This window comes from Thamnophis sirtalis, unplaced genomic scaffold (assembly GCF_051295495.1).
Source record: "Thamnophis sirtalis isolate CommonGarterSnake01/CBP01778 unplaced genomic scaffold, rThaSir2_p1.2 scaffold_5, whole genome shotgun sequence".
Taxonomy (NCBI): domain Eukaryota; kingdom Metazoa; phylum Chordata; class Lepidosauria; order Squamata; family Natricidae; genus Thamnophis; species Thamnophis sirtalis.
This window is the reverse complement of record NW_028261385.1, coordinates 71054145-72207577: the sequence shown is the minus strand read 5'-3', so window position 1 is coordinate 72207577 and position 1153433 is coordinate 71054145. Positions and strand designations below refer to the sequence as shown.

The 1153433-nt window shown below is 39.0% G+C and overlaps 17 protein-coding genes and 1 pseudogene across 39 annotated transcripts; 9 read left to right on the top strand and 9 right to left on the bottom strand.

Moving 5' to 3' along the window:
* Window positions 1-168488: 168488 nt before the first annotated feature.
* Window positions 168489-178289, bottom strand: DMRT2 (doublesex and mab-3 related transcription factor 2). Of its 3 annotated transcripts, XM_087716019.1 has the most exons (5): window positions 178013-178289; window positions 174446-174962; window positions 172635-172737; window positions 170470-170544; window positions 168489-169918 (listed from the first exon to the last, which is right to left on the bottom strand). In XM_087716019.1, exons 1-5 carry the CDS (start codon window positions 178057-178059, stop codon window positions 168867-168869), a joined length of 1794 nt encoding a protein of 597 aa, XP_087572145.1. In that variant the 5' UTR covers window positions 178060-178289; the 3' UTR covers window positions 168489-168866. The 3 variants fall into 3 exon arrangements, with proteins under 3 accessions (XP_087572145.1, XP_013912701.2, XP_087572144.1); XM_014057226.2 differs by lacking the exon at window positions 170470-170544; XM_087716018.1 differs by lacking the exons at window positions 170470-170544; window positions 174446-174962; window positions 178013-178289 and adding an exon at window positions 173294-173749.
* A 35806-nt stretch (window positions 178290-214095) lies between these two features.
* Window positions 214096-227685, bottom strand: DMRT3 (doublesex and mab-3 related transcription factor 3). The gene is made up of 2 exons (XM_087715118.1): window positions 226938-227685; window positions 214096-215300 (listed from the first exon to the last, which is right to left on the bottom strand). The coding sequence occupies exons 1-2, from the start codon at window positions 227440-227442 to the stop codon at window positions 214336-214338; spliced, it is 1470 nt and encodes a 489-aa protein (XP_087571244.1). The 5' UTR covers window positions 227443-227685; the 3' UTR covers window positions 214096-214335.
* A 9563-nt stretch (window positions 227686-237248) lies between these two features.
* On the bottom strand, window positions 237249-310448 carry DMRT1 (doublesex and mab-3 related transcription factor 1). Its single transcript, XM_087715117.1, has 5 exons — window positions 310128-310448; window positions 303793-303976; window positions 272312-272595; window positions 264408-264570; window positions 237249-238335 (listed from the first exon to the last, which is right to left on the bottom strand). Exons 1-5 carry the CDS (start codon window positions 310446-310448, stop codon window positions 238181-238183), a joined length of 1107 nt encoding a protein of 368 aa, XP_087571243.1. The 3' UTR covers window positions 237249-238180.
* Window positions 310449-327297: 16849 nt separating this feature from the next.
* KANK1 (KN motif and ankyrin repeat domains 1) lies at window positions 327298-477657 on the bottom strand. Of its 2 annotated transcripts, XM_087716016.1 has the most exons (13): window positions 477338-477657; window positions 424693-424757; window positions 393518-393631; window positions 345321-347978; window positions 340551-340709; window positions 338874-338976; window positions 337569-337784; window positions 335336-335423; window positions 333367-333586; window positions 332135-332277; window positions 330908-331108; window positions 328970-329068; window positions 327298-328400 (listed from the first exon to the last, which is right to left on the bottom strand). In XM_087716016.1, exons 3-13 carry the CDS (start codon window positions 393552-393554, stop codon window positions 328335-328337), a joined length of 3990 nt encoding a protein of 1329 aa, XP_087572142.1. In that variant the 5' UTR covers window positions 393555-393631; window positions 424693-424757; window positions 477338-477657; the 3' UTR covers window positions 327298-328334. The 2 variants fall into 2 exon arrangements, with proteins under 2 accessions (XP_087572142.1, XP_087572143.1); XM_087716017.1 differs by lacking the exon at window positions 424693-424757.
* Window positions 477658-502190: 24533 nt separating this feature from the next.
* DOCK8 (dedicator of cytokinesis 8) lies at window positions 502191-602141 on the bottom strand. 3 transcript variants are annotated; one of them, XM_087716013.1, is made up of 48 exons: window positions 601172-602141; window positions 588206-588308; window positions 584233-584408; window positions 581208-581279; window positions 579229-579352; window positions 577163-577375; window positions 575751-575836; window positions 572363-572429; window positions 571122-571271; window positions 570818-570898; window positions 570001-570160; window positions 568465-568604; window positions 566855-566945; window positions 564659-564821; window positions 559197-559314; window positions 557849-557919; window positions 555912-556050; window positions 552123-552224; window positions 551200-551295; window positions 549962-550196; window positions 549186-549350; window positions 546884-547059; window positions 545371-545466; window positions 543579-543674; window positions 542539-542688; window positions 539656-539769; window positions 537624-537779; window positions 536014-536153; window positions 534388-534557; window positions 530615-530760; window positions 528771-528953; window positions 527843-527978; window positions 524986-525073; window positions 522955-523051; window positions 521933-522067; window positions 518764-518916; window positions 517466-517624; window positions 516222-516322; window positions 515129-515321; window positions 512727-512870; window positions 511899-512030; window positions 510732-510866; window positions 508965-509054; window positions 506373-506609; window positions 505294-505437; window positions 504768-504874; window positions 504120-504290; window positions 502191-503337 (listed from the first exon to the last, which is right to left on the bottom strand). In XM_087716013.1, exons 1-48 carry the CDS (start codon window positions 601222-601224, stop codon window positions 503280-503282), a joined length of 6312 nt encoding a protein of 2103 aa, XP_087572139.1. In that variant the 5' UTR covers window positions 601225-602141; the 3' UTR covers window positions 502191-503279. The 3 variants fall into 3 exon arrangements, with proteins under 3 accessions (XP_087572139.1, XP_087572141.1, XP_087572140.1); XM_087716015.1 differs by lacking the exon at window positions 601172-602141 and adding an exon at window positions 590178-590405; XM_087716014.1 differs by lacking the exon at window positions 545371-545466 and having other exon boundaries at window positions 601172-602140.
* A 3419-nt stretch (window positions 602142-605560) lies between these two features.
* Window positions 605561-637624, top strand: ZNG1A (Zn regulated GTPase metalloprotein activator 1A). Of its 5 annotated transcripts, none has more exons than XR_015696725.1 (16): window positions 605561-605657; window positions 606586-606734; window positions 608660-608746; window positions 609176-609272; window positions 610058-610149; window positions 617340-617399; window positions 618369-618406; window positions 621742-621788; window positions 622224-622310; window positions 624419-624463; window positions 629550-629606; window positions 629735-629786; window positions 631844-631912; window positions 632094-632130; window positions 633178-633304; window positions 637363-637624. XR_015696725.1 is itself a non-coding variant. In XM_014059212.2 (16 exons), exons 2-16 carry the CDS (start codon window positions 606593-606595, stop codon window positions 637434-637436), a joined length of 1140 nt encoding a protein of 379 aa, XP_013914687.2. In that variant the 5' UTR covers window positions 605561-605657; window positions 606586-606592; the 3' UTR covers window positions 637437-637624. The 5 variants fall into 5 exon arrangements, 4 of the variants coding, with proteins under 4 accessions (XP_013914687.2, XP_087572138.1, XP_087572137.1 ...); XM_014059212.2 differs by having other exon boundaries at window positions 632094-632159; XM_087716011.1 differs by lacking the exon at window positions 605561-605657 and adding an exon at window positions 605680-605760 and having other exon boundaries at window positions 632094-632159.
* Window positions 637625-640329: 2705 nt separating this feature from the next.
* LOC148045422 (uncharacterized) lies at window positions 640330-641592 on the top strand. Its single transcript, XM_087715116.1, has one exon. The coding sequence runs from the start codon at window positions 640383-640385 to the stop codon at window positions 641328-641330; it is 948 nt and encodes a 315-aa protein (XP_087571242.1). The 5' UTR covers window positions 640330-640382; the 3' UTR covers window positions 641331-641592.
* A 6066-nt stretch (window positions 641593-647658) lies between these two features.
* PGM5 (phosphoglucomutase 5) lies at window positions 647659-708012 on the top strand. The gene is made up of 11 exons (XM_014057785.2): window positions 647659-648356; window positions 664423-664585; window positions 665708-665854; window positions 667242-667367; window positions 673622-673812; window positions 675141-675295; window positions 688799-688914; window positions 690432-690567; window positions 691947-692130; window positions 692619-692753; window positions 706605-708012. Exons 1-11 carry the CDS (start codon window positions 648096-648098, stop codon window positions 706692-706694), a joined length of 1704 nt encoding a protein of 567 aa, XP_013913260.2. The 5' UTR covers window positions 647659-648095; the 3' UTR covers window positions 706695-708012.
* Window positions 668461-670767, bottom strand: LOC148045421 (uncharacterized). The gene is made up of 2 exons (XM_087716010.1): window positions 668966-670767; window positions 668461-668916 (listed from the first exon to the last, which is right to left on the bottom strand). Exon 1 carries the CDS (start codon window positions 670223-670225, stop codon window positions 669254-669256), a length of 972 nt encoding a protein of 323 aa, XP_087572136.1. The 5' UTR covers window positions 670226-670767; the 3' UTR covers window positions 668461-668916; window positions 668966-669253.
* An 813-nt stretch (window positions 708013-708825) lies between the features above and the next one.
* On the top strand, window positions 708826-713292 carry LOC148045420 (SCAN domain-containing protein 3-like; annotated as a pseudogene).
* A 1861-nt stretch (window positions 713293-715153) lies between these two features.
* Window positions 715154-721162, bottom strand: TMEM252 (transmembrane protein 252). The gene is made up of 3 exons (XM_014057786.2): window positions 720812-721162; window positions 719707-719836; window positions 715154-716633 (listed from the first exon to the last, which is right to left on the bottom strand). The coding sequence occupies exons 1-3, from the start codon at window positions 721011-721013 to the stop codon at window positions 716375-716377; spliced, it is 591 nt and encodes a 196-aa protein (XP_013913261.2). The 5' UTR covers window positions 721014-721162; the 3' UTR covers window positions 715154-716374.
* A 47685-nt stretch (window positions 721163-768847) lies between these two features.
* Window positions 768848-851226, top strand: PIP5K1B (phosphatidylinositol-4-phosphate 5-kinase type 1 beta). Of its 6 annotated transcripts, none has more exons than XM_014052346.2 (15): window positions 768848-768995; window positions 798907-798988; window positions 802408-802476; window positions 809856-809986; window positions 813501-813618; window positions 814986-815138; window positions 817034-817333; window positions 823191-823402; window positions 824017-824100; window positions 824213-824261; window positions 824839-824923; window positions 827019-827174; window positions 827876-828017; window positions 846229-846346; window positions 850528-851226. In XM_014052346.2, the coding sequence occupies exons 3-15, from the start codon at window positions 802408-802410 to the stop codon at window positions 850528-850530; spliced, it is 1620 nt and encodes a 539-aa protein (XP_013907821.1). In that variant the 5' UTR covers window positions 768848-768995; window positions 798907-798988; the 3' UTR covers window positions 850531-851226. The 6 variants fall into 6 exon arrangements, with proteins under 6 accessions (XP_013907821.1, XP_087572135.1, XP_087572134.1 ...); XM_014052354.2 differs by lacking the exon at window positions 768848-768995 and adding an exon at window positions 769465-769669; XM_014052336.2 differs by lacking the exon at window positions 768848-768995 and adding an exon at window positions 769465-769764.
* A 5950-nt stretch (window positions 851227-857176) lies between these two features.
* Window positions 857177-868087, top strand: FXN (frataxin). The gene is made up of 5 exons (XM_014052324.2): window positions 857177-857370; window positions 859717-859814; window positions 864349-864469; window positions 865714-865811; window positions 867771-868087. Exons 1-5 carry the CDS (start codon window positions 857239-857241, stop codon window positions 867925-867927), a joined length of 606 nt encoding a protein of 201 aa, XP_013907799.2. The 5' UTR covers window positions 857177-857238; the 3' UTR covers window positions 867928-868087.
* A 5010-nt stretch (window positions 868088-873097) lies between these two features.
* TJP2 (tight junction protein 2) lies at window positions 873098-959335 on the top strand. Of its 4 annotated transcripts, XM_087716006.1 has the most exons (24): window positions 873098-873262; window positions 893685-893796; window positions 929206-929259; window positions 936648-936772; window positions 938340-938442; window positions 939124-939676; window positions 941407-941510; window positions 941672-941825; window positions 944634-944745; window positions 944834-944967; window positions 946689-946755; window positions 947699-947849; window positions 948428-948536; window positions 949146-949356; window positions 950334-950521; window positions 951351-951446; window positions 952495-952574; window positions 952700-952910; window positions 953747-953847; window positions 954801-955010; window positions 955244-955354; window positions 956488-956817; window positions 957236-957321; window positions 958510-959335. In XM_087716006.1, the coding sequence occupies exons 3-24, from the start codon at window positions 929215-929217 to the stop codon at window positions 958673-958675; spliced, it is 3447 nt and encodes a 1148-aa protein (XP_087572132.1). In that variant the 5' UTR covers window positions 873098-873262; window positions 893685-893796; window positions 929206-929214; the 3' UTR covers window positions 958676-959335. The 4 variants fall into 4 exon arrangements, with proteins under 4 accessions (XP_087572132.1, XP_087572133.1, XP_087572131.1 ...); XM_087716007.1 differs by lacking the exon at window positions 893685-893796; XM_087716004.1 differs by lacking the exons at window positions 873098-873262; window positions 893685-893796 and adding an exon at window positions 900371-900656.
* A 1989-nt stretch (window positions 959336-961324) lies between these two features.
* On the top strand, window positions 961325-986869 carry ENTREP1 (endosomal transmembrane epsin interactor 1). 2 transcript variants are annotated; one of them, XM_014052269.2, is made up of 11 exons: window positions 961327-962191; window positions 965017-965073; window positions 969013-969123; window positions 969592-969714; window positions 971609-971716; window positions 971824-971957; window positions 974697-974826; window positions 977938-978013; window positions 981160-981297; window positions 983599-983891; window positions 985266-986869. In XM_014052269.2, the coding sequence occupies exons 1-11, from the start codon at window positions 961796-961798 to the stop codon at window positions 985467-985469; spliced, it is 1770 nt and encodes a 589-aa protein (XP_013907744.2). In that variant the 5' UTR covers window positions 961327-961795; the 3' UTR covers window positions 985470-986869. The 2 variants fall into 2 exon arrangements, with proteins under 2 accessions (XP_087572129.1, XP_013907744.2); XM_087716003.1 differs by lacking the exon at window positions 981160-981297 and having other exon boundaries at window positions 961325-962191.
* Window positions 986870-992152: 5283 nt separating this feature from the next.
* On the bottom strand, window positions 992153-1081014 carry APBA1 (amyloid beta precursor protein binding family A member 1). Of its 4 annotated transcripts, XM_014052250.2 has the most exons (14): window positions 1080801-1081014; window positions 1061422-1061461; window positions 1036108-1037312; window positions 1027992-1028093; window positions 1023761-1023800; window positions 1015871-1016016; window positions 1008758-1008790; window positions 1007171-1007257; window positions 1005665-1005850; window positions 1004197-1004376; window positions 1003297-1003509; window positions 1001097-1001216; window positions 997627-997767; window positions 992153-995655 (listed from the first exon to the last, which is right to left on the bottom strand). In XM_014052250.2, exons 3-14 carry the CDS (start codon window positions 1037257-1037259, stop codon window positions 995584-995586), a joined length of 2472 nt encoding a protein of 823 aa, XP_013907725.1. In that variant the 5' UTR covers window positions 1037260-1037312; window positions 1061422-1061461; window positions 1080801-1081014; the 3' UTR covers window positions 992153-995583. The 4 variants fall into 4 exon arrangements, with proteins under 4 accessions (XP_013907725.1, XP_013907717.1, XP_087572127.1 ...); XM_014052242.2 differs by lacking the exon at window positions 1061422-1061461; XM_087716001.1 differs by lacking the exons at window positions 1061422-1061461; window positions 1080801-1081014 and adding an exon at window positions 1080368-1080387.
* Window positions 1081015-1100029: 19015 nt separating this feature from the next.
* Window positions 1100030-1131532, bottom strand: PTAR1 (protein prenyltransferase alpha subunit repeat containing 1). Of its 2 annotated transcripts, XM_087716000.1 has the most exons (9): window positions 1131335-1131532; window positions 1120966-1121135; window positions 1116383-1116449; window positions 1112870-1112974; window positions 1111690-1111903; window positions 1109412-1109728; window positions 1108723-1109016; window positions 1103347-1103410; window positions 1100030-1100638 (listed from the first exon to the last, which is right to left on the bottom strand). In XM_087716000.1, exons 1-9 carry the CDS (start codon window positions 1131418-1131420, stop codon window positions 1100534-1100536), a joined length of 1422 nt encoding a protein of 473 aa, XP_087572126.1. In that variant the 5' UTR covers window positions 1131421-1131532; the 3' UTR covers window positions 1100030-1100533. The 2 variants fall into 2 exon arrangements, with proteins under 2 accessions (XP_087572126.1, XP_013907706.2); XM_014052231.2 differs by lacking the exon at window positions 1100030-1100638 and having other exon boundaries at window positions 1103347-1109016; window positions 1131335-1131528.
* Window positions 1131533-1135360: 3828 nt separating this feature from the next.
* On the top strand, window positions 1135361-1144837 carry CFAP95 (cilia and flagella associated protein 95). Its single transcript, XM_087715115.1, has 6 exons — window positions 1135361-1135713; window positions 1136113-1136221; window positions 1136802-1136923; window positions 1137509-1137577; window positions 1141586-1141643; window positions 1144619-1144837. The coding sequence occupies exons 1-6, from the start codon at window positions 1135616-1135618 to the stop codon at window positions 1144814-1144816; spliced, it is 654 nt and encodes a 217-aa protein (XP_087571241.1). The 5' UTR covers window positions 1135361-1135615; the 3' UTR covers window positions 1144817-1144837.
* Window positions 1144838-1153433: the final 8596 nt, after the last annotated feature.

The window sequence follows — 1153433 nt, the reverse complement described above, 5'->3', positions numbered from 1 at the left end:
GCGGTTTCATGTAAATGTTAAATAGTAGGGGGGATAGGACCGACCCCTGCGGCACCCCATAAGTTAGGGGCCTCAGGGACGATCTCTGCCCCCCCACCAGCACCGACTGCGACCTGTCCGAGAGATAGGAGGAGAACCACTGCAAAACAGTGCCGCCCACCCCTATCTCCCGCAGTCGTCGCAGAAGGATACCATGGTCGATGGTATCGAAAGCCGCTGAGAGGTCCAGGAGAACTAGGATGGAAGCATGGCCTCCATCCCTAGCTCTCCAGAGATCATCGGTCAATGCGACCAAAGCGGTTTCTGTGCTGTAAGCCAGACTGGAAGGGGTCAAGATAGTTAGCTTCCTCCAAGGTACGCTGAAGCTGGAGAGCCACCACCTTCTCAACAACCTTCCCTACAAAGGGAAGGTTGGAGACTGGACAATAGTTATTAAGAACAGCTGGATCCAAGGACGGTTTCTTCAGGAGGGGTCTTACCACCGCTGTCTTAAGCGCGGTGGGAAAGTACCCCTCCCGAAGAGAGGCGGTAACAACCGCCTGGATCCAGCCTCGTGTCACCTCACTGCTGTTGGCAACCAGCCAGGAGGGACACGGGTCCAGTACGCAGGTGGAGGTGCTCACAGCTCGCATAGCCTTGTCCACATCCCCAGAGGCAACTTCCTGAAACTCAACCCAGAGATGGTTTGCCAAGTCTTCTCCTTGTGTCTCGGCTGGATCTACTGGGGTGGAGTCCAGGTCCGCTCGAAACTGGGCAACTTTGTCCGCCAAGAACTGGACATACTCCTCAGCCTTACCCTGTAGGGAGTCCCCTGTCTCCCTCCTATTTAGGAGGGAGCGGGTTATCCTAAACAGGGCGGCTGGGCGGGACTCGGCGGACGCTACCAAGGAGGCAATGTATGTTCTTTTTGCTGTTCTTAAAGTCCGAATATACTCCTTGGTGCATGCTGTTAAAAGTGCCCGTTTCGACTCAGACCTATCGGACCTCCACGAGTGCTCTAGGCGTCTCCTCCGGCGCTTTACCTCCCGGAGCTCCTCGGTGAACCAAGGAGGCCTCTGGGGGCCGCTGACCCGGAGGGGCCGTAGCGGCGCAATCCGGTCCAGAGACTCCGAAGCTGCCGAGTGCCAGGCAGCGACGAGGGTCTCCGCCGAACTGCGGGCGAGGGTATCAGGAATAACCCCAAGCTCCGTCTGGAACCTAACAGGATCCATCAGTCGCTTGGGGCGGAACCAGCTAGTCGGTCCCTCCTCCCTACAGTGGGGGTTTGGCCTCCGGAAGTCTAGCCTCAGTAGGTAGTGGTCTGACCACGACAGGGGTATGATATCATTACCCCTCAGACCAAGATCGTAACTCCACTGCTCCGAGAGGAATACGAGGTCGAGCGTGTGACCCGCTGAGTGAGTTGGGCCTCGGATTACTTGAGTCAAGCCCATGGCTGTCATGGAAGCCATGAACTCCTGCGCTCCATCAGAGTGTTCACCGAGCGAAGGCAAGTTGAAGTCCCCCAGAACTATAAGTCTAGGGAACTCAACTGCTAGCTCGGCTACTGACTCGAGGAGCGAGGGGAGAGCTGCTGCAACGCAGTTGGGAGGCAGGTACGTAAGCAGCAGACCCACTTGACCCTTGAGGTCCAGCTTCACCAGCAGGGACTCACACCCGACAAGCTCCGGAGCAGGGACCCTACGAGGTACTAAAGACTCCCGGACTACAATAGCCACACCGCCACCCCTTCTCTGGGCTCTCGGCTGGTGTAGCACCTGAAATCCGGCTGGGCACATCTCAACGAGGGGGACTCCTCCCTCCGTGCCCAGCCATGTTTCAGTGATACATGCCAGGTCTGCGCCCTCATCAGTTATCAAGTCCCGGATGAGGGGGGCCTTATGAACGACAGACCTGGCATTTAGCGACAGCAGCCTGAGACCAGGGTCCTGAGCACCCGCGCCATCTGACCTTGGAGTGGGACTCCTAGGGCCGGAAGGAGGGATCTCTATGACACAGCGAGCCCTCCTTCCCCGGTAATGGCCAGCCCTAAAGTCCCCGCCGTATCTGCCTCTCCCTGTTATGACCGCAATGCTCCGACCCTCTCCCGTGGACGTAGTCCCCCCAACCACCCCAATGGCCCCCACTTTCCCCGGCAGGTCCTCCGAATCAGACATACTCATTCACTCACCCAAGCAGTCCCCACATAAAAGTTAAAACATATAAATACAATGGTAACAAATAGTAAAAGTGGGACATTCACTCAATCACATACAATCTCATGCACTCATCATACCAATTTAAAATTGCGCAAGAGAGGGGAAACTTAATATTTTTTTGAAACTTCTCCTCTGTAGAGTCCAGCAACAGGGGGCAAGCCCCAGAGTTTAAAAGTTTGAAATAGTTAGAGGATTAATGTCAGTTGGGAGAAGGTGCCAAGCAGGCCCCCTGCCCATGTCTTATTCATCCCCTGCCTTCTTCTTTCTGCAAAGTTCAAGTGCAGGATGGTATACAGGGAAATGGCTGGGAGTCTCAGCAAGGCCAGAGGTGGATTCAAATATCCCAGCTTATTCCAAAATGTTGGTCTTAAGAGTAAAGGTGGGGGTAAAGCCGGTTGGAAGGCAAGGACAGTCAGGCGTCTAAAATGGGGGCTCCTAAAGCAGGCACGGATAGCAGCGGCAACAGCAACATGAGCCAAAAAACAGGCCATGATAGTCAGAAGCTCAAAGGGTGAGATGGAAGGGGGGGTGCGTTTGGGTCGGCAGCAATAACAGCAACGAGCCTAACCTTTCGACCCACGGCGTCTCAGGAACAAGCTCACCAACCACCCTGAGGACAGCTCACCCAGCGTCTCAGCAACATGAATAAAATAGGACCGTAACAATCTGGGTCCAAAGCTGAGCGCTGTATCCACGATGGAGGGTGGAAAAAGGGGGGGTGTCCAGTTCAAAGGCCCAGCGGCACCACGCAAAAACAAAGGCAGGACCGCGGCAGGCTAACACAAACTAATACAGCGCTGGGACTGCCATCCGCTAGAAACCGCCGTCCCCAGAAGGAGGGAGGGGAGGCTTCACGTTCCAGCGGCTCCGTTGTTTCTCACAAGAAGGCAAGCTGCGGCGGTCCGTCAGCTGGAAGCCGCCGCCCACGCCGTCTGTAGGGGGGGGAGTTCGCCTGCAGGCTTCTCAGCACCGCCCGATACCGCGTCGCCCAAAGCCGTCCGGACAGCGTTTTTCCAGGTGCTCGTTTTTCCAGCACCCTCTCAGGATCCTCCTACCCAGGCTTCGCCCTTCAGTAGTCTGGCTACAGAAGAGGGTCGATTTTTTTTCCCCCGAGGTTTCCTTTCTCCTCAAACCCCGAGCGAAATATTTCCTAATAGCCCTAATATAATCTTATCTCCTTCAGATTGCCAATTATTTTGCATGACACAGACATTCTGCCTTTAAATGCTTACGTGGTTTCAATGGCTAAACTTCTGCTCGCCGAACCAACTATTCAAAACCAGTAATTCCGCAAGGAGAGAGGATGGGAATGGGGATATTTCAAAAACGAAACACATATCCTAAAAGAAAATCCACCCGCAACCAGCATTGAGTGGAGCTTTTATAAGCTTTAGAATAAATGAGCTGAAAGGGATCTTGGAGGTCTTCAGGTCCAGCCCGCTGCTCAAACAGGAGAACCTATATCAGAGGTCTTCAAACTTGGCAACTTTAAGACTTGTGGATTTCAACTCCCAGAATTCTCCAGACAGCTATGGACTTCAACTCCCAGCTACGCTGGCTGGAGAATTGTGGGAGTTGAAGTCCACAAGTCTTAAAGTTGCCAAGTTTGGGGACTCCTGACCTATACTATAATAGTATATACATATAGTATACTATACCTATATCAAAGAAAGCTCCCGTGAGTTTAACAACACACGTATTTCCAAGGCTAGAAACGGAAGATTGCAATGCGAGCTCTCTCCTGCTGGTAATCCAAACCGCTCTAACCAAAATCCACACCACCAAAAGAGAGCGACCGCACTTCTGCTCATCACCCTCTCCCCCCCCAGTTACTTTTACCCAGCAGTGTCTCCCTGCAAAGGAAAGGGATGGCATGAAATATGTGACCATTTTTTTAAACCAGTGGCAAAGAGCTCTCTCACAAGCTCAACTAGAATTCGATTGGTGTGGTTTTTTCCCCCAACAACACCGTGTACAATCTCCCTGGCCACTGACCATTTAAAAAAAAAAACCTTTTCACAAGCCAAGCCGGTTGGTTAAGACGCCGGCAGTGTTGGGGGGCAACTATTCCCAGGTTTGTTTGGGTAATTTCGTCCTTCTGCCCGCTCTGATGGGCTTTAAACGGTCCATCTTCTGCTCAGCAAGTTTCTCCTTTCCATCTGAGGATTAGCTAAGGGGAAGCTACCAACCTAGGGACGATGCCCTCTGCAGCCAACACAATACACAATATTTATTCCTTGCCCTTTTTAGCGCCCCCCCTGCCACCCCCCCCTGATGCCCCCCTTGCCTCTAAGCGCCCCCTGCCACCCCCCCTTGCCTCTTAGCGCCCCCTGCCCTGAAATGAGTGGATTTCAACTCCCAGCATGGCTGGCTGGGGAATTCTGAGAGTTGAAATCCATACATCTAAGAGCCCCCAAAGTTGAGAAAGAATGTTTTAGACATTATAAAGTATAGTACAGGTAGTCCTCAACTTACGGCCGCAACTGAGCCCATTTATGTTCCTAAGTGAGAAATTTATTTTGTGAGTTTTGCGACTTTTCTCACCACATTTGTTAAGTGAATCACTGCAGTTCTTAAATTAGTCACACAGTTGTTAAGTGAATCTGGTTTCCCTCATTGACTTTTCTTATCAGAAGTCTCCAAAAGGGAAACACACAGGATTCTGGGACATTGCAACAATCATCAAGGTTGTCATGCATCCCAATGTACATCACGTGACCATGGGGAGGGCTGCAACAGACATAACTGTGAAAAATGGTCACAAGTCCCCTTTTTCAGTGCCCTTGTAATTTCAGACAGTCACTAAATGAATTGTTGTAAATCGAGGACTTCCTTGTTTTGTGGTATAACTTAAGGAAATATAGAAAGGGCCAGTAGGTGGAATGAGCTATATGAGAACTAATGTGGTGGAGGAGTTAAGGTAGCGAAGCAGGAGTGATGAGGCCTCAGTTCTAGTCTATCCTCAGTCAGGGAAGCTCATTTGGTGACTTCAAATTGTTGTTGTTGTTAATTGTGAAGTCGTGCCCGACCCATCGCAACCCCATGGACAACACTCCTCCAGGGCCTTCCTGTCCTCTACCATCCTCTGGAGTCCATTTAAGCTCAGGCTGACTGCTTCTGTGACTCCATCTAGCCACCTCCTTCTCTGCCGTCCCCTTCTTCTTCTTTTGCCCTCCATCGTTCCCAGCATGAGGCTCTTCTCCAGGGAGTCCTTCTTCCTTCCCATCAGGTGGCCAAAGTCTTTGAGTTTCCTCTTCAGGATCTGGCCTTCTAAAGAGCAGCCAGGGTTGATCTCCTCTAGGACTGGCCGGTTTGATTGCCTTGCAGTCCAAGGGACTTGCAGGAGTCTTCTCCAAATTAGTTACTTTCTCTTAATTCAATCTACCAGAAATTGTTGTAATTGCACAGCAAAAATGGGAAGAGAAAGTGCTATATATATGCCTTGAGTTAATTTGAATGAAAAGCGGGATATTAATCTAGTAAAAATCTAACATTTAACAATAAAAACCAAGAATGCCCACCAAATAAATGTAGCCTCATGGGCGTGCCCTGCGTGCATGCTTGATATGCACTATATGCGCATGCACAGTACTGGAAAAAAGGCTTCTGTGCATGTGCAGTAGCAAAAAACAAGATGGCGCCGTCATAGGTGATGTGGCAGGCCGAGTTACTAACTACTCGGCCAAACCGGTCTGAACCGGTCTGAACCCACCTCTGCTCTTTTGTCCATGATAGCTAGATCATCTCGAGGCTGAGAGTATTATTATTATTAATAAGAAAGTTAGTTTTCTTTTTATTTTATTTCCTCATTAATGCAGATCTTTCTCATCCAAAGGCTTTGTTGTTCCAAAGTAATAGGAGAAGGCTTGTTAAAGCTTTTTCAATCCAGTGAGCAATGTCTTGCTGAGTGTTAAAACACTTTCCATGAACCATTAAGCTACAATTCAGAGTTATTTTATCTCTAAAGTCAATGCTAAAAGGGGGGGTGATATCCTCGTGGAAAGGGGGGGGGTGAATGACAGCTTTTTGACAGAGGATTACTGGAGCTGGAAAGAGAAAACAGAGTTCATGGTTCCAATTTCCCTTTCAGTCTCCTGAAAGAAAGCAATCAGTGGTTAAAAAACTAGAGATGGTTTTCCCTCACCTCCTCATTCCTTTTTCCTTGGGGCTGCATTACCCCAAGAATATATCTCTCTTATATATATATATATATTTAATTAAAAGACTTACAGCAGGGGTGGGGAAGCATGACCATTTTAGACTTATGGACTTCAACTCCCAGAATTCCTGAGCCAGTCATGGCTCAGGAATTCTGGGAGTTGAAGTCCACAAATCATAAAAGCACCATGGATTACCACTTCTGCCTATGGAGATTCTCAATCACCCAGGTCAGGGTTGTCCCAAATGGACTTTCTGATTTTTCTTTGAGGATATTTCACTTCTCAAACTATGCAAAAGAGATAAATAACCAGTTCAAAAGAGAAAAAGACTCCAACACCTCTCCATCTCTAAGAATCTTTCCCTAATATTAGTTTCCAGGTCAGACTCCAAGGAGGCCTAACCCTAATCCTAAACCAGTGACATGCAGTCAGGGGAGGCAGGGGAGGCACAGCCTCACCACTGTCAATCATGAAAAGGAAAAAAAATGTAAACGGGAAAAGGTGAGTGCTGAGGTTAGGCTAGCTAGCTGCTGCCACACCGTAAATGACTGCCTGTTTAAAAAAGCTTCTAAAAAGTGCCCTCTACTATGAGGCAGGAGAACTGCATGCCTCATCTGCTCTGACTTTTTAGGTGCTCGAGCAGAGTTAAGTGAGGGTTAAAAACCCAAAAAATCCCAAGGTAATTGAGGCACGCAGTTCTCCTACCTCATAGTAGAGGGCGCATTTTTAGAGGCTTCAACTGTCATTCTGTTTAAAGCTGCAGCATCGCCCTCACTCTTCCTCCTTTCTTTCTCTGTTTCTGATGCCCCCCACCCCCACCCCACGCTCCCTCTTTTTCTTCAAATTTCCTTTTTTGTTTAATAAATGCAATGCTCAGGCATTCTCTCCTCTCCCACAACACCCCACTGACTAAAGCACTTTCTTTCGCCTGCCTGTGCTCCCAGCAGCCTGCCTGAGCTCACGGCAGCCCGCCTGAGCTCTGCCGCGAGCACAGGCGGGCAAAAGAAAGTGCTTTAGTCAGTGGGGTGTTGGGGGAGAGGATTGCCTCACCAGCCATAAACCTCACTGCATGTCACTGTCTTAACCACAAGCCTAACCTCAGTTTAAATTTGTGAATGGGGTTTCCCCATGTAATTCACTGAGCTCCCTAAAGAAGTAGGAACAAAAAGCTGTCACTTTCTCTTTCCTATGATACCTCTAACAATCTGTCCATAAGGTTAGTTTTCTGGCCAGACCACAAGGAGACCTAACCCTACCCCTAATCCTACCCCTAACCCTAGTATTAAATTGTGAATGAGATGTTCCTATGTAATTTACTGCGCTCCGAAAAGAAATCTGAATGAAAAGCTATCAAATACCCTTTCCTTATAATACCTCTAATAACCTTTCCCTAACATTAGTTTTCTGGCCAGACACAAACTCTAACCCTAACCCTAACCCTAATCCCAAAATTTACCCTAGTTTAAAATGGTGAATGGGTTAGGGTTAGGTCTCCTTGGGGATCAGACCTGAAAACTGATGTTAGGAACAGATTCTTAGAGGTATTAAAAGGATAGCGAAAGGGACTGCTTTTCGTTTTGGGAGCACAGTAAATTACATGGGAAAATCCCATTCACAAAATTAAACTAGGTTTAGGGTTGGGGGTTAGATATCCTTGGATTCTGGCCAGAAAAGTAACCTGATGGACAGATTCTTACAGGTACTATAAGTAAAGAGAAAGTGATGGATTTTTATTCAGTCTTCTTTTGGCAGCACAGTTCATTACATGGGAAAATCCCATTCACAAAATTAAATTAGGGTTCAGATTAGGTTTAGGGTTAGGGTTAGGTCTCCTTGGGATCTGGCCAGAAAACAAACCTTATGGGCAGATTCTTAGAGGTATTATAAGGAAAGAGAAGGTGACGGATTTTTGTTCGGAGGTCTTTTGGGAGCACTGTAAATTGCATGGGAAAATCCCATTCACAAAATTAAACTAAGGTAAGGATTAGGTCTCCTTGGGATCTGACCAGGAAACTAACCTGATAGACAGTTTCATATGGGTATTATAGGGAAAGAGAAAGAGAAAACTTTTCATTCAGAGTTCTTTTGGGAACACAGTAAATCACGTGGGAAAATCCCATTCACTAAATAAAATTAGGGTTTGGGTTGTGGCTATTGTGGGGCTAGACTTATGGTTAGCTCTCCTTTGAGTCTCTCCTGGAAGCTAATGTTAGGGACAAGTTCTGCGTGTTATTATATGGTTTCGATTTCTGTTTGGAGCACAGTAAATTACATTGGGAAATCCCATTCAGAAAATAAAACTAGTGTTATGATTGAGGCTAATGTGAGATAAGGCTTAGGGTTAGGTCTCCTTGTGGTCTGGCCAGAAAACTAACGTTAGGGACAGATTCTTAGTGGTAGTATATGGAATGAGAATGTGACAGATATTTGTTTGGACTTTTCTTTGGATAAAAGTAAATTATCAGGGAAGATCCCGTTCAGTATGAAAATAAAATTTGGGTTAAGATTAGGTCTCCTTGCATTCTGGGCCAAATTGTGATGTTAGGCATAGCTTCTTTATGGTATTATAATAAATGATAATGTGACATTCAATTTTATTTTTGGAGCACAATAAATTACACAGAAAAATCCCTGTCATAATGAAAATATAACTATGGTTAGGGTTAGGGCTATGGTTAATTTCCTCTGGATCTGGGCCAAAACATGATGTTTGGTAGATATTCTTAGAGGTATTATAATCAATGATAATGTGACAGCTTTTCATTTGGTTTTCTTTTTGGAGCACAATAAATTACATGTGAAAATCCCATTCACAATGAAAATAAAACTAGGGTTAGGGTTGGGGTTAGGGTTGGGGTTAGGGTTGGGGTTGGGGTTAGGTCTCCTTGGGTTCTTGGCCAAGCACTTATGTTAGGAATAGATTATTAATGGTATTACAAGATAAGAGAATGTGACAGTTTGTTGTTCTGATTCTTTTTGAAACACTAAAATACATGAGAAAATCCCATTGACAATGAACATTTAACTTTCATTAGGTTTGGGGTTAGGGTTAAGATTAAGTCTCTTTGCTATCTAGGCCACAAGTTAAGTATGGATATACTTTGGTATTATAAAGACAGAGAATGTGACATGTTTTTGTTAGAATTTTTTTTGTGAGCACAGTAAATTATTTGGTAAAATCCTAATCACAATAAAAATTAAGCTAGGGTTAGTTTTTGGGATTAGGTTGTGGGTTAGCTCTCCTTCCAGTAAGGGATGAAAACTGATGTTAGGAATATATTTTAAAATACACAGAATAAAATTCATTGGAAAATTGCTTTGGCAATGAAAACAGATGTAGGGTTAGAGTTATGGTCAATGTTATGCTTGCGTTGTGCTTAAGGAACATAGACTAACCTCCTCTATTTCAATGCTTTTCCATCCCATTGAGCATTTCTGTTGCCGAATTCTTCAAGATATTGTGTTAGAAGAGCTCAGTTAGTGACAACTAGAATAGAATAGAATTCTTTATTGGCCAAGTGTGATTGGACACACAAGGAATTTATCTTTGGTGCATATGCTGTCAGTGTACAAAAATAAAATAAAATACATTCATCAAGAATCATAAGATACAACACTTAGTCATAGGTTACTAATAAGCAATCAAATTATACTAGAAAACAAATAAAACAATATAAATTTTAAAGATACAAGCAACATGGTTATAGTCATAAGTGGGAAGAGATAGGTACTAGGAAAGAAGAGAATAAAAATAATAATACAGTCTTAGTAGGATATATGACAGTGTTGTGGGAATTGGTTGTTTAGCAGAGTGGTGGCATTTGGGGAAAAACAGTCCTTGTGTATAGTTGTTCTGGTGTGCAGTGCCCTATAGTGTCGTTTTGAGGGTAGAAGTTGAAACAATTTATGTCCATGATGCGAGGCGTCTGTAGATATTTTGACAGCCCTCTTTTTGACTTGTGCATTATACAGGTCCCAGGGGTGGGTTGCTGCCAGCATTACTGCCAGTTCCGTGTGCATGCAATTTTGCATGCACATACTTGCTTCGTGCATGTGTGTGCGTGCTGTTGCCCATAAATAGGTCTGTGCATGCGCAGAACATTAAAAATGGGGAAAAAAACATGTTGCACTGACCAGGGAACCGGTTCAGAGGCGTGGCAAGCATGGGTTGCTGCCAGTTCTGGTGACTCAGGCCAGCAAACCGCTACCGGTTCAGCTGAACCGGTACGAACTGGTAGGAACCCGCCTCTAACAGGTCCTCAATGGAAGGCAGGTTGGTAGTAATTGTTTTTTTCTGCAGTTCTAATTATCCTCTGAATTTTGGGTTTGTCTTGTTTGGTTGCAGAGCCAAACCAGACAGTTAGTTTGGCATGGGAGCCTTGGCTCTTCGTGTGGCAGACGTTTCCTTGGATGAGCAGTGCCATGGAATAGATTTCTGACAGGTTCTCAGATGCTGCTATGCAACAGCTGCTTCTCTTTCTGACCCACAGATGGCAGTGAACATTCACAGTTTAGAAAAAGAAATACCCGACATGGAGAAACTTTGGCTGCAGAGAAGAAGTTACAGATCGGCTGAAGTTCTTTTTTTTTCTCTTGAGGGCAGCATATTGTTGGGGGCAATAGGCTGAGGGCTGTAAAAGCACTATGAAGCTGTATATAAGTCTAAGTGCTATTGCTATTTGCTATTTTGCTATTTGCTATTTTAGAGATAGTGTGAGTCCGTTGCCCTTAGCAGGACTCTGGTGGCTTTCCCTCAAAGAAGGCATGTGTAAAAATGCCGAGCAAAACATTCTCTCTGGAACAAATTCAAACAGGGGAATTCAAACAGGGGAAGTTGAATATCATAACGTTACTGAAAGGAAGCCATGCATCCAGGAGAAATGAATGGCATAATTCGGAAAGACGAGGGAAAACCAAAGTCGTAAGAAAAACCGCTCCGAGAAAACAGTATAAGACTCAGAGGGAAGAAATGGTTTCAGGATGAGATTGTAAGTGTAACTTCCCTGTTCTGTTTACTTTAGACTTCAGAGCCGCCTTATTGAAAATTGCATCAGTCTTTTCTAAACCTTCCGGACTACAATACCCAGCATTCTCTTTTAGCATGGCTTTCTACTGGGAAGGAATATTGTAGTTGGACGTGTCTTTAGAGGGCCAGGTTGGAAAATCTGGCTGATCAGTAGGAATGTCTATTTATCCAGATCTCCAACTTCACATCACCTTCTTGTATGTGAGTAGGGACCAAGAGGTCAGACTCACTCGCCTTACCCTTTCTTGTCAGTGGGTTAGTTAGTCTAATCATTCAACTACAGCTGTGAACAGAGGCCACGAAATAATTTGATAAATGCTTCTCCACTCTGACATTGTGTACCCAGAAGAGTGTGTAAGTTAGTGAAAGAGAAAAACAGTGTAATATTCAATAAAAGAAAGGTCAACAAAACAATATTAAAGTTCTCAGGTAATAAGACAGTCATACTACTGGAAAGAAAAAAGAAATTTTCCACAAAAATAGAAAATGGATAGATATAGCAAGAAAATATTTCCTTTTTAGGAAGTACTTCATCTATCTATCATCCCAAATTCATATTCTCTCTCTCTCCCTCCCTCCTTCTCTCTCTCTCTCTCTCTCTCTCTCTTTCCTCTAATTTATTACATACATTATCATAAAGGAAATCGAGACCAAGGGTTTATATTATATATGTGATGTATGTGTGTGTGTATCTCTATGTATCTATGTATATATATATAGATATAGAAGTGATAGATAGATAAATAGATAAATAGATAGATAGATAGATAGATAGATAGATAGATAGATAGATGATAGATAGATAGATACAATATACATACATACATGTATATATGCATATGTATATGTATATATGCACACACACACACATACATATGCACACATGCACGTACATCACATATATAATATATACCCCTTGGTCTCAATTTCCTTTATGATACTATTTGCCTGCAGAAGCCAAGTGTATATTTTCTATATATGGTCATAACTCAAAGAGTTATGTCTGTACTGGCAACTTGCTGTCATTTGAATATGATTACTGATACATGGTTACAACAGAATAAATTTGGAGGCAGGCGATCATTCAGCTGATCAATTAGACTAAAGCTGGGACAAGAATTCCCCTTACTGAGAAAGGCAGTTGTTAAGTGAATTGCCCTTGATTTTATACCATGGAAGTTGAAGGAATCTCTGCAGTTGTTAAGTGAATCACATGGCTGTTAAATGAATCAGCTTTCCTCATACTTGTTGCAAGCTGGTTAGAAAATTCACAAATGAATCTGTCATAAATATATGCCAGTATATGGTTGTGATTGTGGATATGCTGTGACGGTTGTAAGTGTGAGGGCCAGTTGTAAGTCATGAGTCACTTTTTCAGTGCCATTATCACTTTGAATGTTCACTAAATGAATGATTATAAGTCGAGGACCACCTGTATGGAACAGTCTCCTTAAACACTTGTTTTAGTTTAGTTTGCTATTTTTTTAAAAAAACTTTTTTTTTGTTATATGAATGAATATAGTCATGTAAAGGTTCTGCTGTCTCTCATACGTCAACATTAATTTTAAGCTTTGTATCACAGTAACCTCTTCAATTCACTGTATTTCTTTCGGAGACTGTTATATTTTAACATTTATATATTGATCTTCACTGCCTGTACTGGGACATTTTTCAGATTTTCAGATTGGATGTACAGTAACAATAAAACATGCTTTTAATCTGGATTAGATGTGTCTAACCTTGGGCACAGTGAGACAAGGTGGCTAGTGGCTAAGATGCTGAGCTTGTGGATCAGAAAGGTCAGCAATTCGGTGGTTCGAATCCCTAGCCCTGCGTAATGGAGTGAGCTTCCATTACTTGTGCCAGCCTCTGCCAACCTAGCAGTTCAAAAGCACGTAAAAAAAATAAGTAGAAAAATAGGGAACCACCTTTGTTGGGAAGGTAACAGCTTTCCGTGTGCCTTCGGCATTTTGTCATGCCAGCCAAATGACCACGGAGATGTCTTTGGCTCTTTGGCTTTGAAACAGAGATGAGCACTGCCTCCTAGAGTCGGGAATGTTTAGCATATATGTGCGAGGGGAACCTTTACCTTTAACATTGGGCAACTTTAAGTCCTGTGGATTTCAATCCTAGAATTTCCCAACCCTTTATGCTGTGACCACATCTGGAATACTGCATCCAGTTTTGGTCACCACATTACAAAGAAAGATGTTGAGACTTTGGAAAAAGGGCAAAAATAAGCAACTAAGATGATTATAGGCCTGGACACGAAAACATATGAAGAACAATTGGAGGATTTGGGTTTGGCTAGTCTAGAGAAAAGAAGGATTCCAGTATTTGAGAAGCTGCCACAAAGAAGAGGGCATCAATTTATTTCCCAAAGCACCAGAGGACAGGACAAGAAACAATGGAGGGAAACTAATCAAGGAGCGAAGCAACCTGGAATTGAGGAGAAACTTCCTCACAGTGAGGACAATTAACCAATGGAACAACTTGTCTTCAAACATTGTGGGTGCTTCAACACTGGAGGTTTTCTGAACAGTCACGTGTCTGAAATGGCATAGGGTCACCTGCTTCAGCAGGGGGTTGGACTAGAAGACCTCCACGGTCTCTTCCAGCTCTATTCTGATTCTGATTCTGAAAATTCAGTTAAAGTCTCCAAGTTTTAAAGTTAATGCCAAGATCTGGCCTAGGTATGAAGGCTGAAAAAGCACGTCAAGTTAGGAAGATAGGTTAGGCTTATTCCAGGGCAGTTAATTTCCTTTTATCAGGCAAGCCTGTAAAACCACAAAAACAGCTTTTCTTGTGGCTTTTGGTGTTTTATTTCTCAGCCAAAATAAGGAAATGCATACGTTCATACTGCAGCGGAGGAAAAAGTCAGACAAAATTATATGAAACTGAATATGTTTCTTATTTAGTCTTAGCTTTTTTGGCTAAGTTCCTGACTGTATTTATGCATCCAAAACTAGTATGTTCCCATGTGAAGCCTTGAAAGGTGATTGATTTCAAAACACTCTTCAAATAGTTGTGAAGTGTGGAATCGAGCAAGGGATTTCGAAGTACCCTGAGAGTTTCATGGTCCATTTGGAGAGCTGATGAACCTTTTGGCGCTTTCTGGTTTTGCAGTCTCAAAAACGGTTACATCTTGATTTCTAGTTATGGCAAGGGTTGAGCAACTAGTCGGCCAATGAACCATGCCAACTGGGGCATCTACTTGGGTGGGGTGAGGTGGGGAACAATGGGGAACAATGGGCCAACACACAATTGTGTGATTGAAGCCCTACCGCTTTGTACATGCGTCCCTTCAGTTGCAGTTGCTCTCTGGGCCTGTTGCCGCCACCCAACAAGCATTCCAGCTTCACTGAGCTTAATTTTAACACAGTTTTGATGTCTTTTTTTAAAAAAAATGCTAAGCTAGCAAAGGGGGCTTTCTGAACTAGTTCAGCAAAAGTGATCTGAAGATCTTTGCTGGACAATTTACGGTAGCTTCTGCATGATACTTGCCTCAGCCTCCTGTTTTAAATAGGATGCTGAGCAGTGGTGGGTTTCAAATTTTTTTAGAACTTCTTCTGTAGGTGTGGCCTGCTTTGTGGGAGTGGCTTGCCGGCCATGAGACCAGGTGGGAGTGGCTTGCTGGCCATGTGACCAGATGGGAGTGACTTGTCAGCCATGTGACTGGGTGGGTGTGACCAACTTGTAAAATGTGATGAAACTCACTTAACAACGCTCTTGCTTATCAACCAAAATAATGGCTCAGAAACTCTGGCATTTGAAGCACGCAAGTCTTAAAGCTGTCAAGTTACAAGACCCTTGCACCCCTAACCCTTTAGGAAAAAAACCCCAAGGGTGTTCAAACTTGATAGCTTTAAGACTTGTGGACTTCAACTCCCAGAATTCCTCCTCTCGCTCTTCATCTTGATGATGTGCGGACGGACAGGGGGAGGGAGCTGGAACCGGTTCTAAACAGTACTGTAGATTTGTGGAATCTCTTCTATAGAAGAGGTTAGAACTGACAGAAACCCACCTCTGGTGCTGAGGGAATGATGCAAAATGTGTTGCCAAGGAATCCGGAATCATCCTGCTGAAATTTAGAAGAGGAATATGTCAAAAACAGCCTTCCATCCCGCCTATTTTCATCTAGTTCTGTCTTTTAAAAATGGAAACAGCTTTAGATATCTTGATAGTTTCTCATGATGTTCTTTGGTGGGACTTCCACCTTGGAGACATAGATTGCCCTTATTGTTTACTTCTGATCACCTTTTGGCCTTTGACTCACCAATTTCCCACCTTATCACATCTGCATGTTTTACTCTGATGCTTATCAAGGTTAACAATCATTTCAGCCAAACTATCTTCAAACAACACATTCTAGATGGAGCTAGGTATATCTTGAGCCTAGTGAAAGCTTATTGTTACAGAATAACAGAATTGGAAAGGACCTTGGCAGTCTTCTAGTCCAACTCCCTGATCAAGCAGGAAACTCTATACTGTTTCAGACAAATAATTGTCCAATCTCTTCTTAAAAACCTCCAGTGTTGGAGAATTCACAACTTCTGAAGGCAAGTTGTTCCACTGATAAATTGTTCTAACTGTGAGGAAATTTCTCCTTAGTTCTAGGTTGGTTCCCTCCTTGATTAGTTTCCATCCATTATTTTTCTCCTGCCTTCAGGTGCTTTGGAGAATAGGTTGACCCCTTCTTCTTTGTGGCAGTCCCTTAAATATTGGAAGACTTTATGGTTGGGGGTCACCACAACATGAGGAACTATATTAAAGGCATTGGGAAGGTTGAGAACCACTGCTATATAGCATCAAAGTCCCCCCCCCAAATTTCCAAATCTTTTTCCATTAAACCCAAAAGAAAAGTTTCTGGTTTTATTTTTAAATTCACTTTGCAAATTATCTGTATTAAGATACCAACCCAACTCCAATATTTCTTTGCTTTGTCATATGTGCACCATAAATGATAACAGATCCCATCTTTACTTTTACATTTCCAACATTCATATGAAATACCTTTGTATGTTCTTGACAACTTATCTGATGTCAAGTTGTCAAGAACATATACCAATGAGACACCATCTTATAACATTTTTTCTTTTAAGTTATAAGTTAATGTAAATTGTAAATCTTTCGTCCACACATTTTCCTATTGTTCAAGTATGACATCATATCCAAAATTCCATGCCCACTGAATCATGCAGTGTTTTACATGTGCATTCTCCAAATCCAAATTCAATAACGATTTATGAACCTTAGCAATAATATATTCATGACTACCATACAGTACAGTTTCCAATTCTCCAGTCTTGACTCCTGGGCAAGTCTGAGTGTCAGGACAAGTCCCTGTAATTTTCTTGACAAGATTTTGGAACTAATTTGCTATGGTCTCCTTTCCAGGGGAACTGGCCCAAAGTCATCCAGCTGGATTCCTGCCTGAGATGTAACTAGACCTCCTGATCTCTTGGTTTCAAGCATGAAGCTTTAACCACTACACCAGACTGGGTCTCTAAATTTGTTGTGGTTTCCCAACTTTGTGAACTGCAACCCTCACAATTCTCAGCACCTGTCCACAAATGTTGTGAATTCTGGGCATTATAGTCCAACACATTTGAATGATGCTAAGTCAGTGGGAGCTGTTTTGCACAATATAAGAAAGTAATTGTCTTCAAATCAGGTAGAGAAATTCCTCGACTTACAACAGCTCATTTAGTGGCCATTTGAAGTTACGACAACACTCAAAAAAGTGACTTATGACAGCTTTTCCACACTTACGACTGTTGCAGGATCCCCAAGGTCATGCGATCAAACTTCAAATGATTGGCAACTGACTCCTATTTATGACGGTTGCAGTGTCCCTGAGTTCATTTGATCGCCTTCTGCAACCTTCTGACCAACAAAGTCAATGGGGAATCCAGATGACTTAACAAGTGTTCTAGCATAACAACTGCAATGATTCCGTTAACAACATTGGCAAGAAAGGTCGTAAAATGGGGCAAAACTCATTTAACAAATGTTTCACTTAGCAACAGAAATTATGGGCTCAGTTGTGGTCCTAAGTCAACGACTACCTGTATTTTAAAACATTTACATAAAGTCCATAACGAGGCCACTTTTTAAAAAATGAAAATGAAGCCCAGCCCAGGCTGGCTAGGTTCCTGTTATAAATGTAGATTCCTAGCAGGCCTTCCAGGCACATAAAATATTGAACAGTATCATGTACCTGGGCACTTTTGTGTTACTTGCCCAACTGTGACATTCTCTGCAATGGCAACTAAAGGAAGCACTTAACTCCAACTTGGTGTGAAGATACAGATCACGTAATAAAGAAGGGTTTAACTCTGTTTGCTAAATATGATAAATCAGGTAGAGTAGCTTGACTAGAACTGCAAAACAAGTATTTTAAACTGGTTTGCATACACAGTAATTTTTTTTCTCCTCTCATAGTCCTTTGAATATTTAGTCAATATTATAACATACCTGAAATTTATGTCTTCAGTTGCCTCTTTTAACTTGTGCATAAATAGTCAACAAAAAAACCAGTTTTCAAGATGGAGGAGATAAGGGTGCCATTAGGAACAAAGTTATGTGGACCACACACACACGCGCGCGCGCACACACACACATTGCTGCACTTCGAGTCAAGGTGAAGCTAAGGTTAAAAACACCTGAGTTCAAAATATTGTATCACATTGCATGCGTACATACATACATATATAGATACACACAGTGACTCTCAGACACACACACACACATACACACACACACAGAGACACACAGACACAAGTTGTGGCTTAAAACAAAACTAGGTTAATAAGAAAAAACAAAACTAGCTTAATGTTTTTGTATTTCCAGAATCCAATTCCTGTTCTGAATTGTGCATATATACTGCAGAACAGCACTTGTTCTCTTAGCCTCAAATTCAATAATAGGGAAGTAAATTAATGCCTTTATTTTTATAGATTTACTTTATTTATATATAACATTTAGATAGCCTCCCATCTTTCGAACAATTCTGGGTGGCTACCTTTGAACCATGGATACCTGTTCTTCTGAAGGATAGCAGTTGGGGAAGATTATGCAGCAGGGGTGTCTAACCTTGGCAACTTTAAGACCTGTGGACTTCAGCTCCCAGAATTCCTCTAGCCGGCATCTCTTGTTGTTCTCTAAAACTCTGCTGCGTCTCCAGCTATGGGAGCTGAGCCTTGCTTGGCTTTCAACCAGGTGGGGGATTGACCAAGTCCTGTGAAATACAAAAAAGGAACAAAGCAGGGATGCCCACTTTCTCTGTTATTCATTCTGGCTCCTGAAGTTTTGAACAGAAACGTAAGACTAGAGAATTGCTGGAGTGCAAGTTGTGGTTTGGATTGCAAGACCTGATTATCGAGGTATATATTTTGTATATATAAACATGTATTGCTTAGGCATTAAAAGGTTTCCATTGTAAGCAGACAGATTCACTGTATATACATTGTCCTTGACTTACAACCACAATTGGAGATCAGAATTTCCATTGTTAAGTAAGGCAGTTGTTGAGTTTTGCCCAATTTCCTGACCCTTTTTGGCCACGGGTGTTAAACAAATCACTGCAGTTCTTAAGGGAATCTCATGGTCATTAACCAAATCTGACTTCCCTCTTTGACTTTGCTTTTTTGGAAGCTGGCTGGGGAGGTTGCAACAATAATTATGTGATCCCTGGAACTCTAACAACCGTTATAAGTAGGGGTGGGCTTCAAAAGTTTCAGTAACATGTTATCTGCCCAGTTGCTGGGTGGGTGTGGCCATGTTGGGTGTGGCCTAGTTGGCTTCCTGCAGCATGGGAGGTAGGGTGGGTGTTTTTTGCCTTCCTCAGGCTCCAGAGGCTTTCCTCAAGCCTCCGGGAGGGCAAAAACTGCCTCCCCTGGGCAGGGGTGAAATGCAGCAGGTTCTGACATGAAATTTTGAGTAATTTGGAGAACCGGCAAATACCACCTCTGGCTGGCCTCAGAGAGGGGAGAGAATGGGGATTTTGCAGTATCCTTCCCCTGCCATGCCTACCAAGTCACGCCCACAGAACTGGTAGTAAAAAAATTGAATTTCACCACTGTCCCCGGGCTCCTTCTGGGAGGCCTGTTTCGCCCCCCCTCCCCTGCACTTACTTCGCATCCAAAACAGGACACGTGGAGGGGAGGGGTGGGTGGGGCCAGCCAGGGGTGGGATTTGTAGGTTCTCCAAACTGGCCATAACATTAACTACAGGTTCTGCCATAGCCATAGCCTGGTTATAAATACATGCCAGCTGCCAAGCACCCAAATGTTGTCCTCCTGATCATGGGGATGCTGTGATAATTGTGAGGGCTGGACATAAATCACTTTTTTTCAGTGCTGTCATAACTTGGAAGGGTTATGAAAAGAATGGTTGTAAGTCAAGGATTTCCTGCATGAGAATCTTGGACTTTTAAACAAAGCATTTCCTGATAACTCCTCCCCTTTACAATTAACTGCAGGAGAATCTCAGTTGGGCTAGGAATGGCTTTCCAAGCTCTTAAATATACATTCGAAGCAGCCACCCTATCCGTCCATTTTTTTTCACATTTTCCAGCAATGTGGCCAAATACCATCAATCCCCACGCTCATTTCGATAATGTACTTTAGAACGCCTTCATATGTTTCAAGGGTTTTTAGCATAAAGGATTGTTGAGCTATTGCTAAGCATGTTTAAATAAAAGATTTGATTTCCTAGCAGGACTCTAACCCATCACAAAATATGCATCCCATACTTTTCTAAAAGAAACAAAACAAAACAAAAACCCCTGAGTTTTAAATTTCCAGCTTGCACCGATAGCTCTGAATTGCACGGCAGAGGTTCAAGAGGTCCGGATTGAATGTAATATAAATATAATCATATTTCCAAATAAAAGACTTTCATCTGCAGCCAAGAGATTTGATGAATGCAGCTTGGCTACATCACTAAATCCAATAGGCCAGCAAGGAATAAAAAGTTTACGCCAACCATATTTCCACTGAATAACAATAGAGATCTTCTTTTCCTTCTTCCATCCACCACCCACACATGTGGCTTAAGTTTATTATTCTGAATAGGCACTTGAGATACATTTGATTGAAGAAATAATCTCTTCAACAGTAAAAACCTTTTTCTAAATGCAACTTAATGTACATTGGTATACTGCTGGTGATGTACATATATATCCATCCCTGGTATTGCTTGAAAATGCAAAAACTCTTTGAAAAGAAACCTTTACAAAGCACTTTTATTGTTACCTAAAATATGCTTGAGTTTATCAGGGACAATGCAACTAATATATCTCTTTTGTTTGCAGTTTATTTATTTGCCTTTGTCTTTAGGCTTTCCTGATTTGGTGGTGGGGGGACTTTTACAGTTAGCAATGAACAAAAGAAAAATATCAGATGGCTTAAGATTTCCCTAGCTTTGTGAAACTACAAAATAATTAATTTTGAAATAATAAGAATGAGCCAAATATTGTAAGGTGGATCAGACAAAGGAGATGCTAGTGCTTTCGTACAAGATTTCATCAGATGAGATCTTGGAAATTACCCTGCCAGAATGATATGAGACTGGGTAATTTTATAAGAGTTATGTCACTTCTTTAAAAAAAAATCTTTGCACCAATTAGCAATTAAGCAAAAGAGTGCAGAAGGCAGCTGGTCCCTGACTGGTATGCATGCAAATGGAGAATGTAAAAGGAAGAAGAGGAGGAAGGGGTGGCCAAAATTGGCTACTTTGATTAAAGAAAAGAACATAAGTACTTTTGTTTCCACATGGAGACCACTTCTGAACTTGCGTGCTTGATGTGGAAAAGAACGAAACTTTGATTTGGGGGTTTTATCAAGTAGATTGATAGATCTTTACAGAAATGGCTTGTTCATATTATTATGAAAAAAGAAAAAGTTGTGATTTGATATTAATGCTTTATTTAACAGAGAGAGGGGGAGGTCAATGTTTCCTTTTCTTTCTTTTTTCTTTCTTATCTTTCCTCTCTTCTCTTCCCCATTTTCACCCCTACTGCTTTTTTATTTACTTTTGTATTTTGCATTTTACAATATGGTATAACTCAATAAAAATGTTAGGCTACTGATTTTTGCTTATTTCTATGTGCAGTATCCCTATTACCCATCGAACAACATCGCATTTTGCATCTTTTCTATGCGATTCAATTCTCTTGATTCTTTGCTGAAGGCATTTTGTATTATTTGCTGCCAGGCATCTAAAAGTCTCTCTTGCTCCCATTTGGGATCGAGTGAATCCAGTTCTCAAGGCTTGTGATGAAATAAATTCTTGCCACCGCCAACGTTACAAACCAACAGAGAGAGCTCTCAATCGCTTTCCATCCAGCAGTGGGTTTCACATTTTGTTACCACCAGTTCACTGCACGCTTCGTGGGCATACACGCCCCTTCCACACATGCGCCAGCCTCAAGAATGGCATAGAGCCAGGACAGGTGGGCAGGCCCACCCACAATTTCCGCTACCAGTTTGGGCACACCGGTCTGAACCGGCTGAATACTACCTCTGTTTCCATCCCAACTAATGCAAACAACGCTTGTCAACAAAGAATCTGCTGCAAAATTAGATGCACTTCTTCTAGTAAAGGCAGTAAAAAGTGTTATGCACTTTTTAATAAGTAGCTTGCAGTGCTGATGCAAAAAAACATGCAAGAAAACAGCTGTGTCTCTTGGATAATCAAGTCTCAGGAAGCTTGTCTCTCTTTTTTGGTATAAATTACTACTGCAGGAGGCAGCAACTAAGCTTAATGTTTTTCTTACGCTCAAGAAATTTTTACTGGTAGAGTATATAAAAAACAGAACATTTTTAGCTGCTATGTCACTAATAGCACTGATCTCCAAAATGTTTTCATTTAAGTTAGTTTTTTGTAAAATGCAACGTATTCTAAATTTAGGCTGAACTCCCATTCCCATTTACGTGTGAAGAAGTCCGTTAAAGTTATAAGTATGCCGAGGCATGCATTGTTGAGGAATGTTTGCCTGGAGAAGTAGACTATTTATATTTATTTCTATAATGTATATCCCATATGGTTTTCCCAATCGTCTTCTACTCTGAGAATACTACGCCAAAGAGCACTTGGAACTCTTACACCTCTGAGCTGTTGCTTCCATCCCCAAGATTAGCTGCCAATGTCTCATCTTCCTTCCACCACAATCACTTCCTTTCCCGTCTTCCTACCCCCTATATATTTGTACACACAAATACACACCAGCGGTGGGATTCAATTTTTTTTACTACTGGTTCTGTGGGTGTGGCTTTGATGGGCATGGCATGGGTTGGTGGGCATGGCAGGGGAAGGTTACTGAAAAATCTCCATTTCAGTGGTGAAATCTATTTTTTTTGCCACCAGTTCTGTGGGCGTGGCTTGGTGGGGGTCATGTAACTGGGTGGACATGGCCAACTTTTTTTTTACTTTTTAAAGCATTTTATAAAGCATTTGCCGATTAGGGCAAATAGGCAGGAAATAAATGCTTTTTTTAAAAAAAGGGCTTCCGACGATCACTCACAGGTGATCTGCACGATCGCCGGAAGCTTCCTCCCCCCCACTTTTTAAAGCATTTCTTTTCCTGCCTATTCACCTGAACCGGCAGGAAAAAAATGCTTTAAAAAGCATTTTTCCAATGATTGCGCGGATCAGCTGTGAACCACGCGATTGTTGGAAGAGTTTTTTCCCCACTTTTAAAAGCATTTTTCCCCCCGCCTGTTCAGGCAAATAGGCAGGAAAAAAATGCTTTAAAAAGCAAAAAAAAAAAGCTTCTGACAATCACGTGGCTCACAGCTGAGCTGCTTTTTTTTACTACCGGTTCACAGAACCTGGGACAATCGTCCCTACCAGTTTGACTGAACTGGGAGGATTTCACCCCTGCTCCATTTCCTCCCGATCAACTGGGACTTGGGAGGCAGAGAATAGATGGGACAAGGGACAGTCAGAGGTGGTATTTACTGGTTCTCCGAACTACTCAAAATTTCTGCTACCAGTTCTCCAGAACTGGTCAGAACCTGCTGAACACCACCTCTGATTCACACACAAACACATATATACACTTCTTTTCTTCAAACCACTGGAAGCTTAGCAGAACCTACTTTGCACTGTTTGGATAGAACAGTGGTTCCCAAACTTGGCAACTTTAAGACTTGTGGACTTCAACTCCCAGAATTCTCCAGCCAGCAGAGCCACAAGTCCACAAGTCTTAAAGTTGCCAAGTTTGGAAACCACTGGGATATAAAGAGGAACTAATTTGAAGGGTGCCGTATCTCCTCCTCTCCACTGGGTTCTGCAGATCAAATCAACTCTATTATGGTCATTGACCAGCCTTTAAATAAAAGAGTATGGTAAAAAGGGGAATAGTTTAACAGCAATTTGTTATTGCGGAAGGGAAAAACAATAGGACAATTAAGAATATCTCTAATTAAAAGTTTTGCACAGTTGTAAAATGCAAAGATATGCCCTGCAGTTACCAGGATTTGGGGAATCTGCAAGAATCATGGCTTGAAGACATCTGGTGATATTGGAAATGGAGAAAGACTCAAGGTTCAATAAATATAAAATAAAACAAATCTCAGTAACCAATGTAATCGAGGTAGTCCTTGACTTACAACTACAATTGGGCCAAAAATTTCTGTTGCTAAGCACAACCGTTGTTCAGTGAGTTCTACCCCATTTTATGACCTTTCCTGCCACATTTCTTAAGGGAATCACTGCTGTTGTTAAGTTAGTAGCAAAGTTGTTAAGTGAATCAGGCTTCCCCATTGATTTTGCTTGTCAGAAGGTCCCAAAAGGTGATCACATGAACAAGAGACACTTGCAACTGTCACAAATATCAGTCAATTGCCAAGCATCTGAATTTTGATTTATAATGCCTTGGTAAGGCCATACTTGGAATACTGCATTCAGTTTTAGTCGCCACGATGTAGAAAAGATGTGGAGACTCTAGAAAGAGTGCAGAGAAGAGCAACAAAGATGATTAGAGGACTGGAGACTAAAACATATGAAGAACGATTGCAGGAACTGGATATGTCTAGTTTAATAGAAAGAAGGACTAGGGGAGACATGATAGCAGTGTTCGAATATCTCAGGGGGTGCCACAAAGGAGTCAAACTATTCTCCAAGGCACCTGAATGTAGAACAAGAAGCAATGGGTGGAAACTAATCAAGGAGAGAAACAACTTAGAACTGAGGAGAAATTTCCTGACAGATAGAACAATTAATCAGTGGAACAGCTTGCCTCCAGAAGTTGTGAATGCCCCAACACTGGAAGTCTTTAAGAAGATGTTGGATAGCCATTTGTCTGGAATGGTATAGGGTTTCCTGCCTAGGCAGGGGGTTGGACTAGAAGGCCTCCAAGGTCCCTTCCAACTCTGCTATTGTATATTGATAATGTGACCATGGAGATGCTGTGATGGTCATGAATGTCAAAAATGGTCATATGAGTCACTTTTTTCAGGGTCGTTGTAACTGTGAACAGTCACTAAACACATTATGGCTGATACAGCTTGAAAAGCTTAGAAAGTCACAATAAATGTTTTCAAATTGCAATAGGTGGGCGTAGCAGGGGAGTAACCATTCAATACACAAGTACTTTGCTTTCCAGTTCCTGTCCATTAGATACTCAGATGGTAGGAATGCACAAAACGTGATCTCAACGTGGGAAGAGTTTTCCTACAATTCCCATCCTCACCCTTTTTCTTTATTATAGTTAAGGCATCCCACTTTTCCTTTTAATTCAATGTCTTGGCCAGCTCTTTACTCACCACAATCCATGCTCAATGCATTTTTATGAGTTATTATACTGATTGGGCACCAGATTGGTTTCTGTAAACAGTTTTGTTGCATGCAAGACTTAAATTTGGACTGCAAATGCACAAATAATTCTGGATCGCAGCATTTGATAATCTCAAACTATTTGTGGAGCAAAAGGAATTTAAACTAAGACCCTGCTGCTTTCTCTCCCAGTAAGTAAATACAGCCAAATAGATGCCCAACTGTTGCATGCAGAGGTTTTCATGAATACATAAGAATGAGGAGATGAGGTCTTGAGTTGTTTTTTTTCTGTTTTTTTTAGAAAGAAGACAGAACCATGGTAAATTGAGAGCTCTTCCCCTGATAAGTAACTATGGTATCAACATATCCACATAGCAACTTTTTTTTACCGCACACCACAACATTGGCTTCATTTCATCTCCAACCCGCGAATAAAGCAAGATTAAATTATCCTTAGCTGTGTAATTAGCAATGCTGGTGCGGAAATAGTGTTTGCCATTTAAGCCGACGGCATCCAGTGTAACCATTAAACAATATACCAAGCTAAACTAGAATAGCATGAAAATAGTAGAATTGGATCAGCCTCTCTCTTCTGCTTCCAGAACCCAGCACGGAGGAATCAGGAAGTTGTTTTTTGTATCATGCATCTTTTAAAAATTTTTATATCTTACTAGCTGATAACCCGGCATTGCCCGGGTATTTATTGTCTGATAAGGAGCCATTGAGAAGGGCCTGTCTTCCTCCTACTCCCATGCCCATCATTCCTGCCCCCTCCCTTCCCCCTCCCATGCGCTTCTCTTTCCCACCCGGTCTACGATGCTGGCACTTTGCCCCAAATCCATCAGGTGCTTCCCCATTGGTCCACTGGAGGGTTCACAGTTGGCTTTCCAGAGGAAGCTGCGAAGGAACTGATATCATAAACAATTGCCACTCTAGGACGCCTCACTCGCTCTTCTTAATGAGCCAAGCATTACAGAGTTATGCTGAGACAGACATGTAAAAAAAAATAGAATAAAGAAGAAGAAGAAGAAGAAGAAGAAGAAGAAGAAGAAGAAGAAGAAGAAGAAGAAGAAGAAGAAGAAGAAGAAGAAGAAGAAGAAGAAGAAGCACTAACTCCAGGAGTGGGCTGCTTCGGGAGAACCTGTAGCTAACATTATGGCTGGTTTGGAGAACCTCCAAATCCCATTGCAGGCTGGCCCCGCCTATCCCACTCCGCCTCTCCCACCCCTCCCAGGAGTCTTCATGTGGCCCGTTTTGGATGCGAGATAAGTGCAGAGGCTTGGGGAGGGGGAAAATCAGGTTCCTGGAAGTTCCAAAAGACTTAAAACAGGCCTGTTTCTGGTCTCCAGAGGGCCTCCGGAGCCCGGGAGAGGCAGTTTTTGCTCTCCCATAGGCTTGAGGAATGCCTCTGGAGCCTGGGGGGGGGTGAAAATACCACCCTACCCCCCCACCGTGGTGCAGAAGGCTGACTAGGTCACGCCCACCATGGCCATACCCACCCAGCAACTGGGCAGAGAACCGTTGCTGAAATTTTTGAAGCCCATCCCTGACTAACTCTTCAATGGGGAAAGGCCTTGAGATCAACTTATACTGGAATTTTCCAGTTAGACCTGATGCAAAGAACAGAACCCCCGGAGACACCATCACATCAAAATATCCTTGTGAATGCGCCAATAGTCCCATTAAAAGCTCATTTTTCCTTCCTCCGTTCAATGGCTCCCATTAGACCTAGCAATTGCTATCTCATTTAAATTCAGGCCTTCCATCATTACTGCTCACATATGTCTTACCCACTGCATTTTGTTAGATCATGACACATGTAAATATTTTGTTGTCTAATGCAACAAAAACAGAAAATCCCTCAGTCACGCCGATGCTTCTTTTTAAAAAAAAAAAAAAAAACCAGCCACACCCAATAGTCCACACAAGAGAAGATCTTTTTATGGTCTGCCCTGGCAATAAAATACAGTTTCCTCCTTGCAGTGAATGTCTGCAATTCTGCGCTCTTAAACAATCTCAAAATTCAAGTGTTTGGAAACCCTCCAATGTGAAATGCAAATACCTGTTATTTAGAACCCAGAAATGCTTTTTGCAAAAGTTTGAAGGCATTTTGATTCCAGCGCTTGGGTTATAATGACTGTTGTCCATCATGGCAAAGCTGCTTTCTCGCCAGGGATCTTTATTGTTTCTTTCTTATTACACAGTATGTCCATTCTTTGGTATTCATTTCCTGAAGAAGATTACTTTTCAGTATCAAACTTCGCTAAAGGGCCTTTTTCATGCCAAAGTCTGTGCGAGTTCACATTTGCAGCAAAGAAGGGCGATTTTCCAGTCATTGCAGACTGTGAAGAAAAAATATGATATCTGCTAAAGCTCTTCTTTCTTTTCATATCGACTGCTGTTTATGATTGCAGACTGTGCTTACCTTCGAACCATGAGGACCCTTTGCAATGAAACACAACACTAAGAAAAACTTGGCTGGTTGGGGGTTTTATTTAAGAAAAGCCAAGTTCCAGCCAGTTTTTTTTTCTTGCCAAAGGCCTGTAACCTCTTTGGAGTGAACATCAGCCCAATTTCGAGTCAACTTGTGCAGATTTATGGACTTTATATTGAAAATCGAGATGGCTTAAATAAACAGGATTTAAGAGGAATAAGCTGAGCCGTCATTTCTGCTAGATGAGAAAGGAACTTAAAGAGATAGGAGAGTTATCCCCCCCACCCCAAAAAAAAGGCAGAAAAGAGAGGGAATCATGGAAGAATGTAGTGATGATGATTAAGCAGGTCCTCCTGGTGTCAAAAATCAGAGGAAGTTGTAAATATCACATCTGCAATATGTTACTTTAGAACATGTCCAAGGACCAAAAAATTTAGAGTCATGAAAAATGATGGGATGAAGGTTATGATAGACAGGCTGAACATCTCACTTTATATGGTCTGTTTGAAGGACTACCAAGTCCAAGACTGATTAAAGATAAACAGAAGGAATCACAGTAGGCTTGAACTACTTTTCAACCTGGGTACCAGGTTCAAGTGATATAATATACTAGCTGATAACCCAGTATTGTCTGGGTATTTATTTATTGGGGGGAAATGTCCGGACCAAATGTAATTTCTAATGTTGGATTTTCCCCCTTACCAGAGGGAGCCCCCTTGTGGAGTACTGTGAAGCCATTACCTTGGCAACTCCACTGTGCTGTACAATAGAAGCTATTTTATGGCAGTACAGTAGAAGTCATATGAAGGCACAACAGGCTGTATCGTAACAGAACACACAACCTGAGAGGTGTTAGGGGTATCTTACCCCACAAAACACACACACACACACACACACACACACACACACACACACACACATTAGGCTACCTGCTCTTTCTTTTCTATGTTGGCTAGTTATAAGTACAATTATACTTCTTAATCTCTGGTTATAACATAGCAATAGCACTTAGAGTTACTGTATATACCGCTTCACAGAGCTTTACAGCCCTCGCTAAGCAGTTTACAGAGTCAGTATATTGTCCCCAACAATCTGGCTCCTCATTTTACCCACCTCGGAAGGATGGAAGGATGAGTCAATCTTGAGCCTGGGGAGATTCGAACTGCCAAATTGCAGGCAGCCAAGTATCAGCAGAGGTAGCCTGCAGTATTGCATTCTAACCAGTGCACCAATATAACTCTCTTCTTTCTGTAATCTATCCTGCCTAATCATCAAACCATAAATCATAAATTCAGTTTTTTTTCTGTTTTACACAGAAAAGTCCATAAGATGTTTCCAATCAGCAGTGAATGTAGATCTTTTCTCTAATCAAAGAAGTCAATTTTGCCACCTCAGCAAATTCTATCATCCTCATCAACCATTCCTTTATTGTCAACTCTTTCCATCTCTTTGCCGATAATAATCTCGCTGCAATTATCATATACACAAATCAGATCCCATGGCTGCTTTTCAACTGTTTGTCCATCAATCCCAAAAGAAAACCCTCTGGTCTCAATTGTCTATTAATTTTTGATATCCTCTGAATCAATGTGTATATTTGAAACCAAAAGTTTCTAGCATTTTTACATATCCACCAAATATGCTAAAATATCTTATTGTCCACATTTGCAACATAAATTTGAAGTGTCTCTATACGGTCCATTCTAGAAAATTTCTCTAGTGACATAGTACACAGCTGATCCTCAATTGCATATCTCTTTGAAATTCCTCCTAGACCATAGGTGGGAAATGATAGACCCTTTATGACTTGTGGACTTCAACTCTCAGAATTCCTGAGCCAGCTGGCTCATGAATTCTGGGAACTGAAGTCCACAAGTCATAAAAGGGTCATCATTCCACACCCCTGTCCTAGACGTACAGCTCCAGCTCAAGGAGTAAGTCATGGCAGCCATGGCTTAGAAAGCTTTACATAAATTCATATTGTGTGGTAGTTGCGCCAACTCCTGGACCAGTCATTGTTGTAGTTATTTTTGTCTCACATTGGAGGTTTGATTATTTAATTACTGTTAGACCTCCAGAGTGACAGAAGTGAGACAGACTGCCACATAAATCAAATAAAAAAATAAATCCTATGATTGCATTAATAAGCATCACATATCATCAGAACATAAATCATCACACATCCCATAAACCAGTGGTGAAAATCAATTTTTTTTTACTAGTGGTTCTGTGGGCATTGCTTGGTGGGCATGGTGTGGCTTGGTGGGCATGGCTTGGTGGGCATGGCTTGGTGGGCGTGGCACGGGAAGGATACTGCACAATCTCCATTCCCACCCCACTCTGGAGCCCGCCATTTGCCGGTTCTCCGAACTACTCAAAATTTTCACTTCCAGCTCTCCAGAACTTGTCAGAACCTGCTGGATTTCACCCCTGCCATAAACCTCTAATAAACCAACACCTTAGTGTCCAAATGAGGGTTGGAAAAACCAAACTCAAAAGCTTTCCTAAATACTGTATCAGGAATAAGGATGTAGATCCTATATTTGATAGGAAGATATTGCACAGGCATTGCTTTGACAGGAATTATTTAAATAAAAATACAAAACTAAAGATTTTATACCATTCTATACCCTACAATGAATGTTTCTGCATTGGCGGAGTAGCAGAGGTAGAAGCCCTGGCTCACATCATATTTTATTATTGTCTGTATACAGGGACGTGCAGTGAGGTTTATGGCTGGTGAGGTACTGACACAGTGGTGGGTTTCAAATTTTTTTAGACTTGTGGACTTCAACTCCCAGAATTCCACAGCCAGGCATGCTCAGTTCCGATTTAAAGTGACAGCATTTGTTTTTCTCCTTTGCAAAAAAGTTTCCTTCATTCTTTTTCTTCTCCCTCCCCCCTCCTTCCTCCCTCTCTCCCTCCCTCCCCCCCTCTCTCAAACAGACATATGCACACAGAGAAGTTGGATTGGACTATCTCTCCTACCCCCTTCCCTCTCTCACTCACTCTCTCTCAAACAAACACAAACACAGAAGTTGGATTGAATATATTTTCCAATGGCTTGAAAGCAGCTTCCTCCCCTGACTGCATGTCCCTGCCTGTCTCTCTCTCTCTCTCTCTCTCTCACACACACACACACACATACATACATATACACAAACACAAACACACATACACACATGCATACTGTATTTTTCAGAGTATAAGACACACTGCCCCCCCCCCGAAAGAGGCTACCCACCAGGCCCCACCCTTTGGCCTCTGTGCATCCTCTCAAACGGAGCTTTTGGAGGCTGCAAATGACCCCGATGGATGCTGGTAGGCAGAGGCAGAATTATTTTTCTTATTTTCCTCCCCAAAAACTAAGGTGCGTCTTATACTCTGTAGCATCTTATTCTCCAAAAAACACTGTATATATCTGCTTTGAAAGTTTCTTTCTTCTTTTTTGTACTTCAGAAGACTTCATTAATTGTATTCCTTTGTTCTTCCCGATATATTGGTTGGCTGTGGCTGTTCACTCAATTACAGATGCCCCACTGATTCTGATTATCTTTAAAGTGGAAGCATACAACCAATGACCCCTCCCCCCAGTTCAGTTGCAACCCCTGTTGTACGGCTTCAGGCCTCCAGAGTTTATTAATGTTTAGTAATTCTTAGTGTGACAGAAAGGTTTCCACTATAATATACATGGGGCGGGGGTGGGGGAATCATATTGAATGTATTTAATTTAGTTTAAATTTTAACTTCAGTGCTGTACTTTATCCAAGTGGTCATACAAAAGGGAAGAGATGTAGGCAAACAAACCTTTAAAAAAAAAAGCGTAGAAGATGTATAGCATACAAAATTACAGTCAAGATTCATTTTAGAGTTCAAATCCGGAATCAGCAGCAAAGGGTGGTTAGAACTGGTCAAATCTCACCGTTTCCAGAAAGTTTGCATAAAGCTTAAAACCAAGTTAGGCTATCACAGAAATTATTTTGACATTTGATACATCTGGGCCAATGTATTTGGCTTTGCTTTGTTTCTCCCAGAAGTTCCTGGTCTCCATCCAAATGTAGTTAGTTCTGCTTAAATTGATTTGCAGGTGCTTAGCTATCTTGAAGCAGAGTCCTCTCAAGACCAGCAGTTACCAAGTAGACCTTTACACCCAAGAAGTTGTCCTGGACACTCTTGCTGTCTGACTACAGTTTGCAAACTGGATCCGTGTCTCAGAAGCTCCATTTCAACCGGCAACGTGCAGGACAAATGTTGCAGAGCCTTTGTGGTTGTTCGTAAGGGTGAATTCCTAGTTTCGAGATTTGTTCGTAAATGCTAGGAGGTGGTTATTGCATATACAATACAATACAATACAATACAATACAATACAATACAATACAATACAATACAATACAATAGCAGAGTTGGAAGGGACCTTGGAGGTCTTCTAGTCCAACCCCCTGCCTAGGCAGGACACCCTATATACCATTTCAGATTTCGAACATTCGCTAAAGGAGCACTCGTAGCATGGGGATTACCCGTATTTGGACAAGTTTAAATCTCCCCTATATGGGCATAAGTTTCCACTTTTATTTCAAGATCAGTTCTTCTTTTTGGCAGTTTTAAAGGAGAGCATACATCTACAATATCCAAAGTCCACTGTTGTGATGTAAAAGTATAAAATGTCTATGTAGATTCCCATCATCCAGGTCATGGTTGGCCCGTTTTTCAAAAGGCAACTGGACTTTGTTTTTTCCTTTGAAGACGTTTCACTTCTCATCCGAGAACTGAAGGAGTTTCTTGAATGAGAAGTGAAACGTCATCAACGAAAAACAAAGACAGTCCAGTTGAAAAAGAACCTTTGGGAAAAGTATGAAAGGAATAGATATGGGGAACCTTTTTTTTCTATGAAATGATATTAACTCATAACTACATAAAAGTCTCAAAAAATAGTTTTGCAGTCAATGACAAAATTAAATGGAGGCAAGACCTATGTATGTGAGTTTTGCATTGCTGTAAAGCTGTATGTGGTGTGCACAAGCCACTTTTCTTCTTCTCTCTCTACGATCCCACAGGAACTTATTTTTATCCTGTTTGGGGACCCTAAGAAGGCTTACGCAAAGGTCTCCTCAACCGCTCATACGGATACATATAGAGAAAAATGCAGCCATAATCCTCTTGCATAAAATAAAAATGAAACCAAATTAGCCCAGAGAAAATCAAGATGGAGAAAACAATTCCAATGAAAAAGAGGATAAAGCATTAGTAGCTCAGCAAAAGTTTACAAGAGAGAAACTCATCGGTGTCCTTCCCTAATACAGTACATGGGAATATGGAGAATTTCTCAATTTTTAGGATTTCACCAACAAGGCATTATCGACAAGAGAGAAAGCCATAGTCTTATTTTCCATTGCAGCTCAGACAGTGAGATGGATCCTGACCTAAGACTCCAATGTTGAAGGCAGTGCCGAGGTGGCGCAGTGGTTAGGGTGCAGTACTGCAGGCCACTTCAGCTGACTGTTATCTGCAGTTCAGCGGTTCAAATCTCACCGGCTCAAGGTTGACTCAGCCTTCCATCCTTCCGAGGTGGGTGAAATGAGGACCCGGATTGTTGTTGGGGGCAATACGCTGACTCTGTAAACCGCTTAGAGAGGGCTGAAAGCCCTATGAAGCGGTATATAAGTCTAACTGCTATTGCTATTGCTATTCAAGCACTTCTTTAAATACATTGGTCCCCAACTATGTAGGTCACAGTTAGCAAAACGTTATTCTTTCAAACTAGAAGTCCAACATTGTGGCCAACATATTGCCCATCCTTGATTTGAGGGTTTGTAGGTAAAAACTGGTATATCAGTAAATACACAATGAGTTCATATGATTTCCTGTCTTGTAAAATGATGTCACAAATCTCTATATGAAGCAGTGACGTGCGGTCAGCTTTAGCCCAGGTGAGGCACTTTTTAGACTTGTGGACTTCAACTCCCAGAATTCCACAGCCAGGCATGCTCAGTTCCGATTTAAAGCGACAGCATTTTTCCCCCTTGCAAAATAAGTTTTCCCATTCTTTTTCTTCTCCCTCCCCCTCCTTCCTCCCTCTCTCCCTCCCTCCCCCCTCTGTCAAACAGACACATGCACACAGAGAACGTGGATCCCTCTCTCATTCACTCACTCTCAAACACAAACACAGAAGTTGGATTGGATATATTTTCCAAAGGCTTGAAAGCAGCTCCTCTGCCATACCCCCCTTCCCCTGCTGCCTTCCGATCAAACTTTTTGAATTCCTCCCCCCTCCCCACATGCACCTTTTCCATCTGTTTCAGAGACTATTTCAACTCTGCTTCTCCCTGCCCTGCCCTGCCCTCCCCTCTTGAAAAGCCAGAGCTCTGTCAGACTGAGCTAGTTGCTCCCAGAGAACTCTAAAAAGCCTCTAAAAATGCCCTCTACAGGAGGCAAGAGAATATGTGCCTCATTTGCATAAGGAATTCTTTGCTTGTTAACCCTTGCTTAACTCTTAAAAGGCGAAAAATTCCTTATGCAAAAGAGGCCCCTAGTTCTCTGGCCTCCTCCTAGTTAATACTGAGAGCAGACACCAAGCCACTGTGACTTGAAATCTGGTAGGAACTACCCTGGCTTTAATTATTTTAAGAAAATTATTTAAAATCCTTTCCTTTCCCTGAGGACACTGGTGAGGCCCCGCCTCCCTTGCCTCTAGTGACTGCACGTCCCTGATATGAAGATAGTAGCATCAGAGTAGGAGAAGTTAAACGACGAAGGATTTTTTAAAAATAACTCCCTAATGACACTTTTCCATTGATTTTTTAAATTTAAAAAAGCACTCTTTTTCAAACCATATGGCGAGCATGATCTATAAAACCTCTCACGTCACCTAACAATCTCTTGTTAACATATGGTCTCTTAAATGTAGATGTTCATCAGCCTGACTTTTTTTAAAGCTAATAGTAAAATATGTCTAAATCTGAAACAGATGCCCATGTCCACCTAGGGATAAATGTATTACACAGACAAAATCAGGTTCAAGTGGAGCTAGTTTTAAAAAAAAAGACCGCAAGCATGTGGCATACACCTGCTTCCTAACTCTGGAGCAATACAAAAGTATATATTTTTGCCATTTACAACCTGCAGAAATTCTGCAAATGTTTATGAAAATAACAATAAACTGTGTCAAATTGCTTTTAAATGAAAGGCAAAAATATGGTAGGTAAGTCACGAAGCAATGCTTGCTTGAAGTTTCTTTTTTCTCCTTTCTATCTAAAATAGTATCCTCCATAGTATATTATGGTTCAGTGGAATGGATGTGCCATTGGGAGACCTAAAGCAGTGTTTCACAATCTCAGCAACTTTAAGATGTGTAGACTTCAACTCCCAGAATTCCCAGGTCAGCAATTTCTGAGATTGAGAAACATTGACCTAAAGGACCAAGATGGAGACAGCTCTTTCCAAATCTATTTCAGTGGATATTAAGAAGTGACATTGCCTTGATGAGGGGACAATCAATTAATCAACCTACCAACCAACCAAGCAACCTACCAACCAAACCTATAGTTATTCAAGAAATTATTCTATCAATAGATCATTTATTGCCAAAACAAATAAACCAGGCAACTTTTTATACCTGCTTTTTCAAAGATTTTCAAAATTATATTAACTGGCTGCCAAATAAAAATATTTCCTCCACCTCCTTAGTAAATAAGTGCTACCAAAACTGGAGCAAAATGTGTTCTTCAGTTCCAGCCACTTATAGTCCACCCTTCAACATGTGAGCTAGGATTATTTATCTGATCAGATGAATATCCAATGATCAAGCCAAATAATGAGGATTTCGGTGTGGGAATAATGTCATGTGGATTGCCTCTGGTCTGTATGCTGCTATTACAGCCTGTTAACATGCAACTGAGAATTGAAGTTTTCGTTCCTTTTCAATTTTGAGTTCTCCTGGCTGAGCCATGGAAAATTCATAAAACTCTTTTACTTTATAATTTTGCTATAAGAATTACAGCTAGCTAACCCTATAGGTATGCATCCCACCTTGGCTGCCAGGGCAACACCTTAAGCAACCAATACAGTCCAGATAAAAAAAGGGGAGGACATGACTAAATTTGATTGAATTTAATTAGAATTAAATGCAATGAAAATACCAACCATATCCCACAGAGTTCCACTTCTGTGATATTAGTTGGACGCTGTTTCTAGAGAGGTTCGGGGGCCCTATCCAGAGTTATCTGAATGGAGAGGGCAAAAGGTCACAATGACTACTACAATAATGTGATCAAAGACCCACACAAGAAAAGGAAAGGCTAGGATTTCATAATGCAATCACCACACAATTTTTGGTACCTGTGCCCACTCTTCATAAATGCCTCCAGTCCTACTTGAAGTAGAGAGATTGTGCCCCTTTCTCTAATTACACCATTAAAGCAGTGGTGGGATTCAAATTTTTTTACTACTGGTTCTGTGTGCGTGGCTTGGTGAGCGTGGCATGACGTGGTGGGTGTAACAGGGAAAGGATTCTGCAAAATCCCCATTCCCTCCCAATCAGCTGGGGCTCAGGAGGTAGAGAATAGATGGGGGCGGGGCCAGTCAGAGGTGGTATTTACTGGTTCTCCGAACTACTCAAAATTTCCACTAACGGTTCTCCAGAACTGGTTAGAACCTGCTGAATACCACCTCTGCACTAAAGGTAAATGTAAAGGGTTCCCATGTGCAGCTGTGTCTGACTCATCTCCATTTCTTAGCTGAGGGAGCCAGCATTGTCCAAAGATATTTCTGTGGTCATGTGGCTAGCAGGACTATATGTAGAGGTCAGGGGTGGGTTTCAACCGGTTCGCGGCGGTCCCTGCGAACCGGTTGGTCACCAAACCCGGAAGTAAGTAACTTCTGGGAACGGCGAAGGGCCCACCTGTGCCCGCGCGCACCCGCGCGCCCACGCCCACTCCTTACCCGGTTTTGTCGAATTCTGTGCTTCCACGCATGCGCAGGACGCATACAGCGCCTGCGCGATCCTCCAGGAGCAGCTGGAGCATTGCACAGATGCTAGTACGCATGTGTGCGATGCATGCATGCGCGAGGACGCCGCGCGCGTGCGCGAGGACGCCGCCGGCCTCGTTCCAACCGAACCGGTTGGAACGGGGCGAGAAACCCACCCCTGGTGGAGGTGCATGGAATGCTGTTACCTTCCCACTGAAGCGGTACAATAGATAAAGGATGCCTATTTATTTACTCACATTGGCATGCTTTTGAACTGGTAGGATGGCAGGAGGTGGGGCAAGTAACAGGGTTGCCCCATAACACAGTACCCTGGATTTTGAACCTGAGCAGTCAGCTTTTCAGCTGACAAGCTCAGTGTCTCTAACCAGTGAGCCAGTTCAATTGCACCATTATGCTGGCAATTACTTGGATCAGCAACAGATTAGGATTGAAATAATATTGCAGCTACCTAGTTGCAGATCTAATCCATCCCATTCTAGCACTCCTTTGTCTCTGTCCATTCTTTTTTTCTGTGTTTCTTACCTAATTGGAGTCAGAAATAGTTAAACCATGTGGGTTCCCACTCATGATTGCATCTGAGCAGCAATGTAATCTGGCTGGCTAGATTATTCTGACATCGATACCCTATTTATAATCATTCTTCGCACAGGGCAAGCCTCCAAGCAAACTCTAAATAAATTCTTGGAATACATGGCACTTCAGCAAACACAATAGTCTGCATATTTGATTTCCTTATTCAAGCTATGCATATGTTCTTTAATTTCATGCTTCACAATCGAACACAAATACATACTGAATTTCCAACAGGGTCCCCGTATGTTACAGTATATCCATAACAGAATTATACTTCAAGTATTCAGTGGGAAATGTGACCAATATGTACAGAAGGGAAATTGACGTGGAAATCCAGCACAGGAAGCGATATTATGAGTTTGAACAAACCCTTTATGAAATTATTGGGGCCCCCAAAAGGTGTTCTTGCTGCTGTGCTTCTAATTTCAAGTTATGTACACATTCCAGGATAGAAATGATTGCAGAGTTTTTAAGAGTTATCGTTAGCATTAACTTTCCCTTTTTTCTCTTTATTAGGTTACAGATTCATCTTTGCAAGAAATCCTAGACTATGTTTGGGCTGAAAAAGAAAAAAAAATTAATGTGCTCACAGTGATTGATTGATTTGCCTGAGAGGTGTAGTCAGAGGATAGTAACTATTATAGTTTGAATTATTATTTCATAATCTTTTATGTCAATGTCTTTAACCTCGGTTGATGAACTTACATTGTCTGCTTCACAATAATTATGCACCAGTTTGAGCAACCATTATTGGAATATGAGATTGTGAGGTTGTTTTTTTTAAGCTGCCAAGTATTGCTCATGAGTTTTTGATGAACACAGCAACTTGCAGTTTATGAAAATCATGTCCGATTTTGCATTGCTTTATAAATCACCAGATCTCGCTGCTTTAGCAGAATAGGGAAGATAGTTAGAGATGATTCACACCCTGGTCAGTGTCTCTTTGCACTTCTACTATCAGGCAGAAGGCATCAAAGTATAGCCAGCTGAACAAACAGGTTTAAAGATAGTTTCTGTCCTTGGGCTGTGAGACTTTTAAATACAACGACAATCACTCCATGCACCCGCTAGTTTTTTCTTTTTCTTTCTTTTTTTGTTTCTGTTATAATTTTGCACCAGTGAGGTTAAAACCAATTTTGTTGTATTTAAGTACAATGACAATAAAGATTATACTTATACTTAATATGCGGATTTTTCCTGCCTTCCCAACATGCACACAAGACAACTTTTAATTTTAAAAAAACCCTCCAAAATGGGGTAGGGGGAATGAGAGGGAGATCAAGAGAGCATGTGGTGTGGTAAAGACCTTCAAACATCTTTCCCCATCCATAGACCTCAAAAATGAAAAATGGTCTCACATAAGCAGGCCAGAGAGTGCAGTAGATATGTCAGCAGATTAAAATCCCTTGCTTTCTGGAGGTGTAGTGTTTCTCTATCTTATGAACTGTTAGCATTTATTGTACGGAATATGACTGATTTAACGTTTTATTTTAGACTGGCATATGTATATAGTTTTTATAACTTTTTCTTTTAAAAAGCCATATAGTCAGGGATGGGCTGCTACAGGTTTGCCCATAGCTAACGTTATGGCTGATTCGGAAAATCTCCAAATCCCACCCCTGGCTGACTCCACCCACCGCACCCAGGAATCGCCACATGCCCTGTTTTGGATGCGAACAGAGGTGAGTTCCTACCAGTTCAGACTGGTTCAACCATAGGTGCCGCCATCTTGTTTTTTGCTTCTGCACATGCACAGAAGCATTTTTTTTACTGTGCATACAGGCATAACGCGCATCAAGTGCACATGCAGCGCATCCCTGAGTGAACTGACAGTAGGAGCAGCCGGAACCCACCACTGGATGCAAGGTAAATGCAGGGCCCATGCAGAAGTTCGGAGAGGGGGAAAAACAGCCCTCCAAAGTTGCAGAAGGCTGGAAACGGGCCCATTTCCGGCTTCCAGGGAGGCTCCGAAGCCTGGGGGAAGCAATTTTCGCCCTCCCGGAGACTCAAAAAAACCCTCCAGAGCCTGGGGAAGGTGAAAACACCCCCCCATGGTTCTAGAGGCCAATTAGGCCACACCCATCCAGCATCCGAGCAGAGAATCCATTGCTGAAATTTTTGAAGCCTGCACCTGCATATAGTAAATCTAGGATGTTATTTTATATATTGATTTGTACCTTCAAGTCAGTTTTTAACACTTGATGACTGCCTGTCTGGACAAGTTCCTGCAGTTTTCTTCTTAAGATTTTTGAAATGGTTTACCATTACCTTTTTTCTAGGGTTGAGTGAGGAGGACTGGCCGAAGGTTACACAGTTGGGTTTGTCTCTGACAGTGAGGTACTAGAACTCACTGTCTCCTGATTTATAAACTGACGCCATGATGATGACTGGTTGCATTACCATACACCAGACTGTCTCTTAATTAGTTAATAAGGATTGCTGGTTTATAAAGATTTGTACTTACTGAATGTACAGAATATTCTTCAATAGAAGTATATAGTTTAGAGAAGAGACATATGACGGTGATGGTTGGTCGCAGAATCAGCCAGATTTTTAATTGGGATTTGCCATTTTTATTGACCTATCAAGTTCTTCCCAAGGACTTGGCATAGGCAGATGTTGTCTGATAGCATTAAAAGTATTGTTGCTGGATGTAAGCTTTTTCCAAAGAATGTTACTTTGGGCAATTGACTGATGGGGTTATTTTTATTTTTTAATCTATTTGTATCCCACTTTTATTATTTTTATAAATATGTTAAGGCAGTGAACATACCTAATGTTCCTTCCTTTTCCTATTTTCCTCATAACAACCACAACGCTGTGAAGTGAATTGCGAGAGAGAGGGGGGAGGGAGGGAGGGAGGGAGGGAGGGAGGGAGAGACTGGCCCAAAATCACCCCGCCAGCTTTCAATTTTTTTTATTATGGTTCACCACACAGTCAGACAGATGTTAAGATTGAATTCAGCATCTTTATCCATCTATCTGGACCTGGGATAGGCAGATGTTGATGTTTTGTGCTGTTAGAGGTATCGTCACAGGATGCAAGCTGTTCCAAGTAAAGCTGCCTTTTGCAATTGACTGATTGTGAATTTGCCAATGCCGATAACGTTCAAGTGGTGCTCCAGTAGTTTTGGGATTACACTCAAGGCACTTATTACTATTGGAACTACCTTTGCTTTCTTTTGCCACAGGCGTTCTATTTCTATTTGCAGGTCTTTGTATTTTCACAGTCCTTTCTCTTCTTTTCTGCTGCTGCTGCTATTATTATTATTATTGTTGTTGTTGTTGTTGTTGTTGTACAATTGTATCACAGCGGCCAGTTGTTTCGCTGGATTTGGCATTGGTTACTAGTCGGGCCCCACCCAGGGGCCTAGGACGTCGTAACGTATTTTCGTAATATGCGTGCAGATCCAAGCAGGGCGGATTTTTGCATTTGACTGATGGTGATTTTGTCAATTTTTAACTGTTTTAAATGTAATTCCAGTGCTTTTGGTATAGCACCCAGTGTGCCAATTACCACTGGAGTTATCACTGCTGGTTTGTGCCATAGTCGTTGAATTTCAATTTTTAAGTCCTGGTATCTTGCGATTTTTTCATGTTCCTTCTCGGCGACCCTGCTATCACCTGGTATTGCAATGTCTATGATTGTGACCTTATTTTTCTCAACCAGTGTGATGTCTGGTGTATTATGCACCAGTATTTTGTCGGTTTGTATACGGAAATCCCACAAGATCTTGACCATCTGATTTTCGGTGACTTTTTCAGGCTGATGTTCCCACCAGTTTGTTGCTGTTTTAATATTATAATTTTTGCACAAATTCCAATGGATCATTTGTGCTACTGAATTGTGCCGCAATTTATAATCAGTCTGTGCGATTTTTTTACAGCAGCTGAGTATGTGATCAACAGTTTCATCAGCTTCTTTGCAAAGTCTGCATTTGGCATCATCAGAGGATTTTTCGATTTTGGCCTTATTGGCATTTGTGCGGATAGCTTGTTCTTGCGCAGCCAGGATTAGTGACTCTGTTTCTTTCTTTAATGTACCTGTTGTTAACCATAACCAAGTTTGTTCACTGTCCACTTTATCTTTTATTTTTTCCAGAAATTGGCCATGCAGTGCTTTGTTCTGCCAACTCTCCATTCTTGATTTTATCACATCTTTTCTGTATTCTTGTTTCGTCTGTTGGGCCTTCAGTAGATTTTTGTTCTTTACTTCGATTAATAGATGTTCTTGACTTTCTTTTAAATAATCTGCCAGTGCATGTTTTTCTTCTTCAACTGTTTGCTTCACTTGTAATAATCCTCTGCCACCTGATTTTCGGGGCAGGTACAGTCTATCAGTATCACCACGTGGATGTAAACTGTAGTGCATTGTCATTAGTTTCCTGGTTTTTCGGTCCAAAAGGTCCAAATCAGCTTGTGTCCAGTTAACTATACCAGCTGTGTATCTTATAACTGGTATTGCCCAGGTATTTATGGCCTTGATTGTATTTCCACCATTCAATTTAGATTTCAAAATTTTCCTAACTCTGTTGGTGTACTCTCGCCTGACAATAGTTTTTACTTCTCCATGCTTGATGTTATCCAACTGTAGAATGCCTAAGTATTTGTAGGCTTCATTTTCTTTGCATTTAATTAATTGGCCATTGGGCATTTCAATTCCCTCACATGCAGTGATTTTGCCCCTTTTTATGGATACAGTGGCGCATTTTTCCATGCCAAACTGCATTGCAATATCGGTGCTGAATACTCGGACTGTGTTTGTCAATGATTGGATTTCTATTTCTGACTTTCCATAGAGTTTCAAATCATCCATATATAGTAAATGCGAAATTTTTTCAGCTTCTTTGGCTGTTTGGTAGCCTAATTTCATTTTTTTAAAGATTACTGATAGTGGGATCATTGCGATGATGAAGAGAAGAGGTGAAAGTGAATCACCCTGGAAAATTCCTCGCTTGATATTAACCATTCCGTAGATCTCATTCCCTACTGCCAACTCAGTTCTCCATTGTTTCATCGCCTTTTCAGTAAAGGATGTAATATTTTTGCTAATGCCAGTTGTTTCTAAGCATTTTATGATCCAACTATGTGGCAGTGAGTCAAATGCCTTTTTGTAATCAATCCAGACCATATTCAAGTTTGTTTTTCTGTTCTTACAATTTTCTAATATCATTTTATCAATTAGAAGCTGATCTTTTGTGCCCCTGCTCCTTCTTTTGTTTCCTTTTTGCTCTACTGGCAAGATGTTGTTTGTTTCCAAATAATCCATCATGTTATCTGCAATAATGCCTGTGAGTAATTTGAAGGTTGTTGGCAAGCATGTTATTGGTCTGTAGTTTTCAGGTGTTGTTCCTTTAGTTGCATCTTTCTGAATCAAGTATGTTTTTCCAGTTGTCAACCATTCATCAATTTGGTCCTTTTGTAAAATTTCATTCAGTTGCCTGGCCAATATTGCATGTAAACTGGTCAGATATTTGAGCCAGAAACCATGTAATTGGTCCTTTCCAGGTGATGTCCAATTCTTTACCCTTTTTACTCGATTTTTGACCATCTCAGTTGTTATTTCTAATACTTGCATTTGTTTGTTGCCAATGCTTTTCTCAAAGTCATGTATCCACTTTGCTTCCTTATTGTAGTCCTTTGCATTTTCCCACAATTCTTTCCAGAATTCAACTGTGGCCTGCTTTTCTGGTTTTTCACTTTTGGTGTCACCATTCACATTCACCATTTGATAAAAATGCCGTTGGTCTAATCGAAATTGCTTATTTTGTTTATATTGGATGATTCGTGCCTCATATCTTTCAATTTTTCTAGCTGTTGCTGTTATCTGCTGTTTTACAATCTCTATAACTTCATTGATGTTTCTTGTATCCAATCTATGTCTTCTGATTAGCCGATCTATGATTTTGTTGTTTTTAAGCCGTTGCTCATGCATGCATTCTCAAGTTCTATTCCATAATCTTCTATAACCTTGCCTGCTTTGGTTGCCATTGTTGCACATTTGTCAATTCCAAACTGCATACCAATGTCTTGGTTAAATTCTTTTGTGCTTTCAATTAATAAATTCAGTTCAGCTTTTGTTTTACCAAACAGCTTCAAATCATCCATGTACACCAAGTGCAAAATTTTCAGTCCTTCGTACCCATAGTTCATCTTCTTTAAAATGATTGTCAGTGGTAGCATTGAAAGTATAAAAAGTAGGGGTGAAAGGGAATCGCCCTGGAAAATGCCTTATTTAATTTCAACTTCACCCAGTACTTCTTCATTAGCTATAAGCTTCATTTTCCAGAGGTTCATTGAAGTTTCCATGAATTTTTGTATGTTGCTGCTGATGCCAAAGATTTTCAGGCATTTCTTGATCCAGCTATGGGGAACTGAATCAAATGCTTTCTTATAGTCTATCCAAGCCATGAACAGATTGGTTTGTCTTTTCTTTGAATTTTTAGGATTAGTTTGTCAATCAGCAGTTGGTCCATTGTTCCTCGTGAATTTTTGCAGCATCCTTTCTGTTCTACAGGAAGCAAGTTATTTCTTTCCAAGTATCCATAAATTTGGTTTGCAATGATACCAGTAAGGAGCTTGTATGTTGCTGGCAAACAGGTGATAGGCCTATAGTTTCCATGATCCTTTCCTTTTTCTTTATCTTTTTGGATCAAAAATGTCCTTCCATCCATTCATCATTTTCAGGTGTTTTTAAGATCTGGTTCATTTGGGCTGCCAATCTTTTGTGCACACTTGTAAGTGCCTTTAACCAGAAGCCATGTAATTCATCTGGTCCAGGTGCATTCCAGTTCTTCACTTTTCTTGACTGTCTTTGCACCATTTCTTTTGTTATTTTCACATCTTCCATTTTATGCACTTTAATAGAATCCTCAATCTGTTTGATCCATTTTGCATTTCTGTTGTGCTTCTTGTTGTTTTCCCACAAATTCTTCCAGAATTTCAGAGCTTTCTCTTTATCAGGCTTTTCATTTGTTGTTATTCCATCTCTACTTTCTAAGCTCTTATAAAACTCGTCCTGATTTGCTCTGAACTGTGAGTTTTCCTTGAACTGATTTACTCGGTTTTCATATCTTTTAATCTTTTCAGCAACGGCAACAACCCTCTGCTTCAGCTGTTATTGTTGTTGTTGTTGTTGTTGTTGCAATTTTATTTAGTTATTGATCAAATCCAATGATAATAAAATGACTCGACTATCAAATGTTAATATTAAGCAGCATCTACAATTGTCTAAAAACCATATCAATATAATAAGAGAGGAACAAAGGCAGGCAACAGGAAGAAGCTTGGAAAGGAGAAAAAATCACTGGAAAAGCAATCATTTTTGGTGAATAGCTGGATATTTTTTGGTTTGGAACCCCTAAAATTTACTATAGAGTAGAACATAAATCGATTAAAAGCCATACATTGTTCAAGAGGTACAAACCAACTTAAACAAAGTTGAGAAGTTGAAAAAAGGATAGAGGATCCTATTTAGTTCAGCCCATTTTCTTCTAAATCTGATCATCCCAATCTGCATTAATCCAATCCCTGCAATTATCAAAACCAGACTGAAAGCTGGTGAGGCTTGCTGGATTTGAAAGAGTTAAAAGAGTCCTGCATACAAGACAGTATTAAATGATACTTTACCTGCAATAGCAAACTTAATACTTCCAATTTTTCTCTTCAAAAGTCTTTTTCATTAAGTGCAAATGCTTTATATGCCAAGCTTCTCGTGGGCTCCCATTTCAAATGTTGCTGTTTGGGGCTTGTGAATGGAGAAGTGCTGGATGGCTGACAGACAAAATACCTTAATACCCTTCAACTGGAGCCAGGGAGCAGCATCCTGAATTAGCCCAACAACTCACACCTTTCGTCTCCAATGGCTGGAGAAAAAGTGGAAGAAACAATTCCATCAAACTAAACTAGCAGCACATTTGAATTAAAAAGCAACTTGTCTGCCTAAACTGTGTCTCTGTTGTGTGAGCAACTGCCTGAAAGCTGAAATCTACAGATTAACAGAGTTGGAAGGGACCTTGGAAGGGATCTTGGAGGTCTTCTAGTCCAACCCCCGGCCCAAGGAGGAGACCCTACATCTGCCTCTACCTAGGATCGAACTCACAACCTTCTGATTGTGAAGCAAGAACTCCACCTCTAGGCCACAAATTATGGAAAAGAAAGGAAAGGAAGGGAGGGGAGGGGAAAGAAGGGGAGGAGAGAGAAGGGAACAGAATGGAATGGAATGAAGGGAAGGAAAGGGAAGGGAGGGAAGGAAGGGAAGGGAAGGAAGGGAAAGAAGGGAAAGAAGGGAAAGAAGGGAAAGAAGGGAAGGGAAAGGAAGGGAAGAGAACAGAAGGGAAGGAAGGGAAGGAAGGGAAGGGAAGATTGAAAATCGTTTGTTCAGAATGGTATAAGGTTGCCTATCTTTGGCAGAGGGTTAGACTAGAAGACCTCCAAGATCCCCTCCAGCCCTATGATTCAATGATTCTAGATTTGCCTGCATGGTCCCTTCATCCCGGGTCTGCTCTCTGCCCATCCTTCTCCCTATCAGGCCTCAGCCAGTGGTAATGGCAAAAGCATGTGAGGGAGCCCGCTGACTTCTTGACCCTCTGTTCATTTTGTAAGATGTCACGAGGATGCCAAATGCGAAGCAGAAGCTGTCAAGGATACACGGAGCTCTTGAACGAGGCCATAATCTGTAATCCAAAGCAGAAGGAGACTCTGGGGAGCCATTTGTCTTCCCGAAGAAGCTTTGTGAACTGCTTTTTAGTATCAGGTGCATCGTCTTGAGAAACCATCCTCACATTCCAAAAAAATTAGTTTAATGTTCCCACATAAAAAGAAACTGGCCAGGTGGAAAGATATTAGAGGAGATACATGGGTCTGTGGAACTAAAAAGATCTGTATGCTGCTGGAAAAGATTTAGGCAGAAAGGTATCAACAGGCCAGTTAATATGTAAATCGCAGCTATTTGCAAATGTCTAGTAAAAAAATGCATAGAAAAAATTAGAAAACATAGATTGTGTGCAAAACTACATTCATTTGCATTGCCTAAAAATAACAGTGGTCACTGCAGTGGGTAGATTTGATGTGATCTTTGACAGCAGTACAAAGCTGCTGTCAGGGTTCCAAATAGCATCCAAAAGTAAATCAGAGTCCAAGGCAAAATATTGCTCAAAGTTCCAATTTATTAAGTGAGCCATGTTGGCACATCTGGGAAAACCCGCATCTGAAAGCTTTCCGGTTTCCCCCACCCAGTTGAAAGTTCAAGATCTTGCCCCCAGACCCACAAGCCCATCACATGGTCCAATCTTCCACTGCCATGCTGGCAGTTTCACCCATCCAATTCCTGTCAGGTGCTGAGGTGTGAAGACAAAGGATGGCCTTGGCTTTCTAGAAAGAATTTTGTTATGGCTACGCAGCATCTAACTCCTACAAGCCCCCCTCTCATTTTCCCACAATAAAAAATGCATAGTAGAATGATAGAAAGTGTGGCAGGCCAAAGATCCAAAAGAAAAGATGGCTGCAGGCCTGACAGCGTTTTTCCTCTTGTGTTCTTAAGCAAAAAGAGTCTGGTATTCTGGACAATTCCACTTTCAAGTTGTCCTTGGAAAAATAGAAGGGACAGATCAGGGGTGGGTTGCTGCTGGTTTTACTACCGGTCCACAACCCGCACATGTGTGCTGTTCAATGTAAATTGTTCTTTGTGCATGCGCAGAACAATTTATAATGAACTGCACATGTGCAGTCACTAAAAACCAAAATGGCGGTGGCCCAGCAGCGGCGTGGGAACCTGTTCAGGGTGTGGCGGGCCAGGGTCGCTGTCAGTTCTGCAACCCAAGCCTGAATTCCACTACCGGTTTGGCCAAACTGGGCCGAATCAGGGGCAACCCACCTCTGGGACAGATGGATCAATTGTTCCCCATATTGGTGCATGTAACCTTCTTCAGTGATTTTGACTGTTTTTTAAGAAGGCATTCGAAACACCTTAGGCTATATCTAAATCAAAACAAGACATGTGTTTAAGTTGAGTGGGACTTCACTTCTGTAAACATATGAAAAAGTAACAGCCACAAAAGAGAACAGAAATCGCTTTTCCCTTTTAACAGAATTTAAGATAGATTTCAATTTACCTGACAGGGCATTTGCTAGATAAAGTAACCCATGTCAAGATGGCATTTCCTTGCCTGTTTCATCATGACAAGTGGCTAACACATGTTTCAGGCCTCCGATATCTTCAAGCTCGATTAGGAGTGTCAAAAGTTCTGCCATGACTCAAAAGCCATGTGTATCAGGTTGGCTACAGCAGCAAGACAGTAGGTCCAATCAAACCTGGGACAGGGGAAGAGAGAAACTAGGAGGCATGTCAACCTGGAGGAATTAATGCGAAAAGTGCAACGTTGATAAAATTTAACTTTTTCCTCTGTCAATTTAGTAAACACCCCTGGGCCTTCCAGATAACATGTGTGACTGAAGGCTATTTTCCAAGTCAAGCCATTTAGCAGACAAGCTTTTTTTTTTTTTTTTGTATTCTTGTCTCATCTTAATGCATTAAGCTGTATAAATGATCCATCATTCCTACAGGAGGGATGGGGGAATTTACGCCCCTTGTCATTTATCAGGAGGGGAAATAGCAGAACTCATCAGCAACAGCAGCCAAGGGCCCAACCAGACTTATTTGATTAACCCTGTAGAACATCTCTGGCAAATACAGCAAACACGAACGTCCTGAATAAAGCAGGACTCCTCACTCCTCGTAATACTCCTGGGCCTCCGTAGAAAAGGATGTTGAACAATCTTCCACAGATTCTCGTCTGTCCAAGAGAATCTCTACTGCTTTCCCTCTTCAAATCTATCATGTGAAAAAAAAAGAAAGCCTGTTTTCATCCCTTAGCCGTCTTGCACTGAGTTTGGAGAAAGTGTGGTAACAGCTGGAGAAAGATTTCTCGCAGTCTCCTAGTTTCTTTCCCGCGCTCTCTTAAGAAGGGCCTTTGCCCAAAGGGTTTAAGGCTCTGAGTACAAATAGTCCTGCTGTGTGGTATGGAAGAGCAAATCCCACTGATGCCTCCAAAGCCATAGCTTCAACGTCAGACTGAATTGGTACCAAGGAGAAACAGAGGCACGTTGGTTAAATCGGCAGAATAAATTATGAAATCTGGAGTATTTGCAAGTTTTTTTTAAAAAAGTCAAGGTGTCAGCCACAAAAGTACAATGGAAACTTTGCCCCTTTTTAATGTGCATCATGTGATCTAGTGCTTAAGGGAAAAGGTTAGAATTCAGGAGATCCAATTCTACTCCCACTTTAGCCCTGAAGCTAGCTGGATGATCTTGGGTCAGTAACTCTCAGCCCTAGGAAAAAGGAAAACCACTTCTGAAAACTTGCCAAAAAACCTGCAAGAACTTATCCAGACATTTGCCAGGACTCAACATTGGCTTGAAGGGATTCCCTCCCCCAACCCCTTGCCCCGGGGAACGGACATAAAAAAAGCAGGCAAACCTTCAATTGAACAGTCACATTGTAAGAAGACAATAATCTGGGGTTGTCTAGTGATTTTAGTGAAATCAAAGGGGAAAAAGCAGTCACTGTGGCCCCAAGCTCAGGATCAGTGGTGGGATTCAGCCAGTTTGCACCACTTTGGGAGAACCGGTTGTTAACTTTCTGAGCAGTTTGGTGAACTGGTTGTTGGAAGAAATCATTAGGGCAGAGAACCGGTTGTTAAATTATTTGAATCCCACCACTGCTCAGGATCCAAAATCCAGAAAGGTCACCAAATGACCCTGTCAACCACCCACTCTAAGAAAGTGCCACGTTGATTAGTCAGGGACCACAATCACATGTTCATCATTGTCCTAGTGGACAATCACTTAAATAGGAGCCAGCAATGTGATGCAGTTGCCAAAAAAACCAACACAGTCCTAGGCTGATTTAACAGAGGGATAGAATCAAGATCACAAGTGCTAACACCATTCTGTAATGCCTTGATAAGGCCATACTTGGAATACTGCACATCATGATGTAAAAAAGATGTTGGTCGTGATGTTTAAAAAGATGTGTAGACTTTAGAAAGAGGCAGAAAAGAGCAACAAAATGATCATGGGACTGGAAACTAAAACGTTTAAAGAATGGTTTCTGAAATTGGGTATGTCTACTTTAATTAAAAGAAAGACTAAGAGAGACATGATAGTAGTGTTCCAATATGTCAGGAGTTGCCACAAAGAAGGAGTCAAACTATTCTCCAAAGCACCTGAGAGTAGAACAAGAAGCAATGGGTGAAAACTAATCAAGGAGAGAAGCAACTTAGAACTAATTTCCTGACAGTTAGAACAATTAATCAGTGGAACAACTTGCCTCCAGAAGTTGCGAATGCTCTAATACTGGACGTTTTTAAGAAGAGATTGAACAACCATTTGTCTGAAAAGATATAGGATCTCCTGCTTGAGCAGGAGGCTGGACTAGAAGACCTCCAATTTTCCTTCTGCCATTCTGTTATTCAAGTGCAAAGATCACACACAGGACCAGTTAAAGGCATAGGATCATTGGGAGGAATTTGGGTCCCCAAGGAACCTTTCTGAAGACTCCTTAAAATGTGGTAGCTACTCTGGAAATGACTTTCCAATTCTCACAAGTCAAACTCCCTTCTTTCTCACCTTATCCTAACTCTTCCCAGTCTTCTCTTGCATTAGGCAGCTTGAAAGGAGACTGGAGGGCCTGCATATAAGACTGTGAGTATTTCTGCATTATTAATATATTTGGGCTTCATCAGCACTACACTTTCGTGTAGAAAGTGAACCCATAAGAAAATTCAATCTGTAGTACTTCTGCTTGAGAGAGATGTAACCTCTACTTGGAAACCACTTTTGGGGGTTTTGCAAGAAACTGAAAGAAATGAAATGTTGATTTGGGGATTTGATTATTATAATTAGATGTGAGTACAGAAATACTGTAGACAAATGTTAACCTTAGAGTAAGAACTAGATATATTTTAAAAAAATATCTGTATCAAAGAAAGTCAGAAATCATTATTTTTTTGTTTTTCTTACTTTTTCTTTCTTTTTTATTTTTGTACCTGTATCTTTTTTTCTGATCTTTTTTATTTTTGGGTTCTTTTTTTCCCTTGTTCGGTTATCTTTTTAAAAAAAATTATGTATAACAAAAAGAAACAGATTTGACATGTTTCACTCTAATGCATTCCAATCAGTGCCTATGAGGTGGAAATTTCTCTCTTCTTGCTCTGATGATGTTATCTAGTTGGGTAATGAAATGTCTGCAAGCAAACAACAAACTCAGAGAGCACCAAGTTTAGAGCGCAAGGAAGAAAGCTGTTTTCTTGATTTTGATTCCCACCAACACATTGCCTTTAAAAAAAAAAAGAAAGTGCCCCACATCAAATGCTCAGGAATCTAGAACGATGATATAAACCCTGGAGATTTCATGGTCATATCTGTGCAATTTTCTCGGTAACAGTACCAAAACTATTATCCACCAACTTCTTCTAAGTTTGTAGAAAACTTTATAGACTTCTTAATTTAGCTTACAGGCCAGGTACTTCCCAATTGTCCCCCCCACTAACCAAATTTTACCCTGTTTTTTCTTCAAACCCAGATAAGGTCAGCCTCATATTTTTCCTGAAGTTATAAACATGCCATATAATTTTCTTCAAGTGGATTTCATTCTGCAAAGTTTGCCATGCAAATCTTCCCCAGTTTGGGAGTCATCTGCAAACACTAACCATTTTCCTGAGTCTTGTCCTGAAAAAAAAGGAGGACTATACTTGGAGTACATTGAATGAAAGCAAATGTAAGTGCCTTTACTTTGAAAGATACAACATTTGTAAACAGACCTCATTTTTTGCCCTTTGCTTTCAGGACATGCCCTTCATAAAAATTGGTGCAACAATCTAGTGAAATTGAGCCAAATATAGTCAAACACCTATTGAAATTTGCTAAATTAAATGCTAGTTTCTGTGTACCAAATAAGGTGAGTGTTTTTCTTTGAAGGTTACATAAACAGTATTTAATCTGAACTCTGCTCATTCTTTAACATAATTAGAAGCCACATAACCCACAAGCTTTTTTTGTATATATCAGAAACACAGTTGCATAGGCTTGATATAAATGGTGTCATAGTGTTAACTTCAAAGATAAGTCTAGCCAAATTTCAAAGTGCATTTATTTTACTTTGAGTGAAGTATACACCTTTCTCTCCAAATACATCAGATAATTTTTCTTCACACTGGGTCCTAAGGCAAACTGGTCCTCGGTGAACTTCTAATATAGGTGAGATGAGAGATATATATAGATAGATGATAGATAGATGATAGATAGATAGATAGATAGATAGATAGATAGATAGATAGATAGATAGATAGATAGATAGATAGATGGGGCTGGATAGTGTGTGATCTGGCTTTACCTGATTTTCTGCAAGTCTATTTATCCCAATGTGATCTTACATCCAGAGATCCTTCTGAGAGACCTTTCAGTTTTAGCTGTTTAACAGTTTAACTGTTTATTAAATTTATAGGCTGCCCAATCCTGGAGGACTCCGGGCGGCTTACAGAAACAGAAATTAAGAGAAATTAAAAACAGATAAAACACCACAAATTTAAAAAGACACAACATGCACCCAATCTAAGCGGGGCTGGACCTCAATCCAGAGGTCAACAGCCCCAGGCCTGCCGGAATAGCCAGGTCTTAATAGCTTTTTGGAAGGCCATGAGAGTGGGTAGGGTCCGGATCTCTGGGGGTAGCTCATTCCATAGGGCCAGAGCGGCAACAGAGAAGGCCCTACTCCGAGGCGTCGCCAGCTGGCATTGTCGCCCATCCTGTGCGATCTTATCAGTCTTAGGGAGGTGTGTGGCAGAAGACGGTCTCGAAGATATCCGGGTCCTAGGCCATGTAGGGCTTTAAAGGTGATAACCAGCACCTTGAATCATGCTCGGAGACCAATAGGAAGCCAGTGCAGCTCGCAGAGGATAGGTGTAATGTGGGTGTACCTAGGTACACCCAGTATCGCTCGCGCGGCTGCATTCTGGACTAATTGTAGTCTCCGAACACTTTTCAGGGGCAGCCCCATGTAGAGCGCATTACAGTAATCCAGTCTTGAGGTGACAAGGGCATGAGTGACTGTTTGCAGTGCCTCCCGGTCCAAATAGGGCCGCAACTGGTGCACTAGGTGAACCTGGGCAAAGGCCCCCCTGGTCACAGCCGACAGATGATGTTCCAATGTCAGCTGCAGATCCAGGAGGACCCCCAAGTTGTGGACCCTCTCTGAGGGGAGCAAATTTTCTCCCCCCAAGTTTAGGGATGGACTAGCTGGGCTGTCCTTAGGAGGCAACATCCACAGCCACTCAGTCTTGTCAGGATTGAGTGCAAGCTTGTTCATTCCCATCCAGACCCTAACAGCTTCCAGGCACTGGCACATCACTTCCACCACTACGCTGAGTTGGCATGGGGCGGACAAATACAACTGTGTATCGTCTGCATACTGGTGGTATTTAATCCCGTGCCGGCGAATGATCTCACCCAGTGGCTTCATGTAGATATTAAATAGGAGGGGGGACAGGACCGACCCCTGTGGCACCCCATAATTAAGGGGCCTAGGAGTCGACCTCTGCCCTCCAACCAACACTGACTGCGACCTGTCGGAGAGGTAGGAGGAGAACCACCGTAGAACGGTGCCTCCTACTCCCACCTCTTCCAGCCGTCGCAGAAGGATACCATGGTCGATGGTATCGAATGCCGCTGAGAGGTCAAGGAGCACTAGGATAGAGGAATGTCCTCTATCCCTGGCCCGCCAGAGATCATCGGTCAGTGCGACCAAAGCAGTTTCGGTGCTGTAACCAGGCCTGAAATCAGACTGAAAAGGGTCTAGATAATCTGTTTAGGAGATTTTGAGTTACAAAGCAAACACAGTAGTTGAAGCACCAGAGGCAAAACTTTTTATTCTCTAGGTGGATCTTATTGCCAATATTTTGAAATTCAAGCTTCTCCTTCTAGAACGTTGAATAGGTGGTGACGCCTTTTAACAAAAAAGGAACCCCGGTTCAAATATTCAGTGAATATTTCTCCAATATTTTTGTTCAGAGAATAAATTATTGTGTAAACAAACTTTTTTTTACAATCCTGTAATCCCTTTTCTGGAGGTAGAGTTGTGGGGACTGAATGGAGCTGAGCGTTTCCTGGCTGAATGCCCTTCCTGACACCTACACAGCAGATATTTTCTCTTTGTGCCCTGAAAGAGAAACACCTAGTCCTATTCTCCTCATATTAACCTTGCTGCCTTCTATATGTGAAAGTAAATTCTCAGACTAAGAAACAACCTGAAAATTATTCAAGAACTGGGGCACCATTTAAAAACCAGTGTTCTTCAATCCCCTCAACTTTAAGACTTCAACTTCCAGAATTCTCTAGCTATCATGTCAGATTTTACCATTGATTAGAAGAGCTTTTCCCTCAAATACTTTCTTTCTTTCTGTTTTTTTTCATTTATCCTTCTTGGTTAATTTAAATGAAGGCTAAATTGGAGAGCACACTTTTTTTTGCCAAACTTAGCAGAGTTAATTATATTGCACACTGCCCAGAATCACTTTGTGTGAGGTAGGCAGCCACATAAATCTGATAAATAAGTAAGCACATGGCAGCCCAACAGAATTCAGGATTCAGCCAAACCATAATCTAGTGAGAGGGAAACCTAGTCCTTTTCAAGTTTCCCTGCTTTAAAAAATGGTCCTTGGATAGTTGTGATATTTAAGATAAAACTTTTTGGCATCAAATGTTGCTGCATCCTTGGCTTCATAATATACAGGTCTCCTGCTACATACATGCCTGTACACATATGTGCACACACACACACACATACACACACACACGTTGAGTTGAAAATGTGCAAAAATACAGTTTATACTAGACCACAACCATAATATTTGGGGTGTGTAAGAATGCCAAACACTAACTACTTTTGTAATAAGAGACATGCCTTTGTCCAAGGTTAATGATATTATCTTTGTTTACCATAAAGAAAATTGGGGAAGTCTTCTATTTCTAGGGCCATTTGTGTTGAAATATAGTTAACAAGAAAAACTATCAAACTTCTGAGTATAAACAATGCAGTTTTGATGCTGGGAAAGAACAGTATCTGGTCAGTTAATGGAATTTATGACCCCTCTCAAAAATGTCCTAATGCCAAATACAAAGGTTGCTTGTGAGAGCAAATGCAATAAAGCAACCATAGATAACAGTCTGTTGCATCGGAAACAAATAGAGCTGATATTGCTTACTTTCCTTGACTTCCTTATGCAGCTTCTTTCTTCCTTTCCTTCCTTCCTTCCTTTCTTCCTTTCTGTCTTTCTTTTCCTTCTTTCCTTCCTTTCCTTCCTTCTCTCTTCAAGTTAGTCTTAACAGAATACAAAATAACAAAGTTGAAAACGATCTTGGAGGTCTTCTAGTCCAACCAGGACTAGAAGACTCAGACAGGAAACACTATACCATTTCAGACAAATGGTTGTCCAATCTCTTCTTTAAAACTTTCAACGTTGGAGCACGTACAACTTCTGGAGGCAAGTTGTTCTGCGATTAATTGTTATATCTGTCAGGAAATTTCTCCTTAGTTCTAGGTTGCTTCCCTCCTTGATTAGCTTCCATCCATTGCTCCTTGTCCTGCCTTCAGGTGCTTTGAAGTCTTGACCCTGGCAACTGCGTAGACCAGGCCCTGCCGTTTTCTTGGCAAGATTTTGGAAGTGGATTGCCATGGTCTCCTTCCTAGGGCTGAGAGAGAGGAACTGGTCCAAGATCACCCAGCTAGTTTTGTGCCTAAGGCGGGATTGGAATGCAGAGTCTCCTGGTTTCTCGCCTGAGGCCTTACCTACTTACACCACAGTAGTTTTCAGGTGCTTCCCACTGCCTGTAAATAAAATGCCCCATTTATAAAATTTATTTATTTAGGAAATTTATATCACCCCCTACTCGCACTTGGTGACACAAGGCAGCTTACAAACTATAAAAACCTCATATAAAAAACAATAAAACTAATAAAAGAGAGAATCATATAATAAAGTAATAAAATAATATAATTTTAAACAACCACCCACCCACCCAGTGACAGCACATCACACGAGCCATTTAATGGGCTCCATCCAGATCTGCATTCCCCAGGCCCACTGGCAGAACCTGGTCTTCAGCCCCTTGCAGAAGATTTATAGAATTATAAGTGAATCTCTATCTGCAAATGCCCATCAATCTCTCTTGTTCGGGGAAGCGCAGAAATATATACACATGTATTTTCCCTTCTGTCTTTCCAACAGAAGCAACAAAAAGAAGCAGAAAAAGGAAACTAATAACAGTGAAAATGTTCTTGGGAATTGAAAGAAAGGCTATCTGGAGCAGCAAAAGGGATGGGATGGGGAATAAAGCCAGGAATAAAATTAGGAATAAAAAATGGCGAGGAGGCAAAAGGGAAGAGGGAGCTAAATGTGGAAAGAAAGAACTTAGAGGGAGAAGCCCTATGTCTATTAGTATTAATAGACAAAATATACAAGAGAATCTTATACATAAATAAAATGTCCAAAATTAGCCAAGTAACTTGTCCAAAGCACCTGGTAATTTTCAAGCTAATTTTTATGATTCAGCGACACTGTATGCAGTCACTTGTACCTTGAGTCTATTTGCTCATTTTTTGTTGTTTCTTCCATTGCTCTTAGTGAGAACTATCCTATAGTTCTTTGAACAAGTTATAAAAAATCTAGGATGAGGACAACGGGGATAAGAGAGAAGCTGTGTACGTAATCTATGTTCTAATCTGTGGCATTAATGTATTAGGATGGTCCAATTATTGTGCTTGGTGGCAGGAGTGAAATGCTTTGAAGCCTGCTACCAGTTCAGGTGAATAGGTAGTGAATAAATGCTTAAAAAGGTTTTTTAAAAAGGTTCCAACAATCAACTGTGACAATCAGCTGTGCTGTGCGATTTTTGGAACCTTTTTTTAAACTTTTTAAAAGCACTTTTTACTACCTATTCATCTGAACCAGTAGTAAAAAAATGCTTTAAAAAAGTTTTTTAAAAGGTTCCTAAAATCAGCTGTGCCACACAATTGTCAGAACTTTCTCCCCCCTTTTTAAAGCATTTTTTTACTACTGGTTTGGGTGAACCGGTAGCATTTTTACTACCAGTTCTGGTGAAGCAGCCCAAACCGGTAGCATTTCACCCCTGCTTAGTGAGAAAAATGTAGAATTACGTATTTACACTTTGCTCAGGATTGCTTGGTGCTCCTTGTTATTTCTGAATGAACTAAATGAAACATTTTGAAGTGTGTGGGGGGGGGGGGGAATGGGAGAACATTCTAATTACAGACCATAAAAGACAGTCTTCGGTATTTCTGAAAATTCAGGTTCAGACTTGGATCAAACCAGATCCAACCATCTGCAAAAGAAAGTATTATTGACTCTTGTTCACTAGTACTTCCGCTGTTTTCTAAGAAAAATTAAATAACTTTAAAGTAATTTTGTGCCAATTTTTGGGTAGACTGGTAATGCTTGGTATAAACTATCATCCCTTCTTTTGTAGATCAGGGTGAAAAACAAGTGAACAGGTAGAGACCACGTTGATCTCTAAAGCAGAAGGTTCAAAATAAAATGATTTTGTTGAGTCTCAAAATATCTCTTCATGGCAGAGGAACAACAGAAGAAGACAATTTCCTTGTGCGAGGCTGGATATGATCCGTTTAATATGCTTTCGGATATGAGCAGCTCACAAAATGGGTCTGGGGGTGGGGAAAGGTGAGCTATATAATATCCTTTCAAGTTTTTTTTAAAAAACCCTTGTGCTGAAACAGCAACAGATGGAGGTGAAAGAATGCCTGTGAACCAATTTGGGGTGGATGGGTGGGGGTGGGATGCAGAACAGTTGAGGAAAGTTTTTTTCCCCTTATGACCTTTTCACACTCTATGAAACAACAGATGTTTGAACATAGAACATCACAAAACCAAGATACAATTTATATAAAGCCTTGATTTTACTTATAGCAAAATAATTGGAACATGGGATTAAGAGTAGCAATTACACCCAGGGTTGTTTTTAATCTATGACTATTGGGGGGAAAAGTTGTTGGGGGAAAAAAGCTACTGTTGGCTTTTATTTTTCAAAGAGGCACTCTATACACAAACGTTTAAAAACTTCCTAACTTCCTAGGGATAAACTTTCTTGATTAAATAGACAAGTATACAATCACACCATACAGCTGTAACATTCCTGAAAGCTGTTAGGAAATCCCTTTGAGATAAATGTGTTCTGTATCACCATGTATTAATAACACCAATATAGAATGTAAATTATTGGGAAATACAACTTAAAGACCTGTTTAAGTCTCTAAACTATGGATTTGATTACATTTTCTTTTTGTATAAGAGCAGATTTATTTACGGAAGGGCAGTAAAACAAATAATGAAGTAAAATAAACAATATATATTACTTTATTACTTGTTTTGCTGCCCTTCCATAAATATGTCTATAGAGATTCTCAGTCATCCAGGTGGTGGTTGTGTCAAAGGTGCTGCTTCAGTCCAGTTGCTTCTTGAAAAAGCACCTTTGGGCGTTCCATAAATAAATCCGCTCTTATACAAAGAGAAAATCTAATCTACATAGAAGAGAAAAGCTGCACCTGCTGAAATTCTCTTCCTCAGTGGAAGGAACATAATTCAGTGACCAGAATCCATGCAAAGGACTCCGCCTTCCAATCCTGGTACATGCAGTGAAAAGGTTCAGAAAGGACTTTTGCATCCATTGTCTGGCCTGAACAGGATTACGCATGACCACAAGACAGGAAAGGTTTGCCTCCCATTAGCATCTCAAATCAACCAATTTTTCCATCTCCCAATATTTTTCAAGCCAGTTTAAAGAGTAGGATCTTCCTGTTTGCTCCAGCCTCAGCACAAAAATAAATTTATATCTTGACAGGTGAACAGGGTCCTGTTTGCAACCACTTAAGCAACACACTGGAAAGTTGTATTATAATATTGTACATAGCCCTTAGAAAGAAAGACATTTAAAAAAACAAAAGTCAGTTATGAACTAATGCATGGATATATTTAAAATAAGAATAGTTTACAAGGATACGAAGATAGCAAGAGATTACGATGATTTCATTAGATTTTGTTTCCTTTTATCTGATCTGTAATTATTTTTTCTTATTATTTCTTATTATTTTGCTTTACGTTGCATGCTTTGTTTAACCCAAAAGGGAATATAACTGATGAATATGTCTTGTGTGATTAGATTAAATTAAAAATTATTCTTACTTAATAATAATTTTATTATATTATTCTATCATAATTAAGGAAGTGTAATCAGAAGTCCTCTTGTCTATTCCTCTTGCTGTTTCCATATTGAATCATCTCATGATGAGATGTAGCTGTTACCTCCATTTTTCATACAATCTTTCTGTGTCATTGTTAATGTAACTACAAATCTGAAATTGCATTAAAGAGTTGGATGTGTCACCTGCAATATTATTGAATTTCAATTCCCAGAAGCGGAAACATGTTGACTGAGGAATTCTGGGAGTTGAAGTCCACATGTCTTAAAGTTGTCAAGGTTGGGAGACCCTGTTGTATATAAATAGCAACTGAGATTGTCTTTTTTTTTTTTTTTAGATTGTAGCTCATGGTTACCTGAATAAGGATTTCAAGGATGGCCCCCTTTTCTCCATCTTGAATCACTCAAAGACTATAAAAAAATGGGGGGAAATGAAGTCCATTATTTCTTTGTTTGCACCATTAATTATTATCATAGGATGAATTAAATCAAATGTTCCAGATTCCATAGAGACTCCTTTTAGCAATTGTAATTCAATCCTAATAATGTTGAAGAAAATTGAATTTTCTTCCATAATACTGGCTTCTCGCTAAGAGTGGATAGATCTGCATTAAGTAGAGTCAGAATGGATGAGTATTTTTTTAAATTAATCTGTATGAAAATCCTTTTGGGGTATTTGATTCTGTTGCCTCAGCAACGTCCATAAAAGTGATTTGCAAGGTATATTCCTTTACTACTTTTTCTTTCATTCTGCAATTGTGGTTAAAAGCCCATGGCTTTCAAACCACTTAAATGTAACACAATTTTCATAGCTCACATTACAGGCTAAGTAAGACTTTTAGTTACTGTGTTTGTGACAAGCCCAGACAAATTCTTTGCAAAGTCCAGACAGATAAATAACACTCCAATTACCACTCCAAGGCAAAGTTCTCTGACTCAGTTCAATAAATTATCCAAGTTTATTTATTTATTTATCCATTCCACTTCTCTATAGTTAACAAAAACGAATTCCCATTATTATCATGGTCTTTCTGGAGGATCGGAAACATTCTTCTGTTGTTGAAGGCAAGTTCAGTTGTTCTTTATAGATAAAACATCACATATTTTGTCTTTTTCAGGACCTTACTTCCCATATATCCCCAAAATTCCAAAAGTGAATTATCTTCCCCTTTCACGTAATATAGGACTGTAAAAAACTGGATAAGCACCAGATAAAAGCAAAGAGATATAAGAAACTCTTATTTAATAATGATCCAGATTTCCATAGGGTAGATCTAATAGAACTAAATTATGGGGTCCTTAGTGCTGTCTGATCTTGATTGATTTCTTGCAGACATTTCATTTCCCAACTAGGAAACTAGGTAACTAGCACTGATGATGTTACCTAGCTAAGTAATGAAAACAACCAAGCTCAGAGCAGGGGTGGTTTTCACTTACCTTCCCTACCCGTTCGCAAATGTCCATGTGCTGGCTAAGGAATTCTGGGAATTGAAGTCCACAAGTCGTAAAGTTACCAAGGATAGAGACCTCTGGCCTATCAAACTATCAACAATTCTATGGCACTATGCAATATAGCAATAGCAATAGCAATAGCAGTTAGACTTATATACCGCTTCATAGGGCTTTCAGCCCTCTCTAAACGGTTTACAGAGTCAGCATATCGCCCCCACAGTCTGGGTCCTCATTTCACCCACCTTGGAAGGATGGAAGGCTGAGTCAACCTTGAGGCGGTGAGATTAGAACCGCTGAACTGCAGATAACAGTCAGCTGAAGTGGCCTGCAGTACTGCACCCTAACCACTGCGCCACCTCGGCTCTACAATGGGGTAATAATGGAAATTTCCAGGGAGCTGCAGCTTTCACTTGATAAAAGCAATGGTTTTTTAAGACTTCTTGGAAGACAGGAATTTGCATTAACAAGCCTCTGATGCTACTCTACATGACATCTGAACTGCCCTGTTGCTTTCTGGTTATCCTAGTTTCACACTTCAAAACAGTCCTTTTAATCACATCCTTGCACATGTTAATAAACAGGAACAAACACAATAACTTCATGACAACCGTCCTACTCCTCTGTTCCATATGTCCTTTACAGTAATGTAATTTTAGCTCATTAGCTCATTAAGGATATATACATTCCACACACACCCACACACCCACACACACACTATGTGTATGAATATGTTCAAAACGTATTTAAATGTTCAAAACGTATTCAAAGAAATTGCTACAAATATATGAAATTTCTGTTGAAATAAATCCCAGTACTGAAAAATAGTTCAGCAGAAAGCCAACTCAAATGAACAAGTTAAAAAATGCAATATTAAAATGGGCAAAAGGTCATTATTTGACAGCAGAAACAACAAGTACAATGCAAAGATATTACTATGATTAAAGAGTACAACAACACTGCATTAATTAGACAAAATCGTTCTCAGAAATGACTGAGGAAAGAGTTTCAGGCTGTGGGCCTTAGCTTCAATTGTAAAGTTGTAAAATTGAAGATAAAAATTGCATAATGTGAGAGGATCTGCAGTCCAAGGGGATGTGGATATTGCCAGCAACTGCTGGTTTGTTTCATGGTATTAAATGTTTGTGGTGTTGTCTCTCTCGAGACTTAGTGTGCCTGAACCAGCAGCTGTTTTCCTTGGCTCAAAGTATTTATGTCTTTATTTTGGCAAATCTTTAACATTTTCATTTTGATTTTTCCCAACTCCGTTTTGCCCTTTGAAATTTGTTTTAGATTTTACGGTGGGTTTTCCTTGTCTTTCGCTTGTCTTCCTTACAGCTGTATTCCTTGGAGTTTAGGTTTAGGTTTTATTTAATTTGTATGCCACCCTATTCCCGAGAGACTCAGGGTGGCTAACAATCTGAAGGGGAAGGGGGGTACAAAATAAAATAAAAAGACAAACAATTTAAAAATACAGCAACAGAGGAAGATTCAACAGCCCCAGGCCTGCCGGAACAGCCAGGTCTTAGTTGCTTTGCAGAAAGCCGAAAGGGAGGTGAGGGTCCGGATCTCAACGGGGAGATCATTCCAGAGGGCTGGAGCAGCCACAGAGAAGGCCCTCCCCTGGGGAGTTGCCAGCCGACATTGGCTGGCAGATGGGATTCGGAGGAGGCCTAGTCTGTGGGATCTAATAGGTCTTTGGGAGGTAATTTGAAGTCTAACAACTATGGTGTTACTCTTTTCTCAATGAACATGTTCTGTGAAGTAGAAGGCAAAATATAATGGAAGGAAGGAATGAGAAAAGGTGAACAGGTGAGCAGGGGGGAGAGAAAGAAGAAGAGGAAGAGAGAGAGAAAGAGAGAGAGAGAGAGAAAGAAAGAAAGTTAGTTAGTTAGTTAGTGTTAGTTAGTTACTTAGTTAGTTAGTTAATTAGTTAGTTCAGGCTCTTTATAATACTACCCTGCGTATCTTCTCTGAACAAGCTCAATCTAACACTTTATACATACCCAGTAGATTAAAGCTATTCAACAAACATTTTCTGTGAATGGAGGTATTAGCAAAGGCTTAGGCCCTGCCTGAATTCCCATGAAATTTATAAATATTTCTTTCATTTGTTCTCCATTTACAATTAGCTGCGGTCAAGCTGATCAAAGACAGACTGGGCGGGTTGCATGTGAACCAGCCTCCTTCACAATGACATTCACAAAGTAGAATGAAATATGAAATATCAGGTTTCCGTGGAAGTATACACTTGTAAAAATCTGAAAGAATAGGAGGCTTTTCACACTGAATAATGTGAAACATTTGGTACAAATGGTTGCAGGCTTCTATAGAGGAAAACCAAGAGCTCAAATCTATTAGGCAATAAAACAGAAGCAGGCAACATTTTAAACAACAACCTCTTCCAGTTGTTTTAAATTAAAATTTGTTGAACTCTTCCCAATGTAAGCAATAGCTCAGTTTCAAGTATTACAACATGGTCAGAAAAAACAGAGGAGCAGCAATGGATGTTGATTTCTTTCTTTCTTTCTTTCTTTGAAGACATTATCAAGATTTGTCAGAAATATTACAATATGTGTATCAAACTTGAAAAGCAATTATCTGAGAAATGAAACATAGACAACCATGTAATCTCCATTGGTGTACATTCCACATTTAGGCTTAGCCCACGCAGCATGCCTGGTAGATCTCCTGTCCAGGGGTGGGTTCTGGCAGGCATGCACTTGATGCTTGTTACACGCACATGCACAGTGCAATTAAAATTGTTCTGCGCATGTGCAGAAATGAAAAACAAGATAGGCGCTGCCCAGAGAACTGGTTCGGGGGCGTGGCAGGCCTGAGTCACTGCCGGTTCTAGCAACCCAGGCTACCAAACCACTACCGTTTCGGCCGAACTGGTAGGAACCCACGACTGCTCCTGTCTGACATCTTATTGGATCTTTCTGTCCTCCTCCTTCCCTTTGATGACTATCTTCTCCTGGGACCTTACATTCTAGCCACAGTAGCATCAATGGTCAGTAATAGCCAGCTACCCACGCCAAAAAAGTCCCAGCATTCCCTGAAGTCATGTTTTTAATTGACCAACCACATATTACTAAGTAAAACCAAACCAAATAGCTACGAAACCACTTGTTCTTAGAAGACGCTAGTTGCTTATTGCTAGAGACAAGTTACACTACATTAATAGGCACCCATTACTGTAATGAATCTCATTTTATGCACAGAGACTCCATCTATATGCAGGTTAGCTAGACATGTAAAGGCATGCATGTAGCGGAATGCGAATTAGTATCTCAAGCAGAAATCAGTGTTTATTTTTTTTTCTTTGGTTTCTAGAAGATGTCAAAATTCATACAGTTAGCCATTGTTTTAATTCCCACACTTTTATACTGCACTGTGTTGTCCCAGAGTTTCCGTAATCTTAATATTTAGTGGGGTTTTGATTTTTATTATTTGTATTCATAATTCCAAATTTTAGTTAGCTTCCCATAGTCTTTAGGTCAGGCTGACACCATGGGATGCTTATCAATGTCATTAGCTAATGCTATATAATTCTAGTCAATGAACAAAATAAAGGTATCTCACTAACAATAGCAATAACATAACTAAGAACACAGTTGGGCAATGCCTGCTATCCCTGGGTACATCCCACTAATCAGAGAGAGGAAAAGTCAGGGAATTCCTGGAGAAGTCCTATTTTGGAGAGGCTGCTCTAGATAATCATCTCTCTCCTGGCAGCTGGAAGGTAACTCTCTGTTCACTTCTGTTTGTCTAACACTATTGATCAAAGGAAACTGTACTCATTCATCTAAAAACTAATTATCGTGTTCACAAAACATGCTTCTCCCTTCTACTTGATCCTGTTAAATGAGTTTTGTGAAAACAGCCAATATTTCTACTGGGGGGGGGGCAAACAGTAGCATGTACAAACAAGGGGGGGAAATGTACCAATGAGACTGTACATTGATGGGAAAATTGATGTTCTTGTTTTATAAGGCAGAATTTGATAAGTTACTAGAAAATTTCGAGACTTTTTCCTTTTGCTTTTCCTTTCCCTTCTTTGCCATCATGACACTTGAAGTTTTCGTCACTGAGCTTCTGCATGATAAAGGCAAGAACCTATGATCCTTCAAATTTTGATAAACCTAGGCAACTCCTCAAGCAACTTAGTAATGAGAAAGTATACTGGACGACAGAAGTCAACAATCTCTGAAGACAGCAGACTCCCCATCTCTACCATCCAGTTCAATTGAGCCATTGTGGTGAATATCACAGATGTATTCTCCAGGAATTTGCCATCCCTTTTAATGGCTGCTTAGACTGGTAGCCCTCACATCTCTGAACATTAAATTTCCTACATTTAGTCAGTGGTGAAATTCTTTTTTTTTTTACTACTGGTTCTTTGGGCTTGTCTTGGTGAGTGTGGCAAGGGAAGGACACTGCAAAATTTCCATTCCCACCCAACTCTGGGGCCAGCCAGAGGTGGTATTTGCCGGTTCTCCAAACTACTCAAAATTTCTACTACCAGTTCTCCAGAACCCGTCAGAACCTCCCGAATTTCACCTCTACATTTAGTATACATTATAAACATTGCTTTTTGTCATTCTTGAATAGTTGACTTTGAGTACCAATATTATGGAATGTTTTTCTCACTCCACTTTCTTCGTGAGTTTAGGGGCATCCAAAGGTTATTTTATAAATTTCCTAGGAATCTGCCCTTCCTTTGTTTAATGCATGGTTGTCCAGCCTTTTGACTTGCAAGGGCCACATTGAGTGAAGAGGAATTGTCCTGAACTACATATAAAATATATAATGCAATTAATGAGTATAAATCACATAATAATATTAAAAGTTTGTGATCTTGTGGGGCTGCATTATTAGCTGTCCAAGGCCACTTGCGGCCCATGGATTGCAGTTTGGACATGCCTGGTTTAAAGCATTTTCACTTCATCACATTAGGGTTTAATCATTGGAACTGAGGCTAAATAAATCTGCTGATAGAAATTCTGTCAGTGGAATTTTTTCATCCAATTGTAATTTTCTGAAGAGGGGGAAATAGAATATTTGCCACTTTCTCTTTTTCCTTCTGCTCCCTTGAGATCTCTGCAAATCTTCTCCAAAAGGTTATGGGCCCTCTGGACCATTAGGTGAAGTTTGATTAGAGAAGAATAAGAGACGGCTTTGATGCCACAGGGAACAGTTTCCTTGACACATGTTTAGAGATGATCCTGGCAATGGAATAAAACTATGAATCCAATAATTGATTTGGAAGGGGTCAGCTTGAAATCATTTTGCTTCAAGGATGTTGGGTTTAAGCCATTTTTAGTAACCATTTTGTTTCTCCTAAACATTGCTTCTGCATCTAACATGTTTTCTCGGTAGTGTTTAGAATTCACATTATCCCATATATTTTGGTTAGTTTTTTTTTAATTTGTTTTTTAAGGCTAGTAAATCTTTATTTAATGAAATTTCTTTTCAGGTTTATAGGCATCCATCCAGCAGTTTGGAAGATGTAACAATGAAGCTCATGATTCAAACCTGCTTGAAATATATGAACAAATGATAACCAGTTGTGATAGTCATTCATATTTTTACAATGTTTAAATATATGTCTGAATATCCAGAAATATTTTTTTGATTTGATTTATTCCCACTCCACTTGAAGTGTTTAATAGATGCAATATGGGACAACCAAAAAAATCTTGCTTATTACAGTTATTAGCTTGGTAATTCTCCAAGATGAAATCATACTTTTCAGGTTATAAATATACATTTTTATTGTTGATTTTATGCTGAATTTGAAATATTGCTTCTCTGCTTTCATATTTTCAGTGCTGTATTACAGTACTATAAATCAGCTTAGCAGTAAAGGAATTCTAATTGGTATCAGGTGATTTTCTTTCTGTTTTTTAAGAAGAGGGGAAAAGTTAAACTTGCATCCTTTGTGAACAAAGATAGGTTCTGGTGAAGTCCTTTTAATAAAATCAGATGTGTGTAAAATGTATCTGATTTATCTTCTTGAGAAGATCAGTGAGTTAAAAGAATGCTCCGTATACACATCAAAGTGTACATAAAAATTGAAAACCATCATAAAGGTGCCTCTTAAATGGCTAACAAAATACATAGAATATTTTTCCTTTGTCTATTTTATTTCCATTTCCTATTTCATTAATGGATAGCATGCTTGTTACTTCTTTCTATGCTTATAAGGTTTATAAAGCCTTAAAATATTGGGTAAAGTCATTAGTTATGAACTTGGAAAGTTACTGAATCTGCATTATTCAACCCTAGAATTCTTTTATGCCTATAGCTATAGAAAACTCATGGAAATTGGAAAATCTCTCATCTACAATCAAATGAAGCCTACCAGGTCTTTCTATCCAGTTTTCTTCTTTTTCCCAAATTTTATATTTATTTTAATTATAATATTTGAATATATAACACACACAAATTTGGTATTTGAGGAGCTGCCACAGAGAAGAAGGGATTGACATATTCTCCAAAGCTCTAGAGGACAGGACAAGAAGTAAGGGGTGAAACCTTGTTAAAGAGAGATCCAATCTAGAAGTAAGCAGAAATATTCTGGCAGTGAGAACAATTGATTAATGGAACTGCTTGCTTCCTGGAGTTGTGAGTGCTCCGTTACTGGAGGTGTTCAAAAATAGAGTGGACAACCATATCACCAGGATCTCTTATCCTAAGCAGGGGGTTGGACTAGAAGATACGGAAGTAGGATAGGTCAATAAAAATGGCATGCCATAGAAAAGGGGAACTTAAGCAATGTGTCTAGTAAAATGAGGTTCAAGAATGAATGGTGGTATATAAGCATGGATAAGGTATACCAATTCTATTACTGTTACCAAAGAATAATGTTGGTTGGATCATATTGAAATAGGGTGACCATATAATGTATCATCCAAACCAGGTAACGTGCACTGAAAGATGGAAAACTAGTTGGACTGATGGGTCAGGGAGAAGCAGCCACCTTGAACTTCACAAAGAAGATATAGCAGAGAAATATGCTCCAGATGCTTTTTGCACACATACATGGAGGTTAAAAAAGGAAGAAGAAATGTAGAACTAGTAGTACTGGCCTTGCTTCACTAAGCCATATAGTTAGTCTGTCTGTCTGCCTGTCTGCCTTCTCTCTCTCTCTCTCTCTCTCTCTCTCTCTCTCTCTCTCTCTCTCTCTCTCTCTCACACACACACACACACACACACACACACACACACACACACACACACAATAAATAAGTACTGAATTACAAAATAGATCATTTATTTATTCATCACATTTTTGAACCGTGCATCTCCCTCAGAAAGGGATTCTGGGCAGTATATAATAAAGTGTTAAAATATAAAAACAGTATATAAAAATTAAATAAATTTCAAAAGCGTCAAAAATGATTAAACATGGTTAAAATTAATCAAAAGGCAAGGCGAGAACTTCAGGGCACCAGCCAGCCCTACGGCTGTGTGCTCATCTGGGCTCCCCATGCAAGGCCTGAGAGCCATGTTTTGATTCCTTTTCGGAAGGCCAAGAGGTGGAGTCTGCCTTGGCTCCGGGGGGCAGGGGACGCAGAATATTCCACAAAGTGGGGGCAGGGAAGGCTCTTTTCTTGAATCCTGGCAGTCGGAGTACTTTAGCAGGTTCTGCAACACACCTTCCCTGCTTGACTAAGTAGGGTGGATCAATGTAATGGAACAAAGATGGTTTTGTAGGTAATCTGGCCCCATATGTGAAAAAAGAATGCACAGGTCAAAAAGAAGAGGGACAAATCAGTGATGGGATTCAAAATTCTGTGGGTGTGGCTTGGTGGGCATGGCTTGGTGGGCGCAGCAGGGGAAGGATACTGTAAAATCTCCATTCCCTCCCCACTCCAGGGGAAGGTTACTGCAAAATCCCCATTACCTCCTGATTACCTCCTGGGAGACAGAGAATAGATGGGGGCGGGGCCAGTCAGAGGTTGTATTTACCGGTTCTCCAAACTACTCAAAGTTTCCACTACCAGTACTCCAGAACTGGTCAGAACCTGCTGAAAACCACCTCTGAGAAAAGTCATGGTTTGTAATGGTATGGGGAATGACCTTAGGAGACAAGAGGGACAGCCGCAGACAAGACAACCAGTGTGTAAAAGAAGTTTCAACCCACAAAAGGGACCCTCCCTAGTTTTTCAGGGAACAAAAGGAAAAGGAGGACAGAAATACTTTCACGTGTGCAAGATTGTGTAAATGTCACCTTACAATAAAGATAGAGCTAGTAAAACAGGTTGTGCTTCTTGTCCGGACTGAGATCCACCAAATGAGAGATATGAGAAGCTTGAAGAAGAAAAGGCAGTGTTAGTAACGGAATGTTAGAGCCAGGGTTGCTTTGCAAGGAGAGAGAGATATGGAGAGGCCTAACGAACAGTATTGGTATAAACTAGAATCAACTATTATATCCTTTTCTTTGGCTTACTTATCCCTTAATGTCCTTGTCTTACTATTTCATATTTATTTTCTGTACTTCGCAGAGCACAGTTTAACCCATTGGGGAATAGCGTGATGGCTAAGTAAGTGTGTGATTATTTTCCAGTCATCTATTTAATCATTTTCCATTTCTGTCACATTAAAAACTACAAGTTGCTAACAACTTTGGGAAGACTTGGGGGCTGCACCCTGATTCTTGGAAGGCTTTCAAGGGTTGCCTGTTGCACATTGTTTACTCTGCTTATGAGAACCAAGCCTCTTTCTTGGGAAAAACCTGGGAATCCATTCCTAATTGCAGAAAATATGTTTTATTTAATTGCCTTGTATTCACTGTGAAATCTGCTCTTCGCGAACAATTCTGCCAGAATTCCTCCTGAGCATTGTCTGGTTAAGATAGTCTGCCAATACTGCAATATTTAAGATAAATCGTCTTATATTACTATTGTTTATCCAACCACAACATGAAATTAATCATAGGGATTGTTTTTTTAAATGATTCATATGCTGCATTTCTGTTTGAAAAGAGGAGTCCAGGTTTACAATTTAAGCCATAGACAAAAAAAGTACAAGAAATAAAAACAATCAAGCTAAACATGAATAAAATCATGGATGGCTACAGTCCTAGCTGGCATAATATAATTTTCCTGCTGAACCAGTCCATTCCTTAGCTTGTGAATGATATTGTACAATTTCAAAAAAGAGATATTTCCTCTAGATCTAAAATCCATCTACATTTATGACTAATTTCACTGTAGCTATACAGAAGAAAAATCTCCGATGCCTCGTTATGAGAAAGGCAACTGAACAAAGTAATTGGGCAACACCTCAAAATGCAGTCCTGATTGGTCCATTCCTTAGTCACATGATTGAGAATAGAGTAGAGTAGAGTAGAGTAGAGTAGAGTAGAGTAGAATAGAATAGAATAGAATAGAATAGAATAGAATAGAATAGAATAGAATAGAATAACAGCATTGGAAGGGGCCTCAGAGGTCTTCTAGTCCAATCCGCTACTTAGGCAGGAAACCCTATACCATTTCAGACCAAGGTTGAGAGACAAAATTCAGAGAAGCTCAAGGATTACTATTAAGAGGTCGAAAAGAATTCCAGAATCCAATCTGTGTACACTTTCCATGTTCAGCCTGCGTAGTGTTTCTCAGAATATATGTACAAAGGGACACATTAATAAGATGAGGTGTATATACACCGACCTACAAGCAAAACATAAGCACAATCCCTGGGGAAAAGCAGGCACATACAAACTTAGGTTAATGCAGCATGTAATAAAAATACGACAATGCAGACATACATACAAACAGACAATATTTATCTATTTAGATGTATATACATATGCCTGAGTAGACTACCTTGGAAGAAAGTGCACACACATACATGGACCTGCAAGATATGGAAAGAGAATAAAGATATGCAGGTCACAGGAGAAAATAGATGATACTTATGGCCGTAGTTGATCAAGAGATTGCATGCTATCCTTACCTTATTGAACACCGGATGGATGGAGATGAACCTTGTAGTGTAAATTAGTGCAGTCTGTTTCAGAGGTGGGTTGCTCCCTGTTCGGCCCGAATTGGGCAAACCAGTAGTAACAGTGGTGGGAGGCTCCACCCACCTACCTGCATGCGCAGAAGCATTGTGAGCTCACACGCGAGCGTGCTCAAATCAATGGTAAAAAATTGGCAACCCACCACTGGTCTGTTTCTAGCTGCTTAGTAGTAGACAGTGTTTCAAAATAGTATAATTATTACATAATATTTAATAATTATTAATAATAACTAATATTATTAAATACCAGTTCCTGGACAAAAAGTAGAGCTTGGGGTCTCAATGGGTTGTCCAATTAGAACTTAATGGGTTTTGAAACCATCCAACAGGGTTGGTTTTTTTTTTAACAGCCCAACATTTCAATCTAATTTAATGTTCCTTATCTAAGATCATTCTCAAGGTGGAGATCATTTTTAGAGAAGTAAAAGGTTGGAAATTTGACTGACCCCTATCCTCTAACCAGAGCTTCTTTTTCCTTGCAATTCTATCTCCATTTTTCTCTGATGATAAGTCTTATTCCTTGGATACCATCAAGCTGAGCTCAGCTCCTGGTAGAACAGAGACAAAAACCTTACTCCATTGAGACTATCATTTTATCTAAATAATAGGAGTCTTAACGTCAGTAGTAAACCTTGCAGTAGATTTTAGAGCACAGCTGGTTGAACAACAAAAGAAATTGAATGTAATGGACTCGATTACTTTCATAAAGTAAATGAGGAATGAGTAACTGAGTAAATCATGTTTCTGAAGATGCAGTGGGAACAATTAAAGCATGTTTTTTGTTATGTTCTACAGTTGTTACGTTTTGGGAAGAAGTAATTGTGTCTATTAATTTGACTTTGAAAGAAGGTATATTTGTTTTTGGGTGGAAATCAACTGCCGGACAAAAGAAATGGATTCTCTGTGTCCTTATGCAAACATATTAGTCTTTCAATATTGGAAAGACAAATACATGACCCCAATTACACAGAGAACTGATGTTAATTAGGATTTATGAGTGAGGACCTTACAGCCATAGATTATGTGTACACAATGGCAATGAAGTAAAGTCAACCTTTATTGTTACCATTATGCAAAACAATTTTTGAATATATTTATCTAAGGAATCCTGTACAGGTAAGAGATGAATGAAAGGTAATGGCTCCAATAGTTTAAGTAACCAACAGCTCTAAATGTTCTCTGGGTGTTCTTTAACTTATGTTTTTCACTTCAACTGGCAGGAATTTGACTTGAGGAAAGGTTGCCTTGTTATTATTTATGAAATGGAAGCTTGCTGTATTTGTCTGCACACTTTAAGCACTGCGCCAGGGCTGAATTTGTCAATGCTGAAGGAATCTCCCCAGTTGAAATTCATTACAAAAGTGAGTGAGAGGAGGAGTGGGAAACAGAAGGGAGAAGAAAGATGGGAAGAGAGGGATACGAGAGAGGGTAAGGGGGGAAGATGAGGAGGATGAGGATAAGGAGGAGTGGAATGTAGAGAGAGGAGAAGGAGAAAGGAAGGGGAAGTAGGGTAGGAAAGGATGATGGAGGGAAGATAGGAAGTTGGAGAGAGGTAGTAGAAAGAGGTGTATGGAGAGCAGAAGAACTATAATGGGTTTTTATTTTTCTGGGCATTGTTGACAAGAGGAACTGATGTAATTATCTTTTAACACTATATGATACTGGCTATGTATAGTATGCATGAGATTGTATGTTATGAAAATGGAAATAAAAATTTTATAAAAAAAATATATTAGCTCATTCTTATGACCCATATACAAAATAGTCTACTTGAAAAGAAATGGACGTATCTATAGTTTTATATAAGCAGATAAGTGTTATTTCCTTAAATCTGGTATCAGCTCAGAACTTCCAGGCAAACTGTAGCGTTTTTTATGATGGTTTAAAAACCTTTTCCATTATTGGCAAATGTATAGTAAATTGTGATTATTACAGTATGTGAAGAAGTGAATAAAGATAACCAAAGAGGTCATTTCAAAGATTGTTTTCCTGATTTATGTACTAAACTACCTCTATTTAAACTAAAGTTGTAAAGGTGGAGGCATCACTTTTCATTCAATCCCTATATTTATATTTATTATTCTTGTACTTTCTTTTTTCCCTTCTCATTATGTTTTGCTGTTGTGCCATTTTATTAAAGCTTTGAGAAACTCTGTGGAGAAACTCTATGGAGAAATGCATAACCTATCATTAGTAACAACGTATAGCTGTTCCAGACACATTCTAGTAAACTCTTCCATCCAACGTATCCATTATCATGTTCTATGACTTTGCTCAGGCTCGCCAAGCATAATATTTTTGCATCCAATGCCCAAAGTATGTGAGTTTTTGCTTGCTGATCATCACCTCAAGGGAGCAGTCAATCTTTATTTACTTCAGGATTGATTGGTTTTCCTTGATTTAGGTCAAGTTCAAAATGAATAGAACACTCCTTTTGGCAAAGGCTTAGTACTGTAAAGCTGCATATGCTTCTAAATACTTCCAATAGAGAGTTGTAGAGGTTCATTCCAGCCTGTGATGGGATCTGAGCACAGAGGTGATCCATCTTTAGTCTCATGAGTAGTCTATCTCATATACAATATCATATTAATATACATAAATTATAAAATATATACCAGTCCTCAACTTACAACATTTAGTGACTGTTCAAAGTCACAAGGCTCTGGAAAAAGTTATTTATGATCATTTTTCACATTTATGACCATTGGAGCATCCCTGTGGTTGCATTATACAAATTAAGATATTTGGCAACTGGTTCATATTTATGAGGGTTGTGGGGTCCTGGGGTCATGTGATTCCCCATTTGTGACCTTCTGACAAGCAAAGTCAATGGGGAATCCAGATTCACTTAACAAGTGCAATGATTCACTTAACAACTATGGCCAGAAAAGTCATAAAACGGGGCGAACTCACTTAACAAATATTTCACTTAGCAACATAAATTTTGGGCTCAATTGTGGTCGTAACTCAAGGACTACCTGTATACAAAATTAAATACGAATTAAGTATAATTAAAATATAAGTTATAATAGTCTCAACCATAACAAAGGGACATTTTGTTAAGTACGGAGACCATGTATCTTCATACTTTGATCTAGTAGTTAAGGCACTTGGCAAGAAACTGGGAGACAGGAAAATCTAGTCCCATCTTAGTCATGAAAGCTGGCTTGGTGACTTTGGGCCAAACAGTGTGTTCTGGTCCTCCATTTGAATAGCCACTTGAGTTTGATTCCTAGAAGAAGCTATTGGCTACTTGTTTAATGGAATTCCTAGGGATTTAGTAGCCATCATTCTGATTCCTGAATTGGGTGTGATGGGTTTCCTTTTGTACTTGTGCCAATTCAGAAACAGCACTCAAGATGTCACACTCCTTGGCTAGACCTTAGCAGAAATTGCCAGACATCTAACTTGGGCAGACTTAACTAGATTCTAGAACTAAACTTGACTTAAGCATCTTAGATACATGACAGCTGGATAAGAGTCTTTACTCCATAGTAAAAAAAAATCTCCATTTTTTAAAAAAAAACGAGTGACCTTTTTCTACTAACTGGAAAAGCTAGAATACTGTTTCCCAGAGTGGACCCTCTGGATGTGTTCTGATTACAGATTCATTGGCCATATTGAAAAGCCACCTCTGAAAAGCAGCAAAGTGAGAAGGCTAAGCAAGCCTCTTAGAAGGTTCTCTGATTCTACAGTACATACTGTATGTTCTCCTGGTTTCATTAGTAGCCTTCCCAGTTTAAAGAAGGCTCAGGCTGTGTCCCTTGTGCATGCATCTGAATACCACAGGAGAAAATATTACTTACCTTTTCTGCTTCTGGCTATGCAAAAAAATAGCGGGACTCATTTTATGGTCTCGGGAACCTTGCCAGCTTTCAAACTCTAGCACGTTCAAACCAGATTAACCAACCTAGAAGTCATGGACTAGTCCAGAATGTGGCTGTGCTGGTTATCATGGGGATACCTAGGTGCTCCCATGTTACGCCCATTTTAGGCGGCCTGCACTGGTTGTCAGTGGTTTTCCGGGTGTGATTCAAGGTACTAATTATGACCTTTAAAGCACTCCATGGCTTAGCCCAGGGTACCTGCGAGACCACCTACTGCCACCGGCAGCCTCCCACCGTCCAGTGCGATCCCACAGATTTGGCCTCCTCAGGGTGCCATCGGCCAGACAGTGTTGGCTAGCGATCCCCAGGGGGAGAGCCTTCTCTGTGGGAGCGACTTCCCTCTGGAATGAGCTGCCCCCAGAGCTTCGTATAATCACCGACCTCCGGTCCTTCCGACGCGCCCTAAAAAGTTGGCTTTTCCAGCAAGCCGGCCTGGCCTGAACAAAATAAAATGAATGATTGATTATTGTTAATTTTAATGTAATTTTTAAAATGTTATTGTGAATCTTAATTGGGTTTGTTTTTGGATACTCTTATCTAATTTTCTTTTTAACTTTTGTAATATGTGTTTTTTTAATGTTGTACGCCGCCCTGAGTCCTTTGGGAGAAGGGCGGCATATAAATCCAATAAACAAAGAAACAAACAAACATGGACATCTTAAAAACAAAAAAGGAAACAGAATGCACATAAGACTCAGGCCTGAATCCATTTCTTTATGTGTACAGTATATCACGTGTATACACACCTTAAATGTGAAGGTTGGAGAATTGGGGTCGTTTGTTTTAGGTGTAAATATAATTTGAGAGTAGAAATCTACCTGCTTCCAGACAGAGTCAAGCCAAGGAAAATGTTGGCCTAAGCATGGATTTGGCTGTAGTAGCACCTTAACTGCCTGCATATAATAACACCCTATGGAGTAGAAATGCTACTATGCAAGTCATAACAACTGTCTGTGGGAATGGTAAAGGTAAAACAAAGTGTGCAATGATTGCCTACAGCACAAAGACATGCATAGCTGCCTTAATTTGCTTAAGAGTGGATAGCCTAAATATGAGAAAATAAAGAACTACCCAGGTAATTGAAACCAATGGAAAAGCTTCCATTGTTGCACTTTTTACTGCCAGAGAAGGATGGAGTGACAAATCATTCTCCCTCTACCTGATTAATACGTAGGTAATTATTTGGAAATACTAACTTATTTTGAATTTTTTTAAACCCTTACTGAGACTCAAGAACTCTTGGATCCAATGAAATCCTAGAGGATCTTTTTATCTTTAGTAGTTGGGGAAAAATCTACTTCATCGCTTGCTTGAGAACATCAGATACCATTTAAAACTTAGAAACCTATGGCTCTGATTTAATGGTAATCATGAAACATCTGTTTAATTTTAAATTTTATATGGAGGCTTTTGGGGAAATCCCTTGGAGTTTTTCCACTTTCTCTTTGCTCAGGGTACACTGAGGATGTAGGAAATTAATTTCCTGTGCAAAAATACAAAATGACAGCAGGCTCAAGGTTAAATCTATTTACAAAGAAAATCACTGCCAATGTTTATAATATAATGTGCAGATTTGAAATATTTAAGGTGTTATTTGGCAACTGATGTTCTCATGGTATTTAAACATATTACAAATCTTGTACAATAAACTTCAATGTTCTTATTTTTTTTTAAAAGCCCTACTTTGTATTGATTTTCCCTATTGAATTGTGAAACTGTCTTTTTCATAGGCCTGTTTATTTTAATAAAGAACAACTTTTTTGAGGTGGCTCATTTTCCCACTTTCAGATCTTTGCTTTAAAGGGCCTAGCATGCACCCAAATCTCTGTACTGTAACCATAAAGAAAGCACTACTGAAATACAATATTTAGTTGAAAAATTCTGTAGTTTGGGCGAAATGGGAAGAGAATACAATGAACACAAGGAAAGTCCCCAAATAAAGGCTGCCAATTTATCCAGATTGAGGATGGTAAGAGGTGGCTTAATAAGTGAAAGGTTACCATCAAATACTTGTTATGGAATCCAGTCATTACTTTTTATTATTCTGGTTTGGTAGATCACTGTGTCAGCATCACTTCATTCAGTAATCAGGAAAGAAAACCACTGGACTCCATTTGTATTGAAATCAAGTGTACTTTTACTAATTATAAATGAACAGTTGCAAAGCTAAGCTGAGTCTGGTTAAATAGACGCAAAAGCGAATAATATAATGTATAATTCATTCCCCTCCCCTTGGCAGTCCAATCATATTTCCCCCAAATGTCAGGTGTGAGATAACTTCGAAAGGCATCACCAGGATGGAATGCTGGACCGTTGGCCTTGGCGGGAAACACCCCTCCTCTACATGCGCAGTAAGGTGGTCAGTTCAGCGTCTAGAAACTTCCTCCAGCACATCAATGATTCCCCTCCCAAATACCATGCCCCCCCTCCCCGTTTCAAATGGCAGCCAAAGCAGCAGCAAAGCAGAGGCTGACACACTGTGTGAGCCAGTTTGGTCTAAGAGATAAGGCATCAGACTAGAAACCATGAGTTCTAGTTCTACCTTAGGTTTGAAGCCATCTGGGAAAGCATGGGCCAGTCACTGTCTCTCAGCCCTAAGAAGACAATGGCAAACCACTTTTCAAATCCTTACCGAGAAAACAGTAGGGATTTGTTCAGGCAGTCACCAGGAATCTACATTGACTTGAAAATACACACACACACAAACACACACACAATCCCTCACTATTAAAAAAATCCCAAGTGAACTGAGAAATTGCACTGTTCAATGGCATCCAATATACAAACCGTCACCCTTACTATCAAGAACAGTATCTTTCTGCAGCTAAGAGGTTTACATGAATACCATCCTTGAAATTTCTTCTTTTGAGTCTATTTGTTGCTACATAGCAACAGCTACTGCCAACTGCTTTAGAAATCTTAGCACGGTTTCCGGGGATCATCAAACCGAATTTATTCAATGTGAATAAAAGTTGCTTGATATCACAGGACAACATGAGTACATTAGTCCAAAACAGAAGAAAGGATTTCCAAGTCATCCCAGCAGATTAAGGGTGTATCTGTCCTGCCAAGATGCCCTGATCGTGATTGTACATGAACATTGTCTTCTTACCTCCAGTCAACCCTAAATTTACAACTAAGCAAAATAAGCTTAGGGTACCATGCGAAGAGAGGCACCATAAAGATTTTTCCCTTAGCTCTCATGCCCTTAGTGCCACACAGAACTGAAGGATTGAATTTTCCTGATTATCCTTAACCAGCATGTTTGACTTTCATCTGCATTGTTAAAAATATTTTAGTTAGCATGTGAGTCACTTAACTTTAAAAGTTTGTTTTGAAAGTGTCTCTAAGTAACCTTTTGATTCCATCTCACACCATTCTTCGGCTGTGCGTAGTCGGCCTTAATCCTGCCCTTATGACTGTCACCTCCACCCATATTTTCCTGTTCTGGGATAAAAGTTTGGTTTCCTGCTTCTGCCAAATTGAAGCCCTGCGATCCAGTTTGCTTCCTACACTTCATTTTATTCTAAGCAAACTCCTGCCATTTGAGAGACTGTGAACCCCTAGATTTTCCTCAAAACAGGAAAGGTCAGCAGCTGCTTTTTCATAGAGATCTTTCCCAGCGGCTCTAGATGTACCTCTAACGCTTGCTTGACATATGGAACACCTGGATTTCAAACCCAGCAGATTTAAAAATTATTGTTTCCGTCCCTCAACTGTGCACTGTTTTGGGGGGGACTTTTAAAAAACATTAAAAATTCCACCAGGGAACCATTTCTTCCATCACTTGAGGTGTAAGACTTACAGCCCTAGCTCCCATCCGCAGGATACCAGCAAAAGATAGCTCAAGGACAGATAAAATGTATGGGTTTTTTTAATCAACATTTCTGTCAGGTTTCAAACGCAAGAGGTTCTACTTGGTAAGCCAGGATCACCATTAAGTCACTGAAAAAGATCTATCACAGGAGAAGCAAACATGCCTGAAGAAAAGCTGAGAGAATGAAGAAAGGTTTTATTTTTTTTATTTAATTTTATTTTTAAAGATGGCTGTTGTGCCTACCTGCATTTATGTTCTGATATGTGAAACGCCTTTAGGTGTCATTATGTTGCAAAATATGGTCCTGGTGACCGACCCAGATTGGATCCTGCAACATTAACCTGTGACAGGTACATTTGCATTCATTTGAAAAATAATTGTCACATTAAGTTTGCTGTAATACTTTTACTGTAATAGCATTCTCTGATCCCCAGAAAAGACACAACAAAATACCCTGGGCAGATTTCTTAGTCACATCACAGATTTGGCCATGAAATAGGCATGGCTTAGCCAAGCCTACTGCAAGATTGGTATTCACTAAGTTACAAATAGCCAGTATGTGGGAATTTCAGCCTACAAATTATAACAATGCACATCGGTATATTAATTAGTGTTTGCAATACTTCTCACAAAGATAAATATCTTCAGACTACATATCTCTTTTGCTTTAAAGGATGATCTCTTGGAAAATATCAGGGAGAATTTGTAATGAACATGTAACAAGGAAGTTGCATCAAATAACATTACAATGGTGATTGCAGATGATCAATAAACAGTTTATTGATAGATTCGGGGAATCTATCTGCTTTCTTGTATTATGTGGAACTGCATGTCCATATCAGATGAAAAATTCTAAACGATTACTTATGAAGTGTTGCTTACTCATGCAACAGGCTAACTGGTTCTGGAAGGATCCTGCTCCCTGTGAAAAAATTAGATACATAATTTTGCAGATGCTCCTGGAATCAGCTTTGATTTCTCGATGACCAAATAGTAAGGATGCCATTTCCTCTAACAAAAGCTGGTGTGCCAACTATCTTCCTGGGTTTAGGACTAAATCATCTCATTCCCCAGTTATACATCCTGTATTGGAAATTTATGAATATTGATGACAAATGAAGCCAGTCAGATTGATATGTTCCACTTTACCAGAGTAGCTTTGGTGGCAGCTTCTCTAGGTAAAATCTTAGACTAGCAGAGATGTACCAGAAGAAAGAACAACACACATCTCCACATTGCCAATTTAAATGGCACCAAAACAGTGGCTTTCTTGACTGTTATTTATTAGAATTACTAGCCAATAACCCAGCGTTGCTCGGGTATTTATTTATAGGGGGAAAATGTCCGGACCAAATATAATTTCTAAGGTTGGATTTTCCCCCTTACCAGAGGGAGCCCCCTTGTGGAGTACTGGGAAGCTGTTATCACTGGGCTCTACAGGAGAAACCATTTTACAGCAATATGATAGAAGCCATTTTAAGGCACAACAGGCTGTATCTTAACAGAACACCCCCCCTGAGGGGTTTTAGGGTGTCTTACCCACATAGTATTTTCACGGATGTAGATATGCTGGTCTTGTTGTATTCAAGTCTTTTCCAGTGTAAGATTGAGATTGTCTTGGCAACATTTTGGCGAGGTCTCACTCGCCATCTTCAGGCTGGGTTTTGGGCTTAAAGCGTGGTTGGAGCTGCTGTCTTTCTATAAATCAGGGGGGGGAGTGCTGGCTTTGTTTCAGTAAGTGGAATGATTGGTTGTGTGGTTGTATCATGATTGGTGGATTGGTGCTGATTGGTGCTGGCTGTGTGTCCATTGTTGTTTCGTGTTGTAACAGCCTGGGTGGTAGCTGGGCTCTTTGTTGACTAGGGCTGATTTCCAGATGTATGGTAGGTGGGAGGTATCATCATGTTTATTCATGTTGTGGTGGTGTTTCTCTATTTCAATAGTTTCCATAATTATTCTTTTAATAGTTTCCATAATTATTCTTTTATTGAAGTGTTCAGTTTTGGAGATTAACCTGGTACCTTCAAAAATAATTTCATGTCCCATAGCTTTAAGGTGCTGGAAAAGGAAGTTCTTTCTTACTGCGTTCTTGTGTTCTGCACTGCGTGCATTTATTCTCCTGTTCGTTTGTCCTATGTATGTTGCAGGGCAGACTTTGCATGGTATTTCGTAGACTCCTTGGTTTTCTAGCTGGATTTTGTCTTTGGGGTTTCTTAACCCCAAATCATAAGATGTTGGCTATTTTTTGGTCAGTGTTGAAGGCTGTCTTGATATTGTGTTTGTGGAGAATTTTGCTCATTTTATCTGTGGTGTCTTTGATGTAAGGGAGGAGGGTGATGCCGTTATCCTGTTCTGTGTCTCGGTTTTGGGGGGGAGTCTCCTTTTGGATTAGGTTGGTAATTGTTTTTCTTTGCAATCCATTGGATATACACACACACACGCACACACACAAATACATACATACATATTGTGTGTGTGTATGTATGTATGTGTATGTATGTTTCTGTGTATGTGTGTGTGTGTATATATGTGTGTGTATGTGTATGTGTATGTGTGTGTATGTATGTATGTATGTATGTATGTATGTATGCATGTATGTGTCACAACCCCTGGTATGCCCCAATTATGGGAGGAAGCTTCGAATCCCAGTAAAGGTATGGCTAGCTGATGAGAGCTAAATAGCTTGAAATAGATCTATACTAGTCTCCCTTTATTTATTTATCAGCAAAAATACAACACATATATACATATGTACATATGTACATATGTACATATGTACGTACGTACGTACATACATATGTACATATGTACGTACGTACATACATACATACGTGTGTGTGTGTGTGTGTGTGTGTGTGTGTGTGTGTGTGTGTCTTTGGTTATTCGGGTTTTCTCCCGCGTAAAATTGGAAGCATCTTGGCGACGTTTTGACGAAATCTCATTTGTCATCTTCAGGCTAGTTTACTCGGCCTTACTTTACCCAGCCTGAAGATGATGAATGAGATTTCGTTGAAACGTTGCCAAGATGCTTCCAATTTTACGCAGGAGAAAACCCGAATAACCAAAGACCTACATACTAAAACCTGTGAAAAGCTCAGAAAACATATATATGTATATGTATGTGTGTGTATGTACACACACACACACACACACACACACACACACACACACACACACACACACACACACACACACACATATATATATATATATATATATATATATATATATATATCCCACAATTTTCCTCCAGAAACTCAAGAGGGTGTTGATAACATTTCCCCCTCCATTTCCTCCCCACAACAGTAGCCCTTATAGATAGGCAGACTAAAAGAAAGCAATTGACTTAAAGTCACACAGTAGCTGACTTGAACTTGGTCTTTTCTGGTGCCGGATTAATATGCTCACTACTACACTCTAGGTAGTAATCCTACCTGCCTTCTCTTTCATGTCCAAATACATCTCCAAGGTACATTATAAAGGAAATTCCCTCCAGGCCCCCTCAGTCAAAAAGAAAACAAATTCCACTCAGCAAAAAATGTACAGTAATGAAGAATGAATGTTCAAGATTAGCTCATGCATTTGCACACCACCAAGGGCAAGAGAGCACAATTAAACACACACAGAGGGAGACAAAGCAAGCAAAGGGCTTCTCAAAAGTAGCACCTGCTTAAGAACCCAGTTGAGTAACATACGGAAATTTGAGACACTTAAGATTGCTCCATACAATAACTCAAAGTTATGGGAGATGAAGAAAATATTTGCTTTCAGCTCTGTTTTCTTGCTCATTCCATTAGCACCCTGTTATCAGGGGAGAGAATCTGACTATCTGTCTCGAAATTGCTTACTGGTGCAGTAACTAATCTGACTGAAAAAATAGATGAAGAACTATTTAGCAAACCGACAGAGAGAGAAAGAGCTCCTAATACATAAAGGATGATTAATCATTGGTTTAACCTCTTTTTGTACACCGTCTAAAAATTCATAAGATCTGTCAGCAAAAGAAAGAGAACGAGGAACAGATTTCCAAGAATGTATAGAGAAACACAAATACCCACTCCATGCCCTTTCACACCTCGGGCATTTCCAGTTGACATTTTTCTTATGCAATTGTATAATCAACACACACAGAACATACAATTAGTCCTCAACTTACAGCCCAAAATTTCCATTGCTAAGTGAAACAGCATTTAAATGAGTTTCATCCCGATTTTTCTTGCTGCAGTTGTTAAATGAATTGCTCCAGTTGTTAAGTAAATCTGGCTTTCCCGCTAACTTTCCTTGTCAGAAGGATTCAAAAAGCAAGGGTGGTATTCACTTACCTTCCCTATCAGTCTGCAAATGTGAGCGTGCACATCTGTGCATACGCTCAGGCTTCCATGCATGAGCTTTGGATTTAAAAAGTGCCTAAATGGGATGCCATAGAGCTGAGATGGGTGGGCAAGGCCACCCACGATTTCCACTACTGGTTTGGGAGAACCAGTCCGAACTGATAGAATACCACTTCTGCGCAAGAGATGATCACATGACCCCAGAACACTGCAAATATCATAAATGTGAGTCAGTTGCCAAGCATCTGAATTTTGATCATGCGGCATTGGGATGCTTGGTTGTAATAGTTGTAAGTGTGAAAACAGTCATAAGTCACCTTTTCAGTACCGTTGTAACGTTGAATGGTCACTAAATGTATGGTTGTAAGTTGAGGACTTCCTGTAATCTTAGTTCTAGGTTTTTTTCCCACTGTGTTTCTTGACTTTCATTGTTACACCTTCCAGTTCACTTGTATTTTCAGCTATCAGAGTGGTCTTATTAGCACAATACAGGTTTTATTGTATTTCTTCCTCCAACTTTAGAACCTTGCTCATTTTAAAAACTTTTGATGTCCTGTGGGTTTTTACAGATTTTTTTTTGACATCACAATTCTCAAGTGTCATTGAGAGAGGAAAGTTTCATCCCAATAATGACTGCTTTTTAGGCTTAGGATGATTTTTTTAAAAAATTAAATGATATTTTTTAAATATTAAAAATAATTTGTTTGTTCTGCAGTAATTATTTTAGCAATCTTTGAATCTAAAATTGCAGATTCTTTTCAAAGTACAGACTCTAATCAGTACAAATCCCTTATGTGTCCCCACATAATTGTTGTAAGTCTCAGCCCGTGATGAGTTAAGTGATGCTGTGTCCTCTCTGTCGCAGTGCCTGGAGGCTGTTAGGGGTTGGATGGGGAGCAATGAGTTGAAACTAAAACCTGGCAAGACTGAGTGGCTTTGAGTTTGGGGTTCGTTGGCTCAGGAAGAATTGCCATCTTTGGTCTTGGATGGAGTGGCACTACCCCAAACAGACCCTGTGCGTAATCTGAGGGTTCTCCTGAACTCGCAACTCCTGCTCAAAGAGTAGGTTACGGTCACGGCCAGGAGGGCCTTTGTGCAACTGTGGGTTGTGCGCCAATTATGCCCTTTCCTGGACTGACAATCCCTATTCACAGTCACTCATGCTTAGTCACTTTCCATCTTGACTATTGCAACACGCTCTACATGGAGCTGCCCCTGAAGACCATCCGGAAGCTCCAGATGGTGAAAAATGCAGTGGCCCACATGGTTGTGAACATGTATCACCTCTCCTGCAGGAGCTACATTGGCTGCCAATTTGCTTCCGGGCGCAATTCAAGGTGCTGGTTGTCACCTTTAAAGTCCTTCATGGCTTGGAACCAGGTTATCTGAGGGACCGTCTCTTGCTGGTCACATTTACCAGACCCATTAGAGCAGGGAGGCAGGGAAGGTTGTGGATCCCATCCCCGAGAGAGATACATCTGGTGGGACCTAGAAGAAGCCCCTTCTCTGTAGTGGCTCCCTCTCTCTGGAGCATCATTCCTCTTGAGATTAGAATGGCCACCACTCTAATTCTCTTCCGGAAGGCGCTGAAGACCTGGTTCTGCCAGAGGGCCTGGGGAACCCAGAGCAGGAGGGAGCCCATTAAATGATCTGCTGTAGCTGGGGCAGGAATATATTTATAATTTAGAAGTCTATTTATATATTCTAGTCTATTTTTTCAAGGAGATGATTATCTGCTTCTCCTACTTTCCCTGACCTTCTTTTCCCATTCTCCTATTACCTCTTTGTTAATCATTAGAAGAAATAGAAAGTGGCTTTTATATTTTTACACTGTTCAATCTCTTCATAATCTTCAAAATGCTTTGGGCAGGAATACCAACTAACTTACATAAAGCCATAAACACCATTCCATGCCATAAAATTTGCAGGCAGTTACATTTTTTGTGTTTTGGAATAGCTGCTAAATTCCTTTCTGCTGAAAAGAACCAGAAGAGAGGAATTGGGCAGAAAGAAAGGAAGGCTAACCAAAACAGAGAGCAAAGGAGAGAGAAAAAGTTCCAGGTTAGTTTTAGAACTGCGTGCTATTTTTGTCCTAGTGGTTTAGTCTTAATTAAGAAGATTATTTTAAATCAACAACACTACTGTCAATGAATAACCAGCCTCCATGAAAACAGGAATTCTCTGAAGAGTGGGAACATCAATGGTTAGCACCTGAAAGATTTCATATGCCTTACCTTAATCAGAGCATTGCATAAAACCCAAGCAACGTTATTCATACACAAAATACAGTAGGAAAAATATTGTCAGTTAAATAGTGGATATTTAACACCAATCCAGGTCCTATCAGTCAAGGTCTCCTTTCTATTAGAAGATTGTTGGCACAAAGCTACGAATAAAATGCTTGCTTTTAAAATGTGTTTCCCCCATCCCCTCCCCCCGATTCACAACTGACATTTCATTTTTATTTTTATTTTATTTTTTGGTCCTGGCTTCTGTACATCTGCAAGAAACCCAACGGAAATACCAGGATCTTGCATGCTTCTTTGATTGTTACATTTAAGATATCATGTGTGCTACCAGCTCAGCTGCTGCAAGGCATTAAAGTCAGTTACTCCAGTCTTGTAAAGTACTTTGGAAATACTGTAGACAAGGTTTTAGGGAAGATGAGTATTCCACATGTTTTCAGGACGGATGATTAAAGCAGAGGTTATACCGACACAGTTAAAGTGATGTATGGACTGCATGTAGCTTGGGATCCCACATGATTATTTCTTTTTAGAGTTCTTGAAATGATGCATGTTTATTTCAAGCCATTAACATATCTAACAAGAGCAAAAGGAACATTTTTGCTGAGGAATATTTATGAGGATCGGGAGAAAGTATATATTATGAGCTCTCCTTTTTGTTAGAGATTGTGTATGTCTCCTAGATGTTCAGTTAAAAGATTATCTATGTGGATAGACAGTACATGGCATTTAAGTCATAATTTTCTGAGTAATACGTCCCAGATTCTACTATGCTCTGAGCAATTAAACAGTCATTTCACACATTCTGGAGAGGCACCAAAGAAGTTCTCCCAGCAAGTATATATAGCAATAGCAATAGCAATAGCAGTAGACTTATATACCGCTTCATAGGCCTTTCAGGCCTCTCTAAGCGGTTTACAGAGAGTCAGCATATTGCCCCCAACAATCTGGGTCCTCATTTTACCCACCTCGGAAGGATGGAAGGCTGAGTCAACCCTGAGCCGGTGAGATTTGAACCGCTGACCTGCTGATCTAGCAGTAGCCTGCAGTGCTGCATTTAACCACTGCGCCACCTTGGCTCTTCAACAGGTAAACCCCATCTACACATTTAGTTCACATAGTCAAAGTAGATAGTTATAAGGAAGCTACGAGTTTCATCTCTTCCTTATACAGTATTCATTTATGAAACCAGAGATAAGAAAAAAGTCAATAGACATATAATGACTCTAAGTGGTTCCCTTTTTATCAAACCCGTAGAATCAACTTGCAACAATTCAGCTATGAACACACTGGCTCCATTCAAGTATTCAAATATTTGTATCCTTAGGTATACATGTCAAATCATAATATACCCTTCAACCCATCTTCAGTATTTCTCTTCTGTAGAGGTAGTCCTTGACTTACAACCATAATTGAGCCCAGAATTTCCATTGCTAAGTGAGACAGTTAAATGAGTTTTGCCCCATTTTACAACATTTCTTGCCACAGTGGTTAATTGAATCACTGCAGTCGTTTTGTTAGTAACAAGGTTGTTTAAATGTATCTGGCTTCCCCACTGACTTTGCTTCTCAGGCAGTCACAAAATATGAACATATAATCCTGGGACACTGCAGCCATCATAAATACATGCCAGTTGCCAAGTGTCTGAATCTTATCAAATGACCATGGGAAATGCTGCAATGATTGTAAATGTGAAAAATGGTCAGTCGTTTTTTCCGTTCCGTTGTAATTTTGAATGGTCACTAAACAAATGGTTATAAAGTCAATTAAGTATTAAGTAACTGGGTAACTAACAATCTGAACTGATCTCTCCACACGTCATCCTTAGCGAAGCATGCAAAGCAGCGTTCGCATTTCCCATGTCGGATGAGGAGAGCACATCTTTCTCCTATCGTGGCCACTTTTTACAAGAGGCACAATTGAGAGCGTTTTAACAAATGGCATCATTGTTTGGTTTGGTGGCTACAGTGCCTCAGAAAGAAAGTCCATTCAAAAAGTGGTAAGGACAATCAAGAAGATTATAGGAAGCTTGCTTCCTGTCATTCAGAATACTGCTTATATGTGCTTAGAGCTCAAAATATTGTTAGAGACCCCACAAACCCACTTCACAGCCTGTTTCTATTGCTCCCTCTGGGAGGAGGTTTTGAAGTATTTCTAGCAGAACTACCAGAGTCTGTAACAGCTTTATTCTCTATGCCATCCATGTGGTAAACTCGCAAGATTTGTTTCTCTCACCATGTACATGTATACTTCCGAACTAAACTGTGTTGTTTCTTTGTGTCATATAATATATCTTGGCATATGCATAATTTTGTATTTATTTATGTATTTATTTTGTCATGTTTATGTAGTGTACATTAGAAGTGGAGATTCTTTGAGAGCTGTATGCAACAAAATGTCATTTTAATCTATGCCGATTAATGTATACATTCAAAGTGATAATAAAGTTAGTCTAAAAAAATACTACTTGTAATGTAAAAAGCAAAAGAACTGGATAAGAATGGAAGTTATACTTGAATATTGTCACTGGGGATGACATGGAAGTGTGGAGTTTGTTAAATAGCTGATATTAGTGTAGACTACAATCTTTCTGTATTTTTGTTATCATAGTTTTTAATTTTAATTTAATGCCAGCTGGCATTAAATTAAATGCTTAGGGCCAGTCACTCTCTCTCAGCCCAAATCACTTCAGGGGGTTGTTGTTGTGGTTGTTGTTGTTGTTAAAATAGAGGGAGGGAAATAGGATGGATATGTTCACCACCTGGAATTATTTTTAAAAATAATAAAGGCGGGATACAAATAAATAAATAAGAAGCTTTAATGGTTGAATTATGTGGAACATTAGCTCGATGGAACCAAAACAAGTCACACTTTAGTAGCAAAAGGAGAGTGAGAAGCCTAGGGTGTCACCAAACAAAAGGAAATTATTGCATTCAAAATGAGATCGATTGTAGTGGTGTTTTAAAAACCAGCTTAAGGCAGGAGGCTTGGAAAAGGTGCTCCACCTGCTGCCCTTGATCTCTTTGTGTTGACAGGAAAAATCTGCAGAAAAATAGTAACCATATTTGAACGAGTGTGGCTAAAGTGCTTTGTCAAGGGCACTGACGGCACAGGATATCCGGTCTTGTGAAGTCCTGTAACTAAGTTCAGCTGCACTGTTTCCCTACATACTCTGCCCTTCAACATAGGGAGACTGGGACTGGGAGAAAACATCTCTCTTCTATGATTTCACATGAAGACTATTTATTTTGTTTATAATAAAATTTTGTTTATGACATAGTGCAACATTTTGCTGGACTCCCACCCTTCCATGATTTTTTTTTGGGGGGGGGTATTATTTTCTTCTTCTCTCTTTTAAAATATGGTCTTTGTGTAAGTGGCATATTGGAAGATCTGGTCCTTCTTGTGTAAAGCAGTTTATCTGCCATCTTAATTTTTTAAAATAGATCTTTATCTAAAACTTATGGGCTGCCTGAGTCATTAAGGATGTCTTTTTAGTTATTGTAACTTAACCAGATAATCTAACCCATCAGCTAAAAGGCATACCATATTATTTTGTTAACCTTAGAATGACAGCAATTTATAAACATCATGGCATCTTCATCAATTTTATATAATTGTAGAGAGTAATATGATAGTACACTTCCATAATATTTGTGTTCTAGTAAATAAAGCATTTTGTCCTGCAGATATCACTGAGTACAAAAATCCAAAGTGAATGAAATTATTCTCGCTCACGTATTTGCAAAAAAAAAACACTTTCAGAGTGATGAGCTTTTTAACAGTGCTAAAAATGCTCCCTAAAACTGAGCATCATTACTTCAAAGCAAAACAATTTGCTATTAGTTTTAGCTGAACTATGCCACAATTTGAAAATGTTGAAATAATGCAATTGTTATTTCCGTATTATTAGGTTTTCTGTGAATAATAAGATCTCCACAGCATTCAGCTGCAAATTTTATTGCACATTTATAATACATGACCATATTATTTGGGTCTTTCTGTTTTGACACAAAATTGTTTATATGAGGAATGGATTTTATTATAGGGCAGAGTGAAATTTGAGATCTGATTTCCAATTTTCCTATTCCACCGCACTCTCAAACTTTTCACTTTAAACCAATGTTTCTCAACCTTGGCAACTTTAAGCTGTGTGGATTTAGGACATTGCTGTCTGGGGAATTCTGGGAGATGAAGTCTTCTTAAGCATTCTCTGCTTAATGCTTAGTGCTCCTTTTAAAAGATGGCCTATCATTGCAGTGACAAGAACAACCTGGACATGAGTTTGGAATATACCTGTGAGCAGTCCAAGTATATGAGTCCAGCAATCACAAAATACTCAGGGAACATGGAGAAAAACACCTTCATGTGAGTTTATTGTAAGAAATTTCTTAAACAGGACAAGCAATGAAAACTGTCCCAAAGTTTACGTTGTAAGCAGTGGTAGGGATTCAACCGGTGTAACAACCAGTTCACTGAGCGCATGCTTCACACAGTGCGTTTGAAAACAGCTCAAAAGAGCCAAGGTGGCGCAGTGGTTAAATGCAGCACTGCAGGCTACTGCTAGATCAGCAGGTCAGCGGTTCAAATCTCACCGGCTCAGGGTTGACTCAGCCTTCCATCCTTCCGAGGTGGGTAAAATGAGGACCCGGATTGTTGTTGGGGGCAATATGCTGACTCTCTGTAAACCGCTTAGAGAGGCCTGAAAGGCCTATGAAGCGGTATATAAGTCTACTGCTATTGCTATTGCTATAAAAAAAACTTACCTTCTACTGCAGCCCAGTGAGTAAAACAGCTCTGCCACGCCTACCAGCTGGGCTTCAAACAAAGGAAATATAGTCAGTATAGCGCAGGGGCTGGCGGGCAGGCCCACCTGATCATCGGAGCAAACCGGTTCACTCTCAGCTGATCATCGGAGCGACCCGTTCACCTGAACCGGTCCAAACCAGCTGAATCCCACACGGGGTTGTATTGTATAAATCAAGGATGTCAAACTAGCAACAACACGTTGTTGTCACATATGACGTATCACAACTTTTCCCCCTTCACTAAACTAAGGGTGGGTGTGGCCAGAGCTTAATGCATCCGGTCTGCGGGCTGTGAGTTTGATGCCCCTGATATAAATTAAAGTGTCTTTAAGTAAAAACAGCTAATAAAGGAGAACATTTGTAGCTCAGAGTTGAAAGGGCAGAGGGAACTTTTCTTTGTTAATTCCTCTTTCTTTATCCAGGTGTCAGAATTCTCAAGCTCTCCTTTGCTTCTAAAGTATTCTAAAGTAACTGTGAGAGTGCTCTATAGGAGTCCTAGTGAACAATCACTGAAATATGAGCCAGCAATGTGCTGCAGCTGCCAAAAAAGCCAAGCAGTCCATCAACAAAGGAATAGAATGCCTAATCTAATAAAAAGAAGAAAAAGGAGTGATATGATAGCGGTCTTCCAATATTTGCAGGCTATCAGAGAGAAGAGGGAATCGACCTATTCTTCAAAGCACCAGAAGGCAGGACAAGAAGTAATGGATGGAAACTAATCAAAGACAGATCTAACCTAGAATTAAGGAGAAATTTCCTCACTGTAAGAACAATTAATCGGTGGAACGACTTGCCCCCAGAAGTTGTGGGTGCTCCAACACTGGAGGTTTTTAAGCAGCGATTCGACAACCAGTCTGTAATGGTATAGTATCTTCTGCTTGAGCAATAATTTTATGCAGGTGGTATTTGGGGCCTTATGAGTGATGATAAAAGATATCTTTCAAATTTGGTGGTGATTGTATGATATAGTAAATGTGGTAAATTTCATGATGGTTATTTAACAATATGTGTAACCATCGTAAACATACATTTTCTGGATATACAATAAATTACAACAAACCTAACCTATTGACAATTGATAATTAAGTATTTCTGGGAATCTGTAAAAAAAAATCTGTAAAAAACAACATTTCTTCAGATTCTCTTTAATATTCAGAGAATGTTATTCCCAGCATGTTATTTGTTGTTGAAATATTTCTATTGCATAATGCCGGTTGATAAACATATTGATAGATAATTGAAAATCTCCAAGACTTCAGAGGAAAATAAATATATAAATAAACACATCTTCATGACTGCACTTACAGTATTATAAGGGGAATGTTTATATTAATTTCACTGAAAAAATAGACAAATAGAAATAGTGATGAACTTTTAATGAAACACTCAGCTTCCAAGTTTTTTGTTTCTAAATTGCAACTGACATAAAAACATAGCAGCTCTAGTTTTCCAGCCTTTCAATTGTTTGAAACATACATACTATAATAACTTTGGGGTCTTTATTGCAATGAGCCAGCAGGAATTCTGGGAGTTGAAGTCCAAAAGTTGTAAAGGGACCATTGTTGCCAACCTCCTGTTCTAAGACAAGGTTACCCTCCTGTTGATCCCACAATTTTCAACTGAGGCACACAGTTGAAATTTCCTGCTCTCTGTTGCTCCTTGAAAGCAGAGGATGTGATTGTCAAGGCAGGTGATTATGGTGAGTGGAAACAGGGATACCGGAATCTTTCGTCATTAAGGAGCAAGGAATCCTAGAATAGGGGACTGATTTTCTTTATTATCTGGTATTTGAGTGCTAGCTATTCTGCCCAGCCTTTTTCTTTTGTGTGTAGTCAAATTTGGATTTTGTTTGGTACATTTGAAGTCTAGTTAATGGGATTCTGTTGGGGGTGGCGGGTGGGGAAGTAATTAATTGATGGGGGCCATTCTTTCATCCTTCCCTCCTCTTTTCATCCCCTATCCCTTCTTCTTCCTTCCCTCCATTCAAATAAATAACCTTGAGAGGCATTGTGCAAAATTAGAAACAGATGGAGATGGGGATGTAGATTTGAGGGGATGTGGCTTTATAACACTTCTTAAAACAGAAGCCATGATGTAGTTCACAAGGCAGACTAGAAAATTTGTTTCAGGCATACAAATCTCAACTCAGATTTCAACACAAGGAAATGTCTATGCCTTAGGCGGGATTTTCTCCCTAGGAACATTTGAAGTAGGGATAAACTGCTTTTTGAAGCATAAGATTGTGCTTCTTTATATATTTATTGGTGGTCAAGGGCTAAATCACTCCGAGTCTCTGGATATACAGCAGCATTTAAATTGATATGAACTAACAAATAAATGTGGCTTTCTGGATTTAAATATAATGAAACATTCTTTTAATGGACTAATTGAGGGAGAAATGCCCTTTATTCAGGAACATCAAGTGAGTCAGAAACTATAGTATTTACATCATTTGTATGATGACAGCAATGTGAAAGTTAAATCATTTGCATCAATTTGTCTCACAGCAGGAATTTGGTCTGCTATATAGAAATTTCACTGCATCATTGTGTACTGCATGAGTCAAAAAGAGGGCTGTGAAAATATCTACAGACCAGGGGTGGGTTACAATTTATTTTACTATTGGTTCACTCATGTGCAGAAGCGTCTGGGTAGGTGGGCGGAGCCTCCCACTGCCGCCACTACCTGTTCGCTCGATTTGAGGGCAAACTGGCAGAAAACAACCTCTGCTACAGACCCCTCACATGCTGGACATAAATTGTTTCAACTTCTACCGTCAAAATGACACTACAGGACAGTAATGGCTAACCCTTTTTGGATTGTGTGCCAAAAGCCGGGGGAGCGCAGGAGGGTTGTGCATGGGTGTGCCCACACCCATAATGCTATATGCATGACCCCCATCCTCCCCTCCCCACTTTTGGCCCGCGATGGACCCATTTTTCACCATCTCCGGGCTCCAGAGGCTTTCTAGGAGCCTGGTGAGAGCAAAAACAGCCTCCCCACACACACACCCCGGTGGCCCTCCGGAGGCTTCAGAAGCTTCCCTGAAGATTCCAGAAGATGAAAAATGGCTGTACTGGCAACCCGGAGGTTTGGGGGTGGTGACTTCCAGTTTGCCCATAGGACCATTTTTTGCCCTCTGGAGCCTGCAGGAGGCTTCCCTGAAGGCTCCAGAGTGCAAAAAATGGCCCAATGTTCAAACCAAAAGTCTGTTCCTGAACTTCCAGTTTGCATGTTGGGTGGTTTTTCCCAAACTTCCGGTTTGCATGTGGAGGATGAAAAACAGCTGAAAAAGAAGGCTGAAGTCAGTTGGCCAGCACATGTATGCGCACTGGAGTGACAGGGCAATGCCTCCCGTGCCTTAACAAATGGCTCCACATGCCACCTGTGGCACACGTGCCTTAGGTTCGCCATCACTCTGCTTAACAACTAATTCCCACAACACTGTCACTAAGAATATATTACTATTATTCTTCTCTTCCTTCCTAGTATCTATCTCTCCACACTTATGACTATAACCATGTTGCTAGTATCTTTCAAATTGTATTGTTTTTATTGTTTCCTTGTACTATTGTTTCATTGTACTATTCAATAGCTTATTAGTAACCTTGACTATCACTAAGTGTTGTATCTTTTTTATTCTTGATGAATGTATTTTATTCTCCTTATGTACACTGAGAACATATGCACCAAAGACAAATTCCTTGTGTGTCCAGTCACATTTCGTCAGTAAAGAATTCTATTCTATTCTACTCTATTCTATTCTATTCCAGGAGAGCATGACAAACTGAAATATCTGCAAAACAAAATTGTATTTTTAATCCTTTAAAGAAGTCTGTGCAATAGGATAAAGAAAAACTGAAGAGAAAAACAAATCCTATGACAATATGTGAATGACCTAAAGAGTAAGACTGTTTGGAGTAAAAGGATGTAATATAAAGTTGGTTTATTTGATCCATGTTTTAAAAAGACTTTTGTTTCAAATTTCTGACCAATACTTTATGGGTTTTATGATGACACTAGGATTGAAAAGTTAGTGTTTTACAAATATGCTTATAGACAGGATATGGGGATGAAGAGATATTTGTAGCCTTTAGGGGTGAAAAGTGATTAGATTTGTCTATACTTGCAATAAAGGTTAATAGTAATTATTTTTATTTTTTTAGTTATATTTTTCTTTTCTTTCTTGTTTTTTATTTTCCTTCCACTTTTCATTCTTTCTTATTCCTCTTTTAAATTTAGCTTGCATTAGTTTTTACTAGTACAATAAAAAATTAGGAGCAAAATGAAAATCTATTCCATCAAAATCTGGCTTCATTGTGTTTTCTTTATCAATGCGCTATAGTTGTTCCTACAAACCCTTCATGAGTGTTTCTTCAAGGGATGAACAGATGTACAATTGATGCATGATTAAGACACCTTAATAAAAACAAAGTATAAATGACTAGTTTCTTATTTTGCAAAATCATAAACTAAAAGTTTGCTATTGTTTTGCAAAATCATAAAGTAAGAACAAGTTTACTATCATTTTGCACAATCATAAACTAAATAAAACAGATTGGATTAAGCTTGTTAAATCAAGGAATGAATAATATTATTAATAATGCTGAATGGGTAACATAGCATGTAGCTTAAAGAGAGTAGTACTCACTGAAACAGAAAGAAAATGTGGAAAAGAAGCATCAGAGCTTAAAGAAAGAAAACTGGCAGGAGTTGAGATATTGGCCAACTCTATCACTTTTTCCAGTTTAATATTTTGAAAACTATTAAGAGAACCAAATCAATACACTGTGTGTGATATTTCTGGAACACAAAAGTAGAAAAGATAATTGACCCATGCTAACACATGTTTAACTTATTTTATTTTTAAAAAGTGAATTACATACATTTTTATGAGGAATTATTTCGAAGAACATCATCAGTCTTTCGAGCATTCCTTTGTAAAGCAATTAGACATTGTTATTCATTTATTTGGACATCCAGATGTGGAGAAATGTGTCTTAAACTTTGTGGGTAACCGTATCAAATCTCCCAGCAGGACCAAAATATAATAGACAAAACAATGGTGCTGTTCATGGCATTCATCCTCCAGTTCTTGCTTAGAGGAACACATTCATAAGGAGAACCCATGAAGAGGAGTCAAATTCCTGGGAGATCTGTTTTATTTTAAACTACAAGTTGTAGGCCTTAGTGCTGATACAGCTAAGTGAATGTGGTCACGGGAGCTGATGGCTGAGATTTCATTTAACTATAGAATCCTTGAACTTTAAGTAAAAATAAACAGAAAATTATTGTGCCTACAATTCTTTTTTTCTTTATGTGAAAAAAGTCATGAATGGGAAATTATTTCCAGCATTCCCTCTCTAAGGAAGCAAATCTAATGTTATGTAATAATAATAATATGTAATAATAGAGCCAGTTTAGTCTAATTTTAGGGCATCAGGCTAGAAGCCAGGAGACTATGAGTTCAAGTCTTTCCTTGGACATGAAAGCCAGCTGGGTAACTTTGGGCCAATCGCTCTCTCTCAGCCCAACCCATCACTCAGGGCTTTTGTTCTGGACAAAATAGGAGGAGGAAGGTGTGTTGGATATGTTTTCCACTTTTGAGTTATTTATTTTAAAAAATAAAGAATAATGAAGACAGGCGGGAAGAAGAGAAATGGAGAGAGAGGATAGATGATAGAAAGACAGGCAAACAGACAGAATGAGATAGATGATAGATAATAAGAGGGGGGCAGGCAGCCAGGCATACACACACACACACACACACACACATATACATACATACATACATATATGATAGGTAGGTAGGCAGGCAGGCAGGCAGGCAGGCAGGCAGAATGAGATAGATGATAGATAATAGAGAGAGAGAGAGAGAGAGAGAGAGAGAGAGAGAGAGAGAGAGAGAGAGAGAGAGATGATAGATAGATAGATGATAGATAGATAGATAGATAGATAGATAGATAGATAGATAGATAGATGATAGATAGATAGATAGATAGATAGATAGATAGATAGATAGATAGATAGATAGATAGATAGATAGATAGATAATGTACCATAGTAATTTATCCCATTTTAGGTTGGCATACAATTTCCCCAATATTATCTACAGCACAAATTTATATATCTGCACCAAAAAATAGGCTGAGGAAGATTTATTTTCAACTGAATGGGGACAGGATTGTCACTTCAATAGACACCATCCTTCGACTGAAACCCCCTGGCCTTCGATTCTTACTGGATGTGATGAAGGCGAAGAGGACAAAGAGATTTCGTGCTTGTTCTCCTGAAACCAAATCCTCAAAACCCAAAAGCCACATCCTCTTTCTAATGAAAGAAAAAACGAAAATGGGAGTCCCAAGCTGGAATGAGTTGTCTTTTAAGTTCTTTTGGAGTTTTCTTTTGCTTTTTCCATTATCGTTTTTATTGCAGACAATTCTGCAAAGGTTCCTCGTGACTTATTTTACGAGGTTGCTCCGTACCATCTGTCTTAAAGACTTTCCCATCACTGTAGACGTTACGTATCTCTTTGTGGCAGCCTGGACGGAGGAGAGAAATTGCCAAGCCAGGTCACATGCCAGTCGGCCATCACTCATCCTCCCAAAGGCAGGCAAGATCTGGTTGCAATTAGATTCAGTCCCTGATTCTGGATCACATGTCTTTGTGGCTACAGATTCTTTACCGCCAACTCCCCACTGGGCTCAGGGGGGGACCTAGGATAGGATGTACCTGGCCAGAGGAGAATGGGGATCTGGGCCTGGCCTTAATTGTCTTCCTTTTTCTATGGATCAGCTTGCCTTTTATGCTGACAACCAATATTGCACTGAGAAAGAGAGGTGTGTGGGGTAATGTGGAGGCCTTGTAACTGGAAGGGACATTTGCTTTACCAGCATAGCTGACCCCATTCTTATTACCTTGAACCACAGCCATTCCTCATCTGAATACTTGGTCTACTTCAGAGCCTTGTCTTTCAAAATAACTGCCCGGATTGGGTCGTGCATACAAGGAGCCAGGAATGGTTGTATCTCCATAAGTGCCCTCTCTGATGCTTTCTGCCTCTGCAATGCTGGAGACTTCCCAAACTTGGAAACTTTAAGCCTGGCGGACTTCAAGTCCCAGAATTCCCCAGCCAGCTTCTGGCAGTTGAAATCTGCCAGGCTTAAAGTTGCCAAAATTGGAGATCCCTGCGCTAAGTTCTGGGTACGATCCACTGCATTCTTCCAAGTTCTGCTGCTGTTTTGTCATTTTAAATGTGACAGAAAGGGGAAACAATTTGGTGCGTGAGGAAGTCATACTGTATTTCATTCCTTTCATAGTTGTACTTAATATATGGTGAGCGGCCCATGCTGACAATGGTCAAGCAGAAAATGCAGCTCTCTCCTTTCACGCTCTGATTTAGATTTTATATATGGAAGTATCACATCTGGGTAGTTTTCTCAGAAATCATGCGAAAGAACTAATCAGGCTGAATAAAATTGTGGTTAAGCTGTCCCTAATCTCTAAGTATTGGTACAGGTCGGGGGTGAAATCCAGCAGGTTCTGACAGGTTCTGGAGAACTGGTAGCAGAAATTTTGAGTAATTCGGAGAACCGGCAAATGCCACCTCTGGCTGGCCCCACAGTGATGTGGAAATGGAGATTTTGCAGTATCCTTCCCTTGCCATGCCCACCAAGCCACACCCACCAAGCCACCCCAAGCCCACCAAGCCACGCCCACAGAACCGGTAAAAAAACAATTGAATTTCACCACTGGTACAGATAGTCTTCAAGTTGCAATAGTTCGTTTTAGTGACCCTTCAAAGTTACAATGGCACTGGAAAATGTGACTTATGACCGTTTTTCACAGTTACGACCTTTGCAACGTCATGGTCCCATGATCAAAGTTCGGATTCTTGGCAATTGGTTCATATTTATGACCGTTGCTGTGTCCTAAGATGACTTTTTGCGATCTGTCAAGCAAAGTCAATGGGGAAGCTCAATTTACTTAACCACTGGGTTCCTAACTCAGTGTTTCTCAACCTTGGCAACTTGAAGATGTCCGGACTTCAACTCCCAGAATTCCCCAGCCAGCATTCACTGCCTGGGGAATTCTGAGAGTTGAAGTCCGGACATCTTCAAGTTGCCAAGGTTGAGAAACACTGTCCTAACTTATCAACTGCAGTGGTTCACTTAACAACTGTGGCAGGAAAGGTTGTATAATGGGGCAAGACTCACTTGAGAAATGTCTCACTTAACAATAGAAATTTTGGACTCAGTTGTGGTCATAAGACAAGGACTATCTGTATTTCATTATTATACAGGTTGCCCTCAATGTATAATCATTCGTGTAGTAACCGTTCAAAGTTGTTACAGCACTGAAAAATGTGTCTTACAATCAGTCCTTGCACCGACAACCAATGCAGCATCCCCACAGTCATGTGATCAAAATTTAGTTGCTTGGATCTGGCATGCAGAGCCCTGGAATCGTGTGATCATCATTTATATGACCTTCCCAGCTGGCTTCCAGCAAGCAAGATCAATGGAGAAAGCTGGATTCACTTAAGGACCACATGATCCGCTTAATAACTACAGTGATTCACTTAACAACCATGGCAAAACGCTTGCAAAATTGGGTATGAGTCACTTAACAACCACCTTGCTTAACAACATGAATTCTACTCTCAGTTGTGGTTGTAAACCAGGACTATCTATATTGAATTTCATCTTAAATGGGATGTTTATCTAGTATTGAGTTGCTTCCAATTATTTTCAGCTAAAGTGAGGAAGAACAGAGTCTGGGACATGGCTGCGGATATCTTCATATCTTAAAGACGAAGTGATTTGAGGGGACCTTTTTTTAGGAGGAGGAGGAGGAGGAGGAGGAGGAGGAGGAGGAGGAGGAGGAGGAGGAGGAGGAGGAGGAGGAGAAGGAGAAGAAGAAGAAGAAGAAGAAGAAGAAGAAGAAGAAGAAGAAGAAGAAGAAGACTTCAACTTTATTCCTCCCTCAGAAATCATGCTCCACATATCTAAGTCTCACCCATGAGGAAATTAATTCTATTTCTCCTGTTGCTGTTATTCAAACAGCTGTTTCGAAAAACAGAGGAGGAAAGAAGAACTCAGCCCTTCCTTGTTATTGAGGTCTCTTATTAACTGGACACAGTGGCTCAGTGGCTAAGACACTGAGCTTGTCGATCAGAAAGGTTGGCAGTTCGGCGGTTTGAATCCCTAGCGCCGCATAACGGAGTGAGCGCTTGTTACTTGTCCCAGCTTCTGCCAACCTAGCAGTTTGAAAGCACATAAACAATGCAAGTAGAAAAATAGGGAACACCTTTGGTGGGAAGGTAACAGTGTTCCATGCACCTTCAGTCACGCTGGCCACACGACCACGGAGACATCTTCGGACAGCCCTGGCTCTTCGGCTTTGAAACGAAGATGAGCACCTCCCCCTAGAGTTGGGAACGACTAGTACATATGTGTGAGGGGAACCTTTACTTTTACCTTTTATTAACTGGCTTGCCTCTCTTGATCTCAGTTCACAGGATTTGCCAGAGAAGTAAGTAAGAGATACTGAGGTTCGAGCTTTTGCCCTTTGCTGAATTTCTTGAGAGGGATGGATGAACTGAGAGCAACAACAGAGAAGAGAAATTTCATACTTAAGAGTTAGCAGTATACTATGGTTGCCATCAACAATCAGGATGTAATGGGGGTGAAGAGAACAATTTTCATATTTTTAATAATATTTTAGATTTTTACTCCATTATGTTTGTCTCATTTTTTTTCTTTTTTCTTTTGTATATTGTTACTTTTCCCCTTTCTTTTTAAAACAAGAATTAATTGTAATTTATCTATTCATAATTTTATTACATGATCTATATGGCATCACTTGTTATTCCTGACATTTGTACTTTCTTGTAGAATTTAAAGCGATTTGGAGGAGTGAAACATCCAGGATAGTCCTCAACTTACAATCATTCATTGAACAGCCATTTGAATTTAATAATGATGCTGAAAATAGTGACTTACGACCACTCCTCACACTTACGACTGTCTCAGCAGTCACGTGATTAAAATCTGGATTTATGATGGTGGCACCATATTGAGTCATGTGATTACCATTTACAACCTTCTCAAAGAGCTTCCGACAAGCCAAATCAAAGGGGGAAGCCAGGTTCACATGAAAACCATGTGATTCACTAAATGACTATGGCAATTCACTTAATGACTGCAAGAAAAAAGGTTGTAAAATCTGGCACAACCCTTTTGTTCCAAAACTGGAACAAAAATAGATGTTCCAGTCCCAATTGTGGTTGTAAAATGAGGACTACCTGTTTTCAAGTTTAATAATTTTTGAATAAAGAAGACCATAGCATCTTAATAGAAATATCATTCTATTTCTGTATTTTCTTCTTCTTCTTTTTTCTTTCTTTCCTGTACAAGTGGTCAAAAATCAAGATGTAATGGGAGGGAAGAGTACAATTTTTGTGTTTTTAATCAAGTTTTAGTGACTTTTCTTAGTGACCAGTTGTTTAATGACAATTTGCAGTCATTACGGCCTCAGAATGGGGGCTTTATGGCCTGTAAAGCACATCTGGCCATCGTAAAACATTATGCCAGGGCATCTCAGTCACATGACCCCATTTTGAGTGTTTGGTAATTTTGCATTTACAGCCCATTCCCAAGCACCCAAGTCCAGAAAGCCCGGGATCTTTCTCTGGTATTCCACTTGACCTGTCCGGTTGCTTAACAACTGCAATGGGAAGAGCCTGTACTGCACTCATTGATGAAACAGCCTCATGGCATATCACTTAACAACTGTTTCAGTCAACAACAAAGATTCTCAGCCCAATTGTGGTTTTAAGTGGAGGACTACCTGTATATATGTGCATGGGTGTGTATATGTGCATGAGTGCATATGCTTGCATGAAGTCAGTTCTTTTTTACAAAGCACTTTTTAAAAATAAAAATTAATTAACATTTCTTAGTTGAGCATTTATTATTGTGTGGGAGAAAGAGATATTTCTTTGTTGGTTTAATTGCAGGAAGGAGCCTACCAATTTCCTCCTGTTAAGTCCTGCCTGCAGATCTTGGATCTTTACCTCCAATCTGAGGAAATACATAGTCCTTGATTTACAGCCACAATTGAGCCCAAAAAATTGTTGCTAAACAAGACATTTGTTAAGTGAATTTTGCCCCATTTTACAATCTTTATGGCCACAATTGTTGAGGGAATCATTGCAGTTGTTAAGTTAGTTTGAATTAAGTTAGTTAAGAGTATTGAGCTGTAATGGCACAGTGGTTAGAATGCAGTACTGCAGGCTACTTCTGCTGACTGCTGTCTGACTGCAATTTGGCAGTTCGAGTCTCACCAGCTCAAGGTTGACTTAGCCTTCCATCCTTCCGAGGTTGATAAAATGAGGGCCCAGTTTGTTGGAGACAATATGTTGACTCTGTATACCGCTTAGAGAGGATTGTAAAGTACTGTGAAGTGATATATAAGTCTAAGTGCTATTGCTATTGCTAGTAACATGGTTGTTAAGTGAATCTGCCTTCCACATTGACTTTGCTTGTCAGAAGGTTACAAAAGGTGATCACATGACACTGGGACACTGCATCATATATATGAGCCAATCGCTAAGCATCGGAGTTTTGATCACATGACCATGACCATTGCTGCAATGGTTGTAGGTGTGAAAAACAGTCATAAGTGCTTTTTTCAGTGCTGTTGTTGAACAGTCACTAAATGAACTTTTGTAAGTCAAAATGGCATGTAGAATCGAGTTTACCCTTTTACATTATTTTATAGAAATTGTAACTCTCTGAAGAAAAGTTCAAGTTGAATATTTTTTATTTAAAAAAACCAGACATCTGGGAAGCCTGAAAGCAATAAGCATAGGGTTTTTTAAAGGGGAAAGAAACCAAACATGTGGCTGAATATCTGTTTCTTTAAATAAACATTCCACAGCCCACATGCTACAATAACTTAAAATAACACACATTTCAGTTCTCCTAATCCTGACCTTGTTTTGCTGTAGACCAGCATTCTGAGAAAGTCCAAGTGATGAAAGATTCTGATGAACTCAAATTGCCACATAAACATCAGTGCAAGAAACAGATGTACAGAAGAACCCTTGCAACTTGGCCACGTGAAGCATAACTTTGTCTTGACTTCCACCGTAATTTAAAAAGTATAGCGAGGAATTCTTTTTCACAAACATTTACTTATTTAAAATATAATATATTATGTACATTGGGCCTATTCCAGCCATGGCTACACATCTTCAGAACTCATTGATTTGGCTTGGAGAGAAAATAGTATAAGTCGCCTTAAAATTAATGGTACATGGTCCATTTTAGTTTCATAGTGTCCAATGTAACTGGAGAAATTGAGGAAAAAAGACTTTGAGAAAGAAAGAGAAAGAAAAAAACAATATTGCAAAAACAACACAAAAATGAAACCATGGTTTGTAATGGGTCAGTTCATTCTGAATTACTGAAGTTAATGCAACTTAACTTTTTCATGGTCCAACATTAAAACTCTAGAAACAAGAGTTGAAATACTTCATATGAACAAATCAATGGTTAAGGTCTTTAGGAATATACTGTAGGTAAAATATAGTTTTATTATCTCAAGATGAGATTAAGTCAAGAAAAGATTGTGTTCACTATAAAAATGTTTTCAAAAGATTGAATGTTTATAACATATGAATAAATAAATAACGTTTAGGAAAGGTAATACTATTTAAAATGCGAATGTATTCTCAAATTATATTCTCAACATTTATAATTTATTAAAATATACAACATAAAGAATGGGAGATACTGAAAATTGTTTCATGCTGAAAAGGCAGTGTTAGTCTAGATTAATAGTTTTGGATTGACAATATATGTTTACTCTCTGTTTAGGAACTGGCTAACATAGATTGGCAAAAAAAATTTAAAATGGCGGGTATTATTATAATTATTTCTTTAAAAACTAAGTTGATATTTTTGTACAACAGAATATGTGTGCGTGTGTTCTATTATACAAAATACTAGCTTAGTTTTTAAAACCTCTCTTAAATTATTGTATACTTTATTCTCTGTCATTACAATAATAAAAGGAAAATTTCCATTACTGAATCCTTTTACATGCCATGTTTGTTTTGGAACACAGAAAAAAGAGAGACATACTAATGCAATCAAGTAAATATTAGCAATTAGCAAACAAATGTTTCCTTTATAATATGCATACAGTACAAGGGTACAACATGTTATAACAACATTCATTGTTTTATTTCATGACTGGGCATACAGTACGTAAAAGGATGGCCACTTTTTAGGTGATTATTACTATGGACACAAAAAACTTTCAACATTTAATCTAAAATACTATCTGGTGTCAAACCAATAATCTTCTTTACAAAATAATGCCAGAGAGAGCCATCTTTACGACTGAATATAAATCTTTGGATTCCCCCTTGTAAACTGCAAAATTTCAGGTCTCCTGAGTAGGCAGCAGTAGCAGCTGTTGCAGCTACTACAAGTACTTTTGTCAGCTAAAAAAGCATGTGGTGGCCTCCCCTTTCTTCTCCCACATAATTTTTTTTAAAGTCTCTCTTGATTAATGTCTTCAGAAAAGATATTTTATGAGTGAAACTTGTGTCTATGTGTGTGGATATAGCAGTTGTAAAGTGAATTCATTGTTTGCGATGGGGTAGTTTTTGCCAGAAACTGGAAGTAAACCTTGGTTTTCGGCAAAAATGTCATAAATCAGGATCACATGACCAATTATAGGAACTTCAAAACTCAGTTATAAGTACCTTTAGGGGGGAGGGGGTATGTCATAACATTGAACAGTTGCTAAGTGATTAGTTGTAAGTTGAGAGCTACCTGTACATTCGGTCTGTCCACTATAGGCTAAAAGAAAAATGTAAAGATCCATTCAAGCAATTACTGGGTATCAAAATGTCATTTGAGATTCTTATTATATGATACTTTCATTGAATGTACTAGCTATACCTTCCTATGTATCTACTCAAACGAAAATAATATTGAATTCAGTGGGGTTTCTTCCTGTATACAGATAGTCTTCGACTTACAACAATTCATTGAGTGATCGGTCTAAGTTATAACGGCATTGAAAAAACTGGTTTATGATGGTTTTTCACACTTATGACTATTGCAGCATCCCCATGGTCACATGATCAAAATTCAGATGCTTGGCAACTGACTCATATTTATGACGGTTGCAGTGATTTAGGGTCCTGGGATCACCTTTTTCCACCTTCTGACAAGCAAAGTAAATGGGGAAGCCAAATTCACTGAACCAGCTTAACAACTGCAGTGATTCACTTAACAATGGTAGCAAGAAAAGTCATAAAATGGGACAAAACCCACTTAACAAATGTCTCACTTAGTCACAGAAATTTTGGCTGAATTGTGATTGTAATTTAAGGACTACCTTTAAAGGCGTATAGGATTGCAGCCTTACACTTTTTACTGATACTTCATAGCTTGCCTGGTTATTTACACATATTGGGAACTAATGTGAAAATAGTAATTATATCAGACAACATATCCATAATAAGAGCCAAGGTGGCGCAGTGGTTAAATGCAGCACTGCAGGCTACTGCTAGATCAGCAGGTCAGCGGTTCAAATCTCACCGGCTCAGGGTTGACTCAGCCTTCCATCCTTCCGAGGTGGGTAAAATGAGGACCCAGATTGTTGGGGGCAATATGCTGACTCTCTGTAAACCGCTTAGAGAGGCCTGAAAGGCCTATGAAGCGGTATATAAGTCTACTGCTATTGCTATATAATGCCTAGCAATATTTCAAATGATGATGGCTTTATAGCAGTACAGGTACTGCTTTTGATAGGCTGCCTTAGGATAAGAGATGTGGTTTCCATTTCAAAGAAGCGCAAATAAATACATAGCTTATACAGTTTTGAGTATATGTCTTAAAACTAAAAAAAAAACACTACAAAAAGTTTCTAATTCACTTTGTGGGTATTAGCAAACTATCAGATGTGAGTCTGGCAAATAATATAGCAGGTAAAAATGATGTATACCTTATTTTTTAATATATTGTATTTCCCTCTATATCCTTTCCTCTGCCACTTTGGCGTGTATCATTTCTATGAAAAGATGTGGAGATGTGGAACAATCCATTTCAAATCTAATCTCCACCTGGAGGAACCATCTAGGAAGACCCGCCAAAGTGCCCCAACTTAAATTCCCCTGATATAGCCATATAAAGATGGGGCCATAATTTATTATGGATGATCTTAACCCAACTACAACTTTATTTTTCATTCCTTCAAGAGTTTCCTGAGCACTAATGCATCGCACAAATGTTCCCGACGCAGCATGACAATGCTTTTTGGGTAAATCCCTGGGGTGGATCTCACCTGTAGACAATGACTATCTATTTCACGCTTTCCCTGCGCACCCTCACGTGCATTCAAGGGGAAGCGTTCATATGGATTAAGTTAGCAACACTTACTTATTTTTTGCACTTGCAGACATTATGGCCCCTGCTAAATCATAGTTAGGAGCTGCCAAGCTTCCCCACAGAGTCTTTGTCCATGCTGAAAACATCCAGAGACCAATTAGTTTTGCTTCACAAATCATGGATGTTTGCGGCCCTGAATTAAACACCTTGCAACACAGAACAACGAAGAGGCGGAGGATTTCATAGGTCAGCTGGGAGGACAGCCATTTTATTTTCTTGTTAGAAGAAGCATCTTAATAACAGAAACCACAGAAGATTTACAATCGTTCAGGTGTCCAGTGATATCTTAATCCCCGCCCCCCTTCTGTGCCTGAATTCTAGCTACTTTATCTCAGATTGTCTCTTTCAGAGATTAGTTTTAGGTAGATAGATTCCAAACGACATCAAGGTTTCCATGAGAAAAGAAGCTCACCAAATCTACAGTAGATAACAAAAATGTTCATTACAAAATATTTCAGGAAGATTTCTAGTTATTTGTAACTTGGAACAACCACTCATTCAACTCTTCACCCAACTTTCCATTCACTAGGCTGTATCTTCCAAATCATCCAAATTGCTGCAAATGTTTCAAGCCCACGTGCCTTCAATCTGATGCCCTCTAGATATGTTGGGATTACAGCTTCCAGAATCTTCTCTTAGCCATGATGTCAAGAACAGCAGAACCTGTGATCCCAAAGTCTCTGCAAGGCGCCAGTTTAGAACAAGTGGGGGTAGCCCACAAGAATTAACAGGTCCCCTGATCTTTTTACATTATATAGTCAAGCATGAAGGACAAAAAGAGAATTATCCACGTTTGTCAATATGGTCTTCCAATCCATATGGAGTCGTTATTTTATTATTCATCTGTTCATGTACAGATCGTCCTCAACGTATGACCACAATTAGGTCTAGAGTTTATGTTGTTAAGTGAGAAATGTGTTAAGTGAATCACTGCAGTTGTTAAATTAGTTAACCTAGTTGTTAAGTGAATCAGGTTTCCCCACTGACTTTGCTTGTCAGAAGGTTCGCAAAAGGGAATTGCATGACCCTGGGACACTGCAACCGTCATAAATATGAGTCAATTGCCAAGCATCTGAATTTTATTCATGTGATCATGAGGAAGCTACAACAGTCATAAGTGTGAAAAGTGAATCATAAGTCACTTTTTTCAGTGTTGTTGTAACTTCAAATAATCACTAAATGAACTGTTGTAAATTGAGGACTACCTGTATTTCACCCTTCAACAAATTCTGAGTGACTCATATCAAACAGATAACTTATTCCGAACAATACACCACCTGGTGCATTGCTAGGCCCAACCAATCCTAATAGTGATACCAAATTCTTTTTCCTCTACTACAAGGCTGCTACATCTCCCTCCATCCCTCAGCAATGGGATTGACTGTTCAATCTTTCGTGACAATTTCTTGTACTGTAGAAATTCCAAGATACCAAATCCGAACTGACAGCGCACTCCAAATTCTTCGTGAGGCTCCTCTTGGTCTTCTTCAACTTCTCTATGTGTCTCTACTAAAGATAAATTCACTTGATGCTAGGAAAAGTCCACTGGATTTGAGTTTTGAAGCCCCACAACGTCAGGGTGTGAGAAAATTTCAAATCTAAGTGGATTGTCCATCTTTTTCAGGTCTTAGGTTGAAGTTTCAAATTACACATGGAGTTTAAACCAGCTGGTGCCCATGAAAAAATGGATACAGAATTTAAATAAAAGATTTGTCATGCAACAATGCGAACATCAGTGGAAGAATAATATCAAATTTACAGTCAATAATACACTTAGAAAAAACTGGTAGGAAATGGTATATTTTCCAGGACTGATTGCCAAAATAAACAATTCATTCTCTAAAAACTGTTGGAAATGCAGTATTTATTTTCATATTTGGCGACGAAGTTGTAAATCCCAAGAGTTCTGGAAAATGATTTATAATAGAAGGAGACATATTATAAAGGTGGGTTTTTCTTTTCAGCCTGCTATTTTTGTACTAAAATTACTAAAACCTATACTTCCACCAAGTATACAGAACTGGTTTGGAACATGAATAACATGGATTTTCACCCTTATATACAGTAGAAGAATAGCATCAAATTAAATTAAGGGACTACATGCTAATGAAAATACTAACTTCATATTTGAAAAACAAACTTTATATAAAATGTAATTAAAAGTGGACTATAGTTTTAATTGTTGCATAATAACAAATTTCACATTAACTAATTTTAATGTTGACTAAAAAAATTAAATATATAGAAGATATTCTAATATGTAGATTTTTATCAACATTTTGCAACGTTCTGGTTAATTTTACAATGCTTACAAATCTTTCCATCTCTGTTTTCTTTTTCTTTTTCCCTTAACAGTGTTGCATCGTTGTTTATAATCAGTTTGTGCGATCTTCTTGCACGAGCTGAGTATATATGACCTATGGGTTCTTCTGCCTCTGCACGATCTGCATTTTTGAGTCATTTGATGATTTTTCAATTCTGACTTTGATTGTGTTAGTGTGAGAAACTTGCTCTTGAGAAGCCAAAATCAAGCCTTCGGTTTCTTTTTGTTTTGTTTTTTAGCGTTCTAGTTGTAAACTATTGCTAGGTTTTATCTTTATCCGCTTTCTCTTCAGTCTTTGGTAGAAATTTACTATATGATGCTTTTCCTAGCCAGAATTCTGTTCATGTTTTTATTACATCATTTCAATATTCATGTTTTGTTTCCTGCACATTCAGTAATGTTAGGTAAGCTCCCCGTTGGGAGAGCGAGTATGTTCAGCGAAGCATTGTGAGAGTTGTGTTGGAGAACACACAAACCAGCATACAGAGACACTGCAGTTTAAATAGGCTTTTACTTTCGTGGAAATAGAGGTATCAGAGTCCATCAAACAGTTCAAGTCATACACGGATAAGACAGTCAGTCATCAATGTCTTTCAGTTAAGGGATAATCCAAATAACATAGTCCAGTAATCATATAATCAGGTCAGTACTCAAAGTTTGCTAGCAGTTGCAAAACTTACAATAGCTTACGGCACTTTCTAACAGCCAGCTTCCAAAACACTCAGATCAGATCAGCCCAGCATCTAAAGAAACAGAAAACTAACAGTCATTCTGGCTCCCTCTTATGGCCGATTGAGGAAAACAGCAACCAATCACATTTTACAGTATGACTTAAAGAAACAGGTACAATATTGTTACATGATTTATATATTGCCAACCCAACCGTTAGATTATATTCCTAACAAGTAAGTTTCCATTTTTAACTTACATCAATGCTTGTTCTTGGCTGTCTTTTATGTAGTAAGCCAAGTCAGCATTTTATCATCCTTTTCTTCTTCAACTGTTTGTTTGACCCGAAGTAAAGCATCGCCTCCGTTTCTGCAATGCAGGTACAATCTATCAATATCACTATGTGAATAGTCATTAGCTTTCTTATTTTTCAATACAAACTGTCCAGTTCAGCTTGTCTCCAGTTAATAATTTCAGAAGTGTATCATATCACAAGTATGACCCAGGTATGGATGCAGTGGTGGGTTGCAGGTGATACATCCCGGTAGGGGCGTACTGGTGCCTACCGGGAGCACTAAGTACCGTTCCAGTACGGTGCTCCAGAGGGCCCACCAGCCTGTCCGAGCTCCTTACCTGCATTTGAGCTCTTCGGCGCTTCCACATGCGCACGGAGCGTACGGCACCTGCGCAACGCTCTGCCAAGCAGCTGGAGCATCTCGGAGGCGTCATGGAAGTGCTGCATGTGTGCATATGGGGGATGCCGGGCCCCATTGCACCGTACCAGTTGCACCAGGATCCGGAACCCACCACTGTATGGATGGCTTTAATGTGTTACTATTGTTCAGTTTGTTTTTAGCTCTTTTTTCACTTTTTGGATGTATTTTTTATTAATCACATTTTTAATTCATCCATGCTTGATGATATCCATCCAACTGTAAAATGCCCAGGTACCTGTAGGCTTCATCCTCGGGGCTCCTAATAGTTTGGTTTTTCAGCATTTCAATTCCATTTCTGTATGATTCTGCCCCGATTTATTGCCACTGTAGGACATATCTCGAGACCAAATTCCATGTTTATATGTGTGCTATGAATTCATACGATATTTGTTAATCACTGGTTTACTGTTTATGATTTTCCACAAAGTCTTAGATCATCCAAAAAAACAACTGTAAGATTGTATTCGCATTTTGTGCTATTTATATGCTACTTTTATACCACCTATCAATCTCAAAACAGTTGTAATAGAAAATTTAATAGCCAAAAATGAACTGAGAGATTTCTTTAAAAGGTGAGTTCTGGAAAAGAAAAACAAATGAAAGAATCTGCATTTGGGGGGGTGTTTGTGTGTGTGTGTGTACATCAGGAATGGTCAATTAATTTTCCCAAGGACTCACAAGATAAATTGGGACTATTATGAAGGGCTGCTGTTCCTGCTCCTGCTTCCAACCCGTGCTACTGCCTCACCCCTTGCCGATGCCACCCCCAACATTCTGACATGAGCCAGACAGGGACAGCTGAAAGGTCAGATGTGGCCCACGGGCCATAAAATACCTAGGTCTGCCTTGAGTGAAAGGCAAATTTTTTAACTGTTGCTATAGAAAAGGTGTTCCATGAATCTCAGAGGAAAAGTCCCATTCTGAAACTCTCAGCATATACCGGAGGATTTCTCCTGAAATTCTTAGCTATCAAGCAGGTCTCTAACAGGAAAGACAGTCTGTTAAGTATCTTGGTCCCAAGTTATTCAGAGCTGTATTATGTCAAAGCCAAAACACTAAACTTGACTTGGTACTTAATTGGCAGCCGGTACCAATTTCTTTTTTGCATGTGCCTCTCTATCTCATCCCAGTTTCCAGACTCAACACCTTAAATGCCCACTGATACAAATCAATAGATTCCCTCCCACTTAAACAAAAATTGAAACAGTGGTTAAGCTCCTTGAGTGAGAAGGTTGCAAGTGGTTTTTAATTAATGTTTGTTGTTGGTCCAAGGTCACCCAAGGAATCTGCCCAGTGGTGGGTTGCCAATTTTCTTACTACCGGTTCAGGTGCATTCACGTGCACGCACAACACTTCTGTGTATGCGCAGAAGCATCTGGGCGGGTGGGCGGAGCCTCCCACCGCCACTACCTCTGAATCTGCCTATTGAGAACAGATTTGGTCTGTGGCAAAGTCTCCACAAATCTCTCTCGTAAAAGTTCAGTGCTCTACAGTAACCATTGCTCCACATCAAGCCTTCACATTAGACCTCCTTGGTGTTGCAAAAGGGGAAGCACACATGTTTAGCTGTTTGCTCTATAAACAGCACACTTTGTGAATCAATTTACGAAACAGCTTTATGTCTATCCATAAACAGCTGCTCGAGAGCAGTTACAGTTGTAAAGGGTTTATGGCCTGATTGCCTGATCAACAGACACCCAAATGAAATGAAAATACGAAAGGGAGATCCTGTTGCTGACCACACTCATCTAAACACTGGAAGAGAATGTGCTTCCTTGGCTTCAGCGAAAGGCGAGTGATTGAGCCAAACATCTTGATCGGAAATGTAAATGATAAGTCCAGACCTGTCAGCATGATCTTCAACAGAACCCAACATCAATTCATGCTGAAATAAAAGAAAAGGAGAAATTCGGACTGTAAAAGGCTTGTCTAACCTGATGCCCTCCAGATGTGTTACAGTTTAAACTCTCATAATGGAGGATTATGGGAGCTAATCTGATTTATTGATTATTTCTTTATTTTAGCAATCTAGAGAGCTGTCCATCTTGCAACGCTAGGCAGTTTTTAAAAAAAAAACCAAAGAGCAAGCCACAATTTCAAGGATATACAGGGGGGGGGGGGGACATAATTTATCACATGCTCAGAGTCAAAAGAAAAAAAAATCTTTCCATTTAGGTCACTAACAACCAATCAATGGATTAGCTCAACCACACAACACCTTTATCTAGAGCAGGGGTGTCAAACTGAACGCCCGTGGGCTGGATCTGGCCCACAGGGTGATTAAATCTGGCCCATGGGGCTGCCCTGGAAACAGCAAAGGACTGGTCCACGGTGCCTCTGCCAGCAAAAATGGAGGTCAGGAGAGTCACACGCAGTGGTCCTTTTCTTTAGCATAAGGAGGACATGCTTCTCTTTAGGGGAGGCAAAGTATTGGCTGTTGCAGTGAGGGGGATGCTGCACAAGCTGGGCAGAAAAGTATTTTTAGAATAATTTCTTCATTTATTTTATTAAAAAAAAAACCTCAAGGCTGGGTTGAGGCAATAACTGCCATGCTCCCATCTAAAACATGGCACCAATTTTCAGCTCAGGCCAAAAAGAATCCCAGGAACTAGGTGAATCTAGGGCCCCATCCTGCTTCTCATAAAACACAGAATACAGTTGGAAGGGATCTTGGAGGCCTTCTAGTCCAATCCCCCTCCTCAAGCATGAACTCTATATCAGGGCTGTCAAATTGACATCCCGTGGGCCCTATGCATGATGCGCTGGCCACGCCCATGCCTGGTTTAGCGAAGTGGGAAATAATTGTGATACAACACTTGACGCTGCCATGACAATGCGCATTTGACACCCCTACATTATATCATTTCAGACAAATGCTTATGTCCAGTCTCTTTTTGAAAGGTTTCAGTGATGGAGCACCCACAACTTCTGAAGGCAGGTTATTCCATTGGTTGATTGTTCTCATCATTAGGAAATTTCTCCTTAGTTCTAGGTTGCTTCTCTCCTTGGTTAGTTTCCAACCATTGTTTCTTATTTTGCCTCTTGATGCTTAGAGAAATAGTTTGTCCCCCTCTTCTTTGTGGCAGCTCCTTAGATATTGTAATATTGCTATCATATCTCCCCTAGTCCTTCTTTTCATTACACTAGACATACCCCTTTCTGTAACCATTCATCATACTTTTTAGCTTTCAGCCCCTAATGATTGTTATTGCTCTTCTTTGCACTCTTTCTAGAGCAGTGATAGCTAACCTTTTTGTTGTTGTGTGCCAAAAGTGAGGCAATGCATGCGTGACACTCCTCCCATGCACCCCACCCCCTGCGCATATGTACGTGCCCCCCATACTCCCCCTGCCCTTCCACGCAGGCACTTATGACCCACTGCACTCCCCCCTCGCATGCGTGCATGACACACCCCCTGTGCCCTGTTTTGGGCCTAGTAGGTCTTCCTGCAGCTCCTGGGAACAAAAATGGGCCACAGGGGGGTGCTGCACCCCCCATGCATGCAATCTCTGCCCCCCCCCCCGCACATGCATGTACGTCTCCCACATGCGCCCCAACCCCACACAGCAGAGACCTGAAAATCAGCTGTCCAGTGGGAGGTGCGCCCAGATGCGTGGTGGAGCTGAGCTGGGGTGAAGGCTCGCATGCCCACAGAGAGGGTTCTGCATGCCACCTGTGGCACGCATGCCATAGATTTGCCATCACGGTTCTAGAGTCCCCACATCTTTTTTCTCCTTCCAGCGACCTCTAGAACGAAAGTATCCTGTAATCCTGGGTCATTTTATTCCATTGCTTTCAAAGCATTTCCAGTCAATATTACATATTGCAACTGGGAAGAATTTGTATGCCTAGGTAGAGTTCTTTTCCTCTTCCTGGTGAAGAAGAAAGGGCTGGGGTGCATTTATCTGCAAAAGATCTGTGTGATGGAAACATTCTCTGCTGCACACAAACACACTGTAACATCTACACCCAGGAGTTAATACATCCAGCCTGGATACTATTACACCTCTTGCTTAGGTTCCCTCCAAATGAAATACAGCTGCAGTGCCTGTCACACCACCTGAAAGCAGCCACTTAACAAATCTTTGAGTCAGAAACAATTGTGAAGTCCTTGGTGACAACAAATAATAAAGAAACCAAACCCTACCTCATGTTGCCCAGCTGTCATCTTTTTTTGATCAAATGCCTAATCAGGTATTTATTCCAAACAGGAATAGTACATTTAGTTTATTTGCAAAATAGGAAATAGGTAATGGAAGTCACAGCTACTGCCACGCTCGTATTGATGAAGGTCACTCCATGATTTGTAATGCAGAACTATGTGAAAAGTGTTTTTCAACCCAAGCATTCAAAGAGTGCTGATGTATCCTGCCTTTTTCATGTTTTCTGAGAAGAGGTGAAGGCAGTAAGGCTGTAATCGCTTCTATCTTTTTTTTTTCCAAGGGAGGAGAAAGAGAAGGAACAATAAAGTGGAGAAGTTGTCTCCCAATCCGGCCCATTGAAAAGATCTCTTGAGAGAAGAATATATATCTATTTCCATGTGGTGTGGTACTAGACACCTGTTTCCAATTGTAACTTTGGATCAGAAGATACCCCCACTTGAGGTCTGCAAGGCCAGCCATCCCATATAAAATAAAGAGTCCAATGCATATGGCTGTCATCTATGCTTTTTATTGTAAATGATTTCTGATCAGCATGTCGGTGAAATTCTTCCTCAAGTCCTGCTTACATCATACGTATGGAACTCCGTTTCCACTGTAGGAATTGCATGCAGAAGGTGCTTATTTAAACGGCCGGCCACAGGGGAGTCGCTCTCTTTCTAAATGGATTTTGGCTCATAAAATATGGGAGATATTTTTAAGGTGTCACTAGAGAAGCCCAGTTTTGCAAAAAAGTAAAAATTACAAAAAATCATGGCACACAAAAGCAGAATGATTTCCAGTTGTAATGCCTTTGTGTAATTTCTTCGCGCTTATTTGGGGAAATGTCTGGCTTGTAACCGCTTGAAGAAGTGATCACAAGGCCTTTTAAGTGAAGAGAGAGAGGTCTCTGGAGAGAAGTCCATTAGAGCTATTTCCCAAATTGTAATTTAAATTGTATCCACATGCATCCACAGTTGTTGAAAAAGGCCTATTTTGGAACATATGAACGGCTGCGCTAATTATTATTATTATTTTGTTCCATTTTTATTAGAAGCTAAGGCCCACTTCAGCTAACCTTCACCATTCAGGCATTAGACATTCCTACCATAATTCAAAGTATCTCTCTTTCAGTGTTGCAAATAACCTTACAAAGGTCCCGTCATCATGGTTTGATCTCGCTTTAGAAGATCAGGATGTCAGATCCTGCAAAACCAGTTTGTAAATCACAAGGGCATGATTCGTTTCCAAGAAATAATAAGGCTGGATTGGCCATATGAGAAATAAAATGACCCAACAGCCAATGTGTTTGCCTGGAAGCAGATGGGCCATGGGGTTTCAATTAAAACTGGCCTTAGAATGCTATATCACTTTAGTTGATATGGAAGTGATATGCCTGTAGGCAACAGCTAGCTCTGTTTAGCACTTTAGTATCATCTATTTATTTTATTTATATCCCACCTTTATTATTTTTTCCAAATAACTCAATGCGGTGAACATATCCAACACACCAGGGGTGGGTTGCTACCAGCATTACTGCCGATTTGGCAGGCAGAAAACATTAGAATGTTAGAAAAGGAAAAAAAATATTAAATTTTTCCAATGAAGATTGTTCTGCGTATGCGCAGAACCAAAAATCAAGATGGCGGCCCCGATGATAGAACCAGTTCGGAGGCGTGACAGGCCTAGTTACTTTCTACTTGGCCGAACCAGTCCAAACTGATAGGAACCCACCTCTGCAACAAACCTTCCTTCCTCCTCCTATTTTCCTATAATAACAGCCATGTAAAGTTGGGCTGAGAGAGAAGGACTGGCCCAAGGTCAACTAGCCATCTTTCATGGCTAAGGCAGGACTAGAACCCCCAATTTCCAGGTTTCTAGCCTGATGCCTTCATCACTAGCCCAAACTGGCTCTCTTATAATCTATCAATGACATCAGGAGGAATATTAAACATTGGGAAAACCTTGTCTCTTGCCTATGAAACATCATTTCCCACTATGCCACCAAGTTGGGAAAAGCTGGATCTCAACATAGAAATTGTGTTCTCACTGAGATGTTTGTGCAATCTTGTCTTATATTAACTTTCCCCATCCTGGCTAGGAGGTTCAGTCTCAATATCTAGGGCAGAGGTCTTCAAACTTGATAACTTTAAGACTTGTGGACTTCAACTCCCAGCACAGCTGGCTGGAGAATTCTGGCAGTTGAAGTTCACAAGTCTTAAAGTTGCCAAGTTTGGGGACCCCTGATCTAGGGTGTGCCAAGTTGGGAAAGGCTGGTGCAGTGCATCAAGACCCCTTGGGCCTGGCTTCCTTTTTCACACATGAGCCACACCATGTTTTTCTTTCCATTTCCATTATCATTCTTGCAGGGCATGTCATTCCCTTCTCCCTGTTTTTTAACCTTACCATTTGATCTATCATCAAAGATATGTTTACCCCCTTCCCCCTCTTTCTCTTCCAGCCAGGATTATCTCAGGGTAATACCCACATGGCCTGTTCTGTAGTCGGCTGGCTTCTTCGGGTAGGTAAAACAAACAAGATCAAAAAGTTACCCAGATAAGCAAAAGTCAAGTGGCCCCTTGAGGTCCCCACTTAACTCATTGCTGTCACTTGATTGGACTGCAAAAAGAAAAAAAATTCCATGGGTGAAATGGAGTGATTTTTAAAGCATTCGTGGGGTTTAATTAAAAACAACAACGTTCAACTCATCCAGTTGCAGTAGTTGGCTGCTGTGAACAATACTGCAAAGTGTCGGTATATTTGGATGTTTGTGTAAGAAAGGCAGATGGCAGCACATGCCTGAATTTTTTTAATAAAATAAGAAATAAGAAAATACTTGAGATTTAGGAAAATACCAGAATCTCTGAAAGTACCCCCTTGTCCAAAGAGTTGTACAAACAGAAGAATGAGATTGGAAACAGCTTTTTCATAAAACAGGGATGAACCATTTTTATAAGTTTTTTTTATTTTTTTATCTTCATACAAATATCCACATGTATACCATTGCATCATAACCCACACTATTTTGTATTATTCAATATTAAATCAATTCCTCTTACCATCAACCCCCAATCACTATTATTTGCTCTTCTGCTTTCCATGCACCATATTTACACCCTATCCATTGCTTTCTTGCCTCCTCTTCTTCTCTCCTCCTCCCTATCTCTTTTCTTCCCTCTATCATCCTTCTCTTCTCTATTTCCCCTTCCTCTCTCCTTCTCCTCTCTCCTCTTTCCACTCCTTCTTTCTCTCCTCCTCTTCCCCCCATCTCTGCCCTCCCTCCTAACCCCTCTCTTCTTAACTCCCTTCTCTCTTCCACTCTCTTCAAGGGATGAACCATTATAGGGGCATAAAATCACATCTACTTATCTTCACATGATATAATAAAACACATCAATATGCAGAAACATGTACTTATCAGTGTTTTACGCCCATGCAGCTATAAATGGCATGGAATTCAGTAGAGCTTACTTTCCAAAATGTCGAGAGAGAAATTCTTTTTTTCAAATAATTCTAAGTGATTAGAGGGATGCTATCTGTACCTCAGAATCACTCACAGCTGCTGTATATATTCATCCCAGGAAGAGTAGGCAAAAATGTGTCATTCCAAAACAGCAAACACATAAAGGTGGTACTTACCTATAGCCCATCGATCTACCCTGTTTCCCCCAAAATAAGATTTCCCCGGATAATAAGCCCAAACAGGGTTTTAAGCACATGCACTAAAATAAGCCCTCCCCGAAAATATTTAAACACATGCACAGCCGGTCCCCGCCATTTATTCTGGTTGCTTGCCACGCAAACAACATGAGGTAAGGAGGTGAGGCCAGAGGGGGGAAAGGGAGGGGGGAACCTGCCCCTGGACCCCACATGCTCTTACCTAACGGCCGCTCCCACAATCCTAGCCACCATGCCTCTTCTGTCACTTTAATTGCCGCAGCAAAAAGAGTGGTAGCCCAGTGACAGGCCTCAAGCCACACTCCTTACCTACTGCAGTTTACTCCTGCAGCTGAGTGGCACAGCGCAACACAGCAGCAGCCATGAGGTGACCACGCTTGCCACCTCCTGCACCTCAAAAATAATAAGACCTCCCTGAAAATAAGGCCAACCGCTTGTTTCAGCGGGTCAAAGGAAATTAAAACCCTTGTTTTAATTGTCTTGTTTTGGGGGAGACACGGTAGGATTGCACTGACAATGATGCATTAGAACAAGCCATAGAATAAGCAAGTTACATCTCTCAAGTAACAAGATCTGCAGTAGGAGCAACATCACATATGAATCAGAAAAGGCTCCAAGTCAATACTACTTAGAATAAATCATCCCTTCCTTTATCATAATACCAGTGTTTCTCAACCTCAACAACTTTAAGATATGTGGACTTCAACTCTAAGAATTCCCCAGCCAGAGTTCATGAAAATTGAATGAGGTTGAGAAATTGCATCATACTGTTCCTTTTCCCAGGGAAAATCTATGCACCGTTTATTCCAATAGTAGAAACTGACATATAGCCAAACACTTTTTCTAGTAGGCCAAACAGGAAACTATGACGTCTACCTCACCCTGAATTAGACAACTGTTTCCATACAGGTAGTCCTTAACAATTCGTTTGGTGACTGTTCAAAGTTACAACGGCCCTGTGAAAAAAGTGAGTTATCACTTAAAAGTGAGTTTTTTACACTTATGACCATTGCAGTATCCTCATGGCCATGTGATCAAAATTCAGATACTCGGCAACTAATACATATTTATGACCGTTGCAGTGTTCCGGGTCATGTGATCACCTTTTGAGACCTTCTAACAAGCAAAGTCAATGCGGAAGCCAGATTCACTTAATAACTGTGTCACTAACTTAACCATTTCAGTGATTTACTTAATAACTATGGTTGTTAAAATAAGGCAAAATTCACTTAACAAATAGCTCAGAAAATTTTGGACCCCATTGTGGTTGTAAGTTAAAGACTATCTGTGTTATGGGCACTGCCTGACAATTGCTCTCCAGAGTTTTGCCACTTGAAAATGTTTCTTTCTCAATGTCTATGGAGGTTTTCAATCATCCAGGTCATAGTTGTCTCAAAGTTGCCTTCTTTTTTTCAAAACTCCAGTTGTCTTTACGGGTAAAACAAAACACCTTTGAGTTACTTTCTGAACTTCACACTTTCTTCATGCAAACATGGAATAGTTAAACCTTTTATTTGTATGGTCATATGTTCTCCCTTTACCAAAAAATATATAAATTTGGATGATCTTATGATCCCCCTATGACCCATTAACTCCCTCAACACTGTCAAACTATTTACTTAGTCTGCATTACTGTTACTATTAATCTTCTCATCGTTCCTATCACCCATCTCCTCCCACTTTTGACTATATGACTGTAACTTTGTTGCTTGTATCCTTACGATGTATATTGATTGTTGCCTAATATGATTTGATTGCTTATTTGTAACCTATGACTTTCATTAAGTGCTGTATGTTATAATTTTTGATGAATGTATCTTGTGTTTTTATGTACACTGAGAGCATATGCACCAAAGACAAATTCCTTTTGTGTCCAATCACACTTGGCCAATAAAGAATTTATTCTATTCTATTCTATTCTAATTTGGAGGGCCTGAGGCTTCAAACTTCCTCTCCAGGAAACCCTCCTGTTTTAGGGAGGGAGTTGGGCTTTAATACCACCAGAACCTCTCTTCCAGGAAGCATCTCATCTAACATCATCATCCTTAACCCCAGCATGGGAAAGACGTAAGCCTCTTATCAGTCCTCTTGCCTTTTCTTGGGATTAGGCAGGCAGGATGGAGGAAACTATTTGATGCAGGCTCCTGGCTGTATAGCATAAAAAACAGGATTTCGAGCCCTTCTTTTCTCTTTTGAGGAAATAGTTTGATCTTCTTCTTCCTCCTCCAGTTCTGTTTCAAGATTTAAAGGAGGTGGGGATGCTGGGTCTGATTTGCTCTGTATGGGAGCAAAAGCTATGCCTCAGCTGCAGATATGGATAGAGGATGTTGGTACATTAGCCTGCCTGAAAAGATGCATATTTTGTGGTCTGAGCTGGCAATTTGTGAAAGCTGCTATCACAACAAGGCTGTCTCTTCCTTTACGTCTCTTCTAGTGACACTAATAAGCAAACTGAAGGCAAGGCACTAGCATTTAACACAAAAAGCTTGTGCTGAGATATTTGGCATCAACGCAATAACTTGTGGAATATTTCTCCCAGTGCATTTCATGTACAAAGATTTTATCAAAGTTTATTATGCTTTCTTTCAGTCTTTAAAAGTCTAGTTTGAAAGATTGTTTAACAAATTATACAGGCATACAGTAACATTTGCCAAATGCAGATGACCTTCCAGCCAGTATTTATTTATATCATAGCACAACCACAACTGCTAAATAACTGGGACTAGGTACATACAACTTGGTAGACTAAGCTAAAATGAGATTGGGCAGTTCTTATTGCTTACTGTGTTGTATGAATTTAGCTGTCATCTTATCATATCATATATGCTGGCTCAATACGTTAGGATACCACAGGATTGAAATTATTTGGGCATATTACATGAACAGAAACTGAGCATTTGTGTTCACATATATTATGTAAACACGGCAACTGATCCTTGTTCACTTGGGTTTAAATTTGGTGTCTTTTAGGATTCTTGTGCTTATAACTCTCACAAGAATAATGCTATAATAAATCCAGAAAATCAGTGTGGTCTAGTGGTTAGGGCATCAGGCTGGAAACCAGGGGACTGTGAGTTCTAGTCCTGCCTTAGGTATGAAACCCAGCTTGGTGACTTTGGGACAATCATCTTTCTCAGTCCTCACAGGGTTGTTGTTGTTGAGAAAATAAGAGGAGAAAGGAATAGTCATGTTGGTCAATCTGACTTACTTATAAAAATAGTAAAGTTGGATAAAAATAAGTAAATAAAATTTAGGAATGGCATAGCTCTCTTCTTCTTTGCTTAAGTGGTTCACATATTATAGAAAATTTGGAAAGGGAACTTCATAGAATCCTAGAACTGGAATGAGCCATTTAGATCACAAGGTCCCACTCCATGCTCACCCAAGAGATCCAAGTTTAAACATCCCAGGCAGATGTTAGACAGGCCTCTCCTTGAACCCATTCAGTGAAAGGGAGAGTCCATCATCTCTATGGATAATTGATCTCACTGTCCAACAGGTCTAGTGTTAGAAGCTTTCTCCCACTCTGACATTCAAACAGAAGCTGTCCAGCTGTAACTCAACTCTATTATTTCATATCCTGCATTCTGGAACACAAAATAATACAATCGACCTTGACTTTCTTCTATGTCTGTGAGATATATAGAAACATAGAAAACTGATGGCAGAAAAGCACCTAGTGATCCATCCAGTCTTTGAGTTTATTTGCTTTTAGTTTTATCTTTCATTTACTTATTATTTTAATTATTATTTTCATATTTTTATTATGATGTTTCATTTTTGTCAGATGATGGACATGTTTATCCCAATCACGTTAAAAGTTACTGATGATTGACCCAATACATCTGCTGGAAGTTGGTTCCAAGCTTCTACTACTCTTTTGGTGAAGTAATACGGTACTTTCTAACATTATTTTAAAATTCCCCTCCTGTCATATTGTAGGAAGAAATGTCCTTCTGGGTTCAGCTCCAAGTTGGGAAAAAGATGCTGGAGTCACGGAGGCTGCTTGGCAAGATGGTTTAATAGTGGACAAGACTACATGGCTTGAGGTCCTGGGGGAAAAGGTGATCACATGCTTCCAGATGTTGGGTGAAGAAGAAAAGAGGGAAAAGAAGGGGCTTGCTGGGTTTTTTATACTCTGTTCAGCCCCACCTCACTGTTTCCTGTTCCTGTGTAAGAAATGTATTCTGATTGGTTGTCAGGCTCCCATGGGGCCAAGCAGGGGCAACTCTCTAGGCCGTGTTTTGAGTCCAAGTTTGGTTGAGCATCGCTTCTTCCCAGGTGCCCTGTGGTGAGATGGGTAAAGGGCTAATACTATCATGCCTTAATCCCATCACCCTGGAGCTAATCTTTGTTATGTAGACTGGTTTGGGCATTTTAATGGCCCATTAAAGGGTGAGGACTATTAAGAGTGAGTCTGCTTCCTGGCTAAAACATGTTTCTCCATTTCCGATCCAGGGAAATATAATATTCTGCCTTTCCAATATTTCCTAGAATATTTCAATTTTCTAGGAGGCGGGTGGGTGCTAACTTCCTACAATATCTGAAAATATCCTTTCGGGTCACTTAACCTGGTTCTACAGTACGTCTTCATAAGACAGTTTTTAGCCCTGTGATCCCTTCTTTGAATGTACTCCCATTCCTCTTCTTCAAATATGGTGTTTAGAAATTGGCACAGTATTTAAGCCTGAACAAAGTAAAATAACATGGAATGATTACTTTGCGTGATTGGAAATTGTGCATCTATTGATGCAGCCTAAATCTGGATTTGCCTTTTTAGTCACCTCACACATGATGATACATATTCAATTTGCAATCAACTCTTATTCAAAGCTCCTTTTCAGAGGTTCTTCTGTTCCTGAGGTATCATACCTGTATTTTTTATTTTTGTTTCTGAACTTTTTTTTCATTTGTTTTCATTAACTTTCATTTCCATAGCCAATCCTATTTTAAATTTCACTTCTGAGATATTTGTAATTTGACAAGTGTGTGACATTTGCAAATGTAACAGGAATAAAATTAACCAACTCTATTCAAAGATGTGGTGCTTTTGCAATTATTCCAAAAGCAATAGACACAGATTGCATGTTTGATGTGATCTTTGGTGATCTATTGGTTATCTTTCATTTTCAGTTTTTGAAGATTATTTTCCTGGCGAGAACTTCTGATGGAAACATGGTGAGCTAAACACATTTCCAGCAGGGACAATGACCACAGCAAAAACAGAAGAGTCAGTGAACAGTCTGGCTCTTTGGAACTTCTCTAGACAAGGAGAAGACAGGAGACCATTCACATGTGCTTCAGAAGGGTGCTGCTCATCAGAAAACCATAGGACAGTGGTCCTATGGATTTGAGTGTAAGAAAACAAAGGGATAATCATCAGCCTTGCAATTGCAGTGCAGTTTTTCCAGGGACTAAATAAGTTTGCTAACCTAATCACTCTAGACAGTTATCTATTTAACTACCTGAAGGCTATTAGAGAGCTTCAGAACAACAACTTCGAAAAGCCACTTGGTGAATCTATCTTCATTTCTGAACAAACCAAAAAAATGACTCTAAGTTTTAAGAATATAAGAAATTTGAAATAAATGACAAAAAGCTAAATACAGTTTTGAACTGATGAAAGAAATGTCCTTCAGGATTCGGCTCCAAGTGGGGAAAAAGACACTGGAGACATGGAGGCTACTTGGAAAGATGGTTTATTGGTGGACAGGACTACATGGCTTGAGTCCTGAACAGAAAAGATGATCACATGCTTCAATGTTGGTGGAGAAGAAGAGAAGGGCTGAGGGAGGAGCTTGCTAGGCTTTTTATAACCTGTTCAGTCCCACCTCTCTGTTTCCTGTTCCTGTGTAAGAAATGTATTCTGATTGGTTGTCAGACTCCCATGGGCCCATGCAGGGGCAACTCTCTAGGCTGTGTTTTGAATCCAGGTTTGGTTGAGTTCTCAGATGCCATGTGGTGAGTTGGGGCCAATATTATCATGCTTTAATCCCATCCCCCTGTAGCTGAAGTGGAGAAATCTTTTTATGTAAAGTGGACTAGCTTAGCCTTCTTAATGGCCCATTGACAAAGTGGGAAAGGGCAGGAAGCTACAGGCAGCTATTCTGTCTTTTAAAACATGTTTCTTTCTTTTCACATCCAGAGAAATAGTCTGCCTTTTCAATATTTCCTAGGATATTTCATTTTTCTGGGAGAGGACTGGGTGATAACTTACTATAGAACTAAGAAATTTATAAAGTAATTAAAGCTCCAGACAAATTTTGAATATTGAATATTGACAGGTTTTTTATAAGATTTTTGAATTAACTATATAAAATAGTTTTTCATGAAAATCAGAATTATTTTATCTAATTTGATTCATAATAGAGGTTAGAGACATTATGATTTAAATTGGACACTAGAGGGGACTAAAAGGAAAAGACTAACTTTGGTTTGGATTCAGAATGGGATTTACAAAATGATACAAAACTTTGTAATATTTGAAACATTAAAGGAGGCTTTCAAAGACAGGGGCCAGAATTTAGTAGCACAATATCAACAATGTCAGTAATAATCTGCTTTCTATGAATAGAATGTGTTAATGAAAGAATGACAGATGGGAAACAAATTTTGTTAGATGCATAAATATGGAATCAGAAACATTGGATTTAAAAATGTGTGAATTGCAAGATAAAGAAGATATTTAACATGGAAATACAAGTGACAGGCTAAGAGAATGACATGGATGAGAGTTCTCTATTGGATATACAAAATACACTGGCTGAAGCTTTAATATATTACAGGGAAATGAAAGTGATAAACCAAGAGACTGACGAATCACATATGTTTATTGGATTTATAAAAGAGACTTTATAAAACCTTGATTAAGACTATGCGATGGGATAAAGAAGAATTGAAAGGAGATCAAATTTTGCAACCACATTTGAATGAATATATAAGATTTTGAGAGCTAAAAGGAAAGAAAATGAAGTTGGTTTATTTAATTAAGATAAAACTAAGGCATGTACTTCTTTTAAAAAATGGCAAGCTTTTGCTGACACCAGAATTGAACAGCTGATGTTTTTATGAATGTCCTTCTAGATTGGGGAGAGGAGGGTATGGGAAGAAGAGATATCTGTTTTAACCTTATAGGGCAGTGATGGTGAATCTTTTTGGCACCAAATGCCTAAATCAGAGCACGTGCCACCGCTCCAGAAACTCAAAGACCAGTTGGCTGGTGCGCATGCACGCCCCGCCCATCTAGTCTTTGAATGCACGCCAGCCACCTGGTCTTCATGCGAATGGGAAGATCATGCATGCCGGAAACCAGAAGAGCAGCTGGTGATGGCTCATGTGCCCACAGAGAGGGCTCTGAGTGCCACCTCTGGCACGCCTGCAATAGGTTCACCATCACAGTTATAGGGTATGAAGAAATATCAAACATCTTTATACTTGTGATAAATATTGGAAGTGCCTTCTTTATATATTTCTTTTCTTTTTCTTTATTTTGCTTTCCTTTTTTCCTTTTTTCCTTTGCACTTTTCATTCTCTTTTACTTTTCTTTCTGAGTAAGAGTTTTTATTATTGTAATTAAAATATTTTATAAGCATTATATATACCAAACATTTTCCTGGGAAGAGCCATCATATTACATTTGCCCATCTTTCTTTTATTATCCCTGTTGGTTCTAGGACATCCTGTTCTATAAATCTGAAAAACATAATCCTTTTCCTGAACTGAAAATGTAGCCACATGCTGCTTTCTCATTCCATGGCACAAGACAAGAGGAAGCAGACTTGGAAAGATAAAGAAGAGCTAAATCCTAGGGAATGTAACTGAATTCATCAAGATTTATACCAGAAAATCTTCTAAATGAGAGACTTACCGATGTCAGCAATTCCAAAATATAGGTACACTCTACCTGCTCAGTAAACAGTATAATGCTAAACATTATGATATAATAGAGCTCTGCAGGCCCTTCAGAAAAGGGGCTTTACATCACATAGAATTGGACTGGAAGCTCTTCTTTTATACCTTCAAAGGAGCCGTATCTTTTTCCATGCTTATATGGCTGCAGCTACCTCCACAAGTCTTCTCCCTCAAATTGAAGTGGCTGCAAATATAAGGAGCCGAGGTGGCACAGTGGTGAGGGTGCAGTATTGCAGGCCACTTCAGCTGACTGTTATCTGCAGTTCAGCAGTTCAAATCTCACCGGCTTAAGGTTGACTCAGCCTTCCATCCTTTCGAGGTGGGTGAAATGAGGACCCAGACTGTGGGGACAATTTGCTAAAAATCTGTAAACCGCTTAGAGAGGGCTGAAAGGCCTATGAAGCTGTATATAAGTCTAATAAATAAATAAATAAATAAATAAATAAATGAATGAATGAATGAATGAATGAATGAATGAATGAATGAATGAATGAATGGAGTCACTTCTGAAACAATTGTGCAATCCTGGAAAAAGGGCCACCACTTTAAAATCTGTAAAAAAAACCTCGCCCTTCTTGATACATTTCCAATCTGTCTTTTCTTTAAGGATTCCCACAGCCCCAAAGGCTTTGTGGTCTGTTTATTGCTAGGAGCATCCGCAGCAGAGGTGGGTTCCTACTGGTTCGGCCTGGTTCAACCAAGTAGGTAGTAACTCAGCCGCCCATGCCTCCGAACCATCGGTGGTGTCCTAGGCACGGCCATCTTGTTTTTTGCTTCTGTTCATGCGCAGAAGCAATTTTTCACTACTGTGCATACGCACATATAAGCGCGTCTCTGAGCTAACTGGCACGAAGGAATCCGGAACTCACCCCTGATCCACAGGGTAGTATAAGAACCCCATCTTGTTTTACATAGTCAGCAATGCATACACCTGTGGAAGAATGGTGCTTTGATTGTGTTGCTGTAATTGCCATCTTGCCTTTTTTAACTCTCCCCTGGGCTGTTTGTTGCCCAGGGCTGTTCTGCATTGTAATTCCAATCTCTTGGATGGAAATGAGCCCATCACAAAAATCTCTTTCTGGGAATCTTCTCTTCCTCTACTTTGGCTGGACAGATTTAATATGGTCCTCAACCAATGGACTCCTTGGCTTCTTTTCTCATCCATGCCAGGAAGACAAACTTCAATTGGATTTGCTTTTGGGGACGTCTGGAGGAATGGTGGGGGAAAAAACGAAGATAATTTTACAGTACAATTCTTCTTGCCATTTGGGATAAAAAGGAAAACTTGGCAGAAACACTGGCAACTTCACATTGTTTAAAAAAAGAGAAAGGGGGGGGGGGGAATGACCAGGATTTCACCATTGCATTAGTGCAGGGGTGTCAAATGCCATTGCATTGAGGCCGCATCAGGGATTGTGTTTGACCTCTGAGGGGCACCCGGGGCTAATGGTGGGGCATGGCCAGGGTGGGTATGGCCATGGTGGGCATTTGATATAAGTTGTTTGACAAATGCTCAGACATTTTTGGCTGACAGAGTGCTGTGGGAGGCCTTGGAGGCCAAAAATGGGCCATTTTGGCCAGCAGAGGCACCACAGGCCGATCCTTTGATATTTCCAGGCTAGCCCTGCAGACCAGATCTAAGCAGCCTGTGGGCTGGATCCGTCCCGTGGGCCTTGAGTTTGACACCCCGGCATTAGTGAGTGCCTTTACCCTCAAAGATCTACAGTAGACCAGGGTTTTTCAAGCTTGCCAACTTTAAAATGTGTGGACTTCAACTCCCAGTTTTCCCCAGCCATAATTCTGGAAGTCGAAGTCCACACATCTTAAAGTTGCCAAGTTGGGGAGGGGGGAGGGGGCTGGTTGAGGTTTTTGAGGCAGGCAACTCAGAACAAAAAGGCCATCAGAGACAGGATAAAGGGGACTCCCCATAGTACTCAGCAGCCAGTTGAAATGACAACATTTGAGTAAGATTGAATGAAGTGAAGCAGGAGAACCAGCATTCCCCACAGCAGCAGAGGAGGAAAAATACCATTTTAATGCAGTGTAAGAAAACATGGGTAGACGTCACTTTCCAGAAGCTATGGGATAACCTGACGATGACATCATATGCTCCTATTCGTGAATACAGCTCATCTGCCCGGAATACACATTATATGTCAGACATTAATACAATTGAGTGGCTCCAAATTTCACAAGTACTCCATACCTCTGCTCACAATAGAATCCCTTATGCCACCAGGCTCCAAATTTTGGACTTGGACAACCTGGAACTGGTCTGACCTAAGCATAGTGCATAAAATTGTCTGCTACAACTTCCTACCTGTCAACTACTACTTCGGCTTCAACCACAATAATACTCGGGCAAACAATAGAAACAAACTCAAGGTAAACCGCTCCAAACTAGATTGCAGAAAACACAACTTCAGCAACAGAGTGGCCAATGCCTGGAATGCTCTACCTGACTCCATTGTTACATCCTCAAACCCCCACAGCTTCAGCCTTAAACTGTCTACCGTGGACTTCACCCGATTCCTAAGAGGTCCGTAAAGGGGGCGTGCATAAGCGCACGAGCGTGCCTTCTGTCCCTATTCTACTGTTCCCATTTATTTGTATTCATTTCCCTTGTTCATTTCCATGTTTATACTTATACCTGTTATCTTGTACATGTTTGACAAACTAAATAAAATAAAATAAAAGTTAGCCTTCCCTGGGCTGGAACAAGCAGGAAGGTGAACAAGTTAGGGGATTGGAGACTAAAACATATGAAGAACAGTTGCAGGAACTGGGTATGTCTAGTTTAATGAAAAGAAGGACTAGGGGAGACATAATAGCAGTGTTCCAATATCTCAGGGGGTGCCACAAAGAATAGGGAGCCAAACTATTCTCCAAGGCACCTGAGGGTAGAACAAGAAGCAATAGGTGGAAACTAATCAAGAAGCAACTTAGAACTGAGGACAAATTTCCTAGCAGAACAATTAATCAGTGGAACAGCTTTCCTCCAGAAGTTGTGAATGCCCCAACACTGGAAGTCTTTAAGAAGATGTTGGATAGCCATTTGTCTGAAACAGTATAGGGTTTCCTGCCTAGGCTGGGGGTTGGACTAGAAGACCTCCAAGGTCCCTTCCAACTCTGCTATTGTATTGTATATTAAGGTCTCTGCTTTGCAATATCTCGTTGCCATTTTTCTCCACCCATAATGTGTTCCGTTTTGCCTAATATCATATTATCAACAGCAGCTCTTCTGAATATATCTCCAAGGAACCTGATATATTTGGTTTGGTTTCCCAGCAGAGGAATTTCTTCAAAGAATATAAAAGCAGAGTTTGAGCACCATAGACCTTCTACTGTTACTCCTTGGCCACTGGAGTTATAGTCCTAGGAGAAGCCAGATCAGGCTACTCTGATGAATGCCAGTGTTGTAAATATTCCGTTCAATCTTATTTCCCCTCTATCTCATTTCCGCAAAAAACTTTTTAAAAAAACAACAACAACCACAATTACATATATTTTTTGCAGAGTTTCCTTGCAATAAATACAGTCAGTATATTATTTCGTTAACATAAACCTTAACTCATATTTTCTAAAATAAATATTTTATATGGCATTCTTGACTTTTTTAAAAATTCAGAGGAATTCAGTGCCATTCAAGATTGAAATTAACCCTTCTAAAAAAAATTTGGGGAAATGTAAAATAGATGGCCTCATATAAAAATGTGGATTAAAACAAAACTTACCCTCATCTCTATCATTGGTATATCCTGATTCTGTTCCAGAGGCAGAGAAATTGTGAACTGAATTGTGTGCATGGTGCAGATTCATGGAATACCTTTTTGGTTGAACAAATTATCTTGGTTTGTAAAATACACAAATTTGTCTCTGTAAATTGGCCTGGAGGTTTTTTTAAAAGTAGTCACGATACCATTCAAATTAATCATATTGGTTTTAACTGGATTGAAACATTACCATGTCTATTTGCAATATTAAGCAGTATCTCATTTCGATAACTGGGGGTATATATATATATATACTTTATTTACGGTCACAGACCAAAACATGAGTACTACAAAAGAGACATAAGAGAATTGATCATAGCATCATAGCAATCAGTCACCAAAAGCTTAACTAAGGAAGTTACAGCGTTCTCCTCTAATGGTTACAGCCCTTAAGAAAAATTTGGAAACCTGAGAGGTGATGTATGAGGAGCCATCTCCAAGGCAATATACAAACAAATTACAGCCATTAGGTCTAGAAGGGATGACTTCTAGAAGAGGCAGATCTGCCTGCGTTATACATGGGCAAAATAGAAGGACATGCTCCACAGTTTCAACCTCGGCTCTGTCACAAGGGCATAACCACTCGTTAATCAGGAGCCTCTTAAAACAACCATCCAAAAGGGCTGAGGGCAAGACATTAAAGCGAGCTAGGGAAAAAAACTCTTCTATACTTGGGAATGGTTAAAGTATAAAAATAGGAAGCCATCCTCAATCCATAATTATTAAATTGGTTGAGAGTCAGCGGGGAGCAAGTTTTGTTGGCTCTGGCTCATAGATATTGTAAATCAATATCCACAAGCCGTTGGACTACCCTAAATTGGACAGGGGCAAAAATTAAGTCTCCACTTTTATCATGAAAGATTTATAGAAGTCCTCTGCAACCATGTAGCCAGATTATCTTATTTTTACGAGCATTAATGTGAATGCATGTTATTTATACAAATGTTCGGGACAACTCTATCCAGCTGATAGGAATTAGAGGGAGCCTTTTAGTGAAGTGTGAAGAGCTATAGCATTTTACGGTCAGAAGGCAAAGTTAATCAAGAATGATTTCTCTTATATTAATAATTCTTTCCCCACTCCTTTTAACTGGATGCCTAGAAAGGATAAAATATAGTACAGGTGCAATTAATCTTTTTTAAAACAGCATTCAATTTTCCTAAAGAACATCCAATGTAACAGCTGGGAAAACGGGAGGGAAATTGTCTTCTGCTGGGGAAGAGTTTCTCTCCTTAATCAAAAGCATTTGATGTCCAACCGTTAATAATGTGTTTGTCGGTAACCGTAATCTTTAGTTCAGTCAATCTTCTTTGAACTGGAGTATCACATCGGGCTACATTGGGAGTCCACCGTGGGTTTTTCAGAGCATTTGATTTCATTTCGTCCTTTTGTCAGGAGATTCAAGTTGCCTATGAAGCAACATGCCAGGGCAATGGATCATCCACAGAGGATGATGGATGGCAGGCATTGTTTTTTCAAGATACATGTTGCTATATTTCAAATGTAGATCTCAGTGATGAATGTGATATCGTATAGCAGTGGGTAGAGTTTGGTCTTCCTGCACAAGACAGCTTTTAGACAAGAAACAGGCAGCCTGGATGTGTTTGCTTCCTTCCACTATTATCATAATTAAAGTTAGGACTGGACCTCTCAGAGAGAAGATTGAGGGTGAAAGGCACTTATGATAAAAAAAAGTACACTGAGAATTCAAAGGTATGTGTTCTTTTTTAAAGCAGAATCTTAAGTCAGGATCCTCACAGACTCTTAAGTCTCATCATTGGGTTATGTTATTTGATTAGAGACTGACAGCTATTGTGATATGATGAGACCACATACTTGCATATATAAGGCTGAATCCAAAGAACACAAATTCTACAGACCGCAGCTTAAAATCATAAGCAGTGCAATGGACCAAACTATACAATAAGTTATATAGACCCACCATCTGCCTATTGGGTGATGAATATTGTTCTAGTACAATAGTGTTTTAATTGAAATATAGGTAGTCCTTGACTTATGGGCAAATGAGCCCAACATATCTTTTTCCTAACTGAGACAGTTGTTTGAGTTTTGCCCCGTTTTATGATCTCACTGGCCCCAGTTGTTAAGTGAATCGCTGCAGTTAAGTTAGTAACACATTTTTAAAATGAATCTGGCTTTCCCATTGACTTTGCTTGTTGGAGGGTCTCAAAAGTTGAACACATGACCCCAGGACACTGCAACTGTCATAAATATGAATCAGTTGCCAAGCATCTGAATTTTGATCACATGACTGCTGCAGCGGTTATAAGTGTGAAAAACAGTCTCACTTTTTTCAGTGCCATTGTAACTTTGTACGGTCACTAAACAATAAATAGTTGTAAGTCGAGGACTACCTGTATTGTGCTACATATTTTTGTCTTCTGAGTTGCATAGAATCATCAGTTTGAGATAGGCAGCTGTATAAATTGTTTGCTTGTATGTATGTATGAATGAATGAATGAATGAATGAATAATAAATAAGCCCATTCATCTTTATTCTGTGATGCTAAACTCATGCCAGACTGCATGTTAAACTGTTTTCAGTTCAGAACAAAGGTAGATTCTTGGTCAAGGCCATCATCAAGTAAAGTCACCTGCTGGGCCCACATCAGTTGCTTTAGGGTATCAGATTTTTCAGTGCTTTTTATTCTGCTCTGTTTAAAATGGTCATGGTAGGTTGCGAGTCCGCATGAAATTTAATCCCTCCATTTAACAAAGAATCTAATGAGATGTGTCAGATGGAAATAAGACACAATCAGATACATCTCTAACTGTTGCTAATGCCAGAATTCCTCTGCCACAAAGCCCTAAAGAACCCTCATTTAGTGTGTCGATATGTAATTTTTATTTATGAAAACAAAACGCATGGGAAAATTCAAAAACAAACATCCTGCATTCAATACTCTATTTCATTAATCAAAAGATAACTTCCCATCTATCCAAACATTTCCTTAATGGCCTGGATGACTGGTGAAGTCCATAACATATTTCTCAATGGATCCTTCTTCAGTTGTTTTCCTTTACTTGATCTTCCTATTCCCACAACTTCAATGCTGGTTGATTGAAGTGATTATGGCTTCTTCTAACTCTTTAGTAGTGAGACTGGCACAATTGTCTGCCTGGGGATGGCAATGGGGCAACACAGTATTAAGAATGGGGAGAATGAATTAGGAAATCCAAAACTATGCCACTTCACTCAATATTAGTGGGGCTGAAACAGATTTATACATGATAGCCTCTTCTGATGACAAGGAATTTGAAGGTAAGAAAATCAGTTTTACTAAGCAATTTCTTCTATGCTCAGGTAGAGATATGAGACTACAAATAACCAAAGAATTAATTGTCACACTTTGCCAAAGAAGACCTACCTAATCACAGTTAATGAATGCGGTTCTTGAACATTTTATTTATTTATTTATATCCTCGGTTTTTCAGAAGTGCCTCAAGGTGGCAAACGCACCTATAACACTCCTCCCTCCTCCCAAATTCCCCATAACAACAACCTGTGAGGTGGGTTGGGCTGAGTGTCTGCTCCAAAGTCTAAACAAACAAACAAACAAATAAACAAACCAAACAGTAGCAATTATAGCCAACAACTGCAATGCTGGTTGAATCGAGGTCTGCCTTGTGTCTGTGTTTTAAACATGGTTGGTAATGCACACTGTGAATTACATGCAAATCTGCCCCTTACTTGTACTTTTATACGAATAATTACTGCTACTGTTGCAGGATTTCATCCAAAACAAGACTTGTCTCAATCCCAGCCAAGTCATTAATATCTAAACCAGTGGTGGGATTCAATTTTTTTTATTACCGGTCTGGTTCTGTGGGTGTGGCTTGGTGGGTGTGGCAGGGGAAGGATAGTGTGGAAATCTCCATTTCCTCACGATCAGCTGGGACTTGGGAGGCAGAGAACAGATGGGGGCAGGACCAGTCAGAGGTGGTATTTACCTGTTCTCTGAACTACTCAAAATTTCCGCTACTGGTTCTCCAGAATTGGTCAGAACCTGCTGAATACCACTTCTGATAAACATAGGTAGAATTCTCCATTCAAATAGGAACTATAATGGTTCCTGTTTTGGCGGTGGGGGTTGACACCCTTTTTTTCAGTCTATCTGTAAAACACAGCAACTCCCTGAAAACTCTATGGAAGTAAATGCTGAATACCCTGCTTGTTCTGAGGAGCCCATCATCATTATTGACTAAGTTGTGAATCCTAGGAGGGGAAAACCCAATTTTTCCCCATTAGATGAGTCCATCCAGGGTTTGGTCTTCATGAGAGGACAACAGGACAAGATTGATCTGCTTATTCAGTTTCCTCTCGTTATCATCAGAAGTAAGTGAAATAAAACATTTTTGTTAACCTGTTGGAACTGTCTTGACTGTGATGAAACAGATTTCTTTAGCAGCAAGTGTATTCTCCTACTTACATTTCTTCAAGTTTATTTTTCCTTTCAGGTGTAACACGAGCCCACAGCTTATGTTTAAGATTTCCTTGGGAAGGTAGGCTTGTCAAGAAGCAAGAAAGCATTTGGGGGGAAGTAAATTTGTCTGTCTTCGCTTTAAAAAAATATCAGAAGATTTATCTTTTCAATAATGATTGTGGTGCTTCTACATACAGAATCAAGAGGATGTTTTGGTGCTGTCGCCCCCCAAAGGGATTGAAATGAAAGGGTTTTTTTTTTTAAAGAGAGCCACATACCCTCCCTACAGATGGCAACAGGGCCTTGTTAAATAATGGAAGCCAAGCCATTGTAGAAAAAAAAGACCATGCTCTCTGCGGACACAACCTCTATGCCAGTGTTTCTCAACCTTGGGGACTTTAAGTCCTGTGGACTTCAACTCCCAGAATTCCTCAGCCAGCTGGCTGGGGGATATTGGGAGTTAAGGTCCACAGGACTTAAAGTCCCCAAGGTTGAGAAACACTGCTCTATGCTTTTCTCTGGTGGAGAATCAGCTGACATTCAAGCTCTACAATCTTATAGCATTTGGGTTTGGATTTCTTTTGTGAAGAAAGTGAAGAAAAAACGATGGCAATCAAAAGATGCATGAAAATACAAAACAGAGTCTGGGCTCATAAAGGTGATCTCTGCCCTACCTCAGCACCTTCTCTTGTGGAGGGGAATGCACATTAATCCCAACAGGAAGCAACATTCTATCCTTGTATGAGTTTGCTCAATTGTCCATCCTACTTTTCCAGATACAGTGGTACCTCAGTATTCATCCTTAATTGGTTCGGGAGATGTGATGAGTACCAGAAATACCGAGTATCAAGCAGAGTTTTTCTATATGGAAAAAGGTAATGAGTCACAAGGCAGTCAATACCGACAAGTTCTAGTTTGTGTGTTGAGTACCAAACAAACTATGAGTACTGGGACAAAATTTTTGCATCAAAATGTGTTGAGTACCAAATTTGATGAGTTTCAAAGCAGTTGAGTACCAGGCTACCACTGTACATCATTTTTTTTAGTTATCAGTATTCCAATATACTCAATTTCTGTTATTGCTGGTAACTGTACCAATTATATGACACAACCAAGTCATAACTGCAGGGAGTGCATGCACTTAATCGTAATTTAGTTTATCTGCATGACTAGCTACCACATCTGGCCTGCTCAGGCAGATGTTTCCCAAGAACTAACAAAGACAAGAAAGTAAGGAAGACTATAAGTGAGTTGAGATACTGCTCCCATAAGCTTTCTCTTCCCCCATTCACTTTCCTTTCATACACACAAACACACACACACACACACCTCCATCTTCTCTGCCTCCTCCAAAGCGTGGACATATATGCCATTTAAAATCAACACTTATAAGTGAAGTGGGAGTGTTTACATATTTGCAAATGTGAATACAAAATGTAAGCATGGAAAGTCTTCAAGACTGAAGATGATATTCAATGGACCTTTAAGTAGCATAACAATAAAACAATTGACAGAAGAGATGGAGACTAGTATGAGGATGAATAGAATATTTATTTTATTGCAATTAAACCCTGCCCTTGAACTCAAATGAGTATTCAAAGAGCACAACATTTATAACTCTAATAGTTGGAAGGAACAGCAGGAACATGAAAATGAAGAGAAGACATAGACTAGGGGTGTTCAGCCTTGGTAAACTTTAAGATCTGTGGATTTCAACTCCCAGAATTCTCCAGTTAGCCCATTCTGGCTGAGGAATCCTGGGAACTGAAGTCCACAAGACTTAAAGTTGGCATGGTTGGATACCCCTGACATAGACAAAAACAATCATAGCTCTATTTTCTTTTCCCACTCCCAATAAGGACAACGTACCTTCAAGTGGTTTGGTCTTCAACCTAAGAGTTGTACTTCCTTTTAGAAAGACTTTTGAAATCAGGGAAGTTTAACGGCTCCAGAGTGTCCAACATTCACGTGAAACCTTGTGAAGTCTCATGTTAACCATGACTTTGGTTCTGTCACACAATTTCTTGACAACAGGAGTGGAATTGATGAAACCAAGAAACCAACCATCCAATTTTCTTTTCTATTCCACTCTACCTGATGTTTTACCTCCCTCTCCTGGACCAAAGTAGGAGATTTGAAGTCAAAGACCCTTTACACTTAAATGTGCATTTTTTTAAACAAACTAGGAAACTTATTGTTCCCAAGATTGAAGCAGAAGGCAGAGAAGTTTTCTGATGGAAATCTCAGTGAAGGAATTATTCCAATATAAATAGCAGCTCCAAAGATATTTCCATTGCAACTGAAAGATGGATGGAAAAAGTTACATATTCACCCCACCAGCCCCTTATGATCCTGATAATGATCAGCTTCTTTCCAGTGCTATTATTTGCATTTTAAAGGATATATATATTAACATAAGAATAGATTTAGTGGTAATATCATTTTTACCCTTTTCTTCTTTATCCTATAAGTTGCCACAATAGTAACAATATAGAACAAATACTTTGTTCATAGGCAATACAAAGAAGAAGTCAGGTACTTATTAAATTAATTAAATAATATTACTATTCTTCTTCTATTCCTTCCTAGTACCTATCTCTTCGCACTTAGGACTATAACCATGTTGCTTGTATCTTTAAAATTTATATTGCTTTATTTGTTTCCTAGTATAATCTGATTGCTTATTTGTAACCCATGACTATTCCTAAGTGTTGTATCTTATGATGCTTGATGCAGTTGTGGGTTTCAAAATTTTTACTACCGGTTCTGTGGGCATGGCTTGGTGGGCATGATTTGGCTTGGTGGGCGTGACTTGGTGGGCATGGCAGAGAAAGGATACTGTAAAATCTCCATTCCCACCCCATTCCAGGGGAAAGTTTTATTTTATTTTTCTTTATGTACACTGAGAGCATATGCACCAAAGACAAATTCCTTGTGTGTCCAATCACACTTGGCCAATAAAGAATTCTATTCTATTCTATTCTAAATGGCTTGCATGGATGCTGACATATACACAAAAGTATATAGAGAATTTGGCACACATAAGGCTTACTCAAATTGATATTCCAAGAGGTAGTAAATCATTACAGATCAGTGTTGGATCTTGCTGTCTCTGCTTCTCTTTCTACACAAATGCATATGCCACAGCAAGTTATTGTATCAATATGTATTGCATAACTATAACCTCCGAATAACGAATGGCTATGCCCTTTAAAACACCAAAATGTAACAGGCACCTTAGTCCTGCCACTAACACGTGAATAGTAAAGAAATAAACACAAAGTGCCTCTTAATCCCTTGTGCTTACATGACATCAAAGGTAGAAGTATTTATTTTTTAATCCAGCTGAGAACTATCACAATATTGTTTAAAACAGAGTAGAAAAATAATGTTACAGCACTACATTGGTGGCATTAGCATCAAGAGCATCTCACCAACTAGCCAGTGTCCTTTCATTGAAAAAGCTTCCAGTTCTATAAATATCAATACCAGGGATTTGGTAATCTGGAAGAGCCTTAAAACGTTATCTAGTATCATATACATATACATATACATATACATATACATATACATATACATATACATATACATATACATATACATATACATATACATATACACATACACATACACATACACATACACATACACATACACATACACATACACATACACATACACATACACATACACATACACATACACATACACATACACATACATATACATAATTAACAACTCTAGGAAATCTTACACCAATATTTCCATGACCCTAACATCTCTGAAAGAATCGAGAGCAATTTTAGTAGTTTATTGGAGATGCTTATGACCTCGGTTGCACCATTAGGAACTGCATCAACATGTTTAAGTGTGGAGGGCAGGGCACCCATGCAAGATTTCAGATAAAATGTCATTGCTTTATTCTGGAATATTGCCTTCCCTTATCCCTCTCTCTATTTCTATCTCAGCCAAACTCCCTGGGTTATTGTTATATATCCTTTCCTCCCATTTTTCTTCCTGAAAAAAAAAAGAAAGAGTGGCATCATCTTATTATATGCTCTCATTTAGTTTAAATAAAATTCATTTTGTCTCTCTAGGAATGAAAACTTCTTCCCTAATGCAAGTTTCGCTGTCGCTTTCCACTGGATTTCTGCTTGTTGCTTGTCCTTTGCTTATTTCTTTTCCCAACATGAAATCCATCGGCTTTCCGCCTTTAGAGTGCTGGACAGGGAAAAGACTTTGCATCTGTGGATATCACCAGGTGCTTAGCACTTCTAAAGGCAATCTTGATATCAACATTGTTAATGCAGGATGGATAGTTTTGGTTAGATATTTCATGAATCAATTCCGTAACGAATTGCAGAAGACATTGCTACCTATGGCAGCCAAGGTAACAATGTTATCATATTGATAAAATAGTCTCTCATTCTGCTGATGATCACCCCTGTGATGGATGGTGATTGCCATCAAAAGTGATCAAGAGTAAATAATGTATGATCAATTGTCTTAAAGCAGCTGCATTTGCACTCAGCTCTGGTGCTGTTTGCTCAAAGATAAGCCACAAGTGTAAACAGGCCCTAGAATTAGCATTTTATTCATATCAAAACTGAATTTGTTAGTTTGCTCAAGTCATTTCCTGCTTGGGGAAAAGACTAAAATGACCTCATCTTTCAGTTTCAAATACAGGTAGTCCTCAACTTAGAACCATTCATTTAGCCACCATTCAAAGTTATGACTGCACTGGAAAAAACAGCACTTATCACTGGTCCTCACACTTACAATTGTCGCAGAATCCCAGCAGGGTCATCTGTTCTCCACTTACGACCTTCCTACTTGTCTTTCGACAAGCAAAGTCAACAGGGTAAGTCAGATTTACTTAGCGACCACATGATTCACTTAGCAGCTGTAATTATTCACTTAACAACTGTAGCCAGGTCATCAAATTGTGCATAAATCCCTTAACAACTGTCTTGCTTAGCAATGGAAATTCTGGTCCCAACTGTGGTTGTAAGTCAAGGACTACCTGCACAAAAGTCAACTAGATTGGAGGTTGGCTATTGTGTCTGTGCTGCAAAACTCCAGACAATCACAAATTGACATCAGAAAGATACAGGAAAATCTAACTCTTAGCTATCACCTGGTGAGTTTTTGCAGCTCAAACATAGTTGGCTTAGTTGGATCTTCCTTCAAAAGTCATGATAGAAGAACATCCTATGATGCTCCTGAAGGCATCTGGCCAACTTAGAAATCAAGCCACCCAGAGTCCCAAGGGAGTGGGCGGCATACAAATCTTATTAAACTAAACTAAACTAAACTAAATTAAACTAAATTAAACTAAATTAAACTAAATCAGAGGTTTAAATCAGAGGTCATTCTTCAAAATACACAGACTTCTTCCCCAATATCTTACTACAGCCTCCCAGCATTTGCTATTGAAGCCAGTCATCTCATTCCTCCCAATTACTGTTCATGTACTATTCATTAAAATAGGAGGAATAACTAGAAATATGGGTAAGATAAAGTCAGATCATTGGTCAATTTAGCTTAAGACTGTTCCTTCACTGTTTACTTATAGCATCTTGAGGCTTTGCTGGGGTGCCATAAAACTTCTTCATTGATGTCCTATTGCCTAAATGATGGATGAATGGATGGCATTCCTTAATGATTATATCTGGTTTTTGTCACAATTATATTTTGACTGTAATGATGAGTAGGCTGATGGGAATTGCCACCCAACATATCTTAGATCAAGCCGAGAGCCACTTACTTCAGTATTCTGTAGGACATAACAGCCCATCAAAAACCTTTAACAAAGTCACAGATATGGACTGAAAGGTGATCACAGTCAAGATTAGGGCTACCATACCTGGGCTGAAAAAATCCAGGAGACCACTAGATGGCAGCAAAGAAATACAGAATCCCATCTTTGCTGCCCCTGAATGGTCATTTGAATTTCTACCATCCATATCTGAGAGCCCTAATTATGAGAGCCATTTGATCTGGTGGTTAAGGCACCAAGTTAGAAACCCAGAGACTGTGAGTTCTAGTCTCACCTTAGCCAGTCATTTTCTCTCAACCACAATTACATGCCTGAGCAGCATGGTAGCTGGTCAATTCCTGTTCCAACCATTGGATCAATATTTTTATTTGATTCAGGAAAAAAAAGTAGACCATGGACTGGCGGGAAACCATGAAAAGAGAAGAAGAAGAAAAAAGAATCTGGGAGTTTTGATTAGTACAGTCCACCTTTTGCATTTCAGAATGTTTTTCTGCCCCAGCTTAAGGTAAAAGAGGACACATCGAAACAAATGTTTAATAGTGAAACCTTTGCATATGTAAAGTATGTTCTATTTAATTCAACGGGGCTTACTAATGAGTGCAGTCAAGCGAACTGCAAACCCTTAAGCTGAAAACAAGACAGTTTAACCTTAGCTTGATTCTTACATTGCAAAGTAAGAACTTCTGCGAGAGGAAGTCCAAAGAATGTTTCAGTAGCAACATTGGAATATTATGTACATAAAGATGAATTGTTCTTAATCACTTTCATACACACATCAGACACAAACATGTTCTCTATGAAAAATATGTGCCACTAAATAAGTTTACTTCTGCTATGTATTTTAGAGAGAGAGGAATGGTTGATGATTAACAAACTGATGCTTGGGTTGAAATCAGTTTTCCTCATCTCCACACATCCATTTCTTCCCAGTCACGTGATCACAATTCAAGCACTCACATTTCAATAAGTTGCAGCATCCGGCAGTCATGTAATCCAGATTTGCAAGCTTTGCAAATTCCCATTGGGAAACCAGGTTTGCTTAAAGGACCATATGATTTGCTTAACAATTTCCCTAACAAATGTCATAAAAGTGGGTCTGACTCAATTTACAACCACAATGCCTTGTGATGGAAATTCTGCTCCTAATTGTGGTCATAAGTCAAGGACTGCTGTATGCATGCAGAATCTATGTATGATTTTTTGGGGCTCTTTCGAACCTCCTGACAGCCTCTGCAGGTGTTTGCCTGATTCAAGTCATATTCAGTTGAATGTTTGGCAAAAGTTTAAATGAACAGAATGGATCTTGATAGTAATTGTGATTAAATAACTGTTTCTCTCAGCAGTTGGGCTCCTACCTTTGAAGTAGTTCCAAAAAATAACACCATTATTTTCAATTAACTTAATATGCAGTTATTCCTGCTGAAAAAAATAACCCTCAAGAATGAAGATTATTTCTCCAACCTGGAAGACATAAGATGTATTCTCCTGAAAGTATCTTGGCTTCTGAGCTGTATTAAAGAACAGTGTAAGCACACGCTCATTTTCCTTTCTTTCCTTAGTCTTTGAGAATGCTGCCTAGATTAATTTACTTAGGAGTAACAAAAAGTCACTCAAAGACATCCTTAGAGAAAGAATTGGACTATGTGTGTATCAGGGTGGGTTCCAGCTTCTTCTCCTGCCGGTTCACTCAGGGACGTGCTTTGTATGCACAACAGGTAAAAAATGCTTCTGCGCATGCGCAGAAGCAAAAAACAAGATGGGGCCACCTATGGGGCCACCGATAGAACCGGTTTGGGGGGCATGGCCGGGTGAGTTAGTACCTACTCGGGTGAACTGGTCTGAACCCACGTCTGGTGTGTTGTATGCAATGCATTGTTATTTATATAAAGGCATATATAACTTTTACTCCTCTTATATTTTGGTGATAATCTTCACTTAATTTCAATGATATATATATATAAAGAAAGGTATCTGTATTTTGGGGCATGTTTCTTTTTATAACATATCAGGAATGAAATGTGCCCATTACAATAGTGACCAGGAAGCATTTCTATGAAAACAAGGTCTGTGTACTGTAAATTAGGGAAGTTCTTTTCAAAGTCCATCAATATTTACACTTCCTTATGTGGCATTTAAAATGAACTGCTATCGTAGTTCATGCAAAAGCAGCACGGATCATATAATGCTTCCAAACCCATTAAGTAACTTGTGTTGCTGGAGACTTGAGTAGTAGGTATAGCTTGAAATAAGGGTCACTTACTTTAATTCAGTCAAAGTAAACAACTAACATAAATGTTCTAATATTCATGGTATGTTGCTACGATTCATTATAAAAACTAAGCTGGGACTCTGGAAGCAAGTGGACACATTTGGGATTTAGAATATTCTATGTACTCTAAAAAATTATTACCTTGGAACATGAGGCTAATCAAACTGCCCATAGATGGAGGAAAAAACTCAGGTTGTCTCCTTTCAGCCTCCATTATATCCAGTCTCCAAGGTGCTCTTTAATACCTCCACTTGGCTACATCGCTGATTATTTTCCTTAAAAGATTTTCAAAAGGAACATTGGACTGTAATTTGAATCAATTACACTTTCTAAAATTGCCTCTAAGATGAAATTGCCTCTTGGGAGTATTTGGTTTGTGGTTTTGCTTGGTAGGATGCAATCTTCATGAGTAGGAATGCACACAGGCAATGTATATATGTATATATATTCTACATAGATAGAGATTAGATAGAAGATAGATAGATAGATGATAGATAGATAGATAGATAGATAGATAGATAGATAGATAGATAGATAGATAGATAGACAGACAGACAGACAGACAGACAGACAGACAGGTATGTGTATATAAATGAGAGAGAGAGAGACAGAGACTGAGAGACAGAGAGACAGAGATGATAATAGAGACTGTATCTTATTAAAACAAAAAAAAGTTATTGGAGACTGATAAGTGTCCAGAATCACCATATGGATCATGATATATAATGCAAATAAAGTAATTTCTGCCATCATCCATGATAATGTCATGACACATATATCATTTGTATGCACCAATACTCACAAGCATTCCCATGCCTGACACACATCAAGGATAATATCTGCTAGGTACACTGGTACCTGTGAACACCTTGTAGTGCCCAAACAGCTATTGCTTTCAAAAAGCCCAAGGACTCCTACTTTTCAAATAGGAATGTTACTGTAATACATAGTTTTATTGCTCATCCAGAGGTCAAATATTTGCATTTTTGCCCTTGTGTACTTTGTCTAACATACAATAATTGGACCTAGAAATACAGGAAGCAATGTATGGCTTAATAGGTAGACATTATGGCTGCCAAATTATATACATACATACTACCACCCCAGCTGACTTTAACTAACTTTTTAAAATATGTTGGTTTAGTTCTGGTTAATATTTAGATGGGAGAATACAAGGAACCCCAGGATTTTTTTTGGCTAAACTAATAAGTTAAAAAAAATCCAAGGAAACAGTGATTACAGTATAAATCACTTCTGTATTGTTGCCAAGAAAACTCCACAAAACCAACAGGAATTTAGCTGGACTGAGAAGATCTTTATTATGAATTTAGTAAACTAAATTGATGAGACTAGAGAACAGAAGATTCTTAAGTGTAAATTACACCATTTCTCTTCTTAGCATATCCCATTTCAATCACCAGCTTTTGATTCATTCTTCTTCGTGCTTCATTCATGCTTCATTCAAACCCGCCATCCTGGGTCCAACGTTTGGGAAGCCAGGCTCTGCCTGTCACAAGCCAGGACAAAGAGTGAGTGACGGAGGGAGGCGGGGATTGACGTCGCTATGACACGACATGCAATCTTGGGGTTCCAGGATTGCTGTCGATATCTCTGTTGCTGGACGATTCTTTTGGATCTAAACTGTTCTGAAGGAATGGTGATAGAGAAGGGCACGTTCTGCTGATCTCAGGGGCATTGCAAAGCCTCTGATCAATCCAGGAAAAAGCTCTTTTTGCCGGCTACAAGAGAAGCAGCCATGGCTGCAGAAGGTTGGGACAGACCACTAAAACAGAAGCAGAATAGGAGAGACAGTGTGTTGAAATGGTGAGAAAAATATTTATTATTAGCGAAGAGAAAACCCAAAAGAGTTAAAATAAAATTGAAAACAGAAGAAAGCAAGCAGCGAATTAACCCTGGTTTAAAACTATTGTGTTATCTCCTTCACTTTAATTTTGTTTGTTTTCTATGGATGGACTTTTTACAAATGTCTCTTACTTTTAAACTGCACTGGTCTTTTTTTCCCTTCTTCCTCTATACCTTTTCCATTTTTTGTATTCGTGGATTAAAAGTTTCTTTCCTCGCAAGGCTCGGCCTTGCTTGGCAACATCTGATATTACAAATCTATTGGCTTTATTTACTGAAAGGGTCAGTGGAAAATGTTTTGTTTATACAGGTGTTGCTTTGAAAGAAAGACAAAGCTTTGACCTGAAAAACTTCACTGAATTTGTTTGAAATCTAGCAAAAGCCTTGGATGCTTTAGTGGCAGTGTTTATAACCTGGAAAAATGGTGTTATATGAAGAAGAAAGGGAACTAAGATTGCAAAGAATTATACTAGAAATTCCAAAAGTCTTAATAATCACAGAGAGAATTGAAAAGAGACTTGAAATTATAGATCAAAATACAGAAAGTACAGAGGGAAGAGTTGAGAATACTTATAAAACAACGATGAAATTTGAGGACAGAGTTCAAAAAAACACAGAGACATATGAAAGTGATAAGAAAATTGTTGACACTGACAGCAAATCAAGAGTGGAGGGAAATGATAAGTGCGAAATACGGAAAGGAGAGATCGATGAACTGGAATGCTATTTCAGATGTCAAAACATAGATGAAGAAAGGGGAGAAAATTTGGCAGAAACAATGAGAGTAATTTCGGCAGAAGCACCAGTGATAACAAAAGTCAAGCTGATGAAAGGAACAGATAGAGGGTTTCAAATCCTTATAAGTTATGCAAAGAACAACAAGTTGTCAAGGGAAGTCCACATAAGACTTATCAAGAAAACATTTAGAATACAGATTCTACAAATGGCAAGAGATATTGGACTGTACTTTTTTTGGAAGGATACAGAATGATGAAATGAAATGTCACAATAAAATTTAGTTAAATGTAGTTAAACTTTGAGTACTATGTATAAGACAAAGTAATAATAGCTATAGTCAAATAAATGATCAATAATGATAATAAAGCATTTATATATAATAGATTAATAATATAAAATTGTATACAAACTGTAAGTGAGGATGATGGAGATGATGTTGAAAAGCCTTTTTATAAAAGATAAATAATTCTATATAGAATAAAATATAAAGATGTAATATCATTGGATGATTTCAGGATGATGTAATGAAATGCCATAATATAAATTTACTTCAAATTTAATATGTTTCAGATAAAAAGGATTTAATAATAGCTATGCTTAATGGATGTTTAACAATTATAACAATTTGTATACATGTATATTAGATTGATGATACTAATAATGGAAAAAACATGGAATTGAAAATTATTAAAGAATGTTATCAATGCTAAAATAATAGAATGACTTAAAATAGGATATAAAAATTCTTTATTATTGGATATATTGAAGATGATATAATGAATCATTATAATATAAATGGATACATATTTAGAATACCTTGTTTAAAATGGAGAAACAATAGTAATAATCAAACAAATGAAGTATAATAATAATGTACGCAAAGATATTTGATTGACAATATGTGATTTTTTATAAAGCTCAAGTGATGACTATGGAAAAGACACAGAAAGACCTTGGAACCAATCGACACACTGTATGCAGTTGAAGAGGTTTTTATGTTATATGTTTTGTGTGTTTGTGTTTGTTGAAAATAAAAATTTTATTTAAAAAAGAGTGAGTGATGAAGGAGTAATACCTCCTTAAACAACCTTGGTCCAGCTGGCCCAGCTGGTAGAACCTCGTAAGGGCCCCTTTCCAGGGTTACAGGAAAAGACGGTCAATGGTTTTGAAGGCGGAAGAGGGCTTTATGCCCCAACGGCAGATAAAGCAGCAGAGCCATCTTCTAGGAGAAGGGAAACTCTGATTATAAATCTCCACTGCCTTTTGGCTATATCCACTACTGGAAAAGGCTTCATGAGTCAACCTCAAGGCAAAATCCAAATTCCGGAGTCCTGGAAGCAGTTCGTGACTGTGTACAACCATGTTCTGGTAACTCCTGCAACGCAGCTGGAACCAATCATATCAGCTCTGCCGTTCCATTGGACTATTTCAGTGACGTGGAGAGGGAGGATATGTTGTGTGGGTAACCATCTATCTTCCATATTAATCTACCCAGGCCTCGGGCTCAGGAGAGGACACTCCAGCTTTACCTCTTTCCAGAGCATGATACCATATTCTTTTGAGACTGATGGATGCCAATGCTTCATTCTTCTCACAAAGTTCTGCTTCTTGATAATCAAAGGTGGCACTGTAGACAAGAGCGGAATTATTTTATCCTAAAATATTATTTGTTCCCAAAATTTATAAGCATAGCAATAGAATGCAAACATACATCCTGACAAATAAAAATGCTTCCCCACAATGCAAGGCTGTTCCTCTCACGTCCCTGCCAATTAAACCTTGAAATAGGGGGGCATCTTAAGGGAAGTTTAAATCCAAGCCCTTGATTTATTTTACACAATGAGATTTCCCCACATAGTTACCACAGTTTAACAAAACAGCACTGAAAATTACTGCCCTTCATTTCTACCACAGCAAAAGGAAGCAGCGTGTGCTTGAAGTCACTGGAATTATTTATCATAGCAAAGATAAACGGAGGCCCCATCCAACCCACTGGTGCATGAAAAACAGCCGATATTTTACAAAGTTCACAGAGAGTTTGTGAGAAACAATGACCCTGGAGAGTTTGGCTTAAAGAGAAATTGCAGACTGTCTCATAGTGTGCAGTTCAGGGTTTTGGGATGCACTTAATACATTCATGCAGATGATATATGACTCTATATTCTAGGGAATGGAAGCACGCCAATCTAAGGATCAACCACTACAGTGCGCAGAACAAAGGATGAATATAATGTTGGCGCTTTACACATACAAGATCTTCCGTTCAAACAATGCCTTTGCCAGAAGACTCCACCTCCTGCAACTGGATTCTATGAAGTACAGTTTCTTCAGGAACATTTTTTTTCTAAGAAGGACGATCACTGGCTTGGCTTTGCCTTTTAACCGTCACAAGAGGGAGGCAACTGACAAAGCATGTAACGTGACACAAATACCTTGGACTGATATAGTGCAGTCAGTGCTTAAGAAGAAGCATACAGGTTGATTTAGCTTTCTACTGGAGTATATTGTATATTTTATTCTCTTTGTTATAGTATATTACAGTGTATTGATACCGTATATTGATATTAATGATACCGTATAAGACCGTGATGGCGAACCTGTGGCACACGGGCCACAGGTGGCACACAGAGCCATATCTGCTGGCCAGCAAGCCGTCAGCTCCAGTGCGCATGCGCATGCCAGCCAGCTGATGTTTGGTGTTCCAGAGGGCTGGGGGAGGCCATTTTTACCCTCTCCAGGCTTCAGGAAACCTCCAGAGCCTGGGGAGGGTGAAAAATGGGCCCAACGGGCCTACCGGAAGTTCAGAAATGATCTGTTTCTGGCTTCCGGAGGGCCTCCAGAGGGCTGGGGGAGGCCATTTTCACCCTCCACAGGTTCCAGAGGCTTGCCTGGATTGTGTGTGCTCACATTTTTGGCACTCAATAACAAAAACATTAGCCATCACTGGTATAAGATATTAATACTGTATAATGTAGTTATAATACAATTTGTAGTATTAAGAACTTGTCTGTCAAAAAAGGCAGCATCTTACTAGTACATAACAAGTGAAAAGTGAATCAATACATTTTTTTAAATATTTTTAATTGTTTTATATCATACATTTCCTTTCCATGTTGAGCAGTGTGCTCTCTAGGCATGCAAGGTGTTAATATACAAACGTACAAACATCATCGTCATCATTATAATCATATAAATATATAATATAAATATATATATATATATATATATATATATATATATAAAAATATCATATCATCATATAAATGATAATATATATATAAACAAATATGTGATAATGGTAATATATAAACAAATATGTGATAACATCAATCATATTATAACATATATTATCTTCCATTATAGTATTGATTAATAACCGTCAACAAAAATACACTCATCTGTTTTTCTTTCTCATGCAAAACATACATTTCAACTAACCCTAACATTGCCAGAATAATTTGCCCTACAAATTAACTGACTTTGCCTAAGGATTAAGCTATCAGCAGTCCTGGCACGGTCCCTAAGCTTATATTGAAACCTTTATTTGTTTATTGGTTATTTGTTTAAAACCATTTATAATCTGCCTGTCCACAGAGAGGGCATTTACATAGCCCATATGCAAAGGACAATCAAACAAAACAATCAAAACAAACATTACACCACTCAGGTCCAGAGAAGAAAAACTGAAATCAGAGGAAAAAGTTGAGGTGGGGAGCAAGACTATAGGAGGTTTTTGAAAGATGCTCTTACAAAGTTGGAAACAAAATAGGAAAAATAAACCTCACAAACTACCCACCATGCTGTTGTTCCAATATTAAATCTCTCAAGCCCTCTTCTTTTCCTTAGAGGGTGTTGAGATTTGGGTGAGGGGAGACAAAAAGTTAAAAAGTGATATTTGCCCAGTCTACTCTTTTGCAGTAATGAGGCCTTTCCCCATTTCTACTTAGCCATCCTTCAAATGTGCCACAATAATCTCTTTTCTCTGAGCGCTTATGGCAGTTCACTGAGAGTGTCGCTTCTAGGGTTATTCCCACATTTTTATTGATTTATATCCCACTTTTATTTTTACAAACAACCCATCTATGGAGCAGTAGTGGGTTCCAGATCCCGTTCCAACCAGTACAGTTGGAACGGGCCCAGCGTCACCCACATCAACGCGCATGGTGCACACACGCATTGTAGCTGCAAACAACGCTTCTGCAAGCCTCTGTGATGCTCTAGCTGCTCGGTGGAGCATTGCGCAAGCACTGTATGCGCCATGCGCATGTACAGAAGCACCAAAAGCTTTAAAACACGGTAAGAAGCTCAGGCGGGTGGGCCCTCTGGAGCACTGTACCAAAACGATATCCGGTGCTCCAGGCAGGCTCCGGTACACCCATACTGGGGCGTACCGCCTGCAACCCACCACTGCTATGGAGATTCTCAGTCATCCAGGTCGTGGTTGCCCTAAGAGTGCTTTTTTTCCAAAAGACAACTGGATTTTCTGGAAGTCCAGTTGCCTCTTTCGGGGGGGATAACCCAAGTGAAGATATCATATGCAACTTCCTCATCCTGTTTTCTCCCCCACAAAAACCCTGTGAGATGGGTTGGACTGAGAGAGAGGGACTGATTCCAAAGTCACCCGGCTGGTTTTCATGACTGAGATGGGACTAAAACTGGCTGTCTCCAATTTTCTTGCTTGGTGCCTTAATCACTAGACCAAACTAATACTAGACCATACTAACACTGTAAAGTAAATTGGGCTGAGAAAGGACCTCTGAAGCAGAGGTGAGTTTCACATACGTTTACCACCGGTTTACCGCACACTGGAATTGTGAGCACCTTCCGTGTATGTGTGTGGCCTTCCATGCATGCACTTTGCTCGCGCGCATGGCTTGCATGCATGCACCTGGCTTAGAAAACATGGCTAAATAGGATAGCATAGTGCCAGGGTGGGTGAGCAGGTCACCACTACCAGTTCGCCTGAACTGATCCGAACCAGCTGAATGCCACCACTGGTCTGCAGTCAAATAGGGACCAGATTTCAAGCCTCTTTTGCCCAAACACAACCCTTTGAGTCACTCTCCTACAGTGGATCTCAATTATTATAGTTGTTGTTTCTATTACATGGTAGTCCTTGACTTACAACCATTCACTTAGCAACCATAAAAAATTACAACAGCATTGGGGGGAATGACCTACATCTGGTCTTTACATTTATCACCATTGAAATGTCTCTATGATCATGTGAGCAAAATTTGGCCACTTGGCAACCAGTGTGTATTTATGATGGTTGCAGCATCCCAGGGTCATGTGATCCTTGCAAATTTCCCAGCTGGCTTCTGAGGGAAAACTAATTTGCTTAACAACTATGTGATTCAGTTAACAACTGCAGTGATTCCTTTAACAACCATGGCAAAAAAAAGATCATAAAATGGCCATGATTCACTTAATTGTCATGATCGGTAACAGAAATTCTGCCCCCCCGCCCCCCCAATTGTGATCGTAAGTTGAGGATTACCTGTATGTCTTTATCCATCACTCCAAAACCTTTTTGGCTATCAGCGTTCCTGATTTGAAAACACCAGGAGTTTTTAGGACTTCCTCATAATGCCCTAAAAATTGGGATGGAAAAGAGAAAGATTGCAGGAAGAGGAGAAATAGCCACCACCGGTTGGGATTGCAGTAAAAATCAGAAAGTGGCACTTTTCTTTTATATTCTTCACCTGGAAAAAGAAAATTAAAGCCATTCCACTCCCCCCACCCCCCCAACTGCAGGTAAATGGTTAAAAAGAATAGAAGAAATTTTCAGGATGTGGCACCAGTTGAAACAGATTGAGCTAAACCTATTCTATCTCTTAATGATGGAACGTATAAGCAAAACAAGGATTTCTCCCAACAATAAAAATTCCTTCCTTGAAATAAGTACATGATTTATTATTTTCAGCTACAAACAGAGCAGGATTGTGCTGAGTGGAGTTTTTGTGGCTGCCTGCTTGGAGAAACTCAGATGCAGTTGTTCACATTTATCCTCATCTGGGCCTACATGTGGTTTTCACCCTCAGCTGTAAATCAGCGGCTGCAGCCAATCCCCCAAATTCTGCTCACGGTGTTTATAACTCTTACAGTTTCAACCAAACAGCTATTTGATAATAAACCAGAAATAGATAGTGACAGAGGAATATGACGTACTTTATGCATACACCAAGTACAATGCATCTCAAATAAAACTTTTTTTTTCTACCTTTCCAGTTTACAGTACTCTACAAAGAGATTAGCGGACATAACTTATTTTTTTTTCCTTTAAAGCTACATTACATGTCTATAACTATTTAAAGATTTAGGCACAATCTTGTGTCTCAGACACAGTGTGTCATAGGAGCGTTAATGTCAATACATTTGCTGACATGACTCTGCTCGGATGAAAATCTGTACAGCACAGAAGAGAGCATTAGGCCAAGCCAACTAATTGTTGCATTGTACACTCCAGCATGTGGGGCCACGCTCAGAGAATCCACAAGATTTTAATGGCAGGCATCCCAAAGGCATTGTTGCCATTGTGCAAGATCCAGTCTTTTCTCCCTCTATCCAGAGGGAGTATTTAGCCGGTTCAGACCGGTTCGCTCAAACTGGTAGCGGCGAACTGCCCCACCCCACCCCCCGTCCTATGTAGCCTCATTTTCAATGCCGCATGAAAGGCCGCATGCATGCACGGAAGGCTTGCATTACGCATGTGCACTTGCACACTCACAGTGGTGAACCAGCAGTAAACCTACGTGAATCCCACCTTTGCCTCTCTCCCTTTCCATCTCAGATAATTTTTGTGTGTCACACAGACCATCTGAAATATGAACAGGAAGCTTCAATATCACTATTCCTTCTGTGAGCTGTGTGATCTTTTGATCCCTGAGTGAATGAGCTCTCTCACACCACCAACAGTTTTCCAGTTGCCCAATTGTGCTGGCTCACAATCTTATTACTGTACCTAGTGTGAGTTGCTTCTTTGAGGTTAGTTTAAGAAAACTATGGCTTGGCTTATGCAGTGAATCAGATCCCAATGTGTCTTCCCAGGGCAGTCTGCTGAAATTGGAGGGACATCCTGGGAGAAACCTGTAATTCTGTCACTGTTACCTTCTGGGAAATCTTTACCGTATTCAGAGTCAGAGGTTGGCCCATTTCTGCTTTCCTAATGCACACATGCACACACCAGACAAAGAAAAAAGGTGCCTTGATGTTTACACAGGTGAGTTGAGGAGGGGATTTGAAAAGAATGTCAGCAGCTGTGCAGGGAAAAAAATAAAAGATGTGAATTGTGACAACAGGCCTGCTTTTGGCGTTATTCTATTTAATATACACATTAGGGGAGAGAAATGAATGCAGCTCTGGTGAAAGGTGAACAACGTACCTGGATGACAACCTCCAAGGTTGATGTTCTTCACACAGAGAGGGATTGGTGCTTATGTGCCTGCACTGCTCACCTTTCCCGCCCTCTCCAGCAATGCTCACCTGCAAGGGTCATCTTAAGGTCATAACTAGCACCATCAGCTTCGTAACTGACACAAAGATGGTACCTCATTAGGTAAGGAAATGTCGGAAAGCAAACAACCAAGCTCAGAGAAGAGCAAAGGACTCCAGAGGGTCACCTACCATAAGCTGGCAGGAACATGTCTCTCCATTAAGGCAGGCTATGTGAGATGGACCCTACATCCAAGCATTCCACTTCTCCTTCTCCTTCTTCCTTCCTCCCTCCCTCCCTCCCTCCCTCCCTCCCTCCCTCTCTCTCTCTCTCTCTCTCACACACACACACACACACACACACACACACACACACACACACACACAAGGGTTGATTAAGAATTTCTCAGAAGGAAGGGTCACAAGCCAGCTTGTTTCTACCTTGATAGTCAAGGCATGAGTACAATAGCATTCTTTCTGGGAGCTTCAAACTAAAGCAGCCAGTTGGGGAATTCTGGGAATTGAAGTCCACAAGTCTTAAAGTTGTCAAGGTTGGACATACCTGAACAAAGGTATTGTGAAAGGGAAAAGTTTTCTCTCTTTGCTTTCTCTTTCACTGTGTAAGTAGAACCACCTTCACTGATATGCTTTTTCTCCATACTCTTCTTATGCCTTCCCTTCTCCTACCTCCAAGTTTTAAAAAAAAAAATAGGCTCAAGGAGTCTGTAATGGGCTTTTCTCCACTGAAGGTGAACTACCCATTCTTAAGTCAGCAGAAAATAAAGCTTCCAATTCTTTCCATCACCTCCCATGCGGACTACTGTGATGCACTCTACATGGAGCTACCCTTGAAGAATATCCAGAAGCTGCAGCTAGTACAGAATATGGCAGCATGAACAGTGTTGGGTGCCCTCAGGGTTTAAGTGTAACATCCTTACTACATGAGATGTATTGCAAGCAGGTCTGCTTCTGGGTCCAATTAAAGGTGTTTATACCTTTAAAACCCTTCATGGCAAAGTCTTACCATCTTGTCCCTATCTTGGTCCAATCTGATCAAGCAGGGAGGGCATCTTGCAGATCCCATCGGTTGAAGAATTTTGGCTTACAAGGTCTAGGACCTTTCTCTGCTGTTGCCCCCACCCAATGGAACATCTTGCCCTGAGAGATGAAGTGTGCTCTGTTTCTTCTGGCCTCCTGGAAACACTGCCACATAGACATAGCTCTGCCAACTGACATGGGAATCTAAGAGTGGCATGAAATCCTAGGGTTGGTTGGTGGCTTTAGGTTGTGTCCTTTCCCTTTTTTATCTTTTATCATTCTTGACTTTTTAAATATGTTTTTAACATTGTTTTTTTAACTACATCTCTTTTTATGGATTTTATTTGTAAACTGACCAGGGGTCACTTAGATAAAAGGGGTGGGTTAGAAATTTGTTACATTTGATGACCCAATTGCTGATTCCTATCTTGCCTCTATTGTCTATTGTTCCAATTTTCTGATTTCTCTCTATCAAAATCCAAGCAGAAAGAATTAACTTTATAGGGAAGCTAGCAGGAAAGAGTGCAAATGTCAATCAGATGATCACGGGGGCACTTGGCCACTGGTTGCAAGTGCAAAAGAGTTGCCAAGTGCCCAGATCACAATCATATGACTGCAGAAAGGTGGGCTGCAATATTTTGCAACTGTCAGAAGTGCTTTACAAGCAGTAAAGGACCATTTCCCAGGCCATCATTAAGAAATAGTTGTTAAGTCAAGAACTACCTGTAGATCAGTAGTTTGGGAAAGGGTGTGATTGATTGGTTGGTTGGTTGATTGGATAACAGAGCAATTTGTGCTATGTTTCCACAATGACTGATTCTTGTGCAAAATGAAACTTGGGGACATGTCCGCTCATTTCCCAGCCAGCCTCATTTAAATGAAATCAGCTTCTGTCATGAAGTTCAGAAGCTGCCAAAGGCTGGTCCCTTTAGCGATCCGACCACTTAGCTGACAAAACATTTGTGAAGGGCTCGGCATGTAACCCATGAGCAAAAGTATCAAATATCTCTAAACATATATGGATTAAGATGGTGAAAAGGTGAATTTTTTTTTCCCTAGCCAATGAAGGTTGATATTTTTGGGGATAAGTATATTGCAAGCTTTTTTTTCCCCCAATTCCTTTTTTGAATGCTGGTTGACAAAAGACAAGTTGATTTAGCTGAATGCATTGACGTCTTAAAAGCCTGCTTTTGTTGCTGCTCGACTCGCAACTCAACAATTAAGCAGCTTCGATGTGGATTTTTCTCTCTGTTGGCTTGACTTTATGGCCCAGCGTGTTGATATGAAATTAGACAGCACACTTTTCTGCTGCTCAATGCTTTTTTTGGATGAGAATTTTCACAATGCTCAGCTAATCTTTCTTGACTGATGGTTTATTAGCATGGATGACAATTTAAATCCTACATGGACTATATTAATCCATCACCTGGCTTTATGATACATATTTTACTTTTAGGCTTATTGAGGCTCTCTTTCAATGCAATTTGTTGTTTTTTTTAAAAAAGTTTGAAAAGATAGCTGTCAGAGCTTGTCATCAAGGTTTGTAAGTATGTGCAGAAGTAGTTTTCTGTTGCATTTTATACAAATGCTAGACTAGAAACTGGGCTGTATTCTGCTACATTTTTCTGTTAAATGAGAGCTTTTGAAAGAAGGGGTGTACACTAAGCCTCCCCCCTCTTATGTTATTTTTGTGGAGTTTTGTGGAAGGGCAATGCTGACATGACAAAAAAAGTGTCCAATTTTTCTCATGCAACTTGAAAGAACAATAGTAGAAGACTGTAAGACTTGCCAATAAGAATGGCTAGAGAAAGACGTTGTCAAATTTAGTTACTGCTACGGTGTCGGTAAGGAGGGAAATAACACACCAGGTGCAAAAATAATAGAAAAATAATGCAAAACAGTTGTTCCAAGTGTTTTCTGTTCTGATTGCAACATGATCCGAAAGCAACTTTCTTTCAAAAGAAAGAAATCAATGCAAAAGGATGATTTTGAATATATAGTCTTAACCCTCAATCATTCACACTACCTATGGGTTCTGTGAAAAAGAATCATACAAGAACTGTACGTATTTACCACAATTTACAATATTTTGATGTAAGGTGGGAGGTTTTTTTGAGGTAAAAACCATCCTAATGGTAGACTATTTTAATGATGCAATCAATCCAAAATTATGAAATTTTGGTTAGGGCCACTATATTTCAGTTAGAAAAAAGAACTTCAGAGGCAGGAGCAACTGCCCAGAGGAGGTGAAGTCAAGATGTCACCCACGATAATCCAAGCCTAGCACCATTTTTATGGTTTTTTTTAAATGCAGGACTTATGGTCTTTCCATGCACAAGTCTCCTTTTTCCAAACAATTGTGCATTCTTCCCTATTGTGGGCTTAATTTAAAACTATTTACAAAGTTCTATTTTAAATCTGCAGGTATGAAGCTGCAGATCTGAAAGATCTTTCTTAAATGCACTGTGTCAATTGGCTTACTGGCCATAACTTCAACCATCAAGAAAAGAATCTGAACAATAGCAAGCAATCTGAACCTCTTTGTCTTTTTGTTTCATCTCATAATAAAATATGAAGGACGAATTCAGCTGGGAAAATTTATCACACTGAATCTTTCAATTGCTTAATTTTGCCTGTTTTACATTTTAATGATTACTTTAGACTGGATTCTGTTTCAAAATGGTTTGGATATAAGAAGTGGTACAAAAATAAAAAAAATAAAAAAGTAGAATCAGTGATCTAAAGATGTTACCAAAGTAAACTGGATTCATAAATCCTCAAAATCAAAAATGTCCAACCTTGGCAACTTTAAGATTTGTGGACTTCAACTCCCAGAATTCCCCAGCCAACCATGCAATTTTTTCCCCAAAATGTGTTCAGACTGCCACTGTAAGGCTTTATACAGTATGTCCAAATTAATCTATATTATAGTTATTGAAAAAGTGAACCTGGGTTTTTTTGGGGGAAAGATAGTTAAAAGGCATTTTCTGTTTTGTTTCCAGTATTCCATAGCTGAAATGTATCTTGAAATGCAAGAATAAGACACCGGTGAATAAAGCATATAAAATATAACATACAGACATTTTTGAATGTTGTAAATATGGGGGAGGGATCTGTGGCAAGACTTGAAACACAAAAATATTATTCTTAAGGTTTTGAACTATTTTATACTTTTCCCCTAGAAAATAATCAGGCAGATTACTATTCAAGATGATCCTGTACAGTATACAGAAGCATTCCTGGGCTGAGACTGATTTTCTACAGCTGATATTCAGTGATATCAAAAATAAAAAGTATAAAATGATATAATTCAAGCATGAAACAAATCTTGCGGGAGATATTCTACCCATTTTATGGTGACCTGATGACATGTCATAGAACATTATTATTCTTACTATTTCAAAATAAAATTGTGTAAGAAGAATTGTTACAAAATGGACATCCATGGATAGGGCGTTCCCCTAGAATGAAAGAGAGTATTTCCAACTGAACTTGGAGATATCATGGATTGGACCTGAGACCTTCTATATAACAAAACCATGTGCAATCCCTGATACCTCAGTGTAAGGCTGGAAAACATTCTCTTCTGAAATTTGAAAAACTTCTACTGATCCAAGTTGACGGTATTAACTTAGATCAGTAATTCTCAACCTTGGCAACTTTAAGATGTGTGGACTTCAATTCCCAGAATTCCTCAGCCAGTTTGAAGCTCACCCATCTTAAAGTTTCTAAGGTTAAGAAATATTAGTACAGATAGATAAATGGACCAATTTATTAAAAGGCAACAACCTGAGTTGGACACACTTGTACACAATCATACACACACACAGCTATTTCCAATAAACTCATGTTTATTATTCAAATCCCCAACTACAATTTCTTTTTAATATATCTAGGGGAGCGGGGGTGGTTGCTTTTTTGTTTCTGTTTTGCATTGTATTGTATTATATTACTTTGCTACATTAAATTTTCCACACAGTTCTGCTGTTCAACAATTGTTACGGTTCTTTATCCTCTGAATGACATGGAGATTTCTGCTCAACAATTGCTTAGTTGATAAACTCAAGATGAGTAGCATTCAACAATTACTTCCTCTGGGTCTGACAATCAACCTGGAGAATATCGAGACCTGTCAAGCATTTTACTTGTGTTTATTTAAACCTAGAGATAACTTCTTTGTGTGCATCAATTCAGTATTCCAAAAATGTAGGTAAGTGAAATTGTGGCTTTTTGCCAGAATAGAAAGCAGTAAGGTAGGATTGAGGTAACAATAAATAAGAAAACCCTTCCTATAGAGAGGTTATTAACATGATACAATCCATACTAAGCTTTCTTACTGGGATGCCCGCTTCAGTTCCTGGGTTACAGTTAAGAATTATCTCTGCCAACAGTTTAGGAGAAGATAAGTAGACTTCAAAGTTTTGGCTGCCATGAATTTTATTCAAAGTCATAAGTAATGTATATTTTTTGACAACAGCACACAATCAAGTGGGTTGTAGTTCACAGAGGCTTACAGCTTTTAATACCATCCTTTAGCCTGAAAAGACATTATAGGTAGTCCTTAATTATAACTCGTTGTTTAATAACCATTCAAAGTTACAATGGCTCTGATATAAAATGACCTGGTACCATTTCTCACACTTATGACCATTGCAGCATCTTCATGGTTACGTGATCAAAATTTGGATGCTTGGCAACTCATTTGTATTTATGATGGTTGCAGTGTCCCGGGGTCATGTGATCACGTTTTGTGACCTTCTAACAAGCAAAGTTCACTTACCACCATGTTACTAATTCAACCGCTGCAGTGATTCACTTAACAAATGTGAAGAGGAAGGTCATGAAATGGGGCAAAACTCATTTAACAACTGTCTCACATAGCAACTGAAATGTACCAGACTTCTTTCTTAATGCCTCCCTCCCTCTTTAACTTCTATATTAATCCCCTGATTGGTCTCTTACAGAACCCTGATTTCCATCTTCCTAACCTAGCACAACACAAAATTCCAATTCTCCTACATGCCAACGATGCCACTATTATTTCACAAACCCCTGTAGGACTGAAGAGAGCAATTAGGGCAACACTTAGCTATTGAAGGCAAAACAAGCTGGTCCTTAACTTTAATAAATCAAAAAATTTAGTTTTTGCTAAAAGACCTAGCCAATACCCTTGGAAAATAGAAGGACATAGTTTGGAACAGGTTAGAACATTTAGATACTTTGGGTGGTTTTCCACTCTCAAGGGACATGGAAGGCACACCTGGACCACATATTGCAAGGAGCCAATAGGTCCTCAAACACAATTAAATGTTTTTTTTTACACAGGCGGAGGTCAGTTAGTACCTGCTGCCTTAAAACTTTTGAGGCCAAAACATTGGCACAAATTCTAATGGGGCACAAACAGGAATCCTTGCAAAGAAAGTCTTGCCAGAAACCATACAAACCAAATTCCTACGAGCCATCTTAGCTGCACCCAACAGGACTCCAAATGCCCAATTAAGAATTGAGACAGGCATGCCTCAAATTCAGGTAAGAGCCTGGAAGATGATGATCATTCATTGGCTTAAAATGCATTTATTTCCAGAAGGACTGTCTCCACTAGTGTTGACTGACAACCCCTCCCTTTGGAAACAGGCAATTGATCACAAGCTGGGCTCTTATGGGCTTTCACAGGTATTCTTAATGCCCCTAGCCTTTGATCAAGCAAAGCAAGTAGTAATCAATAGAATGAAGGACATGGAGTTCCAAGAAGTACTAAATAGGTTGCCTCTCCACAGTAGGGACAGAATCAAACAGGGAATGTGGGAATCAGCAAGATATCTAAATGACCTGATCTTCCCAAAACAAAGAATAGCTTTCTTCAGAGCCAGATTTAACATTCTTCCTTCAGCACTCCTCCAAGGCAGGTATAAGAGAACACCTATAGCAGAACGGGTTTGTATATGTGGTAAAGGAGAAATTGAAGATATCTCACATGTTCTTTTACACTGTGAGCTATACAGAGCTTGTAGGTCTGTATATAGTCTCCCCTTATTAGAGAGATTGCCAGGGAAGGCAGCCATTTTTTATGTAGGCTTTATCCTCCAGGACACAAACCCGGTACCATGTATGCAGTGGCAAAGTTCTGTGCTGCTGCAATGTCCACAAGAAAAAAATCGGTTACAGAAGTATAGTTGTCATCTTGTACCAATTATTTGGACATATCTCTAACAATTTCTGGACCATTGTATTTACTCCCACTTAACGGCTTTGCACTCAGGTAAACGAGGGAGTGACCCAAACAATTTGAGAACATGTATGTTATTTTCCACTTTTAACGTCAATACTTTTTAATTATATCTTAATGTCAGTACTTTTTAACATATTGTAAAAAGTAATGTGTATTGCTGGTCTTTGACCATAATGAAGATTTATACTTATACTTTCTTAATGCCCTAATATCTTTCTACAAACAACTGCCTTTATGAATTAAGTCTTCAATATATGCTCCAAGAGCATCCATAGAGATCTTTTGAAAGCAGAGTAACTATATGGATGGTTGGTGTTACTGCCAAAAGCATTAATGTCATCAGTGCTTGTGATTCTATTCTTACTTTAAAAAAAAAATGTGTCACACAACTCATGTAAAAATGAGCAGAACATCAAGCACACAACTACCATCTTGACTTTTTTTTTACCTCTGCTGTGGACATCCCTGTTGGCATCTGTGAGATTTCATTCTTTAATTTTCTATGAATGGAATGGAATGGAATAGAATAGAATAGAATGATTTGGATTGTCTTCAAAAATGAAAATATAATTTATATTCTAATTAGGTTCTAATTTCTGCTACCAAATACAGTAGGCCTCTATTCAGCAATATTGTGTCTACCACCATACATTAAGCAAGCTCAGCTAAGAAAGGCTTACATAAAGCATTTCTGATGCACATCACAGTTCCCTGATCTGGAAAATAAAAAAGCTCAGGTTGCACATGATGAATTATTGGTGAATTAATAAAATCATCACAATATAAAGTATGATAAACTGTGCTTAAAATCCCAGGTGCCCCCTAGTGGTGACTGCCAGGAACCCAGAAGGTGTCTATGGAACCCACTGCCCATGGAGAGTTGTGTACCCCCAAAGTGTGTGTGACAATAGAAGCCAAGCCCACAGCTGCCTGGCAGTCCAGAGACATTCCATAAAGATCTCCTGGAGGCATCAGTCATGAGAGGCTACTCTACCAAACTGGGGTTCAAATACAGCTGCTTCGGTCTAATTCTTCTACAAGGTACAGACAACCAATAGTGGAAAAGCAATGCATCTTACTGGACTAACATCTTGCAAGCAGAAATATGAGCAGGACAGTTGAGAATATTAGCAAAGGACTTTGAAGAACCTGACAAGAATATATGTAAAGCAATCATTACCCAGGTCAAGGACTCTTGGATAAGAAACATCAATAGCTGATGCTAACTATCCATCTGAGGTTGTTCAGGGAATTATTGTAAACACTTTGAATTTGGTTGCTGTTGTTATTCTACCACCAATATTGTTTTTCTTTAATAAGAACTTGCATCATACTAGGAAGGTGAAAAGAAAGCACGGGGCTTCCTCGGCAGACATCTGAATGTACTTAGAAGAACAGCAACATTCCCCCAAGTCCAGCTTTCAATCTCTGCTCCTTTTATCCTTAAGCTTAGCAATAAAGTAACACTCCATGGTTAAAAAGTCAGGCGAACAGATGTACCATGCAACTAGTCCAGGATCTGCCTTTCAAGCCCAAACATGCACCCTGATTATAGGAACTGCCTGTCTTTAGAGGAGTCGGTGTAGGCAACATGTTGGACCCTCAGTGATTCAACTGCGAAGGTTTTTCTCCCCTTCAGTTTGGTATAGTGAAAGAAAGAAGTGTCAAGGGCTCAGTCCACAGTCCCCTTTTCTTGAAAATCTTGCAAACGGTTTTAAAAACTGGATGCCATCCAATCAGCCTTAAATTTTATTAGATCTGAGCTAGAGCCAAATGCACCACAGGCGGTAATGTAAAAATAAAGGAGAGAACTCAATTTCCAGAACTCAGTAGGTGAAGGTTATTTCCACACCGTGGTGTTATGATGTAGAGGGGGGGGGGAGCAGGCAGGCCTGCATTTTCTCCTCCCCAGTAAACTGCAAAGCTCTCTTATGATTGGCACTCATGAGTATGTGAGGGGACAGAAGTAATTAGAGTAGCTATGTTGCTACTACTTATTTCATATGAATTCCAATAAGTCTCAGAGAGAGAGAAAGAAAGGTCAGATCCCGAGAAGTAAATACCACAGATTCAACTTCCTGCCACTCAGAATGCAAGGGAATTGAAACTATAAAAAGACAAAAGTTCAGTAAACATTAAATTGCAACATTTTATTCACCACAAATTGTTTTTAAAACTCTGTGTGTGTGTGCATCATCAGTTGCCGATTCATCATTAATGAATATGACATGCCTTTATTGATAAATTGTTTAGAGAAAAGAGGAAGACAAAAAACACTCAGATTAATTACGTTGATATGAATTCAGCATTAATAGCTGTGATTTTTGCTTGTTTGTTTATTATTTTGCCTACAGACGGATCTCTTCCTCTATTCAGAATCTAGTGTTTAAGCCTTGAATAATCTGGAGAAGCATCACGTGACATCCATGGAAAACTATTTCCTGAATGAGCAGCATTTACAGTATTTAATTTACAAGCCGAATTTCAAATATGCTAATTTAAGGGCTCAGATTGGAAAAGACACGAATTGCTGATTACAAAGCAGCTTAAAATGATACATGCTTTTTTTTTAACTGAACGAAAGAAGAGATGAAAGTAGACATGAATGAAATTTTGGAACATATCCAATAAATTGAATGAGGGAATTTTTCCTCATTCCTTTTCCTGAGAGGGGAAGACATGAAAGAAGTGGAAAGTAAAATTGGAGGGGGAAAACACAAAGTGCAATGAGGTTATCTTCAACTATTTGGATTACAGTTGTACCTGTCAGATTTGGGTAACACTGCAGGCTAAAAGAAAAAAGCAAGCCTTTGACCCTGCACTGCCTCTGACTTTCTTGTGGTGTACCCTTGCTTCTGATTCTTTTATCTATGGCACCTTCTGGAAAAAAAATTGGCCGATGTTGACAGCCACACTTCAGAAAGAGTTGATAAGCCAGTTTGTTTCATTTTCTTTTGCAAAGAAAGAGCCATCCTGGTCATCCTGTAAGCTGCAACATTTGATCCACAATTATTGACATGGAGAGCCTAACAAAACTTATTTGCCTGAAAAATGTCTTTCCTCTTCATGATATTTTAAGATATAACAGAACAATAGAGTTGGAAGGGACATTGGAGGTCTTCTAGTCCAACCCTAGCTCAAGCAGGAATCACTATAACATTTCAGACAAATGGTAGTCCAATCTCTTCTTAAAAACTTTCAGTGTTGGAGCATCCACAACTTCTGGAAGCAAGTCATTCCACTGATTAATTGTTCTGTCAGGAAATTTCTCCTTAGTTCTAGGTTGGTTCTCTCCTTGATTAGTTTGCATCCATTGCTTTCTGTTCTGCTTTCAGATGCTTTGAGATTAGGTTAATGCCCACTTCTTTGTGGCAGCCCCATAAATATTGGAAGACTGCTAATAGGAGAATTTAAAAACCATGCCCAGTGGAAACACACATAAAATCATTCTGAAAGGGCAAAACAATTTGTGGGGTGGGTTTTAATTACTTACTTCTCAGATTTATACCTGCCATAGACTTTTGGCAGCTTACAGTGACCAAGAACATAAGCCAAGAGCCATCCTATACAATATCCATGGCAAAGATTTAAAGCATTCATAAAAAGAACAGATCCAATGTGGGTCCCGTCACACATCATACATTTTGGTGCAAATTTCTCTTTAGCCAACCTATCCTGAAGATTTTCCTCCTGGAGGAAGCTTGTCTTTTGGTAGCGTTGACACTAAGCCTGTTTATATCATAATTTCAAAACAAGCCATGAATGACTCAGTTAAGTTCTATTTACTAAAAAAGTAATTACAATGATTCAGCAATAGCCCGCTAGGAACAAAAGGAAATGTTTTCCCCTGACAATCAAATATCTTTCTATCCCTGGGCCATTCCCTGGTCTTGTCTTAAAAGAGTTATCCACCCATCTTTGAGTCAGCACAAAGCAATGTTGGCAGGCAGTTTGATTGCCTTGTCCTCAGGTTTTGCTTCACACCCGTTCAGGATGTCATCAGCCAGTGAAAAAAATATCACTGTTGCAGCAACAATGGCAATTTTAAAAAGCCTAGGGTTACTTTTTGTGAATTCTCTTCTGTTCCGCTACAGGTAGTCCTCAACTTCCAACAGTTCATTCAAAGTTACAACACCACTGAAAAAAGTGACTTATGACCATTTTTCACACTTACAACTGTTGTAGCAACCCTATGATCATGGGATTGACATTCAGATGCTTGACAACTGACTCACATTTATGACGCTTGCCGTGTCCAGAAGTCATATAATCAATCGCCTTTTGGGACCTTCTCACAAGCAAAGTCAATAGGGAAACCAGATGCATTTAACAAACACGTTATTCATTTAACAACTGCAGTGATTCATTTAACAAATGTGGCAAGAAACGTCGTAAAACTCACTTAACACATTTTTCACTTAATAACATAAATTTTGGGCTCCATTGTGGTTGTAAATTGAGGATTAACTGTACTCAGAACAAATTCTGGAAACCAGGATTTTTTTTTATTTTAGTGTACAGGTAGTCTTCAATTAACAATCACTCGTTTAGTTCGAAATTATACTACTGAAAGAAATTACGTAATGCCCCATCTTTAGCGTTAGACTTTCGCGCCACCCCCCTATGGTCACATGATCACATGGGTGCTTGGCAACCAGCTCACATTGATGAGAGCATCCTGCAATCCCAAATCAAGATCACATAATATCTTGTTTAATGACTAGTGATTTGTTTAACAGCTGTAGCAAAAAAAGGTTGCAAAATTGGGTATGTGCTACTTAACCAATTTCCTGGTCCCACTTGTCATCATAAGTGAAGGACTACTTGGATGTCTTTTGCATCAAGTTTGGTGGATTTTAGGGTTCTACTTAAACAGAGAAATATTGCAACTTGCTGGGTGGGATTCAAATATTTTTACTACCGGTTCTGTGGTCGTGGCTTGGTGGGTGTGGCAGGTGAAGGATACTGCAAAATCTCAATTTTTTCCTGATCTGCTGGGACTCAGGAGGCAGAGAATAGATGGGGGTGGGGCCAGTCAGAGGTGGTATTTACCGGTTCTCCGAACTACTCATAATTTCCACTACCAGTTCTTCAGAACTGGTCAGAATCTGCTGAATACCACCTCTGCTCCAGCAACAGGAATTCTTGAAGCGTCTGCAGCAGTGGTGGGTTTCAAAAAAATTTACTGCCGGTTTAGTGGGCGTGGCTAGATGGTGGGGCATGTGACTGAGTGCATGGCCAACTTGACATCACTCACACACACTCAGTCACATGACCCCCTCACCAAGCCATGCCCACTGAAACGGTGGCGAAAAGTTTTGATGGAGAGAGTTGCCTCTAGCCTTGCCGGAGCTAAGGGACTTCCTGCAAACTACCCAGTAAGAAAAAAAAGGTTTTGTCCTCCCTGGCCCCTGGAACACTGCAGACTTCAGCAGGGCTGGGGGAAGGCAAAAGCCCCCATTTTTGTGAAAAATGGGCAGAAAATGGGTTGTTTTTGCAAAAAATAGAGATATTTTTGCCTTCCCCCAGCCCTGCTGAAGCCTGCAGAATGCTTCTGAGGGCTGGGGAAACCAAAAATGCCTGTTTTTGTGAAAAACAGCCCATTTTTCACCCATGTTTCACAAAAATGGGGACATTTTTCTCTTCCCCCAACCCTGTTGAAGTCTGCAGAGTGCTTCTGACAGCTGAGGGAAGGCAAAAACGCCTGTTTTTGCAGAAAACAGTCCATTTTTCGCCTGTTTTTTTTGCAAAAATTGGGGCATTTTTCTCTTCCCCCAATCCTGCTTAAGCTTGCAGAGTGCTTCTGGAGGCTGGGGGAAGGCAAAAACGACTCTGTTTTGCGAAAAACGGCGCATCTCTGGAACCTCTCTGGGACTGGCATGCATATACCATTAAAAAAAGCAAAAAAAAAACATTTTTTCAATGAAGACTGTTCTGTACATGTGCAGAACAGAAAATAAAGATGGCAGTGCCCAGGATAGAACCGGTACGGTCACCTGTCCGGCCGAGTTACTACCTATTTGGCCGAACCAGGCCAAACCGGTAGGAACCCACCTCTGGTCTGCAGAAAGTCAGAGAACTACAAATCCGCTCTTTTTAGTTGCCGCTCTAAACACTAGGAATTGTATCTTTGCGTATGCATAATGGCAGGGATTTGGGAAATATAAATGAAATACATTTCTTCTACAAATAGAAGAACAGGAAGACAAACTTGAAAGCCAGAGTTGCCTCCATTTTGAGGTAACTCAGGGCAAAGTAAAAAAAAAAGGAATTTCTGAATGGATGGCTTTGGTTAAAATATGGTTGATTACAAACAGGGCCATTTCAAGATGGTGGATGGTTGGCTTTTCAATGCTGATAGTTAGCAGTGTCCTCCCTCTTTTTTTCTGGCAATCCCACATCCAACTTTTCATATACAGGTGGTCCTCGACTTATGATCACAATGGAGTCCAGAATTTATGTTGCTGATTGAGATATTTATGAATCATTGCTGTTGTTAAGTTAGTGGCAAAGTTGTAAAGTTAACTTGGCTTCTCCATTGACTTTGCTTGTCAGAAGGTCGCAAAATGGGATCACTGCACTAATAATCCCAGGACACTGCAACTGTCATAAAGATGAGTCGGGTGCCAAGCATCACAATTTTGACTGTCCTACCTCCATAGATGCCACTGATGGATGATCAGGTAAAGCTGACCAGAGAAATTTGTCAGATGTTCTCCTGAATTGTCCCTGACTCCAGTTATTCATCTTTTGATGAGTGGAAAAGCATTTGAATAAAATCCTTGAGACTAAAAAAGTGAATCAAGATGCGGAATTTTAAGCCACATGAACGAATGTTACACTTTCCTGGGAATCTAAGCGGACAATAAAGTAGCCCCAATAGATCAAATTTGGTAACTGTTGTCGTGTTTTCTGTAGCCAATAGAAGGGTTAAGGCTGCAGTGGCAGAACAGGAGTTCCCAAATTTGAGATGGTCATTATATAAACCAGTAGTGAAATTCAATTTTTTTAAACTATTGGTTCTGTGGGCATGTCTTGGTGGGCATGGCAAAATCCCCATTCCCTCCCCACTCCTGGGGGAAGAATATTGCAAAATCTCCATTCCCACCCCATTCTGGGGCCAGCCAGAGGTGGTATTTGCCAGTTCTCCGAACTACTCAAAATTTCCGCTACCGGTTCTCCAGAACCTGTCAGAACCTTCTGAATTTCACCCCTGATATAAACCTACCACAACCCAACTTCAAGATTGCTAATTGCCATACCAACTGTCTGTAAATTTGGCAGGGCAGAAAACATCTCAAATTAAATATTTGCAAAGATGTAAAAGTTCCCGACTACTTCTTGCTGACAGTGAGAAAGCAACCGTTGGCTATGATTTTATTATAATTCTCAAGAAAGATTATAATCTAGCAAAATCATAGCTGTGAATCTACTGCCAAGTTATGCTGAGCTTAACCATGATGTGTATCAGGAGATCCGTGATTTTATGCCAAGTGCTGGCTGGGGAAACATGATAGCCCAATAGATACTGACAAGGTAATTTCTCTGCTATATAGACACAATTTATGTTATTATAGAGCTATTTACGACATTACAGCTTCTGAAAGCAGATGGGCTCAGCCTCCACAGCCAATGTGCCCTTCTGACCAGTGATGGGATTCAAAAAATTTTTACTACCAGTTCTGTGGGCATGGCTTTGTGGGCATGGCAGGGGAAGGATACTGCAAAATCCCCATTCCCTCCCCACCCCCCACTAACCTGCTTTCCAGCTTCTTTTTCCTGTTCAGGGCAACAAAAGAAGATCAGAGGCAGAGGGAGCAAGGCAGGGGCAGGGCCCTTTGCCGGTTCTCCAAATTACTCAAAATTTCCACTACCGGTTCTCCAGAACCTGTCAGAACTGGCTGAATACCCCCCCACCTCTGCTTCTTACTCAGGTGCATGTAGCTTTCTTTGCATTTTCAGGGCAAAGAATGCAGGATAACAAAGTTAGAAAATAACTTTTTTTTCCTTTTTGGCAGAGCCTCTTGTAGAGCTTGCAGTATGGAGCAAAACCTCTTTTCCTTCCTCTCCTTGAGAAGACTGAAGTTTGCTCACATTTCATTTTGCCAAAGAAGAACGGGCAGTTACAACACTAGGTTAGTCAGGACCCTTTTTCCAATGAATGGAAGCCGTCTTGAGATAACAAAAGGTTCTGCTTCGAAAATGTGGCTCATTCTCAAAAGCAGATTCATAAAAGGTTAGAGTATTAGATATGCCACAAGGAGTCCATGGTTCAAATTTACATTCAGCTACATAAGCTGATTCACTGGATGGAAGACCAGGCATTGTATCTTTAGCATGAGCTTCTCTTGAGGCAAGGATGTCCAGAGGTGTCAAGATGGCAATAAAGCCATGCAGAAGCCATGCCTTTCTTTATTGCACTAAGTTCCTGTTTAAAGGTAAAATATACTTAATCTCCTATTAAATCTTTTATCTGCTTTGATGCCTCACAATAAATAGGGGAGGAGAATACAACCCAGGTCCATTTGGGCTTCTGAATAGTAGGCAAATTATAAATCCAATCAAATATTTGTTCCGCCATTATTTCATTCCCATTGACAGTGAAGTTAGGCAGCTGAGGATCTTGAGAAATATAGAAGAAAGGAAGCAGTATCAACCTCAATGGAAATGGAGCAGGGAAAATGGCAGAGAGACAGAGAAAAATACAAATAAACTAATAGAAGTGATGGCTTGGGGTGGAACTGCAGTTTCTGCCTGAAAAATGAATTTATTCCTTGGATCTACTCCTGAATAGCAATTGTAGTCAAGGTCATGTCTCCACCAGTGACTTATAATAATTTTTCAGTGCCTTCGTGCCATTATAATGCAACCATTGAATTGCTATAAAACATGTCCACATTGCTGTCTTTTTGGCACAATAATAATTGGATAACTTTAAATATGCTGTAAGTTCCTGGTGAAGAAATGAAATGCAGACAGGAAGCTAGATGTGCCTCTTTGGGATAGGAGGAATTTGTCATCCACGCTCTGCTAACTTCCAGATTAAAGTGCTGCATTGAACTCTACCCAGAAGGTAACCCAAGCTATTTCAAGTGAATGATGTGGCATCTCTTGCAGAGCCTGATGCTTCTGCTTCTCTTTTCCATGTCATATTTTAGCAGGGAATTAGCAAGACCAAAAAGAAAGAGTGCTTCTGACCATGTACAAAATGCCTTCAAAGGGAATTTTTGTGCATCACATACACCGAATCAAATATTACTGGCCCTTGCCAAGCAACTTTTATCATTACAGCTTATCATTCTAAGCTAATTTGTGTGGCTGTGGACAAACAAAATTAGAAGTAGGTCCAGCACTATGGACCATACTTTCCACGATTGTTCCCCCTTTCCTGAAGTTCTTTGCCACATTTAACTTTCAGCAAAGTCAAGAGATGGGCTCCTTCACATAACCAGGGCTCCAGGCCAGGCGCAAACCCAAATTTTGAAGGCCCTGTAAAAAGCCAGCAATCAGGGTTAGTCTGGTCTTGGAAGGAACATTTCAAAGGCTGGGAGACATGGCAGAAAAGGGTCTCTTTCTGGGACCACCAGCTGACAGTCTTTAGCCCATGGAGTTCAACCTTGGCATCTTCAAGACTTGTGGACTTCAACTCCCAGAATTCCCTAGCCAGCTACTCTGAGAGTTGAAGCCCACAAGGCTTAAAGTTGCCAGTGTTGGACACAATGGGACCCAGTTTTGCCCATCTTGCTGGGCCAGGTAGAATGAGTAGATACAGTTGGGGAGAGACATTTCTGTAATTTACTGTCTCACACCATAGAGGGATTTAACGATAAAAAGCAGCACCTTGAATTGCACCCAGAAGCACATAAGAAGCCGGGACAGCTAAGGAAGCAACGTCACCTGCCAAGTAACTAATGCCGTTAACTGCTTGCAGTGCTGTATTCTGTACCAGCTGAAGCTTCCAAACGCTCTTAAAGGGCAGCCCCATGAAGAACACACTGCAATACTTCAATCTGGAGTCATAAACCCACAATCCAGCAATAGGCAGAGCTAATACACAACAAAAAGGTAGTTGTGTAGACATGGCTGCCATCTTATTCCAGCAGGAGCCATGAGTCTGGGATGACCTCCAGATTTCACCTCAGATCTGTTTGGGGAAATATTTCCCCATCCAGAACAAAATATGGAAGGAAAGTCCAAAGAACTGGGAGATCCAAAATTCAAAGCCACTCAGGCTTGCTTGGATTGCACCCCATCCAGAATCCCACACCTCCAGGCATTAAAACAGAACCTACATGCCCTATGGCACTCCACAAAGTATCTTGGACCCACTCTAAAGTGTACCTGACACTTAATGGAGCCCTTGACCTAATGAATGTTGGCAACGCAGGCCAAAAGAACCAGCTCTGATCAGGATGTGGCTTATCCAGAATCACATTAGTGATGAAGAAAATGTCATTTTGTATATAACAAATTAAGAAGTTTCCTACATTCTTAGAGAGATTTTGAGATAGAGGGAACCTGCAGGAAGTTTTGTGATAGGTCTCCTCTGCACATGTGGTAAAAGGAGGGTTTGGGTGAAATACTATATACAGTATATCAGAATACTACAGGACAACTTCGAACATCTCTCCTCATCTTAGGCATTGGTGAGTATTCCAGGAAAGTATCATATGCATTACATTTTGCATATAAATTATTAAAAAGTCATGAGTAACCATATTGCAAGAAGAAATATGCATACAATCCGGAGCAATTAATCTAGCAAGTCAAATGGACAAGTCTTGAATCATCTGGGGCCTTACTTCTATTAATGTGAATGAGCCTGGTTCTTTTTCCCCCTGGACTCGATTTGATGATTATGAATCTAAAGTTTATTCTGCATTCATGTCATTGCAACAGAGATGAAATGAAGAGATTCAACCAACTGGGGCAGATTTTGCATACCTGTGTGCATGTATTAATAACTCTAAAATCCTCACAGAATGCATTATTTTAATTTGCAAAACATTTAAATATTTTATTTTCATATAAAAACATGCATACTATGTACATTTTAATAACCCCCTTTACATCTGTTTTTTCCAAAATTATGGTGGCAAAAGGCAGTGACAGTATATCAATAATTGTTAACATTTTAGAATAGTCAATTCCCCCAAAAGGGCATCTCAGCCAGTCGGAAAATGACTGATGTTAGTGCTGCGTTGTAGTTCAAAACCTGCTTATTGGAAATCAATTTCAACAAAATCTGAAGAACGCCTTTCAAGTGTATGGTGGACAAAGTGCCTAAGCAGAAGAACTCTGTAATGAATTCAAAAGGCACATATGGTTAAGTTCAATTCTAAGTGCCAATAGATTTGTGTGGAAGATCACATTCTCAGCCTACTGAGAAACATTGGTGACCATTGAAGAGGGTCGCTTAAGAATTGATTCAACAGAAAATGGTAATGGTTCATTTGTTGATAATTTTGTTACAACTTGTTTAGTGTCCAGAAAGTCTTTTGCATATCTGTCAATGCTGAATTTGTACTTTTGGTTTTCTCTGAAGGTACTCTCTCTATATTTCTTGGATGCCTCATCAAAACTGGTTTTTAACTCTGATCCTGATTTGCTATGAAGCGTCTGCTGGAATAATGAATGGAATGGGCTATATTTGGATGAGGGTGGCAGTAGCAGATGCTGCTTGTTGCTTTCTTTGTTGATCTTGTTGAGAGGTGGGTCCTGATGAACTGTAGGATCTTTGCCAGAAATCTGTGAAAAGGTCCTCTTAGGAGATGAAAATGCTGACCTCTCATGAGCCTCCCGAGAGATGTTTTGGAGTTCGTTTTGCGGTGTCTCAAGTTCCCGAACATGAGGATGGTGCAATGTGTTCTCATTTTTTGACAATGTGATGTCATGTTCAGAGGTGGGAAAATCCTGGCCATGGGAAGCTTTATTGTCCCAAGCTACTCCAGGTTTAAGAGACTGGACTGTAGTAGCGTTTAGAAGGCATTGCTGATAGAGAAGGGCATCATTGAGAGGGCCACATTTTGGCCACACCAAGAATCTGGAGGGTAAAGGATATTGCCTGTAGGTAGTGGCCACACTCAAATTTGATGAGATCAGTTCCATGTTTCCTGAGCCTGAATACTGCATAGTCAGATCTAAGCAGGTAGGCAGAAAACCACAAAACTCCTTACTGGAAGCTTCAAGTTGATGAGGGTTAAAACTTTTATAAGAATTGTACTCGGGCCCATGTACCATCCGGTTTGGCAGGAAGAAAGCGGCAGCCTGGGTGGCTTCCATCATTTCTCGTTCCTTATATTCCCGTTCAAGCATTATGTTCTCAAGTTCTTTGTCAGCAAAAGCCCGTCTTTTTCTCATTCTGTCGCTAACAGGAGGTGGCAAGGATGAATTCCCTCCAAGATAAGGTTCTGCTGGAATGGGGCGATAACCTTGGAGGGGAGAAAATAATTGTTTTAATAACTAGAAAAGTGTAAAAAAAGCAAAATGATAAGAGAGCTAATGTACTATAAAAGAACATGGTCTTTCCCTGCCCGAACACTGATGACCTTGAAGATAATGTTTTAGAGTATGGCACTTCAGTTACACAGTGCTTTCTTACCCTTAACAGGTAAGTTCAAATTTGAGGAATAAGAACCTGAATGATTTCCCCCCTTTATTCTGCCTCTCAGTTGACACCGAAAGCAAAACTTGCTAATCACCTACCAAGGTTTATGATCAACCTTTGCATCAGATGTTTAGACGTCTATTTATAGATGTACAAGTTGTCCTTTTGATAAGATGCAAAAAAAGTGCAAGGAGCATAGTGATTTTCGCCTCCAACTACTAATTACTTTCACCACATCCAATGAAGCATCACCATTCATCACAATGAAGCATCACAATAATAATTAGCCCTTAAATCAGTTTCATACCCCCATTTCACTACATTAACGTTTCTTTATCATGATACTTATCAAATGATTTTGAAAGATCTCTATACCTACAACTGATGCATTTCTATTCTCTAAAGGTGAACCACTACGTACACAGAGGTAAAGATAAAATCCAAGGAGTACTAGGAGAAAAGAGAAAGAAAGTTAAGACAAATCAGAAAAGGTAGCATGAAGCATAAGAATGTTTCTACTCCTACAAGGAAAGTATCCTTGCAAGAATGTAGAAACTGAACCAAAAGAAAAAGAAGAAATATAAAGAAATCACTTTGTATAGTTAGATGACAGACTTATTTCGTTTAGCTGGAAATAAAGCTTAAGTAAAGCCAATGGATTTTACTCTCCAAAATTATGGTATTTGCAGCTCTGACTTACGGTCCTCATTTCACATAAAATAAATGTTATCAGCCACAGCCACCATTCAAAAAAACATAGGATTCAAACTGTATATAAAAATAGAAGTTGGGATCTATTTATTGAATCATTTTGAGTAAATGGTGATGAGTTGAAAACAATATTCTGAATTTCTGAGATGTCTTGAAAACTGAAAAAAGCAACTAGTCTGAAAACTTTCAGAAGCTCATTCCTTACAGATTCTGAATTTTATTCCTTGTGGTCATTATGCTTGCTTTACACGCAGTAATAATACCATCTCTTCCTTAAGTTCACCAATGATCATTCTCTTTGAGATATCTTTAGTGTCAACCCATAAACCTAAAAATTGAACTGTCCTTCAAATCTGTCCACATCTTAGTATTTTCTGGTGATTAGAAAAAAGCAAAGAATTTTAAAAAAATCATTTTATACCCATGGTAGTGTGTTACCAATACTGGGGGAAAGGTGTAAAGAAAAACTGGGGAGATTCTTATAGCATGACCTACAACTCTTGATTAATATCCCACTAATGACATCATGAGAGGTGTAACGCAAGTATTTATTTGCTCAGAAATAAGTACTGCTTGTCAGCATGACAAAGAATAATAAACTTTCACAACAGCAAATTTATGAAATTTCAGAAATTTTGACTAGATCAGATATCTATTTTGGAAGAAGGCAAGGGCAAACAATTTCCATATTATTGTTTAGAAAAATAAGGACAGATAAATGAAGTCACCAGGAATCAAAGTCAACTCATAGGAAATTTTAATAACTGATTTTGTAAGGTTCAGTTTACTACAACAGAACAGTTCTATGGTGAACATTACTTCTCAGATATAGTATATGCCTTATTGAGTTCAGTGAGACATAATCCCAAATAAGTTTATAGCAGGGGAGAATTTCCTATTATACACACATTTCCACAGGCCCATTAAGCATAATTGCTCAAAACCATGAATAATGTAATGGGATTTTCACCCAAATAAAACATTTATATATGGTATAAAGCTGCAGTGCAAGATGTCACTAGCTTGAATAGAAATGGATTGCTTCTATTACTAAATTAATTTTCTCAACACTAGACTTTAGATTTACTAAATCTGTATTAAATACTAAATAAAATAATAGGATTACTGTATTTAGGAAGCAAAAGAACTCCACTATGAATACTTTCAAAAAGGTAATACTATTCAATTATAATTAACTATTTTAATATATAATTTTCCTAGGATACGTTATATATGCTTTTGACAGAGAAATACTAATTTAACTTCTCAAAATATCACTTTATCTTTTTAATCAGCAATTATTTGAATACAGATTGAAAAAAAATGAAGAGAAAGTTGGAATTAAAAAGAATTTGTTCACTGCAACTACTCTATACTTTATTTTTCCTAATTTAATCTGACTATTCCTTTTAAGAGATGGAAAGGGAATTTCCATATGATATTAGCTATTTTTAAAATCCTCAAATAACAAGGTATGTAGACTGTGTACTTCTTCGCATAATCTAATCTAGTCCTTAACACAGTTGCCAGAAATTATAATTCAGTTACTGGCTATAACACTGTTACCAATTCATTTCTAAGAAAGCATCTTCTATTTTTTATAACAGAATTAAAGTGCACAAATCACAATCTAATTAAGATGATTTTGTTCAAAGGCTACTGAGATTTGTAGTGAACCAGGGTCCATGAGCGTTTACAATTGTCTAATTTTCTTAGTCTTTTTATTATCAAACTGACAGACGTAAGATGTTTATATATTAACAAACTAGTCAAAAATAATTCTGAAATTATATAAAGACAGGCAACTTCAAAGTGCTAAGAATTATTACCTTCTAAAATGCTTTTAGCCAACAAACTAGGCGTCCGAACATGTCTCTGGTACACTGTTCTGCGCTCAAAATTAGCCTGTTTCCCTGTATGTCCCTTCTTATCCTAGTAGAAAAACATGGAGGGGAAAAAGAAGTCAGAGAAACTTTATAAATTATATATACTCATATTATTCCCAGCAGCATCAATTTCTGAGGTTGCAGTTTTAGAAAAAAAAGCCAGTACTCTTCATATTCCCTGAATTAAGAGACTAGAAAGAGACTGGGGTTTCACCACATTTTTAAACCAATTTAGCAGCTGCATTTATATCTCTTTATAAGTTTTGTTTAGCCATTTGACTATAGTTCAATGCACTATGCAAACTCAGAAAATGGGTTAATTAATCAAGTTAAACATATTCTCATTTTAATGGAATTCCTTGACTTTAAATATATTAGGAATTTAACTTCTAAACAATTGACTCAAAGTTTTAAACAAGTTATACTGTATAGTTTTATTCCAAGCTCCCAAATATAGACAGCAGCCAATAGCAAAGGAGAAATATAATTAATTCTTTCAATCAAATCAAATATATTAAATATCTTTAGCTTTGGTTAAAATATGCAAAATACATTTTGATTTTGATTAGGAATGATTAGGAAGAAATTGCCAAAATGCATACCATACCATACTATGCGGTTGAAAAAGTAAAATGCATTTTCTAACATATTTTATACTACTTGTTTAAAAGGAAAACCTTAAATGTGTGATACAGTCCCTTAAACACTATGTGACAGAAATGTTCCTTTAACAAAAACTCTTGGTCTAAATTAAAATTGACTTTATATGCGGTTGAAATCCATATGTGTTTTCTTTTTAAAACCTTAGCTTCTGATATCTTAAGTCTTAAAGCTGAGGAAATAATAGAAAGAAAAGACTGTCTGGGGAAATGTCTATTTGGGTATATTTGTTACAGCCTGGATTAAATGTGTCCCCCTAGCAAATTGTAAGACCTTATATTCAATGCTTTCAGGAAGCCAGGGAAAACAGGTAAATCGGAAGAGAGGTTGCAACTCAAGCTGAGAATAAATTCCATTGGAATTCAGAACCTACTCTTCCCCAAAAATCCAAATTAAAATACTTGGGTCGAAGCTAAATCAGTCTCACAAAACTGTTAGGTTAGGCCAACTAACAGCATCGGCACCTTATAGCCAGTTTAAATCCAAGCAGTCAGTTGAGGCCCATTAAAATAAATGTATTTTTATTATTTTATTTTTGCATTATTCTATTATTTTTCCTTTGGGAAGGAAAAAGGTGCTCCAGTCCAGTTCCAGAAAGCGATTATTATTACTGAAGCCGCTCTGGTCCTGGAGGATTCCCTGTCCCAACGCAGCTGCCCGCACCGTCCCGGGGCGGCGCCTCAGAGAGTCGTTGGGGGCTTCGCACTTGTCCCTTCATCAAAAAAGAGACCGGTTCGATTCCGCGGCCGCCGCCCTCAGGCCCCACCGACACCTTTTCCTCGAAAGATCAGCTCCCCCCGGCTCAAACCCGGCCAACGTCTGGGGGCACCTGAAAATCCACGGACCAGGAACGAGCAAAACCTCCGAGAAAAAGCCGCCTTCACGGACGAGGGTAGCATGCGCGGGCGGGCCCCTTAAGAAAACGCTCCGCCTCCCAGACCAGGTTTTTTTTTTCCCGCGGAGGGAAAACAAGACAGGAGAGGATGGGGGTGACGGGAGAGCCTCGCCCGGAGAGCGGAGGGCGGAATCCTCCCGGGGAAGCCAAGAAGAGCCTGTCTCCCAGGGACGGGAGGACGGGCGAGGCCGGCCCTTACCTCGGTGGCCTGCTGCCTGCGAAGCGCCACCTGGGCGGCCATGACGCGCTGCCGCTCCACCACCAGCAGGCAGTTGGCACACTGGCAGTCCCGCCAGCGGCAGAAGCGCTTGTGGCCTTTCAGGCAGGACACCACGCCGTGGTTGCGGCAGCGCGCGCACTTGGGTGTGCGGCTAAGCTTGCGGACCGGCTGCTCCCCGCCGCCTACGCCACCTTCCTCCGCCGACGGCGACGGCGAGACAAGCTGCGGCTGAGGCAGCCCAGGCAACCGGAGAAGGCAACCGCCTGCTGCCCCGGCTTCCTCTTCGTCTTCTTCGCCGTCATCGTCGTCGTCACCCTGGTTGTCGTCTTCCTCGTCGTCGTCTCCGGCGGCCTGTAAGGAAGGCGCACGCGGCGGCTGCTCGGGCTCTTCCAGGCTCTCCACGTCGATTTCCCAGGCGTCGACGGCGGGGCCCACCTGCTGCCCTTCAGCCATGGCTCGCGCCCCGCGGCTCCCGCCTTCTCCTCCAGCTCGCTTCCTGCACGAGAGAAAGAGGGAGGGAGGGGGGGAAGAGGCGCGGCGGCCTCGCATTAGAGCCGCAATCTGGCCTGCCTGCCCCTCCCGCCCATCTCCAGCCGCCTGCCTTTTCCTCGCCAGATTGACGAGGCTACTTGGCCTAGACCCCTCGGGGTGGGGGGAATGGAAATCGGCAAGGGCCACTGCTGATTTAAGTATCCGCGGAGAGTGGGGCGGAACGCACGCCACTTCTCGGGGACTTAACCCGGAGGAAGGGTCTCCTTGGGGGAGGGGGGTTGGAAGGCTGGTGAGGGGGAGACGGGAGGTTGTCCTTAGTTTTCCTGTCATGCTTGGACAAATTGTACCCACGCCGCGAAGATGGGATTTCGATTCCTTAGCTCGGACGCCGGCCGTCCTCCCCCCGCTCCCGCGCCCCAGCAGTGCTCAAGGCCCGAGTGTGGCGGAGGCTTTACAAATGAAAACGCGACGCTTCTTGACTCTCCCTCGCTCCAGATGGAAAAGCGGGAGAGGGGGGTGGGTGCCTTGGATTTGCAACTCCTACCATCCCAAATGAGGACCGCGATGGGAATTGTAGTGAGATACATTCAGAAAGAAGGTAGCGGGGTTGGGCAATAAAGCTGGCAATTCTCTCGAAAGGCTTCCCTGCAAACGCGATGCTTCTGCCCTGCTCACCTCCACCCTTATTGCCCAGGAAGGTTTAGTGCGCCTTCAAGGAACAAGGCCAGATGAAATGCAGGGGAAGAAAAAAAATCGCAATTGGGTTTAATCCGGCGTTTTTTTAAAAAAAAGAAGTGCTCCTTTTTATTTTTATAGTGATCTAGTTTTCATAGGGCACTCTGTTTATTAAATAGGGTTTAGTGAATAAATCATAACTGGCTGCGGTCACAAAACATGTTAAAAATCTCCTTATAGCTTGGCATGATATGGAAAGCTCACCCACCATCATTGCATTTCCCCTCTCTATCCCTGTGGTAATAAAGAAGCTTCATAGAATGTGGGTAAACAAGGTGTGTTCTACTCTGCTGTCAAATAGAGGGAAGGAAAGGATGAGGCACAATTTTAAGATCAGACCAGAGCTGTCTTGAGTGAAAAGTAGAAAGTCCCCCTTCCATTAATCAGAAAGATTGTGGCCAGATTCACGTCTCTCTATGAACTCAAGAGAGTTTAGAGCTTTGCTGTCTCCCCCTTGTGAAAAAAGGTAAGCATTGGTCTTAATTCACACATCTTTATGGTGTGCATTTGCTTTCCTTTTAGCCTGACATATGAATGTATTTACTGTAGTTTAATGTTAGGAATATTCTAGGCCTTATAAAGTGGCTTTATAAGTGAATTAAACACAACTGTCATTTTCATGCAAGGCATTCAACAGTAAATAAAACTAAACAAACGATTATATTTGGATGTGTGGCCCATACTATACCAAGATATTTCCTAAGCCTATCCAAAAACACCTTTTAAAAACTTTTGAGAGAGATCTATATCAACCTGAAAGCAATATAAAGTTGGGCTTCATTGCAGGTTTTTTAAAGCACATTAGTCGATACTATAAATTGCCATAGATTAAGAAATGTCAAAAGCCCAACATGCAAGGTGGGGTGGGGGTTGTCTCCAAACAAGCCATGATTGCAGGATATTCTCTTGTAATCTGCGTCTAGAAATTCAGAATTTGCATTACTGTGGGCCATAAGGCTGTCTTTGGGAGATTTAATTTTAAAAATTCCACTTAGACAATTCTGACTTGCTAGGATCTTCTGTACATATTCTCTTTGTTTCCATTGTATGTCTCATATTTTTAAATATATATTTGGATATAATGTTCATAGTTCCTGCACCTAGAGAAAGGTATCCCCTTCCTTTAAAATGCAGGTCAGAAAAAATAGCAAATATGAAGTTGTCTGTTTAAAGCTTCAATCCTAGTTGGTTATCTAGAAATGTAATTTCCTGGAAGTATAACCCTATGGCTGCTTATGATTGCATATTTCCCTTCAAGTACAAATAAAATAAATAAAACCAGATAAATTTGACTAGAAGCATGAGTAAAATACCACAATAACTTTGTTGACTCGTTCTCACCACACACTAAGTCCAGTGCATACAAGCTACATTATGGCTTTGGGAAATCTGAGTCTAACCAATGCATCCATGATTTGTTGGCTGGTGAATTACTTTGGCATCTAACCTTATTTCTATTCTAGTGTATATCAATATAGAATGATAAATAATAAAGGAGAATGGATTTAGCCGAAGACATAATTCATCTTTATTACTTAGGTTACATGTAAATGTAAACTATACCTTATACATTCCTCACAGCAAAAGTACTTTAGCCAGAGGTTTGTGTCAGGAGCATGACCTTCATTGTTTTCTTTTAACCACTGAAAGCTTTTTTTGTGCCATTTTCCAGTCTAAAGATCAGTTGACCCATAGGAACACCATGTTCCTCTCTTCAAAAGAGATTACTTGGGTCACTGAATACAGCACAGGGGGTCTCAGGATGCTCTATGGACGTTCAATTTGCTTGCATGCAAACTAGACACACGTAACTAGAAAACACTTGTGTCTTGCCCTTTGGATTAGGTTTGACAGGAGGTGGCTGAATGTATGGCTTATTACACAGCCTTATTTGCCTGTAGGGATCTTCCATGTTTGCAAAACCGCTACCTTTCAGAATAAGTGTCCTGTATTAAGTACGGCCTTAGTGCTAAAAGTAAAGTTACATTTCGATTCTGGGCAATAAAACGCTGTTCTTGTTTTTTTAATCCCTCGGCGTTTTAGTGCTGGTTTTAAATGCAAGGGCGTCCCAAAGCGACTAGAATTCACCGGCATTTCCTTTTAGTGGACTCTGGGTCTCTTCCACTGCCCTGACAATATTCTCAGACCCTGGAAAGAGGGTAGAAGAGGAGACCGTTAAGGCCCCCGCCTGCAAGGTGCCCATACAAGACAATCCAACTGAGGGGACTTCTCAGGGGAAAGTCTCCTCTCCCGTTCTTGCTTCGCGTAACCTCCCCGCTCCCGGGCTCTCCAGCCCCCGACCTCTCCAGAGCTACTCACCACAACCAAGCGTCCGAGAGGGCTGCAGAGGCGCGCAATAATGGCATTCAGTCCCGTCCGGTGCCCGGACCTGGCGAAGGCGGAGCGCGCCGAGAGTCGGCTAGAGGCGAAGTGACTTCAGCCTGCCCAAAGCCTCGCCCCGTCTCCTGCCGCCTCTGAGCCGTGGATCGGGGCGATTCCTCTAGAGGGGACCCACAGAAGCAGCCCAACCCCGCAAACGCAGGAGCTCAGGGCGTAGAGGAAGGCAAAGCTCGCCAGCGGCAGCAACCACAACGCCTGCCTGTTTCTAGACTCTGGACGTCCCTCCCTATATGATCGGTCCCAGGACGCGAACACCCGCCCGATCGACCCACCAATTGGTGAGTGGTTGGGCCCAAGGCTCGCAGATTGGCTGCGAGGAAATTCCAGATGTCCCCACCTCTTCGACGCTCCGCCTCTTCGAGGATTCTTGCCAGCGTCTCGGCAGCTGTTCCCCCCCCCCCATCCGCTTGGCGAGATCACCTTTTATTTACCAGCCTCCGCAGAAAAAATGAGTTATGTGTAAAAGACTATGTTGGTAACCCAAGACCGAAAAGAAAGTTAACAGCTACGAAAGCAGACCTGCGGGGATAAATATTGTTGCGGAGGCAACCGTGTTCCTTATGAGTTAAAAAAAAAAGAGCTAAATACATCTTCCCTAACCATAAATCCTCTAGAATGGGTCTACATTCCCCGAAAATCGGTTGTGATATCGCCGAGGGATCTAAAGAGGATTCTTTGACATTTGCTATTATTCTGCGGTTATAAACTTCAGAAATAATATTATGTTCTATATCTTACTGCAATAAATCCCTTTATTTTTCTTTTGTAAAAAAAAAACAAACATGCTCTCGGATATACTTAAATCTCACTAAACCTAATTCTTATTAAACTATCTTTACTTTCCATCATCCTTGGATTATTAGCGGCAACCGAAATACCCTTCCATTAGGTGAAATTTAGGTGGAAATAATAGAAATTGTATTTCCGCTAAAACTTATACAAGTGGTACGCAAAAACGATTGTGTTAAACGGATCTTAATCCCAGGCAAATCCACTCAGTCTGAATGCCACCCAAAATTTACTGTGAGGACAGTAATAATTTATGAAAGAAAATGACTTGCTGTGTCCCTTTTCACTTTTCTTGCTACTTTAAGGGTTATTTCATTAATATTTCGTTTAGCAAACACGAGACCGATTTCAAGTGTATTAAATTTCCGCCTATCAATTCGTCTTCATGGAAGAGAGGAGATATTGGAAGAAAACCGCCTCATTCTGGCTGTGAGTTATAGGAATTGCCTTAATCGAGCCATTAGGAAGAAATCAACCTTGCCAAGAGTTGTTATGAACAAATTATACATAAAATAGTCTTATGACAAAAATAAAACGATGTTTTCTATCAGCAAAATTATAGTCTTTTTTCCCATAGAGTTTTATTCCCACAACACATGAGTTGTTTATATTCCTTTATGCATTTATGTCTATTTTTCTAGGGTCATATATACATGCAAACAAACGCCAGGGAAACTTCGCCTAAACTCAGCTACTCGATATAATCTTTCTAGTTTATGGAACAAACATTTTCCGATCGGTATGTTAACTGCGCAATTGACCCTCTGGAGAGGCTTGTGCGTTGAGATTTTTTAATATACCTTTTTCTGTTAACAGTGTCAACAGGAGGCAAGGTCCGTTTTTCCCGGTATAAACCACGCGTGTATATATATATATTTTTGCTACAATCTGCCCTAGGCAACTATGCAAGGCTCGGACTAGTGAAAACCCGTTTTTTGAAAAACTGGACAAGGATTACACAAACCTTGTTTTCTGGTCGTTTAATTAAAAAATTGATGGCTCTGAAGTTCCTTGCCTCCTTTATCCATTTTCCTCAATTTGAGACCTTCCAGATGTTGGGCAGTGTCTGGGACTCATGGGCACTGTTGGTCAAAACATCCGGAGGGCCTAGGATCAGAGGAGGCTGACTTGGAATTACCTAGAAAAGATGGCAAGGAAAGTTCACAGGATGCTATAAGTAACTAGTAGGGAAGATCTTGGAGGAATTCCTGTATATATATATATAATATATATATAATGCAGAACTAGATCGCTGTGGATCGACGCAGGTGTGTCCACCAACCATAGACTCAAGAGCACCCGGGAGCCCTTCGCTGACATGACGTCACAATGCTAATCCCCCTTCGAAAAAAGACCGCAGCCTCCTGCCTTTTTTGCCCTTGTCTTCTCGCATCGCTTTCGCCGGACGGGGCGTGCCTAACCCTGGACACAAAGTAAACCCCACCACCACCTCCTTGTTGTAACCCACCATTCTCCCAAAGTGCAGAGCTAAATGTCTATGGAGATTATCAGTCATCCAGGTCATGGTTGTCCCAAAGGTGCTTTTTCAAGAGGCAACTGGACTTTCTGGTTTTTCTTTGAAGAGACATTTCGCTTCTCATCCAAGAAGCTTCTTGGATGGTATCAGAGCTGAAGACACTTCTGGGATCAGAAACGAAACGCCTTCAAAGAAAAACTAGAAAGACCAGTTGCCTCTTGAAAAAGCACCTTCGAGTCATAATTCTCCCGTTACATTCTTCCGGAGGGAGCGAGCTTTATCTCCGTTCATTGTACCAAGAGCTTCCCGGCGGTCAGCATCTTCGATTTGATAGAGAAAGCGTCCCGGCAGTGTCTTCCCCGGGTTCAAGTTGCACTAATCCTCCCAAAAATGTGCCATGAATGGGGTTCTCCTTCCTCTCTTCCCTCCTCCCCCCACGCCCGCCAATTGCTCGCCGTCTGCCCTTCTGTTGCTAAAGCACCTGTAGAGAAGGATGCAAAAGGTCGAGGCTGGGCCAGTGTGTCTCTTTCCCCCTCCCTTCTCTCCCCCCCCAACACCCCAGTCGCTCTTTTCTCCTTCCCAATCCTTTTCGTCTCTTTTTCCAGCCGCCTCCCGCCATCGCCCGTTTTGTAAACGATTGAACAAGCGACAAGACGGAGAGGGGGTGGAGGAAGGGAGAAATCTGTGTGTAACCCAAAACGAAGTGGCAAGGGAGACGTAGCGGATGGAAAGGAAAACGAGGTTGTTCCATAAATACAAAACAAACACAGTAAAAAGACAGCGATCCCCGGCCTAGATTGACTTTAAATAATGATTATCTCGAAGCGAAAACAGGCGTTTTGTGTACTATAAACGCCTCGCCCAGCGGCTTCCACCCGCGGAGGCCAGCCCAGCAAAGAGAAGCCGGTCTCCGGATGGATCCCTCTGCTTTTCGGACCAAAGCTGAACAAAAGGGCTGCTGAGCGGGATGTCCGTACAAGGTGCTCAAAAAAAGTCAAAATGGCGGCCGCGACGGCGCATCGGATCCCTTCCCGCTTTTTTAAAACGGGCGGAGCCCCAATGGTAGCCATCGGGTGGCCATCTTGACTTTTTTGACCGCGGACCTTCTTGCTCGTGGTTTTCTCGTCCAGCAACCTCTCCGCGCGACAAAGTGGGACAAGGGGCTCCTTGAAACCACGCCGGAGAGCCGAGGGCCAAAATGCGGCTCGCCGTTCGCCCAGGCCGCTGCTTAAACGAGCGACAGACCCGAGAGCTTGGAGCGATACTGGGCGCGCCGTGAAGGCTCCACGGATCTCCAGGAGGAGGCTTCGGGAACCGCCGATCCGCTCTCATCCAGGCGCAGGGAGAGGCCGCTGGGCTATTCGGGGGGCTTAGCTGCCTCTCGGTCAGACTGACGTTTGAGAGAGGGAACCCCGCCTTGGTCACAATCGACCCCTTTGGGATCCAGTTCGGTCCCTTGGGTAGAAACTGCTTTAAATCTGGATGAGTCCCGGCGACTGGAACGGGTCCCCGTTTTAATCTCTGCTTGATGATCTTCGAAACCCGCGAATTACGCCTTCGTGGCGAAGTGAAACGCGTCCTGCTGTGAAATAGCGTGTCAGAGCATCATTTGTGCTCAAGCTGACACGGAACTGGAGGACTTGCCACCATCCATACAGCCCACCTCACCCTGGCTTTTTATCAGATGCCCTCCCCCCCCCCCCGTCCCTCGGGCCGTTAAGCATCTCCCTCCCCGTCCCTTAACTTGCTTTCCAATGCTGTATTTCTATGTGTAATAGAAATTCTTCTCCTGGACCTGTACCACTTCAGATATTGGGAACAGGAGCAGACTTTCACGGGGAAAGCTATAGCAACATATCCCTACCGATGGAAAATCAGCCTTAGCCCCCTTTAAGGGTCTATATACAGCTGCGAAATGTGATAGAATCAGAACTTGAGTGGAATTTCCCTGGGACAGATTAAACACAATAAGATCACACCTTATACCAGAAGTATAGATAATGGGATGCAGGTTTGATCAGTGAATGAAGGGACCAAATGTCATTTAAATGTACAAAAACCCCAAAGCTATTGCCAAAAGTTGGCAAATTTTTGAAGCAGAAACTGAAAAAGGAAGGAGGGAGCTTGGTCAATGCTAATGTAATTATTTATATCTGTCCAGGAACCACGTGGCAATTCATTCTGAAAAAGTTTTAAAAGCTACTCTACATGCAAACAAGAAAGCAATTAAAAGCAAACTATATTGTATTGACATCAAAAAGAAACTTGACTGGAAATGATTGATTCTCTGGGAGGAAAAACAGCCCTTGTATTCATCATGTAAAAGAGGAGGATAGAGGGGCAATAGGTAACTGCAGGATACTACAAAAATTAAGATTCACATTTTCTCAATGTGCCCTGGGTGGTTTCCCCCCCCCCCCCAGACACTTCTCTCAAATGACATTGTACAACATGCAGAAAAGATGATAAACATTGACCCAGAGCTGCATAAAATTTAACATGGAGACTGAGCTTTAAAAAGTATGTCCCTATGTTCCGAGTCTGTACCCAATACAGTTCAAGGCCCTACTAGCAAGATTTCATATGGACTGCTCAATGCCCAAAAGGATATACCCTACTTTTCCAGAACTATGAACTTTCATACAATTAAAATGTATATTTGCATGTCTAATGTCCAAGTAAGAGTAGCATAAAGATATTTCTTGTCTTTTTCACACAGTTATGTTAATTGTTAATAGTTTTCTGTACAATATAATGTATAATTGTTCTTTGTCAGAGCACTTATGGAGACCAAGCAGCAGATTGTAGCTGGAAAGATGATCCTGCTTACTGTCACCAAATAAATTCTGACACCAGTGGAGATGGCCAATCACGGGACACGGAGCTGAGAGTTTCCTCAGAGCTGATGCTAGCCTTGGTTGCTTCTATTTCCTGATTTGCTCCATTTTGGTGCGTGTTGAATACACCTTTTTGGGGCCACTCAGTCAAAGGTTGCCCATCATTCAATGACATTCCTACCATGCATACTTACCTCTCTAGCATTTACCTACCTAATTCTCTTTATCTCTGTGTATTCTCTGTGTCTGTGCCTGTCTATCTTTCTTTCTATGTATACAAACACTGATCAGTAGGGGAAACTATTGATTTGAAGCTGGTAGATTTGGGTAGACTGAATCCAGATGGATCACTAGATGAGAGTAAAGAGAGACAAAATTTCTACACTAGCAGTTGTCCACATTTTTCCATGGATAGGGTACTCCTATCACTTCCTGCTTCTTTGCATGATCCAGGATTCTAGTTTTGCTTCCTTCCAATCATCTGTAAGCATTTGTCCGAATGACAATACCATCTCCCCGAGATGTGCATTGCAATATCACATGAGCTTTATACCCTTTTGCAGTAACACCAAGATATTGCATGCTTTTTTCCCTTTGTCCCCTCCCCCCCCCGGCCCGGCACCTATCTTATCACCCCTCTTTGGGAGAGAAATCCCAGTCAAGATAGAAAGTTTGTATAATATATCCCAAGTAAGCAACTGGCATCTCAAGGTTTACTTTCAGAGTAGGCTTCCTGTTGCAGCCCTGATTGTATCGCTGCTCTGAAATTGACTGTGTCCAAGGCAGGAGACCACCTGGAATACACAAATGTGGGTGGAATTGTCTTCCCTGCAGAAGGACTATTTGTGTTCTTTGGGATTAGGAAAGAAAAAAAGTATCTCCTAACTTTCAAGCTTCACTTTGGGAGATCAATTGACTCCCAATGGTAGTTTCTGGATAATTCTGATTAGATCAGCAAAGTTTCCTGAGCTCCAGTTATTTAACAAATAACATGACTTTCTCCTGCCCTATATTATTCAGTGAAGAAAGCCAGACACAGATTTGGGCATGGAAGACTCGTGAGCTGATTTATTTCTCATTTATTAAGTGTTTATTATGCCAAATATTTGCCTGAGTTCAGATGCTTTCATTCTTCTGTATGCATCTTTGCACCGGGTTCTTCTAGTTGATAAATCCAGGGAAATTCATAATCCCTCTTCCCACAACTTGAAGTCAGCCCACCCAACCTAGAAATTGCCTCCCCCCCCCTTTTCCACAACAAAGAATAACTCTCCAGATCAAAGGAGTGTGATGTGTCCTTTGTGACCCTACGGAGCTCCTGAATGTTTGGATGAGCAAAGGGGCTGCCTCTTTCCAAGCTGTCTAATATTAGTCACCCTCCCACAGACTACTACCGTCCAAAGCATGACTAAAAAGCTCTGATGAGCCCTCCAGTGTCCCTTTCCATACGCTGGGACCGCTCCCTCTGTGTTCCAGAGATCCCCCTCTTAAAAAGGTCAAGGGAACTGTTAGTTTAGGAAACACAGGAGCCCCTTTGCCTTGTAAAGTGACACCAAATTACAAAGAACTCACCCAGAACCTATTACAGGGCCCTTGCCTCACTTGAAGTTTCAAGGAGCCCCAGAATGCCCTGGCAACTTAGCTCTGTCCCCTTGATCTCATGGGATACCTTGATTTGTCCCCAGCCCAGAATTCCACTTTGCAGGATGTCATGGCAGAGGACTGGAATTCTTTAGATATCTTTTTTAAAATAACTTTTTTTTACAGTAGCTTTCTTTCCCCAACATCAATTCCTCTTACTGGTTCATTTTTAATGAATCTTGTAATCTGTTTCCTCCTCCTCCTCCTCCTCCTTCTTCATCATCATCTTTATCTTCTCTCCTCCTCCCACCTTCTATCTTCTTCTCCCTTCCTCCTTCCTCCTCCCCCTTCCTTCTTTTTCCCTCCTTCCTCTCCCCTCTTTCTTGCTTCCTTCTTCCTTCTCATTTTCTTCTTAGAAAAATTTTACACCAATCCTTAGACAGTGTTCCCATTTAAAATGTTCCATGATGCAATCAGATTTTGGCAAACTCAATCTCTGGTTTGTAAGATTCTGTCTTCATTTCATCCCTAGCCCATGACTGATGCAATCTAAAGATGCAGTCTAGAAATCAGGGCCTGGGAGTTCTAGTGCTGCTTTAGGCATGAAAGCCAGCTGGGCGACTTTGATCCAGTCACTCTCTCTCAGCCTAAGCCATCTCACAAGGTGGTGGTTGTGGGGGAAATTGGAGGAGGAAGAATTAGGTTTGTTCTTTGCCTTGACATATCTATAAAAGTAATAAAGAGGAGATACAAATAAATAAAAAGTTGCCGCTACACAAACTAGTATAAAAATAGTATTATCTCCCCTTAAACTGATATTATCTCATTGAAGATTATATACCTTTATAAACGGTAGCCTATCGCACTTCTGAATTAAAGCCCTCCTGTTCATCCTTGAGTTGATAGAAAACATGCAGCATAACATTCGCTACCCCCATTTCTACTTTGCTTCTATTGCTTCTGTTCTGATTCACTGCTGAATGATGGTGTCCTCATTATGCGCCTAGCAGGGTGGTTAAGCAAAGAGATTAATAGATTCTTGCAGCCCTGTTTCTTTTTCTCTCTCCACATGTCTGCAGTTGATGGGGAAATTGTAAGCAATTGCTTCAGTGATGCTGGGAAACTGGGGAGAGGCTTGGCCAGTTTGTGTCTTTCTCTTGATAAATACCTATGTGTTTCCTTCCACCCGAGAATAGAACAAAAACAAACAAAAAACAGTTGGCAGAAGCTTCACAGAAAGAGATCCAAATTTGAAATAAAGTGGAATTTCTTGACTATGAGAGCTGTTCAGCAGCAGAACAGCCAATATCTTGGAGTCTGGGATGTTCCATTACTGGAGGTTTTCTAACAAAGGATGGATAGCCATTTGTCTGGAGTTGTACAAGGATTCCTACTCTGGGCAGGAAGTTGGATTAGAATACCACCAAAGTCCCTTTCAACTCAATGATTCTGGGAAATAAGGGATAAAAGATGATTTAATTGATTTACCAGCACATTGTAGAGAGGTCTGGAACAAATTATCATTGTGGTCCTTTCCAGTCATGCAAATCTATGGATTTTATTTATTTAGTTATTTTATATGCTGCCCATTTCATCATCAAGCGATTGTAGGTGCCTTACCACAAGCTATTCTATGCATCTGTGACAAACATTTGGAAGTCAACTGCATTACCTATCCATGCACAAAGTTGCATAGGTGTTCAAAAGAATACAGATGTTGACTTATTTCAAAGGCTGGGAGCACAGTAAAGAAGAACGCGATTCTGTCATTGTGCAACTGTGCAGATCCACTCTTTCACAAGCAGTAGAAGCAGGGGTGAAATTCAGCAGCTTCTGATAGGTTCTGGAGAACCGGTAGCGGAACCTTTGAGTAGTTTGGAGAACCAGCAAATACCACCTCTGGCTGGCCCCAGGAGTCAGAAGGGAATGGGGATTTTGCAATATCCTCCCCCTGGAGTGGGAAGGGAATGGAGCAGTGGTGGGTTGCAGGCGGTACGCCCCAATACAGACATACCGGAGCTTGCCCGGAATACTGGGTACCATTCCGGTACGGTGCTCCGCAGGGCCCACACGCCCACCCGCGCTCATTACCTGTCCTTTAAGCCTTTTGCACTTCTGCACATGTGCATGGCATGTACAGTGCCTACGTGATGCTCCGCCGAGCAGCTGGAGCATCACGGCAGCTTGCAAAGGTGTCGCAGGTAGGTACAACGCATGCACGTGCCGTGCGCGTCCCAGTGGGTGACGCTGGGCCCGTTCCAACCATACTGGTTGGAACGGGATCTGGAACCCACCACTGGAATGGAGATTTTGCAGTATCTTTCCCTTGCCCCTCCCATCAAGCCATGTCATGCCACACCCATCAAGCCACAGCCACAGAACCGGTAGTAAAAAAAATAGAATTTCACCACTGAGTAGAAGTCCTGTGGTTGAGCTTCCTACGTTATTTCCCAAATTAAATTTAGGACTGGAGAATCAGGCAGGAGGTACCCAAGGTCAGCTACCATATTTTTCGGAGTATAAGATGCACCGGAGTATAAGACGCACCAAGGTTTTGAAGAAGCAAATTTTTAAAAAAAGTTTTTGCACTCTGCAAACCTCCCAAAAATGGCCTGTTTTTTGCAAAAACGGGCCTGTTTCTTTTTTTCAAAAAAAGGCCATGAATAGCCTTTAGGAGGCTTGTAGAGTGCTCCTGGGGACGGTGGGGAACTTATTTTGCTCATTTCTGTTTAGGGCTCATTTTGGGCCATTTTGTGCTCATTTCTGCCCTCCCCAGCACCCAGGAGCACTCTGAAAGCTTCCTAGAGGCTATGCACGGCCATTTTGGTGAAGAGGGCGGGGTTTCAAGAGGCCAAAAATGCTGTATTCAGTGTATAAGATGCACCCAGATTTTCTTTTTTGAGGGAAAAAGGTGCGTCTTATACTCCGAAAAATATGGTAAACGTATCCACTCTACACACATTCTGTTAATCTGTTTTGTTTTTTTAAAAAGGCATTATTCTGGAGTAAGCCATAATTATCCAGCTTCACGCATTATGCTAAACCACAACCACCACAGTCTCTATAAATCTACCCAGGATGTTGGCATTATGAAATGTTGAAGATAAAGTTAAGGGAGGACCATGGCCATCGGCCCCACCATTTCGACTTCTCCTGATGCTTTCTTTCCTAGCCTCACGAGGACAGATCAAGGTCTCATCTGGCTAGGAGCAGGATGGGAGGTTAGCAGTGAAACAAGAGCATCCAGCTATCTCTTTCTCCTCCGCTGTTGTGTTTGGGAAAGGGACCAGCCGAGAGAGAGTTTGTCAAAGATAAAAGAGCAGGCTGCCTTTTCAAGTGGGTCCAGTGGGAAAATTCCACTTTGAAAACTTTGACCCATATCAAGAGAGCCAGCCTGTAAAGAGTGGCACCGCACTGACCTATTCCACATTGATTTAACATGTGGCAATTTTGGCAGCAGTGCAGGTGCAAGGAGCTCTTGTCGCTGCCTCTGTCCCGCCTCCATTTGCCTTCCCACCAGACTCTCTTCCCCAGAAAATTTATTGGGAAGGTTAACTAAACGGCAACCCCGGGTGCGACTGCTGGAGGAAGAATGCTTTGATCTCATCCACTTTTCTCACTGTGGGAGGAAGATTGCCTTGCCCGATTCACCAGCATTTCCATCACCCCTTGTTAGGGCAGAAGTGTTACTGCTTAATCCAAAGCAAAGCTTTTCTGGCCCAGAGCTCTTTTGCCTTTCTTAATTTCCTAATTTTTCCTTAGGGAGTTCCTTGAGGGAATGCCATTCCCCATGGCCATCCTCTCAAATAGAGCCAAGCAGGCGAATATTAGGAATGGGCCCTCATCTGCATAATCATATAATAAATGTGGATATATGCATAATTATGTATGTATGTATGTATGTATGTATGTATGGTTGGTTGGTTGGTTGGTTGGTTGGTTGGTTGGTTGGTTGGTTGGTTAGTTAGTTAGTTAGTCATGTTTATGTAGCGGTGACCCTTTGAGAGCTGTATGCAATGAAATTTCATTTTAAAGTATGCCAATTAGTGTACATTCAAAGTGAGAATAAAGTTATTCTATTCTATTCTATTCTATTCTATTCTATTCTATTCTAATAAAAGCCTCACCCTATTTTTACACGCCTCATGCAGGTGTCATCTTTAATTTTTAATTCTCCTCAGTATATCCTGGCAGGACCTTTGCTGCTTAGGAGCCCTAAATATACAGTAAATTTATGTATAAAGTCCTCCATGAGGGAGATAGGCAAAGTCTAAATAAGATAAATAAAAATTAAATTAAATTAAAAATATTGAGAGAGTGAAAGGCACTCCAGATAGGTAACTTCATAAAAGCACAGGTGAATATCAAGCCTAGTACATGCAGGCTGGGCTCCCAAAATGGCTGCTTGTTTCCAAAGCCTGTTTCTCTAAAAAAAAAAAATCTGTTGAATTTGCTTTATCTATTGCCTTAAAAAGGTGAAATGGATGAGATCAACCTGGCAAAGTCTTTGGTTACGGTGTTTAAGGCTTCAATAAAATGAACAGGAAGTGTGCCATATTGTCTTTGTTCATGAAAATATCTGTATCTGGCTGGTGGATCTGCAGCAACCCAAATCATAATATTCAGGTTCTTGACTGTGATTTTTCTAAATATATGATGATGTAATGATTATTTTTCTGTGCTGGCTACATGCACTAGATGGAGCTGCTGTTAAAGTTGACAGTACAACAGGTGTGAAGGTGAAACACCTTATGCTGCTGCACTAAATGGTTTAGTGTGGTGTAAGTTGAGATGATCTCAAGGATTAATTCCTGTACATTAATATTATACAATCAGGTTAAATACAAATTAAATATTTTAAAAATGCTGTCTGGGGTATTCTGGGAGCTGAAGTCCACATATCATAATGTTGCTAAGACTGAGAAATTCTGCTGAAGGCTTTAGGAGTCTATCAAGGACATAATCAAAAGAACATCGCTGGCAGCCTTTGACTAGAGACTACCCAAAAGCAATACTCTGGATTTTCACCTCCTTTTTGTGTGTTCCTTCTCATATGTTCTTCCTTCCTGCAAGGGCTACTCAGTGGCCATCTCCTCTGGCCTTTATGGTGTCCCTGTTATGTTAATTAGTAGCGAGATTTTGATGGATGGCCCACACCATGGAGTTTCTGAGCCTTAAACCAGCCCTGAGAGTTTAGTGCTCAATTCGTTACACTGACCCAACAGCTGGGAGTGGTGTTTATTCGGAAAATGTATCACTTACTGAAAAAGGAAACATTCACATTCCCCAGCCCAACCCCTAACTCCCGCCCTCCGTGTCCTGCCGAGAAGGTGGCTGTTACCACGGAGGATTGAGTGGAAAAGACCAATAAAGGATATGCAGGAGACTTCCAAGCTAAAGGATAAAAACAGATGTGTTTGAAAGTTTTTTGTTTTTTTTAAATCTCATATTTTTAGGAAAGCCATTAGAATATGTTGTTTGAAGCACACCACTAACACATTTTTTTATCTTCCCATGCTCTCATATCTGCAGCCTTTCTAAGATTGCCTGATTATTTTACTAGCATTTCTTCAATGATTTGGAAGCCTGAAAAAAATAAAATAATGGTTTCCTCCATCAGGTGGCCTTTCTGCTAAGGAAAGTTTCCTTGGCAAAATGACTATTTATTTATTAAACAAATTTATGTATCTGCCCAACACTTTGATAGATGACTCCGATCAAATGTCAAAATAAAATTAAAACCCACAATATAATAGGGGAAGGCAAAGGACTACCCAGGTTTCTACATACAGTGGTACCTGGGTACTCAACTGCTTTGAAACTCATTAAATTTAGTACTCAATGCATTTTGACACGAACATTTTATCCCAGTACTCATCGTTTGTTTGGTACTCGATGCACAAGCTAGAGTTTATCAGTGTCATCTGCCTTGTGACTCACTACATTATTCCTTAAGGGAAAAATTTGTTTGGTAGTCATTGTTTTTGGTACTCATCAAGCCTCCTGGGACCAATTAACAGTGATTCCCAATGTGCCACTCTAGTTCATTGCCATATTTATTTTGTCATTTTATTGGATTTTGCCATTTGTTATTTGTTTACATCTCATCTAAACAGGTTTGCAATGTTCAAAACAAAATCATGGCATTACAGGCTTACAGCAGTTCAATAGTGACTGTTCGAAGTTACAATGGCACTGGAAAAGATGTCCTGTGATGCCGTGAAAGGTGCTGTGAAAAAATATGACAATTTTTCACACCTTACGATCTTTGCAGCATCCCCATGGTCATGTGATCAAAATTCAGATTCTTGGCAACTGGTTCATACTTATGATTATTGCTGTGTCCCAAGGTTATGTGGTCCCTTTTTGTGACCTTCTGACAAGCAAAATCAATGGGGAAGCCAGATTCACTTTATAACTGGGTTAGTAACTTATCCACTGCACTGGTTCACTTAACACCTGAGGCAAGAAAGTTCATAAAATGGAGCAAAACTCATGTAACAAATGTCTCACTTAAGAAGAGGAATATTGGGCTCCATTGTGGTCATAAACTGAGGACTACCTTTATATATTTTTGCATCTCTCTTCCTCCCCATCTTCCTTAGATTCATTCATACGCTTTTACCACCATTCCCTTTCCTTCTTACTGAGACCAAATAATCTCCTAGAAATAATGATGTGACAACGTGTGCACCTGATTTTCTGCCATTTTAGGAACTGGAAGGAAAGCATTTTAACAGGGCCATAAGTGGACCCTTGTATTCAACCGTCATTGGAAGGCTATCAGAGTTGGTTTATGAAATCCAGAGGCCCACAAGATGGTAGCAAAGGGTCTAGTAACCTAACCATTGTGCTTCTATAACAGTGATAAGAGCAGGTCTACTGTTACCTCGGAAACAATTAGATAACTCTACAAGATGCATTTTAAAGGCCTTTCCCTGTTTGTACCTGTAGCAACAATGTGGAAGACCATTGTTATTTTGAGGAGTTCAGTACTATATTTATATTAGAAGTTTAGAGTCCCTTCTGAATCGGCCTGCTTGTTTTTCATACTTGCTTGCTGAAAATCTATGAAAATCTCAGAATTCCCATGCCAGAGTCATGAAGGTCAGGTCTTACAGTCTTCTGACCTTAGCAAGGTCATGAAGTCATGATGCTAAACTTGGATTAAAAATCCTGGGATTGTTGTTTGTGAAGAGCTTGTGCATGTAACCGAGCATTAGGTGCTATGGAAGCTGGCTATCCTTGGTGTATCTCTGTTGTTATTAGAGAGCTCTTGTAACAGAATTGGATATTATCTTGTTTAGCATGTGTGCTATTTTTTCTTTATATTCTAACTTTATTATTTTTACGGATAACTCAAGGCAGTGAACATATCCAATACACTTTCCTCCTCCTCTTTCCCCTTCAACAACAACAACCACCACCCTGTGAGGTGGGTTGCGCTCAGAGAGAGTGACAGACTCAAAGTCACTCAATGGCTTTCATGGCTAAGGTGGGACTAGAACTCACAATCTCCTGCCTTCTATCTAGCCTGCTGCCTCAATCAGTAGACCAGGTTTCTTTTTTATTTTTATGTTATGCTTTTAATTGTGCTTGTTTGCGCTAATAACAAAGCTTAAAATCCTTTATTCATGGGTGTGCTTGTTGTTTCTAGATCCAAAAGAACCAATTGCCTGGACACCTGATCATTTCCCTGCCTTGACACTTGACAAAACAGGACCTAATTGTGCAGTAGTGGACCCAGGCAAGGGTGGGCTGCTACAGGTTCGCTCAGGTTCAGGAGAACCCATAGCTAACCTTATGATGGGTTCAGAGAACTTTCAAATCCCACCCCTGGCTGGCCTCGCCCACCACACCCCTCCCAGGAGTCTCCATGTGGCCTGTTTTGGATGTGAGGTAAGTGCAGGGCCTGTGCGGAGGCTCAGGGAGGGGGGAAAACAGGCCTCCTGGAAGTTCCAGAAGGCTGGAATTGGACCCGTTTCTGACCACCAGAGGGCCTCCGGAGCTCAGAGGTGCAGTTTTCGCCCTCCCAGAGGCCCAAGAAAAGCCTCTGGATCCTGGGGAAGGTGAAAATGCCCCCCTGCCATGGTGCAGAAGGCCGACTAGGCCACACCCACTATGACCATGCCCACCTAGCAACTGGGCAGAGAACTTGTTGCTGAAATTTATAAAGACCCAGGGTTCCATTATCTCTTCACCACCACCTGAGTGAAATAGGCGGAAATTCTCCTTAGTTGTATCAGTCTTCAAGTATTTTTTTTTCCTTATACCTTCCAAGGCCAAGGTAGTTTAAATCTGTGAGGCTTCCTTAATTGTTAACTTGGAGGAAAGTCAAATAAATGACTGGCAATGACTAGGAACAAAAGCAACAGTTTAAGAATCAACAATAGTAGTAGGAAATTTTGTGAGGGTGTAGAGTGTGTTTTGGTTCTGTTGCCGATTCAAGGATAGGTGGATAGCACTTATTTATTTATTAAATCGATTTTTACCACCCATCCCACCACTTCAACTCAGCTCCAACGCTTCCCCTTAACATACCTACAGTACAGAGGTGGGTTCCTACCAGTTCGCACCTATTCGGTAGAACCGGTTTGTCAAATCTACTGAACCAGTTAGAAGAGGTTCCACCAGTGGACCTGGAAAGCAGGCCACACCTACAGAAGAGGTTCCAAAAATTTTTGCAACCCACCACTGCTACAGTATATACTTAAAACAGCGGTGGGTTTCACTTATTTTTACCACCGGTTCGCCCCCCGCACACTTGCTTAGTTTGCATGTGTGCATCTTCCGCACATGTGTTTTGCTTGCACATGTGCCTTCCATGCATGCGCCTGGCCTTCTGCACATGCGCTTTGCTTGCACGTCTGCCTTTCACACATGTGCCCGGCCTCAAAAATGTGGCTAAATAGCACGGCATAGACCTGTGACAGGCCCACCCACAATCTCTGCTACATGTTCGCCCAAACTGATCCAAACCAGCTGAATACCACCTCTGACTTAAAAGGGATACAATTTACTACCATCATACCTGTGGCAGGATAGCTTTAGCTAATGGGGGCGGTGGATTTTAGGTCAGTATCGCTGTTTTCCAATACTACATAATTCAAAAATTCAAGGTATCCAACCTTGGCAACTTTATAACTTCTGGACTTCAACTCCCAGAATTCCCCAGCTGGCTGGGAAATTCTGGGAGTTGAAGTCCATTGGTTTTAAAATTGCCAAGGTTGGCCATTCCTGGACTAGAAACTATCAGTTCAATATGGCTATGTGTCACGCCCCACTCCATTCCATAATTAGGAAAGAAAACCAAGAGACTCCATGGGTTGGAAATCCAAAGTACTTTTACTAATTACAAATGGTAAGCGAGCAGCAGTGAAGCAAAATCTGAATAATATGGCGCGAAAGCAATTGATATATAGCAAAGCCCGTTCCCCCCCCTTAGGATCAAAGCTCCAGTCCAATCATAAGTCCTTCAAATGTCAGGTGTGAGATAACTTCAAAAAGACAGGCCAAGATGGAATGTGAAGGCCGTTGATGCAGGCGGGAAACACGTAGGCATGCGCAATCCCAACGACTGGTATATCCTAGAACATTCCTCCAGCACATCAATTAAAACCCTCCCACATACACGCCCCCCCCCCTTCCCGTTTCATGGCAGCTGAAGCAGCAGCAAAGCAGAAGCTGACATCCGGCCGTCCCCCGGAAAAAAGGCTGTCAGGCCTGGAAAAAAAAACAAACAAACAAGACAGACAAATAACAAACAAACAAGAGAGGGAAAGGAGAAAAGTCAAGGCTTGTCGGGATAAGAAGCATAAAACTTCCGCAGCAAGCGGGGGGCACGAACGTGGGACTTATCAACCCATTCCGTGTGGGAGGGGGGGAAATGTTTCCAAGCCACAAGGTATTGGATGCGATTACGGTAGCGACGGGAATCCAGAATGTCCCGGACTTCAAAATGACGGTCGCCATCAATAAGTAACGGAGCAGGTGGAGGGTCATCTGCGGGCCGTAGGTCGGAGACTCGAACTGGTTTGATGAGGTTGATATGGAACACCGGATGGACCCGGTTGAGATGTTTGGGCAATTGCAAACGAACAGAAACAGGATTGATAACTTTCACAATGGGGAAAGGGCCAACATACTTGGGACCCAATTTCCTTGACTTTTGTGTAGTATGCAAGAATTTTGTGGACAAATACACTAAATCTCCAACGTGGTACTCATAAGGCTGAGAGCGTTTCTTATCAGCCTGCTTCTTATGAGCCTTATGGGCAGCGTCCAAGGTGGAAAGAGTGAGGGGCCAAATGCGACTGAGACGTTCACTCCAGTCTGCAACGGAAGGAACCTGAGGCTGGGCCGTAGGCAGTTCGGGGATAGGAACAAAATCCTGGCCGTAAACGACCCAGAAAGGGGTGAAACCCGTGCTGGAGTGAACCGAATTGTTATAAGCCACTTCAGCATGCGGCAACAAGTCCACCCAATCGTCCTGTTGATAATTGATGAAACAACGTAAATATTGTTCAAGAACGGAATTAGTACGTTCACAGCCGCCATTAGTCTGAGGATGGTAGGCGGAGCTAAGGCCCTGGGCGGAGCCAATGCGCGTGAGGAACTCTTTCCAAAATTTAGATGTGAATTGGACTCCACGATCGGAGATAATACGGTCGGGGACTCCATGCAAGCGGTATATGTGAGAAAGGAATAATTTAGCCAACGCCTTGGCGGAAGGAATCTTGTGGCAAGGCACGAAGTGAACTTGCTTGGAGAACAAATCAGTAACCACCCAGATGACGGTGTGCCCTTGGCTCTCGGGAAGCTCCACAATAAAGTCCATAGAAATCTCCTTCCACGGGGCAACCGGGCGGGCGACAGACTGCAGAAGTCCGTGTGGTTTCCCCGGCGGTTTTTTGGCGGTAGCGCAGACCGGGCAACTGGAAACATAGAGTTCAATGTCCTTTTTTAAAGAGGGCCACCAGAATTGTCTCTTCACGAGGTGCAAAGTTTTGACGAACCCAAAATGACCCGCCATCCTGGAGTCATGCGCGCGACGAAGGACCATAAGACGTAGGGAAGCGGGGATGTACAATTTAGCACCAATCCACGGTAGATCGTCCCTCATGGTGCACTCGTCCCGATGGTTCAGGAACCAGTCGTCTTGAGGAAGAGCTGCCTTGAGGTCAGAAAGCAGATCGTGAGGCACGTCCTTTTGAGCCTTGGTCTGTTGACGTGTGAGCACCGGAGCTGCCAAGAGCGGTTGGACGATACTCAGTTTGGAACAATTATACTGAGGTAACCGGGACAAAGCATCGGCCATGAAGTTCTTTCCGCCCGGGATATACTTTAGAGTGAAATTGAAACGGTTAAAATATTGGGCCCAACGCATCTGCTTTGGGGAGAGACGGCGCGGTGTGCGCAACGCTTCTAAATTCTTGTGGTCAGTCCACACTTCAAATGGGTGCTTAGAGCCTTCAAGGAAGTGGCGCCAAGTAGCGAGGGCCCAACGGACTGCAAAAGCCTCTTTCTCCCAGACCGCCCAGCGCCGTTCCGTGTCAGTGAGTTTACGTGAGGTGTACGCGCAAGGTTGCAAGTTACCTTGGTCATTGGCTTATAGCAGAACAGCCCCAACGGCGACATCACTGGCATCCGCCTGGACAACGAACGGCTGGTCGAGATCAGGATGTTTAAGAACTGGTTCAGCTGCAAAAAGGCGTTTAAGCTTTTCGAAGGCTGCCTGGCATTCCATGGTCCAGTCCAAAGGCTTACTGGGTTTTGGTTTCGGGTCGCCTTTGGTTTTGAGCAAATTAGTAATGGGTAGAGCAATGTCGGCAAAAGAGGGAATAAATTGACGGTAGAAATTAGCGAAACCCAAAAATTTTTGCAACTGTTTACGAGTTTTGGGAGCGTCCCATTCAGTGACCGCCTTCACTTTTTCAGGGTCCATTTCAACGCCATCAGGGGAGATACGATAGCCCAGATAGTCAATAGTAGCTTGGTGAAACTCACACTTAGACAACTTGGCATACAGGTTGGCAGCCCGGAGTTTTTTCAAAACAGTGCGCACCAGATTGACGTGGTGGTCGTAAGTGCGGGTATAAATGAGGATATCGTCCAGATATACGATAACGCCCTTATAGAGGTGGTCGTGTAGGATCTCATTAATAAATTGCATGAAGACAGCAGGAGCCCCCTGTAGGCCAAAAGGCATAACCCGGAACTGGAAACAACCAAGAGGGCAGTTGAACGCGGTCTTCCATTCGTCCCCTTCCTTGATGCGTACTCTATAGTAAGCTTCTCGCAGGTCCAATTTTGTGAAGATGCGTCCCTTCCCCAATTGTGCCAATAAGTCCTTCATCAAGGGTAGTGGGTAGAGGTTTTGAGAACAGATGGCATTAAGATTTCTAAAGTCACAACATAAACGAAGAGACCCATCTTTCTTCTCACGAAATAGCACAGGGGCCGCCACCTTGGGTCGGGCCGGTTCAATGAAACCACGTTTCAAATTTTTGTCAATGAAAGAACGCATCTCCTCCATTTCCCTGGGTGACATGGAGTAAATGCGGGGTTTTGGGAGTTTGACCCCGGGCAAAATGTCAATGGAGCAATCAGTAGGCCTGTGGGGGGGTAGAATGTCCGAAGATTGCTCGCTGAAGACTTCCTTAAGATCCAAATATTCTTTCGGAATTTTCTCCTCTCCTGCAATCCTCTCCTGCCCCCTAGCGGCCACCTCAGGAACGTTAGTGACGTCAGGCTGGGTTGGAGAGCCCTCCCCCACTGGAGGCACTTTGGAGCGAATACGTAAGCGGCCTGTCCGCCAATTTATATGAGGGTTCCATTTCCGGAGCCATGGGATGCCTAAAATAAGTGGTCTGTCCATGCCAGGTGCGACCACAAAAGAGATTAATTCAGTGTGGGTACCCATTGTCATTTCCAAAGGCTCAGTAAAAAAATGGGCGCCCCCCCCCCCCTGCAATCGATCCGTCTATCTGGCAAAAAACAATAGGGGTTTTCAAAGTGCGCAATTTGAGGCCTAATTTCTCAACCATGGCTGGATTGATCATGGACCGGGAACAGCCGGAATCCAGTAATGCTAGGAGGGTGGCAGGTGTTCCCTCAGGAGGAACTTTTAATTCAATAGGGAGTAGAAGGGGCCCCTTGTTTGAACTCACCCAGCGAGGTGAAGCGTCGTCATCTGAGTCATCAGAAGAAGAGTAGTTAGCATCCGCGTCATCCTTCAATGGTTGGGCAAGAGGAGGGGGGTTGGTTTCTCCAGCGAAAGCTGTTTCCCTCTTTTTCTTTTCAGGGCCTCTTGCAGGCTTCTCCTCACGTCTGGGAGGGGGTTGGGCGGAGAGGGGTGATTTCGCCCGACAGAGGGGGGCGGTATGGCCAAGCTTGCCACAGCGAAAACATGTTAAAGGTCTGGAGGAGCCAGAAGGGGGCTCTCTCGCGTCGCCTCGGCGTTTGGAAAGCGCTTGAGTAGCAGGAGGGGGGAGGGCCTTGGCAGCCCTTTCTTTCCGCTTCCTTTTTTCTTCAGTGGCATAGCGCAGACGAATTAAGTCAAGCTCAGCGTCAGCAGCATGCTCAAACCAAGTGATTAAGCGTCTCGGCAGGTTACGATTAACACATTGTTGATAAATTTCAGGGTTTAAGCCTTCAGCAAATCTGTCCAGCATCGCATCCTCCCCCCAGCCTCTCATGTACTGAGACAGACATTGAAATTCCTGGATGTATTCGGCGACAGGCCTGTCGTCTTGGTCAAAAGTTAAAAACTTCAATTTGTTTCGTTTCTCAGTCAACGGGTCATCAAAACGTCGACGGAAAGCTGCCATAAAACGGTTAAAATTCCCCAAGAGGGGAGAACCAGACATATGCAAAGCAGTCGACCACGCAGCCGCCTCACCATCCAAAGACAAAAGGACCATTCTGACCCTTAAAATGTCAGATTCAAAGTCCCGGCCATAAATCTCCATGTAGTTAAAAACCTGCATAAGAAAGGAGGCGAGGCTAGCAGAAGCCCCATTAAAACGCACAGGCAAAGGGGGGATTTTAGCCATACGATGCCTTCGGGGGGGAGCCTGGGGTGGAGGTGCTCTTTGATCAGCGAAACCTCTAGCCGCAGGGGGTGATACAGGCCGAGGGGGGGGTGGGGGAGAATCCTGGCGTGGGTAACGTTGCCAATTTCTCCAGTCTCTTTCCTCCTCCCCCCTCCTGTCCTCCAAAAATGTTTGACTCCAATAATCAGGTAACTCACTCCGCTGAGGTCTTCTCACGGGGCCCTGGTGCTGATAATTTCCCCATTCTGCTTCATCGCCTCTTTGGCTCCAATATTCATGGAACTCACCCGCCTGAGGTTTTCTCACGGCCCCTGGCTCCAGCGAAGTTTGTTGAGGTGGTCTTTGGGTGAGTCCAGCATTCCAGCTTGTCTCTATTTCTCTTTGCCCCACTGAAGTTGACCAACGGGGTAGGGGGGAAGGTTCAGGCTGACTGGAAATTTGCAGTTGAAATAAATCTTCGTGCAAAGGTCGGTCAGAGGGGCTGGGCTGGTGTAAAGAAAGGTCGGGAGGTCCCAGTTCACTGGAATCCGTCCCTCCAACGGCGCCTTCCTCCTCTCTGGTCGGAGAAGACATTATTTCCCTTCTCGGTAGACGTAAAATCTCCTGGAAAGGGATATTTTCAGATTTTGCTTCTTGTCACGCCCCACTCCATTCCATAATTAGGAAAGAAAACCAAGAGACTCCATGGGTTGGAAATCCAAAGTACTTTTACTAATTACAAATGGTAAGCGAGCAGCAGTGAAGCAAAATCTGAATAATATGGCGCGAAAGCAATTGATATATAGCAAAGCCCGTTCCCCCCCCTTAGGATCAAAGCTCCAGTCCAATCATAAGTCCTTCAAATGTCAGGTGTGAGATAACTTCAAAAAGACAGGCCAAGATGGAATGTGAAGGCCGTTGATGCAGGCGGGAAACACGTAGGCATGCGCAATCCCAACGACTGGTATATCCTAGAACATTCCTCCAGCACATCAATTAAAACCCTCCCACATACACGCCCCCCCCCTTCCCGTTTCATGGCAGCTGAAGCAGCAGCAAAGCAGAAGCTGACACTATGTGAAGGAGTCCTAAGTCTGTTCACGGAGCTACAACTCGTTTCTAATTTAATCTCTGACAGATGCAGCCCTCTCACCAGCTACCCAAAGTAACTGGTCCAGCTGGGTCAAATAGGTTTTCTAAAACCTATGGAGGACTAGCACTGTTACCTCTGGACCCACAATGCATCACAACATTGATCAGCCGTCATTCAATGAGACAGGCTACCTGAGAGTCTTCAAAAGAAATGGCTTTGAAAGTGGACATCCACTGACAAAACCTGCTGTATATTACCTGCCATGTGGCACTTCTACCTCCCTCAGCTAGAGCACCATGTCAACATCTGAGCTGCCATAAATAACCCAGAGGCAAAGCCAGATGTGATCCGATGAGGATTTCAGGGAAGGACATATTTGTTATCGCTACAGAGATGATGGATTGGCATGCAAGGATGACAAATGGCAATCCAGTGTGATTCTTCACGCTACGACAGGGCATCTGCTGAAAAGGATTTGAGATGAAGCAAGGCAGAAGAAAGTTCACCTCTCTGTCCCTGGCAACATTTCCCCCCCAGTGTCTGATTAATGTTTCCTTCATATTGTAATAGAGCAACAGTGACATCAAGTGTTCGCTTTTCTGTTACCTTTAGGAGCAATTCTACATTTGCACCTCATTCAGAATTGCCAGGCTCAGCTGGCGAAGGACGCTCCACCCTTGGCTAAAAATCACCTTGCAAGGAAAAAAGCAGCGCTGCCACTAAATGCCTATCAAATAACTCTTATTGGGGTTGGGGGTGTAATTTTTTTATTTGATACGAACTTAGAGGAACATTTCTTTAAAAGGCGGTTCGGATAGTCCTCGACTTACGACCAAAATCGGGACCACATTATTCATTGCTAAGCAAGGCGGTTGTGAAGTGAGCCACACCCGATTTTGCGACCATTTTTGCCACCGATGTGGCAATAAAATTGAAAAGTTGGAATGAAATAAAAGCAATTGTACTGTTCCCTAGTTCAAACATTAGGTTAAATTACAATGTGATCAATTTGATCTGGCATACTGCATTGTGTAAAGTTCACCATTGTGTTTTCTAATCAATAGTTTACAAATCCAGGCAAATGTACTTTATTTAATCATCATTAAACAACTAGAGCATGGTGCAGTATGTGAATCCAACCTGCAACTTCCAGCATTATCTAAAATTTGAAAGATTTTCTCCAATTGCTTGTCACTCTACTATTTTTTTAACCTGGATTTTCTTCTTGAAAATATTGAAATGGAGTGAAGATATCTTACAAAGTGATTTCATTTTATTTTTTTCACTTTTTACAAATTTAATCATTTTGATAGCTGATAGCCACAGAGATCTATAACTCAGATTTATAGGGTTGGTTGGTTTTTTTATTAAAAAGTAATATATGTATTTAATTTTCTGTAAAATGAAAAGGATTATGGAATAGCATATGTTTTTTTTTTTTGCTATGGTTCAAAATACAACAATTTACTCTGCACCTACCCAAAAAGAAAACTTATAGATCTTTATAAGCTTAATTTATACCTTGTAATTTTTTTAAACCATCTGGAAATAAAGTCTTCTTTTTGAAATGGCTGGAAAGAATTGCCAAAGTACATTTATTCTCCATTTTATGTAATAGTAAATAAAAAATGCTCTGAATTGGTTATCCTAGTGGAGATTGGGAGGAATGGGTCAATAATCATTAAAAAGCTCAATAAAACCAGGCATTAATAGCTAAGGTATATGTAAATGAAAATAGTGTTTGAAGGGGAGAAAGACATATTCTGCTTTATTTAAAGTTAAACTAATCTTGAAATCCAACAAAGATTAAGCAAAATCCATGGGCAAGCCAAAAGCAAAGGATTTTCAGGGATATATTCCAAATAAATTATTTAAATTCCACAGATCTACTGAAGTGAGAACTCAAATATCTGCTCAAGGATATTGCACAGTTGGGAGCAGCCTTCTCTATCTTTCTTCCACTAGATGGAGTCTGAAATTTTGCCAACTGACATTTGTGATTCCTGTATTCCAAAGTGATACCAAACAATAAAAGCCAAAAAGGAGGAAAAGAACCTGATGTCTTAATTCACCCTTATCTAGGAATCATTTATTTTGAACTTAAAGGGAGTTGCTTCTGAGAATATCAGTATAACTTGTATGGGAAATGAACTTTATTCAATGCAAAATTAGATTTGGGGAAAGTGAATTATGGTATTATTGATATAAGAGTACCTAATAAATCCAAGTGCTATATTTTACTTTCTCTCTTATTGAAAATGATTTTATTACTTCAGACTTATATCCTCAAAGTGAGGTTATAAGATGTTGGACATAACCTCCATTTCCAGTAACCTGCAACTAACTCTGTATACCTTACAGAGATATTATTATCTGCATCAACCAGCAAGAAGTATAAACAAGCTATCGACACACAACTCAGGATACACACACACACACACACACATGGTATACACCAGGGAGTAATGATAAATGATTGGTGATGATGATGTGTCATGTCATCTCCATTATAATCTGTCTCTAAGACAGGAAGACCTGTCAAGTCTTCTTATGGTGCACAAATCTTCCCAATAATTGAATTGATCTGGCTGCTGGTTATCCTCTTCTTTCCTAATATTTCCTAATATTAGAGCCTCCCCTAAAGAACCAGGATATCATATCATGTGTTTCCAGTATGATGATGATATAATTTGTACCTTGAGTAAGGTGTCTGGGTTGATTTTTCTGATGATCCATTTGTTGTTCAACAGTTTTGTTTTTCTGTCGTGTTAAAAATTACAACTCATCAGCAACTTTTTGAGAGAGGGATTCTGGGACTCACATTCCAAATGTTTAGGATCCGCTTTCACATTTGAGTCATCTGCATGCACATCTGCTTTCCACTGAGTGTAACCCTTCCTGTAGTATTCAGTGGCATTCACTCTCTATATTAGTAACAGTTCTTAACATTGAGCTACCACAAGGTGTCAGAAGTGAAGAAACCCATTTAAATTGAAATAAGTTTATAAATTACAAGAACTATTGTGATTTTAAAATTGCTGGGTAAAGCTATACTCTTTTTCATAGAAAGCAGAGGGGATTCAGGTTTATCTTCTCTTTGAAAAAACAACATGGAATTGCTTATGCATCTTCCTAGTTTGTTACTAATGTCTTTTCAACTTATCACTCTTGCCCATACCTACTCCACAAGCTGGAATTAATTTTAGATGCATTTAATATGTGCCATATATATCTATGAACAGTGTATATATACATATGTTTGTGTGTGTGTGCGCGCGCGCGCATGTATACTGCTCCTGTTCCTGCACCACAATTAAAGTGGGTCATTGGGAGGAATTAGCATATTATGGGGGAAAACAAAATGATGTTTAGCAGCTCCATCAGCCAACTTGCAGGATATAAATGTAACTCAGTAACTGACTAGTGGCGAGTTTCAATTTATTTTACTACTGGTTAGTGTTGCATATTCAATATGCAAATACCAGCTGCGACCTGATTGGCTGGTCATTTTGACAGTTGGTCTGAGTGCTAGTATAAATACCCTGACCGTTCAGGGAAAGTTTGAATCGCTGTCATCTCTGTCTTAATAAAGGTCTGTCTTGCATCCATGGCTCCTGCGTGTCTTTCCCTCACAACCCACACGTTACAATACTGGCGACGAGGATGGGATTGAATGCGATTCCCGCAGAGCCTAAGACAGAAGCGAGGAACAACATCAGCCAATGTGAACGCAGAAAAAATTTCTGTTCTTTACTCCATTGAGGGCCTGTCAGAGCCGCCGCCTTGGCCAGCAAGCGTCAGCAGCAGTAACCACCACCGTGGGCCTCCGGTTTCAGCCAACCTGAGTAAACAATCAGGCGCGGCCTCCATCCGTCCGAGGGACGGGCTTCCTACGCTTAACCTTGACTGGAGCCGCCGCCGCTACTCAGGGACGAGCTATGGACCGCGACGGCTAAACCGCGCATGGGACCGCTGCCTGCCTGCCGCCAGCTGTTCCTACGGCACTCTCAACCTGTCTAACCGCCTCGTTCCAACTGCCGCGTTCAGAAAACACTGCCGCGTTCAGAAAACCGCCTCGTTCTCCAAGCAACCGCCTCGTTCTCCGAGCCTCGTTCTCCAAGCTGCCACCTAGCACGCACCGGCTACGCTCTCTCAGCCTGTCTAAATTTGAAGGGGCTCAGCCTGCATAAATTTGAAGAACCGAAGTTTCCACCAGTAACCGCTTTTTACACCATCTGAAGTCTGCCCTCTGGTAGCAGCCGCTCGACCGATCCCCGCTAACAACCGTACAGCCTCTCCAACACTAGCACACTCACTACATACACCAGACTGTCCTACTCCTCTGGCCACTCCTTGATACACTTTCAGACCTAACTATAAAGCCGCTCGCACGCCTCTACACCTGAGCACTCTACTCCTATGCAATCCGCTTGCCTCCGTTTTGCCTCCGTCTACAGCTCCGCCGCTAGTCTCTTCAAAAGCCTAGTTCCGCGCCGCTTATTCAAAAGAGCACTCGAGGAGCCCAGGACAACTGAAGCTCTCTCTTCGCGGCCACCGCTTGCCTCTCGACCCAGCGAGAGCCGTCCGAGACTCTAAAAAAACCAACGAGAGCCTTCTTAAAACTAAAAAACTTTTCGCTACGAAGGACTCACCAGCATCTTGCAACAGCGAGGCCGAGCATGCGCAGAACTGGGGGGAAGGAGAGAGTCTGAGTTTGAATATGCAAATAGTCTTTAGAACTGGGGGGAAGGAGTGTTGCATATTCAATATGCAAATACCAGCTGCGACCTGATTGGCTGGTCATTTTGACAGTTGGTCTGAGTGCTAGTATAAATACCCTGACCATTCAGGGAAAGTTTGAATCGCTGTCATCTCTGTCTTAATAAAGGTCTGTCTTGCATCCATGGCTCCTGCGTGTCTTTCCCTCACAACCCACACGTTACAATAGTTAGCACACCCGCGCACAAGCCTCCTACCACTGCCACTATCGGTTCGCCCGATCCGAGGCGAACCAGCAGAAACCCACCTCTGTAACTGACCCAGTCAAAGGAAGTAAGAGGATTTGGTTTACTGGGTTTGAAATGGTATTTCACTCCTTGTTTTTTGGTCTGGATGAAAGAATGGATGTTGCTGAGAAATGAGAAACTTTTACAGATAGAAGGCCATGACATGAGGTTTGGATGGCATGGATATTTATAGCATGATAAATATGAACAAAAACAAAGCAATATACATTTAGAAAAAGCAATAAATACCGATCTTTGAAGTGTGCCTCTGCTTAGAGGTCCAGGGATACTGATTGACAATTGGAGGAGAAAGGGATCAGGAAATGGAAAAAGAAATGGAATTTTGTAAATCAGAGGGGGATCAGCTAAGCAGCTCAGAGTTTGCTCTTCATCTCATTCATTAGATGTGCTTTTCTTCCCTGATGTCTTCAAGTTCAAGTTGAATTCTTATTGGCTGCAAGGCACTAAATTAATGATTGCTGTTTAAAAACTCTTTGAATTTTTCTAGCTTAAGGAATTTCTGAATTTTGCCAGGTATCTTGAATTTGAATGTATTGATTGATTGATTGATTTTCCAGAGGACTGATACATCATCCAAGTAGAGGAAAAAGAGAAAAGAAGTGGTATTCAGAGACCTGGAAAGGAACTCAAAAACCCGGAAGGAAAACTAATATAACAATATAGCAATTATTTGAGTATCCTCCCCACACACATACACCATGCATTATCATTTTTGTGCAATATAATTTGAGAGAGGAACTGCACTGTGTGATACAATTGGCCATTAATTCTGTTCCAAGTTACAGAGATTAGGAGTATCTAATCTTATCAGAGAGTTTTACCCCTAATTGAAACCTCATTTATATAAAGGCACACAAAGAACAGCAATATACATTTTTCTGAATTCTAGGCAGGACAGGATGTGGGGGAGGGAAGCCAGGGCAAGCAGGTTATGTGAGGATTTAACTGCAAAAGAGGCCAAGGTGATAAGATAGAGGATGTCATTCAGTTGCAACTTGTAAGACCAAGAAGACCAACAAGACTTCTGGTTTAGTGAGAATGCCTGTGATATTCAAGAATAATAGAGTACAATGGATTTTTTGTTAAAATCTTAAATAATCATGAGACAGAATGCGGGTTAAAAGATATTCCAGGTCTCCATAATTAGAACAATTTTCCTGTCCACTTAGTAGCAACAGCCTGGATGTTTAAGACTCCAACTCAGCCTGTTTCAACTTTGGGTCTATTGGAATTTGCTCTACTATGATTAATAGCAGAAAGTAGGGAGACTGGGAACCTTGAAAAGAAATATAAAATATTAAGCAGAGCTAATCCGGGATGAAACTAAAATGAATCTAGGGAGAATAACCTCTGAAGTAAACTATTGCCTAAGGAACTACTGATACAGTTCTAGAGAGGAATTATTGAGTCTGTCATTTGTACTTCTGTAACTGTCTGGTTTGGTACAGCAACCAAACAGAACAGGTGCAAACTTCAATGGATAGTTAGAAAAATTCATTCCATACTATAGGGGGAAAAAAAACCAATTGAAATCAACCTGCCTTCTGTTGAGGACTTGTAAACTTCACATGTCAAAAAAAAGGCTGAAAAAATATCTACAGACCTCTCATATCCTGAACGTAAATTGTTTCAAACCCTCCCATCAAGACGCTGCTATAGGACATTGCATGCCAAAACAACTAGACATCACTGTGCTAAACACCTAATTCCCACAGCACTGTCTTATGCCAAAGGATATTTACTTATATGGTAGGGCTGTATTACTATTATCTTTCTCATCTTTCCTATTACCTACTCCTATTGGTATCTTGATTACTGATATGATTACTTTGTTGGCTATATCTTATGATTTATAATTATATTTTATGCTTTACGATTTATCACTTTGTTGCTTGTATGTATACTGAGAGTTTATACACCATAGACAACTTCCTTGTATGTCTGATCACACTTGGCCAATGGATTCTATTCTATTCTATTCTATTCCAATTCCAATTCCAATTCTTACTTTACTCTACCCTACTCTAGTCTACTCTACTCTACTCTATTCTACTTTATTCTACTCTATTATTTCGTATTCCATTCCATTCTATTCCAGTTTGCAAATGCTTTATGTTAATGAAACAGTACTTGGAAATCTGGAACTTGCATCCTAGCTATCTAGAGGGGGTACAATTAGGGAAAGTTTGTCTGACTTATTCCACATCCTTCCATTTTTGATGACTCTTCTATCTTCTGCAACACTTTATTCATTCATTAAAAAGGGTTACATTTAAAGCACAGTTGAGATAAATTTGGAATGCATCAGTGGTGGGTTTCAAAAAATTTTGGAACCTCTTCTGTAAGTGTAGCCTGCTTTCCAGGTCCACTGATGAAACCTCTTCTAACTGGTTTGGTAGATTTGACGAACCGGTTCTACCGAACTGGTGCGAACTGGTAGGAACTCACCTCTGGAATGCATGCTCTCTTTTTGTAGTTGTTTCTCCATCTGCATCTTGAAGGACTTTGGGAAATTTTTTTTCAGTGTATAGTCTTTCAGCGGCACATTTTCATGCCTGAACACCTGAATTTTTTTCACAGATGTCACCTAAGACAACAACGAAATCAGTATTATTTGAAACTCAGTTATGTTTATTCAAGGTACCCATTTAATTAAAAGTGTTATATAATATCAGTATCACTTAACAACGCTCCTGCTTAGCAACCAAAATGTTGGCTCAGAAAGTCTGGCATTTGAAACAAAAAATAGCCTTTAAAGTTGTGGTGTGTTAGGAGCATTTTTATTCCTGCATTTTAAACACACACACACACACACACGGAGAGAGGGAAACATAGGAACTTCGAAGGGTGAATAATTTGAAATGGTAGTTGGAGAAAATAGTGTAAGTAAAATAGTGCTTTATATAATTAATGAACAGGGTTTTTTTAATAGTTTCTTTTTATATTCATTTCTGTGTTCATTTTCTTGCGAATGAAATTCCTTGAGGCTAACTTAATTTTTGGAAGAAAAAAAATAATGCCTGTAAACCAGCAAGAAATTTAAGACAATCTTTAAAATTTGTATTCGAAGAATTTAACAAGAAGGCATTTCTGTTTGCATTGCTTTCAGCAAACATTTCCTATTTTTACTGCCTTTCATTCACCCACTTTTCACTGATATGTTTATACATATTCATTAAGTGACAGCATTTTGGCAGACAGCATTGCTTTTTCTACATCGTGACCCGACAAAACCGCGCTCGACGAAAGCACGTACCTGACGTCATCAGCAGCGCGACGAAAAAAATTAAAAATAAATTAAATTGAAATTAAAATAAAATTAAAGCAAGCCGATTCACATAAAGGTAAGGGTTAGGTTTAGGGTTAGGGTTAGGGTTAGGTTAAGGGTTAGGGTTAGGTTTAGGGTTACATTAAGCGTTAGGGTTAGGTTTAGCGTTAGGTTAAGGGTTAGCGTTAGGTTTAGCATTAGGTTAAGGGTTAGGTTTAGGGTTAGGTTTAGGGTTAGGTTAAGGGTTAGGTTTAGGGTTAGGTTTCGGGGGGGGTTAGGGTAAGGTTTTCGCTTTAATTTTAAATTTACCGCTCACAGCGCGATGTTTTCATCGCGCTGTGATGACGTCACGTACGCGCTTTCGTCGAGCGCGCTTTTGTCTACCGCGGTTTTGTGATGGAACCTTTCTACATTACTGTATGAAAATGTCCTGCATCTAAAAATGACTGATCTATGGCCTTATCACTGCTGTGATGAGCCCCCCCCCCCACCAGAATAATTGCTGCCGCCGCCTCCTCCTCCTCCAACAGCACCACCACATTTGCTGCCCGGCGCTGCAGCTGAGGTGAAGCTGCCAAAGCTCCGCTGGCGCCCCCGCCCATGGCAGCAGTGGCGGTGCCTGCCACCCCCTCTGCTCAGAACACCTCACCTAAGCAGGGGTGCTGGCGGGAGCTTTGGCGGCTTCATCTCAGCCGCAGCATTGGGCGGCAAATCTGGCAGTGCTATTGGGGGAGGAGGAGGCAGCAGCAGATATTCCGTTCAAGCAGAAAGCAGGGCAAGGGATGGGAGAAAAGAAAAGAGCCTGAAGCGCCCGAAGCGATGTGCTTCCGGAAGGCGGAAAGCGGGGGGGGGGGAGATACCAGCAGGTCAGGCATCCAGGAGAGCCATCTCGGTGCCGCCGAGGGGGGGACGACACCAGGTGCTGGGCTGCCTCTGACTCGCCCTCTCCATGGCTCCCCAGGGCTGCAGCAAACCAAGCAACAAAGCGAGCTAGAAGGACCGCCGTTTTTTTTAATATCTCTCCCAGTCTGGGGAAGTCCTTTGCAGGCGGCCAGTTCTAGCCACCTGCAAAGGACTTCCCCACATTTGCTTTGATAGAAATCTCTGCGTGGCAGTTAGAAACTGCTGCGCAGGGGTTTCTTGCCACGTGCGCGGCCGCACAGCCACGTACCTTAGGGGGAACAGTGTTTGGGATGGGAAGTCACAGAAGAATTTTCTTAGACAACACAGACCAAGGTGGTTACGAAAAATAGAAATGGGAGGAGGGAGGAGCCAACGTCGTGACGACACATCGCACGGACCCGACAGTCCGGGTCCATTGATGAAACTTTTGTCTTTGGATGGTCTGTTAGGACCTAAACCGTCCCAAAGAGACGGTGACAGGGAAGCCAAAGCCTTGCTGGTCACAGGGACATCGCAAAGTCCCTGTTTGACCCAAGGGTAGCGCTTCCAACTGAGGACAAACAGGCAGCCCCCAGGCTGGCATAGTCGGAGACGGCTCCTGAAGGAAGAGACGAAGCGAAAGCGTTCCATCTGGTGAGGTTTTTTTTCCTTTTTTTTACTTTCAGAAGACCCGTGTTAAGAAACTTTTTTTTCTAAAAAATAATAATAACATCTAGTCCTCAAAGTAAGAATAAAGCGGCGATTTTGACACTTATTGGATTGCTACTAGAAGATTTCCTGCTCTAGTTAGTAACGATGTTTTGTGGATTGAAGTAATTGCAACATTTCCTGTCTCCCTGCTTGTAGTCTATGGACTGATCTTTTTTTTCTATTTTTTCCTTTTTACTACCCTAATTTTTTTTGTTGGCAAAATTAAACTACTTTTCTTACTTCAACAAATTTTTCCTTCTATTGGTTAAAACTATATGAAAGATATTTAAGGGAAAGCAAAAAAAATAACAATTGACTAATTATTGAATCTGCCACCTGGAAGCCAAAGTCTGAACTTTGTTTCTGTTTTGGATACAATGTATCCTTTGTTCTGCTTCACTTGGTTTCACTGACCTTGCAATGGAAGGGTTTGGAATTTACTTTTAAAACTTGATAAGACTTAAAGCACGAAACTTGTTTTGTTAGTGCTTCTGGTAAATATTTTGGCAAGAGAAGGAAAAGACAAGCAAGAATAAAAACCCTCCTATGTTAAAAACTTTGAAAGAACTGGTGTTTAAGATTCAAAATATAACCCTAACCCTAAATACGAGCGAAAGTGAAAAGAAGGGAAGCTGGAAAAGTGTTTTTGACAACTTGGAGCCTTTCTTTCAAGATGCAGGAGGGGAAAAAAGAGTGAAAAAGATGGAACTAAGAAGACAAATATATCCAGAAACAAGTTTGATAACCAAAGTTAAGCCTATGCTAATAACAATTAAAGAGCAACAAAACTACATGAGAGATCCTTTAAGCTACAGAGTGCGAAGAGAAGTGTTAAACTCTGAAAAGATTTTAATAAGAGAAATGAACAACTGCTGGCAAGAGAGAAAGGTTTATTTTGCTACTGGAAAGACACTGGCTGATAATGCCAATTGATGATAAAAATTAGTTAATTTTTGATGGTTAATAAGTAGGGATTTTAGTATTTTGTAGACTCTTATAGATTATCATTGAATGTTTAGTCGCTAAAATGTAATATACCATGATATTAACAATGAAAGGATAACATTAATTAGGCTAAATAACCAGGCCACAAATTGCAACTGAGATTTGATGGAATGATAAAACCTATAAATTTGTGTTTTAGACCTTGTTATGAAGCTATAAATAATTTGGATTAGAATAAGAGGTGATGTGACGTAAATAGCAAACAACTCTCCCAAATCTCAGTTTTCTTTTCTTCTCTGTCTTTCTCTAATTACAATAATAAAAGGGAATGTTAATGCATATCTTGGAGATTTTCAATTAGAAATTTAAATTTGGATTAGAAATGGTAAACAATTGTTTTTTCCCCCCTGTCTTTCAACTATAAAAACAAAAGGGAAGGTTAACATATACTTTGGTGATTATTAACTAGAAATATCAATATTTTTTCTTTTCTCTTTAGATTGTCTTAGATTTTAAAAGGTCATTTTGTTAACACATATTAATAGATTGTTGTTTAGAGATTGTTGTTTCTTGCGTCTGTGGAGAGAAGAGGAAAGAAAAATGTAAATAACCCTTAGTTAACTATAATAATAACAAAGATATGTTAGAGAGAGGAAATATTAGATGTCCTACTAATTGACTTTATTTTTTTTCTTAGAATATGCTATAAAGATATAAAGATATGGCATATTGACTGGAACTGGGGGTAGGGGGGAAAAATGCCAGCAGGTGGCTGTGTTTTTGAAATCTTAACTAAATGAAAATTGTGGTATGGTGATAGCAAAATATATAAATTTTTAACTTATACAATTTAAACTGAATGGAATATATGTGATTGTGGACAGAATGCACGAAATGTACTTGTGACCAATTGGGATGAATGGAGTTAAGAATGTAGTGCTTCTTATTGGAAAAAAAAATAACAAAAAATTTAAATTAAGGAAGCCATTCTAACTGATAAATTAAGAATGTATATCAATATCTGATCACTGATCAAAACAGTTTTAAAAAGTTTTTTTTTCATCCCCTTCTTAGGGTAAAAAGTCAGGATTATCTGTACAGTTGCTGTGAAGCAGGAACTGGGAGAGAAGAATCAGTGCTAAAGAATAGGATTTGGTCCACTTGCATTTCAGAGATGGGACAGACTCATTCAACTTGGAACATTCAATTTGGGACCTTGTATTGCTTTTCTATCAAGAATTACCTTCCTTCCATGGGTCACACAGGTGCAGTCTTTGTATCATTTCCACCAGAAGTAGAAAGTTGTGGGTTGTAATTTTAACTGACTTTTTAAAAGTTTCAAAAATACAAAACTGAAAATCCTCATAGTTCTTCTCTACTGTATTTTAAAAACACACTATGGTGTATTTAGGTTTAGCTTCCCCCCCCCCTTTTGATCTTCATTTTAGTTTCTGCTATTAAATTGCTTTGTCAATAATTTTTTTCTGGCTCCCACAAAGGTGAAATGCAAACATTTTTTTCAGAATGCACAGATGTTAATTGATGTCACAGGTGTTTCACTTTTGCAATTTCTTGCTGTCAGAGTCTGTGTGAAGCAAAATGTGATATATCTGCTTTTTATAGCTTATCTTTCTAGTCAATTTGAGCGCTTAAAGCAGTGGGTATTCACTCTTTCTCACTCTATGTTGAATTGTTATGAAATGGAATATGTTACTGAAGCAAGAAGCAGACCAATTTTCAGCAATTTCTGTGCAGACATTAACTATGGCTCATGGTACACCGTCATTTATTTATACTCCAATTCCATTTGTAAGGTTAAAACCATGGAAAATAAATTATACTGTTTCAACTCTAATGCTAGAAAAGATTATAGCCTTATAATCTGGATCCCAACAATAATATGGCACACAGCATTAACAGGAACTGCACTTATTTTTATCTGGAAAATGTAGTCCAGAGATTACAGTGCCCATCACAGAAATATTGATGGATTTCAGGACAACAGTTCCAAAGCATAATCACATAGAGATATTATAAATGTTTAATATAATGAGCTATCCTTCCCAAATCTGGTGATTTCTAGGTTCTTGAAACTACAACTCCCAGGATTCTCATATTTTTAGGGGGGGTTCAATCCTCCCTTTCTCAGCTCAATTCTCTTTCTCTTTTGACCCTGTGTAGTTTAGGTACTCATCATAATGGAAGAGACGACACTGCAGGCTTTTAGCTTTAGATGGACTTAAATAATTTCTGTCACAGACTTAAAATTACTAAAATTACTTTTCTTTTGCGCATCACTAGCCCTTATACTCCCTGAAAAAAGTTGTATTCATAATGTCAATGTTTCTTTTTTCCCCTGATCCCTTTCTTCTCAATAAAGCTATCCTCTCAACAGCTAGATGTGAGGTAGGGTGTCCCTTACTTGGAAAATAAAAGAAGATAAAAGGCATATTATAAATGTATGCATTGTTTCAACACACCGCAGCAACTTCCTGAGTTTATCTCTTCCCAAACTTACCATTCTTTTTACATCTTCATAGGAGACTCCAACTAGGAATCAGGATAGTTTCAGACAAATTTTTCCAAGAAAATAAGATAATTCAAGCAATTCCCCAAAGATCCAATGAATTTAGAGAAGTGAAAAAGGTAACAGTTCTTGGAAAGCCCAAAAACAACAACTATCACCAACATATATGACTGCATTTGTATAAATGTATTTCTTGTAAATATACTTCCTCTGCTTATAATATTAGATTATAGGTCTCAAAAGTTATTTACTCTCATCAGTTATATTTACATCTCATGTTCAGGGCAAGAGAACCTAAAATTTCATTCAGAACATATCTATAAAGCCAAGCTGACTTTCTCCAGATATAAATGACAGGTGAAAATCAAGATCAGCATAGAGTTTATTTCCACCCACCCACCCAAGTCCTTAGCATGCTACATTAACCTGACAATTTTAATTAATGTGTTCATTTTTTCCACAAGACAGTTTCATGCAACTTACAGCTGTTATTTACTTTACATTGATGCTATAACATTGTTTTATCAAGCCGTGTGAAAAACATAGGATTTATGGTGCCTCCAAAAAGTATTTCAGCTGGAACCACATGTGGGCAGTTCATTCTTAGTCTTTTTATGACTCATGGGTATAACACCAAGACAGTGATGGTCATAAAGTCAGCAAGGTCACTGCTTAGTCTTCTTGCTATTTAATTATTTGCTTTTTAGTTGCTTATTTATCCTGAGGAGTCCTTTTGTTGAACACTGCATTCAAGACAATATCAACATTCCCAGTAGTGTAAAAGATAATACATGTTTGCTCTTCTTTAATAGTTTTACAATCCCCCCCCCCCAGTTTCTTACTTGTGTGTTTAATTTTTTTTCAGTAGTAACATTCAGCACTAAAGCCATGAAATAGTAACTATTTGGCATTTTTCAGTGAAGTGCAAGAAATAAAATAAATTATGTCTTTATTGCTAACAGATAGTAACAAGCAGAGTCACTTTTTTCCTGTAGATATATGACCCACTGCTTCTTTTGTATGAAGTCCAGCATTTCTGTCACATTGAAAAATGTGGTGGCAAATAATCATATTACGAAGATGTGTTTAATATTCTAGAATCTGAGGAATCAGATCTTTCATCATAGTCATCCTCTGTATAAATGGGTTGTTTTGCCACAATTGGGCATCCGTCCTCTTGAAGTGAGATTCTAGGATCCTCTGACGGGCGAGTGGGAAGGACAGGAGAACTTCGGAAGACTGTGGCAGAATTAGCAGAGAAGGGGCTGACATACTGAGACCTCAGCTGATACTGCTGCTGAAGGGTCATGGTGTTCCACAAAGTAACATCATTGGGTAGAAATGGACTGGACTGGTTCCTTGCCAAAGTATTCCTCAACATCAATGGATACCGAGGAGGTTGTGGGAAGGGATGCTGTAATGGAACAGCCAATGGATTTGGTACAACATTACTAGTATCTGCAGAAAACCTCAGTGTGTCTGGGACTCGAAAAGCAGACCCCACTGACCATTTTGAAGAGGAGATAGGATAGGAGCTCAGAGTGTGTTCAAAGAGGTGCCCATTTGAAGGCAAAACAAGGCCTTCTGGTTCTGCAGAAGTTCTGTCTCCTCCCCCTAGGGAGGATCTGCTTGACAGGAGGACCTCAACCGCACTCACTAGGTCACCCCCACAGCCTTTCAAAATCAATTCAAGCACGGTTGGCTTTTGGTTAGGGAATATTTTCTTTAACACTTCAAGGGGTGGCCGGTTGGCTTTTAAGCCAAATGGCAGAGAAACTGTCCCTGATGGGCCTTCAATCAAGAAATGGTTCTGCTCTGGTTGATACTTAGGGCTCTCAGGTCTGCTGTCAGTGCTCCCGCTGCTTTTCTGGACTGCGTAACCACCCTCATCAACGGAAACTATTTCAGGGCTCTCGGGAGTGAAGCTGTTCTTGGTCTTGGTCACCTCTGGGGAACTCCTTTGGTCTGTATCTTTGTCACTGTAGGTCTCAGTACTGTCTCCTCCACTGACGTCACCCAGTCGCTCTTCTGTCATGTCTATAAAACAGAGGGCAGCTTTGTTATGCCACTGGGAACAAAGGCATTATCATTTCTGTGTACATTTTTTGACTATTACAAGCACTGAATCCTTATGAATATATTGTTCTAGATTACAAGTATTAAAAAGGTGTTGATTTATAACAAAGATAGGGTATTTGCCCATTTAGCAATAGCAGTTAGACTTATATAACGCTTCATAGGGCTTTCAGCCCTCTCTAAGCGGTTTAGAGTCAGCATATCACCCCCACAGTCTGGGTCCTCATTTCACCCACCTCGGAAGGATGGAAAGCTGAGTCAACCTTGAGCCGGTGAGATTAGATCCGCTGAACTGCAGATAACAGTCAGCTGAAGTGGCCTGCAGTACTGCACCCTAACCACTGTGCCACCTCACCTCTTTAATCCATTTATAATGACTTTGGCCCTTTTATTTATTTTCTAGATATTATGCTTTGCTTGTACCACAGACCACAGTCACAAATTGGAAATGAAAATAAGGAAATCATGTCCCCATTTGCTACTTCCCATAACTCTTGTTGTAGATCACTTATCTATTACACCACTACAATATTCTATGTTCATACAGTTATATAAGAATAAACCAAGTATATAATTGAAGCATTTTAGTTCATTTATTAGAAAATATTGAGACTAGAATCAATGATTCATTAACACCAAATGATTTTCAAAGGAATTAAAGTTTTTCTTTTAGTCAAAGTCAACTGAGAAAAAAAGAATTTATTTGTGGTCCATGGCATTACTATGATAAAGTACTCTTATCAATCAGCCGTCACTAAATCCTGAAGAGAATCTTAAAACTTTGGTCACTGTTGTCAAAGCATAGGTCAAATGCCACCTTGAAGCATCCTGTCTGGAAAACATGTATGCTCTCATCTTTATTAATTTCCAAAATAATTGTTCTCAATTTCTGAAACCTCATCATGGTTCACCAAAAGGGAAGTAAGGAGACAGCTAAAGTAAGATTTTTCCTTCCAGAATGCTTGTCTGATGAAGAACTCTTAAATATTCAAGTTTCTATATTGTTTAATAAACTCCAAATTGGTATTAGTAAGGGCTAGAGTTCTGTTGATTTGGGATTGCCTTTTCATATCTAATTAATCATATCTGATTAATTTTGCAATTTCCTTTATCCTCACTTACATGACTTGGTGGTACAAATAATAAAATAAATAATAAAATAAAATGAATAAAATAAAATTAAAAATAAAATAGAATAAGACCATAAAGCAAAACAAAAATCTGCCAGATAAATTAAGATTACATACTAATCCTAAACTTTGCCTTTATTTGAGTTCTCTGTGCAGTTCACCAAGCCACACCTCTTTGTGAGAAAACCACAGACAACATGAATGGGTTCTGTTGAATGAAATGTCCTGTAGCATGTTTTCCTAGACACTCCTTCATTTTAGCCTATATTCTTGAACTTCTTGCTAAAATAAAGTAAGCAAGAAATAGCACAAATAGCTACCTGAAATGCACCTGTTTTTACACATTAGATTGGGGTAGGCAACCCTTTTTGATCTGAATATTTAGTCTCATGTTTGCTCGGGGTTCCACTCACTTGTGGCAGGCATAAAAACTATCAGAACCCAGAAACTAATAAGTGTAAAAATACCATACTTATTAGGTATAATAAGAAAATACCCACCAGGATATCTATTACATGAATAACTATAAATTATGTACTTTATATCATAATCTTAGCTACATGTAAATCCTAAAAGCATTAATAAATCAATTCCCCTTTCCTCACCTATAATGCCTTCAGGCAACTTATTCTAAATATTCTAGAGACTGCTTCTAAATAGTCTACCATTTAGATTTAAATTTTATGTAAAATTGATCTGGAGATTCAATACATGTATCATTATTACAAATATATATCTGTTTCATTCATTTATTTTAAAAAAGTGAGAGGAAAAAGATAAGTAGAGAAGGTTGTAACCAAAATAGTTTTTGAAAAGTAAATAGGCATTCTTGTTCATTAGCATTTGTAACCAAGACAAAATAAATATTTCATCTGAGCCAATTTTTTACAGCAAAGTGCATAAATGTTCATGTTGCAATAGATAGAACCAAACCCAAATGGAATTCAAGAAAAAATATTTTATTACAGTTTTAAAATGCCAAATCTTTCAGGTGAAGATTTTGTGTGTCAGGATTCAATTAACATTGCTTTGAAAATATTCACATTTGTACATTATTTTGCTGTCAGACTAACAGAATTCAACAAGAATTCCAGATCTATTTATCAAATTGTATCCTATGTTGTTAAGCCTATCGCAAGTCATCCTAAGTGTTGGTCCAAATCTCAGATTGAACTCTTTTTCCCCCTTCAAGAATCCATCTCACCTGCTGAATCTACACACACCTTTAATTCACGTGTGTAACTGTTTTAATTTTACATTGCTGAAACTGAGTAAGTGGATTTATAGCAAGTTTATTGAAATCCCCAGAAGTAGCTTGAAGCTTAGTTCATGTCCCCAGCAGTCTCCCAGAGAACCATATCATCCCTTTTCATTCAAACAGACTACCTGAAAAGATGTATACAATAAGTCACTCAAACATGGGCATTTGAATGAAGCTAAATATTTATATCTATTTAAATTAAGGAGGACTTTATTTGCTGCTTTAGATAACGTAGCTCAACAATTATTTTCCTTCTGAGAATGATCACTTATGTCGAATATATACGCAGATGGTGTAAAGCAATAGCAATAGCAATAGCAGTAGACTTATATACCGCTTCATAGGGCTTTCAGCCCTCTCTAAGCGGTTTACAGAGAGTCAGCATATTGCCCCCAACAATCTGGGTCCTCATTTTACCCACCTCGGAAGGATGGAAGGCTGAGTCAACCCTGAGCCGGTGGGATTTGAACCGCTGAACTGCTGATCTAGCAGTAGCCTGCAGTGCTGCATTTAACCACTGCGCCACCTTGGCTCTTGGCAAGGCCTCCAACCTTGGCAAACTTAACACCCTTGGACTTTAATTTTTAGAATTCTATGGATTCTATGAATTCCCCAGCCAGCCAAATCCACAGGTCTTAAAAGATTCCAAGCTTGGACAACCCTATATAAACATATCTGTTGTTTATTTGATTTTGGCTTTATGTGTGTGTGAACCCAGCCATTGCTATTTATGATCCATGTTTCTAGCTTAATTTATTCTGTAAATTTAGCCTATTGTAGTTTATTCAACAATCCACACTTAGCCCTGCCATGGTTTAGCATGGTGTCTGAACCAGGTCAGAAATTCTTGCAAAACATCATCCAGCAGCAGCAGCATCTGCTTAGCCCCCTGGAGCATGCAGGGATCTTTGACGGATGGAGGTGTCCTCCTCCCTTCTCCTAAGCCGTTAAGCAGAAAAGTGCTGACTAGCTGGCAGGGAAGAATTTCTCATCAATGAGCTTTGATTGTATTTGGTAAAGAAAATGCCTGTTGCCTGGTAACATTTCACTTGAGCCTGACCTACTCCAAAGTTATTGCTAACCGATTCGATTTACACTGTCCTCTGGTGATTACTGTAATCTTTTAAACTGGGAGGTTCATACATCAGTGGGGCAAAAATTGTGTGCTTCTCCCCCTCAGATTTATACGCTTTGAAGAAGAGCCAGACAGGGTAGCCTGTTTCTTCAAGCAATGGAGAAATCAATGCAACCTTCAAACCCCTCATGACCAGGAATGTTGCCCCCACACAGTATGTTAAGACCAAAACCTCACACGATGTTTAGGTATCCACTAACAGAAACCATGGGAACCATCCAATGAATCAAGCAACACAGCACTAGAGACAATCTTGCAAAGACAACAACCTAAGTGGAGGATGAGTACAGACAGAGATAACTTGGCAAGCAACTGAAAGCTAACACGTCATATATATGTACCCATCAAAACTATGAGCATTTAAATTTCATTGATTTCAACGTGCTTACTTTTCTCCCAGGGCAACAGGCTGGCCTCCAGCTGGCTATTAGCCAGCATGATTACAGCAGTAATCCACTTCCTTGGAATTGAGAAAGGAGAACTCTTAACTATTCCTAGGATTAAAGAATGAATTTTCACCACTGCAATTGTAATAAATGTTCCATAGAACTATATCAAGGTACAGCTAAGTATACTTATTCTAATTCTCTAGGGATTCTGCTCTTAAAAGATTCTCTGTTCTTAAGGATTGTGTCAGGGAATTTGCAGTCATTCAATTAAATCAATGAAATCAGTGGAATTAAAAAAACCCACTCAAATGCTAAGGGAATTGTGTTACATACTTTTCTTTTTGAATAAGTTTTGCTTTGAATGGAAGTATTTTGTGTGCTCCATCTTGTGTATGGTACTCATCATGGATGATGATAAGTTTTGAACAGTTCTGATATAGTCACTGATATCTATCAAACAAGAGCAGGAATAAACTAGGTTTCTAAATTGCCAATTTGTTCCAAATTATCTTCTTCCCATTTAGGTCTACTGGGAAAGGCAGAGACTGATTTCAAGAGAAATTCAGCTAAGAATTACAATATTACATGGTTCTGAAGCAACAGTATAACAATATACCACCACCTGTAAAGTTTCCTAATATATTATTTTTCTTGATTTTAACTAGAGAAAACAAGAAGAGAAATGCTAGCTATATTTTCTTTCTTGAAAAGGATGACACTTCTAAGACTACAAAAATACTCCAATAGCTCCCTTCTTAACCTCCAGCAGTAGGACACTGCCCAAGTTACAACCTCTCCCTTAATGGTGAGGGAAACACACATAGCTGCCCAAACTCTGTTTGCCATTAATTAAAATGCCTCTTTCCATTAAATTCAGTTTTAAAAAAATCCCTCAGCAAATGCAAAAAGAAATATAAAGAAAGACCAGATCTCCTCACCCAGAAAGTAAAAATAACAAGAATGGCAAATATTAAAGATCTTTAGTGAAGGGTTCGTACTCGGAGATAAGAACGGAAAAACCATTTCTAGTAGGAAAAGATGGCATTTTAGAAGATGCTTCAATATGAAGCTGAAGATGCAATGCCCAGAATGCTATGCACACTATTGCCCCAAAGAGCAAGGAAACATTTGATGGGAAAAGGTTGACATTCAGAAGAGTCTGATGCTGTCAAGGAGCAAGTCTTGCTCGCTTGTGCAGTTGTCAAATCCAAGTTCTTCCATTTTAATGCGGAGGGGGGGGGGGACAACCACCAAAGTCTATTGAAGTAAATATGCACCTTCAAATTATGGACATTTGCAACAGAATTTAAACTCCTAAAAATGTGCAGCGGGGTTGTTTGCTTGCTCAGGATGAAGCCTAATCAGAATAAAGGAAACTGCAACAATTCTGTGCAGGTAGATTCATTGTGTTGAATCCCATAACACTGTTCCCAAGTAAGGCCCCCAGCACTGCAGTCTCTCCCACTCCCCCATTGATTCAGAATGGAGTCTTAGCTTACTCTACACTTTTTATAAGATTAAATGGAGACTCCAAACCAAGGGTGGCAACTATGACAACTTTACAACCTGTGGACTTCAACTCCCAGGAGTGGCTCAGGAATCTGGAGGCTGAAATCCTCAGGTCCTAAAGGGGTCATAGTTGCTCATCCCTGTTCAAAATTCCTCTTTGGAAATGATGTGGGGAGCGAGGGAGGGAGAGAGAGAATGGCCTGAATATGTCACCTCTGAACAGTGTGTGTGTGTGTGTGTGTGTGTGTGTGTGTGTGTGTGTAATTTTCTGCTAATGCAAAGGCCTCCCACAGCACCTAAATTCGTATTTACTGGGAAGGTGGAGGAGAGAGAAAATCGGAAGGCATAAACGAAAGAATCACATGTGAACACAGATTTTGGGTTAACAATTTGAGTTCTTGTATGTGCCAGTATTTACTTTAAATTTTGCATAATAGTTCAAGTTACACGAGTCTTCAAAAAACTACCGTTTTGCCTAGATTCCATAATTTATTAAAGTGGGAATTACAATTTCTGGGATCTGTTCAGAGTTGGGGAGAAAAGAAACCTGGCAGCACTCATTCCCCAGAGTCTCTACACGATGACTATTTGGGGATCAGGTGCAGTTTGTTCGGCTTCTCTAACTTAAACGGACAGAGGCGCGCGGCAGACCGATCCATAGCCCGGAACTGAAGATCAGGCTGGACAGGACCGGAAAGCGGGAAAAGGAGGCGTTGGTCCAAATCTTCCTAATCCGGACAAATAGTTAACGCAGAAACCCAACATCGAACCGGACTGACTCGGAACAAATATTCTGGGGCAAGATAGAATTTGCGCACACAAAAATTATGGCGAACGTCGCCTTTTGGGGTTTTGGTTTTCATAGATAAAAACGACCGATCTGCACCTCAATTTTTAGAAAAGGACAGCAACATTCCCGAGGTCTGGTTCGGGCGCGTAGGGAGCTCCTGCTTCGCGCTTCTCCTGGGGACAGGAAAAGGAGGCGCTGGAAACAAAATTCCTGCCGCAGCCTAAATGTCTTAAACAGCCCCATCTGAAGAAGTGCATTTCCGCATTTGGTCCCCTACGAGAGCGAGGGCGAAAAAGAGAGGGAGTCTAGAGAGAGAGAGAGAATGAAAGGCAGGGGAGAGGAGAGAGAGAGAGTTGCAAAGAGATTTGCGGCAGAGAAGATAATTCGGAATGGAGTGCGAGGAAGAGGCGGCGTGTAGGTCGTGGTGCCAAGTTTAAGCTCCAGAAACCCGTAGCCCTCCAAGCGCACGCATGAGTAAGGAAAGAGTAAACATCTTTACACACGATGTTTAACCAGGGTCAGTTAATTAATCTATTTTTTGAACTCATGAACTCACCAAAAGAGCTCGTCGGCGCGCTAAGACACCTTCCCTCCCCTCCCACCCAGCTCTGAACAAATGTAATACTTGCAAACAATTCGGTTTGTAAGTCGCCGAGGCTAGAGCGCGGCGTCGATCCCACCTGTCTAAAATCGGAACGGGTCGCCAGAGACTTAGAAGCGAGCCTCTAGCCCTGTGTGGGGGATGACCCATCAGCGGTTTTCCATCTAAGTAGGACTCCTAACCTGGTTCATTCACGAGCCCTACTTTCCTTAATCGTGGTTTAACACGAACCAAAATCGAGGATGTTGATTCATATATTGCCCAAGCCAACGGAAGGCAACCACACAACCCTGACTTGAAATACCACGCCAAGACTAAGTTAAGAGCTGCAAAGCTATCTGGGGAGTTCTGGGAGTTGAAGTCCTCCAGGCTTAACGTTGCCAAGGTTGGAGACCCCTGTGATATGGTAGGCACCAACGTCCTGCCTTCTCCTTGCGCAGAAAGGATCGCAATCAAAGGGCTTGGGGGGACGCTGCTGGCAAAGCTCGGTGCCCCAGCTCCAAGTCTTCATCAGAAGTCAACAAAACACCTTGATGAAGGTCGCTTACACTCGGTAACGTGTGACTTCCGCCCCGTCCCATTGCTTCTTTCAGCTGCGACTCCAAAAACCCATCATTCCCAGCTCCGCTTTGTCTGAAGAACCTGGAAACTGGAATCCTTGCCCCGACAAGTTCCACTCAGCGGCGGGAACGCTTCTCTTCAGTGATGGGCTCTCTAGCCAAACGAAGAATGTTGAGATCCGTGCAGGCTCCTCCTAAGGCTTGGAAGTCGGTCGGGATCGCTGGGGCTTCGCCAAACCAGACCGTGCAGGACTCGCTTGCCCCGGGGGCTCAGACGCAGGTTTGCGCGCTCCCCACACTTTGCAGACACTCACCTCTGGGTTAGCGCTGACTGAACCCATCGTCGTTTATGCATCAGACTTGGTTAATAGATTAGGGCCTTGTGTAAATCCAGCCGGCGTCTCCTTCATTGCTTGATTATCTCCCGAGAGCGGGACGAAAATATCTGGAAAGAACCTCACGTCTTTGACAGATATCCAGAATAATGGAAGTGGGATTTTTTTAAAAAGCACCCCACCTTCTGATAGCAGCCTCGATCTATTGCTTTCTTGAAAAATCTACCCTACTTTAACTGGTGTGATTTAAAATGTGGGGTTTGCAGTCCAACCCTAGCAGTGGCATTGCACAACGAATGGGCGCTTTTACAGCCCACTCTCTGCCCTGTTACTTTTCCTCCAAACAAACAAACCCCTATACAAAAGCGGGTACTGAGGGTGGGTTTCTCGAGTCAGCAAAAGAAGTTGCTGTGGAGTCCGAAAAAAAAAACTTCCAGGTGGACACTGAGAGTTTGGGATGGTGTCACTAAATGAAATGGGGGACCCTTCTTGTTGACCGGGTAGACATGGCCTTCTCTATGGCTGCCTAATGTTGGTGGAATTAGCTACTGCAGGAAAAGCTTTTGGAAAGCTAACACTTTCTCACTGCAATTATCTAGAGAAAAGGATGGTTTCAATCCTCACTATTGCTTTGCCTATATTTCTTTATTATCTCGTTTGTTTTATTTTGTTTTATTGTCTTTTTATCTTTTTTTCAAACTTTAGTCCTTGTTTATATTGATAAATAGAGCCTGAGCTCAATTTCATTTTTTATTTAAATGCATAAAACAAGGGATTAAACCATAAGTGCAATAATTAATTCAGATGTGTAACAATGAGAGGCTACCCTCAAAATTGCAATTAACTATTACAGCCTTATCCTGCTTCTTCCTTTCATCTATTTTCTCTTTCTTTTCTTGCCTACTTAATGTCAACCAGATCGACAGTGCCGACTCAAAGGATCCACTGACCTTAACAAACATCACTCCCAGGAAAAAGCATGAGAATAAACTTGCAGCTTAGATTCTTTTATATGCCTTCTATGTTTTCTTGAAAACGTGGATGAGCCAGGACCAACATTAGGAAGACAACAGAAAAAAGGACTAGAGTTGTTTTGCAATTAAAAGTTAGCGTCAGGATGACTTCATTGAAATATTCATTTTGGCTCAGATATTCTTCTAACTCTCTAGGCAGCAGAAAAAGATATTTATTTTCCTGATTTTTTTTTTAAAAAATAGAGGGGAATAAGAAGAGATTAGATGAAGCTAATACTCAAAATTGCCACTGAAGAAAGCTTCTGGTGTGTACTCAAGTAATGATGGTGTATTTAATAAATAAGCAAATCGTGTTTACATAAACCATGGCTTACTGTATATGATACCAGAAGGAACTGTTAAAGTAAGAAACAAGTTTACTAACTCATTGCAGGACCAAATGTAAAATCCTTGGAATTTTCCAGGCTCATGAGTATCTACTAACAGACTTTCTCACGGGATTTAGTAGGACTTGGCACATGTCCATTTCTTTTAGGCTTTAATTTTTATGGATCTTTTTTAAAATTGTCCACAGACTGATTTTCTGTTTTCACCAAGTTTCTGCAATGGGAGAAGAAGCCTTTAAAAAAAAAAGCTTTCTATAAACGCTAACTGTGAAGTGGATCCATTCTGATTTTTCCAGATATATGATTATATGATGAACCTAAATGGGACTGATTATTGTTGTCCAATAGTTTTAAGGGACTTTCAAGTTTCAGGTTGATGAAAGAGTAAATTCAGACATGAATATTGTTTCCAACAGATTTGCAAAGCACATCTTGCTTGGGAGTAAAGCTGTCTTTGGGAGTTACCTACAGAGTAACTCCCAAAAGGATCCATGGGCTTCCACTCTATACTTCCTTTGACCTCAAAGGTAACTCCAGGAAAAAAAAACAGACCTGTGGAAAACTTGTTGTCTTCTGAAGAACCTTTTTAAAGATGGTTTCCATAGCTATTCAGGAACCCTGTTTCCAGAAAGAGAAGTCAAGAACCACCCTTAATATTTTATACAAAACAGGGTGTTCAGTAAAGCCCTTTTAAGAAAGGCTTATGGCTTGCCATGGCAAAATAACACTCCAATTTTCAAATCCTTCAACATTTGACTGTGAAAAGTACTTCAAAGGCTGAATGTCATCCCAAAATCTGATGGAAGTGAAAATAAAATAGAATATATCTACATTGGTCATTGACCAGAATAATAAACAGCTTTATAGTAGGATTTACTAGACAGGGATCAAGTGGAAATACATACTTTTAGAATTATTATTATTAAACCCTGAATTACTCTCCTTAAACTTAAAAGAGGCTGCTGATTGGGAAAAGCATTGATCATCCAGAAGTAGTCAGGATGACAGAGAACCAACAAATTAAGGTGATCCTGAGATGGCAAGGCTGGTTTCTTTTCTCTATGCCTGAGGCTAGGTTCACACATTACACCAAACCCCAAATTGTTTTAGTATACCTTGTGGAACCACCACAGTAGATCCACTGCTTGAACAACTCACCAAGTCACAAGCTGCCTTAAATTGCTTGGTGTCACAAGCCAGTCTAAGTCAAAACTAAGCAATCGAAATCAGGGCTTTGCCTGTTGGGTGAACCAGGCCAAAAGTGTACAAAAGGGGAGCTTTAATTCTTCCTTTTCAGACTCCTCTCAAATTGCTTCTCACCTAGAAACCCTGCGGTCTGACAATCCACCGGTTTTACAAGAATAGCGCCAGCTAAAAGCTTTTTGGGAAGCCAACTCAGAAGTCAATTTTTCCGATTCCATCTTCCGAGGAGCTGTACTTAACCTGCGACCTTGCCTTTAAGCCTGCAGCAATCGACAGGCTTCATCATATCCTGCTACAACCACAGCACGTATCTGTTCCCTTTCTACCGTGGAAAGCGCCGCGCCTCTGAAGAAAAGCCGGAGGGGATTAAAATCTCCCGAGAGAAAGCCCAGAAGCTCCCCTGCAGAGGACGCCTTAAGTCTCGGAGACGATCCCGGTAGGCACAAAGCTAATCGCTGCTCTTCGGGGATGGATAGAGGTGCTGTCCACTTCCTTCCCCCAGACGGGGGAGAGGACGGGGCTTCGATTATTAAGCTTCTTCCAAGAGACCCTTTCTGGCCCAAAGGGGAGACGCTCGCTCCCCGCTCAACCTTCCACCAGCTCTGCGTTGGCGAGGCTGGAATCGTCGGCAGGACAAAAGCGCGCGTCGCCAGGCTGCCTGCCTGCCTCCGCGCCTGGAACCCGCTCTGGTCTCGGGCTGCTTTCACCCGCAGGGAAGCGAAGAACAGAAGAGAAGATCCCGGGAGACGGGCAAGACTGAGCTCCGTTCGGAGGCGAAGACTAGGGCCCAGCCGTCCAGCCCGCGAACGAGCGAGACAAGAAGATCGCCTCCCCGCCCTCGAAGCTCCTAGTCCTAAAAGACGCCGGGCTAATCCCCCCACTTCGCTGGTGGGGGGGGGCTCTTCGAGACCAAAGATTTGTTCCTGTCCCTCCCCCCGGGTCTTTATCCGGATCGGAGAAAGCAGGAGCATCGGGGTAGCTCTTTGGCGGAGCCTTAATTGCGGAGTCCTCCCGTCGCGCAGGGCCAGGGGCTCCACTGTTAAGCCTGATGAATTGGGGGCGCCGATCTTTTCATTTCCCTGCCTCATCGCGGGTTTCCTGGCTCCTTCACCCGGCCCGCAGCAGCCCCCCCTCCCAACTGGCCGGGCTCTGGGCTCGGAAAGCGCCCGGCCGCCATCCCGCACTGGGGTTCTGCCTTCAGTTCAAGAGACGGCCGAGTAATTTTAGGACACCCAACCGCCCCCTCGAGAAAACCGCTCGGCTCTTCCCCCGCTCGAGGGATGAAGTGCACCGACAGCTATCCCGCCCGCCCCCTGAGCACCTACCTGCTTTGGCCAAAGGCGGCGGCGGGAGGACGGCGGCGGGCTGCTCGGAAGCCCATCTCAGCGCGGCGGCAGCTGCGGCCAACTCCATGGGGGGACGATGCGAGGCGGCGGCCGGGCCCTCCGCGGGGCCAGGGACGGCGGCGACGGCGGGCGCTGCTCCGGGGTGCCCGGGCGGCGTAGCAGAGGCGGGCGTAGGAGCAGCGGAGGCGGCAGCAGCGGCGGGCAGGGCGCGCAGCGTGTCGGGCAGGAGGCTCTCCAGGCTCTCGTTGGCCTGCTGGCGGCGCAGCGCCACCTGGGCGGCCATGACGCGCTGCCGCTCGATGATGAGGATGCACTTCTCGCAGGTGCAGTCCTTGAAGCGGCAGTAACGCTTGTGGCCCTTCAGCCAGGAGAGAACGCCGTGGTTGCGGCAGCGCGCGCACTTGGGCGTCCGCTGCAGGGGCGCCCGGGCCGGCTGAGCCACAGGGCCGCCCATGTAAAGGTACGGGGAGCCGTAGCCGTTCATGGCGCCCGCGGGGGCCACCTCAGCCCTCCACCGCAGCCGCTAAGCCCGCCTCATTCGCGCCGGGGCCATGGTTGGCCAAAGGCGGCGGCGGCGACGCTTGCCTCGGGTCTGTTGGCCCCGAACCAGACGCTGAACTCGCCTCACAGCTCAAGTGCAAGTTGGGTTGGCGGCTCTCTCGCCCGCCAGCCTTCCCCGCCCCTCGGACCAGGCTCCTCCTCCCCGCCGAAGCCGCGGCGATTCTGTCTTTCCCCTGGCTGCGCCAAATTCCTCGCCCCGCCCTCCCCCCTCAGCCCCCCCCCCACTTTTCTGGAGACAGGTGGACTTGCCCACTGCGCCGCTTTCCTCGCTGAGGCCGTTTCTTCCGCGAAAGTAGGGGGGGGGGGAAGCGCCACTTCGAGCGGGGGGGGGGAGAGCGAGGCTCCCAACGCGTGCGCGCCTGTAGGTGAAAGCCACGGACGTTGCACGTTGCTGGCGTTGTCCCTTCTGGATGGGGACGTAAGGCACTCGATGCTCCTGCTAGGCTTTGGGGCCTGCAAAGCAACCGGGACCCCGCTTTCTGCAGAAAAGGGGCGGAGCTATTGCTGAAGGTCCTGTATCCCAGCCCTCGAAAACTTTCAAGCGCCGGGATTGGCTCAAAGGACCCTGTCAGGCGTTAACTCTTTCCCATCCGGCGCGATTTCTAACCAATAATCCGCTTTAAATCGCTCCCTTAGGGTGAATTTATAAGCACCGTGTTAGAGGATGCAGAACGGGAGATCAAGGTGTATTTCCCCCCCCCCCAAAAAAAAACCTTCCCTCCCCCACAATACATAAGCAGAAATCTGTTCCAGAAATACATGCATACATACATATTTACATCCCAATGAGTGTGTGTGTGTGTGTGTGTAGTCATTCATTGGGATGTAAATATCTGCTAATAGATTTCTCAAAGGAGGGGAGAGTTAGATCTTTGCAAAGTATCAGTACAAGGGGCACGATGCGGGCATCCAATAGAAAAAATAATTTTGGCTTTAGATTTTAAAAAACTTTTAGAAAGATTTTGCAGTATAATAAGTTGTTATTAATAAGCCAATTCGAACCGTGGTTCTAATTCTGATCAACCGCGCGCTAATGCAGAACATTTTGCTTCATTCAGGGTGAAACCATCAGACTTGGTAATAAAAGAAATGAAACCAAATATTTCTGCCTCTTTTGTATTGTTTATCCGTTGGATTTTACTTTGGGATTTGCTGCGAGCCTCTGGAATTCCTCCCAGCTCTCCCCAGGCTAAATATGGACGGTTAGGGAAGGGAACATACTGTTTAATGTTCCACAGCTCTTGTTAAACCAGAATCAGAGTGGGGAAACGGCTGCCCACTCCAAATCCATTTTCCCCGGGTCCTTCAAAATCCAGTGATCCAACTCACCTGAGGGGAAGGATTTAAATACAGGGGAAGGAGATAAAAAGAGGATTGGGAATCGGTCTTGGAAGAGAAATGGACAGAAATTTAAGAAGGCGAAGATTTTTTTTTCCGAACGAAAGACGCTCTCAATAATTCGTAAGGTGGAAAATATGAACATTTGGAAGCACAGTTTGTAGAAATGATTCTAATGAAACGAGTCACTTTTTAAAAAAAGAGAAGCGTGAGTTGCTTATTTTACAAATTAACGTTTAACCTTTAAGAAAATGCAACAAAGCGAGCCATTGAACCCCGATGGTACTAAATGATTATACACCGATCAACCAGAGGATCAACTCTGTGTTGAGCGAGAAAGCAACCCGGGGGGAGTGGGGGCCGGAGGTCAGGCAGGCGGGCAAGCCTCTTTTGGCCCTGGCAGGACCCAGGTTCAAGCGGTTCTTCCAGGCAAACGCAGCCCCGCTTCCCGAAAGGAGCCGGGCCAAGGGAAGCCGCGACGTCGGCTGGCCGGGCCTTCCCCTGCAGTCTCTCTTCTTAAGGAAGCGGGGATGGAGGCTGGCTTCTCCCAGCGCAAGCCGGGCCGCAGAGCCGCCTTCTCGCCTCTTTTACTGAGAATCGGAGCTCTGCCGCCTACGCCCCCCCACCCCCCACCCCGCATTTGACAACATCTCCCCGCAGGTCTAGGTCGGCCTTCCTGTGAGCGCCACGTCCCCTGCCTAAGAGCCTATTGTAACTCAACACCTGACGAGAACCGGTCCCATCGCTCGGGGCAGAAAAGGTTTAGTCAAGCACATAATGGGATCCCAGCAGAAGGCTTTTCAGAAGCGGGGCCCAGGGTAAACTTCGCCACATGAACTCCGTTTCCAGGGCTGTTAATCTTTTAATTGGGAAAGGAAAAGCGGCGTAATAAGAGAGGAGGCAATTTCAAGGTGACTCGAACGTGGTCGCCGTTTGAGCCCCGGAGAATAGCTTGGAAAATGGGATGAATGGGACAAACATATGGTCCCAATCAGGTCGAGCGGCGGGGCGGGGCCCTCTGCCTTTGGGGGCGAGGGGAAACGGGGGTGGAGGGAGACCCCAGCTCGTTTTCTACGAAAGCCAGCCTCCCAGGCAAGAACTGCAGGGGCAGCCGAAATCCGCCGAAGCTGCATTGACAGGAAGGGGTAATGGAGTCCTTGAAGCTGGGCCCTAGAATCATCAAACCAGCGTCCCTTCATCTGGGTTTGATTCACAGAAAGTGGGTAGGTGGGGTGGAGAACTTACATAAAATAGGAAGGCAAACCTGGCATTCTGAAAAAGAAAAGCGAAATAGGACCCAGCGTGATGGGTACTTGGGTAGGAGCTCACCAGAGTGGCTCAGGATTCTAAAGTAGGAAGTAAAAACCATCCCAGAAGAACCGGAGGGCAAACTATGTCGAGAATAGGCGGAGAAATATGTATTGTCATCTTATGAAAGGTGTGCAGGTGTTCAGGTCTGTCAATTCTATTCCAGTGAATATTCCATATGTTAATATATTGAAATGCTGAAAGAAGAGTGGGGAGAAGAAGGGCTTAGGCAAAACTTCATGTCTGGGGATCCCACTCAGCCAGAGGTTTCAAAAATTAGCAAGGCTGCTTCCTTGTCCGCCAAAGTTGCTGAATTAACCGGGCAGTCTGATCCAAAGACAGGTACATCAAGGACCATCCCATCCAGAATGCAAAAGCACCGTCCAGTCACCCCACCCATTGTAATTTGTTGTAGGCCGCCTGAGAATTCTGGCTGGACAGGCGGATTCATTTCGAATGAATGAATGAATCGAACGAACTATCGTCAGCTCTGGATTAACTATCGTCGCTCCTTAATTAAAGCTCCATCGGAAACGATCGAGGAAATGAAAAAGGTTTCCAGATCAGCAAAAGAGTAGAAATGTTTTTTTAAAGAACAGGCGCCCCAGCGCTACCCTCTGAGCCTCAAAAATACCTCGGAGCAAAGTGGCAGGTGGGGCCCTGAAATTAAGACCAGTGGGATCGATCCAACTGTTCCTGGCTCACTAAAAACAGTGGGGCTCAAAACGAACAAAGGTTGCCCTTAAGTAGAAGTGGCGTCTGTCTTTCGGCTAATACTTTACTGACCCGATGGGGGGGGGGACGGGACACCTGTGCCTTCGAAATGCCCGAGAACGAAGGAAAATAGCCATTCTGACTTGTTTAAAAGAAAATAAAACCCGCCTTTCTCCTTCCTCCATCACCGAACTTATTTGAAATCTGTTTTCACCCCAAAACTTGCACAGTACCGCAGGTCAAACACTTCTCCTATTTCCCTCCCCCTCTCAAAAAACAAGGCAAAAGTAGGGAAAATCCGAAGTAGTAAAAATGAAGTATAGCCCACAGTATTTAATGGTGCTTTAAACGGACCTCAATACCTCTGAGTTTGAGAGCAAAAAATTGGAATCTGAGGATGTCAGAATATTTTGAACGAAAGAGACCCACGGGAATTTAGGAAGAAAACCTAACGAGATCTCCTAAGAAACGGCTTCAGAAGAACGGCGCGCTAAATATTAGGTGGACTGGAAAAACCAATGCTAGAAGCTGCCGCCGAACACTTAAAGGGTCTGGTTTATTTTTCTATTGGTTTGAAATTGGTTTTATTCGTTTGGTAAGGACATAGAATTACGGGAAAAATATCTTTTTAAAAAATGGATCACTGGTTCTGAAAAAGGCTCAACCGGGAAGGTGACATCCTTCTGATAAAACCTGAAGACGAAGCCAAGGCAGGTAAAGCTTTCTTCCAGCGGCAACTTCCTATCTAGTTCGGGAAGAGAGAAAAAATTAGACTTCAAACATTCAGCAGGAGCTCCGACCATTCCCCGGGGAGAGGCGACGGGATCAGAAGCCCCCAGCCCCACCCGCGCCCTCTCAAGGAGCCCTTACATTTCAAGGTAAAGGATTTTGCTGGCCGCTGCCGCCTTGTTCGGCTCCCCTCCGCCCTCCCTCCCACCCACCCCAGCAGAGGTGGCACAATGGGGTGAAAGGACGAAGCCCAGCTGTACGAAAAACAGCCGTGGAAATCTCGAGAAAATGAATAGAATTAATAAAGGTCACTGATCACTGGCCATTCATAAATATTTGGTGACACTTTTCTTGTTCAGGGTCCACCTCTCCGCCCCTTTCGTGAGGGGGCGGGGCGGAGACTCGGCAGGCTCCCGAGCCGCAAGGCGGGTCGCCATTCGGGTCTGCAAAGCAAAGGCGGGTGGTCCTTTTCCAAAACCACCGCGCGCGATCGCAGATTCTTTCTTAAGCAGGGCGGCGTTGGCGATGGCCGAAAGAGGACAATGCAAAAATCTCTGGAGCGGCCGTCCTCCTATCTCGGGGCGGGGGGGGGGGAAATCTCTGAATAAACAGGGCAAAGACTGACAAGGCCTCGGTTCCAGAGAGGCTCCTTGGGGTAGATCGCGAGAACCGATCTTAAGGGCTTCCGTTCTCCAGAACGCTCCACGGCAGCCCGTAAGATTTGGGACCCAGGGAGCGCACTAAGGATTTTCAACCGGCCGGGGAGAATCGAGCTGATGGTTCGCCTTAACTTTGCCTCTTCAAGCCCAACTTTCCCAAAGCCGGAGAGCCGTAAGCTCCTCCTCTGCCGTATTTCGGAGAGGAATCCGGCCCAAAAGCTGACTTTTCCGCTTTTAAAAACAGCAGAAGCCGAGGATCCACCGGGGGTTTAGTTTTGGGAACCGAAAGAGACGCAGGGCCACATCCTGAGAGGCTCCTCCTTTCGTGTGGCCCGCCAAGCTTCATCCAAGTCCCAAGTTAGGCGCCCATTGGGGCCCGAGGGCGCAGTCGCACCGCCTACCAAAGTCGGACCACTTCGCGCCCTTTCGCTTTCCTCAGGCTCTCCCTCGGCCCCTCCAAGCCTGTAAAAGAACCTCCCACCCCAAATCCCCACCACCCCAGCGTGCTAAAGAGACAGGCTGGCGAAGTAGCTGACTGGCGTTGCTTTCCTACGGCGGCTGCCTGGCTAAGGAGACGCTGCTTGGGCCTGGTCGCTCACCCGGAGCCGTCTGGCCGGAAACGGGAGCGCGACACGAGAGGTCTCCAGAGGCCCCGCCGCGGTCATTTCCACGCTCTACAGCGAGATGTCAAGGCCGGGAAGCGCCGGCCCGCCTGGTAGTGTGAGGAGCCGTCCGGGTGGGCGCTTTGGTCGGCGTCCCCAATAGTTCCGGCGGTGGGAAAAGAAGGTCCCCATTTCCAGCCAGGCGCGATTAGTTGCCTTAGTTCAGCCGCTTGGAGGCCGCCGCCCTGCAGCCTCACCGGGGTGCAAAGGCCTTCCCGGCGTTGAAGCTTTGGGGCGAGCTGCGACGGACGGCACAGGCGCCCTCTCGGCCCGGCTTCTCTGGGAAAAGCGAGGAAGGGTCGTTCAGCGATGCTGGAGTTGGTGCAGCGAGGAAGAAGCGGGCCCGGCTCGCCTGGCCTTTCACGCCCCGTCAAACGCTCAGCAGCCCCGAGTATGAGTGCCCGAGTGTATAACGCAGCTCCGGTTCCTCCAGCCGTCTCGACCTCAAGTTCCATAATTTCCAGAGATCGCGGCCATACGGACTGAGAGTGAGGCCGATGGGTACAGGGGGATTTTAATCTGCGGTTAGGAAAGGACGCCGTCGGCGTGATTTTCCTCCAGCACATTGTACTTATGCATTCGGAATAAAAACTAGTAGCGCTTTGGCAGTGTGTTGTGTGTGTGTTTGTACTAGCTTCTTTGCAAGAATGTCACTTCCTTGAATTTGAAACCGGTCACACTTCAGTGAATCACTTGGAAGAATTTTCATTTTATCTATTGTTAAATAAACGCAGTTTGAATCAGATCTTAATTCTGGAATTGGGGATGTGAAGTTAAATTAAACCAGCAGGATTTAACTCATCTAAGGAATGGGGCAGGGGAAAGCCCTCTTAAATAGATTAATTTGCAAGGATATTTTTTTTGCCTGTTAGTTAACAAGAGGCAAGCCTGCTTGAATTGGTTCAGATTTCACATGTTTAAATTTCACTAAACATGTATTTATGTAAGTACATTTTTGGACCTAGTTCCAAGAGTAAATTGTTACCTGAGAGGTTGTTTTTTTTTGGGGGGGGTAGTTCATTCTCACTGGTAAAGGATTATGCTTTTTCACCATTCTGTATGCTCTTAAAATGCATTGGCTTAGATGCTCTTAAAAGCACCTTCTTATTAACTGGAACATCTTGCCAAAATTTGTGCCCATTGGAGTAAATAGGCAATGATTAATTTCTGTAATTAACATGATTGGGTTCATAGCTGTATGTGTGACTTAGTTTTAGCTGGATAAGATCATGGTGTCACAAGTACATGAATGAAGAAACAAAAATATAAGGCACTCCTTATAAAATAATGTAACACCTTAATATATCTCCTATAAGCACGGAACCTATACACTCTTACATTAAATTACTATTTATTAGATAGTCTTCATTTTGTCAAGCATTTGTAAAATAAGTTACACTTTGCATATGACCAAAAGCAATCTTAATATTGCTTAAATGTATGTAGTGATGTAAAAAAAGGATTTCAAGTTGTAAACTATTAATGAAATAGTTGGTCCACCAAAATAATTCTATTAAAAGGGTGTACATGGGAATAATGAATTGCAAATAGATTTAAAGTCTTGCTATTTTTGGTTTTTAAGGTTTTACTGTTCTTTTGAAACCATCAAAATGCAAAAAAAAACCAAAACACTCCAATACTTATTCTTAGGTGTTAGGGTTGCTTGTACTATTGTCAACATTTGTTGTATACAGTATGTGCGCGCGCGCACACACACACACACACACACACAGGAGATAGGAGACTCAAAAATTGTCAGCTTTATGACTTTGGCTTTGCTCTAACCTTCATTTATGGATATTAATCAGAAACAAAAGATAATGTTTGATTGAATTGCCTATATAGTACCAATTCTGCATGATGCTGACACTATGATCTAAACTAAGTTACTACAGATTTAATTATGGTAACATTGCAACTCTCGCCCCTAAGATATATATGCCTTCTCAATCAACCCTTGAATAAAGGTTGAAGGGGAAACAATTATTTAACCGCAAGAAACGCTTCAGCAATTTTCTCAAAGGTGCAAATGCAAATGTGTTAGGAACAACATACAAATATGTAAATTAACATTTCAATCCTATAAAAATGTATATGGGGATTTTTCTCATTGGCTTCAGCGAGGGTAAATTGTAGCTGGAATTACACTGGTAATGGCTGTAAACAGATTTTAAGTGTTGTGAATCTGAGTTGGAATCTCTTTATTTTTTGTTACTTGTTTCTTCTAATTAATACTCATTTCATTTTCCATTTTATTCTTCAGCTTTCCAGCTTTATATAGGTAACACTAGATTTTTAACCTTCCCTAAATAATACAAGACCCTGGAGTTTAGCAGATACTATCTTCTCTTCTGGAATAGGGCAATGGTTTTTCCATCGTTTCTTTAAGATTTTAAATACAATTTTGTTAAAAACATTCACACATGGGGATAACAGTAAAGTACAACCCTCAAATTCATATATAAAAATGATCTAAGAGACACTTGAGGGTAATGGAATTGAGGGACACTTGAGGGTAATGGAATTGCATCTGCTGTATGCAATTCTAACTTTTCCCTTTGAGTGTGTAAAAATATCTGGTGTTATTGTGGAAGTGCTTTTGATACATGTAGGAAAATTTGCTTTTTTGGCTCATTATGTTGGTAGTTATAGATTGGGAATTGAACTCAGGACAATTGCCAATTCTTGTTTGCAGCCGTTTTTCCCCAAATAGATTTCATTCCACCACCTCCCAAACGCAGGAAGATAGCAAAATCTGAATTTCTCATATTGAAAGGATGAAGGTACTATCAGTTCCTATTCCATACCTTCATTATTTTTGTCCTGGTTGTTACATGGTCACTTATATTTTGGAAAGAGCAGCTTGATCTCCAAAAGGAAGTTTAGACCAGGCTTCATTTAATTATTTCCATTATCTAGACTCTATTTGGGAAGCTATTATAATTTATAAAGATGGGCAACTTTACCCAAATGGATTAAGAGTGAAATACTTAATACTTCAATGTATTGTTTGAAATACCTTGAGACTGGACAGAATGTCATGATACACATTCAATTTAGAGTATATATAAATGATGGTGTTTTGTTTATGTAAGTTACTCTGAATCTTTCTTCATTTGTAAATAGGTATAGATTCACTTAAGTCACACTCAAGTAAAAAAAAATTACCGGTATATATATTTTGAAGAGCCCAATAGCAAATGAATATGCTTAAACAGATACATGGAGTAGTTAAGTGAGCTGTAGGCACTATCAGACTTATTTCTGATTTTTGAACTAACACAGCTCTCCTGTGAAATAAATATTTGGGGGAAAGAATAAAAGGATTGCCATCTTTATTTGTTGGTAAGGTTATCTTGTGTGTTTCTTCTCATAATTCCAATTGAATTTGTTTTTAATAGCAAAGTTGTCCAAATTACTTTTATATGGCTAGGCAACTTTTGCTAATGTATTAAAGTATAGACCTGAAAGAAAAACTCGATATAGAATGTAATCTGACCCTTGTGTAGTGCCAGGGAGGCGAGGATGCTTCTAAATTCATCTTATCCCTGCCAAGATTGGACTGGCACAGTGGCATTCTTTCTTACAATAAACACCCACCTCTCTTCCATTGTTGCATGATGTTCTCTTTGGATGATGGAGAGAGGAAAGAGACAACTGAACTCAGGAGAGAAACTGAGAGCTCCACTAGGAAACCCTAGCTCTATATTTCAACAGTTTAGAAGGAAAGTGAACAGGGGGAGGCATTGTCTTGGCTGCAGTTGGCTGTTAGCTGCCCAGCTCAGCTGCCTCGTCCTTAAGACTCTTTTCCTTGCCCTCTGCTCCAACTATGTGTCTGTCACAATGGCAACAGGAGCAGGCTGCAGCAGAAGGCACCCGACTGCAGTTGCAGGCTGACAAGTGTGATAAAATGATCTTCCTTAACTAAACTCGTAAAGCACCGGGCAATAAAACTCAATCTTCTGTAAAATCCAATTAAGTCATTATCTGACTGATTGTATCTTTAATTGAAAACAGAAGTGACAGTAAATTTCTGTGATATATCAGGATCAATCGATACCACTATACAATTCAGCCCCAAGAAGTGATTTATAATGTCAAACCCATATAGGTAACTCCACATTATTCTCTCTAAAACCACTGGTGGATGAAATTAAGAGTAAGTGCATTTAATAAAAAACAAGATGGTCAGGTTATTGATTACAACAGATGGGGGCGAAATCAAATAGATGTTTTCAAAGCACAGAGTGAAGAAAATACAAGTAATTTCTTTTTTCCCCTGTTTAATACAGCTTACCAACTATGCACACACAAGAAAATTTGGTCATCAATAACATTTTTATTTCAGTACTACTGCAACTATAGAGAACAATGAATTCTTTTAAAGAGCATTTTATTTCTGGTTGGCTTCTGTAACTAAGAGAAAGTACATGCTAAGGCATTTTTAACAGAATATTGAAAAAAATCTATAATAACTTTAAAAGGCCATTTTTACTTGGAGCATTGTAGCAAATAGCTTAACTTGTACAAACTTTTTTTTTTACATTTTATGCTAGCAATAGAGGCTATATCTGGTCAAAATACAGTGTCTTCCATTAAAACAGAACTAAGAAAAATCCATCGCAGACTTTTTATTAATTAAAAAATACCATTCTTGCTTTAACTTTTATCTACTTTTATATATCATGAAAAAAGATCCTTGGGTCTGTAAAACATAGAATCTTACATCTCAATCTTAACTCATGCAGTGCAGCTTTAAAAAGGAAGAGCAATTCTGTTTCACAACAGGAAGGTATCTATTTCTCAAATTTTCATATCTGAAATATCTTGCTTTTGAACACCATTAAAGAATTAATCAAGCCCTTTTTGTGCTAGATACATCAATTTTAAGCAAATCTAAGAATCTTTTGCATACACTGAACTTCGATTACATTTTATCTACAAAATAATCTTTAATTTTATTTATATACTGTTTATTAGTCAAAAAGGGACTTTTAAAAAAAGAATTAAAGAATACCAATAAATTTCTTTCAAAATATTTAAGGGTAATGCTCTTGTAGCCCTTTACACTATACTCATTCTTAACTAAGACTGAAAATCACAAAGTGCAGAACAAATATAAAGGGAATAAGTGAACATTTTATCAACAGTTATTTCAGCATCTGTCATCACAAAACAGGCAAACCCAAATTAACAGGAAGGCACTTCTTCAAGGGAATCCACACCAGGACTTTTATTTTTTCCATCCTGCTTATTCGCCATCTTCCATAACAGAATGAACTGGAAAGGTGCTGGAGTCAGAGGCGGATTCGCACTCCAGCACAGCCTTGGTACTTTCATTGCTGATGGGAGAGCTGCTGGAAAGGGAAACCAAGCCAGAATCTTGACTACTGGGTGGCGAAAATACTAAAGAAGCAATGGGATAAAGGGGAAGGAGAAAGAGAAAGAAAAAAAAGGAATGCCAAGATAAATGACACAGAATAATAACATTGTACAGTTGGGTTGCCTTACATACATCCATGGACATATCAATATGCAATGAAAGTCCAGAACTTGTACTTAAGCACAGTCTAGACATGTATAATATTTCAAATTCAGAATAGAGCTGGAAGGAATCTTAGAGGTCTTCCAGTCCAACCCTCTGCTCAAGCAGGAGACCCTATACCAAGTCAGATAGGTGTCTGTCCAGTCTCTTCTTAAAAACCTCCAGTGATGAAGCACCTACAACTTCTTAAGACAAGCTGTTCTACTAGTTAATTGTTCTCACTGTTAGGAAGTTTCTCCTTAATTCCAGGGTGTTTCCTTCCTTAATTAATTCCCATCCATTGTTTCTTGTCCTGTCCTTTGGTGCTTTAGAAAATAAGTTGAACCCCACTAATAAGATCCAAAATAAGTTTTTTTTTCTTTGGAAAATATTTTTATTTTCATTATGTTCTTTGGAAAATAAGTTGGCCTCACCTAATAAGATGGACGAGAAGAACCACAAAGTTGGTCCAAGATTGAAAGTTCCAAAAGACTCAGGATATCACACTTGCCTTTTTTTAAGGATACCCAGATTCATTTATCTCACCCATTTTCCCAGGGAAGAGTGGAGAGAGAGAAGATGCTGCCCATGGTGAGTCGTAAAACATTAACTTGAATCATGGGCTGGTCATTCATGGTATTAGATTGTTTGCATCTCAGATAAACTTGCAGGTATAAATATTCAAGATATATTTATCCTTTCTAAAACCTCTGCAGGTCCATGCAAAAACTGGACAGCATCTCCCCCTCTCTATAAGATTCTCACAATTTCAAAAGCTGGATGATAAGGGAAATTCAGAATTTTGAAAAAACTTGTGCCATCAAAGCATCTCCAGAATGAGAAAAGGCACACTTAGAAACTATGCTTGTCATATAGGCTGACAATCTATGGGAAATAAGGAGATGTTTGTGTATTAATTAACCTCTTCTAATTTCAATGAAACAACTGAATGATGAATCGACTGTATTTTATGCAGAATAAAACAAAGACTCCTCCTTGAAGTTCTGGTAATACCTGAATTAGATCTATAAAGACCATGGCATTGTTCTATTAAAATAAAAAGGACTTCGTATCTGCTTAAGGTTTGGAAGGAGTTTTCCTTAACATTTTTAAAAAGTGGACTGTAGAAAAAGCACATTAAAACCAAAATGCAGACATAAAACAATTAGCATTACAGAACAGCAGTAGCATCAGTAAACAGAAATACCTACAAGAAGACACACTGACTTAAAAATGGCACATGTATCATATCATAAAACAAATGATGCAATTATCTGATGTCATAAAGTCTTGCATAGGTAGCAAATTTATATTGTTTGTCATGACACATAACACAGGTCCTCCTTACCTCCAGGCAGATGTCAGTGACGGGTACAACTTAACCAATCAATACATTTCAGAAACATTAACATCAATGTTGAGACATATTGAGAAGCTTAAGCCAATTAGATGGCAGACCAATATTCCAGGATTATCTATTTTGCATTCAAATTTTGAGAAAAAGCTACAACCAACATACTAGCTTTTGATGGTGGAAGCACTCCAGAAAAGGAAATTCACATCAAATATGTTCAAACAAAAGGTATGAAAGTGTACAGACAGTTCTAGAGTTACAACCACAATTGAGGATTTCAGTTGTTAAGCAAAGCAGTTAAGTGAGTCACATCCAATTTTATGTCCTTTTTTTGCCATGGTTGTTAAGTGAATCTCTTGCAGTTAATAACACAATTGTTAAACGAATCTGGCTTCCCCCATTGACTTTGCTGATACAGGCTGACTGAGGTCACAAACGGCACTCACATGACCCTGGGGCAGTGCAACTGTTATAAATACATGCCCATTGCCAATTTGATCAGGTGACTGTGGGCAGGTTGCAACAGTTTTAAGAGCAAGTACTGGTTGTAAGCCCACTTTTTCCAGTGCATTTATAACTTTGAACGGTTGCTAATTGCTAACTGTATTGTTGCTAATTTGAGGACTACCTGTAACCTTTCCTCAATCAAGCTTAATTTTAGATGTTCAGATGACTATATGGACACATCCATATTTTCTTGGCAACAATAAGAAGTCAATGGGGAGGAATGCCTTTTCAATTTCCCAACAAAGCCTACAGTCCGGAGATTCCCTGATGTTCAACCCATGTATCACCCACATTTAACACCTTTGACAAGGGGTTGTCCCTTGGTTGAGCAGGAAAAAAAATACTAATCTGCTAGGGTCTTTTTAAAAGGTAAGGGGACCTCACCTTGAAAAAAGATAGCAATGCCTGTTCTTATGCAGCAGGAGTCAACTTGACTCCAACTCCATTTGAACTGACACTGCTACTTATTTTTGAAAGGGCTCCAATAACAGGCACATCACAAAGAATACTCAAGCAATAACTCAGCAGCTAAATTCCTAGTTGCTTTTAAAGGCCCAGAAAAAGGTGGTAACACAAATGGGAATCAGAGATGAATTCTTTTGTTCATATGTATTTTGGTAATATGGACTCTTTATGCAACTGAAGAAACAACTGTACACGTGTGCGCGCGCACACACACACACACACACACACAAACAGAAAATCCAGTTTGGATTACCAGATATAATTCAGGGAGAAGCCATGCTTATTCTACAGACAGATAGCCCCCAATTCTAGAAAAGGGTAAAAAACAGCATTAGCAATTATAACAAGATTGAAACTAGAAGTATATTTTGCACATTGGTGTGTGTGTGTGTGTGGGTGCTATTATACACGTATTCCAAGAAGTCCTAAATTCTAGTTGTCAGGGCAACCGTCTCTCCCCCAACTGAGTGATTGCCTCTTTCTTGGAAGCCCCACAGTAGTGCTGTGCTGAATTGGCTTTTTTAATTTCTCAGGAGTTTTTTTTTTTCCCATGCAAGGAACATTCTGTTTTTTTCTTATTATCTTATTCCCAAAGAGCTTGGAAAAGGCTACAACTGCTGATCTTACTTTCTCTTACTTTCCCACCACACTTCCTTGTCTGAAAAAACCCATAAGGAATTCTCTCTTGGTATCTTCCCTTGAAATATAACGAAGCGTGGATGCCAAGGAGGTTACCAATTCCTTGACAGATAGCTGCACTGTGAAAGATAAGGGACACACCTGCCTTGGCTACCTTATACTCCACTCAATTTAGAGATTCAGTAAAGTACTTTTCTTTGAAAAGCAACTCAAGTTTAAATTCTTTTTCATCAAATTGAGAATTGTCAGGAAAAAACCCTCTCTTTTCCTGCTCAGTATTTTCTTTGTGGGAGGGATATGCCCTTAAGACAGTGCTGATGCCTGGCTGCTGGAGAAATCCCTATAGTTTTCTTGGCAACACTGGCAGAAGTAAACATTTATATAGTCCACCTCATTATGAGTAAAACTTCTTGGGGGGGGGGGTATGGCATTATAACTGGATGTCCAATTCTGCTATCCAGGCCTCTGTGTTCCTTCATGCAGATCTTCTAGGGAATCAGAGAATGTACCTCATGGACAATCTTGTACAATATGCCTAATAGCTTGCATATCAGTACCACAATCACAACAAGAGGAATCTTTCCATCCCCACTGATACAGGACAGAGGCATTTCTTCCAGCATCACACCAAACTCTGTTCAATTTCAACCAGACAAAGTGAGGCAGGTCAAAACCAGATGGTTTGATAGAGGGACCACTAATGATCAGGCAATAAAAAGGAACCTCTTTCCAGGCCTTCTGGGGGGTTAAATTGGGTAGATTTTAATTGAATAGCTGTTTTTTCAAGCTGACCTGGATTTCAATCTTGTGATGGGCTGTGAGAAAGTGGGTGGGATACAAACACTTGGAAATGAATGAATGAGTAAAACAGACTCCTAATCCAAGAGGTTGCTCATCTCTGGCCAGAGGAAGATATCCTGATTTCAATGGCCCCATACAGAAGGGATGACATAGGAAGACATGATGAAAACTGAATGTAAATGTAGAAAGTGGCATATACAGAAAGATGCAGGACCCAAATCACCAAAGAACTGATGTTATACCAAAGGAAGTGCCCAGGTTCCAGAACAATAAACAGGAAAAGATCAAAGCAAACTTTTAAACAGTTCAAAAGCTAATATAGTGGAAGAAATATTTGCAACATTTCAATCTGTGCTCGATACAAAACACAAAATGGAAGGGTCTCTGACCTCATTCACCTTTGATGAGTTAAGATTCACCCACAGCACTCATTTCCCGCCTAGCCTGGATGTAATTAAGGGGAAGCTGCAGTGGCAATTTCTCTCCTCATTAACTTCCTGATTGGTTTGAGCCTCAGATTTCCACCAGGCCTCCCGTTTGTCATCATCAAATCCAAATGGCCAATCGTTAAGACTAATGTTTGTGTAACTAAGTGCCAACATCTGCCATGGCTGCTTGTACAACAATAATAGTGAAAGGGTAACATTGATGCTCCTGTGTTAATTCTGCATATATTCATCAATGGGGAAATCTATGCTATAATTAGCAAAATGCTTTGGTAGACAAGTATGCTAGAGTCATTTGCAGAAGAAAATGTGTTGCAGTCATTCTGTTTTGAATGGTTATAATTCAGTGGGGAACTATATCCAATGAATTTCTTTCAAGTAGACTATAGAGTCATTCTCCTTTCTTTGACTTCATTGATTTAAACTTACTACTTTTATTGCTTTCAAGAAACAGAAAAATGAACCAATGAAATCTTTTACAAGCAAGCAAAGTTATTAACTAATTGAAGGACATGATGTTTTTATGATTTGATTTTTTTTGAATCTGCTTGATGTAATAATTAAGGTACCAGGCTAAAAACTGGGAGACTGGGAGTTCTAGTCCTGCTGTAGGCAGAAAGCCAGCCAAGTGACCTTGGCCCAGTCTTTTTCTCTCAACCCCTAGGAAAGAGGCAATGGTAAACCACTTAAAATCTTGTTAAGAAAAATGGCAGGGAAATGTCAGGAATTGAAAACTGATTTGAACCGAACTAAACCAAACAATAGCAACAGCAGAACCTCATACTTTTCTTAATAATAAATGTCACAATAAATACAAACTATATTCACCATTGAGTTTATTATATTTTTATTGAAAGTAATAAGTCCTTGTGCCTAGGTTAAGAATACCAATCCACGTTCAATTATTCACAGATCTTTTAAGAATAATGGATTTTTCTATTGGAGATACATGGAGTCCACCATACTGAGCTTACACAAATAAGGAAGCAACTCATGCTATCTAATTTCAACCAAGGTGTAAATGAGGAAGAACAAGCTGAAATTAAATCCGGATGAAACAAAGATGATGTTGAGAAACAAAAAAGTAGAATCTGCCCAGAAAAAACAGATTCACAATTTGGCAGTGTTTCCTGATGCTCGGCTGTCAGTGGATTTGCAGGTGGTGATTGTGGCAAGGAGTGTGTTTGCACAACCCGTGACCTTTTTGAACTATCAAACTTGGCAGAAATTATCCACAATTGGTTACAATCCTTCTTGATTAATGCAATGTGCTATATGTGAGGTTAGAAGTCGCAACTGGGGCAAAATGTCACAACTATTATCTGGTTAAGAGATACGTTTCTTGGCTGTATTCCTATTCATGGCAATAGTTCTACTTGGCACCCATATAAATTATCTTGCATTGTTTTAAATTTATTTTTACATTTTTTGATGCATGCCTCCTGGAGTCACTTTTGAAGTGGGAAGCTATAGGCATACAATACAATATAGTACAATAAAATTAAAATGCAAGAACAATATCTACAGGAGTACCTCTTCAGTAGAAACTTATTTACTCATAACATCAGATGAAGCCTTTTTGAAGATGACCCTCAGGTCAGAAGTTTGTCTACATGGAAAATGGGAGTGTCTTCTCTTGTGGACCTTTTAGGCCTGTGATGGCGAACCTATGGCACATGTGTCCAAAGTGGCACGTGGAGCCATATTGCCTGGCACGTGTGGCATCGCTCGTTCCTCTTCCGGGTTTCTGGTGCACATACACATGCAATGATCAGCTGGCCTTTGTGCATGTGGTAGTGCTCGAAATTGGAAGAGCTGGTCTTCTATTTTCTGGCCGTGAGCATGCATGCCAGCCAGCTGATTGTCGCATGCATGCACGCCAATAACCAGAACACTAGCTGGCCAGCACATATGTGTGCACTGGAAACCGGAAGTTCATTTTCCGGTGCACACATGCCCCCTGGACAGATCCTCTTCCGGGTCACAGCCAGATGAGCGTGCAAAGCGCAAGCATGCACTCACTCTCTTTTTGGCACTAAGTATGAAAAGGTTTGCCATCACTGTTCTAGGCCAAGCAATTTATTTGTCAAAAAAGTATGTTTGCCCCCTCTTACCCAGGACTGAGAATAAAGGAAACATTTGTATTGCTAGGCTTTTGCCTCTGAATTTTTGTGATGGTTTTATGGATGTTAATTTAATTTGTGATTTTAAGTGTACTGATTTATAAACTTCTAGAAGATGTATAAAAGTTTTGCTACTTTTATAAATTGGCATGGACTGTTCTGGGATTTTTTTCCCCAAAATACATGATTAATTTAAGAATAAAATAAAGAAATGATCGAATAGAAACAGCAACCTTACTTCACATAGAAGGGCTCACTTAAAAGAGAAATAACTGCCTGGAGTGTGGGAAGAGCTTTAGTCAGACTTTGACCTAATTTCTCATCAGAGTCCACCAAAAAAAGTCTATAAATGTGGAATAGGGAGGTAATTTGAGCTGAGTGCAAAGAATTCATACAAAGGAAAATTGTCCTTCAATAAAGAGACCTCCTGTTGTCAAAATCCATCAGGGGGCTGGACTAAAGGACCTCCAAGGTCCCTTCCAGCTCTATTCTGATTCTGATTTAAGTCCTTTGCTGGCCATAATGTGATGGACAGAAGAAAACCATGCATCAACTCTGAGATTTTTTTTCTTCCAATTCTAGTTACACAACATGAATAAATGGGAAGATTAAGTTTAAGAAGGTTGCTTAAGTTAATCTCCTACGAAGCAGTGAAGAGTATGTTGAACAGCTACTAAGTGAAAGAACAAAATCTGGATTGAGTTCTTCCTGTCAGAAAAAGCCAGAATAGTCCTCCCTCTAGGTTGATCCAACCCAGAAAAAAGATGTTCTTTCTTACTGATTACAAATACTGTATGAGGAAAGTCCCTTAATCAAACCCTTTTCAAAAATCCACTACAGACAAGAAATGTGGAACTTCCTCAGATGCAATTGGATTTTACCTTCTGTCAACTTCAGCTAGCCTACTAGTTGTCAGGAATGCTGTGGACCAAATGTCAACACAGTAATGTTTCAAATCACTCTAATAGACCTGAGATTTGGCAAAACTAGAACGAAATCAAGCGGTCCTATGGGTTAATTAGGACAAGGCTGGTGAGGCTCCATTTCTCCTTCTATAGGCAGTCCTCGATTTAACCACCATTTATTTAGTGACTATTCAAAGTTATTGCAACACTGAAAAAAGTGTCTTATGACCATTTTTCACACCACGGCAGCATCCCCACAGTCATGTGATCAGAATTTGGACACTTGGCAACTGGCATGTATTTATGAAGGTTGAAATATCCCAGGTCATGTGACCACCTTTTGCAACTTTCAGAAAAGCGAAGTCAATGGGATGCCAGATTCATTTAACCTTGTGACTCACTTAACAACCGCAGTGATTCATTAAAACAACTGTGGCAAGAAAGGTTGTAAAATGGGGCAAAACTCACTTAACAATTTTTTGCAGCTTAGCAATGGAAATTGTGGGCTCAACTGGGGTCACAAGTTGAGGTCTACTGTATGTGACTTTCACAGCTTCTCAATATCTTCCTTTTCCTATTTTTGTTCGGCTTCTGCCATCACTGAAGGTTTCAAGCATGCCATTTTCAGCTGCCTGCTTGCGCAACTTTCCCAGTGCCTAAATTTAGAGCCAAGGTGGCGCAGTGGTTAAATGCAGCACTGCAGGCTACTGCTAGATCAGCAGTTCAGCGGTTCAAATCTCACCGGCTCAGGGTTGACTCAGCCTTCCATCCTTCCGAGGTGGGTAAAATGAGGACCCAGATTGTTGGGGGCAATATGCTGACTCTCTGTAAACCGCTTAGAGAGGGCTGAAAGCCCTATGAAGCGGTATATAAGTCTACTGCTATTGCTATTGCTATTTCCCTATCTTCCCTTAACCATCCCTCCCCCAATGATGTCCATGGTTTCATGTATGGCATTTCCACCAACTTGCCTGCCTGATCTTCCCAATGCCTTACTTTCCCTTCTTCTCCTTAGCTGTTCTTCAAGCCAGCATTATGAAGAAAAAAAAATGCAAGCAGAAAACTAACTTTTACAATGAAATCATCAGTGGACCAACACCATACAAAGAACAGACTAACTTGAGTGAACTGCTGTTAAGTCAATGGCCTGGAAAATATAATATGCTTCTAGAGATGTGAGAAACCACTAAGACAGTCATGCTTGAAAAGCAAAATGTTATTTGTATTTACATTTTAAGACCATTAGACTCTTAATGCGAAGCAATATTTTAAAGATTTAAGCTCTGAAAAGGTATAGTTGATTTGTTAAAGCTTTTTCACACTCTTATGTTCTTTCAGCTGAGAATCTACATTAAAGTTGCAAACTACAGGGCCTTCCGGAGCACCGGGGGAGAACGTTTTTGCCTCCCCTAGGCTTCAGGAAAATCTCTGAACTTCCGGTTAACCTGTTGGGCCTGCTTTTCGCCCTCTCTAGGCTTCGGAGGCTTTCCTGAAGCCTGGGGAGGGGGGAAAAACCAAACTTCCGGTTTGCCCATTGGGCCGTTTTTCGACCTCCCTAGGCTTCAGGAAAGTCTCTGGAGCCTGGGGAGAGTGAAAAACGGCCCAACTAGAAGTTCAGGGATGAACTTCCGGTTTGCCCATTGGGCCTGTTTTTCACCCTCTCTAGGCTCCGGAGGTTTTCCTAAAGACTGGGGAAGGTCAAAATGGCCTCCCCCGGCCCTCCGAAAGGCTAAAAATTAGCTGGCTGGTGCACATAGGCCCGCCAGAGCTGAGAGCTGCCGTGCTGGCAAATATGGCTCCGTGTGCCACCTGTGGCATGCATGCCATAGGTTGGCTATCATGGCAATACACTAATAAGAAGGAAAATTAGATAAATGAAGAAAAGGCATCATATCATATATGCTGTAAGTTAGTACAGATGAACAAAAATAAATGTATTTTTTTTGTTTTTATTTGGATCCAAAAGAAAAGGAAAGAAATGTATTTAATGGGACAGTAATCTATTTCAGAAAAGCATAATAGGTTTGGGAAAGTGCTTCACGTGCCTCCACATATTATCCTAGTTATTCCAAACCCAATTTTTTACTTTACTAAGATGATCATAAAGAAAAAAAATGATTTCATTCAGTGCCATGTCTGGTTATGCTATTCCAATGTTTCAATGGTCAAAATAGTCATAGTCTTTGTCTATTTACTAAGATATGTATTATCTGTCAAAAAGGGAGCTTCCCACTTTTACTTTGAGTCAAAGTTCTGGTTATCCTAGATCCAAAATCCAAGAATGCTTAAATTCATTTTTTTCTAACTGAAGCCAGTAGTTATATATGCATGCTATTTGCTTAATAAGAAGTAATGGCAGGGATTCCATGAGGACTGTACACACTTTCAAAAACAACTTCAGAGTTCACATGAGCATAGCATCTACTATGAATCAAGACAGTCTGTATTTTTTCAGATTTCTGTAAAACCCTAAAAAAGGCACTGTTGCTTTAAAACTTGTATTAACTTTAATGAGTGGATTCCTTGAAACATCATCCTCTTTTCAGGCTTGGAGAGAAAAGGGCCAGGCTGTTTTAATGAAGAGCAGAGAGATGCTTTTGTTCCAGGTGGCCCAAAGTACAACTTGCAAATCATTTTCAAAGCATGTAAATTTCTAAATCACATCTGCAAATAGCATCCAGGCTGCTGTGAAAATACATAAATATGGAAAGTCCTCGACTTAGAGCCCCAAATTTCTGTTGCTAAGAGAGACAGTCATTAAGTGGACCTTGCCCCATTATACATGTGGGCAAACTATTGTGGCTTCTTGCCACAGTTGTTAAACGAATCACTGCAGTTGTTAAGTTAGTAACACAGTTGTTAAGTGAATCTGGCTCTCCCACTGACTTTGCTTGTCAGAAGATCGCAAAAGGAGACCACATGATCCTGGGACACTGCAACCATTATGCGTCAATTGCCAAGGGTCTGAATTTTGGTCAAATGACCTTGGGGACATGTGATTATGAATGTGAAAAATAGTCGTGAGTCACTTTTTCCCCAAAACTTGTAACTTTGAATGGTTACTAAATGAACTATTGTAAGTCGAGGACTACCTGTACTGGCTGCTGCTAAAATAGTCGCCTATGATCAGTTGTGGGTTCTGGATCCCAGTGCAACTGGTACAGTGCAACGGGGCCCAGCGTCCACCATATGAACGCACGCAGTGCACGCATGCATCCTTACCTTCTGCGATGCTCTGCGACGCTCCAGCTGCTCGGCAGAGCGTCACGCAGGCGCTTTACGCTCCGTGCACATAAGCGCCGAAGAGCTCAAATACAGGTAAAGAGGGCCGGCAGGCTCTCTGGAGCACCCTACCGGAATGGTACCCGGTGCTCCCGGCAGGCACCGCTACGCCCGTACAACCCACCACTGCCTGCAACCCACCACTGCCTAAGATCCAGTTTACTTCTCCTTCCACAATAAGAAGTGTTCCTCTGTCTTGAAACCTCTATCCTTTTCATTCACATGTTGCCAATCTCACTGTAATTAGTAACTGAACATGGAATAGATATTTTCAGTCACTGCCCCTATTTGCCCTAACATGTCATTGTTTCCGTATCTAATACTTCATCACATAGGTTTTTTTTTTGATGCACAACATGACAGATTTCTGGCATAATTTCCAATGGTCCTTTATTCTTAGCATTCAAAGTAATGTAAGAGATATAAATGGAGGGATTATAACATACATTTGCAGTTCACCCGTTTATTTGTAGTTAGGGAGAAGATTAAGTTGTGTCAAAGCAACAAGTATAAATGAAGAAAAGTGTAAACACATTTCATTTTATCTTTTTCCCCAAACTTCATTTTAAAAAAATGATTTATCTTTACAAAAAAAAAGAAGCATGGAAGAAAAGAAGATTGGATTCTGTATCTCTTCCACTTCCTCTCTCCTCCTTTAATAAGGAAATTGACTTAATTCCTATTGGAGTTAAAAAAAAAACCCACCACACTAGAGATATGAGCACAGGATTCCAACAAATTTGTCTGGAAATAAGTTCCAGTGAACACAGAATCTGTTTTTGCAAGGAGGGTGTAAATATAGATGTACTTATTCTGTAAGAGCGACATCCAAGTATATATCCTTTCAGAATAAGTCCCTTTGAGCATAATAGATTTTATCTCTGCAAACATTAAATGTACATGTCAGGAACCCCCAGAGCTTTCTTTCCTGACCTCAGGGCTGATCTCAAAACATCAATGTAGTAGTTTAAGGGGCCTCTTAATTATGAGTGGCGTACTAGCTTGTTGGAGAACTTTGAAGCATTCTTAAAACCTAGTTAATGTCTCCCCTAATGAAAGGACTCACAAAGGACAAAATTTGGACTGTCTTTGTTCTCAAATAGGTACCTGAAGAAATGTCATGAAATTGGGCCCAATGAGGCCTACAAAACCATGGGAAGATGGGAATGTATAAACAGGGACATTAAGTCGTATGGAGGTTTATTTTTATTTTTGTTCCGTGCTGAGCCCTCAATTTTGGATGCTGTCTTTAGAATTCAAGCTCCAAGTTTGTTAACCCTATCGTAGTTCTTTTATTCAAATACAATGTTTTCTATTGATTATCGCACCACATACTGTAAAATTGCTTGGGCAGTACATCAGGCTAACTCACTGCTCACTCCAGGAGTTTGATCCTGACTTGCTCAAGGTTGATTCAGCCTTCCATCCTTCCGAGGTTGGTAAAACGATGACTCAGTCTGTGGGGGCAATATGCTGACTCTGTAAACCACTTAGAGAGGGCTGCAAAGCACTATGAAGCGGTATGTAAGTCTAAGTGTTATTGCTATTGCCTAGTCACCTCACTTAAGGGAAAACTTCATCAGATACAGATGAAACTGCATCTGTAATGGCATCTCTCCACTCAGATTGTATCTGTCAAGATGGACAAGGAGAGCAGATATAAGGCTGGAGATCCAAGGGAGTATGTGATTATATGGACAGATCCATGTACACTACATGGTCATCTTTGTCTTTTAATGGGATTTTTTTGTAGGTTCAAACCTTCTACGTGGAAATGAATTCACAGACTTCTTCACTTTAGGTGAGTATATTCAGCACATTGCCTTTAAAGACAAGATCCTCTTGTTCAGTGGTAGAAGGAAAGGATATCTAGAAGCTCTCATATACAATCTACCTTTCCTTAAACTCTCAGACCAGAAAGATGCAGATTTTATATTGTGTCCTATTCTCATGTGTAGTGTTTTCCATAACTTCTCTGAGTTTGTGAGTTCAATTCCCAGTAGGGGGTTTGAACCCCATAGAAGTATCTGGCTAGATGCATTTGAAGGGTTTCAATAAAGGATGAAGTCAGTCACATGGTATCCCTCGGTAGTCAGTGTAGCTACAAAACATCACACAGGATATAAACTGTGTGTAAGAATGGAGAAAGTTTCCCTTCCTCCCACCTTCAAAATCAATAGAAGTCATGGAAAATTCCATACATTGGAACAAGACATACTATAATATCTGTATGTTTCTGCTCTCAGAGTTTACGAGAAGGTATATATACCATTCTGAGAACTTCTTCTAAGAACTCAGAGAGAATGATTGGTCCAAAGTTACCCAGCTGGCTTTGTGCCTATGGCAGGACTACAATCTCCCAGTTTCAAGCCTGTTGCATTTAACCACTACACAAAACTGTCCTGTAATTTCTAGTTAGACAGTGGAACAAGTGGAAATTGGTTCAGAAGTGGTTTGAGAATGTTTCTTCTCCATAACACAATGCTAGGCTAACTCGAATGGTAGACTTACGTAAATTTGGAACAATGTATATATTGTGTGCCTCTGGCATTCTTAGTTTAAGTATTTCCAACCCGGACTGCTTTCAAAGTTTCGAGATTTTAGCATGGCTATTTAATGAATGTCCCAGAAAAGCAGAGAAGCCGTCTTAAAATCCTGCATTAAATAGAAGAGAAGCAAAGATTTTCTATCTTCGATAAATCCAGATCCCAGTGTCATTCTAGAACTTGTACTGCTCAAGTAGTTTGTGATTCACAGAACTTTACATAGCAATAAATGTGTTAATCTTTAAAGTGCCACAAGATTCTTCAAGATTTTTGACACAAAACACTAAGAGCCATCTCTGCAACTATACATATGTATATGGATAATCCTCGACTTACAACAATTCATTTAGTGATCGTTCAAAGTTACAATGGGACTGAAAAAAGTGACTTATGACCATTTTTCACACATGATCATTTACAAACTGGATGCTTGACAATTCTTGAGACCTTCTGGCAAGCAAAGTCAATGGGGAAGCCAGATTCACTTACCAACTGTGTGACTAAACAATTGCAGTGATTCACTTAACAAATATGGGAAGAAAAGTCATAAAATGGGGCAAAATTCGCTTAACAAATTTCTCACTTAGCAACATACATTCTGGACTCAATTGTGGTCATAATCCAAGGACGACCTGTACTTGAAAGTACCTCTCCCATCAAAAATAAACAACATACCAGAAATAGGAAGTACATATTTTGTTCATTTCTGGTAGAGGAATTTGATATACACAGATTTTTTAAATGACACCTCTGCCTCGCAAAAATCAGATAACCTTTAGTAGATAGGCAGGGTGAAAAAAGGGAAATACTGGCAAGATTTAGAAAATAGCAGCTTTGGCATTTGCATGCCTGATCTACTTCCACAGGTCTGGAGGGGAAAGAAATATAATTTATTAGAGCTCATTTGGCTCAGCAACAATTGCTTTCTCCGAAAGGAAGAGAGAACAATATAATTGAACATAAGTGCCCTCTTGAGTGGATAAGCCTACAACCGCCTGAGGCGAGAGCTAGTACTGATGTACTACATGGCATTACAAGAGTGCTGGGTGCTATAGCTAGCAATTATCCTGGTATTTAACCAAATCTATCGCTCATCAGCAAAGCGTTTAGTGCAGTAGTCAGAGCGAGACAAGCTGACATGGAGCACAGTTACTTAACTGTCCCCTGCAGCGATTATGCTGTTCCTTTCCGCAGCTCAAGAGTCATGTCAAATTAAACAACAACACATTGACTTTTCACTTGTAGAAACATTACCAGGTGATTGACAGCTCTGGGATGCTGTAAGGGGGGGGGATGTCTCTCATCAGATCAAACAGAGATTCCTTATTTGCCAGGCAGCTTTGCTCTCTTTTCACTCCCCCCCCCCGCCCCCAGCTAGCTTATTTTCTCATGCATGGTTTTCACTCCCCCTTCAGTTTGCTTATCTCTGATGGGCTCTTTGTAATCAAGGGCTATTTTCTTGCTGAAGGAGGAACAAAAGTGAAAGTTTGAGTCCCAGAGGTGTCACTTTTCCTCATCAATCCAAATGTACAATCCCCCCCCCCAAAAAAAATCAGTATTCAAAGCCACAACCATTAAACAGAAAACTAGCAAAGTTAAACTATTAAGAGAGATATAACCATTAGTTCATTGTTCTTCTGTGTACTTTCCTACATAGATGTAATACAATGCTATCTACCCTTTGTTGATGGGCATTTTTCTGGTGTTTATGCTAGACAACTTTCTACTTCCATGGTCACACAGACTTCAGCTATAGCAACGTTTCTCTACACCAAGTTTCCATAAACGCTAATGGATCACAAACTGTTTCCAACGAACCTCCAGCAAGTCTGAGGGTTGCTATTGGCAACAGTTGCTGAAGTGCCAAGCAAATAATAAATCTACTTTAATATAAATCTAATTTGTAGTAGCATACCTGTAATTGCTCTCTTACTTCCTATCTGTTTCGTGAAGGTTGACACATACGCAACAGGGCTACCTTAATCCCACTACAAGGTATCTGTCATTTTGCTTATAATTCTCCAGAACAATTCTCTTCTCCCAATTGGATTACTTTGGCAAATGATCTGACCGATCTAAAATGTACAGATAGTCCTCAACTTACAACCAGTTGCTTAGTGACTAGTCAGTTACACCCCCAGAAATGGGTGACCCAAACTTTAAAGTTCCAAGCAGTGTCACAATAACATTTTAGGCACTTGGAAACTGGTCTGTATTTGCTGTCTGCAACATCCTGCAGTCATGTGAAGTGATTTACAATGTTTTTTTTGTTGGAAACAGGTGCTTACTTCTGGTTTCTGATGAAAAAAAATCCCATGGCAGACTTTTGGTTTGCTTAACAATCGCTGCATTCACTTAATGACTACCACAAAAAGATCACATGAATGGATGAGGTCATGTAGTGACCTGCTTAAAGACCAGTACGACTTACAACCAAAATTCCAATCCATGACAGTGATAATTCTGGTTTAAGTTTAAGATTTATAGAGTATAAATACATGTACAAGTAATCCTCAACTTACAACCACAATCAGGACCACAATTTCTGTTGCTATGTAAAGTGAATCATGTCCTGTCTCATGATTTTTTGTGCCACAGTCGTTAAGTGAATCACACAGTTGTTAAGTGAAACCAGCTTCCCGCATTGACTTTGCTTGTTGGAATCACGATGGGAAAGATCGCAAACGGCGATCACATGAACTTGGGATACTGCAACCATCATAAATACATACCAGTTATCAAGTGCCTGATTTTGACCATGTGACCATGGAGATGGTCCAAAGTACAAGGCCCAGTACTGTTATTTTTTCAGCGCCATTGTAATTTTGGTTGTTAAATGAATATTTGTAAGTAAAGGATATAATCATCAATAATGACACTATAGTTATTATTGGCATCAGACTTATTTCTTAGAATACAAAAGCATGAACTTAGCCAAGTGTTCATCATTGGCATTCTCACTGGACCCAGAAGGATTATGTAGGCAAGTCAATAGCGCCAACATTTTTTTCTCGCTACTACCACACTTGGCTTAAAGAGAAAGGGGTCACAAATAGAGAGGTCTATTTATAGCAAGACTCATGAGAACAAGTAGAGCACTCAGAAAGGGAAGCCATTGCAACAATCAGGTGACATGAGTGAATTCGCTCAGCCACCGTGCTCTCATGCATAGGAGGTAATCCAGCCACAGATGGTATTTGCTGGTTCTCCGAACTACTCAAAATTTCTGCTACTGGTTCTACAGAACCTGTCAGAACCTGCTGAATTTCACCCCTAGTGGGGAGATGCTGCAATAAATGAATGAATGAATGAATGAATGAATGAATGAATGAATGAATGAATGAATAAATAAATAAATAAATAAATAGGGACGGAAAAAGGAGATGGAGGAAGGACCACAAACCTGGCACTAGACACAGCTTCAGAGGATGCCTTGAAAGAGCACAGCAATCCGGGGCTGGAAGGGACCTGGAGGTCATCTAGTCCAATCCCCTGCTCCAGCAGGACATTGTTAAAATCAGTTTCTGTCTTTTGACCCCCCCAGTCACATAACTCCCCACCAAGCCACACCCACAGAACCAGTAGGAAAAATGTTTAGATTTCACCATTGAGGTAATGGAACCAAGTATCTCTTTCCTGTGGCTTAAAATAAATCTGTGTTTGTTGATCTACCTTCTCCCATACCCGCGGGTGAAAGCTCCAAATATTAGGAAATCTATCTTCTATATTGCTACTCTCCCTTGTTCTCTTGCCATTTTTTCCCCTCATACTTGGGTTGAGAAGACAAAGACGAAAAGTAAATTTCCACACCAAGGGCTGAGTTTGGCTTATGTGTCACTAATCTCAGGTTTCCTACCCCATACTTAAAAAGTGTTCATTTAAAATATCATTGTTTAACAGCCTTAAGGACCGTGTCCAGGAAATAAAACAGGGAAATAAGAAATGTATAGTTCTCATAACACTGCCATTCGTCATCACTTGTCATACCCCATAGCACACTTGAAGGCAAAAGTTGCTTATTTTTCTATTAGAAATTTAAGACCAAAACGTAATTCCCAGTGTTAGCAATTATAGACAAAATTGCATCAAGCCTTCCAAGTTGCTATCAAGTATATTTTGTTAAAAAAACAAGCTAGCAGTCTTATCACTGTTTTTAAAAAGGTCTATGAAAGCTTCTAGGCAGATGGCTCCCAACATTCAGAGTTAAAAAAACATTGCGTAACTCTTCTGCCTTTCAATCCATGAAAAAGATAACTAATTGTATAAATAATAACTGATAAGTTATAAACTGAAAGCCTCCATAATCAAATTTTCCTGACTTTTTTCTTCTATAATGAAGAGGGTAATATGATTAAGCTCAATGCTTTGCTCACTTGTTGACAATTCAACAAGTGAATTCTTTTTTTATCTGAACTTTGGTGCATGGACTATAAAGCTGGCATCCTAGTGGAATGGCTACAATGATTGGAAAACAATATAAACCCCGGTGTAGTATGACTGAAAACTTAAGTTCTGGCAAATGTTGTCATCTAGTTTTGTAATAACAGAATTATAGCAGAAAAGATGTTTGGGGATTGTAGAACATTATATTTTTGTTGATGGATTTTATAAGTTTATTTATGATTGCAGATAACAAGGCTTGCCAGTATTTGTTAAAACATAATTAAACTAATGAATAATCAGCAGTAAATATATAAGCAACAACAGAAAGTAGTGAACAGAATGAAGAAAGTATAGAAATTAATATTACCAACTACATATAAGTAACCCAAGAACAAGTAAATATGTATTTCTACTACTTAATTCATTCAATCATTCCTCCGTCCACCCATTTATTTTTCCAGCTTTATGAATGAAAGCACATTATATAGTATCAAAATACACACACATATATACATGAATACATGTGTACGCTACACACTGTATGTATTGTATATATGTATGTATACATGTATGCAGACACATATATATACACATATGTATATATACATATATACATATACATACATAAATATAATGTATGTATAGATAGATAGTATATATGTATATAGTGTGTGTGTGTATAAAATAAAACTTTTCAGTCTTGAGAAAACAAAAGCTACCCTCATATAACAGCCAAATTCCTACATAACTCAATTTCGACATCTCATCTGGTGTGAACTGCACTCATTCCTAGTGTAAACCCCACCGCACTGTGCAATGATATACTGTAATGTCACCTCGCAATCTGGATTTACTATAAAGGGCTTCTGACGAGTTTCAGAGCAGTAAACACTGCAGCGAGGTGTATTTCACACTGAGCTGGTTTTTATGAAGAACACTTCACCGCCCAGCCACAGCACCCAGATGATGAATGGTGAAAGATGCGTGACAAGCTTCATCATTGTTTGTAAATCTTAACTGTTCCCGCTCACTAACTCTGCAGGCAATTTTCAAAGACAGCGGCCGACAGAAGGACAGCACAGCTCTCCTGAAGGTTATTCAACTTGTACTTGGCCTAAGCGCTGCCTCTGAGGAGGTCTGCACTGAAAAATAACTTTCTAGTGATCAAAACACCAATCCTGAAGATACATTAATGGGAGACAACTGAAGATATCCCACTCCCAAATAAGCTTGCCATGGAGCAGTATTTCCAAGGGTAAGATCCAGAAGAAATGTGATTAAAAATTGCTAGCCATACTAGATAAATCAGATCAAGAAACTGGCTCCACAGGAATATTAGAACTATACTTCATTGAGATAGATTATAGTAACAGAATCTTGCAGGTCTTCCTGTGTGTTTGCCTTTCTCTCTTTTTTACATCGCAGGAAATCAATGGGAACCAGTCTTTTTCTTTCCTTCCTCCTAGGTTTAACAAATGCTCCTGGGGGAATGGGACAACTTGCCGCAGCCAACTCGCTATGGCCAAATCACCAAGGTCAATGCCCCATGGCTAACTCACTGTAGGACAACATGGCCAACTCACCATGAGACAACTCACTGTAGGACAATTCAACAATTCAATTTAATTCTTTAAAATAATTAATTAAAAAATAATTAAAAATATTTTAATTTTTGTCATTCACATTTCATTTTTCCTTTGGCATTCTTTCTTTTATTATTCTATTCCACTATTTATTTGATATTAGTGTAACTCTTGTGTTGCAGTGAGTTGTTTTGTGGCAAGATGGGCATGGCGAATTGTCATAGACCCTGATCCTGCACTTATTATCTTAAGAGCTTCTGAATGGTTTTTCCCCTACGAAAGTTGAAGAGCATCTTAGCTTATTTGGGATCAAGGACAGGGGACAGGAGTAAATTCTGTGTATATTTGGAGTAACTCTTATTGGATTTAATGGCTCTTATTCCCCACTAAGTGTGTATAGAATTGCCTGCAATCCTAGAAGTATTCTTGCTCACAAGACTTTCCACAGTTATAGTAGGTAAACATAAGCAGATGATAGCTGATCCAAAATTCACAATCACTTTCCCCAATTACAGATTTCCAATTCATTCATCCACTTATGCATTTACAAGATAGATATTGTTCAGCCTTTAAATCATCTTTTGATCACCTAGCAAACACAAGGCAGAATATTTAAAATGTGTTGAGGACAACCAAACAGGTTTAAGTAATCTTGAATATCAAACATTAAACTCTCAAACAAATAAGCAAAGTTGTCTCAAACAATTTCAGTGATCACTGTGGGCATTCTGGGAGGATCACTTTTAATCTTCTCTTAATGTTTGATTATTTACATTATCAGGATTACAAGACTGATTTGACTCTATGACCTTAAATCAACAACCTATTCAAAACATAGTAGAAATCTAGGGAAATTTTTTTTTAGCCGTTCCTCTTTGCTTAGTGTCTTCCTTGGGTTAAAAGAAACACTGGACTTAACTAGTAACATATAGTAAGGGGAAAAATAGGTGATTAGAAGATTCTAACTTCCCACTATAGTACTCCATACTGGGAGAGTCAGCCAGCATGCTTGAATTCTCAGATCTGTATTACCGTAGCAAACAGAATTAAAAAATCATAGTAACCTTGAAATCCTGCCATTATTTTTACAAATAACTCAAAGTGGTGAACATATCAAACACACCTTCCTCCTCCTGTTTTCCCAGCCAACCTGTGAGGTGAGTTGGGCTGAGTACTGTGAGTAGCTGGGTGATTGGTCCAAAGTCACGCAGCTGGCTTTCATGGGTAAGGTGGAACTAGAATTCAGTCTCCCACTTTCTAATCTGGTGTCTTAATCACTAGATCAAACTGGCTGATGGCTCCCATGATTGGGATGGAGGTGTTTGATGTGTATCCCACTACTATTTGAGATTAGAGTACATAATAAGCTACTATTGTAGCTTAGCCGTGGATATAGCTTTTCTCAGAAAATCTGCCTGGTTCTGTTATGATTTCTCTTCGGATGTTTAATGAAATCTTTTTTGATAGACTTTATATTTTGCCCCTTTTAAACATGGCCTGAACTGTATTTTAAATACGGCTTCCTTTTTAGATGTTAGGATCAAGGCATTAACACTTTTTTTTTTTAATGATCTTATCCACCAGAAAAATGCAGAGATTTTAATCCAAAAAGTTACTTTGGGGTTATAGGGACACTCAATAAGCAGCTGCTTTTTCTGGGGCTGCCAACTTCCCTTCCTAGTACAATCCCCAATACAATCCCACAAAAATAAGCACCTATTTTAACTTGCAGGCAGATGCTTCCATATTTTAGGTACAAAATGCTACATATAGCTGTAATACCCATGTTTTCCCTTTCAATCCTATTCACAAATTAATTACCAAAAATAATAGCTAAGGACCCAGGAGTTAGCAGAATACAATGCATGGATTATAAGGAAGTGGTGTAATCAGGAAGTGTCAACTAAATGACTTGCCAGCAAGCAAGACAGAACATGAGAACTCTGTATCACTTCTACACATGGCCTTCTTTCAGGATTGTTTCCATGGTATCAACTAAACAAATCCGTAATTACATTTACCAATGCCCCATTCAGAAATTGGAAGGAGGCGGGAATAAAAGAAATAACTTATATCTACTCAAATTTGGAATTTTGCTTCAGTTGGGCCCAAACTGCCCAGAATTTGCCTTGAGATCCTTGGATTACACCTACCTACCTACCTACCTACCTACCTACCTACCTACCTACCTACCTACCTACCTACCCACCCCCCTACCGTAGAATAGACCTAGTCCTCTTAATTACCTAATAAAATCTCCTTCTCCCCTAACACGCACCAGCAATGGGAATACCTCTTTGACAATTTCTCTTTTTTGATGGCACTGCAATGCCTTAATTCAGGATCATAGCACTGAATTAAATTTCCTAAACCCTAGTAGGTAACCACAATCCCATGGTCCCCAAAGTTCTTGAAGCCTCACTGTAAAGCCTGCTCTTCCCTCGCCATCACACGGCTAGTTATCTGAGAGGAAGAAAGAGGAAGTGAGGAACAATTTCCAACTCTGTGGTTCTCAGTCCTCGTAAAGTCACAGAGCACAAGTTGAACATTTCCAAGGCCTTAGGAATTAAACAATTCAAGTTATGAAGCTGAGTAGGATAGCAAGGAATCCCTGAAAATAAATTGGGGATCATTATCTTATCTGCAAGTTGGGCCTGTTAGATGAGTGGGGTCTTGTTCAAGATCAACAAAAACCTGGGCACCTCTTGTTTGGATGATTACAGTCTGCTGACCACATGGTGGGTGCTCAGCAACATTTGCAGCATCCCAGTCAAGTGACTGCATTTTGGGATAGTTTTGCTTGAAAACCCAGCATTTAATTCCTGTTTTTAGCAAAATAGGCCCAGAGCAAAGGAAAGTTGTTCGTAACTTTCGGGTGTAAAGCAAAGGTTTGCTTTACAACTGACGTTAAAAAGGGTCATAAAATTGGGTTGGTGACCCTCTTTACAACCATCACAACTTATGACTGTGATGGGCAGTTCCATTAGGGCTGCAAATTGAAGATTACCTGTAGTCATATTTGACCAGCTGCTGCCATCACTGACGGATTGGTAAGATTTTCATCTTGCTTTTACTCCAAGAATTCAAGACGGCATACAAAGCACTCCCTTCAGTTTTTCTCAACAACCCTGTGAGGTAGCTTAGGCTGAGGATAAATAGCCAAAGTGAGCTTCTGTTATGGGAGTGGACTTGAACTTGTCTCTCTCCAGCTACTTGACTTTGATTGAGCTCAAGTTAAGAAGAGATGAACCTGATTAATACATAGCTGGGATACAATATCCTTTTGTTTTTAATGACATGCTGAACTAATCTGAAATTACACTTTAATCTGATTTGTTGCTCTAAGATAAGATATTTTAGAATGACTCTCTAAGAGGTAAGCCAGGTGATTGGCAGCGACAGAGAACAGAAGTAGGATAAGAATCAGCAATGAGGACAAATTTTCAAGCTATATAATTTTATGTTCCCTCAAGGATAGGGAGGAACAGAAAGGCCCTAAAAGAATGGCATAAAAAGGATCCATGCCCCAATGCTGTCATCCCTGGCTAGCAGTGAACACGCAAGAAAGCCACAAATTGTCTCAAGATTATTGTGCTTACAGACCCACTGGCTGATTTATCTAGGGCATTTCTCTATGGTGGTAGTTGTGGTGAGCAGAATCCTAGCAAAAGGCCGATACTGATGTTGGGCAGTTGAAGCGAGCATTGATGGGTTCTGGTGAGAGTTCAAAACAGCGGCCAGGGGGACAAATGGGGCTATTGCGGATCAGAAGGTTTGGGAGAGGGAGAAATGGAAGTGGTGTAGCCATCATGTTAATCTTTGGTGAGATTAACAGCCTTAGGGACTGGTTGGTAGCTCAACAGCTCGAGTCCTAACCAAGGACCTAGGAACTGTTAAGGTAACGTCGGACGATATAAGTTGTTCCAAGTAGGGTGGTTTTTGTAGCATCAGAATGTTCAAGTCTGATAAATTTAAAATTTCCAAATAGCCAGGTAGCTCTTTAGGTATTGCTCCAAGGGCTCCAATTACAATTGGGACAACAGACGATTTCTTTTTCCAGTCGCTCAATTTCAGTTTGCAAGTCCTGGTATTTTGTGATTTTTTTTTGCTGTTTATCTTCAATTTGTACATCTCCAGGTATTGCAATGTCAACGAACCATACTTTTTTCTTGTCAACTATTGTTATTGGTGTGTGGGCCAAGTGCCTGTTAGTCTGGATTCTGGAGTCCTCCGGAATTGGGCAGCCTATAAATTTAATAAATAAATAAAATAAAATAAAAAACTCCCACAAGATCTTGATTTTCTCATTCTCTAAAACCTTCTCAACCTGATGTTCCCAGTGGTTTTTGCTGTATTCAAATCCAAACTTTTGGCACAATTTCCAGTGAATGATCTTAGCAACACAGTCATGGCATTGTAGGTAGTCAGTTTATGAAATTTTGCTGCACCCATTGATCAAGTGGTCGACTGTCTCGTCTTTCTCATTACAGAGGCGACATTTGCTGTTGGTGGCAACATGTTGAATTTTTGCCTTCATGCCGTTTGTGGCTAAGGCTTGTTCTTGAGCTGCCAAAATAAAGCCTTCTGTTTCTTTTTTCAGTGCCCCTGATCTTAACCAGTTCCAAGTTAGCTTTTGGTCAGCTTTGCCTTCAATATTTTTCAAGTATTGGCTATGCATAGCTTTGTTTTTCCAATTTTCAGCTCACTTCTCAATTACTTCTTTCTTATATTCAGTTTTTGACTTAGTTGTCTTTAAAAGGCATCCTTTATTTACTTCCTTAATCATTGGTTCTTCACTTTTCTGGATGTAATCATTCAAGCTGTGTTTTTCTTCTTCCACAGTCTGTTTTACTTGTAGGAGTCCTCGACCACCCTCTGCTCTTCGTAAATATAATTGGTCAACATCACTTTTAGGGGGCAAAGCATGATTCATTGTCATAAGCTTCCTCATTTTTCTGTCCAAATTGTCCAACTCCATCTGGGTCCACTCAATTATTCCTGCAGAGTATCGAATCACAGGTATAGCCCAGGTGTTTATGGCTTTTATGTTTCCTCCACTCAATTTGGACTTTAATATCTTGCGAATTTGTCGAATGTAATTGACGGAAGTTAATTCCTTGACTTTATTATGCATTAAGTCAAAGGCCTCTAAAATCCCCAAGTACTTGTAGCCTTCTTCTGGTTTTACTGCCTTTATCATTTCTTCATTCTCAAGTCCTATTCCATCATCTTCTATGATCTTGCCTGCTTTGGTTGCCATTGTTGCACATTTGTCAATTCCAAACTGCATACCAATGTCTTGGCTAAATTCTTTTATGCTTTCAATTAATAAATTGAGTTCAGCTTTTGTTTTACCAAACAGCTTCAAATCATCCATGTACACCAAGTGCGAAATTTTCAGTCCTTTCTTTGCAAGTTTGTATCCACAGTTCATATTCTTCCAAATGATTGTCAGTGGTAGCATTGAGAGTATAAAAAGTAGGGGTGAAAGGGAATCGCCATGGAAAATGCCTCGTTTAATTTCAACTTCACCCAGTTCTTCTTCATTAGCTATAAGCTTCATTTTCCAGAGGTTCATTGAAATTTCCATGAATTTTTGTATGTTGCTGTTGATGCCAAAGATTTCCAGGCATTTCTTGATCCAGCTATGGGAAACTGAATCAAATGCTGCTGCTTCTTCTTCTTCTTCTTCTTCTTCTTCTTCTTCTTCTTCTTCTTCTTCTTCTTCTTCTTCTTCTTCTTCTTCTTCTTCTTCTTCTTCTTCTTCTTCTTCTTCTTATTATTATTATTATTATTATTATTATTATTATTGCATCCAATTTGGTCTACAGTTATAAGCATGTGGAGGTATCCTATCCGAATAATAAACAATCACAGCCGGTTTCACTTCTGTGCCAGAGAAGTTTGCCAGGTGCTGCCACCTATTGAGATCTTTAAGCTACAAAGTTGTTAAAGGAATTCTGACAGCAAATAAAGGGAGAATGAACAAGAGGTATCTTTCAAATCCTTATATTTTGATTTCAAAACATGTACGGTACATGGTTCCACTTTCTATCTTTTTTATTGCAATTACAGAGAAGATGGGAGACTTGTGTCTGCCTCTAAAATAAAAATGTACGCTGTGCCTGAAATGATCATTGTATTCGGAACACGGAGGAACTATGAGAAGGATCACCCAAAATGTATGCTGTGTGATTTCGAATTCGCACCCTTTCTAAGCGTACCTGTGTTTCTCAGGCTGGCAGGTCACCTGCTATGGAAAAATACTTTGTCACAGCTGGGAAAAGTCTGCTTGAGCTCAGTAAATTACATCTCCCTGCTTGTCTGTTGATGATTGATGGATTAACTTAGGGAACAATATCAGAATTTGGAATATTGTCTGGACAAGTAGTCAATAGTGATGGAAAACACTGAATCTTTTGCAATTTAGAAATGCACAAGGTATACAATTCTCCTCCTTCAAAATCCTACAAACAACTTTCTCCAACTAGATGCCTTCCAGATTGGTTGCACAACAGCTCCCAGATTTCCCAGTGTGCTACATACAGAGGGCAAGGTGTTGAGGAGAAGGAGTAAAATACTGCTCCCCAACAATTTATATATTGCAAACTATTCAAGTTGAAGAAGGATTTAGTGCTATGCCAACAGCTGCAGGCTGCGAAACCACACAGATTCTCAAGAAGTCCCCAAGCACAAACATAAACCAAAACTTTGAAATATTTATTCTCTTAAGGAATAATGCTGGAGGAAAAAAGGATTACCATAAAGTGGAAGTAAGCAGCCATTTTAAGAGTCATTCAGAAAAATCTAATAAGATGTTATCCATCTCCAATGTTACCTCTGCCTCTACCCAGTTCAGCCACTGGCTTTTCAGTAGACGCCCCAAAATCTCTTCTCATGAAGGTTGACAAGATGCTTACCATTTGCTTTTGTTTCAGAGTAAGAAGGATTCTCCTCGAAAGTAAAAATTTGGGGAACACAGGCAGGGGCCCCAACACTCTGTCCCAAGTAAGAGCTGGAAGGATAGTAAGAATGCATCCTGTACTGGGAACTCAAACTGTGGCGACCTTCAGGGCTTTTCACCTGTTAAGAGAACAGCAGAAAGAGCACATCATACAAGCTTGTAAAGAAAGAAAACCTGCATTGGATGGAGACAGTTTTCCTTACCCCATAAGTATGTTTTTGGCTTATTGCCATGCTCTCCTCCTGCTGAATTTATCTCCAGAACTTTGTCTGAGAATGTTAGGCCTGAAATGTTTGATTACTTCTATGTGAAATTTTTTTAGTGTTATCGTTTTTATCCCTTAAAGGCATTTTGAAAGTCTGAAGTAGCGCTCAGGTCTTCACAGAAGTGAAGGCGGCTTATAAAGGCTACCCTGTCAACACTATTCATATTTATCTTTCTATAGGGTTTTTTTAATGACTGTAAGCTGCCCAGGGTTACTCTGAGGTAAGATGGGCAGCCAATAAATGTTATAAACCAATAAAATAACTTGTGGTTGCTACTGCTCAAGATTTTTCAGGTTTTGGATACTGCTTCAAATGCCTCCAGCCCTTCTTTGATTAGTAATGATGAGGAGACCAAAGGGGTACGAGGAAAGAGATAAGGCTGCAGTGCTTTCAATTCTCTTCCAATCCAGTTTCCAACTTTCACATGCGGAGACCACTATAAAATAATTTTGTTGTCTCCAATAAAAAGGAAGTATGGATATCGTGACAGCGTAGTGCCCTGATTCCTACCATCGTACGGTATTCAGTTTCTCAAACTTTATTACAGGGCTGTCAAGCAGGCAAATTATTTATTCTTGGGCAAAGTCGTTTCAGTTCGTGAGAAAATATAAGCTATTTACAAATTTGACATAAGAAGCATAAAAATGCCAAGCAAAGCTTTAATTTTGGGATGAGACATCTCATTTCAAACCTCAATCTTCTTTTAGCCAAGAAGACATTCTGACTGCATGAAAGCAAAAGATTTGCTCATGAAGATTCGGATGAATGTGTTACAGATCTTGTCCAAACCAGGAAGATTAAAATTTTCATGTTTCCAAACTTTGCAGTACAATTACAGAATATGAACTGCAGCAAAGTAAAATAGCACTCATGTATAAGTACACAAAGAAAAGGTGTACATGGGAGAATTGTGCATTTCAATGGACATTCTTTATATGGCTAGTTTTCAGGCTTCGTGTGTATTCTTTCTGTTGAATTTTGTAAGACCGAGCAAAGGTCTCTTTTGTTCTTAGCCTAACCTATCTCTCACAGGGTCGTTGTTATGGGGAAGTAGGAGGCAAGAGTATTCAGTGTATTCACCATCTACTGCTTGATACATATTCCTGTTATTCATATATACATAATTAGTCATAAATTGAGGACTACCTGTATAGGTTACCAATTTACTAGAATTCTGAATCATGACATTGGAAGTTATTTTTCAACCAGGAAGAAAACTGGGGAGATGCTCCTTAGGGCGACCTTTTTGTACAGCCTTTATTTTTTTCCAAGCCCGCTGTTCATGATCTCCTTTTATTTTGCTGTGAAAAAAAATATCTTTTTTTTCTTTTGGTTGTTTGCGCACCCTCTAAAAAGAATAACTGCAAAAGGATAATATAATTTCAGAAGCGATAAATTGCACCACTACCCACTGGTGCTTAAAGGATTTCTGCTTTGTTTACCTTATGTAGGCAATGACCTGTTTCCTTTTGAGCCTTCTTGTGTTTCTCCCATTTCTTACTCTTTAAAAAAGCCAACTAATTTCCCAGGATCCAATGAATTATTACAACTATTACTAGTAGTATATGCTCCTTGCCTAGAAAGACATGGTTTATAATCTTATTATCTGCACCAAGCCTGTGAACCACAGTACGACCGACAGACAGAGGCGAGCCAAGGCTCTGCAAACAATGTGTTGAATTAACCACTAGACTAAAAAGCTTTCATTTTTATTTTATTAAAGTATTTAGAATATATATAACACAGTAAATCTGAACCACAAGGTTTCCTTTTTATAGAATTTAGTTACTCTATTTTATAGTAACAATAATGAACTAGCCAAACATTAAAATGTTTGACCTTAGTATGTTCTTCATGAAATGAACCCAGATAATGCTGACAGTGAACTCTTTTAGCCTGACAATGAACATGTAGGCTTCAATGTGCCATGTATGTTTCAAAAATACATAATTAACTCTGGGGGATAAGAGAAGGCGGCAAAAAGATTTAAGAAAGAGGTACCTCAATCATCCAATCTAGGAAATAAACACTTTCAAAGCAACTATACCAAATAAATTATGACTATTGTAAACTTCCTCTTATCAATTTTTGTTTTAGAATCAAGGCAGATATGAGATTCAGGAAATCTGGCTTGTAAATCCATGATTGGACACATTACGATCGGATGCTACTTCTGCCAACTATTGTTTGAACAAAGCCTCTCAAAGGAAATCAATCCATGAACAAGAACTTTGTTCCTCTTGCTGAACTAAACATATTGTTAATAGCTGGTCATATGCTCCTATATTATCCTCCCTTATGGACTGACAGTAGTAATCACCTATGGAAACATTCTCTAATATGGCACCATCCACCACCTATGGAAACATTCTCTAATATGGCACCATGTTGGAATGGTAAATACTAGCAAGCAAATTTGCTAGGATTTGGGGAGTTTCAATATGTTAAGAAAGGTTCATTCTAGGGTAGTCTATGCCAAATGGATGCTCTTGAATTCTGCAGATTTCAACTTCCAGAATCCCAGACAATATATCAGGAGATTGCCCAAACTGGAGAAACTGCTCTGGAATTCAGAATTATATGGAATCATCATATAATAAGGATCATCATAAATACTGAGTATCTTCATACTGTAATTACTTTAAAATTTTAATTCTACCTCCCCTCCCCATTGACTTTTTCCACCATTAAGATACACAGTGATGCTTTGCTTGCCTCCCATGGATTCTAAGTGGAAAAGGTAATTTTCATACAAAAGAACCATCTGTATCTGTCCCACCTTGACAGACAAACTCAATTAACCTTTGCTATTCTCTTCCAATCTACTCTTTTAGACAAAAGCAGTGATCCAAAAACAATACGTTACCATCAGAATCTCAACCACTGTGACACCAAGAGATATAGTCCTATCAGCAGTATCGGAAAATAAACAACTTAGATTAGTTTCTCTAAGAAATATGGATTATATTCATGTCACACTTGAGCTGTCAGAAACATTAGGTTACTTTTAGCATAAATCTGTGTTGTACAGTGTACAATATGCTGTCTGAATGACAAACCAGAATGGATTCAAGTTGCTGACATAATTCAACTACATGTTAATATTAAATCCAATGTTTAAATTATAATTGGCTATTTTATAGATTAGTCATGACTAATTTACAAACAATGCTGGCATTCAATTAGTAGAACATCCCTGACAACATTCTATAGTTCCATTTAATACACAAATAAACAATCTACACAAGGCGTTTCAAGGCAGTTTTGAACCAGTTCAAACAACATTCAGCAGAAATGATCCAGCTGTCATGCCCTGCTTGATCATTCCTACTTAGCTTCTTCTCTCACTTGGGAGAGTTAGAGAAATCAAGGAAGTCTTTCCGGTGGCTTTTTTACCATTATGCTGAATAAATCAATATGAATCTTGGCTTGTGTTTTTCTCAATAAACCAGAACCATTTTTTCTTTTTCTTCCCTTGACTTTAATCTTGGACCGTGGTCTAACACACTATTTTTATGAAATATTCTGTGTAAGATTTAGGTAAAGGACAAAGCTTGTGTGATAATTTTAATTGGAGGGATTTAGATGGAGATGTAGGGCAAACTGTGGCCTACAGATTTCATTTGCTGAAATCCTTGGAACTCACCCCCAAATCATGATTGCTGAAAATGCAGCCACACACTGGTGTTAGTGCTACTTTCAAATAACACATTCTTTGCTTCAGTGACTACAGTGAAGGTAGTCTTCAACTTACAACAGTTCGTTTAATGATCTGTTGTGGCCCAGCAGGAGCCGTTGGAGCTGCCACCAGACTCCGACAGCGAGGGGCCCTATGAGTCGGCCCTGGAGGATGTGGAGGATCCTGGACAGGGTTCCGACTCCGAGCAGGGCGCAGAGAGACTGGTTGGTCACCAGATGGCGCCTGAGCCTTGGACCAGTGGGGAGGAGACAAGGGAGAGTGATCCAGAAACCAGCAGTGAGTTGTTCCTGGATGCACGCCATCAAAGAGCTACTCAGTGTCAGGAGCAATTACACAATTACAGGAGGTAATTGCGCTCACCTGATGGTCATTAGGCTCCTCTCCAGACTATAAAAAAGACTGCTTGTGACACGCCCTTCTTGCAGAAGTCAACGCTTTGACTAAAGAGAACGTAACTACCTTGGCAGGCTGGATTGCTGCCAAGGTTTGTCTGAATTGCTGCCAAGGTTTGTCGGACTTGCTGTCAAGGTCCTTTTCTGTTTGTTTTGCTTGGCTTTCAGCCACCGAGATTCTGGTCTTGCTAATTAAAGTACATTCTAGTAAACCTTGTCTCGGCTTTCTTTACTGGACAGAGGAGGGGGTCAGAACAATGATCATTCAAAGTTACAATGGCACTGAAAAAAGTGACTTATGACAGTTTTTCACACTTCTGACCACTGCGGCATCCCTTGGTCACATGATCAAAATTCAGAAGTTTGGCACCTGACTCATATTTATGACAGTTGCACTGTCCCAGGGTCATACACCTACCCTTTGCAACCTTCTGACAAGCAAATTCAGAAAGCTAGACTCACTTAACAACCATGTTACTAACTTAACAACTTCAGTGATTCACTTAACAATGGTGGCAAGAAAGGTCGTAAAGTTGTTGTTAACAACTGCAGTTGTTAAGAGAGCAACATGGTTGTAAGTGAATCTGGCTTCCCCATTGACTTTGTCAGATGGTTGCAGAAGACGATTACGTGACCCAGGGATACTGCAACTGCCATAAATATGGGTCAGTTGCCAAGTATCTGAATTTTGGTCATGTGACCATGGGGGTGGGTGGGTGCTATAACGGTCGTTAAGTGTGAAAAACAGTCATAAGTCACTTTTCAGTGCTGCTGTAACTTTGAATGGTCACTAAATGAACTTTTGTCAATCGAGTTCTACCTGTATTAATAATAGCAATGATGTCTATTATAGTTTGTTCAACAAACCGTGGTTTAAAATCTTGACTTAACATTTCTATATTGTTAGGAATATAATCTAACGGTTGGGTTGGCAATATATAAATCATGTAACAATGCTGTACCTGTTTCTTTAAATCATACTGTAAAATATGATTGGTTGCTGTTTTCCTCAATCGGCCATAAGAGGGAGCCAGAATGACTGTTAGCTCTCTGTTTGTTAGATGCTAGGCTGATCTGATCTGAGTGTTTTGGAAGCTGGCTGTTAGAAAGTGCTGTGAGCTATTGTAAGTTTTGCAACTGCTAGCAAACTTTGAGTACCAGACTGATTATATGATACTGGACTATGTTATTTGGATTATTCCTTAACTGAAAGACATTGATGACTGAGTGTCTTATCTGTGTATGACTTGGACTGTTTGATGGACTCTGATACCTCTATTTCCACAAAAGTAAAAGCCTATTTAAACTGCAGTGTCTCTATATGCTGGTTTGTGCGTTCTCCAGCACAACTCTCACAACGCTTCTCTGAACGTACTTGCTCTCCCAACAGGGAGCTTACCTAATATATATATACCTCTTAAGACTAGCCTTTCCCTATGGTGGGTCTGCAACTTTCAGAATTCACAAAATGGTGGAAGGCCCTGTTGAAGGAACAAAAGCTTCTGATCATCGGCCCTTATAAGGATTGTACAGGTTTTATAAAAGAGCTTTGGAGCCAGCAGCATCAGCCACTAGGGATGTGGGGCCCTGAAATAGGGCCTCTCATACAGTCAACTCCTTCAATGCACTACTACCTTCATGTCTAGCACAGCCACCTCAATCATTTTAGGTGACTCCCACCTGAGGTGAGCTTTGAGGGTAGAGGTGATGGGAGTAACACCTTCTTAGCTGAGGTAGCAACTGCGTTCAGTCAGTCATCACATTCTAAAGAGCTCAAATGATGCCTGAGTTTTCTTAAATCCTTCACACACAAGTTGTTTAGGTCAACAAGCTCAACGCCTCTTGCAATTAATAATGTAATATACCAGTACCTGTTGGTACACCCAATTAATTTTTCCTTTTAGCTTTCCATGGCAATTACTTCATATTGCCTTCCCAATCACTGCCACGGGAAGGAAATATCAGAACAGAGGCCCTAGAAAGACGTGCGCAATTCATATACAGGCAGTATCGCTGTCTGAAGCCTCCGAACAGTCTTTTTTTTTAAAAAAAAAAATCACTGTCCTTGTCAAAGAAGGGGAAATGCTTATAGTATCTCCCTACCTTTAAAAGGTCACGAGACTTGACTCCTGTTCCTGAGAATCATCTTCTGGTAAAAAGTGTTCCAATTTCTGTTTGAGTAGTTTTGAAAAGCAACCCTTCCTAGTTGGATAGGTCCCTAACTGCATGAAGTGTAATCCCTCCAAGGTTGCAGGCAAGTGGTAGAACAGAGGATCTGTGGCCTGAAGGCCCAGGTTGTATCTCCAGGGGGAAGTAGGAAAAATTTCCGCCTGAAACGTCAAACAGCTATTGCCACTCATACTACTAGACCAGTGTTTCTCAACCTTGGCAACTTGAAGACGTCCGGACTTCAACTCCCAGAATTCCCCAGCCAGCATTTGCTGGCTGGGGAATTCTGGGAGTTGAAGTCTGGACGTCTTCAAGTTGCCAAGGTTGAGAAACACTGTACTAGACAGATGCATGGTCTGCATCAGTATATCATATATTTTTAAATGTTTTTCAGGCTATTAACTTTTATTCAATGGGGTTTATATCCAAGTATAGTTCCCACCGATGCAAATCCTGTTTTCATAATAAATGTAAGATAATGAAGTAATGTGGTAAGTCTTTATCCAGACAAGGGGTAGTCAACCTTTTTATACCTACCGCCCACTTTTGTATCTCTGTTAGAAGTAAAAATTTCTAACCGCCCACTGGTTCCACAGTAATGGTGATTTATAAAGTAAGGAAGTAACTTTACTTTATAAAATTTATAAAGCAGAGTTACAGCAAACCACTACTGCCCACCATGAAAGCTGGAACGCCCACTAGTGGGCGGTAGGGACCAGGTTGACTACCACTGATCCAGACCAATAGCAGGTTCTGTTATTTATTTATTCTGCACAAATGCTATGATTTTTTTACCATCCCGTATTCCTGCATACCAATTCCGTGGGGTCTGGTAGGATGAGCAATAGTCAAAATTTAACCAATGTGCTTCCTGTCTAAGTGGGAATTTATCCTCAGTTCTGGTCAAACGCTTCATTCTAGTTACATTTATGTAAAAATACAAAACCAGTAACCACGAAGAGAATGACTCCCGACATGCTGATAAACACAGATTCCCAATAAATCTCAAGACAGAATGTTAATTAACATATACCTATTTTGAGGAGGGAAGAATCTAAGAGTAAGCATGACAATTCTATGTTTGTCTTTTTTTTAACACATCTGCTTCTCCCTAGATATATTGGACCACAATTTCCATCATCACTGACAATTAGCAATAATAACTGGGAATAATGGCAGTTTTACCCCCACATCCCTGGGGAGTATCAAATTAGGAAAGAGGTCATGTGCTTTGAACCTGTAGAACCACAGCAATTCCGGTGATTCTCAAAATAAACTCAAAACAATCTTTAGTCATCAAACAAGGCCCTGCCTTTACTCATTTATACAGTACCTGCCATTGGTTTCCCGACTGGCTTGACATATAAGTTGTTGGGAGGCTTCGGAGGCTGTTCTTAACAGGTGACCCGGTCAATGGGCTTCCCATATCACCAGAGGTGGTTTCAGTGGCCACAGCCATTTGATACTGAGAATAGTTGTACAGGTTGTTGTAATAAGGATACAGGGATGGCTGGTATAAACTGCTGTAGTAGGTGGGGTCCATAACTAAGTCAGATGTGCTCTCCAGATGCCCTCTGCTGGCCAGGGAAGGAATGTCTTGAATCAGCATCCGTCCTTCTGCAGAAAGAGAAAAGGGGGGGGGGAGGAAAAGGGGAGAGAAAGAATAGACGAAAGAACCAATTATTCAACAGCAGAAGCAACCTGAAAAACCTGCATTTTGGATTACAGAATGCAATTCAAAGCAAAGAAACAAGGGAGCAGCAACTAAAAACATGATGGAAATGAGATCAAAATAGGTCTTTTTCTACATTATCTCAAGTGCCACAAGGGGGAAAAAAATCATAATTGTCAATTCATCAAAAACATTAAGTGTTTCCAGTCCTCCTGCATAGCTCAGTTCCATTGCTACCTCTTCTTTTTTCTTATTTGCCAATTTAATGTCCTGCTTTTCCAAATAGAGTCAATTCTAATAAAATTTAGACAGATTAAGCAGGTGGTTTGCCTTCATACCCCAGATCCAAACTAGCAACACCCTCTATGGCACCTGGTTCCACATCACCGACGGTGGCAGGAATGGGAGGACATGTACATGTAGTTCTTGACTTATGACCAGAATTATAATTGCAAATCATTAAGGTCTTAATTCAAGGCACCCTGGTGACCAGAAGAAAATCTCTGGCCATTTTTGTGGCAATTGGTAAGCAAACTTCACAGTCATTAAGCAAACTCCATAGTTGTTAACTGAACCCACCAAAGGGGCAATTTTCTGGGAAATTAGCAAAAAACACTGCAAATCACGGTGACGTGAGCATAGAATGTCATGATGGGATGTAAAGCTAACCCACACAACGTGCGGCCATGTGACTGTGGAGGGAGACAGTGAACCATTAACAATAGATCATAAAGTACCCATTCTCTGCACTGTCGTAAATTTAAACAGTCATAAAACAGTCATTAATTCTGCCTCTGCCTACCAGCATCCATCAGTATTCATCTGACTAGCATCCTTGCAGAAAACAGCAAACAGCCCAGTCAGCTTCAACACCATTACAGCATCCTGATTCAGCATGAGCAGCTGATTGGCGGTTGGATCAGCCTCCACACACTCTGGCGATCCCCGCCGCCTGGAACCAGCCAAAAACACGACGCGCAGAGGCCAAAAACGTGACGTGGGACACCGCGATCGTTGGCCATGTGCTGTGTCGACCCCGCAGCCTGGAACGGGTCTTAAACAGACCATGTGGAGGCTGAAAATGTGACGTGCAGAGGCTGAAAACAGGCAAAGGGTGGGTGGGGCTTTGGCATCATTCGCTGTATAAAATGCAGAGACATTTTCACCCACTTGGGGGGGGGGAGTGCATCTTATACTTTGAAAAATATGGTAATTCTGAATCTGCAGTGATACTATGTCTCTAATTAGATTTGGCTCAGTTACTCGCTGGAATATTTGAGATGCAATCATACTATAATTTGATTACTAGAGCAATAGAGCTACAGTATCTTCTAAGCCAGGAGGAAGATATATGGATTATATCAAATAAAAAACTATATTTACTATTTGGGCACAAAAAAGAAAAAAAAGATGACCAAGTATGGAAAGGATAAAGGTAATGCACCACTATTATCCAAGACATTCTTCCATCACTGAAATGAATTAAGCAACAATTCTCAAGAGTGACACCATCTGACCGTAACAGAGAAAAACTCACACAAGCCTTCAAGAGAGCGTCATGGAAATTAGACTGACCACTGCATTTAAATGGACAATTCTTTCTTGCCATTGTTTGCACTTTGAGGCAGCACACAACTAAGCTCTCACATGATTTATTATAATCTGAAAGCCAACTGAGAAAACAAGGTGAGGGCTACATCATCTTGCCACATGGCCTATCTTTGAATCAAGCTGTATTATCATATTAGCAATGTCATTCCTCATAAACTGTCAACAGTGAAAGCAATAATGATTTCGACAAAAAAATGCCACACTTGGAATTAAATGGCTTCTACAATCAATAAACAAATCATTCTAAGCAACTGGTGGCTAATTCACTGGCTATAAATCAGAAAAGCACCAGATGTAAACTGCAATATTGGAAAGGAAAGGAGAGGAAAGGAGAGAAGGGAGGGGAGGAAAGGAGAGGTAAAGGAAAGGAGAGAGAGGAGGAGAGAAAAGGAAAGGAAAGGAGAGAGGGGAGGGGAGGAGAGGGGAGGGGAGGAGAGGGGAGGGAGAAAGGAATTTATTTGCTACAGAGATCCACAATGGGGCAACTTCAAGACTGCAGTATAGACAGTTTTTCCTTGAATTTCAAAACCTAATGAAGTTGCATATATAGAAAAGAGAGAAATTAATTAATTAAATGTATATGTCACCCACCTTCCTGGTAAGGCAACTCTGGATGGATTACAGATCATAAAAAGAAAAGCAACTAAAAATTAAAACTATACAAATTAAAGCTTTAAAATGTGCAAAAAACAGGAACCAAGAGACAGTACAGGGAGGAGGTCTTGCCCTGTCAACCACCTACAGCAGGGAGCCCCTCCCCCCCAGGAGTCCAAGCCAACTAGAAAAACCCAAGTTTTAATACCTTTCCAGAAGCCCCAAAGCACATGGGAGCAGTTCTTACCTCCAGCGGTCGAGTTTTTCACAGGGTCAGGGCCACAGGGCTTCTCCTTGACTCTGCCTGCCGGACTTCCTTAGCAAAAGAGGGTTTATAGCAGGCCTCTTCCAGAATTAGACTTAGAATTAAGGAACTGGACACTCTCAGCTTCCACATTAGCACTAAGGCCCCAGCTTTCATATCAAAATTATTTTGTTTTCTTGGCTATATTTTAAGCTGCCTCTTTTTTGGAAGGAGGGATGTAGAGTATTGGTACTTCGAAACCCTTCCCAAGTTATCTGTTGGAGATAGACTTGCTGGGCCAGGGCGAGGAGTCAAGGAGGTAATTACTCTGGAATCCTTATGTAGGCACAAGAGAGCAGACCTTACTCCCCTTGAATGCCACTGAATCTTATCTAGTTTGGTCTAGGTACAAACTGCCAGTCTGGGAAGATTCCTGTGAAACAGGCATAAGCAATAAAGTAGTTAATTGGAGCTCTTCATATGTGGATCTAATTATTCACACCTGACATTATCCCAAATCAGTAAGAAATGTTTAGTAAATCACCTAAAGATTTACTAGTATATTTTGATCGTCTACATGTGCATATCTGGTCCAGACAATCTTATATTAAAAAAAGAACAGGGGCAAGCCAAGATGTTTTGTTATATGAGGCAAAAAGAAATAGTGCTGGGCCCATTTTTTCAGTTTAGGAAAACAACAGTTAATCAGCAGTGCTACAGAAACATACCATGATATTGTAAATAATTCCAAGAAGATACATAAGAGAGAAAAAAGGATTTTCCCACTAAATGTAGTTATACTTCAAATTGCTAGAAATACTTTAGCATAAGGTACTATTGTATTGTATAATGGGACACGGTAGCTCAGTGGCTAAGACACTGAGCTTGTCGATCAGAAAGGTCGGCAGTTCAAATCCCTAGTGCACATAACGGAGTGAGCTCCTGTTACTTGTCTCAGCCTCTGCCAATCTAGCAGTTCGAAAACAAGTAAAAATGCAAGTAGAAAAATAGGAACCACCTTTGGTGGGAAGATAACAGTGCTCCATGTGCCTTCGGCATTTAGTCATGCCAGTCACATGACTATGGAGACATCTTCGGACAGTGCTGGCTCTTCGGCTTTGAAACGAAAGGAACACCGCTCCCTAGAGTCAGGAACGACTAGCACATACTGTATGTGCGAGGCGAACCTTTACCTTTACTATTGTACAAAGGGTACAATTGTGGGAAAAGAGCGTTGAAACCTACCTGATACACTTCTTCTAATAGGGTGGAGATAGCATCAATGCATGGGTTGACACTGTCCGTGCTCTGATTGCACTGAGTCTGAATATTAATTAGCCAATGTACTATATAACCCAGTTTCCGGTGAAGTAAATGAAGACACAGACTCCACGTGTTATCCCCAAAAAAACAATCTTTAGTGATACAGGTAAACAGAACAAAACCTTATGCAATCATTAACCACAAAAATACTCTAACGGCAGGTAAAAGAGGTCGCCTCCAAAAAAGGTAAGGGATGGGGCTGGATGCTATCTCCACCCTATTAGAAGAAGCGTATTAGGAGGTACCAACACTCTTTCTCAATAAGGGTGGAGACAGCATCCATGCATGGGACATACCCAAGCTAGGTGTCCCTAAGGGAGGGAAGGCGACCGTTCTGGCAGTTGAGCCTCAGATCTTACCGCCTGCAACACCCTGTGGCCGAAAGCGGCCTCTGCCAATGCAAACTTGTCCAACTTATAGTTTCTGATAAAACGGTGACGGGGATGCCCAAGCCACCGCCCTACAGATCTCGATCAGAGAAGCCTGAGTGGCCCATGCCGCGGTGGTGGCAGTACTCCGCATAGAGTGAGCGGTAATACCCCCTGGAACATCCAGCTCCTGGGCTGTGTAGGTTGTCACAGTACAACGCCTCACCCATCTGCCAATCACTGTCGTGGAGACCTTTTTACCCAAGGACGAAGACTGAAAAGATACAAAAAGTGCCTCTGACCGTCTAATCTCAGACGTGCATGCAATGTAAATTTTCAGTGCCGACGGACATCAAGATTGTGCCATTGCTTCTCGAGCTGTTGAGTCGGGGTGGGGCAGAAATTAGGGAGCACCACCTCCTGGGGCCTATGGAACCATGACCCCACCTTCGGCACAAAAGAAGGGTCCAGCCGAAAGACCACTCTATCATCGTGAAACTTGCACAGGTCCTCCCTAACAGACAGAGCTTGTAGTTCCGAAATCCTCCTGGAGGAAGTTATCGCCACCAGGAAGGCAACTTTCCAGTAAGTAATTTCATGGAAATTTCTCTTAAAGGCTCAAATGGGGGCTTAGTAAGGGTCCCAAGGACCTTGGTAAGATCCCAGGTTGGGTAACTGTATAAAGCCGGTGGCCACAGATTGATAGCCCCTCTTAAGAACCTTTTTACTGTGAGGTGCTGTGAAATAGCCTGGCCGCCTCCCCAGGTGAGAACGGTGCCCAAGGCTGCCACCTGCCGTCTGATGGTGTTGGGAGATAACCCTTTATCAAGGCCGTCCTGTAAAAATTCCAGGATCTGAGGGATGGAGGAGCCCTCTGGATTAATCTGTTTAAGCAGGCACCATTTACAAAAAATTCTCCAGGTGGCATCATAAATGCGCACAGTCGAGGGCCTCCTGGAGGTCTGCATAGTATCAATAACTCTGGCTGAGAACTGATCCCCCCTTAACATGAGCCACTCAACCGCCAGGCAGCCAGCTGGAGCCATTGGGGCTCCAGGTGTTGTAGAATTCCCTGGCGGATGACAATTCTATCCGCTGGAATCCTCCAGGGCCTCTCCACCGACAGCGTCTGAAGGTCGGCAAACCAAGGACACCTCGGCCAGTGCGGGGCCAAGAGTATGACCTCTGTTCTGTTCTCGATGATCCTGCGGACAACCCTGGGGAGGAGAGGCACTCAGGGAAAAGCATAGACCCCTGGGCTACAGACAGCGAAGAGCGTCTGTTCCCTCCGCTCCCGGTGTTTGAAATCTTGTGAAAAACCTGGGGAGCTGAGCATTGGAGGAACTGGCGAACAGATCTGTTACATCGGCGGCAGTAAAGACGAAGAGGCATCTGAGGTAACCTTCAAGAACCATTTATTACAGGCAAGAACAGTAACTGTGAGTAGACCGGCACCTCTCCTCCGTCTGACAGCCTTTTATATGGAGCTGTCAGACGGACGAGCCAATAGTCTTTCGTATGACAGCCCGGCAACTCGCAGGTGCGTCTGATTGGCTAAGATGCGCCTGGCTGCTGCCGAGCTGTCATTCGTAAGTCCGAGGACTTAGGAGGCTATTACACTCCTTCCCCCCCAGCGATGCACATGCGTCAGAAATGGCGCAGGCGTAGTCGCGTAAGTAGGCGGGGGGACGGCGGACACGCCCTGAACGCCTCAGTTGGACTGCAGGCGTCGACTGGAGAGGATGTCCCTGTAAGAGCTCCTCCCTGCGGGGAGTGGAGCTCCAAGTGACGTCAGAAGAGCGGCCTGGTTGGGAAGGCGGAACCCAAGGACGAGGTAGGCTGGGCAAAGGGGGCGGGGTTGAGGATGGCGGTGGATTTGGAATAGGCCAGTAGGCGGCCTGGGGCTGGGGAGGACTGGGCCTACGAAGGCCTAAAATGTTGGGAGCGTTTATTGCGGGCTTTGATGGAGAGGCAGAGGAAAGGCCAACGAAGGGTTGATGCGACCCGGAGGCCCTGGCAGGCTGGCCTGAATGGGTGAAGGCCATTGGATCGTCTGTTTGCGTCCACTGCTGCGGAACTGGGGCCGGTTGCGAGGCGTCAATGGTCGGCCTCTGCGGGAAGGTTTGAGGTGGATCTTCGTGGTTGTGGCGGCTCCTCAATTGATCCAGGTGCTGCCGCCACACGGTGCCATCTGGCCCTGTAGGAGACGGGTCCTGTTACCTCGGTGATGGTGGCAGGCACTCACCGAGGATCCCCAGAATAGTTGCGAGCCCAAACAGTGTCCCCGGGAAGGAAGGAACGGGAGGGAGACCCCAGGTTGCCAGGCTGAATTCCTGAATAGAGGGGGTGTAGTCTATCCAGGGTGGTCCGCAGGCGACGACCCATCAGCAGCTCCACGGGGCTTTGCACCTTGGGCAAGGTGTGGAGTGCTGTGCCATTAAGTAAGCGTCCACCCTTGCCTGCCAGTCGCCTCGGTTCATGCGGCCCAAAGCCTCCTTGGCCGATCGGACCGCCCTTTCCGCCTGGCCATTGCTGCCGGATGGTAAGGAGCGACTGGCACATGGCGGATCCCTTGGGCGGCCAGGAATGTTTGGAAGGTAGCAGATGTAAATTGCGGGCCATTGTCGGACACAACTGTGTCCGGCAACCCATGGGTAGCAAACAACCGTCGCAGGGCCCGCACCGTGCTCTTGGCTGTGGTGGAGTGCGTGGGTTCAAATCCCATCCTCGTCGCCAGTGTTATATCGGCGGCAGTAAAGACGAAGAGGCGTCTGAGGTAACCTTCAAGAACCGTTTATTACAGGCAAGAACAGTAACTGTGAGTAGACCGGCACCTCTCCTCCATCTGACAGCCTTTTATATGGAGCTGTCAGACGGACGAGCCAATAGCATTTCGTATGACAGCCAGGCAACTTGCAGGCGTGTCTGATTGGCTAAGACGCGCCTGGCTGCTGCCGAGCTGTCATTCGTAAGTCCGAGGACTTACGAGGCTATTACAAGATCCACCATCGGGACTCCAAACCGGTGTGTTATCTCCTGAAAAGCGAAGGATGTAATTGCCATTTGGCCTGGTCTACTATAGCTCTACTGAACGAGTCAGCCCGCACATTAGCCTCCCCTGAAATGTGCTCGGCCACGAGGGAAAGGAGATTATTCTCTGCCCATGTCCCCAGGACATTAACCTCTATCATGAGATCCCGTGATCTTGTGCCCACTCTGGATGGCTTCAATATCAAGGTGTTGAATAGCCTCCGCCATCAATAACCATCTTTGTGGGTTAGCAGAAATAGGGCACTGGAGGAAGGACATGGGAGGGTAGGCAACAAACTCCAGGGTCAGACCGAACTTGACCATGGCTCTAACCCAGGCATCAGAGGTCGTGGCCTTCCACTGGTCGGCGAAGTGCCGTAGCCGCCCCCCCAATGGGAGCCCGATCCTGTGACTGGTTAGGATTTGCGGTAGTATCAGTTACTGCCTCCACGAAAGGGACATTTGGACTGTCCTCCCCGTTGCTGCCGATATGCTGTTGTCTAGGGTGCTGGGAGAAGCTGCCCTGCTGGAGGAACCTGAGGGGGAATAATCATTATTCCTAAAGGACCCCCCCAAACTCCTGTCTAAAGTGTTGTCTCCTGGGGAATGGGGCAGCTTGGGCGAACCTTTTCTTAGGGTTAGAGGGCAGGATCTTACTCTTGTCCTTTCCCTTGATCAATAGGAATGTCAAAGAATCCCTGAAGAGTGTTTCCCCTTGGTACGGCTCTGACGCCAGGCGCCACTTGTGTCTCAAGTCAGATTGCTATTGTCGGAGCCACAGGAGTTGCGTGAGGCCACCGACGAGGCCATGGCCCTGGAAGTAAACAGGGTTACGCTCAGCATGGCGTCAGCTGAAAACTGGACTGCGGCGATAATTTTATTAAGGTCCTAGTGGGCTCTAGAATCTCCTGCGGGGATACATTCCACAGACAGAGTTAACCCATGCATGGATGCTATCTCTACCCTTATTGAGAACCTAACAATCTGAAGGCAAAAGGGAATTTCAAATTGTATAAAAATGGATGTGGAGACTCTGCATTGGTTTCCATTTTTTAAAAGGTCAGTAAAGTAGAGGATTCGATTTCTAATGGTCAAGGGGATGAATTTTTTTTAAAAAAAATATCTCAATTGTTCTCCATGTTATAAAGTTCTTAGACAGCGTCTATCCTGTCCCATACTCTCAATGAGAAACACACATCTTTTATGCTCGGATCAATATCCTATTTGATAAATACCCTTATTGATCCTTTACTTGGATAAAAGGCATCAGGAAGACAGAATATTATGAGTTGTTAGCAATCATTCATTTTTGTAGAAGGTACAATGCACAAACTTTGAAAGGCAATACAGCTATGAAATCAGCTATGTTGCAAAACAAATGGCTCTTCCCAGAGGTACAAGATGTTCCCCAAAAGAAGTTCCTACACTTGGCTAGCAAGGTTTTTTCTCTAATTATTTTGCCAATATTTAAGAACTGGGGGTTGCAAGTGAATCCACGCCAGTCTTCCTCAATTTAACATCCTCCAGATATGCTGTATCACAACTTCAAGAATTTCCAATCAGAATTTCTACATCTGGAGGGCACCAGGAAGGAGAAAACAGCAGAAGTGTATCTGAACACATACATTGTGCTTTCTTTTCCATCCAGCAAACGTGAGTCAGTCTCTCACACATAAGTAAGAGCTAATACTCTTAAATACTCAAGTTATGAAGGCAATTACGACTAGGATTTCTATTGCTCACTGATGTGGTCATAAATTGTGATGTCACCTAACCACATTTCTTAGCGACGGCAATCATTGTTGTAACTCCAAGACAAGCAACTTATTAAAGAGGAAGTGGAGGGAGTCCCAATTAAACAGCATAGGCATGCCATATGTTTGTGTGTGTGTGTGTGTTTCAACAAGGATCTAGTATTGTGTTTTTTTTCTGTATGCATGTATATCTATGCAAAACATACAACTTGTTTTGTCACAACAACTTTGTGAAATGGGGGAGAAGAGGGAGGGAGGGAGAGATTGGCTCAATTTCCCAATGTCCTTCAATGGTTTAAGACAGACTTGAACCCAAGCCTCCCATTTCTAGTTTCACCCCATGACTGCTGCACTATTCTCACTCTTGGAACTAAGATAACTTAGTGGCAGACGGGGAAATGCTTCGGTTTCAGTTCTATAGCACCACACTGGTCTTAAGGCCGCTTCAAATTCCTCTCTCTCTCTATAGCTCAATGACAATCCAGAAAAAGATCCTGGGGAAAATTCAGCTGCTTAAAAAAATTGCAGATTGATGTAATTCTTGCAATTCTTATGGCTTGCTCTGAACATTATGTGCTTCCGGACATCTTTCTGGAAATGAATCTGAAACATTCAGTTTTAATAGCAGTAGCACTTACTTATATATTGCTTCATAGTGCTTTCCAGCCCTCTCCGAGCAGTTTACAGAGTTAGCATATTGCCCCCAACAATCTGGGTGTCTCCTTATTTTACCGACTTCAGAAGGATGGAAGGCTGAGTCAACCTTGAGCCGGTGAGGATCGAACTCCTGGCAATCAGCAGAATTAGCCTGCAATGCTGCGCCACCATGGCTCTTTATATCCCATTAAAATCTGTCCATACTAGGCTATGATGTAACTGCCATAGGTAACTGTTAGAAGTATGGCACCCGTTCATGGTAATAACATTTGCAGGGTTATTATTTTAATACCACGTTACAACAATCAGATTATAGTCAGAATTTTAACAATGATTTTAATATCACAAAGACAAAGCCATGAATTACTACAAAGCTTATATTTGAATATTGAATATTTATTTTTGACATATGCTGCACCAGAAATCTATTATGTGCAAAAAGAGAGAAAAAAGACATAAATGTACAAATCTAAATCACAAATTTAAATCTAAAATTGTATTTTTCCCTTGGAAATTAATCTCCACTTCAGTATTAGAACTTTTTTTGGTCTGACAAATGATGGACGAATGCATAGAAAATCCAGAGTGACAGCAATGCATCATATGGATGATAAATATGATCTGTTCCCATAAAAAGTAGAAGGTCCAAAACATTATTTCTACTCTAAGCCCTTTGTGAGGAAACATCCAGGGAACATAGACTAGATAAAACCCATCAATCTTAATAAACCAATGATTGGGTGATCTCTAATTTCTGGAAGAAATCAGGCCTATGCTTGGAAAGCTAATCCTCAAAAATCTATGATAGATTTTTCTGGCAGATTAATTTTCCTGCTAATGTGTTTTGATGTTCAAATTTTTTCTCATTTCATCATCTATGGAAGAGTCAATAAATGTTTTGGGGAGGATTTTCTCTCTGGAAGTACACTGCAATAGAGAAGAACCAATTCACCATTAATTTAGAAAGTTCCATTTTTTTAAAAAGCCACACAAAAGAAATGAGGACATTCTGACATGTACTCTTTAGTTGTTTGATTGATTAATAGTATCCAAGTGTAGCTCATTTAAACTGACCATCTACTGAGCATTGGTCTACTGTTTGAGCTAATAGGAGAACTGGTATGTCTTCTTCAGATATACCAAAGGGAATTTTTGTGTGTACTGAAACAATCCAGTTGATTCCATTATGCTTTTCCCCTGGAAGTGTTCTTAACCACAATTTTTAAAGCAATTAGCAACTAGACTAGAGTAATTCAAGTGAGTTAGCATGTGGTCACAATCTTCAAGCTGTAAATTTTAAAGAGCTTTAAATAACACATTGCTCACTTATAACTGTGGTTCTTCAAATGATAAACTGTACATTTACAAATACACACACACACACACACATTATTCAAGGTGCGAACATAACTAATATCTCTTCCTTCTATTTTTCCCCCACAACAAGAACCCTGTGAGGTGGGTAGGGCTGAGAGTGAGTGACTGGACCAAGATCACTCAGCTGGCTTTCATGACTAAGTCAGGACTAGAACTCTCAGTCTCCCGGTTTCTATCTTAGTGATTGAACTACAAAGTTAAGATAGGGCCGGGATGGCGAACCTATGGCACGGCTGCCACAGGTGGTACACCCTCTCTGGGGGCACGTGAGCCGTCGCCCACTCAGCTCCACTGCGCATGCGTGCATGTCTCTTACCGGCCACCTGATTTTGGGTCTCTGCCTTGCATGTGGGAGATGTGGGGGGGGGATCGTGTGCACATGAGCAGGGGGCAGAGAAAGCACGAGGGATGTGGTGTCCCCCCCATGCCCCATTTTTAGTTGCACGAAGGCCTGCTAGGCCCAAAACAGGCCACAGGGAAGTGTGGTGGGCCCCCTCTGCGTCCTGTTTTTGGTCCTAGGCAGCTTCACAAAAGTCTACTAATCCCAAAATGGGGCGCAGGGTGGTCACACACATGCACAGGAAGTGATGCGCACGCACAGGGAGCTTTGCATTATGGGTGCAGGCACACGCACTGTCATGCAGGCACACGCGATTTCGCCATGCGAGGACAAAATGGTTAGCCATCACTGAGATAGGGCATTCTAATGCTTACATGGGTATTTACTAATGTTCTATGTCTTAATTTTGATGGGCTGTGATAAACCTCTTCTTTCAATTTACATGTTTTGAAATATTTTATTTGTTTAATCTCAGTTCCTTGAGAGTGATGCAGGACAACTTCAGACTATAGCCACTGTCTCCATAGGGATGGAGAGAGAATTACATGAATGCACTAATGATCATTTGAAGACATAAGTAATGTGTTCTTCATCAATGTGATCCATTAGGTGTCTACCTAGCTAACATCTTCAGGCAATTGGCCAACCACAAGGACAACACAATCCATCCAGGTGCAACATTTGATCAAGAACCTGTGTCCAATTAATGCTTTTTACAAAGACAGATAATGGAATGTGCCAAGGAGATGCATTGGATGCAGACTGAGGCCACAGCAGCAGTGGGAGAGAAAGACTTCATAAAATTAAAATTTTATCTCAACCCCAACTCAAGTTTTATATGCTGCAAGGAGACCTTAAGATGTTAGTCGAAAAAGATAGAAGCATTTGCAGTAGGTAAACAGAGGAGAAAACTATCTCCCTGGTTCTCCCAAGAGTCACAAACTCAAAATGTTGAATGTTTATGGACCACACAGTAAGTGGCAACACCAGAAGTAGAGTTCAGCTTTTGGCTGAATGAACAAAGTCAACGGGTGAGTCATCACCATCATTACTAAATTCAATTTTGGTGGCTTGACTCCAGAAGTGCTCTGGGCAGCACCAAAATTGAAAAAATAAAATAAGCCTGAGGTACATGAGAGTAGTTACTGTGCTGACGTCTGTCTGATGCTCAGTACAGAAAAACAGCATTTTATAGTGTTGCTCAACACAGAAAACAGAGTTAGAACATACCGAAGGGATGATTCATTGTAGAGCTTTTACTGGAGGACCTCCAGTGAAGATCACACCCTCTCTCTAGATTACAACACTGTTAAAGCCCTGCCAAGACCTACCATCCAGTAACTTGAAGCCATTCAATTTAATCTTGCCCTCTGGGAGTGTTTCTCCCTTTCATACAAACTAGGTCTACAGGATCAAACATACTTACCATAGTTTCCTTGAGTGGGGAACTCAAGGAAAGATGCTGCTGCCTAAAGAAGTCTTTGATGCCAGGGTTTGTCTTCTTTGGTACATAGATAGTTCTTGACTTGCAACCATTCATTTAGCAACTGTTACAGCAGCACTGAGAAATGTGATTTACAACTGGGATTTACATTAAAGCAATCCCATGGTCAGCGTGAACAAAATTGGCAACCAGCATGCATTTATGATGACTGTAGTATCCCAGTGTCATATGATTCACATTTGTGACCTTCCCAGCTGGCTTCCGACAAGCAAATCCAAGAGGGAAATCCTGATTTTTTAAAATATTTGCCTGATTCACTTAACTACTGAGGTTAGTCGCTTAACAACCATGGCAAAAAGGTTGTAAAACCAGCTGTGTCTCACTTAAAGACCACCTTGCTTAGCAATGGAAATTCTGGTCTCAATTGTGCTTGTAAATGGAGGACTCCTTGTATCTAAAAGTACACTTAAGATAGAAATCCCAGAGTTTAGATCCCCACATTGAACTTATTAGGCATCTAAATGTGCTAAAAAGTTTAAAAGTCTATTTACTGCACATTGGGGTTTATGGCTAATCTTTTTACAAGTCTGCCTACACATTCTTAAAAGCACAATAAAAACTCTTTTCCAGGCAAAGCTGCTGGCCATCTTTGATTTATTTATTTTTTTATGTTGCGCTATCTCTTCACTGGAAGTAATTATTCACACATCCAAAACTTCTTTTCTGATCACAAAAGAAGTTTAGATCCCGACTCAGCAGTTTCCAGCCCACCCCTCCCCTCGGCTGAACGCATCCTCCCTTCCTCATTAACAGACCTGGCTTTAAGGCTGCGTTTGAGGTCGAACAAGAGCCTTGAATGAGAGTGGTGTGAAATCACTCCCTAAAGCCATAATCAGGAACCGGTGGAACAATATGTTTCTCCCACCAGACCTCTCATGACAGAGCAATTTTTGCTGTCCCTTGTTGCTGGCCAGCTTTTCTCAGCCATCAAGGTTGTTTTTTTGGAATAGAGTTAGAAAGAGCACAACAGAAGCCAGAAGTTTTACCTGTTTTTTTTTTTTAAAATGGCTTTAAAAAAAAGAGATTCTCCTTGCAACTTGCATTGTTTCAGGGCTGAACTTGTAGCTTGCCATAAAGTTAATGTGCAACGCCATATTCATTTCAGTTAGGGCTGTGAGGTTTTTTTTACCACCCCCAAAAAGAGCCATTATCTGTAATTACCCATCTCGAAGTATAATTATTTCTCCTCGGCTGCCTTACAGCCTCCAGGATTTGATGCAGTTACAGCTCACTGCGTTATGTGATCAAGGAGGGATTCCTGACCTTTAGAGCTCTACTCTCCACATGCAGAGACAGAGCAGTGCTGAGGTGTCCCCATGGAGTATCTGCATAGAAATGTTACTTGTACACATTGTCCAGAGGTGGATTTCTGCCAGTTTGCCGCGGATCAGGCAAACTGGTAGTGACAGTAGGCACCGTCCACCTGCCTGGATGCAGAAGCATCGTGCGAGTGTGCGCACGAGTGAACTGGTAATAAAATAAATTGAAACCCACCACTGCCACTGTCAAACATTTAGCAATGGCACAGCAGTTGCCAGATCAAAAGAGGTTCAATGTTTCCAGGCTTGCTTTGCCCGTAGGATCCTTAAGAGTATTTTTATTAGACAGACAGAGCATAAGAGATGGTTGAAATAAGATATAGAGTCCTCGACTTTCAACCGTTCATTTAGCAACTGTTCAAAGTTCTAAAAGCACACAAAAAAAGACTTGCAACTGGTTCTCACTCTTACAACCTTTACAGCAGTATCACCATGTCATATGATCAAAATTCAGGCCTTGGCAACTGGTATGTATTTACTACGATTTCTGCTTCCCGGGATGATGTGATCAACATCTGCAACCTTCCCGGCCAGCTTCCAATAAGCAATCAATAATAGAAGCCAGATCTGCTTAATAGCTGCATGATTCACTTAGCAACCACAGCGATTCACTTTAAAACTGTGGCAAAAAAGATCATAAAATTGGGCACAATTTACTTACCAAGCACTTTGGACTGTTTCTATTTACTATTTATAGAATATAGAAATATATGTTCTGCACAGGATTCTGCCCAGTGATAAATGTATCTTCATCATTTTTAAAATTATAACATTTCACTTATTTATTGGATTTCTATAGCTGCCCATCTCAGCAACCGACTGTCACAATGTCACAAACAGATAGTAGCCTACCTTGTATCAAGGAAGGCAGCACTGATGAGCCTATAGCAATAAAAATACTGCTCTTGGCTGGAAAGTTTAGAAAAATTACATAATATATCTCCATAGAAAACAAAATGGCTACAAGTAAAACCACTTCCACATCCATACACACACCATCTTGAGTAAATGTTTAAAAAATTTATTTGGAGGAAGAAGATCTGACTATATCGGGGGGGGGGGGGTAGCTTTTTCCTTCCTTCTTCCTAGTTTTGTAGGAATTCACACTGGCTGTGCTAGTTGGGGATTATAGGCATTGTAATCCCCCTCATGAAAAGCAGGTCAACATGCTGAAGTTGTTACTGAAGTCACTTCAGCTCTGGAAGCAATAAACTAGACATGGATTGTTTATGATTGTTACTCAGGATTCACTGGTTCTTTGTTCTCCCATGGTCCTGTCACAGAATTTACAAAACACAGTACGTGGAGACATCTCTCTGAAGAGATAATGGGATTCTAAACTTTTTTCCCATTTAACCATTCTCTTATGGGACAGTCTTACAATTCTGAACACTTCCTACCATGACCATCTGCTGGGGCAGGGATAGCTAACCATGGCCCCTTTATGACAGGTGGACATCAGCTCCCAGAATTCCTATGTTCTCCTTAACAACCAGGTAAACAGATGCCTAATGCTAATGCCCCTCTTTGACACTACAAGAAAAAAACTTTAATTACCCCACTTTCGCCTTCTTTGGTATACTTGGAAGGGATAGAAAAATGGTCTCAGGCTTGTTATTATAGCCCCATATTAATAAACAGAGTTCTAATTTTTCTTTTGAATGTTTCCTAACCTGGCCTATTTCAAAGAGCTGCCAATGGGAGATCTGAAAGGGTAAGAGTGATGCAAGTAGCACATGTAATATCACTGCCCAGTTTCCATAGTGGTATCCCGCTCATTCCTGCCACATCTTTCCCATTACCCTCAGGAAGGAATATCCTGGAATATCTCTTTTAAAATAAGTTACTGTGTCTTTAAAGTAGAATGACATTCCTGGTAAGATGGTTTGGGAAGAGCTTTATCCTGAAAGATGCGAAATGAATCAATCAATCTACAATGAAAGAAATGGAATTGTACGGAAAAAGCAGAGTTTGAAAAGTAAAAAACTAAAAGTCCTGAATACAATATCAAAATGAAAAGACGGGAAAAAATTCTTTACAAATAAAAAAAAAAAGCTAATTTCTTCTAAGGAAAAGGAGAATAGGGATTATTCTATAAAGATCTTGGAGGAAAATTGCTTCTTTCTTGGTTCTCTTACATAGGTTTTGCATTAAAATGTTTCTCTCAGCTTTAATATTAGGAACAATTAAAGGTATTTATATAAGCAGTAAGAGGATTAAAGAAATTGAATCTTCTAGTATGACAATACCTATTCAAGAAAGTTCTCATCTCTCAGTCTTACGTCCTCTTATTTAACAGGAAACATGTTAGTAGAATTTTACACAGCTGTTTAGCCAGTCAATTTTCATGTCTTTTATTAATTTAGCTAATAACAGAAAACACATTTTTGAGAAGGAGCTCAAACACTTGGCACTTTTTGAGACATAATGGTGATTTAAATAATTTAATAGTGTCTACCTGACCAAATTTATTTATAAAAAGGTAAATTAAAATACTGGTATATACTAATTAAAGAAGGTGTTGATACAATAGAATTCATTACAGGGATACTCACAAATAATCTCTATAATCTGAGTTTACTCTCTAGTAACAAAGAAATTAAATAAATTAAAGATCAAATTAATTAAAAATAATTATGCTTTGAATAATTGCATTGTTTTCATTAACTTACAATAAATGAAATGATAATTCCCTTCCATGTAAACTTGCCCTGTCTGCCAGAGTTGAGTTTATATAATTAGAATGATACATGTCAAATAATCTTAAACAAAGCTAAGGTAATATCTAAAATATTACTAGATTTTTTTTCAAATTGTTTTGATCCTTGCCACAATGCATATAATTATGTCGCATGGCATTGTATTATGTCAAGCATAATTGTTTATTTTGTGGAAAAAAAATACAGTAGTTATATTGTAGCTGTGAAGTAGAAACTGCCTGTAATAATAAAAAATAAATTATAAAAACTAAAAGTATACAGAAGGGGAAGTTATGTTAGCAGTCAGAGTCTAAACAGAAAGGGGCCCACTGAATCTACAACTAAACCAGCTCCCATAGCCTCTTTCTCTTTGTGAACCATTTCCATCTGACTTGTTTATTTTTTATAGGCTATGTTACCGTACAGGTGCTTACATTTCCATGTTTTATTCTCCCTTGCCTATTCTTATAGACCAGGGGTATCCAACCCTGGCAACTTGAAGACTTATGGACTCCCCCCCCCCAATAATTCCCCAGGCAGCATGGAAGGGAATTCTGGAAGCTGACATCCACAACTCTTAAAAGTTGCCAAGGTTGGACATCCCTGTTATAGACCACAAATCTAATGGCCCAAAATATGGAAATATGTTTTTAACTGAGCTCTAAACTCCTACCATATGGAAAAAAGGTAAGGATTAGCACAATTCAGGCTGGATTATATTTATATTCTCTATTTCTCTGTAGGAGAGCTACAGGGTATTTACAATTTTGCAATTTAAGCATTTTCTTAGTGGAGAATTTTTTTTACAAAAAAGTTGTTCAATATTCCAAAGAGCAAATAAGCAATTGCTAGCTGTATATAAATATTGCTTACTGTTGCTATATACAGTGCATGGGTCTCATCATACTGATGTCTATATTTAGCTGCGTGCTCCTTACTTGCCATTTCTAACTTCAGCACTCTCGATCCTTCAAGCAAAATGGTTACTGAGGCATTCTGATACTGCTAAAACTATCCACTGAATTCTAGGATATGTGCAAAAGGCTTCAAATCTGCACAGTACAATTATTGTAAATATTATCAAGCGTTCTTATAAGGCCTATCTGCACAAGAGAAGACAGCTCTGGGGGCAGGCAGGGGCTTTATCAGGAAAGACGTCAATGCCTAATGTCATGTGACTCTCAAGGATGATTTTCTTTTCTCTTTTTTTTTTTGGTCAGAAAAGCACTTGGCTCTGTTTTAAATACAGTGAAAGGACCATAATATTCTTCCACACCATTGAAAAGTTGGCACAGTTGCCAACAGTTGACATTAATACTAGAAATTGATCCACCCTATTACATTGTGCACAGTAGTATACTACAGGTGAAACTCGAAAAATTAGAATATCGTGCAAAAGTTCATTTATTTCAGTAATGCAACTTAAAAAGTGAAACTAATATGTAAGATAGACTCATTATATGCAAAGCAAGCTAGTTCAAGCCGTGGTTTGTCATAATTGTGATGGTTATGGCTTATAGCTCATGAAAATTCCAAATCCACAATCTCAGAAAATTAGAATATTGTGAAAAGGTGCAATATTCTAGGCTCAAAGTGTCCCACTCTAATCAGCTAATTAAGCCATAACACCTGCAAAGGGTTCCTGAGCCTTTAAATGGTCTCTCAGTCTGGTTCAGTAGGAATTACAATCATGAGAAAGACTGCTGACCTGATAGTTGTGCAGAAAACCATCATTGACATCCTCCATAAGGAGGGAAAGCCTCAAAAAGTAATTGCAAAAGAAGTTGGATGTTCCCAAAGTGCTATATCAAAGCACATTAATAGAAAGTTTTGTGGAAGGGAAAAGTGCGGAAGAAAAAGGTGCACAAGCAGCAGGGATGACCACAGCCTGGAGAGGATTGTCAGGAAAAGGCCATTCAAAAGTGTTGGGGACTTTCACAAGGAGTGGACTGAGGCAGGAGTCAGTGCATCAAGAGCCACCACACACAGACGGATCCTGGACATGGGCTTCAAATGTCGTATTCCTCGTCAAGCCACTCCTGAACAAAAAAAATGTCAGAAGCGTCTTACCTAGGCTAAAGAAAACCAGACCTGGTCTGTTGCTCAGTGGTCCAAAGTCCTCTTTTCTGATGAGAGCAACTTTTGCATCTCATTTGGAAACCAAGGACCCAGAGTATGGAGGAAGAATGGAGAGGCACACACTGCAAGATGCTTAAAGTCCAGTGTGAAGTTTCCACAGTCTGTGTTCATTTTCCAGCAGGACTTGGCACCTGCCCACACTGCCAAAAGCAGCAGAACCTGGTTCAATGACCGTGGGATTACTGTGTTTCATTGGCCAGCAAACTCGCCTGACCTGAACCCCATAGAGACCGTGGAAAGAGAAAGAGGAGAGATATGAGACTGAACAATGCAGAAGAGTTGAAGGTCGCTATTGAAGCATCCTGGTCTTCCATAACACCTCAGCAGTGCCACAGGCTGATAGCTTCCATGCCACGCCGCATTGAGGCAGTAATTGCTGCAAAAGGGGCCCAAACCAAGTACTGAGTACATATGCATGCTTATACTTTTCAGAGGTCCAATATTGTTCTATGTATAATCCTTGTTTTATTGATTGCATGTAATATTCTAATTTTCTGAGATTGTGGATTTGGGGTTTTCATGAGCTGTAAGCCATAATCATCACAATTATGACACATCACGGCTTGAACTATCTTGCTTTGCATGTAATGAGTCTATCTCATATATTAGTTTCACCTTTTAAGATGCATTACTGAAATAAATGAACTTTTGCACGAGATTCTAATCTTTCGAGTTTCACCTGTATATTGATCAACTGCATTGATTTATATTCTTGTGGACAGGTTCTTCAATTTATTATACAATCAGGCATTCCAGATTATTCATTGCATTAAAAATTACAGCAGGCAGTCACTGAAAGCCAATCAACATTAACATTTAATTGACAGGTTGTGCACTGTGGCTCACGGTCTGATACACTACTTCAAGAAATAAAAATGCTATGTTTTTTAAAATGTAAAGAAGATTACAACTAAGTGGCATTTCATAGGTGTATTTCACTTAGTATTAAATGATATTCAGTAAAATAACCAAATCCAATCCAAAATTAGATTTGTCCTAAGTAACAAGGCACTGGCCATAGCTAAATGGCCATCTCCAGAGATGGGTAGGGGCCTCTACCCTGAACATTTCATTAACCTCAGCTTCACTGGAAAATGGGTACCCAGAGAAATTGAGAGCTTGAGACCTATGTTAAGAACACATTCATGGTTTTAAACCCTTAAATTTAAAGCCTTAAATTAAGGTTGGACAATAATAATTCACATGGCTCCCAGCATCAAAACTCAACTTCCATGGAATGTGTGGGGCTGATATTTCTTTAATTTTTTGGTAATGTGGGAGCTAAGGACCATGGTGAGTTTTTATTCTTAGATGAAACTGGAATGTTTTTTCCTCTTTTCTGAGAGGCAGAATTTAGGACAAAAATAAGTGCCTTAAAATTGAGGTTAAAGCTTCCAATTCAAAATCCAAACTTAAAATTCCTGCAAAATGCAAAGAAATGTAAGCCAGATATTATGGATACCTAGTCTAATGAATCCATGAAAACATCAGCAACACCTCTTTCAATCCCTAGAGTCTATATATGTTGCATGACTTTCTGTATAACCATGTTACAATTCTCTACATTAACAATTACACAGCATTAGGGAATTACATCTCTGCATTAGGCTGTCACAGAGCTCATCTAGGCTCTTCTTCCTACAATTCTAGTCATAGTTATGAACATATAATTTCTAATTAATGGTATATAATCAATAATTAACAGGAATTTGGAGTACTGTTGTTGGAATAGTTTACATCCAAGTCATAAAACTTCTATGTAAAAAAAGGAGGAAATGTTCTCTGAGATTATGCTGGTACCGCTCTCACTTTATCTTGGGGACAAGTCAAGGGCAGCTTTTCATAGATCAACATTTATAATCTGCCTGAAAAATGTGGTTCTATTTAAGACAACAAACTTGACACAAGATGCAGAGCACACTCTGATCTGAATTTCTGCACTAATTTGGAAACAGAGGCTACAGTTTCTTGCAAGGGATGGCCAATAGAATTTGGGACTAGGTAATTCAGAAGGCAGTAATGCCCATGCATGGGTTGTGTTCCTGGGCACAGAGTAAGAAAGACTTCCAAGCACATGTAACTGAAAAGCTTTCTGCAGCACAATATCTTGCAGATATCAGTAATTAGACATTTGGAAAATTGAAGTCCAACGCATCTCTGCATGAACCAAATTGAGGAAGACTAACAGAGAAACAGAGTTGGAAGCGACCTTGGAAGTCTTCTAGTTCAACCCTTGCTCAAGCAGGAGATCCTATACCATTTCAGACAAATGGTTGTCCATTCTCTTCTTAAAAACCTCCAATGATGGAGCTCCCACAACTTCTGAAGACAAGCCATTCTAGTTATTACGTTAATTGTTTTGCCAGGAAATTTCTCCTTATTTCTCGGTTAGTTCTCACCTTGACGTCTATGCTTCTTGTCCTGCCTTAAGGTGCTTTGAAGAATAGGTTGACACTCTTTGTGGCAGTCCCTTATATTTGAACGCTATCATGTCACCCGTTTTAATTAAACTATACATATCAAATTCCTGCAACCGTTCTTCATATGTTTTAGCCCCCAGTCCCTAATAAATTTTGTTGCTCTTCTCTGGACACTTTCTAGAATCTCAACAACTTTTTTATATTGTGGCAGCCAAAACTGGATGTAATATTTTCATGCAGGCTTCCCATAGGAAGGCTTCCTTCTCAGTTTTTGATGACAATGAACAAGATATTATTTTCTTTCTCGAACAACTGTCCTCTCACAATTATAATCTGAACTACATGCATTTTTCCACAGAAGGAAAATGAATGTCCTATTCACCCCTCACATAATTTTTTTTCAAGGTTTTCATGTTTTTAAAAATTGCCTATTGAAGAATTGTATATTGTTCAGCCATATTGAAACACATTATAATCATGATTTTCTGAATTAGATCGGTGGGTTCACACGTAATGCCACACATCACAAGCCACACAGCCAACTTGAAAGGTCATGATAAATCCAAATTAAATCAGTAAGTTTATGGCTCAATGTAATGCTCACAGTAGTCAGAGCGGAGTGATAGAGCTCACTGGATACAAAGCAGATGATAACACAAAATCATTGAAAAATGCTGTATTAAGAGAAAAAGCTGAAAATCCAAGCAGAAATAACTTCATCTACAATTCTGTAAAGTCTAATACTAGTATTACACTGTAATCTTTTCAGTAACATATCAAAGACTAGGTTAAGTGTGGAGTAAGAACCTTTTATGAATATCTAAAAGGGCAGACCTTGGAAAAGTAAGACTGGGATAAAATTATTATAAACTCACTGTAAAAATAAAATTAGGGAGGTATCTGCTGATAGAAATTCTTCACAGGCTACTTTAATCAAAGCTACATTCTAGAATCCACAAAATGATAAACACAGGAGGATTTTGGCAAAGAGAAGCAGTCACTCAACTGGATGGTTCAGAAGTGCTGCAAATAAAACAAAGAAACTACACTGCATCTCCTCATTCGACGTTACCACACAGTAAATGCCTCTGAATTCAATGGCATGTCATTCTAAACAGACTAACAACAGTTGAACTATAAATTATCCAAGTGCATTTTTGAATAAGTAGACACACAAAGTCACAAATAAAAAGTTAAAATGTGTGTTTAGAAATTATAATAAAAATGGTCCAAATAAAATCAGCAATCAAGTCTTATTTGTTATCTTCTAATTGCGGATTCTAGGATACAGCTTCTATTGAAGTAGCATGTGGTGAATTTCTACCAGCAGATACCTCCCTTATTTCATACTGTTTCTTTACACCAGTTATTCAATACAGATCATAGTAAATTAACTTTCCATCTTACCGGATAGATTATCTGGATTTGTTTAATGTGCTGTGTAAATCCAGTCGATATTGTTTACAAACTTTTTTTTAAATAAATACCTAACTAGCAAACAAGGAAACAAACAACCAGTTCAGAGAGCACCAAGAATTCTACAGATCAATCCTGCAGATCAATATATATAAAACAGTCCAAGCTGCTGCCTGACTGCCTCACTTATAAGCAAATGTTTTCCACTTCACCTTGAAGCCTAATCTGGTCCACTTTTGAACTCAATCTTGCTCATACCAAATCAGGTCTGATCCTGTTCAGTTTTCAACGGCCAATCAACAAAAGAACCAATCAGCTGCTCAGAATTGAAATACAGCTCCAAATGAACAACCAATCACACAACCGACTGACCAAACTGCCACACAAGACATTTATAAACTAAGGAGAATAGGACAAGAAAATCTTGCTGATGCTGTTACCTAGTCTGGTAATGAAACGTTCAGAAACTAAATTGAAACAAGCATAGAGAGCAAACCACTGCCAAAATGTAAAACCCGAGCTACAAGTATTTTCTATATTTTCAAAACTATAATCTCTGCCGCCATCTGTAGTTTTTGCAGCCAAGTTATCTGCCTCTCTGTGTAATTAACTGGTCTAGTTTTGCTTTTTTTCAACCACTGTGGGCAGCAAGAAGTCCTTTGCAGCTTTTTCACATTCCAAGTCAGTCTTGTCTTCAGGGAAAGTTTCATGGGGCAACCCAGCTTGCATCCCTGTTCTATTATGAGCAACTGCTTGCAAATTGTGAGCCCGGCTGGAACAGATACCTAAGCACAAATATTTACTTCTTTGGAAAATATGCCCAATTTTTCTTTCAAATGTATTTCCAGTCATCCTTTGCAATTTAAATTAACTAAATTAACTAAAATAATCTGGAAATTCTAGAAATGTTGCTCCCCAACATATCTGAAGGGCATCTAAATTGGGGAAGACTTCCTTACATTTTTAAGCGTGCACTTTAAAAAAAAAAGATATATTTGCAAATGCAATTGCAAACTCTTGATAGGTTCACTGCTTTTGCTTTTATTTAATGTGAACTTGAGCCCATACACCATATCTCATGCTATTGATGTGATCAGCAATAAGCTTCTGTGCTTTAAAAAAAAACTAAAGAACAGATGCCGATGAGTCTCTCTGTGTCTGAGGCACTGTCCTTGGGAACATGCTATCAATAAATCCTTCCCCCTCCTGAGAATAAATCCTTCCCCTCTCATGGGAGTAAATAGTAAGAGAAAACTACATCATTTACTGCTTAGTGACAACTTTTCTCCCTAATGTTAATGGTTGTATGCAAGTGGGGGAGGAAAGAGGAGTGAGGGAAAGTTTCCATAGTATTGTGATTAGGGAGGGAAAATTGAATCCAATTTAACCCCCCCCCCCCCCGCTTCCACTGGTGTTTTCGAAATAACTCCATTGCATACTAAACATTTTATATATTTTTTTTAAATGCATACACAATATTATTGCCAGCCATGTCACAAATGCAACATGTTGCTAGGCTCTTCACTATCTCATATAAATAACATACCTCTGCAGAGGTTAAGAATTGTCTCAAGAATAATCCTAAGCAATTCTCTTAAATCCATCTGCCAATGATGCTTGAAGCATTGCCTTGTGTCCCAACGGTCTAATTGAACCTTTAGTTAAGAAAGGAAGCGTCTCCCAATTTAATTATTTCCCTTGTATTTTTTAGTTTCAAGCCATCACTCTTTGTTATGCTGCTGCAAGCATTGTAAATAATACCTCCCCTTCCTTCATATTATTACCTCTCAAATATTTATAGACTGTTATATTCATCCCCTCTCTTTCTACAAGGTATACATCATTTCTGTCATCCAAGTCTTGATATATTCAGATTTATCCACCTCCCTGTTCATAATGAGATGCCACGCTCTAAAGCAAGGTTCCAACAAGAGAAGAAATGCTGTTAGACTAACTTCCTGATTTCAGCACTTCCATATCATCATTTTCACCTTTCCCAATCTCACAAAAGTAATTCGACGTTCAACTTCCCAGCAGAATGCAAAGAACAAAGATCTTTCCATTTTAAAGTTCCATCTATTTCATGTTTTTAGTTCACATGTGCATCTGTACTGTGATTTGTAAAACCAACTTCTGCTATGAGAGAAACTGCCAAGTGGCCAAAGTACATGTCCTCTCTTGCATTTGAAGTCCCGGAGATAGTGGTATTTGGATACCATTGGGTCAGCAACTGAAGCTCTACAGCAGGGCTGTCAAATTGGTGACCAGTGGGCGAGATGCATCACATCTGGCCACGCCCATCCTGCCGCCACAAAGGCAAAAAACATTGTGATGGGTCACGTGATGCGATCAGGTTTGACACCTGTGCTCTACAAGAAGACAGGCTAAACAACATCCAGGAGGTGAGGTAACAACAGTTATCACCAAATGGGAATTGGCTCACCCTTTTCCAAATCTTTAACAAAACAGTTGCCTTCACTACTAGTCCAGATACAGTACAGTACCGTGAGGGGAAAAATTGTTCAACTGCTGAACAGAGATGATAGCATGAGATCACAGAGTCCTTAATCTAGCCTGGAGAAGGGCAAAGACCCCATATGGTACTGATATTCAAAGCTCATTACAGACTATACCCATAGGTCAGCCCTCTTCACCACCAGGTGTGCTGTTGACCAAATTTCCTGGACCTCCAGTTGCCAATATATGGGGTAAAACAGGCTGATAAATGCCTAACATTCACCTTGACCACCACTTCTAAGGATTTAGGAATGAGCGTTTCAGTTAACTGACGGTTAATCAAGAATGGAATGGCATGGCTAAATTCAGCATCGATGCTGCATTTCTGTAACCAATACGGCCAAGAGACAAACAAATAAATACTGTATGCTAGATTTTTAATTTGTCAGAGAAGTCAATATAGTAAATAATTAACAGTTATTAACTTTAGCCTCTTTCAAGCTATTTAAAGTTTTAACAAAATGAAAACCACCCAGCTGAATCTGAATTCAGAAATGATCAATTGGTAAGTGGCTAGCAATCATAAAATACTGAATACTCTATTCACCTTGCAAAACTGGGTACTGCACAGCATTCAGGGGGAACACTTCAAATCATACAGCCTCCATGTACAATGGATTGCAATATACCAGTTTGAATATTTAATGGGGTATTTAAAAATTTAGGACAGGTTTGCTTTTCCCCTTCTGTTCCAATTAACCATTCCATTGGTTAGATTGAAGAAGCAAAGTGAAGATTACAATATATCCTTTTAATACCCAATTCTGTTAGTATCTAGGAAACTCTTCGTGGATACACTATAGGAGAATATTTGGATTAACAGGAGATTAAAATAATTCCAGCAATTCCCAAATCTATACCAATGAGACAAGACAACATGGAAAATGTTCCAGTCCTAATTTCTAAACTATAGAATGCAATCATTTAAATAAATTTTCATTAATGATATTTCCAGTATCATTTATTTTGTAAATAAGTATCAAACATTTGCACACAGGTTTTGCACATATATGCTAATTTGCACCACCAATTTACCTACTGATCATCTTCATTCCAATAGCTTTTATCTCATGGATTTTTTTATGACAGAAACCATAGTAAGCAAATGAAGAAATGTGATATTTTGTTTTTTAACACCAGCATCTTTCAAAAAGATTAAAATGAAACTTCCAAAATTTTTAGTCAAACCATTCAAATATTTGGAGTCAGCCAAATCTAAAAAATGGCTCTGCATGTAAAAATGGCTTTTGCACATATTTGTAGAACTGTATTCATATAATAGCAGACTGTTCCCACTAAATGTGATTAATGTATGCAAAAGAAAAATTAGCAATACAACTACTTTTTTCTTCTCAAATCTAATAAAAGTTTAAGTATTAAATTCTGGTCTTGCAAGATAGTTCAATCTTTTAAAGAGAGATTATGAAAGCACATTTTAAAAATCCTATGAGCATTTTGTGCTAGAATTTTATAAGCATCTTAAAAATTATATTGTGATCACCTCTGAATAGTCTAAGTTTGATTAACAACAGGCACTTTTTTTATCTAATTCATTTTTGCAAGAACCTTGTGTGAAATATTATTATTTTCATTTTGTAAAAAAGAAAACTTGCTTTGATTGGGGCAAAGGTAAGGATTCACCAGGAGTGAGTGAAAACAGGTATTAAAGATAGCTTTGTTCCCATTTTGTACAATAGAAGGAGATAACCCTTTTCTGACCAGATTCCACCAATACCTGGATGAGAAGGAAAAGGCTAGATAGAGTAGGCCTTAAATATGAGGAAGGCTTGGATTTTACTTATTCCATGGAATTTTGGAGATTGCTTAAAAACTATTATCAAGCCTTTTTAAAGGAAGGCTTTTTGAAAACCCCAGTTGGAATGATGGTTTTTTAATATGATGGATGGGTTCCAAAAGAATTGGATTGGGAGGACAGATGGTCTGTTTTTGAGTTAAAATCAGGAATAAGCACCACTATATCTAAGAAACAATCATATGGATGAACCCTCTTTACAAGCAGATGCCTCCTTAGCAAATCATCATCTGCTCAATCAAGGTACAAGTGGTGGTAGAAGAGATGGGTCAACAGTCTTCATTCATGTTCGTCTTACTCTTAAAAAGACAGACAATATAATTCTTCCTGTTCCCCCTTTTAAATTAGTTGTGAGAATTTGTTTTATTTTCCCTCAAGAGAAGGGATTCTTCTATCAAACCACCTTTTTCTTTCTTTTTGGCAACCAGGACACACATTGAATTCTTCAAGAGATAATAACCGGTCTTTTGCAGAGGAATGGTACTGTATGTGCTTTATGTCTGTTCATGCCATGTGATCAAGTCACATTTCAAACTACACATACAAACACAGGAGTCAGTGTTACACTTAAATTAAGATATGATTCTGAATGGCCCAGGAGGAGGAGGATTATGTTCTTTGTCATAATGAGAAAAATAAGAAACACAGGAACAGTGGAAATACAAATCCTTCTTTCGCTTTTCTCACACAAGCACCTAGTTTCTAAAGGTTTAGCTATCGAAACACCTTCATTATTTCATTTGCTTATGTAACTCATCCGGTTTCCTCTACTTTATCATGGTTGAAGGTGATGTATTTAGGCTACAATCTTAACACTAGATCCTTTTCAGTAAGAAGTGCGGAATTTTCAGGCTCAAAACATCTGCTTCAGTGACATGCAGTGAGGTTTATAGCTGGTGAGGCACTGACATAGGAGTTTCAAATTTGTTTAGACTTGTGGACTTCAATTCCCAGAATTCCACAGCCAGGCATGCTCAGTTCCGATTTAAAGCGAGAGTATTTTCCCCCCTTGCGAAATAAGTTTTCCTTCATTGTTTTTCTTCTCCCTTCCCCTCCTTCCTTCCTCTCTCCCTCCCTCCCCACTCTCTCAAACAGACACACGCACACAGAGAAGTTGGATCCCTCTCTCTCTCACTCTCTCTCAAACAAACACAAACACAGAAGTTGGATTGGATATATTTTCCAATGGCTTGAAAGCAGCTCCTCTGCCATACCCCCCACCCCATTCCCCTGCTGCCTTCCGATCCGAGCCTTTGATTGCAGGTGGAGCCACGTTGCCTTTTCAAACTTGTAATCAGTGAAGCTGGGCTTATATACTTTTATCCAGCTGTGTGTGTGTGTGTGTGTGTGTGTGTGTGTGTGTGTGTGTGTGTGTGTGTTGAAAAGGCAACGTGGCTCTACATGCAATCAAACTTTTTGAATTCCTCTCCCCTCCCCACACACACCTTTTCCAGCTGTTTCAGAGAGGATTTCAACTCTGCTCTTGCCTGCCCTCATGAAAAGAAAAAAAAATGTAAAAGGAGAAAGGCATGAGCTCTGAGGTCAGACTGAGCTAGTTGATCCCAGAGCCTCTAAAAACCAGCCTCTACAGGAGGCTAGAGAACCACGTGCCTCATCTACATAAGGCTTTTAACCCTTGCTTAGCTCTGCTCGAGTGATCATAAAGTCAGACTAAATGAGGCACCTTGTTCTCCTGCTGCACCCTGTAGAAGGCACTTTTTTAGAGGCTTTTTTACACAGTTAAGCACTAAGCAGTGTCATCCACTGTGATTCTGGCAGCAACTACCTCAGCCTTTTTCCTTTTATTTTTTTTTTCTTTTCATGATGATAGTGGTGAGGCCCTGTCTCCCCTGACTGCACGTCCCTGCTCTGCTTCATGCTTCTTTTACATTCTTGATCTCCATTAGCTTAACCAGTTTTAAAAATAAACAAACTGAAATGCAATGACAAGACTTAGGAATGAAAATAATGGTAAGTCCTCTCCCTTTATTCACTCTTCTGTTCTGTCTTCTTATTTTTCCCCCCCTCAGATAGCATGGCGTGTCACCAGAGGCTTGAAAAATGGACTCTGGCCTCTCAATGTGCCATAATATTTCCGGCCTGCCAATAAAATGGATACAGCAAAAAAAAACAAAAAAAAACTTTTCTGGTACCTTGTATGATTTGTGTGGCTCCTTCACACCCTATTCCTCTCTCGGTAAACCATGTACAGTGTGATGAAGTTTGAAAGAAAAACTGCTATACCTCTAAGGAAGTGGGAGGGAGAGAAAACCTTCACAAGAAAGGAGTGAACCCACTGCTTTCTGGAGTTGTCAAATGAAAAATCTGGTGTCATGGACTTGTGGACAATAATAGCGGCTGCTCAAACTGTCTCGACTGGAGAGAAGAATGAAACACAAATTATGAAACTGCCATCGACTTCTGTGACTTATTAAAGCTGTGCCTGAACATTTATTTCTTTTGCTGGTATCCAATTCTGCTCAAACTCAGAGGAACTTAAGTGTATAAATAAGAAATCATATATAGAATTCTGATGGCTGTTCTTAGCAGGACTTGCTATATAATTTAGAATGCAGGAAGTTCTGCATAATCCATAGATTGGGAGGGAATGCAATTTTTCATATAACCAAACTAAACTACAGACTGCAGTTAAAATTGCTTTTTTAAAGCCAATTGAGATCCGAGGGTTTTTCAGTGGTCACTGTACTATGATTTGCAGCATCCTTCATTGTGGTTCACATGATTGAGGCTCTGGGTTTCAGCAAAAATGAAAGCTTCAGGAGTCAACTCTTTAACGTATCTCTTTCTCTTAATGCAACCACAACTTTCTTTAGGCTCATGAAACCTTAACTCCCTCCCCCACAAAATAATTCCTCAATAATGTCATACTTTATAAAGACTAAAACATGGTTAAAAAAACAACTTGTTGGAGTTCTGAGAGAGACTAACAGTGAAAAAAAAGTACAGTCAAATGCAGTCAATTTTTTTATCACTTGCACTTTGCCTTTTGTATGTTTGTATGTATGTATGCATGCATGCATGCATACATGAATGTAATTATGAAAATTATTTGCCACCCATCTCATAACCAAAGTTTCTGGGCAGCTTACAACAAAAAATATTATTGCATTAAAAATAATAAAATGCAACGATCATAGAAATACAATGGATAATATCATTAACAAATAAAACCATTACCACCAGATGTGAAAGGAAGGACATACTAGGAGAAGGGGGGGGGGGAGTGGGATGAAGTTTTAATTAATCAACCAGGTTCAGTAAGAAGATCTCCCACTGGGTCCCCAAGCCACCCGGAAAAGCCAGATCTTAAGGCTTTTAGGAAACAGCAGGCGGGTGGAGTTGATTTCACTTTAGGGGTTTGGATATTCCAGAGGCAGGAGCCATGGCAGAAAAGGTTCTTCTCCTGGATCCTGCCAGCCAAAATTCCTTGGCTGACGGGATCTGCAATATGCCCCCTCTACCAGCATGGGTGGAATGGGCCAGTTCCATTGAGGTGATATGGTTCCTCAAGTAGACTAGACTCATGTCATACATTGCTTTAAACAAACACCTTGAATTGCACCTGGAATCACTGTCAAACTGAATAGTGCCTGAAGAAATAACATTGAATTTATGAACAAATAATCAGATTAAGGCAGGCTATTCAACTTTAACCAAAATGATACCTCTAAAAGAATGTACACTGTAAAGATGTAACATAAAACAGGATTTTATTGTCCCAAAGGTGTTTTTTTCAAGAGGCAACTGGACTTCTGGTTTTTCTTTGAAGACATTTCGCTTCTCATCCAAGAAGCTTCTTAAAAAAGCACCTTTGGGACAACCATGACCTGGATGACTAAGGATCTCCATAGGATTATTGTATGTGCTTTTATGCATGCATCCCTGGTTTACTGAAATCAAATTAGATCTGTTAGAGTCCAAGAAACTCATGACAATGTGTCCCCCCCCCCCAAGATGTAAGACTTTGAAGGAAGGTCCCTTTATCTAGGACATTACCTGTGGATGAGGTAGACACTACAGTTGCTGTGGTTGTTGACTGGGGTGGGCTGGTGCTTTCCAACAAGCAGGAACTGTTAGCGTTGTTTTCTTTCTTCACGTACATTTCTGTGGCGCTAGGCAATGGGATGGGGTGGCTAATCCCCAGCTCTTCCTCTTGGGCTTGTTGTCTTCTCAATGCAACCTGGAAAAGGGAAAGTTACACTGTATTTGTACTGTTATCTAAAAAAACAACAGCAGCAAAATTGGGCAGAACACTGCAATTTTCTTTATCTTAACACACAAAGACTTATGGATGCAAATAAAAACATAATTTTAAAGCTAAAAAAATTAAAAAGAGAAAAAATAAGAGAAAAAATTAAAGAAACCTACAAGGTAAGCATCTACCAATAAGATTTCTAATGTGGCAGCTGTCTAAACTTAGTTAACTGTTATTTTTTTAACCCTTGGCTTTAGTTATTTGGAAACCCCCTGAAAAACAAAATGAGATCCTTCAAATATAAAGAATCAATTTGAACTGTGATTAAATGAACTGTTTTTACTGAAAACCAGAGATGGAGATTTGGATTCTTTTTATTCATGTTTTATAACAAAGGATTTACATCAACTGGAGTGAGTAGGATTAACAGCATCTATCTTTCATAAACAACATAATTTTTCACCTTTATTTCATATGCATGAGTCTTTTGGGCATCTCAGGATGTAAGCCTTATTAAAGCAAAATAATACAAAGTACTTGATACAGAATTTCTGCAGAAAATGTGAGGTTTTCAAAACATTATTCTGCTCTGGAAAAGAATTAAAATGACGTTTGAAGTTCAGAGCATTCATTTTACAGAAATCTCACTGAAGCCAATCCAGGCAGATCTTTCTTGAGCATTATTTTATAGATTATCTTATGCTGTTGCAATGTAAACAAAGTGAAACAAGACTATATATTCTGGGCCACTTAATTGCACATATGTAAAATATATACAGTATGTCTTTCATTCAGAGTTACCATTAAGAAATGGCATTTTCCCCTAGCATAGATCCTTTAACAGTTACATAATATTGAGCAAGAGTGTGAAAAATGTTTCAAATCTAAACTGTTCTGAACTCAAAAGATGTCTGTCTTAAATGCAAAACAAACTATTTCAATCATTTGGAAAGTGTTCTTAGCAGAAACAAAATTGTTCAGAGAACAAAATGACTTTCAAAATGACTGGAAGGGCCCGTTTCACACTTGACGTGTTCTAAACACACCAAATTTTGAGAACTAGAAGGATAAATACTGTATGGCTGATTTTCAGACTGGTACAAAATGAAAAAGTAGGTTAACTGATTACAAAGAAGCAGAATGCAGAAACAGAGGCAGATTAACACCATAGCTAAAGGAAGCAAAAACAGGCATACAAATATCATTAAACCAAAACACATTTTAACATTTAATGCACCAGGAAGGAAAACATTAATAACCAAGCCAACTGATACCAATTCAATGGAACAGTAGAACGTTTGCATCTTTTAAGTTTGGATCCGCTGAAGGGGTAAGTTTTTTTATCTAAGAAATCATTTTTTTCAAGCCAAGACATTCCAGATACTATAATGTGCTATAAGTGTTGTAGCTGGGGATGATGGGTGTTGAAGTTCAAGGCATCAGAGTCTACAAGAAAAATGTGATCCTTACACTATCATACAACTAAGAAGTTACAACTTTATTGCAACCAACAGGTACAAAATGATTGGTAATGTTTTTGGAATTAAACATTTCTGAAACAGAAATATTCCATGGCAACTAGGGTAGTGCTAGGCTGCAAAAAAATATTTTTGTCTTTGCTGCCATCTAGTTGTCATTCATATTTTTGCAGTCCAGATCTGCTAACCTTACTACAATTCCAGTTTTCACACCTAGTGCTGAAGTTTGCAAATTATATAGCACCAGGCCAGTAAGATACAGGCTGTTTGCTGATATCACACAATTCTAACCAGCATGTATTTACAATGGTTGCAAGGTCCTGTGGCCATGAGGTTGCCATTTGCAACTTTCCCAAGGAGCTTCCAACAAGTAAAGTTAATGGAGCAGTCAGATATACTTAAATAAGTATATTTAGTGTAATATGTATTCTTAAATAAGTATACATAAGTGTAATAGGATTAATGATTATGATGATTAACAACCATGGGAAAAAGTTTGTAAAATTGGACACAATTCACTTAACAGCTGCACTGCTGTTGATGGAAGTTCTGGCCCCTACTGTAGTCATAAATTGAGGACTACCTGTATGGATACTACCCTTGGATTACACAGGGTAAAATTCAATCCTTTCTTCAAATGGTAAATCTGATCATTCTTTGCCCAGACAGCTTTGAAGCAATACGGAAGAGATTTGCTATTGTCTTATTAGGTTTTTTCCCCAGGTTTAGCCTATAGCATTCCAATTTCTGTTGAGCTCCCTTCCAAGTATTAACCAGATCCATTTCAATTTAGCCTGGAAGTGAACGAATACACATACAGAACCATTCATTTAATAACTTCTCCCTATCTTTTATCTGTAAGACTAAAATTCCCCAAAAGGCTTGTGTTTACAATGACTGATGAAAGCTGTTGTCCATAACATTTAGACAGCATCACTTTGGGAAAGCCAAATTAGACACCAAGTTTTTACACTAAACTCTCATATTTAAGTAATGAGACTAAATCTGAAAAAAAAAGACTTATGACTAGTTTTCACTTATGATGGTTGCAGCAACCCATGATCAAAATTCGGGCACTTGTCAGCTGGCATGTATTTCTGACAGTTAGACTGCCTCAGTATCATATATTCACCATTTGCAACCATCCCACCCAACCTCTGACAGTCAATGAGGGAAACCAGAGTTACTTAAAAACTAAAGTGATTCACTTAACAACTGTGGCAAAAAAAAATCGTAAACACACAATGCACTTCTCTTGCTTAGAAATGAAAATTTGCCGCTCTATTGTGGTCGAGGACTACCTGTATTTAAATGAACATGCCAGTGAAACAATAAAAGCTGGCAAAAGCTAAAATATGAGGTTATAATTCAGACACATATTATAAAACCCTACTCACAGATAGTCTTTTTTATATATAAATGATTGCTTAACAGAACCAGAATGTCTTTTGTTAGCAAACATTTTTTTTAGTGATGTAAACTGAATTGTTGAAGAACTTTCTAAAGTCCCATCCCATTTGTGTTTTACAGCAACATCAGTGTGTCTCTACTACCAGGGGTGAAATTCAGCAGGTTCTGACAGGTTCTGGAGAATCCATAGCGGAAATTTTGAGTAGTTCGGAGAACTGGCAAATACCACCTCTGGCTGGCCCCAGAGTGGGGTGAGAATGGAGATTTTGCAATATCCTTCCCCCAGGAGTGGGGAGGAAATGGGGATTTTGCAGTATCCTTCCCCTGGAATGCGGTGGGAATGGAGATTTTGTAGTATTCACTGCCACACCCACCAAGCCACGCCCACAGAACAGGTAGTAAAAAATTTTGAATTTCACATTGTCTACTACCCAAATTTCTTCCCTGATCATCTGGTAGCCGCAGCCCATGATTTAAACATCTGTATGTCATTATTTCCATGTATCTGTTAGCCAAAACCCAAAAATGACACATGATTCTTCTACACTGAGTTCTTTATTGTTTTCATATCTATACAGACAAATTCTTGTCAGACTGAGGACTTTATTATCTATATCTGCAATATACTATGTAAACTATTAGAGGGGGGGGCTGTCTTCACGCTCTTTCGCATGTAACATCCAGTCTGAGTTGACTCTTACTCCTCTAGACTGAACCCCCTTCCCTCCTGGGGAGCCTCCTTACTACATTCCATCACTGTATCAGAATGAGAAGAGTTTTACCCACTGTTCCATCATAGTATGAAGGCAGAATTTGCAAATTCTGGCACCCATTCTTTATGGTGCTGAGGTTAGGTGATCAGCTGCAGTGTATTTGGGGGTTCACTGTTTGTGTCCCTGCATGACCTCTCCTCTCTGGTCACTGGTCCGTCTCTTTGGCTGCCCCTTCTTATCTGTCACTATGAAGCTGACAGTGACCCTTCCACAGTAATGAAAACATCTTATAATATAAAAATTACAAATGAAATCAAAACCAATATTTTAAAATGATTCTTAGAAGAACAGCAAATTAGCACTATTGACTGCTAGTTCATTTAAGCTCACAGCTAAAATCATTTCCTAATGGCAATGTACATTTTACTTGCAAACATTCTTAAGGTCACCATTATTTTTGTACTTATGAACAAAACTCCTTAGAAATACAGAATTTTAAAATTACTGTACAGCTTTACCTTCATTCTATACTCCCTGTCTTTACAAGCAATTCCCATTTAAAAGATCTTCTTCCTAACCTTGCTGGAGCGACTCCTTGAGCCTTTGATTACTTTTCTGTTGCATTTGTAGAAAAAGGTGTAATTTATTAAATTTTTATCTCATCTTTATTACTTTGTAAGTAATTCAATGTTCCTAAAACTCATTCCTCTTCTTATTTTCTCCAGAACAAAAATCCTGTGATGTGGAGTGGGTCGATAGAGTACGACTGGCCCAAAGTCACATTACACAATTGTGCATAATGGCATCAGAGTATATGCTTAGATAACCAGATATTATTCCGAGCTGTTGAGACACCAATCACAAAGGCTGAAGCACTTTAGTCATAACAGATGTCATGGAAAAAGCTAAGGGCTAGTGATGCAATCAGCTAATATTAAGATAGTATAATTTTGTAATGATATAAGAAAGGTGAATAGGCACTGCACCATTGTTGGAACAATCCTTTCCATCAGTAGGATCAATGTTATATTAATAGTAAAAAATACAGTTGTTTCCTTTGGAGTGTTTTAAAGAAACCGCTTAGGTTTAAAGGAGATGACTACTCTGCAGAACAAAGTCTTTCAGAAAGACAAAATTTGTTCATATTTACTTAAAACAATCAACTATGGGAGCAACTTTAATGATAAAAGCAAATCAGCGCAAATCAGCATAATAATTACTGAGTTAGTAGTACAGGAAATTTTTGTAGAACAAACAGTAATGTTGTCTTGTAAGTATAAATGCATGTTGTTTCTGTGCCAATTTCTTTTTTAAAAATGAGTATCCAGATAAGCCAAAGAATTGGGCACTGATGGTCACACAATGGAATGGCATTCTACCTTTGACTTGCCAAACTGGCATTCTTGAGATGTTTTGGACTACAATTCCCAGCACATCTGGAGATTACTAAACTGTGGGAGGCTAAATTGAAAAAAAAAACTGTTGAAAGATTGTGACAACACTCTTTTCAAAGTATTCAGAAATGGCCTACAGATTTTTTTTTTAGTTTACAATTTTTGTAACCTTTAAAATGTTGATAATTGAAAATAATTATTCCAATTTCTCATGATTCAAGCTAAACATTCTGAATGGGGAAAAATTTAAAAATACCTTAATGTACAGTTTTCTAACAGGAAGAATTTTTAATGCAATGATTTTGCAACTCAAAATGCTGAATATGTTATTTTGCAAAAAAAAATTTTTTTTCACTCACTGAATTTTAAACATTGTAAATGAAAACAAAGACATGAACATGTTAATACTTGTGTGGTTACTAATATTAAAATTTGATGTCACTGATTAAAAACTAAACTAATGAGTCTTTCACTAAGGAGTCTTTCACTGACTTAGTTAGGATCTAGGATGTAGAACCTACCACTCTTCCATTACCTTAATAAGCATTATTTCCACACTCAAAATCAGTCTCACACTCAAAATCAGTCTCACACTTACAAATGCTTTCAAATGCAACGATGCAATTTGCATTATTCATTGCAGGATTCCTTTTCATGGCATGTGTTTTTCATTTTAGAGGCGTATTCTACATATAACAAGCATTATTACTTGCAAAACAATCCTAGAATATTAGGAAGCCGTGCGCTATTTGAAACTAATGCCAAGAAAAGCGGGGGGGGGGGTATGAAAATAGACAATGATTGAATTCCATATTATTTGGACAATAAAAAGAATATGCAGTGTTTTGCTGAAAGCCAGAACAGTACTTGGGCGATGCGGGACAAACTTTTCTCCTCTCCCAATGTATCCTCAACTCCGGCAACGAAGTCAAGGATTCCTGCAGAAAAAGCATCCGGGAGTTTGTTTTTTTTACACCGGTCTAGCCTATCCAATTCTTCGGGGCAGAGGTTTTGGGGGATGAGGCTTAACCTTACTTTCCAACCTGCATCACTGAGCGGCAGTAAGGCCGCCCTGTGCTTTTTCTGCCCTAGAGCCGGTTCCCCGCCATTTCTTTCCTTGCTTAACCCTCCGGCTGCTCACCTGGGCGGCCATCACCCGTTGCCTCTCGGCGATCAAGCTGCATTTTTTACACTGGCAATCTCTCCACATGCAGAACCGCTTGTGGCCCTTCAGAGGCGAGGAGTAGCCGTGGTTCCTACAGCGGGCGCACTTGGGGAGCCGCGGGGACTTTTTCCCCGCGGCGGTGGCGGCCCCAGCAGGGCCCTGGGTTAAACCCCCGGAGTTGCCGCCACCTCCGGCGGCCGCCAGCCCGGCAGCTTTCCCAAAAGGGCCCGTTTTGGTCCCCTGGGCGTGATGCTCCGACGAAGCCGACGGCTTGCTGAAGGAGGTCTCGTTGGGCATGGCGCCTTTCCGAGCCGTTAAGTGCAAAGAATGGCTCGGCTTTTCAAGGAAGGGCTTGCTTTTTAACCGGAGCCTGAAAAGGACGGGCGAGGGTCCCCGGAGGAGGCAGCTCGCCTTGGCCTGCAAAAGCGGTTGCTTTTTGCTCGGATTGGTATGCAGCCTCTGGAGGAGCCGGCTGGCAGGTGGCAGCAAAAGCCGTGCAAAGTTAGCAGCCCACCTCGTCACTTTGCAAAGACGCGCGGGCCAAATGAGGAACTCGCTGAACTTTTTGCTATTTGTTTGAAGGTATATTTCCAGAGCCCAGACCCGCTCCCGGGCGCTTTAGGCTCCACCCCCAAGGCCCTCCAGCCGCCTCCTGCAAGCCTGACCCCCGCCCCGCACCCCACCGGCTAGGCCCAATCTATGAGGTTCCTTGCAGAGAGATGCCTGCAAGGCAGCGGCCTTTGGCACGGAAGCTTCTCCTTCAGGTTACAACCCACTTGCAAAGGTCTATGGAGATTCTCAATCATCCAGCCAAGACGTGGTTGTTCCAAAGATGCTTTTTTCCAAAAGCCAACTGGATTTTCTAGGTTTTTTCTTTGAAAACCTTCGCTTCTCATCCAAGAACTGAAGAAGCTTCTTGGATGACATGCAAACGTTTTCGAAGAAGAAAAAACACACACACACACACACACCCAAAAAAATCCAGTTGCCTTTTGGGGAAAAAAGACACCCTTGGATGCAGTATTTGAAACTTAGTGGCAGAGTTCATAAAATAACCGGGTTAGTCTTCAAGACGCTACCAAACTCTTCGCTGGCTTCAATAGGACACGTTTCCACCGCCCCGCTCAACGCGGCTGATTCCCAACGATGGATGCAAAGCGAGGCAGGTCGCCGGCGCGCGCAAATCCGAGCCGCGCTCGCGCAAGGCCGCTGCAGCGCAGGCTGGATTTCTGCAACGCGCCCCTCTCCCGGCAACAAGGGGGGCACAAGTCGGTTTGTTTGGCACAGAGGGCAAATGGAATGGGTGGCGTTGATAATTTGTAATGGCGGGACAGGGTGGGGAGGCCGAGACGCAAAAATGACATGTTTTTAATCTCGGTTTTTTTGGCTCTTTTCGCGGAACCTCGTTTGTCCCCGGTTTCTTTGCAAGCCTTTTCTTGCGTTCGTTCCCAGAGAACTTTGGAGGTTTGCAGCGTTGGCGAAGGCGGGCGCGTATAATTGGAAATAAGTCTTCGTAGGGGGACTTAATTTCGTCCTTGGGAAAGGTGGGGGGGATGGGGGGCAGAGGATCAGCACAAATATGTCTCGGGCCAGACGATTTATGGGGAACAGCTGCTTCCAGACCTTACTTCCACTTCATGAGGATGAAGAGAAGTGGGAGATTTCCGTCCAATTCCACATCTTTAGTCTGGCTGATTAACGGCTAAAGCCCACCACCTCCCTGGAAAATTCAAGGTTTCTCTTCGGTCGGCGTTTTGAGAAATAGTTCTGCAACGGCTGTAAATTTGAATAGTAATTCTTAAATATATGGACGTTTCGTTCAAAGGCTCTGAGGGACAAACACTTTTTCTCTTCCAGAAAGGAGAGTGTTTATTAAGGATGTCCGTTATCAATTGCTGATTGACAGTTTCTCCCCTAGAGGAAAACTTGTTAAATACTTCTCACCCGCCCTATAAGATACTGAATATGATAGTGGAATGAAAACAAAATACAAACAGTTCAATGTATATGATTCTGACATTGTTACTTAAGAAGTAAATGCAAAATACAATTTAAGTAACACAATAAGTATTTCATGTGAAACACCTGAACAGAAATGGGAATTTGTGGATCTTTAGGGGAGGGGAGGCAGCTAGAGGTAAGATTTCTAATTCAAACCCGGGTTGAAGAATAAAACGGTAATTCCCACCACAGAACAAAGATTATTGCTGCTGGGATAACATTCGAGGTTTGCCTGAAGAATCCCTACTCCAAAATTATAACAGCAAAACCTACTTTATCTATGAAACAAAATGAACCAGTATATGTGCTGTCAATAGAAAAACGCTACTTTCTCAATCTTTTTCCAGTGAATATAAATTAGGACAATCCACCTAGTTAGAGGAATCCTCATCCAGGTCATGTCAGGGCCAAATTGATTATGAAGACAACTCTACCATTGTTACGCTTTTTTTTATTAAAAAAAGTACAGACCTTTATGCCCAATTGCCAATGACAGAATATGATGCAAGCAATCAGATTGATTGTCCAAAATGGGGGCCAGAGGGAAAAATTCGGTCCCCAAAGAAACTGAAAGAACAGATTGAGAGGTCAAGACATCTGCTAGGCTTTAATCTAATTTGTACATTACTTATTAGTTTGTTTATGTGACATGATAGGCCAAGATAATGGATCAATACGAAGGTATGTGCCACAGAAAAACATCTTGCAGAAATGGACACTGCGAATAATATGTTTTATTAATCAGATTGAGATATATTGTGTTGTCTGAACTGATTCCAAGGGTGTAAACCCTTGGTTTAGAATTGCAGAAACTAGTAATCAAATCTGTCACCAGCCTTGTTTTCAGATTTTAATTTCTGTATGCATTTTTGTATATTCAGAACTTTTTAACTGCTCTGAACTTGGATAAAACAAGAGCCTGATCTTGTTGAGCCTTTCATAATATGGAACCAAACCTCTGTCAATGAACAGAATCAACTGCCCTAAACTCATGTGCAGCAATAAGGTATGCTGGTTACATATGAAAGTCTGCTTGATGAGGGCTTAGTTTACTTAATAACACTATGTAAACTAAGGCCTGTAGTGGCAAAGGGAACCTGTAGGGGAGCAGGCTATGAAATATGGGGAAATGGCTTCTGGTGTGTTATTAGCTGTTGAGATGGCTTTTGTAAACAAGACAAGACACTTCAATTGTGTTTTTTCATTAAAATAAATCATTTGGCTATATAAGAAATTGTAGGTTACTTAGGATAAATACAATTGCTTGTCAAAGTGCCTACATAAACAGCCTCTTCCCTCCGTAAAGAGGCACTGGGATGTGACTAGAGGATCCCATTGCAGTCAGCTGTGCTGTTCTTGGGAATAACCAGCTGGACCTCTTAGAGAAGATGGCTGGTAGCCCTCAGATCAAGAATTGCAAGCAAAAATATGTCCTGAACAGGATGCTAGGCTATTCCACCTGACACTAGAGAACACTGACAGTAGAGAACATTACTGAGAAGCTGAGGTCACCACGGTTAAACATCGTTTTCATGTTTACAATGCAAGTGACATGGTTGCAGACATAGCATGAAAGTCTATAAATAAGTTAACCATAAGTTAACTGTCATAGACACTCTTAGTCCAGTAGTCCAGGATCTGAAAATAAACCCCTCATATAATTGTGGGAAAATCACTATTTTATATAAGTCACATAGATTGCTAAGAACAAATGTTAATATAATTTTAAGCATACGTTTTGTAAAGGTAAAGTCACTTAAGATGCAAATACCGTGTTTCTCCAAAAATAAGACCCTGTCTTATTTTCTTTTGGGCTTGAAAAGAAGCACCCAGGCTTATTTTTGGGGAGGTCTTGTTTTTTTAAGTGCAGGAAGCAGCAAGTGCAGGGCCCAACGGGAATGGAAGCGCAGCTACCGCTGGCCCTACCCTCTCCATCCCATTGTCTACTTGTTCACGGCTTCAACAGGCCAAGCTCTTGGCATGCCCCATTCTCCACCTGTCTTGCCTGCTGGCCCAGCTGCTGCTGGGACACACCTCGGCTGTGGTGCCTTGCAGGGGCTCTTCACCCTCCTGGCAGGGTGGGTGGATGTTGGGGTGCGCCAAGAGCTTGGTGTCAATGTCCGAGAGTCGGAGTTGCCACATATCACGGAGGGGGGAGGGGGCACACAGTTGGGTGTCAGGTATTGGGTGCTGTAATGAACTCACACTGGTAGAGGTTCAGGAGAGAGACAGTTTTAGCCGGATCAGAGGCCATGAATCCAGGCTTGCTGGAGCCTGCAGAGAGCCATGCCTTCATAATAAGCTGGCTGCCAGAAGCCAGTGATGCTGGCTAGAAGCATTTTTGTTTTTGTACTCACTGCATGCTGAGCCAAGTCCAGTAAATATTTATGTTGAATCCTTCAACGTGGTCTCTTCCTTTGCTGGCCAAACTTGGAACGGTGACACTTGGCCCCAATTGAGGCCGTGGCCAATGAAACCAGAATAGACACTACCATCGAACAGAAAAGTAATTATCCAAAAATCAGAACGAGATCACATTGGAACCAGTAAGATAAGCAGAGAAAATAGGTTGGATCAAGCCAAGGTTGTGGAGAAACACATTCCAGAAAATCTGCCCAATGAATCTTAAAAGATCAGAATTGTGCAAGTCTCAGTATTTCCTCTGACACTGTGGAGCCCAAAGTTGCACATGGGGCAAGCAGAGTGAGAAAAGTATTAGTGTTTTTGAATTTTAGTGTTGGAGAAGAAGATGCCTGAGAACACATTACCATAGATGGCAAAAAAAAACAACCCAAACCAATGGATCATTGAATGAAACAACCCAGAGTTCTGACCTGAGGCACAAATGTCCAGGCTCAAATTAGACTATTCAAATATGGCAGGGGTGTCAGACTCCATTGAAGCCTGCATCAAAGTTGTGTTTGACCTCGGAGGCCTGTGGGTGGACGTGACCAGTTCGCCCTCAGTCATGTCAAAAGCATCTGTGATTGCCAAGTGCTAAGGCTCCCTGAGATCTCCCATCATTCATTATAATCCTCCCTCCCTCCCACCCACCCTTCTCTTCTTTTTCCTTTCTTCTCCTTTCTTCCTTCCCCTCTTTATTTATTTTTCCTTTCTTGCTCTCTTCCCATCTTTCCTTCTTTTTTTGTCTTTCCCTTTCTCTTTTCAATCCTTTTTAGCATGTTCAAATACATTTCTCTTTTTGTTTCATTTTTAGTTTGTTTTACTAGCCTTCTGCCAATGAAAACGGGGCTCAGGGGTGTGTGTGTGCAGGCCCCCAAGCTTCCTTTTCACTGACAGAGGCACCGCGGGCCAGTCTTTTGCTGTTTCCAGGCCAGCCCCGTGGGCCAGATCTAAGCACCTCGTGGACCGTATCTGGGCCGTGGGCCTTGAGTTTGACACCCCTAAGATACAGTGTACAAAGATGTAGCTCTTTGGAGAGGTCTATAATGCTGGGAAAGGTGGAAATAAGAGAAGAAGAGAATAGCCAACAGCAAGATGGAAGGATTCAGTCACACTGCGAATGGCAACACTGTTGGAAAACCTAAAAAAGCAGGGACAGAATGTCATGGATAAAAATCTATCTATGTGGTTGCTAAGAGTTGACACTGACTTGATGGCACATAATGGATCCTGCAAGAAGCAGTTCAGCAGGTGCTCACAATGCTGTCCATTCTAATAGTGCCTTTACCTCTCCTCCTGCTCACATGATGAAGAGCAAAGCGTGTTCTGGTCACTTGGTGCTTTTTGTTGCATATGTGTATATATACACACGAGTAGTCCAGTTTCTCAGCAACTTTTCGAAGTTACAGCAACCCACCCCAAAATGTATTTCTGAGCCAGAATTCAGATAGCTGCCCTTTCCCATGGGTAAATGATTGCATTTTGGATGCTCAGCTGCTGGCTCGCATTTAAGGCCATCTGCAGCATCCTATGATCACATGACTCTGATTTATGATGATTTTTTTGATGAAAATCGGTGTTCATATCCTGTTTCCAGCAAAAAGAAAATTACCATTGTGAACAATGGCTTCGCTTAAAAACGGCTGCCAAAAAAACAGTAAAATCAGGTGCAGTCATAATTTGTGCTCAGTTATGGCTGTAAGTCAAGGACTACCAATATGTACGTATATAAGAACACAGGCACAATGAATGGAGAAAACTTAAGTTTACATACAGACATAACATGTTCATTATACAGAAGAAAATACAGATGCCTCCTTTAGCTCTTGCTGGTAAAGTGATTGGAAAAGATGTCAGAAGCTAGAAGCTACGCACGGTGCTTTTATTTATTTTTAATCCAACACTATGTTGTAAAGAAATTATTTCTGGACTTCACTTTCCAAATTCAGAAGTGTTCTTTGGAGCTATTTGGGATTTTCCAGAGAGGAAGGGAACCTCTGGTTTGTTTTACTATTGGTCACATAGGATGAAGTGCAAGATCCCACCCCCGTGGGTTGGTTCTTTGACATCATAATTATTTATAAATGTTCCTGCACAAACCTAGTTCCTCCTGTCTAGTAATTGATTATTCTCTGTCATCAGTCCCCATGCCCCTCAGATCGGCTCCAGGGAACAACAGTTCTAAGTTTGGTGCAAATGATTGTACAAGGGTAGCAAAATGATATACAGATGTTCATGTTGTCACACAAAGGCCACTTTACACACTTTCTTCCTGACATCTGATGCAAGTATGTCAGTTGTAACATTTACAGTATATCAGTGATGGCTAACTTTTTAGTCCTTGCATGCTGAAATTGCGTGCGTGTGACAAGCGCACGTGCCCACACCCAATGAGCCCCGCCCCCTGTGCATGCACGCATGACCCCCATGCTCCCAACACACATGCGCAAGATCCCCCCTGTGCTCCCCCTGTGCATGTACACGAACCCCCCTCCCCGTTTTGGGCCTAGCAATCCTCCTTAAAGCCTCCTGGGACCAAAAACAGGCCGCAGGGAGGGCGTGTCCTCCCATGCCCTGTTTTGGGTCTTAAGAGGCCTCCCTGAAGCCTCCTGAAACAAAAGATGGGGTACAAGGGGTTCATGCTGCATCCCTCTGCACCCCCTCCATTCCCACGCTTGAATGTGGGATCCCCCTGCCCTCCCCACGCATACATGTCTGTCTCCCACATGTGTGGCAGAGATCTGAAAATTGGCTGGCGGGAGGTGTGCATACATGTGCAGTGAAATTGAGCTGGGTGATGGCTCACGTGTGCAGAGAGAGCTCCGTGTTCCGCTTGTGGCACACATGCCATTGGTTCACCATCCTTGCAGTATATGATGATATAGACCTGTTTGTTCATTTGCTCCTTTCCCCACTGCCTATGTACTTACAGACCAAGGAACAAGCACAGAGCTCTGTGTGTGATGAGCATAAAGACATTCAGATGGCTTTGTGTATAATCCTGTAGCAAACTCTTAACATTTATGGTCTCCTTTGTAGTTGATTTTCTTCAATGACTTGGTATAACCTAGAAAGCTTTTACTTCAGGAAAGGAGGATTAACTATGCTGCTTTTTTATCCTGATGTTAAATTTGCCTTGCCCACTTAACTTCCTAACACAACTATTCTTTCAGCCAAGCTTCCCATTGTGCCAGAAGTTAGATTTCTTCATAAAATTGTTCCTCCCTCTAATTCCCTTTGTGGTTTGCCTCCTTAGGATCGGAAATTCCGTGGATGGACATGCAGATTATAAATATGCTTACCTGACAAGCTAAATCCAAACCAACCAACTCACATTTTGACTTAGCAGGTTGTGCCAGTCTAGTCACACTAGTTAGTAATGTATGTTTTATGGTTTATGACTTAGCAGATATGAAGACAGTCAACTCTTATTTATAAAGGGAATCAAGGTTACACCCACCATAGTTTAATGCAATGCATGAGCCAGTGACTACTGTTTCTGGCCTACCCCAAATAGTTCAGTGACTGTTCAGACAGCAGGTGCCTCTCCCGCTCAGATTAAGTACTGCAGTACATTAACAGTAGAAAAACAATCAGAACTCTTGAATAAACAAGGAGCAAACCTTTCCTAAATACAGCATCAAGCATCCTCAGATATTAGGCCGTCCGCTCAAACACACCCATCCCACCAGTGGTGGGATTCAATTTTTTTCCTACAGGTTCTGTGGGCGTGGCTTGACGGGTGTGGCAGGGGAAGGTTACTGCAAAATTCCCATTTCCTCCCGATCAGATGGGACTCTGGAGGCAGAGAATAGATGGGGGCAGGGCCAGTCAGAGGTGGTATTTACTGGTTCTCTGAACTACTCAAAATCTCCACTACCGGTTCTTTCAGAACTAGTCAGAGCCTGCTGAATACCACCTCTGCATCCCACCCTCACACACCATTATCCTTTCACAGTGCTGCATAAACATTCTCTATAGGGACCCAATGTTGCAAATCTTTTCCTTGGAAAATTAGTTTTTGAACGTTATATTAAACGATGACCCAGTTAATCAACCTGATTAATTTATCATGGCTTCAAAGCTCGACTAGGTCTGATTTGTAAAAGGGACACAGAGGGGCAGGCAAAAGCTACCCCTGTATTACTTGACACAGATCCTCCGATTCATTTTAGGGGCACTGAAAAAATTAATTGGACCAGTGACTTAGAACATTGAAGGGCTGCTGCATGACTCATTAAACTGACATTCAGAACATTTGTAATTCACAATGCAAGACGGATAGAATCCTATATGCACTCTATATGTTTGTGCTCTTTTATCACAGGCCAACTCCAGTTCATAGGAGGCCTTCTGATTAGAATGTCACCATCAATTGAGAGAGAAGACAACCGTAATGGAGCTAGATTTGATAAACTGGCAGAGTGTGACGAAGGAAGCTTGGGACTCTTTAAAAGAGACTACACAATTAATTGCTACCTTTTTATTTATGATACTTAATTTCCTTTTGGATACAGCTAGTTTTCCCCTGTGGCAGAGAAGGTCAGAAATAAGTAGATTGTTTCAAGTGATTAAGCAAATGCTTTCCTCTCAATGCTATGTTTAATACTGCTCTTCTAATGCCAAAATGTCTTGGCTAAAGGGCTTCAATCCATGTCTTAAACAGTTTCTTTTCTGGATGAAAAGCCTATTTCATTTATTCCCTCTTTACCCTGATAAATAATCATGCCAAGCTCTGCTTTGTTTACTCCTAGCTTGTCAACTAAGACACAAAAGCTGGGCTCACACTTAGTACTATGCTCTCTACATTTCCAGTCTGGCACAGAGTGGTGTCAGAGTGCCTATGGACACACCTCTTGGTATTTTGTCTTTTCTGCATGTTTGTGAGTAAAAGCGGATAAAGAAGCCTACATATATAGATTAGTGTCAAAGTAAACAATACTGAAACGTAGAGCAATATCTGTATCCAGCCATTGGCCATGGTCACATAATACATGGGTTAAACCACTCTGGCCGCTTAATGCAAATACACATTTCTCCTGATCTGCATTCAGTATGGCTGCTTAACTATGGTCACTGTGGTTTGGCACTGGGTTCAAGCTTTGGCGCTTCTATGAAATTTCTCCTGTGAAGTTTCTCCTATGAAGACATCCACTGTTAGTATTAGCCTTCCAGGATGACGTTCCTATCATTTGGGTCATCCCGCCAAGTTTCAGTGATGCCTAAAACATTATATCCTACCCTAAGTTAGGATTACAAGTTCTCCCTCTCTGCTTCCCATTCTTTCTTCACCAGTGTAGAAACGTCTGAGATTGTGAGTGGTGCACCTCAGCTTGGCTTTCCTGTTGTAATTTTCTACTAATCATGTATTTCATCTGCAAACTTTGGCCCCCTCTTTGATAATATGGATGATTTTGCCACACCACCTTGTATTTATTCAGTTTAGTTATTTAGCTACAGTTAGAACAGGGATGGGTAACTATCTATGACCCTTTATGATTTGTGGACTTCAACTCCCAGGATTCCTGAGCCATATTGTAAAGGGGCTATAGTTACCCACCCCTGAGTTAGAATTATACTGGGGATTGTTGCATTTTTTTATTTTAGCGTTTTGTATTTTATCTTCATTATATCTGTGTCATTATATATTGTGTGCAGTACCCTATCTTTTGGTACATTTAATAAAGTTGAATTTTATTTGTGTGTGTGTGTGCGTGCGTGCGTCTGTACCTTTTGCTATATATTCATAATCAAAATCGAAGCAAAGCTTTCCTTTATTTTTCTTGAAAATAGAATGATTGGTAATGCTGTTCCCACTTCATTCCTTTGGCAAAAGAAATTAAAACTGTTAATTTAATTGCTGTCCACTAAGACTATTTTGTGTTAAAAAGGTAGGCAATAAATCCTTATTGATTTTCAATAATCGTTCCTTCCCATTTACTTTTCTATCTGTAAAATGGGTACAGTAGCAAACAACATCTAAACATTGTTCAAAAAAGAAAGAATCTACGGTTGATTTAATTGTAAATTGTATTAAATGAGCTCTAAGCAAAAAACAACAAAAAGATTTTTTCCTCATGGCTCAGGAACTCATTCTGAGTATATAAAAAGAGCCTAAAAACCCACCATGTTTAATTGCATACCTAGCACTCTTCACTGTTAAACTTGCTATCATTTAACAATCTGTATTTTTATGACTGTATGAATCAATAGTAACATGTTGTCATCCTTAACATGACGATATTGAGAAAGAGGTGAACAGTATCTATTTTGACTACCGTATTTTTCAGAGTATGAGATGCACTGGAGTAGAAGACGTACCAAGATTTTGAAGAGGTATATTAAATAAAAAAGTTTTTGCATTCTGCAGACCTCCCAAAAACGAGCCCGTTTTTTGACAAAAAAAGGGTATGCATAGCCTTTAGGAGGCTTTCAGAGTGCTCCTGGGGGCTGGGGGGGGGAGAAATTGAGCAAAAAAGTTCCATGTCCCTCTCTGAAAGCCTCCTAAAGGCTATGCACGGCCATTTTGATGAAGGGGCGGGGTTTCGGGAGGCAAAAAGTGCTGTATTCAGTGTATAGGATGGGCCCAGATTTTCAGCCTCTTTTTTGAGGGAAAAAGGTCCGTTTTATACTCTGAAAAATACAGTAGCTGTATTTTTATCTTGTCTGTTCCCATTATAAGATAAATCTTACCTGCATGGAAAATGCATTTTTAATCAGAAAACAAGTTTTCTGAACACATATTAGACAGTGCTCCCTGTTCCACCATGCTATTACCATACACTAAAACAGAAAGGATTATAATCAGATATTCAGTAGAGTCTATGTCAGTAAACAGGATTTAAAACATTAAAAAAATCATCTCCCTTTGCTGCACTGAGCCTTGAGATCTAATAAGCCAGAGAAGCAAACAAACGTCATTGTCACATCTTTCATATGACATTTGGAACAGATGCTGGTGCTCTAAGCATATTTATCCTGCTTTTCAGATTACATTGGATTATGCACCCTTAAATCGGTGTCAATTCTTAGCAACCACCTAGATAGATTTTCTCCAGGAATAATAGTGTCTCTTATTTAAGTCTCTACCTGTCAGAGACCTATATAAGATGGGACACAGAAATTAATGCCTATGACATTTAAGAAGCTGGCTTTGAATTTCACCCAGTGTGGTTCACAAATCTGAAAATATGCAGAGGGAAGCACATTGGGATAGGCAAATCCAGTATTTTTAAAGTTGGCAAATACAATAACTAACCCCATAAGATTCCCCATGTCAGTATGTGAAATCTCCCATCTAGAATAAATTGAGAACCACCAGAGAGGCTCAGAGAAAAATGGATTTACAAATGATACTCTGTATACTTTAGACTATGGCTTCCTAAAGATCCAATCAGCATATATTGCCAATCTAGAAATATAGATGTTAATTCACACATTGTCAGAGAGACATGGACACCATTATCTTTTGGAATAGCAATTAATAGGTCCTATCTAAATAAATCAAATAATGGTGACATGGAGGAAAAATTCACAGGGATACAATTTCTTTTAACACCGCTTTCTTGATGTTCACCAGTAGGGGTCTCCCTTCTCCTTGGGGAAATGGCTGTTGTTTGACAGTAATTTTCCCTTTGGAACAGATTAAGACTAAAGAGTGTTGAAATGTTGCTAAGAGAAAGTCATTTACTATCTTGCCAGTAGTCCAGATTTAGCAATCCTTTTGGGAAATCTTTTAGCAATTGTTTACAGAAGGTCTTAACTGTATTTTAGGTGCTCTAATACAATTTTTCATAAACTGTATATTTTTTTCAATTCTGGGATTTATAAATACTAGGATTAAATATTTTAATTATAATTTCTGCCACATGTTCAAGAAGTGAAAGATTCCATAGAGCTATACAATTATTTCCTAAATTAACCTGATAAATCATTTGGAAATTAGACTGAGTATGCAGTATGTGTTGTATAGATTATCAGATGATTGTGCATTTCTTTGGACCCTAACCCTTATCAGTGGGACCACCAACAGCTGGTTTATGCCATAATCTTTCAGTTTTAATTTTCAAATCTTAATACTTTTTTGATCACCAATTCTTTGCCTTCTCTTTTTCTGTTGCTACATCAATTACCTTCACTTTCTTCTTTTCAACCATAATTAAATCTGGTGTGTTATTTTATCAGTCTGAATTAGGAAATCCCACATTTTAGCCTGTTCATTTTTTACTAATTTTTCAACTCTATGTTCCCACCAATCTTTCATCACTGGGACATGATAATTTTTACAGATGTTCCAAAATCAAGCCTTTAGGGTTTTTTAAGCCATTGCCAGATTTTTATCTTTATCCTTTTTCTCCTTCCAGCTTTTGTAGAAACTGACCAGGTAATGCTTATCCTTGCCCACATTGTGTTTTTATCACATGATTATGATTTTCACTTTTTGTTTCCTGCACATTTAGTAAATTTCAATTTTTAACTTGCATCAATTCTTGTTCTTGGCTGTCTTTTATATCAGTCAATGAACATTTTTCTTCTTCAACAGAGAAGACGAAAAAGCAACTATTTCACTTGAACTAAAGCTTTGTCTCCATTTTTGCCGTCCAGTTCATTTAGTGACTGTTCAAAGCTATAACAGCACTGAAAAAAGTGACTTATGACCATTTTTCAAAGTGACGACCTGTGCAACATCCCCATAATCACATGATCCAAATTCAGACGTTTGGCAACTGGTTCATATTTATGACCTTGTGTCCCAAGATCATGTGATCATCTTGTGCAACTTTCTGACAAGCAAAGTCAAGAGGGAAGTCAGATTCACTTAACAACCCATGCTACTAACTTATCAACTGCAGTGATTCACTTAACAACTGATGCAAAAAAGGTCATAAAATGGAGCAAAACTCACTTAACAAATGTCTCAAGAACAGAAATTTTGGCTGTAAGTTGAGGTCTACCTGTAATCTATCAATATCACTCTAGGGATGTAATGCTTATCATAGTAATCAGTTTTCTTACTTTTTGGTTCAAATTGTCCAGTTCAGCTTATGTCCAGTTAATTCCAGCAATGCATTATATCACAGGTACAACCCAGGTATGGATGGCTTTGATGGTGTTGCCACTACTCAATTTTGGCTTTAGCACTTTTCTCACAGTGGTTGTATTCTTTACTAATCACAGTTTAATTTGTCTGTGTGTGATGTTATCCAACTGTAATTGTAGGTTATTGGCTATTTTGCATTTCCATTTCGTTGTTATGATTTTACCCAATGTATTGACACTGTAGCACATTTTAAAGCCAAATTCCATCGCTATACTTGTGTTAAAATTCTTAGTGTTTGTCACTTACTAGATTTCAAATTCTGATTTTCCATAAAGTTTAGATCATCCATATAAAGCAAATGTGAGACTTTATTAGCATTTTTTTTGCTGTCTGATAGCCAATATTTGTTTTCTTTAAAATCACTGAAAGTGGGATCATGGCAATGACAAATAATAAAGGTGATAAATGAGTCACCCTGGAAAATGTCTGTGTGATGGTTGACAAACCCATATTTTTCACTTCCAACCACTAATTCTGCATTTTACTGTATCATTTTTTTTAATAAATATGCTTTTACTGACACCAGCTATTTCCAAACATTTAATGATTCAACTATGTGGTAATGAATCAAATGTCTTTTTATAATCTATCCAGACTGTTTATAAACTGGTCATAAGTTTTTGCAATTCTCCAGAATCATGTTGTCAATTAGAAGTTAACTATTTGTACATCTGCTTTTCCTTTTATTTTCTTTCTGTTCTACTGGGATGATGATCATCTATTCTCAATGACAAACATAATGGTAATAGTTGACATTTTATGATTTTCCACCATGCAGCTATTAAATATTTGCCCAGGTTGAAAAGTTGATTACATCATCAGGAAAGACTGTCTACTTTTGCAGACTACCATTCCATTTGATCTTGTCTAGAAGGAGGATTAGCTTCAGTGAAAGTACATAGTTATATTTGTCTCAAATTTCAAGTAATTTGTGCCAAATAAATGCCCAATACCAAATATTTTGATATTATTCCCTCTAGGGTATGTCCAAATTTCTCAGATGTGTCCTTCAGTTTTAGAAGAATTTCTTGGCAACTCTTGCAAGTTTATTTTTTGTTACAGCACAATGGTGCTGTATGCTTGGTAAGGTCTCTGGATTACACCCTTCAGCAACTGGATCTTGAAAATAAGCAAACAGTGCTTAAATAAGCAAACAGACATCCTATGATTAGCCATTTCCTTCCTGAGGAAAATCGGCAGGGTGCTTCTGGCCACAAATCCATTCTAAATAAAGCTGCTCTTCACAGTGAAATGGCAAACAGAAAAATGCTGCTGTTTTAAATGCTGCTATGTTTCTCATCTTTGTACCATATATAGGCACCTCCTTTGCTGGAGGGCAATCTAAACATTAGGCCTTCAAATATCACTCTAGAGGTCCCAGAATCACCAAAAAGGTATCTCCATAATAAACAATTACTTAAAAGGGGATACAGTGGTTAAAAAGTGCAACTAATTATCATCTAATAAGTTACTGTAATATGCATATAGCCAGATAGGAAACCAGGCAAATATTTTCCTTGTATGTGGTTGGAAGAATCTTAGGACTTCTATCTTCTTTGGATCCCTTACTAGAAATGGACTCTGCATTATCAAGACACACAGAAAACAAACTTATTTTGGGTTTTGCTACATAGGTAACTTGCATTATTAATTCCTCCATTGCTTTCAATGGAAAGAGAAACCAGCTAATTGTTTTTTCTTTAGCAACTACTATACAATGGTTTGGCTAAAAAAAAGTTTTTTTATATGAGGTTTGGTTTCCTGACAGCGTTGGCTGAATTTGTTCATGGAAAACATTTGCATAACCCAGTGTTTCTCAGTCAGCTTTAAGATGTGTAGACTTTCAGAATTCCCCAGATATCATGGGCAATTCTGGGAGTTGGAAGTCCACACATCTAAAAGACGCTGAGGTTGAAACATTGGTATAACCTATATACAAATCTCAAAATAGTTTACAATATAATTCTACCAATTAAAATGTGACTTAAAACATTAATAAAATGACATTTTAAAACACATACAATGGGACAGAGTTAGGCCAAAGTAATTGTATCTGTCCTTCCAAATTCTATATATGTCCAAATTGTTTTTGGAAGGACTGGTATGAAAAAGAAATCTTTGGGTATATCTTTTTTCTGGTTCATCGTTCTGATTCCTGAGTTTTCAATGTGTTTACGGTCATCAAACAGAACTTTTATTTCACAGCAGAAACTAGCTGTAGGAAGCAACTGGATTTTTAAATTGGGATTATTTTTCTTCCTAAAAATTCTGAGGCGGCTTCATGCTACAATGAAAAATAAAACTTGTATTTGACTGACATTGCCTTTCCATCTTCGTATAATCAAATATAAAACAATGGCATCTGCCAGGAAATCACTTTGATTCATCTTAGATAGGAAAAGTTAACAGTGTTGAGGATTACTAAAATAAGGAAGAAACAGTTATTTTATATTGCTTAATTTCCCATCTGAATGATTCCTGGTTACTGCAGTAAGCTTGCCCTTTGACTTAGTAGTGATAGTGTAGGTTCGGACAATTACTCGCTACCGAACAAATCAACAAATACAAAAGTTAAATTAATTTTGAAGGAACTGTGGCAATAATAATAAAATAAAATCAATACAGAAGTACAAGAGTTACAATAATTTTGATGAAAACGTAGTCACCAATAATAGAAATACCTGAATGAAACTATTAAGGCAGTGTTGAATTGTCCCACGGGAAGTTGTCCTAGACCAGGGATGGCGAACCTTTTTTGGCTCGCGTGCCATAAGCGGGCGGAATGAAGGGGGAGGTCGTGCATGGACGTGCCGCATCCATTATGCAATGTGCAACTCACACCCCAGCGCGCATGCACGCATGACAGGCGCTCACTCCCTTTTTTTGCACTCGAGGCCTCATGCGCCCTGACAAATGGCTCCACGTGCCATGCCATAGGTTTGCCATCCTGGTCCTAGACCCATAATGGTAAGTGTTAAGTCAGCCCACAATAAAAGCTATTCACTATGATTTAATTGTAGATGAAAGAAATAGGCTAAAATGCATAACTAAAAGTTTGATGGGAAAAAGTAAATTTTCAGATGTGTCTTCCTGGGCACCTTGTCAAGAGACCATCTAGATATGAGATTAGGGAAGTGGTATCACTGTAGACTAATCTGTAAAATGTCTGATATTTCTCTATTGTGTTGTGTTCAGTAATTGGGATAGTATTCTGGAATAATTTTCTGGTGCTTCTCAGCTAAATTGGCTATTGCTGATTTGAACTAATATTTTGCATTTGATTCAATACTTCTATTTTATACTGTGTCACATATTTCCCCTGAACCAATGTTCTAGTGCTTCCCCTTTGTCTGTTTTACAAGATTCTATGAAAATTAAAAGACATGTTAAAATGTCATTCATTTGGATTTTGGAAAATATTAATGAAATACTTTTATTTTTATCTGTTAAAATACAGGACTCTGATTCATTCAATTTAAATTCCTTTTAAATTGTAGTTTCTAGCTTTCAAATTTAATGTGTATTATTGATACAATGTAAACCAAACAGAAATTTTTAAAAAGTTTTTCCAGTTTTCAAGTTCTATAAATCCCCCCCCCCCAAAAAACCCAAACAAACCAACAATAAAAAGCCCAAGGCATATAAGCTAAATAATTTTTATTTTGAAAATATGGCAAGAATCTAAGGCACTTCAAACATTAAAATGCAGATGATGCAGAGAACAAGGCAAGAAAAAAAGCATTCTAGGTGCCCAGAACTACATTTGCATTGACTAGAGAATAGCATCTTCCAACATCTTAGGGATCATGGAGTTAATAAAAATGTAATAATAATAATTATGTGTAAAGTATTATTTTGGTTATGTTGGAATTCAAAGTCTCAAAAATACTGACTCTGTTATAGAAAAGCTACACAAATTGGTAGCAACAATTTATTTAGCCAATTCAGGCCATAACTTATCTTCTATTGTTTAAGCCATGAAGCCACCAGCTGACATTCCAAAGGGCAAATTTAAGCAATTATCCCTTTTTAAATTAAAAAAAAGCATTCAAACAACAATCAGAATCATTTTGGAATGATATGTATAATAAAAGAGTTCTTGCCAACATCCCAACAGTAGCAAATATAAATATATATAGAGAACATACCTTTACAAAGTAATACAGTAGAGTCATAACCAAATAGCTAGCTTAAATAACTGTATGTAGGTAACAGCAAGATATATTCGGCAGCAAAGATAGGCTATTTTCTGGAAGCTGAAAATAGGAGCAAAAGGGGACTTTAGGGTTTTATATGATCTATGGTGCAGCAGAGACCCTTTCCTTTATGACAGCTGTTCCCATACAGCAAGTCATCCATCCAGCAAACTGTAATCGTATCAGATACTTTCATCTTGTTGGAAACCTAAACAGTTTCTGCCGTATGGATGAGTTTGACTGATCCGAGTGGTGAGGATTGATCTGAAGTATCAACTGACAGCCACATCACGTGTAAACACTCTCTTATCCGCAAGAGCGCTTCTTAACCTTTTTCTTATAGAGGCTACCTTAGCTCTAAATATTGGCTTTCAATTTGCTGGTGAGTACAGGCACATGACTATTACATTCAATATCTGTCACTGTAAAACAGTAATCACTAGCAGCTTAGAGGATGTGGCAGTTTTTATACATCTTGGTGCATTAGCAATCAAATGAGCTTCTGTGAGTAGGACTGGGGGAAGGCTTTCTTCCAAGCCTTGGCGTTCCCTGAAAAGAAAAGGATGTATTAGTATAGTTTTAGAACACAAAGCCACAGAACCATTCAGTATATTGAATTATTATGCTGGATCAGTGCTGCACTTCTGAATATACACTTGAAGCAAAAAGAGTTATACACCACATGCTTTCAAAAGTGTGGCCGTAGGAGTTGGTTTTGCAAAGATATAGTTCCAGAAATAGAAAATGGTGGGGGGAAAAATAGCAATAGAAAGGGACAAGAACAGATTACTGCTCCTTTTTGTAATCCGGATTGAAGAGCATATGACCTGCACCCTAGAGATAAGACTTATAAGTCTTATCTCATTACTGCTTCTATTGGTTTCCTACAAGTCAACTGTATCACCTCTGCTTCCAACTAATAGAAGTAAGAAGCACAAACATAAATAGCCATGACAGCAAAAAGAACAAGAACATCATCTAGCAGCTTCTAGCCTGAGGGTGGAAGACTAACATACTAAGAGACAGAAATCCTCTCAACAGTCGGCCATATATACTAGTTGAATTGATACTAGTTGTATCAATCGTAGAGTACATGGAATACGACTTATGCCACTCACCGGGGACTGAGTTTTTGAAAAGTTTACGTGAGCGTAGAGGAGAACAGCAATATCCTTGTGCCCAGCATCAAGGGCTATTGAAAGTGCTGTGCTGCCATCCTTAAGAAAAAAAAATAATGAGATTAAAACATGTTCGTCTTTATAGATAATCACTTTCCATAGTTCAAGAATGTCTCTTCAGGAATTTTCAAAGTATCTGGGATGATTTTATCACAGCCATACCAGTTATATGGTTAGCTTCTTTAGATACTGAATTATAACATCTATCCCACTGAAAGTCTACCGCTCGCTCTTATATTGAGTTTATTATGGTTTTATCTTAATATATTATCTCCTATATTGTATTCTATTGCGTGCATGCGTGCTTTATTTAAACTAAATTTGTACATCAGTGATTGCATGAGCTCTTTTAGATGCCCTACACTTAATAAATAAATCACACTAAACCTACATCTCCCAGAGTTTCCTGTTGTTATGACTAAAGGAGTTACATATTTAAAAGAAAATGTGTATATTATTTTTTTAAAATCCATACCAACCCTAATATATTAAAAGCTATTCTGGTTAATTTCCTGTAGTATAAATCAGCCACAATAATAGTCCTTAAAAAAAACAAAACACCCACTTAATTTTAACCAAGTTAAATGCTGTGATTTTGTTTTATGAAGCAATTCAGCAGTCACCATGGGTTTCAAATTTCTCCCAACCAGGATGCTGGATTATTACTATAAAAACCTTGCAAATAATTCTGAGACTGTTTCCAGACAAAACAGTTCAGGACAGTGAGAGCAAGAAAAAAGAAAAGAAAAGAAAATCTTAAATTAAAAAAAGGAAATGCTGATTGTGATAACTTCCATTAAATGAAACCTATGCTTAATTTCCAGTGTTTCTAAAGAGATGTTTTTTATTTACATATATGACTATCATACTTGTACTTTGAAGAGGACATGTACAGCCATGGTACATTGGAGTTGAATATAATTAAAGCCTCCACTGTGGGACATTGTTTTAATAGAGCATTTACTTTTATTTCAGCTCTAACCTCCCTCTCTGTCATCTACCAATCCATCAAACAACTGTGACCTAACACATGATCTGAGCTTCATCTAAATTTAATAGAATATCTTTACCTATTTAAAAAGATATGCTGACTAAAAAGGAGCAAAAAGAGGTACATTGAGCCAATATTCAAACTTGGGAAAATATTTTTAAGGGAATAGGTTGAGTTAGATTTCTTATCAATAAAATGACAGGTATGACAGAGCTGAAAGGCACATTTCATATTAAAAAAATGATGGTCAGAGACTGGTCTTCATAACATGGGCTTCTGATGAATTATGCCTTTGTCAAAATTGCTCTCTACAGATCTTTTTAAAAAAAACGTGCAGTAGTATCATTGTTAAAAATGCTAGTCTCCATTAATCCAATCAGATAAATAGCATATGTTCAGAGAAAAGGCAACATCACTAAGAGAAACAGTACAGAGACGATGCCTCTAGCAGATCCAAAGCATCTCTGTTTGCTTCATATTCAAATGCCAGGTGCATCTGCGTGTAACTGGCCACCGAGCAAAATTCAAGTATTTTAATGACCGCTAAATTTTAAGCAAGCATATCTGATGCATATTTTCAGTCTACTTACTTCCACCCTAAAATAGATTCAGCCATGATGACATGTAATGTAATGAGCTAATGGGAGTGTTTGGAGGCAACTGAAAGCCAGTGTGGTGGTGGTGGTTAAGACGCAGGACTAGCAACTGGAAGATCTCGAGCTCTATCTAATTCTCCCTTAATATGAAAACTGGCAGTTGTTCCTGCAACCCAACTCACCACACAAACTTTGTTGCTCTGTGAAAAGTAGGAGGTAAGGAGCATTTTATACCCAGCCTTGAATTGTACAAAATAAGGGTAGAGTGCAAATAATAAGCAAACAACTCACATTGTCTTCCAGGGTACCATTACATCCAGGCTGAGCTAGCAAAAGTTTGACTATCTCCACATGCCCATGTTCACTTGCGCACATCAAAGCAGTGGAGCCCTCATCATCTTGGATGTTGACATCTGCACCACAAGCCAACAGAGCTTTCACCATATCTATTCGCCCATGGCTCACAGCAAGCATCAGAGCAGTCTGACCAGCCTGCAGGGGGAGGGGGGAGAGAAAAAAACCCAAAATCAGAGGAGAGCCCCCCTCATTTGCAAACAGAATCTCTTAGAGAATTCTACTGAACAGAGAACAACAGCACACCCAATTTGCACACCCAATTAAATCATATCATATTCTTAAATGTGAATCTGTCATACATACTTATAGAGAATACATGTAATATCAGAGTTTCATACAAACTCTACTCAGTTCTGGACAGGCAGCCATTTTCTCCCTCTAAGGTTTCCTATAAGGCAATTCATTCCTCAGCATTTTAAACAGTTTATATTAATAATGTTCACGGATGTCCATTTATTTGGTTTCTTTCTAAATGTACTTTTAAAGAAAAACTGAAAGTGAAGATAGAAGGTTTCTAGATAATATTAACCAAATTAATCATCGATACCAATCAGGGTCTTGTACTTTAGATTTCAAATTGTACTATGCCTTGTGCAGCGTTAGGCCTCCAGTGAAAAAAAGTTTGCTGAACAGGATACGTTGTGAGGACCTTATCTAAAAGACATTACTTGGTCTTCCCCTTGAGAAATGTTTTGGACATCTCCAATAGTATAAATACAAATGTGTGAAGCACATCTTATAAAGCAGTGATGGATTTGCATAGCTACAGTTTCACTAATTTTATTTATTATGTATCTTTTCTAAAAACAGTAAAAGGGAATTGCAAATAAAACCAAAGGGTTCCCCCCCCCCCCAAAAAAAAATTTATAGTTGAAATGTATGATTTCTTTCAATGTCAGGCAACAAAATGCACAGGTTGGAAAATTATTTCAAATCTTTTTTTTTAAAAAAAAAGATGTAATGGAATTATTGTATTTACAAGCCAGATGATTGTTCTTCTTGCAGCTTTCCTAAAGCAGGTAACACCCCAGCTCCCACAATCCCCCCAAACTCCTCCGTCCCGCTGCATGAGCAGTGGTGGCAAGTTAGGGAAGGCTCTTTTATTATTCCGGCTGCATCTTCCAGCCTCTGAATGACTGAAATTGATAGCAGCCGACCAACCTGGCTAGCTTTTGCATTCACATCTCCACAGGCAAAGAGGTCTTCCACTATTTTCATGTCTTTTTCTGCCTCTACAGCTGCAAGGGCAGCCAGCATAATTGGTGTATAGCCAGCCTTGTTTTGGTGATTTACATTACAGACATCTGCAAAAAAAAAATCATGAGAGAATCTCTTGAGAAAATTGAAAGCCCAGAAGATACAATTGTGCAAAAGAACTGAATCAACTATTATCAGAGCAGTCTTGTCCAAGTGCAGCAATTGCTTACATAATGAAGATGATTCAGAAGAATTTGAAAAGGAGAAAAAAGAGACAGGGATGGTTCTTCAGCCAAAGAGAGAGAACAACTCCCTCTTTATAGTTTGCGTGATAGGAGGGCTGGAAAGAGGGCACAAAGTCACAGTTTATGCAATGGCTACAGACAGTAAACTTAAAGGCAATTATTCTAAAATTCTATGAACTGCCACAAGTAACAGTTTCTGGCCAGAATTTCAGGTACAGAGGGAAGTTTTAGTAGGGAAGATCTCATAAACAAATCAACAGTCCTTAACTTTACATTAAAAAATCACTGCATTTTATTCTACTCTCTTACATAAATATTTTAGCAAAGCTTTTTACATTTCTAAGGCTTCCAGAAATGACATATTTGCATGTATTTAACTCAATGGCTTAGAGGTGTCAAAGAATGGTGGGTTTTTTGAAGGGCCTTATCACCACTAAAGAAGTACTGTAGTTAGGAACAGAATTCTTAGCAACTAAAGAAAGAATTTCCGAAGGGACAATAGCTCAAATGCAAAATCAATTTAATTCATGTGACTATATCTAATCCCAATAAACTCTAAACAATAAACTCTAAACTCTATATGACAAATTAATTATTACTAAAACCTCCTATATTTAGAGGCCAACGGAGCATAATATTTTGCTGGTTCTAGATACAACATATCTAGCCGAGGTGGCGCAGTGGTTAAATGCAGCACTGCAGGCCACTTCAGCTGACTGTTATCTGCAGTTCAGCGGTTCAAATCTCACCGGCTCAAGGTTGACTCAGCCTTCCATCCTTCCGAGGTGGGTGAAATGAGGACCCGGATTGTTGTTGGGGGCAATATGCTGACTCTGTAAATTGCTTAGAGAGGGCTGAAAGCCCTATGAAGCAGTATATAAGTCTAACTGCTATTGCTATTGCTATTGCTATATACAAGGAACCACCCAAAATTCAGACTAGCCAACTTACTTGCATCTAAAAGCAGTTTCACAATTTCAAAGTTAGAGTGGGAGACACTGTAATGAAGAGCCGTGTTGCCATTTCCATCTGCCATGTTGATGATTTGCCTAAGGACTGCAGGAGAAGCCTCTTCAAAAGTAGCTATGTAGTCCCCAACCATGGCAGCAATAGCTGACTTTTGGCTTGATATACGGAACCACTCATGCTGGATGGTGTTTAAACAAAATCTCTGCCAAAGGAAACACAAAAAGCTTCAAAGCAAAGCTCTATTTATAAGTTATTTCATCCTCACAGAGAAAATAAAGCACATGAAAACCAGCATCCCTCAGTACTAAAAACAAATGATTCTAAGCCCAGGTGCCCAACTTTCTCTCCAGGGACAAGACACAGTCATGGCAAGTGGTGCCGCCCAATGCTTTGTTTGTATTCCCCTGGTGTTTTTTGTTTGCTGACTACAACTATAGTTTTGTGTAAGAAAATTTTGTAAGAAAATGGGCAAAAAAATTGGGATTCCTATTCTAAACTTCCATAGATTTTTGTATATTGAAGTTCTGTATTTAATTGTTTTTACTTGTTATAATGTTGTGTTTGTTTAAAAATACTACAAATATATATAAAGTTACAACCAGTATTGACTGATTGCTTGATTATGTGCCTAGTTGGTGACAACATAGTTAAGATTTTCCCCAGGAAGATCTGTCCCTAAAACAGTAAATATAGTGAACATAAAATATAAAGACATTTTCTCACAAAAGGTGTGGCTGCAACATATAAACCTTAAATCAGTGTACTAATATCATCATGTATTCTAATATATTTTCTGTTGTATTTTCTCTCATTCTTATCAAGTTGCTCAATTTAATCCTTCCTGACATCTTCCAAATTCTATTTTTTTCCAATTATATGACATCATAATAAAAGCTGCCATCATAAACGAATAAAATAGTTCCGTACAACTAAGAACTGCATACTTGGATCTGATTGGGGTAAGTTATAGGGGTGAAACAGAAATATGAATTGTAGTTCCTATTATCTTTGCCTTTTACTTTGTTATGTATTGTCTTGTTATCTCAATTTTGTGTTATATGGATTCTTGGCTAATCAACAAAGCATCATATTCAAATTCAAAACTATTAAACATATTTGTTTTGACCTGACAAATGGCCTTGAAACATCATTTTTGGTTATGCACACTGGACTTTATTTCTCTATATAGAACAAATTTTCATTTAAAGGTATATAATCAGTTGAATGAAAACGGCTAATTTCAAATTATTTGAAGGAACAGAATTCAATAAATAGCTCTCTTGTTTGCATACCACAAACACACTTTCAAAAATGAACAGATGTAAAGACTATGCATTTCTATTTTTGGTAACACATAGAGCACATTCCACATCAAAACAGACACACTTTCTCAGTCAAGTGGAACATTAACTTCCTACCTTAAGTATTTTTCTACACTTGGTAGCAGTATCCAGATCAAGAGCATGACTAAGTGGATTATACTGTTGCTTTTAAATGCTATGAGATTTTAACCAAGTCGGTTCAATGCATTTTTAGTATATATTTTGGCTGCACCACCTACCAGCATAGCAAATTTAAGAAAGGCAAGTGGATTGGAGGCTAAAATTAGCACTGCAGAAACAACCCTACACTATGCTAATTGAAGGGATTAAATACCTTCATTTCAGCCTATCTGCTTATTTTAGCACTGAAATATGCCATACATTAGTCCATTATGGTTCAGGATTGATGGAGCAGTTAGTTTTATTGTACAAACAAGCTTGAATAAAACAGAACATACTTGCCACCTCCAGGAACACATTCCTTCTCCCCTACTCATGGATTATATGAACCATTCAGAAATATAAAAACTTGTAACATGAAAACTGGTACTTTTTCACTGACATCTTTGATAAATAGCAGCAACTTCTTCCTTTTGATTAATGAGAGTAAAGAAAATGCTCAGACTTACTATTTCTTTGCTGCTCATGGCTTTTGGATCATCAATGCTGTTTTTCAGAAAATGACATGCTGACAGCATCTTTTCACTCAGTTCGTATCTGAAAAAAAAGATGGCATGTTTAAATTTTTTTTCATTTTTCATTTTAATTTAATTTAATTTAGAGCAAATGTCACTTTTAGCATGAGGGACTTGTTTCATGGAACATCATTTTTCCATGGCGGGGAGAGGGGGAGAATAGTTTTGCATGCTACCTAACTGCCGGATATGCACAAATGAAGCTTCACTTGTTTGTGCACCTCAGTTCCTAACAGGGGTCGTGGATCCCTGATTTAGAGGAAATATACCCCAGCAAAAACTCTTTACCAGTTCCTACAGATTTTATTTCAAGAATACAACATGCATCTTATTGAGGAGCAGATGAGGAGACAGTCATCTTCGAGGTATTAACTAGTGGTACTAAAGCATCTACCTCAAACTTTCAAACAATATAAAACAACGTCATACATTTTTTTCTTTATTTTTAACCATCATTATATTGCCCATTGATATATTTTTTAAGTAATACAAATTTCTTCAGAAGATTTGTGAAGATACATGGATTCAGGCCTATCATGATGTAGGGAAAATGTACTATATTAACATATATTTTACAAAAGTTATTTATCATAATGTAAACTTCTAGCAAGGCTTACCTTAGCACATTCAAACTGTAATTACCTACCGTGTTTCCCTGAAAATAAGGTGGGGTCTTATTTTCTTTTGACCCCCAAAATAAGAGCTTGGCCTTATTTTTGGGGAGGTCTCATTATTTTTGAGGTGCAAGAGGCAGCGCGAGTGGTCGCCTCATGGCTGTTGCTTGTCCAATATTTTGGGGGGAGGGCTTATTTTAGCGCATGTGCGCAAAGGCTCAATTGGGCTTATTATCTGGGAAGGTCTTATTTTGGGAGAAACAGGTAAGTTTAGCATGAGCTAACCAGCAGGAGATGTTCATCTTTTGAAGATCATATTTTCAACAACACTAGATGTATTAGATATTTTTTCCAGCCCTTATGGTTGTATAAACTCTGGGTGGAACACCTTTATTGGCATTACTTGGATGGGTTTCTAGGAATTTCTGCTTCGCCTCATGATATTTATACTTCAGGATTATTATCCTTCCATTTCATTCTATAGTCTATCATGACGCTACTGAGCAAAAACATTCATATATTTAAAGAGAATGGACACCGATTTATATTAAATTATTTCCCCTTTTCATCAAATCCACAAGTGGAAGTTTAGGTTCTGAACCACCACCAGGCTGCACTAATGGACTGGTTAAGAGTCAGTAAACTAAAATGCAATCTGAACAGTTTAGCTTTTGGTGGGATGTCTGGGCAAGGCCAAGTTATGTTGATTACATAAGTTAGTAAATGCATATACTAAACCTTAACATTGACCTGATAAATATTGACTCTAACAACAGTACAAATTATTTCTCTATTTAAGAAAAGTAGTCAAGAATAACAATCTCAATTTTTGGCGGAGCTTTCACTGCTCTCAAATATTCCATATTTCTGTTAATGCAATAGCTTCTATGTGCATTATGAGTGAAATTAAAGGATTACTGGTAGTTCTCAACTTTTTGAATTTTGTATTTTTTTAAAAAAAATTGTATCTGTTTTTCTATTAAACATGAAGCAATTTGGAAGCTTAAACTTTTGTTTTGTGAATGCAGGCCTTAAATTGTATAGCCAAAAAAAAGTTAAAAATACAGGGCTATTGAGAACTACAGGTAGTCCTTGAACTACAACATTTCATTTAGTGACCGTTCAAAGTTACAACGGCACTGAAAAAAGTGACTTATGACCATTTTTCACACTTACAACCTTTGTAGCATCCCCATTATCATGTGATCAAAATTCAGATGCTGGGCAACTGATTCATACTTGAGATTGTTGCTGTGTCCTACGGTCATGTGGTCATGTGATCACCTTTTGCAACCTTTTGATAAGCAAAATCAATGGGGAAGCCAGATTTACTTAACAACTGTACACTAACTTATGAAATGCAACGATTCGCTTAACAACTGCGGCAAGAAAGGTTGTACAATGGGACAAAAATCACTTAACAAATGTCTTCCTTTACAACAGAAATTTTAGGCTCAATTGTGGTCATAAGCTGAGGACTACCTGTATTATGACAAAATTTACATAATTAAAACATGTACTAATTTCTGCATTATGCAGAAAATATACCATACCTCTCACGGATTTCTACATTCTCAGGTTCATGCTCTTGAACATGCATTATTTCTTCTTCTTGAACAGGTTTAACATCTTTCCTGTTTAATCTATGTTCCCTTTCAAGTACGCTGGAATTTTCAATCTGAACATAATCATTCCCAGCACATTCATCATCAGACTCCGACGAGGAACTCTCTTCTGAACTAGAATCATCACTTGATGTGGTTTCATACCTAGGAAATAAAATGGCTTTTCATTAATGTACCATTACATACATATTCAAAGTTAAAGCAACTAGTTTGCTACATCCCATCTTTCTCCAGTTTAGTGCTTTACAGATTATACTAGCCTTGGGAAGTGTCAGCACTTTGTGGTTGTCCAGATCAAGAAACAGACTCCAAAAAAAGACTAGAAGTGACCGTTCTACTGATCCACTGATAGGCTATATTAATAGAATCCTGCAAGTGTGACTGTCTTTTTTCTACTTCTTGTCTCTTTTCTACTTCAGTGTGTTAGGGAGGAGTTATAAGTTTCTTTCTAAAACTATTTCCTTCCCCAGGAGTTGAGTGCCTCTGCTCCTTTTTGTTTTTATAACAGTTTCTAAACATTTCTCTTCCATGGGCCTTTTACAGGAAGGCTTTTAAAAGTTATACTAATGGCAAAATTCCTTCATCAATAGGCAAAACATCCAAATGATGTTAATAAGCTGACTAATACAACACAATACTTATGGAAGTGCAACTATTCATCAAATGAGTAATGAGAAACCTGATTTATGTTAACTATTAAATATTCAGGCAAAGTTTTTTTTTTCCTGGGTATGTAAAATGCTCTCAAAGAAATTAGAATCTCTATTTCTCAATTGCTTCTATATATTGGAAGAAAATATTCTATTTTTAAAATTACAGTTTATCTGGTGGGAGATGTTAAGAGAAGTATAATTTCATTTTAAGAAATTCTCCAAAACCTTGATTGAAAAAAACCCCTATAATTAAAACATTTTACTCCCAAAAAATTATAACTCAATATCAGAAAAATGAAAAATATGTAATTACTATGTTCATATAATGATATCAAGGATCATCTCAACATGTCTTGAGGGGAGAAAATAGACTGAAAAGATACTGTTTTTGTATAACAGCATCTTTTCGGTGCATTTTCTCCCTACAAGACATTGATAATTTCATTGAAATTATATGCCTTGGAACAAATAATTTATGATATTATAGTTTTATGATCAAATATCAATTTATGACTATAATTTTACTTCAATCGATTTGGAAAAGAAAAGAAAATCTAATTTCAGAACTGTAAGGTCTTACCCGCCATTAATACCCACAAACTGCAAATTCTTCTTTGTATTCTCATCTTTTTTCCCATCTTTTTTCTTCATGATGGACTTCAACATACCATCATTTGCACAGACTACCAAAAAAGGTACAGAAATTATGTTAACAAAGATTTGTATCAACACTATCAATATCCTGAAGTTAAGCTATTCTGACCAATGACAAATTTAAAATGTGCAAGAAACTAATGGACAGAGATTTCAGACTTCCCACACACCACGACGGGGCTATGTGTTCAAACCTATCCCAATTGTATCTTCACCTTAGAGCATTGTTATATACATTATTCATGCAAGGGATAGAAATCCACATGATAATATTATGGCCAAGCTTTTGAAAGTTTGAATGGTGCAAGCCTCCTCCCCATTCATGTGTTCATTTAATATCTTTACAATGGCCTTTAAATTTTAGCAGGGTTTTCTTTGTGGGAGGAGTGTGTTCAAGTCAGTATTGACTCAGGTTAACTGCCTTAACTTGTTCCTGCAGTTTTCTTGGCAGGATTTATTTATTTATTTATTTATTCATTCATTCCGTTTCTACGGCTGCCCAAAAGCACCAAGTAACTCTGGGCGGCTTACAATTCTAAAATTATAAAACAGTTTAAGCAATTTAAAAATATTAAAAAAATAAAATTATCCACAAAACAGATAAGTAGAAACAGCAGCTGGGATGATTAAACAACTAATGGTAAAGCCAAGTAACTAGACCCTTAACACATTCCCAGTCCCAGGTACACAGCAAGTTCGTAAAGCTTTGTGAAAAGCCAATAGGGCTGGGGCCGTTCTGATCGCTGAGAGCAAAATATTCCGTAAGGCAGGATCGACTGCAGAAAAAACTTGTTTTCTAGTTCCTCCCAATTGACAGTCTGTGGCTGATGGGATTTGCAGTATGCCCAATGTCAGACATGATTGCCACTGCTCCTCCTTAGGCTGAGAGTGAGTGACTGGCCTAAAGTTACCCAGGTGGCTTTGTGCTTCAGGACTAGAACTCACACTCTCCTAGTTTCTACTCTGCTACAACAAACTGACTCTCTAGTAATAATAATAAACTAATAAACTAAATGATTTTTTCATATGTGTATAGCCACCTATGAAATTTTTAAAAATTGAGCGTAGAGATTGAACATGTTTCCAAGATTATTAAAATAATTCCTGAGTATAAGTTACATATCCAACTTTCTGGCCAATATAAGTCTTTTTTAAAAAATAATTCCTGAACCACCTCATAAAAAGGCAATTAAATGTCATCTAAAATATGTGCACATACCATACACAGGATAAGCAGGCAGATACAATAAATAAAAACCAAAGGTGCATATACATATTATGTATATATTCATATACATAATGCTTTCATTAACAAAATGCAAACTAATTTCTCAGCCTACATCACAAGTTATTGGGATGCATTAGACTAGATAGTATCTAGTATTATTTCAAATTATAGTCAGCATATTTTACTTTAGGAATAGAGATCAAATATGTAAAAACCACACAAGAATAAGCATAGTTCTCCATAGACCAATTACAATTTTTCCTCGCGAGTTATCTAACTTTTGTACCATTTCACTTGAGAACTATACTATTAGAAAATGACCAACCTGTTTAAAAAAATAACATAACAGAGCAAACAGTAGCATAACAGAATTACCATAAAGCCCAGAGGCAAGTTGGTCATCTGTAAGATTAATTGAAGATAATGTGCTATCCTGGGAAGTCAAAATTTTTTGGTCCTGTCTCATTCCAATTATTGCAGTCTTCTCCTCATTTATGGTCCCGATTTCCTGCCCCAGCATCAATTTTGAAGAGCCTGGAATTAGATGGGAATTACTGTGTCACCTTGTGGACCCAAATATCTTATATTGGCAAAAAAAGGCTGTATTTTGCCAAATAAAAATGATTTTGCTTAGTATTTCTTCTATACACAAATTCAAACATTCCAATATTTGAGACATGGCTGGCTGAGGAATTCTGGGAGTTAAGTTTAAGTCCACAGGTCTTAAAGTTGCCAAGGTTAGACATCCCTAGTGTGCAGTATTCATTGAGTTAGCAAAAGTAACCTTCCTGTTTTTGTTTTGTTTCTAATAAGGGACAAAATAATAAATTTTTCATCTACAAATCTATAAATAACAGTATAAATGCATTTATAAATAGCATCACATTTTTTTCAGCCACTAAAAGAGAGATATATGAATTTAAAATAATTTCAGATGGTAACATTTGAAATTTTATTAATTTATTTTTAAAACTACATGTATTTTAAAAAAAAACATTAAAAATGTGAAAATTTATTACAAGGAGCAGCTGTTTTACATCTTTTTAATGCAACCCAGAGTACAGCTTGTTTACTTGAATGTTTATCATTCAAGCTACAGTATGAGAACCAGAGTGGGTGGAAATAAATAATGTGATTTAAAAAATAATTCAGTCAATCTTCTGTCATAATATTGAACATTAAGGAGATGCAATATTCCTTTGTCATATTGATTATAATTATTTCTAGTTTGTTGTTGTAGATATGTGTATGGCACACCATAAAAGGCTACATTGGAAAGTAAATTAAAGGATTACAGCAAATAATATAGTGAAATGGAGCAGAAGGCCAATTCCTAGTTGTAGAACACTTCCTGGAAGACACTAAAAGCAGCTGGAGAAGCTGATTTATCTCGCATACTTTCTTCCCATCAATAAGTGGCAGAACTATTCATCAATTTTGTTTTGCTTTTTCATTTAGTTCTATGTCCTAAACAATTGCAGATGGATAACAAGAAGTTTCCACTGCAACTACTTCCTTACCAGGAAAAAGGAAAACATTTTCAGGATTATAGGAATGCAACAGCAAAACAGTCCCAGATTGCAAAAGATCTTGGATGCTTGTTTGACACATGAAACTACTGTTCTATAGCCTTTAATTTAAGTATGAGGTCTGTGCAAAAAAAGAAGAAAAATACAGCTAGAGACAATGTTTTCAGTATTCAGAGAATTGTTTTGGGTACATTTGACCAAAGAAAGAAAGCCATTTTTTTCCTTGTTCAGATTTTAAAATAAAAAACCTACGCAGCCCCTTAAACCCTGTTCTTAAAAACTGCATTATAAAATAAAATCTTTACTAAACTACTGGTTTTCATTATCAAATTAAGTAAGAAATAGGAGAAATAAAATCAACAGAAGTCAAGTACTGAACAAATCAGTAAAGTATTATTTTGGCTTAAAGTAACCTATTGTTTACATATTACTCCTGTACTAAAAGTGATGGTGTTATATAAGAGTAAAACTTGCCATTGTATTTTTGGAAAGCATGAGAAATTAAGAGAAATGGCCCAATAGTATCAGATCCATGTTTTCAGCTCTATGGAGATAAAGTGTCAACCCACCAACAGCATGCTACCAGTAACACCTATTTATTAATTTAAAGTGGGTCTTCTTGGAAATTTTTTCCTTGTGTATTAGTATTTTGCAGCAACCTCATGTGTAAAATTATGTACAAGTTATTTATCATAATCTTTGTGCAGCATAAACAATTTATTATACATCATTCTCCAATTAGGGCAGAGGGCACATAAACATACAGACTTAATTAAGTAACAGTGATTAAAATGAATTGCTTGTAAAAGAAGGCGTTCTTTTCATAAAGACTGGTTTTCCATGAAGACATGCAGACCCAAACCACTCTCAGGCACACAGGCCTCTCTTTCATACAAAAGCACAAACATTCACATATATTATCCTCTCTTCTTTCAGCAAAAACCGCAAATGAATAAATTGTTGGATGAAGACAGAATAAGGGAAAAGAGCTAGAATACTTAGAGAAGAATGTGAAAAGGGAGAACAATATTAAATAGAAATATACCGTGTTTTCCCGAAAATATGACATGTCCTGAAACTAAGGCCATGCCATGAAAATAAGCCCCCTATACAATCCTCCCCCCTTCGGCCAGGCAGAGCACTGCTCACTGACCTAGAGGTATCCTGAAGGCACAGGAACCAGGGGGGCGGACAAAGGCGCTCGCGTTGCTTGGTGCCTTCGGGATACCGCTAGGTCAGTGAGTGACGCTGTGCCCAGCTGGAGAGGGGGGTTGCCGGGTGGTTGCTCTCTTGTGAGCGGGCTCCCAAAGAGTTGGGCACAGCCTCAGGGGCGAACAGCTATGTTGCGCTGTCGCAGCAGTGCAACACAGCATCCATGAAGTGACCATGCTCACGAGCAGCTACCTGGCAAACCCTCTTTCCAGATGGACACAGCACTATTCACTGACCTAGGGGTATCGCAAAGCCAGGTGAGTGCCTGTTTGCCGCCCCCAGCTCCTGTGGCTTTTGGCACCTTTGGAATGCCTCTAAGTCAGTGAATGGCACTCTGCACGGCTGGAGAGAGGGGTTGCATGAGCGGCTGTTCCGCTCCATGCTTCCGCGCCTCCCAGCTTCACGATGCCCTGGCCCAACTCTCCCTGCAGAATCAGGGCACCACCGCTGCTGCCATCCCAGCATGGCTTTTTCTGCGGCGCGCAAGCAGGGAACGGAACAGCCGCTCATGCAATCCCCTTCTCCAGCCATGCAGAGCACCATTCACTGACCTAGAGGCATTCCAAAGGTGCCAAAAGCCACAAGAGCTGGGGGCAGCAAAAGGCATTCACGCAGCTTGGCGATACCCCTAAGTCATTGAATGGCGCTGTGCCCATCTGGAAAGGGGGTTTGCCAGGTGGCTGCTCGTGAGTGTGGTCACTTCATGGATGCTGTGTTGCGCTGCTGTGACAGTACAACACAGCTGTTTGCCCCTGAGGCCTGGCTCTTCGGAAGCCCTCTCGCAAGACAGCAGCCACCCGGCAACCCCAAAACAATAAGCCCTCCCCTTATAATAAGGTACAAGCCATATTTTGTGGGTCAAAAGAAAATAAGACCGTGTCTTATTTTGGGGGAAACACGGTAGGTAGTCCTCAACTTACAACCATATATTTAGTGACTGTTCGACATGATAATGGCATTGAAGAAAGGGACTTACGACCGTTTTTCACACTTACAACTATTGCAGCATCCGTGTGGTCACATGAACAAAATTTAGACGCTTGATAACTGGCTCATATTTATGATGATGGCAGTGTATCTTGTGATCACTTTTGGCAATCTTCTCACAAGCAAAATCAATGGGGAAGCCAGATTCAGTTAATAACCATGTTACTAACTTAACTGCAGTGATTCACTTAACAACTGTGGCGGGGAAGGTCGTAAAATGGGGTGAAAATTCACTTAACAACTGTCTTGCCTAGTAACAGAACTTTGGGACTCAATTGTGCTCATAAGTTGAGGACTAACTGTAAGATGAAATAAAAAAAGTAATTGGAGATGGAAGAAAATGAAGCCAGTGGAATATGGTTGTCTACAGTGAGAAAGAGAAGGAAAAACCATTGCCATTTTTGGGTAGGACTGAAGCAAGGACTTTAGAAAAATGCAGCTGAAGTCTAGAATGGAGAAGGCTCATACCAGCCCAATCTTTCTAGAATCCTGATTCTCAGCAAAGTAAATGACTTTTCTCTTTATATCAGGAATGTCCAACCTTAGCAACTTTAAAACTTCTGGATTTCAACTCCAAGAATTTCCCCAGCCAGCTTTAAGTCCACAAGTCTTAAAAGTTGCAAAGGTTGGAACCCTTGCTTTAGATACCGGTAGCACCTGCCTCTATTCTGAGACTTCAGATGTTGTCCCATCTGAAAGCAATTATTTTAGGGGGGGATGGACCTCTCTAAGAGAAAAGAGACAGGGGTACAAAGATGTTGTTAAAGGGGCTCTTATAAAGGAGGACGAGGCAATTGTTAGTCTTCTTTGCTCAAATAAATCATACAAAAACCTAGACCATTTCTAATGCTGTACAATATTTTGTGCAGACCTATATTATTAATTAGATACAAAAAAATTACAGACAATGACAAAGCCTGCATCTCTTATCTCTTACACAAATACTAACATTTGGCATTAACTGTTTGTATCCATAGCAACACTTTGAAAACAGATCTTTTTAAAAAAAAAATAAACAGCAGTGTTTCAAATAAATTCATGCCACTATGGGAATTAGGAAAGCAAAAAAAAAAAAAAAAAAAAATCACAAGGAGACTGTTAAGTTCCTTCTCCGGCTAACCGGTTTTATTAGAAGGCATAAAGCTCATAATGGGCATCTGCAACTCATAATATTTTATGCCTGTAAATAAAATTGGTTAGCTGGAAAAGGGCTATCAAACTCCTTCTTGTTCTCTTTAGAGAGAAATAAAGATATTTCTCTCTCTCATAAAGATATGAACTTCTGAGGAATCAAACACTGACTTTCCTAATTCCCAGACACTATATGCTAAGGAGCTACAAAGCCCCATACATTCAGAAGGTGCAGCTTAAGGCAAAACTGCTCTACAACAGCTTAGACTCAATACACTCTGCCTACCTGTAGCAGTAGGTTTGTCCGTGCATTGTTTTGGTACCTCTAAGCTGCGCAGTTCCTCTGTGCTTGCATATTTCATGACCGTGTTGATAGATGATAGAGTGCTGATGAGCTGAGAATTGAGAGAGCCTATTTGTGAGTGAGGTTCTCCAAAAGCATCTGCTAGTTCAGCATAATTTTCAGCAAGGAGCATTTGCTGTTCTTGAACAAGCTTTTGAACCCGTTCAATGTAATGGTCCAGGCCGGTCCTTATTTCGGGCAGAGGAAATGGGCTATCAGTGTCGGGATTCCCTGAATCATCCACAGAATCATCCCCAACACCAATGCTTCTTGTGCTGGGTGGTGCAAGAGAAACTGGTGGTGGACCACAGGCAATGTTTCTCATTTTTAATCCAACTAGATAGTTCTCATGAATACTGATCTGACCTACTCCGCAGTCTTTGGTCTTTGTTAGAGAAGATTTATCAAAGCTAGTAGTAGTAGAAAGCAAAGTACCTATACCAATGGAACGAGTTTTAGCAGCAGTATTTACATCCTTGACCCTACCATCTCCAACAGCCACCGTCTTCAGCTCCACAGCCACAGTGTTTGTCTGTTTATCAGAAGTGCTCAACAAAGTATTGGTGCTGGAATCTGTCAAAATCGTCATTTCTGTGTTGGTGAATCCATCGGCCTTTTCTAATACTGTATTGGTTCCCTGGTTAATTGTACAAGGCACTGCCATGATTCCAGAGTTGGCTCTGCAAGGAGTCTCTGTGTTTGTGCTGCAAGATGTGGTCTCTTTAGCTGGACACAATGTCAGATCCAAAGAGTCTCTATAGCCAAGTGACCACGCTTCCTTGATTTGTAGTTCTCTCTTATGCAGGCTTAAGCTGTCCACCAATTCCTCTGTATTGACCCCGGTTTCGCAGAAGCTCATTTCTGTGCCCACACATTTATTGTGGGTCTCAACATAACTCCCAATACAACGATCACACATTTCGTTCCTCTCTTTTACAATCCACCAATTCATGGGAACATCTGGCCCCACAGCTGAACTCTGCAACATAGGCCTACACAATACACCAATGCTACTCATCTGGGGACTGTTCCCTACACAAGAATCAACAATATCCACGTGGTTTCCCACCATTTGGTCTCTCATTTGGATTTCTGTGCCCACTGCTTTGCTGAAGACAAGGGGCTGTGCCATTAATGCCTTGTCTGATTTTTTCCTAGATCCAGCTGCCTGAAGCTCATGCTTTAATTTGATCATCTCCCTGTCGTAAGTGGCTTCCCTCAACTGAACCTCCAGCCGGTAGATTTTCTCTTTAAGGGATTCAATCATCTGATGCTGAAGTTCTATCTCTCTCTCAGCCTCAGTAGACAGACCAAGCATTTCTTCTGACACCCCTGCAACAAAATCTTTAGTCTTCACCTCTGTTCCCACGGCTACATCCCTGCATGCCCTCAAAGCTCTGTTATATACCACAATATCATTCATGCTTACATCTGCACCAACGGCAATTGACCTATTCTCTTTTGCTACATTAGCCCGATTGCCTCGCACAGAGGAAATATCGTAACTGCTGTCCTGGATTTTCTTTTCCAGTGCTTGCATTTCAGCAGTCAAATGCCTGAACTCTTCTACCTGCTCTGTGCTATGCCCCACATTCCCTGTATCTTCTTCACAGTCTATGTAAAGCTCCCCGCCGCCTCTGACCGAAGACAGGTTCTTCCACTGCTCTGCATTTCCTGCACTGTAAGATCTCTTTCTGAAAGTGCCTGTGTCATTTTGATTGACCATTCTCTGGCTTTTGAGCTTTGCCACCAGCTGTCTTTTCTCCTCCTGAAGTACTGAGATCTTAACCTGGAGCACAGGGATGGTTTTGACTTGCTCCTCCAGTTCCTTAAGATGTTTGAGGGCAATAGCCATTTGTTCCCTGATGTGTTGCAGGTGCACTGGGCTCACGTTGGTCACAGGTGTTGATACTCCTGAACTCAATGGGCTATGCCGAATAGAACTGCCCAAAGAGGAGGCCAGATAAAGACTACACTCTCCATTGCCTTGGTAGCCATTCTGAAATTGCTGGCACATCTGATTCTGGCTACTGGATCCTACAAAAGAAGGAAGAGAGCCGGTGGAGCCCATGGCTCCAAAACTGGAAAGCCTAGGCCTCCGGGTTTCTCCAGGGATGGGCTGCATTGCCATTTTCTCCTGTTCCAATCTCCTACGTGTTTCCATGAGAGTTTTTGTAACTCGAAGGTTGTGTCTAGGCAGCTGTGGTGAAGGAGGAAGTAATGGTTTGCTTTCAGGGATAGTTAGGAAGCTTGGAGAAGCTTCAAATGCCAAGGAAGGCTTTGCAGAAGTTGTCCCTGCTAATTGGCTTTGGGCTGTAAAAAGTAAAGACGAATGTTTGTTTTCATCACTGTTGGATGAAGAAAGAGATTCATTTGATGTCCATCCACTGTACTGATTGGAAGGGATTTTGACAGGAGCAAAAGGTGGTGTCACTTTCCGCTTCTTCTGAATGTTCAGTTTCTTAATAGTATTTCCCTTCTGTATATCTTCCACATACTTGAGAAAATCCAAATCAAGCTGGTAGCCGTAAGGTGTCTCCACAAAATAGGGATCTTTCTGAATTTTGTCATCTTCCCCATTTATGGCATTTTCTTCGTTTTCTAGAAAAAGAAAAAATGCAAAATTAAAAAACTTACTAGAAGTTAAAAATATAGTGATGCTGTTCAAATACCAGAACCAGTACATCATACTCCCCTGGAGAATGCACTACATGTCTTGAATCAGTTTTTAGCATACTCACATTTCATGTTAAGTTGGGGTCATCTAATTATAAGATACAAAATAAATGCATGCATTTGAGATGGGTTTGCATATAGCCATTTAAAAATATCACTGATTATAATTAGTATTTGATAGTTCTGCATTGTTCTATGATGAAAGGTGAAATGGACCTGTGTTCTTTGGCAAACTGTATTAACATGTTAACACACACAGACACACACACTGAATTTATAAATGGTAAACAGCCAGCAGAGAAATTTAATTCAATGTACTCAAATATAAAAGCAAAACAATACAAAGGAACACTGACTCTCTGTTTAGGAACATTTTCGTGTAGGATTGTTCATGTTACCTCGTTTATATTCTTATAGCATGGACATAATTTACAAGACAGTCGAAAATATCTCCACTGAAACAGAAACTGCCAGCTCAAATGTCAGGACAGGATAGCTTCCTGCCGTCCCAGGAGACATATGTTTCAGCAAAGCATTTTGAATTAAACTACAATCCATCTACAGTGCGCCTTCAAAAAGAGCATTTATGCCTAGGCGTGCAGTACGAGCTGCTCCTCACCCTCTCCGCCCCATTCCCCAGCCTAGACACACAATAAAAGTCTGTAAGCACCGACAGCAAATTTTTCATTTAATTAATATTACCTTTCCATTTCTTTTTTTGAGTCTGCACATACTTCTGTCCAAAGTCTATCAGGCTTTGGAATATTTCCTGCAATCATAGTTCCATACGTCACAGAAACTGTTCGCTTGCAAAATCCCTATCTCTCAACTTGCTCATTCTTCATCCCATAAAGGGAAAAATGTTTCCAGCATGAGTATAAATAAACAGATCACGATCTTTCATAGGCTAAGCATTCACCAATGACTTTATATTATTTTCTGCACTAGGGAAGGCCCTCCTCTCCCCCCATATTTCCTTTTCCATTCCCTTTTGGTATATAGTTAGTTTTTTTTCAATAGCTCGGCCACTTTAAAAAAATCACAGTCCTAAAGCTTGCATTATTTTTTATTAAAAACAGTAATGGGATGACCCATTTTGATTTGTCCTGAAAAGAGTTACTTGCCTGAAAATTTTAAGGCAACCACACAAATATTTAGAACATAGAATAACAACATAGAAAGGGACCTTGGAAGTCTTTTGGCCAATCCACTGCTCAAGCAGGAGACCTTATATCATTCATTATGTTGTAAGTTCCCTAGAAAAAGAGATATCTGAGCAATGGACTAGCAATTGATCAATGAACAAAATGCAAATAATAAAGGTTATACTTGGCCTGGCCATTTAGCTTCTTCTGGAGATTTTATTACTCAGACTAGGGAAGGCTCAGAGGGGAGGATTGAAGACAAGCCCATTCTGTGCTTTACTAAATCTCATTTTCATTTAATGAAAATTACCTTAAACCAGGGGTAATAAACTTAAGGCGTGTGGGCCGCATGCAGCCCGCGGGGTGCTTAGATCTGGCCTGCGGGGCCGCCCTGGAAACAGCGATGGATCAGCCGGTGGTACCTCTGCCAGCAAAAACAGAGCTTGGGAGGACCATGTGCGGCGTTCCCAGGCTCTGTTTTTGGCTGTGATGGCCTCCTATAGCCCTCTGCCAGTGAAAACGGAGCTCAAGGGGATATGGCCCCGCTAAGCTCCATTTTCACTGGCAGAGGGCCATGCCTCCCCCCACCCCGAGATCAAGCACATCCCTGATGCAGCCCTCAATGAAATCGAATTTGACACCCCTGCCTTAGACCCTTTCTCTATCCAAGCTTTTAATAAGTGGTTTAAAACACAATTTGCCATTCTTAAAGAACCAAATTTAAAAACAACAAAGTTGTTCCTGAAAGAAAACTCTCGTACGTATTTAGATGTTTCAAGTGACATTTCTCCAGCTTGTTATGTGGGAAAATCTCTACATGCAAAATTAAACTAAGTCAGTGTAGTTAGTATTATAACCCATATAGTTTATAATACTTTACCTCTTCTTTTACATACAAAAATCACAATTTATATTTTTTGAGGAGGTATTTTAATCACCAGAAAAATGTGCCATGAGGGAATCTTTACCTTAATTTCATCATTCAGCTTAAATTCTCAAGCAATATACTGTATTTTTCAGAGTATAAGACACACCAGAGTATAAGACGCACCAAGGTTTTGAAGAGGCAAATTTTAAAAAAAGTTTTTGCACTCTTTTAACCTCCCAAAAATGGCCCGTTTTCGTGAAAGGAGGCCTGTTTTTTTTTTTCAAAAAAAAAAAAAAAAAAAAAAAGCATGAATAGCCTTTAAGGGAACTTGCAGAGTGCTCCTGGGGGGGGGGGGCAAAAACAAGCAAAAAACTGCCTATTTTTCACAAAAACGGGCCCATTTTTTGTCAAAAAAATTGCATGCATAGCCTTTAGGAGGCTTATAGAGCACTCCTGGTGGTTGGGGGAGCAAAATTGAGCAAAACAAATGGCCTGTTTTTCACTCATTTCTGCCTTCCCCAGCCCCCAGGAGTTCTCTGAAAGCCTTTTACAGGCTCTGCACGGCCATTTTGGTGAAGGGGATGGGGTTTCAGGAGGCAAAAAATGCTGTATTTGGTGTATAAGACACACCCAGATTTTCAGCCTATAAGAGTGTGTCTTATACTCTGAAAAATACGCTAAATGTATCCCATAGCAGTAAAATATGAATTCACTTGTTAAAAATTTATAAAAAGCAAGAAAATGATTTACCAAACTCGACACAAGTCCGGAGAATTAAAATATTTGAATTCTTGAACATCTCTAGGAATGTACATTTCCTGTTATGATAATCATATTGTCAAACTTGTTACAGTAATAATATATTTTGGATTACATATCATGTTTTGTTTATCTTAAATGTCTCATATTTTGCTCTGTGTCATAGTTTAATGAATTAATATCAGGATGAACTATATTGTTTTTCTTACAAAAGTGCATAGAGTCATTTTTACTGAATCAAAAAATTCAAGCGCTAAAACTTCATTTCATTTGTTTATGTTAACCTTACTCTAATGAACCATCTCTTAATTCATTAGAAATGTAATGGCTAGGCAAAATAATTTGCTTTAAAGGGTTTTGTTTTACTTGCATAAATACTTTTTTTTGTATAAGTACTTCCTGCTTATTCATTTTTCCCTTTGTCAAATAAAAAAGGTTTACTGATGAAACACAAATTGCTTATTTGTGTCACAAGTCACAAACAACTTTTGCTGCATGACATGATAGAATTAAATGGGACATTTTTTCATGAGCTAAATCTCTGTAAAATTAAGACTTTCAGTATAGTTAATATTTGGCTTGATAACCATTGGCAACTTCCCAGAAGTTTCTAGGCTTTTTACTAGAAATAGTATTAGTTGAAAATACTTCTCAAGCATAATTAATAAATAACTTATTTGACATAAGCAGTATTGCTCATACTAGTACTTATAGAATCTTGGTTCTCACCAAAAAAGATCATGATTATGTGCTACTTTAGAAAGCGGCGTTGTGTGGGGTAGTCTGGAACAGTAACAAGAGGCACTTATGTATTGCTGACATGAAAACTACATGAATGTTTCCATGAAATCATTAGCAATAGAACTTGGCTTGAATGAAACTACCTTACCTATTCAGAAGCAATGTATTTTGTTCAACTGGAGTAATTTACAGGTAATTGGGTACAGGATTGTGCCTTTCAGGGTCCCAGAATGTATTGTCTAGACCAGGGGTGTCAAACTGGATTTCTTCGAAGGCTGGAGCAGCATTGTAGTTTTCCTCAGCAGGCCAGCTGGGAAGGGGTGGGGGAGAGAGAGAGAGATGGGACAGACATCTCCTGCAGCACCCTGCCAGGCAAACTGGGGCGTTTTTGTCCTGGAGGGCCTCCTGCAGCAGTTCGCAGGCCAAAATGGGGCACAGGAAGGGGGTGTTTTGAACAGCAGAGTGCTGCAAGAGGCTTTCCAGGCTGAAAATGGGGTGGGGGGGGCCTCCCATGCCCCCCTTACGTGTGATTTTGGCTGCCAGAGGCACCATAGGCTGGTCCTTTGCTATCTCCAAGCCAGCCCCGTGGGCAACCCCTGGTCTAGATCTCTGGATGGTATATGGCCATGATGGCAAACCTATGGCATGCGTGCCACAGATGGCGCACAGAGCCATATCTGAGGGCACACAAGTAGTTGCTCTAGGTCAGCTGCAGCGCACATAAAAAAAGGTTAGCCATTACTGGTATATGTTGATTTAAATTTATGAATTGGTTCCCTCCCAAGTCAAATATTTTTTTAATCTACATGGAATGGTCAAGTATATATTTGTAATAATTTAGTAATTAGTAATTTAATAGATTTGTATGCCGCCCAATCCCGTAGGACTCTGGGCGGCTTACAGAACAAGATAAAAAATTAAAAGTTAAAAATAGAAAGATACAGTTAAAAAATACAATTAAAAAAAAACACCATACAATCCATCTAGGTGGGGCTGGACCTTGTTCAACAGCCCCAGGCCTGCCGGAACAGCCAGGTTTTGGTGGCTTTTCGGAAGGCCGAGAGAGTGGAAAGGGTCCGGATCTCTATGGGTAGATTGTTCCACAGGGCCAGAGCAGCTACAGAGAAGGCCTTCCCCCGAGGGGTCGCCAGCCAGCATTGTCCGGCCGACGGCACCCAGAGGAGGCTCAACCTGTGAGATCTTATTGGTCGTTGGGAGGTATGTGGCAGGAGGCGGTCTCTCAGATAGCCAGGTCCTAAGCCATGTAGGGCTTTAAAAGTAATGACTAGCACCTTGAAGTGCGTTCGGAGACCTGTCCGAGAGGTAGTAGGAGAACCACCGCAAGACGGTGCCACCTCCCACTCCCACCTCTCGTAACCGTCGCAGAAGGATACCATGGTCGATGGTATCGAAGGCCGCTGAGAGGTCAAGAAGCACCAGGATAGAGAAATGTCCTCTGTCCCTGGCCCGCCAGAGATCATCGGTCAGCGCGACCAAAGCAGTTTCGGTGCAGTAACCAGGCCTGAAACCCGACTGAAAGGGATCCAGATATTGTAGGAATTCAAAATCTTCTGGTGTATACTAAGTTTAACAAATCTACAACATTTGTTATGGAACTAGAAATATGTGATCCAGAAGAGCACTTTCTAATACCGTAGTGATTAACAATCATGGTGTATTTATTAATTGTTATACCCCTATGACGACCATAGAGATGCTTTTCTTGGATATATGTGAATATTTATGGCTGGAGATTCTAAACAAGTTTTTAGATCCTTTACTGGACAGTAATATTATACAACTAAATTCAATTCTGTAAAATGGTCAGATTGGTTAAATGGAGTAAACCTCATCTATTTTCCATAGGCACCAATGTTTTTACATATTGAAATGCATAAAACTGCAGGTCTGTTTAGTGTTTACATTATTTTAAATATCTTGGCATCATGAGTCCAAAAGCTGTTATTCCAAGAAAAATATATATTCTTTTATAATATATATATTGAATTGTTTATTAGTAATGTACGGTCTTTACATTTCAATCCAATCTTCTGACTCTCCACATTATATAACAGAGCAATGCATAAAAGACAAAAGACATAAAGGCATAACTCATGCAAGAAGCCTGCCACTAAGCAACCCAGTTGGATTAAAAGCCCAATAGAACAAGCTTATTTTGTGGAGGAAGGCACTGTATAAACCCCTAGGGGAAAGATAAATTAGGGCAGGAGGGCTACAAGAGAAAAGGGCAGCCATAGTACATATTCACCCTGAACTCATGGGGTACATTCTTACCACATGGGCACACTCAGTCTAGGTAAGGCATGGCCTGATGTTCGCTGGAGAAAGGTGGCATCATAAAGTTTGAAGAGAAGCATTTGGAAGTGAATCTATAAACCTACTGGTGACTAGTGCATTATTAACAAGGCAAATAGATGCTTTAAAACCCTAATAAGTATCTCTCTTAGACGATTGGAATGACCTCTTCCTGACATCATTTTAGAAAAAGTCAAAGGCTATTCCAGGATTTTGGAGCATAAATTAGTATAATACAGCACCTGGGAATTGCTTAATTTTTCGTGATAATATGTTTACGTTAATAATTTGTATGTTTAATGCTACTTTTATATTGACTGCTATGAACTGTCCAGCGTCTATTAATCGCGAAGGCAAACCATGCAATTAAATAAAACAATATTTTGATACAAAATTTGGTCCACATGCTTAAACAGCATTACAATACACTTTCAGCTATCCTAAATCTGCATTTTTTAAATAATTGTTGTAAAGATAATTAGATTTTTTTTAAAAAATAGATGTATTACATATTTATAGCAGTTTTTAAATAAAGAATTGAAACACCCCATATTAACAAATCATTTCTTTTGTTTTTCTTTATATTTATTTCCATAAAATTTAGGATAAATAAACTTAAAACAAAAAGGATGACTCTTTTATAATGAAAATACAGGGTCACACAGAGTTACAGTTCTATACGCATCTTTTACTTTTAAAATAGCTCTTTGTTAATGTAATAGAAAAAATGGTCAGCATCATTCCATATGCTCAAGGTTTAATTTTGAGCTTAAAAATGGATAGGCTACTTTAGAAAAGCTATGTTTTAAAGCTTTTTTTGTTCTAAACAAATTCCTGAAGAAAGAAGCAAAAAGACTGAAGAGTGGTCAAAACATCTGAGAAATTGGCTGTGATAACAATTGTATAAGCATAAACATTAATCTCAGTGGGAATTACCACAAAGACAACCTACAATGTTTTCAAAATTCTATGTTAGTAAAGATATGAGATCTGCCAATGCAGTACAATTTTATAGCTTTTCTAGTATTATCCAACACTCCCCTAAATCTATTTTAATATACATTTATATTAATTATACAGAGTGATTAATGAATGAAAATGCCTTGTCCAAACAACACAGAACATTACAACATATTATTGGTAGAGACCTGCATAACACACATGCTTAAAAAGTTAATTCAAGCATTCAAGTAGTTAAAAGTTAAATCAAATGTTCAAACAGTGCTTAAAAAGTTAATTCAAGCATTTCCTCAAAGAAACAAATAACTAATTTAACCCAGATATAATTAAATAACTTCTAAAGATATTGTGGCTGGAATCCTAGCCTTCAATTTTGCACTGAAAAGATATATCTAAAAGTGAATATATGTATCAGAAAGAGCGCACATTTCATTACATCAATCAAATGGCCAGCAATTTATAAAGAGAAGTACCTATTTTCCAGACGAAGGCCAAAAAAGCTTACCTCAAATAGGAAAAATATGAAGAAAATTAATTCAATTAATTCTTCTATGCTTAAAGAAATCAGTTAAACTTGATATTTACCAGAGGGAAAACATATTTAAAAAGTGTAAACTTCAACACTTTGGAATGGAAATATTTCTATCCCTATGACTGCATTCCGGCATACAAAAAGACAGTGACTGTTTGTATGCAGTAACAGATCTTCAGTGACAAACCTTATAAGTACAAATGCCACTCACACTTCTGTATATATTCTATTTTTTAAAAAAACTGCTAGAAGGAAATGCACTAATGTAAGAGATATTCAGATAGTCATCTATACAAATACTATGTGAATCAAGAAAGAAACTGGTTAAAACCAACAATGAGTTTGTCTAAAGCTGAAGTTAGTTATAAATAGGCATTTTTCTTTGGACTAACAGAGTTTTACTTTGTATGGGAAAACAGTGCTATCTTTATGTTAAGAAATCACAGACAGAAGCCTAGCTAGTCAATATAGGTATGAACTTCTCGTTCTCTTTTTGAATTTTAAACATGAAAACAAGCTATAAACAAAAAGTTATCTTAAATCTAGCATCACATCCCCCTCATATCTGTTTGCTTTACTCACCATTCTGGGAAGAAGGGAATACTGCAATGTTTTCTTTGCAAGAACTCGGGTCTGGAGCCTTAAACAGAGTATGTACTCCTGACACATAAGCAGGCAAATTGCCCAGGACTTGCTGTGGAGAATTTATTTATACTCATTTGGAATTTCCTGACAAAATTCTCTCCTCCTGCCCAGGCTCAGCTAATGGAGTTCCAATCCATTTCTTCTTCTTCACATCTTTCAACATGCAAATATTTGATGATTGTAATTCAGAAAGTACAGATTTCTGGGTAAAATGTAATGTGGCAGAATGCACACTGCATAAGTCACAAAAAGTAACTTTTCTGATTATATGAAACAAGCAAAAATGGATAAGAATGAAAGAAGGTGCCCCAGACCTGGATAAGAATATTTTTTTCTTCCCAGACTGGCCTCATTCCTTACCCACTTGGCCCAACCTCCCAACAAGGACAAAAAAGGCGGTACTGAAACACGCTGCTCAGAATAACTATCTCTCTTGTGATCATGTTATGTACAGCATTTGAATACTTTTGGTTTTCTATACCACAGGCAGTCTGTATTTTGCTCGTATTTGCCCAGCTTATAATTTAAAAGCTAAAAATAAATACTTGACAAAAAGACTTCCTTAAGGATGTGGGTAAAGGGATGTGGCTAAAGCATTGCAAACACATTTTATAAGACAAAAAGGTATGACTGAAATAAAAGACGGGCCTTAATAAGCTCATCAACAATAAGCCCTAACTACATGCATTTTTATCTTCTAAAAACTGTTATATTACATTTATGACTTCAGGGAAAGAAATGGTGACCTAAGACTTGCAGCTGGTAAATAGATTTGTAATTCATCTCTGGACAAAGTGAGGACTTGAGATTATTATTATTATTTATTGTTATTTTTACTAACTTTATTTACTGCCCATCTCATTTTGAAATCACATACAAGTGCTCCAGACAGCTACTTCTTGTAAGGAAACTGCAAGACAATGGACTCTGGCAAGTTGAGAACATGGCACAGCCAATTTTTTGCTCAAAATTGGATTGGTGCCTTCAAAAGGACAGTGGATTAGGTTTAATTTAGGTTTAGGTTTAATTTATTTGTATGCCACCCTTTTCCCTGAAGGGACTCAGGGCGGCTCACAACTCAAAAAGGGAAGAGAAATACAAACAGAGTAACAAAAACATAAAAACCATACATAGTTAAAAGCACAACAATCATACCATTCGCAGTGGGGCAGCGAGTCTTTAGCCCCAGGCCTGTCGGAACAGCCAGGTTTTAAGGGCTATGCGGAAGGCCTGGAGGGTGGTGAGGGTACGAATCTCCATGGGGAGTTCGTTCCAGAGGGTCGGAGCAGCCACAGAGAAGGCTCTCCTCTGGGTAGTCGCCAGTCGACACTGGCTGGCTGATGGAATTCGGAGGAGGCCTAGTCTGTGGGATCTAATTGGTCTAGTGGAGGTAATTGGCAGTAGGCGGTCTCTCAAGTACCCAGGTCCAATACCATGAAGGGCTTTGTAGGTGACGACTAGTACCTTGAAGCGCACCCGGAGATCAACAGGCAGCCAGTGCAGCTCGTGGAGGATAGGTGTTACGTGGGTGAACCGAGGTGCACCCACGATCGCTCGTGCGGCTGCATTCTGGACAAGCTGAAGTCGCCGGATACTCTTCAAGGGCTGCCCCATGTAGAGCATGTTGCAGTAATCCAGTCTAGAGGTCACAAGGGCATGAGTGACTGTTGTGAGAGCCTCCCGGTTCAGGTAGGGACGCAACTGGTGCACCAGGCGAACCTGGGCAAATGCCCCCCTGGTCACGGCTGACAAATGGTGTTCAAAAGTCAGCTGTGGGTCCAGGAGGACTCTCAAGTTGCGGACCCTGTCTGAGGGGCGTACTGTTTGACCCCCCCCCAGCCTGAGAGGTGGAACACTTGGCCAATTAGTAGGAGGGAAGCACAGCAGCCACTCGGTCTTATCTGGATTGAGTACAAGCTTGTTAACCCCCATCCAGTCCCTAACAGCCTCGAGGCCCTGGCACATCACGTCAATCGCTTCATTGAGTTGGCACGGGGCGGACAGATACAGCTGTGTATCATCCGCATACTGGTGGTATTTTATCCCGTGCCGTCGAATGATCTCACCCAGCGGTTTCATGTAGATATTAAAGAGGAGGGGGGACAGGACCGAACCCTGCGGCACCCCATGATTCAGGGGCCTAGGGTCGATCTCTGCCCTCTGACCAACACCGACTGCGACCTGTCCGAGAGGTAAGAGGAGAACCACCGTAAGACAGTGCCTCCCACCCCCACCTCCCGCAGTCGTCGCAGAAGGATACCATGGTCGATGGTATCGAAAGCCGCAGAGGTCAAGGAGTACCAGGATGGAGGCATGACCTCCATCCCTGGCTCTCCAGAGATCATCGATCAATGCAACCAAAGCGGTTTCCGTGCTGTAGCCAGGCCTGAAACATGACTGGAAGGGATCTAGATAATTGGTTTCCTCCAAGGACCGCTGGAGCTGAAAGGCTACCACCTTCTCAACAACCTTCCCCACAAAGGGAAGGTTGGAGACTGGACGATAGTTGTTTAGGATGGCTGGATCCAAAGATGGCTTCTTCAGGAGGGGTCTCACCACCGCCGCCTTTAAAGCGGGGGGGAAGACCCCCTCCCGAAGGGAGGCGGCAACAACCGCCTGGATCCAGCCCCGTGTCACCTCCCTGCTGTTAACAACCAGCCAGGAGGGGCACGGGTCCAGTACACATGTGGAGGCACTTACAGCTCTCATGGCCTTGTCCATGTCCTCAGGGGTAACAGCTTGAAAATCAATCCAGTGATGTCCTACCAGATTATTCCTTGGTGCCTCAGCTGGTTCTGCAGAATTGGAGTCCAGGTTCGCCCGAAGCCGAGCAACTTTATCCGCAAGGAATTGGACGTAGTCCTCAGCTCTGCCTTGCAAAGGATCGCTCGTATCCCTCCTATTTAGGAGGGAACGGGTTATCCTGAACAAGGCAGCTGGGCGCGACTCAGCGGAAGCAATCAGAGAGGCAATGTATGTTCTTTTTGTCATCCTAATTGCCCGGATGTAAACTCTGATGCTGGATGTTAAAAGTGCTCGGTCTGACTCGGACTTACTGGATCTCCATCGATGCTCTAGGCGTCTCTTCCGGCGCTTCATCTCCCGGAGTTCCTCAGTAAACCAAGGGGCCCTCCTGGATCCACTGCCTCGGATCGGCCATAAAGGCGCAATCCGGTTAAGAGATTGGCATACTTCTTTTCCTAATAATTATCTAACCTGCCTTTATTATTTTTGATAAATAACTCAAAGTGGTGAACAAATATAATACTTATTCCGCCCCCCCTTCCAACTTCAGTCCTGAGGTGAGGTGGCCTGAGAGACAATGATTGGCTCACCGTAACCCATCTAGAACTCACAAAGTCTCCTGGTTTCTTGGCCAGCAATCAATATATCAAACTGACTCTCAACATCTTTAATGGACTTTTACTGATCAGAACTGAACAATGTGGCTTTAAGGATTTGTTTATAGATAAGAGATGGGTAAGGGAAGAAGACATCATGTGCTATATTTTAGGAAGAGGTGATAAGCTATTAAAATTGTTTATACTTGTGAGGAAGATGGGAAATCACCTTTTTATACCGTATATTTTTTTCTTCTTCACTTTATTATATTAATTCTTTTTAAATTTGCATTAGTTTTTATGTTTTTAACTGTAATTTTAACAACATTATTATAAAAAATAAATTCTGGTACATTTATAATTATATACCTAAAACCACACAACCTGTGTTCATAAGGCAGCAGTTATTGAAAACTGTTAATAAGGCAGGACAGACACAAAACTAACCCACCCATTTTAGATTAGTAAATAATTGACAATTTAGGTTTGCTCTTATAGCAGAGTTCAAAGTCTAGGGATTTCAAGAAATGTTCTGCCCAGGAATCTGGCAGCATGTTTTTAATCTTAATACTGTTTGCAAAGGACATCACATTTGATTAATTCTGCTTTTGAGAAGTACTGCAAGAATGGAATTCAAACAACATCAAATCACAATTAACTCCCTCCAAAAATATTTATATTTTCTCTCTCAGGTAACTCCCAGGTATGGTAAATTCATAGACAATTGTTGATCTTTCCATTTTCTCCTATCTAGTCCATTAAAACTAGTTTGCTATCTGTTGCAAAAGGAACTGACACCTAAATGGTGGATAACAAATGTCTGCTTATACAGTATAGACACCCTTACTTAATAAGGATATTTGTTGGGGATGCCAATGCAGCTTTCTTGGTATAAGAGGCCACATGGAAAACACATCCCATCCCACCTTTGAACAACATCCCCAAAACTATGAAAATAATTCTGTTCTCATTGCTAGGTATTACGGTGTGTTGTTGTGCAGATGATTGACTGAAAAACAAACCACCTTTGCATGATTTACACAGAGGAGCCAGAACGGATGTTGGTATTGCTCTTTCTCACATAAGCATAACAATTGCTGACCCCAAGACGGATGTGTGGTTTTATGTACACTAAAAAAAAACCCTAAAATGCAAATAGGCTTTGTCCAAATGACAGAATGATGTTCAAATAGAGTTCATGTATGCAGTCACAGTAAACTTGTTGCTTGGCTGCTTTAGATGCCAAAAGGTCAGTGAATCACCATATCAGAACAGCATAGATAACAGGAAGCATGTACAGGTACATTTTCATTTGTGTCAGTAGGAGAGGCAATTAATAAAAAGATAATCAACAGCCAAAAATATAGAGATCTCTTTCTCTCCACCAAAACATGTGTCATATTCTGTTCTGCAGGGCCTAACACTTCTCAAGTTATTCTGTTGCTTGCTCTGGGAAGAGGGCTGCCTGTCTCTACTACTCATGGAGTGACTATCTTATGGAGAGTTAAATGAATGACCTTCTCCCCCAACTTTTAAATGCAGGACTGAGTTTTTTCCAAGTCTAGGTAAGAGGACACTTCAATGAATATTAGTTCCTCAAGATTCCCCATAGTGCTATGTATTGCTACCAGAGATAAGGAGATGTTGGAGTCTAGCTTTCATACATCTGTCATATGCAAATCTTTTATATGCAAATCTGTTCTCAAGGTGGGGGATTCTGGTTCTTGGCATAGGCTGAGTAAGGACTCTGGGGAACCCATAACTTAGTTTAAAAACTGCCTTATCTAATAATCTCTATTTCATTCACAATTTAAGAGACTATTAAAAGTTTGAAGAGCGCTGTAATTTCTCCTCAAAACCTATTTAGAGTTTAAAAGGTAAAAAGCATGGAGCAAGTACCACCACCTTTTCCTCCCCCTAGAGCCAGTATTGGATATATATTTTTTTTTGGCAAATCAGAGGGTGAGATTGCTGATAAAAACTGAAATGCAATGTACTCTTGGGGGCAGTACACAGCAGATAACCAATAGGGCACAACACAGTGGATCCAGGAAAGCAAAAAGCATGAGTCCCTGTATTCAGCAGGTTCTGACCAGTTCTGGAGAACCAGTAACAGAAATTTTGAGTAGTTCAGAGAACCGGTAAATACCACCTCTATCCAATAGATGGCCCTGTCCCATCTATTCTCTGCCTCACAAGTCCCAGCTGATCGGGAGGAAATGGGAATTTTGCAGTAACCTTCCCCTGGAGTGGGGTGGGAATGCAGATTTTATAGTATCCTTCTCCTGCCACACCCACCAAGCCACACCCACAGAATCAATAATAAAAAAAATTGAATTCCACCACTGATGAGTCCCTACTTACTTCTCCAGCCATTACCCTGATCTCCTCAAGAAGAACAACCAACGTTTCCTAAAAAGCAGCTATAGGAAAAGAAATTTGCAAAAACACTCAACATTCTGATGTTTTTTCTGATAAAAGGACTTAGAGTCCAGCCCATTTACTAACACTTTTTTGAGGGGAAACAAGATTTACCCCACACTTTCAAGTTCAATAGAATGGAAAAAATATTGCTTTGGGGCCCTTGTTTCCAAGGAGAGAAAGCCCCCAAACCATAAGAAAGATAGGGAACTTTTCATAAAACTTTTTCCTGAAAACAAATCATTATGACTGGGATTTCTCCCCTGATGTATCTTATGCAAAAATTTTGAGTCAAACCTGACTCCAACAACTGACTGGATAAAAAGTCCCTGAGGTTTTCTTGGCAATATTTTCAGAAGTGTGTTGCCAGTGCCTCCTTCTTAGCAATGAGAGGTAATAACTGGCCTAAAATCACCCAATTGGTTGCAGAACTAGAACTCACAATTTTCCAGTTTCTAGCCTGGTGTCTTTAAACCCAAACCAAACTACCGCTCCACAAAAAATGTTTGTTTTTCTTCTATTGGCTCCAAGAGAAAGGAAAAGAAATTCAATACAAATATTTAACACAATTTGCCAACAACTCTTACAGTGACAAGGACTTCCAAATGCACATACCTCCTTAAATTTCATGAAGCAAAAACATGTCAAAGTTCATATTTTTCGCTCCAATGGCTAGAATGCCTTCACAAAGGACAAATAGGGATGCCTTCACAATAAGGACAAATCCAGACCAAAGTACAATACATAAATAATCAGATTTTGAGACATAACATTTACTTTAAACTCTCTGAATCACATTTCCTAACCTTCTTATCACTGACTATGATTATAAAGCATAAACTTGCTTCTTGCTTCCTCCTCACATCCTATCCAGATCATCTTTTGGATCCCTTCTAGAATACTTCCTTAAATCTTTCATTTTTCTTTAATCTCACCTTTCTTTCTTTCTTTCTTTCTTTCTTTCTTTCTTTCTTTCTTTCTTTCTTTCTCTTCCTTCTTTCTTTCAGCTCCCATTTATAAGCAGTTATCATTAACTTTCTTACAAACAATAATACACATTACAAAAACCAAGCATTATTTATTGTGAGCGTGACAGCTGCCCTTACACCATGCGCTCCACTCATCCCTTACAATAGTTTTTATAAATAGAAGGGCAGATTGGCCCTAGCATTAACTACAATATCTCTTAATGCTTCTCAAGCAGTTGTCTTTAATGCTTCTCCTGGGCCTTTCTCTCATGAAGAGGCAATATCTCCCACTCTCCTCAGCCACCTTTTTCCTCAGTTTCCTTATACCACTTAGTAGGTAAGTTTTGTTATCTTTACTAAAAGCGTTTTTAAACAGAACTCTAATGGTAAAAACATTTGAATAAACAATTATAGTCCCTCATGCCCCAAATACCAGTCCACACAAACTCAACCAGCTTAAATTAAAGGCAAGAGAGAGTTCAAATCTTAAATGAGGTACTGGGTCAAACAAATGTAGTATAAGGGTCAAGGGTCACTACTCGCACAGACAAGCTAATGTTGAGGACCACAGTGAAGAACCATCACCAACTGATCTGTGAGGCCCCTTATATAGGAGAGGCGTGACCCACATTTGTTCCTTTAGCAGGTGGAATTGTTTCTGGCCAACAGTCTTTCTAAGTGCCTTTCTTTAGCCCTCCACTCTTCAAGGTAGGCCCTTGCACTGAGGGAATTGGCTTCACCCATCTGTCTTCTGAGACCTATAATAACTGCCTCTCCTGGTTGCTAGGGAACACAGGATGATAATAAATCTTGAAAAAAAAATAATTAAGAAATTGACCTGAATATACTTGCAGCAACAGAAGATTCTCTAAGTGTTAAACCACTGAATTATACACTATAGTTCATCAACAAAGAAACTTCCAGGTTTTTATTGGTTACTCTACTCAGATTTTTGGCTCTCCAAATATGGACTGGAAAACATGAATGACTGTGAAAGGAAAGAGTTTTCCTGTATCTTTTTCCTTTACTTATTAGTCACCTCCATCATTCTTACTAAATCTTTTTTCACTAGTTCAGACTATATCTGACGTTTAGAAAGATCTTCTAAGTCTTGAGCATTTTAAATCTTATTCCTTGGCGCTTTCTATTTGCCCACCAATCCTTACTGCTTTTATGTCTGATTTACAGATTCAGAGAGACTCTGACTCATGGATAATGAACCAAAAGAAGAAGAAGCAACCAGACCACAGTCTGCACTGAAAGAGACAGTAGAACAATAATCACTGGTATCTTGAAAGACCCTGGAAAAGGAGACAATTCTTTTGAGGACAGGTATTGTGCTTCTGTTATACTCTACATTTTTCAAATAGCAAGCTGTATTATTCATTTAAAAAATCTGAAAAATGCAAAAGGAAGAAATTACCCACTTTGGTAGCTCAAGTCCAAGATCTAAGCCATTTTCAATTGCAATTCCCAGAAGACGATGCTCCTGGCAATTCTAGACGCTGTATTACTCATACTGTTACAGGGTGCTAGGCTGGAAAAAAAGGATATAAGCCATGTAGTTCAAAGGCAACATATAACTGTGTGAAGATAAGAGAAACAATGGCTTTTATAAGTCATTCTTTGTTAAAAAAAAAAAAAAAAGCCATATTCTGAATAATATAAGGTTCTGCAATGATTTTGAGGAAAGTCAATTAGTGCTCAATAAATTAGCCTAATTTGATAGTCACTAATTTGGAAGGCAAGACTTATAGTGATAATGGCTCTCTGATTAGCAAATTGACAAAGGCCACATGGCACGGGTGCTTGAGGTGACATTCAGAGCCCACTCTGTGGGCACGCCTGCTGTTGGCAGCTGCTCTTCTGGTTACTGGGACACACATGTGCACTGGCCAGCTGGTCTTCGCACGTGCCGGAAACTCAAATGCACGCCAGCCAGTTTGTCTTTGGGTTTCCGGTGCTCCGGCATGCACACATTCCGGCTTGAGCACCCGGTGTCAAAAAGGTTCGCCATCATTGCCCTATACCAGGGGTGTCAATGTTAAGGCCCATAGGGTGCTTAGATCTGGCCTGTGGGGCCACCCTGGAAACAGCAAAGGACTGGCCTGTGGTGCCTCTGCCAGCAAAAACAGAGTTCGGGAGGGCTGCATGCGGCCCTCGGTTTTCACTGGCAGAGGGTTGCAGGAGGCTGTGGCAGCTGAAACGGAGCTCTGGGGCCCATTTTTGCTGGTAAAATGCTCAGGCCACCCCCCCTACATGAGTGACATTGAGCTGACCACACCCACCCTGGCCATGCCCCCCCCGGCCCCCCCAAGGTTAAACACAACCCTGATGTGGCCCTCAATGAATTCGAGTTTGACACCCATGCCCTATACTGTAGTCTCTTAGAGAAGATTATTTTTTCATAATGTATACTAAAATATAACAAGAGTAGAAAGGCGGTCCTTATAGGTATTTCTACTGCATATAAAATTATTGGCCAGATAGGGACTTGGAGCTGATCAGAAACATTGTGCAGGCAGGTAAACTCAGCCAGCTGTATTTTTATTTATGCTAAAAATATGAATAGAGAGCAACTCTGGGGGGAGATCCTAATCTCATTCAGTGGACCTGTTACCCAAATTATAATTGAGAGTGGAGAAAAATTATTTAATAGAGATAATAAAGGCCTGATGGGGTACTTCCAAGGATTCTTCAGTATATGCAGCAACTGAAAGTATAATTTTTTTTTAAGAAGCAACACAAATAAATCATCCTGTATGTTTAAAATATCAATAACTAATCAGAAATTCAAGTGAATTAGCTTCACAATCTTCTAGAGAACATCTGTGTTTAAAAAGTGGAAGAATAAATAAAAGCAACACTGTTGCAGTTATTTATTGCTATCTATGCAACCAAGATGATGATCCTTTCCAAAAGAAATTGCTGATCTTTGTAAGTGGGAAATAAAAGTAATGGGGGGGGTCTTTGACTCTCCCACCATCTGCTAAGAAACAAGCTCTTATCGAGCCTGTTCCTTTAACCAAATTGCTCAATTTGTCAGCTATTCTTAATTTGATAGTAGTCAATAGGGGATACTTAGTTGAAGATCTGGAAATACCATAACAGCAACATCAGAACAAAGCAAACATGAAATAATAAAATTCTTGATTTGGTGGGGTGACAGACGGACACAACAAAAGCAGATACATCCTTTGGTTTAAAAATAATAACAGATTTAATATACTCCAAATTATTAGAAACAAACAGATAGAAGGAGCTTAAGATAGATGACGGTCCTAAAGGAATTAACAGTAAAAGCACAACTGCAAACATTCCAGAGACAAAAATTGAGATCCGCTGAAAATAGCCAACATGGCTGCCAAAAAGCCTGGTGATTTGAAAACAAAAAAGTACAGATAACGGAGTAACAAAGAAATGTAAGTCATCAAGGTAAAATATACTTCAAGGATACTATAGATCAGACCTGGGCATTTCACGGTTACCAGGCCACCCTTTAGCTGTCCCTGTCTGGCCTGTATGAGGTCAACTGGAAATTAGAAATCAAATACAAATAAGTGTATGCCATGCATGCAATACACCTCTATTATTTATTTTGAAGGCTGCTATTTTTTTTTCAATTCATGTTCGTGGGTGCCTACACACTTCATAGTAATGTGTTGGTCCTACTGGTTTAGCCTTCCACAACAGCCTCAGTTTCTGATTTGGCCTCTTGGGAAAATTAATTAATTAATTAATCACAGATGGGAAAATAGTAACAAAGCAATAGCAGACGCACTGGACTTGTATTTTGGCTCAGCTTTCTCCAAGACAGAGTACATTATTAGGTAATTGCAAAAAGCAAGAGCAGTGTTGAAACTTGAGACTGACAGAAACATGCTCAAGGAATACCTATTTATTTACAATGAGTTTCAAATTCCAGAGCCAGATCAATTGCAGTAATTGCCAGGTCATTGTGAATTTGTCCAAAAGATGTCTAGCCAGAATAACCTTAACTTGTATCTTAATTAAGTACCTTCCATAGTGGATTATAGAATTGCTGTAGATATAATTCCAGCCAAGCATTTGACAATTTATCCCATGATGTCAGATAAACAAACCATTTAGGTATGGACAGCCTGACAATTAAGTAAATACATAACTGGGTTAAAAACCAAAGTTGCTAAAAATAACTCAGGGAGAGCTGTGCGATGAAGATCCATGACTTAATAGCCACTACTGAAACATTTTTGAATTACCGTATTTATCGGCGTATAACACGCACCGGCGTATAACACGCATTCCCCATTTTAACACAAAAATTTGAGTAAAAATTTTTTGCATTAAAAATAAATGACTTGGAAGCTCGGAACTTAATGTTGGATTAAAATTTATAACATTAGAACATGAATTATAACATTAACTCCTCTTAAAAGGCAAATATGAAATGAAAAAACACCTCTTTGAGCAAAAAAACTTAATCAGAATCACTGCTTTTTGGAAAACCAAAAAGTTTTCGGAGGGTCCTGAGGAGCAGCCTTTAAAACAGCAGCGCGGGCGGCTGCGGACTCACAGCTGATTGGGAGAATGCCGGCGCGTACACTTGGGACCAGAGAGCAGGCGGGCGGGAAGGTAAGCACCCGCAATGATGGAGAAAAAATACAGGCAGCGGGCGGCTCTCTGGCCGCTGCGAGCCGCTGCTGCTAGGATGGGGTTAAATCAGGCAGCGGGCGGCTCTCCAGCCGCCGCTTGTTCAATGATGGGGTTAAAGCAAACAGCAGGTGGCTGGAGAGCTGCCGCCACTGCTGCAAGGTAGGGGTTATATCAGGCAGGGTAGCTGGAGAGCCGCCGACGCTGCCATGAAATGGATGCTGCACTTCTATGAGTATCATGGGCGCCGGTGAATCAGCTGGAGCAGGCAGTTTGGGACCCGGCGTATAACACGCAGTATCGGCGTATAACACGCAGGCAGGGTTTAAGCTTGCAATTTTAGTTTTAAAACTGCGTGTTATACGCCGATAAATACGGTAGTTGTTGATAAGACACTGAATGTGAATTGGTGGTGTTACTGGCTGCAAAAATAGAATAAAAGAAGTTTGCATCAACAGAGGTTTAGCTTCCAAATTACAGGAAGCAAAAACTTAATTTCATTCTGTGGTGATAGCATACGAATTTTGTCCAGAAAGACTGGAATAGGCTTAGAGAAAGGCAACAAGAAACATCAGACAACTAAAAATTAAATCCCATAAAGATTGAAGGAGTTGGGTATATTTAGCCATTTGAAAATATAACTGAGAATGAATATGATAGGTAACACTTCTTTAAATACTAAGAGACAACTGTCTGTTGTTCAGAGTTTAAAGAAGCAAAATATGCTTTCAGTTACAGAAAGAGATATTTTGATTTATGTCAGAAAAAAGCTTCCTAATAATAATTCAATAGCAGAACAGAGAAGTCAATACTTAGTTTTTATTGTAGGAATTCAACTAAAGGCTACACAGACATCTATGGGAAATACTTCAGTTTGGATTCCAACTATGATAAGGGGTTGGATTCAGTGACTTAAAGTGGCCTTCAACTCTCTTATCTAAGAAAGAGATTACACTGATTTTCAGAAACAGAAGATATTTAGCACCACAACATATATTTCTGCCAAATCCATAAAATCTAGGCAATATATTTTGGGAAGTTGCTTTTGAAATTATTCATAATGAGAATGTTCTTGGTAAAGTTTCTTTTATCTCCAAAAAATCAGCTCAGTCATCTTGCTTTTTACTGATGTCATCAAAATCATATGAATACAGCAACCTGCATTTATATTTCGCAAAGAATAGCTCTCTCTACTTCTGAAAGATCTGACTCTCCAAAAAGCAGAAAGAGTATTAAGCGTCTGATTCAGTAAGTAGCAGTCCATGAGATTTACCAACAGTAGTTATAGTTACACTTTTTATTAACTTCATTTTGTCTAGTTTACAGAGTTAACAGTGATATACATGCCCTTTAGCTTCAATTCTTATGAACACTTCCTGGAATTGGTTAGGCAGACAAAACATGGTTAGTGAGCAGTTCATTAGATTAGTATTTCTGGCCAGATGGTGGGGATTTTAACTGTGTAGCTCCAGTCTTTGTCTAGTTTTCAAGTCATTGGACTTTCTTCCCACTCTTCTTTTATATTGCTTTAAAGAAACACAACACTTTTCCATCTAACTATGAATTCTTAACTACAATACCCAAGGCAAATATTAAAATAAGAATAGCAGAGGGCAATAGTTTAGAGCAAATATAAGAACTAGGAAAAAGATTCTAGAGCGACTCAACAGAACAGTTCACAAATTGTGCACCAAACATTACAGATAAAAACTTGCATATTTCAAGAAAGGATAGCAAGTTAATCCTGAATTTGTTACCTGGCAAGAATGGTTAACAGCAAATCAATTCACTTAACATGCAGATTCACACCAGCAAGTTAATTCACTTAACATGCAGATTCAAATAGGCATTGATTCCTACATTCTTCTTCTGTTGTACTGAATCCTTATAAAGAACTCTTGATACTCTTGACTGCAAAAAAATCAAGGGTCAGGAACCCCAGGACTGTCTTTGGAGGGAGAAGTGAAACAAGGCAGGAAGCTAGAGAAGCGTTCTAAGGGAAAAGGAGTCCTTTTGTACCGTGGAAATTCAGACAGCCATCTGCACTGCAGAAGTTTTCTCTTAATATAACAAAGCAAGCAGAATTGAGGTCATACCGAAGTCGAAAATGAGTCACAAGAAAACAATGTGACAGGGGGAATGTTTGTGTTTACTTTATTCCAAGGTACAGAGACCAGATTTTGTTCTGTTTTCTTCTCTTCTAAAGACTAATATCACAAGTGCAATACTTTCTGCAAGAAATGTCATGTCACAGGTTAGAAGGGACAAGAGAGAACAAAGTATCTTCCATTAGATGACTTTTATCACAGCTTGGCCTTTTTCTAATAAACAAGACCATCTTTGGATCTATAGTTAACCTGATTCTAGACTAATTTTAAACAAATATTAAGGTAATTTATTTAAACCAAATAATTTAATTGTTCCTGATAACTTAAGTCTCTGCTTTGAATTAGCAGAAGGAATTGTTGAGTGTTGAACATAAAAAGGAAGAAAAAAATAAATAAATAAATTGAACTAAACCTGAATGGGTGGATGAATGGAGGCCAGCAGTTTGCCACTTTTCCTAAAAGAATGGCATTCCTACACTGAAGCAGAAGATAGGAAGCAGGGTTGTGTAAAGGTTTTGGTGTCACCTTAGAGAAACAATATGAAGAGAACCCAGCGAAAGGGCAGCCTGCCAGAGGTGGGGTGTAATAAGTTGAGTAAAAGTGGAAGATCCAGTAAATCCAGCTGATTGCGAAGCCCTATCATTCTAGTAGTTAAAGAAGGCAGATTTGAGCATTGAAAGAATGCTTTGACTTGCAAGCTTGATAGGACTATTAAATAAATAAACCCAAGGCAGGCAGGTTTAGTCTTCCTAGTTTTATTCAGTTAAATGTGATAAAATATTTAGTAGTTCCATATGAAAAAGAAAGAAAAAAGGAAAAGAAAAGAAGTCTTAAAACAAGGCCCTTTCAAGGCATATATTCTGACTGAAGCTCTGCTTTTTGATAATATTACTAACAGGCAATTTGAAACATTAACAAGAAAATTGTAATACATGTTCCATAAAAAATCAAAATAATATTAATTTTAAAAATTGCAGAAGCAAAGTATAAGTCAAATCTCTGAAGGCAGAAAATAATTGCTAAGAACTTTTGCACATGGTCATTATGTTTCAGAATGTCAGAATAGGTGACATGTTTGCCATTTAGGTTATTAACTTTCAGTTCACTCACACACAGGTTCAATAAAAAACTCAGTGTAGATTAGAAGAATCCCAAGTCATTCTTGGGTTTGGCAAACAGATACACGGAAATAGCTTTTTAAATCATGGGCTGAAGCTACCAGATGATCAGGGAAGAAACTTGGGTAGTAGAGACATGCTGATGTTGCTGTAAACTACGATGGGACAGGGCTTTAGAAAGTTCTTCAACAGTTCAGTTTCAGTTTACATCACTAAAAAAGAAGTGATTTATTTGCAAAGCTACCATTTGAAATTTTAACACCATGCTAATCCAATACCCCTGCTCAGTGCAGGATTGTCTAATCACACAGATTGAGTATGCAAGGTAATTTACAAATTGAAAAAACAACATACAAAAAGTTAGAAGTTTAAAATTAATACTAGACATCGATGAGTAAAGGCAAGCAAAATAGGTACATACTTACAATTTGCAATTCTTAAAGGGAGTGCATTCCATAGTTAGGAAGCATAACAAAAGTCCTCTTCTGCGTGCAAGATATATGACTCGGTCACAGCAGGGACGTCTTCAAAAGAATTTCCTCTGAAGACTTTAACATCCAAATATGCTCAGCATAGGAAAGACGGTCCCTCAAGATATTTAAGCTCAAAGGATTTATACTTAAAAGACCGTGCCATGATTTTCCCCCGCTTTAAATTCTCAGTCTAGACCGCAGCATCTATCAGGTGCAACACAGGTAGAGTTCAGACAAGCTACTTTGTTGTTAAATTTCTATTTTACCAGAATCTCCCCAGACTAATGGTAGTCCTTGACTTACAACTATCTGTTTAGTGACCATTTGAAGTTACAATGTTACAGAAAAAAACAATTTATGACCATTTTTTCATACTTACAACTGTTGCAGCATCCCCATGATCATGTGATCAAAATTTGGATGCTTAGCAACTGGCTCATATTTATGATGGTTGCAGTGTCCCAGGGTCATGTGATCACCTTGTGCCACGATCTGATAAGCAAAGTCAATTGGGAAGCCAGATTCACTTAACCACTGTGTTACTAACTTAACAATTGCAACGATTCACTTAATTGTAACCAGAAAGGTTGTAAAATGACATAAAAATCATTTAACAGCTGTTTTACTTAGCAGCAGAAATTGTAAGCTCAATTGTGGTCATAAATCAAGGACTATGCAGTAGCTTTCGCCTGGGGGGAAAAACCAGATAAGATTCAAAGGATTTTTGGGGGAGGGGGCAGACCTTGCTCACTTGTGCTTACATAGCAAGTGCAGAGTAATTTCCCACTTAAGCCCTCCTCCAGATTGGGATGGTTGCTCTCCAATACCATCCAAGCAATTACGAGGTCCAACTCTGCTTAGCTTTTTGAGATCAAATAATGTGGGTTTAATGGTACAACATCAATATTTCAAATTGTGCCTAGTAAGCATCTGGCAACCAGCACAGAACTCTCAATACAAGCCTTACACAGTTCCCTACTATCTGCGAGATTTAGTGCTTAGTGGCTGCATTTTGCACCAACTGCAACTTTTGTACATTTTTCAAGTGCAACAGGCAAAACAGGATGGAACCAAAACATGGGTAATTTTAATCAAATCCAGCTGGCTCAGGAGAGTTACAGCTTCACTAACCACAAATTGCGCAAACATGTTTCATGCCTCAGGTGCCCTTGGAGTGACAGATGAGGAGCGAGATTCTTAGTTTTCCAAACTGCTTCAACTTTGTCAGTCTACAGCTGCTAGTCTAAGTTACTTGTACCAGTTTTTCGCATTTTTTTCTTTTGTTCATACGCAATACTAAAACTCACATCTAGAAGAAAAATTAATGTGCCACAATTTTTTAAAAAAGCCACTAGCACATATTTTGCAGTTTCCTATATCAAAATAAAAGGAGAATTTTCTTGAAAATTATAGCAGCAGTGATGTAAGAGAAAAGCTATCATTTAAAATTCTTCTCCCGGTCTTCCTTTTTTCAAAACACAATTCCCTGATAGTACATTGCAGGATGAATTGTGAAAACTCTTGTTCAGAAATCTAGAATGTTAAAATAAAATAAAATAAATTCTTAGCATCACATGAGAACTACTAATATTCATCAAAATAACAAAGGGTGACTAGAAAATGAGTCAAACATTTGAACTGCACAAAATGTACAAAAAAAGTCTGCTTTCTTCATACATCATGCACACATGAAATTATTATTATTATTATTATTATTATTATATTATTATTATTATTATTTAATATCAACAGCAAAGGGATATTTTATGTTATAGGTCAAAAATCCTTCAGGTATTCTGAACTGTATTTTTTATCTTCTCTAATCAGTAGTGGAGTTTACTCAGAATAGTATCTTAGCATAATTTAAAGAAACATAAATTCCTTGTTTGTGTCATTACACAATCTTTCTGAATATAAAAATTAAGCGTTTCCAAGCAAATACCCAACAAATCTGGTAGATGTATATTTCACCACAATTTTTCACAAAATAGCCTGCAAACAGAAAAGCTGAAAATATTAAATTCTAAAGCTTAAGCCAGAAAGACCAAATCTGATTTTTTTTTAAAAAAATATCTGGTTTAAATCAAGAAAATCTGATTTAAATTTCTATTGTTATCTGACTGTGACAGTCACTGCTGATAATCTCTCAAACAAACTACATATGTAGTCCCTTTTATTCTTTACAGAAAGAAATCCACAAGTAAAATATCAAAAGATATCCACTCACCTTGCTTTGTAAAATGACACTGTTAATTTAATTAATACACCTACATACTTTTGGAATCCTTACAAATCAAAGGGTGTGTACTATATATTTGCAATTCGGCGCCTACTCCCAGGGTTATCATATAAACAGCAAGAAAATACAAAGATCTATGAGGGGGACCAGCAGAGTCCCCCCACAAAAGGGGAACAGAGAATAACTCATTTCACATCCAGGAATATGAAATTGCAAGAAATATTTCTATACCCTCAGTTTATCAATGTTTGAAACCTATTCCCTAAAGAATTTTTTATTTATTTCATGCAAGCATAATATCTTAAATTGGGACACTTTGTTTAGTAATTGAAAACCCACCATTTGACTAAAGGAAAATATTGCACATATATTTTTGTTTGAAATGAATTCAGTAATGTCACTGCTATTTTTCAATACATCAGATACTTCTAATGCGATTTATGAAGTAACTTCTATGTCCACTATGGCCCATTTGTCAACTTGACATAAAAATGCACCAGAGGATAGGGAATGGACTTAAAATATAACTGGATATAAAGTATAGCATGCCTTAGATTTTACTACATGTCTCTTATAGCTTTGTTTTAGAATTTTAATGCTAGGGACAGCTCTTCACCACCATCATAAAAGTCTTTTATTTATTTATTCAGTTTAAACACCACTCATGCCACTGTCCAAATGTCTCCTGATGGTTTACAGATGCAAACAATAAAACCATAAAAAAAGAAATATAATTACAAACAGAATTAAAACAGAAAGTAAAATAAAATAAGAGCAGACTTAAGAAGACAAGTTAAGAAGTTTTTAAAAAGGTAGAGGGAGCACCCTCAAGCCATCAGCCATCCCCACTCTTTGAACACCAAAGGCCAAGGTGGACAATCTCATCTCTGGGTGTAAGATAGTCCATACGTCTGTGGTAAGGGCAGAGCAGGCTCTTTTCCTAGATCCTGCCAATAAAAATTCTTTAAACGATGAATTTGTAAGGTACATTTCCTGATTTTAACTGATAGCGTCTGTAACCTTTCCTACTTTCCTGATGATTTGATGTAACTGGGGCAAGACTGTTCTTCATGCCATCAAGAGCTTTAAAGGTGATAACTAACTTCTTGAATTAGAACTAGAATCCAATGTAGCTCAAGAAACACCCAAAGACTGCTTGTGCAGCTGCATTCTGAATCAGCTACATCCTCCAAATGCTCTTCAAAGTTAGTAGAATGCAGTTGATTTACTGTAGGTACACTTTTAGGAATACTGACAATATTTTTCTAGGTGCTTCTTCATATGTTCATAACTTGACCTAAGTTCAGAATGTTTTAGCCAGCTGTTTTCAGGAAAAGGCAGACTAAATATAATTGGAGTCTGGATAGGGAACATATAGATCAAGTTAAATTCTATCTGTACTTGGGACTTGTTTTTACAGAAACAGGTTCTTGGCAACATTTTAAGAGGAGTTCTTTAAGGATTATAGCCTGTGCCAACACCATAAGGCAATTTACCAACCGTAGCTACAAGGTTTCTCTAATTCCAATAATAAAGATATGTAACAGCAAAATAGTTCCAATGATCTTATATGGCACAGAACTTTGGGGTTATATAACTGCCCCCTTATTGCCACAGATAGTCTACTATTTTGAAATGCATCTTGGGAAGGATAAGTCTACACTAGCCCCAGCAGTAAGGGCAAGGGTAAACCCCTATACAAAGCCATTTAGTAATTAAAATATTCAATTACTGGCTGAAGTTCCTATCCATGGACCCAGTTAGATTACCCAAGATGTGTTCCAAAGAGAATGGACATTCCATAACACACAACCTCAAGCAGTGTTTTGAGGTGAGGTTTAACCTCAACTCTTGGACTGCCCAATTTCAAATGTCATCTCACAAATATGGATTTCCATTCAATTCCCAGTTCAGTCAGATCTAAAGGCCAAGGAAACTTTCAAACAGTCATTGATGTGGCTGCCTAAGATTATATTGCAGTACTTAAATATGTTACGTCTTTGATGTGGCTGGCTCAACACAAATCAGTGTGCCAATTAGAAAAATACTTAGCAACTTACATGCCTCAACATCTCAGAAGAACTGGACTCCACAGCGAGACATGGAAGTTTCACAGAGGTTCATTTGAAGAAAGACTGAGCATTTTGCAGCACCAGCCATTAAAGATTTAGGACATATCTTTTTTGACTGCAAACTATACTTTGCAGAAAGGGCTGCTTACCTAGAGTCTTACTTAAAACCTAAAATATATTGTGGCATCTGGGGAAAAGTGTCTTCTTACTTTTTGCAGTGAACAAACCAGCATATGACTAATCAGATTGCATTCTTTATTCAAACTGCTGTTTTGAAAAGGAAGGAATATTTAGATCAGATAGGGTGAATTGTGGGGGTGACCGCTTAATATGACCATCTCCTATTGCTTTTATATCTATTTGTATAGTTTTATATATTCAAGATGGTCAAATGGGTTAATCAAGTTTCTAGTAATAGTTACTATCTTCAAATCATTGTTGGGTGCTGAGAATCCAGAAGATTAACTAACTAGCAAAGAAATTGACCACAATTTCTTCTAAGTAGCACAAGTATTCTCTACTATTACCAGACTTTCATAATGTCCATAATACTCAGCATTCAAAGACCCTGTTCACCCAATCAAAAAGCTATAGTGTAATTTAGTTTGCATTAGGGATATTATATGAACCCAACAATTATATATCATGCTCTATAATTGAATGAAAAATCCACCCAACAAGTTAATTCAAAAGCCACTGTTAAATAATTGTGGCTTAGCATGACTGTGAGCAGAAGTTAAATGAAACACAAAACAATGAACAATGAAATGAAACAATCTAGGACAGAGCAAATCAAATGGTAAAGTGTGTTGCTAAATTGAATGCATTACAATGAGAAAAGTAGCACGGTTTGTCAGTCTCTAACAATGCATATGGCATTGCCACATAAAACACCTGAAGCAATAATTTGGGTATAAATTTGTTAAGAAGAAAATGCAAAATTTCCAAACTGTATAGAAAAAAAATTGGAAGCTATAGAAAGGAAATTGGCAAGGCACTACAAGATCCTTATTTCTGTGCAGTATCATAGTGATTGGGAGGAAGACAGGATGTTACATGGCAGTGGGTGGCAGCTGAGAAGTCAAACAAAGCCAATCAAATTAAAGACACAACTGGTCAATACTGCTCATGTGAGGACTACTGTGAGTAGCCCTGGATGAGATCCATGTAGTTGGTATATAATAGTCACTGATTCTTCCTTGCAAAAATATACCGATAAAGAGGAATTTTCTGGAGGAAGTCTGGGGAAATGTACTGCTGGGGCCAGAGTAACACTAAGGGCACTATTAACAACATGTAACATCTAACATACAAGATCAATCAAACTGAATTAACTGACAAATTGGAATTCTTGTGGCCCTTGTAATTGACTTTGTGTTGAATCAACAGTTGGGTGATTGAATGAGATCATGTTAAGTAGAACAGTAGCAGCTATGAAAGTAAGTTATTTTATCCTACGGATTTGGGAGAACAGAGGGGAAAGGGATAACAGTGGCTATAGCAAATGGCTCCTCGTTCAGTATGAAATTTAAGTGGTCACAGGCTGAGCATGTTATACCTGACAGGAGCTGTAATGGTGCAGTGGTTAGAATGCAGTATTACAGGCAAACTCTGCCCATAGCTGGAGTTTGTTCCTGACCGGCTAAGGTTGACTCAACCTTCCATCCTTCCAGGGTTGGTAAAATGAGGAGCCAGATTGTTAGGGGCAATATGCTGATTCTGTAAATTGCTTAGAGAGGGCTGTAAAAGCAGTGTGAAGTGGTATATAAGCCTAAGTGTTATTGCTAGTATATAATAAAGGTAAATTTATAAGCTAGTAATATCTGTAATTGACATTCTTGCCAAAATAGACAAGATTCAACTTATTATAATTTCTTTAAAAGCTGAGAAAACCTGTGATGTGGTTTCTTGAACACTTCAGAAGGAAAATTTAATTTTCTTTGTCTGTCTTTCATTTTGTTTTGGGATGATTTATTAAGTCTGTAAATAATGATTGATACTATGTTCTTTCCCTGATTAAATTAATATCAGAATATCAAAGTATGTGCCAAGAGTGACCCTTTTCTCGCTCTTTTTTTAATCAGCTTTAGAACTTTCTGCTGTGTGATTAGAAATGCTAAAAATATCTATTGTATTACAATATAATAGTTTCAGAACTAAAAATTATGAGGATAATTTAAAAAGTGGGGAACCTAGGAAAGAAATTGAAAACATTTAATTATATAACATTGAAGCATAAACACTATTCATACCTAAAAAGTGGTTAACATGAAAGGCAATTAGGTAACTGAATCAATAATTGTTGAATAATTCATACAATATTGAAGAAGTTCAGAATTCAAAATTATTTCAAACACTCCCTATCTATTCACTGAATTCAATGAGAGCCGAGGTGGCGCAGTGGTTAGAGTGCAGTACTGCAGGCTACTTCAGCTGACTGCTAGTTTGGCAGTTCAGCTGTTCAAATCTCACCGGCTCAGGGTTGACTCAGCCTTCCATCCTTCCAAGGTGGGTAAAATGAGGACCTGGATTGTTGTTGGGGGCAATATGCTGACTCTGTAAACCGCTTAGAGAGGGCTGAAAGCCCTATGAAGCGGTATATAAGTCTAACTGCTATTGCTATTGCTATTCTGTCCTACTCTACTGTTTATCCAATTCATTTTCAAATGTTGGGCACAAGTTTTCCTCTTTCATAGAGCACCAATATACATTTAAGCAATCAGCAAACTGACCTGGTTGGTTAGCAGGACATGTCCCCATATAGGGCGTTGGTACTTACCTGATACGCCTCTTCTCATAGTGGGGGGAGGAGTATCCAGAATGGGTTGACCTTATCCTCTCGTGATTGGATTGAGTCAGATAAGCTCTTTGGGCAACGCCCCCTGGCACCAGGAATCTCCAGTTTTAATGACGAAGAGCTCTATCTGACTCATTCCATCATTCACTCCAGACTCTTGATTCAGTTTTTAGCTTTTATTGTCTTCAACATCAATATTTAAATAACTACATAAAAAATGAACATAACACTTAGTCATACAAACATAGTCAGGGAGGGACTGGATACTCCTCCCCCCACTATGAAAAGAGGCGTATCAGGTAAGTACCAACGCCCTTTCTCCATAGTGAGGGGGGAGGAGTATCCAGAATGGGACGTACCAAAGCTTGCACGTCCCTAGGGAGGGAGACCCCTGAGGCCCCGTGTCCCCCACTCAGGCCTGTTGAGGCGTGGGTCCTGCCCTGTGAACCGCCTGCAACACCCTGCAGCTGAACGAGGCTTCTGCCGAGGCAAAGGAGTCCAACTTATAGTTCCTAACAAAGGGAGAGGGGGAAGCCCACGTGGCTGCCCTGCAGATTTCGGCCAGGGATGCTTGTGTGGCCCAGGCCGTGGATGTGGCTGCACTCCACGTGAGTGGGCTGTGATATGATTTGGTGTCTGTAAACCCTGCGATTGGTACACCGTGGCAATGCAGGTTCGCAACCACCTGCCAATAGTGGTGGAAGTTACCTTGTTACCCAGGGATCCTGGTTGGAAGGAGACAAACAGGGCTTCGGATTTCCTGTTTGGCCTGGTTCTCCTGAGGTAAATCCTCAGAGCCCTCCTTACGTTCAGAGTGTGCCACTTCCTCTCCAATAGGTGAGAAGGGCCCGGACAGAAGTTGGGCAAAATCAGTTCCTGGGCTCGATGGAAGCAGGAGCACACCTTGGAGATGAAGGACAGATCCAGCTGTAACACCACCCTGTCTTGGTGGAAGACACAGAGATCCTCCCTGGTGGACAGCGCTTGCAGTTCGGATATCCGCCTGGCAGAGGTGATGGCCACCAGGAACGCCACCTTCAGGGTCAGGAACTTAAGGGAAACTGTTTGTAACGGCTCAAATGGAGCGCCCGTTAGAGCGTCCAATACCCTGTGTAAGTCCCAGGAAGGGTACCTGTGTACCGTAGGTGGTCTGAGATTGGAGGCCCCCTTAAGGAATTGCCTGACCATGGGGTGGTGCGTCAAACTCTGGTTTCTGCCACACAGGAGAACTGATGATATGGCTAAAACCTGTCTCCTAATTGTGTTAGGAGCTAACCCTCTATCCAGGCCTGCCTGGAGGAAGTCCAGAACCTGTGGCACCGTAGCCTGGATGGGGTTGTACCCCCGGGAGTTGCACCAAGAGTCAAAGACCCGCCACGTGGAGCCATAGATGCGCTCAGTGGAGGGTCTGCGGGCGGCCTGGATAGTCCTTATCACCCTGGGGGAGAAGAGGTCTTTCCTCAGGATGCTCCGCTCAATCGCCAAGTGGTCAACTGGAGCCATTGAGGATCCGGATGCTCCAGTGACCCCTGGCTGAGGGATATCCTCTCCTGGGGATGAGTTGTCCACCTCGGCCTGGCTGAGCCAGTCGGCCCTGGTGTTGTCCACCCCGGCTATGTGTTCTGCCCTCAAAGACCGGAGGTTCCTTTCAGCCCACTGACCCAGACGTTTGGGCCTTCTTCATGAGGGCCCTTGATCTGGTCCCCCCCCTGCCTGTTTATGTGGGCCTTGGTGGTGATATTGTCTGTGAGGACTAATATGTGCTGGCCCCTGACCGAGTTCTGGAACCGTAACAGGGCCAGGCGGACTGCCATGAGCCCCAACCAGTTTATGTTGTGAGTCCCTTCCGCCTGAGTCCACTGTCCTTGCGCCATCTGAGCCAGCAGATGGGCACCCCACCCGCTCAGACTGGCGTCCGTCGGTCTGGTGTCCAGAAGGTTTCGCCCTTCGTGATCGCTGGGGACATCCACCAAGTCAGGGAGTGGGAGACCTCTACCGGGAGAAGTACCTTGGTCTGCGAACAGCTTGTGCACCTTTGCTGGAACAGCAAGAGGAACCATTGGAGATCTCTGATGTGGAGGCGAGCCCACGGAACGATGCCAATGGCGGAGACCATGGTGCCTAGTAGTTTAGACAGAGTGGCTAAGGACACCTTGCGCTTCCTGGCTATCGAGGAGGCTAGCTGTCTAAGCGCTATCTGTCTGTCAGGCGACAGGAAGACCATGCCCGCCTGGGTGTCTATTCTGGCTCCTAGGTGAATCAGACTAGTAGAGGGGTGGAGGTGACTCTTGGCTAGGTTCACTGTAAACCCGTGGTCCCTCAGGACTGTCATGGTGACGTCTAGGTCTCGCAGGGCGCCCCTAAAGGAAGATGACTGCAGAAGCAGGTCATCCAGGTAACACTGGATGCGCACCGGGACCTGTCTCAGGTGCGCTTCCAGTGCTGCCATTACCTTTGTAAATACCCTCGGGGCCGAAGACAGCCCGAAGGGGAGGGCCCGGTACTGATAGTGGTGTCCATGTAGCAAAACCTGAGATACCTGCAGTGATCCTGAGCAATGCGAACATGCAGGTAGGCCTCTGTGAGGTCTATGGACATGAGAAAGTCTCCCTGTCTAACCCCCTCCAAGATAGAGTGCAGGGAGTGCATCTTGAACCTCCTATAGCGAATGGAACAGTTCAGGCGTTTCAGGTCAAGGATCGCTCTCCAACCCCCAGAGGCCTTGGGGATGACAAACAGGATGGAGTAGTGCCCCTGACCCTGTTGCTCTGGAGGCACCGGCTGGATCGCCCTGATTTCCAACAGGTGTTGGATGGCTTCCTGCATCAGCAACCTCCGGGTCGGGTTCTTAGAAACCGGACATATCCAGAAGAAGCTCGGGGGACTGGAAAGAAATTCGAGTGAAAGGCCATGCCTGATGGTCTTCTGCACCCATCTGTCAGAGGAGGTGAGGTCCCAGCAGTCGGCGAAGTGCGCTAAGCACCCCCCAATGGGGAGAACGCTGGGCCTAGCTTTAATTTCTGTGGAAGGAGTGCCCCTTCCGCCTCCTTCGCCCCCTCGAAAGGGCCGCTTCTGCTGCTGCCTCTCTGCTGTCTGTCTGGGTACCTCTGCCTAGCAGGGAATCCCTCCTGGTACTGCCTGCTTCCAGAGAACCCTGCCTCTGACCCCCTAAAGGAGTCCTGACCCCGAAAGAAGGAACCAGAGTCCTGATCCCGGGAGTAGGAGCGTCTGGGGTATGGAGTCGACCTGAAGCTGCCTTTCTTCTGGGCAGTGGCCAGGACCTTCCTCTTGTCCTTGTTCTCAATCAGGAACCGGTCCAGAGGCGAGCCAAAGAGGGAGTCCCCTGTGAAGGGGGCCGAAGCCAGGTGCCACTTGTGACAAAACTCTGCCTGCCACTGTCGTAGCCACAGCAGCCTGCGTGATGCCACCGACGATCTGATCGCCCTGGAAGCAAATCTGGCTGCAGCCAGGGTGGCATCCGATGAAAACTGGATGGCCGCTGCCAGCCTGTTGATGTCCTGATGTGACCGGGCATCTGCTATGGGAGTGCGTTGCTGTAGCTCCTGCAGCCACAGCAAGGATGATCTGATGATGAAGGAGGCTGTGGTGGATGCTTTCACAGCCCAGGCCGCTACTTGATGACCCCTCTGCAAGGTGAGGTCCGCCTTCTTGTCCTCCGCCTTCAAGGCATCCTCTGGCTCCCCAGGCATGTTGGTGGATGTATGAAGAGCCACAACTGGATCATCTATGGTGGGCTGCGCAAGTAGCTTAGCCAGCTCTTGGTCCACATTGAAGAACACCTTGTCTGAAGAGGAGGGTGAGGGGCCAGTTGTAGGAGATGCCCATTGGCGCCTTATCAGGTCGAGGAAGGTCTTGGGCATAGGAACGGTGTCTGCCTCGATGGCCTGCTCATCGAAGATGTTCTCCGCTGAGAAGCCCTGGCGTTGAGGTGTGGCCTCCGCTGCTCTGTTGCCTAGCTTGACTGTTGCCTTGGCCTTGAAGAGCAGGGACTTAAACAGTGAGGGCTGGAACAACCCGGTGAATATAGGTTTAGGAGAAGGCATGCCTTCACCCTCTGACAGCTTGAGTTCCCTGATCTCGCCTTCCTCACTTTCATTGTCACTGTCCTCCTGGGATAAATCTGAGGAGCTGTGAATCTCTTCCTCCTGGGCTTCTGGGAATTCAGCAGCCCTGGGGGGGGAGGGGCCCCCCCTGAGGCTGTGGCTGTTGGAATGCTGCTGCCATGTATTGCTGAAAAGCCTGCATCCTTAACTCCTGGAAGTTGGGGGCCCCTGTGGAAGGTGTCTGGCTGGGGCTGATGCCCCCCTGAGCAGGAGGAGTGCCCAAGAGGGGAAGTCCAGTAGGCAAGGCTGCCCCCACAGTAGGCGTGGCAGGGGATTGCCACCCCTGAGTAGAGCCCCAAAGTCCTGAGATGTCTATAGGGATCCTTGCTGGCAGGGCTGGATTCTCCACTGAGTCTCCACTGGATAAGGGCATGCCTGGATTTTCTCCCCCTTTGCCTGGGGTGGCCTGATGGCTGGCAGCCTTCTTGCAGAGCCTCTCTAAAGCCTTATGCCTCCTCCACTCATACTTAGAGGGCTTGGAGGGCTTGTGACCCCCCTCTTCCTCTGGATCTGCCCTGTGGGAAAGGTCCTTGGATTTGCATTTAGCCTTTCCTCTCCCCACCCACCTCGGGCAGTCTCTGGGGATGCTTGCTCTTCTGCCCTTCTGGTGGGGCTGCAGTCCATGCTGGTAGCTGCTGGGCGCTGCCATCTTGGATCATGTGGGTCCTCCCGGCTTCGAAATGGCGCAGACCAGCTTGCAAAGGGGTGCGAAATTTAAAGGTGCCTGAAGAGCGGCTTGTGCTCCAGGAAGCTTGCTGCACGCACTCCCAGCCGGATTCTCTTCCTCCTGCCTCTTCTCTGATGCTGCTGTGGCCAGGAACGGCTTCTTCGGCTTCCTCACGGTCCTCTGGCCACATGGAGGCAGCGCGGGCGCTCCAGGGCGTTTGGAAGCCCCGGTTCGTCGCTCAACCCTTGAGGGGAGCAACGGAGCGCTCCAGCGACTTACAAGCCTCAGCAGTAGGGCTGCCTGCTAGAGGCTTTTGCCCATCCTCCTGGCCAAAGTCCTCACTGAGTGTCTTCAGATGTGCTCAGTGGCCAAGGCAGCATGCCACCTCAGGGGGCTAGTGGCAGTCCCAATCCTGCAGGAGGCTGTGCACGGAGCAGGGAGGCAAAACTCGACGGGTCCAACTGAATTTCCCTTAGATCCTAGTAAATTGCTGGAGATCCAGAATGAGCAACCTTTCACAATCGATTTGAGTCAGAAAAACTGGGGATGCCTGGTGCCAGGGGAGGATTCCCAAAGAGCTTATCTGACTCAATCCAATCACGAGAGGATAAGGTCAACCCATTCTGGATACTCCTCCCCCCTCATTATGGAGAAAGTCCTAGTCTTGCAACCACAATTGAGCCCAAAATATCTGTTGCTAAGCAAGACATTTAAGTGAGTTTTGCCCCATTTTATGACCTTTCTCGCCACAGTTGTTAAGTTAATCACTGTGTAGTTGTTAACTTAGTAACTTGGTTATTAAGTGAATCTGGCGTCCCCATTGACTTTGCTTGTCAGAAGGTTGCAAACAATGCTCTCATGACCCCAGGGACCCTGCAACCAGTTGCCAAGCATTTAAATTTTGGTCATGTGATGCTGCAATGGTTGAAAGTGTGAGAAATGGTCATGTCACTTTTTTCCGTGCCGTTGTAACTTCAATCACTAAATGAATGGTTGTAAGTTAAGGACTACCTGTACAAATAATTGCAGACAATCACTACAATAATAATCAATGTACTCATCACTTAAAAGAGTTTTTCAACTGCCCTGTATGCCATAAAAAGGAAATCATAAGTTTTGAAAGCCAAATAGTGGTGCTAGGCAGCTTAAAAGAAAAACTAATTGACTCTCGGCCAGCATGAACTGAACCAGGCATGCATAATTTCTCTTCTGCCTCCATTCTCTCTCCATACCCCAAAAAGACACTCTCAGATAGCAATGTCTCATTTTGTAGCACACTATCCCTGCTACCAGAAAGAGAAGAGACAACACTTCAAGCTTTCCATAAAGCTTCTTTACCTCTAGAGGTGCTGTGCCATTAAGTCCATTATCCGTGACCACTAGTCATGCTACCTGAAAATTACTAGTTACAGTCCAACACATTCAGAGATATCAGATTGGGAAACAAAGGTCTAAATAGACAATTATCATAAAATCATAGAGTTGGAAGGGTCTCAGTGTTAATTTAGTCTAATTTCCTGTTCAGTGCAGTAGTAGGAAGAATAAGGTGGCAGAAATAGACTCTAGGTAGTAGAAATAAAATCATAAGGCAGAAAATTTAACACAGTAAATGACAAACATTTTATGCAGAATTTTTAAAAATGTTATCTTACTTGCAATTAAAAGTTGTATATCAGAATTATATTATGTATATATTATAATTCTCAACCAGTGCAATCCTACAATTTTTAGTGGTGTACAGGAAAAAAAGTCCATAATATAATAACAAATGCAGTACAGATACAAAAATTAAAAGCAGCAACCTAATTAAAACAATAAACATTACTGTTCGCTGAACTAATTTAAAAAGCCCTTTAGAAAAAGACTTGCTTAACTTGATTCCAGAAGGCGAGCGAAATTGAACTAATCTCATTGCAGGGAAAAGGTTGTTCCATAATATGGGGGCTATAGAAAGAAACTATTCTTCCTAGCCTTAACCCCACTGATAAAAAGTAATGGAGAAGTATGGGGATTTTGGTGCCAAGCCATATACAAATTAAAGCCAGCACTGGAAACCTATTGGCAACCAATGCAAGTCTTGCAGTACAAGGATAATGTACTCATAGCATTTAGCGCAAGTTCCAAATGTTTTTGGGCAGTCCATGTAAAGCACATTCAGGGCGGTGATGAGAACCTACATTACTGCCCCTCCCACTGCATGTAAGGCTGCAACTGGTGCACTGGTGACCATTGCATCTGCCCATCTAGTAGTAATCCAGAAAGTCTCCCAAATCTTGGGTCTGGTTTCCCAGGGACAGAGCCTGAGCAACATAGAACATTGCCATTTTAAAAGTAATATTTATTAAATATTTTTCTACTAAAAGACACATATAAAAGAAAAAAAGAATAAAAAGAAAACGTGCAAAAAAATCCAGGGGAAAAAATGACTAAGAGAACAAAAGTAAGAAAAATAAGTGGCTTCTAATTTTTTTGCAACAGAAATCAACCAAATTATCAAACCTTCCTCCTTGACATTAACCAATTTCTTCATCCCCTTGTTCTTTTTCAATCATTAAATCCGTTAAGTCATCACTTTTCTCTCTTTTCAGCAAAAATGTGAGCTAGAACTGTGTTGAATGAGCAGCAACTCCAATTTGCTTGGTTCCAGCTACAGCCTGTTTCTCTCCACTCAGGTCACATGGATTCTAGCACTAAGGCAAAATTTCAACCATACCATTGAACGAACCCAGGGTTGTAAAATAGAATAGGCCAGGGTCACTCCAAATTAACAGGTGATCTTTCTCTAGTGGCTTCAGGTAAATGTTTAAAAGTTATAGGAAGAGAATCAAGCCTCACTGCACCCAACCTGTGAAAGGAGGTGTCTCTTCACCTCCAAGCACTGATTGAAATCACCCACCAAGAAGGAATGGAACCATTGGAGCACAGTGCCACCAATCCTTAATTCCCAAAGATTGTTCCATGGTCAATGGAATCGGAGGCAGCTGATAGGTTTAACAGGAGCAGAAGGGATAAACTCCTCTGTCTAGAACCTGCCAGGTCTGAATCCCTTTTGATGGTCCCAATAATTTGCCTTCTCTAAGATGCTCTGAAATTGCCTTCCTACCATGACCTCAACAAGGAAAAGGGAAGGTCAGAGCAACACAAAAGTTATCTGATAGCACTGTATCAAATATCTCATCTCTCTTTCAGGATACACTGATGACTTTTAGAATTACACATGAAATAAGTGCTGAAATTCTGAACTGAACTCTTTCAGGTAAATCTACTCTGAACATTCTTATGCCTGCTCCACTCTCTGTCCCATTGTAAAACAGGCACAGATCAAAAGTGAGAAGCCATCCTTTTAAATGTTATTTGTGCTGGAAGCAGAAAACTGAAAAGAAGGAATTCCAAATAGAACTAATAGAACTGTTTACATGGTTGAAGTGCTGGAAATATACCTCATTTTATGTTGTAAAATCCAAAGTCGAACTAGAATTAAATTGTATATTCACTCAGAATTTAAATACTCAAGATAATAGAATTCTCTCATTTCTCTACCATTAGCAAGTGTCATTCAGCTGAACTTCTGAATAGGTGGTTCATTGTGTTAATGACCTGACATGTAATATGGACAAAGTTTCTTTAATATGGTTTAAAACAGACACAAATCATTGTTGGTACAATTTATTAATCAATAGCTTTACAGAATACAAAAATATTTTACAGATTAACAACAAAGCTGAAAAATGACATGATCATTTTCAAATGTATTCAGATAACATATGAAATCACTGCAAATCTCAAAGTGTGTACATAAAGAACATCTTATTTTAGGTTTTTTTGACCAATTATCCTTTTGACGTTTACACTATCTCAGAGGCACATGCTCTCTAATAGTATTCAAAAAACACATGACAAATATTTTATATTTCTACAGAGCTTTCACATAGATGAAAAATCATAAAGAACTCTTAATCAGAAGATTTCCATCAGTATTCCTTACAAACATGCACAAAAAATAACAAATCCACTTCAAACATGCAATTAAAGATTCAGCACTCACCATTAGCAGCATAATATGGGAATGTTCCTTGAAATAACTTATATCTGGATGTGTATGCGAAGACTACCAAATTCTGAAATCAGCACATATTCCAGCAATGAAATCGATAAGCAAACATTCTGGTCATTTTCTACTCCCTAATGGATTCTGAGAGGAGCCTTCAACTCTTCAGCTTGACTTTCCACTCCTTGATCACAAAGCAATTAAGAAACCTGTTTCAAAGCTCTCAACGCCCAATTATTATTACAAGACCAGACTCCTTTACCCAGCAGAGACAGATATAATAACAGATGTGTAGGGAAACCAATGCTATTATGAAATACTCAAGATTTAGACAAACAGACCTATGAAAACTAAGCTCAACACGTTAGAACTAAGGACTTAAGGGTGTACAGAATAAAACAAGTCTCAACAGTCCCCAAGCAAAGCATGATGTGAAACTTTTCATCTAGGAACTTTAAGACACTCCCAGTGAGTTATGGGCCAATCTGGATTATACACAGGCCTAGAAACTTGGACAGACCACTTAATTCCTTAGTTATAATATACTTGTCTATAGCAAAGCAGTTTCACAGGAGAAAGAAAGAAAAAGAAGGTAACTGTAACAGTGTTAAACAAGCTAACTGTGGTTGAAAGGCTAGATCAACCTTCCTAATGCCGCGACCCTTTAATAAATTATTTTATGTTTTCTGTATTTTTTTCAAAAGTATGTGTTAGATGAATCCTTAATTCGTAATAGGCTATACATGTACTATTGTAAAGCAATATTTATATTAGCAGGTTTTTATAGAGCATTTACAGTTTATCTGCATTTTAAAAATCTCTGATTGTACAAAAAAAAATACATGATTTTTGTGCAAAATGCAAGCACAAAATTTATGCATATATTGAAATAACATTTACCCCTTAAACAGTGGAATTTCCTTTTCTTATTAGGTGAATGATTGCAAGAGAGTTTCTTTATTACTAGACAATAAAGAAACTCATTTTACACAACAAATTTATATCTACACATCCTATGCATAATTTTACTCCCAAGAGAAAGATTGCCTCCCTAAAATTCTCATCTTTCTGAATAGAGTGCCAACACTTAAAGCAACTTCTATAATTATAAAACTTAAACATTTTTGAATAAAATTTGATGCCTGTGATCCTTCAATTTATTCTAACATCTTATATTTAAATCTTTAAGATTATTTATCTTTAAGATTATTTATCTAGCTTGTTGTTTATTTGATTTATAAATGGCTTTCTACCCAGATGGCAAAGACCTTAGAATTCTTAAAGGTTTTATTTAGTTTTATATTTTTACTGAACCCTGATATACTTATTATACTAGCTTAAGTCAATCCCAACAGTAAATCTGTCTGTCTGTCTGTCTGTCTGTCTGTCTGTCTGTCTGGTCTGTCTGTCTGTCCATCCGTCCGTCCGTCCATCCATCCATCCAGCCAGCCAGCCAGCCAGCCATCTATCCATCTATCTAGCTATCTATCATCTATCTTTCTCATGGGTTTGAAATACTGCAGGAAAAAATATTAATGTAATTGGATTTCCTGGATAAGATCATATAGCACCAAAAACCATTATGTTCATTTCTGGATGATGGGACCCCTGTGTTAAATTCAAGGCCTCCTGTTTACATTTTCAAATAGTTTGAGGCTATGTTACCTGACGAGACTTACTCCCTTTAATTAACTTATCAGGGACTCTGCCTAGATGCCCTTCCTATGAAGTAAGACTGGAGGCTTAAAACCACAGAGTTATTTTCAAAGAGTGAAATAAAGGTACAGTATGTAAATGAAGTTTGATTACTGAGACTTAGTAATTCCTCAACTTAGTAACAGGCATATCAGGACTGAAAGAATTGGAATGCTAGCTGGTGGATTCTGGGAGTTGATGTCCACACATCATAAAGTTGACAAGCTTAAAAACATTGTTCTATGAACTAATCATTTCCTCATCTCTCATTTAAACCACATACTACCTCAAGATTTACATAACCATAATTAACTATCAACTTAATACTTAATGGTGGCCATCATTAAGGATTCACTGGCCGCACCTAACCAATGTAATTGTTTGTTACTTATAAACAGAGCCTAAAGGTTTTAGGGATTGTAAAAACACATGCTACTGGGCTTGCCAGCAGTCCTCTGATCTAAGGAAAAAGTAAACATAAAAAGGAATTGAGAAAAAGAGAAGACAAGTATGTTTAGCTGTTAATTAAAAAAGGGATGCAGGAGTTATAATGGATAGGTGGAATGAAATCAGTTGAGAAGCCAATACAGATGGTCTTACTGTAAGATCTACTCACTCTGGTGAATGTAAGTGAGAGCATCTTTGCAACTTAACAAACATTCCAAAGGCACAATCCTTAGTTTGACTATGATTAACTTGTCTGTTATTCTTCAGTTTAGGTCCATGATGGCAAATATATGGCACGCGTGCCAGAGGTGATACAGAGTGCCCTCTCTGTGGGCATGTGCGCTCTTCTGGTTTCTAGCACTGGTCTTTGCGGACGCCGGAACACTGAAAAACCGCCTGAAAACAGACCAAAAAAATGCCCCCCAAATAGGACATTTTTCAGGACATTTTGGGGCTGTTTTTCAGGCCAAAAACAACCTGTAAACCAGCCTAAAATGGCCCCAAAAATGGCCTGAAGCAGCCCCAAAAATGCTCAAAAAATGTGCGTGCTGGCAAGCTGGTCTTTGGGTTTCCTGTGTTCCAGCACACACACACACATTCTGGTTTGGGCACTCAATGCCGAAAATGTTCGCCATCACTCATTTTGGTGAATAAGGCTAGTTCTTTTAATTCTTTCAACTGTAGAACAAGTATCTATGGAGATTCTCAATAATCAAGGTCACAGTTTCCCCAAAGATGTCATTCAAAAGGCAACAGGATTTTCTTGGAATTTTTTTTCTTTTCCCTGATGAGAAGGAAAATGTCTTCAAGAAAATAGGAAGTCCAATTGCCTTTTGAATAGCACCTTTGTAAGACAAGTAGAATACGGAAGAATAAAAGGCATTCCATTTTGCACATATGCAAATATAGTTGTATAGGTTTATCTATTAGGGCAGCCTCCTCGAACCTAATGCCATGTATAGTATGTTGTACCTTTCTAAATATAAATGTTCCCATAATGAAAATATAAGTTTCACATCTCTAAGGACTGAAATCTCCCCTTCCCCATGTATGTATGTATGTATGTATGTATGTATGTATGTATGTATGTATGTATGTAGAAATAAACAGAAAAGTGCAGTCATCCAGAATGCATTTTGCACCCTGGATTAATATGAACCAATTAACATGCAAGAGCCATCCAAGCACAGACATTATTAAAATGGGAATCGTAAGGTAGAGATTTTATGTTCACATTTTCATAACTGAAGGGCACTGTTCCCTCTAAGGTGCGCGGCCGCGCGGCCGCGCACATGGCAAGAAACCCCCGCGCAGAGGTTTCTAACTCCCGCGCAGAGGTTTCTTTCAAAGCAAACGTGGGGGAGTCCTTTGCAGGCGGCTAGAACTGGCCGCCCGCAAAGGACCTTCCCAAACTTGTTTCAGCGGCAGCTCTCAGCCTGGCGGCAGCGTCACTCAGACTGTGGAAGGAGGGGGAGGAGGAGGGAACCAAAGAGAGCTTTTACCGAGTCTGCGCCCCACAGCCAGGACTGTCCTTGCGCCCCTCAAGCCGCGTTTCTTCCCCGCAAAGCCCTTCGGGCAACCCGAGAGTTCCGCTTGACGCCAGAAGGGCTTTGCAGGAAGAAACGCGGCGTTTCTTCCTGCAAAGCCCTTCTGGCGCCAAAAGGAACTCTCGGGTTGCCCGAAGGGCTTTGCGGGGAAGAAACGCGGCTTGAGGCGCCAGGACGGTCCTGGCTGTGGGGCGCAGACTCGGTAAAAGCCTCTCTTTGGTTCCCTCCTCCTCCTCCTCCTCCTCCTTTCTGGAGCCCCTTCCTCAAAGATTTGGTACCAAAGCAATGGCGGTGAGGAAGTTGTGTCTTTTGGATTTTGCACTGTTGTCTTTTCAATGGTTCTCAGACTGGTTGAACCTTTAGCAGCTGGGGTGATATTCTTTACTGTTAAGGTTACAATTGGATGTGTTGGACAAATCTTAAAAGATGAAACTTTTATTAAAACGTTTGACTTAACTAAAAACGTCTTCCTTTTTCTTCTTCTTCTTAAATATGATTTATTTATTTATTTTTACTTCAGAAGTTTGATGACCATTGTACAAACTAATCCAACCTAAATGTAGAGGAGGAGAAGAAGGGGGGGGGGAATTTAAAAAGAGCAGAGGAAAAAGAAAAGAAAGCATGAAGAAAACATAAAGAAAGGGATGGGAGGGAGGGAAGGAAGGAAGGCACTTTATGTTGAAACAGAAAATATTATATAAGGAAGAAAATGGAAATAACTTAGGAAGGAAGGAAGGAAGGAAGGAATTGCACTTAATATTGAAGGAAAAGAGAATGAAGGAAAAAGTATTGGAAGGATTGAAAGAAGGAAGGAGGAACAAAGAATTACACTTAATATTGAAATGGAAAAGAAAATATAATGAATGAAAGAAGAAGTATAGGAAGGGAAGGAAGGAAGAAAGAAAGAAACAAAGACTGTTGAAACAGAAAAGATAATATAAGGAAGAAAATGGAAAGACGTATAGGAAGGAAGGAAGGAAAAAAGGAAGACAATGTTGAAATGGAAAAGAATATAAGGAAGAAAATGGAAAAAAGTATAGGAAGAAAGGAAGAAATGTACTTAATATTGAAACAGACAAGGGAATGAAGGAAAAAATATTGGAAGGATTGAAAGAAGGAAGAAAGAATGGAAGGAACAAAGACAATGTTGAAATGGAAAAGAATATAAGGAAAAAAATGGAAAAATGTTAGGAAGGAAGAATTACACTTAATATTGAAACAATTGAATATAATAAAGGAAAAGGAAACAGGAATAAGGGAGGGACAGAGGACTTCAGCTCCCAGAATTTCCCTGGCTGAAGAATTCTGGGAACTGAAGTCCACCCCTCGTAAAGTGACCAAGGCTGGGAAAAGAATCCGCACTAGGGACAATGCAAGCTATGCTTCACCCCGTCAGTCCATCTTAGCGTGCAAGAAAGACATCAGACAACGCCATAGTTGCTATGGTAGCATTTGGCTATGCGCAGCGATGCTCTCCTGGTCTTTATGGGTGGGAGGGGGGCAGTTGAGCTATGATGCTAATCCCCTCATGGGAACACAGAGGGTGGGAGAAGAGAACCAAAGAACTTCAAACTCCAAGGTTCTGGAGTGGAGAATAAGGGGATCAACTTTGTCTAAATGATATTGACATATAAAGAACGGTTGTAGGAACTGGGTATGTCCAGTTTGATGAAAAGAAGGACTAGGGGAGACATGATAGCAGTCTTCCAATATCTCAGGGCCCAGGGTTGCTCCAAAGAAGAGGGAGTCAAACTATTCTCCAAGGCACCTGAAGGCTGGACAAGAAGCAATGGATGGAAACTAATCAAGGAGAGAAGCAACCTAGAACTAAGGATAAATTTCCTGACAGTGAGAACAATTAACCAATGGACCAACTTGCCTCCAGAAGTTGGGAATGCTCCAACACTGGAAGTTTTAAAGAAGATTTTGGATAACCGTTTGTCTTAAGTAGTGTAGGGTTTCCTGCCTAGGCAGGGGGTTGGACTAGAAGACCTCCAAGGTCCCTTCCAATTCTATTTCTATTGTATTCTCTATATTCTATTCTTTCTCTGTTCTATTCTAATCTCTTCTGAACTAAATGTTTATCTAGAACTCAAATAAATAGCTGCTTTTTGGTTTTATTTTTTTTAATATTTATCAGTCTCTCTTTTATTCCATACTTCTGGTTGAAAGACTATTCTATGTCATGCTAAACAAATGCATATTCTAGTGGCGGCGGGAGCTCGTTGGCATCTTCAGCAGCAGCCCTGCCTCCTGTGAAAAAACCGAAGATGGAGCAGATCCACGCAGATGACGTTGCTGCAACATGACTGGAGGAGGAATTCTGGGAGTTGAAGTCCACAAGGCTTAAAGCTGTCAGGTTTGAAGACCCCTGGGGTTTTTTTCCTAAAGGGTTAGGGGTGCGAGGGTCTTGTAACTTGACAGCTTTAAGACTTGCACGCTTCAATGCCAGAGTTTCTGAGCCAACATTTTGGTTGCTAAGCAGGACCGTTGTTAAGTGATACTGATATTATATAACACTTTTAATTAAGCGGGTACCTTGAATAAACATAACTTTGAGTTTCAAATAATACTGATTTCGTTGTTGTCTTAGGTGACATCTGTGAAAAAAATTCAGGTGCTCAGGCATGAAAATGTGCCGCTCAAACACTATACTTTTCCGCTCACACTGAAAAAAAATTAGAGGGAACATTGCTGAAGGGTGCCCACACAGGTTCAGATAAATTTAAAGAATTTAGAATATATTAGGTTCATTTTCCCTTATAAAAGAAGGACTTATTACAACTAAGACAAAACATTACCTGTAAAACTGCCATTAATATTCACTGAGTGGGCCATGTTTGCTCACTGGCAAATCCAGCACCTGATTGTTAGAGGAGTCATGCAAATCAAGCATCAAGTCCAAGGCATGCAACCTGAAATAAAGAAAGAGAAATCATTATAACATTGTATTTAAAAAACATTTCTTAATAAAAGCCCCCAAAATACAGACTGCCATTCTATATTCAAACCTGAAAGGTTGTGAAGTAGGAAGTCTAAGAACAGCAGAAATTCCTTTATTTTAATATGCTACCATCAGGCCATTTGGGGAATTAACTTGATTCTTACAACGAACCACGAGCTGGACCACCACATGAAGAAGTTTAGACTGTCTGCATAAACACCTACATCAATACATATCCCACCTGTCTTTTAGTGAACAGAAGCAAGCCTGCATCCGACGTGCTCATCTACTGTGCTTAATTGCACACGTTTACCTATATTAAAGAATCTCATTAAGTTACACACAGAGAGAACACACTACTAGCCACGGGGTCTTCCCATAAATGACTGCAGAAGCCTGGTTTCCAAACACCGTGCTTAAGTATGTTAATTGAACTTATGAGACTACTACTTCTAGTAGCTTAAAACTAAACTAACTAACCTACTACAAACTACAGTAATTGGTTTCTGTCATTTTGAAGTAAGATGTATCTTTCATTTGTTTGCCAAGGCAAGAATATTTCTGGTTACTCACTTAAGGATTAAGAGAATATTTATTTATTTAGATATTTTTCTTTTATCCTGCCTTTATTTCTTTATAAGTAACTCAAAGTGGCAAACATATCTAATACTACTTCCTTCTTCTATTTTCCACAGAACAAGTTAGGTTGGGCTGAGAGAGAGAGTGACTGGCTCAAAGTCACCCATCTGGCTTTCATGCCTAAGGCAGGACTATCCCAAAGGTATTTTTTCAAGAGGCAACTGGAGTTTCTGGTTTTTCTTTGAAGATGTTTCACTTCTCATCCAAGAAGCTTCTTCAGCTGAAGAAGCTAAACGTCTTCAAAGAAAAACCAGAAACTCCAGTTGCCTCTTGAAAAAGCACCTTTGGGACAACCATGACTTGGATGACTGAGAATCTCCACAGACATAAGGCATGATTAGAATTCCCAGCCTCCTGGTTTCTAGATTAGTACCTTAACCACTACAGAGATCATTTTCCATTCAAATTTTACTGCTAACTATTATTATTTATTGTTATTTATTTAACAATAAATTCAGTCCATGCTTTTCATTGGATACAAGACCAACATGTCACTGGAAGGAAGACTTAACTACACAAATTCTTTACACAGTTCTTTTAATCTATGCAATGAGAATTTTTAATGGATTATCAAACCATGAAAGGACAGAAAATAATAAAACATATACATAGCACAGTAAAAGGAAATAAGTAAAACTCAATTTACAAAAGTAATAATCTTATTCTTCCTTAGCACAGTTTCTGGAATATTATTATACTAAAATGATACAGTATCTTTTATTGGTTATTAACTCTCTTTGGAACTTGTTACAACACTACGTCTAGCAGAAGATAGATGAAACTAAATATTGATTAAATTTTTAAAAAGAATAGAACTGCCAAAATACAATCTATATTATTTGTTGCAATGCTGAGGCTGGCATTCTATCCTTATCAGTCTTGAGTTTTAATTGAGTCACACCTTGAAATTGCAGGGTTCTGGAAGACTTCTAGGCAAATGCAAGAACAGGTAAGGGCTGGCCAAGAATGCAATTTCTTAATATAAATGGTGTTGAGATGGGGAAAGCCCCCTTAATTCAGGTTTCAGATTTCTACACTCTGCAGAAAGCTAGTCCTAAAGTTCTGTAAAATGCAGAATAGGAATGCAAATCAAAATAAGCAAGGAAATTGAACGGGAACACCTATCCACTCTAGAATTGAAATCACCAGGACCAGATGAATTACATCCCAGGGTTCTGAAGGAATTGGCAGATGTGATCTCTGAACCACTGAACCATATCTTTCAAAGGTCCTGGATACCGGGGATCTATTAGATTATTGATAGGGCTGATCAAAGGCTGATCAAATTCCCATCTTAAAAAAAGGAAAAGCAATAAATCCAATAAACTACAGACCTATCAGCATGACATCAGTATCTGGGAAGATTCTGGAAAGCAACAAATCTGCAAACTTCTAGAGGTAAACAAAGTCATACAGAAGCCAATATGGGTTTGCCAAAAACAGATGAGGCCAGACAAATCTTATTGTATTCTTTGACATGTGACAAAATTAGTGGATCAGAGAAATGCTGCGGATATCATTTTCTTGGACTACAGTAAGGCATTTGATAAAGTGGACCATAACCTACTATTTCATAAAATAGAAAAATGTAGGTTAGACAGCATCATCACCAGATGGATTCATAAATGACTGATTAACCACATTCAATGTGTAGTCTTAATGGAGCTGCATCTATATTGGGGGAAGTATGCAGTGAGGTACTGCAAGGCTCTGTCTTCGGCCAAGTATTCTTCAATATCTTCATCAATGATTTAGGGGATAGAAGGGGAACTCATCAAATTTGCACATGACACAAAGCTGGAAGGAATAACCAACACTCCAGAAGATAGGCTCAAGATACAGAAGGATCTCAACAGACATGGATACTGAGCCTTATCTAACAAAATGAAATTCAATGGGGGGAAAAGTTATGGGTACTCCAGCACCGGAGGTTTTAAAGAAAAGATTTGACAAAGATTTGTCTGAATTATAGAGTTTCCTGCTTGAGCAGAGGGTTGGACTAGAAGACCTCCAAGGTCTTTCCAATTCTTTTTACTGTTTATTGATTCATATTATGATATGAATGACAATTTTTAATGAAACAGCCTATATCAAAATGGTGAGCTACAGGTCAGAGGCCGCCACTATACCAGAATGATTTCAGCTTAATTATAATATATAAGAGGCCCTTGGTGCTCTCTGACTTAGTTTTCTTGCAGACATTTTATTAGGTAGCTAGGTAGCATTATCAGTGCACTGATTATGTTACCTAGTTGGGTAATGAAACCTTTGCAAGACAACAAAACTCAGATCCCTCATTTCAATACTGAGCTACAATATTCTCTTTTTATCGGTATAATATTTAAATATGCAATAAGTATTATCTACACCACAAATAGCTGAAGCTATAAGTAAAACAGCCTTTGTTCCCAAATTCACATTTTTAAACCTTAATAGATGAAACAAAGATTGCAGGATCCAATCTGGACCAGTCACCGGAACCAGAGGTTTTGTCTTCTGAGTTTTTGAACTCATGTTGCAGCATATCTTCAGGGAGCTTCTCTCTAGCTAGTAACAGACATGATTTGGATCATGCAACATTATCCTGGGAGACGTATATTCGCCTTCATTCATGAAACAAAGATTGCTTCCACTGAAACAGCAAACAGAGTACCTTACATCTTCCAATATATTGTAACTGCAGTTGCCAACATATATAGAGCAGAGGAGAACTGCTTTAGACAGTATACCAATACATATTTATTTTAAATTTGACAATAGCTATGGAAGTTCTCCAAATCTCCCTAAATTCTATATCTTTTCAAAATCCCTGCAAATACATTTCCTCAGGTTTATTGCTTTATTAAATGAACATATAGACCAGGCCTGGACAACCTGTAGAGAAGAAATGACAATATTGATAAATTAAAAAACTGCAATCCATAAAGGAACAGCTAATGTGCCAATCAGCAATTCAACGGCTAGCAGAGTGCCAACAGTGATGAGCTGGCAGTGTTGGTGAGGCCTGGAGCTGTAGGAGGCATTCAGCAGCATGTCTTTATTTTGGGGGGGAGGGGTGCAACTTCTTTTGGTAATGACAACATTTAAGAGCAGTGAATTTATTGAGCTTTTTTAAAAAATACCAGCAGGCTGTAAAGGGCATTAACTACCTAATCCAGCACTTGAGAGCAGATCTTTAAAGCTATCCAGAACACCATTGTACACAACACAATTTTATATCTAACTATTAAAGACTTTCTTGAAAATATTTTAAAGTATGATGTAAACAAGAACTAGCATTTAAATTTGATTAGCCAATCTGGAACTTTTTATACTAAAATTCCTTTCTAATCTGACAAGTTATCAAGAGTTGTCTATGAAAATAATTCATAGTTGGTATTCCATTTCTTTAAAATAGTATTGAATATTTAAAATGTCATTAAGGATTACAAATGTACTTCTATAGACTTATAATTTATCAATTCTTTTTTTAAAAAAAACCTTTATAGTTTTTGTATATGGACTTGTTTTATCCTTTATTATGCTGCTTCTATTTTCTTATAAACTGATGCACTATTGAAAGCTGAAAATACACATTTCCTCCTCTCAGCCATATGAAAGCTGGGCATGTTTTGTGCTTGAACTAAACACAGGTACCTGGTGGCAGCCAAGCCCTTTCAGGCCCCAATCAAACTGTATTTTCATATGAATCCTCTTCTGCTTTCATACAGTAATTCAGTTTCTAAATTATAAAATTGTCTATGTATTTCCCTTCACCTAACACCCTTGCCATTGTTTCATCCTGATAATTATATTGTTCAAAAAAAACCCACTGTAGATTCTTAAATTCTTTTTTAAAAATGAAGAAAAATTATAGCCCATCCCTATTATAAACAATCTTAATAATTGCACAAAGTAAGCTTAACAGAAAAAAAAGATTTGCCCTTCTGTATTTTGTGGATAAGAGCCTATTGCATTGGAGAAAGTGAAATCTTAACACTTTACGTTAGGTTCTTGTCCACAAAAATTGTGCACCAACAATGCTTATGCTACAGTAAATAATCCTCTCCCAAGTAGATTTATTTCGAGAGTTAGACTGCTTGTCAAGTCTTTTATCTCAGCCATTTAACAATTCACTGAAAAAAGCAATAGGCATCATTAAGAACATATCTTTCAGCAGGGTTTCATTGTGCTACCTAGACAGTATATTTCAAATCTGAAACACTACATAGTTTGATAATAAAAACAATGATAAAAGCTGCTTTCCTGGCAGAGAATGTCAGGTGCCACAGGAGGGAAACTGTCCAAAGGTAACTGTGATAGATATGCTAACACATATTAATTAACCCATGTGATTATACTTTAGAATTTGACATATTCAGAACAATGCAAATATCCAAATTCACCAGCCATGCCACTTTGTCTGATTGGTTAAACAACTGGCAAGTCGATGTGGAAAGGTCAAACAAATAACCCCTGTCCTTCCCCCCCCCCAAAAAAAAACCACACACACAGGAAGAACACACATTAATCCTAGAAAGACCTAAACAACTGAGGCATTCATAACACAAGGTTTCACTTGCCTAAGTTTTATTTGCTCCATTACTATAAATCATCTTAAGAATAGTGGCATAGAACTGTGCTAAATAAATCTAAGATTTTAATGCATCCTTTATTTATCCTGTGCATGATAGAAAGACTGGTATTCTTAATAAGAAAGTATCAATTCATTTAGTGCCTTGCAGTTCTCCATTTAAACAAATATTTCTTTAGGAAAAAAATGTCATTTCACAAAACAACCAACTGCATCACAAATAGATCTTAATTTTCTAACCACCCCTATGTGGGTTTCCTTACCTGGATATCTGTAGAAACATCACTATGTCCAATTCTTCATTCATATGTACAATTATTAAAAAGTTTGGAAGTTTAAGCCGATTTCTGTTAAATTAAACACAGTATATGCACATGCACCATGCTATACCTTTAAGCTATGGTAACCCAATTCCCCAAACCCAATTTTTAAGTAGTTTATCACTTGCGATGCTATTGGGATTCTCTGCAGCCCTTTGAAAAATGTAAGAGCGATTAAAAAAAAAACCTTAAATCTCCCTAAAATAATTAAGTTGGGAACTTAAGAAAAGATTTGTCTTCATGCATTGATAAAATAATTTCTCTTGCACTAAAATATTCATCAAATGTATCCACTTTGGTACTACAATTACACTGTTTGGATTTATAAGATGAAACTGTTGGTAGCACAAGTTATGCTTAAGGAATCAAAATCCTATTGAGTCCAAAATCCACTCAACTACAGCCTTGAAGCTAATAACTGGACATTGGAAAACTAACAATCATCAATTTTTCAGCTTATATTTTCCCCATACATTTTTGAAACTGGAATTCTCCTTCCACTTACACCTTTGAATTCAAGCCATGTTTTCCCAAGTGAAAGCAACAGCAGTTTTGAAGAAGAAAAAGGCAACATCTGTCCAACTCTATTTTCTAAAGAATAACCAGATACTCACAGTAATTCATTAACCACAATTTTCAGTGAAAAGAGTACCTGGTATTTTTAGCAGTACTTTCTTGAGTGATTTGCAATCCATTTACTTCAAAGCATAACACTCTATTTACCAGCTCCCCAGATGTCATGGAGAAGCTTTCAAAAAAATTTTTAATGTATATGTTCTTCCTGACACAAAACAGTTTTATCTGGGTGAGCCTAAGTACCTTAGAAATAGTTCAACTACATAAAATATAGAGAGTTGTATTACAAAAGTAGAATTAAATTAATCTGTAATTCTTGACAATAAATGCTAGAGATTATTCTTTCTAATAAGGAAACTCAATATTTGAATATCAATTTAAAAGCAAATGATAGCTATTAAATTGTAAGGGAAGTAAAAACATTAGATATTATTTCTGTTTAATCTACAAAAGCAACATACTCAGCCTTATAAAATGCTGAAGACACTTAAGGAGGGTTATACAGATGTTTGAAGGGACACAATCAGAAATTGGAAATAATCAGACCTACCGAAAGTCAAATCAGGCTAATAATTGTTTCTTATTCTGACATGCAATTCAAGGTAGAGGAGTTCTGACTTTCTATTATCTACCAGAGGGAAAAGCACATATATTTATGACTATATGTTAATGTTAAAAAACCAATAAAATAAGAAGGAATTTGATGGCAATTTAATTAATAAGTATGAAAACACATACTTTTTTTATTGTATACAGCCCAGAGTTGGTCTATGAGTGAGATAGGTGGTCTTTAAATCTGACAGAAAGATAGACATCATAAAATGGGGGACAGGAATTTTCAAGTCCTCCTTTTAGAAACTGTTTTCAAGTATCTATTCTTTTGAGTACCATATTTTTTGGATTATAAAACACACCTGACTATAAGATGCACCTACATTTAGAAGAGGAAAACAACCAAAAAAAGATTTTTGGCCTCCACACACCACATTTTCAGCTCTTTTGGGGGCCTTTTTTGAGGCCTTTTCCAGCCTTTTTTCTACCCATTTTTGAGGGTTTGGGGTTCATTTTTGAGGCTTTTCTCAGCCCATTTTTGAGGCTTTTTTCAGCCCAATTTTGAAGCTTTTCTCGGGCCGTTTTTGAGGCTTTTGGGGGGCTGTTTTTGAGGCTTTTTTGGACTATTTTTGAGGCTTTTGGGGGGCCATTAAAAAAAATAGGCCAAAAAAGCTTCAAAAGAGCCTGAAAACAGCCCAGAAAAAGCCTCAAAAACGGGTTGAAGAAAGCCTCAAAAACAGGCCACCCCCCCACACACAAAACAGGCTGAGGAAAGGCAAGAAAACAGGCCGAAAAAAGCCAAAAAATGGGTCGTTGCTTCGGTAATATTCAGTCTATAAAATGCACAGACATTTTCACACACTTTTGGGAGACAAAAAGGTGCATCTTATTGTCCGAAAAATATGGTACTTTCTTAAGTATGCTACATTCTTCAATAAGAATGTGATTAAATTGGCAGGAGAATGGTTATAAGAAACATCAATGTCATTTGAGACACATAGATTGAGGGAACATCGTGGAAAAGGAAGGATGGTGGCAAGAAAAAGGATGGTCCTTCTACATCCGAAGGGATGTTTGTCAAAGATGGAAAGAAGTTATATTTCTTTTCTTATCTAAAGGTTAGAAAAATAGTAACCAATTTTGTAATAAAATGGTAAAAATAAGAATCTCTTTTTCAGTTTCTAAATACCATTTCCAGAATACTGGGCAACATATTATGTTCTGAGTAGGAAGTTATTAGACTGATCAATGGTGGTCACTCTGAGTTGGGGGGCATATCTATTAATTGCTGAATTCAATCCCACTCTTATTACAATAGTTTTCATGAGTGGAAACCTTTTCTCCCCATTTTTATCATGTCTCCCTCATTTAGGTGATAATTTTACAATTTAGGACAGGACATGTTTGTTTACAGCCATATCCATATTTACATGCTGGTCTGTTTATCTTCGGGATGCGGTGGCTCAGTGGCTAAGACAATGAGCTTGTCAATCAGAAAGGTCAGCAGTTTGGCAGTTTGAATGCCTAGCGCCACGTAACAGAGTGAGCTCCTGTTACTTGTCCCAGCTTCTGCCAATGTAGCAGTTCGAAAGCATGTACAAATGCAAATAGAAAAATAGGAACCATCTTTGGTGGGAAGGTAAGTATTCCGTGCGCCTTCGGCATTTAGTCATGCCGGGCAGATGACCTCAGAGATGTCTTCGGACAGCGCTGGCTCTTCGGCTTTGAAAGGGAGAAGAGTACAGCCCCCTAGAGTCAGGAACAACTAGCACATATGTACGAGCGGAACTTTTACCTTTACCTATTTATCTTGAACCAATTCTGGAATTCAAGTCTTATCCTAGTTTGATATATAGTTTTACATTCAAAAAATAAAGGGCAAATCATCTAAAACAATCAGAAATTGGTCAGGTAATGTACTCTTAAGATCATTTCATGAAAATAATGTTGTACAGTCAACTGTAAAAGCAACAGAATAGAAAAAACCCTACAGACTCTATTTTGAAAACATTTCATAGGTATCATTTTAGACAGCCTTGACTAATTTTACAAAAATTAAAGAATCTGCTATCTTCATTGATATTGATAATGTATTTTTTTCTGCCATTTTTCTCTCTTTTAAAAAGAGGATGAAGAGATGCATGTAGACATTGAAGGTGGGACACAAAAATCATGTTCACTCCCATTTCCTATAATATTTGAGCCTGAAGGATCTATGCCTATCTACAGATCTAGCTATACAAGCACTCAAAGAAAGTTTAATTGCTAGGCAGAACCTCAAGTATGAGAGATTTCTTAATTTCTCGTAAGATGTTTCCCACAGAAGAAAGTGAGGAATGATTGCTCAGCTCACAAAATAAAGTGGAGACTTAAAAACAAAAGTCTTCCTGGAAAGGAAACCCGAAGAACATTAAGGAGACATATAGGCTAGAAATCTAAGATAGACTTAGGCAATCCTTGTCACTGAAGATTCCTTGGGGTTGGTTTTAGTACAGAGCAATGTTGCCTTGTGCTTCTGAGATAGACGGGACAATGTTGCACTAATGAAGAATGTATTTATTTATTTAAAATACTTACATGCTATCCATTTCAAAAGCAGAACTCTGGGTAGCTCACAAATTCATTATAAAAACAACAACACACAGGGAATGAAAAATACTCCCCTCCAAGTAAAATGATATATGGTACCACACCCACATTCCCTTGATGCAACTCACAACACTCTCCTTCAAACTCCAACTTCACCCTACCCCAATACTTGGTGGAAAATCAAGCTCTTCAAGACATGTCAGACACCTGGATCTCAAAAGGAAGGGTGTTCTATAGGGGTGGGGCAGCCACAGAAGATACATGCTTCCTAGGTCCCACTAATGGCAACAACTAAGGAAGTTGCTGCTTGATGACAGCCCAGGTAAGATTCTTGAAGTGTTTCTGAATGTGGGATCTGAAGGTTCACTGAAAAGACAGCCGACTGGATCCCCAAAATGGCCACTGCTGAAGGGAACACAGGTGGCCGATCAGAGCCGAAATGACAGATGTTGCCGAAAAGAATGGCCGGTGGCTAAGAGGAAACATTGAACAGCGGTGCAATACGGAACAGTCAGAAACAGCTGCAAAAATGGTAAAATCCCCGAAGCAAGCCGTAGCTCAGCGCTGTGGGGAAAGGCTCTGTCCTGTTGCGGCAGTATGTATTCAAATCCGGCTGCCTCACGAGGAGGGTGTCACATCCAGACTAACAAGGTTCGACAATAAAGTAGCTCGCCAGTGCACTTTGATTAGCAAGACAAATCTACCGCCAGCGTTCGGATGGAAAGGCTTGGCGGTGTGCTCAACACGCGGTTAGGAGCAATTAGCACTTTGACAGTTCTCAACACATAGTTAGGGAATTTGCCTGGTCAGGCCTTACTGTGGAACAGTTGCCAGCTATGTGGGGACTGTTAGTGACTTCAATGATAGTCTGGAAGTCCTAATATAGCTCCTCTGCAGTAATAAAAATCTTGGATGTTGAAGACTCCAACATAGGTAATTTTGAAAAAACTGCCTATTAACCTGGAGAGTGAATAGAAGATACATCTCTTTGGGCTTAGACTGACTTAAGAACTGGATCCAGTCAAGCCAAGGAGGCGTGTCCAAACAATTCAAACTCAGTCTAATAGGCAGAATGGGCTAATAGGCAGAAATTATAACCCATGCATGGAGTCTCCAAGCAGCACAGGAGAACAGCTGAGGCAGAGGTCACCAACCTCCACGAGAAAATTGTGGTGGTCTGTGACATACCCGGATGGAGGAGCTGCTCCGGGATGACTCATTTTCTCTCTCTCTCTGAAATATGAGACCGGCCAGGCAGCTTCTGGTGAGGCTGGAAATCTCTGCCATAGAGGGAGGTACGTGGAACTTGAAACTTTGTAGGAGGTGCAACTTCAAAGGAGTAGTGCACACCTCACCTGCCATAACGAAGTAATGTTGTTGTTGCAGCTTGGAGGGAGTTTGCAGCGCAAGCAGGCTAAAGCAATGGGTGTCAGCAATTTGCAGCTCTATTGTCCCCCTGCTGCAGCTTCCTGTTGGCTGACCACTGCCCCTCGCCCTCAACTCCTAGTCACTCCTCTCCTGGCCTGAGAAGGGAAGGGCGGGGGATGGAGATTCACTCCATATTCTAGAGGGGAGCGAAGCTTCATCTCTTGCTGAATCCCGCAGGTGTTTCTTCCAGCCCTTGGTGATGCTGTGCGTCTGGAAGGAGTGCGACTTCTTCTCTGCCCCAAGACACTGACTGGCCCGAGATACTGGTTTTGTTTTCTGTGTGAAATGGATCCAAATGGCTGTCTGAGTGTTTAAGGTTGCAGAAATAAGCAGCCAAGCTAAGTGCTTGAAGGACCCCATCTCATCACCAGGAGTCCAGGTGCTTCAGTGAGCAGAGCACTGGATTCATATTAGTGGTCTGCGGGATTGAAAATTATGAATTTAGTGGTCCCTGAGGCCTGAAAGGTTGGCAACCCCTGAGCTGGGGGACTTTGCGCTAGTCATTCTCTCTCCATCCAACCCATCTCACAGGGTTGTTGTGGTGAAATAGGAAGAAGAAGGTATGTCAGATGTGTTCACCACCTTGAGTTATTTGTACAAAGGCAAAATACAAAAAAATAAAATAAAAAATATATGTAGGACTTCAAGTCATTCTAAAAATAAAATTGTGGCAGGTTATCAGCCAAGCAAAGAATGGAATCTATTGGTACATACTACATATAGAGTGCTAAGAAAAGTGACAATTATTGAAAGTAAATGGTGCTTGATATCTTAATAATAGGGAAAAATGCACAAGAGATGTTTTGCCTTGTGTCTTGCATCAAATCCTGTACATTCACAAAATCCTTTGACAATTTGGATGGTTTTTTTTCATAGCTTTTAATTCAGACTTTCTGCAAATTGTTAAGATTGGGTTTCCCTTTCCATAATTTCATCTGGGAATTATGACAGATGTAGTACTATATATCTGTAAAATATTAGTTGAAGATGACTGCCTAGCTCCATTTTCTAATCATTGCTAAAATGTTTTGTCAGCTGTACTTAAAGAAAAAAGGATAATTATTCTTTAAACTTTGACATTGAAATGTTTCTTGAACATTTTAAATCTTGTCATTATTAATGGTAATCATTTATCATTACCTTATATAACATTGGTTTTAATTAGTATTTGTGTATCCCAGTATTAAAACATCTTTTAGGAAAAACTGAATTACTTTAGCATTATAGTGTTACAGCGTGATGTCACTTTTATTAACAAAACATTTTATCTGAAAAGCATTTTGGCTCTGAAAGAGCAATTAAGAATAAACAGGGTGATTAATAACATCCACTAAAACAAGGGTAATTATAGTGGGTGCTATTTAAAAAGTGCTGAGCATCAAACACCCGCTCAAGGGAACTGGAACTTGTGCATCCTCATCCTCCACAGCTAAATCACACCTATTATTGTGGTGTTATACCAGAAGCTATAAACTGAAAGGTGCTGTTATTTATAATTTAATCTGTATCTTACACCCAAAGAGGTCGAACTGGTAGTCCTAAGAACCATCTAACTGGGAATGGCTTAATTCTTTATCAAATTTACTTTACAAAGTGCAGATGTTGTAGAAATAAGAACTCTATGCTTTAAGCCCTGTTTGCAGTAAAAATAAAGTTAACAGCTATGACATTCTTCATCCTATCTCCAAGATCAACTTGCAATCCAGACAGCAACTGCATAGCCGAAGTATGATGAGATGGTCAGATTTAGTACTGATCAAATGCTGGCTTTGCTTCCTCTCCTACATATACTCAATCTATGGGGAACAAATGTACAAGATATAAATAACAAAATTGTTAGATCCTTACCTGAAAGCTGCATGCTTGGTACATTCATATAGTATTAAAAGGGGGGGGGGGCACAGATGGGAAGTTTCCTAGGTTCCAGCCAGAGTAATTAATGGCAAAGAGCTATGGGAGTTGTAGTCTAAAGTACATGGAGGCTAGTTGTCCCCCCCAATGTATTTTCATTTGATTTGATTTGATTTATTCCTATACTATCATCCATGTTAAGCATCATCTTGTATATTCATGTTACATATGCATTAACATTTATTATTGGCTCCCATGTATTATAATTTTTATTATTGTAATTGTTTTATATTATTTTTAATTTTGCTAGCAGCCCACAGTCACTGATATGAGCAGACTTGCAAATTGAATAAAAATAAAAGTAAATTAATAAATATGTTTCAGGAAAAAAGAGAATCAATTAATAATATCTATTTGATCAATGACTAGCAAAACCTTACCAAATTGATCAAATGCTCTTTGAATCAGCTTCTATTTTAATCCTATATAACTGTATAATTGGAGATAATCAGTATTTCATATTTTAATGCGGAATGCACTTACATTTAAGCAGAGTATAGATACCTATACTGGGTATGATTGACTTGGAGGACCTGCCGGGATTTGCGGGGGTCACCGGGGTGGTCGGGGGGACTACGGCCACGGGAGAGGGTCGGAGCATTGCGGTCATAACAGGGAGGGGCAGATATGGCGGGGACTTTAGGGCAAGCCATTACCGGGGAAGGAGGGTTCGCTACATCACAGAGATCCCTCCTTCCGGCCCTATGAGTCCCACTCCAAGACCAGATGGCGCGAGCAGTCAGGACCCTGGTCTCAGGCTGTTGTCGCTAAATGCCAGGTCTGTTGTTCACAAAGCTCCCCTCGTCCGGGACTTAATTGTTGACGAGAGGGCAGACCTGGCATGTATTACTGAAACCTGGCTGGGCACAGAAGGAGGAGTCCCCCTTGTAGAGATGTGCCCAGAGGGATTTCAGGTGCTTCATCAGCCGAGAGCCCAGTGAAGGGGTGGCGGTGTGGCTATTGTTATCCGGGAGTCTTTGTTACCTCGTAGGGTCCCTGCTCCGGAGCTTGTCGGGTGTGAGTCCCTGCTGATAAAGTTGGACCTCAAGGGTCAAGTGGGTTTGCTGCTAACGTACCTGCCTCCCAACTGCGTTGCAGCATCCCTCCCCTCGCTCCTCGAGTCAGTAGCCGAGCTGGCAGTTGAGTTCCCCAGGCTTATAGTTCTGGGGGACTTCAATTTGCCATCGCTCGGTGAACGCTCTGATGGGGCGCAGGAGTTCATGGCTTCCATGACAGCCATGGGCTTGACCCAGGTAATTCGGGGCCCAACCCATGCAGCGGGTCACATGCTCGACCTCGTATTCCTCTCGGAGCAGTGGATGTGTGATCTTGGTCTGAGGGGTAATGAGATCATACCCCTGTCGTGGTCAGACCACTGCCTACTGAGGCTTGACTTCCGGAGGCCAAACCCCCACCGTAGGGAGGAGGAACCGACCAGGTGGTTCCGCCCCAGGCGACTTATGGACCCGTTGAGGTTCCAGATGGAGCTTGGGGTTATTCCTGATACTCTCGCCCACAGTTCGGCGGAGACTCTGGTTGCCGCCTGGCATTCGGCGGCGTCGGAGTCTCTTGATCGGATTGCGCCACTACGGCCCCTCCGGGTCAGTGGATCCCGGAGGCCTCCTTGGTTTACCGAGGAGCTCCGGGAGAAGAAACGCCGGAGGAGATGCCTAGAGCACCTGTGGAGGTCCGATAAGTCCGAGGCGAACCGAGCACTTCTGACCACCTGCACCAAGGACTACGTTAGGGCATTGAGAACTGCCAAAAGATCATACATCTCTGCCTTGGTTGCGTCCGCCGAGTCACGCCCAGCCGCCCTGTTTAGGATAACCCGCTCCCTCCTTAATAGGAGGGATGCGGGAGACCCCTTGCAGGGTAGGGCTGAGGACTATGCTCAATTCTTGGCGGACAAAATAGCTCGGTTTCGGTCGGACTTGGACTCCACCGCAGTAGATCCAGCCGAGACACAGGAGGACCACTTGGCAAATCATCTCTGGGTTGAGTTCCAGGATGTTGCCTCTGGGGATGTGGACAAGGCCATTCGAGCTGTAAGTGCCTCCACCTGCATCCTGGACCCGTGTCCCTCCTGGCTGGTTGCCAACAGCAGGGAGGTGACACATGGCTGGATCCAGGCGGTCGTGACCGCCTCCCTTCGGGAGGGGCACTTCCCCGCCGTACTTAAAACGGCGGTGGTGAGACCCCTCCTGAAGAAACCATCCTTGGATCCAGCCATTTTAAACAACTTTCGTCCTGTCTCCAACCTCCCCTTTATCGGGAAGGTTGTTGAGAAGGTGGTGGCCTTCCAGCTTCAACGGGCCTTGGAGGAAGCTAGTTATCTTGACCCCTTCCAGTCTGGCTTCAGACCTGGTTACAGCACAGAAACCGCTTTGGTCGCATTGACCGATGATCTCTGGAGGGCCAGAGATGGAGGCTATGCGTCCATCCTGGTTCTCCTTGACCTCTCAGCGGCTTTCGATACCATCGACCATGGTATCCTTCTGCGACGACTGCGGGAGGTGGGAGTGGGAGGCACTGTTCTGCAGTGGTTCTCCTCCTACCTCTCGGACAGGTCGCAGTCGGTGTTGGTCGGGGGGCAGAGATCGTCCCTGAGGCCCCTAACATGTGGGGTGCCCCAGGGTTCGGTCTTATCCCCCCTACTATTTAACATATACATGAAACCGCTGGGCGAGATCATTCGGAGGCACGGGATAAAATACCACCAATATGCGGACGATACGCAGCTGTATCTGTCCGCCCCGTGCCAACTCAATGAAGCGGTGGACGTGATGAACCAGGGTCTAGAAGCCGTTAAGAACTGGATGAGCGCTAACAGACTGGTACTCAACCCGGACAAGACCGAGTGGCTGTTGTGCTTCCCTCCCAATAATTTGGCTAATGTACCAACGCTTAGGCTGGGGGGTCAAATTTTATACCCCTCAGATAGGGTCCGCAACTTAGGAGTCCTCCTGGACCCACAGCTGACTTTTGACCACCAGCTGTCAGCTGTGACCAGGGGGGCATTTGCCCAGGTTCGCCTGGTCCGCCAGTTGCGGCCCTACCTAGATCGGGAGGCTCTCACAACAGTCACTCGAGCCCTTGTGATCTCTAGGCTGGAATACTGCAATGGGCTCTACATGGGGTTGCCCTTGAAGTACATCCGGCGACTACAGCTAGTCCAGAATGCAGCCGCGCGAGTGATAGTGGGCGCACCGCGGTTCGCCCACGTTACACCCGTCCTCCGCGAGCTGCACTGGCTACCTGTTGGTCTCCGGGTGTGCTTCAGGGTACTGATGACCACCTTTAAAGCACTCCATGGTAGTGGATCTGGGTACTTGAGAGACCGCCTTCTGCCGATTACCTCCCTACGACCAATTAGATCGCACAGACTGGGCCTCCTCCGAATCCCATCTGCCAGTCAATGCCGACTGGCGACCACACGGAGGAGAGCCTTTTCTGTTGCAGCTCCGACCCTGTGGAACGATCTCCCCGTTGAGATCCGTACCCTCACCACCATCCAGACCTTCCGCGCAGCCCTCAAGATCTGGCTCTCCCAGCAGGCCTGGGGATAGGTTTCCAATTCACCCGCCCGAGTGTTTGATTGCTGAACGAAAGTTGTGTTTTTACTATTTTTCTTTGTTCACATTTTGTTTTGTTTTTTTTGACACTGCACCCCCCTCCCTTGTGGTTGTAAGCCGCCCTGAGTCCCCTCAGGGAAAAGGGCGGCCTATAAATCCCAATAAACTCAAACTCAAACTCAAACTCAAACCTATACTTGAATTACAATGTTTTCCAATGATAGGAAATCCAATTCTTCAAAAGACTCTTAAAATAAACAATAGATAATTATCACTTCTAGGCAACATGTAATTACGAAGTATTATATATAAACAATTATATTCTAATAATAATATCTTGAATGTTTTTTTTTAAAGTTGCCCTGAGCATTTCAAAATAAGATGCCTAAAATTATTAATTGGAATGGATAGTAGTAAACAAGTACCTGAAAGTACATCATTAATTGCTTGATGTACATCATCCTATTTGATTGTTGCTTGTATGAGAGGGTGAGAGACAGGTACCTTGGTCTATGTATCAAAAGAATGACCCATTGGGATCTCCATGTCAAAACAACTTACCTTATGTGCGGTCAGAACTGGAAAATAACATTTAACACAGCACAGTACTTAAACAAAATGGTTCGGTTGAGATCTGCATATGTGGGACTGATTGGAGTAGATTGCAGTGTATTTTAGATTGCAGATCTTATTTTATTCCAATTCCATTTTAAATTGTATTTCATCAAATTCCATTTTATATTGGTTTATCAATTTGTTTCTGGAACTCTGCACTTTGATATGGCCTAAGGGCTAATAAATAAAGATCCAATGTCTATGAATTAAGAATTTTATTATTCCCCCATCTCAGGTTTGAATATACAAGGAAGATAAAGTTATAGACCAGGGGTGTCAAACTCAAGACCCGGGGGCCGGATCTGGCCCGTAGAGTGCTTAGAACTGGCCCGCAGGGCCGCCCTGGAAACAGCAAAGGACCGGCCAGCAGTGCCTCTGCCAGCAAAAATGGAACTTGGGAGGGCCGCTATTTTTTCTGGCAGAGGGTTTCAGGAGGCCGTCGCAGCCGAAAATGGAGCTCGGGAGCCCATTTTTGTTGCAGAGCATTCAGGGCACACAGGCACTCCCGACACGAGAAATGTCGAGCTGTCCTTGACACCTGGCCACACATCCCTTCCCCTCCAAGGTCAAACACAATCCTGATGCAGCCCTCAAATGAAATTGAGTTTGACACCCATGTTATAGACTATACAAAATATGAAAATACTGTTTTAAGAAACTACATTTCTACCACATTTGGAATTCAACATTTGCTGTGTGTGTGAAAACATAGAAATTCAGTGTGATATGTGTGCAATTGTATTTTCACTGACACCCCAAATCTCCTATCTGAAGGTTGCATTAATTAAATGGTGCAATAAGAGTTAAGGATACCCAGTTGCTTGATGACAAATCTGATGCCAGCAATAAGTTGCTGCTGAAGCTTCGCAAGCAAGGGGGCCAGGATGGCCCCAAAGAATTTAAAGGAACTCTGGGAAAATCAGGATGGTGGACAGAATAAGTAGCGAAGGAGTGGAATGGCTGCTAAAGTGCCAGAGACACTGTTAATTTTATTTCTTGCCTAGGCTGGGAGTGATGTCTAAATAAACAAAGGTCAAAAATCCTGAATGAGGAAGGCGTCTAGTTGTAAATGAAATAAATAGCTGTGGAAAATCAAATAGGATTTTTTTTCTGTATCAGTTGCTATCACTGAGATTGAATTGAGGATATTAGAGAAACAAAATAATGTTAAATAAGATTTGTCATCTGACAGGCTTGGATCAATTTTACCCAGGTTTTTGAAGTAAATTAAGATTTCATGAAATCAACCAAATTTCATTTTTTTGCCTAAATGGTGGAGGTTCTGTTGATTCTTTCCATGGAAAAAAAATATCCATATAAAGACAACCTTTTGAAGAGGCTGATTCAAAGTTGAAAAACATTCACAAACTTTGCAGGACAATGTTTCACAATCATTGTCAGTCCCTACATGGGTAAAAGGCATAGTTTAAGCTGTAGCAAATTACATTTATGAAAACTATTTGAAACCAAGGCTCAAATTCTATTCTGATATTAGCAAATATACTATTTCAGGCATGTTCTGTATATTTGTGTACATTCCAAACTATAATAGATACTCATGCCTCACCAAACTTCAGTTCTAAAGGTCAGATTTAATTTCATGACAACACTGGACAAGATAAAATCAGAATATACCACTGGCAACATACATTGGCAACAAACTTACCAAATCAGAATATACTGCTACTTTCTACATTTATTAAATACAAAAACATTTAAATATATTTATTTTTAATCAAGACATTAAATGAAGATATGTTTTTATTTTCAGGTTATTACAATTATTGCATGAAATGATTCGTCCTGTTTATCAAGCTTTGTCTCGTAGTCCTCGACTTATGATTATAATTAAGCCCAAAATTTCCACTGCTGGGCAACTGAGTTTTGCCCATTTTATGACCTTTCTTGCTACAATTGTTAAGTGACTCACTACAATTGTTAAGTTAGTAACACAGTTGTTAAGTAATTCTGGTTTCCCCATTGACTTTGCTTATCAGAAGTTCACAAAAGATGGTCACATGATCTTGGGATGGCTGGTATCTGTTGGGCAGTGTTGAGCTTTAGGACTGAGTAACCATGGTCTAGAGAACAGATTTCCTGATGTTTTACTGACAACTATGACTGGCATCTTAAAAGGCAAAGTGGTTTGCTATGTGCAGTAGACCACAGGACTCTTGATAGCCAGGTGTCCTGACTTCTGATTGGCCTTTAACTGAGCTGGTTTCTGATTGGTTCTTTGTGTTCGATGCTGACTGGTTGCTTGATGATGTTGATTTAGGATTGATCAGCTGTTCGTGCCAGTTTCTGCTTGGCCATTTTTGAATGCTAATTTCAGGTTGTTTCTTGTTTTGTACTGGATTCTGTTTGGTTAGTCTGAGCAACTGAGACCCTATTGCATCCTTGTCCAGCACATTTCTGGTTTCGCTACTTTGGAAAACCAATTCTTGATTGATCTTGGTGTAGTACAAGCAGGTAACCAGACTTCATTCATTTTCAGTTTTTCTTCTTTCTTGTTGAAGCTGTTAGGATGTTTGTGGATCTCAGTAGGCTCTTTATGCAGGGGTATGTATTGTAACCATTTGATGTGCTATTGTCTTCTCAGTTGCTTGTGGCCTACATAGCAGAGCACTTTCCCTATGAAAATGCTATCCACAATTGCAAACAAAATGTCAAGAAATCTGTTCTCTAGACCATGGTCACTAATTTAAAATCTTTCCTTATTTAGCACTATACACTAAAGTTAACTAATCCTTGAAATGTTAATATTATTTAGATTTGATCAGTTTTACCAGGTTTCTTACCTCCTGCCATCACAATGGAGCAAGTATGAGGTTGGATAGGTAGTAGAGGTATTGCTACAGTAAGTAAGTGAAATACAGTAATTAACTATCGGTAATCAAAATATAATTACTGAATGCTAATAAAGTATTCAGATTTTTCTAAATATATTTGAAAGTTATTATATGATAACTAAAGCAAGCCACCTAACAATGTATCTACCAATTTGATTTTTATCTTACCTTTTAACTCAAGGCAGCAAATATACATAACATTACTTCCTCCTCCTATTTTCTCTACAACAGCAACTCTCTGAAGTGTGTTGGGCTGAGAGGGAGTAAGTAGCCCAAAAACATCCAGCTGTCTTTCATCCCTAAGAACTAGAACTCCCAGTCTCCTGGTTTCTAGGCCAACATCTTAACCACTATACCAAACACATTTGCTATAGGAGCCTCAAAATTCATTCCTTTATGCAAAAAATTGGACTGAAATACACCAGTGCTATTAAAAATTAAAGCTGTCTCTCACTCCTTGCTTCTGTCATTTTAAAAAATTACTTAAAAAGCAATGAAATTGGAAAAACTGTAGCTTCTCAAAAGAGCATCATTTAAACAAACTACAATGTTTACTTTTGCCAAGTTCAAAGCCTACCATTTTTACACCTACCATGTAATTTATCTGAAAGCAATGCCTAATCCATCTAGCACAATGCCCTACCATGCCATAATCAAAATAGGAAACCAGCACCTCAGCAAACTCTAAAACTGTAGTTTATGCCTATAGCATCAGCACGATGTTAAAAATAACAGCCCTACAAAATTCTACAGGTACTTATTTATATAATCTGTCATTCTTCTTTACATTTTTGAATATCCAATAGATTTATAAGGTTTGTTAAAGAAATTTTAGGACTATTTGGAGATAAGCAAACAACAGAAACAGATAGAAATATACAAATGGCATCATTCCAAAAATTTTCTAACCCATATTTACCATTCAAAGTTAGATCATTTGATGAGCTTTCTTAAATATTAAAATATGATCAAAGATTTAATATGCATGTACATGTGGCAAATAAATTGATAGCTTTTGTTTACCAACTCTTAATTTTAATTGTGTAGTAGTTAGCATATTTTCATTATTATTCCCTAGAAAAGTCTGCATTAAAAATGAATTTAAATAAATAATTAAATTTAAAATTACAATGTTGCTAGAATTGAGGCTTCTAGTAATAGTAATTTACATAATGAACATAAAAGTTGTTTATACTAAATAACATCGCCTACACAGACACTTCTAAGATTTATTTATGAATATGACTCCAATCCTGTGGGGTCACTTTCAGCTGTCTCTGAAATAATTTTTTTATTTTACATTATTCCACAATTCCATAATTTTAATCCAGTTTTTTTAAAATAATAGGATATTGAATTATATTATTTTTATTTTTATTGAAAAACAGCATCTTCTTAAATAATACATTATAGCTATCCAATTTCTCACCTCTATGGCTTGGATTCTCCTTTGTCAGTCAAAATACTGTATCAAAAGAGCACTTTCCTAGTTCTGGGTTAAAGCTGATTTGCAACTAGTCACCAGCAGTTCAAATGCTTACTGACAAGAGATGAGATCATGTATCATGTTCCTTTAAAATTGTATAAGGAATAATGAAACCTATGCTACACCGTTACCAGCAGTATTAGTACCTCAAAAATATCAACCTTCTAACAGCCAAGGGCCCCTCCCTGAGAAATTGTTTATTAAGCTAGCTCTAGCATGTATTGGCTTCGTTCTTGAATATCAGTTACCAGCTATAATAAAGTGTGTATAAGGTCAGCAGTTCTGCATAGCCTGTCCTTCCACCCTCTTCTCAGAGCTCTTCAAACAGAGTAAAAGATAGTTATCATCAAATATACTTTTTTTCTCCCATCATCTACAATTCTGCTGTATGTATGTGTGTGTGTGTGTGTGTGCGCACACACACACACTGCAGAAACAAGTCCCCAAGGACATGTAGAGAACTTTCAGAATTGGATACACAGAAATCTCACTATTTTTAGCTGAACTTGGGATCACTGTAGGGGAGATAAAGCCTATGGGTAACACCTTCCTCTCTTTCAATGCAATGGCAAACACACAGAAATCAAATCTCATCTTTTTATACATGAATGCATAATCAGTGGTTTCAGATCTTTATAGAACACTGGCACCAAGCTATTTTATAACCATCTCCTCTAGCTATTACTCAATGCTATCATTTTGGGAGAAGCTATTGGTTACTGTATTTTCATGAGGTACAGAAAACAGAAGCCAGGAAATGTTTTTTTATCATGTCATCAACATTACACCCAGCTTCACTTTGGAAATCCGACTATGGCCACCCCATTCCTCTTTGCTCTGGTGATCACATTCCACAAATTTGACTTTTGTCCTACAGCTGAAGCTACTTAGCCAGGGATATCCAACCTTGGCAAATTTAAGACTTGTGGATTTCAATTCCCAGGATCCCTCAGCCAGTTGAAATCCACAAATCTTAAAGTTGCCAAGGTTGGACACCCTTGAACTATTTCATTCCATGTATCTAGTCAAATCCTAGCCAGCATCTATTTTAAAATATAGGCAAAGGTCAGAAAGAAGAGGATTAGCCACATCTGTGCCAATTATCACATCTCCAAAATAATTGCTGAGGCCCTAGTGATCACTCCCTGAACAGCTGTCAGGGCTTCCCCAACTTAAAAGTAAAAGGTACTTTATTTTTATTTTTTTCTATTTTGCCCATCTATACAGGTAATCCTCGACTTACAACAGTTTATTTAATAACCATTCAAAGTTTCAAAAGCACTAAAAAAGTGACTTATGGCCATTTTTCACGGGTACAACCGTTGCGACATTCCCATGGTCACATGATCAAAAGTCAAATGCTTGGAAACTGATTCATACACTATATTGCCCAAAGTATTCGCTCACCCATCCAAATAATCAGAATCAGGTGTTCCAATCACTTCCATGGCCTCAGGTGTATAAAAGCAAGTACCTAGGCATGCAGACTGTTTTGACAAACATTTGTGAAAGGGTCGCTCTCAGGAGCTCAGTGAATTCCAGCATGGAACTGTGATAGGATGCCACCTGTGCAACAAATCCAGTCGTGACATTTCCTCACTTTTAAATATTCCACAGTCAACTGTCAGCTGTATTATAAGAACATGGAAGTGTTTGGGAACAACAGCAACTCAGCCACGAAGTGGTAGGCCCCGTAAACTCGTCCAACATCAGTGTGTGACCTCACAAATGTGCTTCTGAAAGAATGGTCAAAAATTCCCATAAACACACTCCTAAACCTTGTGGACAGCCTTCGCAGAAGGGTTGAAACTGTTATAGCTGCAAAGGGTGGACCGACGTCATGTTGAACCCTATTGTTTAGGAATGGGATGTCACTTATAGTAAATTCATATGCGAGTAAAGGCAGGTGAGCGAATACTTTGGGCAATATAGTGTATGAGTTTTGCAGGGTCATGCAAATAATCTTTTGTGGCCTACTGACAAGCAAGGTCAATGGGGAAGCCAGATTCACTTATCAACCATACTACTAAATTAACAACAGCAGTGATTCACTTAACAACTGTGGCAAGAAATATCATAGAATGGAGCACAATTTACTTAACTGTCTCATTTAGAAACAGAAATATTGGGCTCAATTACGGTTGAAAGTCGAGAACTACTTATAACAAACTAAGTATCAACATCAGCCCTTCATGGTATTGGACCTGGGTACTTGAGAAACCGCCTGCTGCCAATTACCTCCAATAGACCGATCAGATCCCACAGATTAGGCCTCCTCCGAATTCCATCCGCCAGCCAATGCCGACTGGTGACTACCCACTGTCTTCTCTGTGGCTGCTCCGACCCTCTGGAACAAGCTCCCCGTGGAGATTCGAACCCTCACCACCCTCCAGGCCTTCCGCAAAGCCCTTAAAACCTGGCTGTTCCGACAGGCCTGGGGCTAAAGAGTTTTTGCCCCCCTTCTCGAATGATATGGTTGTTGTGTGTTTTTAAATTTTGTATTGTTATGTCTTGTCTTTTTATCCCCCTGTCTGTACCTCCTTCCCTGATTGAATTGTGAGCCGCCCTGAGTCCCCTTCGGGGAAAAGGGCAGCATATAAATGTAATCAATCAATCAATCAATCAATCAATCAATCAATCAACTACCTATAACATAACAAAGAAAACTACCTATAACATAAGTATCAATCAATACAGGACTCTATTGAATGTCTAAATTTTATTTAGCTAGGAACAGGCCATCCCAGAGTCTATGTGTTCACTAAAATCAACACAAACCTTGGTGCCACCTAATCATTTAATCAGTCAAGAAACAGTAGACCAAAAACTATAGTATTAGATTAAATTATCCATTATTCTCTGAATTAATGTTCTGCTTTTAAAGCCTTTTTTCATATATTTTGTTTACATTAGACAATCGGCCCAGTGTAGAATTCTTATATGAACTTTCATGAAAGTGAATGGAAGAATAAAGTTAACTGATTGCTCAGTGATGATTTAACAGTTGCCTTGCTACTCCCTAATTGGTTTGTCTTGACAACTTAAATAAATAGGGTTGTGATAAACCGTGTGCAATTGGCAGAAAGCAGATGGCAACTGAATCACTCTGTTAAGTTGCCAGTAAGAACATCCATCGTCTCTTTAGTCATATTTCTTAGAGTTAGTTGCATTAAAGTTATTTAAGAAATTATTGCTATAAACTTTAGGGTTGGTTGGCTAGGGCTACCTAATCTGGGCTGCAAAATTTGGGCAACCATTAGGTAGCACCAAAGAGAATCTTATATATTTCTACTGCCTTCTAGTAGTAACTGAATTTTTGTTGCTAGATCTAGTAAACCTAGGCTTGGAAAGACGTTAACTTATCTCTGTCTTTTTTCCCCCCTAAGTCCATGTTATACTCCTGGAGTATATTACATTACATTACATTTTAGAACGAATTTACATTAAATCTGAGAAATAACATTTGTTTATTGTGTTTATATTCTACTGGATTAAAATTATTCTTGTAACCTTATAACATTTAAACCTGTCTATATTTAAAATCCATACATAAATCAAAATGAAATCAGGTGGGGCATGGAGATTAATGAGCCAAGAACATTTAATGTGGGCATATTGAAGTACATCAGAAGCAGGCTTGAAAGTAGTCTTAAGGCCTTTTTCATTTTATTATTAATATATTGTATGTGTGGATATTATAGTTAACATTAAATCTCTGAATGTCTTTTTATACTCTATTGAACACAACGTCATCATCCAAAGAGTTCTGTGAACTTGTATCCGGTCTTTTTGTGTTCTATAAGGCACCTTGTCAACCACATTCTGGTTGCTATACAGAAAACAAAGTTCCTAAAATGGATGCAAGAGGTTTAGAGACACATCAAATGACTTGCTGAAGATGAAGTCTAAACCAGTTCTAGAAATCCAAAAGTACAGTACCCACCCAAAGGAGGATATGGTTTCAGATGTCACCACACCTAAGGTACTTCTAACCCAGCAAAAGTTGAAAGAATTCAAGACTCAACGTAACATGAACCCCAGGAAGTTGGTGTATTTGGACAAAAGGGACGAGCAAGCTGATGGACAGATATTTTCATTTCCTATTCAGAATAAGCTTATGTTAAGTTTTTAATCTTGTTTTGTTTATTTAATATTTCTCTCACATTTAACAGAGGCCCAACTTGCAGGGAGGAAATTTTATCAGAAATATGAAATATAAATCAACAAATTATTACATAAATTATATTAATTTATTTAAGAGAACTCTTAGGGCCTTTGGAGTCTTCCAGAATGGAGTCTGCATCTTTTAAACTGACTGGTAGAATATATACAAGCTTTTGTCACTTTTCAACAATTCACTCTTTCTGAACCCATCACATATTATTCTGCCTATTTCCAGAAGATCCTCACCTTTCAGGAAAGGATTTTCAAGGACAACAGTTTCAAAGACAAGGAAAAAAAACTTTCTCTCAGGCTTCTGCTGTTCATTTGACTTACAAACCAGACTACCAAGACAGCAATCATTTAGATCTAAACAAAATCTTTAGAGGTTCAACTGATCTGTCACTGGGAGTCTCGCGAGGAATTGGTACACTGGAGCAATGTTCCCTCTAATTTTTTTTCAGGGTGAGCGGAAAAGTATAGTGTTTGAGCGGCACAGTTTCATGCCTGAGCACCTAAGAGAGCCACAGTTTGAACTTCTGTCTCGTCTGCTGGACATTTGCGCAACATTCCAAGCGTCAAGCGCCAATTGCGAGCGAGGTTTCAGCCTGATGAATGCCAGACATGAAAATGTGCTACTCAAACACTATACTTTTCCGCTCACCCTGAAAAAAAAAAGACTTCTGCTCAGCTTTTAGATCATTAGACTGGCTAGAGAGAGACATGGCACCAACAGGTCCTGGGTCCTGGCATTTTGCAGGCAACCTGTCCTCTCACATTCCTTTGGAATGCAACCCATCACATTTGAATTAGATTTTGCCAATTATCCTATTAAAAGATAATCCTATTATTCTAAAATATGACTAACTCGATATTAAAAATGTAAATATTTAATGCTGATAAATAATAGCAGTAATTGTTATTTAGTATGATTAAAATCAGTATTGATATATCAATATATCTATCAAAATTGACAATAAACACTAAAATAACAATACAAATATATAATGTGGAATATAAATGTAATAAATATAATATATAAATACAACATAAATGTAATAAAATAATTCATCATGAAACTCTCCCCCTTTAAAGTAATAAGATCAATTAAATAGTCTAGCAAGTTTGGACAATATGCTATATGTTATGTTACTTAAGAATATATATGCCTCAGAATCAGATACAACATCCACATCATTTCCAACTGAGTCAATAAAATCATATGCCATGCCAAAACTATTTTAAATAAAGATATGAAATTAATCAAGTATTGCATTTATTTTTCAAAATGAATGTACAATTTTTTTTTATTATTTAAGTTTTGTACCCTATCTTTTCTAACTAACGTTAACTTTAAAAAGATGTTACATCAGACTACAATACAAGTAATTAAATGAAGACTAAAATAAGTGTTTTGGCATATTGAGCTTTTTATATTTCTTTCTAATATTTCTTCCTTAGTTGAGAACTTCCTCCTCAGCTTACTTACGCATTAACTGTTTGTTGCTTTTATGGTTTATTCATTCACTGCTCCACCTTCAGTTTTTTTCACAGGGGGCAGGGCTTCCTTCCTTCCTTCCCTCCACTCCTTTGGCCACCAATTTTGATCAAACTCTCTCTCTCACTCTCTCTCTCTCTCTCTCTCTCTCTCTCTCTCACACACACACACACACACACACACACAGACACGTGTTCTTTGGGTGGGGGTTGAATTACTCTGCCTCACTGCGCAAAGTCGGCTCAGCATGTGTTCGGCCCCTGCTTACGCTGAATCAAATCTGCAGCCGGCGGGACCATTTCAAAGCTGCCAGTCCTCTTGGTCCTTCTCCTTCACCGGCAAAGCAGCGGCGGTGGTGCCTCCCCCTTCGCTCGGAGCACCTCAGCTGGGCTCTGGGTTATCCCTGCCATCGCCTCCACCTCCGCCGCTTTCCTACTAGCTCCCGCGGCCTCAAAAGCACGGCAGAGGAGGAAGGGGGAGGGATAACGCGGGGGCCAGCTCAGGTGCTCCGCGTGGAGAGAGAGGCACCACTGCGGGAGCTTTGCTGGTGAAGGAGAAGAAGCAAGAGGACTGGCGGCTCATCAAAACAAGTCTGGGGAGGTCCTTTGCAAGCGGCCAGTTCTAGCTGCCTGCAAAGGACTTCTCCACGTTTGCTTTGGTAGAAAGCTCTGCGCGGCAGTTAGAAAGCTCTGCGCGGAGGTTTCTAGCGACGTGCGCGGCCGCGCACGCGCGCACCTTAGAGGGAACAGTGCACTGGAGGATGATTCACATACTTCAACCCACTGAAAGCCCATTCTAGAATTACAATAATGATTTGTTGTATCTTAAAAAAAAAGATAACACTAAACTTGCTGACAATCTACATCATAAGTAACACAATTTAATGCAAAGCTCCATGACTTTTCAGAGTGGAATAATATTTTTAAAATATTGAAAATGTTTAAAACAAACTCTCCTTCAAATCAAGCTCAATTCCTGTTGACTTCATAGACACATAAGCAGGGTAGAATATGGTTTTTCTCTTGCCTTTATACAGGTTTTGTTTTCCCCCAGTCTAGATTAGATTTGATTATCATTAAATCATTTGTAACCAGGCCAACCTTTGTTATTCTTCTGAGAATAGTAAAGATCTGTTTTTTTTCCCCAGAGGAAAATCTGATATCTCTTTTAATTTTCTTTAAACATTAAAAATTATGCAAACATAATGTGACATTTTGCATCATTTTTAATTTAGAAGACACTGAAATATTATAAATATGACTGTCAACTGAATTTCAAGAGATTTTACTAATGGAGGACTCATGAAGCTACTTTTAAGACCTGCCTTAACAGTCCATTTGTTCAATCTCTATCCTGCCTGGGTTGAATTAGAAAATCTTTTTAAAAGATTTTTTTTATTGAAGAAAATATGTTAATAAACCTCTTTTAAAACTTCCCAGTCAAAATTGAAAAACTGGATAGAGGGTGCTATTAGAGTTGGATTCACTACATTTTTATTGCTCATGGGATCATGGTAAACACTTGCCCAATTGGGCAGCAATACATTCAAATAAATAATAAACATCTGACTTGACAGGTGAATAATAATGCCAAATCCAACCTAAACACCTGGTTGGCTGTGTAATGAACAATAGTAACTGGACAAAATCCCAAAATACAAAAATCTGCAAATAGATTTTGAATGAACATGGCAGAAGAAAGCGAAGATAGCACCAACAGTAACAAACACCTTGCGTGCAATCCCAAAACTATTGGCGCATCACCTGAACACCAACAGCATTGACAAAATCACCATTCAACAAAAGCATCCTTTTCTCTGACCTTGCTTCTGATTGAGTAATAAACTATGTGACACTCATATTTCTTTTGCAGTGTACTAGCCATTACAAATAACCTGGAAGAAATTAACAGCTCAGTATGCATCAAAAGTATTCTCATGAAATGAAACTGTATCTAACACCAAAATACCCATGTAACTCGTATTGTATAAAGAAATACAAATAAAATCACCAAAGCACAGTTCTCCCCCAAAGCAGCACGGAAACATGAAAATGTTAATGTCAAATACTAATGCAAAAGGAATCTCTTTCAGAGACTACATTTAATACCAAGCAAATTCCGGATGTAGGAACATTCCAGTTTCCTCTGGCTTAATATTGAAAATGCAAACATCCAACAACTGCCAGTTGATAAGCAGTAGGCTGAGGGAATTATTTTTGTTTTTCAGCAAACATAAATGAGGACCCCGTCAAAGTCAGCTGTTTAGGGTTAAGTCTCCCCATCCTCCCATATCTTGTTATTTTAAGTACTGTATTTCTAAAAATGACAGTCATACTTTCTTCTGAATTGTACCAAATATGTCTAAATGCATTTGGCTGCAAAATCAAGCTAAAGAATAAGACTCTTCACCAAATAAATTGCAGAATGTTCATTGATTTGCAGTGAGTGAAGTTCTAGAGTTACTTTTAAAATCAGCTTAACTGTGGGTGACTTATGTAGACACATCCATACAATGTTGAGGTCAGCCAATGGGAAACTAGAGATGGTGTCACCTGCTGTTTGCAGAAAAGCAATTTTATTTCCCATCATTCCTATACATTCCTTTTTATTCCCAATTAATCTTTTATTCCAACAAGATGGATAAAATTGGTATCTTTTTCCCTTATATTTTCTTTTTTCTATCTCTTTGAATTTCTCTTTCTCTTTTTATATTTTTCTTAGCTGGTGTTAGCCTATTATCTTTGTATTTGTAAATGCTAATAAAATTGTAAAGAGAATGTTTGTAGATGGTTCTGTTCCAGGTTCTTTTTCTTTTCCAAAGGTAAGATATATTTGATCTTAGTAGTGGACCTTTGGATCTTTAATTAAGTTCCAAATTCTGATTATAGGTGAAAAATTATTGCAACAGCTCCAATCTCACTATTTATGAATACAGCTTCTATATTTGGAGTCATTTTAATTCTATTCCACTGAATAGAGCAAATCTGAACAAGGAAATTAGCAGAAGTGAAGGCATTATCATAAGCAATGGATAAAATGCTCCTATTTATGTTCAAATATGCACAAACACGTGTATTAAAATGGTCAAATTATTTCTAATCCAAGCCATTTTATTTTAAAAAATTGCCTTATACAAGCTTTTTAATAGTCTACTTCCCCTTTTGGAAAGCTCCATAATACTGTAACTAATTACATACAAATTTAAAAACTTATCTTTTAAGTTTCTTTAGTTTGGAATGTGTTTTTTAAATCTTGGTTGACTGACAAGCTATTTTGAAAGAGGGTTTCTTGGCAGTCTCAATTTTTTCAGGTGAACATGCAGCAGCATGCAGAAAAAATTCAGGTTGCACCTGTAAAGCCAAATGGCAAAAATGTCACGAGCTAATTTTTCCTCTATGCTAGGTCAGCTTTCAAAAAAAAGATTCAGATGGGATTTAGGTAACAGTCAATCTTCCATGGTTAAGAATTAGATTTTTAAAGCATTTAACATTTACTACTGCCAAAGCTACTTCCTGTGGTTCTATTATGTCTTCTCTTTTTTAAATGACTGACTGGTGGGCAACTATCAGCAGTAGTATCTGGGAAGAGGGGACAAGGGAAATCAGACTGACAAAAGCAGTATTGCAACACAAGCCCCACCCATTTTCTATGAGCATCACTATGTCACATGTATTTCCAAAAGATAATGAAGCTGCTTTTGTCATTCTACATTGTCAGCTGCATTATGTTGACACTGCTGAGTATGAGAACTAATGATTCATCAGGAATGTTGGTTCAATTAATCTTTTTTTAAAAAAAATAAACCTAAAGCTTTTAAGCAACACCTTTGAGTGATGGAAGAGATGTCAATACTTATTTTTAGGATATATCTTTTCAGGGCATGAAAAAATTCTCACTTCTCTTGTCACTCTCTCCAGTCTGCAGTAAAGAAAAACCAAACTATAACTCTGTTGCCTGAAGACTTTGCAATCAGGAGAAGGACTTCATTCAACATCCAAAAGTGCACTATACTTCATATACAATCTCTGCCTGAGATTGAGTAGATAGAAAGGGAACTAATTATGGAGTTAGGACCACCTGCCTACAGATAGTCCTTGATTTACAACCACAATAGGACCAGAAAATTCATCATTAAGTAATGCACTCATTACAGAGGACATCACACGCGAGCATTCAATTTTGCAGCTTTTTTTTGCTATGGTTGTTAAGTGAATTACTACCAGTCATTAAGTGAGATAATACATGATCATGACTTACCGCCTGTTCGCTTGATTTTGCTTGTCAAAAGTTGGCTGGGAAGGTTGGAAACGGCAATCACGTGGCTGCAAGACAATGCAAGTTTCATAAGTGTGAGCCAGTTGCCAAGCGCCTGATTACAATCCTGCTGGTAATTCACTGAACAACCACAGGAAAAAGGTTGCAAAATTGGGTGGTCTCGTGATTCCTTTTCTCAAGAACTTCAAATGGTTGCTAAATGAATGATCCTAAGTCAACCTATACTTGAACCTATACTTCAAAACAAAGTAAGATCAGAGAAATTGTCTGTGCCAGGATAACAAAACTGCATGCTACACAAAAAATACATTCAAAATTATAAACTGGTTTAATACTATGTTAAAAACTACTGAACTAAAATGGAGCCCTAAATATAAACACAGATTCCTTCTTCTCCATGTTAAGCTAGTTGGAACAGCTCATAACTGTAACTAAAATTCTTATTCAAGTTCCTCATTTCTTTTCCTGATTTTGGAAAAATTGCACCTGCTTTTAAGATACTATGGAAGGACTTTGTAAAGACTGCTGAACTATGTTCATTCAACATAGGAGCTTTTACTGAAGCATCGTGTTCTTATCAGTTTTGATCAAGCATCTATTCATTCAATTTGTATGGCTGCTCATCTCAACAAGTGACTCTGGGAGGTGAACAGAATTCAAGCTGAATAAGAACCATAACATTATAAAAGTTAAAAATGTAAGGCAGTTAATAAAATAACCCATGAAAAACTGAAAGGAAGAAATTATGCCTATTCTGAGCATCTTGTTCCAGAATGAACAAATCTGAAAACAGAACTTTAAAAGTATGAATCTGGCAGTTCTCCAAACTATTTTCTATGAGCTAAATAGAGAGGCAGGAATCTCCTTCCCACCTCAGTTCAATGAAAGAGTACCGTAATTCCAAGCTGATTTAATTCCCAGCTTTAATTCTAATTCCCAAATGAAAAAAAAGGGAATTGGAGCTAGCATTTCTTTTACCAACGGAAAAGACAGAGAATGTTTTATTAGTTTGGAGTCTGAATCAGACTTTTAAATACAGGTAGTCCTCAATTTAAGATTGTTTATTTAAGATTGTTTATTTATAGGCCGCCCTTTTCCCTGAGGGGACTCAGGGCGGCTTACAATCAAAAAAGGAAGGGGAGTGTGGGACAATACAAAAAAAGAAATGTGCACAAAATAAATTAGACAATAAAACTCAACATTCACTCAGCATTCGGGAGGGGCGAAATAAGATTATCCCCAGGCCTGACGGGTTAGCCAGTTCTTGAGGGCTGTGCGGAAGGCCTGGACGGTGGTGAGGGTACGAATCTCCACGGGGAGATTGTTCCATAGTGTCGGAGCCACAACAGAGAAGGCTCTCCTCCGAGTAGTCGCCAGTCGGCACTGACTGGCGGATGGAATACGGAGGAGGCCAACTCTATGCGATCTGATGGGACGCAGGGAGGTAATTGGCAGAAGGCGGTCTCTCAAATAGCCAGATCCACTACCATGGAGCGCTTTATAGGTGGTGAGTAGGACCTTGAAGTGCACCCGGAGACCAACAGGTAGCCAGTGCAGCTCACGGAGGATCGGTGTTATGTGGGCGAACCGTGGTGCGCCCACGATCACTCGCGCGGCCGCATTCTGGACTAGCTGTAGTCTCTGGATGCTCTTCAAGGGCAGCCCCATGTAGAGCACATTGCAGTATTCCAGCCTAGAGATCACAAGGGCTCGAGTGACTGTTGTGAGTGCCTCCCGATTCAGGTAGGGCCGCAACTGGCGCACCAGGCGAACCTGGGCAAATGCCCCCCTGGTCACAGCTGAGAGATGGTGGTCAAAAGTTAGCTGTGAATCCAGGAGGACTCCCAAGTTGCGGGCCCTTTCTGAGGGGTTTAAATTTTGTCCCCCCAGCCTGAGTGATGGTATGGTGGTCAAATTTTTGGGAGGGAAACACAACAGCCACTCGGTCTTGTCTGGGTTGAGTATCAGCTTGTTTGCTCTCATCCAGTCTTTAACGGCTTCCAGTCCCCGGTTCATCACGTCCACCGCTTCATTGAGTTGGCACGGGGCGGACAGATACAACTGTGTATCGTCCGCATATTGGTGATATTTTATCCCGTGCCTTCGGATGATCTCGCCCAGCGGTTTCATGTAAATGTTAAATAGTAGGGGGGATAGGACCGACCCCTGCGGCACCCCATAAGTTAGGGGCCTCAGGGACGATCTCTGCCCCCCCACTAACACCGACTGCGACCTGTCCGAGAGATAGGAGGAGAACCACTGCAAGACAGTGCCGCCCACCCCTATCTCCCGCAGTCGTCGCAGAAGGATACCATGGTCGATGGTATCGAAAGCCGCTGAGAGGTCCAGGAGAACTAGGATGGAAGCATGGCCTCCATCCCTAGCTCTCCAGAGATCATCAGTCAATGCGACCAAAGCGGTTTCTGTGCTGTAACCGGGTCTGAAGCCAGACTGGAAGGGGTCAAGATAGTTAGCTTCCTCCAAGGTACGCTGAAGCTGGAAAGCCACCACCTTCTCGACAACCTTCCCTACAAAGGGGAGGTTGGAGACTGGACGATAGTTATTAAGAACAGCTGGATCCAGAGACGGCTTCTTCAGGAGGGGTCTTACCACCGCTGTCTTAAGCGCGGTGGGAAAGTACCCCTCCCGAAGAGATGCAGTAACAACCGCCTGGATCCAGCCTCGTGTCACCTCACTGCTGTTGGCAACCAGCCAGGAGGGACACGGGTCCAGTATGCAGGTGGAGGCACTCACAGCTCGCATAGCCTTGTCCACATCCCCAGAGGCAACTTCCTGAAACTCAACCCAGAGATGGTTTGCCAAGTTTTCTCCTTGTGTCTCAGCTGGATCTACTGGGGTGGAGTCTAGGTCCGCTCGAAACCGGGCAACTTTGTCCGCCAAGAACTGGACATACTCCTCAGCCTTACCCTGTAAGGAGTCCCCCGTCTCCCTCCTATTTAGGAGGGAGCGGGTTATCCTAAACAGGGCGGCTGGGCGGGACTCGGCGGACGCTACCAAGGAGGCAATGTATGTTCTTTTTGTTGTTCTTAAGGTCCGAATATACTCCTTGGTGCATGCTGTCAAAAGTGCCCGTTTCGACTCGGACCTATCGGACCTCCACGAGTGCTCTAGGCGTCTCCTCCGGCGCTTTACCTCCCGGAGCTCCTCAGTAAACCAAGGGGGCCTCCGGGGGCCGCTGACCCGGAGGGGCCGTAGCGGCGCAATCCGGTCTAGAGACTCCGAAGCTGCCGAGTGCCAGGCAGCGACGAGGATCTCCGCCGAACTGTGGGCGAGGGTATCAGGAATAACCCCAAGCTCCGTCTGGAACCTAACAGGATCCATCAGTCGCTTGGGGCGGAACCAGCTGGTCGGTTCCTCCTCCCTACGGTGGGGGTTTGGCCTCCGGAAGTCTAGCCTCAGTAGGTAGTGGTCTGACCACGACAGGGGTATGATCTCATTACCCCTCAGACCAAGATCGTAACTCCACTGCTCCGAGAGGAATACGAGGTCAAGCGTGTGACCCGCTGAGTGAGTTGGGCCTCGAATTACTTGAGTCAAGCCCATGGCTGTCATGGAAGCCATGAACTCCTGCGCTCCATCAGAGTGTTCACCGAGCGAAGGCAAGTTAAAGTCCCCCAGAACTATAAGTCTAGGGAACTCAACCGCTAGCTCGGCTACTGACTCGAGGAGCGAGGGGAGGGCTGCTGCAACGTAGTTGGGAGGCAGGTACGTAAGCAGCAAACCCACTTGACCCTTGAGGTCCAGCTTCACTAGCAGGGACTCACACCCGACAAGCTCCGGAGCAGGGATCCTACGAGGTACTAAAGACTCCCGGACTACAATAGCCACACCGCCACCCCTTCCCTGGGCTCTCGGCTGGTGTAGCACCTGAAATCCAGCTGGGCACATCTCGACGAGGGGGACTCCTCCCTCAGGGCCCAGCCATGTTTCAGTAATACATGCCAGGTCTGCGCCCTCATCAGTTATCAAGTCCCGGATGAGGGGGGCCTTATGAACAACAGACCTGGCATTTAGCGACAGCAGCCTGAGACCAGGGTCCTGAACACCCGCGCCATCTGACCTTGGAGTGGGACTCCTAGGGCCGGAAGGAGGGATCTCTATGACACAGCGAGCCCTCCTTCCCCGATGATGGCCTGCCCTAAAGTCCCCGCCATATCTGCCTCTCCCTGTCATGACCGCAATGCTCCGACCCTCTCCCGTGGGCATAGTCCCCCCAACCACCCCAATGGCCCCCACTTTCCCCGGCAGGTCCTCCGAATCAGACATACTCATTCACTCACCCAAGCAGTCCCCACATAAAAGTTAAAACATATAAGTACAATGGTAACAAATAGTAAAAGTGGGACATTCACTCAATCACATACAATCTCATGCACTCATCATACCGATTTAAAAATTGCGCAAGAGAGGGGAAACTTAATATTTTGAACTTCTCCTCTGTAAAGTCCAGCAACAGGGGGCAGAGCCCCAGAGTTTAAAAAGTTTGAAATAGTTAGAGGATTAATGTCAGTTGGGAGAAGGTGCCAAGCAGGCCCCCTGCCCATGTCCTATTCGTCCCCTGCCTTCTTCTTTCTGCAAAGTTCAAGTGCAGGATGGTATACAGGAAAATGGCTGGGAGTCTCAGCAAGGCTGGAGATGGATTCAAATATCCCAGCTTGTTCCAAAATGTTGGTCTTAAGGGTAAAGGTGGGGGTAAAGCCGATGGAAAGGCAAGGACAGTCAAGCGTCTAAAATGGGGGCTCCTAAAGCAGCCACGGATAGCAGCGGCAACAGCAACATAAGCCGAGAAACAGGCCATGATAGTCAAAAGTTCAAAGGGTGAGATGGAAGAGGGGGTGCGTTCGGTCGGCAGCAGTATCAGCAACGAGCCTAACCTTTCGGCCCACGGCGTCTCAGGAACAAACTCACCAACCACCCTGAGGACAGCTCACCCACAATTGAGCCCAATATGAATGTTGTTAAGTGAGAAATTTGTTAAGTGTGTTTGCTCCATTTTACAACTTTTCTCACCTCATTTGTTAAGTGAATCACTGCAGTTCTTAAATTAGTAACACGGTTAAGTGAATCCGGGACATTGCAACCATCATAAATGTAAGTCAGTTGTCAATCCTCCAGATGTGAATCACGTGCCCATGGAAATGGTGCAACAATCATTGTGAAAAATGGTCATAAGTCCCTTTTTTCAGTAGTGTTATTGTTAACCGTGTTGTAAGTCAAGGACTACCTGTATATGGCTTTCTCTAAATATGCCCTCTTTGTGCTTTTTTAAACTATTGTTTAAGAAAAAGGATTGGAGACAAACCATCCCAGTTAAAAACAGTCCAGTGTTTTAGGAGATCTACTTATGATATTTTTTGGAAGGTGAGTCAATTTTCTGTTCCTATATTTAAGATGCCTTTCAGTATCCATACTGCCATCTAGTGAATATTTAAAAAAAAAAAGAATAATGATAAGACTGAACGATTCACAACATTTAAACAAACATATCACATTTGTTTTCTTTCTTTCTCATTTCCCGTCTTTTTTTTTCTTTTCCCATTTAGTAGCAAAAACTATAAATAGGTAGGTGAGGAAAATAAGAACAATATTTTTATCTTAAAAAACAACAAAAATGCCCTGTTAAAGGGAACCAATTAAAAACAAACTCAAAAGGTGTGTCTGGGAACAGAATGTAATTCTTCAATGCGAGTACACCCACAGCAAAAATATGCAGCCTCACCCTCATGGGAAGCTCCAGCTACTAAACAGGTATTGCATCAGTAATTATGATTAATTGGAATACCAAATAGCTCTAACCGAGATAGTTCTAAGATAAAATAAATATGATCAGGCGTAGACAGTTATACAAAAAAAAAAAAAAGGCAGGAAAAAAAAGTTGCACAGGTAACTGTGTCTCTTTAGGCATTTGCATAGAACATTCAATTGTAGCAATTGTAATTTAGAAGGAAAATCACATTTTGATAGTTCCAGGTATACAAACAAGGTTTAGTGTAATTTTTTTGTAGTTAGCTAATTGGTTAACTTTATTGTCATTGCACCTCGTGCAATTAAATGCCATCTTCAGTGTACATTATAACTATAAAAATAAAACACAAACGCACATCCTTCACATTCTATACTATTGAATTGAAAACCCGATATTGCATTAATATAGTACAATAATATTGTAGTAGGAAAAATATGTTTTGTTTAGCAATGCAGATATAATTTTTAAATGTAAATGACCATTATTATTATTATACAATTGTATCACAGCGGCCAGTTGTTTCGCCGGATTTGGCATTGGTTACTAGTCGGGCCCCACCCAGGGGCCTAGGACGTCGTAACGTATTTTCGTAATATGCGTGCAGATCCAAGCAGTGCGGCTTTTTGCATTTGACTGATGGTGATTTTGTCAATTTTTAACTGTTTTAAATGTAATTCCAGTGCTTTTGGAATAGCACCCAGTGTGCCAATTACCACTGGAATTACCACTGCTGGTTTGTGCCATAGTCGTTGAATTTCGATTTTTAAGTCCTGGTATCTTGCGATTTTTTCATGTTCCTTCTCGGCGACCCTGCTATCACCTGGTATTGCGATGTCTATGATTGTAACCTTATTTTTCTCAACCAGTGTGATGTCTGGTGTATTATGCGCCAGTATTTCGTCCATTTGTATACAAAAATCCCATAAGATCTTGACCATCTGATTTTCAGTGACTTTTTCAGGCTTATGTTCCAACCAGTTTGTTGCTGTTTTAATATTATAATTTTTGCACAAATTCTAATGGATCATTTGTTCTACTGAATTGTGCCGCAATTTATAATTAGTCTGCATGATTTTTTTACAGCAACTGAAATTCTTGTTTCGTCTGTTGGGCCTTCAATAGATTTTTGTTCTTTACTTCGATTAATAGATGTTCTTGACTTTCTCTTAAATAATCAGCCAGTGCATGTTTTTCTTCTTCAACTATTTGCTTCACTTGTAATAATCCTCTGCCACCTGATTTTCGGGGCAGGTATAGTCTATCAGTATCACCACGTGGATGTAAACTATAGTGCAGTCATTAGTTTCCTGGTTTTTCGGTCCAAATTGTCCAAATCAGCTTGTGTCCAGTTAACTATACCAGCTGTGTATCTTAGGGTCCGCAATTTGGGAGTCCTCCTGGACCCACAGCTGACTTTTGAACACCACTTGTCAGCTGTGACCAGGGGGGCATTTGCCCAGGTTCGCCTGGTGCACCAGTTACGTCCCTACCTGAACCGGGAGGCTCTCACAACAGTCACTTGCGCCCTTGTGACCTCCAGACTGGACTACTGCAACGTACTCTACATGGGGCAGCCCTTGAAGAGTATTCGGCGACTTCAGCTTGTCCAGAATGCAGCTGCGCGAGCGATTGTGGGTGCACCTCGGTTCACCCACGTAACATCTATCCTCCGCGAGCTGCACTGGCTGCCTATTGGTCTCCGGATACGCTTCAAGGCGCTAGTCGTCACTTATAAAGCCCTTCATGGTATTGGACCTGGGTACTTGAGAGACCGCCTGCTGCCAATTACCTCCACCAGACCGATTAGATCGCACAGAGTAGGCCTCCTCCGAATTCCATCCGCCGGCCAGTGTCGACTGGCGACTACCCGGAGGAGAGCCTTCTCTGTGGCTGCTCCAACCCTCTGGAACGAACTCCCCGTGGAGATTCGCACCCTCACCACCCTCCAGGCCTTCCGCATAGCCCTTAAAACCTGGCTGTTCCGACAGGCCTGGGGCTAAAGAATCGTTGCCCCTATCTCGAATGGTATGATTGTTGCGTTTTTAATTATGTATTGTTTTTGTGTTGTTGTTAACTGTTTGTATCTCCCTTCCCTTGTTTGAGTTGTGAGCCGGCCTGAGTCCCTTCAGGGAAAAGGGCGGCATACAAATGAAATAAAACTCTAAACTCTAAACTCTTATAACTGGTATTGCCCAGGTATTTATGGCCTTGATTGAATTTCCACCATTCAATTTAGATTTCAAATTTTTCCTAACTCTGTTGGTGTACTCTCCCCTGAGAATAGTTTTTACTTCTCCATGCTTGATGTTATCCAACTGCAAAATGCCTAAGTATTTGTAGGCTTCATTTTCATTGCATTTTGTTGGCCATTGGGCATTCCAATTCCCTCACATGTAGTGATTTTGCCCCTTTTTATGGATACAGTGGCGCATTTTTCCATACCAAACTGCATTGATATATCGGTGCTGAATACTCGGACTGTGTTTGTCAGTGATTGGATTTCTATTTCTGACTTTCCATAGAGTTTCAAATCATCCATATATAATAAATGCGAAATTTTTTCAGCTTCTTTGGCTGTTTGGTAGCCTAATTTCATTTTTTTTAAGATTACTGATAGTGGGATCATGGCGATGATGAAGAGAAGAGGTGAAAGTGAATCACCCTGGAAAATTCCTTGCTTGATATTAACCATTCCGTAGTTCTCATTCCCTACTGCCAACTCAGTTCTTCATTGTTTCATCGCCTTTTCAGTAAATGAATTATTATTGTTGTTGTTGTTGTTGTTGTTATTGACTCCCATCAAATGGAAGCCTGATTCTGCATAGATTCTGAATGTGACCTATCAACAATCAGATGTAATCAGGACAAACAGTAATAAGCATACATTCACATATAATGATTGCACTAACTGATTTGCATAATCCAGTTGGTTAATTCATTACCACAGCCAGTAAAGATGGACAAAAGAACATGAAAGCTTTCAAAGAATTCTTCTCTCAAAAGAATTAAAAGAATTCTTCTTAACCATGATTTCATAAGATGTTTGACTATATTTTTAGATACCTATTTACTTTTAAAATTATATTCCTTATTTTGTACTTCATGCTTTTAGCTAGTAGATATAAAAAGCTAATAAGCATAAAGTTGCAGTGACAGAGATAGAATATGCATATCATATATCTATTTCTATTCAGATTCTGAAGTGGTGTTCATAAAATTCAAGTAAAAATTTTCTCCACACTCCATCAAAACTCTCAAGCGTAATGCAATCCTGGTATATTAGTATCTTCAAAAGAATAGATAAAGAATAGACAACAGTAAAAAGATATTTGTTACAGTATATGGAAACTATAAGAATGCTGCCTTCAACTGCAAAACTGACATTACTCCTCCAAACTTTAGAAACAATTTCTTCATAGTGTCAATAAAGGTCAGCAAAGATAAGCAAAAAGGCGTTCTCAGCGGTGTCCTTGGGGACTTTAAAATTTACATCTAATCCTGGGAAGCTCCTAGAACAGAAGGGTGGCTTTACTTTTGCTAAAAGTTGAGGATGGAGTTAATCCAGAAGCTATTTTAGTCAATAATTTGGTATTTTCTTAGCATATTGCAAAGATAAAACAGATCATCAGTAAGTTGGATCAAAGGATAATTAGTAGAATTGTAAATACTAGCACTGTTTTGCTAATTTTGTATAAGATTATATTGAGTGATAAAAAGTACATTGTAGCAACACGCATCAAGCTTTTTACAAGCTCTTATGGGAGGAGATTATCTTTTGATTGATTTGTTTTTCTATGAAACGCTCCAACATTTAAGGGATAAGAACTTCTTTTATGAGTAGAGAACACTTTCCTTCTGCATGCCAAAAGGCATCTCTAATACAGGTAGTACTCAATTTATGACCAAATTAGGACCAGATCACTAAACAATGCAGTTGTTAAATGAGTCATCATTTGACTACATCCAATTTTATGACATTTTTTTGCTGCAATTATTTAGTAAATCAGGCTTTCTCTGATGACCTTGGTTGTTGGAAACCATGCAGGAACGTCACAAATGGCATTCATATGACTCACAATGCTGCAATCATTATAAATACATGTCAATTGCCAAGCACCCAAATTGCAATTATGTGATTGTGGAGGGTGTTATGATGGTCTTCAGCGCAAGTAGCTTTTTTCAACGCCATTGTAAGTTTGAACACTTACTAAATGAATAATCATATGTTGAGGACTCTTTGTACAAGCAATTAATGACAATATAGATGGGGGAATAGGAATTATCTAATGAACAGAACACACAAAAATGAATTAAGGGTGTGTTATAGTTTTATACAAAATATATTTTTGTTATATAAATAAAATTCGTAACTATTTGCTATTATAGTTCCAAGGAAAATCTAACTAACCACTAATATGACACTTCCTTAAGAACAGTATCACAATATACCTATTTCCACCCAAGGATTCCTTTGTGTTAATGTTTCTTTTAAATAATGGCAAAAATGTTCAATTGAGTTTTCTCTGAATATCGATCTTTGTCAAATCATAGAGGTAATTCTAAAGAGGAGATTGGCTTTCTGTTTCTAAAGTATTGTGTTATGAAAGCAACTGTTTTCGTAGATATTTGGTAAGATGCTAGTTTTTCTCAAAAAATCTGTGGCTCCAAAAGTCCCATCTTAGCTGGACAATTGTAATAATTAGTGACTGCATGTTAGGAGTGGAAAAACCTATATCTAATTATTTATCCCTAAACAAAAATCAACTGTAGTGTCAGTCAGGTTTTTAGCATTTTCTCTCTTTGCCACTGCTTTTCTAGATTTTCTTATAATTCTGATTCAAGTCTGCTACTTCTGTTATCTGCAAAATTTAAAATGCTCATAGTGTTTTTAAAAAACTACACAGAATTAGCATAACACTATATAGGGAATCACATACTGAAATTGGAAATCATAAAGGTAATAGATGCATTTTAAAGTAATCAGGTCTAAATTAAGGCAATTCATCTTCATGGATTACTGCAACGGGATCTGTAAACAACTGATTACAGACAGTCCTTGACTTACAACCACAACTAAGCCCAGAATTTATGTTGCTAAAGTGAGAAATGTCAGTTTTGCCCCATTTTACAACTTTTCTTGCCAAATTTGTTAAATGAATCACTGCAGTTGTTAAATTAGTAACATAATTGTTCAATGAATCTGGCTTCCACATTTACTTTACTTGTCAGAAGATCACATAAGGTGATCACATGATCCCAGGACATTGCAACCGTCATAAATACCAACCAGTTATCAAGCATCCAAAAGTAAAACATGACCATGGGATGCTGCAATAAGTGTGAAAAATAGTCATAACTCACTTTTTTCAGTGTCGTTGTAACTTTGAACGGTCACTAAATGAACTATTGTTAAGTTGAGAACTACCTGTATTGGGATTCTACTAACACCATATAGGGCTTCCTAATACCTGCTCAAAATTTTAAGGTGAAAACATCTCTGGGGGATTCAGCATTCATAGGAATTCCTTGGAGAGAAGAAGCGGCCTCAATGCTGCAAGCAACAGAGCTATATACCACTGCGTAAAATGCTCCCCCAACAGGTGAAAATCAACATTTTACACAAAACAAGTCTGTGTAAAAGAATTCCAGAAAAAATATTATTGTTTGGAAAAATTATGTTAGTCCAATTCAGGACATTATTTTCCCCAGACAAATCAGGATTTCACACTCAATAATTTCACTCAATAGTTAACTAAATAATTTCACTGTTTAGTCTAAGATGCCAATATTCTCTCTCAAGAGTTCATGGCCTTAATTTTGAAAAGTTTTAAGTACACTTAAAACCTTAATTTATTTTTTGTGATTTCTACTGCATGACTAAATGTTAGGAGTTGTTCGTAATTTTTAATAGATACTGCTACTTGATTTAATTTAAATTAACCTATAATTATAGCATTTAAATTGCTATTATGATAAAGCTTTTTGTTTCAATTGAATTTTAAAGACATACCCACATACATTTTAAAATAAAAATAATTAATTTATAAATACTGTTAACTATAAGGGAATTGTTTCTGGCAGAAATCCTTGGAAATGAGGACCAAGTATGTATAGGATTCTACCATATGCTGATTGTAGCATGTTCACAGCCTAATATCAAACATGTATTGAATTTTAAAATAACTCAGGTAAAATAAGCTCTCAGCTAGAAATATATGTTCCACTTATGCCCTCTTGTGGGTATAATGCTTTAAATAAGCAACACAATCATACAATATATACCAGCTATGCACAAAGCATACTTTATCATTCTCTGAAACTTTTTAAAATGCAATGGATGTTTATATTCTTCACATATAATTTAATCCTTAATGGAATACAGACATATATCTATGTCCAATGTTGTAAGGATATATAGAAAGGGAAATCTCAATTTGAGAGAATTTCTGCATGTAGATTTTTTTTTCATAATGAAGTCCCAAATCAGACATACCATACACATTTTGAAAAATCTTGAACAAGACCTTAATTATGAAGCAGAAATTCTGTGCATATACTTTACAAAACAAGGGTTTAGGGAAAAGATTCATTAGCTTTTATTGGAATGCCTATATAAATGTAACTCTATAACAGAAAAAAAGTATTACTCAATAGTTATAAACCAAATGAAGGCAACATTGGGGACGTTATGAAAAATCGGGTTCTATTCGAAGTGTGGTATTTTTGCAGGAAAATTTTGGAAGATGCAACTCAACGCATTTGGAAAGCTGTTCTGTACTTTTTTACTGGAGAACCACAGCCTTTTGTACTATTAAATATTAAATAAATCTTGAAAGAAAGAAAAAACCCACAGAGATTTAAAAACCTCAGCAAAGAATGTTTGGCTTTTTCATGCCCAGCAGCCAAGCACAGTAGCTGAGATGAGAAAACAAGTGTATTGGCAAATGGAATGGGACTTAAAATCTTTTTGGTGTCCATTGTGATTTCTTCCCTTAGAACCGTAATGACAAACCCTTGGCACGCGTGCCACAGGTGGCATGCAAAGCCCTTTGCGGGCACGCAAGCCGTTGCGCACCTCAGCTCCATCATGAATGTCCGCGCGCCTCCCACCAGTAAGCTAATTTTTGGGTCCCATGCGCAGGGGGGCAGAGGCCCTCCCTACAGCCTCCTGCCCCGCCCCTGCACTCCATTTTTGGTGGCAGGAAACTGTAGGGAAGGTCTCTGGAGGTTGGGGAGGGCCGTTTTCACCGTCCTGGAGGCTCAAGTAAAAGCCTCAGAGAGGGCGAAAAACGAGCCTCCTGGAAGTTCCGGAAGTCCAGAATCGGGCCTTTTTCCAGCCTCCAGAAGGCCTCCAGAGAATGTGGGAGGCCGTTTTCGCCCTCCTGGAGGCTCCATGAAAGCCTCTAGAGCCTGTGGTTCAGGAAGACGAGAAGGCCACGCGGGGAGGGGGGTTATATGCACATGCGCGGGAGGCAGAGCACACTGCATTATGGGTGTGGGAATGCACACGCAATGTCACACGCGCACATGATTTTGGCATGCAAGGAGAAAAAGATTAGCACCTTAGAACAATTCATATTCTAGTCATAGATCTATACAAGTACATAATGTTAGCATCGCACATCAATGTAAAGCCAATTAACTTGAAAGCAAAATCTGTAGTTTTCAATGAAACTTGAAACATAATATTGTAATCTTAAATACAAGAACAGAAGAGTTACTGCAATTTCACAACTTACTTTAAAAATAAACACTGCAATTTCGTACTTGTATGGAACAGTTTATGACTCCATGGATTTTATGGCCAAATGAATTTCCACCCAACAGACATTTTGGGGTGGATGCTACAATAAATTATGGCAAGAAAATTAAAGTATGCATAGAATCACCTTAGGAAATATTCACTAATTAGCTTTAGTAGGTGTAATAGCCTGCATAAAGACTCAAATACCTATGCATGTGCAATAAAATAGGCATACACATGTATATTCATCTAACTGATGACTCAAAGGATAGGCTTCTTAATTGATATATCTAAGGTAATTTCCAGTGAACTAGCTATTCTTCGAAAAACATACACTGAGTTTGGTATATGCAAGTTAACGTCAGGAATCATAATACTGATCAGAAATATTTTTTGGAATTTGCAAGTTATACATCAGGTTTCAGGTCAGCATAAATACAAATGTTAGTAATACTGGGAACTGATTTTAGAGACAATATATAAGGTTACATTGTAAAATAAAGTACCGGTAGTAGTTCTATGTTAAAACAAATGTACAGTTAGTCCTCGACTTATGACCACAATCATGACCAGAATTTATTTTGCTAAGTCAATCCACACTAGACTTTTATCACCTTTTTTTTACCACAGTTATTAAAGAAATCACTGAAGTTATTAAATTAATCACAGTCATTAGCCAAATACAGCTTCCTCCTGTTGACTTTGCTGGTCAGAAGCTGGCTGGAAAGGTCAAGACCACATAACTCCAAGATGGTACAACTGTGATAAATACATGCCAAAGGTAAAGTCCATAATGATTGAAAGTTCAAGGACCAGTCGTAAGTCACTTTTTTAAAGAGCAGTTGTAAACTCTGAACATCACTAAAAATGTTATAAAGATTATCTGTAAAGTTATAATATGTGTAAATCTACTGTGCCAAGTAATTATTTTTTAATGTAATCGATTCCTTTATTTGCCAGAGTAAAATCTTAATATGTTCAGAATATACAGAATATAGTCCTAAATTTCCCAGGTTCAAGATTGCAGTCATTAAAATAAAGAAAATGAATCCAATTAGTAAAGCTATTATTTGAAGGACAAAAAAAAATCTTGCATAGGCATCAAAAAATACAATAGTATTCAGATGCAAAAATTCTTAACTTGCTAAATTTATAAACATCTAAAATATTTTACCAAGTATTGTCATAAATCACAATTTCTCAAATGAAAGCAGGATACAACACTGAAAAATTTGTGATTACTGCACAATATTTTTCTAAGATGTCCTACTCGCTGACTAAATCATAGTGCTTGTAATATGTTACATCACAACGGCAGCCATTTTCTGCATGGGCAATCTATTCCAGCAGCCATTTTGACCACAAACAGTATATTTTCAAATTTTGCCCAACAGTCCAAAAATGTTATAGACCTTAGCTTAGCGCAAAGTTAAAACATAACTATAGTTTACACTACATACTGTAGGAAAAACCAATTGATTTAGACAACAGTACAGGTAGTCCTCAACGTATCACAATTGAGCACAAAATTTATGTTGCTAAGTGAGACACTTGTTAAGTGAATTTTGCCCCATTTTACAACCTTTCTTGCCACACTTATATATATTTCCAACACCATATGGAAGACAAATTATAGCTATTTTCATGGCACATTCTCTCTTAACACTAGGAAGATTTATCTTGAAAACTACGAGAGGTGTTTATACAGGTAGTCCTCAACTTGTGAGCACAATCGAGCCCAAAATTTGTGTTGCAAAGCGAGATGGTTGTTAAGTGAATTTTTCTCTATTTAACAACCTTTTCTTGCTAAGCTGTTAAATGAATCTGGCTCCCCCACTGATGTTGCTTGTCAAAAGGTGATCACATGATCACATGACACTGGGACACTGCAACTATCATAAATATGAGTCCGTTCCCAAGTGTCCAAATTTCAATCATGGGAACCAGAGGTGGGTTGCTGTCAGTTTGGCCCAGATCGGCCAAACCGGTAGTAGCGGCAGCGGGAGGCTTTGCCCACCCACCCAGATGCTTCTGCAAATGCACAGAAGCGTGCCCGAACCCGTAGTAAAAAAATTGGCAATCCACCTCTGATGGGAATGCTGCAATAATTGTAAGAATGAAAAATTGTCATGTCACATTTTTCAGTGTCGTAACTTCGAACGATCACTGAAAGAACTGTTGTAAGTCGAGGACTACCTGTATTCCAATTTTTCAGTTATTAACTAAAAACATCTTAACAAGCTGTGTATAGAAGTTGTAAACACAAATGATACCAATAAAATCATTAAGTAGCCAATATTTGGCAATTTTGTTATTTAAATGACTCAGCCAAACAGAAACAAACACAAAAGGAATTGTTTTACAGAACTTTAAAAGCTAAAATGTTAATCCATAGCAAGTTTAAAATAGCAACAGATAAACTTTTAGAAACAGTTTTTTCTGTGCCATTTGTGTCCACAACATCTTTACACAGCTTGTTCACTCTTTCTCTTTGTCTCTAAGAAAAGGACTCAGGACTCAGCATTTGGTTGAGCAAAATCATCCTCCATGTTGCCCTTTCATTTCTGCTTTCCATCTATTTTCAGTATACCAACAAACAAGCATTTCAGGGTTTTTTTGCTTTTTAAATTTTAGGATATTTTTGCTTCCTTCATTTTTAAATTGTAATTTACAGCTCATAATTCCTAAGGTAACCTATCCATCAAATCTAATTAAATCTATTACTTAACTCCACTGCATAATCATATGAATTACTGATGAAGACCTACCTTGTTGGTCTCATTATTTTGTTGTCTTTAAGTTGTTATTCCATTTTATTTCCAGATCAATAAAACACCGATACAATTAAAATATAACATCAGGAGACAGCTTCTCATTATTGTTTCAAGATAGTTTTTTTTCCTTTATTTTAAATTTTGTTTTGTTGTTTAAATTGTACAGTAAATAGGTTTATGATCCAAACCACATCTGTTCCCTATATGATTCTATCGTTCATTTTAATATCAATAAACCACTAGAGTTCTTGTATATACAGGGAAAGAAAATGTATTGAGTAAAACATTACTTTGCAATCAAAAACCAGTTTCCAGACAGATATTCCTACTCTCTTGAAAGTCAGTTTCCAGATAAATATTTCAACTGTGCACAGACTTATTATACAAATTAATGGTGTGCATATCTACTTTTGAATAAGTAACCTGAGTGAAAGAGTTAAATGTAAGAAATAAAAAGTGGAAATTAAAACATTACCATCAAGTATATGTTCATTTAAGGAATTTTATTCTACTGAAAAACTCTATTAACAAATAATGTAAGAATATGTTGTGGCTCACAACTATATCTGAACTGCCTATATATTTTGTATCCCATTTATTAATCTGCAGCTCAATTCATTGGAAATCCCTATTTCATATTATATAATTTATATCATTGATTTGATTGCATGCTTGGCTTTTTACACTGCTGACTTTTTCTTAGTATTATCTTAAAAAAAGGTTTTAAACTAAGGAGTCCTGCACATTTGGTTCATCAATCAATGCTTGCAAAATTATAACCTGTACCTGAAATCCTGAATCATAAGGACACATTTATTATTCTTTATAAAGTAATATGAGGGAAGTTTTAGATACTTTAGAATGTGCAATCTATCAAGAGAAACTATTGGAGGAAAAAAGCAAATTCACTTTGTATTTTAGTCAAACGCATGTTAAAATTATTTTTTGTTGACTTTTCCTTCACCCTTGTAGAAAACACACACAAACTTTCTTTTGAAACTCTCAGACTTGAGCTGGAGTGCCTAACTATAGATTTAAATATGAAAAACCCATGTTCAAACCTGCATGCAAGCCTGTAGCTTATTTTGTTGCCTAAGGCAAAACATTCTCTCAAGTATAACTTCATAAGATTGAAATGCCAATCCTGAAGAATTTTGAGCTTCTCCGGAGGAATGCAACATGTGGCCTTGCTGGATAAAACAAAAGGTCCATGAAAACCAGAATCCTATTTCTAAGAAGTTTACAAGCAGGGCATGAACATGAAACCACCTCTTATTGTTGTCACCAACTCACACTTATTACAACATTTAATGCTCAGGGCTGTACATTGAATAATTCATAACATAAAATTAAAAAGTATATGAATAGGAAAACCTGTACTCTAACATCAGCTTTTTCTTTGGCCAAAGGACTGGATCTGATTTATCCTTCTCTAGCCATCAAACTGTTTTCCCTAAAATAAAAGGAAGAGGGTTTTTTTTGTTGCTGAATCTAAACAGCTTCAAGAGGGGAAATAAGGAGGAGACAAGTCATGGATATGCAAGATTCCTACTTAAAACTGACAAAACAGCAAAAGAAGATTTGGCATGTTATTTAGAGACATATTATTATCTAAAATATTGTGCAAATTACTATGCCTTTCAGCTAGCTCATTAAGATATTACCAAGATATGTTGTTTTGCCAAAAGTAATGGAAAAGATATCATAGCACGACCTTGGAAACATCCCAGACTGTCTTCCTTTAATCTGTTTATGTTCCCCACAAATTCTCAATCAACCTTCAATCAATCCTTTCTTGATTATTATGGATTTCATAAAAAACACTCACATAAATAAGGTGGAAAAAATGGGGTGAACAGTTCCCAGCAATTTTTATTCTTTTATTGATAAGTGCTATAACCCAGAAAATGTTTAAAAGCCATGATTCTAACACTGTTAAAAGTCCATTCTGGCTGAATGATAAAATAATCTTATTCCTGCAGCCTCTGTACCAGCTGATTAAATGGCAAAAACAAAACAAAACAAAGTTGTTTGCTAACTGCTATGTATTATGAAACAGCATTCTACACTATTTTATTTCCAGCTTCAGTTGTTTTACATTCCACAGGCCCCAAGATATGTGTTTTTTAATGAGTTTTATATTAAAAAGGAACTTTAAATCTATGCTTACCTGAACGAAATTCTAGTTCTAAAGTGAACGGTGCAAGCATCTTATAGTTCCAGAGAAAAGAAAATAAATGTTTATCTTACATCCTACTACTACTCACTGTTCAAACACCTCAATTTCTAAAGCCACCCTGAGGCATGAATCTCATTTTCTTCCTTTATTACAGGTACACAGTTGAGCACAACAAATATTGGCAGGGGAACTCGGTTAGTAAATAGGGAGAGAAGGCAGAGGTGAAGTATCAAGGATTGCCACATAATTCTGGGAAGGAATGAAATAATAAAAATACAAGTCTTCTTCAATTGCTGCTCTGTCATTGTCCTAAAATACAAACTTCATTAAATCCATAAAACAGCTATGTTGGCTCATGGCAGTTTGCTTGTAGGGGCAGTTTTAGCCCCCTGAAGGTTCCGGAGGACGAAAAACAGCCCTATGGACAAACAGGAAGTCCCTTCCGATTTGCTCGTAGGGTCGTTTTTTGCTCTCCGGAGTCTTCAGGGAAGCCTCCTGAAGGCCCCTGAATGCTCCGGAGGACGAAAATAGCCCTATGGACAAACAGGAAGTCACTTCCAATTTGCTCGTAGGGCTGTTTTTTGCTAAAACCAGCCCTATGAGCAAACCAGAAATCCGTTCCTGAACTTCCGGTTTACCCGTAGGGCCTGTTTTTCACATTCCGGAGGCTTCAGGGAAGCTCCTGAAGCCTCCAGGGGGGTGGGGGAGGCTGTTTTCGCCCTCTCCAGGCTCCTATAAAGCCCCTGAAGCCTGGGGAGGGTGAAAAAAGCACGCCAAAATGTGGGAGAGCACTGGCCATGCGCGCATGCGTGCTAGGGTCGTGCACATAGCATTATCAGTGTGGTACACTTGTGTATGACCCCCCTGCGCTCCCCCCACTTTTGGCATGTGAGCCAAAAAAGGTTTGTCATCACTGCTCTACAGAATGCTCTAATCATGGGGAATATAGGACAGAGAAGAGGATAATGACCAGTAACAAGGTGGGTGGACTCAGTTACAGCAGCAATGAGTGCACTTCTGAAAGATCAAGTTAGAGACAGATCATCAAGGGAAAGTTTTATCTGGTCACTAAGAGATGACACCAGCCTGATGTTATAGAGTAATCAATCAAATCCTTCAGTGGAAGACAATCTGGTTTGTATTTTCATTTTAACTAAACTTGGGGGGGGGGGGGAGATTCCAACTTGTGCTTTACTAGTGCTAAATAAAAAGTAAACCATTTCAACACATACCCTTCCAATTCTTTGATATGAGAGTACTCTATATAATTCAGTCTTTGTCTACCTCCAGTATGACTCCTTGAGAAGTACCGTATTTTTTGGAGTATAAGACACACCTTTTTCCCTCAAAAAAGTGGGTGAAAATCTGGGTGCATCTTATACACTGAATACAGCATTTTTGGCCTCCCGAAAGCCTGCCCTCTTAGCAAAAATGGCCGTGGGAGGTAAAAATGGCCGCTGGGAGGTAGAAATGAGCAAAAAATTGCCCATTTTTAATGAAAATGGGCCCTTTTTGGCAAAAAAGGGCATGCATAGCCTTTAGAAGGCTTCCAGAGTGCTCCTGGGGGCTGGGGAGGGTAGAAATGAGCGAAAAACAGGCAGTTTTTTCCTCATTTTTGCCCCCCGAGCCCTCAGAAGCACCCTATAAGCCTCCTAAAGGCTATGCATGCCCTTTTTTGCCAAAAAGGGCCCATTTTCATTAAAAATGGGCAATTTTTTGCTCATTTCTACCTCCCAGCCCCCAGGAGCACACTACAACCCTCCTAAAGGCTATGTGTGCCCTTTTTTGACAAAAAATGGGCCCATTTTCACAAAAAAATGAGCCATTTTGGGGAGGTCTGCAGAGTGCAAAACTTTTTTTTTCATTTGCCTCTTCAAAATCTTGGTGGGTCTTATACTCCAGTGTATCTTATACTCAGAAAAATATGGTAAGTGCAGAACTATTCAGACTGATATTCAATTCAATCCACCCATGTGAGGTGTAAAAGTCGTCAATATGGCAACCTTGTGAACCATATCACCCAGCTGTCCCTGACTCAGTCCAAATGTTATAGGTATTCCTCAAGTTAAGACTCATCTTACAACAAACGTCAAAAAGCTACTTACGACCCATCCTCAAAGAACCACTGCCCTCACTGGTGTCCTGTGATCACATTTTGGAAATTTAGCAACTGATTCACATTTACAACAGGTTGCAATGTCCCCCAGTCGTGTGTCAGCAATTTACAATGTTTTTCACTAGCCCCTGGTGTGGGCTTTTTGTAAAAAAACATGCACTTGGGAGACGAATGGATTCATTTAATGACCAATCACCTAACAACTATGGTTATGCATTTTACAATTGTTAAAATAACTGTAAAATAGAATGTAGTCATTGACAGCCTCAATTTACAACCACAAACTCTGGGCTTCATTATGGTCATAAGTGAAGGACTACCTGTATTTAGAAGCCTTTCCCCATTCCTTCTTGGGGACTTGTAAGCACTGTGGCATTTATTTAGAAAATTGAGGCATCATTAGTAACTAAATGAAAAGGTTTGGACTAAGTAATCAAATATGTATCAATGTGTCAATATATATCAATATGTATCAAAATTATCTTAAGCATTTGTTTTAAAATTAATTTTTAATAAAATGTACTAAAACATTTAGTATTTTACTTAGGCCACCTTTATATTTTACAAAGAGAACAATTTAGGCAAGGGTAAACTTGCTTAGATACTTACAAAGTAAGTAAATCATAATGTCTATATTTTAATCATATGTAGTCACTATATTTGATTTACTTTTATCACTCCCAGTAGAAAATGAAAAAAGTGTTCTGAAGAATGAAGTTATTCTTAATGTAAATCTTGAGAAAGCCTCTGTCAATCATATTTGCTAACTGAGGAAATAGCTGTTCTTGACAGAAACTACACAGCCAGGTTAATTGCTTTGTGACTTATATTAAAGTCAGCAAGTTATGGAACACTAAAAAATGAACACTTCATCTCAGGGCAATTGTCCTAGGCAATGCAAAAACAAAGTCATCCCACAAATGTATACATCTCAGCTGCTTTTATTCTAATAAAATAATCTGACGATACCTATACCAGTTTCCAGAGAATATTTTAAGTACTACCGTTTTCCCCGAAAATAAGACAGGGTCTTATTTTCCTTTGACCCTAAAATAAGCGCTTGGCCTTATTTTCAGGGAGGTCTTATTATTTTTGAGTTGCAGGAGGCGGTGAGCATGGTCACCTCATGGCTGCTGCTGTGTTGTACTATTTTCAGGGAGGGCTTATTTTCGGGGAGGGCTTATTTTAGTGCATGCGCTCAAAAGCCCGATTGGGCTTATTATCCGGAGAGGTCTTATTTTCAGGGAAACGGGTTGGGAAATTATTTTGCCTATTAAAAAGGTTTAGGGACTGCTACAGAAGTGAGTTAAGATTATTATGGAAACTAATTAAATTTTGGAATCTGTAAGAAATTATCCAGTTTTTCATGAATTAGTCTGGCGGAAAAACATAATACAGGTAGTCTTCAATTTATGACAGCATTTGTGACTGGGATTTCTGCCGCTAAATGATCCTATCATAAAGTCACAATTACTGTTAACTGACTCCCACACTCATTAGGAGGGGCAACTTTTGATTGGCTTCCTACAACTAACATCAGTGGGAAAACTGGCAGAAGATATAAATACCACTCCACAGGCAGATAACTGGCTGCTTCTGGGTGAGGGAGTGAATCAAGGGGTTCAAAAGTGTGTTTGATGGGGTTGAGGAGGATGTGCAGGAATGCGTAGATGCCATAAGGGTCAAAAGGAAGTGCAAGGATTTTAGGAAATATGTGAGAGGCACTGTTAGAATTTGGGAGGGTATACGAAGGTGCAGGGGGTATGTGAGAGGCATGGTACAGGTTGGGAAGGGTGCATAAGGGGCACATGAGTCAGAGAGGATTGGAGTGCACAAGGGTATGAGAGGGTGCATGACAAGCACAAAAAGAGGGCTGGTGAGGGTGTATGAGAGGTGCCATGTAGGTCAGGGAGGGGGTGCAAAGATGCAAGGGGCTGCGTGAGGCACCGTTCAGGTTGAGAAAGGCACAAGGGAACGCTCAACAGGCATTGCAAGAGGTGTGAAGAATACACAAGGGACATCCTGTGGGTCACAGATGGGGTGCATGCCTGCAGCACAAGTCAGGTGTGTCAGGATGCAAGGGAGGCACAGGGGTGCAAAAAAGGAGGGGCAAATATGAGGACAGTGCAGAAGTAGCTAGTGCAGCACAAAGGCAGAATGGCTATGGAGGAGACACAAGCTGTGACCTTCCCTGCCAACTCTCCTCTTGACTTTCTATGGAAGCCAACAGGGAAGAGTGCAAATGGTGACCATGTAATTATAAGGGCCCGGCAACCAGTTGTAAGTTCAAACAGATTGCCAAGAACCTAGATCACAATCACGTATCCGCAGAGTTGCTGGAACAGCTGGAACTCTGAAGACCAACTGCAACCACCCTTTCTTCAGCGATAACTTGGACCAACTACTGGCAAAACAGTCATAGGTTGAGGTCTGCCTGTAGAAAACAAAGGTTGACAATAACATTTACTTGCTCATTACTTAAAGTTAGTTGTCAGCTGAAAAGTGACCACCTGTCTCTTTGTATTTGTTGTACAGGTTGCCCCTGCCTAACTGTGTTAATTAGGAACTAGCAATTCTGTTGCTAAGCATAGCAATTGTAAAGAATTTACCGTAAATGCTGTGGCAGTTCAGGTTGCATTGAATTTCCTTGATGCAAGCTGACAGTCACAAATGCTGATCATGTGACCATGGGATGTTGCAACTGTCATAATTGAGAGCCAGTTGCCAAATGCATGAATCGTGATCACATGATTACAGGGACACTTCAATGGCTGCAACTACGAGGACTGGTCACTAAGTCTCCTCATTCAGTGCCCTTGTAACTCTGAAGAGTTGTTTAATGAGTGGTCATTAAAAAGCACTACCTGTATAGTTTCTTGAATATACAGTGATTTTTTACTTGATTAAACTCACTTACTGAATTAATTATTTTGGAGGCTGCACAATGCAAACATGAACAACTCAAATGGACTGCTTCCACAAACACGCTGCTCTACAATCCTAAAAGAGATTAAAGCTAACAAAGTTTTGTACATGTGCAAATGCAGCCTCTAAGATGGTTTTTCATTAGTTAAGCATATTATATATATGCAAAATAGTAAGTTATGGGGAAAAGTTGCAACCATATTGTATACTTAGCACATCTAGGAGTCTTACTATGTCCCAGTTCAACGACATAAGAACACTGTATCACAGGATTATTCTTAGGTCACAATATTCAGAATAAATATAACTACAAGATAACAATCTGCCCATCCTTGATGAAGACGTACTAATACTGTGATTCAAAATGCAAGATGCTTTTCAAGCATCATCTGTAGTAAGCAGAGCTATATCCTAGAGAAAAGATTAAGGATACACATTTCTTAGTAGCTTCTGAAACTGGGGAAAACCTTCTTCAGCTTCTGTATCAGTGCTGAAATTATTGTTTTATTTTATTTCTGAAATATTTGATATCAAAGGGAGAAGATCATGAGGCAACATCAACATTTTACACTATTTTAAAAAACCTGCAGACAAGCATCCATCCGCTTTTTTATTCCCCAAATTGCATGGATCAATTTTTTAAAACTGCAATTAGATGAATCCTTGCTAATTTTTTAGTATAATCCAGGTAAGTCCTCGATTTAGAGCCATTTGTTTTAGAGCCTTTGATCACTCAGTTACAATGGCATTGAAAATGTGACTTACAATCAGCCCTCATACTTATGACTGTTGCAGCATCCCCATGTCAGACCTGTAAGCCATAATTTACATTTGAGCTTTCAGCCCTGCCACATTTTCTGTGGGAAAATGGGAGGAGGGATTATACAGAGTGTGGATGATATGTAGCCATAACAACATTCTTTCTCAGAGTCAAGACCACCTTGGCCTGCAGCTGCAATGAGGTGACTGGGAGGCATCTCCAGTTTTGCATAGTGCCTGATTTGATCATGTGATGGACATGTTGGTGCTGGCCAGGGACTTGAACTTTCACTTGGGTGGGAAAAACCTGGAAACTTTCCGACTCGGGTTTTCCCAGATGTGCCAATCCAATATGACATCTCTAATAAAATGAAACTTTAAGGAAACTCAAATCTCGGAGTCTTTGGTTGGGGGTGTTACTTGGAACCCTGACACCCCACTCACGTGATAAAAATTTAGTGCTTGGTAAACAATGTCATAAAATTGTTGATGACTTATTTAACAATCACCTTGCTTAGCAATGGAATTTCTAGTTGTAAATTGAGGACCAACTCTATACAAAATGCTGTTCAAAGCTTGTAAGAGATTATCCAGTCTTAAATAGTAACATCTCTGAAAGCATAAGGAAAGTTTTCATTCCAGAGATTTCCTATCAGCGATATAAAATCAAACTGTGTGTTCAAATCTCTGCTTCAGAGAAGTATAAATGACACATCCTGACTGAGAAAAGACAAAATTAAAAATTTTAAGGAGTTAAAAAGAATCCTGAAATAGTACTGTCAATTGATATCTTATATTATTTCCCCTTCTATTATATTTCATTTGCATTTCACCATTCTTAACCCTCTTATTTTACTCATCTGTCTGCTATATTGGCTGATTACCTCTAGTAAATTTAAACCACTTGGATACATATATATGTGTTAATTCTCCTTAACTACTATTTTTGGGCTTTGTTGTCTTCCTTCATTGATCCTTGTTTCTTTCCTCCATCCACCTATTCCATTTATCCCAAATCTGGTAGTATTCTGTTTCTTCTTTTCCCTGGATCTCTTTTGTTAATTTGTCCATTTCAGCACAGTCCATAACCTTTCTTATTATTTCATCTTTGCTTGGAATTAATTTGTTTTTCCATTTCTGGGCAAAGGCAATCCTTGCCGCCGTAGTTATATGTAATATTAAATACTGGATTTCTTTTTTGTATTTCGCAGTCATTATTCCTAATAAAAAAAGCTTCAGGTTTCCATTCTATCGTGACACCTGTTATTGCTTTTAGCCACTTTTTGATCCTTTTCCAAAAAAATTTAGCCTCCTCACAGGTCCACCATAAGTGGTAGTATGTTCCATGTACAGGGCGGGGCATAACCTTTTCCTAGGGGGTCACAGCAAGATCGACAGCAGTTTACAACTTCCGCGACACCTCATTTTAAAGCCCATAAAAAACTGAATTGAATGAGCTATTAAATGTTAAATTTGCTTTAAGAATGGCTGGAAAATTCGATTCGGAAGAACAAAGGATCATTGACAGAATAAAATGCATTGCCTTTCGAGAGGCTCGCGATGCTGGAGCGACGTTTATCAATCGAAAATGGATTGCAAACAAATTGAAACGTCATCCGGATTGGGTTACTGATAATTGGAACAAAACAGCCCAAGAATGTTTCACAAAATTTGGAGAAGGGCGTCCTCTGCAACTGTCCCAAGAAAGCAAAGCCATCATTGCAACTGGCAGTCGCAAACAACAAAAAGGAAACCGAAAAGTGGCCCAAGAAATCCTTCAAATTCGTGGAAAATGAGTTGATCAAAGGACAATCGGCCGATATCGAGAACGAGAAGGTTTGAAGCCATTCCACGTCATTTGCAAACCATTGAAAACTCAAACACACGTTCAAGATCGGCTTTGGTTGTGCGATTGGTTGTCTGAATGGACCGAGGAAGATTTTCTTCATTTGGCGCCATCTGACGAATTCTTCGTTTATGCCATTCAAAAACCGAATTTCCAGAACGATCGAATTTGGGCTAAAGACGTCGACGACATCGCCAAACATGAACGATATCGACAAATCGTTCGCAATCCGACTTGCATCGGGATTTTCGTCATTTTCACAGCCAAGAAACTGCATTGGGTTTTGAAGGATAAAGGGGAATCCTGGGATGGCAGTTATTTCCGTGAGAAAATTTTATTGGAGAATGTCATTCCATTTCTCAGTGATCCAGACAATGTCTTGGTGGTTGGTGAGGCTGTCTTTCTTCATGACAAAGCTCCTTGCATGCGTGCAAATGCGACTCAGCAATTGTTAAAGGAAAACAATGTCGAATTTTGGGGCAATGACGTCTGGCCGGGAAATTCGCCAGATCTCAATCCGGCAGAGAACATTGGGGCCATAATTAAGGATGAAGTGGAAGCTCTGATGATTCAGGAGCAAGGTCAAAATCGATATTCGGTTGAAACTTTGAGAATGAATTTGGAAACTGTGTTGAAAAATCTGGAAAATCGAACGGAACTGTTTGAAGATTTGTTGTGTTCTTATCCACCTCGTTTGAATGCTGTTCGAAGGGCTAATGGTGGTCATACTGACTATTAAATCGTGTCAATAAACTCAGTTTTTGATGGGCTTTCGAATGGTGTATGAATTATTTGTGTTGTTATTACAAGTGTTGCTGTGACCCCCTAGGAAAAGGTTATGCCCTGCCCTGTATTGATTCACATTTGCAACATTTTGGGGAGGTATTTGTTGAGATTTTAGCTAACCTTGTTGGTGCCAGGTACCTGTAAATCATTTTGTTCTGGTTTTCCTTGTATGCAACTGATAGTGTCATTTTTAAGTTTGTTCCCCCAAATTTTTCCCATTTATCTAATTCAATATTATAGCCAAAGTTCTGTGCCCATTTTATCACCTGTTCTTTCACGATTTCCTCCTCCATTTTATGTTTCAGGAGAAATTTGTATATTCTCCCTATCATCTTTCCATAAGTTCTTTTTGCATACATTCTTGTTGCTCTTTTTGTTTCCTAGTTTTTCTCGCAATGTAGGCAATCGTGAGGCCTCTTGTGTATGCTTTCATAGTGTCCAAGAGATTTTGAATTGAGGTGCCTTGTTTTTTATTTATTCTAAAAAATAGTTTTAATCCTTTCTTCAGCATTTGAGTGTATTCTATTTCATTTACAATATTTGAGTTCATCATCCATCTTTTTCTTCGTTTGACCTTTCCATCTTAATTTTATTGGATTATGAGCTGCCCACTCATATATATATGAGGCAAAATAAAGGGGGGTGGGTAAAGAAGCCCTCTAATCATTCCAAAATAATTCTCTCTCTACTGTCTCCGGTACAGTTCCAACTTCCGAGGAGAATAAATGCTATATATTTGTAAGCAATGTTCCTTCTAAGCTGTGCGGCTGCGTGGCCGTGCACGTGACAAGAAAACACCACACAGCAGTTTACAACTGCCACGCAGTGATTTCTATTGTCACAGCCACTTGACTCTGGACTTTAGTCTGAAGACGGCTAGGAGGCTTCTGTCAGCCAAGCTGGGATATTACAGCGCCTGGTTACGCCCAGAGAAGGGTGGGCCTTTGGCCAACAGAAACGTGGCAGCATAGGGTTACGATTGTGCTCCCTCTGCCGGTGTGCGGCTGATTGACAGGGAGGCCGTCCCTCCTGGATCAAAGTTACTGAGGGGGGTAGTGGTGGTGGCAGCAGCAGCAGCAGCAGCCAACTCTCCGCGGGACATGTGAACAAGACGGTAGTGCCCTCTGTGTAATTGTAAAGGTAGCATATCAAAGTAAAATGAATAGGCCCTGTCCTTGAAAACCTACATGTAATCTTCCTAGTCCATTGTCAGTCCAGCTACAAACTGCAAAATGCAGCATGTTTCCAGTAGCAGCTCTAATTCCACCCCCACCCCATTTTGTTAAAAGAATATACATGCTATCTTGCCGTTCTCAAATTTGAAACCTTGACTTGGATAGATTCTCTTTCAGGGGTGGGTTGCCCCCGATCTAGTAGTAGTGGATATACAGCCAATATATAAATGTTGTATACATGCAACTCAATAAATAATAGGTTTGTTTCTTTATATATCCTAATTGCTAATCTACATCAATTGGTAATTTATTCATAACTTGCTAATATCACTGTAGACTATTGGATAGTAAGGGGGAAAGTATAAAGCATATAAAGTAATTCATAGTGTGGAAAATGTGGATAGAGGGAAGTTTTGATCCTTTTCCCATAGAGTTATCCATTGAACTTGAATACAAGTAGTCCTCAACTTACAACAGTTCACTTAACGACTGAAGTTACATCAGCACTGAAAAAAGTGACTTACGGCTATTCTTCACACTTATGATCATTGCAGCATCCCCATGGCCACATGATGAAAATTTGGATGTTTGGCAACTGCCTTATATTTATGATGGTTGCAGTGTCCTGGGGTCATGTAGTCACCTTTTGCAACCTTCTGCCAAGCAAAGTCAGTGGGAAAGTCAGATTGACTTAACAACCAGGTTAGTGATTCACTTAACTGCAGCAAGAGAGGTTGTAAAATGGGGCAAAACTCACTTAACAAATGTCTGTGAAAAAAAATTCAGGTGCTCAGGCATGAAAATGTGCCACTCAAACACTATACTTTTCCGCACACACTGGAAAAAAATTAGAGGGAACACTCCAAAAAGAAAAAGAGTGTTTGCTCCCTTCGTTACCTGAGTTTATTGTTCACAGTTGAAACTGTTCAAAGCTTAAAGTTCAGCTATTCTTTGGAAAGACAAAAGAGTAGAAGGAAGAGCAAAAAAAAACCCAAACCCCCAAACAACCCGACTGTTATATAATCCTTTATGTCCTTTCCAAGTCTTCTCAGCAGCTACTATGTGCCACTCCTGTTGTCCACGCCGGGTTTTCGTTCTCACTGTGACCACTTTCGTTCAAGTTATTCACGCTGTCAATTCCAACTCAGCGTCTCAGCTCTCACTACTTTTCGGCAAAAATCTGGACTGCAAAAACAGTCTCCGTCCCTGAGCCTCTTTCTTTCCAGATCACCCTCTCTGCCAATTTCGCGTTGTCCCCTTTTTCTTTGGGCTGTCAATAATAACAGATGTCTCGATTTCAACTGCTTTTTCTCTCTGCTTCCTTCTTATGGAGTCACCATCACTCCGGTCCTGACCAAGTGGAAGGATAGATCCTCGTCTATTTAGTGGGTTTCTCCTACCTGCTGAGGGATTTGCCTTATCACCCCAGCATCTTCAGAGTTTCATCCTTAATCTGCCAGTCCCTTCAGGATTCGCAGCACTTAGAAATGAGCTCAAACGAAGAAGTTAGAGGTTACGAGAACTCCCGTTCCTCATCTCCAAGCATGATGACGTCACCACAGGAAGTCCTCGAAACTGTGGAGTTTTATTCTAACTCTTTATCAATAATGCATGAGTGCACACAGACAATTTATAGCTGTTTTCCATCACTGAGAACTGTGCAGTACTAAATTAAGTCTACAAAATTCAAGGACAATCCACCCACATAGCTAATGTTAACTGAGTCTAGCACTTTGAATTAACATTTTAAAGACCTTTTTAGTTTTATTAGCAACTTGGGACATGCAGCTAATTGGCTATGTGTTTCTGTATTTATGAAGAACACTTAGTCTTCTTTATTACTGAAAAGAGAAAAACAGAAAATCCTATTTACCTTCCTTTTTTCAATATTAAGAACTGACAAGTACCATGCATGTGTCACTATAGGTTAGATGTAAATATTATTATTCAAAACTCTGCTGAAATGTTTTTGCAAAACTATGTAAATGCGCTGTGGGGATGCCATGGTTAAAATGCAGCATTGCAGGCTAATTCTGCTGATTGCTGATGGCCAGCAGTTCGGCAGCTCAATTTTCACTGGCTCAAAGTTGATTCAGCTTTCCATCCTTCAGAGGTCGGTAAAATAAGGACCAGATTGAGGGCGATATGCTGACTCTTACAGAGAGCTATAAAGCACTGTGAAGCAGTATATAAGTCCTATTGCTATTGATAAATAATAATTAAGAGAACATTCAATTTTCAATAATCATTGTCTATCTGAAGGACCGCCCAAACGATATGGAGAAAATCACACAGAAAAAGATGCCGTCCTTAAAATCCTTTTGCAAGAATTCAAATGAAAGTGTGTCCTTGCATCTGAACTCCTTTGCCCTAGGAATAAATAATATTTTCCAACTCATAACTCATGGTAAACTCAGTAGAGACCTTATCAGAGTTAAGTTTTTAAAACATAATTATATTTTTACAAAGTTACAAAATTGATAGTCAGAAATAATTTTAACATATATGTGCATGAGTAGGAAACTTATGATTGATACTCACTATGGGGGAATTTGGCTTGCCTGTTTATTGGACAGACATGAAACAACAAAGTGCATTGCTTAACAGTTAGTCCTCAACTTATGACCATTTGTTCAGTGACTATTTTAAATTGCAATGATACTAAATGGAGTTACAACTCATGGTTATGGCCGTTGCACCCTTTCCAAGTTACATAATAAAAATTCTAGGTTATGGCAGCACACTCCTCTTTATTGACTGTGGGGTGCTTGAACTTCCCACACCCGCTTGTCTGCCCTCATCTAGACCATCCTGCATAACAACACTTGGCCACAGCACAAGGTCAGGGTCTAAAATAGAGGACTGGGGCCTTCAGCTGTCAGTTGCACAATGTGATATATCTCCAAAACTAATTAGAGGCAAACTTTTCAATACTATTAAGTGGCAGAATAAAAAGTCTTTCAGTTCCTTAATGAAGAATGTTTACATGTCTAGTAGATTTTGTTATAAAAAAATGGTCCACACACCAACATTCATAACTTTCTTTTCTTGATCTGTAGAGCACACGTTTCATCTCTGAAAATGCTAAATTCCATTTTAGAAAAAAGGACATTTCATCAAACTGATAACATTATGCTTGTTCGGAAAAAAATTAACAACTGAGTCTTGATAAAGAGAACTGCACAGTTGCCTTACTTTTTAGACTAAACTCTTCATCTTTCTTTACAATGCAAATGTGGTCAAGGTACAATTTATTGAAGATAGTTCTACACTTGTTTTAGAGTTAAATGAGAATAAGAAAGTAACCTCAGCTCATTAAACAATGGTTACTTTACTGAAATACTATCCTATAATTTCCCAGTTGGATGCATCCATGAATTTAGAGGGACAATTTAAACTATAGTCTCAGTGTTTTAGCAATTTCACCCAAGGGCATGAGTAATTGTTTTGCTAAATGTTATTCTTCTGATAAATCAAGTGTCTATCCTAAACACAAAAGATACTGTTTTACAATATTACCCTGGTATGGTAACATGAGAAATTGGATGATATTTTAGAACGAAATACTAGAAAGCCAATGCCTAATGAGTTGACATTTTCCTTAAAAAAAAAAACTTCAACAAAATGTATTGAATGTCTCAGTAGAAATAAATTCTCATACTTAAGCTGTGAATTGAGAATGCAAATAAATATTAATGGATTCAAAAATAGTTCATAAATTGGACATATTTAAAAGCAAGTAATCAATATATATATTTTTTAAAAAGTAAAACAATTACTTCAGAGGATATTTCTACTATTCTTTGTCCATGGGATGAAATAGTAGTTGTTTTAAAAAAGAGAAAAAGGAAATATTTGGAGAAATTAATGATGGAGGTTTGACATTCTTATTTGTTTGTAAGATAACTAAGGAGTGTATGTTCTTACCTCAGGCAAAAATTCCTTCAGAGATCTGCAACTTGTGATTGTCCATGTTTCAATTAAATCCCAGGAAAAAGAAAACTTTTCAAAAGTAACACTATCGTGTTTCCCCGAAAATAATACAGGGTCTTATTTTCTTTTGACCCCCCCAATGTTGCTTGGGCCTTATTATCGGGGGGGGGCTTATTGGTTTGGGGTTGCCGGGTGTCTGCTCTCTTGCATGTGGCGCCCAAAGAGCCAGGCACAGCCTCAGGGGCAAACGCCTGTGTTGTGCTGTCGCAGCAGCGCAATAAAGTCATCATGGGGTGACCACGCTCATGAGTAGCTGCCCAGCAACCCCCCTTTCTTTGGGCAGAGCACCACTCACCGACCCAGTAATATCCCAAAGGCGCTAACCCGCGTGGCGCTCTGCCCGGCTGGAAAGAGAGGTTGCATGAGCAGATGTTCTGCCTCCAGCTCGTGTGCCTCCCAGCCTCACCATGCCCTGGCCCAGCTCTCCCTGCAAGGCCGGGCCAGAGCCCGGCTTCCAAAACTCCAGAGATCTGTTGCCGAGTCTTCCGGCAGTGGCCGCTCTGGGACTACGCTCTATGGTTGTGGGCTAGCTGCAGGAAGACTTTCTGTCCTACCAGAGTCTTCCAATGCTAATCTATCGACGCTAAGATCGGGAGCTCCCTACGAAGATCGGCGCTGCCACGATCTCCAGTGTCCAGAGAAGATGCCTTGGTGGTGACTTCAGGCTCACCTGCAGCTGTCAGGAAATTTATTTTAAAAAGAGCCACGGCTTTTCCCGCACCCCGGGGCCACAGCCGCACGAGCCAAGCAACTCTTAATAAGGCAGTCACCACTCACCTCAATTTCCAGTGGAGTCCTCGAATGTAGGCTCTCCAGATCAGGCTGATTGTGATCCGGCGACCGTCGTGAGACGGCGACAAGCCCCGACGCCCCCTTTGCTGACAGCAGTTCTCAAGGTAATTTTTTTTAAGTGAATTTAGAGGAAGGTCAAATTAGCCAAATTAAACACCCAATTTAATATAACAATCACTAATTAGCAACAGCTAAGGAATAACCAGCCTATTTGGAGCATAGACTGAGAGGAAACTGGGCAGAAGGAGTAGACGAGTGGCTGCAACATTTTCTCTCAGTCTATGGACCAATCAGGATTGACGATAGCCCACTGGTAGCACCTCCTTCTCTTCATCATTGAGAAATTGTTCATCCAGTGAAGAATTTCAAAAAGTAGTTTATTCCCAATAAACTACTAAACAGAAAATCTAGTTTTTTATCATATTGAATTGAATATATATACAATCACTTGTATGGCTTCAAAGCGCTGTTGCGGGAAAGCATACTAATCTTGAAAAAAATAAAATTGATCTATAGTATAAAAATACATTTTAATTTTGAGGAAAGAATTAAGTAGTAAAAGTAATACTGTACAGCAGTGGTTCTCAAGCTATAGTCTGTGCATCCCTGGAGTGGTCGCAATGTTGTCACGGGAGGGGGGGGGCGTGAAGGCTTGAAGAAATTTTTTCATTGAAATCTTGAGTTAAATCTTGGGGCTCAGTGGCCATAAAAGATATTTAAAGGGGGTCAATGATGAAGAAAAGATTGAGAACCACTACTGCATAATATGATGTCAGTGTTTCAAGAAAATGTTTAAAATTATTTTGTACTGATTTTTCATAGCAAAACATCAGAAAACTGATGATTGTCACAATGAAGTGCAGAGTAGGAGGGTTGAGGATATGTTGCCATCCTATTCTCTCCACTGATCAAAATTCACATTTGCATATATACTCAAAGATACACAAGGCAGAAGTTTTGTGTTAGAAATTCCCCCTAAAATTAATGGACATGTACTTTTCCTAATAAAATTATTAATAATGTTTCATAAGCAATGAAAACAAAATCCTTATCATTCCTCACATTATTTCCAGACTTTCTCAGTTGGATCCTACCTACAGAACAAAATAAAACCAAACAGGACGATGTCTAGGCAAAGAATCCAAAGTATGTTTAATTATGTGCAAAATGTGCCCTAAACAAAACAACATGAGCAAAAGCAAACAGTAATAAAAAAACTTCCTTCTTCACCATATTTATATTAGGAATAGAGCTGAATTCTTGGTAGAAAATTAGGTATAATGGCTTACTCGTATTACCATGTAAAGAATGGATAAGAATTGAAAACTAAGTAGGGATGGGATTATAGGATTTACTTTTTTTATTAGAACCTTAAGATTCACCAGTGAGAGATCATTGGATACAAAAGAGACGTATATAGAATTAAAACATTCTGAGCTCAGTGAGTTGTCCTGAGAAACAGAACTAAGCAGCTTTTACCATCTTTCTTCTGTATAAAATTTTTCTTTTGTTCAACCAAAGCTCTTCTTCCCACTTTTTAGTTAAAATGCATGCTTGGACCATAGTTGCCTTTATATAAAACAAGGAATGCTAAATTCTTAGCTACTGAATGGAATTCTTCTCTTTTTCTTTTTGGTTCAGAAAAACACCTCAAGCTTTCATTGAACGAGCCTTAGGGATCGTAGAAATATTTTGTACTCCACAGCAAGCCTAGGCAATGTCACAATAACATCTGACATACATTGAAAAATTATGAGTTGTTATACTCCAAGACACTGTTTCATAATCTAATTACCTGATAGGTGGTACAGACACAAGCCAAAACATGTGGCACCACTCTGGTTGTAACAGCCAGTGCTACAATTAAGTTACTCAACTCCAAAAACATGCTCAGAATGAAATTAATTTTAATATCTCAATATTAATATTTAATATACTGAGCTTTCCATAATGCTTGGGTAATATTAATAATATAGAAGACACCTAGGCACAATTTGATTTTTTTCAAATATGAAGATTAAAAATATATCTTAAACTTTTCCCCAAAAAAGTATGTGTAGGAGAGCCCCAAATCAAAATACTGGACTATTCACAAGACAGTTACCATATTAAAAGTATAGTCAAGAGTCAATGGAATGATTTATCACTTGGAGCAATTTTGCCCTTGAAAGGCAACAAGTACGTTAAAACAGCTTTTAAAATATCTATGATTTTAATAATTTGCCTTAGCCTTAATAAAGGACTGATATTGCAGTGTTAAAATACAGAACATGATAGTATATTCTGAAGCCACGGAAAAAGAGAAAAAAGAAAACAGATGCTTGAACTGCAGCAAAACTGAACGCACATAATTCTGTGTACTTTATTTTTATTTATTTAATAAAGCAGAGTACATCTAGTTTCTAAGTTATTGTGAATACTATCCTGCAGCTTCTAAGCCAGTTTCATCTGTGTGGATAAGAGTTGGGTTTTGGTATGTAAGCAAAAAGAAAACTTCCTACCCCTCCACAAATACCTTGCCTTCCTGGAGAGGAAAAATGTGGTATTATTCCAAAATGAAAAGCAGAAGTTGCTGACCAAGTGGATGTGTAAGACCTTCCCACAGACTGAGCTTAAATTGGAAATTCCAAAGAAATGGAAAATCCAGATACAAGAGAAATAAAAGGAATTCCTCTTTCAAAGCCTTCTTTATTTCTATAGAATTAAGTAAACTTTTGAATCAAGTGTCTGGATTAGAACTTTTATTTATTTTGCTTGTATTTTATAAACCTTAGTATTCTATTCATATTTCTCTGCCCATATAGGTCATTCTGTAATATTTTAGACCATGTTAAACTAATTCCTTGGGAGTTGATATATCTTGAAAGCCATCTGGAAAAAGAGATAGCTTGCAAGATTTATCAGTTCCAACTTAAATCATTAACTATACTATGGTAGTCTGCTGAGAACACTGCTTATATTCTTCTGAATATCATATACCATATTTTTCGGAATATAAGATGCAGCGGAGTATAAGATGCACCAAGATTTTAAAGAGGTAATTTTTTTAAAAAAGCTTTTGCACTCTGCAGACCTTCCAAACCCTCTGCATGCCGCATTTTTTGTGAAAAACAGGACATGCAGAGAGTTTGAAAGGCCTGCAAAGTGCTCTTGGGGGCAGGGGGAGGTGAGAAGGAAAAAATGGTCCGTTTTTCATGAAAATGGGCCCATTTTTTGTTCAAAAAATGGCATGCATAGCCTTTGGGAGGCTTGTAAAGAGCTCCTGGGGGGTGGGCTGGGCTGGGCTGGGGGGTAAATGAGCAAATAATGGCCCATTTTTGTGGGAAAAAGGGCATGCATAGCCTTTAGGAGGCTTGTAAAGTGCTCCTGGGGGTGGGCTGGGCTGGCAGGGGGAATGAGCAAATTATGGCCCATTTTTTTGTGGAAAAAAGGGCATGCATAGCCTTTAGGAGGCTTGTAAAGTGCTCCTGGGGGTGGGGTGGGCTGTGGGGGGGAAATGAGCAAATAATGTCCCATTTTTTGTGAAAAGGGGGCATGCATAGCCTTTAGGAGGCTTGTAGAGTGCTCCTGGGAGCTGGGGGGCAAAAATGAGCAAAAAATGGTTTTTCAGTCGTTTTTGCCCTTCCCAGCCCCCAGGACCACTTTGCAGGCCTCCCAAGCCCTCTCCATTTTTGTGAAGGGGGTAGAGTTTCGGGAGGCCCAAAATTCAGTGCATAAGATGCACCCAGATTTTCAACCTCTTTTTGGGGGGCAGGGGGAAAGGGGCATCTTATACTCTGAAAAATACAATATTTAAATAAAGTTTTATTTGTTTATCCCTGTTTTATCTCCAAAAGAAGGGAAGAAAAGTCTAATGGCACCAGTCAAATGTCTTTAGGTCAATAGGCCAAAAAGTTGAACTATAGCAATTGTTTCATTTTTTTCCATGCATACCTCTCATTTGTCAAAGATCACAAAGGCTGTGGGAATATCTCATTCATAGACTGGTGCTTGGGAAAGGATGCCAGGTGAGGTGCCCCCAGAAGATAGCCAGTGCCAGCAGAAACTAAGCAGATACATCATAGCAGAAGGAAAGGCCAGAGGGTACAGTGGTCTCCAATCTTTCACTTTACAGTCCCAGCAAAATATTTTAAGAAAGAGGAAGAACTGTAAGATTGTAATCTATTGATAGGAAGGTGAAACATCATTTACACATTTCTTAATTTTAGTTTCATTTTTCTTTTCTCACTCTTTCTTTTTCTTTCTTTTGATTTGTCTTTTACAATATAAAAATGTTTTAATAAACAAATTAAAAAAGAAACCTTCAAGTGAACTTCTTCCATGACTACTTTTACTGTACAGTCATATACAGTATATATAATCTATTTTTCTTGTTATTTAACTTGATATAATAAAATATTTATCCAAAAATACATGTAGACATTAGCATCGTGATAACTTCCTGTTAGACCTTTAACTCAGAAAACAGGCTCAGCAAGGATTACTGGAACTCAGCTTTATTATTCCAGGATATAACCATCTTGAAAACCTGACAGGGATTCTCTCACAACCCTCTTATATCTAAGAGAATTAAGTCTGGGCAAACTAGAGCTTCTTTCTTATTCTCTACTTCTTTTCAAAGCTAAACTTGTGTTGTCTTAGGGCTGTTTAAAACATTCTTTAAGGCCATTTCTACACTTTTCTGCAGTCTTTCTGAGATTATCTTAAAGAAACTTAAGAGTATCTTAAAAATTCCCAAGAGAAATATGACAACTTTTGTTGAGCTGAGTTTTGACCACCACTTGTCGGCTGTGACCAGGGGGGCATTTGCCCAGGTTCGCCTGGTGCGCCAGTTGCGGCCCTACCTGAACCGGGAGGCTCTCACAACAGTCACTCGAGCCCTTGTGATCTCTAGGCTGGAATACTGCAATGTGCTCTACATGGGGCTGCCCTTGAAGAGCATCCGGCGACTTCAGCTAGTCCAGAACGCGGCCGCGCGAGTGATCATGGGCGCACCACGGTTCGGCCATATAACACCAATCCTCCGTGAGCTGCGCTGGCTACCTGTTGATCGTCGGGTGCACTTCAAGGTCTTACTTACCACCTATAAAGCGCTCCATGGTAGTGGATCTGACTATTTGAGAGACCGCCTCCTGCCAATTACCTCCCTGCGTCCCATCAGATCGCACAGAGTAGGCCTCCTCCGAATTCCATCCGCCAGTCAGTGCCGACTGGCGACTACGCGGAGGAGAGCCTTCTCAGTTGCTGCTCCGACATTATGGAACAACCTCCCCGTGGAGATCCGTACCCTCACCACAGTCCAGGCCTTCCGCACAGCCCTTAAGAACTGGCTATCCCATCAGGCCTGGGGATAGGATTACTCTCACCCCGCCCGAATGTTGAGTGAATGTTGTGTTTTTATGATCAATTTCTTTTAATCACGATTTTTTTTTTCTTTTTAAGTCCTGTCTTGCACTCCCTTCCCTTCACTGTTGTAAGCCGCCCTGAGTCCCCTCAGGGAAAAGGGCGGCATATAAATTTTCAATAAAATCCTAAAAAAAAAAAAATCCTTTTGTGTTCAATTCATTGCTTCTTAAACTGAGTAGTCTACCATCATAGCTTATTTTCTCAAATATAATTTTGTTAGTATGTATGGACACTTGATATTAGACATGTTAGATATCCAAGAAAGCCAAAAATCATTCAAGATCTCATAAATATGACAAACAATATTTAGAACTGAGGCCAAATTTGCGGTTTACTAGATGAGTTCATTCACCCCACCAGAGCTTTGATCTTCTGACAAATCATTTCCTGATACAAGTTTAAACAAGCAAGGACTTTGGACACTAACCAGCTGTCACACTGTTGCCCTGCAATTTGGCATTCAGCTCCATTGGGGGGGAGAGGGGAGAAAAAGATACAAAAAAATGAAAGATGGGGCACAAAGCAGGAATGATACTCCTTAAACAAACCAGTTATTTCTGTTCAAAACAGATAACTTATAAACTTCTTTTACATTCAGCTATTTCCAAGAGGAAAAGATAATACTTTTTCTCCCAGAGGCCAAAGTCCAGACGGAAATACTGTTTTTTTTTACTTTTCTTTAACTTATTTTACATCTTTTTCCCTAGTAAGAACTGCTCGATTTGCAGCAAATGTATTTTGTTTTTGTTTTTTTGGTCTTGGTAGAAAAGGCCTGTAATTGCAATGATCAATACAGAAACTTGTAGCTAGGGAAATCAGATAAGCCTATGAAGACAAGTTCCATAACAATAAATTATTATTGAAAAAGTATGTAGCCTTGATTACAGCTGTCAAAAATGATTGCCATAGTTTTAAAGAGTGTTGTTCTCTAGAAGTACTGAATGTGTTTATTGCTTGTTTTGCTTAAAAAGAAAATAAAAATACTTTAACGAGTCATTAAATTTGTGAACTTCATACAAGCAAGGCATTTATTCACAGTATTTTCCTGAACTCTCTTGTTTGTAGCTGGCAGATAGAAACATTCCTTACTCCCACCAAGAATATATTTGTTTCATAGAAACATAAAAAACATGAAAGAAAAAGATCTAGTGGTCCATTGAGTCAGCCCTTTGAATTTATTTGTTTCCATCTTTTCTTGTTGTTGTTATTAAATCACGTGCAACTTTTTGTGACCTCGTGAAACACAGCACGCCAGTCTTCCATTATCTCCCAGTTTGCCCAAATTCATGTTCATTGTGTCGCCGATGACATTATCTAACTATCTCTTCCCCTGCTGCCCCTTCTTTTGCCTTCAATCTTTCACAACATCAAGGTCTTTTCCAATGAGTCTTCTTTTTTCATTTGGTGGCCAAAGTATTTCAGCTTCCATCTGGTCATTTCTAATTAAAGAGAACTATAGGGTGTTTTTTTTTAGTGTTACACACTTACTTTTTATGGGCACATTGACAGAAGTTATGTAAGACAAAAAGTAATTGGAAGAATAAACCAACAATTATTATTTTAATAAATATTTTTATTGTATATTTTTCTTTATAATACATCACATTTCCAGTTTTGCAGCAGCAGTGTCCTGGCTATATCTTGTCCTTTTTGAGTACACATAGTTTTATACACCCTGATTATAACCAATATTCTTTTAATCATACATTTATAATCTCTTTTAAATACATAATGTTGTATGTCATAGTTAAAGACATTATTTTCATAATTGTATTATCTCTCTCGTTTCCTTTCAACCGTATTTTTTGGAGTATAAGACGCACCTTTTTCCCTCAAAAAAGAGGCTGAAAATCTGTGTGCGTCTTATACACCCAATACAGCATTTTTTGCCTCCCGAAGCCCCGACCCCTCCACCAAAATAGCCATGCATACCCTTATGGAGGCTTTCAGAGAGCTCCTGGGGGCTGGGAAGGGCAGAAATGAGCATAAAATTGGCCTTTGTTGCCCCCCTCCCCAGCAGCACTCTATAAATCTCCATAAGGCTATGCATGCAATCTTTTTGGCAAAAATGGGCCCGCTTTCGCAAAAAAAACAGGCTGTTTTTTGCTCATTTTTGGCCACCACCACCCCGGAGCACTCTGCAAGTTCCCCCCAAGACTATTCATGCCTTTTTTAAAAAAAACAGGCCAGTTTTCGCAAAAAAAAAAAAAAAACCAGGACGTTTTGGAGAGGCTTGCAAAGTGCATAAACTTTTCCCCCCCTTTTGGAAAGCTCTTTAACTGATTGATGAGAATTAACATTGATCAAGTGCTGTGCCAGCAGAAACAAAGTCTTAGGTGCTGCAGTTTGTCAGCAATTTTCTTCTCCAGCACATGGATAAATACACCTGGAAACATCTACCTAACTACCTATTGTATCGCTCTCTCTCTCTCTCCCTCTCTCCCTATGTACCTATTTACCTACTCTCTTTCTCCCTACCTATCTACTGTATTTATCTCTCTCTCCCTCTCTCTCTCCCTCTCTTTCTCTCTCCCTCTAGCTACCAACCTCCCTACTCTCTCTCTCTCTCTTCCTACCTACTGTATTTCTCTATTTCTATTTCTCTCTCTCTCCCTACCTATCTACTGTATTTCTCTCTCTCTTTCTATTTCTCTCTCTCTATCCATCTACCTACCTACCTACACTCCCTCTCTCCCTACCTACCTACTGTATTTCTCTCTCTATTTCTCTCTATCACTTTATCTACCTACCTACTTTTTCTCTCCGTACTTGCCTACTGTATTTTTCTCTCTTTCTCTCCCTCTCTATCCCTCTTTCTACCTACCTATTTTTTTAAAATTTGGCTCTTCAAAACCTTGGTGCGTCTTATACTCCAGTGCGTCTTATACTCTGAAAAATATGGTACTTCCTTCTCCTCCCTTTTCCTCTTCTCATCTCCCCTCTTTTCCACTTCCCCCTCCTTCCCTCTCTCCTACTCCTTTCCCCTCATCCATTTCCTTCTTTCCTTTCCCCTCTCTACTTCCATCTTCTTCCTTCTCTTCTTCCCTCGACAATTAGACTGCCAGTTTTTACATAGGAAGTATAATAAATAACAAAAATGAGATTAACAGCCTGTCATAAAAAGACCATCCACATATATCTAAAATCTGAATACCATATATACTAAAATATACTTTGCTGGAAGGGGAATTATGGGAGTTGAAATCCACACTTCTCAAACTTGCAGAGTTTGAGAAACACTGGACTAGAAGTTTCCTTTCATACAACAGATATTCTAAGTTCATATACACACAAAGTTTATGGGTTGTTGGTCTGAGCTGTGAGCTTGGCAATTTCTTTGCATGCAACCAAACTGGTAAGCTCAGAGCTCAGCCCAACAGCTCAACTATCAACCTGAGCTACTAACATTCAAATATATTTCAAACACAAAAATTATTTCTACTTTCCAGTAAAAGTAATATGCTTTAACATGCTTTGAAGGAAAAATATCCCCCACAATTTTTCTCAAGTAGCATTTTTTCTTAAACCAGCATCTGTCAAGCACATTTTATTGGGAGGTAAGAAGGCACTCAGCACTGTCTCCACAAAATAATTATTTTTTTTACAACACATTAAGCGCTATTTTGAACATCAACACAGATACTAAATATCATGTGTTGTGTTTTCTGCTTAATGCAGATGCAAATTTATTTGTGCATTTCATTTCTAAATTTCTCTGCCTTCTTTACATTTTCAGCATAAACATCAGTTTATTACCTAGGAGTATGTATAATTAAGCTATACTGACCTTAATCAGTTGCTCATTTTAATAGGCTTGCACAACCTCATGCTGTGTTCATGTGCGCTCACTGTATCACTGCTCCACAGGAGACAGGTAAACTCTTCCAGATTTATGTCACAAATGCCATTTTCAATTTTAGGAACATCAACATTTCACTCTTACTTAATGGCTTATCCCCATCTCTATTACTATCACCACTGTCATTTCATCTTCCACTACTGTAAACGCCTCCCTTTCCACAATCTCCATGTACATACAAGCTGAATACATATTAGTTAGGGGGACAACAATCATGAAAACTGGGAGTAAAACAATCAAATATTGCTTTTTTTCTAAGGGGGAAAGGAAGGGTTTCCATCACTATTTATCCCCAAAGTAAGTGACTGTTCCAGGTAGGACCTGCTAGAAAAGCACAGTGAAGTATTTTATTCCTTTAAAAAAATTTAATGCTTAGTACAGGACTTTCATGCTCAGTAAAGTCAAATCAACCAACCTTTCAGGCTTTTTTTTGCACAGACATTGATAAAATAAAATTCTTTTTGTGGTGGAAAGCATGTGAACTACTCATCAGTTATTCCAAAACATTCTTTTTATTATCAGAGAAAAGCAGCAAAAGCTGCCAATATTTTAAATCTTTTTATATGAAGCCACTGTTCTTAATGGAATTTTGCTGTCTAGACATGGTTTAGAATCGTTCCTAGCAATCAACGGTATAGTAAAGCAGTGAAAAGATTTTTTTTAAATGGCTCTTGTCATATGGGATGATATTCTTCGATTACATATGAACTGTCCTAAAAACATAAGCTTAAGATTTACTAGAAGCAGGATAAACTGAGGAATTCCTGCAGTATTTCTAATTAAGATACTTAATGGACTTTCAGAAGACAGGATAAAGTTTGAACATACAAGCTTCAGGCAGAACTCCAAAAGAGTTTCATATGAAATCTCAGTTCAATCAAGCTGTATCCCATTTCAACACAGTAACAGTCTCTGAAGTTTTAAACTAAGAATTAAGATGGGTGGCCCTCCAGATGCTGGAATGTTACCAATATCCCACACTACTGCCGACTGAAGCTACTGGGAAATATAATTTCAGAAACTAGAGATTCTTCAAGTGTCTTACTCCATCATTTTTAAAACACCCGAATACAGATAGCCCTTGAGTTACAAAAATTAGGGCAGAATTTATATTTTAAGCTTTGCAGTCGTAAAGCACAGTGTCGTGTGATTGCACTGCTTAGCAACAGCACTGCCATCATTAACCAAATCCTACCAGTCATTAGGTGAGGACCCACCCCAATCTAAGCTACAACTGACTTGGTCCCTCCCAACCCTAAGCCTTGGTAAAGTAAGGGAATGCCACCTCTTCAACTCTCCCCCCCCCCACTTATCTCCCCTCATCTCTGCTCTTTCAACTCCGCCAGCCTTGGCATCCTGCAGTCACCCACTGTGCCACTTGCCAGCCCTGCCGGCTTTGCTGCCCTGCACTCTGTTCACCCTGCCATCCTGCCAGGCAGTCCCCATGATGCTTCAGAAAGTCTCCAAGACCTTCCAAAACCTGGCAAAAGCTGTACACACAATTTGGGGATCAGGCCTTAATTCTTCTCCACCTTCTATTTTTTGTAACATCTCACTTGATAATGAGCTGAGTAGAACACAAAAGCTTTCATGCCTTTTTATGTTACTTTTTCAGATCATTAAAAAAAGTAATCCAATTAGAGTTGAAAAGTTACATAACTGCGACATGTTATTTGCCTAAAGATGTCTGTTCCCACACTTTTACTGAATCCTGCTGTTTCTCAAATAGAGGAAGTAGTTGTAAATCACTTTATAGCTAATGGGTGATTGTCTAGGTCTAGGACCAAACTGCAATTGTGAAAGGTTGCAGGTCATTCTGGCCCTGTGCATTTTAGACACAAAGTAATTGTATAAACAATACACAAGTTGCTCACATGCAGATTCCTTCCCAAAAGGATGAGTTTTATTTTGCTCTGATACTATGTGGCCCTATAGAGGTAAAGGTAGTGATGTTGTTTCTGAGGCAGACAGACAGACAGAAACTTTATTTCACCATTGACCAATAAAAATACATTCAATAAAACAAGCAATACAAAACTATCTCTTAAAGACGAATTATTGGCAATCATTTGTGGGTGAAGCTTGCACCTAATGTAGCAATATTTTGCTCATTTTAGAGAAATAAATTTATCTTGATTGTTTAACAGATAAAAGTTATCAAAATGCTCTGGAAATTTAAATAAAAGAGAGTTAATCAAAATCAAAGAGGACAGCAAATGTCCCATTAATCCAACCATGGTTATTTAAACAAATTGTTCACTATGGGATGATTTTGCCAAAAATAGAAAGTAAATGCCTTTTTCTCCCCCTGCAAAAACACTGTAAAATGCAGTCACGTTTTATTTATTTATGACATTTATGAAATTTATATAGCCACCTATTCACTCACAGTGACTATAGGTGGCTTACAAGCAATAAAAACACAGTATAGAAAAAAATAAAAACAACCCCCTATCCACCCCTCCCAGTAACAACACTCAGTCAAATAATCCATTTGATGAGCTCCATTCTACTTTGGGTTCCCCAAGCTGGCAAAATCAAGTCTTCAGGGTCTTATGAAAGAATGTCAAAATGGGGGCCAGCCTAATTTCTAAAGGGAAGATATTCAAAATGGAAGGAACCACCACAGAGAAGGCCCTTCTTCTGGGTTCCACCAGATGTACCTCCTTAGGGGATGGGACCCAAAACATTCCTTGCTTCCCCACTCCGGTGGGTCAGGTGGATGTGTCCAGAAAGAGATGGTCCCTCAGGTAACATATGACACCGAAACCCTTCAAATAGCCATAAATGCATGCCAGCTTATGAACACCCAAAACTTCTGAAGCACCTTGTAAGTTACTCCTGGGGAGGTTTGTCATAACTTCAAATAGTCACTAAGTGACCAGTTGTAAGTCAAGGACTACATGTACTCTTGATGGTTGCAAGAACTAGAAGCAACTTTAGGGGTGCAAAAATAACTATGAGGGAGGAAATGAAGAGACTAACGTAAGAGAATTTACATTCACATGAGAAAGGATTTTATCCAATATCCTCCACCACACAGCTGAGCAAAGATCTGTGCCAACAGTTACAATAACACTTTTTCTTTAATTTTACTTAACAATCTGTTCTTTTAATTTATTCCTTTAATTAAAAATTACAGCAAGTAGGAATGGTTAATATCAATGTATATGCATAATTCTTTTTAAAATTACATTATTTAATTCGATTAAACAAATGATTAATGAACTCTAATGAGTGCTACTGATAATGCTCTCAATTAACTGATTGGTTTTATACAAAGAAATTAACTGCTGCCCATTTCTGATAGCATTATCTCTACTGCAATATAAGCAATCACAAAGGGAAAAAAGCTTGCATCAGTTACCAAGCAAATTCTTCATTAGAGAGTTTTCATTTCAGTTCCTACATCTATTATTTAAGACATGACATGCAGAGGAAATATAGAAGGCAACGGATACAACTATTTAGAAAAAGAAAAGCTGATGATAATGATTTTTTTCATTAAAACAAGCATGTTTTTAGTTTCTATCAAAGATGCCTGAATGGGCACTGAGCGGCAGGTTTATGAGAAGATCTGGACTATAAACCAAACAAAATATTTATCTTAAAAGATCATAAAATAATATTATGCAGAAGTAATGAATTATATAGCCATGGAAATGAAATTATGAGCTGTTTTTTTTCCAGTTCTTAGAGACTGCCTATACAAGTGCCTACAGTTTTCTTGGTTAGGTTTTTCAGAAGTGGCTTGCCATTACCTCTTTCCTGGGGCTAAGAAAAAGTGATGTTGGCTTCATGTCCAAGGCAGAACTAGAAAGTCTTCTTGTATCCTAAAGAAACATTTTGATTTGCATATTGCAGTACACATATATCCATAGCATTGTTCAACCATCAATTTATAGCATTGAATAAACAATTGGTTGCATTGTACAATGTCATAAATTATAGTATACAACCCACAATGATTATGTTCATACAGCACACTAAGCTATATACCATATTCCTTTCCAACCAAAATAAATGGATAGGTAATCAGCACCAATGCCTAACCTGAAAAGAGCATTAATTATTTTGATTAAATAGACGCATGCAGGGAAATCATCCAACTTAACAATATCTAGTGCATTTGATATGACCTCCCAGATAATCCCTAGAAATAGGTGGCGTTATCTTACAACAAATTTTACTTACACCCCTCAGAAGATTACACTGGAAGGTTTCTGCTCTTTCCAACAGAATTTGTCTTGGCTGCATCCAGATAAAGTCACCAGTTTTAAGTCATCTACATGTTGGTGAACATTTTTCACCACTATCCCTGAAAGGGTTATCCAGAAGCTAACTGAACCAGAATGATAAATTGTGTGTCAGTCCAGGCAACTTACATATATTAGTGTTGAACAAATGCAAAATCAAAATGTGAAGAAATAACTTTTTCTAAGACACTATGCTCTCTAAGGATTTTAAATATTATGACAGGTATATTTAACAGAACAGTAAATTTAAAAAGCATCAACATATCCCAAATACATTTTTCATCCATTTTCAGTCTCTGGAGGTCTGTCTAAATACCCAGGTCTGAACCAGCTTTATGTTAATAGTGAATAAGCCTATTTTATTTCTGGGGGAAAAACTTCAGCAGAATGTTTCTCTCCCATTGCACTTTGTGAAAAGTGGGAACAACCAATGCATAATCACTACTTTGTAGGTGCTTCTGACATGACTTGAGACAGACTGCTGGCCTACCTTGGGCAGGCAGACTGTAGCTGGAGCAAAAGGCTTCACAGACACTTATGTCCCAAACAGTGTAGGTTGCTAGCATTGCAGCCATCACTACTTGAACTGCACCCAGAAACGTAGCTCACATAGTACTGGCATTGTATGACAATATTGGGCTGTTTCTATTAATAACACTTTAGCTACATTTTGTAGCATTTGAAGTTTCCAGGTGGTCTTCAAGGGCAGCCCCATGTAGACCAAGTTACAGTAGTCCAACCAAATGGTAAGAAGGGCATGAGTGACTGTTGCCTATTCTCCTGATGAGCCACAAGTGATCCATCACTTAATAGCTTATAAAGGCAAAGACCACAGATCCACCTGCTGCTTCAGCAAGAGCTATGAGTTCAGCAGAAGAGACAATCCTTTGGCTTCAGTTGACTTCTGGATTAACACCCTGTATCTTCTTTGAATTAAGTTTTTTAGCATCCAGAGTCATCAGATCACCATTTTTTTCTGTATCTTTCATTTGGTCTGGGATAGAGGCAGTATTATATCCAAACTGTTCTCCAAACGATTTCATGTAAATGTTAAAGATGATGAGAAATAATCAAGTCCTGGGTTACTCCATGTTTGAATACCCACAGGCTCAACCTTTCCTATCACACATCCCTCAATTGAAACCATCCACTCAGGAAGGTACGGAACCACAGCATAACAGTGTCCCACAACCCTCACTTTCCATAGATGGAAGAAGAATGGCTTTCAAGGGCAGGAGGAAGAACTGCTATAAAGAAACAGTCAGATAAAAGATCCAAGTCCTGGTCAAGAATACTTTCACAGAACTCTACTTATCTCTCTGCTTATTATTTATTCCTTTGCCTTCCAAATGTTTTATAGTTGACAGTGCAGTTTTCCAAGAAAAATGTTTTTGTAGTATAGTTGCCCAATTTGATATATCATATAGTTGAGCCAGTGTTTTTACCTTTTGTTTTGTTTTGGGGTTTTTTTGCCTGGGAAGATGTAATTGGGGTAGTGAGTTTTAGCCTGGCCCATGAAGAACACATATAAGTGTGTACTGTATCTATATACAACTGTATGGAGTTATGACAATGAAGAAAATGATTTATAACCGGTCCTCGCACTTACAATTTCTGCAGCATCCCCATGATCACAAGATCAAAATTTGGGCACTTGGCAACTGGCATCTATTTATGGTAATTACCACATCCTGGGTTCAGGTGATCACTATTTGTAGCCTTCCTAGCCAGCTTCCAGCTAACAAATGGAATTGGAATTTCCTCAATGGGGGAAGCCAGTTTTGCTTAACTACCATGTGATTAACTGCAGTGATTCGCTAGTAGTTGTGGAAACAAATTATAAAATCGGGCACAATTTACCATCTTGCTTAGCAACAGAAATTATAGTTCCAATTGTGATCGTAAATTGAGGATTACCTCCATAAACACATTCGTCTTGTTTAGCTATCATTAGGTTCAACTACAAAAAATAAACTAGTTAATTCTCTTATTCATATAAACAGTCTACTTCTTATACAATCCCACTAGTCATGTAGCTTCATGCAATGTATGGTCTTTAATTAATAAATGGTTATACAATAAACTACTCAGATAAATCATTTATATGGCCTAGGTTAATTTTTAGCCTTCCCCCTGCAATCACATCCAAAAACTACAGAATTGCATTGCATTGGCTAAAATCCACCCAAACTGCTAGAGCAGCAAGGTAAAAAAACAGCAGATCCCCGATTAGAAAGGACAGATATACGAATATAATTCAGCTCCTTAATGGTACAGCACAAACTGCCAAGTAACCTCAATTCATAAAAACAAGAAAGAAACAAAAAGTTTACATTCCTGAATGTGCCTACAGAGCTCCGTACAGCTGCTACTGGCATTTTGGAAAATTTGAGCTGCTTTATGGAGCTGTGGATAAAGCTCACATCCCTGGGCACTCTTAAGTAGTGTATAGCCTAAATAGTTAGCACCATACTAGAAGCCACTTCAAACAAACCAATTCCATAATCAGTGCAACAATAATAATATGTAGTAAAGTTTTGAGGGAGCTGTGTTTCAAAAATCTGATTTATACCGCAGAAGAAGAAAGTGCAACTTCAGTCAGGATCCCTAAAAGCTGCAAAAAGACAATACTTAGGAAAAAAGGAATTATAGAAGATAATCAGGATTCTTAATAACAAGGTAAGATAGCAGGGTGAAGTACAGCTTTTCTCCTATGTAAATAGAGTTTTAATTTAATGAGAAAGTGCTTCAGAGTAAAATATTTTAAATGTAATTTGACTGAACTGGATCTAGTTACCACTAGATAACCTGTGACCCATTGGGTCATAATTCCACGGACATTTCCTTGCCTAAACAGATAAACAGAATGCTCACAGGTGGGCAAAAAAGCAGCGGGAGCGGGACTGACTCTTGACTTTCTGCTGGCCTCCCTATTGATTTTCCTTGTGGGAAGATGGCAGGGAGCATTGGAACTGACAATCAAGTGACATAGCAGCACAGCAGTGGCCACAACTTTGTTAAATTAAAATTCCACAGGTCCTGGATTTTGGACACTCTAATGGAATCTGAAGATGACCTTGGAAAATGAGGGGAAGAGATGCTGCCTAGGAAAGAAAGAGAGGCAGAAGCTCCCAGTGGTTTTGCTGTCAAAGAAACTCAGGAAGGACACGCCACGATGGACCAAGCAGTTAAAAGTAGCAGTGGGAAGTTTGTACTTTCAAACTTGCATGATTCTGTTAATGTGGCTTTACAATAAAGTAAAATTAATTTCTCTAATCATTTTTTCTGTCTTGTTTTATGTAGGCTGAAATTCGTATGTTAGCCCATTTGAGGTGCATTGATTTAAAAATTGTTTCCCAATGATGCACCATTTCACTTAAATGAACAAACAATCAATCATACACAAGAGTTTACTAGTAAATAGTTACAATATTTCTGATAATTTTCCAAGAAATAGCTTTAAAGAATTAATGTAACGCACATTTATTTAAAAAACCAAATAAAAGGATGTAAATGCAACAATCAAAACAGTAAACACTTTAGCAAAAATAGCTTTTTAAAAGCAAAAGCTTTTAAGCAACCGTTGACTACAATGTGTTAAAAACCTGTCTGAACAAATAAGCTTTCAAAACCACATAAACACATAAAAGAGGGAAAGAGCACCCAGGGCATCTCCTCAGGATCAGCATTTCAGAATTTCCCATTTTTTTACCATTATTTATTATGCCTCAGCAATGAGTCCTAAAACATGTAATTCCTCCATGACTACTCAATTTATCCCATAGTTCTTTGAAATTAGTAACATTCCATACTTACTCTTAATTTTCAAAGAAGGGGATCTACAGAGGATTAGACAATGGAAAACCAATCCCAATCCTTGCAGAGACGCCATTGGCAACAAAGAATGCATACAAATATACAAAAAAGAATATAAATGATTATCAGAAGGCCACCCAACTAAATATCCACTATGAGGACAATGAAGAATATTGAACTTTATGTACTTAAACCTAGTCCAAGCATCAGGCCAAAGGATTTATGATCAGGAGCTCTTCCGAGGAAGAAGGACTAGAAGTGATGAAACTAACTTTGTACAGGATATGTTACAACCTAAGATTTCCTACTATATGTAAAAAGTGCTTGGTTTGGTTCGTAAGCCAAATGGAAGTAAATACTCTTCCTCTTCCCTCCCATGCCAAAACTCTACCCTCCACCTTCTAACTATGATCACAGCTACCAGCCTCCTGCTATTCTCTACCATTCTCTTTAGAGAAGGCTAGCTTCTGCCACAGAACAACTTTTATTTGGCAAATGGCAAAACAAATGGAAAGAAACAATATGTACTGGTTTCTACTATCTTTTGGATAAGAGAATGGAAGTTATTTTGTTATTTCAGTGACAATTGATGGGGCTGGGATACTGTTTGAATCCCATTGTATGGATTCTATTGGTCAGCTGTCCTCTAGGGGGCAACACCTAACCAATCATGACTGGCTTTCAAGTTACTTGAATGAAAGACTACCATAAATCCCAAGGCTGTAAACTAGACTAGGAAGTCCTCAAAAAGTCTTGAAATATACAGTAGTTATGGCAAAACCATTTCCCTATTATGAAAATGACACAGATATGAATTCTATTTGAGTTTTTTTTTTTTTTTGCTTTTATTCATTAGCTAGAATTAATTGTGGTGTACCCTGCCAGTTCTCAGGATTTGTTGTCCAGAACAAGACAATTGAAGATCAGCCACAAATCAGTTTATGAAGAATGGGTGCAGATGCAACTGAATGAAAACTATTTGGAAATGCCCATAATAATCACATTATCCTTCATATAAAATTTGTGAGTTGGTTTTGCAGAAATGATCAAAAGCCTAGATTAAAATTGTTCTCCTTAAGTGCATTTACTGTACTTTGAAAGGGCTAAATTATTTTTTTTTACTTTCAAGCAGGAATAAGTTAAGTACCTTCTATACCTTACGAAGTCTGTTAAGTGGACTAAGATACATTCTTTCATAAACCATGGAGGTCCATTTTCACCATTTTTCCCAGAAGTACCCAAACTGGTTAAGAGACACTGGTTAATGGCCTAAACCTATGGAAAATTTTCAAAAGTATGTTTTCTTTAGCTATATGAATAAGACACCTGTTTCCAGAGTTGGATAGCAACATGGCTTTTAACATAGCAAACAAGGGAATCTCAAGTCTTCAGCTTTGAAAGTTTAACTTTAAAACAACTATGGGCAATGTGTTTCCCTTCCAAACACTGGCACCGGACTGATCAAGATAGATATCTGAGTTTAATAATAACTCCTAAGCAGATCAATCTGCTCCCAGCCATGTATACTAAGCTGCTTCGTTAATTAGGTAATTCGCTGTACACAAGCAGCCAGGAAGGAGGGAAGGAAAGAAAGTTTCATTCTTTTTTCTCATTCAGGAAAAAGTGAGGGGGGGGGGAGCCGCCAAGCCAGCGCTGACAGGCAATGAAACCCGAAGAGAAATTTTGCCTTCAAAATTATGTCTTCTCACCAACCCACCCCTCAAGTCCCTTTGATCTTTCCCGAACAAAAGCCTCCCTCAGCCCAAGAACGGAGGGAGAAGGTGAGCCAACAAAGGGATTTTTTTTTTTGCAGGAGGGGAGGGGGGGAAAAGTCACACACTCCCGGGCCGCTCAGGGCCCTGCCGGTTGCAATGTCAACTGAAGGGGAACCCGGAGCGAGAAGCGGGGCGGGAGGGGAGGGGAGGTGCGAGGAGGGGGTAGAAACGTGCACAGAGTCCCGTTTCGGGCAGCCACCTGACCAAAGCAATAGCCCGGCTTTTACCTCAGGGGGGCAAAGCACGGAAAAAGGAGACGAGCCAGGAACAGGGTGGTGGTGGTTAGCGCCCACGGGAGGAGGAGGGGGGAGAAGGGGAAAGAGCCGTGTTGTTGAGGGAAATTCCCCAATCCTTCCAAAAGTGCCCTTCCTTTATACTTGGGTCCATCCCCCTCTTCTCCTCTCAGCTCAGGTTTTCCAAGGAAAAGGAGAAAAGGACGGAAGAGGAGAGGGGGGGGGGCGGTTGACCCGGTGCGCCGAGTCCCAGCACCAAAGGATCCCCGGGCGATCCAACTCGGTCACCTCGATCCAGGAGGCTCGCAGCGCTCCTTCTTTCCCGCCTCCCGATTGCCTCCGTGTGTGTGTGTGTGTGTGTGCGCGTGCAAAACAACTCCCGGAGAACCCCTCCCCCCCTCCCGCGGAAAAAAGGTTCAAACTCACCTCGCGGCGCTTTAACCTGTGAGGAGGACAGGAGGGGGTGGAGGCGGTGGCGGCGCCGTGCCAGTCCCGAGGCGAGGGCAGCGCGGGGGAGGGGGGTCCTGGAGCAGGCGGCTCCTCGGAGGGCAGCGGGGGGGGGGCGACAGACGTGCCAGGCACCGGTTGTTTCCACCGGCCAAGCCCACCCGATCGGCGGGGAGAGGAGGAGGAGGAGGAGAGAGAGCGAGCTCGAGAGATCGCCGTCCGCGACAGCAGCTGACACTGCCTCGGAGTTGAAGCCCGCAAACTCCGCTCGCGCTTCTTTTGTAGCACTTCGAGCTCACTCGCTCCACACTTGCATACACACCGGCTGGCCCGCACTGCGGCTGCGCGCTCCGGCCCCAACCCCACAAGGCGCGCTGGCACTCCCGCCTCCTTCGCCGGCAGGGATTCCATGGAGCAGGAATCTCCGATCACATGGCGACTTAGCCCGCGGGGGGAGCGGGTTGCCGCTGACCTGTAGGGCGAGGGAGGGAGGACAGCGGGTCACGGAACGGCAAAGTTGTTTGGACGAGGGGATCGTCGCCGTCCTTCAGAGAGTGGATGGTTCAAGCCAGGATAAAAGTTACCACTAATAATAATAAGCAAGAATAGAATAGAATAACAGAGTTGGAAGGGACCTTGGAGGTCTTCTAGTCCAACCCCCTGCTTAGGCAGGAAACCCCACAGGACTTCAAACAAATGGCTATCCAACATCTTCTTTAAAATATCCAGTGTTGGAGCATTCACAACTTCTGGAGGGAAGTTGTTCCACTGATTAATTCTTCTATCTATCATGAAATTTCTCCTTAGTTCTAGGTTGCTCCTCTCCTTGATTAGTTTCCATCCATTGCTTCTTGTTCTACCCACAGGCCCTTTGGAGAATAGTTTGACTCCCTCTTCTTTGTGGCAACCCCTGAGATATTGGAACATTGCTATCATGTCTCCCCGAGAAAATGATGGCTGGCTGGATGAAAACTTCTGCACCATTCAAAACCTGGGATGTACTTTACAAGTTGGCTTTAATACCTCCCTGGCTAGCAATCTAATTAATTGTAAGTAGATCAATGGTTTTGGGTTTTTTTGTCCTTAAGTGTCCTGGATGCTGAAACTGAGAAATGAGTCCTATGAAAGCATCTGGACTAGGTTTAATTGAAATACTAGAAAGTATATACCCTCTTAAGTATTGGTGCTGCTTTAATGTGGCTGGTTCAGTGTGCTATGTTTGTACTGCTGTGTACTGTTTGGAATCCAAAAATCTGCACAGCTTTATTATCCAGCCACCCTGGAGTCAGCACAAAACAATCCCCGCATAAAACTTGCTGCCCCTGTTGCCAATTGCTTCTTCTGAAGGTTTTCCAAGTCATTGCTGAATAGTGTTGCTCTGAGTGTGCCAAATATTGTAGGCAAGGTTATTGGTTTTCTCCTCTGGCTTTACACAGCCAGCACCTTTCAGGAGATGGGCAGCCAGCAGCAAAAGCATCCCCTGAACAGACAACTGCAAGGGAAGGAGGAAGGTCTCACTTCAGGACTCTGCTCCCTAAACAGTTTTATCTGCCCTTCCTCCTAAACAGGTAGTCCTCGACTTACAACTATTCATTTAGTGACTGAAGTTACAGCGGCACTAGAACAAGTGACTTAACGGCTGGTTTTCACACTTACGACTCTTGCAGGATCCCTGTGGTCAAAATTTGGGTGCTTGTTAAGTGACATGTATTTATGATCCTTGTGATCCCCATGTGTGATCTTCCAGACAGCTTCCAACAAGCAAAGCCAATGGGAGAAGGCAGATTCACTTAATGATCACATGATTCACTTAACAACTTCAGTCATTCTCTTTAACAACAAAACCCATAAAAAGGAGCAAAATTCACTTAACAACTGCCTTGCTTAGCAATGGAAACTTTGGGCTCAGTTGTGGTCGTAAGTCAGCAATTACCTGTAAAGAAGCACATTTGAAGACAGCAGGGCAGAAATATTGCCAGAATGGGAGCAGACTCTGACTATTTGAACGGTTGCAGGAACTGGGTATGTCTAGTTTAATAGAAAGAAGGATTAGGGGAGATATGATAGCAGTGTTCCAATATCTCAGGGGTTGCCACAAAGAAGAGGGAGTCAAACTATTCTCCAAGGCACCTGAGGGTAGAACAAGAAGCAATGGGTGGAAACTAATCAAGGAGAGAAACAACTTAGAACTGAGGAGAAATTTCCTGACAGTTAGAACAATTAATCAGTGGAACAGCTTGCCTCCAGAAGTTGTGAATGCCCCAACACTGGAAGTCTTTAAGAAGATGTTGGATAGCCATTTGTCTGAAAAGGTATAGGGTTTCCAGCCTAAGCAGGGGGTTGGATTAGAAGACCTCCAAGCTCCCTTCCAACTCTGCTATTGTATTGAATTGTATTTGTGTAATGGTCTAAGGATGACTGAAATTGACTGTTGGCTGTGTAGACAGATCCTTCATTCTGGTTTGGGGCATGATTGAAACTAGAAAATCTAAAGGAAACTGGCCATTAATGAACAAAAGCCCAGTTCAACACACTCAGTGAGGAAAATGCAAAGCTGCTCCTTATAAAAATAAAAATACATTCCAGATTCCTGTTAAAGCAGAATCGTTAAGCTTTTGTCAGTAAACAAGCAGAAGAAATATAATATTGGGATACAGTACTCTTAAAGCAGAATGGCACTAGTTAAAAACCTTCTTTTTCCCCAAATGAAATAATGAAATTGTTCCCTCCTCCCTTCTGCTTGGTTGGAAAGTAGAGAAGTTGGGGTCAAAAGTTGATGGGAGGTGACATCTCTGAAAGGAACTCAGGCAATCAAGGGCTTAAGTGGGGTCAAAGGATGAGGGGCAGGTTGGCTGAGGCCAGGTGTTGCCCACACCTCCCAACCCACCTCTAATCAGCTGAATTCAGTCCAAGACAATGCATGACAAAGAGTTACAGAAATGACATACCCTGAAGCTAGGTGGGGCTTGTGTTAATTTAAGAGGGAAAATGTTGTGTTAAAAATCAGTACAGGTAGTCCTCGGCTTACAATGGAACCCAAAATTTAATTGCTAAATGAGACATGTCTTAAGTGAATTTTGCCCCATTTTACAACCTTTCTTGTTAAGTGAATCATTGCCATTGTAAAATTTGTAACATGATTATTAAGTGAATCTGGCTTCCCCGTTGACTTTGCTTGCCAGAAAGTTGTAAAAAGTGATCACAAGCTCTGGGGTCACTGCAACCGTCATAAATATGAGTCGGTTGCCAAGCATCTGAATTTTGATCATGTGATCATGATGGGATGCTGCAATGGTCATGTGAAAAACGGTCGTAAGTCACTTTTTTCAGGGCCATTGTAACTTTGAACGGTCACTAAATGAACTATAGTAAGTTGAGGACTACCTGTATACTTAAATGATTATTTAAAGGTGTCCCATTCATGTCTGTGGCCAAGAGGGAAAGTAGATGGGGAGAAAACATGATGGTGCCAAGGTTAAATATAATATAAATACAGTCAATTGGCCTATGACTCAGGACATTGAAGGATATATTAGAACCATGTTTGTCAAATGCTGTTGTGGCCTGCCAGTGGAGCAAATTCGGACAGTGAGGAGATTGGGGAGGAACATGGGCCGATCCTGGAGTCTGGAGAAGGCTCTGATGCGGGCTCTGCATCGGAGGCAAAGAGAGGGCCAGAGCCCTATGCCAGTTATCAGCTGCCTTCAGAGTCAGAAATCAGTGAGGCTGACGAACAGCTGGAGCCTGTTCCCAGTGCGTGCATGCATGCACAGAGTTACCAGGCGAAGGGAACAACGAAAGAACAGGGGGCAACTTGGGAGTAAGATGATGAATGGCCCCTCCCAGAGGAAATAAAAGAGGAGCAAAAGGGGAGTGGAGTTGGCAGGAGACAATTAGTTCACTGATTGGTTCGTGACTCTGAGACTCCTTGCCAAGATATCGGCCTGTCAACTCTCCAAGCCAGATAAGGTCTGTGACCGTAAATCCTCCTTTGAAAGACTTTGCTGGTTCTGAATGAGCAGAATTCACTGTAAATTAATAAAATAGGTTTATGCCGGGATAAGGAGTTTGTTTCATGCTCTTGGGAAGCCTTGGTCAGAACAAATGCTTTTTGTGGAATGTTTATGGTCTTTATGGAGTCGGTCTTCCCCACCAGTACATTATTGAAAACTTACTTGCATCCATTTCGCAAATCTCTGTTTATTAAGTGTATTGGTTTACCGAGCCTAGCATTAAAAATATAAGCAGTATTCTTAGCTGTAGGACTGCAGGAAGAACCCTTGGGCTTGTTCATATTTTAATTAAAATAGACTTTTTGTTTCTTTTGTTAAGGAAGCACATCTTTTCTCACTGGTCACTCGACCGGCCCTCTCTCCTTCATGTAGCCTCCTTCCAGTATCCCTGAGCAGCAATGACCTTGATGGAAAACTACTGTGTTTCTGTGACAACATCACATCCTTGTTTCCATTGGTGTCAACAGATAGCCCTGTTTTCCAGCAGCCTGTATAATTAATGAACTTGAGCAATAATGTATCCTTGGCTGTTACTCCCTGACATTTGCAAAGAAATAGGACAGGTTCAAATCATCAGTCATGGTAATAAATGGCCTCCACTACATTTTAGCAAACTTAAAGGAAGGTGTTTACTTCTGACGCTAATTTCTTTCTTTCTTCCTTCCTTCCTTCCTTCCTTTCTTTTTCTTTCTTCCTTCCTTCCTTTCAATTAAGTGATAGAGACCTTTAGGATTGAAATACTATGAAATAGAACAAAACTTTCTTATTTTAGACCAATTTACACAAGTATGGAGTGCTGGATACTGAATGCGAGATTAATCATAAACTGGAATATTTTACAGGTTACCTACAGTACATCTAGCATGGTAACTCTCTTCTCTCTGCCCGATAATGTTGCTTTGACATATATTATTTCCTTTGATTCTTCAATTCTACAATTGGCTGTTTGACCAGGTGCCAAACACTCTTTAAAATCTTAACTTGATCTCAATACTGGAAGTAGCAATAGCAATAGCAGTTAGACTTATATACCGCTTCATAGGGCTTTCAGCCCTCTCTAAGCGGTTTACAGAGTCAGCATATTGCCCCCAACAACAATCCGGGTCCTCATTTTACCCACCTCAGAAGGATGGAAGGCTGAGTCAACCCTGAGACGGTGAGATTTGAACAGCCGAACTGCAGAACTGCAGTCAGCTGAAGTAGCCTGCAGTATTGCATTTAACCACTGCGCCACCTCGGCTCTGGAAGTGGGCAGAGACTACACAAATACAAAAACGTAAATTCTAAAAAATCCTTCTGACAATTCCCTCAGGCTATGTTCTGTACTGCTTAGAATTTAGAGCCCAGCCCAGCTCCACCATGCATGTGTGCACTCCTCCCGCTGGCCAGCTGGTCTTGGGGTCTCTGCTGCGCATGAGCTGGGGCAGGGCTTTTCACGATCTCCGCAGTTTTTTCCACAGCGTGTCCCACCTTTCTTCCCCCAGCGTGTCCTAGATTTCTCCTGCATTTCTGTTGCCCATACCTTTCCTGATCTCTGCAGTTTCCACCCTCCGCAGGTGCCTCTCCATGGCAGGAATGCAGGAGGAAGCTAGGACGCGCTGAGGGGAGAAACTGGAGATCGCGAGGGGCCCTCTGCACCCCATTTTGGGCCTGAGAACCATCTTGCATCAACCTGGAAGCTAAAACAGGGCATGCACTAGGGAATGTGTGGGCATGCACAGGGCGCATGCACAGGTGGCATTCACATTGCATTTTGGGGGATTGGGGCATTCCCGCATGCACCCTTCGGGCACTCAACACCAAAAAGGTTAACCATCACTGCCCTACACCATTTCTGCCAGATGTCTGTCCAGTCTCTCCTTGAAAGCTTCCAGTGATGAAGCTCCCACAACTTCTGCGGAAAAAAGCTGTTCCATTGGTTGATTGCTCTCACTGTCAGAAAATTTATTCTTATTTCCAGGTTGAATCTCTCCTTGTTCAGTTTCTATCCATTATCCTTGTCTGACCTTCAAGTGCTTTGGAAAATAGCTTAATCCTCTTTGTGGCAGCCACTCAAATATTGGAAATTGGAGTTCAGTCATTTCTTTATCAGGTTAGATGATCAAATTAAGTCTTTATTGGAATAAAGCAGAGCTGGAAGGATGATTTTAAAAAAACACATTTGGACCAACTTCATTAGAAAAGTTAGTTTTTAACTTTGTTTCCTAATCTTGATGCTATACCAACTTCTAAATCTCCTCATTTTCCAAGTATCCTGGCTTCAGAGAATAAGACAAGATGGCTGGAAGAGCTGACTTATACCTTCTGCTCCCACAAACTCCTTGTTTAGCAGCATTAGAAAGCTGTGAATTCATAGGCCTCTAACAAGAAGCTCACAAAGGGCTTGACAAATGCTTGCAGTGTGAGGAAGTTTGTCTTTCATTGCTGGTTGATCAGGCAAATCACATTATTCCACTACTCACAAAGCCTCAGCTGTTATATTCAAGGTCCCTCCCATTTCCCTGCTTTCTTTCCGTCTCCCTGTCAGGCATCTTGTGACCTTTCCTCCCTGTGAGCCTTTCTCAAAGTTATTTCCCTTGCCGAGGAAGCTTCTCGTGTAGTTGACAATGCCACTCTTCAACTTTTTAAGTACCTGCCACAGCTAACAACTCCTCTCCACTCCCATTCCCATGTAAACAGGGTTGGCATATGCAAATACATATTATCATTATTTATTTGTTGTTACTCCATCTCCACTTTCTAAGCTCTTATAAAACTGGTGCTGATTTGCTCTGAACTGTGAATTTTCCTTAAATTGAGTTACTCAGTTTTCATATCTTTTAATCTTTTCAGCAACGGCAACAACCCTCTACTTCAGCTCTTCAATTACTATCGCAATCTCTTTATTCTCCAAATTGTATCTTGCTTCCAGGCTGCTTTTGACTTGCTTGTTCTTTAGCTGACCTTGCCTTAGGTTCTTTAAGTTGTTCAAGTCTCCATGAAATTTTTTGGTCTTCAATTGCAACCTAATTTTCCATTTAGGCTTCCTCTTCTTGCCTCTTTGGTTCTTTTGTATTTTCAAACCAATTCTTTGGTGGTTATGAAGGCTGCTGCATACATCAGCTGGTTTGTTTCAGTTAATGTAGTGGTTTGAATGATTTGCACAGCCTCATTGACCTTTTTTAGTACCTTTCTCAATTCTTTCCGGTTCACTTGGTTCAGCTTGGGCAAACGTGTTCTTTCTCCATCTTCCGTTTGATGCTTTATTTTCTCAGCTAATTGAGCAACATCTGTTGGTATTTGTTCTTCAGTTCTTCCTTGTTCTTTATCTTCATCCATTTCAGCATCCTCTTCCTCCCTTTCTTTCTCAGTTTGCTTTTGAGTCTGTTACTCTTCTTTGTTGGTATACTCAGACCATTAGTTGCTTTCTCTTCGATTCCTATTAATTCTGCTGTAGTGAAAATTTTGTGGCTTAGAATTACACGTCATTGGTCCATTAGCCTTTGTTCACTGATATCACAGTCTGTGTAGTTCACCTTCCAAATCTGATACATTCGTTTTTTAAATCCACATTTTGCTGGCTCAGACTGATAGTAAGCTTTCATAATAGAGATTTTTTTCTTCCCTAGTCCAGATTTTTTGCTTTTTCACTTTTTCTTCCAGTAGCTCGTCAGCTCCATGCCCTGGTTGCCTAGCAGAGGGAGCTGAGCCCTGTAGCTCATTTTACGCAGAATGACCAGGAGCCATAGCATCCAATGGAACCCTTGTTAATCCGAGCGACGGTTCAGCCGGCATAAATTTCATTTTTTTCATATTCACCATATTTGAATGGGTTGTGGAGCAAATTTTGTCTGGCCCTTCACCTGAGACCTGTCTGATATGGTTATCCCTTAGGATCATTAGAGTGCCCAAGCCCCTCCACCATGACAAGGTAAAGCTCCTCAGAGGGGTTGTTGTTGTTGTTGTTGTTGTTGTTGTTATTAAAGGGCATTCCCTTGCTCCTGAAAATGTGGGGAAAAATAGAAAAGTTTGCTATCATTGTCAAGAGTGAAAGATGGCACATCTTGACTGCCTAACATAATTTTACACCAAGTCATTATGATGATACTAAGGAGATGCAATTGAAGTGTCCATAAATGCTTAGACAAAAAAATGTATGTCCTTTAAAAATGTTACAGGAAAACTACGTATGCATTTTAATTGAGGGCTTATATTTTTAGAAAGCATATCTAGGCTCCAGCGTTAGGTGCTTTTTTTGCAACACTTCCTTACAGCATCATCATAAGCACTTAATGTAATATATTTAAACTCAAACTGATTTAATATTTTATGCATATGTTTTCAATGGCTAGAAAAATAAAGCAGAATACTTTGTATGAATGTATTCGATTTATAAATATACTTAGGTATGCCTCACAATTCAGCTAATATATGGGCTGAACAGAAATCTACTGCTTAATCCTAATATTTTCTTTTGATTTCTAATAATGCTTACCTTGAAAGAGTAATGACCTTAAAATCGTACAGTTGAAAGTACATATTACTTGGAACTGGTTCATTTATTTGAACAGAGGTGACAAAATTACAATATCATTCTAATTACAATATGACATCCCCGAGGATGGCAGAAGCCTATCAGAACTTTGGAAAATCACTAAGCAATAAACATTATAAGCTCAGGATATGATTATGTTAGCAAAACGATTTATTAATCATTTTTCTTTCTTTTTCATTTTCTTCCGTGTTTATGGAAAAATACACAAAGCAGAAATCAAGAATCCTGATTTTAAAAACCATCAAGAAATGTGAGGTTAGTGATCCCAGCCAGCCTTCCAAAATCCTTGCCACATCTACAGGAGAAGGTACTGTTAAATCAGCTTCTGTGTTGACAGATGGGTGCGAATTTCTCTCCTGTTCATTTTGCCCTGATGGCTGGTCAATAGGATGTGAGTTTTGTAATAATGATTCCATGTCTGTGTAGTCCAAATGAGCAGTAAGACTATTCAATGTTACAGAAGGTGTTTCCCCAACCCAAGTCCAACATTTCTCTCCCCCAGCATTCAAAATGTACAAAGATAGCTAATCAGTCCTCATTGTCCAGTTGTCAGCCTTATCAGGTAGACTAGACAGGAAACATGACCAGATGAGCTAATTCTACTTTATTGTAAAGCTACATTAACAGACTCTTGCAAGTCAGAAACTACAATTCTCCTGCCATCGCCTTTACAGTCCAAGAACTTGGGGAGGGTTCCTTCTGATGCTCCACCCAATATGCAGCTGTGTGTTATGGTGTCCTTTATTTGACCATTCCCTGGGCAGCATCTCTGCGCCCTGTCTCCCAACATCTTGTACTGTTGCATCAGCTGACCTATAGAATAGGAGAAAGGTTATCATCCAGTGTCCCACTCTCTAACATACGTGAAGTTAGCAATACACATCCTTGTAAACACATCCTTGATGGGTGGGGGAAGAGACAACAATTAATTAATTAATGCCTGCCCAGCTTTATTGCTCAACATGTTACTAAGCACAAGTTTTTAATTCTCTGGAAATCAGTGTGAAAATAGAATTAATACTTCACTATTTTAATAGGCCTGGCTGCAACTTAGTCTGAAACTGGCTGCTGAACATTGCCTCTTATTTTTAGGACAATTTATTCCTGGTAACACCCCTGTGCTGCAACAGGGTAATTGTGATATGGTTATTCTTCTTATGCACTTTGAAGCCACCGAATTCCATCTCATTTCAAAATTTTAGCAAAAACAGCTTGCCCTGAATATCTGGCACAATTAGATGCAGCGTGAAATGGAAAGACATCAAGGGAAGCATTAGTGCTAATACTCCAACTAAAGATGAGCCAGTTTTCTCTAGCATCAACAGGCAGATATCCTGATTATTATCCCTTTTATTGTCTAGCTTGATTTTTGGTTGCTGGTTGCCTTATTGCAAAAGATCTAGTTCTCCATTATCCTAAAGCAGGGATGTCCAAACTTGGCCACGTTAAGACTTGTGGGCTTCAACTCCCAGAATTCCCCAATCAGCATAGCTGAGAGTTGAAATCCACAAGTCTTAAAAGTGACCAAGGTTGGACATCCCTGATCTAAAGCAACAGAGGTGCATGCAAATGCTGCAACAGCAGAACCAATGATATCAGCATCTTAGGGTGAGTCCGCAGACTGAAGAAGCATCATCATCGGAGGCCCCTGTAGATCATGGTGAGTTGGGGCATGCCTTGACTGGACACTGAGGCTCTTAATTGGGCCACCAAAATGAAGATTGTGCTTTTAATTAGGCCATAGGAAAATGATCCAATCCTATTCTTGTATTTGACAGAGGAGGGTGAGCCACAGCCTTTTCTAGAATGCCTAGTTACATTTTCCAGAAATGGAAAGCCTGAGAATTTTTCTATGTTAACTTTCCCATTCCTTTGCGGGTTTTGCCGTATCTATTTCTGTCTTCCTTTGGAGACAAGGAGGTAGCTGAGAAAACCATTAACTATCTAAACAGCACCATGCAGGGCCAACTGGTAAATTATTCTTAGGGTTTGTGTTACTGTATAGAAATGGAATAGACTATATGGTATTTCACAAACACTAACGATCACGCTGCATTCCAGTTCACTATTTCATTTTCAGCATTTGATTTAAGAAGGCAGAAAGGGTCTGCCTGCCATCAGGTATAATGAAGTGGAATGAAGCACCAGACATCTGACTTTTCACTATTTGTTTTTCACAGCTTGCAGGCGGTGGGTGCTGTGGAGTTGCTGCTACAGGCTAGATCTTATCCAAGGCCTCCCCACTGGGTCTGTGCCTCAACAATATCCTTGATATGTGCATGAATGCACAAGAATGCCATTCCAGAAATAATTTACTTAACAGAGTGCAACTCCTTTCTTACTCTACTTAACAGAATCTTATCAAGACTTTCTGTCCCCTGGGATATGAGTCTGTCTTGCAATAGTTAAAATTAGAACTTTCTACAGCCAGAGTGCAACTTGGCATAAATGATGGAATGTACATAATATTACTGAGCTATAAAGTATTACAGAGAAAGGAATACAGAATAACAGAATTGGAAGGGATCTTGGAGATCTTCTAGTCCAAACCCCTTGCTCAGGGTTCCATAGCAGTGTAACAATATCTGAGGGGCTGTCACAAAGAAGAGGGAGTCAACCTATTCTCCAAGGAGAGAAGCAAGCTAGAACTAAGGAGAAATTTACTGACAGTTTGAATGATTTGCCTCCAGAAGTTGTGGATGCTCCAACATTGGAGGTTTTTAAGAAGAGATTGGACAACCACTTGCCTGAACAGGTATAGGGTTTCCTGCCTGAGCAGAGGATTATATCCCAAGATCGTAAGACAAGGCCATCACATCTGAGGTCATTCACCTACTTTACACTTTCAACATACTGTATTTTTCAGAAAATAAGACAAACCTTTTTTCCTCAAAAAAGAGGCTGAAAATCTGGGTGCGTCTTATACACTTAATACAGCATTCTTTTGCCTGCTGAGACTCCGTCCTCTTCACCAAAATGGCCGTGCATAGCTTGTAGGAAGCTTTCAGAGAGCTTCTGGGGGCAAAGGAGGGTAGAAATGAGCAAAAAATGGGCCTTTTTTGCTCAATTTTGCCCCCCACCCCAGCCCCCAGGAGCACTATAAACTTCATAATGCCCTTTTTTTGACCTGTTTTTGTGAAAAAGAGGCCATTTTTTGCTCATTCCCCCTCCCCCCCAGGAACACTCTACAAGCCTTCTAAGGGCTATTGTGAAGTACCCGTGGTTCGCCCATGAGGCCAATGTTGAGAAAAGACACATAGCCGAGATGGCTAAAATTTCAGCATATCTTAAAGATCACTCAAATGAGAGATATAAACGAGACTGGAAAAAATGGATTGACTATATACAAAATAAATACGGGACCAAGAAATTCCAGTTAGCCTATGCTTAAGATCAAGAAATGATTTAAACTGTTAAAAGTTAGTTCAGTAAGAAGAAGCTAAGGTCAATGTAGAATGTCATTAATTTCTTTATTTCTTTTTTCTCAATAGATTTTGGACTGTGTTAGTTAAAAATCCATACCGTGTACGGGTTCTGGGAAGTCGGGGGGGGGAAGGAGGAGGGGGGTTTGGGAGGTGGAGGGAGGGAGGGGCATACAAAAAAATTGTACTTCAATGTTTTAATGATTGACGAATGATGAAATATTTGTGTTTTTTAAAAGAAATAAAAAGAAAAGTTGTGTTAGAGGAATTGTTAAAAAAAAAAAGACACGGACACGAGCTTTCTCGGGATGAGACGACCCAGATTGGGGTCTGGGAGCCCCTTTTATTGAGATAGGACAAAGGCAGGAGGAGCAATCAGCATGTGATTTAAGACAGCCTGTCAAACTACAATTGCTAATCTACTGCTCAGGGAAGTTCTGTCTATATATGGTCAAATCCTGGGCGTCGTTGGGTAAGGCACATCTAGAGTGAACTATCAGGATGTTATGTCTTTTAGGAGTTTGTTTTTTCCTGTGTGGTTCAGCATGGCTGTGCATGCCCTGTTATGCACTGGGCCATGGGTGACCGCCACACCTTCACAAGGAGTTATATGACAACAGGCTATTCATGCCGTTTTTTTGAAGAAGAAAAAACGGGCCCATTTTTTCAAAAAACGGATCGTTTTTTGGGAGGTTTGCAGAGTGCAAAAACGTGTTTTTTTTAATTGCCTCCTCAAAACCTTGGTGTGTCTTATACTCCGGTGCATCTTATACTCCGAAAAATATGGTAATGTTTGAAAGCTAATCACTTTGACAACTTCTTTACAGTGTGTTAGATTTCATACTTCCACTCCCCGTGAGAATCCTGCTTGTTCATAATTAATACAGAAACATAAATATCCTCACATATAAGATCCAGAAGCACCTCTCATCTTGAGATGCACTTATTAATTGCAAGGAGTTCTAACTTGTCCAGAGGTTTCTCACTTCACTAGACACATCAGAATGAAATTAGCTTCATAGCATCAAACCAGGATGAAAGAGTCAAGGTGGAAAATCTAGATTAAAGGACCACTGCAAGAAAATATTCACACTAAAAACATGAAAGGGAGTGTGTTCCTAAAAATAAGCAATGTGGGAATTCATAGTCTTGCAACCACATGATTTTTCTGTTTAATAAAAATTGTTCTTGCTAAGGAAACTGAAGGAGAATGAAATGAAAATATTAGGTTTAATACAGTATGAGGGCAATGTAGTGGTGGGTTTCAAAAAAATTTAGAACCTCTTCTGTAGGTGTGACCTGCTTTGTGGGAGTGGCTTGCTGGCCATATGACTGGGTGGGAGTGGCTTGCTGGCCATGTGACTGGGTGGGAGTGGCTTAGCAGTCATGTGACTTGGTGGGCATGGCCAACTTGTAAAATGTGGTGAAACTCACTTAACAACACTCTTGCTTAGCAACCAAAATGCTGGCTCAGAAACTCTGGCATTTGAAGCACGCAAGTCTTAAAGCTGTCAAGTTACCAGACCCTTGCACCCCTATCCCTTTAGAAAACTTCCCCCAGGGGTGTTCAAACTTGACAACTTTAAGACTTGTGGACTTCAACTCCCAGAATTCCTCCGCTCGCTCTTCATCTTGATGATGTGCGGAAGGGTGGGGGGAGTGAGCTGGAACTGTTTCTAAAGGCACTGTAGATTTGTGGAGCCTCTTCTATAGAAGAAGTTAGAACTGGCAGGAACCCACCCCTGGGGCAATGTCATGAGGGCAATTTCATCTATGAGCTTTTAAGAATCGTATTTGGAATCATAAAGGCCAACTTACAAGTTTATTTTCTGTGTGTGTATTGCAGAAAACAAAGAACAAGATAACTTCTTTTCTATTTTTTCCCCTCTTCCAGGTGTACATTCCAGTATCCAAGGTAGGAACTCAGGAAGCTAAATTCTTTAAGAGAATTTGCTTTAAGGCAAACTGGATAGTGGAGTTATCTAAGAGGAATATATTCCTTTTCTTAAAAAGTACAGAGGGAAATATGTTCCTTTTCTCAAGCATGTTTTTTTTTCTTTAAGAACCCCTGATGTGTGCCAAAGTAAAGGTGGAAGAATCTAAAACAAACCTTTATGTTTATTTTCACAAGCACTCAAAGCCTAAAGCACTTTAAAGACACCCGATGGAGAGTCCTCTGCAACCTATAATTTATCTTCTTCAGTGTTCTTAATACCTGAAACTGAAAAAGAACTTTAAAAAAAACTTCAAATATTTGGCTGTAGCTTCTAGGAAATGTGAAAAAAATATTTTTAGTAGTTTCAGAAGCACTAGAATAAAGTAGTAATATATAAGCTAAACTTTCTACTTTTACATAGAAATATATGCTAGCCATTTCTATAATAATAAACATATCTTATTGGCAAAACCCAAAATCACCATTTCATTTTTCCCCATCCCAAGCACAAAGTCCAGAAGTGGTTTCCAAGTAAAAACAAAGTTGTATATAACTATATAAAAATAAAAACTTTAGGTTGTATGTTATTATCTTACTCTACTGCGTTAAAAAGAAATTCTTTTCTTTTTCTTTCCCCTTTTACTCTACACTTTCCCCCTCCCTTTTTCCTCCCCTATTTTCCCATTATTATCATTTTTCTTCATATTTTATTTTTTGGTCAACTAATACAATTTGTAAAAGTTTATTTTTTTCAAGGAGTGATTTTTACATTTAAAACATTACCCTTAAGCACTATTTTATTACACTTAAGGCTACAGTTCATTAACTGCGATTAATTGATAGATTAAGTGCTGTCAAGTCTGTGTCAGCCATGTAGATAGATTTTTCTCTAAGAGGATATGTCTTTAGTTTAGTCCTTCAAGTCTTCTAACAGTTTAGCTTTTGCTCAAATGCTAAATCTGCAGAGCCGATTGAACCATCAAGCAGATCACCAGTCTGTTGTGCATATGTGGTTTCTGTGTGTTTCAGTGTGTCATGTTATCCCAGTTTAAGTAAGCCTTTCCATGAAGCAGCTTACTTATGTATAAACTGGTTTCTTCCAAAGATCATCTACATATTCCCTTAAATCAGGGGTGTCAAACTCAAGTCCTGTGGGCCAGATGCAGCTTGTGATGTACTCGAATCAGGCCCATGGGGGCCAGCCTGCATTGCTTCAGCCCGATCTACTCGCATCGCTTCAGCCCGGTCTACCCAATGCGAAGAGGAAACATGACAGCAGTTTGGGGAATGGCATCAAGATGGCCATGCCCACCCAGCTAGCACACTCACTCAGCTAGCACACCCACCCAGGCGGCCACATCCAATTAGTGGTGTAAAGCTGGCCACGCCAATCCAGTCGGCTGTGCCTACCTGGCCCCCCGAGGTCAACCACAGCCCTGATGACATTGAGTTTGATACCCCTGCCTTAAATGGATTCTGTGCCTGTGCAAAGCATTATTTCGGGTAGTTTTAGCCAATTTTTAGATAAGACAAAGGCCCTTTCCATTTGTTTGCCGAAGGAGCTGCCGCCTACCATTAGATCCTCTCTGTTTCAAATAGTGACAGCTTTTCCATTCCTGTCTAAATGAATGCCTAAAGGTTGACTCGGCCTTCCATCCTTCCGAGATCGGTAAAATGAGGACCCAGATTGTTGGGGACAATATGCTGACTCTGTAAACCACTTAGAGAGAGCTGTAAATATAAGTCTAAGTGCTATTGCTTCTTTGAATTGTGGATTTCTCAATTTCTTCTATGTTCATTTCATACTTATTTTGTTCCCTCTCCAGAATTGTTACCTGTTGCATCAATATGTGAAATGAGAGCAAATACCTCCCTTCTAAGTGTTTGAACCGGTGCCTGATGCATTAGAGAGAAAAGCAAACTGTTAAACTGGTAATTTGCCCAGGCAGATCTTTTTTTAAAAAAAACTGACACAAAAGGATCTTATCATTTGGAACCACAAAGAAAACTTATGGATATATAGACCCAAATAAGGATTATGAGACAGGGTACCACAAGTAATAAGCTTCCTAAGTACTTTATAAAATAATCAGGAATATCTCATATGCAAACAAATTTGATGAAATACTTACATAAAGCTAACACATAATGCTATGCTATGAGTTGTTTAACAAGCCCGGGTTAAATATGGTACATTTGACTATATTCTCTTGTAATACACATCCATATGATCTTGGTTTATTTTCCAAAGAAATGTTCTTGAAGTTAATGGTAGATACTTTTTCATTCGGTGCTTTGCTGTAGCCATCGCAACTCTTGTCAAGACCTCTGAGCTCTTGTAAATAGCTGCATGGTTTTATTTTTTCTTTTGAATATCTTACTTGTTTATAGCTAATATAGAAATGAGCACAAGATCACTTTTTACATTCTATTATACTGCTCTGGTTTTTTTCTCTCTGATTGGGTTATCAGTCTGAGCCAATTATTACAAAGCTCTTAATTTCCCCCCCTTCTAAGTGATTGGGTTATCAGTCTGAGCCAATTATTACACTGAAAGTACCATAATATTCATCATTTAGTAGCTCAACCACCTCCACTAAAATTTTGGCAGATACTAAATGATCAGGACATTTTCAAGTTCATGGCAAAAGATTATATATTTATTTAGTATGGCAGCCCTATATATTGGATTTATATTCTCATAACACCCAGCCTGATAAATCTCACAAATTATGGACCACAGATAGAAGAGTGTTTTATATTTCGATTTCGTCTGGTGCTTCTTCAATTTTATTTTTGCTTGTAGCCGGTTCTTCTGTCCAGTATCTCTCCACACACTAGTTTACAATGACTGAGACAAAAAATGCATGGCAACACAAATCACCATTTATACATTACAATGGCTAGATTCACACAACATTAAGCCAAAGCCATACCAGCTTCCAACATACAAGCCAATGCTATGAGACTCAATGTAGCATCGTTGTTAAAGAGTGGGGAGATGCAGGTTCTAGTCTGTTCCCAGCCATGGAAGCTCGTTGGGTAACCTTGAACCAATCACTCTCAGTTAAACCCACCCACAGGGAAGCTGTTATGGAGAAGCCATTTGCCTGATTAGTGTTATAGTTTATCAATATAAAACAAGATTTTCTTACATTTTTTCCAAGGCTATTTGAAAGAGATCCTAAAGAGTCTGTAACTAAAATCCACAACTTAGTGATCAGCTTCCAATTTGTCACATATCAACCTTCATAATTTTGGAATTCTAGTGAATGTGTCATCCATAGCTTGCCTCAAGTGTCTTTCAAAGTGTAGATCTGTCAACATTTGAAATGTTCCTCATCTGCATTTTCAAAGCCTCTTGTTTCTTCATCCCCTGCTTGAGGACACAGTAGAGGCTTTCTCTTTTATCCACTCCGTTTGCAATTAAACATGATTTAAGTCCTTGTTTCACCCTTTCCATTTTTCCTAAGGCCAACCACTTTCGTTAATCCTTATTTTTGTTTACTGTTTTTTTTTAAAATAAAAATTGTACCATTATAAGATCTAGCTTTCAACAAGAGTTCTTTCTTTTTTTATTCAGCCCCTGTTCAGTATAACTCTAAACATAATTACTCTGTTTTGTAAGCTTGGAATAAAGAAATTAAAAAACAAATTCTTTTCATCTTTTCCATATTGCTTTTGAACTTTTTTTCTCATTTTCTAAAATGACTAAGTTGAATAATTTTAAATTTTGCTCATAAACGGATTTTAAATTAATATAATGGATGGGTCATTCACATTTTTTATTCTTATTACAACTTTGATTACAGTATTGCAAATCTTCGTGAATTGATCTTGGCAGATGAAAAGTTGCAACTGCAACTACCCTCTTTCCCTGAAAATAAGACCTTCCCGGATAATAAGCCCAGTTGGACTTTTAAACGCATGCACTAAAATAAGCCCTCCCCTGAAAATAAGCCCTCCCTGAAAATATTGCAACACAGCAGCAGCCATGAGGTGACCACGCTCGCCACCTCCTGCACATCAAAAATAATAAGACCCCCCAAAATAAGGCCAAACGTTTATTTGGGGCGTCAAAAGAAAATAAGATCCTGTCTTATTTATAACCCCAAATAGTCTTGATTATCAGTTTGATTGATTAAATTATCTCATTTGTACATTAAGAGCTTTTGTGATGTTTACTCAAACATAAATAACTGTGTCTGATTATTAATAATTCTGATAAATAAAGTATATGTACTCAACAAACCTAAAGAAGATTAGATGGGATGGAGAAATTAGGTGGCTGTTGTCTTATTTATTTATTTATTTATTTATTTATTTATCTGGAGTTTTTATATGCCGCCCAATCCCAAAGGACTCTGGGCGGCTTACAAGAAATATAAAAAACTCATAACGACAAAACAATTTAAAAACAACAGACACCCCTCATACATTCATTCTAATCAGGGCTGGACCTCAACAGTGAGGTCAACAGCCCCAGGCCTGCCGGAACAGCCAAGTTTTTACGGCTTTCCTGAAGGCCATGAGAGTGGGTATGGTCCAGATTTCTGGGGGGAGCTGGTTCCAAAGAGTCGGAGCAGCCACAGAGAAGGCTCTCCTCCGAGGGCCCACCAGCCGATATTGTTTGGTCGACGGCATCTGTAGGAGGTCCAATCTGTGGGATCTTACTGGCTGCTGGGAGGTATATGTCAGCAGGCAGTCTTGGAGGTATCCTGGCCCTAAGCCATACAGGGCTTTAAAGGTAATAACCAACACCTTGAATTGAGTCCGGAGACCAATTGGTAGCCAGTGCAGCTCATGGAGGATAGGTGTAACGTGGGTGTACCTCGGCACACCCAATATCTCCCGTGCGGCCGAATTCTGAACTAACTGCAGTCTCTGAACGCTTTTCAAGGGTAGCCCCATGAAGAGTGCGTTACAATAATCCAGCCTCGAGGTGACAAGGGCATGAGTGACCGTTAGAAGTGCATCCCAATCCAAATAGGGCCACAATTGGTGAACCAGACAAACTTGGGCAAAGGCCCCCCTGGTCATAGCTGACAGATGATGTTCCAATTTCAGCTGCGAATCCAGGAGGACTCCCAAATTGCGATCCCTCTCTGAGGGGCGTAGATTTTCACCCCCCAGGGTTAAGGATGGACTGTCCAAGCAATCCTTCGGGGGCAACATCCAAAGCCATTCAGTCTTATTGGGATTGAGCACAAGTTTGTTGACCCCCATCCAGATCCTAACAGCCTCCAGGCATCGGCACATCACGTCCACCGCTTCACTGAGCTGGCTTTCCAACCCCCCACCCCACCCCAAAATCTTCCTTATTGTATATTCATATTTGTACATTGTTACACCGTTAATGTAACAACAGAATATCCAGAAATGTAGAATATATTTTAAAATCTTATAATTCCTGGGACAACCATAAGAACTCAAACTGATCCAGCTTTCTGTTTTCTGCTGATGTTTCCCTGGAATTCTTCCTCATGTGTGCAATCTAAGGTAGGGAAGACAGACAAAATACAAGCAAACTACTCAAATGATTTGTTTCCATTACTATGCGTTTACATGGGATAGAAAGGACAGAATGGGATGACTCACGGCAGCTAGGGGACATAGCTGGGTGGTGACTGACTATATAGGTGTGGCCAGCCACACCTACCTGGTCACTGAGTCATCAGATCCTAGAAAGGAAGAGCAAGGTTTTAAGCAAAGTATAGGACTTTGAAGACCTCTGAAAAGAGACAGATGAAACAGAAGTCCAGACTAGACCACCTTGACTAAAAGCAGCTGTCTGAAGCTGAGAGATTATGTACAATTAGTTTACACAAGACACTGAACTAGGATCCAGTTATCAGATTATTCCCCCTCCCCATGCACATACAAATGATAAATGAATTTGTGTGCTTCCCTTCCCATAAATAAAGCTGACAAATTCTCTGGGGTTGAAGTTGGACAAGTAATATCCAACTTTCTAAAAGAAGTGTAACTTTCATCACATTTTCTTGACAGAGGCTTAACATTTATCAGCACTACTAGTAGACAGTTTTTCATTTATCTCCTAGTTTAGACTAGTATCGTAAAATAATGGCTGAAAATACTGGACTTCACTAGCATGTACACTTCTTCACAAAACATTCAAAGGCAGATTATGCTACTTTATCACAATGCAGGTTCTGGGCAGCACTTAGTGATTGCATGGAGCTTGATACGCCAGCCCAAAGGATATGGCTTTTAATACACAATCATACCATTTTATAGTTTGGATGGATCTATGATTGATTGATAAGGAGAAAGAGATGATAAATGATGAGATAGATAGATAGATAGATAGATAGATAGATAGATAGATAGATAGATAGATAGATAGATAGATAGATAGATAGATAGAGAGATGTAAATATATATAGAGAGAGAGCTATGATAGGTGGATTAGATAGTAGTATAGCCTTGATTGTCATTGTACAAAATAAATACTATGAAATTGGCTAGAGAGATAGATAATAAATTGATAGATAGATGATAGATATAAATCATAAAGAAATAATAGAATCAGATGATAAAGAGTTATGACAAGTGATTAGACCTACTGGTTTAATCCTCTCTCAAAACCTCCTCCACGTTTTGCTCTGTACTTTGTGCAAATCACTGCAAGTTGTCCAGGCAAAGTAGGCCTGAGTTTTAACAGTACACATTTTGCCTATTAAAAAAAACTTTCCCGGAGAGTGGTTGTGACCTGCAGTTTGAGAAGCCATGCACAAAGCTATAATGTGGTTTGTCTAGTTTTAGCTTAACTGGAAATGGGAGCTAAAAGGTTATAGAGGTCCATTAAAGTATATAGCGATCTGTTTGGTTTCAACTTAGCATGTTGTGTGTGTGTACACAACTATGGTGGCTTTTTAAATGGCTTCTGCCTTAGCCTTGATGGTTTAACTCTTTTCCCCCTGGGAAATCTCTTGTGTTTGATAGGCCTGCTAGCCAATGTTGCAAATCATTGCTCCATGCCATTTTGCCTTGGTGCAGGTTTGGTAATGATGCCCTCAGAATCAGGTGGAGACAGATAGTTGGCATAAAAGCTTATTTGTTTATTTCTGTTGTTAGATGTTAAGTGCTTGACTCAAAATTACTCTGGGTGACTCACATTATCAAACAGAAATAAAGAAGAACACAATAAACTATAAATAACTGAAATGGAACTCAAAACAGAACATTTGCAAAAACTTATCTGACAAGAATAAACATGTCTCCAAGGCCTTCTGGAATGGCATTAGGCAGAGAGCCACACAGATCTCAAAGGGTATCTTATTCCAGAGGGTAGATTCTTGAACCAGGAGGGGTGTGTGTTTTTCTGGGGTTGTATCAAAATAGCTTCCTTCTCGCTATCTCATTTTTCTTCAGAGTCCTCCATTTCATCTTTTTTCTTCTTCTTTTTCCTATGTTTTTATTTTATTTATTTTGTCAAGCATGTATAAGATAACAAATATAAGTATAAGCATGATTATGAATACAGGAAATGGATAGGAATAAGTGGGGACAGTAGGACAAGGACAGTAGACATGTTGGTGCGCTTATGCACAGCCCCTTCAGACTTCTTAGGAATGGGGAGAGGTCAACAGTGCACAGTTTAAGGTTAAAGTTATGGGGCTTTGGGGTTTGCAACTTTGAGTTGGGCCAATTTGAAATGGCTTGGACTCCGTCTCATTTCCATTCCAATTTTACTCAACAGTCCTCAAGGGGGGAAAAAAGAGATTCCAAAAGTATGCCCCATAAAAATACCCCACATAGCTAAGTGCCAAATAACAATGAGAGAGTAAGCTTGGTGTGGCGATTAAGTTTCAGGGTAGTAACCAGAGGACTGTGACTTTTAGTCCGGCCTTAGGCACAAAGCAAGTTGGGTAACTAAATCAATCACTTTCTCCCAGTCCCAGAAAGAAGGCAATGGCAAACAATTTCTGAAAAACCTTGTCAAGAAAATTGCAAGAACTTATCCAGCAAATCTCAAAGCAGACACAACTGAATAGAAAACAAGAATCTAATTATGTATCTTCCCACTAACTATAAAACTTAATTGCAAATCTGGAAGGCCAGGAGAACATGGTATGTGAGATCTACAGCTTTGCTACTGGTACTATCACTCTATAGCAGGGGTGTGGGCAACTATGGCAATGTTATGGCCTGTAGACTTCAGCTCCCAGAATTCCTGAAGTAGCAGAGTGGCTTGTGAATTCTGAGAGTTGAAGTCTGAAAATTGAATTCTGGGAGTTGAAATCCATTGGTTGAATTCTGGGAGTTAAAGTCCACAGGTCATAAAGTTGCCATTGTTGCCATTGTTGTCCACCTTTGGTAAAAGAGTTTTTCTTTTTAAAAACAAGAATAGGGACTGGAAAGACACAACATTTCAGTTATTCAGTTAGTAAAAACACCTAAAACTCTAGTGGGAGTTTTACGTATATGCCAAACATCTAACTGTCATCTATGAGACCTAATTCATGTCCTATCTGTTAAATGAATGCTTCTTGCCTATTTTTGATGGTACCCTGCCTTAGCCTTTCTTTTGACATCTGCTATTTGCATCTTCTCCAGATGTTTTCTATTAAGGAACTAGCAATAGGGTTAGGATTACAGAAGAGGTAAATTGAGCATCACCACTCAACTGTAACTTTATTAAGAGAAACAAATAATTTTTGAAATAAATAAGTGGTTCTTGCCCACATCTAATGACACCTGCTGGATGTACTAATCGGCATCAACTTTAACTGTACAAAAAGCATAATTTTACCTATATAAAAATGAATCAAGAGTTCAGACTGGAGCAAGGGGAAAATAGAATCTGCAACCAGAAAATGCGTTTTTATACATCAGTACAAAGTCTCCTTCTAGCCAGTTTAGACACCAATCCATGTCTTAAACGACTTAACCCTGCTTATCTTCTGAACTCAAATAAGGTCAGCCAGCTGCTTCTGTTTGTAGACAACAGGCTCAACGAAAGTTATATACAAGACTTTGTAGGCTGTAAAGTCTTAGTGCTAATAAAGGCACGATCCAACAATTGCTAGTATTTTTATCAACTTGAGAATGTACAAATCTATTTTTATTTATCAAATTTTGAAACCACCCATCTCCCTCACAGAAAAACTCTGGGCAGTGTACAAATAAAATATGATGATGTCGAACAGTGCCTAAAAGTTAAAATTTAAAAAGTTGCAACCCGATTCAAGTGTGTCAGATGTCATGTGAAGAATCTGTCCCACTGGTTCGTCACCCTGTATGTGTATTTTAATATAACACAGGCTAGTTAAGACAGGTAACTGGTTTGCTTTCTTTTTTCTCTGCCTTGAGACTTTCCACAGCTATTTATAAAAAACAAACAAATGGCAAAGCTGAACACAGGAGTGAGTAAATGGAATGTGTTAGGTCCCTTTCTCCATTCAGTGTTGATTTTGTATTTTTGAAGATATTCCAAAATACTTCAAGGGAGAGTGCTTTAAAAAAAGGCATTTTGCTGATACATGCCAGGGCTCTTAAATTATTAGTTTTTAGGAAATGATCTCACTATTTGCTTTACCCAACTGACACTACAACATGATTAATATAGAATGCTACTTTAAAGAAGCTTATGTGGGCCTTTCATGTATTATTTTGAATAGTAGTAAACAAGGCTACTTGCTTTTTTTTAAATTCAATTCAGCTACTGTCGTTTCAAGTTAAAGAGAGCAATTTGTAACAGAAGAATAAGCTAGCTGAATACTGATGCCCAATCAGCATTTCTGAGATATAATGCTACAGTAGAGAGAATTGCATATTGGCGACATAGAATCCTGAGTTTAATGAAGCCATGGAAACCAGGAGAGATTGATTACCCTGTCCATTGTCCTAAACTGTTGTTCAGCTGTAGACCCATTCCATGCTCACATTTACCGGTAGTTGATCTGGGGGGGGGGGGGGAATGCAAGTGTAAAGTGATACAGATAGTCCTCAGCTTATGTTAATTGGGACCAGAACTTTTGTTGCTAAGTGATGTGGTTCTTAAAAGACTGTGCCCAATTTTATAACCTTTTTTGCTGTGCTCTTTTAGCAAACCATGCATTAATTAAACAAATTCAGTTTCTCTGAAGGACTTTGCTTGTCAGAAGCTGGCTGGGAAGGACACAAATGGTAATCATGTGACCACAGGACCCTGCAACCATTGTAAATACATGCCGGTTGCCTAACACCCAAATTATGAACATGTGACAGTGAGGATGCTGCAATGATTATAAGTGCAAGGAATTAAGTCACTATTTCCAGCACTGAAATGGGACAACTCATCACAGTCAACTTGCTATGGCCAACTTGCTGTGGGACAACACACCATGGCCAACTCATTACAGGACAACTTGCTATAGGATAATTTAACTATTCAATTTAAAATAAATAAAAAAATATTTTAATTTTTGTCATTTACATTTTATTCTATCCCTCTTTTTTCATCCTTTAATGATTCAATTCCACCATTTCTTTGATATTAGTGTAACTTTTGTACCACAGTGAGTTGTCCCACTGTCCCAATGAGTTGGCCATAGTGAGTTGATCCACAGCGAATTGGCGGTGGCAAGTTGGCCACGGTGAGTTGGCCACAGTGAATTGTCATAGACTCTTCCAGCACTGTTATAATTTCAAACAGTTGCTAAATGAATGTCTTAAGTCAAGAACTACCTGCACCAAACAAGAGCACCAGTGTTAGGTTCATACATACAGCAAAGTAATATCAAGGACTGCTATGTACATATAGCATATGGCTTCCTATTGTTAATGAACATACATTGCTTAGAATAGATAACTTGTCAAGGTTTTGTTATACTGCCTTTTTTTTCATACATAGAGTTGGGAAGATTAAAGAGGATAGTATAGTGCCACCGTATTTGAATCAAAAATCAGACAAGGATTTTTCGTACTAAAATAATATTTTATTTGATTTAAAAAATGTATATACTGATTTAGATCTTTAAGTATAAAAGTGCCAAAATAATTAGTTGCCGTCACAGACTTGGACATTTCACAACACTATATACATATACACAGGTATGTAACAGAATTTTTTTTTTATCAAATATTCAGAAATATGCAATTATCAAGAAGCACTTGATAATTGCAATAAGCACTTATCCAAATTATAATAAATCTACTAGTAGTTTTATAATAATAATAATAATAAAAATAATAGTAGTAACTCAATGTATATGAAGGCCAGCACCAGCTAAAGAACTGGTAACTGTGAGTTCACATTGTTATGAACATAAAACTGTTATGTATATTATAATGTAACTATAACAGTAAGAAAAAATGTAATTAAGATGGGCTCTCCATTGTTATCAAATCCTATTTCCCCAAATTTATTAAACTTGCTTTTTTATCCTTTTAGATAAAATAAAACCTCAGGTTTTATGACATAATTGCTTAATAGGCCCATTGCAATGCTACATGTCAAGCATTTAAGATTGTTGATTTTATGCAACAAATTGGAATTGTACATATTCATAATTTACCTATTAAACTCAATCAGATTTTACTTGAGCTAAATCTTGTTTAACTAAACCTTGTTACTGTTGAAATTTGAACTCCCCAGAGAATCTGTCCATATAATTTGAATGCCATCCATGATTAAGTCAAATGCTCTTTATATTAATTCTGATCATTTTCATAGGACTGCTGTGATCAAAGATCCACAAAGTAGTCTTCAGAGATATTCAAACATACAAAGATGGAAGACAATATCTGCAATATCTGTTAACTGGCCTTTATATCTTTGGAGAAAATGCAGGAATATTTTCTTTGGAGGTACAAATATTAAACTGGAAAAAAAATCACAGCAATCTGCCCTCTTGCAGCTAATTGCCATTTTGACTCATATGTAGCATGATATTTACAAAATGTGGTCCTTAGGAATGGTGAGAAGAGCTTCCTGCATGGCACACCAACCAATATCTTCCTTCATTTGATTCTGTTTGCCAAAGGATTGCTTGTTTTCATTAGACTATTCTTAAGAATTCTGTGTGGGCAGGTCATACTTCCTTATACTAGAATTCTTGAAAGAATCTCTGAAATGAATAACAATTATAAAATAATTTTAAAATGTGAAAATGGAAATGTGTGGACAGAGATTTTAAAAAGACAATGAAAGAACATTCATACTGCATATAAAGTCAGTAGTTCCTTGGTGACAGTAGATGGAGAAAAAATATGTTATTCCCTTGAAGCAGAATTAATATACTTCTGAGAAGTACTTATTATTCAATATACTCCTTGTTTTATTATTATGGCTGATTACATAGCTATATATTACTGTGACATATTTATATAGTGCACCATATTTATATAGTGCACCATATAGAAACAACTGGAAGAAAAGACATGATCTATTCAAATATTGAATTCTATGTTCATATCCTCAAAATCCAGATGATTTTTGCCTCTATAGAAATGTAAAAATAGAAACACAAACCAGGCAAAAAAATAATTTGGGAAAAACATCAATAGGCTTTGGCTTTTTGCATTTTTTAAAATCTAAGCTAATTCTTTAAAAGCACAACTTCTTTTCAATTTAGAAATAATTGAATTATATTGGCTGTATCTCAAAAATACATTTCAGCTTGGATGGAGACAGGATATATTCTCTGTGTAGCAATTGTAATTTAAATCAGGAACAGGTTAAAGTTTCTTTTCTGCATTATAAGGATTATCTCAGTTTATTGTGGAAATCTAATTTTATTAAGGCACTATATAACAATTCTGATGACTTGATCCTGACTAGATGCTCCTCACTCTCATGTAACACATTTTTGATGTAGTCAGCATCTGAAATACAGTATTGTTTTAATACCTTGAAATACTGTTACATTTCACAAGAGGTTTATATAGCTCTGGGATTTTCCTCCTAATCATTGGTCTGAGGCTGTTCGCTAATTTCTCATAGTTCTTTTTCAGTTCCTTATGATATTCTTTTTGCTCAGGGGTAATCAGGTGCCGGTTTTTTTCCAGTGCTTCTCCACACCTGTTGATCAAATAATGGAAAAAATATTACTTGTTGATGGGTTACACTTAAGCCATGTGTAGTAATATCAAACCCTTGACCAGGTTATGTATATTAGTGACCTTGTTCTGAAAAAGTAGGATGGGGAAAGATGAATATTATGAAGTAGCCTACTTCTTATGTCACAGAGACAATCTCATTATTACTTTTCCTTCTATAAATGTAGAAATATGCTTTATCAATTATTATTCTATAATGCAGTGGAGATCCTGTGACTTTTTATTTGTTAGATGTATGCCCTCCCACCTTTTCTGTACAAGCTTAAGGCCACCAATATGAGGCTATTTCTTCATTTCATCTCCATAACAATAAGCCAGGAGGTTCATTGGATTGAATGATTAGCACTCATTAGGAAGACCTCTCACACCCAGATCTGCTAGTACAGACCCACTCAGGGTAATTACAAGATTAACTCATTTCTCTGTCCTCTTTACTTACCTCATTATAAACTCTTTGAAGCATAATCTCAGTTTGTTGTGATGTCGGTAAAGTTTTGGATCATCTGGAATCTCCGCCAGAAACACTTGGGCTACCTCTAGTGGTCCCTTATTAAAATAACATTTTACTGTATTAGGGAACTACATTTTATTGTTAACTATAGAAATATTAGCATGTAACATCCAGTAGAAGAACCAAAATGAACTTTCAGGGAATTTCAGGTGCAACAGAATGGGGCAAAATAAAAAGATAATAAGCATCAAGAATCTACTGAATGGTAGCAAAATTGTAAAACTGGTAACCTAGATCAAAAAGTGAATGCCAATAGATTATACAGCTCGTAGAGACTCAGGAATCATTGCATGATGTGAGCAAAAATGAAAAACCTAAGTTTATTTCCAGAATGAGCATGTGCACATATAATTATGACATTTTTGTCATTATTGTTTTTCCAATATGCCAGTAAGGCTGAACAAAAAATAGTACTCTGCAAAGCATAGGTATTTCATTATTTATCCTTATGTACCTGGTTAACAGTAGCTCCTACAGAACCTTGAAGGACCATCTGGAGCATTTTGGCATCTGGAGGCACTTGGTTGGTGGCAACTGCTAGCTCAAGGGTTTTCTTTTGCATGTCTTCAATTGCTACTTCAATTGGCGTCAACACATACTGAAATCAAAGATAGCCCATTCATTTAAAAAAAAGGCAAACATTAATAAAATAAAAGTCTGGAAGACAAGCATAGGGGCACAGAGTGGGGAAGGTCATATCACACATGTACCCTGGAGCCGGGTGGGTGGGTTGGTGGGTGGGTTTCCCACCAAGAATATGAGAGATTTACTTTGTGTTATCTCTAATACCATTTTAAGGACTTGAGTACAATATCTTGTCTGCAAAGATTACTTAGTAAATGGCAACAGTGATCCAGCATTTTCTGTATGTCTCTTTTGCCATTTAGGGATCCTTAGCATTTTTGCAGTCTAGGTATTGTAGCCTATATGCCAGAGGTGGGTTCCTACCAGTTCGCACCTATTCGGTAGAACCAGTTCGTCAAATCTACCAAACTGGTTAGAAGAGGTTCCACCAGTGGACCCGGAAAGCAGGCCAAACCTACAGAAGAGATTCCAAAAATTTTTGAAACCCACCACTGCCACACACACACACACACAGACAGACACAGAGAGAGAGAGAAAGAGAAAGAAAGGAAGAAATAAATAAAGAAAAAAGAAAAAAAGAGAGATGAAAGAAAAAAAGAAAAAAGGGACAGAGAGACAAAAGGAAGGAGAGAGAGAGAGAGAGAGAGAGAGAGAGAGAGAAAACACATGGCCGGCAAGCCACTCCCACCAGGTCACATGGCTGGCAAGCCACTCCCACAAAGGAGGCCACACTCACAGAGTAGGTTCCAAAAATTTTTGAATCCACCACTGCTATACGCCATGAAGTTAAAACACTTTATAGTTTTAATAGTTTTTCCTGGTCTGAAAACTGTATCTTCAGCAATTGCGAACAGAGATAACTCCAAAAGTAGGGAAAAGGGGACTGAACAGCCCAATACAACTCTGAAGCTACAGATTCACTGCTCCTTCTTAAGATACATGCATTACCTCTTCCTTTTGAATTACATTGATTCGAGTTTTGATATAAGGAAAAGCATTCATTGTGGTCAAAATGGTCTTCCTCGTATATTGTTCACTCAGTTCTCCCCGTGGACTTCCATCCTGCGTAAAAGGGGTGGTGTACATAAATCGTCGAAGATCAAAGTTTTTCTCAAAGTGGGTTACTCTGTCTTTCATCTCATAGTCATCAAAGTATGGTTCCACAAAAGTAATCTGTATATAGGCCTGGGGAAAAAGTAAAGTCAGTAAGTCTTATGTGTTAATTATTACTATGATTCATCACACAGTCAGCTAGATATTTAGACTGGATTTGAGATTTTTATCCATCTTTGGAGTCCTTCCGAAGGATCAGAGACTGGCAGGTGTTGTTTGATGGTGCTGAAGCAGTGATGAAATCTATTTATTTTTTTGCCCACTGATTCTGTGGCCGTGGCTTGGTGGTGGTAGGTCATGTGACTGGGTGGGTGTGGCCAACTTTTTTTCACTTTTTAAAGCATTTTTTTCCTGCCGGTTTGGGCGAATAGGCAGGGAAAAAATGCTTTAAAAAATGGGGAGGAAAGCTTCCGACGATTACGCGGTTAACAGCTGAGCTGTGCAATCCTTGGAACCCTTTTTTTTTTACTATCGGTTCGTAGAACCAGGGACAATTGTCCCTACCGGTTCGGCTGAACCGGGCTGAACTGGGAGGATTTCACCTTTGTGCTGAAGCTATTGTCACAGGATGTAATTATTATTATTTGGGGTCTTCACCTCAGTATTGCTGCCTGGTTACTGCCTGGAGTTGTCCCTGCTTAATTTTAGCAAGGTTTTTCAGAAGTAGTTTGCTTCCTGGGCGGGGTGGTGGTGGTGGTGGAGAGAGAGAGAGAGAGATGGCCCAAGATAACTCTCTTGGCTTCATGCCCAAAGTGGGACTACAACTCACAGTCTCTTGTTTTCCAATGTGATGCCTTAACTGCTGCACCAAGTAGGGCCTTGTAGATTAATTAATATCAAGTTTAAGCTAAAGAGAATCACACTTGGAGAAGAGAAGGTATTTGTTGTACTTGTTCTGGATTCTATTCTTATTTAGTTGACATACATTAGCAATCCAGCACCCACCGTGCAAGACTGGATCTTGCAAAACCACTTGCAAGACTGAACTCCAGCCTCTCTCTGCCATACGATCCTGGGAGGTTCACCGCAGGCATTTGGATCCTGCAAGACTGTGCTGGTGCCTTCCCAGACACTGCTGGCTTTTCAGTTGGACAAACCTGCGGGAGGTGGGAGTGGGAGGCACTGTTCTACAGTGGTTCTCCTCCTACCTCTCGGACAGGTCGCAGTCGGTGTTGGTTGGGGGGCAGAGATTGTCCCCGAGGCCCCTAACTTATGGGGTGCCGCAGGGCTCGGTCTTATCCCCCCTACTATTTAACATATACATGAAACCGCTGGGCGAGATCATTCGGAGGCACGGGATAAAATACCATCAATACGCGGACGACACACAGTTGTATCTGTCCGCCCTGTGCCAACTCAATGAAGCGGTGGATGTGATGAACCGGGGCCTTGAGGCCGTTAAGAACTGGATGAGAGCTAGCAAACTGGTACTCAACCCAGACAAGACCGAGTGGCTGTTGTGTTTCCCTCCCAATAATTTGGCCAATGTTCCATCACTCAGGCTGGGGGGTCAAATTTTACACCCCTCAGACAGGGTTCGCAACTTGGGAGTCCTCCTGGACCCACAGCTGACTTTCGACCATCATTTGTCAGCTGTGACCAGGGGGGCATTTGCCCAGGTTCGCCTGGTGCGCCAGTTGCGGCCCTACCTGAATCGGGAGGCCCTCACAACAGTCACTCGAGCCCTTGTGATCTCTAGGCTGGAATACTGCAATGTGCTCTACATGGGGCTGCCCTTGAAGAGCATCCGGCGACTTCAGCTAGTCCAGAATGCGGCCGCGCAAGTGATTGTGGGCGCACCACGGTTCGCCCACATAACACCTATCCTCCGCGAGCTGCGCTGGCTACCTGTTGATCTCCGGGTGCGCTTCAAGGTGCTACTTACCACCCATAAAGCCCTCCATGGTAGTGGATCTGAGTACTTGAGAGACCGCCTTCTGCCGATTATCTCCCTCCGTCCCATCAGATCGCACAGATTGGGCCTCCTCCGAATTCCATCCGCCAGTCAGTGCCGACTGGCGACTACGCGGAGGAGAGCCTTCTCAGTAGCATCTCCGACCCTTTGGAACGATCTCCCCGTGGAGATTCGTACCCTCACCACCGTCCAGACCTTCCGCACAGCCCTTAAGATCTGGCTATCCCGTCAGGCTTGGGGATAAGATCCTAATCCGCCCCACCCGAATGCTGAATGAATGTTGTGTTTTACTGTTTTATTTTATTTTATTCACATATTTTATGTTTTGTCTTGCACTCCTTCCCACGAATTGTAAGCCGCCCTGAGTCCCCTCAGGGAAAAGGGCGGCCTATAAATGACAAATAAAACTAAAAAAAAAACTAAAAAAAAACTTCTTGTCTTAATTTAGGTTCAGACTTAAGGGGCTTTTAAAAAGATTTTTAACTGTAAAGTTAGAAGTAGTGTTACCATACCTTTCTGGGATCTAACTTCTTTTTTTCGACAGGAATAGAGTCTTTGATCACAACAATGCGATCTTCTCCAAAGCATTGACCATAAAATCCCTGAGAAGGAAACAAAATCATGAGTATAGGTAATACACACACACATCTACGAAATAAGTCAAGTGATAGGAGTGACAAGTGATAAGTCAAGTGCAATTTAAGGTGCTATTTTTGACCTTTAACGTCCTACATGACATGGAGCCAGACTATTTGAGGGACCGCTACTCTCCGATTGCCTGAACACATCTAATCATATCCAGTAGGAGAGACGAATGATACCTAGGAGATGAATCTTTTCTGCTGTAGCATCTTTCCTTTAGAACTTCAGAGACCTGTGGTGGCATAATGGTTAGAATGCAATACTGCAGTCTACTGCTGACTGCCAGCTGCCAGCAGTTTGACAGTTTGATTCTCATTGGCTCAAGGTTGACTCAACCTTTCATCCTTCGGAGGTGGGTAAAATGTGGGCTCAGATTTTGGGAGGCAATGTGCTGACTCTGCAAACCATTTAGAGAGGACTGTAAAGCATTATGAAGCAGTATATAAGTCTGTGCTATTGCTACTGAGGTGAAGTTAGCCCCAATCCTTATGGCTTTTTGAAAAGCTCTCAAACATGTTTTTTTTCCCATCAGGCTGGGCATTCTATAGCAACAAGATGATCATTCATTGGCTGGTTAAATTTCTGTTGTGAAATTAGGCGGCTAATTTTATCATTGCTGCATATTGTCCAAGTATAAGTTTCCAGGAACTTTCTAACAAACTGAACCTCCTTTTCTTAGCAGTGATCTAAATCATCCACTTTCTCTTTTCATACTATCCATTTCCATCTGCTTGTCAGTCACCGAGTCTCTTAATACACCATTTTTCTCACCTCCTATCACTCAAGTGTCCTCTCAATCCTCTGCTACAAATCCCCCAAAAGGTCAGAATTCCTCTGCAGAATCACAATCAAGCAGGCACAACCAAAAGACCAATTTGGGAGAACAATAACTCTGTCAAACAAATTTGTAAATCTTAAATGCTAGAATACTGCAATGTTTTGTCAAAGTGCTTGGTTTTCCCATATAAAATGATCCTAACTTTCATTTTAAATCCTGAAGCTCTGAACAAAATCCATGAGGTTTTATTGGTTTTGTTTTGGTAGAAATTGTTCCTTTAGTCTCATAAGGTAAAGAAGTCAAGGAATAAGGGGGTAAAGGAGTGAGGACTAATTCATCAGATATAAAAAGTTAATGTATCTAGTTTCCCTTGAAAGGCTCACTAATTTTACAGGGAAATGTTTTCATATTAAAAAAAAAATCCCACTGTATCCTCTTTCATATTTCCCTTTTTTATTGCATTCTAAACTTTTCTACTGCTATAGTTCCCCTTATTTATATGACAACTCCTTATTTAAATGACAAATGGTAACAAGAGGTAACTAGAAAGCAATGGAAACTGTAAGACTAAATGCTTTCCAATTTATAAAGACCCTTCAATGTTTAAATTGAGCTAAACTCCTGGGTTCAAAATAATATTAAGTGAAATAAAATCTCCAGATCTGCCTGGATTATAAATCCCGGAAGCCATTGTAGGGACTGTTGTCTCATTACGATTGGGGAGCATGACATTAGATAAGATTAGTTTAGGACACTATAAACAAAATTGTTCCTTTACCATTTCCATTCAGTGCATAAACCGTATCTTTCTGAATACTCTTTTGGTACATTTTTTAAAATTATAGGTGTAACTACCTACCTCCAATCGGTCAGAAATCTCAGGAAGTTTGGTTATGGCAGGCTCTTTATAAACAAATTCCTGTTCATCCAGATCTCCAAAGATGGCTCCATAGAAACCAACACGGAAATAGGTCCCAAACATTCTCTTTTGACCCTGATTGATGATTAGAAAATCACAGATATAAATCTGTCTTTTTTTGCAGCACTTTTCCAAAGAGCAGTTGTATTTTACTTTTAAGTGCATCCTAGAAGAAGGTCTCTAAACTTGGCAATTTTAAGACTTGTGGACTACAACTCCCAGAATTCCCCTGCAGAACGGCTGGCTGAGGAATTCTGAGAAGTAAAGTCTACAACTTTTAAAGTTGCAAATTTGGAGTACTTTCTGTTTGAAAATTATTTCCTAGAATTTTATTGAAGGTGAATTTGGCTATTCTACTCCCATTCACACTATCAAAGTTAGCTACTTGTTTTATCTGATCAAAAATGTGTCTGTCTGTATCTCAATCAATCAAACAAAAATTTGAAGCAATTTACATAAAGAATTACCTAGTTTGAAAAAAAAACATAGTTGAAGGTAAATATTTACAGAGCATTTATAACCTTACAAAGCTTTTTAGCTACTTGGGGAAAACATTGGAGTGGAATCTTATGCTAATAGAAATAACATAGAAGACAGGTATTTATTGAATAGCACATCCTCAAAAAAGTGAAATTTTAAGCAGGGGAAAAAAGGATTGTACGGGTAATCCTCAACTTATGGCCACAATTGAGACCAAATATTCTGTTGCTAAATGAGACATTTGGTAAGTGACTTTTGCCCCTTTTTATGACTTTGCTTACAACAATTGTTAAGTGAATGATTGTAGTTATTAAGAGAGTAACACGGTTGTTAAATGAATCTGACTTCCCCATTGATTTTGCTTGTCAGAAGGTCACAAAAGGTGATTACATGGCCCTGGGACACTGCAACCATCATAAATATGAGCCAGGTGGCAAGCATCCAAATTTTGATCACATGACCATTGGGATGTTGCTACAGTCATAAGTGTGAAAAACAGTCACTCTTTTTACTGCCATTGAATGGTCACTAAATAAATGATTGTAAGTCAAGAACTACCTGTATTGCAAATATCCTTATCGTTCTAATCAATATACAACTACTGTAGCCCAACAACAGAAAAAGTACCTTATTTATTATGCTCTCAAAAGCCTTTTGGAGTTTACTGTGAACAGAAGAAAGTTTCCTAAAGTCTCGATTTGTTTCCAAAATGGGAATGACAATCTTGTAGACCTCATTGACGGTTTCATACAATCCTCCCTTGTAGAAAGAAGAAACATTTTTTAAGACTTTCAATCATTCATCAGAAAATTACCACATTTAGAGCATCATGCCTAAGAAATATTTGCTCTGTTGTACACTATTTTCCTCCAGTGAAGCCATAGTGACAAGGCTCGCATGCTCATAAACATTGCCAAACAAAGTGCACCACTGCTTAATGCACTATATAAATCAGATCACTGCTAATGTGTAAAGTCTCATTAAGGCTGTACTCAATTCAAACAAAATCTTTTTGATATTGGTTTTGCTATAGTTTGAACTAAAATGATATGCCCTGGAATATGAATGGTGACTATATTACTTCACTACAAAGTGGTATTGAAATGAAATTGTCCTCCTAAGTGACTAAACCAGGGGTGTCCAACCTTGGAAATTTTAAGACCTGCGGACTTCAATTCCCAGAATTTCCCAGTCCACAAGTTTTAAAGTTGCTAAGGTTAGACACCACTGGACTAAACAAAAAAAAAAGAAAAAGAAATGTGCTTAAATTTACAGAGCTTCATGTTTTCTTTTGATGCATTAGATTGTTTGTTCTGAATGTGCATGTCTTTTACTTTCATTTTATTGATCCTACTTTTAGAGATGTAAGCCGCCTAAAGTTGCAGCAGCTGTAAATCCAATTAAAGACATATATAAATAAACAGAATGAATAAAAGACGGCGTACTGCTACTCACAGTGTTAAAAAGCTCAGCAGCATTTTCCAGCAGTCCCACCAACCCGTGCTCTGAGAAATATCTTCCTGAGCAAACGCCATCTTCATCTGGAGACAGAATATCATCTGAAACAGCAGACTCTTCTAGGACATTGGAGGAAACATTCTGAAAAGGAGAACAAGAAGTTAGAGAACAAACAACTCTACATATTGTATCTATTGGAAATCTTTCTTTATTCCTTTTACTTTTTGTTTTATATTATTAAAATATAATCTGGCAAAAAGAAAAAAACCACCAAAATTGACTGACAAATATTCAATTTTTTCTTCATTTGTTATAACTCAAGCAGTAATATATCTGAATGCTCATTTTCGGTTTGTATAGGAAAATATAATTTGCCCACCAAGTCTTATTTCTGAAATAAATCATTTATTTTAACCGGACTTGGTGTTAAGGGGAGGATCTTTTGCAACTAAATATCCTATGTATAATGATTTGCTTATTAATTCATCTGTTATATAACATGCTATATAACTTCAGAATTTCATTTGAAAACATATACATAAAAAAGCATGTTTAATAAGATTGACATGTGCCAGTTTTAAAGTATACCAGGATGGTTTTCGAAACTGAAGAACATGTTTCACTGCATAAGGAACACTACAACACACTAGAAGGAAGACTGAACTTAAGGTAAGGATGAAAAGCAATGAATATAAGAGAGTTTAGGTTTGTCAAACTTGGCATGTGTGGACCTTGGATATTCACATTTTTATATTTTCCATAATTTCAGATTTGGACAAGGGACCACATCTCTGCCCAGAGATCTATATCCCTATAATAAATAAGAAGAAGATAGGATAAATAGGATTATTATTATTTTTACAAATATCTGTGAGGTGCTTTCTCTTCACAAGTCCACTGCTTCAGTAGCATGCTTCTCCTGATTTGCATTCTGCTTTGTTAAGATTCACTCTTAACAAAAAGTGAATAAGTTAGGAATCTAACTTTTTTTTCCTGTTCAGTCGTGTCCAAGTCTCAGAGACTGCCTGGACAAACCCTTTCAGTTTTCTTGGCAAGGTTTTTCAGAAATGTTTGCCTCCTTCCTCGTGCCAAGAGGAAGTGACTGGTCCAATGTCACCCAACTGCCTTCTAATCCAAGGCAGGACTAAAATTTATGGCCTCCTGGTTTCTAGCCTGATGCCTTAACCATTACAGCAAACTGGCTCCCTACTCCTAATTAGGTAACTTTTAAATTGATACGTTGCCTATTTTTTTTGTGTGTGGCATAGGCTCTATGTGTGGCATAGGCTCTATGTGTGGCATAGAGCTATACTAGGATGGAACAATAACCTTTTGTATTTCTAAACTAATTAATTTGCCTGGTACGTCAGTTGCGCCCCTTCCTGGATCGGGATGCTCTGTGCACAGTCACTCACGCCCTCATCCTTCCTTGCCTGGACTACTGTGACGCTCTCTACATGGGGCTGCCCTTGAAGAGTTCCCAGAGACTTCAACTGGTCTAGAATGCGGCTACGTGGGTTATCATGGGGGCACCTAGGTGCTCCCATGTTACACCCCTTTTAGGCGGCCTGCACTGGTTGCCGGTTGTCTTCCGGGTATGATTCAAGGTACTAATTATGACCTTTAAAGCACTCCATGGCTTAGGCCCAGGGTACCTGCGAGACCACCTACTGCCACCGGTAGCCTCCCACCGTCCAGTGCAATCCCACAGAGTTGGCCTCCTCAGGGTGCCGTTGGCCAGACAGTGTTGGCTAGCGACCCCCAGGGGGAGAGCCTTCTCTGTGGGAGCGCCTTCCCTCTGGAATGAGCTGCCCCCGGAGCTTCGTATAATCCCCGACCTCCGGTCCTTCCGATGCGCCCTAAAAAGTTGGCTTTTCCAGCAAGCCAGCCTGGCCTGAACAAAACAAAATAAATTATTGATCATTGTTAATTTTAATTCGATTTTTTTTTAAAAGTTATTGTCAATTCTAATTGGATTTGTTTGGGATATTCTATTTAATTTTTTTAACTTTTGTATTATGTGTTTCTTTTAATGTTGTACGCCACCCTGAGTCCTTGGGAGAAGGGCGACATATAAATCTAATAAACCAAACCAAACCAAACTATATTGAATATGTAGTTTTCAGTGTGCAGGTATGCTGAGTACATAGAAAGGATTTAAATCTTACAAGCTTCTTATCTGCCTAGAAAGAGTCATGCAGTACCAATAATGAGAAGTAGGCTCTATTTCTCCCTGCTTTATTTCTGCAATCTGCTTTGACTACTGGTTTTCGTCCTGTCACCCTTGCTAAGCTTCAGTGAATATGCTTAGCATTTGTGGGATCAATCTAGCTTAACCCAGGACATCACCCTGGTTACCCAGAAAAAGACTTGCGTGAAATGAAGTAATTTGCTCCTACCTGGAAAGTGACACTTCCAACCGGCAGATAGCTATGGTCCTCTAACATGCTCAAATATTCTGCCACAAGAGCAGCAGCATGAATGAGGCACATGGCAGCCTCAGTATAGCATTTCTTCTTGGTGTGCTTCTCTGCCATGTTCTGAAGCCAGGTAAGCCTTAAGTCAGGTGAAGTCTGATACCCTTTGGCAATCCTAACAAAATAACAGGATAAAAATAATGTTTTGTTTGGCTTTTTGATTGAATGATGAACAATATCATATTATTTGATCTTGAAGCATAGCAACTGGCTTTAAAATGGCAAGTAACTAGAAAATAATAATATTCCATAGAATGGCTCAATCAATCTCTTTTACTACTAACAAGAAGGTTACACCAGAACTGCATCATAACATCTCTTTCCTTATGTTCTGCCACATTTCTAATGAGCCCTTATATAGAGTTTTTTAATGACACATTTATCAATAGGCTACATCCCAAAGGTAATTTTAATGAGCTTTTTATCATGTTTCTAAAAAAGAATAATCCTCAAATTATCAGATAATCCTCAAATTAGGATCACCGTTATAACTTGTGAGGATTGTAAATTGGGCCACCCTGATTTTACAATCTTTTTTGGGTGGTGATTGTTAAGTTAATGCCAGGGTTGTTAAGCACATCCATGTTTCATTATGGGTTGCTTTTGCCGAGAAATGGAAGTAAAGGCCAGCTTTTGACAAAATCATTTTAAAACCTAGTCATGTGATCACCGGATGCTGCAAATTACTATAAAGGAAGCCCGGTTGTTGAGCACATGAATGTGGGGGAGGAGCATTCAAATCTGGGTCATTAGTACCCCAGGTAGGTCAGTTATAACTTTATGAAAAACTATACTATAAAATCAATGTACTTTTGTTGACTATTTATACTGGTAAAAGGAATTAAAAAATGAAATTCTAGATTAAAAAGTTAGCAATAAAGAACCCTCTTCTCCAAGGAAAATGCAATCATCCCCTTTGGAAAAATAGATATTTAATACAAGACATCAAAAGTCTCTAAACTGGAATCTAAACTGTAAGTGATCTGAATGTTAGAAAAATGCTAGAGTTTTCAACCTGTACATAAGATCCATAAGCATCTCTGGGTCTTCTTGAAACTGTCGCATTTTTACAGTGTCTGATAATATGCAATTCAGATTGTGCAACAATTCTTCCACCTAAATAAATTCAAACAAATTTTCAATTTTTTCCCCACAGATTTCAAAAAACAATCACTGATAAGGAAAAGAAACCCCCCTACAATGAAGAATATTGAAAACAGAGCTTCCGTTTTTCAACAACACCCAACACATTTAGAATCACATAATATAACTTCTAAAATATTACATTTCTTTCTTACTTCTTTACATTTCTTTCTTACTATATCATGTAACAATGTCCCTCAAGGCATTGCAGGGCACAATTAGCAGCGTTTCCGTTCCAGATCAAAGTAATCTTATTTGAATTAGAATATATCACCATAACCAATTATGATAGGAATTCATCCTTTGCCTGAAGACTCAGCTTTTGTATTCTTGCTTTTTGACAAACTGGGAATCAGATCAAGAATGTTTCCATTAACAACAGTTTCCTACTTCCGCCAACCTGATACAATAGGACTGATAGATTGGGGGAGGGGAAGTCAAGATTATTACAGCCTGTTCCTAAAACACCAAGGCTTTTCGGTTTTGTTTGCTGGCTCACATAAGCCAAGAACAAAAGGAGACAGGGACAAAAGACATATTTATTTAGTTGATATATTACTCTTATATTCTTCCAGTTCCATTCATGTCAGGCATCAATGGCACTATTTTTGGACATTCATGCCAACTGTTCCTTAACTAAATATAGCAGTCTTATGGTTTCCTCTTTTGCCACCATTTTTTATTACCAATTACATCCTCCTCCTCTAGGGCCAGGGTTTCCCAACCTTAACAATTCTAAGACATCTGGATTTCAACTCCCAGAATTTCCCAGCCAGCCATGGGGGAATTCTGGGACTTTACTGGGGTTGGACACTCCTGCTCTTGGGTAATTTGCAAAGCACAGTTTTGTAGAGGTTAGATGCTTCTTCCTTGCTTTGAGCAATAACAAGAAAAAAGAGCACTCTAGGAACTAGTAATAAATAATCCCACGGTATTTTTCCTGAAGCTTTACTAAAAATTATTGACAAGATTAGATACAGCTTTGATTGCTGAAGTAAGTGCCTTTGCTGCTGTTTTTACCTATGAGTGAGCAATATGGGTTTTGCCCAATAAATTTACCTAAATATAGAAAGGGTAAATTGATGCAAAAGAATTAAAGGCCACATAATGCCTTACCTGTCCTGGGAACAAAGTTGATTGCATTTCTAAATCTTCCTCTGCATATGCCAAAATGGTCCGTAATGACCTTCTGAGATATTCTTCATTAAATTCTGAAGTCTTACCAACCAGAGATGCCAGGGACATTGTCACTTGCATTTTCACTCTTGCAAAGTTCTTTTATAAAAGAGAAATAAACAAATCCTTGCTTATGCAAAGCAGGTGCACAGATTTTTTCATTAGTAGAAAGTTCCTGTGTATGAGATTTAAAACATTCACAACTTTCTAGTTCTTATACATAGAATTTCTTAGAATTTCCTCTTGAGTGAATGGAACAAAGTCCTTATTTCTGAGACAGTCCTATTGAAAGCAACAACATAATCAATCTTTATGGAAGTTATGTTTGTTTATTTTGCATAATGGCATTTCCTTAAATTTTTCTAAGTCCAAGATGAATTCCTGTAATGAGGTTGAGATACATTGAAATGTATGATCTTCACAAATCCAATTCATACTGTTATTTGTTTCTTTCTATTCCAGTTATAGATTTGAAATTAAGTAATCCATGATGGTTTACAAGATTATTTTAAATATGCCATCATTCTAAATTCTGAATTTCAGAATTACAACACTGATTAAAAACATAATCATTAAAAATATGATCTTCATCCTACGCAGTATCAAGGATGAAGGAGAGACCGCCTTCTGCCGATTACCTCCCTCCGACCGATAAGATCGCACAGACTGGGCCTCCTCCGAATCCCATCCGCCAGTCAATGTCGACTGGCGACTACACGGAGGAGAGCCTTTTCTGTTGCAGCTCCGACCCTGTGGAACGATCTCCCCGTCGAGATACGCACCCTCACCACCGTCCAGGCCTTCCGCGCAGCCCTCAAGATCTGGCTCTCCCAACAGGCCTGGGGATAAGTCTCTAATTTGCCCCACCCGAGTGTTGAATGTTGAATGCAAGTTGTGTTTTTATTACTTTATTTTGTTCACATATTGTTTATTTTGAATTGCACCCCCTCCCTAATGATTGTAAGCCGCCCTGAGTCCCCTCAGGGAAAAGGGCGGCCTATAAATCCTAATAAAACACTCAAAAATACTCAAATTTCCCCAAATCCCCCAAAGCATTGCATGGAATACAGAAAATGAATCCCTTTGCAAACAGCGAATAACATTTGGCGAATGGCCATAAAAAAAGAACAAAAGAAGGAGAATTAGATGTTAATTATTCTGTAAAAAGTGAGGGAAGTGGAAACACAAACTGTGCTTTAGACCATGACTAGAAAAAAGAACACCATCTCTATTCTTACACTGATGGAGCTGAAGCTGTATCTCATCAAGAAGTAAAGCGTGGCGCAAGCTTGAACGCGAGTAATGTCAATACTGCTACTGCAGTGCTGCAGGACCTTCTGGCAGAGATCAGCACATTGCTCCACTTCTTCTTCAAAGAGCCACTCTCCAAACTGCAGGAGAAAAGACTGTCAAACTAAACAATATTGGGCTCTTCGGTTGGACCAATTAATGACAGGTAATTATAAAAAGAACCATTACATCTCTTTTAAAATCCTCCACTTTTATGACTGTAGAGCTGTAGGCCACAGGGAAGCTGTAGTCACCAGGAAAGGATGTACAGCAATAGTAAAAATAAAATACCCAATCAAAATATTTTATAAGGAAGACAGATTTCCATTATACAGGTAGTCCTTGACTTACAACGGTTCATTTAGTGACCATTCAAAGTTACAATGGCACTGAAAAAAGCAACATTACCATTTTTCATACTTACAATCATTGCAGCTTCCCATGGACATACAATCAAAATTCAGACTCTTGGCAACTGGCTCATATTTCTGACAATTGCGTTGTCTTGGGGTCACTTTTTGTGACCTTCTGACATGCAAAGTCAATGGGAAAGCCGTTTTACTAACTTAACTGCAGTGATGTACTTAACAAATGTGGCAAGAAAGGTCACAAAATGTGAGCAAAACTCACTTAACAAATATTTTGCTTAGCAACAGAAATGTTGGTCTCAGTTGTGGCCATACATTGAGGACTACCTGTAGTTCTGATGCCTTCAGGAAGTTATTAAAATTTGGAAAATGATTTTAAAATGACATTTCATAAAGACTCATTAAGTTCTTTTATAATAAGGCTATTGCAAGCTACTTTATATGGTATGTCACAAGACAAATATAAATACAGTAAGATACAATAAGATCTACAGAATAGCAATAGCAATAGCAGTAGACTTATATACCGCTTCATAGGCCTTTCAGGTCTCTCTAAGCGGTTTACAGAGAGTCAGCATATTGCCCCCAACAATCTGGGTCCTCATTTTACCCACCTCGGAAGGATGGAAGGCTGAGTCAACCCTGAGCCGGTGAGATTTGAACCGCTGACCTGCTGATCTAGCAGTAGCCTGCAGTGCTGCATTTAACCACTGCGCCACCTTGGCTCTTTATGAATAAAGAATAATGAGCAGTCTGCCTATGGAAGTTTTAATAAAGCATATAGAAGACCCCTCTTATGGGCAGTTTAACTGGTTATCCTGCCCGTTGCAGTGGACTGTGTTACATAATCCTTCTGGTTGCTTCCATTTTTATAATTCCATGATTCAGCAGATACCAATCTAGTCTGCCATTCTGTTATCCTTAATGGATAAGCATAGAGCAGGAGAATCACAGTCCTTCTATTGTTTCCTGTTCTTCAGTTGCTAATATATTGAGACATGCTGTTTTTAGTCCTGGAGATAGCATGTAGGCATCCCTGACTAATAAACTTGGTGTATACATTTGCCTCCATCTCTTTGACAGCCATGTAAGCTGGTGGCCATCATCATTTCTTGCAATGACAAAGTCCACTGTTTAAACTAAATGCAGTATGAAGGGGTGCTTATGGATGTTTACCCTGGATCTCCCAACACTCAGCTTCAATGATTGATTCTGGATCCTTGGGCTATGACAGAGAGAAATATATCATATACATGCATTTCCTTAAACTGAAATCCTCCAAGTGTAAACTGGCTCCATTGCCATGACAACTTTGATTGGACTTTTCTATATCACTTTGGGATTTCTTTTTTGCTTCTTGATCAGAGGTGGGTTTCTGCCAGTAATGGCGGCGGCGGGAGGCTATGCCCACCCACCCATTGCACATGTGTGTGCATGAGTGAACCAGTATTAAAAAAGATGGAAACCCACCACTGTTCTTGACCTTTATAACTTTCTTATGCAATTAAAATCCATCTGAAGCAGTATTTCTTTGAGTTGCAGCAGAGGGAAATGTGAAAAGGAGAGGAGCAATCAATGAGAGATCAGTTTTTTTCCCCTCTCCTTGAAAGATGTCCGATTGTTCATTAATTAAGACTTAGCATTTAAAAAGCATTACGTGATCTACATTTCTGCTCTTATTTCCATATCCCCCATCTTTTCTGTGGCATACAATATCTTTTAGATCATATTCTTGTAGGTAGGCACTTTCCCCACTAAGTACATATAATAGAATTGGCAATATTTATGCACTGAACAGCAGAGTAAAAATGTTACTGTAAGAATGTGAACAATAAATGATACGTCTCTTATACACCTCAACTAAACTATAGTTAGAAACCTGTGAAGCCACTTTAGAAAGCATTGTCCCAATTTTTTTCCAATTGCTTGTTTATTTATTGAATACCTATCAAATACAATACTCGTTGCATATATATAACTCTAGGCAGCTAAAAATAAAATAAAAACAAGATAAAATAATCAAAAATTTAAAAACAACAGTACAGAGTAGCTGCCAGGAATGTTCACAATATCTCACAATGAGATCAAGAATGAATTGGGCTTACCCATACTCCCAGGGCCCAAGGTTAGATGGCTAATCTCAAGGGAGATGATATTCCAGAGGGGGGTACTACAGCAGATAAGGGTCTCATGCTGGGTCCCACTAGTTTGAACTCTCCAATGCACCTATTTTTTTCACTGATTTATTTTCGGTCTTAAAGTTGACAGATCCTTTTCTTCTATAATTCGAGTCTACAATTTTCTTCTTTATGAGCCGTGGTGGCACAGTAGATTGAATGCAGGCTAATTCACTGTTCACTCCTGGAGTTCGATTCTCATCAGCTCAAGGTTGACCCAGCCTTCCATTCTTCTGAGGTCAGTAAAATGAGGACCCAGATTGTTGCAGGCAATATGCTAGCTCTGTAAACTGCTTAGAGAGGGCTGTAAAGCACCCTGAAGCGGTATATAAGTTTAAGGGCTCTTGCTATAAAACAAATATATTTTTTTCTACTTGATGTTTCTTCCATATCTTGGAAATTGGAGCTCATCAATTCCACTTAAGTATTCATGATGTGTGTGACCTATTCTCTGCAAAAAGCCAAGTTGAGGGCTCTTTCATTCCAATGACAATGTAACATTATGTGGGAATGGAGCTGAGCTTCCAAACAGAGTGAGAAGAATGTGAAGACAAAATAAAGCCAATGCTTACCTTGACAATTAATGCTCGGAGGGTTGCAAAGCAATGGGTCAAATAGGTTGTGCTCTGATCATAGCTCAGAGAATTTATGAAGACCTTCAACACACCTCCAAATATGTTCACCTTGCAATCCATAGCTAATGTTGCCTGTTGAAAGGAAAGGGAGACTTCTTAGGGGATTTATGGCATACAAAATTGATCCAATGTTGTTTATTGTGGCATGACTTGCAATCCTACATACTTTGGGGTTACGTTTATTCATTTAGGAATAAGGCAGAACTGTTAATGACACTTTTTTTCTGTTTTGAAGTTTATTTTATTTCTGTATTTGTTTTATGCTATGATATCACCTGAAATCTTTTAGATGAGGGACAGTGAAAATAATTTTAAATGGAAAAAGATATGTAAGACACCTAGTAAACACAGTTTATGCCTCAATATGTTCTCATTCTCTTTTCTCTTTGATGCTATTTATGCTGCTGAGAACAAAATATGAGATTCTATAAACAATTTACATTTCTACCTGTTTTTAATTAAGACAATTCCCTACAGCAATGCCAGTAGTTTTGTGAAGTTTCTAATAATTATAATATATATTGTTGGGCTCCACACAAAACTAGAACAAAAGTTTAAGAATAGGCTGTTTTAAGCAATTGGTGCATAATGCAGTTGTGCCTCTTCTTTTCACACTTCAAAGTCTTATTGGACAAATACCACCTAGATTTCAATAATAAAATAAAAACCCAGCCTTTTACCGAAGTGCACTAAAGTTGATTTATTCTAATGTGCTTGAAGTATTATTACAACATCTCAAAATATTAGAAACTCATTCTCTACACCACAATGGGTGGGAACTGTAAAGCAATTTAGCTTTGTTCCCTAGCATTTCTAGAATAACATTGGTTGTTGAGGCTGTTTCTGTAAAATGTGTTTTAAAGTGCTGTTGTTCAATCCAATGACAAAAAGACTAACTAAATTGTTCTTCATTTCTTTGGCTGTAAGTATTATCTGTCAGCCTTTTTTAAGTTTCTCACCTGGATGATATTCTCTTGCATATCTAAGATGATCAGATTAGCTTCTGTAGCCAAGTTTCCACTAATCAGAGATTCTTGATCAATCTCAGTTTTTGTTCTGTAAGAACAACAAATGTTATTAAACATTCACAAACCAATGAATGCAATAATATCTTACATTAGAGAAATAACTTCGATGAACATAACAGTTTTAAGTTTGACAAGACTGACTCCCTAAATCATTGTTAGCATATCAGCTTAGAAATTTAAACTGCTGTTTGTAAATCACCATAAACTATGCTTTGATGCCACATCTGAATGTCTGTCACGTTTTTTAAAAGGATTTTTTAAAAAAAAAGTCAAAATGGCCAGAGTGCCACTAATATGTCTTTCACTGTTCTGCCTCAAATATATCATAAAAAACTTACCATTTTAAACTATCATCTGAAAGTGGCACTTGCCACACTGAGAGTTATAATTCAACTATTATTACGTTTGTGCTTGTGATTAAATACCTATAAAAATACAAGTTTTATCTTTTTGTTTAGAGATTATTTTTAAAAAGGTCCCCTTTTAAGATGTAATATGACTCATCCACCCAGAATCATCTTATAGGGGATATGGGTATAAAAATGTAATAAATAGACAAATAAAATAAACGTATAGCAATCACATAGAAATTAACTTTCACCTGCATGGACCAAATAATTAAAACAATGAGTGTTTTTTTTCATTTTTCACTAGATTACAACCCCAGTTTTACGGACAGGGAGTAGTAGTAAAATTTATAAAAGGAATGGAAGCCACTTTGAAATTAGTATTTCAAACTTTGATGAAGAGCACATAATCTTGCAACCCAAAGACTACAAATCAGAGTTAACATATCTTTATCATGTTCTAAATGTAAACTGACATACAGAAATGCTTTTCACAAAATTAGTAAAAATAAAAAATATTTTTTAAAAGTTCCAGCAATGAAACAAGTAAGCAATCTAGTCTAGTAACTTAATGCAAGATATTATACACAAAGAATTGGCTGTAAATATTTATAATTAAAAAAATAATACATATATGACGCTAATATGTATTTATGGAACTATGTGGACACAGACTAAGTGAGAATATACTGCAGAGCTACTATTTGTTTGTCAGTTTTTGGCTTCCAATGCGTATGAATGAGAGTGTGGGTTTCTCCTTAGCTCTAATGTTCATTGCTACAAATGCATATGCCTGGCAAGCACAATTGCGACCTAAAATGAAAACCCAGCCCAAAATGATTTTTACAAAACACCAAGTCACTAATGTTAAAGTTCCAAGGAATGGTTTAAATTACTTTATCTGTGCAATGAACCACTGAGCTTCATAACTTGCTATATACAGTAAGATAATTCAAATTAATCTGAAGTCAAATACATTTTGACTTTCACTCCTTTTATAATATGATAGTCCTTATTAGGACAGACGTATCACAGCGCATTCTGCAAGCCCTCACTGTTAAAATAAAGAAAATAATATGGCTTCAATGACTATTTTACTTGGTTTATTGTTTTATACTAAAGATTCTAAACTGGGAGGAGAAATGCCTTCCTTTTCCTCAGCTGTAAGAGCTTGGGAGAAAAACTCCATAATATAGTTAGTCTTTGTTGGCAGCTCCAAATCCACGTGAAACTGAAAATGGAGAGAGACCGTGCCATGTTTTCCATTCTATTTGTTCTTGGCTCTTGCAAACTCCAAGAGAAACAAACAAAAATGTGTGTATTCATTTGAACAGGATTCTCTAGTAATTCCCATTTTATTTAGTGTATCACCCAAAGGAATTCTGGTCTGTTTAGAACTACCCTCCTTAAATACAGAGAGCCTTTCCTGCTGGTTACAGGAGAACAAAGGGATTTCAGAAAATTCTCTCTATGGAGTTTTACAGAAAGCTACACATGTATCTGTTCAGGATGCTTTGAAGATAGAATTTCCTGCCTTGGAACAGGGAGTGAACCTAGATGGCCCTTGAAAGAAGCATTTCTGGTAAAGGTGATATACATTCATTAAATTACTCACTTATCTTGCATTTCGCTTGGTTGCCGCCACTGTGTCTGCTCTTTTCTCCATCGTAAGTTCTCATTCGACCCTGGGAATCTATCATTCCCTGCAAAGGGCAACATTCACAAATCACACCGAAACTTTGATATCAACATTTCTCAGGCAATAGGAGCTTCTGCAAGAGGCTACATCCACCATGATTCCAGCCAGGAGAAATGTATCTTTTTGCCCGCAGAGGCAGTGAGTAGATTTGATATGAAATTATTAAAATGTGACAGATGGGAACAATGTGTTCCCAAGACAAAGAAAGCACTGATCACAGAATCAAGACAATTATAAAGCAGACAAAAGACAAGATGTGAAGAAAGGAATGACATTCAGAATCCAGCTGTGAGCGAGGTGCAAGAGTCATTCATGGTCCATCCTCTTAATGAAAAAATAGGTGGAAACAACCTCTGCTGCTGCTTTTCTTCAAACAAGTAGAAAGGTTGCAATAGACACACATAACCCTCACAAATCCTTTGTGAGTAGCTATGACTCTGAATATTATTTCTGCCAGATCGAACCTGCAAGTTACCAGATGAAAACAAGCTGCAGCCTCTTTTGGACAATGACAACAACTATCAATCCAGCAGCTAGCTTGAGTCCATCGTGTATTTTGTACTAAGTGGCCATTCAGAAACTAGCTCCTTAAAAACATTACATTATACAACTGAAGGTCAAGAACAAACTGAATAATGACTGAGTTCATTTGGAGATTTAAAGAAGGTGGATAAGAGCAGTGTTTTTCAACCACTGTGCCGCGGCACACTAGTGTGCCGTGACATAGTATAAGGTGTGCCGTGGGAAAAACACTTTATATATAGTCAATATAGGAACAGAGTTAAATTTTTTTAACATTTTCTAATGGTGGTGTGCCTCGTGATTTTTTTCATGAAAAAAGTGTGCCTTTGCACAAAAAAGGTTGAAAAACACTGGATAAGAGGCACAAACATCAATCATTTCAACTGATCTAGCATTTACTACCATTTATACCTTATTAAGATTAGTGAGTAGTGCTTTTTGATCTTAGAAATAAATAAAATGCCTGGACAATCCTAGATTAGTAATACAAATTCAGCATTTTCCCTCCAGGGTTCATGAACTTCTACAATGTTACCATCCCTCTTCCCAATTTCTCAAAAGCAGCATGAAAACCATCCACAATCGTTTTTAAATCCAACAACCTAGGACTGCTAATAGTCTGCAAAATCTTTCCTTTCCTCTAAACTGTTGAAGGTCCAACAGTTTTAAAAATACCCTCATCACAAAAGAAAAAGGATTACTTTGACACATCACATCTCCACCATCTACATCCTTAACTTCATGTGATGTACACATTGCACCAACTCCTTTGAAGGGAATTAAAAGGCATTTGGTCATCTTTTCCATTGAAAGATATGAGGCTCAGCAACGGGAAGGCCTCAGCAGGCAACAATTTCTGCAAATTCAAACAATGACCATGGCTGAGCCATGTAGCAAGTAAATGTTTGCAACCACTACTAAAATACAAATTGGCGACACACTTGAACTTAGCCAAATCACAGTGATCTGGAATGCTTTCGAACTGCCACAGATTCCTTGCAGAGAAAATATTTTGGTGTTCAATTTAAAAATGGGAAGTTGGACAAATTGTACAAAATTACTGTGCTATTAACCCCATTTATCTCCATTCCCTCATCTATTCATATATGTCTGGCTTGCATCCCCTTCACTCTGTGCTTGAAATTCTTGTTTTCTGTAAAGATTTTGTTTTGACCAGGTTGGATGACCCAGAATACAACTCTTGTTTGTATTCTATCTCTGACTGTTCTTAAGGGAGAAGAAAGAAGAGGGGAGAAAGGCCACACAGCTCTTTTTAATTTGCACTATAACAATTTTTAAGAACCACATTCTACTGAACCAATTCACCATGTTCAGATCACTGATACTTTACCTGTTTCAACCTACAATTAAATTAGGTTCATATTGTGTCACCCAACTGGAAAAACAATCCTGATCCCATAAAATGTTATCCTTATACTGTATGTATAATAAACATATACACCGTAGTCTTGCTGTAAGCATAAAAGCAAGCTGGGTGACTTTGGGCACTCTCACAGGCTTGCTGTTTCTGTAGGGAAAGTAGGAAGAGGCAGCATAATATGCAGGAGTGCCACCTTTAGTTACAGGTAGTCCTCAACTTACAACCATTCATCTAAAGACAGTTCGAAGTTACAATGGCAACAAAAATGACTTATGACTGTTTTTCACACCAATGACCTTTGCAGCATCCCCATAATCACACGGTCACAATTCAGATACTTGGAAACTGGCTCATGTGTATGACAGTTGCACTATCCCAGGGTCAGGTGATTACCTTTTGTGACCTTCTAACAAGCCCAGTCAAAGGGGAAGTCAGGTTCACTTAACAACCATATTATTAACTTAGCAACTGCAGTGATTCACTTAACAAGAAAAGTCCCAAAATGAAGCAAAACTCACTTAACAACTGTCTTACTAAGCAACAGAAGTTCTGTGCTCAATTGTGGTCATAAGTCACAGACTACCTGCATTCACAATGTAATAAATACAGGGTAATCAATTAATGGATATCTGGTAAATAGCAGCTGCCAACAAGAGTCCTAGTTTTGATTTTGATAGTAATATCCAACAATAACAGCTCGTCTCAAATTCAGTTGCATCTCTGCCAAGTAACATCAAGCACAAATGCTGTTTTGCTTTGAGGCTTTATTTTTGTTCCTTACCGAAAACAGTGGGAGGTGCAGACACCATTTCTTTGCACTTACAATGAGAAAAACAAACAGTCAAAAAACAACAGCAAAGAAATACATACCAGCAAGGAGTTTGCTCCGCTTCACCATTTCACCTCTGGCCCCCTCTCCCCTCAGCAATGCCTCTTCCAGACGAGCTTTGGCATCTCGTGATTTCTTGAGGGCCTGAGTGCTGACTTTGTCTGAGCTTTGCTTGCCCTGTCCAAACAGATGAATAAATTTACATCTCTAGACAAGCAAACTTCAGGACATAATGATAACAACAGCCACGTTACTGAAGCCTTTTAAGAGCCCAACTCGGAATTTTGCCCAAGGATGCCGGTAAACATCCATCTGAGAAATAATCTTTTGCAGTACAGTAACCTTTTGATTTGGACATACTGTATTTTTTGGATTATAAGATGCACCGGAGTATAAGACGCACCAAAATTTCGAAAAGGTAAATTTTAAAAAAAGTTTTTGTCCTCCCCGGTCTCTAGGAGCACTCTGCAGGCCTCCCAAACCTGCTGCACGTCCCGTTTTTTTGTGAAAAACAGGGCATGCAGAGAGTTTGAGAGGCTTGCAAAGTGTTCCTGGGGACCAGGGAGGTCAAAAACGCAACGGTTTGGGAGGCCTGTAGAGTGCTCCCGGGGGCTGGGGAGGACAAAATCGATCAAAAAATGGTCTGTTTTTTTTTTTAAAAAAATGGGGCGTGCAGAGAGTTTGGAAGGCCTGAAGAGTGCTCCTGGGGGCTTAGGAGGGCCAAAATATACCCAATTTTGTGAAAGATGGGCCCTTTTCTGCTCATTTTTGCCTTGTCCAGTCCCCAGGAGCACTTTGCAGGTCTCCCAAATCCCCTGGGCATCCATTTCTATGAAAAACGGGATGCCAGGGTGGGGTTTTGAGGAGGCCAAAAATGCTGTATTCAGTGTATAAGACGCACCCAGATTTTCACCTCTTTTGGGGGGGAGGTGCGTCTTATATTCTGAAAAATGTGGTAATTTCTTCTACCTTGTATTCAAAGCCTGAGACACAGATGAAAAGAAGGTCTAAGATCCGGTTCAGCTGTTGAAAGGAAAGATCTGCAATCCATTTCTGAATAAGGTTCTGATCTGCATTTTTCATGATCCACAGGAAGCAGATCAAAAGATGACGGGTTGTCTCAGGACTTAATGTGTTGTATGATTTGTAGGACTAGAAAGAGATGACATGAAAAGATGGTAAAGTAGAAAAAAGAAAATGTATCAGAAGATTTCCAAAATAGCAAATTTTACCGTAGGAACAAAACATTACAATATCACATCTTCAAATTGTGAGAGCTTCTTACTGTCATCTTGGAATGTTTTTTCTAATTAATAGCCAAGAGCCATTTTTATTAGGTTTTTTAAAAATATTTTTACTAGTTATATTTATATCCTGACTTTCTTCCAGCTCAAGACAGCATATAGAGCACTTCCTCTTCCAATTTTTCCCTACAACAATCATTCTATAAATTAGGCTGCGAAAGCGTGTATTTGATTACATAATGTCCAAAATCTGTGCCTTTCGGCTTCCATGGTTGAAACTGACTGGAACCTGGACCTCCCTGTTGCTAATCCCAATATTTTTACAATCCTAGCTCATTTTCAGTGGTAGTGCAGTGGTTAGAATGCAGTACTGCAGGCTATTTCTGCTGACTGCCGGCTGCCTGCAGTTTAGCAGTTTGATTCTCATCAGCTGAAGGTTGACTCAGCCTTCCATCCTTCCAGTAAAATGAGATAAAATGAGGACCCAGATTGTTGGGGGCAATATGCTGACTAAGCTAAATCGCTTAAAGTGGGCTATAAAGCACTGTGAAGTGGCATATAAGTCTAAGTATTATTGGTATTCCTATTATTATTGAGCAAAGAATATCTTTATTTCAGATGGTGAGCAAGGATCCTCCATCCATAGTTTTTTACTCAGCAGAAGCCATCTCTTTATTTGACTGAAGTAAAACTTCAAATGGCCGTCACTAAACGTCTCAATGGAGGGACTTCTGAATTCATGTAGGAAATGAAAACTTTCCAACATGAGGTTATGATAAACGGATAAGGAAAAAGATTTGGATAAATATCCTAGACCCCTGAGATGAAGATACACCTTCTTAAATGGAACTCAATAAGAAACCCTTTCAGATAGGTTTTCTATAGGGCTGATGTCATTTGTCAATTGAAAGCAGCTCTACTTCAAACATCCCGCTACCAGATTAGTTTACACTGCTGCTTTACACAATGGATTAAGTTCATTTGCTCAATCACGTGCAGTTAATCCCCTTAGTCCAGGAGAGATGATAGGGTCTTCAAGATAGTTTGAATCACAACATCCATAATCCTTGGCCACAGTTAACACTGGCAGGGATAACTGCAGCTGTAGTTCAAAACGTCTAGAGCAATGGTTCCCAACCTTTTTTTGGCCATGCTCCACCTAAGCAAAAATCCTGATGCCCCACCTGTGACATATAATTCTAACTTTACTCAAAAAGTGAGCTCTACACATGCAGAGGAAGCCTAAAAGGCCATTAACTTGGTTTAAACAAGGTTCAAATTGCCCCATTAAAAATCAAATTGCCCCTCTGTGGGGCGTGGGCCCCACGTTGGGAACCACTGGTCTAGAAGCACTCTGCTGCCCACCCTCATTTTAGGTAGAGAAAGAAGTTTTCCCACTTGGAAAAAATAAAGTATACCTAGAACATATGTAACTACCAATCTAGTGCAAATCAGAGAATGAGAGAAGTTTTGATAGCAGGGCTAATAATAGTAAATAACATTACAAGATAAAATCATAGGAACATTATTCGGGAAGGGACTCCTGTAAATTACTCTAAAAAGCCTTACCATTGCAAGCGTAGAGGAGCCAGAAGACCGTAAATTAAACTGATTTCCAGCAATAGCCAGAGCAATATTGTGGCTAATCTGGTTTGCTGATTCTTGTTCTTCATCTGGCCATGCAGCACGGCCTTTCCCATTGTGAACATCTGGAACTAAATTGGAAAGAGCAGGTTCTCTGAAAAGGGTTTTCGGCATGGTCCAAAGCATCTTCCATATTTCTCCAGTCAAAGACCTTTTGAATAGTTTATTCTCAGAGGAAGATGTATCAAGAGTGTATCTTGTAACCACTGAAATGCATTTATTTTGTTCTATCTGCTGTGGATTTTGATATTCTGGTCAATGGTCATAGTAAACATAGTATAAATACGTAGCTAAAAACTTCTGAATCTGCAAAACTGAGTTGCAGCACTCCAAATCAATCAGCTGCAGACCTGCTTCTTCCAATCTGTCTGTTTTTCTGACACAAGTGCTAACCCCATGGAAGCAAGAGCAACAGAATATTAAAATATAACCAGGCTGAAAAGCAAAGAAATGCCAGGTTAAAGTTCCAAGCAACAATGACATATTTGAAAATACTTCTACATTTCTGAATAATCTGCATCCTGAACAATATTAAATGAGATGGGCAGTGCAGAAATTTAAGGAACAACAAGGCTATTGCATATCAGCTGGAGTGGGAAGGCAGCCTGTGAATTCTAGCATAAAGCCTACTTTCCATGTGAAAAAGTCCAGCCCTGAAAACAATGTATCTTATATTATACATTTCTTGTGGATTTTTGAAATTTGTCCAGTCCTTTGATTAGGGTGAACTAGACTTTGTCTACCATGTTTTCCCGAAAATAAGACAGGCTCTTATTTTTTTTTTGACCCCCGAAATAAGCACTTGGCCTTATTTTCATGGAGGGCTTATTATTTTTGAGGTGCGACGAGTGTGCTCACCTAATGGCTGCTGCTGTGTTGCAATATTTTCAGGGAGGGCTTATTTTAGCGCATGCGCTCAAAAGCCCGATTGGGCTTATTATCTGGGGAGGACTTATTTTCAGGAAAACAGGGTATTAATATTCCCGCTATTTAAAAGAGTTTTGTGTGCCGTTACATTATGATCCTATGTATGCATGCATCCGATATGCCTCCGGCCTTTATTTTTACAATTCAAGGTAGCTACCTAAGTCTTCCTCTTCCTATTTTCTCCACAATAGCCCCGTGAGGTTTGCTGAGTTGAAAGAGGGTGACTTAAGCAACTTACATGCCTAATGGAAGATTGCAACTCAGAGTCCTGATTTCTACTATAGCATTTTAACCAATCTGTCAGACTGGTTTTCTGTATTTGAACAACAAAACAGAATATTTAGTATAAAACTACCGCTTGTGACTACTCTTTAGAAGGCCAGATCCTGAAGATGAAACTCAAATACTTTGGCCACCTAGTGAGAAGGAAGGATTCACAGGAGAAAAGCCTAATGCTGAGAAAGATTGAGGGCAAAAGAAGAAAGAGACGACAGAGAATGAGGATGGAGTCACTGAAGCAATAGGTGTGATCTTAAATGGACTCCAGAGGATGGTAGAGGACAGGAAGGCCTGGAGGAGCATTGTCCATGGGATCGCGATGGGTAGGACATGACTTCTCAACTAACAACAACAGCTTATGACATCTAAAATTACCTAGTTCTCAGAGCTAGATAACAAAAAGATAGATTTGTTTTCACTCTAGAATTAATTAATTTCTTTACTTGGCAAATTGTACAACAGATAATATATCTCTAGTAATGTTCACAAGTGTTTTAAAACCAAGTCATACTTTATAGCTTATTATGTGACCTTTGTTTTCAGTCTTGTCTATCTGCTTCCTTCTCGTTTTTCTTTTCAGCTCTTCTTTTCTCTCTGACTATAATTGATTAAACCTGCCCCCTCCGTTTGCTCTTTTCCCAATATTTTATGGTGTTCCCTTTGCTTGTCCTGCATTATATGAGCTCAGAGCAGGAACAGCCATGGCATAAATTTCTCCATTCAATCCTGCCTGACACCGAAACAACAGATGGGAGAAAACACAACAAATGCGCTCTCAAAAGCCTCTAGGCATTAAGAAAGCTATTTAGACAGCAGTATAAAACACTAAAAAAGTCATTACCCAAGAAAAACTTGAGAAAACAAAAACAGAGAGATATTTGCTGCATTTATACAAATTGTTGGTGCAAACACCATTACCACTCAAAAGTGTTAAAATTACTGGTTCTTGAAAATATGTAACTGATTGAATCACATCTTTATCACAATTACACAGGAAGAAAGTTGAAAACTGAACACAGATTATATTGTCTGGTGCATGGCCAGTAAGCTAGGAAAGAAATGGAAATTCTCTTGCCTCACAGATAACAAGGGGTTCCCCCCCTTCTTATTAAAAGTTATTAAAACCAGATCCTTAGAAGATGATCTGTGAGTAAAAATTGTGGGCTCCTGTGCAGTTTTATAAGGATTTTGAAAAGACACATCAGCATTGGAAAATGGCAGGCAGGTGATTTGCACATTTGAACATACTAAGTGTTTTGTAAAAATCAGATCCAAAGTACTGTGTCATCCTAATATCTCTCTCTCACTTTGCTATGGTCACTTAATAGATTAAACAATTCTTTGTGGAGCTGTTTTTCATGTTTGTTTAGCCGCTACACCCCATTTACAAGTCCAATAATGTCGATGAAAAGATATTGGTTCATGACATTGTTACCCATTGTTAATTGAACCATGGTTCACTAAACTAAATTTTCTGGGCTTAAGTAATGATCAATTAACCAGATGAGAAGGTCTGCATAACATGCTAGGTTAAACTATGTTTTAGCTTATTCACAGGCAGTTATGTTGTTTGAGGAACCTAGCAAATCCGATAAGGGCAAAAGTACACATAAGCAACACTGAACATGTCCCATTAAGTTTGTGAAACCTTTTAAAATTTCATACTAATGTCAGTACTTCCAGTTCTACCACCAGGTTGGTACAGCTGCTGAGAATTTTCATTATTTAAGGAAAGAATTAGCCCATCTTTTGACAGTCCTCAGCAATGTAAGAAGTGTTGGGGATGGAGTGCCATCTACAGGACTCCAAGGGACAGAGAATGAATTACAAAACTCAGAAAAAAAATCTGTCCAGGGAGCTGGGAATATGCTGAGCTGGTTCAGCTGAGGCAAGAGGAATTTTAAGTACTAGGAACATTTTCATTTCAAAATACTGGGAGGATGTTCATTTAGTTTTAAATGCAGAATGGGGCGTGTATGTATGCAAAAGCTGAAATTGCCATTTTTTTCTTTTCTTCCGTTTTCCTGCAACGAGCGGAAATCAGATAACTTTTCTTATCTCCTGCATGAGCTTTGCACCTAAGGAAACACTGTCGCTTGCTTCAGAGAAAAATGCTATGCCCTCATAAAGTTTGCTTGTTTGTGGCTTAAGATATTTGTGAATGTTGATTTGCAAGTCACACCTCATGGCAGCATTTTGCATAAAGACAGCTAATAAATTCTGTCCTTACATTTTCCATTATCCCTTAGGTAAATATACTTACCTATCATACCTAAATACCTGTATTTAGGCAAATATATTTTGTGGTGGAAATTCATTACCTTACACTGTAATGACAAATTCCTAAATTTCTGCTCTATTTTGTGAGCATACTGAATTCCACAGAGGTCAGAACAACTCATATCTAGCAGATAGTAGGGGAAAACAGTCAACTTTTTATATACCATCTAGAAGACATTAAGTATATCATCATCAATATCATCATCTCTTGCCTGTAAAATCATGTAATTGAGGAAGGGCATCCAGAATTATGCCAACCAGAGGCAGATAAAGTGCAGCAATTTTCACTTTCATTTCTGGCTTCAAACAGGATTTATCCAAGTCATGTGAACTCATCAAGCTGTGGACAGCGCTGACAGCTTTCCTCTGCACCTTGCTTATTCTGCCAAGACAAAAAAAGACAAGGACCCTTTTTAATCAGTTAATCATAGAATAGTCCAAGAAATAACAGGATAAACATAATGAATATGGGAATATTTGAGAGACAAATTAAATATGTCCCCTTTAGGAAAAGAATTTAAGCCATAAATTGCACATGCTTTTTTAAAATTAAAAATACTATTCTCACACTGCTTGAGAAGTAACAAAATATTTGCAAGTTACATTATGCATATGGGAGCATCCTGGCCTAGTAAAATAATATAGACCCAATTGTTTATCCTTTTGGTATATTGGGATTAGGCTATAACATTAGTCCAAATGTTAGAAGTGGCTGAATTCATACAATATGTTAAAGTAAAATGCTTATTAATTTGCTTTGATATTTAGAGTACAGATAGTCCTTGACTTATAACCATTTCTGTAGTGACTGAAGTTACAATGGCACTGAAAAACTGACTTACAGCAATTTTTCACACTTATGACAATTGCATCCTCCCAATGGTCACATGATCAAAATTTGGATTCTTGGCAACTGCATATATTTATGATGGGTTCATGTGATCATCTTTTGAGATCTTCTGACAAGCAAACTCAATTGGGAAGTCAGATTCCTTTAATAACTGTGTTACTATTTTAACAGCTGCGGTAATTCACTTAACAATTGTGGCAAGTAAGGGGCAAAACTGATTTAACTGTCTTACTTATCAATGGAAAATTAGGGCTCAATTGTGGTCATAAGTTAAGGACTACCTGTACTGCATGAACCAAACTTATGGAAAAACCTGACTGAACATTGTATGAACATACCCAACTTTGGTCTATCCATTAAATGATTCTCCATTTACATATTTTCTATCATTTAATCATTTCATAGTATTATGGCTTGGCTTAATCCTAAATCCCTAGATAGACGAAGCTGTAAACTTTTCTACAAACCTGCCTATGGGTTTTGATCTTGTCAACACAGCAGTCAATTCACTTTCTGTTTATTTAAACTCTAATACTACTGCGGAACCTAAACTGTTTTGCAACAATTCAGGGTTAACTGCCCTTGACACTGATTTTTATTTATTTTATTGATTTATTAAATTTATATCCCACCTTTATTACTTCATAAGCAACTCAAGGTGGTGAACATACATAATACTCCTTCTTCTTCCTATTTCTCCCACAACAACAACCCTATGAGATGGTTGGACTGACAGACAGTGACTGGCCAAGTTCGCCTTGGAAACTTTCATGATGGCTAAGATGGGACTAGAACTCACAGTCTCCTGGTCTCTAGCTTGGCGTCTTAACTAATAGATCAAGCTGCCTGATCCTAGCTATATGAAAAGAAGAACTGAGTGGTTAAAGTATTTCAAGAATACGTGACTGAAACCCAATTCCGTACCCATAATTCACGAGTATTGCTTACACATGCAAACCTTGGGGGGGGGGGAGAGAATGAGACCTACCCTTCCCCTTCTGCATCCAAGGTAGCGGACAACTCTGTGAAAAGTAACCCTGTGATGAAATGCTGCTGCCGATATTCTGCTGTAAGCTCAAACATGCTGGCAAGTTTTTGATCCTGGAAACTTGAGCAGGAACTTGAATTCTATAATAAATGAAAGTAAGTGGCAAATGGTATGCTTATATTGAAATCCAAAGCATAGATTTAATGACACAGCATTGTTAATTGCATTTAAATAATAATAATAGAATGATTTGACATAAAGTTCTTTCTTAAATATCACTGCTTTATAACAAAACAAAATCTCCTTAATTTCATCTCTAAAGCATTTTATATGAAAATTGAATTAAAAATCATTTATTAAATCAAAGGAAGAATTATATATATATATATATGTATGTATGTATGTATGTATGTATGTATGTATATATGTATATATGTATATATGTATATATGTATATATGTATATATGTATATATGTATATATGTATATATGTATATATGTATATATGTATATATGTATATATGTATATATGTATATATGTATATATGTATATATGTATATATGTATATATGTATATATGTATATATGTATATATGTATATATGTATATATGTATATATGTATGTGTGTGTGTGTATATATATGTATGTATGTATGTATGTATGTATGTATGTATATATGTCAGCTTTTGTAGATTTTCATGGGTGTAGGTATGCTGATCTTGTTGTATTCGGGTCTTTTCCCGTGGAAGATTTTAATCTTACATACAAGACCTGTGTGTGTGTGTGTGTTTGTGTGTGAAGAAAAATTCAGAAAATTAATGGAATGAATTTATACCTGTATATACACAGGTAAGGCAAAAACTGATCATCATATACAGATGTGCTCTTAGTTGGCAAAGGTTCAACTGATAATATTAAATCATGCCAAAGAAGGAGAAATTGCTGTTGACTTCAGCCAGTTTGTGGGTTATTCCTGAACGTATAAGGGTATGAATATGTTTGTGCACAAACACCTTCAGTTGAATATATAATAAAGTTTTTTTTTTAATTTAACAGACAGAACTGATTGGATCGGATTCCTTTTCCATTCTTATATGGCAGAAGATTGATTTGAATAGCTACCTTCTCAGACAGACTAGATTCTGCTTTTTTTTAAAAATTGGAATCAAGTTCCCCAATTCCTCCTAATAGATACCGTCCCAGAAAACATTAGTGCTTACAAATAACTCAAGATGCCCTTTCTCTGTGTATACTGAATGTATATGAGAAGAAAGGAATTGTGGTTTGTGGATTTATTCCTGTGTTCTGCATGTTTAATGGAATAAATGTATACACAATTTCATTCAAGCATTCAGGCATTCATTTATTACTGAATATGACAAAATTAAGAGGTGATGTCAGCAAACTTTCCCATCTATACAGATGTATGGAGCAAAGGATGACAATGGGGAAAATCAAAGGATAATGATTTATGTCATTATGACATAAAATATTAATGTATAATCAATGAGAAGAAATATGAAGACCTGAACATCGATATATTCTGCATCTGCTAAAGGAGGTACTCCCAATATTATTATTATTTTTATTTTAAAAATAGGGGAAGTACCTGGGATGATATAGAAGGAGAGGGTGATGTTGGAGCACATCCTGAAGTCAGAAAGAAGAAATTCAAATTGAGGTAATGTTCATGACTGCAGAGAATTTGTAGGAACTCCAGCCTCATGGACAACAACACTGGGATATTACTCATTTTATTTGACAACTAGAAAGGAATAATTGCAAAGAAAAGCATGATGAATACTTCCATAAAGAGAGAAATACTTTGATCTTGAAATAGATCAATAAAAATAATAAATAAGCAATACACATTTTCAACTGTTCCATTTAATACTTGCATCATATTAAGTTTAGACCTATTAGACCTTTCTCCTAGTGACAACATTTAATAAAATGGATTGTTTTCTGTTAATGTCATAATTCTCATTACAAAGTAATTCTGTAATATACTTCCTTCATCTGTGCAATTTAAAAATATTGTGTTTTCAATACATGGCAATGGTTACTAGCAATATCTTAGTACAATTGAATTACATGAGTAAAATCTATTGATGCAAAACGGATCTTTTAATTCCAAACAAGCCTTAGGAGAAAAGCAAAATTCCATGGTACTTGTTTGAAACCTCTGTAAAGAATGTTAAAGAAAGTATCTGAAAAAGTTGGGAGGATTTTTATATGTCCAAAATTGATAAATGTTGAGTGTCAGAATTGTTGTACCCAACTCAAAATTAGTTCACTTATTCAGGAAGACCCTATGATTGCACATATGTTGGTCTGTGCCAATTGAGGGAGCATCTAGAGCAGGGGTGTCAAACTCGATTTCATTGATGGCTGCATTAGGGCTGTGTTTGACTTCGGCGGGGAGCAGGGGTGTGTGGCCAGGGGGACATGGCCAGCTCAATGTCACTCATCAAGGCTCCATTTTGGGCCACGACGGCTTCCTGCAGCCCTCTGCCAGTGGAAACAGAGCTTGGGAGGGCCACACGTGGCCTCACCGAGCTCCATTTTCACTAGCAGAGGGTTACAGGAGGCCTTCACGACCCAAAACAAAGCTCTTCCATTTTCACTGGTAGAAAAGGGACTGCGGGTCAGTTCTTCACAGGCCAGATCTAAGCACCCCATGGGCTGGATCTGGCCCCAGGCCTTGAGTTTGACACCCCTGATCATACAAATGTTCTTCCGACATATAGGTTCTAGTCTAGACTTTTGAGTTAATTGTTTGCCCTGACAAGTCTGTTTTCCATGTGTAAGAAGGCTAAGGTAGGGATCTTCTTGAATGAGATATTCACCAATTAATTACCAAGCTGATTTGAATGATTTAATCAATAACTATGGAGATGGAATGTTTGTCTCCACTCATATTTTGACAACCTTCAGTCCCCATCAATATTAGCATGATAGAGTTCATGAAAGTGATGATAAATTGGGGAACTGAGGATTTCATGCTTATGAATTCTAGACTGAGGCCATTTCAAAGTCACAAAATAGACTTCTAACTTGTGAATTCTTAAACACTTTCCATCAGCCAAAAAAAAAAAACTTGGTAGGAGTAGGCCTGAGAAACAAAAATCTATATTAGCCCTACCTCCATGCTGCTGGTCTTAGGAGTATTGGACTATTCTCCAAATGGGCAGCTTAGGTCCTATTAGTGTGAAATTATACCCAGGAGTTTACCCAAGAGTTATAGACAAAAAGAAACAAGCTACTGAATCTGCAGGCTATTTTAACCTTTCTCTCCTTACATTTGTTACTAGATTTAAGAGAACCATGGCATAATAACTGGGAAAAGCCCATTTTTAAAGCCTCACTTTAAAAGCTTCCATTTTTTGTTTGGTTACCACACTGCCCAATGAAAAGTTTTTAGGAATATGAAATATCGAACGCTATTATCTGATTTTCAGCCAGCTAAGTAAGATATTTCTATAATAGGATATTTGAATTTTTCTTATGGGCAATGGACCTCTCTCTGTTTTACACTTAAGGCAGTAATCTAAAATCAAATCTCTGCACACTTGAAAGTTATAGATTGGGATGTACTATTGCATGCCCTTTATTTGAGGGATTTTTATGACAAGGCCTACCTGATTGCAGTAGTGTTTGATGAGGTTAAACACAAATCCACGGTCCATTAAAGAAAGAAGATCGTACAGGAAAAATGCCAAGCTAATGTTGATCTTTTCTGCCTGTTCACTTTCCTTAAAAAAAAAAAGAAAGAAAGATTATTGCCCCCAAAACAAATGTGCTATGTGCTCTGAGGTAAAATAATTATAGATTAATTATTGCATAATAATTATAGATTAATTTAATTATACATGAACTAAAATGACACGTGAGAAAAACTCTCACACGTAAACTTTTGCCCACTGGGTTTAGATGTACCACAACATAATGGACCACACAAACAAGTTCATCAATACCCAGAATACAAATGTACATTAAATGCAGTTAGTGGCCCAAAGACCAGTATTCTGACTTACTTGGACTAAAGTTAGTTAGGTAAATGTAACTGGCTCATCATGTGCAATTCATTCTAGATTCATTCTAGGATTCCTACACGTCACAGACAGCATGAATACTTGACACATGTTTGGCAATATAAAGCCTGAGTGAGTTTAATAAAAGAATGTAGATGTCAAAAATGTAATAATGATTTGGGAAAATCTGTAGATTTCAGGCTTGTTTGGTTAACTAATTGTAACAAATGGCTTTATAAAACATAGACCAGACATCTGATAATATCCATTTGTCAACTGACATTTTGGATATTGCAACAAATAACTAGAATAAAATATTTTAATCTGACTGGATGTTGATACTATTCAGATTAAATTTATGAAGTATGTAAGAAAGTATGAAATGCCTTCTTTGGAAACTTGGTGGTGCAGTGATTAGAATGCAGCACTGCAGGTTAACTCTGCCCACTGCCTGGAGTTCGATTTTAATAGGGTTCAAGATTGACTCAGCTTTCCATCCTTCTGAGATCAGTAAAATGTGGAGCCAGATTGTTGGGGCCAATATGTTAACATTGTAAACTGCTCAGAGACTGCTGTAAAGTGCTATAGAGCCATATGTAAGCCTAAGTGCTATTGTTATTGCTTTGTCTTTTAGATTATAATTTGGTATTTTCACCCTATAGTTAGAGTCATTACAAATATATATTTAACCTATCAAGTTATTTTAGAATACCATCATGGCCCAGGACTCAGAGTCTGAATCTGAAGAAACTGTTCCAGATGAACCAGTGAAATGTCAGCCTCAGGAGACACCAGGCCAGGGATTACTGAGATTGATCAAACATAGGTATCATCAGAACAGTGAGTTGTCATATGTTGAGATCTACACCCAAGCCCTCAGTCTTATAAGTAGAGCAGAGAGCAGAGCAAATATATTCAGCCAGGCTCCTTGCCAAGTAACTATCTTAATTATAGATAGCTAGATGCAACCTGACTTAAGAAATAGTCCTGACTTATGCTTCTCTGTTGGAAAGAACTGTCTGATCTGCTCTGGTTTATTGCTCATGTATATTCTCACCTAACATAGTGTGTGTATGTGTGTGAGCTTGAAATATTAATATCAACCTGAGAAGGATGCACTCTGTCTCCTTGAACTTTTAATTTGGTTTTTGAAATCTTAGCTTTTTTTGGTAAATAGTTTAAAGATATTAATGGTATGGTAGCACTTGGTATTGCATCTTTTCAGAAAATAATACCGTGTTTCCCCAAAAATATGACAGAGTCTTATTTTCTTTTTACCTACAAAATATAGTTTGGGCTTTATTAGGAGGGGAGGGTTTATTGTTTTGGGGTTGCTGGGCGGCTGCTCTCTTGCAAGCGGGCTTCCAAAGAGCTGGGCACAGCCTTATGGGCGAATGGCTGTGTTGCGCTGTCGCAGCAGTGCAACACAACAGCCATGAAGCAACCACGCTCATGAGCAGCCACCCGGCAAACGCCCTTTGCAGGCGGGTGGCTGCTCATGAGCGTGGTTGCTTCATGGCTGTTGTGTTGCACTGCTGCGACATTCACTGATCTAGGGTATCGTCAAGTCGCATGAGTGTCTGTTTGCTGCCGCCCGGCTCCCACGGCTTGGCGCCTTCCAAATGCCAGTGAATGGCACTCTGCATGGCTGGAGAGGGGGGTTGCATGAGCGGCTGTTCCACTCGCGCTCACCCACCTCCCAGCCTCACGATTCATGGCCCAGCTCTCATTACGGAGCCAGGGCACCTCCTCCACTGCCGCCATCCCAGCCTGGCTTTTTCTGTGGCTTCCAACCCGAGTCTTTTGGCAGTGGCCGCTCTACGCATACGCTCTATGATTGTGGGCCTGCTCCTTGCAAACCGTATCCTGAAGGCGCCAAGCAACGCGATCACCTTTGCCTCCCCCCAGGTTCCCGCAGCTTGGCACTTTTGGGATACTACTAGGTTGGTGAGCGGCACTCTGCCTGGCCGGAGGTGGGGGGTTGTCCAGGGGGCTTATATGCAGAGGGCGGCTTATATTTTTGCCCACCAGAAAAATGTGACATGGCTATATTATGAGGACATGTTGTATTTTCGGGGAAACACGGTATGGTCATTGCATTAATCAGACAATTTTGTAGTGTTACTATCAAAGCTTATTGATATTGTACAGCCTTATGATTTATACTCTGCTATATTATAACTTAAAACATAATTTACAAAGACCCTCTTAGTCACGATTGCCATCTGCTCTTCAAACAAAAGTTATGATTCCAGAAGTATCCTCATATTGTATATCCGGTCTATCTGAAGAAGTGCACCTCTATCCAGAATCAAAGATAGTAAATTCCTAGATCCAGGTGGCCTCAAAACTCAAAGCCTTTCAGTCTCTCTCTGGTAATCAGAAAAAAGGCAATGATCTAGAATTCTAACATGAACAATCTCTCTGGAATAAAATTATACAATTGTGAGATTTCTTTGAGCTTCTGTTTATTTTAGATTGTAAAATTACCTTCTGGGTCTTCATTGAAAGTGCAGCAATCTCTGAGGTAACAACACTGACAACTGTGGTGATGTCATCTTTGAAGCGGTTGGAAAATCGAGCTCTGCGGGGAACATCCTGCTTCTGTACATTGTCAACATACTGAGCCATGCTTTTTACCTCAAAAAAACATCAACACTGTTTATCAAATGTGAGTTTGTAAACAATGACAAATAGTAGAGTTGAAAGAATTCCCACATTGTGAAGAATTCTTTCTCTATATTTCATGGAGTGATAACATTTCTATATTCTGTTCCAAAAATTCTGCAGCTAAAATAAAAACTTGCAATGTACCTGTTAAACCTAAATGTGGGATTCCATTCTAAAATTCTTAGGTGTATAATATAATCTGTATTAGATGTATTGCTCAACTATTACAATTAATAGTATATACATTTCCTACTTTTACTCATACATGATTTTTTTTTAAATGCTATTTAACCACTGGGACCCTCAGGGACCCAACATTAGGGGTTGTCTTCTCTGCTGCTTATGACTAGAATATCAATAAAATTCTTCCAGTGTTCTGCACAATCACATAAGATTAATGTGTTTGATGTGACACTGGATAACTCTAAACAGTTTAATTCTTTTAACATACATATGTATATGTATGTATATTTATTTTAAGAATAATTTTTCACTTACTAAAAAAAAAGTTCCTTTCAGCCAGTTTATATTTTTGCATATTTGATGGATTTGATGGAGATATCAATTAGATTAATAATATAGAATAAAAATTTTATTTTAATTGACTAAAAGAATACTATTACTTCCTTGAAAGCTATTCCCATTTGATAACTTCTCTCCTAACATGCTGTAGACATTTATTGTTTGCTCAGGAGTCATATTTCCTTATTACCTAGTGACGGAAAGGAACTAAATGCTTATTGAAATGCTAGTGATGGAAAGGAACTAAAAGATATTTGTTCTATTTTATTTGGGTTGAACATCAAATCATATACTCTAATTTCTTTTACTGAAAATTAAAGGACCATACAAAATCTTACCAGCAATTCAAAGAAGAACCAAGAATACTTGAAGACTGCTTCTCTCACCATGCTTGTGCTGACCACCATCTGAAGTGCGATCTCTTCATGAAAATGCTATACAGGATATTAAAACCCAAATGTGATTACCAATTGACTTTCAAGGTTAGATTTCAAAGCAGAACTCTGAAAGGAGGAGATCCAAAAGGGAATCTTTTCATATTAGCCCCTGAACACACATAGGAAGCTAAACATTAAGAAAGCACACAATGAATTGTTGGCAGCAAAATAAAATTGCCCAAAAATAATAGCTGAAGAAGTGGTAAAAAAAAGATTGACTATTCTAACTGTCATACATTTTGCAATGGCAGAATTAGGACCAAAAGGCAACCTTAGAAAAGAATGAATTAGTAGATAAATAAACCTTACAGCACTGTATCAGTAGTCATTTTTCCAAGAAAAATTAGAAATAATTAGTGATAATTGCATGTATGACCAACACATAGGTGGTCCAGAATGAAGGTCTAAATCTTCTGTAGCATGCAGTTATATTTTAATTCATTTTAAGTTAATGAAGATGAAGTCTACAATAATATGTGCAAAAGGAGACTGTCACATAAAGCAACGTGGAAGCCTTTAGCTTTAGTAAGACTGAAATTAGACACTTTGCAGTTATAAGTATAATCTTTATTGTAATTGTACTTAAATACAATGAAATTGGTTTAAAACTAGAAGATCCAATCTTTAATAATTCCCTGCAGGTATAGACTAGTTTTTGCCTAACTCTACTGAGCTCAAAGCCGCAGCGTCTAAGCGCGATATCTATTTATTTAAAGATTATTCAAATACAACTTAAATTGGGCTGAATGTGTTGATGATTTAGGATGACTTAGCTGGGATTTTCCTTGCCGTTTGGCTTTCTGTTATTCCTAAATTCCAGAATACATCAAACATTTATCCAATAAAGAGAATCTCCCTTGTCGTGTGCTTTTCCTTTTTTTGGGGGGGGAGGCTGCAGTAGAGAAAGGTAATTTATTATGATCTCTAGAGAACAGTCACTAAAATACAAGTAGTCATCGACTTACAACAGTTCATTTACAAAGTTCAAAGTTACAACAGTACTGAAAAAAAGTGACTTATGACCATTTTTCACAGTTACAACCTTTTCAGCATCCCCATGATCATGTGATCAAAATTCTGATGCTTGGCAACTGGTTCATATTTATGATGGTTGCAGTGTCCCATAGTCATGTGATCACTTTTTGTGACTTTCTGACAAGCAAAGTCAAAGGGGAAGCCAGATTCATTTAACAACCATGTTACTAACTTATCAACTGCAGTAATTCACTTAACAACTGTGGCAAGAAAGTTTGTAAAATGAGGCAAAATTCACTTAACAAATGTCTCACTTAAAAACAGAAATTTTGGGCTCAATTGTGGTTGTAAGATGAGGACTACCTGAATTCAATTATCCTGTTTCTATCTTCTCAGACAAAATTCCTTTATAATCACTGAGGTTTAAATTTCAGTACATACATCTGAAACATTAGCTTGCAATTAGGGTTGATTTTTCAGTTTCACATTTTAATCCAATGCAAAAGGGGTCTTGAAGCAACCTAGCTCTAGTCCTACAGCTGACAAATATTTTAGATCACCAGGTGTTATTACTAATAGGCCCTTTGTTTTTTTTCCTGAAAAAATTAAAACAAATTTGGAGCCTAGGCATTTCAGAGTGAGAATTGAAAAATGGCATTTTTGTAACCGAGTGTAGAGTGTCTGTCAATAAGCAATTTGGCATTATGTGGCAGTCTACCTTTTGTTTGGGTAGGCGAGCGCTTGTGCGGGGATTTGACATATCACTGTTGGATTCACTATAGAAAGACACACGGCTGTAGTTCCGCTCTGCAACCTGGAGAAAATGACCAGAAGCCATACAGAAAAAGAATTACTAGAACAGCTAAGGAAGGAAGGAAGGAAGGAAGGAAGGAAGGAAGGAAGGAAGGAAGGAAGGAAGGAAGGAAGGAAGGAAGGCTATGCATGAAGTATGCAATGAATATGTTGTTACATTTTTTTCCCACTAAATTAAACACATGACTAATTCCATATTTAGTACTATATACATATACATACATATATTGTATTATACCTATTCAAACTTTTACATTGCAATAAAAAATGGAAGAAAAACAAAAATGTCTTCTCTAGTAAGGATAGAGAAAAGCTCTTTTTATATCAAGAATGTTAAATGAGAATCAGAACCATTATGCACTTGAAGGGCAACTATGTATATTTCACTATATGTAATTTGCACTTATTGGATTAAAATAATTTTAACAGTGCAGTAGTTGAAAGCTAACATTCAGATTCAATATTACAACCTTATGTGGTGGTTGTTTATTAACTTTTATCCTAAATAATGGCATAAAAATACTGAAAAAAAATTACAATAAAACCACATAAACTTTCATAACAGTATGCAGGATGAGACTAACTGCATTCTTTTCTTTCTCGTTATTTTGTAAGATGGCTAAACTTTAGATTTACTATCCATTTCTGCTCCTTATCTTCATTTTTTTAATCTTCTACAAGATAAAAATATTACCAACACTTTTAAAAATGATCTGATCACCACATATAGGAATGATTCTAGCCCCTTGGCTACCCAAAAGCATTTATGTTACATGTTTAGCTCATGGATGAGTTCTGGTGCTTGCCATATAGTGGTCAGACAATCTTGATCTATATGCAAGAAAGAAAAATATTGGCATAAAATGTGAACGTAACAGAAATGGAGAAAGGAGTTGCCATTAAATGAGCCATGGTAGTGCAGTGATTAGAATGCACTATTGCAGGCTAACTCTGCCCACAATCAGGAGTTTGGATCCTAACCAGCTGAAGGTTGACTCAGCCTTCCATCTTCCAAAGAGGGTAAAATTGGAACCCTGAGTGCTGGAAGTAATATACTGCCATTGTAAACTGCTGTAAAGCACTATGAAGCTTTATATAAGTCTAAGTGCTATTGCTCTTAAAGCCCACTGTCCACTGAATATGAATTTATATGCACCATATTTAACTTACATACATGTATGAATATATTTGATATAAAATGTATATGGAATTTACATAAATGCCATACCTTTGTGAAAAGAATTCAGACCAAGACACCAAACAATTGGCTTTTCTATTATTCGGGGATAAAATCCAACACAAGATTTTGTCCATTGCTTCCAAGCCCCACCAAATAGAAGTCCAAACATTTGAGGTTTTATTGAATAAACAACCTTACAGTAGTTTTAGCAGTGTAGAATTGTATGCTATTCTCTTACCTTTGAGGACATGATGCTTTTCACTTCTTCATCAGAAGCATGCTGGATCCCAGCAATATCTGGATTGCTACAGCTTGTTGTCCGACTCTGCAAGAGTCGAGATCCCACTGAGACAGCAGCCGTACGGCCATATGTGTAATAACGAGATTCAGGAAGATTTGTGCTTCCACTTGTACCTGCCAAGAAAAAAACAACATTATGCTGCCCATTGGTATTTTTAAAAAAAACATACATGACATCGCTGAGTCCCAAAAATGAGTTTTGCCCTTTTTTGTACAAGGAAATGTTCCATCCTATCCCAGAATACAGCCTGTGATTGGCTTAGAAAAGAGCTGAGGAAGGATAAAGCTGCACAAGGCAGAATTAAGCGCCGCTCTAAGCTGCAGCAAGAGAAAGTGTGTGTAGTCGGGCAGGGGAAGAGGCCAAGTCTGTAATCCTGGTTTGTACATGTCTCTTTCCTTTTTGGGGGGCTGTGTATCTACAGGCGAGTAAGACGGGACTCTATACATTTACTGCACCAGTCACAGGTTTTCCTATTGGGAAGACACGTGGTTATTAATGCTACTCAGTTGCACGAGCGGGGCTTTTTACCCCCAGCTAATTCCCTGGCAGCCGCTGAACAATCATAGAAAAAACTCTTGATCCCTCTAATTATGAGTTCTTTGGACGAAGATATTTTTTAAATTATTATTACCAGTTTCGCTTGGCGACATGGGCCTTTTCATTTTTTTAGTGGGTTTTTGTGTATGTATCTTCAAGATTTTTACATTTATAGAGTAGCAACTAAAATAATTTTATGGTTGGGGGTCACCACAACATGAAGAAATGTATTAAAGGGTCGCGGCATTAGGAAGGTTGAGAACCGCTGCTCTAAGCTAATAGGTTTCTGCTCCTAAGCAAATGCACATGAAGAAAGTTAATCTGCAGTTCTGCCTCCCATTCTGGCCCTGCTTATCCCCATTTATGGCTCTGCTTGAAGTCACTATCTATGGTCAGAAGGAACCATTTTTACCTGATTCTTGTTTGGAGAAATCTAGTCAGGTTTAAGGATTTTATTTTTGACATTATGAGAACTATTCCCTGCAAGATACAGTACTTTAAAAGGAGACTGTCAATTGTAGTTCATCCAAAAGGAAATGAATCCTTGGCTTAGAACAGGGGTCCTCAAACTTTTTAAACAGGGGGTCAATTCACAATCCTTGTCACTTGCAACTTGAAGACTTGTCCGGCTGGCGAGTGGATGAGCGGGCAGCCTTCCTCCTCCAATTCAGTCCTGTTGCAGCACTCTTCCAGCCTCTGTGTGTCCCGTTTTCGGCCAGCAGAGTGCTTCTGGAAGCAGGGGAAGCCAAAAACGGGGCACACGAAGACCACCTGGGACCTCTGTGCACCATGTTTTTGGCCTCTCCCGCTTCCAGTAACACTCTGTCAGGCAAAAATGTTGGCCTTACCCTCCAGTTCCAGGCCACAGGGCTCGCGAAGGTCAGTCCTGTGCTCAGCTGAAGGGTGAGGGCCAGCGGGTGGGTGGGGCGATTTGGGTGGGGCAGCCTTGTGGTTCCATGTGGGGTGGATTAATGGCTTTGGTGGGCAATATACGGCCTGTGGGCTGTACTTTGAAGACCCCTGGCCTAAAATATAGTCTTTCACAAATTTGTACTTGTAATGTTTTCCTCTACCCAAATAGTAAACACTACGCTAAGCATGTGACAAATTAAATAAATAATCTAAGCATGTGACAAATTAAATAATCTGAATTTAAAAATTATTTAAATTCCTTGGTTAAAAATGATACCATGTAACATATTTCTTTGCCTGGTCACTACAAGATAATTAGCATTATCTTGTAGCATTAAAAAAAAACTGCGATACTATATCCTCTATTGCAAGCTTGACTGTTGCCTTGAATGTTTGTAGGTAAAGCTAAAGGTAGATGGAGATCCACCTTCTCTTGACACTCCTTTCTACTCTTTCTGGTATTCTGTGACTTTCTAAGCCACAGACCTAACAGATGATGCTTTGCACTGTTTTTTTTTTCAAATCAGAGTAAGGGTAGTATAAAATACACTTGGTAGGGGGAGGCTGGCTAAGCCAGGTGTGCTGAATATCCTGTAGTTTTGCTATCTTCCTACTTTTCACTTGAAATGTCTCAGTGACCTACACAATCTTACAGTACTTGGTGCAAGGCCCATAGGATCCACTGCAGCTTAAATCTGAGAAAATATTCATAAACTCCACCTGTAAACAAATATAAATAAGCACCCATTTTCTACCTGTAAGTATAAATAATAAGAGGCTGCAACCATACCTAGTTTGATAAAATCTTTCTGAACTTCAGGAAGACGGAACACATAGTACACGTATGATGCTAGGAGACAGTTTCGCCCATGTTGGTCTTGGGTCAGATCTTTACTGTTGTGGAGGCTATTTACTATTCCCACCACTGACTCAAAGGCATACTGGGAGAAGTTTGCTGGAAACAACAAAATAATTTTCCTGGTTGAGTTTATATGTAAACATGACTCATTTTTGTAAACTTTCTAAGAACATTTCTGAATTTCAACTTATTTCATCACAATTTGGCACGGGAAATGTAAAATGATTTGAGAATAAAGTATTCCAATCCATATTTAAAATTAATGAATACGTAAAACATTTATAGTTCAAAGCCACATCGTGCTTAAATAAAAGAGAAGTAAATAGTACATTCCTCAAGAAGGAATGGATGGAAAACAGAACTAAAACACAATATGGATAACTCATTCATTAAATTCAGATTCAGTCAGACGTAAGGTAGATCCAGTGATCAGTCTACTCAGTCTGAATCTGTATTCAAAGCAGTGACTTTATTCATAAAATCTGCATAAAACAAAGCGAAATTATCTCTGGTGTGATAGTGCAGATCTATCAATCCAGGATATTTTTTTATTAAGTTTCAATTTCTGATTTCTATGAGATAGATGAATGGTTTTTTAAATATATCAATCTTGCTTGATTTGAAGAAGAACACGCTTTAGTATTTTTTAGAACATTCCCAATAACATAAGATTTATGAGTTCTGTATTCAATAGCAATGTTTCATACCTGTCTGGCCAGCTATAAGCATGGGCTGGACAGTTAACTGGAACAGTTTATCCAACACCAAGTGTAAAAAGTGCACCAGAGGCTCAAGGCGGGAAGAATTCAAGCAAATAATGCTGAGTTTCAGCTCATGTTCCAGATTGCCTTCTGCGATTTTCTCATTCAACACTCGGATGGGGAAAGTAACTGGGCATTCAAGTGCATGACACAGGATGAAGAATTTCTCCAGGTGATTGTCCTATAAATACAACCCCCCAAAAGTATGAATGATGCGTAACGCTTATTATAGAGCTTGAATTGCTCCTGTCACATATTTACCTCAGTAGAAAAAAGGAAATATGTATTTTTTTTTCAGTTAAATTCATAGTTAAAACAGTTTAAATCTTCAGAACTAATCCAGGTCTAGCAGAAACCAAGTTTTAAAGTCTTCCCAATCTTGAGGTAGCTAGTCTAAAAAAATAATGTCTTTTAAGTAACAATATTTTAAAAAGCCAAAACTATTATGATCCATCTCACTAAACTTGTGTAATTTTTTTAAAAGAACTATAATCTTAGATGCTTTATTTTGAAACATGAATAATGTCTATTAAACTCTGTGAATATCAGTATTTTTCTTAAGCAAGATTAAAAGAGATACAGAAAGGAATGTTTCAGAGGAAAAAAATGCCCATGAGAAAAAAAAATCATCTTCAAGTTGAACAAAATTAGAAAAAAATGTTTTAGTTCTTCAATTACACCTGGACCTCCTTTGACATAACTCTGGCATAACTAATATTAGTCCCAGTCATTTAGTCATTGAAATAAATTATTTTTAAACCTATGAAGCAGCTGCCAAAGAGGGCATAAACATGACTGTTTAGACAACTTAGGTACCAGGCATACTGGATATTTGCTTCTACTTTTTTTATACATGAATTTAATTAAAAGCTATGAAACCGCAGTCACCTAGAAGGTTGCTCTAATTGCTCGATTTGATATGCAGTGTGATTACACCCTAACCTAAAAGAATCATGAAATTAAACATTTATACAAGATGTATTATCTTTCCAGCTCAACTTTTTTGCGGTTTAACTAGAAAGACAATGGTTAATCTACTCAGGCTTTCTATATTTGATAACCTCAGTTTTGTGAAATTTGAAGTTTTAAAGATAAGTAATTGAAGTTAAAGAATGAATTTTAAAAAGAAAACAGATTAATTTTTGCATGAATGGAAACTCTGCCTGCCTCCCCCAATTTCTTACCTGGGTATGAACTGATGATATACCTTGCACTTCCACATTAAACACTCCCTTGTGTCCTTCTACCCATTTAATAGGAGGAGACTGTGGAGGAACTTTCTATATAGAAGACAAAATTGGTGATCAAAACATATGTGATGACAATACAAAAGGCAATGAATTCACATTTATGTTTACTTGGTGTTGAGTTTTTTTGTACTGAACACAAAATATTTATAGTTAACATTTTAATAGTGCCACTTCAACTCAGAACACTTCCAGGCTATTACATTCATACAATTATAGCATCTTTCCCAATATGGCACCCTTTCAAAATATTTTTCTCAAAAAATAAGTCAATTTCCATCATTGTTCCTTACTATAATGATCTGAGGCTAGTGCATCAGCCTAAAGGAACAAATGAATAATTCAAAAACATCTAAACATGTAATCAAATGACCCAAATGGAGAATTACCACTAAATGTTTTTATGTATTTTATTCAAAATAAATAGTCAGTTCATTACTGGAATTTACAATGGCTGTAAATAAAACTCTTCACCTTTCACATTACAGAATCAGATTCTATTCCAATAATTCTATGTTATTTAAATATTATGAGATAATGGTTCTCAAAATGTGTAGTCTTGGGGAACCCCAGGATGGTGGTTGTATCATACATACATATTTTCAAAATTCTCCATTTTAATTTCTAATATAGTAAATATTGATAGCTATAACCCATTTAAAAAGTTCTCAATATGCACAGATTATAAGAAAAAAATAATTGAGAACCACTATTCTACTATATATCTTTGTGTCTTTAAATTGCATGTCTCTGTATATGTTCTTCCATTTAAGGAAGGCAAATGTTATAATATTAAGAGAAAAATGTTAACTGTGTCCTTTTCCTTGGGCAAAATGATTCTTGGTGCTTTTCCTCATTACCTCTGCTGAGTGCATTGAATAGTTGGCAGGCAGTTTATCCAAAGCAACAGGCAGGCAATAATGTCCTGTTTGGAGCCGATCATTTAACAGAATTGGCAGCCACTGAAACAAATGATGAGAGAAAGAGAGTTATATCGTTATTGCATGAACGATTGATAAGGCTTAATCACATTCCAAGAAAATGGATTAGAAATCAACTGAAATCTTTTCTTGCCACATTCGTTCTTGCAAAGACCTTTAAGGTCTATCAGTTTCATCATTGGCATTCAAATACAATTACTGGCATTTCTGCCACCAAACTGCCCCTCTATAAAACTACTGATTTTCTGAACACCCTGTCACACCCCAAATCAAGCTTTTCAAAAATCCAGCATAATGTATGGAGAAGATCCCATGGCCAGTTATATGCTTTTGTACCAGAATTTTCACTTTCCCTGATCTTGTCCAATCCTAGCCTAAGTGGCAGAGATGTATTATCATGCATATAATAAATATATAAATATTTATTTAAATAGGAGGGAGACGGGGGACCCCTTACAGGGTAAGGCTGAGGAGTATGTTCAGTTCCTGGCGGACAAAGTTGCCCGGTTTCGAGCGGACCTGGACTCCACTCTTGCAGAGCCAGCTGAGACACAGGGGAAAGACTTGGCAAACCATCTCTGGGTTGAGTTTCAGGAAGTTGCCTCTGGGGATGTGGACAAGGCTATGCGAGCTGTGAGCACCTCCACTTGTGTACTGGACCCATGTCCCTCCTGGCTGGTTGCCAACAGCAGTGAGGTGACATGAGGCTGGATCCAAGCGGTTGTTGTTGCATCTCTTCGGGAGGGGCACTTCCCCACCGAGCTTAAGGCAGCGGTGGTGAGACCCCTTCTGAAGAAACCGTCTTTGGATCCAGCTGTTCTTAATAACTACCGTCCAGCCTCCAACCTTCCCTTTGTGGGGAAGGTTGTTGAGAAAGTGGTTGCCCTCCAGCTTCAGCGTACCTTGGAGGAAGCAAACTATCTTGACCCCTTCCAGTCCGGCTTCAGACCAGGTTACAGCACAGAAACCGCTTTGGTCGCATTGACCGATGATCTCTGGAGAGCTAGGGATGGAGGCTTTGCGTCCATCCTAGTTCTCCTTGACCTCTCAGCGGCTTTCGATACCATCGACCATGGTATCCTTCTGCGACGACTGCGGGAGGTGGGGGTGGGCGGCACTGTTTTGCAGTGGTTCTCCTCCTACCTCTCGGACAGGTCGCAGTCGGTGTTGGTGGGTGGGCAGAGATCGTCCCCGAGGCCCCTAACATATGGGGTGCCACAGGGGTCGGTCTTGTCCCCCCTCCTATTTAACATATACATGAAACCGCTGGGCGAGATCATTCGGAGGCACGGGATAAAGTATCACCAATATGCGGACGATACACAATTGTATCTGTCCGCCCCGTGCCAACTCAATGAAGCGGTGGACGTGATGAACCGGGGTCTGGAAGCTGTTAAAGACTGGATGAGAGCAAACAAACTGGTGCTCAACCCAGACAAGACCGAGTGGCTGTTGTGTTTTCCTCCCAATAATTTGACCACCGTACCATCAATCAGGCTGGGGGGACAAAACTTATACCCCTCAGATAGGGTCCGCAACTTGGGAGTCCTCCTGGATCCACAGCTGAGTTTTGATCACCATCTATCGGCTGTGACCAGGGGGGCATTTGCCCAGGTTCGCCTGGTGCGCCAGTTGCGGCCCTACCTGAATCGGGAGGCTCTCACGACAGTCACTCGAGCCCTTGTGATCTCTAAGCTGGAATACTGCAATGTGCTCTACATGGGGCTGCCCTTGAAGAGCACCCGGAGACTTCAGCTAGTACAGAACGCGGCCGCGCGAGTGATTGTGGGCGCACCTCGGTTCGCCCACATAACACCTATCCTCCGCGAGCTGCGCTGGCTGCCTGTAGATCTCCGGGTGCAATTCAAGGTCTTACTTACCACCCATAAAGCGCTCCATGGTAGTGGATCTGACTATCTGAGAGACCGCCTCCTGCCAATAACCTCTCTGCGTCCCATCAGATCGCATAGAACGGGCCTCCTCCGTATTCCATCCGCCAGTCAGTGCCGACTGGCGACCACCCGGAGGAGAGCCTTCTCAGTTGCTGCTCCGATGCTATGGAACAATCTCCCCGTGGAGATTCGTACCCTGACCACAGTCCAGGCCTTCCGCACAGCCCTCAAGATCTGGCTAGCCCGTCAGGCCTGGGGATAAATTTTCTTGCCCCTCCCGAATGCTGAGTGAATGTTGTGTTTTAGTACTTTTTAGTTATTTCACATTTTTTTTTCTGTATTTTGTCTTTCACTCCCCTTCCCTTACTATTGTAAGCCGCCCTGAGTCCCCTCAGGGAAAAGGGCGGCCTATAAATGCTAAATCAAATCAAAAATCAAATCAAAAAATGTATATGATATACATCCCATGGATGTTATATATGGTGCAAATTATGAGATATATAGATGATCTGTGGTAAAATAAATACCTTCAAACAGAATTTAAGTTAAAATCCCTGCATAAAACCTTGACTGACACACAAAACATGATATTACATATAGATATTGCTGTGATGTGAAACATCCATTAAACACCACATGCAATATTTTGCTATGGATGTACTTATGCAATAAATGCAATGCACAGAAGGCATACAATATATAAGAAACCCCATATAGGTATTTGATGAAGTGAACTATGAACCACTAAAGCATTTACAATAATACATTTGTTAGTCCTTAAGGTGATACAAAGCTCAGTGTTGTTTTTTGTGTAAAAGGTTACTTCACTGACACTTATGAAAAGTGGTTCCACCACAAAATCGCGGAGGACAAAATCGCGCTTGATGAAAGCGCGCATTTGACGTCATCACAGCGCGACGAAAACATCGTGCTGTGATCAAAAAATGTAAAAATAAAGCTAAAACCTTACCCTAACCCCCCCAAACCTAACCCTAAACCTAACCCTTAACCTAACCCTAAATCTAACCCTAAACCTAACCGTTAACGTAATGCTAAACCTAACGCTAACCCTTAACCTAACGCTAAACCTAACGCTAACGCTCTAACCCTAACCCTAACCCATAACCTAACCCTAACCCTAAACCTAACCCTTACCTTTATGTGAATCGGCTTGCTTTAATTTTAATTTTATTTCAATTTTTTATTTTTTTCGTCGCGCTGTGATGATGTCACATGCGCACTTTCGTCGAGCACGATTTTGTCCTCCGCGCTTTTGACGGGTCACGATGAAAAGTGTGCAATATAGACCCATAAATGTTAAACTGATGCCTGCAAAATGTGTCAAGTTTTACTTTGACAAATAGATAGATTACAGATTTGTGCAATAAATATGCAACACAAGTGACAAACCATTGCTTGCTTCTGTTGCACATTGAGTAGTACAATACAATTTATGTTTCGTGCATGCTTCTTTGACATTTTGCTTCTGTATAGTGGACAGAAGGGCCTCAGCATGTGACAGTACTTCACCAAGTTTATGTCTGGTTCTAAAAGTCAAGCAGGATTGGGCCACCTGGAAGGCGACACCATAAAACCCCAGGGAGTAGGCTAGATTAGAAAAAAGGCAATGGCAAATTATTTTTGTACATTTGCCAAGAAAATAATGACAATTTTTACACTATTGCTAAGAAAAATTACATGCATGTGTCCATGAACTCACCAGGAATCAATCTAAACTCAAATGAAATTTTACAGTATTTTCAGTTGCCAGAAATAATGAAAAAATCATTTTTCCAAGGAACCAAAACTGACTTACTGAATAACCCAGGAGAGTTTCTACAGAAGCTCCTTGTTTTGACTGACAGCTGATGTGGTAAAATGTGAACAACAGATGGTGTTTTTCTGTCAGTTTAGCGGGTAGTTTAATTTTCACTTCTTCATAAAAATCGGGACACCTGTATTTTTTAAAACAAAAAGATATCTATATCTGTATCGCTATACTTGTATTGATATGTAAGTAGCAAACACAGCCTTCTTTAAAGAACTGCAAGTTTCTTTACCTATTTATTAGTTTTAGTGTATAGCATATCATAAGATTTGTGATAGTATGAATCTGTCACAGAGATCATAAATAATGAAAAGAAATAGGAAGTCTAATAGAATTTATAGATCTTGAAGAAAAGACCAAGGAATTGCTGCTACAAGTCCAGAAGAAAATGAAATTTATATTTATATATGCAAAATATAAAATTGTTTACCAATATGTTGTTTACCAATATGTGATTCCTTTGATCAGTGTAAACCAGGGGTGTCAAGTTCAATTTCATTGAGGGCTGCATCAGGGTTGTGTTTGACCTCCTAGGGCTGGTGGGTGTGTGGTATGTGGCCAGGGGTGGGTGTGGTCATGGTGGGTGTAGCTGGGGTGGGCGTGGCCATGGTGGGCATTTGACACAGGCTCAAGATGCATTTTTCTCCTTTCTTTCCAAAGTTTTTTACTATAACCATTTACCTATCTCTTCTACCAGATATTATTGGCAAACATTTATTACTTATTCTTCATATTCCACTAAACTTTTTATTTCTAAATGTATACCCCATTGTTTATAGTAAATTGCTTTTCTAGGCAGAAAAGCTATTTATACTATTGTATTTTTATTATTCAACTAATAATAAAAATGCAATAGCATAAATAACATGATAATACAAGATCTAACAGCAGAGGTAAATTTCCAGGATAGTAAATAGAATTGGCAGTCAATTATAGATTGTTGATTGTAGATTAAATAGACCTACAGTATGTAAAATCTGGCATTAAACTGTAGTATTAATTAACATAAGATGTTGCTTGTTTTCTATCTAGATCATCTATCTACTTGAGGCCACATAATTGTAATCCGGTCCAATCCAGTCTTCCAACAGCACTCCACTGGCCAAAAACAGGCCACATGGAGGCCCCATGAGGCCCCCACGTGGCCTGTTTTTTGTTTCCCCAGCCACCAGCAACACTGCCAGCCAAAAATGGGCTGCACGGGGACCTCACAGGGTCCATTTTTGGCTGGCAGAGGTCTGCAGGAGGCAGGGTAGGCTGAAAACGGGCTGTGAGTGCATTCATGCGGCCTCCCTGTGGCCCATTTTGGCCAGCAAAGGGACCACAGACCAGTTCTTTGATATTTCCAGGTTGGCCCCCTGGCCTTGAGTTTGACACCCCTGGTGTAGACCAAAACCAGCATAGGTTTATGTTGCAATAATGGGAAAGCAAATTTTGTCCTGCTAGGTTTAATCATAATTAAATATTGAATTAATGACGATATTAACATGGTAATTATTCCTACATTTTAAAATCCAAAATTGACAGTTCTGGCCCTAGCGACAATTGACATAATTACATCCAATGTTAAGTAAAACTCTGCTTAAGGAAATTCATACTTATATGGGAGACAAAAAGAAAGTATGGTCAATTCCTGATGATACTGTACAAATTACAATGCTATTCTTAAGTAATATGAAACACTATGTCTTAACTTTTCACATGTTTTATTTTTTTCAATTCCTTGTTCAGGGTTTTGTTGTTGTTGTTGTTGTTGTTGTTTCAAGACAATAAATGCACAGTAATTGTTTTAATTACTGAATATAAACACATTTAATGAAAATGGTTTAGCTCTTTTTTTCACCCAGAATTTATAACTGTTCATTGTTATGCCAATACTGTATATTTGGACCTAAGGATACAGATGGTAATATTAATGATCTTACTTGTTATGATAGGTTACAGGAGTGTAAATCTCCTGTATGAACTCTGGACCTGTAGATTTTCCAAATATGACCTAGGCAGCAAAATATAAGTCATTAAATGAAGCAAAGTAAAAAGTTACCATGATCCATAGATATTTTTTTGGGGGGGGGGGAGAATATATCAATTATTTTAAATTGGCAATATTGTTTTTATTTCTGATAATGTTGAAGTCATGCAACCATTATTTTAAAATATAAAATCATAAAATAGATTTGTTATGTTGTCATTTCTTTAACTGGTGATATGAAAATACAGTATTTTAAATTGGCAGATTGTAAAACAGTCAATATCTATCTTCTTAGAAAGGAATAGGCATGTATTGCCCCTGCTTCATCAAGTGTCTTATTTTTATATACATCTTTTATGTTTTATATATCTTTTATAGTGTCTAGCAGCCATTTACTGGACACTATAAAAGATGATACTGAGATGACCTTGGTGCATCTTAAGGAGACAGAGGGGCACGGAGAATGCTGATCCATAAAGTGGTCGAGGGTTGGACATGACTGAATTGCTGATGACACAACAATGTTTCATCAACCCATGTTTTGTAGTCCCCAGATATCCGCTAGGATTATATAACTGAAAGTTGGCCACAAAATCTCAACTGTTAGTGGCAAAAAGCTGGTCAACCTGGCTGTAAAATAAATGTGAATAGCTCCTGGGATGTATGTTTGTTTATGTGTATGTAAAACAAAGTTTCAATCAAGTGAAACTGAGCATTTTACTCTATAGCTAGCTGTTAAATGAAATTATAACCAAAATTGATTAAAATAATGCTTTAGCAAATAAATTATCAGAGCATAGCTAATTTTTATTCTTTGATCGTACAGGTAATCCTTGACATATGACCAGTCACTTAATGGCTATTCAAAGTTACGATAAGCTCTCCAATAGCTACATACAACCCTGTTTTGAAGTTGTGACTGCTGCAACATTTCCCCCGCATATTCCCCCCCTCATGACCCCGCAATTCTTGGGTCTGCTCCCCATATGCCTATCACCCATTGTGCACAATTACAATTCTGGACAGCAGAACGCAATTTGGCCTCTGGAAATAAAGTGTCTGCTTCCAGAATTGCACCATGCAGTCAAGAGAGAAATATCCAGGGCCTTGCTGATGCTTGCCAGGCTGAAAAAAAATCTAAGTGAAAGAGTGCCAACAATCTGGAAAAGTTTGGTTTTATCCAAAGATAATTGGAAGCATTTGTTACAGAGAAGAGCCAATGTATGAGAAATTTGTATGAAAAACAGATCTGAATAATTCTGCACAAACTGAACAGACAAAAGAACGAAGGACTTTCTTACCGGCATTGCACAGGAAGGATTTTCTCCACACATATATTGAATTTTAATGGTAATGTTTCGTCCTGAAGCCAAGCGATTTACAAAATTCAACCGCTGTGGATACACATAAAGAAGATTTCTGGGGGGAGAGAAGGATGATGATAATGATGATGATGATGATGATGATGATGATGATTTTAATTAAGTTTATACTAGTTTCACTTTCCTTTTACTCATCAGCAATACTTTTCCCCCCAGAGAAATACTAATGTATAAAAATCCTGAAAGTGGATTTCACTTTTTTTAAGACAAAGAAATGCACCATTTTCTTTTAGATTATCCCTTTTAGAAAGCCAAAATAAACATTTGTCTCCAAGTACAAGGATGAAAAAAACCTTTGTAATGAATTTTGGTTTGCTCCTGGATTATCAAGTAAGTGAAAGTATACGTTCGTCTCCAAATTATTTTAGAAACCAAACTATCAAAGGCAAAAAAAAAGATGTAGAAAAAAGGTATTTTGTGGGGGGACACAAAATTGACAAGATGATGGACAGAGCATCACAATGCAAAACTCATTCTCTTTTGAATGCAAGAGATATACATACATACATACATACATACATACATACATACATACATACATACACGCATACATACATACATACAGTACATAATTAAGACTGGGACATTGTATCCGCCTTCTTGACAATTTTGACAAAACCTTGTCCTGTAAATGCTACTGATGCTAAAGAAACTAAAGTTCAAAGCATGTAACTTATCTGGTAATTGAGGGGGAAAAGACTGCAATTCTGAAGCAATTTTATTTTAAAAATTAATGAATCCCCCTTTCCAGAAAGGAAAAAAAATCATAAAATACTTTAGAGTGTAGGTATGCAAGTGATAGAGGATATTCTTTGACATTTGCAATGAAATATTTTAATAAGGTAGTCATCTGATTGAAACCAGATCCATTGTTTTAACTCCAAAACATTTGACGCTTCTCCTCATGAGCAGAATATTAAAGTTCAGTTCCACCAAATCAAGAGAAAACAAAGGCTCTTAGAAGGGCCATTCACTTTGCATTTACATCTCACCCACCTCATCTCTCATTTTACAAAAAAATCTTAAAACACCAGGGATAGACTATTCTTAAATTAGGATTTATTTAGGTCGGTGGCCATGATAATAATAAATATGTTAAAACTATACTTGATAAATGGGAAACATTTTCTAATACAGTTAGGTATACAGATTCTCACACAGTTACTAACATACCATAATTCTCATGACTTCCTTATTATATATTACAGTATGTCAGAAATGATGACTCAGCTGAAAGTACTGCAATAAACAAGCAGGTCACATATGAATGTTTTATTTCTTATGAGGTGAATTAATTATGTTAAGTAGAATATGATAGAAAAAAGTGGTCAGATTTTATTTCAATTCAATAAAGAACGTTTTTTTCCCTAGAGGTACAAATAAAAGAGTAAGAGACAAAGTCAGTTCTGGCTGCATACCAGGAAATATTTCTTGAGCATATAGATATTTAATGTATTTTTTGAGGTACTGTCTTTATCTTCTTACTTAAAAATGAAATTGTAAAGTGATTTGTTTAAAGAGATATAAAGTGGAACTACAGAATTAATTCGCCACCATTCCTTGTAATCCCTTTCCAAAAATATTTGGTCTTATTGCATGCCTTCTTTCTTGCTCTGAAGCAGAGAGGGCAAAAAAAATAGGGCAACTCCTCCATTTGAAGAGATCAAGCACAACATTGCTTATAGTTTTGTTTCTGAAGGTAGACGGTTTCTTGAATAATCTCCACATTTGAAAGAAAATATTATTGAAATACATGCATACAGAAGCTCCAGTGTTGGGTTTCAAAATATTTTAGAATGGTCTGTTTTGTGGGAGTGGCTTGCTGGCCATGTGAGTGGGTGGGAGTGGCTTGCCAGCCATGTGACTGGGTGGGTGTGGCCAACATGCAAAATGTGGTGAAACTCACTTAACAATGTTCTTGCTTAACAACCAAAATGTTGGCTCAGAAACTCTGGCATATGAAGCACGCAAGTCTTAAAGCTGTCAAGTTACAAGACCCTTGCACCCTAACCCTTTAGAAAAAAAAACCCCAGGGGTGTGCAAACTTGACAGCTTTAAGACTTGTGGACTTCAACTCCCAGAATTCCTACATACATACATACATATTTGCATTTTTATGACTCACCAGCATCTGCATCTATAGATAAAAGTATGCCAATAAAATGTACATTCATTTCACTGTCTCCCATCTATGATCCAGCTAGAAGTATTCATCCATCTATGATTTTTTCCACATTTAAAATGACCTTCATCTTGACAATATTCATGTTACATTTAGCATAAAAGATAGGTAGTGGATATTGCATATCAAACATTTTGTATATCATCTTAAAATATGCTCAAATATCAGAATTCCATATGATACCAAACAGAAAATTCTTTTTCCTATAAAAACATTGTACTGAGAAAATGGAATTAATTCATTGCATCATGTTGTTCTTATCTTGATATGTACTTTTAAAAAAAATTAAGATGAATGATAATCTAACTAGTTTCCTCCTCTTGCCTTCTTAATGTTATCACATTTCAGAACCTAAAAAGCCTCCAGTATTTGATTGACCTCTTAAACCAGTGACAATAGATGACTGCAAGATCCTGCAACTTGCTTGCCATGTAGTTGGTTCACAGCCCATTAAGATCCAGTTGTTCAAAGCTGGGAGAAAGCTTAGATCAGTGTTTCTCAACCTTGGCAACTTGGCATTCACTGGCTGGGGAATTCTGGGAGTTGAAGTCCAGACATCTTCAAGTTGCCAAGGTTGAGAAACACTGGCTTAGATCCCCTGATAAATGCAGCTTCAGTTTGGCAAATAGAACAGCTCTCTTAGAAATTCAAGCAGTTACTAAAACTGATTCTGCGGAATATGTGTGCAAAGTCTCAAATGCAGCTGGAAGTGATTATTCTAAGTCAAAAGTGGCAGTGAAAGGTACAGTTAAATTGAATATTTAGAGAGAGAACAACAATTCAAAGGCTGCCTGATCCTCCATCGCTCGCTTGCTGTTTCACAAGTCATTCTCACAACATAAGCCTCAAAACAATTAAAATGGACAGCAAACTCTCAAAATCCCCATTTCCTTGCTCTTCTTTTAAAACCAAGGTTATTTCTTAACCTGTTTCAGAAAGGTGTTTGTGTGAATTTTTACCTGTTTAAACTTGCATCAACCCTGCAGGTAGTTTTTGATGCACAAAATATTGAACATAATTATTCATGATATTTTATTAACTACAGTAAACAAAGCCTTGACTTTCTCTTTATTATATGTAATATATATAAATGTATATCAAACACACACATATACATACATACATACATACATACATACATACATGCACGCACACCAGTGGTGGGTTTCAAAAAATTTTCGAACCTACTCTGTGGGTGTGGTCTCCTTTGTGGGAGTGGCTTGCTGGCCATGTGACCTGGTGGGAGTGGCTTGCTGGCCATGTGTTTTCCTCTCTCTCTCTCTCTCTCTCTCTCTCTCTCTCTCTCTCTCTCTCTCTCTTTCCTTCCTTTTGTCTCTCTGTCCCTTTTTTCCTTTCATCTCTGTCTCACTTTTTCTTTCTTTTTTCTTTTTTATTTATTTCTTTCTTCCTTTCTTTCTCTTTCTCTCTCTGTGTGAGTCTGTATGTATGTGTGTGTGTGTCAGTGGTGAGTTTCCAAAATTTTTGGAACCTCTTCTGTAGGTGTGGCCTGCTTTCTGGTGGAACCTCTTCTAACCGGTTCGGTAGATTTGACAAACCGGTTCTACCGAACTGGTGTGAACTGGTAGGAACCCACCTCTGACGCACGCACATGCGCGCACACACACACATTTATTAGGAAATGAGTAAGTCTATTCAAGTCTCTATTTCTACAGCATTTCTAAAGAATTTTCTGAATTATTTCCTAAACTCCTAAAGCAGACTAGTATCATTCTGATATTGCTGGTTCTTCCATTTCTTCCTGCTCTGCTAACTTTCATTTCATGACTAGTGAAGGATATAGCTACCGAAGACTCCCTGTATGTTTTTTCTAGCTAGGAAAAATAATGGCTTAGGATAAATTTTAAAAAAAGATCCCTTCAGACTAGATCTTGGTTTTTATTTTTATTTTCCACTGAATTTCAGCAGGAAACAGAAAGAGGAAGGACCAGGAGGGACTACTTGACCCAAATCATGCCATAGCTACTGAGAGTACAGCCATTTCCAAAGTTGGTAAGGGGAATATAGACTGAGTTCTAATTTACCATTTTTGTCATTTCCCATTATCTATGTTTCAGGAAAAGTACTTTCTGCTTTCCAACCAAGCCTTGACCCCAATGACTAACTGGTCAGAGCAGGATTCAGTAGAATCAGTGAATTTAAGAAAACTACAAATCTATAGAAGTACTCGTGCAGAATATTTTTTTCTTTTCATTTTAATGAGAGCAATCCAATCAGGGCTAAGCATATTCAGAAATCGTTCTGTGTAATTCTGGGGGAGAAGAGGAATAGGAAATCCTGGGAAACAGCATGGCTAATTGGCTGCTGCTCTGAATAAAAGAACAAAAGAATTTCAACTTATAAATACTGCTTAAATCGTAAGTTTAAAGCCTAGAAAGCCAAACAGTAAAAGCGACAGAAAAAATTCTGTGAAAAAGCATTATACTTTTATTTTGAACTGATTAAAAGGGGCACACTTTTTTCGAACATTTGAAAAATAAACAACAATCTTTGCTGCTTAAACACAAGAAGTAACTAAACTTCAATGTGATATTATTCCATAATAATCAGACCACCATTTACAATTCCCTTTCTTCCGTTACCTTCCTCAATACCTTGGAAGATACAGAAAAGAATCTCTCATAATATCCCAATTAGTAGGGTAAAAGAAGCATAATAATTTAGAGAACCAATAAAAAGCTCTTCCTTGCCAGTTCCTGTTATGTATATATTTGTTTCTGTATTTATTTTAACATGTACAGTGTAGGAGACTTCAATTACTGTAGCTGTAACAACCTAGAAAAATTCTTACATAATAAAATTTATACTAACCATCAAACACACCATTATAAAAACTCTAATTTAGAGAACTCTGAATGGGTAAAACAGAAACTGTCATGGGAAGGCCAGCCTCAGTTCTAGAGGCAAGCTGTTCCACAGTCTAGTTCCTACCATGGAAAAAATAGTGTTAGCTATTGATGTCAAAGATACCTATGAAGGGAAAGCTGCAGAAAAAATACAAAATAATTACCTGTATCTTGTTACAATAGTTCTCTAGCAGCTGTTGTTTCTATTTTCCATGGTAAATACAGACAAAACATGTTTTCAATAATCTTATTTATTCATGAAAATCCAGATAACAAAACTATTTCCATCTGTTTTGATTTATACCTGAGTCTCCTAGTTCAGCAAGATATCTTACCTATATACAGTATAGGGCACATAGACTTCTCGTACTGGAAACTCCAAAATCTCTTTATGAATACGGCTGCGATTCTCAGTTAATGGCTTTACTTGTAACAGTTCTGGGCTGAGACAACAGTTAAGGCCTTCTGATGCAGGGGATATCTCCAATTTAAGCAAACCTTAGAAAAATTAGTAAAAGTGATGTGGTACATTAAAAGTACAAAAGCCATAAGAAAATTCCTAATCTAACAAGCCTGGTTCACATATGGCCTAGAATGTACCAGTATATATCCCAAGTCAGCTGACAGAACAAAAGCTTGTTATTTGGCCCTTCACAGAATATTTAGCTTGCATTAAAATTCATATGAGCACAAGTGTATGAGAACAGGTTCATCCCTTCCATCTAAGCGGGAAAGAACAGAAAAATCTCAGGGTAAATATGGCCAGGATGTGTTAATCTGTAATAGGAAGGCAAGAGAAATGTGTCTAAGAGAAGCCCCTTGGGGAAGGCAAGACTCCTCATGGGAATTCTCCATTATAAGGGTCCAATGTCTTCACTACTACAAGACAAAGACACCTGGATATCTTTAAAAGAGATTAGATAAAATCACAAAGAACAAGTCATTGAACACTCAGTGCTATCTCTAGGATGGATGCAGTATGTATCTAAATACTAGTTGCTGGATAATAAGGAGGGGGTTACATCTTCAGCACCTACTTACAGTATAAGCATCCCCAAAACATCCATTTGGCTACACTGAGAAAGAAAATGCAGAACTAATATTGGTTTTGGCTGATATAGAAGTTGTTTATTATGGTCTTAAGTCAGAGTCACACAAAAATGCAAACCACATAAACCAAACTTAAAACATTGCAATTTACTTCACCTCAGTCATTAAAAAAATGCCATAGTCCAGCAAATTCCTTTTGCTAAAACGCAAAATTATGTGACTACATATGCAGAAAATGTTTAATATAAAAGTTATTTATATATATATGAAGTGGCCTGGTATGTGTTTTTATTATCACTGAGGGCTAAATTAAGCTTGACTTAAAATCAGAATAAACAGAGCAGAATAATAGAGTTGGGGGGGGGTCCTTAGAGCTCTTCTAGTCCAACCCCCTGCTCAGGCAGGAAATTCTATACCATTTCAGACAAATAGCTGTCCAAGCTCTTCTTAAAATCTTCCAGTGTTGGGGCATTCACAACTTCTGGAGGCAAGTTGTTCCACTGATTAATTGTTCTATCTGTCAGGAAATCTCTTAGTTCTAGGTTACTTCTCTCCTTGATTAGTTTTCACCCATTGCTTCTTGTCCTTTTGAGAATAGCTTGACTCCCTCTTCTTTGTAGCAACGCCTGAGATTTTGGAACACTGCTATCATGTCTCCCCTAGTCCTTCTTTTTATTAAACTAGACATCTGATTCCAGCAACCGTTCTTTATATGTTATAGCCTCCAGTCCCCTAGTCAGCTTTGTTGCTCTGCTCTGCATTCTTTCTAAAGTCTCAACATCTTTTTTACATCATGGCGATCAAACCTGGATGCAGTATTCCAAGTCTGGTCTTACCAAGGCATTATAAAATGATATTAACACTACATGTGATCTGGATTCTATCAAGATCACGTGAATAAAACATGCAAACATCATGTTTAATCAATTCAACCTTTCTAGATTTAAATGACATATTATCTTGAGGGGTATTATCTACATCTATTATCTAAAAGTGCCAAGAGAGCTCTATTAAACTGAGCTTTACAGAATTCCTAATATTATTCAGAATAAGTAAACAAACTATTTGCAAGAAAGCATCTCTGGGTATCTTCTTAAGGTCAGTAGATGTTTGTGACAGGACTCAAATCATTTTGGAATTCTGTGTCCTCAATTTTCCCAATAACTTAATTAGCTCTTTCAAGGCCAGAGAATAAAATGTTCTGGGGTGGTAAGTCATATTACAGCAAATTTTGAATGATATTTTATAGGAAACCTGTCCAGAGATTATTAATGGAAACAACCCAATTGGGGCCAGGCAAAAAGCTCATCCTTACCTTTGCTTGTTGGCTTCTTACATTGCTCATATTAAATTGTAGTTCCCTCAAGCATTTGGGCAGAGGAAATTTAATAAATAAGCCATTGTTTTTCTTGGGGAAAATGGTTATTCAAATATAGGTGAGATTATAAAGTATGAGCATCTAATGTTAATATTAAGCATACCTGGTATAGATTTTGTTCTTCTCTGCAACGAAGACCTTTTGTAGTCAGCTAAAAACTTGAATAAGTCTTCATCACTAAGCCTGTCTCCTTCCTGGAAAGAGCAAGATATTGAATATGATCTGCTGCAAACTAAGTTGCATCTTTATTTGTAATTAACTACATAATTAACTATATATAAAAACATATCATATGACTTACATTTATTGACAATGTTACTTTCATTGTTTCTGGTTTCCATTTATTGTACAGTATTGAAAAATAAATTTATCTGTTAATAATTTTTCATAGAGGACACACATTTTCTCTTCCTGAACTTGTTTTACTTCTACTCTGCTTTCTTTTACTTCTTTCCTTTCTTTCTATATCCTTTTTTCCAAAATCTATTCTTGACAGGGCTTAAAAAAGTAATTTTTCCCAAATTCAGAACTTTTCATCAACTTTTTGTGCTTCACTAATTTTCTTAAACATTTATAATGAACAATTCAATCACATTTTTACATTAAATTTCATTCTTTTTTACACATTTGGATGAAAAAAAAGTATGTTTAAACCATGTTTTTAAATAGTCTTTTTTTTCCTGAGTATATGCCCACAAATACCAATTAGGTTGCTCCACAGTCCAGATATTTATGTACAGATAGTCCTTGCTTACCAATGGTAATTGGTACCAGGAATTCCATCACTTAGTGACACAATCATAATATATGAAGTCACATGACTGTGCTGAACTACAATGGCAGTTCCAGCAGTCCAGTTGCCATTGTTAGGGTCACACAGTCACATGATCACCATTTGCAACTTTCTGCCAACCTAATGCAACCTAATTTCTACTTTCATATGTACTGACAACCATTTAGATGATACCACAGTAATTCACATTTTTGCAATCATCTCTGATTATTTAATCTGTATCCTCCCTTCCCTTTCCTGAATGTATTCACCAACTCCACAACATAGTCCACCTTCTTTCCATCCTTTATCATTTTCTCCTTTTATATTCCAGATTATAATCTTTCAAAGCTACTGGCCTCTGCAGTCCATCATAACATTAATCAATCAAGGTTTTATTATACTTCTTAGAAAGTTAGGTAAATTTGTGCTATATTTGGGCAGTATTCCTTGCTGACTATAACAGTGTAACCAAAGCTTATTTTTTCCCCATGTAATCGATTTATTCTGTGAAAGGCAGGATCACTAATCTAGAGATGACCATAGACTCTCATATATTTTTGCCAATTAGGAATCATCCTCATCCTCATCAAAAAACTTTGCCCAATTTCTGATTAGCCAACATTCTAGAAAAGGGGTCCCCAAAACCCCAGTCCGTGGACTAGAACTGGGCCCGGTATGCCAGCAACCGGTCCATGCAAACAAACGAAGCCCATCCATGAAATGGAAAAACCTCTCTCCATAGAATTGATCTCTGGAGCCCAGGGGACCTCTGTTCTAACTTATCAATCTATTTTTACAAAAGTTAGAAGTCTATAAATCAGGACAATAGTAGCAATATGGACAGACCAGTACTTAGAACCCCTTTATACTACCACAACAAGGAATGAGTGACCCTTGGAATTACTCATGTGGAAGAACTTCCCAACAGCGTACTGTACCTGTTTAAAAAAAGTGTTGAGAGTTAGAGTGGTGGTTCTGAAGTTCACTGGGCCAGGAAAGTCATCTGAGCCAAGGCTTCTTTCAGAAAATCTTCTACATGGCAGTGTCAACATTTTTCGATCGCCACAAGACCCTTTTCCTTCAAATGTAAAAATTTAATTGGATTTTATTTGGCTTAATGAAAAAGGCAATCGTACCTATTACTACATTGTACTATTTCAAAAAATTAATTATAGGTAGTCCTCAACCTACAGTCACAATTGAGCCCAAAATAGTTGTTGCTAAGTGAGACATTTCTTAAGTGAGTTTTGCTCCAGTGTATGACTTTTCTTGCTAGAGTTGTTAAGTGAATCATGGCAGGTGTTAATTTATCATACATTGTTAAGTTACTCTGGGTATATACATATTCATATACGTGTGTGTGTGTGTGTGTGAGAGAGAGAGAGAGAGAGAGTGAGTGAATCTCATTACAGGTAATCTTCAACTTACAACAATTCATTCTGTGACCATTCAGTTACAATAGCACTGACAAATGTGACTTATGACCATTTTTCACAGTTATGACCTTTGCAGCATACCCATGATCATGTTATCAAAATTCAAATGCTTGGCAACTGACTCATATTTATGATCTTTGCTATGTCCCAAGGTCATGTGAACATCTTTTGTTACCTTCTAATAAGCAAATTCAATGGGGAAAGCCAGATTTACTTAACATCTGGGTTACTAACTTAGCAACTGCAGTGAATCATTTAACAGCTGTGGCAAGAAAAACCATAAAATGGAGCAAAATTTATTTAACAAATGTCTCACTTAACAAAGAAATTTTGGACTCAATTTTGGTCGTAGGTTGAGGACTATCTGTGATCTCATTTATGCAACAAACCTGTAGGATATACTGCTATTTTAAATGAAAACAAGGGATGAACCTGGTAATTTGCTCAACCTCTTACAGGATTAATAATTAGTTTGTATGCTAGAATGTTGAAGATGCTACTGTGATGACTTAATACAGTATAAAGTATATTGCCAATAAACACATCCTTTTTTCTTATCACAAATGTATGTTCAAAGATTATTCTTTTAATAAGGCAACAGGATGAGGTAGTAGTAGGAGTCTTCCTGCAATTTAACTATTATTTCCAGAGCAAGGATCTTTGGATCAGCTAAAGAAAATCTTTGGATCCAATTCTTTAATAATATAGAGTATAATATATTATGGTAGAAACAAAACACCATGAAGATATATTTTTTTAGTTGTCCATCAATTATGAGGATTAGCTTCCATGCCACAACACTACTGACTAAACTTGTTTAACTAGCTAGCTAGTTAAGGATATCCTTCAATTTTTGTTCAGTATGTGTCCACATTAGTACTGTTATAAAATTACATAATTAAGAGAGGGTAGACATTTTCTTTATAAAGTAGAATAGAAACAATGGCATTTTATGTGTTTATACAGTTCGTAGAAAATAGTTAATTACAGTATCGAGGATGAATTACAAGATATATACACAATCATATTTAAACTTACCATTTAAAACTTCTAACTCAGCTATATCTTTCTCAAGTGTTGGAATACTAAAGAAACTTGCTAAATTTATAGGTATCCAAGCAAAAGGCATGCGGTACTTTCCTAAACGTTGACAAAAGTTCTCTGCTTGTTGTTTTAATTTCTCAATCTTTTCTTTAGTCTAAAAAAATAGGCAGAAAAATATATGCTGGTCAAAATCATAAAAATTGATGAAACAGAAAAGACATGACCTAACATGCTGTCATGGCAGTCATAATATACTTTTTTTGCAGAATTAAAACAAAAGCCAACAGAGTCAGGAACAAATCTAGTTAACTAAAGCCTCATTCAATAAACAGTAGGCAGAAGTTAGGTGTTATGTTTAAAATATCAGTGCAAAGAAACTGAGAGTAACAATCGAATGAGAAACCAGAGATTTATTTACGAAATTTAAATCTGGTATCCCAGATTTTACATCATCAGATGAGATTAATTTAATTAATTTAACTATCTTGTTTAGCAATGGAATTTTTGGGCTCAATTGTGGTCATTAGTCAAGGATTACCTGTACTTTATGCTAATTTTTCAATTTTTGGAGAGTACAAGCTTACATTTTAGGACACATATTATCCTCTAAGACTGCTATACTTGTAGAATAAAAATTGTGTGATAAGATCAGTCTTGGACTTTCTGATTATGTACATTTCAAGACATGGGAAGAAAAACTATACCTTGAAATAACACTTCAAATGTCAAGAATAGAGAAAGATGGCTACATAAATATCCCTATTATCAGGGTAATAGTTTTGCAGTTCCCGTTAAAAACTATGATATCTACCTTTCCACTTTCACTTTCTTTTAGAAAGATGTAGGGTTCTGCACAATCTCCAATTTCTCCTTGCTGAAGGACTTTTTCAATCTACAAAAAATAAAGAATCTAATTAACAACAACAAAAATTTAATAATAGTTTTATCCAGGATAATCAATGCTACATTGCCTAGAAATAAAAAGAACTGTGGACTATCACCACCAAAGTGCACTAGGCTGATCAATGTTGGTATATGTTGTCTTGCTTGCTTCCATTACAGTCAATTCTGTCTGGCTCAAGTCAGAAAGTAAGAATACAAATAATGTGACTCACCTTCAGCACAAGATAGATATCTGATGAAGGATATGTTACCGAAAATACAGCAGCCCTTGCCTGAGTGGAGGAGTCAATACATGGTGTATGGGATCGCAAAAACCCTTTAAATTGTTCAGAGTTCAAATCACAATGAAAACTTTCAGAGATCTTTAAAAAAATAGAATGAAAGAGAAGGTGCATTCCATGTCATTTACAGCATGCATTCTACAATATTGTCATAACAAAAGCTGTAATGATTACACTATATACCATGGTCAAACCTTAAAATGCAGAGCTAATTGCTTGAATCCATGAATGTTGTGGCTTAGGAAACAGCAGGACCATGCATTTTAAAATTATAATACAATTTCTAATCTTAACTTACCATTCAAGGGATTATTAGGCAGTTATAAGCAAGATTGCCTGTCCAATAAAAGAATATATAGAATCTCCCACTTACCTACCATCCGAAAATTGATGAATAAATAAGAAATGACTAAAAGGCAAATTCTAAAAATTGCTACACTCCTTGCTTATTTTGTGTTATATACAGCACTGCAATCTACTAAGGGTCATGTTGATTGTGACAGGCTACAAGTGTGTTGAATAAACAGATAACATAAATCATTAGCTAATTATATTTTCCAAAACTATAGGCAGTTGTTGAAAATGTGCGGTAGATGAGGTAGAACAAAATAATTGGTTCAAATCATGAGGAGGAATAAAATAATTCAGACTGGAATTTTCATTCCCTTGGATCAAAGTGTAATTTATAAATCTACATTTTATTATCATTGGCTATCAAGGAAGCTTCAATCCTGTTCCATTTCCCTGGAAATGGGAGCACAATATCTTGGCAGCCAGGGTAGATGAAAACAAAACTCCAAACCTTTTGTCTAAAGTTAACTGTAACAAAAAGTTATAGGTAATTTTGTTGCCTAAAAGTTACCTATAACCTTCCAGTGTATAGTCTTTACAGTGAAATATAATAAATATTAACCATAGGCAGGAACTGTTTAAGAGAAAACAATCCAGCCCACTAACTCAGATAGGCTAATGAGAAACAGTACATAAATCAGAACAATCCTGATCGCACATAGAAAACCAGCAAACTGTCTCCCTGCGTCAAAACATGACAGTGATGTCTACTTTGGCAATGAAACTTCTGCAAGAAGGAAACCAAGCTTAGCAAACACCCAAGATCTCAGCAAAATATTAAACACTGCATTTAAATGAAAATAGTGCTGCTACACTCTTACCTTTTTCCTTTCTCTTATATCATAAAGAGCTAAGGTTACAAATAATGGCTCGATTTCAATTTCAAATCTGCAAAGGAGAAAATAAGGCACTAACTATTAATAAAGTAATTCATGTGACATGAAATCAAGGATAATGGCTACTTAGAATAATACATGTACTGGAAAAATTAACTCAAAACTTAGTCTTGCTTTATCTACTTAATCCTCAGTGCCAACACTAAACAATTTCAAAACGTAGATATAAGTATATACCGTGGCTGTTTTGTTTTTCTATTGTTTTGGATGGAATCTAATATTTCCTATGAGCAGAGGAATGTTTGCTGTTTCCAATAACAAAATAATGATCACTTAAAAATCAATTAATAATAAATAAATAAATGGTCCCATTTTTCTTTATAAACCAAATCTTTTGAGAACAGAGCAAATTGGATCTAACTAGTCTGAGGGAAGAAGATGCTACAAAGCTGGTTGCTGATCCTCTTTCATCTAGATCTAGAACCTTCATCTATAATGATATAGAGGTTTTTGCAGCCATCTTGATAATTTTTTCCTAAGGTAGAACAACAGGGGCAGCATTTTACATTTATCATTCTAAAAAAAATGTAGCAATGTTAACAAATACTAAATGAGTTTAATCCATGTTAAGCTTCAGTTAAACATAGTAAATACTACACCTAAAATAAAAACTCATTTTTAAAAGAAGACAACATGGCTAGATAACTCTTACTAGTTGGATGTATATATAAAGATAAGAATAAGCAGAAATAGAGAACTTGAGTGTTTTGCCTACTACACATGGTAAGTTTTTTAAGTACTTTCCTAAATAAAAAAGTTTTCTGAATGAAGAAAACTAGCACATGGAGAGGAGGAGCCACATCGTGATGTTACAACGTGCTGTCTCGACACTCTGAGACCGCTGTTGACACTTTTGCCGCTGGGGGGGGGTGTCCATTGAGACCTAAACCGTCCCGTAGAGATGGTGATCAGGAAGACAAAGCTTTGCTTGTCTTAGGGATATCGCAAAATCCCTGTTAGACCCAAGGGAAGTGCTTCAAGCCTGCGGTGAACAGGCAGCCCCTAGGCTGATGTAGTCGGGACGCTCCAGAAGGAAGGAAGGAAAAAGAGAAAGTGAGTCCATCTGGTGAGATATTTTTTCTACTTTGCTAAAGACTGCCCAAAGAAATGTTTCCTTAAAGCCAAATTGATCCTTAAACAAAAGAACTGAGCTGCAAAAATAATCCTAATGGGATCACTGTGAAAAGTTTTTTTTTTCCTTTGTCATTGTAACTATTTTTTGTGGATTGAAATGTCCGTCACATTCTCCATTTCTCCTCTTAAAGTGAATGGATTGATTTTTTTTCTTCTGCTTCTTGTTGCTTATTTTTTGACTTTTGGATTAAAACCTTCCTTTTTATTTTAACAGTTCTTCCTACTACTTGTTATTAAATCACACTAAAAGCAATCTAAAGAACTTTGTTTCCTAAAGAAGGTGAAAATTAACTGCCAGTCAGAGGGTTTTTTTGAAACAACTTATCTCTTTCTTTATTTGACTTCACTAACTCTGCAGCTGAAGGGTTTGCAACTTGTTTACAGAAACTGATAAAAAACCAAGGGCACCAACTGTTTTCACAGGTGCCTTTGAGAACTATTTTGGCAGAGAAAGAAAGAAAGAAAGAAAGAAAGAAAGAAAGAAAGAAAGAAAGAAAGAAAGAAAGAAACAGAACCCTTCTCCTTTGAAGAGCTAACTTGGGTTTAAGTCAACTTAAATTTAAAAAAAAAAGCTAAGAGAAGCCTGGAAAGACTAGACTGGCAGTCATTATTGGTTTTTCTTTTTCTTTCTCTCTTCTGTTTTGGAAACATGGGTCAATACTTAGATGAGAAAACCTTAAAATTCCAAAATATCTTGGCTGGAATTCAAAATCTATTGGAAGGGTATGGGAGAATTGAGAAGAAGCTGGAAAGACTAGTCTTCCTCACAGCAAAAGATGATGGGGTTGGAGCCCCCAAAATTAAAGGGGAGAATGAAGATATAGAAGATAAAGATAAGAAAATAGATGAATTGAATAATGGAGCAAATGTGGGTGAAAATGGAAAGGGAATGTAGAAAAGGGAATTTGATGAATTGAAGCTCTACCCTAGATTCCAGGACAGAGAAGAGAAAAAAATACTAATGAAAGACATAAGAAGAGAAATTTTTTCAGAAGCAAGATTGACAAAGACAAGTTAACTTTAGTAGCAACTGGTGGGCAAGGAGATTATCTGAGAGACCCTTCAAGCAACAAAGTGCGGAGATAAGCCTATAAAAACCTTACAAAAGAGAAAAAGAAGATTGACTCCACAATTGACAAGAGAGATAAGACTGTTTTGTTACTGGAAAGATACAGGTTGACAATGAAAGTTGGTAATAAAAAAATTAGTTTTTTTATTATTGGTGATTAATTAGTAGGAACTTTGTAACTTCTAGATTGTTTTAGATTGTTATTAAATGTTTACTCATTAACAATTAATTAACCATAAATAATAATAATAATAATGAAATGATACTGGGTACAGCGTAATGATATATACATGTATTGACAATTTAGTAAAAGAAATTTGGATATAAATTGTAAATTGTGACTTGGGAAAAAGACCTATAAATTTTATTAACAAATTTTCATTTAGATCTTGTTATAAGAGTGTAAAGGGTTTTTTTGGGGTGGGGGCCCTAATGAGAGGAGATGGGGCATAAATAGTAAATGATTTTTAGCCAATTATAATAACAACAAAGAAATGTTAATGGTCATTGTTTAACAATATATACATGCTATGGTATTGGCTAAAGTAACTTAGATATAAATGTTAGTCAGTGAGTTGGGGGAAAAAGGAGGGGGAAGGCTTAAAATGTTATCTATTGACTTTTACTTAAAAGATGCTATAAAGGTGTAATGTTATGGGAGGATTTTTTGAAATAGCTAATGAATGCCATTATGTGGTTGTGTCTTTAAGTATGAATGATTTGAGGTAAAAGCATGTTCAAATAATTGTAGTCAAATGAGAATTGGGGTACATTGATAGTAAGATATACAAAGATTTTTGACTTAAAGTGTATAATCTAATATGAACTATAAGTAATGACTGTGGAAGAAATGCACGAAAGTTATCTGTAACCAATCGACACACTTTCTACAAGATGTAATGAAGGATGATTCTTTTTTTGTGTTTTTGTTTAATTAAAAAAAATAAAAAAACTAGCACATGGAGAAAATTTGTTTTACATCTGTCATTTTCTTGCTTTCTATTTTATAGATTTCATTCCTTCATTCTGTTGTGTAGGTTGCTCTATATGCCATCTGATTGACCCAAACCCCTAAAGCTGTTCCATTCGCACCAATGATGTAGCACTTACTTCAGTGTCTGTATTTTCACTAATATCCTATTACCTAGATACTCCTTTGGGCATTCAGGTATTGGTCGTATTTGTACAGAATCCTCCTATTAAAAACATTAAGCATAGTTATTTGTTTTGATTCATTTTAGCTTCCTATACTTTGACAGACATCATCTATTGCCATCCCTTCATTTCTTACTTTACAATCAGGCAAAAAATTAATGCAGAAAATGTAGGAAGTCATCATAATTATAGTCAAGCCAGGGAAGTTTGTTTAGAATGCAGCAGTCTGCACAGTCGCAGGGGCAATTATGATACAAAGACTTTGCATCATTGCTGCAGGAGCTGCAGTGGTACTGGTATGCAATTCAGCAATCAGCAATTCAAAGCATTCTATCAAGCCTTTAGGACTTGCCCCAAATAACTGATAGAATCATAGAATCCTACATCTGGAAGGGACCTTACAGGTCTTCTAGTCCAATCCCTTATAAGAAATTGTAAAGCAGGAGACCTTATACCATCCTGGACAAATGGTTGTCCAATCTTTTGTTGAAAAACTCCAGCAAGGGAGCATCCACAACTCTGGGACGCAAGCTGTTCCATTTGTTAATTGTTCTCCTCAGTTCCAGGTTGGATTTCTCTTAACCCACACACTGCTTCTTGCCCTACCCTTGGGTGCTATGGAGAATACATCAATGCCTTTTTTTTTCTGTGACAGCTCCTCTGTCAGGCTTCCAAGTAATAAGTTCCCTGAATGAGTAATCCAAAGCATTCATATTCCAAAGTCTATTTATTAGGACTGTATCAAATTGGCAAGGTCTTGGTGTAATTCTGGCTCTGACGAAACCCCGGAATTACACCCAGCAAGAAGCAAAAGTTTGAAACTTCCTCCCAGAGTCACATTCTCCAATCAGCTCACAGTCCAACTGCCCAGTGACTTCAAACTCCACCTTCAGCCATCTGCAGGCACATTCTCTGTTCCCATGGGAAAGAATGTTAGCTAGCCATAATATTCCCCCTTATCTCTACAACCCCCCTTCCTACTGCTAGAATGTGGCAAACCTGAAGCCTTGTTAGATCCCCTTACAGAATACCTAGAAAAAGAATAGGAAATGACTACAATAAAACATGGCTACACATATGATAGCTTCATATGACATCCTCAAAACTAGAAACCTTCTTTCATATCATCCCTAGTCTTTCTCTTTGTTAGGCTATACATATCTATTTCCCTTGATTTAGTCCTCAGACTCTTTATCATCTCTGTTACTACTTTTTCTTCAAATGTTTTTGAATGACAATTGCCATAGTTAATTACACCATCTGGGCTGAGTGGAATTAATGTCTAACATATACCATCCTTTGTATTATAGTTCCTTTGAAAACCCAGATGGTTGAAGTATAGTTGTGCCAGAAAATATACGGCTTACCTCATCTATACCGGGATACAGAGCAAACAACTCAGTAGGCCGGTTGGTTTTCCGTGCCTCTTCATTTTGCCTTTGAATGTCTTCTGCTTTAGCAGTCTGCAATAGGTTGGTCAATCGGGGATCAAGCGGTAGGCTGCGCAGGCAAATTTCTCCAGATGTCAAGGTGGTTTTATTGGATCCATCACAGAGGACTTTTAAGCGCCTGGGACCTGTCTGCTCAAGCAAATAGGGAATAGTTGAACAAATTAAATATACTGAATATTGAGAGTAAAGGTTTGTTCTCTGAGCCTAAACTCCACTGAAGATGTTACCTAGCCTGGTAACCAAATGTTCAGAAACTCAACCCACAAACTCAGAGAATGAACCTTCACCTGAGCTATAGATATTCGACACCATTGCAATACTGAATATTTCTATCATGTTTCTGTGTCATATTTCCATATTTATCCATTGCAATAACAGATATTAGATTTCCAATGCCATGAAATAAATGTTAAATGGAACTTTTAACTCTCCTTTTAACACAGCCATTTATTTCACACAGAATAATGGAATAACAGAGTTGGAACAACCTTGGAGGTCTTCTAGCTCCTACTCAAGCAGGAAACCCTATACCAGTGATGGCGAACCTTTTTTGGGTCGCGTGCCATAAGGGGGGAGTGCAGGGGGGTCATGTGTGGGCATACCATACCCACAATGAAATGTGGGACACCCCCCCAGTGCACATGTGTGCATGAGAGGCGCTCCCCCCATTTTTTAAATGCTTTTTTAGCTCTCCCCAGGCTCCAGAGGGAGGTGAAACAACCTCCCCCGCCTCCCCTGGAGGTCCTCCGGAGACTTCAAGGACCTTCAGGAGGCTTCCGGAGGGCTTAAACTGGCCCTACAAGAAAACTGGAAGTAGGGTCGTTTTTAGTCCTCTGGATGCTTCAGGGAAGTCTCCTGAAGGTCCCTGAAGCCTCTGTAGGGCTTAAACCGACCCTACGAGCAAACCAGAAGTCCGTTCCCAAACTTCTGGGTTGCCCATAGGGCTGTTTTTTTGCACTCCGTAGGCTTCAGGGAAGCTCCTGAAGCCTCCGGAGGGCCTCTAGGGGAGCAGGGGAGGCTCTTTTTGCCCTTCCCAGGCTCCTATAAAGCCTCTGGAGCCTGGGGAGAGTGAAAAATGGCTTTAAAAAAGGCTGAATTCAGTTGGCCAGCATGCACAAGTGCGCTGGTCAGCTGGCAGGGCAACGCCTCGCATACCCTGACAAGTGGCTCCATGTGCCACCTGTAGCACAGGTGCCATAAATTCGCCATCATGGCCCTATACCGTTTCAGACAAATGGCTGTCCAATCTCTTCTTTAAAAACTAGTTTTGGAATTCCCACAACTTCTGGAGGGAAGTCATTCCACTGATTAATCATTCTAATTGTGAGGAAATATCTTCTTAATTCTAGGTTGGAATTCTATTGCCATCATGTTACCCTTATTCCTTCTCTTCATTAGACTAGACATACCCACTTCCTGCAAAAGTTCAATGTTTTTTTTTTTGCCTCCAGTCCCCCAATCATTTTTGTTGCTTTTCTCTGCACACTTTCTAGAGTTTCAAGATTTTTCAATATGAAAAAACAGTAGGACAAGAAACATATCAGATACTTTTGGAGAAGATTAAGAATTCTTGAATTGCTACAGAGCAAGAGTGCAGAATTTGGCAACTTTAAGACTTGTAGACTTCAACTTCTGGAATTCCATGGTTTCGAGTTGAAATTAACAAGTCTTAAAAGTTGACAAGATTGGAACCCACTGTTATACAGCTTAACATTTAAATAGGACTTTCTTCTCTTATTCCACAATATTTAAAAATAATGCTTCATTACTTTTCATGTTCCCTCATCAACCTGGTGCTATTCCTTCTAATTTGGGAAGGAAGTTCAGATGTGCCATTTGAGTGGTCCTATAGCATGACACACAAATGCTCCCGAGGAATTCTTAGAAAAAGAGGCTCCTCCCAATGGCCGCTTTGCTCCACCACTGCCTACTGCTCCATTTTCTTTTCAAAGCATTCTTTCAAGTCTATTCCCTAAGTGTACCTGATAACTGGAATCGTGAAAATCCAACATTTCAGACTCAAATGTTTGCTTTTGAAGGCTTTTGTGGAAATCTGTCCTGGATCCTGTTTTCATAAAGTTATACGCCTCATTGCTTCCTTGATTTCTTTAGTAAAATAGCCAATTAGATTTCAGTTTTAGAAAATGAGACAAAATGAAAGATCAATTGTTATCATGTAAATAAATTATATAAAAAAATATACAATACCCCAAATTGATTTAAGAACTGCTTAAACGGAATACAAAGTTATAATAAATTGCTATATAGAAGATCTTTGGTGGTGCAGTGGTTGGAATGCAGTACTGCAGGCTACTTCTACTTCTGCTGACTGCCAGCTGCCTGCAGTTTGGCAGTTTGAATCTCACCAGGCTCAAGGTTGACTCAGCCTTCCATCCTTAACCCAGATTATTGGGGGCAATATGCTGATTCTCTAAACCACTTAGAAAGGACTGTAAAGCACTGTGAAGCGGTATATAAATCTAAATGCTGTTGATATGGGTTACCACTACAGAATAATATGGAGAGCAATTCTTATGCATATTCTTTTTCAAGAGAATACTAACACCCACCAACACTCACTCAACCCTTGTGTCCCAGATGTTGCTAGAAACATGCTCATGGTACTTCGGGTCTAACCTAGTTTCACTATTCTGCTCTTCTCCAATATATCAGTGATACTTCTTCAAGCCAAAAGGGAGGTGCCAATGAGCCTTTTGCTTTGTAGGCCAAAATAGAGTGGCCATTGATATGGCTGCACTTGAGATTTTCCTGTCACTTTTTAATGAAGCAGAGTACCGTATTTTTCAGAGTGTAAGACGCACCAGAGTATAAGACGCACCAAGGTTTTGAGGCAAATAAATAAAAAAAGTAGGTAGGTAGGTAGATAGAGGGATAGAGAGGGAAAGAAAGAGAGAGAAATACAGTAGGTAGGTAGGGAGAGAGAGAGAGTAGATAGGTAGGTAGGTAGTTAGATAAAGGGATAGAGAGAGAGAAATAGAGAGAGAGAGAAATAGAGAAATACAGTTGGTAGGGAGGGAGGGAGAGAGGGTATAGGTAAGTAGGTAGAGGGATAGAGAGAGAAACAGAAAGAGATAGAGAAATACAGTAGATAGGTAGGGAGAGAGAGATAGAGTAGGTAGGTAGGAAGATGTTTCCAGATGTATTTATCCATGTGCTGGACAAAGAAATCACTAACACTCTGCAGCACCTAAGACTTGTTTCTGCTGGCACAGCACTTGATCAATCTAATTCTCATCAATCACTCTAACTAAAAAGCTTTCTGAAAGGGAAAAAAAAAGTTTTTGGACTCTGCAAACATCCCAAAAACGGCCCGTTTTTCGCAAAAATGGGCCCATATTTTGTCAAAAAAATTGCACACATAGCCTTATGGAGGTTGAGTGTTGCTGGGGGTTGGGGGCAAAAAACGTCCATTTTTGCTCATTTCTGCCCTCCCCAGCCCCCAGGAGCACTCTGAAAGCCTCCATAAGGGTATGCACGGACATTTTGGTGAAGGGGGCAGGGCTTCGGGAGGCAAAAAAATGCTGTATTCGGTGTATAAGACACACCCAGATTTTCAGCCTCTTTTGAGGAAAAATGGTGCATCTTATACTCCAAAAAATATGGTACTTCCAGATGGAGGTTTGCTAAAGAACCAAGTAAGCATAACTCTAATCTGGGAAATGCTGCTGCATTTAGACAAATGTAAGAGTACAACCATTATTGTTTCCTTCTCCTCTCAACAATAAACAATTATTTTTGGTTGGATCCTAATATTGTATGATTGATGCCCCAATCCAACTGTAGCAAACCATTATTAGTGCCAGTAACATTTTCTGAACTCAATCCATTTAGTAAACCTAATGAGAGTAATTACCACTTACTTCTTGGGTAATTAGATAATTAATCAAAACAGTAGATTTCAACTTTCCCCTGGGTAATTATTGAGTTATGAAGGACTTACTTTCGATTCACAATCAGCCAGTCACGAATATAAGTCTGAACACAGTCCCGGACATGTAAATCCAATTCAGTCCTAGGGAGACGCAAAAATATTTCTATGCATAATTAGTTATCATACATAAAGATGGTCAATATAATAACAGCAACATGGCTATTCTTCTCACGTAATAAAAAAATATTTTTGAAGTGATTTTTGTCGTCTCCAAATCTAGTTTTCAAGTTAAATTTTTGAACATCTTATTCAACATGCTATTAATAAGAAAATGTCATCTATAAAAAAATAACTTAAAAATTAAAGTATACTGATAGCATTATGAAGTATAATGACTATATTTTAAAGTACAAACCACACAGTGTAAATAAACAAATATCAAAGAAAGGGACTGGGGAAGCACTGGTCTGCTAAAATACAGTCCAGAAAAAAAGGGACACAGATAACATAATCCCTTTGTTTATCTTATCTGACAAAAAAGATGCAATTCATTGATGCAGCACATGCTTTTCATGAAAATGGTCACTCCTCGGATCTCCAGATCTATTAATAGAAAATACTTAGAGAGAGAAAAAATGAAAATTTTGATGAAAATTATTTTGATGAAAATTAAAATGTTCTAATGTTTGGGATTGTTGGCGTTCTCTCTGGTAGGCTACACCGGAATTAAATAGGTTTGCTACAATCCAAAAATTTCAAAGAAGAATTTTAATTGCAGAAAAGCTGAAGGTGGGGTGAAAGAAATTCCAGTTGAATATAATAGTGAACTCAATGTTCAGTCTTTTTACAATTTTTGTCCTGGCCATACTATACCATGTGCTAGCCAATACCCTTTTTAGACATAAGGCTCAATTTCCATCTTTCTCTTGTTCTGGAAACTTTAGGTTTATTACATTTTTCCATCTATGTGAAGACTGTGTCCCTGACCACTGAGTGGCAGTTGTGCAGCAGTAGACCTTGGATTGTACTCATAGGTGATCAACCCTCAATCACCACAGTCTGGGGTCCAATTATATGTGCAAACTATAACCCTGGGTCAGAAGGGAAGCAATTTTCTTTGGAACATAAAGAGAAAGAACTTTTCCCATTCAATATAGTCTCAATATAATCTGTCCTTCTTTTTCCATAGTTTGTTTGTATCCTTATAAGGTAAGCTCTTATAGGTATTGGAAGAGAAAATAGTTCATGTGGCGAAGCCAGAAAAAAAATATTGCTAATGTATTGCCCTTAGCTTGCCACTAGATACAGTTAAGAAAAACAAAGTGAAATCAGAGGAGCTTGTGACAATAGGAATGATGCAAAACCCTAAGGTAAGTAAAAAGTTAAGGTCAAAATGGTTTGTACTGGCTCCATATTTTAAACTCTGAAAATCTGAAACTGTATCAACCTTTGTACTTATTTTATTTACCATCGTTCTATCATCATACATTTTACAAGGAGTTTGCCCTGGGTGAATAAATGTTTAGTCAACACATTTATGAATACAATGTTTGAAAACAAATTTATTTTTCCATAAATTCTTTTAAGTATTGTAGTGATATCCCAGAATATGTAGATCATATTCAGACAAAATTTATGCTGTGATCTGCAGCTCCTACACTTCAAAAACATGCAGACTACAAAACTCGATCAGGGCAAAGCAATAGATGCAATTTACATAAGACTTCCATAAAGCTTTTGATTCAGTGATACATGACAAACTACTTCTAAAACTAAACTCTTATGGCATCTCTGGAGCCCTGCATAATTGGATAGCTGCGTTCATGTCAAATAGACAACAAGTGGTCAAAATAGGGAGCACCCTATCAAATTCTGCACCTGTTAACAGCGGTGTCCCCCAAGGCAACATTTTGGGACCAACACTCTTTATACTTTACATAAATGACCTTTGCAATCATATTATAAGCAACTATGTTCTCTTCGCTGATGATGTAAAACTATTTATCATCACTGACAATGCTGCTGCCCTTCAAAAAGACCTTGGCTATGTGTCAGAATGGTCAAACAATTGGCAACTTCAAATCGCAACCAACAAATGTTGTGTCTTACACAATGGCAAAAAAAATCAGGACACAAAATACAAGCTGGGTAGACACGACCCTGTAGATGACCCTCTCTATCAAGGACCTTGGAGTACTCATATCTAATGATCTAAGTGCCAGAGTCCACTGTAATAACATTGCCAAAAAGGCATTAAGAGTTGTTAACCTAATCTTGCGTAGTTTCTTCTCTAAATATTGTACTGCTAACCAGACCATACAAAACATTTGCTAGACCAATTCTCGAATACATCTCATCTGTCTGAAACCCGCTCTGCAGATCGGACATTAATACAATTGAGCAATGAGCAAGTCCAGAGATATTTCACAAGAAGAGTCCTCCACTTTTTTGCTCGCAATAGAATACCTTATGCCACCAGATTTGAAATTTTGATCTTAGACAACCTAGAACACTACCTTTGATGTAACCTAAGCGTAGTACATAAAATTATCTACTACAATGTCCTACCTGTCAATGATTACTTCAGTTTCAACCACAACAATACATGAGCACACAAAAGATACAAACTTAAGGTAAACCACTCCAAACTTGATTGCAGAAAATATGACTTCAGCAACAGTGGTCAATGCCTGAAATGCACTACCTGACTCTGTGGTTTCTTCCCCAAACCTCCAAAACTTTAACCTTAGATAGCCTACTGTCAACTTACCCCATTCCTAAGAGGTCTGTAAGGTGGGTGCATAAGCGCACCAACATGCCTACCGTCCCTGTCCTAATGTTCCTTTATATTCGTATCCATTTCATGTATTCAAAATCATGTTTATACTTATACATGATATCTAATACATGCTTGATGAAATAAATAAATAAATAAATAAATAAATAAATAAATAAATAAATAAATAAATAAGATATTTGTCAAAACACTGGATAACCAGAATACATTGATGAGAAATACTTCTGGTTCAAAAAAAAACCCAAAATGGGAACATTAAAAACAGGTTTCAACTGCTTGCTTTAAAGGTTTCCTCACTTTTCTTCTGGTAATGATGGTTCCAAGGTTCTATGCTCCTTTGCAGCATAAACCACCTCCAAATCATCTTCAGGAAAATCACCCAATTCTTGCAAGAGATCTGAATCTAGGCTATTCAGCTGCATCATTAAGAGACCTTCGAAATCCACTGGTTCTACAGCATCATAAAACTGAGGCTAAAGAAAGAAAAGAAAGAATTTTTTTTTATTTAGAAATATACAACACATTTCTGGGTTTCCATTAAATATTAACCTCAAATGCACTAACACCCTAAAAAGTTCATTTTATGGATCAAGAGTAAAGGGCATAAATCACATACAAATTCTTACATGTAACCCTAACATTTAAGCCAACAGGTTTTTTAAAAAAATCAGGCTACTTGAACCTTAACTTATTGAAAAATGACGAGAATTTGTTAGACAAATAATACATCTTCTCCTTTCTTCTACCTTTTTTCTTTCTTTAGTAATGTTAGGCAAAATTATATAAGCAGTTTCATAATTAAAAACAAATTGTATCTAGTTTCATTAGGGAAGTGCCATGTGCTGCATAACTAAGCCAAATGGCAAGATGCGAATTACCTTATTGAGAATGTGGTCACAAAGGAAGATATTGTCACAAGCTACCAAATTTGAGAGCCGTACAAATGTTCTTGCCACAAGGAAGACTACACTGAGTAAACTATCATTATTCTTCTCCTGTTTTATTTTATTTATGTGTTTTTTAACTCATCTCATTTTTATATTGCCCATTTCACATAAGTGACTCTGGATGGCTTACAATGGTACTCTTTAGAAGATTTTGCAGTTGAAAATATCATCTAGAGAAGCTCTGCATACAAATGAGAACTTAGAAAAATCAGGATCTTCAATCAGTAAAGAATCTCCACCTGCCTGATTATGATTCATATGTAAAGCCCTTGAACTCTATTCAGCCATTCTAGCCGTTAAAACAAGGAAGTTGGGTACATTTAGAATTAGCATACATAATTTTTGAGTTATAAATAACCTTTTTTTCTGTCATAATTTTGACTGACAGTGTCTGGAGACTGAGATTGTCTTCTAAACCACATTTATCCCATTGTAATTTTTAATGTGCATTTAGCAGATTATACTAAAAATTATAAAAAATAATATATATTTAAATATACATATTGTTAGCTAGCTACAGACAACAGCAAATTTCTTTGTTAAATAAATAATACTTCCCCAAAAGTCGGATACATAGCACATGCCCAGACCAACCAGGAATTATTGAGAGGTGACAAATATGTAGGGGAAAGAATTGTTATGGAAAGATAAAAACCATTAGTAAAAAGAAGCAATTAAGATTTTGGCAGTGAGGTTTATCTATAAAAAGCAGCCTACAGAGAAACAATTAACATACCTTTTTAGTGCAGTAAAATTAGCAGTATGATGCAATCAAAATGGTGGCTAGATGAAACAAAAAGTAAGCAACTTGGCAGAAAGCCTTTTGAGAACAAAATACACACTTTTTATCATCCAATGAATCTCCAAGAAAGTTAAACCGACAGCTGCTCAAGTTGAGGAAGTGAATTAGATGTCTTCAAGAGACAGGAAATATATATTTACTATGTTTCAGTTTTCAGAACTGTGGGTTCCTAATAACCTGCTTATTCTTATTAAAATACAGTTAAAAGGTTTGAAGATAAATATATAAAATAAAGTTCTGCAAAATTCCATTCACTTTAGCAGATATTAAAATCAAGAAGGAAATGTTGTCTCTTAATAGTAACATTTGTAATCGGTGATGTCTACAGAAAGATTGTACAAATGACAAAAATTGGCTTTTTCTCATCCTTTTATAGAGCATTATAATATCTACAAAATAGGCTTCAAAAGGAAGAGAGTTTGCAGTTTGATGGTGCAATAAGGCTTTTGTCATTTTAATAAAAGCAGCAGAACTTGAAAACTCCTCTATAATGTTCTCTTAAGATACATGTATTTCACAATATTCATGTGTTAAATGTCCACACAGACATTGTACAATATTAATTGTGAAAGATGGTGCTCTGTTTCAAACAGATTTGAATCAGTTAAGAAATAAGTTGTATGGGGCTGTTTTTTAACAGCACATTTCCGGAGAATCCCATAACATAAACATTCATCAGAACATCATAATGAAATCAGATGGATTCACAGGTGAACACCAGAGCCAGCACATGATCCTTGGTCCATCTATGTCCACATGGAGAAGCGTATGCAGTGCTATCAGGGTTCTTTCCTGGGCCCAATACTGTTCAACATCCTATTAAATGACTTGGTTCTTGTCTTACCTTCAAGGATAATAAATATACTCTTCAGTATGCCATTCTATCATGTATCAGAAGATTGATAAGAGAACAAAAGGCATGCATATAATATTTGTGTATGACACAAAGCAGGGGAAGGTTGCTAATACTCCTAACACTGGCTTAGTAACAGTACTTGTGAGAGAGGTTTGGGGGTCTTGGTAGACTACAGATTAAAGATAAGCCAACAATGTGCAGAAGCTGCCAAAAAGTGAATGCAATTTGGGGTTACATCAACAAGATCACAGGAAGTTATAATACTGCTCCATGTTTCATTGGTAGGACCAAATATGGAATACTGTGTCCAGTTCTCATCATGACACAAAAGATGCTGGGGAACTGGAAATAATGAAGGGAAGAATGACAATAGCTTGGAAGCTAAAATCTACAATGAGTGGTTAAAGGTACCTGGTATTTTTAGCTAAAATAAGCAAAGAATAAGGGAACATATGACAGCAATCTTCTGATACATGATAGAATGGCATACTGAAGAGTATATTTATTATCCTTGAAGGTAAGACAAGAACCAATCAGTGGAAGCTTTACATTGAGATACAAACTAGAATTAACAAGGAATTTCTTGATTGTGAGGATTATTAAGCAATGGAACAGACTGCCTTCTGATTTTGTGGTTCTCTATCATTGAGAAAGCATTGTCCCCAGACAACTTCATAGTTATTATAGTTTTATATTAAAAAGACTAATCTGTTGTCTTTCAATTCAGATTAGATAATATCACTTTTAAATAATCATTTTTTCAATTTAGGCAGATTCCCACTTACTTACATGTACATACATTTATTGGAGCCAATGTCTGTCAGGGCACCTAATAACCATAAACTCTGTCAGGGTTCCAGCCAATCCCCTAATAAAATCAGGAGCCTCAAGCTATTTTACAAAAAAAATCCAGTTGTTTATTAGGAACGCCATGTCAGCATGACCTAAGTGAAGCCAGCTCTGACTTCACCCAGTTCGTGTTTTGCCTCCGACCCTGTTGCCCTCTCCCCCCAAGGAGTGTCACCAGTCACTTTCCCCAAGGAAGCAATTTCACAAGTCATAAAAGTCACTTCCACCAGCCATTGCGGGTCTCCATGGAGATGGCCTTGACTTCGGCCAGCTGGGATGTGTTTTGTTTTCACTGAGTGTGAATTCCTTGGTGCAGCTGCGAGGCATGATTTCCCATCCCCCTGTCTATGACAACTCAGGAGCAGGTCAGGAAAGCTTCGCGAGTTGACACTCTAAGGATCATTTTAAAATAATAATAAGCGGGAAATTCGCAGTTGAATCATGAGAGACATAATCCTTTTCAAACACTATTCTAACTTTCCTTTCCTCCTATTCTTCCTATCTGATAGATATAGTGTTCTTGCTCATGTTAACTGGGATAAATGAAGCACAAACACTAATAAGGGTCAGTTTAGTTTACTGACTATGGCACTAGAAACCAGGAGACTCTGAGTTCTAGTTCTGTCTTAACCATGAAAGCCAGCTGAGTGACTTTGGGTCAGTCATTCACTTTCAGCTCAATTTACCACACAGAGTTATTGTTCTGGAGAAAGGAGGAGGAAGGAGTATTAGATACATTTGTCACTTTGAGTTATTTATGAAAAAATAAAGGTGGAATTTTAAAAAAATCTTTAAAAAATAAGTTTTTACGCTCACCAGATTAATGGAAGAAAAACCAGGCGTACTATTACTTCGCTGACAGAAGGGTCCAAAGGATAGTTGCTGCACAAACTGCCGTCTTATTTCTGCTGAGGAATGCCTTCAATATAAAACAACAGAATTTGTTATACCTGTCACATTTAACTGAGCATATTTTCTTAATATTGGAACACATTCCATGTAATCAAACTGTTGCCTGTTATTCCGGTTAGCATTTTTACCGACAATATAAAAATGACATATGCAGATGTCTCTTCATTTGAGAGTGTTTTTCTGTCAAATCCAGGGAGTAGGATCTTTCCACAGTTCCACACCAACTCCGGTGCCTAGTTTTATGGGCCATACAACCTCAACCATATTAGGAAGCGCAGACTTCAACTCCCAGAATTTCCTAATCAGCACTGGCTAGAGAATTCTGGGAGTTCAAGTTCATATCTCTTAATGTTGTGGAGGTTGAAAATCACTGTTCTAAACATTAAAAAAAGCCTTAATTTAATGAGCTTGCTAATTAAAGAGGACTGCTCCTGGTTTCTATTTTTATCTTTTATTTAGCCAGATACTGAAGATATTTGCAAAAATTTAAAACAATGTCACTCTTCTCATTAATTTTTTTATTTATTAAAAGTACATGTTTTTCTTGAAAAATATTTTAGTTATGTCAATATGTAATGTATTTAATATTATTTTTACATGATGCAATAAATAAATATTCTATGAGTGTGTCACTTTTATTTTTTAATGACTGTCAATAGATATCACCCAAACACTATTTTGGGGTCCTCCATAATTTTTATAGGCAAGGGTCCTGAAAGAAAAATGTTTAATAAACACTGTTCTGGATAAATACAGGGCTGTGGTATGGGTTATTATCCACAATTGAGTGTACTATTTCTATTGCTAAGCAAGGCGGTTGTTAAATGAGTCGCACCCCAGTTTACAATCTCTTTTTGCCACAGTTGTTAAGGCCATCACACGGTCACTAAGTGAATCTGGCTTCTCGCATTAACTTTGCTTGTTGGAAGCCAGCTGGGAAGGTTAGAGATGATGATCACATGACCCTGAGACAGACCAACTGTCATAAATACACGCCAGTTGCCAAGCACCTGAATGTTGATCACGTAACCATGGAGATGCTGCATAAGGGTGGAAAACAGCTGTAAGTCACTTTTCCAGTGCTGTTGTAACTTCAAACAGTGACTAAACGAATGGTTGTAAATCAAGGACTACCTGTACGGCAGGCAGCACAGAAGACGTCTTTGACAAACAGAAGGAAGATTTGCTACCAAGGCAACAACCAGAGAAATGTGGCATGAGCCATTACCAAAACAGAGATTTGTGAAAACGCCTCAAAGAAGCTTCCAATTCCCGTGAAGATAAAGCAGGGGAGAAAGGAAGCACGTTCTGATTTTCAAGATTCAGTCCCAATAGCCCTTCTAACAAAAGTAGTTTCAGGCCCATAGAGCATCTGTTTCTTAGTCTTGCATCTTACCACAATAAACTGAGATCTCAAATACAGAACATAGCATAACCTGTCAACCGTACTTTGTTGCAGTTTTTCTCTCTGCTGCAGCTGTTTCCCTCCCCTCCCTTTTTTTCTGGCCAGTAAATCATGTTTGTGATTAACAACATAGCCCCAGAAACTACTCTTGAAATGGTGACAGATTGGCCATAAATTAATCCTGTTATGGACCAGGAAGAGGAGGTGCAGCAGCAGCAGCAGCAGCTCAGGGCTTCTAGCAGTGGTGGGATTCAAATAATTAAAAAACCAGTTCTCTGTCCTAATGATTTCTTCCAACAACCAGTTCAAGAAACTGCTCAAAAAGGTAACAACCGGTTCTCCCGAAGTGGTGCAAACTGGCTGAATCCCACCCCTGGCTTCTAAGAATAATAGTACTGAAGGGGCAGATTCCAGCAATGTTGAAGTTAATGATTCCCCTTTGGTTGAGAGAAAAAAACCAGGACTCCCTACCTGCATCCACAAACAGCTTTCAGACTCTATGATTTTCACCCCATCCAGTCCCAAACAGAGGCCTGCATTAAAGATACAGCTGCAGAGAGCAGATCAGATGGGTCAGCCAAGAAACAGGCTGGCAAGAGACGAAAGTCCAGCAATAATGTACTTTAGCCATGCATTTAGGTGGTGGCTCAGTGCAGCTTCTTTATTAACTTCCCTTTCTGAGAGAAAATGCTAAGAATAACTTTTCAAGTCTCAGCTCTGGTGCCATGCTTTGACCTCTGGATTCCACCTCGCTGCATCTCTCCGCTTTTCCCTTTGTCATTTGTTTGTTTGCTTCAAAAAAACGTTCTGAGTTTGCAGAACTCTGGACTGTGGCAGGCAGCCAGCCAGCTAGATATCTTGTTGGCTGGCAGCCAGAAAGGCTGGCACCAGAAAGGCCTTGCCAAAATATTTATATGACAATAATCCATAGGAAAGTGTGAGACCAAATTCAAAATGCTAAGAAAATGCCTAGAAACAGGCGTTAAATGTTCAAGTTAAAAGACACAACACAGAAAAAAAAGAGGCTTGTCAAGATGAGCCAGCTATGGTACAAAGTCAAATTTAGCTTAAGTATCTTGGTAGCTTACATTTTTGCTCTGCAGAAGATGAGCACCCTCTAGTGGCTGTAACAGAACAGAAAGCTGGTTAAGTAAACTGGCCAAAGGAGGATCAAGCAAGAATGAAAGATGAGAATGAAAATGAACTCTGGTTTATTTTTCTAGTTCATCTATCACAATAATGAGCTGTGTGACATACAGAATTACTCCAAACAAAAGTCTGATAGCAATGGGATCTGATTAGTCACAGCAAATATATACATCTTTCTCTTTAAAATCTTATATCATTCTCTCTCCAAAATGTTCATTTTGTTGCATAAGGGAGCTCTGACTAAGCAAATACTTCGTCTTTCTCTCTCTTGCACAGTGTTTCTGTTTAGTGGATAAGTATTCCAAGTTTTCCCTAGATAGAAAATAAGATTCCACCCAGAGTCATCTTATTAGAGAGATAGGGGGTATATAAATTTAATAAATAAATAAAATGCACAGCTTGGTGAGAAATAAGATTTTATTAACTTCATATACAGCCAGAGCCAGCTCTCGAGACACTGCAAATATTTTCCACTGTTTTAAGATTTTGCTCAAAAGTGGAAATTAGCAATAGGAAGTAAACATGTCACAATCTGCCAGGGTTGCTACAAGTCAACTCACTCAAACACAAACTTCTGGAAGCCACTAAACAGGAAGGCCTGCAGATGACCACAAATGCTCAACTTACTCTAGTTGAACATTCTTCACTCAGAATTTATAAATCCAGGTCATATTTTACAGGCCCCCAAAAGCAACTGACAGTTGATACTATCATACGCTAACAGGACGGCCATGAATTTATCAGCAGACTCCCTGAGCACGATGTAAAACAAAAGCCAACTACTATGTGGGTAAAAGAAAAGGGTGACCTTGTTAGACTTCAAAACAAGCAAGAATTCACAACAAAGTAACTTGTTGCTTTAAATGAGCTTTATAGTGTAAAACTATATAAAACTATAGGAAGAAATAGAACACATATATGGGCAAGATAGAAGAATTTGGTCTTTTATCAACAGCAAGTCAAAAAAGGCAGTTTCAAATACAACCTACTTAAATCTTTTGGGGCTCTTAATGTGTGGGTTTCTTTTTATTGTTAACATGTAGTTCTGCACCCTATTTCTCTTAAAATGTGTACCCTAAAATAATCCTTTAGATAGATTATTAAAATGGTCAGGATGCAAAATAAAACCCAAAGTATACAAAATAAAATAAACACATTAATATCTGGAGATGATAAAATCCCAGTAAGCATTAACCTAGGAACGTGAGGTCAGAGTGTGCTTCTCTTTTGATACCCTATAAAAAAAAAAACAGACAGCTGAGAAGCAACTGTTAGCAGGAAGATTAAAAAAAACTTCCTTCAGCTGTTCCTTCAATGACCAGAAGAATGGAGGATTAAAGGCCATTTTAAATCAACTTGGCTAACAAGAGCTAAACCTCAGCCTTTAGCTCTCTCTTTGTAGAGCCTTTGTCTATTTCAGTTTAAAGATGCCAGGACTCACTCTATAACTGGGAAACTGGTACTTCCAAAGCAGGGGTGGGCTTCAAAATTTTTAGCAAGAGGTTCTTTCTGCCTGGTTGCTGGGTGGGTGTGGCCATGGCATAGTCAGCCTCCTGCACCATGGCAGGGTGGGGGCATTTTTGCCCTCCCTGGGCTCCAGAGGCTTTTTTCGAGCCTCCGGGACGGTGAAAATGGTCTCCCCAGGCTCTGGAAGCCCTCTGAAGTCCAGCCTTCCCGAACCTCTGGTAGACCTGTTTTTCGCCCTCCCTGAGCCTCCGCGCGTGCTCTGCACTTACCTGCATCCAAAACGGGCCGCATGGGGACTCCTGGGGGGAGGGCAAAAGGGGACAAGACCAGCCAGGAGTGGGATTTGGGGGTTCTCCAAACTGCACAGAATCTTTTTCTGAACCTCTGCAAACCCCCAGCAGCCCACTCCTGTTCCAACCCAATCTAAATTTGTTATCAAATGACCCATATTTGGAGATTTTTTTTAAAAATGGGTATGAGCCATCATCCTACCTTTTCTTTGTTCTAAAAATGGACAATTCACCAGGCCTTTACCTTGGCCAGGTTGATGCCTTACCCTTCAGAGTCCCCTGGGAGCATTAAAAAAAACCAGTCTACATTAATGCCAATGTTGGGGTGGTTGTATAAAGTCCCTGAGCCACATCTGTTGCTCTCTTACAGGGAATCTAAAATGACATTCATTAATCCTATTCTAAGAAATACCCTGGCACAAAATATGGTGCTCATTTCATCAATTCTATCCAACCAGGATTCTGATGTATTTTTCCAGGTTGCCCAATGCTACACCTATGTTCATTCTATTTGACCTATTTGTGACGTAAGATTATTGTTAAATTTCAGTGGTGGGTTGCTCTTACTATCACTACCAGTATGCTGATCACGTGCTCACGCATTCTGTTCACACACGTGTCTGACTTGTGCTGTGCACACATGCGCAATCTACTGCCCCTGCGACAACCAGCTGCTTGTTGGGACTCACACAGCACCACACACTGTGTGCGCATGCGCACTTTGACGTTTGCCATAAAAACAGCTATAGAGTGCGGGCGGGTGGGCGGGCCAAACAAATCATCATACTGGTATGCTCTCAGCTGCTCCTGGCCACTACTGGTACGGCTGTACTGGGCCGTACCCACAGCAACCCATCTCTGTTAAGTTTGGAAATCATCACTATTGCTTGTATTATTTATTGTTAATTTTATGCCTCTTTTATCCATCTCTATATATTTTAGAGGAGAGAGACAGGAGAGTGTGTGTGTGTGCGGTCTAGTGGTTAAGCACCAGGCTAGAAATTGGGAGACTGTGAGTTCTAGTCCTGCCTTAGGCATGAAAGCCAGCTGGGTGACTTTGGGCCAGTACCTTCTTTCAGCACAACCCACCTCAAATGGTCACTTTTTGTGGGGAAAATAGGAGGAGGAAGGTATGTTGAATATGTTTGCTCCCTTGAGTTGTTTGTACAAATAATAATGGGGAGATATTATGTTTGTATGTGTAATATATTTTTGTGTATGTTATATTTTCTGTCTTAAAGGCCATGATTAAGGATTGGTGATAAATAGTTAGTTTCCCTTAAAACACTACTTTTATAGGAATGTAATTTTTCCCCCCAATATAAAGATAGTTGGAAAAGAAAATGCTAAATCTGATTACAAGGGTACACAGTACAGTAAGGTGACCAGACATACCGCTTTTGGTGGGATAGTCACGCTTTTTCACAATTTTTCCCGCATCCCGGGTTTTTTTTAAAAAGTCCCGATTTTTTTTAAAGTTACGAAAAAGCCTCCAGCTGCCGAGGCTCTCCTAGCAACTGGGAGCATATATTCTTCTTCAAGACGAGCGCATTCCCGCCCGCGCATCCCTGGGAGCTGTTGCCAATGCCTGAGGGAGGAGAAGACTTACTCCATGTGGAGACCGCGGACTTCCCTCATGGATTTTTTCTTTTTCTGTTGCTTTGAGCAGCCCCTCCCTCCCCCCTCTCTCTTGCTCTCTCGGAGCTAGCTAGCTAGCAGCTGCCTCCGAGGCTGTCCAAGCTCAGCCCCTCCCCCACCCTGGACTGCTGCTTTGCCTCAGAGCTTCTAAATTGGCATTGGGGCTTCTAAATTGGCATTGCATGTTGTTTGAGGAGGGGATTACTGTGCCATAGAAACACAGTGTATGTCTCACATGGCTGATAACCTGGTCTCTACAGAAGAGGTAATTTTAAAAACTTCAGAGCGAATCCAGAAAGAGGGGAGAAAGGGTTCCACCACAAAACCGCGGTAGACTAAAGCATGCTCGACGAAAGTGCGTACGTGACGTCATCACAGCGCGATGAAAACAGCACGCTGTGAGCGGTAAACTTAAAATTAACGCGTAAATCTAAACCTAACCCCCCCAAACCTAACCCTAAACCTAACCCTAAGCCTAACCCTTAACCTAACCCTAAACCTAACCCTTAACCTAACGCTAAACCTAACACTAACCCTTAACCTAACCCTAAACCTAACGCTTAACGTAACCCTAAACCTAACCCTAACCCTTAACCTAACCCTAACCCTAACCCTAAACCTAACCCTTACCTTTATGTGAATCGGCTTGCTTTAAAAGCGCTTTTTAAAGTGCCCTTTTTTCTCCGCGGTCGTATTTGTCGCGCTGCTGATGACGTCAGGTACGCGCTTTAATCGGGCGCGCTTTAGTGGACCGCGGTTTTGACGGGTCACGGGAGAAAGAGGCTGAAGGAGTGTGTGAGGAGGGGGGATTTTCTAAACCCCATTGAATCCAGAGGAGGGGAGAGAGAGAGAGAAAGAGGGAGTGTGTGCACGGAGGGGGATTTTCTAAACCCCATTGAATCCAGAGGAGGGGAGAGAGAGAGAGAGAGAGAAAGAGGGAGTGTGTGCACGGAGGGGGGAAACGTCCCATTGAATCCAGAGGAGGGGGGAGAGAGAGAGAGAGAGAGAGAGAAAGGGAGTATATGCACAGGAGGGGGGATTTTCTAAAAGTCCCATTGAATCCAGAGGAGGAGTGTGTGTGTGTGTGTGTGTGTGTGTGTGTGTGTGTGTGTGAGAGAGAGAGAGAGAGAGAGAGAGAGAGACTATCACTAAGTGTTGTAGCTTATGATTCTTGATGAATGTATTCTATTTATTTTTTTTATGTACACCGAAGACAAATTCCTTGTGTGTCCAATCACACTTGGCTAATAAACTATTCTACTCTACTCTACTCTACTCATTTCTATTTCAATTCTAATAAGGAGTTTAGCTTCTCTCTCTTGAAAATGTAAGCTAGCATAAGGCATTATAATGCAAGCTAGCTTTAGCTTTCAAACAGTTCATTTAGTGACCAAAGTTACAATGGCATTGAAAAAAGTGACTGGTGACCATTTTTCACACTTAGCGACCATTTTTCACACTTAGCGACCATTTTTCACACTTAGCGACCGTTGCAGCATCCTCATAGTCATGTGATCAAAAATTTGATGTTTGGCAACAGATTCATATTTATGATGCTTTCAGTGTTGTGGGGTCATGTAATCACCTTGTGTGACCTTTTGACAAAATATAAAAATTTTAATCAAGCCCCCCCCCCCCCGCCCCCGGTCAATGGTGTCCCTCTTTACCAATCTGAAAATCTGGTCACCTTACAGTAGAGACTATCATGTATTGTTTACAATTCTTTTAAAGAATAAGCCCAGCTCATGTATTCCATAACTATAATACAAACAGAAAAACAGCATTTTTTCACTGTGGTGATAGCATACAATAGCCAGATTTTTCAGGTTCTGAAGTTAGTTATACATTCTTTCAACCCTGTTTTGACATTTCAACAGAAAGAGACTTCAACCCATTGTTGGAAATGTCTGAGATTAACCACAAAAAGAAATAAATATTTAGGGTTATTGTTTTAATGCCTTAGCTACCAGAAACTAAAGTTCTACGACTGAAGAATGTGAATTGAAGAATGGGTAGAAAGAAATTTGCATCTGTTTCTGCTGTTCAAAGCTTCACTTACGATTACTAAGTACTTACTATGACTTTTCAGTAACCAGTTTTTCAGGTAAATCAAACAGCAGCCTGGCTATTTCCACGCTTAAAGAGAATATCCAATGTCACATTTTTTTTCCAGATGTCACATACATGTGGGCATGGGGCTTGTGACACATAAAACTCTATTTAGTTGCCATCTAGATTCCATTGATTACATTATGTAGAGGGGATTATTCTATTCACAGTCTGTACTTATGTTGGCTGCCTTACATACAGTATATATATATAATTCCTAATGCCTCATTTCATACAGACCTAAGGGAGGAATTAACTTATGGCTCGAGAACCTTTTTGGCCTCCAGACATGAAACCAGGAGACTAAGTGGGTCTATTTCTCATAGCAAACCATGTCCCCTACTTTTAGAAATGTATATTCTCTCCTGGCACATTTAAAAGGCAAAGCAACAATACCAAGTGAATTGCTAAAAGACAGAGTGACCCAAATCCAGGGGCAGGCTGCTACAGGTTCACCTGGGTTCGGGAGCACCCATAGCTAACGTTATGGACGGTTCAGAGAAGCTCCAAATCCCACCCCTGGCTGGCCCCTCCCACCCCACCCCCTCCCCTCCCAGGAGTCTCCACATGGCCTGTTCTGGATACAAGGTAAGTACAGGGCCCGCACAGAGGCTTGAGGAAAGGGAAAAACAGACTGACCAGCCGGGAATGGGTCTGTTTCCGGCCTCTTGAAGGTGGCAGGTTTCGCCCTTCCAGAGGCTCGAGGAAAGCCTCCAGAGCCTGGGGAAGGTGAAAACGTCATCCCCGCTGTGGTGCAGGAGACTGACTAGGCTATGCCCACTCAGCAACCGGGCAGAGAACCCATTGCTGAAATTTTTGAAGCCCATCTGCGCCCAAATCCCAATCAAGCCAAAGCAAGCTAATCTGCCAGGCAACAATGAAAGAAACCAACAATCTATGTCTGGCTGCAAAACATTCACACATTCTCATGTGTAGGAAGTTACCATCCAGCCCTCCCCCAGAAAAAAATGAAATATCCTAGGAAATATTGAAAAGGCAGAATATTTCTCTGGATATGAAAAGAAAGAAACATGTTTTAAAAGACAGAATAGTTGCCTATAGCTTCCTGCCCATTCTCACTGTTAATGGGCCATTAAGATGGCCAAGCTAGTCCACTTTACATAATAAAGATTTCTCCATCAGCTACAGGAAAGCATGATAATATTGGCCCTTTACTCAACTGACCACATGGCATCTGAGAACTCATCCATACCTGGATTCAAAACACAGCCTAGAGAGTTGCCCCTGCATGGCCCCATGGGGAGTCTGACAACCAATCAGAATACATTTCTTACACAGGAACAGGAAACAGAGAGGTGGGACTGAACAGGTTATAAAAAGCCTAGCAAGCCCCTCCCACGGCCCTTCTCTTCTTCTCCACCAACATTGAAGCATGTGATCACCTTTTCTGTTCAGGGCTCAAGCCATGTGGCCCTGTCCAACAATAAACCATCTTTCCAAGCAGCCTCCATGTCTCCAGTGTCTTTTTCCCCACTTGGAGCCGAACCCAGAAGGACATTTCTTTCATCACATGTTATCATCATTAGATAACATTTGCAGGATATATTGCATTATATTAAACTGCTATTCTGCCATCATTAGACTTTCTCTTATTATGCACAAATGTCTATCCAGTGACCACCAGTGTTTATCATGAGAAAAATAATTAACAGTCCACAATTTAATGATAAAAATGTATATAAATAGAAAATTTGCAGACCCTTTTCAATTTTGTTTCTGAGCTGAACCCCGGAACATTACAAATATTTTAGTTTTTGACTCAACCAGAGTACAACTGACTTGAATAAAACATATTTTCTACTTTTTGCACAACCTCAAAATGGATCATTTGGAATTTGTAGATGTTGTATAATAAGATCATTGCTATTACAGCTTTAATTCAGGTTTGCAAAGAACTTGCATCAGGTGACAGAAATTAAAAAACAGATACATTTTCCATTAAGAAGGACAATGAAGACAGAAAATGGTTTTATTGTTTGACAACATAAGTCCTTCAACGCTGACATGATAAGGAAACTGACTCCACAAGAGAACTGGAAGCTTTATTGAGATAAGCCAAGGGTGTCCAATCTTGTTCACTTTAAGACCTGTAAACTTCACCTCCCAAAATTCATGGCTGACTGGGGGATTCTGGGAGTTGAAGTCTACAGGTCTTAAAAGTTACCAAATTGGACACTGCTGAGATAAACTCTATTAGCACAATTTTTAAATTTGTGTTTCTCCTTACAACTCAATATCAGAAAAGGGCCAATCTGAGTGTCTTCCAAAAACCTTCTTCCCCCAGGTTTAAGGAATGCTTCTGCCCTTTCTGTTTTTGTAACAGCCTCTGAATATTTCACTCAAAGTCACTGCCATGACTCTCTGCAGACAATAGGTTGGGTCCTGCACATCACATGAGCTGGGCTCTTTCCACAAATGGAAAGAATGAATTGAACTAACAAAAACCAAAAACCCAGGAATTGTTTGCATTCATTTTCTGGGTTTTACTCCAAAAGATATCATGGTTTATAGCCCAGAACAATCTTTGCTTTATGTTCTATTTTGTAAAGAAAACAATGAATTTAGGGACCTGACTTGGATAACATGCTGAGGAAGATCTTGGAAAGATTTCCAAGTGTGACCCCTAGATATGAAGTATGGTTGCTTTTTAAAGAAATAAAGGAAACACCGTAAAATTAAATGCAATGCAGAAGAAAAATTATAACAGGCAAGGCGCATTATAAAGTTCAAAAGTCAGTTGTAAAGTATGTTGTAAAGTACATGTAAGGTTTTGGTCCCTCTCCAACAACTCTGATGTTCCCTCTTGATCTCACAAACTGCCATAGTTCCAGTCCAAAAATCTAAGAGATATTTTGTTTCACTTTGTTTTCTATAGTGAAAATAATTTATTATTCAAGACTGTAGTCCTTTTTTTTTTTACAAAATTAATTTATCTTCATCTTGGGAAAGGATTTTAAAATTAAAATGAAGAACAGTAGTTACAAAATGTGTTCTTGTCTTTCATGTGATCTAACAAGATTACAGAATCTAGAGTTAAAATATATAGTCGGGCTTTTATCTCTATTGCACTCTGTAAATAAACATAATACTGTTTATCCACAATATGTAATATCACAGCTTCGGATGGCCAAAAACAACACTCCATAGTGCAATCTACAATATCATAAGGATTTGAATGATTATAGCTGTAGTATTAATATTAGAGTTGAAATATTAAAATAAATATTGTAGTGCCATACTGGATTAAAAGAAAATAGCCTGGGAGATATTTCAGTTGTAAATCTGGTAATATACAGATAAATAATGATACTGTATCAATATCATTACTACAGATTAACAACTGCAACTGTCCTGTCTTTTTGCAACAACTCAGTACTATTTGCAAAGCAAAATGTATAATGATTTAAAATGTAATTCTGTAAGAAACATAAAGGACTCACTGAAGTATAAAATCACATTATGAAATAAATTGAATAAACGCAATGAAGTATAAAATGAATTCATTGACTAATAATATTGTTGCAATGGGTACTGAAAAATACAGTCTAAAGGCAAAAGCAAAAAGTATAGGTTTACATATATTATTCCTTTTGGAAAAAAGTATCTCACGTGAAATTAACACTTGCTAAAAGTCTGGTCAGTTCTAAATGTCAGGTCTTTTTTTGTGTGTGTGACCACATATTCAGCAAGTCAATCTATTTAGTAGTGTTTAATAAAAGTCTGCCCTAAATTTCTGTCTGCTGTGCGATTGCACAAACCGTAAGACATGACACACTGTAACCACAAATTACATGTTATTTCCTCACTGTCTTGCCTCCAGCTTAATCCCGTAATATTTACAGAAATTCTTTGTAAAAAAAAGGGCAAAAGGACTGATTTGTGGATTGCAGAGTTTAACTGCTGAAAAAGCCTCATTGTACCATGTACACAGGTCATAGGAAAACTCCAGAAAAGTCTTTTGAATTATTCCAAATTATGTCATCTTAAAGAAGTAAACCATCCTGTTAAAAGATTTACGGATAACATTATAAACAGGCTCAGAGCAAGTTCTGACCAAACACTTGGCCTTTTTCTACTTGCCAGAACTATAAAGATGTTTTACACAACAAATAACTGCCTAGGCCCTAGACAAATAACGTCTTTGCATAATTATTTACCAGGTATGGTGCTTTTCTAGAGGTGTTGCCTCTAGAGCAGAAGTGTCCAAACCTTGGCAACCTGTGAACTTCAAACTCCCAGAATTCCCCAGCCAGACTTCTTGGAGTTAAAAAGTCTGCAAGTCTTTAAAGTTGCCAAGGTTGAACACTTGCTGTGCTGTAGTGGTGTTAGTTGCAAAGTCGTATCCGACCCATGGACAGCGTTCTTCCAGGCTTTCCTGTCCTCTACCATCCTCTGGAGTCCATTTAAGCTCACTCTTACTGCTTCGGTGACTCCATCCAGCCACCACATTCTCTGTCGTCCCATTCTTCTTTTGTCCTCAGTCTTTCCCATCATTAAGCTCTTCTCTAAAGTAGTAATTAATCTGGCATAGGGGAGTTCTGTACACAGCCAGAATAAAATCCCTTGAATGTGCGCGTCTCTACACACTGGCGCGTGGCTCTCTCACCAGATCCGCAGCTCATCCTCACTCACACCTTACTCACTGCTCAAACCGCGGTTCTCCGTTCCGCCTCCCACTCCACCCAATCAGCCTCCAGGCGCGCCAGCAAAAGCTGCCCGACTCGCGGAGCCGGTGAAGGGCAAGGAGAAAACAAAGCCCCTTCCAAGCGCAAGGAAACCAACCAAGCCTACCTGTTGATTTTCAGGGCAAAGGCCCTCCGATCGGAACTGGGCAGAGTAGCCATGGAGGCTTCAAGAACGGCGGCTACTGCTCACTTAACAGGCAGCCGAGCCGGGGCTGCTGTCAATTCGGCGCGGGAAACTTCCGCATTTCACACCTTCCTCGTCGGAAGCAGCCAATGGGGAAGGCGCAGCTTCTGCAAGGATGGGCACAACGCTCCTCTCGGTCTTGAAAGGCGCGAGGAGTCCCTGGACGCTAAGGCCACTTTGAGTTCCCTTTTTTAGCGAGTTCCGCAAGCGCCAATTTCGCTGAACCGAAAGGCTTCCTCGGCTTAGTGGTTCTGGCTAGCACAATAGCCGAGGATTAACAGCACCTTCGAGGCCAATCCCGAATTTTGCTTCGATGCCTAGCAGCCCGAGTTGGAACTTGCAAGAGGAAGCCCAGGAACAAGAAGTTGAGAAGAGAATGGCGCTTCAACAAATATTTAAATCTTGTCTCGCTTAGGCGAAAACTGTTCTAAGGCTTTATGTATGAGCACTGCTGGTTGCTGCGGGAATATAAAGCCCAACAGACCAGGTTGAGGAAGATGGTTTTAAATAACCCGCGCTGAGACCAAGCCTGCAAACGATCAGCAAAACTCCACCCCGTTGAGATTCTACGGTTATTTCCTTTGTATTCTTAGAACAATTTGCAAAGCGAGGAAGAGTCGTTCGCAGTCAAAAGTTCTAACTATTGACAGGCTTGTGCCAGCGTCTTGCGGGTCGGTTAAAAGTGCGGTAGATGTCACTCTTGCTGCACTTAAATCGAGCGCCAACGAGTCTTACGGGAAGCCCCAATTGTGGACGGTCCCTCAGGGACTACGCGCCGATCGAGGAGAATTCGGGGTTCTCTCTCCTGAGTCCAAGATTCGGGTTTCAGTCAAAGCAGAAGAGGTGGTTTCTGTAGTGACTCCTGGAGGTGAGACTTGAGATCAGGCTGCGGGGTCCTTGGTGTTCGCTGAGCTTGGTTGTTTTCTTGCAGGCATTTAATTAGACTAAGTTCATCTCGCACATATGTGTTAGTCATTCCCGACTCTAGGGGGCGGTGCTCATCTCAGTTTCTAAGTCGGCACTATCCCAAGACGTCTCCATGGTCATGTGACCGGCATGACTAAAGGTCAAAGGCACATGAACCACTGTTACTTTCCCACCAAAGGTGTTTCCTATTTTTCTACTTGCATTTTTACATGCTTTCGAACTGCTAGGTTGGCAGAAACTGGGGCAAGTACAAACTGCTAGGGATTCGAACCATTGAACTATTCTTCTGCTCGACAAGCTCAGCATCTTAGCCACTCCGCCACCGCGTCCCTGCACCCAACTAAGTAGCATCATCGGTGCTAGAAGGGAAAGGAATTTGGTCTGTTTAGAAACCCCACTCCCTTCTAGTTCTGATGGTGTTACCTAGTTGGTCAATGAAACATCTGCAAGAAAACAACCAAGCTCAGGGAGCACCAAGGACCCCATAGTTCAACCCCAAGTTACAAATGTTCTCTTTTATTGGGATGGCTGTTAGGAAGCAACTGCACCACTTATTGAACCCCGAATCAACACCAATGGCTTGAACTTGCCACCTATGCCTGAGTTAAGAGCACCTGGAATTAAGCACTGAGACAGTCAAATGCAAACAAATTAATGATAGATTATAAGATTTTAAAATCTAGATATGTTGTACGTCAGTCATGCCTTTTGCTTGCCATGGGATCTGGGAAAAGAATCTGGAAACAAAAAGGGGCAATTAAAATGACATTGAATTAGGTCCATTTTACAATAAAAGGGCATTTTTTAAAAAATCCAGAATATCTAATATCTAATTTTCACTGGGAGCAAGAACCTCCTTTTTTTTGTCCCAGTGCTGATATTACCCATGTGTCATTGCCCTCTCTCATTGCAGTGGGATTAGTAGTGACACAGTATACCATCAGCCTACTTCATTTCTCACCTTTCATAACTGCTTTGATTAAACCAAATGCCCAGTGAATAAAGATAAACATCCTTGCTTTGTCTGGATTATGATACAGAAGGAAATTATTAATCTGAAGTGCCATTTAGTGGGTTCATAAACATAATCAGTCAAGATAATCTAATGCTTTCAAGATTATAACTGTCAACTAAAAAGGGGAATGTTTCTTTGGAGGGCAGAAATGGATCAAGATCTATGAAGATGTCTGCATAAAGGGCAGAAAATCAACAAGGTTTCCAACTGCTGGGGATTGAACAATATATATCTGAGTCTCAAGCGGTCTATTTCTTATTTCCCATAATAAATCAAAATACATGTATATGTAGATGTGATTGCAGCATTCACTTGTGGCAAAACAATTACCCTTCATGTCACTTTACAGCACTTAACAGTGCACAGAATTGCACAGTGTCCTTGTTCTTGTGTCCGGAAACAGAGTGTTCTTCCCCAGAAAGGGTTCAAGTTGAATGTTTCTTTTTTCTGGCAGCCTTTCCCAAAAATATTGCAACACAGCAGCAGCCGTGAAGTGACCACACTCACCGCCTACTGTACCTCAAAAATAATAAGACCTCATTGAAAATAAGGCCAAGCGCCAAGCGGGAAAATACAGTATATTATTTGAAAGTCCCCTGAAACCTGTTGATTCTGCCCTCGAGTGGAGCAGCTGCTTGGGCTTCATAGGCAATAGGAACTGCAGAAAAAAACCCCTCAAAACTATTCTGGCCTCCAGACAGGTTTCTCTCCCCTGCAAAATAAATAACTTAAGGATCCTGCTATGCATTTTTCTTCTAGCTGGCTCAATTATAGAACAGGTCAGCTCAATATGAGCACTTATCCATTTATGAAACCCAAGGCCTTTTAAGTGTTTTACATTTCTTCAATAGGCTGGACAGTGACGAGAGCTCAAACTCAAGTCAGTGATTTCCTTCCTTTTTTGTAATATATGCATGGCAGATGGTTGGCCTTTTTGTTCCATAAAGAAATGAGGAACACACACTAAAAAAGTTCCATGTAGTAAAGGTGCCAAGACATAAAAAAGCTTTTGCTGTTAGAAAATAAAAGTTTGATCTTGTTGATAAGAGAATATTGAAACTGCAATCCTATAAATCTGTCATGTCAAATTTGAGCTTGATACATTTTGTGGCTTCTGCCCACACATTTTGAACAGTGAGAATATGTATGTCATTCTCATGATTTATTATTAATATTGCTTCTCATCTGGAACAGGGATTGAGCACAGCTCATATGAACCCCTGAAGAGCAACTATGAAACTGGAAAAATGAAATTCTATATAATCTTTGTTCTTGCCACACATCAGCAAATAAACCACTTTTTCCATCTGCTGTCTTTGAGTGCTTTTACAATATGACAGAACCACGTGGAATAGGGCAATTCACCTTAGTGTCCTTTTTGAAATCAATGTTAAAAGCAGTCCACACTTCTGTGATTGAATTATTTTCCCATTCTTTACAAGAAATCAATTTTCCTGTACTTTGAAACAAAAAATGTAAGGGCAACAATTTCTTGATGGCATGTAGGTGCCTAGTAAATCCGTATGAATATGACAGTTCTACAACAAACACCTAATACTGAACACATTTGTGGGAAAGGGGAATTATCAAATTAGGATAAAGACTGATATAAAAGTAAAAGTCACAATCAAGTGTAATAGAGGATTGATGAGAAATAGAGGATTAATTCATTGTAAAAAAAAATAGAGAAGCAAATTCAAAGCATAGTTTTAATGAAGCATGTGACGGCCAATAAAGCTTGATTTAAATAAATACAGTAGGGGGAGCTTTGTTTCAATATGAAAGATCATTTTGTCATCCACTTTGCAGACTTGGCAGTAAATCAGTTTCCCAAGGTGCAATCGTTAAATTGATTTCAACACAATCAAGCAATTTGGGATATCCTAATTTACTGGAACCAGGTGCAATTTTAAGGCCCAGTATGGGCTGCTGCATTGTTGTAAAATAATCTTCATTGCTTAAAGTTCAATCACAATGTAAGTATAATCTTTATTGTCATTGTACTTAAATACAACGAAATTGGTAATGTTTGGAATCTATTAAGCCTGGTGTTGCATAACTTTTCCTTGTCTTAATAGATGCGCAGTTAAGGTAAACGCGTTACTCTGATCCATTTATAATCCGCGCTATTGCCTTTGTCGCAGAGTGCAGAGAAAAATACTTATTACTCCCTGGTTGAGTAGAGATACTAAAAGCTTCGCTCTAGGTATCACAGTGGAAGCTTTTGAGCAGCTCGGGCGGGGTGGTCGATCTTAAAATTCAAGCTTCTACTCAGCTTCTCCGTTTTGTTGCCTTACCGACTCAAAACTGTTTATACGGTTGAATGCAGGAAGGGCGGAGAAATCTCTCCTACGGTAACAGGTTGCATCTATCAACGCACGAAGCAAAGGAGCGCATGCGTACTCAGGGTAGGAACTTGTCAGTCGAGAGGTGGAGTTACTACAGCGGGAGTCCAAAGCACCGGCGGTAAGCGGAAGTGGGGTTTGGGGGAGGGAGGTGTTGGAAAAGAAATGCGTTGGGTCGGAGGAATTTAGAAATTCATTGTTTGGCTTGGTGAATTAACCCCAACGTGAGCATTGTCGAGGGTATATCTGGGCTTACAGAGCAGCTCGATGGGGTTGAATAGGTTTTCCCGGTTCGCGCGGTGCTTTATTGTCATATTTCTTCAGTTTCGCGCGAAACAGTCCCATTCAGTCTGTCAGAAAGTCTCTAGCTCGGGGACGCCCCAGCCTTGGGTACTTTGAGACCTAGGGACTTCAACTCCCACAATTCCCTCATATGCATGGCTGTCCAGGGAATTGTGGGAGTTGAAGTCCACAGGTCTAAAAATGACTAAGTTGGCTGTCCTTTCTGTAGCTTAAGGGGAAACTGGATGAAGGTGTGTCTCCTGTTTTCTACAGCTGTTGGCATTCTTTCTGAAAAGGCATAAAATGGTCTGAACCTTTTTCCTTGAAAAAGAGACTTTGCTGAGGTCAAGCCCCCTTCCAAGCTATATGTGGTGAGCTGCATTTGATCTTTATGGTTGCTTAAAAGTAGTGTTCAACCTGCATTCCTCATTCTCTATGATGAAAGAGGGAGAAGCCAAAGGACGCTCCTGTTTGAAAGTTCGGGGGGGGGGGAGTATATCAAATACTGTAGCTACTTGTTCCAAAGGTGCTTTTTCAAGAGGCAACTGGACTTTCTGGTTTTTCTTTGAAGACATTTTAGTTTTCATCCAAGAAGCTTCTTTAGCTCTTGAAGCACCTTTGGGACAACCATGACCTGGATGACTGTGAATCTCCATAGACATCATCCTCCTCCATCCCTCTAGGTTCTTGTGTTCAATATTTTACTGAAATCTAGACCTGAGACTTCTTACATAGTATTTCTTAAAACGCTCTCTTTGGTTTGACAGGTGAGAGATGGAAAGTTCATTTATAGATGATGAAGAGGATTGCCCTGAATTGATTCCCATAAAGGAGCCAGCAATAAAGGATAATGTAGAGGACATTCAATCTAGCAACAACTTTAAGATTCCTGTTACTATCATCTCAGGATATTTAGGTAATGAATGGTAGATTCACTCTGATCTCTCAGAGTTCTTGGCTTTTACTGAAGAATTACTTTATTTGAACTTTGTGGTCATAATAATAATAAAAATGGATAGCAATTTTGGGAATGCATGTTACGACCACACAGAAATGTTTGCATCCCTGCAGGTGCCTTCTACTCCTTGGCAGACTATATAAAACAGGATTGACAGAATAATTTGGGAGTTAAAATGAACTTAGAAATATTCCTTTCTGTGAGCTTATTTCTTCATAATATGTGATGATATGGCAAGCATACCCCAACTATCAAGACTTTATGTCTGCTCCTGAACACAAAAGAATAAGCAGAAGCCTTATGCAGATGCTCAAGTCCTGTGAAAGGAAGCTAACCCCAATTTTGTCAAATCCACTGATCTTTCTTATTTGCATAGTGGGCTCCACCTATTTATTTCAAATATTCAGGTAAGAAGACCTGCAAGACTTCTCCCATGTTCTAGAACATTATAATATGGTACGGTGTTTCTTAACCTTGACATCCTGAAAATGCATAGACTTCAACTCCCAGAATTCTCCAGCCAGCATGCTGGGGAATTCTGGAAGCTGAAATCCATACATCTTCAAGTTGATAAGGTTTGGGAAACACTGATATAACACTGATATAGCATATTCCTTGAGAACCTATCAGGCTGGCTAGTGGATAGTGTTGTTTGACTGCTGATTTTTGTTAGAGTAGCATTTTGAAGGCCTAAGACACTGAGATGGCCACTATAGCAGTCCTCTTCACTATGGTTATAATGATTACTGTAGTTCCTGGCATGGGCCTGTTGGTCTGATTGTTTTGGCCAAGTTTAGATTCAGAATCTTTTAAGTTTCAGAATCTTTTAAGTGTCATTTACATATAACTGATTGTGTCACATGATATACTAATTCAAGACAAACTTATTTTATGCAAAGGTTTTCAAGGTGAGGTGTGCAACGTTCCAGAAAATTACAGCAAATTTGAAGCAGTTTGCATGTTTTGGCGAGCATGCACATGCAAAGCAAAGAATGCTAATAAGATTTACTCTTACTTTGCCTGGGCAAGTTAGTAGCAAATTATTTTTTACAGTTTTTGCAGTAAACTGTAAATATAAATGGAGAAAATGAGAAATGAGTAGCTGTCTCAAAAATAGAAATAGAATTCCAAGAAATTCCTGATTCCTCAGAATTATGTAAAATTAACTAAAAATGAAAAATAATTAAAATATTGTTTTAAAATACAGGTTTAATGACTTCCAAAGAAAAGGTTTTTAATTTGTATCATAGTTAGGTAATTGTGGCACTGCAGATTTTGACAATCCCGGCATAGTGGTTTGTGTAAACTCACTATTAGTATTCCTACCTGGGTGTTAGAAGGCAGTTTCTCAACAGGACTATTTCTGTGCTCAAATTATTTTTCTTTGTCCAAGTAATAGTTGAAGGAACATGGAGTCTACTGATAATGGTTCCAGCTCAGACCATAAGCATCTAAGGAAAATTTATAAATCCAAAATTGCATTTTGAAACTGTGTTAAATAGAAGTTTTAAAGTGTATAAAGCATGAAAAGTTCATTTCAATATTTTAATGTTTCTGAAGGTCTCTGTGTTTTATTTTAATCTTCTGTTATAGTTGGCTGATCAAGTAGGTTAAAAGGAAGGAAATCTTACAAAATGTTGAAACTGTTACAAATATAACTGCATTTAAATTATAGTGTCCATAAACATTTCTGTTGTTGTTATGGTCTCAGAATAGACTTACAAACAGGACCTGCTTTTTCAAATATAGGCAATTGCTGGCTTAAAAACTTAGAAGGGTTGGAAATATTTTTTTAAATTATTGGCATGGTATCTCAAAATATCTCCTTAGTATAATGAATGCGGCCTCCTTGTTTAGTCTAGTGAAATTTCTGCTTTCTTTAGGTGCTGGCAAAACTACTCTTCTTAATTACATTTTGACTGAACAACATAGCAAGAGAATAGCAGTTATTTTAAATGAATTTGGTGAAGGTATGTAAGAATGCATGTGAATGGAAAACAAAGTTTCATGTTGAAACCTAAGTGTGTACTTTCATAAATGTATAATGTTTTCTTCCATTTATATTCACACATTTTAAGAGTTGCAATGCAAAATTTGCTTTCTAAGTAATATTATGCACTCTTGCTGTAATCTAAAGACTATGCTTTAAAGTTTGTCCTTTCGAATAAGGACATTAGGATACATGAAGTATAGTAACAGAGAAAGTTAGTTCTATTTACTAAATTACACAAAGTTGATGTTGCAGGAAAATCAGTGTGTGGCTTAATTTTCTGGCTCCCTTGGCATCACTTTCTCAAAAACCTTTGACCATCCAAAAGCTGAAATGTATTATTTTTTCACAGTTTTATTTTCTTTCAATAAAAGTGCTATTTTTATTATAGCTTTCCTTGTTTTCTCAGGTAGTGCGTTGGAGAAATCCTTGGCTATAAGTCAAAGTGGAGAACTTTATGAAGAATGGCTGGAGCTCAGAAACGGCTGTCTTTGCTGCTCAGTAAAGTAAGGATTTTTTATTGGTAAAATTGCCAGTTCTAATATTGAGGATTTAAAGCTACAGTTTACATTTCTCCTGATGAAGGCCAATTATGCTAGAGAAGATCTAGTATTGTACTACAGGTAGTCCTTGACTTACAACCACAATTGGGACCCAGAATTTCCATGACTAAGCAAGAAAAGTTGTTAAGTGAGTTGTATTCAATTTTATGACATTTTTGCCATGGTGGTTAAGCAAATGACTGCAGTTGTTAAGTGATTTGTTAGGAAATCTAGCTTCTCTCATTGACTTTAATTGTCAAAAGGCAAATAGGAAGATCACAAATGGTGATCACATGACCTTGGACTGTTGTAACTACCTGATCTATGTGTTTTAGCAAATTTAGCAAATCATAATAAAATTAAGTTCTTAAAATTAAAATTAAGGTTAAAGAATCATTTGTATTGCAAATTGGACCTATTTTAAGAGAATGGGTATTGATAAGTAACTTCCTTTTTGACACTTTTAAAGTAATAATTTAGAGAAGATATAAGAGAACAGACAGAATGCAGAAAATTTGAAAGTAAACTTTTAAAATTAATATGGGCCTATATATTCACTGTAATTAATTATTTACAAATTAATTATAAGGAGATTTGCAAATAGTTTGTAAACATATTTAATAAATACGCTTACAATCTATATTTCTGGATAGATACATGATTGGGAGATAATAGTTTACACAACATGTAGAATTTGATATAAATATAACATTACAAAAATAATGCTGTTTGTTTAATTTTCTCATTAGAGACAATGGTTTGAAAGCAATTGAAAATTTGATGCAGAAGAAAGGGAAGTTTGATTACATTTTGCTAGAGACAACCGGATTGGCAGATCCAGGTATACAGGGAAATGGGAATGAACGTGAAACTCTTTTTTTCTGGAAAATCTATTACATATGATAAAGATATATTGTAGGAAGTTTCAGTGCACTTCTGCTTTATACTGTATGTTTTATTAATCTAGCTAGGATATAGTTCATAATTAGAATAATCACAGAACAAAGATGGGCAGAGTCAATTAATCTTTATTGTTTCCATCACAACAGCATCAAGGTAATTCCCAGAAGTGCTATATTTACTTATTAGATTTTTAATCTGCCTTTATTACTTGATAAGTAACTCAAACATATATAATACTCCTTCCTCCTCCTCCTATTCCTCACAACAACAACCCTGTGAGGTGGGTTGGGCTGCGTGAGTGTGATTGGCCCAAAGTCACCAAGCCAGCTTTCAGGCCTAAGGCAGAACTAGAACTCACTATCTCCTGGTTTGTAGCCCAGCACCTTCACCACTACACCAAACTGGCTCTCTTCTATACCAAAACCTCAACCTTCACCTACATAATACTCTTCATAAGCAGCACTATCTGTGTAGCTAATCTTGAAAGTGTTGATAGTATATGGTAAATGGTACATGACAGTGGTGGGTTTCAAAATTTTTTAGACCCTATTCTGTAGGTGTGGCCTGTTTTGTGGGCTTGGTGGTCATGTGACTCGGGAGTGGCTTGGTGACCACATGGGAGTAGCTTGACAGTCATGTGACTGAGTGGGAGTGGCTTGGCAATTATGTGACGGGGTGGGAGTAGCTTGGCAGTCATGTGACTGGGTGGGTGTGGCCAAGTTGATGTTACTGAATTCTTTGCCCCAAAGAATGACCTACAAAAAGAAGATATAAAAAAAGGAAATTTATTATTTTGTGCACTTACTACTTAAATAATAATAAAATAAGTACACAAAACAATAAAACAGCTACTTACAGAGGAAATATGGCTGTCTTTGCCAGTCGTCAACATTACTGACCACCTTACACACACACTTCCAGCCCCTCTGCCTCTTCCCTCTTCCTTGATTCACTCAAAGTTTTAAAAACTCACAGTCTGTGCACAGCACACACTCTTCCAGCCCCTCTACCTCTTCCTGGATTCACTCAAGACATTTTTAAAACCCACAGCCTGTGCACAGCACACACACTTCCAGCCCCTCTGCCTCTTCCCTCTTCCTGGATTCACCCAGACGTTTTTAAAAGAGTGAAAGAGTGTGTGTGTGTGTGTACAGGCTGTGAGTTTTAAAAACGTCTGAGTGAATCAAGGAAGAGTGAAGAAGCAGAGGGGCTGGAAGTGTATGTTCCTATAGTATCTTCCAGCCCCTCTGCCTCTTCCCTCTTCCTGGATTCACCCAGACGTTTTTAAAAGAGTGAAAGAGTGTGTGTGTGTGTGTACAGGCTGTGAGTTTTAAAAACGTCTGAGTGAATCAAGGAAGAGTGAAGAAGCAGAGGGGCTGGAAGTGTATGTTCCTATAGTATCTTCCAGCCCCTCTGCCTCTTCCCTCTTCCTGGATTCACCCAGACGTTTTTAAAAGAGTGAAAGAGTGTGTGTGTGTGTGTGTGCACAGGCTGTGAGTTTTAAAAACGTCTTGAGTGAATCAAGGAAGAGTGAAGAAGCAGAGGGGCTGGAAGTGTATGTTCTTATAGTATCTTCCAGCCCCTCTGCCTCTTCCCTCTTCCTGGATTCACTCAGACGCTTTTTAAAACTCATAGCCTGTGCACACGCACACACTCTTCTAGCAGCCCCTCTGCCTCTTCCCTCTTCCCCAACATTCTTTCCCCGTGACCCGTCAAAACCGCGGAGGACAAAATCGCGATCGACGAAAGCGCGCATGTGACATCATCACAGCGCGACGAAAAAAATTAAAAATTGAAATAAAATTAAAATTAAAGCAAGCCGATTCACATAAAGGTAAGGGTTAGGTTTAGGGTTAGGTTAAGGGTTAGGGTTAGGTTTAGAGCGTTAGGGTTACGTTTAGCGTTAGGTTAAGGGTTAGCATTAGGTTTAGCGTTACGTTAACGGTTAGGTTTAGGGTTAGATTTAGGGTTAGGTTAAGGGTTAGGTTTAGGGTTAGGTTTGGGGGGGTTAGGGTAAGGTTTTTGCTTTATTTTTACATTTTTCACTCACAGCGCAATGTTTTCGTCGCGCTGTGATGACGTCAAATGCGCGCTTTCGTCGAGCGCGATTTTGTCCTCCGCGGTTTTGTGGTGGAACCTCTTTCCCCACCCACCCCAGCCACTCACCAGTTCTTTCTTCTTCTGGTTCTTCTTCTGAGAACTTTTCGGCAGCATGGTGAGGATGGGCAGGGCGAGTGAAAGAGCAAACGAGGGGACGGAGCGTTCCGGTATGGGGCCTCCTGACCAACGGGTACTGGAAGGAATGCTAAATTTCACCCATTTGAAACCCACCCCTGGTACATGAATTACTCCTGACTAAAGTTCACTTTCCCTGTTTCATCTACTGGGATCAAGTCTTACTCAACATAATTTTGACAGCCAACTTTTTAATCTATTGCAACTAAAATTTAAAAGTACTTTAGAGCCAGAATAGAGAATCTTTGGCTCTTTAGAGATCGATAATGCCAACTTCTGTCATATCTTGCCATTTCTATACAGCTGATGAGAGTTGGAGAGCGACACTATCAGAAGGGCTGTAGGGGGCGTCCCCTTAATCTTCATCATTTAGTTCTGTTGGAAAGTCAGTAGCAAAGTTGTGCACAAAATAGGGTTGAACAATTCTGTTTACTTACCTTTACTTCCTGAGAATTTCAGAATAGAACTTCAGGATTGTTAGGGACATTGATCAAATCAGGCATCAGGTTAACACTGAACCTCACCAGAACTCAGTTTTATTTAAAAGGTAAGTAATTTTCCCAATTTAAATCCATACATGATCACCTATAAAAGAGAGGAGGCCATTGTTCAGGAAATGGTGGATTTTTCAAAATTGAGACATTTTACATGGCCTCAAATGTATTAGCGTGAAGTTGGTCATCTTAGGATTTATTTTGCTACTTGCAATTTTTTTCAGCAAATCTTTCAGTACCTTTCAGCAAATCTTTTAGCATATAGACAGCCAGCTATTGTCCAATAGTGTTCCCATTGTCTCTGTCCTGGTAGGCTGGATACTTGCTAAGTACTTGCCATCCTTTCATCTGGTTTCATTTTTCCATGCAGCTTTATAACCTCACTATTTTCAAATCTCTGCTTTTTCTAAATTATCCAACTTATTCTCCTATTCATTCTCTAAAATGTTTGTGTTGTGTTTAAGGCACACAAACATAATTACTTTTAATACACACAGATATTTTGGTAAACAGCAGATACCTGTTGTTATAAGAATTTTATTAAACTAAATAGCCACACAAATTACTTTGTGATTCATCATTGTATTTCCCAAATAATTAACTTACTTCCACATATAACCAGATAATAGCATAGGTCATGAATATAAAAGTGGTTGCATAGTATAGCATTTTCTGGTCTTCCGATCCTGTTGTTGTCTACATTAATATTTCTCAACCTCTGCCATTTTTAGTTATGTGGACTTCAACACCCTCTTTTATGCCAGAAAATAGGGCATAGAATAATGGATTTAAATTACAGGAAGGATGATTGCAGTTGAAGGTACTGTAAAAGGAAATCCTAACAATAAGAGCAGTTCAAGAGTAGAAGTCATTGGTAAAGTCAAAGTCTTTATTGTCATTGTACATCATGTATACAACGAAATTGGTTTACCTTCTGGTGCCGTCCATACAAAAATACAAGGCAACATGAATAATATAAAGAATAATCCTTATACAAGTAGTTAGAAAAAAACTAGTCATACGTTTCCATACGTACGCCATATTTTGTGCAACATGTATATTACTCTGATGTATGATCTTATATCCTGGTATATACATATTACACACTACACTGGCACCAGTGAAATTTGTCATATTCATCTGTTTGTGGTGCTATATTGTGTTTAGGAGTCTGACAGTCCATGGGTAAAAGCTGTTTTTAAACCTTTGTTTGTCCGGCTGGTTACACCTCTGTGTCTTCTGCCCGATGGTAAAAGTGAAAAGACATAGAAAAGGCCAGGGTGTCAATAATCCCTAAGTATCTTCCTTACTCTGCTGAAACAGTGAGACCTGGCGATGCCATCCAGTGGTGTTAGGGGGCAACCAATGGTTTCTTGTGCCGAATTAATCACTCTCTGTAGTGCCTTCCTCTCTGCGGCTGTTAAACCAGCATACCATACTGTTATACAGTATGTGAAGACACATTCTATCGTGGACCGATAAAAAGAAGTCATCAGCTGTTGTTCCACCTGATTTTTCCGCAGGACTCTAAGAAATGAAGTCTCTGTTGAGCCTTACTAACCCCCAGGGACATGTTTTTCCAGGTGAGGTCTTGACTAATGAGCACTCCCAAGAATTTAAAAGAGGAAACCCTCTCCACATGGCTCCCTTGATATACAGGGGGACAGGTTCCTCTGTGTGCTTCCGGAAATCCAGCACCACCTCCTTTGTTTTGCTAGTGTTTAGATGTAAGCAAGGAATGGTAGTGGATTTCCATCACTAGATGTTGTCATGCATGGGCTAGAACAGAATTCCCAACCTTTTTGGTTTGCAGACCAGCAGGAGGAGAGGGGATGGTTCTGTGCGGCGGATAAGCGCATGTATGTTCACAACTCCGTTTGCACAAGCGGCAGGCACACGCTCATGTTCTTGCCCACTGCTCGTGCAAATGGGGATGCACACACATGCTTGGCCACTGCTTCAGGCAGTCTGGTTGTGAACAGCTCATGGTCAGATAGTGGACCATGGTTCAGGGGTTGGGAACCCCTGGGTTAGAGGGCCATCTGCCTGACATGCTTTAAATTGGAATCTTGCAAGGAGCAGGATTATCTTGATAAACTAAAAACACCCTACCCTTCCAACTCTGTAATAAAAAATTTTTTTGCCGTGAGTTTTCACTAAAAAATAATGAATGAAAGCTAACAGAAGAACCCCAGGGCCTTTTAAAATTAAATATTAATTGTAGCTTAAAGTAAAAAAAATAATTTTGGCATTCCAATTGTTTCATACTAAGGAGATTGAAATTCTCTGGTTCAGAGCTAAATCGCTGTAATGATAAAATAAATGATAAGATACCCAGTTTGTTAAAGTGGTTGAGACACCAGGCTAGAAACTGAGAGACAATGAATTCCAATCCTGCCTTAGGCACACAGCTAGTTGGTTAACCTTGGCCAGTCCCTGTCTCCCAGCCCTAGGAAGAAGACAACAGCATACCTCTACCAAAAATTGCAGTTGCCAGGAGTCGACGTCAGTGATGGGTTGCAAATATTTCTACTACCGGTTCGGGCACTCCCACATGGGTGGGTGGGGCCTCCAGGCGGATGAGTGGGGCCTCTAAGTGGGTGGGTGAGGCCTCCAGGTGGGTAGGTGGGGACTCCCGCCGCCACTACTACCAGTTCAATCAAACCAGGAGCAATCCACCACTGATTGACATCTCAGAAACACACACACACACACACACCATTTATTTAGCTTTTGTTGTAAACAAATCTTATTTTAGTTTAGTTGGATACTATTAGGCATTCGAAGAAGAAAAATAATAGATATCTGGAAACTATTAGATGTTAAGGCCTTTGCTATGTCTTGCCTGAGTGATTACTATAAACGGTTGACAGGCGCTTCAGTTTTGACACCACTGATGCTTGGGAGCCTACATCTTATCAATTCAGTTGGACAGCTTCAGATATTGAAACAGCTTCAGATACCATTGTTTTATGCATGTCTGCTTCATTTTTTAAGACAGCCTTGACATCGGCTAGATTTGTGAGCTTTTGACAATACTTTAAGTGTTGTCAAATTCTCACAACTTTCACTTGTGGCATTTGGATGTATTGAATCAGCTCACGTCAAAATAAATTGATATTTTTCCAAAGCTATCATTTTTCAACAACATCAGTTTTCATTGCCCTGTAAATGGCAGACTGTTTTTGTTGCTTTTTAATAGTAATGTTTTCGTAGATGTGTTCAAAGACAAAATGAATATTGCTCAATTTCATTTCAGTTTTTCTGCATTGTTCTTTACAGATGAAATCTATGTAAATAGCTGTTAGTCACCAACGATTCTAGCATGCTTGGAGCATTATAATTATGTTTTTATTACTGATGTTGCTATAGAGTAAGCCCAAAAATTGCTTTGTTTCATACTGATTGAAGTATATCTGTGCAGAAATGTTAATTCTAAAATAAGGAAAAAACCGATTGTAAGAATTTTATTGTAGGAAATAGAATTTATATCTGGTATTCTATTGTTTAATCCTAACTCTTTAAAATTCTACTAAACTAGAATGGAGTTAAGTAATTCATTGGGAGTACATCCCATTATGATTTCTGTTGATACAAGAAAATGTCTGTAAATTAAACTGAGCATGAATTTTAAACATACAGAAAAGGAGAAAAAGAAAAAATGTTTTTGAAAACTTTATAGTATATAATTAATGTTTATTAATATGTATCTTGAAAATGGAACACCATAGGTTGATCAAGAAGTTTTCTGTAAATGATATTTTCAGTTCAGTGATACAATAGTCCTTGACTTACAGCCACAATTGAGCCCAAAATTTATATTGCTAAGGAAGACAGTTGTTAAATGAATTTTGCCCCCTTTTACAACCTTTCTTACCACAATAGTTAAGTGAATCACTGGAGTTATTAAGGTCATAACACAATAGTTTAGTGAATCTGGATTTTCATTGACTTGCTTGTCAAAAGGTGATCACATGATCCAGGGGACATGGCAACCGTCAAATGCATGCCAGTTGCCAAATGTTGGAATTTTGATCATGTGTCCACAGGGATGCTACAATAGTTGTAAATGTAAAAAAAGGTCATGTCACTTTTTAAAGTGCTGTGATAACTTCAAACGGACATTAAATGAATGGTTGTAGATTGATCTACCCAAATCTCCCTAAGCTACTGTTGAAGGTTTTTTTATACATAAAGTGAAAATCAAATGTTGTACATAGTACTCTTTTTTATTAAAAATATGATCAAAACAAATACTTTATATTTTTTTTATTTTATAAGAAATTATAATTTGTAAGCATTTATCATTTTTTCTTGCTCTTTGAGTTCCCCCGTGTTTGGAATATAAGAAATGGAAACGTTTGTTCAGTTGCTATATTCTACATGTTTTATTTGCTAGGTTCTGTGGCCTCCATGTTTTGGGTTGATGCTGAATTGGGAAGTGACATTTATCTTGATGGTAAGAAAATTAATATTTGAATATCTAGTATGTGTGTGTACACAAAGAGAGATCCTGATATTAAATGAAACGCAATTATGTTCAAAACAATTTTGCTTAATGGGGTTCTTTAAGCTATTTAGATATATTTGGATTTTTGAGAAAATGTTGTGCGTATTATCACAAAATGGCTGCGAGGCATGGGATATTATACTTTCACAAAATGTCAGAAGATATTAAACTGATGAATCTTAAATTTTAGATTTTGTACCTTCCCACCAACTATTTTCTTTGCTAAGAAAATACTTATTTCACATCTCAGAAGACAAAGCAATTCACCTCTTATTAAATTTTTATAACTTAATTTTATAAGCAAGAAAATGTTCCCAGATTGCTTTCTTTCACACAAAGAAAATATACACAAACCACATGGCCAGCATTGGTTTGAGTCAGATTTTCCCTCTTCCTTTGTCTCAGGATTATCTCCTCTAAACAAGGATTGGCTCTCTTCCTATGGAACAGCCCAATTCAGTACATTCAGACATGCACCTAACCACTCTATTCATTATAGAAACATATTCAGTCCTTCTCTTCCCTCTCCTTACTTGCAGTAGCTTCTTAGTTTTTTATTTTTGGTTCTTTGATTGAAAGGGAAGAAAATTGATTGATTGGAAAATCCCAGTTTATTGCCATCTCCTCTTGTTTCTTTCTGGAAAACATTCTGGATTTCTTTGGAGCCATGAGACATATACCATAGGAAGAGGAAAAGGCAAGACTTGTGTGCTTTCCAAAAGCTTCGAATTCAAATCATTTTTACTATTCCTGAAAGTGCCTGCAATAATTTTTTTAAATTAACCTCAGCATCTAAGGAAATGTTTTGAAGGGTTATTGCATCTTAGGTTATTTATTTTCTTAATTCCATGTAAATAGGTAAGACGCTGTGAATTCTATTGGTATTCTTCAAATCAGGACTCTTCCTTTCTTCTTTAGGTATAATATCGGTTGTTGATGCAAAGCATGGACTACAGGTAACATAAGATGGTTATTATCAGTTACACAGCAAAGAAAACAAACTGATTATTTTTGTGTGCCTAATAAACTAGGATCCTTGACTATGTGTGCCTCTTAGAGTAGTCCTTTACTTACCACTGTAATTGAGCCAGAAATTATGGTTGTAAGTTGTAGGTAAATGGATCAACGTGTGATCCCACCTTATTTTATGACATTTTTTGCAGCAATTGCTGCAGTCATTAAGTGAATTTGTTTTCTCCAATGGATGCTTTTTATTGGACATTGGAAGTAAATGGCAGGAACTGACCAAAAACAATGGCAACAATCACAGTCACACGATCCCCGGTCATTGCAAATGGATATAAAAGTGAGCTGGTTGCGGGGTGGTGGTGGTGGTGGTGTTGCAGCCAGAATTTTGAAAATGAGCCATAAGTGGTTCTAGGGAGATCTGAATGATCACTAACTCAGGACTAAAAATTTGCGTAAATCTGAGCAGTTAAGTACTGTACATACATTTATTTATATCATGATTTGCCGTACCACAATGGATTTTAAGGTTCATGCAACATGAATAAATCGTCTGGTTTTTTATGTGACAATAAATATACTTAGATTAATTGTTTTATATACTATATATGGAAGTATTTTTTATAATTGACATTAAAAAAAACTTGCCAAAAGTTTTTGAAGTAATGTATAATGTTTGATATCTTTGGAATGTAATCCGCTGTGCGTTATTCAATCAGCAGACATGTAAAGAGCCTGACACATTGCCAGTTAGATGGCAGCCTTTACATTTTCTCAGTCATACGCCAGATAAATAACTTTTGCTTTGTGTAGGGAATTTGCGATCTTGTCCAATTCCTATGGTTTCAAAGCCTGACCTTTGCCTTGGCATATGATTAAAAAACGTCCGGAGGCCATACAAGTGATGACACTGGGATAATAGGTAGCAATTTAGAAGTGTCATGCTTCAAGGATCCAACCTAGTCCGTGTGAAGCTGAGAAATTTTACCCTGTGGCTAGCAAGCCAAATTGAAACTGAAATGGTAATTGATATCATGGACTATCACCCTAATGGGATTGTCACCTAGGAATCTGAAATATTCATGTTTTAATCTAAAGGCGAATGATTGGACAGCTTGCAATGACAGGTCACAACACTGAGGATTTAAACCAGGGGTGCTGTTCTTTTTAAATGTACAAAGCATTTCATGGAAAAGAATCAGTGAAAATAAATAAAAGGTCAAAAGAGAGTTCTTGTGCTATTGTACATCTTTGTCAAAATATTTAATCAGAAAATACTTTTGAAACTTTTTTTTTTCAAATTTGCAACGTGGTTTAAAAATATTTGCAGCTGCATTTAAATCCCTTCTCAACCTTTTGGCCAAGATCAAATCTATGAAAAGAACCTTTCCATTGCATGTTCTTCTTTTCCATAAAATACTATGTCACACTGGAAGCATCTATATCGGGAATGAAATGCTACCGGTTCAGGCCAGTTTAGGCGAACTGGTAGTAAAAAATGCTGCCGGTTCACCTGAACCTGTAGTAAAAAATGCTAGAAATCACGCAGCATAGCTAATTGTCGGACAGCTGATCATTGGAACTTTTAAAAAACTTTTTAAAGCATTTTTTTTACTAGCTATTCGGCTGAACTGGTAGTTCCGACAATCAGCTATGCGGTAATCAGCTGTGCCATGTGATTTATATTTGCTAAAAAGCAGGAAATCCTGCTTTCTAGCAAATCTATAATGTGTGGCACAGCTATTGTCGTCCCCCCCTGCTGTTCTATTTACCTTTGCAGGCTCAGAAAAGGCTTCTTAATCCAGTGCACACGCACATGAAATGAGCCGGTAGACTTCCGAGCATTTCACCCCTGATCTATATTGCCAGGGTAGTATAGTATAGGGTTAAGGGCAGAAGAAGACCAGGCTTAGCCGTGGAGTGACTTGGAGCCACCAACTCTTCAGCACAACCTACCTCAAAGATTTCTTTATAGATGAAGTGAAGGGAGATTCCTGTATAAGTCATTCAGAGTTCTTCAAGGAAAAAAAATATAAATTTAACAAACTAATATTCAAATTAAGTGTTGAAATACCACAGCAGTGATTAACATGAATACAGTTAGTTCTCAACAACAGTTTATTTAATGACCAGTTGCAACAGCACTGAAAAAAAGTGACTTACGACCAGTTTTCCCACTTATGACTGTTGAAACATCCCCGTGGTCACATGATCAGAATTTGAGCAGTTTGGCAACTGGCATGTATTTATGACAGTTGCACTGTCCCGGGGTCATGTGATCATCATTGCCAGCCAGCATCCAATGGGAAAAGCCAGATTTATTTAACAATTGTGAGGTTCATTTAACTGCAATTATGGCAAACAAGGTCCTAAAATGAGAGTCATCATCCATTCACTTAACAACTGCCTTCCTTAGCAATGGACATTTTGGATTCAATTGTGGTTGTAGATTGAGGATTACCTGTAATTGTGAAGTGCTGGTGGGGGTGTATTAATCCAGGACCATTGGCAGCTAAGTGAATGGATGATGACAGTCTAACACAGTGTTTTTCAACCACTGTGCCGCGGCACACTAGTGTGCCGTGACATAGTGTAAGGTGTGCCGTGGGAAAAACACTTTATATATAGTCAATATAGGCACAGAGTTAAATTTTTTTAACATTTTCTAATGGTGGTGTGCCTCGTGATTTTTTTCATGAAAAAAGTGTGCCTTTGCACAAAAAAGGTTGAAAAACACTGGTCTAACACACGGGTGTCAAACTCACGGCGTCACATGATGTGATGTGACTTTTTCCCCTTTGCGGAGTTGGGGTGGGCATGACCTGGGCGTGATGCATCTGGCCCGTGGGGTGCCAAACTGGTCTAACAGAATGTATCTCAAGCAGATAAAACAATGAAATATAGATACCTTTATTAGGTTTTCTGTGAACATTCAGAACTTTTCCTTTCAGAAAGCAACCTCAATTTTTCTGTAAAATTTTTAAAAAAGTTATTAAAAGACAGATTAAAATTTCTACTAATGTTATAATTATAGAGAGAATTAGCAACATCAGTCTCAGTTTATTTGATCTGAGTATAATATTTCTCAAGGCCACTGACAAATAGAAGCAGATCGGAGGCAGCTATTTTAAGTACGTCGTACATCTGGTTGGGAGTTTTTCTCTTTAATCTTTTCTTCACCTGATGCTTGAGACTGAAACATGAAAAACAATTAACGATATTCCAGATATTTTCTGCATAATGTGTACTCTGTAAATATCAGTGATTCAGTTTACAACACAAAATATTCCTCTTTATAATGGTGGTTTTGAATCTTCTTTTCCAGCACCTGAAAGAAGAAAAACCAACGGGCCTTATTAATGAAGCTGCTAGGTATTGGTGTATTGCAGGTTTTATCTCTAAATCTTAACAGCTTGTTTAATGGGAAGTGTATAAACAATTTTTAGATTTCTGCTCGGTGTATTCCATCAGAATAAGTAAGTGTGTGCTACTTTTAAATGACTTCTTAGTTCAGCATTTTACCTTCTCTTGTACAACGGGTTCTCTTTATTGTAATGAAAATGACAAAGAATCTTAAAGTCTGAATATTTTTTTATTAACAAATTACAATTAATGTAGTCTCCTTGAAAGATAAATAAAAGTGATAATAAAAGTTATGTTGTTGGTTTGAGCTCCGAACATGGCAATTTGGTTGCCAAGATGTCAAGGAGACATCTTCAATGCACATTTCAGGTGATACTTGAATTAGTAAGCACCCAAATACTTTGTGTTTACTTATTTTACTTATTTTTCACACATTTTCCCTAGGCAAGTGGCCTTAGCAGATCTTATCATTATCAATAAGGTAGACTTGGTTTCACAAGCTGAACTGATGAAATTAAGAACAGCTATCTGGTAAGCATACATTTATTTTCAATATCTATTTAAAATATTTTTATGCTGTCTTTTACTTTAAAAAAATCCTTAGTTTAGAAATCAAAACAAGTACAATTAAAAGAAGTTTAGAGGTTTACATTGCATTTAAACTATCTAATCATTTAGGTCAGTATTTCCTAACCTCGTCCACTTTAAGACATGTGGATTTCAACTGACATGCTGACTGGAGAATTCTGGGAGTTGAAGTCTTCATATCTTAAAGTGGACAAGGTTGGGAAACACTGATTTTGGTGAACCATGTAAAAGCAGTAGAAAAATAAGCAACTTTTCACCTGAGAGAAGGGTTTTGTTTTGTTTTGCTTTTGTCTTCAAGCATTAATGAGTTCAGCAAGATAAAGTGGCTCCTGGGGAATTTGTTGAAATATTTATTGTTGTTTTCCTATGACTGTGGCCACTGGAACAGTAGATTATATGGGATTAAAAGAGTACATTTGATTTATTGTCAGGTATTTAAATTAATACCTTCTCTTTGGATTTACAGCTTTTTACTTGCTGTAGGCATGACGTTTTGTATGAAGTGAAACTGCTAGAACAAAGATTAGTTGTAGTCTCCATGAAATCAGGAAGCTTTTGACTAAGGCAGAATTACAACCACTGTCATTAATCATATGTTAACCCTTTATTGGAAGAAAAAGATGCCCAGCTATTTCTGCTTTGGCAGTAGAGTTGGATTCCGCAGTGTGGAGGACTCTGCATACTGTAGCTGAAATCCTTTGTTTCATTTAGCTATTCATTTAGCAATATTGCTATTGCTATTGCTTTGTTTCATTTGTAAGCTACCCAGTATGATCTTATCAGTGAGATGGGCATATAAATTTAATAAATAAATAAATAAATAAATAATGTCCAGGTTAAGGGCATAAACTGGATTATAGAATTGACAGGCTACATGCTGCTTAGTTGTACCTTAGTTGTGTGATCAATGTGGTAACTTTAACATTTGGGGTAGACATATGATTTCAGAAGTTCCCTGACTGGAAATTTAGTGGGCAGTCTTGTGCTATAGGTCCAGTACCCATTTTTCTCTCTCAGAGCAACCTCCCTTTTTTGCCCTTAAGCCTACAACTCCCACCAACACCAAAGGCTCAACTGTTTTCAACATTATTGTGGTATCATCATGCTCTTCCACAACCTTCAGAAGCCAAATAGTTTTATAAACTATGAAGCATAGTTCTTGAGTCCAAAAGAAGTTCTCCCTCTCTTAGCTGAGGGATTATATGAAACTGTAGATTTCCTGATTTCTAATGTTCTTTTCAAACAGCAGATTTCTTTTACATCCACAATTCCAACAGTTAAATAAATTAGAAAATCGGATAAATTGGGGAAAGCTTCATTGTGTCTATAAGCACCAGTATACCTGCAAATACTTTTTGGTGGCAATCAGTCTCCCTGCTACGCCAGATCTATAAATCCTCTTCTGAATCTAATTTAATTATAAAAAGAAGCAAGAAATCTGTAGAAAAAGGAAACTATATTTTTTTTCTCAAAAGAAGAACCCTGTGAAGTAGATCGGCTGGCAATGAGTGATCAACCCAAAGGGATCCACCAAACAACATAGATGAGTTGAGTTTTGAGCCCTAGTCTCCTCAGCAAAAGTTCAAGAGTTAATCACTGTACTACACTGGCTCAATACATAACAATCATCTTGGAGGATTTGCACAACAATGGCATTTCTCTATGAATCTTTAAATTATCATATGAGGCAGTTGATCTGCCTCTTTGAGCGTTCTTCTTGCAGGAACTTGAAATCAAGCATTGCCTGTAGCTATTTCAGTTCTTTGGAAAGTCCTCCCTGCTGAATTTGAGGAGCATTTAAAAACACACCCTGTGCGTTTGGTTTTCCTGTTGAACATTTTAAATTAATGTTTAATGTTCTAGAAATTGTGGTTTTATATTTTCATTAAACTTCCAGAAAGCCTTGTTAATTTATAATATGTAGAGTCTATTATTATTGTTTTTGCAGGGATCAGATTAAACATAAGAATCTAAATTTTGTCAAGTGAATTGTAAATTATTTCTGATCATAAGTATTCTATCTTTTTTCTTCCCTTCTTCAATAATGTTAGCACAATAAATGGAGTTGCCAACATTTTAGAAACTCAGCGTTCAAGGTAATTAAAACAATGCTAAATTAACCACTTTTTCCTACTATTGTGAATATTATACATTAATCTGAAAAGTGCATTTTATTCAAGAATATTCTTTATGCAAGATATGAATAATTTAGTAAATTGCATCATTTTATATAATTATATACTTTTTATTTCATATACGTTTGTCTATACAGATACTCCATCTGGTTGAAAAAAATAGATGTTTTAGTATATCAGAATGGTAGAACGTATTAGTGTGGGTTTGTGTGTGTGTTAACACTTTCAAGTCAGGTTGATCTCTGGCGACTTCCTGAACAAGTGACAGAAATTGTTTGCCATTTATTTCTTCCTTCCTAGGACTCAGAGAAAAGCAGCTGACCCAAGGTCACAACTGTCTGAGTTTCTAAGGCAGGATTAGAACTCAGTCTCCTGTTTTTAACCTAGTGAGAACATATGATAAGATATAATATAATACATTATCTAGTCCAACCCTTAGCTGGCCATTCAATCCCCACTACCTTGTCCAAAACATTGTTATAGGACCCTTGGACAACCAGGTACATTTATAATTAAACTGAGTAGAGTATCTGTAACAAGGCAAATAGGATTTTATTAACTATAGAATGTATCTCAAGTAATTAATAACCTTACTGTTTTTTATATTATATTAATTTAAATTTAATTTTACTAAATTGATTAAAGCTAAAGTGTATACATTTTATTAATTTGTTTGGGAAAAGGTACATCAAATAAGTAAACAGTCTATCAAACATTTAACAGCCTTTCTTTTTATTCTCAACCCCTAAGTAACAATTGATATAAGCAAAGCTTTAAACATTTCCCAAAACAAAAATGCGTGCAGAGAAACAAAAAAGAGTGCAGAGAAGAGCAACAAAGATGATTAGGGGACTGGAGACTAAAACATATGAAGAACGGTTGCAGGAACTGGATATGTCTAGTTTAATAGAAAGAAGGACTAGGGGAGACATGATAGCAGTGTTCGAATATCTCAGGGGGTGCCACAAAGGAGTCAAACTATTCTCCAAGGCACCTGAGGGTAGAACAAGAAGCAATGGGTGGAAACTAATCAAGGAGAGAAGCAACTTAGAACTGAGGAGAAATTTCCTGACAGTTAGAACAATTAATCAGTGGAACAGCTTGCCTCCAGAAGTTGTGAATGCCCCAACACTGGAAGTCTTTAAGAAGATGCTGGATATTTATTTGTCTGAAATGATATAGGGTTTCCTGCCTAGGCAGAGGGTTGGACTAGAAGACCTCCAAGGTCCTTTCCAACTCTGCTATTGTATTATATGCAATTGATAATGAGATCTAATGAAATTATCATTACATTCTGAATTCTTATAATGCAGTGTTTAAATATTTGCTAACATTTAAATGTACAATAGGTAGTCCTCAACTTATGACCACAATTGAGTGCAAAATTTCTGCTGCTAAGCAAGACAGCAAGTGAGTTTTGTCCCATTTTCAAACCTTTTTGCCACAGTTTTTAAAGGAATCACTGCAGTTGTTGAATGAATCATGCCGTTGTGAAGCAAATCTGGCTTATCCCATTGACTTTGCATGTCTGAAGCCAGTTGGGAAGGTTGCGTATGGTGATCACATGATCCCGGGACAGTGCAACTCTCATAAATACATGCCAATTGCTAAGTGCCCAAATTTTGATCACGTAACAATGGGGATGCTACAATGGTTGTAAGTGTGAAAAACCATCATAAGTCGCTTTTACAATGCCATTTTAATTTAGTATTCAGTCACTAAAATGAATGGTTGTAATTCAAGGACTACCTGTATAGGAATATGTAGTCCTTTAGATATTGCTAGTCAATAATAGAAGTTGTAAAGTTGCACTTTACATATTTTTTAACATAGTACTAATTCAGGAATGAAGAAAGCACAACAGATGTTAACAGAAGAATGTAGGCAATATCACAGAACACCAGGTGTTCATTTAGTCTAATGCAAATAAAGTTCTTGTGTAATTTTTCTTATCTAAAGATGCTAGAAGGCATATATTTAATCCTGTATTGACTTAGATCTATTGGATTATTACACTCATTTTCCTCCTATCTAACTTGTTCTAGAAAATATTTTTCTAAATAGTATATGCAAATTTATAACAGAGATAATATTATACAACAGGATGCAAAGAACCTTGTAGATATCACTTATGAAGTGCAATGCACTCATATTTTGCCTGAGAGCAAAATGTTATGATGCAATTTTGTGTTACTTAACAGCCGAATACTGCTTTTTCAAACATTTTAATCCCATTAACAGGTCCATTGATACAATTTCATTAGAAATTCAGAGGATTTATGTCCTGCTGCTAAACAGTTGCTTTACGAACATTCTTTTCTATAGTGACTGTCATGTTGGTTTACAGGGATTACAGTCTTTATCATTCTTTCTTTTCTTTTTTATAAAGTTTTTTATTGAACACAAATTAAAACATTGGACACAGTGTAACTGTCCTGGCAAAGTCCTTTCCATACATACTAAGATATAAAGTTATACATTATAACCACCATGCTTATTTACAATAGGTCTATTCAGTATTTACAGATATAAAAATATCGTATTTCCAACCATGATGCTTTGTTTTTATCTTATACATTTTCACTGTTATAGTTTTATACGTAATTCTAATCTTCATTCTATTAGTTATTGCTTATTTTGGGTCTTTCCTTTTTTGTTCCAACTGTCGATAAAATTTATCCTAGATCTTATAATATTCTGATTCGTCTTTATTCTTCAATTCCCACATCAATTTATCCATTTCAGCACAAATCAGAATTTTCTTAATTACTTCCTTTTCTTGTGGAATTTCCCTGTTTTTCCAGTTTTGGGCAAAGACCATTCTTGCTGCTGTAATAATATGTTTTGTTAAGTAGATTACCCCTTGCTATGTTTATCATTTATGATTCCCAAAAGAAGTAGTTCTGGTTTAAATTCTATTTACTCTTTGGTTATCTCTGTCAGCCACCTTTGAACCTTCTGCCAATATTCTTCTGTTTTTTGGCACGACCACCACATATGATAGTACTCATAATCACATTTCCAACAATTTGGTGCTAAATTTCTAAATATTTTGGCTATTCTCATGGGGGGGGGGTGTCATTCTTTCTTTTGTTGAGTTAGGAAGGTGGAGTAAAATATGTGAAATAGTTTCAGCAACCTAATACTTTAGCTCAGTCTTTCTCAACCTTGGCAAGTTGAATATGGGTGGACTTCAATTCCCAGAATTCGGAATTGAATTGAATTCTGTGAGTTGAAGTCCACCCATCTTCAACTTACCAAGGTTGAGGAACACTGCTCTAACTTGACATTCTCTAACTTAAAGCTCTCGGAATCAATACTATAGCTTTTCTTAGTGCCCTATTGCCCGTGAATTGATAATAATTATCCTGCCAGCATGACATATTGTAAAGTGTATTGGTATTAAATTTAGATTTTTAAAAAGGTCTCTATCTTCAAAACTAGCATTAGAAATTGTTTGGGGATGATGAACCATTCTCAAGTTCTAAAGATATTGTTGAAGTGTCCACAGTGAAGGTAACTATTAAGCACTCTTTGTAATTTCTTGTTTTCTGGACTTTGCTTTTTAAAGTCAAAAGTTGGTTTAGATATTTCTGAACAAACTTTGGAATAAGAGAAGTGTCAGTGTTGTAACAACTATGCTGCGTGAGTTTCCTGACAACAAAGAATTGTCAAGAGCTCTGTGAAGTTTCTTACAGTCCCACAAATTTAAGAGTTAAAGTAAGCCATTCCTGAAATGCTAGAGAAACTGGAAGAAGATTGACTTTCTATGAACAGTAATTAATAAAGAAACTTATGCTTTCAATGGGAATGACTATATGTATAACAAGTCTCAAGTCTCTACTGCTCTGAATTCAAAATAACAGAGTTTGGAGGGACCTTGGAAGTCTTCTAGTCCAACCCCTTGCCTAGGCAGAAACCCCTGACAAATAGTTATCCAATCTCTTCTTAAAAACTTCCAGTGTTGGAGCACTCACAACTTCTGGAGGCAAGTTGTTGCACTGATTAATTATTTTAACTGTCAGGAAATTTCTCCTTAGTTCTAGGTTGCTTTTCTCCTTGATTAGTTTTCACCCATTGCTTCTTGTCCTGCCCTCAGGTGCTTTGGAGAATAGCTTGTCTCCCTCTTCTTTGTAGCAGCCCTGAGATTTTGGAACACTGCTATCGTGTTTTTTAGTCCTTCTTTTCATTAAACTAGACATCCAATTCCAGCAACTGTTCCTTATATATTATAGCTTCCAGTCCTCTAATCATCTTTGTTGCTCTTATCTGCACTCTTTAAGGTCTCAACATCATTTTTACATCATGGCACCAAAACTGGAGGCAGTATTACAAATGTAGTCTCACCAAGGCATTATAAAATGCTACTAACACTTCGTGTGATCTGGATTCTATCAAGATCACGTGAATAAAACTTGCAAAGAACATGTTTAATTAATTCAACCTTCCTAGATTTAAGTGACATATTATCTTGAGGGATATTGTTACATCTATTATCTAAAAGTGCCAAGACAGATCTATTAAATTGAGCTTTACAGAATTCCTAATATTATTCAGAATAAGTAAACTCTTCCAACTCTGCTGGCACAACAATGGAAAAAAAGTATTCTGCATTAATTTTTAAACTGAATGCTTTTCCTTGTTGTGCCTTAAGTAAAAAAACAAACAAAATTGGTTAAATTAAATCAGGATTACTGAAATTATAAGGATCAAATTGTAGTTTCGAATCCTAATTTATTCTGAAATCATCATGGTTCCCTAAATTTGGATATCACATGTAACTGAGGTTGCATGTGAAACTGAATGCTTGGTTTTCCAAATTAGCCCAGAAGTAAAGGGGAGGAAGATCTGGGGAAGATACACACACACCATTTACTTTCTTCCAAAAGTTTCTCAAGAATTCTCCAAGCATTCAGAGAGGCTGACCAGAAAGAATAAAAGGCTACATTGGAGAGGAGCTGTCACAGAAAATACCATTGAGTAAGAGGCAGTCTTGGTATATCCATAAAGTGCTTTTTAAAAGACATAACTTTATTTTTCCCCCTAGAGTTGATCTCTCTAATGTATTAGACCTGCATGCTTTTGACGGTGTATCAGGAAAAAGGTAAGATTATATGTTGCTCTTTGTTTTAGAATTCAACTTGTATTTCTGCTACACCATGATATTGACAATTGTCCAAATTATGTTTTGTGCTTGCAATGCTATGGTGTTAAATGTATTGTCCTTATAAGTTTGCAGCAGAAACTTCAGCTTGAAGAAGAACCTCGTCCACATCTAGATAAGGTGAGCAGTAAATCTGCACTAAGTATGTGATTAAACTTTTGTTAATTGTATGTATGTGCCTTTTTATGTTCCTTTCCCTTCATCGTTATATCAGCTCCATGAGGTAAACCAGATCCAAAAATCAACCTCATGAAAAACTAGAAATGTACTGTATTCATTGTCTATAATAACAGAATTTTGCAAGTCTGTGCTTTTACTCCTCTCTATACATTATCATTCATCAGGGGAATGAGCTGGTCAGAATTGAACTGCTGGCACTTGGCAGAATTAGCCTGAAATATTGCTAACTACTTCATCACCATAGCTCAAGTAATAATGAGATGGGAAATAAAAAGAGGTTAGATTTTGGATTTGAATACTTTCTAACAGAATTAACTTCCCCCTCCCCCAATCTGCCTGGATAGACTGGATGATAGGTCAGAAAAAAGAAAAACTCTGCCCTCGGTACCAGTCTTAACTTTCTGCTTTCTTTACTTTCTTCATATAAGTGATTCTTGGGCAAGAGAGGGGCAACCTTTCCTGTTTTGCCTGAAGGGAATGTTTTTGTCTGTACAGGCGGTGTTACCTGTTAGTTGCCTTCTTTATTGGAGAATGTGTGAGGTAGATAGCCTATGTTCAGCCATACTTTGAAACCATTCGTGGAATGCCTCCAAGAGTTTGTGATAGATTCAGTCTCCCTTTCCTCGTTAGATAATCTTGTTGAGCATAAAATGTGAACAGAGAAGCTGGACCGCCAAACTTCTGTTAATCTAATCCTTTATTGTCTTCCCTTATGAGTCAGTCTATGCTAAATAGGTACAGTAGGTACCACCTGGAAGACATTGATTGGTCAATGTAAATTTTTGTTGTGGGATGCTACTCCGAGCCCTCTGAGAACACATCTACGGAAAATTGCTTTCTCTCCAGGTAGCTGGCAGGAACGAAGGTCAGTGTTTGCTCTGGAGGCCCAGGGAACTGTCCTTTAAGTATTGATAAAGATCAGGTCAGTATAGACTTAGCCACTTAAAATTAGCTTTTCTTATTTTGACCCCTCTGTGCTCAATTCCGTAATAAATGTACCGAATTGGGAAATGGACTTAAATTAGGCCTAATGTGTAATCTGGGGAATGGTCCTAGGCATATGGAAGACTGGAAGTTACTTGATATGTATTTGTTTTTTTTAAGAGAATAAAGTCCAAAGTCTCCAAGTGGCCAAGATTGGACACTGCTCTAATTTTAGTCATTTCACAAGCTAAAACTGGCCTTGTAAAGGAAGAGTAGGGCCATATTCTTTGTACCAGCCAAATTCCTGATAATCTGCTTTAAAGTCTTATGACAAATAGGTAATGTTTTAGGGCGTGCTGTAAAATACACACACACACACACACACACACACACATACATACACATATACATACACACAAACACATACATACATACATACATACATACATACATACACACACATCCTTTTTAATTGATCTGGGTTTCAAAGATTTAGCTTTTTTTAAAGGTTTCTAAATAGTATTAATCTGAATCTTGCTTTATGAGGCTCCTCTTAAGTTATTTAGGATAGTTGAAAGGAAATGTTTTGTTTCTCACGAAAGCAAGGTTTAAGTGGATTAAATGGTAAGTAGTGTAAAAAAGGGTGATTCTAATTTCAAAAGACTTGTGTAGTAATATGTTATACTACTAAGTGGGATTCTTTGGTAGCATCATGATTTGGAACTGTGTGAGTACAATTGTGTTTTGTCAATGCCAGAAAAGGAGAGTCCACATTAGAAGATGGCTTCATTACAGGCATGCACTGAAAGTATGTGTGCATTTAGTTATCGCATTTAGGTTTCTAAGTGGTTATTATGGAAATAAATGTATATAATCATCAAATATATAGTTCAAGAAAAATATTTAAAGTATCGGTAATTTTTATGCAATATTACATACATTGTATCGTATTGCATCGCATTACATTAATTTTCAGGTTTCATGGATTGCCAATATATAATTTTTATTATTAGAACATATTTTGCTTTTACTAAAAAACAGAATATTGCAACTTTTATCTTATCAATTTTCAGAGTATTGTTACATCCACTTTTGAAGTTCTAGGAAGTGCAACCGAAGAAGACCTAAATGTGTTTATTCAAGTAAGTGCTGTATTATTTGCATGAAAGATCCAAATTATTTCATGCTTTCTTTATAGACTAATGCCGTCTTTGACTTTAAAAAAAGAAACACAATTTGGAAAAAAAACCTTGGCTCCCCCCCCCCCAAGAAGTTTATTTATTATGAATGTATAGTTCTTCTTATCATTTTTATCTCTTTTAGAATCTGTTGTGGGAGAAAAATGTAAAAGACAAGAAAGGTAACCCCATGGAAGTAATAAGACTAAAGGTTCAGTACTCAGTATTATCATTCTTATTTTCAAAAACGTTACTGTTTTTATTTGGATGCGGAAAGTGGTTGAATATGGAAAGTGGGGCATATGCTAATTTGGAGTCATGATGTGGTACTCAAACACTGAAGGACTAAAATTCTAAAATTTTGCTCTGGATATTACAGCCACATGTGGTCCCTTTCATCAAATTTTAATAATATCAAAATGTACTTGCAACTTCTGTACCTTTTGGAAGAAATGTATGATACAGTTTCTTCATGCACAGACATTAAGCTAATGATAATGACAGGAACTCTTTCATGATCTTTGGAACGACAGATAGTCTTTGACTTATGACCAATTGCTTAATGCCCATTTGAAGTTACAACAGACAATGCCAGGGCATGGCAACTGACCTGCGTTTACGGCTGTTTCAGGTGCTCAACAACTGACCTGCGTAGTTTGCAACATCCCGTAGTCACAGGACCATGCTTTTGCCAAAACAGCATTTATTTCTGGTTTTTGGCAATAGTGGTCCACAGAAAACAATTGGTTTGCTTAACAATTCTGCAAAAAAATGTTGGAAAATTGGTGACCCACTTTACAACTGTCATGACTTACAACCATAATGGGCAGTTTGAAATCAAGGATTATCTGTACAAGGTTGTTGATATTATAGATGTTAGGAAAACATAGGTTACATAGTTTTGACCACAACAGACATTTGCTTTCTTACATATGTTATGCTATCCCATCCTATGTTAAGCAGTGAAGAATATTTATATATGTGGGCCTCCCTTTAAGATTAATATAGCATCTATTTATTTATTTATAAAATTTATAGGCCACCCATCTTATCTCAAGGTAACTCCTGTCTATCACTGTTAAGATGAAAGCAATCAATTCCTTTTACACCAAGGATCATAGCATATGTTTTATTTATAGATTCTCTGTATAGTATTTCTAAACTTTAATATTCAATTTATAGAAGCCTTCACTAGCCACTTTACTTATTTTATTTTATTTTCTAATCAGGGATTGGTGTCCATCAAAGATAAATCACATCAGGTGATAGTTCAGGGTGTTTATGAGCTCTATGATCTAGAGGAAACAACTGTGAAATGGAAAGAGGATGAACGAATTAATCGATTGGTCTTAATAGGTAAGAATATCGGCATTACCTATTTCAGTTGTACAAAACTATGAATTCTACAAAAAAATGGAAACATGTATCAGTTCTTGATACAATCCTACAGAAAATGATTTAACCAGTTATCTCTAGAGATATCCTGACATTTGACCGTACTAAACGTTCCATTGCATTGACATAAATTTTCCTTTTTAGGGAACCCTTAACCGGATTGCGCCTCTACGGCCGCTCCGAAGCAGTGGATCCCGGAGGGCTCCTTGGTTCACTGAGGAACTCCGGGAGATGAAGCGCCGGAAGAGACGCCTAGAGCACAATTGGAGGTCCAGTAAATCCGAATCGAGCCGAGCACTTTTAACAACCTGCATCAGAGAATACATTCGAGCAATCAGGACGTCTAAGAGATCACATATTGCCTCTCTGATTGCGTCCGCTGAGTCACGCCCAGCCGCCCTGTTTAGGATAACCCGTTCCCTCCTAAATAGGAAGGATACGGGCGATCCGCTGCAGGGCAGGGCTGAGGATTACGTCCAATTCCTCGTGGACAAGGTTGCTCGGCTCCGGGCGGACCTGGACTCCAATCCTGCAGAACCAGCCGAGGCACTAAGGGATAATCTGGTAAGCCATCGCTGGATTGATTTTCAAGCTGTTACCCCTGAGGATGTGGACAAGGCGATGAGAGCTGTTGGCGCCTCCACATGTGTGCTGGACCCGTGCCCCTCCTGGCTGGTTGTAAACAGCAGAGAGGTGACACGAGGCTGGATCCAGGCGGTTCTTACCGCCTCCCTTCGGGAGGGGGTCTTTCCCCCCGCTTTAAAGGCGGCGGTGGTGAGACCCCTCCTGAAGAAACCATCCTTGGATCCAGCCATTTTAAACAACTATCGTCCAGTCTCCAACCTCCCCTTTCTGGGGAAGGTTGTTGAGAAGGTGGTGGCCTTTCAGCTCCAGCGATCCTTGGAGGAAGCCAGTTATCTCGATCCATTCCAGTCCGGCTTCAGACCTGGCTACAGCACAGAAACCGCTTTGGTCGCATTGACCGATGATCTCTGGAGAGCCAGGGATGGAGGCCATGCCTCCATCCTGGTGCTCCTTGACCTCTCGGCAGCTTTCGATACCATCGACCATGGTATCCTTCTGCGACGACTGCGGGAGGTGGGGGTGGGAGGCACTGTTTTACAGTGGTTCTCCTCTTACCTCTCAGACAGGTCGCAGTCGGTGTTAGTCGGAGGGCAGAGATCGACCCCTAGGCCCCTAACACATGGGGTGCCACAGGGATCGGTCCTGTCCCCCCTTCTTTTCAACATCTACATGAAACCGCTGGGTGAGATCATCCGACGGCACGGGATAAAATACCATCAATATGCGGAAGATACACAGTTGTATCTGTCCGCCCTGTGCCAACTCAATGAAGCGATGGACGTGATGAGCCAGGGTCTTGAGGCTGTTAGAGACTGGATGGGAGTTAACAAGCTTGTGCTCAATCCAGAAAAGACCGAGTGGCTGTTGTGTTTCCCTCCCACGAATTGGCCAAGTGTTCCATCTCTCAGGCTGGGGGGTCAAATTGTACGCCCCTCAGATAGGGTTCGCAACTTGGGAGTCCTCCTGGACCCTCAGCTGACTTTTGAACACCATTTGTCAGCTGTAACCAGGGGGGCATTTGCCCAGGTTCGCCTGGTGCACCAGTTGTGTCCCTACCTGAACCGGGAGGCCCTCACAACAGTCACTCGTGCCCTTGTGACCTCTAGGCTGGAGTACTGCAATGTGCTCTACATGGGGCTGCCCTTGAAGAGTATTCGGCGACTTCAGCTGGTCCAGAATGCAGCCGCGCGAGCGATCGTGGGTGCACCTCGATTCACCCACATAACAGCTATCCTCCGCGAGCTGCACTGGCTGCCTGTTGATCTCCGGGTGCGCTTCAAGGTGCTACTTGTCACCTACAAAGCCCTTCATGGTATTGGATCTGGGTACTTGAGAGACCGCCTACTGCCAATCACCTCCACTAGACCGATAAGATCGCATAGATTAGGCCTCCTCCAAATTCCATCAGCCAGCCAGTGTAGACTGGCAACTACTCGGAGGAGAGCCTTCTCGGTGGCTGCTCCGACCCTCTGGAACGAACTCCCCGTGGAGATCCGGACCCTCACCACCCTCCAGACCTTCCGCGCCGCACTTAAAATCTGGCTATCTCGGCTGGCCTGGGGTTAAAGACTCTAACCCCTACTCGAATTGTATGACTGTTGAGTTCTTAAATGATGTAGTGCTTTTATGTTGTAAATTGTTTGTCCTCCCCCCCCTTTTTGAACTGTGAGCCGCCCTGAGTCCCCCTAGGGAAAAGGGCGGCATACAAATAAAGTTAAACTAAACTAAACTAAACTAAACTTTAGTAGCTTTGTAATGTTTGTGCATGTGAACATTTTCAAAAACAATTGATTCTGCATCTGAATTGGTTTGCTTCCATGTTATTGTTATTTGAATGTGTTCTGAAAGCATTTTCTGAATAATATATGACAGTCTTGGACAGTTCTTACCCAGTCTAGGTGTAATTCATTGGTGGGTTTCAAATTTTTTTAGAACCTCTTCTGTAGGTGTGGCCTGCTTTGTGGGAGTGGCTTGCCAGCCATGTGGCTGGGTGGGCATGGCCAACTTGTAAAATGTGGTGAAACTCACTTACTGTAACAACGCTCTTGCTTAGCAACCAAAATGTTGGCTCAGAAACTCTGGCATTTGAAGCACGGAAGTCTTAAAGCTGTCAAGTTACAAGACCCTTGCACCCCTAACCCTTTAAACAATAAAACCATAGGGGTGTTCAAACTTGACAGCTTTAAGACTTGTGGACTTCAACTCCCAGAATTCCTTCTCTTGCTCTTCATCTTGATGATGTGCGGACGGGCGAGGAGAGGGAACTGGAACCGGTTCTAAACTAGATTTGTGGAACCTCTTCTATAGACGAGGTTAGAACAGTCAGGAACCCACCCCTGGTTTAATTGGAAGCAAAAACATATCTTAGATTTTTTTCCATTCTCATATAAAGCTTTTGTATATTTTAAAAGGTATGGTTTTCAACCAACAATGTTTCAATTACGATGTTATCCCTGATAGTTCCGTGGGATTATAGTGGTATATAAATATAATAGTAAGCAGTACATAAATGAAGCCAAGAATAGAATGCAGCTGTTTATCATGTAGATTTCTAATGCCACTCAACAAAAACCACATGCAGAGAAGGAATGCTGAGTTACCTTCCTATCTGTATCTTAACATAGATATACCTTTATCCAGTAATTCGTTTTGCTGGTTTTTAGTAGTGCTACGTGCATTTTATAGCAGCCCACCTTTTGTTGAAAAGTAAATAACCTTTTGTCTTGTTTTAACATTGATACATCATGTTATAGTTGAGATTTTGGCACTGAGCTAAAATAATCATACTTCTTCCTTATATCATAAAAGCAGACAAACGTATTTTGCTTGGCATGGTTTTTCCTTTATTAACTGAGCATTAATTGTATAAAGTCAGCAATTCGCTATCCCTTTCTTGATGCTATCTTTTTAAAAATAAAACTTTGTTTTATTATATTAATAAAAATACAAGAAAGAAACTATGATGGATAAGGGAATATAGTACAGTATTCTCAGCTGTATGATACTGTTGTTGTTAACCCTGCTCCACTTTTTAAGTGAATAGTACCACTTGCATCTGCCATAGTCTACGTGTAGTTCAGGACTAAAAGTTAAGTCAAATTTCTGATCTGTAATCATTTGTTGATGCTCACTGCATAGTAGCACTGTTGATTGGGTAGAGTAAACTAATTTTTAGAGAAATAAAACATTCCCAGGGGCTTAAGGTCTGCAGTTCTTGGATTTCCACAGAGTTTGCAACTGAGGTAGTTCTAGAAAGTTTATTAGAGAAGAATAATACTGATTTGATGGGGCTTTTCTTTATCTCTTTATCATCTGGTTTTAATAATTTTTTTGGTAAGCATTGGTTGTATTTCAGGAAACAGTGATGTTTCTCCTTAATACAAAGTATTGTCACATATTAAAAATGTTTTCAATTTTATGTTATTTGTCCCTAGGAAGGAACCTGGATAATGATATCCTTAAAGACCTCTTCATAGCAAATGTGACCAAAATAGAGGAAAATAGTTGATACCAGCTTCTGAGGAAAAGTGCTTTTTAACCCTGCATTTTTTACCAGTGAATTATTAAAATATTTTGCGCCTATTTTTCTTTTTTAATAGTTGAGCCTTACAAAACTATTCCCCCTATATAGAATATCAAGTCTGAATTTGTCTAAAATTAGCAATTAATAAAGTAAATATGTGTATATCTTTGAAATATCATTTCTCAGTCTTTGTTCCAAGATGTTCCATTTTAAAAAAAAACCCGCACACATTAGTTATGGGAATGCATACCCATAATTTTCAGCCAATATGGCCAACAGACAATGGCGGTTGTTCAAGAGTATATCAGGATAAAGATTAGGGAAGGGTACTATAATGAACGTTGAAAATTGTTTCTTTAGAGCAGGGGTATCCAACCTTGGCAACTTAAGACTTCCACTCCCAGAATTTCCCAACCATAATGAACTCCCAGTTCTGAGAGTTGAACTCTACAAATCTTAAAGTTGCCAGGCTCTAAACTAATGAAATCACGGCTCAAATGTGAATACATTTCTTTAGTTTTGATACACTTCTGTTTTTTAAAGAACCAGGATGCCTTATCAAAAGAAATGAGGATGACACAACTTTATTTTAAAGGTAGGAGTGTGAATCTTCTGCTTGAAAGGAAATTTGAATCCCTCAAAGGTAGAGAGCATGGCTAGTTCTTTAAAGAGAAGAGAAAAATATTGGCCAGTGATTTCTCTCTCTCTCTCTCTCTGAAAGCAAACTGCAGAAAAACATTCATTTTTCACCCTTTTCCATTGCGCTATAAACTCTGATTTCTGTTCAGTTGCCTAATTGGGTATAGTGGTTGGACTGCCATCCCAAGCACTGATTTCCTGAATCTCTAAGACAGCACTTGTTACTTCTTTCGAAGCCATAGATATAAATGGACGTAAGTATCACACCCTGTAATAAACCACTATTTTATTAACTCTTCTAACGTATCAGATTTCACATAAATCTTAATAAAGATTTCCATCTACTTTTCAACTATACCAATTTTCTGACTGATTTTCTCATCCTCAAGGTAATTATTCTGTCAATAGAAGTGGCTGGTTGACCCTGAGTGATTTTTAAAATCAGACATGTTCTTAAAGTAAAATTCTAGTAAAGAGTAAGATCCACTGATATACCAGTATTTGCAATAAGATTGCACATAACAAGTGCTCAGTTCTTCTAATCCAGGGATTTGAAATAGTTCAAACAAGGATATTATTTTCTATTTTTTAACATGATAGGAAAATAATGAAGTTTGGTGAATTTGATAAAAATATTGGATAACTGCTTTAACGTTCCGCTATTTTTAGAAAGCTTTAAATAATCTTGGTAAATTTTGTAATTCAATTATAGATGAACAAGCTATGGTTTGAAATTAATCATTTAACAGTATATCTCAATAAGCAGTAGCTCAACATCAGAAAGATTATTCTGAAATTTAAATACATCCGACCAGAAATATGTGAGTCTACTCTAAGTGGATGTTACAAGATAGTACATGTTTTATTGCCTGATTTACTAATGGGGTAAAAAGCACTAAAAAAAAGAATTCATTACTTTTATAGTGTAGTGCAGTGGTGTCTTATAAATAAACTTCTTTCATTTCGTTTAAGGCTGATTAATGTGCACATAAAAATATAAAAATAAGAATTTTGTAAATGTTACCATCCACTTCAGGCTTTGTAGTCAATGCATTGTAATCAATGCAGAGTAACTTAATTCTAAACAGGATAGGATGAATGTTTTCATTTATTTTTTAAACACGAATATATTACAAACACGTGGCAGAATTTACAAGGGTGTGGGTTGGATCAGTTCCAGAGTACTATTAGAAGATTAGCTAAGCAAGCAACTCTTGAATTTTCTGCACCAAGTTTTCTCTTTCTCACCTTATTTTGTACTCTGGGAAGGAAACATGGATAATTACCATGTTTTTCCTGGTATAAATAAATAAGGTTTTCCTGGATTTGTCTGTATCATACCACATACCTATTATAGCATTTTAATATTTTAATATTTCTATGTCTTTATTTACTGCAAAGGCAACTTGACAAGAATTTTAATTTTTGTGCTTTTTTTGCCTACGGATAAGGGGTTTTTCTCCTCTATTTAAAAAAATTAAAAAGGTTCTTTATCTGTATTTTTAAATACTGTCCCATGATTTGAAAAGAAAGAAACCTCTACTACTGTAAACATAGCATCCTTGTTTCTTCATCTATCGTTTCTTCTCAACCTCCATTCCACCCCTTGTAATAACCTAGAATATCTCTCCAGTTCATTTTTCCCATTTCATGAATAAGCTATGCCTTCTTTCTATGAGTGTCCACTTTGCCTTGCTTTCCAAAAAATCCCATTGCCTAGAGGCTCTCTTCCAGAATACTCTCTGATTTCTGGACTGTAAGCCACCAGAAAGTAGGATAGGCTTTCAAGAAGACATGCATCTTTTAACCAACATTAATTTACCAAAAAATGAAACAAAACACATCAGAATTTTGAGCCCAATAATTAGTTTTAACAGTTCCTACTTCTTCCATATTCCAGTTCCCTTTATTTCAGCCGTCTAGTAGGCTGATTGGACCATCACCTGTCACTATTAGCCATGATATCAACGGTTGATGACTGCAACTTATCATTTGGCAAGCCATGCCATGCCCCTCTTTAAAACCCCATTCACACGAGACACCTGGATAGGATTTCTGAGTTCACCTTCCTATGTGACACTCCTGTCAGTCAGAGGGAAAGGGAGGGGGGTCCCCTCCGATGCGCTCCCCCCTTCCCTAGGGATTAGAGCATGCCAATGGAAAAGGAGACCCTCCCTCTTCAGATGACAGGGAGGATAGAAACGGGGCAATAAAAGACCCCACAGCTTCGAAGCTGGGTCATTCGGTCGCACCGCTTGCAGGTCTTCGTGGCCGCGTGGATCTTCCCTTCCTATGAGCCCATCCGGCAAGGAAGCCTTTCAGGAACCTCTCCGAGGAGGTCGGAGTTCAGATGAGGAAGAAAGTCCCGGCGTCTTGGGCGAAAGGCCCCGTCCCAAGGAGACCCGGAGCGGCGGTGGCGGGAACCACCAGCCTGCCAGAGCAACGGTGGCTGCTGCAGCTGCGACTCCGCCCGAGGGGCTGGCCAAGCCTCCTTACTCCTACATCGCGCTGATCACCATGGCCATCCTGCAGAGCCCGCAGCAGCAGCTCCCTCTGAGCGACATCTGCGCCTTCATCCGCGGGCGTTTCGCCTACTACGGCCGGCGCTTCCCCGCCTGGCAGAACTCCATCCGCCACAACCTCTCGCTCAACGACTGCTTCGTCAAAGTGCCCCGCCAGCCCGGCAGCCCCGGCAAAGGCCACTTGTGGCGCCTCCACCCGGCCTCTCAGGGCATGTTTCACAACGGCAGCTTCCTGAGGCGCCGGCAGCGTTTCAAGCGGCCTCCGGGACCCTCGGCCGCCGGGATCCTGCTCTTCCCACCTTCCTCTGGGCCTTTGCTGCCTCCGGCCGCCGGGCTTCTGCCCGCCTGCGCCTCGCCGCCGTCGACGGAAAGAAGAGCGGGAGCGGCCCGAGGGTCCGTGCAAGCGGGGAAGGGGCGCCAGGAAGAAAAGAGACCCCCGGGGGGAATCGGCCTGCAGGGCGGCGACAGCAGCAGCAGCAACAGGTGCTCCTTCAGCATCGAGAGCATCATGAAGACGGCGCCCGCCCTGGTGCAGCTGAGCGCTTGGATCCCCTCCTCTCCCGCCGCCACCTGCAACCGCAGCCCGGCTCTGCTCTCCCGCCCGGAGCGCCTCGTGGCCTCGTGGAGGACCTTGCTGGCTCCCGGCACCGGTCAGGGTCCCGCAGCGCTCTTCGCGGGTCACTCAGAGTTGACCCTCAGCCCGTCTCCTGCCTTTTAGACCCGCGCTCCCTTTCTCTTACCGGACTTTGCAAATTGCTTGCAGGCGACAGTTTCAAGGACGCGTCGGGTCTTTCATCTGACCTCCAATCGCTCTGCTTTAACACGCCCCCCCCAAAAAAAACCCCTGAAGAGGTGGCTCCTTAAATTGTGAAAGTCACTTCCCCGGTTTCCCTCTTTCGCACCACGCCGATGAGGATGTCTGACTCCCTTCCTGGGGTGAAGCACAGCATCCTACATAAGGAAAACGTCCTCCTTCTTCAGGCAGCGACTGAGCAAAGTTTACATGTGCCCCACATCTAAAGATCCACTTTAATACAGTGAAGTGTGACTGAACCAAAAAAAAGAAAGAAAGCAACTTGACAGACTCCTTGTTTTCTAATCAGAATTGGGTTGGAGCTGACTGCTCAATTGGTTGTCAACATTTTAAAAAAAATCAGAAATAGATGACTGATGAAAGGGCTAAATTGATAAAAGATATTCCATTTTATGAACAGCATGAGGCACTTTGAATCCCAGGTTTTGCATTTACCTCCTTATAGCAACTTGTGTTTGTGTTTCCTTCCAGTTCAGAATATTCATTCTTTTTTCTTCCCCAAATATTGTGGGTTATTCTGGATTATTAGAATTAGTCTGGTCCCTTTCATCTGTCCTCCCATGCCTACCTATATAATGCTGTATTCCTCAATAATGATTGTAATCACTCACATTAAAGCTATATATATATATATCCTAAAATCCAAGAAATTAACCAAGTTTGAAATTTATCCAAAGAGAGACTGACTCCATGCAGAGATCAGATGTCCAAGAATCTTTCATTAGATGTTTGTCAAACATCAACAGGTTGTTTAGAGCAACTAAAAATTATAACTTTTTGTTATTTCTTACATTTTACTTTCAACTACTTAGTTCAACATGTCTCCTAATTCCCAGCCACTATAATTAGTTTTGAACTGAAAAGATCTCTGTTTGCATTTCTACTTTATACACATATCCCATTCCTTAGTTTATTCTTTTCATAAAGCATCAAAACGTATTTTGAACTACAGGCAAATTATTATAATAGTATGAGTTAGAGTGTCTTTGGCACCAAAGTCAAATATAGGTAGTTCTCATGTGAACAGATTGCCCTTCTTGGAGAATAGATCAGTATGTATTATGCTATCTGTTCTAGGCCTCAAAAAATATCCTATTTAGTTCAGAAATATATCCCACAGCAAAATTTCAAGGGCCAGCTATAAATGTAATCAACTTCTATTCCTAGAATGGAGGGAACCTCATTTTATTATTTGCTTCAGACAACAAAATAGTTTTGGATGAATTTTTCTTCAATTCAATAAAAAAAGTTCACAGAGAGCAGACTGCAGGGAAGTTAAGATAAAGATTGCCAGTAACCCAGCTCATCTGCTAGGGTAGATGGAGAATTAAGCATCCTATGTCATCTGCTTGCTTTTTCATATCTAATTTATTTCCATTCTATGTTTTGTTCATGATCCTGGGAGATCTGGGTTTTATCAAAACACATTGTTATTACTTCTGTGAGACTTATGTAAAGGCAAACTGTATTATACAGAATCAAACAATAAATTAAGATAGTAAAAAAACATTTTTGTGAAATTTAGAAGGTTATCTTTTTAATGTTCTGCACATATAAAAATTCTGTTTGCAATAAAGTAGATCAGAGAAGGTGCCATGCTAATTTTTTGTGGTTCTTTGTGTGTGTTATATATAGGATTTTTTTCCCAATGCGGAAATGATTTTTAAAAATAGTATAGTACTACATCAGTGAGTAAAATTTGCTCTCATTTTAGTTAAGTGTGTGTTTAGGCTAAACATAATATCATAGCCCCAGATTGGGGAATCAAAAAACATCTATCTAATAGCCCACACTGGACCAGTAAGTCAAAATACAGTCCATAACCTTCAATGAAGATGCTTTCACTCTGCAGTGGAATGATTTCAATTGATAAACAAACACATCTTTTCCTGTCAGATTGCATTATATTAAGCATTTGTAGGTCCATGCTTCTTTATGCAACTTTTAATTTCTGCACGGCTTTTGCATTCAACATCAGGCTTATAACCATACATCAACACAGGTTGTTACTTATACAATGTGTTAACTATAAATGGAAAAACATGTCAAAGCAGTTGGAAAGCAGCTGAAGATGGCACTTCATCCTGCAGTGGATTGACTTGGGCTAATAATGAAATCTATGTGTCTGTCTATCTATCTGCCTGTCTATCTATCGACACCCATCTAAACATATACACATGCATACACACATATACCTATGATTTAACTTTATTTGGAAATTTGTCTTGATAGCATACATAGATATTACAAACGCAACCGATATGAGATATGTTTTATTAACAAGAAATAAAACTGCTCCTGAATTTATGTTAATAGTGGTTAACAAACAACTTTTTTTCAAGGTTACCAAAACTTATATTTTTATACAGCTGAACTCAAGTGTTCTGATTAAGGTTATGTGTATCTTGGGGGAAAAAATAGTATACAATGTAGATTTTTCACTCCAGGTGGCGCTATTTAATCACTTTCTCTGGTATTTGAAAAAGTTTAAAATACAGGCACCAAGCTGCTATTTTGGATTTCTATTGTCAGAATAAATATTTTTCTTGCTTGCTTTTCAAATTATTAAATCTTATTTTGGTTTTTTTAGTACTATATTCTAGGATTGGTGGCATTATTGTGGATGCTTTATTTAAGGTTTTTTCCAAGAAGAAAAGCATTACTGAATAAGTTTCTGAACCTGCTACCCAGTTGCTGGTAATCAGTATAGTGTTTCCAGGGAGAAAGAGAAAGAAGATATACAACATAAGTGAGATTAACATATGTTTTATCTGGAATATTTGCTGCAATTTTTGCAGATTTTGTCAGAAAAACATCTTGGGCTGAAAAGCTTTGCATTTCTACAGTATCCTTAGTTAATCACCATCCCTTTCAAATATATTAACTCTAAAACAATAATACTTACCCTGAATATTAAGACAAGCTTAGAATTATACATATTTAATATTGTCTAATTAATGCAATCTCATATCAATATTATGAGATTAAAATATATATGCATGTCTTAGCATTTGTGAATGTTTTTAAAGTAATTACAAGCATCGAGCTGCATAAAAATAGAATTTTTCTGATGATTCACAAAAATTATTTTACTTTTTCCATAACTTTAATTCCCAGGAGTTTATTGTTACATTTCACAAAGATTATTGGCAGTTATTCAACACTTAGCCTTTCTGTGCAGAACATTCAGGCAGTTAAGAAAGTACTCAATACACCAGTGAAATAAACAGAAAATATCCATATGTAACAGGGAAGTATATTACAATTGTTGTATTTTTCATTAAGTATACATATTAAACAATTTTTAATACAGCTCAGGACAAGAGATAAGTGTTCATAATAAAAATATAGTAATAGAATTAGTAGAGCTTTTCACTGAAAAATGGAGGATGGATGAAGTAGAAAATCCAGCAGATGCTAAATAAGTTTATCTATTAATACTTTACTGTATATCCATGTCCACAGGAATAGTGCTTTTTACCTTTGGTTTAAATAGAAAACTGGAAGCAGGTAAATGTGCATTCTGAACTTACAAACAAGTTTTTTCTTCTTACATAGCAAAAGGGAGGGGGGGGGGAAGAAGCATTATTCCAGAATTTTTTTTGCCACTTTGTAAATCCCAAAGTTTTCCAAAGCTTGCTTCAGAATAATTAGGTTTGGCAACAACCTCGTAAAGGAAGAAAATGCACAGTAATCTTTTGCTGTGTATCCCCACTTGCATAAATATAGTGAAAAGTAAGCTTAAACTAAAAGCATTTGGTAAACCTGCCAAGAGTATAAATTGAGCAATCTGATACCTTACTTTTCAAACATGATTTATGCATTGTGGCTGTTCCAATGCTCCATATGAACTGACTAAATATCCTAGAATTTGTTTCAGTGTTTTCCAATGTGCAAGACTTCCATTATAAACATGGTACCTCCCCGCCCCACCCTTTGCTGAATTTAGTGTTGGTGCTTAAAGCATTTCATCATTTATCTGAAAGTGATGAATTGCTGGTTTCCAGAAGACAATGCATTTTTTCATATTTTGTCCTCACACTTATAGCATATACTTACTTGTAATTTCCCTTCGGTGTTTTTCTCTAAATACTGCTGGTCCTCATTAACTGAACTGCCTCCTTTAGTGACTGCAGTTACAAATGTGATGAAAAAGTAATTTTACTATCATTTACTACCTTGGCAGGTCTATAAAGCAAAGGAAAGCTGAAATAACATCGTAAGCACAGCTGCAGTTTCACTTAGTGGCTGCTTCACTTAACTCTGACTTACTGATCTAATGGTAGTCACTAAATGAGGACTTCCTATAAGCATAGTCTTGTAGATGAGTTTAAGATCAAGTATTTCAGCTAAACAAAGCTGTTAAGAAAGCTGAAATCAAAATTTCCTATTTCTTGACTAACAATTAAAAAATTCAAACTGGTCTTTATAGCACATAGTTTTTTAAGGTCCTTTATCCATTCCCCTTCCTGTAATCAATGCCATCAACTGAGTCCAGAGAGGTTACATCAGTGATTAAATGTATATCACAAGGTACATAAAGTTTATTTACATAGTTGCATACAAAACATGAGATATATACAAAAGGAGTAGTTTGTGTCGGGAGATTACAACATTTCCATTATTTTCTTCCTTTGTGTACATCCATGTCCTAATAGACACCTTCCCAAAGACGTACTTCATAATGACGGTGTCCACCCTACTCCCTGTTCCATAAACTAGCATATAATATGAAACTGGGGTAGACTAAACTGTGGGTAAGCATGGTGTGCAAATATCACCCAGCCTGTGACTTTGTATGAAATACGCCTGATGAATTCCTTCTTCAGCTACAATCAATAGCTTGATGGTTGGAATTCCTGAGATATAAATTTATCCCATTTAAACATACAGGAAAAATACAGTATTTAGGAACATAATATAGAATATGTTTATCTTCCCTTAACATGATGAGAAACTGAATTGTTTTATGTCAGTCAATGTGTTCTTATTGTGACATATTTTTTCTTCCATATTCTCTTCCAGCCAGTCTTGTACCAAACTATCTCTGGCATCATCAGAGTAATGGATCCAAAATAGCACAGTGAGGAAACAGTATATTATTTATTGGGTAACTTTAGATTCTGGACTTAATGGTCTTTGGATGGTAAATTGTAATTAAGATTAGAATACGTTCTAGTTTAGCTAGGGCTATCCCAATTTGGGGCTATAGTCTGCTGGCATAAAATAAAAAGTCCTTAGTAAAGGGCTTGAAAATATGATAATAATGTAGTACAATCCTGTTAATCTGGTGGATAGAGACCTAGGATTTAATCTCAAAGGAGAAAGAGGAAAAAGTGATTCCTTCTTCTGAAATAAGCCATTATGGAATGGTTTCCATTTAACCACCAATTGTGTTTCTTTTCTCTCTGGCTGGATTTCTGACCCAGGGGAGAAAGAGGAAATTCATTAAAAAAAGCAAAAAGGACAGAAAGAACAATAACAATGGGGACGTGTGTGTGACTGAACAGGACAAACATAAAAACAAGAGATGCAGCACAAAATTATGTGAAAATTAAGTATATTTTGCATCACCGCTATCAATCTTTTTTTTCCTTCCAACGTCCTCTCCTTTCTTTGTGTCTTACAGAGTGAAAACCTGAGGGTGGGGCCTATAAAATTACTGATTTAAAGTTGTAACAACTTTATTTAGTTGAAGAACTAAGCAGATAATGTTCAATTAATTACCATTTGGAGAAGCCTTTTTTGTTTTCTAATGCATACCAGCTGCTTCTGGTATTAGACAAAGGAAACCTTAACCTTGCATTTTCAAAAATGCTGACTTGAGAACTCACCTGATACCAAGGCCCAAAGCAACAGGAGGTGGGGGGGAAGGTTACTAAACCAAATCCAAGTTATAAAAGGAACCCAACTGCACTGTCAATGCTGGTGTGTCATGCGGATTGCTTGGAAATACATAACCTTTCATCCTGGTTGATCCCATTGTCCTAACAGAACATTATCCTAATGCTTTTAGCTTTGTGGGCCTTGCACCCTTATGGGCTGCGATTCCAGCCCAGAACTCCCTTTTAGCTGATCCAAAAGAGCATTCCCAACCAGCAAGTCGAGAAGCGGGCCAGGCTGATCTATAAAGGGGCTGGGCGGCTTTGTGCAAAATAGAAAGCTGGAGGACTGACAGGATGTGATCCTCTGGAACAAATGTCTTTCACAGAGAGAGACGCCCCAGCTTCTAGTTACATCTCTGGCAGCGAACAACAATCCTCAGCTTCGCTTACCAGGGTTATTACTGGCCGAGGCTGCCGCCTGCAAAAGAGGCTTTGGCAGCCCCCTCGTGTCCTTCTTCGAAAAGGGCAGCTGGCTCGTCCCGGAGGACACTGCAGAGAGGGAGAGCGTGGGCAAACCGGCTGCGAGCGCCCCGGGCGGGAAGAAACCTCTTGCTCTTTGCTTTCCTGAAGCGAACTTGCCTTCGGCATCATGCATAGCCAAGGGACGCCGAGGCAGAACGAGGATTAAGGCGGGAAAAGAGGCGCGGTGGAGTGGCTGGGTAGGGCGGGGCGGCGCTGGGAGCTCATCCTTCTCCTAACGGGAGCGCCCCAGGCAAGAGGCATCGCCGCGCCGACCGAAAGAAGCTCCTCGCCGGGATCCTGTGCAGGCTAGAAGCCGAGCGCCATGGAAGGGAGCCCGATCCCGGTGCTGACCGTGCAAACGGTCCCGTACGACGACCAGAAGCCGACGGGCGGCGGAGGGCTCAGGAGGCCCACCGCGGTCTTCGAGGGCCAGCGCAATTACTTGCCCAACTTCATCCAGAGCCTGCTCTCCTCCATCGATCTGCGCGACCGCCAGGGCTGCACCATGGTGGTGGGCAGCGACGGCAGGTACTTCAGCAGGACGGCCACCGAGGTGGTGGTGCAGATGGCGGCAGCTAACGGGGTAAGGGCGGCGCCTCCTCCCTTGGCTCCGCCGGAGCTTCGTTGAAGGAGGACTTTCTCCAGCGGAATATTAGGGGATTTCTCCCCCCCCCCCAGCACTTGTAACCAAGAATGTAGATGAGGCTATTAGGGCAATTTGTCCTTATCCATTTTGGGGAATTCTGGATTCCAAAAAAGTTTGGATCCAGTTGATCTTGTAAAACCAATTTATAAAAGGTCAGTTGGATCCGATCTCCTTTTGAATCTTCAAGTTGCCATTATTCTAGTGGATAATGGATTGGATCCATAGGGTAATGGATCTCCAGCCCATGATTTATTTATCACATCTTATTACAAATGTGCAGGATATATATTCTGTCATGCACCATCTTTCTGTTATCTATGGCTTCCATTCAATTCATTTATATCTATAACGGCTCATGCTTTCCTTTGTAGATCTGTTTGTTAGCCTGCCCTTCATTGCCCCATCTGTGTAAGTTACTAACTCTTGTAATGATCGAAGTGTGCTACAGGACTTGGTGTACTGATTGGTTTGTTGTGAGTGTTAGAGAAGAGCTATTGATAGTTTACAGTTTACTGGGGTCTATTTCGGAAGCTCATTAAATTTCTCTATGTTTGACATACTGAGTTTGAGTTTGACATATTTACTCCAATAGTGTATGGAAATAATGAAGTGGTTTTGCATTGTGTTGTCTTTCTTGTCTTCCACCATATCTTCCAAATTGTTCCAAAGTCTTTGTCTAATAGTGTCACATTCTTTTTGTTATTCACTCAATCTGCCTGATCATATAGTTTGCATATGGCATGCTTTCAGCTGTTCCTGCCTTTTCATGACTTAATAGAACTACAATATAAACCATCAAAATTTTAGCCTAGCGTATAATGCAAACTCTGTATGGTTAGTTCAGTGTGCTGTATGAAGCCAGGAAGTTGTGTTAACTAAGCAGAGTATATGATGAAATACATGTAAGTGTATTGTGTGAATTCAGCCGGTAATCACTCTTGTAATCTCTTTATATTTCTATAATTTCATAGAAAAAGATGGATTTGAAATCTGTGAAGTGAAAAGTTACAGTTTCTCGAGCATGGTTATCTACATTACTTTAGTTTAAAAGTAGTTCCATCACATCAGTAAATCTATTTAGGAAGAAAAATGTGCACTTAGACATAATTAAGGCCGGTTTACAAATTTAAAACCCATAATAATTTCAATATAACAAGGATATGTTTAATATCCAAGCTATACGTATCACATTTTTATACTTTTGAAGGCCATACAGTGTATTTCTGAGTCAGTGACATCTGCTTGACCTTTTTCTTGGCTTGCAGAGAATAAGGAATCTCCCTCTGAAGAGACAATAGTAGATTTGCTGTGGGAAAGTATTGGAGACAAATCTGCCTTGGAAGGAAATTCAAACATTCAGCCAAATCCTCTACAAATGTCTTTCATACTTTTACTGAAGAATTTTGACATGCTCTTTGTTATGCTCTTAACAAAGAGAGAGATAATCTAAAAAGGAGTGCCCACCATTTGTATTTTCTACTGATATTAAGAAACTGGATTTGATGGCGCACCTCTTGCCACCTTGGTGGATTGTTCACTTCCAAAACTACACACAAAAAAGTTTATGAATAGCCTATATAAACCAGTTATAAACTTGAATAGACCTAATCTGAAGCTAGGATTGTAAAGAGCAAAGCACAAATTGGAGATAAAGGAGATTAAAAGCTAGAATAAGAAAGACCAAACAGGCTGCTAATTAGCATGATTTCCAAGCTTAAATCGATCTTACCTGTAGGATTTTATCAGATGAGTTGGAAATGTCTCTTCTTCTTTTGTTCCTGCTTAAGCATAAACATGGCCCAGTAATGTTTTTTTTCCCTGTCATGTTAGTTTTTTACCGCCAGCCTCCTTCCCAGCTCCAGTCTCTAAAAGGGATCCTTTCCTTTTTCAGGTGTAAATTTTATATTTTGTTTTTTGTTCTGATATAATTTTAATGGCTAAAGTTTGTTACCCTTCACTGACATTCGGTTGCTGGTGTGGTCAAGGTTTAGGATTTCCCCAGTTATTATTGTTATTTTATAGATTGCTGCAGTTATACTCCTTTCTGGCTGGTTGCTGGGTTTGGTCCTCTGTGTCCAATTTGGCTTGGACTTGAGAGACATCTGCTTGATAATGCCTGATTGGTGCTTTGCATAGGACTTTTCAGGTCTTGCATGGATCCCTCAGACAGTAAATGGAGAACAAATCCTTGTTGCACAGAAGAGTTAAAACCCATTGGTCTAAGTCAGTGTTTTTCAACCACTGTGCCGCGGCACACTAGTGTGCCGTGACATAATATAAGGTGTGCCGTGGAAAAATTACTTTATATATAGTCAATATAGGCACAGAGTTAAAAAAAAATTACATTTTTTAATGGTGGTGTGCCTCATGATTTTTTTCATTAAAAAAGTGTGCCTTTGCACAAAAAAGGTTGAAAAACACTGGTCTAAGTTACTGTCTATACTCACTTTGCCCACTTAGAGTGATTGATGGCCCACAGGTAACACCTGGAGCAGTGGTGGGTTCCTAACCGGTTTGCTACTGGTTCACTGAGAGGGTGTTTTGCATGCACATGCCGCACGTTGCACATGCGCAGTTGACTGAAAACGGTGGTGGCAGAAGAGATCGGGGAACTGGTTCGGGGGTGTGGCAGGCCTGAGTCGCTGCTGGTTCCAGGGATCCAGGTCGCCATACCACTACCGGTTCAGCCGAACTAGTAGGAACTCACCACCGACCTGGAGGAAAGAGAATCCATCAGTCCCTTGCCTTAACCTGGTACACAATAAATAAGGATAATGCAATCCGGTGACATTGGTTTATGGTAGAATGGGGATCAATCTGAATGGGGCCAGTCAACATTGTGCTGACATATTATTTTGCTGACTAAATAACTGCTGGAGAGCATATTGATTCAGCAGTGAGGAAGAGCCCTATGAATTCTGATTAGAATAGTTCCTGGAAAATAGTTTAACTAGCGTGGATATAATTGATCCCCACACAGTATATACTTGTTCCAGTAGATTCTTTCTTTATCCCCTCCCATTACTTGGATATTTTGTCCATACTGTACAGTATCAGCACTTTATTTTTCTCCCTTTGCTGTGCATTTTGGAGCCCCCTGGTTAAATATTTCAAATTGTTGACATTAAAAAAACATCTAACCTTTTTCTCTATTATATCACATCAGGCTTGACCTTCCCCACAAGATATGTCAGGAGAACAGATCAGACGACTATTGCAATAATAATTTCTTTCTGATTATTTTCTCATAACTGCAGGCAATAGTGCTGCTATTTTGATATCGTATTGACTTGGCTTTGCAACCATTTCCTTATCAAATGCCATTATAATTTAGAATTAGTTTAGAATTAGTTAAATGTTCTTTATATTCTTGAAAAATCTGTCTTGTCATGAATGCTAAGACTTTCTTCTTTTAATCCAATCTTGTTAAATTTGTTGAGGAAAAAATATAAGTGAAGGAAACAATCTGTTCTTCAGTATGGAATGTGGGAAAGAGCCGAAGAACATGCTTTGTATGGGAAAAAAATTCCATGTTTGATCCAGAATCTTAAAAACATGCCTCTTATTTGACTGTTTGCCAGTAATGACAGTTAAGAGCCAGAAGCATTAAAAAGCAGTATTACTTTCTATAAGACAGCTTTACTTTCAGTTTCAGTGCACTACTACGTTTGATTAAAATGGGAAAACATTAGCTGGTTCATACAGTGCATTAAGCAGTGTTTTTATTAATTATGGTTTATTGACTAAATTACAGTTGGCCAGTATCACACAGTAAGTTAAGCCATGAAAACTGGTTGAGAAACCAAAATGGACAGTATGGAGATTCTCAGTCATCCAGATCATGGTCGTCCTAAAAGTGCTTTTCTGAAAGGCAACTGGACTTTCTTGGTTGTTTTTTTCTTTGAAAACATTTTGCTTCTCATCCAAGAAGCTTCTTCAAACAAGTTACTTTAAGTGATGTGAACTTGGCCGTTACAAAGAACAAATAAGGAATACAAAAACAAAAACTTGGCAGCATCTGAGATGTAATCTTTGTCTATGCATATTTCAAAGTTAATTTATTGCTTTAAATGTATGACAATTATGAAAGAGATTGGTCGGCGTAGCAATTCTTAAGACTTTTCCTTAACAAGTCACTCAAATAGAATTTTATGTGACCAAGTGTTCTATATTTTTCAAACTATGTATGGGACATTAGAATTCTGATAATAGTGCCTTGACTGAATACTGATAGACAGAAATAGTTTTACATTCCACTGAAATGTATTATAAGTCAAGGCATTTTAAGAGTTAGCTTTTTTTAATAAACTATGTCATTTTAATTTTAAGGCAAGGCACAGATAATTTAGAACAATCCATTCTTTGAATGTATAGGATTTGCGGGCTCAAACATTCTAGACACTCTGGCCAAGTATGCTTTAAACAATTTCACCCATGTGTCCCAGTTTCTTCAGCTTGTTTTTATTTTTATTAAAAGAAAAAAAACAGCCTTTTGAGAAATATTCTTCTACTGTCTACAAAAAGGAGTTGCATGATTAAGAGCTCCTTTGCACACAACGCCTCCCCCCCCCCACAACTAGACTGTAAATGTCTGTTCACCAGTATGTTTCAAAGAGTGGTAGGATTCAAATTTTTCTAATACCAGGTTTGTGGGCATGGCTTGGTGGGCATGGCAGGGGAAGGATACTGTATAATCTTCATTCCCTCCACACTCCAAGGGAAGGATACTGTAAAATCTCCATTCCCTCTCCACTTCAGGGGAAGGATATTGTAAAATCTCCATTCCCTCCCCACTCCAAGAGAAGGTTACTGCAAAATCCCCATTCTCTCCTGATCAGTTGGGACTCGGGAGGCCGAGAATAGATGGGGGCAGGCCCAGTCAGAGGTGGTATTTACCTGTTCTCCGAACTACTCAAAATTTCAGCTACCGGTTCTCCAGAACTGTTCAGAACCTGCTGAATACCACCTCTGGTTTCAAATCTATACATTTTTGTTATTGTTCTAAGAATGTTTCAAATTTTGAAACTAGTAGAACAACATCTAAGAACAGGTTGTGTTTCATGATATTCTACAGAATTGTCCAAGCCAAATATACACTCTTCTCAGGTCTTTCAACAGATGGCTAGTCTGTCTATATAGATCCTGTCTATGTTCAAAGCCCATAAATCAGCAAGACACTTTTCTTAAAATTGAGAATACCGTCCAGATCATACAGTACATAAAGTAAGGCATAGTTATTTTAATAGTCAAAGGGATTCGTGCGAAGAAAATTGGAACACGTTCATGGCTACCAGTTAAATGCTTCTAATACTTGGAAGTACAAAACATTTGAGTAGTCACATTCTCAAGGGATAAACTCTTACAGTTTTTTTTTAGAATAAAACAACTGATTATATAGCAGTTGTAAAGTTAATAGTACAGTATGATAGAACAGTTAATTAACTTCTACTGCATGCTAAGCAGAGATGGTATTCTGTTTTCTTCACTACTGGTTTGGTAGTGGGAGCGCACACGTCTGGGCATGCGCAGAAGGTCCTTGATGACATCTGGGTGGGTGGGCAGAGCCTTGCGCCGCTGCCACTACCAGTTCGTCGGAAGTGGTAGCATAGCACCTCGGATGTTAAGCCTTCAAGATTTGGCCAATTTTTTTCCTCCATCTATTAGTATACGGATAGTCAATTGTGTTTTGCATGCAATGCTATATTGTTAGAAGCTCTAGTGGGGATAGAAATGATCAGCAATCTGATTGTGGAATTGTCTCCCTTTGGTTTTAAATTATGTTTTCACTTTGTGTCTTCAATCAGTGCCTCCACTCTTACCTTGGTTTGCCTGATGGCGAGGCATTCAACCCAGTTTGAAAATTCTCATTCTATATATTAATACATATCTGAAATGCATACATGAAATACAAGAACTTTCTTGATTCTAGCCAAAAGTCGGAGTTCTCCATCCATTCTTTAAGTGTCTGACCTATTTGATTTTCCCATAGTCTCCTTACCTCCAAACATTCTTCCCACAAATGTATGCATGGCTGTGCTCTCCACTGCATTTCTTCCTTCCTTCCAGCGCTTAATTCACTTCTGCTGTATTTCCCACATCCTTTGCTTCTCCTATCTGCCAACCTCTCTACTCCTCATTGCCTTTCCAGGCTTGTGCTTAAGTCTACTGTGTTTTGGGTTGTAATGTTGCAAAAAGAATATTCTAGTTGCATTTATTAAATTTATTTGCCACCCATCTCACGTTCAAGGTGATTCGAGTCTTGGTCTCATAATATTCTATTAGCTGCAATGTTGGTAGTGTAGTGTTGGTATTCCAAACTCACCACTACCAAAACAAAACAAAAACAAAATTATTAGCTTAATTTAAAATAAAAGTATTAACTATGTCTCCATGCCCGTTGGATGTTGATTCTATTCTCTTTTGGATTATGACTTTTGATTTGCTGCACAAAGCTTGAAACAGCACTAATATTATGTTGATACATTCTTATATTAAAGGATACATTTTCTATGGTTTTGTCATTCTCATCCAGGCATTTTATATATTTATTACACACACACACACACACACACACACACACCAGTGGTGACTTCCGGATCCTGTTGCAACCGGTATAGTGCAACGGGGCCGGCGACCATCACATGAACGTGTGCACACATGTGCAGTGCACGCATGCGTCCTTACCTCCTGCGATGCTCCTTGATGCCTCTGCAATGCTCCAGCTCCTCAGCGGAGCGTCATTCAGGAGCCGTACACTCCGTGCGTGTGACGGAAGCACTGAAGAGCTCAAATACAGTAAAGGATGGTGGGCCCTCCAGAATACCGTACTGGAACGGTAGCTGGTGCTCCCCGCAGGCACCGGTACACCCATACCGGGGCGTACCGCCTACAACCCACCACTGACACACACACTCTTACAGATACAGTATATACTTCCTTCATTATTTTTACAGATAACTCAATAGCCAACATACCTTTCTCCTCCTATTTTGCCCACAACAATTCTGTGACAGGTGCTGAGTTTAAGTGATTGTGCAAAGAATATCCAGATGGCTTTCATGGCTAAGGCTAGACTAGAATTCATGGTTGCCCGTTTGTACCTAATGCCTTAACCTTAGACAAAACTGGCTGATTGTTATTCATTTGTTATGTATAGATTATCAGTAGTGTATTTGAAAAGTGGTATAAGAACAAACCACATAAAATCTGTATAAACTGTTGATGTATCCATTACATGATTTCTGTGCCTATCATTTGGCAACATCTCTATAGTGTGAATTTTAACAATCTGCATTGCTTCCTAGTTTTTTAAGGTCTGAGCTGGATTGTTGACTGTGGTTATGTGTAGAACATGTCACACATTGCCATGTTATGATTTTCTGTGCTTTGTATAAATGCCAAAAGCTATGCCACAGTGTATTTTAAATAACAAATCTAACTTACAAATGTATTTGCAATTTTCAGTAAAAAATATGTGATACTGACTGATTCGAATGGTTATTCAATATTTATTTTATATTTTTATTCCACCCTTCCTTAACAAAATTGAAGCCAAGATGATTGACTTTGTCTGATTCTCTATTCTTTTCAAGTCTTACTTTTTTATTAACTTAACAAAAATATATGACCTGTCATTTTAGGAATTGCTTGAATGTTTTTAAGCAGATTGGATCAAAAGTTGACTTTGTAAATATGTGCAATGTAAATATGCATTGTTTTACAAGACATGTATATAAACAAAAAACTGGAAAAATTACCCCAGAGTTTGCAATAATCTGTTCCCATCTTTTTAGAGCTGAGGTGGTGCAATGGTTAGAGTGCAGCACTGCAGGTTACTTCAGCTGACTGCTAGCTGCAGTTCGGCAGTTCAAATCCCACCAGGCTCAAGGTGGGTAAAATGAGGACCCAGATTGTGGGGGCAATATGCTGACTCTGTAAACCACTTAGAGAAGGCTGTAAAAGCACTATGAAGTGATATATGTGCTAAGTGCTATTGCTATCTTTCTAGCATTGGTACCTCCCCTTGACAGAAAAAGCTGAGTGAAGACAAGTCTACAGTATGATATAGAAATAAGGGGCACACTTTCAAAGCCAGTTTCACAAACAGAAAGAAGTCTTTAAAAGGATGAAAAATACTCCAAAATGATTCTGGATATTATTTTATTCTAGGTCAAATATGAAAACACTTAGAATTGCCTGAAAAGGTTTACTTTTAACCCAAAAGAGATGCCTGGAGCGACGTTGGAGGGCTAGTAACTCCGAATCTGACCAAACACAATTAAGAGCCTTTATTAGGACTTATCTAGTGGCAATACGTGTGGCAAAATGTGCGCATTTTTCCGCTCTTATCGCATCCGCAGAATCTCGCCCAGCTGCCCTGTTTGGGATAGCCCGCTCCCTCTTGAAAGGGAGGGATGCGGACGAACTCTTACAGGGTAGAGCTGAGGAATTTGTTCAGTTTCTGTCAGATAAAATCGCTCGGATCCGGACAGACCTGGACTCCACTTGGACGGTACCAGCCGAGGCGCCGGGGGAAGGTCCTGATCAGATTTTATGAAGCGAGTTTCAACTTGTCGTTCCTGAGGAAGCGGACAAGGCCATGGGAGCAGTGAGTGCCTCCACCTGTTTACTGGACCCGTGTCGCTCCTGGCTGGTCTCGACCAGCAGGGAGGTGACACATGGCTGGCTCCAGAGGATTGTTAACACCTCTCTTCTGGAGGGATCCTGCCCACATTCTCTAAAGGATGCGGTGGTGAGACCCCTCCTCAAGAAACCATCCCTGGATCCAGCCATTTTAAACAACTATCACCCAGTTTCCAACCTCCCGTTCATAGGGAAGGTTGTCGAGAAGGTGGTGGCCTTTCAACTCTGACGGACCTTGGATGAAGCAGATTATCTGGATCCCTTTCAGTCGGGTTTCAGGCCTGGTTACAGCACAGAAACTGCTTTGGTCGCGCTGATCGATGATCTCTGGCGGGCCAGGGATAGAGGACATTCCTCTATCCTAGTGCTCCTTGACCTCTCAGCGGCCTTCGATACCATCCACCATGGTATCCTTCTGCGACGGTTACGGGAGGTGGGAGTGGGAGGCACCGTCTTAAGGTGGTTCTCCTCCTACCTCTCGGACAGGTCGCAGTCGGTGTTGGTTGGAGGACAGAGTTCGACCCCTAGGCCCCTCGAGTGTGGCGTGCCGCAGGGTTCGGTCCTGTCCCCCCTCCTATTTAACATCTACATGAAGCCACTGGGTGAGATCATCCGGCGGCACGGAATTAAATATCATCAATATGCGGACGATACTCAAATGTATCTGTCCGCCCTGTGCCAACTCAGCGAAGCAGTGGAAGTGATGTGCCAGTGCCTGGAGGCTGTCAGGGTCTGGATGGGAACGAACAAGCTTGCACTCAATCCAGACAAGACCGAGTGGCTATTGATGCTACCTCCCAAGGTTAATCCAGACATTCCATCTCTTAGCCTGGGGGGTGAAATTATACACCCCTCAGAGAGGGTCCGCAATTTGGGTGTCCTCCTGGACCCACAGCTGACATTAGAGCACCATCTGTCAGCTGTGACCATGGGGCCTTTCGCCCAGGTTCACCTGGTGCACCAGTTGCAGCCCTACCTGGACCGGGAGGCACTTCGAATAGTCACTCATGCCCTCGTCACCTCAAGACTGGATTGCTGTAATGCACTTTACATGGGGCTGCCCCTGAAGAGTGTTCGAAGACTACAGTTGGTCCAGAACGCAGCCGCGCAAGCGATATGGGGTGCACCTAGATACACCCATGTTACACCTATCCTCCGCGAGCTGCACTGGCTTCCTATTGGTCTCTGGACGCGCTTCAAGGTGCTAGTCATTACTTTTAAAGCCCTTCATGGTTTAGGACCTGGCTACCTGAGAGACCGCCTCCTGCCACTTAACCTCCCAACGATCAACAAGATCACACAGGTTGGACCTCCTCCGGGTGCCGTCAGCCGGACAATGCCGGCTGGCGACTCCCCGGGGGAGGGCCTTCTATGTTGCTGCGCGGCCTTGTGGAACGATCTACCTGCAGAGATCCGGACCCTTGCCACTCTCCCGGCCTTCCGTAAAGCCGTCAAGACCTGGCTGTTCCGGCAGGCCTGGGGCTGTTGATTGATATCCAGCCCTGCTTAGATGGAATAGGTGACATGAATTTTAATACTGTATTTTTATTTTTTGTATCTCTATTTTTTAAAATTAAATGTTTCTTGTCTGTTTTGAGCCGCCCAGAGTCCCTATGGGAGTGGGCGGCATACAAATTCTAATAAAAGATCTACTAATCTGGCCTTCTCGTGCAGACTTCTAGAGATTTGAAAATGTTTGTATCAGAGAAAGAGTTTTTTCCCTGTTCTCTGGTTAGAGTTAGAATCTCGGCCAAAGTAAAAGAATGTTCTGTTAATCATCCCAATCCATTTCCTTATCCATTTCAATTCCATTTAAACGGTAGCAGAGGTGATGGCAGCCTCATTAAGACAAGAAATACAATTTCCTTCCTTCCTTGAATTGCTAGTAATGGAAGCCCCAATGGAATTTTGCTTCTCGGTTCCGTCGAGCTGGAATAGTTCCACATTGTCTACTAAGTAAATTCTAAAAGGGAAAATTGGGAAGAACAAGGTGACTTAAACGGAATTTGGAAAACCTCAGATGTTTCCAATAAGGTAGAAATAACAAATCTTATTTGTGAAGCTTGCTGCTAAGTCATAAGGGGCTTATCCCTCACTAAAACCTATAAATATTTATTGTTACATTAATACCATCTTTTAAAAAAGAAATATGGTTGTTTTTAGTTTAGCTCTTTCCCAAGGAGATGAATGGTTTTCATTTTATGCATGACCATTTAAGCAGGGGGGGGGGAATGAATACACTTTACAGAGAAAAGAATCTGGAGTCGTGCTTGCTTTGTATTTCATTTCAAAATATTCATACAATTTATTATGGTTTCTCAGCACTTCCTTAACCCATTTCAGCTTGATTATGGTAGTCTTCCTCAATCTGGTGTCCCCACCGTAGTCCTATATATACTACAGATGTTCCTCAACTTACGTTCACTAGTAGAATCAAAGTTTCCATTGCTAATCAAGGTTAAAGGGGAGTTGTAAACAATTTTGCAACGTTTATGCACAGTTGTTAAGTGAATGATGGTAATTAAGTGAATCCAGCTTTTTCCATTGACTGCTTGTCAGAAACCAGCTGGGAAGGCCACAAATGGCGATCACATGACCTCATGGTGCTGCAGCAGTCGCAAATACATGCTGGTTGTCAAGTACCAAATTCTGATCACATGACCATGAAGATGCTAGGATGGTCATAAGCAAGGGTGAAATTCAGCAGGTTCTGACAGGTTCTGAAGAACCAGTAGTGGAAATTTTGAGTAATTCGGAAAACCGGCATATACCACCTCTGGCTGGCCCCAGAGTGGGGATGGATTGGAGATTTTGCAGTATCCTTCCACCTAGCCATGGCCCACAGGACCAATAGTAAAAAAAATTGAATTTCACCACTGGTCATAAGTGTAAGGACTGGTCATAACTCATGTTTTCCAGTGTTGTTGTAACGTTGAACGTTTGCTAAACAAATGTTTGAAAGTCAAAGACTAACTGTGTATATGTGTGTGTGTGTGTGTGTGCGTGTGTACGTACACACACACACACACACATGTTATTCATATCCTCAGCCATCCCTCCTTGCATTTGAAATTGTGCTTCAACACATTTGAGAGGCATCAGGCTTTGAAAAACAATCTACCCAATAAGTGATACATTTATTCTCAATTAAATATAAATGTTTCTACCTAATTATTTTTCTTTCTTTTATTTTTATGTTTCTTATCGGTAATCACTTGAAAACCTCCTGTTCTTATCCAGTATATTAAGACTGTTTGACTGGTCCTTTTTTCTGAGTGAGCTTAGAAAACAATCTATTTACGTTGCATTCTGGTAATTTTTTAAAAGAAGGAAAGAGAGAGGGGGTGCGGGAAAAATGGCCTTTTTGCTTTTGGAGTTTCTGCCATTGGTGATGACCTTACGTTCCCTAATATTTTTGGTATAATATTTTCCGAAGAATTTTGAAGCCCTTTTTCATCTAACAATTTTGTGAGGTACAGTAGATGAACATTTATGCAAAATCACTCAGTGAGGTTAATGTCTAAATGAAAGTTTTTATAGTCTGGATTTATTGATGAATTTTAGGTAACATGGTTCAGTGTTTTGTCATGCTACATGAAGGAAATGCACCACAATTTCTCTCATAAACCTCTTTTGAATTTCTAATTGATGAGCGGCTCCTTTCTATATTTTTTGGTGGATAAAATATTACATAAGCACAGAGATGATCATCACCTGTCTTCCTTCAAAAAAACGTACTCAGTTTGTACCCAACTAACATCAATTTAAAATTAATTATAGGCACCCCATCCTCATACACATTTAGATATGTAGAGGGAATAAAGTTCACTCTTCTTTTTCAGCTGTAGAGCTGGGAGGAAGCCTCAGGCTCACATCACTCATCAAAATCTGCTAAGTTCTCACTATGTTAAGGGCACTAAGCCACATTCTTGAACTCCATATACGGCAATGCTGTTGTTTTGCATACCATACGAAGACTGGTATCATGACAAAATTATTATCTCTGAAGACTTGATTACATACCAACTAGGGGCAAAAAGAATCCAGGAGCTGGCTTTGGAAATCAGGGAGAGTTGTAAGTCGAATTTCTTAGCTGGTTTGATATTCAATATAGTAGATTACTTGGATTTTAGAAACTGAAAAAGAAAAACCATGGTGGTCTCTTCAATATGAAAAAGTGCTCTATTCTTCAATAATCTCCCAATAATATGCTTTCCTCTTTCAAAAAATAAATGATTTAAATTTAAGTTTCTCAATTTTCAGACTGCTAGGCAGTTCTGTTTTAAAGTTGATCCTTGGAATGGATCAAATCAGAAAATATTTTTGTTGAAGAACAAACAGGCTTTACAGGTGGACGTTCAGTATTAGATCACTTTCTTATTTTGCAACATCTACAATAAATGAAAATATACTTTTAAGTCCAATCCACACAATATGCAATTTTATCAATTTCAGAATCACTTTTGTACTTATTGCTACACATAGTGCAAACTTAAAAAATAAAGGATGCCTGAATTTTCTTGTATAACACTTTATGAGAACTCTAATTTAAAAATTAGATGGATGATGTGCTATTATCTTAAATGCCAGTTGGTCTAAAGCAAACTTTATATACTTTAGTTGCATATTGCAATATAGACTCACGCAACATTAATTATGAAAACCTAAGATATTGGTATGTGCATATACAGAATATAATATAATAGTAATAAAAAATAACATAATATACGTTTTATATAGTTACACACACATATATTTGCTAAGCGCCCTAAAATTCATGCTTACCCAATTTAAGAAGTTTAGATCTTCACATATATGGAATAATATTTCATGCATGGCACACTTGAAGTATGTTGTCTCTAGCAACAAAAATCAGCAATAACTCTGCAATCCTTGTATTACTCCAGCAATGCATTATTCACTCCTATTTTTAGGTAGTATGCAACACCACCGCTTTTGTTCTGAGCCCAGTTGGGACCATATAGGTCCTTCATTCCCTTTAGAGAGGATGAAAAATAAAATTTTAAATATATTACAGATCCTTTGATGGGTTTATGTTCCCAACATGGACTTAAATCAAGAGGCTGTTGTGAGCAAAATTGAAGCTAATATTTGTCCATGTATCTTTTTTACTCGTTGAAATTACATTTTTTTTTCACATTTTACATCAAGGAATTGATGCCTCTGATTTTCGATTTTGACTTTAAGTTATTACTTGGTTTCATCTACGAAAGTGCACATGAAACCGAAGTGCCGTGGTTTCTCCCTTAAAGCAATCCTGAGATATGGAGTGACAGTCTTTAAACAGTGTGCCAAGGAACTGACTCTCAAAGATGTTTTCCATTTTCAAGCCAACTAAATATTTAAGTCAAATATGGTTCCTAAAGTCAGAAGAGCTTTAACGTGACAAGAGTTATTGCTCTTCCAACAGTTGTTCTCCAGCGGAAAATTTGGAGTATCCTATTTGAACAAAAACTTTGTCCCTATGATGAAAGAGACCTTGACCTATTAACCCACATTTTATTATATTTATAATTATAATTGCTCTCATGGTAAAGATGCCTAGCTGAAGCTAATAATACCACATTCAAACAGACTTTCAATTCACCTAGCTCTATTTTATTTATAATTGTTATTTTCTCATCACTGTAATTTTATTTCTTTTAACAAGGTTTTACTATTTATTAAGTTAACACACTTCAACCAATTTCAGTATAATTATTGGGTTTTACTGCATTTTTATTTCCTGTCTCACAATTCTTTTCCTTCTGCTTTTGAGCTGGTCTTTAATTGTAATAAAGTACTTCTACTAACTTATCAATTTATATTATAGTTCCAAATGGGAAATAGGTTATTTGCCTCTGAAGTTACTCCTATATTAAACTCAAATAATATTAGAATAACATTACCGAAGTACAGAAAGCCAATTTCATGAATTCAGAAAGGCATCAGGCTAAAAATCATGAGACTGTGAGTTCTACTCCTACCTTAGGCATAAAGCTGGCTGGATGACTATGGGCCAGTCAGCCTCTGTCAGCTCTAGGAAGGAGGCAATGGGAAACCACTTCTGAAAAACCTTGCCAAGAAAGTGCAGGGGCTTGTCCAGGTGGTCTCTGAAAATTGGACACAATTGAAAGGGGAAAAAATATAGTTCAATTAATGGCTGCTTGTTATGTTAAAGAGAGTGAGCAAATTATTAGTAACTACATACCCAAAATTATGTCATTCTGTAAGAATGGAATGGGCTTACCGTACTTCTTGATTCACCCTAATTTTGGCAAGTACAACACAGCAAGCCAAAGTGTTCGGAAATGCACTGTATTCTTGGCCTTTATTTTTAACACAGAAATCTGACTCTGGGGAAAGCTACAGGTCCTAGCTATCAATCATTCTTTGATCCTGCTAAAGGCTCCCATGAATGACAGTTGCTGTCTTTTCTCATGCCTATTAAAGGTCTAAGCGTACAGTTGAACCCACATGTTTCAGATTCCTGCATATTGATGAAGCCTAGTTGATTTCTAATGACTTCCATTGACAAAATTACAGCTTTGATTCTCAAGTGAGACTGATTCTTTTCCCCCCAAACTTTCGTGAAGTTATACCACTGTCTTTATTAAGATAACTTCTTTTTAGTAGAGACAAATTCTTAGACAGCAATCTATATTGTATAATATTTCTGTATTATGTGTGACATAATGCATGTGGATTATGGATATAGGTTATAATGAAAGGTTTCTCATATTTCTATAAGTTAATTTTATTTATTAGATTTTCATTTATGGCACCATTTGATGGCATGTAGAGTTTTCGGCCACTGGCTATAATCTTGCTCTACACTAAGATATAATGGAGCAAGAAGGCAGGTGAACACTATGAAATAGAAGCAGATGTACACAAGGGTGGGCTTCAAAAATTTCAGCAACGGGTTCCCTGCCAGTTGTTGGGTGGGAGTGGCCTTGTTTGGCCTAGTTGGCCTCCTGCACCATGGCGGAGGGTGTGTTTTATCTTCCCCAGGCTCCAGAGGCTTTCCTCAAGCCAGGGGTGGGATTTGAAGGTTCTCCGAACTAGCCATAACGTTAGCTACGGGTGAACCTGTAGCAACCCACCCCTGGATGTACATCAGGAATTCATGGATAAAATCTACTTGTATGTGGTCTTTATTCATCAGTACAATCAGAGTTGAAAATCCTTGCTATTTTATTGTGATCAATGGCTCAAAATATTTGCTGTGCAGCTTGGATGTCAACCAGTATGATTATGTTTGGAACTAAGCTCTCCCCTTTTAATAATAGAGATCATCTTTAATCAATGCATCACGTACCATCAACCATATCTGGCATTGTTTTTTTCTGGCATTTAGATTGGAAGATTGATTATTGGGCAGAATGGCATTTTATCCACTCCTGCTGTGTCCTGCATTATCAGAAAGGTCAAAGCTACTGGCGGGATTATTCTCACAGCTAGTCACTGTCCTGGAGGACCTGGAGGAGAATTTGGAGTAAAGTTTAACATTGCCAATGGAGGTAAGAGTTGTTGTGATGCAACTTATTACGAACTCTGATTTGTTTTTGTTTTTAGAAAAAACCTAAGGTCCGAAAAGAAATTTGCCTGTTACATTGCCTATTGCCTCTTACTTTCCCCATCTATAATCATATAAAAAATTAAAAATAATGTCTGTCTATATCTGTCTAACCAGCCAACCAGCCAGCTATATATCTTAATACATCTTAGATTTAAATACAGAATATTTAAATATTGAAAGGGCTTGTAGACTTTTCCAACTATTAGTTTTTTGGGGGAACTGAAATCTTTGAATAGACATGTTTTCATCTCTTTTGGTTCCAGGCATAAGATCAGTGACAAGAAGTCTGTCTGATGTAGTAGCCACAGACACCTCTGCTGACATCGCCACATCATCCTGTCCAATTAGATTTCTGAAATATTATTTAGAATATCTAAAATATTATTTTAATTATAAATAAATAGGAATCTGATTTATTACTGCAGCCCCATTTGGAAATGTACCCATCTTCTCTTCTTAAGGTTAATAGAAGATAACTGGCAGAATGCATCCTGTATGGGGAAAAAACAGAGTGACAAGGAATATTCTCACCATTTTTTCCTATGGTAAACTAAATATGCTACTCTCCACATAGAACAGTGTAGCGATTTTGTGAGAACATTGCAAGCTCTCAAAATTCTAATATCCCATTGGTTACAAAATTTTATACATATTGCCAACTTAGACTTATACATCGTTTCACAGTACTTTAGAGACCTTTCTAAGCAGTTTACAAAGTTACCCCCAACAATCTGGGTCCAATAAATAAAAATAAATAATTGAACTAGATTTAAAAAAAAATCCTACTAATTAATATTTGCTGAGACATTAAACCCAAGAAGTTTAATTTGATTTTTCAGAAGATCCAACATCAGACATGCAGCTCAGTTTTAATCTGAAGATTTCAGAGACCATAAAAAGCTCTAATAAAAATGCATGCACTACTAAAATACTATGTTAATTTAAACTATTGTGTATCTTGTAATAATATATAAAATGTATTTCGTATTTAAGAGCATTTAATCTCTGTTTTGTGGTTGATATTCAAGAATTGATACAGCTTATGTTTGTCTTATATTTTCAGGTCCAGCTCCAGATGTTGTTTCTGATAAAATTTATCAGATCAGCAAAACCCTTGAAGAATATGCCATTTGCCCTGATTTGAGAATTGATTTGTCTCGGTTGGGAAGACAGGAGTTTGATCTGGAGAATAAATTCAAGCCTTTCCGGGGTATTGAATTCTTTTCCATAGTGTGAAAAGTTAGTCCTTTAAAAAGTTATTGGCATGGTAGTATTTTAGAACGGAAATAGGAAATCCACAATGGGAATGTGTCTTTTCCCTTGTTACCCAACTGTTTAAGTTTCACATAAATTTTAGTACTATAAAGGGAATACTATATTGATAATAATCTTATTCTGGCTGTGACTGAAATTCAAACCAATATCTAATTTTCTGTTCCCCTGATTCTTGTTAGCTTAGCATTCCCATTCTAGATATTTTTCTTCAGGCATTTTACTTCTAAACTTAAAGCACAAGTTGAAATTTCAGTTTCTCATTCTACAGCCTTTGTTTTACATTACTAAATTGATTATGGATTTTTGTGGTCATTGTGTTACTAAGCCACATAGTCATTTTATAGAGTTTTTTTTAATACATGGTTTTATTCTAGACTTTTTGATAACTTGTTGATATTCTGTTTTATTCCATTGCATGCCCACAATTCTGGAAGCAATACAGTGAGTTTTAGAACTTATAACTTTATCTTTGCTTCTGCCTTTATTGGTCCGACATGATTAGTACTGCCCTGAGCCCCTGTCTGAGGAAGATAGGCAGTTAAGAAATAAGAAATATAAATAAATAAAGTAAGCATGTCCTAAGTTATTCTCTTGCTTATTCATAGAATATCCAAAAAGCTAACAGTAGTAGAATATTCATAGTTGACAGGATCAGGTAGAAATTATTGCTGAGCAAAAACATTCAGTGGACATTTTGTGAAGTAGAAAAAAGGTAACCGTCTGAGGTATAGTAAAGCATTGAGGACAGAGATGATATTCAGCCGGCTCTCTCCAGTTCATTCGAATCGGTAGCTGTGGCTGTGGGAGGCTCCGCCCACACACCCTGATGTAATACACGAGCACTGCGCATGCGCAGAAAGTGGTGTGCATGCACAGATGCAGCACGTACGAGCAAAGCAAGCGTGCACATGTGCTCACATTTACGAAGCAGTAGGGAAGGTAAGTGAATCCCACTGCTGATTGAGGGACTGTATTCTTGAAAGTGAAACACTCCAAGGACCTTTCTAGGTTGCCTGAATATGCATGTACGTGTACATGAACAGAATACACTTCTGCCAATTCTGCTGCTGAAGTTTTAAGCAACTTTGCCCTTACGAATGGTTCAGGCAACCCTGACAAGAATTCTACTATGGACTTTGAATTGCCAAATTGAGAGGCGATCTTTGATAAAGGTGCTGGGTTAATTCCCAAAGCATTTATGGCGAAGATTTTCACTTAACTCAGTGATAAAAGTTTTTGTAGTAATAATTTTCATTTGCTGTGTACTTATAACTAAGCACGCTCTCCTGACTTACATCCTTTGTTTCATCTTTTGTGCACAGTTGAGATAGTGGACTCTGTGGAGGTTTACCTTAATCTTCTGAGGACCATCTTTGATTTCAGTTCTATTAGAGGCTTGCTAACAGGGCCAAATCAACTTAAGATCAGAATTGATGCCATGAATGGAGGTAAAGAGCACCATTTTTAATGCAGTATGTAAACTACTGATTTTTTAAAATGCTGAAAATAAGATTTAAAACTCATACAATAATTATTATTGCTTTATACCAGGCTATCATTCTAAATACATTTGCTAGCGAGTCATCCTTAATGAATGCAGAGAAATGCACATGATTTTGCTGTTAAGTATAATATTCAAAATATCTGTCATGTTCTTAAGGGAGTTATGTATAAGGTGAGAGTGGGACAGAGTCAGAGAGATGCCTTAAATTTCCTACTGACTTAATTTTGGAGATGGGAGTGAAAGGGGAAAAATCCCTTTCTTCAGCTGAAAACCAAAATATTACCGTATTTTTTGAAGTATAAGACGCATCCTTTTCCCTCAAAAAAGAGTCTGAAAATCTGGGTGCGTCTTATACACTGAATACAGCATTTTTTCCTCCTGAAACCCCGCCCCCTTCACCAAAATGGCCATGCATAGCTTTTTTTTTTTTTAAGTTTTAAATATTTTATTTCATTTTCATTTTCATTTTCATTTTGTACAATCACTTATATACTGTGCAAAGAAAAAAGGAAAAAAAAAAAAAACCCCCCAACATAACACTTCATTCCCCCATACACCCTCTCTTCCCCCTCCAACTTTCCTTTCACCCCTCCAACATTCCCCTCTTCTACTTCCCTTCCCCCTCAGACATCTCCCCCTCCCTCCATTTACCCTCCTTACATTCCCTCTCACTCCCTCTTTACTTCTCCCTTCTCTTTCCCTCTTCTCCCCACTTTGGTGTATCCATACAATTCAATTTGTTTTTTACAATAAAAGTAGAAAAAGAAAAAAAGAAAAAGAAAAAAAAAAAAACGGCAGTACACAAGTGAATTCTTATTGTTCTAAGGATTGAAACTGTAATTCCACCCTCCCCCCTCCCCCCTATAATCCCCCCTCCCTAACCCCCTTACGGCTTCGCAGGTCCCATGCCCGGCATAATTCTTTAACAAGCATTTAAGTATAATAAGGCCAACTAACTTTAAAATTTAAAAAAAGTAAGATAAAAGTAGCCAAAAAGAAAAAGGAAAAATAGTAGAAAATAAGAAATAATAAAAAAAAAAACACCCACACTCACACACAAAAAGGAGAAAGAAACAAAAAGGGTCATAAGCCCACTACGTTACCACAGCTTCCCATTATCTATAAATCTTAATCAATGTGACTCATTCCAAATTTCGATTATTTTACTACTTGCAGGGTTTCAAACTATATTAGAGCCAGGTAAGTTGATCAGTTAGAATTCCCCAACTAAAAATCTCCTTGCTTTGTCTATCTATTCAAACCTTTAATTTATCTCCTTTTTTATCCAAGTATCCAAACCTTTCTATAACACCATTAACTCAAATACTTCTTTCATTTTTCATTTCCAACACCTCCCTTTCTATCCTTACCCACCTCCACATATAAATTTTTTACCTTCCACCCTGCCTTTATCCATATCCACATATATATTTTATCCATATTCGTTGCTCCTCCCATATTTACTCCACTTTCCTGAAGATTCTCCGACCAAACTTTCTTAACCTTATATTAATATAGCAACTCAAACAAACATCAGCTTACGTTCTAGCCCCATGTAATCTAATTAAACTTTCGCTGCCCTTCCCTCTCCCACGCACCTCCCAACTCCGTTTGTCCCAAACCACAACTCAAAAAGATCACAATTTCCGCTCTCTTCACCTAAAAGAATAGTTCATGCGCAATTAAAGTTAGAGTTCAAACAAAATTTCTGTACAATATATGTCCCCAATCAGCAACGCTTCTTTCAGTCTCCATGTCTCATCATCGATATGCCACTTTTCCATTTTATCCCAGACGGAAATCATAAAGCTTTAAAAACATCGCTAGTCTTTATTCTTTAGTCTTCTGCCCTTCCGGAAGAGAAAAGCAACACGCTCCACCTTGTAACCACGTGTCTCGCTGTTTGTCTTCTCCTTCTCCCTGTCTCTCCCCAGATCCGGATGAATCAGGAAGTCCCGCCTTCAGGGTCTCGTAGTAAAATTTTCGGGCTTCACAGACAGAGTTAATGCGGTGTTTTTGGTCGCCAAATGTAACTGTAATACCAGCTGGGACTTCCCATCTATATGAAATCTGAGAGTTTCTGAGTTCTTCGGTTAAGAAAGCATACTGTCTCCTTGATCTTAACATTTGAAATGGTATTTCCTTAAAAACAATCAAGTCGTCCCCGTCAATTCTCAACCTCTTTCCGTAGAGCCTCTGTGTTATCTCATTTCTAGATTCCCTTGTAGTAAAGTATATTATTATGTCCCTCGGAAGCTGTCGCTGTTTTGCTACCCAGGAATTCTGGCGGTAAATTCTTTGAATCTGCCAATCAAAGTTAAGTCCCGGACTTCCCACCAAGCGGCTGAAAGCCTCAAAGAATGTCTGTTTCAAATTCTCCTGTTGGTTTTCACGCAGCCCTCTAACACGTATAGCAAAGGCAGACTTGTTATAATTTAATTTGACAATTTCTTTTTGTGCAGATTCAATTTCCTGTTCTAACGTTTGAATTTTTGATATCAGATTAAGGTTACTTTCTTCCAAAAGTTCCAATTTGTCCTCCGTTTCAGCAATATAATCTGTCATGACTGTCATTACCCCGATTATATCCTGCTTTGCCTGAGCAATTTTAGCATCAAATTCATCAGATAAATCCGAAATCAGTTGATTAATCTCCTGTCTGAAATCATTAAGCGTTTTAAGAAGGAATTCTTGTGTTAGCAAATCTCCCGTGGAGGGTGTAGGAAACAAGGGTAGCGGCTTCATGGCATTTTTGGGAGATATATTATTAAGGAGGCGCTTCTGTCTAAGTTTGGGAGCCATTCCAGAATAAAAATAAGAGAATCCAGCGAGCCAAAAATCAAAGTCTGTGCTCCCCTCAGATAATCTTTTAGCAATTAGTACGGAGAAGCCTTCAGGAGGGTAGGGTCAGCTAGCTGCGTCAGATCAAACACAAAAGCTACGAGATCGCCATCTTGTGACGCAGTTAAAAAAAGAAGAGAGGGAGCCTTTTGCGAGATTGAAGCTGGTATTTTAAATAGTAATAGAGAAAGTTCCTCGGGAATGTTCCCCGCCCGAATTGGCTTTTAAATAGCTTAGTTTTGTCCTGGGGGGGAGGCAATCTGCCTAGGCTGCAAAAAAAAGCAGCGCGGAAAACTGGCCGGAGTAAAGGCTCAGCTAATGTTGAACCTCTTCTCCATTCACAGCAAAAAAAAAAAAGCTATGAATTACAAAGAGATCCTAACGACTGACCTTCTCCCTGCCCCTTTCTGCCAGAAAGGAGAGATATCTATAGATCTTATAAGATATACGAACCAGAGTCCTGGCAGGAGCTTTACTTAGCTCCCGACGGCGGCAGCCCCTCCCCTCGAAGCCCGCCATGCATAGCTTGTAGGAGGCTTTCAGAGAGCTCCTGGGGGTTGGGGAGGGCAGAAATGAGCAAAGAACAGTCTGTTTTTTTGCTCAATTCCCGCCCTGCCCCCAGGAGTACTCTATAAGCTTCCCAGTGCCCCTTTTTTGACAAAAAACAGGGCCATTTTCATGGAAAAACAGGCTGGTTTTTTGCTTGTCGCCCCCCCCCCCCCGGCAGCCTTCTAAGGGTATTCATGCCCTTTTTTTTGAAAAAAAAAAAACAACTGGGTCCGTTTTCACAAAAAAGGGCTGTTTTGGGGAGATTTGCAGAGTGGATTTTTTTTTTTTTATTTGCCTCTTTAAAACCTTGGTGCGTCTTATACTCAGGTGGGTCTTATACTTCAAAAATATGGTAATTGGCTCTGGGAAAAAGCAGTTCTTGAATGTACAGGACACTTTTTGTTTCAATTAACTTCAGTTAAAAGTATTTATAGCATTGTCCTTTTTTAATTGAAAGGACATCAAATATATATATATATATATATATATATATATATATATATATATATATATATATATATATATATATATATATATATATATATACATTTATATGTGTGTGTGTGTGTGTGTGTATGTATGTATTTTGTGTCACCTACACCCATGAAAATCTACAAAAACATATACATACATACATACATACATACATACATACATGCATATGCATATACATATATACACATATACACATATACACATATATACACACATATACACATATACACACACACACAAACACACATACACACACACACACACACACACACACACACACACACACACACACACATATATATATATATATATATATATATATATATATATATATATATATATATATATATATATATGGATTATATGTTGAAAAATTCGTAGAAACCAAGTTCTTCAAATGTGGCAAAAATAACTGGGACAAAGGTGACAGGTTAAAAAATACGTGATTATATTTTTGTAAGTGTATATATTTTTCCCCACAAACGGGTTTCTTCAGTTTATTAAAACCTTCAATAATAGTTTTAAAATAATTAATTACTATCATCTTTAGAAAAGTTAAATATGGCAAGAGTGTTTATACCACAAATAAATTGTTGAAATGCATCTTTCTATGACATTCCTATACGCAAAGTGATATCGCATTTCACCCACTGCCTGTTTTCCATTTGTATTTTTTTTTAAATGCTATTCAATTTTTCTTCTCCCACAAACCGCAGATACTATAATTGAGTTTAGATATATGACCTCATACCAGCTATTTCCCTCAACATTGGCTAAGGAGATATTTTCAAAGAGCCACAAAATTCTTTGCAGAAGTGAAGAAAATCTGTCTCTTCCTTTAATTATGTCTGATGTTGATGTTTAAGTAGAGCAACATTCTTTTTTAAAAATCAGTTTCCTTTCATTTCCTGAGACCATTCTTTCTACTGCTCATATATAAAACTCTTTCAGTGTCCAAAATGTCCACTAGTAGAATATTTGACTTGCATTTGGTATTATACAGCTATTTCTTAAGCACTCTCATGGGTTCCCCCCCCCCAATAAAGTTTGTTATTTATTAATATATACCAGGTGATATATGTTGCTGCCCTGTGTTCTCACGCCTTTTATAAAATAGCTGGACTTTCACTTGGGAATTTCCAGAATACAAATTAATCCAGAATCAAACTGCCTTTAAATTAATCACCACACTAATACGTTTGGTTTTGATACCAGCTTTTTATTGTACAAATGACATAAGCAGCTGAACTGCCAATTTAGATATTCTACAGGTAGTCCTCAACTTATACAACCGAGTCCAAAATTTGTTGCTAAGCAAGGCAATTGTTAAGTGACTTTTGCCCCATTTTACAACTTTTTTTGCCAGGATTGTTAAGCAGTTGTACAAAGAATCTTGATGTCGTTAAATGAAACTGGCTTTCTCCATTGACTTTGCTTGGAGGAACCCAGCTGAAAAAGTTACAAGTGATAACCACATGAATTCCAGGACAGTGTAACTGTCATAAATAAATACTTGCCAAGTGCCCAAATTTTGATCATGTGCGACAGTTGTAATTGTGAAAACTGGTCCTAAGTCACTTTTTTCAGTACCATTGTAACTGTGAACAGTCACTAAATGAACGATTGTAAGGTGACGGCTACTTCTATAGCAGCATAAAGAACAAAATAAGTGTAATAAATCACTGAAACATCATACATTTGTTTCACTTTCCCAAAGTGCCCTAAAACTGAACCAGACATTCAGTGAAATTTCTGCATTCCTTCTGCAGTAGTTGTAGAACAAAAAAGAAGAGGTGCTTATTCCATGTGCTTAATGCTGAACCTCTTCTATTTTTATTGATTTATTGATTATAGTTTGGATTTACTATTGTTTTTACTGTCATTTGTTTCCTAAATTATTAGGTAATAAACAGATCTTTCATAGCCTTCATCTTTTTAAAGGAGATTACCTTGGTCACTGCATATAAATACAGAGGCAATTTTTGTAGAGAATTGCATGTTACCTTGTTTAACAGAGAGTGATGTAATACCCTGTTTAATGTCTACGGAGAGTCTCAGTCATCCAGGTTATAGTTGTCCCAAAAGTGCTTTTTCCAAGAGGCAACTGGACTTTCTGGTTTCTTGCATGAGAAGCGAAATATCTTCAAAAAAAAACAAAACCCCAACCCCAAGAAAGTCCAGTTGCCTCTAGAAAAAGCACCTTTGGGCCCCCCTTATTGCAAATCGATTCCATTTTTTTTAATGCATGAAGGTGTTCATTCTGAATATTTATTTGAAAATGGTCTTTAAATTGGAGGCAAATCCCTTTTGCAGTGATGGGTCCCTATGTCCGGAGAATCCTGTGTGAGGAATTGGGAGCTCCTGCTAATTCTGCAGTTGATTGTGTCCCTCTGGAAGATTTTGGTGGCCAGTACCCTGATCCAAACTTAACATATGCCACTTCCTTGTTGGAAGCAATGAAAGGAGGAGAGTATGGATTTGGAGCTGCATTTGATGCTGATGGGGTAGGTTTGGGGAAACTAACTTCATAGCTGAAAGTGACCTAACAACAAAGTGAATTAACAACAAAAAGATTTCTAACTTTCACATAGCTATTAGGCTTTCATTTAAGCACAGAAGAAATTAACAGTTTAGTTGACAGTTATGCACTTCCCTCATTACTATGAACAATTCAGTAGCTCAACGTTGTTCAGTGCTAAAATATTTAAAGTTCCAAAATATATCGTTTAGTTTCTTACATGGGATCAATTGTAGATTTTTCAAGTTCATAACATGTATTGGAATGTACATTTCAAGTTCATAATGTATCTCATAGATTTTCCAGACAAATACATGTATCTTTTTGATAGTATTAGAAATGTTTGGCAGTTATAATTGGAAAACTGATTGAAGTGTCAGGTAAATAAATTGTGTATACAGCTGAACCTAGCCATGGGACCTCCATCCCACCTCACTTCTGTTGTTTTTTTTCATTTTGCATTATTCATAGTTACTACCAAAATAATCTCCAGTTTTTGGTAAAACAATGAAAGGTTTTTTTCCTGATTTAATCAGTAGGCAACAGATGAAGAACCCAGTGTAAATGATACTTTGGAGTCACATTTTTAACTCCTTTGTTTAGGACATGAAGCACTTTCTACCAAGTATTGTGTGACCATTTTAGGAAATGTAATGCTGGACTTGATATTTCCAGTTAAATTCAATTCTTTATCTCATTCTAACTTTTAGTTGTTTATCCTTCATTTGCTGAAAAGATTGTTGGAGAACAATTCCTGCCTAATAATGAAAGATTTATAGAGCATAATTATTGGAAATCTTCACAGTTCAATTAAAGAAAACAGTTGATAACATTATGCTTTGTTATAAGATACAAATAAGAATTAAAAGTTCAAAATTGATTTTGCAGTTCCCAATGAAGAAGGACTGATAAAAGATATTTCCTTCCTCCTTCTGTCCTCCCTCCTCCTATTCTTTCTTCCTTCTTTCCTTTTTAATAAAGCTTAATGTAAGGGGGAAATGTTACTATTCTTCAAGAGAGTGTGTTTCCAGGAAAAAAGAATATGAAACTTTGGAATCACAAGCTATTATATTTTTTCCCCATAATTTATTCAACTAAATTAAACTGCTCCATGGGGTTTAGATCAGGCCATGTAGCTGAGTACTACCATATGAAACAGACTAAAGCCAAATAGCAATTTTGGGTCTCCCTCTTGCTAGAGTGCAAATTGAAAAAAGGGACAATCCAGCTCTTTTTGCACAAGCACTTCAGATGTTCTTCTTTACCGATTCATTTCCCCTTTCCCTACTCAATATATTTTATTTTCTCTTTCAGGATCGTTACATGATTCTGGGTCAAAATGGATTTTTTGTTAACCCTTCTGATTCCCTGGCCATTATTGCAGCAAATCTCCATTGCATTCCATATTTTCATCAAATGGCTGTGAGAGGGTTTGGTAGGAGTATGCCTACCAGCACTGCCTTGGACAGGTAGGAGACAAATTTCACTGGTATCATTATATCTTGACCTGCATAAGGAATTTACTGCTGTATTCAACTCCCAATTCCTTGGTTGCAGTTCAGAAATTCTGCAACTAAATTTCATCAGCAAACCACCAAGAAATGGTTTTTCTCCCGTTTTATTTTCCGCTAGTTTAGGGCACTCATAAAACAGTTGTCTAAACGCAACCAAAATATAGCAAAATATTTTTTTCCAATCTATGGTATGTCTCAAAATAGCCCCATTCATTTAGGGTGGGATGTTACTGGCTTGCTAGATGTTTTTATTTTTTCAGATATGTATCTCTGAAATTCAGCTTCAGCTTCTCACACTATTAAGTTTTCTGATCAGGACTGCTAGGTGTTATATTTCATCATGATATGTGGAGGACCACAAATTGACCATTTCTGAGTTAAGTATAGAGTTAATTGCAGAGACACTGATCTCATGAACCAGAATAATCTCTATTAAACCCTTGTGTATTTCAGAAAATATTTTCCAGAGGAGCTATATAATTCAAAGCTATTGTTGTTGTGTAGTGCATGTGTGTGCACTTCCACATAATAGAAAGTAGAAGCTATGAGCAAAACATCTTTGTTTCAGGAAAATTGCTACCAAATTACAAATCTTTGTTTAAATGCTTGAATTTTCTAGCTGTTTCCCCCCATCACTCACTCTTCCTGATTTGAAGAGAATGATGTTTCAAATACTGATTACTGCTTTTGATATCTTTATTTTTTTAAAAATATTAATACCGGTAATTAAAAATTTAATATAAATGAAATAAAATTGAATTTAGTGTGTAACTTTGAATTGTTGACTACAGATAGCCCTCGACCTACAACCACATTTGAGCTCAAAATTTCTGTTATTAAGCAAGACATTTGTTAACTGAGTTTTGCCCCATTTTACAACCATTCTTGTCACAGTTGTTCAGTGAATCACTGCAGTTGTTAAGTTAGTAATACTGTTTTTAAGTGAAATTGGCTTCCCCATTGACTTTGCTTGTCCAAAGGTCACAGAAGGGGATCCCATGACCCTGGGACACTGCAACCGTCATAAATGTGAGTTAGTTGCCAAATATCTTAATTTTAATCATGTGATCATGGGGATGTTGCAATAGTCATGTGAAAAATGGTCGTAGGTCACTTTTTCACTTTGTAACTTTGAACGTTCACTAAATGAACTGCTGTAAGTTGAGGACTACCTGTACCTTTTTGGAATGCAGTCCTTGACAGATCATTCAAAGGCCAAGCATAGCTCTCAGCTGGAAAAATATTGTCACTCCTGGCCAAGCATGTAGTGTGAGTCAGTATAAGCTTTCACTGTTTGCTTAACCTATTACATTAAACCAACCAATTTTAACTAGTAGGCAACAATAGCAATAGCACTTAGAGTTATATACCGCTTCATAGTGCTTTGCAGCCCTCTCTAAGTGGTTTACAGGGTCAGCATATTGCCTACAAGAACCTGGGTCCTCATTTTACTGACCTTGGAAGGATAGAAGGCTGAATCAACTTTGAGCCAGTCAGGATCGAAATCCTGGGAACGAGCGGTAAGTTAGCCCTGCAATATACACTATATTGCCAAAAATATTCGCTGACAACAGTCTGATTATGTGGATGGGTGAGCAGATACTTTTGGCAATATAGTGTAGGTAGTCCTCAACTTACGATCACAATTGAGCCCAAAATTTATGTTGCTCAGCGAGACATTTGTTAAATGAGTCTTGCCCCATTTAATGAACTTTTTTGCCACAGTTGTTCACTGAACTCCTGCAGTTGTTAAGTTAATAACATGGTTGTTAAAGGAATCTGGTTCCACCACTGGCTTTGCTAGTCAGAAAGTCACAAAAGGTGTTCACATTACCCTGGGACACTGTAACCTTCATAAATATGAGTCAGTTGCCAAGCATTTTAATTTTGATCACATGACCATGGGGATGCTGCAACATGTGAAAAATGTTCATGTCACTTTTTTCAGTGCCTTTGTAACTTTGAACGGTCACTAAATGAACTGTTGTAAGTCAAGGACTATCTGTACTGCATTCTAACCACTGCTCCACCAGGGCTCTTGTAAGCAAAGCATAGTTAAACCAAATCATAAGTACATGATGTGTGAACTCAAGTCTAAATAGACACAAACATCTCATCTGCTGATAAACATGAGTGTTTAAAGAATCATCTTTGTTATATATAGGTGGTACTTGACTTATGACCAAATCAGAACCCCGTTTTATGACTCTATTTTGCCCTGATTGTAAAATGAATCACTGCGGTTGTTATGTGAATCATGCTGTTATTAAATGGATCTAGCTTCCCCACTGACTTTGCTTGTCGGAAGACATTTAGGAAGGTTACAAATGGTAAAAATAAAAAAAGAGGAATATAAAACACAGGCATTCGCGGACGATATGGTATTTATATTAGAGGAACCATTAAAATCAGAAATTAAATTAATCCAAAAAATAGAGGAATTTGGTAGGATAGCGGGACTTAAAATTAACAAGAACAAAACAAAGATCATTACGAAGAATTTCACCAAAAAAACAAGAGCAAGAATTAGAGGAAAACATGGGAATGCAGATAGTAAAAAAGGTAAAATATTTAGGAATTTGGCTGACAGGGAAATGATCAACAATTAAGGAAGACAATTATGATATGATTGAGAAATTAAGAAAGATTTGGAAAATTGGAAGAAACTACAAGTATCATTAATGGGAAGAATTGCCATTGTTAAAATGAATATCTTACCAAAAAAATATTTTTATTTCAAGTGGTACCTATTAGCTTAGGGAGAATCTTTTTCATAGATTTAAACAAATTAATTGCACAATTTATTTGGTCAAGAAAAAACCCACACATAAATTAAAATTGTTACAGAACAATTGAGAAAAAGGAGGATTTGGACTTCCTGATTGGGACATTTATTATCAAGCAGCAGCTCTCATCTGAATAAGGGACTGGATCAGAAGATTACTAACAATAGAAGGTTACAATTTGGAACTGGGTTGGCCTGCCTTTATCTGGGATGGGAAAGACAAAACCCATAGCTATTTCCAAAAACATTTAATTAGAAAAGTTCTACTTCAAATATGGTTAAAAATCAAAACAAAACATTACAACAAAATCCCAATCTGGCTATCCATCATAGAAGTTCTGATATACCCGAATATATTAGACATAAACAAGATAATAAGATATGAAGACATATTAGATAACCAAGAAAGACTAAAAACAAGGCAAGAATTGAAAGACGAAGGAATAGACATTGGCTGGTGGCTGTATTTACAAATACAGACAAGGTATAAAAAAGACAGAGGAAGGGATGGATTTTATAAGGAGCCACAAGAACTGGATAAAATTCCAAAGAGAACTAAATAAAAATTGATTAAAAATATATCATTATTAAAATTTAAAATGGAAGAAGAAACGGTGAAAGAAATGATGATAACATAGGGGACAAATTTTGAGTATACTATAGAATTGGCAAAATGGGAAAAAATTTGGGAAATAAATTACAAATTAACAATGGCAACGGCATATAGAGAGAACATGTACAAGATGTTCTACAGATGGCATCTCCCACGAGGGAGAATTGCGAAAATGTTTCCAGAGTGCTCACCTATCTGTTGGAAATGCAACCAACAACATGGAACATACCACTATATGTGGTGGACATGCGCATCTGTGAAAAAATATTGGAAAAAAATAAAAGATTGGCTGGAGGAGATTACCATGCAACAAATTGAACTAAAACCGGAATTATTTCTGTTAAGAATTATAAAAGGAAATTATGAAAAAAATATTAGATACTTAATTCTACACATAATCACAGCAGCGAGAATTACATTTGCACAAAACTGTCAAATAATTCCACACCTACAGAAGAAAATGTAATAAAAAATATTGGAATGTGCAGAGATGGATAGGCTCATGAAAGAATTAAAAGAGAAAGAAGAATCTGGATATTACTCTGAATGGAATTTATGGTATAATTGGCTAGAGCAGGGGTCAGCAAACTCTGGAGCCGCATGTGGCTCTTTCCTCCCTCACCGGTCAGCGCCACAATTTTGAGAGGAGCTTTCGGTGGTGGGTGGAGAGAAGCACAGTGTGCCAGGAGAAGACCCTACGGCAAGGGGATGGTTTTCCAGTTGTCTCCACAATTTATAGGGCTTTCCGTTATGACAGCTAGAGGAAAAGGTATGCTATGCTAGGAGGAGGAGGTGGGGGAACTGAACTTCCGATCAGCTCCAGAATTGATCAGGGGGCTTCCGGTTAGGACCTTTGTGGCTTCCGGTGTTTTCTGTGGGAAACGGGTCCAAATGACTCTTTGAGTGTTTAAGTTTGCCGACTCCTTGGCTAGAGGAAAGAGGGAGAAAAGCAGGAAAGCAAAAAAGAAAGGAAGAAAGATCAACAAATGAAAAAACAACTACAAAACCAGAAAATGATTAAAAGATAGAAATATAAAATACACGGTAGCAAATCAATAATAGTAAATGGATACAGAACAAGTCAAATGTAATAAAGGTTGTTAGAATATATAGAATGTTATATATAGAATGAAGAAAAAAGATGTATGAAATAATATAAATGTACATATATATATATAGTTCTACAAGATCTATATGTACAGATAAAATAATTACAACAAATATGTAAAAGAAGTGTAATGTGTTGCAAAGATGTGAAGTTTGCATAAACAAAATAAGAAGTTTTTTTAAAAAAAGGAAGGTTACAAATGGTGATTACATGACCCCTAGAACCCTGCAATTGTTATAAACAGGTTGCCAAGCCCCCAATTTTTGATCCAGTGAACAGGGGAATGCTGCAAAGGCCATGTCTAAAAAACGATCCTAAGTCACTTTTTTCAATGCAGTTGTAACTTTGCATCGTCATTAAATGAATGGTTGTAAGTCGAGGGCCCCCTGTAGTCTATTCAACCCTTTCTTCAGTGCCCGATGCTTTTAGCTTGTTTGACTTTATGGCAGGGATGGACTATCCCTGGCTAGTAAACTCTGTGCAACCTCCATTTTCCAAGACTTAGAATAAGCTCAGAACAATATTTGTTGACCAAACTTTTGATCCTCAGTGAGGCATGGATTTTGCATTTTTCCTTAAAGAGCATGCACACTGGGGCTATTTATTCCCTATGGGGCTTGATGGGCTTAGTTTGTATTTTAAACTTATCCAGAAATCAAACACTAACTCTAATTATATAATTGTGTCACTAACTGGGACTTTTGTATGCCAGAGGGGTTGAGGAAAACATTCAAAATGGCTCTCCACTTTTGTTTTGAGATGACTAGCTCTGCTGAAGTGACTTTGGTAAAACTCATTTGCAAATTGTACTATTGAGCTCAGTCGTCAGAATTTCTGAGGAACTCAAAATTATTTTTCTCCTTTCTTCTAAGGGTAAAATATTTTCCTTCCACCACCAAAAAGAAAGTTTCCATGTTATCATTATTTACACAGACATGTCTAACTTGGCACTGCTTTTTTCCTCCCAGTATCCTTTCTTTTTGTTTGGATATGGCAGGACTGTTGTGAAATGAATATTTTTAATGACTTTTCTCAAAAACTAATCAAATGGCTTCGTAAACAGCGGGGTCCATTTTGTTATTAATTCCAGGGAATTTAGAGCAGTTTTAATTCAGTAGCCTTCCTCTGAGACCTGGGCCTCTTTTCATTTCCTTCATGTCCTAGACTGAACCTTTGATACCGAAAAGCAGAGGGAGGGAGGGAGGGAGGGAGGGGAGGGAGGGAGGGAGGGAGGGAAGGAAGGAAGGAAGGAAGGAAGGGATTTCTTTAACCCACTTCCCATGGTAGGAATTCTAATGAAGGGCCATGATCTGAAAATACTGTTTTTAATCCCCTAAAGATACACAGTTCAAATATTATAATGGATAATAGCTTAATTTTAGTTTAATGATTATACAAACCTGGCCACTATATTAAGCCTAAGTTTATAATTTTTTAGTATGGTTTATGCAACAAACTAAATTAGGCTAAGGATAGGGTGGGTTGGATAAATTATGTGTGTTCAGCAGGTTGGAAGAATTTATTGATTGGGTGGTTTGTGAATCAGATAATTACATTAAACCAGTGGTGAGTTGCTCTTACCGTCGCTACTTGTACGCTGATCATGGTCTGTTCGTGCAAGTGCCAGAAGTGCGCTGTGCACATATGGATATGAGCAAAATTTGGAAAGTACAGTGCAACTTTATGCTTTGCAGAGAGCGTGCAGATCTGTTTTTTTGAACTTCAGCAAGTCATTAAAAAACGTTTAAATGTGAAGAATAGTTATCTTTTTTTAAAGAGAAAGTGTTTGAAATGGTGATAGTCTTGAATTATGGAATGTTGCACACAAATATAGAATTGAAGGTGCTTGTTGAATGTGGTAAGAGCAATATATGATGAAAGTAAAGCACTCAAGAGGCTAAACAAAATGTTTAATGAACAGTCTTGAGCAGTGAGTAGTTATATAACATCCCTTGGTTATTAAAATATTTATGGAAAATATATAAGAATGGTTGTGGTGCCAAAGACTTAGCCAAAGACTAATCCTTTGAAAAATAATATATCAAAGACCAAGGTAGTTACATTTGATAGGAAAAATGGTATGAAGGATTGTGAGTTATACATAAGTGGCAAAAAAACTAAACCTAACCTTGTTAGAATGTCCACTACCAAAGATGAAAAAGTGAATGAATAATTAATATATGCAAATGTGGGTAGAACGAATATATGGAGAGGTATAATAACTATGTTGGCATAACTAGATTCAGCAATGCATTTTTTTTGTATTTGCATGTCTTTAGTTTCTTTTGCTTATTATTTTGTACTCCATTACTTTACTTTGCATGTTATTTATTCCAAAAGAAAGTCATGTGATGGGTATATGTTTTTGCTTAAACATTTCATGTACAAAAACAATCTGACTTGAATTAGAGAGAATACACTGTATGAATGCTGCCTTGGCACAATTGTAATTTTCCGTGACTTCAGGGACTAAATTGAAGAAAAATATGTCTGAAAATATTCCAGGAACTAGCCAAATGAAGTATTCTGAAAATACACTATTAACAAGCAATAAATACTTCAGGGAATCTCCAGGAAAGCTGGTATAAATTGTAATAGTTCATTGTTAACACAGATTTAATTGGCTATAAAAAAGAACCACAAGGGTGTTGAATTCAGTTTTAAAAGTAGATGGGCCTTGGAAGAGGCAATAGACTTCCTTGCAGTCCCTTCCCCCAAATGCTTTTGTTTCACTTCTGCTGTTGGAAATTTCTTACAACTGGGAAAAAATACCTGGAAAAAGGAAGGTGCATCATTTCTTTCTAAAAGATCTGTTCGTTTTTTCTGCATAGCACTGGGAGAGAGAAGTGATTTATTAATTCCCAGGAGTAAGGAGCTTCTCATTCTTCTCATCTTCCATGACTGATGACATCTCAGGATGTGGGACACTGCTTGTATGTTCCATGTTGCATTCTTGGTTGGTCATCTAGAAAGTGAAAGAATCAATGTGCTCATGAAATTCTCTTGTGATCACTAGATTTACAAGCAATCAACAAACTCAGATGTGAAGAAAGATCTGCAGGTAGCAAAATTGTAATAGATTGGTTTCAAACTGCTTGTGAATAGTTACAATTTTTTTTTACTATGCAGGGGTTCACTTTATTCAACCATAATGGGTTTGTGTTGAAACAAACAAAAGGCACTGGTGGTTACCTATAAAGGCATGGGGCCAAGATACTTGAAGGACTGTCTCTGTCCAATTGCCATTACCTGCCCTATTATATCTGGCAGCAGTGGTGTGCTTCAGTTCCCTCAATTAAATTAAATGACATATTGCAGGATACAGGAAGTGTTTCTTTTCTGTTATGACATCTGCCCTCTAGAACACCTTTCACCCAAGATCAGAACGGCCCCTTATCTGCTGGCCTTCAGAAAGCTTTCAGGACTTGGCAGTGCTCTGGTATGGAGGTTGGAAAGTATGTGCAGCCCCTGGGATTTGTTATTATTCTGAGGTTTTAGTTTTGATTATGTGATGCGTGTTCTTATAATTGTTGATGTCACTGTTTTAAATTTTGAAGTATTTTGCCACCCAGAGTTGCTTTGGTGAGACAGATGGGTCATATGCATGAAATAAAATAGAGAAATGCTTATAGAAATATACTAGAACAGTGGCCCCCAACCTTTTGGACACCTGGGACTGGTTCTGTGGAGAGATGTTTTTCTAAGGACTGGAGGGGACGTAGTTTTGGGTGCCAATTGCATTCTGTGGCTGGGGCTTCACTTGTTGGTGTGGCCCAGTTTCTGGCATGCCCTGGACTTGTGCCAGTCCACGGATCGGAGGATGCGGACCCCTGCATTTGAAGTCAGGGAATCTTTCAAAATAGTGAATATTTTAACTGAACAAATAGATTTATTTGCAGTGTCGTGGATGCAATTTATAAAATAAAGTAAGATTTCTTTAATTGAAATAATGGATATGCTGCATTTAAAATGTGCAGATTATTTGGTCTGGGCTCTGAAAATCCAGCCAAATATTAAATGGCAACAAAAATATACAGAAAGAAATGAGCCCTCCCTTGTCTTCTAACAATCATTCAGATTTCTGCAGCCTATATCTGGTTCTCTTAAACAACTAGTTTCTAGCATGTGGCTTTGTTTACAAGTCTGAATTAGCTGAGCCATCAGTAGACATGTAAGAAAGCAATTGGAAAAACACTGATTTACTGAACTCTCTTCCATTTTATCCAAGAAGGCCATTTAGTCATTTTGTTTCTTATCTTTCTGAAGCATCCTTTTTATCTGTTTGCTAGGTCAAAGCTGCAGTTCCAGAGTTTTATTTATTTTATTTTATTTTATTTTTTGCACATAAATCCAAAATAATGGGAGTAGCAGCTGCAGTGCTTACCATATATGGGATATTGGCAGTTGCTTGGTTCTACTCTTGGTATATATACTTGATGCCTTTTAAGGGAAGTCAGTGCCTGCAGAGTGAAAATATCCAGAAACCAAACATGTATTTCATAGACCTGCCACTTTTTTACTGTTAGGATCATATGAAAAGTACAAGGTCCGGGGATTAACGCTTCAAATAGAAAGGAAAAGAGTTGGTTTTTTTTTTAAGTTGAGAAATCTTAGATAAGATCTCCAGAACAACAGAGAAAATTACCATCCAAGTTCTTTATACAAGATAGCATTTTTGTGGTTTGTGTCTTGGCTTACACATTATTGCAAAGTTTGACAAAATAAACTGCTGTCTTTGCATATACTTTGAGGTAAAACCTTCACTGAATTCTATAGTAACGTCAGTAACTTTTGAAGTATTTAAAAAATATGCAGGCTGCAAAAATTGTCAAATGCCTTATCATGGTTCTGTACTGCTCTCACATATGTTCTTGGTTATACTCCCATTCTGTTCTGGAACATATCACATAAAACTCTCTTAAATCTTCTGTATTACACTCCTTTTGACCTAAGATGAAACAGTTGAAACTTCGAGGGTTAAGTACATTTGAAGATAAGTACATTTCTTTGACTAAACTGTTTTTAACATTTTCCATTTCTTGGCCCAGTAAAATTAGCTGGCTTCTTCTTTCAAATCATTTTTTTTAATTTCATAGGTCTCTTTACACATTTATCTCAGAGGTGGGTGGCTCCTGGTTCAGCCTGGATCAGGAGAACCGGCAGTAGTGGCGGCGGGAGGCCCCGCCCAGATGCTTCTGCGCATGCTTCTTGCACGAGCGAGCATGCCCAAACTGGTAGTAAAAAAATTAGCAACCCATCACTGATTTATCTGTATACTACTAAAACTCTCATTGCCATGTTATTTAACAGGGCAAAATAATGTATCATAGTGGGAACAAGGTACCTCAAATGGGCTAATGTACAGAATGGGGAGGGAGGAAAAGGGTAAGAAATAAAAAAAGGAAAGGAAGAATAGAGAAGAAAGGAGAAACAGGGGGAAAGGAACCCAGTGTACCTTTTCTGGCCTATAACAGCCCTGTACATTTCCCCAATTCATGCTCCTCCCGCCCCCTGCACCTTCCTCAACCATGTGGTACACCTTGTACATCCTTGCATATCCTCCCTGACCTCACCACTCCTTATATAGTCCCATGTACAATTGCTGGATCACACCCCAATGCACCTCCTTTCTCCCTTCCCTACAAAGCAGCAGTGACTTACCTGACTGCTGGCCTTCAGCCTGCAACATTTTGCTGATTTTTCCCATTGATTTTCTCCCTAGAAGCTTACCATAGACAAAGTAAATGGAAAAAGATGGCAGGAATTCTAAGGAGGAAGAGAAAGAGAGTGAGAGGGAGGGAGGAAGATAAGAGGGATAAGGAAGGGAGGGAAGAAGATTGCTGATCTTCTAAAGAAGGATTTCTAATAACCATGAAGGTTCAAAAGAGCATCAGAAATGGAAGCAATGCCCAACTTCTTGCAGGCTTCTCGCTGAGTTTCCTTTTGGGAACCTCAGTGGGGAAGCCTTCAAGAAGTTGGACATTGTTTCTATGCCCACTGCATTTTATTTCTATATCTAGAAAATATCTCTGAAAGGATGACCTAATAGGCCACAGGTTGCCTAATATGCCATGAAAGAGAATAATATTATCCTGTAATGATTTTAATTTGATATTTGATATTGTAACGGCAACTTATCTGGGGTGAATAGTTTAACAAATCATAGTTAATTAGATGAACCATCACGTTCTAACTATGAAAAAACTCAGACAATATATTTCTCTCTGTAGTTCCAGAGATCTTATCTATTAAAAATGTATTCCCATCTGTTCAGAAGGATAATCTATGATATTGTAAGGAATAGGAATGTTGGATGTTTTCTGTCACAATTTTTGAATGCCACACTGGCTTGGTCCCCTAGAACATAATGTATAGGTAGTCCTTGACTTACAACAGTTCATTTAGTGACTGTTTGAAGTTACAAAGGCACTGAAAAAGTGGCTTATGACTGTTTTTCACACTTACAACCATTGCAGCATCCCCATTGTCACCTGAACAAAATTCATATCTTGGCAACTGAGTCATATTTATGACCATTGCAGGTCCTGTGATCAACTTTTGTGGCCTTCCAACAAACAAAGTCAATGGGGAAGCCAGATTCACATAACAACCATGTTACTAACTTAACCACTGTGGCAAGAAGAATAAAAAAAAGGGCAAAATTCACTTAACAAATTTCTCATTTAGCAACATAAATTTTGGGCTCAGTTGTGGTCATAGGTTGAGGACTACCTGAAGCAGTGGTGGGTTCCGGATTCTGTTCCAACCGGTACGGTTGGAATTGCCCCGGCGTCACTCACATGCACGCACATGGCTTGCGTGCACATACATGCAGCGCACACATGCGTCGTACTTGCCTGCGATGCTTTTGCAAGCCTCCGCGACTCTCCAACTGTTGGGTGGAACATCGCGCAGGCGCCATACGCACCGTGCACAGAAGCGGCAAAGGCTTAAAGCACAGGTAAGTAGTGAGGGTGGGTGGCTGGGTGGGCTTTCCGGAGCACCATACTGGAACGATATCCGGTGCTCCGGGCTGGCTCCGGTACACCCATACTGGGGCGTACCGCCTGCAACCCACCACTGACCTTAAGTTAATTTTGTTTGTTAATGTGTCAACCATATAGTAATACTCAACAAACAAGAGATTTGAAAGCTGGCAAGGCATTGTATGTCAAGTTTATAATATTTATTTTGAATAGATACTACTTTCATGTTTCACTCCTAATGTCTTTTGTACTGACTTTTTGAATTTGTTTTTTTTGGGGGGGGCAGAGGATATTTATTTTAGCTGGTTTGCTTGTGGATTCTCTGTGACTGCCTTCTCCATTTCAGATTTAGGGAATTAAATGCCAAGACTGTGGAAAGCTGCAACAGTTTGAAAATTTATGTCTGTGGGAAGAGAATAAAGCAAATTCATTCTACAATATTTTCCTTATTACTGTAGGGCTACGATAGGCTTATGACTTCCTTATTACTGTAGGGCTGCAAATCTTTAACAATCATTATTAAGGCAGCAAAGTTATTGTAAACTGGTTTGGCGCTATTTAGCGGTCATCTGGCTTATTGCAACCCAGATATGGTAGCACTTGTGAAATTTATGCTAATGTTTTTGTTTTATATTGTAAACACACTGTGAAAATAACAAATTAAATAAAATTAAATTTTCTAAAGATACAAAAAACTATTTGCTTTATTCATCAAGATCAAAATATATTCTTCTGGAAATATGTGCATTTTTCTGTACATAAGTAACAAGCAATTATAGCTATTTTGGTGTATGAAAAACATCTGAAAGTTGCAATTATTGGGTATTATTGGCATTAAAAATGGTACAAAAAGGACTGCACACTTCATCTTAGGTTAATTTGAAAACAAGCTTCCTGGATGGAAATAGCTAGCTAACATTTTGAATTTCAAGTTGCACTAAATCAATGATCATAATTTTCTCTCACAATACAGATCTTGTACCAGAGCTAATTACACATAAATTAAAGTATCTTATTTAAAGTTAAAATTATTAACTATAGTACTTATTCCAAATAATTCCTCAGCTAATATATATGTAATCTATAATTTAATTTTGTGGACATAATTTATTATATCCTGATTTCTAGGATATAGAGCAGCGTTTTTCAATTACTTTCCATTGAAATCCTAGGTCATGATTTAAAATAAAATCTTGCTCTTTGAAATGCTAGTACTGGCAGTGTCACAACCTGGTTTGCTGATGTTGTAAACATTGTAAATCATAAATTGTGTAAGTTGGAAATGAATTGTATAGTCAAGCAATATGTAGAGTTTCACGATAGCTGAAATTATTTCAAGGATTCTTACATTGAAAGAATGAGAAAAATATACTAGAGATATTGATTATAACAAAAAGGCACATGAGGCTGGCTGGCATTTCAGTTAATCTGTGTATCTGTATGTTAAAGTTGTGTGTGTGAGAGAGACAAAGGAAGGGAGGGGGGAATAACTAAGTAAAATTTAATTGTGTTTGATTATTCTCATTTAATGCAATTGAAAGCCTGGAAATCACCAACACACACAGAGAGACATTATAAAGAAAATAATTAGATAAATAAAGAAAATTTAATAAGGATTAAAATACCTGAAAAAGAAAAAAAGAAAGAACAGAAAATTTTAAAAAGGGAATTACTGAAAATCTAACTTGTCCCTTTTTACAACATCTGCTACTTTACAATATTTGTAAACTTCAAATTATTTGGGAAAAAATGTTTGAAGGGGAAAAAATTTCAGGGGAATATAGCATTTTGTTCTTCTAAGAAATACTTCTTTTAAACAACTGTACTAAGTGGCACTTAGTACAGAACCTGAATCCAGTTTTTAATCCATGGCTTTACTTAAAATGAATGCATTTACATAATTCTATATCCATATATTCAAAAAACTATAGTATATCAATAAAATACGTTGTATTTTTTTTTTTAGGGTTGCAAAATCAATGAAAGTACCTGTATATGAAACACCGGCAGGTTGGAGGTTCTTCTCAAATCTGATGGATTCTGGTCGATGCTCTCTCTGTGGAGAAGAAAGTTTTGGCACTGGTAAGATTAATAGTCTGAAAGCATTTCTGAATGCAGGTAGTCCTTGACTTACAACCACAATTGAGCCCAAAATTTCTATTGCTAATTTAGATATTTGTTAAGTGAACTTTGCCCCATTCTACAACTTGTCTTGCCACAGTTGTGCAGTGAATCATTGCAATTGATAAGTTAGTAACCCGGCTGTTAAGTGAATCGTGCTTCCCCAATGGGTTTGCTGGTCAGAAGGTCGCAAAAGGGGATTACATGACCTTGGGACACAGCAATGGTCATAAATATGAACCAGTTGTCAAGATTCTGAATTTTGATCATCTGATCATGGGGATGCTACAAAGTTGTAACTGTGAAAAAGGGTCATGTCACTTTTTTCAGAGCCATTTTAACTTTGAATGACCACTAAATGAACTGTTGTAAGTTGAGGACTTTCTGCATTGTTAAACTACAGCACCTACTCCATTTCACAACTCTAAAAACACTATCAAATAAATTTCTGTTGAATGTATTAAACATAGACTCAAGTCTCATATTTGCAATAGTGGCAAATATCTACCTTCACCCTTATCCGGTCTCATATGTTAATGAAATCTCTGTACATCAGTTTAGGTAAAGGTAAAGGTTCCCTTCACACATATGTGCTAGTCGTTCCCGACTCTAGGAGGCGGTGCTCATCTCCGTTTCAAAGGCGAAGAGCCAGCACTGTCCAAAACCTCTCTATGTTCATGTGGGCATGACTAAATGTCGAACACTGTTAACTTCCCACCCAAAATGGTTCCCATTTTTCAATTTGCATTTTTTACATGTTTTGAACTGCTAGGTTGGCAGAAGCTGGGACAAGTAATGCGAGCTCACTCCGTTACGCAGTACTAGGGATTCGAACTGCCAAACTGCCGATCTTTCTCAGCATCTTAGCCACTGAGCCACCATATCCACATCAGATTAGCCTTTGTTAATTCTGAACTTTTTGAGCAAAAGCAAATACAAGATGTCTAGAAGATTTTTTTGATACAACAGAAAAAGATTTTGTTTCTATATTAGCAATATATTGGCATTTACCCCAAACAATAAAAACTTGCTAAATTCTATATGAAACATTTTGGAGGTTGGGAAGAACATTATGCATACAAATACAAATACATACAAAAACAGCAAATAAAGTGGTTAGCTCACCTGGGGAGGATGTTGTGGGATTCCATACCATACGAGGTATATACCTGGTTGTATACTAATTAATTGATAAACTGTTCTTTTTTGTAAAAAAATGCATGGAATTTTTAAAATGCAATCAATAAGTGTAATAAAGGATTAGGAAAGGGACCAGTCTGAAGAAGTTGAGTTTGTTGTTTTATGTATGCTGCATAAGAAAAAACTCAAATTTTCCAAATCCTACTGTACTTTTAATATAGTAAAAATATTTTCACATATTTGGGAAGTTGAGCAATTCACTGAATAGCAGCATCTCTGTTTCCAATCCAAATGAGATTATCTCTTATCATTTAATACGTTTACTCTTTTTTCCATAGGATCTGACCACATCCGAGAGAAAGATGGACTTTGGGCTGTTTTAATTTGGCTCTCAATTATGGCAGCTCGAAAGCAGGGCGTGGAGGAAATTGTTAGAGATCACTGGACAAAATTTGGCCGTCACTATTATTGCAGGTGAAGAGTTATCAGCAGAATAATAGCTATTTTAATTCAAGTTTTTACAACGTCTATTTTATACCTTTAGAAATAATGATGAAAGTAATTACAATTATGAGTGTGGGTGTGTCGAATCACAAACCATCATTTCAATTTTTGCAAAAACTACAATATTGGTTTCTACTGCAGCATGGAAAAGTGGTAATCATTGTAAAGTGAACTGCATTCAGATGGAATTTGTGTGCTATTAATTTATAGCCCACATATGGAGTTTTACTTTCAGACATTTTAAAAATGAATAACAGCATATTCCCAAAAAATCAAACCCAGACAACATTGGTATTCTAAAGCTAAAAAAATATTGAGAATGTTGATGTTTTTTCCATGTATTATTTAATGTCATTGAACTTTTTTTTGCATTTTATTATAAAAGGAAAATCATGAAATAGATAAACATTGTCCCATAATTATGACATTAAAGTTGTAGTTGTGTCATTTATACCAAGGTGTCCAATTTTGGCAACTTTAAAACTGGACTTCAACTCCCATAATTATATGGCTGGCTGAGGAATTCTGGGAGATGAAGTCCACAAGTCTTAAACTTGCTAAGATTGGACATCCCTGGTTTATGTCATCATACCTGGAACCATAGGTCTGGTAAAATCGGTGGGATGCATCAGCTGGCAATATAAATATAATATATAGCTATGGATTTCCCACTATTTTCCAAACTAGCAAAACTTTCATTCATCTGTTCCCAGCTAGATAAGCAGAGATGGGTTTCTGCCGGTTTGCCCCGGATTGGATGAACCAGTAGTGGCAGCGGTGGGAGGCTCCGGCCACCCGGTGCAGAAACATCGCACGAGCATGCACCAACTGGTAGTAAAATAAATTGAAACCCACCACTGTAGATAAGGACTACAGCAGGTGTCCCACAGAACCAGATTCAGACCTAAGTGTTTGGCTAGATATAAAATTGACTTGTTTGTATTACATTTCTAATTTTCTGACATGGCACCCACTCTTCAGAACATCCTTCCACCTCACCAAGATTTCTCCAAACCTCTGGCTGTCCACAAAATACTAAAATTTAGCTTTGCCAACAAAATTTAACAGATTTAACAAGAGTTGGGAGGGACCTTGTAGGCCATCTAGTCCACCCCCCCCCATCAAATTGGAGACTTGATAGTGTGGGTGAGCTGTTTCTCAGCTATTGTGGAAAACTTGGTTGATACTTCTTATGTTTTCAGGTTTAATTACAGGTTTTGTTTTTATTCTGTTTCTATCCCATATTAACTGTCAGCTGCCAAGTCATATAAATGCAGCCGTAATAGAGTTCATAAATAAATAATACATATGAACTTTTCACATATTTCTTCTCTTTTTTGCAATGTAAGATTTGATTATGAAGCACTGGATCCTAGAACGGCATACTACATAATGAGAGACCTGGAAGCCTTGATCACTGACAAATCTTTCACTAATCAACAGTTTGCTGTTGGAAGCCATGTTTACACTGTGCAGAAAGCAACTAACTTTGAATATGTGGATCCCGTAGATGGCACTGTGACCAAAAGGCAGGTATGTCCAGAAGATTTTTTTCCCCACATAACATGACATCATTGAAAGAGAAATAATTGGTAAAAACCAGGACAACACTAAGGAAGATAATTGAGAATTTGCATAATCTTTTGCTTTATTCTTCACTGCCAGCAGCAACAAGTAGATTTGCTTGGATTCCAAACATGGGAAGGGAAATAGAAATGTGCATTATTTTTAACTTTTGCAATTATAAATGTGACAATTTTATTAATGGAAAATATCTCCAAGACCCAAACAGTAAGCATAACACGAATCATTTCTATTTTAATTAGCAGACAAGTCAAACAATTCCAATTGTACAGATATATAGAATAAGTATGAAAATTATGTTCTTCTGTTGAATAATAAAATTAGTTATTGTTGCAAATCAATTCTTAAATGCTACAGTATAGTAACATTTACATTAGCAAATTATTGTTCTCAAGAATTCTGTGTCCATGCTTTTACAATATTTACTTGCTCTACAGGGGTTGAGGATTATATTCACTGATGCTTCCAGACTCATCTTTAGATTAAGTGCTTCAAGCCATGTGCGAGCCACCCTTAGAATCTATGCGGAGAGCTATGAAAAAGATCCCAGCAAACATGAGAGGGAGCCACAGGTAAACAGAGATAAATTACTTTTACACTTGCAAGAAAAAGATATTCTGTATATCAGAGGTCCCCAACTTTTGTGGCTTTGCAGCCCTGCTTGGAGTGTGGGGAGAGTTAAAGACTTCACCCATTGGTTGGCCTTCATTTATATCTGGAGACCACTTCTGTTCTTGGGAAGGGGGACAGGCCAGGGATACAGCTAGTTCTGACCAGAGACATCATGCCTTTCATGTATTACCTGAATTAACTCTTACATGTATTACCTGAAATCACTTCAAACTGGTGGAAAAACCTGAATAGTTACACTTTTGTAAGCCAATAGTAGATTGGTACAGTTTCACTCTTAACTATGTAGTGAGGATTCACATGGTCAGATATTGTAATGATACAAACTGTACAATGCATATACCCTTGGCAATTGTGTTTTAAGTAATAGACTGCTTTACAGGGTGTATAAATTTGGAATTAATCATAGGTTAAGGTGACCAGATTTTCAGATTGGAAAAGAGGGACGCCTTTGACCGGGGGGGGGGGGGGGGGGCTTGATTAAAAAAAAATTTTTTTGTCAAAAGGTCACCCCAGGACACTGAAACCAGCATAAATACAAATCTGTTGCCAAACAAAATTTTGATCACGTGACCATGAGGATGCTGCAACGGTCGCTAAGTGTGAAAAATGGTCGCAACGGTCGCTAAGTGTGAAAAATGGTCATCAGTCACTTTTTTCAATGCCATTGTAACTTTGGTCACTAAATGTTTTCCCCCTCCTCGAGACTCCTCACTTCTTCCTTCATTCCTCTTGCTTATCTACCTTCACCTTATCTGTCTTCTGCTCTTTCCCTCTCTTCCTTCCTTTCTCCTTCCATCCTCTCTTCTTTCCTCACTCACTCCGTTCCTCCTTTTTTCTCTTCCTTCCTCCTTCCATTCTTTCAGCTTCATTTCTTTTGCCTATCTACCTTCTCTGTCTTTCTGCTCTTTCCATTTCTCTCTTCCTCTTCGCTTCTGTCCCTTCCTCCTTCCCTCCTTTCCTATTTCTTCCTTCTTCCTTCTTTCTGCCTATCTACCTTCACCTTCTCTGTCTTTCTGCTCTTTCTCTGTCTTCCCCTTTCCTCCCTCCCTCCCTTCTTTCCTTTCTAGTTCCATCTTTTCTTCTTTCCTCTCTCCCTCTTTTTCTTTTTTCCTTCCTTCCTCCTTCCTCTTGCCTATCAACTTTTTTTATTTTTTTTTGTTACATAGACGACACATACCCACAACAATAAAAACAAAACAAAACAAAAACAAAAAAACCCATCATCACATATAGCATGTCATTTGGTTACAAGTGTTTTAACATTTATCATTCTTATACATTTATTATTTCATTTAATAGGTTATAATATACAGTTTGGGTTGCTTTGTTTACCATCCCTTCCTCCTGTTATAACACCACCTTATTTTCCCTTTCTTTTCTCCCTTCCTCCCTTCTCTACTTTCTTCCTTCCTGCAATCCTTTCCCTTCCTTCTTCCTGTACCTTTCTCCTACTCCTGCTCTTCCTCATCCCCTTCCTACCCTCTCTCCTCCTCTTTCTCTCCTTTCCATCCTCCTCTCCTTACCTCTTTCTTTTCACCCTCTCTCCCTTCTCTACTTTCTTCCTTCCTCCTCTCCTTCCCCTTCCTTCTTCCCTTACCTCTCCTTTGCTCCTGCTCTTCCTCTTTCCCTTCCTACCCTCTCTCCTTCCTTTTCTCTCCCTTCCATCCTCCTTTCATTTCCCTTTCCTTTCTCCCTCCCTCCCTTCTCTACTTTCCTCCTTCCTCCTCTCCTTCCCCTTCCTTCTTCCCTTACCTTTCTTCTACTCCTGCTCTTCCTCTTCCCCTTTCTACCCTCTCTCCCCCTCTTTCTCTCCTTTCTATCCTCCTCTCCTTAGCTCTTTCTTTTCACCCTCCCTCCCTTCTCTACTTTCCTCCTTCTTCCTCTCCTTCCTTCTTCCCTTACTTTTCTCCTACTCCTGCTCTTCCTCTTCCCCTTTCTACCCTCTCTCCCCCTCTTTCTCTCCTTTCCATCCTCCTCTCCTTACCTCTTTCTTCTTTCCCCCATCTTCCTTTCATTCTCTCCTCCTTTCTCCCTTTCTCCCAACTCCCTTTCTGGGAGTTGAAGTCCACACACTTTCAAGTCTCCAAGGTGGAGAAAGATTGATCTATCTAATTAATATAATTATTTCTCCCTCTCTTTTTCACTCTCTCTCCAGCGCACACACACAAATGCATAGGGCAGCCCACCTCACACACAGGTAACTCCGGGCGGCTTACAGGAAGAGGACAGCCGACCACTCACCCACGCAGGGGGGGGCAGGATTTCGCCAAGAAAAGTTAACTTTCCTGCGAAAGGGGCCGGCAGCCTCTCAGCTCTTCCCGGCCGGGGAGACCTCCCCCCACTTCCACTCCTGCGACCCTCCTTCCGCCTCCTCGGAGCTTCAAGCAAGCTAACTGGGAAGGCCGGGGCAGAAGAAGAAGCGGCGACGCGAGGAGAGCGGTCCTTGGGGGACCGCTGACCGCCCCCAAACTTCCCGCATGGGTTGCAGATCCCTTATAGGGGGAGGGGAGGGGAAGAGGCTCTGCGGGTGTGGGAGGGGAGGAAAATGGGGGACGCTGCAGAGGTAAAGGAGATGAAGAAGACCTTCATTGTGCCAGCCATCAAACCCTTCAGATCACTACGATTTCGCCGCCGCCAGTTGCAAGGAGTGGAAAGGAGAGGAAGGAAGGAGGGAGGGGGGGAAAAGAAGAAGGGATCTACATGGCTCGTCGGGCTGACATGGAAGGCAAGCGGCAAGCCAGCCCTTCAAACTCATGCCGGCACTTTAGCGTGCCCCTCGGCCGCCATTCAGCGAAAGATGTTTTGCTGAATGGCGGGCAAGTTCTAAACTGCCAGCATGACTTTGAAAGGGCTGGATTGCCTTCCGCGCGGGCCGACGTGGAAGGCAAGCGGCAAGCCAGCCCTTCAAACTCATGCCGGCACTTTAGCGTGCCCCTCGGCCGCCATTCAGCGAAACATCTTTCGCTGAATGGCGGGCGAGTTCTAAACTGCCGGCATGACTTTGAAAGGGCTGGATTGCCTTCCGCGCGGGCCGACGTGGAAGGCAAGCAGCAAGCCAACACTTCAAAGTCGTGCCGGCAGGCAGGGCTGGAGCGAGCGAGCGAGCGTGCTCTGTCCCGGTGGGTGCATGAGCGGAGCACTTTTACAGCGCTCCTGTGCCTGGAGAGCTCCCTCTGCATATGAGCCCGGGATCCGCCGTTTGCGCTCCCTTGCTCTGCCTCGCCACCCGCCTTCCCTATCTAGGGACTCCTCCAGCAGAAATAGCAGAGTCGCGTCGAGCGCCGCTCTGCCTTTCTCTGCGCTCTTCCCGCCCGGACGCCCAGAGCCTCCCAGCCCGCCCGGCCCGGGGTGAGTCAGCTGCAGTGCAGTGGGCGGCGATCCCGCCACCCCCCCCCGCTCACTCGCCCCGCCCGTCACTTACTCTGAGTTCGGAGAAGAAGCGGCGGCCCCAGGTGGCACTTTTCGCAGAGGTTTTCCCACAGCTTGTCCGGAAGTGGAGCTGGAAAGGCGAGCTCGCTCCCAGCTCACTCGCTACGCTACCCCACCCATGCGAGCGGCAACGGATGGGCGGGGGACTCATGCGGCATGCTAAGCGGACTCCAGCCAATCAGTGAGCTGGCTGGGATGGAAAACTTTAAGCACGCCGCGTTTTCCATCCCAGCCAGCTCACTGATTGGCTGGAGTCCAGGCCAATCCAATCAGTAAGCGGCAGGCTGGGCTGGCTTAAATTTGTAGGTAGGTAGGATAGAGAACAGAACGATGAGCCAGCCCAGCAAGCTAGCAGCTGATGGGCGGGAGCTGCGAGCGCCAAAAAAAGCGTGCTTTTTAAAAAAGCGTGCGGGACGCAGGAAAATGCATTAAAAAGCGGGGGTGTCCCGCCAAAAGCGGGACATCTGGTCACCTTATCATAGGTAGCAAAGCAGAATCGATAAAGGTGGGAGAAGTTTTTCAAATGTTTTTTTTTTTAAACTCTAAAAGTGCTGTCCCTCCTCCTCAAAAAAATCCTCATTGGAAAGAGAGATTCCAGGAAGATCACAAAGAGAACCTGTATTGAGAATTCTACGTTTTGTTGCTGCTCCCACTTTTACCTCTGTCCCTTGTTCTTTTTTATTTCAAAATGCCCTGTTTACTACCATCGCATCTCACATGACATCTCTCCTTGGCTGAGATCACCAATGCTATGCCAAGGTTTTAAACCATGAATTTAAACCATAAATCTAATAATTTATTTATTTATTTTATTTCATCATATTGTTATGACCACCCACCCCACAAACAAGTGACTCCAAACTTTCTTAGGGCTTCATTTTGAGTCTTTATATATTTACAGGCTCTGTAACTCTTATTATGCTATCTATCTCATGGTTCAAGGATAAGCATTGGCAAGTACAGAGCTTTCCATGGTTGAAATTCAGTAATCCATGCCTTTCTTTAAATCACCTAAATAAGATTGCAGGTCTAAGCACATTTATTTGAAGTGCAAGAGTTGCATTTCCAAATAAATAAATCAGGCTAAGAAATCCTGATTTAAAAAGAATAGATTTCATCTGCTTTTCCTGTTCCTTAATGCAGAGGTTAAGAAAGCTTGTCTTGCCATGCCTAAAAAGATTGCCACTCAAAAGGCAAGATCAAATTGTTTGTAATGAGAGTGTGTCTTGTGTGTGTGTTTGTGTGTGTGTGTGTGTGTTTCTATAAAACTATTTTTATGTGTACCATACATGGCTATGAGATCTTAACATAAAATTTCCTCATAGAAGAAAAGAAGGAAACATAAATCTATTAGGATTTATGAACAGAGACCTTATTTCTCCCTTTCTCTTTTACTTTACTTTCATACATCTAAATTAAAATTCAACATTTTTAACATAGCTTGCTGTTAAGCTAATTTGTCTGGAGAATTACTTTCTTAATATATTCCAGTAATTTGCTGCAGTAATACTGCAGTTGGGAAATACATCCAAGGAACTTTTAGATTCCTTGTAAGGAAGAAATGCGAAGCTGCTGGAGAGTTCTGTATTTATAAACAAAAACTGTTCTGTACTAAAGAGGAGTTAAAGGCTAAAGGAGTGCTTCAGCAGAATACAGCCAACATCTCCAGATTCATACTTGCTGTCAATTTTGGCTGATTAGAAATGTTCGCTAGATGGGCTTTCCCAACAGAGAAGAATGAAGTGCAATATCTTAATTATCAGAGGGATGAGACCAACATGTGAAATTAAAAATTAGGGTTCAGCCTTACGTTAAGAATGGCTATCACAGTTGCAGAATAACCTTGCCTCTGAGTAGAAAAAGTATTTGAGGTTGTTAAAATTATCAAGTTATCCAATCCAGCCTTCTATCAAAGGAAAAATGTATCTGGGAGAAGATTTAGGATGGGATGTTTTGCTAGAAATCCATTAAGAGCAAAGTGCCAATAGTTTTCTTTTCTTTTTTTCCCTCTTTTTGATTTGGAAAAAACAACAACCCTTTACTGCTGTTCTTATCCATAGGAACAATAAATTGGGGAAACAGCGAGTGCATAAAAAACAGAAAAGAAGAACATATTTCAATATCAGGAATACTGTTAGGATGCTTAGTTATCAAGAGATAACTTAGGAAGTGGGTCCTTTCTAAGTTCTTTTCTCTGACAGTTAAGCCATTGGGGGCTTCCCACTCTCTTGTCCCATTGTTTCCTAGCCAGCATCTTTCCCTTGACCCCCAAGGTCATTCTCATTTACTATTACATATAGCATCTTGAAACAGATTTTTTTTAAAACAAACCAAGTAACAACTATTTCCCATAGAGGTTGTGGATATTTGTTCCAACTTTTGGTCCATAACTAGGAATAATGAGGTTGGAAATCTTTCCCAAGTAATGTTTTGCTGCAGTTGCTAGAATAACCAGGTATTTCCCTTTGTGTGTGAAATGGAATGACTTGAGTTATTTTGTGCCCAGCCAGTGCAATAATGGATATACTCTTTGGAGAAAAATTAATCTCCCAGCTGATACTCAGATAATCTACTAGAATAGGCAGTACAATCGGACTACAAGTGATTCTTAAATGTTGCATTAGTTCATAATGGGATTTATTGTTTTTGCTTTACCCAAATTCACCAATGGTTGCAGAAAAAAGCTATCAGTGAGTCATAAGTGATCTGCAGACCATTTTTCGTGGCATCCAGGATCCCCCAACATTGAGTTGGCAGAAACGTGCCAATTGTAGCAGGAACATTTTTCATTAAAAAGAAAGAAAAGAAAGAAAGAAAGAAAGAAAGAAAGAAAGAAAGAAAGAGTAAGTAAGTAAGTACAGGAGTTGTGTTAGCCTCCAGTAGAAAGTCTTGATTTCCTCATCACAAGCTCTACAACCCTTAAAAGCTGAGAAAGTGTTTTACAACGTGTATCTCCTAGCCACAAAGAGGTTGCTCATCCCTGAACTGTGTAGATTAGGTCCCCCCCCCCAGCAATCTGTAGTTAAAAATCTTTGCTTACCATCATGTGTGAATTTAGACTGTATATGAAATTTATTACTTTATTTCATTTATTATTAATCTTCTTTACTCCTTCATTTCCCTGTCATCAATATTTCTGTAAATTTACCATTCATTACCATACCTTGTACTTGAACATTGTGATATTAAAGAGTTATTTTTCAGTGTGGGCAGGGTATAAGTCAGTTGGAGATGCATCATGGAAAGAAGTAGGGCTTTATGTAGTGATTTCCTTTCCGGACACATCTGAGGGAACCTGCAGTGCAATTCTAATAGCCTTTTCAGCTTCTGAAACACATGCAGGAGTCATACTTCCTGTACATTGGCAACTGAGACTATGTATTTTACAAGTTTTATTTTTCTAAGTATTTTGAGATAACCTGGAAAACAATAGAGAATGTTCTGCCAATAAAATACCTAATTATTTGAGGTATTTTGACCACACTATTCAGACTAAAGGGAAGCCCTTCTGCAAAAAAGATTGGATACTTGTAATCACTCAAACCAGAATAAATAGAAGTTATGAGGTAAAAAGTGGAGAGCACCATGATTTTACCGTGTCCAAAAACACTGTGCCATTAAAGCTGTCAACTTTGTCAAATAATTCTGTGTCTAGGATTTTGGCAGCATCGCCTATGCAGGAACTTTATTAAAAATTGTTTTCCCCCTATCATTTCCTCTTTGATAGCAAATGCTTCATCTATGACAGTTTTGAATTAGCTTCTGTTAAATATGAAGAGTAAGAGCAGGCATTGTTAGTAGTAACTCTGTCATAGAGATTACTGAGCAATAATCGTGTTTCAGTTGCCATTTTCAATGAATAATTTGAAATTAATGTACAGAATATTTGCTTTCCATAAAATATGGTTCATATCTCAAGATATTTAACTTTTACTCAGCAGAGCAGTATTGATAAAGATAGATCCTATAGAATCATTTTGAGGGGGGGAACCCAAAGAAAGACTACATAGGTCCCTATATGTTGTAACTTTGAGGTACACCTATGTACATATAGATTCGAAATTAAATTACAATGGAGAGGTTTTAAAAACAATAAGTGTTTTTAGAAATATTTGTTTCAAAAGGACAAGAAACAATGGGTGGAAACTAATCAAGTAGAGAAAACCAACCTAGAATTAAGGAGACATTTTCTGACAGAACAATTTATCAGTGGAATGACTTGCCTCCAGAAGTTGTGGGTGCTCCAACCCTGGAAGTTTTAAAGAAGAGATTGGACTACCATTTGTCTGAAATGATATAGGGCTTCCTGCCTGAGCAGGGGGTTGAACTAGAAGACCTCCAAGGCCCCTTACAACTCTGTGTTCTGTTAAAAAATAGAATTATACAACAAAATCTCAGTGACATTTGAAAGCATTGTAGCATAGTAATTACAATTATTAATCGATTTCCCTTTGTAATATAGCTTTTTTTGCTTCCTCTTTATTTTCCATTGCCCTCTTAGTTGCTTAAGCAGCATTTAAAAAGAAGACAAATTGCACTGTTTTATCAATGGGAGCAAGAACAGTGATCCTTTCCAGCATAGTAAAAAAGTTATTAGGTATATTTTATTATCGATGCAGTCCACACGACTACAGTTATATCAAGAGTGGGGAAATATTCAATGAGATAAACAAAACCTGGTCAAAATGCAAAGGTAATTTATATTACCTACATAGAGAACAGTCTCTGAAATTAGTTTTGAATTACACTCAGAAACGCAATGCATCTACATGAGAAACCTTAAGCATCATGAATGCAACATGTACAAAACAAATATTTCAAATGTTTGATGTTTATTCTCTGGATTCACTACTACCTGAATACAAATAATTCAACCATCCCAAATAATACATTTCCCCCCAGAAATCTCTTTTACAACTACCAGTATTAATTGTCATGGACAAACCAAGCTCATATATTACTTCTTCTTTTTAATTTAAAACATATTTTTTCAAAAAAAAAAACACCTTTCATGTGACTAATTATAGTAGTGTAAAAAAAAATCTGATTGATTTGCATTGTGAAGAAATTTTGGACAGGGGATTAACTAAAAGAAGAGGAAGAAGCACCACCAAATTCTGATTCTCAACTTCAGTTAGAGCCGTTGTGCTTTATTCCTTCCAATTTTTGAAAGCTGAGGACAATCAGTGCTTTCGTTCAAAAAGCCGTTGGTTAGCCAGTACCTTGTCTAAGGTATTCTTCCTCCTGGAGCGAAAAACCTTTCTCCGCAAAAAGGAAGTAAAATTAATTAGTGTGGAAGAAAATAAAATAAAATTTATGAACTTCAAGAAACTGTTCATCTCCTACACTTAGAAGAGAAGGTGAAACTGAGAAGCCAAATTAATTTGACCGTAACTATGCTAGTTTTTTTAAAGATGCAATGAAAAGGGTACGGCTGATTTAGTCTCCTGCAAAAAAAAAAAAAAAAAATGCCATGGCATTTTTTATTCTGTGGATCTGAAGTTGAAAAAGGCAGAGCTGAAAATGCTTGAAAACTCTACCTTAAAAGTTCTGCGTTTAACATTCAGAAGTCTGGAAGAAAAACGAGGCGGGCGTTCTTTCCAGTGGGGAAACAGATGGTTCTCAACCTCAGCCGAATTTCACTACTACAAAATGAAATTCTGCTTTCCCCGCCAAAAGTATTTGGATAACATCGCAGTTGAGTCATAAATAAATGAGTTTAGCTGCCAAATTCATCTGACCTCATGGGATGGTTGGTGTCTACAGCTGCTTTTGAACTAACACGATTTATAGTGACCGTAGTTAAGTTTATGGTGAACAAACAGGATCGTTATGTAAATTACAAGATGATTTTGCAGTGTGAAAGATCAAACGATTTAATCAGAAAAGCAAATTCACTTCTCCAATTTGAACATGGTTAAAAGGAAAAGCATCAATATACAGAGTATATTATTCTAATAAGGTTTTATTTTCTCTTTAATCCACGGTCTTTGTGAAATTCACAGTCACTGTGCAGGGGTGTCAAACTGGCGGCCCATAGGCCGTATGCGTCACGTGTAGGCCACTCCTGCCCCAGCTCCGCGAAGGGGGAAAACGTCGTGAAACATCATGTGACGCCGCGAGTTTGAAACACGTGATTTAAAAGTGCCTTATATCACAAAAGCAAAAAATACATTTTACTTTTTGGAAATTTTTGCTCAGTTTTCAATTACAGATTTGGTAGAAGTAACTGTTTGACGCAGTAGACAAGGCAACTGTTTTGCCACAGAAATGTTATGGAGAATAAGCTAAAACCTTAACATTAGATGACTTTAAGGTATTTGGTGATATATTGGATGACAATCCTATGGCCATTGGTAGGGCTCTCCAGGATGCTAGGAGTTGTAGTCTTCTGATGTTGTTGAACTATAACTCTTAGATGTTCATGTTATGCAGTAGCTGTTGCTTAATGATAGGTCGCTTAGTGACCATTCAAAGTTACAGGCCTCCCACTCCAAAACACTTACAATCTGATTTTGAAGTTCCAATGGCTTACAAACCCACCCACCTCTGGATCATATGATTACATTTTGGGTGCTTGGTAGCTGTTGCATTTACAACTACTTGCAGTATCCCAGGGTCAAATGACTATGATTTTTAATGGTGGTTTTTTTAACCAGTTTCCAGTGTTTACTTCTAGTTTTGCCCCCCCCCCCTCCCCAAATCCTCTGAATAAAAGGAATTTACCTAACAACCATTGGACTCACTTAACAACCAATGCAAAAAAGGTTTTAAAATCAGACACAAACACAAGATGAGCATTTTAATGATTGCAAGAACTTATGACTATCATTCCAGACTCAATTACAATTGTACACTGAGGACTATCTATATAATACAATTGTTACTGAACATCATTTCAAAGGCTTCAGGCTCCCAATCTATCATGGCCTACATGCTTGAGTTTTATGTCTCTCCAATTACATGCTAAATTAGGGTGGAGATAGAAATATATATATTTATCTCCACGCTTATTATATAACTAGTAATATTAATAGATTATTAATGTGTCATCTGAAGGAAGAACATAGTTCAAAGCACTTAGGCAAAATGCTTTGCCCATAGTTCTTCCCCAAGGTTAGATGTAAGTTAATTTACTTATTTCATCCGGTCTTGTTAATATCTGTCTCCAGATACATAACTTGTAATTATACTCCTTCTGGCCTTTTTACACAAACTCAGGAATCTTAAGTGGAACCCAGATAGGCTGATCCCCTGGGTATTTTTGATCCTGAGAGGCAGAAAATGTGATCCAATATGGAACAAAGGTTTCTTCAAATCACGCCATCGTTTAACATATCGATGAAACAAAGTAAAATATTGGCTACTCTGGAAGTTGCTTTATTTCACTTTATAACTGGAATAACAAGCAGTTTGAGTACTACAGAACAGGAAGTCATGTGTATCATTCTTGATAATTAGTTGAAAAAGTTCCCTGCTTGTTCACAGCATTATTCATCAGCCATAACCTTTGCATGGCTTTTATTAGATAGTTATAATAAATTGAACCTTGAACTTCTATATACTCTTATAATTTAATTTTATTTCTTTATCAAGTGAAACTGTGACTGTGCTAAATTCATTTGTATCGTGTGGTTCCCAACTAGCTGCAGATGAAAAGGTGAACAGAATAATAAAATAATTATTGCACATTTTGAACCAATATCTGAACTATTTTTAGATATAATTTATTGTACTTTACTGGATTATATATTTACAAACTGCACCATATATTTCCGTCCTTTATTTATAGATAAGATGAGATATGGCAAGAAGAGGTAATGTGTTGTACTTTAAGAGAGGGTGATAAGTTAACAAATTGTTTATACTTGTTCCAAGGAAGGTAGAAGTCATTTCTTTATATATTTCTTTTCTTTTACTTTTAGATTTAGATTTAGAAGTTTATTTATATGCCGCCCTTTTCCCTGAGGGGACTCAGGGCGGCTTACAACTCGAAAAAGGGGGGGGGACAAACATTTAACATGTAAGACAGTACATCATTAAAAACACAACATTCATACCATTCGGGTGGGTTACAGTCTTTAGCCCCAGGCCTGACGGGATAGCCAGATTTTGAGGGCTGTGCAAAAGGTCTGGAGGGTGGTGAGGGTACGAATCTCCACGGGGAGATCGTTCCATAGGGTCGGAGCTGCCACCGAGAAGGCTCTCCTCCGCATAGTTGCCAGTCGACATTGACCGGCAGATGGGACTCGGAGGAGGCCTAATCGATGGGATCTAATAGGTCGAGTGGAGGTGATTGGCAGTAGGCGGTCTCTCAAGTACCCAGACCCACTACCATGAAGGGCTTGAATAAGACTGTGTTCTTATTATTTCTTTTTTACTTTTATTTCTTTGCATTTGCTATCTTTTTCTTTTTATTGTTTTAAAAGGTTTTTTTTAGTTTTTAGTTTGGTTCTTTTTAATGAAATGTTCTCTGGCAGTGGCTGTCCTCCTGCCGCATCTTAGCTAGAAACCTCCATAAATGCAGGAGAAACCACTATTTTACATTACATTAACTAATGGTTGATGATATAATCCATTCAGTGTTGTCCGACTCTTCTAAGGGCCTGGTCTCTCCACATCTACAGATCTTGCATTACTTCTTTGAGTTTTCCTATGCACTGGCTGCTGTCAGCTTTGATGCACACTAGTTGAGCATTGTTCGGACCTGAAGCAGCTATAGGAAGATGTAAAATTGGATGACAAGTTTGTTTTTCTAAAGTGCTGAGTAAATTAGAGAGAAGGAAGATTGGGTGGCTGGAGAGAGCAGGTGAAACATGAATGAAATGGCTGGCATAATGATTGGAGAGGTGGCCCTGGGTTAATGGGTAGAAATTAGGGAACGAGATGATTAGCAGAAGAGAAATTAGCAGAAATATACTGAGAGCAGGATCTTTTACAAGTGATTCAACTGAAGAACAGTAATTTTAGAGAAAATTAACTGACTCATTTAAACAAGTACTTTGTTGAAGCAAAAAACAGAATTTGCATTTTGCATTGTACATAGTTCTGTCTGTCTGTCCTCTATCTTATCTATCATCTACTTATCTATTATTAGTTTCCCCTTCTTTCTTGCATGAAGATGATGTTTAAAGACTAAGCAGTTATTTTAAGATAGAATAATTAATAATTCCTCAAAAGTTGGAAGACCAACCCCATTCGTGCTCAGCATTATTTTTTCCCCTAATGAATATATAATTAACTACTCTACTCTACTCTATTTTTAAGGATCAAATTCCCATTTCATCCCTTATAAGAAAGATTACCTGTCCTGAGGTTCTGAGATACCTTAGAAAGCCCATTGTATTTGTAATATTAAGTTACAGGTATAAGAGTATTGGAAAAAAGGCAAGTTATAAAGAAAGAAAGATAAATAGATATTTATCTATTAAACAGATATATGATAGGCTGGAAAGAAATATCTAGTTAACTTTCTCTCTAGCCCATCACGTCTGTTTTTTAGAAGATGTTTTTCATTTTTCAGAAAAAGGTATGCAGAGCTTTGCTGGAAACAGAAGACAATAACATTTCAGATATATATTAAAACGACGTGTCTTTCACCCTTAAAATGATGTCACTGTTTGGTGAAACAGATCTTGGAATTACTTGAATTGCATACTATTAAAAATGCAATAAATTAAACAAGTTCCTATTTTCATAATGTACAGCATTACAGAGCACTGTTTAGGCTAATATAAGTGGTTCCTGTCTTATTTATGATAAGCTGATGTTATTTCAGCCAAAAACCTTTCTGGGTTTTGAGTTTAAGGGGGACATTTCTAAAGCCATTATGTGATTTTCTCCCACATAAAAAGTTCAGCTAGTTAGTACAGGAACATTAAAATCATATCAAAGTTGTGATATAGAATTTGTGGCTTTGTTTGTTGGGTTAGACTTGGTGTTAGTACAGTATTGATTTTTTTTAAATTAATGGATAAGAGTGAAATATTACCTTTGACATTAGACATTAAGTAAACACTTCCTCTGTTATATCATTTCCCCATCCACATTAAGGTTCACAAAGTCATAAAAGCATAATTTTCCAAGATAATAATTCATTTAAGTAATTTATAGAAGCAAAAGGCACTGTATTTGAGTTGTCTGATGGAATGCTGAAAAATTGTACTCTATATTTTTAAGTCATTCTCTCTGGTTAGTAAAACTTTTTAAATTAGGTATTCATGGGAGAGTTTGAGCCTTTGGACACTTAACATAGCATATATTGATGGACCTTAAGTAACCTCCTTTTTGATACATGAACCACTGATTTAGATATTTAAATTTATTTTCTTGAAAGCATCTTTTCTTTCTCTTTTCTCTAGGCGGTTTTGAGTCCACTCATCGCCATTGCACTGAAAATATCTCAGATTCATGAGAGGACAGGTCGTAAGGGTCCTACTGTCATCACCTGAAGGATAATTGCTGACTCAGGGCCAAACTCGGGAGGACAAGGAAGAATGAAGACATTGCTCAAACACACCAGTTCTTTGTGCCTTATATTAGTTTAAGGGCTTGGGGTCAGTTGGGAGGGAAGTGAATGGACAAAATTTATTTTGAGTTTCCTTATTAAGAAAAATGTGCACTTGTCTCTTATAGCTTCAGCATCTTCTTGTGGTGCAGCTAAGCAAAACCAGGGCTTTCTCTGAATAATACCAAGATTTATTTATAAGAGATTTTTTAAAAAAGATTCCTGTGTTTTGCATTTGCAAGGCAAAAATAGGCTACATGTTTCCTTAGCTAGAGCTGGCTGCAAAACATAGGTTTTTGATGATAGTGTTTTATGACTCTCTCATCATAATTTAAAAAGAAAGCACTCTTACGATAGTCAAGAACATTTTTAAGAGTCCAAAACCAAAATATTATTCTTTTTTTGCCTTATTTTCTAAATCCATCTGGGAGTTATGATGGATTGATTTTGAATTAAAATGTAATAGATCTCTTATTTTAGATAGTTGAAGTCCCAGAGGGTGGAACAACCTAGAACAGGGGTGTCAAACTTGCGGTCCACAGGCCGGATACGTCACGCGCAGGTCACGTCCACCTCAGCTCTGTGAATGGGAAAAATGTCACGTGACGGCAACATGACGCTGCAAGTTTGACATCCGTGAACTAGAATATCAGCTACTTTGTCCTTTCTTTGGGCTGTTAGAAAGCATTTGTGTAATACAATGAACCACAAACTAGGCAATCACATTTTAGCCTAGTGACTTTGTGACACTTGTCTGTGTGGTTAATTCAGTGATTTCTACAAATTTGGATTTATTAAGTAAACTATGAGTTAATGATGAGTAGGTTCATGTTGTGTGACCATTGCCATTGAATCCAGTGCAGCTCACGAGCAGAATCTGCAGGTGGGGCTATTTTAATCAATGAGGTTACAAATATGTAGCCCAGCAGGTATATTTGGAATTAGGTCCCCCTGAGTGCCAAAAAAAATGTAATCTTCTATAAATATGCCTAATTCTGCAGCTTTATCCTGAAATTTTAGTTAGCTGATTATCTTTTTCAAAGCATATTGGCAACTGCCACTCCTAATTTCTCAGCTCAAGTTTTAAGACTAATGACTACATTTGTATGCACCAGCTGCTACATTTATACACACTTTATGTAACTAAATCCTACATATTTAAATGGAAAAACAAGAAGTTACCTTGCAGCAATCTGTTTGGCAAACAGCTTTCATGTTTTGTTCATGTCTCCTGTTACTCATAAATACCATCACCAGCATAACTGGTTTGTGTGTGGTCTCTCTGCTTGTATCTTAAAAATGGGAGTGTTTTTCTACTTATTTCCTCAACCACCTTCTATTCAGATTCAGCTCTATGCAGCTTCAGTTTAAGGAAAATACCTTTTTGCTGTTAGATTTGTATTTTGTATTTATCTCCTGCTATGGGGCTCTCTTGACAATGATCTCTCTCCTTTTGTTTTTTTAGAAGTAAATTTATTTCCCTCTCACTCTCCTGTGCATGTTCACTACCACTCTCTCATACATAAACACTTTAATTAAAATTAATTTAATTCAAAATCTTTTAAAAATAGCTTTCAAGATACCTTTAAGTTCCACTTTTGAAAAGGGCTAATAATCATAGTAGAATTGTAACTTTTATACAGCTGGATCAGCTGATTTTTAAAAAGAAACACCAAACACTAGAGACAGTGGAAGAGGCAGTAAAAAAAGCAAAAAAGGAAGCCATTCCTCTCCCACAACCAGTACCCAGATAAGCAGGCATTAACATCAGACAAACAATCCAGCAAAAAACAATATCCTAATCAAGTAAATACCAAGCAGAAAACCACATCCCCACCAGAGGTGGGTTGTTCCCAGTTCGGGCTACATTGGGAGAATCGGTAGTAGCGGCGGCGGGAGGCTCTGCCCACCCACCTGGACACTTCTGCGCAGAAGCATCGCACGCGAGTGTGCCCAAACCAATAGTAAAAAAATTGGCAACCCACCACTGATCCCCACCAACCCTTGCTGGGCAAGTTACTATATATGAACAGGCAGAAAACCCACTCACTAATGATGATGGTTTGGCTAATGAAATGTCTGCAAGCAGAGATGACCAAGAACTCCACAAATGTATGAATTTGGATAAGGTGAAGGAAATGGGTCTATGTGGTGTGTTCCATTGTCATGCACTGATTTATAATAATTCAGAAAGTTGGAAAAGTTGTTTGGTGATTGCAAATGTGTGATAAATTTAGTGACATAGGCGACATAATCTGTCTTTTAAGGACTGTATGCCCTTACATACCATAGTTGGGGATCCATAGTGGAGTTTCATTCTTTTGTTTGAGAATATGACTTGACAACTAGGATTCTGCTACTCAAGCCATCGTCGCATAACATCAAAATATTTAAATGTTGTGCTATGTTGGAAGTTTAAGATTCTTGCTTCTATATACTTCTTATCAATATATCTGAAACATTACATCACAAACAATTTTTAAAGAACCATTCCTCCTTTACGGCAGATGATTTCCATAACTTTGAAAATAGTATTTTGGATCTTTTCAAGCTAAAGCAGAAGAAAATCTGGGTTGTTGTTTTTTTTTAAATCTAAAACAAGGGTGCCCAACTGTGGCAACTTTAAGCCTTGTAGACTTCAATTCCCAGAATTTCCCATGCTGGCTAGGGAATTCTATGAGTTGAAGTCCACACGTCTTGAAGTAGCCAAAGTTGGGCACTCCTGCTCTAAAACCTCAAATGGTAGAAGAGAGCTAAAAAAAGGAAAGCAGGAAGACAATGGAAACATTAGAATTAAAATGTACTGTTTTGCATAACTCTGGACAAAGGAATTACGATTCCATTTTCCAAATAATTTAACCAAGAGACAAGGCTTCCGGGGTGCATGAAAGTGTATGGAGCTGAAGACACAAAATTTCCCAACTAAAACGCCATCTAGATTGTTAGCAGAACTGTAATAGAAGTTTTAGAAATATTTGCCTAATTCGTTTAATGAAAGCTTGCCCAATGTCTTACTGAAAGAGGGAAATATGTCAGAGGAAGGAGGCTTGCTCAGTGAATGCTGGGATATAGAAAATGTTTTTGAGTTTGTAAAATAAGGGTGTCCAACTTTGATGATGGCAACTTTAAGATTTGTGGACTTCAACTCCCTCAATGCTGACTGAGGAATTCAGTTGAAGTCCAAACGTCTTTAAAGTTGCCAAGTTTGGATAACCCAGCTATAAAATATGAACATGGCTCCATCCATTGAAAAAAACTTCTAAATGTCACTAATTCAAATATTAGTGGGAAGCAGAGGTGTGACTGTATCATTACAACGGCTTTTGTGAAATCTGAAATGTTCATAGCCTGGTAACACTGCAGTGGCAAACTTTCATTTCTAATGCAATCTTGAATGCTGTGGTGTTTTAAGTAGCTGACTTGGATTCTTTTGATATTTGTCAAAACTTACTATGACATTAAATCAACTGCTATGTCCAATTTGCCTTGCATGAAATCGCTGATGGAACACAGCTTGCTCCAATGCAAAAGGTGTTTTTTTTTTTAAAGCTGTGTGTAGGTAAATGAGGCACTGATTTATCTTTGCACAGTGTATTAAACAGATTTTTTTTGTAAGTCAAAAACTTTTGTTTTGTTTTATATAACTTTGCACAGTATATAATCCTTTGGCTACAGCAACAAGTCACTAGTTTGGTTTATTTCGTGCTGGCCTTTCATAAGAGGTCTAAAAATTTGCTGGAGGATTTACTGTATATGGAGCGAGCTAAAAGCTGAGCCCAATTTAAGAGATCTTTGTAAATTGAAATACAACTTCTGAATTAAAATGCATACATATTGTCTTGGGTTTTGAAGTAACTGATACTAATTTGAGCCAATCCTTGGAAAAGGATTGGAGATGTGTTAACTTTTTATTTTTATTTTGTTACAAATGCATGGTCTCCATATCAGCAGATGGCAGCAGTTTCAGCAGTCAGGGAAATAGCAAGGCTTAGACTAGATTGTGAAATTGCAAAACATCTGGAAGACAGAAGAAAACTGCTTCTGATTTGCTGCCAAGAAAATTACAAAGACTTGTCCATGAGTCAAGTTTGGTTGCTATGATATAAAGAAGGTGTTGAGACTCTAGAAAGAGTGCAGAAGAGAGAACAATGATGATTAGGAGCGGTTGCAGGAATTGGGAATGTCTAGTTTCATGAAAAGAAGGATTGAGTGACATGATAGCATCATTTCAATATTTAAGGGGCTGCCAAAAAGAAGGCAGGAGGCGTCAACGTATTCTCCAAACCACCTGAAGGCAGGGCAAGGAGCAAAGGATGGAAACTAATAAAGATGAGAACCAATCTAGAAATAAGGAGACATTTTGTGACAGTGACAATTAATCAGTGGAACAGCGTGCCTTCAGAAGTTGTGGGTGCTCCATCACTGGAGTTTTTTGGGAAAAAAAGATTGACAGCCATTTGTCCAGAATGTTATAGGATCTCCTGCTTGAGCAGGAAGTTGGATTAGAAGACCTCCAAGGTCCCTTCCAACTCTATTGTTATGTTAAGCTCAATTCAGTTTCTTTTCCATTCTGAAGTTAACCATATCCAGTTTCCTTAGTTTCTCTCTCCACGACATCATTTCCAGCTCCCTAGTTGTATTTGTTGTCCTCTGAATTAGTTCCAAACTGATAGTTTAGATCAGTGGTTCTTAACCCAGGGGGCAATTTTGTTTTTCAGGGGGGTGATGGAACGAAAAGGGACAATGCGGAGGTGAAGGAACGGAAGGGGGGTGATATGGGGGCGATGGAGCGAGACTTTTGGGGACACTTTTGAGACTTTTTTCATACAGTGAATTGCTGTATATCTGTCATACAAAAACATCAGATTGCTCACTATTAGTGAATTGAACTGTGTTTTAAAATGTTCCTCCAGCTAGCTTCAGTACAGAACGCCGTACATATGTGAATACACATCGCTCATCTTCATGCACGTTGCGCAGCAGCCTCTATCACTCTACCCATACAGTGGCGGGCCATTGGCCAGAAGGGGCATTGATGGAGGGGTGAGCGCTTCTTTTGAAACATTGCATGCTGAATGGCTGCTCCCTGTGATGTCAACTGTAATGTCAACGTAACTGTTGAAACTAGGTTTATCAACGTCCACGTGTGTTTTATAGTGTTCCAGTACAGTTGAAAATTTAATTTGCAGTTAGTGCCTTTCATTTAGAAGACCTCTCAACATTGCCGAGAAGAGGAAGTGTTGCCAATATTTGACGGAATACCTAAAATTGGGATTCATTCCATCTCCTTCCAACGTACAGCTTCCGTTTTGTCTTCTTTGTGAGAAAACATTTTCAAATGAAGCGATGAAGCCTTCCCGACTGAAATACAATTTGGTAAGAATTCATTCGGATAAAGCCGACAAACCGATATCATTTTTCCAATTCTGAAAGGCCAAGTTTGAGGGTCGCAGCACTGTTGAGAACTTATTTGGAAAATCGTCAATCAACGCCGACAAGGGGCTCATTTGTTCCTATGAAGTATCTTTGTTGACAGCAAAATGTGGCACACTATCGGAGAAACACTGATCTTACCAGCAGTGAAACAGATTGTTGCCACCATGTTGGGGCCCAGTGCAAGCACTGTCACACAATCAATTTCTTTGAGCAATGACACCGTATCAAAAAGAATGGATGAAATGGCTGCTGATGTGGAAGAAAGGCTTATTGACACCTTGAAAAGTACAGAATTTGTGATGCAGATTGATGAGTCAACGATTCGTGAAGCCTTGTTATTGGCTTATGTCCGTTTCATCAACGGAAATGAAGAGATCGGGGAAGAACTGTTATTTGCTTGAAATTTAACACTGACACAAAAGGTTCTTCAATATTTATAAAGGTTGAAGAGTTTTTTAATGAGAAAAACATCTCTTTGACGAACGTTGTGACATGTGCAAACGACGGAGCTGCATCCATGGTTGGACGATATTGTGGATTTCAAACTCATCTTAAATCGGTTGTATCTGGAGTTATGACTGTCCATTGCATTGTTCATAGACAGCACCTTGTCTCAAAAAATTTGAGTGGCCGTTTGCACGAGTCTATATGTTATGTCATTAACGCTGTGAATAAAATTAAGTTGAATGCTTTGAACAACCGACCTTTTCATAAGCTTTGTGAAGAAAATGACGAGGAGTTTGAACGTCCCCTTTTGCACACTGAAGTAAAGTGGCTTTCAAAAGGAAAGTGTTTGTGGCAATTCCACAAACTTTCTGACACAGTTGTCAAATTTCTTGAATCCATTGATCCAAGTCTAAGCAGTTCTCTTAAACTTTGACGTTTGGATGTAGCTTATCTCGCTGATGTATTTGACAAGCTGAATAAAGTGAACGTAAAGCTGCCAGGAGATAAAATCAATTTTCTTAAGGCCAAAGGAGTAATCTGCTCATTTATTTCCAAATTGGACCTCCTTGCAAGCAATATGAGTCGCCAGGAGCTGTATCAGTTCCCAAGCCTTGATATGAACGTCAACTCCAAGCAGAAGATTTGGACGTATTTTGCTACCACTTGAAGCAACTAAAAGAAGATATGAAAACCAGAGTCTGTGATCTGATAAATCTGGAAGTGCCCACTTGGGTGCTAAATCCTTTCACAGCAGACTTTGCACAACTTCATCCCAAACTGCAAAAGCCACTGACAGATCTGTAATATGACTGTGAAGCCCAATCACATTTTCAGAGTTACGACTGCAAAGCTTTTTGGGTGAAAATGAGGAACACTTACTCAATATTGTGGGAGGAAGTTAAGTTGCTTCTTTTAGCCTTTCCTTCCACTTACTTAGTAGAGAGGGGCTTCAGCGCCATCCAACAGATCCTTTCTAAGTCAAGGAACATGTTGAAGATCACTAAGCGCAGCGAATGAGATTAACAAAAATGGTTCCAGACATCAAGAAATTGGCATCAGCTCACCAAACACAAGGCAGCCATTGATGTTCTTTTTTGCTTTTTGTGTACATACATTTTCTTCGTTAATAATTGTCTCAGCTTTTATCGTTGTATTTGCTTGCATTGGATTTCACGTTCCAGTTTGAGTTTTCGGCTTCATTCTCGTTGTGCTCTATAAAACATTTTGTGTGTTTCTTTGTATTGTATTTTTTTAGTGTGCACTCCAGTTCGATATTATATTTTCTCGGTTTTATGGTGTCAATTTTTGTTGTTGTGCTCTTCGTGTAAACTTTGTGTGTGTGTGTGTGTGTGTGTGTGTGTATATATGTATATATATATGTATATATGTATGTATATATATGTATATATATCTTCAGTTTTGTTGGGGGAGGGGGGTGATGATCACTTCCTCAATGTCTCAAGGGGGCGATTCTTTCAAAAAGGTTAAGAACCGCTGGTTTAGATCACAGAACAAAATTTCAATTGGAAGTGAGTTCACTATTACAGAAATAATATTTGATTACTATCCTTCACATGTGATAAATCACTTCATTAAAAGAAGTACTGTACCATCTTAAACTTGCCATGAAAATAGGAGCTAAATTAATATTGAATACTGATTCACCAAATTGCTTTGCTCATGTGGATTACCTTAAACATAAGACAGTGTCCTAGGGTATTAGGTTTTTCTTTTACATCTTGATAGGCAGATACTTTTGTATTTACCATGAAATGAAAATTTGGATTTTGTTTTCTGACCTACAGAAATGGGGGGGAAATGTCCCCATTTTGGAATTCAGTACAGAATAGTGGGCTCACCTTGTCATAAAACAAGCTCAAGACTTGATTGTTGTACAGTACAAAAGAGCAATGGGGCCCGTTTTTTTAAAGGCATAAATAGCCTGGGGGGGGCTTGCAGAGTGCTCCTGGGCGGTGGAGGGCTCAAAACCGAACAAAAAACAGCCCGTTTTTCACAAAAGCGGGTTGTGTCAAAAAAAATTTCATGCATAGCCTTAAGGAGGCTTATAGAGTGTTGCTGGGGGCTGGGGGGGGCAAAAAATGGCCCATTTTTTGCTCATTTCTGCCCTCCCCAGCCCCCAGGAGCTCTCTGAAAGCCTCCCTAAGGGAATGTGGCCATTTTCCTTGTTTTGCGTGATGGAAACGTACATTTATTCTCCCCACCAATAATTGCTAATTGTTTCTCAAAATGTATTTCATTACAAAACTTTATTACAAGAAAACTACAATGCAGCATTAAACAATGTAAACTGGTTAGCCCCAGAACACAATAAAAGAAAGTTGCTATAACCAAGAAATGTCAGCTATCAAGTAATTCATTAGATTTCAACCTGTAGTGCTAATGGATAACAGAAAGAATTGATGCTAAAATTCCAAGATATTTTTTTTAAAATATATATGTATGGAAGACATTCCAATGCTAATTATCTTACTGCAATTGTCTAAAGCTCCTAACATTGAGTTGGCTATTTTTTCAATGGGCTATCTGTATTGTACTAAGAGACTCCCTCCCCTCAACATTAATGAGAGGAAGTTAAGTTGATTAAATACATAATGAAAAATAATTTATTGCAATATTGATACAATTACTCTTTTTAGAAAGAATAAATATTGAATTAAGAACACAATTTATTTTATCCAGGGTATGCTTTGTCTTCATATGTTGGTGTGACTGAGGGCTCCATTGTAACTTAGTTTCCTGTATCCCAGATACTGCACAATAGTACCACAATTATTCAAACATGGAAAAAAACAAAGCAAGGCCAAACTACAACTCTGATAAGTTGTTTAAATCCAATTCCAATGAAATGGTAAAAGTTTGAATCAAAGGAGTTTTTTTAAAAACTCAAACTGTAGCATAGGAGCTGGTAAATCAACTCCTGGTCTTTGGTCATTTTAGCTGGACCCGTTCAACTCTTGCTACAGAGGAAAGCTTGCAGAACACTAAAAGAGCTTAGGAGTTTAATTTTGGAAAGTGCCTTTCATCTCCCTTATGAATGCCAAGAATAGGATATTTACAGTAACATAACCTTCTCCAGTCTGGTGCTCTTCTGATGTGTTGAACTTCAGTTCCCAAAAGATTGTGCACGTCTGACAGAGTATGGAAGTTGAAGTCAAACACACGTGAAACGCATTGAGTTGACGAAAGCTAATGTAACTGACCTTGCTTTGCTTTATTTATATTTCCCATTTTCATCACTAAGTTGAAGCTTGAAATTTCTTCATTTACTGATGGCCTCTTGCCATGCCTGCTGCTATTCAGAAGATAGTTCGGGCTATTGCAAGCATTGCTAAATAGAGGCAAAATACAACTACTGTTATGATCTTCAAGAAGACCCAGCTGTTTCCATCCATCAACCAACAATGTTGGGCTGAATTCATCATCATTCCTAAAACCAGCAACACTATGGCTTATTCCTGGTCACAAAGACCATGTTATTTCTGACACAACCTTTCTGAATGCCACTGAATGTTCTCTTATCTGTGCCCAGTGCCCAGTGGTTGCCAGCCACTGAATAGACCCTCATCTGTGCCCAGTGCCCAGTGATGGAACCGCACTGTCCTTTCCGCACCTCCTCACCGAGGCTTTACATACTATGGCTAAACATTGTCTGTGTCCCAGAAGAACAGATATGGCTTATCTCCTCCAGTCCCTGGACAGCCCATCTTCTTAGCAGTTGCTCTATGGTTGAGGTGCATGAGAAGCCTCTCCAAATGTTGGGTCGTTCCCTGTGGGTCGTTGCTGCACAGAGACTTCATAGGAAGGTGGTTGCTGTTCCTGATCACCAGTTTCTTCAATGAATTCAAAACGGCTTTCTGTGTACAAAGGTGGAGGTATGTTGTAAGCATAGCTCTTTGGCTCCAGTGAGCAGTCCGGCAATGAAAAAGTCTGCTTTCCAAGAGCAGTGCTGTCATCGTATGAGGGTGGGTAGAAATCAGGCCTGCAAAAGACAGCCAAGACAAGAAACACATTAGTTAGGGCAGTGTTAAAAAGGATCCTATATTGGTTTACAAATTATACAATCCTGGGCTTTAAAAAAAACTCTTGACAATGAGCCTTCTCTTTCTACTTGGGGGGGGGGAATTGACCCTCTGAATCATTTTGTTACCTCAAGAACAAAAAAAGCTTTGAGATAGCGACGTTCTGAGAAAATTGGGAGAAGAAAGTTTTGGATGCTTATTTTTCCTTACAAGCATCACAGCTCTTTTATTTATTTGTTTGCTTGTTTATTTATTATTTGCCAGCCATCTTGTAGTTAGTGGCTTAAAGATGGCTTAAAGAATTTAAAAAAACCCATTAAAATCAACAATCATAGAGACACACAAATAAAACAATTAAAAATAAAAGCATTAACACCAGATGGGAAAGGAGGGAGCCAGACACACCGGTTTGGGAGGGGGGGGGGAGCATGGAGATGTAGGATTGTTTTAATTAGTCAACCACTTCCAATAAGAAGCTTCCCCATTGGGTCCCCAAGTGCCAGGTCTTAAGGCTCTTATGAAAAGTAAGGAATTGGGGGTGGGGTAAGCTCTTCCTTTTTAACAACATTTTTCCTCTCAGAATGCTGGTGCCGTCCTCAACATATAGCAATTCATTTAGTGACTGTTCAAGGTTACAACAGCACTTCAAAAAGTGACTTATGACCATTTTTCACACGTATGACCGTTGCAGCATCCTCATGGTCCCATGATCAAAATTCATGTGCTTGGCAACTGACTCGTATTTATGACCGTTACAGTGTGCCAGTGTCCCAGAGTCCCTTTCTGACAAGCAAAATTAATGGGGGATCGCAGACTCACTTAACAACCATGTCACTAAAACTGCAGTGATTCACTTAACAATTGTGGCAAGAAAGGTTGTAAAATGGAGCAAAACTCCTTAACTGTTTCATTTAGTAACATAGATTTTGGGTTCAATTGTGGTTGTAAGTCAAGAACTACCCTACTTGTATTCTGTAATGGCAATATTATGAGGCATCTCCAGGGAAAAGTGAACTTGATTAATACCGAATAGTTTATGTGCCAGTCTTCCATTAATTCCCTTGGTATGTGAATAAAAATTGCATACGTGTATTCTGTCTAAAAGTGTTGCTAAGTTTACTTCCTAATGAGGCTATGGTGTCTTCCAAAGTGGGACATTTTTCTGGTTATCTAAGCAAGGTTCGCACTCTGTCATATTTATAGAGCTGTTGCTTTGCCGATTGTGAGTGTTTATGGCACTGTTACCATAACAGAATAAGAACTGACTTTTGTATCTGTAGCCCTTTAACAAGGCTTGCCAGTCTGAAGGCCTGACTTTAAGAGAAATATATTGTGAATGTCTCTGTCTTGTTGCAGAATGGCCCAGAATATGACTGTGAGGATTTTAAAGTGAAAATAAGCAGGCAACTGCATACCACTTCAACATGTACTGAATGTAGTTGAAACTGTCAGCTGATTTTAAAAAAAGAATGGGTTCTTGACTTTTGGGGAAAATATTGTAGAGCCATAAATACCTATAGAACTGAGGGATGCTCTGTATTCTTAAAGGCTCTGATTTGAATTCAGAATGTATAATGTCCAAGACTTGTTATGAGTTCTCAAGATAAGTGATCAATTCATGACAGTGCATGTTTCTTACACGATTTCAAGTGACCCCACAGAAATTTGGACAAATATACACATTACCTGCCTTAGAAGTATTATTATGCTGCTCTTCCCTAAAAGTTTATAACTGAGCATGGTCAAAACCACTGGAAGGAATAGCTTATGTCAATGTTTCTCAACCTTGGCAACTTTAGGATGTGTGAACTTCAACTCCAAGAATTCTGACTCGGGAATTCTGGGAGTTGAAGTCCACACATCCTAAAGTTGCCAAGATTGAGAAACACTGGTCTAGGTTGAGAACAGATTATTCAATCGAGGCCCTCTAGTGGTTAAGCAGAAAAGTGAATCTAGTTTTGTGACATCCATGTCTAGCACTAAACTGGATTTTTGCATGACAGACCACTGCATGTGATCTAGAATGGTCAATAAAGTCTAGTAAGCAGTTCATTAAGGATCAAATTAGTTTTAGGAAATATAAAGAAAGCAGAATAAATCATTCTTAATCTAGTTTTCTCTAGATGGGTTGGATCATAGCACTGACAAATTTAGAGAATTTAAGGCTGAGGAAAACTTGAGTATGATAGCTGTATATTACTATCATCTGCTTTCACATATAGAAGGAAGAGTAGAGATTTAAAATATGAATTATAATATATAAAAAGGAAGAGATAATGAGGGAACCAAGGAAATGAAAATGCTATTTGTCAGACAGGAAAAAAGTTGTGGAACCTATTTGGTTAGATTCAAACTAAGTCACCTATCCTACTAAGTACCTACTAAATCAATGGGATTTAAGTTTCAAATATCTTAGTTTATTTCAGTAGGACTTAACAAAAACGAATTTAATCCGAGTCTCCCTTAGAGGACGGGAGGGGGGGTAGTTTTCCTAGATTGCTATGGGCCCCGGTACTTAGGGAGAACAAAGTGCAAACCTTAAATGTTAGGTAGGAAACCAACAATTTACGTATATATGTATTCCACTCCAACTTATGGTCTCTACATTTATAGCCTGGTGCCTTAATACTACACACAACTGGCTCTCCGTATGGTTATAAAATTTGATAAGCTATTTTTTACTAGATTATGAGATAAAAGTAAATGAGTGAAAACACAGGGCATTTAAACTATGATGTTGGACAACTATATGTAAAGAGAATTCCCTTTACAACTGGATGGGGAAAAATAATAAACAATTACTGGATGTTATCAAAAAGCAGCTAGAATTAAAGCAACACATATCTTGAGACAATTAACTTGACGGGATACCATTTAAGAAATAACTGTGTTTATAGCATGTATAATTAGTGAGTCATTACCAGGGAGGAAAAAAATGAAGAACTTAAATGAAGCACATTCAGAGCATGGAATTAAGATGGAAAAGGAGTATACACCAGAGCCAGCTGATGGCCTGATATAGTCAACACATACCTGTCGATGGTGGTGATGTGACTTTCTTGAAGTCTAGGAATCCCATGTATAATGCTGTGGAACAAGCTGTTGTGCTTGCTGGCTTCATGATAGGTGCTCCAGGAGATCCCAGCAATGAGAAGAAAGAATCCTAATGGTAGAAGAAAATACGCAAGTGGCAAACTGTTGCACTTACACCCAGAGGCGCTTGTAGAGATGCAAAAGGCTCCTAAACATATAGTTACAAAGCCAAGTAACAGCACAAACAAGCGGACAAATGAGAAGAGGTTTGTGGACATCCTTGCTCTTAATCTCATCATGCTCTGGTTGAACAATTTCTTCTTCTCTCTGCACAGATTTTATATGATCAGAGACTGATTGTCCTTTGGACACGTGTTAAGGTATCCATTAACCATTGTAAGCAGTCATAGTATCTCAGGAGATTAATTTATAATCAAAACACTGCCAAAGAAGAGACAAAAATACTTCCTGTATTGTTTAATTGCCAACATAAACTCAGCAAACCCTTGCTGCCCTATCTTCTCAGGCTTCCTTCCACCAATTTGTTCCAAAGGTATAAAGTGGTTCTTGACTTATTAAAAATAAGTTTTAAAAAAACCCAACAACATGTGAGCCTTAATGCTCTGTTCAAATGGACGAGAAAGATTAACTGTTTGTCTTTGGTTATATGTATTGATTTGCAAGTCGGAGCTATTTAGACTGTCTTTGATTAGTCCTTTCTTATTTTAACATATTCAGCATCAGTCCCGTGGCTGATAAGCAGTTCCACCATTATGCAAGCTGCATCTTGATGTATTTGTAGTGCAGCTTAAATGCAGGGCCAGTTTGCTGTTGAGGGAGATCTTCCCATTAATTCCCACAGCACCTTTTAGGGTATCAAGCATAAATGAAATTTGGCTAGAAATCATGGCAAAGGACAAAGAGAAGAAGAAACATTTCTGCAAGTGTTCTCAGGTGATCGTTTCTACAATTATCAAGCAAAAGGCATTGCACAACCATTGAATCTTATAATAATAATAAGTAGATTCCGCATAAAATCACCACCTTTATAATATCCAAAGATGGAAACAGGATAGGAGCATCACATAATCTTATCTGAAATCACCTTTCTGTAACAAGAAGATCTTGTCCTTGCAACGAATTATCTCATTTCTGTTATAGTTGCACAGGCAATGTAACCAACACCTTCTATGCTTTCCATCGCAATTTGTAGCTGGGGTTGCCTTTATAGATCCTTGAACTGGAATCACGTCCAAGGGAGATATTTTACTATGTAGTCCTCCTTGTGTAAACCACCCGGAAAGCATATATTATCTGCTTTATGAGACACTTCGGAAGGAATCAAGGGCAATGAATGACAAAAACAAATACCACCCAACCGCCAGTGACATCATGACCTGTAATACATCAACTATTTCTAGTTCTGCCTGGGACTGACTTCACCACTGTTGTACGTCTCTCTCTCTCTCCCCCTCTCTCTCCCCCTCTCCCTCCCTCCCTCCCTCCCTCCCTCCCCCTCTCTCTCTTTACTAAAACAGTGACAGAATACCATGCTGTCACATTGTTGAGGACCCTAGAAAATGCTAAGTTCCCAAGAGCAATAAGCCTACCAACGGAAGAGAGCTTTTAGTGATGACAGTGGAGAAATGCCTTATTCCAGTCTGCAGTCTGTAGGATTAAGCATCTATTTCTCCCGCAGTAGGAATGTCAGTTAAAAGAAGGTATAACGTAATAGCTGAATTGTAAAGATAAAGCAAAAGTGCTTTTTCTTTTTTTAAAAAAAAAAGCTGGAACATGAACTCACTTAGTATTCAGACTCTTTGATTAGCAAACCTTTTAAGGACAGAACTTCATACTCAAACACAAGCCTAGAATTCTTAACCCTCCAAATTCTGCTGTTAGATAGAGATAGAAAAACGATCATCAGCAGGACATGCTTAACCTTCCTTGGCTTTCTATTTTTTCCCCTTTCTTCCCCTGTCCTATAGAAACACTTTCCAACAATTTTCTCCTAGATCAACCAACACTCATGCTGAAAACAAGGCTTAGGTAGCTGGATCTTTTTGAGCTCCAAAAGCAGGGATACAGAAATATAATATAAAAGCAACCATTTTAAAATCAGGTTTGTTGAAGAAGCCATAATACGCTGACCCTGACAAAGCCATAATAGGTAAGTTCACACAATTAAAAAAAAAGCCTATATGTCAATATGTTAATAAGATGTAAACTAGGAACAGTCTGTCAGATGGTGGGAAAGGAAAAGAAATGCAGAAGGAAGAAATAAGCCTAATATTTCATAGGGCAGAAACTGGCTTATAGATAAACTTCACATATCAAAATAGTTGCTTTGCAAGGGGAATATTGCCAGTGCAGAACAAGAGGTGATGAAACTGAGCAGCTGGTGACTCCAAGTCAATGCATCATCCAGATAAAAAAGTGAGATATCAACAGGAACAGGGGAAATCCCAACATTTTAGAAATGCCAAGTATTTATTTGTCAGAATTTGAAAGGTGTTTACAAGACCTGGCTCTATTTACTGCTTATTAAATGGTGATTGGCTGGTAGGGAGAAAAGGAGGAATAAAATGGTGTATTATTTTTATAAGTTCCTCTTTATCTCTGTGTGTGTATATGTGTCAGGCCTGCAGCTATCTTTCTTTTGGATATTTGGCCTGCCACACTTTCTATTATTTTACTATGCATTTTCTATTGTGGAAAATGGGGGGGGGAATTGTAAGGAGTGAGATGCTATGTAGACATAACAAAATTCTTTCTAGAAAGCCAAGGTCATCCTTTGTCTTCGCACCTCTGCACCTGACTGGAACTGGAAGATTGGACCATGTGATGGACTTGTGGGTGTGGGGGCAAGATCTTGAACTTTCAACTAGGTGGGGAAAACTGGGATGCTTTCAAATTTGGATTTTCCCAGATGTGCCAACATGGCTCTCCTAATAAATTGGAACTTTGACTAATACTTTGCCTTGGACTCTGATTTACTTTTGGATGATATTTGGAACCCTGACCTTAACCTGAATCTCCTTTAAAATACTTGGTGGATGTTGCTACTCCTTAGGAGCTGAAGGTTTATATAGGACAGAGGTGGGCAACTTCTGTGGACCTGTGGTCTGCAATTCCCAGAATTCCTGAGACAGCATGGAATACTGGGACTTGAAGTCCATAGGATGTAAACTTGCCATATCTGCTTATCCTTGATATAAGAGGAGAAAGTCCCTTAGGTGACTTCTTTCAGATTCTTAGGATGAAATGTTAGCTTCCAGCCAGAACTGTGACTTGACTCCACTCTTCCTTACTGGCCACAAGATAACTTTTGCAACAAGAGAAGTATTGGAGCTTTGGAACTATTTTTGCATTGAGTTGGCTTGATAAGATGATCAAAGTTTCTAGAAGTTTGAGTTAGATCACCTTAAATAAAACTTTCAAGGGTCTGCAGACAGACAACATAGATTTTTTTCATCAATAGGGCACTCAGTTACTCAGTAAGGGAATGGAGTACTTGTATATAAGTTGAAATAAAGATGCCCCTTTAATTACATTCCAGTGCCTCCATTCATGCCAGGGAGAATCCAAGACTTCCTTCCTTTCACCACTGAACTTAGAGATAAAGTTGTCTCGATATTGGTAATGGAATTTCATTTATCAAAAGAGCATGATGTATTTTTTTCCAATTCAGATTCCTGATAAGTGTGGACTCTGTGAGCTCTCTGATTCATTTTTACACGTCACTCGAAATGGCTCATTAAAAAAAAACTGTTCTAGGTTTCATTGTGGATTTCTCAAGTTATTGACTTAGCAGTGAAAATTGTACTCAAGATTGTTTCATGAATGTAACAGCTGACATGGCAGCTAGCCTATCCCATTCAGTACCTATCTGGTTCTCCATACTGTCAAAGATCTTAAGTGGACAATGTTCTCCATGGATTTGTTTCCTGGCATTACTAAAAGACAATTTATAGCCAATGTGGTCTCATACATCAAGAAATCAAATGACCCTCTTTCCACCCTCTTCTTGGCAATAGCTGTTCCAACTTGTGGCCAACTTGCCACAGCCAACTTGTTGTGGCCAACTCACTATGGCCAACTCACCACAGAACAACTTGCTGGGGGACAAGAGTTACACTAATGTTAAAGAAATAGTGAAATAGTGTTGTTAAAGAAAGGATGCTAAAGGAGGGATAAAATAAAATGTGAATGACAAAAAATAAAATATTAAAAAAATTATTATAAGTAATTAAATTGAATTGTTGAATTGTCCTACAGTGATCTGCTGCATGGCAACTTGGTTATGGTAAGTTGTCCCACAGTGAATTGACCATGGCGAGTTGTTCCATTCCACTGAGATAGGGTGAGTTCAGTTTGGTTATGGTGGTAGGTTATTGGATTTTAATACTTTTATTCTACATGGCTGTGATTTTACCTATTGGTTACAACCTGCCCTGGGTTGCACACAAGATGGGTGGACATATAAATGCTTTAAATAATTAAATAAAAGCTGTTCTGGAAGAAGTACTTTCTTAAACCATCAATCCATCTCTGCTAGTTTTGGTGATTCTCAAGGGCTTACTGCTTCTCAGCTTCAGAATAATACTTTTTCAATCCTTGTGCACAAGATACACATAGAAAAATTAGGGGTTACACTGTAGACAGTCATTAAGCAAAGCAAAATAGATCTAACAAACAATGGTGAAGCCCTCCCTAAAACCTCTTAAAACATTCACTATTTCATCCTCGCCTGATTAATCACTGTCAACCTCGGGTTCAAATCTCCAACAAATTGTTATTCACTAATCTACTGTTTATATTTCAAGCACTCAGAATATGAGTGTTCAACACTATAAACCAACGCTAATTCAGCCTATGTTGCAGCTTGGTGGGGCAATGTACGTGACTAAGCATGTTTTTTAAAAATATTTGTGTAAGACTGGTGTTTATGCCCTTTTCATAAACCTGTTTTTTTCACAACTCAGTACTGCTAAGAAAATCTCATGATGGGATGCAGCATGCCAGTTGTGAGAAATATTATAGGGAGTGGTTTTTGCAAAGCATTGATTGATTGATTTCTTTGTCCTCTACAGAGTTCAAGGATTATATATAGCTTTTAACCCCATTTGGATCTCAAAACATTCGCACCTGGATTGGCTGAGCTCCCACATGCATTTAAATCATTGTGCAATTGGTTTGGTTGAGTTTAGCTTACTGGGCAATTACAATTTTGTGCTTTATTCAGTAAACCATGATTAAAACCGCTGCTTCTCAGAATGTTGTTCTTTTGAACAGAAGTATCAAACAGATCTTTTGTTCAAGGAAGGGTTTTGATCTTTTAATGTTGAAGCCTGTAGGCTTTATCCTGCATTTCAGTCAGCACAATGTATAACACCATCAACAAGGGAGTGATGGCCATTGCTTTCAGCTTTACCATATGCAGTCAAACAGCATTGATTCCTCCAAGGATGTATTTGGCGATTCATGTGAAAATTTGATTTTCCTAAGGAGGACATTGAACTTTTGCCAGGGACTGGCTGTTCTTCCATCAAGTAATGAAATTACTTGGAGATTATGTTTATGAGTGTTGCCTGACCAATGGAAATACTTCGACAAAACCTTTCCCCTTATTAAATAACTGGAACTAATACCGGTGGCACTCGTTTTTGATTTTTTTAAACATACCTGAATGCAGTGTTTTTCTCAATCTTGGCAATTTAAAGATGTATGGGCATCAACTCCCAATTCTGGGAGTTGAAGTCCATATCAGAGGTGGTATTCAGCAGGTTCTGACCAGTTCTGCAACTGGTAGTGGAAATTTTGAGTAGTTCGGAGAACTGGTAATATCACCTCTGACTGGCCACGCCCCCATCTATCCTCTGGCTCCCAAGTCCTAGCTGATTGGGAGGAAATGGGGATTTTGGAGATTTTACAGTATCCTTCCCCTGCCACGTCCACCATGCCATGCCCACCAAACTATGCCGCGCCCACCAAGCTATGCCCACAGAACCATTAGTAAAAAAATTTGAATCCCACCACTAGTCCATATGTCTTAAAGCTTCCAAGATTGAGAAGCACAGTATCAATCCAAGCCTTTGGTAACCACTATGATTATACATTCTTGAGATATGATTCCGAAAAAGTGCTTTGAACCTCATTACGTCTCATTTTTGTGAAAGCAGCCTACCCTACAAGGCTGACTAAAAGAAGCTTACATTCAGGCCTTGAAATTGGCCTGTCTACAGAGAGAGATAATTTCTGTTACTCCAGGCAAACTCACTTCTCCTCATAAGATTTTTAACATGCATTTCAGTCATTTGTCTCTTCCAATCCACTTATCACACCTGCTGTGTTGCTTCAGCAAGCAATCTATGTGGAAGTCTCAAACTTATAAACTAAATAGATAGACATAAATGAAATAGTTGCTAGAAGCTCATTTATACCCAAATAAAGAATTCAGCTTTATCTGAATTTAAGTATTGTAGGAAAATTGAGATCTTTATTCTGGGTATAATAGCAGCAATCAAAGAATTTTATGTGTGGACATTAAAAGTCAAAGCAATTGCCATACAATACAATAGCAGAGTTGGAAGGGACCTTGGAGGTCTTCTAGTCCAACCCACTGCCTAGGCAGGAAACCCTATACCGTTCCAGACAAATGGCTATCCAACGTCTTCTTAAAGACTTCCAGTGACATTCACAACTTCTGGAGGCAAGCTGTTCCACTGATTAATTGTTCTAACTGTCAGGAAATTTCTCCTGAGTTCTAAGTTGCTTCTCTCCTTGATTAGTTTCCACCCATTGCTTCTTGTTCTACCCTCAGGTGCCTTGGAGAATAGTTTGACTTCCTCTTCTTTGTGGCAACCCCTGAGATATTGGAACACTGCTATCCTGTCTCCCCTAGTCCTTCTTTCTATTAAACTAGACATACCCAGTTCCTGCAACTGTTCTTCATATGTTTTAGTTTCCAGTCCCCTATTCATCTTTGTTGCTCTTCTCTGCACTTTTTCTAGAATCTTCACAACTTTTCTACATTGTGGCGACCAAAACTGAATGCAGTATTCCAAGTGTGGCCTTACCAAGGCATTATAAAGTGGTATTAACACTTCATGTGATCTTGATTCTATCCCTCTGTTTATGCAGCCTAGAATTGTGTTGGCTTTTTTTGCAGCTGCTACACACTGCTGGCTCATATTTAAATGGTTGTCCACTAGGACTCCAAGATCCATTTCACAGTTACTACTGTTTAGCAAGGTACCATCTATACTGTACCTGTGCATTTCGTTTTTGTTGCCATAATGAATACAATTCAGTTGTTAAAAAGTTGCTAAAAGCACACAACTCCATTGGTCATAAGTTAATTTCTGCCTGTAAAAAGGTGGTTTTACATGAGCATTTATACCCCTTTTAGAACATATTATTGTTCAGAAAAAAATCTTGTAGGTATATATTTAGACATTTTTGTACTAGAATTTCTGATGGCAGTAATGCCTATGAGACACAGAGACAGAGAAAGGTACACAGAGACCGAGACAGAGGGAACAGGTACATATATAAATGACTAAAGGTAAAATAGCACATACATACTATTCCTTCCTGACTCTAGAGGGCGGTGCTCATCTCTGTTTCAAAGCTGAAGAGCCAGCACTGTCCGAAGACATCTCGGTGGTCATGTTGCTGGCATGACTAAATGCCGAAGGCGCACAGAATGCTGTTACCTTCCCACCAAAAGTGATTCCTATTTTTCTACTTGCATTTTTACATGCTTTCGAACTGCTAGGTTGGCAGAAGTTGGGACAAGTAACAGGAGTTCTCTCTATCATGTGGCACTAAGGATTTGAACCACCAAACTGCTGACCTTTCTTATCAACAAGCTCAGCATCTTAGCCACTGAGCCACTATGTCCCTATATAAATGATATATAAATGACTAGATATCTTTTAAAGCTTGCAGCAAATGAAAAAGGCCGCGACAGTTTGCCTGCAGAGTTCCTTTCTATAACAACTAATGTCTTTAAAATGCAATCCTACAATTTTGTTCCTTAATTTAATAAAGCCTACTGCAACCAAGAGGGACATATCAGCTGATCTTCCTCACTGGTGTCACTTAAAGTTTTAGCTGTTGCAAATAAGGGCTGTACTTCCAATCCATGCCCATTCCAAACAGTAAATTCAAAAACACTGGTGTTTTTCCTTGCAATATTTATTGTGCAATAAATATTGCCATCTTAAACTTTCCCTTTCCTTTATTTTGTCTTCCCCTGTTCATTTGGCCCTTCCCAGCCTTTTACAGCCCTCACATTTGCTGATAAGATCCCTGGCTAAATGTGGACATCCGAGGCCTCAATTGAACAAGATGACTGTAATAAAGATTACTGCCAGAATATCTGCAGAGCTTATCGACCTCCACACACAAGGCCTACAGCAATCATGGAGATGCAGAGCACACCTTGCACTCATTGACACTTGGGAAAATATTGCCATTACACTTAGTGACAACTTTTATTTGCCAGCCATTAGGTCATGCAGAACACACAGCCCAATGGGCTGCGTGATTAGATAGAACTATAATCTGGTGACATAGGAAGCATCCAGGGTTGCCTAGCAACCTGCTGAGCTCCATGGGAGTGTGATGGGTGTGTGATCTTTGAAGGGTAAGGCGCCGTCCTTCCTTGTAGTGAATCATCTTGCTAAAATAGATTGCCAACATTGAATAGTATTAATAGCTTGGTAGGAAATGTCTGCCTAGCATCCTCCTATGACCCCATTTCGATAGGGATGGTGGTGGGAAGAAGTTGGTCCTATTAAAGCAAAATCTCATAGTTTCAAAGCCCAGATATAATCAAACAAGACGTTTGGTCATTATGCTAATTAAAATGCAAATTAATCAGCGTCTCCATTCTCTCCCCAACTCTGTCACTTGGATCATACTGAACATATGTCATTGGTTTGCATCTCAGCCTTGTAGGACACAACTTTCCCTTCCCTGGTGCCCTTCCAGTGACTTCTATTGTTATATTTAAGAAAGTTTCAAATAATATTATTATGTCACTGAATATAAAATTAGATTGCAGAAATGGGCGGGGAAAATTTATATTAGTGGGTGCTTTTAAGACTCAATTATGGAGATCTCGCTGCTCCCTGTGGTTCGCTATTTGCAGATATTTCATTACTTGACTTGGTATAAAGAAATTTCACTATGTCTACTGATTGCTAGTTGTCATTAATGGATGTACCCTGTTACCCAATTTCAACTGGGGAATTGTTAATATTCAGAAATGGTAGAGAATTCCTGGAAACTTGGCATTTAAGCCATCAATTGACATATAGAGATAAACCATATCTATGCACCATTCAAGAGATAATTAAAAAACTAAGAAGGAAACAAAAAGACCAGAACAATTTCTCTTCAGCAATCAATATTCAGATAGGCAGAGATTAACACTAGGCAAATAATCAGGCAGAAAACAACATCTTAAATGAAAGAAGTACCAAGAATAAAACCATTCTCAACACTGGCAGTCATTGTATATAAACAAGGAGCAAACCTCATACTCACTAGCACTGATTAACTTACCACATCAGGTTACAAGGACACATACAATTATAAATAACCAAGCTCAGAGAGCATCAAGGTTTTGGGGTATAATAAGGAAGTTACTATGTGATTCCCTTGTCACATTTCGAAGACTTTAAGATGCATGCATAATTTTGATTCTTATTCTCATGATAATCTTACCTGCTAGGATAATAATCCCAGTATGGAAGTATTTATAAATGAAATCATGAAAGTTAGATCATGTTATGACAATTCTATTGCTAATCACGTTTTAAAGACTTTTCAGTTTTATATGAAGTGGTTTGATGTTCAATTGAAACATCTTTTGATATTTCAGTTTAGTCCCGGAATATTAGCAGCATTGAAAATTCTTAAATTTTTATCAGAATCAGTAATGGCTAACTGATCAGTGATTTTTCTCCTCACGTGCCAAAATCACACATGCATGCAAGATAGCACATGCAAGCATGCCCACACCCATAATGCAATGCGCCCTGCCTGCGCCGTATGTCCTGCGCATGCATGCATGACCCCTCATGCTCCCCCATGCATGCTCACAACCCCCCCTGCACCTCATTTTGGGCCTAGTAGGCCTTCCTGAAGCCTCCTGGGACCAAAAACGGGCTGCGGGGGAGTTGCCACACACCGCCATGCTCCCCCTACTCCACCTAACTGCACATGCATGTGTTACCACCTCACCCCCTGCGTATGCATCTCCCGCATGAGTGGCAGAGACACGAAAATCAGCTGTCCAGTGGGAGGTGCGCACATGCTCAGTGGAACTGAGCTGGGCAACAGCTTGCGTGCCCACAGGGAGGACTCTGGGTGGCACCTGTGGCACGCATGGCATAGGCTTGCCATCACAGAAATAGATAAACGTACTGTATTTTTTGGAATATAAGCTGAACCTTTTTCTCTCAAAAAAGAGGTTGAAAATCTGTATGGTTCTTATACACTGAATACAGCATTTTTGCCTCCAAAAACCCTGCCCTCTTCATCAAAATGGCCATTCATAGCCTTTAGGAGGCTTCCAGAGTGCTCCTGGGGAGGGCAGAAATGAGCAAAAAACAAGCTGTTTTTTGCTCAATTTTGCCCCCCCCCAACCTGAAGGAGCACTCTACAAGCCTCTAAAGACTATTCATGATCTTTTTTGGGGGGGGGGAGCGGGCCTGTTTCCGCAAAAGGTTATTTTTGGGAGGTCTGCGGAGTGCAAAAACGTGCAAAAACGTTTTTAAAAAAAATCTTGGTGTATCTTATACTCCAGTTTTATACTCTGAAAAATGGGGTATTTTTATAGAAGCAATGGAGCAATGTGGTTTTTAAATACCAGCTGCCCAGAGTTACTAGATGTACCACCATATAAATCTCACAAATTAATAAAATAAACCACCACACCGAAATGGCTCTCAATAATATCCCACACTAAAAAAATCAATGGCTAGGATCTTTGAAAGTATATTGTATGTTTCTTATTTTTTAAAGAGAAGAGTAATACTAGAAACTAGATTAATTCTTTCTCAGTCATCCAGATCATGATGGTCCCAAAGTTGCTTTTTCAAAAAGCAACTGGACTTTCTTTGATTAGCTTGAAGACATTTTGCTTCTCATCCAAGAAGCCTCCTCAGTTCTTTAGGGATGAGAAGCAAAACATCTTCAAGCAGAGGTGGATTCCTACTAGTTCATACCAGTTTGGTAGAACTGGTTCGTCAAATCTACCGAACTGGTTAGAAGAGGTTCCACCAGTGGACCCGGAAAGCAGGCCACAACTACAGAAGAGGTTCCAAAAATTTTTGAAACCCACTACTGTCTTCAAGCTAAACAAAGTCCAGATGTCTTTTGTAAAAGCACCTTTGGGATTCTTTTCCGTTTTTATTGGAAATACCAAAAGTCGACTCTTACATCATGAAATTAAAAATGTAAAATGAGAGAAGGGACAGTTGCACATATGATATGGTCTCCTCCCCTGTTCTAATACATTTATTAATATGGTTTGAATATGTGATTGTATTTATGAACTATGATCCAAAAATATGAAACAACTGTCATTTAACAAATTATGAATTTACCTATCATATTCTTTGGTTCAGATCGTAACATAAACCATACATCTATATGTTCATAAATAACTGAACATATCCTAGTTTGGGTTTTCTTGTAACTATGGAATTCTTGTAACTTGATAATACTTGAATGCATCCTTTCCTAATAAAAATATTTTTAAAAGTAAATATTTTCAGAATTACTTTAATATAAATAGGGATTCAGCATCTTATTTGACTAGCTGTCAGCTGGGCTTGAATGATTAATGGCTGATGTTTTTCGGTTTAGATTGGCTGCAACATCATTGTTTATTTGTTTAAATTCATGCATCAAGTGAATTGATTTATTCAGAGTCAGGCTTTGCATTAACATTTACCTTAGAGATCTGAATAATCCCTCTCCCCCAAATGCTAACATGTTAACATGCTGATTGAAGAAGAGATAAGCTTCATGTTTCAGATTACCATAATGTAAATGCAGTGCTCAAAGTCTCAAGCCAAAAGGGGGCTTGGAGCTGTATATCACATTTATTGGCACTTCCTTGAAGACATTGGGTCTGTTCTCCTAGCACACAGCAACTGTGCAATCCCAACAAAATATAGTTTTCAATTAAGGAACTGCCAACATGCCCACACCCACTCCAAAATGGGACAACTTGCCATGGCCAATTCACCATGGACAAGTGATAAAACTACAGCATAAATATATCATTATATTTTCCTGCGGCAAGTTGGCCGTAGTGAATTGGCTGTGGTGAGTTGTCCTAGATTCCACCCACTAGTTGTCCTAGACTAGTTGTCCTAGACTCCATCCACTAGTTGTTCTAGACTCTACCCACTAGTGTGTCCTAGACTAGTTCTCCTTGTTGTGGCCCATCAGTGGCTAGCAGAGCTGGAAGCAGATTCGGATGGTGAGGAGGTTGGGGAGGAACATGAGCCAGTCCTGGAGTCTGGGGAAGGCTCTGATGAGTGCTCTGCTTGAAAGGCAGAGATGGGACCAGGGCCGTCTGACAGTTATCAGCTGCCTTCGGAGTCAGACATCAGTGAGGCAGATGAACAGCTGGAGCCTGTTCCCAGTGTGCACATGCGCAGAGTTGCCAGACGAAGGGAAAAGCTAGGGAACAAGGGTCAACTTGGGAGTAAAGCCACAAGTGGACGGTGAATGGTTCTTTCCATAGGGAATAAAAGAGGAGCGAAAGGCGAGGGGTGTTTGCAAGAGACAATTAGTTCATTCCTACATTCTTGCCAAGTATTGCAGCATCCGAAAGATATCGCCTGGCCACTCTCCAAGCCTGATAAAGGTTGGTAATTGCGAACTATCTTGAAAGACTGTGGGCTGGGACTTTGCTGGAGAGGAATTCACTGTAAATTAAATAAAAGGGGTTTATCCTAGTCTAGGATGAGGACTCGGCATCGTGCTGCTGGGGAAGCCTAGGCCAGAACAGTCGTAGACTCCACCCACTAGACAACTAGCATCTATTTGTCCCCTGTCAGTGACTCTTGACTCAAATGCATGTTTTCCTGGGATTGTGTTGCCACTCTAAATGCAAGAAAAAGATACCTGTAGCCTGAAGGAACTTGCTCAGCTTCTGGTCTAATAGGCATCACATCCTTGATGAAGAGAATCTACTGTACCTTCTACTTGGTGACATGATTATGCTATTTTTACAAAGGTCAAAGACCTTAAATGCTCAAGTTTCGGAGCTAACCATATTTTATATTTCTACCATTGTTTCTATATTGTTTATATTATTATGCCATCTTTCCACCAGAAATATATGCCCTGATACATTTCTCAGGAATAAAATCCTGTTGGTTGTCAACCAGTGGATTTGTTCCCAGCCTATTTAGAGCCCAGAATTAACTCCATAGAAAATAGAATTTAAAGTTTATATTTAAAACAAAACTAAGAAATGAGTCTCAGTCCCACATTATCTTGGGGGGGAGGGGGAAATTAAAGCAGATCCTGAGCTTATAACGTTTGAAGACTTCAATCTTCTTCGTTCATATTTGCTATTAATAATCAATATTATTAAAGCTGCTATTAGCATTTGATGTATTAAGCCCTCCGGGATAAAGCAGTGCCTTCAAGTCTCCTGTTTACATCTGGTTTGAATTCCAGAACAAGCTCAACAAGACGAGTGAGTTCCCTTTATGGAAGTTTTAATAAATGAAGGACTAACTTTGCTGAAAGATAATCATTTAGATGTTCTAGCTTTCCTCCCCACCCGCTTTCTGGACAGCTGGTACACTTCAGCTACTTTGCCAGAAAAAATGATTTGTTTCAGACAATGCTTACATGAAGAGGGGAAAATATCAGGCCTGCATAATATTCTTTCCAAATTACAGAAAGGAAGTTCAAAGAAAAATCCCAAAAGAGGAAATGCTTTTCTGAAGCAAGCAACCTGGGTCAGGAGAGGAAACTTCAAAGTTTAACAGATTTCCTCCTGTTTTCCTTATCAAGCAAATTGATGATATACTCCACCTGTGGTGGAAATGTATCTCCCTTCTCTTGAGGTTTACCACTAAAGAGCCTCTGAATATTTGACAATCTTTCATATTTGGTGACTACAGTTCCTTTTATCTCCAGCATTTTTCTTTCCAGAGCCTACGGTAATTAAACATCTGTTTGTTTTAGCCTTTTGGCCTTGAAATTATACTTTGAAATGGCTGTGATCCGTAGTCCACTTTGTGTTTGTAGCTTTTTGTATTTTGTTTTATTTTCAACCAGTTTTCTCAGAAACATTTGCTTATAGAAGGGTTGGTCAATGTTTTTGAAAGTGTTGCTTACACACACTGGGGATTTCTTATAATGCTGTGCAAACCACGTTCTGAAAGTATTCTAGGCGGCCTAGTTTTAAAACACAGGCTTAGCATATTTCTGAATGAGCAATGTGTTTTGAAATGCAACTCTGGGAAGAGTACTTGTTGTGGGCTGCATGGAGATAATTAAAATAATAAAAGAACCATGTTCCACTGGTTGCATGTTGTTGGTTCCGTCCTAATAAGTGCATTATAGGTTTTCCATTGCTGCTAATAGAAAGAGATGTCATACAGTTGTACTTTTGCTTGCTTTTATTACTTTGGGGAGATGGCATCATTTTGACCACTTTATGGGCTACTTTTGATGCTGCTCCCCATTGCCACTCATAGCCAACACTGCTATTCCCTTGCAACACTTATCCATTACTCTCTCCGACTTCACCCCATGTCCTTCCACTAGGCCTGTTGCCACCTGACAGTTGCATGTCCTGGGGAAGGTTAGGAGGTGGACCAAGAAGGAGCTTCCCCAATACTCTTCACAACCTTTCCCCAAGCCTATAAGTTGTCATAGGCTCGGGGAAAGGTGGGCTCTATCTGAACACAAGTCTAGCACTTTTCTGGAAGGCAAGTAAAGCTGTAAAATAGCTTTGGTAACAGGTTACACACAGGGCATATTGGAAGCATTCTGCTTAGGTGAGATTGTACCTGGAATCCAACCTGAGCAAAGATTAATGAAACAGAAGGGAGATGATCATCAGATTGCATGGATGATGTTATGTTCCAAAGCACCAGAAGGCAGAACAAGAAAAAATGGATGGAAACTAATCAAGGAGAGAAGCAACCTGGAATAAAGAAGAAACTCCCTGACAATGAAAACATTTAACCAGAAGAACAGCTTGCTGTCAGAAGCTGTGTGTCAGATGCTACTTCATCTAATAATCAGGAAAGAAACAACTCAACTCCATTTGTTTGAAATTAAGTGTACTTTTACTAATTGCAAACCAATAGTAGCGAAGCAAAGCTGAATCTGGTTAATTAGGCGCGAAAGCAAAGAATATCATGTATAGTTCAATCCCCTCCCCTTGGCACCCCAGTCCATAGTCCAATTATAATTCACCCAACTGTCAGGTGGGAGATATCTTCAAAAAACATCACCAGGATGGAATGCTGGACAGTTAACCTTGGCGGGAAACTCCCTTCCTCCGCATGCGCAATGAGATGATCAGACCAGCGTCTAGAATCTTCCTCCAGCACATAATGATTCCCTTCCCAAATACCATGCCCACCCTCCCTGTTTCAATGGCAGCCGAAGCAGCAGCAAAGCAGAGGCTGACACTGTGGGTGTGTCATTACTAGAGGTTTTTAAGAAGAGGCTGGACAATCACTTGTCTGAAATTGTATAGGGTCTCCTGCTTGAGCAGGGGCTTGGACCAGAAGATCTCAAAGGTCCCCTTTCACCTTTATTGTGATTGATTGATTGATTGATTGATTGATTGATTGATCAAATTGGTTGGATAATGAAATTCAGCAAACAAACCCAACTAAGCTCAGAGAGCACTAAGGACTCCAGAGAACACCAAGAATTCCATAGTTTTTTTTCCCTTTTGTCTTTGGTAGAGAAGTAGATCAATCTCTCAAGATAATCATAGAATCAAATGTTATTAAAAAGAAAACAAAAGAAAAAATAGAGAATGTAAACATTCCTTTTCAGCTTTGTCATTTGTAGAAGTGTTCATAATGCAAACAGCATCTAAAAAGGAACTCAATAGAAAAATATTCAGACTAATGGAAGGCTTTCAGCAGATAAAAATATGTGACAGATCTGCTATTGTCAGCCCTTCAAGCTAGCCAGCTGAGAAAACAGGTGCCACAAGAATTGCAGTGGTGCTAATTTTTTGCTCTTGCATATAATAAACTTTAAAAAGTTCTCAGTTTCTTTCTGTCTCATTTTATATCAATCAGACTTGGTGTGACATTACTTGGAATGTCTTTCTCATACACTTTGGAAGTTTATTCAACTCATCAGGAATAATTTACTTGGCTTTTGATTTATGCCTTAGAAGCATTAACTACAGTTACTAAGCCAATACTTTGTTTTTATAAGAAGCGGAAATGCGTAGATGACACTTATGTTAACTATTTATGTGGTCTTTGGAATAATTAATTTGAATGTCCTCTCCTTGCAAATCAGTAGGAAGCTACTTTAAAAATGTGAAATTAGGTTTTTTTAAATCTTAAAATGATGGTAATGAAACAGGAATGATTGTTTCATGTTTAGTGGACACCTCAGAAAATGTTTAATGAGAGTTGGTTGCAATTCTGTAGTTGCTGATGGTGCAATATAGACACATGAATATTAACTCATATGGGTACTACTCAGGGATGGGCTTCAAAAATGTTAACAAGGGGTTATTTGCCCAGTTGTTGGGTGGGTGTGGCTATGGTGGGCGTGTCCTAGTTGGCCTCCTGCACCATAGCAGGGGTGGGTCATTTTTGCCCTCCCTGGCCTCCGGACTCTTTCTTCCAGGAGAGTGAAAACTGCCTCCCCAGGCTCCAGAGGTCCTCCAGAGACTGGAAATGGGCCCATTTCTTGGCTTCCTGAACTTTTGGTAGGCCCATTTTTTGCCCACCCCAAGCCTCCACATATGCCCTGCATTTACCTACATCCAAAACAGACCATGTGAGGACTCCTGGGAGGGGAGGGGTGGAAGCGCCAGGGCCAGCCAGGAGTGGGATTTGGGGGTTCTCCGAACTGCCCAGAATCTTAGCTAGAGCTTCTCCCAAATCTCTGCGAACCCCCAGCAGCCTACCCCTGGTACTACTAGCGCCAAATGATTGATACAGCTTTTGAATAATCATTGCTCTTTAGGGATGTATATGCTTTTCTTGGGTATGTATGAAGCACTTAGAATCTATCTAGGAGGAATAAAAATTTGTATTTGGGAGATGTCCACAATATTTTTTCATAAAGAAATGTCAGTGCCCAAATAATACTCATAAAAGAAATCTTACATGGAAATTCCACCTCCTCAAACCAGTCTAACTTAGCCAAAAAAAGAGGTTATCTGCTCGCCAACAACCCAAATCTGAAAACAATATTCAACATTTTCCAAAATTCCAAGAACTGGAAGCAGGGATATTGGAGGAGATGCCCAAAAACTTCAGATGGTAAATGTGACCATGTGAGCAAAGTCATCATCTTGACTTTTTTTAAACACTTACTATAATCAACCCCTGATTTATAGAAGTAGGTTTTTATTATATTAAATATCAAAAATGGAATGAGATTTGAGAGGAAGGAAAGATGAGTGATTCAAGAAAATTGTGGGGTTCTTTTTTTAATTATTTTGTATCCAAGATTGAAGTCCTTTCCTGTTTTTAGATTTCTATGGATATCACTCTCTGATGTAAATTCCAAAGGCTCTGAACTTCTTATGGCTAATCAAAGTGAACACTAGCTACAAACATGTAAAAGGGCTAATTTACTTATTATAAGTAAATTTATAGCCTGTCTCTTAACTGGAAAGCTAATAAAGCAGTGTGGTGCCTCTTAAGTGCATAAAGATCATATATTTAATTGGACATTTACAGAAATCCATTAAAAGAGGATCACACATATTTTAAAGGCCTCATTGTGAAGCACCTAAAGCCATTATCTATCTGTACTATGATTCCCCCTGAATTTTCCTCCAATTTGGAAGAAGTTGGGAAGGATAAGCTTATGGAATTTGGCTTTTCCAGACCTTGGATCCACCTTTATCATACTATCTTACACATAATTTTTACAATATTGTAATTTTTGTATTGTAATTTACAATTCAAACTATTGTAATTTACAATACTGTAACTGACTACTCTTTCTATTCTTTTTTCTCCTCTATAGCCTTATGTCTAAGCCATTCATATGCTTTCATTCACTCTCAGAATGGTCAAGACACTTTTAATATCAACCATAGTTTTGTTAAGTTTAGATCTTGATTGAGAGTTGCAATCCAACATTAGCATTAAGCTTTACAGATGTTTAATGAAGCTCTTAAAGCCAATGATTCTAGATTCAAGACTCATTACCAGAGGTGGGTTGCTGCCAGTTTGGCTTGGTTCGGCAGAAGTCAGGCCTGGGTTGCAGAACCGGCAGCAACCCAGGCCTGCCACATCCCCGAACCAGTTCCCCCGCCGCCCCTGTGCCGCCGCCATTTTAGATTTCAGTAACTGCATGTGTGCACTTTACTGTAAATTATTCTGCACATGCGCGCAGAACAATTTACATTGAACAGCGCACAGGTGCAAAGCGCGGGGGTTGCGAACCGGTAGTAAAACCGGAAGCAACCCACCTCTGTTACTATAGTAACTATACATTTGTATAGTAAAATGTATAGTAACTATGCATTTAACTGAAAATGAGGCTATACAGTAAAAATGTTTAAAGGAACCATGAAAAGAAGCAAGAGTTACGTGTGATGTATTTTAAACAGGCAATTATCACATATTAATGTAACAGTGTTCATAATGTGGTTTGCTTGACTGTGGTTTAATACATTGTATAAAATCAATAATAATTTGCAAAACATAGTTTATGGCTAGGGTGACCAGATGTCCCGCATTTGGCGTGATAGCCACGCTTTTTCATGAATTTTCCCGCGTCCCGCACGGTTCCTTAAAAAACACGCTTTTTTTGGCGCTCGCAGCTCCCTCACTCCCCCGCCCATCAGCTGCTAGCTCGCTGGGCTGGCTCATCGTTCCATTCTATCCTACAAATTTAAGCCAGCCCAGCCTGCCGCTCACTGATTGGATTGGCCTGGACTCCAGCCAATCAGTGAGTTGGCTGGGATGGGAAATTTTCAGCACGCCACGTGCTGAAAATTTTCCATCCCAACCAGCTCACTGATTGGCTGGACTCCGTTAGCTGAGCACGCCTGCGCGAGTCTCCATTTCATTTCATCTTTTGGGGTTGCAGCTGCGCTTACTCACTGGTGAGTAATTATGTTATGAATTGGTACGGGTGGGAATCGGGAGGTGCTGGGGGGAGGAGACAGCCCTCCTCTCCTCCTTCTCCCCCTTTGCGGAGTTCATTTCACCTCCTCGCGTCACAGCCAGCCCCTGTGCTGCGCCGCCACGGGCGGCAGAAGCTCCGTGACCGAGTGGAAGTTCTCTGCGCGAGGTGAAATGGCTGGCAGCAGCCTCGCTCTCCTGCCGCGGCTTCTGTTTCAGTCGCGCAGAAAACTTCCACTCGCTTCCCGGGAAGAGAGGGAAAAAGAGGAGGTGTGGGACAGATCGTGGGATCACTGGTTTCTGAGCTTGGTTGGCAAGGATCCCCCACCCCACCACCTCTTGAGGAAAGAGGAGGTGTGGGACAGATCGTGGGATCACTGGTTTCTGAGCTTGGTTGGCAAGGATCCCCCACCCCACCACCTCTTGAGGAAAGAGGAGGTGTGGGACAGATCGTGGGATCACTGGTTTCTGAGCTTGGTTGGCAAGGATCACCCACCCCACCACCTCTTGAGGAAAGAGGAGGTGTGGGACAGATCGTGGGATCACTGGTTTCTGAGGTTGGTTGGCAAGGATACCCCACCCCACCACCTCTTGAGGAAAGAGGAGGTGTGGGACAGATCGTGGGATCACTGGTTTCTGAGCTTGATGGGCAAGGATTCCCCACCCCACCACCTCTTAGGGAAAGAGGAGGTGTGGGACAGATCGTGGGATCACTGGTTTCTGAGCTTGGTTGGCAAGGAGACCCCACCCCACCACCTCTTGAGGAAAGAGGAGGTGTGGGACAGATCGTGGGATCACTGGTTTCTGAGCTTGGTTGGCAAGGATCTCCCACCCCACCACCTCTTGAGGAAAGAGGAGGTGTGGGACAGATCGTGGGATCACTGGTTTCTGAGCTTGGTTGGCAAGGATCCCCCACCCCACCACCTCTTGAGGAAAGAGGAGGTGTGGGACAGATCGTGGGATCACTGGTTTCTGAGCTTGGTTGGCAAGGATCCCCACCCCACCACCTCTTGAGGAAAGAGGAGGTGTCAGGCAGATCGTGGGATCGCTGTTTTCTGAGCTTGGTGAGCAAGGATCCCACTATCTTACTATTTTATTTTTCTTTATGTACACTGAGAGCATATTCACCAAAGACAAATTCCTTGTGTGTCCAATCACACTTGGCTAATAAACTATTCTATTCTATTTTACTCTACTCTATTCCTTTCTATTTCAATTCTAACAAGGAGTTTAGCTTCTCTCACTTGAAAATGTAAGCCAGCATAAGGCATTATAATGCAAGCTAGCCTTAACTTTCAAACAGTTCATTTAGTGACCAAAGTTACAATGACATTGAAAAAAGTGTCTGATTACCATTTTCACACTTAGCGACCATTTTCACACTTAGCGACCATTGCAGCATCCTCATGGTCACGTGATCAAAATTTTGATGTTTGCCAAGTTACAATTTATATTTGTAAATTGTAATGTTGAAATAAAAAAATATTACAATACTATTTTTGCGTTGTATGAACATTTTTGTTGCTCCGTATAAATTTTTTAATCAAGCCCCCCCCCCCCCCGGTCAAGGGTGTCCCTCTTTACCAATCTGAAAATCTGGTCACCTTATTTATGGCTTAGTACTATGTGTAAACCCAGCCAACGGTGGCTTATTCAACAAACATGGTTAAAAAAACCATTTGGTATATGAGCTGTGCTGTAGCAAAAGAGAGGCAATGAGAGGATAGGCCCCTGCTTAAAACTGTGGACCACCAGCCGTTCAGACCACATGATGCAAAGGTATTTTTCAGCATGAGTGAAACAGCTGAATTCGCATGTTGAAAACCAGGAAAAGAATTATCCTTAATGAGAATCAAAGGGAGGAAATTGGTTAATTAATAATGAATTACTGCTGCACAATGGCCTTGCCAAGGAGATACAACTATGTAAAAGTTGCTCTAGGAAGGAATTCTTTCTCAGAAACCCAGTTTGGAACAGCCAACAGGTTGCTCCACTTCATTGGGTTTGACGCGCATAATCATTGTGCAACTGCTGACGTGATCCAGGTTCAGCGAGTGTGAGGCACCCCTTTAAGTTCTGTTTGATCCTTTTGGGGGAGGGAAATGGGAAAAACAACCTTGTTTACTTCAAAGGAGGAAGCTATCTGCCAGGACATAATTTTTTAAAACTATATCTCTGGCACATCTGGAAATAACACCTCTTATTCCAGATTGTGATTCCTTAAAATACATGCTGTTGAAGTGCATCTTGTATTTTGGAAAGATATGATTTTATTTGGCTGCCTTTAATGGCTGCAGTACATTATCTGAGATGCATGCTTTCAGCTCCCTTACAATAGCACAGGAGATTCTGTCAAAGCCTACCTATTATCATTTACCATAGGTTTTACCACCTCACTTGTAACTGTTTCCCATCAGTATCAGAGATGGTTTTCAGCCAGTTCTGACCAGTTCTAGAGAACCGGTAGCAGAAATTTTGGGTAGTTCGGAGAATTGGCAAATAGGCTGGCCCCGCCCCTGCTGCCTCCCAGCCTCCCAGTTGATCTTGTTTTGTTGCCTGAACAGGAGAACAGAGCTGGAAAGCAGGTTAGTGGGTGGGGAGGAAATGGGGATTTTGCAGTATCCTTCTCCTGCCATGCCCATAAAGCCACACCCACAAAACTGGTAGTAAATTTTTTTGAATCCCACCACTGATCAATATCATAATTAGGAAAGTGATTCAATTATCATAATTCTTGAAGAAATATTTTCTATGCAGTGACTTCTACAAAGTGTAGAAGATGCTATTGGTTTTAAGAAGATAGAACATCAAAGCAAATTGCAGACATACATTTCCACGGTAGTCCTTGTGCTCAAATGATATACTGTATATCTTTGGTGAAAGCACTTTGTTTCTCAAAAAAGGAAAGATCCCTTTAGAAGTCATCAGTATTGGGCTATCAGTGGACGGCCATGCATAAGCAAGGATTATTATTACTAGTGCTTCTAATAGAATAAAATTGTATTTTCCTTTGGGCAATGTTTGGGAACACCCCTTCTTTTTTCTTTCACTGACAGCAAAGGGATAAAAATTGTCAGAACTCTGAATCCGATAAAATTGAATCTTATGTTTGCTCTACTCGTCATCTGTCTTGATCTCCAAAATCTAAGTTTCCTACATAAAACAATTTAGAAGAAAATATTTGCAGCCCAGGATTGGAGTTCACTGATAAGAGCCGAGGTGGCGCAGTGGTTAGGGTGCAGTACTGCAGGCCACTTCAGCTGACTGCTATCTGCAGTTCGGCGGTTCAAATCTCACCAGCTCAAGGTTGACTCAGCCTTCCATCCTTCCGAGGTGGGTGAAATGAGGACCCAGACTGTGGGGGCGATATGCTGACTCTGTAAACCGCTTAGAGAGGGCTGAAAGCCCTATGAAGCGGTACATAAGTCTAACTGCTATTGCTATCTTGGTTGTTTTCTTCCAGATTTTCATTACCTAACAGTAGGTGACATCATCAGTGCTAGGTCTACTGTAACATTAGTCCCAGTGGATCAGAGGTGGTATACAGCAGGTTCTGACTGGTTTTGGAGAACCAGTAGCAGAAATTTTGAGTAGTTCGGAGAACCGGTAAATACTACCTCTGACTGGCCCCACCCCCATCTATTCTATGCCTCCCAATCGGTAGGGAATGGGAATTTTGCAGTATTTTTCTCCTGCCATGCCCACCAAGCCACACCATGCCCACCAAGCTATGCCATGTCCACCACGCCATGGCCACAGAACCGATAGTAAAAAAAAAAAAGAATCCCACCATTGCAATGGATCTAATACTGAGGTTACCAAGTTGGGCAATGGAACATTGCAAGAAAACAATCAAGCTCAGAGACTTCAAGGACCCCATAAAACCACTTTTTAAAGCTCTTTCCTGCAGAATCAGAATCCAGACTAGACTATAAGCAACTATCAGCAACTTCCACCTTATCTTATGTTTTGATGGAGTAATTTTATTATTGGGACATATTCTGGGGACATTATAACTTGGCAAAACCAACACACAGAATTTGGGTGACTATGGGGTCAGCAAAGAAGCAACTAGAAAGTTATGATCCTAATTGTTTAACAGTTAAAGAAACAAGATACTGAGGTTAGGTGAGCTTCAAATTAGTATCAAGTTTTGCCCAGGATTTTAGCCTATGTATCTGTTGGCAGATATATCTAGAGAGCACAAAAATGTTCTGAGAAGTTCAGGAATTCTTGTTAAATATTATAGACTGGTTAATCTATTAAACCAGCCTCATTCTCCCCCAGGCAGGTCCGTTATGAATAGCGATCACAGCTGATTGATTGAAACAGAAAAGCAGTGACACTTTTAGCTTCTGAAAATATTGCAATTAACAGTGAAATGCTCAAACAATTACAATACTTTGTCATCTCAAAGCTACCATGTGGCAAATGAAAATCAAAGCTGCTTACTGTGTTAACAGTACATGCAGAGCCCCACAGCCCAATTTAAGACTAGCATGTTGTAAAATTCAAGATTACACAAAGCTCTTTTTGGGGGGGGGGGGTGTTAGCATGTTAGCCACCTAGAGTCACTTGGTGAGTGAGCAGGCATATAAATAGAATCAGTAGTAATTAAATTTACAGTGCATTGTGTTGTGGATACCCAGAAATGGACTCTGGGATTTGATATGTTGTTAGAACCTAACCAATTATGGTTTATTAAACAAACTATGATTAAATAATTAATGGCTGAAGATGGTGTGCAAAACATGTTTGTATATGCTTAGTTAATTCTTTTTGATTATATATATCTCACTATTAGACAACCAGTGGCATTTATTGATTGATTTTGATTGATTTTATTATATTTATATGCTGCCCTTTTCCCCCGAAGGGGACTCATTTATAGATACAGGTAGTTCACAACTTACAATTGTTCATTTAGTGGCTGTTTAAAGTTACACTGAAAAAAGTGACTTATGACTGCTTTTCACACTGTTGCAGCATCCCCAGGGTCATGTGATCAAAATGCAGATTCTTGGCAACTGGCTCGTTTTTATGACCGTTGGGGTTTCCCAGGGTCATGTGATCCCCTTTTGCGACCTTCTGACAAGCAAATTCATTGGGCAAGCTAGATTCACTTAGCAGCCATGTTACTAATTTAATAATTGCAGTGATTCACTTAACAACTGTGGCAAGAAAGGTTGTAACATGGGGCAAAACGCACTTGACCACTGTCTCATTTAGCAACAAACATCTGGAGCTCTTGTGGTCGTAAGTTGAGAAATAGCAGTACTGGGTTTAGAGCTGAGCACAGCTGAGCTCCCTTAAGACTCCAGAAAATTAAATCTTGTCTGCATCAGCTAAATTTTATTTCTCTTAATAGGCTAGCCAGAGGGATTCTACTATATTTAGTACTTTTGCCTTCTGAATTGATAAATATACCTCATTATAGCAAAGTGGCAAGATGTGGAGGCATACATAATTCATTTCATTACTGCTAGAGATGCCCAAATGCTGTTTCTTATATTGAGAAATTTGTCATGAAAAAGAAGGAGCTTTTGGTGTGCACTTCTAATTTTGTGTCTGAAATTTTCAAATTCCCTCTGGCAGGTAAATAGCGGCTCACAAGTAATATGGAATTATTCATTTGGAAAGGTTGAAGGCTGTCAAGAAAAATGTAAACTAAATGATGTTTAGGAGAAGTGTTAAAATAAATACAAATAAACTGTGTGACACCTTACCCTGAGGATTTTGAACCTTTTATTGTGAATTTTCTGCAGGAACCAGTATCCGTACAGCAATAATACCATCTAGTGGCGGTTACGAGCTATTCAAATTTTCCTGTATCTACATACTTTTGAGTCAGTAAATTCTCCAACTCAGTTTGAAGTTACTAGGAACACAATTAATTTTGCAAACATTACAATGGCTAATTAATAAGACACTCGTAATCTGTTTCACATGTAACCCAATTGGCACAATTTGTTTGTCAATTTTCCTCTTTCTCTCCACCTCTTCCCAATCTTAAACCTACATCACATTAATCCTTCCATTGCTTTTGATTGCAGTGGATTGTGGTCGCAAAAGGTTATGTGCCTTTGATAAAATATGTGGATCCAGATTGGGTTTCCCCTCCCCAAATATATCAAGATAATCGCTTAGGACCATGATGGCGAACCTATGTCATGTGTACTGGAAGTGGCGCACAGAGCCATCTCTCCAAGCACGTGAGCCATTGCCCGTTGCTCTTCCGGGTTCCGGTGCACTGGCCAGCTGGTCTTGACATGCGCAGGAGTGCTGGAAACCAGAATAGCAGCCGCCGTGTGCGCATGTGTGTGCCAGGAAGATGATCCTCTGATTTCCAGCACCCGCATGCATGCTGGCCATCTGATCTTCCAGTTACTGGTGTTCGTGTTTCAAAGTGTGCAAAATGGGAGGGGTGTGCGTGATTCACTGACTGGTCTGTGGTGATGCAGTCAGGGACTCAGGAGATGGTAGAGCAGCTAGGTGTCCATTGACCACTTCCAGATGCTAGCACGTCTCCTGCAGCCATTACACCCCCCCCCCCAGATGTACCCGACATCAATCTGCAATCCACCAAACAGCTATTTGGCAGACAGAACTGTACAGTAAAGCAGAGCCAATTTTTCAACTCAGAATCTAAGAAGACACAACTGTTTTCTCAACAGAAGACTCAACAAAGATGATTAGGGGACTGAAGCCCAAAATATATGAAGAATGGTTGCAGGAATTGGGCATGTCTGGTTTAATAAAAAGAAGGGGTGAAAGGATAACACTGTTCCAATATCTAAGGGGCTGCTACAAAGAAGAGGCGTGTCAGCCTATTCTCCAAAGCACTTGAAGGCAGGACAAGAAGCCGTGGATGGAAATTAATCAAGGAGAGAACCAATAGAAGATAACTGAGGAGAAATTTCCTGACGGTTAGAACAATTAATCAATGAAACAACTTGCCTTCAGAAGTTGTGGGCACTTCAACACTGGAGGTTTTTAAGAAGAGATTGGACAACTATTTGTGTGAAATGGCCTAGGGTTAGGGTTGGAGGTTAGAGGTTGAACTAGAAGTCTTCCAAGATCTCTTCCAACTTTGTTATTTTATTTCATAGATTGTAGGGTGCTACAAGTGGTGGGGCGTACTGATGCCTGCCGGGAGCACCAGGTACCGTTCTGATATGGTGCTCCAGAGGGCCCATCCGGCCATCCAAGTTCCTTACTGGTATTTGCATATGGAGCGTACAACGTCTGCGCAACCCTCCGCCGAACAGCTGGAGCATTGTGGAGTTGTCATAGAGCATCATAGGAAGTAATGACGTATTCGCACACGTGCGCACATGCTGCATGTGTTCAAGTGGTGGACACCGGGCCCCATTGCACCATACCAGTTGCAACAGGATCCGGAACCCACTACTGGGTGCTACCACCTTTTGACCACTCTTTCAAGATATCTCACTACCACATGGAAGGTTTTGAAAGAACAAGCCCTATCCCTACCATGTCCCAATAAAGTGAGAAGGCTGTCTATCAGTTGTCTTTCAGAGCACAGTTGCAGATTTTCAAGCAAACCAATTCTCCCACTGCATCTTTCCCACATGAAGATCCTTTTCATTCAAAACAGATGCCAGTTGCCCACTGAAGAAGCGACAAGTATATGAGTTGTAATGTTCAGCGGTTCTAATAGCCTGCTGTTGAAATCTTCTAAGCCATAGCCATAGCCATAGCAGTTAGACATATACCGCTTCATAGGGCTTTCAGCCCTCTCTAAGCGGTTTACAGAGTCAGCATATTGCCCCCAACAACAATCCGGGTCCTCATTTTACCCACCTCGGAAGGATGGAAGGCTGAGTCAACCCTGAGCCGGTGAGATTTCAACAGCCGAACTGCAGAACTGCAATCAGCTGAAGTAGCCTGCAGTCCTGCACTCTAACCACTGTGCCACTTCGGCTCTAAGGGGGGGATCCCATAGAAATGTAACCCTGGGATCTCCTAAAGGTGGGCTGTAGCAGCATGGAAGAGTTAGAAGATTTTAGGATTTCAGTGGCTGTGGAGGAAATGGTTATGACTATTAGGAAAATTGAGGTAAATCAAGGGCAATTATGCAATAGGCATAGCAACCTAACCTGATTCTCCCTGCTTCCAGCTGTTCTGAAGCTGCTTTAAACATTCCAGTTCAGATTACAGTCAATTTGTAACAGGGTTACAAATTGGGTAAGGTGGGCTGCGCTTATGTTTACAAGTGGTTTGCTGGTTGTGAGCACACACGTGCATATGCGCTAGCTTCGTTTGCACACGCCCCTTTGGGAGAGAAACGGAGCTTCAAAGAAACAGGTACCATATTTTTCAGAGTATAAGATGCACTGGACTATAAGATGCACCAAGATTTTGAAGAGGCAATTTTTAAAAAAAAACTTGCACTCTGCAGACCTCCCAGAAATGGCCCATTTTGCGTGAAAACGGGCCTGTTTTTCGCTCATTTTTGCTTTCCCCAGCCCCCAGGAGCACTCTACAAGCCTCCTAGAGGCTATGCAGGGTCATTTTTGCAAAGGGGCAGGGTTTTTGGAGGCCAAAAATGCTGCATTCAATGTATACGACACACCCAGATTTTCACCTTCTTTTTTGTGGGAAAAAGATGCATCTTATACTCCCAAAAATACGGTAATCAACTCAGGCAGTGAGTGAAGCAGGGGCAGCACAAAACTCAGCTGGGCAGCGAGGACAGAGGGAACGAGCCAGAAAGTTAGTTATAAATGGATAGCTTAGCACAAGGGCGGGTAGGCAGGTTCAGCCAGCGATCAAAGCTAAGTGTTCGCCCAAACCTGAATGACCACGCAGCAGCCCACCACTGGGGTTGGGTTAGTGCTTCAGTCTGGACCCTAGTTGGTCATTCTCTATTCCTTGCCCTTCTCATCCCTGCAGGTAAGGAAGCTTGCTGACTGGGCCCTATTCAGGTCTCTCAGGGATCCTTCTTGAGTGCACTAGTTCCCATTCTTTTCGCTTGCTTTCTCAAAGGATTGGGATACATTCATACAGATAGTTCTTGACTTACAAACAATCATTTGTTTAGTGACCATTTGAAGTTACAATGACACTGAAAAAAGTGACATAATTGCAGTGACATGTAGTCAGGGGAGGCAGGGGAGGCAGGGCCTCACCACTGTCATCATGAAAAGAAAAGAAAATTAAAAGGAAAAAGGCTGAGGTAGTTGCTGCCAGAGTCACAGTGGATGACTCTGCTTAGTGCTTAACTGTTTAAAAAAGCCTCTTAAAAAAGTGCCCTCTACAGGAGGAGGCGGGAGAACCACGTGCCTCATTTAGTCTTTCTTTATGATCACTTGAGCAGAGTTAAGTAAGGGTTAAAAGCTGTGTCCGACATAGGGCGGCTTTTGCCTGCTTGCCTCACCAGCCGTAAACCTCACCGCACGTCACTGCATGATTGGTTTTTGTGCAACTGTTCCATGATCTCCATAGTCATGTGATCAAAATTTGGGCACTTGGCAACTGGCGGGTATTTATCAATCACAGTGGTACTGTCCTGGGATGATGTGATCACAATTTGTAATCTTCCCGGTGGTTTCTGACAAGCAAAGTCAATGGTGGAAATCAAATTCGTTTAACAACTGCATGATTCACTTACCATTTGCAGTGATTCACTTAGCAACTATGGAAAAAAGTCATAAAATGGGGCAAAACTCACTGCCTTACTTAGCAATGGAAATTTGGGGCTCAATTGCAGTGGTATGTTGAAGACTACCTCTCCTATCTGTACATTTTTCCCTTCAACATTCAGCATAGCCTCTTTCTTTCCTCTCATTGTGCTATTGTTGCTCTGATGCTACAATGATCAAAGCAAAGGGAACAGGATGTTCCTTCATTTCTGTGTTTCACTGAAACTCTGCAGTAAGGAAAACCTGATAGCTCAGCAAAGTGCCATTCACTGCTACTTCATAATATCATTCCAACATGTTGTTACTTAAATATGGGGTAGGAGGGGAAAGAAAAGCTTTGCAATATTGTGGGCATGGGGGTGATAAAACAAAAGGACTATATTTCACTTGGCTTAGGCCAGGGGTGCTGACTGGGGAATTCTGGGAGTTGAAGTCCCCAAGAGGCAAAGTTGCAAAGTTGCCAAGATTTGACACCCCTGCTCTGTGATATAAAAAAAACCTATTGCTCAAACATCTATGGCTGTGATGGCGAACCTATGGCACGTGTCCCAGAGGTTGCAGGCAGGCGTGCTCTCTGTGGGCATGCGTGCTGTTGCCAGCTGCTCTTCGTGCCGTCATCAGCTGCACCAGCCAGCTGATCTTCAAGCTTCCAGGACTCCGGCAAGCGTGCCAGAGGTGGCACGCAGCACCCTTTCTGATGGCATGCAAGCCGTTGCCCCAGTTCAGCTCCGCCGTGCATGCACAAGTGCCTCCTGCTGGCCAGTTAGTCTTCGGGTATCTGCGACACATGCACGGCAGGTGCGGGGAAGTCATTCACGCATGTGCAGGGCGCGTGGGGGGTAGTGTGCATGTGTGCAGAGGCGCAAGCGCGTGGGAGTACACACATTGCATTTTGGGGGCTTGGGTACATGCACACGATAGCGCGGGTCCAGAAAAGGTTAGCCATCACTGGTCTATGGAGATTCTCAGTCATCCAGGTCATGGTTGTCCCAAAGGTGCTTTTTCAAGCGGCAACTGGACTTTCTGGTTTTTCTTTGAAGATGTTTCTCCTCTTCTCCAAGAAGTTTCTTCAGCACAAAGAAAAACCAGAAACTCCAGTTGCCTCTTGAAAAAGCACCTTCGGGACTACAGCTCAAACCTTTCTTTTCCTTTTCTAGATTTGGTGGAAAAACTGGTTACAGATTATAAGACGTCAATCTGAGGCACACCAAGCCACTGACAATCAAAACACAATATGATTTGGCAGTCTGTGAGTTCGAACGCTTCTAGGATGTACAGTCTTAAGGGATTATCTGTACTACGTAATTGCCTCATCCCAAGGATGGGACAGCAATAATTTCTGCAGAGCAAAAACAGGTGAACTCATCTTTTACTCACGTCCCTTCCGTCACAGATTTGATCCCCAACACATTCCCCCACTGTGGTTTGAAAGTCGGCTTTTTGTCTTAAGAGCTTTCAAATGCTGTTATCTACTTCAGCAAGAGGGCTTCACTTCTTTGCGACCTATTCCAGGAGTTCATTACAGGTAGTCCTCAACTTAGGACTACAACTGAGCCCAAAATTTTGGTTGCTAAGCAAAATAGTTAAGTGAATTTTGCCCCATTTCATGACCTTTCTTGCCACAGTTGTTAAGTGAATCACTAAAGTTGTTCGATTAGTAACAAGGTTGTTAAGTGAATCTGGCTTTCCCATTGACTTTGCTTATTATGTCACAAAGGATGATTACATGACCTCCAAGACACTGCAACCGTCATAAATATGAGTCCGCTGCCTTAGTTTTGATCATGTGACCATGGGGATGTTGCAATGGTCATAAAAATGGTCATAAGTCGCCCTTTTCAGTGCAATTGTAACTTCGAACAGTCAGTAAATGAACTGTTGTAAGTCAAGGACTAGCTGTACTTCACAGAGGGAGGAATGCTTGCTGAACCCAGAAAGAATTTCTAAGATTTCCCTTTGATAATCAGTATCAAAACAGCAGAGAGACTAAAATATATGTTTTGTAAAAGGTTGCTGACTCAATGCCCTGCCTATATTTTCCTTCTCACATATGTACAATTTAAATGAAGAGATATCTGGTACAGGTAGTCCTTAAAATACGACCTCAACTGAGCCCAGAATTTCTGTTATTAAGCGAGACATTGGTTAAGGGACGTTTGCTCCATTTTATGACCTACCATCCTGTACTTGTTAGGTGAATCGCTGCAGTTGTTAAGTGAGTAACATGGTTGTTAAGTGAATCTGGCTTCCCCACTAACTTTGCTGGTTAGAAGGTCACAAAAGGTGATCACATGACCCTGGGAAAAGACAACTGTCATAAATATGAGCCAATTGCCAAGTGTCTGAATTTTGATCATGTCATCCTGCTGCAAAGATCATAAGTGTATAATACAGAAATCACTTTTTTCAGTACCATTGTAAACTTCAATCACTAAACTACTGTTTGTAAGTTGAGAACTACCTGTAGTATCTTTTCAGAGTAACACATTATATTAAAAGCCACAAGCTTCATGAACTATAAATAAAGTTTATTAGTTCAACTGGGTTTTGCCAGATATTTCCTGCTTTTTTTTTTTACTATCATAGTTTTCCTCCTACCAAAAAAATTAAATTATTGTTTCTTTTATCCAGCAATCTTTCCACAGCTAATTGGGGACTTTTTTTTTGAGAAAAATAAATGCAAGAAAAACTAGGTAGTTGAAAAATAATAATTTAGAAAAAATGTTTGTCCGGTTTATGAACCAGCCTCCTCATAGCTACAGGGTAAAACTCTTAGTCGTTGTGCTGTTTTAGCATTCACACTAAAGAAAAGATTTAGAAATTATCAGAGTTCAAAAGGGTTGACAATAAAATGTTTATTTTAAATGCAGATGTAATTGCATATATGTGTTTTTCTGTCCTTTAATATAATATACATACACATATAAAATATATAATACATATAATACACACAAAGACACATTTAGTTTAATATAGATGTATTTTATACATATGTAAAATATATTTCCAGGAAGATCCTCCCACTGGAAGGGAAGTAATTAATATTTGTTTTCCTGGTGGAAGGACACAACAACAGAGGAATTGTCCAACAGGAGAACATGACAACCTGCTGTGTAGACTTAATACCTTGCCAGATGTTGCCAAAGTGTCCCAGATCAGAGAAATTTCCTGCAAGCAGCTTAGAATCAAGCTGTCACGGAAGCAGCTCCAGTTGCCAAGTGTGAAATAGGCTTTAAAATGAAGAACCTTCCCCAAACTGTTCCATCTGAGAGATATCAGCACTTTTCCTTTTTCTATGAACTTTTGCCTCTGCCAGGAAATGTCTTGCTTCTGATTCATTGAGGTCACCCTTGTTTTTGTTTTCTGTATTTTTTCCTCCTTCTTATTATTATTATAAAGTTTGCCTCTGAGCTGTACACATTTTGTGGGCAGGGCTGTATTAATTATTTAGCAGTCATGTTGACTGTAAAGAGTTATGGCACGCACTGATGTTCTGAATGTGATTGCTCACTACGGAGAGATTATTTTAGCCCATTACTGAGACTTAGTCATGCTTGGAATACTGATGTTAATTAGGGTATCCACAATTCCATTTGTATTGCTAAGCATCAGGAATCTGTTGGCAACCTTTTAAGCATTTCAAGTTTTGCAAGTTGCCTTTGCAGCTGACCATGCCATACTACTCAAATCACTGGGATCAGACTCTTGCATTAACATGTGCTTTAATTGATCCCATAGGACAACAGATAAGTTATAAATACTAATGAAATTTGAAAACTGAAGAAAAACAAAAGGGTACAGAATCCAGCTGATTATGCTAAAATCAGAGGTGGTATTCATCAGGTTCTGACCAGTTCTGGAGAACCGGTAGCAGAAATTTTGAGTAGTTCAGAGAACTGGTAAATACCACCTCTGACTGGCCCTGTCCCCATCTATTCTCTGCCTCCCGAGCTGATTGGGAGGAAAGGGATATTTTGCAGTATCCTCCCCCTGGAGTGGAGAGGGAATAGAGATTTTACAGTATCTTTCCCCTGCCACGCCCACCAAGCCATACCATGCCCATCAAGCCACGCCCACAAAACCGGTAGTAAAAAAATTTGAATCCCACCACTGCAAGTGTATTACTTAAACCAGTATTTCTCGCCCTTGGCAATTTTCAGATGCAGGGATTTCAACTCCCAGAATTCTCCAGTCAGCCTGCGAGTCCACACATTTGAAAGTTGAGAAACACTGATTTATAGAAATGCTCTTCTTTTTGTCCCTGACACCACTGGAACAAAAGACATAAAGACTCTGGAACCTTGTGCCAAATACTATGTCGATATGGGATTATTTCTGTTCTCCAGTGCTGCAGAGATATGATGGAGAAAGACAAGGGATGGGATATGGCACCACCTGCATTTCCATGCTAAACATTAAGGGGAAATATATGGAGGGCTAATTGTTTTCAGGGGCTCCCATGTGATTTGTGGTCTTAAAGTTTAGTCTATCGCAATGATTTGTCTTGATGAGAGAATATCTCCTGAGGAAATAAATCCTTGTTTTCTTAGTAGACAAATTAGAATAAAGACAGCTAGGTAGGTTTGGTTTGGTTTGGGTTTTGGTTTTTTTTACTGAATATAATCTTTCAAATTTCCTTCATTTTCAGAGTTGTGCAATAATGAAAGTAGGAGTTTTCCCTCCAAGCTTGTGCCTCAACCCTTGGATAATAATTCCTCACGGCTGCTAAGAACAGTTTGCGGCAGGATGATTTAGCAGAATAATCTCCACCCATAACTCTTTAGTTATCAGCCACTTTCATACGTGTGATTTTTGTTATCAGGGACAGCACTAAAACTCTCTCTAAAAACTCAACAGCCGGCAGCATAAGACACAAACAAAGTTCTGAGAGCTAAAATTGGTTTTATTACAGTTGGGAAGCCCACAGGACAAAGATCAGCGACTGTAAAATCTACCCATCCAGCTGGCTATATATGTAGCTCACCCAGGAATCTGTTTAAATCTCCCCTCCCCTTATGAGGTACAGAATGTCTTGCCACTCATGCTCAGCTTTGGAAATGGAAGTGGAAAGCAGCTGCTCCATACAGGCAGTCCATGACTTATGAACACAATTGACCCCAAAATTTCTGTTGCTGAGTAAGGCAGTTGTTAAATGGGCTTTGCCCCATCTTATGACCTTTTTGCCATAGTGCTAAAGTGAACCAATACAGTTGTTAACTTAGCAATATGGTTGGTAAGTGAAATCTGGTTTCCCATTAACTCTGCTTATCATAAGGTGAAATCTGGCAACCCTATTAATTTTGCTTGTCAAAAGGTGACCACTTCAGCCTGGGACACTCCAACCATCATAAATACTTGCAAGTTGTGAAGTGTCACAACTTGGAATCTGGGTTGGCCTGCTGTAACTTGGAATGGTTGCTAAATGATCGGTCATAAGTCAAGAGCTTTTGTGAAGATTTCCCCCATTTGCTTTTCCCATTTGCTTCATAATCTTGATTATGAACATAATCAAGATATTGGAAATGCAGTTGATATATACAGTACGAGGCATCCTTCCTGCAAGTACACTGGTGATGCACAGATGTTTTGCAGCTGGTACTCACTTTCCCTCCCTGAATTTGGAAATATTCTATGATAAAGTGAAGGTTGGTCTCCACTCAAATCTATGGAGGAAAGGGAAGTAAGCAAATCAGCTGTGTGTTTCTTGGAGCCTTAGACTGGAAGAGACTTTGAGCTTAGGAGTCAAAATAAAATAACATTTTAGCTTTCTACTTGTAGCTTTCTCTCTCTTGTGCTTTGGATAAAGCTCTTCATTTGAATAAAGGGGAAGCTGCTTTCATAGCAGCAAATTCTATTTCAGTCCAGGAATGATTCCAGCAGACAATCAAAGAAGAAGTTGAGATGTTAGTCCTGAGGGCATGTCAGAAGCAAACAAAACACACTTTAAAAAGGGGGCAGGGCTTCAAGTCTGTGATTGTGGCTACCATTTTGACTCTTTTGACCTCTAGGTAGATGACTCTTAAAGCCCATTATGTTTCACCTATTATTTCACAATTAGAGCAGTATAAACCGTCAATAGCATGATCACAATGTTGGGTATTGTAAAAACCTATAATTAAAGATAACCATAGAATGCCTACCAATGTCTGCCTTTCAAAACCAACAGGCTTTTATTTCTATTTTCATGGGACCCAGATTTTATATATTTGCTATGTTTGGCACCCAAAGATTTTGAAGAGACTCCTTTTAGTGACCAAACCTGCAATGTTGCACAGCCCTAGTAGCTACAATTGACTGGAATATTGTGCAGCCTACATTTACTAGAGTAATGCACACCTTATGTTTTCAATTATGGCAATGTGCCAAATATTTACAAACACATCATAAGAGCAGGTTGTAAGTTTACTGTAAACCTGATACAAAGTTTGCTTTGCATGATACGTGGAACAAGTTTTTTTTGCTTCTAATAGTCTGCAAATTTCTTTCTGTTAAAGAGGCACATAAATAAAACATTAAATATGGCATGGCAATCATAGAGCAGAACTTAATTTGTAAAAGTAATAGAGATGAATATGCATTGTCACAGGATGTACAGGTGTGGCTGTGCTCCAAACATAATTTGAACTCTTTAATTATATGTTTGAAATGTAAGTATGCACATGCCAATACTTATGTCTGTTACAGTATTTATATCTCATATTCTGCACAATAAGGAAGATAAACATATATATATATTTCTTACCCTCTCCCTTCATTTTTTTCTGATTCTTCCCCAGCTTTTGGCTCTGAAGTCTCGAATTCAGATTTCTAAATAAAAGATAAAAGCTTGATAAAAGCGTTGGGAAATAATGTAGTTCATCCTTCAGGTTAAAGAGAACAGCCCCACGAAACAGGTCACTCCTACTCAAATCAAGGAGAATTCTGAATTTGTAAGCTGTGTGGGTGAAATTCTCAAACAGATGGTGAAAGCAAATCCATCTGGCCTTCTAGCTTTTTCTATTGTAACTCCGTCTTTTTCTTTTTGGGTAGGTTAATCTCACCTATCCTGATTTCCTTAACCACTTGTATTTTTAGGTTAATGCTTGGGGGGTAGATGAGAAATAGAATGAACATATCTGAAAGAAAGATACTGTTCTTCTTCTGTCTATGTTACATGTCATTTTAACTTAATATATATATTAAAATTTATAATGTATACACACACACAAAATTAATTATGTTCCTCAAGTTTTAATCTTAATTAATATGTAAAAAAATGAATCCAGGATTCTATTCTATGAATAAATTCATTAAAAAAAAATCATTGATGCTATCATTTTGAATTCTTTGTAAGGGAGTCTTACTAGCTTGATTTTACTACTATTTTAGCAGCAAATGTCATTACTGTGTTTCAGTGTCACCAAGCAAAGTAATTATAGTCACGCACTGTAATAATTTGTTTTGCTGCCAATATTATACTCTCGATTTCTACCAATACATTGAGTAAATGTGCCTAATGCAGTGGTGCAATTCAGCTGATTCTATCTGGTTCGGGCAAATCGGTAGCAGTGGCGGTGGGAGGCTCTGCCCACCTGTCCGGACATCATCACATCCTGTTTTTTTATGCTCTGTGCATATGCGGAAGGTTCTGCATATGTGCAGCGGTGGCACGTGCGAGGAAAGTGTGCACAAAACTCACATTTCAGACAGAGATCTCAGAAGATAATCAGAACTGCAGAAAAAACCATTACTGCCAACCTGCTTTCCATTGAGGACCTGAACACTGCACAAGTCAAAAAGAGGGCCGTGAAAATATTTGCAGACCCCTCGCATCCTGGACATAAATTGTTTCAACTCCTACCTCAAAACGACGCTATAGAGCACTGCACACCAAGACAACTAGACACAAGAACAGTTTTTCCCCGAACGCCATCACTCTGCTAAACAAATAATTCCCTCACCACTGCCAAACTATTCACTAAGGCTGCATTGCTATTACTATTAGTCTTCGCATCGTTCCTGTCACCCATCTCCTCCCACTTATGACTGCAGGACTGTAAATTTGTTGCTTGTATCCTTATGATTTATGTTGATATATATTGTTTCCATCAATCCTGGGAAAAGGATCACCTGATATTAAATTACAATCTATGACACAAGGGTGTATCTGGGAGTAAACCTGATGTTAAGTGTACTACTGTACAACCTAACATAGTGAAATATACCATCAAGTATACAGAAAGAAGCATAACAGATTGCAGGGAGGGAACACTAATTTGGCCTCAAAAGCAAAACATAATTGTTCTAAGCATCTCTTCCTTGTTGTCATGAATAGCATTACTGTGTTATATTATCACATATCAAATTTAAGGTTTTGCCTTCCAGATACACAGTTTTGTCTACATATAAGCATTTTACCATTTTAGTATATTTTCAGAGAATACAGATTTTCTCCAATGTGCTTTCTCCAATAAATAATAAATAAAAATTTAAAAAGGCATTAAAAAAGTCAAGCGTAATTCTGCTCTAAAGGCCGTTGGCCTTTATAAACTCAAAAAGGCAGCAATAGCATACATTAAATATTAACCTAGAATATGACTCTAAGGAGAAAATGTAGTCATTATGCTCTGTAACAAAGTGAACATGATAAACAGGACAGCTCTTTGGATCTAGAACTCTGAGTTAGAAATTAGATAAGAATATAATGGTAAAAGAAAAATTTTAAAAAGCTTCCTAGCTATGTATTCATAGTAAGAATCTAGAAATCTTGTCCCATTGTGAGAGAAAGAGCTTTTTGTTCTGCAAAGAAATCTGGCTTAGACTTGTTGGGGACAACAAAAGAGATAATTTAATTTACAACATGATTGAAGATAATTATAGGCCTGGGTTTATTTTATTTTAATTTGTGGAAATGGCATCTCTAATCAACTGGATTTCTGGAAGAAGAAAACAGTTATTCAGCAAAAAAAAATTCAGCTATTAGGAAAACAAATAGGATTTTCTGTCAGATATGAATATGTTGCACACAAGGTATTCTGTGAATTTTGTCCTGCAGATCCAGAGGCCAATGAAGTGGGTTGAGATGTGCTAAATATGAAGCTCCATTCTTCCTCCAATGTTCTTCTTCCACAAAGACAATCATAGAAATATCCTGGACCTGAGAAGAAGCTTAGGTTAATAAATAATGACCTGTAGAAAGTTATCACTTAGCCCTCTCCCAGAAAAATGAAATATCCTAGGAAATATTGAAAAGGCAGAATATTATATTTCCTTGGATGTGAAAAGGAAGAAACCATTTTTATACAACTATTGTAGCATCCCCACGGTTACCTGATCAAAATTTCAACCCTTGACACCTGGCATGTATTTATGACAGTCACACTTACCCAGGATCATGTGATTACCACGTGTAAGCTTCCCATCTGTCTTTCAACAAGCAAAGTCAATGGGGGTAGCCAAATTTGCTTAATAACTGCCATGATTGGCTTAACTATTGTGGCAAAAAAGGTCATAAAATGAATCAAAACACATTTAACAACTGCCTTGCTTAGCGATGGAAATTTTGGGCTCAGTTGTGGTTGTACGTCAAGGACTATTTAAAATGGTTTGTAGTAATTAAGCAAGCTGAGGATGTCTCCTCAACAGTGGTGTACATAGCTACTAACTGGTATCCAGAACAGATCATTTTTTCAATCTCCCTCACCCACTTTGTGGCTGAAAGCAAGCTAGAAACTAGGAGACTTGAGTTCTGGTCCTATCTTAGTCATAAAGCCTGTTGGGTGTCTTTAAGCCAGTTATTCTCTCAGCCCTAGGAAGAAGGCAAAAACAAACCACTTCTGAAAGCTTCTGCCCAGAAAACTGCACAAAGAGAAAAATCACAAGGAGTCTCCACCTGTCTTTACCACATCCCTTATTGCTTGTTCCTTGATGGACCAATACCCTTGGTACACCACTGCCCCTCAATCTTGTTGCGGAATGAGCAAAGATTGCAACTACAGGTAGTCCTCAATTTACAACAGTCCTTCTGTGTCTATTCGAAGTTACAACAGCCCTAAAAATAGTGACCTACGACTGTTTTTCACACTTACGAGTGTTGCAGCATTCCTATGGTGATGCGATCAAAATGTCAACTGACTCATATTTATGACAGTTGCAGTGTCATGAGGTTATGTGATCACCTTTTGCGACCTGACAAGCAAAGTCAATGGGAAAGCCAGATTCACTTAACAACCAGGTTACTGGCTTAACAACTTCAGTGATTCACTTAACAACTGTGGCAAGAAAGTTTGTAAAATGGGGCAAAACTCACTTAACAATTTTCTTGCTTAGCAATAGGAATTTTGGGTTCAATTGTGGTCATACGTTGAGGAGTACGTGTATATTGCATGAAGAGCTTATGCACTCTACTCTACTGTGTTCACACTGTGTTATCACCAGAAGGGGCCAGCAACCATTTGGAAATGGAAGAAAAAATAACTATTACTCTGCATCCATCTCCCTCCTATCAGAACTAAAAGGTACATGTTCCTGCTAGTGTTTTGAAGTTCTCTTTGTTCCTTTGTCTCTACTTTCTGTTTTGACCAATGAGTATTTCTTCATTTATAAGTGGATTCCAGGAATTCCTTGGATAGTTCAGAGATCACATCCCCTCGGTGTCACCTCAACCAAGTTGGAGTTGCTATGGTCTCCAATATCTTCTAAAATTATTTTTGATCAGAAATGCTGACCTACACACCAACAAGCTTGAATTTGCAAAACAAAACTATTACAAAACAAAAGCTCAGAGTAAGAGAAATAGGTCAGGCAAAGAAACATAGTAATTTAAAGATCAACTCAAAATTCAAAACTGAGCAAAACTTTTTTATTTTTAAACTAAGTGTTATAACTACTATACTACTACTGCATGGCATCCCAAGAAATGGTACCTCTAGAGACATTAAAGAAAAGCTAGTAATGAAGGAATTTTTATGCCTTTAAGTATATGCACCCTTATACTTTCATTTGGTCTATATAAATTAAACTTTATATGCATTTCTAAATGTCTGCATATAATGAATTCATCAAAAGCCAATCAAAATATCTTTAATTAACCCCTTTTCAGAGAAAATATTACTGTATTTGAGATACTTAAAAATCATAATCAAATGAATGTTTAGAAAAAAATAGCAACCAATTCAATCATGTAATTTATATAATTACGTGTGTATGGGACATGACTTTTGTTACAACCTTATATCTCTGTATGTATATGTCTGTGTGTTTGTGTTTATATACGTGTGTGTGAGAGGGGGGCAGAGGGGGAGGGAGAAAGAGAACTATGTACACATAAAGAAGTATGTATTTACAACCACAAACCAACAACTGTTAGCTCAAAGTTACAACGGCACTGAAAATGTGACTTATGACCAGTCTTCAAAATAAGCAGTTACTGTTGGAACCCCGATTTGTTTAACAACTGCATGATTCACTGAACAATTGCAGTGATTTGCTTAACAACTATGGGAAAAATATATCCTAAAATCAGTTGTGACTTACTTAATCATCTTGCCTAGCAATGGAAATGTCAATCCCAATTCTGGTCATAAGATGAAGACTGACCTGTAAGGCCACATAAATCAGTTGCAGGTTACTTTTCTCGAAGAAAAAGATGGGGAGGCCCAATGACAGGAGGGGTGGAAGGTCAAATTGAATTTCTTGCCTACAGTTGCCAAAATGTCTCAGTCCCAATAGACTTTTTAAAAAAAGTGACAGTGTCAAATGGCATGAATACATAACAGGAGCAATGTAAAGATGCAGATAAAATATGGTTTTGTTTGATTAAGCATGCAGTATGTGAACTAAGTCCATGTACTTTTATAAACTCTAGTGTATTGAATGCATTATATAAATATACTCAGTTTAATTCCTTCAATAAGCTATAGTTGAACTAATTATAGCTTTGTAAACCAGGTCTGTATTTAGAGAAGAAATTGTTTGTTGTTCCAGTAATCATCTTTTCGTACTATACTTCTGGATTCCTAACTCATTTATATACTGACTTTATTCAGCCAAAACACTTATTTATAGTAAACAACTGTAATTGGCTTTCCTAAACTGATTTTCTGAATTCATTCAGCATTAAACTCGGTGGGCTGAGTTTGCACAACATTAAACATACCTTGCCAGTGTGGTTTTATGTAACATGCAAAAACAGCCCCTCTCAGGGAGGGGCAGAGAAAACCTACTGGTGATAATGTCCCACAGAGAGAATTGCAGGAACCAGTTGGATTGCTACCTGAACTTTATTCCAGCATTGGTGATAAAATAGCATTTAAAAAAGGTAATCTCTCTATTAAGGTGAACTCTTTTTAAAATCAAGTCTGGTAATTTAATGGATACCTGGGGAGATTTTTTGAAAATATGCAAAAGAGGTTTGCTACTGTTTTCCTACAGGATTATTAGGCTTGTTTTTAACTTCTAAGGCTATACTTATTGTCTCATTCTATCTGGATGGTCTCAACTAGATCCAATCCTGCTTGATTTTTTTGAGATCAACCAAGGTCAACTTGATATTCAAGTCACCTCTTTCATTTAAAAGAAATATTCCTCAGGATTGTAAATACATACAGAATTGTATTGGCTGTTAGCTTTGATCTGAATTTTTAATTATATATGAATAATTAAAATTATTCCAATTATTGTCAATGCTAATTTATTTTTATTTTATAACAAATGTTGTTGCATTAGTATACCGATAAGCAATCTGATGCCCTCAAGATGTTTAGGACTACAGCTCCATGCTATAATCCCTAAATTGTCTACTATGTTGACTGAGAGGAAGGAAACATTGCTCATGTTTATTTAGTTGGGAGGCAAATTTTTATTTTGTGTTTCAGTGTTTTCCACATACATATGAAAAAGAACATGCTATTACTGGGTTACTGACCAATTTATTGTTTAAATGTGTTTGGTGTGGCTATGTGTTCTTGTATTTATCTGTTTTGGGGATACATTAAATTATCCCAGGTGTGCTCTTAATTTTATGGTTATCAAAATTGCTAATTTATTGTTTATTTCATATGGTATATTTGTTATTACAGTGGTACCTCGATAGTCATTGTTGATTTGTTCCAGGAGGAGTGATGATTACCAAAAATGATAAATACCAAACCAATTTTTCCCATAAAGAATAATATAGTTAGTCACAAGGCAGCCAAAATTGACAAGTTCTAGACTGTGCATTGAGTACCAAACAAACTATGACTATCAGGACAAAAGTTTCACATCAAAATGCATTGAGCACCAAATTTGATGAATTTCAAAGCAGTTACATATCATACTTTTTGAATATTCTGCTATTCTGTTTCATTTTTTTTCTAATCACCTTTATCCAGAACATTATAAACTATAAGACCTTCAACACACCAATTTTCTGTGTATCAGCTTGATCTGTGCATTCACTCAACCTTGCTTGGCTGTTCCAAGTTGGGCATGAAGAGTTTTGCAGGTGTCCTTTTTGTACTATAAAAATGTTGCACATTCCTAAAAAGTTTGGAGTCATCTGAAAGTACACTTGCTCCTTGTTTGTGTTGATCTATTGGTGCCAATCCCACTTTGGTTGTTATTAGTTGACATGACTTGAGATACATAGCAACCAACCTCTAGAAAGGAGAATATAAATGATCTTTCTCAATTAGCCTCCCTCTGCCCATCTCACAATGTCCTGTTGTATAACTATCAGAACCACTGTGAATTAGTGCCAGGTATGAAATCCTCTTACTTTCGCTATCGGTTTGGAATTGGGAGCGCAGAGCATCCGTGATGACGTCTGGGCGGGTGGGCGGAGCCTCCCACTGCCACCACTACTGGTTCGCCCGAACTGGTGTGAACTGGCAGAATACCACCTCTGATTATTGCTCTTTGAAGTACTGAACTGCTAGAAGTACCTTCTTCAGTGACATTGTTTCTATTGTATTCTATTTTATTGAAAGCCATCATGGTTCTTCCAGACTTGGCAATCTGTATATTTAATAAATAAAAATGTCTCCAAAATGTTTCCACTATGATATTGTTGTCTGCCCAAAATAAACCAGACCAGTAAACCAAAGTAATATAGTCCAACACTACTTTTATTGTAAAGTTAGAGTAATATAATTTTGCAAATCTGTGCCTTTCCCCTCCTTCCCTTTATCTTTGTGTAAACTAGGGAGGGGCTTGTCCAAGATGTTTGCATATGTTACAGGTCTGCCCTGGACTCAGGTTTCTTTTATTTGACCATTGCCTTGGCAGTAGCTCTTCCTCCTATCCCTCAAAACCGTTCCTTCTGCTTTCTACAGCTATGATCTACACAGGCACCAGAGTTGGTTCCAGGAAAGCCCAATTCATATACCTGAGCATTTGCTGTCTAGATCAAGGTGAAGCAGCTTGACGTTAGTCAGATTTCATGCCAGAACTCAGCAATTTGTCTAGAAATTCCAAACATTTAATACTTTCTTTAAGAATTTGCTTACTTGGCAGAAAGTTTTCAAACACATCTCAACTAACTGGGCTCCTCATTTCAGAAAAAAATGATGCCTTACACATAGATTATTTGCCATCTGCAATGATGTAAAGTTAAAGCTTTTGTATAGGTCTGTGTTCCAGATCATAAACTCTAGGATTTTTTCCCCCTTGATTCTTATTTTTTAAACACATTTATATGGCCATCAATCTATTAGAAAATGGTATAGGAGACAGACAAAAATAAAAATATAATTATTTAAAAAAACATTTAAAATGAAAAACAATGTTGAGACCCCGATAAAACTCTCATTCATAAATCTGCCACACCATGTGAACTCCATCAACATTTGGCCCAATGCCTGAGACAAAAATCAGGGCTTCACTGCTTTCCTGAAAGCCAGAATAATCAATCCATTCCTCCTGGTAAAAGCTGTTCCATGAACCAAGCACCATAACAGAGAAGGCAAAGGCCTGAAGCCGGCTGACACGCTTTCACCAAGGGGACCAACCAGTGCATCTTTGCCTGATCAAATGGGACAGGTAGAAGCCATTGGGGACAAATGATTCAACAAGTAACTAGGCCTCATACAATGTAGGGCTTTAAAGGTGAGAACCTGCAATTTGAATTGCATCCAGAAGTCTAGTGGAATCCAGTGTAGCTACTGTAGGAGTGTCAGGCCCAACCCAGAGATGAGACGGTCAAATCCAGTTGAGTCCAAAACTTTATTTGCTTATATCTAATAGACAGAATCTTTCCAAACTAAAACTAAAACTTTCTAAGCTACTAAATATAATCTGAGAAATTCTAGGGTGTAGTTACCCTGAATCTCTTTCCCCTCGCTCACCCATCCACCTCGGGAGTGTGCAGTCTCTCGATCCGGATCTCTTCTCTTCCGGGAAAGCTCTGAGTTGGCAAGTTCTTCGCCCTCTGATGCTGCAGGTGTGCATTCCATCACATTGCGATGTTCACAGAGGCCTGTTGCTGTTGCGTTAGCCTGGAAGTCACTGTTGGCTACCTTGCCAATTTCAGTTTTTGCAACATATTCTTCTCTAATTTTAACTGCTTCTGCCAAAACTGAACATTTCTGTTTTTTTTCTTTTCTGTTTTCTTCTTCTTTCTGCTTCTGGTTCTGGGGAGCCTGAAGGCAAGTGTCCCTCCATTTCCTTTTTTTTTTGTCAGATAGAGTTGACGAGATCTTCCCCCTCTGCTCCACTTTTTTCTAACTGAGTGCAGCAGGAAGGAGGATGAATTTCCATTACTTTTTGATGTGAGGTTTGTGAGATCTCTAAAGTTTCAGATTCCCTTAATTATTTCTCCTTTTGACCCTGTAGAAAGAAGGAGATATTTCTCTCTTTTCTACATCTTTCTCCAGAAGTTTTCCCATCACCAAAGTCTCCTTATTATTGGATGTTTTTCATTTGTCATGTCCCCTTCAAGTGCCAAGAGCCAGTTGCATGGCAAATTTAGGCTTCTGTTACTGTATTGCCACTGGGGCTGCCAAACTAAATGAGCCACATCAATGTCACTTGGCATCTCCTGAGAAAAGGCAATGTTCAAGCATCCCTTCCAATAAATAAATATTCTAGACTGCTCTCCTGCCTGAGAGCCTAAATTATGTTTCAACTTCTTCCTCATTCCTTCTGAGATGTGGGAGCGATGAGACTAGATGTGCTCAGAGAACCATTTCAGGAGACAATTGTAGAAAATTAGATGTATTTGCAGTGTGGCTAGGAGCTGCCTGATCTCCAGATTCTGGGTTTTGTGGAAAGGGTGATTCCTGCATTTGCTGACCCTGGATTTAGTTAAGGAAAGTTTAGTTTATTTTATTTTAGTTTAGTTAAGGAAAATCAGTTAAGGAAAGTCTTCTGACCCACAGGGTATCACAGGATAGGGCATATGTCAAAGATGTTTGGATGTAAAATAGAAATTGGAGAAAGATTTGGTTTACATAATTATGGTCAAACCTGTTTGATCTTGGTATTAGGAATGCAAGAGCTAATAAATATGAGAAAAACTGTTTAAGTGGGATTCCAGTGCTAAAAATCCTTCTTTAACGGGCATTTATTTCAGCACCTCCTCTGTCATTTAGATCCTGTTGCCCCATTGCATGTAGATTTTATCATGAGATATGCTTTTACAATCTTCTCCATAGCTTGAGGGCAGCCTCCTTTGCAGCTCTTTTCTTTTCAGGAAACTCCTTTCAGTTGCAAGAAATTGTGTTGTTTCTAGCAAAATGCTCTTGGCCATCAGGAAAGTATTTCAGGTTTTTGGTCGTGGTGACCAAAACTGGATGCAATATTCCAAATGTGGTCTTACTAAGGCATTATAAAGTGGTACTAACATTTCATGTGATTTTGATCCATTCCTCTGTTAATGCACCATAGGACTGTATTGGGATGGGTTTTTTTGGTGGGGGCAGCTTAATACGACACTGTCAAGATGCATTGGAAACACAGGTGGAGTATAGATTAGGAAAGACTGTTAATGTGTTTTGCATATTATGATAATTTTTTTCTGCCCTACTATATTAACCTCATATGGTTAACAAGTTAGCAAAACATTTCTAACCAAAAAGGAAGTTTAAGAAGAATATTGCCTATACATTAATTTTTTGAACACACCCATTCTAGGACATTTTTATTTACAGAAATATAAATGGCCACTGCTCTCCTATCTGCTGTATATTTTAGTGACATCAAAAACTTTCCAGTTGAAAGTCTAATGAGAGGAATTGCTTTGATGAAATAAGCAAAAATATTGCAAACACTGTTTTAGATCCAATGCACAAATTGTTTCTTTCCAAAGCTTTCTCATCAAAATAAGTGATTGTGCCTCAAAGAAAGAGTGTTACAGATCAAAGAACCAGTTTTACAGGCTGTATTTTGAAGTGCCCTTTGTAATTAGTTGAACTAAAGAAAATGTTGACAAGATGCAGGGCACTTGTCTGAGTCTCCAAAAAAGTTGTCTTCCTAACAATGGCTATCGATGAAAGTATAAAGAACTGTGTCAAAAGTAGAGATTATCTTCTACAATGGTGTTTTGCCTATAAACTCATGTATTCATTTCTAAAAATCCATATATGTAAGCTAAAAAGAACAATTTCTATTCTATTTAGAACTTCCACTTGCACTTATCTTTAATTGCTTTTCCTTAGCTCTATGACAGCAAGAACAAAGTCCAATTATGATAAAAAGCACAAACCTATTGAGTAAAGCTTATTGAATTACTAGAGTCTGATCACTAGAAATAATTACTAAACAACAAATACCCTTGTGCAATCAATGTTAATGCTAGCTTGATTCAAGAGGCATCTCAAGGAGCAGATATGGCATTTAAATCCAAACATACATACTTACAAATCACTACTTACCTCATAGCTCTCAGGTTCTGTTATTGTGATGCAATAAGAATCTGCAAATGCTGAATAAAATTGCTGAATTTGTATTTTGTGTTAAAACTATGCTTCATAATGTGTTACTCCAAAGCAAAATCAATAGAAGCAGTTTTGTCTTCGTGTTTTTGCCAATATTCCCTAAAAGGTCTCTCTCTACTTTTTCTGAAGCTATTGTATATTTATTTTTATATCTATATATCTGTATCTCTCTCTCCCTGTCTCCCCTGTGCTAGGATTTCTATGGAAATTAGGCTATACTCCAATCGTTATGGTGAATTTAAAACCATGGCTTATAATTGGCTTAACCAATGTATATACAAGGTTCATAGTAGGCCCCAACCCAAATCGTCACATTGAGAGATGAACGGCGCAAAGCCTTACTACAGTGCTTTAAAATGCATTTATTGATGCTTGGAATTAAAATTCAGAATAACATTGTAAGGATTTCTTACTTTAATGCAGCCTATTTGGGATGGTATCACTTCTGAATATTTATAAAAATTGTTTTCAAAATGATTAAATACTGAATATACAATAATTCAAAACATATAGGCCAGTGATGGTGAATGTTTTTGTCCTTGCGTGCCAAAATTGTGCACACCTGTGCAGTAGTCCGTGCATGCGTGCCCCACACCCACAATGCATTGCACCCCACCTCCCCTGTGCATACGCACGTGACCCCCCATGCACATGCGCACGCGACCACTCCCTGCGAGGGGAGGGGTTTTGCCCCTCTCAGGCTCCAGAGGCTTTCATCAAGCCCTCCAGAGGCCGGAAACACGCTCCATTTTTGGCACCAGGAGGCTTCAGGGAGGGCGTCCAGAGAGCCTTCCCCCCCCCCCAGAAGCTCGAGGAAAGCCTCCAGAGCCTGGTGAGGACAAAAACCAGGAAGTTCCAGATGTTCAGAAATTGGTGTGTTTCTGGCCTCTAGAGCCCAGGGGAGGCCGTTTTTGCCTTCCCAGAGGTTCGAGAAAAGTCTCTGGAGCCTGGAAAGGGCAAAAAATAGGACTTCCTGAAGTTCCATTTTTCGCCCTCTCCCGGACTGCAACACACACACACCGTACATGTGTCTGCGTCCTCTGCGTCCACGGCAGACCTGAAAATCAGCTATCCAGTGGGAGGCGTGCATGCATGCCTGGTGGAGCTGCGCTGGGTGACAGTTTGCGTGCCCGCACAGAGGGCTCTGCATGCTATAGGATCGCCATCACGGATATAGGCAATGCAAACGGAAAATTAGGTACAAGTCACAATCTCCTAGCATTTTACTTTAGGGAGTGGGAGTACTACAGGTGGCTTAAGGCATCTATTTTGTATCCTTTGGCAGCAAAAGAGCATTTTGCCATCAAATTTTTGCCATACAGATCAAAGGTCAATATAGATTGACATGGGTTGTGATTTACCTGATGCAAAACTAACCAAGCCACATGACCAACCTTGTACATTATCCTTCCTGTTTACTAGATTTTAGAGGTGTCTTTTTTATTACCCGTTTTATGACAGCTATGACCTTTGGTTTCATTGCAATACCAAAATCCAGATTGCTCACAGGATGTTTAGATCTTGAGCAAGCCATTAGTATTAAAGCATCGAAGAAAAAAATGTGGCAGATAAAAGAGATGACATAAAAGATCCCAATTGAATCTTTGAAGTGTTCCTAAAAGGGCATTGCTCTTCAATATTTGCTCTATCCCAGATTTTCAAGATTTAATTCTTTTCAAATAGACACACTGAAGCTCTTCCTTGTTCCTTCCCCAAATCCTATCTGAAGTGTGGAGCTGAAGAAGGGGGGAAAAAAACATTTTTCCCCAGGGGCTCATGCCAGAGCATGATTGCTTATAGCTTTTGAAAATTCATGGGAAAGCTTACAAATGGCATCCTGCAAACTAATGATTTCCATGCCGAATGCTAAATGTCATCGTGGAGAGCCCTAATTTTGGAGAAGCAGAATTGTGAATTTTTTTTTTAAAAAAAAAATGGTTAATAACCAAAGAGAACTGGTTAAAATAACAACTGTGCTGATTAAACTGTTCAGGTCCTCAAAACAAAAGGTCAAGAGAATGGCTGGGAAAGTCCAAACTTGGCTGTAGATCAAACCTTTTAATACCCCCCCCCCCTCTCTCTCACACACACACACACACTGTGAGAGAGGGAGGGAGGGAGAGAAGGAGAAAAAAGAGAAAGAGAGAGAGTAGATGTATGAAAAGATACCCTGGAGGAAATGGACTAAAAAGGTTGAGGCATCACAAATGTTGCTTGCCTTTAAGATACCACTGTGGATTTTACAAGTAAAGCAATCATCGGAGAGCGCAGAGTCCACCTCCGAGACTGCGCGGAGAGCAGAAATCAAGTTGGACCCAACAATTTCCTCAACCCGAAGCCGGATCAAACTGACAGGCCACGGCCTGAGTGGGACCTCCCAGGTAAACCCTTGGCGCGTGAAAGACGGGGAACCGAGAGAGAGGACAGAACCGAGGGCGACGCCAAAGAAAGTGAAGGCGGTGGGGGGTGGGTGAGGAACGAGGAAGAGCCTCGGTGCGGCTGCCGGGTCACGGGAGGGGCCTAAGACGGTCGCTTAGTTTTGGGTCGCTGGCTTCTGGCTTTTCCTTCTTTCCCTTCCCCCTTTCCCTCCCTCCCCTTCCAGCCCAGATTCGGAGCGGGCTGGAGGAAAAGAGCACGAGGCCCGCCGAGGCTTTTGCGCTGAGCTTCGAGGAGGCGGGCGGACGGCTCTGGCTTCTACGTGGAGGAGATTTCTCCCCCTAACAGGGCCGGAGGAAGAGAGAGAAAAAAGGGAAGCCCAGCTCGGAACTTGGCGTCGAGAGGAGGAGGAGAAGGAAGAGGAGGAAGCGGCGGGTGCTGCAACCTGGCGACCAAACCGGTCGCGTGCCCGTCGGGAGGCGCTGCTGCCCTGCGGCGCAGAGGCGCAACTGGGGCAGGAGCGGGGACGCCCCGGGCTGAGCCGAGCTTCAGAGCGCCAGGCAATTGGCTCTTGCCGCCGCCGCAGCTTAGTCCCTCCCGCGCCTGATTGCCTGGGATTCCGGCTCGGCTTTTGGAAGCTCGTCGCCTGCGGCAAGCCCGGCTTCTCGGTCGCTTGGAGGTGGGTGTGCGGGAGACTCCGGCTGCCGAAGGAGGAGGCCTTTCTCCGAGCCTCCCACAGAACCCGAGCCTGGCCTGCTGCTGGGGAACTGCGTGGTGAGGAGAGGAGCGGAGGGGAAAGGACGGGTTGGTGCCAAGGAGAAGCGGGGAGGCTCATTGGTGAAGGTGGAGGTTGCGCTGCGAAGGGGAGACATGGCTTCAGTCGCGGCGGTGCTGGTCGGAAGGACTCTTGTACCCTTGGCCAGGTCCAGCCCTATCTTTCCCGAACAGGTGGGGGGAGGTGGGTTGCCTTTAATCCTTCGCCGAATGATACCCCCTCCCTACCCTTCACGCAACTCCCGACCAATAAGAGGTAGGAAATGGGGAAGGGGCGACGGTCGAGATCCTGCACGTCCAGGACCCCAGGATGTGTGGGGCTGGTCGCCTATCGCTCTCCGCGCTTTTCAAAGTGGTCACTTGGGGGTGGGGCGAAAGGGTGGACAGGTCCACGGCTCGGGGAAGTTGTTGCGATGGGTGATTTTATACCAAAAAAAAGTCGAAGAAATGTTCTGGAACAGTCACTGCTCGGCTTATAGGAACCCCACAATTTGTATTCCCTCTTCCCTTCCCCCCCCACCCCCCACCCAAAAAAAGATCAGGGGGTAAAAAGTACTTCGTGCAGATTCTGTAGGTGCCCTTAAACCGGAGAAGGACACTAGCTGGGTTGGCTGCCGGGAAGAATCCGAGCGTTTTAATGTCCTTTCCCACAAGCCTTCCAGTTTTGCCTTCTGGTAATTGAGCATCTTGTTATGGAGAAGAGCAACAGTTAGACTTCTGTTAAGGCTAGGCCGGTGCCTGTTATGCATGGTGTTGGTTCTTTCTGGTTTCTTCAAGCTTGTAAGAAGGTCAGGAATCTTTTCTAAAACTTGTGAAGGGATTAATTACTCCGCGTGTTTGAGCTTTGTTCCAGTAGTAGAATGTACTAACTTGGAAATCCCATTGAGTTTTAAGGACAGGATCAAGATCAGGGTTTGGGGGTTAAATTTTGTTGAGTGTGTGTGTGTGTGGGGGGGGGACTGCTTATAATTGAAAGGGCACCTGAATCTAAAAGGTATAAATATATTTACAAAATAACTGCTGGACCTTTTGCTGGAATTCATAAGACATAAAATGTAACTGAACCTGTTATCTGAAATGGATGATTGGGAGGAGAATTAAAAATTATTATATGATGTAAAGGAATTTAGGATTGAAACATTCAGGTGATTTTTATGGACTAAAGGAGGGATATCAGTTTCACAAGGTTGGGTTTAAAAATGAAATGACGAAATAATATAATTTGATATTATGCAAATTGTTCTGTTCTGAAAGGAAGCTTTTTGCTCAATATATAAAGATTGTATTGCATTATCACAAGATTGTTTACCTAAAATATTGCTTCCTGGAACCAATAGCTCGTGCTGAATTCTAGCTATTGAAGGTGAGTTTTTTATTTCACTATATGCAAACACACCTTTGTGTATTTGCTCTGCATACCTTTGTGTAATAACATTTCTCCATTAAGCAGAAACTTAGGTGAAAAAATGGGAACAAAGATGGATGCCATTTATTCTCCGTCCACTGCTACCAACTTTTATAAATGTTGGATCAGATACCTTCATTAACTATAGTGATCTCATATTGAAATATAAAACATTCAGACATAAGAGATTTCATTATTTTATCAAAGGTGTAAATATTAAGCCGCAGATTAGCCCATACAAATGCATTTAACCTTGCCAGGAGTCCTGCAATCCATAATTGTTAGTAAATCAGAGGATTTTACTTCTTAGGTTCGCTATGTTTTGGTCTTGATACTGTTTCATATCTCAACCTGGCCAAATATTAGTGAAATAAACAATATAGTATTCAAATACTAATAGATAAAATATTAAGATATCATTCATCACGACATTAAGCAAATCCATGATTATGCAAAACAATTCACCTAGACTTGAAAAGCAAGGACTGGAAATGTGTGAACCTAGGAAGGGGCTAGACTCTCATAATGTAAAATAGTAGCTTAAAGTTATAGTAATTACTTAATGGGTATACAATGAGTTTTCTGTAAATTCTATCCAGCTTTTTTAAGTTGTGAAAAACAAAAATCAAATGCCCAAACAAAAAGACAAGATTGTTCCTCAGTCCTTATGTCAAAGAGCTATGCTGGAGGAGAAACACTATTTAGGACTTCAGTTCTCACTGTCCTAATCAGTTGCAATAGATAGTGAAAACCTACTAGACATTTGATTCTTATACTAATTTGTACTAAGGATCTTTCTTAATGCTTGCAAGACTTGTTTACTAAATTGGAATGTAAGATTTTTGAATGCATCATAAGTCTGAATCCTTGCAGTCTGGTTCTCTCCCCCCCCCCCCGCCCCAATTAATGTTCAGTAGTGAAGTTTGTGTGACTTCCCTCTCTTTTTGCATTGCATAATTGGAAGAAAGAGCTATGCCTGGGTTTCTTTGGGTAGTGACGTAACAAAAATATTAAAGGTCAGTGTAGCTATCTTTTAATCTTTTCACAAAATCAAAATGATAGAGAGCTGTAATAAATTATTTGTATCCTGAATTATAAGATTTGGGCAAAAAGTAGCTTTTCCAATGGATTGCTTTCATCTTTTTCTTTCAACAATACTTGAGAATGCACTTATTTCTCTACCATTAACAGTTCATCCATGGATTTAGAAATTTATTTCATGCATTCCAGTATAATCCTTTACATGTTTACCCAGGAATAAGTTCCTTTAAGAGTGCATAGGATTAGAGCCGATAATTATTTTCCTACAATCACTGAAGATGTTATGAAAATACAAGCATTGCCAAAAACAATTGGTACATTTCTTCTATTATACTCATTTTGTATCTGCTAAAAAGGCTTTTCATTATCTATTGTGTGATGCTGCACATGAAACTTCTGGATAGAAAGTACTTATTTCAGTCAATAGCTGTGTAAAACCATTTACGTCTTATAAAACAAAGTAGGGAAAGTATGCAGAGCATGAATTCTGAAATTGTTTCCAAACTCTCTTCCAAAGGCCATAAGAGGCACTGTATTTTATTCTGCATTCCATTTTTCTGTATTTTGTTTTTCCTTTGTGTTACATCTGTGTGTATATAGGGAAGCATAGACCAGATTACTATACTGTAGTACAGTAATCCATTCTGAGTCACATGATCAGTAATGTGTGCTTACAATGAAGGAGTCATCAATGTTCTGAGATGCTTTCCACCTGCCTCTCCTGTAGGGATGCGCTGTAGGAAGTTTCCAGGATTTTTTCTCTGTAGCTTCCACCAAGATTTTGTTTATTTTGAAACCTACATTTTCTTTGGCAGTGTCTCTCTCTGTGCTGTACTATACTCTGTACTTTGTCCTCCTCCCATGATGGCATGCATGCCAGAAGTGGCATGCAGAGCTATCTCTCCGAGCCATCGCCTGTTGCTCTTCTGGGTTCTGGCGGAGGGAGGCGGCTCAACTTTCTCTCGCTGTCTGGGGCTGCAGAACCAGGTTGTCAATGGGGATGTCCCGCCACCCTGATGGGGACAGGGGGCAGGCAGGGGGATGCAACAACCCTTGAAAGGCCAGGCAAAGCCGGCGCATGCGCGCACCAGAAACCAGAAGGTCATCTGCTTTCCTGTTTCTGCCAAATGCATGTGCTTCTCAAGCACATACACTTTGGCAGTCGGTGCCAAAAAGGAGCATGCACGCTCTCGTTTCGGCACTCTGTGTCAAAAAGGGTAGCCGTTACTGTCCTACTCTATTCAGTTATAATAATACTGATGGACAGACAAATGGGAATATAAAGTCTCAGCCCCTTTACCTAACTTTTATGTTTTGTTAGTTTGAAAGTTTCTGCACAAATAGTCCTCATAACAGTTCATTTAGCACTGAAAAAAGGGACTTGTCCCCATTTTTCATACATGACCATTACAGCATCTCCATGATCATATGATCAAAATTCAGGTGCTGGCAACTGACTCATATTTATGACAGATGCAGTGTATCTGGGTCTTGTGATCAGCTTTTGCGACCTTCTGATAAACAAAGTCAATGGGGAAGCCAGATTCACTTAACAACCGTATTACTAATTTAACAAGTGCACCGATTAACAACTGTGGCAAGAAGGGTTGTAAAATGGGGCAAAACTTACTTAACAAATGTCTTGCTTAGCAACATAAATTTTGGGCTTGATTGCGGTCATAAGTCATAACCCTGTATATCCTGCAAGTTTTTTCATCAATGGAGTTTGTCAGGTAAACTTTCATGGTAGGAAATACCCATAAAAAGACATCTTCTGTCGTTTCACCTGTAGGACACCTTTTGAAGGGCAATGTATTACTACTGTATAGAAATAGTGCTGTTCTACTATCATGATGTTTGTCATAGAATAAATCAAAAGATTAAAACATTTCTTTTATTTTAAAACTTTGGAGAGTGTTCAGAATTTGTAACCAAAAATGTTTTTTCAAGAAACCTGAAAATGTGGTATTTTAGTAACCTGAGTTGCATAAACTTAAACATGATTACTAAGGAAGTGTAGGAAATATGGGTTAAACTGGGACAAATTCCTAGTTGTACAATTAAGGTGTCAGGACTATGGTATCCTGATCAGCCTTGAAGTTCATACTGTTACCGTAATTTTTCTATGTTATGTGACTTTTCTCTTTTTTTCCTGGTGTTTTGCTGAATCTGTTTTCATGTGCCTATCATTTGTGGCACTAGATAGGCAGCATAGCACACAAACATCAGCTCAATGATTGTCTAACTTTGTTGACAGACACAAAATATATTTTTGTTTTCATACGTTAAATTGTATATGTTTCAGAAAAAAATGATACACTTTATATAATTTTTTCTAGATGTAACCTTACATTTTGTATATTTTTTTCAGTTTTTTTCTGTCTATGCTTTTATATCGCCCTGGCCAATAGTCAAAAACATACACTCTAAACTTTTGTTTTATTTGCAGATAGATAGATTTTTACTCCAAAAGCATTTTATTAAAATAAATTTGATTTTAAAAAAAATCTAATTTAAAATTTAAAAATCTGATAGAAAGTTGTGATGGAAAGTATTTCAGTGTTCACCATAGCTAGATGAAAAGTTTGGCTTTTATTTGTATTGGAAGTCAGTTCTTTTCAATGAATGTTTGAAAGAAAGGCAGAGGATACAGAATTTTGTAAAATACAAATGCTTAATACTTTGAAATGGCCATGAAAAATTTGTTCCTGCCTTATTTTATGTAGTTTTTAAGCACTACTCCATCTCTTTAAAAGTTGCATGTCTAGTCTTAACTTTCTGTACAGTTATTCTGGGAATCACATCTTTTATCAGTTGTATGTGACAGAGGTAGAGAAAGGGTGGGTGTCAGAGTATGTAATCCTATTTAGCCATCAGCTCTGATTCCACCAAGTGTAGATAGTCCTCAGGTACGACCAGTACAGCAGCAAAGAGGAGTTATTCTTGGTCTTCAAAGTTAAAGGCTGTTGCAGCACCCTGTGGTCATGTGATCACAATTCAGGTGCTTAGCAACTGCCTGCACTTAAAACTGCAGAACCACTTTCCCCTCTCCCCTTGCCTATCTGCTCCCATCTCTGCCCTTTGGACAGCTTTGCATTCGGTTGGCCGTGCCATCCCAAGCGGTTTGCTGCTCCCCATATGACCTTTGGAAGGCTTCTGAAGCTTCCAGAGATCTCAGGACAGGATCACCTGCAATTCAGGCAAATTGCCATATGCAATTTGGATAAGGGGTGGGCACAGTCTGAGGAAGAAGGCCTGATGCAAGCAGCTGCTGCCTCTTGAGAGCCAGGCAGAATAGGGTTTTTCAGCAGTGGCAGGAAGAAGATGGTGAAAGTCAGCAAGGACTTGAGGAGTGGCAAGGCTGGCAGGGGCAATAGGGTTGGTGAGCATTGTATGGCAAGGCTGGCAGGGCCAGGGCGCACAGTGACAAAGCCAGCAAGGCAAGCAAGGGCCAGAGGGCCAGAGGATACTAGGGTGCGTGGAGGGTAGGGTGAAAAGTTCAGCAGAAATGCAAGGCAGCCAAAAGAGCACAGATATGGGGATGCAGATAAGGTGAGCTGTAGACAAGATACTTCCTTACCTTATCAATGCTTTGGGATGGGAGGGACTGAGCCCAGAGTGGCTTGGATCAAGGCGGGTCCTTTGCTAATGATCAGTCAGATATGGTTAACAATGCAGGAGTTGCTGTTGTTAAATCATGTGATGTCACTGCATCACTTAGTGACAGAAATTCCAGTCCCAATTGCCAACATAACTCGATGGCTACCTATATGGTTGATAGTTACTAATTGGTAACTCTTTTGCATAAAAAAGTCACACTTCAAAGGAATGGTTTTTCTCTATCTCCGTTCTAAGTTTTGCTTAATTTTGTCCCCACATACGATAACATTGTTTGCCAAGGTGTGGAACTATGATCTCAACATTAATTTTTGGGCCCTAAGTTCTTCATTGTTAGCATTTGCTCTAGATATTCCTGATCAGCTTGAGTTATGTTCAATATAAGACTCATAATTTATTTTTTCAAGAGTAAGATAAATTCAAGTAGAACAGAGAGAGTGTTGTCTCCTTAGGTCAGTGCTTTCCAAACGTAGGTAAATTACACAAAACTGGGTAAAAGTGGTTTTTATTTAATTAATAACACACAAAATCATTAATCGTAATGGGAACATTTACATTGACTTAAGGTGTTTTACCTAGATTGGGTAAGAAGGACATTCGGATAAGCCGTTGATAAGGAAAAAGTTTGGGAAGCTCTGTGTTAAGTAATAGAGAAGTCTAGTCAAACTTACAGTTCTAAGTTAAACGTAATTATGGAAGCAAAAAATTAAGAAGAAATGAAAAATGATAATTTGTTGGTTAACTCTAACTCAGCTATCATATGAGGCTTTTTTTCTTTAATACATAAAGGACATATCTGGCCAGCCTCCAGAAATAGAATTATATTTTTCAAAGAAGAGAGGAAATAGTAAGCGTGTCAGTGAGAAAGTATACATGATCTGATGAGTTTAGGAAATGATGTCTAATTTTGGCTTTAAAACTAGGATGAGCAACCTGTAGTCATGGGCCCTGAGTACTTGCAGTGTGCATTAGGAACATTTAGCAGCAAAAAAGATAGAGCAGGATTTTTCTCACTGCTTTCTAAAATAAGGAACAAACATGTACAGCAAGATTTAATGCACTTGTTTTCCTTTTGAGACTCCACATTCTCCACTACCCCCCTCCCCACAAATTTCAGCTTGTCCATGTTGTAACCTCATTTTTTTTACTAGTTACAAGCCTTGCGACCCTGGGAAGCAAAAATATTTAAAAATGAAAATGAAAAACAGGAAGCTTTAAAGTCTCCATAACTTTAAGTCTGTGTTAAATCATGGTTGTATATAATTAGCAGAAATAGAAGATTATCAAAAAGGAAATGACAGCTTTGAAAAAATGATCGGTTTTGCTTGCCACCTAACTGGTAACCAAGATATTGTAATGTAAAAAACAATCAGCAGTATTGCATATCCCTGATCCAGAAGTGGAAATTTGACTGTAGGTTTATTGTTGCTGTTTATTAATCACATTTCATTAAAAAAGCCGTGACAAATGATGTTCATATTTTAAAAATTATAAGAAAAATCAATAATCTCAAAAATGTAAATAAATCATAAATGTATCAGTAAACCTAACATCCCATATTGACTCACTTCCCATTTTGTGTTAAAATACAGTCCCACATTGTGGCTTGTTTGATTTTGGTACTTGTACTCCAAGCTAATTATAGCACCAAGTTACAAACTGTTATCTAAACTTTGTTAGTAATATTCTTAATATTTTCCAGCTGTAGAAAGAGTATATATATTTGCACCTTATTACTTTAAAAAAACATTTTTATTAGTTTATAATATAGCATAAAAAGAAAATAAAAATTAAATAGTAGGGAAGTTAGGGAATGGAGAAGGGAAGAGAAAAGTGGGGGAAAGCAATGGGAAAAATAAAGGCATTTACTTCTGATTCCCTTTGGTGCAGTAGAATAAGACATTAATATCAAACCTCAACTTTTTTACTTTTACATAATAGTATAAACTAGCCATCTCTATAACAACAAATCTATCTAATCAGTAAAACCCAAAATCAAAGTTTTGTTTTTTTTCTACCTCAAGCACAAAGTCCAGAAGTGGTTTCCAAGTAGAAATAAAAGTATTTGTATTTTTTCTTTGATCAAAATATTTATCAATTTAGCCATCTATGCTAACTCCCATCAGTTTTTGAAGCCAGGTTTGGAAAGCACTTTTGCACTTGAATTTATCTCACTCTTGAAAAAATAAATTATAAGTCTTATATCAAACATAACTCAAGCTGATCAGGAATATCTAGAGCAAATGCTAACAATGGAGAACTTAGCGCCCAAAAATTAATATTGAGATCATAGTTCCACACCTTGGCAAACAATGTGGCAAGAAAAGTCATCAAATGAGGCAAATGTTTCACTTAGACACATTTTGGGCTCAATAGCGGTCATAACTCAAGGACTACTGTATGCATCAGTGTTTGAGGAATCTCAAAGCTATTTGAACGAATCTGTTTATTTCTTCTTAAGTAGTTTCCTGAATAGGAGCTCGTGGAAAGTTACCATATTTTTTGGAGTATAAGATGCACCAGAGTATAAGACGCACCTTAAAATTGAAGAGGCAAATTTTAAAAAAAGTGTTTGCACTCTGCAAACGTCCCCCAAAGACCAGTTTTTTATGAAAATGGGCCTGTTTTTTTTCCAAAAAAGGGACATGAATAGCTCTTAGGAGGCTTGTAGAGTGCTCCTGGAGGTGGAAGCAAAAATGAGCAAAAAAAGGCTCATTTTCTCTGAAAATGGGTCTGGTTTTTGTCAAAAAAAGGGCATGGATAGCCTTTAGGAGGCTTATAGAGTGCTCCTGGGAGCTTTGGGGGGGGGACACACACACAAAATTGAGCAAAAAAACTGTCCATTTTTTGCTCATTTCTGCCCTCCCCAGCCCCCAGGAGCACTCTGAAAGCTTCCTACAGGCTATGCATGGCCATTTTGGTAAAATGGGTGGGGTTTCTGGAGGCAAAAAAATTGCTGTATTCAGCGTATAAGACACACACAGATTTTCAGCCTCTTTTTTGAGGGAAAAGGGTGCATCTTATACTCTGAAAAATACGGTAATATCTCATTAGTGTCGGATTTCCTCAAGATTGTAAGGAACGTTGTCTCTTGAAGAGTCTACCTGAAATGGGTGCAGTTTGTCATTGTAAGTTATAAATTTGCATTCATATTAGTTTTGGATAGGCCTGTATTGTTGGCTATGTGGATATATATTTTTTTAAGTTTTTGAACTGAACTTAATAAAAAATGTATTTGGTCTTGTAGCCTGTTGTGATTTTTGTTAACACTTTCCTTAATGGTAGAGCCTTGCTATTGTTATGGATACTTAAAACCTCTAAAATGCTTAAATTCCTGGTTATTACTTTATTTTCATTTAGGTTCTGTCTATGAAATAGACCCTAAATGGAAATTTAAAGACAACCTTATGTAACAATGGATTTATTTCGTAATTTCAGAAGATGATTTCCAATGCTGTAGGTATGTTATTTCATATTTATGAGGCTTACAGCTTAGGAGTACCTGCAAAATTCAGGTTATTTCAAAATAAAATTTCAGAATTTTAAATTGTGTGTAACATGGGTGAATGGGGCTGTCTCTAACACAATTACTTGCTATGCATAGTATTAATTGTATGAAATTGTCTACATTTTTAAACAAGTCCCACCACTATCAGTATCAAATTGTGTAATACCACCTCTACACTAGTCTGATTTCTTAAGAGAAGTAGAAATCTTCCACCATCATGTTTAACAAGCTTGAACTGCGACCTTTTCAAATTACAGTTTTCTCAAACTATATATATGTGGAAATGGAACAGTGTGTGCTTTCTGTGTTACTATTTTATAATTTGTTTCTGGCAAAGCTGTAACTAGCATTTCTAGATCCTGTTGCAGATACCAACACAGTGAAAGATATAAATTTATTTGTTTTGTGATTTATGAGATGCGATTGCAGCTCATAAATATGTACAAATTAATTTTATTTTATTTTATTTTATCTGCAACTGTACTAAGTTTAATAGTAACAACATGTAATGAATATGACTTTGTATTCTCTGAAATTATTATTATTTTCCTCCCCAACATTTGAATGTTCACAGTTTTTAAATATGCACTAAATATGCACTAAAAAGTGCAGGTCTGGTTTTGAAGTAAAAATGGGCAATACATTTGGTATAGCTGTCCATAATTATTCGAAAGAGGGTTAACAAAAGATGTGTCAGTAAAAACTTAAATGTGGGTCTCCAAAGCAAAATGTTAGTATTCCTACCTTTCCTTGCTGTTGAATTAATGAAGTCTGGTATAGTTGCTTAACCTTTTCAGCTCTTTTATTATTAAATTTTAACAATAGATGTATCAATTATCTGCACAAGGTATTTATCTAAGCCAACTGTAACTTTTTTGCTTATGATTTAATCTCTTACATCAGGGTTGTTAAAGTCGCATTGTCACGGTGATGTAAAGTCGCATTGTCACGGTGATGTCACTTGACATATCAGGACTCCCTCCCCCCTTTGCTAAACAAGGCATGGGCATGGTCAGCATGTGATGCATCTGGCCCGTGGGCCACGAGTTTGTCAGCCCTGCCTTACATGATCATAATGTTGTCTAATGCAGAATGCCCAAAGTGTAGCGGTAGAGTTTAGCCTTTCAAGTGAAGTTCTCTGTCTCAGAAGTCCTCTGGGTCTATGCACCTTAATTCCACCTTCTGCCTTAGTAATTCTTGATGCTTACAGAAAGGGAAGCCCCGGCATGTGAGAGAACTTCCCTGACCTGTGCTGTTCTTAAAAGGAAAAGAATAACTAAATTCCATAGCATCATCTTCTGGCCTTGTTTCTTTGAGATTTGGAACTAAGAGAATCAACTTGATTTTTTATCCCTTCCTTTGGAAAGGAGGCTCAATTTGTGAGGGAGATAAAGTCAATTTTTTTTTATAAAAATAAAAATCCAGTTTTAGCTTTAACCAGTTACATATAAAACATTCACTAGCAAAGAATGTACAAATAGGGAATTGCAACTTCAATAAATTCCCAAGTAGTTCCATAGAAAAAAATATATAGAAAGGAAAGGAAAATGTACGTCTCTGAATAGAGATCTCAATATATTTGTTTCCTATTGATGTAGGACATTGCTGTAAAATGATTGTCAGTTACATAAAGCTCAATTGTAGAGTTTATACAGTGAACATAAATACTAGAGACAATAAAGTTTAAGCAGCAGTTCAAACAAAAATGTAAAAGTTAATATTGGCTGATGTTATTTACCTATTGCTCAGAGCAAGTGAATTCCTAAAACAGGTCTTCTGGCTTCTCTGTAATTTTCCAGAGTCTTTTGGATAATAGCCTTTAATCCAGAATTTAGGACAATGTTACTTTTGTCTTCTACTTAATCTCAGTAAAGTACTAGGTACTTTACCTAATATTCAATGTCTCTATTTGATTCCAAAAAGGCAACATTTTTAAGAGGGACACCTTGGGAGATTTGCCATTTATATATGACAGAGGCAGCATTTTCCTTTGGGAATGTGATAAATAGATGCTGGTTGAGTATCTGTGAATATGCGGTGGCACCTTTATAGCCATCAATAGAGTTGACAAATGATAAAATAAAACTAAAGCGCATGAGAAAATATTATTAATTAGATTTAGTTTTCAACATAATATACTAAACACATTTAAATAAGGCTTTTCTCCTAGTACCTCACCCAAAGACTAGTTGTACCCCCTGGCCTGAAAATGTTTCTGCTCTGCTGACAACACAATGTGTGATATAAACTCAACACTACATTCAGTTCTTTTTATTGTTTAACCTGTTTTGTGAATCTTTGCTGACTATAGGGACAGTGTTCATCTCCGTTTTAAGGCCATTGAGCCAGTCCTGTCCGAAGACATTTCCGCACTTATGTGGCCAACATGTCATAATGGAGTGTTGTTACTATTTATCTACTGACATTTGAATGCTTTCGAATTGCTAGGTTGGCAGGAGCTGTGGACAGGAGCTCACCCCATTGCATGGTGCTTGGGTCTCGAACCTGGGCTGCCATCATTCCAACCCACAAGCCTAGTACATGGCACCCTTATTTAGTTGAATAAAAAATTTCCATTTGAAAAATTATTTCCAAGTATTTTAACTTAACATGCTTTATTGTGCATTATCAGTATTTAAATTTGTTCTATTCTTATGAACCAAATTTCTGCATTTTTTTAAATCATTCAACAGAGTAGTTCTCTAATATTTGAAATTATGACAAAAAGGTTAATCTTGGGCAAAATGTTATTTCTAGGAGCATTTCAAATAGTTATGAAAACAATTGTGTCAAAGTAAATCTTTTGCAGGCTGTATTCTTGTTTGCATATTCCTATCCTTATTGAAAAATTGAAAGGATTACATTTATTTATTTATTTATTAGACTTATAAACCGCTTCATAGGGCTTTCAGCCCTCTCTAAGCAGTTTACACTTTTTTTAGCAAATTGAGTCAGCAACTTGCCCCCACAGTCCGGGTCCTCATTTCACCCACCTTGGAAGGATGGAAGGCTGAGTCGACCTTGAGCCGGTGAGATTTGAACCGCTGAACTGCAGATCACAGTCAGCTAAAGTGGCCTGCAGTACTGCACCCTAATCACTGCGCAACCTTGGCTCTTATAAATTTATAAAGGTTTTGCTTTGTATCTGTAGTTAATCCAATATATAACCCAGCTGTAAAGCAGTATATCTTTCATGAAGCTAACTTGCATTTTCTTATTGAAGTTTCTCTCGCACGCGAAGAGATCATAATTGTAACACCTACTTCCTCTTTTGTCTAACTGAATCTGTTTACCTGTGATGAGGCAGGTCCAGGATAAAAGCTTTTTAGTCCCACCTTTTCTCAAAGAGAAACTAGATGATCCCTTGGTGCATTGCCAGTCTAATATAATTAGCAGAACAATAAACCAAAGAAGTGAATCTTCTGAAAAACCATTATTTTTTCTTTACATATAGCTACCAATAATTTTCTTATTACTTATAAAATTCTTTAAAATTATGTTGTATAAAAAATATTCCCACGAAAGTGTATGTAAATAGCAACATAAACCTAGATAATATAATAAAATACTGTAAGACAGTGCCAAAAAAATGGAAAAGAAGGATTATTAAGTTCTTTGCATGACAGCTACTTGCAATTTATATCATGTAGTAAAAACAGCATTCTAGTTTAGTAATATGAAGCAATAAAAAAGACCACATAGTCAAGATAGATACCGTTTGTCGTGAAATGTTGGAAAGTATATGCTTTAATTGCTGGGATTTTACATTGGTAATGTGTGAAATATAACTTCATAAATATATCATCTATTTAGCAATTCTCTGAAAGTGCTAATTATTAACGTATCTCAACACCTGCTGTTTATATTCTTAAAAATTAAATATTTACGAGTCCAGATAAAACTTTTTATTGATTCTTACCTATATACCAGTATAACTGTGGAAACTTTGCATAGGGTTGCCAAACATTTTTTAATCTGTCATTATGTTTTTTAAAATATTATTTTGTTAAAGATCTTGCCAGATTAATTGATTCTTAAAGAAAAAAATATCTGTTTATTACTTGAGAAAAGTTTTTTTTTAAGTTCCAGATGTTTACTTGATTCTTTATTATATTAGTATATGCTGACTGTGACTTTTTATTTGAGACTCTCATTGCAAATTTTATTTTACACATCCTGTTTTTATTATAAATAATAAACATTAGAAAAATGTTCCTCAACATTGTATCATACTGAACTATATCTGTTTAAATAGGAAGATATTTTCCATCATCAGGCTTTTTATCATGATATTGTTGTTGATTTAGTTAAATCTATTTTGCCAGGAGCAGAAAAGTAGATATTTAACCTTTGTGGAGCACTATACGTACTTTCCAATGTGTACCTATGCTTTATTCAAGGAGCTCCTTCTGTAAGAAGCATATGCATTTTCTCCTATCTACTCATTTACATTCATTTTAAAAAGATGTTATAATGTTCTCATATTTAGAGCAGAGGTGGGTTGCAAATCCTGGCACTACCGGTTTGCTCGTGCACACATGATGCTTCTGCACATGCACAGAAGTTTCTGCGCAGGCACAGAAGTTTCTGCGCAGGCACAGAAACGTCCGGGCACGTGGGTGGAGCCTCCCACCACTGCCACTATTGGTTCGCCTGATCCAGGCCAAACCAGGAGCAACCCACCTATGAATTACAGTAGAAGGGGAGAAATGCAGTTTATTTCAATATATTTTAAAAATTCACAGAGGTATTGTAAAAAATCCCATTGGCTTCTTGGTTTGCTATCATGTTGTAATTGCATGCTGGTCACCTAGTGCCTGAATTACAATCATGTGATTGGGGAAACATTGTAATGGCATTGTTATAACTTTGAATGGTTGTTGAACCAGAGATTGTTAGACAAGGTCTATCAATATAAGAGATACTGTAAGTTAGCAGACCCAACTATTTGGGCACCAAGGACAGGTTCTGTGGAGTGAGTCTTTTCCGTGGACCAGAGGGGGCATGGTTCCATGTGCTGTCTGCATCCTGCAGTTGGGGCTTCCCTTGTTTGCGGGGGGCGGGGGGCGGAGTTGCAGCCGGTGCAGCTGGAGCGTGTTTGCAGTAGTGCCTCCCGGTTTTATTTTATTTTATCAATTTTTAGTACTCCCATTGGATCCTTTTTTATTTAATTAACATTTTTTGGTGGAGATAACAGCGTAGAACATAATACAAATAAAAACTTTTGTTGCTGCCCAGAATTAAATAAGCATGGGAAAAAGAAAGAAACGCCATGGCTCCAGCCCAGGATCTCTCCCACCCGTGAAGACAACATAACAACCAAGAATTGAGGAGCTCTTTGTTGGCAAGTGATCTGTAAGTAAAACTAACCTCCCTATCCCCAACAATCTGGAGAGATTAGAACGGGACCGGCAAAAAGATGTGGCAAAACAGCATTTACTAGACTTTCCCGATCTGGGAGGGGGGGAACAAACTGAAAGCCAGCTCTTCTCACAAACAACTAGCCCAATAACTTCCTATATGGAGGCTGAGCTAAAGGCAAAAAAGGCGACCAACAACCAGATAATTCAGAGTATGGAGAGTTTACCTTGGGAAAATTCAACTGAGTTTATGGCAAAGCAATGCCTTCTCACAGCGCAAACGGTGGTTTCAATATTTGAACAATTAATTGCCATCCAACATGATGTAGAGACATTGAAAAAAGATTTAGCTGTTTTTCTTCAAGTACAATATCGGGCCCCAGGTACCCCCACCAAAGATCTTGCAGAAGACTTGGTTAACTCCCATATGCAGGCTAAGGAAAAGGAAAAAGAGCAAAGAGACAGAGAAACAGTTAAAGAGTCAGATAAAAAATGGAAGTCCTCTCAGAAAAACAGTCCCTCCCCAGACAAGGCAATGAGAGGAAAAGGTATCAATAAAGAAGAAATCAGGAAAGCATCCCTCCCACAATTACAACAATCACATCGCTCACTACAAACCCAACAGATAGCTTTTAGAATCCAGTTGAATGGACTTAATTATGGACGTTGGAATTCCAGAAGTGCAATATTCAATTCCCTAAGCCAGCTTCTTCACTGTCACAGGGGCATGATTGATCTCCGTGCTGTGGAGTGGTTACCTGAGGCCCCAAATTGGAAGGGAATTCTCCTGTCTTTCAAACAGCCCACCATACCACAGATGTTATTCAAGATGAAGGCATATTTAGCCTCCTTCCAAATCTTTCCCATCAGAGGCTTTGATGAGGAAAGGGTTACTCTGTTAATAGCTAACATGCGAGCTCCCAAAGTGGCTGCCTCCTCCTCATTTTCAACCTTGGAAAAAAGAGAGAAGGACAGTGGGAGTCAACCAGCCCTGTCTGGAGAAGAGATACTTAACAGCACAGAAGCTGGTCTCATTAACGCTTTTGGCACTCTCCCAAGGAAAGAACAAGACAATATATTATACAAGTTAGAAAATTTAAAGAAATCCTTATTGGTCACAATGGACACAGCAGAGCCGCTTATAGATCTGGTTTCCCCAATAATTGAGCCTCTCACTTCTTCCCCAGAGGACAAAGGTTTACATGAATACAAGATCATGGAAAATAGAACCCAAGACCCAAACGGGGTATTAGAGATCCCAGTAGAGATGGAGATGTTTTCATCCCTGTGTGAATATCCCATGACACCTTCAGCACCAAACTAAGAAACTGAGAGGCGACCCACGTCAGAGCCACCATCTCAAAGAATGAAAGATGACCTAATAATGCCTTGTCCTACACCCAGAGAAGAGGCATCGGAATGGCAAGCTCTGTTAGCTGGTGCTAAAACCTCTTACCCTGAACAAGTTCCTCGAGAGTCTACACATGACCTAGATGGGTCCTCCCTATTTTTAAAGAAGGCCAATTCGGTGTGCGGTGACACCTCAATCCATGGTAACAACCAGACAACTTCCCTTTGTATAAATCAAGTTTCCTGATGAGCTTCAAAAGTTGACCCACTTTCCCTTATAACCTGGAATATAGCAGGTTGGCCTGTTCCATCAAAAGACCAACTCTATTTTGACTACATATCACAATTTGACATCCTCTTCTTGCAGGAAACCTGGGCCTCCACAGAGATTCAGTTAGATGGTTATTGGGTTAACTCAATCCCAGCTGTCCCAAGCAATGTGGGGGGGGGGGAGACCTAAAGGGAATATTGTGACATTAGTTAATACATCCTTGCAATTTAAATGTGTACCACTGCCACCTTTCCAGCCATGGGTGTAACTACATTACTCTTATTTAAACAGGTGGAGATTTTCCTTTTTAATATCTATATTCCTCCACTCAATAGGAATAATGTGATTAACAAGATTTGGGACAGCATAGAAGATTTTATTCTTGGCTATTCAGCCAAATTCCCCAAAGCTGCAATAATTATAGGGGGGGACTTAACCGTTAGAATGGGACCAAATGATCAAGCATTATTTAATCATTTTAAAATTCATTATGATGAAAATGTAACAGGAGAATCTTTGCATTCCAGACAATTTAAAGACCCTAAAGCTAATCGGGCAGGTTTGTGTGTAAGACAAATGACTGTACATTTGGATCTTTGTATCCTTAACGGGTCCCCATGGGATGACTTTCCAGCAGAATATACATATCGGGGAGCAGGAAGAAAATCCACAGTTGAGTAATGGATATGACCTCCTGAAGTTCTTACAGAAGATGGAGGTAGACTCGCGACTGGAAAGCGATCATAATACAATACTCCTTATTCTCACATTGCACCAGAAATCTCTAAGGGCAGGCACAGCCTACTTACCCAAGTTAGAGACTCAAAATACCCAGATAAAAATTAGATGGAACGAGAAAAACGCTAAGGAAGTTACCAAATGGATGTTAGCCCCTGAAATCATAGAGCTACGTACATCTCTACTAAGAAATAAGTGTGGAGGATCTTGCCTAGAGGGGTTTGAATCCTTAATTTTAAATTTGAATTTGGTTCTCAGTAACAGATCACTAGCTCACTCCAAAAGGCCTTTTTCAAAGAACAAAAATTGGTTTGATAGAAATTGCATGCAACTAAAAAGTATACATAATATGGAATACAAGAAAAGTAAAAGTGCCCCTTTGAGGATCACACTTACTACTTAAAGCAGCTGAAAGCACAATATAAGAACCTTCTAAAAGAAAAGAAAAGTGTGGCTCTGAAGGAGTCTTGACATAGACTAATTACGGCAGTCAGGACAAAAAATACATCCCTTTTTTGGTACATCACCAGGGGATTAGGAAAACCTCCCCTACCCCCAACAAATCAGGTTCCGATTCATGCCTGGGAAGAGTATTTTAGGGAGCTTTATACAGATCCTGACTATGTAACCAAGGAGAGCCAAGCTAGTTTGGACCAAACTCCTTACTAGCCCCCTGTTACACCAGAAGAGATATCCCGGTTGATTGGAGCCCTAAAGGCTAATAAGGAACCCGGGGCTGATAATGTCCTGCCAGAAATAATAAAAAAGAATGCCAGTTGGTGGGCTCCACTTTTAGCATCACTGTTTATATTTATAGATAAAACAGGCCATATGCCTAGAGATTGGGGAGTAGCAATTATTATACCAATTTATAAAAAAGGTAATAGAAATGACCCAGGCAACTATAGACCCATTAGTCTTCTAAGCGTTATTAGTAAACTGTATGCCAAACACCTAAATTATAAACTTCAAGATTGGTTAATTTCACGGGATAATCAAAGACGAACAAGCCAGTTTTAGAGAAGGAAGATCGACGGTGGATCATATCTTGGTACTCCACCATTTAGTACAAAAATACACATATAAAAAAAAAATCCTCTCTTTTTGTGGCCTTCCTTGATTTTAAGCAGGCCTTTGATTCAATATCCAGGATCACCCTCTGGGAGAAATTAAAATGCACCTCTATTGATAAACGCCTCCTCTTCCTCATACAAAAATTGTATGCCAATTCCACCTTGAAAGTGAGTTGTAATCCCCAAGGGAGTTTAACCGGCTCAGTAAGAGTACAAAAAGGGGTACGGCAGGGTTGCATCCTGTCCCCCTCCCTCTTTAACTTCTATATTAATCCCCTGATTGATCTCTTACAGAACCCTGATTTCCATCCTCCTAACCTAGCAAAACGCAAAGTGCCAATTATCTTGTATGCTGATGATGCCGCTATCATTTCACAAACTCCTGTAGGACTGAAGAGAGCAATTAGGGCAACACTTGGGTATTGCAGGCAAAACAATCTGGTCCTTAATTTTGATAAATCAAAAATTTTAGTTTTTGCTAAAAGACCAAGCCAATACTCCTGGAAAATAGAAGGACATAGTTTGGAACAGGTTAGAACATTTAGATATCTTGGGGTGGTTTTCCACTTGCAAGGGATATGGAAGGAACACTTGGATCACACATTGCAAGTAGCCAATAGGTCCTCAAATGCAATTAAACATTTCTTTTATACAGGTGGAGGTCAGTTAGTACCTGCTGCCTTAAAACTTTTTGAGGCCAAAACATTGGCACAAATTCTGCATGGGGCACAAACAGGAATCCTTGCAAAGAGAGACTTGCTAGAAACCATACAAACCAAATTCCTGAGAGCCATCTTAGCTGCACCCAATGGAATGCCCAGTTAAGAATTGAGACAGGCATGCCTCAAATTCAAGTAAGAGCATGGAAGATGATGATCATTCATTGGCTTAAAATGCATTTCTTTCCAGAGGGACTGTCCCCACTAGTGTTGACTGACAATTTCTCCTCCCCCTGGAAACAGGCAATTGATCACAAGCTGGGCTCTTATGGACTCTCACCTGTATTCTTAATGTCCCTAGGCTTTGATCAAGCAAAGCAAGTAGTAATCAATAGAATGAGGGACATGGAGTTCCAAGAAGTACTAAATAGGTTGCCTTTCCACAGTAGGGACAGAATCAAACAGGGTGTGTGGGAATCGGCAAGATATCTAAATGACCTGATCTTCCCAAAACAAAGAATAGCTTTCTTCAGAGCCAGATGTAACATTCTTCCTTCAGCACTCCTCCAGGGCAGGTATAAGAGAATACCTATAGCAGAATGGGTTTGTATATGTAGTAAAGAAGTGGAAGATAATTCACATGTTCTATTACACTGCGAGCTATACAGAGCTTGTAGGTCTGCACATATTCTCCCCTTATTAGAGAGATTGCCAGGGAGAGCAGACAATTTTTATCTAGGCTTTTTCCTCCAGGACACTAACCCGGTTACCACGTATGCTGTGGCAAAGTTCTGTGCTGCTGCAATGTCCATAAGAAAAAAAATGGCTACAGAAGTATAGTTGTCATCTTGTACCAATTATCTGGACATATCTCTAACAATCTTTGGACCATTATATTTACTCCTATACTTAACAGCGTTGCACGCAGGTAAACCAGGGAGTGACCCGAACAATCTGAGAACATGTATGTTATTTTCCATTTTAACGTCAATGTCTTTTAATTATATCTTAATGTCAGTATTTTTTAACATAATGTAAAAACTAATGTGTATTGCTGGTCTTTGACCGTAATAAAGATTTACTTACTTACTTACCTTGTTTGCGTGGCCTGGTTTCTGGCATGCCACAGACCAGTGCTGGTTCACAGACCGTGGTTTGGGGACTACTGCTGTAAGTGTTAGCTAATATTAAAATGGTTTCAGAGAGCATCTGATGGAGAAATGCTTGTAATATTTATATTGGATGTATATAGCTATGTGTTTCTCTCTGCCATAAATAACATTTTTAAAGAATGTCAGCTTGTGCCCAGAACAGAATGAATTTCTTATTCACAGAGTTTAGTTATTCAGATGTTTTAATTGTATGATTCCTGTTAGTTGCTTTTTCTTTCTTTTGTTAAATCATACTTTGGATACTACCTGGATAAGTCTCTGCAGTTTTCCTAGCAAGATTTTTCAGAAATGATTAGCCACTGCCTCCTTCCTAGGAGTGAAATAAAGCCCAAGGTCACCCATCTGGCTTTGTGCCTAAGGTTTGACTAGAACATACAGTCTCCTATTTTGTAGCCTGATTCTTAACTACTTCACCAACTGAGAGCCATTCAGTTATGTGTGTCCTGCTCTGATCGTACTGCATACAAGTTCTGTTAACATAGGCTAATATTTTTGCTCCTAAATCTTAGATTTATATTAGATTTCTTTGAAGTATAGGACCCATGGAGATTGGAAAGCAGTCTGAGCCCTTTTGATGTCCATGGGCTCCTAATTCTTATGATAATTTTTCTATCATAATTAAAAAGTACTATCTACATGCCCTGATCAAAAGCGTTGAAAGTTTTTTGAAACATTTGAGAAATCTGTAAAATCTGTTTGGTCGTAACAATAACATTACTAAAGATGGATGTCACAAGAAATCATAACTAAATTTAATTACTCTGAGGGAGAGAAAAATAAATTGGGTCTCAGAAACTTTTTCTTCCTGGGTGTCTTTGTTTTCTTCACAGTTAATTCTGAAAATAGATTTTGAGGGGGAGAGCGGGGGGGGGGGATTTGAAAAATTTTAGCCACCAGTTCTCTGCCCAGTTGCTGGATGGGCTTGGCCATGGGGAACATGGCCTACTCGGCCTCCTGCACCACAGCAGGGGGCATTTTTTGCCCTCCCCAAGCTCCAAAGGCTTTCCTTGAGCCTCCAGGAGGGGGAAAATGGTCTCCCCTGGACTCCAGAGGCCAGGAACAGGCCTGTTTCTGGACTTCCAGAACCTCTGGTAGGCCTATTTTCTGCCTTTCCCAGGCTCCAGAGGCTTTCCTCAAGAGCAAAAATGGGAGAGCAAAAATGGCCTCCCCCAGGCTTCAGAGGTTTAAACTGGCCCGTTTCTGGACTTATAGAACATGAGGTAAGCCTGATTTCCGCCATCCCAGAGCCTCTGTGCAGGTCCTGCACTTACCTGCATTGATGAACAGGCTGCGTGGAGACTCCTAGGAGGGGCGGGGTGGAGTGGGCAGGGCCAGTGAGTCCTTCTAACTACCGGTTTGGCGAACCGGATGCAAAATTAGCATCTGGTTCACCTGAACCGGTGCGAACCGGCTGAATCCCACCCCGGGGGAAGGAAGAATTTGTGGGATTTGGTGCAGGTCAATATAAGTAGAAGTAAGTTCGGATCCAATCCATTCCATTATTTTATCAGGAGTGCTTCCAAATAACATAATGACAGGCTATATTTTTCCATTTAATATTTTTTTAAATTCAAAATCACCCTTAGGTAACAAGAAAATTTGTGGTAAAAACATGCAATATTTCAGCTGGTATGGACAAAAAAATCTGAATTTCTGGCATAGAAGGAAATAGTGTTCTAAGAAAAAAAGGTGTGTGCAACTTAATGTGCTGCAAAGTTAGTTCCTTTCCACATCCTGAATTTACAAAGAGGAAGAGACTTTATAGAATCCAGCAACATTTTCTTCTAAATCAAAATACAAAAGATCTGGTGGCAATCTTATAATTCCCCTGTAAATTACAGGATAACATTTTAATGGTGCCTTTTTATAAACTGATTGTGATGTTGATAAGAAAAATGAAATTTATTACGAAAAAAGTAGTGTTTTACAAATATTATCACAAAAGTAGATGTCACAACTGCTGGATGAGATTTGGGGAAAATTCCATTGATTTCTGGATCAAATTATATCTAAAAGGTTTTCTGAGTAGAAGATAGTCAATGGAAATTCCATTTGCAAAATTACGGGTAATGTTTGGAAATGATTACTAGCCCTCCATCTGGAAGAACCGGCTCTTAAAACATGCACACAGATACATTATCTGTTCTACCTATTTGGTCTGTATATTTTGCCCTAAAGGCCTAAAATATGATCTTTTCTTAGCAGAAGAGCAGTTTTAATTCATTCTGTGTTTCCTTGTTTATTTAGATTTATGTAAAACATATGAGTCATTCCTTAGCTCATGACTGTACCATTGTATATTTTGCTTGTTTAATTTCATGGTGTATAAAATGCATACAATGAGGAAAGGATGCTATCTGTATTCAGTGTTTACATGTCTCATAGTCTCACACAGTTTTATTCATAAGGACAGATTCAGCTTATAATATATTTCCCTCCCTGTACACTATTTTTTGTAAATATACTGGGAGAGATAGTATTCTTCTCAAAAGCTTTTGCCTGTCAGATGTATGTATAACACATATATTTTACTCAGAGATAAAATTCTTCCATTTAACCAATAGAAATTAAGAATCATCTCTGGGGAAATTAATTCCTTATGCATGTTTTGTGAGAATTGTCAAGCCTCTGTTCAACATGACAGGTAAGTTTTGCTTTTCGGAATGAAAGCTGCAAGGTTAAAATGGCTTTAATTGGGATTTTTTTGAGTTAAAGCTGCAAGGCTGAGTTTTAATTGGTTTAAACGAAAACACCAGGCAAGGGCTGTGTGGATTTTCATAAACAATATTTACAAAAAGGGCTGGGAGTATGGGAGTCTCTTCCTCAAGTTTCTCTGTGAGCACAGATATTTTTCTATGTTCTGTTAAGGAGAAAGCCATAGCCTATCATCTATTTCTTTTATTAAGCCATCTTGATATTGAGGGATATTTCGGTGGGTGCACTAACCCTGAGAATCTCTGGAAGCTGCTGGTAGTGACTAGTTAAGCAGAGAGTAACACATGATGGAAATGAGGGCAGAAGGGGTTTTGCAACACATGGGAAGAAATCTACCTAGAAACTCAAAAGTAGGAGGGGGAGGGACAGTGACAAACCACTTCTGTATTGTTGCCAAGCAAATTGCATGGAAATGGCTAAAACATTTAGACCAGCTTGAATGTCAGTTAATGAGACTGCCTAAATCAAAAAGCACTTCACTGGTTGCAGGGGAGGGAAATTAAACATTTTTGAGTAAATCTGGAGCTGATAACCTAGCCAGACTAAACTACAAAGAAGGCTGATATTAATCTAGGTGACAATATAGAAAAATGAGATTCTTGTTTTACAAGGAGAAATGCAATTGGAACTTGGAATATAAAAAAATGTACTCTAAAGAAAACTAGAAACTATCCTAGCAGAAATGAAGTGCACTAAATTGGACGCTAGTGGGTGTAGACAAGTTGGAGTATGTTCACCTGTAAGTACATAATAATATTCGGGATAAGATATGGTGGTATTCATAGTATGGTATAGTATATCCATAGTTGGTATTCACGGTATGAGATTGTGCAAACAGTGGGATGGAAAGAATATTTACAGAGGACATTGCTGGCTACATGGTCAATTCCAAGCTAGGAAACAAGAGAATCATATACACAGCATTAGATTTAATGAATATCCAATTGTGGGGGAAACATTTGCAGTTGATAGCGATTGGTTCTCCTTTGAATAGGCCATTGTTATTTAATCTTTTCTCCCTTTATATAGAAACTAAAATATCACTTTAATCACGTACTGCAACATTCCTTGCTTATGATCATCAGGCATTTTCTCCACTGTTCTAGCCATTTGGGGAAGGAGTGTTTCCTTAGTGACAGAGCACCTGTTTTCTGAATTCAGATTCAGTTTGAATTAGTGCTTGAATCATTGAAGAATCATTGCCTTTTGGAGCAAGTGATTTGGTTTGAACTAACAATAAAGTAACTTTCAATATTCATGTATGTTCTACATTGGATGAAAGCCAGCTAAAGGAGGTGTTGGATTCCTATCTCAAATCACAGAGCGTTTTTTTGTGTTTAATCATATCCTATCTTGCAGTACTTAGTTTCAGTTGGTGATGCTGAAGTTGAGGATATAACTCTTTATTTTTTTATCACTGTTTGTTGCCCTGTAGTTTTGGAGAAACACTCAGTATCAGTACATAAAGTATAAATATATTTTAGTTTTTAAATATCTTCATCCATCGTAGCAATTACAATCAGTAAGTCACTTCCTGGAGGGGGGGGGATGTAGTACAGTTCTTTAATGTTCTAAGCTTTGGGCATGATTATGATTTATTTTTTATAATTCTTTAAATTGTATTTTATTCTGATATCCACTGCTGTTAAATTAGCCACATAATACTAAGAAAGATGAGGTGAAATGCTGCTGTTAAATAAGAAGCAAGTCCTTATTTGTAAATTGTTTGCTTGAGAAATGTAGTTTAGAGATTTTGCACATTAAATACTTTTTTGCTGGCTGTACTCACCAGTTATTCCTACTACAGATAATTATATAAAGACTTCCTCTGGAAAAAAAAGTCTTGGTCATGAATAAATAAAGAAACAAGAATATTATTTATATATTTAGATATCATTCCTTTCTGCTGAAACATGAGTTTGATTATTCATATGGATTCTTTAAATACAGAAGCTTTTAATGCTATTAATAATTCCACATGTTTAAGCAAGAATTGTTTTATTCTGTTTGTTGGATGGCATTTAATAGGATTTCAGTTGGCATGTTATTAAAGAGATATATGTCTGAGCAATCTGGTTTATTCCTGCAACTTATAAAATGTAGAGGATTCATCCAGAACTTCAACAAAACAGTTTTTCTCTATAGTTCCTTACCTTTTAGTAAATGCTTGTCTGAATAATATCTCAAGTAGATCTTCATAAGCAGCTTGTCCCAGTCTTCTACGTTTTAATTCCTATCTATCTATCTATCTATCTATCTATCTATCTATCTATCTATCTATCTATCATCTATCTATCTAATTTATATGGCCGCCATCTCATAGAAAACAATTCTGTGTAACATACACCAATCCAACAAAACAGTAGAAATATAAAGCAGTCATTGTTTAAAACCGTTATGTAATCATTATTAAAAAGAATTAAAAATGATAAAAACAAAACTAAGACTGAAAAAACTAATAGGCAGAAGAATGTTAACAATAAGTCAACTATCCCACTAGTTCAGCCCTCCCCAGAGTCCTCAGGCCCATTGGCATTGCCCCATAATATATTTTTCTTGTTGTTTATTTATTCTGAAGTTTATGAAAAGACTGGTTGGCATCATGCTGGGCAGCTCAAAAACTATGGCACTCCAGGAATGTCCTTTTGCTGTAATCAAAGAGGTTCTGCAAAGAAGTGACAAGAATTGGTGGACATGCATTCCAACAAAAAACTATTCTGCAGATGAAAAGGAAAATGACCCACTGTGCCGGAGGGAAAATTAAAGGATCTAATTTGGACAAAATGTACACTTAATACAGAACTCTTGTTGATTTGAGAACCAGGGTATTTCATCTGTCTTAAATGATAATAAAATTTTTAGGCTCATTTCCTTAGACCCACCCAGAAGTAAAAAAAAATTTTTTTAAGTGGAGCTTGATCTCTGGTGATAACATGAACACAACCATGCTGTTTTCTTGGCAGTAGCATGAACATCCTTTGCTGTTTCCTCCTCCTAGTTCCTCATTTAAGCTGTACTCTGGTGTTTTTTATTGCTTAGATTCAAGTTCTGATCAAGCCCAGTTCCACCTAGTTTTGAACTCAGGTAGGATTGGCCAAGTGCTATCCTTTTCTCATGGTGGGAAAATACTTACCAGAGGAAAATTCTATTAAATAACCTGTGACTCATTGGGTCATCCTCACATCTAAACAGAGAAATAGAATGACCAATGGAAATGGGAACAATTTCTGACTTCCTACTGACTTCCCCATTGATGTTGCTTGTGGGAAGCTGATAGGGAGTGCCAGAAATCACTCCTCTTTCTTAGCTGCCCTCCCTCCTTTGCTGAGGGGAGGGGGAACAAAGGGAGTCATGGACCACAATAAAATTGCACCCCACTCCTGATTTCAGCATATCCCTAAGGGTCCTCTCCCTCCAAGGAGAAAAAGGGCTCACCCATCAATTGTTGGTAATCTCAGCCAGCCCTGTCTTGGAAGCAGGCATTCGAATTGCTTCCTCACTCTTCCCTCACCATCCATTGCTGTGTAATTTCATATTTTAGTCTCTGTTCCAAAGCAAGTCCATTGCTACCCTAAACCTTCCAGTTTTGCCCAACTGAAGATTACAAGCAAACAGTTTGGTTTGTGATTCTTCAGATGATAATGGCAAGGACAAATATGAATACACAAGTGGTTAAATTAGGAAGCATTGTTTTATGGCAGATTGCACCCTAAGTCATTTGTCTTTCAAGCCCTAAGCTGTTTCTCTCACATATGCATACATGCAGACGCACGCACACACTTGTGATATTTGACCAAAAGGTTGGAGACCCCAGATTTATTTAATTCAGTTTAATTTGCAAATGTATTTATGATGCTAAAGAAATCAATGCCTTCTTTACCTTGGCAATATGAATTCCCACATTAAACAGGAAGAATTTTCTCCAAATAAATTGGGAATAAGCAAGCCTCTGTTACATCCCAAATATTCTTGGATGGAAAGTTCAAGGCTATATTGTACTTGGTTTGGTTTAGTTATTTCAGGGTAGCATTGAATTAATTTTTCTGAAGACATTTCCTTTTAAGTTGGTATGCATAGAAATATGCTTTGACAGCCAAGGGGAAAAACTGCATATAAATCCACCTCTATGTAGGCAGAGTGCAAGGATAGATGAGAGAGTCTGCTTGTTGTGTAAACAGTATGATTCTTTGATATAAAGGCCCTTAAATGATCATAGTATGTAGAGTTTATTAAGATCCAGCATGGAAAAAAAATATTTTGCCCCAGTTATTTCCTAAGTATTGGGAATTTACTAATATTACCCATCATGGCAGTGTAACATGTCAAAAACTGATATTTGGCATGGGGGGGGGACTTTTTTTTTCTAAGGATTTATTTAGTATGCAGTGCAAATGGTTATATCAAAAAGAATTTTAAACATTCTTATATAACGCTTGGTCAAAACATACCATTTCCTAGCTTTGCATTTCAAAATAGCTTTATTTTCTTGGAGTATAGTTTCAGTAGTTAATTAATTGCTCATTATATATTTCTAATCTATTACTGTAAAAATAAATATGATCTTATGCCACCATAAAGACTAGCTAGTATATTATAGTGTATAAAAATATCTCTTAATTGGTTAAATATAACCACAGAGTTGTTTGACATTGTATTCATTAAATATAAATTATCATCATTGCATCCTAGGATTACATAAATTTTACCATAACAAAAAATGTCCAGGTACAAGGTTACATGATTATATGGAATAACTTTTTAAAATGTCATTACCGTATATTTATACCTATAGGAAAAAATATTGAAAAAAGATTTATTTTTTAAAAGTTTCTTTGCCCAAGACTGAGACGCAGTTCTCAGTCATTAGATCTTTTAGTGTCTTCATCTCTTCCTTTTTATAGGAAGCAGTGCATCTGGACCTGTCAGAGCAGTATTCCAAGAACATAAAACAATGTTTACTAGGAGCAGAAACTAGGAGCAGGTTACCATATACAGTGTTTTGTGCTTGAAGAGTAATAAATTTGGATGCATGAACAGTAGTAAATTTCTTATTTTCCCAGTTAATAGAGAAGCAGATAAGAAATATAGAACAGTTTACATTGGGCCTGTAGTCCATTTTCGTATTGGAAGATCTCAGAAGCTTGATAGGTAAAGCTAAGATATGACAACTGATTATAAACCTATCAGTCCTCCCTCAGAACATATGTGGTTTTGCTGTTGTAATTATATTCTGTTCGTGCGTACAGTGAACCTACTATGTGAATGAGCTAACTAGCATTATAATCCCTTTTCATGTATCTTTAAAACAGCCTCACAAAGGTCTACTGAAATAAATTCTCCTTCAATATATTTTAGTAATGTTCTGCAACGGAACATGCATCAATTGCTTTCCCTAAATGTGTAATGGAATAGTCCTTGGCCTATGACTGTAATAGAGCCTGCCTATTATATGTTGTGATGGTTATAAAACAGGTCAATCACGTGTGCAACACAATTTTATATATTTTTTCACAGGGGTCATTAAACGAATGTGTCAGTCATAAGTGCAGACGCTGTGGTTGTGAAGCAAATGCCACAATCATAAATACAATCCCGTGTTGGTTTTCGGCAAAACTCATAAAATGCGATCATGTGCCTGCAGGACACTGCAAATGGCCATAAATGTTGCCGAGCACCTGAAGTGTGGTCATGTAACCATGGGGGGGGGGGAGATGGAACTGGTTATCAGAACTTCATATCTGGGTCATAACTCCCCTTTTTCGGGTAGGTTGTAAGTCAAGCACCACCTGTAATTAGAATGATCATAAATAATGTATGAATCAGAGGTTGTATTCAGCAGGTTCTCAGCAATTCTGGAGAACCGGTAGCGGAAATTTTGAGTAGTAAATACCACCTCTGACTGGCCCCACCTCATCTATTCTCTGCCTCCCAAGTCCCACCTGATCAAGGGGGGGGATGAGGATTTTGCAGCAACCTTCCCCTGGAGTGGGGAGGGAATGGAGATTTTACAGTATCCTTCCCCTGCCACGCCCACCAAGCCACGCCCACAGAACTGGTAGTAAAAAAAATAGAATACCACCATTGGTATGAATGTAATAACACATAAATGATCTCTGTGTGTGTGTATGTGTGTGTGTGTGTGTAGAGCCCTGCTTTTTGTTCATTGTTATTCTATATAAAAATATTTTTAAAATAATTTACCCTGGTTAACAAAGTCCTTTTTTTTTAACAGTGTCCTGGAAAAATTGACAGCATCAATGAAAGGGCTGATTCCCTCTCTCAACTGCAGGCTGTTTGTAACATAGCTAAGAAAGGTACATGCATTCTAATATTATTAATAACCGTTACTACCTGTTGCTATTATTAAGCCTACAGTAAGAATTGAAAAATATACCGTGTTTTCCCGAAAATAAGACAGGGACCTATTTTCTTTTGACGCCTGAAATAAGTTTTTGACCTTATTTTCGGGGAGGTCTTATTATTTTTGAGGTGCAGGAGGTGGTGAGCGTGGTCACCTCAGGGCTGCTGCTGTGTTGCAATATTTTCAGGGAGAGCTTATTTTGGGGGGAGGGCTTATTTTAGTGCATGCGCTCAAAAGCCCGATTGGGCTTATTATCCGGGAAGGTCTTATTTTCGGGGAAACAGAGTATTTGTGATTACAGGTAGCCTTTGATTAAATATGGTAATTAGAACCAGAATTTATGTTATGTGGGGTGAGATGGGCGCAGACAGGGGAGTGGCACTGTGCCATCATCTGACTGCAACTGGGCAGGCAGTTGCCTGCCTTGGCCCCACACTCATCCTACCCTTGGTCTCTTGAGGAAAAAAAAGCAGCAAGAGTGACTTATGGGGGAGACTTGTGACTTTCCCTGCTGGCTTCCCACTTGACTTTGCATGTGAGAAGTTTGTAGGGAAAGTCTCAAATGGCAATGTTCTGGTTATGGGCTCTCCAACTGTTGTAAATGAGAGCCAATTGCCAAGTGCTCGAAGTATAGTCACATGATCATGGAGACACTGCAATGACCACAACTTCAAGGACCTGTCATAAGTCTCTGGCATTCAGCTTTATTGTAACCTCGAAGAATCATTGAGTAAGTGGTTGCTAATGTATGCAAAGTCTGGGCAGTTTATAAACATCTTGTTTTATGTTCATAGTTTAACATAGCTCTTTGGGTGACCAAAAGAGCAGATCAACAATCTAAATAAGAAGGATATGCATTTTGACTAATAATATGTTCAATGTAGGCATCAGTCTGTTAACTAGCACATTTCAATTTCAAAGAAGAGTTTAGTAAAGGAATATTTATAGCATGAACTATGAACCTCCATCTTCTAAATGTTGCTTTGCAATCAGCTTGTGAAGCCAGATGAGCTATTTAATGATTTTTCTTAAATGAAGATGTTATCTATGAGAGGACATTATGACCGTTATGTAGTAACTATATCAACTTGCAGGCCCACGCTAGCATTTTAGTGAGTGCTTTTTAAAAAAAAATAGAAAAAATGCTTTTTAAAAGAAAAAGAGCTGAACATTTTAAGTCTAGGATAAAGAAAATGCAATCATATTCTCTACCAGTTTATCTGTTCATTAAGATACCCTAGAAAGCTTTTCATTGGAACATAGGAGACAGACTTTTCAAAAACCCATACTTATTCATGTCTTTGTGACCTCCTGACTCTTTGCTTGCCACTAAAATTTTTAAACTTTCTAATTGGTATTTATCTTGGTGGGTTTACTAATATTTTTCTTTCCCCTTATTTGCTGTTTCATCTATCTCTTTTCACTGATATTTGTGCATGTTCTATGCATAAAGAAATAGGAATTACATTAAATATCTATTGTTGGTTAGATGTAAAACAGATTTTCTGATGTGCTCATGACATTTTTGCCAATGCTATTGGCATTGGCAGGGAAACACCCCAAGCATCTCTCCACAGCAGAACAGAAAGGGAATGATCCAGAGATATTTTAAGGATCACTGGGAATGTTGCATATAATTTATATATAAAAACTCATCGGATGTATAGTAGAGGCTAGACACTCATCTGTCCTGGATGTTTTAATTTTGAATTCCTGCACAAAGTTGAAGGGGCTGGTTTGCCTAAATAGTTGTAGTTGTTCTCCATGGGACAGAAACAGATAAGTGCACAAGGGTATATATAGTTGTATAAACTCTGAAGCCAAACAGACCTGAGCAGGCCCCCAGCTATGGTAGCCATATTAGGTTAGGATTATAATTCATCCATGCAATCCAGTGGGCCATTTGGGTGAATGTAGTGACCATAAAATATAATGGCCATCACTGATTATTAAAATAAGATAGAACTATTAGTGCAAATTTTTGCTTTGTTTTGACTAAGATTCCTATAAACAATTTTTCTTATAAAGGAGCTAAAGGTAGCTTTTTATTATGTTCCATGTGGCTTTGGTTGCTCTGTTGTTGAACTCATTTGTTGGAGAGACATGGTTTGACTGTTATTACTCATGCTTCAGTAATGATCAGATTAGGAATGCATTGCTTTTAGGATTTCCCTTGGCAAGTATTGGTTTGATTCACCATTAGAGGAACCACATTATTTACTAGCACTGACTGTCCTGAGCATATTATCAACCTGGCATTCAGAGAAGTACATTGCTATTGATTTGTTTCCAGTCTCGTTGAGGATTGATTTTAGTGTTTAAAACCTTAAAAGGACTGGGACTAATACATTTGAAGGATTATCTTTTACAACATGAATCTCCCACCAATTAAAGTCTTTATTACAGGCCCCTTTCTTGTTCTCTTAGTTACTATCTTTCAGACATCAGATGAAGTCTTTCCAGAGTTGTTATTATTGCTGTGCCTTTTAATAGCTGTTGTGGCTCAAGGAACTGGCAGCAGAATTGGACAGTAAGGAGGTTGGGGAGGAACATGGGCCAGTCCTGGGGGCTGAGGAAAACTCAAGCGAGGGCTCTGGTCGGAGGCAGAGAGGGAGCTAGACAGCAGTGAGGCAGAGGTACCTGTTCCCTGTGTGCCCATGCGCAGACCTGCCAGAAGACAAGAACAACTAAAAAAGCAGAGTCAACTTGGGAGTAAAGGCACACCTTGGAGGTGATTGGCCCCTCCCATAGGAAACAAAAGAGGAGCGAATGGGGAGTGGGCTTTTGCAGGAAACAATTTGTTCCTTCGATTGTTTCAAGAGTGGAAAGTTCTGTTTGTGACTATAAGAGACTCTGTGCCAAGTGTTGCCTTGCTCTGCATTTGGAAACTAATTATCTGACAGCTCACCAATGAGATATGGTTCGTGTTGATAAATATTCCTCTGAAAGACTGTTTGCCAAGCCTTGCTGACTGTGAATAAAAGGAATTCACAGTCGTGTAAATAAAAGAGGTTTTTCCAGGACTAAAACTCTGCTTTATGCTTGTTAAGAAAGCCTAGGTGAAAACAATAGTATTTAGAATATTCTGTGATGCTGTGATTATCCAGAGGTACAATTTGGCTTAGAAATTACGGCTCCCCAAATTATACAGAGAATGGAGAAATAATAACAAAGTCCACAAGTGTCAATCTATAAAACCGATAGTCTGGCATAATTTAGCGGCACTACCATATGATTATTGATTTTAAACTAGTTGTTCCTTGTACATTGATGTATTATATTTGATGTTTTATTTAATTTGACTTACATTTTTGGGAAAGGTGAGCTAGAACACTACAAATAAAACACATTTGTGCTTTTAAATATTTTCAGATGCAGACTATAGCTGAAAATGGAGATCCCCCTTCTGAAAAACAAAATGAGGAGAAAACGTATAAAAAGGTTTGTAAAGTTTCATATCCTTTTCGAATGATTCAAAATAATTTCATTTTTAACAGCTTGTATAGAGTGGTAGAATGTACACTTTTCTTTTGTGCTTTATGGTTCTTTGAACACAAGAACTAACTAACGTTGATGTTGCCTCTCTGATGTCGATTGAGCCTGTAGCTGCATGTGGCTCTTCTACTTGGGTGCAACTGCCTACTCTGATGTAACTCTTTTGCTCAGATGCGGTTAACCAGGAAAGAGGCTCTGATGACACTGAGTGGGGTGTGTGGCTGAGAGCGTAGGTCATGATTGGTGATGGTGGGTGGGTGCCATCTGGGTGGAGTTGTGGGTGGAGCTGGGTGGGGTAATGGTATATATGTGTGTTTGTGTGTGTGTGTGTGTGTATGTGTGCATATATATATATATATGTATGTATGTATGTATGTATATGTATGTATGTATATGTATATGTATATGTATATGTATATGTATATGTATATGTATATGTATATGTATATGTATATGTATATGTATATGTATATGTATATATACATATTCACCCCATTCACCTATATATAGGTGATGGTGTTAATTTGGTTAGAACTGACTTGGATTTGATTACCTTTGTATCATTGTCATTTAGTGCTGGTTATCAAGTAGTTTCTTAGATAGAGATAAAAGTTTTTCACCAAACAAACTGAATGTCTGTTTGTATGCAACGTGAACGCCGGAACCTAACATGTAGATCCCTGGTCAGTGGTATCCACAGCATGCCTTCTCTGCCAGATCTGATGGGGCAAGTAGGAAAAGGTAACTTGGTTCCTCAGATAGCCTGGTCCCACTCGATGAAGGGTTCTAAAGATTAAAACCAGCAACTTGAATTGGATACAGAAGTTAATAGGCAAGCAGTGCAGCTCTTGGATAGAGTTGTAACATGTTCTGTACCAGAAGCGTGCATTACTGTCCATGTCACCACATCCTGTACCTGTTGAAGTTTCTGGATACTCTTCAAGGGCAGCCCCTTGTAGAGTGCATTGCAGTAATCCAATTTGGAGGTGATTATGGCATGAGTGAATTGTAAACAGGACTGCTCACACATGGCACACAAGACAAAACTTTGTAAAGGCTCTCCTAGACATGACTGCCATCTACTCATCAAGCAGAAGTTATGAATCTAGGAGAACCCCAAGATTCACACTGGGTCTGTCTGGGATAGTACAACTGCATCCAGCATCAAAGATGGCATAGTCCTGGAGAGAGGGCCTGAAAAACCAAAGCCACTCAGTCTTGCAAGGATTAGCTGAAGCCTGTGGTTTCCCATTCAGACCTTCACAGCCTCCAGCCACCAGGTCAGGGCTTCATTTAATTTACTAAAGGTAGAAATGTAAAACTGAATATCATCAGCATACTTATGGTACTACACCAAATGGTGATGGATAAGCTCACCCAGAAGCCTCATGTAGATAAAAGGAGAAAGCATCAAATTCTGTGGCATCTCACTTAGGTTGAGGGTATCACTTCTCCCGTCATGAATGACTGGAATGGATTCTTAAGGAAGGAGGCGAACCAACGCAATGTTGATCATGGTCAATAGTATTGAAATCTGCCAAGAAATCAAATAAAACAAAGATAGATATACTGCCCCATCTAGGTCATCAATAACCATGACCAATGCTGTTTTTGCCCCATAGCTGGGCCTGAATCCCGACTGGAAAATATCTAGACAATATGCTTCCTTGAAGGCATTCTGAAGCTGTTATTTAACTATATGAAATAGTGGATAAAAAGTGTCTAGTATAGTGGGGTCCAGCAGTGACTTTTGTAGCATCAGGCTCATTTTGCAACTAGAAAAAGGATGCAATATCCTTTTCCATTGTTATCCTGCTAGTTTTGTAGCCATAGGTATACAATTCATAAGCACCTGCACGATTTATTGTATAATATAATGTAAAATTATAATATTCCAAAACAAATTTAATATATGAAATTATTTAAATCCAAATGACAGCTGCCTTGATATATGACCACATGACATCAACCCAGTTTTCCGTGTTTAATACCTATCCAAAAATTTGCATAGTGTTCAGTACATTATAAAATGTTGTAAACTATAATTTAAAATTTCAAGAATTAAGTCCTTTATCTGCCAAAATAACTGTTGATTTTTTCTCTCAGAAATTTCAACTCAGTCCATATCTCTCTCTATATTCAAATATCTGGATATATTCTAGCAATCACTTATAAATTGCTATTATTTTTTAAAAGAATAGTTTTAATCCTCTAGTACTAGAAGGAATACTAATATTACATCTTTATATCTTATGAAGTATACCTAAAATTTTAAAAATTAGAACTGTTTAAAGGTGCACACATTGCATATTTTTGCAATGAACAATGTATTTGTATGTGGAAACCCAACACATAAGGGGCAACATTATGTTACAACCTATGTTGGTATAGTTCAGTTTAGCTTCTCTACAGCAAAGAATTTAAAATGACAGTAACCATGACCCAAGAACAAACTAATAAGTAGTTACCTGATCCTCAATCATTCCCATTCATCTTATTACTTCAGTTCAGTCAATACCAGTGGGGTTGGAATCTGTTTTTCTAATTTTATTAGCGAACATATTCTCTATATGATTGTGACATGGAGAAATTTTTGAAAACAAATCTCAATATATTGGAATATTTGAAACAACTAGGATAAAATAGTTATTTCATCCCATGTTGTTTCTAGCATTCCAATATTTGTTTTTAGTTTTCAATTGTTCAAGAATATTTAATTATAAGCTAAGATAATTTATATCATTCTGTCCTCCAAATCTAAAATTGTCCTCTTTTTTAGTTGTTCACATTTGTTCCTGATTAATAACCATTTAAAGTTCATTCTAAGCTTCTTGAATAATTTGGCTCTCCTACTTCTATCATAGTCTTGAGGCAGCAGCTCATGTCTAGTGATTAATATTTTTGGCTTACTGTTAATTTAATGGTGTGGCCTGAGGCCATTTATAGGCTTGAGAGGATAAAGTCTTCTACTAAAGAGAGCTCCCTTTCATTACTGCTAACCTTGCACTGTTGCAGCACACACCCCAGTTCAGCAAATATGATGCAGTCGTGCACTCTTGTATAGAAGCTAATATTTGTTTAATCAAATCTGTGTTTACTCTGTAAAGTTTAAGATGGTTAGGAAGAGGTAATTACTTGGAAGTTCGAGTTCTGTAAACTAAAACTAATGTACTGAGCCAGTTTGTAGATTGTTTTCTAGAAAACCTGTAGGGAAAAACCCTCTGAATAATTAGGAAAGAAATTGATCTTAGCTCTTTTTCCCCCAGATTTTCGTTTCAATCCTCAAAAAGAATTTTTGACATAATTTTTCTGGGCTTCTGTCCCCAGAGTTACATTAATGAATATGCAGGCTTCTGAACTTTGAAGTAAAATATGCATCTGGATTTTCACCTTTAAAAACAGCTGACTAATTTTAAAGTGAGTTGGAATATCAGTATGCAAACCTAAGAGACAGAACAGTTTGGTTCACACAAAATTTTGAGCACATGTCAATCTGTTACTTTTTCTTTTCCGTGCTTTAAAATTATTGTAATTATTTTTTCTTTTTAATGATTGCAATAAATTACTTGCTTACAATACACAAAATAAAGGGAATTAAAGAATTAGGATTTCTCAATCCTGTTTTATAAAAACCAATACTTTTACATCTATTTTAAGATTATTCCTTTTTCTTAAATGATCCGTTCTCAGCTATAACACTTTCTAAGTGGTTGCTTATGCTTTAGCATTGTTCTTTTTGATTTATATAAAATTTATTCATTCTGTAGTAATACTCACGAGCAGTAACTGCATCATTTACAGAGCCTTTGTTCTATTTTTAGAATACTTGTATGAAAACAGGAAGGACTCATGGTACTTTTTAATTTTTGATTTGACATTTAGTTAGCCATAAACTAAAGCATAATTATACACATGAGTTATTTTAGCATTTTCCATGCACTGTACTTTAGGAATAATAACAGCCACTTCTCATTGTGTTAACAGATACAGTTCATTGATTTGGGGAAGTCAGTCTAAATCCATCAAGTACAAGATGGTAGTTTTAAATTAAATTTTTATTTATTTATTTAAGACATTTGTATAGCAGCCTATTTGAAACCAAATTCTGAATGATTTACAATCTAGAATTTAAAAAATCTAGACACAACATAATCCAGAAACAATAAACAATTGCTAACCCTTCCAATAAATTTAGCTCAATAATTTAAGACATGATCCTTTGAAATAAGTTTATCTAATAAGATACAGTACCCTCTGCATGTTATTCAAGGTTTAGGGGGAAGATCTTTCTAAAATATAAACTCAGTGTGGAAGAACCCGGCTTGTCTTCTTGGGTTTCTTCGTTGCCTTATGAATAATGAAAGATGAAATGTCCACTAACATTTATGACTTCATGTCATAAATAATGCTTACCATCCTTAATAACCGCATTGTGAAGCTTGTTAAGTTAGCAATTTCATAATTGAGACATTATGTTCTGTAATTGCTGACATACAAGCCCATCCACAGATAAACCAACTCTAGAGTTTTTAACCAAAATACTAGGGGTGGGGGGAGTACTATCTGCAGAAAAGCTGACCTGCATTTTTCATGATATTTTGGTTTAAATTTTGAGGATCTGTGGGTGGACTTACATGCAAATATATATTGCAAATACAGGAACTTTGGAAACGTATTATTGTATCAATATACATGTATTTTATTAATAAAAACACAGAGAAACCCATCCACAGATAAGTTGAACCTCTTTTTTTGGGGGGGGGAGGGAGAGTGCATGTGCATGTTGGCATCTAAAATTCTTGGTTTATCCATGATATGGTATTTCCAAACCAAGTTAACATCCCTGGTCTATCACACCAAATTATGTAACTTTGGTTAAACAGTTTGCACACAATTATTATCATCATCATGTCTAGTTTGCATCCATGTTCCATTTCAGGGGAATGAAATTGCAAAAATGTATACATCTTTAGAAAAGCAAGTAAGATTGTATGATCTGCCTATCTATATAAAGCAAATCACTGGAGGCAAATCCTCTACTACCACATATGGTGGTATCTTTTTTGTGCAAATTAGAGATGTAGGAAATTTGTCTAATTAGTTCAAGATGTTTTTTTCCCTCCTCTTATTTGACTGTGTTTACTTCAACTGGTATCTGGTTTCAGAGAAAGAAGCCTTAGGCTCCAAGCTGGTCTGTATTTTATGTGAAGACCAATTTCAATAAAAAATGCTGACACATCTTGGACTAGAATTTCAAGAGTTGACACACATGTAGGAAGTCTTTAACTGATATTGTTTCAAAGGTCACACGATGGTTGCTTATATTTAGGATGATAAGCAAGCAAACATTTGAGGATTAGTTCCTTACTTTATTTCCAGTTTTGCTGCTACTTCAGCAGCAAATTGATTTCTATAATTAAAAGACAAATTGTATACAAAAACTTTCGGTCAAAGGCTCCACTTAGTAATTACTCTTTTGTTACTTCATTAGGTGAACAGAACTCTTATCCATTTTATGAAACTGTCTATAATCACTTAAGGTGTCTTTGTAATTTATCATAAGAATGCAGAGTTAGCTGCTTATTTCATGAAGGGAGGAGTCTTTTTTCCACTTAGTATAACCATTGACTAAGTATATGTTTGAGTTGATACTGTGGAGGTTCTTACACAAATAGAGCAAAATGTGTCGTTTTGAACAAAATGGAAAGAGTGTAATACAATAGAATGTATTGTCTATTTCATATCATCATGCCATTCACAGACTGAGATTGTGTGATTTATAAAATTGGACAGCACACTTTTTAAAAATCTACTCTGCCACTTGAAATACTGAGTCTCACCAATTAAATCTCTGCAACCAGAATGTAATAGAAGCCTTAAGCAGCAGTTGATGGCTTAAAACCTCTGCCTTTTGTTTCTTATAAAAGTTCAATAAAATCAGACTAGATTATGAGAAAAAGACAGAAGGCAATGCCTAGTCCTTTCATTTGGGCTTCTGACTGTATGTTTCTAGAGTTTATGACTCAGGGATGCCAGAAGTCCTTTACAATCTAAGTGTATAGTTTTAATTTTGTTGGCTGTAGGTGGAGAAGACACTGTCAGATGCTTGCCATATTAACTTCAAAAATTTATAATATAACCAGATTGATTCTATATTAGTCTGAATAGTTAGACTGCTGAAGAACATATGTATTCATCTATAAATAACATATTTGTAATCTGTGTAGCACTGAGAGATTTTTACGGATAAATATTTTTTCAGAAATCCCAAAGGTGCTTTTTCAAAAGGCAACTGGACTTTCCACCAGAAGACATTTTTTCAAAAGAATTCTGCCTTCTCTCTCTTTTTCAAAAGCTATCACCATCACATTCTTAATAGCATCACATTTTGAAAATCAGACATGAAAAGTAGCCTTTTAAAAAGAAATTTTATATATTGATTTTCCTATATATTGATTTTTTGACTCACAGAAACACAATAACTAGCTGTTTTTCTTTTTCCCTGAGTGTTTCCTTTCCTGGCCCATTAACTACAATGTTCAATGGGACCCTCCGTACAGTTTCACTGGAGCATTTTAGCCCCGGAAGTATTTACTTTCTTTACCAGTTATCCAGCCACTATAGTTGTGGTAATAATTGGCTTACACAGATGACAGTGATGCTGTCTGTCAGCTGATTCTTTCCATTAGAAACTCGAGTTCATTCTTCTGCCTTGTCCATTCCTCTGTGGCTGCATAAAATCATGACTGTGAGCATCTTCCTAAACTACAGGCTCTGAGCTCCCCACAATTGGGCAAGAAAGGGGAGAAAGAGAACAAAAAGGAAAGTAGAGGAAGAAGTTAGGAGCATGATAATTGGAAAAATGAGGTTCTCCTTTTTTGCTTTTTTTTCATCTCCTGCTTAAATTATATAATGATTTATGGGAGCTGTTAGAAGTTCAGAGCACTCGGAAGATTTGCAGAGTTCTTCCTTTCTGTTGTAGACCATCTGCTGTGAAAAGGGAGAGTACAGGCAGAGGAATGCTCATTTTTGCCCCCCCCCCCACTACTAGGCAGCTTTTGAGGTATGAACTTTCTTTTCATACAATATGTAACCTATGAGTTTCAAATAATGTTTTTTTTTAAATCTTTCTGGTAGACTTGTATGATATACTGCGATCATTTGTCTCAAAATCTGAGAAATGCTCTTGGAAGAATCAACTTGTTTTTTAGGTAAAGGAAGCCAGGACTTTGAAATATTCTTAGAGATGTAGAAGATTACCAAAAAAAAACCACCATGTGTTGCAAGATGACAATTTTAAACATAATATATATTTGTTTTTGCAGACTGCATCTTCAGCTATCAAAGGTACCATACAATTGGGAATAGGATACACAGTGGGCAACCTTACATCTAAACCAGACAGAGATGTACTTATGCAAGATTTCTACGTAGTCGAAAGCGTATTTCTTCCCAGGTAAAGGATGAGTTAATTATTTTTTATTTCCCTGAATATTATTTACCAGATTTGTTGATTAATTCTAGTGATAACCAGTCTTCCTTCCAAAGTGCTAATAACATGTTTCTTGTACTCACCTCACTTTAAAAAACAATCCAAAGAAAACTTGAGAGATTTGGTTGAAATTCCCCTGGGGCCTATATAGATCTTTGTATGGTCCATTTGAACAATTTTGTATTATTTTGTTAGATATTGCTCACATCCAGAACAAATTGTAATTTATTCTTAAATTTTAGATTGTGTTATGCATTAATTCCAAACAAGACTGTTTTATGAGTATTCTATTTATAATAATAGATAAAAGACTTTAAGTAATATACAATTAGAATATATACTGAGAAATAAGTTTTTTTATTTGACAAGTTATCACACTGATATTATATGTATGCATGTAGAGTTTCAACCATGCTTTTCTAAATTTTCTGAATTTGAATAAGAAGAGTTATGGAGGTTATTAAAGGAGAACAGAAAAGCAACAGTTTCAATGCTGTCTTATTGCATTTGAGGAAAATGGTGGGTGTTTTATGATGTAAAGTATCTACATTAAAAGATAACAAAATGATATTTTTCTGAAGTCTATACAAAACCAAATTTCTAGTTAGTTCTTCATGTATTTAAGGAAGCTCTATCTTGGTGCATATTTGTGGAGAGTACGTTATTACATAATATTTAGTATGTACATGTTAATACTAAAAACTGTTGGTTAAGTCCAAAGAAAATGTAATGAAGTTTTCAACTAAATGGCATATGTATAGATATTTAGCACATCGACTGATAGTCATTTTAACATGAGAGTATGGCTTAATACTTAATATGTTTTAAAGTAATTGCTCTTCTTGGAGAAGTGACGCAGATTAATTCAAAAATTGGTTTTATCTCCTGTTTGAAGAAAATAGACAAAAACTAGCAACAGAGGAAATAAAATCTTTGTAATAAAAGATGAAATTACACTTTGGAGATTCAACAACTGGGATCACATTCACTGTTCTCCTCTTGAAAAGCCTTTTCCAAGCAGAGTTTGATAAATAGTGATTTTTGAAATCCGTCACCTGAAGATATAAAAAATTCAACAGCTAAAATAACTTAAAATAATGATTGCCAAATGCAGATACATCTGGATTTCCTGAGGAAAGTAACACTAAATTACAAGAGTTAATCATAAAAATACAATGTGTTTCACATTTTGTACCTTTGAGGCAATTTATAGATTTATAGAAGTTTCATTTATTTTGAAGTCAGTTTGTTTTAAAACTGAACCCAGCAAATAGCTAAAAAATGCTTATCCTCTTCATCAAAAACTGCAGCCTTCCCTTTATAAATGTATTTTGCTCAGCAAGAGAATATAATCGCTGTTAACTTTCTAGGAAGGTAGTACAGTACAGTCTTGCAGATTTCCTGATGTCAGAATTCAAATCTAAAGTGATCTTAGGGACTGACACTTGGATTTGCTTAGTTTCTGGGTATGATAATTTATTATTCTAAATGCAACTTTTGGAACAAAACATAGGGTTTCAGAGCAGTACAGATAAGAAGTAAGACATCTTTTAATATGTTACATAACATGCTAAACTAGTATGTGATTTCTTTGCTCTTGACTTTCTGAGATTTTTGAGTTCACTTGCTTAAAAAGAAACATAATAAGAAGCTACAAATAACATAATGTAACCTACCACAGCACATAAATGAGGCTGCGTTAATAGTGTAATGTATAACTCTTTAGAGTTTTTCTACAACATTTGTATCATGCAGTTTAAATTTATGGTTTTTATTGCTAGATTTTCTTGAGTTTTGAACCTTTAAACAAATTTGTGCTGACAATCCTTGTTCACTTAAATAGTTAACATTTTCTGCTGTAATGTCAGTAAAAGCTAGAAATATTATATAATTTTATCCAGAAAAAAAATATCTTGACTAAAAATTTCAGACTAAATGAGGATCAGAACTTTGCTTGGCTACATGAAGAATGGCTCAACTAGGTGCTTTGCTACCTATGTGCTTAGGAACAATGCATATGATGTTTAAAAGTTGCCATTTTGAAAAGTTAAATTATAACTACGCAGCAACTTTTGGGAAGGCTTTGGAAGCCACACTATTAGCCTTGAAAGGACATAGGCCTGTGATGGTGAACCTATGCCTCATGAAGCCATATTTGGTGGCACGCAAGCCATCAGCTCTGGCGCCAGCCAGCTGATTTTTCGCCCTTCCTGAGGGCCAGGGACAGCCATTTTTGCCCTACCCATGCTTCAGAAAAGCCTCCAGAGATTGGGGAGGGTGAATGGCCCCAACAGCCCAACCTGAAGCTCATTTCCAAACCTCCGGTTGACGCATTGGGGCTGGTTTTTCACTCGCCCCAGCCTCCAGAGGCTTTCCTGAAGCCTTGGGGGCATGAAAACTGCCACCTCTGGCCCCCTGGAGGCCTTTCAGAAGCTAGAAATGGATAATTTCTGAACTTCTGGTTGGCACGTAGGGGGTGTTTTTCACCCTCCACAGGCTCCGAAGGCTTTCCTGAAGCCTGGGGAAGGTGAAAAATGGCCCCAACAGTCCAATCGGAAGTTTGGAAATCATCCGTTGCTGACTTCTGGAGGGCCAGGGGAGACCATTTTTGCCCTCCCCAAGCTTCAGGAAAGCCTCCGGAACCTGGGGAGGGGTCGCATGGCCCGGGTGTCGCACACACATGCACAGGTGGGCGAGGAAATTGAGTGGGCGTGTGCACAATTTTGGCACGTCATAAGAAAAAGGTTCGCCATTACTGACATAGGATGTTTTAGAGATTATAGGTGGAATCTTATTACTGTAGTAATCAGTACTCAGGAAGAGCAGAAAAGATGCTTTAAAATAGAAGAAAATAATTAATTGGTAACATTAAGCAAAATCAGAAATGATGAAAGAACAGAATGAAAAATAAATTCAATTTGATTTTTTCAAGACATTTTAATAGTATATTGATATGGTTGAAATAGGGCTGTTCCTCTTTTATAATTCAAATTTGTAATCTGTATCAATTTTAATGAAATACATAAAGTATTTTATTGAGAAATGTTATTGGGATGCTGATGTTAATAATTAGCATTTGACGAAGAAGTTCATTGTCTGAAACACTATAATCCTGTACATCTTTAAAAACATTGGTTTTCTTCAAGAATAATATTGGAAGAAAAGGAGCCAAAAACATTGATTGATTGATTGATTGATCTTCATATACTGTTACCGTGTTTCCCCGGAAATTTTGGGGAGGTCTTATTATTTTTGAGGTGCAGGAGGCAACGAGCATGGTCACTTCATGGCTGCTGCTGTGTTGCAATATTCGGGGAGGTCTTATTTTTGGGGAAACAGGGTACATTAGTTCATTCTTAAGTAAACAGAAGAGTTTGAAAAGGCTCCTATTTTTTTTTTTGTAAAATTCAAGTTAAGATGTTTATTTTGTAAAGGCATATGTATAGACATAATATTTTAAATTTCTCTTTCAATTCAGTGAAGGAAGCAATCTGACTCCGGCTCATCATTATCCAGACTTTAGATTTAAGACCTACGCTCCACTAGCTTTCCGTTACTTCAGAGAACTTTTTGGTATTAAGCCTGATGACTACTTGGTAAGACTTATTCCTTCTTTTTCCCCACAGAATATAAGGAACCCAAAAGCTCTTTCTGTTTCGGAACCAGTATCCATTGATTTGTGATTAGATTGAATAATGCACCTTACATTATAATGAAGAGAATTATTCAGTATTATTTGCTTTGATTCATACACCAAATTCCACTCATCTGTGTATCTATAGCAATAATTCTTTTAAATATAGTCTATAACATATTGGGTCTAAGATCCCTACGTTAGCAAGACATTCTGAACTGTATAGAATTATTAGTTAACCATTTCCATTTACAGTTTTTAATTGCTTGTCCTAAAATTTGGTGTATTAATTGACAGTTCACCAACTGAGGTGTGGCTGCTACTCAAGTCATTATTTCTACTAGATATGCTATAATTGAATTTAAATACCCCTGTGGGTTTTGCTGATTGAATTTTAGTGAAGACATGTAATTCATTAATTTCCTTATAATTGTCTAACAACGTGTATAAATACATGTTTCCTTAGGGGCGCCCATTCTGGCTGCCGAGAACACATTTTAAAATACATTAGGAAGTATTCATAATTAGGAATAGTTTAATATTTCAAAAATATAAAGCAGGTAAAACCAAGAAAATTGGCAGTTCAGAGAGGGTTCTAAACATGATATACCATTTATTTATTTTTTATTCATTCACATTAACCTGTATTCTTTGTGATAAGATAATTAATTCTTAAATTATGCATCCCAATTATTTATATTGTTTTAGTCTCTGTTGAACTTCTCTCTGTCTTTTACAAAAGTGCAAATGAGAAAAAATAGGATTAATCTGGGTTCTGTTTTGACCTGAGTTTTTACAGCACCACACACAGAGGATTAAATCTGTTTTTTATAAACCTCAAAAACATGGACTTAAAACATAACTGAAGATATTTGCCCCCAGAGACATTAGTTAATTCCACTTTGTCAGATTGTTAGATTTTTTTCAGGTTTTGACTCACGTGATTAACCAGGAGAGTTTTTCATAGATCAGCATTGCATATATTCTATTGCAGACAAAAACAGTTATGTAAGACAATATATATCCCCTTGCAAGTTTTGTTTGTATATTTCAATAAATTATGCAAAAAAAGAAAAGCGTCATAAGAAGCCTTTTTAATCAGCGCCAATAACACTTGGTGTTCTAACAGTTGTGTCAGAAGTAGCTTACCATGTCGTACTGTTTCTTTTCTTTCTTAAAAAAATTAGACCTGACACAGTTGAGTAGTCTGGATAGCTTCAAGGACTTTGGTACACAAAGGTCTCCTTCTTCCTTTCATAAAATACCTAAAAACATATTTCTATATATCCATTTCCCAGAATGGCATTAAATTTCTTTTTCTGTATTCAGTATTCAATTTGCAGTGAACCATTAATAGAATTATCGAATCCTGGTGCCAGTGGCTCCTTGTTCTTTGTCACTAGCGATGATGAATTCATAATCAAAACAGTTCAACACAAAGAAGCAGAATTCCTTCAGAAACTGTTGCCTGGCTACTACATGGTAAAGATACTCATGTCCTTTTTTTAAGGTGGTGTGTGTGTGTGTGTTTAACTCCCTTGTTCAACTCTTGCTTATATTCTTGTGAATGTTAAAAATGACTTTCCCCCTCTAAATTTGTGATCCTATTATACTGCATATAATAAATAGGAGAAATTGAAAAAATAAGATTGAGGTTAATAGACAAATTTTCTTTAATAAGTGGAATAATTGATCATCTATACTGATAAATATCCCATTGTATCTGGATTCATTGATAAATCATTTACCCCTAAAGGACCAAATTATAAGTTTGTCTTGTTGTGTTGTTAGATACAACTTTTATTTTCTCTGTTTCAAAGCTTAACACTGTTTCCTTGGTTGTTCACTTTTAGGTATGAAAAATCTTTTTAGAAGCCAAAAATTGATGGTAGTGTAGTATTTACTGCAGATTGAAAGTTTAAAACTGTTCTATAAGAACTGATGCAAAACTTGCTTAATGGCTGTCTTAGATATAGTGAAATCTAACATTTATGCTATACTGTATTACTTTCCATTCTTGTTAACCAAATTTGCCTTTAAATCAGGATTTGAAGTTAATAAGAGGGAAATATGGTTATTGTTCATTCTAATTAATAATCACAATTCAAGTAATACTTAGCCACAATCCAACCAGGGCATATTCCAAGAAGGAGGAGAAAACACATATTGTTTACTCCAGGTCGGAGGTGGTATTCAGCAGGTTCTTACCAGTTCTGTAGAACCGGTAGCGGAAATTTTGAGTAGTTCGGAGAACAGGTAAATACCACCTCTGACTGGCCCCGCCCCATCTATGTCTCCCAAGTCCCAGCTGATCGGGAGGAAATGGGGATTTTGCAGTAACCTTCCCCTGGAGTGGGGAGGGGATGGAGATTTTACAGTATCCTTCCCGTGCCACGCCCACCAAGCCACACCCACAGAACCGGTAGTAAAAAAAATTGAATCCCACCACTGCTGCAGATGTTAGCTTCTCAAGCTTTAAGCATGTTATTCTCCTTGCAGGTCCTTTCCAGCTGGGCTTACCAATTTGAATCAAAATTTTTAAACCTTTTTTTTAAAATCAAAGATGGAGTAATGTGCTTGAGGGCAGAAGACTCTTATGTAAAACTCTTGATTTTTCTGCTCACTTTGTGGAGAGAGTTAAATGTAAAGGAAAGAAGGAGAGGTATAAGAAGAAAATCATGAGTGGGAAAATGGATTTGTAGGAATAGACAGGAAGGGGAAAAGAAGATGAACTGTGATTATTATCTTAGGGTGGTTGTCTGCAGAAAGAGCACCAGAAGCAATTTACATCCAGTGTTTTGCAAGCTGTAGTATTTTAAAAAGTAGCTTAAAAGAAGCTAATTTAGGACAAGGAACTTTCTCCCCTTTTCTTTGGTTGAATGAAAATCACTGTTTTCAGAATGAAACCCAGATTTTATGAATTAATGGCAAGTCTATCATTACCACTAAAGTGGTTTCAAACAAGTCAGTCATTAATTTTATTTGAAGGGGTTGCACAAATTTAATTTATAATTTTAGTAGGTAAAATTTGTATTGCGAAGTTTGAGAAATCTGCCTTAGACCTAAGAGTTCAACCACCTAATTAACGTTTAAAATGCTTGAATTAGCTTATGGACACTTTTTAGTGGTGGATCCAAAAATGATTTGTTGAAATAGAAATGATTTGCCTATTTATGCTTACTTTTGTGTAAAACTGTGATCTGGATTATAATTTATAGCAAGAGTATATTTAAGACCTGTGTGCTACAGCTCCCAGAATTGGCCAGCTGGGGAATTCCAGGAGTTGGAGTCCTCAAGTCTTAAAAGTTGCCAAAGATGGACACTGCTGCGTTATGGTATTGCAAATGTTCATTGGTATATTTTGTGTTTCTTTTAAGAATCTCAACCAGAACCCAAGGACGCTTTTACCCAAATTTTATGGCCTGTACTGTGTTCAGTCGGGAGGTATTAATATCAGGATAGTTGTGATGAACAATGTTCTGCCTCGAGCACTGAAAATGCATTATAACTACGACTTGAAAGGGTCTACGTACAAAAGAAGAGCATCCCGAAAAGAACGGGAGAAGTCTAATCCCACATTTAAAGACTTGGATTTCTTGCAAGATTTGCACGAAGGATTATATTTTGACTTGGAAACGTATACTGCGTTGATGAAAACACTACAAAGGGATTGCCGAGTAAGTTAAAAATATTTGAGTTCAACCTCTATTATCAAGCCATAACTCTCCTGTTAACAAGGCATTGTATAAACATTGTATGAAGATGGATTGCCCTATAGTTTATAAAACCTGTGCCATTATTGAATAACATTTTTTGCTGAAAGTAGAATGCATCTGGATTGGCCTTCAAATTAAACTGCAATTTACTTACTTTTATTTCATTTTCTTCCTATATTGATGCTTTTTATTATCCCCCAAGGTTGTACATTGTTTGTCTTGTGTTGCAAATTAGTTCAACCAAACCAAGAGTAAATCCCATTAAATTCAATTATACATATTTATGAGCAGACATAGATAAAATTGCACTTTTATTTAGTTTTTTTATATGAATTAAGATGCATATGCTCAAGGTCCATTGTCTTTTTTACCCAGATAATATTTTATTTTGTCATCTTTGCTATTTTTACTTAGCTCTGATTGGTTAATCTTTTGAGACAAAATATTTTTAGAGACATTATATGTTGTGTTCCAAGATGTTATTGATCATATTGCTATTCCTCTGTCTTGTAAAGACATAAAAAATAGTATACCTTCTTTTCCATCCTAGGTTTTACAGTAGGAATGTCCTGTTTCTTTCATCTGTCAGTCTCTTATTTCTTTTGAATCCTTTCATATCCTGCCACACATTTCTTTGCCCCATACATAATGTCCTATTATATTCTTCTGCCTTAAGGCATTTATTTCTATTTTGCTGCATTTATGGTTTTTTTCATAAGCAAAATTATTTCTGTTTTATATTTTGAGTTCAGAATGAAAAATCAAAAGGTATATTAGTACTTGAAGCACGAGTGTTAATTTTGTTAGTTTATCTAGATTCTATGTAGTATTTATTGAAGTTTTGCAGATGTATAAATGTATATATTTATTAATAGGTTCAACTATTTAAAAAATTGGGATTAATTTCAAATAAAATGCTCTAAGACCTTAACAAATAGAATAAATAAATCGATCATAAAATGCATATTATTTAAGAAAATTGAGAGGAAATTATTTTTGTTTAGTAAAAAAAAAAATGAAACAAGACTGTTAGTATGCAATGTAGCCTAGTCACTTTTAAAACTAGATTTTTTTTCTTATTTCTGAGGCTGCATTATGGAGAACGGTATTCACATATTGTTTTTTGGAAGATATACAGGCATAATTTTATATACATACATACATACATACACACACACACACACACACACACACACACACACACACACACAGACATACAGAGAGAGAGAGAGAGAGAGAGAGAGAGAGATCATATAAAGATCTATGAACAAAAAAAATTATAAAAACAGTTTGAATTACTTTTTTTGTTGAAATTTCACAGAAAAAGTCAAGTATTTTTTATTAAAATCTAGATGCTTAAATACTCTCTTGCTTTTCCAAATTTAAATTAATCAATACATTAATGAGCATGAAATTTACTCACGCTTTACTCACTCATTTATTTCCCCTGTGGAAGAGACAGAACCTTAAAATTCTGCAAAATACTTGGTCTTGCTTTTCAAAGTGTACCTCTGACTTGCTGAACAAAAAGCAAATTTAGCTTCATTATTACATTCTTTCTGAAAAAAAAACCCTTTCCTTGAAATTAACATGAAGCCAATGACAACATTAATTATGGACGTGTGTGTACCCATGTACCTGTGGTTGTGTTGAAAACAGAAACTTGCTTATGAACATTAATACTTCAAAGAAATGTGGCTCTGTGTGTAACAGGAGTTAGGTTTTAGATACAGTTATGACTGTTTGCTTATGCCTAAAAGCTATCTTGAATAACGTGGAGTAATTTTGGAAGTGATGGTGGTTCACAAAGATGATTGCACTCATGACAAACTTTTTGCATTTGATAAAATGCAAAAATGATAAAATAAAAAACCAAAACATAATGGCAGTCTCTCGGAGATGAAATAATTTAATATGGTTCTATTGGTTAAAATGCTGTGAGAAAATAATGTGGCTGAAATGGAGTTACAGAAGCAAAAAGGCACCACTTCTAGCAAAGTCCCATGCTTATCAGCACACTGTGGTATTGTGTCAAGTCTTATTAGTGAGCATGAGGCCACCTTTTGTTTGGAAATCAAGCGTGAAGTTGATGATCTAATAATCAGCTGCAAGCTCATCAGATGTTCTTCCTAACAAAGGACATTGTTTGTCACTGTAGTTTCTGGAAAGGAATATTCCATGAACTCAGGCAATTAGTGAGTATGTGGAATGCATAGACGTGTCTATTCAGGGAAGCCATATATCAATACTCTCTTATAAAGGTCAAACGTTTGATTGCAATATAAAAATTATAAGAATGTTTTAAAAGTCCCTTACACTAAAACCAAACTATTTTAAGTGATGTAAAATGTGGACTATATGCCTAAAATATATTCACTTTAAAAGATTGCATATTGGGGAAAAAAATACTTTCAGAGAGCTAGCCCACTGCCTGTAGGATATAAATGAAATGATGAACACTTACTCAAAATGTATTTTCTGTTTTCACTATTGGGATATTTTTTAGTCATTCATCTTTGAATTCCTAAAATGTTAGGAGGATAAGCAAGTTTAGGAGTTGTGTTTTGATATATAAGTGACCTTGAAGAGTATCTAGAAACTTCAGCTGCAGTGGAGTGAGCAAGATATGTGTGTTTCTGGTAGAACACGTATCATACCTCTGCTTCGTTAGCTGCACTAGTTGCCAGTTTGTTCCCTAATCCAATTCAAGGTGTTGGTGTTGACTTTTAAGCCCTTCATGGCATCATCAGTTTTTTGAGAGACTGCCTCGTCTCAATTTTATTTACCTGTCCTATCAGATACAACAGATACATCAGATCCAGTATTACAGGTTCTGTCATCTAGGAAGCTATAGTTAGTAGGCCTAGGTGGTGGACCTTTTCTGCTGTGCTCTTCCCACTGTGCAATCTTCTTACCCCCTGAGGTTAGATTGCTCTAGTCATTGTTGAACTTCTAGAAGTCCTTCAAGACTTGGTTATGGCAGCAGACCTGGGGACTCCAGGGGACAGTAGAACTAATGATCTGGCTCTATTTTCTATCCCTTTTTCTATTATTCTTTGTTTTAGCTTGGCTTTTATAATTTCAATGTATTTATTAACTGAGTTTAGCTCTGTTGTACGTTGCCCAAAGTTGCTTCTTTGTGAGATGGCTGACTATATAGTTCGTAAATAAATAATAATAATAATCATCATAAAATACATGGATTTAAGTGCATGGAGTGAATTTAGATGTCCATGCTATTTTATAGTGCCTGACAGCATTCTATCCTAAAATGTTGGGTGTAAATCATTGTGGTACTAGTAATATATAAAGAAAACCATTCATTCAATGACAATTCAAAATTATGGTGTCACAGAATGAAGGGATCTCCATAGTTAGGACACTGTATCGCCCCCACAGTCATGTGATCAAAATTTGAGCCTTAGCAGTCTGGCCTCACTTAAGAGATGGCATGAGCCTCATAGTGCATAGTGATGAGAGTGACTATGGCTAGGACTGGACTGGGCTGTTTGTGATTTCTTGGGACAGCAAGAAGTCCCTTCACACCATGCTGCTTGGGGTTGGGCTCTGGGGTTTGCTATGGCTCAGGACTTTTTGCAATCTCAGAGCTGCAACATTCTAATAAGCCCCTTTGTGCTATGGAGCTGGCCTGACCTGGGACTAGATTTCACATTGCATTGTGATTTACGGACTTCTTGCAACTTCAGAGCGGCAGTACGCCAAAAAGCTGCTGAGCCACAATGTACTCTTTCCTTGGCCTCTCTGTGCTTGCATGCATGCACTCTGAACATTATTTCCTCCAACTCCTTAGCTCGTGGTGCACTGCACACACACACATACACCAACTTGTGTGTGACCTGCCAACAGACCACCCAGGTCTTCCTGTGCTTCCTTGCAACAACTCCAGCTCCTTACCTGTGACTTCCTGCGGTTCCTGCTTTAATGACCCATTCATCAAGTTACAGTGGCAACTGGGACTGTTGATTGCTAAGCGATGTGGACACATGGTGTTGGGCTTTACAGTCACATTGCTTAGTGATAGAAATTCCCATCCCAATTGTGTTCATAAGTTGAGGACTACCTGTAAGAGGCCTCAGAATACTCTTCTATTGGCTCTAGAAGTAGATTGTGTTCCTCTGTTATAACTTGCTGGGAGCTAATTAACACGAAATCAATCTGACAGGTTTTAGGAAATTAATTGGGATGTTGCCATTGTATGGGTGATTTTACTTTTATTTTCTATTTTTGTATTGATTTACTCTGGATGTTTTAATTATTATGTTATATGGATCTTATTGTTCCACTAACCACTGACAGTTCTTGTGATACAAGAATATCAGTCTAAATAAATGAGTATAAGATAAATCAGATAAATGACTAATAAATAAAAGAACAGATTACTTCCTCACTGCTGTTGCTCACCATTCTGTGGTGTAATTGATAGAAATTCTTTCTCTCTAGAAGTGTGAATGTGTGCCCTCTTCCGACTTCTTACCAAGTTTCCAAATTTGTTCATCTGTCATTCAGAATTTTGGAATTATATTTATTTCTTGTGCTTGAGATATGATATTGTGTAGATTTTATCTGGAATATTGGTTTTCAAGTTGGGAAAAAATAGGCACAGACTAGGATAAAAAGGAATGAAGTTCCAGTGTTCAAATTCATTAGGAAACAGCAATTGAGTAATTGTTATATAGAATATAGAGAAAAATTAAATGTCATAAGGTTCCTCTTCAGCCTACATTTTTCAAACCAGAACTTCCAATATTTAGTCATTTTCTATTTTAAATTGGGTTATAATAATAGGAGATACATACACCACAAACACTACTGTATTTATTCTCATGTGTCTTTTTCTTCATTCCACATATATCATTTTTGATCCCACTGTATGGGAGAATGAGGTCAAATTCTCTTTTCATTAATATTCTAAGTATTAAGGGGAAGAGGAAAAGCAATTATGTCTCAAACCCTGAAGCAGTTTTGTATCAGCAGGAAACTCAAGTCAGATTTTAGTTTCATAGTAGATTTAATTGATTATACCAACCCCACCTCTCAAAAGATGTTGAAGAAGAAATAAGATAATGGTTCCTTTCCAAAAAAAAATCCAGTTAATATCCAAGCCAAATATTAATATATGTTATAAATCAAAGCTTTTTCAGATTTTTGAACTCCTATATTCTGCTTTTGAAATTTATGGGCGATTTTAAAAAAAATTCTGAGAGGTCAAAATATATTACAAATATATATCTGAAAAATATTCCATATAGTTTTATCCCTGCCATGACAAAAACATGAAATATCTGTAATCTCCTCAAAGTAATATATATTTATAGCAGAATTTTATTTATTACTGCATTGTATGTTTATATTGAATTTATTTATTTTAAATGGTTATAAATTTCATCATTTTGTGTTAAATAGCATACAGCTTAAAACAGAGCCCTTCTTACTCTACTAGTCACTTGCTTCCAGTTTGACACAGAGCTAGTGATATACATTTTTAAGTTTGTTCATTCAACTATGTATCTTTATAATTGTATTGCAGGGCACCCCACATTTTGCCACTTCACTCTTGGGCTTTGCGTGTTAAGGGTATATTAAAGCAAGAAAACTGTAGTGTTTTTTAGACATGAGGAACTCCTATTTAATCTGGCAAAAGAATTTTAAAAACTTAAATTTAGATGTGATCATTTTTATTGGGATATCAAATCAAAGTAATTATTTCTCTCTGTTCAATATGGTTCATTTATCTTTCTTGTATACTCTTTCACAATTTGCCACATAATAGATTTCAGTCTAAAACATCTGATCCTAGGTGCTGGAAAGCTTTAAAATCATGGATTATAGTTTGTTGCTTGGCATCCACATCTTGGACAGTTCAGCAAAAGAGAGAGAAGGGGAGTTTTCTCAAAACACCTCTGACTCTAAACGCCCAGGAGGACAAAGAGTTCTTTATTCAACTGCTATGGAGTCCATTCAAGGTCCAGGAAAATCAGGGGACTGTGTCATCACAGAAAATACCAATACGTAAGTCCCTTAAAAAACAGCCCTTTGAAAACAAGAAGTTACTGGATTGTTTAATATTTTTCTTCAGTTTTGTGTACTACATTTAAAGTGGGTCAGACTTGCCTTCAGTTGGCGAACAATAAAACATAAAGACAAATGAACTTAAAAAAAACCCAAATGTTGCCTGCTAAGATCACGTTAGCCTCTGAGGATGCCAGACATAATTGCTGGCAAAGATCCCAAATAATTAGACCATGGCCTCTTAAGTCATCATCACCCCATCACCGAAAATGTTGAGCCAAAAAACAATTGATTTATCTATGCATTTTCTGTATACAAAATCACAGGAATATATCCTTAAATGCCTAGTATTATTTTGACACAGCTGTTTGAAAAATAATACACCAGAGGAATGCATAATCTTAATTTTCAGACATGGGGAAAAGTAGTCAAACTGAGGAGGGAAAGAGACTTGCTTAAATCCATTTTTGACAATTGTATAGCCCTTACCATATGGTGCAAACCTTTTCGCTACATATATTAAGAAGGACATTTTTAGCTGTTAATATATTTCTATGGTTACTTTAGAAAGTAGGCTTTACAATGACTTGCTATTATTTCGTTGTTTCTGTCAGAATGGGAGGCATTCCAGCTAAAAGCTACAGAGGAGAAAAACTGCTGCTATTTATGGGCATAATTGACATCTTGCAGTCGTACAGGTAAACTTAAAATAATACTCATTGCTTTCTGTGCAATTATTCGGTTAAAGCGATATTGTAGCCAAAGGGATAATTGTTTATTAAACTTCTTTTTGTGGTATATTGTCATCAGGTTAATAAAGAAGTTGGAGCATTCTTGGAAAGCCCTTGTTTATGACGGAGTAAGTCATTTTAATGGTTTTTGGAATTATGTCAATGGTTTATGTAAAGTGGAAAGCTCCTTTTTTGCCTCTATTCTGTTCAGCAATAAGAGCTGCATCTATTTTGTGCATAGAGCTTTGCCATCTCTTTAAACAACTATATCTAGAATGTCTTTTCATTTTGGGTGTGTCAGGAACTAACAGAACCACAGAGTTGAAAGGGACTTTGGAGGCCTTCTGGTTCAACCTCCTGCTCAACCATTTTAGACAAATGGTTGTTCAATCTCTTCTTTAAAACTTTCAGTTTTGGAGCACCCTCAATTTCTGGAGGCAAGTCTGGAAAAAAGCCGCTTTAGAAACTTTCTAGAGATTGTTGAATGTTTGTTTTTAATTTAAGAAAATAGCCTTCAAATTGCTTTTGTTTTTTTTAATGAATGCAGTATTCTCTAAGTATTACACTACTTAATAAATTAATGGAATGCTAAAAATTTGCCAGTGAAAAGAAAACACTAAATTTTAGTTTCATGTTCTGTTTGATCTGTAGATTATATATCCTCTCCTCTTTTCTTACTGACAAAGCTTTTTTGTTTCTTTGTAGGATACAGTTTCAGTCCACCGACCAAGTTTTTATGCTGACAGGTTTTTAAAGTTTATGAGTACCAGAGTATTCAAAAAAAATCAGCGTAGGTACCACCATATTATGAACTAACTAAAGCCACTCTTACCATTATCTTTTTTTTCTAGAGGGGCCCCACTTGCATAATTACTTAATCTCTGAGGTTGGACTCACGGTACAGAATATAATATAAGTACTACAGGCTGATATTGTAAACTACTGCCATGGCAGTTGGTAAAAAAGCCTCTGGCTTCTTGGAAACTCCTCTATGCTTGTTGCAAGACAAAATGGATCTTGGCTTAGATGGAGCTTTGTTCTGATTAATAGGGAGTCCCAAATTATATACAAGTTCCAGATGACGATGCTTCCTGTTGCTCAAGTTTATAATTTCAAGTTTGCAGTTGAGTAAGCCTTGAGAGGGTAGTTCTGGATTATTAAAATATTCAGGATCACTGAAAATTCTTCCATGAATTTTCAAGATTTGGAGAAAACCAGTAGCTAATTAGAGTTGGCCTTCTGGTCAGTAAATAAACAAAGATGTTTTCAACAAATCATTGCCCAACTATTTAACACTAAGACAGAACAAAACAAAACTCAGTCACTTCAGCAGAGGTGCTTATTGATTGCAAATGAAATTTCCTTTTTGAAAGACATGTAACTGGAACTAAAGGAAGCTGAACCCTGGCTTGATTTCATGCACTCAAGCTGATGCCATCGACTGAATGATATGTGTATATGTTTCAGGGGAAGTCCGTTCACCCCATGGAACATATTGGAACTCTGAAATTCCTCCAAGTCACTGCAGATACATAATTTTAATAGTTGGGATTACACACAGCCTCTTGTATCTCCATTCTAGTGTTTTGTGGCTGTATTTTCTTTAGTATTCTGAGTATACTATTTTGAAAGTTTATGGTTAGAGCAATTAATAGTGTGTGAACCTAATTACCAATCTTGTAAGTACATCTAGATCAGGGATAGTCAACCTATTCATACCTACCGCACACTTTTGTATCTCTGTTAGTAGTAAAATTTTCTGACCGCCCACCAGTTCCACAGTAATGGTGATTTATAAAGTAGGGAAGTAACTTTACTTTATAAAATTTACGAAGCAGAGTTACAGCAAATCCCCACCGCCCACCATGAAAGCTGGAACGCCCACTAGTGGGCGGTAGGGACCAGGTTGACTACCACTGATCCCGATTCTTATAATATTCAATGTAAGGGATGTTATAAAATGTCTTTGAGATTGTTTACGCACTGCACTGCATACAAGATGCTATAAAAATTATCCTTAAGTTTTAATGGAGCCCTGTGTTACTCCATGATGTTTATATAATAATGATATGGGCAGATACTATTCTAGTCAGACTGATTTAGAAAATAATCTTGTTCATGCCATATCTCTGTCCAGTCCCTTCGATGGAGGAACATGCATTTGAACTTAGCATTTCTTCACTGTGTAGGAGATGAATATTGGCTGGGTTAGGGGATAGCTTGGGTTCAATGTCTTTTTAATATTACTTAACATTCATTGGGCTGTTCTATCCAGAGAAGCAGCACCTTTTCAACTAGTATAGAACTTTAGATACAGATAACATTTCCTATTTACACAGGAACAGATCAATCTTTGAATCTTATTATAAAAATGAATATTACAGCTCATCACATTAAATTACACAATGCAGTTCTTAAATCATTTTGGCTATCCAGAAAAGTGAACTAAGATTGAATTTTACTTTGGATTACACTTTGAATCTCTTTTTCCCCTTTACATTATATGCAAGATATTTTTTTTGTCTATACTGCCATAAAGTTGTTTCTCTTGTCCCAGATACAAAAATTGAACAAATGCTATTCATTGTTATAACCTATACTTAGCCTCTTAGGAACGCCTTGCCATATAAAAGTTGAGTTCAAGTTTTATTAACCTATAACTAAAATCAGCTATTTGTCACATTTATACTGGCACATACTATGGATTTTTTCTGAAGACAAATGATTGTGTCATATTTATGATAATGGCAGTTATTTGAGTAAAATCTGTTCAAGTCTCTTTTGGGACATCCAGTGAAAGGAAGTGTTTGTATAATAATGGAAAGTTGGCTATAAAAATAATCTATATTTACATTACTTTCATTATCTCCCTTTTAAAACCCCAGTTCTGAAGTCATCTCCTTCCAAGAAACGATGCAATTCTATTGCTGCTCTAAAAGCTACATCACAAGAATATGTGTCAGTAGTTAGCCAAGACTGGACAGATGAAAAGCATGATTTACTCACAGAAGGACAAAGTTACTGTAGCCTTGATGAAGAAGGTAATTTTCAGTAGAATAAGATGCTCTAGATTCCAAAACTAGCATTCTTTGCCAAAAGGAAGAAGTGATAGTTTTAGAATAGAGGTGCACATTCTGGTATTCCAGAAGAATAGTAAATAATGAAACGCCCTAATTCCCTACATAAGAATCTCCAGACTCCTTTCAAAAGCCGTCAAATTGATTTTAAGTCTTCTGAAAAGTAATATTAATTATATTTGCATTTAATCAAATCACATTAAATCCAGCTTTTATGCTAGACTATTTCTCTCAAACGAGCCCCCTGCTATATCAACCAAAACTCAAATGCAATCCTTCACTTGAAATAATTGTACACCTCTTGTGTAAAATGGAAAAAAAAGTTTTAAGCTTTTCTGAAGATAATAGATAATAATAGCAGATTACCTAAAACAAACCCCAACTTAATATGCATTAAGATTGAACGTTATCTTAACACACTGTATATCAAGATCTTTGGTTCAAAGGCAGAATGCAATAATTTAAAAGGATTTAAAAGGAGGAAGGCACACCCAGCCACATTATTCATATAACTTTATAAACCCCTATTTAATAAAGCTGTGGATGATCACACAAACAGCATTTTTATATCTAATGTATGTGTTTTCACAGAAAGTAAGCCCTTAATTTTTTATATACACTAATTTATCTGCAGGAGTGACTTTTTTCCCTTTTTTCCTATACAGTATTAGCCTCCCGACATCCAGATTTAGTGCCAAGCACAGCATCTCTGTTTGAAGCCGCTTCTTTAGCAACCACAATTTCTTCCTCTTCTCTCTACGTAGATGACCCTTATCAACATGATGGAACTAGGTTTTATTCAAACAGGTAATCTGAATATTCACTTTTTACTGTACTATGGAAGGATGGATTACCTTGCCAGGATCCCAATCAAATTACAGGTAGTCCTTTGCTTAGCAAAGTTATAACAACACTGAAAAAAGTGACTTACGAGTCTTTTTCACATTTATGACCATTGCAGCATCCCATGATTATGTGACACCAAAATTTGCCTGCTTGGCAACTGGCACAAATTTATGATGGTCATTTGATAGCAAAAGCACTTAAGACTTATATACCGCTTCACAGTGCTTTAACAGCACTTTCTGTATTCACCTTTGTGATCACTTTTTGCGACCTTCTGAACAGCAAACTCAATAGGGAGGCCAAATTCACTTAACAACCATGTTACTATTATAACAACTGCAGTGATGCACTTAACAACTATGGCAAGAAAGGTTGTGAAATGCGGCAAAACTCACTTAGCAATTCTGTTCAGTTGTGTTTGTCAACTCAAGGACTACCTGTAGTTGTCATACTAGTCTCCTAGCAATGGAAACAGTTAATCCAAAGTCTCTCAGAATCTGATTCATAGTGTTTATGAAAGGTCTAAGGCAGTGATGGCTAACCTTTTACCCATTGCATGCCAGAAGCGGAAGGAGCGCAGGGAGATCGTGCATGGGTATGCCCAGCTCCCCCGGACATGTGCGCACAACCCCCACCCTCCCCTCGCTTTTGGCGCACATTTTGGCCAAAAAACAACCCAACGCGCAAGCCAGAATTTGGGAATGGATTTCTGAGTTGCCTGTAAAGCCATTTTTTGCGCTCCGGAGGGATAAAAACAGCCCAATGCACAAACCGGAAGTCCGTTCCCGAATTTCTGGTTTGCACGTAGTTTTTTTTTTCTTCACCCTCTGGAGGCTTCAGGAAAGCCTTTGGAGGTCGAAAAATGGCTGAAAATGAAGGGCGAAGTTAGTTGGGCAGCGTGCACATGCGCGCTGAAGCTGACATGGCAACACCTCGCGTGCCTTAACAAATGGCTCCGTGTGTCACCTGTGGCACACATGCCATATGTTCGCCATCATGGGTCTAAGGTTACAACTCAAATGTTCCAGTGAGCACTATACTTTGAGGATGACAAACTTTTAAGCAGTCTTGCTGCAAAACTGATTTGGTTTTTTTGTGCATTCTAGGTGCAAATGAGATAAGGCTTGTCTATTTTGAGAAGGTGGTAGAATATCTGCTAATAGTTTTGGTAATAGCTGCCAAATCTCTCATTCCCACACCAGATTTTTAAACTCTGTAGCACCTCAATCAGTGCAAACGTTGGTCCTCTCTGGGCTCTTTGGAACCTTATTTAAACTAAGTTCAAAGTATTTTTGTGTGAATAAGTGTGAATAACATTGCAGGCTATGTTTTATTTTGCACCCTGTATTGGTTAGTATCAAGTTCCCATTTTTTTCTCCCCCATTTAACTATTGGGCAAAATGCTTCAGAAATCCCCTAAACTACAACTTAAATTAGCTGTTATTTTCAGAATAGAAAATATTTTTTTTAAAAAAAGAATTGTTTGTTTATGTAAATTCTGTTTGGGAATTAGGAATTAAGATATAATTAAGATATACTTAATGTATAATTAAGAATATTATACTCCATACCTCATTGACTGGAAACCTTTTAAGGTGCTGTGTATCCCTATTGGGAGATGAGCTAACTTCAGTGACAGCTTTAGCTGCTTACATTTAAACTTGTTCTTCTAAATGCTGCAAGAATTTCTGGAAAGCTGCCTTTGAAAAGAAACAGCAGTGTTAGTTTTGGATAAGGGAAAATCGTCCAAATAAATGTTATATATTAAAACCATATTGTTGACTTTAAAGTGAAACTCTCTTCTACTACATAACATATTACCAACATAAAATAAACTATATATAAAGGTGAAACTCGAAAAATTAGAATATCGTGCAAAAGTTCATTTATTTCAGTAAATGCAACTTAAAAGGTGAAACTAATATGTGAGATAGACTCATTACATGCAAAGCAAGCAGTGATGTGTCATAATTGTGATTATTTTGGCATTCAGCTCATGAAAACCCCAAATCTACAATCTCAGAAAATTACAATATTACATGCAATCAATAAAACAAGGATTGTACATAGAACAATATCGGACCCCTGAAAAGTATAAGCATGCATATGTACTCAGTACTTGGTTCGGGCCCCTTTTGCAGCAATTACTGCCTCAATGCAGCATGGCATGGAAGCTATCAGTCTGTGGCTGCTGAGTTGTTATGGAAGACCAGGATGCTTCAATAGGGGCCTTCAGCTCTTCTGCATGGTTCGGACTCATGTCTCTCATCTTTCTCTTGGCAATGCCCCATTGCCAACCCCAGATTCTCTATAGGGTTCAGGTCAGGCGAGTTTTGCTGGCCAATCAAGCACAGTAATCCCACAGTCATTGAACCAGGTTTTGGTGCTTTTGGCAGTGTGGGCAGGTGCCAAGTCCTGCTGGAAAATGAAATCAGCATCCCCATAAAGCTCGTCTGCAGAAGGAAGCATGAAGTGCTCCAAAATCTCCTGGTAGACGACTGCGTTGACCCTGGACTTAATGAAGCACAGTGGGCCAACACCAGCAGATGACATGGCTCCCCAAATCAATACAGACTGTGGAAACTTCACACTGGACTTCAAGCATCTTGCAGTATGTGCCTCCATTCTTCCTCCATACTCTGGGTCCTTGGTTTCCAAATGAGATGCAAAAGTTGCTTTCATCAGAAAAGAGGACTTTGGACCACTGAGCAACAGACCAGGTCTGTTTTTCTTTAGTCTAGGTAAGACACGTCTGACGTCGTTGTTCAGGAGCAGCTTGACAAGAGGAATACGACATTTGAAGCCCATGTCCAGGATCCGTCAGTGTGTGGTGGCTCTTGATGCACTGACTCCAGCCTCAGTCCACTCCTTGTGAAAGTCCCCAACACTTTTGAATGACCTTTTCCTGACAATCCTCTCCAGGCTGTGGTCATCCCTGCTGCTTGTGCACCTTTTTCTTCCACACCTTTCCCTTCCACATAACTTTCTATTAATGTGCTTTGATACAGCACTTTGGGAACATCCAACTTCTTTTGCAATTACCTTTTGAGACTTTCCCTCCTTATGGAGGGTGTCAATGATGGTTTTCTGCACAACTGTCAGGTCAGCAGTCTTTCCCATGATTGCGATTCCTACTGATCCAGACAGAGAGACCATTTAAAGGCTCAGGAACCCTTTGCAGGTGTTATGGCTTAATTAGCCATAAACAGTCTGCGTGTGAGATGTATGTGTGCATCTACAGTGTCATGTACATAAATCCTCTTCAAATTCTCCCAACATCTTGCAGCAGAATTTTCTCCACGAATATGAACTAATAGTTGGTCATTCAGTGTTAGACCAATAATACACAATGCCCGTTAGTTGCTTTGCTGAAAATCTGCTATCTTCTTGGCATCATCATCATTATCTGGATTCTAAGCAGTTACATCCGGTGGATTCTGTACAGCATCCCATAAACCTTCCCTACGCAGGAGTAGACTGCATTTCATAGACCAGGAAACATAGTTTGCTCCATCCAACCGGGTTATCATTGATAGGCTTGTTGATGGGTCGCACGCCATCTTATCCAGGATAGTGCAATCACTAAAATAAACAGCTGTCTGTATGCGGTATTGCGTATCAACACCAACTGTCCTTTAGCTACGTCTGGTACACTCTGGGCCCATAACCAGTGTTTGGTAAGCTCCCCGTTGGGACAGCGAGTACGTTCAGGGAAGTGTGAGAGTTGTGTTGGAGAACACACAAACCAGCATACAGAGACACTGCAGTTTAAATAGGCTTTTACTTTCGTAGAAATAGAGGTATCAGAGTCCTTCAAACAGTCCAAGTCATACACGGATAAGACAGTCAGTCATCAATGTCTTTCAGTTAAGGGATAATCCAAATAACATAGTCCAGTATCATATAATCAGTTCAGTACTCAAAGTTTGCTAGCAGTTGCAAAACTTACAATAGCTCACGGCACTTTCTAACAGCCAGCATCTAAAACACTCAGATCAGATCAGCCCAGCATCTAATGAAACAGAGAGCTAACAGTCATTCTGGCTCCCTCTTATAGCCGATTGAGGAAAACAGCAACCAATCACATTTTACAGTATAATTTAAAGAAACAGGTACAACATTGCTATATGATTTATATATTGCCAACTCAACCGTTAGATTATATTCCTAACAAACATGTTATTTTAGGAATCTACCTGCCTCACAATTCTGCTTTTGGTGGGTGCATTACTCAGAACGCTGACATCTTCATTTTATATCTCCATGGCTATTCGGACTATAAAAACTAGAAAGTACATTCATTAGTAGAAGGCAGGAAATCCTGGTTTGGAATTATTACTGTGCTTGTTGTAGCGTGAACAGGTTGAGACAGAGTCCTTGTAACAGTTACCGTGTGGGATTTCAATGCTGACAACAGGTTGAGATGACAACCAAGTGAAGTGCCCAGAAAAGATATTGACACATTTGGGCATGGTGGCTGGATGCTACATTTCACCTTTAAGTGGGGCCTTCCTTCAATATCACAGTAGGTGACAGAACAAAGGAAGCTGATTGAATCTGGAACAAATGAAATAATTGGCCTTGTTTATAATTGAAATAGGAAGCCCATAGGCTATTCCCAGTCTGCAGACTACATTGGGAAATAAAAACAGTATTTCCATGTTATTGCCAAGATCACAACTTCTGTACGTCTGTGTAATCACAAGAATAATTATTTTACATTCCAGAAAGTGAAAAGTTCTAACCAAATACCAGTTGAGCTTATTTCTAAGCTTGTTGCACTGGAATCTTGCTATTTTGTGGGTTTTTATAGAAATGCCTGCCTAGAAAAGGAATAAATGAATAAGTGATAATGCTACTTCAGCACTCTGTTGCCAAGCTTAAAGATTTGTAAAGTATTTTTTATTACAAAAGAACAAAAGTTGGTGTTAGATTTTAATTACCTTCTCTAGGAATTATGTAAGATTTTTATATTAGTTTAGTTCTATATTACACTTAGTATAAAATCCCGCGTATGTATTTTCTGTGGAATTACTGAAGCAAATCTTCTTAACATTTCTCTTAACCCTATGTATCACATTAGGAATTATTTAATACAATTCTAACTTGCCAGGTGCAAACATTCCATTTTAATATCCAAAACCTGCACAGTTATGAATGTGCATCTGATCTGAACAAAATCCAAATATAAAACCAGACATAATTGGATCTTGAAAAAGCAAAGGAAAAGAGCAGTTTCTAAAATTTCAAATCCATATCAATGATTGCTACCATCTGGAAAGAATCTGCATCCTGAAAATTCAGGATTTCCTTGTGCCTCTCAAAGGCAAATAGCTTTGGTGATATTTTTTGGAGGAAGAAGTGTCCCTCACCCTACATTTCTAAAGACTCAAATTTATTTTCCAGTTTTTATGGCTAACCTGTGCAGTCCTGTGCATACTACCATCAGTTGTCACATAGACATTCATGAAGATTCAGAAAGTAGACAAAGCAAAGCTGTGTCTTGGCTCCAAAATCAAACAAGCTCAAACTTGTACAGTTCTATCTATCCAAAGTGTGTCTTTCTAGCCAAAATGGGGATGCAAAAATATTTTCCTCTCCCCCATCTATACACTCTTAAGGGGATTATAAAGTCAAATAATATGATTAGTATTTTATCTACGGAAATATTTTGTAATGACGGTGGTTTCTTTCACTAAAGAAATTAATTAAATTGAGATATATGCTGGTGCGTTTATTTTTCTATGGCTTCACATTGACTTTCATGGGGGAGGGGGGGAATTCTGCAGTATTCTTAGTGCTTAAAAAGGTTTGATACCACTATTAACTGATAAATAATAGGAATTCTTGCAACTAAATAAATGTTTTATCATTTTCAATTAAAACCATATTTTTTTAAATAGAAAAGTTTAGAAATGTTAAAAATATGTATAGTACAATGATCAGATACTTCAAATAAAAGGATAATTACTGCAATCAGTTGCTCATTCTAGATAGTTTTATATAGATTCCCAAATAAACAGGGCATCAAGAGAATGCTTATGCTAACTTTTCTGAATCAGGTCTTGATATGAGGAATGCCAAAATGGCAATGTGGAATATGGTTCAAAGTATTATGAGCAATATAGAACATGGGAAGTATTCCATCTCTGGAATTCCTGTGCATTAATTTCCGAACCATTGTAATTACCGGTAAATATATTCATTAATATATTCATTAATCAAAATAGCTGGTAGGAGCTAAAAGCAGGTACTTAATGTAAGCAACAACAACTATATCAAGGCTCTTGCAAAGTATTTTTTCAAATACTTTTGGAAAGTTTTTAAGTGAGTTTAGTTATGACACAGATCAAATAACTTGAAATTACTGCAGTTGCACAATTCCTGTGGACCAGAAAGCAACCCTTTGGACACATTCTGTGAGGATTATTTAACATGTTTCTGTCCCATTGCAATTAAACCGATTCTTGATGGTTTCTATGGAATGTAAATAGAAAAAAAAACAAATACATCCAGGGTTGCTACACTTAATATCCATGGAATGTAATTAATGACATCAGCAAAGGCATGGTCAAAAATAACAAAAATAAAAGTAAAAGATGACATCATGCATAAGCTCAGGAGAAAGTTCTCTAAAACAATTCAGATTACAACCATTTTGGAAAATCAGGGTATAGTTTGATATCTACTGGGAGGCTGATTCACAATGTTTACGCTGCTGCAAAAAAGCACTACTTCTTCCGGTCAGCATCCCAAACCACCTTCTTGAAAATATGAGATGCAGTAGTCTTACCTTTGTAGCTTAGGCTAATGTTGCTTGGAGTAGGTAGTATCCACTGTCCCCAATAAAATATCAGTAATGCAGATATGCTTCTGCTCTAACATAGATTTGGTAACACAAAAGAACCTCTAATTGCAATCCATTTTGTTCCAATGTAGAGAAGAATACATTGAAGTATCAATTCCATTCATTGCTTTTGGTAAAAACAGGGGTGGTATTCAGCAGGTTCTGACTAGTTCTGGAGAACCGGCAGTGAAAATTTTGAGTAGTTTGGAGAATCAATAAATACCACCTCTGACTGCCCATGCCCCCATCTATTCTCTGCCTCCCGAGTCCTAGCTGATCGGGAGGAAATGGGGATTTTGCAGTAAACTTCTGGAGTGGAGAGGGAATGGAAATTTTACAGTGTCCTTCCCCTGCCATGCCCACCAAACTACGCCCACAGAACCGGTAGTAAAAAAAAATTGATTCCCCCCATTGAAATTGTAGTGTTCTGCAGAAGAATAATTGTAACAAATTTAGATTCAGAGCTATAGGCTGTTCCAATGACATAAGTAACCTTGTTATTATATGTTTGTATGTAGAACTTTCCTTATGATTTTACAATGCAGGATTCTGGTTTACATTGAAGCATTTGCTTCTATATAAATATTCCTTCTGCAGACAGTATTTGTATGAGTAACCCACCTTTTTATTGATGTTACAGTGCAATTTTACTTAGGACAGCAACTTCTCAATATTCCTTTCTTGCTGAAATCTATATATATAAATAACTTACTAGGACTTTTGTGTGGCTTTTTTGTAGTTGACAATATATCATGCTAACATAGGGAGGGTTTTATTCAGTAAAGATTCAATATTCTTGTGTTGAGACATCAATTGTTACCGATTGGGTATTAAAGACTCAGTGTTAGCAACAGTTAATCTTCCACCAGGTTATTTACATCATATTAGACTAAAATCACTGAAAGATTGTTTTTTGTTTTTATCTTTATTAGGTATTAATTTAAGGGGAAAAATAGTATGTTGTATTTTCCATGTGCAATATGCAACTGTGTGTTTGAAATGTTTCTAAAAGTCCATAATTGCAACAATTTTTTCATGATTTCTAAATACAATTGTGGCTATAGATTGTACCTGAATGTAGGTAACTTTTGCAGAAGAGTCATGGTGGGTGCACAAGAAATTACTCTAATGCAGGTTTGTCAAACTCGATTTCATTAAGGGCCACATCAGGGTTCTCTTTGACCTTGGGGGCGGGGCAGGGGGGGCATGGCCAGCTCAGTGTCACTCGTGTTGAGGGCACCTGTGTGGCCTGAGCCAGGGAAAACAGAGATTGAGAGGGCCATGCCCGTTCCATTTTTGCTGGCAAAGGGTTGCAGGAGGCAGTTGCAGCTGAAAACGGAGCTCTGGAGGGCCATGCACCATGGGTCGGTCCTTCACTGTTTCCAAGGCAGCCCTGTGGGCCAGATCTAAGCACCTTGTGAGCCGGATCTGGCTTGTGGGCCTTGAGTTTGACCCTCCTGGTCTAAGGGGAATAGATAGATTTTACCAACTATACAACCTAAAATAGCTTTGCCTGAAGAGCACCACCTATACCACAAAACGGTGTTAAGTTTATTGGAAAACAAGTAGTTATTTTCTGCAAGGAAGCATAGAGTTATTTTCAGGGCAGTGTTCTTCATCTTTCTACTCTTTTATGGCTTATTGTTCTTTGCTCCTTCACTGTTATAGCATCTGGTTTCTTTGTGGAGTACACATGGGGATGATCAAAGCCACGTGAGGCAAGAAAGTTAACGCTAATTTGAAGCTAGGTGCCAGTATGATGGTGCCCTTGGGAGCAAGTAAGATCAAGATAGATGGATGGTTTTAAAAGGAATGCCAAAATGTCATTTGAAAAGTGAGGTATTTTCAGTATTGTGAAAAATATTTCCCCAAACCCTCTGAGTTTATCTTCCTTCATTTCAGCAGAACATCAATTTTCAAAGTTTTCTGGGAAAAGCAATTGTTAGCAAGCTATTGCCAGGAAGAAGAGTTAATATTTCTCTGAAATAAAAATAATAATCTTGGAAGAGCCAGTTGATATTAGTGTAGAGTTAGTATCTTGTCTCACCCATGTCCTGGAAATATAAATGGGTATTTTGTTAGTTAAACTGAACTGAATTGGATGGATTTAATAATATTAAATGTTGTAAGAAATATCAGTAATTTATGTTTTGCCATGATGTGCAAGATTTATTGCACGATGTGATGGAATTTACACCAATTTACCATGCAGATTTAAATTCTGAAATTTCTGCATGTCTGCTATATAGGTAGATAATGAAGCCTAGATATTATCAATTGGTTTTTTTATCTAATTTGGCACTTCTTATAAAACCATTCATCTATTTTGATCTCACATATTCTTAAAAGAAACATCATACTGGCTCCTAAGTTCAAATTAGTGTTACTTTCTCGCCTCATATGGTTTTCATCATAATCCTCCTACAAAGGTTTTTTTAAAAAGTAAAGGAGTCACTGCAGATTTTACTCTGCTAGGTGTTGCTGTCTATAGGGGACAGTAGGGGGCAGTAGTCATCTCCATTTCAAGGTCATTGAGCCAGCGCTGTGTGAAGATATTTCTGTGGCCATGTGGCCAGCATGACATCACTGAGCGCTATTACCTTTCCACCAAAGTGGTGCCTACCTATTCATCTACTCACATTTGTATGCTTTTGAACTGCTAGGTTGGCAGAGATTGGAGCAAGTAACGCAAGCTCACCCCATTACGTGGTGCTCAGTCTCAAGTCTGGGGTGCAGGCTTTCCAGCCAACAAGCCCGGCATTTTAACTATTGAGCCACTGCGCTTCCATCTTCCTACAAAGTAGTATAACCAATTTCCCTTGGAGGTGTATTTCAAAACTTACTAAGCATTCTGTTTAAAATAAGAATCCAATAATAATTGAAATTCAAATTAAGAATATCTATCTGTCATTTATGGTATATCTTTTTTTTTTCCTTGTGATTTATTTATTTTTTTTAGTTTTAAAACTGTTTTATTTCATTTTCATTTCATTTTATACAATCACTTATATACTGTGCATAATAAAAAAAAATCAATAAATCTTCCACCATGAAAAACCAACATAACACTTCGATCCCCCATACACCCTTTCTTCTCCCCCTCCAACTTTCATTTCTCCCCTCCAACATTCCCCTCTTCTACTTCCCTTCCCCCTCAGACATCTCCCCTTCCCTCCATCTCACCCTCCTTACATTCCCCTCTCACTCCCTCTTTACTTCTCCCTCTTCTTTCCCTCTACTCCTCACTTTGGTGTATCTCTACAATTCATTAATCTATTCAGTTTATATTTTGCACTAAAATTAAGAAAAATAAAAAAAAGAGAAAATAAAAGAGAAAAAGAAAAAAAAAGAAAAGAGAGCAACAGTATACAAGTGCATTCTTATTGTTCTGAAAATTGAAACTGTATTTCCACCCTCCACCCTCCCCCCGGTAGACCCCCCTCCCTAACCCCCTTACGACTTCCCAGGTCCCATACCCGGCATAATACTTTATGAAGCACTGGAGTATATTAAAACCAACTAACTTTAAAGTTAAAAGATGAAAGATAAAGGAAAAACAAAAAAAGAGAAATAGTAAAAAAAATAAAAAATAAAAAACCCAAGACACACACACAAAAAAGGAAAAACAGGAAAAATCAACAAACCCACTACATTAACTCAGCTTCCCATCATCTTTAAATCTTAAACAATGTACCTCATTCCTAATTTCAGTTATTTTATTACTTGCAGGATTTCAAACTATATTGGAACCAAGTAAGTTAATCAAATGGAATTCTCCAACTAAGGGCCTTATCACTTTATCTATATATCCAAACCTTTAATTTATCTCTTTTTTATCCAAATATCCAAACCTTTCTGTAAAGCCATTTAAAGACTCAAGTGCCTCTTTCATTTTTCATTTCCAACACCTCCCATCCTGCCCTTACCCACATCCACATATAAATTTTATACCTTCCATCCTGCCTTTACCCGTGTCCACATATATATTTTATCCTCATCCATTACTCCTCTCATATTTACTCCACCTTCCTGGAGACTCTCCAACTAATCTTTCTTAACCTTATATTCAAATAGCAATTCATACAAAAATCAGCTTACATTTTGACTCAAAGTAATCTAATTGAACTTTCACTACCCTTCCATCTACCCCGCACCTCTCAACTCCGTTCATCCCAAACCACAATTCAAGAAAATCACGATCTCCGCTCTCCTCGCCCGGAAAAATAATTCATGCGCAATTTAAATTAGAGTTCAAACGAGTCTTATATAGGTCCCATACAATATATGTCCAAAATCAGCACCGCTTCTTTCAGTCTCAATATCTCATCATCGATATACAGCTTTGCCATTTTATACCAGACAGGAATCATGAAATTTTATTCAAACTAAAAATTTAAAAAGTATTTTAAAGGCATCGCTGGATCTTTATTCTTTACTCTTCTGCCCTTCCGGAAGAGGAAAGCAACGCCCTCCGCCTTGTAGCCACGTGTCCCGCTGCTTGTCTTCTCCTTCTCCTTGTCTTTCTCCAAGTCCGGATGATTCAGGAAGTCCCGCCTTCAGGATCTTGTAATAAAAATCTCGGGCTTCACAAACAGAATTAAGACGATGTTTTTGATTCTCAAATGTGACTGTAATGCCAGATGGTACTTCTCATTTATACTGTATCTGAGAATTTCTGAGTTCTTCAGTTAAGAAAGTGTAGTCTCTCCTTGCTCTTAATATTTGAGATGGTATTTCTTTAAAAACAATCAAGTCCTGTCCATCAATTCTCAGCCTCTTATTGTAGAGCTTCTGTATTATCGCATTTCTGGATTCCCTTGTGGTGAAATATATAATTATGTCCCTCGGAAGCTGTCGCTGTTTTGCTACACACGAGTTCTGGCGGTAAATTTTTTGAATCTGCCAATCAAAGTTAAGTCCCGGACTTCCCACCGAACGGCTAAGAGCCTCAAAAAAGGTCTGTTTCAAATTCTCCTGTTCCTTTTCACGCAATCCTCTAACTCTTATTGCAAATGCAGTCTTATTATAATTTATCATGACAAGTTGTTTTTGAGCATTTTCAATTTCCTGTTGTAACGTTTGAATTTTAGATGTCAAATTAGAGTTAGTTTCTTCCAAAAGTTCCAATTTATCCTCCATTCCAGCAATATAGTCTGTCATAACTGTCATAATTCCGATCATATCCTCCTTTGTTTGAGCAATTTTGGCATCAAATTTATCATATAAGTCCGATATAAGTTGATTGATTTCCTGTCTGAAATTTTTAAGGGTTTCAAAAAGAAATTCTTGCGTTAACAAGTCTCCAGTAGAGGGCGTAGGAGGCAAGGGCAGCGACTTTATAGCAATTTCTTGAGATGTGTTATTAAGGAAGCGCTTGGACTGCTTCGATTTGGGAGCCATTATAAAAAAAAACGAGCAAACAAACAAGCCAACAAACAAAGTCTCTGCTCCCCTCAGTTTTAGATGGGATACTATTTGTAATCTTTTAACAGTTAATAAGGAGAAGTCTTCAGGAGAGTAGAGCTGATTGAGTACGTCACATATCAAATGCAGAAGCTATAAAATCGCCATCTTGTAACGCAGCTAGACAAAGAAACCTTTTACAAAATTGAAGCTGGTATTTTGAATAGTAATAAAAAAGATTTCTCAGGAATGGTCCCCGCTCGAATTGATTTTAAATAGCTTAGCTTTGTCCTGAGGGGGGGGGGGGCAACCTGCCTAGGGCTGCAAAAAAAAAGCAGCTGAGAAGAACTGGCTGGAGTAAAAGCTCAGCTATTGTTGAACCTCTTCTCCGTTCACAGCGGGGGGAAAAAAGCTGTGAATTACAAAGAGATCCTAACGACTGAACTTCTCCCTGCCCCTTTCTGCCAGAAAGGGGAGATATCTATAGATCTTATAAGATATACAGACCAGAACTCTGAGGGGAGCTCCGTTGAGCTCCCGACGGCGACAGCTCCTCCCCCGGAAGCCCTTTATGGTATATCTTTGACTAGGTATGCGTGATGAACTAAATACACCTAACTGTAAGAATTAATTTTGATCAATCCATCCTTGTAATAGACAGAAGATCATGGAGAATAGCAGTACTAATATCCTAGGGGTCTTTCAAATCCAGATAGACAGGCAGGTACTGGCAACTCAAGAGTACATTGTGGTACTAGGTAAGGACTAAAAGACAGCGATGGTGATAGATGTAACAGTGCGAAATGACAGCAACATCAGAAAGAACCAGTATGAGAAATTGGAGAAATACCAGGGTCTGAAGGACAAACTAGAGGAGATGTGGAAAGTAAAGCCCAGTGGTTGTAGGGCTGTGACTCCTAAGCTGCGAGAATGGCTTCAACAGATCCCAAGGAGAACATCAGAGCTCTTTGTCCAGAAGAGGGAAGTGCTAGGAACAGCTAAGATGTTGAACCCTCAAACTCCCAAGCCTATGATAGAGCACCCGAGATTGAGAAAGATACATACAATCCATAGGGCAATTTTAAAAATAGTTTCACATCTCCCTTAACTGTCAGATGGCTATTTAATTTATTCATAACATATTGAGCTTCTTAATGGAGCTTTTTAGGAGGAAATTTACAAATGACTTTAGGATTCTTGAAATAGAAATTCCTATTTAGATTGATCATTGCCTTTTAAGCTACGCATAGCAGAATATGGGATATAATCTGCATTAAATCTGGCCATCCAATTTAATCATTTAGAGAATGTCTATTGAGAGTTCCTTCCCCCCTTCTGATAAGGGAATGTAGATAAGAAATACGTGCAGCCCCCATTGGGGATTTACTTCGGTGGATTTTGACTACGCGCCTCTTTTGATTGAGGGTATCTGTCTTAAGCTTTGGTTTGGGTTTTATTGCCAAGATTATTTTTTTCTTTTTTTGCTTGTTTTAGTATTCATTCATAGCCTTTGGGGATTGGGGAAAATTATAATAATTCTTAAAATTTTAAAAAGAAGGTCTGGCACTATATATTTTTAAAGAATGAATTAGAACTGTGAATGCCCAGGTTGAGGTTTTTATTGAGTGATCCTAAGTAACTTTGGATGAGTCTCTAGCTCTTAGGCTAACCTATTTCAAACAATTGTGTGGGGAAAAATGTGGAGAAAAGAGAGCTGTGGCTTCTTTTGGGAAAAAGTGGGATTAAAAAAAAAGAATATAACTGCTTACGATAGTGCCATAACTAATGTGGGTCTGATTAAATTCTCCCAACTCTTTTAAAGATATGAGGGTATTAGGAAGCTAATGGGTAAATAATCTGAAATACCTAAAACCAGTAATTCACAATAAATTTAACAGTGAGGCCAACATTTATAAAGATATCCAGCAGAGAGCAGCTGAAGAAGCCAAAGCTTCATCAAACAAGGGCAAATCAGAAACATGGGTGGGTAGAAGCAAAGCAATGTTTCTGGCAAAGCCTGTGTGGAAATAATGGTATCTAAAGCCCACCTGTGCCACGATTGTTTGCTTTTAGCCCTGGGAAAACTTTAGGCGTGCCCTGGATCATTGGACTTGAGCCTATGAACCCTAGCTTTCTTAAGGCACGATAAAGCTTTGGCCTGCTCTAGTGATGTGTATATGAATAACAATCTTGCTCAAGCCACAATAATTTATCTGTGAAGCCAAACTAGTCTTGTGGCTATAGAACTGGACCTTGGTGGTCAAGTGGGTCTGTTGCTAACGTACCTACCTCCCAACAGCGTTGCAACAGCCCTCCCCTCGCTCCTCGAGTCAGTAGCCGAGTTGGCGGTGGAGTTCCCCAGGCTTATGGTTCTGGGGGATTTCAATTTGCCTACACTTGGTGAATGCTCTGATGGGGCGCAGGAGTTCATGGCTTCCATGACAGCCATGGACTTGACCCAAGTAATTCGAGGTTCGACTCATTCAGCGGGTCACACACTTGACCTTGTATTTCTGTCGGAGCAGTGGAGATGTGATCTAGAGTTGAAGGGCATTAAAACCTTGCCCTTGTCATGGTCTGATCACTTCCTGCTGAGGCTTGACTTTCGGAGGCCAATCCCCCACTGTAGGGAGGAGGAACCGATTAGGTGGTTCCGCCCCAGGCGCCTGATGGACCCAATGGGGTTTCAGACGGCGCTTGGAGAAATACCTGACACTATCGTCCACAATCCGGTGGAGTCCTTAGTCGCTTCTTGGAATACAGCGGCGGCGGGGGCTCTAAACCGGATTGCGCCTTTGCGACCTCTCCGAGGCAGCGGATCCAGGAGGGCTCCTTGGTTCACCGAGGAACTCCGGGAGATGAAACGCCAAAAGAGACGCCTAGAGCGCCGCTGGAGGGCCAGTAAATCTGAATCAGACCGAGCACTGATGAGAGCCTTTATTAGAGCCTATCTCGTGGCAATACGGGCAGCGAAATGTTCGCATTTTGCCGCCCTTATTGCATCCGCCGAATCGCACCCAACAGCCTTGTTTAGAATAACCCTCTCCCTCCTGAAAGGGAGGGATGCAGGTGACCCTCTACAGGGTAGAGCTGAGGAATTTGTTCAGTATTTGACGGATAAAGTCGCTCGGATTCGGACAGAGCTGGACTCCAATTGCACGATACCAGCCGAGGTACCGGGGGAGGGTCTTGAGCATGCTTTATGGATTGAGTTTCAACGGGCTTCTCCTGATGAAGTGGACAAGGCCATGGGAGCGGTGAGTGCCTCCACTTGTATACTGGACCCATGTCCCTCCTGGCTGGTCTCGACCAGCAGGGAGGTGACACGCGGCTAGATCCAGACGATTGTGAACACCTCTCTCCAGGAGGGGATCTTCCCACCCCTCCTAAAGGATGCGGTGGTGAGACCCCTCCTGAAGAAATCGTCTTTGGACCCAGCCATTTTGAGCAACTATCGTCCAGTCTCCAACCTTCCCTTTGTAGGGAAGGTTGTTGAGAAAGTGGTGGCCTCGCAACTCCGACGGTCCTTGGATGAAGCCGATTATCTAGACTCTTTTCAGTCGGGTTTCAGGCCTGGTTACAGCACGGAAACTGCTTTGGTCGTGCTGATCGATGATCTCTGGCGGGCCAGGGATAGGGGTTACCCCTCTATCCTTGTGCTTCTTGACCTCTCAGCGGCCTTCGATACCATCGACCATGGTATCCTTCTGCGACGGTTACGAGAGGTGGGGGTGAGAGGCACCGTTTTGCGGTGGTTCTCCTCCTACCTTTCGGACAGGTCGCAGTCGGTGTTGGTCGGAGGGCAGAGATCGACCCCAAGGCCCCTCAAGTATGGGGTGCCGCAGGGTTCGGTCCTGTCCCCCCTCCTATTTAACATCTACATGAAGCCGCTGGGTGAGATCATACGCCGGCACGGGATTAAGTATCACCAATATGCAGACGATACGCAGCTGTATCTGTCTGCCCCGTGCCAACTCAGCGAAGCAGTAGAAGTGATGTGCCAGTGCCTGGAGGCTGTTAGAGTCTGGATGGGAGCAAACAAGTTGGCACTCAATCCAGACAAGACCGAGTGGCTTCTGATGTTCCCTCCCAAAGATTGTCCAACTGTTCCATCTCTCAGGCTGGGGGGCGAAATTATACGCCCCTCAGAGAGGGTTCGCAATTTGGGAGTCCTCCTGGACCCACAGCTGACTCTAGAACACCATCTGTCGGCTGTGACCAGGGGGACCTTTGCCCAGGTTCGCCTGGTGCACCAATTGCGACCCTACCTGGATCAGGAGGCCCTTCAGACAGTCACTCACGCCCTTGTGACCTCAAGACTGGATTATTGTAATGCGCTCTACATGGGGCTGCCCTTGAAGAGTGTTCGAAGACTCCAATTAGTCCAGAATGCAGCCGCGCGAACGATTGTGGGTGCACCAAGGTACACCCACGTTACACCTATCCTCCGCGAGCTGCACTGGCTACCTATCAGTCTCCGAATCTGCTTCAAGGTGCTGGTCGCTACCTATAAAGCCCTACATGGCATCGGACCTGGGTACCTGAGAGACCGCCTCCTGCCGATTACCTCTCTCAGACCAATTAGATCACACAGGTTGGGTCTCCTCCGGATTCCATCTGCCAGCCAATGTCAGCTGGCGACTCCCCGGGGGAGGGCCTTCTCTGTTGCAGCTCCGGCCCTCTGGAACGAGCTCCCTGTTGAGATCCGGATCCTTACTACCCTCCCGGCCTTCCGCAAAGCCACCAAGTCCTGGCTGTTCCAGCAGGCTGGGGGGAGCTGAGAAGCATCTACCTCCACAGAAATTGTGAATGTTGGTTTTGTTTTTAATATGTTGTCTTTGTCTCATTCCCCCCTTTCCCTTGTCTTTTGTGAGCCGCCCGGAGTCCTCCGGGAGTGGACGGCATACAAGACAAATAATAAATAAATAAATAAATAAATAAATAAATAAATAAATAAATAATAAATAAATATAAATAAATAATAAATAAATAAATAAATAAATAAATAATAAACAAACAAACAAACAAACAAACTGCCTTCGTGCTCATTCATAAATGTGTATATATTATGTTACGGAAGTACTTCCCTTCCTATTTTGATAGAAAGGTAACTACTATACAGGTTTTTATGGAAATGTTACTGTTCTTTGAATTACGAATCGTTCTAAAATCTGTGCAAAAACACATGAATAAACTCTTTAATGTGACAGATTATTTAGTCACAGCTGTAATAATATATTTATAGCATGAGATGAATAAAACAGGAAAAGCCACAACATATCACTCACTCTGGAGCCTGTCTCATTCTATGGGTGTATCAGGTTTTGCTTTTCCTGTTTCTAAATAACCATAATAAATTAACAGCTCTTAGGTTGTGTGTGGATGTTGTTTGTATAAACAGACAAAGAATGCAGAAGTGCCTTTAGGCTGCTGACTTCTGGAAATCATAGTGTATATAAATACATTAAGTTTATTTATGACACTGTCAACAACAATTTATACATGACCGGTTTTTCCCTAGTGTAAAGTTGGGAAGTTGTTTTTGTAGCATTGGAATATAATGAGGATATATAATTAAGTGGAGATTTTTTTTAGTATCCAAAGGAGTATTTCTATTGTTCCTGATAAGTATTTTAATATAATGCATACTAGGTATATATAGTAAAATCACAATTCAGGAGATTGTGTTTCTAGACAAAATGCTTGAGAACAGCTAAGTGTATTGTAGCATCGAGGCCTGGCAAGTTTCTGGATGCCAAAGGGCTTGGTCTTTGATTAAGTAATATTTTGGTAGAGTTGCATGGCAACCCAGCATTAACCAGACCTTGACAAATGTGGAAAAAAAGCTCTTTAATAGGCCAGGAATGGCCAAAATAGTTCTTCATTTTATGAATGCTTATTGTATATTCTTTTCCCATTCAGTAAAGGGTTGCCTTCAAGTTCAACATTCACTTTAGAAGACAGTGCCATCTGCTTGACTTCAGAACAGAGCACGGTGGAAACTGAGACTGATAATGCTTCTGTCCTGGATGTATATTTAGTAAGTGGTCCAATCATGTTACTAGTGTTTTAATTACATTTTTAAAGCATTTATCTTTTAACTTGCCTTTGAATCATTGCATGTTGTAATCTGCTCACGGTATAGTGTAAATATTTCATTCCTAAGTATGCCTTTCCATAAACTAGAAAATGTAAAGTATTTCCAAGCTATCTCTTCGCATTTTTACAACATTGATAATGCAGGATGCTCAAATTTTGAGGACCTCCATACATGATGATTACACCTTTGTTTGATAATAGGTTTATTTTTAGTTTAGGAAATGGTTTTCAAGTAAAGCATTAGAGTTTTGCAGATCCATGAGTGAATCAATTTCCCACAAGTGGGAACTCTCAGTTTATCCTACCACTCAATTCTTGTCTCCTAAGCCTCCTTTGATTCCCTGCACAGTCTTTGTATTTCAAGGATCTCAGTAATGAAAGTGACCCTGGGCCACCTGGGAAGTGTCTCTGACGTTTTCTCTTCATCTCCTTTGTGGCTGTGATGGAACTAGCAGATTGGTTATTATTACATTATAATTATTATTATAATTTGGTTAGCGTTCCACCGCTCAGGCTGGGGGCCAAATTTTACACCCCTCAGACAGGGTTCGCAACTTGGGAGTCCTCCTGGACCCACAGCTGACCTTTGATTACCACCTGTCGGCTGTGACCAGGGGGGCATTTGCCCAGGTTCGCCTGGTGCGCCAGTTGCGACCCTACCTAAATCGGGAGGCCCTCACAACAGTCACTCACACCCTCGTGACCTCTAGGCTGGAATACTGCAACGTGCTCTACATGGGGCTGCCCTTGAAGAGCATCCGGCGACTTCAGCTAGTCCAAAACGCGGCCGCGCGAGTGATTGTGGGTGCACCTCGGTTCACCCACATAACACCTATCCTCCGCGAGCTGCGCTGGCTACCTGTTGATCTCCGTGTGCGCTTCAAGGTGCTTCTTACCACCTATAAAGCCCTTCATGGTAGTGGATCTGGGTACTTGAGAGACCGCCTCCTGCCAATTACCTCCTCGAGACCGATTAGATCTCATAGATTAGGCCTCCTCCGAGTGCCATCTGCCAGCCAGTGCCGGCTGGCCACTATGCGGAGGAGAGCCTTTTCAGTAGCAGCTCCGACCCTCTGGAATGATCTCCCCGTGGAGATTCGTACCCTCACCACCCTTCAGACCTTCCGCGCAGCCCTCAAGAGCTGGCTATCCCGCCAGGCCTGGGGGTAAAGATTTGATTCGCCCCCACCCGAATGCTGAATGAATGTTGTTTATTTTTTAATTATGTGTTATGTTATATGTTACTGTTTGTATCCCCTCCCTATAAGTTGTTAGTCGCCCTGAGTCCCCTCAGGGAAAAGGGCGGCCTATAAATAAACTTATTCCTATTCCTATTCCTACAGATTATTCTGTTAATTTCCCATAGTGTTTCCATTTGCATATTCATTAAAATAGACCATGTTTGGGAGTACTACTATAAATAATCCTGTTTTAGGATTGTATTCAAGAATAAGTGTTTCTTGACCCTAATGATTATATTTTAAGAAATAAAATATACCTTTTTGGGAAAAAATACAGATTCTAGGGAAAAGGAAACTGTTAGGAATACTGTAATGTCAGAGTACTTTCCGGCAACTGCCTGTGTCAGCACTGCCTCTATATTCAACATGGCAGATGTCAGAATATTTGCATCCATTTTTTTAATTTTTATTAACCATAACAGCTTTCTGCAGGGGAACTGTAAAAAGATAGCACAATGCAGCCCTCGGCTCAGAAAGTTTTCTTTAATGTTCTAGTTTTGGCTGATTGTAACAACCATACTCAGAATAAATAGTTTGTTACTTAGCTGCAAAACCATTCTATCAGCTGCTGAAATTCTGGGCCTCTCTTACTTTATGTGTGTGAATAAATGTGTCTGTGTGTGAATAAATAAGCACATCTTTTTGTTGTATGTATGTATAGAGGGAGGGAGGGAGGAGAGAGAGAGAGAGAGAGAGAGAGAGAGAGAGAGAGAGAGAGAGAGAGAATGAGAATATTTGTATGTCTATATGCACTGAAAGACCTATGTTTATACCTCATTATTTCATCTTGAGAAGCAAACTCTGTGTGAGTCTCTTACTTTTGAAACCAAACACAGCAGCCTCTTCTTGAGTCAAAGTTTGTCTGTAGCAAAGCAACAAAAAGTGGAAATCACCAATAAGCAGTCTTTGTTTTTGCTCTTTTGTCCAAGTGTTAGCATTCATATACACAGGCACCCTAGTTACTCTGAGTGAAAAGCTTGATCCGAGCAGCCAAGATTCTATTAGAAATCCCTGCTTTCATTTTAAAGTAAAACATTATCCTAAGATGATTTTTATCTTTTTATTTTGACTAGCGTTGTGCATGAATACAAAATAACTCACAATAAATTCAAGGCATACAGGAAGGGAGAAAGAACATTGAGTAAAAAAGCTGAACTAAACAAGTCAAAGATTCAATGCCATTAGATATGTATGGCCAAACATAATCTCAGGGCCTTTTTATCAAGTTCTGTTGTCATTGGATGTAATATGCGTCACTACTGGAGGTATTAAGTAAGAATGAGCAACTTTTGAACACAGCTTATTCCTAGTGATTACTGGCTCTGAACAGTTTTTCAAGCTTGTTCTTTGTGGGATAAAGTCAAATCATGCATGCATTTAATAATTTCATGCAGAGTATACAATAATTCAATTATAATGTTAGCAACAATCTCTTTATCAATTATTTCTCAAGATTAAAATCAGCATTGCAACTATTTTGTTAAATGAATTAATGCTATTGCCAAAACTAGAACCTTCTAAGTCTTCAAAGAAACAGTAAACAAGTTTCAATGTTGTCTTTCAAAACACAATGCTGCCACCTATTGCTGATAAAATAGCATAGGCATCTTTTATTTGACTTGACATGTCATTTGTATACAGGTTTGTATAAAACTCACTATTTGCCAGGAGAGTTCAAAACAAATCAATAATGTACTGCTACTTATCCCAATTATCAGTTTCATAAGTTCAGGTTTTTAAAAAAAAATAGATTGTAAATGTAACTGCATTACAGTATTTAACAGAATGATTGTTCTCCATAAAGCTTTTTAAACCTTTTAAAAATAAAACAGTTGCCTGTTTTAAATTTTAATGGGGAAAATATAGGTCATCAATATAACTCCCAGTTTTAAGTATTAATTACCAACATGATCTACTAGTTTATAACCTACTAAAGGAGTGTCAAACTCGAGGGGGGGCATAACTAGCTCGATGTCACTTGTATCGGGGGCACCTATGGTGGTACGGGCGGGGCTGGGGGTATCCATTGTCTCCAGTGGAGGAAGGCGAGACCAAGGAATGCGCCAAATTCTTGTCTAAGCAGTAAACAAACATTGGTATTGTTAAAAATAGATGGAGAAGAACTACCTTTGAAGCCAGACTTTCTAGCAGTTTTAATTCTGACTGCACAGGCGATATTATATTGTGGTCTCACAATCAGTCCTCCTATGAAATTCTCAAGAATAGGGCAGTACTGTCCTTCAGCTCAAAGATACTACCTTTCTGAAATACACAAACATGTTTTTCTAATAAAGTATATCACGTGAAGAAAAGTGATATGTTATCAGTTTGATATTGAGTGACTTTTGTTTTCTACCAAAATATTTAGCAGGCACATAGGCAGCATGTTTTTATTGTATTATTAGCATATATTTTTGTTTCTAAAAACAAACTTATTAACTTGAAATTGCTGCAGATTTGGTCACATGTAATAGAATTGGAACACCCACTGAAAAAGAGTGAACAATAAGGAGAGAAAAGAAAGGCAAATATATGTATAATTGGGAGCAGACCATAAAAACGTCCCAAATATTATTATTCTACCACTGGAGATTCGATTTTAACTGCTAAAGTATTACTCAAAAAACAGTTTCTAATGGGTACCATTTTGTGTTTTTAGAAGAAGAAAAATAGATCATTGCAGCATGTGGCTGTCATTATTGTACAATAAACATGCAGTATTAAAATATGGTGTGGTTACTATAGAAAAGCTGATCTATATCTATCTTAGGACAAAAAGCAGTACATAAAGGCAGCAATATATTTTCCAGTTTTACACGTGTAAGCAAATAAGACTCCTGAATTTTATTCTTTTGTAAAATGTTTTTTTTTCTTTTTACAGTAACAGAAGATGAAAGAAAATGAGCATATTTTAACAAATGCACTTTCTGCACTTCAGATTTATGAGGAAAATTTTTGTTAAGCCTGGTAAACAAAGTCTTAATCATCAGAGCTCTACAGAAATCATCAAACCGTTCTTGAACTATAGACATCCCACCCTAGACTCAGCAGATGAGATGGGAAACATTCCACAATTAATCATGGCCTGCTGTTGCCTGCTCAACTGTGAAGCCTTGCCTCTTCCATCTTTTTAGCTGCTACTTCTACTTTCCTATTGTCTTTTCAGGACTTGAAGGTGGTATTTTCATTTGCATGTATTCAGTGATCATGGACAAAAATATCTAATCCACCTTTCCTATTTAAAGAGCCATCTTCATAGTGGTGACTATTCTATAAACCAATTCTGCTTTTCTCCCTTCCCTCCAGAATTATGATTGCTCATCTGTTAATTTCATACAAGAGGTAGTATGTCTGCACATAACTTTATGGAAACTATCTTCTATAAAGAAATTTTCACTGTTTATTAGTGAAATAAAGAAGCTATTTATAACAAAGCCTTATGTTGTGTACATATATTGTCTTTGAAATATTTGTGATTAGATATATTGCTTGTAAAGGATAAATTACATAATTTATTTAGTATATTCTACTGTAAACTATAGTTTTATTGACAAATAAAGTATTTTGTTCTCAAAATAAATATTGCTGAGAATCTTTAAACTTAATGGATGCCTTATTTGTATCAAATTCCATTTTTTAGACTGATATGGTACATTACACAAGATGAAAAGGGGGAATTTCTATAAACTGCTTTTTACACAGAACATGATTGCAAAGCAAAATCCTAAACCAAAATAAATAAGATTTCACGTTTTATTTTTCATGGTGAAGTATGTAATTGACATTCCATTTGAGGAAATAATAGAACTTTTGATTAATCTTAAATAAAAACTAGCACAAGCTTCAGATATCTGAAAATACTTAAGAATCTGGATGTTGAAATGTAGCATTTTGAGAAATTTTAAAATATCTATTTTAAAATGTATGGAAACACATAGGATTGCTGTGTTTACAATGTGTGTTCCAGAAATAGGAACATTTTATATAGCACGTAAACATGACCTAGACAGGTTTTTCCTCCTAGTTACAATACCTTAAAAACAATATTTTTGGAAGACCACTGGGAAATATAAAACATGAATCAGTAGAACAGATTGTGTGTAACCTTTTCTCCATGGCACTTTGATCTATAGTTTTATGGCTTAGAAAATATTCTTTCATGTAAGTGGACGAATTTCTGGTTTTGCTAACTGAAAACTTGTCTTGCAAATTAATTTTATGTTTGCTTATCTCTTTCAATCTGTATTTAAAGTAGCCATAATACATTATTTAAAAGTTTACATTAAGTATGTAAAGGCTCAGGTTTGCTTTCTAGTCCATGGAATTTAAGCTTGTGCATTTTTGTGCGCACATGTATATAAAAAGTATCAGCATAACCATACTTGATAATGATTATCTAAGATTATTCTAAAAAATCCTAAAAAAAATATATGATAATGCACCAACATATCACATCTTTTCTTTATTTTATAATTCTGTTTTTTTATGAGCCATGAGAGTGCAGTGTTTAGAATGCAGTATTGCAGGCTAACACTGCTCACTGCCAGAAGTTCGATCCTGGCTGACTCAAGGTTGACTCAGCCTTCCATCCTTTGGAGGTTGGTAAAATGAGGACCCAAATTGTTGGGGGCAATAAGATGACTCTACAAACTTCTTAGAGAGGGCTGTGAAGCGGTATATAAGTCTGAGTGCTTATTGCTATTACTATCTTGGATTCATTCTGTCTGCCCCTATAAATATTCACAGTCCAAGACTTTTAAAAAGTGGCTTATTAGTTTCACCAGCTGATGCATCTGACTTTCAGAATGAGCAGCTGGGCTTCAGAATATCCTTTCTGAAAAAAGCAGTTTTTGCACTGAAGAACTGATTAAAACAGACCTGGCTAGTTTATAAATCAGTGCTTTGTATGAACTTAAGGACAGCAGTTTCTATATGATTCAAAGCACTTGGGCCATTTGGGTAAACCACAGTTCAGCTTGCTATGGATTTTATATGTTTTGTGAGCATGGCCACACAGATGGTTATTGCAAAGATTGTTTTCATAGTTGAGCTGTGTGTATTTAGGCCAAAAGCGTGTACTACAGTGGTTACAGTTGGAAAAAGGGGCACCAGGGCATGTTGCACAAGGAGCACAAACCTGCATATCTTAAATTGGATATCTCTCTTTCCCAGGATTGCACTGGAGCTGCAAGTCTGTACAATGCAAGAGAAAAAAAATGCAGCTGCTTGAAGAAGTTGCAGACGTGGTGTGGTAACAGCCCGCAAGCTCCAAAGCTCTTTTTTATCCATCAACTTGAAGCGCTGCATTGTCCTACTTTGCTATTGTAGGCCCCAAACACTGTCTTCGTGTTTCCTGTTTTTAAATACAGGCCAATCTCAATTAGAATTAAAAAAGGGAAACTGGGTGTCTTCTGTTCTTTTCAGTCAGTGACTCCCCCTTCCCCTCACTGTGCTCTCTGGTCTTAACCTGCTTCCCTCAAGGCATTGCCAGAACTCAAAATTCAAAAAACACATCAGCCATCTGCTGAGTCATTTGTGCTCATATTTTAACTGGGAAGAGACGAATATGAAGGATGCCCCTACTAAAATATATATCGGATGGCTGGATCTCAGAGCACAGCCCAGTGGGATTTAGAGAGGACCACATTGTATGTCTCGGAAACATTTTAGGGCATAGGATGGACTGTGGTGTTGTCACACTATAACACCAGCAAATCCCAATCAAAGCTGGAAATGCTTTTGCAGATGTAGTGGTGAATTACATAACACGTTCAGTTAACTCAGGGGAGGGCAACTACGGCAGGTTTATGATCTATATAGCAGTCTCTGCTGTTGCTCCTGCCCTCTGGAACACCTTGCCCCTCCCTGATGTGAGGTTGGCCCAACCCTTCTATCTTTCATAAAGGCCTAAAGACATAGACTCAGCTTGGGGCCTCAGGGGAGGAACAGCGCAATGGAGGTGGTTGAGTAATAACAGATCCCACCTTCCGCCTCCAGTCCGCCTCCACCCTCCCCATGTGTCTTTGGTTTTAAAGTTTGGTTTTAACTTTTTACGTTTTAACTTATATGTAACTGTAAGCCATCCAGAGTTACCCTATGGGCAGCCAATAAATATTATAAATAAATACACTCCCAGAATTCCTGAGCCAGTGTGGTCTGCAGGTCATAAGGTCACCATAGATGCCCACCCTTGAATTATTATATCATAGAAATAGTTTCATATGAGCAGTCTTCCTATGTTTCTGGACTGTTAGAATCATCAATTGAACAAACCAACATGTTAACACTTTAAAAGAAAGAAAGTTGTGTCTGTCAGCTATACAGGAGTGGCAGAGGCTATCATGATTTTGAGGTCTTTTGTGGTAGTCCAAACAAGAAGCCCAACCAGGAATACCACCTCTATCTTTCTTGTAAGGTTGTATTAACATAATCTTGCATGTCTGGAAGTATTTTTGTCCTCTTATCTCCAGGAAACTAGGGAAGATTCCAAAACGCTTCCCACACTTCCTCCTTCTTCTTTTTCATGCTGATTATCCAGCATTTGCCTCCTGTCTCCCAAGATCATTCCCACATATCATTAGTGGTGGTGGTGGGTCATCCTGGAGGAAAATATCTCTGTGGAAAAGTCAGATTCCTGCCCATGCACAGACTCTGCCTGTCAAAGAGAGCACTTGTGAAGGAAAAAATGTGCAAGAGAAAAGATTTTACCATTAGCTGAGTCTTATGCTCTACTATAAATGTATTATTGTGACGCACTATAAATCCAGATTTAGTTCTCGGGTGAGAACTAAACCAGGTGTTTTCTACTCACTGTTTGGGAAAGGATCTGGGATGGGGGGAGGGTAGGAATGGCAAGGAGGATACATTAAACATTTGGCATGGTGCTTGATACTTTGGGAAACTCTGACAAGGTACTTAGCCAGTCAAACTATTTACATTATGCCTCTCCAAAAAATAATAAGCACTCATCTTTTAAATAATTGGTTTCTCTGTACAGTAAGCATTTTATTTACAAAAAGCCGATTAAAGGAGGAACAATTCCACTTATTCTATTTTATTTTTAAGAACTATTTAAGTGCTGAATTGAAACTCTTCCTGTCCAATCCTGCATTTTAAGCTGTATAATGTGGTTTTGGCAGCAGCTAGATAAATTTGTTTGAGTATAAAAGCAAACCAGTTTCAGGACTATCAGTTTGTGATTGGGAGACCACTGGGAGGTCTTGGCATCACAGGTGTAGGTTCAATAGGTAACAGAAAATTATTCTGGAAGGAGGGCAAGCCACAGCTACTGGCTGTGACTGTGTAGTTATCAGGAGTTGAGATTACATAAAGAGTCTTTAGCTTGCATTTGTAGGATTCTCAGAACTTGTTCAACTTGATTCTCCAGAGCCACAGCACATTGTTTTTGTCCAAAATAATCTTTAAAGAAATACTAGATGACCCACGACCAGTTTCCTTACTTAAAAAGAAAAACAGGAATGACCACTAACAGCTGACGATCAGCTGTGAAATGAGACAACTGCAGGGTTTTGGGTCTCCAGCAAGGTGAATCACATTGTGTTTGCAGTGTTCAATGCCTCACTAAACTGTCTTGCAGAGGTCTACTTTACTTTTCCAGGCCCTATAATCTGAGAGCAAAATCAATATGCTGTAGAATGTTTTCCAATGCATGTAGTTATTCTAGTTTGGCTACTTAGCATAAGGAAGGCAAACAACAACCAAGCAGAGCACAAGAGAAAACAGGAGCAGTTTTCAGCCCTAATTTGAACAAGATTTTAGCTCTGGTTAAGGCTATATGTTTAGCCATAGATCATGTAATTAAAAAGATGGTTTTCTTTTTGCACACAATGCACAGAATGACAAACAGGCCAGCCATATTTTAGCTTAGCTACCCTAGTACATTGAAAGATGACATGTTTACTTTATTGTTCAATGTTTGGTGTGAATCTAGGCAACTGGGATGAATAAACCATCCATTCACCATGGATAAACATCTCACAAACATATGTCTGTACAACATGATAACTACATCACAATTAACCCAACATGATAAAGTTAAGGTTAATGAAGATTTTAAAAATAATTTTGGTAGATGTGCCACATTGAGAAGATGGAGTAGATATAAATTCAGGGTGTGTCCAAATATACCTTTCAGTCTCACCACAATAATCATATTATACAAGAAAAATAAATAGAAATGGTTAGCTTATGGTGACATAGCAGGATTTCCTAGGGCTTTTTTAAAACAAAATCAAGAGACTTGACTTGAGACAGACTTAAATGTCACTGGTTTTCTTATATATATTTATCAGAAAGATTTAAAGTAAAAAGACTTTGTGTTTTGAATATTGTAAAAATGAAATAATTATATACAAATGATAAACATGTTACAGCTGATATGCATTGCTTTTATTAAAATTTGAAATGGAGGAACAACAAGCAAAAGAATGTATAATAAAATGGGCTAAATTTTGGGATGATAGGAGAATACATGCATGAAATTCACATTGTTATAATCTTAAATCTTTACGAAATGATGTATCAATGATATTGTTCACCAGAAAAAAATGTTTAAAATGTATAAACATATATATGTTGTAAAAGATAACAGGAGCAGACTTTTTATCATGATGGTGGACATGCAGAAAAGCTAAAAATGGATTCAAATATATTAATTTAGAAGGTTTTAAAGCTTTATATACAAGTGAAGCCAAAGATGTTTCTTTCAGAACTTACTGATAAAAAGCTGGGGGAGGGGGGAAGTGACCCTAATGGAACCTTTTAAAATAAATATGATTAAGAGCAGTGATACTTTTAGATGTACAATGGTGGAAAATTTGACATGATCCACAGTGGATAGTAAAAATATTGGAACTTGCTGAAATGGCAAAACTGACAGCTTTGAATAGAGAAAAGATTCATTTTAATGCTGATTTGAATTTTGTGTCTGAGACAGAAAGAAATGGGATAATGTATGATTTTGACGATTAGAAAAAATAGTTAATATAAAAAAATGAAAGCAATGTTGTAAACCTTAGCTATGATGTAAATTTAAACTTAAACTTACAACTCTTGTAAAAGAGCAGGTTAATCTAGTGGTTAAGAAAACTAGAGTTGATGAATTCTATTCCCACCTTAGTCGTGAAAGCCAGGTAGATGACTTTGGGCCAGTCACATCTCTTAACCCAACCCACCTCACAAGGTTGTTGTTGAAGGGAAAATGGGAGGAATGTGTTAGACATGTTTGATGTCTTATTTGTAAAAATAATAAAGGTGGGGTACAAGTAAATAAATAAAATCAGAACAATTTCTTACATCTTTTTTCTACACTTTTGCTTTGTTCTTTCTTTACTTCCTTCTCTTTCTTATGTAATTAGTTTGTTAGTTAATGTTTAAAAAAAATCCAAAACGTTTTCTTTTTTTAAATCCCACTTGGAAAAGCACCTCGGATCCTTCTCCTGGGTCTTTCTCAGGCACCGCCAGAGGGCAGCCGCGGGCCTTCGGCAGCTTCCACAGCGGCCGTTCTCTGTGGTTCGTGAAAGGGGCCGCGGCGGCCATAGGCGGGCCTGTTCCCGAGCGGCGGCCTGGCAACATGTGGAGTCGGGGGAAAGTCTTCGTCTTCTCCGCGGGGCTGTTGCTTGGGGCCCGCCGTCTAAGCAACGGCGCGAGCCGGTGGAAAGAGACTCCGGCGGCGGCCTCTTCTTCCTTCTTTTTCAGCCAGCCGGTGAGCGTGCTTGGCTTGCGAGGAAGGAAGGGGGGCCACCAGGACTTGTCTTTTTGGGGTAGGGGTGGGGGGCAAGGAGAGAGCAGATCTTGGATTTGAACTTTTATTTCCCGCCATTCTCGACGAAGAAGGCGTCGCCTCCGTCGGGAAGGAATCGCCCCTGATCCGCCCAAGGCAGGGCCTCGGAAGGGCAGCCGCAGAGCCTTGCCGTCCCTTATCTAGGGCTGTCCAACCTCGGCAGCTCTTAAGAGTTGTGGACTTCAACTCCCGGCATGGCTGGGATGGGGGATTCTGGGAGTTGAAGCCCATAGTTGTTAACATTTTATTTATTTTATTTATTTGTTCGAGTTGTCAATCGTTTACAAGGTAATAGGTGTAAGAATGAACATGGATATGAATGAAATGGGTACGAATAAATGGGGACAGTAGGGCAGGGACGGTAGGTATGATGGTGTGCCAAGGATAGAGAGCCGTGACTTAAGAGCTGGTTATCTGTAAACTGGTAGAGAGGCCATTGATAGTCTGACTTAGTAAAAAGAAAACACCATATAATTGTTCACAACCTTCATCTAGGCAATGCATAGATTGGGGGTGGGGGGGTGAAGGGTTGTTAAAGGTCTTGGAAGCCAGATTTGATGCCTTTCTAAAGGCTTTTGAATTATCCCCAGCTGGGAAGTTGAAACAGGTGAGGGATGGTGTGGCTACCTGAGATACTAGAGATGTACCTATTACTGGCATTCTGTAGTAGTATTTTACCAATCCAGAGGGAGGTTTTGAATGATGTGTGAATGCAACAGACTCCACAGCCTTCAAGAAATGCTTTTGTTTTCTGTGCAAGGTAGGCATTTTTATTGCTTGCACTTAATCATAGTTTGCATTAGGGGGGGGAAACAAGCATACTTTATTGAGTCCTCTAACTTGTGCTTAAAACCCAAATGTCATTGCATAGAATGAGACTTACTACTGAATACATACCCATAAGATTAGTTTGCTTTTATATTGGCTGAGGGGTTGTACCTTTGCTTTTTCATTCTTAGGAATTTATATCAGTTTCCCAGTTTGTATCTCAATCTGAATATATTTAGAGTTATATAAAAGAAACAATAGTTCAATGATATAGAGCATTTCAATAACACAAGTGTTTTAGTTGGTGGGCAAAGCAGAGTGATCTCTCTGCCCTTCTCCAAGTCACATTATTTCCCAGGAATAAAGGCTGCAAACCCTTTAATATCTTATATGAGCACAGAGATAGTATCTGTAAAGTGATTCTGGGTGTTTATGGTATTAGAAAAAGCTTTATATGTTTTAACAATTACAGTTTTTCAGTATGTCAGTGCCTTTATTCTGCTATCATTACTTTGTACTCTAAACTAAGTTTAGAACTAAGTTTCCCACAAACAATAGTAACTCCCACAAACAATAGTAACTCAGGGAAGGATGATATCTCCTAAGCTTCAGCTTCAAAGACCTCTGTAAACGTCTGTGTTTATTCCTCTCCTTTTCTGTGTAAAGAATCAGAAGGCCTTGTGGGTAGAAGGAAAGGATGGACTTGATAATCCATCTGCTGCTTCTCCACTGCTCAGTTCTCTGTCCCTCTTTACTGGATTTGTGACTTGTTCTAATTTAGCTTGGTCTAAATTCTATTTGGATTTTGATAAGAAACTGGAAAAAATAGTTGTGAGATTGAATCAATTCCATGGGTTGTAATCGGTATTATTATAGATAGTCCTTGACTTATGGCCAGGATTTTGTTTATAAATTGTAGGGATTGTAAATCCAATTGTCAGGTGATTAGGCTTGATTTTATGACAATTTTTTCAACTATCACTAAATAAGTCATTATGGCTTTTAAGTGAATCTTTTCCAGCACAATAATGTTAAGTAGTTGGTAATGAAATGTCTGCAAGAAAACAACCAAAGTCAGAGTGTACCAAGAACCACATAGGTAGTGTTTAAATACACATATTTGAAAGTATCTCCTGTGGCATGAAATAGAGTCGTGCTCATTTATAGACCTCAGTTGTATGTCATGGCAACATACAAAAGGTATGTTGTATGCACAATTTCATTTACTTCTAGCCTTCTTTAAAGAAGTTTTCCTCTAAATGTCTCAAAATATAATTAACAGAATTCTTTTCAGCCATGCTACCTGAGAATTCTAGAACATTTATTCATTTGTTCATTCAATTTCTACAACCAAGTGATTCTAGGTGGCTTACAGTTCTAAAATTATAAAACAATTTAAAACATTAACTCAATTCACAAAATAATTAAATTATAGTCCCAACTCATCTATAGGTCACTATTTTGGCAAAAGCTTGTTTAAGTTGAAACTTTCTTTTACAGGATGTCCATGTGCACTTTTTAGACCATGTTCTGATAAACAGAATCAAGAGTATTCAATTTATATTTGAAAGAAGAACAGGAACTCTCATAGACAAAAGGTATGTTGTATGCACAATTGATAATGTATTGTGATATGTTTTTTCCCCAAAGGCTAAATTAGTGAGCAAGAGAGAACTTGATATCTGGCACTCAGATTTAGCATTAACCAAAACTAGTGCCCATTGTGATTAAGTTTCATCAAGTAGGTGTCAACTCTTAGCAACCACATAGACAAACTTTGTTTTAAGTCTGTCAGTAAAGAATTAGTGACTGTTGTAATTCAGTTCCGCCAACTTGCTACTGATAGTCCACTCTTTTTCCCCCTAGCATCATGAACTTTTCAAGGGAGATGGATCTTCATATTATGTGTCTAAAATATGATAGTTGAGCCTTGTCACATGTGCCTCAAGTGAGAACTCTGGATTGATGGGTTCTCTCGTCTACTGTTTGTTTTTCTGACTATTCATACTATTTGAAAGAATCTTTACCAGCATGCCAATACTCTTCCTAATTTGCTTCTACAAAATGAAACTTTCACATTCATAGAATGTCACAGAGAAAACTACTGTCTTCATCATTCTATTTTTTGTAGGTATGGACACATTTTAGCATCCAAATATATTTTTCAACATATTGTTGCTATCCTACCAAGTGATACTATGGCATCTTTGTTGACTGCTGCTTGTTCACTGTTGATGGTCAATTCCAAAAAAAAAAAAAAAAACAGAACCCATTTAGCATTTCAGTGTCTTTATTATCATTTCAAAGGCTTTTTACTGTACCAATGATCATGGTTTAATCATTATATTTGCTCTTAATTCAATTTTCCTGTTTTTTGACTTTAATTACTACAATTTTCAAATCATTTATAGCTTTCAAAGTAGAGTCATCAGTATATCAGCAGTTATTAATATTTTGTCCAATTTTAAGCCATGTTCATCTTCTACCAATACAGCATGCCTCAAATATTTTCAGGCTTTACATTGAATAAATAAGGAAAATATACAACCTTATCTCACTCCTTTATCCATTTAGAACCAGTCTGTGGTTGTGTTGTTCAGAATTGGATTTCTGTCATGCATATAGAGTTTGCATGTGAGAGATTCTGGGACTTCCATTTTCCTGTGGACGTTCCCTGGCTTGACATGGTCAGCATAATTCAAGGCCATTCTATATCCAATAAAGTGCATATTGACCTTTTTTTGGCATTCTTTAATTTTTTTCAATTATCCAGCATACAGATGCAATAATGTCACTTATTCCTTGGCTTTTTTTAAAACCAGTTTGAACTTGTAGTATTGTGCCTAAGGCTGTAATCTGTTTTGGATGGCCCTAAGTATTATTTTACTTGGATGTGAAATTAAAGGATGTTGTGTAATAGTTTGCACAATCTGTGAAATCTCTATTCTGTCTTGGTAATGACTGGAATGCCGATTTCACTTCCAGTACTAGCAGTTCTCACAAACATGAATACATAACTTATTACGCAGTACTTCAGTATACTCCCATCTTTGTTTAATCTGCTTTGAATAAGTTGCTGTTTCTTTACATCCTTCAGCATACTAGGTTTGAGGTTGGAATATCCTTTTGAGTTTGGAAATCTTTTTAAAAATGTTGTTTTCCTGTGTCTTGTTTCTATTTTGGCAATGCTGTGGTAATGCTTCTCCTTGTCTCTTCTAAGAGCTCTGTGGAATTCTTTGCTTGGTTCCTTTATCTTTCTTAGCTTTGGGTTATCTTACAGGCAATTTTTACCATCTCTCTTCTCATCCAGTTGGTTTCTTCTGTTTTTAGTCTTTGGCAATATATTTTCACATTCATCTTAAACAGTTCCTTTGGTTTAATTCTACAGTTCCTGGGGCTCCCTGTAAATGAGGCTCAGGATTTTGTAGTTTCCCTTTACATGTTAAGTGTATTGTCAAGATTATATAGTGGAAACTGGTTTTATTTTTCCACTTTAACCTGTCTTGGAGGTTGCACACTAGCAGTTTGAGATCTGTTCCACAATCAGCCCCTCACCATGTCTTTACTGTTTTAAGTGAGTTCTTCAATTTCCTTACATCAATATGGTCAATTTGGTTTCTCTGTTGCTCCACCTGATGATAAGGATAGTGTTAGCAATGAAGAAATTGGATTGACAGAAACTGACCATTCATTTTCCTGTTTCATTTTTGTTTCCTACTTGTGTAGTTCAGTTATGTTTTCCTCCTTAATATTTGTAACATTGTTTTTCCAGTTCCCAATCAAAAACAGCACATCTTGCTTGCAGCTTCTATTGATTTCTGATTGAACTTGACCATAAAATTCATTCCTCTTTTTCCTCAATACCAGAATCACAGATCTGGATAACTATCATAGACCATTAAAGGGTTTGTCTGCAAAATCTAACTGATGTTATTTGATCATTAACTGCCTGGTACCAAAATACTGTTTTTGCTATAACCTTCCTGACTATATGAAAACAACAGAGTTCTTTTGATTTTTCATGTTCTGAGAAGTAAACAGTATGGTTTTCTGACTGAAAGTGACCAGTTTCACTCTGTTTCAATTCATTGATACCTAAGATGTCAGTCGGTAGTGAGTTCGTTTCATTTTTCATTGTGTTGAGCTTTTCCATATTAGTACTTCTTACCACCCTTTGTGTTCCACTGCATTTCTGCCTTTATAGTTTTGGATTTTCTCTGCATGAAAACATCAGTCAATAGACATTTCATAGGATGTAATCAGCATATGTCATAAATATTGTTTCTTCTCTGGAAGACCCATAGCATGTTGAGTGCCATCTGACCTGATGGGCCTATCATCCAGCATTCACTTCATCTGTTCTGTTAGATAAAGCATTGAAGATGTTATCTTGTTTGGGTAATGAAACTTCTGCAAGAAAACAACCAAGCTAAGAGAGCACCAAGGACCCTTCATATTTTCTCTGTCTTTGTGGTTTACTTGATAAAGTACAGGAGTGATAGGATGACCTTTACACCTTGGGTGACCCTCCTGGAAGAATACACTGTTGGTATAACTGCCTGACGACCTTTTTCATCTGTCCCCAAAAAAACCCTTTCCATATTGAGGCAGCAGAAGCTGGGGATTGTTGGAGTTAAGGAATCCTTAACTGAAAGCACATGTCCTCACTAATTTAGTGTAGTAAACTGCATTGATATTTTTAGCTGAGCTGCATCTAACATTTATCTGACAGGCAAGACCAGGCAGAACTTTTTTGTAACCTCTAGATGGCAGAGGAGAGCATCTTCCAATATTTTTTTAGTCCTGTACTCTGGTCTAAAGGTAACTATAGGAGTTCCTTGCTAAATGTTAGCCTTTCTTTTCTCTCTTCTGCTCAGGGTAAGTCTGTTATTGTTTACCTACAGGTAATAGCAATAGCAATAGCAATAGCAGTAGACTTATATACCGCTTCATAGGCCTATCAGGCCTCTCTAAGCGGTTTACAGAGAGTCAGCATATTGCCCCCAACAATCTGGGTCCTCATTTTACCCACCTCGGAAGGATGGAAGGCTGAGTCAACCCTGAGCCGGTGAGATTTGAACCGCTGACCTGCTGATCTAGCAGTAGCCTGCAGTGCTGCTTTTTAACCACTGCGCCACCTTGGCTCCAGGTGCTGGAGGTATCCTTAACTGTTGCCTTAATTGTATACAATGTTGCATTGAAACATCAGGAATATCACTAGTTTAGCAGCGTTACTGATCCATTGAGCCAGTTAGATCTAGTAGTTAATGCACCAGGCTCCCAACCAGGAGATTATGAATTCTAGTCCCACTTTAGGCATGAAAGCCGATTGGCTCACTTTGGGCCAGTCACTCTCTTATCAGCCCAATCCACCTCACAGGATTGTTGTGGAGAAAATAGAAGGAGGAGCTAATATGTTAACTGCTTTGAGTTACTTGTAAAAATAATAAAGGTGGGATACAAATAAATTTTGAGCAACTTGTCCTTATTTTATTCTTACATTAGACAAAGCAAGCTTAATTTACAAGTCTCATCCAGAACATTTTTGACAGATATCCTTCCAAATGGTGATTCTGTTTTAGTAATACTGAACATAATCTCTTAACTAGTTAGCAAACAGTTCTTTATTGAAATTATTCCCTTATGATCTAGGAAAGAAAATTAATTGTTCCTCCTGCAGGATAGTGAAAGAACAACCAGGCTAAGGATACTTTCCATTCCTGATAGAAAAGGAATTTGGCAATATATCCAAAGTTCCATTTGTTGTTTCAGTGGTTTGTCTCATAGAGGAGTAATTGCTACTATCTGATATGCTATATTTGTATCATATCCAAATGTTTTTTGAGAAGTAATAGGCTAAGATTCTTATATCATATGGTTGTTTAAATTAAATGAATAGAAATGACTTAATGGCCTGTCTAGAATTAAATCTCAGCTGATTTCTCTCTTCATGGTCTATAATAACCCCCCCCCCCCATCTGAATTAATACCATCTATGAAATGCTTCCAACATTAGCTAGTAACAAATACCTTCAAGTAGTCTGAATTTTTTTCCTCTGAATGTTTGTAATCTCTCCCTCTTGTTTTCAGCAAGTAAATTTGAGCGAATCTTTATTCACATGACTTTTACAGCTCATTCGATGAAACCAAGTATGAAAAACTTGCTGAAGAAACACTGGAATCGTTAACAGATTTCTTTGAGGATTTGGCAGACAAGCCCTTTATTTCCAAAGATTACGATGTCTCCTATGTGGTATAATGCTATTGTTGCTTTTTATGATTTTTTTTTAAATTTTAACTTGTTTATAGATAGAACATTTAAAAACACTTTATATGTTATTAATTATGGCTGAAAATATTGGAGATTCTCCTATAGTTCCAGAATTCTAAAGTTACTATCAGAGGCAGTGTTCCTCAAGAGCAGTAAAATCACTGTTCAGCCTTCTTCATGGATCCCTCGGGTATATCACAGACCAGTGTATTTCTAAAAGCCATGCTTACTTGGAATCAAGCAAATTGAAGCCCAATGCCTGAGTTGAATTGAAAAGGCCTGCATAAGTGAACAAATGCACATCCTTCAAAGTTGCTGTATCATTTGGAAACCATAGGCACAATCATATGTAGGTAGACTCTGTCATTCCTTAATTTTGTTTCCTTAAGATGCCTTTAGCATTGAAGTTGAATTCAAACTGTTGCTTCATATAGTTCTTCCTACATGATCTTCATGATTCTATATATCAAAGAATTTGCCTGTGGAAATATTTGCCCTTGCCACAGTTCAGAATTTGCATTTTCTCCCACTTCAGCTATGGTTCTGGATTAATGTTTTTGAGAAAGTGTGATCAATAAGAGATATAACACTAATGTATGTACATGGGTGTGTGCACATTTCTTCTCTCTTTCCCTGTCATATTGCCTAGTTACTACCAGATTAAAGTCTCAAACACATTATTGGGGGTGCGGAGGCAGGGTTCAGACAATATTGTTTTCCTTCTGCAACAGTTGCTTATCCCCCCCACCCTTACATTTTTTTCTAACTGGAGAAAAGCTGTTAGCAGTGAAAGCAAAAAAATAATTGCACTGTGGACTTTAAAAATAGGAGGCTGTCATCTGGAGGCACTTATTTTTCTCTTGTAGTCTGATCATGATTTTTTAGTGAATGGACTGTGTTGTGTTGTGAAACCAGAAGGTGGCATAGATGGGGAAAAATGTAACAAGTGAGATGCCATTTTACGGTTTGCAATTGGGCAGATGTCAGTGCATTTACAGTATGTGTGATTTAGAACCAGTTTATATTTTTCTAAAATTCCCAGAAGTTAATTGATAAGAGAACATCATAACAAAAGCAAAGAGGGAATTAAATGAAGCAAATAGTTTAATTTGGTTGAAATGTACTCGTTTAACTATAATAAAAGTAGCCTCTACTTAATATTTGAACAATCTCTTGCACAATAATGTTAATTGAAAGGTCTTTTTTTTTTACTTTTTATTTTAAAGAATGGAGTACTAACAGTGAAACTGGGTAGAAACATGGGAACTTACGTAATCAATAAACAGACACCAAATAAACAGATATGGCTCTCTTCTCCAATCAGGTGAGTTTAGTTTATAGGTTATAATGATTTGAAAATTTTGTAGTTGAACTAAAACACCATAATGCACAATTCATTTATTAGGTATCATTCTGAAATTTCTAAATAAATAGTATGGCATTTCTAAGATTGTCCAGATTCTAGAATTCGATGCCATCTTCTAACCAAATTTCCCTGTTTAGCACATCACTTAATAAGCGCTTGGCCGTTGACCCAGAGGGAGGCGCTGGGGAGGGCGGGGGTGGTGGTAGGTGGAAGGCCCGGACTTACAAGGCGGGAACCAGACAACTTGCTACGGGCAACTGGCAGTGGGACACATTTAACGCTTCTATTTCATGGTTTAACTGAAATAAAACTTGTTTTCCCTTTTGTCCTTCCTTTCCCTTTCCTTCTGTCCCTCCTTTTCCCTCCTTCCTTTCATTCCACCATTTCTTTGATGTTCTCCCTCTTGTCCCGCCTGCGCGGCAGTTGGAAACTGCTGCACGGCGTTTGTTTGTGACATGCGCGGCCGCGCAGCTTAGAGGGAATATTGGTCCAGAGGCCAAACAAATGCATCTTGTTTCAGGTAGCAGGTGGTTCCAGCATGCACTGCCAGCTGAAAAAGCTTTCCTTCCCAGTTCCCCGGTCCACACTGCTGAGCCACACACCCTCCTCCTCCTCCTCTGCAGACTTGCTGCCTGATTTCTTCTGGCCAGCACTGTCGGCTGGGGGAGGCAGGGAGAAAAGCGAGAGGGCAACGCAATTGGGTGCAAGAGCCAGGCGCGGACACAGGGCAGGCAGATTAGAGACAGTCGGCCAATTGCCAGCTTGCTGGCTCGGCTGCTGGCTACCCGGAGTGCGCAGGCAGCAAAGGAAACCTGCGTCATGGCTCTATTAAAATGCGCATTTCGCAGTGGGGCACAATTTGGGGGTGGCAGGTGGGCAGCCCTTAAATGTCGCTGCCACCCCCTCTCCCGGATTTGCACCCCCTCTCCCGGATAACAGCCGACAGGAAAGGAGAGGAAGCACGCCCGGCAAAGTTTTACCACCTCCGCCCCAACGAACAAGGGGAGGGGAGACTCCAGCAGCACTGTAGGCACTTCTTCGCCACTGGCAAGGATCCCCTGCCGCACCTGCCACCCTCAAATTGTGCCCCATCACGAAATGCGCATCTTAATAGAGTCTGGCAGCTCTGTTGCATCACTCGGCTGGTCTTTGCAGGTAAAACCTTGCACAGTAAAGAAAAACTTCATGAGAAGTTTTTCTTTACTGTGCAAGATGTTTCCCTGCACAGAGCAGCTGAGAGAGAGAAGTGGTGGAGCTGACAGACTCGAATAAGATGCGTACACCACACCCCTTCCCCTGCCCTACCTGCCACCCCCAAATTGTGCCCGAACATCTTTCTTGAGTCTGGCAGCTCCACCTCTTCTCTCTCTTGGCTGTCCTGTGCAGGGAAGCATCTCGCTGCTGCTGCTCAACCTCCTCGAGGCACGTAGGCAGGAGGCAGAGGCGGCCACAACATGAGTTTCCTATGCTGCCTGCGCGTTCTGGGTGACCAACAGTCGAACCAGCAAGTCGGCAATTGGCCAGCTGCCTCTAATCTGCCTGCCCTGTGTCCATGCCTGGCTCCTGTACCCTCACCCAACTGCACTGCCCTCTCGCTTTTTTGCTGCCATTCAAAAATGCTTTCGTTGAAAATGCTTTGAATGCAATTCCCCGGGCTGTTTAGGGAATCAGGCTCCATGTGAAAGCGAGGATCCCCGCTGCATGGAACCCCCCGAAAATGCGACATCCGGAGTGGGTGGGTGGAGCTACATTTGGAGTATAAGATGCACCCAGATTTTCACCTCCTTTTGAGGGGTAAAAAGGTGCATCTTATACTCCAAAAAATATGGTAATGTGAAGCAATGCTTTTAATTATGCATGCTCCATTATATTTTGTAAATGTTTGTTTTAGCTCTCTTATGTCTTCATTTTTCACAGTGGGCCAAAGCGTTATGACTGGACCGGGAAAAATTGGATTTATTCTCATGATGGCATTTCTCTTCATGATCTATTGTCAAGGGAACTTTCAGTTGCATTAGCAATTGAACTGGATTTATCAACTTTAACACATGCTAGTGGAGAGCCTAATTCTTGATATTTATCTATAAAAATCCAAAGACTTTGGACTTCGACCTATTTCTTTCTTTCTCATGGTATACTAGTTTTAATACGTTTGTCCAAATTTAAATTCTCAAAACATTGTTCAAATCTATTTTATTAAGCACTAATGGAAATATATATATCTATATATATAAGCTACATGTTTTTGTTCTTTTTGTTGTGTTGCAAGTATAACAGTGGTGAAATATTTATGCAAGATTGTATCCAATTTTAGAAATGTGATATTTGCATAAGAGTTGCCAGCCGAACTGGATACTTTTGATATAGACAGATAGACACACACAGACACACCACACCACTATCAATAACTTTTATAATAATGGCAATATTCAGAGGAATTAACATAATCAAGTGGTATGTCCAATATATCATATTATGCCTTCCCCCGCCCCGAATGTGACTGCAATACTCAAGTAGCCTTTGTGTGAAGTACTCCAATAATTCTTATAAAAGTGAATCTAATTAGTGGAATATTTATTTTTTTAATCAGAAATAGACTAATTGAAATACTAAGGCTACCTATTTCATGTATATAATTAGAAAACCTGAATTTATGTTTATCCTTGAAATAAGGAGTGGAAATTATTAAACTAATAGTGAATTGCATAGAAAAAGTGGGATTAAGTGCAACATCCTCCTTAATTAAATGCAACATTAGATTTTAAGATGGGTGAAGAAACTAGATCTATGCAAAGCAGTTGAAAAATTGTTTTCAAAGCATTTTGGAAGATTGTCATGGCTGCTTCAAAAGCTATTCTCAATCCATTGCCCTAAATTACAGATTTAGAGAATCTGTAACTGTATGAGATCTTACTCTCTAGCTCAGACATAGGGAACTTCAGTCCCAAACTTGGATTGACCTCCAATACTTTTCTGAGGACCAAATAACACCAAAAGGCACCGACCGGGTTTCCTGAAACCTTGTTTATATGTTCCTCTCACAGAGACACATTGTGAACACATGGCTTTCCATACAGGTGTAAACAAAGGAGAATCCAGGTGTTCTTGGTTTGGAAAGCATACACGGATCTTGGACAATAAGCAAGCTTTTGGGGACCTTCTCCAACTATGGAGGGAAGCTTGCAAGACAAATGCTGTTCACAGACTGGAGGCTGCTGTAGTTATATACAACCCAAGAATGAATGCAAATTTGAAACCGAGCTCCGACAAAACTGAAATGATGAGGATTAGCTCTTGATACTTACATAGGGGCTGATATGGCTGAATTTCACAATATCTGGTGTTCTCTAATTAGTCTCTTAGCCTTGGTTTGTTTTCTGTCTCATGAGAATTGCTTCCAAGCTTTGGAAGTGGCAAAGAAGATTCATGTTTTGTGGACTTTTTCTTTTAACTGGGACCTAGTTTCTGTAGCTCCAGTGTCCTTTAATCACAATGCTCTGTAACAATGAGATAAAAGTGGTAGTAAACTATATAAAAAGTCATTTTTCCAATAGTAGCAGCATTCAAATGATTTCCATGTTAATACAGGTTTTGTGTTGTGGAGAAAAGAGAAGCCAAGAGGAATTTGGGTCACACCCTCTTAGAATTTAATTATTTTAATAAAAGTAAATACTTCAAAACTATTTCAATTAGATGCCTTTTTTAAATCAATATTTGAAAGTTTTCTTTCAATTTCTTCTTAAATTTACTTTTTAAACATTTGCTTAGTAGATTTGAATCATGTTCGTGCTTGCCTTATATTTACAATACTCTGAACAAGGCAAAGTTCAACAGTAAAAGGTAAGTTCTTCCTCCTGCCATCATTCCTTGTAAAGAATACATAGTTGAACAATGAAATAGGATCTCTTATTTACTTGTTACAAACGTGCTAAAACTCATCTACTTCTGGAATTCTGCATTTTTTTCAAATGTTAAACATGTTAAATATTCCTTCTGACATTGAGCACTTCTGCATTTTTATTAACAATATTGTCAGATCTGAACATGAATAACATGAGGGAAGCTTCTGGGAATTAGAAGGAGCCTCAAGATTTGCAGAAAATAAAATATGGATGGGAAAAAACTCAAAAGCTCCATTAACAGTGTCATTCTCAGGGGCCATAAATGCTGATTGACTTTAAAAAATCTAAAGTTCTGTACCTCTGACTGGGATGAATGTTTGGGTACATAATGGTATATCTTCTTGACAATATCAGTGAAATGTTCACAATTATTCTTGAATCTGGGTTCCAAAAACCACAAATGAGTCATTCAGATAAAAATGAAATTGATATTAAAAAGAATATAAATGGATTTTGATCATTGGTATTTGACATCAATCTTTTTGATCTGTAATTTCAATAAATTGTGCTACTCAATAACTGTACTCTTAGTACAGTTTCTTGTATCAAATGGGAGCATTGAGCTAGCACAATGACAGGAAGTCTATCCCAAGGAAACTAACTTAAAGGAAGAAGGAAATAAAATCTTAGGGCACCATGATTAATTGATATGACTGATATTATAGAATAGTTCTCTTAACAGTATTGCAGTGTTCTTTTGTTCCCCAATATCTGGAATTTTGTTCCAGATATTCTAGGTGAGCACGTGGAGATAAAGTTTGCATAAAATCCATAAAGAAACACAAACACATAAAGGTTTCTATTTGTGACCTTTGTGGACCTGGACATTTAAGATCTCTCAGATGTGCAGGATCATTTGCAGTATTAATGGAACTGGGGAACATTCAAAAAGGAGGGATGGAGGTCTGAACATTATTGTAGTTCTACAAAGCAATTAGAAATCTTCACTAAACAGGTTGAATCCTAAGAAATATAGGAGAGTCCAATATTGCACAACTGATTGCTTAGTCAAGCTCATTATTAGTTGCTTGCCTTTTGACAGATTTAAGAAGAGAGGGAAGCAGTAGGGAATACTATTGAATCTTGTATCACCTAAACACATCAAATTGTCACAACTGAATTTTCATGAATGTGACTGCATCAAGTAGATCAAAGTTAAATGGATTGAACATTTGCTGATAATTTTGTGAGGAATAATTTGGGACTAATAAAAATCAATGTCACCTTTGGCAGATTTTAGTATTAGATACATAAAGTACACAATGATGGGGTTCATACCATGTACTTTCACTGGACATTTGTCATAGTGTATTATGTAAACTCATTTGAATTATACATAGTCCATAAGTGGAACTGGAAATGGTTGTAAGCTACTGCAGTCTTAAGTAGAGGCACCAATATGGCAGGACCTTTTTTGACATTTTTTGTGGCAGTCATTAAACAAATCACAAAGGTTGATAAGCAAGACTGCAGGTGAACCCATTTTTCTGAATGTAATTTGCTGGAAACCAGCAAAAGTCACAAATCATGGCCATGTGACTGGGATGTTGCAACAAGTTAGAAACGTGAACCAGTTGCCATGAGTTGCCTTTGAGGAATGGGTCATTTCTAAAGTTGATAAAAAATAGAGTCCAAAGTGAAGTCACATGTCCATGGAGGGTGTTTGTGTGACATTTTACAATGGCCAGAAGTACTTTACATGGTATAAAGCATCCATTCTGAGGCCATTGTAATTCCAAACAGTTGTAAAACCACCAGTGGTAAGTCAAGGGCTGTCAATAGAAAAGAGACCACTCTATAACTTAGGCTATTCAAACATATTAACTCAAAATATAATTTGCTTGTATCTTGATGTATCATGGCAGAATCTGGTTATGGAAATACGGTGTGAGATTGTCCCAGGTCTTCAAGTTATGTATGTTCCCAGAGTTACAGTGTTTTATAAAGCAAAGTCAGCCAGTATGTGCACTGACATATGAAATATACATCTTACCCAGGCTCATTCAATGCCTTGGAATTTTATTCAGCTTGTTCTACCTCTACAGACAACATCACAAAAGTAATGGGTAACAAAGTATTATTTACTTTCTTGGTGAGATTGTGCAGGCAGACACGCAATGCCAGCCAAGAGTTACACTTTTCTTTACCACCTTAGCGGCTATTCAGGGGTCACTTGGATCTTTGCAATCCAAACTTGATCACCCTAAGATAGCCATTGTCAGGCTGAACCAGTCTTGAAAGTGAATATCCAGTCCCTCTCCAACTTGTTCAATCCCTTCACAAGGGAGTTTCAACTGCGAACTGGGCTGAAGCCAAACGAAAGCCGCACAATGACGAATGCCCCGGTGTCACCCCTGACTCGACTTCCTTGCCTTCATCAGAGTTTTGCTTTGAACCGGTATTTCCTGTTCCAGTCAGGACCATGGAGTGGAACTGAACTTACTTATTGGCCAGCGTGAAATGCTGGCTGCTACTCGGACTGCTCCTTGGTTACATTTTTCCGTAACGCTTGTTCCTAATCTACGTGAAACTAGGCGGCACCTGTGCAGGGACACGCGTGTCTGCACTTCTGGGGACCGCGACTGAGAAAAAGAGGGCTGAAAGCTGCCCAGGGGTGCAAACGATGCCAACGGATCGAATAGGATCCGGTGCTTTGAGGTTGATTGCAGGGACCTAGCCCGAGGATGATCCAAAGCTCCGAATGGGTGACCGGTTACATTATTAGCACACTTGGCAGTGTAGTCGGGTAACTGCATCCTCTGGGTTTTGTAATCCCATTTCGACGCCTCGTTCTCGGAGTAGCAAACCCTCTGTTGGGTCTGAGGGTGTGAATTGCGCTCTGCAGCCTCTGGGCTTTGTAGTCCCATTTCGACGCCTAGCCCTCAGTATAGCAAGCTCTCTGTTGGGTCTGAGGGCACGAATTGCGTCGTCCGAGATTTCCAACATCTTCTCTGGAGTCCGGATCGAAGGGCGCCGCCTCGCCGTCTAATCACGTCCTTTGAGCCGGCCAGTCCCCTCCCTTCTCTCTCCCCGTCTCTCTCTCTATTGTTTGGCCGGCCGTGGTGTCTTCTGGCTGAACAGTGGTGGCAACTGTGGCTGGGTGGCGGAGGCGAAGCCAAGCCGGGAGGACGCGGCGCTTCCTTCTCCGGGCAGGTGCCTCCCAAGCTGTTCCCGCCGGCGCCTCGTCCTTTCTTTTCCTTTCGGGAGGGTGGGAGGCGAGAGGTAGGAGCGTGCTTACCTGTTTGCGGCGACGGAGCGGCCGCGCCCTGGAGAGAAAAGCCGCCTCCTAGGTTGATTTTCCTGCCTCCTCTCGAAACAGGAAATGGGCTGAGTCAGGAAAGGCTCCAGAACAGGGACTGCCTCCCTTCTCCCGGGCAGCTTGCACCTCAGACGGGCATTGAGAGGCGCGGTTTCTGCTTAAATCGCAGTTAATATCTCCAGGGGCCGTTCCACTTCCCGTCTTCCAAGGGCCGGGCGGTTTTCCAAACGAATTATTTCCTACTCCAGGTAATTGTTTTCTTTTTTTCTTTCTCCTTCTCTTACCTGTTGGGAATGTGGGCGTGTGCTGCGCTTTCTTTTTTCTTTTTAAGTCGCCCTTTTAATCGCCTCTTAATTGAAGGCGTAGAAGAGCGAAACGGCGGAGTTGGGGTGCGCGCGCGGGCGCGCCAGGTGGGGGAAGAGTTCCAGACTCGCGTTCTAAGCGCTTTCCGACGTGCAGGCGAGCGCGCGGGGCTCGAGTCGCAGCGCCCTTCATAACCTCATTTGAGAGCCTGATTGGGAAGCGCCCGACGCGCCCTTTTTCCTGCCGTACTGTCCTCCCAAACTACATCCAAAGGTGGCAAAGCACTACACTCGGGCTGTGTGTGTGGGGGTGTGTGTGTGTTTGGGTATGGCGTGTACGACTCGGTCAGGTCCACGAAGTCGCTATGCGCAAACACTCGAGTGTTGAAGGCTCATAAAACGTGAACCAAAACGTTGTTTTGGTGGTCGTCGTTTTTGGAAATGACCTCTCCGGGGTAGTTTGTCGCGGGATGTTTTGTGGGTTTGACCCCAGAGTTCAACCTCCAGGGGGGATGAATCGAGGAGAGAGAACCGGGTGTATTTTATTTTCTTCGGCTTGGAGTCGTCTGAATTAAAAAAAAACAAAAACCACTGTTCTGACTATATGGCGAATCCCAGGAAAGAGTTAATAAACAGGAATCCGCGTGGGTTGCGCCTGAGTTTTATCCTCTCAAGGATCGATCGTTGCCTTCCAGCCGCTTTTCCCTCCAGGCGTTTGAGTTATGGGTGGTGTTTTCCTTCTGGTTATGCTTTTTGCTGGATGGCGGACTGGATATTTCCCAGGCGGAAGGGGCGCTGTTTTTCTCGTTCGCTCCTGGGTTTTACCCAGTTAAGGGAGAGAAAAGTTTTAATTTGCAGGTTCGAGGTTTCTTAATTGACACGTTTATGGGCCTACAGTTGTTTCTGTTTCCCAATACAAGCGCTTTCGGGCAGGAAGGTGACGGTCGGTAGGAGCTTGAGTTGGGCCTGTGGTGAATCACCGTTTGTTTGCAGAAGAATTAAGTTGAATAGAGTCATGGGAACTTTTGTTATCCTGAGGAAATTGTACTCAGGAAAAAAAAAATATCTCTGAATACCAGCCATGCTTGAAATGGCACATCGGTACCACAGTAAGTACTTTGAAATGCCTGGGTTTGAGAGAGATCATTTCCTGTATTTCTTAAAGGCTGACAGACTAAAGCTCCAGTGTGTTTCACAAAGCAAACAAAATCAACACCCGACTTAGTTACAAGTGGGTATAGGGTATTCCCATTGTTCTTTTCTGAAACATACTAGTTTTTTCCTTTTTAAAAAAAGCAACTTTGTGCTGTGCAAAGCCTAAGGCAGAGTCTTTCCAGTTTATTAATTAAATTGGTTGTTTAAATACCTTATGTTTGATAACCTGCTCTTCAAAAACGTTTTAGAAAGCCATATGTAATTCAGCAGTTGCTGTGAGAACAATGCTTCAGTCTGAATAATGTAAAAGATTTGTCATCCAAAGAATTCCAGCACAAGCAACATGTAAGCTCTTAATAACATGACGTGCCAAAACACAAACACTACTATATTAGAATACTATATTGTAATTATTGCAATAAATTGCTTCTCGGGTTGTATAAATAGCATTCAGATCAAATTGGTCAGCAGTCATATTTAACTTCTGTCCATTAATTTGCATAGATTTTATAAGTAATCATTGTATTGATTAGTATTCCTCTTGAGAGACTTAGTTGGGGTACAATATACACAAAAATAATGTTTAACCAGTATTGGAATAAAAATGCAAACGGTTAACAATGGCAGAGTCATGAGTTGTCATGATTGAGCAAACAAAACACAGCACACAAGAGCTGCCTTGTGCACGAGGTTGGTTTTTTTTTATTGGTAGCGTACAAAAGCATTAGTTTCTCTGTAAGATTGACTCTTTCTACCAGATAATTCTTTAAATAGCATTCAATGAAGGCATACCAACAGAGCTTCAACTTCTCTCTCTCTTTCATTTCAGGACAATGTATAGTAATGAATTGCTATAGGAACTAATAGTTAATCTTGGAATGGTAGAAGAATCTTTTGTCTACAGTACTATTGCTGGTGCTGGTGTGGCAACACTTATCCTAAGTTGTAGCTAGGAATGTTGCTTCTGTAATACAGTACAAAGTTCTCAACCAATTAATCAAGGACTTCAGTTGCATCCTCTCATGACTTATCTTGGTCATCTTTTTTTGGTGCCTTTGGATTTTCTTCTGTATCTATAGTACTAGGTAGATGGATTCCATATTGTGCCAAACTTCTTGTATAAGATATTTCTATGCTGTATCGGTTATTTAGTGATCTTGGATTAACCTGGAATTGCATTTCTTTATCTACCTAAAACTGATAAAATCCATCTTTGCTTGCTTTCCATTCTTCTCCTTCTCCCTCTTTGACTCCAACTTTTAATAAGTCATTTCCATTAGATAGACCAGACAAGAAAATCAACTCCACAAGAAGGTCAAAACTACTTGTATTCAGATTGGCTATAGTAACAGAATATTTCAAGTATGATTGTTCTGAACCTTTTCCTCTTTCTTATAGTTCAGTGATGTATGGAGGTATACTTCCAGCCTCTATTACCTAGGTGACTAATCCTGTACATGTCCATAAAGGTCATCTCCCTTACTGTCTACATACTAAAAATTTATTACTACTTTATTTCTAGTGTGAGTTGGGCAGCCATATACATTTCTTAAATGTATAGTAGTTCTCATGTTACCTTTCATGTTTGTTAATTGTGCACAGACTTTTTAAGGACAGTTCAAATAAATATGCAGGCAAAAGAATTCTAATAAAAGCCTTAAAGGGAACTGTGAGTTCAAAACTCAAAGCTGCCATGTTACAGAACAAAATTATAAAATATATTGCAAGGCTGCAATTTATTTTGTTTGATTTTAGACATGGATCTTGTTTGGCTATATGCAATTACATTTGTAATTTATTTTGAAGAATCTCATTTTAAGTGTATTGTTATAGTTTATAATGCTCTCCTAACATCTTAAATGGATTAGTGATAAACTATACCTACATAATTAGAAATGAATTTGTTTCTAACTTGTAACTTCCTCCTTACAATAGTGAAATAAAATGTTATGAAAAATACATTAACATTGTGCTTCTAAGGCTAAGGTTTTATATTACATGTGGATATAGATCCAAATGACAATATTGGATTAGCCGGATAAGCTCAATAATTTTGACTTGGACTCTAACTTAATATTGTATAAGGTGACCTACTGTAACTGTGGAAATGGAAGTAAAATAGAGTACAAATTACATTGCTTCTGATTCTTCCATGTTGCTTCCTACTAACCATGAAGTCTGATTGAACACTTCCCCTCTAAAATTAGTTAGTGCAGCCTCTGATTATGCAAAATTAGAGTTTGCAATAAGCACAAGACGGATCAAGGAATCCTGATGCTAAAAGTGGCTGCAAGATAAGGAGTAACTTTAATAAGATTAATGGGATTATACTTGTAAAAGGTATTATATTCAAGTAACCCATAATTCTTCAAAAGTGGAACTGCACAGATTGTTTCACACAAGGGATATTGTGACACAAAATTAAAATACTCCTCCTTGTTCTCCAATTTGATCTTTTTTTCCAAACTCTCTGGAGGTCTTCAAAAAGAACATACAGGTGAAACTTGAAAAATTAGAATATCGTGCAAAAGTTCATTTATTTCAGTAATGCAACTTAAAAGGTGGAACTAATATATGAGATAGACTCATTACATGCAAAGCAAGATAGTTCAAGCTGTGATTTGTCATAATTGTGATCATTATGGTTTACAGCTCATGAAAACCCCAAATCCACAATCTCAGAAAATTAGAATATTGTGAAAAGGTGCCATATTCTAGGCTCAAAGTGTCCCACTCTAATCAGCTAATTAAGCCATAACACCTGCAAAGGGTTCCTGAGCCTTTAAATGGTCTCTCAGTCTGGATCAGTAGGAATCACAATCATGGGAAAGACTGCTGACCTGACAGTTCTGCAGAAAACCATCATTGACACCCTCCATAAGGAGGGAAAGCCTCAAAAGATAATTGCAAAAGAAGTTGGATGTTCCCAAAGTGCTATATCAAAGCACATTAAAAGAAAGTTATGTGGAAGGGGAAAGTGTGGAAGAAAAAGGTGCACAAGCAGCAGGGGTGACCTCAGCCTGGAGAGGATTGTCAGGAAAAGGCCATTCAAAAGTATTGGGGAATTTCACAAGGAGTGGACTGAGGCTGGAGTCAGTGCATCAAGAGTCACCACACACAGACGGATCCTGGACATGGGCTTCAAATGTCATATTCCTCTTGTCAAGCCGCTCCTGAACAACAAACAATGTCAGAAGCGTCTTACCTGGACTAAAGAAAAACAGACCTGGTCTGTTGCTCAGTGGTCCAAAGTCCTCTTTTCTGATGAGAGCAACTTTTGCATCTCATTTGGAAACCAAGGACCCAGAGTATGGAGGAAGAATGGAGAGGCACACACTGCAAGATGCTTGAAGTCCAGTGTGAAGTTTCCACAGTCTGCTTTGATTTGGGGAGCCATGTCATCTGCTGGTGTTGGTCCACTGTGCTTCATTAAGTCCAGGGTAAACACAGTCTACCAGGAGATTTTGGAGCATTTCATGCTTCCTTCCGTAGACGAGCTTTATGGGGTTGCTGACTTCATTTTCCAGCAGGACTTGGCACCTGTCCACACTGCCAAAAGTTCCAAAACCTGGTTCAATGACTGTGGGATTACTGTGCTTGATTGGCCAGCAAACTCGCCTGACCTAAACCCCCAGAGAGAATCTATGGGGCATTGCCAAGAGAAAGATGAGAGACATGAGACTGAAGAATGTAGAAGAGCTGAAGGCCGCTATTGAAGCATCCGTAACACCTTAGCAGTGTCACAGGCTGAAAGCTTCCATGCCACGCCTCATTGAGGCAGTAATTGCTGCAAAAGGGGCCCAAACCAAGTATTGAGTACATATGCATGCTTATACTTTTCAGAGGTCCGATATTGTTCTATGTTCAATCCTTGTTTTATTGATTGCATGTAATATTCTAATTTTCTGAGATTGTGGATTTGCGGTTTTCATGAGCTGTATGCCATAATCATCACAATTATGACAAATCACGGCTTGAACTATCTTGCTTTGCATGTAATGACTCTATTTCATATATTAGTTTCACCTTTCAAGTTGCATTACTGAAATAAATGAACTTTTGCACGATAGTCTAATTTTTCGAGTTTCACCTGTATATCAGTGTTGGTGAACCTTTTCAGTGCCAAATGCCAAAACAGGAGCGCATGTTCATGGGAGCACCCGAAACCAGAAGAGCAGTTCCCTGGCATGTATATGTGTGCCTGGAAGCTGAGCTTCCAGTTTCCAAAATGCACATGCACGCTGGTCACCTAATCTTCTGGGTTTTGGTGCGCATGCATGTGCGAAGACCAACTGGCCGGCACACATGTGCATGCTTGAAGCTGGGTGCTCCATTTCCAGATGGGCACATGCACACAGGGAGCTGCTCTTCCAGGTTCCTGCACTCCCACGTGCGCAAAGACCAGCTGGCCGGTCTATATAACTATATAATATTTTTTCCAATTCTATTGTTTTCTGTCCATGTGAAATTAGGTGGAATGTTGTGTAAGGGCACATATTCTCCTCAAGCCAAAACAGCAGTTCACCTGAAATGATTATATATTAGATCAGTGATGATGAACCTGTGCACCCATCTCAAAAATATCATGACTTTTTGCACCACTATTCACAGGTATCCAACAATTTTCCTCAAAACCATGCCTTGTTCTTGTGCTATTTTTGAAGGTTGTGGTGGCCATTGCAAGAGTGGAATATGCTTTTCTGCAGTTTCCAGAAGTCATATGAGAGGGCTCCGCACTCACTTGGCCTCCAGAGCCTCCCAAAATTGTGTGTGAGAACAGGATATGCATGAGTTTGCCTTTTTAAGTGGCAGCTTTGGTGGTTTAGTGGTGGAAAATAATCAAGAAGATAAGCAACTTAGAACTAAGGAGAAATTTCCTGACGGTTAGAATAATTAATCAGTGGAACAATTTCCCTTCAGAAGTTGTGATGCTCCAACACTGGAAATTTTTAAGAAGATGTTGAATAACATCTAGGGTTTCCTGTCTAAGAAGGGGGTTGGACTAGAAGACCTCCAAGGTCCCTTCCCACTCTGTTATTCTATTCTATTCTAAAATACATGGTGAATATTGTCACATCTGGATTAGTTAGACTGATCCTTTTGTTACACAGCTAAAGATTTCTGGGAACTATACTGGTTACTTCTACCTATCATGACTTAAAATCAGCAGTCGGAAGGCAAGTGAGGCTGTGCACATGCCAGATGTGCCAGATGTTCTCAGTGATTTATAAACATTTTCTTGCCAAACACATCATTGCTGTAAAAGAGCACTTGCTGACTAGTGGGGCTGTGTAGCCTGCTTAGTTCTGAGCACATCTCTTAAGCATCTGCTACTAAAAAGGTATTTTTAATTTTTTCTTTCCTCTTAGCTTGGCTCATAAAGTATGGAATGTCATGGAAAGCATAGTGAATGAATCTTCGGTAGCTCTTAACATCATTTGAAAGATGAAATCACCTGCTTCACCATTAGAGCTTGGAATATTATAAGCCTTGGAGGTTTATTTGAGGATTAGTAAATTGGAGAGTGTCCATTATCAGACCAGGCTTAGGACCATGTTTCTCGCTTCATTTCCATTAGAGCTTTATTCATAGATCCCTAGAATTACATAACAGTGACGTTTTCAGAGAAGCTGTCAGGAACAGTTTTACTCATTTTCCCCAAATGTTGCTATTTGTCCAGCTTGCAACATATGTAATCCATTTTGAAAAAGCTTGCTGTAGTTTAGTCAGCTTGCCCAGACAAGATGATTTCCGACGCAGCAGCCAAATATAGTTTGTAGCTTAATTCAACACCGCATTAAAAGATTCAGGATGAAATGTAAGAAGTACGTTGCTATTCTTGAAGCCGCCGTTGGAATCACTCCTCTTAATAAGAGAGAAATGCTACCAGTGGTTCGACATGTAAATCTCTGGCAGCAACCCGGGTGAGTTCTAGGTTGGGTGAATGAGTCATTGCAAAGGTAAATATTTACTCTGAATCTGTCTGCGGATTTGTAGCCTTCATTATGCGTAACTAGTTATATTTCTTCAATGGCAAAAATGTAATGCTCTTGTCTAGTGTATATTTGGCTAAGATCAGTCAAGGCATGATGGGTTACAGCATTGAAGCCTCTGGTTAAGCATTTGGGATGAAAATAATACAGTGAAACCAGTGCAGATTCAGTGCAGGGGCAAGTCTAGATGGGGATATAATGGCATTTCTCCTCTTGTATATATAGGAATAGTCTGCACCCAGGCAAAACAGAATGTACCAAATCCTTTAGGAAAAATGTTCTTATTGGAAAAAGTGAATTATGTATATATTTCCTATCCCTTATTAAAATAAACCTCAATGTATATCTTCTAAATCTGTTCTATTTTCCTGATTCAACTCTATCTACTCTCTGTTGCTATTCTTTCACTTGATATTAATGTTTATTGTCCTGTAGCTTTTTCTATTCTGCCTTTTGTTATTATACACAAACTTTATGCTTTAGCTTTCTACTATTTTTTCCCCTTAGATGTGACTTTCTTTCAGATAGGATCTCTATATCTGTTCCAGGATCTTAGTGTTATTGGTATTAATCCTGGTCATCATCAACCACCTCTCCCTTGATTCAACTCTGCTGTAGTTGGTCTCTGTTATCAGCTAGTTCTGTTGGGATGGGCTATTTCTGGCGGGACTGTTTCAGATGTTGTGTCTTCTAAACCTTTTCCGTTTCAGTTTATTTAGATGAAACATTGCTACTGCTAGAGTCTAGTGCAGAAATGGGTTCCTACCGGTTGGGACCGGTTCAGCCAAATAGGTAGTAACTCGACCTGCCATGCCCCTGAACTGGTTCTATTGTGCAGAAGCATTTTTTAAAGTACTGCGCATCCGCAGCGCGTCCCTGAGCGAACCGGCAGTAGCAGCAGCTGGAACCCACCCCTGGTTCAGTGATCCACTGCCCAGGCTACCTTTACTGGCTTCTGTACCTCCTACCTGGGCTCTTCTAAGGCTTTAAACAGTCAGGAGCCCTTTCCTGCTGAGGTTTTTTTTTTTAATTGTGTTCACTTGCTCTGCATTCGACCCATGTGGTGACTGTGGGCTCTGTTGTTATAAGCCATGCCATAGACTCAAGCTACTCCTGGCCATCTTGCCGATTCTTCCTTTTGGCCTGGTTGCTTATTTTACTTGCCAGCCCTTGGCTGCTCTACTACCTTAGGTGTTGATGCTTTCTGATGCTTTGCTTTCCTTCTTTGAGGAAATATTTTCAAATGTTTACTTTCCAATGTGTCCTGAGCCTATTTCCCATCAGTTTAGCTGATATTCCATTGGACACCTTACAGCTTTGTGTCATCACCCCAGGCTCTTCACAAGTCAACACTGCTATCATAATGTTTGCCTTTACTAAAACCACTGCAACTTTCTGGGTTTTCTCCTTCTGTGCTATTACTACGATGTCACCTTGGAGTTCCTGGCATCATTCTCTTGTTGTTGTTGTTGTTGTCATTGGCTTGGAGCATCCAGATAATGTATCTAGGTGCCTTCTTACTTGTTTTCTTTTTCACTCTTGTTTTTTCTAATTGTTTTTGAGCTTCTTAACTATCCTTTTTCTTCCTAAAATTTCTGGGACACAAGTTTCTCAAGCCTCTTTCATCCCACCGAGATTCTTTTTAAAGGGCTTGATTTTTTTGATCAGCAAGAACTTTTATCCGGTGAGACTTTTAATTTTTTTCCTGGGAGAAGAAGGATGCAGTCCCTTGCATTGACCTGGTTCTGTCCACTTATATTTCTACTTCATGTATCAAAGGATCCATCTAGAGTTTACGTGCAATAGGCAGCCTATACATGTAGTCCTCAATTTACAACAGTTCATTTAGTGACCATATGAAGTTACAACAGCACTGAAAAAAGTGACTTATGATTGTTTTTCACTTATGACCATTGCAGCTTTCCCATGGTTACATGATCAAAAAGATGTTTAGCAACTGACTCTTACTTATGACAGTTGCAGTGTCCTGGGATCATGTGATCAGCTTTTGTGATTTTCTGACAAGTAAAGTTAATGGGCAATCCAGATTCACTTAACAACCATGTTACTCACTTAACAAATGCAAAGATTCACTGAACAACTGGGGCAAGAAAAGTCATAAAATGGGGCAAACTCACTTAACAAATGCTTCACTTAGCAACGTATGTTTTGGGCTCAACTGTGGTCATAACAAATAAATAAATAAAGCAGCTTTCTGTTTCTAAATTTTAAACAGATTTTCTGATCCTTTTGAAAAATTTTAATGTTTTAAGATCGCATATATTTTCTGTAATAAGAGCTTAGCATAAAATGCTTTGATGCTTTGGGATTATAGCCAAATAAGCACCAGGCATTATGTATAGATATCTCTCTCTCCCTCCCTCCCTCCCTCCCTCCCTCAGGGTAGACTACATAATGCTTCCTCCTCCAGTTTTATTCCCATAGAGTATGAGATAGGTTGAGGTAAGGATCAAGGGATAACCAAATACGGCTTCGTGGCCACATGGGAAGCAAATGGAGTCCCTTGCTGCATTAATAGATGCTGTCACTGGGGTGTTCAATTGTGCCCGGTCACAACTGCCTGGTGCTGCAAGTGTAAGGTTTTGTGCAAACAAACAAAAGATGTTATTGAATGATACCATTAGGTAATGCTCCCTGTGACTGGTCCAGAGTCATCCAATATGTTTTCTTTGCTGACTGTGCCCTTGAATCTGGAGCGCTGGTCTTAATCTGACACTCTAAAATTGCTACATTGCACCAGGGTATGTATAGGGGGTCAGGCATTTGGGCATTTCTTTGTCTGCAATGCAAGCCAAGAAAGTTCCATTGTTTCACGGTCTCCCAAGTTGTTGCATGCAGTATAAAAAGAGTCTCACACTGAAGCCAGAACAAATGTACATGTTCTCTCTTTGGCTGTTAAGGGGTCATTGGGCTGGTAATGGATTGATGATACGCTTCAGGCAGTTGAGGAAAGTATGTCATCCACCATAAATAAGGCTCTTGTAGCTTAAAGAGGAGGTTGGTCTTTTTAAAAATCCACTGCCACAATCTGACAATCAGGCTGGTCAAGCTAGTATTGACCATACTATTGACTGCCAACAGAACCTGAAAATGTGTGGCTTGTGCTGCCTTGTATTGTAGCTTTAATCAAATGTACGGTATTTGGTTCATTTGCAAAATCCTTCAGGGAATCAAATTCCCCATGAGGGAATGAAATTCACAAACTACATTTTGCTACTATAAAAAGCATCATTGAAATGCAAATAGCTTGTTGATTCCAGAGAAACACATGTGTGTATAGTATGCAAACAGCTCCTTTCGGCTTTGATGTATATGGGTGCATTTCAATTATGTTCCTTTAGGTGGCAGCCTTCCATTATGATGTAATTGTGATTCCTCTAAAATGGGAAGCTACACACTGTGTATAAATATGTAAGAGTGGCCCTTTGATCCTACTAATGAAGTATTATTAACTGCAATAATATTGTGGAAGATAAATGAGCCAAAATCTAGCCCCATGGTTTATAGAAAGGGAGGATAGTTTTTAGCCCTCCTCATGCTGTGGCATTTAAATTCCTGGATAATTAGTCACTGATTGATTTATTATGTGCCATCAAATCAGTGTCAACCTTAGTGACTGCACAGATATATTTCTACGAGAAAATCTGTCTTAATTTGGTCCTTCACTTCTTCCAATAGTGCCGCTGTAACTGAGTCTATCCACTTTGCTGCTGCTCGGAGTTAGGACGGTGCTGAAAAAAATGGACTTGTGACTGGTCCCTGAAATTATGCCCATTGCAGTGCCCTCCCCTGCAGTCAGGTGATTAAAATTCCACACTGCAGCCTTCCTGAAGTTACCACGCAGGGGCATTTCAACTCCCCCATCTGCCTATCTTCCCCTATCTCTGTCCTTTGGGATGCCCTGCATTCCATCACATACTTCTGCACACACTCCCCTGCCATTGCCCCCCCCCCCATTCTCTACAGATAACCTTCATTTTCTCCTTCCTCCTGTTGCTGGATCAGGTTCCAGTTGCTGAGTGCAGCGGAGGGTGATAGGGTGCCACACCCTGGTATGCTGAAGAGAACTTGCCAGGCCCAGCTGGAAAGAATCAGAGGGGATAGCGAGAAATCACCCTCTCTGTCACCAGGTCAAGCATAAACCTTAACCTTCTCCACAATCATCCCACTAATGGCAGAGCTGTCCCAATCCCAATTGTGGTCATAGGTTTGAAGACTAGTTGTAGTTTTAGTTCCCAGAGCTCCTTAACTTTTATTATTTGGTTTAGGGGACTTGGAATCCAGCACAGTTTGGCCATCCTGCCTATGATTTTGCCACATACAAAAATACAGTCTAACTCATGTTAAATGCCTGTTTATCCTGATTTTTGTTGTTGTTGTTTGTATGTTAGCTGTGATTACAACTGAACTTTGGTAGTTTAGTTCAATTTAATCTCTTCAGATGTTGTTGAGGGCAAAATATAGATTAATTTCTAAAATAGCTGTTGAGAAGATATGTGGAAAAGTCTATGGAAAACAAATCTTAGGCCATCTATTCTAGCCAATAGAAAATATAGCAGTGCTTAAAACTTTGGGAATCCATTTTTCAATATTGCTACATTGTTTTCAGTAACTGGTGTGCTCTCTTGTTTAGCATAACTGCAAACGAATGTTTCCAATAACTGTTGATAAATCCTCCACATGGGGTTGGATGAATTTTAGGTTTGCCCTTTTTATAGAACAGCTGCATCTTAGAGATGTTGATGGGCATCCTTTCACTTCATGCCCTTCTATGTCATTTCTATAGAATTAAGGCCAGGACATTATCTTGGCCGCTCTTATTCATTAATTTTCTTGGTCTTTACCCATTCTTTGGCCTTACGACTTATGTCTTTTGGGCTGTCGTCTGGTTGCATGACCCACTTTCTCATTAGCTTCAGATCATAAATAGATACTATGACACTTTCCTATGGAATTTGCTGGTACATTTCAGGGTTCCTAGTTTCATCAATGATGGCAAGATGTCCTGCTCCAGAGGGAGTAAAGCAGGTTCAAAACCATAAGAGCCAGTTTGGAGTAGTGGTTAAGATGCTGGCTTAGAAACCAGCAGAGTGTGAGTTCTAAACATTCCTTCATCATAGAAGCTGACAGGGTGACTTTGGCCAATCATTTTTTCTTAGCCCAACTCACCTTACAGGATTGTTGCTGGGAGAAAATAGGAGTATTAGGTACTGTATGTTCACCACCTTGAGTTATATTTAAAAAGGTGGGATAAGAATTTAACAACAATAACACTGTCACCACTGTGTTCCATAGATGGGATAAGATTCTAATGCTGGAAGGCAGTGTTTGCTTTTTGCCAAATATAATACTTTACATCTAAGCCAAAAAGTTCAATTTTTGTCTCATCCATACATAGCACATCCTTCCGAAAGCCTTCTTGGCTATCCACATGAACTTTTGCAAACTGTAGATGGGCAGCAAAGTTCTTTTTGGACTCTTCTTGGAACCCTCGTTGTTCAGTGTTCTAATGTTTTTGACACAGTTGTTTAATTTATCAGTGGCTAAGACACTGAGCTTGTTGATCAGAAAGGTTGGCAGTTCGGCGGTTCGAATCTCTAGCACTGCATAATGGAGTGAGCTCCCATTACTTGTCCCAGCTTCTACCAACCTAGCAGTTCAAAAGTATGTAAAAATGCAAGTAGAAAAATAGGGACCAAATTTGGTCGGAAGGTAACAGTGTTCCATGCGCCTTCAGCGTTTAGTCATGCCAGCCACATGACCACGGGGACGTCTTCAGACAGCGCTGGCTCTTTGGCTTTGAAACAGAGATGAGCACTGCCCCCTAGAGTCGGGAACAACTAGCACATATGTGCGAGGGGAACCTTTACTTTTATGCAGAAATATTAAAAAATTAAACGGGTTCACAAAGTTTTAAACAAAACTGTACATTATCAAAGCTTGGTCTAGTGGAAACCTGGAGACTCCCACTGTAACCATGAACGTCTTCTAGGTGACCTTGGGACAGTCTCTCCCAGCTCATCTTACAGGGTTATTGTGGGGAAAACAGGAGAAGGAAGGTGTATTGGATATGTTTTCCGCCTTGAGTTATTTGTAAAAATAATAAAGGAAGGATACATACATACATATTTTAGTATTTAGTATTTTAGGCATAATACAGTTTTCAGTAGTAGCATCAATTTTAAATGCTTAATTTTAAAAGTTATAAATTTAAGTCAAAGCAATAGTATTACTTTAGACTGAAACAACTTCACTTGATTCCTGTCCTGTCTTAGAGATATTGGAATAATAATTTCAGAGTAGCTAAATGTTTACCATAAGAATTATTGCCTTCTTCAAGAGACTTCAGATGCCAACGCCCATTTTGTGCATATGTTTCAACTACACACCCAGGATTTAAACATACCACGTGAAAAACAGTGCAGGAGTAATTAAACATGATCATTCTACCATCAACTGGGAGGAGATGTGAATGATAAAGATTGTTGTTGAAACTTTGCTGCATTTTTAAGATTTCTACAATACTATTCAGTGTACAGGTTTCTTTGCAGGTAATTCTTGTTTGCATAAAAATGGCTCCAGGGGAGATGTGAAGCTATATTATATGCTAAATGAGAATTAAAATTCTGTGCCCAAGCATCTCAATTCCAATTAAAAATCTGCATTTGGAGACCTACATCACAAGCAGAAGTAATTATATACATTAATAAAACTTTAGGAAAATATAGCAGTTAAAGTTGTAAACATGATGTTGAATTATATTCCTTAATTATGGAATTAAATATTAAAACTGGGATTTGGCAAAGGGATTTTTTTACATAGAGGGAAACAAATTTCATATTAAATGGAGTGTTCTTTATTGATATTCAAATGTCTTCATAGATTCAGGATTTTATTATTATTTTATTTTGAAATCCTTATTTGCAATCATGAATATGAGAAACTTTTTTTAAAGATATACAAACATGTTCCAGTACTACAATGTTATGATATTTTTTTTCAGTTTAAGCACAGGAACTTTATGAGGACACTTTATTTTAATTACATTTCATTTTGGTCTTCCGAATTGCTAAAGAGGTGGGCATGGTTCTCACCCACCATCTTTTCCTGGGAGATAGATTAGGATTAGATGGGTTCCATGGCTGAATGGATCTTGGTTTCTCCAGAACAGCCACAGCCATATTGCTTCTCTTGCTCATTCAGTCCCAGGATGATGATATGTGCTAAAATGAACAATGCAATTCTAATAATTTTTCATTCAATTCTTTATTCTACATTTTGCCTTAGAAATAAGCCAGAAAATTCCTAGACTTTTTGTAATTTGCTTTTGGCCCCTCTGTTATTAACTGTCTGTCATTGAGAAGCTGGCTGTTGTTGTACGCTAGTAGAAATAAGACATGTCCTGTCATAAATATCTTGATGTATAAAGTATGAATCCTATTGTATGTATGTATGTATGTATGTATATGTGTGTGTGTGTGTATGTATGTATGTATGTATGTATGTATGTATGTATGTATGTCTATAATTGTGAGGCGAACCTCCGGTACGTGTGCCAGAGGTGGCACTCAGAGCCCTCACTGTGGGCATGTGCGCCATCACCAGCTGCTTTTCTGGTTTCTGATGCACTGGCCACCTGATCTTTGCAGGCACCGGAGCATTGGAAAAGAGCCTGAAAAACGCCCCCCAAAATGGCCTGAAAGTGACCCCAAAACACCCAAAAAGCAGATATGTGCACCCCGGCCAGCTGATCTTCGGGTTTCTGGCACTCCAACACACACACACATGCACACGCGTTCCGGCACTCACTGCTCTATAAATTAAAAAAAGTTAGAAGCTGCAGCAGAGCTCTATAGCTTGGAGAAAAGTTGTTGCACAGGAAATAAATATTTGTGATAGTCAGAATGAAATCCCCTTGAATTCAACCGTTCTTACTCTGAAGTAGGGTGGAACAGCAGCTACCCCCACTAAGACATCCTTCACAGGTATTACACTAAAACTTACCCAAACATAGGCTTTTAATTATGCGGATTGAGGGTTATGGAAATTGTCAAAAAATATCTCTGAAGGGCATCATATCGGAAATACAATCGCATTCTACCTTAATTGTGTCTGGGATGTGAGTCTACTTATGTAGGAGTAAACATTTGAATGTTTTTTCTATCAAGCAGTCTTATCAAGAGTGGTATTGTGAATGAGTGTTAATTTTAATTCAGCGTCAGCATTATCTGGAATTCCAATAGCTGCAAGGATCCAACTCAAATTCAAGTTGCCTTCATTCAAGAATCAGAAAAAATAGCTTTGGAAAACACAAATGGGCTAAAACCTAAGATAAATGGGAAAAATGTGATGAATTACAGCTAGTCCTTGCTTAATTGGCTACCTTGTTTAGTGGTTATTTAAAATTACAACACTGTTAAAAAAAAACCCAATCCTTACATTTATGACTATTGCAGCATCATGTGATCACATGGTCACCACTCTTGTGCTTCACAACCAGCTTCCAATAAACAGGATTAATGAAAAACATGGAATCAAAATCGCAAGTCGTCATCAGGAAATGACTCATTTTATTAACCAAATGGGAAGTGATATTGTGAGTCCATCGCAGTCATGTGATTTTCCACTTAGCAACCATGGTGCTTAGCAACGGAGTTGCTGGTCACAGTGATCACTAAGCAAAGGCTACTACACTGTGTTATTTACATCTCAAAATGATTTGTTATTTATGATTTTCTCTTTGAAATGAGGTCATCTGTATTGTGAGGATGGTTGTAACATGTTAAGGTCAGACTTTTGCACACCCAGAACTAAGCTTCAGGGTACAATTCTCTGTGTCTGTTCTAAAATAGAGTAAATTGATAAATCAGTATCAAAGGCAGTGCAATTTTCTTGTTCACTGCTGGTTATAAAAGGATCTCCATCCTGTGCAATAAAATGTACACTCATAGAGCCGTACAGAATTTTAGAACAAAATGGAGGCCCTATTTCTTTTGAAATATCCCTGTCTGATTAAATCTTTCCTTAAAATGGAAGGTCCTTGGATTCAGAAGGGCAACAGATTGGGGAAAAAATATTGTCTACCAAGAAGTGATTGTAATTTAGCAACTTCAGAAAGATTGTTGTTGACGATAAAGAAAAGCTGAATATTTTCAACTTCAGCTCATATATACTGTAGGTTTTGGTTTGTTTTGGCTTGCTTATCACTTTTTATTTAAAACATACTTTGCAGTCTGTATTCTGCAGACTGTTTTAAAAATGTGCCTATAATAGCTTTATACAGTTTTGAGACGCAGAGCATGGAAAATTTCTGTGGCCTGTTTCTCTTTGACTAATATCTTTATATCCCTCCCTTTTCCCATCCTGGAGCTCAGAGCAGCCTACTGGTCCCATAGAACAGTGTCCTTGTCAATTCTTCTCTGCTTTTTAGTTCAGGGTATCCAACCTTGGCAACTTAATGACTTCTACCCCCAGAATTCCCCAGCCAGCCATGCTTTGGGAGCATCTAATCTGGGAGATGAAGTCCACTGGTCTTAAAGTTGCTAAGGATGGACACCCCTGCTTTAAGTGATATATGGCAAATTATTGGGGCTTAATCAGAAATTCAGTAGGTTCTCTTTCCCCAATTTGAGATTCAGAGATAAAATATCTTTCTTAACTGACCTTCAGGTTACCCTGTAGACTCTGTTGGGGGAAATCCCTATTCCTTAGCTGCATTGTTTGTCCTTCTCAAACTATTCTTAAAATATGGATTTCAGAATAAAGTACACAAGCAGGATAAGAAATCTAAAGCTTTGTGTGTTTGTATAGGTTAGCTGTAGATTTGTATGTCAGTGCCCTTCACCAAATTTGCAGGTGGGTAAACTTGCAGATAAATTGATAGTCCTTCTGAAAGATGTAGAGCAGACTTAGATATGAAGCAGGCCATAACTGTATTTTATTTTTTTAATAGTTAATTAACCTTGGAGCAGCATATAGGTAGTGTGATCAGAACAGCACAAATATCTCTGTAGAAAACCTGTTGTTATTTTTAAAGTCTTTTTGATACCCGGGGGGAGGGCTGAAAATTAATGGATGGTACGTTTGTTAAACTTAGCTGAACTTTTTTGTGGTATTGACAGGGGTGAGCTGCTGGGGATTTGCACGGGTTTGGGTGATCCTCTAGCTAAGTTTCTGCCCGGTCTGGCGAACCCCCAAATGCCACCCCTCCCTCTCACCCACTCCTCCCTTCCCCTCCCAGAAGTCTCCACATGGCTTGTTCATCATGCACAAGTGCAGGGCCCTCGGGGCGAGCAAAAAATGGGCCTGTTTCCGGCCTCCGGAGCCTGGGGGAAGCAGTTTTTGCCCTCCCGGATGCTCGAAAATGAAACTGACCCCCGCTGTGGGGCAGGAGGCCGACTAGGCCATACCCACCATGACCATGGTCACCCAGCAATGCAGCAATGAACCCGTTGCTGGAACTTTTGAAGCCCTCCCCAGGTCTTGATATGTCCAAGCAACAAAGCCAAAAATTGCATGTCTTGAAATCAAGGTCATGGACATTGAGAGATTGCAGACTTGGATAATTTGGTGTATGGATGTACTGTATAAAAGGTGTATAGGATGTAATTCCTCTGGTGTTGTTAGCTTGGGGTGGAAACTAAATGCAGCCTACTAAATAAAATAGAGATACAAATGGTGACAATATCACCATGCTTCTGATTTGTGAAATAAAGATTGCAAGAAGTAATTTACTATAGGGGTGTATGTGTATATATAGGTCTTTCATAATTACATAAAGTTGGAAATTTCCTGGTTAACAAGCACAGTCCAGTTCTGTTTAGGGTGTGGTGGGAAAGGATCAGAGTCATCCAGCTGGTTGTTCATCACAAAGCTATGAATAAGCAAGGGTGCTAGAAGGTGAATTATCCTTTTAATGGCACTCTATGAAATGAGTCGATGGATGGAGAAAAAAACAGCCAAAGAGAAAGAGAGAAGCCTACATACTAGGCTTGGAATTAATTAAAAGTTAGACTTAATTGACATAGCTCTACAGGAAATGCCTGTAGGTAGGAAGCTGAGGAGAAGTGGTTAGTGGGCCTGGAATTGACTGAAATCATTATATATGACCGGCTTAAATAAAGAAATTATGCTTAGAGTGCTTGTAAAATGCCTGGTTGAACAAATATCTGGGATTATATGGCTGAGCTCAGTATGAACCAAGTTCATTTCTAGAACTTGTTTTCCAGGTGAAATTTGTTCCAGAGCATATGAAGTGGGAGCTCACAGCTTCCTTTCTTTAACCCCTTGTAAAGTACTTTTCATTTGAATTAACAACTAGATTTAGGGAGGTGCCTGTTCCTCTTCTCCAAGAGTGAGCAACTTCTTCCAAGTACTATGCACAACTATGTAATGACATTGATTTGTTAAAAAATATATATCCAAAATGTCACAAGATTTCAGCAATCTCACTTGCACAATTTCATGTAGTAATGGCAGTTGTGCAGGATTTTCACTTTTCTCTGTAATCTTGCAAGATCCCATATGAAAATTCTTGTGAAATGTGGTAGGCTTGTGATATTTTTGTCATTAAAAGAATTATATAATGTTTATTTATTTTTACTTCTGAAGATACTATCTAGAGGTGTCCTGGTGTTATATTCCTGTGTTCCATTTTCCATCACAGGGTGGCTGTATATGTGACAATACAGACAAAAATCTTCTATTGAAGATTTATTTATTTATTTATTGGGTTTATTTGTATGCCGCCCTTCTCCAGGAGGGACTCAGGGCGGCGAACAATTCAAAGGGGAAAGGGATAAGCTAGTTTCAAGGCTGAGAATTATAAAACAGAAAGCATGGAAATCCTGAAGCTATCCATCAACAACTACCATAGCACCTGAACAGCAGAATGACCAGGAGTTCAATGTGTATATTCAGATTTCTCAGCTTACAACCATAATTGAGCCTAAAATTTCTGTTGCTAAGATGGTTGTTAAATGAGTTTTGACTCATTTTATTAGCTTTCTTGCCACAGTTCTTAAGTGAGTCACTGCAGTTGTTAAATTAGTATTGTTGTTAAGTGAATCTGGCTTCCTCATTAACTTTGCTTGCCAAAGGTGATCACATAGCCCTGGGACACTGCAACCAACATAAATATATACTAGTTGTCAAGCATCCAAATTTTGATTATGTGATCATGGGAATGCTTCAATAGTAGAGTAGGAAAAATGGTCATAAGTCATTTTTCAGTGCCATTATTATAGTATTTATTATAAGCATAAATACTTCTTAAAACATAAAATATAAAATTGTTTGGATCAATAACTAGATTTGATCTAGTTTGTATTCTCTTCCTAGTATTGCATTTCCTTCCTTTCTTCCTTTCTTCCTTTCTTCCTTTCTTTCTTCCTTCCTTCCTTCCTTCCTTCCTTCCTTCCTTCCTTCCTTCCTTCCTTCCTTCCTTTCCTTCCTTCCCATATTTCTGAATTTATTTTAACTCTAAAGCTAACAGATTTGAATGTACATGTCAATTCAGGCCTTGTTCTTTCAGTATACAGTACAGGTAGCAATGATTAGAAACATTCTGACTTCCTATAATTTTATCATGCCATGCTTCTTGACAAAATGGATCTACTGTAGTATTAGCTACTCCTACTCCAGGATATTTCAAAGATTGAATTCAGACATTGGCTGAATTCATACATTACACTGAGCTACAATTTTTCAGTCTTGGTTTTTTGAATAATTCAGTGTTCTTTTTGGAGTGTTTTAAAGCCAGGGTGTGATGGACAAACAATAAAAGCTTGATTCATAGTATTTGCTAAGCCACAATGGATAGATTCTCACATCATGCTGCTCTAAAAAAACCTGAATTGTAGCCTAGCACAATATGTGAGCCTAGTTATTTTTCCATGGGAATTTATACATATGAAGCGAGTGTATCAGTAGATCTGGTTCTAACAGACATATTTATATTGTTACATTGATTTTTTTAAAATTGTAGTATAAATGTGTGGCATTATCATGAATAGTATTAAACAACCAAAGAGATCTGTCAAAAAAGAGAAATGTTTTCTGTATTAATTTGCTAGGAAGAATTGTGTCCTGCAAAGCATAATTTAAAAGTTATTACAAATCTTTAGTTGATAATATTTCAAGCTTCATCTTGATTAATTGCATTGACAATTTACATTGTTCTTCTATTATTATTAATTTAGGGACCAGACATCAATATACCCATCTCCTTGTGAATGGGAGTATAGCTGTAATTTGAACCCGAGGCACTTTACAGGAAGTGCATTAAGAAGACTGAAGCCAGACCTTCCCCAGGTATGTGTTATTACATTCAGAGGTTAATACATTCAATAGTTTCAATCAACAGTCTGAAACAATAAAGAGAGTTGTAGTTCTACAATTATTATTCCAGGATCCTTTTGATTGTAAAAAGTGCTCTAGAGCAGGGATCCCCAACTCCAAAACCTCAGTCCATGGACCAGCACTGGTCCATGACATGCCAGAAACAGGTCCATGCTAACCAGTGAAGCTCCATCTGCAGGACCAAGGCAGCATGTGAAACCATGCCCACTCCAGTCTGCAGAAAAACTTTTCTCCATGGAATCAGTCCGTGGTGCCCAAAAGTTGACAAACTATATCATAAAATAGCACTGTGGGCATATGTACATAATGAAGCAAATCCTTTAAAGGGTTTAATAAATTTTTCCCCTCTATTTAAACAAAATCAAAGTAAAGCTATCTCCGAAATTCTTATCTAAGGTACTTCTAAAGATCAGGTAGATTTTCTATGTATTTAATTTTATATATTAAAAAGTAAAATGATATATGATGGCCTTAGTTATATTCTTGATGATTTGCAGTATAAATTTTCATTTTTGCAGGGAAAGGGAGAGGGCAATAGATACCGTATTTTTCAGAGTACAAGACGCACCTTTTTCCCCTCAAAAAAGAGGCTGAAAATCTGGGTGCGACTTATACACTGAATACAGCATTTTTTTGCCTCCCAAAACCTTGCCCCCTTCACCAAAATGACTATGCATAGCTTTTAGGAGGTTTTCAGAGAGCTGGTGGGGAGGGGAGAAATGAGCAAAAAAATGGGCTGTTTTTTGCTCAATTTTGTCTCCCCCCTGCCCCCAGGAGCACTCTATAAGCCTTCTAAAGGCTATGCATGCCCTTTTTTTTGGGGGGGGGACATGCCATTTCTGGGAGGTTTGCAGAGTGCAAAAACTTTTTTAAAAAATTGCCTCTTCAAAACCTTGGTGTGTCTTATACTGCAGTGCATCTTCTACTCCAAAAAATACGGAAACTGCAGTGAATATAATCTAAGGTGATAGTATAAAAATCCAAAAATGCTATTCTGTGCAGGTAGTTCTTGACTACATTTAACATTTAAGCCCCAAATTTCCTTGCTAAGCAAGATACTTGTTAAATGAGTTTGACCTGTTTTACAATCTTTCTTTCTACAGTTGTTAAGTGAATCACTACAGTTGTTAAGTGATTCTGGCTTCCTCCAGTGACTTTGCTTGTCAGAAGGTTGCAAAAGATGATTAAATGGACATTGCAACTGTCATAAATACATGCCAGTTACCAAGCATCCAAAATTTAATTACCTGACCATGGGGACGCCCTAAGGTTCATATGTGTGAAAAATGGTCAAAAAACACTTTTTCAATGCTGTTGTAACTTCAAATGGTCACTAAATGCAGAGGTGGTATTCAGCAGGTTCTGACAAGTTCTGGAGAACGGTAGGTTTGAGTCGTTCGGAGAACCAGTAAATACCACCTCTGACTGGTCCCATCCCCATCTATTCTCTGCCTCCCAAGTCCCAGCTGATCGGGAGGGAATGGAGATTTTACAGTATCCTTCCCCTGCCATGCCCACCAAGTCACGCCCACAGAACCGGTAGTAAAAAATACTGAATCCCTCCACTGAGTAAATGAATGGTTATAAATTGAGGACTACCTGTATATCTGTATAGAATCCCATGGAATTCTTTAGTGTTCAGTAGTCATATGGCCTCTGTGAAAAAAATGCATGGTAACAGTGAGAAACCTATGGGTATGTTGCTGATTTATAAATCATAGCAGCTAAGCCAACATGGCCTGGTGGCAAATTCTGGGGCACTCATGATGCTTCACGTGAAGATTCTGCTAGGAGTTACTTTTCCCATGTTGCATTTTTCACTACAATCATGTTTGCAATTACTTTCATTTGCCTCTGTTATCTTTAACAAATCTTTGGAGGCAGAATTGAGGCTTTAACACTGGTTATCCAATACGCATGGCTGCATTAAGTATTTCCGCGGGAAAGACATATTGGTAGTGACAGATAAGTTGGCTTTACTGAATTCTTTGTTATAGATGAATTTGCCAGGCACTGAAAAGAAGATTTCTTTCTCTTGATTAAACTGTCTTGAAAGTAAACATTCTGATCTATGCCATGTGCTATTTCTTTTCCTTTGAAAGCATATTTTAGAATAGGCCTAATATTTTTGGAAATTTATCAAGCTGATGCATTTGCATAAACTGCAAATTGAGAGCCAGCAGTTGAAACAAGTGTGGCTTTTCTCTTAGGTTTAATGGTGGAGTGCATCTCCATTGATTCTACATATGGCTAATGCTAAGCCAAGAGATTTACAGATCTCGGTGTCATATTCTATTTAATATGAAGATGATTGGGTTAGTAGCTGGAATCCAATCATGGGCTGATACCCTGAAAAATGAGTAAATACAAGTTTTTACTACAGGTTTATTAATATCCAGGGGATTCCATCCCAGCTAAGTATGTTTTCCCCCAAAACAAGTTCAGAAACTTCTAACCTTGTACATAAGAAAGCAGAAGAGATAACATTTATAATGCAATCTCACAATGAGATGTGCTGGACATGTTGAGGCACTTTTCCTGGACAGGTATTGGGAAACAAAGAAAAAAATTATCAAACCTTACACCATACAGTGGATTTTAAAAGCGAATTCTTGGGGTAGTCACTTATTTATATTACATTATTTGTGCATAATTGTAAAATTCTGTTCATTGAAAAAAGAATCCATATCAGTGGAATATAAAACCTAAACCGAAGAGAAATGTAAAGAGAGGCAATCCTAAGACATTAAATAAACATTGTTCTGGATCATACCGTGTTTCTCTAAAAATAAGACAGGGTCTTATTTTCTTTTGACCCCCGAAATAAGCACTTGGCCTTATTTTTGGGGAGATATTATTATTTTTGAAGTGCGGGAGGCTGCAAGCATGGTCACCTCATGGCTGCTGCTGTGTTACAATATTTTCAGGAAGAGCTTATTTTCAGGGGAGAGCTTATTTTAGCACATGTGCTCAAAACCCCAATAGGGCTTATTATCCAGAGAAGTCTTATTTTCAGGGAAACAGGGTATAATATTGCTGTTACATTGCTTGATCATCCAGTAAAATGCAGAATTCACGGATTGGTTTTTAGAATGAATTGCGAAGTTCACATCCCACTGGCAGTTTGTAATTCATTGATGCTGCTGTCTTCCTAAGTAGGTTGTAACAATAGTTTGCTTGTAAGCTGCTCTGGGTACAAAATGTTTTAAATACAGTGTAACACAAAATTGAGAACATGGGGGGGGGGGATATTTCTCTCAAATGAAATTGATTGACCAATAAAAATGCTCTGCACTAAAAATGGATATTTGCAATATGGAATGAGTAGTTTCATCTCTTTATTGTAGGGGTTTTTTTTTTGAAATGTTTAAAAATGAACTCTCTTATATGCAAATCTTCAGAAACAAAGGAATTATTCTTTTAAAAATTTCAATTATTTGAATAATCGGCAACAATCAATTTTTCTTCAAAACAAAATGTAGATTTTGTTTTTGCATTTTGGTTTTTTTAAAAATTCATTGGCATCTTCAAAAATGCAGGTCACATCACTTTTTTAAATGTTTTATTAAATTATATGTTTACATTTTATTAAGCATTACAATTGCAACTATAAAAACAAAATGAAAACTTTTAAAAAGGGGTCTAAGCTGTCTCTCAAGAGAGACAAAAATATGTAAACAACTTAATTCTCAGTCACAAGGCCATAAATTCATCTCTGTTGAGTTAGTACAAATACAATTTATTGTGTTTTTTGGAAAGAGAACTCATAAAATAATTTTACAACAGCAATTCCTAACTTTCCTTATCCCTTGTCAGCGCTGCTTCTTTGCTGTTCCTGGTTTAAACCAAGGTTCACATGCCATGCTAAGCCATACATTTTATCATATATAAACCATAGATTATAGATAATAAAGATAATATAGATAACATAGATAATAAAACATATGAAGCATAATTTTCTGGTTATGTGTATGAGCTCAGAGCAGGAGTGGGTTCTAGCTGGCGTTACTGCCAGTTCGCTCATGTGCACGCTTTGCACGCTTGTGCTGGATGTGCGCTGCGCATGCATGCACAATTCGATGGAAATTGTTTTGTGCATGTGCAGAACTCCAAAAAAGGATGGTTACGGCGGTGACCGCAGAACCAGTTCAGGGGGCGTGGCCAGCCTGGGTTGCTGCTGTTCTGCGACCCACGCAGGCATACTACTACTGATTCGGCTGAACCAGTAGGAACCCACCTCTGGCTCAGAGAGAACTATACAGTAGTAGGAAAAAACTGTCCATTGAGAAGAGGGGAAGAAGAAAAAAAAGCAGATAATTACATTTAACTTCCTTTGAGTAGACTAAATTTTGAATTCAAGAACATGTGGTTGTGACTCAAGTGATCTCAAAGGCCTTCTCTTTAGTTGCAACATTTTGTTTTAAAACTGAACAGCCTTTCCCAATCTGGAATTCCCACAGCCTTCAGTCTTACTGGCTGGCAGCTTTGAGAGCTATAGTCTCACTGCATCAAGATAGTGCCAGTGTGGAAAAGGTATACTTTTCTATGTAATAGTTGAAGCAAACATTTTGTCTCTGTAACTGAAACAAAACTGATCGTATATTATCATTATTATTGTTATATGGATAAGCTGAGCAAAATGTATCACTTTCAAATGTATCACTTTCATCCTGTCTACCTATTACTTTTTTATTGATTAGAATAACTTAGGAATGTAATTGTGACTATGATGCAAACCAGGAACTTAAGAAAAATGTTAAAATAACATTTATTTACTTCATACAGTATTTTATTGTTTAAAAAACATGCAATGCTTCTCAAACATTGTTACTTCTGCCAGAAGAGAACCTTTTTTTCCTTACCGACTGAGCAATTGAATAAGATCACAGCTTTGTCTGGTTTCTATCTCCGAAAGTAAACAAGGTACTGACTTTGCAAACTGATTATTACTGGAAACAGCTGAGATACCATTACACTAGGCATACTTTCCCTTGGGGATTATTTTGCACTTCTATACATTGTTGCTGTAATGCCATACCAGTCTAGGAGCACCCACCACTCCTCAAAGAAAGCTGTAATCCCTACATGAGCTTCAATTACTGTTTCCTGCATTTAGGGCACTACTATTATTTAGTTTGTATTTTCTATATTATTCATAGTTTTTTTTTGCTGTTCAGGGGGGTTGGGGGAGATGATGCAGAGAAATAAAAAAATCATCTTGCGCTGCTTTTATTATTGGAAGTATATGTCGTTGCTGCCATTTTCTCCTCCTGGTTTTAGGATTTGAAATGTGGACAGGTTCAATTCTTGTTCTTTACACGCTGGTGATCTTTATACCACGAGTTTGGACTGTTGACATTCCTGTCTGATGTAAAGCTTAAGTCATTGGGGGGGAGGGAATGTTATTCCCAACCTCACCAAGAATTCTCTTTCAGAACTTTTCATTTTTTCCTTGTCATGTCTATTTTTCACTTACTAAAACCTCTTCCAACCCAGGACCTGTGTGTCACTTTCTGTTTCCCAGGCCCAGTTTATTTACAATTTGTGAAATAATTACTCAATAGAAGTCCTAGATTTGTCTCTGTGTGCCTTCGAGGGAATTTTTGATCCTAGGGACCGGGCAACTTCTTGCAGTTTTCTTGGCAGGTCCCAGATTTGAGACATTACCAAAGCTGAAACTTTCAGGCAACTCCATAGGAAAGCCCTGGTCCTCCAATGATTAGAATTGGACTTAAAACGGCTTAAAACAGGCCCCTTTGCAGGCCCAAGGCTGGAGATGAAGGAACATAGCCCTATATCTTTTCCCCATGTCCAGCATCCTTGCACGGCATTAAAGGCCTACTCAAGCGCATAAGAATTTGTTGTTCTGACCCTCTTCGTCCTACTTCTCTAAAACGGGCTCTTCCACGCTTCTCCTATCCGAGCTCTGGTTTTACGCAGCAGCTTAATTTCTTCATAACACGCCCCTTCTCCACGCCCCCGTGTATGCGTCCGTGTGTGTATGCGCGTACTCGCGCGCTTCTTTTTCTACTCTTTTTGTAACTCTCCCCCCCCCCCAAATGGAAACGGAAGCGTTGGTCTTGCTGAGGCACTGAGTGGCTGCCGCGATTCCTCCCTCGCATCATGGGAGGCGTTAAGCGAACAATTAATGCCCTTGCCGGCGCCCGCCCCTCAACTTCCAAGAGGGAAGACGAAATGTTGCAATGGGAGCAGCGCAGGGTTCCATCGGGAGCGAACCAATTGGCCCAGGAGGGGGGAGGGAGCAGGTCTGTATTACCACCCAGCGCCGTTTCCTTCCCCCCGTTTTATTCTTGGCTGCTGTTCTCGGTGTCGCGGGGTCCTGTTTCACTCGCCTAGTCTGGATAGCGAACACGGGCGTGAAGTCGGCGCCACAGGTGCGCGCGAGGTTTTTTGGGGTAACCCTCCCCTCTCGGCTCGGAATGGTAGCGGCGTTATTAAAGAGTGTTGCTTTGGTGTGGTAGTTGCGCTCAGCGAAGGCTGGATATTCCGGCCGGGCGGCTTCTTAAGGTTTGTTGGGAGGATGGGATAAGGACTCCGGAGACCAGAAGGGGAAGTTTTTGGTTTCCCAAAGAGTGCGAAACTTTTTTCAGGATATAAGGAAGCCCAAGAGTTGCCCAGGAATAGCAAGGCGCCCGCCGCTTTCTGAGTGTGAAAACCGGGGGAAGTAAGTGAGACGGCTGAAGTTTTATCTCGTAGCGGTTTCCTTCAAGGAACACTCTTGCTTGGAGATGCCGGTGAGAAGGAGCGATCGCCATCTGCCTGCTCGGTCGATGTTTTCCCCGTGGTTTAGGGTAAGTTTTTAAGCATCCTCGCCTCCCTCGTTTCCTTCCGATCTCCCCATCCTTTCTTCTCCAGCTTTAAGAGTGGCATTTACGGACTCTCTGAATCGGTTTAAAATGGACCCGGGGTTTCCTTTGCTGCAAAAATGGACATTACGTATTTTTGGTTATTGAAAACGATGGACGATGTTTAGGTGGCTAATTTAAGGCTTTTTGGATTGACTTTCAGGATACATTGCAGGGTATATTACCTGTGATAGGTCCATAGTGCAAGAGAGATAGTTGAATGTTTTATCTTGTAGGGTGGAACCTACATGAGGGGGGGGGGGTAGTTGATATTTTGCTGGTAGGGCAAACATCCTTTTCTTTGCCCATGATTTATTTAATTGTTCTCAAGGTAGATTAGGTTGCTGTTTATCATCCTATACAATTGAGTGCCCTCAAGACTACAACTCTCATCAGCCCCAGACATGAGGATTCTGAGGAAGTGTAATTCAAGATTTAGAAAGGCCCCGGGTGATTAAAAGGCCAGTATAGGCGATGTTCAGGTTTTGTTCCTTTTTGACTTCTGCACAAACTTCTGCACAAACGCGCAGGAGAGTGATTTTGCATGTTATGTTACAACTGCATGCTTTAAACTATGATGAACTGGGCAAACAATTGTCAAACTTCACTAATAGGACAAAGTCCACAGCATTTTGGGACAAAGCTAAAAAGCAACTGCACAAGTTAATGCAATATGTGCACCTATTAATGCAAACACAGTGGGGAGGGAGGGAGAATTTGGCTGAGACTTAAGTCAAACAGCACACTAAGCCAACTAAATTATTTTATGCCTTGCCCCTTGTCTGAACCCAATTGTAGCCTATGGTTTAGCAAGTTGTGCTAGCCTATCCAGTTGTGGTTGTTGTTGTTTTTAAACTATGGTTAAACCTCCTATGACTTAATGTATTGTGCAGACATGGTGACAATAAGTGTAGTGGCTCAATAGACATTTGAAAGTACAGTATATGTTCATTTTCTGTAAAAATACAGCAGTGAAGTTGGAAATAGGAGTATTCAGATAAAATCTGAGGCATGGTTTATTTCTTAGTTATAGAAGATCAATTTTTTTATAAGTTCTGTAACATTTACAGCATTAGGAGTGAATCATAAATTTGTCCAGGTAGCCTATGTAGTAAAATATATCTTACTCTGATATACAAATTAATAGCGCATTAGAAATTAAGGACAAACCTAAAAAAAATTCTCAATCCCCTTAATTCAATCTTAGAATATTTTTATGACTTTGTAAGGTTGCAGAGATTATTCTTTCAAAGAAAATAAAAGGTATTGCTTTGGAAACACTTACTTTTTGAAAGAAGCAAAAGTAAGAGCCAGGTGTGGAAATAGCAGAAATGTTATCATTTTAAATTAAGGATAGGCTAACTAGGAAGCTAATTTTTAATAAAACATATTTTTTAAAGCAACAAATTGGTCAGAGACACTAAACATAAGACCTTTAATTATTTCTTGAAAATTATCATCTGTATCCTACTTTTTTAAAAATTTAAAACGAATATAGAAAACATGTATTTATGTCAACTGGAGTTTTGAATTATGTTTTAGTATTATTTGATCCTCTTAAAAGATTTGTTAAGTTTCATTTCTGTAAACTAGATAATAACTTTTAGAAGCCAATGTGCATCTGTTAATTTTATTCAAATATTATTGCGTACTGTTCTGGACCGAATACTATTCTGTTCACATGGTTGGAAGAAAGATGTATAAATTATTGTTCTGACAGCAGAAGTGAACTTGCTACTGCTTTTTCCCCCTATATTTATTAATTATATTTAAGAACCGTCTATCTCCCTCATAGAGTGACTCTGGGTGGTAAGAGTGACTAATATTAATTTGTAAAATACTAATGTTTTTTCATATTCAGCATGATTATGAAACTTAAAATGTTTGGCAAGTGGCAGCATCTGAACTCTTGACCCGTTGCTTGTCTGTCTGTCTGTCTGTCTGTCTGTCTCCCCCCTCTTTTATACAAACACACATGAACATATTGAATAGAACTCTGCATTTCATACTCTTAACTACTAGTAGACCAACAAAGGGATAAATGGCTTCAGGTGGTTTTATTTCATTTTTTAAAATACCATGTATTATAATTTGCCCAATATCCTTTTTCTGAGATGGCTATATCTGTCAGTGGAAGAAATATGAATTATATCAGTGCAAGACATAGGAAAGTCAAATACAATGTGTTGCTTCAGCGCAGAATAATTTGCAAGATTTTAAAACATGGAATCTTTATAAAGATGTAACATGGATGTGAAAAGTTCAGGTACCATATTCCTTATTGCTGATTTAAAGGATACTGATAAAAACAGACCAACAAAACTATGAAACATTGTTCTCCCCAGCAGATATTGTCTACCTGTCATCCAAATGTTGCTGAATTGAATGTAATACCAATGAGTTCAGAAAGGCTGTGGCCTGTATCTTGCAATGTGGAAGAGCATTGCAGAGAGAAGGGGAAAGTAAGTTTCTAAGGATCTGATGTCTGGAGGCAGCCACAAGCTTCCTTTACTGAAGTGGGACAAGATCTGAGAGAATGGGACTGTGCATGGGACGTATTTTCCTGGCTTATTATCCCAATAATGCTGATGGAAGAGATACAGTGGAAAAAAGAAACATACAACCAAATAACCCAGCAGTTGAATGAGACCTTGGAGCAGTTCAATAGCTGTGCTTGTTTCCTGACTAATGCAAAATCTCGTTACATTTGCTAAAGCCTTTTTCTTTAATGTATCCAGCAAGTTATGACAGTGTCAGTAAACATCTGCCTCGTCGGCTGAGAGTTCACATGCTCTTTGCCTCAGCTAACAATTGCAAGGCAAAGAGATTACATTGGACCTTACAATAGACAAAGAAGTCAGTGTCTGAGGGGGGCGGGGAGGGGGGGAATCTCAGAATTGAGAGAAGAGGCTTCTTGGGGATGCTATCGTTTTTCTCTTTTCAGTTCAATGGCTAAATCTAGTTCTTGTTCTCATTCTAATTCTGATAGCGTCAGATAACACAAATATAACTGTGAGCTAAGGCTGTTTTTCTCTCCCTTTCCCTACCATCCTTTGCCCCCTATTAATATGTGAATTCAGGTAAGCATTATTCCTCCCTTTTCTGCAAGCAGAATATACCCTATTACATTTTGGAGGTGATTGATGAAGTAATGTAAATTATAGGTAAATTTCAACTGTGAGTGTAAGCATTGCATATAAGGCATACTAGGACTAACATCTGTAGGTTGGGAGGAAGGAAATTTCTTAAATTGGAAAACTTTATTCCTATTTTTCAAAGTGTTACATTTCAATTCATGGGAAAGATATAAGTTACTGAGGAGATTATTTGATTAGTAAGTTGAAATCAAAGAACATGCATGAATGGAGGAAGAGGAATGCATAAGAATTAATATGGATGATGGGAAGCATAGAAAAATTTACTGTAGCATTATTGTAAGTGAAATTTGTTGCAGTTTGATCGGATAAGTAGCTTGACTTGCAACCACAATTGAGACCAGAATTTCAATTGCCAAGTAAGGTGGTGGTTAAATGAGTCACGCCTGATTTCATTTTGTGAATCCAATTTCCCATCAATTTTACTTGTCAGATGCCAGCTAGGAAGGTCTCAGACGGTGACCCTCGGTTGCTGCAGCTGTCATAAATATAAGCCAGTTGCCAAATACCTGAATTTGATCATATGGCCAACAATTGTAAGTGGAAGGACTGGGTTGTAAGTCACTTTTTTGGGTGACGTCATAACTTCAAATAGCCGCTAACCAAATGGTTCTAAGTCAAGGACTATCTGTAAATACTAACTTGATTGGATTTTATCCCAATAATAAGTTTGGTTTATTCAGTATTTTAGATGAAAGGAGGATTTCGGGAAATAATTTTCCTCCTAGTTTTGTACAGGTAGTCTTCGACTTAATGACCAAAATTGAGCCCAAAATGTCCCAGGTAATTGTTAATTGAATTGTGCCTCATTTTACAATCTTTTTTTTGCCACAGATGTTAAGTGAATCCTTCCATTGTTAAGTGATTAATATGGTCATTAAAGAAATCTGCCTTCCCCTGTTGCCTTTGTTTGTTGGAAGCCACCTGTGAAATTTACAAATGGGGATCCCATGACTCCAGGGCAGTGCAACTGTCACAAATACATGCCAGTTACGAAGTCCTCACATTTTTATCACATCACTAGGAATACTGCAAGAGTACGAAACCCAATTATAAGTCACTTTGCTTGTAACTTCAAACAGTTACTAAATGAATGGTTGTAAGTCAGTGACTACGTATGTTATAGAAAAATAGCCTATGCAATGTTTTGATTTCTGCTGCATGAAAATAACCTTATAACTACCACTCTTCCTCCTAATTGTGACCTCAAACAAGGAACAAAAAGAATGTGTAATTAAAAAAATCTACTTGCATAACAATGAAAACTTATTAGCACAAAGAATTCTATGTGTATGTTTGCTTATATACATACTCAACCTACACAGTGGTTATTTTCAATGTTTTGCATTGGCAACTTCTTAGATTGAACCTTGAGATAAAATGTTTCTTATGAGCTATATAATTAGTAGAGTAGATCTTCATTATAGATATGCTAAAGCTTTAATATTGCAATGTTCTTGTGAGTATTCCAAAGGTAATCACTTTTTTTATTGTAGTTACACAAATATGGGAATAAAGATTGTGCCCATATTTTCAGATTTTTTTGGCATTTAAGCTAGAGATTAAAAAAACAATTTAAAAAGCAATATTAACTCCTGTTTTTGTATGTTTCCTGTCTTAAAATGAATTTTGACAGTTGTGGCTGGAGGCTTTCTCAATAAAAGGGGCTGTTGACTGTGTGATAGTTTTCTTTCATTTTTTGACATGTATCAATCACTGAACAAAAACTCTCTTAACGTTTTCTGTATAAATGCATTTTTAATCTTTGCTTCCTAATCTTGAAAGAAACAGAGAAGATGTTAATTTACTCTAGCAATAATCTGATGAACTATTTTTGAAGACTTGTATCTCAATCAGTCTTGCCATATCAGGTTTGTTGTTGTTGGTTGCAAAGTCGTGTCTGACCCATTGCGACCCCATGGACAACGTTCCTTCGGGCCTTCTGGTCCTCTACCATCCTCTAGAGTCCATTTAAGATCAACTGTCCATGAGGTTTTCATGGCAAAGATCCTGGAGTCGGTTGCCATTTCCTTCTCAAGTAGATCCCATTTTGCCAGGGCTCTCTGCTATGACCTGTCCATCTTGGGTGGCCCTGCACGGCATAGCTCATAGCTTCATTGAGATAGCAAGCCCCTTCATCATGACAAGGCAGTAATCCATGAAGGGGCACATCAGGTTAGAGAAAGCTGTTTCATATCTCTACAATGAACTTCTTTAAAAGCCATTTTATTTATATGTTCCAATATGGTATTGTGTCAAGAAAAATGTATGTGCGTTTTTAATATACTTATTTACTATACAGAAATAGTAAAGGTACTATTGTTGAGGTACCAGATTTTTCTATTTTGGATTTTATTATTTTTGCTGTATATATTGTTCATTTTGTTGGTTTTTAAGCTGCCCAGAGTTTGGTTTTAAGATGGGCATCTATACATATATTTAAATAAATAAATCAGCAACAGAAAATCAAAACTGGAAAATATGGATAGAAAAAGACAAAAATCACAAACTCTACAAACACACAGATATATAAACACACAAATCTTGTAGAGGAGAGTTATGTTAGTCTAGGATTTAAAAAAATCAGGAGGAGCACTTTTCTTTAACAGATTGTATTTAAAAGTATCATTAGTATTATAAATTCTAATTTTTTAATAAAATATGTTACTTGAAAAAGATGCTACTAGGCTCCTTATGATATTGAACTTTGTTTAAATGTAAACGTACGCTAAATAAAAATACTACTACATCCCTGTTACAGGGATTTTCAAATAATGTTCAGGAGAACACAATATAAAAAAAGTTGTTGAAGGTAGGCAATTTTCTATCACTAGATCATTGTCTCTCTTTATTTTAACTAATAAGTTAAAAAAGTTTGAAAACTCCTATTCCATAATTACAATTTTAAAAAGCTCAATTTTTAAGCATGGCATTAAACTTGACCACATGAACTATTATTGGTCAGTCTTTCCACTATATCTTTTATTCATTTTGCAGGATAATTTTTATTAAAGATTACATTGTACAGATAAAACTAGTGCAAATGACAAAAGATACAAAATATTAAAAAAATATTAAAAAATGAAAAGTGCAGGAAAAAAGAAAAGAAAACCCACTGGTTCATGGCAAGTATAGTTAATAACATGATCAGCCATTAAAATGCAACCAATCATCTCATCATCCAAAATCCAATCCTATTTTCTGTAAATAAGTATTAAAGTCTCATCTTAATTAGAAAAGCTTACTAAGGGTTATCAGAAATAGCAATGTAACTATTACCGTGTTTCCCCTTATTTTTATTTTTTTTTTGACCCCCCCAAAATGGCCTTATTTTTGGGAAGGTCTTATTATTTTTGAGGTGCAGGCGAGCATGGTCATCTCATGGCTGCTGCTGTGTTGCACTATTTTTCAGGGAGGGCTTATTTTCAAGGAGGCTTATTTTAGTGCAGGTGCTCAAAAGCCCGATCGGGCTTATTATCCGGGGAGGTCTTATTTTCAAGGAAACAGGGTACAAACTATATCTGATATATTTTATCCTTTTTATATTTATATTTCTTTTTTAAAAACCAAATGTCTCCATGTCATCTCTTTAAATGAACAAAAACTTTAAAATATAGTCTAGTTCTAGTCAACATAAATCCATTAAACATTACCAGAAATTGCAATCAAGGTATTTTAACCTTGATTAAATTAACCAGCTTTATATTCTTTCCCCTTTATCACAACAGTCCGCTCTGATGTTGTCCAAGTGTGTGTTTTCTTTTCATACTGTCTTTGCTTTATTTCACAAAAGTGATTATAATTTTAACAAGCCCCTTTGAAAAATCCTGTATAAAGAGGTCATTTGCGTTACTTTTCATATTCTCACTATTTCTTCTCTTAAAATTATTGACAACTTTATCAGTTTTGTGTTTGGCCCTTTTTGTGAATCCAATATAAAAATGTGATCCATGTAACTCTTCAGGTTTAGTATTTGTAGGTATTTTTTAATTGTTAAATCATCCAGTTTCATTTGTATATCCAAGAATTCATGTTTTTATATGATGTATTCACTATTGAAGTCCATCTCCTTCTTATACACAGTCCTTTTAAAATTCACATTCAAATAAATTTCAGTTTTATTTGGTGGAACTATTCCTATTCCTAATTTATATATAATAGCAGCTATTTTTAAAATTATTTTCTGAGCCCAATAATTATAGATCTTTCTTAATGGATCCATTTATACATTTAATTCCATTTCCATTGTTCTGGTGACCAAATCATCAGTTGTTCCCCCAGTGTAAATTTACAAAGTTTCCCACAGGAAGTATTCTTATAATTTATTTCAAAGTCTTAACCCAAATTCACTTGGATCCTTAATCCATTAAAACTTTTTTAAACCAACAGTCAAATCACTCTTTTGCTGTATATTATTTGTTTTTTATAAACTTTTATAAACTCATTTTTTTTTAATTTGGTGAAAACTCACCCAGTGAATATAGTAAAATCTTGGGTTTGAAATTTCTCAATGTTTAAAAAGAAGCAAAAAAAAACCCCTATCTCTAAATTAAATATAAAATCCAGAGAAATTTTAATTGAATATCTTGCTGTTTTAGGCTTTTGGATAATCCAGATTTTCCTGACAGTAATCTGATCTAAAATACCACTATCCTTAAAGTACTTTCTTTTTTAAAAAATAGCAGGACAAACCAACCAGTTTTTCAAATAGTGTGAATAATAATAAATATAATATTTACATCCCAGCATCTTCCAAATGTGCCTGGCATTGTACCATATCAATTAGCTAAATCAAATAATGCCACTCCAATGAAGAATATTTGTCAGGTGGTGACAGACATATAAGCCCTTCCCCATTTTTTCAAAGTTAATACTTTACCTTTCATTGACTGAGTTCATATTCCTCACATCCTAGAATATGTCTCTTAATCCAACATTGTCTAATTAAAAATACAACATCCAAGAATAATTTCTTTTGTGTATGCTGTATTATTCCTACCATGCAATTAAAATGTTTACATTTTCAATTAAAGAGAAGCAGCAAGCAACACTTCTTTTTCCTCAATCTGTATTTATTGGTATTGTTCCATCTGTCTCAATTCTTATTTTTGCTGTGATTTCTGCATAAACCTTCCCAGTTCAAGTCAATTTGAAAGTTTATTTAGCTGCCTTCAGGCGTTCCTGGGAATGTCTGCCCTAATTAGAATAATCTTAGATCTTTTAGGTTTCATTTTATGAAACCCCACTATTTGATAATCACGGAAATGGACAAATATAACTGATGGTCACTTTTTACTGTTGCAGTTGTCCTCTATTGATAACTTTAAAGCCTTAAGAATTTATAACTTTGCCAGAAACAAAAGCTACAATAGTCCTTTTACTTCTCTCATATAATATTTATAGTAAACGTTTTTTCTCGGCTCCCATACAGAGCTGTGATTGGACATTGCAAGAGTAGCTGGAAATACATCATTAAAAATGTATAATGGTTCAATATAATATTGTCTGGGACATCAATGACTTACTAGGGTTCTATACTTGTGAAATCCTGGATTCCCAACCTGTTGCTTATTTATTACAATAAGCAGAAGAATCTTCCCCAGAGCCTTTTCTAATACTTGAAGCTCTGCAGTAATGAAGTTGCAAGGCTGCTTTTAATTTTAATCTTTGTCTAATTCTAATTTGTCTGTTTTCTGAACATTTTTCCTCCAATTTTTATATCATTTAGTTGAACATTGCCTTAAGACTCAACTGCTATATAGAATTAGAACCAAATGCAATACAATAAGTGCCATGAACTCTCAAAATCTAGACCTCCATTGCGATATGATTTGACATCCATCATCCCTGCTTTTTTGAGTTCAGTTTTATTTAACATAATCATAAGAAAACAGTTTAAAGCACCACAAGTCCAGCAATTACAGGTAGTCCTCGGATTACAATAGCAATTGAGACCAGAAATTTCATCACTAAGCAATGACAGCAATTCCAGCAGTCACAGTTGCCATTGCTAAATGACCATACGGGTGGTGAAGTGGGGACATTATGTGATTGTGACTTCCAATTTTCTGCTGGCTTTCTGTTATCTTTGCTAGTGGGAAACTGATAGGAAATGTCAGAAATCTGATCATGCGACACTGCAACAACTGAAACTCCAAGGACCTGTTGTAAGCCCCCCCCCCCGCTTCAGCACTGTTGTAATGGTTTTGAATGCTTGTTGAACGAATGGTCATAATCTGATGGCTATTGTACCTGTATCTTTTGCAAGCTTCTGACAAGCAAAGTCAATGGGGAAGCCAGAGTCATTCATTTAACAACCACTTTACTAACTTAACAACTGCAGGATTCACTTAACAACTATGACAAGAAATGTCAAAATGGGTAAAAACCCTCTTAAATGTCTCACTTAACTACAAACATTTTTTGGCTCAGTTGTGGTCATATGTGCTCAGGTCGATGAGTACCTCCGCAGGCACGGGATTAGATACCATCAATACGCGGACGATACTCAATTGTATCTGTCCGCCCCGTGCCAACTCAATGAAGCGGTAGATGTGATGAGCCGGGGTCTTGAGGCCGTTATGGACTGGATGAGGGTTAACAAGCTTGTGCTCAACCCAGAAAAGACCGAGTGGCTGTTGTGTTTTCCTCCCAAAGATTTGACTAATATTCCATCACTCAGGCTGGGGGGTCAAATTCTACACCCCTCAGAGAGGGTTCGCAACTTGGGAGTCCTCCTGGATCCACAGCTGTCATTTGACCACCACCTAACGGCTGTGACCAGGGGGGCATTCGCCCAGGTTCGCCTGGTGCGCCAGTTGCGACCCTACCTGAATCGGGAGGCTCTCACAACAGTCACTCGGGCCCTTGTGATCTCTAGGCTGGAATACTGCAATGTGCTCTACATGGGGCTGCCCTTGAAGAGCATCCGGCGACTACAGCTAGTGCAGAACGCAGCCGCGCGAGTGATTGCGGGTGCACCTCGATTCACCCGCATAACACCTATCCTCCGCGAGCTGCGCTGGCTGCCTGTCGATCTCCGGATGCGCTTCAAGGTGCTATTAATCACCCATAAAGCCCTACATGGCAGTGGATCTGGATACTTGAGAGACCGCCTTCTGCCAATTACATCCCTGCGACCAATAAGATCCCATAGAGTAGGCCTCCTCCGTATACCATCGGCCAGCCAGTGTCGGCTGGCAACCACAAGGAGGAGGGCCTTCTCAGCAGTAGCCCCGGCCCTTTGGAACGAGCTCCCCGTGGAGATTCGTACCCTCTCCACCGTCCAAGCCTTCCGCATAGCCTTGAAGAACTTGCTCGCCCGTCAGGCCTGGGGATAAGGATAGTTACCCCTCCCGAATGATGAATGTATGTTGCCTACCATTTTATTATATGTTTCTATCTTGATGTTTGTATTCCCCCCTTCCCAGTTTTATGTGAGCCGCCCTGAGTCCCCTCAGGGAAAAGGGCGGCCTACAAATTCTAATAAAACTAAACTAAAACTAAACTAAACCTGACTATATAAAAAAATAGACAGCTGGTGTGTTGCAAAATAAAGGGACAGCTTCTAGTATCTTTGGGCCTCACATAGACCTCGTAGGCATTTGTAGTAAATAAAAAGACGGAGTGCTGACTTCCAGTGCTTCCTTCCCACTTCCTCAGCCCCCAGTGACAAAGATAAGCTGGTGTAAAGAGTACATCTTAAAGGACTAAAAGACATGGTCTAGATCAGAGGTCTCCAACCTTGACAACTTGAAGACTTGTGGACTTCAACTCCCAGAATTCCTCAGCCACCTGGCCCCAAAACACTCATTTTGCCAGAGTATCTACCCTCTCTGACAAGCTGTTTAGCACACAGTTTATTTAAATAAATATTGAGTGGTTCTTTAAAAAGAGAGAAAATGAATTTGTAGTTAGAGTGAAATTTGGTTGAATTTGTACTATTTGCAAACTATGCACAGTGAAGTAAATCTGTCTGTGCTGGGTTAAACCAATAGCCAATTTTAGCTATGAGTTTACTTTACAGAGTCTAAACAGGGAAGTTTATAGGAAATTGTATTAATAGATATGAATACAATAGAGTATCCCATTTTTACAGCAAGTACTGTTTAATCCAGAAGCAAAAGGAAAGACCTTCCTTTCATTCCAGCGAAAACATCTATCCTCCATCCAATTAGCTTATTGCTACACTTGCTGTTCTTTATAATGTCTATTTATAGTTGGATTTTAAAAACTGTATATGTAGGTGTTCCAGGTATCATGGAAATAATTTATGTTATAAAACAGCTTCCTTTTTATCTTTGTCCTTTCTGTTGTATGTTTAGGACTACAACCATAGCCTGCTGGGCTTTAGATGTCATGATATATTTTTTTGGGGGGGAGGAGAGGACTTGTTTTGCTTTTGTTTTACTAAATCCAAGAATATTGTCCATGCAGACTATTCTGTAATTTAGATTTGCTAGTAATTAGATTTACTAGTAATAATGGGGCTCTGGCAGTTGTCTAAGATATAGGTCAATTATATAGAACTCCATTCTAATAAAGCTTATCTTTCTAAGAATGAGAATAAGAGGCCACAGAGGAGGGACCAGATAAAAGCAGGGAGATTGGTAGTTATTACGGTACTTATGAGATTGTTTTGACACTCAGCTTCTATTTGGTTAAATATATAGGCCTGTAGTTTCTTAAATTACAGTGGTTCCTTCCCAGAGGTTTTTTTTAAAAAACAGTTCTTCTTGGCTGAGAATGAGACACATTATTAGTTTAGATGAATTGTTATTGCAGAATGGTGAAATTGTCATGGATTATGAATCATCTACCCTGAACATGAAAGATATGATTTATTTCGAGTCAAGAGAATTAATAATTTGGACAATAATAAATTGAAGGAGTGGAGAATTTAAGCAGCCTTGTGGATTATGTTATACTTATCTGAGAATATTAAAAATACATTCCTGTGTATGACTACTCAAAATCATGTTCTGCTGAGCTCACTAAGACTTACTCTAAGCAAAGTTGCAGCCTTAATCACAAAGCTGCAGTGATGTATTTTCCAGGGGAAAAATATCTGTCCAGATTAAGCAGATGTTGATGTGTTAATCTACATAGAATAATTTTCTATTTGCTCTGTGTAGCTCACCAAGGAAACATGAAGTTGCCATATATAAATTAGCTTATGCTAATTCAGTGTGCACATAAAAGGACAAATTGGTGATGTGATGTTAGAAAATTTTCTTTGGAAAAATAAAGCAAGATACTTTATTAAATGGATTGTGCCAGATTTTCTGGCCCTTTTGCCACAATTGTTAAGCAAATCAATTGCAATAGCATTTAGATTTATATTCTAGTTCATAGTGCTTCACAGCTCTTCTAAGTGGTACACAGAATCAGCATATGGCCCACAATAATCTGGGTCCTCATTTTACCAACATTGGAAGGATGTAAGGCTGAGTCAACATTGAGTCGGTTTGAATAACTCCTGGCAGTGAGCAGTGAGTTAGCCTATGAGTTAGCCTGCAATACTGCATTCTAACCACTCTGCCACCACAACACATGCAAATCACTGCTGTTGTTAAATGAATCATGCAGTTGTTAAACAAATCTGACTTCTCCCATTGACTTTGCTTATCAGAAACCAGCTGGGAAGGTCACAAAAGGCAATCATATGCCCCAGGATGCTCAACCATAATAAATACTGCAGAATGCTTGAATTATGATCACATGACTGTGGGGATGCTATGGGGGTCATAAATGTGAGGCCTGGTGATAATTCAATTTTTCAGTTCTGCTGTAACTTCGAAGAGTTGTAAATTGAGGACTACCTGTACAGTAGTTTCCTGGTACTTGAATTCCAGAGGCAGTCGTACTGTCATCACGTCTAATAGCTATTTATCCCCATGACTTCCATTAATTGGTCCACTTTTTTAAAAAGTCAATAAAGCTGGTAGCCAGCACCACATCTGGTTGCTTATTTTATTGCACTATTGACTTGGCTGCAAATCTTTAGAGGAGTTATCTTCATTCCTGCCCATGTGGAAAGATCAGTGTTAGGAATTCTTTTTCCTTGCACTGCATATACTACATACACTACATTTGCTGGTGAGTAGAAGAAGGTACAGTATTGTCTCAATACTGTGAACTTGCTTCTTGCTTCCTAGACAAATTTACCTAACTCCTGGTGTACGTATTTAATTGAATATGACATAACTTCAAAAGCTTTCTTTGAAAGAATTTGCAATTGGTGTACCTTTTCTATGCAGTTTTACAAAATGCTCTCAAAATTGATAAGATAGCTCTTAAAATTCAAATGCTCCATGATCACTAGCATTTGGCATTTGAAAAGTTTGTGGAAAGTACAGCTTCAAATGCTTTACTGGATTATATGTAATTTACAGCAGTATATGTGACTTTATAAAAAGAATGACTTTTCAGCTCAGTTTCAGTCACCTGATTTCCTTTACTTTCTGCATTATGTATAGAAGATTGGCAAATAGTTGCTTAATGCCACCCTCTAGTGGAAACTAATTTATAGATTGAGGTGTTTAATACCAAGCAGGTTGGCTACACGTGTGACAATTTAGTTTATACTATTCATTGATATCATTCCAAATTTAAAATTGCTGGCAATATGATCATTTGTATATGATACAACAATATATTAAAGGTTTCATCCATCTTTGTCATACATTATCAGTTCTGGTTTTGATACATTTGTACACACGCGCAAGCTATTTAAATTGAGCGACTCAAATCTCATTGGCAAATATGTATAAAATCACATGAGTGAAAAACTGAAGACAAAGGAAAATATGCTTCCCACCATTCTTTAAAATGAAGCTTTGAAAAATAAGTTTCTAAATTCAGAGAAAATAGAAATAAATAGATGGGAAAATAATTAAGAGATAAGTAATTGAGTGTTAAATAGCCTGCATTTTTTTTTGCAGAAAATTAGAAACAAATAGGAACAGAAGGTAAATGAATTGAAAATATATCATTTCCAATGTCCATTTGGTTATGCTGATATATACCTAAAGAATGTAACACAAATGGCAAATAGGGTAAAATTTATGTCCCTAAAAATACATGACTTTCACGAAAGTAGCAATCACATTTGGGATATGGACATGGGATAATTAAAGCAGTTATCCTACTATTTTTTAATAATAATGAATATTACGCTTAAAAACTAAACGGAACAGATACTGTGTTTTCCAGAGTGGGAGGAGGGAGTGGTCACATGTGGGTTTTATCTTAGCCTCATTGGTCCAAGACTGAGAGCAAAGCTATAAATACTGGTGCCTTCCAATCCTGGCCCAGATTCTCTCAATCTTGGTCCAAGCACTGTTAGAGTATTTTTTTAGGTAGGATTTCTTATTGTTTCAATTTGACTCCCATTTGGTTTAATTGGGCACTTTAAAACTTTGCCCAAAATTTCTAAATTGTACTGCTGCGGTCCCAAGTTCTCTGCCTCAGGCGGCTGGGGAGGGCCCTGTGGGGCGTTTTGGTCTCCCTTCCCCCGCGGGCCAGGAGCCTCAGCCCTATCCCTGGGAGCGTGGGGGTGCCAGCTCCGGTCTTTCAGCTGCTTCCCAAGCAGCTCGCTTTGCAGCAGCGGCGACAGGAGCGGCTTCGGCGCCACGTGGAGCACGCGAGCCGCCCGCTTTACAGCTGATCGGCCCGGGTGGCTGCCTCTCCGCCACTTATTGTCTTATTTGCTGTGGGGGCCGTGCGGGGGTGAGGAGAGCGTGCCTGAGTGCCGTGTGGCTCCCCTCGACTCGATTCAGCGTGGCACCAGCTCCTGGAAGCCCGGCTGAGCCGCTGGAGTTCTTTACCGGCCTTTTCGCCCGCACACAGAGTTCCGGCGGCCATTTGGTAGGTCGCCACGTGCGCAGGGCCTTGTTTCGGCCTACCTCGTGGGTGAGGCCTAGCACGAGGCTTTGGGCCTAGCTCTCCCCACAGACCTTCAGGCCCTGGTTCCGGTGGGACTTTCGCAGGCCTGTGTTCCTGCTCCCTTCGTTGGACACGTGAGTGGGGAATGGACGAGGGAGTAGAGATTCCCCAGGGCCAGGTGGTGGGCCCAGCTAGGGGTGAGGAGGCCCTGGATGTGGAGGTGGGGGGGCTCCCCCCCAGGGATCCTTGGTCACTAGGCGCCCTTCTAGGTCCTCCACTAGGGAGGAGGCCAGGGGGCATAGGGCGCTGGAGAAGACTTTTGCGAGGGCGGAGAGGCAGGCCCAGTCGGCCAGGCCTTCATCCCGGGACAGGTCCAGGTCTCTCCTTGGGCCTATGTCCAGCAGATCTTTCCCCTAGGGGATTTAGCCCGGCATCTTCCTCTAGCTCCCCTGGCAGGTCTCGGGCCTACTCCAGAAGGAGGCGTTCTCCATCCCCTGCAGGTGATCCCCTGGAGGGTACGTCCAGGGGCCCCTGTTCCTCCCAGAGGTTGGCCCCCCAGGGGCCTGGTTCTGTTTATGGGGATGTGGAGGATCTGGATAATCTCCCTGAAGGAATTAAATGACTTATTTCTGCAGCCATTTCACGGGGCATTGCCCAGTGGGACAAGGGCTCCTTTTCTTCTAAGCGTGGGGGGCTAGGCAGGGTTCAGTATCGAGCTTCCTCTCCTTCCATGATCAGTGAGGCTTTGTTCTTGTGGGGGGGAGATTCTCCAGGAAATGGGCTTCTCGGATGATGAGAATACAGCCCTTTCTGATGAGCCTTCTTCCAAGGGCCTCTTTGAATTGAATTGAATTGAATTGATTTTATTTGTAGGCCGCCCTTTTCCCTGAGGGGACTCAGGGCGGCTCACAGAAAACCAGGGAGGGGGGAATACAACACTAAGACGACAACACATAATAAAAATAATACGCAACATGCATACAACATTCGGGCGGGGTAATGGTCCTTATCCCCAGGCCTGACGGGCGAGCCAGTTCTTCAAGGCTGTGCGGAAGGCCTGGACGGTGGAGAGGGTACGAATCTCTACGGGGAGCTCGTTCCAAAGGGTCGGGGCCGCTGCTGAGAAGGCCCTCCTCCTTGTGGTTGCCAGCCGACACTGGCTGGCCGATGGAGTGCGGAGGAGGCCTAACCTATGAGATCTTATAGGTCGTAGGGAGGTAATTGGCAGAAGGCGGTCTCTCAAGTATCCAGATCCACTGCCATGTAGGGCTTTATGGGTGATCAATAGCACCTTGAAGCGCATCCGGAGATCGACAGGTAGCCAGCGCAGCTCGCGGAGGATAGGTGTAATGCGGGTGAATCGGGGTGCACCCGCAATCACTCGCGCGGCTGCGTTCTGCACTAGCTGAAGTCGCCGGATGCTCTTCAAGGGCAGCCCCATGTAGAGCACATTGCAGTATTCCAGCCTAGAAATCACGAGGGCCCGAGTGACTGTTGTGAGGGCCTCCCGGTTCAGGTAGGGTCGCAACTGGCGCACCAGGCGTACCTGGGCGAATGCCCCCCTGGTCACAGCCGCTATATGATGGTCGAATGACAGCTGTGGATCCAGGAGGACTCCCAAGTTGCGAACCCTCTCTGAGGGGTATAAAATTTGACCCCCCAGCCTGAGTGTTGGATTAGTGGCCGAATTTTTGGGAGGAAAACACAACAGCCACTCAGTCTTTTCTGGGTTGAGCACAAGCTTGTTAATCCTCATCCAGTCCATGACGGCTTCAAGCCCCCGGTCCATTACGTCAACCGCTTCATTGATTTGGCACGGGGCGGACAGATACAATTGCGTATCGTCCGCGTATTGATGGTATCTAATCCCGTGCCTACGGATGATCTCTCCCAGCGGTTTCATGTAAATGTTAAATAGTAGGGGGGATAAGACCGAACCCTGCGGCACCCCATATTTCAGGGGCCTTGGGGACGATCTCTGCCCTCCCACTAACACCGACTGCGACCTGTCCGAGAGGTAGGAGGAGAACCACCGTAGCACGGTGCCTCCCACTCCCACCTCCCGCAGTCTTCGCAGAAGGATACCATGGTCGATGGTATCGAAAGCCGCTGAGAGGTCAAGGAGGACCAGGATGGAGGGATGTCCTTCATCTCTGGCTCTCCAGAGATCATCCATCAATGCGACCAAGGCGGTTTCAGTGCTGTAACCGGGTCTGAAGCCTGACTGGAAGGGGTCTAGGTAGTCTGCTTCCTCCAAGGACCGTTGGAGCTGGAAGGCCACCACCTTCTCAACAACCTTCCCCAGGAAGGGGAGGTTGGAGACCGGGCGGTAGTTGTTAAGGACAGCTGGATCTAGGGATGGCTTCTTCAGGAGGGGTCTCACCACCGCCGCCTTCAGTGCGGCGGGGAAGTTCCCCTCCCGAAGAGAGGCGGTTACAACCGCCTGGATCCAGCCTCGTGTCACCTCACTGCAGTTAGAAACCAGCCATGAGGGACACGGATCCAGAGCACAGGTGGAGGAACTCACAGCTCTCATGGCCTTGTCCACATCCCCGGGGGTAACCTCCTGAAACTCAACCCAGAGCTGTTGTACTTGGTCCCCCTGAGTCTCGGCTGGAACTGCAGGTGTGGAGTCCAAGTCCGTCCGAAACCGAGCAATTTTGTCCGCTAAGAATTGGGCATATTCTTCAGCTCTGCCCTGCAAGGGTTCCCCCGCCTCTTTGTTCCAGCCATGTTTAAAATTCTCTTGGACAAGGCACGGCAGACCACTAAGGTTGGGACTTGGGATCCTTCAGTGCCCCCCCCCCAGGGATCCTGACATGGCCATGTTTTCCGCTACGCCACCAACAAGGAGGAGATCCCTGCTCCCCTCCTGTTTTTGGAGGTCTTGACTAACCAGTAAGCTTGCCCCTCCAACTTCTCGGCTCCTGGCAGTAATGACCGCCAGCACTATAACCTAGAACAGACCTTTGCTCAGGCCATTCAGCTGCCAATCATTGACACCCCGGTGGCCGCCCTGGTCTCCTCCTCCGGTGGTGTCGGATGACGCGACAGATAAGATGAAACTGGAGGATAAACGTGCAGAGCTTACCTTGTGGAAGAATTTTAACGCCACGGCGTGGGCTATTAAGTCTGCGGCCTTGGCTTCCTACTTTAACCATGCCACAGTCATGTGGCTTAAGAAGCTTCAGGAGCGCATCCCTATCCAGGATGACCGGATCCACCAGGATCTGTTTAAGATCATGGCGGCCTGCCAGTTCTCGGCTGATGCGACCCTGGATATGGTCAAGTTTGCTTCCAGTGCCTTAGCCACCTCTGTCACCTCTCGTAGGCTTCTTTGGTTGCATCACTGGCAGATGGTCAACAAGGCGAAATGGGATTTGGCGACCGTCCCCTTCAAGGGGCCCAATCTTTTCGGGGAGGCCCCTACTCCCATTCTTGTTGAGGATAAGGACAAGAAGAAGGTCCTTCCTTCTACGGCTAAGAAAGCCGAGGCTAAGTCGCATCCTTTCCGTAGGCAACGGTATAGGGCTTCTGATTATGGCTATAACCAACACTTTTCTTCCTTCCCAGCTGATAGACAATTCTCCAGGCAGTCCTTTCAGGACAGGAATCGCTTCCAGGGCCAGGCTCGGCGGCCCTTTCGTGGAGGAGGAGGAGGCCGTCCCTACCGCAGAGGGAAGTGACTCGAACCCAAGTCGTCCCATCAGCGGCCGCCTCTCCCTCTATGCGGATCGGTGGGACGAGATCACGTCGGACACTTGGGTCCGAGCCACGGTTCGTCACGGGCTCAGGTTAGAATTTCTCTCCACTCCTCCAAACCTCTTCCGGTCATTCCCTCGGAGTCGGGAGCGCCGCCGCCTGATGGTTCAGGCGATCGCTCACCTCCTCGAAATTCGGGCAGTGGAAGCGGTTCCTTTAGGGGAACGAGGCCTGGGCCACTACTCCAATCTCTTTGTGGTTCCAAAGAGCATGGGGGGCTGGAGGGCAATTCTAGACATCAAGCGCCTGAACAGGTTCCTGGTGTACAGGCGCTTCAAGATGTCATCCCTCAGATCTATCCTTCAGGACATCAGGAAAGGGGACTTCCTGGCCTCCGTGGACCTCACGGAGGCCTATCTTCACATTCCCATCCTGCCCGCTCATCGCCGGTTCTTGAGGTTCTCTCACGGGTCCCGCCACTACCAGTACAGGGCTCTTCCCTTCGGCCTGGCCTCGGCCCCACGGACCTTCACGAAGGTTCTGGCGGCTCTGGCGGCTCATCTGCGGTCTGTGCCGGTTCGTCTCCAATGCTATTTAGACGACATCTTGGTTCAGGCGGGGTCCCTTCCTCAGGCCGTCTCGGATCTTTGGCTCACTATTCGGAGCCTTCAAAGCCTGGGTTTTTCGGTGAACTTCACCAAGAGTCATCTTTCTCCCTCCACTCGCATTCTGCATCTGGGGACAGTCATAGATTCCAGGTTGGGGGTGGTGAGTGTGTCTCAAGAACGGCAGGACAGCCTCCGTCGTCTGGCGGAGAGCGTTCACGCAAGGCAGTCCACTTCCATCCTCTCTCTGTCACAGTTATTGGGCAGAATGGTCTTTTGCATCGGGATTGTTCCGTGGGCCAGGCTTCATCTCAGGCCCCTTCAGTGGGAACTCATCCCCTTTCAGAGGGGACGCCTGAGCAATTCTCTTCGGACTCTCCGCCTCCCACCGGGGGTCTGCATCTCTCTGGCATGGTGGCTCTCCCCTGCCATTCAGCGGGGCTGCTGCCGTCGATGACCCACATTTATAACTCCACCAGGGCGGCCTTCGTCCGATGGTGCTCCCCTAGGAACATTTCTCCCGCTAGGGCCACCATTCCCAACGTCTTGGATTTCCTTCAGAAAGGTCTTGAGGACGGGCTTTCGCAGAATACATTGCATCGCCAGGTGGCGGCTCTGTCTTCAGTCCTGGGGGGGGGGGTCTTCTTCCCTTTCCCAGTTTCCCCTGATCAATCTCAGGCCTCCCCCAGTTCACAGGTTCCCCACGTGGGATCTTCCCCTGGTTCTCTGGGTCTTGATGGGGGCCCCGTTTGAGCCCCTCCACTCAGTTCACTTACGCTTCTTGTCACTGAAAGTGGCCTTCCTGGTGGCAATCACGTCCGCCCAATGTATTTCTGAACTAGGTGCCCTGTCCTCCAGGGAAGACCTCGGTCACTTTCATCAGGACAGGGTGGTCCTTCGCCTTGACCCGGCCTTCGTCCTGAAGGTAAATACTCACTTTCATAGGGCCCAGGAGATCGTCCTGCCTGACTTTTGCCCGGACCCATCCAATGACAGGGAACGTCTCTGGCATCGGTTGGATGTCCACCGCGCTCTGCGGATCTACCTCCGGCGTACCAGAGAGGTCCATAGGTCGGAGGCCCTGTTTGTCTCCTTCCAGCCAGGGTCGCTGGGGTCGAGGGTGTCTTCAGCTACCATTGGCCGTTGGCTGCGTGAGGCCATTGTGGAGGCTTACACGGCCTCGGGTCGGCCGGCTCCGTCGGGGATCACAGCACATTCTACTGGGAGTGCCGCAACCTTGGCGGCGTGGGCCACAAGAGCCCCGTTTGAGGACATCTGTCATGCGGCCACTTGGGCTTCCCCGACGTCTTTCATCCGGCATTATCGTCTGGATGCTTTCATGTCTGCGGACGCATCCTTCGGTCGGAGAGTTATGCAGGGGGTGGCGGCTGAGGCTCCCCTTGGGCCCTAGTGGTTCTTATTCTCCCTCCCTGGGACTTTAGCTTGGGTATGTCCCACATGTGACCACTCCCTCCTCCCACTCTGGAAAAAGGACATTGGTCTTACCTGAACGTCTATTTTCGGAGTGGAGGAGGGAGTGGTCACAACCCGCCCTGAGTTCTGTTAATTGGGGCCAAGCGGAGGGCCCTGGCGTTCCCGGGGTTTGTTGTGTTTTTTTTTTTTGTCGTTTCAGTTGTACCGTTCATCTTCGAGAATCTGGGCCAGGATTGGAAGGCACCAGTATTTATAGCTTTGCTCTCAGTCTTGGACCAATCAGGCTAAGTTAAAACTCACACGTGACCACTCCCTCCTCCACTCCGAAAATAGACGTTCAGGTAAGACCAACGCCTTTTCCCCCCAAAATAAGACAGGGTCTTATTTTCTTTTGAACCCCCCCCCCAAATTTTGCTTGGGCCTTATTATCCGGGGGGCGGCTTATTGGTTTGGGGTTGCTGGGTGGCTGCTCTCTTGCGAGCGGGCACCCGAAGAGCCGGGCACAGCCTCAGGGCACACAGCGCAACAAAGCTGCCATGAGGTGACCATGCTCATGAGCAGTCACCCAGCAATGCCCCTTTCCAGCTGGGCAGAGCGCCACTCACCAACCAAGTAATATCCCAAAGACACTAAGTCGCGTGGCGCTCTGTCCGGCTGGAAAGAGAGTTTGCACAAGCACTTGTTCTGCCTCCAGCTCACATGCCTCCCTGCCTCATCATGCCCAACTCTCCTGCAGGGCTGGGCCAGGGCACTGTCACTGCCACCATGCTCCGAGCATAACCGGCTTCCAAACTCTGAAGATCTGCCGAGTCTTCCGGCAGCGGCTGCTCTGGGACTACGCTCTATGGTTGTGGGCTGGCTGCGGGAAGACTTTCTGTACCAGAATCTTCCAAGCTGTGCTCCAGCGGGGCGGCGGTAGCGCCCTAGCCCAGCCCTTCAGGGAGAGTTGGGCATGGTGAGGCAGGGAGGCACGTGAGCTGGAGGCAGAACAAGTACTCGCACAACCTCTCTTTCCAGCCAGGCAAAGCACCACGCAGCTTAGCACCTTTGGAATATTACTGGGTCGGTGAGTGGCGCTCTGCCTGGCTGGAAAGGGGCATTGCCAGGTGGCTGCTTGTGAGAATAGCTGCCCGACAACCCCCCTCTCCAGCTGGGCACAGCACCACCCACCAACCTAGCGGTATCCCAAAGGCGTTAAGCAATGTGAGCGCCTTTGCTCCCCTCTCCCCGGCTCCAGCGGCTTTGTGCCTTCGGAATATCGCTAGGTTGGTGAGTGGCGCTCTGCCTGGCTGGAGGGGGGGGTGTCCAGGGGGCTTATTATTGGGGGAAGGCGTATATTTTTGCCCAGAGGAAAAATATGGCATGGTCTTATTATCGGGACATGTTGTAATTTTGGGAAAACACAGTATATACAATCTCAATTGAATTTAAATACATGAAAATACAAACTGCTTAGTCAATTTTAATGTTGAAAGAATAGTGGAATACTGAATAGTTATACACAATTAAAAATACCCCAACAAACCAGAGTCCATAAATCCTATTAATAATATATGAATATATAAATAAGTCAGATAAAATTAAACAATAATACACCATGAAAGCCAGCTGGGTGACTTTGGGTTAGTCATTCATTCTCCGCCCAATTCACCTTACAGTACTGTTGGGGTACATAAAAGGAAAAAGTTATGTTGTATATGTTCCTTGCCTTGAGTTATTTGTAAAAATAATAAAGACAGGAGACAAATAAACATAAAAGCTATAAAGGCCTCCTCCTGAGTGAGTCAAATTTTGGGATTTATTTTTGACTAAATATGCATAGGATTGTGCTAAAAGTATTGTAAACTGGCCCATTAGTGTTGCATTCAGTTTCAAACAGCTTTTATCCCTACCACCATTCTTTTCTTAATTTTTTTCCCCCAACAAGCCTGTTTACAATGTAATTTAGGTTTCAATTTATTTTACTACCGCTTCGCTTGGACTTGTGTGATGCTTCTGCTCATGCTCAGAAGTGTCTGGGTGGATGGGAGAAGGTTCCTGCCGCTGTCACTACCAATTCGCCTGATCCGGGACAAACCGGCAGAAACCCATCTCTGATGAAGGATTTTTTTTCACCATATAACTCCTGAAAACACTGTAAAAATAAGCAAAATGTTTACTAACTCTTTTGAACTTTAAAAGTCGAGGTGATTGAGCACCTGATTTATATCTGTCTTTTGTGCATATTGGGAGCTGATTGGTTATTTAAGATACCAAAAAAGAGTTCTTTCGCTAGGGAAAAAACCCAAAGGAATTGAGTTCAATATCACTGCTCATTGAAAACATACATGCTTGGCATTGTAAGAATTGCACATGGATTAAAAAACAAATAAAAGAATACGATATCATCAAGAGAGTAAAAGAATTGAAATGGAAATAGGCTGGTCACATAGCAAAAAGAACAGACGGCAGGTGGACTAAGGCAGGCAGTCATAGAATGGATCCCATTTTATAAAAAGCATCCACAAAAGAGACCTAAAGCAAGATGGATTTATGACATCAGCAAATATTGTGGGCCCAATTGGCAAAAGAAAGCTCAGGACCATATACAGTAGAACTTCTGGTCACAACCACTTCTCACCACGACCAAATTGAGTTCTGACCAAAAAATTCACCTTTTTTTCCCACGGCCAATTTCCCCTTCCAGGCTTACTTTTTTGGTAAGCGCCAAATTTCCAAAATTAGGTTCAGGTCAAATCGGTTTGCGACCGAGGGTATGGAATGAATTATGGTTGTGACCAGAGGTTCTACTGTAGGTTGAAAACATGTGGAAGAGGCATTCATCCTGCCTTCCACAGACAGTGGCTAAAATAATAATGATCACTGTTCATTAAAGAAAGATTAAATGAAGCAGGTTGCTCTCGCTGATCTTGGGTTGTTAAGTTGGAGAAGCAGTGATCTATAAATCTTCTCACCTTTCATACATTTATATCAGCTTCCCCAATCCATCCAGATGTCATTCATTTTAGTTGCAATATACCCAACACCTTACAAGCACATCATATTCGAATTGGTTGCTTAAAAGTTATGCTTCGGGAAGCTAATCAAATTGCAATGAGTTCTATAATCTGCATCCGAATATCCAATATTTGTGTCCTGCATGCTCTCCAGATGCAAGACATGTGCCCATATCTCCGAAAATTCACATTTCCTACATTGTTTGTTTTTCTTGGCAGAGGAAAAGCAACTCTTAATGTTGATGGTTACTTAACCTCAGCCTCAAAGGTTATTTAAGGAGAACTTTTGAAACAGGCTGGACTGGACTCTTTTAACATTATAAAATTCAACATTGCTTTTGGAAGTTTTAGTGTTCTTGTGTATGTGTGTTTGGACTTCTGTATATTACCTTAGGAAATAATGGCAGGATAGTTGAATAGCTGAATATGTAGGCTACTATTATAGTAGAATTGCATAACCATTTTTGACTGATACACATTGATTAAAAGCCTGGGGAATTCACCCTCTGAACAGATTGCATCCTGCCACAGCAAAAACTGGTAAAACATAGTGAATGTGATTATGTGCTGTAAAAAATAGAGGATTTTAACCGGGGATGGAAATTGATTACCTTTTCCCTTTCTCTAGTATGCATGAAGGTTTTTAAGTTTAAAATATGAATCAACTAGCATGTATTGGAGGATATTTCTCAATCTTTATGCTTGAAAAATGTTTGTGGGGCGGTTCATGGAGTCACTAATAGTAGATCCTATAAAAACACTATTTAATTAGAATTGGGTAGGCTGAAATCTGCATAATACTTCTGAGAAAAATTGTTGAATTAAAGAATGGCACTTCATTAAGATATTGGTCTGAATTTTCTGAAAAAGTTATTTTTTCCACTGGGTAATTGCATAAATAATGTCATAATTAACATATTGTGGTTATCTTTTTTGCATTATTTCCAGTGACATATTAATAACTATTAATAAGCAGCTAGTACTTGATTTAATTCATCTCTTGATGTATTTGCATTCTCTGTGCATCATTTCTCTTTTAAATTCTTGGCTCCTGATATAGCTAGAATCTTGGGAGCAAGAATTTAATCTCTCCTTCAGAGGGAGATTTATAAAATCTTGCCCAACCCCCATGCTCATATTGGTCCTTCCATTAATCTGTTGGCCTTGACAGTATTTTGCAAAGAAAACAGATGTAATTTTTATAACATTAAAGAAGAGATTATGAGTTAGAGATTTAGAGAGCACAGATGGCCTTTATGCTTAGGGGACTCCCAAGGTGAGCTTTTGCAATACTTTATAAGTACTACATTCTGTTCTCTACAAAACGGAGCTTCTGGATACAGTCACTTATAGTTTAATTAATCCATTCTTCAAGAGCAGTGAAAGCATTTTATTTCATTTATAGCAATTTGATTATATGTAATTTCAAGGAACATTAATCTCTTCTACCTCCTTCCCAGAAATAAATGCTACTCTAATTTCTGTACTTATAGAGCAATTACTGTGCAGCATTAGTTTCATTCACAAATAAAATATGTTTAAGTACAGGCAGTCCTTGCCTTACAACTGTTCAAAGTTATGATGACACTGAAAAACAATCACTTATGGTAATAGCACTTAGACTTATATTCCGCTTCATAGTGCTTTATTGCCCTTTCTAAGTGGTTTACATAACCAGCATATTGCCCCCAACAATCTGGGTCTTCATTTATGACCATTACAGCATATCCGTGGTCATGTCAAGCAAAGGCAACGAGTCAATTCACTTAACCATGTCACTAACTTAAGAACTGCAGTGATTCACTTAATAACGGTCACAAGAAAAGTTGTAAAATGAGGCAAAATTCATTTAACAAATATCTCAGCAACAGAAATTTTGGGCTCAATTGTGGTTGTAAGTTGAAGACTATCTATACTTGAAGTAATAAATAATTATCCTTAACATTTGTTATGAGGCTGCATGAATATAGAAATCTACATCTGTTGGTTTCTACACTGTAAAACTAATGAGCACATATTTGTCTGTTTGCATGAGTCAAACAAATTTTTTACCTTAGAGGACATCAAACGCAATACCTCAAAAGTAATTTTGCTGATACATGATTCAAGAAGGAGATGTGCAATCCAGAGCATTTTGGGAGTGATTTTACAATTGTCATCTGTCATGATTTTTACAGTGATAATTCTTTTTTTTAAAAAAAATCCTGTACATTTTAGCTCTTCTCAGTTTTTTTTTCATGGTTAATATTTGTAAAGATACCAGCATCAATAATAAAATATTAATGTTTGGGATGGTTTAAGTTGTGGCATCAGGATTAATTAATTAATTGATATTTTAATTTATGATGAACATTTTATTCTAAGACAAGACATTGCATTAAATCAATTGCTACATGAGCATACTCTTGACAAATGCCCAAAGGCTAATGTCTGATACTCAGTTTGATAACTTGTGCATGGAAATGCAGAACATGGAATTGGCGCACCTTTTGGCAAAAAGGAATAACAATTTCTAAAAATTTCTGACTAAACATTTTGTCTCTTTTTGTAGAATTTGTTTTCTGAGGTAAACTTTCCTCCCATATCTATTAATTTGGACTTCCCCGATTTTCTGCAAGATTTCAACTGTAAATTGTAGGGAAGACAGAACTTTACTCTAAGCTGGGTTGGACAATAATTTCCCCAAGGAGCCAGATGAGAAACTGAGTCTGTTGTGGAGGGCGGAGCCAATAACTCCTGGCTGTGCTCTGCCCACTCAACCGGGAAGCTGACCTTCGACCGAAGAGGTGATGCATGGCCAAGCTTGCGTCTCCTCACTTGATTACCATTGCTACTACCCCTCCCCTTGCCCACTTGTGGCTGACAGCCAATTGAAGGAGTGCACAGCAACTGCGTAGAGACAGAGTCAACTCAGCCTCTTCTCCCACTCCCTGCAGTGTGCCTTTTTACATTAATTTATAATATCCAACTGATGTCACATGGCTTGGATAGGAACAGCCAAAGGGTCATATGGGGCCCAGCGGCTATACCAGTGTTGGCTAATCTTTTTGTTGTGGCGTGGCAAAAGTGGGGAGAAGCGTAGGGGGGTCACGCATGTGCATGCCCATACCCATAAGGCAATGCCCTCCCCCATGGATGCACGCACAACTCCACCCCTGTGCACATGCGCCCAGTCCTCACTGAAGCCTCCAGACTTCTGGGAGGCGGCTGGGCCATTTTTTGTCCTCTGTGGGCTTCAGAAAAAACAGCCCAACGGCCAACCCAGATGTTTGTTCCTGGACTTCTGGTGGGCCCCGTTGGGCCATGTTTTGCCCCACCCAGGCTTCAGGAAAGCCTCCTGAAGCCTGGGGAGCCTGAAAAACAGCCCAACGCGCAAACTGGAAGTCCGTTCCCAAACTTCCAGTTTGTGTGTTGGGCAGTTTTTTTGCCCTCTGGAGGCTTCAGAGAAGCCTCCAGAGGGCAAAAAACAGCCAAAAACCAAGCCCAAAAATCAGCTGGCCAGCGTGCACATGTGCACTGGAGCTGACAGGGCAATGCCTCACGTGCCCTCAGAAATGGCTCTGCATGCCACCTGTGGCACGCGTACCATAAGTTCAGCATCACAGGGCTATGCCATGCCTAGGTTTGCTCTCAGCTGGAGCACATAGATTTCATGGATATGAACAAAACAGCAATTATTTGATAACCTATTTGGACTCACCATTACTGTTATTGCATTACTCTGTTGATTTATACTTTAGCTTTTGTTTTTTATTGTAATATTTTGGTTTTTAATTTTTAGTTGAGTTTTATTGTATAACAGGTTTTCAAAAGTCTGAATGGAAAGAATTCATATACAATATGTCTATCTAATTCGATTTATCAATAGCTTCTTCAAGGTCTAAGAAGATATTTCTTTTCCACCATAATGTATCAAACCATTATTTGGTTTTGTTCAGGTTCATTTTCATCAACCCTCACCCAAGTCTGTAATGAAAATACAGAATCTATATACAGGTAGTCTTTGATTTATGACCATTTGTTTAGCAACCATTTGAAGTTGCAGTGGCATTGAAAAAAGTAATTTACAACTTACAATTAGTCCTTTCACTAATGATTGTCATAATATCTCCATGATTACATCATGATTTGTGCACTTGGCAAGTATTTAAATTGGTTGTGGTGTCCCTGGGACATGATTACAACCTTCCCAGCTGGCTTATGATGAAGTCAAAGAGGAAGGTGGCAGAGAAGGTCACAAATCACCATCACATGATATGTGTTACATAACAACTATCGAAAAATGTTGAAAAATTGGGTACAGTCCCGTGATGCCTCACTTTCATGACCACATTGCTGAAAGACAAATTTTCTAGTACCACATGTGCTCATAAGTTTTTATTTTATTATATCATTATAATTCTTTGGAGACCATAGCCCTACTTAGACATTTGCTTAAACCTGGATTTTAAAAGATGTAGATTTCTAAGGTTTGGCTGCTACCTTTATAACTTATATTACAAGTTTAAAGTATGACAGTAGAGAAACAGTCATGCTTATTTTCTGCTAATATTCAGAAAGTATCTCTTTGTTTTTTACTCTTAGCTATGCTTATTAAATTTGGCTTTAAAAATATTATTGTACTATAATTCTAAAAACATTTCTTCTGCTTGAAGCACTTTTTCTTGGAAAGAGTTCCTTTTTTTCAATTGATGTTGTTTTTTCTCCATATAAATAGGGTCCAGTCATGGAAGAGCTCATATGGGAACAGTACACAGTGACCTTACAAAAGGTAGTATGTTATTTGTTTATAATTTTCTAATAGCTTTTTTGCACTGAAATATCTCATATCAATTGACAAACAAGATATGTTCCAATTTTAATTGCGTTTCAATAACAAAATATTTTAACCCTGATAAGTATACTGCTTAAACATTTTTTTTAAAAAGCCCTCATTTATTGTCATCAATAATTTTCTTTGCAATGCTAGCAATTCATTTTTCTAAAGCTACTAAAAATACCCAGAATTTAAAAAATAACATCAACCCTTTCTTAAAGGTTCAGTTCTCTATAACCCAAGGAAGAAATAGCACAGTTTAAAATGCCACTAAACCTCTGGGCTTTTCCAGCACTCAGTTTTGATTATCACGAAGGAAATGTTTTGGAACAAATTACATTCTTTGGAACATAGAGGAGTCTAGTGTTCAGGTCTACAGCTTTTTCTAAATGCTACTGTTCCCCAAAGTCATCAAAGTTATCTTCATTTGCTACAAAGGGACAACAGTCCCATTCATGCAATAAAAAAAGGATAGAATTTACCCCGACACTGGTAGTACAAAAAGAGCATGATGTAGTGTTAAGACACCAGGCTAGAAACCAGGAGATGCGTGTCCTAGTCCCATTTTAGGCAAGAAGCCAGCTGGATGACCTTGGAGCAGTCCCTCACTCTCAACTCTAGGAAGAAGGTCATGGCAAAACACTTCTGAGTATTTTGCCAAGAAAACTGCAGGAACTAGTCCAGACATTTAACCAAGAATCAAAAGTGACTTGAAGGCACAAATAAAATTAAAAAATGGTGATGAGCAGCCTTTCCTCTTATAAATTACACTGTGACATAAGCACTTGGCTTTTGTGTATACAGCTGTTGTCTTTTTTCTGAGCAACAATACATATAAAGGCCTCCAGCATGCAGATAAACCTGTTTGCGCAAACCATATTTTTGTCTTTGATGTCACAGTGGGGCTTATGAAAGGGAAGGACTGCTCAGAGGTCTCGAAACTGAACTGTGCACAGATTATCCAAGAAATGCTGGACAATTATCCATTCCTTTTCCGTGACCATTACAGAATACTGAAATAATTGTATTTCCACCTATTTGTTTTACTGTCTTAAATGGAAGGTTTTGATCTGATCATTTCTTAAACAGAACCGTGGAATGGTCTCTTGGTTAACAAAAGGCCCAGTTTAAATTCCAAAACTTAAATGAAGAGTTTAAAAAATAACTATATCCAACAAAAAAGAATATGGTTTTCTCTAATGGATACCAGTGTAAGATTGTCACGTGGAAGGTTAAAAGAAGGGACTTTTTAACAAATTTACTTATGCAGAGGCTTGGGAAGGCAGAAACAAATACAGGCTTATAGCTTGTATTAACTTTCTGAACTAGAAGTAATTCCTTCGTCTTATTTAAATTCAAATGTAGCATAACACAAATGCCCCACATCCCCTTATTCTTCTTTCTTCCAGTGATTCCAGTGCCTTGCTTCCCTTTCCCTTTACATGTTTGAATTCAAGCTCAGGGTTTTATTATTTATTTACAGGTAAAAGTCGAAAAATTAGGATATAGTGCAAAAGTTCATTTATTTCAGTAATGCAACTTAAAAGGTGAAACTAATATATGTGATAGACTCATTACATGCAAAGCAGGATAGTTCAAGCCGTGATTTGTTATAATTGTGATGATTATGGCTTACAGCTCATGAAAACCCCAAATCCACAATCTCATAAAATTAGAATATTGTGAAAAGGTGCAGTATTCTAGGCTCAAAGTGTCCTACTCTAATCAGCTAATTAAGCCATAACACCTGCAAAGGGTTCCTGAGACTTTAAATGGTCTCTCAGTCTGGTTCAGTAGGAATCACAATCATGGGAAAGACTGCTGACCTGACAGAAAAACATCATTGATACCCACATAAGGAGGGAAAGCCTCAAAAGGTAATTGCAAAAGAAGTTGGATGTTCCCAAATTGCTGTATCAAAGCACATTAATAGAAAGTTATGTGGAAGGGAAAAGTGGGGAAGAAAAAGGTGCACAAGCAGCAGGGATGACCGCAGCCTGGAGAGAATTGTCAGGAAAAGGTCATTCAAAAGTGTTGGGGACTTTTACAAGGAGTGGACTGAGGCTGGAATCATGCATCAAGAACCACCACACACTGACGGATCCTGGACATGGACTTCAAATGTCATATTCCTCTTGTCAAGTCGCTCCTGAACAACAAACAATGTCAGAAGTGTAACTACCTGGGCTAAAAAAACCAGACCTGGTCTGTTGCTCAGTGGTCCAAAGTCCTCTTTTCTGATGAGAGCAACTTTTGCATCTCATTTGGAAACCAAGGACCCAAATATGGAGAAAGAATGGAGACGCACACACTGCAAGTCCAATGTGAAGTTTCCACTGTCTGTGTTGATTTGGGGAGCCATGTCATCTGCTGGTGTTGGTCCACTGTGCTTCATTAACTCCAGGGTCAACGCAGCCGTCTACCAGGAGATTTTGGAGCACTTCATGCTTCCTTCCGCAGATGAGCTTTATGGGGATGCTGACTTCATTTTCCAGCAGGACTTGGCACCTGGCCACACTGCCAAACGCACCAAAACCTGGTTCAATGACCATGGGATTACTGTGCTTGATTGGCCAGCAAACTTGTCTGACCTATGGGGCATTGCCAAGAGAAAGATGAGAGACATGAGACCAAACAATGCAGAAGAGCTGAAGGGCGCTATTGAAGCCTCCTGGTCTTCCATAACACCTCAGCAGTGCCAAAGGCTGATAGCTTCCATGCCATGCTGCATTGAGGCAGTAATTGCTGCAAAAGGGGCCCAAACCAAGTACTGAGTACATATGCATGCTTATACTTTTCAGAGGTCTGATATTGTTCTATGTACAATCCTTATTTTACTGATTACATGTAATACTCTATTTTCTGAGATTGTGGTTTTGGGGTTTTCATGAGCTGTAAGCCATAATCATCACAATTATGACAAATCATGGCTTGAACTATCTTGCTTTGCATGTAATGAGTCTATCTCATATATTAGTTTCACCTTTTAAATTGCATTACTGAAATAAATGAACTTTTGCACAATATTCTAATTTTTTGAGTTTCACCTGTATGTATATCCTATTATTATTTTTACAAATAACTCAAAGGCAGTGAACACAACTAATACTCCTCCCTCCTCCTATTTCCTTCACAACAACAACTGCATGAGGTGGGTTGGGCTAAGAGAGAGTGACTGGCCCAAAGTCACCCAGCTGGCTTTCATGTCTAAGGTGAGACTAGAACTCATGACCTCCTGGCTTCTAGCCTGATGCCTTTAACCATGGGACCAAACTAGCATCATCCCACCTGCTTCTTGTCCTATTGTCCTAGGGCCTGCCGCCCTCTTTGTGTGCCTTCACTATCACCAATGTTGCCGTTTCATTGCTATCTCCTACCTCAGAACTCCCAGGCCCAGAATATGCCAGTTCCAATTATATGCTGAGATACATGGGAATGGTTCAAATGCAATTCAACATTTGTGTTTTGCTCTTGACATAATCTGGCTGTCCAGTCAGGGAATATTGTGCATATTTTACTTTACACAATTAAAAAAAGCACTGAATTGTACATTAACAAATGTAACTCTAATGGTATTACAGTATTTTTTGGAATATAAGATGCACCCCCCCCCCCAAAAAAAAGAGGGTGAAAATTTGTGTGCATCTTATACACCAAATGTAGTCCCACCCACCCGCACCAGAGGCCAAAAACATGAGGCATGGAGATAGCGATGGACTGTGGCAATCCCTGCAGCCTGAGACACCTGATTGGGGGTATTCCGGCAGTGGGATCCACCCGCCAATCAGCTGTACGGAATCAGAATGCAATAAGTGCTAAAGCTTCCTTGGATGATTAGAGTTTGCAGCAGCAATCACATTCAGAAATCACACACAAGTAACTGATTCAGCAGTATTCAAAATAATAATAATTATATACAATACAATACTAAACGCAGGTTTTCCTTTTTTTTTAAAAAAAAAATATATATTTTATTCATTTTCACATTCCATTTCCAATCACTTATATACAGGGTATTTACTATAAAAAAAGAAAAAAAAAGGAAATAAAACAAACAAAATAAAAAGGAACACAACTCATCATTCACAACCCCACCTAACACTTCCATCCTCCATACACCCCATCTACCTCCTCCAACTTTCCTTTCTCCCTCTAACACTCCCCTCCTACTTCCCTTTCCCCTCAAACCTTCCTTCTCCCCTTACTCCCCACACGCCCTCCTTACATTCCCCTTACTCCTTCCTTACTCCTCCCTCTTCTTTCCCTCTATCTCCCTCCTTGGTGTATGCCTTTATTCGAGTGTTGTTTAATCTGATAAAAGTAAAATAAACCAAGGGGGAAAAAAAAAAGAAAAAATATATATAAAGAAAGAAAAAAACGAGAAAAGAAAAAAGAAAAAAAAACCACCGTATATAAATACATTCTTGTTCTTATTGAGACTATTTTAAAATAGTCTCAATAAGAACTAAACGCAGGTTTTCCAAGGTAGCAGTAAATACAAGCAAAACACAAGCAGTTTCACTTTCAGTTCTCAGCTAAGCCAGACTCCTTCCTTTCTCCTTGTTGCTTGCACAGCAAATACTGTTCAGAGTCCAAATAGCCCTCATTGACTGACTTAGTTGCTGTGCCTATGGCTCACCAAGTCATGAACTCTCACACACTGACAGGAAATTAGCCAGCTGAATAGTATGGATGCTCGTAGGCAGAGGCAGAATTTTTTTTCTTCTCATTTTCCTCCCCCAAAACTAAGGTGTATCTTATACTCTGAAAAATATGGTATTTGATAAGCGTTTAGAAGGCTCAGGATATGCCTATCTGGGTTTTGTAATTAACAGTTTCCATTTTACAGAAGTTTTTCAAGCTGTCCTGATTCAAATCAAATATTTTCTTTAACCCCACCTTGCTTCTATGATTGCTCACCAGTTATGCGATAGTTTCAGAATGTTTTGAAAATCTGTAAAGTATCAGCTACGGACACAGAAGCTGAGAAGGAGTGACAGACCTATATTTATCTTCTGAATTTGTGGCAGATGGCTTCTTAATTTGTAGCGCAGTGATTTAAATGCTACATTACTGCAGCCCTCTTCTGTCTCTGTAGTTCCAAGCCATTCGTAAATCAAGATTGTGTAATGTGCTCTTGTACACACTGTAAAAAACATTTTTCATTTATCATGCAATTCCCTAGTCTATAGGGAAGTACTTTTTTTTCAGGACAAGCTTAAAATATGGTCTTAGGTTAATATTATATCAATTTTGACTACTGTACTGTACTGGGATTCCTCAAAGACTGTCTAATAAAGAACAGTATATAATTGCAAATTTTTAACTAAAGACAATTTAAAAACACACTATATAACTTTCTCCAAACTCCATAGGGTGTTAAGTTAAGTATATTGCAATACACTTTCCCCAACAGTCTTGGAGGGCCAATATTTAAAAAAAAAATCCCACATGAACTAAAACTGTCCCCCCCATGGACAAGGGGCTATTGAAACAACAGCTCATGCTCTACTGTACTGTACCTTCTATAAGGACTCATAGACCTATCTCTTAACACCTCACCTGATAAAATACCCAGGAAACAATGATATCTGTTATATACACTTGCTGTTGTCAGATCAGTGTAATATAGTTTGTTTGAATGTAGCTAAATTTTATTATTCTGTCTGCAAATTTAGGCAGACTTTGACTGCCCACTGATACTTCACCACCAATTGTTAAATATCTTGTGTTTTTTTAATTTTATTTCATTTTGTTTTTTAAAATAATTTTATTTGTAATGCTGGTCTGTGACTGTAATAAAAATGACTACTATTACTACAATTTAAAAAGTACCCATCTCAGAATGACTACAGGTCTTAACAATGTTTGCTACCTGCACTTCCAAGTAAGAAATTAGGTTTTATAAAGCAACAACATGATGAAAACACATCAGTGGAAACTAGGAAAAACAAGGATATAGTACACATTAGGGATATTGCATTCAATGGAAAAATAGCATTTAAAATGATAAACAACATGGAGAGGAAAGCAGTAAAGGCATGTTAAGCATTCAGAAAGCAATAAAAAAGATGATGAAGAAGAAAGGAGCAATCACTGAAGAAATGTCATTCAATGACAAAAAAGAATTTCAGGGAAAACTAGTGACTGATTTCTTGGGGATCAGTGATGAGACAGTCAGTAAAAGGCAGTTTTTAGGAAAGGGAAAAGACACACTCTGCAGTGTAGAAATAGAGATTTTGAGGTAAACACCTTAGCTTTGGGATCAGGGATTCAGCAGGAGAAGGAGGGAAAAAGAATACTGAAAGCCAACATGTATGTGAAAAACTGATGCAATATGCTGCGGAGACAAGGTAAGAGACAAAAAGAGTGGTTGGAGAAGAAAATCTGTAAGCAAAGACAAATGGTAGGATTGGGAAAGGAAGGATGAAGGTGCATCTTTGTTCTACATTGTTCTGCTTGTTTGAGGATTTATGGTACACAGAGCATCCAGAAATTAATGGAAGGAACATGAGAATAGAGTGGAAGGAAAGTAGAAGTCTCAAAGCTATTTGGCCAGTCTGGATGATCAGCAGTTCTTGGATTTCTGAAGACACCACTGAAGTAATGGAGAGAAAGACTGAAAAATGGATCTCTTTCCTTCTCTCTCTGGATGGCCACAAAGTCAGGGATTCTATACTGTGCTACCTGAGGGGGGTTATTCAGAAGGGCTCTTGAGTCATCCCTTCACAAAGGTCTTCTCAATTCTGATTGTCTTTAAATAGTTTTTAAAATATCAGCTTGTGTACACCATGGTCAGCATAGATGACATTTGTAATACAGTCAAACTTCCAGCAGTAAGTCTACATTATTGCTCCATCTCCCTCCAGTTTAGATTTTATCACAGTAGGCAACATTGACATTAAACCCAAGCAAATACGTAACAGGTCTTATTCTGTACTTTTTATAGGGACTTGCATGCTGCATTAATTGATTCTCTCATTAAAATAATTTCCAAGTAGTATATATCTCCTCTTCTTGGAGGTTTTTTGCTACTTAAGTGTTGCCACATTTTGCCTAGAAGCTATTATCCAACATGGCCAATCTCTTTTAAAATGTTTTTATTTTTATTTTTTTAGAGGTAAGACAGGATTTCATTAGTTTTTTAATCAGATCTTTTAGAAAAACAGAATTTAAAAAAATTAAAAAGTAAAATACAAATTAAACAGGTTCTAATATGTCATGGTTTCCTAATATATCTTTAATTACATTTAAATGATTGAATATAATTGAGGGAGATGGTTGTTGTGTGGTTTTGGTTGTTTACTAAATGTGTGGTGTGCCTTTTCCTTTTTCCCTTTCAGGACTCAAAGCGAGGATTTGGTATTGCAGTTTCTGGTGGCAGAGACAACCCTCATTTTGAAAATGGTGAAACATCTATCGTTGTCTCTGATGTCCTTGCAGGTGGCCCAGCTGATGGATTACTTCAGTAAGTAAGCTTCTTTACCTTAACCTCTTCCTCTTTTTTTGCTTTGACAATTTATTTGTAAAAACAAACGTGTTTCTGAACTTTGGCCTTCCAAGTATTTGCCGAGGTGGCGCAGTGGTTAAATGCAGCACTGCAGGCTACTGCTAGATCAGCAGTTCAGCGGTTCAAATCTCACCGGCTCAGGGTTGACTCAGCCTTCCATCCTTCCGAGGTGGGTAAAATGAGGAGCCGGATTGTTGGGGGCAATATGCTGACTCTGTAAACCGCTTAGAGAGGGCTGAAAGCCCTATGAAGCGGTATATAAGTCTACTGCTATTGCTATTGCTATTGCCCATACAAATGTAGCTATTTATTTTATTTTTTACTGTAATCATGATAAATCTGGCTACTGCCCAATTCTCCTTACCTTTATCATAGCTTTACAATAGATAATTTTAAATTTGGGGAAGAATTTATTGTTCTACCGTAGAAGGCAGCATTACGAACATCTGGCTCTTTCTCAGTTTCTTCCGAGAATAAGCATAATACAAAAATAAACCTTTTGGGGATGATGATGATGATACAGTATTTCTCATTGTAGCCAAAGAAAAGAAATGGAAAATGCCATTACTGTATTCTGATGTTTGGTTTCATGATTATTATTATTTTATTCATAAATTTGGTTCTTCAACATTGCTTACATCACTAAATAGTATTTTTATTAAACTACGTGTAGTAATCAGCTATGATTCCGGTAATGAAAGAGAATATATATGCAGTCCTTGGTGCTCTCTAAATTTGGTGGTTTTCTTGCAGACATTTTATTATCAAACTAGGTGACATCATTGGTGCGCTGATGATGAAATGTCTGCAAGAAAACCACCAAGCTCAGCATCAAGGATCCCATAATTCAACACTGAGCTGCAAATATGCTCTTCTGTCAGTAGAAAGTATATATTTGTAAGCAAAACCCAATAGGATCAGGGAAATTTTGCCCAATACAGAGGGGAAAAGTTTACACTGTTTCTCTATAGCAGTGTTTCTCAACCTTGGCAACTTGAAGATGTCTGGACTTATTCTGGCTGGGGAATTCTGGGAGTTGAAGTCCGGACATCTTCAAGTTGCTAAGGTTGAGAAACACTGCTCTATAGTGTTTCTTGGGTATTAAAGGCCAAAGGGAACAATCTGGGAGTAGTACAGGACTAAACAGCTGTATGTGGTTTTTTCCTATATGGACACTAGGAGCCAAGGTGGCGCAGTGGTTAAATGCAGCACTGCAGGCTACTTCAGCTGACTGTAGTTCTGCAGTTCGGCTGTTCAAATCTCACCGGCTCAGGGTTGACTCAGCCTTCCATCCTTCCGAGGTGGGTAAAATGAGGACCCAGATTGTTGTTGGGGGCAATATGCTGACTCTGTAAACCGCTTAGAGAGGGCTGACAGCCCTATGAAGCGGTATATAAGTCTAACTGCTATTGCTATTGCTATTGCTACACTTGCAATTGTGGCAGAATTAGGCAGATCCTCATAGAATAGAATTAATGTTGGACCTATTTTTTTAAAAAATAATAATTATTCACTTCTGTTCCAGAGAGAATGACAGAGTTATTATGGTTAATGGCACACCCATGGAAAATGTGGCCCATGCATTTGCTGTGCAGCAACTAAGAAAAAGTGGGAAAGCTGCTGTCATTGTAAGTTTATTATTATTTATTTGAGAAAGAGAGAGACCAGAGAGACCAAGCCTAGTGGTTAAGGTGCTGGCCTAGAACCCAGAGGTGGTATTCAGCCACTTCTGACAGGTTCTGGGAAACCGGTAGTGGAAATTTTGAGAGTGGGGAGGGAATGGGGATTTTGCAGTATCCTTCCCCTGCCATGTCCACAAAGCCACGCCCACAGAACCGGTAGTAAAAAAATTTGAATCCCACCACTGCTAGAAACCAGAAAACTCTGAGTTCTAGACCTACCTTAGGAATAAAAGCTTGTGAGTGACTTTGGGCCACAACATACATATGTCATTAGCAATGCAGTCATTAAGTGAGTCAGGCCTGATTTTGTAACCCTTTTCTCATGGGCATTAAATGAATCATGTAATCATTAAGTGAATCCAGCTTCCCCAATCTTGCTTGTCCCCTACCCTGGGACACCGCAACCTTCATCAATACATGCTAGTTGCCAATCACTCAAATTTTGATTGCACAACTATGGGGACAATGCAACACTTGTAAACGCGAAGACTAATCATAAGTCACATTTTCCAGCACTGTTGTAACTTCTAATGGTCATTAAGCAAATGTTTAAGTCAAGGACTACCTATATAAAATGATTGACTCCTTTTTAAAAAAGGCAACCTTGTTCTTATATCCTGTCAATAGGTTGTGAAAAGACCACGTAAGGTACAAGTCCCCGTAGTTCAACGAAGCCCATCCCTTGACTACGACTACAGAGCTTTCGAAGCCTTGGATGACCGTGCAGAATTTGACGGTCGAAGCACACGAAGTGGCTACAGTGAGAGGAGTTGGCACAGTGGAAATGCAGGCCGTAGCCAGAGCTGGGGAGACAACCTTGACAGGGGCTACAGAATGGCCCCCAATAAAGGGCGCAACAACAGCAGAGAACGCAGCGCCAGTCGGGATCGAATTCGGGGCCGTAGCATGGATAGAAGCTTGGACCGTGAATACCAACGGCCCCGAAGCAGAGGGCGGAGCGTTGATCGATATGATACCTATGACTATGGGTATGATGGAGGCAAGAGTCTACCAAGAGATTATGACTGGCAATCTCGTCCTGACCCTCAGCGTGGGAGGGAAACAAAGAGTGGTAGCAAAGATAGGCTGAGTACCCACAGTCCCGCCTCTGACCCATACGACCATAGAACACAGGAAGAGCCTGTTAGTATTCTTCTCACAAAAAGCAAATCAAATGAAGGCAAGTTCTAAAATACAAGTTGAAGAAATGTGTCCTCTTGCCTTTTGTTTTGTTCATGCAAAAACCAATTTTGTTGATGTTTTACCATTTTTTTCTTCTTCTAAAAAAGACAACCTGTAATTTACAGAGGGAGATATTGCCAAGTTGTAGTTGCATATGTATCTGGAGGGCACCATGTGGGAAAACCCACTGTTTACCAATAGCCACTGAGTGGCCAGTGGGAGGCAGTAGTGTGCCTGGTGATGTGTTCCTTGTTCTTCCTCTACCTAATTTTATAGGAATTTAGCATGGTACAGAGTAGACCTCAGTCATGATTTCCAGCAATATCTGTGGCCATTTGTAGATCCTAAATATTTTTGTAGAAAATAAAAGAGTGGATAACTGCTGCCAAATGATCTTTAATCAGCTATATCCAATCCTGCAACCATTTTACCTGAAGGCCCATATTGGTCTCTCAAATTTTCAAATGTGTTCCCTGATTCCGAAAATGTACAGATTTCCAGATATAGGATATCCGTTCATTAGCATTAAACTATTGTAAAGTGCCTAAGTATTTTAAACTTTAATTGGCACGTGTTGACACAAATGAATAAAGAGATATCAGATATATAACGTTCTCCTTTGAGACTTAGAAGTATTTCTAACCATAAAGGAGGAGACATGTTTTGATTTGTTCTCATTAGTTTGGATAGATCAGTCTCAAAATAAATTATTTCCACAGTAAAGTGGAATGTAAGAAAAATTCCCACCTTTTATGTTATTAATAGGTTGAGATTTGTTTGCTTAATATCTCTTTTTGGATGCATCCTGAGAATATATCCATAAATCTGCAAAAAAAAAAAGTTCAAATTCTGAATGAAGCAAAATTGAATTTAGCATGCTAAATAGAGAGACAGTGAGACTCTTATACTCAAACAATTTTTCTCATGTTATATGGAATAAATAGTGTATCTGGAAATGAGAGACTATCTCTTAAGTACGGTAGTTATCCAGTTATCTTTGGAATGTACCCAGAAGCACTGAGAAGTCAAGTTCTTATGTGGAAAGGTTGAAAATGCCTAAAGAAAAGATAAAAAGATAATTTAGAGGCAGTATGATAAGCATCATCAAAAACATGAAATAACTGCCATATAAATTTATTCTCTGTACTTTGGAGAGATAAAGAACCGAATTGTAGGTTCACATTTACAAGAAAATGCATATAACCAATTGTGAGAAAGATGGTTTCTGATAATAGAAACAGGTGATAATGTAATAAAAAATCTAAATAAACAAACTGTCTTTTGTTCATCAAGTTCTTTTGAACAAAGGTTGGATGGAATGTATTCTCCTGTGTTAGAAAATTAGTTTAGATGATGGGGTGATACAATCCCATGTTTGAATTCTGTCTGAATTTCAGTATATACTAGGTCATTGCAATGTTGAAAGTTCATAAGGTACTATGCAGTAAATTGTGCGTATGAAAATTGTTTTTTGAGTATAATCTGCCAACTCTATGTGGTGCCTGCTTGAATTATGTTGGTTTGTGAATCCAAAAAATAGCCAAATTTAACTTGTAGACTATCTTTGATTTATGGATCATAAGTTACATCCTCAGTCTAAAATGTGGGAATTGCAAGGACAAGAAGCTTTTGGATACATCCTTCTTAAAAACAAAATTTGGAAATTGCTAGTATGCAATAGGTTTATTTGATAAATTGAAAAACTCCATCTTCCTATTCCTCTTGCAGAATATGGCCTGCGGCTTGGAAGTCAGATTTTTATCAAAGAAATGACTAGTACTGGCCTGGCAACAAAGGATGGCAATTTGCATGAAGGGGACATCATTCTCAAAGTATGTCATTATACAAAGAAACATTAATTTCTTAATAGGGATATTAAAGCATATAACCCTATTGTTGTTGTTGTTGTTATTTTAATTGCCTGTTTGCAAATACTGGATGGAAACTGTTTGAACTTCAGATATAAATCAATCTGCTTGTTTTACACATTCAGATCAATGGTACAGTGACGGAGAATATGTCCTTATCAGATGCTAGAAAACTGATTGAAAAATCAAGAGGAAAACTTCAGTTGGTTGTTATGAGAGACAAAAGACAAACTCTAATTAACATTCCTACCATGCAGGACAGCGAGTCAGAAATGGAAGGTAAGAGATAGAAAGTAAAGCCAAATACACTTTTTAAACTGTTAAAAATGTTTTAATGATTTTCAAAAGAGCTATCTGTGTGTAGAATGTTGCATCCTAAATAAATCTAAAAGTGTACCAGTATGCAAAATCTTTGAGTTTTTGTTGTGTGGAAAAACAACAACAGTCTCTTAATCCTGACCAAATCTTTGAGGCGAGGGATAGGAGCAGGGGTGGGTTTCAAAAATTGTTCGAACCTACTCTGTGGGCGTGGCCTCCTTTGTGGGAGTGGCTTGCTGCCCATGTGACCGGATGGGAGTGGCTTGCCACCCATGTGACCTGGTGGGAGTGGCCAAGACGATGTTATTACTAGATATTACTAATTACTAGATATTATTAATATTACTAGATCATTATTAATGCATAGATAACTGCGGGACATTACACACCCACCCACACCCACAAACTATGACAGTGCTAGGAAAACACCAAAAAAATACCCACCCCCCCAAAAAAAAGACTGCCAATGAAACCAGTTTTTTTTTCCTAAGCCTAAGAACAGGGAAGACAAAGTCACTGGAATAAAAACCATCAAGGCAACGTGGAAAATTATAAAGGACAGGCACTCACAGAACCATCAACCACCTCAGAATTACCTAAACAAGGAGTGTCAGCCTCTGCTTCACTGTTGCTTCGGCTGCCATGAAAACGGGGAGGGAGGGCATGGAAGAGTTCTGGAATTCAAGCTTCTGCAGAGGGTTTTTTTAAAAAGAAAACAGTTCTTGGGAGGGGGAATGGGCTGTGCTCCTGGTTTTGGGGATTCCCCCCCACCAAAGACCAGTTGCAAATCTCTCCAAATCCTTTTCAGGATTTTCTTTTTTAAAAATGCCTCTCTGCAGACGATCTTGAAAAACCCCACCCCATCTCTGCTTGCCTACAGCCTTGGAAGCTTCCACAGAGAAGCTTCTGCAGAGGGGTTTTTAAAAAGAAAACAGTCTTCTTGGGAGGGGGAATGGGCTGTGCTCCTGGTTTTGGGGATTTCCCCCCCACCAAAGACCAGTTGCAAATCTCTCCAAATCCTTTTCAGGATTTTCTTTTTAAAAAATGCCTCTCTGCAGACGATCTTGAAAACCCCCACCCCATCTCTGCTTGCCTACAGCCTTGGAAGCTTCCGCAACTTCACAGTAAAAGCAAGTAAGAACTTCTCTCGCTCGTGAGATTTTCTTTACTGTGCAAAGGCTTGCTTTAAAACTGCAGGCTCCTGGGGAGGGGGGCAGGGGAAAATGCTGCCCATATGTCCCCTTCCAAAGCAACCTTGCAGGTTTTCAAAATCATCCGGAGAGGCGTTTTTTAAAAAGAAAAACCCTGCAGGCACCCAGCGACAGGGGCTAGGAGCTAGGAACCCGGAAGTTAATTACTTCCGGGTTCACTGACGAACCGGATCGCAAGAACCGGTGCGAACCGGCAGGAACCCACCCCTGGATAGGAGCAATGTCTGGGCCTTAAGCTAAGACAATAATGAGCCCTGCAAGAATCAGCTAAGTTCATAGCTTCCGTCCCTGATACTGAAGAAGCAAATACCTCTAAATAAGCCTACTGTCTATCCTGTCCTATTCCATAGATATCAGTTTTCTTCCATATTCATTTACACAGTAAATGCTCATAATTGTTGGCAGGAATCCATGGCTCAGGCAGACAATATCAGGTGTACCTTACCCAGTTTTGCTAAAAAAGAAAAAAGTTGGAATCCCCTTGAAGTGGATAGCTCCTTTCCACTTGTTTTGAAAGCAGGGCTAAAAAAATGTCTAAGATTGCTTCTGGTGGCAGGAAGTATTTTCTTTCCAGTGCTGAGGTCATCCTTATAATTTGTTTGGCCTCAGAAAACCTCTGAGAGAAAAGAAGACTAGAGACATTACTATGTCTGCATAATGAATGGGGATTTATCAAGTTTAATTTGCTTTTGATGGGCTTTAAAGCAAACTCCCATTTGCACAAGCAGTGGGCCTGCATGTTTGTGATGCAAAGCTCCATTAGCGCTGAACCATTCCTACCCACCCGCCTGCCGCCATTGCTGGTGCTGGTCTGCAGAGTTGGAAAGGTTGGACACCACTACCTTAAAGTTTAAAGGAAATCAAGTGCTTTAAGGTGCCAGGTGACTGCTATAAAGTTTAGAATATAAATCTTTCCCCTTAATCCTCCAAAATCCTGATTTCTGGGTCAAAACAGTGCTAGGGGCCACATGTGGCATGTGGATTGTACATACTTGAAAGAACCTTACTTCCCCTGCCTGTCTTTGGATATATGCCAGAATATCAAGAGATAGATAACTATTTTGGCCTAAGGCTTGAAGAGAAGAATGCTGCCTTACTGCTCTAGTGACTTCCAAGATAACTACCCAATAAGAAGTGACAATCTGGATATTTCCACTTCCCTGGAAGCTACTACCACAGCGGCTTTCAAGTGACTTCTCATAATTTTTATGCCAGCCCTAAGGATTGCCACAGATTATCTGATGCCACCATTTTTTCCAAAGGCTTCATCTGAATGAGGCTTGTTGAATGACATCTTTCAAAGAAAAGCTAAGAAATCTCTATCCTAAATTTAGATCTGTTTGGTAAGCAAAGTTACAATGGTTTAATTTTCTGCCTGGAGTGCTTAGTTTTCTAGTAGGAGCACCTTGTAACATCAGCTTTCTTTAATTTCATAAAGTATTTTTTTGCTGTCAGTGTTTAAAAGAAGAAAGCCTTTTATTATGCATGCAGGTCAACAAACATTAAAATTACAGATGGCAGTAACTTTTCCAGACTCTGCACTATGTTCTCCCAACAGATATTTCAGAAATAGAGTCAAACCGATCTTGCTCACCTCAGGATGACAGAAGACTGCCTCACTCTGACGTGGAGTGCCATTCTTCAAATGAAAAGCTAAAGGAAAAATTGAGGTGAGATGTATACCGTACTGTCATTTACTTTTTGTTATGATACAGAATCTTTGATTTGTTCTTAACAGTGTCTGGTTTTTGTATTAAGTGCAAAAGAAGAGCCAAACAATAGACTTTCCAAGATGGGAGCAATGCCCACCCCTTTTCGATCCACTGTGGATTCCACAGCTGCTTTAATACCACAGACAAGTAGTCAAGTGAAGTACCAAGATGATCCCCCAGGTTAGTGCTGATTTCTTTTGAGATCCTTTGAATTCAGTAACAAGACATTTTGGTTTCCATTATGTAGTTACACAATTTGATTAGTGATTAATAGGGCTGAATAATAAGAGTCCACTTTCCTCCTGCTTCAGGCAATTGAATTTTCTAAGCTACTCTCACAAGTTGGAGTCCTTCAATGCAAAAAGCCACAACCAATTAGATCATTTTTAGTGTATTTATTTCTGTTGCGCTATTATTATCATTATCTTATTGTTACCTATGACCACCCACTCCAAAAGACTGTGGGTGGCTTATGGCAGTGGCCCCCAACCTTTTAGGTGCCAGGGACTGGTTCCGTAGAGTGAGGTTTTTCCATGGACCAGGGAGGGTGTGATTTCATGTTCTGACCTAGGCTTCCCAAAAGTACAAAGCCGACTCCTCGTCCCGATAAAATCCCTTTTATGTAGTTTAAAGTGAATTCCTTTCCAGCAAAATCCTGGCCAACAGTCTTTCAAGAGATTTTACAACTACAGACCTTTATCAGGCTTGGAGAGTTGCCAGGCCGATATCTTCCAAACGCCACTCTGTAGCAGACAATACTTGGCAAGACGTCAGGAACAGATCTTCACTCTAATGAATTGAACTAATTGTCTCTTGAAAACTTTCCTCCCCTTTCGCTCCTCTTTATTCCCTATGGAAGGGGCCATTCACCATCCACTGTGGCTTTACTCCCGATTCAATTCCTTAGCTGTTCCCTTATCCTGGCAGCTTTGCGCATGCACACACTAGAAACAGGCTTCAGCTGTTCTTCTGCCCCACTGATGTCCAACTCCAAAGGCAACTGATGACTGTCAGATGGTCCTGGCCCCATCTCTGCCTCCGACGCAGAGCACTTGTCAGAGCCTTCCCCAGATTCCAGGACTGGCCCATGTTCCTCCCCAACCTCATCACTGTTCAAATCTGCTGCCAGATCTGCTGGCAGGCCACAACACACAGATGGAGCTTCAGTCGTTTGTGCGGCCCGATTTCTGGTACGCCCCAAGTCTGCGACCAGGGCTTCGAAACCTCTGGCGTACAGCATCCCAATATTCAATTAAAACAGTTAAAAACACAGGCGTCCAGACTAAAAACAACAATAACAATTAAAAGAAAATGATAGAGGCTTCACAACGGACCAGCTGAATAAGAACATTGGATGGGTGCCATAAATTTTGTTTGTTTTGATGTGCTACAGGATTATGATTTTGCTGCAATTTTGGAAATTATTACAAATAGAAAAAGTATTCTATTTTGTGGAATTGCATACTTAACAAATAAAAGTTCAGCTATAGTGTATATTATCTTACACATTCTATATTTACTAGGAATAAAGACACAGATATTAATACTAATTATTTTATGTAAATTTCTGAATTTCTGAAATATTGTTTTGTAAGTACCCTGTTTCTCCAAAAATAAGACCTCCCCAGATAATAAGCCGAATCGGGCTTTTGAGCGCATGCATTAAAATAAGCTTTCCCCTGAAAATAAGTCCCGTCCCCCCTGAAAATATTGCAACACAACAGTAGCCATGAGGTGACCACGCTCGCCAATTCCTGCACCTCAAAAATAAGGCGAAGTGCTTATTTTGAGGTCAAAAGAAAATAAGACCCTCTCTTATTTTGGGGGAAACATGGTAATGAGGACTAAAGTAGAAGCAGATTCTAAGTTTTTATTTTTAATTTATATATATATAAATGCAGTTGTACATTCAAAACCAGCTACAAGAATATTTCTTCAGCCAACTCCTGAGGACCAAGCAATATATGGGTATGAGTTTTTAAATTATGACTATTATTTTGATTTCTTATAAACTTTGTTGCTTTAAATAATTGTAATAATGGGGAAAGTGTTTTATTAAATGTTAATACTTCTAGTCAGGTCAGGATGTTTCTAGTACGATTGAAACAAGTGATTCTTCAATCAGAACAGGAGTTTTAAACTTGAAAGAGGATTAGAGTGGAAGGAATATAAATGAAAAAAAATCCTTTACAGAGATCTCTGATGTTCATGGAATCTGTTGAAACCATTCTCCCAGCTTAGGAGTCATAGCCGCAAGTCCTCCTGCCACTACTGGGTAGGAGTAGGACCACTCTTGGAACCAGCAGTGGGACCACTCCTGGGACTGCTTTGGCCTTTAGCTTCCACGTTTTCTCTACTTCCTCCTTCAGGCCACTTCTCCAGCTTCTCATACTCCTTTTTTCTATTGTTGCTGTGTTATTCAGCACTGCTATATCTATTACTTCTGCTGTCTTCTGGTCCTTGTCCATTATCACAGTGTCTAGTTGATTAGCCAGTACCTGTATGCAGGGTTGTGATCCTACTGTTTTAGCAACCGGTTCGCTGAGCATGCACTTTGCATTGCAATTTTTGAAACTATGTGCCTGCCATGCGCTGTGCGCACATGCACATTTGAAAGAAAAACAGCTGAGGTGTGGCAATCCACTCTGCCGCACCTACCAGCTGAGCTAAAAAATAAGGAAGTATAGGTGAGTATAGCCTGGAGGCGAACAGGCGGGCCAGTCTGAAGGGCGGAGCAAATGGAGCAAAGGCAGCATTCTAACCATTACACTTTCCACTGGCTTGTGAATTCTGGGAACTGAAACCCATGTCTTAAACTTGCTAAGGTTGAGAAACATTGCTATGGAAATCATTTGTAGCCTATTATATTTTAACCTGAAATAAATAACACCCATTGTTTTTTTCTTTTAAGTCCTGACACAAAAATGGTGCAATTCAGGAAAGGAGAAAGTGTGGGTCTCCGGTTGGCTGGTGGGAATGATGTAGGAATATTTGTTGCGGGAATTCAAGAAGGGACCTCAGCAGAACAGGAAGGCCTACAGGAGGGAGATCAGATTCTTAAGGTTTGCATGCCTAATTATTTTCCATTTAAAATATAATTTTAAGCAACTTAACTGAAAACAATATCCCTGGTATTTATAATTATGAGAACATTTCTGAAATTGGCTTTTAGGAAATCTGTTTAGTGATATGGCTGAGATAAATATTTATTTTATTTCTTCTTTCAATTTTTATGAAAGAATAAAAAATCCCCTTGTCACAAAAATTCCCTCGCCTTTCTGTGCTCTGTATTATAATTAACAGATCTGTCGATTAATGTCAGTATTTCTGTATGGCCTGGCTTAAATGTAAGACCTTGTTTTTAAGGAAAGTATGGTGGATAACGTTGATAGTGATTTCCAATATTATAATGGAACATGTGAAATCACTCAAGTAAATTCCCTATTTTTCTGTAGGCTTTTTCAATCTTGTGCCTTACAAATGTAATTCTCATAACAATAAGTTGATATATCTGGTTACTGAAAGCTGCAGTAATGTAAAACATAAACCACTAAAAAGTATCTTATGGTTACCTAAAATTGCAGTATTCAAAAAAACCTTGAAGGAGATATTAAAGCTGAGTATGGTTCCTTTGCAACAGGTAAACAGTCAAGACTTCAGAGGTATTATCCGAGAGGATGCTGTTCTACACCTATTAGAAATTCCTAAAGGTGATATCGTGACAATTTTGGCTCAGAGCAAATATGATGGTATGTATAAATATGTAATTTGTAAAAGAAGAGCATGTTACTAATGCGTTGTTTTATTTAATATATTTTCTTATTTCATCTTTTGTTCTGTTTATATCTGCTGATGTTTATCTTATTCTTAGAAATGTTCATTACTTACAGTTACGTAAATTTTCTGATAAACATCCAAGTTTTTAAGATAGCTAAGAAGAACACTGTTTCTTTGTTAATTTGCATAGTGGTTAAAGTATTATTTACCTTAGTGCTCAAAAGAGATGTCTGCAATTTTTGAAAGTACAAAAATGTCCAGTGATCAAAAATATTTTATTATTCTGCAAACAAAAGTTAGCAAGATGTTTGTTTACCCTATTGGTATTATACATTATAGGAAACATCTGTTAATATATATGATTCTTTTTAAAATATGAGCCATTGGCAGTAAGATATAGCATATTGAAATTCAGAAATTGATTTCTGTGTAATGTATGGGGGAGGGGGATAGTGTCCTGTGTGAAAAGTGATATAAAAGCATTTTCTTTTCTTCTATATCTATGGCTCTTAGGTGTTTATTTGATGGAAACTAATAATAATAATTAGGGTCTTTCTTGCGTCTCTTCCCCCCTCCCCCAGTTTATAGAGACATAATGGCTTGTGGTAGAGGGGATTCTTTCTTCATAAGGACCCACTTTGAATGTGAAAAAGAAACTCCACATAGCCTGGCTTTCAGCAGGGGCGATGTCTTTCGAGTGGTTGATACACTATATGATGGGAAGCTGGGCCATTGGTTGGCAGTGAGAATTGACAGTGAATTAGAAAAAGGGTTGATTCCGAATAAAAGCAGGTATGTTATTCTCCTGTAAATTCAACATGGGATACCTTACCTTTCATTCTGTCACACTATGATTATATCATAGTGAGTATACAAAATTATGTTATGCTACCTTATGTTATCAAGTTGATACTTGTTCTTAGTGATTGTACAGATAAAACATACATATTGTATAGATAAAGATTGTCCTTCAAACCTGGTCCTTCAAGTCTCAGTGGTGCATCCATTGTTACTCAAGGATCTGGGTCCTTATATAACACATCCAAAATACGATAATCTAACCTGAAAATGTATTCCTTGAGTGATCAATCCCTGGATTGATTTGTTCTATGAACTTTTGTTTTCTAGGCTAATCGTAGTATTCTCAGGAACATTATGCAACATTAAATATTAAAAGCATCAATACTTTTTAATCCTGCTTCTTCGAAGTCCAAATTTCTTATCCATGGACTTTGAGAGGAAAAACAAAGATTCTAGTTTTGGTACCTATAGACGGTCATTAGATCAGAATAACTTGTCCAAGGCTTTCATTGCTACCCTACTAAAGGCTAGTCTGCATTGTATTTCTTGATCATCCCACTGAAGCTTGATTTAGATCAGTTTCAATGTACAAATAGGTATAGGTAGAACTAGGACCTCCAGGGACAAGGACTAATTTTAGCCCTGTCCCAAGAAGGGCACACCTTTATCTGTTCCTATTCAAATAAATTGAGTAGATGGAGTAATGTAAGGGCGTAGGAATATAGGGGTGAGGAAAGCTTCTGTGGATTCTTATGAGAAGGCCTGAGCTCAAGAGATTGGCATTGCAGCCATCGGCACATATATGAAGATTCACTTTCTATATTCCTATGACTATGTTAAGTACTAAGTATTTGAATCTTTCTAAATCAGATTTTTTTTCTTAAAACTTGAGAGATGAATTGCATTTGATCTTAGGTGTATTCCCATTGTTGACTTTTGAAAAACGGAGCAAATGTTCTCCCTTTCAGGGCTGAACAGTTGGCCAGTGTTCAAAATGCTCAGAGAGATGGTTCCAGTGATAGGGCTGACTTCTGGCGGATGCGTGGCCAGCGGTCAGGAATGAAAAAGAATCTGAAGAAGAGTCGAGAAGATCTAACAACAATCGCATCAGTTGGCACAAAATTTCCAGCCTATGAAAGGGTTATGCTCAGGGAAGGTGAGTGAAGGACAGCATTTAAGAACTGAGAACCAATATCCTTATTTATAAAAGATAGATACTTTATTTGAGGATGCAGAAGTGTTCAAAAAATATAATTCTTCAGTTTTATCTCTAGACCACAGGTAGGCCACTATGACAAGTTTATGACCTGAACTCCCAGAATTCTTCAGCCAGCCATGGGCACCAAATAAATTACCCCTACCAGACATTTTGAGTCTTAGATACTGTATATGGGAAAAGAGAACTTCCTTGATGGCTCCTAGGCATTGGGAAAGTGCCATTTCTCTTACCCCTTCTTATAACAAAAGTGATACAGTTTTGGAGTCCATACCATCTCAAATGACTTCATCAACAGTTCAGTTTGTGTTGAAACCTGGCTTACAAATTGCTTGCTTTTTATTGGATGTCAGCCACTTCTAGTTAATTTCTTTTTAATTCCTGTAGGAAGTTAATCTTAATGACTGTAAACTTTCCCCTTTGTAAAGAGGGAAATTATAGGTAGGTATTAGGTTTACAGACAATAGATGTTAGCCAATTATGTTCCCCTGTTGAAATTACTTTCACCAAGACAATGGAGGAGGGCAATTCTGCTTTCCTCTCCTGCCACTGTATACTGTGAAAATTGTTTCAATAATCTTGGGGAATCCTGTAGAACAATGGGTATGTAATGAGTAGCAAGATGAAAAAGAGAAAGATAATGTCATATGAGCAGAATTCATTGATGCGGCACTGGACTTTTCCCTCTAATGACAATAAACCTTAAATGATTAACATTTCCCTTTGATCCTATAATCATGGTAACAAACTACCTATGTTTTCTTTGCAGCTGGTTTTAGGCGACCAGTGGTGATATTTGGTCCCATTGCAGACATCGCGATGGAGAAGTTGCATAATGAGTTGCCAGGGCTATATCAGCCTGCCAGTGAGTGACTTCATGCTTGTTATTAATTGAACAACAAAAATAATACATCAGATAATTATAAAGTGATGGCAATGAAACAGATGAATAAAAAAATGTCTTAAACTATCTCTTACCCCAAATACTTTAAGAATGTACAGTTTCAAAGAACTTCTTGGAACTCGGCTATGAAATTGGTAAAAAATAGCGTGGGAAGTTAAAAATATAAGAAGGGAATGACCAAATGCTTTTTGGGCATTCTTGACAAACCAATGCCAAGAAAACTGCATGAGTCTGTCCAAGAGTAAGTCAACAGCTGAATTTGAACAAAAGTTAAACAGGTTTTATTTTTAATGGCTCATTACCTCAACATTGTAAAACCCAAGTGAATGATCTTTTGGATAGAAAGTTATTACAGTAGAGGCCCAACTTTTTATTTTCTTCCTGGTGTTTTCACACAAGTTACTCAGTCAGTTTTCATTCTTAAGGCATGTCTAGAACTTACAGTCTCCTAGTGTATAGTCTGGTATTTTAGACCAATGGTTCCCAATGTGGGGCCCACACTGCAAAGGGGGGGTAATTTGATTTTTAATGGGGGCAATTTGAACCTTGTTTAAATCAAGTTAATGGCCTTTTAGGCTTCCTCTGTGTGAGTAGAGTTCACTTTTTGAGTAAACTAAGAATTATATGGGGGGATATCAGGATTTTAAAGATGTTTAGGTAGGGCATGGCCAAAAAAAGGTTGAGAGCCACTGCATTACACTAAACTCAATCATAGTAAAGTCATAACTGAGAAAAGTAATTCATAAACTTGTCAAACTAAGGAATTTACATTTAGGTACATAAGCAAAAAACCTGGCACAAATTTTATGGTGAAGTGATACCAATTAAGACATTCCTGATCTAAAACTATTAAGCGCCTTTAAGACAGATAAGATATTAGAACTTTGAACAAAAATATGTATTACTTTTAGATTTTTCCATTCAGACACCCAAGTTGAAAACTCCTGTTAATGTGATCTCCTAAGGCAAACTTTAAACATACGATAAAACTGGCATATTATTCTTGCAGAAACGGAACCAAAGGACGCAGGTTCAGAGAAGTCCACAGGTGTAGTACGTTTGAACACTGTGAGACAAATTATTGAACAGGTATATTTTTCCTTTTGTATCCTTTCCATTAGAATAATAGTAGTAGACCATATTACAAAAATATTGATGTGTTTTTCTTCCCTTTCCTACAAGCATAAATTCAATATTGCCCTTTTCTTGTACAGGACAAACATGCTTTGTTGGATGTGACTCCGAAAGCTGTGGATCTGTTAAACTACACTCAGTGGTTCCCAATTGTAGTGTTTTTCAACCCAGACAGCAAACAAGGTGTGAAAGTTATGAGGCAAAGGCTAATTCCCACATCCAACAAGAGTGCACGGAAGCTTTATGATCAAGCAAATAAGTTGAAGAAGACGTGTTTCCATCTTTTTACAGGTGCCTAAAACCATCACTTATTTTCTGTGAAAGCATCTTTTGGTGTATAAAGGTTATGTGATTGCCATACAGGAAATGAATTCAACAATCAAACTCCAAACCTTATTGAATACACAAGTTTTTGGTAGATGATAATTCTGTTGGAATTAGGACAAAAAGCAATATTTTTATATGTATGAGATATGTATGAGATAATTTTAATAGTTTTGGAAAAATATTCTAATTATAGGAAAAGCAAAAATACTCTAATTAAAGGAAGGCTTAAGTAGTGGAATAAGCTAATCAGAGTTCCTAGCATTTCCTAGAAAGCTTGATTCAAATAGCTTAAATGTAAATCTGTGAGTTACAGTATTAAATGCATTAATAGATATATTCTGACTTTGCACGCAAAATATTGTTTGTTCTTCTAAGCTATATTTAAAAGACTTCAGTTGGGGAGGTTCTAAGAAAAATGTCTATTAGGGTTGGTTATAAATTAGGAGTGTGAGAAGAAGAAATCAGTAGTAAAGTAGAAAAATAATTTATTTCAAATATGACAAAATGCTTCCTAAGTAGGAACAAAGCAAACAGGAAGGATAGTATAATAATTATTATCCATTCCTCATCACCAATATTCTCATTTTTACTTTGATATTGATAGAATGCTGTGCTATTGTTTTACTCTGCTTTTAAATATTAAGCATCCTCTCACAGATTTATAATAACTAGTGAGGTAGTTAGCAGATGGAGAAAAGCCATGATCTTGTATTGTTGAAAAACCATTAAAGTAAGATAATGAAATGTTTGGCAGTAATGGTTTGCTAATCCAATAATTCATTGTTTAAACATTTATGCAGCTTCCATTGATCTAAATTCAGCCAATGATGGTTGGTATGGCAGCCTTAAAGATGCTATTCAACAACAACAAAATGAAGCAGTATGGGTTTCAGAAGGAAAGGTATGTGCTCACATCCTTTTGGCTTATGCATGCATGTTTATCTGGAACATGGACCAAGAGCCTCTATGAGAGGAAAGGCTTTCTGTGTATAGAGGAATTTCTTCGTTATATGCATAGAGAAATCTCTCCTTGTTCTTGAATTTAATGCAATAGTCATTGTGCCTAAATGTTGACATATTAAAAACTATCTGGCTAAGGTTTGGTAGTTAAAAACTTGGCATTCTGATCCTAATGGGCACTAAGACATTCATGGAAGCATATTCATGGGTCTTTCTCAGTATATTCACAGATCAATACAGGATCACTAAATTTCACTGACTTTCTTTGTTCAGATTGAAAATGCTGAAATCTTGTGGGATGCATCAGTGTCATTGGATTTTAGCCATTTGTTTACCTTTTGATTTTTAGGTAACAAGCTATTGCATCAAGTTGTGTTGATGCCTCAGAGGTTTGCCAGCCTCAAGTATATCCCTAATAAATGGTGTATGGCTATTCTTTTTAGCATGTGACTTTGCTTAAATATTATTATTCCATTTGCTATTGTGTTAAGTGTAACAGTTACCTAATATAAGTCCTTGACTTATGACCACAATTGAGCCCAAATTTTCATCATGTCGTTGTGGTCATAAGTCAAGTCACCACACGATTGGACTCCGTGTTACAGCCATTTTTAAAATGGTCATTAGGTTAGTAAATGAATCCCATGTTTCCAAGTCTGAATCCAGTGGGCGTTGGGAGGCTGCAATCAGTTGTAAATGCACACCAGTTGCCAGGCACCTGAATTACAATCACAGAACTGCAAGGGTGATCCAGCAATCATGACGTCAAGGTTAAGTTGTAACTCTTTTGAATCCATTGTAACTTTGAATAGTCATTAAGCGATCAGTTGCAAGTCGAGGACTGCCTGTATTCTGACCCTCAAAAATCTTTTAACAAAACCCTCTGTTTTGCAGTTGGATGGAGTGGATGATGACATTGATGATCGTATGTCATATTTAACTGCCATGGGTGCCGACTATCTGAGCTGTGATAGTCGACTAATCAGTGATATGGAATCAGATGGGGAAGGTGGGGCTTACACAGATAATGAACTTGATGAGCCATACTACGAGCCAAGAGTTTCTTCTATCAGTCGATCCTCTGAACCTGTACACCATGAGGAGGTAAGAGGTTTCTTTTCTTCTTTCAGAACTTTATGTTGTAAATACTGTAATGAAGGAGGTCTGGAAAATAACTGGTGTCATTTTCAGATATTAATGAATGTTGTTTACATGTAATGTCTGGGATGCAAGAACTCGTGTGTCTTTTACTGTCAGTTGCAAAATTGTAATTTCTCTTCACATGAAGCCAGAACTATGTGAATATATGCATCATGGTTATTATTACTTGTTTGTAGAATCTAAGGAAATTTAGCCCTGAACCGAAAGCTCAGATGAGAAAAGCTGGGAGCAGGGAAATTCTGAGGGATCCCAGTCCACCCCCAGCCTTCAAGCCTGAACCTCCAAAGGTAATATGGAAAGAAATATCTCTACAGCTTATGAGAATTGTTAATGTTTCTTCATTAATTACCAAAACATAGAACTATAAAAACTAAAGGAAAAAAGAAATGGGAATAGTCCAAGCCAGGTTTGTCCAACCTTGGCAACTTTAAGACTTGTGGACTTGAAGATGATGTTACCCTTCAGTGTGTCTGACTCTTGGCGGTTCTATGGGCCAGGTCTCTCCACATCCTCAATCTTGCACTGTTGTGGACTTCAACTCCCAGAATTCTCTAACCCAGTGTTTTTCAACCTTTTTTGTGCAAAGGCACACTTTTTTCATGAAAAAAATCACGAGGCACACCACCATTAGAAAATGTTTAAAAAAATTAACTCTGTGCCTATATTGACTATATATAAAGTAATTTTCCCACGGCACACCTTACACTATGTCACGGCACACTAGTGTGCCGCGGCACAGTGGTTGAAAAACACTGCTCTAACCAGCCATATTGAAGTCCACAGGTCTTAAAATTGCCAAGGTTGGGCACTCCTGTTCTAAATTCTGAGCTGGGTAATACTTTTTGTAGAGTAATGTCAGAGAAAATGCCCCAACAGGTGGATTCATGCTATTGAATTGCCTAGAGGATTTAAAAGCTTGTAAATTTTGGGTGTGGCCTGCCCCCCTCCCCCGTGGCCCATTTTTGCTTCCAGGAGGGTGCAGGAGGCCTACTAGTCCCAAAATGGGGCACGCGGGGGTCACATGTGCATGGCCAAAGGGAGCATGGGGTGAGCACAGGGGGGGGGTCGTGTGGATCCATTATGGGTGCATGCATGCGAGCACACTGTTGCGCATGCACTCACTTTCTGCATGACAAAAAGGTTAGCCATCACTTATCTACTTGGTCTGCTAAACATAGCCCTCCGTGGACTGTTGATTCATTTACTGAGAGTGTTTTAGTTACTTTTCAATATCTGCTGTTTAGTTTCTAACTTCAAATCTTGATGCCAAAATTAAGGGAGAAAAGTAGCTCTCTGTGTTTCCTTAACTAAACATATCAGCTTTATAGGTTTAGCAGTTTATTGAAACAGATCATTTCTAGCCTTAATCTGTTATTTTTTTGTAAAAAATCCACACTTGTATTTGTCTTTATGTTTATAGGCTAAGTTGCAAAACAAAGAAGATCCGTATGATATTCCTAAGAATTACGAACCCAGAACAAACAGCCCTAATGCACCTAGTATTGAAAATTTGGGAGGACCAGCTAAAGTAGCTCCTCCCCCTATATCCATGAAACCAAACTTTGGCCGGCCTATATTGAAGTCTTCTCAACCAGTCATTCAACCTTCTGAAGTGGAAGAAAAAGTGGGAGAAGTTGTAGAAGAGAACACACCAAAATCTGTGCTGGGGAAAGTTAAAATTTTTGAGAAAATGGATCACAAGGCCAGACTACAAAGAATGCAAGAACTGCAAGAAGCACAGAATGCCAGGGTATAAAATAATGATTCTGTTGGTCTTGTGCAAATGTTTTATTTACAATAGTAAGAAAACTAGTGATATGGAATCAAATTAATAAAAAACATAATTCAAATAACAGTTTGGAGATACAGCAAATACTATTTTTGAAAGCTTTTTCAGAACAATTTGGAATGGAGTGCTAGAACTGTCAAATGAAGAAAAATGTTAGAAAAATATTATTCCTTCTAGCACAATAATCTCCATTAATTTTCATGTCATTCAGAGAGCCATTTTATATCCAAACCTCTAAGTCTGGATATTTTTACATATTTTGTAAATAATCTGACAAATCTGTAAAGTAAATTATCTTGCTCTTGGAGGGAAAATTGCTATCAAAGAATAATTGAAAGTTTGAGGGAAATATGGAAATATTTTACCTGCTTTTTTAAAGGTGGAAATAGCACAAAAACACCCAGACATTTATGCAGTCCCAATGAAAACACAGAAGCCAGAACACAACCGTCCCCAGATTTCCAGGTAAAACTGAATTAATTTGCCTATTTTTTATACTTCTGTGGCTTTGAATATGTTTAACACGCTTATTCAGCATCAGAATATTTTTTTTAGAACAGAGGTCCACAAGTAAGTTGGAAGTTGACAGCTCTCTAGATAGTGTAGTACAGTTAATTATCTTTTTTCACACATTTTTACTGCATTGCCTTCCATTCAATCTGGCAACATGATGAATCTCTTGAACCTAGGATTCTTCTGTTAATAAGACTGCTATATAAATGTATGTAGTTAATAAATATAGATGTATATCCCTGGTTATAATAATTATCTTTTCCAACTTTGTTGCCAACAAAGGAGTTCGTTCTTTTTCACATTTTATATGTGGAAATACACTCCTGACCATTTGCAGCCCAATTTTCTTCTGTAAGAATTTTATTCATAAGCCACACTTTGTTCTCTTCACTTGTCCGCTACTAAAACACTGACCTAATTAAGTATATGCCTTCTTTCCCACTTTCCTCAGAGAGCTTTTCTCTGTTGCACTGTAATTGGATCTTTCCTTATTAAATTTTATTGTCAAATTATTGAGTTATTGGAAAAGTAATACTGGCATATTAACAGTAAATATCAAGTACCTTGGGTAGAAAATCTCATTTTTCTCTGATTTTAAGAAATTTCATATCCAAAAAAATTCTGACCTAATTCATTATAATTATGGCAGCCTCCTGAAGTGGAAGAAAGCTGCACAACATTATTGAAATTAGCATTTCTCTTTCCCATCTTACTATGTTTTTTTAAAAATAAACTTTTGCAAAATGAGCCATGAAAAGAATATTGTCAGAGAGCTAAATGGATAGAGTGCAAACATGTTTACTTTGTTGCCCCTTAAATATATCCCATTCAAAACAATCAAAATTAGAAGTCTTTTGTAGTTTGTTTTTGCCTACATTCTCACAGGATCTATTATCCTATGCTAGCAGCCTCATTTCAGGCCAGCCTTACTAATGAGGAAGACGAAACAACTCCCTTCAAGTATAAGAGAATTTTGAATGGCAGTGATTTGGCAGGAACTTCGTTTCAAATGTGTTGTTGATGGTCTGACACTATTAATAAAAGCAAACTTTTTACTTTAACTTAAACTGGTAACAAATCTATTCCTGCTTGGTCTCTGTGTTAACTTGCTCAAAATAACTTTGTATATGTTGATTTCAGTTCCAGACCTCCCGAGCCTCAGAAGCCGGCTGTTAGATCTTACCTAGATAATCCAGGAATTTACGGCAGCGATGCAGAGGAGGAAGATTATCGGAAGCAGCTATCTGATCACTCCAAGCGTGGATACTATGGGCAGCCATCGAGATACAGAGATACAGAATTATAAAATTATTAGCAGTCAAGCCATTGTTCTGGGACACACTTGCACATCAAAAGCTCTGATACTTTTTAACAAGCATATGTATATTTGGGGTTATTAGTGAACCTGACAGGTATCTTGCTCACTAGAATGGCGCAGTATCATTTAAGTATTGAAGGGACTGGATCATGGTTGCCTATTTTACAAAAGGACCAAATATTTATAAAGTTGGTATTAATTTCTGGCATCTATAAATTTTTAACTTGGAATTCTTTTCCTTACTGAAATTGCCTCTTTAATAGTCTCTTAACTGTTGGGCCTAATGGAAGCTTGATGAAAACCACAATGCTTTACTGCAAGAAAAAAAAGTGCCTTTCAAACAAAAAGTGTCTTCAGCTGTTCTCTTAACATCTGATACTTGTGCAAAGCCATGAAATTTCTACTGCTTTTAACTTTTGTATGTTTCATACCTCCCATTTTCCCCTTGGATGTTATTTTTCTACTTTAAATAGAACTGTGCACTATTTTCAAATGCAATGACTGTATATATGAAACTGTTTTCTAGGCTGGCTGCCATAAGGCTAGGGAGTGCCAAGTTTAAGGAAATTATGTAGAAAATAAAGGAATCTTTGGGTTTTAAAACTTTACATCACTTGTGAAATAAAAAAGATTATATTCTACAGGCAATTATGATTCCATTTTTGTCTTTATATCTTTTTAAAATCATGCACGGAGGCAAGTAATTTCCTTCAGTTTAGGTTGTGGCATATTGTGCAGTACTGTACATTGCAGGACTATTATTTATTCAAAGGAGATCTACAATAGTGTGTGTGTGGGGGGGGAATAAATCTTATCTCGACACTCCTATCCACAGACAATCAAAGTAGAAGAGGCTGGACTGTTACAGTAGACATTCTTATGGTATACCAATCCTGTCCTTGTTCATGCACCCACTGGCTCCTGAAGAGTTTCAGGCCTGAATGTGACTTCCCTAATTCGGAATAATTTTTTTGAACTATGGAGCCAACTGTGTATTCCATGTTAAACAACTAGTACACAATTTAAATCTTTGACTACTAACCCACCATTCTCTTTCAAGTCCTGTAGAATCTTGAATTTAAAACTTGAACTTTTATTAAACTATGTGGAGTCCATTACTTGTTTATGCCAATCACTCAGTGGTCAGTTGCAGGCGGTATGCCCCGGTACAGGCATACCGGTGCCTCCCGGGAGCACCATGTACCATTCTGGTACGGTGTTCCGAAGGGCCGGCCCGCCCGCCTGTCCTCCTTACATGTATTTGAGCTCTTCGGCCCTTCTACTGAGTAGCTGGAGCGTCGCGGATGTGTCGCAAGAGGTAAGGATGCATGCGTGCAGCGTGCGCATGCTTGTGGGAGACACTGGGTCCTGTTGCACCATACTGGTAGCAACGGGATCTGGAACCCACCACTGCAATCACTTTATATCTTTACAATATGTATTAGAACCATTTGAAAAAGAAAATTAACTCTTTGTAAAATGTTCAATATAGTGGCTGCAAATACTACCTAGCCAATATAAATTTAGTTTTTTCCATACTCTTTCTAGATTTTCTAACTTGGAAGTTACTGATTTTAAATAAATCCCTACTATATTTTGGTGTGTAAATGCCTGTGGCTATTTCACTTTTTTACAGTCAAGTTAAAACCAAATGCTAAAAACTGCAGAGGTATTACTTTTCTTGCTCTTCTCTTGGGATACTTAACAATACAAAAGCCTAATGGTTAAGAAGAGCACTTAAAACAAGTAGTGGGAAATGTACCACAGGTTGAACTCAGAAGACTTCTGAATGGGTTATGAAGTAGCAAGTCATTGAAATGTTTTAAATATTTTAAACCTGCCATAAGTGATAGAAAACAGAAAGCTTGATAAATAAGAGGAGGGGGGGCTTGGGTTGTATTTGGCAATGATGGGACCCACATATTTTTGAGAGCCTGAGTAGTGGGATCTGAATGAACAAATTAGTCTCTGTTTTTAGAAAATATACAAAAATGATCACCACTTGAAAGAGATAGTTTTAGAATCATAGAGGAATTTTAGTCTCAGATATCATAAGAGGTGCACTAGAAGGTATACCAAGTGACAGGCTGAAAAAGCAAGTCAGTCTTAAAACCTATACAACTTAAATTAAAACAGGAGAGGTGGCCATGCACTTATTGCAAACAGGTTCATTCGAACCGCAGTTAGGATGAATTATTTTGATAATTTTTTTAAATGTAAACGCAGTTTACAAAAATTGCATTTGCCAAGAGAAGTTGGCATTAGGTGAAAGCGAGTCTGGTTTAATAAAGATTAATTTTGACAGTAAAGTATTTGATACAAAATCTATAAATGGGAGGGTGGACGAAGAGTTGGGGCTCAATTAAGTAGTAAGGAGAATTAGGGCTGCCTGGCTTTCCAATCCGACTTTCGCAAAGCGCTCCGCCGGATTATCCAGCAGGCAGGATCGTTCTGACAACCGCCGGCCTGAAGCTGGTCAGGCATCTGAGGCCTCCGCTGCAACCCAAAAGGGGAGTCCTTATCAAGGGCGGAAGTGAACGATCCAGAGGTTTCACTTTTCGGTGGAGCCCGGGAGAAGTTTGTGGGTTGCGCGTTTCAGTGGGTGGGACGAGTCCGGCGGGAGCCTTGCGCGGCAGGGAGTTAACCAGGAGGAGTTCAAAAGTTTGGGAGTCGTTGCGGGAGGGGGCTTCTGAGTAGTTTGCCAGGGGAGCAGATTTCGAATGGCTGCAGACCATGGTGGTGGGAGCCGTCTCCCCCAGGGAATAGGCTGCAAGGCTTAGGAGCTTCTGGGCGGAAAGGGAGGGTCGGGGAGCTGGTTTCCTCCTCCCGCCCGGGCAAGACAGCGCGAGGGTCCAGCAGCGGGAGGTCGGAGGATCCGCGCAAGGCGGCGGGAGGTGTGTGGGGGGGCACCTAGAACTGCCAGCAGAGGCCTAGGGAGCGCGAGGCGAAAAGCGGGCGCCCACGGTCGCCTGCCTTCCGCGCGCAGCAGGGAGTGAACAGCCGGCGGCTCCGGTAGACGGGACCTGGGCTTGGCCAGCCGCCTCAGCCAGAGGTGGAGGCCCCCCGGGGAACCGCTCGGAGTTCGCCGACTCTCTTCCTCCCCGCCCCATGTCTCTACGGGTGGTGCTGCCGCCGGGCTCCTGCTGTCCCATGACGCGCCTCACGGTAGTCTCTGAGGCGGCCAGACCTTGCTCAGCTGTGGCTGCTGTGGCGGCTACCGCTGCCGCCTCAAACCCGCCGCCCCTGCCGCCCCCTCGTCGGCTCCGCTGCTCCGGCTCCGGCTTCCGGCAGCCCCAGCCACCCTCCCTATCCCCCGTGGCTTCACGTCTGAACGGGGCCTCGTCCGCTGCCTGCCAGAGCCCGCTGCCGGCCAGACCGCTGCTGTCCCTGGGGCTGCTCCAGTTGATTTTGGGGTGCAGCATGGTGGCCCTAAGTTTTGGGGCGCTCTCCCTCAGCAACTCCCCGCAGGTGAAGAACTCCTGTCCCTTCTGGGCCGGCTCCTCGGTAAGTGACCCCCGGCCGGGCCCTTTTCTTGCCTCGCGGCTGTCTCGGACCACCTGCTTGGATCTTCTTCGTTCCCGTTCCTCCTCCTCCTCCTCCTCCTCTTCGAAGCAGACGTTAGGCTTGGCAGCGTCCCATGTGTATTGATGCTCACAACAACCCTTCAAGGTTGGACGCTACAGAATGGGCGTTCTTGTTTTCCTCGGGAGAGTCGGAAACAGGAGTCGTGATTTAAACGGATTGGCTAAAAATTGGATTGGGGGAATGGGAAGCTGGAAACGGCGTTGTTAGCCGTTGAGGTTAGGAATCCCATATATGGGCTACAAAAAATTAGGGCGACAGAGGTTTTCGGAATCCCGTTGCTGGCATCGAGCTCGGTTGTCGTTTCGTTTTTTGATCGCCCAAATTTTGTAGCCCCAATTAAGATTGATTCTAACTTGTGGCATTTATTTGATGGGACTATATTTAGGAAGCTCCCAATAGTTTGCTTAGTATGTTAATGAAATAACTTTTAAATGAAAAAATAAAGGAATTGTATCAGAGCATTTCCTTTCTTTACTTCTTAATATTTTGTATTAATAATGCAAATAAAAACATTTAATGCTCTTAGGCTGTGTTCCGGTGTTGTCCCTGTACTATTGAAAAGCCTGGTTGATGTGAAAGAATAGAGCCAACTATAGTAGTGAACAAGATTCCAGATAACTGATTTATTATTTGTCATGCCTTGTGAAATTGCTGTTAAGCATAATTGCTTAATATAGATGTGTTGTAACTATTTTCATTATTTAAGCCTCTCCTATAATGTGGAGAGGTATTGTCTTACTTAATAAAAGACTTCCTGTTTATATGTATTTGCAAAGTCAGCTGAATGCATTCATAAAAGCAAGTCTCACTTGCTATGGATTTTGCTTTCATTCATGGATGAATCTTTTGCCTCAATGCTGCATCTAAATCTCTCTCAAAAGATTACAGACTTTCTGAATTGCAGATACCGTCCCAACAAGTGAGAAAGGAAGCAAAACCCATTAAATGACATTTAGAAAATATGTGCAGAAGTAAGCATATCTCCCAAATTTTCAAAATTTAGATTGGTACATTAGTATAATATTAATATTTGTAGCTTTATGAGATTCCTAGGTAGTTGGAAGATGTCCCTATTCTGTGATATAATTGGTGATACATTTTTTTGTGAAAATACTTCCAACCAAAGATGCCTTGCAGGCAGTCACAGACATTGGAGAAATCAAATTCTAATTTTAATTTAAAGATGAGTGTATCTCAAAAGAATTTGGACTCAGTAAATTAATATTTGTGAGCAATAAAAATGTCTTGAAAGTACACAATGATTAGGCAGTATTGATATGATGATCATAGGCTAGAACTCTTCTTTCTAAATACATAATGAGGAATATTGCAAAGCATCATTTCAAATTCCAGTTTAGTAGACATTAACAAGCAACAACGTTATATATGTTTATTTTTATGGAGTTGCAGTAAATATAGGAATCTGTTTCTGTATTTATGGTGAAACAAGCTTCACAACAGGTAGAGGGATGTAGGGTCAGATAGTTGACTTAGCATGGTTTGAAAATGATTCAGAAGAGTTTTTATAGAAGCACAGTGTGGTTTTCTTCCAGGTTTCCTGGTGAATCTGAAAAAAGATGCTGCCACTTTAAGAGTTGCATTAAAAAAACTGGTCAGCTGAACCACAACATTTTTTTCTTGGTCTTTCATTCCTGCCTCTGGATAGAAGCTATTGATGTGACCCCTGTAGGTAGAGGCTGTGAGATGTCAGCAGGCAATAGGGCAGTAGTGAAAAAGGATTTCTTATTGCTAATACTGGGAGAGAGAGAAATATCAGTATTGGCCAAGTGAAAATATAAAGGAAGCAACCCAAATTAGCTGATGCCATTCTTTCTAATTTATCTTCTAGGCCAGCCTGGTATTTCTCTCCACCTCACTCCAGGTGGCAAAAGATTTTCAATCAGCATCTGTTCTTGGGAAACGGATCATAGATTCATTGCAGTTACTCCAGCATTTCTCAGGATATGTAGCCCATAGGTTCAAAATTGCCTGAAGGCCTTTGATTTGTACCAAAAAACCCTTTACCGGAAGTCCTTGACTTACAACCATTCCTTAGCAATCAAAGTTACAACAGACCTACCAGGGCACTACTATCAACTTGGACTCAATGTTATGATGCTCATCCCTTCCCCTTGGAAAATAAAAAAGGGATCTGCAATAAATCTTCATGCCAAGATTGAAAGGTCCCTTGGCTGTGTGTTTCTCCCAGATAAACATAGGACATCCAGGCAGATAGATATGATTATTAATTTCCTATTAAAGCTAACTTCAAGCTAAGGGCTTTTTTTTTCTTAATCCTCATTTCAACTTCCTTTTTTCCTTGTTAGTAAGATTCTAAAGTGAAAAGTATAAATGTCATAATAGGTTTAACTTTGCATTTTATATGGTATCATCTTAGTACAGTTATCTTTTTAAAATGTGGATTTAGCTGCTTCTTACTAGTCTCATTTCAGTGGTTTTTAAGCACTTTATATGAGGAAAAGAGTTACTTTCAAAAGCCCTAATAACATTCCAAAGGTTATTTTACTATCCAATTAAGACCTCTTGTACTACTTCAAAACTTGGATACCACAGTTGAATAGATCTTTTTCCAATATATTAAAATTTGTAAGCCTGTGTTTCCTTTTAAGTCTACATTATGAAAAGCACCTGCTGGAAGAATGGGATTTTGCTGATCTTTAGCATGTAAAGTTCATGAGTAATATTCTCTCAGTCCTTCATAACCGTTTGTTTTATTGTTGCAGGTCATTTTATCAGGGATTATAGGATTAACAATATGGAAGAGACCCATGATACTTTTGGTATGTGTTGGTTAATATGATTCTGATTCAACTGTTATAAGCAAAGAATGTCACATTTTAAGGGAATAGCATGACTAATAAAAATGAATCTTACTTTTCTCTTGTAAAGGGATGTCACTTATGGCAACATGTTCCCATTTTTAATGAACTCATTTCAACTACACTTTATAGTTCTGTGTAACTGATAATTATATTTCAACACATGTGTAGTTTACCCCAGATTTGAAGAAGTGATTCTGGGAAAGTTTCAATAAATTTAAATTTCTAAATTAGTATATTTTGTATTTAAACCTTGAAGTCAGCAGCTGCTTTCTAAACTTTTTTTGCTACAGTGGAACAGTTAACAACCTCATTAGTAAGTCCTTGATATTTCTTACATACACAATTTCCATTTCTTCTAATATTGCATCCACATAATTATGAAGAGTTTCTCAATGCAATGTTATTTGCATTCTATAAGGTACTGATTGTTGATTCATTAAATTTGTATATTGCCCATCTTTCAATGTCTCACAATCAAATAAATTATAATAAAATTAATTGAAGATTAAAAATAAAGATTAAAAATGGTAAGCACAAAGATGTGAGGGGTCTCACCCTCCCTTGCTGAAAGCTTGGGTGAAGAGCTAGCTTTTCTAAACAACAGAGTAAGTCCAGATTTCAAAATTTGTTCCAGATGGTAAGCATTGCTACAGAAAAGGCATGCTGTCAGGATCCTGAAAGTTGACATTGTCTAATCAAAAGAGCTTGGAGTGTGCCAACTCTCAGGACCAAATTAGCCAAGCAGATGCTACGGGAGACAGGCAGTCCCTCAAGTAACCAGGCCCTATATCTTGTAGGGCATTATAGATATCAACCAACATCTTGAATTGCACTCTGAAGCAAACTGACAGCAAGTGGTATTCACAAAACAGAGCAAGTACCGCTATATGCTTGGATTATTTAAAGGGGTAGTTATCAAGGACAGCCACATCTAGAGAGCATTTCAGAAATTAAGCCACAAGGTTACTAGGGCATGAATTACTGTTTGAAGGGCCTCCCAAATTAGGAAAAGGTGTAAGTTGCCTTCCTAGCCCAAGGTGATACTTCTTCAAGCAGGAACTGCAAATCCAAGAAAACCCAATCTCACCCCCCAGATTACATACCAGTTTAGAAGGGGGAAGTTTTACCTCAATCAAAGTCAGAGATGGAATATCCCCAGATATTCAAATTGCCTGTCGCTTGGTGTTGCGGGGATTCAGTTGGAGACAGTTCCTCCCTATCCAGCTTTCATGCACTGGAGCAGAACCTTAATTAGCCTCACTTGGCTGGCCCAAAATGAAAATATAATTGGACTACCTTAAACTGAGCTGCTGAATTACTATCAGTGGATGCAATGTTTTGCTGCCTGTACCACCAGAAGGCAATCCCTCACATAGGCTTTCACCTATTCTAATCAGACTAGTACTAGTTTTTCTCCAACAGCACTCCAGGAGAGGTGTTATGGCATCAGATAATTTCTGTCTTTATTCCAGAAAGTATTTTTCTTTTGGATGTATACACAGTTATACTTGTATAGTACTACTCATTTTAGCAAATAGGCGGTGTTAGAGGTTTTGTAGCAAAATGATTTATTGATTTAGTTATTTATTTTCTGCCAATCTAGCAGTTTAAAAGCATGTAAAAATGCAAGTAAAAAAATAGGAACCACTTTGATGGAAAGGTAACAACATTCTGTGCGCCTTCGCCATTTAGTCATGCCGTCCACATGACCACAGAGACGTCTTCGTACAGCGCTGGCTCTTCGGCTTTGAAATGGAGCTGAGCACCGCCCCCTAGAGTCGGGAATGACTAACATATGTGCGAGGAGAACCTTTACCTTTATTTATTTATTTATATTCAATTTATCAGAATAGCATATTTTTACAATATCCTCTAGAATATCACACTTTAATATTTGACTTTGTTGCACAGAATGACAAACAATGACAAACTATTTTCCCCAGGGTCGGGGAAAAGAGTTCAAGAATTTTCCCTTTTCTTTGTAAGATAAAGTAGTAAATAAAGCATAAACTAGATATAATGGGAAGAGAATAATCTCTTGTATTCAAGCCATGGGATCCATACTTAGCTGTAATGTTAAAATGGAATTTAGGGCTTCAGGCATAGAGTTAGGCTGATGACGATTCTATGATGTTTTAAAAATATATCTAGTCCTCTCTGAAAGGCACTTGGAATAAAAAAATTGTGTTTGTTGCCCTACTTTTTGGCATACAAAATCTAGCTGATACTTGAAATATTTATCAGAAGTAGTATCAGATTGTAAAGCAGTAAAATCTAGTTGGTGGAGTGCCATAAAGTGAATATATCTCAGTAGGAATATCTGAATTTGAAGAGTATCCTATAATTTTAAAAACAACTAAATAATAAATTATTCAAATACTCTCTGAGATATCAATTTGTCTTAATGAGGTAGACAGTAAGCAATTATGAATAAATAAGTAATTTTGCTATTGATGTGCTAAATATAAAAAAAGCTTTCTCCATTGGAAATCTGTCAGGTTCTACTGCTGTAATTTTCAGTTTTATAATTTCCATAACCATAAACATAGTTTAAAAGGTTTCTTAGAATTTCATCCCTTCAAGAAATATTATATTACTATAATATTGATTACTAGTATATTTCCTTAAATTATTCTTTTACTATAATGCAGTACTTTCTTATGTATGGTATATATTATGTAAATATATACTTTGCTTTAAACATATTTTTAACCATAATATGTATAAAGGTTTTTTAAAAATACATATTTTATATTGAATAAATATAAGCAATAAAGTAATAAAGGATTTGAATATTCAAAATATACAATTATAAATTCTCTCTACCATTTTTTAAAAGTTGAGAAAATATTCATGGTTTCAAAGGTGTCTTGGAAGTAATAAAAATACAGAACGTACATCCTTTGCATCCACTGCTTCTCATTTGTAATCTGAGTTTTCTTTGTTTGCAGTTCTTAAACATTTATTTTCACATTCTCTGCATTAAAAGGAAGTGATCTGTATCATTTCAAAGTTCAAATAAGTTCAAAAATAATTTAGAACAACTATGATTGATTTCCATGGCAAGAAAAAAGATCGATAGATCTTAAATTTAATTCCCAACTATCTCAGCAGATTGCTGGACTAGTCTGAACAATATTTTGTATTGGGCATGGTGAATATTTGGAATTGAGATTACCAAGGAATACCAGGGCTACACACCTGATCTGGAAGTGGGAGAACATTCTGGGGAAAAAGCAATAGAGAACACCAACACTCTTATCAAAAATTCTTTGCTTACATTTTAAGAATCACAAATTTTAATAGTTCCAGTTAAATAAACCTGGGCATTATGTTAGTTATTCAGTTTCACTCTGTGTTTTTCGCACTGTCTCTCTTAGCAAAACAAACTGTTGGTATCTTACCTATATTTTATTTCTGGATATAGAAAAATAAATAAATGGTAATTTAAATTCTTTAAATATTATTGTCCTTAATAGGGTGTGAAAGAATGGTTTCTATCTTATTGTTTGCAATTGCGTATTCCATTATAAATATTGCTTAGATATTAATGTATTTTAAATTCAAATACTGAATGCATTGAATAATGCAACAGTATCAGAGTTTAATCTTTATTTCACTTAATATTCAAATGTTTCTATATCATTTGAGATTAGAGTCCTTCCTAAATTGTTATAAATGTATTGAAAATAGAATTTATGTTCATTTTATATGTACAGTTGAGCCCAGTATAGCCTGTAGCCAGCTAATCCTGGGAAGTAAACCTGTGCATTTGCAAATCCAAGTAAATTGACTATATGTGTCTGAATTTTCCTCATGATAGGATATATATGGAATATTAAAGAAACCAACTTGTTTGAATTTTGTAATTCACTGTGCAATTTTTATTTGTTCTAGGTTAACTTGTTTGTTTTGCTTTCTGTTATTTGTGTTCTCTTGAACCTGGCTGGCTTTATTCTTGGATGCCAAGGTGCTCAATTTGTGTCCAGTGTCCCTAGATGTGATCTGGTGAGGAAATATTTACGTTTAATGTATATATTCAGAGTATAACAAATAATAATTGTAATGGTCCATACTTAAATAACTTATTATTAATATTATTCATTAGACCAGAGTGAGGCATAATGAAATAATATCTGTAATCCTAATATCAAACGTATGAATCTGTGATTTTCTTCTGTTCAAATCAAACACTACGTTCTTATATAGATTTTTGAGGCTTTAAGGCTTTAAATAGAAAGCTATAAAAGTTCTTTAATTTACATTAATGAATAGATAATAGACAAAGCAATGATATATTTTATTGTTCTACATAGCAATTCCTTAACAAAGTTGCAGATGTCTTACTGTATTTTGTATTTTACATTATGGATTATTAATTTTTTGGTTTAATTTTGATAACATTTTGATGTTGCTCTATATAAAACATTGCTTTTAAATTACTAATTCAAATGCTTACTCTTCTCAATATTAAAGGTTGCTGGAAGTAAAATTTGTTTCTGCTGTGAAGAATTTAAGCAAGCAAAATGCACCAAGAAAGAAAATGCATTGGAATTGTATGCAATCCAGTCATGCAGTTCAGTTCACCTTCTACTCAAAGTAAGGTTACTAATACTGACTGTAGTGGTTGTAAATAAACTGCTATAAATAGAAACATGATTAAGAATAATATTGATTTCTTTCCAATGCAGAACTTCCAGACTTTTTGATGCCTTTTTATTTAGGACCTATAGGAGGAAATGCTAAGGAAAAAAGACAACATGTAACCGTATTTGACCATGTTTGGTCATGTCAGGGACTATATGTAGGGCTTGTTGACTTTATCAGAGTGCACATTCTGCATGAAGAAGGAAAAGTTAGATGTGACTAAAATGAGAGTATTCTTTGTAGAAATCATATTCTTTTAAAAAGCATTCTACTTTTTTTGCTCTGGAATTAATATCTGCTCCCCCATCCTTTCACACTTTACAAAATGCAACTGTATGTAAACTCAATCATATCTTGCATCTGGAAATATGACTGTGCAGTAAAACTGGAATGCATAATTTTGTCTCTCGGGATTGATATTCATGTTACAATGATGTTTGTGTTCTCACTTGAGTGCAATATTTATTTTCCTCAAATAGCCATTACATATGCAGATCTGTATCACAACTTTGGTGTGGATGATATGGTAACATGCCTGGGCATTCGGCTCTTCAGCCTTTCTTTCAATACCTTTCTCAGGAGTTTTACCACTTCCCAAGGGAGTCTGTTCCATTGTTGAATGGTTCTTACCTTTAGGATTTTTTTTCCTGATGTTCAACCAAATTTCATTTTCTTGTAATTTAAACCTGATATTTCTTATGCTGATTTCCACAACATTTCCAAATAGCTCTGCCCCATCTTCTACATGCCAACCACTGGACTACTTGAGAGCAGCTGTCACATCTCCCCACAGTTCTCCAAGATGATCATGCCCAATATCTCTAGCCATTCCTTGTAAGTTTCACCTTCCAGATCCGTATTAAGATTTCTAGTTCTTCCCGTTATTCCCCATAATCAGTACATTTGTATAGAGAAATAGGCTTCCTTATTGCCATGGGCCTTGACCTAAGCTTAAACTTAATTCCACACAAATAGATGGTGGAGAGTTCCAATTCTATATCCACACTGCAGAGTTTACAATTTCTTTACCTCAGTGCTAAATCACCATCTAGATGGGCTCCAGGGCTGGCTACCTGTATGAAAAGAAAAGTCTTGCATTCCAGGCAAAATTGTGTGAAAAATATAACTTGTAGCATGGCTCTAAAAAAGGGTTAACTTGTTGCCTTGTTTCTCTCAGAAGCAGACAAAAGTTATTTGATAAGAATTACAAAACAACTTATCTGAAGATCCACCAGAGATACTAAAACATGCTTGCAAATGTATAGAAGTGTTCATAATCTCTAGCAGACAGTAAAACTTATATTTAATAATAAATTTATATATCTGAATCTCTTTGTGGATTAAGTTATTGGTAAATTGTTTTTTTTTAAAAAAATAAAACCTGCATAGAGAAAAGGTATCGGGGAAGAATATTATAGGAAGGACCCATTTTCTGCCTACGGTGGCAGAAAATCAGGAGTCTGGTAGCACTAGCAAGTATTAAAAGACATGCACTTTCAGGAGCTGCAGCTTACTTCATCAGATAAATAGTGGCTAGACTTAAATTTAGATTTAAACTGGAGAGAGAAGAAGAGAGAAAATATGCTGGTTATGCAAATGTGAGTTACATGAATAGAATCCTAGGGACTATAAGCAAGCTACAAGGTTACTAGTATGATAAACTGTGACTTTTTTACCACAGTTGACAAATTTGAATATAGCATAGTTTTTAAGTGAAGAAAAGGCATCTGCTTAAAAGTTAACTGAATTTTGTGCTTGGAAAGCAAAATAATTAATGTGTGTACCTTTAAATATATGTTTGGTGAATCACAATTGCAGTTATTCTTTACAATGTTTTGTCCTTCAGAAAGTTCTCTTTGCTCTCTGTGCTCTGAATGCCTTGACAACCACTGTTTGTTTGGTAGCTGCTGCCCTACGTTACCTGCAGATATTTACAACCAGAAGATCCTTCAGAGTAAGTGAGTGCAGGACACAGTTTCATTTTAAAAAAAAATAGATATATTAAGCAGTTACTCTTCTGTTCCTGCTACAAGAGTGTTTTACAGAATTTTATCTTGTTAGGAAGAACCGCAAGTTTATACAGAGGAAGTTGAGGAAGATGGCCATGCTTCTGATGCTGATGATTTTGTGCCACCAGCCCCACCTCCGTCATATTTTGATACCTTCTATTCTTCCACACCACGAGGCAATCGCAGGTAAAGTACCTCGCTCCTGATATTCTGACACTTGACAACTGATTTAATCAAGCTTTCTTACAGGTAATCTTCAACTTACAAACCAAATGGAGCCTACCCTTTAAGATCATAAGTAGTGTCAGTTGTTAAGTGACATTGCTTTGTTTAACAACTGCCCACCCTTGCTCTCTTGCTGCCTTCTCATTTATATAGGCGGTTGATCCCCAAATAATATTTCCTAGCACACTCACTGCAAACTAACCCTGTGACACCACCATCCTTTTCTACAGATTCAGGTCCCTCAGGATCATCTATTTCACTTCTCCTGTACATGGCCAGAGAGCTTGTCAGAAGACTTTCCTTTGAATGTCATCATTTTCAGCTTCTTTTCTTGCTTCTTGAATAGGTTTATAATACATTCTGTTAAACCAGGAGTGGATAATATTTTTGTAGCCAAGGACCTCACTTTATATATTTTAGCAAGGACTGTAGTGAGCTGCACTCATCAGTATACTTTCAGTTTCAGTTTGAGGTTCCAATTATCTGCTTGAGGAAATCTCTCTTTCAAGGTATGCCCATCCTTTTTGATCTGACAAGGTTAGCTGCTCCAAATCCCATGAATAAATGTCATCTGATGGGACCCAGAAAATATGCCTTCTCTATCATAATTCTCTTTGTGATTTCCATAGCCCTTGACCTTAAAATCTGATTTTTCTCCCAGAATTTGGAATAACTTGGGTGCTTGAGGTCCTGAAGAGTGATGTCACAGTTATGGGGGGGGGGTGTATGCTATTTTTTCTGTGTCACTTTTATCTTCTGTTAACTGTTGTTTTTTATTTCAATTTTCCTCAAGATCATTATTAGAGACTTGGTTCTTGTCAAACATTGAAGTAAGCAAGCTGTTTACAAAATTTTAATTTTTTTAAATGCTGAGCATTTCCCTCCTACCTGCCATTTCATTGTCATAATAGTAATGAAAATACCAATTAATTCTTAAGATGAACTGTGATATGCTTAAGAGCTTCAATGCGAAGAACAAAGAGGAAAAACAAAATGTGTATCTCATTATAGTTGAGACTGCATAATTTTGCCATAAGTGCAATTGCAGTTACATATTTGCTATGGATCTCATACTACAAAATAGTGCTGCTTTTACTCTGAGCCAGGGCTGTCAAACTCATGACCTGTGGCTGGATGTGTCACACGCTGGCCATACCCGCACCCGGTTTAGCGAAAGGGGGGGGGAAAGTCCCAATATGTCACATGATGCTGCTGTGACACCCTGCTCTGAGCAGTCATCTGGTTCAAAGTCTGTTGAAACCCTATGACATCACAGAGGTTAAACCAATAACAATCCTAGGCCTTGTGGCATATGTGATTTGCCTTATAAACCCAAATCTATGTAACTTACATAGCACGAATAGCATTAATCCACTATATATCAGAGGAGTCAGTAGCAGAAAGATGCAAATCGAAGAGTATAGAGGAGAATTGAGCAAAGCAGTTGAGAGGTTGACCTTCAAAATGCCTATCTGGAAATAAAGCATAGATTACTGCAGTGGTGGATTTTTTATTCTAATGTGCTAATGATTGTTACAATGGCAGAGGTGGCTAAAATATCTTTATCTTCAATTAGCCGAACATATGGAACAGTTAGATAAGGGATATTTAGATGAATTCCCTCATGCATTCAGTGAATGTGCAGGAAAGAAAAAGGGAAGATCCTTGCTATTTATGTTGTCTCTGGACAATCATATATTTAACATTTGTGTAACAGATATTGTACCCCTCTGCTTCTCTCTCATCAAGTAGTGAGAACTGGCTAACCAAGAATCTTAGTTTTGTGGAAGAGCCATAAATAATCACAATCCTTTTCTGACTAATTCTGAGCATGCAGAAAAAGAGCTTCCAATCCTTTAAAGGATTTCTCCCTTTTCTTCCCCCTTCAGAAGATGTATGATATATGTGCAGAAGGGTAATAGCTAATCTCTCTGCTGGGGGAAAAAAAGCTGATTGTTCATTACTGTCAGCCTGTCTTTAATTATAGTTGTTACAGAAAAAAGATGGCCATTCTAATTCTGTGCATAAATGCTCCCTGCGTATCTTGATTTCTCTCTGTGCCTCTACTTACATCACTGGACACTGTAGATTCAGAAGGACCCTTGGTATGGAACAGTACTCGCAGTCCTGATCTCTGGGCCAGGAATCTCCATACTCAGCCTCTCTCTCACCAAGGCTAGCTGTCTGCAGTTCTTCTGCAGATTGTATAAGCACAACGGATCTGCAAAGAGTATTGTAGGAGAAGGACTGGCAGAGCCAGGGGGAGGGATAAAAAGAGGGATCAACTTAGAATCACCATGTAGCCATGAATGAACTAAGTCCCTTCCCTTCCCTTGATTGCCATTGACTCTTATCTAATTCTAAGCAAGGACTGACCATTAGTTAAGAAGATTCCTGTCCATCAATTAAATTGTACTTGCACACGAGGACCTGGTGTTTTTTGCGCCTGACAATTATTTGACATTTAGATATTTAATACTTTAATTGGATTCCATACTTAAAACGTTTTAGGCCCATCTTTTTCCCCCCACAGAAAATAATCCCTGTTTAAATCCTTGTGAATACACTTTTTAAAAAAATCCCTATTCTGTATATTGTTGTTTTTCTACTAAAGATCGAATTCCAATATCCTGACTTTTGGAGCATATTTCATTAAAATATTATGGGCGTTCTTTAGTTGATGCAACCTTTTTCTCTTAGGATGCTCGGTTCTGATGTCATTCCATTACCACACATTTATGGAGCCCGAATTAAAGGCGTTGAAGTTTTCTGCCCTCTTGATCCCCCACCTCCTTACGAAGCTGTGATGAGCCAGATAAGACATGAGCAGGTATTGTCCAGGGTATTCTTCCAGCTTAATGTGCTTTCACAGGAGTCTGTGATACATTGTCACATACTTCAGATGGTCAAATGTGCCACTTCTCTGCCACTGAGTAATGCCACATATAGTGGAAATGTTGAAACAAACAAATATTTTATACTTGATTTAGGCTTGGGACTTTGTTGCTTTTCCACTTCCTGCTTTTTTTGATAGCATATAATGTTAAACATCAGTTCTGAAGAAAAAGTATACACACAGGTAGTCCTTGATTTACAACTACATTTGAGCCCAAAATTTCTAATTGCTAAGCAAAACTTTTGTTAAGTGAGTTTTATCCCATTTTACAACCTATCTTGTCACATTGTTAAGTGAATCACTGCACTTGTTAAATTAGTAACATGGTTGTTAAGTGAATCTGGCTTCCCATTGACTTTGCTTATCAGAAGGTCTTAAAGGATGATCACATGACTTCGGGACACTACAACTGTCGTAAATATGAGTCAATTGCCAAGCATCTGAATTTTTATCACATGACCATGGGGATGCTGTAATGGTTATAAGTGGAAAAAATGCTTTTTTCAGTGATGGTGTAACTGAGTGATCATTAAATGAACTATTGTAAGTCCGGGACTACTTATACTGTTTTTGCATATTTGTTTTTTCTAATTAATGTAGTAACCAACTCAGGATTTCAGAATCAAAATTAGTCCTAAAAGATTGTTCTGTTCTAAACTTATTTGATGGTTATCGGAAGCTCTAAAATTATAGGCTATACTTTCTGCTCAGTGCATGTTTTTATATCTCAAAAATTCTCCATTTTAACAAGTAATTATGGTTTTCTTACATCTCAGATCATTTCTGTTTTTATACCCTCATAAACATGCTAGAGTTTTAAATATCTGTAAAGAATGGGAGGAAAACAAACTTTCAAACCAGAATGCACTTAACTTTCCATCTTACTCATTTATGGTCCTTCTGCAAGTCTATAAGAACTTGGGAATTCAGAAATTAATGACTGCTAAACTTTTTCATAGGTCTCTGGTTTTTTCTCTCTAGTTGGCATGCCTTGTAATCTCACATAAGACACAGTCACCCTGTGGAATAAAAAAGTGACTAAGGCCATTGTATAGTTGTATTTAAGTCTTTCACCTCCCGTCACATGAGCTTCTTAATATATAACGAAGCTAAAGGTAATGAAAAGTAACTGGGAAGTTTCATGCTGAATCTGATTTATATGAGTGACTTTTGGAATTATTCTATAGGAATGACAGAGTTCTTTTCCACCTCTGTGAATCTCCTCACTAATATCCATGGATTCACCTTTGACCTTTAAGGAAATTTGCTGTTTCTTCAACAATTTTTTGTGACACATTTGCAAGGCTGTTTGAAGATAACAGTCATGTGCATTTGGTATGACTTGGACTCTGTGGCTAGTCTCTGTAGATAGATAGATAGATAGATAGATAGATAGATAGATAGATAGATAGATAGATAGATAGATGATAGATAGATAGATAGATAGATAGATAGATAGATAGATAGATAGATGATAGATAGATAGATGATAGATAGATAGATAGATAGATAGATAGATAGATAGATAGATGATAGATAGATAGATAGATAGATAGATAGATAGATAGATAGATAGATAGATAGATAGACAGACAGATAATCTATCATCTGTCTACTGTAGAAATGTATTTGCTACCCATCTCCTGGATGATTCTGGGTTGTTTACAGCAGAAAAACTTTAAAATTACCAACTATAAAATAGCAAAACAGATGAAATAAAATAATTAACACAAGATGACAGAGGGAGCTGGACCAGGGACGGAGATGGGATTAGGTTTAAATTAGTCAACAACTCTAGTGTTAGGCTCCACCATTGAGTCCACAAGCCATCTGGCAGAGCCTCGTCTTAAGGCTCTTAGGAAAAGTTATGAGGGTGGGCTGTTTAACAGATGTCCATCATATTGTCTTGTACAATTACTGTATATGTGCTTTTATTTTATCTGAGAATGCAGACAAATTTCCTGGACAAGTTAAAATTTTTATGTCTGACATTTTACATCTAATTAAGGGGAATGCTTTGAATGACAGGGCAATAACCCTCCTATTTCCTTTTCAATAAAGCTGTATATTTGTCCTTAAGATATGGAATTAGTTGCTGCCTTTGCAATTAGACTTTAAGGTACTTCCAGAAGTGGAAATAATTTCTTCAGTTGTCTTGAACCCCTCAGAACTCTTAGTAGTTCAACTGTCAGAATAGCAATAGCACTTAGACTTATTTACTGCTTCAAAGTGCTTTCCAGACCTCTCTAAGCGGTTTACAGAGTCAGCGTATTGCGCCCAACAATCTGGATATTTTACCCACCTTGGAAGAATGAAAAGTTGAGTTAACCTTGAGCCTGGTGGGATTCAAACTGTCAAACAGCAATCAGCTGGTAAGTCAGCAGAAGTAGCCTGCAGTACCGCACTCTAACCACTGCACCACTGCAGCTCAATTGGAGCTCAGAATTGGAATATGTTAAACAACAGATCTGTTCCTCTCAATCTTTCTGTTTCTACACTTTGTCAGGAAGATGAAGTAGCTTCAGCAACCAGAATCATCTTGAGGCTGACATACCAAATGCATCAGAGTCAGCCTGGCATCATTTACATATTCTGTAATGATCTTACAGTTGAATTACTATAGTGTGTTGTACACCGGTTTCTTTTTAAAAACAATTTGGAAATTTCAATATATTTAATCAGTCAATCAATTTTTATTCAGTCATAGACTAATTAAAACAAAATCACAATGAAGTGAAAAGAAAAGTTCTAAAATATCTAAGAAGATTAGAAAAGAAATTGTAGTGTATAAAGTATAGAACAGTATTCAGATGTCAAGAAGTAAAATCAGATTATCACTACACATAAAATAAATCAAATGACCAGAATATATAGTAAAGAAGGGAGATCATTATTCCTGGAGAACATTTGTGATTTAGTGGTGTTTCTTTGTAACTCTATTTAAATTTTACAATTAAATTAAATTTAAATTGTCTAAAGTCACGAATGTATTTCTATTTCTCATTAATTTACTTAGAAGCTTACTCTTGTTATTTTTATATTTAGGAAGATGCATCCAATCCAGCTGTTGTAGAAGCTGTAATTGACCCACCTGAACAAAATGATGCACAGGTACCACAAGGTAAAAAGTGTTTTTTTTGAAGTATTGTACTAAGGTTAACAATGAATTACAAGAAATACAGTAATGATTGTTTTCTTACTTAAACTAATTTAATGTATATAAAAACCATTTTGTCTTAAAATTGATCACTCTGGAACAGCCTTTCTCTTTCTTTCCCTTAAACATTGCATGAGGAGAACCATGTTAGTCTATGGTAGCAAAAGATCAGAAGGAGTTTGATTTTTGATTAACAAATAATATTAAAAAACCAAAAAACCTGCAGCTCATTTCATCAGATGCATAGAGTAGCTAGACTGATATAGGATTTAAACTAGGGGCTAGAGGGAAGAGGGGGAATGGAGGCCAGTTAAGTAGAGGCAGGGTGCACATGACAGATTGCCAGTACTTCATTGGAATTGTTAAAAACCCGTCATTGTATTTGTTCTGTCCTTCTGAAATTGCCTGCACCTTTGACGTAGGTGAGTTCAGCATCCTTTCACTCATTGATGGAGTTGGCAATGCTCCACTGGATTCTGCATAGGACAAACAGGACAAACTTTGCACAGAAGAATTAATAGACACAGATTTGACACCAGCAAAGTGAAGGAAAAATCGCATTGGAGCACTTCAGCCTTGTAAAGTCCTTGAAGTGACTCTTTTGGAATAACAGGACTTTATCTCCACCGTTGCTAATGAAATGAGTCTTACTGTTAGATTTTGGAAGCAACTGAACAGAACTAAAACCTTATTCATTCTAAAGCCTATTTCATGGTAAAGTCATTATTTGAGGAATACATTTCACATTTTCTTTTTGTCCACACTGCTTTTGGAATGGTATTGTTGATGCTAATTTAAAAGTATTTTAATTATTTGTTTGTAGTCCCCACTGTTTTAGAAATGTGAATAGGGAAAATATAGACACCCTGGATTAGATTAAAAACTAAACTGAAGAAAGATAACATACACTTATCACCTTTGTTGACCTTGTATTGATGGGGTTGTCAGGCTATTTAATTAGTTTTGAAAATACATGTGTCTAGAGTAGACCATGAACAATAATTTTATTTATATTCTGTCTTCTAGGACAAGTTTTTATAGTTTACAATTTTAAAAAGTACAGAATACATAATAAGTGCTACATATATTTTAGAATGAGACAGAATTATTGTTAAAATTAGTAAAAAGATGCCAGAATAAAATAATCTTTGGACCTGATTAGTCCTCACCCGACAGACTACATACAATTCTTATTAGATTCTCCCAGTGAGGGATCCTTGAATCCACAAATATCAAGCTATGTTTTTTTAATCATTGAACTGAATATTGTGTACACTGCTCTTATTTGGATGAAGGGAAGAACTGAGAGGGTACTCGGGAGAAATTGCCAAGGGAAATTTTCCAACAGTTTGTTTAGATCTGTAAAGCTAAGACAAGATAGATATGCTCTATCCCCTGTATGGATAGCTGATTCTGAATCTAGTGATTTGATGGATTAGTGGAAAACATTGTTTTGAGCTCAACATGATGTTTTGAGTCATTGAACCTCTAACTCTTACCAGTCTTTATTGATTTGTTCACCTTTATTCTTCCTTTATCAAGGTTTGTTAGTTCTCTAGGAAAAACCTTTTTTACAACCAGGTTTACTGTGTGATCCCCTTGGAAAATTGTATGCTATCAGAATACAAATTGTGATGATATCATTTGGATCAGAATTTGGGAGACCAATGAACCTCTTTCAGTATCCAAGTATCTATGACCCAGCTGAAAATTAGGAATTTCTGTTCCCTTTACTTTGAAACAAGATAGTTTAAAAAAAGAGCTTTGGCACAGTTCCCCATTAAAAAAAAAACTCTAAATTAATTACCATATTTCTCAGAGTATAAGACACTCCTTTCACACATATACCCTAAAAGTGGGTGAAAATTTAGGTGCATCTTATAGACCAAATACAGGCGTTTTTGACCTCTTGAACCCTCTGTGCATCAAGTTTTTGTCCTCCCCGGCCCCCAGAAGCACTCTAGTGCTCCGCACTGCCTGTTTTTGCCAAAAATGGGCCCATTTTTTGACTTCCAAGTCAAAAAAGTCAAGTCAATTTTGGTCTCCCCAGCCCCCAGAAGCATTCTGCAGGCCAAAAGTGGATGTGTTTTTGGTGAAAACAGGCCATGCGGAGCACTGCAGAGTGCTTCTGGGGGCCTGGGAGGGCGGAAACGTGACTCACAGAGGCCAAAAACTTTTTTTTTCTCATTTTCCTTCTGTACATTTAGGTGTGTCTTATAATCCAGTGCGTCTAATAGTCCAAAAAATACAGTATTTTAAATCTCATGTGGCCTGCCCCAGATCCATGTCCTTGTTTTTTCCTTGCCATATTTATTTCAGTTTTTTGCAAATAGTCAATATTCAGACAAATAATTCCAGCATTTTAAAATGCCTTACCAAAATATTCCCAATAAAGTTTAAAAATCCAGTCTTTCTATATTTTAAAGATTTTGCACTGTCCCTTTGGTTCCTTTTCTTTCAGGTCTATAATTTTTCTCTCTGTAATTATTTGCCGCTTTGATAATCATTTCAAAGAGTCTCTTTTCCAGAGTTTATTTTCTTTGGGGTTAGGTTCTAGGTTAAAAAAAAGAATCAACTCACCCAGTTCCAATCACGGTTCATCTACACCGCTCCAGCACATTCTTTGTTACTTCAGCTGCCCCAGCTTCACAGCAACCATAATGGCTGCCTGTCCTTTTCGTTGTTGGATGGGAGGAAATCCCTGGGTCCAGTTGGAGAGCTGCCAGTCTCTGTGACCTTTGGGGTGCCCCTCCTTTCTTCATCACCCCTACAGAGTGACTTTAGCTCTCACTGCGACGTCAGACCAGAAGCCAACAATACTTTTGATAATGAGTGCACGTACCCTTTTCTAATTGTATTATCATGATCAACAGAAACCTTTATTGTAATGGAAAGCTTTGTAAGTATTGCTTGGTAATCATTGTTTAACTTTAAATGACTATAGAAACCTATTTAAAAGAATTATGTTTCCAGAATTTTTTCTCTGCCAACTTTATATTTGTGTATGTGTATGCGGGCACACATATGGGTGTGGGCATGAAGAAAGAGAGACAGAGCACATGTGAGTTCATGCTAATTGGATTTCTTGTTCCTGTCTTTCTTCATTGCAGGAGATGAAAGTTCTCCTAATTCTTTGAGTAGAGAGACTACCTTGTCTCCAGATGGCATCTTGGTACCTGTGGGGACTTCTCAGCTATTCAGAAAACGATCAAAAAGTGATCCTGTTCTTCAGTCCTTTCCATTGAGAGGTGACCTGATTCTTCTCCCCTTTCCAGAAAATATCCTTTATCTCTTTTTTTTCCTGAGGCCACAAAATGAAGGAGATTTATTAGCATTAAGAGTGTTCCATCTCAAATGATGGTGTTGCCTTGGAGTTGTAAATTATTCAATGAAAAATGAGGGTGATCTTGTTATAATTAGGGCCATAAGGCCCAGTGAGATCCCCACCTCAGCCAGAAGAGCAGGAGTGGCAGTTATACACCAACTCCCACCCACCGAACCCCACCAGTTCTTCCAAGGCTGCAAGGAGGAGAGGGGAGGGCTTGGCTACAGCCATCAGAACTGAAGCTTCGTTTTGTAGCCATGATGAATTTGCAGAGCAGTGGTGCTGGAGGGCTGTTTTCTATGCCTACCTCATTCTTATTCTAAATGGCTCTTTCACTGAATATTCTTACAGTAATTCTGCTAACAAGGCAAAGTACAATAAAGAAGCTTTAGGGAAGGCAAGGCAGTAGTTGCAGTGCATCAGCCCACATTTGTGTGTGGATCACTTTGCACCAACATGAATGTGAATTCTTATCCATCTCTCTCCCCCCCCCAAATGTATTACGTTTAGAAGTGCAATGTCCCCCCCCCACACACAAATAGAACATCGCTAAAACTATTTACCAGCATTACAACATTAACTTTAAAAATATCAGAAATATATTAATAAAACCGGCCTGTTGGAAATACAATTTGAAATGTTATTTAAATACTAAATAAGTCAGTATTTAAATTGAATTATTTTGCAGTAATTAACAATCAGTATATCTCAAAGTGTTGACTTTTTAAACTATATCACAAATATTTGGGATGAAGGTGGTGCTGTGATCAAAGCCTGTCTGGATTTTAGCAAAGCATTTGATAGAGTTCCAAATAATAAGCTCATAAAAACATTGTACAGGCTAGGATTCAACCACTTGGTGGTTCAGTGGTTAAGAAGTTGGCTCAGGGATAGATCCTAGTGTGCGATTGTTAATGAGGCACTGTCTGAACAGAGACCAATCACAAGTGGTGTGCCACAAAGGCTCAGTTCTAGGTCCTGTTCTATTCAGTGTGTTTGTAAGTGATACAACAGAAGGATTGCTAGGAAAGATTTATTTTTTTGCTGATGTCATAAAAGTGTGTAATAGGTTAACATTCCTGGTGGTATCTGCAACACAGAAAACAATTTGGCATTGCTAGAAAATTGATCAAAAATGCAGTTCAGTGTTCCTAAATGTAAGATCATACACTTAGGAAAAAAGAATCCTCTGGCAGTATACACTATTGGGGGTACAGTGTTAGACAGACAAAATTGCCCTATCCATGTTGAGAGTGCTCTTGGTGATCTTTGATAGGTTTACTGTTGCTTGTTTGATAGCTTCTTGTTTGAGGTATTGTCAGTGTTGTCAGTGGTGGGATTCAAATAATGTAACAACCGGGTCTCTGCCCTAATGACCGGCTGGGTAGATGTAATGCAGCACTCTGTCAGCCAAAATGGAGCACGGGGATTAATTACAAAATGTGGGCTTTGCTTTGTGACATCCAGATCCAGCAAGCAAGGGGTATGAATTGCACAGAAAGTACACTTTAGTTATGAAGAAATATCCTCAAAATCAGATGTATACTAAATGTAGACTGACTTTTAGCTACACAGTTCCCCAGCAAACAACAAATTTTGAAGCTCCATGTAAAAAGGATTCATTTTAGGATGAGTAACCACAGTTTGCATGTTGGAGGTTCCTAAAGAAATGCTGGGAAACTCTGTATTTTAAAGAACATCTGAGGGAGGGATGTAGAATAGCCCTTCTCTGCCTGAAGCTGTAGAGACTCAGCACCAATCAAAACACTTTTTGTGAAGCAACTGATCAACACTGACAGGGTAAGCCACTAGTATATGAAAATAAGAGCAAACACCACTCCCTTCAAGTACTGATGATGTTACCTAGTTTGGTAATGAAACATCTGCAAGAATTTATCTGCCAATTATAGAGGTACCCTAAGAATCCAACAGTTCAATCAAAATGTCAACATATGCATTCCAACTTCATGATGCAAGCTGTGTTCCTAACATATATGTAACATTGTGATGAAAATATAACATTTTGTTATTTTATTTATGTATTTATTAAATTTGCATTCCTCCATCTCACTAGAGTCTAAGTGACTCTAATGGTAAAAATGGCAGAGTTTGCATTGTGGTTTGTAGCGTGCTGTCCTCACTTTGAATTTATGACTGACTCTCTGTGTGTAAACTACTAGGACGCAACCATTGAGATTTTTATTTTGTTTTGTCTTGTCTCCAGGTCCAGTGCTAAGTTGTGAAGCTGCCACTCAAACAGACCGAAAACCACAGCTGGCTACTGTCATTTTGCGGAAAAGTCTGAGAGCAAAGGCTGCTGCACGCTCAAGGCCTCAGTCTTTAATAGACTACAAATCATATATAGATACTAAGCTTCTGGTAGCCAAATTCTTGGAGCAGTCCTCCTGCAACATGACGCCTGACATACATGAACTGGTAGAAGACATCAAATCTGTCTTAAAATCAGATGAAGAGCACATGGAGGAAGCCATCACCAGTGCCAGTTTTCTCGAGCAGGTAAGATAAAAACTCCTAAACAGGTTGGAGCTCTGCTTAGGGAAGGAAAGGCCAGCTCAAAATGAAATGCAGCATACATTGCTGTCTGGTGTTAGCTTTTTCCCCCTGGGAGAAGACAAGGTAATCTTTCATCCTAGTCTGCTAGTTACAAGTTTGTTCTTTAATTGCAGTTAATGTTTCAATTTCTGTGAACCAGGTTAGTGAAGAAGGGCAGAAGATGGCGGACCTTTTGTCCTTATTTAATCACTTATCATTTCTGTGTTGATTTTTTATTTTTATCCCTTTTCTCCAAATTAGTAGAAGCATATAGTACTTACTTAAGGAATAAATGTGATCTTACCCTATATTTACACTCCAGTTATGTTGCAGTTCTTAAGGGTGAAATAGGATTTTGTTTATTTAGTAAGTTAAAGGGAGAGGTCATACTTGTGGCTGAAGCTCTCCCCAAGTTTAGCTGGTCACATGAAGGGTCAGGTTAGCCTTTTGCAATACTGTGTATGCTCATCTGTAGAAGATGGATAAAGATAGAAATACAGAAAATAGGGAGTTTGTCCTTGCAGAATTAAATCATCCCTCTTAGATTGACAACTCTGGATATCCATTATTTTAAAAAAGAAAGAAATTTTAAAAAAATTGGGAATAAATAAAGAAGTGAAGAAAATTATTGCTAATACTAAAGCATGCACACATACCTATGCACACAGACCTCAAAACCCTCTGCAGTTGGAGCAATATTCATTTGTGTCATATCCTTACTGTTGCGTAGTTTCACTTATGACTGAAGTCTTTCTAGCTAAACGGCTTAATTCCCAATCAAAAAGGAAAATGGCCCAACAACTACTAAAAACATATCCTGATAGTGTTTAATGAAATAGCCAGGTATTATATGAAGTCAGTTTTTTTAAATTTACTTTATTTATTCAATTTCTATAGCCACCCACCTCAGCCAAGTGATTCTGGGTGTGTTACAGTTCTAAAACAATAAAGAATGATAAAAACATCTAAACAATAAATAAATACATACAGCAGCCAAAATAGTTAACCACCTAACAGTAAAGTCAATAAACAGAGCCCTTAGGACATTTACATTGCCCAAGTACAAGTCACATTTTTAAAGCCTTGCAAAAGGCTAATACAGTTGGGGCCATTCTAATCTCTAACAGGAGGACATCTCATAGAGTAGTGGCCATTGCGAAAAAAAAACCCTTTTTTCTGATCCCCAGAAGTCGACATTCTTTGGCTGATGAGATCTGCAGCATGCCTAATCTGTTTTTAAGATTATATTTTAAGGCAACTAACATTTTCTTTATCCAAACATTTCTTAGATAAAAATAGGTACGGCGGTTGACAGTGTAATGTTCTTTCTTTCCAAAGGTCATGACTCCTGCTCACCGAGCCATAACAGGAGCGCACACACTGCCTTTCAGGAGACATCCGGGACTTTTGCACTTGGAGAGCTGTGGAGATGTAAGTACTTTTACTATAGCCGGAACCCGGGGGCCAGGCAGGAAGACGCAGCGGATGGAGCCAGAGCGGCCTCACAGCCTCATTGGAGTCGTCCGAGAAACAGTACTCTGAGCTCAGTTGCTTTTTGGTCCTTCGTGGAGTGCAAAGACTGGAGCAAGGAAGCAGTTGGATGAAGGGATCCTTAATCTATGTTTCTGATCTACATACTACTGCTTTTGAAAGAGCTCTTGAGGAAAAAGTTGGAGTAAATTACTTTGACTAAAACCACGGTGCATTATAAATCTAGCTTGAATCAGAAAAAAAGGATATTCAGGTGGAGTTAAGATATATGAGGATCAGCTCTGTATCATGAGATAGAGGTAGAAGAGAAGTCTTCTTTATAAAAACAAATAATTGTTTCTACATAAACTTTAAGTGTTGCTCCTGGTATGTGTGGGTTTCATATTTAATGTTGTTTTATATCTGAAAGGGAATGTAAGATAGAGGTATTTACAGTATATGGAACAAGTATGTATTCTCATTCATCCCTTTCCTTTTTGATAATGTTGCACTACACATTTATCACAATACATTTAAAAAAAAAGTATAAAGAAGCTTTTAAAATGACATGTGGGATGAACAGAGCTATCACTTTACTGTACTTAAAAATGCTGCATGAACCTTTAGCTCTCATTTTTTATCACTTCAAGTGCAAAAGTGCTTAAAAGTAATAGGTCATTCAGGTGTTCTGCTGCTGTTCTCAGCTCATAAACTACTCAGTGATCTTGAAAAAATGGATTAATAAAATTCAGAGCAATGATACATTTTCCAGGGTAGCTTTATTACCAAAATGATGATGGGAGAATGATGAATCTTATGACAATGTGGTGGGCTGTGCATGCTTCAAAAATGATTCAAAAGAGCTTCAGACTGGAAGGAAGTGACAAAATAGTACAGATGTTATTTATGCAGCCTGAAAAGAAAATGTCATTGATTTTAAAAGTTAACTCATAATCATCAATCCATTAAAGAGGTGGTCTCCTTTTTGGGTATTATGTAGAAGCCTGAAAAAAACATAGATTGCATTGATGACTATCCCAAAATCCTGGAAAGCTTTGGAAAGACTGAATCACTTCTTATGAATCATTTTCAAAGTACGCATTGCTCTCTAAATGTTATATGGGAATGATTTTTTTTCTCTGCTTAAAACATACAGATATAAATGTATTTCTACTGATTTTTTTTCATAATTTAGCTTAATCATTAGTAGAAATCCAAATGAGAAAAGAAAGTGTTTTTTTTCCTCTCTCCCTAAATCTTTGCTGACTTAAAATACATTCTGCACATTTCAAAACACTTGTCTGTAATGGAAGAAACTGGTGGTACTGGTAGAAGCCATTGCTACACATTTTTAGATTTTTACTTTCAGCGTCCTGAAATGATAATCCAACTCTTCTTTTCCTCAAATTGTCTTAATTCAGAAAATTACAAAGCTGCATTTAATTTTGATTAAAGTTATAAATGAAATAAAACGTGTTCCGGTTTCTTTTTCTTGACATCATACATGAACTATTCCAATTTGTTTCCTAAGTGTCATTGATAGGCTATAGCAGAGGTGTGGACTTCGAGTCCCAGAATTCCTCAGCTAGCCATGCTGGCTGAGGAATTCTGGGACTTGGAAGTCCATAAATCTTAAAAGTTGCCAAAGTTGATCGACCTTGGGCTAAAGCTTGTATTAGTGGTTCAGACCTCTCGAGTTTATCTCATTGATATCTCCATCTGAAGCATGATTCAGTAAAATAATTACCTGTTTTCCAATTTGCTAGCACAGAAAAACCATGACTATAATTTTTTGGTCAGGGCTCAATGAAAGGTAATGCCTTAACATCCATGACTAAATACAGTAAGAACACTTTGAATAAAAGAAACAGAAAAATAATCCTTGAAATTAACCCTTTTGTTGCCAATATTTATTTCTGGAGATAATCACTATTTACAATACATTCTGCCAATGATAGACAAGCTTCTTAAAAGATCACAAAATATCCATACTTTATCTCTTAAAGCAGGTCCTGATGGGCCTTTCCATCTGTTTGAATCAAACAATGCCCACAAAATTATTCCTTCAATTTTGGGGAAAGATGGAATCACATGGTGCCATATCTGGATCTTAAAAAAAATGGAGGTGGTAAACTCCAACTTCACAATTGCCTCGTAGATGATTTGTGAAGCGATGCCTAGTGTCATGTTCATTTATTTATTAATTTTATTTGCTGCCATATCACCAGCATTAAAACAATAAAACCATAAAATATACATGTATATTTAAATACAATAAAATTATGACTTATGATTAAAAAATAGGAAGGAAAAGTGCAGAATGTATACTGAGCAGATGGGATCATCTATTAATCAACTACCCACACCAACTGCAGAGCCAAGTCTTTATTTTTATTAAAGTTTTTTATTTTTCCATTTTCATAACACATAACCACATGTATACAATAATACATATTGTATTATTAAATGTTTACATCAATTCATCTTACCAACAAGTCCCAAAAACCAATTATTAGCTCTTCTGCTCTCCATACATCATATTTGTACTTTGCCCATTACTTTCTTCTCCCTCCCACTCCCTACCTCCTTTCTTCCCTCTGTCATCCTTCTCTTCTCAACTTCCCCTTCCTCTCTCCTCCTCCTCCCTCCCCTTACCACTCATTTTTCTCCTCCTCTCCCTCCCCATCTTCTCTCCTATCCCTCTCTTCTTCCCTTACCTTTCTCCTCTACTGCCCACTCTTCATCTCATTTACTTTCAGCTTCTGAGCAAGCTCCTTTTTATGTTGATGGTATTTATAATTCTTTTTTCAATATACATATTTATTTTTTCTCCTTTTTAGGAGAAAAATAAGTGGTATAACAGAAAAGTATACATATATAGCCATTGTGCTTCTAACCCCCCTCCCCCAAACAACCTAATTTTGGTCGAGGTGTAGACCTGGTTACAATTCCCACCTATTCTCATCATTATCTTTATATAGTTGTACATCCTTTCATGCCCCCAATTTGTGATTCTGGCTTTTTATCACAATAGTTTCCCATTGTAGGTATATTTCATGTTCCCTCTCCATTTTTCTATATCTTGGATAAGATTACCATTAATTATCTCTAGATGACAATCTTCACTGTTCAGTGTTCATTACACATCTCTTAATGTATTATATAAAGTAATATGCGGTAAACATCTCACTTTGTTCATTATCTTAAAGGTACTATATATGTCCATGTTTCATAGATTTTGACCCATGCTTAGTTATCCTTCTATTGTCATAGTCACTCAATTCGCAATTCAATTTAATTATGTCAAAATCACAAAACTCTGCTTTACAAGCTCCCCATATCAGTTTCATATTTATCCATATTCCATATATTTTAACTTTTATTTAGTTATCACCTTAAGTTTAATTAATCCCTCTGCTTTGAAACCGGAAGAGAAGCTAACGCCATCTTGATCCTCCACAGCAAGAAAAAAGAGAGAGGAAAAGGGGGAAAAACCTTCGTAATTCCCAGGTCCGATACTTATTCTTTGCTTCAACCACTGCTCAGAATAAATCACTTTATAATAAGTTTGTAATCAGCCAAAAGTTTTTCTCTGCCTCTGCTTTTACAAATTCTGATTTATGGCAATTGGTTAACTAAAACTTCCAGCACAGTCGAGGTTAGGTTGTCCATTATCAGTAAGAGGATGTGCTCTTTTTTTTCTTGGTTATATTAGCTGGTAGGAATTCAAATAAAGTAAAAGTATTGGCTTCTGTTTAAGATCCAAAGCCAAATTTAGAGTTTATAATTGGGTGGGGTGGGGTTATCTCTTCTCTGCTTTCTATTCTTCTGTTCAAAAGTGTTTCAAACAAAGAACTTCTGGGGGGAGCTGGTGTTACAACCCTCCACCTTCCTTCCTTTGGGGGAAAAAAAGTCCCGATTTGACCATCAGTATTATTTATGATCTCAAGATTTCTTTGCCTTTTCCAGATTTAATTTATAGTTGTGGGTTAGATAAATTCTCTTACCAGGCCTATCATCTCTCCCGGTGTCCACCTGCTTCATTTGCTTGACAAAAAGCCAGCATCTTGTCAGCCATGATGGCTGCCGCCCCAACTCCGATTCATAGGCAAATTTCCTATTTAGCTAGCAGAGCTTGGATTCACTGAATGAGTGTACCAAAAATGTAAATATTGCAGAATATACAGCCTCATGCTACATAACTAAGCTCCATTTTTTTACCTCCAAAAGCATTTTATTAAAATTAATTTGATAAAAAATTAAAAAAATCTATTTAAAATTTAAAAATCAATTTTTATTTTTATTTTTAAATCAGCGATTTTTATCCACCCTGTTTGAGACACAAGCGCCAAGTGACGGGGTTTGTTCCCTTCCTCATCCCAGCTCCTACCAGCCTAGCAGTTTGAAAGTATGCAAGTAGATAAATAAGTACACTATGGTGGGAAGGTAACAGCACTCTCCGACGTCATGTTGACCACAAGACCAGAAATGTCTTCAGACAGCACTGGATCAATGGCCTTGAAACAAAGATGAGCACTGCATCCTATAGTCGGCAATAACTAGTGGAGTAAAATCCACAGGGACTCCTTTACCAGTAGCTGGAGAAGCACAGTATTGTTATAGCAAGCTGTTTGGAAGAGATAATGCCTGTTGGGCAATGTGATTTTAGAGACTTGTGACAAGTGTATGGAATGTACTTCCCAGTTTTTTCCAGTTCTTGCTTTATCATGTAATTGAGCTAATGCAAACCAAACACATTATACAGAAGGTGGGGTGAGCACTCTCCCTGCCTCAAATTACTTTGCTCTTATTGCGTCCACTGTCATCCACATGGCCCTGCTCAGGTTCCTCAGGCCCTCCTAGGACAGGAAGGCTTGGGTGATTATTTTCAGGGCAGTGCAGAAAAATTTGTAGAACCCCTGACAGAGTCACTCAGATCTGTTTCCAGTTGGAATCGATGTGTGGTGCAGGTCCATTAGAGATGCCAAAACTCTTACTCAGCTATTTGGGAACAGTTTGATCCTGATGGACCTGACAAAGAGGCAGGGCCCTTGATGCTGTCAATGCAACCACCTGCCAATCAGTTCCCGGCCCTTTTTGGCTGGTGAATTTTTTTAGTATGGTGACTGCCAGATGGGTTCAGGCAATGAATTCTTCACTGGGGGAGGGGACATTCCAGGGATTTTTTTCAAACAATCCCCTGGTCCACCCACTTCTCAAACTTCTCCCCACCCCAGGCTCTTGATCCCACATACCTGGATAGTTGCCATCCAATCTGTCACCTTCCTTTTTTAGAAAAGGTTGGGCGGCAGCTTCAGAAGTTCCTGAAGCTGCCACAGAACCACCTATTTGAACCCCTTCCAGTCAGGTTTCAGGGCCAGTTATGGGACAGAAACAGCATTAGTCACACTTGATGATCTTTGGCAAAAAGCAAGTTGAGGGCAGGGCATCCATCCTTGCTCTCTTTGATTTTTCAGCAGCCTTCAATGATATTGACTATAGAATCCTTTTGGCTCAGATGCAGGATCTGGGGCTGGGTGGCAGAGTCTTGTGCTGGTTTGGCTCATTTCTCCAAGGCCACATCCCATTTGCTGTTGATACGGAGTGAGAGCTCCTGTCCATGGCTGCAGCTTTGTGGGGTGCTGTAGGGCTGTACAACTTGGGGGTTCTCCTGAACTGATCCTGATCAAAGAGCAGGTGGTAGTCATGGCTAGGAGACAATTTTGTGTGGCAACTTTGTGTCGTGTTCAGTTGCACCCTTTCCTGGATTGTGAGTTCCTGTGCTCAGTCACTCAGGCTGTGTCATCTCACATACAGTATGGACTACTGCAACGTGCTACATGGGGCTACTCTTGAAGAGTATTTGGAAACTGCAGCTGGTGAAGAATGAAACTGTAGAGATAGTTCTTGGGGTAGAGTAGCCTATACTATATTGCTGTAACACTGGTTGCCAGTTTGGTAACGGGTCCAATTCAAGGCATTGGTTAGCACCTTAGAATCTCTTTATGCCATGAGACATAGTTTGAGCTTGGCCACCTGCATTGGCAGAAGGGGCAAGCTGAAGACCCCATTGGTCAAGCAATTCCAGCTGCCAGGGTCCAGAAGTGTTTTTTCTGTTGTGGCTCCCACACTCTGGAAAACATTGTGCTCCCCAAGGTGTGATTTGCACCCATCTTTTTGACCTTCAGAAAGGGCTTGAAAACCTGGTTCTGCCAATTGGCCTGGAGCCCCTTAAGAGAGGGGAGTGTATTATACAGGAGGTGGCTAATGGACTAAGACCCCCACCTCCGTCCCATGTGCATCTTGCTTCCTTCTTTGCCATCTTTGTTAATGTTAAACGTTAATATTTATTTTTGATATTCAAGTATTTGTAAGTTGCCTAGAGTTGCCTCTTGGCAAGATGCACAGTATATAAATTAAGTAAATTAAATAAATAAATAAATAAATGTGTACAAAAGTCCTGTGACAAAAATATCCCAAAACTTCCAATCAATAAATGGTACAGTATCAACCGTCAAGGCATACTGAAGTGTATAGCATCTTTCTTGTTTGTTCACTTATACGAGCATGTGTAAATCTTACTTCAAAATGAGAAGCTATTTCCCAAATTTCATTAAATTAAATAGAGTAGGTCAGGAGAAATAATACTACCACCACCAACTTAACTCACCCATTCAGTAGCTGAACTATTGTAAAATGGTAAGCCGATTTCTAACCATCATAGACGGTCCAAAGATTACACACATACACACATGCATATTTCCCCTGTTTGAACACATTTCTTTTATTCCTAAAATAAAAAATAACTTACTGTCTGCTTTAAAATTAAATTATTAAAATGCACATAGAAAAATGGTAAATTTGAGGCAACCTAAACGTTATTGTAAACCTGTTGAAATTAACGTTTGCTACTACATTTTCCTGGATTTTTTGCAGACTGGAATGATATAAAATAAATAGTTCCTTTGATCACAGAGAATCTTCCATATCAACTATTTAAAACATCCATTTTCAGTGAATTCTTAACTTTGAATCCATATTATTCTTAAAATATTCTTTGGAGATTCTCAGTTGATTACAAAATGAAAGAAAAGAGAAAGAAAGCCCCAATACTAGACTTTTTGAACAGGACTATCTCCGGCTGTCCTAGACCTAGAAAAACATACTGGGAATTCAAGTTAAGGACATGTTAAAGCTTACACAAGCATTTGTTTCATTTCTTTAAAACGTATCAATCCTACTCGTATCTTACTTTCTTAATATGTCTTATCAGGAAGGCTCTTGGGTATACCCAAAATAGAACAAACCTATTTTAAGAGCCAATGTTGAAGAAAAGATTTGGGTCTTTTTAACTTAGAAAGGAGGCCATTTTTCTTGATTGTAGGGATCAGGAAGAAAATTAATTATGGTCTTTCTTTAATGGAAAAAATAGGTTCTTTGTAACTTTCAGATTGTAGGTGGGGGTTGTGAGCAGTATGTTACTATTCCTATGCTGATCACAATAATACATGCTGACAGACAGCCTTTACAAATAATTGCAATATTTTGTAAAGCAGCTCACCGTCAAAAAAGTTCCACTTGCTTGTTTCTGAATGGAGGATGTCTCATATAGTCTACATATAAATATATGTATTATATATTTATAATATGCATTATATGTTTGTAATATATATTACAAACCTGTAATATATATTGGAAAGCTGATGATTCCACAGCTTGGTATGTCTATTTCACAACAAGGTAAATTTTACTGAATAATCACATTGAATACATTTTTTTACTCGGGCTTTATGTAGTGTATGCCATTTTTCATCTAATCCATACAACTTCACGTTTCTCCAGCTACATTTCTCTATTTCAAAAGTGAAAAATTCACCCTACCTTACATGTAGAAAAAAGCAAAACAGTAGGATGAAAACAAGTCCAATTTTAGGCCAACTGAATATATAGTACGTATGTATAGTGCGTATGTGTATATATGTACATATATACAAATGCAGAAATATGCATTTTCTTTTCACAGCTAAAATAAATACAAAAAGTAAATTTAGTTAAATGTCCAAAGTCCAAGAGCTGAATGTAATATATTTTATTTTGCTTTGCTTTGAAAAAAATTACAGCTTTATATATATATCTTGTACTTTTATTTGCAGCACTTAGTGATCTCACATCTAGTTTGTTGACCTGAGCTATAGCCATTTCATTTCAGTAAAGCAATAGCATTAAGTAGCTCACTGACCCCAAACTGGCATCTCAGTCTAATGCAGAGTTGGTCACTGATTTCAGCGAGTTGAAATGTACGATAGATTGGACTGGATGGCAGACTTGGACTGGTGGAAATGAAGTTTTATTTATTATTGTATATCGTTGCAGTAATACTCTATAGGCAATATGATGTGATGGTGTACAATTCTTTTGAAGAAAGGGAATTAACACTCCAGTCTTGTTGCTATGCCTCTGCATATGTGTGTGATTGGGGCATAGAGAACTTTAACAACACTATGCCCTGTAGGCCACAGTTTTCTGTTAAATCACTCACTGTTCTATTGTACTATCAAACGCTCAGCTTCCCAGTGCGTTTACATTTCTGGAAAAGGGTGGGATCTACATGCATTTACATCTAACACCCATGCAGGGCACTGAATCCCAAAGACCTGATCATTACATATCTTTGCAACATGTGTGCAGAGTGCACATCCATGCAACATGCATACACCCAGCTCCTTCCCTTGGCACACATGTGTTGCTCTGGATGTAAAACTGGGCAGCCACCTTTCCACTTTATTACTCTATTTTCTATATTCTATTTTCTTTCTTATGTCCCACACAAATATCAAACACTTTTCAGAAAGATAAAACATGTCTGTCTGTCATATCAAAGCAAACAATTGTAGATTACTTTAAAGATCAAGGTATGTATTGTGAATAAACATTTATCTGCACTATTCAAAAATACTGTGCTAAATTTATAATTGTGTAAGCTGCCACAGGACCTAAACTTTTGTGTTCTCACTCTATAGTTTACTACAAACATTACAGTCTACTGGCCTTGATTTTAGCTATCATGACCAAACTTTTTGCAATATTCTTTCATTTCACAAGTGTCTACAATAATTAACTGAACACAATCTTTTTAGCATCACATGGGGTAGGAATAACTTTTCATCTATTTTATATATGTGTATATATATATATGTATGTATGTATATATATATATGTATATATAACAAAATAAATTAAGGTTTTTTCTTACATAATTATGGTCCAGAATGAAAGAAAACTCATAAAAATAAATAAATTCAAGATTTTTATACCAAGATATGTTAAAATTAAAACTGGCTCAGAACAAACAGAAGTAGTACTGTAACAAGCAAACACTTAAAATGTGACAGCTTATTTACCCATGGATGCCTACAATGGAAAAAAATAGAAAATCTTGCAAAACATTTTCCTCAAACCCCCATACTTGGATATTTAGATATTGGATATTTCAAGTGAATCATTTATCTTGGAAAGAAGGCAGGAATTAGAAAAGTCACTTTTAAAAAATTGTGTTATATTCAAGAAAAAAATGACTTTTCAGAAATATGAGGAAAGTTTTTGAACTCAAGGGGAAAAATTGTAAAATGATATCTCCCATAGGCAATACACCTTTAAGTCTGGAGGTTTATCAGCAAAAGCTAAACACCATCATTTAGTAATAGATTTCCATTACATAAATTTTTAATTGCATAAGGAAATCAGTGTTTCCTTCAAATTATATTTAATTATTTGTTTAGGGTAAAATTATAATGTTGCTTTCCTACCTTTGGCACAGCAACTTTATAAGAGAAATTGATCAACATCCTGTCTGTTTTCATAAATAGAGAACGTTACCCTGCAGTCTGTCTTATTTGGTGAGAACAGCTTTTTACTTTATTTTTATTTAAGTTACTTGTGTTTTCTATCGTAAGAGCCACAAAACATAAATGACATAGCTTGAAGAAGTGCATGCATGTGTAGATTCTTAGTTACATAAAACTAGTTGTAAAAAGGTGCAACCAAAAATGCCATCTGATACCCAATGGAATGATCCAAGGTAAGAAAAGAGCAAGAGATATGCTGCTGCAGACATCAAAATGCAGCCCAAGAAAACACCACCACTAATGAGAAGGAACATCCTCCATGCACACTGGAAGAGTCAGCTTCAGATGTAAACTGGTTGTTCCTGTGCAGTCAAGAGTCTGTACATGGCAGCTGGCATAGTCTTCATATGAATCTGGAAGAAAGAAGGACTATTTAGTTGATAGTCCATCCAGAATAATCAAAGGGATTGGGGCATTTGCATTGGGTCAAGAGTAGAATAGCTTCAGTACTCTCCATTCAAAAGACATTTGAAAGAGGATGATATATAGCAATATGCAATGTATAATATCATCTGTTAGCTAACATATTAGTATAAGCCTATAAATAAAAATTCCATTCAATAATTAGATTAATGCTAAAGGTATGAATATATTTTAAAATGAGATATTAAAGAGCAACTCAAATTTTAATGCAAAATACATGGTTATATGTCCATTCCAGGAATCAGTCTATTAAATCATTGGATGTAAAGTTAAATGAGAAATAACTAAAAATATCTGTGCAACATGCAGGGGAGGAGCAGGGAGATCATTTTCCCTTCTATATAGCTGTTATCCTGTTATAATTGTGACTTCTGACTTCTTGCCAGCTACCCCACTGAGTTTGTTTTTGGGAAGCTGGCAAGGAAGGTTGTCAAATTGTGATCATGTGACTGTGGGGACTCTAGCTGTAACTACAAGATCTAGCCCTAACTACCACCATTGTAAATTTCAACTAAATGAGTGGCTGTTAACTAAGGACCACCTGCTGTATTTTTATGAATGTAAGTCGCACTGTTCCCCACCCTAAAAGAGGGTGAAAATTTGGGTGCGTTTTATACACCAAATGTAGCCTCACCGCCCCCACGCTTTTGCCTCTGTCTCCCAGCAATTTGCCTCCTTGTAGCAAAGAGCAAACAGACAGTTTCAGTTTCAGCACAGCCTGATTAGTGCAAACAGCTGATTGTCGGTTGGATCGGCCTACTGACCATCAGCTATTTCAGGCTTACCATTGCCATTGGCCTCTGTGCGCCCCGTTTTCGGCCTCTGCACTCCCCATTTTCTGCCCATTCCGATCCCTGCCGGCCGGAATGGGCAGAAAATGGGGTACGCAGAGGCTGAAAGCAGGGCGTGCAGAGGCTGAAAATGGGATGCAGAGGCCGAAAATGGGGTGTGCAGAGGCGGCAATTGGCTATGGAAATTGCTGCAGCCTAAACAGCTGATCGTCGGGAGGCCGATCCAACCGATAATCAGCTGCTTGTGCTAATGAGGCTGTCCTGAAACTGAAACAGGCTGTTTGCTGTAAGGAGGCAAATTGCTGGGAGGCAGAGGCAGATTTTCCCCCCCTTTGTTTTCCTCCTCAAAAGCTAGGCGTGTCTTTTATTCTGAAAAATACAGTACATGACCTAAAATGTGAACTGTTCTCCACATAAGTCCTAAAACTAAATACAGAGCCCAATTAAATAAATGTGCCAAAATATTATATTTGTCACAAAAAGGTTTGCACACTTTTAAGCACCACTGTATGATGTACATTATGCATCTAATTTTTAAAAAATAGTTTCGGTCATTTTTCATGTCCTTTTCTCCTAGTTCATAAACAATTGAAAGAGAAAATGGTGACAGTTGCATTAGACTTTAAATTTGGAATCCAGATAGCCCAAGACTTTCTGGTGTAGTGAAGGGCATATTAGACTAAATAGGTTCAAATTCCTAGACAGAATTTTCACTTGGTTATCTTATCACTCAGCTAGAATAATCATATGTAGTGGGTACGTCCATCTGTGGATAAAAACTATTACGGTATATACTTGCTAATAAGTCCATCTGTGGATAAGCTGAACCTAATTTTCTGGGTGCAATTTGGTACCTAAAGTTCTAAGTTTGTCTATGAGAATATATAGTATTTTATAACTGTGAGGTGCTTATAAGATCAAAACAGCTTGGAAGAAAGGCGTATAATCCTGAACCCATCAAATATGCAATATAAAGAATACAACAGGCTCAGGAAAATGTATAACACTACTATGTGTATTAAAGAGTGTCCCACCAATATTTTAATTTGTGGCAGCAATAATGCAGCCCAGCCAACCTTTCATGGGGCACAGATGGATTCCAGCTCTTACCTCACCAACAGCATTTGAGAGAACATGAACAATCTTTTCATGAGGTGTTGCTACAACACTTTGTCCATTTATTTCAATAATTCGATGACCCACTCGGACTCCTCCTCGTTCTGCAATCCCTCCTCTCATAAGACTACAGATCTGGAAAGATATAAGAAACCAACAACATTGAAAAGATATAATAGCAGATGCTTCAATAAGGCCAAGCATTAATTTGCATTTGCATGATTCCGAATTTGATACATTGATTAAAATGCTGGCCTAGAAATCAGGAGACTGTGAGTTCTAATCTTGCCTTGGACATGAAAACTGGTTGGGTGTTTTTGCATATCTATCTATCTATCTATCTATCTATCTATCTATCTATCTATCTATCTATCTATCTATCTATCTATCTATCATCTATCTAATCTATCTCAGCCCAACCCACCCCACAGGATTGTTGATGTGAGGAAAATAGGAGGCAGGAATATTAGGTATGGTCATTCCTTGAGTTGAATGAATGGATAAAATAATAATAATAATAATAATTTGCAAAGAAGCTGACGAAACTGTTGATCACATACTCAGCTGCTGTAAAAAAATCGCGCAGACTGATTATAAATTGCGGCACAATTCAGTAGCACAAATGATCCATTGGAATTTGTGCAAAAATTATAATATTAAAACAGCAACAAACTGGTGGGAACATCAGCCTGAAAAAGTCACAGAAAATCAGATGGTCAAGATCTTGTGGGATTTCCGTATACAAACCGACAAAATACTGGCGCATAATACACCAGACATCACACTGGTTGAGAAAAATAAGGTCACAATCATAGACATCGCAATACCAGGTGATAGCAGGGTCGCCGAGAAGGAACATGAAAAAATTGCAAGATACCAGGACTTAAAAATCGAAATTCAACGACTATGGCACAAACCAGCAGTGGTAATTCCAGTGGTAATTGGCACACTGGGTGCTATTCCAAAAGCACTGGAATTACATTTAAAACAGTTAAAAATTGACAAAATCACCATCAGTCAAATGCAAAAAGCTGCACTGCTTGGATCTGCACGTATATTACGAAAATACGTTACGACGTCCTAGGCCCCTGGGTGGGGCCCGACTAGTAACCAATGCCAAATCCAGCGAAACAACTGGCCGCTGTGATACAATTGTACAATAATAATAATTTTAATAATAATGAAATTTTACAAAAGGGCCAAATTGATGAATGGTTGACAACTGGAAAAACATACTTGATTCAGAAAGATGCAACTAAAGGAACAACACCTGAAAACTACAGACCAATAACATGCTTGCCAACAACCTTCAAATTACTCACAGGCATTATTGCAGATAACATGATGGATTATTTGGAAACAAACAACATCTTGCCAATAGAGCAAAAAGGCAACAAAAGAAGGAGCAGGGGCACAAAAGATCAGCTCCTAATTGATAAAATGATATTAGAAAATTGTAAGAACAGAAAAATGAACTTGAATATGGTCTGGATTGATTATAAAAAGGCATTTGACTCACTGCCACATAGTTGGATCATAAAATGCTTAGAAACAACTGGCATTAGCAAAAATATTACATCTTTTACTGAAAAGGCGATGAAACAATGGAGAACTGAGTTGGCAGTAGGGAATGAGATATACGGAATGGTTAATATCAAGCGAGGAATTTTCCAGGGTGATTCACTTTCACCTCTTCTTTTCATCATCGCAATGATCCCACTATCAGTAATCTTAAAAAAAAATGAAATTAGGCTACCAAACAGCCAAAGAAGCTGAAAAAAATTCGCATTTACTATATATGGATGATTTGAAACTCTATGGAAAGTCAGAAATAGAAATCCAATCATTGACAAACACAGTCCGAGTATTCAGCACCGATATTTCAATGCAGTTTGGCATGGAAAAATGCGCCACTGTATCCATAAAAAGAGGCAAAATCACTGCATGTGAGGGAATTGAAATGCCCAATGGCCAACTAATTAAATGCAATGAAAATGAAGCCTACAAATACTTAGGCATTCTGCAGTTGGATAACATCAAGCATGGAGAAGTAAAAGCTATTGTCAGGCGAGAGTACACCAACAGAGTTAGGAAAATTTTGAAATCTAAATTGAATGGTGGAAATACAATCAAGGGCATAAATACCTGGGCAATACCAGTTATAAGATACACAGCTGGTATAGTTAACTGGACACAAGCTGATTTGGACATTTTGGACCGAAAAACCAGGAAACTAATGACAATGCACTACAGTTTACATCCACATGGTGATACTGATAGACTGTACCTGCCCCGAAAATCAGGTGGCAGAGAATTATTACAAGTGAAGCAAACAGTTGAAGAAGAAAAACATGCACTGGCTGATTATTTAAAAGAAAGTCAAGAACATCTATTAATTGAAGTAAAGAACAAAAAACTACCGAAGGCCCAACAGACGAAACAAGAATACAGAAAAGATGTGATAAAATCAAGTATGGCGAGTTGGCAGAACAAAGCACTGCATGGCCAATTTCTGGAAAAAATAAAAGATAAAGTGGACAGTGAACAAACTTGGTTATGGTTAACAATAGGTACATTAAAGAAAGAAACAGAGTCACTAATCCTGGCTGCGCAAGAACAAGCTATCCGCACAAATGCCATTAAGGCCAAAATCGAAAAATCCTCTGATGATGCCAAATGCAGACTTTGCAAAGAAGCTGATGAAACTGTTGATCACATACTCAGCTGCTGTAAAAAAATCGCGCAGACTGATTATAAATTGTGGCACAATTCAGTAGCACAAATGATCCATTGGAATTTGTGCAAAAATTATAATATTAAAACAGCAACAAACTGGTGGGAACATCAGCCTGAAAAAGTCACCGAAAATCAGATGGTCAAGATCTTGTAGGATTTTCGCATACAAACAGACAAAATACTGGCGCATAATACACCAGACATCACATTGGTTGAGAAAAATAAGGTCACAATCATAGACATCGCAATACCAGGTGATAGCAGGGTCGCTGAGAAGGAACATGAAAAAATTGCAAAATACCAGGACTTAAAAATTGAAATTCAACGACTATGGCACAAACCAGCAGTGGTAATTCCAGTGGTAATCGGCACACTGGGTGCTATTCCAAAAGCACTGGAATTACATTTAAAACAGTTAAAAATTGACAAAATCACCATCAGTCAAATGCAAAAAGCCACACTGCTTGGATCTGCACGCATATTACGAAAATACGTTACAACGTCCTAGGCCCCTGGGTGGGGCCCGACTAGTAACCAATGCCAAATCCGGCAAAACAACTGGCCGCTGTGTTACAATTGTATAATAATAATAATATAACAACGACAACAACAACAACAATGTATCATGCTCAGTATTCTCATTACATGATAATGTTTTAACTGGAAGCATTTAAAATATATACAATAAATAGGATTATGAATAAGAAATTATATTGAATATTACTTACTATGCCATTCTGTACACTGAAGCCTAGTTGGTATCTGAGGTCTGGTCTTCTAATGAGTACAGTAGTTACTGGAGGACATCTCACTATGTTCAGTTTCACTCTGGCTTGTGTTTTTAAACCCTGGAATACAAGATAGCAGGATTTTCACATTACTCTTTTGAAATCTGCAGTAGACCTTAATATGGCAAGTCTACTTTAAAAAAGTATTTGGGTAGCATTACATTTAATTTATTCTTAACATAGAAGCAAGGCATACAAAAATAAATAATTATAATATCTATATCAGTTAAACGGTAGGCAATTAATTTTCCCAAGCGGCCACATGAGAAACTGGAGCTGTTGTGGAAGACTACTGCCACTCAGTACCTATGAATTAATGCCCTTATATTGAGTTGGGCAGTAGAACCATTGGGGCCAATACTATTCAATATTTTATTGATGACCTGGATTGATGGGTGGATATCACATTTTCAGATGACATAAAATTTGAAGGTCTGGCTAACATTCAGGGTACAAAATGAGATTGCAGTCTAATCCAGACAGATTGGAAGACTGAGCTGAGAGGACAAAGGGATAAGGGAGAAATGTAAGTTATTACTTACATATAGGAAAGAAAAACTTAGACCACACATAGAAGACAGTGATCTCTGTGCCTTGGAAATCATTGGAAAATGATTTGACTGTGGTCATAACATAAGCTAAATATAAGAGCAATGTGAAGCAGCTCTAGAAAAGTTCACTTCAGATATTCTGTATCAAAGCCATGTAATAGCCTTAATCACTTCTACATTCTCAAAACCATTGCAATATTGGGCAACATATTTTCCTAGGATTGCCATAGATTATAACACACTCAAAGAAGAGCAACAAAGGCATTACAGGAACTTGAGGTCATTGCTCTATGAAGACAGGTTGAAGGTTAAAGGTTTATTGCATTTATATGCTGCCCTATTCCCGGAGGGACTCAGCGCGGCTAACAAACCCGGTGTGTGTGTGTGTGTAGTACAGGTTGAAGATATCTGGGATCGGTCTGGAGAAAAGACTAGAGAGATATGATATCAGTGTTCAGTACAGACCAGGATGCTACAAGGAAGATGTTCAGGAATTATTTTCCTTTAACACAGAAACTAGGATCAGAAATAAGGAAGCTAAACTACAACTAGGTTCTATTTAAGGAAAAACTTCCACCCCGACAGTAAGATCTGTACAATGGTGCTACAGTCTAGGGAAGTTGTCGTTGTCCATTTCTGACAACTTATTTTATTCCTTTCCTTTATTTTCCTGCCACCTATTCTTGAAGGCTCAGTACAAATAAAAATCAATATCAGAATAAAATAGAAAGCAACACCTTCAAAATTAATGAACCCCTAAAATAAACAAAACAAAATCAACATAATAAAATAGAAAGTATATAGTTATGCATACGCCAGATGCCAATTTCACTCACATGCCTTCCTTCTATGTTAGATGGCTTTAAAGGATCTGATGGCTTTAAAGGGCCATCAGATGGAGATCTCATAAAGGTAGGACATGGAGGGAGTTGACCTATCTGAACTGATTGGATGGGCAGATAAACATGGGAAGTGATCTCTGCTAACCCTGATAAAGACAGTAATGATAATGACAGCCATATCTTAAGGTTGGTTTAATTAATTTTCCTGGCTGTTGCTGCTAATAGGACTAAAAAAATTATCATGTCCCCCTTTTATTTATCAACGAATCTATAAATTTTTTATCATTCAGAAGCATTTAGAAATACACTAACACCATTATATTTTCTTCACATTTTCCAGGGCCTCTTCCCTTCGCTTCTGAATGAGAGATTCACAGGGGGCCGAGGAGAACAAGTAATGAAATGTGTATTGCTGTCTTATGATACAAAAGCTGCCTTTTTACATGTACACAACATCACAGTATATGTATGAAAAGATGGCACTTCTTGATAAACATTCATTATTTTGATTTTATCTTATAGTAGCAGTCACTTATGATTTTTTTTCTTTGTGGACTATTGCTTTAACTTACTGTATAAAGGGAATAGTTAGTACTATTTCTGTCAATAACTTTTATTATCCCCAATTCTTACATACTGAGATATCATATTCCAGTATTAGCTTGCTAAACTGAGAAAGCCGCTGTTGGTTAAGTAGAGTCAGGATCCTACTTTAAATAAACAAAAACAAAAAATCATTTTCTGTACCTTTATGATACTCTGGCATGTAGACAGTGGTAGGCCAACTAAACTAGTCCCATTGATTGACATGATCTGGTCTCCAATATTCAGCTTTCCAGATTTCTCTGCTGGTCCCCCATGCATCATATTGGCAATGATAACTGTAGGCAAGATGGATCCCCACCCGGATTCTACAATCACTACGCCTAGAATTTCACCTTTCTGCTTCTCAATGAAAACCTGGATGGAAGAGAAGAAAAATCAGAAACAATTCTCTGTTACGAAATGTAGCAATCCTGCAAAGCAGCCCCAGTTAGCAACACTTTTTGCCTTACCCATACAACTACAATATGAACATTTTTAAAAAGTCAACTTTAATAAAAAGTATCTAAAGTAAAGTATATAAAGTATATAAATGGTATGCAACCGTTGAGTGGAAATAAAGGAAGTAAATATATTAGCATTTTAATTGAATATAAATATTTCCAAATTACAGGTACCCTGGCTATTCTTCTGCATGTAGTATTTCAAACTTTATAGTTAAAAACAGCTTTAATTGTATGGAGACTTTTAAATAACTTTTCTTACAAATATTTTACCTCAACAGGAAAGCAATTGCTGATAAAATAATAACTAGCTTTTTTTCCCTACTGCCACTTCACAGTGATGCCCAGTATGTCAAAACGTTGGAAAGTTGTGTCTTCAACAGAATGCAAAGCATGTTAATCCAAAGTGTGAACATTTTTAAAGATGAAAAAAGGAGAGTAGGGAAGAGAGAAAATAACTGTTTTTGCAGATTTTAAAAGTAAATAAAAGTCTGTATGATATTGAAGGAAGTCACTCATTAACAGAAGCTTTATAATTAGCTGCGAAAATTAGGTGAGAGGATTCTTAGCTGAAAAGTATTGCAAATAAAGAGGTGCATACATCTTTGCAGTTTTCAGACTTTGAGAAGTGGATCAGATCATCATTGTACATATCTTGAGTATTGAGGAGGTCACTGTATTCCTTCTGACTCAGGTCTTCAGGATTTATTCCATTTGCCCTTAAGAACTCCTGGTATGCCACACTGAATGCCTGGCCAATGGACTGAGCAATTAACTGTGCCTATATCAGTTGTAAAAGGAAAAAAAACATAATAAAACAGTTAAGGAAATCCAGTAGGAGCAGAGAAATTTTAAAAAGGTTTCCAACCCCACCATAAGCTGGGGTGTGAAATATATGGCAATATATCAAACAATGCATGACCATGAGTAAGGTTACAAAGAGCCTGAGGGAAATAGATGAACCCTAAAAAGTCATTTGGGTCCTCAATTTGAAAAGCTGCTTCAAATTACTGGCCTCAACAATTGCATGGATGGAGCACTTTATGGAATAGCAAGCAGGAGGGAGTGGTTTTATTGTTCAGAATGTCTACTAGACTCAAGCAATAAACGCTCATTTGCACCCTCTGAGATTTTCCTTCTAATATGATGAAGCTTTACAGAAAGAAATAGACAGACAAAACTGTATTTACAGAGTAATTTTCCCCCTTCTATGTAAGTTCTTGGTTTGGTCTATTCATGGCCAGGCCACCATAATCTTGCAGCCATCATTCGTGGTTTAGTGGATTAAAGAAAAACATTGATAGTGTAGGTTTTGCATCATTTTCTCCTGGCATTGTTCAAAACCATCACTCTTCTCTCAGCCTGAGGGTAGCACCCAAAATTAAGAAAACATACTCCTATTTTTTTTGTTCTTTTTGTACATGCTTCTCATCACCAAATATTGTCTATTGTAGGATTAATCTTAGTTGGTTGTAAACTCTGATTGTCATGATTGTCAGGGCCAGCTCAGATGTAGAAGATGGAGAGGATTATCAGCCTGAAGGATTCAGCTGAAAGAGTCACATAAAAACATAGAGAGGCAGCTATCACTGGCCACACAAGTCAAAGAGGTGGAGCCAACGTCCCCTACACTGCAAGTGTCCACAAAGACGGTCAGCAAGACTATTGGCCAGAAAGAACCCTACCCTGTCAAAGAAACTAACTCAGATCTCCCCATCCATATAGAAGGGATCAACTATCTCATTTACCTCACCATTGTGTTCCCCAGCTCCTTAGCAGCCTTCTTGTTTGTTCAACCCTTTTGCCATTAAGAGTTCTATTTGAAAACCATTTAGAAAAGAGTTCTTACTTATGTCTCTGTTATTTCCATGATTCAGGACATGGTCTGGGAGAAACAATGACTAGCAGGCTAGACAAGTGACAACCTTTCTCTTACTGATAGGTTCCTTTCTATCAGGATCAGCACATGCATTCTTTCATGCCCTACAACTATGGATTGCAACAAACAGCCTGATGAAAGAGGAGGATTCTATATTGATTTCAAACACAGAAATGACGAAGTTCCTTACATCTTCAGATTCAAAAACATGGCAGATCATTTTGTACTGCCTCTTCCCATCCTGAGAAGGATGAGATGCCTCCACATTATCTTGAGAATTTGATCTTGGCATTCGCCTTCGAGCCATCAATACAACTATATTTCCAATATCTGCAATGTAGGAAATGGTCCTCAAAGGATGATCCATCATTGTTTCCTTAAAAAAAAAAAGACCCTTGCATTAGTGTTCTTTATCACTAACATAACCATTTAAGAACACTGGCATTCCATATAATTTGAGTTTTCCAAATTAAAGGAAACCTTCATCACCTATACAAATCAAGGAAGAATAAGAGTTGCCACCTGCCAGATCACAAGAGTCTCTTGTAAAATACTTATTGGGATCCTGGCGTGTACAGGTAATCCTTGACTTATGGCTGATGATTATTTGCAGTCACGGTGGCCTCAGAACAGATGCTGTATGACCCGTAAAGCACTTCCAGCCATCATAAAAATCAAGCTGGCCCCTTCACATGACCGCATTTTAGGCACTTGGCAACCTGTTGACATTTATGACCAGTTGCCAAGAACCTGGGAATCACATAGATTACTATTTGTAATCTTTTCTGCTGGCTTTCCAGAAAAGTCAATGGGCAGGAAAGGGACATTGGATTTGGGGTCTTTTCCCCCTGCTTGCTAAGTTATTTCCCCCTCTGCTCAGTACAGGAGGAGAAATCCTTCTCCATGCCAGAAGAACAGACCTTAAAATTAGCAAAAACTCTAGAAAATGCTATTGTTCTGGAAGACATTTTCCTCTCCAGATAGTGAATGCCAATGTTTGAGCTTTTCAGAATAATGGTATTTGCTAGTATCTTTACCAGATTAAAAGTCCATTCCTCCAGCATCCCAAGGGATCTCTCCTCCTGAGGGGGGGAAAACCCTCATCTCCCTCAAATGTCATCATTCTCTTGACTGTTCTTCCTGATGGGGCAGGGGTGAGGATTCAGGCTTCCTGCTCTTCCAATTGGGAAGTCCATTTTATGACTCACAACTGACCAAAGAGAGCAAGGATGGCAATAAGTAAGCAAAGTGGTCACTCGGCATCTTGCTTAATGACCGCTTTGCTCAATGACTGAGATTCTGAGCCCAATTATGATCCTGTGGAATACTACCTGTACCTTATTTTGAAGAGGAATAACTTAAGTCATTGTACGTGAATTATGACTGATACTAATATGGAAGTTTGAATATTTTAAAATCTAGGACTGTATTCCCCTCCCCCCCCCTTGAAACTGTTGCTTGCTGGCATTCTTGATCACTCCAATAAGCAATCATTGCAAAAGTTATGTTTAAAATAAGAAATGAGATTTTTAACGTAAACAAATTTGGAAAGCAGTTAAATTATTTCATCTTCTTACAAAAATTCTAAACTATGTTTTTTTTATAGTAAGGCAAGAAGTAAATGGAAATAAAGAAGAAATGGCTCCATGATGTATTTCCAATCCTTGTAAAATAGTTTATACAGAGTTTGCTATACCTGGGTGTCTGCATTTAGCACTTTTATTCTCTGTGTTGAAATGAAAAGATCCACTTCAGTCATAGGTTGAGATTCACCTTCAGGAACCTGCAGTTGAAGCCATTTGTCATTAGGAAACATGTACTTCAAAAGCCATACTTTTTAAAATATTGGATTAGATATGAATAAAATAAATCTTACAAAATGTACTATTTGACTGTGAAGTTAATGATAAGCAGAAATAGTATGAAATATGAGTGATGGAAAATGGTGAATTTCCTCCCAACTCTGGGTCTGTGTGATATTTTTTCCTGACATGAAAACACATTCTCCTCTGTCCTCTTTCTGGCATAGGAGCTCTCCCCGGATTCTTTTAAATCAGTTCAACAGCCAATCTTTCATTAATTATGGCTAATGAGCTCAAGGCACAGTTAGGTAGAGATGAAGAGGTGGCATTATGCTCTTTTGGCTACCCAAAAAGAAGAGGGAAGAAAAACGAGCCAATGCCCTACATATGCTCAGTATTAATTCCCCTCTTTGCCAAAGTAAAAGCACTGTCATAAAAACAGGCTTTCGTGTGCATTCAAATTCATGATATTTGTTTTAGGTCGAAGCATTACCAGTTTAAACGGTTAGTCATAAGAATTGCAAAAATAGTAAAATAATCCCACTTCCAACTCCCACTACAATAAAGTTTATTGTTAGGAATGATGAAAAAAATGTAGAACTTGCTACAGCCATACAAATGTAAGTATTATTACATTAAAATGAGCTATTCATAACATATGTACAATGCATGCTAAATATCACTGTGGTTACTGTGGTTAAAAAAAAATCACATGCCAATCGCCAAATGATATTGATATTGTTTTTTATAACTGAAGGTGCAGTAAATAAGCTTATTAAAACCTCAACTGGCATAATACATCTATTTGTTGAAAAAAATAATTGTAAATGCTGAAAATGTTGGTCCTGTACAATGCTCTAGAACAGTGTTTCTCAACCTTGGTGACTTTAAGTCCTGTGGACTTCTGGGAGTTGTAGTCCACAGGACTTAAAAGTCACCAAGGTTGAGAAACAGTGCTCTAGAATATCACATTATTGTATTTTGCTGCCCACTGCTGAACTGTGTTTGCATCAATATGCTTTCTATAATGTGTATACTGCACATAATTATATAATTTAAATTTTATATAAGAAAAGTAAGCCATTTGGTTGCATCCAGCAATTTTGTTACATCTATTAATTAAGTGAAATGAAATTTTAAAATGAAATAAAATATAACTTGTCTTTTTTGGAAAGAAAGATTTAATTTATAAAATTAAACAAGCATTCATTAGCGCTATATTTGGGATGTGCTTTTAGCAATAGCATGTTTTCATTTCATTAATAATTATATTATGGTCATGAAATGGTTAATAACAAGCAAAATATGGACAAATTGGGCCACTTGTTATATGACATGTGTCAATTTACATGGTGGTTTAATGAGGAACATTTGCTGGATACAGGGTTTGTTTTAAAAATGTGACAAAGAGAGATGCAGAAAAAGTAAAATGAAATAACAAAAGCTAGACAACACATCAAGCTGATGAAATTGTACTGCACCTTCTTTCTGCTTTTGGCTAATTTCTGGGCCATCTGCTTAGCATGAAATAAACAAAAAAAGGAGAATAGTTAGCTAACATCTTGTAGAGACTCTATGTCAACCAGGGATCTATAGCAGTACATCCGTTGGTGTCACCTAATTAAACTGTGTATACAGTACATCAGAACAGCCTTTCCAACCTACAGTCTCTCTTTTATGTTACATTACAACTTTTATACATTTCAACCAGCATGGCTCTTGGTGTTGACTAGGAACTATGGTATTTGCAGTACAATACATTGATATCATTGTTTTTCAACCTTGGAACATTAAGATGTGTAGATGTCACCATCAACCCCTTCACCTTCAACATCAACGCTACGAAATAAAACTAGCATAGCAGTGGATATTATTTCCCCAGAGGCTACCAAAAAGAAATTCAGTTGGATAGTTTGCTAGGCTGTCCCTTTCTCACTGCAAGGAGAATCTTATTACTTTAAACTTACTTCTTAGGGACTGTGGCCTCCTTATAGAGCAGAATTCAATAAATGTCATCCATGAGATTATTTTCAAAATGAAGACATTGGTACAAACCAATTCCAAACCAAACAAAAACAAAACCCACTTTTAGTCTGCTTTAGATATATGTCTTCATGTCACAATGGAGATTGAAGAATTATGTTGAATAGCAAATTATATATTTAAAAACAAATAAAACACTTTCGGTCTGCTTTAGATGTATGTCTTCATGTAACAATGTGAGAGCAAACAATAATAATAATAATAATAATAATAATAATAATAATAATAATAATAATATTATGAAATATATATTTATTATTTTTACATTTAAAATAATGCAGTAACGCAGTCGAAGTGACCATACATCCACATTATACACAATTAGTCTCAACCATTAACAATTAGCCCTGAAACTAAAGCCTTGCCACATTTTTCGCATGGGCAAAAATATAAGCCCACCCCCGAAAATAAGCCACCTGGACAATCCCCCCCTCCGGCCAGGCAGAGCATTGCTTGCCGACCTAGCGGTATCCCAAAGGCGCCAAGCCACGGGAACAAGGTGGGGGCAAAGGCGCTTGCGTTGCTTGGTGCCTCCTGGGTACTGCTAGGTCAGTCAGTGGCGCTGTGCCCAGCTGAAGAGGGGGGGTTGCCGGGCAGCTGCTCCCTTGCGAGCGGGCTCCTAAAAAGCTGGGCACAGCTTCAGGGTCGAATGGCTGTGTTGTGCTGTAGCAGCAGCAACACAGCAGCCATAAAGTGACCACACTCACAAGCAGCCGCCCGGCAACCCCCCTTTCCAGCCGGGCACAGTGCCGTTGACCGATCTAGCAGTACCCGGAAGGCACAAGCAAAGTGAGCCCCTGTTTGCCGCCCTCCGCCTCCCACGGCTCGGTGCCTTCAGAATGCCCCTAGATGAGTGAATGGGGTTCTGCATGGCTGGAGAGGGGGGTTGCACGAGCGGCTTTTCCGCTCCCCGCTAGCCCGACTCACAGGCTCACGATACCCTTGGCTAACTCTACAGTACCTGCAGAGGCAGGGCTTCTCTGCTGCTGGCGCCACCCGGCACTTGGTTTTTTTCCCCTAGCTTTAAAAGCACGGAGGACAGATGCCGCTCTGGAAGTATGCTCTATGGTTGTGGACTACAACCATAGAGATTACTCCCAGAGAGGCATCTGTCCTCCGTTGTGGCTTTCAAAGCACAGAGGTAGGATATTGCTCTGGGAGTACGCTCTATGGTTGTACGCTACCATAGAGCATACTCCCAGAGCGACATCTGTCCTCCGTGCTTTGAAAGCCGGAAAGAAAAAAACCCAGCAGCGGAGATGCCCTAGTTCTGCAGGTACTGTAGAGTTAGCCAAGGGCATCGTGAGCCGCGCAAGCGGGGAGTCAAAAAGCCGCTCGCGCAACCCCCCTCTCCAGCCATGCAGAGCCCCATTCACTCACCTAGGGGCATTCCAAAGGCGCTGAGCCGCGGGTGGCAGAGGGCGGCGAACAGGTGCCTGTTGCTTGGTGCCTTCCGGGTACCGCTAGATCGGTCAGCGGCGCTGTGCCCGGCTGGAAAGAGGGGCGCAACACAGCCATTTGACCCTCAAGCTGTACCCGGCTCTTCAGGAGCCCGGTTGAAAGGGAGCAGATGCCCGGCAACCCAAAAACAATAATCCCTCCCCTTTAATAAGCCCAAGGCCATATTTCGGGGTCAAAAAATATAGGACTCTGTTGTATTTAAGGAGAAACACGGTAGTGCATTATCTATCCTTCTGTCCAATCATAATATATACAGTTTGTTCCAGTCTTTTCACCTTGTCTTATACCAATTATAAAATCTGTTCCAGACTTCAAAATATTCTGAATCCCCATTATTTTTAAGTTCTAGAGTGAGCCTATCTGCTTCCGCACAGGCCAACACTTTTCTGATTATATCTAGGTCTGATGATGTATTTTCTTTTTTCCAATACTGTGCAAAAGTTATGCGCGGCGCAGTTAGTACATGTATAATTAGATAGAGTACATTTTTCTTAAACCCCTCCGGTATTATGCATAGGGGGAAAAAATCCGGTTTAAACAAAATTTGGTCTCCCACCATTTGTTCCAACCATGATTGAATCATTTTCCAATATCTTTTGTCCTCATTGCATGTCCACCACATATGATAAAAAGTGCCTGGTGTTTTTTTACACTTCCAACAATTTGGGGCCAGATTTTTAAATATTTTGGAGAGTCATGCTGGGGGGAGATGCCATCTGTAGAACATCTTATAAAGATTTTCTTTATACGCCGTAGCCAATGTTGGTTTCCGATTAAGTACCCAAAGTTTTTCCCACTTAGCCAATTCCACATTATAATAAAAAAAATTTGCCCAGGCGAAAAGTTTCTTTGACATGTTCTTCCTCGAGTTTATATTCCAATAAAAATCTATACAGCACTTTGATCAACTTGTTTTCTGTCTTTATCAAAAGTTTATCTATCACTGTGTAATCTTTAGCAATACCTTCCTTCTTCCTGTCCTGGGCAAACCTTGATTGTATCTGTACATAAAACCACCATTCTACTTGTACGCCTTGTGATGCCAATTCTAATCTAGTTTTAATCTCCCCCTGTCTGTTCAATAACTCTTTATATGTAACAATATTTTCCATATTAATTAAATTTGGGTGCATATATGCTTCCATCGTAGATAGCCAAATGGGTAGCAATCAAACAATTATTCTGACTCGCAAATTACATATGAAAAAACAAAATAAAATTTATTTTGATAAAGTTCTAGACAAGGGGGTTGAATTATTTTCTGAGTTTTAATAAAATAATTTATTTAGTCCTGTTTACTTGATTTATATACAGCCTTGCAAGCTCAAAGCTCCCACCTCCTCTTTCCCCCCCACAATTAACAATCTTGAGGGGGATTGGCTGAGACAGAACGATTGACCCAAAGCTCCAGCTGTTAGAATCTGGGTCTCCTTGCTCCTCGTCAATATCTTATCACTACATTCATCTTTGCAAATGCTATTAGAGGTGACAAGTGTTTCTATGAATGCAAGCCAAAAATCTCATCCAACATCGTTACTCATTATGCAGTGAAATTCCAGCTCCTGATTTCTGAGCAACAGATTTACCAGAAGATTTATTTAACTAGTAAAAAGAGTTTAACAGTAAGGCTGCTTAATGTAAAAACAATGCATATTTTTGACTAGACTGTATGGAGTTTGCTGAGGAAGACACACAAAGAAATAGATGCAAAAGGAAGTGTTTTATTTTATGATTACACTGCCATCTCCATCTGCTCCCATTGTACATAGGAGTTTGTACTCCCTCTTTCCGCATAAACTAGAAAATGCTCATTAAATGGGAACAGATCACATGAAAATATATTTGTTAATGGAGTTGCTTTCTTAATTCCAAGAGACTGAGAATATTAGATTAGATTATCTTTTTTTATAATTTAATAGACTGCTAATGCGCCAAACATTAAGAAACAAGTCATTTTGCAACGTAGCTCTAGTTTGAAGCCAATGTATTATTCATAATGTTTCATTTGTTGTATGGTGGTTGATGAAGAACTTACAGCAAAACAATATGAACAAAGCTGATTTTGATTTCAAAAGAACCTCAAATATTTAGCAGTATTTCATCCTTCGTTTCATAGAAAGCATACAAGTCTAACAGAACCATGTGACAGACATTTGTCATTCAAAATTATACAAAAAGATATGATTTATTTCTATTTTAGTAACTATTTGAGGTATTTTTTTATGAAATTTTAGTTTTGTGCCACTTTTGACAATGTGAAACAATTCAATTTATAAATATGTACTGCTTTTAACTTGCAACATATTTCAGTATTTATTATATTGCCTAAACTCCAGCCAAAGTTGAGCATCTTTAATCATCCATTCATTTTAAGCTTAACAAAATCAATGAGATTTAAGGAAGTCTTGCTGGACTGAGCAGTATCTATAACATTTCTAACATTAGTTTTTAAAAAAGATTGGTTAATCTCCAAAAGTACTTTTATACTTTTAAGATTCAAAAAAGGTTAAACTCGCTAGAGTTAAACCACTATTTGATTGCTAATGAGCTTTGAATATGTCACTGGCAAAGCAGAACTCAATATAAGATAAAATGGAATGAAATTTTGTCTGTTTTTATTAATTCATTTTGCATTTTATAGTTACTAATGAATGACCTGAAAAGCTCAAATTTCATGCCAAGATTTAATCACTTTTAGAGAAACCAAACAATGCCATTATTTGCATATATTTATACAATTTTTAATTCTGCAGTAAAAGAAAAACTACTTTGCTGATTTGCTACAATATGTTCATTTTATATTTTAATTACCATATTAAGAGGTTCAGTGCCATAATGTAAATAGCTACCTAAAGACCCAGATGTATTATGTAAAAAGTCCTATTGAATGTAAATTAATCCAATTTTATGAAACATTGTCTGAACTGTATCTCTTTCCCTTGTAATTCCTGGTTCTTTGTGGACTCTGATTCACATATACAGGTGAAACTCGAAAAATTAGAATATCGTGCAAAAGTTCATTTATTTCAGTAATGCAACTTAAAAGGTGAAACTAATATATGGGATAAGACCCATTACATGAAAAGCAAGATAGTTCAAGCCGTGATTCGTCATAATTGTGATGATTATGGCGTACAGCTCATGAAAACCCCAAATCCACAATCTCATAAAATTAGATTATTACATGCAATCAATAAAACAAGGATTGTACATAGAACAATATCGGACCTCTTTAAAGTATAAGCATGCATATGTACTCAGTACTTGATTTGGGCCCCTTTTGCAGCAATTACTGCCTCAATGTGGCGTGGCATGGAAGCTATCAGTCTGTAGCACTGCTGAGGTGTTATGGAAAACCAGGATGCTTCACTAGCGGCCTTCAGCTCTTCTACATTATTCGATCTCATGTCTCTCATCTTTCTCTTGGCAATTCCCTATAGATTCTCTATGGAGTTCAGGTCAGGCGAGTTTGCTTGCCAATCAAGCACAGTAATCCCACGGTCATTTGGTGCTTTTGGCAGTGTGCTTTTTGGTGCTTTTGGCAGTGTGGGCAGCTCCAAAATCTCCTGGTAGACTGTTGTGTTGACCCTGGTCTTAATGAAGCACAGTGATCCAAAGTCCTGTTGCTCAGTGGTCCAAAGTCCTCTTTTCTGATGAGAGCAACTTTTGCATCTCATTTGGAAACCAAGGACCCAGAGTATGGAGGAAGAATGGAGAAACCAATCAAGCACAGTACTCCCACGATCATTGAACCAGGTTTTAGTACTTTTGACAAAAGTTGCTCTCATCAGAAAAGAGGACTTTGGACCACTGAGCAACAGGATTTTGGACCACTGTGCTTCATGAAGACCAGAGTCAACGCAGCTGTCTACCAGGAGATTTTGGAGCACTTCATGCCTCCTTCTGCAGACGAGCTTTATGGGGATGCTGACTTCATTTTCCAGCTGCCCACACTGCCAAAAGCACAAAAACCTGGCTCAATAACTGTGGGATTACTGTGCTTGATTGGCCAGCAAACTCGCCTGACCTCTATGGGGTATTGCCAAGAGAAAGATGAGAGACATGAGACCGAACAATGCAGAAGAGCTGAAGGCCGCTAGTGAAGCATCCTGGTCTTCCATAACACTTCAGCAGTGCCGTAGGCTGATAGCTTCCATGCCATGCTGCATTGAGGCAGTAATTGCTGCAAAAGGGGCCCAAATCAAGTACTGAGTACATATGCATGCTTATACTTTTCAGAGGTCCGAAATTGTTCTATGTACAATCCTTGTTTTATTGATTGCATGTAATATTCTAATTTTATGAGATTGTGGATTTGGGGTTTTCATGAGCTGTATGCCATAATCATTACAATTATGCAAATCACGGCTTGAACTATCTTGCCTTGCATGTAATGAGTCTTATCTCATATATTACTTTCACCTTTTAAGTTGCATTACTGAAATAAATGAACTTTTGCATGATATTCTAATTTTTTGAGTTTCCCTTGTATTAATTCTGCATTCGTATAATAATTTAGTTTGGAATATTCTGAAATTTGAGATTTGACAGGTCCCATTTTACTCCCTCAAGTTATATGGGAAATATGTTCTTTATCAGATGCCTCAGTTCCCTTTTAACTGCCACATCAGTGTTGTCTTGGCTTATTGCAATCCTATTGTTTCTGAGATTTCGTCAATCATTTTTGGCAATTTTGATTTTCAGGGCCAGTTGCTATTAGCAAGCTGACAACTGTAGAAACAATATTTCCCTTTCAGATGAGCATTCTTTGTCTATCAATAAAGGGAAGATAAATTTATTTGAATGTATTAGCTGCCTACTGGACTCAATTATAACAAAATGTTAATCTAGAAATTATGAAAACAGACTATGCATAAAAAATATAAATTTATTTCAATGTATTAGTTGCCTTCTGGACTCTATTATAACAAAATGTTTATCTCCAAATTATGAAAGCAGACTATGCATAAAAATAACAAAACATATCAATTCAATAATAGAACTATTTCCAGAGTACGGTTCAGGACAGAGATAAAGTATGGATTGGTCACAGTTGCAATTCAAACATCAAGAGAGTGACTTATTTTCACCTTAATTCGGCTCACTGCTTCCTGAGCCTGCATCATTCTCACATTCTTGGACGGAGTTTTGTCCGAAAGGAGTTGAGTAGAGCCAAGATAATTGGCAGCAAATATGATTCCATCGATTAAATCTTCAGGATCACAAGGCCCTGGAACTACAGTATATAAAAATTGAATTATTGGGCAAAATTATATATTAACAGGAAAATAATAGAATATGTTATTATCAGTACTAGCATACGCAGACTACAAATGGAATTCTGGTGTGGCTGAAATTCATCATTCCCAAAAAGATTTGATACAATCAGAAATGAACAGAAGGAATATCTTCTTCTCTATCACAAAGAAAACACTTGATAATCTAATTTATTTTGACATTTTTTTTGTTGTTGTGAGAGAAGTGCCCCTTAAGCAAAACAACCTGAATGGATATTTTCTCTCTCTCTCTCAGAAAGGCAGAGAGCGCATTCATGCCTCTGCCCTAGCAATGCCCATTGTTCTTTAGCCTTGATTATCCATCATTAGCTTGAAAGGAAAGAATACCAACTGACATAACCAACGTTGAGGGCAAAAAGTAAATTAAATACATGGCCATGTATTAGCTTCATGACATGGCCAATATTCATCTTAAACAATAGCAACAAGCCGTGGAGCTAGATAGGCAGCTAGAAGTAGACATTGACTGGCCAGAGATCAGCTCCGTTGTTTAAAATTGTTTTCTATAAATTGAGATAATTGTTTGAACTTCAGACATTTTAATTGGTGGGATTCTTGCTGTTTTAACATGTACATCACCAGAATCACTGCCATGAGATTGTGAGAAGAGGACATATGAATGAATGAATGAATGAATGAATGAATGAATGAATGAATGAATGAATGAATGAATATAAATAAATAAATAAATAACATGTCACTGCAAGTGGTTCTGACATAAACATCTATCTTAATTATGTATCTGGCATAATAATACAAATGCATCTTTTGAAATGTGTGCAGTAACTTGAAAAGGGCAGAAGGAAAGTTGAAAACTGTAGTTTTTCTTCTTTTGGTTAGAAATGTTTATACAACAGGATTAGCTGGACCATTATGGAGGCATTATGAAGACCTCTGAAAAGCCCCTCCTAGCTTTCAATAATATATCCGTTCTCCAGACTGCCCACAGTTTTTCAAACTTTCTTCAACACAAAATGTACTTGCTTCTTCAGCTATAGTATTTGTGACAGGGAAAACAGACTCTAACAATTCATATAACTCTTCCACTTGAATTGGTGCTATCACCTTGCTTAAGTTTTATTACACTTTCTAAGAACATACATCCAATAAAGTCGAGCAATTCAAATTGTTAAATTCAATTATGGTACTTTTTGTAACCTTATAAAAAAAGACAAGTGTTGATTGCTAATAAAGTTTAGGATAGAAAAATGTTGCGGCAAAAGTCATACAAAGATAGATTTAAATTAAAATATCTATAAATATCTTCATATTTTTAATTAATTGTTGCAAGCATCATTAAGAAATGTAGATTGTCATTCTAATTATATTACTTTTTTAGATGATTAAAGCAAATTTACTCTAGAAAATTAAAATACCAAGCATATAGTAATTAGATCACGGAACTGAATCTTTTTGGTTCAAACAGAAATCACATGGACCAAAATTAAATATGAAACTTTAATATAAAATTAATATTCAACCAAAATTGCAACTGTTGGAATCAAAAAGCCATTTGAAACTTGTGCCTGTGTAATTAAAATGTAGATGCTAATAACTGAAGAAACTGTTATGCAAGTATTTGGAGAAGCATATCTTAATATGCTACATGTAATTCATTCTCTAAGAATACAGAGAATTGTAAATAGCCTAATTTATTGTTCACCTGTAAAGCTGTGTTTGCAATACAACTTAATTAGATTTTATTTACAGATCTAGAATATTCTGAAGAATGTTCAGAACAAGAACTAGTGTGCTGCGATAGCAAATGTTTCAAAGTAGGACTGCAAGATGCACCCTTACCTATCGTTGCACTGGGTCATTGTTCCACAGATACAATTATCTCTGGGGTTTGTGGTGCGAAAAAATAAGAAAAGCAGAATCATCTGCTGAATCCAGAGTTTTGCACTATAGGGGTGATATTTGTGTTGCAATGTCACAATACATATTTTGTTACTTAATCCCCATAGACATGCACAGGAGGAGGGCTTTTAGGGCATAAGGAGTAAAATAAAACATAATCAATCCACCCAATAAGGTCTATGAATGCATAAACCAAAGGAAAAATAAGCAATACAAATTGAAGCCACTAGCTATTTCAGTTGTTATTTATTCAATTTTCAGGTCTGGGTTTCTTTAATTTTTTTTCTTTTAAAAAACAAATATCATACCTAATATGTTTGAATATAATTTAGTATACAGCCAAAGGCATGCAAAATTATTACTCATTACTGTTATTTTTAATGCTAAACATCAGCATGCAGAAAAATAACCTCGCTTTAAGGTGTGCTTAGATTCAGTTCACTTCTGATCTTTTAGAGGCAAATTAGCCATGCAGAATTAGTGATCCATATATGTGGCCTAGTAGTTGACTGAAAAGCACAAATATCACATAACCATTTTTTAAAGTAGCATTTTCAGATATGACTTGAATTACAGATAAATGAGATTTGAATCTAAAATCTATATGCCTTTTATATTAAAATGATTTTATAAGTTAATATAAAAGGGCTAGGTACCAATCCTTTACTATAGATTGACAAAAACACTGGTTAGCATGTCAATGTAAAGTCCAACCAAGGATTTCTCATTAGCCATTTACCACAGACCCTTGACTGTACGGACATGCAAAAGAGAAAAAGATGTAAATGTGATATGATGGTGGAGTTTTTTTCTTGAATCTGGCTAGAAAAATCATTATGTTCAAATCCTATACTAGATGCAACAAGGTAAGTAACATATGACAAAACAGAGGTGATGTGAAATGTGTGTTTCCTTCTCTGTCAAATAGCAGGTAAGAGGAAATTGGTGAAGGAATGCTAGTTTTACTACCAATTCAGTCCCAAATGGGATTCCTTAAAGTGGCTCCACCTATATCAGGATAAATGCTCTGTTGATCCTAGGAGGAACTTTTATCTGTGAGAAGCATCACTGAGGAAGCAAATTAAAAGACTCAGAGAACTGCAAGAAAATGTGGCCTGGGCTGGAATCTCTTCCCTAGTATGGAAAAAGGTTTTAGAAAAAAAAACACTTTATAATAACTATTATGTTAAATCAATAAACAAAAGACAAATTTATATTAAAATATTAATAAATTGTGTTAATAAAAGTAGAAACTTCAAAGTAAATCACCACCATCACCATGAAGGACAGTAAAGAGAATAAACAACAGTTCCCAAACGGTGACCTATATATTCCTTGAAATTCTTCTTGGGATTTTGTTGAACTCATTCAGAGTTTATGGTAAGGATAAATGGTGATCTAGCCATTTTTGATGAAACAAAAATAGCCTCATAGTAGAGATTGGTGCCCATAAAGCCAATGCTGGATACCAAAATCTCTCAGAACAAAGGAGAGATCATGAAATAACCTGCTTGCTTTCTGGACAGTCACTACCTGTAAGTGAACTGCAGAAACAAAAATTTCATGGTTCACTCACTAGTTGAGCACCTGAGAGATATAGGATTTTATCCAAATTCACAGTTGCCATGTAGCCTTGATTAACAGTAAGTCATCTGATCCTAATTTCTTAGGCACATTTGAATTAGATTTTCTTTTAGATCAGATAATAATTCCTCTTGGTGAGTTTCCTTTTTTTCAGGCTTGGCCATACGCTAAATAAATAAATGTAACCATGCAAATATAGATGTGATTTGGACTTGAAATTATAGGATAGAAGGGACCGAAGGGGAAGTTTGTTTTTTTCTTTTTTCTTTGTCTAAACTTTTCACTCTTGGATTATCACAGTGATGACTCAAAAGATTGCATGACTAAAAAGAGTTTTGCAAACAGCCTTCAGAGAAAGCAATTACATTAGATTTATTTCAAAAGTGTTTGATCAACTTGGCAAAAAACTGCCTGAGTCACTAATTCCAAATTCATAGCATTGGGGGAAAAAATAGATGAAGTCACAGAGGTGGAGATAAATAGTTCATAGAATAAATTCATTATTTGCAAGAATAAGAAATAATCCAAGGGATATTTTGGTCCATTTTGTGAGAAAGAAGACAATGGATCAAATCCTGCAACATTTTAATACAAAATTGAGGATTGATAACGCAGATATAATTCTCTTGAAAGAAATCCTTATCAACTTCTATGTAAATAATACTCCTTCTTGCCTGAAAGATTAATGCAAAAGAAAGTTTCACTGGGATAAATTAGGTGTGCATTTTTTACTTTTAGATGGAAGATATTTTGACTGAATTCTATTCAAAAGACAAGATAATTTAAAAAAACTTTAAAAAACTGGAAGGTTGGGGAAGAGACAATAGAAAAATCACAACAGATGTAAAAGGAATCTGGAAGAGATAATTTTGAATTATAGTTACAGGTATTGACTTTTCTAAATTTTTGGTTTAGTTATGCATTACAAAGGTCTAACATGGAATTTAATAGAGCATTATTTTCAATGAATTCTATTTTACAAGAGAAAAATGCTAGAGACTTGCAGTAATATAGCACTATACCTAAAGTGGGACAAGATTTGACTTCAACAAGCAATTTTAGACTAATATCGTTATTGAATGATTATAAGTTGTGAACATAGCTGATAGACTGTAAATATTTATTTTATTCATGAAGCTCAATATAGGTTTTTATGTAAAAGATAGTTAAAAGATAATGTCATTAGACATTGTTGTGGAATATTTGGAACAGCATGATGAGAAACAAGCTGCATTATTTTTTTTTCCATGCAGAAAAAGCTTTTGACAATTTGAACTGAATTTTATTATTTAAAGTTTGGGATTATCTGAATTTGAGAATATTTTATAAAATGAGTAAAGTAGATGTATACTTTCTTGAAAACACAAATTATTGTTAAAGAAGATCTGACAAGAACATATGCAATACCAAAAGGAACAAGGCAGGGCTATCCACTGTCCCCTCTTCTGTTGAGTTTGGTTCTCAAAATTGAATGGAGACATTAGACAGGATGAGAAGTTTATTGGAGGTAAAAAATTTAAGACACTTATAAGTGAAGATGTTTTGTAGCTGGTTTTGATGCTAGCTTTAGAAGATCTTTTCAAGGGAACCGAAATATTAATGGAAGGCTAAAAGAACCGGTTGTTGTTTTCAGCATATGGCATTGTTACATTAGCCATGAGGCCACAATCCTATTGCAGAGAAGTATTTTGGCTGGCAATTTACCAGCTCTGTTGTAGGACATGCTTGAGCACTTCCTAAAATGCACCAGAGGAGGGTGAGCTGTCTTCGCACCAGAAAGACAAATGATTCTCCTGCAGTGTCATTCTAAACCCTTTGCCAGAGCTGCCTTGTAAATGGACACTGCAACTGAGAAGGTTCAGAGCCGGCAGGAACCTGGCTGCCTGCACAGAACACCAACTTGTCTCCCCACTGAAGTGGTACCTATTTATCTACTTACATAGAACATGCTTTCAAGCTATTAAGTAGACAGAAGCTAAGGCGACTGACAGGAGTTCACCACACCATACAGTGCTAGGGATCGAACTATTGGAACAGAAACCATTTTCAGCATCATTAAGCCACTGCTCCTCTAAAAGAACTGATACATTGGCCAATTTTAGGGTTAACAAATAAAAGGCAAAATGTTAACAAAAACTATGAAGATATAAGATCAAAAATAAAGAATAAAATGGGTTTTAAGATTGAGAAAAAGGTAAAATACTTGGGTATTAATATCACAAATACGAACTGTATCTTATCTCAAAATAATTACACTAAGACATGGAATGAAATTAAAATATATGTTAAGATGGGTGAAAATACAAATGTCATTGCTAGGGAGAATTTCTATAATTAACATAAAAGTGCTATTTTTTTTCAGGACAATATCCATTTGGACATATATATTATATTTCCCCTGCCACACAAATTTAGATATACTTTTCCACATAATTGATATGCAATATGGAAAGGTATATATAAATTTGTGTGGCAGTGGAAAAATAGGAGTTAGATATAAGGTGTTACCAGATACAAAAAACAAAAATAAGACTGGGGTTAACTGAGTTGAAATTATATTTTGCAGGTTGCCATTTATAGTTTGGAGGAAAGAGTGGATATTGCTGATAAACAGGGGGCTTTTGCAACTAGAAGAACATGATCTGAGATTTGGAGGGCATGGATATTTATGGTATGATAAAACTAAGGATAATGTAGATTTTAAAAATAATTTTGCTAGATGTGCAATATTGAAAATATGGAACAGACATGAACCCAGATTGTGCCTAAAAATATCTTTGTAGCTCTCAGCACTAGATTAATTTCATTGAAGAAAAATGATAAGTAAACACAAATTACTAACAAGGTGGGAAATTGAAATTTTTGTCAAGAGAAATCCAAAATAAAATAAAAGAGAATATCTGGAAATAGAAGGCTACACTTATCAATAGTTTTCTCATGTACAATTATTAAAAAGATTTATGTATTGGTTTTAAGTATTAAGACTGAGTGTTTGAAATAGAACTGTGTGCAAAGGATGAACATATTAAAATGCATAAATTTATGTTGAAAAACAAGTGAAGGAAGATATAAAATAGGCTAAAATTTGATTATAAAATATAAATGGAACAGTAGGAGAATATGCACTCAAAAGGATTAAAATATACATTATGTTATAATCTTTAAAGGGGATTTTTAATAAAATGATATATTGCTGGTATATTTCAATTGAAAAATTGTCTAGAATATATAAAAGTACTTCAAATTTACAATGGATATTTTAGCATGCTTTATAGCTGTGCAAAACTGTTGGAAATTTTAACTCAATAACATTACATAATAACATATATTAATTCAGAAAATTTTAAAGATTAATATACAATTGAAACCAGAAGTGTTCTTTTGGAACCATTCAATAAACTGTTGTGAAGAAGTCAAGGAATTTTACTTTTATACATACATTTATACAAAGGTGGAAAGATTGGACATTACCCACAATGGAGGAATGGATAGTGAAGATGATGGAATTTGCTGAGATGGTCACATTAATTGCTTTGATCAGAGAAAAGAGACTAAGTTTAATGCTGACTGGAGAGTTCTTACAGACTTTTTGTGTGAAATAGGAAAAAAATGAAACTATGATATATGTTCTATTCAGTTTGATGAATAGAAACAAACTTGATTATAGAAAAATGTGATGTAAGTAATGCTGTAATCCAGAATAAGAGATTAATTTACATCTATAACTGCTGTCAAAAAATCAGAAGCTACTTTTTAATATATATATTTCCCCCCTGCACTTTTGGCTTTGCCTTTTTCTTCCTTCTTTTTTCTTTCTTTTAAATATTAGTTCTTGTTAGTTTTTCTTTTTCTTTTTAAAAGAAAAATAGTTTTATATGACTAAAATTCTAATTAAACTGCTGACAGACCAAACAGTTGAAGAAGTTAGTGTTCTAAAAAAGTTTATTGTTTTCTTTCCAATGTTATTTCTTTAGTCCTATTTCTAAAAATCCACAAATCTTGAAACTTGTTATTTTTTTTAAAAAAGGTGAATCATTCAGGGATGACATTTCTTTCTCAGCAATCTCAAGTGATAAAGCCCGCTTCTTTCTCAGATGTTCTTTCATTCTTTATGCATAATTAAAGATCTCAGAAAACATTCAAATGAATCTGAAAACTTTTCAGTTTAATAATTCATCCCACTTTATATATCCGTATAGACCAATTTAAATTTAAACAAAAGACAGGTTGACAGCTTACCTTCAACATAGGTTGGGAAAGAAGCCAAGCTCTTCCTTGACTGTAATTAAGACAAACAGGATATCAAACCAAGCTAAGCATGCTGAGGTTTGCTTTAAAAAGCCTTTCATGCAGACCTGGCAAAGTTATTCATCACACAATGACAGTTATTACCCAATCTCTGTAGACAGTTTATTAAGAAATCCTTAAATATGTATACCCTTAGCATTAATTAAGACTTTCCAGATTTACATGAGTATATAAATGTTAATATTTCTAATACACAAAATGTCATTAATAAAAATAATGCAAAGAATTCGAAGATTTCAATATTGAGGACTTTCAGGGAAAAATAATGAACGGAAGATGCCTCTGCTAAAAGCAGGGCTAACAAAGTGGCAGAATGAAAAGCACTGAATAGACCATCCCTTTGTAATTCCTCTCTGGACAAGAAGAGGATTTGAGATCACACATAAGTTGCTCCGCACAAGGAGATCACAAGAAAGAACCTCCAAAAGATGTGAAGCTCTTTGTTCAAATTATGGAGGGGGGCTTTATGGACACTGTGATTGCATACTTCCATTTCTAATCACTTTTGAAACTGCTTATTAACTGCTTATTTTCACTCATTAGGAACTTTGGTATCAATATGTTTTACAGCACAAGGTGAGTTCCCTTCAATTCTTAGCAAAATAAGTTTTAACTATAAATTTAGGGACTTTAAAAATCATTTTCAGAATAAACAGCAAAGGGGTTATTAGAACTTGTATTTTGGAAACTTACAAACAGATGAAGGGGCTGAATTAAGATTTTGAAATTAATTGTAAGAATCCTTCTTTTGGGAAAATCCTGATGTTTTTAAAATTCTTTCTGGGTAGAAGACACCATTTGCTGTATTTTAAGAGAAGATGATATATTACTAAAATTGTTTGGACTTGCTGTGATTAAGTTATCTCTTTATATATTTCTTTCTTTTCTATTTTTCTTTCTTGTTTTTTTTTCCTTTTTTGCATTTTCTAGTTCTTAGTTTTAGTGTTTAATTGTAATCTATATACTATTAAAACTGTAGTTCCTGTAACCTTTAACTGGGTGAAATTGCATCATAGAGTAACAGTTTTTAAACCCAGGTACTTCGGATGAGCTAACTTACAGGATGCATTTAAAATCCAGCACCCATGGCTTCTATGGAAAGTTGGCAAATTTTATAAAATATTTTATGACATAAATATTATCATAAAATGGTTTTATGACATAGAACAAAATGCCATAAAATGTTTCCTGTACTGATATCTGATGTGCTATAAAGTTCAACAGGGGCTATTTTCAAGGCAGATATGTTTATGAATGTATTCCTGAATTTTTATTAACTTTTCCACTATGTTAAAAGTTCTGTCATTGTTGAAGGCACTGAAATATCTTTGAATTATGACTCAATGGGTTATGGGTTGTCTAATGTTTAATAAAATGACTATTTACAAAGGATTTATATATCCAGAACTGTGATAAAAGCTTTAAACTATCCTCTAGTCAGTTCAGACTACTAAACATATGAACACTAAATCCTAAAATATAACATAGTTTAGAATTTGCTTGGTTTAGCACAATATGTGTACCCATCCAAATTAAGAAATCATGATTGATATCAATCATAGTGTATGAGTTCAAATTTTATGCTAAAAAACACCAAATAAATTATGGTTTAGTGCTATTACTAAATCAGGCAGTCTGCAACATAATTCTGAGAAACATAAAAAGATTCAACCATATGCATGTGCAGTTAACCTCAGAATTTATTAGTGACAGAAAGCAGTAAGACATGCAACTTAGCAGCTTTTAAAAATACATATCAATGTATATTTCAAAATTATTTCTTCAAGACAAAGAAAAAAAGCAACAATTTTTAGAGATATTAAAGTATAGATTTACCACTAACAGTTTACAATGGAAACTACTTTTTAATGGGTTTTTACTTGTCATTTGAAAAATGATCAACAGTAATTTGATATTAACTTTTAGCAGTAGTTTTATTTCTAAAGATGAAGCAATAGTTAATTTTTAAATTTGTACTACAGAATTGGCAGAAAACGTTTGCTGGAGTACACTATTTTAACTTAAAATGAATGAAGAACATCCATATTATTGGCTTCTTCAATACTTTTATGAGCAAGTCAATCAAATTATGTGGTTTATCAGTGTTATTATTATATACATAATTTTTGAGGTGATAAGGATTCATTTGAAAGTAAATAAGTTTGTCAATGCTGCAATAGCTTGGAATAAGAAAACCGCAGACCCAAGTGAGAAAAAATAATAGTAGAAAAGAGTCTGCTAACAAGGCAGTTTCTGAAAATTAAGCATTAGGTAAAATTCTGACATTTGTTTTCACAGACGAAATTTGTCACTGGGCTCATCACCTGATCCATTACAAGCCTGCAGTTATTTTTGATCCTATTGTACTAATAAGCCCTTTAAATAATTTATACAATTGCAATGAATAGATTATAGTACATTGTCTACTGTATTCAATAGCGTGATAATAAAGCAGCATAATTAGATGTATAAAGTTTCTGAGAACAGCTTGCTATCATGTGCACAAACTTAATCTAACTGATATAAAAGGTTTGATTCATTCTGGCTACTGTTATTACTATAAGTCTAGATTTCTTCCAAAATAGAATGTATATGGTGAAAGGTTGAAATTTATGATCTTTGTAACAAAGAGCACTGTGTGCAATATTCTGATTAATCTTGCCTTAAGTATTTGGTTTTATACAAAAATGATTATATGATTCCTCTCGCCACCATCCTGAACCATTGGTCTTAGTTGTGTTAGGTTCTCTTACTGAAGGGAATGAAGAGTAAAACATGTCACATCTAACATTGGGCTATGATCCCACCCACTTTCTTCAGCCTGCCCTCCATGGTGGCCCCTGGCAGATTACTTTGAAAAAAATGCAACTACCAACAGGAAGGTTCCCCACTCTGGCCTTAACACAGCAGATTGAGTGGGTGAAGGGACTCACCCATGAAATTCTGGATATTTCCTAAAAGATTGCTTCAACAGCTACCAGTTTAAGTTCTGGGATAGCTATTCTGTTTATTTCCCTTTCACAGCAAATATCATGGGGGGGGGGAGGCGGGAAGGAAAAATTATTGAATTATGGTATTGAAGAAAAACTTGACTGGAGGCATCAGAGAACAGGTTCATATTGGAATTTTCATTAATGTCTGAATAAATGTTAATATATTAACCCCGAGGAATTTCATAAGTAATTATAGAAGTATGAATGATTTTCAGATGTGGCCACTACATTTATTCTTTTGATACTGGGTAAAAAAGTCATTGTTTTCAAACATAGAAGAATTTCGAGAGGCAAGTCTCCTATATGTTAGAAAAGTTAATACTTTCTATTAGTCTTTAGTGCCATATTCACAACTTACAATTATTATTTTTGCAAAAAGGAATTCAATAGTCCTGATAATATGAAATAAACATAATGAGAAATGTACATCTATTATTAATACTGTAGCATCTCTGTTTTAAAGGCTCAGTTATTGTATTTGATTATATGGGGATATTAGGATTTTCGTCTGTTTGGTTAGAAATCTTTTCTGCTTCTAGGGCCCATATTTTGTAGCAGTATTCAACCTATAAGCAGATGAAGCAGAAATGACTTAATGAATCTGGTTTCAGCTGCTAGTTTTGTGTTTTCTCATACCTAGTACACAAGAATTCGTTCCAAAGAATCAAAATCTCTGCTGTCTTTAAAGAACAAAGAAAGGCAATTATTTTTATTTGTTGTTTGGAGCAAATGCCTAACCTCTCCTATCACAACAAATATTAAAAATATTACAAAGAAAGCCGTTGTTAGTCTATTCATATAAAACCTGAGGAAAGCAAAGCAATGGCTACGTTTTGCCAGTGTGTAACTTTGCCAGTATATAACAAAGAGACATTGATTTAGGAAGTAGAGTTACACGAAAACATGATTTCTACTTAGATATTTTAAAGGATAATAAATAAATCTAACACCCCTTCAGGATTATTTAGTAACCTATTTTTATAAACCTGCCTGCTTGTTGACAAACATAAAATTTATTGGCACTGCAGGTGGTGAAATCTTAAAATGTTTAAAATAGAGAAATACTATCCAAAATAGCCATGTTTCCAGTTTGTGTAATGCAAAACATAAAATTAAACTTGGAAAATATTTCTAATAAATGCACTGATTTTAAGAACGTTACACTCTACCTCCTTATTGGTGGGGGTTTCTGCTGTACCACAGACATCTTGATGATGTTGTACACTTGATGATTCAGCACCTTGAGGTGAAGAGGGATCAGGAGATGGAGACTACAGGATATACAAGGAAATAACATTCTGAGCAGGTAACATACAACATTTTACTATTTTGGTCTCAAGATTCAAAATTGGATTGAGGGTTCCAAAAAATAATAATAATAATAGTAAACTCAGTTAACCTAACTGAATTCCCACAACACTACCTTCACATTTATATTTGCTCATAAAAAAAAGTAAAACTGAGAATTACAAACTGCAATACTGAGCTTGAGCGGTACTTCGAATTTAAAGAAAGTGCTTCAAAGCATTTTTGCAAATCTTAAAGAAACTGCATTTTGTCTCCCAGAAATGGGAGAAAATGAATGCATGGTGGCTCTACCCAGCTACAATACAATCCCCCCAAAGCCATGTTTGTTTTAAGCAGTTGTCGATACATCTAGAAGCCCAAGGTACTCCAAAGTACTCATTCCTCCCAATTCATATGGCTTCTACCTTGATGATATTCCAAAAAGTTCTGAAAACCTGGATTCTTTTCCAGGTCTGGGGACAGGATGATGTTTCGTTTGGTTTTTTTTTCTCCTGATGAAGTCCCTTGGCTGCTTTATTGTATTGTTCTAGGTTTTTTTATAATATAAAGGGTTCAGAATTGTTGACAGTCAGGCATCTTTTAAACCTATGTAAATAAGTAAATAATGTTTTCTCTTCAAAACCTGTATTATATATCAATTTCGGATAAATTGCAATATTTACCCATGATAGTTCCGGAAATCATCAGGTTTGTAAAATTAACATAAACAACCTACCCCATTATTGTTGTTTCATTCATCATATAGAGGTCCAAATGGTGGCCAATTCATTTTCAGATATATTTGAGAGTAATGAGGCATCTCCCATCTTCTTTCTGCTCATCTTCCCTGCTCCTTCATACATGTTTTTCTTACATACTACACCGATTATATACCAAAGACTATAGTTGTCTGAATGTAATTCTGTTGCTGATACTAAGTTGCCAAGATCAGATCCATATACAAAATATAGGCAATTTGCACTGAATAGTTACACATCAGACCAGTAAGCAGTGCCTCTGTTGAAAACTGTTGTTCTCTTGCAAGACCAACAAAAAATACCAGAGCAAATATTAACGTACTTACTACTTACAATATGCATTTCCTGTTTTATAAGTTATCATATGTAAATAATCATATCATATACATTAGGCAGAACAAAGTATATAATCTATATACTTTATTTATGACAAATTTTTTTTTTACTGTAATGCAATCTTACTAACAATTTGTAATTATGCTAATAAAATCATTTCAATGAATACTATCCTGTACCCACTAATGTAGGGCTAAACCTTAATTAAATCAATAGGATTTAATCCTGAGTAAACATGCAGAGGGCAGCAGCATCTATCATTATTTATTCTATTTCTATAATTTACCTACCATGTTCCTAAGATACTCAGTGTCGTACATCCAGAAATTCTCCATTTTGATGTTGCTGTTCAACAATAATCCACTAGCAGATGGCAGCAAATTGCTTTTTCCAGTGGTATTATACGCTCAAGACTTGAAAATGAAGCCAGTAATAGGAGATGTTGCTGTGCTACCTATGTAGATTAACCTTCTCTGTTATTTAATAGCTGTAAGAAGGTCATTCTATTATACTATAGCAAAAAGCTCCTGCTCCATAAAAGGCTGTTAGTTCTTTTTATTTTATTGCTTTTCAGGAGCCTATATCTATCAAATTTAATCCTACTAGTGGCTTCCAAATAATAACAATACAGTAGAAAATACTATTATCAACATGTGAAATAAAAAAAGAATTTAGAATATTTTATTTAAATTGATTCATTATGAGTCATCTGATCATTGTCAAAGCAACCAGAAAGATAGATTTTCTCCATGGTTCTTTTAAAAACCAATGATAAATTTGAAAACTTTTCTACTGAGCATCTTTTAAAACACTGCAGAATTAAATACATATCAGCATAAATAAAATTGTTGTTTTAAATACTCATTTCAAATACATGATTTCAATTTCAAATATTCAATATTCATTTCAAATACATGATTTAAACATTAGTCCTTTGTACGCATGCAAAAGAAACAGCATGGCTGATCTAATTTTTTATAATAAAAAATTGAAAGAGAGAGAGCTTCTGAATGTAAGACATACCATTTTACTGATACTGAACCAAGAATCAGTCTTAGATCAGAATGAGAAGAAAGAAGTGGGAAAAAATGACATGAAAATAAAATAAATGTAGGAAAAGAAACTCTGCTATAGGTATTCCCTACTTAACAATGGTAATTGGAATGATAATTTCAACATCACGTGACCATGTCGCTTAGCAACGGCAGACCTCATTGTTGAAAAGGAGGCCATTAAGACATTAAGTCACATGATCACAACTTCCAAGTTCCTAAAGGTTTCCCCATTGACTTTGCTCATGGGAAGTCAACAGAGAAGGTCACAACTGTGACTTTGTGACCACAAGACGTTGCAAAGTTTGGAAATCCAGATTGATTGCCAAGTGCCCAGATTGCAATCATATGACTGTGGGTGTGCGGTCATGGCCAGAAATTTGAGAACCGGTTGTAAATACTACTTCTGCCATCACAAGTTAAAATAGTCACTGAATGAGTGCACTCTTTGTAATATTATTTTCGAAAATCTAAGAGTAAGAGGTAAGGGTGTGCGTGTGCAAGAGAGAAAGGGAGAAAGAAAGAGGGAGAGGGAAGGTATGACTTGAACACAAATATCTGAAAATACAGCTTGAATACAGGATAACATATGCATCTGCAAAGAAATTATCCCAACTTTGTAGAAAAGTGTAACTATGTAATAAAGACTGTAACATATTCTACACTAGTCCCCATGCTCCTGAACAATAGACCTCTTCTAGCATCTAAAGGTTGAAGACTGATGCATATATCCACACACACCAAGGCTCATACCATGTAACAAAAGTATTAAATTCTTTTGAAAAATGATATTTTGTCAGTTTAAAAACCTAAATTAAAGGAAAGCCAAAAGTGATGTGACACAATTGTATTATTGTCTCCTTGCGGCTGCTATCATTTTCAAACCAAAATGTTGGTTTATTTCTTTTTTGTATTATTTATTTGTAATAGAAGCTGAATTAAGTTTGCAAATTAAAAGAAACTGAAGTAAGAGGCGGGGACAGTTAATAAATTAACAAAGGTCTGACTATTACAGCATTTAAAGTGTGCTATTTTAGGATGCGGGTGTTCATTGTATAATTTTAGGTATTAGCACTAAATAAAATACCCTACCATCAGCGTTCTGAAGTGCAATTCCAAACCCTTTTTTTTTTTTAGCAAATGCTGAGCACTTCCTCACATCCATATTGCTGGTCACAATCCTTTAGCCCCTTCCAGCACCTGAAACCTACTTAATTATTCAGTGCAACCTTCTCTATTCCCTTTATTAATAATAGATTGTCCCTGCTGTAGGAAAAAAAAAACAACCAGAAGCTTTACAAAATAACTTGAGCATCAGATTCAGAACTAAGCTAAAAATAGAATGAGCATTACCTCAACAAAGAGGTGAAGACACGTTATCTTAACAAAAAAGTTAAAACTCCAGTTCATCAAACCATATTACCCATGTGTATAATTTTCAAAACAACACGAAAACAAATCTGTCTGAAGCTTGCAAACCAAGTAAAGGCTGTCACCAACTGTTCTTCAACATGGCTGAGAGGTATTCACTATACGAAGTTATTGCTCTGTTGGTCCCAAAAGAGAGGGCGCACAAGGCCCTTATTTGCTAAACATATAACTGCACAAAATGTAATTTCTTCTGAGGAAACAATGTTAAAATAATATGTCTGTCAGGCCTGCAGCCATCTTTGCTTTTGGATCTTTGGCCTGTCACACTGTCTTATTATTCCACTATGCATTTTTTATGGGAAATTCTGTGGGAAAATGGGAGAGGGGATTGTACAGAGTTAGATGATATGTAGCCATAACAAAATTCTTTCTAAAAAGCCAAGGTCATCCTTTGACTTCGCACCTCTGCACCGGACCGGAACTGGATGGGTGGAACTGCCAGCATGGCAGTGGAAGATTGGACCATGTGATGGACTTGTGGGTGTGGGGGCAAGATCTTGAACTTTCAACTGAGTGGGGAAAACTGGGAAGCTTTAAGATTCGAGTTTTCCCAGATGTGCCAATATGGCTCTCTTAATAAATTGGAACTTTGAGCTACTTTGCCTTGGACTCTGATTAACTTTTGGATGCTATTTGGAACCCTGACATTAACCCGAATCGACAATGTATTAAGGCTAATGGTTTCTAAACAGTGGTAACAGTAATGGTTACTAAGTGAAACCTGCCTCTGATCAGAAAAATTGTGAGAATCCAATATGTCATTATCACAGACAATCTGTAATTTCACAAATGTTCTAGCCACTTCTTTTGGAAGAACAGAACCTGGCATTCAGAAGTCTGAAATACTCAATCTGTGGTCACTAAGGAGCCCAAGAACCTATTCCTTGAGACCTGCACAGCTCCTGATCTTCCCTCCCGATGTTCAAAATTACATTCCTTTTTAACTGGGTGACCTACATGCAGTAAAGTGCTAAATCTTCCGCACTATTTTTATTTTTAAAAGTATAAGACTTTGGAGTCTTAAATACATTCTTAGGAAAGCAAAATACAGGATGCATTCATTTTGCCTGCATTTTCTTAGGAAGTTTGCTTTTGTTTGTGTACTATTAGTACATTTTGTTTGTTTGTTAATTAAATTTTAATAGTGGACATACAGAATGAGTGCTTTGCCTGACTACATACAAATAACATAGTTTTCTTCTATCAAATGTACATTGCATACTTAGTGGGAGCAAGAAAATATGCAATATAACATATGGGGCTGCAACCTCGTTTTTGGCTTGTATGTTGAGTTCTTGATGCAAGCTACATCTCTCTGAGCCAAATTGGTACATCTTTTAAAGAGTGGTATAAAACATAAGGTGTATCAGCATTGATGTATATTCCAAAATATTTTATGAAATCCCGCAAATAATACTAGCAGATTAATAAATTGTAGCAATAAGGGGGAAAAACATCACTATTTCTGCACCCTTATTGCATAATGGTGATGGCTGTATGACTGCCCTGTTTAGGATGTCCCACTCCCTATTGGGGTTCTTGGGCCACAGGATCTTCTCCAACGCTATGTTGAAGAACACTCATGGTATCTGATAGGAAATGTCATTCAGATTACCTTGGAGTTGGACCCTAACAGGCAAATCGTAATGAGTTGCCCAAGGAAGAATCTTGGAATGTTATCTGGACTGAGTTTGATTCTTATTCCCAAGAAAGTGAGCAATGTGCTCTTGCCTGTTAGTCCAACCCTCTGTTTGTTAGATCCTGGCTTTCCTGGGTTATTAAAACAATCAAGGAGATGATGATGATGGGATGGCTTCAGCTGGTGGTTTGAGCCTTTTTGAGAGAGACAGTGGTCCCACCAGCCTTGAAGGAGATAGCAATAAATCCCTTCCTCAAGGGATTACTACTGGATAATTGTTGAAGAATTATCTCTGTTGGAAAACTATCAGCCAGTTTCAAATTTTCCTTTTCTCATGGAGACAGTGGAAAAGGTAGTTGAATGACAGCTGCAAAGGATCTTGGGGGATCTTGAATTGTTATCTGGAGTGCTTTCAATCTGGCACAAGGTCAAGGTAGAGTGCAAAGATAAGACTAGTCATGCTTGCTGATGATTCTTGTGGATTCTTCGGGATAGGAGTGGTGCATCCATCCTAGGGCTCCTTGATATTTCAGCAGCTTTCAATACTTCAACCATATTATCCTTCTGGACTGGCTACAGGAATTAAGAGCTCAAGGCACTGTGCTCCAGTGGTTCACCTCCTTCTGCAATGCTCAGTTCCAGTCAGTATAGACACAGGGGAAGAGATGGCCCTTCATGTGTGGGGTGTCTCAGGTCATTTCTCCCCTGTCCTGTTCAATATCTACCTGAAAGCACTTGATGAGGTCATCTGGGAGTTTGAGATACAGTATCTTCACTATGCTGATAGTACCCAACTTTACATCTCCATCCTGAATGATATAGGTGAAGCTGTCAATGCACTGATCCAGTATCTACAGGCTGTTTGGTTCTGGATGGGTGTGGGGGGGAACAGAGTTTGGCTCAATCCTAACAAGGCTGCAACTGTTTAGACCTCCTGTTTGGGGGATGTCACCATCTTTGGTCTTGGATGAGCTCCACTTCCACAGCCAAGACTGATGTGCAGTCTTGGGGTTCCTTCTGAATTTGCAGCTACTGCTCAAAGAGCAGGTGGCAGCTGTGGCCTTTGCATACCAGTTGCACCCTTTCCTTGATCAGGAGGCCCTTCAGATAGTCATTCATGGTCATCTTACAATTAGATTGCAACACATATAATAGTGGCTGCTCTTGAAAACCACCCAGAAGCTGCAACTGGTTCAAAATGCAGTGTTGTGTGCAGTAATTAGTGTCTCTCAGTGTGCCTAGATTTCACCACTGCTATGCAAGTTGTATTGGTTGTCAGTTGGCTTCTGAGTACAATTCAAGATCTGATTATTACATATAAATCTCGGTATGGGATGGGGTCTGGACCAGAGGTGGGTTGATGCCTGTTTGGTCTGGTTCAGCCGAACCAGTAGTGGAATTCAGGCCTAGGTCACAGAACTGGTAACAAACCGGTTCTCCAGTGTCTTCTGCCGTTGCTGGCATGGTTCTGCGCATGTACAGAGCAATTTTTAATAAAATACGGAAGCTACGTGCGGCCGGCGTGTATGCAAAGGAAGCAAGCAGCGCTTGTGCAAAGCGTGCATGCAGCGAACCAGTACTGACCGATTCAGGAGCCCACTCCTGGTCTGGATATATGAGAGACTGTTGGTCGAACTGTTTCTGCCTGTCCAGGATATTCCAGAAAAATGAATGTCTCCAGGTCCCCTCCATTAAACACTGCCATCTAGAAGTGTGTCTTCTCTGTTGCTGCCCCATCCTCTACAAACAGCATCACTTCCAGACATTACAGTGGCATCCACTCTGGAGTTCCAGAATGCTTTGTAAACTTGCTTTTGATTCCAGGCTATAGGTTTCTATTTATTATTTGTTAAATGCCCCTGTTTTGCTGTTTTTCTTATATATTAAGTTGTGGGTCATTGGTGCTCTCTGAGTTTGGGTATTTTCCTGTAGACGTTTCATTACCAAACTATACAGTAACATCACTGAAGTGTCGGCAAGAAAACAATCAAGCTCAGAGAGCACCTAGGATCCCACAGTTCAACCCTGAGTATAAATATTTTCTTCTACCAGTGTATTACATTATTTTAGTTTGAGCTGTCTGCTTGATTCAATGTTTTTATCGGTTTTCATATTTTTCCTTGCTTTATACGATATCCAGAGGCCACTGGAGTTGGGCACCCAATAAATTAAAATAAACAAACAAATCAATTCTACCAAAATTTATTATGTGTACCTTTCTGGTATTAAATTTGCATAGAAATTTTAAAAACCTGGCACTTTAGCATGCCAAACATAAAAATACCATAATGGGGAATTGAGGATACTGTACTGAAAGCAAGAAAATTTTGTAAAAAATAAGTATTGTCAAAAGAACTATGGAATAATGTGGCTTATGGCAGGAAAACATCTGCTATATGGATGATTTAAAAGGTCATCATATTTCAAAAGGGCTAACAGCACAGCAACACACTATTGATAACAAAAACAAAATTCCTTAGCACAGGTGCTTAGAATTCTTTTCCAGAAAGTTCATGTTTTATGCAAGCCATCTTAACTTTTTTCCTCCTTTTTGTTTGATATACAACAAAGATCAAAAGATAGCCAAGAGGAAGTTCATATATTAATAATTATAATTTTAAAGCACATTTTTAAAAAGAGCAGAGATCTTTATTGTATGTAACATGATGTTTCCAAAGCAAATAAAAAAACCTACAACCAACCTGCCATAGATATCAAGTAGTAATTTAATGAAAATTCTGACCTTTGCTTTCAAAGTGCAATTCAAAATTGGTATACTCACATCTCCCTCTAGTGGTCTTTGATCCTCGCCATCCCTGGTCGGGCTGATATCCTGTCTCATCACCCAGATGGGTTCTTTGGGTTCGTCAGGAGTATATGGAGAACGAATAGTCTTTGTTTTCACTTCTTCAATAGCTTCCTTAATGTCTTTAATTGCCAGTGATATGGCATCCCTTTTTTCCTTGCTATATCTTTGCACTGATTCACCTGCATTAACAGCTGTTCTAGAGTTGGTTGAAACCTGATTGCTGCCTTTATGGCGCATGTTAGCAGGAACATTAGGGTCCACATTTTGTTCTGCTTCTGGCATCTCTTCAGCAGCTTTGTCCAGGCTCTGAGAACTCATGCTTTGTTTGACTTCAGCTACTATTTGGTCTATATCTTCCTCTTGTTCATAACTGTCCATACGAGGATACGGGGCAAATTCTGCCTCCTTTTCAGGACTGTCGGATTCCCCATCGGAGCGCTCATCATAGTGGTGAAGGCGTGCACCCAAAGCTTCCTTTCGATAGTTGTCAGCTTCTTCCCTCTCTTGCTCATACAGTCTAAGACCTTCCCGCACATCAAGGTCAGGGGTGTCACCTATCTCTTCATACACATGTTCCTGCAGTCCATAATCAGCATAGGGCTCTGCATACTGCTCATCTTCCCCTCGATGGAAGAGCCTGTGAGTGTACACGTACCCAGAATACGCTGCATTCATGGCTTCCTCATGCTCAATAGAATGAAAGTGCAAGTGGTTGGGAAGAGTTCGGTTATGAATGGTTTCAGCGTGCTCTGCCTCAGCATTTTCAGTGTACTCTTCTGCTTCAGGTCGATACTGCACCCCATAGGCACTCTCATCCTCATTCTCGAGTACTCTGTCACCTTCATAGCTGTCTTCTGCTATGGCTATGACATCTCCTTCAGCAGTGTCAGTATGATAATGGAAGCCACTTTCGGTGCTGGCTGACCGTGCTAATGTGCTTTCCTCTTCTTGCCTAGAAGGTCGTTCATGGCTGCCATTGGCACATCTTGGGTAATGAATGGCATACTGTTGCTGTTCTTCTTCTACTTCAGAATGTTCTAGGTCTGCCTCTACAGATTCATTCACTTCTCTATTTCCTAGTTCATCACTGACCTCTCCTTCAGGTGGTCCTTCAAAATGGTTCATGGCAGGTTCTACTAGATATTTCACCTATTCTACTGACATTTTGTGTGTTGAGGCTGTAAAGAAGTTACAAAAAGAACACTTTATTACATAGAAAAAAGAGAGATATTTTAAAACCCACTTCAGCTACTATAAAAAGTAGGCAATTAGTTTGCATTTCCACTTTTGCAAAAAAAAGTCTCATAAATAAGAATTCTCTACAACTGGAATGGCAAAAATCAATAGTTGCTATAAGCAGAAATCACTAATAACAATTGAGAGAATGAATGGAATAGGACGACTAAGTGTCTAAGAACAGAATAGGCAGATTGATTAGACAGACAGCATGAAAAATATCAAGAAAAGAAATAATTGCAAATAGGAAAGAAAGAGGATACAAAATAACTACATAGAAAAAAGGTAATATAAAATATGTGCAGGTGAAATTCTTGTTTGTATATGCTTGTAGCTATTTAGATATACTTGCCAAAAGCCACATTTCAAAAAAGAGGCAAGGATAGGCGAAAATGAATCAATATTCATTTAATTAATAATTACTGATTAAAATGAATTGCTTTTTAAATAAAATAATACATTCATAAAATTACTTAGTCCTGTATCTGCACTTTTCCCAACAGAACATACAAGAGGAAACATATTTCCCCCCAGGAAGGTCAGAAAAGAAAAAGAAAAATCCAGAATGGAGATAAGCCATGAGAAGGGAAGGAAAAGGGAGCAAAATAAAAATAGATGGAGCTGAAGCAAGGGAAAGAGGTATCTAAACAGGAAAGAAAAAGAGAGAGAGAGAGAGAGAAGTCCTACTTAGTCATTTAAAATAAAGGTTAAAATCAGCAGGCAAGCAACCCCTGCCAAGTGATAGCAAAACTTCAAAGACCCAATTTTTATCCATGCTTTTCAGTCTAACCTTTACCTGCCTCCACTCCTTTATTTTTAACAGTATCCTATATTCTTGTACTTAAATGCAAAATGACCCCTCATCCATTTCACAGTAAAGGTTGGTAGGGGATCCCAGGAAAAGACATTTGATTTGTGCTCGCTTCGACAGCACATATATTAAAACTGGAACGACACAGAAAAGATATTTAAAGACTTGCACACCGGTGTTATGGAAAGTGGCAGAAATATATTTTATATTGCGAAGCTTTGTGAAATTTTTGATATGCAACATTATAAATAAGGACAGTTCTAGAGCCTGAACCATCATCAAACTATGCACTAAAATAACATATAAATTGTAGTCATGGTCTATTGCAATTTTTAAAAAAAGTATTCCCAAATAACTTTGAAATTTGTCACATCGATAAATATTTAACACATAGAATTAACGCAAAGCCACAAATCTCCTGAATTTAACAATGAGTGGCATAAATAACATGTTGCTCTTTCCGCTAAGCCCACTGACTGCAGTGCTGGGGAGACAATTTCATTACTACTCATTACTGGAATTGCTTGCACACATTGTTTTAAGGCTTCACTGCTAAATCAAGAGATGGCAATTAGTTCTCTCTAAGCAGTGGCCGGGACAATGAAGATAACTAAACTAAACAAAAAGACCCCATCCCCACAGCCTTCCTCTCCCCCTCCTACTTCGCATTTTCAACTTTCTTGTCATCAGAGGGGTTCAAGCCATCTCAGAAGCAGGCTATTCATTCCAATGGAGAAACAAGTTAATCAAGCAGGAGAATTAACCCTACCAGGCAGTGGTGGGTTCCTACTTGTTCAGCTGAACCAGTAGTGGTTTGGCAGCCCGGGTCATGGAACTGGCAGTAATCCAGGCTTGCTACGCCCCCAAACTGGTTCTCCGGGTGGCACCATAGGCACCTGCATCTTGTTTTTTGCTTCTGCGCATGTGCAGAGCAATTTTTATTGCACTGTGCATGCACACGTGAAGCACCCACGAGCGAACTGGCAGTAGTGACTGCCGGAACCCACCCCTGCTACCAGGACTATAAGAGATAAAGATTTAGTAGACAAAAGCATGTGCAAGAGGCAGTTGAAGATCATTCCCATCTGAATTGCTACAGCTACAGCAATTCTTGTATTAGCCCGATATCCAATCGGGATATAAGTTTTTCCTCAGATAAGAGTTCCAAAATTACCTTCCAGTCAAGCTATGTATAGAAGAGGATATGACATTATGATCAGAGTCTGTTAATTCATGTATGCTAGCAGGATTAAAGATGAAATGGTCCTTCAAATCTTTTAGTAAAACAAAGGGTAAGGGAAAACCAACAAAACAAAACAAAATGCTCTAATGTGTGAATGAGGCATGATCTCTTCTTCCTTCACCAGTAATTTTATTTTGATTCCATAAGCATGCACACTCAAGGAACATTGTGTAAAAAAACAATCATGAGGACTGCCTGAATTTATGTTGTAACAAAGCAGAGGCTAGATTTTTTTCAGCCATTCTTACTTGAAAGAATAATTAATTAAGGCTAACCATGGCAAAAAAAGTCAAGATAAAAAATTGCGTAACTAAAACCCTTCTGCTGCTACCTATAGGGTAGGACTTCGATCACACGAATGACCATGCAAGCCACCATCTTGATCACATACTGTTACTGTTGGATCTTAAAAAGCCAAGCAGCATTTCCCTTTTTTTTTTTTTGACTGGGTTTTGGATGTTGTGTCTTAGAATTTAATTTCAGATAAAAACTAGTCTACACGGGATTAAGTTTTTATCTAAATAACAATTGGGAAATAGTAATTGGAGGGGAAGGGGGGAAGAGAGAAATTTTAATCTTAATATTGATATTAAGAAAGGTTAATCAGAATTCTTCCACTCTTTTGATCAGGATTGCTAGTGGCAGGGGCAGGAGTGCGGAATTAAAACCTTTTTATAATTGCCAGCAACCTTAATCAAGATGAACTTCTGTTATTAAGAAAGCTATCTCAAAACCTAGCCAGCAGATAATAAGGTTGTATAGATTAATCAAATATTATTCATGGTGTAAGGCAGTACTTCCCAAACCTGGGTAAATCGCCCCAATTTGGGTAAAAGTAATTTTTAGGTAATGACACATGAATCTATTATAATAGATAGATAATTATCCAATCACAATAGGGACATTTAAATAAAGATTTTCTGATAAGCAGAAAAAAGAACTTTCTGATAAATGGTTTCAGGTAATGAAAGAAAATGTTTGGGAAGCAGTGGTCTAAAGGAGCCAGAAGCTGTCCCATTTACTAGAGTTAATGTCTTCAAACATTACCACTACTTCTCTAGGACCTCAAGACACTTCCATCTATCTTTCTAAATGCGCTTTGGGTAAATTAGAGTGGGAAATTGCCCAAAGGGCCTGAAATTTGCATTGCGGTTGATGAGGCATTTTGCACGCAAAAGACTGGCTCCAGTGGTCAAGGTTCAATTTGTTATTCAAAGAGTGGCCTACTTTATGCAGTGACCATAGGATACTTTGCATACAGATTGCAATTTTTTAAAATTAGGGAGTGGGTTTTTGTATTTTTAAAATCTTTTTTTGTATTTTAACACTGAGAGAGAGGGGGGGGAATCTTCCTACATTACCTGCACAGCCTTACACAAGGAAAACATAATCAGAAGATTTATGTTTATTTATTATTTATTAAAATATCTGCATGCCGCCGCAATAAAAAAATGACTTGGTAGCACATATAAAAGATGCAATACAATATATAGCAAAGCAAAACACATATAAATATTAAAAACAGAATAGCACAATAAAAAGAGAAAGAGAATAAAAGATAGCAACAAGAAGTCAGGGGAAAGCTCTCCAAAAAGTTCAATCTTTAGAATCTTGTGGAAAACCAGCAAATACAGAAACAGCCTGATCACCACAGGGAAGCTGACAATATTGGTGCTGTAATAATAATAATAAAAGTTCCCTTTATTTTGTGGATTTTGTAGTAGTTTCTCCCTGCTAGATTCAATTTGGCAGGTTGAAATTGGCATGTGCTAAGCCATGAAGGGTGTTATAGATGTAAAAAAAACAGAACTAGATTGAATCCAGAAATCAACTGTTAACCAATGCAGTGCAGGGGCAGCTGCATTTTGAACCAACCAAAGTTTCCAAATATTCTTTAAGGTCAAACCCCAATAGAGCACATTACAGTAGCCTAGGTGGGTGACGGTTAAGGGCATGAGTGACTTGCCAGCAACAGAAACATCAGCTGATGTTGGGCACAATCCCATTTGGCAATGGTTTTTACCTGTTCATCTAGAACAGGGGTGTCAAACTCACGCGCTAGCCACCCCACCCCCATTTAATGAAGGGGGGAGAGTCTTTTTTTGTCATATGATAATGTGACATCACGAGTTTGACACCTGCGATCTAGAGCAACTCCAATTATTCCTTATTTTATAGGTACCAAAAAGCAGATTTGCCAAGGCAGAAAAAATTAAAGATGTAGTGTGATTGTTTGTAGGTGTGTTCCTCCCTACGCAGGTTTGGACTCATTCCTAACTTGGCTGATTACAATGAGAGATGAGCATGCCAATGTAGCCAGAATGCAAAGAGATTCTCATTTTATAGCAATAAAATGTATGGGGGTGTTTATTTTCAAAATGGGGCAAAAAGAAGTTATTTCAAAGAGGAGGTGGTGTCACCTTTATTATTTTCTTTTTCTGTACTTGTAAAGAACCTGAGCATATGTGTCTTTATGAACATTTCTCACTGTACAAGTTTTAGGGTTTGAAATAGTTAATTCAATCTATCATGCCACATCAGATTTACCTTGAAGTCACCTTCCAATTTAATTCAAGCAGTGAGTGGTTTTCTGTTGGTTGAATTAACTGATCAGAGACAGCTGAGTACACAGTCTGCTTGTTTCCTAAATACAATTAAAACCTTAACGAAGAATGGCACTCTGGATTTAGATCTCAAAACAGAAAGAACCATGAATTTCTAAATAGGCCATGACCAAACTGGGACAAGGGTTCTTCTATAGAGATATGCTCATTTTCCCCATTTCAAATATACCATATGCATATATACATATTGATTATAACCAGAGGGATGGAAGAGCAAGTCAATGAAAATGGAACGTTTTATTAGACACTAGCCAAATTAGCAACATAATGGACAATTAAAAGTAGCAGCTTTTTTGGAGGGGGGGAAATATAAGCAAGATACACTTAAAATGTGTTTGTTTCTTTTCTCTCTAGTCAAGAAAATGAATTTATTAGAATGCTTTTGAAAAACATACCAAGAATTTATAAATGACATTTTTTCATGAGCAAGGGAAGGAGGAAAGAGCAAGCCAATTTTGTGTTACCAGCAATATGGAAATTATATTTGTCATTTCTTTCCATTTACTGCAGCATAAAAGTATTCTATAAAATCTACTACCTATAACTTGCTGTTCTCAATTTAGGCAAATAAGCCTTTTCCTTCTCTCTTTAAAAACAGTAGCAAACAAAACAGTAGCTGTCAAAAAAAAAGGGGGGGGGGAGATTGATTCTCAGTATTTTCTTTATAGTCTGACCAGTGCTGCTAAGACATCTACTTGTCAGAATCTTGGATAGATTTTGGCCTCTGCCTCCCTTCCCCGCAAAAGAAAACAAACTAATTGCTGAATATTACAGGACAGAAGTTCAAGATAAAAAAATGACCAAATTACCCCCATGTAGAAAAATGAAGGTTGACAGATTTTAGCTTTCCTGAAAGGACAATTGAATTATAATTATTTATGAACAACATAATATACACAACAATTATAGCTCCCAAATCTATTAGCAGTGGGTAGACACAGGGAAAATAGTTCTAAAGTTGGCAGTTGGTCTTACCCGAACTGCGATTTTAGGAGTTGGGGCTGGATGGTCCAGTAGTGGTATAATCACGGCCAATTGATCTCGAGACTGGGATGAAGCTGAAGCCACGCCTCTGTGCTCCACCCTTCTGACTCCAGTTTCATCGAAGCATGCTCTCTCGAGACCCTGAAAACAAGTCACAAAGGAGAACCTTCCACCCACAACCTATCTATTGAAATCCCGGGCAGGAACTGGACAAGAATATGCATAGGGCCTGTCTCACACCTAAACGGTGCCACTCATGTTCCCATTCCCTGACTGGGACCGGACCAAATCCAGAAGGACCATCTCCTGGGAACGGTGAAAAATGGAATTTACTTAAGGCAAACCCCCGGGTCCAAACGAAGCACAACCCTGTTGCTGTGAAACACACCAAACTACCCTGGAAGAAAGGGCCTCCAGTTCGAGTAGCTTCAGGCTGGCCGTTCTCAATAGTTCAACAGGCTCTGACATAAGGACCTGCAACACTATGCAGAGGTTCCATATGGGAACCATGGACCACAGGGGAACGTAAGTCGAGACCCCCCTAAGTAACCCCTTAACCATTGGCAACTGGGTTAAAGAAGCTGAGCCTGCACCAGGAAGAGCCGTGCCAAGCGCAGTAAGCTACCTCATAACCGTACATGGAAAAAAACCCTAGTTTAACCCCTCCTGGACGAAGTCTAGGACCCGCAGGACTGAAGCCCAAGTGGGCACTACCTGGGCAGATCAACACCAGATACCGAAGGAGGACCAGGTGGAGACACAAATCCCCATTGTGGACTGCCTATGATAAACCCCAATGGACCTGCCTGGTGAGACAGATGAGCTTCCCTCAGGCACTCCCACTCGATCTCCACACAGCTAGCTGCAGCCAGAATGGCTCCGTGGGTACAAGCTACCCCTGATGCAACTCTAACTCCCCCTCAGAATCGTAGGGCTGGAAATCCCGAGCCCATTAGCCTCCCCGGCACATAAGGAACCTGCAGCCAGTTCCACGTGGCAATCGCGGCTCAAAATTGGTCGCTGGAATGGCAACTGAGCCACCCGAAACCACAGAAGCCCAACAGCACTCTCCCTGGTGGCTAGATAAAGCAGCCACATCCAGGAGACCTACTGGGGTGGAGGTAGGGTCCTTCGCTAGGAAGGGCTGGAAAGGTGAGGAGGGTCCAATAATGGCAATAATCAGGAGTCCAATTTTTAAGTCTCATCACTGGCCGAACTGAGATGAAACTGGAGTCAGAAGGGTGGAGCACAGAGGTGTGGCTTCAGCTTCATCCCAGTCTCGAGGCCAATTGGGTATGATTATACCACTACTGGACCATCCAGCCGCTCACTCCATAAAATAAGCAGGCTTCTGCTACTGGCTTTATTAAATTGTTCTAATGGGAGGCATTAAAAGGCAATAAGCTAGAAAGTGGGAGACTGTAAATTCTAACCCAGCTATTTGGATGACTTTGGGCCAGCCGCTCCCTCTCAGTCCTAGGAAGGAGATAATGTCAAATCACTTCCAAATTTGTCCAGGCAGCTGACTCAACACTGACTCGAAGGGCCCTCTGCAAAAGAGGGGCAGGGGTGCGATAGGGATAAAAGCAGGTATGTATGAACTGTATTGTAATAAACAGTATATCTTTTTCTGACAGATAATTCTTATTTTTTTCCAGGTTGTAAATTTAAATGTAGCGTTGAACACTTTGCTATCTATTCTTCAAGTGCATTTCACTGACAATAAGCAGTATTGGCTCTTCTTCAAAGCTGAATCCAGAGCCCCCCTAGTGCCACAAGAGACTTCAGGTCCAGCCTCTAAACAACACTGAACTGACGTGCTAAAGTTCCTATGTTCCTTTCCATTACTTAAAGGTAGCAGAAAATGAAAGATCAAACAACTCCTAGCATGTGGAGGGTTGCACACCCACTCTATATACCTATGATGGCGAACCTATGGCATACGTGCCACAGGTGACATGGAGACCCATATCAATGGGCACGCAAGTATGTGCGCCCCAGCCAGCTGATTTTCGGGCCTTCTGGGTCCACTAGAAGTCGGAAAACAAGCTGTTTTCTGCTTCGAGGGGGTCTCCAGGGGGTGCCCAGAAGGCCTCCAGGGAAGAAGGCCTTATTTGTCCTACCCGGGCTCCTAGAAAGGGTCTGGAGCCTGGAGAGGGTGAAAAACGGATCCACCATGCCATCATGGGCCAAAAGTGGGAGGAGCGTGGGGGTCATGAATGTATGCGTGGGGGGAAGGCACATAGAATTATGGGTGTGGGCACACATGCGCACTATCTCCCCCCGCTTTTGTCACATGATGGGAAAAAGGTTAGCCATCATTGCTATATGCAGTATATGTAAATGTCTGTGAACATCCATTGCATTCAAAGAAATTATTTAATAGGATTTCATAAAATAGTCAAGAAGATATAGTAAGCTGAGAAAATGGGTGACTGGAGGCATTTTAAATATAACTCTTTTCTAACTGAAAGATAATTCTTATTTTTTTTCAGGCTGTAAATTTAAATCCACTGCTAAAAATTTCGAATCTCTATTCTTCAGGTGCATTTTGCTGACAAGAAGAGCCATTCTTTGCCCTGCTTCAAAGCACTGAATCCATGCAAAGGTGTTGCTTTTCCCTATAAATAACTCATGATAGCCCAAGGACAACTTCAGAAACTGCTTTGTAATCAGAACTGTTGGACAATAGAATTGGGGGAGGGTGAAATAAGATTGCATGCATTTATATTTTAAATTGTCTAATAAAATTAACAATCATGCTCTTCTATTTCAAAACTGTTTAAAATTCATAAGAGAGTCATTGAAGAGGGGTTTATGGAAACTGCCCTAGAAAAACCTTATAATTTAACATAAAAAATTAATGCTAACACTTGAAGCATATAATGGAAAATATATAACTTGCAGCTAACACAAAAGAATAGCTTCTTCTGCCTTGATTCACAGCTATAAAAAGGGCACGGCCAATGACTATATGGGAATATGCCAGAAGGCTAAGACACTACTCTATCTTCCCAGGAAAAGTTATTAAAAATAAGAATTGCTCATCTTTAGAGTTTAAAGAAAGGCTGAATCTGTTTTCTTTTCCAGTCTGAAAGCTACTTAGTCTTCAAATGGTATGTTGGATATCGCATGATAAAAACTAGTCAGGACTAAAACAAGAATTATATCCAATGAAATAAAGCTTGCATAGTTGTAGTTTATAGGTAAAAGTAAAGGTTCCACATATGTGCTAATCATTCCCAACTCTAGGGGGCGGTGCTCATCTCCATTTCAAAGCCGAAGAGCCAACACTGTCCAAGACAACTCTGTGATGATGTTGGCAAGCATGACTAAACGCCGAAGACGTACAGAGCGCTGTTACCTTCCCGCCTAAGGTGGTTCCTATTTTTTTACTCGCATTTTTACATGCTTTCAAACTGCTAGGTTGGCAGAAGTTGGGACAAGTAATGGGAGCTCACTCCATTATGCGGCACTAGGGATTCAAACCACCAAACTGCCAGCCTTTCTGATCGACAAGCTCAGCATCTTAGCCACTGATCCACCGCGTCTCTATTTATACAATGTGTATAGTTACATTTTCCATGTATTTTATATTCTTCCCTTTCCAATTCAGAGAGACACAGGTTCAAGTTGTGTCCCTGGTTCAAGTTGTGTGCCTTTCCAATTCAGAGAGACACTGGTTCAAGTTGTAAGCTCACAAGGCAGAGAAAAGGAGGAGATTCAAGTTACCACTGTAATAGGCACACTAGGGATGAACATACACACAGGATAAAGAAAAATGATACTTATGTATATTGGATTAGGATGAAACAGCAAAATAGTAAATTATTATTATGATTTTCTAATCAATACTCACCAGATGTTTTGATATTATAATTCCTAAAATTTGGGAATTTAGGAAACCTGACTAAAAACACCATTATGTAGTTATTACTATGATATCATTCTAATAAGCAAACCAAGCAAATATTATGCTATGTATCCAGGAATAGGTTGAATAGAAGTATGTCCAATTAACACTAATTTATCAGGCAAAGTGTTATAATAGCGGAAGTTTGTTAACTTTCACTCCCTCTGCTGGCTGCACACTGCGTTATGTGTATCTATCCCTGGCTGGCTATGTTCAAGCATTGTAGCTACACTGAGCTACAAATGCCCCTCAAGTTTTACAACTAATATCCTCTTAAATGCAGAAGGAAAAAATAGATTTTTGTAGTCATCATACTAAGGATTTAGGATTGAAATTGAACACAATAAATCTAATCAATTTATAATCCAAAGCTGCTCAGGAATCCTGTAAGCCTATTCACCTATACGTTTCTCTTTCAGAGAAATCGGACTAGCCACAGATTTTAGAGGAACTAAACCAAGATTTGTGCCTGGATTTTCAATCGGTATCATTTCAATCTGAAACAGACCTCAAGAGTGAATTATTCCTAGTCCAATGCAAAATTTTATTTGCTGTTTAGGCATTGGGTTAGGTGAAAGTCTGATTTTAGGAATAAATAGTTGCCAAATTTCAACATTAGCCCAATGCACACAGTACAAAGATTATCAATACACATATAACCCATTCTTGCAGGTACAAATTATCTCTGCTGTAACAGTTTAGGTTACTGCCTTGTTATATTCCTTTGGAGAAAGGATATGGGATGCCACAATATTTCTCTGTTACTAAGATATTACACTATCACAACAGCTGGCAAGACAGAGCTTATGGATAGCAAGATGAATGGCAGATCCATAAAACACATCTAGGTACACCTAAGAAATTAAATTAAACATGGTGCTTGGACCATTCATATAACACTCAAAACCAGAAAAGATTTATCTTTGGTTATTAGTAGCATCAGCAGGGAAACCAAGTTCTCTCTCTCTCTCTCTCTCTCCCTCCCTCCCTCTCTCTTTCCCTCCATTCCTCCTTTCTCTCTCACACACACAGTGCATAGTTTATAAAAATGATTAACATAATTCTCCAAATTTCCGTGCTTTGGTAAATATATAGTAAATCTTTAAATAATCATGAATAGACAATCTTATGTTTCTGGGGAAAAAACATTCCATATAAAAGAAAAACCACCAGTTTCCTTTAGATATATGAATCTGAACAATAAATAAAAGGCTGGCCACCATTCTCCATATTCTTCACAAAGGGCATTTATAAACAAAACATGCTGCAGGCTAAAAAAGACATTTTTATTTGGAAAAAAAGTAGCAACATATAAGTTCTAATAGTATTAGCTTCTTCAGAAGATGTTTCTTCTGCCATCCATACATAAAGCAAGGACAAGGGATATATTTTCTTTGCTGGTTATTTCTAAAGTTGGGTATCATTCAAGTAAGTTATACTGTATTATATTTCGGCACTAACAAAACACTAAACAAAATTCATTTAAAAAATGAAAAATAAAAAGAATTAAACAATGTGGGGTTCTTAGTATCCTCCAAGCTTGTTTTCTTGCAGAAGTTTCATTACCCAAACTTCATCAAAATTGTTGATGTTATTACTTGGTTTGGTCAATGAAACATCTGCAAGAAAACAACCACACTCAGGGAGCACAAAGGACCCATTTCAACTCTGAATTACAAATATTATCCTATTGGAATTGAACAAGGTTTCATTGTTGTGGAATTAATGGCTGCAATTTGTAAAACATTTTTATTTAAGAACTGTTAGATTCAAAGTTTTTGTACAATGATCAGAAGGTACCTTTAGAAACTTATGGATGTGGAATATTAATACAATCTTAGTTGCTATATATGCTTTATCAGTGGGTGGAATGTCCAGCAGGTACTAAGGCATCTATCAGAACAGCTTGAGTTCTAGAGTTATTTGTTTCTTGAACTCAGTAATAGACATTTCTTGCAAAAAAAAAAATGGTGAAATTGTTCTCACTCCACTGTTGGTACTTTTTAATTAGTCATCATATTTAATTTGCATGAATGGACAAAGGGCATACTGGATCAGCAAACTCAAAATGAGCTAAAACCAAGAAGCAATGGTGTAATCCGAAAAAGAATGATTACCCAAATGTTTGGACTGGACACATCCAGGAAGCAGAAGAAATGAAAAAAAAAAAAAAAAAACCAGTGTCCCACTGGATCTAGCAGATTTTGTCCATGAAAACTGAAGTCTGCTAAAAGAAAAGCATAAGAAAACAAAGAGTTTACTGCAGAGGTGGGTTCCTACTGGTTTGCACCGTTCGGTGGAACCGGTAGTGGATATGGCAACTGGGTCTCCGAACCAGTAGGGACGGCAAGCTCACCATGCCCTCGAACCGGTTCCCTGGAACATCTTTTTTTTAAATGTTCTGCGCATGCTCAGACCTATTTATAGGCAACTGCACACGGTGCAGAGTGCGCAGACCGAACCGGCCATAATGCCGGCAGAAATCCACCTCTGGTTTACTATACTAGTATTCAAAAAAGTCTGATCTGGAGTAGATGGGATATCAAAAGTTAAAATCTCCATGCAAATTGGTTCCAATTTCAACTGTATGTGAATGATGCTATCTGTAGTTTGGCCAAAAAAGATACATAAGAGGAAAAATAGAAGTATAAAACACAACACTTTAACTGAAGACACTGCCTCTGAAGAATAAAACAGTGACCAAAAGGGAAGATTTTAAAGAAATCATATAAGCTCGTAATTAAAAGGGAAAGGAATTATAAATAGAAAATATCAAGTTTAATATGTAATATATTACATATGGGCAGCTTTTTTATTCTACAATTACACTTTGATGCCCTTTTTGGAGAGTTGAAGCACTGCATTGCCATATGATTAGTTAAGAAACTTTATTCTTGCAGACGATATTTTGTAAGAATCTGCAGTAAAGCTTGAAGGGGAAAGACCATGAAAGAGGATATATACCAGCATCCCCAGTCTGGTGCCATCTAGATGTGTTCAAATTGTTATTTTCAGAACTCCCAGTCAGCACGGCCAATCCATTGGGATGGCACCAGATTGAGTATGAAATGTAGAACAGATTGTTCCCAACACAGATCCTTTTTCAATATTTCTCAGAGTTCAGAAAAGGGCACCATGGAGGGTTTCATTTTAAATTCATTAAAAATAAAATTAATTTAGTTTAAAATTTCATTTTGAGAGGCAGCTCAATATAAATCTTAACAATCTACTGTAGATATCTGCTGTCCTTACCCTAAATTGTTGGATCCACACAATATGCTAGGATAAATGCAAACCCATGTTTTGAGGTTAATTTATACTTAATTTGAACCCAGAAAATTGAAATTGAGAAAACCATGGTTCAGTTAAAACTTCTGTTCTATAGCAAAATAGCCATACATATATAACTCTATGGAACAAATAAATAAAGATTGTTTTCTATATTACATTTTTTATTTTATGACGGTAAACCTCTAGTCACTATTACTGGAAAATGATAAGGTATTGAAGGTATTGGTGATTGCCTTTAAGACCCTTTATGGCTTGGGTCCAGGACATCTGAGGAACTCGCAATAGGATAGAAATAGCCCACCCCACTTGTTCCAGCAGAATGGGCCTACCCCACTTGTTCCAGCAGAATGGGCCTATTTCATTGGGCAAATAATTTTGGTTGGCAGGTTCCAAGAAGACTCTTTTCTCCTGTGGCCACCACCTTCTGGAATATTCTCCTACTGGAGTGAAATCTACCCCCACTCCTGGCCTTCTGGAAGACCTTAAAGACTTGGTTCTGCCTCTTGGCCTGGAGTCCTAATGGGTGACTGCTACATTGGGAGTGGCTAATTAGGCAGGGAAAATCCCCACCCACAGGCCATCCATCATCTTGGTTTTTAGCTTTTTTATTAGATTTTTCCAAAATTAATTGTTTTCTTGTACTTTTAACTTTTTATTATATTGCAAGCTGGCCAGAATCACTGGATCAGTAAGATGGGCAGAATATTAAGTAAGTAAGTAAGTGAGTGAGTAAGTAAATAAATAAATAAGACTTGATTCTCGCTTTTATCTTGGGTTTTACTACGCAACAATACAGCAGTAGCAGCAACTTTCAACTCCAACTGAAACTTTAATAGCATTATTAGTGACACAAGAACCAAGAGTGTGGTGACATTTTAAACCTTCGCAAGTGACAGAAGACATAAGTTTTTGTGGAATATATTCCATTTTATCAGCTGAATGAATTGTCATCGTAATTATAAGCATTAAAACATTCACAGTTTTGAAGGAAGGATAAGGAGTGGAAATGCATAAAGTACAAGCAGTAACAATTATCTTAATTGCTCATGAAACAGTTGCAGGCTTAGAATACTCAAGCACTGTTGAACTGATTAATGTATGAACTAAATCAGTTGCTTCTTTTCAGACACAGAATTAAAACCTTTGTAAGTTTTCACATTTGATTCTATTTTTGAGTTCCTTTGTTCCAGAATTATGAGTTGATGCCAGTAAGCAAGTAATTAAAGCAAATCCTTGATTTAACTAACAAGATGGTCATTACAGTAGAATGTCAGATACATCCAAATTGATTTTATTTATTATTTATTTAATTCCATTTATTAGGCTACCCATCCCACATAAGCAATTCTGGGTCAGAACACAATTAAAATCATCAATATAACAGTATAAGATAAAAATAAAAACACAGTCAAGAAGAGACAAAAAAAAAAGACAATCGAAGATATTTGTCAGTGTAACTCACAGCTTCATAAAACTTCCTGAATCTCATGCCTGAAACAATGGGGGTGGTGGGGGAGGAAATGATGTTCCAGTGGGCAAACACAATGACAGAAAAGACACACTTTCTGGGTCCCACAGATGGGACCAAGAGCACGACCCTCCTGTCAGATCTGATGGGGTAAGTAGAGACAACTGGGATAGGTATTCTCTTAAATATCTTGACCCTGTATCAAGTAGGTAATAATTAGCAACTTGAGTTGCATCCAGAAGCCTATTGGGAGCCAGTTTGGTCAGGGATCAATAATGTAACATGGGCATATCGAGGCAAGTCCATAATTGCTTGGGTTGCTGCATTCTAGATCAATTGCAGCTTCAGATGCTCAAGAGCAGTCCCAAATAAAGGGCACCACAGTAAACCAAACACACAGTAAATAAAGCATGACTGTGCACAGTGCTGCTCAATCCAATGAGAGATGCAATCTGAAGTTGTGCAAAAGCCTCCTGTTGCTTTAGGCAAGAGCCACAAGTCCAGAAGGTCCCCCTGTATTGTACACTGGCTGTAACTGGGGTACCACAATATCATTTTTCAGCCATATGGTGGCACTAAACTCACTTGTTATGATTCAGCTGAAGCCTGTTCTTCCCTATCCACTCCCCACAGACCTCAGACACCGACAAGCATCACTTGGCTGAAATGACTCAGATTAATTACAGCTGAATGTCATCAGCATACTGATGATATCTTGCTGTATATCATCAAATGATCTTACCCAGTGCCTTCATATAGATATTAAACTGAAGTGGAGAAAGCCCCAAACCCCATCACACCCCACAAAGATGTGATATGGGCTTGACCTTTTCCATCCATCAACTCTGACTGAAACCAATCTTGAATAAAGGCACATGAAAATTTGCTTGTCATATAGAGTTGTTATTGTGAAGAAAACAAGGTGGGAGTATTATGTGCATTACCATGAATTGTACAAAATAAACTCAGGACTTTATAAATCTGATGAAAATATCAAAATTTAATGACAAAACACACATGTGAAATACAAGTCAAGTGGTTACATTTTTAAATGTAAGGGGGGGGGATTAAAAGGACCTAGAGCCTAATTGATCAATACTATGTACAGAAGACTGCTTTAAGCAAATGTTCTTTGAAAATATGTATACAATTGGTGGCTTGCACAAGATTTTTGACTTGTGAAATCTCTAGAGGTCCTAGAGGATATGATTTGCACACTAAAAATATAATTGTCAAACCTTTTCGTCACACGTGATTGTGTGGCATGTGCTTGGAAGATGGCTGCCGGGCTTTTTGCTCCGGCTCGATCCGTTTGAAAAATAGCCTGGAAGAAGGTAGAACTCTGGTCCAGGAGCCTGGTTTTGCTGGCAGAAGAAGTAAGAACCCCCCAGAATACCCGTGCCAACAGCATATTGGGGAGACTTGCCTCCCCAGAGCTGCTAGGCACGGAAGACGCGGAAGACGCTGTGACTGAGGTGGAGGCTGCCGGCGCTTCCGACGCTGCTGGGGGGAAGCTGCCAACGCTAACGTGGCTTGGGGACGCTGCTGCCAGGCATCTGGGAGCTGGAGACCAGCTGCTTTTTCGCTGGCTGCTGGAGACCATCGTGACCCGGGGGCTGAGGGCGCCGCGGCTGCCTGGAGTGGGGTGGTTGTCAGGAGCTGGGTGGTTTGCTTACTCGCCGGGAGACGCCAGGAAACGCCGGGGCTGACATCAGTGCCGCTGAGCCACCGATCAGCTGTGGGGCCACTGAGAGAGTAACAAGGTTCTGAGGACGCGGGGGACGCCAGGAGCTCCTGGGAGCTGATTGAGGAGAGATTAATGAGAACACTGAGAGAACGCTGAGTACACTGAGAGAACACTGAGAGAACACTGAAGTATTTTATTGAGTACTGTATGTGCTGTTGGAACACCACTCAAGTAGTCGGGCGGCGCTGAACCATCTTTTTGCGAATTTTGCTGTGGCCATCTGTGGCGAGAGGCGGGCTTGAGACTACCTGACCACCGGAGCCTAAAGGGGCTTATTGAAGCCTGGAAGAACTGGCTGAGACTGTCTTTGGCTACTGTGGAGACAGCTATCGGAGACTGTTTTGGGGGGACACGACCCCCTTGATTGTCTGACGTCTCCAACCGCTGTCTGTGCTGCTGCAGGGTCAGGCTAGGGAACGGGTAGGGTTAGATTAGAATTATTAGGGTGGGTTAGTTTAGATTAAGGTTAGGATTAAGGTTAGTGCTAGGGTGAGGGCGGGGTGGGGTTGCTAGCCTGATGGCCTACCGGTTGGCTGCCACCACTGGGAGCGTTACGGCACAGCTGGGAGTGGGTTCCCCCCCTTTTTTTACCGTGGGGTTTCCCTGGCTTCCGTTTGTCTTTTGTGTTTCCGAGGGAAGGGGCGTTTGCTTGTCCTGTCATCGCCTATGGCTGGCCCCGTGACTTTCGCTGTTATATCGCCGCCTACGGCCTACTTGCCCCCCAGACATTTCCTTGCCTTGCCCTCCTGACCATCGTTGGGAGCGAATTAAGGCCTATGACTTTATTGCCATTCTGGGCCTCCTGTTTATACCCCCACTGACTTTTTGCAAGCTTATTCCAGTAGAGAGATAGAGGACGCTGGTCGAGAAGGTCGTGTTTGGGAAGTGTGGCTCTCTCTTCAATGGTTACCACCATATTTCTCTCCCAACGTTTTCTGGACCTCGAGCCCTCGCGAGGGAGGACCTGGACATTAATCCTTCCTCGGCTATCTCGGACTAATTTTTAGCAAACTTACTCCTTTGCGCAGTTTTTTATAATTTTAAATTGTATGGAGAGTGCTTGGTATGATTGTGGCTGACTGAATGTACCCACTTTTTATTATGATATTGCTGTTCCCTTGTTTTTAACTTGTTCGTGGGGATTGACTGATCGTTTGTGTGTGTGTGGGCCGGGAGTATAGCTGGGTACCTCCTGCACTGAGTGCTTTGCAGAAGTGCCAGGGGGTCCCAGGCTCAATCCCGTCCTCAGGTGTGTGTGTCGAAGGGCCTGCCGGTGAATCCGGTGGCCAGGGGAGAGGGTGGAGGGACCATAGACGCAGGAGTGGGCCGGAACATTAGGGTCATAATGGGGAGGGGCAGATATGGCGGGAACTTTAGGGTGAGCCATTACCGGGGAAGGAGGGTTCCCTACGTCATAGGGATCCCTCCTTCCAGCCCTGTTAGTTCCACTCCAAGGCCAGATGGTGGGAGTAGTCAGGACCCTGGACTCAGGTTGTTGTTGCTAAATGCCAAGTCTGTGGTTCACAATGCTCCCCTAATCCAGGACCTAATTTTAGACAAGGGGGCAGACCTGGCATGTATTACTGAAACCTGGCTGGGCCCGGAGGGAGGAGTCCCCCTCACTGAAATGTGCTCAAAGGGTTTTCAGGTGCTTCATCAACCGCGACCCCAGAGAAGGGGTGGGGGAGTGGCCATTGTTATCTGGAAGTCTTTAGTTCCTCGTAGGATCCCTGCTCCAGAGCTTGTCGGGTGTGAGTCCTTCCTGGTGAAGTTGGCCCTAGTGGGTCAAGTGGGCTTGTTGTTAACATACCTCCCTCCCAACAATGTGACAACAGCCCTCCCCTCGCTTCTCGACTCAGTAGCTGAGCTGGCAGTTGAGTTCCCCAGGCTTATGGTCCTGGGGGACTTCAATCTGCCTTCGCTCGGCGAGCACTCTGATGGAGCACAGGAGTTCATGGCTTCCATGACAGCCATGGGCTTGGCTTAAGGAATTCGGGTGCCCGATTCACTCAGCGGGTCACACGCTTGACCTCGTATTTCTCTCGGAGCAGTGGAGTTGTGATCTTGGTTTGAGGGGTAGTGAGATCTTGCCCCTGTCATGGTCGGACCACTTCCTACTGAGGCTCGACTTTCAGAGACCAATCCCCCACTGTAGGGAGGAGGAACTGATTAGATGGTTCCACCCCAGGCGCCTTATGGATCCTCAGGGTTTCCAGACGGCGCTTGGTGTTGTGCCTGATACTCTCCGCCACAGTCCGGCGGAGACCTTAGTTGCTGCTTGGAACTCAGCAGCGTCTGAGGCTCACCACCGGATTGCGTCTTTACGGCCGATCCGAGGCAGTGGATCCAGGAGGGCTCCTTGGTTTACCGAGGACCTCTGGGAGATGAAGCACCAAAAGAGATGCCTAGAGCGCCGCTGGAGGTCCAGTAAATCCGAGTCAGACCGAGCACTATTAAAAGCCTGCATTGGAGCTTACCTTCTGGCAATCCGGACAGCTAAGAACACCTATATTGCCGCTCTGACTGCATCCTCTGAGTCGCTCACAGCCACCTTGTTTAGGGTAACCCACTCCCTCCTGAATGGGAGGGTTGCGGGCAATCCCTTACGAGGTAGAGCTGAGGAGTTTGTCCAATTCCTCACGGACAAAGTTGCTCGGCTTCGGACAGACCTGGACTCCAATTGCGCAGAGCCAGCCGAGGTACCGGGGGAGGGTCTTGAGCGACATCTTTGGATGATTTTCAACTTGTTACTCCTGAGGAAGTGGACAAGGCCATGGGAGCGTTGAGTCACTCCACATGTGCATTGGACCCGTGCCCCTCCTGGCTGGTCGCGAACAGCAAGGAGGTGACACGGGGCTGGATCCAGGCGATAGTGAACGCCTCCCTTCAAGAGGGCTTCTTTCCGCCTCTATTAAAGACAGCGGTGGTGAGACCCCTCCTGAAGAAGCCATCTCTAGATTCAGCCATTTTAAATCACTACCATCCAGTCTTCAACCTTCCCTTCGTTGGGAAGGTTGTTGAGAAAGTGGTGGCCTTTCAGCTCCAACGGTCCTTGGATGAAACCGATTATCTGGATCCCTTTCAGTTCGGATTCAGGCCTGGCTACAGCACGGAAACTGCTTTGGTCGCACGGACCGATGATCTCTGGAGAGCCAGGGATGGAGGCCATGCCTCTGTCCTAGTGCTTCTTGATCTCTCAGTGGCCTTCGATACCATCGACCATGGTATCCTTCTGCGGCGGTTACGGGAGGTGTGGGTGGGAGGCACCATTTTCGGTGGTTCTCCTCCTACCTCTCGGACAGGTCGCAGTTGGTATTGGTCGGGGGGCAGAGGTCGACCCCTAGGCCCCTGAAATACGGGGTGCCGCAGGGTTCGGTCCTGTCCCCCCTCTTGTTTAACATCTACATGAAGCCGTTGGGCGAGATCATTCAGCCGCACGGGATAAAATACCACCAGTATGCAGACGATACCCAGTTGTATCTGTCCGCCCTGTGCCAACTCAGTGAAGCGGTTGACGTGATGTGTCAGTGCCTGGAGGCTGTTAGGGTCTGAATGTGGTAAACAAGCTTGCACTCAATCCAGACAAGACCGAGTGGCTGGTGTGTTTCCCTCCCAAAAATTGGCTAAGTATTCCATTGCTCAGGCTGGGGGGTGAAATTCTACGCCCCTCAGACAGGGTTCGCAATTTGGGAGTCCTCCTGGATCCACAGCTGACCTTAGAACATTACTTGTCGGCTGTGACCAGGGGGGCATTTGCCCAGGTTCGCCTGGTGCACCAATTGCGTCCCTACCTGAACCAGGAGGCACTTGCAACAGTCACTCATGCCCTTGTGACCTCAAGACTGGATTACTGCAATGCGCTCTACATGGGGCAGTCCTTGAAGAGCATTCAGAGACTTCAGCTTGTCCAGAATGCAGCCGCCCGAGCGATTGTGGGTGCACCTCGGTACAAACAAGTAAATGAAATGCTAGCATGTGGTTATGGATTAAATCTTTAGCATAGTTAAGGATGAAATATGTTTAAATAACTGTAGTCAACTAAAAGTGGAGGTATGATGATGTCAATATGGTAAACATTTGAGTTAAGATATTTGAATTAATATGAATCAATGGAAGAGATGCACCAAAACATGTTGTAACCAGCTGATATACTTTTTTATAATATATACTTGTGTTTGTTTTTTTCCTTTGTTTTTTCCTTTTTTTCCCTGCCTTGTTTTTTGTTTTTTGTGTTTTGATTTTTTCTTTTCCCACTGGTGTGGGCATGTGTTGTTTATGTAACAAAATAAAAAAATTTAATAATAAAAAACAGAGGTAGGTTGCTTCCGGTATGGCCTGGATTGGGCGAACCGGTAATAGCGGTGGTGGGAGGCTCCACCCACCCACCCAGACGCTTCCGTGCCCAAACTGGTAGTAAAAAAATTGGCAAGGCACTACTGATGGTCAAGCATCCAATAAATGAATGATAGCTTTGATCTTTCCAAGTAATTAGTCTACATCTTCTTGCCAAAGAAGATGAGTCCCATCTATTACAATTGGATAAGCAGACACCTTAGTAATGAGCAAACATTCTTAATTTAGACAGCCTATGCAAATTAAACTCAAGCAAAATCAAACGATAAAGACTTAAATTTATATATAGTCCAACGCTAATTGCTTATTTATAACTATCCCAATATAAGATGCAATGTATTAAAGCAGAGTTTCTGGCTTTCCAGACCAGTGGGGAGGGGGAAAGGTTCTTCACAAATGGCTAGCAAATGGGTGTGCATGCAACTCCATTTGTGCAAACATCAGGCATGCATGCTTGCCACCTGTGCAAATGGAATGCGTATACACACACTCGCCCGCTGCTTGTGCAAGTGAGGATGCCTGTGTGTGTGCTCATCCACCCCTTCTATGGCCTGATTCGAAATGACTCATACAAGGATTGGGGATCCTTATATGTATTAAAGAATGCACTTCTTTTCTTCCTCTTAAAGCATATACATATAGAAACTTTATTTATGCAGAAAATGGGATTGTTTTCTCTGAAAAGGGACTTCATAATAGATCTGTAGCTTGCAAGTTAGGGACTGATCATCATGGAGAAAATCAATTTTTCTGGTTCCTAAGAGTTCAACCCAATTTGATGTCCCTGCAGCTTTCAAATGCAATCCTATGTAGAGTCCATTGCAGTAGTCCAAAGATAAGTAAATGTGTATAAGATAGATAAGTAAAGCATGAGTGACTGTTGAGCAGAGCTCCAATTAAAAAAACTTATGCAACTGATGGATGGATTTGTGCAAAGGTCCTGCTGGCCATGGCTGTGACTCGCTCCTCAGAAGAATCTCAAAATTACACACCAACTGTCTCAAGTAGACCGACAAGACCGAGTGGCTATTGATGCTCCCTCCCAAGGATGGTCCAGCTATCCTATCTCTTAGCCTGGGGAATGAAATTATACGCCCCTCAGAGAGGGTTTGCAATTTGGGAGTCCTCCTGGATCCGCAGCTGACGTTAGAACATCACTTGTTGGCTGTGACCAGGGGGGCCTTTGCCCAGGTTCGCCTGGTGCACCAGTTGCGACCCTATCTGGACCAGGAGGCCCTTCAGATGGTCACTCATGCCCTCGTCACCTCAAGACTGGATTACTGTAACGTGCTCTACATGGGCTGCCCTTGAAGAGTGTTCGAAGACTTCAGTTGGTCCAGAATGCAGCCGCGAGAGCGATAGTGGGGGTACCTAGGTACACCCACGTTACACCTATCATCCACAAGCTGCACTGGCTTCCCATTGGTCTCCGGATACGTTTCAAGGTGCTAATCGTTTTAACTTTTAAAGCCTACATGGTTTAGGACCTGGCTACCTGAGAGACCGCCTCCTGCCATTTACTTCCCAGAGACCTATAAAATCACAGATTAGGCCTCTTCCGGATTCCATCTGCCGGTCAATGTCGGCTGGTGACTCCCCGGGGGAGGGCCTTCTCTGTAGCTGCTCCAGCCCTATGGAACGATCTCCCCGTGGAGATCCGGACCCTTACTACTCTTCCGGCCTTCCGCAAAGCGATTAAGACCTGGCTGTTCCAGCAGGCCTGGGCCTGCTGATTTATCCAGCCCCACTCTAAGCTATATGAATGTTGTGCAATTTTAATGACTGTTCTTTTAATTTTTATATGTCCCCCCCTCCCTGTTTTATCTGTAAGCTGCCCTGAATCTCTCGAGAGTGGGCGGCATACAAATCCTAATAAACCGTAAACCGTAAGTAGTGCTATCCCATCCAGAGCCAACGTTAGAAAATCTGCAGAACTGGGAGGCCCCTAAAACCTACAACCTCTTGGTCTTGCTAGGATTAAATTAGACTTTACTTCTACTCAGACAGAGTCCCAGAGCCTTCAGACACTGAGAGAGAACATTGAAATGAAACATTTGTGCAACCTGGGGCAGAACTGTATAAATACCACCAGTGTACTGATTGTATTTAGACCTATGCTCATGAATGACTTCACCCAGAAATTTCCAGTAGATGCTAAATAGGATGGAGAGAAAAACCACAAAACACCCGAGAATCTAGGAGTGAATCTCAGACAGTATCTACCAATACTGAAACGAACTGGTACAAGAAGAAATGAAAACTACCATAAAACATTTTGAGCCGCTTCTGAAGGATACCATGACTGACTATATTGGAAAGCCACTGAGAAATCAAAGAGAATCGGCATGGATGCAATACCTATCCTAAACTTTCTCAAGGTCAACCACTAGCAGTGCAATAATCTGGCCTGAAACCCAACTGAAAAAGATCCAAATATCTTTTTCCTTTGGGAAACTTTGGAACGGCAAGCCTGCCACTCTCCCAATAACTTTTTCCAACAATGGCCAACGCCATTGCCCTAAAACTAAAAAAAGAAAATTCTACATCTACAGTGACCTAGAATAATTCAGGACATCACTGGCTTGGATTGGTTCAAAAATGAAACAAAACTAAAATTTTATATTATTACTGCACTTATTGGGGTTTCAAGGTAAGTCCTCAACTTTTCATCTGGTGGATACAATGGAAATGTTAAAAGCATTTAAGGGTGTTCTTGTAAAACTGCTGCAAAGGAGACCTTGATCATTCACAGATTTATCAGAATACTATCTGCAGCATATTCTTTCTCTTTTCTTCCATATATTCCCTAATATTTCTGTTCATTTTGTCCTTTCAAAGGTCAGGGAACATTTCCAAACTAAATACTGAACTGTAGTATTCATTGTTTTCATTTTGTTTCTGGCAAGTGATATGTTCATCTCAATCTCAAAGGCATTCTTGAAAACAAAGCTGATCCAAGAATTTCACAGATGAAAATGTGCCATAATTTCTATTCTATTTCCAGATTTATTTTATTGTACTGAAAGGAAAAAAATGGAATGTAACACATGCAAATTGTGTGATTTGAATGAACAAGCATACAAAGAACTGATTCATACATAATGCTTTTTACAAATTTAGCATTATTGTTAACTATACTTTATATGAATGATAAAAATTGCTTAAGTAATTATAGTGTAGCATCTTGAAAAATTATAAAATGTGCACACAGATAAATATTCTCTTTAAAGTTTAAAATGCTTTCAATAATTTAATATCTCCAAAATATTGTACATATTATTTTCTTTTTAAAAATATGTATGCTTGCAATTTTTTTTAAATGAGGGAAAAAACAAAGTTTGACAGATTTGTCTAACTATACACTATATATATTTAGATAATATACATTTATTCTATGTACAACCACTTCTTATTTAAGACCACAATTGGAATGGACAACTTGGATATTAAGTGGAAATATAAATGAAACCACAATTGTGCTTACATTCTTACTTTAGCTTTTCTTTTCTTTACAGACTTGTGAAGTCATAAATGAGAAAATTGGTCATAAAGTTATTTTTCATCACTGTTGTAACTGCAAACAGTTGCTAAATGAGACAGTTGCTAACAAGGACTACCTGCAATGATCTGGTGTTCAGCCACTTATGCTCAGATGCCCTGAGGAAAAGGAGAGATGGGGGAGTTAAAGAGCAGTGAACTTGATTGTACCCAATACATTTCATTTTAAAGAACTGTAGTCTTTAAATGTTTTTTATCACCTTTTTAAGCATTAGCAGCTCAACAATAAAAATAGAAGTGTTTTTCAAAGTGAGAACTGTTGAAAAGGACAAGTTAACAATTAGCATTTAAAGTGGCAGATTGAATACTGTTTATATAAGCAATAATTTTAAAATCTTTTTAATGTTTTTTTGCTGGATATTGAAATATACATGATTAACTATACATTGCAAAATGAAAGACGATTCCAGAAAAAAACAGCATTCTATGGTTCAGTTTCTCAAAACTAGCAATATCAAGTCATATTAAAGTATATTCTCATTCACCTCAATATTTTAAAACCTGCTGTTTTTGGATAATGACATGTGAAACTTAGTACTATTAAAAAGGAAAGATGGGTAAAGACTATTTGTCTGGTTAATATATACATTATCCTCTCCAATACTAAATGCTTAAGCTCTCTCATCCAAAGTAGGCAATGTAATTTTCAACATCGTTCTGACTTCTTGTTTAGTTGACATCTAATTTATATGGCCTTTTTATATGATTTCCTTCTAATTTGGTGAATCTAACATTGCCCAAATGTTTTTTAAAATGTAATTTAGAACAGTTTTCTAAATATTTAACTCAATATGAAACTATGAAATAGTGTACTATATACACAAGACATGTCAAGTTACTTATTTGTTGAATAGCCAAAAACAACATAAATTAAAATGAACTAAAGTTTTTTTAAAAATCAAATACACGCAATTAAATTTCATAGCCAATATACATATCAAAAAAAGTTGAGACTACATATAGTTCTAGAATTATGATCACAATTAGTACCAGAATTTCCACTGCTAAGCAAGTTGTTAAAAGTGAATTGTAATCAATTTACAACTATTTTTGCCATGATTCTTCAGCAAATCATTGCAGATGGCTTTTTCCTTTGACTTTGTTTGCCAGGTGGGAAGGTCAAAATGGTGATCACATTACACCAGGACACTGCAACCATTATAAATACATACTGATTGTCAAGAGCCCAAATTTTGATCATGTAACTGGGACAATGCTTCAATGGTTATAAATGCAATGCTCAGTTTTGTAAGTCAGTTTCTTCTGTGCCATTATAACTTTGAATGGTTGCTAAATGAATGTTTGTAAGTAAAGAACTATATAAAAATATATGGTAGTTGTATATAAAAATTAGAAATAGAATCTCCAAAAGTTGATTGCAATGATGCAAAAATGCATAACTTATGCAGAAATTATTGTATGCTAAACTGATTTCTAGCAAACTGACACCTATTTTGTGTTGGAAGGCACTCCTTGAAATACTGAAGAACACTAAAGAATACTAAATATTAAATTTCTATGGATAGATGTGGAAGTGATGATTGGCTAGACCAGAGCCAAAAGAAAGTATTTTCATTGATAATCCTATATAGAAAGATAAATTTCTTGACATACATAGAAACATAACTGTAGAATGTAAGAAGCATAAACCAAAGAAACCTGAAACTGTCAAAGTGGAAATGAGGCATACCAAATTAGATGCTTCTAAATCAGTGTTTTTCAACCTTTTTTGTGCAAAGGCACACTTTTTTCATGAAAAAAAATCACGAGGCACACCACCATTAGAAAATGTTAAAAAAATTTAACTCTGTGCCTATATTGACTATATATAAAGTAATTTTCCCACGGCACACCTTACACTATGTCACGGCACACTAGTGTGCCGCGGCACAGTGGTTGAAAAACACTGTTCTAAATCAGTTCTGGGTAATTTGGATGAATGGCATGGCAATGACATTCAAAAAGAAGTTTACTAAGGTTATGCTCTGTTAGAACCCATAAATGATAACACCATATCTGCTAAAATTAGTTGATATTTAGTAAAGATCCATGTCACAAATATATGTATCCCCTACAGGAACAGCGGAGGAAAATATTAAAGAATCCTATTGCAAACTACAAGGCTAAATGCAACATCAAAAAACTAGTATCACTAATGCAAAACTTGGAAGAATGGGAATCATAAGAGGATTTGAACTAGATGAACATAATTATATAGGAGAGTATTTAATAAAGTTTTGTGAATAAATTGTTTTATTCATTGCCAACGTCTGTTTTAAGCAGCAACAATACAAATTCCACATATGGACGTTGCTCAGTGGACAACATCAAAATAAAATAGATAACACTATGAGATGGAGAACAATTCAGTCAACAAGTGCATAAGGAAACAATTTTTTTAAAAAAATAATGAAAATTATTATTAAATTATTATTACCTGAAAAGTTAAGCAATGATTTTAAGTAGTAACATATGATTGTAAAAGGTGGACACTGACAAAGAACAAGTCATTTTTAAATGACAGATTCTATAGAATGATTACTAAGAGTACCACAGAATGCAAGAGAAACTAATCAGTCCTAAACTAAAGACAGACCAATCATTTGAGGCAATATGTCGAAAATCTGGGTTTGTGATACAAGTGAATACAGGACTACAACTTATTATATTCAGGAATTTTGGGAAGAGGAGGAGGAAGAGACAGATGACAAGATTAAATAAATTACTGGAATACTTCTTAGTGGAAAATATGAATAATAGCTTTTATAGAAAATGCCAAATTAAGTAATGGGTATACATATATCAATATCAAAATCAACTTCATATTTAAAAAACAAATCTGATACAAAATTACAACTGTTTTTTTATTATAACTTAACAAATCGATTTATACAACATCCAAAGTTTTAGTTTCTCCTAATTTAAGTAGTACATTATAATATATGATAAAATTATAATTGTATTCATGTTTTTCCCTTTTAAATTTACCAAATTACGTCTGATTCAAATAATGATTTTTAAAGCTAAAACAAATTGCCAAAAATAGTACATATAGCTATCAGGAGTTTTACTCAATTCAGTGGCTATCAGTATCTAATTAACCAGATTAGACAAATCTTGATTAGTTTATATTAGTACATGACTCACATTCAGCAGACAATAAACTCTTGATTTAACAGACTAAAGGAGGAAACAGTCACCTGGTATAGCTGAATGTCTTTGAAGTGTTGAGCCAAACAAACTCTCATATAACGCTCATCCCCTTCAAGCCCAAAAACTGAGCTGAAGCCAAGGAGCAATTTCAAACAGTAGACATTTGGTCACTTTTGGCAACTTCAAGTGTAGTGGACCGGCATGCTAAAGACAAGCTTCAACAAAATGAGGATACCACCCAGAATAATCACCCACTTTTAGGGACTGAGCTGGTCCAAGAGTCAGGGCAACTTCAAGAGCACTGGGAGCTGGGCAGCATCTATTGAATCTTCTGCATCTAGCAGAATCTGTCAATTAAATCCAAATTGTGCTAAACTGAGGTGCATTACATGCTTGGGACTGATAACTCTAGAAGACTGTAAACATGTAAACTTGTAAACTTTGTAAACGTACCTCTCAGGCCACTCTTTGGTCATGAATTACCTAGTTTCTTAGTCTAAACCCGGAGTGTTCAACCTTGGCAATTTTAAGACTTTTGGACTTCAACATCCAGATTTTTCCAGCCAGATATAAGTTGCCAAGCATGCAAATTTTGATCATATGACCATGGGGATGCTGTAAATGCTGTAACAGTTGTTAAAGTCATAAATTACTTTTTTCACTGCTGTTTTAATTTTGAACAGTCACTAAACAACTGTTTGTAAGTTGAGGACTACCCATAGTCAAATGTCAGCAAAATAGAAATCAGGTCAGACCACTACAAAATCCAAAATTAAAATGAGTCCAAGATCCTACATCTTGTACGTGAACAATTTCCAAATGCAAGCACAGGCTGTTTGCTGAAACAACAGACTGACAAATTAATAGTGCATTTTAGGATCCTGCATCTGGGATATGAACAGGATAATCTCTTCTTGCCTAAGCACCATAATTGTTCAGTTTTTGAAATATTTATATTTAGTTTTCCACTCCTCAAATGTATAAACATTTACTTCTCTTTTTAAAGGAGAAAAAAACCCTCAAATGTTATGCCCAAGGTATCTTTGCTCCTACTTCTGTAAAATTCTTGTTGTTTATGTAAATGAAAATCATTTTTTTTCAAACACTTTGCTCTAAACAATTGGATAAATGCATAAAGTGGAAATGCTAGCAAATATGTGGATTTGAAATGGAACAATACAGTACTTTATGCAATGGTCTATTTGCTACCCAAATAAAGCCTATATAAAAAAGATAAAGGTTAATTTTTTTTATTTTTTCTATTATTTTCTAAAGTATTCTATTTTAATGTAATTCATTATATTATTTTAAAGATATTAATGAATGTACAAACTAGTTATATATCAATTGTACCACTTTGTATATCAAGCAGCTGTTACATATATTTGTTTAAGAAATATATGAAGTAATGGAGTAACCCTCAGTTTTACTTTCAATCTGTTTACTGTTCAAATCGAACATTTGAAAAACCCACTCTGCTACAAACCTACTGTACTACTCTACCAAAGCAAACTTTCTAGATATATGAACATGCATAATAATAGAAAGAAGTGTGAAGCTAAGTATAATTTTCCATGCTAGTTTTCTGCAATGAAAATATTTTTTGCTAAACATGCATATTTATGTGTTTATAGTTCCAAGAAAGATAGGCCATCTAATAATATTACTAAATACCAAAGCTATAGATCATTTGCTCAGTGTCTGTGTTTGTAATCACTTGGCAGATGGTATCAGGAAGAGAACTGCATAAAACAAATTAATGTTGTTTCCTTTACCAGTTTCCACTTCAGTGACCTGGATGTCATTGCTTAAAAGCACCAGCTCAGCTGCTATTCAAAGGTTCTGTAATGCTTCTTACCGCCTGCCCATTCATTACCCTTGAAATGCTAATGCATTCTATGCTTGTGGGGCATCTCTCTGAAACAGCCTACAGAAAGCAATTAGTGAAAAGGTAAATAGAAACAAACAATATAAACAGAATATTTCAGTGAATAATGGCACCTTGAAGTATAAGGTCTTACTTTGCAAGAATACCAGTTGCAATTTTCTTAGGCAAGTCGGAGTACCTCTATTTGCTCCAATGTAAGATATTAAATAGACATAGAGATAAGCTACATTTACATACTATTCAATAAAAAAGCTGAGAAGGAAACAGAAAGACCAGAACATATCCAGTGACTAACAGATAAGCAGGGATTCACACCAGACAAATAGATAAGCAGAAAACAATATCCTAATCAAGGCACTACCAAAGAGAAAATCACCCACCCAACAATACCAATATAAACAGGAAACAAATACCACAATCACTAGCACTAATGGTTTTACCTTCCTAAGTAATGAAATTTCTGCAATCAAACAATCAAGCTCAGAGAGGACGCCATATCAAAGAAGAGGCAAGAAGAGACATAGCGAGTTTCAGAATCTAGCGAAACTAAGCCAATTTCCTGAACCCGAGAGATAAATCCCCAATCTCCAGGAAAAAAAGCTATGCTGGGTTAGACCTACTAATACTTGGAAAGGAAAACATTAAAAAATTCTAGGCTGTAGTTTTGACTAACTAATTTTAAAAAGCCACAACAAAGTAATTTTGCCTCCACTGTCTTTTGCTTGCCTTGCTTCCAGTTTTAAAAAGTTGGATAGTAAGTCGTTTTATTCCTACCTAGTTAAGACCTAGTCCATGTTCTTATAACATGTATTGAATGCTTTTGTACATTCTGCTGCAAGACATCTATTTTACTATAGCTAATTATTTTTTTCATCTTTTCTAATTTATTTCTTATATTCTTCATTTTTGTTTTTAGAAGAAAAGCTTCTATAACACAGAGAATAATAAACGTCAGATATGCACTTCAGAAGCAAACTTAACAAAATATATTTGAATTATTATGATTCTACTCTTTTGCTCATGAAAATTGCTCAGATTAGACAAACATTATTTTAAATTTAGGAGAAAAATGCCATACAATAAAAACAGAAAACAAATTGAATAAAATGCAAGCAATTGCTAATAAACAGTAAAAAAAAAAAAAAAAAAAAAAATTCAGGATGATCAAAAAACCCAGCAAAAATGAAATGTTCCACATTCCCCAGAAAAGCTATTTGAGATCTCTGGATAAATGCTGCAATTTACATGATGAGGTAGCCCATTTCATATGACGAACTAACAGTCCACCCTATTTTCTTAAAAATAACCAGAAATGCATCTGAATGAATTATCTTCATATCCCTAATTCTCATTTTAAAGCAAAAAATATTATATATTTTCCTTTAAAAAGGCATGTAGAAAAACAAATGTATATGGCATAATTTGCAATACAATAGCAGTGCATGTTTTTATACTCTAATTGATCAGTTATTTTCATGCTTTATTCTATTTTGGGAGACATCTTTATGTAAGTTTTTTTTCCCTTCAAAACGTATTTGCATTTTTAAATTTTATATGAAATATCTATGGATGTCTGCTTGCCTGCCTATCCATCTTTTATTTAAATTTTTATTTCAAAAATTAACAATGTTCAAAGCTGTAGCTCGTTGGATAGTTTATAATAAAACAAATAAAAATACAGTCTGAATAAAACATATAATAAAATGCAAAATAATACTATATACGCTAGACAGCTGCAAGATAATCTTTCAAAACCTAAAATTTCACAAAATTATAACTAAATCTGGCAATTAATAAGAGAAATAATGGTAATAGTTGGATGATCATAATATGAGCCTTTTTGTTATGCCTCTTATGGCATATAGCATCTAAATCTCAAAATATACTATGAAACCTTATTTCCCATTTCACTTAAAATTGGGAACAATAATTGTAATTCAGAATCAGCATAGTTTAAATACAACTTCAAATCATGGTTGAAGAACAGAGAAGGAGCTGCACTTATAGGGAAAAAAACATACATGTATTTGATAATCCAATAAAGGCAAAATATCTTTACTGTATCTTAAAATAATTCTGCAGAAGAGTTGAGGTTTCACTTCTCTTTAAGATAAATACTTTTTTGTCTTATCTAAAGTACAAAATTTATGTGCTATCAATAATTCAGACTGAAAAATTATACTGTACATACCCATACGGACAAACATATATACATACATTTGTAGAATCCATTGACAATATATACACAGATTCCAAATTTTCTAGTGGATATACCGGAAATTTTGTGTTCTAGGCCAAAATTGCTGCTAAGGAACTTTGAACACCCACAAAATAAGTCAGATATATAAAAAAGCACCAATTTCCCAGAATGCTGCCATGCCTTTAATATTATTTGAAGACTATAGATATCTTTGGAAATAGATGATGGTACTAGTGCTTTGTGTATTGGTGACTCAGAGGGATTCACATTGGGGATCCCAGACACCTGCCATTAAATGAAAGTATTTTTATCTACTTGCAATTCAAAGGAAAATGCCTTTTGTATTTATCTTTTGCTATCCATAACAACAACATAAATCCATTTTTTCATCATCACTATAAAATCTGTTACATTTAAGTGTAATTGATTAGATGCACTTCTTAATCCTGACAAGTGTGAAATCTTCAGCTGCTGTAAGGATACAATGTACAATACATTTAAAAGAGCAGGGATATATTTTCCTGCAAATGCATATCATAATATAGGGAAGAAAGGCTTCCAATTATTTATTAACTGAAATCTACAGCTGTTATGCAAAATAGTGGTTCATGCACATTATAAAATGAAAAATAGAATGGGATGAGAAAATAATTGCCTACTCAAAGATTCTAAAACTAAAGGTAACTAGCAAACCTGGACAAATATAGCATAACATTTCAATTGCAAAGGCTAAGAAATTACCACAGGATTAGCTTAGTCATGGAAGATAAAATTTAAATTATTGTAGATTATGCTTTTATTTACTATGGCCAAATTGTTTGAGATGGGAATACATCTACATGCTCTAGATTTGCATTCTTTAAAGAGGAAGATACTGTATATGTGGGATCTTTAGTGTGAACTAAAGATCCCACATATACATGAACTTGCTTGTTTTCTTGTAGACGTTACCCAACATTAGACAAACATGCAGAAGACTGGCAGAATGCATCCATGAACACCAACTAACAGTCAGACGACACGATGAACATTCTTTAATTTTACAACATATAGACAGATTTAACCATACTTTCAATTGGGAAAATGTGACCATCATAGACTGAGCCAAGTCCAAAAAATACTAGGGAATTTCTAGAAGCCTGCCACTCGGACAAATTAGTCAACAAAAGACATACAGACATTAACAGTATTTATAGGCTAGGCAAAAGAGACAATCAACTAGCCAAAAAGGAAACAAAAAAGTCCAAGCACCTCTCCAACAGCAATCAGCACCCAGTTCTGCATAGATTGACTCCAAGATTAATCAGACCAGTGGTTGGTTTCAAAATTTTTTACTACTGGTTCTGGGGGCATGGCTTATTTTGTGGGTGTGGCTTGGTGATCATGTGACTGGGTGGGCATGGCCAATTTAACTGCCCATTTTGCCAATTAAACAATACACAGCAGCCCTCTTTCCTATTCTTAATACTGCATGAAGGTTTTGTTCTAGGTTGGTTTTTTTACTAGGTTGGCAATGCCAAGAGATTTCTGGGAAGTTTTTCTCTGTGTTAGAGGCACGAAAATAACCAAGATGAAATAAGGTCTGCTGCTGGAGCAGGGGGTTGGACCAAATGATATCTGAGGTCCCTTCCAGCCATGGATTGCTGTGCTTTTCAAAGCATCCCCTGAAGCTGCTTCTAGTGCCAGATTTGTGGTCCTTCCTTCCTGTCCTTTTTCTCTCCCTCCCTCTATCAATCCATCCATATCTCATTCACTTTCCCTTCCCTCTTTCTCCCTTCCCTCCCTCCTTCTCCCTCCCTCTGGAATGAACTTCTGTTTGGGACATAGGGCCTGCTTTTTGCCTTCTTTAGATTCCGGATGCTTTCCTGATGCCTGGGGAGGGCAAAAGCGGCCTCTCCTGGCCCTCCAGAAGGCTGAAAATTAGTTGGCTGGCACATGCATGCATGCCAGATCTAAGGGCTGCTGAGCTGGCAAATATGGCTCCGCATGCCACCTGTGGCACATGTGCCTTGGTTCACCATCATGGCACTAGGATATAGAGAGCAAACTCTACTCTTTACCAGCAGGAGGGTGGGGATGTAATGAAACATCTGCAAGAAAACAAGCAAGCTCAGAGATCGCCAAGGATCCCTCATTTCAACCCTGATCTACAAATATTCTCCTTCATTGGAAGATATATATTTGCGATCTAATTGTAGAATGGGTGTGTTGACTGATTTGGGGGCATAAGTTGAGGGTGTTAAGGGTAAAGCCCAACTGAGTGATTTTCCAATAGTGGACCTTGGGTATTGGTTATTTTGTTATTTTATTACTATTTTACTATTGTGGTTAATTGAGGCATGTACATTATCAAATTCATAGTGAGGTAAGAATGAGTCGCTCCTGGCAAGAGGATGGATGTTGTAGTATTGTCAGGTAAAGGAAGATATGGGGGATGGCACTTAGTAGACTGTTCCAAGAAACTCCCAAACTTGTGGCAAATTCAGCTTTCAATTGAGATGCTCTACCTTGTGGACCAGTTAGCCAAAGGACTTTGTCACTACCAATCAGCCAACCAGCCTTTCCTAGTCTGCTTCAGATGCATAATGGATCCACTTCTAGTGACTCTTTCAGAATTTCCATATGCTTAGTGGCCTTATTCAAGATGACAATGAGGGTGCTTACCACAAGGAAGTAGAGGGTTTGGTGAACTGATGTAACAAAAACAGCCTCATTTTAAACGTAGAAAAAACTGAAGCGACCATTGACAATTTCAGAAAAGGCAGGTACAATCACACACCTCTGTGCATTAATGATTAACCTGTGGATATGGTTAGCAACATCAAGTTCCTGGGTGTGTAGCTAACAAGTAGGCTAGCTTGGATGCTGAACAGTGAGGCACTAGTGAAGCCAACACAGCAGTACCTGCATGAGAAAAGTACATTTTCCTTCCCCTATCTTTCTCACTTTCTATAGAGGATGATCGAGAGCATCCTGTCATATTGCATTACTGTCTCGTTTGGAAGCATTACTGCTTCAGACAGGAAGGCGATGAAGAAAGTGGTGAGGATGGCAGAAAAGATAATTTTGTAGTTCACTTTCTTCTATACAGGACATAACATACCGTATTTTTCAGAGTATAAGACGCACCTTTTTCCGTCAAAAAAGAGGCAGAAAATCTGGATGCGTCTTATACACTGAATACAGTATTATTTGCCTCCCGAAATCCCTCCCCCTTCACCAAAATGGCTGTACAGCCTTTAGGAGTGTTCCTGGGGGCTGGGGAGGGTAGAAAAGAGCGAAAAATGGGCTGTTTTTTGCTCAATCCCCCCCCCCCGCCCTCAGGAGCACTCTATAAGCTGTTTTTGGGAGGTCTGCAAAGTGCAAAAACTTTTTTAAATTCTTTTTTTAATTTGCCTCTTCAAAATCTTGGTGTGTCTTATACTCCGAAAAATACAGTATAAGCAATGCTTGAGCAGGGTCCACAGGATTGTCTGGGACGCTACACATCTTCTTCATTACTTGTTTTCCTTGTTACCTTCTGGAAATAGACTCTGTGATATCCGAAGCAGAACATCCAGATTCACTCACAGTTTTTAGTTCCATATAGCATCAACCTTGTGAACTTACATGTTTCAACGGGGTGCAGGCAAACCAAGAGATGTGAAGATGAGCCTCCTGCAGCAGGCTGCTGATTTCAGCCCATTGACTCTCAGCTTTCCTACAGCTCACCTGGTGCATCTGGATTGCCTGCCTTCCCCTCTGCATCTCTGCCTCTGTCTACTGCCAGTGCCGCCATGCGAAGACAAGCCTCCTATGGCCGGTCGCTGCTCCCAACCCACCAACTCTTGGGTTTCCAGCTGCCCGTGTGGTGCGTCCAGCCCCTGCCTGCTGCTTGGACAGGTAATTAACTCACATGCGCTGCATGCATGTGTGCGACTGCTGCCTGACACCATTGGCCCACACGTGCTTGCTACCTCCTGTGCTGGCTAGGCCCACCCCCTTCACTAGGGCTTATTTTGGGGGTAGGGCTTATATTAGGCTCATGCTTAAAATCAGGCTTGGATTTATTTTTGGAAAAACATGGTACATGTGAATATGTGTGTTATGTATGGGTATGGGTAGGTATATACTTTCTTTTGAAAGCAGGCAACAGAATTTCATTTTTAATATGGGCCAGTTTGCTCTCAGTAAAAAATGACAATAAAGTCTATATTATCTATCCTATCAATTCCCAAATCTTGAGAATATATATCATCAACTCTGAGAGCTTATAAATCTTTTGATATATGCAGTTCAAGAAATTGAAATAGTAGAAATTAAAATGTGTGCTTCTGACTCGAAGTCTGTGCAGGTCTGACAGTTTGATTGTGTATCTGTGATAGACTGCTCCCCACACACCTGTATATTTTGCGTGCTTATGCCTTTCACCCACTTTGAACATAATATGTGTGCAATTATCCCTTTACATGACTGGGAATATGAGTGATGTAAAATGAACTATGTACTGTATGTTTAGGTGCCATGGGGGTGGACAAAATTGACATGAGTAGTTTAGTATCTCCATTGGTAGTTCAATTTTAGGCAAATTCTAATTGCTCTTCAACATTACCTGGCAGATACACACCTCTTCTGTTTAGACCGGGGCAGCATCAACTTGTGGCATTGATTGCTCTGCTACAAAGTTTTAGAGTTCAACATGTAGAATATAAGCCATTTGGGGGGAAATGCAGAAATTCTAGGGATGTTCTTTATCACTGTAGAATAGCATAACAGAAGCTTGAAAGCTTCTCAGAGAAGCACTTTAACAAACAAAATCAAGGCAGGGTTATTTTGATTCCCCCCCCCCTCACACTTTATCAGGACTGAACTACAAGATGCACTTTCTTTTATGGAAGCCTGGATTAATTACTGATAAATTTCAAATCACAATTTAAAATTTTAAGCCCTCCATGACTTGGCACCTAGGTATCTTACATGTCTAATTCTATTACACTGGCTCAATTATTAAATATGGGTAGTCCTCGACTTACAACCATTCTTTTGGTGACTGAAGTTACAACAGAACTGAAAAAATGACTTATGACCATTTTTCGCACTTAAGACCGTTGCAGCATGCTCATAGTCATGTGATCAAAATCCAGATGCTTGGGAACTGACTCATGTTTATGATATTCGAAGTGTCCCAGGGTCATTTGATGATCATTTTTTGCAACCATCTGACAAGCAAAGTCAATGGGGAAGCCAGATGCACTTAGCAACAGTGTTACTAATTTAACAATTGCAGTGATTCACTTAACCATGCAGTACGAAAGATCGTAAAAGGGGGCAAAACTCATTTAATAACTGTCTCACTTAGCAATAGAAATTTGGAGCTCAATTATGATCATAAGTTGAGAACTGCCTGCATTGAGGGAATAAAGGCTATTGGTTACACACTTCCAGAAAGGAAGAACTGCCAAAGGCAGACAGCAAGCTTCCCTATATAGTGGTGGCATCTTTGCTTTGGAATGGCCTCCCATTTAAAAATTAGACTCCCCTCCTCCCTAGTGGTCTTTAGGAAGCTATTAAAAACTAAATTATTGTAAAGAGCATTTTCATGATTTGTTGACTTAATTTATTGCACCATTTTTATTGTTTCATTCTCTTTTACTTATTGTCATTTGTGTTGGCATTATATGGAGATGTTTAAATGGTCATTTTGCTATATTCATTGTAAGCTGCCAAGAGTTGATTGATTCTGGTGGGTATGAATCCAATAAGTAAATAAAGAATAAATAAAACAAACTTGACTTGGCTCCAAGAAAAAGCAACACCCAGGTCAAAGACATCCATAATAAATGTGCAAATTATTTGTAGTAGGATTTAAAATAGCTGATTTAGAAATTCCTAACCAAAAAGCTACATTTCTGCCTAGGTCCATCTCAGGAAGATTCTTTAAAAAGCCAAACTAATTTAAAGCCAATTATTCAAAGTTGACAATATATTTTTCCACAGAGGAACTTATGGTCAGTGTTCACCAAGTAGAAGAGCTTCATTAAAGAAATGTAAGAAGCCACTAGTCACCTACATGTCATAGATACTATTTTACTATTCCTCTCAGTTATTCCTTAGCTAATTAAGTCCACCTTACTAGTTAAATAAGTGCTTATTTCTCTTATTGTCTGGTTAACAAAGCTAGATACTAAAATAATTTATTTTGGATGGGTTCCCTAGCACACTTGATCATTTATATGTAAGAAAAAGAGGGTCGTGAAAATATTTACAAACCCCTGGCATCCTGGACCTAAATTGTTTCAACTCCACCCTCAAAACGACACTATAGAGCACTGCACACCAAGACAACTAGACATAAGAACAGGTTTTCCCCGAACGCCATCACTCTGCTAAAAAATAATTCCCTCACCACTGACAAACCATTCACTAAGGCTGCATTGCTATTACTATTTTCATCGTTCCTATCGCCCATCTCCTGCCACTTATGACTGCAGGATTGTAACTTTGTTGCTTGTATCCTTATGATTTATATTGATATTGATTGTTTCCCGATTGCTTATTTGTACCCTATGACTATACCTTATGATTCTTGACGAATGTACATTGTCTTTTTATGTACACTGAGAGCATATGCACCAAAGACAAATTTCTTGTGTGTCCAATCACACATGGCCAATAAAAAATTCTATTCTATTCTGTTCTGTTCTATTATAGTAAATAACTAAATACATATTTTTCAAATGATTTTTCCTATTATGGATGTTTATGCTTGTGGGTCTGTACATCTACAATCTAGAGAGATCAGAATCAATAGACACTTAAACCTGCAATGCAGCAATATTACTGATATAAAAAATGGGCAATATGATAGGCAATATGAGAAAAATGTGTCAGTTTCTCAAGGAAGCAGGATGTTTTTTAGAGTTGCGTCCTCCTGGTTATCTTTTCAGTTTATATTCAACTGGTCAATCTACGAATATGTTTCTTTCACTACTTCTCTACAATGCTAGCTTCGCATTTGACAGAAGGCAAAACAACAGTCAAAGACATTACTCTTAAATGAAGCCAAATCCATTAGGGCTAAATAAAAATGTAGCTCCAAGCTAGAATAGTACTATGCCTCTATGAATTACAGGACAGATATTCTATGTAGTTTCACTATTCTTATTTAGCAGCCCTTTGAATTTCAGATCTTATGTCCCCTTCTAAAAATTTGCAACCTATATACAGCTATTTTATAGACACCATAATAGTGGTGTTAATGTTTTATGAATTTATATCTATAACGATTTATAGCAGCAAATAACTGGCAGCACTTTACTTGAGAAAATGGAAATGTTAGTGCATAACAAGACTTGAATGTAAAAAAAGTACCATGGTGGGTACCATGAAAGTCACACCATAGTAGTTGCAGCTTCCCTTTCTCTCCAGCTGGTGCAGCAACTATTTTTTCAATAATCATGGTTTTCTTTTTGTTAATAAAATAAAAAGAGAGACATAGACTGATAGACTAACAGATCAGAGCCACCGTAGTTTATCCCTTTCCCAACTCCAAAAAGTAAGAGTGAGTGAGTGAGTGAGTGAGTGTGTGTGTGTGTGTGTGTGTGTGTGTGTGTGTGTGTGGAGAAGGGCTAACTCAAAAGCATTAGAGACATTGTTGAAGGGGTAGATATGATTGTTTAACTATGAACCATCTAGATGCACATGATGAGGGGTACTGATGATAAGCACAACCTAAGCTACAGATGGTCAAAAATATAATTTCATTTATTATCTCAATTCCACTGATATCCTAATGCAGCAACAATATGATTGTGTAGCATGCAAATCAGATAAGGAATTTAAGTTATTCACTGAACAATTCATAATTGAAAGCTTGAATATGAAATATGTGTCTTACTGTCTTAGGAAGAAACTAATTCAACAAGTGATTCTTTTTTCATATTTACTGGATTCCTCAGAGTATGGTTAAATATCTTATTATTAACTGTATTATGTTAATGTGCAAAGGGACATTTTCTCATATTATATGGACTTGTGCTTCTGTTGCCCTCAAACCTATCAGGCTCTTTATGGAGCAAAATAAACTCATATTTCACCCCTCCAAGACTCAACTACTGTACATCAATAGGGATCAAATTGCTGAGTGGAGGCATGGTCTCCTTAAGAGTTGGTACATGACTTGGGGATCTTAGATTATTTTACTGTTTAAGCAAAAGTGAAGGGCTGTTTCTGAGTTTTGGCTGAGGCAACTGCTCAATTTTGGTATATCTCAGGATACTCTTAATGATTATTGTAATGCGCTCCATATGGGGCAGTCTTTCAAGACAAATCTGGAAACAGTAACTACAAGCAGCTTTTGATTTATGACACTTAGGATTGGAACTTCCATCGGGAAGTAATGCAGCTGTTAAGTGAATTGTGCCTAATTCTACAACCTTTTCTGTAGGAAGTTGTGTAACAAACCACCACAGTGCCTGCAGTTAAGCAAATCCGGCTCCTCCCACTGATTTTGTTTGTCAGAAAATCCGTGGGAAGCCCACAAATGGTGATTAACTGACCATGGGATGCTACAATCGTTGTAAATATATGCTAGTTGTCTAAATTTTGATCACTTTACTTCAGGTTGCAATTTGCAGGTTGTGATGGCTGCAAGTTTGAGTAAGTCACTTTTTTAGCTGCTGTTGTAACTTCAAATGGTGATTAAACAAATGTAAATTGAGAACATTCTGTAATTCAGAATGCAACAGTGAGATTGTTGGCTGGTTAATCCAGCCATTGCAGGGTAACACTTCTTCTGAAGTCACTATAGTAACTATTAATCAGCTTCCAGTCCAATTTTGAACTGCTGGTAGCTAGCTCTAAAGTACTGCATGGTGTTACACCAGCTTAAACCACACACTGCTTTGTCAGAACTAAATCTGCTCATTGGTGAAAATAACTTGGCAAGACCCATTAAGAGTTCTATCCCCAGATGAAGTGAGAATAATATGGACAGGAATGATAAGTCTTCTTCTGTGATGGCTCCCACACTTTTACCAGAGGCCCGTAAAGCATCTTCCCTCATACTTTCTAGATGTTTAAGAGCAATTTTATTTCACTAAACCTTCAATCTTAGTTAAGTTTAATTCACCTTGGGGAAGGGTTGATTTATTATTTAATTTCTTATTAACAGACTTGTGTACTAGTTGTTTTATGTTCTTACAATTTCATTTATTATTATTGCTGCTTTTAGCATTTTAATGTATTGTAAACTACTCAGGATCTTTTGTTTTGGATGGGCTGGCTATGAAAACTGTTAAATAGATGAATAAAATATTTTCTGGCTTTTGTTTGAAATATTAAGCTTTGTATTATATTATTAAAATCAATACAATTTATTAAAATGTCAACATACCTTTGAATTATATACCTCAAATTTGGAACAATTATATGAATAATGAAGGAGACTGTCCATAGTAAAAGAGTAAAAAGTATCACTCTTTAATGTTGAAAAGAGCACAACTCCAAATTTTCTATCTTGGATTACTAATAGATATTTGCTTTCTATTTATCAGTTGGCTCTTTAAATCTATTGATTTAATGAAAAGACTGATCAATATTATTTTGTGTAGACAGGGTTTAATTATGTATTTTAAAACTAGGTTAATGATTTATCATTTGCAAACCAATGGTCTTGTTATTTCTTCTATTTTTTCTTTTTCCATATATTTAAGAAAGATTGTTTTTAATTGTATGGTTTTTTTATTCAGTAAAATCACAAAATATTTAACGGTTATAAACAGAAACATAGTAGGTGAAGCTCTTTCAAATATGGTATTTTCACAAAGACTTTAATTTGCTGGATTTCTGCTAGTCACTCAGCTAGTGAAGGCAAGCTCAAGCAATACAAAATAAGCTAATAAGCTTGCTAACTGCTTTCTCTTGCCTTCTTTAATTCTGTGACCTCTGGATTGGTCATAGCAGCTGGAGAATTATAGGATTTGCTCCAACATACCTGGAAAGCATCAACTGAAGAATGCTGATCTACTAATTCACAAAACATCTAAATCCTGATATATGAAGGACAGATTGAGAGAAGCATATGCAAATATACACACACAAAATAAAATGGTAAATATTATTGTGCTGCATTCATTTTCAGAAAACCATTGGCAGATAACTCTTTTAAAACAGTTGTGATAGAGTTCTTATACACTAATCACAAACCTAAAACATATCCTGATTAAAATACAATCAAGCCTTAAATAAGACTACAAACCTCAAATAAGGTCAGTCATAGAAAGAAAATAAAAAATATATAATCTATAGGATCTAACTGTACCTTTATCCTTATGCACACTTACTCAAAAATAAGTCCTGTGTTTACAGAACATACAGCAAGTAGATGTGATTAAGACTGCAGCTATCCAGCACAAGTCTATACATTTTTATTCAAAAATAAGTAGTGCTGTGTCCAATGGGCTTTAGTCCCAGGAAAGCATATGTAGTGTTTCAGCTCCATTTCCTATGTTGTGGAATGAAGCAGCAAGCACATCATACAAATCTGGATTGATATGAAAAAAATAAAATCACACCACTAAAATATGTTTAGTACCTTTTTTCAATTTCTTAATCTCAGATAAATATGACAGTGTGGCATATATGCCTTTACAAGGTGAGCAGCAAAAGGTACAAACATTGGGGGAAATGTCTCATTTTCATAGCAGTACAGGAGAATATTAAGGTTCCATGAAAAAGATGGCATACAGTTGCTATTACAGGAGTTTATGAAATATATAAACAAAGATATGTCCAAAAGTCTACTGATGGATAAGCACATATTTACTTGGATCCGTATCTCAATAATGTGGTGCATCCTTCAAGGTTAAGAGATTTATGCTACTTAATTGATTTACTCCTTTATAGTTATTTATACCTAATTTGCAAGATCAGTGAGGAAAGGGTTAAGATAAGCTTTTTGTTAATTCTTTGCAATAGTTGAAGCTCATATGGCACTTTAAAATTTTTAATTTTCACTGGAGAAAGAGTGCTAAATTCATCTTCTCAATTAGCCTTGGAGAAAAATGAGAAAGCAAGCTTCTAGTCAGTTCCCAGGTACTTAATTTAGCACCTCAGCAGTAAAATAAATGGTCAAATACTCAATCACAGCCACCTCCACAAGAAATAGGTTAAATGCATGCATACACACACACACACACACACACACACACACCGTATCAGCTTAACAGTTAATAAAAAAGCAGTACTGTGCTGCACTACGATATATGTTCAAATGCCGTTTTTAAGAAAGAGGGTGGGCCAAGGCACTTTCTGTCCCCTGAAGGGGCAAATGTCAGCAGGTACACTCTCTGCAAGTCAGCATGTCGATAGTGATAAATACGACCAAGAACCCAAGCAGATGGCAAGAGGAGGAGGAGAGGAGGAGGAAGGTGGTCCTCTAGGAAGCAGGAGATATAGGAGAACCAGCAGCGCCCCCTTCAGAAAAAAAAAATACCCCTCAGGACCTCCTCCCCATTTGCCATGTGTAAGTAAATACCCTGTTGCGATTTGCCACTCCCCACCTCTCTCCCTACTACACGTAGAAACCCAAGCAACCGCGCGCACCTTCCGCCCACCGAGCGAGCTTCGCCTCGACCACCTTTCCGAATAAACACGCACGTCATTCACCGCCTCGGTTTTCCACCGCAGGCAGACGAAGTCCCCCCCTCGCCTCGCCATCCCCAAGGCAGCTTTTTCCTTCCTTCCTTCCTTCTTTCACCCCCGAATCCTCACAACATCCCCTCACCGTCACCGCCTCCCTCACAAGTTCCAAGCGCTCGCCCGGGACTGCCCGACTGTTGAATCCGGCGGCCGCTCGTCCTTCTCGTCCCTTTCTCTTGTCGCATCAAGTTGGGAAGGAGGGGAAAGAGCGAGCCTGTGGCTCCACGGACGGCGGAACCGGCGGGGGGAGGAGGAGTAGGATTCTGTGGAAAGCGACTCTACCGCGTTCACACAGGTTAGATGACACGCAATGTGGCGCGTGCACCTCCTCCTCCGCTCCGCCAGGGCCTCTCGCTCGATAAGTCGCGGCGGATCCGGGCGGGCTTTTCCGCCCCTCGCGCTCGGCCGCCGGCTTCAGCAAACCTTGTGGGGTGATTTTTCTGCCTCCTCGGCTGCAAGGAGCTCCGGGCATCCCGCCCCATCCCCCACGCAGACGGCAGCCGCCGCCTTTTCCCTACCTTCCTCTCTCCGCGCCTTTGCGCCAAAGCCACGCGCGACGCACAGTAGCCGCAGCGGGTCTGGCTGGGATGCGGATGGCGGGAGCGTCGGCAACAGCAGCAGCAGCAACGCAGTGGCAGGCAGGAAACCTGGGAAGCCGCTTTCCTTTCAGCCGCTAGTCCGGCCTCCCACTCCACCATCTTCCTCCGCCTCTTCTCGCTCCTCCTCGGCTCAGCCCGGCAGCCATCCGCGACAGCGCCTCTTTCTGCCCCCGCCTCCCGCGCCTCCTTCAGCCCGCCTCCGAAGGTCCCCCGTGACTCCGGTGTGGCGGTCAGGCCCGCAAGCTCAGCCGGCGGGCGCTTCGCTTAGAGCGGCGCCACGAAAACGGGAGGAGCGGCCTGAGGGCTTTTTTTCCTCAGGCGGCGGAGGTGGCGTTTTTGTCCACGGGAGGGAAGGAAGGCAAACCTCTGACCCACCGGTCTCTCTTGGGGTGTTGAAAAAGAAGCGGGTCTGTTATTGTTGCTTCGGTTGCTGGGTTGCAAGCCTAGATAGATCTGAAGTAACGAATTTCTCTGAGGATGTGCAGAGGCCGCTTCCCTATCTCTGAGTATACACTAAGGTTACAGGGTTACAGGTACTTTTCTGTTTCCAACCATTCGTTTAATGGCCGAAGTTACAAGGGCACTGGGAAAAAATGATTTATGCAAGGACTTTCCACAGTGAGAGTGAAATGTTACATGTATGAACCAATAGCCAAGCATCTGAATGTTGATGTGATTATGGGGTTGTGTGAAAAATAAGCATAAATGATTTTTCACACAACTGTTGCAGCATCCCCCTGGTCACATCAACATTCAGATGCTTGGCAACTGGTTCATACAGGTATTGGAAGAAATGTCCATCTGGGTTCAGCTCCAAGTGGGGAAAAAGACACTGGAGACATGGAGGCTGCTTGGAAAGATGGTTTAATGGTGGACAGGACCACATGGCTTGAGTCCTGAACAGAAAAGGTGATCACATGCTTCAATGTTGGGGGAGAAGCAGAGAAGGAAGGACTGAGATGCTGAAAGTCCCTGGTTTTATGCCCTCTCTGGCCTTTGATCTTGAGCTTGTATTCTGATTGGTTGTCAGACTCCCATGGGGCCATGCAGGGGCAACTCTAGGCTGCGTTTTGAATCCAGGTTTGAGTTGAGTTCTCAGATGCCATGTGGGGAGTTGGGTAAAGGGCCAATATTATCATTCCTAAATCCCATCACTCTGGAGCTGAAGGGGATAACTCTTTTATTATGTAAAGGGACTGGTTTGGCCTTCTTAATGGCCCATTGACAAAAAAAGGGGAGGAGGCAGGAAACTGCAAGCAGCTATTCTGTCTTTTAAAACATGTTTCCTTCTTTTCACATCCAGAGAAACATTCTGCCTTTTCAATATTTCCTAGGATATTTCATTTTTTCTGGGAGGGCTGGGTGATAACTTCCTACACAGGTAATTCTCAAGTAATGACAATTCATTTAGCGATTGGTGGAAGTTACGTGACAAGCACCCCTAGTGGTTACGATCAAGTCCCGAAATTATGAATGTTGCAACACTATGGCACTATCTGAATTACCACGGAGGCACTTTAACATTCACCCTATTTCCCCCCCCCTCACATTTCCACACAACTGTTTCCCCCTCCTATCCTGCCGTGCAGAACTCACCTTGCAAAGATCTGTCTTCTCTCTGCAGTCGTTTCTTTGCCTTTGAGGGAAAGGAGAGTAGGACGATTTTCTTTCCAGCCTACTGGTCGGCTTGCAAATGCTTTTCGTGCCAAGAGTGAAATGTTCTTGGGGGGGAGGGGCATGATCTCGTGTGATTTCAGGAACCCATTCTCTGCAAAAGTAGATGGTTGCCTGCAGTCACGCAAGATCACAGCCCCCAGAATATTTCACTCTTGGCGCGAAAAGCACTTGCAAGCTGACCAGCAGGCTGGAAAGCAAAGTTGCATTGCTTCCAACTTACTGGTCGGCTTGTAAATGCTTTTCACATGGAGAGTAAAAGGTTCTGGAGGCTGTGATCTCGCATGACTCCAGGCACCCATCCGCTTTTGCAGAGAAGCTGCATGAGATCATGCCCCCCCCCCCCGAACATTTCACTCCCAGTGCAAAAAAGCATTTGCAAGGCAACTGGTAGGCTGGAAAGGAAATCGTCCTACTCTCCTCTTCCTCAAAAATAAAGACACCGCAGAAGAGAGGAGACAGATCTTTGCATGGTAAGCAAGTCAGGCACGGCAGGATGGGAGGAGGGAAACAGTATCTCAGCGGGTCAGGGAGGCCAGCCCCCCCATCCCCCGGTCTTCCCCCACCCGAGAGATACCTCATGTGCACTTAATGATCCATGCATTCACTTTGCAAATGCAGGGGCAAAAGCAGGGATGTTCCAGTTATGTGATTCATTCCTATGAATCCTCAAATTACGAATGTAATTGGCAGGCTCCATTAGATTTGTTACTTGAAGATTACCTGTATTTATGACGGTTGTAGTGTCCCAGGGTCATGTGATCACCTTTTGTGACCTGAGAAGCAATGTCAATGGGGAAGCCAGATTCATTTAACCCCATGTTACTAACTAAACAACTGTAGTGATTCACTTAACTGTGGCGAGAAAAGTTGTAAAATGAGGTAAAACTGACTTACCGTATTTTTCCTCAAAAAAGAGGCTGAAAATCTGGGTGCATTTTATAAACTGAATACAGCATTTTTTGCCTCCTGAAACCCCGCCCCCTTCACCAAAAACGGCCATGCATACCCTTATGGAGGCTTTCAGACAGCTCCTAGGGGCTGGGGAGGGCAAAAATGAGCCCCCAACCCCCAGCACAGAACACAAGAACGCACCACAGATAAAATCAGCAAAATTCTCCACAAGCACAATATCAAGACAACCTTCAACACTGACCAAAAAACAGCCAACATCTTAAGAAACCCCAAAGACAAGATCCAGTTAGAAAACCAAGGAATCTAGAAATACCATGCAAAATCTGCCTTGCCACATACATTGGACAAACTAATGAGAGAATAAATGCATGCATTGCAGAACACAAGAACGCAGTCAGAAAAAAAAAAAAAACTTCCTCCCTTTTCCATCACCTTGAAGCAACAGAACATGAAATTGATTTTGAAGGAACCAAATTAATCTCCAACAGAACACTTCAACAAGAGAATAATTATGGAAGCCATCGAAATAGAGAAACACCCCCACAACATGAATAAACATGACGATACCTCCCGCCTACCAGACATCTGGAAACCAGCCCTAGTCAACAAACAAACCCCACCCATCACCCAGGTTGTTACAACACAAAAGAACAACGGACACGCAGCCAGCACCTCAGCCATACAGGATGATACAGCCGACCAATCTACAAACATCAATTCCATCTACCAATCAGGATGCAACTACACAATCAATCAACCCACTTACAGCAATAAAGCCAGCACTCCACACACCCCCACCAAGATTCATAGATGACAGCTCCAATCACGCCTTATTCGCACAAGCACGAAGCTGAAAACAACAGCCTGAAGATGGCAAGTGGGACCTCGCCGAAACTTTGCCAAGATAATCTTACACGAGAAAAGATCCAAATACAACAAGATCAGCATATATATATAATATTATTATTCATATTCATATCTTATTCATATTCATATTCTATATGTGCGATAAATAACCCCTCTCAATAATTATAGTTGGGCAGGAAATAAAAATATCACTCTTCAAAAATAAATTGTAATTAATAAATCGAAATAAAATCACCAAACAATTTAATTTAAAAGTGTTTCACAGTACTACCCTACATTGGAAATAAGCCAAAATCAATTCAATATTTTTTTCCCCACATTTCTAAGCTCCCCATCTCTCTCAAAGAGGAAAACTTACCGTCATTTTCAAAAGGGAAAACATGAATTTGCATAATTCTTGAAATCTGGATTTCATTTCACTCTTCTAAAATAGAAGGCTTTTCCTTGTTTAAACCAGCTTCTCTTGAATTGCTTTGGATTTGCTGTAGCTGGGAAAATACTGACTGTAAGTTGTTTTTGGCAGTCGTTCCCAACAGAGCCACAGTAAGACAACAAACAGCCCATATTTTTTGTACAATATTCCTGTCTGGTGCTTGCTACTTGTAAATCTTTCTCCCCCCCCCCCGCACCCCCAATCTCTCTCTCCCTCCCTCCCCCCTCCCCATCTTGTAGCTTATTCCTTTTCCTTTTCTATCCTGGAAACAGCAATAGGGCAGATATTCAGAGCTTTCCACAGAAGCCTTATGCCCTCCAGGCATGTTTAATCCTCCTTTGACAGGCATAGTATGTGTTGCTGGCAGTATTTTTTTTTTTTAAAAGCACACAAAAATAACAGGTTTCATAGAGTGCTCAAGAACCCTTGAAAATCAGTTGGGTGACTTTGGGCCAGCTATTTTCTCTCAATCCAACAAACCTCACAAGTTTGTTGTGGGAAAAATAGGAGAAAGATTATTAAGTATGTTCTCTGCCTTGAGTTACAAGTAGTCTTCAACTTACAACAGTTCATTTAGTGACCATTCAAAGTTACAACGGCACTGACAAAAATGACTTATGACCATTTTTCTCACCCATTGCAGCATCCCCATGGTCACATCATCAACATTCAGATGCTTGGCAACTGACTCTTATGACAGTTGTTGTGTCCCTAGGTCATGTGAATATCTTTTGTGATTTTCTGGTAAGCCAAGTCAATGAGGAAGCAAGTTCACTTAACAACCATGTTACTAAATAACTATGGCAAGAAAGTTGTAAAATGTGGCAAAATTCACTTAACAAATGTTTCATTTAGCAACATAAATTTTGGGTTCTGTTGCTATTGTAAGTTGAAAACTACTTGTACTTATAAAAACAACTGTTACCTTTGCCACGATAGGCAGCGTACAAATTTAGTAATAAAAAATATAAATAAATAAGTTGCTTGAGTGACTAAGGCAAACAATAAACAGTCAATAATACTTGGTTTCTTGTCCTTCAACAATTATAGCAGGGAAATGTACAAGCCAAAGAAGTGCCTTTATCCTTTGTTTTGCTTGTTATCTACAGAAGCCACAGAAGATGCTGAGACTCCAGTGTGGTCTAGAAAGGGTAAGGAGGTCCCTCTTTGAGCTCTTTCTCTGCCTTCACTCAGCAATGCATACACAAGATTGAAAGAGCAGCTACTTCACGTCATTTATTCCCTTGCAATTTCTCTTTGGGCAGCAATAGTAATGAGGATTGCACCTAGTGCATAAAATATTTCCTACTGTTCTGCTCAGAGAGGGTAAAAAGAGGAAGCAGCACGTAGCAACCCTCAATTCTGTCTCTCTGGAAAGCAGCAGGAAGGCTGGGTTCAGCTGCAGTGGTGTTGCTAGGATTTCTCAGCATAAAGCCAGGATGTTTTAAAGCCTTAAATTCAGGTACCATGTAGTTTGCATTTAGAATTAAAGAGTATGTTCTGTGGGGAATTAGATAGTAGGAAGGCAAGTGGGCACAAAGGCAACCAGGGAGAGAAATAGAAAGGGAGAGATGGGGGAAAAGATCAATATGGAGAGCATACAACATTTTGACCCATAGCTCCTTGAACCAGTAAAAAAAGAAAGACAAGGACATACGGCTCTTGATTTACTTACTTACTGTACTAGGTTTATTCATTAAAATGATTGTATTACTTATTTTGTGTATTATCTGAAAATGCCTTGAGCCTATTATTATTGAGGTACTGGATAAATTATACAAATAAATGCATACAATTCTCACTGAAATCTATCAATTCTTCAGGCCCTTATAATATTTAAGTATGTGGGAATCCCCCCCTCCCCAGAATAAAAATATTCTACCAGATATTAAAAGATTGAATATTTCCCCTAAAGAAGAAGAGGAGAAATTTTTTAACAGAGACAGAAAGTCTTCCTGCCATAGGAAAATAGCTTGAAGCAGAAGCTTGAAGAGACTAGTCTTAGAAATGGATACTTTGCATCTATTCATCTATTGGGCCACCAAATATGCAACAAATAGACAAGGAATGGAATGGAATTTATTATTTATATGCCGCCCTTCTCCGGGAGGACTCAGGGCGGCGAACAATCCAAAAAGGGAAAGGGGAACATCAAAACGAAATACAAATAATAAAAATAAGCAACAGTCGCACAACCATACATGTCGAGAGGAGAGGGAACTCATCACCCCCAGGCCTGCCGGCAAAGCCAGGTTCTGACGGCTTTTCGGAAGGCCTGGAGAGAGGTGAGGGTCCGAATCCCTGCGGGGAGTTCATTCCAAAGGGCCGGAGCTGCCACAGAGAAGGCCCTCCCCCGGGTAGTAGTCAGATGGCATTGGCTAGTAGATGGAACCCGGAGGAGGCCAACCCTGTGAGATCTAATGGGTCTGTGGGAGGTAATTGGCAGCAGGCGGTCTCTCAAGTACCCAGATCAAGGAGCCCAAACTGACAAGATTAGCTCAAACAAAACACCTAGGATTTGCATTTCCTCTCTTGCCTTTACAGCCAGCCATGACCCCTACATGACCCAATAGGAATCTGGCAATAGCCATTAAATTAAAGGACATATTCTTACATAGGAATAGGCATCTCGATCACCTCATTTTGTCAGCCACCCCGGAAACATGCTGTCACTGAAATTTCTGGCTACCAAACAAACAGAGACCTCCTTTCCTGCAGCCTGCATCCATTGTATTTCAGCACCTTTCTCCCAACTTGGAACCAGACCTGATTTTTCTTCCCACAAGCACTTGAGTTATTTACAAGTTGCCTTTATCATTTTCAGAACTAGATGATTTTCATAGGAACATAAAGTCATTAAAATGTATTTACAGGTAATCTTTAGTTAACAATCATTTGTTCAGCAACTGTTAAAGAGTTGTAACAGTGCTGAATATTGTAAGGGGACTTGCAGCCAGGCCTCAAAATTGCAGCTGTTCCAGCATTCCCGCAATCAAATCATCACAATTTGGGCTCTTGGCAAATGGCTCACAATTACAATGGTCACAACGTCCTGTGGTCATATGATCACCATTTGCAACTTTCACTACTTGCTTCTGATTACCAAAGTCAATGGGGAAGCCAGCAGAAGGTCTCAAATGATGATCATGTAACATCATGCCTAATAACTGCAACTGGAACTGCCATTCAAAATTAGGATTGGGGCCTCATAATATCTCATTTTACAACCATGTTGCTTATTATGGTCATTAACTGGAGGCTGTCTGTATAGAATTATTATGAATTATTATAATTCATTATTATGAATTATTATGAATCAGTGCTTCTTCTAGTTGTTTCTAAGCTACACATTATTTGAAGTTTCTTCAAGCTTGTCAACAAGTGTACTGAGTTAAGAAAACCCCATTCATTTCCCTCTTCCCCACAAAATAAAAATGCTTACTAGTATCCTCTCCCCCTCCATTTATTTGCAAGTATAATCTATATATGCAAGACAGATAGGCTCAGTTACAATGGTGAGTGTAGCACTGGAAAATCAGAAAGAGCAGGTTAGAGAGAACATGGAACATCTTTATGGTCATTAACAGTCAATAATGGTTATGGTATATAAAATCATCTAATCAGTCCATCAGTTTGCATAAATTTTCCCTGTGTTTTGATTAAAAAAATCTTTTTGACAAACAGTAGTAATAGAAGATCAAATGCAAAACATGAAAAAAAATTCTTTTGGACATTGTAGCCTTGTGGTAATACAGCAATAAACCTGCATTTATAAGCCTTTCAAAGCAGAATTATGGTACAGGAAAATCAGTCATACTTAAAAGACATGCAAAACACCAAGGTAGGTATTAATACAGCTGGAATTGGAGAGGAATGCAGATGCTGCATGGTTGTTTTTTTAAAGGTGATACCTGAAAGTGACAGAAAGGAGGAGTTATTTCAAAGAATTTTTCTGTGGAAAAAGGATAGCTCTGGAGATTCTTAATTCTTGTTAATAATTGTTAATGTCAATGTTAATAATGTCATAGCTTTAAAAGAAAAAAGACTTTTTTCATAATTAATATGGAGCAAGACAGTGAAAGAAATATTGGATAAAAAATGGGACTCTTTTAATATTTTAGATAAGCGAGCAAATGGGGCACTCTGCCAACAGGCTACAAATGCCTGAAAGAATTCAGTGTACAGGGCGGGGCATAACCTTTTCCTAGGGGGTCACAGCAAGATCGACAGCAGTTTACAACTTCCGCGACACCTCATTTTAAAGCCCATAAAAAACTGAATTGAATGAGCTATTAAATGTTAAATTTGCTTTAAGAATGGCTGGAAAATTCGATTCGGAAGAACAAAGGATCATTGACAGAATAAAATGCATTGCCTTTCGAGAGGCTCGCGATGCTGGAGCGACGTTTATCAATCGAAAATGGATTGCAAACAAATTGAAACGTCATCCGGATTGGGTTACTGATAATTGGAACAAAACAGCCCAAGAATGTTTCACAAAATTTGGAGAAGGGCGTCCTCTGCAACTGTCCCAAGAAAGCAAAGCCATCATTGCAACTGGCAGTCGCAAACAACAAAAAGGAAACCGAAAAGTGGCCCAAGAAATCCTTCAAATTCGTGGAAAACGAGTTGATCAAAGGACAATCGGCCGATATCGAGAACGAGAAGGTTTGAAGCCATTCCACGTCATTTGCAAACCATTGAAAACTCAAACACACGTTCAAGATCGGCTTTGGTTGTGCGATTGGTTGTCTGAATGGACCGAGGAAGATTTTCTTCATTTGGCGCCATCTGACGAATTCTTCGTTTATGCCATTCGAAAACCGAATTTCCAGAACGATCGAATTTGGGCTAAAGACGTCGACGACATCGCCAAACATGAACGATATCGACAAATCGTTCGCAATCCGACTTGCATCGGTATTTTCGTCATTTTCACAGCCAAGAAACTGCATTGGGTTTTGAAGGATAAAGGGGAATCCTGGGATGGCAGTTATTTCCGTGAGAAAATTTTATTGGAGAATGTCATTCCATTTCTCAGTGATCCAGACAATGTCTTGGTGGTTGGTGAGGCTGTCTTTCTTCATGACAAAGCTCCTTGCATGCGTGCAAATGCGACTCAGCAATTGTTAAAGGAAAACAATGTCGAATTTTGGGGCAATGACGTCTGGCCGGGAAATTCGCCAGATCTCAATCCGGCAGAGAACATTGGGACCATAATTAAGGATGAAGTGGAAGCTCTGATGATTCAGGAGCAAGGTCAAAATCGATATTCGGTTGAAACTTTGAGAATGAATTTGGAAACTGTGTTGAAAAATCTGGAAAATCGAACGGAACTGTTTGAAGATTTGTTGTGTTCTTATCCACCTCGTTTGAATGCTGTTCGAAGGGCTAATGGTGGTCATACTGACTATTAAATCGTGTCAATAAACTCAGTTTTTGATGGGCTTTCGAATGGTGTACGAATTATTTGTGTTGTTATTACAAGTGTTGCTGTGACCCCCTAGGAAAAGGTTATGCCCCGCCCTGTACAGATGGATTGAGAAAGGTACAGTTCTGCCCACTTATTTGCTATCATTATGTGGGATGAAGAATTGGGCTAATGGGGTAATGTACCTTTCGTCATACCACTCTCAAGATAAGGAAGCTTCAGTGTCTACTGGAGGTGGAGGTTACCCTTGTGGTAACTTAATAGTTTTCAGAGCCCAACATTCACAATGGACAATTTATACTACTATTTTAATAGCAATAGCACTTAAACTTGTATACTGCTTCACAGTGCTTTACAGCCCTCTCTAAGCATTTTACAGAGTCAGCCTATTGCCCCAACAATTTGGTCCTCATTTTACTGACCTCGGAAGGATGGAAACCTGAGTCCACCTTGAGCTGGTGAGAATTGAACTGCTGGCAGCCAGGAGTCAGCAGAAATATACAGTACTACATTTTAACTGTGCCACCATGAGTCTTCATAATATAATAATATAGTATATTACTGTGATGGCAAACCTATGGCATGCGTGCCACCCAGGCTGTCAAAAGACTACCGGTTTGGCCAAACCAGTCCAAACCAGTAGGAATCCACCACTGATCTGTAGAGATAATGAGAAATTAATTTCTTCCAGTTACATAAAGTTCCTGCAAAAAAAAATTGCTTAAAGAGACCATTTTAAACTTTAGGACGTCAAATTTCAGATCTAATTTAAGGCGAAATCAGTTCTAAATAGTAGGGGCTAAATGGCAAAAAGCTCTCAAAACTGAGGTGGGAATTTTAACAAAAGGAAAAATTAACTGACCTTGATTATACAAAAATATGAATTGAGATGATACCAATAAAGGAGAATATTTGCAGCTCAAGGTTAAAATGATGGGTCCTTGGTGCTCTCCAAGCATGGATATTTTCTTGAAAGCATTTCAGTACCCAAACTAGGTAACATTATTGGTTCTGCTGAGGTTTGAGTTGTTTCCTTGCACATGTTTAATTAACCAAACTAGATAACATCATCAGTGCAATCAGCAAAATAACCTGTACTAATGATGTTATCTAGAGTGGGTAGTGAACCATCTGCAAGAAAACAACCAAGCTCGGAGAGCACCAAGGACCCCTCAATTGAAATGATGTCATTCAAACAAGCAAGTGTTCCTATATACACAAACTAGAACGTCAGCATCTGTAATTTAAATTGATAGTGTTCACAAAGATCCAACCATTATAGGGACTGATGAAGAAATAGGGATGTTTCTGGCAGATCTTTCCATATTTAAGGCACTGAAAATTTATTAAACTGAAGAGGCAGTTACAAAGAAAGACCACATTACATGTAGCCCTCGATTTGGGAGTCAGGAATTAAAATCTGTGTGATTGTTGCTTCTTTGGTTTGCCTACTTTGTGGAGCTTAACAAAGGAGAAGTCGCTACGAGTTTTTCCGTCCTGTCAGTAGACTTGAGAGCCTAAAATGAGAACAAGAAATTAAATCTTCTGAAAAAATAAAAAACTTAGATGAACAGAGAGAACTCTACAATTGCGGTGCTTTGTTTATGGCATGTGTGTGTTCCTGCCTGAAAATAACTTGGCATTTATTTATAACAACTGCACACTATGGAACTTGACAAAAAGTTCAAAGTATTGGAGCAGCAGGTAGCTACACTTTGACAGATGAGAGTTGAAGTTTTATCAAATAAAGAAAGGGCATGCTGTATCCTAGTTGACTGAGCAGACCACAAAAACAAAAAGAGTGAATAGCTTAAGCAGTATTCTCTACTGCTAGGTCAGACTTTCAGGACAGAAGTCAAGAAAACAGAAGAGCAGGGATTCTAGGAATGCTCTCTTGTTATTGTAGAATAACAAAACCTTGAAAACCTGTTATAAATCTCTCTACTCCATCTTATACCAAAAAAAATAAATCAATTGACTTGGTCTCACATAATCAATAAAACATTTTATACCCATCGTCCCTCAGACTGTAGCTTGTTGTAAATTTTATTTTTTTCTCCATAAATCTCATTGTTGCCCTGTTATTACTTCTTTAAAGTTCTGCATCTATTTTATCATCCAATTTTTGATTTGTTCTACCTCTGCGTTGAATTTTAATAAAAATTCATAGATACATATAATCTTGGTTCTGTGTAAGCATTTCATCTTTCTTAGGATCCCTCTTCTTCAAAATTGCTTTTTATGTTATTTGCAAATACATTAATCATAATAGGTTCCTAGCTTTTTAAAGAAGTTATGGCTTTGGGGGGGGGAATCCAATATTCTCAATTAATGTAATCCAGGGAGATAATATTCTGTGCAATGAAATGAATGGAATGAGATGAGAGAATAGATAAAAAGTAGGTGGACATTCAGAGAACCATGAATGGGGAGAGTGATTTCTTGTTCGTGTTGGCTTAGAAAAATATATATCACTTTTAAATATGTGATTTAAGCACCATTGTTTTGAATTTTATAATAAAAGCTTGTGAGAATTAATGAAGGCTACAGGAATGGTGAGAGACTTTGGGATAAGATTTTGCTAGTATCAGAAGAGGTTGCCGGGGGGGGGGGGGAGACATGGAAGAAAAGAAACAAGAAGTGAAAGTGAAATGACCTGCAAGAAGAGAGAATGTAACTCATGTATTCCCTTTTTTAAAAAGATGGTAGAATGAATGGAAAACCACCTGGAGTATTTTGCAATACAGTGCCCTATGTAAAATTGTATACAATAGTAATAAAATAAAACAAGACATGAAGAAAACTGATGTGGACGATGTTTGAAACAGCAAGCAAACATATGGAGTTATGCTAATGTCTAGTATGAAAATGGATGTTAATGGAATAAAACAGATAAAAAAACTATGAATGGAAAAAAAAATACCTATAATAAAAAGATGGTTGCAAAGGTATCTCCAACGGAAGGAATGGAATTAAAAATAAAAACAATCAAATTATTTGGAATGAAAATGAAGGAATGGAATAGTAGGACTATGTAGAGGTTTATTTGATGACACAGAAATATGTTAAGAGTGGAATTGAAATGAATACTGCAAAGGTCAGAAAAAAAGACCAAAGGAGAAACATATTCCAGTTTTGATTGGATAATTTTGATGGTGGAAATATCTTGATTCCAACAAAACATGGGACAAAATGTGCCATGACATCCTTGTTAGCAAGCTATTTAAGTGTGACATGGTTAGCATGATAATGAAGCTGACAAAAAGGTCAATTTAAAATTGTATTCAGAGTGTTATCCATAGATGCTCATCAAACTGATTTATCTAGGTTGCCATAAAATTTGGTTCTGCATCCTGTACTTCATTAATCTTTTTCATTAATGATTTGCACTAACAGTCGGAAGAATGCTTGTTAGATTTCAGATGGCAGAAAATTGCAGGGCATAGCTAATGCTCTAGAAAGCAAACATACATTTAAAGTCTTGATAGGTTAGAAAATAACAAAATAAAATTTAGCAGAAGCTACTGTAAACTCCACTTAGGAAGCAATGATCAAACTACAGGTATGGGATGGGTGAGAATGATCAGCTTGGTAACATTACTTGATGTATCTTATTATGAACTGAATATTAAGTAGCAAATGAATATGGCAAAGGGAAGGTTAGACTGCATCAATTTTTTCTTACTCCTTGGAACATAATAGTTCCATTTTATCTTGCATTGGTTATCCTGAATATTATGTCCAGTTCTGAGAGCCACACTTTAAGAAAGACTTCTGACTAATGTTGCTGGAGCTTATTTAAAAAGGTCATAAAGGGTGGTGGTGGTGGTGATGGTGATGGTGGTGGTGTGTGTGTGTCTGTCTGTCTGTCTGTCTCTCTAGGAACTATCGTCTGAAGAAACATTTAAAAAATCCTTGAGAGGAGAAGGCCAAGTGGATGCTGTAGGATTCAATAAATCCTTGAAAGTATGTCACAAAAAGTAAAGATTTTCAAATATTCAATACATGGAATAATGAATTTAAAAATAGAGAAAGCAGATTTAAACTGAAGATTAGGGGGAAAAAGATATTTATCAATGGGACCAATTGCCCAGAGAAGCAGTAGACTCACCCTAATTGTATTAAATTACCAACTTTGAGGAATATTTTAATTTGGATTCCTACACTGAACAGGGACTGAACTTCGTGGCCATGTCCCCTTCCACCTTTAAAACTCTATAAGAAAAAAAGTGATCAATATGCAGTCAGAAAACTTATTGTCAAAAGAGAGAAATAAAGGCTTATGCCATTTAAAAATTTAGAATTCCAGCTTCTGACTTTCATGAAACTTTAATCTCTGGTTTCTAATGGTTTGGGAAATGTTTTGTATAAGGAGACATTTCAAATAAGACTTAGTGAACCATTCATTATTATCAATATCAGCACAACTATTAATTCACACAGATCTGAACATTAAAAAAGAATTTTGAAGAACTCTCTTATTTTAAATCTATTTTTTAAAAAACCCACGATTGTTATCTTATCATTCTTATGAATGGAAACCTTTTTTTTCTTAGACAAGTTAATTAAATATAATTTCACAGTAAAACAAAAACAAACCCAAGTCACTGTCCTTCAAGCTTTTTTAAAAGGCACATGTTAATGTAGATTGGGGGGGGGAATGTCTGCTCCTCTGACAGGCAACAAGGATAATAAAGCATTTAACAAGCATTTAGCAATTTTTTTTCATAAGTTATTTATCTCTATACTTCCCATCCATTATATGTACAGATATAAAATCACTATGAATTATAAGAAAATAAGGTTCCCTGAAATGTGGACATTCTAAAAATTCTCACATATTTTTATATAAATTCTAAATGAAAAGTATCTCTTCTGTCCTTGATTGCCAGCTAAATATGGGACAACTTTTTGATATGTTAAAATTTAAGAGTTTAGGAAAATGTAGAGCACTCTTAAACTTCAAATTCTTCAATAATAGCATGATTTTACTGTGACTGTCTAGGGAAATTTAAATTTAAAATTTAAGAGTTTAGGGAAATGTAGAGTCCACTCTTAAACTTCAAATTCTTCAATAATAGCATGATTTTACTGTGACTGTCATTAATGATAATAATATGGTTATTGGGTGACCCAAGTGAATAAAGTAGAATTTTACATTTTAAGCTTTCTCAACCATGTTCCCTTAAAATAGGATGGGATATCACCTCCTATGAGACTGGGAATTTTGGTACCTGGCAAGGCCACCCTACAATATATGAAGGGAATCCTGTTAGGGGAGGAGCCTTTCTATATAGAAATTGAGATTCATTTCCTGATTTCTTTTGCTTTTTTGCAGGCTTTGAAAGGTTCCTAATAATATCCCAGTAGTAAAAAAAGGTGGCACAAAACCAACATAAAAATAACATACTAACATGTTTAAGTCAGGTAACAGGAGGGTTTGGCAGTTGTACTACAGATAACTGAAGACACATAAGAGTATATAAAATTTGTTTTAATAAGGCTTCATATTTTGTTTCATATCTTAAGACATTTTCTCTTCCTTCAATTTTTCTAATACTGTATGTCAGTGTCACTGCAGATGAATGAGTTGCCAGAGAGGTTTAATTTTTGTTCATTCAAGTCAAACAAGACAAAATTGGAAAGGCTGCCCAAAGGACACCAGCTGGAACCAAGCAATCTGTTCCTTTTGGGCCTTGTCATAATTTCCTTCAATTTCATTTGCAGAAAAGGTGAAGAATTGAAATGCACAACAATTCACAAATCCATTATGTTCTACATCAGGAATGTCAAACTGGATTTCTTCGAGAGCCAAATCAGCATCGTAGTTCTTTTCTGCTGGCCGGCAAGGGGAAAATGGGATAAATGCTTCCTGCAGCCTGCTGCAACCTGATGGCCAAAATGGGCCGACCCTCCCTCCCTCATTTTCAGCCATCCCAGCCTCCTGCAGCACCCTGCTGGCCAAAAATGGGCCATGTGGGGACCTCCATATTGCCCATTTTTGGTCAGCAGAGTGCTGCAGGAGGCTGGGGAGGCAAAAAATGGGCCATACAGGATTGCACACAAGTCCCCCATGGCCCGTTTTGGCTGGCAGAAGTCCTGTGGGCCGGTCCTTTGTTATTTCCAGGCCAGCCCCAGAGGCCAGATTTAAGCATTCCACGGTCAGGATCTGGCCTGTGGGCCTTGTTCTGCATCATGTTCTCCTCCCACTCATCTCCAAAATTATATCAAGTTTTTTCCCACAATACATAGTGTATGCCGAAAAAAATGGGTAAAAAGCAAAGCTGGGCAGTGCTCTTTTATGGGTAAATCCGTTAACAATAATAATTTATATTCAGTTGAATGCCTTTCTTAAACATCACTATTGGTGGGGGAAAACATTCATTTGGCAGTGCAGCATTCATCCATGGTTGTGATGGTTGTTTCAATCTGCCTTTTATTAGTACTCTATAGGTTATTGTGCAAATAAACCACTTAGGTTTCAATTCTTTAAAAAAATTTGAAGCACCCAAACTTTTTTTAAATTTATCCTTTTTAGCTAGAACCCCATGCTCCAAGTGATTACACAATTCAACAACTCGTGTGACGAGTTTTTTTAAACATACAGTATGTGGAAATATAACCCAAATATACCTGCATACCGTTTAAAACAATTAATTCAAGATTTTTAGTACTGAAGTTAAATGAAATCCTCTCTCCTGCTTGAATTATCCTAACTGTCTTCATTTGACCAATATAATTTAGGGAGAGTTGGAAGAATAACCATCTATTATTAAATAACCGAGAATAGGAAATGTTAATCTATGAGTGGCCTATTTCTATATATTGCTCACCTTTGATTATAATTTACTGTACTTTTGGGAGTATAAGATGCACTTGCCCCCTAAAAGTGGGTGAAAATTGTGCTGTGTTTTATACATCGAATGTTGCTGTCCTCGCCCACCTGCTGGCCCTCACCCTTCAGCCATTTTCGGTCTCTTTGCATCACATTTTTGGCCTCCGCATGCCCTGTTTTTGGTCTGTGTGTATCACATTTTCAGCCGGTTCCAGGTGGTGGGGATCGGTGGCAGAGAATGGCCCATGGCGAAGACAAACAGGCCATGGCAATGAAAAACAGGCCATGGCAAATAGGCTGCAGCGAATGGGCCACACTGAACAGGCTGCAGTGGTGAACAGGCCTCAGCAAATGGGCGGAGGCAAAGGGGCCGTAGCGAATGGGCCACAGCAGCAGCAAACGGGCCGCACTGAATGGGCCACGGTGGCAAACAAGTCACAGCGGTGGTGAATGGATGGTGGTAAATAGGCAGTGGCGAACGGGCCAGATGAATACTGAATGGACGCTAGAAGCCAAAGGCAGATTTTTTCCTTGTTTTCCTCCCCGCAAAAAGTATATAGTCCGGAGCATCTTATACTCCGAAAAGTACAGCTGCCCGGAGTCCTTTGGGATTGGGCAGCCTATAAATTTATTAAATACTTAAAATACTTAAATACAGTACTTACAGAGACCAGATACAGTATCTTCTGATTACTGAACAAATATAAAAATTGTCATTTGCAAAAATCCCCAAATGAACTATTGTAACATCCAGGAAAATGCTGTCAATTAGATGCTTTAAATATTCGGGGACAGTAATCCATACCTTTAAAATATTCCAGGCTCTTCCAGATAAACTGCTAACACCTAGTAGTAAAATTTTGTACAGCACCAGTAGATAACAACTAGTAATGTGATTCTGTCAACAGCTGTACCATTCTTTCAGTATTGTGCAGCCTATTGTCTAGGTATTTCAATACTTATAAGACTATTTTTAATTGTTAGTCTTTTGATATAACATAACATTACTTCATGATTAATTTCTTATGAACATCTATTTCAACGCATTACCAGTATACAATACGCTAAAGGAGAAAGAACATGTTACATCTACATAAAGGAAATTAAGCCATATTTGTTTCATTTAAAAAATCTATTCCTTATCCCATCACTCAATTTTGTTGTTCAAAATCTGTATAGCTTTTTTCTTTCATGGTAATTCCAGTTTTTTTGTTGACAAGTATTCTTTTAAAGTGATTTGTATGTGGACGTTATTGGAAGCTGTTCTCCAGGATACATTTTACGCCATGATGTATTATGACCATGACAAGGGCTTCTTGACAAGCTTACCTTTTCATTTCCATGACTTTCCTCGATATTCTTTGAATGCTAGGAAAATATCTATTTTTAATTCTTCCGAGTCTTTTGAAATTATATTGTGTGGTATTTTATTATATCCTCTCCAAAAATGGATAGAACTGATCAACCCACAGGCACAAATGATCAGGCTCAGTTTATACTTTGAATTCATTATGTGAAGACCAAACCCTCTGGAGAACTTTGTAATGCTGGGAAAGGCAGAATGAAGAGAAGAGGTTGACTATTAAGAGGATGAACTCAGTTACAATGTTGATGGGGGAACAGTTGGAAAACTCCAGGTACCAGTGTGAAGATACATTATCTAGGAGAAAATCTATCTATGCACTACTAACAGTCAAATTGAGAGCACATAGTCAATCAAACAGTTTATTAACTTTTTCTAATTTTACCTGCTTCATATTTATTGTTCCTGTTCTTACAAATTGCTAAAGGATAGAAATATTTAGAGTTGCATTTGATTATTGTTTTAACATTTAAAAGGAAATTAATGTTTAACAGGATATTTCTGGGTGTGATGTGCAAGGAGAACATAGCTGAGAAAGGTTAAAAACTTGGTATGATTGTCTTCTTTTCTTTTCAAGGATGATGTAATGTATTTATTGTTCACAACTAGTGTGATGCATTTGAATTTACTTTCTGATTGGAGGCATAAAAGTGCTTGCAACAAATAACACACTATTGATGTCACAATTATGGCAATTTCTATGCTGCAAGGAGTTTCTCAAACTTCATGATTAAAAAATGACCCACTTCTGATTTCTTGTAAATCATGCTGGGTCCTCCAGGCTACTTCCTGACAGATTTCTGGGGCCAAGTGAAATAAATGGATTCAATAGTAATAATAATAACAATAGAGTGCTGAAGTGTCCAAATGCCTATTTGATATGACAGCTGCCAGAAGCATGGAGCCTTCAACACTGAAATGTCCTGGTACTTCAAACTCTCTAAGTGACAGCTGCTATTCAGGAGACTGCCACGTGGAATATAATACAATCCTGTGTACTCTAATATATGCAAGAGCGACGATATCACTGTTTGTTTCTTCTAAGATTTGTTTTTAATGTTTGTTTTCAATGTTTTCATTCATACGTAGCTATAATATCATTCTTTACACCTAAATGATAGAATTGTCATTCCCATGATCCAACGTTAAGTGTTTACAGCAAGTTTTAATAACTAAAGCAGAAGTGTTCAACCTTAGCAACTTTAAGACTTGTGGACTTCAACTCCCAGAATTCCCCAACCAGCATGGCTGACTGGGGAATTCGGGGATTTGAAACCAACAAGTCTTAAAGTTGCCAAAGTTGTACATTTCTGATCTAAAAATATGAATAGCAGGTGGAAATCTTAAAAAAATGTCTTAGTGTATGAAAAAATGAAAGAGGAAGACTGAGATTCTAGGAGAAAAATTTATTTAAAAACTGCCTATATTTAATCAGAAAAAGTACACTGTTTTTTTCTTTTTATACACTAATACAATAACTTACACTGTGCTTAGTACTAGAACATTCTATATAAACACATACAAAATTCCCATAAACACCCAAATGTAAATGGTAAATAGTGAAAAATTCACTTTGCTGCTCAATGCCTTTGTCACTGTTGTGATTTTGCTTATTAGAATTGGAAGATGGAAAGAACCCCAAGTATCAGTCTATAATCTGAAGTTTGATATAATCAGGAAAAAAAAGAATTAATTTAACATACATTAATCCAAAGGCGGGCATCTTTAGTTTTTATCCACTTTTACTGCGACAACCAGCTAGTATAATCTTAAACAGAATAATATTTCCAACTCTTCTCCAGATATACACAGAATTTAATAAAATCACAAAATTACGCATCAGTTTGCAAAGTAAAAGATGCCAAATCTATAAAGAGGAGATACAGTGATAATGAATATGGAAATACTAAAGGTTCCTAAGTAGTTACTGTACAATAATTTAAATCTAAATTATAGCAGCAATTAAAAACAATGAAAGCAGCTATAAAGGACATTTTATTGCACCAAAATAGGTACCGTGTAGTTTGAAAATGGCAAAATCAAGGAAATTACACACAAAAGTATTACAAAGTCTTCTAAGCAATACTGCAACATAAAAAGGTCTACATTTGTACTGCATCACATCATCATAGTTTCACTGCCTTTGAATTAATACTGAGGCCAATAATAATCCAAACCACATTTTTGCATCAGAAATGGATCCTTCAGTGAAGCAGTTTCGCATATTTTCCTTATTTTTCTGTAGGAAATAACAAAAACTATAAGCTGGGGGGAAATCAAAAAGCTGAATTCAAAACACTTCTGTGGTTTTTTCAAACTGTTCAGATTGTTCTGTTTTTTTTTACTGAGTCATCCTAAAAGAAAAAAACTTCATTTTTAACTAGGGGTTCAACTTTGTCAACTTTACTGTAACTCCCAGAATTCTGAGAATGCTGGCTGAGGAATTCTGGGAGTTGAAGTTCTTGGGTTTTAAAGTTGCCAAGGTTGGACACTCTTGGTTTAAACTGTACCTTTTTTAAAAAGACAATGCTTTTTCAAAATGTCCATTACTGTTCTAAATCCTTTGTCAGTATTTTAAGTAGGAAGTAGTGATATTTTAAATATATATAAATATAGCTGAGATTAGCTACTGATAGCAATACTACAAATGAGGTGCAGCATAGAAAGAGGCCAAGCCTGTCCAAGTACATTCTTCATTGCCTCAAAACTACTATGACTCTAAGGGTTTGCTTGTCAAGAATATTTGTATATACTTTTTCATTTACAATGTGGCTTAATCATTAGCCTGCAAAGTTTGTAAGCTACTCCTAAACTCAGTCAACTATTCAGACTGATCAAGAATCATAAAGCTATCACAATTACTGTCAGGAAACACTGAGCAAGCATGTGTATGTCAGCTGATTTAAACTTCAATTTTTTTTTACACACTTCCTCAACATCATTTGTTTGAAGCTATCCAAAGAATATCACAAATAGTTAGTTGGAGGAGGAGCTGCAACTCAAATTAACATCTTAGCTAGTGTTCTGCTCTATACTCAAGATATATTATTTTTCCTTAAGGGCAAATCAGTGGAATTCCAGAATGCATCTGGAACAAACAAACTACTTAATACTTAATTTATTCTACCCAATCTCTATTATCCAACAGTTTAGGGCAGTGTACAATAATTTGAAGGGTAGCATAAAATTAAATGAATACATGCACAAACCTTTCCCCATCAGTTTAAGAATGTACATGTAGACAGGAACTCTAAGAGTGAATTATAATTTTAACTTACATTTTTGCTGAATGCAAATTTGGCAGATGTTAGAGTCATGTAACAGCCATTAACAAATTGGTATCAATTAGAACATCTGCAGTTAAATCAACAACTGCACTGATATAGTTACTGCTTTATTCTGTATCAAAATGGAAAGATTCTAACGTATTAATTGGTAGTGCAATGTAAAACAAATTCAGAGCATTAAACTGTAGTATTTTGAATTAAATTGAAATTAATATGTTGCAAGTAATTTACTAACCATTCCTTCTTTACATCTGAACAACAGAAAAAGATATTTAGATTTTTATTTTTGGTGCTACGCATATAATTTCATTTGGTCACTTTTTCCCCAATGAACAAAAAACATATTAGGTAGACCAAGGGTGTCCAACCTTGGCACTTTAAGACCTGGGAGCTGAAGTCCACAAGTCTTAAAGTTGCCATGGATCGATACCCCCAATTTAGATGAAAATGGCAGAATGCATTCCCAAATCACTACTGTAGAATTAAAAAGCATGATTCAGATGTAATTCAAAACAAAATATTTCATGAGATAGCAAAAAGCACATGGATTGCCCCCTTGCCCCTCTTGCTGGAGGGGGAGACTGACACAATATGCTTAAATTAGCGTTAGTAAGAAATCAGAATGAGAATACATGAAACATATGCACAGGGAGAACTAGGTACACATCTGAACATGTGGAGGACTGTGGTTTATTTGAAATCAAAAGGGAAAGCTTCTAACCTCATGAAAGAAGGACTTACAAGCAAATTCATGGTTCACCAGAACTCATAGTGGGAAACAAGTATTATATGGCTACAGTTTTGCTTTGTTCTGTTTAATATGAAGTGCTCCTATCAGTATTAATCTACTTGATTACTTTGGAGCAACAAAACATATAAACTGAAAGCAATTTTGTTGGAAAATGTACGCTGAAATTGCACCAAGGCAGGAAACTCTACTTTCACAAAGTAAAAAAATAAATAAAAATCCAACAAAATATTTCCAGAAAAGCTTCTAAGGTTTAAAAACATTTAATTCACTCATGTTTAAAGTTACTTATGTAAGCTGCATTCAGTATAGTGGAAATAAACAAGCTTTTTAAAAGCACATTGTTATACACTATTGTGTTTAATTCCTCTCTTATGTTTAATTCCACACTTAGCTTGAATACTTTCCACACATTTCAAAATGTAAATCTAACCAATTTAAAATGTAATACAGTACTGTTCCATACAAAGACCTGGCAGTACACAGTGGGATTTATTTCTGTGTATGTATGCATATTTAGCACGCTTAAAGCCTTACTTTTAGAGAGCACAGTAATAAATGGGATTTAAATGTGCCCTAAGCTGCAATTCTATGTATACTGGGAGTAAACCTACTAAAGACAGTGTGTTTTACATCAGAGTAAATATTAATTAACATACACATTTAAGTTTCATTGGAGTTTGCCCCATGTTAAAAAGTATTTTCCTAATAATTGATTCTATTAAATATACACAAATATCAATCTAATTGCTAAGGTTTGCATCTTAGAAGAAGAATATAATATCTCTAATCACATAATATTGAATCTACACAAGATTCATATCCTTGGTATTAGAAGACATGGTCAGTTAAGATGTCTCATTGAGCAGAAGAAACTAATAATTTGTGCTGTTAAATAAAACATTATTTCACCTCTTCATCGCAGGAACCCTCCAGTACAAAGAGACTGGTACTTAACCTAAGATGGTGCCCATAGCTATATTGAAATAAAAAGAAAAAAATAAGTTGTTTCAAACACAAAGAAAACTGAAGAGACACAACATTTTTTTTAAAAAAGTTATTTTTAAAAAGCAATTTTTAAAATAAGGTAGAAAGCTAGACTGATAAAATACCATTTTAGGCATTTAAGAATTTACAACAGTAGACAACATAATGGTAAAAAGTATTTAATGCACTAGTTAATCTATGCCCTGAGTAAAATTAGCATTATGAGTTAGAAATCACAAGGAAGAGTCCATTTTCACTACTGACTTTACTATCTAATGAAAGCATTAATTGACCACATGTGGTCATTTCTTTCTTTTGACAAAAGCAGAGTGCTCAGTTTATGGAAATGGAAAAATGAAGTCTAGGCACTGATATTTTTTGACTTAGAAAACTATTTAAAACAAGTGCTTCCTAAGGTATCAGATAGGCTTCCTACAGTTCTCACTTTTTTAACCCCAAGGATGAGGTTCTACATAAAAAGAAGCTCATCTGAAGAGATGGCCTTATCCCTGTTTTGGGGAGGTAGTCAAGTGTTACCTATAAGAGACAACTTTCCCCATGGTACCACCATACTCTTTAAGAAGGAAACAACTTAGGACACAACAAATTAAACACAGCAAGAGAGAAAAATGTCTCATCAACGAGTACTGGCTTTGTTCAATTAAAGCTGCCTCAAAACATTTTACAGTACTGGATCCCCCAACTTTTTATCAAAAAGTGTTTAAAATCCAACAGAAACACTATCATTTGAGGGAATGTATCTAGTAAGTGTTTCTCAAGCTTGGCAACTTTAAAAAAGGAGGAATTCTGGGTGTTGAAGTCCACACCTTTAAGGATGCCAAGCCTCAGAAACACTGGTCTATAGGTGCATGTACAATTCACATCCATTTTTCACTCGGTACACCAAAGACAAATAAAAGTTACCAGTCTAAGTTCTGCCGTTCAAAAAGATTGTAAAATTCAGGTTCAATTATATCCAGAATAACTAAGAATGGAAGTGATATCATTTTTTTTTGGTTGATATTATCCAAAAATGCTATTCTTTTCAATGGAAACCACTGAACAACTTTCCACACCAGGCTATTAGATTTAACTGTTCACTAACAGCCAGACATTTCCTAATACTGGCAGACAACTTAATTTTCTTAGAAGAGTTACAAACTGCATTATTATGCAAATAATATTCCAGATAAGATATAGAGAGGTAATGAACTGCAGGTTTAAAGCAGATGTTAAGGTATAAGGTGAATTAATAACAAAGTATATATTTCTGATATTTTGCTGATGTTTTCTACATAGAGCTAACAGTATATCTCATAAGTAGATTGCTTAAGTTCTCCTTTAATTCTTTCATTAAAACTATATTTAAAAACAATGTATATACACTCTGTCAGTTGTAATAAGCAGGGAAAAACCACTGCTACAAACATAAAGCTCAAAATCAATGGCTTCTGTTGGTGTTGGTTACATTCATACAGACCTTATTAAAAGGATCAGCATCATTTTCTGCCTGTGATAAACATTAATGTAAAGCAATGTTTAGTGGGGAAGCCCATTAATGTAACTATCAAGAAAGCTTTTGAAATAGTCAAACCTCTCAATTCTTCATTCATTAAGACAAGTCTATTTACCCCTCCTGAGAAATACAGGTAGACCTTGACTTATGACAATTGAGCCCAACATTTATATTGCTCAGAGAGACAGTTGTTAAGTGAATTTTGCCCCATTTTATGATCTTTCTTTCCATAGTTGTTAAATGAATCACTGCAGTTGTTAAGTTAATAACACAGTTCAGTGAGGCTGGTTTCCCCATTGACTTTGCTTGTCAGAAGGTGGCAAAAGGAGATCACATAATCCGGGGACACTGCAATGGTCATAAATACATGCCAGTTGTAAAGTGTCCAAATTTTGATCATGCAATCACAAGGTTGCTGCAACAATCTCAAAATTTGAAAAACAGTAATTGGTCACTTTTTCCCATGCCATTGTAACTTTGAACGGTCACTGAACGATTGTCACTGGTTGTAAGTCAAGGACTACCTGTACTCTACCTGTACTCATAGTAGGTATTTTGCTTTCACAATACAGAGTTAAAACTAAAACAATATTTAGCAGATGGTTAGTATGACGCAAACAGTATCAAAACAGGACTGAAACTGGGGAAAAAAATGATACATAGGTAAGTAAAAGTTCAACTATCTCAATGATATCTGGGGTACAACTGTCATCCAAAGATACTAGCAATTATATTTGAGTAGGTATCGGAGATGAAGAGTTAATTTTTAGTTCAATTCACAAATAATGATGTGCTTATTGGTTGTTTGCTTATGTTGATCTCCTAATTTACTACTTTAAAGCAGCGGTCCCTAACCTTTCCAGCTCAGCAGTGCAGCGGGGAGTGGGGGGAGAGGATGGTTTCACCCACATACCTGCTGCTTGCACTAATGGAACTTTGCACACTTGCCTGGTTCTTGTTCGGCCTGGTTGCCAACAAGTACTGGGCCAAGGACTGGGAGTTGGGTACCACTTTTTAAAAGGGATTTAATTTTTGAAGTACCCCATGATATCCACAAAATTGCAGTTTATATTTAAGAAAAAGACAGCATAAGCTCTTATCAATTATATAAGGAAAAGTAAAAATGTACCGGTTAAAATGTGATGCAATCTAGCAAACAGCAAAGGAGCAGTCAATTAATAAGCATTATTTATTATTAAGTGAGCAAAATAGCCTAATGAGCTGAAGAGAGACTGGTTAAACTGTGTGTATCCCAACACCAGTCATTGAGGGGAGTGGGTGTGGGGGTGTTAGCCTTTAAATATGTACGTGTGAATAAGGGAGAATTAGATTATTTGTTTAGAGTTCTGTTGAATTCAGACTACTTGGAATTAGGTGAGGTCAGCATTGTTCATGACAGAGGAGTGAATGTGGAACAGCTTAACTTTTCCTTTCTTCAGTTCATTCTAAGCTGAATTTAAATGACTCAGTTTATGCTAGTGTGTTGACTTATTTGCAGATCAACAAAATGTAGATAGAATGTGAGATTAATAAAATAATGAATCCTCCAGAATCCCTTCTAGTGGGGGCACTTTGTGCATCATTTTCAGAGCCATGAAGGATTGCATTGTAACACTTCCTGAATTCTTAACACCACCCTTGGACTATACTCTGTGGTGCTTATAGTGTGCTTGTATTGATACAATTAACAACTTTGATGAAGAAACACTTGGTATTGGATAAGGTGGTCAGGTGTTTCCTCACTAGCGTCATGGTTGAGTTATTAGGTCTCAGTATTTTGACTTTTGACACGCTAAATGCTTAATATATTGCTATTTAGTAGTGCAGAGCTCTACTAGGTGCCTCTAATGTATGGTAATAAGCACTAGTGCCCAGAGGCATAGTTAAATATATGTGATTCTTGTATGCTATTTTTCCTATTCTGAGACTTCAAAGGAACCAGTCAAATTAGTGTTCACAAATGGCTTCGCAATTAATCCAACTTCAGAAGGTTGCATCTATACTCTAAATAAATACAATGTATAGCATTTAGAGGTGCCTGTCATGTTTCTGTGTGAATTCGTATTTCTAGACAACCCCACTTTTCAGAAAACATGCTTGCTATGCTCATTTATTTAACTTCCAGTTTGCTTGCAACAGGCCCTTATTATGTAGTTAGGGCTGTAAAAGGCAGGTTCTTGTATGTTCTTCCATTTCTAATGGAATTTTTCAACTGTTATTTCTCTGAATCTTAAAATTATACTTTTCTTCAATCATCCTGGTTATATTTTTGTAAACTCTGCAAACATACCCTCTGTATTTTGCAAGCTATAAATAAAGGTTAAAATACAGAAATACTCTGCAATTTAATTTCAGACTTTGAATTTGGTTTTATTGTGTATAAAATCCCATGTGCTTTTTCTGGGAAGTAAAAATGCAAATTTAAAGATAGAATTTGACCTTATTCTATAATGAAAGGGCAGCCAAATTGAATAGCTACAGTTGCCTCAATGTAACTGCAGCAAATCTAACTTGAATTTCAGCTTAAAACTACAAATAAATAAAGCAAAAATGGATTTCAAGTCATATTCCGTTAGTCTCTTCGAAAGCCTTCACAAACTCAGTCCAGCTGAAGCACAGATGAAATTGTCTCCCCCATCACGAACAACCTGCTTAGTCTTGCCTTTGCAATTTCTTCTTTCCCCATTTATCTGGATAACCTGAAGAAAACTCAAACAAGCACATCATTTTGTTGAGCACTGTACTTCCTCAAGTGATTTAAATGGGTCTTGCAAAGGAACCATATGTGGCCCTGTTACAATAAATGAAAGATGAACGAGCCCCAGTGCATGGTAGATTGTCCATTAAGTGAAATATCATTACAAAGATAACATTGATAGTCAGCATTGTCTATCATACCCTGTACCTATCATATATATCATCACGTACAATAAAATCCAAGTATGGAACGCCCTTTATATTTTAGGAATGGAAAAATCTGCATGTGCCAGGAAAATTGCAGGTAGGGATAAGATTAGATAGAAGTTTGTTCCTTGGTCACCATCTTATATTTCCATATCTTACAACCTTAAAATTCACGAAAGCCTCCAAATTCACAAAAGCCAGATAATACTCTAAATACCAGTGTTCTTATATTGAACTAGTTAGTTTTAGTTTAGTAGATTTTTTTTTACAAAACTATCCAATTTCACATAACCATATCCCACTTTTACTATAATAATAAAAAAGTCACAGGACTGTAAGATTATCAGAGCAATTCAAATGTGAAATAAAGAGAGTTCAGAAGAGCAGTGATGCAATGCAATTATAAAATGAAGACTTGTACTCCAAACCATTTTGACATTGTCATGCTGAATGATTTTCCATTGTTTTCACCGACCAATGACTTTGATTATTTATTATGGACGAGGTATTTAGGAATGAAATCATTGTTCACCAGTAGATCTATCATTCTGTTTTCCTATTATTCCAGTTATATTAGTGAGTTTAAAATTTGCACTTAACTTATATTAACACCAAACAGTTCCTTTTTAGGTGGGGCTATCCTACAAAGATCCATAAAATTTAACACAAAGTGGCTTTTAAAAATATAAATAGAACTAAACCCAGCATTAGTAAATGAAGTTTAGCAGTGGCAGGAATAACAGAAGGGTGAAAAGTGCCAGGAGTCCTAAGTACACCTGTCTGTAAAGAGGATATTGCACTAAACAAAGGCCCTAAGAGTTTTAAAAGATCTTCACTGGCCTAGAAAAGAAACTAGCCATTTTCTGTATGAACTTGCAAACCTTGCCTGATCCTCCTCCCTATACATAGACAAAATGTGATCGATAAACTTATATTCTTCTCCCACGTTGATACAGTCCTGCATAGGAGCCCGCTTTAGGCGCTTGGTTTCTTGACTGTAGCCTTGTTTGTTGCATTCCGTTAAGCCGTCAACATCCATGGCTTGTGTGGTATGGCCAGTTGTAACATGAGGATGTGAATTATTAATTGTTCCATCACTATTGTTTGAAGTTGATGACCAGCTGTTTGGAACTGGACACTTCTTTAAGTGGTGTTGAAGGTAGAAGACTTGACGCCTTTAAAGAACAAAAAAACATATGGAAATCAAACTTTTATGTATTTTAATATGTTCTGTCCCTCTTCTAAATATAGAGCATAACAGAAAGGTTGAAGGTCTAAGCTCCAATTGAACATAACCTACATTTTATAAATAATGTCTGAATACAATAGATACAACACTGTGAATTCCCTGAAAAAGCAATGAAACAATATTTATATAATTTTCTCCATCTGTCAGTAGAATTTATCTTGGTGACAGATCATATTTTCATTTTTCATATATCCTCAACAAACTTGTTCTAGAGGCTTGGCAATGTAGAGGAGGAAAGGAAAACCTAACTAGGAAAAAAGTGCATCAGATTTGAATGGGGTAACTGTCCCTTCCAATCCTTTATTCCTTAAATATTCTTACCTGTGATACCACAATGTTTCATGCCCTGGATAAGTGTTAATTAAATCAGTGCAGAGCTCTATTTCCTCTTTCAGATACAGTGAGTGATCTGGCTGTTGCTTTTCCATGCAAAAAGCTTCTGCACCTTCATCTTCTTCATCTTTTGGAAAACAGGATGTTTGTTGATTGGTTGGGTGATCACATAACTTTATAATACAATCAGTCCCAGTTCTGACAATCAAAGATTTTAATAGAAACTGACGGTAGTGGAATCCACTATGGTCTGAAACATGTACGGAGACCCAGTGTTTAGTGGAAGAAAGTTCATCAAGAAGAATCTGAGAATTAAAAACATAACAGAAAGAAGCATTCAACATAAACACTAATCAGCTTTCTCCTTCAGATTTTCCTTCATGATAATGTACTCTAAACTATGGACCACTGCAGAGCTGTGGTGCTATTGTAAAAAGTCTGTGATACATACCAAACATGGAAAGCAAAACACAGCCAAATTAAAAACAAAAGCAAACTTTACACAGATGCTACCCAAACATATATAATTATTTGGGAAAGGTGAGCAATGAGAAAACTGAATTAGCCTAGGAGGAAGGAGCAGCACCAATTGATATGGGTTGCTTCTTACTTCCTTCTTCCTAACCAGTGCTGGTATATCAATTTCTCCTGGCATAGAGAAAACATGTTATTTCTCCACCACTGCCATGTTTCTTCATCATAACTGGCAATGAACCCTAGAAGTTGCATATACATGCACTTAATCCTTAACCAACACTACTTCCATATACTGGTATATTCCCTACCGTATTTTAGTTGATCTAGAATTATCTACCTATCCAATCTAGGGCTCCCATTGTATCCCATCTGTTATGGCTCAATTACATTTTTTTATTAGACGAAGTGCAACATCTACCCATCCCAGATCCTTGGAAACGACTCCGTAGGTGGACAAAAATGCCAAATCCAGTCTAAGCATCTTGCTGACTATACAACCAACCATATTAAATACAGTAAGAATATTTTACTTTTAGATTTTAAGATGTATTCCAGCTGGTTCACAGAATTCACTTTAAATGACACTCTAGTAACTCTCTAAAAGGTGGAAGCAGCTGTTTTGTAATAGGCATTTCTGTTTTGGTTAATAACATTTTTTGAAAATTTGTGAGCAAGATTCCAGCTGTTTAATGCCATGCTAATCCATTAAACCAGGATAAGCTTAGATAACCTGAAAGGCAACCATAAATTTCACTATCGTGTTTCTAAAGTGTATGAGCGCTTTGAAATTATACCGATATATATATAATTTGCATTTTTATGATGCATTGTTTTGACATATGCTTCTCCCCCTACTTTTTGTACCTTTGAGTCAATGTTGATTTCTGGTGAATGCCTAAACTAGTCCCTGAGGTTTTCTTGGCAAGATTTTTGGAAGTGGTTTGAGACAGAATGGCCGTCCAAGGTCACCCAGCTGGCTTTGTGCCTTAAGGTGGAGGTGGAACTAGAGCTCATAGTCTTTTGGTTTCTAACCTGGTGATTTAACCACTTCATCAAATTGACTCTCATATTTAAATTTAAGATCATAGATAGTAGAAATGAAAATAAATGGCATTTAAATATCTGCGGAACAAAATATGGTAATGTTAAAGATGCCTTCGTGTCAAGCTTGACCCCTAGTTATTTCATTGACATATCTATGTCATTTCGTGACATAGAGGGGGCAACATTATAAAAGTAATTTCTTCCAGAATGTTTTTCAACTTCTCTGTTTATCTTAAAAGACTTGGAATTCTGTAACGCAGCATTCTCAACCTGTGGTCTGTGGACCCTTGGGGCACCATGATGTGATCAGAGGGGGTCTACAAAGGCTTGAAGAAATGTTATGATTTAAATCTTCAATTAAGTCTTGGGGGGGCTGTGCCCATAATCTGTGGCCACGAAAAGTATTTAAAGGGGGTTCATGGTGAAGGAAAGATTGAGAACCATAAGTTCTAGGACTAACCAGGCTTGCCTAACTTCGAAGCAAGAATGGTGAAGCCCAGCCATCTCATATTTATTTTCATAGAAGCTTTCATTTTGATTCTATTTTGCTTTTCTACTGATTTCTGTTAAAGGAGGTCAACTCTAGGTGACTTCAGCGTTAATCTATTTTTTTGCATGAATTAGCTCAATTCTTTTTATTATTTTCTTGCTGCCCCAATTACTTGTTAGTCATACTTAATTGAATTCAGTGCAAACATTTTCAAGAAATGTGCCAACGTATGTACAACTTCTATTGCATCCATACCTTTGTATTGAGCTTTGCCAAATTCTGTAACACCCAGATACGATGGGACCAAGCATTATAATTACTTGGATATCGTCCAGCAGCATCACAACAAACATCCAGTTCTTCTTTCACCAGCCGCTGTATTTTTTCCGTGGGTGTTGCTTCTAAGTTCCCTTTAGTCACAAGAGTGGGCAAGGAGTTTTCCTGGATTAAATGTTGCAGAACCCATCGCCTGGTTGTGCAGAATTAAAAATGCAAAAGCCATTTTAATGAAAAGATTTTTATTCATTATGTCATTAAATTAGTTCTTAATACAGCACATAAGGATATTTATATTCCTCCCAAAGACACCATGAGTTAGTCAGACAGCCATATAAATTTCCTCAATAAATAACAAAAATAAATATTTGAAAAGAAGTTCTATTATACTATAAAATATTATCTAAGATAATGAAATTCCTTTGTTAATAGTTCCAACCAATAAACTCCTGTTTTATGGCAATAAGTCCTTTAAAAACTGACACTCAAATAATTCCTGAATACTGACTATACACATATTCAATCCCAAACTTAGGATGTCATGATTTGAACAAGCCATAGGCTTTGTTTCAAATTTATTTCATATGCAGAGCAAATATTATATAAACTATATATACACCAAATGCTGGTTTGTTCCCGGTTCAGCTATGATAGTTAATTATGGCTTCCTGATTTATTTTACTGTTCATTTAAAAAAAATTAACAAAGGAGCTGCATGCAGGTTTACAATTCTTGTATATAATGGAAATAAAACAAATCTGAATTTCTAACCTAAGGTATATTTTTCATCCTTTTTTCACAATATTAAACAAACAAACAGATATAACATAGATGTAAACTTACTACTTTCTTATACGTTCCTGCTTCAATTGACTTCTTTTTTCCTACTCAGAATTTGTTTCAATTAATTAATTGTATAATTTGTAATTAGCTATGATTACAAGATTAATTTACTGAGTAGCTGCAAAGAATTCAGATATATGTATATGCTGGAAATACTTATATGTTTGTATGCAGATGCACACACACAAACACACATGCAAATACTCTACAGCAAAGATCTGCCTAATGCTTCCCTTTTTCTCAGATGACATCTGCCACTGATCTCACAGAGATAACACAAAAGTGTATTTCAGTATAAAAAAGTAAAACCACAAACCTATGAATCCATGTTTCTGGACTTTTTGGAAACTTGGTAAGTGCCAATTTCCCAAGATGTAAGTCTTTAATGGGGTTTAAAGTGCCAGACAATATCAATTCTTTTCTGAAACACAAACCAAAGACATATCTACTAAATATAACTTGCCGAGAACTTGCTTCCTAATAAAAGTAATGATACATGATACCCACCAGTGTACCTATTTAAACATTAGTAAAAAGCCTCGGATTTATAATATTAGAACTTCACAAACATGCGCCCTGGCCCGGTCTGAAGGCTCATTATCAGATGAAGATGATGATCAGGAGGACGTATCCTGTGCTGCCAAGCCATCAGCCAGGATCACTGTTTCGACACCCTGGACTCAGCAGATATTGACCCAGAAAGGAGTCTCCTCCATATAAGAATGTGGTAATTGTGTGTTTCTAAATACTAAATTATGTATTTCTAAATATTGAATACACACACATAGATTTCAAAATGAAAATTGTGATTAATATGCAAGAAGTGCTTCATAACAATATATAGGCTGTCCTCAACTTATGACCACAATTTATGTTGTTAAGTGAAATAGCTAAGTGAGTTTTGCACCATTTTATGACTTTTCTTGCCACAGTTGTTAAGTGAATTAGTTCAACTGTTAAGTTAGTAACATAATTGTTAAGTCAATCTGGCTTTTCCGTTGACTTTGCTCATCAGAAGATCACAAAAGGTGATCCCATGTCCCCACAAAGTTGATCCTATGACCCATTTTCAGCCTGTGGCCATGCCCCCTCCTCAGCACTGCTAACTGTCCCCCCGAGATTTATCTTTATGCTTCTGTCCTTCCTCTTTAATGGGGAAAGGTAACAAGTTAACCAACAGCTTTCCTGTAAGAACCCTAACAAGAAGAAGAGTACAATAAGAATTAACATTTAGAAAGAGGTACATCTTGGGTAAAACCCTCAGTGAAGGATGTGACAGGGAGTGATGCTTCTTATTTTGTCCTACTTGCATTATTTTTGCTGTTTAGGAAAATATGATGCAATGGCTATTTCCATCTTCCATCTTCAAGAAGCAAATGTGGGTTCAAATGAATGCATTAAATTAATGGAAACATCTTCCATTGAGCTCTCAGTGGTCTCTTGTTCTTTTCACTAATTACCTGTTTCTTAATTAGAGCTGCTTCAGGTTATCACTGTTTTCTATATTCTTCCATATATTAAAATGTAGAAATAAATGAATCTGGCAACATAGCATCCATACAATACATTTGCAAGAGGATGCATCTACGCCTGACAACTGGCATATAATCTCCTAGATCCATTCACAACATAGAGTTCAATTTCTGATGTGTCTGTATGCAATTTTTCAACTAGTTGAATAAATAATTCAGGCTTATATAAATAACATTAATCACTATTTACAAATTATTTAAAAACTGACACCCCCAAATTACAAAACTAAAATTAAACTAAGATGTAAAAAATGACATTTTTACAATATATTTCATCAATCTACTTCAGTAGAACATGAAACAGAATGATTTATAATATAGAAGTTTTGATTATTTCCCATTTCTCAGTAAAAATGATTACCCCTTAAAACACAATTTTACCCTTTTATTAGTCTTAATTAGCATACAAAAATAAAATATAATACAGCAATAAATGAAATTTAATAACCTCTTAGAAGGTGAACAGAAAATGCAGTATCTGTACTCACAGTAGTGATCAGAATTTAAAGTAGTGATTACAGATCAAACCTGAAGACTTAGCAAGAAAGCATGTATTTAATCCATCATTGAGTTGTTTTATTACAAAATGTTGCAAAAGCCAATGTTGCAGGATTCAGATTCAATCTTTTCATTCATTTAATTATTGTGTTCTGCCTTCATGCCGTGTTCATCTTTCACTGGACAGATTATTCAGCATCTCTTCCCAACCTTTAATATATCTCTACCAAAAACTCAAGACTAATTTAAAAATAGACAATTCTGGGATATTTCAAAATGTGGCCTAAAGAACTGGGATTTCTTGTAAGTCCCATTAATGGCTTCACGTTCTTAAAAATCTACAGATTTGAGACCAAGATTGATTCATGAAAATGTTATATTTAGGGTGTACTGGACTCCCCAAAAATATACTTGAAAGGATAGATGTTAGGTTTTTATTTATACTGGAGATGTAAAACATTTTAGGATAGCTACTTGTCTGCTACCTTTTGTACTATCTATAGCTTCCAAAGTCATTTTCAACAGCTCCATGTAGAGCATGCTAATGATAATCTAATCTTTTGGGTTATAAAGACAAAAATCATTGACCCACATGGCATCCAAAAAGGGCAACAACTGGCACACTAGCCTTAGCAGGTCCAAGGCTTCCCAACCTGCTATTGGGTCCAAGAGAACCTGCTCTTGCAGAGGGATTGCAATCCTAATGCAAGCACCATGTCAGAACCAAAATATTTTTGAAGAAACAATAACTCAATTTGCTAGGATTAAGTCTGAGTTTGTTTCTACTTATTGAGACTTTTAGCCCTAGATTTATATCTTCCAATCTATATCAGGTGTCTCCAACCTTGGCAACTTTAAGACTTGTGGACTTCAACTCCCAGAGTTCCTCAGCTAGTTGGCTGAGGAACTCTGGGAGTTGAAGTCCACAAGTCTTAAAGTTGCCAAGGTTGGAGACCCCTGATCTATATATCACATCTAGTTTGACCTGGGATATCAATGTACAATTGAACATCATCAGTTTTATGTAATAGTTTCTAAATAGTTTTTGAAAAAATAGTTTCACAAATGTATAAATTTGTGTTTGCATGAGAACAAGGAGGCAGGATTTGGAAGTGACTCAGGCAGATGTTTCTCAAATTCACCAAAGTTTAAGGAGGAGGGCTACAAGGTAAGCACAATCAGACTTGCAAGAGTTTATTCTTATAGTTATAGTTATAAAAGTATTTTTAGCTTTCCAGTGGAGTTGATTTCCCAATCTGGCCTATCTAGCAGGGCTGACAATTTGCTTTGCATATTGCCTTGAGAGTTTTATATTCAAAAGGCACTTTAAAAATGTTGATAAATAAAATGCAATTTTGCACAATATCCATATATAAATTCACATTTTATTACACCCAGTTGAACAGATATACTGATTTAAAATCATTATACATCATTATGAGCTTTGATGGTGCAGTGGTTAGAGTTCAGTTCTGCTGCCTGCCAGCTAGCTGCCTGCAATTTGGCAGTTCAAATCCTACCAGGCTCAAGCTTGACTCAGCCGTCCAAGGTGGGTAAAATGAGGAACCAAATTGTTGGGGGCAATAAGCTGACTCTGTAAACCGCTTAGAGACGGCGGTAAAGCACTGTAAAGAGGTATATAAGTCTAAGTGCTATTGCTACATGAAATAAGATTCTCTGTAATATATATGATTACTCATAAATTTGTATGAACTTAGAGAAGAAAGGAGTCCATGAAATCATAGTCTAAAACATGAGGCTATCAGCAGAAGTCTTTATATCTGATTTACTAATCTTACCTTACATTCCATGCAGTGGTGAAATCTGGGTTCAGCAACAACAAGGTACATGTGATATCTATCAACTCTAAACAGAGATAAAGAAATTTAAATATTTTATCAAAGGCATATATACATTTATGGTGTATCACACATAAAGTCTAATGTTATTTTCAAAGCATTTTTAGCATTAGACTTTATGTGTGATACTTGCTCTGTTATTTCTGTTTGTGTAATGTTGATGAGATTCTTTTGCCTTCTTTCAAACCCTTTCAATTTGTGTGAGATGTGGAACATTTATCCAAAATTATGTACCAAACATTGTGTATAAAAACATCTCAAATGGCTAATGATATTGGGAGTTAAGAGTTCAGCAATATTTTGGAGATTAAATTTGGTTCTCCATTCTGATTGTAAACAGAAACATCAGACATTATGTTAGCAATACAATAAATGATGCACTTAATGAATTAGTTTCACATGAAATAGAGCCAAAGCCCATCAAAATCACATTAAAAGGAAAGAGGGAAAATATTATTCTTGTCCAGTTGAAACTTAAAAGCTTCCCCACCATGTAAACAGCTTTTCTTGTATTATACAACTCAATACCTTTGAGATGCAAGTGCACTATGAAAACAGCAAACTAAAAGACAAAGAGAGGGGGGGGGAGGGAGGGGGGGAGAGAGAGAGAGAAAGGAAGGAACAAAGAGAAAGAAAAAGAAATATGGCACTGCATGGAGACTTTTGGAAACAGTAAAAGAGAGAGCAGGAGGAACAGACAAGAAAAGGAATTGATGGTATAGAAAGTGACAAAAGAAAACAAACAAAACACAATGCAGTTTAGAGGTTACACATTAAGGAAAAATATAAGGCATGTTATGGGATGCAATGGCAAAGACAAGAGAAAATTCTGTTAAAAAAAAGGAAAGTTTTACTTTATCATGGAAACATCTACTATTGTGCAGGTGGCACTTTAATACTGGCTTCTTTGAGTTAAAAAAATGTAAAAAATGACCTGAATAATTTCAAATATAACTTTGGCTTCATTGCAATTTGAAATTGTCAGAATCAGTATGAAAACAACCTATAGCTGTGAAATGATATTTTAGCAGATGATTTCAAAGAAATGTTTCTTATTAGAAGGTATGCAGCAAAAGGAAATTTACATAAAACAAACTTCTAGAGGCAATTCGTCAGTAAAGTATTTCTATTTCATTTTATCTTCACAAGAATCAATTAGTCAGGCTTCTAACAATAATCTTCATAGGTCTATTTATGGTTTACTCTTAGATTTTTAAGGAAAGTTAGATGATGTGTTCATAGAGTCAGGCAAGGTTTGAGCACAACTACAGGGGGTCTTTAATATTTTAATTTAGATTCTTATTATAAATGTCAGCAAGCAATTTATAGTACTGGAAAAAATACAGCATCCATTCTGTTTTTATTACATTAATGCATGTAATTTGTACAATGATATTTGGTGCAACAAATATATATGTCAACATAAATATACAGATTACACCAAAAGTCAGGCCTCAGAGACAGAGTTCCCCAGCTTTGTGGAATGGCAGGAGGGAATGTTCCCTGCATGTGGCGGGCAAGCACGCATAGGTCCATTTGCGCAATCAGCAAGTATGTGTGCCTGCCACTCACTCAAATGGAGTGCACATGCATGCAATGCCTGCTGCTCAAGCAACTGGAGATGCACACACACAATCGCCCACCACTTCTGAGGCCCAGTTCTGAAAGGTTCAAGTGAGCTGTGGCCTGGAGGTTGGAGACCCCTGCCAGAGAATTTAATATTAAATTACATTAAATGTATGAATTGGTTACCATTTTATTCTAAACAGTTTCTTACTCATTTGATGCGTGACCTTTGTACATTCCTAAGTACAGGAACAATTTCTCTGAAAAAATATTTTGATTGGCCCATGAAGCCTGTCATTTGATACACTGTATATACGGTATCACAGCAGTAACAGCATGTTATCTTTCAATACTACAAGAAGCGATAATATATGACACTTTTAATTTAATCAGCACGAGATAAAATGCAAAAAAGCAATAAAAATAGTGATAAGTCTGTATTTATAAATTTTACTAGCATTTCTATTTAAATAGATTAAAGTCAATATAAAATTAAATCTATTTAAACTATTATTATGAAAATCAAGGCTAAAAATCATCTCGATTTCCTCAATTTGCATTAAAAAGAAAGAAATGTTCCTCCCTCTCTGTAGCTCTGCTCATTAAATTTGCGGGGTGGCTCTATGGAGGGGGAGAGGGGATTTAGGAAAAAGACTATCTATCATTTAGGCCATTTCTTTATTCTTTATTAGCTAAGGCTTCTGCACTCTTGCCAACTGGGATGACAAATGTTTCCAGCAACAAATTAGGCATTAAAAGGCAAGTAGTCCCTTAGACATCATTATTATCACTTTCTTGCTGACAGTAGAAATTAAAATGAGGGATGGGAACTCAGAGGCTTATTTTCTTCTCCTTGAAATGGGCAGACTGGAATTTCTAATTTTATCTTCCCTTGCTTCTAATGTAGTAAAATAGTGGTTATTCCCCAATTGTCTCTATTCTCTGGGAATACTCTATTTCAACTTGGTAGGAAAAAAAACCCTTGAGAGAGGGTGGCTGTTTACATAAAGCATAATGATCCTCTGCTGCTATGAATGGTTCATATAAATCAGTTGAAGTTCTTTTGGCAAGCACTTATTCGCTTCAAACTCCCTCCACCCCCCTCACTAGGCAAGTGACCTTCCTCATCTCAAGGAGAGAAGCTTGATTAGATCCCTTTCACTGTGGACTGGCCTAGAAACATATCACCAGTATTATCTTGTGCTCTTGAGAAAATGGTCCAACGAAGAACTGTTAAAACAAAGGACTGTTATTTTATTCTGACTGAGTAAAAAAAAAGAATATATCCAATCCATCTTGACATGAAACCCAAAAAGGAATTGGAATTCCAACAAATGTATTGTTCATCTCTTAAAAAGACTGGTCAAGTAAACACAGCCCTTTAAAATAGGAAGACACAGGTGTGTTCAGGCTGCCTAGGAGGTGATCTGTGATGGGATGCATATGCTGGTATCTCCTTCTCTATGGGAGGGGTGGTCCCATTAGCCATGGAGGAGGATGTAGTATAGCCTCTCAAAACACTATTGCTGGACGTCCATTCCAGGCTCCTTTCCAGGGAGGGTGGTGGAAAAGGTACCGTATTTTTCGGTACCAAGAGCCAAGGTGGCGCAGTGGTTAAATGCAGCACTGCAGGCTACTGCTAGATCAGCAGGTCAGCGGTTCAAATCTCACCGGCTCAGGGTTGACTCAGCCTTCCATCCTTCCGAGGTGGGTAAAATGAGGACCCAGATTGTTGGGGGCAATATGCTGACTCTCTGTAAACCGCTTAGAGAGGCCTGGAAGGCCTATGAAGCGGTATATAAGTCTACTGCTATTGCTATTGCTATTTTTCGGAGTATAAGACACACTTTTTTCCCTCAAAAAAGAGGCTGAAAATCTGGGTGCATCTTATACACTGAGTACAGCATTTTTTGCCTCCCAAAACTCCACCTCTTCCCCAAAATGGCTGTGCATAGCTTTTAGAAGGCTTTCAGAGAGCTCCTGGGGGCTGGGGAGGGCAGAAATGGGCGAAAAATGTTTTTTGCCACCCAGCCCCCAGCAGCACTCTATAAGCTTCCTAAAGGTTATCCATACACTTTTATTGATTAAAAATGGGCCTGTTTTCACAAAAAATGGGCCGTTTTTTACTCATTTTTGCCCCACCCCATTCCCCAGGAGCACTCTACAAGCCTCCTAAGGGATATTCATGCCCTTTTTTAAAAAAAGGGGACGGCTTTCGTGAAAAAATAGGGCATTTGGGGGAGGTTTGCAGAGGGCAAAAACTTTTTTTTTTAAATTTTCCTTTTCAAAACCTTGCTGCATCTTAGACTTCGGTGCGTCTTATACTCCGAAAAATACGGTACTTAGGCACATGACCCTGGAACACAGCAACCATCCTCAGTACATATCAATCACAAAGTGCCCTAATTTTGATCACAGGACTATGGGGAAGCTGCAATCGTTCTAAGGGTGAAGACTGGTTGTAAATAACTTTTTTCAATGCCTCTATAACCATGAATGGTCATTAAACAAATGGTTGCAAGTCAACGATTACCTGGAGCTGGTTCACAGGAAATGCGTTAGGTTCCTGCCCTGCCAATTTTCAAAACAATTTTCAAAATATTTAAATTCTAGTTGCTTTACAAGATCATTACTGCTATTTCTTCAGCTGCAGCGCTGTTTCCAATAATCATGTACACAAGGGACGGCCTAGAGTACTGATGAGCTAATCATATGCTAAAAGGCCTCTGGATTATTCCATTGATTCTTTTCAGCATAAAAAAAGGGTTCAACTATGTGCAATATTAATCGTGCAATCATGCTTTTGATTGCAAATTTGTTGAGAATTCAGAAATATTCGTCTGAGGATAGCTGGGAATGATTAGATGAGTATTATAGAAGGTATGGGTGATATAACATATATGAGCTGGGAAAAGCTTTTATGACAGCAATATTTTGTACTTTACGAAGTAACTTACCTTCTTTGTTGAGCCACTGCTTTCTTAGTTTGTAGTGAAGAAGTTTGTTATGGACATAGGGCAAAAGAAATTTGACACACCAGCTTTCCACTCCAAGTTTGTTTTCAACCAGAACTATTGGACTTCGATTATATCTGGCTTCAGGGCAGGGGATTAATCCAATTTCATCTCTTAAAATAATAATAAAAAGTAGATTAACTATATCTTCCTTTTATCAGTTGTTGCCATTTTTTGCATTTTTAACTAAACTTTTGCCATCCCACCCATGACTCTAATCTAACTTATTAACAAAAAAGTGTTCCAAAAGAATTTATCTTGCAAACTAAATAACATTGTCACACGCAGAAGACACCAACTTGCAGGTCAAATTCTCTGCAGGGAGAACCATCGAATCTCCACAGATGGCAATGATATGGAACACACACACACACCGATGCCAAATGACCATCAAAGGGACACCCTTGAAATACATAGTGAACATTCATGGAAGAGCTGAACTCTAAACATCATATGAAAAGACGCTGCAGAACTCACCAAGACTGAAAATGCTGGAGATGCCTTGTGGCCCAAAGTGCTACACAGCATAGGAGGATCTAATGTTAACGCTAATGCTACCCATGGCTCTATCCACTTCATTCTGCCTAACTAATTTGTTTTTCTTCCAATGAAGTAACCAATTTAAATTTTTCTTCTTATGTAATTAATAGTACTATCTTATATATGTTGATTTTACAGGACAGATTTATGGCAAGTGTTTAGAGGATCATAAAGCTGTAATTGTATATATATTTAATGGAAACTCTAAAATGTTGTAAATACAGTAATAAAAAAGCTTTATTGTGTTCTAAATATGCCTTGGAAAGAGAATACGATTATACTAGAAAAGCAAATAAAAACTTCCCTAAAACTGCATAGAAAATTGGCAGAAATGAGAAATGAATGCAGACTCACCAGTCACTAACTCATTTTGTAAATCCTAGGCATTTTTCTTTTCAAATATTCTCACTGAATAAATAGCATTTACATCCTGATAACTTATTTCAGTGTTTTATGTAGTATTATGACAAAGCCCATTATCCAGTTCATTACGCATGGAAATTTCTCAGATTCTATGCAGTTTAATTGCTATTATTTGGTTGTTTTGATGATTACTTCATTTATTTCAAAAGAAAAATGACAATTTAAATGCCAGAATTTGAAAACTCTGCTTAGGAATTTTTAAAAAATCATAACAATGGAACAGTTATTTTTAATTAAATGTATTTTTATTCTAACCTTTCAAAAATCACCTGGCATATATAATTTCTAACTCATTTTATCCTCCTATTCTCCTTATGGCAAAGAGAAAACTATTTACTGAGACTCACTCAATAAATTATCAAAGGGAAATCTGAAATTTTATTTACTGTATACTGTATTGTGAGCAGAGGTGGTATTTAGCAGATTCTGACCAGTTCTGGAGAACCAGTAGCAGGAATTTTGCATAGTTTGGACAACCGGTAAATACCACCTCTGAATTGCCTCACTCCCATCTATTCTCTGCCTCCTGGGTCCCAGCTGATTGGGATGAAATGGGGATTTTACAGTAACCTTCCCCTGGAGTTGGGTGGGAATGGAGATTTAACAGTATCCTTCCCCAGCCATGCCCACAAGCCATGCCCACCAAGATATGCCATGCCCACCAAGCCATGCCCACAGAACCGGTAGCAAAATTTTTTGAATCCCACCATTGATTATGAGAGTTTTAGGTGGTAAAATGCACCCCCAAAGTTGGGTTTGATTTATCTATGGATGAGCCTAGCTGTGAATATATATGCTAGATTTTTCCTTTACCTTTTAAAAGTACCCATGTATCCTGTATACACTTTTGTATAAGCCCATCTACAGATACAATAACTTTTTAAAATCACAACAGCATGGAAAATGTGCCACCCATGCATAAGCCAATTGTGAAAATTAAAACATACAAAAATGTCAAGATTGGGTTATCCAGGGCAGCCCATTTTTCATATTTTGGTTAAACATTTAATAAGGGTCAGCTTATCCACAAGAATATACAGTATTTATTATTTCAATGTACAGAGCTGTCCTTCTCAACTATGTGATTCTGAGCAGCTCAGAGCAATTAAAAAACACCAGTATGAAAAAGCAAAATGCAAAACCCGCTAAGTATAAGAACAATGTTTAAAAAATCCATCCAACACAATCCACAGCTGAGATCTATGAAAACCCATCAAAAATAATCAACACACTGTTTAGCTCTATCACAAATCCAGGTTCTAAAGCCCAATGACAAAACCAAGCTTTAAAACGACCAAGAGAGATATCAAAAGAAAAATAAAAAAAAAGAAAAAACCCACACACTATACTCTAGAAGTGAGGATACAATGCTAATGGAAAATTCCAGACAATCCTGTAACCTGTTGGGTCATCCTTTGAGAGAAAGGCAGTGAAATTTGAGGGGACCAGACTGAACATTATACTTTAAGCAGACCATATTTTTTAACCTCAATACTGGATGGTCCATGATCATTTACAAAGAGCATGAATCATAAATAGAAAAACAATTACTGTGGGGTACAATTTCAATAACTAGTCAATATTTACTTACCTAAAGAAATAAGAAATAAACAGAATAACAACGAGCAAAAAAAAAACACAGTAGAAGCAGGAACAACTTTTAACTTCCTGCCAGGTTCCCCAATGATTTTTCTTATGGAAATCGGCAGAAATCATCAAGATGTTGCAATGGTCACAACTTTAAAATAAAATTGGTCTGAATATAGTGGAAATTACAAGTCCACAGAAATAGTGGATCCTGGTATATTTACCCACTTTTTAAGTTAGCAGATTTTAGTTACATTGATTCAAAACACATAAATTAAATGAGATTTTAATAGTCCATAGTTGTGAAATGTTTGATAGGGTTATGAAATGGAGAATGATTGCTGCAAAAACATGTGGAAAGATATTGTATAATATGCAAATGAAGAAAGACATAGTTACTAAGAATATAGTCAGAGAGAGTAAGCAGCAGTTAAGGTGAGAGGCAGTAAAAATACGAAACATTTTGTTTTGGAAGTTGGTGAAATGGCCTAACTAAGGCACTGCCATCAGAGAGACATGCTAAAAACTCATAAGTATTATAGAAGAACACTGAACAACTGTAAGGCTGCAAGTAAACAAGATGAAAATGAAGAAAGATGGTTGTTCTTTCCTTATACAGGGAAGAAATTTTGCAGAAAGTTTATACTAAAATATGCATATTGAAACAAGTGAAAACAATTGTATGTTTCTACCTATAAGGAAGCTTATAAATTTAAACAAAAGGATCACCTATATCAGAAGAAAAATAAAAGACAACTGATTACAGGAGTACATTACTGAAGAGAATGGTAAAATGAATGGATGCTGAGTGAATATGAACTGAATACAATACTGAATATCCAGTATTTAAAGAAATATATTGAGGTACAGTAGTTTGGTCATATAGAGCATATAAATAAGGAACTGATGTATTAAGGAAGATTAAATATGATAAGACGAAGGGAAAGATTAACAAGATTAAATGAATCAGATGGGGAAAAATGAGTTGTTCTTTAAAATACAAAACAAACATGTCAGAAGCAAGGATGATTAGCCAAGATAGAAAGGTATGGAGAAGTTCATCTCATTTCATGGCTTTTAATTACTTTGGTATGTCATTTCCTGTCCTGTTTCTCTTCTCTGCATAACATATTCTGATTTGGAATACTAGGATGGGCTGTATGGATGCTTCAAAAGTTCAATACACACATATGCATTCCACTCAATAAAGTTGATTTGGCTTTTTCCACACAATAATGCTTATTTAGTTTTCTTAAGCCAAGTAATTGTAAAAGCAATTAAAAACATGTACAGCAGTTGCCTGAAGAGAAAAAGATAAATATTGTCCAATGCCTATACTGGAAACATTTTTCTTTCTGATTAGAAATGCTACTGGATATAATTTATTTAAATACATTTACTTAATTATTGTTTATAGCACAACCTCAATCCAAAAGGAGGCAATATGGGAGTGCCTTCCCTTTGGATGAGCTGCTGCCGGAGCTTCGTATAATCCCTGACCTCCGGTCCTTCCGACGCGCCCTAAAAAGTTGGCTTTTCCAGCAAGCCAGCCTGGCCTGAACAAAACAAAACAAATTATTGATCACTGTTAATTTTAATTCGATTTTTTTAAAAAAATGTCATTGTCAATTTTAATTGGGTTTGGGATATTCTATTTAATTTTTTTAACTTTTGTATTATGTGTTTCTTTTAATGTTGTACGCTGCCCTGAGTCCTTGGGAGAAGGGCGGCATATAAATCTAATAAACCTAAACCTAATAACAAACCAGTTCTTTATTATCCCATAACAAACTGTATTGATATAGTTGAAGCTAGTAGGCAGTCAGAATGTTAGCTCAATGTGAGGAACATACTCATATACTTCTGTATGAAAAAGAACTTGAAGATGTACATGAAAAGTATAAGACACTGAAAAATGAAGCAGGAAAAACTCCCAAATTGTAAAAATGACCAAATGGAAAATGAAAGTTTTGGGCAGTAAGGCTAACTAAGTAATGACTAAGTAAAGACAGACTTTCAGAATCAAGCAGGAAGGATTAAATCAATTACAACAAAAAGTGGAAAAAAGATCAGAAAAACCAGCGGCAATGGACAGTTAAATTAGGGCACTCAAGAGTAAACATGAGAAAGATCTAATAGAGCCAACCAAGTTTAAAAGAAAATGGGAAGACTATACCAAAATCCTGTACAAATAGCACTGCAGAGTGATAGAAACATTTGTAAAAAGACACTATGCTCAGGGATCAACTCATGCAAAGAAAGATTGGTTAAGAACTTTTAAAGAAGAATATACAATTGCTATGCATGAAGCCAAATCAACAGAAAGGTTTCAGAAAAGGCAGAAGGAAATAAGAGGCTGGCATTATTTAACTTTCTTATTGTAGAGAAACAAGTAAATGCACACTTTCTAACTGAAGTGACGGTATAAGCTCTAATAAACAAATCAGGGTTAATGGAAGGATAAAACAATTTCAGAAGGTTCACCTTGGCTTCACTGACTGGTGTAAGGCTTTTAATTGTCCAGATTATGCTAGAAAATAAATGGGATAAGATTAATGAAAGTGACAGAACACATTATTATTTTTCTGAAGCACAATAAAATAAACAAGATGCTACAGTACTGTAAGAAGGAAATGTGGAGAATGACCATTGGCTTACCTGAAGGGTCGTTCTCTGTGCACTGCGGGAGAATCCAAGCATGGGTTAAATACAATCTAGGACTGAGTAGATTTTTCCTTAACCATGCCTTCTTTGCCTCATTGAGGTCAGTTTAAAAACCAAGGTCTTATCCGCTGCAGGACGTGTGACAAGGATTCTTGGACACTTAGTTAAACCCTGGGCGGGTTTGGACTCTCCCGCAGCGCCCAGAGAACGACTGTTCAGTTAAGCCAATGGTCATTATCCTGTGTACTGCTTGGAGAGTCCAAGCATGGGATATACCCAAGCTATTGTGTCCCAGGGAGGGAAGAGTTATTGTCCAAATTGTCCAGAGCCGAGACAACTTTCTGCAAAACACGTCTTCCAAAGGAGGCTTTGGCTGAGGCAAAGGTGTCAATTCTGTAATTTTTAATGAATGCAGTAGGGGACGCCAACGTAGCTCTCTACAAATGTCAATGATGAACGCTTGGGTCATCCACGCTACTATAGTGGCAGCACTCCTTGTGGAGTGTGCCATCACCCGACCTGGCACAGCCCTGCCCTTGATGCAGGCCTGTAACCAACGTCCAATGGCAGAATATGAGGCCTTGCAGCCCAGCGACCCGGGCTGAAATGACACAAAAAATGACTTGGAGCATCTAAATTCCTTAGTCCTCCTAACATAAATGCGAACAGCTTGCCTAACGTCTAACTTATGCCAGGTACGCTCCCTGGGCTGCGTAGATCTATGGCAAAAGCTTGGGAGGTTCACTTCCTGGGCTGTGTGGAAGTGAGAGTTCACCTTGGGGAAAAAGGTGGGGTGGAGTCACATTGGACTCCAACGCTTGAGAAGCGAACTTAGCCGCGTTCAGCAAAGCGTCGGCTGCATACTATACAGCAGTGATAATTTTGCTAATGTCATGTCGCCATCAAAACCCTTCCAAAGGAGGTTTAGATCTAAGTTGGAACAGCCAGAAAAGCGAGACCCTGGTAAAGAAGGATGCTGAGGTGGATGCCCTGATTGCCTAGGCGGCCACCTGATGCATTTTATGACAGGCTTTCTCCTACCTCTTATCCTCCAGCTTAAGACCTTTTAGAATAGTGTTTCTCAACCTTGGCGACTTTAAGTCCTGTGGACTTCAACTCCCAGAATCCCCCAGCCAGCTCTCGCTGGCTGGGGAATTCTGGGAGTTGAAGTCCACAGGACTTAAAGTTGCCAAGATTGAGAAACACTGTTCTAGAAGGTCCACCTGCAGAGCTGAATTAGAAGTTAATGAAATTACTGGAGCATCTACTTCCGGCAATTTCAAGATGCTGTCCATTCTAGTCTTTATCTCCCACACTCAGGTTGGCCAGGGTACCTGGCTGTGCCCACTGGCATTGGACAACGTCCATAAAAAGATCAGGAACCGGAATCAGTTCCTGAATTGGGCATTCTCCTTAAATAGACCCTCCTTGGGGTCCTGAGAGGTAGAGGGAATGGCCTTATCGTTGGGCTTGGCTCCTAACTCAGTCGAGGCCTTAGCCTTGTGGAGGATGACCTTGAATAGGGATGGTTTAAATACATCCCGGCCGGTGAAGACGGGTTTATCGGGAGGAAGGTCCTCATTCTCCGATAACTCAAATCCCTCCTCCTCCTCTGAGACAGATCCCTCCGTGGCAATTGAGGTGCCAGGAGAAGCCAGGGCACGGTCTCTGTCCTGTGTGTGGCCATGACTTGGAAGAACCAGAGGCTCGAGCATCCTTCTGGCGGATACCCTCAGCTATACCCTGCGAGATGGCTATGACAATGACTTCCCTTATCTCTGCAGACAAGGCAGGGCCCTTGTCTTCTTTAGGCCGAGCCCTAGAAGGTGTAGACCTGCCTTTAGCCCTGCTCGAACGTGTGTCCTCCTCCTGGGGGGAGAAATATTGAAAGGGCTCCTGAATGGAAGAACTAGGGGAGTCAGGGTATCCCCAGGAGGCCTCAGGTGAAGAATCCCGTAACACCTCCTCTACCATCGATGGGGAGCTATCTCCCTGAGGACATCCGGTTCTGCCTCCCTCATCTGATTAATAAACGAGTCAGGCAAGGGAGCCCTCTGCTCGGGTGATCTGGTCTGCCCTCTTGCTTTCTCTGCAGTTTTGCAACGGGCTTGTGCCTCCTGGAATCCTCCCTGGGGGTGATTTTACTGCCTGAGGGTCCCTGGGATTCCTTCCCTATGGTGCCTTTCCATCCCTTCCCCCCTTGTGATGGAGGGCCCTGCCATCTCCTCCTGCGCCTCCAAACCTCTGTCTGCCATGGAGACTTGCAGATCAATAGGTCGTCCTCCAATGGAGAGAAGAGGCTGTAGCAGTAACGTGGCACCAAGAGTAGGCCGGCAGGATCCGCTATGCCTGCAGATCAACAGTTATAGGGGAGTGACCTAAGTAGCCACAACTCCTAAGGCCGCACTCAGTGGGTCCCTGACTGTGCTGCAGGGAGGTAGACCTTGCCGGCACCCCGGACAAGGTCAGAGTCTCCCTGGCAGCGATCTGTGGCTGAGGGGCTTTAGCGCAAAGACACGGTGGTTTTTGAGTCTTCCGACAATGATTCGGCAAGAAAAGGCACTTAAAATGGCTACTGCCACACGCCGCCGCTTTTTGAGCCGAACGTCTCCCTTTGCAGCTTCAGAAAGTGTGCAAAACTCTTTCAAAATGGCCGTCACACTTGTTGGGCTGAGGAGAAATTGCCAACACCTCCGGAGCTCTAAAAGAGCAACCAGAGTTTATAAAGGGAAACAAATGCGGCTGTTAAACGGACAGGAAGCATCCTGCCGCCCCAGTGCTTGCCGGCAGCCGCCAGACAAGCACCTCCACTACGCCACATGCTGCTTGTGACGGCAGCTCCAAGGAGCCCTGACAGCCACCTCACCAGGTTTGGAATCAACTGAATCTTCCTATAAAGCCTAATCTATGCTGTGCGACAATCTATACAAAAATTAAAAAGTCTAAATTCACTGTGTTCTATTTGGAGACTCCAGTCTATCTGATTTAAAACTGAGGATCTCCCCAAATTTAGTCCTAACGGGCGGATTGAGTTTTTAAACTGACCTCAATGAGGCAAAGGAGGCGTGGTTAAGGAAAAATCTACTCAGTCCTAGGACAGATAGACTGTATTTAACTCATGCTTGGACTCTCTAAGCAGCACACAGGAGAAATATGAAATATTCAGGCAATATTAGCTGAATGTAAAGAAGAGTTATGTGAAAAAGTTCAAAGTAGCACATTGTGAAACAAAAATGCAAATTGAAAAACCTGTGTTATTATTAAAAGCCAAAGATAATGTCAACTATCATGCTCAGTGAACTCACAGTTAACAGTGAAGAAGTGAAGACAATATAGATGGTTTTGTTTTCTTCATCCCAGAAGAGATAAAATTGAATAGTGTCCTGGAGAAGAGAGTAAAAATCTGGAGAAGGTGGCAATGGTAAACTTAGGCAAATGCATAAACGATATGGATATTCTCATGAAAACTAATATTAGAATAGTTATAGTAGCATCTTGTCTAGTGTTAAAAGACAGCTGTGAAAACGGAAGATAAAGAACCAGGAAGAAAATGTACTTCTCTGAATTATGATCTGGACAAATATCACTACAAGTGATGTGGATTGTAAGAATCAATATAATGATCCCAGCCCAAGTAAGGACTGACTGCTCCCACAAATGGATGATCAGAAAAGAGAAAGTCACATACTTTGGGCATATGTGCAAGAAGATAAAGGACTAGAATATTTACAATATTTGGCAACATTAAGGGAGATAAAAGGGAAATGAAACACATATTTGAAGCAATTGCCAAGGTTGGCTGGGGAATTCTGAGTCCTAGGAAACAGGCAAACCACTTCCAAAAAATATTGCCAAGAAAATGTGTTCTCCAGGCAGTTGACGGGATTCAAGAACTCAAAAACATCAAAAACAGGGTGTGGGATATAACCTTTAAAATTTTGACCTGTAAGGCAGCACATATCAACAAGGTATTTTCACTAACGATATATTATTTTAAGTATATTCAAAATAGGCTCTTTGTTACTTGAATAATTTTTCACCTGGAACAGGTCAATCTGAGTGGTAATAGATGCATTTTCAAACACGTACACTGTATTCTAAAACAGGATGATGGTCTTCTTGTTATGGACACATATTGCATCTTGTTTTGGAAGGCGAGTTCTCACAAATGCATGCACCAGCCACAAACCTGGAGCATTTTGGAACATCCCACTCCTGGGAAAAACTCTGAAACTAGCAGCTTCCTTCTCTTCGCTTTCATCCTAATCTCCCAATTTCTTCGATTCTGGGACCGAGGAATGGTCTGAAAGTACTGAGTGAACATCAAATCCTATTTAGAAGGGACTATTGCAAAACTAGAGCGAACAGCGATGTTAAAAATAGACACCGTGGTGACCATTAACCTATGGAACATCCCGGGAGACACCTTAAGAAACAAGATGATTCTTTGGAATTTAGCTGAGAACGTTGGAGTTTAAGATGAAGAGCTTGGAACGGAAAGTCTTACCATCCCCTTTGAAAAATGAAAAAGCAACATTATCTTCCCTAAACCACAGCGCGGACAGGCAAACTTTCAAAGTTAGCCAGTAACAAATCCACCGATTCCCATGTTCAACTTTTCCTCTCCGGCAGACCCGACGTCTCCCCAGCCGTTCCACTGAACCCCGGGTTATATATACATATATAATACACGCCCTCGTCTAAACACATGCAAAGACCACGAGTTCCATTCCGTAAACGGACAAGATCCCCGGGAACTTCAAAGCTCGTCCTCCACCTTCAGCCTCTACTTTGAAGTTACTCTCTCGTCCAGCCATAGAAGTTCAACTCGCCCCCCTCCACTCGGCGCCTCTCGAAAAGAGAGAGAAGGAAGGGAGTGTTTTGTTTTGTTTTTTTAACCCGGCCTCGTCCCCTCGGTGCACTCCCAGACAACCCAGCCGAGCCCCGCAAGGCCTCCCCGTCCAGGAGAGGCAAGGGGGCTGCAGCCTCCTCCTCCTCAAGGCGAAGCAAAGCGTTAAAAAGGGAGCCGCGGGGCGAGACGGCGCGTCCCGCGTTCCTTCGCCGAGTGCCCGCCCGCCCTCGCTCTCCTTTGACTCACATGTGCGGATTGCGCTTGAAGGCGCTGTTGATGTCCTTCACCACCCGCTGCACCAGCACGGCCACCTCCTCCGGGGACTCGGCCATCTTCGGGCTGCTGCCGCCACCGTAACTTACGACCGGTAGCAGCGCCCTCGCTGCCGCCGCCGCCGTCCCGCATAGGAAGGCCGAGGAAAAGCAAAGCGCATCCGGGTCAGAGGCCTCGCCGAGGCGGAGCGCGGAGCTCGGCGAAATGAATAAACCGACGAGGAAGGACCGCCTCCTCCTTTCGCCCGACCTGGTCGCCGTGGCGCTGGACAAACAAGAAATAGAAAAAAGGATGTGGGAGGGAGTGGATGCTCTGAAGGGTCGGTGGCCCCGTTCTCAAGCAGGGGAACAACGGTTCCACCCGCCGTCCCGCTTTCCTTCCGCGCTCCGCGCTATACTTTCTCCACGAGGTTGTTTTTAGGATGGGGAATCCTTCAGATATTTTAAAGTTAATTATTCGTGTTTTAAAAGTCACGGATTGCAGTTTTTTAATCAAGTATAAAACGATATAATTATACCAGTTCTGACGCTACTGGTCCTCAGGGTCTCTAAGGTTTTAGCCCCTTTCTTCAAAAATACATTGAACGAATATGGATGGAATTGGACTCCATTCACTGAGAAGTGACTCCTGTTCAGTTTTACTCAGTAGTTAGTATCAGTGCCAAAATTGTTTACTTGGCAACAAATCCCGCTGAGGCTTACTTACAATTTTATTTTACAATAAAATAATTGTTTTAGAATTTTATTTTACAATAAAATGTGTATTCATGTCATATATTCATAATCATAATAAGTTCCGACCTGAGCTTACTGTACAAGATAATCTGCCATAATGTCCTACCTGCTAATGACTACTTTTACCTCAACTGCAATAACACAAGGGCTATCAATAGATACAAACTAAATGTAATCCGTTCTAATCTTGATTGCAGGAAAAACGATTTCAGCAATAGAGTAGTAAATTGTATTATTGTATTAATTACACTTATATACCGCTTCATAGGGCTTTCAGCGGTTTACAGATTTTTAGCAAATTGTGTCAGCAAATTGCCCCCACAGTCTGGGTCCTCATTTCACCCACCTCGGAGGGATGGAAGGCTGAGTCAACCTTAACAAAGGAAGAAAAAGATAACGTGAAGAAAAAGATAAATGTGTTGAACACCTTACCTGATCCCGTTGTTAGTTCCTCTAACCCTCATACCCTTTACCTTCAACACCTTACCTGATCCCGTTGTTAGTTCCTCTAACCCTCATACCCTTTATCTTAAACACCTTACCTGATCCCGTTGTTAGTTCCTCTAACCCTCATACCCTTTACCTTAAACTGTCTACAGTGGATCTTACATGTATCTTAAGAGGTTCCTAAGAGGGCATGCCTAAGGGCCCTGTCCTACTGTCCCCATTTAAACGTACTGTTTTAATGTGTATATGGCTATGTTTTGCGTATTTATATCTATTTATTTGTGCCATTTTTTTCATGTGTTTTCATACTTGTTTCCTTGTACTTGTTGACAAATAAATAAATAAATAATCAATGTTTATACTTATATGTTATCTAATTCATGCTTGATGAAATAAATACATAAAATAAAGTCAGTGAGGCTTACTTTCAGGTAAGCGTGCAAGGAAATTGTGGCACTTTTTTTTAAATAAAAAAATTATTTTCAAAACAATAGCAGTTAGCAGTTAGACTTATATACCGCTTCATAGAGCTTTCAGTCCTCTCTAAGCGGTTTACAGAGTCAGCATATTGCCCCCAACAACAATCTGGGTCCTCATTTTACCCACCTCGGAAGGATGGAAGGCTGAGTCAACCCTGAGCCGGTGAGATTTGAACAGCCGAACTGCTGAACTGCAGTCAGCTGAAGTAGCCTGCAGTGCTGCATTTAACCACTGCGCCACAAACATACAAATCCTCCTTCTTTACATACATGGCTTGAATTTATGATGGTTGCAGTGCCTTGGGGTCAAGTGATCACCTGTTACGACCTTACAAACAAAGTCAATGGGGAAGCCAGATTCACTTAACACTCATGTTACTAACCTAACAACTATACTGATTCACTTGTGGCAAGAAATGTCATAAATCAGGGCAAAGCTCACTTAACTGTCTTGTTTAGCAATGGAAACAAGTTGGGGTCCAGTTGTGGTTATAAGCCAACTGTTATCTTTTTCTTCCTTTGTTTGTTATCATATTTGAGGGATAATTCTTAAATACTTGAAAGTTTCTCCTTCACAATCTTAAATTGACTTAAACAAAACTCTTAATTTCAGCTAGGTTTTTCTTGTCATTCATTTGCATACCTGTGATTTCAACAGGACTAGGTTTAGCAATTCAGCAATGAGATGAACCTTTATTTATTTATATGATTTAATAAGATGCTCATCTCTCAACAGTGATTTAAGAGTCTTAAACCATAATGGCCAGTGTCAAAACAGTAATCCCAGTGTACAAAAACATAATTCTCAGATTTCATTTCATTCCAGGCCTCAACATCTGGGGGACTAGCCAGGTCTTCAGTGCTTTACTAAAGCCTAACCAGGTTAGGACCAGCCAGATTTCCAAGGCGGGGAGGGTTCACAATTTTTTTTTTTTTTACTATTTTTCTTTTAGTATTAGGATACTTGATGGGGCTTCTGTTGACTTTTTGTTTTGTTTTTACCTGTCACATAATTTAATATTATTTTCTTTAAAATAAAACAATATTTAACTTCTCCATACTTTAGTTTCCCACCTATCAAAGGTCTGATGTGCTTTGCTTAAATATTGAAATAGGTTAAAGTTAACAGCTGAATTTTATAATTTAACAATTGGGAAGGAGAAGAAGATTAAAAACGACCATGTTTATTTCTCATTCTTACAGCTCAAGGGAAAGTTTTGGTACAACCTGAAACTATCTCAGCAGCTGATAAAACTTAATTAAATGTTTCTACTGACTCCCATTTTTCTTCTTATAGCCTGAATATCAGTTATTTTCTTTCTCCTCCCTTTCTCTTTTTTGCTTTGCTTAAGAGTTTACTCATAGTATACTTATCTCATCACACTAAGTCAAAAAAATCAAACAATTATGTCTTTCCTGGATTCCTCGTTTTGATTTAGTATTAACTGTGAATTCTTCTACTAAGGATTTTATTAAGCATGCTGTCTTACCACATTATGTGAACTAAGTCACTGGATTTATAACCCTGAGTTAGCATAATAAAATTGTTACACTAATATATTTTTTTGCATTCAATTTAATACAATATGATAATTACATTTTGAAATGATACATATTGTCTTCACTTGCCATACCTCCCTCTATGATTGAGCAAAGTGTTTGTCATTATTAAGTCCATATTCTTTCTATCTGATTTTGGACTGCATATTTTAAAATGGATTTTTGTATTATTTTTCTAAAACAGATGCTTTTGTATAATAGTTTCACTTACTAATTATTCAACCTATTTCAGCTTTTTTGTTATGAAAAACACAAAATGGGAACATAAAGTGGGCCTTTAAATAAAGGTCCTGGATTACTGACAAGTGTTTTTTATTAAAATGAAATACTATAAAATATATTTATTTACTTTGATTATTGACAGAAGAAAAGGTTGAATTGAGCATGACTCTGCCTATGAAATGATGAGATAGATAGATAGATAGATAAAACCAATTTTGTTGTATTTAAGTACAATGACAAAGATACACACACAAACACAAACACACACACAAACACACACACACACACACAAACACAAACACATATATATTCACAATTCTATCTCAAGAAGGCTTGATGGCAAGCTTGGGATGGTATCTCACATTTTGGATATTTCCATAGTATTACCTTGTAAGAATTATTTGTAGCTTTCTCCTTGACTTACAAAGAACAGACCCAAAAGTAGTTCCGGCCTCTTGGTGGAATGATTTTGAGGTTTGTTATTTTCCTCTATAGCATCAGTGGTCACCATGGAGACTAATGTGCCCAGCAAAGAATGAAAGCTGCGAAGGCTTCCTTCCTTCCTTCCTTCCTCGCTATTCATTTAATATGTTGAATTGAGAGAATAAGCCAATGAAAGCTTGGAGCGTTGAGAAATAATACAGAGGGAGTGAAGTACTGGTCTCAAGATTAATTTCTTAGATATAATACTCTCATCCCAAATGAAGATGAATATTCTGCTGTGAACTGCCCTACAGTAGGAGGAATAATATTGAATTAATTTCAGATTTGGTGGTCCTGTATAAGTTGTGAAAATCCAAAATCATTTGAAGATGGAATTAGGGCCACCAGATGTGATGGAGCGCAAAGGAGCGCTGACCTTGCGCTCCAATTCAGCAAATTATGGGAGACCCACTCTTGTGTCTGGCTGGTAAGAAAAAAGTACTGTTGACTGGTCTGATGTGGTTTAAGATTATTCTCTCTTTAAAAAAAAAACCTCACCAGATGTGACTAAGCCACAAACTGTCATTCATTCTTGCTATTTTCAATATGAAGCTTAGTTGTTGAGTTAGTAATAATATTTGAAATTTACTTTCTTTTTCAAATTTTTGGGTTTATTTTGTTTTTTTATTTCAGATTTATTTAGACACTTTTAACACTTCCTGAGAAGTGTTTTTGTATGGTACTTTGATTAAAATAAAAATGTAATCGGCTCTGTCTAAAGACATATTTGGGTTTGACTTGTAATGTTATGTTGGTAGTAATGTCGATATTAGTAACTTTTAAAATATAGTAATTTTAGTATTACTATTTATTATTTATTATAAAGGTGCCAGAACAGAGAGGCTGAACCTAAGGATTATGATATCCATCAAGTTCCTTTGGGTTCTAAAAACCTATGTCAATCTACTTACTGGAGATTTGGAAACATGGATCAAGTAAGATAGCTTATTGTTGACAGCATGTTTGATTATGTTGATGTATCCCATTCATATTTATTTATTATCAACATATTACCAACCAGCACTGCCATTCATAGAATACACCTGTATTTTGTTATTAAGTTAATAAATATTGGGTACACATTTTAGAGGACTCAAGATAGATATTAAAACTACTTATATTAATTTCAACCAATAACAATAATTTCAAGAATACCCCCAAAAACGAATTGCGCAGTTTTGTAGATTTTTTTTATTATCATTTAGTTGCAATGTTTATTTTCAGCCATGAAAGACAACTCTGGGATGCTTTATTTGTGAATAGAAAATGCCCAATTAATTCACTAGTCAAATGTTGACATTATAACAGTAAGAATAAAACACACATATTTTCATCATATACATCAATTGGTTTTAAAAATATTGATTGGAGTAGAAATGCATAAATTATGACTGAAGTTATATCTCCAGGATTTCAACAGATGTTAAGGGTTGGCTATTAGAGTACTTGAAAAAAAATATTTTCGTACTGCATTGGAATTATGTAATGATTCCTTGTTGTAACATTTACTTTTAGAAATGGATAACAACATATCAAGATTATCTGTCATCTCCCTGTAGCAAAAAAGAATATAAAGAACTAGAGATTTTGAAACCTATGCTGAATGAAGATGGCTTTCACACAATTGTTGTTGACCGGTATTTCTGATATTTTCATATCTATGAAAATTTTAAAAAATACTATCATATGAAATATATCATGGTAATTTTTTTTGCCCTATTTCTTTCTACCTTATATTTGTTTTTAAAAACTTTGGGAGTTATTAATCCTTTATTTCAAGAATTACTCCATCTAATCTCTGATATATTTTATAGTTCATTAATGTTCACAAAACATTAAATAAAAGGTGAAAACAGTAACTGATTTTAAACATAAAATTTATCCTGAGAACTACAAAGTTAATGTAATAATGATTTTTTGTTATGTTTAAATAATGATATGATAAATGTATTTGAATACATTTATCCAGTAGAGGGCAGTGCAACAATGCAAAGTACAATAAAGAAACAAAAAACATTATTTATACACACAAACACACACTTAGTTTTTTCTAAGGTTGTACTCCCATACACTTTTTTCTTTGTAAAGCCTATTGAATTGATTACCTTAAGGCTGCCTGCCCATCCGTCCATCCAGCATTGCCAATTGGATCTAAAACAAAGCTTGCTTTTTCCTTTAATTTTTCTTTTAATCTGAAAGCTGTCTCTCTTTTTTTCCCTCAGGGAAACAGGGCTACCTGAAACAGGTTTTGGTGCTGTATTACCCCGCCACCCACCAGAGAAGTTTAAAATGTTTGTATATACATACAGTATAGGCTAATTATTTTAGTTTTATATGAAGTTCAGATTTTTGTTGTGCTTTATGTTGATGCTTATTGAGACCTGCAATATGATAAAGGTTCATATATTTGTACCTCATAACATTACCTTGGTACTTAAAAATATCTGATAATTTTATTCTTGGCATTACTATAACTTCAGTTTCAGTTATTTCAATGTTTTTTTCTTTTGTACTAGAGAACTGATAATTTATCAGTTTATTTCCATTCAAATTAATGAAACTGGTTTCTTATGATTTCTGATTGACTTCTTTGTCTTGCTACTAATACAATACCAGGGGTGGGTTCCTGCTAGTTCTAACCTCTTCTATAGAAGAGGTTCCACATATCTACAGTGCCGTTTAGAACGGGTTCCAGCTCCCTCCCCCTGCCCGTCCGTACATCGTCAAAAGGAAGAGCAAGAGGAGGAATTCTGGGAGTTGAAGTCCACAAGTCTTAAAGCTGTCAAGTTTGAACACCCCTGGGGTTTTTTTTTCTAAAGGGTTAGGGGTGCAAGGGTCTTGTAACTTGACAGCTTTAAGACTTGCATGCTTCAAATGCCAGAGTTTCTGAGCCAACATTTTGGTTGCTAAGCAAGAGCGTTGTTAAGTGAGTCTCACCACATTTTACAACTTGGCCATGCCCACCCAGTCACATGGCTGGCAAGCCACTCCCACCCAGTCACATGGCTGGCAAGCCACTCCCACAAAGCAGGCCACACCTACAAAAGTGGTTCTAAAAATTTTTGAAACCCACCACTGTACAATGCCCTAAATTTTTCTTAGACCTTTGGAAGATTTTGCATTTAGGGAGCTTTGTCCATAACAGCCTGCTGGATTTGTACTTCATAACCATCATGCTGTAAAGTTTCCTATGCCTGTAGCTGTACTTACTTGCAAATACATTCACTGCTTTGGAGAAAGGTGGGAAGGAATGGAAAGACAGATCAGAAATAAAGACAAAATTCTTTGATTTTTCCCCACAGTTCTCTGGGGAGGTTTTTGTGTGCTGGGTTGCTTAGTTGCAGTTGCTCCACTAAGCAAAAACCACTACTAGGATATTTGGTTTTTTTAAACAAGAGCAGTCTCTACTTTGCAGCTGGTGTGGTTGCGGGAATGCCGGAGGCACTTTCTTTTGCATACTCAGAGTTTCCCTTGATTTGGTCATCAAGTAACCTCTTTTTCCCTGTGTTAGAAGAAATTTTTGATCCGTTCTGAGCCTGCTGTTCCAAAGAACATAGGACAGTTGCTAGAAGCAGAGGTGAAATTTGAGAGCATGACAGTGAGTCATAGCAATCACAGGTGGCCATGAATCATAGCTTTAGAGCGGTACTTTTATAAATAAATCCTTGTATTATTCTTAGAGAGTCTGTGGACTCAGTCTGCCTTCTAGGGATTACTGTAAAGTACTACTGGTCTGATAGTGAGGAAATTCAGCTTAACTTTCTGTGGAGTTTTGCAAGCTTTTATCTATGGTGGGTCATGGGAGTGACTTTGGGGTGAAGAATTTGTGTATTTTATTACTGAAATGAAGAAATAATATCTTGAGGGGATTTTTTTATTTAGTGAAGTCGGTGACATATGCCAGTTTTATCTATGTTAAGACATGCTTTGCTTTCAGCCTAGGTGACAAAGATTTTAAGCTTTCGTTTTTATTGTTGGAGTTATTAGGTAGACAGGAAGGAAGGAAAGAGAGTCAAGATGATATGGGATGGTTTTGGCCTTCTTACACCTGTTTCTGAAAACAGAAATGCGTAACAGTTTTAATTATCTAGAGTTTATTTTGGCTTATGCATTGTTTCACTATAATGAAAGTATTGAAAGCTATAGATTACCAATAGCACAATGACTAATTTACTGATTATATAATATGGGCAACCAAATAGCGGTATAAGAACCCTGGAAACAATTCCAAGGAATCAAGTACTTTTTCATGTTTAAAATCAGTTCCGAAAATAAGAACATTGGTACTATAATAATCCACAAAGATGCTACAGAGACATATCAAGTCTTATGGTATTAAAGGTCACTACTTATAAAGAAATTAATTGGATTGCACTTCTGTCCTGCTGTTACCTAGGCTTGAATTCAGGCTGAAACAGAAAAGTCATCTTCTAAGAATGCTTAAAGTTGGTCAGCCTAACTTTTCAGTAATGTTCAAAGTAAATTGTTCCCAAAAGTAGAGCTACCAGAAATCTGGTGCAGAAATCTAGGTAACCACCAGATGGCAGCAATGTTTATTGCAATCTAGTACCATAATTCTCTAGATTGTTTAAACTACAGATTTCCTAGCAGTAGGAGACCCCTGATAACTAGATTTCAGATGCCATGGTGGGCTGCTGGAGCACAGAATGCATCCCCAGCATTATCAACATCAATGACATTATTCTGTGCAGAAAGCGAGTAATGTTTGTAAATTGAACCGATTATTGACCAGTTCTGTTTCCACAGAAATATGATACATTATATTTGCTCTACGAAGGATAATAAAAAGATCAGAGAAAGAAAAGGAAGAGGAAGCTAAGTCCAGCTGCCATAAGCTCCCTCCCTAGCTTTTATTTTGCTTGCAAGTGATGGATCATCTGCCTTGATTGTAACTTGGAAATTGTTCCAAAACTTAGTCACTGGCTTGGAACAGAAACTTAAGTGAGGTCATTTTTCAAAGAAAAGGTGGTACAAAATGATCTTTATTGCAAGATGATAAGGATATGTTTTGTTTTTATGTATTGACATGGTGTCTTGCAAAACATGTACTAGTGATCACAAAAGGTATAATCATAGGGCCTTAACTATGATAAACTCAAAAATGTGAGAGGCCACATTTATTGTACTCATGCTTTCTTCTTCTGAGAGTGTGTATAAGAAATGAGTAAAGAGAGATGAGATGGACATTTGTCTGCCACAGATCCCTTTGGTATTCAGACAGCGGTGGGTTTCAAAAAAATTTAGAACCTCTTTTGTAGGTGTGGCCTGCTTTGTGGGAGTGGCTTGCAGGCCATGTGACCGGATGGGAGTTGCTTCCTGGCCATGTGACTGGGTGGGAGTAGTTTGCCAGCCATGTGACTGAGTGGGCATGGCCAACTTGTAAATGTGGTGAAACTTAACAACGCTCTTGCTTAGCAACCAAAATGTTGGCTCAGAAACTCTGGCATTGAAGTGTGCATATCTTAAAGTTGTCAAGTTATAAGACCCTTGCACCCCTACCCTTTAGAAAAAAAAACCCAGGGGTGTTCAAACTTGACAGCTTTAAGACTTGCACACTTCAACTCCCAGATTTCCTCCTCTCGCTCTTCAGGTTGATGATGTGCAGACGGGCAGGGGGAGGGAGCTGGAACTGGTTCTAAACGGCACTGTAGATATGTGGAACCTCTTCTATAGAAGTGGTTAGAACTGGCAGGAACCCACCCCTGTACTCAGAGTTATGAAAATATCAAACATATCTCAAATCCAACTTCATCCTTGAATTGTGGTAGTTGTACTATAAATTTGAAGACATAATTTTAAACCTTAACTAATTGCTAAGACAATAGAACATTTATTCTGTTTACTTGTAAGCCTTAGTGAGGCTGAAGATATAGAAATATTTTAACTCAATGTAAACAGTAAGACTTTTCATACAAGCGTAATTCTCCTCTTCAGAAACATTTGCAACCATCTAAGAATCTTCAATTTGTCATTGTGTAAGATATTAATTAATCAAATAGATGTTTGCAAATGTTTATGTTTTATATGTTCAGATCTTATAGGATGTTTTCTCCAAAAAAAGAAAAAGAAAAACTGACATCTGCAGAAATAATTTATAACGGGAAATAGAATAGTGGCTAGAAGATATTTTTATTGCTTTGAATACACGAGAAAAAATGCTTTGATTTTGGTTTCTAAGAAAAAGATTAGCTACATTTTCAATTATATTTAATGAGCATGTAAATATAGTTTAGAAAATAGTGTGGAGCTAATCTTACTACATGGTTTATGTTTTACAGGTTTATGGATACGTCATACCGATTAGACTATTGTCCACCATATGACTATATACCATATGTAAGTACATATGGGAATAGAAAGACTATGGGGAAATAAAGGGTATTGGACTCTTATGGAAAACAGGATTTTTAATAAGCAGCTACTACTCGGCAAATATTATGACAATTTACAGTAAGATTTCAGTTGGAGCTCTATAATTTAGCAGATTTTATTTTGAAAACAGTTAAGCTATGTCCAAAATTAGTACATTAGTAATAGTACAGCATTTGAGTTGTAGATATGTTAGACTGGGGCCAGCAGCAGAGTGCCCTAAAACACGGGAAATGACACAACAGGATCAGAAGCATCCCCAGCATACCCAGCCTTGAAATCTCAAAGGAGACCAACATTTATGGTCAATACAACTTCAGGGACTGAATCTGAGGAAGTGGAATCTGGAATAATCCAAATTCTACTAGTACCCAACAAGCCACATATGTGATGCATCAGGCATCGGCCTGAAGAAGAAAAGCATTACATTAAAAAGAAATCAGAATAGAAATAAAGCTGAATAAAACTATACAAACTATAAAGTTATAGAACATAGAACTCTGGGCTGTACTAGAAACCATTGATAAGCTACGTATGTCTACAAATGATAAGATAAGGTAAAACACCGGCAAGATCATGACGTATCATGATGTTTTTTGCCATTGTGGAGCCAGAGTGGGTGTAGCCTGCGAATAATATATCCGGCCTGTGGGCCACCAGTTTGACAAGCCTGAGGTAGAATAGCAATAGCAATAGCAGTTAGACTTATATACCGCTTCATAGGGCTTTCAGCCCTCTCTAAGCGGTTTACAGAGTCACCATATATTGCCCCCACAATCTGAGTCCTCATTTCACCCACCTCAGAAGGATGGAAGGCTGAGTCAACCTTGAGCCGGTGAGATTAGAACCGCTGAACTGCAGATAACAGTCAGCTGAAGTGTCCTGCAGTACTGCACTCTAACCACTGCGCCACCTCGGCTCTATGATAAGTTAGAAGATGAAAATGAGACAAAAAACATTAACATAGAAATACAAGACTATCTCTGATTTGCATTGTTTTCTAGTACCATTTGTAAAAGAATGCATTATTTCCATGTCTCTGGTATATCGCAAAAGGAAACCTATGACAGCAGTTCTTATTTGGATTTCAAAATTGCATTGTGTTCTTTATTGGCATCTACTTTTATGATTCTGAAAAAAGTTAATTATATAATAAAACTCCTACAATTGAAAACATCAGGAGAATATTGTTATGTTTCTCTGTCTGTGTATATCTGTGATTTTTTTTTTTTTTAAAAAGAACCTTTCAAATTGCACAAGGCCAATAAATGAAGAGGGATGCGTGTTGTTGCATAATGATTCAGCCTGGATTCCCTTTTTAAAATAAATTAGGAATTAACAAAATAAGATCGTGATCATACTTTTTATAACCATAGCAGCTCCAAAAAGAAAAATATATCTTCAATTATTCTGATGGAATAGCTTGCTTTCTCTCATACATGGTCACTCTTGGATCATTTTGTTCATATTAAAAACAGGACTATTAGCTTCCACCAGCTGTAAATGTATTTTTTTGTTAGTTTATAAAAAGTATTTCTCATATTTTGCTTTCCTGAAGTTTCTGTTAGTAGTCTATTGACTGGGCAGCCTCTCTCTTTTCCCAACCATATCTAATTCATAATTGTACAGTTTCTGTTCCCACACATCCTTATTCCTTACACCATATTTTTTTCATTTTAATTTACCCCAGGAGTGTCCAACCTTGTTAACTTAAAGACCTTGTGGACTTCAACGTCCAGACTTCCCAGCAAGGTTGGTTGAGGAATTCTGGGAGTTGAAGTCTACAAGTCTTCCAGTTGCCAAGGTTGGGTAACCATGTTTTTACCTACTTCCTCCCAAATTTCCTAGGTATTAGATACCTGGCTTCTTGAACTTAATGGCTCCTGGATATAATTCTGTATTGCCTCTCAGCAATTAACTTCAGTTCTATGCTCTTATTACCCAAGCCTTTCTCCCATTCCTTTTATCCAAAGAAAAATGACTATTAATTACTAAGCTCTTTGTGATTCTTTTTGCAAAAACCTACTTTTCTCATTAGAGCTGACTGTTCCTGTTTTGTACTAGGTCTGGTTTTATTTATTTAATTAATGAAGTTTGTAAGGTTGCTGAACTCAAAATTAATTTGAGGAACTTACATAATAAAAAGGCAATTTAAAAAAAAAGAAACTGCAAAAAAAGAGAAAATGATGTATGCTCAGACAGAATTGCCGTAGTTACTTTTAGTAAATGATACATAATATATCTTAATGTTACAGGTAACCCTTACTTAATGACTATTCTTTTAGTAAGTGTTCTAAGTTATGCCAGTGCAAAAAAAATTATTTTAGCAAGTGTTCTAAGTTATGCCAGTGCACCTGGTCCTCACTTGAAATTATTGTTGCAGCATTCCCAAACTCACATGATTATGATCCAGGCACAGGGCAACTGGTTTGGACAGTTGCAATGTCTTGAAGTCACATGATTGCCATGTGTGACCTTCCCAGTCAGCTTCAATTGATGCTTCACTTAATGACTGCACCACAATGATTGATTTTCATTTTCTGGTCTCTATAGTGGTAATAACTCAAGAACTATCTGCAGATACGAGCCATGATTGAGAGAAGCCTGTATTCTTCATAGGTAGCAAAGATTTTGCTGGTTCTGAAAACAGGGTAGTATTATATAATACTACTATCAGTCCTTTTAAATATTGAAAATCATATGCATTAGAGATGAGTACAGATTTGCTGTTTTGGAAAATCTGTTTAAAAATGTTGCCAGTCCCATAGCTTTTTTCCATGAACATTTCTTAATTTGAGAAATTTAAATAATCAAATGTTATTGGAAGAGAAATGTGTCAACTGACTACATTTATTTTTGGTATACAGTGATGCCAATGTTAAAGTTTTCTCCTCAAAACTTTCTTTTGGGTAATAATATATATATATATGCCTTCCCTTTAGGTTATACCTGATATGGTCGGGTACTCTGTAGTACATAGAAAATGTCATTCCCAGTTTACCGACACAGCAGATTACAGGAGACATGGGATCAACACATGGCAAGATGAAAGCGGAGTTTATGCTAATGCAGATTTAAAGCAGAAAGTATTTCCTATAACTAATCCTATACCAATAAATGTGGAAGAAGCTAATTCTTAAGCATTTGCAATGATGCTACAAATAAAAAGCTATTCATCTGTATATTAATGTCTGTCAGTAGAATTATTATTTTTAACAACACTGCAGCTTATATAATATTTAGTTAAAAGGCTGGGGGAACAAATTTGTAAAATGGAATCTTAAATTGGAACTGTATTACATTTGCCTGCAACTTGATTTAAAAAAGGTTGCAAATACCAACAACTTCACCCTTCTCTGTAACTGGTATCAAGAACAAGTTGTGAGACTTTTCAGCATACATGTCAGAGCAGTAATTCTTTCCTATTTTATATACAAGGATATAAGTTTTATTTTTAGGATAAGTATTTGCACAAATTATTTGCAAAAGAAAGCCTTGGAATGCAGTACCTAAAAGAACCTAATTATTAATCAGCTGACTTAGGAGTAAAAGTTTAAACAAAGATTATATTACAAAGACTCTCAAATAAGTATTGTAATTCCTTTTGATGTTGATCCAAAGTCTATTAATGAAACATTTAATTGTTTTAGCCTCCTTAAATAAATCATTGTGATGGTATTGGAGTCCATGACATAAAATACAGCCAACATACTTCTCTAATAAAAGGCCAGTGCTAATTTATCTCACACTGTCTAAAATTACTACATCAGTGTATTGCAAATCTTGACTAGATAGGTAAAATTGCGGTAGATTCCATTTTTAAAAGACAGGGTGTCCTCCCCCACCCATCAGTTGTACCTAAAAGCACTGTTTCTAGGTATTCAAAAATGGAAAATAGGCCTTGGGCAGATTCCAGAGCCCAAGTGTTTCATTTCTGTGGTCATTCCTAAAACACAACAATTTATGCATATAGTAGCCTTGTGTTGGGAGAAGATGGAAAGCAGCAGCTGCAAACTAAGTTCAATCTCAGTTATGGGCTGTGGGTAAGATGTCATGATGCCATGCCTTTAAAGGACACTTAACAACACATCTTCAAGATAGAGCTAAGGGAACATGTTCAGAATAACTTCAGTAATTTTAAATGTATTTTACTAAAGATAATCAAGTCAGAAAACAAATCTTCAATGGCTGAGGTAAAAATTTATATGAATATTCAATTAGAGAAAAGTGAAAGAAAATGTTCTATATTACTAAGGTGACCTGGAAGTGCTTTAGTTCCAGGTCACCTCAGTAATATATCTGATATATGGCAACTCCTAATCAGAGATTTAATTCTGATTACTGCTTTTGTTCCTATCTGCCTATGGGGGCTAATATAGAAAAGAACACTTGGTATCTTCTGATTAACAATTTATAAATTAACAAGGCAATAATACATCACTGAAGTTTGACAAAGCAAATTCTTCAGTCGTAAATAAGCTTAGGCCAAAGGATTATAGCTTCACACACGGTGTACATAAATAAGGCTTATGATAAGCAGTGTTATACTAAAAATATTTTGTGCAGTTTTAGCTAAAATGATGATGAAAATGTGTAGAACAAAGTATTCTTAAATGTTGTTTGTTCCTGTTTCCATAGCAATCATTGCTTTTGATCTTTATATTTGCAAACACAGTGGAATCACACTGTGTTTATTATATAGCTCTGACAGTATAATTGAAGAGTGGTCTACAGTGGAATTAAAATATGATGCTTTCTGCCCAGCAACTCTTACTTCCAAACTCAACTCTTTCTAGTAGAGTTCATATACTATGCTTAATTGAGCACTATTGAGCTGTAATTCTGAAAAAAATATATATATTGTTTTCTTGTCATTTCATAGACAGACTCAAGTTGAATTTAATCCTTCTATAAATAAAGTGTCTTGCTCTACTTAATAGTCTTGGTGCCATAATGAAGAAAATAATAGGCCAAATAATGCTTCTTTTTTCTTCCATTTACTACAATTTGTTAAGTCACCCTATCACTGCTTTACAATTGTGAAGTGTACTATCATATCTAATAATCAGGACTTAAGAGCAGATATCATCTATTCAGATCAGTTGTAATAGTTATATGCCTCTAAGATACAGGTAAAACGAGATTTGTGAAAAACCAGGACAAAGCAAATATTTTTTAAGGAAAATAAACTCTGAAATTGAAAGCACTTTCTGGAAAACCATATTCTGTGGAATTATTTGTGGTCGCTGAGCTAGCTTTGCAGACATTTCATTATCTAAGAAATGTCTGCAAAGAAACAAGCATGCTCAGAGAGTACCAAGGACACACCTACATTATATTCTATTAAAACTATATTCATTGTGTGCCAGAAAACTACATAGGCACATCTATAAAGGTACCAAGAATTCAATTCACCCAAAGGGCAACTTTACCTTTTAATTTTGGTAGAGTTAACACATATAAACAGAGGTGTCGGCAAGGGACAAAAATGTCAACAAAAGCCCCACCCCTTTTTATGTGTGGCATAACACATAATAAAAGGGGGAGGGGTTTCAGTTGCATGGTTCTGACCAGTATCTTATTTTCCGAATTTTCCTTACAGACACCCCTGAGCATAAAATAGAAATTTTTGCTTAAAGGTGAAGCTGTAAACAATCAGAGAAGTTCATAAGATGAATTTTCAGCAAATGGCAGCTATGCACCAGCTGGATTTACATGATCATTACATGTTTTTCAGAAGTGAATCGTGTCTAGCATCTACATTTATGTGCCTTTACGTGAAGTTCCTTTTAACTATTGTTTAGTGGGAATTGTACTCAAAAGCACTAGAATTATTATCACATTTATCAAATCATAAGAAATTTATAGTGCTTGTCCAAACTCGATGCTACCTAAGTTGCCACTATAATAAAATAAGGCTATGGGAGTAAGATCATGTGTTAATCCCCTTTTCCCCTGTGTTAAAGTCCTAAGCACATTTCTTAGGGTCATGACACGATCATAAAAGTTCTTCACCAATCTGCATATTTCTGTAATGATTACCAGACACAGAAAGGAAAATTCACAGTTTGATGGCATTAATCTGGGAAAATAAGTTATCCAACTTTTGGAATTGGGAACAGTGTTAGTGAGGCCTATTGTTACCATTAATTTGAGTAATTTCAAACTCTTCTCTGTTCATTTGCTTCTCTTTTGTTGCAATCCTTATTTTGGTTTGCACTGTCAGTAGGAAATAAAATATTTTTCATTGTTGTGAAAATAATATGGGAAAGCCACCCTGAATGGCATGTTTTCTCTCAAGGAATAATGGTCTCAAACCTACATGGTCTTGCCGTTCTCCAAACACGCTTGTCACTTTTTGGGACAGATGGTTAAAGGGGGGAAAACCCAGCCGGTTTTATAACAATTCCATTTGCTCCACTAGGCTATTTGTTATTAAGGAGGAGAATGGAAAAATGTTACATATAAACGTTTTGCTATTCTCAGCACTGGGCTCAAAAATAAATGCTAAGGAAAAGCCAAGTGATTTGTTTAAGCAGTGCAGGATGACATTTGGAATTTGCCACTGGTGCTTATAAGTCTGGTCCACATAAGGAAGTGAAGTGGTGGAGAGCCGAGTTAGTAAAAATAAACCACTAATAAAATCCAAAATGCTATTAAGAATTAATGTAAAATTCTCAAGAATTCCAAGACAGCGTAAGATTGAAGGCATTTTTCTACAATTACTTAACTGTTTGCAACATTTTTATTTGAATAACAATTCAGTTAATAGGGTTTACTTTTTAAAAAATATACAAACTGCTGTTATACACTGAGCAGTATAAACTTTTCTGTTTGATAGGGTTGCTTGCTTTTAACCAATGGCACACTAATGTTGCAACCCTCAGTACGATGACCTGAGAGTCATCCCTCCAGGGAGTTTAGTTTCATTGAGTGATGTATAGAGTAAACAGATTTACACTGTGGTCTCTCAGAAAATGAATACTGTGGTGCCCATGGACAGACTCCCTGACTTCTTTGTAAATAGGGTTCAAGATGGGGAGGGGGAACACTCTCTAGGACTATCTAGGGAGAGGAAGAACCATTATTTTACACTGTGTCATGCCTTGGAAAGGGAGAAAATTTTTTAATTGGTTTTCTTTTGGAATTGGCCATGCTCATGATCACATGATCCAATTAGCTGTTGCACTGTACCAACAGCACATGTGCTGATGACTCAGTAAACCAGGGAGAGCCATGAGCTACACCCTTCCAGTTTCAAACATGGGTGCATCTTACCTCTACTTTCCAGACTGATGGGAGATCGACAGTCAAGATTTATAGGTTTATACCATTGTCACCATGGCCAATGGTGGGATTTTATTCCCTCCCCCTTTCTTTATCATCCCTTTCCTCTCCATTTTCACCCCCTAGGTAGCAAAACCCAGGGATAGGTTGAACCCCAATAACAAAACAAAATTCCCCACCAATCACTCTTCTTTGTGTGGGGCAGGGCTGGAGCTTGATAGGAAGGCCACTAATTTTTGACATACGGAAAAATTCAATCTGGTTTTGTACAACTCTTTCACAGTGTATTCAAAGGAAGCCTGATATTGGTTGATATAAGCTAATATCTTTCGTCACTTATAAAGCCCTTCATGGTATTGGACCTGAGTACTTGAGAGACCGCCTGCTGCCGATCACCTCCAATAGACCGATTAGATCCCACAGATTAGGCCTCCTCCGTATTCCATCCACTAGCCAATGCCATCTGGCAACCACCCGGAGGAGGGCCTTCTCTGTGGCTGCTCCGGCCCTTTGGAACGAGCTCCCCGTGGAGATTCGAACCCTCACCACCCTCCAGGCCTTCCGCAAAGCCCTTAAAACCTGGCTCTTCCGACAGGCCTGGGGCTAATGAGTCTTGTCCCCCCCTCGAATGGTATGGCTTTTAAACTATGGTATTGTTTTTGTCTGTCTTTTATTCCTTATTTGTACCCCCCCTCTTGACTTGGGTTGTGAGCCGCCCTGAGTCCCCTTCCGGGAAAAGGGCGGCATACAATTTTAATAAATTCAATTCAATTCAATTCAATATCTGAATAGAGTTAAAATTCAGACATTTTAAACATGGGTTTAAACTCATTCCATAAGAGCACTAAGCCCATGTCCAAATATATCTCAACAGCTGATAAAGGGAGGGTTGCACCATAAGATGGGAAAGAAACAGCATACACACACACACACATTCCTGCTACTGTTGGGCAGCTGCTAGTTAGCGAATCCAAGCTGGGGATCATCAAGAGACTTAATTATAAGAGGGTGAGCTGACCCTGAAAAAGCCAGGCTCTGTTGCTCTCCAAACCAAACAGAGAGCATAGTTCCTATCAGCTTAAACTTGGCAACTTTAAGATTTGTGGATTTCAACTCCTGGGCTGGTTGAGGAATAAGGTGGGAGTCCCCTGTCTTAAAGTAACCAATAAGAACCTGCCTGGGCCAATCTCAATCCTTAGTCATTCCTTGACACAGTCAACTACAGCTGGGGACAACTTTACCTATTCCTTGCTATACTGTTTTCCACCAGCTGCTTATAATGACAGAGCCTTTATTCCTTTTTTTTTAATTGTTCCACTTTTAAGCTTTACTTCCTTTGAAATCTTCAGTTAATTGGTCACTTGGGGCACATTCATGGTGAACTGCTACTTTCTCTTAGCTCGTTTCAATTTTCTCTCCAACCAGCTGTAGCTGATTTGCAACACAGTTGGGAGACCCAGCTGTTTAACTGACTCATTACTCAGCCATTTCATTGGCCATTAATTCCACTAAAAAGTCACTCCCTATAGCAGCATAAGGATACTGGGATACTGGCTGGAATGGACAAGTTCTTCATTCTCTGAATATGCATATATAACTGAGTATAAAAACCAAGTGCTAGTATATTCTGCACTCAATTCTCTTCCAGTGGATACTAAAAAAACAGACACTGGAGAGTTATATAGCATACAAGATTTAAATGGTTGATTAATTTGTAACACACGATATGGTATATTAATCTGGACAGTGTGATAGGCTAATGTTTCCATAAGTTTGAATGCAAACAACTGAGTGAATTCAGTCAACAAATGTTCAGTATGTCATAAGTTAGCAGGTTGTTCAAACAAGCCATTTGTTCTCTTTACAGAGCTGACATTACATTAACTAACTAACTAACTAACTAACTAACTAACTAACTAACTAACTAACTAACTAACTAACTAACTAACTAACTAACTAACTAACTAACTAAGTTTATGCTGCCCAAATTTCCTAGAAGGTGACTCTTGTAGGAATAATAATGAACTTTACTATGATGTCAACATTAAGTCTGTAATGCTAAACAACACTGATGGTGGTTGGTGTTATTAAAATGATTTATTGCTACCAGCATTAAGGAACTGATTAGCAGAACAGCAGAAAAAGATACTTTAAAAAAATATCTACCTCTCAAACTTATTTCAGTAGGATTGCTGATCCAAAAATCCACAAAAAGCAGGATGAGTGGAAGGAACATCCTTTTGTTCCAGAACCCCTCATCTTCCTCCCTGTGAGCCACTTACACCCAGCTTGGTTATCAACTTTCAGTAAATGCAGTCTAGTGGCAGCAATACAGTTAGTCATCACTTTACAACATTCATTTAGTTACCATACAAAGTTATAACAACACTGAAAAAAGTGACTTATGACAGTTTTTCACAGTTACAAACTTTGCAGCATCCACATCATCAGCTTATCAAAATTCAGATACTTGGCAACTGGTTCATATTTATGATCATTGCTGAGTCCCGAGGTCATGTGATCACCTTTTGTGACCTTCTCGCAAGCAAAGTCAATGGGGAAAAACCATATTCATTTATCAACTAGCTTACTAACTTATCAACTTCAGTGATTCACTTAACAATTGTGGCAAGAAAGATTGTAAAACGGAGCAAAACTCACTTAACAAATATCTCAGTTATTTTCTTTTAACCCCCAATATGGCCTTGGCCTTATTTTCAGGGAGGTCTTATTATTTTTGAGGTGCAGGAGGCAGCGAGCGTGGTCACCTCATGGCTGCTACTGTGTTGCAATATTTTTGGGGAGGGCTTATTTACAGGGGAGAGCTTATTTTAGCCCATGCACTCAAAAGCCTGATTGGGCTTATTATCTGGGGAGGACTTATTTTCAGGGAAACAGAGTAGTAGTTCATCAAGGACTACCTGTAGTTAAATGTTGATTTTTCACTAAGGATTTTGAAGCCAACCCAATTCAGCCTCTAATACCCTTGTTACACCAGAACTGAAGTGGAGGTTGGCAGTTTCCTCAGCTTCTCAATTGATTTTTCTTACTGAACAGCGGTTCATTTAATGTTCTACTGCTCATTCCAGTTTGCTTCTAAACTGGCCTTAAGAAAACACTGTGCAGACTAAGAAACTTTGGCAACAGCTAGCAAAGTGAACACTGGAAGTTTTAAAGAAGAGATTGGACAACAATGGTATAGGGTTTCCTGCCTGAGTAGAGGGTTGGACTAGAAGACTTCCAAGGTCCCTTCCAACTGTTCTATTCTATTCTATTCTATTCTATTCTATTCTATTCTATTCTATTCTATTCTATTCTATTCTATTCTATTCTATTCTTCCTACACTGTAGGCTACCATGTCAAGAGTTCATCTGTGGCTGTGCCCTTCCACCTGTCTATCTCAGGAATATAATGGCCAGTTGCTTTCCTTCCTACGGATCGGTCTTCTTACATGTATGTGTTATAGATTTTCCTCGGAAACAGTGCTTTTGCTAATGTGCCATTGTTTTCATTCAAGAATTCACGATGCGGGGAAAAAGATCACTATGATGCCTTTTGTGCCAGCACAATCAATTAGTACGAAAGGCTTGGAAATATGCCAAGTTTTCTTCCTGCCAAAACCTCTTGAATGGTTTCCCACCAAAATCCATTTCTTCCCTCAATGAGGCATTTATGATCATGCTGTGCAGTTGTTCTAGTTCTGCATCATGCCTCCCACTTACTTCTGTTACTGTAAGTCAAAATGGCCATCAACATCTTGTCCAACCTCCTTACCCAAAATGAAGAGCAAAAGAAAGTCTCTAACCCTGTTTTTTTCATGTTCTTTGTTTGTATATTCATTTATTTATATGACTTATCTAACTGTCTATGTCTCGAGAGTGATTTTGGGCAGATATAGAGGATGAACAAAGCATAATATAAAAATAGAACCTAAATTAATAATAATATATAAGATTCTTATATCAAATCAGAAAATTATTTAAAAGGAAAATATAAATGTCCTATTTGATAACCAAGTTAGATTAAAAAGGGGATAATTTATAAAAGTAGAACTCTTTTCCCCTCGAATACAATGACAGAGTCCCATTTTTACATTTTTCTTATAATTTCATTGGGCAGAATGAATACTAAATGAAGTTACTTGCTCTTTTTGAAAATAAATAATTTGTCAAAGTAGATAAATCTTCTCCAACATGTGCCAGCTGTTTTCCCCACCCTCATCACCCATCAAACAGTTGAAAAACGATTGCCTCTGATTCTTGTTCTGAAAATAAGTACATTGAAACCTTCTCAAACTTCACTTTAGGTGACTTAAAATTAGTATGCCTTGACAATTGCAGGATCTGAAGGCAGTACATTTGATACACACCACAATCAAAATCTTAAACCACTCCTTCAATTGTCAGCCCATAACATAGCAAGTTGGGTTCTATTTTATATGCATTTTTAAATCTTGTTTTAGTTACAAA

What these genes read in the sequence shown, in the direction of transcription:
- PIP5K1B (XM_014052346.2), top strand. Translation starts at nt 802,408, where the DNA reads ATGCAGACTATAGCTGAAAATGGAGATCCCCCTTCTGAAAAACAAAAT. An exon ending in GAAAGCGTATTTCTTCCCAG is followed by an intron (nt 809,987 to 813,500) that starts GTAAAGGATGAG and finishes CTTTCAATTCAG; the next exon opens with TGAAGGAAGCAATCTGACTC. An exon ending in CTGTAGCCTTGATGAAGAAG is followed by an intron (nt 827,175 to 827,875) that starts GTAATTTTCAGT and finishes TTTCCTATACAG; the next exon opens with TATTAGCCTCCCGACATCCA.
- TMEM252 (XM_014057786.2), bottom strand. Translation starts at nt 721,013, where the DNA reads ATGCTTTCCGGGTGGTTTACACAAGGAGGACTACATAGTAAAATATCT. An exon ending in GATCTTCTTGTTACAGAAAG is followed by an intron (nt 719,837 to 720,811) that starts GTGATTTCAGAT and finishes TTCTACCATTAG; the next exon opens with GATTCTTTCTTCTCATTGCT. An exon ending in CACATCACCACCATCGACAG is followed by an intron (nt 716,634 to 719,706) that starts GTATGTGTTGAC and finishes TGTCTTTTGCAG; the next exon opens with GCCTGATTTCTACCCACCCT.
- LOC148045422 (XM_087715116.1), top strand. Translation starts at nt 640,383, where the DNA reads ATGAGCCCATCCGGCAAGGAAGCCTTTCAGGAACCTCTCCGAGGAGGT.
- PTAR1 (XM_087716000.1), bottom strand. Translation starts at nt 1,131,420, where the DNA reads ATGGCCGAGTCCCCGGAGGAGGTGGCCGTGCTGGTGCAGCGGGTGGTG. An exon ending in TGGCAAAGCTCAATACAAAG is followed by an intron (nt 1,109,729 to 1,111,689) that starts GTATGGATGCAA and finishes TTTAATTCTCAG; the next exon opens with ATTCTTCTTGATGAACTTTC. An exon ending in GAAACATTGTGGTATCACAG is followed by an intron (nt 1,109,017 to 1,109,411) that starts GTAAGAATATTT and finishes TGTTCTTTAAAG; the next exon opens with GCGTCAAGTCTTCTACCTTC.
- DMRT1 (XM_087715117.1), bottom strand. Translation starts at nt 310,448, where the DNA reads ATGCCCAACGAGACCTCCTTCAGCAAGCCGTCGGCTTCGTCGGAGCAT. An exon ending in AGTGTCTACCTCATCCACAG is followed by an intron (nt 272,596 to 303,792) that starts GTAATGTCCTAG and finishes CTCTTTCTGCAG; the next exon opens with AAGGACGGATGCTGATTCAA. An exon ending in CTCTGAAACAAAAGCAAATG is followed by an intron (nt 238,336 to 264,407) that starts GTAAGCATCTTG and finishes TTGCTTCTTTAG; the next exon opens with TATTTTCGCCACCCAGTAGT.
- PGM5 (XM_014057785.2), top strand. Translation starts at nt 648,096, where the DNA reads ATGGAAGGGAGCCCGATCCCGGTGCTGACCGTGCAAACGGTCCCGTAC. An exon ending in GCACTGTGACCAAAAGGCAG is followed by an intron (nt 692,131 to 692,618) that starts GTATGTCCAGAA and finishes CTTGCTCTACAG; the next exon opens with GGGTTGAGGATTATATTCAC. An exon ending in AACATGAGAGGGAGCCACAG is followed by an intron (nt 692,754 to 706,604) that starts GTAAACAGAGAT and finishes TCTTTTCTCTAG; the next exon opens with GCGGTTTTGAGTCCACTCAT.
- TJP2 (XM_087716004.1), top strand. Translation starts at nt 900,594, where the DNA reads ATGCCGGTGAGAAGGAGCGATCGCCATCTGCCTGCTCGGTCGATGTTT. An exon ending in AGGGAGATCAGATTCTTAAG is followed by an intron (nt 947,850 to 948,427) that starts GTTTGCATGCCT and finishes CCTTTGCAACAG; the next exon opens with GTAAACAGTCAAGACTTCAG. An exon ending in TGAGACAAATTATTGAACAG is followed by an intron (nt 952,575 to 952,699) that starts GTATATTTTTCC and finishes TTTCTTGTACAG; the next exon opens with GACAAACATGCTTTGTTGGA.
- DMRT2 (XM_087716019.1), bottom strand. Translation starts at nt 178,059, where the DNA reads ATGCCATTATTGCGCGCCTCTGCAGCCCTCTCGGACGCTTGGTTGTG. An exon ending in CTCTCGGACGCTTGGTTGTG is followed by an intron (nt 174,963 to 178,012) that starts GTGAGTAGCTCT and finishes TCTCTCGTGCAG; the next exon opens with GAAGCGAGCTGGAGGAGAAG. An exon ending in GCAGGCAGCAGGCCACCGAG is followed by an intron (nt 172,738 to 174,445) that starts GTAAGGGCCGGC and finishes TTTTTCTACTAG; the next exon opens with GATAAGAAGGGACATACAGG.
- FXN (XM_014052324.2), top strand. Translation starts at nt 857,239, where the DNA reads ATGTGGAGTCGGGGGAAAGTCTTCGTCTTCTCCGCGGGGCTGTTGCTT. An exon ending in ATTACGATGTCTCCTATGTG is followed by an intron (nt 864,470 to 865,713) that starts GTATAATGCTAT and finishes TTTATTTTAAAG; the next exon opens with AATGGAGTACTAACAGTGAA. An exon ending in TGGCTCTCTTCTCCAATCAG is followed by an intron (nt 865,812 to 867,770) that starts GTGAGTTTAGTT and finishes CATTTTTCACAG; the next exon opens with TGGGCCAAAGCGTTATGACT.
- ZNG1A (XM_014059212.2), top strand. Translation starts at nt 606,593, where the DNA reads ATGGAAAGTTCATTTATAGATGATGAAGAGGATTGCCCTGAATTGATT. An exon ending in TATCATCTCAGGATATTTAG is followed by an intron (nt 606,735 to 608,659) that starts GTAATGAATGGT and finishes TGCTTTCTTTAG; the next exon opens with GTGCTGGCAAAACTACTCTT. An exon ending in TGTCTTTGCTGCTCAGTAAA is followed by an intron (nt 609,273 to 610,057) that starts GTAAGGATTTTT and finishes TTTTCTCATTAG; the next exon opens with AGACAATGGTTTGAAAGCAA.
- LOC148045421 (XM_087716010.1), bottom strand. Translation starts at nt 670,225, where the DNA reads ATGGCTCCCAAACTTAGACAGAAGCGCCTCCTTAATAATATATCTCCC.
- DMRT3 (XM_087715118.1), bottom strand. Translation starts at nt 227,442, where the DNA reads ATGAACGGCTACGGCTCCCCGTACCTTTACATGGGCGGCCCTGTGGCT. An exon ending in GCCGCCTTTGGCCAAAGCAG is followed by an intron (nt 215,301 to 226,937) that starts GTAGGTGCTCAG and finishes TCTGTTTTATAG; the next exon opens with ACATGACAGAAGAGCGACTG.
- CFAP95 (XM_087715115.1), top strand. Translation starts at nt 1,135,616, where the DNA reads ATGGAATTAGGGCCACCAGATGTGATGGAGCGCAAAGGAGCGCTGACC. An exon ending in CACACAATTGTTGTTGACCG is followed by an intron (nt 1,136,924 to 1,137,508) that starts GTATTTCTGATA and finishes TTTTTCCCTCAG; the next exon opens with GGAAACAGGGCTACCTGAAA. An exon ending in CATATGACTATATACCATAT is followed by an intron (nt 1,141,644 to 1,144,618) that starts GTAAGTACATAT and finishes CCTTCCCTTTAG; the next exon opens with GTTATACCTGATATGGTCGG.
- APBA1 (XM_014052250.2), bottom strand. Translation starts at nt 1,037,259, where the DNA reads ATGAACCATTTTGAAGGACCACCTGAAGGAGAGGTCAGTGATGAACTA. An exon ending in TGCTAAATGCAGACACCCAG is followed by an intron (nt 1,005,851 to 1,007,170) that starts GTATAGCAAACT and finishes TTTTTTTTTAAG; the next exon opens with GAAACAATGATGGATCATCC. An exon ending in TCTCAAATGCTGTTGGTGAG is followed by an intron (nt 995,656 to 997,626) that starts GTAAGAGCTGGA and finishes TCTTTCTTCCAG; the next exon opens with ATTCATATGAAGACTATGCC.
- DOCK8 (XM_087716013.1), bottom strand. Translation starts at nt 601,224, where the DNA reads ATGGCTACTCTGCCCAGTTCCGATCGGAGGGCCTTTGCCCTGAAAATC. An exon ending in CTCCTTCTATATCATCCCAG is followed by an intron (nt 536,154 to 537,623) that starts GTACTTCCCCTA and finishes CATTTATTATAG; the next exon opens with AATTCAAGTTCCTGCTCAAG. An exon ending in TTGGAAGTGTCACTTTCCAG is followed by an intron (nt 512,871 to 515,128) that starts GTAGGAGCAAAT and finishes TCTCCTTTTCAG; the next exon opens with AATGTTTCCTCCAATGTCCT.
- KANK1 (XM_087716016.1), bottom strand. Translation starts at nt 393,554, where the DNA reads ATGGCCCACTCAGTGAATATTAATGGCAGTTTTACAG. An exon ending in CCATGAGCAGCAAAGAAATA is followed by an intron (nt 333,587 to 335,335) that starts GTAAGTCTGAGC and finishes TTCCTTTGGCAG; the next exon opens with AGATTTTGTTTAAACACCAT. An exon ending in GAAACTGCTTTTAGATGCAA is followed by an intron (nt 332,278 to 333,366) that starts GTAAGTTGGCTA and finishes TTTTTTTTGCAG; the next exon opens with ATGTCTGTAATGTAAATCAC.
- ENTREP1 (XM_014052269.2), top strand. Translation starts at nt 961,796, where the DNA reads ATGTCTCTACGGGTGGTGCTGCCGCCGGGCTCCTGCTGTCCCATGACG. An exon ending in AGAGACCCATGATACTTTTG is followed by an intron (nt 965,074 to 969,012) that starts GTATGTGTTGGT and finishes TATTTGTTCTAG; the next exon opens with GTTAACTTGTTTGTTTTGCT. An exon ending in TGATGCACAGGTACCACAAG is followed by an intron (nt 978,014 to 981,159) that starts GTAAAAAGTGTT and finishes TCTTCATTGCAG; the next exon opens with GAGATGAAAGTTCTCCTAAT.